Source organism: Pelodiscus sinensis, chromosome 15 (genome assembly GCF_052426305.1).
Source record: "Pelodiscus sinensis isolate ZL-2025 chromosome 15, ASM5242630v1, whole genome shotgun sequence".
Taxonomy (NCBI): Eukaryota; Metazoa; Chordata; order Testudines; family Trionychidae; genus Pelodiscus; species Pelodiscus sinensis.
The window spans coordinates 31,425,391-32,548,837 of NC_143066.1; the positions used below are offsets into that span (position 1 = coordinate 31,425,391).

The 1,123,447-nt window shown below is 43.5% G+C and overlaps 4 protein-coding genes and 2 long non-coding RNA genes across 15 annotated transcripts; 3 read left to right on the top strand and 3 right to left on the bottom strand.

The window, feature by feature from the left end:
• The first annotated feature begins 100,419 nt into the window (after positions 1–100,419).
• SDK1 (sidekick cell adhesion molecule 1) lies at positions 100,420–945,169 on the top strand. Of its 10 annotated transcripts, XM_089769291.1 has the most exons (47): positions 100,420–100,849; positions 101,466–101,735; positions 102,518–102,797; positions 434,847–435,006; positions 451,269–451,375; positions 459,083–459,230; positions 593,542–593,675; positions 689,712–689,823; positions 691,186–691,376; positions 703,399–703,482; positions 715,338–715,532; positions 716,718–716,834; positions 717,099–717,266; positions 720,578–720,680; positions 722,515–722,691; positions 738,816–738,952; positions 753,367–753,514; positions 754,647–754,787; positions 761,482–761,663; positions 775,695–775,810; positions 781,180–781,372; positions 784,141–784,239; positions 792,521–792,712; positions 793,777–793,898; positions 811,584–811,693; positions 816,006–816,156; positions 818,265–818,502; positions 826,640–826,755; positions 827,625–827,814; positions 831,011–831,109; positions 845,683–845,877; positions 850,595–850,796; positions 855,503–855,606; positions 856,755–856,825; positions 863,128–863,263; positions 864,997–865,056; positions 866,982–867,083; positions 900,019–900,134; positions 901,763–901,949; positions 903,326–903,463; positions 910,961–911,122; positions 912,276–912,401; positions 923,002–923,166; positions 925,797–925,934; positions 930,405–930,525; positions 930,916–931,045; positions 942,450–945,169. In XM_089769291.1, exons 3-47 carry the CDS (start codon positions 102,647–102,649, stop codon positions 942,720–942,722), a joined length of 6,507 nt encoding a protein of 2,168 aa, XP_089625417.1. In that variant the 5' UTR covers positions 100,420–100,849; positions 101,466–101,735; positions 102,518–102,646; the 3' UTR covers positions 942,723–945,169. The 10 variants fall into 10 exon arrangements, with proteins under 10 accessions (XP_089625417.1, XP_089625412.1, XP_089625416.1 ...); XM_089769286.1 differs by having other exon boundaries at positions 101,466–102,797; XM_089769290.1 differs by having other exon boundaries at positions 100,420–100,659; positions 101,466–102,797.
• Positions 271,407–279,530, bottom strand: LOC142818625 (uncharacterized). The gene is made up of 3 exons (XR_012896186.2): positions 279,436–279,530; positions 279,105–279,200; positions 271,407–271,543 (listed from the first exon to the last, which is right to left on the bottom strand). It is a non-coding gene; the product is annotated as an uncharacterized LOC142818625 (long non-coding RNA).
• Positions 349,775–351,389, bottom strand: LOC149523558 (uncharacterized). The gene is made up of 2 exons (XM_089769285.1): positions 350,531–351,389; positions 349,775–350,335 (listed from the first exon to the last, which is right to left on the bottom strand). Exons 1-2 carry the CDS (start codon positions 351,078–351,080, stop codon positions 349,809–349,811), a joined length of 1,077 nt encoding a protein of 358 aa, XP_089625411.1. The 5' UTR covers positions 351,081–351,389; the 3' UTR covers positions 349,775–349,808.
• Positions 945,170–973,473: 28,304 nt separating the features above from the next.
• Positions 973,474–979,085, top strand: LOC142818627 (uncharacterized). Its single transcript, XR_012896187.2, has 3 exons — positions 973,474–974,617; positions 974,756–974,859; positions 978,184–979,085. It is a non-coding gene; the product is annotated as an uncharacterized LOC142818627 (long non-coding RNA).
• Positions 979,086–979,169: 84 nt separating this feature from the next.
• On the top strand, positions 979,170–1,013,026 carry LOC102447293 (cytochrome P450 3A24-like). The gene is made up of 14 exons (XM_075899638.2): positions 979,170–979,184; positions 981,117–981,270; positions 984,334–984,427; positions 986,627–986,679; positions 989,690–989,789; positions 991,152–991,265; positions 994,061–994,149; positions 995,487–995,635; positions 996,706–996,833; positions 998,651–998,738; positions 1,000,170–1,000,330; positions 1,001,004–1,001,230; positions 1,004,383–1,004,545; positions 1,009,559–1,013,026. The coding sequence occupies exons 2-14, from the start codon at positions 981,200–981,202 to the stop codon at positions 1,009,652–1,009,654; spliced, it is 1,533 nt and encodes a 510-aa protein (XP_075755753.1). The 5' UTR covers positions 979,170–979,184; positions 981,117–981,199; the 3' UTR covers positions 1,009,655–1,013,026.
• Positions 1,013,027–1,057,506: 44,480 nt separating this feature from the next.
• Positions 1,057,507–1,078,705, bottom strand: LOC102447714 (cytochrome P450 3A24-like). Its single transcript, XM_075899640.2, has 13 exons — positions 1,078,555–1,078,705; positions 1,072,190–1,072,283; positions 1,071,706–1,071,758; positions 1,069,025–1,069,124; positions 1,067,399–1,067,512; positions 1,067,014–1,067,102; positions 1,065,377–1,065,525; positions 1,064,418–1,064,545; positions 1,063,092–1,063,179; positions 1,062,138–1,062,298; positions 1,060,823–1,061,049; positions 1,060,546–1,060,708; positions 1,057,507–1,058,133 (listed from the first exon to the last, which is right to left on the bottom strand). The coding sequence occupies exons 1-13, from the start codon at positions 1,078,623–1,078,625 to the stop codon at positions 1,058,035–1,058,037; spliced, it is 1,536 nt and encodes a 511-aa protein (XP_075755755.2). The 5' UTR covers positions 1,078,626–1,078,705; the 3' UTR covers positions 1,057,507–1,058,034.
• Between the last annotated feature and the right edge of the window lie 44,742 nt (positions 1,078,706–1,123,447).

A 1,123,447-nucleotide genomic window follows, 5' to 3' on the forward strand; every position in this document is an offset into this window, starting at 1 on the left:
TGGCCAGCAGCCCCACTTAATCCTCGATCATGCCAGGTCCGGGACCTATCCCCGCTGTAGCTCTGCATTTAAACTGTATTAGGAGCCAGGCGGGCAGGCAGCCCAGCTCAGTTTCGGCTCGCACTGGGTCTGGGAACTCAGCCCTACCTCTGGACAGGCAGCCGGTCTGCGAGGGGAGCTGGTTTTTAAACCAGCTCCCCTCTGGGACCAGCTCCCGGCTGGCACCCCTCACTGCTGCTTCTGATACAGTGATAGCAGTGTGGAGTGGCAGGGGACTCCTTCGGCGTGGGGCTGGAGCACACTGGCTGCCAGCCCCACTCCTGGGGAGTGCAGAATAGTCGAGTAACCAATAAGAATTCATAAGAATTAACCGATATTTAACATCCCTAGTCAATACCAGGGACTGAAGCAGGGATCTCTAGAGCTATTTTCTTAAATCCCTGCAGCTGGAACTATAGAACTAGGCTCTCAAGCTAAGAGCTGTAATAGACCCATATCTTCTGTTGATTGGGCACAGAAAAGGGACACACAATACACACTGACCAGTTACACTGTGACTTTGGTTCAGTCAGTCATATTTATGCTATTTTATCTTAATAACCAACACCAGTAGTTAGAAATACAGCAACACACAAATACATTAACAAAGAAAAACGATCACAATAAAGCGACACTGTTTTATTTTTTCCCCCTACTCCTTAATACTCTGTTGGAACATTGGAAAAGAATCCCACTTACGTGGTTGTAATTTTTCTCTTGACAAACAGAAGTGGACCAGATCATCTATGTTCAATGGACTTTTATAATGGACAGTTTAAACCAGATGAGAATCTGGCCATAATTAGATTTTTTTCATATGCATTTGTAATGCTGTTGATGTTAACATGATTTTTTTTGTTTGCTCATCAGAAGTTAGGCCAGCAGAACATGCACATCTACATCATACATTAATATTAACTATTACAAAAGTTTCTCTCTAGATTGTAGTGATTGGTTAGAAATCATAGAGCACTTTGGAGCAGATTATCCTGTTTTTAAAAATCAAATATGGGGTCTATTCCATTTGAATGTGCCTCTAGCTCAGAGTCTCTTAAATGTCAGAAGACTTATCAAGTTAAAAAAAAAAAAAGAAAGGCGAAAAAAGAGAGGGCAGACATCAGCTGTACAATCATAGTTAAAATAAACCACAGTTAATCAAAGTGTTTCAGAGACATCTGCAGGATCCCTTCCTGGGAGGCCTCAGCAGTATTCTTCAATTATAAAGAATCTCATAACTGGAGGTATTCAGCACGCTGCTGGGTATGATTTATCCGGTTCTAATTTATTAGAATGTGTCTCCATATCACTTTTCTTATTTTAACAAAGAGGTCTTTAAACAAATAGAACTAAATGTAGATTTAATTTATTTCCTCCAGTAAAGAATCCTTGAGAAAAATCAATTTTCATTTACAAGGATATCCTGGCAGGTTGGAAGTCCCATTATTACACTATCGTACCTTTTACATCCAGGTTTATGTGACATATGGCATCATTTTTCCTCTACAATTTCTGAAAACTATGTTTAAACAGCATTAAAGGTCTAACAAACTGACAAAAGTCAGGAAAATCAAAGTTAGTGCTGACAGCCTAACTCATTCTATTGTAGATGGAAAAAAGCAAAGCTAGTGGGTAAAGAGCAAAGTGTTACCAATAATCCAGAATTCCTTCGCTTTTGTCAATTCACATCAAACTCTATATGTTATTTAAACAATGAATGAGGCTCTTTCCTTTTAACTCTCAGAGTATTCAGTATCTGGGAAGTTAGGTCCAGTCTTGCATTCATCACCCAGATAAAAATCTCAAGAGAATTTAACAGGAGTTTTACCTGCACGGGGACTATTCAGAAAAGCATAATTGTTTAAGAATATAGTTAAGCATATGCTTATGTCTCATTGAAGTTGGCAAAAATTTAAACCTTTGTTTAAAGTTAAGCACATTTTCCTAAATCACAATCTAAGAGCTAGAGAATGGGGGCAGTGGGAGTGTCGTTAGAAACTCACTACTACAATTGGTACCATCAACCATGGAACCAAAGCGGTAGGTTTCTGTATTTCTGCAGCTATGTGATCAGCTAAGTATATTTTGTACCTTCCATTTCCCCACCTGCATTTTGTTCACTAATTCATTGCCACTGGCACTATTTCTGACTTTCTAAGCCTCTGAGCAACTTCCATTTCATTTAACCAAAAGAACATTTCACAAAAGGTATTTTTTCTCTCCTCCCCTATGTTTAATATCCTAACCCAAAATTACACTGATCTAAGATATAGGACAGGTAATATTTAGTGTTGGGCCAATGATAGATTTAAAATCTTCTGTCTTGTGATCTATGAGGGCTAGACATTTGTGCTGCATTTCAGTAGGGAGATAGGAATCTCCACTTTCCACTGCCAACATTTTTTTTTAAAGGGTGTTTAAGGGGGTTTAATTTTATTCTAGTTTTTCTATCTATCTTTCTCAGACCTGGTAGATGGTAACTAAGGCAACTTGGCTGTGCAGGTGTAGGGATATAAAAATAGTGCCAGTATATGCAAGTGCAACTTTAGGAAGAATTTAAAATAAACTCTACAATAAAACGAGGCATTGTAACACATTGCAACTCACCGCTGTGGTTCCTCCTGCTGGCCACTCTGGGTCAGTTCAGTCCAGCCCTGGAGTGCCCCCTTCCAGCTAGTATATCCTCTTCTGTTACCTGTTTGTCTGTTCTCTACCACCTTGCATCAGGACCAGTGTTCCTCCCAGGTTGTGGCATCCTTCCCTTCAGGTACTGTCCTGCTGCAGTTGCCCCACGCTGTGGGGTCCTCTCCCTCAGGGAACCCCCAAGCTCCTACACCCACATCGTCCCAGTGACCAGTCATATCTAGCCCCTGCCTCAGGGGAAACCTGTAATCTGAAATGGCCACTCATCATAGGTAAGGAGGTGCAGGGCTTGCTGCCTTCTCTTGCCCTGGCTGCTTTTCTATAGAACCTAATACCTCCCTAGATCCTCAGGATTTATTCAGGCCTGAGTTCTCCTGATTCAACCTTCCTTCTCCCAGCACTGCTCTGTCCTACCTAGCAAACAGCTAGGTCCCTCTCCCTCCAGAGCTGGAACAAAAGTGTTGTCCTCTCCTCCAGGAGCCTCTTCTTATAAGAACCTAACTGGGCTCTGATTGGCTGTCACTAGCCCACCTCTGATAGGCTCCTGGGACAGCCCTCACCCTGGGCTGGTTTTATTCCTTCCCACTCCCCCGGAGTGAGAGTGGTCACCCCCCTACAAGCATAAATAGAATACATGCTGATAAGTGATGGTATACAAGATTGGTTAGCATTTATCTGGGATGACCTGCTTGTATTCAGGCGAGGAATCCCACACTTATGGTCCAGGCAGTGTCACTATAGTTGATCTCTTGACACACCTTTGTTACTGTAACTATGCTTCTGGCCTTTTACCTTGCACCACCAAGGTACCAAAAATTATGCCCTATAGATTAGAAAGAGAGGCAGGAAAGACAGTCTAAAACACTAAGTACATTCAGGGTCCAGTGCTGTACCTGCCTTCTTGTCCACTTTTTTTTGTAGCTCTTGGACCAGGCTTAGTGAGTGTAATGGCCAGTGTCAGCCGGGGGACACTCCAGAGCAGCAGTCAAGTGTGTGAGGTAGCTGGAGAGCCAACAGGTCAATCCATATCAGAGGCAGTCTGTGAGTGATGATCAGAGTTCTCACAAGGGTCTGTAGCCGGAAGAGCCAATCCAAAAAGCTGGTTCAGCAGTAAGGGAGATAAGGTTACATGAGCTGATAAGACAGGGCCGGTTATGCAACAGGACAAGGATACCCACCCTCATACTCTTTGATAGCTCTCTGAAGCCGCCCCAGCTATAGGCAGCAAGCAATGGGCTGTTGCTTGGACAGCTTCCTCTTCCTGTTGAGCCCTTTATAAAGTGCGGGTATCCAATGAGAGGCTGCCCGTCTATCCAATCAGAGGTCTGGGGCGTGGCTGCTGTGGGTCTGTAGCCTTTAGCACTGGGGGCAGCAGTGCAGGGACAGCAGCTCAGGAGACCTGCTTTTCTCCCCAAAGGGTGGCTGTGGTGCAGGATTGCCTGTCCTGCATGTGGTGGAAAAGTGGGCAGCCTGACATTTGGAGAGTGGGCTACAATGCATTGCCTCCTTTGATACAGAGACCATTCTCTGGTTACAGAACTTGGATATTGCACTTTGATGCCTGCATTTGGAAAGAGAGAGAGACTTGAGTAACTCTTATTCAGCTCCCTTGCTTGTAAGAAAGGCAGCCAGGATCACTAACTCATGTCAGGCTTTCAGGATTTATTTGACCCTCAGCGCTGCCTGCAACCTCAATGGACTGGATGTAGCCATGCAGGGGCAGATGACCATTTTGCGGGGCCCAGGGCAGCACAATTTCGCGGGGCCCCTATATCTGTCCCTGAAGCCATGTTTCAGCCCTAAGGGCAGAGCATATGCAGTGTGACAAATGCAGGTGAATCTCTGCCTCCCATGTATATGCCCTGGATGGGCTCCAAGAAGCTGGGGAGAATTGGGGGAGAAAAACCATTGAATGCAAGGGTCCCAGAATAACTGTTGGACAGATTTTACCCACTCCAAGCCCCCAGGGTCCATCCCATTGACTTGCAAACAAAGGCCCTTTCTCCAGTCTTTGGGCAAATTAGAGAGTACAAATGTTAATAAAGCCATTCAAAACAACTCAGCTACATTTCTCAATCATGGTAAATTTCATTTCAGACCTATAGCAACTGTTGCCAAGAAAATATATTTGCATCTTCAGTCAACAGACTGCAACCTTCTAATTGCAACAAAAATAAGGATCCAAATCTGCAATCCCTTATATGACTAGTTTTCTTCAGTAGGGCTGTTTGCATACTTTTTCAGGGTTGGGCTTAGCTTGACATAGGGCTACTTTTCCCTTGTTTTTATCTCCCTACTTTCCCCTTGTTTTAAATCTAAATTTGCATTATCTATTTTCACTGGCTTTTAAATGATTTTAAATAATTATTAGCTCTGCTGCCTCAGATGGTTTTTCATTTTAATGCTATTGTAAAGCAGTGATCTTGGTATGATAAAGCTCTAGAAAAGCTTGTTATTTTGGTTAGCAAATAAACCCAAGCATGGCGTGATTTTATTTAATTCTTCTGCTTCATATAATGCTCTGTTGAGAAAACCACTGCAGATGAGAAAAAATAGCTCTGTGAGGCATACTATTAAATATAAAAAATACCTGTGTATGTAATAAATAACAAGCAGCTGTGAATTAGGGGCTATAATTCCATCAAGATGTTCTGATGACATCATAAACCATGGGAGAGAAGTTCAAGCAGATTGTGTAATCAGCAGAACTCAGAGCAGGAATTATGGCCCAGTAATTTACAATTGGTCTGCTTTTTATTTTACATAATACACTGATATGAGTCCCTGGGGGGGCCTTGCCTCCTCCGGAGTCCTGGATTATGAAAATTCTCCCCACCCTCATACTCTTTGATAGCTCCCCGAAGCCTCCCCCAGTATAGACTGTTTCTACCTGCTTTCCACCAAACTCTCCAATTATTATTGCTACCATCCCAACACCCCCATTAAAAAATGCCAGCTGCTCTACAGCTGCCTACCCCCAGAAACATTCACTTTCTAAGGCTGCTTCTTCTCAACAGTACCCTACCTGGGCTACATTCTGCTGTCATTACACCAGTGAAGGCTTGAGGAATACCACTCAAGTCAATGGAACTACTCCAGCTATACAGCTGTAACTAAAAAAGCAGACTCTGGCTCATTGCCTCCAAACCAATCTACCCCAGGCCTATGGTAGTTACCATTTTAGTGCCATTTTGACCCACCTCCTTTTCAATACAATCTTTCCTCTCCAGCATCAAATCCTTGACAGGCCTCAGACTGCTTGACTTTGACTGCTCATGGCTCTTCTTCAAACACTGCTGGAGAGTTCTTATAGGTGTGATTTTGTAATTAATGGAGTGCAACATCACACTGATGAATGTTGATTTGAGCATGTGCTTTCACACTCTCGATTATGAGGGCTTTTTCCAGGACCTGTAACATGCACAGCAATGCAATCAAATCATAGTCCATCCATACACTAAATCCTACTTCACACCTAGTTCCCAAAAACCTATTTTAGAGAACAATTACAGTTGCAACCAATAGACAGAAAATTATGAGGACAAGGATGTCCATGAAACCTTAGCTTAGGTACTCAAGTCCCAGTGAAGCTTAGTGGGAACTAGGTGTAGAATTTCCTTAGGATTTGTTTACACGGTGACGCTCAGGAAAATTAATCCAAATTAATTAAAGGGGTGAGTTTAATGTAGATTTGTTAAATTGCATTAAATCCTTGTATGGGCACACTCAATCAGAATTGAAGATGATTTAATTTGGGTTTATCTTAATTTATTTTAATTAACAACTAAAATGAATTAAAAATCCAATTCTTACCTGTGACTATTCATTCTAGGCTCTTCTATGGCAGACATTTTTCAAAGAGGGGCACTTCCCATTTCATGACAACTGGAGACAGACCAGATCTTTCTTTTTCGCCTGAGTTTAGGACTGGCCCTCAGCAAGAGCTCTTCAGATCAATAGCTTCCAATATTATCTATAAATGTACAATGGTACTATTCAATTCCAGTCACTTGCAACAGAGCCTTGACATGAAATTTAGGGATTCCTCAGGAGAATACCCTCTTTCCATTCAAGCTACTTAACCAGCAAACAGTACAAGAAAGAAAAAAAACAAACCTGTACATAATGCAGTCCTCTGAGTGAGGGTCAGAGTGGTTGACATGGCAGTATCCTGGAATCAAAATTCACAGGTAAGTCAGAATCTTCCTTTTCTCAGTTCTCTCCAGGTGACAAAATTTTCTTCACACTGGGATATAGAAAATAGTCTCATTCCTAGAGAGAGAGGATGATTTAGTTTACCCAAGTAGAAATGAAAGAGACACCCAATGGTTACTGGAGAACCTGTTCTGTAATACCTTTCTACCTAATGCTGCATTAGCAGGTGTGAGATTGTCAGTTTTATAGGGTTTGAGAATGTATGGAGGAAAGGCTCAGTAGCAGCCTTACAGACCTCCTCATAACATGCATGTGTTGTTGCTGCTAACAAAACCACTGCTCTTTTCATGTAGCATAAAGTGCTGCACCTAAGGTTTTGAATGCCTCTGCTACATGTTTCTGCATTTATTCCTTTGTAGACTCTATTTCCATAAGTGTCTCCTTCCTCCAATCCAAAGGGGCACAAGGCCACATTTTGTATGAGAAATATTGTTGTGGCCTTGGAGACCGAAGTCAGTTAAGTACACAGAACTACCACGTTTGACAGAATGTGTAACCAAAGTTTCATATAGAATATACCAAGTTCCAAATCTCCCTTTAGCAAGGTGGTGATGAGCAGACAAGCTACCTGCAGTGAAAAAAAGGATAAAAAGCTGACAACTTTGGTGGTGAAAAGTAACTTTTTTATTAGGACTTATGACCCACAGATCAAACTCAAGACATGTATCTGTGCAGGAGGCAATACGAGAGGTAGTCCTCAGGGGTCAGTTGTGTGCCAGTGAGTAGAGCTTTTGATGGGTTCTTATTGTGTAACATGCCTGCAGTTGCTGACTTGCCTTTCCAAACATTGATGGCCTTGAGCCCCATGGGTAGGTCATTCTTGTAAACATACAACTTCAGCTGACTTTTCCTTATGTGTGTCTCCTGTATCACCAAAATCTAACCCTTGGGTGATACAGACCCCATCTGTGAATTTGTGATAAACACCCTTCAAAATGCTAAGAGGGTGTCTATCACCATCTTCGAATGTGTGATAGTAGTTCCCTCCTCTCAGCTCCCTAGCTGACACGTTAGGTGGCACTAGACACTGGTTCAGGATAAGTCCCTGTTTTACTATATTTTGTATGGGTATATTAGAAGCTTGAGAGAAAGTTCCAATTACATCTGAATAAAGTCTGAGAATCAAGGTACAGTAAAACCTGTGTTATCCAGCATGCTCGGGTACTAGGGTGTTCCGGTTATCTAAAAATTCCAGTTATATGAGAGTACTATCAACCTAGGAAAAACCAATGGACAATAAGGGTACGTCTAGACTACAGGCTTTTGTCGACAGATGCTTTGTCCACAGATACTGTCGACAAAGCTTCTGTCAACAAAGAGTGTCTAGACTACATCCAGTTCTGTCAACAAAGCAAGCTGCTTTGTCGACATGAGAGTGTAGATGCAAAGGACAGTGTATATGCAATAACGCCTTCTATCGACAGAACTCTGTCAACAAAGGCATTATTCCTCGTAGAATGAGGTTTACCACTGTCGACAAAACTGCCAAGTTCTGTCGACGTTATGTCGACAGAACTCAGTGGTAGTGTAGACGCAGGTATAGTTTTGTCAACAAAAGTCCACTTTTGTCGACAAAACCCTATAGTCTAGACACACCCTAATAGTAAAACTCAAGTTTTTAATATTGGTAGTTTTGTAGTGTGAGGCAGTTGGTCTCATATTTCTATTCTGAGTTAAAGATGATTAGTACTTCTTAAATAAAAATTTGTTAAGCCAATCATGGTAAACCAAGCCAGGCCTGTGCACCTGAAGATGTGACAGTATTGTAGCTGGGGTAATGCTGGTTAACAAAGTTTTCTGGTTAACAGAGTGCCGGATAACAAAGGTTTCACTACAGATTGAAAGTCTTCAGATATTCTGTACATCTCCTTGAAGAAAATAGCCACTTTATGACCTCCTGTGGGACTCCTAGAGGCTGGAAGGGGAGATGAGGTAGAGCCATCTCCCACCAAGGAGATGGAGCTGAAGCACTTCACCCCATGCTGACTGCTATGGGGGTCTCAGCTAAGTGGAGATCAATCACAGAAGAAGGAGTGAACCAGACCCAGTGGAGCCAAATGATTCACTGGTATCAGCAATCTTGTAGGAGCTGGCACCTGTTGTGACAGGTAAGGTTTTGCGGATAGAACAACTTCTGGGAAAAGGAAAAGAAGCCTCTTAACCATGTCAGACCAGGACTGGTCTGCATACTGGCTGGGAGCAGGAATTCCTTCCTCAGTTGCTATGGGACAATCTTGCTTTCACCTAATATCAGAGCAAAAACCTTTCCTGATTCTTCCACAATCTGTGGGAATTGGGGTTCCGTGCCTAGAAGAAAGCTGGGGGGACAGGTTTTGGAAAACTTCTCTTCAGTCCCATGCCACTGATTCTGGCCTGGTTTTGCTTAACCACACCAATCTGAACCTTGCACACACAACAGCTGGTTTCGTTATGTCCTGCTCAACAGGGCCAGCATGGACAGTGCTCACTGTCACACACATAGCCCTCAGCAAAGCACCCCCTGCTGGACACTCACCATGCTGCTATATTGGGTCCCAAGCTACTGGACCCACATGCTTTAAACTTCGCTGGGTCTTAGCAAGCTGCAGTATGCATCTTGACTCCCGGCCTTATTCGCTTCACATCATCCAGTTTACATACTGAATAAATGAAGCGAAAGCTTTGGGCAAGCCAAGGTTTAGTGATGGTTGCAGGGGTGTAAACTTAAACATGTTAAAACTACTTCAGGGAACAACTGTGGGGAAAGCAGGTTTCCTGATTCGTATATAGCGAAGACAGGACTTTACAGGCTAATTCAGTGTTGTCAATGCTTATGATTTAACACAATATTGAATGCTTTTCTTAAATCCCTGGCTCCTGGAATCTTATTGCACGAGAACTTCATTTTCTACGGATGTGCAAGTTTCTACGGATGTGCAGAAAATGTTGAAAATATGGATCTTAAAGGTTCACATGCCAGAAGGCTAAAGCCTGGGGTCTGAGTCTGCTACAAGACAGTATTGGCTGAGGTGAGACAAGGAGGAAGCTGCTTCAGTGGGAAGTGTAGCTGTCTCTCTGCTCACTCATGGGAATGATGCTTGTGATCCATTGTAAAAATGCCAGCGTATACGTTCTTATAAGAACTGCTTTATTTATTTGCTGCAGCTAAGTGATGGATACTTACAAAACTAAGTCCTGTTGAGTCTGTAACAATCGCCATTGGAGTTAATGGGTAGTGACCCGGCTGTGTGAGATGGGGCATTAAACTTTTATCCCGGCCCATATCTGGTGATTAGGGCCAGGGAATAAAGAGCAGTCTGTTGCTCCTTCCTTCATAAGAAAGCCCTGTCTCAAGCAGCTCTGGATTGCAATGGGGGAAGGCAAAATGTACTATCCCCCATACAAGATCACCAGACTAAGAGTCAATTCCAGCCAACCATTAACTCCACAAGAATCAATGAAAAACTACAGGCCGCCAAGCTGTATCTATATAAGATCAGACTTTCTTTAGCACTTGTCCTATATATAGACACACACTGTTAATTTCACACCGAAAACTGTTATCACCTCTCAAGCAGCACATCAGAAGTGCCAAGACAGTGACCACCATCTCTGTCTTCATCCTTCCCTCCCCCATCTCCAGCTCTTACAGAAAAAAGCAACAACTAGTCTACAGCAGAAAGCCACATTGATGACATTTTTAGTCACTGTGGACCCGGCTGCTTTTGTTTATTTCATCTTCATAGTCTTACATCAAATTCCAAATAAAAACCTTAAAAGGACTAATATGCACCAAAGGCAGAAACAAAAAAGGAAAACAAAAAAGGTCCTAGGAAAGAATATATATATTCTCTCTAAATTCCCTGGGAAGGCAGAGCATAAGGGATTGGGATATAGACAGCCTTATCAAGCAGCTGCTGCTGGGAAGAGGTCTGCTCGCCAGGGAGAGGAGTCACTGGGCCGGAATTGGAGGAAAAGCAAGGGCAAGGTTCTATAAACCAGAGCAAGGGTCAGAGTCAAGCCAGGTTTGGAGCCCGGAGATCAGTGGTAACACCAAGTTAGAATCAAGAGGCAGGAATCAGGGCTGAAGAAAGGCTGGAAGGAGTCAGAGACCAGAGGTCAGGAAATGAGGCAAAGTATAGTAACTGGGGTGCCAGATTTCTAATGGCACAAAACCGAACGCCCCTAACAATCACTTCCCTGTGGCCCCTTCTTTGAGGTCCAAGCCCCTGCTTGCTCCCTCCACTGCTTGTTCTCCTCCACTCCCACTTACTTTCAACCGGCTGGGACATGGGGTGGGAGTGCAGGGCGTGTGTGGGCTCCAGGTAGGGCCAGAAATGAGGGATTTGGGGTGTGGGAGAGGGTTCCAGACTGCAAGAGGGTGTGCATGGGTCTGGCTTGGGGTTCAGGCTCTGGGGTGGGGTTGGGAGAGAAGGGTTTGGAGTGTAAAAGGGGCTCCAGGTTGGGGCAGGGTTGGGATGCAGGGGGGCTGAGGGCTTTGGCTTGAGGGAATGAGGGAAAGAGGGTTTGGAGCGCAAGAGGGGGCTCTGGGCTGGGATTGGAATGAGAAGGGGCATGGGCTCTGGCTGAGGATGCAGATTGGAGGGGTTTAGGATATAAGAGGGGGGCTCGGGGTTAGGATGTGTGTGCAAGTTCAGGCTCCAGGAATGAGTTTGGGTGAGGGAGGAGACCCTAGGCTGGAGCAGGGGCTGGAGTACAGGGTCCTGGTGGCACTTACCACAGCTCCCAGGAAGAAGCTGCCAGGTCCCTATGGACCATGAGACTCCACACATTGCACCCATGCCCTCAGGTACGCGCCTCCCCGCCCACAACTCCCATTGGTCGTGGCTCCTGGTCACTGGGAGTTGCAAAGCTGGCACTCAGGGCAGGGGCAGTGTGCAGAGTCTGCTTGTGACTAGGAATCATAGAATCCTAGGGCTGGAAGAGACTGTGACGGGGAAGGCCATCCCCGCACTCTCAGCCCGGAGGCGGAGGGCCCGCGGGGTCCTAGGCGGGCAGACATCTCAGGGCACGCCGGCCTCACGGTGGCCCTGGGGCAGGACGAGCCGGCAGCCCAGTGGGGGAGTGGGGCCAAGGACGCGCCCTACAGGGCGGGCGCTAGGACCGCGAAGGCCGGCGGTGGCGGTGGCGCGGCCGGAAGCAGCGCGCCGGGAGCGCCAGTTGAAAGGAGCACCAGGGAGCCAGGCAAAGGGGAGGAAGCGGGGATGAGGGCTGGCGGAGTTCTCCCTCTCCCCACAGGCAGCTCCAGGCGAGGAGAGGCTGGGGAATACGACCCCGAACCGGGGAGGATGGCAGGCCGACCCAGAGGGCAGCGAAACCAGGACGGTGGAGCGGGCCCAGCGGGACGGAGTGAGGCCAGCCGGACTGGACGCCCTAGGGCCGGGAAGGGCCGAGCTCGGGTGAGGGCGTTCCGAGCCCGACGGCCGGGATACTCGGGCAGTGCGCAGGGGGCCCCTGAGACTCAAGGACCGGAGGAGGGGGCTACCCCCCCGCTCCGGTGGACTTTGCGAGACTGAGACGGGGGCGAGCAAGAGGCGAGAGGCGGGCTGAGGGGAGCCCGTTTCACCACACTGGTGGAGAATGTGGGCACCCCGCTGGGGGACCCCAAAAGAGATAGAGTGAGAGAGTAAACAAAAACAAAAAAAGGGTTTTCTGGACCAAGATGGAGGTGGGAGAGCTGCTGAAATGGCTGGTGGAGAATCATCATCATCAGCAGCAGCAGCAGACTCAGTTGCTGCAACAACTTACCGACCAGCAGCAGCTGGTGCGGGAGGTCTTAGGACAGCAACAGCAGCTGCCGGAGGCGGGCGTCGGGGGGGCTACCGCCCAACGGGGAGCCGTAGGCGTGGCTCTGACACTGACGCTGCGGTTGGTAAAAATGATGGCCGCCGACGACCCGGAGGCCTTCCTAGTCACATTTGAAAGGGTGGCCACGGCCGCTCGTTGGCCAGAGGAACAATGGGCAACTCTGTTGGCACCCTATCTGACAGCTCCTGCACAGGAGGCATACAGGGGGTTGCCTGCACGAGACGCCCTACATTACCACAAGGTAAAAGAGGCTATACTAGATCAAGCAGGGGTGATGCCTGACACCCACAGGCAAAAATTTCGGGCCGAGAGGTACCGACCCGGGGAGCGCCCGAGGGCGGTGGTGCAGCGACTAAAAGAGGCCGCCACCCGTTGGCTGGACCCTGAGCGGCGCTCGGCCACCCAAGTCGTGGACATGATTATCTTGGACCAATTTCTGCAGATACTACCACCCGAGGGGCAAATGTGGGTGAGGCGCCACCAACCCATGACACTGGGCGAGGCCGTAGCTATCATGGAGAACTACCTGGCAGCCGAGGAGGAGGAAAGTAACCGCCAAGGCATCAAGCCCCCAGGGCGGGGACCCTCACTGCCGGGGCGGGCGCGCGCCGCCAGGAGCCAGGGGGCAACGGTAGTCCCACCCATCCCGTGGGCACGCTGGGAGAAAAATACTGGGCCCGGAGGCTCGGGGAATACGGAGCCAGCACCACAAAATGAAGCCATGGAACTCCCACCTCGACAAGCGGAGAGCACCAAACGGGGCGCGTGCTTCGAGTGCGGCCAGGAGGGACATTTTCGCCGAGAATGCCCCTTTATGGACTGTTCATTTGGGCGGGCCGCGCCCGCCAAGAGGGGACCTCAGCAGCCTACACCTACCCGAATTACTATTAAGGTAAGCCTTGATGGACAGGCAAGCCTTGACGGACAGGCAACCTGGGCCCTGGTGGACTCAGGCTGCAATCAAACTTTGGTAAGGGAGGAGGGGACTCCGATGGGTGGCGGTGCAATGCATCCACGGCGAAACCTGCCAGTACCCTACTCGTTGGGCGCATATCCAAGATGGCGTGTGCCGAGCCCGCTGCCGGGTAGCGATGGCCCTGAGGCTAGCCTATCCGGTAATCCTGGGATGGAATTGGCCGGGGTTCCGGCAGGCCGTGCAGCATTGGGGCCAGACCCCTAGGGGCGAGACGCCTGTCGCAACCCGGGATCCTCGGAGACAGAGCAGCCCCGCCGAGACGCAGGCGGGCGGGACAGCAACCCGAAGTAACCGGACGGAGGAGATAGGCGGAAGTGAAGACTCCCTACGAGAGCAGCGAGAGGACAACACCTTCGCCCACGCCTGGGAACAGACCGAGACGAGCTCGCCGGATGGACCTCAGCCCCAAGAAAACCCCCGCTTCGAGGTAAGAGCGGACCGACTCTATCGGGTGGCCACTCGGCTGGGGGAGCCGGGGGAGACCCGGCAGCTACTAGTCCTGGCGCAATTCAGGTGGCGGGTATTAGAACTAGCCCACGCCAGTCCATGGGCCAGCCACTTGGGGATCGAAAAGACTTCGCAAAGGGTACTCCAGCGATTCTATTGCCCGGGGGTGCACAGGGAAATCAAAGACTTTTGTGTCTCCTGCCTGGAATGCCAGCATGCCCAGGATAAGAGGGTACCCCGGGCCCCACTCATACCCCTCCCGGTGGTGGATACCCCGTTTGAACGGGTGGCTTTCGACCTGGTAGGGCCCCTCAAACAATCAAAAAGAGGCAACCGGTATATCCTGGTCCTCATAGACTATGCCACCCGCTACCCCAAGGCGATGCCCCTGAGAAACACCAAGGCCTCGGGGCTGGCCACCGAGTTGGTGAAGATTTTTGCACGCATGGGGATCCCCCGCGAAATCCTGAGAGACCAGGGCCCAAACGTGTCAGGACGGGTCATGGCAGAGCTAGGGAAGCTGCTCCAGATAAAAAGACTGAGGAGGTCTGTCTACCACCCCCAGACGGCCGGCCTTGTGGAGCGTTTCAATAGGACACTCAAAGCGATGCTGAAGAAGTTTGTGGGAGTGGACCCTCGAGACTGGGACATCTTTCTGCCTGCCCTGCTGTTCGCAGTGCAGGAGGTGCCACAAGCGTCCACCGGTTTCTCACCCTTTGAACTTTTATATGGACGACAGCCCAGGGGTATCCTGGACCTCCTGAAAGAGGAGTGGGAGGAGCAGGACTCCCGCACCATGGGGACGGTCCGTTACATCCTCGAACTACAAAAAAAACTGAAAGTGGCAGGGGAGCTCGCCCGCATCAACCTCCGGGAAACGCAAGCGAGGCAGACCCGATGGTATAATCAAGGAGCCAGGAGCCGAACCTTCAGCCCGGGGGATAGAGTGCTGCTGCTCCTGCCAACCACGGACTCCAAACTGTTGGCAAGGTGGCAGGGCCCCTACGAGATCCTGTGCCAGGTGGGCCCCGTGGACTACGAGGTCCGGCTGACGGGCAAATGCAAACCCACACAGATTTACCATGTCAACTTGTTGAAAAAATGGAACGTACGCGAAAGCCTGTTGGCAACCACACGATGGACGGAACCAGAGTTAAGACCCTGGGGCGGAGACCTGGGCCCCACAAAAGAGGAGCCAGCCCTCGGGTCCGCATTGACGGGGAGACAGAAGGAGGAAATGCGGGCGCTCCTTCATGAGTTCGAAGCGGTCTTGTCGATGCAGTCAGGGCGCACCACGGTGACCTACCACCATGTACAAATAACCCCCGGACGGAAAGTCCGGGAACCCCTTAGATGCCTCCCCAGGAAGCTGTGGGGGACAGTGCAAGAAGAGCTGCAAAAGATGCTGCAGATGGGGGTGATCCAGAGGTCCAAGAGTGCATGGCGCAGCCCTATAGTCCTAGTACCCAAGAAGGACGGGACTCTCCGGTTCTGTATAGACTTCAGGAAGGTCAACGCAATCTCAAAATTCGACGCCTACCCGATGCCCAGGATGGAAGAACTGCTAGAGAGGTTGGGGAGAGCGCGGTACCTCACGACGTTACATTTGACGAGGGGTTACTGGCAAATCCCCCTTACACCCACATCGCAAGAAAAGACGGCGTTCACTACGCCCTTCAGGCTATACCATTTCCTCACCATGCCGTTCGGGTTAAACAGGGCTGCAGCCTCCTTCCAGCGGTTGATGGACCACCTCCTAGAGGAACACCGAGACTACGCCGCAGCCTACATCGACGATGTGGTAATCTATAGCACGTCCTGGAGGGATCACCTGGAGCATGGAAGGGCAATTCTACAGACGCTAGCGGATGCCCGACTGACGGCGAACCCCAACAAATGTATCTTCGGCCAGGACGAGGTGGCCTACTTAGGCTACGTCGTGGGGAATGGGCAACTGAAACCCCAGGTGGACAAAGTATGGGCGGTGCGTGACCACTAGACGCCCGCAACGAAGAAGCAAGTGCGGCAGTTCCTGGGCCTTGCTGGGTACTACCGGCGATTCATACCGCACTTTGCCACCCTAGCTGCACCCCTGACAGACCTGACAAAAAACGGAGTACCCCAGAGAGTGAGCTGGTCCCCACAATGCGAGAGAGTGTTTCAGCAGCTAAAGGGGGCCCTAACGCGAGCGCCCGTGCTCACGCAGCCAGACTTCACCAAGTCGTTTTTAGTGCAGACCTATGCCTCCGGCGTAGACCTAGAGGCCATGTTGGCCCAGCAGCACGGAGACGCCGACAAACCGATCCTCTACCTAAGCCGCAAGCTGCTTGCGTGGGAACAAGCGTACTCGACCATAGAAAGGGAGGCCCTGGCGGTGCGGTGGGCCGTAGATGCCCTCCGCTACTATTTGCTGGGAAGCCTGTTTCGGCTGATGACGGATCATGTGCCCCTACAGTGGATGCACAACATGCGCAAGTCCAATCCGCGCATCATGAGGTGGTACTTGTTCTTGCAGCAATATAAATTCACGATTGTGCATAGGGCGGGGCAAGCGCATGCGAATGCTGACTTTTTGTCGCGCTGCCTGAGCCCATCCAGGAGGGAGGGTACTGAGGGACAAGGAGGGGAGGGGTGTGACGGGGAAGGCCATCCCCGCACTCTCAGCCCCGAGGCGGAGGGCCCGCGGGGTCCTAGGCAGGCAGAGATCTCAGGGCACGCCGGCCTCGCGGCAGCCCTGGGGCAGGACAAGCCGGCAGCCCAGTGGGGGAGCGAGGCCGAGGACGCGCCCTACAGGGCGGGCGCTAGGACCGCGGAGGCCGGCGGTGGCGGTGGCGCGGCCGGAAGCAGCGCGCCGGGAGCGCCAGTTGAAAGGAGCACCAGGGAGCCAGGCAAAGGGGAGGAAGCGGGGATGAGGGCTGGTGGAGTTCTCCCTCTCCCCACAGGCAGCTCCAGGTGAGGAGAGGCTGGGGAATATGACCCCGAACCGGGGAGGACGGCAGGCCGACCCAGAGGGCAGCGAAACCAGGACGGCGAGCGGGCCCAGCAGGACTGAGTGAGGCCGGCCGGACTGGACGCCCTAGGGCCGGGAAGGGCCGAGCTCGGGTGAGGGCGTTCCGAGCCCGACGGCCGGGATACTCGGGCAGTGCGCAGGGGGCCCCTGAGACTCAAGGACCCCCCCCCCCGCTCCGGTGGACTTTGCAAGACTGAGACGGGGGCAAGCAAGAGGCGAGAGGTGGGCTGAGGGGAGCCTGTCTCGCCACAGAGACCTTAGGAGGTCATCAAGTCCAGCCCCCTGCCCAAGGTAGGACCAATCCCATTTAAATCAACCCAGCTAGGGCTTTGACAAGCCAGGACTTAAACACTTCTAGGTATGGAGACTCCACTACTTCCCTAGGTAACCCATTCCAGAGCTTCACCACCCTCCTAGTAAAATAGTTTTTCCTAATATCCAACCTGGACCTCTCCCACTGCAACTTGAGACCATTGCTCCTTGTTCTGCCATCTATCATTACTGTGAACAGCCTTTCTCCAGCCTCTTTGGAACCTCCCTTCAGGAAGTTGAAGGCTGCTATCAAATCCCCCCTCACTCTTCTCTTCTGCAGACTAAATAGACCCAACTCCCTCAGCTTCTCCTCATAGGTCATATGCTCCAGCCCCTTAATCATTTTGGTTGCCCTCTGCTGGCCCCTCTCCAATGCATTCACATCCTTCCTGTAATTGGGGGCCCAGAACTGGACACAATACTCCAGATGTGGCCTTACCACAGCCGAGTAAAGAGGAATAATCACATCTCTGAATCAACTGGCAATGCTCCTCTTAATGCAACCTAGTATGCCATTAGCCTTCTTGGCTACAAGGGCACACTGTTGACTCATGTCTAGCTTCTCATGGGGATGCAGGGATCTTTCATCCTCTTCTAGGAACCCTAGGGAGCAAGGGTAGGTAGGGAGGCTGCCTTAATGCCAGGCCCCAGCTGTACCGCTGACCAGACTTTTAATGGCCTGACCAGAGTCGCCAGGGTCTCTTTTCAACCATGCAATCTGGATGAAAACTGGACACCTAGCAGTCCTAAACAGTAACAAACCAAGGTCTGTGTGATTGCCCAGACTTCAGGGGACAATCCCTGGAGTTAAGTAGGAGCACGTGGCCAGAGGGTACTATCATTTCTCCACAGTGCTCCCCTTGTGCTGTGCCATTAGTCAGCAATGCCTTTACCACAGTACTACTATCTAGAAAGCTGCTCTTCCACTGCTGGAACGTCTGTCACATGTGTACAGGGCTGAGGACAGGATTACTGAGCCCTGGAGCAAGGTGGGGAGGGGGAAGCTCCAGGGTCCCAGAAGGGGTGGGGTTGGAAGCTAGCTCGGAGTGCTGGTAGCAATTTAAAGGACCTGGTACTCTGGCTGCTGCTGTGGCAGTAATGGCCAGAAGCCCTGGGGCCTTTTTAAATCACAGGGATTCAGGGAAGCTGCCCCTTTTGTCCCTCTCCCCTCCATCTACTACAGCCTTGTACATGCACTGCTGAGCCCACTTCTAATCAGGCTTCATTGCTGGCCACTCGTTCCGAGAGAGTTAGGCCCAGAGGGAACGATTCAAAGCAAAGATGGGGAAGGTTACAGAAGCTTTTACACAAAGCATGAGTGGATGCTTGACAATACTTATGGAAAACATCTCTCCAGCTGTCATCATAAGCTGTGTAAATATTAGCAATGTGAACTGGAATAAAAGGTCTATTGTCTGAGAGAATGACAAGTTATAGATAAGAACAAGGTTGGGATCATTCCTATTTGCATGCAAATTGGCTAATATTCCCCCCCTTCTCACACAAAGAGAGAAAGGCCAAAGTCTCTCTTTCACAACTAAAACCTTTAAGGTCTTTCACAATTTAGTCTGATTTCTGCTTTATTTTTTAGACAAATTGGTTAGTTTTCATGAGCTCTGCTAGAACATGAGCTATGAAGGAAGACTGAAAGTATTGGGCTTGTTTAGTTTGGAAAGGAGAAGACAGAGAGGGGACATAGTAGCAGTTTTCAGGTATCTAAAAGGATGTCACAAGGAGGAGGGGAAAAATTGTTCTCCTTGGCCTCTGAGGATAGGACAAGAAGCTATGGGCTTAAACTCCAGTAAGGGAGGTTTAGGGTGGACATTAGGAAAAACTTCTTGTCAGGCTGGTTAAACACTGGAATAAGTTGCCTAGGGAGGTTGTGGAATCTCCATCTCTGGAGATATTTAAGAGCAGGTTAGATAGACATCTATCAGGGATGGTCTAAACAATACTAGGTCCTGCTAAGAGGGCAGGGGACTGGACTCAATGACCTCTTGAGGTCCCTTCCAATTCTAGTGTTCTATGATTCTGTGATTCTAACATCTTACTCCTGATGGGCAGTATCTCATCATTCTAGCAATATATTTGAAATAGCACCCCTACTTTTCCAGTCTCGGCACATCAGTTCAGTCAACGAGACTCCATCCAGCTTTGGAGCCCCCCTCAAACTTCACACTTAGTCTTAAGAAAAGAAGCTTCCACAATGCATGCTGAACAGTCCTGAGGATTTTTGAGCAAACAGGTTAGTGCCACTGTCATATGCCATTCTCTTGACGTGTAATCTTGTTTTTCAAGCTGCACATTTTGCTTTTGACAGGTGAAAAATGAGAATTTCTCCACTGTAAGGTAAGATTTTTTTTTCTCATTCATCTGATAGCATTTCACTTTATGGTTATTCCACTACATGAATTCTGGATGTGTCTCCATTTTTCATGAGGAGATTTTTTTTCTTTTCAATGAAATTTTTAATCCAAGTGGATTTTTTCAATCTGGCAGATACTCAGTTTCAAAGTGCTGCCTTGTTTCGCTAATTAAGGCAGCTTTGTCCTGCTGTCTGGCCCTGGTGCCACTGCCTAGCTCATCCCTTGCCTCCTCTCTCACTCAAGGATCTGTCAGTAGTTTTCAGATCTTACCTTTGTAGCTCTCTGCTATTCTGACCATAATCTGTCAAGCCATTCTGGCAGTGCACCTAGGTACTAACTTGCATCCCCTTATGTACTTTAAACCCTGGGTTAATCCTAATCAATCTAAATTGTGCAATAGTACTATATAGTTCTGTAAGATCAGGTAATTTCCTCCCTGAGTTTATAATATATTTCACAGATGTGCTTCACTCTCTGTTGCTGAAGCTCACAGCCGTTAAGAAAGAGGAGAGAGAAACAGCTAATGGGAGCTTTTAAAATCCAAGGACAGCTCTTTGGAGCTTGTTGATCCCAGCCTTAGTTAAGCCTGCAGCCTTTTCTCCATGTGATTTCACACAACAGATGGATAAGGCTGAGAAGTCAGACACCACATGGTTCCGGGGAGACCAGAAGCATTAGAGAGACTATAAATGGAAATTAGGAAAACTATCATTTTCCAGATTGATTTTTATAAAGTATTTTAATATTTCAAAGAATTCCTTCTAAATGTTTTAAGAGCTTTAAATTAGAAGCTGTAACCTGATCATAAATTAAAAACCAGCCTTTACCAGTGAAAAGAAGTGCAAAGTTATTTATATGTTTATAATTTATTTCTATTCCCCACCAAAACATTCTCTAGAGACTATGATTCTCATTTTTAAGAGAATTCTATGAGAGAATGCAGCATTCATGCTAAATCTTCCACTACACCTGCTTTAAGTACCTGGAATATTAGTCATTTGTCCTCATGAACAAATATCCATCCAAAGAATATGAAATTTTAAATATCAATACATATTTTGATATCCACAAAAGCAGGGCATCTAATTTCCACAGAAAAACTCTGAAAAGTAGGAATATAGGTGATGATTTATATCCAAAAGGAATTTCAGTTGGTACAACATCTCAAGAGAAAAGTTCTAGGCATGTGCAGGAGCAGTGTTAATGCAGATTTCACTCTACAACTGCAAATGAAGCTCAGACTCTCAGTCCTGCAAACAGGTTAACACTGAGTTCTGTATTATTATATTATTTGTATTACGTCTCCCATCTGAGTCAGGCCTCCATTGTGCTAGTCATTGATAAAAGTCAGAAAAAGACAGCTGAACATGCGCAAGACTTTGGGAATGCTGGTATAAGGAAAAACACTTTAATATACTCCACTGTTGAAGGCACCTTGCCTCAGAGCATTGAATAATTTCACAACCTTTGGATTTGGTTTGAGCTTCTCAGTGCTAATGGACACCCAAAATAGCCATTCCAGCAATGCATACCACTTCTGTCTGTGAGTGACTAGAAAACTGAAGCCCATCCACCTGGCCACAGTGTTTCCACACATTTCTGTTCTGTAAATCTCATGTCTGCATCTTGTTCTATTGAGGAATCAAGATATCCACCCTGAGTGAAGTCCAAATAGTACATACTATAGTAGCCCATTTACTCAGAAACACAGGTCACCATGAACACATCACCCCAAATACTCTGCTCTCTGTGCTGTTTCTCTATATGCTACAGAGTGCAAGTGAAGGTCTCTACTGTCATATTTAAAGTTCTGCCTGGGTTTTGCACTAGCTATTGGAAAAGCCTTTTCTTCTGAAATTATGATTTCCCATGACAGCTACATTCCACGGAAACAATGAAATGATCACCTAACATAGGAAAGCTTGTAAGAACAGGAGGTAGACTTTTCACAGAACCTGGATGTACTCTCTTCAGCTCACACCAGAAATGAGAAAGAGCATGCACCTCACCTAATCCAGAACTAAATGCAAAACTTAGTTTCCTTTCAGTTTCTGCACTTCCACACAAGCCCCGCTCCACTCATTCACAAGCTCCAGAAGCAAACACCATTTTATGTAACAAGTAGTACTTACTCCCAGTGACCCAGTTGCTCATAACTAAACTAATAATATGATTAGATTAACCAAAAATAGTTTACAACAGCACCTCCCTTGCAAAAACCCTCCACCATGGTAGGTGCTCAGATATCATGAAGATGGGGTCCCCATACTGTTAAAGAGTCAGGCAAACTGAAGTTAGAAAGATTAGAGACAATTGTGATCATAACACAAGAGCTAGAAGAAAGGAACAGTCATTGCTTTGCATACTATAAAATATTTACAAAGCCTCAGATTTACAAATGACTTTGTTTCATTAAAAAAAGTCTCCCCACTTTGCTCCATGGAAATTAAAAGGTGTGTTATTCATCAATTCTTATCTTGGTTGCACAAGTCACTTCATGGCACACCATACCTGCCAAACCAACAGCTCAAAAGCGCCACCTAATGTTCTCAGAGTCAAGTACGTATTTGTAAGACGAATAGCAAATAAGAGAGACCAGCCACATTGTTTTGGGATTTGCTTTCCATTTAGTAAAGGCTTTATCCAAATGCCTGGCCTGTCATTAGTAATTCTGAATTTCTGCAGGGGAATAATTCCTCAGTGGCTCCTTAAAACTGTTTAATAAACAAGCATTTGAATATGATAATAGGGTTAAAGCCATAAAAGAATTACATTATAATTAGACAGGTTACAAACTGCTTAAAACTTTGATACTGAAGTTGCCTTTGTTTAGTTCCAGTTTGACTGTCAAATGACTGCAATTTCATATGCATTTGTGTTGAGTGGCAGTGACACAATCAGCCCTGCTAAATTAATTTAATCTCAGATTTTTATTTAAGATTTTTGCACAAGGCAAGATCAATTTAGCTGATATAATCTACTTATCAATACAGCCCTATTTTCAAGGTAGGTTTGTGACTTAAAAGACATAATGAAAATACATACATATGTACTGTAGCCATGGGATAACATTAACAACTGTGAGACAATTCACAGAAAATACGAGAGAAAATAATAATGATATTACAAAAGATGTTTCACAGTAGTGTACACTAATGCACTTAGCTGTCAAACAAACAGGGTTCTTTAAAAATGATTGACTATTGAAAACTACTATAAAGAAATAAGACAGATAAACACAAAAACAATTTATTTTATGTATCATCTTTCATACTGCAGATCACAAATACTTTATAACCATTTACAAAAGCAGACATTATAAATGTAGTGGAAGAGCTACCGGTTAAGGAAATGACTTACATTATTGCTTACAAACTTAGCAACCAGATCCTGAAATACAAAGGAGGCAGTAGGTGTGGAATTTGCATACAGTCTGCAAATCTAGACAACTTTGGCTAAAAGCCAGTTTGCTATCATCTGGGTACCTAGTGACATTTCCAGAAACTGGTTCAATGAAAGATTTAGAAAACAGTGATGTTTTGGTGGGATTAAATGAATTTTATCACAAATAATCCATCCCATCTTATGGAATTGGATGGCAAGAGGTTCCCCTCAAACTATATTTGTTTCAAATTTACAAAATATACATGTACATAGTACATTCCTTTTGTTTCCAATAGCTGATCTAAACATATGCAAAAGTGGCCCTATACCTATGTAATAATATCAAATTAATACAAAACCACATAGTAATTGTAAATCTATTGTTTTCTTTGAAGTAACTAATAGTTGTTTCCCATTTCCTCTCAAACAGCTCCTGCTGAGACTTGCTTCATTAAGGAGTTTAGGTTGAGCAATTCGGTCTTTGTGTCTTGGCTAGTTAGTCCATGCCATCAGAATTGTTTTTTTTTATGGCTAGCATTAACAATAGTAACGGAATAATTATCTCTGCTTTCTGAAGTTGCAATACTTCAGTAACATCTAGAGAATATCATTATAAGAACTGAGCCTACAGATTTACTCTTCTTGTGATCTCAGCACTAAAACATATGTTAAAAGTATGCTAAACAACAATTGGAGCCCCTGGACAATCAAGATGCCAAAGGAGCACTCAAAGACGATAAAGTAATTGCGGAGAAACTAAATTAATTCTTTGCTTCAGGCTTCAAGGCTGAGGATGTTAGGGAGATTCCTAAACCAGAGCTATTCTTTTTAGGTGACAAATCTGAGGAATTATCCCAGACTGAGGTGTCATTAGAGGAGGTAAACTAAACAGTAGCAAATCCCTGGGGCCAGATGGTATTCACCCAAGTGTTCCGAAAGAACTCAAATGTGAAATTGGGGCACTATTAACTGTGGTTTGTAATCTATCCTTTAAATCAGCTTCTGTACCCAATGACTGGAAGATAGCTAATAAGATGCCAGTATTTAAAAAGGATTCTAGAAGTGATCCTGGCAATTATAAACTGGTAAGTCTAACCTCAGTACTGGGCAAATTAGTTGAAACTATAGTAAAGAATAAAATTGTCAGACACATAGATTAATATAATTTGTTGGAGAAAAGTCAATATGGATTCTGTAAAGGGAAATCATGGCTTACTAATCTACTAGAGTTCTTTGAGGGGGTCAACAAACATATGGACAAGGGGGATTCAGTAGATATAGTGTACTTAGATTTCCAGAAAGCCTTTGACAAGATCCCTCACCAAAGGTTCTTAAGTAAGTTGTCTTGGGATAAGAGGGAAGGTCCTTTCATAGGCTGATAACTGGTTAAAGACAGGAAACAAAGGGTAGGAATAAATGGTAAGTTTTCAGAATAGAGAGAGATAACTAGTGGGGTCTCCCAAGGGTCTGTACTGGTACGAATCCTATTCAACCTATTTATAAATAATCTTGAGAAAGGGGTAAACAGTGAGGTGGCAAAGTTTACAGATGATACTAAACTGCTCAAGGTAGTTAAGACCAAAGCAGACTGCAAAGAACTTCCAAAACATCTCATCAAACTAAATGATTGGGCAACAAAACAGCAAATGAAATGTAATGTTGATAAATATAAAGTAATGCACATTGGAAAAAATAATCCAAACTATGCATACGCTATGATGGAGACTAATTTAGCTATAGCTGCTCAAGAGAGGGCACGTCTAGATTACAGACTTTTGTCGACAGAAGTTTTGTCGACAGATACTGTCGACAAAGCTTCTGTTGACAAAGAGCATCTAGACTACAGCCAGTTCTGTCGACAAAGCAAGCCGCTTTGTCAACATGAGAGTGTAGACGCAAAGGACAGTGTAGATGCAATAACGCCTTCTGTCGACAGAACTCTGTTGACAAAAGGCGTTATTCCTCGTAGAATGAGGTTTACAGCCATCGAGAAAACTGCTGAGTTCTGTCGACGTTATGTCGACAGAACTCAGCGGCAGGTATAGTTTTGTTGACAAAAGTCCACTTTTGTCGACAAAAGCCTATAGTCTAGACACACCCAGAGAGATCTTGGAGTCATTGTGGATAGTTCTCTGAAAACCTCCAATCAATGTGCAGTGGCAGTACAAAAAGTAAACAGAATGTTAGAAATCATTAAAAAGGAGAGAATAAAACAGAGAACATATTTTTGCTTCTATATAAAACCATGGTACACCCACATCTTGAATACTGTGTACAGATGTGATTGCCTCGTCATAAAAAAAGATATATTAGCAGTGGAAAAGGTTCAGAAAAGGGCAACAAAAATTATTAGGGGTTTGGAATGGGTGTCATATGAAGAGAGATTAAAAGGACTGGGGCTTTTCAGTTTAGAAAAGAGAAAATTAAGGGGGATTATGATAAAGGTCTATAAAATCATGTCTAGTGTGGAAAAAGCGAATACTGAAAAGTTATTAACTCGCTCCCATAGCATAAGAATTAGGTGTCACCAAATGAAGCGGATGGGTAGCAGGTTTAAAACAAACAAAAGGAAGTTATTCTTCATGCAGTGCACCATTGGCCAGTGTAACTACTTGCCAGAGAAATGTGAAGACCAGGACTTTCACAGGGTTCAAGAAAGAACTAGATACATTCATGGAGGTTAGGTCCATCAATGGCTATTAGCCAGGATGGGTAGGAATGGTGTCCCTAGCCTGTGACAGAGGCTGGGATTGGGTGACAGGAGAGGGATTGCTTAATGATTCCCTGTTCTTTTCACTCCCTCTGGCATTGGCCACTGTCAGAAGACTGGATACCAGGCTAGATGAACAGTTTGGCCTTTCTTATGTTTGAGTTCATATGGTGTCACAATAGCCTATTACAACAAATGTTGTAATATAAAGAATGACTGTGTGAAGATCATGCTTGGTAAACTAGAAATCAATGAACCAAAACCGGTGTGTAAGAAACATGATCTAACTGATGGACAAAATAATAAGGGGGTGGGCTATTCCATTCATCACTCTCTTTTTATGCCTTTAAAGAAGAAACTTCTGAGAGCAAAGAAGAACAGATGGACGGTATTGAAACAAGCTTTACTGTTCTAGCTGTTATCTCCATGACCTACTGAGATCCCAGGCCTTTGTCACCCTGGTTCTAGGGGATGTTCTGACTAGAGCTATACAGAAAGAAGAACCCGGATAACCTCGTCTGGATCCAACTGAAATCCAAACACCACCTGGAATGAAATGGGATCAGACTTTTAACAACTAATTTCTTCTCTTTTCCACAAAAGACAGTTAGCATCTTTGATAGAACCTAATAGACTGCCAGGCAAGAGGCTTTTCCTTTTAAAAACTCTCTCTAGTTAAAGGGAAAGAGATGTTGTTAAAATAAAAGCCTTTTTTTAATACTTACATTTCAATTTTTAAACTGTTTTTACTTCTTTTTCTTTATCTTTAATAAAGGTTAAAAGGCTTTTAATGATGTGTTTGCTGTGATACTAAGCAGGCTGAGTTCTCTATACTAAAGCCTGAGCCTGGTTTAATGGTGGACAGTGACAGGGATTATTAACACTCATTTATTCCATCTAATTGAATACAACAACTGCAGTATTTTTTAAACAAAAATGTCTATGGTGAGCGTTAGGGTAATATCACTGACACAAACATGGTAACTGTATGCTTAAGCATTTGCATTCCCATTTCCACACATGGTCGTGACCTCTGAGAGACTGGAACTCCATTTATAGGGAAGTAGGATGAAGATTCTAAATTCCATGCATTCCAATGTGTGCACTTAATTCCAGGTCTAGTGACCTTCTTCTGCTTATTGTAAAATTCTTTTGTGGGGAAGAAAATGACAGTTATAAGTGGTTTCACTTTGCTTGGAAGGAGACAGATGATCTTAGTATGGCATCTGAACAAAAAGCAAGACCAAACTAATTTAATTCTGTGGACACCTAATGAGACATGGGCCAGGTTCTTTTATTTGCTTACAGCTACCTGTTAACTCATTGCTGACTGTTTTATGCTCCTCCTTATTGATATTCCAAACCAGAGTCACATAGGCCAGATCATGAGGTGTGGCTGAGAAGTGCATAGCAATGTTCCTTCTAATTTTTTCCCATCCATGTGTGGAATAAATTTTGGTATGTGTACCAAGGCATGTGTGGATGTGCACCACCAGTAGAAACACATGCTGCTGGCTGTGGGCACTCTGCTAATCAGCTAAATGGTCATACTGGGTCAGACCAAACGTCCATCTAGCCCAGTAACCTGTCTGCAGACCGTGGCTTATACCAGATGTCCCAGAGGGAGGGATCACAACAGGTAATACTCACATGATCCCTCCCCTGTCATCCACCTCCAGAGAAACAGAGGCTAGGGACACCATTCCTACCTATCCTGGCTAATTGCCATTGATGGACCTGACCTCCATGAATCTATCTAGCTCTTTTTTGAACCCTGTTAAAGTTCTAGCCTTCACCACATCCTCTTGCAAGGAGTTCCAAAGGTTGACTGTGCTCTGAGTGAAGAAAAACTTCCTTTTGTTTGTTTTAAACCTGCTGCCCAATAATTTTATTTGGTGACCCCTAGTTTTTTTATTGTGGGAATAAGTAAATAATTTTTCCTTATTAACTTTTTCCATACTAGTCATGATTTGATAGACCTCTATCATATCTCCCCTTCTTCTTCTGCATAGCTACCTAAGCGCTCAGCTTACAGGGAACCTAGATGCACAGAGCAGGGGACACAAAGAAGATTTTATGCCATATTCTCTTTGTACTGATCCAGCTGTGCACCAGACAAGTCCCTCTCCGTAGACTATAACAGCACTAAGACTCTACTCCATCCCCTAAAAGGCAGCTAGGTGATATAGACGACTCTGCTAGAAGCTCTTCATTATATTGGAGTGATACTCTCAAGAAAAGCTTTACATGCACTTGATTGGGTGGGAGACAGTGTTCCCTCTAAGATTTTCCATCCGTGAGTGGTGTGAGTTTTGTCTTGTGTGCCAATATTGATGTCATGTGCACGTGTTCGGATGTGTGGTGCTTTCTTCCATCTATGTCTATATCTATATAAATAAAATTGCTATGGAAGAAAGCCCCACTTACTGTGCAGATGCATTAGGTCCTGCCCCATCTTCTACCCTGTTACACAGCTAGTACCCCTGTTTCCTCCTCCAGCCCCCACCGATCCCCCTGCCAGCCCCACGGCACCAAATCCTTGCAGCTGCAGCTGCCTGCCAGTCCCATGGCCCCAACTCCACATGGCAGCAGCCACCCGCTAACCCCATGGCCTCAATGCTAGGCAGCAGCAGCTGCCCACCATGTGGCTTTGGCCCTGGTGGCAGCAATCTCCTCAAGGTTTCAGCCTTGGCGGCAGCCAGAATGACCACCATCTGCTGTAGTCACAGCCCCGACCCCATCCCCATCCACCATGCGGCCCCAGCCATGGAAGTAACCACGCCACTCATCTTCCAGGTCCAGGAAGGTGAGTGCTTCTGTGTGGCTCTGCAAAGGAGGTGGGTGGGCTCAGAATTTTTTGTGTGCAGCCTTGCACCTAAGAGGGAACACTGGTGGGAGAGCATGCGAGGTCTCTTGCACCCGCCTTGTCCTGCCAAGGGTGTGGCACCTCAAGGGAACTGACAGCCATTTCCAACAGCTGGCAGTTCCCTCTGGTACCGCGCACCCCTGGTGGAGGGAAGAGACTTAGCATGCTCCTCTGCCTCTGGGTCTCAACTGGCCTGGGGATGGGGGCGTGGCAGGGCAGGCCATGGGTCAGATCAAATGGCTTGGTGAGCTGGATCTGGCCTGTGGGCTGGATCTTGCCCACCTGGGTCTAGAACCACAGCCAGATGGCAGGGCTGCCTTTGACAGAGGGAACTCTGCTGAGCATTTGTTGGTGCTTCAGTGTTTGTTTGCCCCATTTTATCACATTCACCCTTTGGAAGGTTTCACTGATTCCTGTTGTCCCTTCTCCAACAATAGCATGAAGGAGCTGGAAGGTCCCTTGCTGAGACCCACAATCACTTCCACCAAAGGATAGCTTGGGACCTCACAAATTCCAAGTCCAGCCCTTTCAAAAGGCAAATAAGGGCATGTCTCCACCACAAATGGAGCATGTAATTGAAAGCAAGTTAGCTACAAAGCCATGGCAGCATGGGTTTCAGTATGGGCTAGCTACCTGAGTAAGCAGCCACAGTCCCAGGTGAGCTTGTACAGCCTGCACCGAATCCCCTTCTGCCACACCTTTTTTGATATCCAAGTACCTGAGCTTGGATATGCTTACATATATTGCAGTCATACATCTGGACTGCCAGACAAATGTAAATTTAAAAAAAAAATTCCCAACAGGGATTGACGAGTTTGGACTAGAGGGATTCCTAAAGAAGGCAGTTTAAAAAAAATCCCAATGTTGTAGTTGCATATGTAATGTCACTACTTTATTACTAGTCAATACTGGTAGCTTAGTCATGAACATTAAGATTTTAAATGGCTGCAGTTTATTTGAGTATTATACCCAATCTCCTCTGCTGCCTTGTATTGTCTCACTAGTGTATTTTACTAACAAGTGGAAGATGCATTCATTACATTTCTAATTACAGCAGGAATTGACCAAAATGCTAAATTTTAGTGGAGACTAATTTCCATTCCAGGTGTCCGTAATTAGGAGAGAATGAGTCAGTGGATGTTTGCAGATACAACCTTTCCAACTTTTTATTTGGAAATAAACTTCCTGAATATAAAGCGTCCTCTTAACGTGTGTGTGCGCACGCGCACAACATTCCACATAAGTCTGCATAAATATTTTAAATAAATCAATAATGGTTTCCTCTAGTGACAGAACATAAATGAAATTTGTAGGGAAAAAGAAAAAAAATATTTTTTAGTGAAATTTGTTGAAAACTCCATGAGGTTTGCATGGAAATTATTCTCACCACTCTCCCCTCCTCCCCCACCAGTTTCCTAGGATCATAAATAATTCACCACCAAAATCCCCATCCTGAGCAGGAACTGAACAAATGAAATAAACACAGAATCTGCAGATATCTATGGGCTTTGCAAAAGGCATAAAAATATTCTATTTAAACTAGGTTTTCACTTGTTGGGAAACTTGCATATAGATAGACTTCTGCCTGAGAGGCTGAGATTTGATTCCCTTATCAGGCTTGGAAAGTTGGCCAACATGAAGCAGAGCATTAGCAGTGAACTTCTGCATTTCAACCATGTGGGGGAAGGAAAAGTAATTGCACAGCGATGGTTCCAATTCACGGTAAACATCCATTACTAAAACAGGTGAACAATTCAAATATGACACATTTGCCAAGATAGGGAATTGGGCCAAGCTTTCTGCTCTTAAATGCACAAAGTTACTAGAGCTTCCTTGCATCTGTCTTGTCATGCTCCAAAGATCTTGAAGGCAAAGAACCTTGTTGGTGAATAATCCAGTTTTCGATCAATGGAATATGATTTGCAATTGTAGGTCATTCCTGACTAAACTCCCTAGCTGTTCTACTCCCAGTCCTTTCCATGCTACTGGTGTCAATAGCATTCATCCCCTCCTCCTTCTCTCCCCTGCAGTTCAAACATCATTTCCAACAGAAGAACTCAGCTGTCTAGACAGAATGCTGTTTCAACATGTGAGCCTCTAGAGCTCCTGCAGTGACTTCTCTCTGGTCTCTAGGGGCTAAATTGACAGTGGGAGAGCATCTTCTCAAGTGCAATAATAAATAATAATAAACCACCAATGTGCGAACTCGCTTAACTCTTTTTAGTTCTTAATTCAGGGAGACAATTATAGCACTGGCTTGAGACATGTGCTGAATGACGGGCACTGCTTAGGCCCTGTCATAGCACTGTGTTCTCCCCTCACTAAGGTTAGTGTAAATCAGAAAATGAAGTCAATGGAATTATATCAGTGCTGATCAATGTTCCCTCTAATCTTTTCCATCTATGTGTGGAATAATTTTATGTGCACCAAGGCTGTGTGAATGTGTACCACCAGCAGAAACTAATCAGTTTTGTGGCATTTGAATCTCTCCAGAGTTTCTGCACAAGGACACAGTTTATAGGCAACACTCATGCTGATGTAACTTGGAGGAGAATTAAACCCACAGTTAGGCTAGAGTGCATTAATCCTGACCTGTACCTTTTGATCTACTGATCTGTGATCGTAAAAAGAAAGAATCAATAGAGATAGAAAAGCAAAGCAAAGCAGAAGAATACGATACTATTAGGAAGGGAAGAGCTGTAGAAACAGACGAAGACAAAGGAAAAAGTCATCTTACCAGAAACAATACCTTTGATCACTCACATTGAGGATGATGAATGTAGAAAATTCAACTCAGGCTAGGTGTTAGGAAGTGAGACAAGGGATAAGAACCACCTGACCTAGACATTTTTCATTTGAAAATCATAGATGAAAAGGACAAAACATGTTACATTTCTTGTGGTGTAAAACTTCTCCCTGATTAAATCAGTACTTTTTTCAGAATGCTCCATGGATTTAGCCCACAGGCAAAGAATTAGGATTAAACCCCTGTAGCACGCCAGGGTTTTTTTTGTTCCTCTTCTCCCTGCACTTAACTGTGAGGGCTATCCCGTGCAACCTACTCCAGCTAACACTTGTTGCAGCCCAATCTTCTAGTCTGGGTTTTAACCTTTATTACAGTTTTCTGTTCTAAAACTTTTAACCACTGGTACTGCTCCCACTAAGCTCTTCTCATCAGTTCATTCCTGACTCAACTCCCTAGCTGTTCTATTCCCAGTCCTTTCCTAAGCTATTACTGCTAGGCATGCTGAATACCTAGGACCAGAATCCCTACTAGATTCCCAATCATGTCAGTATAAGCTGACATAGCCTCCTTGTTTTGAATGGAGTTATGTGGATTTACATTAGGGATATTAACGGGTTACTGGTTAACCCTGGAAGCCTGCCCCTGCCCACAGCGTGCCACTGGGTAACCAGTTAACTGGAGTCCTGCCCCTGCCCATGGCATGCTGTGTGTGTGTGGGGGGAGGGGGGCGGAGGTGAAGGCGGGTGCGCTCTTCACCATGCCATGCGTGGGGGGCCACTCCAACCTGGCCGGGTCCCGGATGCCACGTGATCCCAGTTAACCTTAATGTTTAACATTCTGTTTAGTTGGTTAACTTTTAAACAAGGATTTTATATCCCTAATTTGCATCAGCAGATGGTCTGACACCTTAGTTTGTTTCTGATGTCAACATGTTTCCTAAAGGTAAATTTTAACTCTGACTTAAAATCCAGACTCAAATCTTGATTGTCATAGATAAAAGCTCATCTACTCCTATACACTGGTACAAAGACACTTTTCCCCAGCATGTGCATTGTGCTTTGGAATAATTTACCCGCAAATTCGGGATGGCGAAGACAGAACTGGAATTCAAGGCATTAAATTATTCTGCTGTTGATCCTACTTGTTCCGAAACAGCCTATATGTTGAAGGACTCCTTTGTACATATTGTATTAGAGAAAGTCATTACAGAGAGAATACATATTGTATTAGAGAAAGTCATTCATCTACAGTGTAAAAACACCAGTTTTGTGAGACCATGTTTATCATGTAGTTTGGTATTACTTGTATAGAGCTCCCCAAATCATCTTATCCATGGGTGTGTCTAGACTACATGCCTCCTTCGACGGAGGCATGTAGATTAGCCAGATCGGAAGAGGGAAATGAAGCCGCGATTAAAATAATCGCGGCTTCATTTAAATTTAAATGGCTGCCCCGATCTGCCGATCAGCTGTTTGTCGGCAGATCGGGGCAGTCTGGACGCAACGCGCCGACAAAGAAGCCTTTCTTCATCGGCACAGGTAAGCCTCGTGAAACCAGGTTTACCTGTGCCGATGAAGAAAGGCTTCTTTGTCGGCGCATCGCGTCCAGACTGCCCCGATCTGCCGACAAACAGCTGATCGGCAGATCGGGGCAGCCATTTAAATTTAAATGAAGCCGCGATTATTTTAATCGCGGCTTCATTTCCCTCTTCCGATCTGGCTAATCTACATGCCTCCGTCGAAGGAGGCATGTAGTCTAGACACACCCCATGTTACCCAATTGTGTGACAACTGCATGAAAAATAGCATTATAGCAAGGTTACACACAGTTACAACATGGTTTTGTCCCATCTACACAGGCAAGACCAAATCATATTATGATACTATGAGGTGGCCATTGTGTTACAATGCTGTATCTGTCCTAGTAAGTGGTTGCAGATGTTGGGGACATGAAGGTTGGTTTCCCACAGAAAAAAAAAATCAATGTAATGAAGTCTTTTTTTCCTCAAGTATCATTTGTTTTATTTACTACTGTCCTTGAATATAAATCTGTTCTGGTCACAAACCTGTCTTTAAGAAATCTCAGCCCAACGTCAATGTCCAATTTTCAGGGAGCAACTCTTAATTATTTGTGCTCTGGACATAAAAAATTGACTGGTTAGAGAAATGAAGGCACAAAAACTCTAGATATTGGAAACTACACCATAAAAACAATAACATAGCATTTCTTCAAAGACTCAGCACGACCCGTAACCATGGCATTTGATGAGGAATAATCCAGTTTTTGTGGAGTAACCTGGTAGGTGATGAGAGGAAACTTAAGTCATCAAAGGGGAAAGATTTCAGCGCTGTGAATGATTTGTGTGGGCAAATTCGGCAATTATTAAGGATACTACCAGGCAACCCAGTTAAATTCAATGGGGCTGCATGGTTATAGCTCAAGACAGAATGTGACCTGCAATCTAATCTATTCTGTATTCTGCTTGAGTCTGCAGCTGTGCCGTGCCAATAGTTAGCTGTTCTATTATGAGCTTCTTACTTTGATATGAATAAATCTATTGAGGATAGAAAGCCTGGGCAAAGTTACACTCGGGGGGACTACAAAAGGGTTTTTTGTTTATTTTAAAAAAATCACTTCAAATCTCTTCAGCGGTTTTATGTTGGGGATCAGGATTTTTTGAATGATCCAGAAGAACTTGGTGAAAATATTAGCTGTCTATCTTACTTTCTGAATTATTTTTTCAAGCAGATTAACGCAAGATAATTACACCACGCCCCAAGCTAACTAACTCTGTCTCTGCAGAAGCAGAAGTGAGAGAATTTGCTGATGAAACAAAATAAAACAGTTGTAAAGAAGATTATGAATGTCATTAGGTTGTGCTGCGGCACTGATCATTGGAAGATAACACCAGTAGCCCGGTCCTCTATCCCAAGGGGAAAAGGTACACTGATGACCATCTCCTGAAGTCCAGAGATAGCAGGATTTCATTCAACTAGGGATGTTAAGGACTAGTCAACTAGTCGACTATCCATCCAATAAGCAAATGCTTATCAGACAGTCAACAGAATAGTCGACTAGTTCCTCCCCCCCTTTCTGCCAGATAGAGGCTGCCCCTTTGAAACACCACCATGGCATTTCAAAAGGGCAATGCCGCACAGCTGATTCATGCTACGGCATTTCAAATCCATGCCATGGCATTTCAAAGTGGCAGGGCCGCATGGAGCCCGGAGTCAGATGGAGTCCCCAACTGACCCCAGGTTCCATGCAGCACTGCCCCTTTGACACACGATGGCAGTGTTTCAAAGGGGCAGCGCCATGTGGAGCCTGGGATCAGCTGTGCAGCGCTGCCCCTTTGAAACATCACCCCGGTGTTTCAAAGGGGCAGCACCGCCCTACTGACTATTCGAATAGTCGATGCAAAAAAAATGCATCGACTATTCAATTGGTCAGTTAAATGATACTTAACATCTTTACATTCAACACATAAGCTAATCTACTATATATTTGAGAGAGTTTGTGTGCCTGTGTGTCTGTCCGTCTGTTCAAGAAGTCTTCCTAAGGGGTAAGAGCAAGGACCACCATATCTGGTATACAGCACCCTCTTTTCATAACTTAAAGAAAGATAAGGGGTTGGTTGTGCCAGAACAATGAGATGTGCTTAGAATGTGATTGCTGTTCCAGTCCCAAGCTTCCCACCCTTCAGGTCCTTGTGAGGGAGGACAGAAGGGGCTGAAGCTCCCCCCACCACGTAAAGGAACATTCCTGTCTGTTTCCCCTCCCTCCCTGATGAAGGGGAAGTGCACAGTTTGTAGCATTCCTCTCTCTGGCTGGGGAACACAGAGGGCAGATGAACTTAGACCTGTCCCAACTTGGAGACCTCCTCCCTCAGCTGTGCCTGCTGGAGCTGCAGCAGCCATGGAGAGGTGCTTCTGGCCCCAAGCTATTGTGATGAGAGGGCTGGGGTAGTCCTCTCTCCCCAGGGCTGCCTGCATGCTGTACCCTCATCCCCAACCCTATCCCAGAGCAATGATTTAAATGAAGCATGTACATTTTCATTTTAAAAAAAATTGACTTAAAGACCTGACCAATGCCAAGTAAATCTTCTAGTTGTATATATGCAGCATGGGATATTAAGGCACAACATTCAGGCCCTGAACTATGGGTCTATACTGGGACAGATACGTTTAGATAGGATATTTTTACTGTTCCCAGTTAAGGATGATCTTGTCCTAGTGCCCAGTGCAAGTATCGGATTGACATCAATAGAAAATATATCCTACCATGGTGAAGCCACCATAGTGCTTTGAGGTGATTGACTATTTGTGGCTGTGTAACAAACTAGCAGCAAAATGGAAGATCTGAATGAGCACAGAGACTCAGTGCTCCCTGGGTTACATTTACAAAGGAGATACTTGCCCTCAACGTCATTGACTCAGCAATGAATATGCTCCAAAGTCCCTGGAAGTCGAATAAAGATTCTTAATGGGCTCTGAATGTGGGAAATCCAGGAAAACTAATTACCTTTTCGCTTCAGCAAAAGTAGCTCTGCCAGGTAGAGATTAGGATTTAGTTGATGAAGTAAGATTAGGGAGAACTCCGGACTGAATGCACATAAGGATTAATTTCTGTTTCACCTCAGGACAAGGTGATTTACCAGGTGGAACAATATGGAGGGAAAACAATACTGAATGCAGGGAGATTGAATGGGTCTCTCATCCTAGATGGGAGAAGTCACTTCAGGTGAGTGGTACAGTACATTGGTAGAGGAGGCATGTGAAAAAATTCCCCTGACACCTGCTTCCTTCATGTACCCTTATAAGAGTGATCTTCAGCATAATGCCAACAGTGGCTTTTGATATGGTAGCATCCTGTTTCTTTTAATCATTATTGTGAAGCTTTACTGGTGGGGAGGGGTTGTTACAGTCAGTCCTCAGCATCAGGTAATCTGTGAAGCTGACCCTTTCAGTCCTCTCTTGTTTCTTAAGAAGTGAGAACCACTTGTGCTGGAAGTGACTGATTTAAAAGAGCGGAGAATTTTCATCTCTCTCATCATTCCAAGCCACAATAAGTTCCCTCAGCAATTGGGAAACTCTGCTGTCCTGTGTGCATTTAGGGCTTAGTCCTGCAAGGCGCTGAGCACTCACAACTCCTACTCAGCATCCTACAGAAGCATTCAACACATTACAAGATCAAATCCATAGAAAGCAACACCATATAAAGTAATTCTCTCCAAGACCTGAAATCTGACCAAAGACCCATTGCCCCATTCACCAGCTCATGTGTCTGCAAAGCTCTTGCTGCATAAAAAAAGTATTATCTCATCCCTGCACTTTGAACATTCTAGCCAAGCCATTGGGCCATGTGCATATAAAACTTGAAAAATAAAGAAGCAAGCAAGCTCGCACTTGCAATTTTCTCCCAGTGAACCCGCTGAGACTGAAGACAGCGTTACAAATTCTCAGACTATTTAACTGCAATCAAGGGATTACCCTCCATCATTATCCTATAACGAAGAGAATAGGTTAATAGCTGTCACTGCCATTTCTAAATAGACTACTATGTAAGTATGGGTTGTTAATGCACATCCCTATCACGGCGTATCTGAACCTAACACAATAACAGCAGTTAAGTTACACAAGACACTTTGATTTCTTGTAGTTCTCATAAAATGTTAGTAATCATTGTGTTTATGGGAAGTAGGGAGAGGAAGAGGGAGAAGATCTTTTTCTTCTGCTTTTTAAAAATCTTTTGTTTACCACACAGTTCTTACAACTTTTCTGACAGGCAAGAACTGCCTGGGGGAAGCCAGTCTCTAGCAAAGCAGCCACTAAGCAATTTTTTTAATGCTAAGTACGGGGGGGTATAGTTATAAAAAGAGGCACACTCCACTTGATGGGTGTAAGCAGTTATAAAAAAGTGACAGAATGATGACCAGGAGCTAGCCTTTAATAAACCCTTTTTCTTCCAAGCACCCCAATCTTTTTTCCTCCATATAGCTCCCCGGACCACATACACATCTTTCCTTTCCTCTTTGGAATATTAACAAGGAGAAAAGTGCCCGGTGATGCCTGTTATTTGTGCTTTTCTCTCTGGCTACTTTGGTTTGACATAGGGATGTAATAGTATAACCGTTTTCATGGTTAACAGATAAGACTGTATCAGAGCCTGCAACATGGAGCAGCACCCGGCTCCCTGGGAGCAGAGCGGGAGCCAGTGAGCACCAGGAGCTGGCATCTGCCCCATGTTGCTGCCTCTGATACAGAGACAGCAGTAGGACAGCCGCTGGCATGTGCTGGCATGTGCCACTTTTTGGAACCCCATTGGAAATAATTGGGTATATGTAGGAGCAATACACGTTGCATGGTTCTAAAACAGCATAAGGCCAATTGCTCTACACAGGGCATCAAGGACGTGCATACAAATATTATTTTAGGGGGTGTTCAATTTAATTCTAGTATCCCCCCCACAAAGTCATGTTCAATAGCACGTTTCACTTCATGTCCAAGTAATAAGGGATGAGTTGAAGAGGCCATAAGTTCTTTTCCAGTTGGACAATTCTTCAGACAGTAAGAGTCAAGAACCAGCACTAACGAGATTCCATCAGAGGTCTCTCCGTACCATTCACACAAAGTGTGCATTGGCTGTAGCAAAAGGAACATTGCCAGCATAGTATTTGCACTGGCCTACGTGGGCAAGGCACAATGCAAGTAACTTGCCATAGGTTATTGCATGGCTTGCACCACAAGTAAAATGGGCGTTTATTACAGCCCCTACAGAAAGGCAGCTGTAATACCAGTTGTGTGGGCTGCCAGGTAGAACTGGTCAATTTTTTCTGACAAAACATTATTCCCCACTGAAAAATGCCCTGTTGTACAAACTGAAATGTTTCACGGAAACATATTGGCTTCAACAAAAACTTAAATTGAGATGGATTTTAAGGTCCAGGATGGAATTTCTGGGTAAAATGAGAGCGAGACCCTGGAATAGTCATTAGCCCAGTGATCAGAGCACTTGCCTGGAATGTGGGAGACACAAATTTATCTTGCTGCTTCATATCAGGCACAACAGGGAGTTGAACCTGTGTGTGCATGCGTGGCACTCCCTATCATCATGCAGCCAGTGGTGGAATTATAGGGACCCAGTGCCATAGTCTACCAGCTCGTTGCATAAAATATCAGAATCTGGACTACAGCAGAGTTCCTTTTTTTCCCCCTTTTAACAAGGTCCTCCTGAACCTGACCCATAAAAGAGTGAGAAAACCCATCTCCCCTGTCACCCTACACAACAGGAAGTTGAAACTGCTGGTGGCAGCTTTAACTTGCAGCCTCTATCTACAATCTTACCTGGCTTTTGGATACAGCATGCAGTGACCAGTATGGACCTTACAGCATGGCATCCTGGTTTTGTTTGACAGTGAGTTCTCCTTCCTAAACAACATGACTCTTGCACGTGCAAATTCCAAGAATAGCTGTGGCCTCCCTCAATCATCTGAGGATGGAACAAAGGACAGTGGAACCAACAGCTTCTGCAGGCTATTGGGCAATATGGGGGATGAGGGACCCTGGCTCCATGCTCCCGGAAGGGATGGGAACAAGGGCAACTGACCCTCAGCTCTGCCCAGAATGCGGTGCACCTCTGAAGTGCTCCAGTGGCGATTTAAAGAGCCCAGGGTGCTGGCCACTGCAACAGGCCCCTTTGAATTGCTGGGCCCTGAGGCAAATTCTCCCTTTTCTCCCCCCCGCCTTGTGGCGGACCTGACAAAAGGGAGTATCTTTGCTTTGCTGCAAGGAAATGAACTCCCATGCATATTCTTTTTTCCTCCCCCTTCTCCTACTAACACCCTACAAATGCTCCTGGCTTCACATGAATCTCTTTGCAGCATACTAATTAAATATTTCAAATGGTTTTATCCATGGTTAAGCAAAGATAAAATTTTAATGATTTAATTAGCAAGCTCCAGGAAAAAAATAATAATGAAGAAAGGCGGGTACAACTGTCCTGGGCTTTCAGTGTCTCTCTTTCATGTTGCATTAGAATTGCAGGAAGATGCAACACTTGACAACCACTCTTCTACTGTGCTTTGCTGCAGAGGCCCCCTCCCATGCCTTTGGGGAGATTGTATTGTAGAGAGTTATGCCAGCTCTCAGCTTTGTGTCAAGAAGGGCATCTCCCTAGTGCAAAGCAGCAATTTTCCTGTAAGGTGAAAGCAAACCAGCTTTCATTTGGCCCATTAGCCTAGAATTGAAGTGGAAAAGCCCGATGCTATTTTCCAAGGAATAAACTGAAAACAGGTTCTTTTTAACATCGCCTCAAGATTTTTGTATTTTTCTTTCCGGCTCACTGCTTTATTCTCCCAGGCCCCTGCATTCAGGGCTTATTAAAGGAAATTCCAGTTGTTCTTTGTTACCTGTTTTGCAGGAAACTAATTATCCTGTTTGAATAATTTACTTATTATAATTTGGATTTTTTTTCTCCTGCTTTCTTCTTCCCTGATTAGTGTCTCTAGGAAAATTGCTGCACAGGTATTATTAACACAGATCACGATACGAAGACTGTCTGAGTCTGCCTCTAGGATAAGCTATTCCAGTCACCCATTTCCCCTCCCCAACTGCAGAGAAGTCAGTTATAATATTCTTCTTCATAACATGCGCTGTGCTCTAATATGCATATTGAATACCAAAGGAAGGGTAGGAAGGAGAAGGAGGAGCAGAGAGTCTGGATTGTTCACTCATTAGAAAGTGTCACCTGTTCAGAGATGTTAAATATGCCAACAGGCAGCCTTCCCCCCTCAGCAGAAGTCAGAAGGATCAATGGTGCACTTTAGCTACTGCTTTAAGAATCAGAGAGTAGACCCAAGCACGAGGAGAGCAAAGAGAACATACATTTTACTGCAATTAGAATTTCAGCCCATTGTAATTTATACATGTATTTAATCATTATTTTAGTTCAGAAAATTTGCAGTTGGCAGAGATCTCATTCTGTCATATGCCACAAAGCCTACTCCAGAAAGACCAAGGCTGCGTTCTCAACGAGTTATTGGGAAAAGTGACTGTTGTGCAGTCACTCAGAGCAATCTTGTATCTCATTATCGTCATTCTTGTCAGTCAGTAAGGTGGAATAGCTGGCTAAATCATACGAAAGGGGTATGCGCATGTGGAGAATAGAGCTATGGAAGCTGCATGCAAAGGGAGAATGTGGAATAGATACGGGGTACAAAAAAGTGGAGTGACATACAGATGCAGGACAAAAACTGAGGAAATCATTCCAATGATAGTGACTGTGTCCAGCCCTATAGTTAACTACCTGCTACTCATTTGTTTTGCACGGTATTTTACTGAATCCATTCTGTTCTATTCTGGTCCTTATACAACACTCAGGCCTTGCCTACACCTGAAAATTAGATCAATCTAACTATATCACTAAGGGGAGGGGGCCTGAAAAATGTAGCAACACAGTTAGGTTCACCCGAACTACATAGAAGCAACTAGGTCAGCAGAAGAACTCTTCCATCAACCTGGCTACCACTACTTGAAGAGATGGATGAATTACCTATTTTGACATAAAAGCCCTTCGGTCAAGGCAGGAAGTGTCAATACTACGGCACTAAAGTGGCACAGCTGCAGTGCCGTAGCTGTGTTGCTGTAGTGACTGTAGTGTAAACATGGCCTCAGCACCGTGATCTTAGAGCATCGTATGCAGCTTCATTTTGTAAGTCCTTTTTGGTAGGGATTCTATTCTGTGTGTGGCACATTCATCCCGTTGTAAACTACTGGACACGATTATCAGCATTATATAAATGATTAACAATAAAATAAATAGTGATAACATGGGTGTATAAGGAGGCTGGAAAGATGAAAAGTAGAATTTATGTGAATGTAGAGAGAGACTTGGGGTCAGAACAAGTTCTACTTAAAATTCAGGTTTTTGGCTTCAGAAACAGACTGGGTGATGAGTGCATGTCCTAAAGTTCTTTTTTCCTTGCATTTTTTACACTGCTTCCTGTCTATGAACCACAAGTTTTTCAACACCATTCTTCTCCCCAGGGGAAAGATGACAAGAAGAAATAAGGTGCACATATCAAAAATGTTGCAAACCATATTATTCTGTTCCACTTCAGTGGATATTTTCTAGTTTGTTTTGTCCAGCCTTCCCCTATCCAAGAGACAGAGGTTTAAATGTTCTGGAGTCAATGGAGTTATTTCAATTTACACTGGTTGGGTATTTGGCCTTTTATCTTTAAATATTAAGCAAGTAAGAATCATCACTTATGTTCCCAGTATTTACACTGGATAAATATACAGAAAAGCTTCAGCACACACCAGACCTTTGTTGTCTGTTACATCTTTTGCTGATCTTTCTCCCATACTTATGGATTTCCAACATCCCTGTCATTCTTAAGAAGCCTCTGACTTTTCCCCCTACTTTAACCCACACTATGACTTTAATTTTTGCATATAAAAGATTAGGTTGGATTTCCTTGGGAGACCCTCAGTGTTAACCCTTAATCATCTGGAAGAATTTCAGCACAAGGCATGTCCTTCCCCACAAAGGATAGGAGCACAATCTTGGCATTGCTCCTTATCCCTGCTGCCCCAGGGATTGAAAAACAAGGATGGGGAACCAAAGCATATCCATCTTCCTAATGTTTTTCTATAGTGCCTATCACTGTAACATTTAATTATTTCCAGGTAGCATGGTACAGCATGGCCACCTTATTTCATAGATCAGAATAATGGCTTGTAGCTTGTGATACAGATAGGGAACACTCTGGCCCTTTGTGGCCTTATTTTCAGAGGTTCATAAAGAGACAGATTGACAATTTCCTGAACTATCCTGAAAGAATTTAACTGAATTAAATTTAAACCTTACTGAATTAGGGTATGTCTACACTACCACCCTAGTTCGAACTAGGGTGGTAATGTAGGCAACCGGAGTTGCAAATGAAGCCCGGGATTTGAATTTCCCGAGCTTCATTTGCATAAAGCCGGGTTCACGAGGAGTAACGGTAGTTCGGACTAGGAAGCCTAGTCCGAACTACCTAGTCCGTGCCGTGTGTAGCCGCGCGGCACGGAGACCGCACTAGTGGACATTTAAAAATGGCGGCGCCCGGCTTTATGCAAATGAAGCCCGGGAAATTCAAATCCTGGGCTTCATTTGCAACTCCGGTTGCCTACATTACCACCCTAGTTCGAACTAGGGTGGTAGTGTAGACATACCCTTAGGGTTTATACGTTTGGGGTATATTATATAAAAATGACAGTAGTGGATGTGCTATTGCAGCTTTGTATACGTCTCCTTCAGTAGGGAGCGGGATGCTAACGTATTTCCTCTATAATGAGCCCCCTGAAGCTACCCTGCAGAGGTGCCCATATCCTAGTTCAAGCTGAATTCTCCAAGGACAAACAAAAAAAGGGGGGCTTGAGGAAAATACCTTTATTTTAAAGTGATTGAAGTCCTTCTTTTAGAATCTAGATCCAGCAAATGAGCAGTAGCCCTGGTTCCCAGAGGGTCCCAATCCTTAGGTTAGGATTGGGCATACTGAGGTCCCATAAAACTGTGTACTCTTTCTGAGCTGAAGCTAGGGTAAACCGGTAGCCACAAGGAATCCCATGGAGTGGGGATTTGAGGGACCACTCCTGCCAGAATCAATGTAAGGGCTGTTGTTAACTCAAATGTATTAGCATGTGTGTAGGTCAAAGGTGAAAGTAAGGTAATGCAGCACATCAGTAAGGGTGGCTGGCTAGGGGTGTAGATCTAGATGCTGCTGGCCACTGTACATTGGTAAGGCTCTGTTAGCTGGAAATCTCTTGGCCTAAAGGACACCAACTATCAGACCTGTCCCCACCCCCGCATCGGGGGGTGTGACAGTTTCTCAAATGATTAAGATAAACAGGTGAGGTAAACTAACAGCACTTTATTATAACAGTTGGAAAAGAAAAGGAAAAAGAGGTAAGCAACTATTTTAACAGGATTAAAGGACCACTCTATACAAGAAAAGAGCAAAAACAAATAAAAGCTAGACTGCAACCCAAGATAGCCCAGGTAAAACTATAGTGAAGAGAAGAGTGATTGCCAGCACTATACCATCTCTCACAGCTTGTCTTGCCCTGGAGACCTGATTCCGGGCTTGTCTCAGGAGAAGTAGGAACAGCAATGGGATGGCAGTGATGACAGGGCTATTATTCCCGCCCCTGCGTCGTCGTGATGGTAAGTGGGAATGAACACAAAGAGGAATTGCTGATAGCTGCACACTCCTTGCTTGCGAGGTATGCTGCCCAACCCAGAAATCCTATGGCATGGTACCGATGTACCCAGCTGAGCGACTGCACACACTGTGACTCAGATGGGCAGCCTTGAGCTAAGCTAGAGGCAGCCCTTATATAGTAAGCTGTCGTCAGGCAGACTGAGGTTACATGTCTGCTGTCTCTGGTAGACTACAGCCATGTGACCACAGGGTTTTCCCACCACAGCGTGGGAAAGGCAGGAAAAAGGAGGAGAAGAAGGGCAACCAAGATGAAGTCTGGTTGTTGTTTCAGAACTCCAAAATGGCGTCAGTGCCCAAAATGGAGGCTGTTGGAATTTTGCCTTACAGGTCCTCTGCTGGTGCTGGGCATAAGCGGCTCACCCCTTCCCTTATGCTCCATCTCTCTCCCCTTTTGCCCTGCACCCACACAGAGATCAAACCACTGCCCCCTATAGCCCCAACAACGAGAGTCTCTGGGTGGCATGGCCATAGGCCACCCAGGCTCCAGCCCTGATGTTCAGGTGGCTGGGCAGCCTGGTTGCCATCTCTGCCATCCCCAAGTAACCGGGGACCAGTGGCACAGTCACTATGCCCAGGCTAATCAGGGGATCCAGCAGCTGAGAAGCGCAGTGGCAACACTCACAGCTCGGAGCACCCTCGCCCCCTCCTCCGCCCTGAGCTTCCCCACTCCTCCCAGCTCCCTGGCCTGATTTCTGTACCCCCTGCCCTGAGCCCCCCTGAACCACCCCACACTTCAGTTTCTTACAGATACTAATGTATCACAGTCCCGTCCCCTCACTGGGGGATTATGATATGACAGCACTTGTGAAAAATTTAAATTACTTTCGCCTTTTGTGTAGGTTTTTTTTAAAATTGTTTTTAATATGCTCTCTCTGTAATGCTTTTAATCTTAAGAACAAAATAGGCTTGACTAGAAAGAACTGTGCTGTACTTGAAATTATAGCAATTACCCTGTTGACCATTTCTGAAGAGAAAGCAAACATGTGTCCTTGGGCAACCTGTCAGTGCTAGAAATAATTCAGTGAAGGCAGGAAACTGTACAGCCTGGAAATACCTTGTTCCAAAGGGAGAAATGTATATCTTCACCCAAGAGAGGTGATGGTAGGGCTGGCTTTAGTGAAAATGGTGCCTTGGGCGAACATATATTTTGGCACCCTCCATCACTGTGCTATTGGCTCCCCCATCACTTTTACTTCATATGGAATGTCCACAGAAAAATCCATTCAATGTAGCTGGGCATCTCCCAGGTTCCACTGTGAGTTAAGTGACTCTTGATGAGCCACTTACTTCAACTAGTCCCTTCAAGATTTGCTGGCTGACTATCTTGTGAGCATTAACCCAGGAGCAAACATTTGAAATACAAGTACCAATACTCATAACTTCAAATACAAGAATGAGACATGCATACAAATAGTATAATCATAGTCAGCAAATCATAACCTTTCCATAGACATCTTGCCTGCCACATTTTATATAGGAGTTATTGCAAACACATAACAGTAGTTGCCACAATGATTTACCTGGTCATGTCTAAAATCAAATAATGTCACAATGAGTAACTGTTACAGCAAGCAAATGCTTAAGTCACTGTCAGCAGATGCAACGGTATAGGGCAGTGGTTCTCAAACTTTTTGGCCTGTGGACAACCTGGCCCAATGCAAACCTTTCTATGGACCACCAGTTGCTAATGGAAACTCGCTGTTAATTACATATTTATGTCTGAGCCATTTTGCTAGTGCTGCAGCTAGGGAGAATGGTTTAATTTAACCAGTAAGAAAGGAAATATTAAATTATTAAACAGATTAAGTGCTTTAACTTTCTCACGATAGTTTATTAAACTTCATTTTAAACGAAGTAAAATATTAATTTATATCCAAAACAAAAGGTTTCAATGTTTTCTTTATTTATGGCACAGGCGTGGAACCTTTTTTGGAACAGGGACCACTGACCCAGAGAAAAATCAGTTGGGGACCACACAAATGAGAAGAAAAAAACCCCTCCAAAAAACCCCAACCTTCACCGATGTGGTCCCCAACTGAGATAACTCAGTCCTCTGGTGCACCAGTCCCATAGGGTGAAGGGAAGGCACAGGGAGGACTGATGTTCAGGGCTTCCCATGGACCAGATTTACTCCTCTGGGGCAAGTGGATTTTGTGGACCCCGTGTAGGCTCTGGGGTAGGGACAAAAATGAGGGGTTAAAGCATGTGGGACAGGGCTGCCAGTGAGTGGGATATGTATGGAGGTGCAGGATCTGGGTGGAGGTGGGGTACAGGAGGGAGTGAATGATCTGGCCAGGAAGTGGGGTATACGAGGGGGTGAGGGTGCTAGGTCTGGTCAGGAAGTGGGATACAGGAGCAGGCTGGAGTAGGGGTTCTCACCAGAGGAAGGGGCAAGAACAAGGGAAGTTGCTCCTGCACCCTCCTCCTGCCACACACTGCAAGGATGGGTTCAGGAATAGGGTGGAGGATGGGGTGTCTGGCCAGGTGGGAGGGAGCAGGAGCTGGCTGAGGGTAGGATGTCTGGCCATTTCGGGAGGGTGCAGGAGTGGGCTATGGAGTGCAGTGCAGGAGCAGGGTGGGGTGCAAGATCTGAGCATGAGAGTGGCACTTACTTGCTTTCATGCCCCACACCACTCCCAGGCATGTTTCCCAGGCACAGCCTCCTACTGCTCCCATTGGCCACAACTCCACCAATAGGAGCAGTGGGGAAAGCCTTGGAGGCAGCACATCTGTGGCTACTGTTTCCCCAGCCAGGGAAGGGGGAAGGAGAGGAGGAGAAGCAGCATGCAGAGCCACTTCCAGCTCCGCTTCTTCTCCACAAGCTGGATCTGGTTTGTCCCCATCCCACAGCGGGAAGCCAGTGCTAGCGCTCCAACTTTGTCTGGAGCGGGGAATGAGGCTGGAGCACCAGCACGGGCTCCCTGCTGCTGGAAGGGAGAGGACTGAACTCGAGCAGGGGACTACTTGGAATGCGGCCGCAGACCACTAGTGGTCTGTGTACAGCAGTTTGAGAACCATTGGTATAGGGGATGTACTGTCAGATAGCTGACTGGCTGGCTGAAGAGTGAGTGAGAGCTACTAGGGAGGTAGGGGTCTCGGGGTCTATCAGAAAGAGGCAGCAAGGGGGGAAAAGGAGGGGGTACTTCAAAGCAGCAGTGCCGTGCGATGCTACCGCTTTGAAATGCTGCATGCAGCCTGGGGCTAGCTAGGCTCTCCCCAGGCTCCTCGCAGAGTTTCAAAGCGGCAGTGCTGCTTGGAGCCCGGGATCAGCTGGGGACTCCCACACTGACCCTAGGCTCTGTGCGGCGCTGCTGCTTTGAAACACTGCGAGGAGCCGGACACCCAGAACGCTAGAGCTGTTGCTACACATCAAAGGCAGAGGCGCCCTATCGACTAATCAAATAGTCGATGCAAAATGTACCGACTATTCGATTAGCCAATTATGCGATATTTAACAGCCTTAAGCCAGAAGCCTGAGAGTGGGTGGACCAGAGGGGAAATACAAATACCAGTTGCCCTGAATTGTGACAACTAGAACCGAAAGATCTTCCTGAAGTAAATGGGTGTTCTCTGCAGTGGAGTTGGCGGTGAGCAGAGCTGGCAGGAGAAGAAAGAGGAGCCACAGGGATATAAAATATTTGGAATCTCTGCATTTTCTCCAGTTTTCCATATGAGATAGAACACAGTGATTATTTTTAATCCTTTTATAAGTGGAAATCTTACTGGTGAGACTGACGCTTTTATGAGAACATGGCCAGGACATGGAAGCTTCAGGCAAGAAAAATTAACTAATTTGTTGCACAGACGTGGCCTGCTTTTAAGAACTAACCTGGACAGAAGCCAGCCATTAAAGTTCAGCAGTATCTTTAAAAGTGTCTACCAGAGGTTTTCAGAGTGGTGTTGCTTTAGTAAAACATTTATCAGAATTTCCATATAATCCCTGTTTAATTCAACTGTAAAAATTTGCTCAGGGCTGAGACTTGTTATTTAAATTCCTAGCTTGAAGTAATTTTTTACTTTATACATTTTAAAAATAAATTTGGCAGTGTTTCAGTTAGAGAAGAACAAAATGGTCTCTTAGATTAGAAGTTTACCCATTACAGAAGTTAGGAAGAGATGGAGGGATTTGCACATTTGAAGTCTGAAAAAAATCCCATTTCCCCCTTTTCTCCCACCCCTGACTGACGTGTGCATGAGGACTCAATCAGAATACTATATAGTCTACAATTATGTGCAGAAATATGGAATGAGTAAGAACATTTACTAAGCAGTCCCTGTTAGGGATGTAAACAGGGAATGGGTTAGCCTGTTACCCAGTAAGCCTCACCCTTATAGGATGATCCTTACCAGTAACCTGTTAAGTTGTTCCCAGTCTGGCCAGAGCAGCCACCTGCTTATGATGCGGTGCAGTGAACCCTGCCTGGCAGCCTCTCAGGACTGGGAGTTACCAGCTGACTCTCATGGTTAACCATGTAACTGATAAGAATTTTGATTGGTCACAGAGTTAATATTTTTTGACATTTTTTACATCCCTAGTCCCTGTGATTGCAACTATATTTGAGGCACTTTGATGAGCTTCATTAAGAAATTTTAGAGCATTTTCAAGGAATCTTGGCCTTGATTTTTATCTTCAAGGCCCTTTTCTGTTTGAACTTGGGATACTGAAAAGATCACCTAAAATCTACATGAGGACCATAGTCTGCAACTCTACTCCTCTGGGACAGCGGAGATTTCTGGAGCTAAGGTAAAGCTCATTTGTGCAAGTCACAAAGCTTTCTCAGTGGTGGTTCAAAATTGTGACATGAACTGCCCAGGGAATAAAAAGCATTATACATGTCTATATTTCATTCTAACCTGGCCTTCACAAATAAACAACACATGGCATGTCATACAGTAATTTCAAAAATATTTTTTTCAATCCATAAATAATAGCTGTAGCACAATAACATTAATGGACTAGAACTGAATCTCTTCATCCCTGACTGGAAAAACAATACTTTCATCCACTGTTCTTAGCACTCTTCTCTGATCGATGGGTGAGAGAGGGGGTATTGCTCACCTAGCTCCTTGATCATAGTTACAGAATGAACTGCACTGCTGTCCTACATCTTAGGGAAGACCCCTCTCTTGTCTCCCTCTTTCCCCCACCCCAACCAATGACAAGCCTCAAGCTTTTGTCTCTCTCAAGGCAGAACCAGTTATGCCTAACTTAGGTTCAGTGCCAGTAGCTCTGCCCTCTGGGGCTCGTGACCAAGTGGCATATAGACAAGCTTTCTGATTTTTGGTTTTCATAGATACACCAGAAAGAAACATATCACCATTGCAGGTGTAACGACTTGCCCACATAGAAAAGTAAGGAGGACTACAGGGGTGCAATTTCTAAAGTACACTCATGTGTTGCACATTAATTGGTCCATGTAGACCCTGTCAGTGAGCACGGAAGGTTCCCTAGTGCACTTTACCTTAGTGCGCTGTTTGAAACAATATTACATTAAAGCACACCAGGGAACATTACAAAGAGACCACTCATTACAGTACCTACTACTGTACTGACTAATACATATATATTATTGCTCATTACAGTATATACAAAGAGCAAGCCCTAGCCCCCCATTATGGAGATCTACATATAACTCAAAAATTGCTAAAAAATAAAACTTGAAAAATGAAATAGTCAGTCCAAGAAGCTGTCTATACACGGAGTGACCACATAGCCTTTTCAAACAGTTCTGTTCATTCTCAACAGCAAGAATGCCGCCTAGCACAAAGGAACAAAGATTTTAAAACAAAGAATGCTCTACATACAGGCTCCACCTCTGAGAGCTTACCATCCCCCAGTTTAGAGCCAGATAGTCTCAGCTTCCTCAGACTCCTTCCCCCAGAGCCTCTTACTCTATAAGCCTATCCTGTTGAACAGCTCCTGACAACTGCCCTCCTCCTTTGCCTACAAGAAACCTTTTAACTGTTTACTGTCATTTTGTTTGCGGACTCTAGTCCCTGTCAGTATAAACCTGTTCACTTTTCTAGAGCCATAGTAGATGACGATCTCTGAGGCATTTTCCTGGGAAGTATCTTATTTTGATCATTGTATTTTCTTGTAGTCACAGTAATAAGTCACTAGGACAAGAGGGTATTCTCTCAAAGAGTTCTGAAAGAAATCAAGTATGAAACTACAGAGCTATTAAATTTACCATATAACCTCTTGCTGAAACAAGCTTTTTTTTAACCAGATGACTAGAAGCTAGCTAATGTGATACTGATTTAAAAAGGGTTTCTCAGATAATCTTACCATTGCAGGCTGATGAGGCTAAAATCAACACCAGGCAAGTGGTAGAAATTAACATAAAATATAGATTTATCTGACAAACACAATTTGTTAGGGGAAAGTTAACACAGCTTTTGTAAAGAGAATTTGTGCCTCACTAATCTATTAGAATTCTTTGAGGATGTAAAAAAATGGTGATCCAGTTGGTATGGTATACTCAGAGTTCCAGAAAGCCTCTGAAAAGGTCACTCACCAAAAGCTCTTAAGCAAACTACATACAGGACTATGTAGCACTTTAAAGACTAACAAGATGGTTTATTAGGTGATTAGCTTTCGTGGGCCAGACCCACTTCCTCAGATCAAATAGTGGAAGAAAATTGTCACAACCATATATACCAAAGGATACAATTAAGAAAACATGAACACATATGAAAAGCATTCATGGGATAACAGGGAAGGTTCTCTCACAGACATGTAGCTGGTTAAAATACAGGAAACAAAGGATAGAAGTAAATGATCAGTTTTCACAATGGAGACAAATAAACAGTGGTGTCTAGCCAGGAGCTGTACTGGGACCTCTGCAGTACTACATATTCATTATTTTGTTGTAAAAGGGAGAGAATAATGAAATGGTGAAGTTTGCAGATGATAGAAAATTATTCAAGATAGTTAAAGCCAAAGCTGACTGCAAAGAACTGGGTCACTGGGTAATAAAATGGCAGATGAAATGTAACACCGATAAGAGCAAAGAAAAAATAATCCCAATTATGGATCTACAATGATGGGTTCTAAATTAGCAGTTTGCACTCAAGAAAGATCTTGAAGCTCTGACATAGTTGTCTGGAAACGTCAGCTTAATGAGCAGCAGCAACCAAAAAGGGTAACAGAATATTAGGAACTATTATAAATGTGATACAAAAATAGGACAGAATCATAATGTCATTATACAGATGCCTGATGGGCCCACACCTTGAATACTGTATCCAGTTTAGTCACCACTTCTCAAAAAAGATATAATAAAACTGGAGAAGGTTGAGAGAAACAACAAAGATGATCCCGGATATGAAAAGGCTCCCATATGAGAGGCTAAAAAGATTAGGGCTGTTCTGCTTAGAAAAGAGATGATTAAGGTGAGATATGATAGAGGTCTATAATATCATGCATGGTATGGAGAGAGTGAACATAGCAAAGTGTTATTTGCTCTTTCCTACAACACAAAAACCAGGGGTCACCCAATAAAATTAACAGGCAGCATGTTTAAACCTGAACAAGAGGCAGTACAGTTTCACACAATGCATAGTTAACATGGGAAACTTATTGCCATTGGATGTTTTGATGGCCATAAGTACACCTGGATTCAAAGAAATAACTAGATAAGTTCCTGGAGGATAGGTGCATTAATGGCTATTAGCCAAAATAGTCAGGGATACAATCCCATACCTGTGGCAACTCTAAACATTTGACTGACAGAAGTTGGGCAGGGAAGATAAAGGTGGATCCATGGGCACTGACTCCGTGGTTGCTCTGGGGCTGGAGCACACATGGGGGAAAATAGTGGGTGCTGAGCACCTACCAGCAGCACCCCATCAGTTCCCCCTACTCCTCCAGTGCCTCTTGCCCACCAGTGGGCCCTGCTGATTAATGCCTCTGCCTCCTTCTCAGCACTTCCTGCCCACCACTATCATGTTTTGCAACATGCAGGAGACTCTGGTGGGTCGAGGCAGGAGCAGGGCACACTGGGGGAGGGAAGAAGGGAGCGGAACACGGAGCCAGGAGGCAAGACAGAGGCAGAGTGGGAGCAAGAAGAGATGGGTGGGAGGGGTGCAGTAGGGGAGCGGCCTGGAGCAAGCCAAGGGTTGAGCATTTCCCAGCACATTGGGAAATGTCACCGGTGTGGGGATCTCTAAAAAAATTGCCCTTTTCTCTACATTCCCCTTGAAATTCTGGTACCGGGCACTGCTGAAGACAGAATACTGAGTTAAAAGACCATACCTCTGACCCCGTTTGGCAGTTATGTTCTTATTGTTTAATTTTCTGCTTGTTTTTCCTAATAGCCTCTTTTGACATAATTCCCTATATTCAGGAAAATTCCTTTTCACCTACTAGACAATGGTATAAAATATGCAGCAGACATAAATTAATACAGAACAGGTGTATGTCCTCCTCCCTACTTTCTCAATCGATTTATCTTAATTTCTCCATTGGATTATATTGATTGCTTTAGAATTTAAGACTGACAAGATCTAAAGAGAATTTAAAATAAAAAATGTAAGGTTGCAGGAAGGGATAATTTTGTTTGAGTTACCATCTGACTTTTGCCAAGCACTCAACATTCACACTTATAACATCTGGAAAGTGGTTTACGCAGAAAAAGATCAGAAATTGGATATCACAATGGATGGACATATGCTCAGCCAGTAGTAAATTTAAGATAACTTTTTGACTTTCTTCTGTAGAAATTGCCATACTGGAGATTTTATTAAAACAGATTACCAAAAAAAAAAAAAGTGTGAAGAGAGAATGGAAAATTGCATCGAAATCCCCTTTGAAATCAGATTGCCCCTTTTCACATATGCACACTTTTTTTCCTCTTTCAGTCTGTGCAAATGGATTTTAATTTTACTTTAGTGACTGCCCATCATCGTTCTTAAAATATTCTAGGAGCATCATGAGGCAACACAACTCAAAATGACAGTCCTAGATATGGTAGAGTTGCCAAGTGCCCAGTTTTCAACTGTAAAGTTTGGCTGAAAAGGGGCCTGGCAATGACCAGTCACATGTACAGACTGGACACCAAAAGTTTGGTTACCGTAGGAAAATGGAAAGGCACTGGGTCATTAAGCCCCATCAACCACTGCTTAGCTGGGCCACCTCCTATCTGCAAGCTTCAGCAGCTCCTGTCCCAGTCCTGGAGCAGAGGGAACCCAGCTAGGAGGAGAGGAGGGAGGTGGAAACAATTCAGTGAACAAGTGGGGGGAAAGGATGAGAGAGGAAACTTAAGGATTGGGGCCCCGAGGAAGAGGCAGAGCAGGGGCAGGGCCTCAGGCTTCCAGTTACCAGCAGATAGAAAGGTGGCAACCCTAGACACGTGGGTACAAAGTGCTGAAACTGCCAGAATCCTAGACATATGGTACAGACCCATAAATAAATCCTGGGATTTATTCAGGATGTAAGGCTCATACTCACAAAGGGCCAGAGACACCATGGTCCAGCATACAACGCACAGGCACATAATTCCAGACATGCCTATATTCATATGTCCACAGAGCTAAAATGTGTAATAAATCCTCAACAGCAGCTGTGCCCATTCACCATACCAACAGCATTTGTGTGTTTTTCCACTGGCCAGGAATCTCATTGAGAACCCTTCCGATTGATTTCTATTTTTCCTCCAGTATTATAATTTCTGTCAATCTGCTACTTCACCATGGAACCTAGTTGTAAAATGATCAAAATATAAAGGGACAAACTTGCCAGGGTTATTTTGACTAGTTTCTATTTTCTTTGTCTATGTCAGTGTGATAGGCATTTCTCCCCCAGGCTTTAGTGGATTATCTACTTGGGGACACACCATTAGTTGTCTCCTTCTACAGTTCCCCACAGCTGAGAGCTTACATTACAACTATTTCCAGCAAACTAAAAGACTGGTATGAGACTGTGAAGGAATGTGAAGGACTGGCTGGAGCCTACAACTGGGCCACGTGGAGTGGAATCAAGCAGGCTTTGTCCCACACTAGGGTTGAACAATTTAAACAGGAGTAGGAAGCTGCAGAACATTGGAAAGGGGAATAGAATCCAGTGGATGGTGATTTATCTCTCAGGAGACGATCCTCTGGAGTTTACCTAACCTTGCTCAGTGACGTGGCTTTGTGGATTTTAAGTTTGGGATCTCTGAGCCAATGTCCTAATGAACTGTTTATCGTAATCCTTCCTGTTCTGAAACCTTGCTAACCTACTAACAGGGGACATGGTATTTGGTTAGTATGTGGCATCTCCTTGCCTCAACTGGGGGAAATTAAGACAAGGATACCCCATTTCTGGTGATTCCTCAAGCACTCTCCTCTGAAAAAGCCCTGAAGATCAATACATTCAGGTAGGCATGGACCCAGAGAAGTGAATTCCAGAACTGAGCATCTTTCATTGAAAATATTCTTGCTTCAGCTTCCATATAATACATGCAGGGACCACCAATCAATTAATGCATCTCAGATTATTTCAAATGCCAGGGTAAAATATGAGGAAAGAAGGGATTTATAAACTACCTAGGACCCACACTGTTACAGACATTATATCATAGATCCAAATCAAGAGCTTGAATGGTACCCAAGGCAATGCACAGAAAACAGGGATAACTAGGTCTAGTAAAGTAACTAGCAAGTGGCAGTCTGTGCTCTTCAAGTATCACCCCAATATAAATGTAAGCAGGGTCAGGATAAGCTCTACCCTGACATCTGGTGGTGAATTGTGGCGAGTGGTGCAAAAAGACTTCAGGGGCTGATCTCATTTGCATAGGCACACCAGTTTGTGGGCATGAGTGGTGGGCACATGCAGCCAGCAGAGTGGCTGGTGGGGATGACTGGCAGGCAGCCAGTGGGAGCACCAGCAGGAAGCTAGTGGAGTAGCTGCAGAAACTGGCGGCCAGGGGCGTGGACCGAGATGGCTGGTGGAGCAGGACAGATCGTGGGATGGCTGGAGTGGCTCATGGGACAGCAGGTGGAATGTGGTGGAGTGACTCGTGTTGACAGCGGCAGCAGAACCCTACAGAGAGGCGGAGCCATCGGTGGACCACGTATGGTGTATCAACCCCCACCTCCTCCATTCTATTCAGGTTGGCATGGTAAAACCCTGCTGGTGAACTTTTGAACCCTGGGGCGGCACTGATCCAGGGCAGAGACTTTTGGGGTGTTGGACTTTGGGTGATTTTTTGGGTTGCTGGACTCAAGAGACTCTTGGGCTGTGTCTACACTGGTGCGTTCTCATGCAAAAACTCTTTTGCGGAAGAGTTCTTCTGCAAAAACTCCTCCAGAAGAGAGCATTTACACTGGCATGTGCTTTTGCGCAAGAGCATCCATGCCAGTGTAGATGCTCTCTTGTGCAAGAAAGCTCTGATGGCCATTTTAACCATAGGGCTTTCTTGCGCAAGCAATTCATGTCGCCTGTCTACACTGGCCTCTTCCGGAAGAGTTCTTGCGCAAGAGGGCTTATTCCTGAGTGGGAGCGTCAGAGTTCTGGTGCAAGAAGCCCTCATTTTATACATTAGAACGTCAGTTTACTTGCACAAGAACACACGGCCAGTGTAGACAGGAAGCAAGTTTTTGCACAAGAGCGGCCGCTTTTGCGCGAGATTGCGCCAGTGTAGACATAGCCTTGGGGTGTTGGACTTTTGGGGACTTTGGGTGATTCTTGGCCGGGGGGTGGGTCTTTGCTCATGTTTGGTCTATAAATCCAAGTTGTGGTGTTTTCCGAATTTAATGCTGATGTCAGTTACCTCATGTTATTAAAGATTTGCTGCTATACCGAGACTCTGTGCTTGCGAGAGGGGAAGAATTGCCTCTTTAAGGCACCAGGGGTGTGTGTAAGATTTCCCAGGTCACTGGGTGGGGGCTCGAGCCGATGTTGTATTACATTGTTGGGAGGAGACCCCTATACACTGAACCCGGCCCCTGCTGCTATTAACTCGGCCTGGAAGAAGGGTTACATAAAGTGCACTGCAGAAAGCCATTCTGGAAGTGATAAAGCTATGGATAAATGTTATGCAGTCTCGGGGGGCTGTGGTTATTTTAAAAGGTAGGGAACATCCCACCCACCCCCAGAAATCAAAGAAAATGGGTAATATTTCAAAATTCTGAACACTTTAAAAGGTTTATTTTACTTAAATTAGTAAATATTTTACTTGGACTTATACAGGAAATTAAATTTTATGAAAAATTACTGTGCCAAATCTGGGAAGTAAATTAAATCATTAAAAGTTCGAAAGTCTTGTTTTATATTAAAATCTCAATGCAACCTTAACTACAAATGCACTACCAAAGCCTATACAATGCCTAATGTTACCAAAGATTGGCCAAGGTTTTCCAAAATGAGAGCCTGAAGTAAGACTCCTAAATTGTTTTTGCCTTAAAGTTGCTAGGCACTAAAAGCACTTTTGAATATCAGGCCACTTATGTCTAAATATAGACTTAGCCATTAAGTAAATAATCACCACAAGCCTCCCCCCTACTATGAATATAAGTATTAATATGATCTGAGGTAGTAATATTATCTTAAGCACCTATAAGTTTTGTTTTGAAGTGCCAATACCCCCAGGTGTGTTTTGACACTTACTCCATTACTCTGCAAAGTGTTATGAGATCCTTGGATGAAAAGAACTAAAGTTCTGTTTCTAGGATTTTTTTTCAGAATTCTGGAAATATTTAATAAATACGGGGGCTAACGGGAAGGTGGGAAAACCCTGCAAAATCAGTTCTTCCTATGTAGAATTTACAGCACACTCTCTCAAAAGGAAATAAACAATTCCATTTATATACACTATCAATGAGAATTCTTTCCCCTCTACCTATGCTTTCTTTTATTTTTGTTTTTCTCTGGCACTCTGCCTTTCATGGTAAAGAAGGCAGATCTACTATAAGATATGCACTTTTAAAGAAAATAACAGACAGCACCTCACTTCCAGCTTATTGACTATTTTACTTCATCAGTTTCTGTACAAATGTGTGTTTCTTATATAACTATCTTAAACTTTTTTTTAAGATAACATGTTCTGAAAAAAGAAAGGAAAGTATATGTTAAGTCTGGGGCCACCAAAATGGGCTGGAATAATTAGGCAATCTTCCAGCAAAGGCACAGCAAAAGGAAGGCACTAGGTTTTGTTGCATAGTTCATCTGTGCAAAACTTTTTCATGTACCATGACATCTGGTTTACAGTCTTGGTGCACAATTTAGTGACTAATGAAGATTGTTTATTTAACAGAGTTAATGGGACAACCCAAAATGTTCAAGTGACTGCAAAGATTTAAAAAGCCACCTCTGCACTGAAACTAGAGGGGCTGCTCCTTACTACAAAAAACCATGACTGGTTTGAAAAGGTCCAGTTAAGCAGGTCACAGGACGCTCGGCTTTCAGTGCAGAATGAAATTGGAGCTGAACTTCTGCAATACAAAACTCCAGTGCACTTGTAGCTCTAACGCTGACTAGAAAACTTAGTCACTGGAGAAGCAGGAATTAAAATATGGGGGAGGGAGAAAAGACAATAAAACCTTCTCTCTCTACTTATTTTCATTTGCATATTGACATTAAAGCCTACTGAGTGGTTTTTATTTACTGTCAGACAAAACTTTGACTTCAAGATTTCCCTCTGAAGCTTTAACTTGACTCACTGAAAATAAATGACTAATTCTGCATAAACAAAAAGAGCCTCTGATTTTTTCCAACTTATTATTTTTTTAAAATGACAATGGAGTAGCAGAGAGGAGAGCAGTGCTGGTAGATCAAGTGGAGCACATGAAACTAAAAGCTTTCATGCAGGAGTATTGCGTAAGAAGAAGGAGAAGTGGGAAAACAGGTTGAACTCTTAAGTACATGAAAACTGCCCTCTGCCAAAAGAAAAGCAAAGAAATTACATAGCACTTAAATGCTGGTATAAATCAAAGGAAAACCCACTGACCTCAATGGAATTACAGTGAGTAAAAGTGTTGTAAGGGGGAGCAGCATAACTGTGCAAAACAGTTTTCTGCAACAATACACAGAGGCTGAAACTGCCCTACACTTCAGTTCTAATATTTACACAGATACCAACACAAAAACCCCTCTCCCGGGTGCACATTGTGGGTTGGACAGCAGGAATTCCATTCCACTTGAGATAAAAGATCTCATTTCTTGTTGGCCAGGTGTTTCTGGTAGAGAAGAGCTTTAAGCTGCAGCTGTATTGCAACAAATCAAAGTGACATTCATCCTATTCATCATACTGATCTCCCCCTGTCACCAAATTCTCCTCCTCTTCCTGATGAAGGCAAGAGATCTTTCAGCAGCAGGCCTCGGACATGCTGTAATTTGTCCTATTTTATCTTTCCTGTCTTCTTTTGGACTGTTCTCTGCTTATCTACACTGACAATAAGGTCACAGAGGGCATGTTTACACAGCAGGGCTAAACTCAAAATCAGCTACACAACTTAAGCTACGCTAATTGCATGGCTTAAGTCGAAATAGCTTATTTCGACTTTTGACACTGTCTACACAGCAATTATTTCAGGATAGAGCACTCTTCCCCCTGTTTCCTTTACTCCTCATATAATGAGGGTTACAGGAGTCAGAGTAAGAAATGCTCCAGAGCAACATTATTTCGACATTACGTCAAAATAACTGCTTGTGTGTACACGCGGACTATGTTATTTCAGAATAATGCCAGTTATTCCGAAATAACTTGGCTGTGTAGACATAGCCAGAGTTGCCATTCCTCTGAAGGGATGGAAAGTAGGACAGAGAAGCCATGTTGACTTCATACATAACCATATAAAGGCAAACATATACAAACATATTGCCTACAGAGGTTGGTGGGAAGTGAGAGAGATGAAATTGGGAAAAAGACATCATACAACTGTTCTTCCATTCATTTGTACTGTGGTGTAATGGCAATAAATATAATGATCTACTAATATGTTGTTTCCTGTTCTGTACTGGATTACTATAAGACATGGTAAAGATGAGGAAAATCTCCATCAGCCCTCTCTATGATACCATATGGCTGCACTGTGATAACACTGCTCTACAGCCAAAATGCTTCTGAAATAAATGTAGTCAAACTTTACTAATTCTGGGTCACTGAGAACGAAAATGATGCTTAAAATTGTTGATTGGCTCAAGTTTTCAAGATATGCTATTGGGTCAGTATATACGACCCTTGACTTGGGAATGGCGGAGGATAAGTGAGTTATAAAGGGAAGGGATCTCAATTTAAACCAGAAATGACTAAAATACACCTTTGACTGGATCTATGAATAAATCTATGACTGGGTTTGGACAGTACTTGCTTTTTAGGCAAAACAATGAATGATGAGTGGAGACTGTTCATTGATTCATCAAAGACGAGTCTTAAAGCTGTTTTGCTGCATAATGGCAATGTTTTTGCCATCAATTCCAGTTGGTCATGCAGTCCATATGAAGGAAACCTATGACAACATGAAACAACTTTTGAGGTGCATAAACTATGACCAACATCAGTGGCAGCTTTGTGGCGATTTGAAGGTTGTTGCTCTCTTGCTTGGTCTGCAGACTGGATACACAAAGTACTGCTGTTTTCTCTGTGAATGGGATAGTCGTGCAAGAGATTCCCACTACAGCAAGATAGATTGGCCACTCCGACAGTCATTGGAGCTTGGGAGGAAAAGTGTTCAGCATCCACCACTTGTTGAATCAAGGAAGATTTTGTTACCACCCTTACACATCAAGCTGGGTCTGATGAAGAAGTTTGTCAAGGCCATGGACAAAACACAAGCAGCTTTCAAGTACCTCCGTGGAAAATTTCCAAGGTTAAGTGAAGCTAAGATGAAGGTGGCTTTGTTGGTCCTCAGATTCGTGAACTTCTTCGAGATGATGCATTTGACCATGCACTGCATGGCAAAGAAAAGACGGCATGGAAAGCCTTCCAGTTAGTGGCAATAAATTTTCTCTGAAACAACAAGGCAGACAACTACAGGTTGTTGGTGGAAAACCTCCTCAAGGCATACAAAAGCCTTGGTTGCAACATGTCACTAAAGATACATTTTTTGCATTCTCATCTAGATTTTTTTCCACCGAACTGAGGAGCAGTGAGCGACGAGCACAGTGAGGGATTTCACCAGGACATTGCAACAATGGAGAAACGCTATCAGGGCAAATGGAGCCCATCAATGCTTGCAGACTGTTGCTGGACAGTGACAAGAGATGCTCCATTTAATGAATACAAGAGACAAGCCAAGAAGCACCGAGTAGACACTGAATAGGACTAAACTATGTACATAATCATTTTTTGCCTTTTGTTTCATAATAAATTTTATTTATATAACCCTTTTGCTGATTTTTAAAGTCTTACATAAACAGGACAGGTGAAATATTATCATGTAAAGCAACCGTAAACACATGAAAAGACCTAGGTTTACAATTTATGATTAAAATTCTACTATCTACACAATATACATAGACGTAAAATGTAAAAACTTAAAAATCTTGGAAACAGTAGCCAATCAGTTGTTTTAGTCGTCATATTTGAATTCAGCACATCAAAATACATAATAAATAGCACATTTTATCTCTGAAGCAGACGACTTCTAAAAAATTGTAGACCAGTGTAATTAAAAAGTCTCCCACCACTGACAATCTCCAGCCTATGGCTACCTCTGCGATACCTAATATTTCCTAAGATCTCTAAACAGTGGATGATCAAAAACCAGTGTTAAACAGAACTGGGAAGGACAAGGTTCATTAAGCAGCTGTAGAGCTGTGCTGCCACGCAGCTTAGAAGGAAATTTGGTCAGGATCTCCAATCTGAGAAACACTGGTCTCCTCCATAAAATCTCCCCCTGTTCACTGCACTCACCAACCCCCTTCTTGCATGGGGGAGGCAACCTGGGTCTCATCTTGGCCATCGGGGAGGTCTGGGCTGCAGCAGCGCCAGCCTGGGTCCCTTCTCCCTTCCCACTAACTGTGCCAGCCTAGGCCCTTTCTCCCTCCCCACTGTTCCCCCACCACACACACACCGCACAAGCCCGAGCACTTTCTCCTCCCTCCTCCCTCCCCTGGCTGCATCTGTCTGGGTCCTCTATCCCTTTCAGGCTCTACCTGCCCAGGCTCTTTCTCCTTCTCTGGCCACGCCAGCCTGGGCCCATTCTCCATCCCTGCCCACAGCCTTTCTCTCTTCCCCACCCCTGACCACGACCTAACCCTAACCCCCTCCTGGCTGTGGTGTGCCCAGCTTTCTCCCTCAGCCACCGGGGTGGATGGGGGGAAGAGGGGCTGCTCCTAGGCCTCGTTGGCCCTGTGTTCCCTCTTTGCCTGCTGGGGCCAAGCACCAGGGAAAGGGGAGGGAGAGAGGGAGGAGGCAGGTGGGATGCAGAGTGACGTGGTGATGTCACTCTGTTGAGCCACAGGAAAAGCTTTTATATATATAGAGAGAGAGAGAGACAGACAGAGACCGACCAGATTTCATGGGAGGACTCCAGATTTTACAGTCCAAGATGTGTTTTGCATGGCTGTGGATTTGGTAGGTCCCTAACCATTTCATTTCATGACTGGTATATGTATGTAAATAAAGCAAGAAACACTTACAACCAGAATTTACACTACTGATTTCTTCTCACTTTTGTAAAGAAAAAGTGGCCATGAGACAGGAAGGTGCCATAAAAGTGCAAAGTATCATTACCACTAACGGTTCTGCCAGCTGTGCAAACATAGGGACCATCTGCCACTGTTATAATATAGCACATGGGAGATCTGGGGCAGAAACAGGCTCAAAAACATGATCTTCTTAAGTAGATAAGGCTGGCTTGGGTCCTAGCCTCACTGACAATAGATCTGTGGATTAGGACACATGTTCCTATGTCTTTCCCAACAGAGCACCTGCACTTAGGGTCTTTATGGCTATGCCTCTAATGCTCTCTGACACTGCATGCAATACACACATCTCAGGGGATGACAACACTCCGACATAGGTTTATAGTAGATGTTGTGCTTCTCCAAAATTTCCACCATAAAGGAGACTATGTTTACAACAGGAACAAAACAATAGCAATAGTATTTTTGTGGCCTAATAGTATCTGATTTAAACATCTTGCATTGCTTTGTTTCTGCTTTGCTAACACTGCATTGCAATGTATGTCATGTCAAACTGTATCACATTAAAGTATGCCATGCTCCTACAGTACATAATACAGTGTCACAGTTACTATGACAAATATACATTATTTCAGACTGACTACTCACTATCAATGCATATGTGAGAGATCAAAATCTTAGCTTGAGCAGAATGAATGCAGCTCAGTAACATGCAGAAAACAGAAGCTTTGGTAGTTTCTATTACTTATAGCTAGGTTATTATTCTGTGTCAGTAATTTTGTCTTGCAGGTTACTGCAAGCACTGACTATTTTTGTGAGCAGACTAACCACTTGTGCAATACACTGAAAAATGTGCACTGTAAGAAAACAGAGAATACTAAGACAGAATTGATCTATAAATCTCAAAAGACTAAATCATAGTTTCATATTGTGAATGCTTAGCACTTTTATGGTGTCTTGCATTTCCAGCACACTGTATAAACAGTAATCCTCAAGAACAATTTATTTTTGAAAAAAAAAGTGACATCTCAGTGACATCGTGTCCCATTATTAAACTGAGGATGCTGCAAAGCATGTGTTTAAGTATATATTCATCCATAAAACTGTACAATTATGGAATAAAGTCCATTTAAATATAAACTGCTTATATAAATATCAGGCACTCACTCCAAATTTTTCTCTGGTGAACCACATGTTGAATCCCCTCATAAAATGTATTATTTACGTAAATAATCCAATTCAGTACCTATCTAAGGGTATGTCTACACTGCCACCCTAGTTCGAACTAGGGTGGCTAATGTAGGCATTCGAACTTGCAAATGAAGCCCGGGATCTAAATATCCCAGACTTCATTTGCATGTTCCCGGGTGGGCGCCATTTTTAAATGCCTGTAGTTCAAACTACCTGCCCGTGGCTACACGTGACACGGACTAGGTAATTCAAATTAAAAATCCTAATTTGAACTACCGTTAAACCTCCTTGCAGGCATTTAAAAATGGCGCCTGCCCGGGAACATGCAAATGAAGCCTGGGATATTTAGATCCCGGGCTTCATTTGCAAGTTCGAATGCCTACATCAGCCACCCTAGTTTGAACTTGGGTGGCAGTGTAGACCTATCCTAAGGCTATGTCTAGACTGGCCTCAAATTCCGGAAAAGGGATGCAAAGCAGGTAAGTCAGCATAGGGAAATACGCGGGGGATTTAAATATCCCCCGCGGATTTAAATAAACATGTCCACCGCTTTTTTTCCGGCTTGGGGAAAAGCCGGAAAAAAAGCGTCTAGACTGGCGCGATCCTCCGGAATAAAGCCCTTTTCCGGAGGATCTCTTATTGAAGTTTCAAGTAGGAATAAGAGATCCTCCGGAAAAGGGCTTTATTCCGGAGGATCGCGCCAGTCTAGATGCTTTTTTTCCGGCTTTTCCCCAAGCCGGAAAAAAAGCGGCGGACATGTTTATTTAAATCCGCAGGGGATATTTAAATCCCCCGCGGATTTCCCTATGCTGACTTACCTGCTTTGCATCCCTTTTCTGGAATTTGGGGCCAGTCTAGACGTAGCCTAATTGTGCCATGTTATTTTCCTGTATAAGCTGTGACACAAATATATAGGCAAAATACACAGCATTGATGGAATATGAAAATGCAGCATTTACTTTTTTCACACATCACATGGATTGCTAATTTATCAATGTTACTGTGACAATGGTACGAAAAATCAACTTTGTAGAACTCATCATTACGAGAAATCACATACCAAGAAATTAGTAGGATTCAAAGAAAGGATCAGACCTATGAAAGGTAATAAGATCACTCACAGTTCCATTAAACAGGATAAAAACTATAAGGGCTATAAAGCAACATACTTTAAAACATATACCAAAGATTAATTGATGGAGGTTATAAACATTTTCGTACAAACTATTTCTTAAATATTTGTTATGGGCTTTCATGCAACCTCCTCTGAAGTGTTTTACACTGGCCACTCTCAAATACAGAATATTGGTCCAGATTGACCACTAGTTTAGATGCAGCATGGCAATTCCTCTATCCTAAAAAAGCAACTATCAATGTTCTTTGAACATTCATTGGGAAACCAAGAATTAATCGAAATCAAGTGCAATAGACTAACTACTTTGATGATTTTTAAAACCCATCTACAATAATATTGATAGTTTTAATAGTTTAACTGAATTTTTAATTTGCAATGTTTGTATAAAATGTGACACAGAGGTACACTATACCACAGTGGTTTAACTTTTTTTATCTTTGCTTCTTAAAAATTCAGTACTCATGTTACACAATGGTTTTTATATAGGAATTAAGTGCTAGTTAGCATTAAGGATGTTAAAATGCATTTAATTAAGCAATCATGTTACCTCTGAAAATTTCAGCAGTTTCACGCAGGACAGCAGGTTCCACGTACTTACTGGCTCCTGCCTGCCCTCCAGTCCCCCACTGCTGCCTCTGATACCGAGGCAGCAGCATGGGGTAGGGGGTGTGGAGAAGACAGTTCCCGGGGAGCCGGCTTTTAAGCCTGCCCCACATGACTATTGGGAACCTGTGTGTAACCGTGAAGGTTAACCCATGAGCACAGGCTCATGGGTTAACCATGTACATGGTTACACTTTCATAGCCTTATTCAGCATATTCTATACTGTTGAGCTACATGTATGCTTTATTAATAACAATTAAAATGTATGCCTCTTGGTACCTTTTCAAGCATGAAACTGCCTTATTCAGATGAAGGCATACTTGAATAAGTGCAGAATACTCTGACTGCTCAAAAGCTATGCAAACAAGATTGCATCATATATACACGAGAGAAGAGGAACATTATTTTGTATGCTCATACACTGCAAGATTTCCATTAAACTGTGTTCTTTCTCTCTCTCCCCACAGCACACAAATAAAAGCACACACATGCTGTCTACATTTCTCAAACTATATATAAACTTTTCCCACCTGCAATATAAAATTATAAGTGATAGCCACTGGAGACTAACTATTGAGAATTTCTTCATATGCATTGAAAATAACAATGCACAGTTTCATGGCTAAATACTAAAGCTGTAATTAAAGTATAGGGTTCTGCTGATATTTATAACTTGCTCCAGCTTCTAATATTTCAGCACAGCACCATCTTTTAAAAGATGGGCTGGTATTCAACTGTAAAACATGTATAATTCTAAACATACAAAGGCTGCCTGACAATACCCACACAAGCATTAAACCAAAGGAGAGCTGTTCTTTCTGGAAAGAATTACAGATGCTATTCACCAGGATGAAACACGTTTCCTGGAGTTGGGGGAGACGGCAGACCTGCCTCATACTTAAAAGGCAAAAACCTAATAGAAACCAGACAAAACAGGTTTCAGATCAAAGGCCACCTTTCTCTTACTACTATTGCAAGATCTTGTACTTTGTACTGTAAGAAAAGGGTGTCTGGGTTCTAGTAAGTCTTGTAACATGAGCTAGCACCTTTCCCATAGGGCAGTGTTTTCATGTGAAATATTTCATTGTCATAAGCAGCATACAATTACAGTTAGAAAACCTGTAAGCTTGAAAGCTCAGGGAAAGCTTAAAGAAAGCCAATGGAAAAGAATTAGGCCACCAGGGGAAAAAAATCCCAGATAATGAAAATTAGAGGAGATAATGACAAAAAGGAGAAGAAGAAAGAGATGTTATTTTTAACTACTTTGGATTTTTTTCTCTAATAAGTCCCCAACCATCCTTAGTTCAGCAAGAGAGATGTGATGTGTTATGAATGTAACTGCAGCCTCTTTCACATACCTAAGTTTCTAGAAGACACACATTTGATTTTGTGCCTGCTAAGCAGGCAAAAGCCATGATGTTTTGTGAGGGAGGGACCAAAGATTTAATCATGCAATTAAGCAGGAATGGAAAAAAGAGCTCACTTGCACTAATTCCCAGGCACAATATCCTTAATGCTTGATCCAGAATCATTCCTCTCATCTTTATTATTGTCTCCTCTTATTCTGATACCAGTATACTAGTCTGATGCCAACGTAGTCCCTTTGGCAAGTGGCAAACGGCATTACAGCCTTGTAAACCAGCTTGCTACTTGAGAAGAAATCAGTAATGTAAATTCTGGTTTTAAGTGTTTCTTGCTTTATTTACATACATACACCAGTCCTGAAATGAAATGGTTTGGGACCTACAAATCCACAGCCATGCAAAACACATCTTGGACTGTAAAATCTGGTGTCCTCCCATGAAATCTGGTCAGTCTCAGTCTCTATCTATCTATAAGTTTTTCCTGCGGGACAACAGAGCAACATCACCACGTCACTCTGTGTCCTACCTGCCTCCTCCCTCCCTCCCCTTTCCCTAGAGCTTGGCCCCAGCAGGCAAGGGGAGAACACAGGGCCAGCGAGGCCTTGGAGCAGTCCCTCTTTCCCCTCAGTGGCAGAGGGAGAGAGCTGGGCCCACCGCAGACGGGGGGAAGGGGGGGTGTTAGGGTTAAGTCATGGTCAGGGGCAGGAGATGAGAGAAAGGCTTCAGTCAGGGATGGAGAATTGGCCCAGGTTGGCATGGCCAGAAAGGGAGAAGGAGTCTGGGCTGGTAGAGCCTGAGAGGGATTAAGGGCCCAGACAGGTGCAGCTAGGGGAAGAGGGGGAGGAGAAAGTGCTTGAGCTTGTGCAGTGGGAGGGGGAGGGAGAAAGGGCCCAGGCTGCTCTGAAGGCAACGCTGCTGCAGAAGTATGGGTAACAGTATGCAACCCCCATACAATAATCTTGTGACCACTCCACAGCTCCTTTTCGGGCCAGGACTCCTACAATTACAGCACTCTGAAATTTCACATTTAAATATCTTAAATTAAATTTACCATTTAAAAAACCCTTTGACTGTGAAATTGACCAAAATGAACCATGAATTTGATAGGGTCCTATAAATGATCAATCAGCAAGCCAGGCTATCCCTCCCAGAAATTTCAGACCAACACCAATACCCTGTGTCCAGGAGAGCTACTCTGCCATAAAAAATTGACTTTAACAAGATCCTCTTTCCACAAATTTCCTAGCTACAAAAAGCTCGTGTTATGTAACCCAAAACTAAGAGCCACTGAGACTGTCTAACAGTCAAAACTTGCTCAGAGTCTAAAAAATATAATTTGAGATGGTGTGTAACAGGCAACTTCACCTGGTGAGATCTGCCATTACATTATTATTTGTACCATGTGTGGCACTGACCACTGCTTCTCAAGGACCATTATGGAAGGAATAGGTCTAAAAAAAAGTCTCTTGAAAGAAGAGCATGGTGGCCTTCTCTGTCCACACCAGTTTCTTTACACTTCATCACACATGGGTGGAAGATTTTTGATTGACAGACTTACCAGGCTATTACCATAATGTTCAATGCTTCTATGAGTAACCTCTTGCAAAAAGTAGTTTAAGTTCTTCCTATGTTGACAACCCTGTTTAATCTTTTCACAGCTTGACATGAAAATGATGGCACTTGCTATGGTTCAATGATTTCACTAGTTTCTCTATTTGGGAGTTAGCATTGACACCCTATTGCTCTTCAGGGGAATTTTTTCCAGGTCAATTCCCAAGTAACACTTCACCACCAGCAGCATATTTTTCTTTCACTGGTCTTTGATTATTACAACAGAACTTGTAAGGCCTATAGAAGGGGGACTCACTGTGGAGGATGTGGCCACCAATGTTTATTTTAAAAGTATGCTTGCATGAGAGTTGATTTTTCATCCAGGCTAGAACCCACGAGAATGGCAAAGGACTATTGCAAAGAAAAACCAATAAAGAAACTGAAACATAACTAAAAAAAAAAAAAAGCAGGTGTCTTGGTTGTTGAGAGGGTTAAGAATAGGACAATGGGAAACACAATGCCATGCTAGAGAAGCAACCACAAAGGAGAAAGCACACAGAGCTAAATTCTATTCTCAATCCCATCCATCTGTGTTGACTTTCAGGGGTTTGTATAGTTGTAACAGCAACCATAATTAGGTCCACTGAGATGCAATAGGAATGAGGCAATCTAGTTTATCTAATTAATTTATCTTGGTTCTGTTATTTCCACTCCAGCTCATCAGCTCATGAAGTGGATTTTACTTCTAAAAGTTCATGATACATTATATTTTTGTTTGTCAATAAGGTGCCATACAACTACTTTTTGTTTTTAAAGTTACTGACTAACACTGCTACCCCTCTGATACTAGTTAATTTTTGGAGAGGTACGTACTCAGAAAACCTATATAGGACCCAGATGTAAACTTTGGTTTGAACCCAAAACCAATACTCCTCCTTCAAGTGAACATTTCACAAAATCTACACAAGCAGAATGGAATTTGTATCTAAGTAAAGAGGAATCTGATTAAATACTTTAAGTGCAATTTTCTACTGGTTACAACTTGGAAAGTAATTTAGACCTGTGCAAAGTGAGTGAAAATGCCACTGTTGTGGCTTTGTTGAATTTTACATCCACTCAATCACATTGCACAGGTATAAATGACTTCACAGAGCACAAGACAGTAGAGCATCAGATCTCTTATTTTACATTTTGCTCCTCTGTAAATAGCATTTCTGAAGTGCCTCTTTTGTCTTCTTCAGAAATCCTTCAATTTACGTATATCCCTGCACCTGCACATAAGATACACTTTCTCATCCATTTATTTAAATGAATCCTATTTTAGAGGAGCAGATTTGGAAGATGAAAGTACCACCAGTACTTTGCATGCTCTGGATTGTAAAGACATAAGACTATTGTATGTCACACATTCATCCTTCTGCACTGAAGCTCTTTCAGCTTTAATCCTAATGCATTATCTGCCCTTTTTGCTTTGCTTTACTATATTTGGTTTTTGTGCAAGCGTATTTTTTAACTTTCAGTCAGGGCAACACAGAAGCAAATCAAAATGTGCTGCTTAAATTCTAACTTAATGCCAGCTGACTTCATGTGGGCTGGCTAGTAGCCAGCCTCCTAATGGATTTTTCTGTGGTTTGCATGAACAGAGGTCACAGGCTGTACAACCCAGCAACATATTTCCATAAATGCTTGATAATTTAAGTCCAAAGTAAATGAACAACCATTTCTCCTTAACTGTTTCCTCAAGATAATTAAGATGATCTGCCTGACTATGCTTTCCATTCCGAGTTTTCATCTGGAATGGGTCAGGGTCTGGGATGTAAAAACGTGTTTAACTGGTTAAACATATTGTTTAACCAGTTAACTGATTAAAGGGGAGGGCAGGTGGGATGGGGAGGGGAGCTTGACTGGAGCAGCCCACACCCACCTGCTGCCGGACTGGAGCAACCAGCTCCTCTCCCCTGCAGGTGGAGGCTGCTCCAAACCATCCAGAGTAGCCCCTGTCCACAGTATACTTGCCGTGGGGCTGGAGCGGTTCCCTGCCTCTGGCAGAAGGGGAGCTGCTCCAGTCACAACTAGTTAACCAGTTAAACGTTCACATCCCTAGTCAGTGATAGGAAATCCTCAGTGGAGGGCACCAGCTTGTTGCATTCCCTTTCTGGTTATTTGGCGTACACCACAATCCCTGTATTCCTAACTTCAGACCCATGAAAAAGACTTCTGTCACCTAATCTTTATTGATTTCTGCCTTCCTTTCTACCATTTATAAAAAGCTGTATCTTGTTGTCTGCAGGAATGGCTGATTTGGGGGGGGGGGGAGGGAGAACCCGTTGACTTTAGTTTATATATTAACTATTGTTTGAGTTTGTACCAGCAATCCTGGTCCTATAGATGGATGTCACAAAAATTGGTACATATAAATTCCATCCCATAGATGGACCCCAGCCACAGCAAAAAGTGTTATGAAAGTGAAGAATGAGATATCATCTATGTTTTAAATCCCAATGTAGGAAGATTCATGGTTCTCTCTTTTAAAAGGTGTACAAGCCTAATTGGATAACTTAAAACTTCCTACTCTGGAAAGGGCATTGGCGTATGAAGAGATTCTTTCTGTGTATGAGAAAACTGTACAATGAAGAAAAAGCAGGCAACTTGTCTGTCTTTGTAAGCAACTATTCTTCCCACAAAACGCTATTTGTTTCTCAGATAAATACAAAAAGCCAAATTCTGCCTGAAATGCACAAGTGCAAGTCCCATCACATTTTTTGTTGTTTGTTATTTGAAATGAGTGGAATGGCTGAGGTAAGAGAGATAAGAATTAGACTCTGAAAAACATTTAACCCATTCTTCCACACAAGCAGAGAGTGATCATTCTCCGGGAGGTTATTACGGTATCTCATACCTTCTAGGTATTGTATACTTGGAGGCATTTTGTACATTCCTTGAATTCATAACATGTATTGGGCAATTTTCCAGGACAGGATTAACCTTTGTAATGTACAAGCCAAGCTAAGTTTCTAGTTTTTTGTTCTTCTACAGCATGGAGTGGAGTTCTCTCCTACTCATATTTAATCATCTTAATTCTGAGTGCTACTTTCCCATGCCTGACCCCAACTAAAAATGAGCCCTGAGAAATTCCCATCTTCTCAGTTCTAGAGACTGCTGCTTTTTTGGTTGTCAGGTTTCACCACTACAAATCTGGTGACTGCAAACCTCAGATTCTGACCAGGGAAACTAATTAGTAATTTCATTTGAGTCTGATGGCAACATCATTTCTTGCAAGGAGGGCTTTGTAAACTGAGCAAATACTGTTTCTTTTCCATCAGACGTCACTTGGACTAGTGGGTGGATGAAGTGAGAGAGAAGATCTCTGTTTGCTCATTATACAAAAAGCCCAAGTGTATCATTTCTATGAAGTGCCTGAATTTCATCAGCCTAAGCAATGGAAGAATCCAACAACATAAGGCCCAAGCATTCGATCAGTCACCACATTCTGTTTTCCTACTGAGTCTTTTCTTGTCTTGAATGGGGGAAAATGTTTAACCTTGATGACTCTGCACTCCCCCCCTTTTTTGCAATGAAATCACCCAAATATATAAACGATTGTTCCAAAACTTAGTCTTGCTGTAGCAATAGATGTGTCTGCTAATGTATATGACCGTCAGCCAAAATAAATTAACCTCCAATAGAAGTCATTTTCATTAAATTAATTATTCTTGTGTCAGCAAAAAGAGACAGGTGCACTGTCACTTTTTATTCACCCAGACTTGGCAGAGCATTTTGACAAAAGCTGGGAGGGCTCACCTGTACTGAGAATGACCCAGCTTGTAACAGTGTTCTCTCTTATTCATAGCATCCAATTTACAGCACACAAAACAATTAAACACAATTAAAGGGTTCTTCAGGTTTATGTACTAGGCAGGCCACCTCTAGGAATCTTCTTACTTCACTAGGCAATACATCAAAGCATATTAATAGAACTTCTACAAGTTGAACCTCTCTAGTTCGGCACCCTCAGGACCTGATTAGTTCTGAATGAGAGAATTTTCTGGACCACAGGAGGTCAATATTGCCTAGCAGCATTACCAACCTCTCTACTGCTTACTGGGCTTTTAGAGGATATTTAGGGGTAAATTAGAGCTAAACAACAGCACACAATACTGAGAGTTAGGACTGGTGGTTGTAAAACTTTATGGGACCCTGGGAAACTTGGCCACACCCATGAAAAGGAAACACAACATTTAGCTAACTAAAATCATTCTGGCTGACAGATGTTTCCAGACCAGAAAGTTCTGGATTAGAGAGAGTCAATCTGGCATGTGGGGTGGGTGGGTCTGCACAGCTACATATAGTTCCTGGCTGGAGTACTGTGGATTTACAACTTAAGCTGCCGTACAGTAAGTCTACATGACGTCAAACTCTTAATAAAGAATCTGAGAAACTGAAGGAGATAATTAAACTATGACAATAAGTACAAAACTAAGTTGCCTACATAAACTTCTAAGGAGCATATTAGCACAGTCCTCTAAAAGCAGTGTTGTCAAAACTATAAATCAGTGGATCATCTGTCATAGATAGTAACAAACATTGAGTGTTAATATGCTCAAATAGAGAAAGAAGCTTTGCCCGTATCCCAGGGGTGTAAAAATGTCATGTCTTTATTTATGGAGACCTGTGTTAACTCAGCCTGACCGCAAACCATGCATTGCCATTGTTAAAAGGGACCTATCAAACATGCCTCCTCCCACCTCAGAATATACATGTTGTTTTTTTCAGCTACCAACGTATGATTTGAAAATTGAACAGAAACCTAGGAGAAACTTTGTGATTCCAGACACGCTTTCTAGAACACTTGACAGAAGTGCAACAGAGCAAATTCCAGTGTTAGATTTTGCAAGTCAATCTAATTTTTAAAAGTCTGTCCTGCCTGTAGCCTCCAGTTCTATATACTTTACTATCTTATCCTTCTTACTATATTTTAGTAATGCCAGTAATGCAAGGCCTGCAGCACTTATCCTGTATGAGTTGGCTTTAGCAGTAGTGTAGTGTGATAAGTAAGGGTTAATATCTTTTAGAAATTAAACTAAATATCCTTAATATCTCTTCAGAAATTGTGAAATGCTTTGTTGCGAAATCTTCGGTTGGATCAGTACACAGATAGGCTAAGATATGTGACACAGTGCTTCACGAGACTTAAAATAAATCCAAAAATGTAGGACCCAGACCAACTGACATCCTGATCAAGGAAACAGAAGGCCTTGCACTTACCCCTTCTTCCCACGCCAGGGAATGAGTCCAAGAGAGGCATTGGATGATCTTATTCATGCATATTCAAAAGATTTCCCAATATCACCATCCAATCAACTACATGTACCCACAAAAATCTCAGGGTGCGGAAATATGTTTATGGCTATTAAAAGATGTTAATGATACCGAGACCCATAAAAAGCAATGGCAGTAGGTGAGATATAGGAGAACTCTTCTTCATCATCCAGCATCTCTTTCCTTCATATCCAAGCTCTTTGCTTCACTTTACTTATTTTTTCTAAGTCTCTGCTTCTAAGTTTTCCATACTTCACCTTTCACCAAAGTCCCACGAGCAGAGGGAGGCTGGTCCTTTCATGCTCAGTCTTCTGGGGAAAGGCTATGTAAGATTGGTATTATATTAGGTAACGGACTCTTTATACTTTAGATAAGAACAATTATAAAACAAAACTTTGTTAATGCTACCCTCAGGGGTGACCGAATCACTCTGTGTGATCAGTGCTGTATGCTTTGTTTGCCATCTTAACATCAGTCATAATAAAAATGGTTTTAATTTGGTACTATCCTCATTGTGAGTGTGGCTGCTGTTGTGGTCCCCCAGAAACCCCTCCAGTCAGAGAGCTTTATAGCCCTCAACCTTTGTGACTTGGGGAAGGAGGACAAAAACCTAGAACCTTCTAGCCAGATTAGTGAGCCATACCCACATAAATTATATTATACTTCACCCCCAAGCTACATACCTCAGATGAAATGTGGATTGTGATCATCAGGGATATTGGTCAGGATGAAACCATTCACCAAGTAATTATGGCTATTAGCAGAGTGGCTAGGTCAGCATTTTCTCAGCCCTTATTATCAATTTACTGGGAAGCCTTCAGTATTCAATAAGATCTTGTTTAAAGGCATCACATTGTAGATTCCTCTTAAGGCGTTACAGAAAAATATGACTAATTGAACACTGTCTATTAGCATTTGTAACCATGTTATTATTAATGATCTTTTCCAAGTATAGTTATTAAGTTTCAGCTGGGAAGGAAAGCTGTGGTATTCGGGACTATGCCTTTAAGGGCTGAGCTTCCCATACAAGAATCTGGGTGAGTGCTGCGGCATTTCACATTGTTGTGATGCAGAGTTGGCACTGGTTACAGAATAAAGCAAAGCTCTTGCAAGCACCTTGAACTCCACAGTAGGGATGTAAACAACTAGTCAACTAGTCGCTTCCCCGTCCCTTGCTGCCTCTGTCTCTGCGGGGACAACAGGGAGATGGCAGCAGAGCAAAGGTGCAGGGGGAAATGGCACAAGCGGGGACTGAAGCAGTCCCTGCTCACACCGGTGTGACTGCTATGCCTCTGACTTTTAAAAGGCAGTGGGAACTTGGGGCCATATTTAGCTTTATCTGGTGGTTCCACAACCATAAGGAGATGTAAGAATGACAGGTCAAGATTAGGGATGTTAGATATCGGGTAACTGAATAGTCGTGTAACCGCATGAACAACTGAGAAAACAGTCTTTTTGCTCTTTCTTTGTGCAGCACACCTAGCACAAATGGGTCCCAGTGCATAACCAGGGCTTCTGGGGACAACAATAGCACAAATAATAAAATAAACAACAATAGTGATGTTTTTTACCCTTAAGGTTACCAATATGTTCTTTCAATCTTAACTCTGTTTTAACCTAGTTTTTTGTCTGGAAATACATAGATTTGTGGTGTAATCATAATGGTATATTGAAGGTGACAGCTACAGATTAGTGGTGGAGGAGTTTGGCCACACAGCAAGTTATATATGGGTAGGAAACGATCATAATGCTCTAGACAAGGCTTTGTTGCTGAATAGATTCATCTCTTTCTGCACAGCAGTACAATTTTTTTTTAACATCACAAGATCTGAGAGAGAATTGGAGCATATACTACTCAATTTTGCAAAACTGTTGAATTGTGCACTTGAGATGGTAAAAATGGTCAGCATGATAAACAGACTGTTTTTGTTCCAGGAAAATATTTTGTGTTGATGTTCTTTGTCATGCAATGCATATAAATAGCGGCCCTGGGGCAGGATCCCTTTGCAATCAAGCTGTCAAGTTTAACGCAGATATACTATAGAAATATCTTTAATAAATAAATTAAGGATTGTGGCTACTTGCAAAATAGGATACTTGCTTTTTCACAGGCAGCTCAGGCATTTTTTTTTATCTGTGCAATAGCAGGTTGCTATCAGACATTTAGAGGGTGATTTTCATCACCTGCAGGATAAACAAACTCAAGTTTCTCAACCCCTCAATCTCCTTCCCATCTATGTTTTCACATGTCAGCACACTAGTGAGGACATATGCCCTGTCAATTTGCTGTGTTCAAACAGATCTTGGTATACAACTTCAGGTTTACTTCATATTGCTGCCTATTTTATAATTTGGAGATTTTAAAAAGCTTTGGGGGAAATGAAAATCCAACTTAGCATAACATTACAAAAATATTATTTCCCTACATGTTAGCTTTTGCACCTTCTTAGTATATTTGTATCACAAAGGATAAACAATAGGATTTAAAAAGAAGTACTATTAATTATTTGATGTGCATTATTCGGTTCTGCTTAAACTGATGTGAATTATTGGGACACAACAAAAGTGTTAGAAAAATATTTTTTCTTTGTTCTAACGTTTGGGCTACAAATATACAGTGAGATGCTATCTGTCTGGGTAAACAATAGAAAAAACGAAGATATAATCAATAGTTAAATTTTGTAATAACAATAAAGTCACAATAGTGGGTATTTTCTTCTCATCACTTCTGCAGTTGGGAAAACTAGTGACAGTAATTAGAAGGAAGTTTGGTTTGCAGAGCAAGGGATGAAGGGACTAATGTCAGAGCATCTGTCTTTTTCAAAGATACAAGGAAAGCAGAGCAGATGCTCAGCTAGGCTACTTCGTCCAGTTGGCTTTGTGGACAGGACTGGTATAGCTGTGACAGAGCTTTCAGTCATTTGGATGTTGTTATGGGAACTGCAGAATTAGAGCCAAATTGGAGGCTGGTGATAAAAGAGAAGAGAAAAATATGCTGTTTCTTTGCAAACGTGTTTTGGTTGCTCACCATATGCTTTAAACAAACAAAAACAAAAAAAAAAAAAATCAACAGGTAGCAGAAATTTTAGGAGCATTTAGTCATTGTCAAGGATTATGAGACAGGTGTTATATTTGATAAGATAGTTTAAAGAAAGAATAATGTAACATGTTATTTTCTGTTCTATATGATCTTGTGGAAACACCCCATAATTCTGGGTCTGTGCAGAAATTCAACACTGGTCAAATACTCCACTTTTGTCACTCAAGATAATGCAGCATTTGTCCAAACCTTATAATTTATTATACCTTAACAACCCTTGCCCACCTTTAATAATTTACTTAGAGCAGTCCTACTGATTTTAGTGGAATGGGTCATGGAGTAAGGCACTACTCATCTTGCGTAAGAGTGTATCACAATCAAGTTCTTGGGACGATGGAAGAGAGGAAGGAGAATAAAAGAGAAAATCTAAACACCTTACTTCAAGGATGTGCTTAACCTCTTGGCCATAGGCCCCATCAAAAACCACCAGCAAATCTTATTCTAGAAAGAGAACTGCAATCTCTACAATGCAAATGAATGCCCTACAAAAAGCTAATTACAGAAAGCTAGTAACCAGAAGACAAAGGCAATACACTGTTTAACTTAAACAATTCTCTAATATTATCACCAACATACCATGGTTCATGCTTTATAAATAGCAACTGCTCCAGAACTGAAGAATTATTTACCTAATCATATTCATCCACTCCTGAGTAAAGTTTTCAGCTGAAATTTTTTTATAGCATAGCATGATTTTAAATGCAAGTAACAATGAGGTTAGCACAATTGAATGCCAATACATAACAGCCTTTTAATAGAGACATTTGTAATGAAATAAAAAATGTAACTGAAGAACACCCCTCACTACAACTTGCATAAGAGTTGAGACTCTTAATGATGTTAAATTCTGCACTAAGATACAACTAGAAAGTACGTGATCAGAAAACAGCAGTGGAATTCGTCTTTATGGAGCATAGTGAATGAATGCTTACATAGCTGCCTCTCTAGTTATTTCCTGCTTGTGTTTGGATATTTATTACAATTTCTTCTCTTTCATTGCACTTTTTTTCCCCATGGGATGAAAGCTGACATTCTAGATTTCTGGGGATATGTGTTCGAGCTTTACACACTTTTGTATTTGATTAATGCAAAACGTACAAAAACATATCTGATAATTAACATTTTTTGTCATTAGAGGCACCTTAGAAAGACACTTTGCAAACCTCCAATTTAATCTATAGACAGCACATTAAGTAATTTTAAAATAAGTTGGAAAAAACCCTTCAACATTTAATTACAGAGTTTAAATTACATAACTTACTCATGCCAATGTTAAAAAAAATTACTCTCAGCCATCCTCCAGGAGAAATTACTGACCCATTCTTGAAAAGTAAATCCAAGAAATACAATTTGTCTTCAGACTTTTGATAAGATTTCAATAATTTAAAACTTTGCTGGTCCCCAGTAAGGCTCCAAGACAGTTTTGATCCATTGATGAGTTCTTTCTAATACGTTCCCTAAGGTACAGTTCCCCTAAATCTATTAGACATTTACAGCCTTTCAGAATGTGCTGCCCAAGATGCTCTATCACACTGTATTAACTTGACAAGTAATGTAGTGCTATCTTTTATTTTCATAGAAAGAACTACGTTTGACCTTGAAACTACTAACAGTAGTTTACTATAACATCCCTTAAAGGGTCTTTGTGATGTATTGCCACTAGATAACATACTGGACTTCCAAGGCTTGCATATAGCCTTAGATTTCTCACACTGGACTAGACCATTAGTCCATCAAAATTCAATATTCTGCTCCTGACCAATACCCAGTGCTTCAGAGAAAGTAAAAATGCCCCCCCCCCCCACCATGATACATCTAGCTAGTTATGCAACACAACTGAGGGAGGGGAAAAAAATCCCTGCCCATCTGTCTTTTGTTTCTATGATTTCTACATAGTGCCTAATATTGCAGACCCTTTAAATCACCACTGGAGCCCTTTATGGCGCAGTCTAGGCAGTGCTGAGGACTGGCTGGCCCTAGTTCTGCCCCTTTCACTAGACGCACAGAGGGCATAGTGAAGTCTGTCACTAGCTCTGCATATATGATTACAAATATTAGTGGTCATCAATTATTCTTCCATTATTCTTCCTCAGCAATTTTCAAAAGAGCACTTACATATAACTGCACTCATGTAAACAGCTGAAATACATTAGACATAGTTGTAAAGCAACCTTTGCAATGGCCTTTATAAGTTTATACCTCGCAGAAAACTTCCAGGAATAAGTTATTTGTACATAAATCTTCACCCAAATGAACGCTTCATTCCAAATAATTTAATTATACTTAGCTGTGTAGAAAGACAGTCAACTGAATGGACCAGGAAAGCTACGCCCTCATCATTCTTTTTCAGAACCGCTCAAGTGCTTGTCAGCCAACCTGTGGTACCATGACACCAAAATGAAAATAAGATTAAAAGAATCCATCTCCTACACCTCTTAACTGTGCTGCACTGAACAAAGATTTCAATGTAGATACAAGAAAATCTAAAAAGGGAAGCATTTAAAAAGGTTTTGTTATGAAAATGCAGTCTCTGCAGTGTTGAGTAGCATTATAAGATTTATCAGTTGGTTGGTTTTTCTGGGGGTTTATAGTCAGTTATATTCTAGTAATTTTCCAAGTATATTTTTAATTCCTTGTTGCTAAGATAAATATCCATAAGTAACTTTAAAACTCCACAACTCGTCATAGAGATCATCCAATGTATGTACATAAAGAACAATGTCTCCTGAAACAGCACCAAATTCTGCTCTAAATGACATTGGTTTAAAACCTTGAGTGACTCAGCAGAAATTAAATTTTTTATGCTTAACTTTAATCTCATGCGTAGTTCCACTGGACTAAAAGGGATTCCTTGGGAGCTGAAAGTTAAGCATGTGTGTTAAGAGCAGAGCTCTACTCTACTTTGTTTCAGAATTACTCAGGAGTGGCCTAACTGCTCCAAGTATGTATAGGAGTTCACTGAAAATTCTTACTATTCACATGCAAGTTTCTGAGACTTCAAACATCCATAACAGGAGTCAGACTGCATCAAGATACTCAAATGTTTAAAGCTATTTGCTTGGGGGGGAAAAAGAGACTCATTTTGTAAAAATTGAATTATGAGTGCATGAAACAACTCTCCAAACATATGGTTTTGAGTTTTGCCAGCATTCAAGGCCAATTTATTTTTTATTAATCTATGCTTGTAAGATGTCTGAGCTACTCTGTAAATCCTCTCCTTTTGAGAGACTATAAAGGGAGAATCTCTGGAAACAAAAGCAGGATAGTGTCCTTGATTAGAGGATGCCACATTAGGAATTGCACTGATTTTGTCAAATGTCAGAACTAAAACTGCCAAATATTTGTTTACATTTTTAAGTGCTACTTACATTGGATTTTTCTTTACAAATAGAAATGTAAATTTTTGTCTTCACCAATTTACTTCTAACCATGGCTACCAACCTGTTTTTTCTCCTCTGTACATTTCCATTGACACTTTGGAATTAATGTGTCTTTCTTTGTTTACTTCTTTGCTTGTTACCCATCTTCATTGCTTTCTCAGCCCAAATGCAATAGGTGCTGACTGCTGTCTATTCCCATTAACTTCTGTAGGAGTTGAGGGTACTCAGTATCTCTCAGTACTGAGTGAAATTCTAGCCCCACCAATGTCAATGGCAAATCTACAATGAATAGGGTCAGGCTTTTACCCCATAATTGCTCCTATACCAAATTAAGTTAATGGCAAAATGTCCATAAAACTTGATTGATGTGGAATCATGTTCCTAGAGTTTGAAGAGGGAGCATAACATTTTTTATGTAGGCCCAACATTAAAACAATGGATTCTGAAAAATCTTCTTCAGTAGCAAAGAACAGATTTTGTTTATAAAAATTCTATAAATTAAAAGTTTAAACAGAAAAAGCAAATGAGACATTTCCCAACTCCCAAAACACATACTCTGCATGCTTAAAGTAATCACACTGGTAAGTGCACATCGAGACTGGATTTAGCAAGCAGCATAAATAGCATCTTGAAGAAGGGGAGTGTATCTTTCCTATTTCATATCTTTTAGGTCACTGTTTGTTTATTGCTGGGAAGAACAGAAAGAGAGGAGAAAAAGATGTCAGTGATAAAAACAGACCTGCTTATTATAGGAAGAAAAATAGAAAAACTAAAGTAGTTAAATAATAGGATCTATACTGGGGTAGGCTAGATATGGCCTCCAGGATTGATCCGACTTGCCAGGCTTTTTAATGTAGCCCGCCCCACAGAGACCCTCAGTCACAGAGGCAGCTCCACACCACTCAAACCATCTGGCTGCTCGATGTGGCTCTCTGCACACTGGGGAGGAAGGGAGGCTCCCCTTCCCAGCACTTCACCTCTAGCCTCCACCCCCAGCATAATCTCTCAGACACTATTGTCTGGAAACCAGCCAAAGGGAGCTGAGAGATTGTGTTGGGGCAGGGACAGCATGCAAAATCTCCCACACACATGCAGTGCAGAAAGCCACATGGAAAACAGGCCACTTTGAGAGGCCTAGGGCTGCTGGAAGGCAGGGAGCTGGGCTGTGGGCTGGCAGCAACCTAGGTAACTACCTCCTGGCCAAAGCCTGCCTCTGCCACCCCATACCCTCTCACACCTGGTCACCATCCCCTCCTGCCCCAGGTCACAGCCCATTCACCCCAACTCCTTCTCAAACCCACGGCCCCTCTTATACCTCAATCCCTTACCACAAACTTCCCTCTGCATCCAACCTCCATCCCAAACCCCACACTTCTTCTGTTAATATCATGGAAGAGTGTAGTCCTTGACAATCCCCTCTGTTAACTTATCAACCTCAGTCTTGAAGCCAGTTACATTTTTAATTGAATTGTAAATCTAGAAGGGACAATTATAATAATCGAATCCTGTAGTTTTCAAGCTGGGTCCACAGACACCTGGGTCTACACTGGCATGAATTTCCGAAATGCTTAAAATGGAATACTATTCTGTTTTCAGTTTTTCCGGAAAAGGAGCGTCTACATTGGCAGGCTGCTTTTCTGGAAAAGCCCTTTTTCCGGAAAAGCGTCCGTGGCCAATGTAGACGCACTTTTCTGGAAAAGAGCCCCGATCGCCATTTTCGCGATTGGAGCTTTTTTCCGGAAAAGACTACTGGGCTGTCTACACTGGCCCTTTTCTGGAACAGTGTTCCGGAATAAGGACTTATGCCCGAGCGGGAGCAGAATAGTTTTTCCAGAATAGCGGCTGATTTTGTACAGTACAGCATCGTTGCTTTTCCGGAAATTCAAGGGCCAGTTTAGACAGCTCGCAGCTTATTCCGGAAAAGCGGCTGATTTTCCGGAATAAGTGGCCCAGTGTAGACACAGCCCTGGTGATACACAGATCTGTTAGGCATACATCACCTCATCTAGATATTTGCCTAATTTTACAACAGGCTACATGAAAAGCACTAGAGAAATCAGAACAAACTAAAATTTCATACAACTTGGCTGTGTCTAGACTGGCCAGTTTTTCCGGAAAATCAGCTGCTTTTCTGGAAAAACTTGCCAGCTGTCTACACTGGCTGCTTGAATTTCCGCAAAAGCACTGACTTCCTACTGTAAGAAATCAGTGCTTTTTGCGGAAATACTATGCTGCTCCCGTTCGGGCAAAAGTCCCTTTTGCGCAAAACTTTTGCGCAAAAGGGCCAGTGTAGACAGCTCAGATTTGGCGAAAATGGCGATTGAGGCTTTTTGCGCAAAAGCATGTCTAGATTGGCACGGACACTTTTCCGCAAAAAGTGCTTTTACGGAAAAGCGTCCGTGCCAATCTAGACACTCTTTTCCGAAAATGCTTTTAACGGAAAACTTTTCCGTTAAAGCATTTCCGGAAAATCATGCCAGTCTAGACATAGCCCTTGTGTATATACTGACATTTAAGTAGAATACTTATATTCTAATTGATTTATTTTATATTCATGATAAAAGTGAGAAGTAAGCAATTTTTCAGAAACAGTGTGCCGTGATACTTTTGTATTTTCATGTCTGATTTTGTAAGCAAGTAGTTTTTAAGTGAGGTGTAACTTGAGCAGGGGTGGGCAATAATTTTTGATGGGGGGTGCCACTCCAAAAATTTGGAAATGTTGGGTGAAGGAGGTGGTTGTGATCTGGGGCAGGAGATTAAGGTGCAGGCTTTGGGAGAGGGTATGGATGCAGGAGGGAGGGCAGAGGGTTAGGAAGAACAAGGAGCTGCGGTGTCCACGGCAGGCTCTGGTTGGGAGACTTACCTGGATGACTCCCAGTTAGCAGTCCAGCAGGTTTCTCAGGCAGGCTCCAGTGGCCATCTGGGTCTGGGAATAGCTGTGAGCCTGAGGGGAGGGGAAGAAGGGTACTTCACTCGCTGCCTGGAAATCAGCCAATGCGATTGTGCTGGGGATAGGGACAGTATGCAAAGCCTTTCCTCCCATCCCCAGGCCTGCAGCTGTTCAAGGACAAATAGGGCCTCACAGCTGCTTTTCTCAGTTGTGTGAGGGGACGGGGCAGGCAAGCAGTGTGTCTGAGGCTTGCGTTCACAGGACAGATCTGGCGGCTTGCCCGTGGGCCATATTTTGCCCAGCACTGCTCTTGAGGGTACACAAGACAACTCAGATTCCTGAAAGGAGTCTAGTAATCTGGAAAGGTAGAGAGTCACTGGTCTAAGTCATCTGCAAAAAGTAGCTGTTACCACAGAAAAGAGGTTTTCAACATGTGGTCTGCAGACTTTAGAGGACTGCAGACTGGCTGCGTCTAGACTGGCAAGATTTTGCGCAAAAACGCTCACTTTTGCGCAAAATCTTGCCGCCTGTCTACACTGGCTGCGAGTATTTGCACAAGAACACTGACTTAGTACTGTACAAAATCAGTGATTCTTGCGCAAATATTTCGATGCTCCCGCTCAGGGATAAGCCCTCTTGCGCAAGTATTCTTGCGCAAGAGGGCCAGTGTAGACAGACAAGTTAATTTCTTGCGCAAGAAAGCCCAATGGCTAAAATGGCCATCGGAGCTTTCTTACTCAAGAGAGTCTCTACACTAGCATTGATGCTTTTGCGCAAAAGCAAATCTTTTGCGCAGAGGCAAATGCCAGTATAGACGCTCTCTTGTGCAAACACTTTTAACGGAAAAACTTTTCCATTAAAAGTATTTGCACAAAATCATGCCAGTCTAGACGCAGCCACTACATTTAAGATTTCCAAAGAGGTACACATCTCTATTTTAAATATTTTATGGGTCTACAAATGGAAAAAGAAGTTCAAATCAACATCAGCAGTGATGTGTAATTTGTTTGTACCTGTATATATGATGGTGTCTTGGGGGGGAAGGATACACTCTGGCTATGTCAACACTCACGGCTTCTTGCGCAAGAAATATGTGCAAATGAGGCTAAGCATGGAATATCACCAAGCCTCATTTGCATACCTAATGAGCCACCATTTTTGCAAAAGAGGCTTTTGCACCAGAAGGAGCAGTCTACACTGCCCCTTCTTGAGCAAGAAAAACCCTCTTGCGCAATACATTTATTCCTGAAAATAATCAGCATAGTGGCATTGTGCAAAAGGGTTTTTCTTGCGCAAGAAGGGGCAGTGAAGACAGCTCCTTCTGGCACAAGAGCCTCTTTTGCAAAAATGGCGGTTTATTAGGTACGCAAATAAGGCTCGTCGATATTCCACGTTTAGCCTCATTTGCATATTTCTCACACAAGAAGCCGCGAGTGTAGACATAGCCTCTTTGTGCAGCCGTGGGGCAGTGGGAGTTTACCATCAGTTGAGCTGAGGCCATAGTTGTAAGCACATGCGTGTAGTGATTTGGCAGAGTCTACTGACAACTATTACTGTACTTCGCTTAACAATAAATCTGGCTGGGCACCTTTAATCCTCATCTAATTTGTAGTCTTTGGGGGCTCTCTTAGGCTACGTCTACACTGGCATGATTTTGCGCAAGAACTCTTCCAGAAGAGAGCGTCTACACTGGCATATGCCTTTGTGAAAGAGATGTGCTTTTGCACAAGAGCATCCATGCCAGTGTAGACACTCTCTTGCGCAAGAAAGCTCTGATGGCCATTTTAACCATAGGGCTTTCTTGCACAAGAAATTCATGTTGATGGTCTACACTGGCTTCTTGCGCAAGAACAGTTGCACAAAATGGCTTATTCTTGAGCGGGAGCATCATAGTTCTTGCGCAAGAAGCACTGATTTCATACATTAGAACGTCAGTGTTCTTGCACAAGAATTCGTGGGCAGTGTAGACAGGCAGCAAATTTTGGTGCAAAAGCGGCCATTATTGCGCAAGATCACGCCAATGTAGACACAGACTTAGGGTCTGTGGTGGTCACTGGACCCACATCATTGAGCACACACACAAGCAGCCTTCTGGTTATCATCATCAACAGAGCCAGAGACCTATTTGGACGCCACGGCAGTAAATCCTGACACCCTCCTAAATAACTATAGAAGATAGGATAAGGTTGCCACCAGAGGGCACCTAGGCTGGAACCCTGAGTAGTAGGTGGGTGTGGGTCCCCCACTTTTGCCTTGCATCACAGTATGCCACCACAGAGCATAGCCTGTACCGACTGTAGCTTGCCCCTGAGGTAAGGGGTCAGATGTTGGCTGCAGTTGGCTTTGATGGCTGCTGGGAAACTGAGGACTGCCGATACTACCAGAAGGGGGTGAAAAGCCTTAGGAAGAGGTTGGGGAGGTCCTGGGAGTGATGTGGGTCCACAGTGAGAGTGTGGACAGAACACAGAGCGACAATGTGTGAGACAGCAAATGGAAAGGGGGGCATCCTGCTAAGGGCTGAGTGAATTCCTGGAGTGACCAGTAGAAGGCACCACAGCAGTGAGTCTTGACTCAAATTCATAACTTTTGTTACGGTTACAACGTGTCTTTTAGAAAGGCATCCAATCCTGATGGAAAGGGAATTTGTAAATTGCTCCAATATTTGAACCACTTCACTGATGAAAACTTGTATCTTATTTGTTGTCTGAATTTGTCTATCTTCAACTTGCAAACTTTTGATTTCATTATTTCCTTTTCTGCTAGATTAAAGAGCCATTCACTATCACAAGCCTCTTCCCTACGTAGGTGCTTAAATAACATTGATCTGAGAATGGATCTCTTTGAGACCCCATTAGAAACACCTCCAACAGAGGACACATCAATTTACAAGTACTTTATAAAATCTGTCATTCAACTAAATGTATAATTTCATCAAAAACATTAATAATTTGTTAGACAAGATAATTTTCAAAAAATCATGTTAATTGGCATTGATTAAGCTACCATTTTTAATTCTTTACTAACTGTAATCCCATATTAGTCTTTTCATATTTTTTGCATGGATTAAAGGCAGTTTAACTAGTCTATGGCTTCCTCTGAAATCCTACCTTTTTAAAATACTGGTACAACATTGTTTTTTCCCAGTCCTCTGGAACTCTCCAGCATTCCAAGCTTTGTTAAAAATTAACACTAATTGTTCATAGTGCTTCCTGGACAATTCTTTTAATATTCTTGGATGCATCCAGTACTACAATTTTAAGTGTTTATCTTCCTCCCTAGTTACTGAAGGAATTAAAAGATTTCATTGTCCCTGTAAGACATGAATACATCATTCTCTATAAAAAAAGAACTATAATAGAACAAATGGGTGACTGCAGGACTATTGTGCAGCAGCATAGGTACCAGCCCCTCTACCTTTTATCAGCCCTATATATGAATATTCTGGCATCTGTGGGTTGTTGCATTACACTCTTTATATGTACTTCAATGTATGAGCATACATATTACTACTGGATAGTGGAGCTGATTTACATTGGATGCATTTTTTCTCATAAGATTGGCTTTGAAATGTTCTTTAGAAGATCACCATGAAGACCTGCTATGTGCACTTTCTGGAATACATTATGGGCCTGGTTTGGAGCTTTCTGGAGTCTATGAAATGACACCCATTAACTTAAATGGGGTTTTGCTTGGTCTCTTCTACCAATATAAATCAGGAGTATCTATACTGAATCTCTCATAGAGTTGGGTCAATTTAAACCATGGCTACGTCTAGACTGGCCCCTTCTCCGGAAGAGGCATGCAAAGCAGGCAAGTCGGAATAGGGAAATCCGCGGGGGATTTAAATATCCCCCGCGGGATTTAAATAAACATGGCCGCCGTTTTTCCGGCTTGGGGAAAAGCCGGAAAAGAGCGTCTAGACTGGCGCGATCCTCCGGAATAAAGCCCTTTTCCGGAGGATCTCTTATTCCTACTTGCAAGTAGGAAAAGGGCTTTATTCCGGAGGATCGCGCCAGTCTAGACGCTCTTTTCCGGCTTTTCCCCAAGCCGGAAAAAAAGCGGCGGCCATGTTTATTTAAATCCCGCGGGGGATATTTAAATCCCCCGCGGATTTCCCTATTCTGACTTGCCTGCTTTGCATGCCTCTTCCGGAGAAGGGGCCAGTCTAGACGTAGCCCATATGTTTAGTGAGATCAGTATCAAGCTCTATACTTTTAGTGCTCCAGACTTGTCTGGATCCAGTTTTGCTTTCTGTTAGATGCAGCAACAGGTGCACATCTGTGACTACTGAGAAATTTGTGAGTCACAGCACCTTCCAATGCCATTTGTAGTTAGATTTTTCTCTTGTAACTATGAGGGCTCTGTAAGGCAGCTTTACTAGAGAGATCTTGTACTGGTGATACTTGACCTTAAAATACTTAAACTGATGATACACACACATACAAAATAAGGAATGGTATCAATTTTAAATGTAAATCTTAAAATGTACTATGATTATTTAGAGGGGCATTTTTTCAAGGAGCTTATGTTCATAAAGCAGCAGCTGGAAAAAGCACCATACAGTTTCTGCTAAAAAAAATGTCATGGAACCTTTTCATGCAATACTAAGCTAGTTATGCAAAATAGAACTGCCACCCTGTCAGACATCAATTGACAAAACTGCAAGACCTAGTGCCATATTGTACTTCTCAAATGCCCTTCATTATAAACCCACATTTACATTCATCCTATGCAGACTAAATGTTCTCTCATTTTTATTACTGTGAATTACTGACATCAGAAATGTTGACTCATGAAACAGAGGTTACTAAAAAGCTGAGCTATGTGAAAAGAATGAATTTCATATGGCCCCCTGAACTCTTATTTTTCTTGCATACTTTATTGGGGTCATCTGTCTTTCACGGTATCCTGTATTCAGACTTTGGTATTCAAAGAGAATAAGGCTGGTGTCTATTTTAAATACAAAATATTGTATCAAATTAAAGTGGCATACATGGGCCCAAAGAGTAAAAGGTATGCAACCCTGCAACTGTCCAACACTAAACAATTTTAAACAAGGTTCAATAGTTGGCATACAGATACCTTAGCTTGCTTAATACTGTGGGCAAACATATCAAGAAAAATCTTTTTAACCTTTTTTTTTTGGTAAAGATAGAAAAAGAGGACAGAACTGTTAAAGCTTTTGATGTTCAGTAAGGCTTTCCTTTTAACATCCCTTGTTCCCTTTCCTTTTGGCTGGAGAGAGTATTTAGAAGACATCCCCTGCTGTCTGACACTCTCTTGTAGTCTTAAAGATGGTACTACTAACTGTCCTTTTGGATGAAAAGAGAAGTTAGTTGAGACTGATGGGAGCTGTTGTTGTTGTTGAAGTCTGGTCTCATTTCCGAGAAGAGAAAACAAGACAATCACACACAAAAGGGGAAAGAGAAAAACAGCAAAGATTAAAAAATTGAGCTTCTGATTCAGGTGTTGACACTCATTTGCAACTTCACTGCTGAAGAAACACAGGCATGGCACACAGTTTGTTAGCCACTCCAACTCCTGGCAAATATGTACCAGCACACAGCAGTTTACAGTGTCACTTAATTGCCTCTTTCTGGTCACTGACTTACATCAGTGTTGCCAAATATGAAGTCTTGGCCAGACAGACCACATCCTATTAGAGGGAAGGCAAAAGAAGGATAGGAAAGGAAAGAAAAAAGCTGGGGAAGGAAATGGACACATGGGCTATGTCTACATTGGCACCCTTTCCTGGAAATGCTTAAAATGGAACAGTTTTCCGTTATAAATATTTCCAGAAAAAGCGCATCTACATTGGCAGGATGCTTTTCCGGACAAGCACTTTTTCCAGAAAAGCATCCGTGGCCAATGTAGACGCGCTTTTCCGGAAAAAAGCCCCGATCTTCATTTTCGCGATCGGGGCTTTTTTGCGGAAAAGACTACTGTGCTGTCTACACTGGCCCTTTTCTGGAACAGTTTTTCCGGAAAAGGACTTCTGCCCGAACGGGAGCAGCATAGTTTTTCCAGAAAAACACTGACAATTTTACAGTAGATCGTCATTGCTTTTCCGGAAAAGCAAGCGGCCAGTGTAGACAGCTGGCAGGTTATTCTGGAAAAGCGGCTGCTTTTCCGGAATAAGTGGCCCAGTGTAGACACAGCCATGGAGTGAGTACTGAGTGATATAGTCTCAGAGCTTAGATCAAGGGCGGGCAAGAGAGCCTCCTGAGGCTGGATCTGGCCCGCCAAGTGGATTGATCCGGCCCACGGATGCCCTGCCACTCCACTTCCCACCAGGCCAATCAGGGCCTATGGAGCGTGTGAAGTCTCCTCCCTCATGAGGGGCACATGATGCTTAGAGTAACCATTGGCAATTCACTCTGCATGCCTCTTGCAGAGCGGGGGCAAGGAGCCAGAGACTTTGCATGCTCCCCCTGCTGCACACCTGCCTAGAGGGAACCACCAACTGTTCAGAACAGCTGGCAGTTCTCTCTAGGGGAGGGAGTGGTGGCAAAGACTTCACGTGCTTTCCCACTCCCAAACCAATCAGGGTCTGTGGGTAGGGAAGCATGGAAGTGTCTTGGCCTTGTCTCTTCTGCCTGGGCCCCACCTCTTTGTGACGTGACCCACCTTCTAAAATTATTGCCCACCCCAGCCTTATGTTTGAGATTTGGCTGAGACATCTTTTGGGATCAGAATGATGAAGGGCCAAATGGTGTTATAGTCAGGCCCACCAATGAAGAGGGGTAGGGGGCAAATATCCCAGGGCCCAGCAATTCAAAGGAGTAGCCAGAACTCTGGGCCCTTTAAATCGCTGCTGGAGCCCCAGGTGGTTCACTGTGTAGCTCGGAGTGGTGTGGTGGTGGTGGCGGTGGGGGGGGGTTCCCCCCCGGGGGGGGTTCCTCCCTCTCCCAGCCTCCCTCTCCCAGTGCCAGCCTCTCCCACCTTGCCCAGGGGCACGGAGAGGCTGTCGGTTCACCTGGTGATGGTGGATCCTAGGAAGGGGTGGGGCAAAGGAGGATGGCAGCCAAGATGGTGAAACTTATTCCTTCCTGTACTCTCATCTTTCAGTCAACAACTATTTCTTGGAGACAGGGTTTTTTATTTCCCTCTTCCCCCACAAATAGCTAGAGATATAAAGAGTAACAAGAAAATGTTCTACAAATACATTAGAAGCAAGATGACGAAGAACATGGAGGCCCATTACTCAATATATATGTGGAATAAAAATGTGGAAATTGCAGAAATGCTAAATGTCATTTTTGTTCCAGCTCTCACCAAAAAGAGGTTAGGTCTATCAATGGCTATTAGCCAGGATGGGTAGGAATGGTGTCCCTAGACTCTGTTTGTCTGGAAATGGGTGACAGGAGAGGGATCACGTGAGGATTACCTGTTGTGTTCCCTTTGTCTGGGGCATCTGGTATTGGACACTGTCAGCAGAGAGGATACTGGGTTAGATGGACCTTTGGTCCGACCCAGTATGGTCGTTCTTATGTTAGCAGCTATCCGATGTCTAACATAGTGGGGAAGGATTTGTAGAGAAAGAAGAAATTAAAAATTACTTAGAGAAGTTATAGGTTTTCAAGTCAGTGGGGCTTGATGAAATGCATCTTGGAATGCTCAAGGAGCTGACTGAGACAATATTGGTGCCATTAGCAATTATCTTGCAAAACTCATGGAAGAAAGGACAGACTCTGGAGGACTAGAAGAGGGCAAATACAGTGGTAATCTTTAAAAAGGGAAATAAAGACAACCTGTGGAATTACGGTCATCTTAACTTCAGTTTCCTGAAAGATATTGGAGCAAATCAAGAAATGTATTTGCAAACACCTAGAAGATAATAGCATGATAAGTAACAGTCAACATGGATTTGTAAAGAACAAATCATGTTAAATCAACAAAATTGCTTTCTTAGACTTGAGATTGTATGATATGACCTTCTCATATAACCTAGATGGAGATCCAAAGGGTGGATGCATAACTGTTTGCAAAACCATTCCCAGAGAATAGTTATCAGAGGCTCACAGAGAAGCTGGAAGGGCATATAGAGTGGAGTCCTGTGGCAAGATTGCCAACTTTCTGATCACACAAAACCAGACACCCTTGTCTCACCCTTTCTCTCTGATACTGCCCCATCTTCCCTCCCTCTGCTGCTTGCTCTTCCTCCATCTTGATTCACTTTCACCAGGCTGGGACAGGAAGCTGGAGGTGCAGGAGAAGGTCAGGGCTCTGGCTAGGAGTGCAAATTCTGGGGTGCGGGAGGGTGATCAGGTTGTAGACTCCAGCTAGGTGACACTTACCTCAGGTACCTCCCCAATGTGGCCAGTATGTCTGGCTCCTAAGTGGAGGGTGCAGAGAGCTCTGTGCACTTCCTGCCCTGACAGGCACTGCCCCCTCAGCTCCCATTGACTGCCGTTCCTGGCCAATAGGAGCTGCAGAGCCAGCACTCAGGGCAGGGACAGTATAAGGGGTCCCTGTGGCTGCCCCTGCACCTAGGAGCCAAATATCCCAGACGCTTCTAGGAGCTGTGTGGAGCCATGCTTGGCATGGAGCCTGCCTTATCCCTGCTGTACTGCTGACTGAAGTTTTAATGGCCTAGTCAGCAGGTCCCTTTTCAACCAGGCATTCCAGTCAAAAACTGGATGCCTGGCAACCCTATCCCATGCGGATTAGTCTTTGGTCCAGTTCTGTGCATTATCTTCATAAGTGATTTAGATAATGGCACTTATAAAGTTGGTGGATGATATCAAGCTGGGAGGAGTGTAAAAAGTCCTTTGGAGGATAGGATTAAAATTCACAATAATTTAAAGCAACTGAAGAAATTGTTTGAAATTCAATAATGACAAATACAGCGTATTCCACTTAGGAAGGAACAATCAATTAATTGCACACATACAAAATGGGAAATGAGCGCTGAGGATAGAGTACTGTGGGAAGGGACTGTTACAGTGAATCATAAACTGAGAGTCAACAGTGTAACTCTGTTGCAAAAAATACCCCAAACATAATTCTGGGATGCAACAGCAGGAGTGTTATAAGACAGACACAAGTAGCAATTCTTTTAATCTACTCCATACTGAGAAGGCCTCAATTGGAGTACTGAGCCCAATTCTGGGAACCACATTTCAGGAAAAATTGGAGAAAGTCCAGAGGAAAGCAACAAAAATGACTAGAGGTATAGAAAACATGACCGATGAGGAAAGATTGAAAAAATATCGGTTCATTTAGTCTGGATAAAAGAAGACTGAGATGAGGCATAACAGTTTTAGAATACATAAAAGTTCGTGACAAAGAGCACACTGAAAATTTGTTCTTTTTAAACCCTGATGATGGGACAAGAAGCAGTGGTTTAAACTGCAACAAGAGTGGTTTAGCTTGGACATTAGGAAAAACTTCCTAACTGGCAGAGTAGTTAATCACTAGAAGTTTTCAAGAACAGACTAGGAAAAAAAACACCAAAAACCATTGGTTAGAAATGGTCTAGTTATAATCTCCACCTTGGGTAGAGGGGACTGGACTAGATGACCTACTGAAGAGCCTTCCACTTTTCTGATTCTATTTCTTTTAAGGACTCTAAAAGGGAGTGATGTGGAAAATAGTTTATCCTCCACATTAGTTTGTCTTCCAGTTGCATCTAATTTCTAACTCTCCAGTTTTGGAGGATTGATTCCCAGTTCCACACTTTGCTGGCCTACTAGGCAGGATATTAACACTTGTGTAGTGTTATGGCTTTTTCAAGGAATATGTATTCCAGATCATGTTTAGTACTGAAAAGTGTAAAGTTTGAATTTGAATCAAATGTGTATTGCCAGATGAACTTTATTACATGTTTAAAGAAATTTCTACAACTTATCTAAAGAATATACAGAAACAGCCTATGGGATCACTTAGAAAATCTTTATAATTAGCTACTTTTAAAAAGATGACAATGGATACAGACAAGTCAGAATTTCTGTCCCTGGGAAATATCCTTCACTTCCAAAACACAGAACCATCCTATTGACTTCATGTCAAAGGATATACTTATAGGTATTTCTAAGATTGCAACATAAGAATGGCCATACTGGGTCAAACCAAAGGTCCATCTGGTCCAGTGGCCTGTCTGTCAACAGTGGCCAATAGCTAATGCCCCAGAGGGAGTGAACCATGTAAATGTACACAGCCTGATTATTTAAACTGCTTTTCTATATGTACAAACAGGACATGAATGACAATAACTGGACAAGAGAGCAAAATTATTTTTAGTGTTCTTGTTGCTCTGATCCTGGACTAATTTGAATACATTCAAAGATGTAGTCTATTTACTGTTGATCACCTTCAAATGAATTACTCCATGAAGAAGGGAAGAATCATGGCACTGAGAAAAGCAGGCTTTAACAGCACGGAGGTGCTGATTAGATGCCCGGTATTTAATGGAGAATCAGTCTAGAGCAGGGGTGAGTTGATATACACAAGGATGAAACCAAGGAGAACAGTGGCAAAAAATAAATTACTTTGGCTGCTAAGGATAAGAACCTGTTGGTGAAGATCTTCAGCACCAACTGCCTGTGAGAAAAATGTATTAAATCACTTTAATTGTGTGCCAACATCCCAGAAGTTAAAAAGAAAGCTAGCATGTTGGCTCATCTGTTTCAATCCTCTATCTTCATCTCCCTCGAATCACATAATCTAGTTCATCTTTTGTTTTGGCCACCTGGAGTGATGAAGTTTAAGCTTGATGCCTAAACTTGAGCCCTCAATAAATCCTGAAATTTCTTGGATATGCAAGTATATGCATGCACAAAAGATTAGCAACCAACAGAATATTATTAAAAGATAAGCAACCCTGTAAATACAGGTGAAAATTCTGCTGAAATCAACATAATGGCGAATTCCACTGGATTTGACTCTTACTCTAAATTACTACTAATTACATACTTCCAAAAAAAGAAAAATAATTCACAGTTAGGTCAGAAAGCTTATACTGTAATCACTATAAACACCTATGTGTGTTTTGAAACTTATGTTCTCATTTCATGATCCATTTATTTTACTATGGTGGGCAAACTGTAGAGAATTACACTAATAATATGGCTGAGATGTTCAGTTTTACATCCTTTCAGTAGTGTGATTGTTAATGCCTTCTGGTAATTGTTTTCATCCTTCTCTGTTATATCTTTATTACCTTGTAGTAAACATGACTTTTTAAAAAAGTATTATTCCATTATAATCACATCAAGTAATTATAAAAATTCAGTTATGTAATAATGGAATCAATGCACTTATTTCTGTGCATATTTCATCCAGCTTAACTATGGTAATTCAAGTACATCCTAAATTTATTATTTTTTTGTATACATTTAATAATGTTTCTTTAAAGAACAATACTGATAAAGTAACCTTGCAAAACTCAACCGGTATCCTTAAGATAAATATCTATGAACAGAACGTATGAATCATGCATTTTGAAACACTTCTTGTATTTAATAAAAATATTATCATTTGTACTTCTTTGGTGCTCTTTGAAGCACTTCAAAAACATTAACTGAGCCTTTACAATACTCTTGTAAAGAAGGTAAGTGACATACAGAGATTATTTCTTCCACCATGGAAATGCAGCCCTCTCTGGGTTAAAATGCAGCACTTAACAGTGCAAATGAACACTCCACAACAGTTTAGACCTGGAAATGAAGAAAACTGATCAGCTGAAGTCACACTGGAATTAAGGTAGGAAGAATGATTCATTTTTGTCAGAACGCAGAGGTCACCTCTCATATAGAAACTGTTACGGAATCTTTCATTATTACAAGTCATCAGTCTTCAGTTTTGTGTCTCTCCTTAAAAATAGGACCCTCAACAACAGTGCTTTTCTAACCGTCAGGTATTTGTTCATGAATGACTCAGGGTCTATGTGTACTGAATCACCAGCACCTCTCCCTACAGCCCTCAGTGTTTGTTGGAAGTCTCCCAGTTGGTATGACCCTGCTTGGGTTGCCATATTACTGGAATTCAGTAGCAAGAGGTTTGACTGCAGGTTTAAACGCAATTTATTAGAAGCTTTCTCTTTTGTACATATATTCATAGATTCAGAGGCTTGCAGACAGATGCAAAACATACCTTGATGGAGGAGGTATGGTATAAAGAGTTGGTACAACCTATAAATTTTGTCTGTGTCTATAATACTTCTTTGCATTTATGGACAATCCCAGCCAATGCTCATCTTGCTCAGGTCACCATTGCCTGGGGGCATCCTCTGAATCATAAAAGGGTAATCATTACTGCCCGTTGCTGGATGTCCAGACCAATTGGTGTTTGAAGGTTGCAGACTTGTGAAAATAAGATCTCTCTACATTTCATCCAAACTCGTCTGGAGTAGAATCATTACAGCCCCTGTGGTCTTCCTCCTGGAGGCTCTAAGAATGTTTTCAAACATCTACATTTCAAAAACGCAGAACCTGTTGTCTTGATCCTTTATGTTACTCCGCTAACTCTCTACTGAAGAAAACACAGCAGGGAAATGTGGCCAGGTCATTGTAAATTTCTTCTGACAGTGAAATGGGATGGCCTTGTATTACATTGACATATTGCAGAAGATGGGGTAATTCAGATGCTATACTTACTTTTTCCATATACTGTAGAGCGAGACTGTGTCCAAATCTTCTCATCTGGCTTTTGAATATATTAAACACAGCTAGGATAGGTCTTAAACTCATAAAAGCCATGAAATGTGGAGTTCAGTCAGTCAGCTCACTCTGCCCTTCACTCTTACCGCTGTGCCTTAGTATTGTAGTTCTACTGTTCTCAGATTCATATATCTTGGCACAATGGTACTAAGCAGTAAGCGAATAACTCTGAATTTGTTGGCATTTGTGAACTAAAGCTAAGACTCTAGATGGCATTTTAACTTATTTTCTAAGTTTAATTGCTTTTTAGTAAATTAAACCCAAACAGAAGAAAACACAAAATGGTTACTCTGTTAGTGCAAGAAGCATTATAACTGATGATACAGTAAGTTCTTTAGCCCTCTAGAATTCTAACTGAATTCTTAGTTATTCCTGACATGTCCTCTTTGCAGACGATACTTCCAGAAGTGTGGTGAGGTCATTGTATAATGCTTCTCATGGGATTCCCAGCTAGGTAATGGCTATGTGATGTGATATTTTTTCATTCTTTTCCAATCTTTATTACTGATGTGGGAGCAGATTGACTCTATAAAAGCAGAGCAGCTGCTATTCACCCTTGGGACTATCCCCTTCTTTAGGGAGATTTCAGACCCTCCAATAGTTTACTATACTCAGACTTGGTGGGTTGCAAAACCATCCTGTTTTTAAAACAAGTTATTTTTTCAATTACATATCTATTGTTTTTTAAAGCTTCATCCCTTGGGAAGAAAGAAAGAATATTAAAAGTAGTATAAAATCTTTTGACACAACCGTATAGATACAGCAATTGTTTTTCCTAGTGAAGAATTTGCATTGTAATTTTAGATTAAAGCAAACTCGAGTCTAGGAAAGATCTTCAGGAAGTTGGGAATTCTTATTGTCATCATTGTATAGACATATTAGAGAGAATCCTTCTGTGTATACATCAGAAACTTGAATTGCTCTGTAGTTTAGCGGCTTATTCACAATGGAGCAAGGAAGGCCTGGATGGAGAAGATAGAGAAATACGATGCACAACTATGAGAAGAAAAAAAAAAGAGTTTGAATATTAACATCTATACTGTTGCCACTACAATGTAATTTACCAATGTCAATGTATTTTTTTTCTTTATCAGCTATATTTTCTGAGTAGAGTTTTCTTTGATGTTTTACACCTTGGTAGAAAATATTACATGTTGTCATAAAATTAGTTAGAACTGCCTTTTATGGAAGAACGTATGAAAGACAATAACTATGTTTAATTACAAGACTAACATAAGCAAACAAACTATAGTGATTTCCTGGTTGGAAAACTTTAATTTGGTATGGTTTGCAAACTTGAAATTCAGTATTATCTAACAATGAATGAGATAGATTTAGGAAAGTAAGATGAGATTTGTTGAAAACAAATATAATCCTGTACCTTTAAGATATTCTCTTCATAGGAGTCTGACTGGCTGGCAAAAGTGACAACCGTAGCAGAATTCAGTATAATTGCACGAGACAGGACAAATTAGCCATTTGTGACAAAATTAAAAACTTTGTTAATGTAAGAACTATGGCTATAACAAATATACCCAAGCCATATGAGTAGCTACTATAACCATAGAGATGTATGTTGTCAATTTATTGCATGGCAATTTGTTTCCCCCCCTTCTCTTTTCTACCAAAACAAGAAGGTTGTGTCTAGACTGGCATGATTTTCTGGAAATGCTTTTAACGGAAAAGAGCGTCTAGATTTGCAGAAAAGCATCCATGGCCAATCTAGACGCGCTTTTCCGCAAAAAAGCCCCGATCGCCATTTTCGCGATCGGGGCTTTTTTGAGGAAAACAAATCTCAGCTGTCTACACTGGCCGTTTTACGCAAAAGGGACTTTTGCCCAAACGGGAGCAGCATAGTATTTCAGCAAAAAGCACTGATTTCTTACAGTAGGAAGTCAGTGCTTTTGCGGAAATTCAAGCGGCCAGTGTAGACAGCTGGCAAGTTTTTTCAGAAAAGCGGCTGATTTTCCGGAAAAACTGGCCAGTCTATACATAGCCGAACTGTGTTGTTTATCTTTAGCTTGGTTCCTCTTTGTATGATCCTTCTTTCTGAGCTAAACAGCTGCACTCAGGTAGATGGCATGTTCTGAGTAGGTAAGTCTTCTATTCCTTCTTCCGCCTTTTCTCTGTCCTTTATATTCCCAGGCTACGTCTACACTGGCCCCTTTTCCGGAAGGGGCATGTAAACTTCACTAGTCGTCGTAGGGAAATCCGCGGGGGATTTAAATATCCCCCGCGGCATTTAAATAAAAATGTCCGCCGCTTTTTTCCGGCTTTTAAAAAAGCCGGAAAAGAGCGTCTAGACTGGCCCCGATCCTCCGGAAAAAGTGCCCTTTTCCGGAGGCTCTTATTCTTACTTCAAAGTAACTGATGATACAGTAAGAATAAGAGCCTTCAAAGTAAGAATAAGAGCCTCCGGAAAAGGGCATTTTTTCCGGAGGATCGGGGCCAGTCTAGACGCTCTTTTCCGGCTTTTTTAAAAGCCGGAAAAAAGCGGCGGACATTTTTATTTAAATGCCGCGGGGGATATTTAAATCCCCCGCGGATTTCCCTACGACGACTAGTGAAGTTTACATGCCCCTTCCGGAAAAGGGGCCAGTGTAGACGTAGCCCCAGTGTTTTTCTATACTTTCATCATGTATATAAAGAAAATGATACAATATACTACAATGAGGATACAAAACTTTGTAACTTCCTGTAAAATTGGTATCATGTTTGCATTTTACTGAATAGTCTAGTCATTTTAAAATTACAGGATCTGCCCCATATTATCATCTTTGCTCTGCTCTCTGCCTGCCTTTTTACATCTTTTACACCTCCTTCTCTTCTATGCTTTTCACCTCCACTGATGTGTCTTCCTAAGGGTACATCTACACAGCAGCATTATTTTGGAATAACTGATGTTATTTCAAAATAACAAAATGTGCATCCACACAGCAAGCCACTATTTCAAAATAATGGTGAGATGGAGGTCTTCTTACTCCAACTCTGTAACCCTCATTTCACAAGGACTAAGGGAAGTCAAAGGAAGAGAGTTCTTCCTTCGACTTCCTGCTGTGTAGACAGCGCCAAAAGCCAAATTAAGCTATTTTTATTTCAGCTACACAATTGACATAGCTGAAGTTGCATATCTTAATTCGACTTTTGCCCTGCAGTGTAGATGTGCCCTAAGTCTCCAATACTTAGAGAGAGCTGTCCTACTGCCTTTCCTGCCACTAGTTCAGCAATTTGCTTCCCACTCATAATGAACTTTAAGGGAAAGCTGGGAGCAAGTATGGAACAGTAACATGGAAACAGCAAAAACAATATTACCGACATCCAAGCAGCCTTCTGACATCACAACATTTTAAAAAAACTCTCAAAAACAGAGTTACATTTTAGAGACATAGGACTTGTGTTTAAAGCCAAAAATGGTGGTGTCTTTTTTAGAAGCCTTCTTTTCTCATGTTAAGATGCAGGCTAACATCTTTGAAGGACTTCCAACACTCCTGTCATCTGAAGAAGTGGGTTGTGCCCACAAAAGCTCATGATACCACCCACATGTTTTCTTAGTCTATGTGTTGTAGGCTAAGTGCTGCCCAGCCCCACTACAGTACTCCAGAGGTGTTATTCTGTGTCTCAACAAACCTAATAAGAGGATCACTCAATTGTGTTTAACTAACATGATCGAAGAAAACATCATTTAGTCTTTCAGAAGACCAAAGGCACTTCATCAGGTCAAAAGAAAGCAATGAAACATTCACTGCCTCTCTAGTCAAAATACAGGGGTGGGGAGGAAGGATAATTTTAAAGATACACTCTCAAGTTGAAGAGATTCTTTTTAAAAAGCAGATGTCCTTCATTGTTATTAAAGGCACCCTGAAATATTAAAATGTTTTAAAACAGATTTACTTTTATTCATATGGTGCATTTTTAAAAATTTCACTCAGCTTCATAGGCTTGGATGATTAAATTGATTAGCTAATTTTATTTCCCTGTTTTTATACACCAACACAATCTTGTGGATTCAAGAATACTAAAAATGAATATTTAGTTCTAGGAAAAAACATGGCTTCAATGAAAACAAAATAACAGAAACAAGCATGTTAAATACTAGATTTTCTATAACTCATCTTTTATGAAGCTTTAGTTTAGGGCCTAAACTACCTGACATTATTTTCACAAACACTATTTCAATACAGATAACCACTGTCATCAATGTCTCTATAAGTTAAATAGAGAGTATCTGAGCCTTTTCCCCTACACACAGGGATGTCATTTCGGGGAGGGAGGGGGAAGAGAAGAATTGAGAGTATGGTAAAGTTGTATCAGCATACAAAACGTTATATATCATAACCTCCAAAGTCCAGGAGAGGGGCCAAAAAGTGGAGCATATATACCTATGTCAGGGGTCAGTTGCCCCATAGCAAATGATATCTACCTTTATTTCAAGCTAACCATAAAAACTTTAAAAACTGAACTTCTGAACTTGTCAGACATCAGATCTGCATCCATAATATTGCTTTGTTAGTAGAAATTAAAAAACAAACAAACAACAATTAACTGTGCTTTGTGTTTCCAGTTACTGTGCATTAGTAATTGGGTGGAGCTCTAGTTTTGAAAAAAGCAGTTCCTTCCCATTGCAGTGGGATAGTTCAACAGCAGTTATAAACACAGCTGTTCCCTTGAGACCAGTTCTCTACACAGTTTAAAACAGGCTTAACTCAGCTTGTATTGTACTGAAATCAGATATAGGGGAGGGATAAGTACAAGAGTAGAACCCTGAGTTCTATAATTATTTACCTGTCTCATATCAGCGAGGGAAAACGTGCTGGGATTCACTGTACCACGCACCTGGTTGTTAATGAGGTTGGGGCTGAGATATAGCTTGTATCTTCTGTTTACTAGGAAAAGGCTTCAGAGCACAGGATTGGCAGGCTCTCCTGTTAGTGGTTGTGGGAGCAGCAGGATACCGACGCCACAGAGTTGGTGGATACTTCAGTAGAAAGAGTCCATTTTTAAGGACACAGACATACTATGCACTAGTTCAATGGAAACAGAGGAAGACTGGGGAAAAGCTGGGATTTATTACACATCCATTAGATAATAACAGGCAGAAGGAAACAGAACGGGGCCCTGGATACCACGAGTCTGATACTGACTGAGGAGGTTATAAGCACCTAATAGTTACTGCCTAGGGAAAAAACACGCGCGTGTCTATTCGCTATCATGCACCTGTTACACAGTAGGGCGTGGGAAGGACTACGGATATGTTGCACCTGTCGGATACTAAGTAGGAAGAAGACAGACGAGGTGTGGGTTAGCATCTAATATGCTCTAGTTTGTGAGCTAGCCTGCTGGAAGAGTTTCTTTATTATGAAGAAAACGGGAGAATGGAAGAATAAATGGCTTAAATGTCAAATTACTTTGCCAAAGCGCCATGCCAACTATTAATGATGCAACCCCCTTACATTTGACCTGATAGTTTCACCAGCAGCACACAGTAAACTATTGCAATAGGTATCTAGCCAAGATATTAAAAAAAAAAAACTTGGGCACAAACCTATAGTATAAGCATTTGCTGGCACATCAAATCAAATAACGCTCAAGAACTTTGCAGCGCTCCTAGCCCTTGCAGGCTGAGCTAAAGCACCGCACAAAGAGAGAAGGGGGAAACGTTAATTTTTATCTCGAGGCTCCCTGGCTTTCGATAAATCCCTCTTTTTTGCCCGTTGCTGTAAAAAAATGAATTGCAGCAGCTGCTGCTGTTACAGCAGGAGGGGATGGAGAGACGGCCAGCGGCTTAAGCAGCCTCTCGCCCGTTCTTTGCTGGGCGTGCCCGCGCTTCCACCCTTTTCCTGCTGCAGAGACTGGCTTGCATACCTAGGGGGCGCAGCGAGCGCGAGAACCAGGGGCAACGTTCCATCGGGCTAGGGCGCGCGGCCGTTAAAGAACGCCCCTACCCGTCCCCGTCTCTTTTCCTCTTTCCCCACGCGTCTTCCGGCCAATCAGTCGCCTAGCTGGAGGCGGTGCCGCGGGAGGGGGAGGGCGAGACGACAGAACTGGTGGAATGGAAGGTTGGGACGGCCAGCGTTCCATGCGGCTGCTGGAAGGTCCCGCGCTCGCTGCCAGCTAGTGTGTGAGGGGAGGGGAGGCGGCGTCCCTCCCGCGCCTGTACAGAACAGGCGGGCAAACCTGTGTGATACACGCCACCGCCGCACATCGATTGCCTCTGACAGCCCCCCCCCCCCTCCAGTTCCTTCGCAGCAGCTTTGCGTGGCCCCGGAGAGGGATGTTTCCCCACACAGACCCAGCCCTCCTAGGTGTAGGTCAGGGGAGGAGGGAAGGGAGAGAGGAAATGGGAGGGCGGTTAGCGGGTCAGTGAGGAAGAGGAGGTGGTGAGGGGGTAGTTAGGATTGGCTTGGGGAGGAGGGAGGGAGCATGGGAAGTGGATGTGAATTGAGTAAGGGTCAAGGGAGGCTGTGAGGTAAGGGGGACGGAGGGGACATGAGGGGTGCCCGGGCACAATGTGAAAAGGGGAAGGTTGTGAAGGGTGGAGATGAAGAATGTATGGGCGACAGACTTGGGTGGGACTGAACCCCAGGTGATAGAGAGCGAGGCGAGGTGAGGAAAGTTCGGGCTCAGGCTTGTGGCTGGCAGGATTTTTGTTTGATCAGTTTCCCTCCCTGGTGATTTGTTTTTACTTTTGGTCTGGTTGGTCCTGATTGGCTTTTTTACTAATTGTATTTGAACTATCAGGAAAGAAAATCTGAGGAGAAAAAAAAATCTATAAAAACTTTCCCCTCTCTCTGTGGGGGAGGGAAGGAGGGAAAACACGTCCTGCGGTTTGTTTAAATATTAAACATTTAGCGTTTACTTTTTAAAATTGTGTAGAGGTTTATTGCTACTGCTGTGATAGCGCTTTCCCCTTGTGTTTACAGCCTCTCTGAGGGAGAGACACACAGGAAGAACCAGGATCTCTAGGCTGCACAAACAAGAAACGTAGGAGGAGTCCATCTAAGCAAAGGGACTGGAAGGATTTCACCTTGTTGCTGCTTGTTTCAGACGATTTCCCCCTCTTCCTCCTTGAACCGCCCCAGCTGAGGGTTTCTTTGTTGCTTCCACAACCGACCAGAAGCAAATCCTTTGCATGTTTTTGGAGCTGCGTTTTACTGCGGTTCCTTTGCAAGAAACAGACCAGCACCTTCCCGGTAGGAGGGAAATCTGATCAACTCTGAGGCTTTCCCCACCTCTGGTGGAGTGTGAGAGTTCGAGCGACACCCTCACTGGCCTGTAGCTGACTTCAGGTCTATTCGGAATCACAGCTAGGGCTGCTAAATTTACGTGGTCGAGGACCCTTCAAGCCTGCCTATTGACGACAGATTTGTAGCTAAAGGAAAATCGGATTAATATAATTGTGAAGCTCCGGAGGGGCGGGAGGGATATCTGGAGACTGCCCTGTCTGCATGGCTAATCTTGAAATTGTCTGAAATAAATCCTTAGTGCAAGGAATAGAGCGATATTTCCCCATGGTTTTAGGTTTATTTAACACTTCTGTAGCTGGGGTTCACGGGGACGGGGCACATATGGAAAACTAACCTGCTCCATAATAATCAGAAGTGGGAATAGTTTCCGTCATCTTTGCGGTATGAAAGGTGCTGTTTGCTGGTGGCTCTCTAGATGGATCAGTCGCTTTCTGGATTTGCTAGCGATCTGACGAAGGATCCAGATTTATTGGAATACTAACGCCAATAAACTTACTCTCTCAGCGTTGAAGGCATTGGATGTGACAGTGCAGAGAAACATGTGTTTTACATTTCTGCCTGCTTGTTTTGGTGCAATCAATACCTCCACAAGATACATTGATTTAGATGGCGATTATAATACAGTCATGCACTCGGCGTGCTGCCTTAGGGTTGCATGCAAAGTGAGCACAAATCACCGAGTCCTCCGCTCCTATAAACCGAGGGTTTCTGTTCCCTCAAAACTTCAGGGTGAAAGCAAAGGGCGATGTCCCCAACCCACCAAAGAGAATCCAGCCTCGGGGTGTGGAGCGATCAATGACCAAAGAGCTGACAAAACTGTCAGGCAGTCGAATAGATTGGGGATCCGTGAAGAAATAATGGTTGGAAGAAAGGCGGATCGAGAAATTATTGCACGAAGGAATAGCTGGAGAGACCGGATGATGATAAAGTTTAACTTCTGTTTCTTCTGTCGCGGATGGTGGGCGTTTCTGTTGCTTCAGCTCCACATGTTGCAAGCCTTGGCACAAGGTAGGGCTATGAGACATTTTTGTTTAGAGAAATGTTGCATCTATCAGCCTTTTAAGACGCAGAAATTCTGTTCAGGCATGAATATAGTCTTCTGCTTTAATCACATAGAGAGCAAACTTCAGAAATCGTCATTAACAATGGATTTAATATATAAATGGTATTATCTTTATAAACAGCCTTTATAGAAACAAGCATGTATCACTTAACCTAATTCTCTTAGTTTACTAGCCCATTTCGACCCCCCCACCCCAAGTATCAATAGTAATATCGGGACCTCACTGTTAATGGTCACATAACCATTCCTTTGTATTTAGTTGGAATCAACATACTTTTCTGTTATGTCTTAAAGCAGCAGAAGAGTTAACTTCTGTGTGAGTTTAAAAAATAATTGTGCATTGTCATAAATTGCCAAGAGAAACGGACTCATAAATTCACCGACTAGAACTAAATCAGGCCTGGGTGTAAACAGATATCTTTAAAAACACAAGTACCAGTGCATGTGAATATCGGTTCAGTCTTGTTCATTTCTTGTTAAAAAAATTAACAGACACAAAACCTGCATTTGCAAACCAGAGATCCTTTCAGTCAAATGAGTCCCTTGTAAATGTTCACGATCATTCAGATATTAAGTGGCAGTCATTCTGAATATATATTTACATATTTAAAAATTGCAAAATGCAGGGTAATTTTTAATAATCCTTTGACCAGAGTAAACAATAAGTGATAGGGAATGGCATTATGGTTGGCTGAGCCAAATAACTTGCTGAATAAATACAGCTTTCACTTTCTTTGCTGTTGTGAGTTTTACTACTGAGTGTATTGTGCTCCACTAGTGTGTTTAGGCATGGTGTTTGTCTCTGAAGTGTGGGATGAGTCAGTGATTTAAACTCGGAAATTAATAATCTCTTTAAAGGGGGAATGTGTTCTGCAGACAAACCGTTAAAATAAAGTACACTTTCTGTTTCAATTAACCCTGAATCTAAAAGATGTTTACTAAATTAATTTTAAAGTGTAAACCTTATCCTGAGTTAGTCAATTAGCCTTTTACAAATAAAATTCAGTGCAGCTGTTTGCTTATCTTTGCACTGTTTGTGTGAGTGCTCACTAGCTCTTTTGTTTTTGTACATGGGGTGAACGCTGGATAGTCAGTATGTTGAGGGAGAGGGCTATGAAACCAAGTTTGTTGTAATCTGTCTACTGAGCCTTTACTCCTGCACTCTTTCAAAGATTTTCAGCCCCAGGGTATTGAATAGCTCCAATCCACTGTTTTATAGTGAACTCCACCCTCATAAATCCCTCTCTTTTTCAAAGTTTTGTTTATGCTGTCATTCCTTTTTCCAAACTACTTGTGCTGAGGCCTGCAAACTTTAACAGAGGGCATTGTTATAGTAAAACAGAATGTATTTAAGTGTAGTTAATATAATCCTCCACAAATTATAATTCACATTTCTTCTCTTTTCTGTAGTCTTGATTGGCATCTACCAATATGACCTTTTATTTTGAAAGGCAAAGATTTTAAAATATCTATTTAAATCAGACTTCTTGAGATTAGCAGTGAAGTCATTTTTACATGTAGGGTCCGGAATCAATTAAATTGAGATTTTAAAATATTTTCTGTGAATAGTAAGAGTAACCTTCATCTTCATAGTAAAAACTATGCACATACAACTGTGCAGTTGTTAATATAATAAACAATATTTCCTTTAGTAACATATTTCAAAATTTACTAAGCACATTAAAATATATCTTTATTGAATTTGCTTGGGACTTGTACACAAAGTCTAATGTTTTACACTGGCCTAAACTTTGAAGAAGTCCAAACACCAAATCAGTTTATTAACGTGTAAGCAAAACAATAATTAAACGAACAATAGGCCTAAGAGGAAGCAGAAAGACAAACTAGGGTACTTTACCCTTCAGAAAAGCACTTATGCAATAATATGGGTTGGGGTTTAGTAACTGCTAGCCAATGTATGAACAGTATGAACAGTTCATTCAGTGAGATACCTGCAGAGGGTGGGTTCCAGGAAGGAACATGGACATTGCAATGCTGGTGTCAGAGCCCCTGACTTTCAGATATTAAGAAAATCAAAAGAACACTAAAGTGATCCACAAAGCTGAGTTAGGTCCCTCTGTTTTCTGTACGGTCAAATGGTGGTGGTGGTGGTGGTGGGGGCGAGGGAGATAGGCACATTAGAATGCAGTCCACCAAAGGCAGCATGCCAGATCAAAGTAACTTGACTAAACTAGCCCTGGGGTGATCTTGGTGAGAGTAGGGTGTCCTAAGTCCCATCTTTCTCTAGGAGATAGGTGTTTGAGTCTGGACTGCAGGGAGGCACCTCTCTTTGCTTAGCAATCCATGAATGAGAATCAGGATTCTAAGGTGATTTTTGTGAAAATGAGTTGGGCACCTGTCTCACATCATACAAGATGGCTGGAGGAGGAGGAGGTGGTGCTTCTGTTGTCATCCACCATCTTATAACTTTTAGCCCAGTGGTTAGAGCACTCATATGAGATGGAGGAGATCCAGGGTAAATCCCTCTCTCTGCCAAAGGGAAAAGAAACAATATGAACAGGGGTCTCATCTCTTAGGAGAGTGCTCTAACCAGTGAGCCATGGGATTTGCTGATATGGGGCTCCCTTCATCTCTTCTGTTAAAGCTTCAATATAGATGATTTATGGTGCAGGGGTACTGGATCCAGCATCACCCGCATTCCAGATGAGTATCCTAATCACTGGACTACCCAATCCTCACATACTGTCTGTCTGGCTCCGTGACTGTTGAGATATTTATCCACAGCAGAACAGTCATGGGGCCAAAGAGAGAAGGAGAATGTGTATGAGAATGTTAGGGCACCCATCTGGGTATAGGGCAATCCTGTGTTTAGTCCCCATGCTTTTTCATTATTTAACCACCGTGGAACAGCTTGAACAGGAGAGACTGAGGAAGCCCCACATCAATATGACCCATTGCCCACAGCAGTAGTCCTTTTGAAATGTGATGTAATAAACAGTACCAGTCTTAACGCAATACACTTCAACCAGGTTGTCACAAATTTAAAATTCAGTGGCAGGTTGCTGTTCTCCATGCTTTCTGAATTGTATGATATATCCATCATTTTTATATCATATTGAAAATTCACATTATAAAAGATATGTCAGTTTATGACAAAAGCTCATGTATCTTGAAAATGAAAGTTCTGATATAGCTACACAGGTTTTCTAATGGGATGATGAGTTGGTCCTATGGACAAGAAAGAGTATTACATGACTCTTTAATCTTTTTATCCGATAAAGATAAAATAAAACATTCTAAATGTGAAGCCTATGGCTGTTTGGATGTGAAATCTTTATAAATGATTGCTCCAGCACTCTTAAAATTAAAACAAGTACATAGTCACATTTCAGTCAGTTTAATTTCCAATAAACTAAATGGAAACGATTGAGACCAAGTATTTCATATTTTCAAATAAATGATAAAATGTATTTGCAGTTGTAACTAGTGTGAGTAGCAGTGGTAGACAGCCTGTGGCCCATGCAGCCCATTGGGGTTCTATGTGTTGTTTATGAGACATTTTGTTTACCATTGCCTATGTGCAGGGCTGCCAGATTCTGCTGGTTTTCATCTGCATAGTTTTTTTCCTACTGATATTGATAAAATGATCAGGCATATAAACCAAGAGCACATGAGGTGAGGTGTGTGCTGACTGTACATAACATGGCTGTAAGAGCTATGTGTTTCTCCTGCATCCAATCGAAGTGCTACTACAGTTCAATCGGCTCACTCCGCAAATTCTAAGTGCACAAGTGTAGTTAGCAAAAGTACTGTATTCTGGGAGACCATCTTGGTTACGAGTGTTGCAGTCCACTGATATTAAGGAGGGCCATTTGTGGTCTACTCACTAGCCTACATTGCCCATTGCTGATCTATATAGAACATAGAACATTTTGATAATAGGCATGGGGGCTCACATACTTGCCCGGCCCTGGGAAAAGTGGAAGGGGCCTGGCTTTGCACTCCTAGAAAGGATGGGGCTTTGAGAAGAAGGGGTGGAGCTAGAGGCAGCCTGCCCTCAGCACTGCCTGTAGCATACCATATCACGCCTCTCCTCCCTACAGCCCTCAGTGTTACCTGGAGTGTGCATTGTGGGGCTCCGGTGGCGATTTAAAGGGCCCAGGGCTACAGCCGTGCAGCGGCATCTGGGAACTCTGTGCCCTTTTGAATTTCTGTGCCCTTTTGAATTACCGAGCTCCAGGACAACTACCCCCTTTGCCCCACCTGTTGATGGGCCTGGCAATATGCTTTGTTCAAACTTTTCATTGCAGTTTTCTTAGGCTGTGTTAGAGGATATTTAAGCATTTCTATTCATTACCTTTTCAATCTTCAGTGACAGCTAACTATGATACTGGCTTACTGTGGTGGATTTTTATTTTAAAATCTAGTGTATCCAAAAAGTACAAGCACTGAACATACTGGAAAGTGAAGTTTTCCTTTCAACTCAGGCAGTGTTAGTGCAAGGCTCCCTACATTGGTCTGCCAGTGATCTTGAACCTTGTTTGGAGAGAGAACTTTTACGTATGAGAGAATAATTTAAAATTCCTATGCCTCGTTAGACCTTGGTTTTTCTCCTGAGCCTTCCAACTATAATGCTCATGGTGGTTTTTGGCAAGTTTTCCCATTAGGAATGAGCTAGCTTATCATAAGCCATAAAATAGCCAAAAGGTGGCAATTTATAACCACTTTTAGTAACTGTTTAGGAATTCCAGGTTCAGATTAGCAAGATAGTGGTTAAAGGCTTCAGATCACATTATCAATCCCCTAAATTAACTAGTGCTTCTGTAGGTAGCTACTGTATTTAAAATAAAGGTCCTGATCCTGCAAATCGCTTGGGTTTGGGGGATACCTGTGCATATGCAGAAACCCACTGATTAAACAGAACTCATTACAGGATTGGGCTGTTACAGTTTAATTGTGGAATGTCTACTAAAGTACTAGAGGATTTGACTGACTACTACTGTTTTTTTAAACATGTTGGAAGTTGCTAATGGCTGAGGTACATTTTGGAGAGCAACTTTAAATAATAAATCTTTCTCACTTTGTATTCATGATTGGATGAATATTTTCAAAATTTGACCGTTGCTGGGGTAATTTTGAAAAAGATAGCTCTAAACATTTTTAACAAAAACAGTAACTAAATATTTAAATAAATTAAAACTTGTCAGATTCTTACTTTAACAGAGATAAAACTAGTTTTTATGCCATTTGATCAAGTTTATAATTTAAAAATTGTATAAGAGGCTGAATCCTTATTTAAAGTGGCATGAATATCCACTATGCTTTTGGTAGAACCAATTACATGAATACTTGAGGAATATATTTGTGTGGGGTAAGGTTTTGGTAATACCAGCCTGTAATTTGTTGGGATTTGTTAATGTGTAAAGTGCAAGAAACTTGAGAAACAAATTGCACACTGTGTTTAATACAAAAAGAGGATGAGCAACTTACACAGGATACTTAGCAAATTATGTCAAGAGATAAATAAGGGGAAAGACAGGCAGCCAGATGAGAAGGTGAATTTACTGGAGAGCAGAAGGTATTACAAGTGAAATGTCAGGAGAGGTGGTGTTAGTCCTGTTACAGCCTTATGCCATTTGTCAGAGGGCCATCACATCACAGTACATTTTCCCTCCGTGTTCCGTTTTCTTAGTAGATTTATTAGTTTTCAAATGTGTGAATTTTTCATCCTGTGCATTTAAATAGATTTATTAAAATGCCTTAATTTGTATACTTTGTTAAAATACTGAATCGCAATTCTTTCAGCATTATACATATCTGCCAACTTATTCATACTTTGAGTGAAGTGCTTCAGACAAATTAATCAGACCTTAAAAGTTAGTGTGAGAGAGGATGGAGAGTGTATGTAAGCCACACGATGGACATTGGTCTTGCTGCTTAATGCAGTATTAGAACGCAGATGATATAAGAATCCATAAGGAATAATATGATAATAGCGTTTTGTACTTATGACATTATTCTATAAGCTGCATTGTTCTATAAGCTGCCAGGTCTTCATCCCCAGTAAAGTCAACATGCACTACTGCAGTGATGCAAGGTGACAATGAAAATGTCCTAAAGGATGATCTAGGGATTCTTACATTTGAGGTAATTTGTCAGATGCCTCTTGTGGCACCCGTTGGTACAGACGACATGGCAAGTCCAGCAAAGGGCATGAGAGAGTAGAGAAGGAGTATGATGCTTTTGACAGCTTCCCGACTACTGGAAAATAGGGGACTGTTTTACTTGGTGTAAGTTCAAACAATCTTGTGGCTTGATTCACCACTGAATTATTCTGGTTTTATGTTGATGTTACTGGTTTCAGTGGTTACAGTGGTGTACAACTGAATTTGAGGCAGTACTGAATCAGATTCTTTAGTAAAGTTTGAACCAAACATATTGAGATGATTTTGGGATAAGAATATTGAAAAACAAAATCAAATGTTTTCTGCCTTAAAATGCCCTATTTAAAATTAGCTTATCATGAAACTTCAAATTAAAAAGCGGTGTATATAAGAAAATCAGTCCTCTTGGGTTTTTTTCATCCTTTGATGATATTGAAAGGAAACCAGCAAAGCTGGTGACTTTTCTTCCTGACCAAACACTGGCTGTAGGATTTTGGGAAGAGACTGTGAAGTTAGTTTTGAGGGTTCCCCAAACCATATCATGGCACTGCTTCACAAAGTTGTGATATCTGCATCTTCCTATCATGTCATTGTTTCAGTGTCTAATGGTTCTGCCTTGGTTTTTTTCTTCCCCTTGTATATTTTTTCTCCTGAGTAGCTGGGGCTGTTTGGTAATTGAGGGGTGGGACAGGGAAAGGTAGAGGTGTCTCCCTTTGCATTAAATGCCTTCAGGTTAGTCAGAGTATTCACAGATCTTCCCATGTTATGCTGGATGATGCCCAGTTGAAGAGAGGGGAAATCACAGCAATCCAAAAGCCAAACAGCCTCACAGTTTTGTTTTTGAAGGTATGGAAGTCCCACAACATAACTGAGAACCCAATCCACAGGCTTTATTGGCCCAATAGACTAACATTTGGAGGTCTGTTAAGTACTGTGACTAACTCACAAGTTTCAGTAATAATCTGACAAATACCTAACATTTGAATATTGTCTGACTGACAAAAAGCTCTAGAATTTAAAACAAAATCTGATCTTATTACAAAATAATTAAACTATTACAAAATTAGGGGGAACTTATGACTTCAAGCTGCTTTGCTTTTGTGGCTGTTGATTTTTCAAGTTTTGCCATTCTTATGAGTGCATGTAGAGAGGTGCATCTTAGAACAGATGTTCTGATCAAATGTGGGATAATGTTAATGCATTTGGCAGTCTTATATTTCAGTTATAACTGAAATATGAGCTAGCTATAGTGTCATTTTAGGCCCTACTACTGTAATGAGTTTTGAGCCAATGGCATCCCACTAAAGTCAGAGATTCTATAAGGGCTCTGGTATCTGCCTATCTAGAGCTCATTGCAATAATAGGGAAACATTTACTATTTCAGAATATTTTAAGGAGCAGATTGATGCTGAAATTGCCTATGAAACCTTAATTCGCTCCCCTAGTGTTTGCATTTTTAACTATTTAATTACAAGGTCACTGTGTTGGGTTCTCTGGTGTACAGCTTGGACTGTGGGACCACTGGGTCTTCTGTCCCACCAAATGTAGCTACCTCTCACCCTGTGATGTTGTTGGCAACCTACACACTTCTTGAAGATACTGTACTTACATAGAAAGGGACATACCCAAATGAGCTACATACATGATCTTCCTAGCACTCATAAACCAAAAATAGAGAGGCTCTAGACAATTCCCCTCCCACCCATCCACCATTCTTGAACTCCAGAACTATACTATCTTGCACTGGTCAGAAATGTGGCCAATGTACATTTATTTCCAAGTTCACCCCTCCTTGATGTGAGGAGGACAGAAAGATAAGTGATAAGTAGCAATCGTAGAGATCACAGTTGGTTACTTAATACAAATATATTTGCAATCCGAGTTCAACAAACAAAACGGGATTTGAATCAAGCAGTGTTTCACCCTGACAGAAGGTACAAACCTCTGTCAGATCCTCAGTGAATAAATTGGAACTGCCTTCCAATCCAGGAACCCCCTTCACCACCTCCTCCTTCAGATGTGTTTCTATCCAGGTGTTAAGTTGTGGGGTAGAACCCAAGTCATGATGTCACTTCTCCTCTTTTATAGTTTCTTCCGGTTCTTGGAAAAATCTTTTGCTATGACATGAGTCAAGCAATCTTCATTGCATATATGCTCCCTCTAAGAAGTATATAGCTTTTGGGATAGTGGATTCTTTCTGTGATGGGTGTTGATGACTCATTAACTGCTGTCTAACTACTCCATTTCTAAGTTCCCTCTAAGCAGCACAGCTGCATGGCTGCACAGCAGCCTATTAAGCACTCTACAGGTGCTCAGGACTACAGTAGGGCAATCCTGTCCCTTAGCCCCTGGACTCAGACCAGCTATAGATCTGCTGTGGCAGGCAGAGAGGTGCTCCTCTCATGGCTGCAACCCAGCCCAGATCGGTTGGGAGAGAGATGCCCCTCTCCTGCCCCCAAACTAACCTGACCGAGACTTGCTATGGCTGTGGTAGAAGTGTATCTACTATGGCCCCAGCCTGGACTTGCCATGGCCATGGGAGAGATGCCCTTTCTCTGGCCGTAGCCTGGACATACTGTGGCCATGGGACAGGTGCTTCTTTCCTGGCCCCAAACCAGCCTGGCCTAGACCTGCCACAACTAGGGGAGAGGCGCCTCTCTCCCCCAACATCGGTGCTGGTGCAGAAAGAGAGAGCGGGAGGAAGTCCTCTCTGTTCATCACAACCCCAGGGCAGCCTGCACCCCAAACCTCAGCCCCACTGCAGAGCTGCAACCCTAGCCAGAGCATTCACTCCCTACATCTCAATCCTCTGACCCAGCCCTGAGCCCCCTCTCACACTCCAAATCCATTACCTGTACCCCACAACACAAACTGTATAATGTGAACCAATATGGAGATGATGGGTGCACATCACCAGTAATATTCATTTTACACATGGGTAGAAAAAATTAGAGGAATGACTGCCATTGTTGTATCTGACAGGCTGATTGTGGGTGTTTCTAACCTTGCAACGTATTTCAATAATATTCACATAGTAACACTTCATAACTATACATACAATGATAGCTCATGCAATCCAACAGGATATTACTGTTCAACATATCAGGACTTTTAAAATGACATATCATACTTTGTACAAAACATATCATAATTATATAACTGTGGTAAATATGGAGGTTCCAGGGTGCTACTCTGAAGTTCATTGTGTCAGCCGCACATTATTTTTCTTCCAAATAGGACCCTTGCCTCCTTTAGCACACAAAATGGATGGTGCTCATTTGATGTGAAACTATTCAAGATGTTTTTTTCTCAGTGTTCAAGGTGTGGCCCTATGTCTTATTTATTGCATCTTACTCGGACAGAATTTCCTTATAGGCCTTTCTGTGATATTCCTCAGTACAGTATGAGTGCTTTACAAATATTTATTTTTGAAACATCCCTGTGAGGTGAGAAGAGCATTATATCCTTTTTATGAATGAAGATTTGAGGCATAAAGAAATTGAGGTAAATATTATCCACTAATTTTGGATGTCCAATTTGAGACCAGAACCCAATTTTTCATAATATTTAGCTTTATATAATATATATAGAGAGATTCAAATTAGTGCTCTCATTGACTTCAGTTATATCTGTGAGAGCTCTCAACACTCTCCAGTTTGATTTACAAAAGTGATAAGTGAGGTTCCCTAAAAATGGAGAACACAAATAGAGACCACTTGTGAAAACTTTTGTTTAAAGTGCCTTGAGTAACATCACACACGCAAGAATAGAATGCAGCCTCATTCTATGAGTAAGGCCTTACTCATAAGACCATACTTTCTCTCTTTTTCTTTTTTGCAATCCCCTGCTTCATCGACTTAATGCCTTGTTGCCTTCTGCAACAAATGAAGCAGAATCTACAAACTGTCTCTTTCACCACACAGTCTGGATTTATTCCTAGAGCAGTAATCTCCAGTACAGTGAATGAGGCAGGGTTCTTTTGGAAAAATTAATAGAATCATAGAATACTAGGACTGGAAGGGACCTCAAGAGGTCATCGAGTCCAGTCCCGGACCAAATACTGTCTAGATCATCCCTGATAGACATTTATCTAACCTACTCTTAAATATTTCCTGAGATGGGGATTCTACAACCTCCCTGGGCAATTTATTCCAGTGTCTGACTACCCTGACAGTTAGGAACTTTTTCCTAATGTCCAACCTAAACCTCCCTTGCTGCAGTTTAAGCCCATTGCTTCTTGTTCTATCTTCAGAGGCCAAGATGAACAAGTTTTCTCCCTCTTCCTTATGACACCCTTTTAGATACTTGAAAACTGCTATCATGTCCCCCCTCAATCTTCTCTTTTCTAAACTAAACAAACCCAATTCTTTCAGCCTTCCTTCATAGGCTCTTCTCTGGACCCTCTCCAATTTCTCCACATCCTTCTTGAAATGTGGTGCCCAGAATTGGACACACTACTCCAGCTGAGGCCTAACTAATGCAGAGTAGAGCGGAAGAATGACTTCTAGTGTCTTGCTCACAACACACCTGTTAATGCATCCCAGTATCATGTTTGCTTTTTTTGCAACAGCATCACACTGCTGACTCATATTCAGCTTGTGGTCCACTATAAGCCCTAGATCCCTTTCTGCCGTACTCCTTCCTAGACAGTTGCTTCCCATTCTGTATGTGTGAAACTGATTGTTCCTTCCTAAGTGGAGCACTTTGCATTTGTCTTTATTAAACTTCATCCTGTTTACCTCAGACCATTTCTCCACTTTGTTTAGATTATTTTGAATTATGACCCTATCCTCCAGATTAGTCGCAACCCCTCTCAGCTTGGTATCATCTGCAAACTAAATAAGCGTACTTTCTATGCCATTATCTAAATCATTGATGAAGATATTGAACAGAGCTGGTCCCAAAACAGACCCCTGTGGAACCCCACTTGTTATGCTTTTCCAGCAGGATTGTGAACCATTAGTAACTACTCTCTGAGTACTGTTATCCAGCCAGTTATGCATCCACCTTATAGTAGCCCCATCTAAGTTGTATTTGCCTCGTTTATTGATAAGAATATCATGCGAGACAGTATCAAACACCTTACTAATGTCTAGGTATACCACATCCACCGCTTCTCCCTTATCCACAAGACTCGTTATTCTATCAAAGAAAGCTATCAGATTGGTTTGACATGATTTGTTCTTTACAAATCCATGCTGGCTGTTCCCTGTCACCTTGACACCTTCCAAGCATTTACAGATGATTTCCTTAATTACTTGCTCTATTATCTTCCCTGGCACAGAAGTTAAACTAACTGGTCTGTAGTTTCCTGGGTTGTTCTTATTTCCCTTTTTATAGATAGGTACTATATTTGCCCTTTTCCAGTCTTCTGGAATCTCTCCTGTCTCCCATGATTTTCCAAAGATGATAGCTAGAGGCTCAGATACCTCCTCTATCAGCTCCTTGAGTATTCTAGGATGCATTTCATCAGGCCCTGGTGACTTGCAGGCATCTAACTTTTCTAGGTGATTTTTAACTTGTTCTTTTTTAATTTTATCTTCTAAGCCTACCCCCTTCCCACTAGCATTCACTATGTTAGGCATTCCTAAAGACTTCTCGGTGAAGACCGAAACAAAGAAGTCATTAAGCATCTCTGCCATTTCCAAGTTTCCTGTTACTGTTTCTCCCTCCTCACTGACCAGTGGGCCTACCCTGTGTTTGGTCTTCCTCTTGCTTCTAATGTATTTATAAAAAAGTCTTCTTATTTCTCTTTATTCCCATAGCTAGTTTGAGCTCATTTTGTGCCTTTGCCTTTCTAATCTTGCCCCTGCATTCCTGTGTTGTTTGGCTATATTCATCTTTTGTAATTTGTCCTACTTTCCATTTTTTAATATGACTCCTTTTTTATTTTTAGATCATGCAAGATCTCGTGGTTAAGCCAAGGCGATCTTTTGCCATATTTTCTATATTTCCAACACAGCGGAATAGCTTTCTTTTGGGCCCTTAAGAATGTCCCTTTGAAAAACTGCCAACTCTTCTCAGCTGTTTTTCCCTTCAGTCTTGATTCCCATGGGACCTTAGCTATCAGCTCTCTGAGTTACCAAAATCCGCCTTCCTGAAATCCATTGAATCTATTTTGCTGTTCTCCCTTCTACCCTTCCTTAGAATTGTGAACTCTATGATTTCATTATCACTTTCACCCAAGCTGCCTTCCATTTTCAAATTCTCAACCAGTTCCTCCCTATTTGTTAGGATCAAATCTAGAAAATTAGTATGTGATCATGCAAATAAAGATTGTTATAAAGCATATGTAAAAGCATATGCATTAGTATGTGATCATGCAAATAAAGATTGTTATAAAGCATATGTAAAAGAGGGAGGGAAATTAGGATTGGACAGGCATCCTTAATTCTGGTATCCCCTAAGCTTTTAAACACTTGATTTTGCAGCCTTAATAATGTTATTTTAGCTTAGTTTTATCTCCTAGGTTTATCTTCTAGGTTTTTTAAAAAACAAAATGACTATGCCAAATCCCCCCCCCCCCCAAGCCCCTTTCCCTCACCTCAGTACGATAGTGCTGTCGTGTCCTCAGTACACTCTCTTGTGGTCAGATGTGGTGCATATGAAGAGACCTCCTTACTTTTCCTCCAGCCAGAGTTTAAACAAGCCGCAAACAATCTACAGGCATTCAGGAACACCTTCCTCTGAGGATTTATTTAACAGAAAGTCCAATACAAAAATTAGAAAAAATCCCCTCCTCTTTGCCTCATTTTCCTGATCCAGATAATCAATCAGACCCAATCTGTCTGTTTCCCAGCTGAGTCTATTATTTATCTTCTCCCCAAATCTTCATTAGATTTCTCTCCTGATAAATTCAGGCTGCCCCTCTCCAAAATGTACTTTCTTCTCATGGGTCTCCTCTAACTGAGCTGTCATAAGCCAGTTAAAGTAATTATTTAATTAACTCACTGCCATATACCTAAGCTGTTAACAAGGGGGTTAATTGGGTTGGCTGAATCTACCTGTGAAGGATGACAAAGGTGGGTGGGGCTTCTGACCTCTTCACAGGGTTAACTACTCGGTCATGTCATGTGGCATCATATTGATAGCTACATGTTTTAGCAGGATTGGATTCCTTACATCCACCACACAGACCTGTCTCTTGAGCCAGTGGAGAAACTGATAGCAGTAGTAGGTCAGCCTCAGTATGGATTATCATTAGCAGGGCATGAGACACTTTATCAGTGGGTTTCACAGATATTTGCAGATGGCAAAAGAATGGTGAGAATCATGGATTCCATTCCAGGTCCTTGAAGAAACTGTAGTCCGGTAGGTACAGACTCATCTATTCATACTTCCAAGCATGGTCCCTTTTGTCCCATTTGGCTCCAATTTTTATATCCAATAAGTCCTAATCTGACCCCTCAGATCCCCCTTTTCCAGTCTGTCTCCTCACTTTTTTCAGTCCCTATTTCTCTACTCAGTTGTTTCTTGTCTTCAGCTTCCTTTTCTAGACTTCCTTAGTCCTGCCCCTCTGCCATCTCAGCATCCAATCTCTTTCCTCCACTACTCTGGCCCCTTTAATCCTTCCCTGCCCGCATTTACCATCCCCACTGGATCCTTTTCCAATTTCAGTGTCTCATTCCCCTTCCCCCTCTTCCATGCATCTTCCCCAACTGGTCCTAATTCTCCTGTCCCAAAACCTGGCTCTTCCTCAGACCTGATTCTTCTCCTTTCCTCACTTACTTTACCCTACTCACTGTTTCTCAGCCTGACTTCTTCCAGACTTGCCTAGCCAGTTCCAGTCTCCCTTTGACTGACTTCTCCTTGTCCTATTATACTCCCCAACTACACACACACCCTGCCACAGATCCAGCTCTTGTTTCCTCTCCATCTAAATCAGACAGCTTTCTCTTCCATGCTGCCTGGGACCAGCATGGGATCTTTGGCTTAGTCTATACTCAACCAGCCAGGTCGGTTTAAGGTACACAACTCCAGCTATGCAAAATGTGTAGTTGGAGTCTGCTTAAGCCAAGCCATAGTGGCACCCACACAGCTGGAGGCTGATGAGAGTGTTTGCTCCTGTTGGCTTCCCTTACTCTTCAGAAAAGGAGGAGTACCGAATGCTGGTGTGGGCTGCCCTCAGCGTTTGATTTACGGGTCTATACTAGGAAAGTTAGATATTGTTTAATTCAGTAATCGTGTAACTTGCTCCCTATGCAGATCTACTCCTGCCTGCCTCCCTGTACTGCTGCCTCTGATGTAGAGGCACCAGTGGGGGGGAGGGGTAGAGGTGTCCAAGGCTGGCCCTACCATGAGGCGAACTGAGGCGGCCGGCTCAGGTACCAGGCTATGTGGGGGAGGGGGCACCACTAGGACCCAGAGGGTAGAAAATTGTGTCTGCCACTGGTGCGTATGTAGGTAGCAGAGCAGTATCATGAGAGGAGTAGAACAGGAAGAAGGCACAATTGAGACCTTTCAAAGTTTTGACCCAAACAAGGGGGCATGTGGGCGTCATTTGAGCTCCCTGCCTCAGGTGCCAAAATGTGGGCTGGCCCTGGAGGTGTCTCTGTGGCATATGATGCTTTTGGGGAGCTGGCTGTTAAGCCAGCTCTCCATGAGCACCGGCTACCAATGGCCCTCAACCTGCTGCCTCGGTTCAGAATCACTGGCCTAGGGGCTAGCCAATTAATTCTTATATTAGAGGCTTGTTTTATCTAGATGTGTTTACTTTTAGAAACTTTTTTTTATTAAATAGCTGTTACAATGAAGTATTTTGTTCTAAACGGGGCTGCCATATTCCTTTACAAAGCTGTGGTTTGATCTGCCAAGTGCTCCAATCTGGAACTCTAATTGATTTCAGTGGGAATTAGTGCACAGGGCCTTGCGTGATTGGCCCCACAACAGTGCTATACAATTAGGAGGGAAAACGCCTCTCTCTAAGCATGCTTTTTACCTTTTTTATTTTAACAAATAGTTTATAACATCAAAGTCCATCTTGCTATTGCAAGACTTCTCTGTAGTATCCAAATGTTTGGCTTCTTACAATGGTTTTGCATACTATATTTAAGCAAGGATGTTAAAATGTGGGGTAATTGTATAAATGTGTAACCACTGAAAAATTGAGCAGTTACATGGTCACATGCACCTGAAAAACCAGCTCCTTGGGAGCACTGCACATTTCTTCTGGGGAGTTGGCTGCTGCCCTGTGCTGCTATCTCTGTATCAGAGGCAGCAGTGCGGGGCAGCAGGCAGCTCCCTATGAGCCAACTTTTAAGTTGGCTCCCAGAGCACACTGGCTTACACCTACAGCCCTGCTCCAGGGTGGCACCTGGCTCTGCAGGATGGGGTGGAAGCCTGAGTATAACCATGAACTTATTAATTAATCGATAAGCCCAGGCTTATAAGTTAACCATTTACACGGTTATACATTCACAACCCTAATTTTGAGTATTACAATTTTCAATTTGCTATAAAAATAGAAAATACTGTTTAATGTTACTAGAATATTCTTCATTCCATATTTTGTTGCCAATCCTGTGGCTATACCTATGTGTTGCCAAATATGTAAAAGTATATTTTGATTATGTTAATAGCCTGCTCATTAATATTTAAGTACATGTTGGATCTCCCTGGTCCAACACCCTTGGGACCTGACTGGTCTTGAATGAGGAAGTTTGCTGGACCATAGGAGGTCAGTTCTGCCCCCTGCCACTGGTTTCCCTAGCCCAACTCTACTTTTGGCCCAGCCACTGGCTTCTCCTACCAGCTCCCCCATGCAGCTGTCCCAGTGGGTTTGTAGTCCGCTGGCTCCAGTGCTGCCAGACTAGTAGGACTGCTGCCCCCCCTGCCCACCAGCCTCTTGGCTAGCTCCTCCTCTGATGCTGACCCCATTGGGCTCCCAGCTCTGTTGGAGCCTGCTGCCATGCTAGAGCCTGCAAAGAGAATTGCTTCCCTGGGATTCAGTTTACAAGTTACAGTGTAATGGGAGGCTACGTGGGCTTAGCAAGGAGATGTCCAACAACCCCCAAAATAAAGAAAATAACCTGATGCATCTGATTAAACATTCCCTGTTCTATTCTCATATCTGTTGTTCCAAGGTTTAGTCCTTCCCCTAGACATGGATATCGCTGTTTATTGTTACTAGAATATTTTTCATCCCATACTTTGTTGCTAATCCTGTGGCTATATCTATGTGTTGCCAATCCTGTGTGGCTGGCTCAGTCCATGTCTCTCAGCTCTGGTCTGGTCACATAAACACTGAAACAGGAAGGTCACTGTGTCTAGTTCAAAAACCCACACTCTATTTTTATTGACTCTCCTGGCTTCCTGCCAACACTTCCTGCTTCCTTAGGATTCCTCGAGATTCTCTAGAACCCACTGTCTATGGTTTTAACCTTTACAGGCAATTGTTAACTGAATGACTGAAATGTCCAGAAAGGGTAGCATCTCTCCCATTCATCACAATAACATTGCATATTCTTGGACTAGTAAAAGTGTTGCAGTTCAGGAATTGTGAAATTTGTTGACAGAACTGCTAAAAAGAAAGTAGCATTGTCTATACCATGCCTATTTCTAGATAGTCCTGCCATCACTGTTTAATAAAATTCATTCCTTAGAACCTCTCCCACTCAAAATAATTCATGAAGAATAAATTGTCTCAACAAAGTGAAGTAGTTAATTGTTTTATACTAAGAAAATTCCAGACGTGATTAAACAGACCCAGAAATCAAACAGAACATATTTATCCATTCAGTGAAGTAAATTTCTCATGTACTGTATCGTGGAACTGGAAGTTAGACAGTTATTTGTTTTTTGCTTTATTTTTTTAACACAGTTAATATGTATCTTATGAATATGTGGTACTTCCATCTATACGAGCCATCACAGTGATATAAATTGTCCTGCTAGCAGATGGAGAAGGGGAAAAACTTCTGAGACATGATCATCTTTCTGTCTCTCTAAAGGTGACTGACTAACCCTCTTGATGTGTTTTCAGATCTTCTTGAAACCTGGTTAAGCACGAGTGCACACACTTTCTCTGTGTAATTAGATTTATCTTTGGTAATTTCCTCCCCAATCTTTTATTTTTAACAGGATTAAATAGATTTGTTTTGGATGTTCTGTAATGAAGTTTTACTTTCACCTCAGAGTTTTTGGAACACACCACTTGGAGGAGGTAATTATCCAGGGTGTAATGTGTGCTGTTTTTTCTTAAATGGCTAGAAAGCTGGATAATCATCTCTTGAGTCAAAGAAAGGACAGCTTTCATGTCCATTGACTCAGTGGAAATCAATGAAGTGTACCCATAGTTGCACTGATTCTGCAAGGCCCCAAATCCGAACATGACTTTTCAGTGTGATGCTGTGGCAAAAAGAGCTGTAATCCTGGGATGTATAAACAGGGAGATCTTGAGTATGTTTAGAGAGGTTATTGGCTTCTATGTTTGACACTCATGTGATCACTGCTGGAAAACCCTGTTTAGTTCTGATGCCCATGTTACTGTCCATGGTTTCATGCATCATAACTTAAGAGTGCCAAATTCAGGTCACACTAATGAGAAACAGGGCAAATCTATCCCCAAATGCTGATGGTTATTACCTGTAGGATATACCTAACCAGCCACAAAAATCACTTCTTGTTAGTCAGTGTGGTGAGAGAGAAGTCATAAACACAGTTCTTAAGGCAATCCATTTTTATAACACTATCAAGAACACTGGTTTCTGAGAGAAGAGGTTTCTTACAACTTATCTCATCAAATAATAGATTATTCTGTGCCCAAAGGATCAGCCACACACCCAGGCCTATATCTAACTTGGGTCTTACCTAAAATCATGTGGTTGCCAATCCTTCAGTATCTAAAATATAAAGGTTTACTTATAAAAAGAAAGAAGGAACGGTGAGAGTTGAAAAGCAAATATAGAAGACTACCAGATTTGCTTACTGGGGAAATCCTTGGTGAGCTAAAACACAAAAAGCAAGTTTACAAGAAGGGAAAACTTGGACAGATGACAAGGGAGTATAAATATATTGCTCGAGAATGCAGAGGAGTAATCAGGAAGGCGAAAGAGCAATTGGTATTGCAGCTAACAAGGGATGTGAAGAGTAACAAGAAAGGTTTCTACAAGCATGTAAGCAATAAGAGGGTGATTAGAGAGGGTGTGGGGCCCTTACTGGATGAGGAAGGTAACTTAGTGACCTGATGTGGGAAAAGCTGAAGTACTCAATGCTTTCTTTGCCTCTGTCTTCACAGACGAGGTCAGCTCCCAGACTACTGCACTAGGCAATGCAGTCTGGGAAGAAGGTGGGCATCCCTTGATGGAGAAAGAACAGGTTAAGAACTATTTAGAAAAGCTAGACATACACAAATCCATAGGTCCAGATTTAATGCATCCGAGGATACTGAGGGAGTTAGCAAATGTCATTGCAGAACAAATGTCAGTTTAACTCATAGAGATCGGGAAAGATCCCGGATGATTAGAAAAAGGCAAATGTAGTGCCCATCTTTAAAAAAGGGAAGAAGGACAATCCAGAGAACTACAGACCAGTCAGCCTTTCCTCGGTCTCTGGAAAAATCATGGAGAGGATCCTCAAGGTATCCATTTTGAAGCACTTGGAAGAGGGGAAAGTGATCAGAAATAGTCAACATGGATTCATTAAGGGCAAGTCATGCCTGACCAATCTGATTAGCTTCGATGATGAGGTAACTGACTCTGTGGACATGGGAAAGTCAGTGGATGTGATATACCTTGACTTAAGCAAGGCTTTTGATACGGTCTCCCACAATATTCTTGCCAGCAAGTTAAGGGAATGTGGATTGGATAAATGGACTGTAAGATGGATAGAAAGCTGACTAGACTGTCAGGCCCAATGGGGAGTGATCAACAGCTTGATGTCAGGTTGGTGGTCGGTTTCTAGCGACGTGCCTCAAGGATCAGTTCTAGGGCTGGTTTTGTTCAACAACTTTATTAATGACCTGGATGAGGGGATGGATTGCACCCTCAGCAAGTTTGTGGATAGCACTAAGCTAAGGGGAGAGGAAGATATGTTGGAGGGCAGGGATAGGGTCCAGAGTGACCTAGACAGATTAGAGGATTGGGCCAAAAGAAATCTGATGGGGTTCAACAAGGACAAGTGTAGAATCCTGCACTTGGGACAGAAGAATCCAAAGCATTGTTACAGGCTGGGGATTGAATGGCTAAGTAGCAGTTCGGCAGAAAAGGACCTGGGGATTACGGTGGATGAGAAGCTGGATATGAATCAACAGTGTGCTCTTATAGCCAAGAAGGAGAATGGAATATTAGGTTGCATTAGAAGAAGCATTGCCAGCAGATCTAGAGAAGTGATTATTCCCCTTTATTCAGCCATGGTAAAGCCACATCTGGAGTATTGCACCCAGTTCTGGGCCTCCCACTACAAAAAGGATGTGGATGCATTAGAGAGGGTCCAGCGGAGGGCAACCAAAATGATAAGGGGGCTGGAGCACATGGCCTATGAGGAGAGGCTGAGGGATATGGTCTTATTTAGTCTGCAGAAGAGAAGAGTTAGGGGGGATTTGATAGCAGCCTTCAACTTGCTGAAGGAGATTCCAAATTGTATGGAGAGAGGCTGTTCTCAGTAGTGATGGATGGCAAAACAAGGAGCAATGGTATCAAGTTACGGTGGGGGAGGTCTAGGTTGGATATTAGGAACAACTAACACCAGGAGAATGGTGAGGTACTGGAATGGGTTACCTAGGGAGGTGGTGGTGGTGGAATCTCCATCCCTAGAGGTTTTTAAGTCTCGGCTTGACAAAGCCCTGGCTGAGTTGATTTAGTTGAGATTGGTCCTTCTTTGGGTAGGGGGCTGGACTCGATGAACTTCTGAGGTCTCTTCTAGCCCTAGGATTCTATGATTCTGTGAAATTGGTTATAGGATCAGACCTGAATAAAGTTCCAGGATCAGATTAATAGAGTTGGTGATCTTTATAGTTACAGATGGAACTTTCAACATCAATCGAGAGTTAAGTCAATGTCCATTATAGAGGCACCAGGGAATCCTGGGATCTCATTCCTTATGGCTTGCATCTTTCCTTATGTGCATCCAAGCAGATATGGGATGAAAAGGGAACTTGTCTATAGGACCTTTATGCCTAATTTCCAGCAGCCTCTTATCTTGGGATTAACAATAGATGTTTGATGTAACCTTCTGTATCTCAAAGCTGGTGGCATTTAGCATAGGGTTATTTATCCATTAAACAGTTCATATACAGTTTACCACAACATTGAAAGAGACATATAGACAAAACTACTTCAATCAAGTTTCATCACAAATGTTAATATTTTTTTTGGGTCTTGAAACAAGGCTATAGTAATAGAGAATTGTTTGTTTATATTACAAGACCTGAATAACAGCTACTATTCTAATGCTCTAATGTTGCAGTTTTGCATTCCCCTGTTCTACCCTAACCTAATATAATAGCCCAACTATCATTTATATAGCTTCCTAACAAGCCTTCAGAAGTTGACCCTAGGTCATTCAGCCTATGAGCTTTTTGGCCACATCTTAATCAGATGTCTAACATTTTAATCCTTTATGTCACAGCCTAGAATTCAAGAAGAATATTGATATATCAGAGGGGGTTTATAGAAGAACCACAAAATGATTAAAGATTTAGAATAGGGATGTTAAATTTCGATTAATCCGTTAATCAAGTAGTTGATGGAATTTCCATCAAATTTTCAGTAATAGAATTTCCATCAACTACTTGATTAGTCGATAAGGGGAAGGTGGAGTGCTCACTATCCTGGCTGCGCCTCAGTCTTTTAAATGTAGTAAGAGCTGCCCACGAGTGGAGCCCTTACTACATTTAAAAGGCAGAAGAGCAGTGAGGACTCAAGCAGTCTGTGTTCCAACTGTTGCGTTTCTGCCTTTGAAATGTAGCAAAAGCCCTAATCGCCCCATGTTCCCTGCTGTGCTTCTGCCTTGGAAATTTAGTGAGAGCCCCCTGGAGCTTTTGCTATATTTCAAAGTGGGACCTGGTGCAAGCGGGGACTGCTTCAGTATCTGCTCGCGCTGTTTCTCTGCTGTACCTCTGCCTCTCCTGCCCCCTTGCGGAGCTGGTGCTGGGGGGAACTGGCTTTTAAGCCAGGTCCCCCCCAGCACCAGCTCCTACTCCTACTTGCTGTCTGTCTCTGAAAGAGGCAGCAAAGAAAGTGGGGGAAGAGGAGGGGAGACAAGTAGTCGAGTCACTACTCGACTACCTGATACGCAGGGCTTGACAAATCAGTGAATCTACTCGCCTATGGCAAGTAGATTTCAGCCGGTCGCCCCATTCACCGGCAACGCGCACATGCACAATGCGGGTCTTGCGCATGCGCAGTGTGGGGCTAGCGAGTAGATTTCGCTGCCATTTGTCAAGCCCTGCTGATAATTGTATGATTATTGGGTAATCGACTAGTTGCTTACATCCCAAGTTTAAAAAACATGCCTTAGAGTAATAGTGTATTAGATTAACAAAGACAAGGTTAAGGGGTGACTTGATTGCAGTCTATGAGTATCAGTAAAAAAACCAAATATTTAACAGTGGACTCTTAAATCTAGCAGAGAGAAGTACAAAACAACCCAGTGTTGGACATTCAGATTGGAAATACAATGTAACTTTTTAATAGTGAGAATAATTAACCATTGTAACAATTTACCAAGGTTTGTAGCAGATTATTGATTTCTGACTATTTTAAAATCAGGATTGGATGTTTTTCTAAAAGATGCACTCTAGGAATTATTTTGGGGAAGTTATATGGCCTGTGTTATATTGTTATAGGAGCAGACTATATGATCACAATGGTCCCTTCTGGTACTGGAATCTATGATTATATGAACTCCCATGTTGGTGTATTATAGAGGATGCTTTGAGCTCAGCAGGTTTTTGGTACATCAGTTGTGCTATAGATATAACAGCTAGCGGAGTAAGGAGGGCCCTTTCTGAATGAGACTCGTGGATGTGTTTGGTACTCTGTGCTTGGTTGCTATGATGCTTATAGAAATTGATGTGGCCATATCAGACAAAAGAGTAGAAACTTCCTGTAGTTTTAGGAAGGTAGTCCTTCATCAGATAGCTTGATACTTCGAAAAACTTTGTTTTCCAAAATGTTTTACATGTTGCTAACAAAATAAAAAGTAATCAAAGTTATAGGAAATGTATAAAGCAAATATATCATAATATGTCCAAGTCATCCCGAAAATTCAGAACACTTTCCGAGTATAATACCAAATTATGGTTTTGGATTCTTTTTTTGCTTGTATGCAAATTAGGTCCCTGATGTTTTCTGCAGAAAATGACTTGTAGGCCAAGCTTTTGGTTTAAGACCGACCCATTTGGCTATGATGGTGATGACACAGACAAAGGTTAATTCCTGCATGGTTCATCTCCCTTAATTCTTTTCCTTTATGGCCTTGATCCTCATTTACTGTCAATAAAAGGTTTTGCCTGAAGTTTTAGATTACTTAAGGCTCTCAGATTAGTGAGGCATAGAAAACTGGGTGGATGTATAGAAAGCCATCTTATCCTGTAAGTTTTATTTCCCCTTTCCTAAACTTGTCTCACTAGGGGGCTAGGGTGAACCATATCCTATAGTTGTATACTAGATGATCAACTCTGTACAGAAACATAAATTCCTTTCCACTAATACAGCTACAGATGACAAATAGGAATGATGATAGGAGGAAGATGGTTTTGTGAAATGGGAAACAGAAATCTGGATTGTGTTACTAACTCTGCCACAGATTTCCTTTATCTTAGGCAAGACACTTAATCTCTGTATCTCAGGTCCCCATCCATAAAATAGGACTAATGTGTCTGTTTTGTCTGTTTAAATCCTAGACACTGTGGGCACTTCTGCACTATATGGAATATTGATGCTGCCACGGTCAATCTTCTGGGGTTCAATTTAGTGGGTCTGGTATAGACTAGGGATGTGAAGGAGGAAGCAAAGCGTGGGGAAGAAGGGGTACTTCAAAGTGGCAGTGCCTACAGCTGTGCGGCGCTGCTGCTTTGAAACCACATTTCAAAGAGGAAGCCACTGCACAGCTGATCCGTGGCTTAGCTGTGCAGCGGCTGCCCCTTTAAAACACCACTTCTGGCATTTCAAAGGGGCAGCTGCAAAGTACCCCAGGATCAACTGGTGACTCCGCAGCTGACCCTGGGTTCTGAGAGGCATTTCCCTAGGACCTGGATTCTGAGGAAATGCTGTGTGGAGTCCCCAGCTGACCCCAGGTTCCACTGCCATGCAGAGCCCAGGATCAGCTAGGGAGTCTGCAGCTGACCCTGGGCTCCACAGTGCTGCCCCTTTGAAATGCCGAGGCTGCTTTCCAAAGAGGCAGCCACCGCTCAGCTGATCTATGGCTCAGCTGTGCCTCGGTTGCCCCTTTAAAATACTGCCTCTAGCATTTCAAAGGGGCAGTTGCCGTGGAGCCCAGGGTCATCTGACCCCGGGCTGACCCTGGGTTCCGAGAGGCATTTCCCCAGGACCCAGGGTCATTCCCCAGTTGACCCCGTATTCTAGGGATATGCCAGTCGACCCCAGGTTCTAGGGACTCCCCAGCTGACTCTGGGTTCCACTGCTGAACGGAGCCCATAATCAGCTGGAAGTCCCCAGCTGACCCCTGGTTTCGAGAGGCATTTCCCCAGAACCCAGGGTCACTCCCCCGTTAGGGCTCTTGTACATTTCAAATGAGGAATGCGGAAGTGCCGATCGACTATTTGATGGAAATTCCATTGACTACTCGACTAGTCAATTAACTGCAATTTAACATCCTTAGTATAGACCCGTTAGATTGAACTCAAAGGGTCCCCCCGTCAGTGCCGGTGTCCTGCTTTTCATGAGGAGTATGGGAAGCCAATATGACTGTTTGTTCCCATTGGCCTCCCACTGTGTGGATGACTCAGAAATTTGATGTAAGATACATCGACTCCAGCTACGTAATTTACATAGCTGGAGTTGTGTATCTTGCTTCGATCTTCCCACGTATTGTTGAGCAGGTCTTTGTGACTGTTTCTGTCTATGGAGCCTTCATCTCATTTAGGCCTCTGGTGGTTATCATCATAAAAAATGTCAACTCAGCTGATAAAAGTGGTGATACAAGAACAAATCCATCATGAAGAGCTTTCTTAAATTACTGATTGATGGTAGTGTGACTTAGGACACAGAGTACTGAAGTAACTCTCAGGAAATCTCAGTGCTGCCACTGACATATTAGAGGCCTTGGGCAAGTCACTTTCCATCCGAATCAGCATATATACCATATCACTTGTTAAAGAACATAACTTTTATAATTCACTTTTACATTTACCATAAGCTAGTAATGAAGGATTTCCCCTTATTAGTATTGTTGGTTCTTTTGCCTTCTCGAAAATTGGGATAATAATACTAACCACAAATTTAAAGTGCTATGGATGGAACTATGGATGAAAAGCACCATATAAGAGCTAGATGGTATTATTACTGGGAGAAAAGGAAGAATTTTTCTATTAGGAGAGAGCTATCATTTGAATTCACCTTGGTGTAGAGAGATAATATAAGGTTATCTGCACCACTTGTTGGGGAAGCTGCCAGCAGATTGGCCCTATTAGGAAGTCTTTTCATTTCTTGTCCACTGTGGTGTCCAGGTTGGCATTTCATAAACTGATGAAGAAGGAGGCAATGGAAGTTTCAAAGAGGAGGGGCCACTGCTGATACAATATCTTAATGCACTGCATGTATGCGGGGTGTTTCAGTTTATAAACTGGTATAGCATCTAAGGTGAGGCGCTTAACGCTGATGTTTGAGGTGGTGATGGATTTCAGTGCCTCAATACTTTACCTGCATAAAGATTTATTACTTGAGCTTTATGAAAGTGAAGTGACTTTCAATTATTTATGTGCTTTTACATGCAAAGCAGTGATTCTCAAAGTGTGGTCTTGCAGACCACTAGGTGGGCTGGAGGCTTGGGCTTCACCCCCCTCTCCAGCAGGGAGCCTGCGCTGGCACTCCAGACCCGCCTCCCTTCCCCCGAAGTTGGAGCACTTGCCCTGGCTTCCCACTACGAGGAGTGGGTGAGTCTCGTGGGCCGGATCTAGCTTGCAGAGGAAGGAAGCAGCTCTGTGCACTGCTGCTCCCCTTCCTCCAGCTGGGGGAATGGTAGCACTACAAACTGTTCACCTCGAGGCTTTCCTTGTTGCTAGGGCAATGATCTCCAACCTTTTTAAGCACAAGATCACTTTTTGAATTTGTCAGTCCATGATCTACCTCAAACCCAAATACTCCTGCCCCGACCCTTCTCGAAGGCCCTGCCCTACCCCTTTTTAAGGCCTCACCCTCTTCACTCTGTGAAGATGGGGTACAAGGGACGGAGACAGAGTGACATCAGCACCCCCTGCCTCTGTCTCTCCCACCCTGCACAACAAGCAGGAAGCTCCCAGGGGGTGGCTCTCAGAGTAGTCAGTGGAGGGGCAGCTGAAATGCGGGCACTTTCCAGTGTCCCAGCCAAACCAGTCAGGATTACCTGTCAGAGGCTCCAAGATCTACCAGTAGATCCTGATCTACTAGTTGGTGACCACTGCTCGAGGGCTAAAGCTCCACTTCCTCCCCAGCTCTGCCTGTCCCTGTGCCCCACATCAGCCCAAGAGGTGGAGTAGCAGCCTAACAGCAGCTGCTCTCTCCCCAGCATATCTCTGGTGATGATGCAGTCCACTTGGTTTTAAATGAGAAGTGGGTCCTTATATTTCCTTTATTCTCTGTTGAGGAGTGCATTACGAAATAAATCACCCACTTGTAAAACCACCATTTACTTCTCTTATTTACAACAAGTTTCGTTTCCTCAGATGCCAAGCTTTTAAGGCAGATCCATCCAACTTGTACATTTTATTAGTCAGTATTTTAAGACATCTTTGACACATATTTGCACCATGCAAACTTGTACTAATAGTCAAAATTAATCATGTCATTCTGGTTTAAAGCCTCTTCTTCCTGGCTGTCAGACATGGAAGTAACACGCTAGTCATTCTCTAACTGGAATCTGCACAGACTATCCTATCTGTAACTAACATTATCTGAAGCAGGGCTGTTATTGTCCTGGAAGACTGGGTTCACAACAGATAATCAGAAAGATTGTTATATGATGAATTATACCAGATGTTGATTTTCAAAAATGTCAGATAACACTAAGAGGCAAAAGATCAAAAACAGTAATTTCTGTGCTATGCCTTCTGTCAATTCATTTGTATTATCTTAAAGAGATTAGATTTTATTTTTTTTCCTAAAAGAGAGTGGTAAGCATTGCAGTATTTTTGTGGCATTGTGCATGCATGTCATCGAAACAATAGGCATGGCACACACCTGTTTTTAGACATGATATATCACAAAATACTGTAATTTTCTCTCATATTTTCTTTTTAGATGTATTTAAAATAGTCAGGAAAATGATTGCAGTTTACTTTTTATCAGATGCATTCTGAGATACTCCCAATAAGATCTTATCCTGCTCAGTTTGTGGGACAGTCTTTAAAACTGTCAATCATAAGCTCAGCCTCTGAAAGAACTAATCCATTAATTCATTGCCAGGATTCTGCCCTTTCAGAAAGTCATCTGAAATTGATGGTTTGTTTTTTATAAGTATAGTGCCCTTATCAATCTGTTGCCTCCTTAATGTTAGTCTCCTTATGGATTTTGATGGACAGATTGGGGTTCACTTGGATCCTGACTGCAGCTCAGCATGGTTTGGCTTCCTTTTTTTCTTCCCATATTAAATTATTTGACAGTGCTTCCATCCCTCTTAAACACTCCTTGCACCTTCCTGGCAGAATCACCAGGGCAGGTTGGAAAGAAAATTGTAATCACAGGGTTACCTACCCTTACCTTCCAGATAGTTGGATACTCCCAAGAAATAACACAAATACACACAATATGTTCAAGTAATCATATTAAACAGGAAATGAATATATCATGACAGGGTAAAACACTACTCTCAAGGTCATCAGTGCCTACACAAACAGTATCCTTGAATTGTCCCAGCCAAGTGACCTGATAGAGCAGCAGTTCCCAACCTTTTCCAGATGGGGACCCATTTTGACAATTCAGGAAAACTTGGTGACCCAAGGCAATTCAGAAACGGGAAGAGGCGAGGGGGCAGAGCCACCTGGGGAGACACTTGGTGACCCTTTTGAAAGGTAATGGTGACCCATATTTGAGTCCCGACCCATAGGTTGGGAAACCCTGTGATAGAGTAAGGGTAAAATTGAATGTCCCTTTGAAATGCAATACAGGACTATGTAGCACTTTAAAGACTAACAGGATGGTTTATTAGATGATGAGCTTTCGCGGGCCAGACGAAAGTGGGTCTGGCTCACGAAAGCTCATCATCTAATAAACCATCTTGTTAGTCTTTAAAGTGCTACATAGTCCTGTATTTTGTTTCAGCTACACCAGACTAACATGGCTACATTTCTATCACTTTTGAAATGCATAGTTTGTACAGGTGCTTGATGACCTAGAATAATGATAGTTTCTGTAGCACCAATAAGCATCTTGGGTGACTTGGTTCAGCACAGTCCAAAAATTTACACATGGGATAAGATGGTAGCCCTTCCAAGGGTTTAATAAGCAGCGGGTAATAAAATCCCAAACACTTACCCCTGGCTTGAGAAAATAGGTCAGAGAATTGAACAATTTCCCTATACAAAAGGTGGTACACTCACAACTCTGTGCATGATTTTCAGGTCCAGAGATGAATTTGTACTCCTCATCCTCTGCAGAGGGGCTGCAGTTGGCAGGCATCTTCTTAATGCAGCAATAGGCTACTCCTGTTCTCAAGATTTCGCTTCATCATCAAGGGAATGCAAGGATCGAGTGCAAAATACAATAACGACACTAAAAATCCTAACTCTATATTTCCTATCTTAGTTCATAGATACATTCACAGTAGATGAGCAGTGGTGAACTAGCAGGATGAATACGTACCCCATCGTAACTGATTTTCTAAGAACTTGTAAAGATCTCAAATAGGGAAAGGACCAAGCTTAGGGATATGGTTTCTAGGTACTAAAAGACCATTTTTCAGAAGGTCTGAAAAGGAGGAACCCTGCATTCATACTCACAAACTTACCAAATCCTTCCCTTTCAATGAGTGGGTCTAGACCCCTTCTCTCCTAACCGTGCTCCTGACAGTAGGCATCTCATTTAGGACATTCCTAGTGGTGTGGTTAGCTCTTTTCCCTAGGCTTTAAAATATCAGTCATTTAACTCTAACCCCTTTCTTTCCCTCAGACATTGCTCCTCCTCTGAGTAAGGATGTTAATTAGTGGTTAATTTACTAGTTGAGTAGTCAATGGAATTTCCATCAACTACTCGACGAGTCGATAGGAATTTCTTCATTCCTCCTTTGAAATACACAAAAATCCCCGCTGGCACTCTTGCACGTTTCAAAGGAGGAATGCGGAATTCCACGTGCAGCCTGGGGCCAGCAGGAAGTCCCGCTGACTCTGGGCTGCAGGTGGGCATGCCAGCTTTGAAATGTACAAGAGTCCGCAGTGGGGGCTCCTGTGAATTTCAAAGCAGAAGTGCCTTCACAGCAGACTCCATTTTGCACTGCCAATTTTAAATGCCCCACAGAGCCTGGGATCAGCTGGAGACTCCCCAGCTGATCCCGGGCTCTGCACGTCATTTCAGTGGAACCCAGGGTCAGCTGGGGACTCCTCAGCTGATCTTGGGTTCCGCGGAAATGCTGTGCAGAGCTCGGGATCAGTCCTTAGCTGACCCTGGGCTCCACACGGCGCTGCTGCTTTGAAACGCTGCCTCAGCATTTCAAAGGGGCAGTGCCACACAGCTGATCAGGTAGTTGACTAGTCCTTAATATCTTTACCTCTGAGTAGGCATTCTGGTGGCCCTCAGGCATAGTTGGTATTCTGCCCAAAGCCAAAAGAGGCCTCTAAATCTCTAAATAGTATCTCTCTTGTCTCCCTCTTGGTTGGCCAGCAGACTCTGAGATTTTATGTCTGTACTTCAGTTGCTACAGTATTATGGGGCTGCGACACTGTAATGCTTTATTTTAACTCCACCTTTCCAAGTGGGAGGATTTCTCTTGTCAGTATAGGTAAACTGTCTTCCTGAGAGGCAGTATCTAGGTCAAGGCAGGAAGAATTCTTCTGTCAACCTGGTGTAGTCTACAACTGGAGTTGGGTCAGCATCGCTAGGTGTTTCAACTATGGATTTTTCACATCCCTTAGAGATGTAGCTATACTGATGTAAATTCCTAGTATAGATGGGGCATGAGTCTGCCCTTGACTTCCCTTGTTTCAGGAACAGCATGCCTCTCCCAAAATCACTAGCACATAGAAACCCGGGAACACTCCATGGGGTTACATTGGTAATTCTCGTCCGTTGTGTGAATATGTCTATATTAAGGATGTTGCGATTATCAGGCTCATTGTGTAGTTGATTAAATTTGTATCGACTACATGATTAGTCTATAAGCACCGTTCTGCAGAGCTGCAGTGGGGGTAGCTCCAGGAGCTGGCTTGAGCCGGGAACGAGCAGTCCAGGCTCGTGCCAGCTCCGGGAGCCACCCGTGCTGTGGATCTGCATTTTAAATGTAGTAAGAGCATAATACGCATCTGACTACAAACCCAGAACCCATATGTTAATTTGTTGTGGGGCATCTACTCTTTGAGTTAGTGACACACATGATGAAAGTTTCAAACGAGGAGAACTTTTAACTGTTTTTACAGCAGGGATCCTAAACATTCCTCAGAGAAACTGTATAAACCTGAGTGAATGCCTTTTACTCTCTTTTCCAGTGTCAAAGTAAATATTGTATTGGTCATGCTCTCCTTGCAAATACTATTTCTAGTTGACTCAGATTTGTTTAGTGTCTTAAAGCTGAACTGAGTGTGAATAATATGCATTTTGGTGTGTTTACTAGCTTGAGTTGTTAGAAAGGATGATACATGTACTCAGAGGGTAATATTAATTTTCTTTTTTATTTTATTTCATATTAAGTATCATAAGCATTGCTCCTTGTGAACTATCCTTTGTTTTAATATATTTTCTTTGACACACATGGACTGCTTAAAATCTCTCTCTCTCTCTCTCTAATGTGTGTGTGTTTTTGTTTGTATTGGTGATGCACCAATTTCCATGCCTTTCACTGTTCCAAGGCATCCACCTGCTGCTTTCATTGTTCATAATTCTGGCCCGTGGAAGCAGCGGAGAAAACCTTCAGGCGAGTGGTTTCTTGTGCTGCCATTCCTCCAGCCTTTTATCTGCCTTCAGATCCTTCCCCAGCTGTCCGAGGCCTTCTGTCTCTCCCTGGCTCCCACAGCAGACAGGGGCCTTTCCCATCTCCAATTGGCTCTGTGGCCAAGGGCAGAGGGCTACTTACATAGTCTGTTGGCAGGCAAAATGGTGGAGCCCCAGCCCTGCTGGCCGTTCTCTTGGCCCTACAGTGCCACTTGCCCCACAGTGGCCACTTTGCATATAGCTCTCTCCTGCAGGCTCGCTGCCATGAGTGGCTACTCTCAGTATCATGTCCTTTCTCTCCGTGCCCCTCCCTTTTGTGGAGTGTCCCTGTGGGTGCTCCACTTTAGGTGTCTGAGCAACCTTGTGCCTAGAGTCAGAGAATTGTGGTAGCAGTGCCCCTGGCAGGCTGTGCATGCAGGGCAGTTAGCACGCACTAAGGCTGTTAAATATCAATTAATTTACTAGTCGAGTAGTCAATGCTGCTTTGAAGTACCCCGTCTTCCCCCCCTCCCCACTTTGCTGCCTCTATCTAATAGAGGCAGCAAGGGAGGGAGGAAGTGACTAGTCAACTCTACTGTTCAATAAGCATTTGCTTATTGGATAATCAACTAGTCCTTAACATCCTTAGCACGCACTGTTTGGAGCTGCTATCATGCATGCGCAGCCAACTGAGCCTTCAGTCCCTTCTCTACTGCCATTAGCTTCGGTGGGAACTTAGCAGCATCCTCGCAGTCTTTTCTCAAAAACTATTAGATTTACCTTTACCCCTTTATTTTCCTCATTTTTATAAATTTATTCATTTATTTAGTAGTTTTGTTTTTCTTGGCCTGTCTGTCCTCTTGGACATGGCTGGTTTGCCAGGTCTTAAATGTTGTCTGACTTACAGATTTTCAGTCGCCATGTCTGATGGACACTCTCAGTGTGTCTGTTGTTTAGGTGAGGCCCATATTACCCAGAAGTGCCCAGTGCAAAAAACTCACAAGGATCAGGAAGACCAGGGAGCTTCAATTCAAGCTATTGCTCACGGAGACCTCGTTCCATCTGGCCTCTGACCCAGAGCATCTGACACCGCCAAGGCAAAAGTCTCCTGAGGTAGCATCAGAAAAGGCAGCTCCCACAGAGTGGAGCTCCAGAGATTCCATTTCTGCTACGGTGTCCAGAAAGTCTCCCTTTCTTCTAGAATGGTTAGGAATGGTATCCCTAGCCTCTCTTTGTCAGCGGCTGGAAATGGATGACAGGAAAGGGATCACTTGATGATTACCTGTTCTGTTCTCTGGTATTGGCCACTGTCGGTAGACAGGATACTAGACTAGATAGACCTTTGATCTGACCTAGTATGGCCATTCTTATGTTCTTAAGTTTAAAGTGCTCTCTTCCAAAAAAAATCAGCCCTGGTACTAGCGACAATGAGGCACCAGGTATGTCTGGCATTTAGATTACCTGAAGAGTGAAAATCTCAGCACAGGTCAGCTCCAAGGCAGCCTCCCAATGGAAGGGTAAATTGTCTCTCTCCGTACGGACAAAGTTGCACACTGCCTGGGATCCGAGCATTTCAATGCTGCCACCTGCTGCATCTCCTCATCATAGCAAGCAGTCAGTGCCTTTGGGGCAGAAGAATGTTCCAGCTGTTCCTTGGGCACCTTCGCTGGTTCCGACCTTCCCCGCACTACAACACTTCACCAGTCATGTGGACTTAGCAGTTACCTCAATGCCTAGAACAGTGTTTCTCAACCTTTTTTTTATAAAGTAACCTTTTTCAAAAATAAGTACCCACTGTACCTACAATTTTCAGACACAATTTTTTTTTCTACCATTGCAACACGTTTGTTTAAACAACTTAATCATAGCAGGGTGGGCAATGAAATTTTTGGGTGTAAAAAGTACAAAAATAATAAAGCGCTGTAAAACTTAAAACAAAAATTCAGTTTTCTCCAAATTTCAGTTGTGTTGATGTACCCCCCAGATTTCTCTCTAGTATCCCTAAGGGTACTCATACCACTGGTTGTGAAACACTGGCGTAGAACACCTCTGTTCAGTACCGACGGCACCCTGATGGCCTCCAAGTTCAGTCTCTCCATTACTCTTGCAGGGTCAGCCCCTCCACTGTTTAGTGATGAGGAGGAAGACACCTCTCAGGAGCTACACACTCCATGCCACTCATCACCTAGACCAATGCAGCAACCACCACAGTGGCAGGCCCTCCAATACCACCTGACTGGCCATACTGGGACCCCTGGACTCTATATATAGCTGAGTATCTTCAGCCTGTCCAACAGCCAGCTTCATCTTGCACATCACAGGCCTCTCCAGTCCATTAGTTCCCCATCTGTAGTGGACCTGGAGGAGGATGAAGATGTCTTGGAGTAGCACAGTGACATTGACTCTCCAGCATCTCCACATCTATCCTCTTCTTCACCTTATGTTATCATTATGCCTCCCCTGCCTACCTCAGGAGATGATTTCAAATAGTTTCTGGAGCTATACAAGAGAATGGCTGATTTCTTGGAGATTTCTTTGGAACAGTTATCAGAGACATAGCATAGGCTTATAGACATTCTCCATGCCTTTCCATCTGCTAAGCTTGTGCTGCCAATGAATGCAGCATTCATGAACCTAGCCAAGACAATCTGGCAAACTTCAGCCACTATTCCTTCCGCATGCAAATAATTAGACAAGAATTATGATGTTGTGCCACATGGAACAGAATTCTTCTTCACTCATCCCACTCCAGATTATCTAGTGGTTGATGCAGTACACCAGAGAGGCAAGCAGAACCCCACCTATACCACCGCCCTATGACAGGGATTGGAAGTAGCTTCGTTTATTTGGCAGGCAAGCCTATTCGTCTGCCACTCTGCAACTCAGGATTGCGAATTATGCGATGTTACTAGCAAAGTATACCCACAATATTTTTGCATAAGTGTCAACTTTTATTGAACAGCTGCCCGACATTAAAAAGGAACAGTATAAAGCCAACATAAATGAGGGTTCTTCTTCAAGTGATGTCCCCATAGGTGCTCCACTCTGGGTGCTGATGCATCCTTGCACCAGCGACCGGAGAGTTCTCTAGAAGTGCCCCGCCACACTGTCCATATGCCATGGTACCTACTCGTGCTGTTGGTGTCTGTTAGGCGTGTGCGTGGCACAGCCCCCTCAGTTCCTTCTCTACTGTCTTCAGCAACAGATGGAGCTCCATTCTCTCACCCCTTTTTCACAAGAAAACAACAAAAAAACAGTTAATCCTCCTCAGTTTTACTCTCTTTTCCAAGTTTTGAATCCCTTCCAACCTGCTACCTTAAAAAAAAAAAAGTAGTTCTTCATTGTTCATCCCCATCCTCATTTTTTCCTCATGCCTGGATCCCCAGGCTTTAAACAGTGTGAATCCTTATAGACATTATAGGCAGTGAGGCTATGCCCATCTCTGACAGTCATGCTTTTTGTATAAAGTGTCTGGGAGAGGCCTATCTGACTCAGAAGTGAGCACATTGCTCAAAGCTCACTACAAGAGCACAACGCACACGCACTACAAGAGCACTCCTCTGATTCAGGAGGAGGCAACTCTGCCTCATGACAAAGCAGGGGATCTGACAGCCATGCTGAACCTCTGGGCAAGGTGAATGGGGGGGAATACTTCGTGCACCTGGAAGGGGTGGTGCCAGGGCAGTGAGCCCTCAGTGCTGCCTCGAGTGTGCCATGCTGTCCCCTCGCCCAGCCCTTGAAGCTGCATGGTACCGTGGCGGGGATTTTAAGGGCCTGAGACTCTGGGTTCCACTGCTGCTGCAGTAGTGGTGGTGGCAGCCAGGAGCACCTAAGCCCTTTAGAATTAATGGGCCCGAGGGCAGTTGCCTCCTTTGCCACCCTCCTTCCTCTTATAGGCAGGCCTGCTACAAAGGGGCTATCAGACAGTCTGGATTAATTTAGTCCAGTCATAAAGGAATTGTTGAATTTAAAAAAAAAAAAAAAGGCAAGAAAATTATCCTGTTTGAGACATGCCCTGCAGATTTTATAGAATTTAGCACAAAGTATCCATTCTGTATATTTTTACAGTACATTTTTTGCATTTCTTAACTTTCAGATGAACAGATTTTTTTAGGAACTTTCTATATTTTTTCAAGCTTTTATTGTCAGCACTTTCTCAGTAAACCAGCTCTTGTATAAATGTGCACTATAGTGAAATAAGTAGCAATGGCTATCATTTTCTTTGCCTTAATGGTGTACTTGTGGAGTATTCACTTGGAAATCATTGCAGTATGAAGTAAGTAGGCATACCTAGCTTGGTAAATTATGGCACACTCCACAATCTTTATTTTCCATCTGTCAAAGTGAGTTGGGGCTGAGCACAGCTAGCCCATTCAGTTGTCAGTTTTGTTGAATACTGAGCTAATGTAACACCAAAGTCTGTACATACAGTAGAACTGTTCTGTTTCACCCATCAATGCATGACAAACTGAGTTAATTCCAAGTCTGCAAAAGCAGTAGGTATTATATCATTAGGAAAAGAAAAAACAATTTTCTACTTTATGAATGGTGTTACATATAAGTAATAATTGTCTATAAAAATAAAGTGAGAGAAAAATTAACGTATGCTTACAGCTATTCTTGGTCTCTTTTATAATTCAGTTTTTGTTTCAAAATATTTTTAAATCTCTGGGTTGTAGTATTCTTGGTATACAGGTTAATTTTTCACGTATTTTGAGGGATGTTTCTTGTCATAAGGGGTCAGGTTAAATAATTATCTTTCTTTTGGCCTTTGTTGTCATCTGTCTGTTCAGAAGGATGGCCTTCAGGGTGCAGTATAAGATGGGAAATACTGTTCCAGAAGTAGTAACTTAGTATTCATTTTCCCCAAAACACTTGTCACTTGACAGAGGTAGAACTGAGAATTGCAACAGGGGAACTGTCTGAAGCAGTGCTTTGAGCAAGGAAGAAAGAAGACACCCTGGAAGTGGAGTTAATATGCAGAAAATAGAATTTATAATCTTCAGATGTGTGCATAGTGTGTACTCTTAACACAGGCCTTCTAATGTGTCAGATTGCATATTACTCATTTTGAAGTGCTTGTTTTTCTTTATTTTTTTGGTTTGCTTGCTCCCAGTTTGTTGTCTGATTTAACTTTTCAGAACTTTCACTGTATTTATATAAAAGTGACGAGGAGTGGGTCTTTGCCCACGAAAGCTTATGCTCCTACACTTCAGTTAGTCTATAAGGTGCCACAGGACTCCTCGTCACTTTTGCAGATTCAGACTAACACGGCTACCCCTCTGATACTGTATTTATATGGTTCTGATAGCAATTATGTTGAAACTTGTAATCTCTGATGATGATGATTATTGCTACTTTTTGAAAGATTGCTTGAACAGTGCTTCTCTGGGTTGTAAACACATCAAATTGCCAAATACAATTCACGTTTATTTCAGTTACTCTTATAAATATTAGAACATAAGAATGGCCATACTGGGTCAGACCAAAGGTCCATCTAGCCCAGTATACTGTCTGCCAACAATGGCCAATACAAGATGCCCCAGTGGGAGTGAACACAACAGATAATCCTCACATGATCCCTCTTCTGTCACCCATTTCCAGACAAAAACTTGCTTTAAATTAATCTCTTCAAAATTCACCAGCTTTTTCTCCTCCCCTTCATTAGATGTCTATTTTGTAGAATATGAAAAATTGCACTGCGATTTAATAATTTTAGTTTACCGTTGCGACTATAATAGCTATTATTGTACACATGCCTATTCCCCATGATTCTTTCAGTGGCTGAAACTGAGTGGAAGGAGTGACACTTGAAGTAATCATCTGAAAAAAATGTGACTATAATAATAGTTTGGATTATTTTTCATTTCAGATAGGTACGTTTTTGTATTATTTTGTATTATGTCATGGAGTAACTTGTGGGGAAACAATCTCAAAACTATTTGTGTGATCTACTTATTTGAAATGCGGGGTTTCAGATTTCTAAGTGTATTTTAGCTTATTTAGGGCAGAGGCAAAAAATATAAACTACTTCCATAGTCATAAATGCAAATCCCAAATTTCATAAATCTGTATTGTCAACTACAATAATATTAGAATAAAATACTGGAATGCTATTGAATTATTTAATTATTCTTTGTTTCTGTATGTGTGCAATAGTTATATCAGAAGTAAAGATTCTAAGGTTGTTGCAGTACTTCCTTTTAAAGAAATGGGCAGCTACAGGCAGCAGGTTTCACGCATTTTTTTTTAAACTTGTCTTTACTTTGTTGGTAAAGAAAGTCCTATTGTCATGTTGATCATTGCACATGTTGTTAACTTTGTTAAGGGAATGGAAGAAAGAACATTAATTAAAAAATAATGGAGATTGCCTATCTCCTAGAACTGGAAGGGACCTTGAAGGTCATTGAGTCCAGTCCCCTGCCTTCACAGCAGGGCCAAGTATCATCCCTGACAATTTTTGCCCCAAATCCCTAAATGGCCTCTGCGAGGATTGAACTCACAACTGCAGGTTTAGCAGGCCAGTGCTCAAACCACTGAGCTATCCCTCCTCCCAAATTATATTATTCCTTTACATTTATATTATATTATATTATATTTATACATTTATAATACATTTATATTATATTCCTAAAGGAATTATATTCCTTTACATATAATATTTGTAAATGTTCATATTATTTGCCTAATTCTATACACAGGAAAGTGAATGCAGAACTTGTATCTGCTTTGAAGTTCCAATAAAGTTTTGGTCAGTTCTCAATAAATCTTTTAGGCATATGGAAACTAATGACATTTGAATTAGTGTTGTAAAACTAAGGGTTGTGGCTTGATTTGATTAGCATCGTGATGTTAATATTTTCATTTGTAATATATAAATATAGCTGATTTTCATTTTAGCTTGAATACACACAGTCAAACTGCCTCAGTCCATGTAAAAGGCTTTTTATTTGAAAATATTCTTTTTTTAGGGGGTTATTTTACATTCTGTGAACACTTGTTGATATGATTGGATTACTGATTACTGATAAAGAATTCTTAAAATTTTAAATTTTAATAGGGAGTTTTAAAAGCATGACTTGCACTGATCTGAGGCTTTTAAGCACCTCATTTTTGTCTGGATAATTAATGTGTAGAGCAGGGCTTACTAATAAGCATTACCGAAGTTATACAGATTGATCCTGGTAAAGTTCTATTCTTTAATGTCAATGTTCAAATTGTTCTCCTTTCATTACTGTTGCTCTCATTTAATTTCTTGCACAGATATAAATCCCATTTTTTGTGTGTGGAAAGTGATATGGTTCAGTAGGGTTCAAGAACTGAAAAATTAGTCTGTCCACTTAAATTGGTAATGGGCAATAATTCCCTTTCCAAGTAAAGAGTCATTTTAAATGTAAGGAATTTATAATGGGATCACTTATCTTTTTGGTCATGTAGATTTTATTGGCGTTCATAATAAAATCATATGGTCTTGCATTTATTTTAGAAAAAGTTATTAGATTCCTGGATCCTAAAAAGTTTGAGGGGATACAAAGGATGAAGTTATTCAGCCAAATTTGAAAAAAAATGTAAACATAGAGGAATAATTAACTTGTGTGTTTGGAGCAGAGGGAGAAGAAAAGGAGAAGTTTATGAGAGTGTGTGTGTCCTCATATGTTTAATATACAGGCAGTCCCTGACTTACGCGGATCTGACTTACGTCGGATCCGCAGTTACGAACGCGGCTTTTCTCGCCCCAGAAAACACGGACTGCGGGACCTCGCGGTCCCGCAGCCCATGTACTCCGGGGCGAGAAAAGTCTGCAGACCAGGAAGACGCGGAGCAAAGCCGCGGAGGGGCTCGGGCAGCCCAGGCACGCCTGGGCTGCCCCGCAGCCCCAGCCCCTCCGAGGCTTTGCAAAGGGAGACAAGGGAGACGGGGAGCAAAGCCGCGGAGCACGCCCGCAGGGGGACAGCTCAAGCGCGCCCGGGCTGTCCCGCTGCGGGCATGCTCCAAGGCTTTGCTCCCCGTCTCCCTGGTCTGACCAGCAGACCAGGGAGATGGGGAGCAAAGCCTTGGAGCATGCCAGCAGTTGGACAGCGTGGCGCGCCTGGACTCTCCTGCTGTCCGCATGCTCTGCGGCTTTGCTCCGTGTCTCCCAGGTCAGCAGACCAGGGAGACGGAGCAAAGCCGTGGAGGACTTAGGCGTCCCCACCCCCGTCTCCCTGGTCTGCTGGGGGGAGGGGTGCAGCTAGTGGCCCCCCCCCCCAGCAGACCAGGCTTTTCTTGCCTACCCCTGGGGTAGAGCAGCTGGGGGCTGCCGGGTTGGTCCCGCAGCGCTGCTCCGGACCAACCCGGCAGCACCCCAGCTGCTCTGCCCCAGGCATCCCCAAGTCAGCCGCTGCTGAAACTGACCAGCGGCTGACTACAGGAAGCCCGAGGCAGAGTTCATCTGCCCCAGGCTTCCTGGAATCAGCTGCTGATCAGTTTCAGCCACAGCTCACTTGGGGACGCCTGGGTTTCTTAAGTTGAATCTGTATGTAAGTCAGAACTGGCGTCCAGATTCAGCCGCGGTTGAAACTGATCAGTTTCAGCAGTGGCTGACGCCAGTTCTGACTTACATACAGATTCAACCTACAGTCCCTATCTTGTACGTAACCCGGGGACTGCCTGTATATATTTAAAAAAATAATATTGGTTAGCTAAAGACATTTTCTGCAGTACGGATGAAAATTAATGTCTGAATTGTAGAATGCATTGAGCTGTTTGATGGTTCATTAAGGAGTGCATTACCATTGTATATCACTGAAGATCATTTTTATTAAATTAAAATCAGTTGGGGCTCACTGTCATAAACTTTAACCAGTTCTACAGGGGAAAGTATAAGCTGTTGAATAAAATTAAGTATTTTTTCAAAAGTCATGTTTTAAGTCTTAACTTTAGATACATATTAATGTTAGTGTCTTAGACAAATACAGTCTATTGAATATTTAATAAAAAGTGTGGAAAGGCCCAGTTTTAATAATTGTATAATCAACAGTAGGTGAAAAATGTAACAGTGAAGAAACAAAGTAGCAGGATTCAGTACTCTAAAATCCATTTTAAATATAGCCACTTGGATATTTATTTTTTAAAACAAGCTTAGAACAAAAATGTGATATATCTGCTTTAAAAATGGGAAACAAATTAATTGTTTTGAAACAACTTTACATTTAGCAATGAAAACTAATAAAGAATGACCATAACATCTTAAAAATCAAACCAAAGTTTTGCAATCTTTCAGAATAAAAAAGAGGACACAGTCTGACTATGAGGGCAGTTTTCACTTCTTCATTATAGGGCTGGTATGTCTCTAGTGCCTCCTGTGGTGACTGGGGAGAAATTCATTAAGTGATGCTCATTTCAGCAGGACTAGCCATGTAAGTGATGCTGACTTGGGAGACCTAATTTTGCATTAGCCACAGAGTTCCAGGATAATTTAGACAAGGAAATAGAGAAAGAAAAAAAGTAATGCAGAGGATTTGGCCTATAATATTAGGAGTTCCAAAATTTTGTATACTTGGACCAATATTCCAAGATTATTCTCTCATTAAAAGAAGTATTCTAGTTAGTCTCTTCCCTTCTCCTTTCTCAAGATCCAAAGAAGAGGCAATCATTATTGTGATCCTTCAGCAATTCAGTGCAGTGACCGGGAGCACTGCATGGGTCTCTTGTCTGTTTAGTGCAAAGGTTGCAAATCTCTCAACACGTCTATATTATTTTATGATTAGTGCTAGACAGGAGGCAGTGGTTATGGTACATGTAGGTACCAATGACATACGAAAGACTAGGAGAGAGATTTTTGGAAGCCAAATTTAGGCTACTGGGTAAGAGATTGAAATCCAGGACCTCCATTCTCTGGGATTCTTCCAGTTCCCTACGAAGGGCCAGTTAGGAAGAACTACAGGGTCTCAATTCATGGATGAGATTATTGTGTAGGGAGGAGGGGTTTAGATTTATGGGAAATTTTGGGGAAGGGGAAGTCTATACAGAAGATGGGCTCCACCTAAATTAAAATGGAACCAAATTGATGGCATTTAAAATTGAAAAGCTTGTGGAGAATTTTTTTAAACTAAAGTTGGGGGAGAGACAACAGGTTTGCAAGAGCATGTTGTTCAGATAGAGACAGCTGTAACCCCTCTCCTTTTCTCAGTGGTCTCAATGCCTTGGGTTAACACATTCCTAAGGAGAGGATCTATTAAAGGAGATTCTCTATGATCTAATACAGGCATAATCTGATCAGAAACAGTCATATGAAAAAGAGGCCCACTCAATTTCATCATGTAATAGAAGACAGTTAAAAAGTGACAAGTTTTTAAAGTGCATATATACCAATTCTAGAAATTTAAAAAATAAAATGCGTGACCTAGATTGTCCTGTATTAAATGAGGATAGTGATATAAAAGGCATCACCAAAACTTGGTGGAATGAGGATAATCAATGGGACACAGTAATACCAGAATATAGAATATATTGGAAGGACAGAACAGGTTGTGCTGGTGGGGACTGATGTGCGCGCTGAATAACGTCTTCCCTTTTTCTTTCCAATTCACTTCACTGTTCCTCTCTGTTCTGTCTTCGTCCTTTCCTATACCTTGTCTCGTTGTCCTACTTACTTCTCTGCCATGCTTAACCAAGATCCACTACCACATAAGCACAGAGAAAACCAACCCTATCCAGCTTGTTTCTTTCTTTGCACGTTACTTTTTAGTCTGCTGAGAAACAGAACTTGAAAGTTCAGAACTTTCAAGAAGCAAGAGCTAGTAGTTAGGCTAGACAGACTAGAGCCATTAATTCTCTTTTATGAGTGATAGCATGTTTGTCAGGAGAGTTAATTGCAACTAATTTTTAAATGATAAATTTAATATTTTATTGATTTAAAAATAAAAAAATCCAGTTTAAATACAAATCTAAGATAAATAAATCAGTTTTAGTTTTAAAAAAAAGTCATCAATTTTTATCCATTATGAAAAAAATCAGTACTAATGGGGGATTTCAACTATACCCATTCTGACTGGGTACATGTCACCTCAGGACAGGATGCAGAGATGAAGTTTCTTCAAACTGTAAATGACTGCTTCTTGGAGCTGCTGGTTCTTGGAACGCACAATAGGAAAGTCAATTCTTTGTTTAGTCCTAAGTTTCTATGTGGGAATGCAGGCGCAGTAAGGCAGGATCCATGTGTGAAAGGGCTTAGTGTAGGGAGATCCAGGTTTGGGTTCCGTGTGGGCCAATCTGGGTGTGAACAGCTCACTGGGGGATCCAGGTGTGTGGGGGAATCTGGATATACAAGGAGCTTTTGGGTTAGGGGGTTCCATGTATAATGATAATGGGACTGTGAAGGGGGTCAGGTGAAGGTGGCTGGGGCTCCGTGTGGGTGGCTCTTGGTACGGAGGAATAGTGTGTGGCAGCAGGGTCTGGATGGGGGGGTTTAGTGGGGAGTTAGATACTGGGAGCATGGGGCACAGTGGGGTGGGAATCCAGGTGCAGCTGGTTGGGGGCTTGGCGGGGTGGGGTTTTAGGTGCAAGTGGCTCATTAGGGTACCCAGGTTCAGGGAGCGTGGGGCTAATCAAGGATGGATCTGAGTGCAGGAGGAGAGGCCTTGATGGGAGGATCTGGGCATGAGGGGGTTTGGATGCACAGGGCTCGAGCAGATGGGAGTTCAGTGTCCTGTACAGGAATCCCTCCCCATGCAGTTGAAGAATGATGGGTGCAGGAAGTAAGGAGGATGGGGAATTTGCAGAGCTTCCTGAATCTAGGGGAGAAATATGAAGAGGTCCGACCTAACCTTGGTTGCCATGCAGGAGAAGAGGAAGTCTTGTTTTCCCCAGCCCAGATAGGACTTGCAGCTGAGCCCAATGCAGGGTAGGAGCCACCAGCTGAGTCTTTCCCAGTCTGTATTCCTGCCGGTAAGGGTCCGGGCCCCCCCCCTCTTTCCTGTACGTAAGGTCCTCAGCTGGCCTTTCCCTCCTTAGTCAATCATACACCTACCTGGGATGAGTCCAGTGTCTTTAATGTGCACACCACGCTCACACTCCCGGGTAGCAGAGACACCCCCATACCCCTATTTCCACCCTTGCCTCATCGTAGCAGGGCGGGGAGTAGGGGGACCCGGGCCCGCCCTCTCCTTCGGGTCCCAGCCCAGGGCCCCAGGGAAGGGGAGATGACGTTCTCTCCTTTCCCTATGGTCAGTGGGAACACCGCCTGAAACTCGCTGACCCACGGGCTAGATGCCCCGCCCTGGGCTACTTCCTACTCACTCTATTAAACTCTCTGGCTAGTGCATCACAACCCGATCGCGCCCTCTACCGCCGACTCCCCCACGGCTACGTCCTGTCCACCGGAGCCCGGTCCCCCTTCCGGCCACTCCTCCCCTCCTTTTTGAATCTGGCGCTCTCGGGGACACTCCTCCCCCCCGGGCGTGCCCGCATCTTCCAATTGTCTCCCACTTCTTGACGTGAGAGGCAGGGCCTCTCGTGACCACTCACGACCGCTCTTGCACCGGTGTCTGGCCTCTGCCTCTGGCAGCAGATGTTGGGCCGCATCGGCACCACCCGCAGCCCCGTAGCTGCTGCCACCAGCATCCCCCAGGCGAGCTGGCGTTCCCTGCCCAGCCCTGCCCCCTAGGACCTCTGGCGGGAGGATGTGAAGTCCGCTGGCTCCGTCACACTGCCCCATAGTGATTTAACCCTGAAACATAGTGCTGGGAAGGGTTGCATGACCTCTCTTGTGGCTTCCATTTGCTACCTCATCAGAAAGACATTTTTCTGTGGGGAAGCAAAGAAATATTAAGGAGACATAAATACTGCACACGCACAGTGGCACAGAAAATGTGATAATTAAATGAGCAATTTACATGAGAATTTAGAGGCAGATGTAATATTTGACACTAATAACTTTATAAAAATTATTAAATTTTAGATAGGCAGTAATCTTTTAAAATAAAGAGCTGTTCTGCTTATTGTGTATTCCAAGGTGATGGAAGAGTGGAGAGAAAAAATCTGGTTGAAGTTAGACATGCATAGGATAGGCTTTAAGCTTTAGCATAGCAGAGTACAGGAAATCTCAAGTGTCACTAATCATACCCCTATAATTTATTTTGTTCTGGACAAATAAACTTCTGTGAAGTTGTGGGCATCCATTGTTTCTGTGAAAAATAAAGCTGTTATACTGTTTTTTATCCTTTTGGGTTGAAAAGAGAGATTCTTAGTAACTGAACAACATTGTTACTTAGTGTTTCTTGACCCATCCTTTCACTAAGAACTTTTACCTCATTATGCTATTTTCAATTGGTAAAAGTTTTTAAAAAATTGACCTTTCTCTTTCAATTATTGCCACACGTTAATTTTGTTGATTGGGACTCCTTTTCTTTAGTTTGAAGTAATGAAATTTTACTTCTCCCTCCAGATTCTTAACTTTATGTAGGGTCTGTTTATGGGCTTTTTCTCCTCTTCTCCCTGTCTTTTTGTTTTTTGGGGTAGGAAGGAAAAAGAATACTATGTGAATTCAATCTCTCTGCAATGACAACTAAGATTTGGAAAAGGAAATTTAGTACTTGCTAACTGTTTTCTGTGTTGTAGCTCCGCCAGTCAAAAAGTTCTGTGACATCATATGTTACTTGCTATTCCAAAAGTTTTTACAATCTCTGTGAATCCTTGTACTGCAGAAGAAGAAAAAATAGTGAGGCTTGGTTAGCTATGGGAAGTGCATATGGGAGTATTTTATTATGTGCCACCCTGCCTAGCGGATGGCTAAGGAGCAATTCATGTTACTAGTTCACAAAAAATTATTAATAAATAAATTATCTCATCAGAACCAAAGTCCTTATTTGTATTCAGCCACTGGGGATTGGGATTGGAAGAGATTTTTCTTGTCTTGTTTAAATTCCTGGCTCTTTCTTGTGCTTACACCACAGAAGGATGGATGACCGTGAACCTCATTCCACTTTTCACACATCTCTGGGGTAAAAGTGTTGCATGTTTAAAACAATATATTATTAAAACTCCCTGAATTCAGATTTTAATTGTGGTCTGACATCATGCAACAAGTTAAAAAAAAACTTGAAAGCAACTCTATTAATGGTAAAGAGCAGTTATTCAGAGATTCTTCTGCCAGTGCCACTAATCCCAGTGAGTGAATATTCCGTATGTGGCTGACTTGTCAGAATTGCATAGTTTCTGCTTTGCAGTTAGTCAACATATCCACAAATTTTACAGAAAGAACATAACTTTGTCATCTAAAGTATACTTAGGGCCCTGTGTTGATGGACATCACTTTTCAGCATATTCATTATTTGTGGAAGATGCTGTAGGAACATGTCGAAATGTGGACCTCTCCTCTTCTACTAGTTGCCATAAAAATAGAACTTCTTTTTTCCTAGGTTCAGCTTGGAAGATTGAGGAGCTAGTGATCCTTTAATATAACAATAATTTATGTACTATTCCATGTTTTCTCTGAACTGTAGGTCAGCTTTATCCATTTTTTGCTTCTGGCATGCCTCTGAGTACAAAAGGATGTTACGGTTTCTATAAATTCTTTTAAAAGTTCTGTTGCCTCAGGCTGCTAGATCCAATTATTCCACTTGTACTATTAGGAAACTCCTTAATATTAGCTTTATAAGTGCAGCAGTGCATCAATGATGAACTACAATGCTAAAATGAAAACCCAGAAAGATATACTGAATATCCTCACTAACCAGACACTTTTAACTTTACTTTCTAATGTTCTTTTTCACTTTGCTGTGAAATCTTTAACTCTTCAGCATTTTCTGGTTTGCTAATGACAAACCTAGAATTCACCCACAGCATCACTGATACCTGATGTACCAAGTACTGTAACCTAGGGTAGTTAATCCTTAAATTTAGCATTCTTGGTCTCAGAGGAGAGCTGAATAATTTGCATTAATATTATTTGGTATAACATTGCTTTTTCTGATGAAATATTTCCATATTTAAAAAGATAGATTAACCATTGTTGTTTGATTCCTAATAATAACTTTTTGTGTAGATTATTAATTCCTACATCACCCCATAAAAATAAAAAAATAATGAAAAAATATAATGGAAAAATGGTAACAGAAAAAAATAACATATTTTTACTTTCCTTTTTTTTATAATAGTAAAATCCAAAAATCACATTTCTGTCTTTGTTGTTATGAGCAGCGAATGCTGTTTTTCTCATTAACAATTTACCTGGCAGTTGGCATTTAAATGCTCAGTGGAGTTACTCATCAAGCCTAAGCTGTTTTAAGTCCCAGTACTGTCATGACAACAGGCTGTGATTCATGGAACTTACAGCCGATAATAATTGTGTATTGTCAATAATATAGATTTAGGACTTCAGATTATTTAAAGGGACATTAAAGATTCTTATAAAAAAGAAAAAATACCATTCCATTTCAGAACAAGTTTATTAACAAAATAGAAAAATTTTAAACAAAGAAAAATGGTGTCCAAAGATTTGAAACAGAGATTTATGTATTTCTACATTACTAAATAACAGTTCAAGAAAAATGAAATAGTTTAGCTTAATTTTTTAGCTAAGGACACTGTTGATTTTAAAAGAATTGCATAAGACAATGTCTATATATACATACTGCCCACTTTGTACAGAATATTCTTATTTCTATTATGCTTTGTATATGTATGTAGAGAGAGCAATAGCATACATGCATCATAGTGAGGGCAGATATGAAACTACTTTTCTATTTAACATAAAGAAAACTATAGAGCATAATTCTAAAGATGGAAACTTTGAAGATATTTGTAGTCAGAGTATACTACAGACTAAACCATTCTCATTCATGCCAGCTCATGTAAAAGTTTTGATAAGGATATCTGAAAGGTGAATAACTTGTGAATTCTTAGACTGGTACCTCGAGAAAAGAGAGAACTCCAATGTCTGGATAAGCTGACAAGGATTTTTAAATTTGTTCAGTAATTTTCATTAAGAAGTTAAAATTATTTTATAACTGGTCAGATTTTGTGTCAAGTGATTGCATGACTGAAATAATACTTGATATATTGAAAAATGTACAATTTAACTAATACTAGTAGTTTCTTTCTAAAACATTGTTTTGTATTGTAGTTATCCTAATTTAACCTCAGCATATATTGTCATTGTTAAATATCAAATGTAGTATCTGTTTAGTATCTGTCCTTGCAAATGACACAATGTTGTTGTCATCATATTGGGCCCAGGATATTAGAGAGAAAGGTGAAGTACTATCTTTTATTGGACCAAAATGTGTGGAATTTTCATTTATATTTTTATTTAAAAGTAACTGTTTTAAATTAATCAACTGTACATGAATACCTGTTATTCCAAATTGTTGAGATGTACTACCTCACAGTTACAAAATGGAGACTGGCAACAAGCTTTTCTAACATCTCATTTGTGCCATGTCAAGAAAATAGCCCCAGGCCCAGGAGCAGACAGAACTGGAGTTACATTATCCCTTTTACAAAGAGAATAACCTGGGAAAAATCTGAGGTGATTTTTCCTCTTTCAGCTTCCATTTCCCTTTAATTAAATGTTATGTGTGCCAATGACATAATAAAATAATTAAAATTGATAGTTGACATTCCTATATTTTTAGTTCTATATGATTTTTCTTTCCACATATTGAATTTTTACTTAATATAGGCATTAAAGGTCTAGAAAACAAGACCTACAAGGAAAAATTGAAAAAATTAAGTATGCTTAATCTGTGGGAGAATAGTGATTGGGAACATGATAACAGCCTTATAAAAGGCTGTTATGAAGAGGAGAGTGATAAATAGTTCTCATTAGCCACTGAGGACAGGACAAGAAATAATGGGTTTAAATTGCAATAAGGAGGTTTTAGGTGAGACATTAGGAAAAACTTTTTAACTATAAGGGTCATTAAGCACTGGAATAAATTACCTAGGGAGGTTTTGGAATCTCCATCATTGGCAGTTTTGAAGAATGGGTTAGACAAACATAGGGATGGATGGTCTAGATAAAACTTAATCCTGACTCGGTGCAGGGTACTGAACTAAATTAACTAAAAAGAGTCCTATATTTCTATGATTCTGTGATTTTAAACATCAGTCTTCTTATGGACTTAAATTTCAGTGTTGATTACAGCTTTTCACATGGGTGAGGAATTTTGATTTACAAAGTTTTGACTTTTCTAATTCTATAAAAAAGGGGGCACCCACGGTAAAGATTTATACAGGCAAGTTTATATAAAAAGTATTTGTTGGTCACTGATATATGATCTTCAGGCAATATTGCCTTTAAATGCAGAGTCCTTGGAGCAGCAGTAATGACCCATCATTGGTCTGTGCCTTTTCTCCCTATTTTATCTTAGACTAGAGGGATTACGATTTAGACCTAGCATATGGGGATTCCATATGAAGAGGCAAAACTTGGAGATGAAAGATTATTGACCCTTTGTAAAATATCAAATGTAGTATCTCCCTAAAGCTTACAATTATAGCAACTCAAACCCTTCAGACCCCTATGCAGGGAAAGCGTCCCCACCCGACACCTTATACGCTACACGGATCTTCACCCAACCTCCTCCTACTCACGTCCGGGGGCCCCCACGCCTCCCCAATTACTACCTCTGGGTTCTTCAAACAGAACACCGCAACTCCCCCCCTCCCCCCCATCGTCCCACGGGATCTAGATATATTCTGTACTCCCCACGCCAGGGGCATGACCGGCATCCCGGACGACGGGGATACCCCGTCAGCGGGTCCCACCCTAACCCCAAACCAGACCCCGGACGTTTTTAATTGTCTGTAAACCACTGAATGCATGTTTGCTGTTTGCTTGCCAAACATTATCTCAAATAAAGTCAATCTGTTTAATATCTGTCCCTGCAAAGGACACAATGTTGTTGTTGCCATGTTGGTCCTAGGATATTAGAGACAAGGTGAGTGAGATAATATCTTTTATTGGACCAACTTCTGTCCAAGCTTTTAAGCTTATATAGAGCCTAAATAAAAGCTATGTGTAAACTCAAAAGCTTGTTTCACTTACCAATAAAATATATTGTCTCACTCACCTTGTCTCTTGAAGTGGATGGAATTTAATAGGTTTTCCTCATCTCTATTTACTATAGTAATATAAAATGTACAGGTAGAAAAAAGTTTTTAAGTTAAATTGGTCCGACCAGGATGGCCATTCTTATCTATGTATATGTTTTAGTAATGTTCATCTGTCTGTCCATTCATCTGAGAGTCCATTTGTTCAAATACTCCTCCTAAATAGTAAGAGCTATGACCACCAATTTGGTATGCAGTTTCCTCTTATAATAACTTAAAGAAATGTCAGGATTTGATTGTCAGGAGAGTGGGATGTGCCTGAAATGGGATTGTTTTCCATGGCACGGAAAGGGAGGGTTGCTAGAAAGAAAAGTCATACTGTAGAGTGACCGGAGGGGGCAGGCACACTAGTAAGACAGTGGTTGCCTAGGGAGGGGCTCTGAATGTTGCCGGCCACAGGTAAAGTTCCTGTACTGGTGCTGGGCAGGTCTATTCCCCTTGCTTGTCCCCAGACCCCAGAGCCGTCGTCAAAAATTATGGGGCCCTATGCAACTTCATTGTGGGCCTGGGGGATTCCAAAGTTGAATAGCCCTACCCTAGTGGCCATGCAGGGGTGAACAGAATCAAAGACTGGTTGGGAAAGTCATTTTACTGGGAAGGAATGGACAAGGAGGTGGCTAGTTATGTCCAGACTTGTGAGATGTGACAGTGGGTGGGGAAGCCCCAAGATCAGGTCAAAGCACCTCTCCAGCCTCTCCCCATATTAGAGGCCCCATTTCAGTGTGTAGCTGTGGATATTATGGGTCCTTTCCCTAAAAAAACCTCCAGAGGGAAATAGTTCATACTGACTTTTGTGGATTTTGCCTCCCAATGGCCTGAAGCAGTAACTTTAGGGAGCACTATGGCCAGGAATGTGTGCCAGGAACTAATAGATATTTTTGCCAGGGTAGGATGGCCCTCAGAGATCCTCACAGATTCAGGGACTAATTTCCTGGCAGAGACCATGAAAAGCCTCTGGGAATCTCAGGAGGTGAAACACCTAGTTACTACACCCTACCGCCATCACAACAAATGTGGTGGAAAGATTTTATAGGACTGTGTGAGCCATGATATGCAAATTCATGAACGAATGCTCCAATGATTGGGACCTGGTTTTGCAACAGTTATTGTTTAGAGATGTCCTACATCCCAGTTTGGGATTCTCACCCTTTGAACTGATGTATGGTCGTGAAGTTAAGGGTCCCCTGCAATTAGGAAAGCAGGGGGTTACCCTCCTACAGGAACCAAAATTTTGGATCTTGTACACAACCTACAAATACCATTAGAGACTCTCTAATCCTCGCATAAAAGGATTTGCAGGATGCTCAGCAAGAACAAAAGGCCTGGTATATGATATGCATGCCAGAGAATGATCCTTCACAGTAGCTGAACAAGTCATGGTCTTGAAGGTGCTCCAGGCCAATAAGATGGAAGCATTATGGGATGGACCATTCACAGTCCAAGAGCACCTAGGAGCAGTTAACTACCTCATAGCATTTCCTGACCCTGACCTTAAACCTAAGGTATATCATATTAATTCTCTGAAGCCCTTTTATTCCTGAGAATTCAAGGTTCTTCAGTTTACTGCCCAGCAGAAGGAAAACATGGAGTGGCCTGAGGGAGCCTACTACAACAGGAAAGGCAAGGGTGGAGTAGAAGAGGTAACCCTCTCCATAAGCCTCGGCCAAGAGCATCAATTGCAGATAGTGGAGCTGTGCACCAGGATCACCCCAATGTTCTCAGCCACCCTGGGACAGACTGAATGGGCATTTCAGTCCATTGCTCATTCAGTCAGAGCCGAACACTACTGAAAGGCTCCTTCAGCCAAAGCCACTATAGAGAAGGAGGACAAGGACATGCTAGAGATGGGTGTAATTTGCCCTTCGGAGAGCGCATGGGCTTCTCTGGTAGTCTTAGTTCCCAAACCAGATAGAGAAATCTGCTTTTGCTTGAACTACCGTAAGCTGAATGCTGTAACTCACTCTGACAACTATCCAGTGGCATGCACAAGTGAGAAACTGGGATGTGCCCAGTTCATCTCCACCCTAGATTTAACCAAGCAGTATTGGCATGTACCTCTGGAGGAAGCAGCTAAGGAAGTCAGCCTTCATTACACATTCAAGGCTGTAGGAATTTAATGTTCTCCCATTTCAGGCTGCACAATGCACCTGCAACCTTCCAAAGGCTTGTGGATAATCTAATAATCAAATCTGGGGAATTTTCAATGGCCTATCTGGATGATGTGGCTGTATTCTCTGATTCATGGGCAGAACCCCAAGAACACCTCCACACTGTCTTCCAATGCATAAGGGTGGCAGAGCTAACAGTTAAGGTAAAAAAAATGACAAATTGGCCTAAACTGGGTGACTTACCTTGGACACCAGGTGGGTCAAGGAACTATCAACCCCTCTACAGGGTAAAGTAGAGGCTATCCAAAACTGTCCTATCCCTAAGTCAAAGAAACAGATCCAGTCCTTCTAGGCTTGGCTGGGTATTACAGGCGACTTGTACTACATTACAGTGAGATCGCTGCACGATTAACAGACTTGACCAGGAAAAAGCAACCAAACGTGGTCCAAAAGTGCCAGGAAGCTTTTAACCAGCTTAAGGCTGTCCTGATGTCTGAACCTGTACCAAGGGCCCCAGACTATGAAAAGCCAGATCGACAACTTCACCTTGTCATGTTTCTCAGGAAAAAACTCTGAGAGAAAGCCATTGTCTGTCTCAGAGAAAGAGTGCTTTGCTATTGTGTATGCTCTAGAGAAGCTATGACCATATGTGTGGGGATGACGCTTTCATTTTGCAGACTGACCACATTGCACTAAGGTGGCTTCCCACCATTAAGGAGACTAACAAGAAACTCCTTCGATGGAGCTTGGCTCTCCAAGACTTTGACTTTGAACAACATATTTCAGGAGCTTCTAACAAGGTGACTGATGCGCTCTCCAGAGAAGCATTTCCAGACTCAGCTACTTAGAATTCTCCCTGTGTATCCGTCATTGTATTCCACAGATATGGAAGAGGTTTGTTTGGTTCTCATATATTCAGTAATGTAGTAGAGTGCGCATGTATATCACTAACTGTGTTTCATCCTAGACCTTGAGACAGAAATCACAGCCAGTGTGGACCAACTTTTCAACACTGTCTGTGATTTGCGGAGGGGGGGGTGGGAAGCGGCATGTCATGAATTGGAGCTGCAAAGGAGAGTCTGGATTTCCTGGAGAGCGAGGAAAGGGTTAAGCTTACTTTGGAGATGTACCTGAGGGAGGGAGCTTTGAGCATTCAACCAATAAAATGCAGATAAGGAGTTTCAGACGAGAGATTTTTTCCCCTTTGTTTTTTGAGCAAACAACATTTTTCCCCTAGGTATGGAGCAGGAGAGATGGACTGTCCCAGGAATAGACTCCTTGAATTCATTAAAATGTGTAAGTAGGGAAAAGTTTAGATCGTCCATCAGGTTTTATTGTTTTCCTTGTTTGGGGGTGTGGAAATTATGTCTGAGCTGGTATTGTTTTCTCTGTTCTCTGTTCACAGGCCTACTACAGGTTTTTCTTCGCTGTGTAGTCTAATCTTTGTTCATTAGCTGTTGTTGCTTAAATACTGTCAGAAACATCACTGAAATTGTATATAAAATTTCGATGCAGGGGCCCAGAGGTACTTTTTCACCTACAGAAATTTCTAATCTTGTTTTACTTCAGTACAGAGTAAGGCTTGGTCTACATTTAAAAATTAGATTAATGTAGCTACAGTTCTCAAGGTTGTGAGAAATTTAGTACCATGAGTTCCTAACCTCTGATGTAGGTCGACCTCACCTCTGGGCAGAAGAATTATTCTGTCACCCTATCTACTGCCTCTTGAAGAAATGAATTAATTGCGCTGATAGAAACCCTCCCCCCCCCCACAATCCTTCTGCCAATGTAGGAACATCTGCTATATGTTGCTACAACTCATACGGGGTGCCACTGGAGTGGTTGTAGTACGGACGTGGCCTGAGTTGCATAAACACATTCCTTCAGTATGACTGAAATAAATTTGCTTCATTGTGATTAATTTTCCAAGCGCAATTTAACTAAAATATTAAAGTGCTGCAGTTCACTTCAGAGCATCTCTACACAGGGACATTCAAGAAAGTTAAGAATAGTTAACTAAAGGTGGAAAGTTAAAGTGCAAAATTAAAGTTAATGAAACCTATGTATAGACTATCCCACACAGAAGAAAAGTGACCATAGCTCACTGTAACTTAATCCCATGCAATCAGGCAAACAACTATACTGACAGAAATGGATGTTGGATTAGAAATTAGAAAGATGTTGGGTTAGAAACCTTTCTCCAAGAGGGATTAAACCATAATGAACCATGGCCATTTTAAGTGTGAATGAGGGAACCCACAGGTGGATTTACTGAGCTTTAATTTAGGCACTTAAATTTTCCATCTTTAATTAATTCATCTTAACTTTCCAGAGTGTTCCATGTAGATAAGTATTATGAATCTGTTTACCTTTTCCTGCACACTACTCCAAGTTGTCAAGTTAGATGGTTTTGCGGACACCTGGTACACTTCACATTTCTATGCAAAGTAGTTTTGGCAAACCTGTTTCAATTGCCCTGAAATATGAAGAGATTTCCTCACTTCATAAACAGCTGGATATTATCCTCATATCTTTTCTTCGAAAACTGCCCTTTAATGGTGAAATGAAGGAAAAAATTCAAGCGGTTTCCTCAACACAGTCTCCTTCTCCAAGCTTCCAGGACCATTGCTGCTAGCTGGATTTGTTTTACAAATTAAACAGTCTTGCTGATCTGTTCAGGATTCTTTCTAATCTGTGGAAGCTTCTTGAGCAGAGGTGAGGCTGGTCAGGAATCAAAATAGCAGTTTGAGCATCATAAAGAGCTACTACAGAAGTACTATAGATTGGATCCTTTTGCTTCTATTGATGTTGCCTTAAGTCGGGAGTACTCAGGGTCATTTTTTGCCCATTCCCTAAATTTTATGGCATCTTAGTTTACTTCCATTTCTGAAATTGCTATTCAGTGCTCCATAGTTTGGGCTACGGACCTAAAGATGCAGAAAGAGGTTTTATCATGCAGTTAGATTTCTGCATTTGATTATTCCAGTTTATTTCAAAACTGCTTACCCGAGGACAGGAAAAGAATTCATTCTTTAGGATAAGTTTAAAAGTAAGGTTTAGTTTTCTTTGCCAGCAATTCAGCTTCATTCTCTTTACACCTTAGTAGTTTAAATTAATATTTTTTTGTTGAGAGAGATTGAAAGTCATCCATGTTTACAGGTTATAAGTAGTAAATATTCTAGCCATATTAATTAATAACAGCATCTCTTGAAATACCAGAGATAATCCTTTTTTTTCCTGCTCAGTGCATGGATGAGGTCAGTAATAGCTTATACGTGTGTGTAATACACATAAAATATTAAAAATATAAATGACTTTATATGCAGCACTGTTCTACCTTTTTGATAATGGAAATTTGTAAATTATATAAATAAATGTACAATGAAACCTTTGTTATCTGGCACTCTGTTAACCAGAAAACTTTAACTGGCATTGCCCCCAGCCACAATACTGTCATATCTTCAGGCACACTGGCCTGGCTTGGTTTACCTTGATTGGTTTAACAATTTTTTATTTAAAAAGTACTAATCATCTTTGACTCAAAATAGAAATGTGAGACCAACTGCCTCATACTACAAAACTACCAATATTAAAAACTTGAGTTTTACTATTATTGTCCATTGGTTTTTCCTAGGTTGATGGGGCACTCAGATAACCAGAATTTTTAGATAACCGGAACACCCTAATCCCAGAGCGTGCCAGATAACACAGGTTTTACTGTATTTCATAGAATCATAGGACTGGAAGGGACCTCGAGAGGTCATCGAGTCCAGCCCCCCGCCCTCAAGGCAGGACCAAGCTCCGTCTACACCATCCCTGACAGATGTCTATCTAACCTGTTCTTAAATATCTCCAGAGAGGGAGATTCCACCACCTCCCTTGGCAATTTATCCCAATATTTGACCACCCTGACAGTTAGGAATTTTTTCCTAATGTCCAATCTAAACCTCCCTTGCTGCACTTTAAGCCCATTACTCCTTGTCCTGGCCTCAGAAACCAAGAGGAACAAATTTTCTCCTTCCTCCTTGTGACACCCTTTTAGATATTTGAAAACCGCTATCATGTCCCCCCTTAATCTTCTTTTTTCCAAACTAAACAATGTTTGGAATGTTCTCTAGACCTTTAATCATTCTTGTCGCTCTTCTCTGTACCCTTTCCAATTTCTCCACATCTTTCTTGAAATGTGGCGCCCAGAACTGGACACAGTACTCCAGCTGAGGCCTAACTAGTGCAGAGTAGAGCGGCAGATTGACTTCACGAGTTTTGCTTACAACACACCTGTTGATACAACCTAGAATTGTATTTGCTTTTTTTGCAACAGCATCACACTGTTGACTCATATTCAACTTGTGGTCCACTATGACCCCTAGATCCCTTTCTGCCATGCTCCTTCCTAGACAGTCGCTTCCCATCTTGTATGTATGGAACGGATTGTTCCTTCCTAAGTGGAGCACTTTGCATTTCTCTTTATTAAACTTCATCCTGTTTACCTCTGACCATTTCTCTAACTTGCTAAGGTCATTTTGAATTATGTCCCTATCCTCCAAAGAAGTTGCAACCTCACCCAGTTTGGTATCATCTACAAACTTAATAAGCGTACTCTCTATCCCAATATCTACATCATTGATGAAGATATTGAACAGTACGGGTCCCAAAACAGACCCTTACGGAACTCCACTTGTTATCCCTTTCCAGCAGGATTTAGCACCGATAACAACAACTCTCTGACTACGGTTATCCAGCCAATTATGCACCCACCTTATCGTGGCCCTATCTAAGTTATATTTGCCTAGTTTTATCAATAAGAATATCATGCGAGACCGTATCAAATGCCTTACTAAAGTCTAGGTATATGACATCCACCGCTTCTCCCTTATCCACAAGGCTCGTTATCCTATCAAAGAAAGCTATCAGATTAGTTTGGCATGACTTGTTCTTCACAAACCCATGCTGGTTTATTTGATTTAGTTGAAGTATAATTTCTCTTTTAATAACCTTAGTTGCAGCATAACCTGTCTTTTCATAATACTGAAAGGATGCAGGAGAGCTAGTTTAAGCCTAGGATAGATAAAAATCAACTATTTAAAAAACATAAAAAATGGATTTTTAAAAATTTAAAACGGATTTTTTTTATTTAAATTAGATTGTTTTGATAGTTTTTTCCCCTGAAAGTATTTTATGTAAAGATGTTTATTTAAGATACATTATAGCTGAAAGATATCTCATCATGGAATAGGGATTATAAATTCTAATTCATGTGTTTAAGAAAAGTTTTCTGAATAAATTTCAATAGTTCATGGATAAAGGACCACATTTTATGGGGTTCCAGAGGCTTCTGTGTAGATTAGTTAGGTTAATAATTCTATCTACTCATTGGGACTATCTACTCATTGAGAGGTGGGCAATAATTTTTGACCAGGGGACACTTTAGAAAGGGCGGGGCCTCAGGTGGAAAGGGCGGGGCCTCAAGCAGAAAGGGACTATCAAATAGCCATGTAATCGCAAAACTTTGATGTGGTTACACAACTATTCAGTTACACACTATCTAAAATCTCTACTAACAGAGATGCTTAGTTTTGCAGTTCTAAAATGGTGGATTTGTGCCTCCAGAATTTACATGCTGTTAAGAGCAAATATGTTTTAAAATAAATACATAATATATAGAGGTGAGAAATAACAGACCTCAACCCTATTGTCCCTCTGCAAATTTGTGTACACAGATTTACCTCTCTCTAAAAGTGCAAAGTTTCAAAAAGCTCAATGAATAGAAGCCAATGTTTTAAGTTTCTAATATTGACCTGGATGACAGTCAATTTAAAAATCATTTAACTATTATAGTTAAAAACAATTTTAACATATTGCATGTATAGTGGGTATTATTTTTTTCAATATGCATTACTTTACACTTACCAACATTAAATTTCATTTGCCATTTTGTTGTTCAATCATTTAGTTTCTAGCTCTTCATAGGTTTGCTTTGTTCTCAACTATCTTGAGCAGTTTAGTATTATCTGCAAATGTTGCTACCCCTTTCTCCAGAACATTTATAAATAGGTTGAATAGGATTAGTCCCAGGACAGATCCTTGGAGGACACCACTAGTTACCTCTCTCCATTCTGAAAACTTGCCATTTAGTCCTATCTTTTGTTTCCTGTCTTTGTTTCTTGCCATTTCAACCAGAAAGGGCATTGTCTCAATGACTTGATTACCTGCATACTGCTTCAAAGTCATTTTCACACCAGACTTGAAAGAGAAACTTCTGAACTGTCATTCATGCTTAAATTTGACACTTTACACCGAGGTCTTAACAAAGATGCTTATTACCTTACCCATTACAAAGATAGCTTCCCCAATTATCACCTCTAATATCATTAGCTCACAGAAATTTACCTCCCTCCCTCTGTTCTGAAATTTGATTTGTCCTTTTTATATGTGTTCACTTTTTTTGATTGTATCCGTTTGGTATATATGGTCATGTCAATTTTCTTCCACAATTTGATCTGAGGACATGGGTCTGGCCCACAAAAGCTCATCACCTAATAAACCATGTTGTTAGTCTTTAAAGTGCTACATAGTCCTGTTTTTTGTTCCATCCATGAAAGGATCTCTTATCCCAACACAGAAGTATGGGTAACTTACTTTACTTAAGAGCCTTTGGTGAAGACCTTCTCAAAGTCTTTCTGGAAATCTAAGTATACAATATCCACTGGATCCCCCTTGTTCATATGTTTGTTGACTCCCTCAAATAACCAAACAATAATGAAATAATCATTCATTTTCTGATATAGTTGTAAAATTAATCTGAAAAGTTTTCAAAGTAAATCATTGTTTCAAAATGTAGTCTGTATCTTCTAAAAATGAAACCTACATCTAACTCTGACTTGTGAATAATATGTATTAAGGTTATGACAGCCAACAGGAATGCTCTTTTATGTAGAAAACCATGATTACATTGAGTTTTCCTGACTAGTGATTTAAATCACGATTTCAATCAATTTGATTGAAATGAAATCTATCCTGTTTAAGGCATTTCAAGTGACCACAGACTCCCTTTACATTGATAATAGTTTAGATTAATATTTATAGGGTATGCAAAAACTACATTTTTTAATTATTTTTCAGTTTGTAAACATGCACAGTAAGGCTGTTGGTCTCCTGCTAATCACCTTCACCCCTTTACAAAAATCTACTAATCTTTAAATAAGAAAAACACACATTCCTTCTGATGTGAACCCTCGCCCGCCAAAAAGTCAGACTTTGTAGCATGCCCAAAGGTCAGCAACTAGTGAGGCGATGAATCCCAGTCTCAGGGGATCACCAAGGAGAACACTCTGTGAGCCTTTTTTTATTTGACCATTATTTTTCTAATAATAGGTTGCATTGATGGACTTTCCAGGTGATGTTTGGAGAGTGTAAGAAAGCTTATGCCACAAAATTTCTCATTTTATTTAAAAAAATCACGACACTTTTATTGAACACTAAGTTCCTGCTACTTCTTCTTGGCAAAGGAGAGAATTAATAGTATATAATCAAAACAGATAGACTGCCCCCCCTCAAAATCATGGTTTATTGTGTTCAGTTTAATGGTCATAGGAGTTTAAAAATAATAAATGTCATGATTTCAGCTATTTAAATTTGAAATGCCATGGTGGTGTAATTGTAGAGATCCTGCTACCCCCTTTTCCCCAAAAAAGGTGTTGGGTGGTTGTAAGATTATTGTAGAGAGGGCTGTGGTATTGCTACTCTTGCTTCTGTGCTGATGCCAGTGGTGGTGCTGCCATCAGAACTGGGCAATTAAAGAGCAGCAGCTGCTGGTTGGGATCCCAGCTGTGAAATGAGAGCCACCACTACCAGCAGCACAGAAGGATGGCATGGTATTGCCACCCTCACTTCTGCCTGCAGAGCTGGGCCCTCAGTAGCCATCACTCTCTGGCTGCCCAGCTCGGAAGGCAGCACTGCAGAAGTAAGGATGTCAATAGCATGATATTGCCACACTGACTTCTGAACTGCTGCTGATGGACCATCTCCTTCAGAGCTGGGCACACAGCCAACAGGCACTGCTCTCTGGTCACCCAGCTCTGAAGGCAACACAGAAGTATGGGTAGATTGAGCTGTCAATCAATGGGTTTAATATTTTATGATGGGATGTTAATCTTTTATGATTAGAGCTATTAATGGTTAACCGGGTAGGAGGCTGCTCTAGTTCTGTGGGGCCTACCATGGACTGGGGGTACTCCAGTCTGGCTGGAGCAGCCCCCAGCTGCAGCAGGCCTGTGCGTGACAGGTAGGTGTGCTCCAATCTGGCCCGAGGAGCCCCTGACCACAGCGGGGTGGGGTGTATGTGCTTCAGCCCAGGTGTGGTGGGCGGGAGCGCCGCTCCAGCCTAGGGGAGGCTGGAGTGCCCTCCCTGCTTTACCCCATTTAATTGGTTAAACTTAAAATTCAACCAGTTAGCTAAGTAAGTGGGATTTTACATTCCTATTTATGACACCATTGGAGAGTGACTAAGCCAGTCCTTAACTGGCAAATATGATCACAGATGTCACATAAAAACTTGTCATCTGAACTATTTTTGAATCCTATGCTTTTCTTATAGTATTTGGATACATTGACTCTCCAATCGTTTGAGAGCCTGTGCAATAATTTGCTGCCAGAATAATCTATCCTGAGCTGTCATTTCCAGATCACTCAGAGATATGTCACATGACTTCACATTGGCGTTAAATATATCTTTATAATATTTATACTGGTCTCCAGGTAGAGAGAGCATTTTCCAAAACAAGATGGCCATAGAAGGCCATCTTTGGTATCCATATGTCATCCATTTTCATAACATGACCATTCAGTGAAACTGTTTTTTTTCATAAGCGTTGCTTCCATGTCCTTGACACCAGTTTAAGAACCTCTGTGTTTGGAATTTTGTTCCACCAATTGACAACATCCTGCATAGGTTGGAAACTGACAAGTTGTAGGACTTTCTTCCATCTCTACTTACTATTCACTCATTTAAAATTAACACTTGTAAATTATTTTTTTGTTTCCAAGTTGCTGCCTCTTTCATTACACACACAGAAGCCATTTGACAATTTGCCCGTACTGTTAATAAAAATGTTTCATGTTCACTTGTAGTTCAAAGAATGTTACTTGTCCAGTCCAGATTTGTCCAGATTTTTTGGACAAGTGACCTCTCAAATCCATGCAGTGTTCTTGGCTAGGATTCAGGTATAAAATTAGCCCAAACTAAAATCTTTAGCAAACAGGATAAAAATTCCCAGAGCACACTATTTTTGACTTTCTTTATTGCTTGTTTCCTTTTCAATAATACTCCTTGAAACTGACTAGTCTGCTTGGTTGGCAAAAGGAGATACAGAAAAAAATAATTTATTATCTTACATATTCTTTTCTGAGAAGCCTATAATTATTACAGGTGTCTGCCCCACAGTTCTGAGTTTTTTTTGTTTTGTTTTTAAGACTGAACTTAAATCTTGAGGTATGGAAGATTTCAAATAGAGAGATGCATGATGTGACATTTCTCACTTCCATTTGACTGTTCATCAATGGAAAGTGAAACTGGTTACAACTTTCAAACTTAAAAATTGTCTTGAGAGAAGGGTGGATAGTCAGTCTGCAGCCATGTAATCATATTTCCTGAAAGAATAAAAGAGAGAGATTTTTCTCTCACAATTGGACAATATTTATTGTGCTATATTAGCCTCATTAACATTAGTTAACAAAAATGTTCACCTGGGGATTGGTTGCAGATGTGGTGGGTGGGGCATTGATTTATTGCAGCTGATACAGAGATATATATGGCAGAAAGTAGGGAGAAAGTGAATAGACAGCAGGAGAAGCAGTGTGAGTTTAGCACTGGGAGGAAGCCAAGAGAGGGAGATTTTTTTGGGTAGAATACTTGCTGTCCTCTGATACACATGTTTTGTTATGGCAGGACAGCTTGCATGCTCTAACAATCCTCATAGTCTATATTGGCGCGGGCTTTTTGCTTCTGGCAGGTTCAACCATGTGGGACTAGTCTGTGTGGGAGGGGCCAGACAAAACACATACCTTGGACCTTTAGGTTGGGGCTAGGCACAAGGCTAACAACCTTGTCCCATAAAAAATGTCATGGAAACAGCAGTGGAGAAATCAACCATTACAGTGTGTGCTTTCAGTGATCAATGATCTGTATGATTGCCAGTGGTGAAAGGTGAAAGGAAGCCATTGGCATGAAGACTGAAGTGCTCAACACCAAAACAAAAACCAAATGTTTGGACTGTATGGATAATGTAAGATACGGAGAACTAGATAAATTCATGGAGGATAGGTTCATTAATGGCTCTTAGCCAGGAGGGGTAGGAATGGTGTCCCTAGCCTCTGTTTGTCAGAAGCTGAGAATGGGCAACAGGGGAGGGATCACTTGATGATTCCCTGTTGTATTCATTCCCACTGGGGCAACAGGCATTGGCCACTGTCAGAGGACAGTGCAAGATGGACCTTTGGTCGGACTCAGTATGACTGTTCTTATATTCTTATGGAAGCTAGCTCAGGTCATAGCAGAGACTAGATGCTACAGTTTATACATCCTGGGTGTCAGCAAGAGCAGATAGACAACAGCTTTGGGAGAATCTCTGACGTATTTTGGATGGGATGATGGGACAACTCCATGAATATGAAACCAAAATCAAACTTAAACTTTATCAGAGCTGTGTATTTTCAACTGTGCTTTATAGTGCTAAATACTAGCAAATGAGAACATATTACATGTCCAAACTCTTTTCATTTCACACACCTTACTTCAGAAAAATCTCTTGCATATTTTGGACCAGAACAATCTGAAATGAAGACTTATTCAAACAGTGCATTCAAAAAGATATGAACACCATGATTACTGGCCATGATGGTTACTGATTTCATCATAAGAAAAACATTAAGATGGATACCTGGAGGCAAGTGAAAATGAGGCTGCCTGGGAAAAAAAATGGCAAAAAACTGTGGAAGTCGAGCTGAAAAACTGGGAGCACACCCGGGGAACCATTGAAAACCTTGTTAGAAATAGTCAAGAGTGGAGAAGCTTTGTTGCTGTATTAAATATCAATGATGTAATGGAAACATCATGATGATGATTTCCTGATAAGACAGCCTTGGGTTTGTGAACAAGAAAAGTGCTTCCCAATGTTTGTTTCAGGGAATTAAGACCTCGTGTACATTCTTTGTAAATAAGAGAATTAAACCAAAGAAATAACTGACTCTTCAGTTTCTCCTCCTAGTGGAAAAATCCTGTAAAGACCTTAAAATATTGGCTCATTATTTGGACCAAAGAATAAAACTACAATAGACTCTAGCAGAAGAAATGTACCTTCCTTAAAAGGAAACAGTCTTGCTGTTGATCTACAAATATCCAGTTACATTATAGCAGACATTCTGTCTGATGACATGGCTTCTGACTATAGAAATCTAAGAAAATATTAGGGATGTAAATATGTAGCCAAGTACACAATTAACTGATGAGCCTTGGCTCATCAGTTAACATTCTGGGTTACATGCAGCCTGTCCCCTCCCCGCCGTATTAGAGGCACCGGCGGGGGAAGAGGAGCAAGGTGGCGGAGTTGGTATGCAAAGGGAGCTGGCTTTTAAGTCCAATCCCTATGTGTGCTGGCTTCTGCAGAGTAGCCTGCTTCCCACAGAGGCAGCAACAGGGGACGGGGGACAGGAGCTGATGCTCATGGGGAGCTTGCTTCAAAGCCAGCTCTCTGCAAGCACCAGCTCCTGTGGAGCTGTTTCCACTCCTTCTAGTGGGAAAGGGAGCTGTTGCTCCCCTCCCCCCACATGTAAATGGTTAATTGCTGAAAATTTCAGTGAGTACCCATTTACACAAATAAATGCATTTTAACATCCCTAATAGATATGTCAGATTCTGTTATAAAGAAGAGACATGACTAGTTCCAGTGACTCAAACAAAAAGAAAAAGTTTACAGTCTTCTGCTATCCTAAAACCCACAATTTCTGCAAATAACTTCTGTTAAATTATCTCATCTCCACTCTTCCAGACTGGTATACATACACTGGAGCATATTTGGCTGCTGTATTATTTTCCATGCAAATGCAAATTATTAAGCCTACCTGTTCGTAAATTGCACTGAAGCTAGAACAAATGTGGTATCCCAGAGTACTGAAATGGGACCTAGTTTCCATACAGCCTTTGAAAGATTTGATATCTTATGAATCAAAATTAATATTTAAAAATTATTTTCTTTCTGTCAGTTATGTAAGCCTTGTATATAGGGGAACTTTATATTGAACAATCACTCTCCTTTCTCTACCACTCTACAAGTGCTAAAGGATGCAGATCTGGAGGCAATACCGGAACTTTGGCCTAAAGTCCTGTTTTCATACCAATGTTGAAATTTTATTGAGAATCAAATATAAAGGGCAACTAATCAGAGTTTTACGATTGTTAAGCTTTGGTTTAATGTATGTGAGTATAGTGAGATATTTTCCAATTAGAAACAGGAAGGCTACATCTACACTGGCCCCTTTTTCGGAAGGGGCATGCTAATTTTGAAAGTGGGAATAGGGAAATCCGCGGGGGATTTAAATATCCCCCGCGGATTTAAATAAACATGTCCGCCACTTTTTTTCTGGCTTGACTGGCCCGATCCTCCGGAATAAAGCCCTATTCCGGAGGATCTCTTATTCCTACTGGAGGTCAGGGGCAGACACCAGCCGCAAGGGCTGAGCTTTGAAGCAGCCACAGACAGCTGCTGTCCGCCAGGCCCATCAGCCTAAAGTGCACATCCAGGAGGCTCTGAGGGAGAGGTTCTCTCAAGCACCCCAGTAACTCTCCCCGGAGCCTCCCTAACAGGGGCCTGTGGCTTGCTGCCCTATCCCTTCCCCACCACAACCCCTCCCTTTGTCCCTTCCCTGACCTCTTGTCATGGCTCCTTCCCCACTCTGGCATTATAAATGCAGAAGTGGGGGCCAGCAAGTGTACCCCAAAAACCTTATCTACCAGACTTTGGTATAAAACTTCTCCCCAAAATCTTAAAACCCTAGATTTTGGGAATTAAAGTTCCGCTGCTACCACCCAAGTATTGATGTGACAAATCAGGGGAAAGATCACTTGGGAAATCTTACCCCTAAAGTATGAACCAGGACACCCTATTAACCAATATCAGGTTAATAAAAAGAAAAGAGAAAACTTATTAGCACCACAATATTCCTGTTGCAAGCATAATGACTAGATGGACTAATAACAAAATTCCATGGGCCTAGAACTTAGGGTATGTCTACACTACCCCACTAGTTCGAACTAGCGGGGTAAAATAGGCATACCGCACTTGCAAATGAAGCCCGGGATTTGAATTTCCCGGGCTTCATTTGCATAAGCGGGGAGCCGCCATTTTTAAATCCCCGCTGGTTCGAACCCCGTGCAGCGCGGCTACATGGGGCTTGAACTAGGTACTTCGGACTAGGGTGCCTATTCCGAACTACCGGTACACCCCGGGCTTCATTTGCAAGTGCGGTATGCCTACATTACTCTCCTAGTTCGAACTAGGAGGGTAGTGTAGACATACCCTTAGTTACAAAGAAAAGACAAAACATTTCTTAAAAAATGCACAGACATCAGATCCCATACTAAAACACCATAAACCAATACAACCTAACGGATTTATCTAAACTTTACCCTACTTACAGAAAGTGAAGAAAGAGTCTTTTCTTGGAGGGAGACATAGTGTCTGTCCCCCTCAATAGCTGGAGAGAACTGCCCAGGACAAAGGAGGGAAAAACCAAAAATTCCTTTGTCCCAGTTTGAAATACCTACCTACATTCCTATTGGCCACTCCACCTGACTAGGTAAGGGACATAGTTAACCCCTTAGTCCCCAGGCTGCTGGCTAACCCTCATGATCATGAAACCTCTCAATAAACACATCTGTTTGGTTTCCAACAAAATAAAGTCTGTATTTATCTGACATTTAAGAAAAGGTGGGGAGGGAGAGGGGGGCTCATAACCTGAAGGGGAAGGAGGGATCATAACCTGCACGGGGAAGGTGGTGGTTAAATGTGCCATCTTGAGTGCGGGAACTTCATTGGAGTAGGGATTGGGTGGATCCAGGGACCACAGGGGGCTGGGCAGGAGGGTGGGGCCCTGGAGCGGGGTCAGAGATGGCAGGGGAGGAAGAGGGAGGGAGTATAGGCATCATCCGGGGAAGGGACATCGGCATCACTTGGGGAGGGAGCAGAGGCATTGCAAGGGGCCCAGGCAGAGGGGGAATGGGCATAGTGTGGGGGGGGGCAGGCGGGTGTGACAGCATGCATGACATGATGGCACATATGCTATCACATCACTGCATGAGCTGATCCCATGCGTGGTTCCATCACCCAGTGTCCTCACGTATCTTCTGCACCAGGGTCTGCTGAATGTCATGCAGGGACACTGACATGCTGGTGCATGAGGTCTTCTTGAACTCTGATGCGCCTTCAGGTTCCCTGGGCTCTGGCCGCTGGCTCAGGTGGTGTGGCTCGCCCCTCAGTCCCGGCTTGTCCGGCTGTGGACAACACAAGGAGGGAGAGGCACTGTCCCTGAGGCCATGCCTTGCTCTGTGAGCCGCAACCAACAGTCCTCGGAGCAGAAGAGGGGGGATGTCCTGGGAGCAAGGCCATGTGAGGCCTGCACAGTGGGCCATGCCTCACAGGGGCCCTGAGGTGCCCAGGTGACTGTGTTACCCGCTTCCCACCCCAGACAAGCAGGCAAGGGAGGTGTCTGACCACAGTGAGATCCCTTTATGGGCATCAGAGGAGCCGGGAACAGCCTAGCCCTCCATGGTGTCAGCACACAGACCTGTGGCTCGCAGCGCTACCTGCGGGAACGGGTGGTACCTTGCATGTGCGGGCATGCCCACTGATGTGTTGTGTGCAGCACTCCTTTATGTGTCTGGGGTTGTACCTGCGCCCTTGTGGCTAGCCTGCTTCCAGCCGTGGCAGGTGCTGGAAGGGCCTTCCTCCTCCTCTTCCCCCTCCCCCGTGGCAAGATGTGTGTGGCCTCCCCTGATCCTGGCATCTGGATTCCATCCATGCGCAGGGGCTGCCTGCTGTGTCCGTATGCCGCACACTAATGCTGCATGTGGTTCCATGTGTGTGGACCCCAGCATGATATCCAGGCCGAGCCATGTTCGCACCCCGCCACCCGTGTGCCAGCCTCCTCCGCCCTGTGTGTATGACAAACTAAGACCACTCACCTGAAGATCCCTCCCTGGTGTTCGATGAGGCCTGGGAGACGTCTTGGCTCACAGGCACAGGCTCCAAGGACAGGGTCATGGTCTCCGTCTCCTCCTCCTCCTTCGTCTGGCCCTAGTCATCCTGCTTCTCCTCCACTGTGACCTCTGGCCAGGCAACTACAGGGGTCATGAGGCCAGGGTCCACCATGATTGATGGAAAAAACATTTCCCCACGCCACAGGATCTGGTGCAGCTTGTCGAAGCAGGGGCAGGTACGGGGTCATGCCCCTGAGCGTGAGCTGTGCTTCCTGGCCCAGACATATCCCTGGTGAAGCTCTTTCACCTTACTCTGGACTTGTTCCAAGGTCCAGGGTGTGTGTCTGTGCTCTGCCAGGGAATTGGCCATGCACTTGGCATTCCAGCGCTCGGAGCAGAGATCCTGCAAATGTTTTCCTCACCCCACAGTTCCTCACCCCACAGCTTGAGGAGGGACAGTATCTCTGTTCTGGACCAGGAGGGTGCCCGCCTCTTGGGTCCTGGAACCCCTGGAGCTGCTCCCTGCAAGGGCCAGTGGTGTTGCGGGGGGCATGAGTGGCAAGGCCTGTGGCAGAGTTAGCCACACGGTGAGATGCTGCTCTCAGGCCGGTTTCCTGTCACAAGGCTTGTCCAGGGTGCCTGCAGCTTTCAGAGGGGCCAGGAGACAGGAACTATAGAGTCCTGATTAATTTGGTTGGAGTGTCCACGAGGGCACCTGTGTTATTTCCTGGAGGCCTCTTTTTTTTAAAAAAACTCCCAAAAACCTTGTCCTTGTCCACACATGCGTTTTTCTCAAAGAGCTCTTTCGGAAAAAGGCTTCTTCCTCATAGAAAGAAGATTACCAATGCTGGAAAATCTCCTCTGTTTTTTCAATTTACTTTCAGAAGAATGTGATTGCAGAGTGGATGTAACTCAGGTTTTGTCGGAAAAACAGCTGTTTTTCCAACAAAACTCTGTAGTATAGACATACCCCGAGAGTAAGATTGTTTAAGAAAATACAATACATACATCAATCACCAAGTCCTTGATGCAGGCTCTTACCAGAGATGTAACAAAGTGCCACCTTAAAAATCTCTGGAGTACATTCTATGTTAGGATGGGCCCACAAATCCTTCCAGGCCCTCTATCCTTAGAAAGGTGTTTCTGGAGCAGAGGGCAGGAGCAAAGACAAAGATGGAGGCATCCCCAAGATACTTTTGTAACCTTGCCCATGCGGAGGAAAATCCACTGTTCTCTTGGGTGCTGGTGCCTCCCAAAATGGAGCTGATCACATGGTCAACAAACCAGTCTATATCCTTTTTAGGCACGGAGCCCTAGAGTATCCAGGTGAGGGGCCATTATGTGCTTCTCAGGTGTCAATTGACAACCCTTAAGAGCCATTGTCCATGCAGCATTCATTGCGCCACCACCCCTCACAATAGGTGGTTGATGCCTATTGCGGTCTCCAAGATGGAAACCATTTAAAATATAAGTACAGAGCCCATGCTCATAACTTTATACACAAAAATCATACAAGTATATGAGTAGCATAGACAGAATCAGCATAGCAGAAGTTTTCATAAGACACCTCACATAGCCCACTTTACACAGAAGTTGGGGCAAACACAGACAGTGGGTGCAACACTGCTCTGTATTTTCCTATTATAACCCAAAAATGTGACACAAGGATATTTACCATCTCTGCCATTAAAGACTGTTGTCTAAATTTGACTAGACAAAAGTAGTGGGGATCATAAACAGAGAGAACAGACAGAATTGGCAGAAGAAGGATAAGGGTTTAAATAATATGATAATACAGGCAGTCCCCGGGTTACATGGATCCGACTTAAATCGGATCCCTACTTACAAACGGGGTGAGGCAACCCCGCACTAGCTGCTTCCCCCCAGCAGACCAGGGAGACGCGAAGCTAGTGCCCCCCCCCCAGCAGACCAGGGAGACGCAGAGCGGCTTTTCTCAGCAGACACCTCTGCTTGAGAATAAAGGACTGAGGGAAGTGAGGTGTAGGAGACTAAAACTGAGCTCTGGAGAAATGTTTGTCTAGAGTTTCCCCTACAATATGTACCAGTTCTGACTTACATACAAATTCAACTTAAGAACAAACCTACAGTCCCTATCTTGTACGTAACCCGGGGCCTGCCTGTATAGTTATTTAATTAGGCATTTATACTTCTTGACTCTTCTGTCAGATCAGTTTGTGAATTCTTTTTACATCCTCTTCATCAGTCACAGTGACATGGCACAAGTGAGTTTTTAGTGCTGATTTGATCAAAATTAGGTAGTTGGCTGAGTGGACCACATTTGGAAGGGGCTTTAATGCTTTGAGGGCAGCATAGCAGAGGCATGAAATGGGACTAGGATACAGAAATAAGGCATCATGGTTAGCTTCAATGATGAAATGAAAGGGACTGGAGCATCTCTGTCTTTCTTTCCCTATGGCACTTGCAGAACAACATTCTGTAGATGCAGTTGTAGGTTCATGAGCCATTTCGAGTCCTTCTCTGTGAAGATGTGGGTATCATCCAGTTCACAATTGAATCCATATTTGGGGCAATGGATTGGATGTTGTCACTTGAGTTCCACCAATGCCTCATTTGCTGTGTCTTCCATGGTTTGTTCAGCTGCAGTTCAATGTGGTCCAAAGTCTGCACAGCAGATTGGAACTGGAAGAGTTATCTATTGAGTCAGAAATAATGTGTGTGTTTGGAATTGAAGATGAGGTCTAGCTGCTTTGCCTTTCTCTGTCTGGATGTAGAAATATGAGATGGTCACCTGTGGTTCATAGTGTTTTTATGATTTAGGTATTTGTAGTGATACATTATTCATAACCTTCCAAATAGGAAGTTCAAGAAAATAGATTCTAAAGTGAAGACTTGCCTCAACATTATTCAAAAGTCAATGGGAACAAGCTGGGGATCAACTGCCCAAATGTTATCTATATATCACAGCACTGTGCAGTACACTCAGTTGCAGTGCACCATGCAGTGGTGTGGACAAGAAGCTGTCATACCCAACTTGTGGATAGGGAGATGAATCAGATCATGCAAATCATAACAGGAGTTTTAAGATCAACACCTTTACCACAGTGTTCTGTATTAGTAAAAGTTGAACCTCCAGCTATTTGCAGAGATAAAAGCATAACACAGGAACTTAACACAGGAACAGATTACCACCCATATGTTTCCCTCTACCCCAGACTAGAGCATGGTACAACAGAAAAGGAAACAAGGTTAGAGATACAGACTGACAAAGTTTTCTGCTTCAGGATAGTTATCTGAAAGCTCAATTCTCAAAAAGTGACAAGCCACGTTCCTCTTTTTTTCAACATATGTAGGAAGTAATTCTCATGTTGGATGGAAGTAAGTTAGTAGCAGCCCCTACTGCAGTTTGTAGTAGCAGTGGGTGAAAGTTCTACTGACTCAGGATGGTGAATGCATCTTGAGTGGATTTGTAGATGTTTAGACTCTCTAGCCTCTAAGACACTGTGAGATAGGAGAGTCCCATAGCTGGGGCTGCAGCCCAAAGCCCAAACATTTACTTCAATTAAGCAGACTGTCACCCACTCCCCGGAGGCCACCCCGAGTTCGGGTGCGCTAGCATCCTGAACAGAGGACCCGCCTCACGATTGACCGCCTGGCTGCGGTCTATGGCCTGTAGTGCAGTGTGCTTCAGGCCCGCTTGGACCCGAGGGGCTGGGAAGGGGGCTCGGGCCCTCCCACTCTCCTAGCCCTGACCCAGGGCCCTAAGACGGAGACGCTTGTCCCTTGTCAGTGGAGGGGGTCGAGTCCCCCAAACCCTCCACTCACGGGGTTCACGGCCCCGCCCTGGGTCCCTTCTTCCCGGCTTAGTCTCCGGCAGTTCCCCAGTGGGGGGGACAGACTCACCCGGAGTCCCTTCCTCTGGCGAGGGTCCGGTCGCAAAGGTTCCCTCACTCCCGGCTCCTCTGGCAGGGGGCTGGGCTTCTCCCACACCCAGGAGCTTCCTCCCGTCTGGCTGTGGCCGCCGCCCTTTTGAATCCCCCGCCCTTCCCTCTCCCGGGCCGGCGTTGTCCCGGGGCTTAGGGCCCCGCCCCCCCTGGCGTCCCGCCCGTCGCCTCCACTGACGTCATCCGCAGGCGCCGGGCAGACTTGCGGACTGTCGGCCCTTGGCGCGGATCCCGGACTCCCCGCGGTCCGCCCCCCCTCGTCCGCCCCTCCTCTTGGGCGCGTGTTCCCTGCCCCGGCGTCCGGTTCAGTGCGGGGTGGCGTGGGCGAGCCGCCTACCCCGTCACACAGACCCTCAGCTTGAGGTCTGCAAATTTGAGTCAGCTGCCATGGGCCAGCTGTAGGTGTTTAATCTGTGGGTGTCTGAGGCATAAGTGAGGAGCAACTTGCTTTTGGTCTGAAGGTTCTCTAGTGGAGATGTAAAGAAAGGCATGTTTAGGTGTGTCTGTCTTCTGGCTTGTGTATAGGAGTTTTCTGAGACCAAGAGGAGCCTGTTTTTAATAATCAGGAAGCATTTGAACCTTATTTTACATAAGTAATGTCCTCCTTTTACTAGTCTCTATTGGTGGAATACCCCAGAAGTGTGTCTCACAATCTGGTCTACCTGTTCAGTGGTTTCCTAACTGAATTGTTTTTGCATTGTACTATTTTAATATCATGTTATTTGTCAGCTAGAATATTTGTTTTTCTTTTGATCAAAGAAATAAATCAGAATCTCTTAGTGTGATCCTTGGACTTTGGTGACAAAGACATTCATTTCTGGACATATTACAAGACAATCCTGAGGCTGGAGAAAGGAGTAATTGGCGATACTTTTAATGAGAGAATTCAAATGTAATAACTAGTCTAGTAGCACCTTAGGGTATGTCTACACATCAAAATTAATTCGAAATAACAGCCATTATTTTGAATTAACTTTCCTAGTGTCTACACAGGCAAACCGCTATTTCGAAATAAAATCAAAATAGCGGGGCGCTTATTTCGAATTTGGTAAACCTCATTCTACGAGGAATAACGCAGATTCGAAATAGCTAATTCGAAATAAGCTATGTAGACTCTTATTCTGAAATAGGGGGCCTCCAGCCCCTCCCAGTTTCCCCTGGTGGCCACTCTGGGCCAAACCAGGAAAACTTTTCTCCTCTCTCCCAGGCCCAGAGCCCTTAAAGAGGTAGACTCTGGCCATACTGTATGCCAGAGCCAGGCCTGCCAGCAGTCGCTGCCTCTCACCCAGTGGCCAGAGAATGAGCCGGGCAGCCAATGCCAGCCAGCTGTCCCCCGCCTAGTCCCTGAGCTCCCAGGAGCCAGCCAGGGACCACAGATGGCGGGAGCCCTCCTGGACTAGTGCAGAGATCACGGACCTCATTGAGGTTTGGGGGGAGGCCTCCAATGTCCATGATCTCCACACTAGATGGAGGAACGCCGCTGTCTACAGATGCATAGCTGGCACCATGGCCACCAAAGGCCACATGCGCACACAAGAACAGGTGCGCATGAAGATCAAGGAGCTGTGGCAGGTGTACACCAGGGCCACTCAGGGCAGCTCCTCAGCAGAGGCAGACACCGTCCCCTACTTTGACGCCCTGGACTGCATCATGGGGGGAGGGACGGTCTGTGCCACCCTGGGGGGCAGCAATCCAGGACCGGAGGGCCCTGACCAGGGTGCAGAGGAGGAGCCGCCACGGAGGGTGCCATGTCGGCCAGATCCCTGAGCTGTCCCAACAGTGGAGTCACCAGGGTCGTCCGGGAGGCCACACCATGTAAGTGCCATTACTGTCCCCTTCTCGGGGGTGTGTGGGAGACCAGGGACCGCGCGCACGTGGACCTTGCTTACCATGGATCATGCAGCAACCTGTGCACTTGCGAGCATGCGCCGTGCTACCCCTGGGCAGGTGGCTCCAGCTGTGTGCCACATGGGCCATGGCCTGATAGCCACACATGCGTGTGAAGAGACCTGACATGCTCCTTGTCCCCTGCCTCTGTGTAGAGAGAGCTTGTGAAGGGAAGGCGTCCTGCCTTCCCTTCACAAGCTCCCTCTACACAGAGGCAGGGGACATTTCCCCCCCACCTTGGCTGCACTATACACAGCACAGGGGCATGGGTGCGGTCTCGGGACAGCTCCCACTCCTGGGAATAGCTGGATATTCCGACCATGGCCTCTGTGCAAGCACAGCAGCTCTGATGGTGCAGAGCATGGTCATCCTCACCTCACAGAGGGGGTCTGGGCTTCACCCACTGTGTCCCTAGGGAGAACTGACCAGTTCTCTTCTTTCTCCACAGCTGCACCAGCTGCCTGTGTGGGGTGCACCACCCTCCCTGAGATATCCTCCCGCACCCGAGGGCTCAGCATGTCCACCGGAACACTGCAGGGGTACTGAGACCAGCACCTGGGGGCCCTGCAAGCCCTGCACCGCACAAGGGAGCAGTGGGTGCAGGACGAAGAGGAGTTCGACAGGAGCTGCTTGCCCAGGGTCATGCCATCTGTGCCCATTTGCAGACCCTGGTGCAGAGCGTGCTGCCTCGTGCTGCTCCAGCACCTGCTGCCTCCCAAGCTCCCGCTCCTCTTCCCACTCCTTCTCCCCCTCTTGCCTCTCCTTCCTCAACCTCCACACCCTCGTCCCTGTCCCCCCGGGATGCTGAGGCCCCTGCACCCACCTTTCTGGGAGACAGTTGGCCTGGTGAGACCTCCACCCCTGAGTCCTGAGCTTCCCCTCCCCCTTCTTCCTCTTGCTTCCCCCTTTCAGCTCCTTCCTCCCAGTTTTCCCCCTCCCCTCTCCCACCCTCTTTCCTCCCCTCTCCCGCCTTCTTTCCCCAGTCTCCAGCGTTTCATATCCCCCCCAGTTTTGTTAAATAAACAGAATTTATATTTTTGAAAATACGTGTATTTTATTTGACATCAGGAAGGGGAGCTAGGGAGGGATAAGTGGAAGGACGTGAGGGAGGAATGAGGCAGAAACCCCCAGTGGGGCAGACAAGGGAGGCTCTTAGTGCTCCTCAGGTCTCCCGCAGGGTCTCCTGGATACTGACAGCCCGCCGATGGACCTCCTGGATGGCTGCCTGCAGAAAGTGCAGCCAGGCTCGCAGCAACATCCGCAAGAAGCACCAGAGTGCCCAGTGGCAGCTCTGGCTCCGTGTTGCAGAGTGCTGTGGTGTCCCAAATGAGGGCAGCCAGAGCATGCAGAGACAGAATGCTTTGCTGTCCCTCATCGAGGTAGACAAGCATGCAATGAAATCTGAGAACTGGCTGTCCGGGGGGGAGGTCCCTTTAAGAACAGACCTCAGATAGCCTCAGGCAGCAGCCCCACACAGTAAGTCCTTATCTGGTGCCCTGCTGGAACTGGTTCCGGCCAGCCTTAAATGCAATTCAGAGTCCACTCGGTGTGGACGCGCTATTTCGAAATAGCAAAATGCTATTTCGAAATGCATTTTGTGTGTAGATGCGTTGTAGAAACTGTAGAAACCATTTCATATTTCTTGTATAACAGAAACCATTTCAGCTTTTCTCTCAAGCACGTAGACCAGAGTGAACTTTCTATCACCCTGTGAGAAGAGGCCTACAGGATGGGCTATTGGTATGTGTTAATTGGGCTGGTTGGGACAGGAGATGTACTCCCTCATACCTGTCCGCCATCTTACTGATAAAGCTTTGTTTTTCCAAGTTTAATTGAGGATTTCTGTAATTGGATGCCCTGATGTCAGACTCTTTGGCTAAGGGTATAAAGATACTAGGATTGATTGTATTAGCCAGCCTTACTGGGCCTGGCTTTTCTGGGACCACGTTTGGCTCATGCTGTGCTTTATTAATCAATAAAGCTGTTTGTTAGCTGCATAAACAGAGAGGAGCATTTTTGCTTTGACAATTTGGAGGTTCCACCGAGATCCCTAACGCGCCACTTGCCCATATGGACGGACCGGCACTCCACTTCCAAACCTCTCAGAGCGCTCAATAGAAGGTAAAGGGGATACCTGTTACGAAATCTCCTGGTTGAGGGTTTGGGATTTGGAGTGATGGCCGGCTGCTGAGATGAGGGGAGCTACAGAATTCAGTTTTGTGGAGCGGCTAACATTTTTGTCTGTCTGTGTCTGTCTTTGTCTATTAGGCCTGTATTATGTGTCACAGTTCCAAAAGGTCACACCGGTGTCTCTAGTGAGGCAGCCATGCGCTGGACCCTCTGTGTTCAGATGCTGAAAGCTGGTGTGGTGCCATTATACTCTCTCGGCACATGGAACTGTGAGAAAGCTTTCTTGTCTCTCTCTGTTACTTGTGGACATAATACTAACCTTTGAGGCTAACCCCAGGCGATAGTATTTCCCCATTCCGTCAGGCTGTCTCCAGGCGCCAGGACGTGGTGTTCTGTCGGGCTGGGGTGAGTGCCGGAAACCCCTGTGAGTGGGTGGATTTTGGTCCAGCGTCTCACAACAAAAAGGGGGGGGGGGATCAGTACGAGCAGGTGAATTCTTAATTCGGTGACCCGCAGAAGAAAGTAGTGTAAGCAGGCGGACTTGGTCTGGTGTCTTACAGAATCTTTAAAAGTGCACGCAGAAAATGGGGGTAGGTCAGTCTATAGGAATTCCAGTGCCCTAGTTTTCCCTGGTATAGGATCCTAATGAAGTCTGATATATTAAGTGCCGGGTGTCTTAGGGCAGCGCCACTTAATAGAAACCCATGGGAACTGGACAGTAAAGAAAGATGCATCTAAATGTGAAAACTGTAGAAAAAAAATGTGTGGAAAATGAGTATGAATGTAATGAGTGAAGTATGAATGCCGCTGCGTAGGTCTGAGACTTGAGCTGATCCCAGCTGCACCAGGGCTCTCCCACGAGGGAGCTCTGAATGCAAAGGAGGGGGGGGTCAGCTGAACCTCGAGACTCAGTGGATATGTGAGGGAGTGATGACTCCCCTTATTTCATGAGCTGCTAAGGTCTGACACTCTAGACCTGGCAGACTCTTTCTTTGGAGTGTGTAGAGTTAGTTTAGGTGGGGGTTAGTCTAAACATCCCCCCACACTGCCGAAAGGCACCCCTGTGTACTACAAGTACGTGCATAATGGTCCAAGGACCTGTAAGCATTTAACAAATTGGAAAAGAGGAAAAATTAAAGCCCTGAGGGATAAAAGTGAAGCTCAGAAAAGCAAAAATCCGCCCTGCAGTAAGATAGGTAACTTACAAACTTGCTGCAGCGCCTCTGTGCCAAAATAATGCACAAGAAGTGGAAAAAAAAGAGAGATTTCTCAGTTGGCATACCCGTATCAACCAAGATCAGCACAACATCACCTCTCTATCCCTCTTTATAACGCATACACCGATAGAAAGGAAACATGAAAAATAACTGAAAGGAATTAGCTCTTCCTTTTGAAAACACGGGGTCCTGTAACAAACTTGCCCGATCCAAAGCACAACACCAAGTTTAAAATAAGTTTAACAGTTGAAGGGAAGTGTTCTCCAAATTCTAAGGAAAAAAATTAAGCAATATTGTAACGTGTAAGGAAAAAAAAACCTGCTTTAAAAATGACTCCTTGTTTCTTGCAGCCTCTTTTAATCATCTAAGCAAAGAAACAATCAAGTTAAACATTTGGCTACAGACACTTCGTTAAATCTATTAAAGGGAAAATAAAGAATTCTACTGAAACATAATTGGTTAACCGCATAAAAGAATAGAATCTATACATTGTAAATTTGTAAAACCTGCACCCTAAGGGTTAAATGTGTCTTCCCAGGAAACTAATTATTGTTTAAAAAAAAAATCTAAGCCCAGAAACTTCAGGGTGTTTCTGTTCAAGGATGAGTTGATAGCACTTTTGGTTGCTTTCAGATCCAAGGTTGTGTGTGTCTGCGAACTGCCTGTCTGTTCTGGAAGGGGGGGGGGGGGCACTATCCCCCAGAAGTAAGCCTGTAACATTGCATACGATTCTTTTCAGGAAAAGAAAACCTTTTTTTCTTGCTGAAATAGTAACTAGCAAGCACCTTGTTCTAAGAAAAAGATTCTGTGGCAGTAAATCATTTGAAGCTTCACACATTAAAAAAAGCCTGCTTCGACAGCGTTATTTCGAAATAATCTATTTAGAAATAACACTGTAGTGTAGACATATCCTTGAAGACTAACAAAACATGTAGATGGTATCATGAGCGTTCGTGGGTGCAACCCACTTCTTCAGATTACTGGACTATTTATTGTTTTTTGAGTTTTTCCTGTTACAGACTAACTCGGCTACCCTTATGAAGTTTTAAAAGTAATAGCATTTATGATGCTTACACGTGAGAGTCTTATAGGGGAAGATAGCAACTGAATGTATAAACTTTAATAAAGGTGTTACAATCTGAAGAAGAGTTTATTTAAAAAAAAATAAAAGTTAACATTTTCCTTTGTGCAGTTAAACCAGTTTTAATAAATGAATTGGACAAGAGTTAACATTTTCTTTCATTGGGTTGTCACACTGCTTGCATAAGGAACAGCATTGCTTTTTTAGCAGTATTTCTTCTTCCAGAATATAGGCCTAGAAATGTCAATTATAAAGCTTTTAATTACATTTCACAGTTTATTGATAGTGAAAATGAGATCATTCATTGATCTGTTCTAGAGATTTAGCTACATCTTTAGCTGATAGAGAACAGTATTTGAGCAGCAAACAATTTGGATTTTTATTTGGGGAGACAGTTGGGAATCTGCAAATTTAAAACAATTAAATAAAATGGCCAGCTATTCTAATAACATAAATAAACCAGCTGTCACAGCTTTCCGATCAGTTAGAAAAGAAACAGAGTGCCAATCCTAACCTGAAGGTGTCAGATGCATGACTAAATATAAGAAGGTTGTCACTAATCATCCCTAGCCTTGACTATTTCCTTCTCTGAACTCCCTTCAGCTCTTACTTTTCCTGCCCTTCATTGGCTTTCTCTCGTACTGAAACAATTTAGAACTCCTCGTCCTGACCTTCAGATCAGTTTGTTATTTCCGATTAGGCTTCTATTGCTTCCCTTGGGAGACCATTCCACAAATTAATTAATAGAGCTAATTATCAGGAAGTTTTCTTGATGCTCATTTTACCCTTTTAATTTCTTAATCTTATTCCATGAAGTCTCTTATTCTGATTCTATCTCTTGATGTTGTCAGATGCTTGTAGATGGTTATCGTATCCCCCCACTGAAGAATAAATTAACTAAGATTTGCTTATTTAACTCTCCTCATAAAACAGTTAATTAATTATCAGTTAATTATTTAATTAATTATTCCTTGTAAAACAATAGTTACTGTCTTCTCTCAAATTTTGTCATTCTTTTTTGAGCTTCCTCCAAATTGTCTATATCTTTTCCACAGCTGAATATAATATTGCATGCCCTGTGCCTTGGATAATGATAATGATCTCCTTTGTAAAGTGCTTTGAGATTTAAAAATGAAAAAGCATTATATAGAATTATGTATTATTATTATATTCTAGGTGTAATCTCATCTGCAACATATTTCAATGTATGCTGCCCACAATTTCAGTTTTATTTTTCTTATGGACTGCCACCCTGAAGTCCCTTTCAACATTCATACTTCCCAGATTTCTTTCTCCTGATATCTTTAGGGAATATCTCCTGCCTTTTCCCTAAGTTGAAGTAGCCTGCATTTTGTCAAGATGGATCTCATATGTGCTGCCTATATTTCCAACTTCTCTGAGGCCATGATCCAGCAAAGCACTTAAGCATGTGCTTAACTTTAAAATACACTAACTTCAAAGGAAATACTCATATGCTTAAAAGTTAACCATGTGCTTGAATATTTTGTGGACTGAGGACAAGATCTCTTTATTTTACTATAATGGAACATTATACCACCAGAGTTCAGATTATATCCTTCTATTATTCATTTTGAGATAGAGGATCAGTTTCAAATAACTATTGTACATTGTGAACTGCTTGGATTTTCTGGAAGATTTTAAAGAAACCCTTTTGTTATAACTAGAACTATTTCAGAGTACCATACAGCCAATTTTTAAAAAGAAGCTAATGTTTTCTTCAGATTATTTTTAAAATGTATTATGAGGTATTAAATACATACACTGTTTTTCTACAGGAAGTTCGGAACAATATTTGTTCTAAGGTGCAACATGTTTTGTATAAATAAGTAAGGCTAAAAAGTAACTATTTTGAATATCAACATAACTTCTGTTGACACAGTGTTACTGATGACATAAGGTATGAGGACCTTATATGTGTTATGTTGATGCAATGATAGAGGGTTTAGGATGAAACAGTGTATCAGACATGCTATTTATTATGATTTGAGAAAACTTCAGAAAATATTTTGGTTATGCACAGTGCGAGAATACAGCACCTTATACAGCATCTCCTTGAGATGTTGCAGTGGTTTTGCGTAAACTCATTCAGGTCCAGTTACTCCAGCAGGGACATTCCATAGAACTCTGGCAGTGATGGGTGCTCTAAGCTTTCTAGCTAAGTCCTTCAGGATACGTTCCCTTTTTTTAAAATTCCAGAGGGCAAATAACTACTCAGTAGCAGCAACAGTAAATAAACACAGGGGAAAAAAAATGAATACTCCCAGCCAGGACATTGATCACCCTTTCTGCAGAGGGGCCTTAGTTGGGCCACAGTCCAACTCAAATCCATGAGTTTTCTAGCAAAAATGATAGATTAGTTTCCTCACTTCATTCCATGAGATCTGCATTCCTTTTAGGCAAGGGCATGGGCTCTGCTTGGTACCGGGCTTCTTCATGGGAGCTGAGAAGCTCAGCAATCTACTTCCTTGTGAGAGAGACCTTTTACTGAGTCTCATCCTTTTAAACTCCTCCTATATGACTTCCAGGTGCAGAGGGCAGGGCTACAGCAGCCCAGAGCAATCCCTTTACACCCTGCCAGAGCACCACCATAAAACAATATCTCTCTGTGCCCTTGTAGGACTAAACAACAAGTAGTGATTTGTGAGTCTGCTTCTGCCTTTAGCTAATTAATCTTGTTCTTTAACTAATGCACTAGACACACATGTTTTTTTGATCAAGATGGCCCAGATCCTTGCAGACATCTATGGAGAGTTTTTTTTTTGGTGGACCTTGGATATTGGGATGATCCTCTCTTGCTGGCATACTGTAATATGCTCTAAAACAATTAGATTTGTGTGTAGTCACTAGAATGAGAACAATCTGTAGTTATGTCCCTATTCAGGCCTTTGGATTTAAAACCATGAGCCTTCATTGTTTGAGCTGAAACACAAGGTCCATTAACTCAAAGGCAGTACCAGACTCATAAAACTCAGTAGGTGGTATGGCCATTACAGAGGAACAAAGCCAACTGTGTTAGCATGGATTACATAGTATTTTCTGAAGCAAAGATGACAGAGGGCATTTTGGAATAACCATTAGATTATTTTGCTGGAGTACAGACATAATACTTCAGTGAATTATTTCTTGACAAGATTTTGTCATGCATTAGCAAGCAGCATTCGTGTCACTGACTGCTGGTTCTGGGTGTCAGGGAGCTTGATCTCCCACATTTGGCACTTTTGCCCTCTGTTCTCAATGTTCCACCCCTGCTTGATTCTCCTCCAAACACATATTCTAACTTATTTTATCCTAAACTCTGCTTCCTTCTGGAAGCATCATTAAACTCCCAAGACACTCTGCTGATCCAAGGAAAGGACACTATCAGTAATGTTGTATTCAATTTGCATGTGAGTCGGTTAGTACTTACACAAGAATAAATGTAGTATTTAATCTATACAAAGAACTATGAAGTCTGAAAAATATGATAGAAACAAAGTGGATGAGGTAATAACTTTTATTTGACCAACTTTTGTTGGGTAAAAGACACAAAGCTTTCATGCTTAAACAGAGACCTTCTTCAAATCTTAGAATTTAAATTCATAACTCTGTTAGACAAAATAATATCATGGACTTATTAAAGACATTGGATTTCTGATTCATCACAACATTTGTAACCCACTAACCCTTCTTTGTCCTACAAGTGTAAAGATGTTAACTTTCTACTTTATTTTGAATGAGCTCTTACAAAATTAGTTAGCTCCTTATCTCTTCCACCTTTGTATTTAGCTGTGGCCCTCTGAGTACCATTTTCAGACCAGAAAAAGGGCTCTGTGTTAGCTCCAAAGTGTGTCTCTTTCACCAACAGAAGTTGATCCAATTAAAAATATCTCATGTATTTTGTTTGTCTAATATTCTGGGATGAATACTGCTCAGCAACACTGAAAACAACTTGTTATAAACATTTTGAACATTTAGCACAGACTCAGTTTTGGTATACACCGGCCAGATACACTTTACAATTGCACAGATGGAGAGGTTCACTTGACACTTGCAGGGATGCGGAGTATAGGGTGAAAGGAAATATGTACTTCAACTTCACCCAACTCACTCTGTGATATGAAACTTTCAGGCTGACATCAGCAGTGTTAAAACAGAATAACTTTCCGAATGAATGGGCAGTGTGAAAATGATCTGTTGATAAAGTGTACAAGGTTATCATCAAAGTTTGGATGTAGTTGAGGTTTGTATTGCTTTTCCATATGTGTTGTAAATGGAAGTGAATGTTGACTTATGAAGTATCTGAGGGTATGTCTACACTACCCTCCTAGTTCGAACTAGGAGGGTAATGTAGGCATACCGCACTTGCAAATGAAGCCCGGGATTTGAATTTCCTGGGCTTCATTTGCATAAGCGGGGAGTAACGGTAGTTCGAACTAGGAAGCCTAGTTCGAACTACCTAGTTCGTGCCCCATGTAGCCGCGCTGCACGGGGTTCGAACCAGCGGGGTGTTAAAAATGGCGGCTCCCCGCTTATGCAAATAAAGCCCGGGAAATTCAAATCCCGGGCTTCATTTGCAAGTGCGGTATGCCTACATTACCCCGCTAGTTCGAACTAGCGGGGTAGTGTAGACATACCCTAAGAGATTCTGATTTATTTCTTTGTCGACGGCGGTAAACCTCATTCTACGAAGAATAACGTCTTTTGTTGACAGAGTTCTGTCGACAGAAGGTGTTATTGCATCTACACTGTCCTTTGTGTCTACACTCTCATGTCGACAAAGCAGCTTGGTTTGTTGACAGAAGTGGATGTAGTCTAGATGCACTTTGTCGACAGAAGCTTTGTCGACAGCTTCTGTCGACAAAAGCCTGTAGTCTAGGCATACCCTAGGTCCTTAGAATTGAAATATCTTGGGGCAGGTCACTGTTCAGAAATTTGTACCATGGTTTTTACTGTATTTCTTCTCCAGTTAGAAAACTAATTTTTTGTTGTTGGCAGTGTAGCACATTCCATATGTACTAAATTTACTTTATTCAAATAAAATGTTTAATAAAAGACCCCCTTTACCACTTTCTCACCTTTTTAAGCTCCATGGTCTTCATACTTTCAGAAAGAAAATGCTTGTCACAAGGCTGACCTTTTATGGAAGTCTGATGACAGCTTACATGTGACAGGCTCCACAGGCAGGAATGAGTCACTGCAGAGTCACTTGAGAATGGCCAACTGCCTAAGGGTACATTTACAGAGCAATTAGACACCAGCAGCTGGCCTGTGCTAGCCAACTGTGGCTTGTGGGGCTTGGGCCTCACGACTGTTTCTTGCTGTATTGACATCCAGGCTTGTGCTGGAATCTGGGGTTTAGGACCCTACAGAGTGGGAGAGTCCCAGAGTTTAGGCTCCAGCCCAAGCCAGGAAGTCTATACGGTAGTGAAACAGCCCTACAGCCTGAGGCCCACAAGCCAAAGTCAACTGGCACACACCAGCCATGTGTTTTTCTTTGTTGTATAGACATACCCCTAGCAAGCCTGAACTGGGTAAAAGCTTTCCAGGAAATGGGACCTGGGAGAAAGCCTGAAGAAGTAGAGAAAAGACTGCAGATTTCTCTGCTATCTGGAAAGTATTGCAATCTGAGGCCTTAAACAGCTGGAGGAATTGCTGCTGGAGCCTAAATAGTTTTATTTTGGGACTTCCAAGTTTTATTTGGGCTCTGAACTAAGAACTTTTAAATCCATATGCACATGCTCCTTTCACAAGGCTTCAGTAGGGGGGTGGGGTGGAATACTTATGTAGATGGGTTAGCTACTCTGACTGGCTGTTTAAGAGACCACATACAAGAGGGGAAACTGAGACAGGCCACCGCAGAGCTACACTTAGCTGCAAAGGAATCACTTGGGAAGTGATGGTGCAGCTGGATTCTATAGTACTCTTTCTTACCAGCCCTGGATTTGTTTCCTCTTTATAGCTTAACTGAAACCAACTTTTTCTTTATCATTTTCCTTCTATGGTAATGGTCATAAAGAGAGAGCCATTCAGAGGAATCAGGAGAGAATCCATCTCTCATCGCAGGAGAAGTAGGAGATGCTTTCTCTCCTTCCAGTCACATCTGAGGAAGAAACCATCAACTGAATTATTGGACACTGGCATATAACAGTGTATAAAAGGGAGATGTTCTGCTTTTACTGTGGCACATTAGTTTGTCAAGTTGATTTATAACAATTGATTTCCCTCTTACTGTATTCTCTGGTACTATTGTTAGACATTGGAGGACAATTATGTGGGAACTGGTTTTTGGTAAACAATTGTTTTCCCCCATATCTCCTCTTCCTCCCTTGCTGCTTTTTAAAGGATCAGCATAATAAGGCCCTGACCCAAAGCTCATTGAAATCAGTGGAAAGATTCTCACTAGACTCATTTGACTGTGGCTCTTACCCTAAATCAGGATGACAAGTGAGGATATCTTTTCTTCAATCTCTTTGTTGAAAAGTAAGCATATGTATTTAAAGTTCATATTGTTAGTTTTGGTGTATGAATCTGTTAAATCAGACAAATGAGGTTTTGTTGTCAATAAAATATCTTTAATTCATGGAAGCATACCATACATTAAGTCTTTCAAACTTCATGTACAATTAATTATGCAACCAAGAAAAATCATTTCCTTCAGGTTAATTGCACAAATTACTGTAGCCTTAAAAGGTTAATGACTGCTAAGCATTGTTGATTCATGGAGCACAATAACAGCTGGTACAAGTTGAATAATTTGTACAACCAGACTAGTCTTTATTGTACAAAGTTGTGTCACCATAAGACAGTAAACACTACCCTTTTCATGTTTGTGTTAAAATTTAGCTCCGTTACAAAGCTTTAAGTTAAATAATTCAGTTCTAATTCACATTGCATCCTTTTATTTATTTCAGAGACAAGTTAGTTACTACCCTTTGAACTATTAATTATACTGGCCTTTCTTGCAGACATGGAAGCAAAAGTACATGTTGGTTATAAAGAAAATTGCAGGGTTTTTTTTCCAATTTAAAAAGCATTGAACATATTTTTAGACATGATATGGAAGCAGAGGGAAGAATTTTGATTAAATGCATAACTTTGTATTTTACATACTTCCTTTGGATTTCCCTCCTATTTTTGAAATGAAGGAGTTTTGACTCTCAACAGTAATAGCATTAACCAAGCCTCTGATCTTCCACTCAGTGTTTGTTTCCATTGCAGAACACACAGTAACAGACTACAGCAATATTGGTATTTTCATAGTGTGTGAAAATATGATTTCTCAGTTAATGTTACTTGAGGCAGACTTGATTATCTCATGCTTTACTGCTAGCTAGTGGCAATTGTGGTACAGCTTGTACCTCCCTTAACTGTGACTCCCTGGTCTGGCAACATCCATGGTCGGGCATGGACCATGGATGTTTCTAGACCACAGAGCCTAGGAAGAGGGAGGTCTGGCAGCAGGGCAGTAGTGCCGTAAAGGGCAGTGGTGACTCAGCCGGGAGCCTAGAGTGTGTGTGAGGGGAGGATGGATGGCATGATGGGGAGTTCTGGCCCTAGAGGAACTCCCTGGCTCTAGCAGCTGGGGAGCTCTATCCTGGTTGCTGCCATGGACCTCCAGCCCACACCAGGGAGCTCTGACCCCAGCGACAGCCAGAGAGCTCTGGTCCCATCCCTGGCTGCGGAGCTCGGGGAGCATTTTAGCTCCATCAGCCGGAGAACTCCAGCCTCAGCCCCAGAGGCAACCAGGGAGCTCTGGCCCGGGCTGTGGAGCTCCGTTCCTGTCCCTCCACCCGGTCCGCAGAGCTCCAACCCCATCCCTCTGCCCCGGCCACAGAGCTCTGCCCGGCTGTGGAGCTCTGGCCGTTGCACTCCGGCCTCAGCAGCAGTGGAGCCAAAGAGAGCCCTCGGAGGCTGAGGCAGCAGCGGAAGGAGGCTGGAGTCATACCTGGTGGCAGCACAGCCACAAGGGGAGGGATCTTCCCTAGTCCGACATATCTCCTTGTTCAGGACTGGTCAGGTCCTGAGGGTGCCGGACCAGTGAAGTCCAACCTGCATAGGACAAAAATGATAAACTATTATAGTAGCAAGCAATAGTTGATCAAGTGCATAATATAGTACCCATTTTCCATTCTCAAAAATCTGTGCATAATGTGGGATTGGCAATATTATTTAGTAAAGCTTGTAAAACATACTTTTGAACAAAGACACTTAGCTTACCTGCTGGCTGCACAGTTCAGAAGCAAGCTGAATTAAAAGGCCGGGTGACAGAAAAATAAGAAAATATACCCCAAGAAATATGATCTTCACTTTAATCTAATGCAGAGGTTCTCCAGCTGTGGCTCGGAACCCCATTTTAATGGCTTTACCAGGGCTGGCTTAGACTTGCTAGGACCTGGAGCCAAATCTGAAACCTATTGGCTTCTTCTTTGGGCAGCAAACCGTAAGTTACAGGTCCTCTGTCTGTGGCTGAAGTCCTTGAATAGGAGCTTTGGCTCACTGCGTCCTCCACCCAGGCAAGGTGGTGGATCTTGGGCAGGCTCAGGATTCAGTACCCCCTCCTAGAATCCTGTAGTAATTTTTGTTGTCAGAAGAGTTGCAGTGCAATGACCTTTGAAAACCCGTAATCTGTTGTAATTCTTTTTAGCCTAAACTGTAGTATTTACATAAAACATAAATGAAACTACTATTGCATACATTTTTTATCAGTAAGACTTCTTTGGCTGCTATGTTCCTTCACTGATTTATTTGCCAAGTTTCCACTTGTAGCAACTGAGAGAGAAATTGAAAATTTGATGAAAGTAGGTGCAACCTCCAGTTAAATCACTGGGAAATGTGTGCACTTGTACAAGGAACCACTTTACCCTTTCATGTTGAAAAGCTTGTCTGCACATGCTGGTGTCCTGACTATGGGGGTGTGATTTATAGAATAGTCTGACGTGGTGCTGTCTGGCTGCCCTTTGTAGACCCTGCTGATGTGAACAAAAAGATACCTAGTTTGTGCTAATGTAGTCCTACAGTACCTCACTAGCAGGATCTACACAGGACAGTTAGAGTGCAACTCTTCAGAGTGCTATAAAAATCATGTCCCTATAGTCTGGACTGCAGCACCATGCAGACAAGCATAAAAATAGTAATCCCGTGTGAAGATAAGATTGGACAACTCTTGGACAGCTGCCTTGGACAACTCTTCTCAGGAACGCTGCTAAAGTTAAAGGCTATTTTATGACTGAAATAGTGCAGCTTGAAATAGCACTGGAAAAAATGCTTCTTCTCATTCCATGTTCTCTAGTCCATGGAAATTAGAATCCTCACAATGAGAACTTGTAGAATTATGAATGCTGGCCAGCTAGGGCCTGTTCTCAACATGTTCTGTGTAGAACATTCTGCCTTTGTTTTGTGGACAGACAAAGCACTTCAGCTGACAACCAGTTTTACCTTTAGTTTAGTTTTGTTTTTTTGAAAATTTTCAGATTAATCTGCTTCAATTTCCCTCATCTTTTCTGATGGTTTTTAAGGCTGAGCACAAAGCAATCTGTTTAAACTGGGCCATCAGTACCATAGTAATTGTGCTCAAATTGTAGTACAGGTTAGTAAACCCATAATATCCATGTACACACCAAGGTACAGGAATATTTTTATGGAAAAAATCAACAGGCTTTAGAGAAGTTAAATTAAAGAGAAGTATCAGATGTCATTTTACAATTTTTTTAAAATTGGCATGGGTATAGGCTTGAGACATTGTTCATATGGCAACATTTACTATTCTTAGTCAGTGTAGAATTCCAGGCTCACATTACAAGGTTTATTTATGCTGTTAAGTAATACTGTCTGTCTTCATCTAAAATTTCTACACACCATCAATCTCTAAAAATAAATACAAACGAAGCACCCCAAACTAAGGGATATTGTGGAGCACTTCTGGGGGTACAGTACTTAAACACTGCTTTAAAATTTTAAAAAATATTGAAATATGGGAATAGAGGAAAAAGTCAGATTTAATTTGAAACTTTTTTTGTATTAAGCGATTTAGTTTTATTTTAGAACTAATTAAATTAAAATTGAAGTTTTAAGATACATACAGATAATACACTGGTCTAATAAAGAGTAAAATTATTAAATTTACTAGTAGTTACAGATTCATGTTGATATGAAATTGTTGATTCACAGTCCATCTGAAACCATTTTTAGTAAGGGATACACATATGATATTCGCTTTGTGACTGACTACTTACGCAGTTTGTTTCAAAATGAATAAACTTTATAAACTATAGCTTCTGCAATAGAGAGAATAACTTTACATTAACTCAAGAACCTGTGAGGTCATATTAATCACTACATAACATCACTATTATATAATGATATTAAGAGGCAGGTAATTGACTAATTGTGTAGTTGATACAATTTGTATTGACTACATGATTAGTTGATAAGGGAAGGTGCTGTGTCCTGGCTTCGTGGCAACAGCCCCTGTCTGCAGGGGGACCCAGCCCCCAGAGCAGCGTTTGCTTGCAGTGATCCTCAGACCACCACAGCTGAAGCTGCTTCAAAGCAGCTTCCTCTACTCCACCCCCCACTGCTGCCTCTGTGGGTATGGCCAAGTTTCCCAGGGTTCCATAAAGATTGTTTACAGTCACCAGCCCTAGCTCTCAGTTTTGTGCTATTATTTAGTTCTAATTTACCCCCAGGAGTGGCCCATGCCTATAGGCAAACTCGGCAGCCGCCTAGGGCGCAAGTTAAATGGGGCGCCAAATTCCCTTCTACTTCCCCTTCCCATAACGCCTGGCGTTGGCGCCGGAGGAGGAGTGCGGCAGCTCCCCTGTGCCGCAGGAGGGGTGAGTCAGCCCTGGAGGAGGAGCGTGGGGATTTGGCCCCAGGGGAGGCACGCGCCAGCTTCCCTTTTGGGAGGGGGGAATCCTGGGAGGAGGCGGGTGCAGGGGACTCTCTCCTGCCACTGGCACCCTGTTCCCTCTCCCAACTCCTCTGTCCCCAGCCACAGAACTCCATCCCCAGCCCCCCTCTCCCCAGCCACAGAACTCTATCCCCAGTGGCCCCCTCCCCAGCCACAGATCTCCATTCCCAGCCCCCCTCTCTCCAGTGATGTGGTGGTAATGGCAGTTAAAGCAGGATAGCGTAATGGACTATTTTGGATTTGTAATAATAAAAATTATAATTGACATTTGTAATGCATTTTTATTTGAAATCGTACTGAAATATGATCTAGCTGTCGTGTACAAATCTATTCTGAAAATTTCATGTCTCTATTTTAATCTGATCTCAGAAACATTGGTTGGATATGGACAAACTGAATAATTATGCCTGTTTAAATAAATATGCTTAAAAACATTAAATGGAAAATAGGGGCAAAATGTTTCCCAGTTTACCAAAAACCTCAGCCTATATCTGCCCTTGGGGTTTTGGGGGGGTGCCGATTGCATGGTTTGCCGAGGGCGCCAGTTGCTGGCAGCTAGTCTGGGGCCACCCCTGTTTACTCCTAGATGTCCTCCAATAGCTCAGTATTAGTGGAAGTGTTGGTAATGCTGCTAGGCAATATTGACCGCCTGTGATCCAGAAAATTATCTGGTTCAGAACCCATCAGGTCCCAAGGGTGCCCTAAGAGGTTCAATCTATGCTTATTTCCCCTCATTCTTGATAATTAAATTCTTACAGATCTATGAACATGAAAATCCTGACTATGGGTTGCTGCTCATGATTTGCCAAAGTCCAAAGAACAATCAGATTTTTAAAGAGAAGACTCCAGATCTGGTTTTGAAGGAAGTCAAGGATATATACTTTTAAGGAAAAAGTGTTCTTGTATTTACCATAATTCTGTGGTTAATAAGTGAGAACATTAATTGCGCTGATAATTCTCATTCCTTTTGCTTAGCAATAATCTTACTTATTAGATTGCAAAAAATAAATAAGTGAAAATCATGCTATTGTAAATGTCATTTGCATATGGATTACTTTAATGATCAGAAAAACCCATGTAATAACAAATGGGTAAGAAACAGAATGAGTTTAAAGGGCAAGTATGATTTCAGTTGCAATTGCAAAAGCCACAAATAATAATTTTTAAAGCTTTTTTATTCATTGAAAAACATCTTCATTATATTGTATGAGGATATGGCAGGTTACATAGAATGAAGTAGTAAAAATTCATCAAGGAGAAGGATTCTGTTATGAAAGCAAAGTGTCATATGTTTGTTTGAAGTGTTGTATTGTTCGATTTGAAATTGTATCTTTGTGGACCAAGGAAATAGCATTTCTTTGTTCTGTACTTTATTTAACATTTCAACTAAATCTTACTACATAAAATAAGGTTATACAATCTGAGCTAAATTATGTAATTTATGTATTGCCCTCCACTGTGGGCAATAAAGAGTTTCCAGGATGGATTATGCCTCATAATACCTTCCAAGAGCTCCAGTGAATGTAATGGGAGCAGGAATGTTACATCTACCCATAGGGTGATGCAACATGATTTTCTCTCCATGTCTGACTTGAGTAGCTTGCTCCTTCTGAGGCACTTAAGAGGGAGCAGTCTTTGCATTCCCGTATTATAGGGAATGTGATATCCTCTGGTCCTTGCACAGCAGGCATAAAAGCTTATGGAACCACTACTGTACTTGCATCCCCATCTCTGCACACTCACATGAGACTCAGGGATAGCCTCAGTGTTTTGGCTTAACAATTGGAGATCATTCTTTGTCAGAAAGATCTTCAAATGGAAGAATTGCTTATTACATCTATCTTTTGTATTGTTTTCATCGTTGCTGCATTAACATTTCCTGATGATTTCTTCCCATACTTTTAGTGCACTAATACCTCACATTAGGGGGTGCTTTCTAGCCCATTGGCAGACCAGAAGCCAGCCATAGGTGTATGCACAATTAAGGTATTATGTGTAGGGCCCTACACATTCACAGTCATGAAAAATGAATCACAGACTGTGAAATCTAGTTCCCCAACCCCTGAAATCTGATCTTTTATGTGTTTTTACCCTGTACTATACAGACTTTATGTGGGGGCCAAAATTTCTCAAATTGGGAACCTTGACATAAACGAAAGTTGCAGGGAGGGGTCACATAGTTATTTTAGGGCAGTTGCCGTATTGGCCTCCTTAATCTGTGCTGCCTTTATAGCTGAGCAGCCCAAGAGCAGCAGCTGTGAAGGTAGTACCCTGCTAGCAGCAGTGCCGAAGTAAGGGTGGTAATACTATATTGTCAGACACCCAATGCTTTATTAAAATTGGCTTATAAATATTCACAGGGCTCGCCGAACCGTGGTGAGCCCTGCTCGCCAGCCGTGCTGTCCGGCGATCTGAGCATGTGCAGATTGTTCTGCGCATGTGCAGATCGCCCGAACCCGGCTCTTCCGGGTTGCAATCTACTCGCCATAGGCGAGTAGATTGCATTATTTGTCAAGCCCTGAATATGCAGAACTCGATGATACTTTAGGCAAAATGCATCACATGACATTTTTAAAATTACAGTCTGCTGAATGTGTATATTTTATTTCTGTGCATGTATCATTTTTGTATGTGAAGTTAGAAATATGAAGTGTGAACCTGTTTATAATTCTAAATATTCTAATGAGGGCCATTATTGATACTCCAGAAATACAGTTGCTTGGTACTCAAACGTATGATTTGTGAGTGACCTAAATGTGGTTGGACCTACAAAGACATGTGGCCAGACTACCTGATACTGGAACACATTTTGGGACTGGTACTTTTCCTCTCAAGGTGAGAAAAGTTTGAGCTGAACAAAAGTGATATAAGGGTGAGAAACCAAACAATAGGAGCCATGGCCACATGACCAGAGAGCCCCACTTACTTCCCACTGCTCATTCTTAGATGTTTGTAGCAGGCATCTTGGATGGTATCAGGCCCACGCTAGGAGGATACTTAACTTGTGAAAAAGGTTATTAGAACTACTGTTAGGATAAGAATTTGCATGTCTTAAATTTCTTAGTGTATTAGGTTTAATTGGCATGTTTTGTTTATTTTGGCTTAATAACTCACTTTTTCACTTGAATTGACTTAAATCCTACTTTTTATATTTAATAAAAACAATGTGTTTATTATCAAACCTAGTGTAAATAATTGTTACCAGGGTGAGGGGGGCACACAGCTCTACGTATCTTTTTTATTGATAAAGAGTGCAACCATCTTAACTTTGTGTAAAACTTTTATACAGAGTAAAATGGAGTTCTTTGGGGTTTTGGTCCCTTTAGAGGGTTGTGTTTCTGGATGCTTTCAAGGCCCCATGTCTGAGTCCTCCCAAAGCTGAGTGCTGGTTCAGCATCTGTGCTGCTGGTTTGCTAGGGGGCTGTTACTTCAGTCTTTCCCAGCTAGGAATTGCCACTCTGCAGCTATCCAACGCTTCAGGCAGCACTGCTGTCCACAGCAATGATGAAATAAGGGTAGCAGTAGTGTAATTCCCCCTATGATAACATGGTGACCCCTTCATAACTCCTTTTTGAGACACTTCTCTTAAAGTCAAAAGCTGTCACATTCCAGGGTGTAATCCAGATCTGTGAGGAGTTGTGCCACCATCTGCCCTCCAACCTTATGTACCTCAAAATATTTTCTGTGTTAGCTCCCAACTTGGGTCACTGACAAACAGGCAAACTGCATGAAGGTCACACACTGACTATGTGTATAGCTGCAGTCGTGCTACAGCAGCTCTGACATCAGCAGCCTGTTAGCAATATACCAGCAACATTGCAGCTTTCAGTTAATCCTTGTTAAATTAAGTGACCCCTACATGCAGAGTGACCCCAACACACACTCAGTCCTAATTTTACCCAAAGCATGTGTTGGTCTGGACAGTTCAGATTTTATAGATCTGTTGCCCTGTTAAGGGGTCAATATTCAACATTTACATTCAATATTTACTACTTTGACTCAAGTTACCAAACAGCTAATTTTAAACACAAAACTGAATTAATTTTGATTAAAAATAAATCAGGTTTATGTAACTACAAAGAAATGATTTTGAGAGTGTATATAAGGTAATAAAGTAAGAAATGGTTACAGGAGAAATAAAAATAAATGGGTTTCTACAGCTAAAATATAACAAATTAGCTGTAGTTCAAACTAAAATCTTTCACATGTTCCTAGAATAGCTGCTATTCCAATTTGAGTCAAGTTTTCTCCCAAAATTAAAAGGCTGGTTCCCTTGTCGTCTTTGGTGAAAGAGAAAAAGTTAACCTGGGGTGTTTTTGCCCTTTACTTTTATAGTCCACTTATTTCTTGCAATGCATTTTCCTGAGGGTTATCCTAAATGAAGTTCTTCCCTCTATGAGGACAGAGACTTGGAATCTCAGAGTGAAAGAAGTTCCATTTCGTTGTGTGCTTTAATGCAAATGAATTTCTTCTTGCTCCTCTTTGGTGCCAAAGAATGTCTTCTAGGCCTGTGATTGCCTATTGACTTTGATACCTGGCTAGAGGTGTCAGTTTGTCCTTTGTCTCAAGCTTACTCTCTCTTGCTGTCCAAAGGACCCTGTTTACTAATATTTGTAAATTGAGGTAAATACACATTGCTTTGCCTAGTCATGGCTACATGTGTTTAAATAAGCAGAGAATAGATTTGGAACTATGTCTGTTCTGTATTTTCATGATTAGATAATAGCATAAAGAGTACACTTATAGGCTGTGTCTACACTGCACGCCTTTTCCGGAAAAGGGATGCAGATTAGACACTTTGGAATTGCAAATCCACGGGGGATTTAAATATCCCCTGCGGCATTTACATTTACATGGCTGCCGCTTTTTCCGGCTTGGGGGTAAGCCGGAGAAAAGCGCCAGTCTAGACGCGATTCTCCAGAAAATAAGCAATTCCGAAGTGTCTAATCTGCATCCCTTTTCCGGAAAAGGGGTGCAGTGTAGACACAGCCATAAAGTTTATAGATTATTAAAAGCTCAGAGGGGTTGTGAGTGCTTAGGAGGCTAGAATTAAAATTCAAAATTATCTGAACAAATTTGAGAAATGGTCTGAAGTCAATAGGAAGAAATTCAGTATGAATATGTGCAAAGTATTCTACTGAGGAAGGAACGATCATTTTTCATGCATACAAAATGGGAAGTAATTGCCTAGCAAGCATTACTGTGGAAAGGGATCTTTGGATGGGGGTTATAGTGGACCACAAGTTAAATATGAATCAATAGTGTAACACTGTTGCAAAAAACTGCCAACATAATTTTGGGATATATTAGTAGCAGTGTTGCAAGACAGACATGAGAAGTTATTCATTTCCATTCCTTGCAGATTGGTCTCAGCTGGAATATTGTGTTCAGTTCTGGGTGCCATGTTACAGGAAAGATGTGGACAAATTGGAAAAAATCCAGGGAAGATCAATAAAAATGACTAGAAATCTAGAAAGCATAACCTACGAGGAAGACTGTAAAAATTGGGCTTAGTCAAGAGAAGAGAAGACTGAGGGTGGGATATGATAATAGTTTTCATGTACATAAAAGATTGTAAGAAGGAGGATGGTGAAAACTGTTCTTATTCTCTGAGGCTAGGACAAGAAGCAATGGGCTTAAATTGCCAAAAGGTTGCTTTAGGTTGGGCATTAGGAAAAACTTCCTGACTATCAGCACTGAAATAAATTGCTTATGGAGGTTGTGGGATCTGTCAATGGATATTTTAAAAAGCAGGTTAGGTGGGCCTCAGGCCCACCTGGATAAGCTTCTGGCAGGCCCGTGGTGCTTTATCTAAAGTGTCGGTAGCCATGGAGTCTTGGAAATCCAATTGACCTGGGCCACACCCCTTTCCACAGCTCCCCTTGGCTGGAAACAGTGAACCGCACCTAATGTGAGCTGTGCGGCTCTATGGCTATGGACACTTTAGATAAGTGGTTCCCAACTTGTGATCCATGGACCAGGGCATTTCAGGGGATCCGCAAAAAGTTTTAAAAGTAAGGATCCTTACTTTTCCTTTTCTTCACCCCCACTTCCTGTAACGTGGGGTGGGAGCAGCAGCTGTGCACGCCATGTCGTGGCTTGCTTTTGATCCCCTTCTCCGGAAGCTAAGGGAGCCTGAATAAAGTTCGTGCATGCCATGAATGCCTCTCACACCTGGCTAGTATGTAAGGGGCATGCACAGGATACAAGCACTTTCCCCTTGCTGCCTTAGCTTTCGCTCCAAGGGAATGGGATCAAAAGCAAGCCGTAACCTGGAGTGCATGGCTGCTGCCCCCCAGTGCTCTGGGTCATGGCTTGTTTTTGATCCCAGTCCTAAGTTGCAAAGGGAGTGAGGGGAAAGTGCTTGCATTCCATGTGTGCCTCTCATACACCAGACCGGCATGAGGGGTATGCATGGCATACATGCACTTTCCCCATGCTCCCTTAGCTTCTGGAGAACTGGATCAAAAGCAAACCACGTCTCGGTGCACATGGCTCCTGCCCCCCCTCCCACCGAGCTCCTGAAGTTCCGCCCTTGCTTCCTACCCTCCCAAAGTTTTGCCCTTGCACTGTACCTTCCCGAAATTCCACCCTTGAGGAGCTGGCAGCTCCAGAGCTCCCTTTGGCCATGAGAGTCCCCTCACTCCATGGATGGGCAGGAGATGGAGGGGACAGGAGAGGAAGAAGAAGAGCAGGTGAACAGCAGCCAATGGGACCTGAGAAGCTCCGTGCCCTGCAGTCTGCATGTTTCTCAGCCCATGCTGAAGCTGACAAGCTAAGACTGTGCTCTGGAGTTGGCTTATAAATGGGTGTAACAGAGTCCACCCCTTGGTGGCTAAGGGGAGTCTTAGAGGCTCTACTTGCCTGTCTGCAGGTGAGGGAGCATCCAGCAAGTGTCCAGAGGTCAGGCCTCTTCTTTATACCACCACCCCCAGGTGCAGCTTACAGTAGGGTTGGGGGGACTCCTCTGAGTCCTGGCCCAGGGACCCTATCAGTAGCAGTTATCTGCTGAGTTTCAAAGTACTTAGTTGCTGTCACAGCCCTGGGCCACTTCCTTGGGATGCTGTCCCATCCAGCCCTTTCCCCTTGAGTTCCCCTTGTCCAGGGGTTCTGCAGGGCTGTCTTCGGCTTCTTGGCTAACCTTCAGCCACAGGACCTGGCTCCCACCAGGCAAGATGCTCAGCTCCCACTTGGAGCTGTCCAGAGTGCTAATGTTCCCCAGTCAACCCTGAGGTTGGCCTGAGTCAAGCTCCAGGAAGGAGTTGACAGGCCCTGGCCTAGCAGCTCCTTTTATATTAGCCTGCTGCAGTCTGATCTACTGGGAGGACCTCTCTACTGCTCCTGTTGCTGGCCAGGGTGCTGAAAGGCCTCCAGAGGGATGTTGGGCTTTGTCCACCCCATCACAATGAGTCAGTCACTTTTTACCATTTTTTTTCCTCTTTTTTGAATATGTCACTCTGCTCTAACCATTCAAAGTCTATTAGAGTGGCAGGAAGGGTTTAGTTGGGTCACTAGCAAAAATGGATAGGTGGATCCAATAACAATTTTTTCAATAAAAATATATGGCACCTCAAAGTTGTTACATTTCAATGTGGACATGCTGTATTATCTCTCAATACTACTATATTTTAGATAACATGAACTATTATACATTTCAAATGAATATCAAGTAATGGAATGTTTGAAAACAGCTATATGGTTTGGGGGTCCATAAAATTTTAATCGATTGAAAAGGAGTCTTTATGCTTGAAAAGGTTGGGAACCACTGTTTTACATGAACAAAGCACTGTGGGCCCGCCAGTGGCTTACACAGGCAAGACTGTGGCTCACTTTGAGAAACACTGTTCTAATGGATATGTATTCTATTTGATGGATTAGCATCATAAGGAGCAAATAGGTTTATAGTTATTTTTAATCATATAGGTCTTTGTAAATGTTATACAAATATTAAGGATAATTTTATGGGTTTCTTGTGTCCATTCATATTTATATCTAAGTGCTTGAGAAATTAAAGTATATTTTAGGGGAATCCTGTAGCTCCAGACTTTTTTGAAAGTCAGACACTAGAAGTTGGTGTGCTTTTCAAATATTTTCTCTTCCTTTAACCCCCCCCCCCAATTAATTTTGCATTTTTAATTTCCATCCATGTCATGCTTAATTTCTCCACATTCTGACTCCTTCACTCTAATCTAGGGATGTTAATGTGTATCTGCAAACACAGTTAACTGATAAACCTGGCCTTGTCAGTAACCTCAATGTTATACGCACCCTTCTGCTACCCCTTTATGAGAGGCAGCTAGCGGGGGGAGACAGGAGCCAGTGCGCATGGGGAGCCAGCTTTAAAGCCAGCTCCCTGTGCATGCTGGCTCTGATGGAGACACTTGGGGTGTCAAAGCAATCCACTTTATCGACATGACAGTGTAGACACAAAGGACAGTGTAGATGCAATAACGCCTTCTGTTGACAGAACTTTGTTGACTAAAGGCATTATTCCTCATAGAATGAGGCTTACAGCCGTCGACAAAACTGCTGAGTTCTGTTGATGTTATGTCAACAGAACTCAGAGGCAGTGTAGATGCAGGTATAGTTTTGTCAACAAAAGTCCACTTTTGTCGACAAAACCCTGTAGTCTAGACACACCCTTGGTCCCCCTGTACTGCTGCCTCCCACTGAGGTAGTGGGTGGGGGGGCAAATGAGGGAGCTGATGTTAATAGGGACCTGCCTGCTCCTGTGCTACTGCCCCTGTATCAGCAGTCATGTTCTCTGGATGCTCCTCTGTGTCCCTCACCTAAGGGGATATGCCCCAGAGTTTTGGGACCACTGCTTTTATGGAATCAAATAACTAAAACTGTAGGGGCATTTAACCATACAGAGAGATGTTACCAGAACAAAAGGTATGCATGAGTGCTCTCAGGAATTTGAACTACATGGGTAGAAGGACTTCTCTGAAAATTGGTTTAGTAAAGGGGAATTTGTCTATAAGACAAATTGGAAAAAGACTCATAGTAGAAGACAGAGAAGGAAACACCAAATACAGAAGCACTGGTAGTGTTACCCTGAGAAAAAGCTAAGAGAGATTATGGGGTAAGTGCTGGTTGAAAGAGGATTGGAACATTGAGCAAATAAACTGTCTGCTTATGTTTGATTCCTCTTGTGTTCAAGAAAAACAAGACTTTGTACATTCTTTGTAAACAAACAAGATTGCATCAAAGACATAATTGACTCTACCAATAAATCTTCTCATAATGGAAAAAATCTACAGGTCCCACATCTTGTGTAATTGCTTGGGTCAAAAAGAGGTAATAGTTGTTTTTAGAACACTGGACCTAACTTCAGTTGAAACACATTTTTTTCTGTGATTTAAGACTTGTGGCTGGAACAACACAGCTGTGATCAATGCAGCTAAGTCTTGTTGACTTTGGTTACATAACTTACAGTTTAGTAGCACTAAATTCTGTATAAATTTTAACAGGTTCCAATATCCTGCCTAACTGTATGATTTGATAATGAGCCATGTTTTAATAATGTTTAACACCCTCTCAAACATTTGCTCTGTGAAAGTGGCATAACACAACAACATTTTCAGTCTTTTCTGATTTGTAAAAGGGGAACACTTTTAGCCATTCATGGGGTTCAGATAGCTACCTTTATCATTTCACATTTCAGATTAATGTATTTCCAAAAAGCTCCCTTTATCTGTTCATTACTGAAAAAGATGACAGTGACAGCTTTTGTAGATTATAGACAATGCCAGCTTTTGTAGACAACATACTAGGTGTGAACAAAGGCAAGGGAAAACATATGAAACCAGTTTAAATGATAGGACGAGGTGTGTGTATGTGTATGTAATGTACGTAATAGGAGTAGCACATTTAAAAAATAAAAAAAGAAAAGGCTACAATCTTCAGCAGCAAACAATATAGGATAAAATACAAAACAATTGATAGGAAATATGCAAAGGAGGAAAACAAAAGCCAATATGTTTTAGTGGAAAAGTGTATAATTAGAATGGGAATAATGGAAAAGCAAATATACCTTTTAAAACATCAAAATTCTTTGAACTTTGAAAAATACTATGTAATAAAATACAGTTATAAAATTAAATACAAGAAAAAAAATCTATAAAATAGAAACAAATCTGCACCCAAAAGTTATAGGAGATAGTATTTTAAAGCAATATGCCAAGGAATTTTAAAAAAAGGGCTTTGGGCCCATTTTTTGCTGCTTTATGATGTACAGGTTGGACCTCACTGGACCGGCATCCTGGGGGCTGCTCCCGAATGAGGGAATTTGCTGGACCAGGAAAGGTCCCTCCCCTCATTGCCCATGCTGCCACCAACCTAGGGCTCCAGCCTATCCCCGCAGCTGCTGGAGCCCCACTGTGCTCTCTAGATGCCAGAGCACCACGGTCAGAACTGCGCAACCCAGGCAGAGCTCCATAGCCATCTGAATCTGCAGCTGGGGCAGAGGGATAGGGCTAGAGTGCCAGGGCCCAGTAGAGAACTCCCTGGTTAGGGCTAGAGCTCTCCAGCTGCTGAAGGCAGAACAGGACTTGAATGCTACATCCAGGGCCGGGGCCAGAGCCCCCTGAGTGCCACTGGGTTACATAACTTACAGCTTAGTAGCACTAAATGCTGTATACATTTTAACAAGTTGCAATATCCTGCCAGAACTGAGCCAGACTGTTTGCCTGCCTGGCTCCTAATACACTTTAAATGCAGAGCTGCAGCAGGGCTAGGTCCCATACCTGTTGCAAGCCAGGACTAATCCGGACTACTGGCCAGCCTGCTAAAAAATTTACTAGTAAGGGTGGAGGGAGGGAAATGCATGTAGTCTATAGCATTAACCTATAAGCTTTTTCTTATCGGTTAATTGGTTAATCGACTATACTATTACATCCCTAATTTAAATAATTGTATTTTGCAGAAATACAGGTTATTTTATGAAGTTAATCTTTATTTTGGATTTCTTAAAAAAAGGGATTGTTAATTTTTTTTCCATTTAATATTTTTTAGTAATTTTTTAAATGGGAATTCCATCAAGTGTATTTTTCTCTTCATCCCTATAAACTCTTACCATTTGCTATGCTTTAACAAAAAAGGGCGATAGCCCGTTTGGTTTCCAGTAACATTTTCTGTTATTTTTCAAACCTTAAGTATTGATGTAGCTGTGCAAATGCAGAGCACTACTCCAAATTTCTCCATTTAATCTCTTTTCTGTAAGGTTTATTGAAAAACAATCTAATTCCAGGTTTATCCTATGCTTCTGGTTTATCTTGATTCAGTCTCTATCAACATTCACTTAATGATGTCAGTTTTGAGGGCTGTATTTGATTTGGTGAATCTGTTCTTTTCTGTTTGGTCTTATGAGAAGCAATCCCATTCCAGGCACATCCTGTTTTCCTGGCAAAAGCAAACCCTTACATTGCTTTAAGTTTTGACAAGAGGAAACTGTACAGCAATTTAATAATTAAAGATATCAAAACTAACAGGCACTAGTTTTAGTATGGGACTGCTCCTGTTTTACTGCAGTAAAAGAGGAGTTATAGCAAGTATTCCATATGAATGTGTCAGTCAGAAGTCGGAGATCTTTGAACTGTTTTATTTACAATATATAACCCAACTATATAACCCAACTTTTACTGCTGGGGAAAGCAGGACTTCTAGGAAAGTGGGGGAATGCAAGATGGCAGCTGAAACTACTACAAATGCAGAAAGGTTGGGAGGAAGCACCATTTCCTTTAGCTCTTGCCCCTTATTAGATATGCATTTGCCAAGTGAAGACTGCAGGAAACTTAGACTACGGCTAATTTAAGAAGTGCCTTTATCTTCCAGAGAAGTGGTTGCCAAACTTTAACAACCTATCAACTAGGAATGTTAAAAAGCATTTTGGTTTTGGTAAATGTGTAACCACTGAATTTTTTAGTGGTTACAAGCAGTGTTCCCTCTAAGGTTTTTCAACCATGAGCGGAGTGAGTTTTGGCTTGTGTACCAATATTGAGGTCATGTATGCCAGTTTGGATGTGCGCCACTGTGGCACCCAATTTATTTACACACACACATTCCCAGCTAGCAGAGTAGACCCCTCCCCCAGCTATGCAGCATGTCCCATTCCTGGCCACCAGAGCAGACACTACCCCCCTCCATCATACAGCAGGTCCCATTTTTAGCCCCAGCTGCCTGAAAAGGCCCCAGCCTTCCCTGATACATGGCAGCCCTGGCCACAGGAGCAGGCCTCCCCCTGCCATGTGGCTGTGGCAGGCCCCAGCCTCCCAACCCATTGGCTCACTCACCACGCCATCTCATCCATCCCTGCCCACTGGAGCAGCTGCCTACTGCACAAGTGCTGCTATGTGCCTCTCCAGAAGAGGTGGGCAGGGGAAGAATATTTTGTGCACAGGTGCACAAGCACGCATTTCAGTGGGAACTATGGTTACAAGTTTACACACACTCAGGGTGTGGCTTCACGGGAACTGATACATGTAGAGAATGGGCTTAAAAGCCATCTCCCAGTGAGCACTGGTTCCTTCGGAGCCACCTGTCCTCCCTCCTCCCCATGTGCTGCTGTGTCTGTATCAGAAGCAACAGCGTGGACTAGGGAGGTAGCTCCCCAGGAGCCAGTGCTTGTGGGGAATGTGCTAAAAAGCCAGCTCGCCGCGAGCATTGATTTTCACCTGTTCCCCCCCCCCCCGGCCTCTGACACAGGGGCAGAGGTGAGGGGTAGGGGGACTTGCATGTAACCACAAAGGTTAACTGAAGAGACAGGCTCATCTGTTTACCGTTTACTCGTATACACACATATCCCTACTGTCAACTCCTTTCACAAAAATGTCAAATCTTGTAAACCCTCCTCGGGTCATCATTCCTGATCATCCTAACTAATGGCCATTGATAGACCTATCCTCCATGAATTTGTCTAGTTCTTTTTAAAACCATATTAAAATCCTGCTCTTCACAAAATCCCCTGGCAAGGAGTTCTACAGGTTAACTGCGCGTTGTGTGACAAAATGCTTCCTTTTGTTGGTTTTAAGCCTACTATCTATTAATTTCATTTGGAGACCCCTAATTTTCGTGTTAGGGGAAGGAGTAAATAACTTTTTCTTATTTATTCTCTCATGATTGTATAGACCTCCGTCATAATCCTACTTAGTCTCTTTTTTTTAAACAGAAAAGTCCCAGTTTTATTAATCTTTTCCTCTAATAATTTTGTTGCCCTTTTTGTGAACTTTTTCCAATGCCAACTTATCTTTTTTGAGATGCGGCAACCACATCCGCGCACAGTATTCAAGATATGGGCATAAAATGGATTTATATAGAGGCAATAATATTCTCTATTCCTTTTTTTTAATGCTTCCGAACATTCTGTTTGCTGAAAGACTACCTAATGTTGAAGATTTGTTTTCTTGTGTCTTTACACTTTCATTTTTAGCCACTTGTCCATTATTGGGAGTACAACAGTTGAAATAAAATAACATACTGAGAATTCTAACAAACAAACAAGTAAATGAGAAGATTCACATACGTCTCTTTGGAGCAAAACCGCATGCCACAGAGAATGACTGAGTATTGAGGAACATTACCGCACCTAGATTATTTACAATGACCTTAGTTCTGGTTTGGTGCACAAATACTTTTTCTTCTACCATTACAGATTTTTTTCCCCAATGCATGCCCCCTGCTATTGTAACATTTCACAAACCTCGAAGGATTCATGAGCCAATGTTTGGGAATCACTGCTTTAGAAAATAAAGCCAGATTCTCCACTGGACTACACTTTTATAAAACTGTTGTAATTCCATTGAAATGATGGAAAACAGTCGGAAATGTGGCCTTACTTGTCTGTTTCACTTTTGCAATCTGTATTAAAAATATTATTTTGATATTAAAAACAAAAGTTTGCTTGGCAGAGGGCAGAGATAGTTATGACTGTTTTAATGTAGACATAATTACTTTAACCTTCTAGGTCAACAGTATAAGTAAACAATATTCAGAATAAGGTATTTAAGCTTTACATAATGCATTAGTCCATTTAATTTTTTAGATTCAGAAATCAATTATTCAAAAAAATGAGTAATTTGAACAATGATTGATTGATAAAATGTATTATTGAAAATAGAGTTATCTTTTTAATTATGATCTAGAATGTGATATTTAACTCCTGATTCATCTGCTTAATGAAGAGTAGTTGTCCTAACTGTGCCTTATTTTTCACATAGAGATGAAAATAGGACCAAGTTCTCAACAAAATATAACAGAAAAAGTAATTTCCAATATGTGTTTTGTGGGTTTATGGGAGTGCCAAACTGATACTGGCCTTCATTTTGAACATCCTAAAAGAGTAAAAAATAAAAGATAATATATGTTACTCTGTCATTTATTTTTCCACCTAGTATTTGGCTTCTAATTCAGCTTTGTATGAATGCTACAATTAAACATTTGGCATGCCTCTATATTCCCTGACTATCTCAAAATTGGTATTTGGAAAACTGGTGAGTATGCAACTTCATGCTCTTTAATGCAGAAGATTTGGCTGCAAACAGTGGCACTTTTACTTGTCCTTCAAGGAAAATAAATATTCCCAATAGTAAATCATTGAACTTTCCTCCAAGATTAGTTACAAGTCTCTGTGTAATCAGTAGTTTAAGTTTAGTGTTAATAAATCCTGTAAGAAAAAAATGACCATAAAAATTTTGCATTTAATTGTTGCTGGGATATAAAAAGGACGATTATTCCAGTGAGATATATCCTCCCTGTTACCTGTGACTGAAGCATATATTCCCGGAAGGTTTAGAATTTGTAACAGTCCTTGAGAAAGCATTGTTCTAAATATGAAAAAGTAAAATCTTCTTTGGTTTGTGCCGCTATGAGGGGAGGGATGGGGGTCTTCTGAGTTAATTTCTGGTGAGATTGCAAGCTGCGCTGCAACCTGTTTGACTGCTTCCATCCAGCTGACTGAGGGCATGTCTATACTTGCCATTTAAAATGGAAACGTTTTACTGCAAAAAGAGAACCATCTCCGTAAGAGCTGTACAGCTATTATTGGCAATGCTTTCTCAGCAATGTGCAAGTGAAGACATGTTCTTGCTGTTTTAGAGCTTTTAGTCCCGCACAGTATCTAGGTGACCACTTTAGCCAGTACCTCTGCTGTTCTGCTGCCAGATACACAGTTCCCCTCTGAAAAGCTCCAGGAACTTTGAAACTCCCTTTCTTATTTTCTTGGCAAGTACCCATTTATCCTTTGGCCAGGTGACAATGCCTGCTCCATGGAACAAATGATCCCCTGCTTGCATCAATGCTGATCTACTGGATCTTAGTCTTTAGAGAGAGAGCCCTGAACAGGGACTCTAGATGCTTGGCAATCACTCTCCCTTCCCACAAGACCTGTCATCAAAATGGAGACAGCTACACTGTGGGATTGCCGTCCTCAAGACACCGCTCTCTTTAGTGATGGAAGTGCAGCAAACGTAAACACTCTCTAATGCCTGTGGAAGTAAGTGAATATGGAAACCAGTGCTTTGCTTTTACTGGCTTACCATCACTGGTGAAACTGAGTGCAAAAACTCTGCAATTGTAGACACTGGGTATGTCTGCACTATAGCATTATTTCGAAATATCTTATTTTGAAATAGTTATTTCGAAATAGCTTATTTTGAAATAACGCATCTAGACACAAAATGCATTTTAAAATAGCGCGTACACACTGATAGGATGCTGAATCGCATTTAAGGCCTGCTGGAATCGGTTCTGGCATGGCATCAGGTCAGGAGTTACCTTGTATGGCTGCTACCTGAGGCTATCTGAGACCTGTTCTTAAAGGGACCCCCCTCTCCCCGGACAGCCGATTCTAAGGTTTCCCTGCTTCCTTGCCTACCTCACTGAGGGACAGCAAAGCATTTTTTTTCTCTGTATGCTCTGGTTTCCCTCACCCAGGACACCACAGCACTCTGCAGCATGGAGCTGGAGCTGCCCCTGGGCACTCTGGTGCTTCTTCTGGACGTGTTGCTGCGAGCCTTGCAGCACGTTCTGCAGGCAGTAATAGTCTCTCTGGTGTGCCCCGCTGGGGGCTTGTGCCTCATTCCTCCCTCATGTCCTTTGACTTACCCCTCCTTAACCCCTCTTCCTGCTGTACAAGAAAAGACACATGTTCATTACAACAAAGCCTCTTTATTGAACAAAATTTGGGTGGGAGGGAATGAAACTGAGGTGAGACTGGGGAAAGAAGGTGGGGGGGGGAGTGAGGGTGGGAGAGGGGAGGGGGAAACCTGGGGGGAGGGAGCTGGCAGAGGGAGGCAAGGGGACGATGGGGGAGGAGAAGCTCAGGGTTGGGGGGTCTCGCCGGCCCAACTGTCTCCCAGCTCTGCGGGTGTGGGGGCCTCGGCATCTCTGGGGGTGTGGGGATGGTGGGGAGGAAGAAGTGGGAGGGGGAGAAGGAGTGGGAGGAAGAGTGGTAGAGTGCCGCTCTACTCTGCACTAGTTAGGCCTCAGCTGGAGTACTGTGTCCAGTTCTGGGCGCCACATTTCAAGAAAGATGTGGAGAAATTGGAAAGGGTACAGAGAAGAGCGACAAGAATGATTAAAGGTCTAGAGAACATGACCTATGAAGCCAGGCTTCATGAACTGGGCTTGTTTAGTTTGGAAAAAAGAAGATTAAGGGGGGACATGATAGCGGTTTTCAAATATCTAAAAGGGTGTCACAAGGAGGAAGGCGAAAATTTGTTCCTCTTGGTTTCTGAGGACAGGACAAGGAGTAATGGGCTTAAAGTGCAGCAGGGGAGGTTTAGATTGGACATTAGGAAAAAATTCCTAACTGTCAGGGTGGTCAAATATTGGAATAAATTGCCAAGGGAGGTGGTGGAATCTCCCTCTCTGGAGATATTTAAGAACAGGTTAGATAGACATCTGTCAGGGATGGTGTAGACGGAGCTTGATCCTGCCTTGAGGGCGGGGGGCTGGACTCGATGACCTCTCGAGGTCCCTTCCAGTCCTATTATTCTATGATTCTATGATTCTATGGGGAGGCAGCAGGGGCTGGAGGAGCAGGAAGCAGCAAGCTCTGCCCCAGGGTCAATGACCACCAGGGGGACACGGACCGTCCTGCCCCCCAGGATGCGGTCCATGGCATCAAAATAGGGGCAGAGGTCTGGAGCTGGGTCTGCCCCTGGTTGGGAGCTGCTCCCTGTGGCCCTGTCATACGCCTGCTGCAGCTGCTTTATTTTCATGTGAACCTGCTCCTGGGTTCGCATGTGGCCTTTGGTGGCCAGGCTGGCAGCCATCCGCCTGTAGACGGTTGCATTCCTTCATTTAGTGTGGAGATCATGGACATCCCCCCCCAAACCTGAATTAGGCCCCTGAACTCCACACTGGACCAGGCAGGCTTTTCTGGCCTCTGGCAGGCTCCTGGGAGCTGACACACTGGTCCTGGGGACCAGTGGAAGCCTGGCTAGCACTGGATGCCTGGCTCATGCTGAGGCCACTGGGTCAGGTGCAGCGACTGCTGGATCTGGGCTGGCAGGCTTGGAGTTGGCGCAGGCACTGTGGTAAGAGTCTACCCCTTTAAGGGCTCCAGGGAGTGGGGGAGGGAGAGGGGTTTTCTTGGTTGTGCCCAGAGTGGCCACCAGGGCACCCTGGGAAGAGCTGGAGGCCATCTATTTCAAAATAAGCGTCTACACTGCACTTATTTTGAAATAGCAATTTCAAAATTGATGCTATTCCTCGTGGAATGAGGTTTACCAATTTCGAAATAAGCCCTCCGCTATTTCAATTTAATTTCGAAATAGTGGTTTGGCTGTGTAGATGCTGGTAAAGTTATTTAGAAATAATGGCTGTTATTTTTATAGAGGTCTATAAAAGCATGAGTGGGGTGGAGAGGGTGCATCAAGAAAAGTTCTTCATTAGTTCCCATAATAGAAGGACTAGAGGACACCAAAGGAAAGGAATGGGTAGCAGTCTTCAAACTAGTAACAGAAAGTTGTTCTTCACAAAGCAAAGAGTCAACCTGTGGAACTCCTTGCTGCAGGAGGCTGTGAAGGCTAGAACTAGAACAGAGTTTAAAGAGAAGTGAGATAAAGTGATGGAGATTGGGTCCATGGAGTGGTATTAGCCAGGGGGTAGGAGTGGTGTCCCTGCCCAAAGTTTGTGGAAGGCTGGAGAGGGATGGCACGAGACAAATGGCTTGGTCATTGTCTTTGGTCCATCCCCTCCAGGGATCCTAGGGTTGGCCACTGTCGGCAGACAGGCTACTGGGCTAGATGGACCTTTGGTCTGACCCAGTACGGCCATTGTAAGCTCAGGGCTCAGGGTCGGGGGTCTCACTGGACCACCTTGATTTTCTTGCACACCTGCTCCTGGGTGGCCAGGCTGGCAGCTCTCCTGCCCTAGACGGCCACTTTCCTGTGCCTAGTGCGGAGGTCGTGGACGAGGTCCACGATGTCCGCACTAGACCAGGCGGGTGCCCGCCTCTTGCGGTACCGGGCAAGCTCCCGGGAGCCGCCAGCCTGGTCTGAAATCAGTTCTTCTTGCAGAAATGCTATGCTGCTCCCATTTGGGCAAAAGTCCTGTTGCGCAAATGCTTTTGCACAAGAGGGCCAGTGTAGAGAATGCGGTATTGTTTTGCGCAAAAAAGCCCCAATCGCGAAAATGGCGATCGGGGCTTTCTTGCGCAAAACCGTGTCTAGATTGGCATGGGCGCTTTTCTGCAAAAAGTGCTTTTGCGGAAAAGTGTCTGTGCCAATCTAGACGCTCTTTTCTGCAAATGCTTTTAACGGAAAACTTTTCCGTTAAAAGCATTTGCGGAAAATCATGCCAGTCTAGACGTAGCCTATCACTTTAAGTGTTTGACACTAAAACTGTTGTTGGCATATAGCTCTAGATACTCAAGAGGGAAAATGGTAAAGAAGTAGGAGTGTGATCCAAGGAAGTAAAATTATAATTCGCTTGTAAGTTAGATGCCACTGATAAGTTAGTTTTTTACTGATCCTCGGTTGCTGGGTTGAACCCTTTCATGGAAGTGCCAAGAGGGCTACGTCTTGACTACAGGCTTCTTTCAGAAGAAGCTTTTCCAGAAGAGTGCGTCCACACTTCCAAAGTGCATTGAAAAGTGATCAAAAAACATAGCGTCCACATTGAATGGACACTATCTTGCATTTAAACTGTGATTACTATGGATGGAGCTGCCAACAGGGCACCTGTACTTTTTCCTCTTTCCTCATCTTCTGAAAGAACTCCCTCTTCCCTGTCCACACACACCTTTTTCCAAAAGAGCTCTTTCGGAAAAAGGCTTTCTCCTCGTGGAAAGAGATTTGTTGATGTCGGAAAAACCCCTCTGTTCTTTCTATTTTCTTTCGAAAGAACGTGATTGCAGTGTGGACGTAATTGAAGGTTTTTTTGGGAAAAATGGCTGTTTTTCTGAAAAAAACTCTGTGGTGTAGACATACTCTAGGTAAATACATCAATTAGTCATCCTGAACCACAGGATGAGGTGGACTGCCCAACATCAATCTGCTCCACATTTTCTGTTCAGCAGAAGTGCATAGGACTGCTGCGCTATTGCCTTTAGAGTGTACAAAACTATGAGGCTGTGTCTACACTGGGCCACTTATTCTGGAAAAGCAGCCGTTTTTCCGGAATAAGCTGCGAGCTGTTTACACTGGCTGCTTGCTTTTCCGGAAAAGCAATGACGATCTACTGTAAAATTGTCAGTGTTTTTCCGGAAAAACTATGCTGCTCCCGTTCGGGCAAAAGTCCTTTTCCGGAAAAATTGTTCCAGAAAAAGGCCAGTGTAGACAGCACAGTAGTCTTTTCCGCAAAAAAGCCCCGATCGCGAAAATGACAATCGGGGCTTTTTTCCGGAAAAGCGCATCTACATTGGGCACGGACACTTTTCCGGAAAAAGTGCTTTTCCGGAAAAGCATCCTGCCAATGTAGACACGCTTTTTCCGGAAATACTTATAACGGAAAACTGTTACGTTTTAAGCATTTCCGGAAAAGGGTGCCAGCATAGACGTAGCCTGAGAGTGTACACATTACAATACAACTTTTGTTGGGAAAAAACACCCATTTTGGACAATGAAAATATTTCCCCTCCGGGAGAGACTTTTGTCTTTTCCCCTCCTTTTATTGTTCACAAAGAGCTAATGTGGACTGTGTTGTTTGTTTGTGGAGAGAACTGGCTTCTTCCAGTATCCCACAGTGCCTGCCCTGATGGCAGTGCTCAGTGCTTTGTGATCTCTGCACCCCTCCCCTTTCAAAGCTCTGGGAAGTATCTGATAGCTGATTGAGCTTCTCTGTTTGGGGAAAAAACAAAAAGAGCAAATCATTGGAATGCTCCTGTTCTGCCCTGCTAGAAACACAGCAGCAGGTAGGCTGCTGCTGCAGAGGGAAGGCTGCAGAAATTGCTGTGCTGCTTTGAAAAGCTCACAGAGATACTCATGATACTCCTCTCAGCAGCTGAGAATGTTGTGGGAAAACTTTGAGGGAATCCCCCAAGAAGCACAGGGATCAACTTTGCCTACCCACAGCACTGTACTGTGGGATGCTTACCCACATTGCTTTTCTCTATTAACAGCAATGTGGCCACGAAATGTCGACAATGAAAGACAGAAAAAACAGTTTGACTATTTTTCACTTTTGTATGTCGACAGCACTTTTGTCGCCAAACCCTCCCAATGTAAACATAGCCTCAGTTCTTAAAGTTCAATAGTTCTTCTGCAAACCTTATGTTATCTATGCAAGGGGAATTTTTCACATCCTTTAGAGATGTAGCTGTGCTGATATCATTTTTCAGTGGGACCAGCCCATAAAAATAACAGTAATAAAACCCTGAATGTTCTTCAAATATCACATTTAGGGCATATCTCCATGGAGACACCTAGGAAAGTTCAGGCAAGCTAACTAAAGGTGTGAAATGAAAATCCGTTAGTTAAAGCCCATTAGACTCCTGCATGTTCACTTTTCATTTAAAAATAAAGTGGCCTTGGGCCTGGTCTACACCTAAAATTTAGATCAACATATCTTTGTCACTCGGGATATGAGAAAGTCATATCCATGAGAGCTGTAGTTAAGCCAACTTAAGCCCTAGTACAGACAGTGCTAGGTCAAAGAAAGAATTATTCCATTGACCTATCTACTGCTGCTTGGACAGGTGGATTTAATACAGTGATGGAAGAACCATTTCAGTTGCTGTAATGCTATAGCTGGGTCACTGGGGCATTTCTAGTGGAGACATACCCTAAATTTACTTTAGCTTAATACATTAAACTAAAGCTTCTTTACTTCTGCGTAACTGTCTACATTGGGATTTAGTGTGCTTTAACCAATACACTTTAACTTTACGGCTACGTCTAGACTGGCATGATTTTCCGCAAATGCTTTTAACGGAAAAGAGCGTCTAGATTGGCACGGACGCTTTTCCGCAAAAGCACTTTTTGCAGAAAAGCGTCCGTGCCAATCTAGACATGGTTTTGCGCAAGAAAGCCCCGATCGCCATTTTCACGATCGGGGCTTTTTTGCGCAAAGCAATACCATGTTGTCTACACTGGCCCTCTTGTGCAAAAGCATTTGCGCAAGAGGGCTTTTGTCCGAACGGGAGCAGCATAGTATTTCTGCAAGAACACTGACAATCTTACATGAGATCGTCAGTGTTCTTGTGGAAATTCAAGCGGCCAATATAGACAGCTGGCAGTTTTTCCGCGGAAAAACTTGCCAGTCTAGACGCAGCTCACATGTTTAGTTAATTCATTTTAACTTTCCTGAGTGTTTGTTAGCCCTGCCCTTAGAAGGTGAATTTTGTATGTCAAGCTGTTGCCGTTGCACCATTCGAGCCATTAGTGGACACTGAATATATAAATGAATGGTTAAAACCTTCAGAAATTGTAGTCCATTCACTATCTTAGACAACCTAAAAGTCAAACTGAGTATTAATTTCAAATGTGGCAAATACTAAATTGTATGAATGTTTGAGGATTTTAATTATGAAAATTCAACCAAGGTTGATTGTTGAATGGAAATTACCAGGAAATTATCAAACTGTGACAAAAATGCTTTAAAGGTCATACACAAAACACAATTATATTTCTCAAATGAAAAAATAACATGCATTGTGAAAGGAAAATAATGTGAAGTAGTTTAATGCTGAATAGTGCATGATGACATTTGAGTTATTTAAATACATCAAAATGTGGTATTCTTCCTCTTAATTGAACTTTCCCCTTCCACTTTGGTATGTTCTTTAAATGCAGAAGTTAAAATCTCAAAATTAAGAGTGATAGTCACCTCACCTGTTCATTGGATTATGCTAGACATACTCAGAAATTAACAAGTAAATCAATATATATATTCATTCTTCAGTGAAAATATTGCTGTTCTTTTGTTGAAAAAACTTTTAGTTGCGTAACTAGGATTTAAACTTCATAATTCTTTATGATAGAATGATAAAATGTAATCCATTAATTATATGTTTTCACAATTTTTATTTTTTATTGCAAATACATCTACCTGAGTCCCAGAGTGAATTTACACTAAAACTACAGGTTGAACCTCTCTAGTCTGGCACTTTCTGTTCTGGCAACATCTGTGAACTAGCATGATTTTAGTTAGCCACATATCCACTTATCATGGGTGTGGCCAAGTTTCCTGTGGTCCCATGTAGTTCATTTACAGCCACCAGTCCTGGCTCTCAGTGTTCTGTGCTTTTATTTAGCTCTGATTTACCCCTAAATGTCTTTTAAGAGCCCAATAAGCAGAGAAAGTATTGGTAAGGCTGCTAGACAATATTGACCTCGTGTCATTCAGCAAATTCTCTGTTTTGGCACTAGTAAAGTCCCAAGTGAGCTGAACTAGAGAGGTACAACCTGTACTTTAAAAACACAACTATTTTACAATGTCTGGTAAATAACAGTGATTAGTGTATTTTTTTAAAATAACTGCCACAAACATGTCCTTTTTAGGCTGTAATACCATATACTGGGGAGATGTTCTCACAGACAGGAGAGAGTGAAGGAAGGAGAGAAAATAATTTTTGGTCATCATATTTAAACTTTTTTCGTAACGCAGGAAAGGCAACAATCTTATATTAAGAAATCATGCTGGAAATGTTTTCATTTTGTTCTGGACAACTATATCTCTCTATATATTTTAGAGAGTTTTTTCGGTTGTCTGTGAGTCCATCCATTTGTCTGTCTCTGAGTCTGTTTGTTCAAGAACTCCTCCTTTAAATGCTAAGAGCTAGATCCATCACATTTGATATGCGGCTTCCTCTTAACCTAATTTAATGTGAGGTCAGGGTTTGATTGTACCACAAAAATGGGAAATGCCTGGAATGGGATTGTTTTCTATAACATGGAAATGAAAAGGGCTGTTTGGAGGAAGAACTATATGCAGAGTGACCACTGTGGACAGCAGCACCAGCAGGAGAGTGGCCAGCTGGGGATAGGGCTCCGTATTCTGGCCACTGGACCACATAAGTTGTCTCCCTGTTCCAAACAGGGCTGGTCAGGAAGGAGCCCTCCGACCACCTTCCCTGCCATCGTGGCTCCCCAGGACCGCCCCCATGGCCTGGCAGTGCAGCCCAGCCTCCGCAGGAGACACCCACTCCCCAAAAAGAGGCTGATGCCTGCAAGTCTGCGTCCCCAGAGGAGAAATTTCCCCCTCCCTGGAGGAGAGATGAGGAACTGTGGCCTGGCCACCCCCCAGGACAGCTCCCCCCCCAAGGAGCCACTGGGGCCAGGAACCAAGGCCCAGCCCCAAACCAGCTGCATGCTGGGGACAGGGGGAGCTGCAAGTCAGGGCTGGTCCCCGGAGCCTCAGCCCTTGGACCAGCTTCAGGATTGTTAGAGGTTGGGACTGGCACCCCACCCCCTGCCCAGAGTCTCTCCCAGACACTGAACCCTCTGCCCTGACCCCCAATCCCCTGTTCTCCTGCACCCTCTGCCCTGAGCTCCCCACCCCTGCCCTGAGTACGGCTTTCCTCATACCCAAAGCCCTGCCCTGACATCTGCATCCCCACTCCCTGCTTTGAACCTCCCCCACTCAGCCCTGTGTCATGAGCCTCCCACCTCCTGCCATCACTCCAAGACCCTCCACCCCTACCCTGGGCTCCCATACCCAACCCCCTGCCCTGAGGCCCCTCTCCACATCTCCAAGCCCCCTTCCCTGATTCCTAAACCCTCACCTCTGCCCTGAACGTCACATACACCCAGCCCAATATCCTGTACCCCCCACTCCGTGCTCTGAGTCCCCAACCCCTGTGCTGACTCCTGCCACCCTTTCCCAACCCTGAGCCCCTCACACCTCTAAATCCCTTGCCCTGACTTCTGTACCCCACCACCTGCCCTGAGCCCCCCCAACTCCCTACCCTAAGCCTGCATTCCTCCCATCCCTCTGCCCTGATTCCTACACCCCATCCCTGCCCTGCCCCTCCACAACCAACCCTCTGCCCTACATCTTGAATACCCACCCCTTTGCACTGCCCCCCTCCACAATTACCGCCTGCTCTGATCCCTCACCTCCCAACCATCTGCCCTTACAATCATTTAAATAAAGCTAGCACATTTTCCTTTTAATTAAAAGAAATCCCAAACATTACTTCAGTTCAGGACCCAAGCAATAATGCTGGGTATATCTGCTAGTTTTCTATATATTTCAGAATTTGTCAGTCTGTGAATGCGTGAGTCTCCTTGTCTGTCGGTTTGTTCAAGAACGTCTCCGAAATGGTAAGAGCTAGTACCATCAAATTGGTATGCAACTTCCTCTTATCATAACTTAAAGTAGGACAGAATTTGGTTGTGCCAGGACAATGGGTTGTGCCTGGAATCCAATTGTTTCTCATCAAATGGAAGGAGAGGGCTCTGCTAGCAGAGACAGTTATACTGTATAATAACCACAGAGGGGGGAGCAAGGGGCCAGAAAAGGAGACCATGACAGCTATAAACTCACGGAGGCAGCAACGAGTAGGAGTAGAGAAAAGGACAGCTATCTACTATATATTTGTGTGTGTGTGTGTGTGTGTGTGTGTGTGTGTGTGTGTGTGTGTGTGTGTGTGCGCTACAACTGCAGCAGCCATTGACAGGAGCTTCTTGCCTCGCCCTAGGCTGCTGTGGTGAGAGAAGGCTGGGGTTGTCCTCTCTCCCTGGGGCAGCCTACATACTGAATCTCTCATCCCCAGTGCCACCCAAGTCTCTTATTCCCCAGGTACCCTTTAGGGAAGTTGGAGAGGGGGCTAAAGTTCATCTCTACCCCCGATTCATACAGGGACATTGGTGACCAAAGCAATACCGGGTAAATCTTCTAGTAGAGCATATTCTTAATATAAGAGAACATTCCTCTTGGGTAACTTGAAATGATGGGTGAGAGCATAATGGATAACATTTTATGAGGCTATTTTCCCCATTATAACTTAAAAAAGCCTGACATTTGTGGCAATCTGGTAAATTCCTAAGGCAAATTACTGCTTTTCAAAAGTGTTTTTTAATGAAGTAGGGGTTGGAGTAATTTCTGGTAAGGATGATTTAACAATATTTAGGGAGTGGGAGAAATCACCCCAACCCTTTTTGTCAGAATAGTTTTGTGGAAGCTCTTATGAACGGCATACTTTGTCCAGCACATCATTTCACGCACTCATTCCAGCTCAAGAAACAGTTTGAGTAAAAATGTGAGGCTTACATCATATCACTTGAGAACCACACATTTTGTTTCTGTCTAGAATCTACAAGTTCCACAGCTGAAAAATCATCTTATCTTACTATACCTATAAAAAGTTTTTCCTGCTGGATGACAGAGAGACATCATCACATCACTCTGGCATCCCACAGCCCCTCCCTCCCATTTCCCAGTGCTAGCTGTCACACCATGCTTCTCTCCTCCCCTGTGCTTGGAAGCCAGGATGAGAATGTGGGGCATGCGAGGACTCAGAGAAGCTCCCCGCACCTGCAGCCGGGAGGAGAGCGCTGGGTGTGTAAGGCCTCAGAGCTCCCCTCCTTTTCCCTCCGGGAACTGGGAGGAGAGTGCGCCAACCCCGGTTGCTGAGGCAGAGCGAGGCCTGACACGGCCTCAGGTGGGAGAGGGGGGTGAAAGTTAGACTGTGGCAGGATGGGGGGGAAAGAAAGTGCCCAGATTGGCGTAGTCACGGCTCAGCCCTCCCTCATGGCAGGGTGGGGGGAGCATGGGGCCTGGCTAGGCCTTGGAGCAGTCCCTCTCCTGGCCCCTCTGGTAGCCGGGGCAGAGAAAACCAGGGTGGCGTGATCACAGCAGCCGGGGGCAGTGTGTGTGTGTGTGGAAGGGTGAGAGTCCAGGGCTTGTGCAACTGCTAGCCCTCCCTGGTGGTTGGGGGGAGAGTTGGGCCTGTTTACCCCCACAGACAGGGACATTGGTGAGCATTGCGAGCAGTGGGCACCGACCCCTAGTTTTCCTATATAAATATAAAGCTGCAAATGTTTATTTAGATATTTAAAATGTGTTTATAGTTTACAAGTAGAAAACAGGATGGAGCACTGCAGGTATGGAGGAGGGAATCCAGCGGTCAAGGGGTAGTGTGGCTTCTGACGGTCCATAGAAAGGCTAAAGTTCCAACTCATCAAACTATTTAAACATGCATATATGTAAGGACATTTTATTTAAAAAACAACAACATAAACATGGGCTGAACTATACACATGTGCTTCAGAGCTATTGAAGTCAGTGGAACTAAGACACATGCTCCAGTGCTTTGTTTAATGGGGATGGTCTTAAAATACATTAATTATTCAATATTTGCAGAATTGGAGCCCAGGAGAGGAGCTTCAGTTGCTTGTACCTTTGCAGGTTATGACCCTAATAACATCCCAGTGCCAAGCAGCAAGGAACTTACTGATATTTGGTAATGAGTTTCAGCTGACCTGGACAATTCAGAGTGCCCCAACTCATTATGGTTATAATCTATATTTAAAAGGTGTCATGTCACTGGAAAACTAACAACTCACTGATTATTAATATTTTGCATGATGAATTGTACATCATATGTATTAAGATTTTTTTATAGCTATATGCTGGAATTATAACGAAAATGTATTTAAACCATGTCAAGGGGGAGTTGATAAACACATCTACCCCACACAAAGGAATATATTTGCTTTTCTGACCAGTCCAGTCATCAGACAGAGACAATGAAGTTCTGTTCACATATAAAGTAAACAAAACTCCTCCCCTAACAAGTGGGGGAGGAGACAGTTTAGTGTCTATTATCCAGCTGGGAAGAGAAACTTTATTTGGGCTATCAAGATTGGGGGTGAACCTCAAGCAATAAACTATTAACTCATCTCATTGTATACAATATTACTGTATTATAAAAGTACGAATGAGGTGTTTTATGACACACTGATTATTAATATCATCATAAAATATATGTTAGCATTATATAAGGAATTAAGCATTGTAGTCTATGTCCAAACAAAGGGAGAAACAGATTTCTTGCGGACAGGAACATCACAGCTCTTTGCTTGTCTCCTATGTAATTAACCATGGTGGAATTGAAACCGTGGAAGCTCTGTTTACATACAGGGGAATGGGAAGCCCACAGAAAGGGAATACAGCAATGAGGCCATCTTGCCTATTGAAAGAAGTTCATTGAACTTTGGAAGATATAGGACAGAAGTGTCCGTCACTAGATAGACACAGGGAACAGAGCTTGTGAAAGCTGAGAAAGGTGGATCCTCAAACAATGAAGGAGTTGAAGTCTCTAGAAAATGAATGTAAGTGGGAACCATCTTGAACAAAGCCTGTACCTTGATAGATTAAGTTTTAGACTTTTAAATGTGTTTCCACTTTTGGTTGCTTGTAACTCTTTCTAACTTTATTCATTTTACATGGAATCATTTAACTTGCATCCTGTTGTTAAAACATTTGTTTTATTTTTACTATAAATCTATTCAGTGCTGGGTTTAAAGGTAAGGGTATATTTTATCCCAGTTAAGTTAATAAGCTGTAATGTATTATATTTTGAAGGAGCTAACAACCTAATTATTACTCTGAGTGGTTCAGAAGAAGACTGGACACTTCAGAGCACATGGTTTTGGTGAAATTCAGGACTGGGAGTGTGTTGAGGTGACTTTGCTGATTGTAACCAAAGCTGGTCCAAGCCAGAGTGGGACTGTGGACTGTCAACAGGCTGCTGGGGTCAGAGAGGCTGAACCAGTTCTGTTTAGCATTGGCTAGAGTATCACAGCCTGGGAGCTGCAGCAGCAAACCATTGAAGGATAACCCAACCATTTGTAGGGCAAATGATGGCATGATCCTTTATTGGTCTCAATTGCACCCAGAATGTTACAGATACATATGAGGGGATTTTTTTCTGTTCATGTTAGTAAGCTGTTTAGGGCAGGAACCATCTTTTTGTTCTGTGCTTGTAAAGTGCAGAGCACAGTAGAGTCCTGGTCTATGGCTAGGGCTCCTATGCACAATAGAAATACAAATATTAATAAATAACTAGAGCAATTCTTCTCTTGCAGACTGCCTAGGAGCTAGAATTAAAGTTCTAATAGTGTGTACGTGCTTGTAGCCCATCCAGTGAATCACTGAATGATTTAAGTACCTGTAGTCCAAGGTTTTCCTTTTGAATCACCAAAAAGTAATTTATAATTGTGAACTGATAAACCAAGAGATTTTTTAAAATACATTCTCAGAAAATTAATTTTGTTCTAAAAGAGTAAGTGAATCTAAGGTAAATACTGTTGACCACATATTATTCAAAAATAAGAAGTAGATTTAGAGTCTGATTTTCTATTGCTTTGTACTTTTCTGCCTTTGCAAAATGGCTGATAAATACTACAATATTAGAGAAGCTTCAGGGGGTAGCCGAGTTAGTCTGTACAGGTAAACTGAAGAAAAACAACAAATCGTCTGAAGAAAAATAACAAAACCAATGTTATTTTGGTCCTAGACATCAACACTCTGGTCATCTGAAGAAGTGGGCTGTGCCCACAAAAGCTCATGATACCATCTACATGTTTTGTTAGTCTATAAAGTGCTACCAGACTATTTGTTGTTTTTACAATATTATAAAATTTACAATAACTTGTCACTTACTTTGCACAGCTGAAAATAGCTACACAAGATGCGAGACAATGTAGGAATCAATTCTTGAATCATCACTTTAAGTGCAAACATTGATGAATCATCATAATTATGTCATATTATGTTTGTTATCAGAATCCCCCAGGACCAGTGCTGACTTCTCAAATATTCCCATAGTTTTAACACTCTCTTTTGCAGAATTCCACTGGATGTCTGAGCTTTCTGGATTACCATTTAACTCTCTCAAGAGGCATGTATTTGGTGTAGCATATAACATGCACAAATACATTGCCTAGAGTCCAATCCAATCCTTTAATACTTTTAACAGCTCAAGAGAGACAGAGAGTAGATTATTTAGAAAACACTAAACATCCTAACTGTAAATCCTGACACTAGCTCACCCCTCCCTTGGGAGTTCTTGGGGGGCCATCTGCATTTGGATACGTAAGGTTCCCTGTCTTAATAAGCTTCTAAATGCTGGGTTGCTTCTCCCTCCTCTTGAGCTGGAGAAAGAGAAGAGAGCACAAAACAAAGCAAAAAAAATCTGTTTGTGTCTTTTATAATGTTTAGAACATTTATGGGGTAACCTCCAAATCAGCCTACCCAGGTGACCAGAGACACCGACCAGGTGACTTTGTTGCTGGTAAATTAGGTGTCTTCATTGAAAGCCAGTCTTATTTACAGCTATTTCATTTGAGTGGGTTAGCACTTTTAATCAATGACCCTCTTTTGTAATTATTTCTCATTGGCTTTTGATATTTGAGTTCAAAATGGAGACAAAAGCCAACAGAGAAGTGGCTGTATATTTCAAAATGTAGTTTGCGGCTTGGTAAAGATACATACAGAGTTCATAATTTAATATAGAATTTGTGAATTGTGCATAGTCCCCATATTGTTACAATTATGTTTGTAGGTTTTTCAAAATAGTTTTTTCAGTCACCATCTTCATATTTTTGTAAAACAGAGTCAAAGATGAAAGGTAGTATTTTTGCATTTGGTTCATTTATAGACTATGTTTCAAAAAAGAGTTAGATCAATATTTTTTTTAACATAGAGGGAAAGAGACCTCCTGACTGAAATATATCTATATAATCTTTTCAGTATGTGATTCAAGCAAATAAATAAAAGGCAACATTTGTTTTCTCATCAGTCACTATTAAATATATTCTGACTTCTGTTAAAAATAGAAAAAAAATCACTGTCTTAAAGGGACAGAATGATTATACTGTTTCCCTGCAAGTTAAATGGGGTCTAAAAGCTTGATGATATCCATTCAAAAAGATGTAAATAGAAAACAAATGCAGCTTTTTATTTTAGAGTCCTTGAATTAGTTTTTGCTGTGCTTTGTCCAATTCTGAATTATGTATGGATGGCCACAACTATATTTTATATCTATTTAACTGCAGTTTTTTTTAAATGCCCTTTTATTATCTAGTTACTTATTCACTATATATTTTTGCATTGCTGCTTTGCCTGTAGGGGGGATTATTTCCTGTGAAATATACTTATTTTGACCTTGGAATATGGTAATATTGAACTTAGTGCTTAGATATGCAAGGAGAATTACAGAAAATCTTTGATTATGTATGTAGCTTTTTAGATAATATGACAAAAGACAAAGTTGTTACTGTGGCTGATGACATTTAGTTTGCTTCAAATATTTCTTTTTTAAAATTGTGTTTTTTTCTTTTATAATCAGGTCCACTGTTCCTAATAGTGAACTACTTTCTGTAACACATCTGAAACTTGTAAATATCAGGAACAAAGACCAGGTTCACTCTGATGTCTAAAATACAGGCAGTCCCCGGGTTACGTACAAGATAGGGACTGTAGGTTTGTTCTTAAGTTGAATTTGTATGTAAGTCGGAACTGATACATATTGTAGGGGAAACTCTAGCCAAACATTTTTTTTAGTTTTGGATAGCATAGGGAAAAGTTAACTCCCCTCTAATGTTTGTTTTGCTGTCTGTTCCCCTGTTCAGAAGATTTCACATCTCTTTCTGTCCCTGTGACAATTGGATTTTGAATATTCTGGGTTGTCTTGGAAAGAAGGATTGGCGATAAAGCTTCAGTGGAGACACCTTTTTCCCATGATAACTCTTACAGGAGTGAATTTCCCTTCCTAGGGGTAGATTTCCCCTCACTTCCTGTTGTCTCAAGGACAGGAAATGAAAATAAATATTTCTAATGAGGATACAGACAGCAGTAAAACCTCAAGTGGCTCTAACCCCACACCAAACTAACCAAAACTATAAAAAAAAAATTGCATGGAGTTCTACTTTAAATACAAGTTGGACAGATGTTTGTCTTAACATATTCTTTATTTTTAACTGTGCATATAAATGCTTAAATGTTTCAAATACTGTTACAGTGCAACCTTAAACAACTGTTACTGTGCAACCTTAAACAATCTTGGTAGAGGATGATGGACTTGTTGGAGAGGATGGGACTGGTATTAGAGAGTCAGAGTCAGATTCTGCTGCTCGAGTCAATTTCTTGAAGTAGGCATCAAGGGAGGTTTGTTTAGAGATTTTTTTTCTCTCATCATAAATAGCCCTGTAGCATCTCAGACCTTCGTTAATTGTGTGCTAAACTTTTTCGAACCTCTCTCATTCAGGATCTTGCTTCTCTAACTTTGCCATTCCTGCTTCAATAAGTTGAAAAGCATCAGCTAACTCTTTTGTAGAAAATTTTTTTAATTGTGGAGTTTCTAGGTCCTGGTTTTCTTCCCTAGATTCTATCTGCTGCTCTAGTTCCATAAGGTCTTCATTGGTTAGTTCTTTGCCTGGGAGTCAAGTAACTCTATGATATCATTTTCAGTGATGTCCAACTGCAGTTCATTACCAATAGCAACCACAACTTGCCTGGTTTCGGCGATTTCCTCATCTGTAAACCCCAGAAATTGTTCTGTGAATTGGGGGCACAATTTGTTCCAAACTCCTCTCATATTTGTCTCTTTCAGTTCATCCCAAGCATCAGCAATATTGTTAATGGCATCATAAATGTTATAACTTTTCCAGAAATCCCTTAAGGTCATCTCATCCTTTTGGGTAGCCCTGACAGCTTGTGAGAATGTCCTCCTTAAATAATAGGCCTTAAAGGAGGCTATGACTCCCTGATCCATTGGCTGAATTAGTGATGTGGTGTTGGTGGGTAGAAATACCACCTTTACATTGGGGTGCATGTCATCTAAAGTGTTTGGATGTCCAGGGGCATTGTCAAGGAGGAGGAGAATTTTGAAAGGAATGTTTTTGCCCAAGCAATAACGTTCAACAGCAGGGACAAAATGGTTCGAAAACCATTCTTCAAACATAGCAAGTGTAATCCAAGCCTTTGAATTTGCCCTCCAAATAACAGGAAGAGATGCCTTAGTGACATTGCGTAGTGCCCTTGGATTTAGGGAGCGATGCACTAGCAAAGGTTTCAGCTTTAAATCCCCAGATGCATTACCCCCAAGTAATAAAGTCAGCCTGTCCTTTGATGCCTTATGTCCTGGTGCACTTTTTTCCTCTTTCGAAATGTATGTCCTCTCAGGCATTTTTTTTCAAAACAAGCCAGTTTCGTCTACATTAAAGATTTGTTCTGGCAAATAGCCTCCATCGTCAATAATATCTTCCAATATCTTGGGAAAAGAACTTGCAGCACTGACATCGGCACTCGCTGCTTCATCTTGAACTTTAATATTATGCAAATTTGCTCTTTTTTTAAAGCGATTGAACCAACCCTTACTTGCAACAAATTCTTCATTGAAATCACCTTCACTTGCTGTATGAGTAGCTTTTAAATCATTGAAAAGGCTTCGAGCCTTTTCCTGCACTAAAGAAAGACTGATAGGTAGATTACGCTGATTTTGTCTTCTATCCAAATTGTCAGCAGCCTTTCCATCTCGATAATTAAACCACTGCGTTGCTTGGTAATAATCGTAGCATTCATTGGGGTATGGCCTTTCACACGATCCATTACTCTATCTTTATCTTTTAAAATTGTTGCGATTGTTGACCGACTGTAACCACATGCTCTGCCAATGGATGATGGTTTTTCACCTCTCTCTGATCTCTTTATTATTTCTACTTTTTCTTCCAGGGTGATGGTTTTTCTTTTCTTTGCTGTCTCACCAGCACTTGCATCAGATTTGTGTTTTGGAGGCATTGTTGCAGGGTGCAAAAAACACTGTACAGTATGTACACAGGTTCTGGTCAGCGGGACGCAGGCCTTTTAGCTATCTTCAGTGGGGTACACTGTTGTTACAGCCCCTTATCTCTCAGGAAGCTTTTTCAGCAGCCCACCTCTGTCCATCCAAATCGTCCACTGTGCTGCGTGGTGACAGGGAGGAAGAGCTGTTAGGACCACAGCTGGTGACCCACAGAGTCCCCGGAGCCCCCCCTCTGGCATTCGCTCAGCTCATTCTTGCTTCCTCCCCTCCTCCGCCTTGTCCGACCCTGAGCCCCCTGCCATGTCATTACTACACAGAGAACCCGGGGCTTGACTCTGTGCTGCCCAGTTATTCCAGGTCGCTCCCCGGCCCATGGCTGCCCTTGTGACTGATTGCTTGTGCTCATCTGAGCCACCTCGCATGTCCAGCCAGGTCCCACGTCCTCTAGGAGTCAGAGCCGCAGCCACTGCAAAGCAGGGCAAACATACAGGCACTGGGGACAGGATGCTGAAGGTGGGAAGCAGCAGGAGGTCTAGCCAGGAGCTACGGGGCATCCTGGCACCTCGGTCCGGCCCTGGCCTTTGCCTGGGTCACAGAGCAGCAGCGAGGCCTTGTCCTCTCCTCCGGAACACCTGCGCAGGCGTTCCCCCGTGGCTCCACCCTCTCCGCCCCAGCTGTCTCCACTCACCCTCTGTGTCCTCCTTCCAGCCTAGGGGGCTATATGAGAATGGTAAACTTTACTGTCTTCTCATTCCAGTTGAGATGCTAATCCTGCAACAAACTCAGGACTAAGGGAGTAACTCATCAAATACCAAACAGCTCTGCACCATGCTTTGAGCTAATAGCTTTATTTCCACACACCGCCCAGGGTTCTAGGAGGAGGGTCCTGTTTTTGCTAACACAATGAGGCCACGCACTTTGTTTGTTTTGGTGGAGTCTGTTTGTTTGGTTTTGCTACATTCCCAGGGAGCCCGGCATGTATAGAGGGGAGGAGGGGGAAGCTGGGAATAGGGGGCGGAGAGGCTGCTTTTGTCCGCTGATTCGGCAGCCTGTTGCCGGGGGGCAGCCAGGTTGCTGGGGGAAGGGAGGCAGCTTGTTGCCGGGGGAAGGGGGGCAGCCTGTTGCTGGCGGGGGGGCATGCAGGCTGCGAGGCCGCGGCGGGCAGCGGGCGTGGGGAGGCACTTTTCCTCCGCCCAGCAGCTCTGCGGGACCCCTTTCCCTGCGGCCAGCTGCTGCTGCAGGCGGAGGCCAGTCGGAGCCAGAGGAACCGGCCCGAGGAAGAGGAGGAGGAGGTGGATCCTAGGATCCAGGTGAACGAGCCCCGGGGATGTATAGAGGGGAGGAGGAGGAAGACAGGCTGCCCGGCATGTATAGAGAGGAGGAGGGGGAAGACGGGCTGAGGCTGGCCAGCGGCCGGCGGCCGGGGCGGGCAGGCTGCGAGACTGTGGCGGGCAGCGGACGTGGGGAGGCACTTTTCCTCCGCCCGGCAGCTCTGCGGGACCCCTTTCCCTGCGGCCAGCTGCTGCTGCAGGCGGAGGCCAGTGAGAGCCGGCCCGAGGAGGAGGAGGAGGTAGATCCCAGGATCCAGGTCAGCGAGCCCCGGGGATGCTGCTGCGCATGTGCGGGAGTTGCCTCACCCCGTTCGTATCTAGGGATCTGACGTAAGTCGGATCCATGTAAGTCGGGGACTGCCTGTAGATCAATGGTTCTCAAACTTCATTGCATTACTACACCCATCTGACAGCAAAAATTACTACTTGACCCCATGAGTTGGGACTAAAGCCTCAGTCCCACTCTCCTGGCTCGGGGGGGCAAAGCTCAAGTCTCACCACCCCATGTATAGGAGGAAGATGCAAAGCCAAAGTCTAGGACTATAGACTACAGGCATTTCCCTCTCCCCACCCTTGCCAGTAAATTTTTAAGCAGGCTGTCCAGCAGCCCAGCTCACTTCTGGCTTGCACCTTGTCCAGAACCTATTCCTCTTGCGGTTCTGCATTTAAGGTGTAAGGCAGGCAAGCAGTCTGTGTCAGTTCTGGCTTGTGCTGGGTCCGGGAGCTCTGACCCACCTTAAACAGGGGCTGCTGCCACCCCACACTGCTGCCTCATTATCAGAGGCCGCAGCACTAGGCAACAGACAGTCGGTCCACAAGGGGAGCTGGTTTTTAAACTGGCTCCCCTCATGGATGAGCTCCTGCCTGACATCCTGCTCTGCTGCCTCTGATACAGTGGCTGCCAGCGCTACCCCCAGGGATTATAGAATAGTCAACTAATCGATAAGAACTCATGAGGTTACTCGACTATTCAATTAACCTATATTTAACATCCCCAGTCTGAAGCTGAAGCCCTTGGGTTCTGGCTTCAATCAATGGGGTTTGAGCTTCAGCTCTGGGCCCCAGCAAGTCTAACACCAGTCCTGACAACCCTATTAAAATAAGGGTAGGACCCATTTTGAGTCATGACCTACATGTTGAAAACCCCTGAAATAAATACTAAGTCTGATTTGAGCTCTTATCTACAGCCATGCTCATATTTTGCGGTTCTAGGAGGGAAAATAAATACTTTGCTCACCTTTAGCTGTAATATATATTCCCTCATGAAGATAGACATAGGAGTCTTGGTAAGTGGGAGAACTAATTTTATTTTTGGGGACACAGCAAATTAATTGTCATATGGTTCAGGCCCCAAAGACTTGTGTCCAAGCAAAATCCATTCCCTACAACTTCATCCAGAAGTCCTGTCCAACCTAGTCTCAATCATGTAGGCTCAGTGTGCCATTCAGCTGGTCTCCTCAGTTGTGGATTCACTTCAGCCTGCCACTATTCAGCTTGGTACCTAACTCCCATCTGGTTTCTATTGCCAAATCCATCAGGCTGGCTTGGGTGCATAGCTGGTAGCTCCCACCTGATATCTGGAGGAGCCAAAATGTTCAGACAGAGCCCCTCTTTTCAGAGCAAAGATGAAACACCAGCAGGAACTCCATACTCCGTCTGTCCATCTTGGGCCTGTATACCTGATCTTGTCTCCATGGTTTCCAAATCAAAAGCTCCCTCATGAATTTATATAATTGCATCCCCTTTATTAAATGCACAGTTACATAGCTTATTTAACATTGTCACTGAAAGTAAAATATGTGGAAACTGCAGATTTGAACACCTTATGGAACTCCTCTCTGAAGCCCATCTAAATTATATCGGAGTCTACCCATTTTTCCCTTTATTACCTATTGGGGGAGCCAGAGATTAGAATGTACAAATGACCTTGTCAGTTGGTATGAAAACACCATCAATCCTCTCATTTCATTTATAGAGGGAGCCAAAGAGTCATTTCCCCAAATCAGCCTGCCTTGGAGCCTATACTTTCCTTTGCTGCTTCTGTTGCAGAACTGCACAGGACAAGAATTTAGTTCTCCCTGCTTTCAAGAAACTGATAGGACTGTTCTGCCCACAGGGAGTAACACAGGCAGTGTGATATCACTTTCTTTCTACAAGGGACATTCTAAATATATCCTTTCTGCATTTTTACACATTTAAGCCTTTTTCTTCGGGCAAACAATAAAAAACAAAGTGTGGTATCATAGAATCGTAGAATACTAGGACTGGAAGGGACCTCGAGAGGTCATCGAGTCCAGTCCCCTGCCCTCATGGCAGGACCAAATACTGTCTAGACCATCCCTGATAGACATTTATCTAACCTACTCTTAAATATTTCCAGAGATGGAGATTCCACAACCTCCCTGGGTATCCAAAACATATGTTGGTGGTCAATGATAAGATGGCCAGGTGTTTGGTTTTAATTCTTTTTTTTGATCTTTTAAATTATATACAATTGAAATACATGAAGCACTTTCCTAATATTTCCAACATAGCAATTGTAGCAATTGCTAAAGAGATAATCTATAGTCATGAATAGGAGGGGAAGTGGTCCATGGAAAACCTGCGTTTATGATGCAAAACATACAAGGAAAAAGTTTGAGAACTCCTTATCTAATTGCTTTTAAGGCTCTGCGTGTAGGAGAAAATACTGTGATTCACACATATGGTCACTTACCTCTTCTAGAAGCATAAAAATATCAATAAAATGTCTGGAAAAGAAAAACAGGAAGTTCCAGAACAACGAGAAGTCCTGTGGCACCTTATAGATTAACGAATTTATTGGAGCATAAGCTTTCATGGGCAAAGACCCACTTCATCATAAGTTCCAGATGCAACAAGTCAAAGCATAGCTATATAGAGATTGGAAAATTTACCTTTAAAAAAAATTGTTTGATCAGTAGTAGTCCCCTCAAGCACTGCCACCTTCTACTCTTATCTCTTCAGACACTACCAAAAGAACTTTAGGCAACCAACACTGTGTAAAAACTTAAGAGTTAAGTCATGTCTGCTGCAGCTTTCAAAGAGGCCTCTCCAAAAGCTACCTCAATTACTGACATCAGAGACAACAAATATCTATCCAACCTCCTTTAGTACCTGCATGGTTCTGTGTCAGACATACCTTTTTTTATACAACTGCAGTTTCTTCCAACAAGAGGGAAGCCATTAGGAAGCCCTTCCTGTTGTCTTGTGAGATATATTGCTCCATGAAGAAACAAATGGATAGCATTTCCATGCCTGGCTTTCTACTACCTCCATTTTCTCTCTCAGAGTAGAGTATTGTTTCAGAGAACAGTTTTATTAGTATTTGTTAAAGGGCTTTTTCCTTCACCCTCCCACTTCCCTGGTCCTTCCGGTGTGAACAGAGAAAGCAATACCCAAAGTCCAAAGGTGCAGACAATTCAATGTTCATTGGAATTAGCTTCCAGCAAGCATTAATCCAGTTTCCCTTTTCCCTTTTTAATCTTGGTCCCAATTTACTTCCTGTATGCTCTCAATGTATATAGTAACAAATCTCAGGTATACCTGAACCAATCATTTGACTGAAATTTAACTAACTACTCCTGTAACATACTGTAATATGATTATCTAACTTATCCCATCACCTTCTATGTTTGTAAAAGTGCATGGGGAAGAAACCAGTTTGTGCAAGATTAGAAGCCGCTATAGTAATATTTCTCAATGACCAGGTGTGTGCATACAGCAGGCTGATGGCATAGGAAGTAAATGGCATGCTACTATAGCATAAATAAATGTTCTGTTGAACTCTTTATCTCACCTTTCAAGAGTATGTGCACACAAATTAGGAGAACTGATTCTCAGTAAATACTAATGTGTTCTTTTTCAGATCTTTCAGTGTTGAGGAACATAGTTGTGATAGGAACTAATTTTTAAAAAGTTGCCAAGTCTACAGTAGGGGTTCAAAATACAAAGCAGAGGGCAGTTTGAGACTCAAAAAACTCATGACGCCCTTAATATGTATGCTGTTGGAGCAAAAATTTTGTCTCAAAATTATAAAAGGGGAAAATTATTCCTTTGTGCAATTAAATTGAAATTATTATAAATTCTATTTGAAATATTATCAGTGGTGTAATGAATACCATAATCATAGAACTAGAAGGCACCTTGGGAGGTCATCAAGTTCATTCCCCTGAGCCAACTTAGATTGATTTAAATCAAGACAATTTAAATAATTGATTTATATCACAATTTAAATCACCAGAAATCATTGATTTAAATCAAATTTTCCGCTGATACTACTTCACCTATTTCTTCAAACAATAGTGCACATTTGATCACTAAAACATGTTAATTTATAACTAACAACAACATTTTACATAGTATAAGAGGGTATACTTTGTGTAATTTTTTGATAACTCGATTTTTATTAATTTAGCAAACAGAACATAATACTCAGTACCTGTGTTAAGCTGCAGATGCAGAAGCAGTACATTATGAATGGTAAGAATTAAATCATACACACAAACACAATAATGCTTACATTTTATTAAACTGAATCTTAAATGTTAATAAATGTTTCACATTTGCAATTGAAAGCAGTCTCCTGAGTTGCCAGGTGATAGCTGTACTTAAACAATTTTTTTTTAATTTTCAGATTTTATTAATGCTAACACATAAGTCCTCAGAACACTGAATGTACGGTGTCCTTAAAACTTCTACAGCTAGCTCTCATTTTCCCCACTCCCACTGTCATATTGAAGCAGATTTGATTCCAAGTTACCAAAAAAGCTAAGACTGATGGTGTTTGGAGTGCACTTAATTTTGGAGTAAGCCCCATTGAAAACAAGCGTAGGATGGGTTTTTTTGGTGGGGAAAGCTGAGTTATGCTAAAGTAAAATATGGATTAGGCTTATGCCATCACCATTATGGTCTGTGACCATGATGATCCAAAATAAGAGGCATGTATTATTTAATATAAAATAAGAAAATGACAGTCAATGGCAACTGGCAAGTTTAGATTTCTCTTACAGGTCATGTTTTCTTGATCTTTAATCATTTTTGTTGCGATTCTCTGAACAAAAGAGGACTTGCAAGGAAAGATGTGAGGTGCCCTATGCCAAAATCCAAATCCTGTTTAATAAAACAAAATCCCATTTAATATACAATTGCTGGATGTAATTATTAATTGGATATTATGAGTGATAAAATTACAAGAGGAATACTGTAATATTTGCCTTATCAAAAATTTGCAAAATGTGTACATGGATTGGCTCATTGAACTTGAGAATAAAGTTTTAAACAAAAGTATTCAAAATGTTAGCTAGATTAGTATTTACTTACTTTACACAGTTTGATGTATTGCCAGGAGTATGATTCTGGAAGGTTTTACAGCTCAGGTGGTTTTAACACCCGTCTGTTCTGCTTTTTGCATTTTGTTTGGATCTCATTAGTTCTTTATAGAGCAGTAAACATTTTCAGAGAAGCAGAGAATGATTCTTATGTGGAGAGGTGTTAGAGAATCCCTCCTGTGCATGTGTGTGTTTGTTTTATTACAAGTTTTGACAGCCTAGTGCTTATCTAGACTTTTCTCAGTCTGCTAGCTCTGTTAGTTTAAAATCATTGCTTGATTTTTGGATATGTTTTTATCTTTTACACTGCCTATTATGTGGGTTGAGAATGTGCAAGGTTATCGTAAATTACTGTTCTTGTTGTTAAATTTAAGAAAAATGTAGTGCTATCTTTTCTTGTTCATTTCATATAGATAAGTCCATGATGCTATTGTAGCTTAAAAGCAACTGCCATGGAAAAAGTCACACTGTTGAAAATCTTGCCAGGAATCATGACAAGTTATCTTTCAAGTATTTTGCTTTCTGTTTTTATGTTAATTATTATCCTTACTGAAGTAAGAGAATACGCCAAAGTTATTTGGTAAATATTGATTTCTCTGACTTTCCCCCCTCGCTTTTAATCTTTTATCTTCCCTGGAGGGGGGCAATAGAGTTTCCCTGGTGTTGGCCAGAGTGGCCACCAGGGAAAGCTGGGGAGGACTAGCCTCCCACTAGTTCAAATTAAGGGGCTACACACCCCTTAATTCGAACTAGTAAGTTCAAACTAGGCTTAGTCCTCGTAGAATGAGGTTTACCTAGTTCAAACTAAGCGCTCCGCTAGTTCGAATTAAGTTCGAACTAGCGGAGCGCTAGTGTAGCACCTATCAAAGTTAATTTGAACTAACGTCCGTTAGTTCAAATTAACTTTGTAGTGTAGACATACCCTGACCCAGCCAGAGGGAAGTAGACTCTCAGGAGATTGCTGTGAATTACCAGCACTAGAGGACCCAGGGAGAAGGAGCTGCCAGGGAACGAGAAGACTGAGGGACCATGTGAGACACTGCCCCACCAGCACTGGAAGGAAGTGACCCAGGGAGGGTGTTGAAATGGTATTTCCAATCCAGGTGAACTTGGGGTATTTTGGTTAGAGTCCCTGCTGGGTGAGTGGTAGAATACTGTGCCACTCACAGCACGCAGGGTCAGGACCCGGTGTACTAGGGTGGGCCTGGGTTCCCCTACCAGGGCTGCCATCCCGTCTCTATTGATTGTAGCCAATAGACTATGTACAACCCTGAGCCAAGTGCTAACTATTAACTCTGGCCATTAGCTGTACCGCCCTGAGAAAAGGGCTAACATTATTGACTTTTTTCCAGTAGGCTAAACAACCTAGACCAAGGGTTACTATTTACAGACTAAAAGGAACTGCTTACCACCCTGCAGCTGGCCAGGTGGTGCCTGCACACTTGGGCACCCTCACCCCAGGGACTGGATGTGTGTACCCTGCAACCTCCAGCAACTGCTAATTGGAGAATTAGCAGCCCAACAACAGCAGCTGATACAACATGTGATTTCCCTGCTACCCATAACTCCAGCTGAGCTGCCTACTCCTGCACTTTATCCGAGCTTCTATCAAGCTTGCTAAGATGGGAAGGGAAACAAGAAGACTTTCTATAAATATATTAGAAGCAAGAGGAAGGTCAAGGACAGGGTAGGCCCATTACGCAGTGAGGAGGTAGAAACAGTAACCGGAAATTTGGAAATTTGGAAATGGCAGAGGTGTTTACTGATTTCTTTGTTTCAGTCTCTAGGAAGAAGTACTACAGAAAGGGGTCTAGGGGTCATAATGGACCACAAGCTAAATATGAGTCCACAGTGTGACACTGTTGCAAAAAAAGCAAATATGATTCTGGGATGCATTAACAGGAGTGTTGTGAGTAAGACACAAGAAGTCATTCTTCTGCTCTACTCTGCGCTGATCAGGCCTCAATTGGAGAATTGTGTCCAGTTCTGAGCACCACATTTCAGGAAAGATGTGGAGAAATCGGAGAAGGTCCAGAGAAGAGCAACAAGAATGATTAAAGGTCTAGAGAACATGAGCTATGAAGGAAGACTGAAAGAATTGGGCTTGTTTAGTTTGAAAAGGAGAAGACTGAGAGGGGACATGATAGTGGTTTTCAGATATCTAAAAGGGGGTTTTCAGCTATCTACAAGGAGGAGGGAGAAAAATTATTCTCGTTGGTCTCTGAAGATAGGACAAGAAGCAATAGGCTTAAACTGCAGAAAGGGAGGTTTAGGCTGGACATTAGGAAAAACTTCATAACTGACAGGGTGGTTAAACACTGGAATAAATTGCCCAGGGATGTTGTGAAATCTCCATCACTGGAGGTATTTAAGAGTAGTTTGGATAGACATCTATCAGGGATGGTCTAGACCAGTGTTTCTCAGCCAGTGGTACGAGTACCCTTAGGTGTACTTGAAAGAAGTCTTGGGGGTATGTCAGCACAATTGAAATTTGTAGAAAACTGAATTTTTATTTTAAGTTTTATAGCGCTTTATTATTTTTGTACTTTTTACACCCAAAAATTTCATTGCCCACCTGGCTATGATTAAGTTGTTTAAACAAATGCATTGCAATGGTAAAAAAAAATTTAGTGTGTCTGAAAACTGTAGGCACTGGGGGTACTTATAATTTTTTTTTAAAAGGGATACTTTATAAAAAAAAGGTTGAGAAACACTTGTTTAGACAGTGCTTAGTCCTGGCGTGAGGGCAGAAGACTGGAGTTGATGACCTCTTGAGGTCCCTTCCTGTTCTAGTGTCCTATGATTCTATGTGGCCAGACAATGATTCAGAGGCATTTCTAGAAACGTTTAAGCAAGTGGTCATGGTAGCCTGGTGGGCCCAAGCACAGCGGGCTGCTGTTCCTCCCCATGCCTGACTGGAGTAGCTCAGACTACATACTGTGCAATAGACTCTGTTGCAGCTCAGGACTATGCCCAGAAGATTCAGGGAAACTACCTATACTGAGCAGAGAAGGACCCACAAACGGAGGAAGTACTCCAGCAGCTATTGGTGCCCCATCCTTACAGCAGGGAGATCATGCGACTTGTCCATGCCATACCCACTGTGGGACACCTTGCGAGGGAAAAGACGCTGGCCCAGATCTTGGCCCACTTCTTTTGGCCCAGGATCCACAGGGAAGTGGCAGACTTTTGTGCTCCTGTCTGGAGTGTCAGCTCACTGCACCCTCACCCAGCAAGTAAGCAAACAGTTCTAGAGCTTGGCCTTAATTCAGGGTGGGGTGGCAAGTAAGCAAACAGTCCTGAGCCCAGGCCCTGGTTCAGGGCAGGATGGCAGGCAAACAATTCTGAGCCCAGGCCATTATTCAGAGTGGGGCAGCAGGCAAACAGTCACAAGTCCCGTTTGGAACAAACCCAGTCAGTTCCCTTTGCTCTGGCGGGGGTCTGGCAGAGGCAGGCTGCTGTTCGGGAATAGCCAAGGGGGGAGACTGTCACCCCAGAGTAGGGTGGCAGGGAGGACGCAGGCCCACTCACTCCACTGCTTCCCAGCCCAGGGCCCTATCAGCAGCAGAGTAGTAAACATTTTTTTAACAGAGTAGAACTTCCTTTTTTAAAGAATTTTTCAAAACTGGATTTGCCCCCCAAAAGTCATCCATTATGTAAGAGAAACTACATAGTTTCAATATAAAACATAAAAGCAGATTTGAAAAAAAGAAAGTGTTTTCCTTATTATCACCAGCCCATAAAAATGCAATCAAACTCAACATCGTATAATAACAAACCCACTCTCTCAAAACAATCCCTTTTCTTTCCAAGCAACATTATATTAAAAAGACATCATTATATTACTTAGCAATTATTGCAAAAAACTTTTTTGTCAAAGTGGTTTACAAGCATGAGTTAATTCTCACTTCCTTCATGGAAGTAAGTAGTATTCTTCTTAATTTGTAAGTCAGAAAAATGAGACAGAGAGGGTATATGACTCACCCAAAGACTTGATTAGTTGTTTTAATTAATATTGGATTAGTCTGACCAGCAGGAAAAAAATAGGGAGTTTGAATACTTCCTAACACAAAGGACTATTTGCTAGTATATTTCACTTTGAACATGAATATATGGAACAACTTCTTCATTCTGCATGACATGCAGTGAAAATTATGTGGCCTGTATGTTTGGGAATCGGTATTCTTCTGTTCACTATAATGGAAAAGGCAATACCAGATGCAATTATATAATGTAATGTAGTTTGTTTTATCATTAGTATGGAAGAGGGTAGTTGTAGTGCATTGGTAGTACAATAATCAAAAGTCAATTTTGGGGGCAATTTGTCCCTCCTAGCTACAGTCACCAGTCTATGGCAAGGTCTTTTGGGTGGGTCCCAGAAACAATCTTAGTCTCCTGGCTAGGAACTACAGCAAACACATGATAGTGCTCTAACCCCCTGGGAGAGGCACAGAATGGGTCATTTGTAGTCCAAAGCTGCTAAAGCTGACAACAAATAAAATCAGATGCTCTGGCCCTTTTTGTGGGGCAGAGAAAAGAGCAGTCTTTAACAGCAGCCTTTAGGATGGAGCCATGGACAACTAACACAGATTGTCCAGCCTAAGATGAGTGGGCCATCACTCAAGGATAAGGTTGGTGCAAAGACCTGGGCCTATCCTTCTTCATAGGATCCCAACCCAGGTCCCTAACAGTGAATGATAAAATTGAGTGATCCTGCCATTGGGTGGGTGAAAATCCTACTGAAACATACTGACGTCTTCCAGCCACACCTCTGGACTAAACTCTAGTTTCTCTGGGTCACTTCCTACCCTCTTTTTCTGACACAGCTCCATAGTTCTCTTGGGTACACAACAGCTGGCATTCCTGGCAGCATCTCTCTACAATGGGTCCCCACCAAATAAACAGTGGATGTCATTTCCAGCAACTCTTCCCCATGGTTGGTCTCTTTTGGATGCAGGGTTGTGCACAGCTTGGTTCAGAGTCTCACTGTGGGTAAGACACATCTACCTCCTTCCCTGGCTCCTGTGCAACTGATCTGGGGACTGTGCCTCTTATCTTTCCAGTCCCTTCCCTCTGCTTCTGGTGTGGGAGTTGGGTCTGGCCTGGCTCTGCCTTTTGGGGATATGGTGTGGTCTCTCCACATCACTCTCACTGCAGCACTGTTTTCCTCTTCTCCCATCTTCTCACATCACGGTCCCCTAATCTCAGCATTAGAGGTTCAGTGCACCCCCCACATTTCTCCTGATCTTTTCAAGTATCTCCCCATCCTTCCCATGGCAGAGACTTTGTGTATGCACCCCACTCTTCCTCCCCCATTCCTCTCTTCTCCCTCATTGGTAGGATCCTCAACTTCTGCCTCCATCAGGGATGGTATGTGTCCCCTCAACTTATTCTAGAGGCCCCATTTCCCCCATGCCAAAAACCCTTTATCCTTTCCCCCTGTTTTCACCCCACCCCTCTCATTGCTAGGAATTTCTGTATGCTCCTTGTATACTAGGGTCTCCCAATCTTCCCCTCCCCAAAGGTTTCTGTGTGCCCCATTTCTCACCTACCTTTCCTCCTCTAGGCAAGGGACTTTGTGCGTGCATCCATTTTCCCTCTTTGTCCCATCATTCTTTTTTTCTATCTGGGAAATAAATCAGTGCATGTGTGCATTAGGAAATTATATTGAAATAATTAAATTCGACTTAATAGCTCCCAATTTTACAAAATCAAAATAGTGTGCCCCACTATGAGGAAATCTCGAAATTAGTCTGAGGCAGGCTCCGTTAATGTGAACACGGAACCCTGACTTAGAGCCTCAGGAAGCACTGGGGAGTAATTAGTTCAAATTACTCTGGGGAGAAGTTATTTCAAAATAGTGGCACCAGAGTGTCCAAACTAATGTTATTTTGAAATAATTATTTCAAAATTAGCTCTATTTCTATGGCCATTGGTACCTGGAAGATTCCGTGAAATGTTGGAATTGATCAATTGCGACGTTCTAAAGTCATGTTACAGACTGGCAGACAGCGAAATGCATGCAGTTGAGTGCAAATTCAGCCAGTAAGGAACTGTTTTAAAAATATATATATATACAGAGGAAGAGTGGCAGAATATAAGGGAATTTATCTTCAAAAAGTTCTAGCATGAGAAATAGAGAGAAGCAATACAAAATTATTTGACAGAATTCTTTACTCCCCATCACAGCTAGAACTAAAGGCTTTTTAATGAGATGACTCTGTTGATAAAGTGCTACAAATACAAAGTTGCTGGAAAAATGTTGGGGACATGCTCATCCTTGCAGTTTTTATTTTATTTTATTGCTTTTATTGTACTGGTTTTTTTTGTTGCAAAAATAGATGAGAGCACATCCGAGATTCAATGCTACTTACACACCCTAGTGACTTTCAGATTGATGAGGGGAACTGGCAATAAGAGGTTAGGACAAATAAATATTCTTTCATTCTCTTTCAAGTTTTTCTTTCTATTCCCCAGCAAATTCTATTTAGCTGTGATTTTGGTTCTCAGAAACCATCTGTGCTTCTTGTAGTTCTGGAACCTATTAGTAAAACACTTTCTCATATTTAAGATTCAGGGAATTGTTTGTTAAATATTCAAGTATGACTATGGTTTGTTTGTTTTCCATTTAAGTTCATTATGGTTATAGACTCATAGACTTAAGGCCAAAAGGGACCATCAAGATCATCTAGTCTGACCTCTTGCCCATCACAGGCCACAGAACCTCACCCACTCGCTGCTTTAATAGACTCATTACCTCTGGCTGAGTTACTGAAGTCCTCAAATCATGATTTAAAGACTTCCAGTTACATAGAACCCAGAATTCACTCTAGTTTAAAGCTGCAAGTGAGCATGCCCCATGTTTATTTAAACACACCCTAGATGTGTGTTTAAATAAACCTTTCAAAGACCGTGTGCGAAAGATGTGGCATGAATGGATGTCATCTGGTCAAGCTCGACTGACAAAAGTTGGAAATCTGAGGAAGCCAGACATAGAATTGATAGCACAGTGGGTTCGTGATGCATGGGAAGAGATTCCAGAGGACCTGGTGCAACACGCCTTCAAGAAATGTGGCATTAGTAATGCTATGGATGGCAGTGAAGACAGCGCTTTGTATGAGAACGACAGCAGTGATGGTGATGACTGTGAACTCAGTGATGATGACAATGTCTATGCTGATAACCTCACACCAGCTGAAGCTCTGTTTGGACATACAGATGATGAGGAGGAGAACTCCAGTTTTGAAGGATTTTAGCTCTTGTGTGTTAGCTTGGTTGCTGATTGAGCTAAGGTTGTTGTACTTTTAAAGTTATGGTATTTTTGATACCATATTGTTTTTGTTGACCCCCTTTTGCACTTACAGAGCTAGGTTATTGTTTTTCTTTGAAATAAATATTCATGTAATTTTATTGGTATCTATCTTCATTTTTTACATTTACCAGTAGCTGCCTCATTTCCTACCCTAGGCTTATACTCGAGTCAATAGTTTTTCCCAGTTCTTTGTGGTAAAATTAGGTGCCTCGGCTTATATTCGGGTCGACTTATACTCGAGTATATACAGTAAATGTAAAAGCTACTGGCAAACTCTTTTCTATCTTAATCAGGGATTGACAAACTTTCCAAAGTGGTGTGCCAAGATTTAACCCTCTTGCCCTGGGCCGTGCAGTTCTCCCAGGAGTGGGGAGGGGCTCTCGCTTGGTCTCCTGCCCTGGACTCTGCTCTGGCTTTTCCTTTGGGAAGGGGAGGAGCAGTGTGCATGTGTTTCTCCTGAAGCTGGATGTGGCGCAGAGCCTTGGGGCTTCTCCCCTCCACCCACAAGGAGCCAGTGCTGTCTCCAATCTTGTGGGGGGGTGTGATGCTAGATTGCCAGCATGGGCTGGGGTCAGGGTGGCTCGGGCGGGGAGGGGGGGCGTTTCAGGGAAATGAGTGAGGCGGGGGTGGGTGGGTGACCTTGGGGTGTCCAGCCCTGCTGGGGACAAGGTCTCGGGAGGGTCTGTTCCCTGGCACCCTTGCCTTCCTGCCAGGGACCCAGGGGCCAATGCGGCTTTGGGTCAGGTGGACTCCCACGCGTTTTCCTCTCCCCTCAGTCACCCCTGCCACCGTCCAGCCCCAGAGCTGCAGCCTGGGCAACACTCACCCTCTAGTGCAGTGGTTCTCAAACTTTTTGGCCCACAACCACCTAGCTCAATGTAAACCTTCCTGCGGACCACCAGTTGCTAATGCAAACTCACAGTTAATTACATAATTATACCTGAGCCATTTTGCTAGTGCTGCAGCTCGGAGAATTATTTAATTTAAATCATTAAACAGATTAAACATTTTAACTTTCTCATGTTAGTTTATCAAACTTCATTTTAAATAAAGTAAAATATTAATTTATGTCCAACACAAGATGTTGCAGTGTTTTCTTTATTTATGGCGGGCTGGGGAACTATCAGTTGGGGACCACACAAGTGAGAAGCAAAAATACTCCAAAACCCCTGAACCCTCTGAGTCTGACCCCATCACACCACAGTCTCCAATTCCCCCATTACCTCCTCACCCCGGCCCCCACTTTCCCTTCCACTGGTCCCCACTCCCCCACCCCTCCCAAAGGGGGGTCCCGGCTCTGTGTGCGGTCCGTGTGCTGCCCAGTGGAAGCAGGTGGTGAGCTGGGGTGAATCTCAGAGACACCGTGAGTGGATTTCCCCACCCCATTTCTTCTTCTCCCCAGCTCCCCTATATGCTGGCAAGGCTGGGATGGGTGGAGCAGCATCGGTACTCATGCAGGGCAGGGGTTCAATCCTGCGGGGGGGTAGGGGCTGTCCCCGCTCTGTGCAGAGTCCCTGTGCCACCCGGTGGAGACGGGTGGGGAGCTGAGGCAGCTCTTGGGAACACTGGGGGAAGATGTGAGTCTAGATGAGGTTATTTCGAGAAAAAACCCTTCTTTCAAAATAACCCTTAAACCTCATTTTTTAGGGAGTAAGGGTTATTTTGAAAGAAGGGTTTTTTCTCGAAATAACCCTGTCTAGACTGCATTTGTTCTTTTGAAATAGGGTATTTCAAAAAAGTGCCCGGACACCATTATGCAAATGAAGTGTGGGAAATTCAAATCCACACTTCATTTGCAATTTTGCTTGGGAATGCAGTGTAGAAATACCCAGGATGGTTAAACACTGGAATAAATTGCCTAGAGGGGTTGTAGAATCTCTATCTCTGGAGATATTTAAGAGCAGGTTAGATAGACATCTATCAGGGATGGTCTAGATGGTACTGGGTCCTGGTGTGAGGGCAGGGGACTGGACTCAATCACCTCTTGAGGGCCCTTCCAGTTCTAGTGTTCTATGATTATATATATATATATATATATAGAGAGAGAGAGAGAGAGAGTAGGGAGAATCCTAACAACTGCACCGCCCTCCCTTGCTGACTCTGATACAGAGGAAGCAAGGTGGGAGCTAGCGCCCGTGGGCAGCAGTGTGGGGAGGGGCAGGCAGGAGCCCATATGCACAGAGACCCGTCTTTCGAACTGCCCCCTCTTGCTGACTTCCTGAGCACCTGGCCCCTGCACTGTTGCCTGTGCTAGACAGGCAGCAGCACAGAGAGTGCGCAGGGTAGGCGGTACATGCAGAAGCCGTCTTTCAAGCTAGCTCCCTGTGCATGCTGGCTCCACAAAGCCGCCTCCCACCCCCTGCACAGCTGCTTCTCTAGCAGCTAGGGGAAGGTCAGGGGGACAGGTGGGAGCTGGTGCTTGAGGGGAGCCGGCTTAAAAGACAGCTTCCCACGGACACTGGCTCCCACTTACCCCCCTTGTGTGTAAACACGTAACTACTGAAAAATTCAGCGGTTATACATTTACAAAAATAAATGTTTGCTAACGTCCCTATGTTCAGGACATACTCATTCTGTGCTTACCTAGTATTGATTTATTTATTCAGATTCATATAACAAATTAAAACAACTGCTCTTCTATGCATCTCTGCCATATATTTTTTTAAAAAGTTAAATCATCTTCATAACACCAAACACCATCCCCATAAATCTGATTTCCTCCAAAATCCACCCTGTAGTTTATCCTATAGATGAATAGATTTGGGGTTTTGTGACTCCGTGTGTGTGTGTGTGTGTGCCTCTGTGTGTGTGTTTTTTTTCTTTCAAGTCAGGACAAGAGGAAAAGTTAAATGGAGCTAAAATGTGACATAAACATAAGCATTGTGTTGATGACATTATTTTATCGGTTTAAATTATGATTGTTCTATTTGTTGCATCTTCTCACCTTTGGAAGTACTCCTCTGGGAGAATTATGGTTATTTGAGCCATCAGGAGGAGTTTTCACTTCCAGTTTGACACACAAATAAAAGGAGAAGTCTGCTTCACCTGCATTCATTTGATTGGATGGACATGGTCTGTAACCTATGTCTAGATTAGAGCACTCATACGGTGAAAAGTGTATATTACAGGAAACAGGACCTCCCCCCCCCCCCCCGCTGTTATCTGTCCAATAACTTGCTTTTAATTAAACAAACAGACGATTTTCTGATATTTTTAAGAGACTGAGAAATAGTTGGGACAGCACTATGCCGACTTCCATTTCTTTATTCAGTAGTTCAATAACTTTATAGCAATTGATCTAAATGTTTTTCTTTTACATCTAGTATTTGTGTTTCAAAATTCCTAAACTTGTTATTTGTGGTGCCAGATCTTTTATTTTTATGTTTGAAGTAATAGTTACACTTTTTGCACCTGAGGGTACCTGATATTGGTATAATTGAATCTGTGGTGGTAGATGACAAAATGCACTTTTTCTTTTGTAAGAAATATATTAAACCTTTTGTTTTAAGAAGAATAATTTCTCACTATTCTAATATAACCCTATTGAAAATACATCACAAATGCTGTTCAGTCTTTACACCTTGTATTTATTGAATAGTGTAATTACAGAATTTCACTGGAAAATGAAGCTATTTATTTTTATTGTTTTTATACAGGATTTTATGTCTTTCTTTTCATAGTTGCTCTAATAGAAAATTGAAATATAAGTGTCTCTTGGGCTTCTTATTGTGGGATTACCTCTTTAAAATTTCATGATCTGAAAAGCTTATAACATATACACACTTGGGTGTCCCCAGGGCAATTCTCAACTTTCTGTTGATTGTACTTACCTTCTTAGCAATATTGCTCTTTAATTTTTAAGGGTGTATGGTTTTTAGAAAGTTAATAGAAACAATGAACTGATTATTAATATCATCATTGCATTATAAGTTTCAGAATGTGGCATTTATTAGTACTCAGTAAATCTAGATGGTGTGTGATTGTATTTAGGATCATATCTAAGTAATTGTATTCAATAATGGGGTGGCTTTGTAATGTGGACAAAGGACTAACATGAGACCACTTGCTCCCTTTCACTTGTTTTAGGATGAAATTTGAATCCAGATTCTTAGAGGTAAAAAGCATGCAGCTTCATTGATGGTCTACCAATCCACTACAAATATGTCTTGGTGTGTGCAGGCTAATAATTCTGTAATGTAATTTGTGTAGGGATAAAATGAAAATTGTGAAGTCAAGTATGTCCACTAGTTATTATCAGTGACTTTAAGGTGGGAAACTTAATATTGGGTTCAGAAAAAAAGAGGATCCTTTTATAGAAAAAACAAAGTTTAGAGTCACTTTTCTGCGGATAGGTCCTGTATCATTGTCCCCATTTGAGATATATAGCATGTAATCCTACTGTTGTGTACTTAAAAAAACCTATTATATGAAATACTTCTTTGAAAGGATAGTTCTGCTATGTTTATTATATGTGTGTAGGGGAGTGGGGAATGAAACAAAACCTTGTAAAGGTCTATGGCAACTGTTGCTAGATGCATGTGGAGACACTATGTGAAACAACTACAGTACGTATGTAATACACATTTACAATGGCAAATACTGTTTGCTTCTGATTACTCATAAATAAAATTGTCTGAAAGTAATAAAACAGCACTTCCTTGGAATCATGTTTTGAGATTAACAGGAAAGAGAAGATCTTGTGGGACTAGTGGAAGTCAAAATTCATCTAATAATTCATGCTGTAGCAGAGTAGTAATATTAACCATTAAATGCATGGGTCTGGGCCTCTTTCAGTCTGTAACTCCAGATCTTCCTATGTTTCTGCTTCCCCCCACCTCCCATCTTTCACTTTTATTGATGAATCCTTTGTGTATTTTCAAACTAAATGCTGTCGTAGATCATAATTTCTACTATATATTTGAGAGATTTTGTGAGCGAGCAAGTCTGTCTGTCAATCTATTTGTTTGTTCAAAAACTCCTCCTAAATTGTTTGAGGAAGGACAACCAAATTTTGTATGCAGCTTCATCTTATCATAACTTAAAGCAAAGTAAGGGTTTGGTTATGCTGGGGAGGGGGGAAGTCCCTCCACTTCGGTGCGTATGAGGAATGCATAAAACCATACAAAAAGAGACAGAAATCACAAGGCAGGTAAAAGGGGCTAGTTGGGGGTACACTCTCTACCCCACATGCAGGACTGCCCCAACCTTGAACCTCCCACCTCCAGGCGCCCCTTGAAGAGGGCGGAGGGGGGAGGCTGCATTCGTACGGAAATATTGCTGACTGTTTCTCCTTACTGTGGAGCGAGGGGAAAGCGCACAGTTTGCTATGTTCCTCACTCTGGCTGGGGAGCACAGGAATGCAGAAGAACATGGATCCCACCCCTGGCTGTGGCCACTAGAGCTATATTGGCCATGGACAGGTGCTTCTTACCCGACCCCATGCTGCTGCAGTGAGAGCGGGCTGCATGCTGCAACCCTTCATCCCCAATGCCACCCCAAAGGAATGATTTAAATAAAGAAAAACAAAACTTATTTGAGTTAAGGACCTGAGGAATGCTGGGTAAATCTAGTATTAAAATAAATTCAGATTGTGGCAAAATATGCATTGAATGTAATTGCACAATTTTACATTATAATATATGATTTATATGTTGCTATAAGGTATCAGATGATACATTCCCCAGTGTTTTCTATTACTAATACTTTAGGATGTCACACATCACATAAAATGTCACATAAATTAATAGAATTTCATTATTTAGGGATATATAGATCCTGACACTGCTGACATATCTATGGATATGTTTACAGTGCATGCTTATTTCAAAATCAGCTATTCTGGAGTAGTTATTCCAAAACAGCTTATTCTGAAATAGTATGTCTCCACTGCAGGGAAGCCTCAAAATTAGTCTGAGACAGGCTTCCTTAATGTGGATATGCTATCTCGATTTAGAGCCCCAGAAAGCACTGGGGAGGAATAACTTAGAATCGCCTTGGTGAGGGGCTATTTCAAAATAGCAGCAGTGGAGGGACTACACACACCTTATTTTGAAATAGCAGTTTTGGAATAGGCGTTATTCCTCATAGAATGAGGTTTACAGATTTTAGAATAAGCTGTCCGTTATTTCAAAATTATTTCAGAATAACGGAATGGCCGTGTAGAATCTTTTCTAAACTTTGCTGAGCAATTTCCATTCATGTCTGATAAGTAGTGGTGTGAACTCATACACTCTGCCACTGCAAGATAACTTCTCATTAATCCAATAGGTATTTTATTGAGCAAATGAACTTTATGAACTGTTTTTCATTTTGTGGTGAAGTTTTCCCTCCAGCAAGTTCTATGGTGTGTTTCTTATGCAGAGTTTGCAGCATATGCATTTTTAAATACTAAGCCTTTGGTCAACACAATTTACTTGGGTGTACAGTTGCCAAAGTTACTGTATTGCTTGTGTGTGTGTGTATGCTTGACTGCATGCAGTACTGCTTTATGTACTCACCAAGAGTACTTGTGTTGATGTAAAGTTTAGTGCACCTTGAGTAGATATCCCTTTGCAATGCTCCACAATCCAGTAGAGTACCTTTCTGGGAAGTTCTCATTGTGTTGTGGGATACAGATAACTTGCCCATTGATCCCTGGGAGTGCTAGAGGTCAAGTTCCTTGTATGCAATTTTCTCCACCCATAATGCTATCTTTAATTTTTACATCTCCCCTTTTTATAAGATTCCATAGACTCCCATGGTACTTTTCAGTGTTTGTGCTCTCTGACAGAAGCATGGAGCCCAAACAGCTCTGCAGTGTTCTCATAAATGTTGCAAATACATGACAAACGATCCTCATGTATTTGCAGTCCCGTAGGGAGAGCCACAACAAGGGACAACATGGCAAATACTTAAATTACAGATTTTTAAGGACACAGCCTAAAAGCAATTCAAAGTTGTTGGTGGTATTCCTGGAAAGCTGCTGCTGGTTAAGCAGTGCTTCTGGGCCTGAGAAATAGCCACTTGACGGTTGGGTTCACATTACAGTACAGTTTTGGGATGATAAGCAGTGGCTAAAAAACTTTTGGGTACAAAATCTGAGTTCTTGGATCTGTGTACTCAGCTAGCTCGACGGAGCCCTCTGAGGCAGGGACACCAGAATACCAGCTTCATGGACAGTTGAGAAGAAAGTAATGATTCTGGTCTGGAAGCTTGCAGTGCCAGACTGTTGCCAGTCAGTGGGGAATTAGTTTGGAGTTGGAAAGTACACAGCGAAGGCTGTTGTTATACAAGTGCATAGGGCAGTGGTTCTCAACTCATTTCAGACCACGGACCACCAGGCCAATCAAAAATTTTTTGTCGACTACCTCCTTTTTGAGACATGATAAAAAAGAGCAGACAACAAACATTTTGGTTTGAAATTTATTTCTTACTAACAGATTTTTGGATTCTATTCTCACTGACAAGCTTTTCAATGTTTGGAGTGGTACTTGATAATGCACAATGAATATCGCTTTCCACTGCAAGCTGATTCCTCTGTTTGAACTTAACGTGCAACAAACACGAAAATGTAGTCTTACGCATATAAGTTGATGCAAATGGCAAAAGAAATCTGACTGCATGTGCTGACAGATTTGGGTAACTCCCGGTCACGCTGGCCCAAAATTTCTCTATGGTAGACTGCTGGTACACGTCTTGAGCCACAAAATAATTTTTCAGATCCAAGAATTCCTCCAGAAGTATCGTTGGAATTCGTCTCGTAGCTTCCGTAAATGATCGAGAATTTGTGTCCGAGTGGCTTCCTTTTTCCTGAGCATGGCATCCACATATGGAAATTGAACCAAATTATTGCCTTCAACTCTTATGATCCAGAGTTCCAATTTGTCAAGAAAAGCCTTGATGATGCTTTGGTGAGAGAACAGATTTGTATCTTTCCCTTACGGCTGAAGATTCAATTTGTTCAAGATTCCAAAAATATCAACAAGATACACAAGTTCTAAATTTGACTGCATCAGCACATTTCAGAATTCCTCTTTCCCTTGAGCCTGGAGAAATAAATCCAACTTCTCTCTCAATTGAAAAACTCTGTTGAGTACGTTCCCTGCTGACAACCACTGTACAGAAGTGTAGAACAGCAACACATCAGAATCGGAACCCATGTCCAGGCAAAATCTTTTGAACAGCATGGTGTTCAGAGCCGATGATTTGATGTGATTCACCACTTTCACCAACTCTTTGAAAATGGCGTTCAGTTGATCAGGCAATGTTTTTGACACCAAAGCTTCCCTTTGAATGAAGCAATGAACTCCATTTACCATTGGAGTGCGCTGTTTCACCAGCATTTGGAAACCCTATCTTGAGCCCAGCATGTCAGGTGCACCATCAATGGTGATACCCACAAGATTTATCCAATCTAGACCTTGTACTTCAAAGAAATTGTTAACAATTTCCATCACATCCTGAGCCTTTTACAAAAAAGAAACTCGTCTTTAAGTATCCCTCAACCATGTATCGTGTGAACACCAATAGCTGAGAGCACAATGCGACGTCGGTCAACTCATCCAATGGTATGGCAAACAATGGAGACTTCTTTATTTCATCCACACCTTGTTCACTGATGTTCTGTGATATCTCATTTATCCATCTTGATACGTGTTGTTAGAGACAGCTATATCATTCAGCTTCCTTGCTGCTTCCTCGACAAGAAGAAGCTGCACCATCTCTTTTTCACAGGGGAGGACAAGTTGCTCTACAATGGTATGAGGCTTCTTGGCCTATGCAACTTTGTATGCAACAATGTAGGAAGCATGCACTGCATTGCTTGTCTTATTGTAGAATGCACTTGTTGAGTTGAGACGCTGACATTTCAGTCCTGATAACCACCACTCAAAATAATCTTCATCCTTTTGCAACAAGTTGGGGTGACACTTTTCGAGATGGAGTTTCGAGATGGAGCTTATCCGGCTTCATTGAGTCATTCCACAAGACTTTGAAACAAATAACATAATGTGCCAAATCCACGCCTTCTTTTTCTTGACAAATGAAACCGAATTTGATGTAGTCCTCCAAATACTTGTGCTTGACATTTCTTCCTGTCATTGCCATTATAAACAAACTACACCACATATGTAAATCAGCACATGTAGCACAGGACGAACGACCCAGCAACTGCTCAGCCTGACGGCGGCAGCTACACTGACTCTCAAAGCCTCAGACAGAAGTTACTGGCAATATAACGCAGTTGTGTCCTAAGTGATGCTATGGATGATGCACCATATGCGTCCTAAGTGATGCTTGTGAACACGGTGTAAAACAGCCTAATGGCGGCACCTTTTCACGCCGTGTGACTTTGGACAATGTTCCTGTGGACCACCGAAAAAGTCACCATGGACCACCAGTGGTCCATGGACCACCAGTTGAGAACCACAAGCATAGGGCCATTAACTGTGTCCTTCTATTAGGAATGTAACATCCTGTTTGATTGGTTAACTAGTTAAACATTATTTTTAACTGGTTAACTCATTAAAGGGGACATGGGCAGTGTGTCTTGACTCTACAGATTTTTTAAAAACTTCCCAAGATCACAGATTCCCTGGCCTTGGGAGGTAGCTGCCACCACCCACGTGAGAGAAAAAAAAAACCTTTTCTCTTTCCAGGAAGAAAGCATTTGGGAACTTCTTCCAGAGAGGTATCTCAAGCTCTTTTACTACTAGAGAGCTTGAAAAAAGAAAAGAATCTGTAATCTCTGGTTGCTGACCCCTCTGTGATAGGCATGTATACATAGACCTCCTATTATATTCCAGGACACAAGAATTAGAGCATAGCCTTAAAAAAGTGATTTTATTAACAAAACAAAAAGATATACTTGATAAAGCATACTTGGTTACTAGGTGTTCTATAGCAACTCAGAAAAGAACAATTTCATAGAATCATAGAGCTGGAGGAGACCTTAGAATGCCATCAAGTCCAGCCCCCTGCCCAAGGCAGGACTGATCCCAATTCAAAAACACAGAGAAAATTCCATCCCTGGGATACAGCTTAAAGTACTGGGTAGGGAGGAGGCACATGGATTTAGCACAGAGAAGTTTAACCATCAACAAAACAAAGAAAATAATCTGATCGCATCTAAACAGACCTTCTATTCCTTATCTGCTGACAGATCCGTGCTTCAAGGTCCAGTCCATTTCTATGGCCAGTATTCTTTGTAGGCATGGTCCAATTTCTGCCTGGTTCAATTCATCTTGTTCCCCCAGCTCCTGGCTTAAAACTCACACCAAGAAAAAGAAGCAAGCAGGGTTTCTTTCATTTCAAATTTCAGTACCTTCCCCCATGGCTCTCTGGGCTCCCTGCTAACACCTCCTAGCTACCTGAATTTAATTCTTTGGTTACTGAATGCTGGGATGTTCAGAAAAGACCAGCACGCCTCTTATCTATCACAGGTGGTGCATAAATTTAGGCATCTCTATCTAGGTGCCTTTGTCTTAGTAAATAACCAGATTTTTAGCGCTGTTGTGCACCCAAAGCTAATATTATAAAAGTCTGAAATCAGCTACTTTGCATTACTGCAGTACACACATACTTTACTTTGACTTCAGTTAGACTGCCTTTGACTTCAGTGGGACAATTGGGTAAAGTAAAGCATAAGTGTTTGAAGGAAGGATTATATTTTGTTTTCTAAATATGAATTTAGTTGTTTGACTTTAGGCATCAACATTTGAAAATCTTGGCTTCGGTTCCACCAATATTTAAGAAATTATAAATTACAGATTTAGTTATACATTAGAATAAATTCCTGTCACATTTACCAGTAACACATATGACAAGATAATAATCAATACTGTGATTTTAGAATGCTAATGTATTTTAATTTTGTTGGAGCTGTATTTTCATTGGCATGAGATAAAAGGTTCTAATTCAACTGTAAGAAGTCTGGTAAAAGACCCAACTTCTTAGTAGTTTTACAAATAATTTAATATTATAGCCTCTTAAAATAGTGTTTTATACTATCTATAGAACAAAAATGATATTCAGATCTCCAGAAGGATGCTGCCAGACGTGAATCATAGCAGAGATGTATTTTGCTGTGCCACTTTTCTAATACAGAATTTTGTCACTGACCATTTGCAGTCTGTGGTGTCATAGCTTGTTATTACTACTCGTTACTTTCAGAGAATAGTGAATAAAACCATTAGTTTTTGGTTATTTTCTTATACCACATATTAGATTTCTGTGCAGTCATCATCTACATTTCTTTTCAATACATAAGCCAAGAAAGGTTTAAGTCAGTATATTGAACAGATTGGAGAGATCTAAGAAATTTCATGTGTCATTTCCCTTCAACTTAGCAAACGACATTTATTATTAAATAAACTGCTCTAATATTACTTTATGTAACTGTACTAGAAAAATTGGTTTTGTCTTAGAAAGATTAGTTTTTGTCGAGAAAAAAAATGTGTTCATTTTTGTTCGAGGAAGGAATTCAGGCATCACAAGTGTTTATTAAAAATGAAGATGACTTTTGTGGTGACAGCAAGTGACAGACTTAATAACACTACCTTCTTTAAAGTTACCATTTTAACTCTGTATAGCAGAAGCTTTTGAGAAGTGACAAGCTCCAGTTCTTTCCTTGAAGTAATTTTCAAGAAGATATCTGACTACTACCTGCAGTTTCAGAATTATAGCTGTTTTTTTCTTGAATATGTAAGAAACAGATCAATGTGCTATAAACGCACTCATGTTTAACTTTTGCTTTCTGTAAACTAACATAGTTGCATTACCTGTTAGAAGAGTAAAGTAATTTAGTGAGTGAAAAAGTTACCATATTTACAAAAAATTTCTAGATCCTGAAGTTTTGTGGGAAATTCTTCAAAAATATTGTAATAATTGAGGCAGGAACCTTGTCATTTTATGTTTTCATACAGCAGCGTGCACACCAAGTATACTGCCTGAATAATATTCATCTTTAAAGTGTAAATCATTTCTGTGTAAATGTAATAAAATTGAGGGTGTTTAATGATCACATTGCACAGTTAAAAAGTTAGTAATAATTGAATTCTTCCTGAATGGTGCTAATTAGAATATTCCAGTACATTTTTGGATGCTAGTATATGTCCTATATTTTGTGCTTTGTACTAGAAAGCTTAGTTAAGATTAAATGTTTTTTTAAAATGTATTTTCAATTTTTATTGAAAGAGAATAATACACTGAGTCACAGGTCTGTTGTTGTTGGATGAAATTTGCTTTATTTTTCTGATGCTTAAGGTTGTGATACAGACATATAGTCCTAAGACTCTAATACTGTGGTGGGTAACCTGTGGCCCACAGGCTGTATGTATCCTATCAAGCTTCTATGTGTGGCCCATGAGAAATTAATAGATCTTGCCTATTGCCTGGAACTGGAAGGGACCTTGAAGGGTCATTGAGTCCAGTCCAGCCAGTCCCCTGCCTTCACAGCAGGACCAATTAACATCCCTGACAGATTTTTGCCCCAAATAGCCTCCTGAAAGATTGAACTCACAATGCTGGGTTTAGTAGGCCAATGTTCAAACCACTGAGCTGTCCCTCCCCCCACAAACTTTAAAGGTCCAATCCAATTTTAGGCATAGTATTCTTTTCTAGGCATGGTATTCCTGCCTGGTTCAGTTCATCTTATTCCCCCAGCTCCTGGTATGAACTCCCCAAATGGAGTCTGAAGCAGGTAATTGATTTTTCAATTCAGATCTTAATACTTTCTTCCCATTGGCTCTTCTGACTCCTTGCCAACACTTCCTGGATTTTTTTTCAAGGATTCTGAGTCTCTGAGTTTAACCCTTTGTAGGTAGTACTCCTCCCATCCATCACAGTTGCCCACACATAGGTTTGCCAGATTCTGCTGGTTTCCGCCTGCATAATTATTTTTTCTAACAGTATTATTGAAGTGACACACATTTAAAGTGAGGTGCATGCCGATTGCACACAACACCGACTATAAGAACTATGCACTCCCTTGGCATTCAGTCAAAATGATGCTATGGTTCAAGTGGCACGCTGCAAACTCTAGATACACAAGCACAGTTAGCAAAATTACCCTATCCCGGGAGACTGTTTTGCTTACAACAATCTTACAGCCCACTGAGATGAAGAGGAGTCACTCATGGGGCCCACTTACTGGTCTAGGTTGCCCATCACTGGTCTAATACCTTGGATGAATCCCCTTGCTGAGAAACTGCTCCCAAACTTGCTTTCAGTAAAGAGGAAACTTGGAACAATAGCAGGAAACTTGGAAATGGCAGAGGTGCCATAATAACTTCTTTGTTTTGGTTTTCACCAAGACGTTTGATGAAGACGGGATGCCTAACATAATGAATGGTAATGGAAATGGGGTAGGCTTAGAAGTTAAAATAAAAAAAGAACAAGTTGAAGCCATCTAACTTTTCTAAGTTCTTTTAAGTTACCAGGGCCTGATGAAATGCATCTCAGAATACAGGCAGTCCCCGACTTACGCGGATCCGACTTATGTCGGATCCGCACTTACGAACGGGGCTCTCTCACCCCGGAGGTCGAGGTGGCGGATTGCTGCCTGCGAGCTCCGGGGCGAGAAAGCCCTGTTCGTAAGCTGCTCCCGGTGCCCCTGGTCTGCTGGAGACTGTCTCCAGCAGACCAGGGGCACCGGGACTGAAGCCGCAGCAGCGGCGGTTCCTGCGCTTCTGAGACTTTGCTCTGGCAAAGCCTCAGAAGCGCGGGAACCCGCCGCTGCTGCGGCTTCAGTCCCGGTGCCCCTGGTCTGCTGGAGACGGTCCTCAGCAGACCAGGGGCACCGGGACTGAAGCCGCAGCCATGGCGGGGTCCCGTGCCTCTGAGACTTTGCCAGAGCAAAGCCTCATAGGCGCGGCACCCCGCTGCTGCTGCGGCTCTGCTCCCCGTGTCCCTGGTCTGCTGGGGGGGGGGCCCGCAGCTAGTGTGGCTCCCCGCCCCCAGCAGACCAGGCTTTTGTTGTGGACCCTGGGGCAGAGCAGCTGGGGCGCCGATTGGTCCTGCAGCGCCGCTCTGGGCACTACTGGACCAACCCGGCAGCACCCCAGCTGCTCTGCCCCAGGTCCTGATTCAGCCGCTGCTGGTCAGTTTCAGCAGTGGCTGAATCAGGACGCCTGGGGCAGAGCAGCTGGGGTGCTGCTGGGTTGGTCCAGTAGTGCCAAGGAGCGAGGAGCGGTGCTACTGGAGCACCCCAGCAGCACCCCAGCTGCTCTGCCCCAGGCGTCCCCAAGTCAGCCGCTGCTGAAACTGACCAGCGCTGACTACAGGAAGCCCGAGGCAGAGTTGCTGTGCCCCAGGCTTCCTGGAATCAGCCGCTGATCAGTTTCAGCAGCAGCTGACTTGGGGACGCTTGGGGTTCTTAAGTTGATTCTGTATGTAAGTCAGAACTGGCGGTCAGTTTCAGCAGCGGCTGAATCTGGACGCCAGTTCCGACTTACATACAGATTCAATTTAAGAACAAACCTACAGTCCCTATCTTGTACGTAACCCGGGGACTGCCTGTACTCACAAAGCTGATAGAGGAGGTATCTGAGCCTTTAGCTATCATCTTTGAAAAGTCATGGAAGTGGGGAGAGATTACAGAAGACGGAAAAGGGCAAATATAGTGTCTATATATAAAAAGGGAAATAAGAACAATCCAAGAAACTACAGATAACTCATTTTAACATTTGTGCCAAGGAAGAAAAATGGAGCAAGTAATTAAGGAATTCATCTGCAAGCAACTGGAAGATAATAAGGTGATAGATAACAGCATGGATTTCTAAAGAAAAAATCATGTCAAACCAATCTGATAGTTTTTTTTGATAGGATAACAAGTCTTGTGGATAAGGGAGAAGCAGTGGACGTGGTATACCTAGGCTTTAGTAAAGCATTTGACACAGTCACACATGACCATCTTATCAATAAACTAGGAAATACAACCTAGATGGAGCTACTATAAGGCAGGTGCATAACTGGCTGGATAACTTTTCTCAGAAAGTAGTTATTAATGGTTCACAATCATGCTGGAAGGGCATAACAAGTTGGCTTCCACAGGGGTCTGTTTTGGGACTGGTTCTCTTCAATATCTTCATCAATGATTTAGATGATAGCATGGAGAGTATGCTCTTTAAGCTGGAAGGGGTTGCAAGTGCTTTGGAGGATAGGGTCATAATTCAAAATGATCTGGACAAACTAGAGAAATGGTTTGAGGTAAATAGGATGAAGTTTAATAAGGAGAAATGCAAAGTACTCCACTTAGGAAAAAATAATCAATTTGAGAAGCAACTGTCTAGAAAGTATTACTACAGAAAGAGATCTAGGGGTCATAGTGGACCACAAGGTAAATATGGGTCAACAGAGTGACACTGTTGAGAAAAAAGCAAACATAATTTTGGGATGCATTAATAGGAGTGTTGTGAGCAAAACACGAGAAGTCATTCTTCCACTCTACTCCGCACTGATTAGGCCTCAGCTGGAGTATTGTGTCCAGTTCTGAGCACCACATTTCAGGAAAGATATGGAGGAATTGGAGAAAGTCCAGAGAAGAGTAACAGAAATGATTAAAAGCCTAGAAAACATGAGCTATGAGGGAAGACTAAAAGAACTGGGCTTGTTTAGATGAGAAAAGAGTATACTTAAGAGTACGTCTATACTGCACCCTTTTCCTGCAAAAGTTTATGCAAATGAAGCGTGGAATAGAATATTGCTGCGCTTCATTTGCATAATTAATTAGGGGCCATTTTCATGCAAGAGGCTTTTGCACAAAAAGGAACTGTATAGATGGCTCCTTTATGCGCAAAAATGCCCTCTTGTGCAAGAGCCATTCTTCCTCATTTTTTCAGGAAGAACAGCTTTTGAGGAAAAAGGGTGCACTATAGACATAGTCTGAAAGGGGACATGATAGCAGTTTTCAAGTATCTAAAAAGGTGTTACAATGATTAGGGAAAAACATTGTTCTCCTTGACCTCTAGTGATAGGACAAGAAGCAATAGGCTTAAACTGCAGCAAGGGAGGTTTAGGTTGGACATTATGAAAAACTTCCTACCTGTCAGGGTGGTTAAACACAGCAATAAATTGCCTAGGGAGAAGGACTGGCCTTACTACAAGGCCAACTGAGGCGGCCGCCTCAGTGCCAGACTTGGGGGGTGGGCGCCACTAGGACCCAAAGTGTAGAAAATTGTGTCTGCTGCTGGTGCATATATATTCTCTCTGCTCTAGATGCACAGAGATGGTGGAGTGCCATGAGGAGAATAAAAAAGGAAGAAGGCAGAATTGAGACCTTTCAAAGTTTTGGCCCAAGCGAGGAGGCATGGGGGCATCATTTGAGCTCCCCGCCTCAGGTGCCAAAATGTTGTGGGCTGGCACTGCTAGGGAGGTTGTGAAGTCTCCATCACTGGAGATATTTAAGAGCAGATTGGATAGACATCTATCAGGGATGATCTAGACGGTGCTTGGTCCTGCCACAAGGATAGGGACTGGACTTGATGATCTGTCGAGAACCCTTCCAGTTCTAGCATTCTATGATTTTATTATTCTTTGAAGTGTTTAAATTGAATCATAATCATTCTAATTACAGTTAGTAGTAAAACAAGTGCTGAGCAGGGAAAAGTATGGTTTAGGTGACTTTTCAATGACTCCCTTTTAGCATATGGTAATCCAGTGGTAGGTAACCTTTTTTGGGTCAGGGGATACTGACCCACAGAAAAATCAGTCGACGACCGCATGCAAGCGAGAAGCGGGAAAAAAACTCTCATTGTGGCCCTTGACTGAGAAGCAGAAAGACACTCCCCACATTACTCTTGCACACCTGAGCCTAGGGGGCACCAGCATAGTTAATTTTGTGTGCTCCAGCACTCAGGGGAGCAGCAGGGGGGCTGGAGCACCAGCATGGGGTACCCAGCGCTAGGGGTGGGCCCTGAGCCTTGGGGGCCAGAACCAGGCATGCGGAGGGCTAGATCTGGCCCCTGAGCTTGTGGTTCCTCACCCCTGTGCTAATCTGATTACCAACCACTTTTGCAGAAAAAAAAGTATTTTATGTCAGGAATTTATTTCATTACCCACAGAAAGTGTGATTCAGCTGCCTTTTTGAAGCTCAAATAGGGTTGCCAGGTGTCCAGTTTTGAACCGGACAGTCCAGTATTTGAGCTCTGTTTGGGAAACAAATTGAGAAAATGTAAATGAGAAAATATAAAGGTCCAGTATTTTCTAAATAAGATGTAATGTAGATTGTGATAGAATGTCAAGTGTGTCCAGTATTTTTGTCGAAACCATCTGGCAACCTTAAGCCCAAATCTTTGCCAGAATGTAAAAGAACATGGGTTGTTGAGATATTTGTACCCTGTGAATAGTTTGAATATATATGACCATGGTTTTGCCTGCAATTTTGCAGTAATTCTATATCAATCCAAATCTACTCACTGTAACTTCTTGTTATAAAACTTTAGAGGTATTCTAGTTTCAGTGGTCAGGCCCTAATAAAAATATATGTTTACGAACCTATAAAAATGGGAAATTATAAACTTCCTTTCAACATACCTGAAGAAGGTTCCCATTGTTGCCACTACATCATTTTCCCTTTAACATTTTTTAGAGCTTCTTTATTTCTGGTTGATCCAAGTCACATTTAGCCTGAATTCTTTGAGGCCTCCTATGGTCTTGCTCTTCATTGTGCTCATTTACCAATTAGGTGTTTGTAGGAAGGACGAAGAAACTCACGTCTTCTAGGGTGGCGTCTTCCAGAATAAACACTAGTAAAACACATAGTAACACAGGGACTGCTGAAGAGGCACTTCTCTGGGATACCTTTATTCTCAGTATAGCCTGTGTTATTATTTACTGGGAATGAGCTGTGATTTATTGGGACGTGGAAGTTTAACTAACTACCAGTTCAGGCAATTTATTTTTCATGCAGAAGACATCTACTTGTTTTAAACCCACCCTTCTGATCCCAAAGGAATTTGGATATGTATCCTTCACGCACATTTGAAACTGGTTATTTACTGCAGTTACGTCGCTCTGTGGTGAAGAAAACTGACTGGAATTTTGTTGGTGTTTATAGACTTGCAAGCAATTATTCAGACTTTTGTTAGAAACAAAAGAAACAAAAAACAAAAAAGAGTTCCCACAAAGGGTACACTATTAGTGTGATCTCAGAATGAAGCATTTATCAAATAAAACAATTTTAATATTGCTGATGTTTAAAGCTAATGTGGGAGGTAGTTGCTCCTTTTGTATTTACTGTACAATACATCAAATTTACTTTGTGGTAAATACTTCGCTTGTGGGGAAAAAATGTTCAATATAGCTTTGTATTACAAAAGCATAATTTAATTCTAGTTGTAATCGTCAAGTTAAAATCAATACCACTTTTCTAGAGCACTTCATATGTCAGCATATTCTTAAATATAATGGTATAATCAATAATCAATTGGACACTTAGGTTTTAGTAATTAGCTTTATCTAGTAATTTTTCAAAAGACCCTACACTAGCTTAACCCATACAAAAGCTCTTTCTTTTTCCTTGTATGTACAGATGGAGAGAAACCTCAGAACAAAATTACTTTCTGGATTTTTGGTATATTTGTTTTTTCATTCACCTTCCCTGATTTTTTTAAATTGTTTAAAAGGTTAAAGCCTAGTTGCTTTGTAACAATCAAGTCAACAATGTTTTTTTTTAAATCAACTTGTTAGCAGATTTGACACATTCAGAGATTCAGTAACTTTTCTTGTCTAAATATTATTTGCAGTGTAGTTGAAGCCGTGTTGATTCCAGGATATTAGAGAGATAAGAAGAAGGAGATATTTTTATTGGATCAACTTCTGTTTGTGAAAAAGACAGAAGATGGTCCAATAAAGAATATAAGCTCATTCATCTTGTCTAATTGGTGTACATATAAAGTTGTATTTAATTAAACATAGGACACAAGACTATTACATACTAACTTGTTAGTGGGTAGCTTCATATTTTCATACCTAGCTTGCAAACTAGCTGACATCTTTAGGGTCCTTCAACCATTTTAAGAGGGCACAGCTGCAAGGGACCAGTGTGGAATCTTAGTGCCTCACAACTATTGATGAATGTATGATCTCATAACTGTGGGGTATGAAAAGTATTATTTCCATATTACAGATGGGAAACTGAGACACAGAGTGATGAAGTGATTTACCCATGGTTAGTCAGAAAGTCTGTGGCAGAGCTTGAAATGGAACCTAAATCTTAAGGAATATTTAAAGTAGGGAGGAAAGAGGTTATCCAGTAATAATTAGAGTTACCAGAATGCTTACTGGATAATTGGTTGGACAGCCAGCAGACAGGGCTGTGTCCACATCGGGCTGGCAGGACCCTATCCCTAGCCACTTTGGGTCAACTGGTGGGGCCTTGGCCCCAGCTCCACCAGAGCAGCTCAGGTGGGCAGCAAAGATCTTGGTCCTGGCCATGCCAGAGCAGTCCCATTTCCTCTCACCTGCTGACAGCAATGTGCAGGGGAGTGGAAGAGGAGATAGAAAAAAGGTGAGTGGTTCTGCCATTAGCTTGATCTCCTCGGGGCACAAATCTATCTTATAGTACTATTAGTGTGGGATGATGTTTTTCCTTTGGATACCTCCTGAACATGTGATAGCAAGAGATGGAGAACAGCTGCAGAAAGATGTAGACAAGTTTGTGATCACTTGAGGAATATGTCTGTCTGTGTCCAATTATGAATTCCACTTGATTTTATGAATACTATTTATGTAGCATGTAGAGACAGATCAGAACCAGAAGACTCATCTGGAGGAGTGAGAAGAGCATACATAAATTGTTGGGAAGGCTTTGGAGGTTCAACACTGATCTCAGCATTGAGGGCAGTTGAACTGTGAGTTTCAGTATCTAGAACAGGAAGTCTGGCCTGAGAGCCCATAATGAGAGAGAGCATCTGGACATTACTCAACCCCAGTTGGTATAGAACGTATGGGATCCAAAGGTTAGGTACAACACAGGAGACTTGTGAATATCCAGTAGGAGTGATTCATCCCAGGGCTGTATCAAAGAATCCTTTCTTTATAAAAACTAAACAAAAATAAACAACTCACAAAACCCCAAACACACATAAAACACAAGAAAGGCAAATATCAGATATTTTGTGCAAAATTCTGCTGTAGTCTACCACATACGTGAAAACCACTTGAAAGATCTTATCCATATCTGTACTTCAGGATGACATGATAATTCATTTAGAGTTTTATAAACAGTGAGCTTGAATGACAAGCCATTCAGTAAGGTTAGAAATCTACTTTCTATGTTTTTCATGATTTACTCTGAGACAGGTAAGACATCAGTGAAAAGTATACAAGAAGCAGTCGAACAGTTCTTGATCTCATAAATGTCCATTTCTGTTCTGTTCTGTGTCCATTTCTGTTCTTATTTTTGTTCATTTTGAATTCTAAACAGTTTTTCAATATCTGAGTCTGCCAAGTCAAACAAAATATGATTGTCAAGAAAATATTAATCTTTGAATGGCAGGCTCTGAAGACAACCATCTGGTGCAAACATGCAGGGGAAACCTATTGCTGTTACAACTTAACAAAGTAAAAAATAATCCTTGGAGTGCTGTTCAGTACTTAGCCGATAAGGAGATGTAATAATAAATTTTGAGAGCAAACTCTCAGCAGCAGCATCTTACTTATCAATCACATGTATGACAGAGTTGTGGATTATGGCTTTAAATAAACTACCGAAGAAGTCTGACTTTTTAAAATGTTGCTAGTGACATGAAAAGTAACATTGAGGGTGCAAAAAATGACCAAGGTATTTAACTGTTTTCAGTTTAGTTATTTTGAGACTCTGAAGGATTCTTTCCTTTTTCTTCCTGATTACAGGAAGAGTTGCTCAAAAGTACAGGATCTGCCGAAAAAGCTCTCCGCTGTCGGCAGAGCCGTGGCTAGACTTTACTTTCACTTTCAAAAGGGCGTGTGATCGGCACAGTGCCCGAATGTGAGTATGCAAATGAAGCCCGGGATATTTAAATCCCTGACTCATTTGCACTTTTGAAGTGCTTGAGTTGCATCCCTCTGCCAACAGAGGGATGCAATCTGGAGGTAACCCTTATGGTTTTTAGTGTCATCATCAGAGAGATGGGGCCAGAAGTAGCAATAAAGGGGTAACATACTGCTATATGAAACAGCAGTCTAAGTAGTACAATGGAGAGTACCAGTGGCATCTAGAGTAAGAACAGTGATTGCATCTGCTTTTCACTTTTCACTGGCAGGAGGCCAGTGTGATACAGAGAGAATAGGGTAGTGAAATTCTTTACATCCCTGTATTTTACTCTCATTAGACCTAGAAATAATTATAATGCTTAGTTAGGTGCCTTTCATCTTAATGTCCTTTACAAAGATTATATAATGTAAAAGCTATGATTAAACTTTCACTTCATAAAAAGTTATACATTTTGGAAACAAATTACTAATTTTTTATATGGCTAGAATGTATAAAATAAAATGATGATTTGGAAATCTCAAGCTACAGAAAAGTTTTAAATAAAGATGATGAACCAGCAGAGGGCACCTGAAATCATTCTTTGTTATTGATGGTGATGGTTGTCCTGCAGACAGTACAAAGAATTGCAACCTATTCATTTTGAGCCTGTATACTGATATCAAGATAAACAATTACTAGGCAAATTTTTACTTCCTATGCAAGCATGCCCCCAGGAGATTTGTAAGGGATGCTTAACAGAAGCATTGTTTTGGCACAAACTTCTACCCTTCAGACTCTCAGCTGCCCCAGTGAATACACGTAACAAATACTAATTTTCGTCCTTGCACTACAGAAAACAAGGGGAATATATTTCTTCTTATTGGTAGCCTATTAGTAACATTACAACACACACTAAGAGCAATAATTATCTAGGTCAGTGTTTCTCAAAGCGATCTGCGGACCCACTCTGAGAAAGTTACTACCGGGCCATTCTCGTTTGTTTACTTCCTGGCTCTGCAGCCAGGGAGCCTCGCAGTTCCCTTTGTCTGTGATTCGCCATTTGTAGCCAATGGGAGCCGCGAGGCTCTATGGTTGCTTAACTAGTAAGTAAGCAAACTGGAGTGGCCCAGTAGCAGATTTCTCAGAGTGGGCCTACAGGCCTCTTTGAGAAACGCTGATCCAGGTGGTTCTTCATTGAGAGGTGTCCCTGTGGTGCTCCACTCCAGGCATTAGTGCATACTAGCACCTTTGCATGGAGATTTTTGTAGCAGTGTTGCACACATGGGGCTCATCTTGTGACTCCCACTCCCCTGTTCAGAGTGCTGTATGAGGGACCCAGAATCCTCAGTACCTTTTCTTCTGTTACTGGCTGGAGACAGATTGCAACAGTCACACTGTCAACACTCTCCTCTGACCTTCAGTAATTAGGATGGTTTCTCTTAGTTAACTAGTGTTGATAAAAGAAGGGACAAAATGACTGCAGCTCTTGGTCACCAGGATGCCCAGTTCCCCAGGCTTCAAGAGATGTGCCACCAGCAGGCAGATGTCCATATGATTTGTACACACAAATGGAGTAGGTTTAATGCCTGTTGCACTGCAAAGCAAATAGATCCCAGAACAGACTGCTTCCCCTCATCCTGGACTATCTCCTCAAGTTAAAACAACCCAGACTTTCTCTCAGCTCCTTTAGGGTACATCTAGCAGCTATTACTGCATTCCATGTCAAAATAAACAATAACACTATGTTTACTCGCCCTATTACCAAATGCTTCTTAAAGCATTACCATGCTCTACCCCTTTTATCTTGTCCCCTACACCTTCTTGGAACCTGAATCTAGTCCTCATAGTCTCACCCCAAAACCATTTGAGCCACTAGCCACTTGCTTTTTACTGCACCAATCTATGGAAGTCCCATTCCTCGTGGAGATCACTTCTACCAGAGGTGTTGGAGAGCTGGGAGCACATATGACAGACCTACAATACACCATATTTTTCAATAACAAAGTTACTCTGAGAACTTACCTCAAGTTTCTCCCTAACGTTTGCTCTTCTCTTTGACATTAACCAACCCATACATCTCCCAGTAATCTTCCCAAAACCACGTCCCAATGCATTAAAAACCATCTTGTACACCCTTAATGTAAGGCAAGCATTGACATTCTGTTTGGAAAGAACTTGTCCATTTTGGACCTCACAGAAATGTTTTGTCTCAATAGTTAAAAGTTCCAAGGGCAATCTGATATCCACACAAAAGTTCTCGAATTGGATATCAGTGTGCACTGGGCTCTGCTACCAACTACAAGGAGTGCAGTCACCACAGCCAATAGGCACACATGCTACCAGAGCAGTGGCCACATAAGTAGTATTCCCGTGTAGTGTGCCCTTGACTAACACATGGAAGGCAGCAACAGGGACACCCCAACACACTTTTACCTGGCATTATGTCATCATCCAGGCATCTCAGGCATACACATCCCTGGGCACAGAAGTACCCTCAACAGCCCTTCTGCCAGCATCAAAGTTCTTCCCATCCTAAGGGACACTGCTACTAAGTCACCTGGTATGGAACACCCACAGGAACACCTCTTGATGAACTGAAGGTTACTCACCTGTGCAGTAACTGAGGCTCTTTGAGATGAGTGTTCCTACGGGTTTTCTACTCTCTAAACTACTCACCTCTACTATGGAGATCAGCAGCTCTATGGTAGAAAAGAACCTGACAGGAGAGGGGGTGTCATGAGATGAGCCCCATGTGTGTGTGACCTGGAAGGGACACTGCTGCAAAAATCTCTGGGTGAAGGCACAGGGATGCACCAACACCTGGAGTGGAGCACCCATGAGGACACTGTCTCAAAGAACCTGTTACTGCACATCCCTTCAAAACCTTGCAATTTTCAGAAACTTGGGCTAGAGTACTTTAAATCCTGCTCAGAGCCTGGTGTATCTGAAGATACTGGTATTTACTGATACAGAGTATACTCTGTAGTAAGAATATTCCTATTATATCTGAAATCTTGCACTATTTGTCATTTCAAAATGGAAGAGATGCAGTTAGGTTAGCATCTGGACAGCCAGTGTCAGTAAAGTGTTTCTTGATTCCCCTCTTGTTCTCCTTGCTTTTTGGAATAATTTTTCTTTAGTAGTTTTATGTCTCTCAGAAAGTGGTTCATAACAAGAAAATGGCTTCAAATTAAGGTAAATTTAAGCTGAAAAATAAAACAAATCCTGTATTGAGCACTGTGCAAGAAGACAGCTACTGATCTGGAAAAGAAGCTACTAAGTCTGTCAGATAAATGTAAAGCCTCTGTACTTGCTTTTGGGCCCTAAAGATATGGTTCCACAAGCCAGCAAATCAGGGCAGTAAAACTAAAGCCTGTTATTGAGTTAAGTGGTATGATTTTAAAAACTAGTGAGTGAAAAACCTGGTGTTAAATGAATCTGAGGTGCAGTGCAATAAGTAATTTGTTATCCCTAACCTCTCTGCCCCAATATACCATTTCAAACAACTTTTTAAAAAGATTATTATACTACTCTTTCCATACACACAAAATGTGTCCTGGCTTATGGAGAACAATACATTTTAAAGGGGATTATTTGCCTCAATTTGGCAGGTGTAAATTGTGAAGTGATTTTCATCACTCAAAAAGTGATGATCAATCAGCTGAATAATTAAAGCATCCCTAGAGCTTTATGAAGCCAATAGATGGTTTAAAGCAGAGACCTACGTTTCTATGGCATGATTTTTGGCTAAAGAATTTTTATTTTAAACATGATTAATCAAACTCTAAAAAGCTTTCAGATGTTTTAGTGCTTAAAGAGGAGACTGAAATAATTGATAATAGTGCAGTTATGCAAAGCCCTTAATTCAAAATCATTGGAAAAATTTCCCTTCTAAAATATCCAAAATAAATTGTTCAAGGACACTTTTCAGTTGCATAAAAGCCCTTTTTACCTTTCACCAGCACATCCGTGGACTACTCAGACTATCTAGGATTTCTTCCTTATCACTCCATGCTTCGGCCTCAATATATATGGTTTGGCAATTTATTACTGAAGGGATTGCTATGCAAACATCATGTTTTCTAAACTGTCATACAGAAGGTGTAAAATAAAATAATAGCTGCTAACTGATTTGCAGCATTGGACATGTGCCATTTTAGAATGACATCGCTTATAAAGAATCTCAGTATGAGCACATCTACACAACAGAGCTAAAGTCGAATTAAGCTATGCAACTTCATCTATGTTAATTGCATACCTTAAGTCAAAATAGCGTAACTTGGCTTTTGATGCTGTCTACCAGCAGCAAGTCTGAGTTAGAGCACTCTTCTGCTGACTTCCCCTAATCCTCATGAAATGTGAGTGACCATGAGTCAGAGTAAGACGTCTTCCAGCTCAACATTATTTCAAAATAAAGGCTTGCAGTGTATACACACACAGTATTATTTTGGAATAACATCAGTTATTCTGAAATAACACTGCTGTTTAGACTTAACCTATGGGTATTGCCCATTGAGCTATTGCACTTACATCTGTTCTCTACACATTGATGGTTTCCATCTCCATGACAAGTTTAAAATATTAATAGTAGCTTGTTGAATTTATTTGAGAATGAGCAAAATTTTGAAAGTTTTAGGTGACTAAAATATTCTTTTAAGAGGTTTCCATTGGAGTGCAGTTAACAGTGCCCTTTAGTGAATAGGATGCTGTTGCCCATGCAAATGGAGAATGTACTGCAGTCTGTAAGCCTTGAAGGGGGATGCACCTGGAACAGTAAGACAGTTAATAGGAAAGATCTCCATGAACTGAGCAGGACACACAGGCAAATGAATGACAGATACAGAGATGAATTTAATCAGCAGGCCACAACTTTCTCAGTTTAACTCTACTGTGGGGTGTGATAGCCCTACCTTCAATCTTACATACCAGGCATTTAACTGGGTTCATTGTCAGGTGCCAGGGCTCCCACCATATTACTAATTGCTCAGAATAGACATTCGTTGGCCTACCTCAAGGACCTATCTCACTTCTTATTCCTCTCATCCTCCCCCCACACATGAGGGTTGCACCAAGTTAAAACCAGGGTGATCAATAAGATGGCAGCAGTTCGGGCTGCCGCTGCTCTATTTACCTGCATCTCCACAGGTACGAGTGGTTGCAGTTCCCATTGGCTGTTGATCGCCTGTCCTAGACAGTGGGAACTGCAGGAAGTAGTGCAGACTGGGATACCACTTGCCATAGCTCCCATTGGCTGGGAATGGTGATCCATGGCCAACAGGACCTGTAACCACCTGTACCTGTGGAGGCAAGGTGAATACAGTGGTGGCGACTTGCCAAGGACTAACCCTGGTGAACTAGATCTAGTCCACAGACTGGTGTTTGCCTACTGCTGAGTTAAACAGTCTTAACTTTTCTTATATTAAACTTTCACATCCTATTCTTTTCATTATTATGCAAGGCATTTATGGAGCCTCTGGATGTCACATTATTTGGCCCAATGGGAAAGATTCCTTTTTCATCTCAAAACATTATCAGTCAGTACCACAGCATCTCCTGTTTTCGCCCAAGAAGAATGAGGGAGAGTGGAGCAGCTAGGGGAGCATGATTCTTTTTAAAAGCCCAAGAAGAGTTTAAATAGAAGGGTGAAGAGTGAGGGATGCGGTGCAAGAGCCAGTCAACACAACCAGTCCTCCCTGCCTGGCCAATGGAAGACAGAGGACCAAGGAGAAGTCCGGCTCCTCCCTCCCCAACCTTGCATTCTCACGCTGCCCCACACATTTTCTGACATAACAGACCTTCCCATTGAGAGGTAAAAGTGCCAAGAAAAGTAGATGTCAGATCTGAGAATTATAGAAACCTGCAAATCCTCATTTGAAATTGAGTCTAAGTCACCTTGATGAAAGATAATAAAGTATTGCCATTAAAGCCAGTAACAATAGTTTTCTCTATACTTTTATATTCCTGTAATGACAATTCAGATCTCTGTGATGTGTAGGCACATCTTTATGGGGGGAGTGCCAGATCTTGTCATGTTTTCATAAAGCATTTTGATCTGAATAGATGTGATCCTAAAGGGACATAAAGGTTTGTGACCCACTACAGAAGGAGACTACTGATGGACACAATGAAAACCCCCCATCGAGTTCCCACAGAACAAAGGATAGAAAGACTGTCTTCCTGAGAATTCAGTCATCTCATTGGAGAATAAAATGTCATATTGCAGAAATGACAGATTTTATACATAACCATTTAGCAGAATAGAAGAAGAATTCTGAATCAGCAGGTAATAATTATGTTGATGTGAGCAAAAATTAATGTGGTGTCATATCTCTGAATAGGCTCCTACCAAATTCCTGGCCATGACAAACATGTCATGGACTCTGAAATGTGGTCTCTTCTCTGCCCCCAAGGAATCTGATCTTTTGTGTGCTTTCACCCTATACTATACAGATTTCATGGGAGAGACATGAAAGTGGGAGTGTTTCGCAAATTGGGGGTCCTGACCCAAAAGGTGTTTGCAGGGGCTCAGAAGGTTATTTTGTGGGGATCACAGTATTGCCACCCTTACTTCTGTACTACCTTCATTGTTGGGTAGCCGGAGATCGCGGATGCTGACTGAAGGTCCACATCTGCAGGCAACAGTGCGAAAGTAAGGGCAACAATATCATACTTTACCGTCCTTTTTTCTGCACCAATGGTGTAGTTGGCTCTGCCTTCAGAACTGGGCTTCTGGCCAGCAGCTGCCACTCTTTAGCTGTCTACCTCTGAAGACAGTGATGTAGCATGCAACAGTGCATGAAGATAGCAATACTGGATGCTCCCCCAAAGTAACCTTGCAACTCCACACAACTCCTTTTTTTGGATTAGAACCCATACAATTACAACACATGAAATTTGATATTTAAATAATAAATTTATTATTTTTAAAATGCCATGACTGAGAAATTAACCAAAATGGACTCTGAATTTGGTAGGGCCCTACTTATGATATAATATTAAGATATAATATTAAGTTCATAGTCATTTAAGTTCATAGTCATTTAATATAGTTAAAAGGGTAGGACGTTTGAAATAATTAGAATAATTGCTCTCTTTTACGAACAAAAGAGGAGCCATGGTTTTCTGGTATTAAATACATTATCTCAAAATTGGTCCAATTATCTGATTGTTCCAGTTACCTGATTGTTTCCACATGTTTTCTTCACAGTCTAAAAAAAAAAGTTGAAAAATATACCTAATAAAGGTAGTTTCCATGTAGACCCAAAGACCTGGTACAGAAATCTACCATATAACCAGGAAATGCTGAACTAGGACACATTATTTATTCAGACACCATTAAAATGTACCTGGTTAGTGGAAAGTCCATTATTATTTTTTTCAGTGGCTAACAATTGAAGCATGATGTAAACCTGGCTTATCTTGACATGATATTGGCTAGGCCACTTGAGGAAGACAACAGCCATAATCAGCACTCGGAATAACCTGTTCATAAAATTGGCTGGTTCAAACTACTGTGCAAGCATGTGGACACACACACAGAACATCAGGCCTTGTCCTCTGCTCTTCAACAGCAGAGTACTGTGCCCCTGTCTGGTGTTGCTCATTTCATACAAGACTGGATGATGTAGACAAGGCTATGTGTAATGCTATCTGGACTTTATGGGCAACTTCATTGCTATGGCAACTAATACAGTAAAACCTGTGTTATCTGGCACACTTGGGGATTAGGGCGTTCCGGTTATCTAAAAATTCCAGTTATCCGAGGGTCCCATTAACCTAGGATAAACCAATGGACAATAATAGTAAAACTCAAGTTTTTAATTTTGGTAGTTTTGTAGTATGAGGCAGTTGGTCTCACATTTCTATTTTGAGTTAAAGATAATTAGTACTTCTTAAATAAAAAAAAATTGTTAAGCCAATCATGGTAAACCAAGCCAGGTCTGTGTGCCTGAAGATGTGACAGTATTGTGGCTGGGGGAAAAGCCGGTTAACAAAATTTTCTGGTTAACAGAGTGCAAGATAACAAAGGTTTCACTATACTTGTATAACCCTTCTGCCGGGTAGCACCAGCAGCAGCCAGAGCTGGGGTCAATATCAAGGGGTTCCTTTTCATCCATCCAACAAAGAACTGACTTGAGCCTCCACCGACTAACCTGGGAAATTCACACAACAGTCCTGGGTGCTTCTGGGAGGAAATGCTTCCCCACTCGTGAGCACAGAGTCTGAGTGTAGAGAAGAAACTTTTAATAACAGTAATCTATTATCACCCAACTAGGACACACATAAACAATGAAAACCCATAACATAAACAAAGAAAACCCGTAAGCAAGGTACCATCCCCGGGGTCCACAGGGCAGAGTCTTTTGCTTAAAGATCTTTAGTTTAACCCCCAACTCATACAGTGTGGTTTCCCCCAAACTTCAAACACCTCACTCATGGCTCTCTCCAGTCAGTGCAGACCCAGAGTCCATAGATACATCCTCATGACGTCTCCCCTCATTGAGCATGTGATAGTACCACCTACGTGCTGCACCTGCTGGCCACCTGCCAGCCACTCCCGCCAGCTGCCTTGCCATGTTCCCTGCTGCTGCCCCCACCAGCTGTCTGCCACTGCTCCCACTGGCCGGCTGCTGGCCGCTTCTGCCAGTTACCCTGTCAGCCACTGCTCCTGCTGGCTGCCTGCTGACCACTCCCACTGGCTGCCTATCGGCCTTTCCCACCAGCTGCCTGCTGGCTACTCGATGCTACTCCTGCTGGCCGCCTGTTGGCCACTCCCACCAGCTGCCGGCTGGTCGCTTGGAGCTACTCCCACCAGCCTCCCCACCAGCTGTTGCTTCTGGCTTTGTGATGGATTAAGTGATTTCAGCTTCTCCGTGATTTCAGCTCTTGGCCCACATTACAGTCCAGCCAAAAGATTCCAGCATCCACTGGAATAACACCTTATGGAGTCTGTTTTAGTTCTATCATTAGGACGGAGGTAGGAGGAAGGAAATAGGGCCCTACTTATGCCCCTGGAGGGCATGTAGCCTGCTGGTTCAGAGCTCTGCCCTTCCCCCCAAGTTGACTTCACTGAGTTTGGAAGGGGAAGCCTTGTTCATCCAAGATTCTTTACACTGACAGTTTCTCTACTTTGAGATGAGTTAAACACAGTCTGCTTTTCTGCATTCCCAATAACTACAAACATTGGCGGTTATATCTTACAATTCCTGCATTTAGGGTTAACATGGTTTGTGACCCCACAACAGCTAAATTGATTACAATAGGCAAAATACCATTCTAAAATTGAATATCTAGCAGGCCTAAGCAACTGAATGAACTGTATGTACATAACCACACCCAGGATTTCTTTCCCATTCCAGTGTGAACTGTATCTACATAACAACAGTTGAATACCTAGCAGGTCTAAGCAACTGAGTGAACATAACCACACCCAGGATTCCTTTCCCATTCCAGCTGGCTGTAATGGAAGCATTGATTCTGAGCCTGCTTACACATGGTAACACAATGCCATCCAGTATTCACTGTGAGAAAGTGTCTGTCTTGTTGCTAGCCAAGATCTGAGAGAACAGTGACCCAATTTTGTATGCAGACCTCTTCAACCACCTGCCGGCTCACCAGTCTTCTAGATGCCCTTTATGGTAATTTATGTTACCACAAGACAAGGCAGTGAAATGTGCTTGATGCAACCGAGTGGTCAGCAACAACAGTTGTTAATCACTCTCTCATCATTAACCCAAATATTTGTCCACCAGGCTTTGATCTGCCAGGGAACCTACGATCATCTCTGAAATGTTTTTAAAAAGGACAGGGTAATTGTATGGCCAATCTCTTCAAATGCTTTTTTTTCTAATAACCTGTGATTCAGCTGCAGTCAACTTCAGATTATGTCACATATCCTTGATAAGTGCCCACTGACTTACTTTGACAGCAGGCTCTCTACTTAGCTGATGCTGACACCATTAAATGGCTGGTCACATTTCACATACCCTGATATATGAGAAAGAGTACTACAATTCTGTTTCATTAATCTAATTAAAACACCAACTCAAATTATTCTGAAGTCTGTGCATTGGGTGGATCTATTGGAAAAAATAGATTAATCCAAAAAAGCAGACAGTTTAAGATATAAATTTATACTTAGGATGGATATTTCTTAGGGGTAAGTGTTAATATGTTACGAGTTCTGCGTGATACTTTGGGAGTTCACCCAGATGGATGAGTGACTCTGTCACCACCTCCTGTGTAACTCTTGATGTTTCTGTGCTGTGAAACTTTGGCTCAGAGCCCGGACACCAGGAGCACACTCACAGCATACTAGCCTCATTTTGGCCTCCACCAGCCTAGTTACTTCTTGCAGGGCATCACCAAGAGCCCTTCCAGTTCCGCAACTCCCAAAAACCACTCCCTTGCAGTGTCCAGTCTCATGTTTTACCCCACCGAAGTAATTAAGTTTGCTACTTCCAGAGAGATAGAGTACATATCAGCCCGTGAGTTTAGCTGAAGACCCACACTTCTGTTTCATCACAGCACTTAGTTACAAACAAAATAAAACACATTTACTAGTGACTAAAACTTAACTTCAGCAAGTTAAGATAATTGTCTAAGCAGCTTTATCACCTATAGTCAGTTCCAAGAATCTTCAACTCTCTTGTCTGAAGGATTCACTCTCTCAGTTTACAAGAGCTCTGGCTCTTCTTGTGTCCCCGAGGTGATAGAAGCCAAAATGGCTTTCTGCCTTTGCTTGTATTTTCCCCAAACCTATGGCCTCTGTTTCAAGAACAAGGAATGCTTCCCTGAGGTGTAAGCTACATTCCCCATCATAATCATTGGGCAATCTCTCCCCTCCCAGTTGTTGAGCTTGATGGCTTTATTTGCTTTTTATGTAAATGTATTTTCATTGTCTTATGAGGTGTTACCTGGCTTGCTTTACATGAGACATACTGGGAAAACATTCCTTTGGCTAGGACTGGCAGGATTTATTCAGTGCTTACAAAATACCATTTAAGAACTCTACTGGGGCCTATTTAAGGACACCCACTGAGCTAGAGGTGGAGGAGCCCCTCTGGGTGTCATTTTGGGCAGATCTTAACCCCTCCCAGTCACCTGACCGGAAGCCAGGACTATAAAAGTCCAGCCTGAGAGCTCAGTCTGGCCCCAGCCTCCAAAGGTACCAGATGTTTGTCTGGTGCTCCCTGCCTGGAAGGCTGAGGTTTGGCCTGGACTACCAGGTGTGCTTGATGAGGAGGATGGACCTGAACCCCTGAGCTTGCTCTCACCGGAACACTGGCCTGGACAATCAGCCATGCCTGACCCAAGGGACTGGCCTGAATGCCTGAACAGCCCTGAATGCCTGAACAGCCCTGCGCCTTAGGACTGGCTGGGACTGCTGGACCTGCAAGGCACCAGGACCACCCAGACCCCAGCTGAACCTGACAACCCTTGAACTCCTGAGAGACTGGCTTAACATCCAGGTGTATGCTAAGGAGGAGAAGGGAAGTGGCCCAGAGAGTACTGACAACAATTAAGCATGCCTGGGTCAGCATGTTGTGGGCTGGATCCCCGCTGACCCAGCAGCAGACTGTGCTGCTGCTATTAGGGCTCTGGGCTGGGATGCAGTGGAGTGGGTGGGCCTGCATCCCCCCTGCCACCAACCTACTGGGTGGTAGTCTTCCCCTCTCTGCCACCACAAGTGAATTGCCTGCACGTCTCCTGAGCTAAGAGACAAATTATTTACCTGTTTATCTTTGTTTGTTTACTGCCCCACCCTAACCTAGGGCCTGGGCTACAGACCTTCTGTTTCCCCCTGTGTTTCTTTGCTGTCCCTCTCTGACCAGGCCAGGGCCTCTGAAATAACTGTTTTGTTTGCTGCCCCACCCTGAATCAGGGATGGGATCCTAGACTGTGTCTGTTCATTGCCCCACTTGGAATAAGGCCTGGGTTACTGAACTCCTGAAATAACTGAGTTTGCTGGCTGCCCACCCTGAAGCAGGGTCAGGGCCATTGAACTAACTGTATTTGTTGCCCCGCTCTGGCCTAGGGCCAGGGCTCTCTACACGTGTTTGTTTGCTGCCCCGCCTGAAACAAGGCCTGGGCTAATGAACTGCTGTTTATAGATATGTTTATTTGCTGCCCTGCCCTAGGCCAGGGCTCATTACTGTGTATTGTTTGTAGCCCTGAAAGAAGGCCTGGGCTATGAGACTCCTGAACTAACTGTACTTGATTGCTGCCAGCCATGAATCAGGGCCAGGGCTTCTGAACTGACTGGTTGCCTGTTGCCCCTCCTGAAACAAAGGCCAGGGTCACAGGACTAGTAATTGGCTTCTCTTTGTTGTAGCCTGCCCAAGATCCGGGCTTGGACTACTGACTTGGGGTTTGTGTTAGTGCGCACAATAGTGGGGCATAGTGACCGCCCACTGACCTGGAGGCAGAGGAGTCCCTCCGGGAGCCCTAACTGGTTACAGAACATTTCCAGGATAGATCTATAATTCAGTATACATTGTCTGTTCATGTATCACACAACAGTATTCATGACCAGTGAGATACTGGACTGCATATGATAACTTACATGACAACTTTTAGATTATGATAACACTATGTTTGAGCAATGTGTGTGCCAGGCTCGATGTGATTTATAGTATGCTGTGCACCCTGCCAGTTGGCATTGAGGAACTTCCTTGATCATGTGCAGGTATTGCCATTGCACAGTATATTTGCACTCGACAATTACATTAACTATTTGGTATGTCCACATAGTAATGATATCTAAAAGCATCAAATGGATTAAAACCCTCACAAATTAGAAGATGTTTAATTTGGACACTGAATTTGGTTCTTCAGGCTATTATGAGTTAACCATTTGAGCTTTTAATGTTAATTAGAATATATCTTCCATTTAAATTGCTTTTACTCATTGCTGTAATATCAGGCAGGATAATTTACAGATCAGAGGGGATGGTAATTTAGATGATCAGAAAATAATTCTAGGAATTTCACCTTCATTTAGTCTTAAAATATTTGAAAGATTACAACAGCTAGTGTTGACTTCCTTCTGTCCAACTTATGAAAGAAGAAATTATGGCACAGGCTAGTTCTTAGGGAGGTGAAGGTACATATCAAAAAGACAACTGAATTTAGAAAGATTTATGCTCTTTTAGAAACATTTCATCGTACTGTCAAAGGTAATAATGTGTCAAGATCACTTATTTCCAGCTGGAACAGGGATACATTTTCAAAGCATTAAACTCAAAGAAACTGTCTTCACCCCATGGTATGAGAATTCAGTCAAGTAGAACTATAGCATCATCTATACAACCTAATGCACTTATGTAAATATGCAGAAATACTATTTGATCTAATATGCATAGTTGTGATAAGTTTAGTAAACTAGACTGGTTCTACACGTCTCAGTTATTGCAATATTTGTAATAGGTGTTCAAGTGATGTTCCCGTGGGTGCTCCACTGTTGGTGTAAGGCATGTCCCGGTGCTGTGGATTGGAGACTTTTACAGAAGTGTCCAGTCAGGCTGCGCATGCACAAGAGGCACAAGTTATTCCTGCCTTTGAAATTAGCATGCACATCCCGACTCCTCTCAATTCCTTCTTCGCCACCTTTGGCTGTGGATGGAGTTCCAATGTCTCTCCTTCACAGAAGTGACAGGAGAAATGTAGTTAATAGTGTAAAAAACTTATTATAAATTATATAATAAGAAATATAGGCATTGCCAAACTACAGCAACAAGCAGCACAGTCAACCAACCGACTCAATGCCAGTCTCTCCCAGCTTCAAAAAATGTGAAAAATGCAAGAACTCTATGCCAGTGTGATGGCCACAGTGAATGTACATGCTGTCCGGGCAAGACATATTACCTAGAAATGTGTTTATTGCCATAGTCTTACAGCAAGAGCTCTCAAGGATAGAATGGTCAGAATGCGAAAGCTGCTATTTGATAAAGTGCTAGACCCTCACCCAGATAAAGGGGGCAATAATGGCTCTGATGCGACTTCCCCTCAGGGGAAACTCTCAAGCCTTCCACCACAAAAGGTGTGCTAAAAAATGAAACCTTCACCAGCGCACTGTCTCCCTCTGCAAATCAGAATGGGAGATGAACCAGACACTTTGGGAATTGATAAATCTTGAGCTCATGAAGCCAACTTCCCAGCCACCAAAAAGGGCACCTATCAAGGGCCCCAAAACAACAAAGGTACTGATGAGACCCACAGCACTGCCAGCAACAACACCATCCCCAGCATCCTGCGAGCTCCCGACATGGCGTTTACCTCCAGCACTGAGGAAAACCAGGATGAATTCCATCCAGCCTCTAACTGCACAACCTAGCCCCAGGTCATCCAGGGCTCCATCGGCACCGATGCCTCCACCAGTGGCACAGTCTGATTCAGCACCAAGGCATAGAACATCCAGCCTCTGCCACTCCCCAATGTGCAACAAAAAGTACCCTGCATCTGTAGCTGACAGGGGATTGAAAACTAGATCCCCGCGCCAGTCCTCGGCACATCATCACTCTAGCTTCCCTTCATCAATGAGGGGTTCTTCTCCCTCACCACTCACCTATTTTATTACAATATAGTGGCTACCAGGGGGATGCAAGGAGTGTTTTCTTCTCACACATCATCCTCAGAGAGCACCTGCATCATACACAGCACCCTGACTACAGCACTACCAATACCCTCCTTGCCACCCCGATTGGCTGTACTATCCTCAGCATCATAGTCGCTGGTCCCCCTATTGTTATTATTGGGCACCACAACACAGTTCCACTGCCCCTCTCATACCCATGCAGAGATCACTGCCATCTACAGACTCAGATTTATCGCCCTCTCCAACCGAGGACATGGACTCTGAGGAGGGGCAGATTGTGGATGACCGAAGCATCCAACAATTGGAGAATGCCACCCAATGATAACTCAACTTCTGCACCTGACGAAGCAGTTATCCTAGAGGATCCCTCACCTAGTGATGACCTAAAACAGTTTCAAGATCTATTCAAAAGGGTTGCTGTCTGTGAGGAGGTTGTGCTATCAGAAGTACAGGAAAAGCAGCACAAGCTTTTAAAAAACCTCCAGAATCATAGAATCATAGAATAATAGGACTGGAAGGGACCTCGAGAGGTCATAGAGTCCAGCCCCCCACCCTCAAGGCAGGATCAAGCTCCGTCTACACCATCCCTGACAGATGTCTATCTAACCTGTTCTTAAATATCTCCAGAGAGGGAGATTCCACCACCTCCCTTGGCAATTTATTCCAATATTTGACCACCCTGACAGTTAGGAATTTTTTCCTAATGTCAAATCTAAACCTCCCCTGCTGCACTTTAAGCCCATTACTCCTTGTCCTGTCCTCAGAAACCAAGAGGAACAAATTTTCGCCTTCCTCCTTGTGACACCCTTTTAGATATTTGAAAACCGCTATCATGTCCCCCCTTAATCTTCTTTTTTCCAAACTAAACAAGCCCAGTTCATGAAGCCTGGCTTCATAGGTCATGTTCTCTAAACCTTTAATCATTCTTGTCGCTCTTCTCTGTACCCTTTCCAATTTCTCCACATCTTTCTTGAAATGTGGTGCCCAGAACTGGACACAGTACTCCAGCTGAGGCCTAACTAGTGCAGAGTAGAGCGGCAGAATGACTTCACGAGTTTTGCTTACAACACACCTGTTGATACAACCTAGAATCATATTTGCTTTTTTTGCAACAGCATCACACTGTTGACTCATATTCAACTTGTGGTCCACTATGACCCCTAGATCCCTTTCCGCCATGCTCCTTCCTAGACAGTCGCTTCCCATCTTGTATGTATGGAACTGATTGTTCCTTCCTAAGTGAAGCACTTTGTATTTCTCTTTATTAAACCTCATCCTGTTTACCTCTGACCATTTCTCTAACTTGCTAAGGTCATTTTGAATTATGTCCCTATCCTCCAAAGAAGTCGCAACCCCACCCAGTTTGGTATCATCCGCAAACTTAATAAGCGTACTCTCTATCCCAATATCTACATCATTGATGAAGATATTGAACAGTACGGGTCCCAAAACAGACCCTTGAGGAACTCCACTTGTTATCCCTTTCCAGCAGGATTTAGAACCGTTAACAACAACTCTCTGACTACGGTTATCCAGCCAATTATGCACCCACTTTATCGTGGCCCTATCTAAGTTATATTTGCCTAGTTTATCAATAAGAATATCATGCGAGACCGTATCAAATGCCTTACTAAAGTCTAGGTATATGACATCCACCGCTTCTCCCTTATCCACAAGGCTCGTTATCTTATCAAAGAAAGCTATCAGATTAGTTTGGCATGACTTGTTCTTCACAAACCCATGCTGGCTATTCCCTATCACTTTATTACCTTCCAAGTGTTTGCATAGGATTTCCTTAATTACCTGCTCCATTATCTTCCCTGGGACAGACGTTAAACTGACCGGTCTGTAGTTTCCTGGGTTGTTCTTATTCCCCTTTTTATAGATGGGCACAATATTTGCCCTTTTCCAGTCTTCTGGAATCTCCCCTGCCATGATTTTTCAAAGATCATAGCTAAAGGCTCAGATACCTCCTCTATCAGCTCCTTGAGTATCCTGGGATGCATTTCATCAGGACCTGGTGACTTGCTGACATCTAACTTTCCTACGTGATTTTTAACTTGTTCTTTGTGTATCCTATCTTCTAAACTTACCCTCTCTCTGCTTGTATTCACTACGTTAGGCACACCTCCAGACTTCTCGGTGAAGACCGAAACAAAGAAGTCATTGAGCATCTCCGCCATTTCCAAGTTCCCTGTTACTGCTTCTCCCTCCTCACTAAGCAGTGGGGCTACCCTGTCCTTGGTCTTCCTCTTGCTTTTAATGTATTTATAAAAGGTCTTCTTGTTTCCCTTTATGCCTGTAGCTAGTTTGATCTCATTTTGTGCCTTTGCCTTTCTAATCTTGCCCCTGCATTCCCGTGTTGCTTGCCTATATTCATCCTTTGTTAGTTGTCCTAGTTTCCATTTTTTATATGACTCCTTTTTTATTTTGAGATCATGCAAGATCTCCTTGTTAAGCCAAGCTGGTCTTTTGCCATATTTTCTATCTTTCCTACACAGCGGAATTGTTTGCTTTTGGGCCCTTAACAACGTCTCTTTGAAATACTTCCAACTCTCCTCAGTTGTTTTTCCCTTCAGTCTTGCTTCCCATGGGACCTTACCTACAAGTTCTCTGAGCTTATCAAAATCTGCCTTCCTGAAATCCATTACCTCAATTGTGCTGGTCTCCCTTCTACCTTTCCTTAAGATCATGAACTCTATTTCGTGATCACTGTCCCCTATACTGTCTTCCACTTTCAAGTTCTCAACTAGTTCCTCCCTATTTGTTAAAACCAAATCCAGAACAGCTTCTCCTCTGGTAGCTTTTTCAACCTTCTGAAACAGAAAGTTGTCTCCAATGCAGTCCAGAAACTTATTGGATAGCCTGTGCCTCGCTGTGTTAGTTTCCCAACATATGTCTGGATAGTTGAAGTCCCCCATCACCACCAAATCTTGGGCTTTGGATAGTTTTGTTAATTGTTTAAAAAAGGCCTCATCCACCTCCTTCCACCTGGCTAGGTGGCCTGTAGTAGACTCCTAGCATGATATCACCCTCGGTTTTTACCCCTTTTAGCTTAACCCAGAGACTCTCTACACAGCTATCTCCTACGTTCATCTCCACTTCAGTCCAAGTGTGTACATTTTTAATATACAAGGCAACCCCTCCTCCCTTTTTTCCCTGTCTGTCCTTCCTGAGCAAGCCGTACCCTTCCATACCAATATTCCAATCATGCGTCCCATCCCACCAGGTTTCTGTAATACCAATGATATCATAGTTGTATTTATTGGTTAGCAATTCCAGTTCTTCCTGCTTATTACCCATACTTCTCGCATTTGTATATAGGCATCTAAGATACTGATTTGATCTTGCCTCCCTGTTGTGCCCTGACCCTCCTTTCTCCTTGCCATTATAGGCCGTAGTCCCCCCCACTTCCAACCCATCTCCCAGTCCCGCACATTCAGCACTTACCTGTGGGCTTTGCTCACCTGCCCCCGACAAACCTAGTTTAAAGCCCTCCTCACAAGGTTAGCCAGTCTGTGTCCAAACAAGGCCTTCCCGCTCCTGGAAAGGTGAACTCCATCTCCGCCAAGCAGTCCAGCGCTCCACAAAATCCAAAATTGTGCTTCCATTGGACAAAGCAATATGGAAAGCAGCAGACAAAGTATGACAAATGTCAGCCATAGCCCTCACAACTAACTTTGTTCCAAAAACTTTGTTCCATCAAAAGGAATGGACTTTTTATTCTTACACCCTCAACCCAACTCTCTATTGGTTGATGCTGCAAATAAAAGGACTAAAAACCCTCAATACAAAACAAATACATAAGACAAAGACCATAAATACATGAAGTTGTTTGGGAGTAAAATATACTCCTCAGCCCTTCAGCTGCACATAGCTAATTACATAGCCCTACTCGCAAATCATGTCTTTGACAACTATATGAAACTAACAGAACTATGCAACACTTTCCAGATAAGAGGCCGATCTTGAAAGCCATTATCAAAGAGGGGTATACCATATCACTCACAGCCTTACAGATGGCTCTCAATGCTGCAGACACCACGGCAAGAGCTATAGCAACATCCTTAGTAATGAGAGATTCATCCTGGCTTCAAGTAGCTGGAGTCCCTAAAGATCTCCAAGCCAAGGTAGAAGACCTACAATTTGACAAGGACAAATTATTTGCCACAAAGACTGACGAGGCCTTGCAGTCGAGTAAAGACTCACACACCATCTTGCATACCCTAGGGATGTATACTCCACCTTACTGAAGGAAGTGTTATATGCCTTACCAGAGACACAAGGACACAACCTTTTGGTAGACAGCAACAGCATCGACCATTTGACCAAAGTTGCTTCTGACCACAAAACGAATGGTGAAGAGCCTCAAACACACATTATTCTACCGCTCAGGCCTTTACGCAGCAGGTTTGAAAATTTGGTCGATGGTCTGCAAAACCACTCTTCTACACCAGTGCCAGGAGAGTACAACATCCACCACCACTTACACCCTTTCTACAACCAAAGGGCAGCAATCACCACAGATAGGTAGGTTTTAGAAATTATCAGCTGCAGATATGCTATCCCTTTCTCATAGATCACCCCAACCTTTCCACCTTCTTCCATTTTCAGGGACCCATTTCCCAAAATGCTGCTTTGCCAAGAAATCCAGCATCTCAACAAAGGAGCTATAGAAAGAGCTCCCAAACAATACCAAAGGAGAGGATTTTACTCAAACTACTTTCTCACCAAAAAGAGAAACAAGGTTTGGAGGCCTATCTTAGACCTCTGCCAGCTGATCAGATACCTCCACAAACAACACTTCAAAATGGTTACACTTGCCACGATTATCCCGGCACTGGACAAAGGGGACTGGTTTGCAGTCCTCAACCTCCAAGACCATTTCCAATATAGAGTCCTCTTGTTTGGTCTCTCCTCTGCCACCAGTGTCTTTTCCAAGACCTTGGCAGTTGTAGCACATCTTCAATGAAGAGACATTACAATCTTTCCTTATTTGGATGGTTGTCTCATTTGAGGCCCCTCTCAACAGGCAACAATGGATATGATCAGATTCACAAAGGCCTTCCTCCAGTTTCTGGGGTTCATTATCAACAAGCAAAAATCCACTCTATGCACCACACAATCCCTGGAGTTTATAGGGGCTCACATAGATTCCATGACAGCATGTACCTATCTTCCCAATCAATGCTTCCAGACCATAAAAAGCCTGGTTTCAATAGTGACTATCAGCCCAACATTTCCCATTTTCACTGGTCTCAAACTCATGGGACATATGGCAGCTACCACATATATCATTGCACATGCCCGACTATGTTTTTGACGTTTCCAACTCTGGATTGTCTTGGTGTATACTCCAATCAAAGGGTACATTTAGACTGCGGGGTTTTTCCGGGATACCTCTGGTGCCACGTCCAGGGAACATGTTTGCTCTTCAGTTGTTTTTTTTTTTTTTCAGAAGAGCAAATGCTCTTTCGGGGAGCCCTGTATACCTCGTTCTATGAGGAATAAGTGCTCCTCCCAAAGAGGGAGGCTTTTCCGCCATTTGGCATCATCTAGATGGGGACAAATGGCAGAAAAGCCTCTTCTGGAAAAGCAATCAGAAAAAAGCTATAGTGTAGACCTAGTCAAACACCATTTTTACAGACACATTTTGCCTCCCCTAAAAGTCCTTACCTTATTCCAATGGTGGACCCAGGCACACAATCTCTGCAGCAGGATTCCCTTCCCGCGACACCAACCATCCAAACAAATCACTACGGATGTCTCACTTCTAGGCTGAAGCACTCTCTTCCAACAATAATATGCACAAGGGAAGTGATCCAACAATGAGTCCAGGCTCCATGTCAACCTGCTTGAACTACAAGCAGTTCATAATGCGTGCAGATGCTTCCTTCCATATATTCAGGGTTCTGCGGTGCACAGTCTCACTGACAATATGACCACCGTGTTCTACGTCAACCATCAGGGAGGAGCCAGATCACTATCCCTATGCGCAGAGGCGATTTTGCTCTGGAATTGGTGTATTCCGCCACAAGATAATCATCATGGCATCATGCTTATCATGGCCGATACTCTCAGCCACCACTTTATCACAGACCACGAATGGGAACTGCACAGTCAAGTCACCCTTGACCTATTCCAATGCTGGGGTCAACCGTGATAGACCTCTTTGCAACCAGCCAAAATTCCAAATGCCCCTGATACTGTTAGAGAGCAAGCATGGAGCCTAACTCATTGGGGGACGCAATGCTCTTCCAATGGAAGACTCACCTTTTATATGCCTTTCCTCCTATCCCTCTAATGCCCATAGTCTTCCAGAAGATACAGCTAGACAGGGCCTGCGTAATTCTGATAGCCCCAGTTTGGCCTTGGCAGACCTGGTTTCCATGTCTCTATCAACTGGCTCACCAACCTTCCTAACCACTTCTGACATGCCCGGATCTCCTCTCCCAAAGCAAGGGCGTGATCCTCCAACCCCAGCCACAAACACTGTACCTGATGTCCTAATACTTATCTAGTTCTTGGAAGTAGAGCAGCAGTGCTTACAACAAGTAAAAGCTGTACTACTTCAGAGCAGCAGAAAAACTACACATAATATTTACCTGTACAGATGGCAACAATTTAAGGTGTGATGCACCCAGAAGGAAGTCCAACCATCCATGGCTCTGCATCACTTGATCCCAGAATATATCATGCACCTGAAACAAAATGTATAACTTTCAGCATTCTGAGTTCACCTGTCCACGATCACAGCTTTTCACCCTCCGATAATGGGGTTCTCCATTTTGTCCACTCCATCTCTAAGAGGTTTTGAAAGGGCCTGCAGAACCTTCATCCACCATGTAGATCCGTAACTCCTGTGTGGGATTTAGAACTGGTTCTCCATTCATTCACAAAATTACCTTTTGAGCCAATGGCAACTTCATCACTTACCTTCCTCACCATGAAAACACTGTTCCTGCTGGCAATCATGTCTGCAAGGAGGGTTAGTGAACTCGCGGCTCTCAGTCTCATCTCTATATACAAACTACCACAAACACAAAATTATTTTACAATTCCATCCCTCCTAATGAAATTTGGAACAAACTTTGGGTATTAATGAACTAATAGTCCTTCCCATTTTCTATCCCAAACCTCATAGCTCCAGGGATAAATCTATATTCCACACTCAAGTTGTGAGAAGGTCCACTGCATTCTATGTAGACAGGATGCAGTCTTTTTGATGATCACAAAGACTGTTTGTCTCTCTTGCCAAAAAGTCCATGGGAAAATCACTTTCTTCCCAGTGCATATCAAAATTGATAACATCCTATATTACCACCTGATAATTACTCCAGAATAGAGCACTACCAACTTCTCCTAAAACTCATTCCACTAGAGCAATGGCAAGATCAGTTGCCTTCCTCAGGGGAGTCTCGCTCCAAGAAATATGTTGGGCCGCCACCTGGCAATTTAAGATACGTGCATGAAGCACTATGCAATTCCACCATGTTCAACAATGGACATTGCAATAGCTACTGCAGTCCTCTCCACGGCCCACAAAAATTAGCTGAAACCCACCTACCAATTAACTGGGCACTGCTATACAATCACCAACAGTGGAGCAACCACAGAGACCTCAATTGAAGAAGAAGAAAATTACTCACCCTATGAAGTAACAATGGTACTTTTTAAATTCACTGTACAGATCATTATATCTGGTTATATCACTTAAGGCTTATTAATGAAAGCGATGTGACTGGGTACAAAAGCTGGCTATGAAATGTGATAAGGCCCTTACAAAAACTCGGTGGGTCCTGTGATTCTTGGCAGATTTTCTTGCCTCAGAAGCTCACAGCAGCCCACACTTTTAGGCACCACACCCAGGGCTTTAATTTCCTGTTTGTTGAGCTCTTTTGATCATTGGCCAGCATATAGTAAAACTGAGAATAAGCTCTGCAGTCCTTTTCCTCAAGTGGAAATGGGGAGGTAGGTGTTGATGGAAACCCAGGCCTATCCTCTACTCCAGGTTCCAGCCCAGGGGCCTGCTTATGTGAATCCCCAACACCTGCTAGAATATAGCTCCAAGAGCCCTGGGCTACTTCCCTGCATTTCCCCTAGCATCTTCCTTCTCTCCTGTTCATCTTCCTAGTTGTGAGCTCCTTTCCTCCTACTCCCAGTGGTGGTGGTCTCCTTCCTCCCAGCTGCACGTACCCTACAGCTGCAGGCATGCTTCTTTTATAGCCAGTCTGAACTGTTTTTCTTAATTACCCCCAAGTGTCCTAATTGGCCTATGCCAGCCTGACTCTGCAAGCTGGTCAGTTAGTCCCAGGCATTCCACTGACCCTAATTGCCTGGGTTGGTTCTAAACCAACCTCTCCCCGTTACTCTTGGGGCTGGGATCTCTTCAGTCTGAGGCTTATATTTCTCCCCTCCACTATTTTTTTATAGCCTTCTGTTCTAACCCTGTCACCAAAATTTAAGTAATTTATTTTATAACTGGCAAATGGAAGAGATATACTAGCTTAGTACTTACATGCCCTTAATGCCATCATACTAAGATTTCCAAGAGGAAAACTAATTTTACTGTGTTCCTCAGGGTAAACTTGAAGATGCCAACTTTGTATTTTTCAGTCCATAATTGTAAGTTCCATTTCATAAAACTCTTGTGCCACTCAGCTAGAATTATTTGCAATTATATAAATCCACATACTGAATGCAAACAAATTACTTTCAATTGCCCTAGTATCATAACAAATAATTATTCATAAGGCTTATAGACATGCATGTACAGCATATGTAAATTGAAAAGGATTAAAATACGGACATAGATCTGTTATTCATTAAAACAGTATTATTCTATAAGATAAAAATACCCTTTGGAAAAATACAATTCTATACATAATAATTAATTCACATTGAAATCCTGTCAGCTGAAAAGTTCACTTTCTGAAAAGTGTCACCAATTGTATTAGAGTTATGATACCTGTTTCAGACCTTTGAAAACACAAACTTGATTTCTTCACAGATTATCCAATATGTTCTTGGACTGCACTGGAGACATTTTTGTATTTCAGAAGGATAAAAAAGCTACTGGGGGAAGCTGTTCTAGATTCGATTTTAACAAATAGGGAGGAACTAGCTGAAAAATTGAATTTGGAAGGCAGCTTGGGTGAAAGTGCTCATTAAATCATAGAGTTCATGATTCTAAGGAATGGTAGAAAGGAGAACAGAAAAACAGAAACAATGGATTTCAGGAAAGCAGATGTTAGTAAACTCAGAGAGGTGGTAGGTAAGGTCCCATGGGAAGCAAGACTAAGAGGAAAAACAACTGAAGAAAGTTGGCAGCTTTTCAAAGGGACATTATTAAGGGCCCACAAGCAAACTATTCCATTGCATAGGAAAGATATAAAGTATGGCAAGAGACTACCTGGTCTTAACCAGGAGATCTTTCATGATCTAAAAATCAAAAAGGAGTCTCAAAAAATGGAAACTGTCAAATTACAAAGGATGAATATAAGCAAACAACACAGGTATGCGGGGCAAGATTAGAAAGGCAAAGGCACAAAACAACCTCAATCGAGGTAGAGACATAAAGGGTAACACGAAGACATTCTACAAATATATTAGAAGCAAGAAGATGACCAAGGACAGGGTAGATCCATTGCTCAGTGAACAGGGAGAAACAGTAACAGGAAACTTGGAAATGGCAGAGGTACTTAATAACTTCTTAGTTTCTGTTTTCACCAAGAAGTTTGATGGTGACAGGATGCCTAACATAGTGAATGCTAATGGAAATGGGGCAGGTTTAGAAGTTAAAAGAAAAAAAGAAAAAGTAACTTAGAAAAGTTAGTGCTATGTCTACACTGCAGGCTTCTTGGGCAAGAACTTCAAAAAGTCTGCATTAATTGGCTCACGTAGATCCTGTTAATGTTCCCTATGGGTGTACTTATACAGGAAAAAAAAGGCATGACCGTCCCATGCCAGCTGGGGATGTGAAAGGTTAACTGGTAAGTATCATCCTACTTGGGTAATGCTTAGTGGTTCTGGTTAACTGGCTTAGTGGGGTCTGGATCAGCTCCCCACCTGCCATGGGGAGGGGGTTGCTCTGGACCTCCAGGGGGCTTGCTATTGTCTACGGTGGGCCCAGGCACCCCACAGGCAGGAGCTGTCTGTCTGTGTGTGGAGTCCATGATCACCACAGGCAGCGGCTCCTCTAGTAGTATCTGTGGGGAGTGATAGCTCAGTGGTTTGAGCATTGGCCTGCTAAACCTAGGGTTTTGAGTTCATTTCTTGAGGGTGCCATTTAGGGATCTGTGGCAAATCTCTCAGACATGTAATAGAGATAGCAGTGTGAATCTGGTCTAGCTGAAACACAAGACAGGACTATGTAGCACTTTAAAGACTAACAAGATGGTTTATTAGGTTATGAGCTTTCATGAGCCAGACACACTTCCTCAGATCAAATTGTGGAAGAAAATTGGCATGACCATTGTTACCCGGAGAGCTGGGGTAAACAATCGCTGTGCTGTGAGCTATGCAATTTAATTAAAGCCTAAGGTGCCCTCCCACAGAAGCCAGATTTGGCCTGGTATTCTGTATCTAATCACCAGGGAAACAGCTTAGAAATCACCAAACAACAAGAATTTAGGGTTAACCATATATTTTAAAGATAAGATCAAACATCAGCAACAACATACAACTTAGCAACAGTCCCACCCTAACCCTAGAAAAGAAGAAGTCAGTCACACACACACACACACACACACACACACACACACACACACACACACACACACACACACAAGGGTATACATTACATTCAAAGCGGCGATTGATGATCGATGTCCGTGACCTTCAACCTCGCGGCTAGTGAAAAGCCTTAAGGGAGGACAAACGGAGCGATCCGTCAATGGACGCTTCTCGCCTCCTACGAGCTGACACTTGGTGGGCACCGGATCCTGTCTGAGTATCCGTAAGCGAGACAGTGTTATAAGTCCCAAAGTCTTAGTGGGAGCGGAAAAGGCTTCCCTTATTCCAGTTAAAGTCACTAGCAGTGGGTAGTCTTTTCAGACTGCAGGCTGGAACCTTGGCCTCCTCCGGGTAGACGATGACGCAGGGGAACAATGATGATCACAGACGCACACACAGGGCATGAAGGGGGCCAAAGAACATGAATGCTCCTTGACAAGGGTATATAAACACTTCATGGCGGGAAAACCATGAAGAGAGCGGGGTGCAGAGAACTAGAGCTGGGTGGATATGGTACCAAACACATATGTTAAGAAGCTTCTCTTCTACCTTTCTAAAGAAAGAAGGAGGCTGTGTTGCTTTTCTAGGGAAAGATGCAGGTTACTGAGAAAGAAAACACTTATTTGGGGACATAAGACCACTTGAAAAAACATGGATGGCTGTGAAATCTGGAATAGCTCATGAGACTATAACCTCAGAATAGGAAAAGTAACTATTATATTTTATGAAGATCACCCTTTCCTCCCTTGCATGACTGTTCATTTTGAGTAAAATTGTTTAAATAAGTTTTGTTGTTAATCTCACTCTGTATATTTTATAGTCAATAAAAATGATTGTGTATTTTCCTTAATCATACATTTTATTTCCATATCAATCACTCTTTTCTGGCAAATTGATTGTGTCATTTACCAAAGCAACACTAGCAAAATTTGTTAGTACTTATGAGAGTATCTAAAAAAGAATTGCTATTGCATGATGTAGTGTTATATTCTCCCAGCATGAAAAGCGGGATAAAAGAAACAATGGTATTTAACCCTAATGTGCTCTCATATTCAAACTTCTACAATTTCTAATTCAAATGAAAATAAAACATGACTGTAGGGCATTTTGACATCTATCTTTGACCAATGCTCTTAACGAATTACATGGGGTCAACAACATTCAGGGTTCTTTGCAATTTTAAGCTGTTTATATATTTAAAATAAAAAGGAACTCTTCATTGTGCACCTCAACTGTAGTATCAAGCTAGCAACACTATTAGACTATAGAACCCAGAGCCCTCCCTCACCAAGGGCTAACCCTGAGAAACTGGATCCAGTCCATGAGCGGGTATTTGCTCACCCCTCTTGTAAAACATCTCTTTCCCATAAGCTAAAAGTAGGTTTCCTAGTGCTTTATTTAATTCTCTAGATCAGTGTTTCTTAACCTTTTTTTTTATAAAGTACCCCTTAAAATATACAGGCAGTCCCCGGGTTACATGGATCCGACTTACATCGGATCCCTACTTACAAACGGGGTGAGGCAACCCTGCACTAGCTGCTTCCCCCCAGCAGACCAGGGAGACGCAAAGCTAGCGCCCCCCCTCAGCAGACCAGGGAGACGCAGAGCGGCTTTTCTCAGCAGACACCTCAGGTTGAGAATAAAGGACTGAGGGAAGTGAGGTGTGGGAAAATAAAACCGAGCTCTGGAGAAATGTTTGGCTAGAGTTTCCCCTACAATATGTACCAGTTCCGACTTACATACAAATTCAACTTAAGAACAAACCTACAGTCCCTATCTTGTACGTAACCCGGGGACTGCCTGTGTATATAATGTACCCTCAGTACCTACAGTTTTCAGACACACAATTGTTTTCTACCATTGCAACACATTTGTTTAAACAACTTAATCGTGTTTGGGTGGGCAATGAAATTTTTGGGTGTAAAAAGTAAAAAATAATAAAGCGCTGTAAAACTTAAAACAAATTCAGTTTTCTCCAAATGTCAGTTGTGTTGATGTACTCTCCAGACTTCTCTTGAGTACCCCTAAGGGAACTCATACCACTGGTTGAGAAACACTGCTCTAGAATGTAGATCTCAGGGAGATACTCTCCAATTTCAAACAGACTGGATAAAGTCACTTCAGTTAGTTCCATGGTGCGATGTTCCCCTTGATTTTGTGATTTGGAGCGTAGGTGTATATAGTTCCTACTATCTTGTTCCTGTTCTCGATCTGCTCAGAACACTCCCTCTGCCCATCAAAGTTCTTTTTAAGCTACTAAAGTTGATGATATTGTGCTCCAGCCTATTTTGAGTTCATTCCAAAAATAAATGCCTGTGTTCACCTTCACCAGGAGATTACCCCCGATATGTTTTAAATTCAATCATAGGAATCATAAGGAAGGAAAGTCTACATTACGTAAATGTCAGAAAAGCACTTAGCTCCCTTTGTTGCACAGTCTCTGAGTCTATTCAGTCTTTTCTATTTAGTACTCAGGCAAAGTGATTTATAAGTTGAAATGTGAGTGGAATATTTCTGAGATGGAGTGAGAAGAGAAAAGCCCAAAGTGATTTATTTCTCTTGTGTTTTTTAATATAATTCATTTTTATCCGAGGTCTTCACTATGTTAAAACTACAATTAGTTGATCATCCAACTTATTGCACTTAGGTTTTGTTATGACAGTTGGAATTTTTCCTTCCAGTGAGCAAGTCATTTAACAAGGGGAAGACAACGGAGCAGTCCAAATACTTTGAAAGGGTAATGAAATAAGGACAGTCATTTGGGAGAGTTGAAGTTTTATAGATGATGTGAGAATGAAATTGATTCCCTAACTTCTTAGAATAAAACTTTTTGATTCAGCTGTTGGAGTGTATATTGTATATATCAGCTAACTTTAATTAGGGCATACTGTTAATTTAATGTTGTCCCGTATTCTATTGTTAGCTCCTAAAGTAACAGGAGACCAAATTAATCATCTGACTTCATACAGTGGAAGTAGAATGAAGCTGGCTTTTTCCTTTCAACCTATAGAGTTCAATCTTCAAATTTACCTGTACTGTAGAGGAATAGTGCAGTTAGGAGGTTGTGCCTAAGAAAAGGTGTTTATCCAGTTCTTTGAGTCCTCTACTAGAAGTAGTTGTAATGGATCCATTTGTCAAGTCTAGGTGATCTGTGCCGGACACAGGACCTTAGGGGAAGAATGGCCATCTTTATACCTCTCTAGTATTGGAACTGGTTGGGTCTTCATCACAAATTAAAACACTCATGAATGCTATAACTTACAGCTGGCTAACTGCTTGCCAGGAGCTGTTCTGCTAGCAGAGAATTTCTAGGATTCAGTGACATTCTGGCCACACTCCCTTGCCCCCAAAGCTACACATCTGACATTCTTTCTTGTGAAGCAGATGATGTGGAACCAGTTATATATGCCACTGGAGCATTTCTCTATAAAATTAAAATCTTCAGTGTACCATTTAGCATAGATCTGAGTCTTTTTTTGCGCTGCTGGAATGGAACAAAGCAGATTTAAAGAGAGGCTATGATATGACTGATTGGTATTTGGTATGAGTTTAAACTTTCAGATATGAAAGTATTCTAAGATGCTATTGTCTGTGAAGGAATAGGATTGGCAGATGCTTGTCTGGTTTCCCTAGCTTGGTAGCTGTGAGAATGAATCACACTTCTGTTTCTGTTAATACTGATACATAGCAAATATGGTTTTGACATTTTTCCAAGGTTGATCATACTTACCTAGAATCTCATTTTCTAACTAGTAATTACACATCTTCTCCAAAATAATTTCTTTTGCAGTCCTATTAGAAATCATATAGGGTATGTCTACACTGGCACCCTAGTTCGAACTAGAGATGCAAATGTAGGCATTCGAAATAGTCAATGAAGTGGGGCTTTAAATATCCTGCGCTTCATTAACATATCGCGGCGGCACGTTACTCCGATCAACAGCTGTTTCTAAAATGAAAGTGCTTCAAACCAAACCCCTTGGTTCGAACTAACAGTACTCATCAAAAAATGTTTACTAACATTTGAAATAACTGTTTTTATAAAGATAACAGATCATTTAAAAAATTACCATCAACAGTCAAACCTAAAGGACAACTCTGTTTCAGAGACATTATATAGTCCAAAAATGAGGAGTAACGTTAGTTCAAACCAAGGGGTTTGGTTCAAACTAATACGTCCAGGTGCGCACTTTCACTTTTGAAACAGCTGTTGATCGGAGTAACGCGCCACCGCGATCATGCTAATAAGCACGGGATATTTAAATCCCCGCTTCATTGACTATTTCGAATGCCTACATTTGCATCCCTAGTTTGAACTAGGGTGCAAGTGTAAACATACCCATAGGGACTATATAATGTCTCGGAAACCGAGTCGTCCTTTTAGGTTTGACTGTTGGTAATTTTGTAAATGATCTGCTAACTGCTTTTTATAAAGATATTTTAAATGTTAGTAAACTGTTAGTGGAAGTTGAACCACTCTGGTCTCACACGTTCAGGACTGACCAGTGATAAACCAGAGAATTTGCCAAACCATGGGTGGTCACTGTTATCTAGAAGCATTGCTAACACTTCCACTGCTTACTGGAAGACATTTAGGAGTAAATTAGAGTTAAATAACAGCATAACACCGAGAGCCAGGTCTGGTCGCTGCAAACAAACATGGGAAACCTGGCCACACCCGCGATAAGCAGACATCTGGCTAACTAAAATAAAGACGGATCACAGATATTTTCAGACCAAAAAGTGCCAGACTAGAGAGGTTCTAATATGTGTAGAGCAACACAGTATGTTGCTTTCACTAGTGGAAGATAGTAAAAAGTTGTTATAATAAACCTGAAATGAGTCAAAGTTAATAGCATTTATAAATTGTAAAGAATGCCAGGAATAACAAAAGGTGAGCACAAGCTATTAGGATGTTAAAACTAAAAATAAAACTAAGGTTTTTTTTGTTAAGAATTTTCTTTTGTCTTAATGGCTAAAATTTAGTTACTCAGCAGTAAAATAAATCCCTTCAAAGAAGATGCTTCCATGGCAATGAAGTGAAGATGAACATGTAGATATGGTTGTCAGGACAAGAATACATTTTAATATCTAAATAAAAAAATACAATCCACATTCCTATCTTGCAGCTTTGGCCACAGGTTTATACCTACTTCAAAGCTCTATACAGCTAATTATTGTAAATTTTTTTACATTAATTTCTATATATTTTAGAATGTGTCTGTGAGTCCGTTTGTTCAAGAACTCCTCCCAAATGGTGAGAGGTAGGGCCACCAAATTTGGTGTCCGGTTTCCTTTTACCCTATCTTAAAACAAGGTCAGGGTTTGGATGGGCCAGTAACAACTGGAAGGCCTGTGAAAAGGACTGTTTTCCATAACATGTAAAGGGAGGGGCTGCTTTTTGGACGGACATCATATGAAAGTGTCCACTGGAGGCAGCAAGCTTGCAGGAGGGAGCTATCCTGCAGAGTGTCCACTGGGAGCAGCTGTGCCACCAAATGAGTGTCCAGCATCATTTGTCCACCATCTTGCCAACACACTGAGGCTATGTCTATACTGCTTCCTTCTTGCGCAAAAGCCTATGCAAATGAAACACAGATTAGCATATTGCCACACTTCATTTGCATCCTTAATTAGGGGCCATTTTTGCGCAAAAAGGAGCTGTGTAAAGATGGCTCCTTTTTGCGCAAAAACCCCTCTTGTGAAAGAGCAGTTCTTCCTAAAAAAAGAGGGGGGTTTTGCACAAAAAGGAGCTGTGTGGACGTCTCCTTTTTGTGCAAAAGCTTCTTGCGCAAAAATGGCCCCAAATTAATTATGCAATTGAAGTACGGCAATATGCTAATCTGTGTTTCATTTGCATAGGCTTTTGCGCAAGAAGGAAGCAGTATAGATGTAGCTTTGGTCTATATCTACACTGCACCGTAGTTTGAAATAAGGTACGCAATTTGAACTATGCAAATTGCATATCTTATTTTGATCTTATTTCAAAATAGCTTATTTTGTAATTTAGCACTGTCTACACTGTGCCAAATTTTGAAATAACCCTCTATTCCGAAATGTCTCTTACTCCTTGTGGAATGAGGTTTACAGGGACATTGGAATAGAGAGCCCGAAATAACAGGCTTGCTGTTAAGACACAGGATAGCTATTTTGGGATTTTCCAGTATCCCAAAAGAGCGTTGCAGTGTAGACGTAGCCTGAATTAAGTTGTCGCACCTTGTTCCAAACCCTTTGGCTGCATAAAAAGCCCCTTGGCATCTGGAGGAGGGCTGGAAAGAGAGAGAACACCCATGGTGACCAGGAGAGAACTGGGGGGAGACCCCCTGCTCGGAGCTAGGGATAAGCAAATGCTTATCAGATAAGCAAAAGCTTATTGGATAGTTGACAGGCCAGTCAACTAGTCACTCCCTCACCCTTGCTGCCTTTATTACACAGAGGCAGCAAGGGGGGAGGGAAGAAGAGAGGGTACTTCAAAGCAGCAGTGCTGCATGGACCCTGGGTCCCCAGCTGTTCCCAGGCTCTGTGCAGCGCTGCCGCTTTGAAATGTCGTGCAGAGCCCGGTGTCAGGCTGCACGCAGCATTTCAAAGTGGTAGTGCCATGTGGAGCCCAGGGTTAGCGGGAGAGTCCCCTGCTGACCCTGGACTCCACGCAGCGCTTTCTCCTTTGAAGTATGCCAACAACCTTAAAGCGCGGAGGCACCCTACTGTCTAATTGAATAGTCGATGCAAAATGCATCAACTATTCAATTAGTCAATTACCAAATACTTAACATCCTTATTCCGAGTCCCTCAGGTTACATTTTGATGAAAGAGGAAAACTTGCATCCTTGAAAGAATAAATGCCTATGCATGCTATTGAAGGGCAAATGGAGAGTTTCTTAAATATTTGGATTTTTTTTTGCAAAGGAGTAATCCAATTTTGAGTTACAAACTGTTTGTGCATTTCAAAACTGGAAACCTCTGAGGCTTTTGTTAAGAATTACAGAAGACAGAAATTGAATCTGTCAATGAATCTTTCCCGTAAGAAAAGTTATAAAATGATTTTAATGCCCATTTAGTTTAATAAGACCTAATCCGATTCACCTTTATCCCTTGGAGATATCCCCATAAGTGTTGTCGTTACTGTGCATCAATTTTCTTGTTAAAATAGTTTTGTTGAAGGTGGGACTCTTAATTTTACATAGTATCTGCATTGTTCATATAAAAGATTTCACTTATTGAGTATGTATTGCAATTGAGGAATGTTTTACTTCCTTCAGATAATTCTGAATAAACAGTGATCATTTCTCTCTCAAATTGCCTTTAGATGTAGAACTCATATTTCTGTCCCTTCTACTCCAAAGAAAAGTTTTTATCTGTGAAAGGATTTTGGAAATTCAGTTCAGTTTTAAAAAATTTTCATGGCTTTGGCACCAAAAAAGGGAATTCAGAGTAAATAATATTTGTATAATGAAAAGCAAATGGAAAGCGTATTTTAAACAGCATTACCATGTTATCTTTAATTATGCATATTAATGACTTAAGCTCTTGTCAGCATCAGCAGCAGTATATTCCCTAATTTTACAACAAAAAATAATGAGCTTTAGAGATAGTTAATGGACCAAAATATTTACCCATGATAACCCACTGGCATTGCTAGGGATGTACAGGCCCAAGTAAGGGCAAAATTTTGCCCACTGTTGATATAGAACAGGGGTGGGGAACCTTTTTTGGATCAGTAGTCATTGACCTACAGAAAATATCAGTCAGGGGCCACAAACAAGTGAGAAGCAAAAGAAAACAGCAACAAAACTCCTCACTGACATGGCCTCTGACTAAAAAGCAGAAAGACACTCCCTACTTTCCCCTCACACATCAGAGCTTAATACATTTTTGGGGGGCCAGGTTAATAAATTTTTTGTTCTCCAGCCCTCTGCTGGGGTGGTGGTGGCGGGGGGATAGAGCACCAGCATGGGATCCCCAATGCTGGAGGAGGAGAGCCCTGACGCTGAGCCTTGGGCACATCTGGCCCCTGGTCTGAGGTTCCCCACCCTTGACATAGAAGGTAAGGACTTAAATGTTTCTTGGTGGACACCAGTGTTCCCTCTAAGGTATGCACCTACGCAGCCATGCCCAAAAAATACTAAGCCCACCCACCTCTTTTGCAGAGCTGCGCAGTAGTGCTCACCTTCCTGCTAGACCTGGAAGATGAGTGGTGTGGCTCTACCATGGCCAGGGATGCATGGTGTCTGGGTTGCTGCACTGAGGGTCAGAGCTGCAGGTGGGCAGGTTGCTGCCACCATGGGTCAGAGCCACAGGCAGGCGGGTTGCTGTGCCGGAGGTAAAAGCTGTTCGTGGGCGGTTGCTGTGCCGAGGTCAGAGCCACAGGTGAGCGGGTTGCTGCCGCCGGGGGACAAGGCCATGGACAGGCATGTTGCTGCTGCCAGGGGTCAGAGCCGCAGACAAGCAGATTGTTGCCTCTGGGGGTTGGAACTGTGGACGAGTGGGTTGCCATCTCCTGGGGTCAGAGCTGTGGGCGGGCAGATTTCTGCGCCGGGAGTTGGTGCCGTTAGCAGGCGGGTTTCTGCTACCAGAGTTGGGGGCAGTGGGCGGGCGGGGTGCTGCCCTGGTGGTTAGAGTCATGTGGCGGGCAAGCTGGTGTCTGTTGCCGGGATACTTAGGCCCCAATGCTGCCAGCACAGACTTCTGTGCTCACGCAATCCTACTGACGTCTCTTTGAATGTTGGAACCTTCCTTGATCATAGGTGTGATGAACATTTTTCACCTTTTTCTTACTCATTTGGAATTAGCCACTGCCAGAGGCAGGATGCCACACTAGATGATCCATTTAAAGTCATGCACCTTGTTAATTATACATACATTTTATATATATCCATATATAATATAAAATCTTTGTTAATAACTTGGGTGCCACAGTGACACACATCCAAACAAGCACACATAACCTCGCTAGTAGTGCACAAGACAAAATTCACTCTGCTCACAGATGGAAAATCTTAGAGGGAACACTGGTGGAGACCAATTTTTGATGCCCTTTGTAGTGTTATTAATCAATCTGAATCTTTTCCCAGGTACTGAGATATAAATATTATAATTCTAGTTTAGAAGGATAGTGTTAAAACTGAACCTTCATGTTATGGACCTGTTAGCCTTATAGATGTCTCAACTAAATTCTATACAAAGTGTTTGCTGACCAAACTATTGCATTAAGAGGCTGAAGTTTGATATTTTTGTAAAGAACAGAACGGCTTCTGGTTTTCTTATTCTGTTATTGATTGGCATTCTGTAGTGTCTCCCCTGCTCAATAAATATTTAAATCTCCAAAATCAAAAGCTTTATTCTGATTTTCCCGACCTTTAGGCAGCCTTTGATTCCTTACATATGAATCTAGTTAGCTGCAAGATGCTTGGAGCAGGGATTGAAGATGAACCTGAAGTAAGTTTGAATTTACCTATAAAAATCCTTCAGATCTTCTTCGAGTGATTGCTCATGTCCATTCTATGAAGGAGTATGTGTGCACATGTGTCATTGCAAGTTTTTCCCTAAGAAGAAAAACTTCTTCTACCGTTGGTCCAGCTGGTCAGCCCCCTGGAGAGGTGCTGCTATATTGGCGAATATATACCCCTGCTGGCCCTCCACCCTCTCAGTTCCTTCTTACTGCTTGTGACGGTCAGTAGAACATGCCTTGCTCTTGCTCTTGCGAGCATCTCTTAGCAGTTCTCGCCTGTTGACTTGTAAATTAGTTTTTCTGGTTAATTGTTTTCTTATCTTCTGTAAATTGTTTGTTAGTGTAGATAGTTGGTTTCAGTGAGGGAGCTGACTTTGTGTCCCCAGCTATTACGGTGGAGCATGCCTTTGGACCTAGTTGAAGCGAAGTGCCAGAAGCCTATGCCCTGTGGGGGACCTCCATGAAGCCTGACTGAAGTGCCTTGGGGAAGCCTATCTTTCCATGTCCTGCAAGATCTGCAGGGATTTAAGCTACGTACCAAGTGAGAAAGGGAGTCCAGCCTGAAGATTCTTCTAATGGAGGCGGCTCTTAGCCTGGTACCAGTGTTGAACCTGGCACCGGCAACTCGGAGTGCACTGGCTTTGGTACATGAGACACCTAGCCACTTGCATGCGTCCCCGGTCTCCTCAGCACTGGTCTCAATCTCCGGTGCCTCAGAAGAAATGGAGACCTAGTAGGGACAGATCTGTCGAGGCACGTAGAACCATCTAGCTTGGCAACCAAACCCTCAAAGTCAGGTCGGCACCAACCCAGCCTGTGCCGGGTTCCCAGCCCAGTGGAGGACCTCTGGGAGCCCTCAATGCCAGACACCTTCATGGCTGCAAGAGACCTTATTGAATTGACATCATCTCCGGCCTCGGCATTGGGCTTGGCGAGAGAGTGCAACTCTAGATGGCACCATGCCAGTGTTATGGCACTGGGTGCTTTGGTACCGGCCCCAGGGTGGCATCACTGTGTGGCTTCGGTACCTATAACCTTGACACCGGCACCGTCTCATCAATGACACTGACACAGACCCAGGCCATGTGTGTAGCACCACCATTGCCATCAGGCCCTTCCGCACACACTTCTCTGGTACCTGTAGTCCCAGCACCGGGCTCTGTCATGCCACTGCCTCCACTTCAGCACCATGGTAAGCTATGCCTTGAGCCACAGGTCACCAGTTTCCACTGCTACAGCACCACCCTGGTCGGCCTCCGAGTATTCCACCAACTTGGAGGCTGAGTCCGTTCTCTCCTCCTGGGCTTCTGCACCGGTTCTACTCCTGGCACCATTCCCAGCACTGGAGTACTTTGGCACAGCCACAGCAGCAGTCCTGGCCATTTCAGCCTACTCCTGCTCAGCCAGTGCAGCAATCTTGGCTTCCACAGTGACAAGCTCTAGTCCAGTGGCCATTCTGGAGGCCCTGGGCATACCATCAGATCCAGGGTATGAGCCGCTCCAGGCCAGAGTCCATCTACTCAGGGCCCAGGTCTCCTCTATCTGTGACCCCAATGGCCCGCTCCCTCACATCGAGGCAGTCTCTGCCTCTAGGGCAAGTCTTGCCCACGGCTACTGGTGAGAGTGTTGTACTAACGGCTCAGTCCTCATTGGTGGCCTCCTCAGCTGCTTCTCAGGCCACCTCTCATATCTGTGACCCAGAAGATGTTGGCCTGAAAGGGTCATCATCTTCATCTCCAGATAAGGTCCTGGGAGGGGCTCTTCCTTCGATACCATCTATGGACTCAAGGTCACACCAGGACCTCTTTTGTTACCTGGCCCAGAGTTTGGAGGTGCAGGTGGAGCGGGTGTCAGAGGACTCTGAGCTGACTGACATCCTTCAGGCTTACACCCCTACCAGAGTGACCTTGCCTCTAAATAAGACAGTTATTAAGATCATGAAGACCCTCTGGCAGACCCATGCCTCCATCCCGCCAACTGACAAAAAGACAGAGAGGAGATACTTTGTGCCGCACCCTCCTCCAGGGTCTCTGGTTGTCCAGGCAGTGTATCAATGTGAGAAGTAGAGGCAGCTGGGTCTGACTGACAGGAGTAGAGATGCCAAAAAGATGGACCCTCTGGGCAGGAAGGCCTATGCCTTTGGAGGTCTGAAGCTCTGTATAGTAAACCAGCAAGTTTTACTCAGTCATTATGCTTATAATACCTGAGCTGCAATGGACAAATTTACTGCCCTTGTCCCTCAGGACTCCTGGTCCAGATTTAAGACCCTCTCACAATAGGGCTCTCCCATACTGCCATACAAGTAACCCTGGACTCAATGGACATTGCTGGTCTGCCCCATGGGCATGGAATTGGTGCTTTGCCACAGTTCATGGCTGCAGGTGTCTAGGGTGCTCCTGGAACTCCAGACTATAATTCAGGATCTACCTTTTGAGGGGCTGAGCATTTTCTCAGAGCAGACCACACTTAATTTCTTAGGGATTCACATCCCTGCCCCCAAGAGATGGTCCCTTGACCTTCTCAAAAGGGTGCTTGCCCAGATTTCTCCAGGTATAGGGATAGGAAAAGGAATGGCAGTAACAACAAATGCTAGTCTCATTCTTCATCCAATCAGGGGACGAGCCACTCCAGCAACACCTAAGGCCCTCACCAGGAGTTCTGAAGGTGTGCCCTATCAGTTTCATTTTGTCCCTTTTTGAACCACTTATCCCCTTTCTACTGTGTTTGGGAGTCCATTACTTTGGACCGTTGGGTCCTAGAGATGGTAGGGAGTGGCTACACTATCCCATTCTCCTCACCACACTCTTCCCACCCCTCTGCTCCCATCCCTCTTAAGGGAACCCTCTCACCAGCATCTCCTGCAGGAGAAGGTGCAGCAGCCCCCAAGTCTAGGAGCAGCTGAAGTGGTCTCCCTGGAGTTCACAGGCACCAGGAGTTCTACTCCTGATATTTCCTGATGCCCATGGTGAAGGGTTGTTTTCGGCCCATCTTGGATCTCAGGGACCTCAATGCCTTCAACACCAAAAACAAGTTCAAGATGGTGATGCAGGCGTTGGTCATTCCTTTCCTCAATCTCAGAGACTGGTACTCTGCCCTTGATCTAAAGGACACTTACGTTCACATTTTGATTGCCCCTCACCACAGGAAGTTCTTCTGATTTACTGTGTGCCAGAAGCATTACCTGTTTACGGCCCTTCTCCTTGGCCTCTTCACAGCTCCTTAAGTTTTTACAAAATGTATGGCTGTTGTCCCTGCCTTCATTAGAAAGTGGGGCATCCACATGTTTCCCTGTCTGGACGATTGGCTTATATAGGTCTCATTTCTACACTACGTGTTGGCCCATATTTCCCTGGTGCAGGACCTGTTTTTGGACCTAGACCTCTTTTTGAATGTGGCCAAGTCCACCCTCATCCCCTCTCAGGTAATAGAATTTGTGGACGCTTGCTTGGACTCAACATCAGCCACACCCTCACTGCTCAGGTCCCAATTCTTGACCATCAGGGAGTCTGTTCTGGCCTTGTGTGCGTCTCCCACGACCACAGCAAGAAATTGCACGCACCTTCTAGGGCTCATGGCCACCTGTACCTACTTAGTGCAGCATTCCAGGTTTCCCCTCTGCCTGATGCAGCTGTGGCTCGCTCGTGTCAGTATTGGAGCGACAATGTTCAGAATGGGTGTAAGGGATGCTGGAAGGGAATAGGAAACTTTTCACTAGAGCCACCTCTCTGGCCAGATGGAAGCATTTCTCTATCTGGGCTACTCGGAAGGGGATTCTCCCATGCATGTCCAGGTCCCACTGGTCCTGGACTATCTCCTCAATCTCAGAGTCCAAGAGCTGTCCTCCACGTCTATTAGGATCCACCTGGTGACTATCTCCACTTTTTATATGAGTTCCCGGGGTAAGATGCTCTTTGCAGTCCCCATGGTTCACTGATTTCTGAAGGGTCTCGACAGGCTTTATCCACATGTCTGACAACCTGTTCCTCCATGGGATTTCAACTTGGTCCTGACCAAGCTCACTGGGCTCCCTTTTGAAACTCTGGCAACATCTTGCTTCTACACCTGTCTTGGAAGGTGTTGTTCCTGGTAGCTATCAGTGTTGGCCAGATGTGTATCAGAGCTCAGGGCTCTTACCTCAGACCCTCCTTACATGTTTTTGTTCAAGGATAAGGTCAGGCTCTGCTCCTACCCGGCCTTTCTGTTTAAGGTGGTGTCTCAGTTCCATGTTTCTCAGGACATTTTTCTTCCAGTGTTTTGCCCCAAGTCCCATGCCTCTGGCAAAGAACAGGCCTTGCGCACACTGGATATTAGAAGGGCACTAGCATTTTATTTAGACAGGACGAAGTCCTTTGCAAGTCCCCACAGTTGTTTGTGGTAATTGCAGAGATGCTGAAGAGGCAGCCAGTATCCCCTCAGAGGATTTTGTCATGGTTCACTTTCTGTATCAAGGAGTGCTATGATCTGGCCGGAGTGCCAGCCCCTCTTTTGATGGCCCACTCCACCAGGGTCCAGTCCTCCCCCATAGCCTTTGTGGCTCAGGTGTCCATCCTGGACATCTGTAAGGCAGCCATGTGGTCTTCAGTCCATACCGCCACACCTTTGCCAACCATTATGAGCTGGCTCACCAGGCTAGGGAGGATGCCACTCTCGGTAGGGCTGTTTTCCATTCTGTAGAAGACTAGGATTCTGACACTGCCTCCTTGGTTTCTGCTCTGGAGTCACCTACATGGAATGGACATGGGCAATCACGCAAAGAAAAAATGATTACTCACATTGCTCATGTCCATTACAAATCCTGCCCATCTCCCCTTCATTAGAGTAGTCCAGTAAGAAGGAACCAAGAGGGTCGAGGGCCAGCAGGGCTATATATTAGCCAATATAGTGACGCCACTCCAGGGGACTCACCTGCTGGCCCAACAGGTCAGGGAAAAACTTCTGATATGTGCATGCAGCACATGCACACATACGTAGAATGGACATGAGCAATACATCTCGAACAACAGTTACAGAGGGTGAGTAACCGTTTTTTCTCTACTATCTCTTAGGACAGAAAGCTTGGGACAGAAGTGAGATTTAGCTATCCTTTCTTCTTTGAGTAGTGTCCCTAGGAGAGCTCCACTGTAGGGCTATGTCTAGACTACATGGCTCCTTCTCAACTCTGGCTGGAGAATTCAGGTAGCAGTGTCTATTCAATGCACACATTCACTTTCACTTATGCTATATTATGTATTTATCTGTAATACTCTGAGTACCATTCCCAGACCTGTAAAAGATCTCCATGTGGCTCAAAAGCTTGTCTCTTTCACCCACAGAAGTTGGTCCAAGTAAGAAATTGGTCTCTCATATTCTGGGGAAGGGTATGATAGACCATGAGACTTCCAGCAGGGTTTTTAGTCCAGCAGAGTTATGAATTTAAATTTCTAAGCTCATCTTTTGAAGGGGTTGTGCAGTTTGCCTTTGAGGATGAGGACTGAGAGGTTAGACATGGACCTTCAAAAATATAAGCTTGGGAATTTAAATTAACATCTCCGTTAGAAACTAAAAAACATGGCCTAAATAGAGACACTGGTTTTATGGTTCATTACAACAATTTGTAATAATCCCTACTGTCTGATAACCCTGAATTGCCCACTTCATTTTAAGTGATATTCTACAGAATGAGCAACCTCTTATGCTTAGCAATCTATCCCAACTTATATTTAGCTGACACTCTGGGTACCTTCCCCAGATCTGAAGAAGAGCTCTATGAAGCTTGAAAGCTTGTCTCTTCAACCTGCAGAAATTAATGCAAAAAACATTATCTCACGTATCTCATCAGAATGAACTGTCAGTTCATATTGTTTATTTCTGTCTCGTTTGTCATTTAAAATGTAACAATGCATTTATGTTGTACATGACGTGCTATAATAATAGCATAGCAATTAATTCAGTTCCACTTTGTACAGTTGTTTTGCCCCCCAGCAATTCACAAACATTTTTTTAATGGCCACTCATTCTCATACTTATAGCCTGAAATTGGCCATTGTAGCAGGGTATTGGTGCAAGAGCACCTCATTAGCCCCTGTCCTGTCACCTCCAAGCAAGGGGAACAGACTGGGGCTTATGTAAAGGCCTAAGGATGGGCAACACCTGCCAGCCTGACAAGCCAAAGAATATATAGACTGGGAAGGCACCAGAAGTGGGAGTGGGCAATGGTTAGTCAGGATGGAGCTGGAGGCCTCCTAGTTGAGGACTGCCTATAAGAGGGGGGGAAAAACCTATAAAGACTGTATATAGTTTGGCACTAGTGGTGGGACAAGGTTGGGTGAACAAAGGTGTTGAACAACTCTGAGACTGCTCTGAGCCTGATATAAGAGGACAACTGGTGCCCAAAAAGGAGGGGAGAGAGGCTGATTGCAACCACTTGTAAGATTCTTTATCTCCCTTTTCCAAAGAAGTGTTAAATCAGATGTACTGTAGGTACTGACTGCTCTGTTCTAGTTTTCCATGCCACTATGTTGTTTTCTCTCTAATGTTGTGCATTTTGTATTCAGTTGTAGAAAAAAAATTCTATTTATGGGATACCAAGTAAACTAATTTTTGTTGTTTGCAGTTCTTCATACAACTCTTTGGCTGTGTCTAGACTACATGGCTCCATCGATGGAGCCATATAGATGAGGGTTGTAGGCAAAGGGAAATGAAGCCGCAATTTAAATAACCGTGGCTTCATTTAAATTTACATGGCTGCCACGCTGAGCCGACAAACAGCTGATCAGCTGTTTGTCGGCTCAGCGCACTAGTCTGGACGCTCCTGCGCCGACCTGAAAGCCCTTTATCGACATCCCCGTTATGCCTCATAGGATGGGGTTTACCGGGGATGTCGATAAAAGGCTTTCATTTCAACAGGGGAGCGTCCAGACTAGCGCGCTGAGCTGACAAACAGCTGATCAGCTGTTTGTCGGCTCAGCGCGGCAGCCATGTAAATTTAAATGAAGCCGCGATTATTTAAATCGCGGCTTCATTTCCCTTTGCCAAAGAAAAAAATCTACATGGTTCCGTCGATGGAGCCATGTAGTTTAAATGTACCCCTAGATTGAGAGAAAATCAAGCTTTTAGCATCTGATTTTATTTCTTCCAATATTTATTTTTTAATATTTTAAAAAATTAAAGTAGAGCAGAGAAGTTCCCAACTCCCCCCAATGAAAGGAGCAAAGTTCTCTCAGTCTTACTCTCAGTGAAGAGGACCTGATTTTATATCCCTTAAACATAAACATATGGCTTTCCAATTCCCAATGTCCCCTGCAAGTTCATAGGGTGAAAAGGAATTCTGTCTCCACTCTTCTTGTAATTAACTCCTCTTTTTGTTGGAGTGAACTCAACTCTCTGGGTATATTATGAATACTTCTGAAATGTTAATCTGTGTTTCAAAATTTCACTATGGATCAGTACTCATTATTTGAGGGATCTCGTTATTGCACCTTTTCCATACTCTCTGCCTGTTATAAAGTTTGTTTAAAGATGTAAGGGAAGAAAGGCAAGACCAGACTGTCTCTCCTGTGCTAAATAAAATTTTCCTTAAATATTTTTAAAAATTAGTACACTAATATATACATGACCAACATGTGCTATAACTGATAAATAAAACCACCATGGATTAGGTATTGCTAGTTTAAATGGCTACAAACTATATAGTCTCAATCCTGCGAACATTTATTTTTACACTTGAAGCCAAAGGGATTACTCATATGATTAGACTTAAGCATGTTTATAACTGTTTGCTGGATCAGGGCTTCAGTTAATAACTTCAGAGTATTAAAAACCCAACTTAAATTATATAAAATCTGCTATGTATAAATGACAAATGAGTATCTGTTTAGTATTTAAAGGACTAAGATTGTTCAGAACAAGCTCTTTACTGAACTATCTATGCCTTTTCACTGTGGATGACCATTTTAATTATGTGAGCAAGGTATGGAACATAGTTTAATTGAGGCTTTGATTTCTAGCAGGAAAGTGTATGTGCATGTAATATATATTTCTCAATGTACTACCATCACTTACAAGATTATCCCAAAGAATCATAATAGTTTAATGGATAGTGATCATTAATAATGTAAAATTCAAAAATAAAGTAGATATCCTAGGCAAAACCAGAATAATGTAAATCATTCCCAAAGTTTATTTAAATCTTTCAGACTATTACAGTGTTACTGTAATTTATAGTAATTTGTTTCAACACTAGAATGGATTATTACTTCTACAGTAATTTCTCTCCGGTATGTAGATGTCTGAACACATACAAACAATTACATAACATATATTCATTCTGCCTCCATAAGTACATACACACTTAATTCAAGCGAGGATGAAAGGTAACCCTACCAAATTTTAATGCACAATTTTGGGTCCTTGTTTCCCCCAAAACAGAATATATACAGATTAAGCAGGACTGCAACTAAGGGTACGTCTAGACTACATGCCTCTGTCGCCAGAGGCATGTAGATTAGGCTACCAGGCACAGGAAAATGAAGCGGTGATTTAAATAATCGCCGCTTCATTTAAATTTACATGGCTGCCACGCTGAGCCGATCAGCTGTTTGTCGGCTCAGCGCGGTAGTCTGGACGCGCGGGTGTCGACATCAAAGGCATTTGTCTACCACCCAGGTATACCTTGATTAAACCAGGATTTTACCAGATTACAGGTGAATATGGTGAATCCTCCTTTACCCCCACTTCCAAGTAGTTCTTACTCCCGAGAGTGTTATTTATTTTCAGTATGCAGAGAATAATGTCTCACCTAGTTTTTAATTTACAGCATGCCCAGACATGTTTTCTTTCCTTTGCTATTCACATGGATACAGAGGAGGGGAAAGTTCTGTTTCCTGAGGCTGCATCTACACTGCAGAGTTTTTGTGCAAAAACTCGTGGAGTGTCCTTATCTCAAGTGTACGTTTGCACAAGAAAATTTACAGTGAATCGACAAAACAGAGGGGTTTTGCAGTATAGTTATTCCTCTTTCTACGAGGAATAACTCCATTTTGCTCAAGAGCTCTTACACAAAAAGGTATGTGTGGATGGAAAGGAGGGTCTTTTTGCGCAAAAACAGCCTATCGAAACAAGCACAAGTGCTCTGGTGGCCATTCTGTTAATGGCAATCAGAGCTTTCTTGTGAGAGAGTGTCCATGCAGTCGGGAGGGAGTTGTCAAGGGAGACCGAGGCGACCCTACTATGGAGCCTGGGCGAACATGTCCGCTAGGGCCTCCCGGATGCGCACCCCATCCTGGTGCGCCTGGCGGATGGCAGTTGTGTGGGGCTATTCATAGCCCTGGCTCTCGGCTGCCATCCATTCGGGGAGGAAGGCCTCCCTACTCCACTCCACAAGATTGTGGAGCACACAGCATGCAACCACTGCCTCCATGGCATTCTGCTCACCCATCTCGAGACGGGTGAGCAAACACCGGAAGCGGGCTTTCAAGCAGCCGAAGGTGCACTCCACATGATTTCGGGCCCGGTTGAGGTGGTCGTTGAACCGGGCCCGGTTCTGGTCCGGCCGCCCTGTGTAGGGCCGCATTAGCCAGGGCAGCAGGGGGCAGGTCGCATCCCCGAGGACACATATGGGCATAGGCACATCCCCGACAGTCAACTCCTGCCGGGGGAAGTAGGTGCCCGCCTCCAGCCCGCGAAACAGGCCGGAGTTCTGGAGAATGCAGGAGTTGTGTGCCCTGCTGGACCAGCCCGCATAAACGTCTAAGAAGTGGCCACGGTGGTCCACGAGGCCTGGAGGACAATCGAGCAATACCCCTTCCTGTTTATAAAATGGGTAGCTCGATGCTCCGGGACCTGGATGGGGATGTGGGTTGCATCCAGGGCTCCCCCGCAGTTGGAGAACCCGAGGGCAGCGAAGCCGGCCACGGTAGCATCCACATCATGCAGGTAGATGACTCTTGGCAGCAGGACGTCGTTGATGGCATGGACGACCTGCAGGAGGGTGCAGAGAAACACAGGGGAACACATCACATAAGGCAGGGTGAGTGTGTGCTCCTTTCCCCCGCTGTGATGCCCTCTGTGCTCACACACACACCAGGGCCCCCACACCCTCCCCATGCCCCCCCCCCCCACCAGCAGGCCTGTGCAAGGGAAGGACGGCTCAAACCCCTGGGTGACCCAGCCTGGAGTCTTGGCTGCTCCTGGGCATGGAGTGCAACACCCTCCCCCCACTCCACTCCTCACTTCCCCTGGGACTTACCTCCATCACGATGACACCGATGGTGGATCCGCCCACCCCGAACTTGTGTGCCACTGATCGGTAGCTGTCTGGGGTGGACAGCTTCCATAGTGCGATGGCGACCCTCTTGTCGACGGGGATGGGTGCCCGCAGTCGGGTGGTGGCTCTCTGGAGCGCAGGGGCGATCCAGGCACACAGCTCCAGGAACATCTGCTTTTGCATGCGAAAGTTCCGGAGCCATTGCTGGTCATCCCATTGCCCCAGGACCAGTCAGTCCCAGCAGTCCGTACTGGTGTCCAGTCTCCACAGTGACCTCTCCACGCTGGGGTGGGGATGCCAAAGGGATGCCATGGCCTCCGTGGTGGAGTCCAAAGCGATCTGCACCTCCATGTCCTGGAACAGGAGGGCAGCAGCCTGGAGCACCAGCTGCAGGCACTCCAAAGTGGCCGGCAGGAGCCAGAGCAGGCACATGGCCATCCCTGGCTCCATGGCAGAAAAAATAAGGGAGATGAAAAAAAACAAGCAAAGGCACTAGGTGACAAAAGGCAGTGGTGACCAAAAAGGCAGAGGGCAACCACCAAAACTGCTACGGCTGACAGTCCCTGCAAGAGGTCCTATAGCACGCAGCAGGAGAGAAATGGCTGTCCAGGGAGATCCCTTTAAGCACGTGTCTCAAAGGAGCTCCAGCCCCTGCCCCTGGAAAGGGCTGGTGCCCTTTTGCCCTCTACAAAATGGTTCCAGGCTTCTGCTTTTGCGCAAAAGCGTCCCGCCAATGTAGACGCACTTTTGTGCAAAAGCGCATCGTTATAACGATAACTCCGGGACCAATCTAGATGTGCTTTTGCGGAAATACTTTTAATGGAAAAACTTTTAAAGTATTTCCGGAAAATCATGCCAGTCTAGACGTAGCCATAGACTTTAAGGTCAGAAGGGACCATTATGATCATCTAGTCTGATCCCCTGCACAATGCAGGCCACAGAATCTCACCCACTCACTCCTGGAATAATCCTCTCACCTATATCTCGGATATTAAAGTCCTCAAATGATGGTTTAAAGACCCCAAGATGCAGAGAGTCCTCCAGCAAGTGATCTGTGCCCCATGCTACAGAGGAAGGCGAAAAACCTCCAGGGCCTCAGCCAATCTACCCTGGAGGAAAATTCCTTCCCGACCCCAAATATAGTGATCAGCTGAACCCTGAGCATGTGGGCAAGATAACTGTTCTGTCTCAGGACAGGACAGCAATCTTACTGTCAGATTTATTCCTGAGGGAATATCATTACTTTAAACAAAAGCCTGAGTTCATTATATATAGGTCTTTCTGTGACTTTAGATGGCTGTTTCTTCCCAACTTTACACTGGTCAGCTAAAATGTCAATAGAAAAAATATTTCCCATCAGGAATCATAGCTTTTTCCATAATAGCTTCTGGAAATACAGTCTTTGCTTTGCTTCTTGGGTCAGTCTCTGGCTCTTTTATGATTTGTAGAGAGAAAAGCCTATAATCAGAGGTCAATAAAGGATATCTTACAAGTTAAAGGTGCATCAATTCATACTGGATACAGAAATCATCACTTCAGTTTGAACTGTTTTCTGTATGACAAGCTATTTTGCCACATGTCCTACAAATTGTTACCCCAGTGGAAGTAGGTTAGTGTGAAGTCATAGGATATCTACAAACTATAAGTGAACTAAAGATTCAATTCATTTTTTCATGTTCAGACATATCAGTATTAACTACTTTGCTGAAGTTCTTTCAAGATAAGAAATCCTTGGGATAAACCTGCTTAGGCTGTGTCTAATCAAGTTAGGTATTTAAAGGTATCCTCTAAAAATTCTCCACAAATGCTGCTAAGCCAACTGGTCTCAAAGTTTGCTGTTTTTAAAAATATATATATGCTTGTTATATCCTAGTCTTCAGGCATGGGGACCGTTAGCCTTTATTACTGAGTCCATTGACCGCCAGCCTTTGTGGCCAGCTGTGTCATCACAGCTCTCACAGGACTAGCACCCTCTTGTATTGGTCATTCTGGAATTTTGATGGTTTCTCTGCCAATTAATTCAGCTCCTGGGCTGATTCATGATCTTAAGTTCATCCCCTTCAGGATTACAACTGTCCAAAGTGTTAAAAAAAAAAAAGTCTTAATGCTAAAAACTCCTCTGCTCTCTGGGACTGTTCCTCAGTCTATCTTTGTGGATAAGTCTGCTTGTCCCTTCACGGGGGCTCGTAGTGGAACCCAATCCCACCCTTGACTCTGGGTTTAAGCCCCACAACTCTTTACAGCATAGTTAGGTCAGCTCCTTTACCTTTATCATGGTTTCCCCAGGGCCAGTTCCTATCTTGGCTCTTTACATCTCTGGATTTCCAAGTCTCTTCAGAGTTACGATCAAAGTGTCTCCCAGATCTCCCTGTCTGAAGAGCTTGCCACTCTACTGTTCCTAGGCTTACTTTTCTGTTCAGACTCTCCTTCCAGCTCTTTCCATAATTGCACCCTGTCAGTGCTTAAAATTTGGCTCTTTTTATATAGTAATCACCTGATTCCTCACAGGAGGGGCTTATCCTATAATTCAGCATCACCATCAACAGTCATGGGCTCAATGCCCGTTGGTGTCCAATGCCTCCCTCACTATTTCCTTCCATCTTTCCCTGTCCAGTGTGGAGTGGCTTAGTTTCTGTAGACTTAGGGCCCTATAAAATTCATGGCCATGAAAAATGCATCAGGGACTGTGAAATCTGGTCTCTCATTGTGAAATCAGTTTCTTTGTTTTTTGTTTTTGGGTTTGGTTTTTGTTGCTTTTATCCGATAGTATACATATTTCAGGGGGGAGACCACATTTCTCAAATTGAGGGTCCTGATCCAAAAGGGAGTTACAGGAGGGTTGCCAAACTGTATTGCCACACTTACTTCTGTGCTGCCTTCACAGCTGGGTGACCAGAGAGTAGCAGCTCTTGGCCAGACATCCAGCTCTAAAGGCAGTTCCAACCAATAGCAATGCAGAAGGGCGGCAATACCATACCATGCCACCCTTCTGCACTGTTGCCTTCAGAGAGTGGCAGCTGCTGATTGTGGGCCTAGCTCTGCAGGTAGCAATACAGAAGTAAGTATGGCAATACCATATTATGCTATCCTTATGTCTGTGCTGATGCTGGTGGTGGCTGTGCCTTCAAGAGCTGGGTTCCCAGCCAGCAATCTCCACTTTCCAACTGCTCAGCTCTGATGGCTGCATCACTGCCAGCAGCACCAGTGAAATAAGGGTATCAGTACCACAACCTCCCCTACAATAACCTTGCGACCCTCCCCCACAACTCCTTTTTAGATTAGGGCCACTACCATTACAACATCATGAAATTTTAGATTTAAATAGCTGTAATCACAAAATTTAGTATTTTTAAATCCTATGATCATGAAATTGATGAGAGCAGACCATGAATTTGGTAGTGCTCTTCCTATAATCAGGTTTGGCTTAGCTTGAGACTGCCCAGCTGTGATCAAGCCAACCTGTTACAGTCTCCAACAGATGCTACGTATTACAGTTTATGGAGAGAATACTTTCTACCTCAGTAACTTCTCTTTGAACAGCATGTACAGCATATGACAAGGTTTTGGACACTTTTTGATCAAGAGCACTTTAGTGTTTAGATAAGCTTGTTCTAACTGTAGTGTTTACATGCTTTTCCACTCACTTACTTTCTTCTAAAAATATGGTGAGAGATCTTGTCCTTCATCTTTGTGCCTTATACCCTTCCTTCTCTGTCTGCACATGAGGAGAGAAATGTTTATCCATCTTCCCTATGCTGTCTTGCCTGCTATTGGGGTCAGGAATCTGACACATGGCCCTTGGGGAATTTGATTGAAAATAAAAACTTTATGGAGTTTCTCCCTTTGCTTCTTGGTTCCCTCCTACCAGTTAGCAGGCATTAGGCAAAAGTATGGGTCAGCACTCCTGAGGAATAAGGCTCACTTTGAAACCTCAAGCATCTGGTCAAAAATACCAGCTTTCACAGCCTCTATGGCTACGTCTTCATTCAACACATAGTATGCTGCTTATGCCCATCCCATCAGAAAAAGAGTCAAACAGATATCCCTAGATTCCTGTGTGGCAAGGTCCTCACTTAGGCTCCTCACCCTGGGACCCTTCATCAGCCACAAATTAACTAGAGACCCTCTCTTGTGCAAATGCCCATGTCTTTTATTGTTCATGCCAGTTTCCCACCACCTTCTATTTGCAGACCTTTGTTTGCCATTCCTGCAGCAAACTCAGCTAGCCTCTCCTTCTGGCTTGGTACCACACTCAACCACTCTCTGGCTCCTCCCTTTCCACTTCCCCCTCAACTGCCTCTCTGGCTAATGAGGCCCATGGCTGTTTCCCATTAGCCCCTTGGGCATGGGCTTACTGAGCTGCCTTCAATTGCCCTTTTCAGTCTGGCTGTAGTACCAGAGCTCTGGCTTAGCCAGCAGCCTGTCACACCTCCCAATAAGTTTCAGAAGACGTGCTGATGGGGGTGGGGGAAAAAAGGGCAATTGCCCTGAGGCTTGGCGATTCAAAGGGGACCAGAATTCCCAGTAGCCACTGCCCCTATGCCCCAGGTCCTTTCAAGCACTGACAGAGTGCCACACCACACTTTTTGCATGGCTCTGAGAACGGGGGGGAGGGGGGGAAGGGTGCCATGCTCCGTGCATTGTGGATGCCTTGCTGCCCTGTCTCCTTCCCTTCCAACTGAGGCTCCGCCCCTTCCAGGAGAACAGAGCCAGGGCCCTCCACCATCTTGCTCAGGGGCCTGTGGAGGCTGTTGGCTTCCCTGAGCTTCAATAACTACCAATTCACAAATGATCAGATAGACAAGTGAGTCATCTTCCCATCCCACTTTGGGCAGGAAGGAGCTTATTAAGGCATGCTTTTATGTTAATCATCCCATGAAGTACCTACTCCTGGAATTGTTAATATTGTTTCTGTTCAGGCATAGCCTGGGCTGATCGCTCCTTCATAAACTGTAGAAAAACATGCTGTTGTTGCTTCCCTGAGTCCATCATCTACTTTAGGATCTTTCCATTGTCCATTCTTTGAACAGACATTGTTTCATACCACTTCTGGTACCACTTCTGATAAGTAGGTGAAGTTCCTTCTGTGTTCCAAATAGAGTGTACAAAACATGTGGATTCAAACCTTAGCATAAACTTTCTCTTGATATTGGGCATCTATAGGGTTTTCTTCTTCAAGATCTCCAGGGTTCTGCTCGGAGTTAATCCAAACATTTTTATATCCTAGGTTTGAGCTACTACGACCCACCCGCAAGCAGAAATAACCGTCTTTTTAATGGGATCCTACCATCTGACAATAGGGTGACTTTACAGAAGGGATTCATGCCCTTTTGTAAAGTTCTAATTTCTGTCCCCAGTTAATATATATAACAAATATTTTTGTGGAATTATCTCTTTAATGGCTGGATTCATTTTGGGAGGCTATCCAGAAAAAATGTATTCAAGGGAAATCTGAATAAACTCTTCTCCCAGTTTATTTGGCAGAACCTGGACAATGTAGTCAAATATTCTTTTCTCACTTTATTTTTAAAAAGAATCCCAAATTTTCCTGATTAAAGTTATTTGTGGGCATCATATTTATTGCATGGAGAAATTTCTCTGTTCCTATGTTATGAGATACCAGAAGCCAGTACAGTAATTAGAAAGTTGGGTTCTGGCTAGAAAACCTGCCTTGGAATTGATATGCTTGAGAACAAATACCAATGACATTTTTTAAATTATTTCTTTTTCTAAAAAATTAACACTTGAACATAGACACCCATGGACATTTACTCCATCAGTCCAATTGTAGACTCTTTTAACTGAAAGAAAAAGCCCTTTTGAACATAAACCTCTTGCATGTGCTCTGACATGCATTTTACAACACAAACCCTTTCTGTCACTGAGTGTTCTCATTAAAGACACTCATCACATCTTGGAAACATTATACATTAGGATTTTTCAAATAGCCTTCAAAATCTAACTTTTTTTAACTGCCAAGTGTATTAATTAAGCAGTATGTAACCTATTGTGACACTGTCTCTCTCTAGTGGTGGCTAGATTACAAATAGAGGTCTATGAGCATGATACAGACTTGGCTTACAGAGCTGACTCTTTTTTTAGCTAAAACTATAGAGGCTCATTCTTTTAGAACGAGAGGTCCCAATTTTAGTCCCCTACTGACAACCTGCTGAGTAACGTAGCACTATAAGTACATAGTATTCTATTTCCATAGAAATGTTTGTAATGCTTATATTTTAAAATAATCCAAGAGGTAAATATTGACTTTTTTCATTTACATTTACTTTGATATTGGAAATCATAGTACTGAGAGACTACAATATTTTACTCTTTGAGCATGTTAGTTATTACCAATTTTGATGTCCAGGCAGGTATCACAGGAAGAAACTAGTTATAAGAACATAAAAACATAAGAATGGCCGTACTGGGTCAGACCAAAGGTCCACCTAGCCCAGTAGCCTGTCTGCCGACAGTGGCCAACACCAGGTGCCCTGGAGCGGGTGGACCGAAGACAATGATCAAGCGATTTGTCTCATGCCATCCGTCTCCAGCCTCTGACAAACAGACACCATTCCTACCCCCTGGCTAATAGCTTTTTATGGACCTAACCTCCATGAATTTATCTAGTTTCTCTTTAAATTCTGCTATAGTTCTAGCCTTCACAGCCTCCTCTGGCAAGGAGTTTCACAGGTTGACTACGCACTGTGTGAAAAATAACTTTCTTTTATTAGTTTTAAACCTGCTACCCATTAATTTCATTTGGTGTCCTCTAGTCCTTATATTATGGGAACTAATGAATAACTTTTCTTTATTCACCCTCTCCATACCACTCATGGTTTTATATACCTCTATCATATCCCCCTTCAGTCTCCTCTTTTCCAGACTGAAAAGTCCCAGTTGCTTTAGCCTCTCCTCATATGGGACCTGTTCCAAACCCCTGGTCATTTTAGTTGCCTTTTTCTGAACCCTTTCCAAGGCCAAGATATCTTTTTTGAGGTGAGGAGACCACATCTGTACACAGTACTCAAGATGTGGGCATACCATAGTTTTATACAGAAGCAGCAAGATATTCTGTGTCTTATTTTCTATCCCTTTCTTAATAATTCCTAACATTCTAATTGCCTTTTTGACTGCCGCAGCACACTGTGTGGACGTTTTCAGAGAACTATCCATGATAACTCCAAGATCTCTTTCCTGATTTGTCGTAGCCAAATTAGCCCCCATCATACTATATGCATAGTTGGGGTTATTTTTCCAATGTGCATTACTTTACACTTATCCACATTAAACTTAATTTGCCATTTTGTTGCCCAATCACTCAGTTTTGTGAGATCTTTTTGAAGTTCTTCACAGTCTGCTTCTGTCTTGACTTAAACAGTTTAATATCATCCGCAAACTTTGCTACCTCACTGCTTGCCCCTTTCTCTAGATCATTTATGAATAAGTTGAATAGGATTGGTCCCAGGAGTGACCCTTGGGGGACACCACTAGTTACCCCTCTCCATTTTGAAAATTTATCATTTATTCCTACCTCTTGTTTCCTGTCTATCAATCAGAAAATTTTATAATGGACGATCAAGCTTGAGTTGAGAAGTTCTGTGAGAAATGAACTACCTTTTCTCACTAACCAAAAATATCTTGTACCTTAAGAAAGAAAACCTGGGAGCCTTCCTCTACCCTGTCTCTCAACTTGTGTCTCCATTTACACTTGTGCAAAGTGAATGTAAAATGATATTATTGTATTTTGGTGGTATTCTGTACCCTCTTTGCCCAGGTTTAAGTGATGGAACAAGGTACAAGAAGGTGAAGAATCAGGTCTGCTAATTTTAAAGGTCTTCTGCCTGCCTTTCAAATATTGTGAGTAGTCGATACATTGTTGGAATTCAATGACCAATAATTTGTAAAGCTTCTATTTGCCAATGAAAGCTTATCTTTAATGTCATTCTGCTTTAAATTACTATAATTTTGAGTAATTTTCTGAAACTCAAATTGAGATTAGCCATCTGGTCACTGGATTTTTTTAATGCCCTTAGGTTTTTTAGTTTGTTTACTTTTTGCTTTTTGTTTCTTAAACATTTGAGTAAATATTAGCATTAGGAAACTAATTTGTTGGAAAGTCTCACTTCTTTGTGTATATACCATATTTGTTCTTTATCATCAGTATTTAACTGTATTTAAAGTGCTTGTCTGCTTATGTAGAACAATTGGTAGCATGACTAAATTCCACAGTTAGTGGTTATTTCCAGGTTGGTTTTCCAAAGACATTTTTAGTGAATGCCAAGGTGTGGTGTTTTTTTTTTAAATCCACTGACCTTTAACTTTTGTACTCTCCATTTTGCAGCATGATAAACGTAAGGATTCACTGAGCAGCTCACTTGAAGGCTGTTCTTTTTTTTTAGTCATTGGCAGGAAAATGCATCTGTCTGTCTGAGTTGAGGCCTCTTTGATCTTCAGGGAGTTTTAACTAAAAGCAGATTAAAAAGAAAGCTGTCAGGCATTTTTTCCCTATGAAATTGGATGTACTTTCTAAGGTTTCATGTCAGGTGAGGCTTTTCCTTCTCAAAGAATTAAGATATGGAAAAGTGATCAGACTGTTTTGACCAGCATTCTAAGATACATAACTATGTATGATGTACTGTTTTAGTACTGTGCCAAACACCAATGTGGGGCATCATATGATCATTGGTTGGTTTAAAACCCACAGGTGTAATGAACCTGCTAGCTCCTGGATAAGATGGCATTTAAAAACCTCATTAAGAGCCTAGAGTCCAATAAAGTAATTAAAACTGAATCTGTCTTTTAAGTAGTCTGAATTTAATCCCTGTATTGAGGTGCTGATTTGAAGATAAATCAAGTCACTCCTTATAGCACCTAAAAGTTGCTTTGTTTATAGGATAAGAACTGCAAAAAAAATTACTCTGCAAATCTTACAGAATGTCTTGAAATCTGCTGCAGCAATATGAAATATTTATTTTGTAAATACAGAACTACAAAAGTGGATCGAAGGAGCCTTAATTTAAAAACCCATTTCATTACATTTTTCTCTTTGTTTTTCTTTAGAACCTGTGTTTTGGTAGTAAAATTATATAGAATTTGCTCTACTGAATCAAACTATTGCTCTGTCTACAGCAGTCAAATGTTTTGATCTCAGTAGTGGCCAATTCCTGGTTCTTTAGAGAGAAGCGAAAGTCTATTAGAGCTTGTGCACACTTACAGTGCTGCTGTGGCACAACTGTACTTGTGCAACTGTTGCTATAGTGCTTAGTGACGACACTGCCTGTGTTGGCAGGAGAGCTTTGTGTCCATTTTATTGCATAGCACAGAACTCACTAGAACAAGCCCAGACTAGCTGGGCTGACCCCAGTGACCTACTCAGTTACCATAACAACAAGATCTATATCTACAACCCAATATACAACACTTCCCCAGTAAGTAAGGTTGCCAAATGTCTAACTGCACAAACCCAAAGATCCTGACCTGGCCCCTCCCCAAAGCCATGTCCTTCTTCTGCCCCTTTTCGGAGGCACTGCCCTCTGCTCACTCCATCCCCTCTTTTTCTATTGCTTGTTCTCCCCAGTGCTCACTTATTTTCACCAGGGTGGAGCTTTAGGTTGGGGTGCGGGAGAAGACATTGGGTATGGGCTCTGGGAGAGAGTTTGGGTGCAGGAGTGGTGTGGGCTCTGGAAGGAGTTTGGATGTGGCGTGTGGGCTCTGGGGCAGTGGATTGGGAGGTAAAAGGAGATGGGGGAGGCAGCCCTTACTTTGGGTGGCTCCCAAAAGCATCTGACATACCTTTCTAGCAGCTGCTCCTAGGAGGGAGAGCCACGAGGTCTCCATGTGCCACTGCCTGCAGACACCATCTCCACAGCTCCTACAGGTCAAAGGCCACAGGGATAATAAAAGCTGCTTTTGGGAATGGCATGGAGCCAAGGCAAGTAAGGTAGCCCGCTGTAATCCTGCTGCATGCCTGGATCGTTAGTGCCTAAAATCTCCTGGTTTGGCCCAACTAGCCTATGAGAGATGGGGCGTAATTGCAGGAGACTCTCAGAGAAACTAGGAGGGTTGACGCTCCTACCTGTAAGGATACGTACTCCACCTCCCCAGAAAGGAGCAGCTATGTCAACAGGAGAAGCCCTCCCATTGATAGCACTATCTACACTGGGTGTTAGGTCAGTATAACTGTGTCATTCAGCGTTATGGATTTTCCAGTACACTGCCATAAGTTGGGAGTTTTGCCCAAGCCTTATAGTACACAGAGCTATTTGAATAATGCTAGTGCTGTGGAGCAAAAATTCATCCTGACTCCAAAATACAGTCAGTTTAACAATAATAACTTACATTTACCAGGTGTTTTTTAAACAAAAGAACCAAAGTATTTTTACAGACTGTATAGGAATAGGAATTCTTCACCCATCAATGGAATTCGCCCATTTCTGTGATAGAATATTGCATAGCACAAAACAACAATCTAGATTAAGAATGAAGTATGCAGTTAATAAATTTGAAATCGATGAAGTAATGAAATTACATGGGAGATGTTAATAGGAAAAATGTAACCGCTCAAATATTAATTTGAATGTGGCACTGGGTTTGAAAAACATACTTTATGGGGTCTGATTAATTTAAAAGGATCAAGGACCTAGCAAGTACTAGGGGATCTTTAATGGCAAGTGGTCAGCACCCCAGGTTGGCTCTTCAGAAAGCCAGCACCTCCAGCAACAACATACTGAGGAATTGGATTGGTGTATACTCAGAAGTATACTGGTTCATGAGCACTGTTATCTGTAGTACTTTTTTGATTATCATCCAGGGTGTTCCATCTAACCAGCCATTTGATTAGGTTGGGTATTCATGAGATCAAAACTGGAGATGGCATGACTGCAGAAGAAGCATGGAACTTACCACTTGTAAAGCAGAAACAAAGCTCAAATAGCTCATAGCAGGGGGACGGGATAATCTCCACCTCAGAATATTGCAAGAAATGGCACATGAAATTGCAAGTCATTTAGCAAGGATTTTTAATCAATATATCAAATTGGAGTAGTAATGTGTAACTGGAGAATAGCAAATGCATTACCAATATCTAAGAAAGGGAAAAATGGCGATCCAGGCCACTACAGTCTGGTTCGTCTGATCTGAATAGCATATAAAATGTTAGAAAACATTTTGAAGGAAAGAATATGTAAAGGCAGAGCAGTAAATGGAAAATGGGATAAAATCCAGCAAGAGTGTACCAAGGATAGATCATGACGCACTAGCCTGGTCAGACCCACCAATGGGGGCAGGGTGAAGGAGGGGAGCTGCTCCAGGCCTGGCGATTTAAAATGGCCCAGGGCTACTGGCTGCTCCCACTGCTAGAGAAGAAATTGCAGTGGCCAGAGCCTGGGGCCTTTTATATCGCCTCTGGAGTCCTGGCCTCAAGTGGCACTGAAGCGTTCACTATGTGGGGGCCATCCCCCAGTCATGCCCCTTTTACCTGAGGCCCCATCGCTTCCAAGGGCCCAGAGCTGGGCCTCCTCCCACCTTGCCCAAGCTCTGATCAATTCTGTCAGCTGCCCTTAACCTGGTATATATTACTTGGAGAAGATAACTGATTTCTTAGACAAGGGAAATTCAATAGATCTAATCTATTTGGACTGCAGTAAAGTCTTTGCTGTCTTTTTTGTTGTCTGTACTTTTACAGACATACTTGCTGACAAGTACTTTGAAATAAATAACAATTACCAAAATAACTGATATTGGCCTGATTACATTGTGCTATTTTGACAAATAAAACATGCAACATTTTGCAGAATTTAATATTTTGTGTGCAGAATTTTTATTTTTTTGTAGCAGAATTCCCCCAGAAGTAATAGTTGCTCTCTGTAAGGGAATTGCAGGGGTAAACACCAGGGAAAGAGAAGAGCTGTTTATGCTAAAAGACAAAGTTGATACCAAAACAAATGCATGGGTGCCAGGGGAACAAGCTAGCCCCCAGGCCTTCTTCCTCTGCCTGAGGCTCCAATTTTCCCCTTATGGAACTCCGAGCATATTCTCCACTGGGGCTGCCAGCCCCTACTGTCCCAGCTCTGGAGAGTCAGGTGGGCGGCATGTCTGGAGCACCCCCAATCCCAGAGCACTCCTGACCCCAGCATTGAGCAGGTAGCATGGCTGGAGCACCACCAGTCTCAGCCCCAGAGATCTGAGTGGGTGGCATGAGCCCCAACCTCACTGTTGGATGGAATTATGGCATGGCATGGTCCTAGTCCCAGCACCTCCACAAGTCCCATACTGTCTGCTCAGTCTCTCGGTCACAGACGGGAACTGGATGCAGACAGGAGGCAACCTGGGGATAAAGCCACGTCAGGCTGTTTGAGGAGGCACAGCTAACCCTGGCCTATGCTACCCATAGCCTATGAAGAAATGCATATAAATGGACCATGCATAGATTTAGACTGGGAACTGTAGTTATAGAGGAGTGAAGTTCTGGAACAGCCTTCTAGTAGGAATAGTGGAGTTAAACACACTACCTAGTTTCAAGATACAGTTTAATATATTTATAAATAGGCTTATATGGTGGCATTGTCTACGATAGTAGGGGCCTGGACTTAACTAACCAGCAGGTTGCTTCTAGTCCTGTGTCCTGTGTTTACTTATCCTTGAAATAGCTTTTGTAGCTTCAGGTGTTGTCAGTGATCATGAAAATAACCAGACACCATTTGACTCAGTGACTTTTGCAGCTGTGAATTTAACAGGCAAATTATACACAATGTTAAGAAGACACACTTCCTTTTATTGTTTTTCTGTATTTTATTTTCATTATGTCCTCTTACTCTCTTATTATCTGGACAGTGTAAAAAGGAGGGAGGTTTTCCTATGTCCTTCAGAATTTTGCATACTTCAGGAACATGAAGCTATATGATTTTCATTTATGCAAGTTCATCCTACCCAATACTCGCAATGCCTCTGAACATCTTAATTGCCCTTGTCTAGACTGTTTCAATTTCTGCTCTGTCTTAAAACGGGATGACCAAAACTGGATATAAAAGTCCAAATGAGGAAGCATCAATGACAAGTCAACCATTCTATTTTACATTCTTTATAAAATGCTTCTTCTCTGCTACTTTGCACTTGGCTAATTTTATTATCCCCCCCCCCAAAATTCTGAAGTCTGTCTTCAGGGGGTCCTCCAAGTCAACAAACCATTAGAAGATATGCAAAGTATAGAATAGCTTTTGTTAATGGATATGCATTTGTTTTCTTTCACAGATTTTAGGGCCAGAAGGACCTCCTATATAAAACAGACTATAAAATGTCACCTACTAATTCCTGCATCAGAACAATTTACTAAGGTGTATCTTATAGAAAGACATTTAATCTTGATTCTCTAAATAATACAGAATTTACCATTCCTTTTGATAAGGGATGGTAATTGATAAGGGAGTGATAAATTAACCTCATCTTATTTCCAGTTTGATTTTTTTCCTGATGTCAACTTCTAGTCATTGGATCTTGTTACATTTTTGTCTGCTAGATTAAAAAGCTCTCTAGTATTAGATAATGTCTCTCTGTGTAGTTACCTGTGTATAGTTCTTTAAAGTTTCCCACATTAAACAAAATGGATTGAGGGTTGGCTTTGTAGGCCCAATTTTTCAGCATTCTTGCCAGAAGTGGACACAGTATTCCAATAGCAGCCTTCACTGTATTTGTAGAAAGAAGAATAGTCCATCCAAATACATTCAAGATACTTGATTTTTATATTGTACTGCCCGATCCTTTGGTGTGTTAATTTCAACTGGAGTTTTAAGTTATTCTCCATAATTTTTACTGATTAATACAATTTAGCATCATCAGAAAATGTCACAACATTTTTCATCATTTAATTCTTTAAATCATTAAATTAATTAAAACACTGGTTTTGATACCATCAACAGTATGCCATTACTCACCTTTCTACTTTGAGGAGAGATGAAAGATTTTTCAAGGGAAAATTATCCATAAAATAGTACTATCATCTTTTACTTGTGTAGTTTATTTCACTGTAAACTGGGAAAATGTGATGATTATTGTATTATACATTATCAGGAATCTGTTTACTTTTAGTACATTATAGTTTTTATTGTCCTTAGTTTTAGTGATTAATTAACAAAACTATTTTGATTTTTATATACAAGGTGCTTATTAATTATTTTATCATGAGAAAAATGAGTGAGGTTCAAGTGTCCTATTAATTCATTTCAGACTGGAAATTTTCTTATAGTTGGCGTGGCAAGTGGAATGAGTGAGATTAGTTGCTAATGAGTAGATAAATATAGTAATTTTTGCATGATGTAAACCTGTGATTTTCAGTAGGCAGAGAAAGGAAGTTAGATTATTTTCATGAGACCTTGCTGCTATGTGAGAAATCATTAACATCTTCTGCTATTGTAAATTAGGTTATTTGACACCTGTATTTTTATCGCTAACCATTCATGCTCCAGCCACAAATTCTGATATTTTGCTAATTACGGAGACATTAATGAAGTAAGGGATATGAACAATCAGTTACAGCTTGTTCTAGTAATCTAAACTAGGGATGTTAAATATCGGTTAATTGTTAGTCGATTAACCTCACGAATTCTTATCAGCCACTCGACTATTCTGTAGTCCTCGAGGGTGGGGCTGGCAGCCAGTGCAAGGAGCCCCCTGCCAAACCAGCTCTCCTCACGGACCGTCTGCCCATCGCCCCATGCTGCTGTCTCTGATACAGAGGCAGCAGCACGGGATGGAAGCAGCCTTTGTCTGGGGGAGGTGTTTGGGCTACCAGACCCAGTGTGAGGCAGAACTGAGCTAGGCTGCCTGCCCACCCGGCTCCTAATACACTTTAAATGCAGAGCTGCAGTAAGGGTAGGTCCTGGACCCTGTGCAAGCTGGGACTGTGCCGGTCTGCTGGCCAGCCTGTTAACAAAATTACTGGCAAGGAGGGAGGGGGAAATGCATGTAGTCTATAGCGTTAACCTATAAGCTTTTGCTTATCAGTTAATCGGTTAATCAACTATACTATTGCATCCCTAATCTAAACAAAAGCCTAATTTCATAAATTTATTTTGTACATTCAGCCTTTGGAAGGATATTTTTGAAATGCAGTGTCAGCTATTCACAAGCAACAGGTGTGACCTCTACAGATTCACAAGTCTTTCTATTGTTAGATTGCAAATAATTTGACTATTATATGAAGTCATAGATAAATGCCTTGTTTAGAGGGCTCACTGGATTTCAACAAGGACTTTGCATTTATGCTATGGTTCATTTTATGTTAATTATTTATGTAGCTAGTTTCTGCTAGGTAAAAACTGTGTGTTATTATTTTGAACTTATACTCGCTGGCACAGATGCCAACACTGTTAAGTTTCTGTGTGAACAAAATGAGCTATTTCTCATCTCAAGTTTCAAATTCAAGTTTATTGTCCTCATCTTCAAGGGCCTTCGGAATCCCTGACAATGCCTAACTCTCAGCTTTCATCTTCTCCTGCCTTTCCCACTGTTTCTATCCAAACCACTCTGGTATGTAAGGATATGTCTACACTACCACGCTAGTTCGAACTAGCGGGGTAATGTAGGCATACCGCACTTGCAAATGAAGCCGAGATTTGAATTTCCCAGGCTTCATTTGCATAAGCGGGGAGCCGCCATTTTTAAAACCCCGCTGGTTCGAACCCCGTGCAGCGCGGCTACACGGGGCACGAACTAGGTAGTTCGAACTAGGCTTCCTAATTCGAACTACCGTTACTCCTCGTGAAGTGGCCCTACCGTTACTCCTCGTGAAACCCGGAAGGGGGGTTCAGCAGACCCACCGCCTAACCTGAGTCTGGTCTTTGGGTCCCTGGCCCCTCGGGCCCAGTCCCTCGGGTGCGATCTCCCTCTCCCGGGCCTGGAGGAGGGGTTCAGCGAACCCACCAGTCCCCCTGTGAAAGGGTTGAGTAGGGTCCCCAGCCCTAAAGTCTAGCCCATCCCTGGGCGGAGTCCTGAACACGTATGTAGGATCTGGGTTCTGGCTTACTGGTGTGCCTGGAACCCTGGGGATAGGACTAGGCGGGGGAAGGGAGACCCAGGCCCACCCTCTCCTCTGGGTCCCAGCCCGCGGCCCTAAGTGCAGAGTGTGGTGCTCCCCTTGCACGACGGAGGGGGGTTACTCCCGAAACCCATCCGTCCACGGGCGCCAGAGGTGTGCTGCTCCCGGCTGCTTCCTTCCCCCATCCTGGGTACTCGGGCCCAGGGAACCGTCGTGAGGCCTCACCCCTGCTTGGCCCATCCCTGGTCCTCCTGGGCAGTCCGGTGGCCTGTAGATCCCTTGCAGTTTCCTCCAGCGCGGGGGTAAGTCCTCCCTCTCTCTGCCAAGACGGGGCCGCCTCTTCCATGCGCGCCCCCCTCGCCTGTGGCCCTGCCGCTTTTCAAGCGGCCCGGGGGCGGACGCTGAGTGCCATTGCCTCGCCTCCTTTGCGTCGTCTCGTGCCGGGACGCCGGGTGACGCGACTGAGGCCCCGCCCCCTAAGTCTCCCGGCATTCGCCGGCTTATCTGCTCTTCCGGCCTCATGCCGGGAAGTGCCGGTGTGACTTGGCCCCGCCTCCCATGCAGCGGGGCTGCACCGCTTCCCCGCTCGTCCCCAGCCCCGCTGAGATGGAAGCCGGGGCTGTTCCGGCTGGCTGCGGTGCCGGCTTGCCTTTCCTGCCGCGGGGGGAGGGGCCTCCTCCTTGGCAGTGCGGACCCTTGCAGGCCCGTCACATCTTGACATTAGAAAAAAACAGATTTAGAAGGGAAACAGAGGCTATGAAAATGCAGGAAGGAGCCTGCAAGAGGCAAGATCTGGGGGGCTGACTTCAGGGGGAAGGCTGGATAGAGGCTGTCTGACAATGAGCTGCACCTGGAAGATTGAGAGCTGGGCAGGAACTAGGGACGTTAGCATGTAGTCATTTACACAATTAACCGATAACCCTTATGGGCTTTTAAGTCAACTCCTCGCGTGTGCCAGCTCCTGTGGAGCCGCCTGCCCTCTCCCCCCCACGCTGCTGCCTTTGATAGGCAGCAGTATGCGTGTGTGTGTGAGGGAACAGGCAGGAAACAGTACATGTGGGAAGCTGGTTTTCAAGATGGCTCTCTGCACATACCGGCTCTTGCTGCCCTCCCCATATCAAAACCAGCAGAGCGGGGGAGAGGGGCAGGTGGGAGCCAGTAAGCATGGGGAGTCAACTTTTAAGGCAGTTCTTCATTTGTGCCGGCTTCCATGGAGCCACCTCCCCCGCCTGCCTCCCACAGAGGCAATAGCATGGGGCGGGCAGAGTAGGAGGGAGTCAGTGCTCAGGGAGAGCCAGCTGAAAACCCCATGCTTGGGGTGGGGAGCCATCTTAACAGAGGCAGCAGTGCAAAGGGGTCAGGAAAGAGCTGGTACACACAGGATGTGGCTTTCAAGCCAGTTCCCCACATATATCGACTTCCATGGAGCTGTCTGCCCCTCGTGCTGCTGCCTCTTTATCAGGAGCAAAGCGGGGAGGAGGTGGAAGCCAGTGTTCCCCCAACCCCACCCACATGTAAATGTATAGCAACTAAGAATTCCTGCAGTTACACATTTATACAAATACATGTTAGTTCACATGCCTAGCAGGAACACACCTTGGCTGGCAGGGACAAGAGGAAATTGGGTCATGGCGGCAGATAGGAAGATGGGTGAGGGGAAGTTACAATGAAACATCATTACTTTGTTTTTTGGACTGCCCCTAGGAGCTGGATCCAACTGGCTCGGTTATGGAAAAACTTAGCAGTGATGCCAGCACTGTAAATCAGAATAGCTTTTCAAATTAATGTTCCAGACAGCCATTATTTCTATCAATCACTTGATAAAAAAGAGCATGAGATCACCATCAAGGTTCTGCGTGATAGCATGTAGGATACATTTGTGATGTGTATTAGCTTTTGGTAGGTGTTGGAGATGGAAATAAATACCTTTTGCATTATATTAACAATATTGTAGGTGACGTGGATGTGACAAGGTATGCTAGAAACATTTCTCTTGTTTCCATGCTTTCAAAGATTTGTGGGTAGGGTGCCCTGATGCAACCTTAACTGGTCACTATACATAGTTTTTGTTTAAGTTTACCCAGAATCTGATTTTTTTATAGGAACCCATTTCAGGGCCAGAGCCTACAGGACCTAGTCCTTGAAGAGCCTATCACACTCTTTTTCAAGCTCATACTACACTGAGCAATAACACAAACAGCAATACACTGTGGTGGGGTCATGTACTTTGTTTATTTTCACTAAACAGATGTGACACTGTCACACACAAAGGAGCATGACATTCTTATTTTTACAATCATTTTTCAGAGTACAACTAAACTTTAAAGAGCAAAGGTGAAAAAGAAACAGCGTGTCCTGGAAAGCGTTAGATCTATCAATCACTGAATGCCATCAGTATCCTAGAATAAGCTTGCATAGCCATCTGCAAGTTAGATTATAAAAAAAATTTGCAAATTCCATGAACTCTGCATATCCAATAAATATCTCCACTTAATAATGTTTACTTTCTTTAGTTGATTTGACATTATGTATGAGTGTGAGACAAGATGAAATGTGAAGATTTAATACATACTAATACCTGAAAGAGGGACCTTTTTTACCCAGATGTCTGTGCATTATATCTGTTTCTTGACCAAAAGATGTTATTACTTTAAGTGGCTGTCCAGAACTCCTCAGTTACAAATTTGGAAAAGAACTGAGAAAACAACATTTCAAAAGACTTAACTTCCATTGTTTTGAGGGTTTAGTTATTGCAAAAGTAACACAAAAATATATAAAAAAGGCAGAATTCTTTTTTAAAAGCAAAGCAGTATCAAACATTTGCTACCTTTATAGGCTAATGAAAACACAGAAGCAATGTTAAATTACTAGTCTCAAAATTACACCAGTTAATTATCCTAGAGCTGAAGTGCTAATTAAAAAAGTCAAGTAAAAAGTTTTCTTAGAGGAATGGTCTTAGAAGAAAGATACAGGGTTAGATAAAAATCTTGCATGAAAGCTTGTTGTGAAATAGTGCCCATTATGTAAGAAGCAGTCAAAAGTTAATACACTTGTAGAGCTAATTAAAATTACTGTTTATTTCTTATTTCTTTGGTGGGACTAATCAGAGATGATATATCATCAGTTGTCTTCTAGCTGGAATTATGTTGCTGTTTAGGCTTATATTCCACATAACTGAAATCTGTCTTCACTGAAATTACCACAAGTATAAGGTTTGCTTGTCAGTAGCTATTTGATCCAATAGCATCTACATTTTAGGCAGATAGTTTAACATAAATAATAGGATATGAAATTCCTTGTATAAGAAGCAGGCATATTTTAAGATAATAGTTCTTATAACTGATGCCAATTAAAGGAAAGAAAATGAATTATATTTCTCTTGATAACTCTCCTTGAATAGCTGGCTTCCTGGGATGGTGGAGAGATATTTGCTAGCCTTGCCTATTAATGCAGTGAGGGCAGGGGAGCCAACAGCCACACCAGGCCCGTGCATAAGATGGGAGAAGTGGGCTCCCTGCCCCTGAAAGATGTGGCACCTCAGGCAGAAGAGGTGGGGTTGGGACAGCCGGCCCTCAGCGCTGCCTGGACCGTGGCCTCACCCCTGTGCTGCCTGCAGCATGGTACTCTTGCCTCTCAGACAATCCTCCTAAGAGATGCCTGGAGCATTGCTCTGGGTGCCACCGCTACTGCTGAGGCTGTAGGAGCTGGAACTCCAGGACTCTTTGAATCACTGGGATCTGGGGCAACTGCCCTTTTTGCCTCCCGCACCATTGGCAGGCCTGAGTGAGGGGCAGCCTAGGCTAGTGAGTGGTCCTCCTTCATCTCAGCAGGCCACATGATTATTGTAACCAAAATGGTTTTCTGGGATAGGGTATTTTGCTAACTGCGCTTGTGTACCTAGAATTTGCAAGGTTAAAGCATATAAGAAAAAGGAGTAGTTTCTTAATGATAGCCAGAACCCAAACTTTTGAGGGCCAGACTTCGAAGAAATTGCTTAGTATGTTCTCTGAAGTTTAAGTAAGAAGCTTCCAAATGATATTCAAGGCTATCTGAATGCAGAGAATATTGTTGTAACCCACTCCTAAGGTAACAGAAGCATGAATATTTATGGCAAGATGAATAGCAGAGAGAATAGGTAATAAACTGTTTATAAAGAGGAGACAAAAAGGCAGCATAAGCTGTCAATGCCATTTGGCAATCCAGGTGTAATTATGACTCATAAAGTAAGTCTAAATTTCTAGCATCATGGATAAGATGTGGGGGAGCTACTTCAGTAATGTTAGAGGTAGGGATATTAGATATTGGTTAATTGAATAGTAACCTGATGAATTCCTATTGGTTACTTGACTATTCTCTGTTCTATGCCTCTGTTTCAGAAGCAGCAGCGCAGGGTGCCAGGCAGGAGCTGGTCTGCGAGGGGAACCAGTTTAAAAACCAGCTGCCTGTGCAGACTGGCTGCTTGCTGTCCTGCTCTGCTGCCTCTGATAGAGCGGCAGCAGCACAGGGTGGCAGCAGCCCCTGTCTGCAGGGGATATGAGTTCCCCACGGACAGAAGCTGCTGCGATGGGGGAGATAGGAAGGGGATGGGGGAGGCTGCTGCGAAGCAGCCACTGTCTGCGGAAGCACAGGTTGGCCACAAACAGAGCAGCCCTTGTCCACGGAGGACCTGAGCTCTGCATCCCACAGACGCCTCAGACGGGGCGGTTGCTGGGGACCAGACTGTTCGCAGCCATCCCAGGCTCTCCAGAGGCAGAGGCTGCTTCACAGCAGCCTCTCCTGCTCCCCCTCGTGCTGCTGCCTCTATCAGGTGGCACTGTGGAGCTGGTGCTGGGGAGAACTGGCTTTTAAGCTGGCTCCCCACAACACTGGCTCCTGTGCCCCACCTTGCTCCCTCTGATACAGATGCAGTGGTGGGGGGGAGAGGTTTAGAAAATGCGTGTAGTCAAGAAGATTAATCGATAATCCTAAGTCCCCCCCACCATATGACTGTGTGGCTGCAGCTCACAAAATTTACTAGCCTGGGCACCCCTAGGCTCTGGTATATGAGGGGAATGTGGGGAGTGTCTTTCCTAAGGATGTTAGATAGTATTTAATTGAATAGTTGTGTAACTGCATCCAATTTTAGTGGTTACACAACTATTTGATAGTCCATGGCAGTGCGGCTGGCAGCCAGTATGCTCTAGCCCTGCTCCCAGGGAGCCCCCTGCCACGCCGCACTGTATCAGAGGCAGCAGTGTCGGGTGGCAGGTGAGAGCTGATCCACAAGGAGATCCAGTTTAAAAACCAGCTGTCCTTGGGGACCAGCTCCCACCTGCCATCCCGTGCTGCTGCCTCTGATACAGAGGAAGCAGTGCAGGGTGGGAGCCCCTGTCCGCGGGGTGCCTGAGCATGGAGCAGCCTCTGTCCGCAGAGAGCTCAGACTCCCCTCGGACAAGGACTGCTGCTGCAGAGAAGCCTCTATCTGAGGTGAGCCCAGGCCCACCATGGACAGAAGTATCGGGGGGGGGGGGGGGGAGGGGAGCAGGCGGCTTCTGCTTCCCTTCCCCTCTTTCCGCCATTGCCTCTGTAAGAGGCAGCTCAGGGGTGGGAGGAAGTGGGGTGGACAGGTTTGTGGAGCTGGCATGCCCAGAGAGCCACTTAAAAACCATCTCCTCATGTGTATTGGCTTCTGCCTGTCCCCTTCAACCTCCGCACTGCTGCCTCTCTATCAGAGGCAGCAACATAGGGGTGGGGAGGGCAGGCGGATCCAGTGCTCATGGGAAGCCGGCTTATCGGTTAATCGTGTAGTTGTCTACATGCTGCCATTCCTACTTTCTCCTTCTTAGTCGGGGTTCACATCAGTGAGGGTTTGTTTTTGGCTGTTTTGCTTCTCACTAGTGTGTAGCCCCCTACTGATTTTTCTGTGGATCAGTGGCCCCCAACTGAAAAAAAAAGTTTCCCCCTCCTGGCATATGCTTTGGCCATCTTACTATTGACAACTTCACGTTTTCTGAATTGAGCTCATCTTCCTGCTTTCCCTACTAACATTTATTGGCATTCCTAGGTCCCATCTTTTTCCACAAGAAGGTTGTTCAGTATATACAGCTGTGTTGAAGTACCATGTCAGGTGAGAATAAAGGATTGATGGTTATTTACTCTGAAAATGTCCTTGTTCTACTTTGGACACTGCTCCTTCTGAATACAATGAACATTTCACACCTCTTCTGTAGCTAAAATATGATCTTTCTTTTGCACATTCAAAAATACTAAGCCTCTTCCATTTGTACCTATAACATAAAAATTAACATTTTACTCAGTGTTTCTGCTAAATCTTTCAATGATGTGGAGCAGTGGTAACCAAACTTTTTCTGTTGGGCTCCCCTTATCAATGGAATCTGTCTGTGCCCTCTTCTCCCCTCCCCCCGATATTACTGCACAGTTAGCAGAACAGAGGAGTTTGAGGTGATGGCAGAGCTGGAGGTGGAGCAAGAGGCAGAGTGGATCTGTGGCTGAAGGTGGAGATAATGCAGCTGAGGACAGAGCTGGGATGGGTGGGGGAAGGGGAAGGGTGCACTGTCTTCTCTGGGAACTGACCTAGGCCCTCCTGTGTGTCCCCTCTCCCATTCTGGGGACCATGATGTAGAGGGACTTGTACATGTAAAGTATAAAAAAACAAATATCAACTTCTCTCTGGGGCCACATTCAACTCTAGAAATCCTGTTATGGATAATAGCAAGTGAGCATATGAAACAATTTAAAGATTTACTCAAGATTTGTCTTAATCTGGAGTACATAAGAATGGGCCACTCTGTCAGACCAATGGTCCACCCATCCCATTATCCTGTCTTCTGACAGTGGAAAGTGTCAGATGCTTCTGAGGGAGTGAACAGGACAATTTATCATGTGATCCATCCCCTGTCATCTAGTCCCAGCTTCTAGCACCCAGAAGCATTGGCTTACGTCCCTGACCATTTTGGCTAATAGCCACTGATGGATGTATCTTCAGTGAATTTATCAAATTATTTTTGAACCCAGTTATACTTTTGGCCTTCTCCACATCCTTAGCAACGAATTTCACAGTTTGACTGTGAGTTATATTTGTTTTAAATCTTCTGCCTGTTAATTTCATTGAGTGACTTCAAGTTTGTGTGTTATGTAAAGGATTAAATAACAGTTATGTATTCACTTTCTCCACATCATTAATGATTTTATAGACCTATATCTTATTTTCCCTCAGTTATCTGTTTTCCAAGCTGAACACTCTGTCTTTTTAATTTCTTTTCAGATAGAAGCTGTTCCATACCCCTAATCATATTTGTAGCCCTTCTCCATACTTTTTCAAGAAAAAAAAAAGTAGATGGTTACCACATCTCATATCTTTTTTTGAGATGTGGTAACCAGAATTGCATGCAGTATTAAAGCTGTGGGGCTACGTCTACACTGGCCCCTCTTCCGGAAGGGGCATGTAAATTTCACGAGTCGTTGTAGGGAAATCCACGGGGGATTTAAATATCCCCCGCGGCATTTAAATAAAAATGTCTGCCGCTTTTTTCCGGCTTTTAAAAAAGCCGGAAAAGAGCGTCTAGACTGGCCCCGATCCTCCGGAAAAAGTGCCCTTTTCCAGAGGCTCTTATTCCTACTTCAAAGTAGGAATAAGAGCCTCCGGAAAAGGGCACTTTTTCCGGAGGATCGGGGCCAGTGTAGACGCTCTTTTCCGGCTTTTTTAAAAGCCGGAAAAAAGCGGCGGACATTTTTATTTAAATGCCGCGGGGGATATTTAAATCCCCCGCGGATTTCCCTACGACGACTGGTGAAATTTACATGCCCCTTCCGGAAGAGGGGCCAGTGTAGACGTAGCCTGGGTGTTTATGTAGGTTTACATAGTGGCATTATGATTTCGACTATATAGTCTTTCCTAATAGGTCTCAATGAGGCCCGCTGACAGAAATTCTCAGCCCTAGGGTAGAAAAGACAATGGCCTCCATTCCTGCATAAGTTGCACCTGCAGGACACGATCCGCTTCACATTTCAGCAATGCTCTGCTTCACCAGCTGGTTCCCCTCAAGTTATTGGCTGTGCTTCTGGATGTGATCTTATGGTATGGCCAGGGCTTTTCATATGCCCATCAAGTAGGGTTGACAACTGTCTAATTACACAAACACAAAGATCCTTGCCCTGCCACAACTCTTCCCCGAGGCCATGCCCCTGTTCCACCCCTTCTTTGAGACCCCCATCCCCACTCACTTCAACTCCCATCCCTCTGTTGCTCATTGTCCCCCACCTTCACTCAGTTTCCTGAGGCTCAGGCAAGGGATTGCGATGTAGGAGGAGGCGTGGGGGTGCAGGCTCTGAGAGGGAGTTTGGGTGTGGGAGAGTTTAGGTGGGGGGGTGAGTTCTAAGCTGGGGCAAAGGGAGGGACCACTTATCATAGAGCCTAGTGTCTAGGTCAGTGGTCCCCAACCATTTGGGGTTGCCGGGTGCCAGGGGGCGTGGCCGTTCGCCCGCCGGGCGCCCGGGGGGCGGGGGCCCCCCATAGCCGCATTCCGGGGGCTGGCGCTCTCCCCTGAAGCGCCGCGAGCCCGGGGCCGGCGCTTCCCCCCCCCCCAAGCGCCGCGCGCCCGAGGCCAGGGCCGGCGCTAGCGCTCTCCCCCCCCCCCCAAGCGCCGCGCGCCCGGGGCCAGACCAGCCCTGAGCACTTGGCGGGCACCGTGTTGGGGACCACGGGTCTAGGTGGTGAGCCAAGGGCTGAAATGCCTAAGGAGACTGTATTTTTGGCTTCTTGTAAACTAGTGGGCTACGTCTACACTGGCCCCTTTTCCGGAAGGGGCATGTAAATTTCACCAGTCGTCGTAGGGAAATCCGCGGGGGATTTAAATATCCCCCGCGGCATTTAAATAAAAATGTCCGCCGCTTTTTTCCGGCTTTTAAAAAAGCCGGAAAAGAGCATCTACACTGGCCCCGATCCTCCGGAAAAAGTGCCCTTTTCCGGAGGGTCTTATTCCTACTTTCAAAGCCTACTTTTTTAAAAGCCGGAAAGAGGGTCTTATTCCTACTTTTTTAAAAGCCGGAAAAAAGCGGCGGACATTTTTATTTAAATGCCGCGGGGGATATTTAAATCCCCCGTGGATTTCCCTACGACGACTGGTGAAATTTACATGCCCCTTCCGGAAGAGGGGCCAGTGTAGACGTAGCCGTGTAGTGAGACAAAAATTACTTATGTTACTTTGTATAATCCAATGATAGAATAACCACCAGTCTGGAGTGAATCTATCCCATTTCTCAGCAGTCTGTCCTGAATTTGGAATTGTCAGATGAGACATTCTGAGGGATAGAGATATAGAAATGAATGTAGTCAAATATGCCTGTTTCCCCCTAATGAGAGAAGATGGACTATCCTATAGTTTGCACTGATATAACAAATCACAGGAAAGAACAGACATATACAAAACCATTTTTATTGTAATGGAGGAAATCAAATGATCATATATCATGATTTAAGCAATATTTCTGATCTCACACTCTGAGATTAATAAAACCCTGAAACATTTGCTGCATTCCTAAACTGTTTAGGATATTTATTTTACTTTACCATGGATTTAATAGTTACGGAATTTACTGAGTTGTATGTCCTAGTGCTCCTGGGGAAATTCTGAACCATTGCACATGCACAGAATTGATGTATCATGCAGAGGTTTTTTCCTGCAGAAAATACATTCTGTTGAGAAGGTGCTGTAGTTAGATTTTTTTGTCTGCTGGGCATACTGTGGTGTCAGAACAAAGACCAGCCACTCCTGAGCCAGGCCCGGCTGTGGAAAAGGAGAGAACTGAGGAGGCCTTCCTCACAGTGCCATGCCTGTGTCTCCAAGTCAAGAGCACAGGATGTAGGGGAATGGACTGCTGGGAGCTGAATGGGAATGTGGGGCACAGGGACACATGGGGATAGGGAGATGTCTGAGTGGGAGGTGCAAGGCCACCAGAGTTTGGGGGACATCTGAGTGCTCGGGCGAGAACACATAGGGATGAGGGACAGGGTGCAGGTACACAAAGGAAAGTAGTGTGGCTGAGTGAGGGTACATGGACACATAGGGACAAAACATGCCCATGGGACACATGGGAACAAGCAGAGGTGTCTGAATGAGAGAGGCCACAAGTCTGCCAGGGTCTGCATGGGGAAGGCTTGCTCTCTCTCCCCAATACCCTCTCCCCCCATATATCTCCTGCTTAGAGCCAACAACTCTACAGGTTCACAACCAGGCTCCTTCCCAGCAATTACTTCCCTCTTCCTGTGCTCCTCTGTTATCCTGACTCCTTCAAGCCTTTGCACTGCTGCTGAGGGATGTGGGAAATATCATTGGTTTTAAATGAATTATTACTTGGAGTTCTGAATTAATATTCCTAGTATGTAAACTATTTGTCAAAAAAACATTTCCTGGATCTTTTTTTTGTCTATATTGTTACAGATGTATTTGTTGACAGGTATTTTGAAATAAATTACCAAAATAATTGAAATTGGCAAGATTATGTTGTTACTTTGACAAATAAAATATACAGAATTTTGCAGAATTTTAACAACTTGTGTACATTATTAATTTTTTGGCATTCTCCCAGTAGTAGTCATAATCAATATGGCTATTTTACAATTAACAGATTTTATAAATCTAATCTAAATTGCAATAACGGAGATGGGAGACATTTTATACTAGAATTATGTGAAACTGATTCCTTGACATAAACTCAGGCTTTTGTAATTTTAAAAATATGATTCAATAAACTTTAGCTAAAACTCTGGAAGTTTTATGTACATTATCACATCAGAGACATATGCGCTATTTTATTTTTTAATTTGTGCTCTTGTACACAAACACCTAAAAAGTGTAGCTATAATTTCCTTAGTGTGTGCAGGGAACATTTTAAAATGTCAGAGCAAATAGTTCTTATTTTTCTGTTTCATTGTTACATATAAAACACTTAACTCTAATGGAAAAGTTAGTTTCAGAGGGTAATTTGCCATATATAAATTATATGAGAAGTGTTCTGCTCAAATGGTGTTTGACTATTTTTGGTGTTTCTAGAATAAAATATTTATTACTACTAAGGCTATTAATCATTTCAGGGCTATGTATTCTAACTACAGCATGGAGAAAATAGACATACTCTACTCCTTGTTTGTAGTTGAGTTAGGGAAATAAAGTAACGTTGTAAGTATGGTCTTCAGGAGAAAAATAGTGTTTATGTTTTAATCGATCTGCTGAAGTCAGCATCTACAGTCAGTGCTGATATTTAAACAGGATGAAAGTAATCTGGATGGTCACAAAATCGTGAAGACATTGATAAAGATGTTCAGGCGAATGAACAACAAACACTTGAGTAGGGTTAAGCAACAGGTCATGGCTATATTTAACACTAAGGAGATGTGGTTTGTGCTCATCGCCTGCTCACATTATAGGCATTTAACTGGTTCAACTGCATTGTTACAGGGCTCACAATATAACTAATAACTTAGAATACACCGTCCTTGGGGTACTGTTAGGACTCAGCTCGTTTATGAATCATCCTCTTCTTCCCCACATAGTTGTTAACAAACAGGTCTCCATCTCCTATGGGTACAAGATCCACCAGCAAAATCCTGGGTCTTATTTACCTCTGGAAGCTGGACTTTTTAGCCTTCATCCTAACTAGACACCAGAAAATAAGCTGCAATGAACTAAATAGTCTGACTTTTCCTAGTATTAAATTTTAAAGTCTTGTTGCTTTGATTTTGACGGTGCTCCTATAGCACTATGAGGAGAGCAAAAGAACCACCTGGATCTGAGCCAATTTTCCCAAGAGGAAAAAATTCCTCCTATCCTAAAACAGCCAAATGATCAGACCCACAGATCCTAAAAACACAGCTCCCGTACTAGTAAGGGGAGGCAGGGCGGGACAGATAACAGAGGCAAAAGGCTTTGAAATGCCTCAGAGAATTTAAACAGGCATGGCTGGGGACATGCAATAGCTTGTCAGGCATCCCAGTCCTCCCAACCATAGCCAATAGGAAGAGGCCAAACTTTGTTTTGCCAAGTACCTATTCTCACATTCCCCAACATGCTCACATTCCCTCCTGTCCAACCAAGATCCCTCTCCCATTGTATGTGGGCATGGGGTTAGTGGGGTGTTTTGTTTGCTTATTCTTGTGTCGTGAGGTTTGATTTATTTTAGATTCAAGGGAAACCAGAACACTCCAGTGAGACTTAGTCACTTTATATTTATTACAAACTTTAAGCAGTTAATATAGTTGTGGGTCAATCCTGCTCACTCCCTTCCATCGATTCGTCTTACTAAACCCATTTTATAGCAAAGCGAGACTTGGTCGTTCTAATAATATTTACCAATTGATTACATATTGTGTAAAATACCTAAAATGCCAAATACTCTTATTTAGGGTACATCCTGCTACTCAGGATGTTGCAAAAACTAAGTACATGTTTAAGTTTTATGGCTGCATCTGTAATTTCTGCTTATCAGAAACAGAAGTAACTGTACAAGGTTGATTGTTGTGTGTTCTTTTGACATGGTCTCGTTCTGCTGCTTAATCTGTATTATTATGTAAAACATTCCTGCCTCTAAAAGCTTCCTCCCAGCCTTGCCTGCATGCTTATGTGCACCAGACTTGACACAGGCCTTGGTTTGCTTTGTTAGAGATCCGCACAGTGGTCAAGGCAGACATCACCATGTATTGTCAAGGCAGGACCGTCCAGGTTCCTCTACATCTTGTAAAATACATTTCTTGTAAGTTAAAAACTTTAAAAGTGTGCTTAGCCTGTTTTGCACTTTTTTATTTCATAATGATATATGACCTATATCATCATTCATAAGAACTTTGATTATCTAACTAAAGGTACCATATCTGTTTTATGATGAACGGAATGTAACTTAGTAGTCATTGCTATTCTATAGTGAGTTTCTGAAGCAGCTGGAGAGATTATTTTGCAAATTGTAATATAATACCAGATTTCATCTTGTCTGAACCTGTAATATCTGTCCCCGCACAGAAATGACATTTAATTATGGTAATATGTTTCCTGAAAGCTGATACTCAGCATGGTGTATGTTAAGATATGCAGTTTTTGGTAAAATATTAGAGCATTGTTTAAAATTATAAAGAATGAAAATGTTCACACTTAGTGGAAAACTCTTAGAAATGTCTATTAAATCTAGGGACAAGAGAATAGGGTTTTTTTTTCTTTCCCCACAAAAGTAAAATAATGTGACAAACATTGTCAAATATGGTAACCCCATCTAATTCCTCTACTGCACATTTTAATCCCTGATGGACTCTTCTCAGATAGATGGGCTGTGAGGTTAGGGAGTTTTTAGATGTGACGCCTTTGCAGCAGTCTCCCACTGACAGATGCAGTGACCTTATCATACAGACAGCTCTATCCAGTGTGACAGCCCAGCCATCTGGCTTGTATCGATTATAATTGATTTAAAGAAACTGATCCTCCAAAGCCTGGTGCAGTTAAGCCCCACAGCCATACTGACATACATTTTATTTGGAGATTTGAACATTAAGGGATTTTTCCCCCTTTCATTACAAACTGATTTGTAAACCACACTTTTAAAATATGTGTATTAGTTGTATAACAGTCTGCTTTTGTTTTTTCAAATAGTATTATTTAAAACTCTAGACAGAAACAGTTCAAACTCCAGAGTGAAGGGAGCAGAACTGGAATTCACTACCATTGAAATAGCTAATGACTGCCGCTCCCCCCTTTAAATGACAGGGTCTTTTGTAAGCTTGCACTAAATGAGGATAAATTAGAAACATTACCCTTTTTGATTAAATATTCAGTGCTCTCATATCCTTTACTGCCTCCATGAAAATGTTATGTTACATATATATACATGCATGTCTATAACTCAGCCATATCTTCAGATATTTCATCATATAGTTAAGTGAAAATATATAATAGTGCACATAAATTATATGCAACAATATACATATTGGCTGTGCCAGTTTTCTCCTTTTAGTTTTAAATCACACAACTTATCTAGAATAATCTTATAATTTTTCATTTGCATTTTCCTTTGCAGTTCAATATATCATATTCCAATAAAATATTTGGAATATTTTATTTTAACTTTGAAATCTGGTACTTAACATTTAATCAAAAAGGGTAATGTTTCTAATATTGCAGAACTGTAGTATTAGTGTCTGGTATGAGACCAAGTGCGGGGGAATGTCTGGCTTAGGCATGGGAATGTTTGGAGTGAAATGCTACTGTAAAGGCCTCTCTATCCTGAAGCATCCCAAAGCACTAAACAAGAAACACTTCAGTAATGCTAGAGTGCTGCCACCTCTGAGGAGGAATGCAGCAGATGTTTAACGGATTGCAGTAAAGTTACACAAATGTTTAGAACAGGTGTTGAAGAATGTTTTATTTGAAAGAAATTACAAGGCAGTCAGCATAATTCAAAGATTGAATGAGCATGGAGTCTATATTATCCTCTCATTTCTAGAGGTGAACCTTCAAGTCTGGTTTTAAATGTGTTATCTGTGTAAGCTTGGGTACCTGCTCACTGATTATACCTCTCTTTTGGGTAGATGGCTTCAGTGTGTAGGGCTGTCAATTCAGCATTTTTCCGAAACCTTACTGGAGAGATCTTCAAAGACACACGGCACCCACCTCTCCTCTGTATCTTTTGAAACCGTCCTAGTAAATTAATGTGTGCACAGTCTGTCTGACTCTCTCCTGCTCACTCTCTCTCTCTCTCTCTCTCTCTCTCTCACACACACACACACACACACACACACACACATAGGTGAATGCCAAATTGAAACTGAAAGACAAAGATAAAGAAACACACACACACACACATAGGTGAATGCCAAATTGAAACTGAAAGACAAAGATAAAGAAAAAGAAAAAAGAAAAATAGTGATAACTAGATGTATTGGGGAATTAGGCAGATTATGCATAGTGAGAAAGTTGTTGGGAAGAAAGGGATTAAATTATTAATTGATTCAAAAGTAGCCAAAAAACCAAAGTCCTTTAGAAACTGTATTTAAAAGGAAAAAATTAAATATGCTATTTTGACAATTAATGTGTGGTAGATCTCACAAAATTAGTGATTGATACAGAGAAATTAAGGTAAGTGTTAAGATAACTCTCCCTTCATCTGAAGGAGGATAGATCTGACCTAACAACGAGTGATCCTTTGGCACCCTTAGGTTACGTCTACACTGCAAGGTTTTTGTGCAAAAAACCTGTGGAGTATCCACACGACAAATGCGCTTTTGCGCAAGGAAATCAAGAGTAAAATGGCAGAACAGAGGGTTTTTTCTGCCGTAGGTAAACCTCCTTTTCTCAAGACATAACTCCCTTTTGCGCAAGAGGGGTTTCTTGTGCAAGAAAACTCCTATGGGAAAAAGCACAGGTGCTCTGAAGGCCATTCTGTGAATAGCCATCAGAGCTTTCTTGCACAAGAGCGTCCTTTCAGTGTGGATGCTCTCTTGTGCAAAAGCACATCGCTTTTGCGATGTTCTTTGAAGTGTGGATGTGCTCTTGCACAAGAAGTTTTTGCGCAGAAACTCTTGCAGAGATTAAGCAAAATATATTGTATCATGAGATTTCATGGACAAAACCCACTTCTTCAGATGAATTAGAATGGAAATATCAGAAAACAAGAGAGAGAGATGACAGCAAAAGTACCTGTTAATTGTAGGACCCAGGTTAAGGAGGATAGTTAAGTAGACTGGATGTGTCCTATACATAGCTTTTAATGTGGAAATGCAGGTGTTAATGGCAGGAGAAATAGGATTTGTAATGGGTTCAGCCAGTTGTTGCCTTTGTTTAGGCTCAGTGTAATGGTATAAAATCTGAAGATAAATTCCAGTTCTGCAGACTCTCTGTAATTGGTTGGTAAAATTCCTTTGTAGAAGAATAGCTACATTTGAGTCCATGATTGAGTGACCAGACAAGTTAAAATGTTCCTCTACAGGTTTGTTTGTTACTATTTCATATGTCCGATTTGCGTTCATTTATCCTTTGTCATAGAGACTGTCTGGTTTAGCCAATATACATGACAGAGGGGCATTGCTGGCACTTGATAGCATACATCACATTAGAGGTTAAGCAATTGTATGAGTCCCTGATGTTGTGGCTTATGTGGTTAGGTCCTGTGATGGTGTCACTAGTATAGATATGTGAACAGAGTTGGCAACGGGGTTTGTTGCAGGGGTAGGTACCTGAGGCTATGTCTAGACTGCAAGCCTCTTTCGAAAAAGAGCGTCTAAACTACAACCAGGACTTTCGAAAAAGCAAGCCGCTTTTTTGAAAGAGAACACCCAGGCAGTCTGGATGCTCTCTTTCAAAAAAGCACAGTTTGCATTACATAGTACCTTTTTTCGAAAAGGCATTATTCCTCGTAAAACGAGGTTTTCCACAGTTGAAAAAGCTGCCGCATTCTTTCGATTAACTTTCGAAAGAATGCAGCAGCAGTCTAGACACTGGGGAAGTTTTTTGTTTTTTTTTTTAAAAGGCCACTTTAAAAAAAACAACCCTGTAGTCTAGACACACCCTGGCTGAGTGTATCTGAGATGCAATGTGTCACTGCTAGAAAGGATTTTCTTCAGATTGGGGGGTTGGCTGTAGGCAAAGATTGGCCTGTCTCTCAAGGCCTGTAAGAGTGAGGGATCACTTCTGCTGTTACCCTGGGCCTGAATATACACCTTAATTGGTTGGTGCATTACAAAGCAATTTTCTCCTGCCATTAGTATGTCAATTTCCACATCAAAAGCTGGTGTTTCTTAATTAGTACAGTAAGCTCAATAGAGTTGTGAAAGCAAAAACATTTAGGATAAAGAAGTCCACATTTTGCTCAGCTGTCTTCATTCACTGTGGCATGGTTAATATCTTATTTCACTGTGCAAGCTGCATGTACTTTGCAACATTGTCTTCTGACCCAGAAAGGAGTTAGTGGTTGAAATGTCAAGGTGCCTCTGATTTACAATCTAAAATGCAGAAGAGACTCTGCTTTGACCTCTACATTGTGTGTACTTTGAAAATGTCTTCAGGTTCTTATAGAATCAAAACTTTGGAAAATATAGCTATTGAAAGGTGAAGTCTTTTAGTGGCTAAGCACTTTCATTTGCAGATCAAATCTTTTTATATTGATTGGAATTGTTTCATTACAAAGTTAATAATGTATTAAAATAAGATTTTTCCCTTGGGTCTGTTATTACTTTTTGATTTATTAATTTGTCACTATATTTGCTGTTGTGTATGTATTTATATTAGACTTTTAAAAATTGACTTTGAGTCAAAACAAAACTGTGATGAATTCAAACTAATGTAGTGTATGCCACAAAATGCATTTTTGTAGGAAATCCTCCACTATGCATTTCTAAGCACCCTGCAAAATGTATTTCTGTCAGGCACTTTGAAATCCCACAAAAATTTATAGGATTTCCCAAACTGCATTGCACCATGAGTGATTTAAGGCGATGGCATTGTATACAAACACAACCCTCTAGAACAGCTGTGTTTAATTGCTTGACTGCTGCTGAATTTTAAACAGACTATACTGTCCTTTTGTGCTGCCTGACTAATATAACAGGTGTCTCTTGTCATTCTGTTGACTCCAGGAAAGCTGCCTCATGGCTACTGAAGTGAAGAACCAGCAGCAAAAAGATTAGATTTCTGACAGCTTTTCAACTATTAAATCCTGTTTTTAAGGATTTAGAATTTTATGGCCAAATTTTGTTCCCAGCTAAGTCTTGGTTTAAGAGCATACTTTTTGCTTCTCAGATGTTTCTAGATTTATAACTGCAAACAAGGAACAGTAATTTTGTGTGTGCTCACATTCTTTTTAAAAATGGCTCTATTTAGTAAATTGAAATATAGGGTAACGTTAAACTCTGAAAGGTTTCTGTTCATTATAATGAAAAGCAGCTTACTGTGGCTGTACATGTTTTCAGTGATAAATATTAATAAGTATTCATAAGCAACTTTTGTATGATAATTGTACTCATTCAATAAATGTACTTCTTCAAGAGATGTCCTTGTGAATGCTCCACAGCAGGTGTCGGTCCGTCCCAGCACCACAGACCGGATTCTTCACAGCAGTGCATGGGGGGCCATGCATGTGCGACTAGCAAGACGTTGGGCGCCACTCAGTGTGACTGCACTGTGCGACCACCCTCCCCTCAGTTCTTTCTTACTGTTCCTGGCTTAAGCCAGAGCTTGGCATTGCTCTTCACTCTTTGTTAATCCTGTAGAGAAGAAGTTGTATATCAGTTATCTCTTCTTCATTTATTTTACACCTTATCCAATTTTGTCTTCACATTAAAAAAAAAACCTAAAAAATAGCCCCTCCATTTTTTTCTCCAAGTTATTCTCTCTAGTTACTGCTGTTTGCATATCACGCCACTTACAATGCCGGGGTCACCAGTCTTTAAACATTGTTCAGATTGTAATGATGCCCATCTCCGACAGACATTCTAAGTGTGGGAAATGCCTCAGCGAGTCCCATGTTCAGCAGGACTGCCAGCACTGCACCAAATTCAAGGCACGAATATGCAGTCAGGAAGCTCCACCTGAAAATGATCATGTTAGAAAAAACATAACATCCCTCCTCTGACCTGGGCATGGAACACCCTGACAATACAAAACCCAAAAAAGGGAAAAAATCCCCAAAGAAACATGCCTCTTCTTTACCTCATAAAGCGCAGTCGCCCACGTAGTGCACAACTGAGAGATCGGCACCAAGGGCTGAGAGGCCACCTCGCCTCAGTACTTAAGATGCCCTAGGTGTTTGTGGTACCTGTCGGGCTCTCTGTGGGCAAGATACCCACAGAACCCATACCAAGACTCAGGACCTTCTGTGTCTGCCTCTTGTGTCTCGGTACCCACTATGTGACCGAGCAACCCAACGGCGGATTTCTCTGCACCGAGGCCTACTGACCCGGTGCTGCAGCAGCAGCCATGCAGCCCATTGGCAATGTACCACCAGCAATGTACCACCAACACATCACCCCATCAGCGGCACTGAAACATATCTTCTCACCCACACTTTTTTTCAGCGATGATGATGAGGAGGAGGGGAAAGTATCATTTTTATCCCAGTTATTGCCTGGTGCTGAAATATCTGTGTCTTTGACTCATCCCAGCTTTAGACATCCCATTGGCTCAGGCATGCTCCCTGGAGTCCACATGCAAGGATGCCATCGCCCGTGCCCTATGCTGCATAGTGGCAATATTGCAGTGCGTGGGCTTACAGCTACAGAAAGAAACGCTCAAAAAAGAAACATACCCAGCCCACACTCTCTCCTTCACCACAGTTCCCATCACTACAGAGGATGGAGCAGGAGACCACTGAGCCACAGTCTTGCGAGTCAGACCCAGATACCTTCCCAGATACAAATTCATCCTCTTCGCCCAATGAATCAGTCATGCCACTGCCTTCAACCACAGCTGACTAGTTCACACCCTTTCAGGATCTCTTTAAGAGGGTTGCAGCTGTCCTCAATATTGTCATGGAGGAGGTCTAGGAGACATTCTGAGCTCACCAATATCCTCCAGGCCACCCCATTGTCCAAGATTGCTCTGCCTTTAAATCCAGCCATTATGGAGCCTGCCAAGTCTGTCTCACAGACCCCACCACTATCCCCTGTGCTTTCCCCTCTTTAAAAGCACCTGTGCTTTCCCCCTTTTCTCTTCTTTTGAAATAACTTCCTTTTCCCCTTCCACACATGCCCTTTTCTGAAAGAGCTCTTTCGGAAAAAGGCTTCTTCCTCATAGAATGAGGATTACCAAGGCCGGAAAAATCCCTCTGTTCCTGCAATTTTTTTTTCAAAAGAACATGATTGCAGTGTGGACATAACGGGATGATTTTTTTAAAAAAAACTTTGCAGTGTAGACATACCCAGAGAGAGACTGAAGTCTTCCACTATTCTTTCCTCTTTCAGTTTCTGGTTTTTCATGTGTGAGATACCTATCCCTATGTCTAATGGAAGATGCCTATTCAATGCTCTGGAGAAAGGTGAAAGACACCCAGGGATTTGATAATGCTTGCCAACTGCTGGTTTAAAAGTAAAAGAGGAGATTATTCACCTTTAACAGTAACTGACGTTCTTTGAGATGAGCGTTCCTGTGAGTGCTCCACAGTGGTTCAGTGAGTCCCAGCGCTGCAGACCAGATTCTTCACTGCAGTGCCTGGGGAACTGCGCCTGTGTGGCAGGCAAGGCACATGGGCACCACTCGGCACGACCACACATGTGCCACCACCCTCCCCTCAGTTCCTTCTCTACCAGGAAACCTGGCCTGACAAAAACTGTGTCTAAAGTAGAGGGAAAGAAAGGAGGGTAGTGGAGTACCCACAGAGATCCTCATTTTGAAGAATGTTGGTTACTGCTAAAGGTGAGTAACCTCCTCTTCAAGAGAGAGAGATGTCCCTGTGGGTGCTCAGCTGCAGGTGACTGCAAAGCAGTGTGTCCTATGGAGGTAGGGACTTTGGATCGGGTAAGCAGTTTTTCTTTAAAAACTCTTAAGCCTGGAGGGGAGGAGGAAGGCTTCAAGTGCTGCTCCTGCCCCCACCACTATCCCATTGGCTGGTTTCAGGTGAGAGCTGCCTGTTTGAATAACAGGAAGCCATGAATCACTATGCCCCCTCCCCTCTAGGGCTCCTAGTTATTCACAAAGCACATGTCTGCAGCCTGTGGGGGAGGGGAGCAGGCTCCTTGCCCGCATATTGAGAAACTGCTGGGCTGCTGGCTGGTAAGTCTCTTGGCCAGAGCCTGCCTCTGGCACTGTAGCCCCTCCCTTCCTCAACTCTCTGCCTTCCACTCCTGCCCCCTACTGCACTCCAATCCCCTGCCTCAGATCACAGTCCCCTCCTGCCCTAGCTTACAACCCAAACCCCTGCATCCCAATCCCCTGACCCCCTTCTATATCCCAATTCCCTGCCCTAGGTTACAACCCAACCCCCTGAACTCCAGTCCAGTGCTCCGGACACAACTGCCTCCTTCACCCAAATTCCCTCCCAGATCCCACATTCCCTCTTGCACCCCAATCACTTACTCCAAGCTCCCTTCTGCACCTAAACCCCCATCCCAGACCGCACACTTCCTGCATTGATATCATGGAAGAGTGCAGCCCTTGACTATTTTCCAAATTCTTGGAGTGGCCTCCCCATCAAGCAGGCCTTGCCCACCCTGCTCTAAGGATTTTTCCTTTGAAAGGTCATGACCACTGGATTTGCCCACTCTCTTTAGTTGTCAGTTCATCCTGACCACGAGCCCATTTCAACAAAGCACTTAAACAGCTAGGCTGAGTCTAGACTGGCATGATTTTGCAGAAATACTTTTAATGGAAAAGTTTTTCCATTAAAAGTATTTCCGCAAAAGAGCGTCTAGATTGGCACAGATGCTTTTGCGCAAAAGCATCCATGCCCAGTATAGACGTGCTTTTGCGCAAAAAAACTTTGATGGCCATTTTAGCCATCGGGCTTTCTTGCGCAAAAAATTAAGGTGCCTGTCTACACTGGCCCTCTTGCGCAAGTATTCTTGCACAAGAGGGCTTATCCCTGAGCGGGAGCATCAAAGTATTTGCACAAGAATTCTTACATTAGAACGTCAGTGCTCTTGCGCAAATTCAAGCGGCCAGTGTAGACAGCTGGCAAGTTTTTGCGCAAAAGCAGGTGCTTTTGCGCAAAATCTTGCCAGTCTAGACGCACCCCTAGAGTACATCTATACAGTGCCATGTAGCACGAAATAAGCTATGCAATTCAAGCTACGTAAATTGCGTAGCTTATTTCCAGATAGTCTATTTCAAAATTTGGCACTATCTACACAGTGCCAAATTACAAAATAGGCTGCTATTCCTACAAGTCCCTTCATCCTTGAGGAACGAGGTTTACTGGAACGTCAGAATAGCAAGCTTGTTATTTCAAATATATTTCGAAATAACGGGCTTGTTGCTAAGATGCAGAAAACATTATTTTGGGATACTGGGCATATCCCAAAATAATGCTTCTGTCTAGAGGTACCCATATTTAGCTTTAAGCATGCGAATAGTCCCACTGACTGCTATAAGACTATTCATAGGCTTTGCTAAATCAGTGCCAAAGGGAGCTGGTCACACAGAGATACTATAGCATGGGAAGCAGGTAGTCCTTGCCTCACTCACTGGGAAGTTCTGGTGAGAAATTCACTTCAAAACACCACAGAGAATTACTATCTTATCTGAAAAAAGCGAAGAAGTGGGTTGCGCCCATGAAAGGTCATGAAAGCTCTAAAAAAAATTTTTTTAAGCCCTAAGGGCTGCAAGACCTTTTTTAAGTTTTTAAAGTTTTTCAGTTACAAACTAACACAGCTACTCCTCTGATACTTTATCTCATCTGAAATCGGTGTCAAGAAAACAGTATGTGAAGCTATTCAGTCCTTGCACTGTCTACAGAAAATTGAAAACACAGCAATATCATTTAGGCAATACAACTGGTGCTTTATAATTACAGTACTGCTTTGATAAAGAAAACTATTTTGCTAATGTCAAAGTACACCACTGTGGTGGTTGACAGGTGTAAAAGGAATCAGGCTACCCAGGAATGAATGTTCCTGTTTCATTGAACAATATAACATATTTTCAGAGAATAGAACACATTCCCTTGCTTAAGGCCAGTCATGTAAAAAACTTTGTAAACAGGATGTCAAACATGTTCATCTGAAGCATATCAAGTTCATGGAAGTGTTCATTGAATCTTGCAGTGTTATAGATGATTATATCCAAATTTCAGACAACTGTCCTTTCAATGTGCTTGAAACAATGGAAAGAACCTGAATTCAGAGTCATCAGTAACGAAAAGTTATATCAATAGATTCACTACTTCAGGATTGATAAGCCTACTGTCTAAGGTTTATCTGAGTAGTATAGGTTATTAAAGAGGGCAAGAACAAAGTGATCTTTCTTTCCAGTTTCAGTTTCCTGGCACATGAGAAAATAGTTCTGTGAATTGATAGTCCTAGAATCCCAGTGGATCACTGCACCCCACATTCTTCATAGTGATATTATTATATTAAGATCTAGCTATATATTATAGAAATGTGCATCTGTTTGCCTGTCCATCTGTGAGTTCATTTGTTCAAGAACTCCTCCTAACTGGTAAGAGCTAGTACCACCAAATTTGATATGCAGCTTCATTTTCTCCCAACTTAAAGCAAGGTCAGGATTTGGATATGCCAAGAAAATGGGAAGTACCTGAAATGGGATTGTTTTCCATAACATGGAAAGAGAGGGGTAGAAAAGGCCCCATTGGATGAAGTTGAAAAAGACCTGCCGGGGATAAAAGGTGCCTATCAGATGGGGATGGAAAAGCCCCCACTAGCTGTGCAGGGGAGACAAAAGGTCTTGTCAGATAAGGGAGGGGAAACAAGTCCCTGATGGATGGGGAAGTGGGAGCAAAGACCTTGCTGGATGGGGGAAAGAAAAGACCCCACAGAATTGGGGAGGCGTGAGAGATGGCTCCTGATGGACTGGGAGGGGAAGAGAAAAGGTCCTTGCCAGACACTGAGGGGGAAGGGGAAAAAAAGCCATACTAGACAAGGGGAGGAGGAAAATCCCTGTCAGATGTGGGGGGCGGAGGAAGAAAACCCCACTGGATGGGGAGTGGGGGGAAGAAGGCTTCACCACCCCCCAGAGGAGCCACAGCCTTCTCCTCCAGCACCACTAGGCCAGCAAATACACCTGCCCCCTGGCTGGCCTGTGCAGCCCTTCTCTCCCTGACCCTAGCTCAGGCTGGGGCCAAGCTGCTGCGTAGGCCAGCGGGGAGGGTGCCCTCCCTGCTGCCCTAGGCCACCTCAGGGGGAGAAGCTGGCAGCCACCCTCTGCCATGAACCCTTCTCCCTCTCCCCTGAGCTCCCCCACTTCCCAGTCCCATGCCCTGATTCCTGCACCCCCAGTCCTCTGCCCTGAACCCCTCCTTACTCCTCGCACTGACTCCTGCACTCCCACCCTGAGACCCTCAAAACCCAATCCTCACTTTCACTCTCTGCCTCCAATCCCCAGCCTCCTGCCCTGAGTTCCCTACATCCCTAAGGCCCTGCCATGACTCCTGCACCCCCACACTGCAGCCCACTGACCTGGATGCAGGGTTTGGAAAGTAGCAGCATAGTGCAGGGAGCCTTTTCTCTGTGGGTCTGTCAGTAGCCCCCAGATTCTATTGTGGTGCATCTTGGGGAAAACAATTTGGGAATGCTAAAAGGGGTGGAATTAATGCTCAGAGCAAGCAGGGACTTGGGGCTGATCCTTGAACTTTTTCCAGAAATGGTCATAATTTGGTCAGAAATGCTTCAGCACGGAGTATGGTGGAAGCTGTGAGCCTCCATCCCTATCCTAGGGTGGACAAGAAAAGGAGGTATAGAAACAGGCCGGTGGCCAAATTCCTGGGGACCATAGAAGGGACAGTAATTTTACATCCTGGCATAGTATATGATGCTGTAGAGTTGTTTTGGGAGGATAGTGTTCACCTGTCCAACTTAGGTGCTGTCATATTTTTAACTGATATAAAAGATGGCATCCCAGTTTGGTGAGGGGAGGAGGCAATCAACTAATTGCTGGCACCTCCTTTTGGCAGATGGCCAGGGCAGGTACTCCATAGGAAAGGTACACAGTGGCCAGATAAATGGCTTGGAAAAGGACTTAAAAGAGGTGATCATTAAAGGAATGAGGGGTTATTGGGAGCTCCTTTGAGTGATATGGTAGGGAACCAACCTCCTCCCCATTCTTATAGTCCATCTTAACCCTCCTGCGAGGCAGGGGTAGATGATAAGATCCCTGCAATGGATTTGCTAGAGGGAGAGGGATGGGAAAAGAGGGGGAATTGGTAAAAGTCTCACTCCCAAAAAATTGTGGAATAAACATGGAGGTTACTTGTACTGTACACTCCTATCTGCCAGGTTGCTCCAGACATCTAATAATAAAGTTGTAGCCTGATGAAATCCTGGTCAAATATCTTCTGTCCTTTTAGCATAGCCTGACAATGACATCTAGCAAGAAATAAGCAGCAAAGAGAGAAACAATAAATGTCTTGTTTTAACTCACCTGTTCCTAGTAATAAAATGTTTTAGATGAAAAACATAAAGTATTAAGTGTAACAAGTGTCACTAAAACATTTTTCAGTAAGATGGTAATGGTGAAAATGAGATAACAGTGCACATGCTTTATAGCTGACCAACAGAGTTCCAGATGCACTGCTTCATAACTCATAATATCCTTTTTAAAAACATGGTTTGTGATCTAATAGGATTTGTGTGATTCAGGATGCGGTAAATGTGTCCTTAGGGACATCTGTAAGAAGAATTCACATCAACAAGTGTATGCCTTTCTATGGCGATCTGATTATTGTGTTAAAATTGTAAGCGGCATTTTAGACATGGTTACAGTAAAGGTTACAGGCGCTCTTTGGATCTAAAATTTCATTTTGGAGCAAGAGGTCCCCAAGGGCTGGTTTCATTTATTTAATTACATTTTACAAGACATGGGTAATAGTTTTAGATCAAAGTATAAAACCCTACTTCCAGGCAAATTTGCAATGTAATTCAAAGTGGTAAATTGCTAAACTCTTTTAACATTTGTTTCACGTGACAGAATGATATAGAGATGTAGACTGATAAATAATAGATTAAGTAAAATAACAGATTAAATATAATAATATCATTTCATATTAAAATGGTAACTAATAAACTGAAAAATACATTTTAATTTTAACAATAGACATTTTTGATAAGATAGTATAATACTAAAGGAAATTGTTCCTACCAGCCTTTTAACTTTACTTTTCTTAGTCTTACAACCTTAATGTTTTGAACAAAGAAGTTGGGTTGTTATGATTCTAGTATCTTTTTAAAAAATTCGTTAGATTTCATAGGGATTTTACTATAGTAAGATGGATTTTACTATAGTAAGACTGATTGTTACACTCTCTTTAATTAGATAAGAATGTAGTTCTCTTTATAATTTTATTTTTCATATATAAACTAAGGAGACAACATTACATTTTTTTCTGGCAATGAAGTTTCTCAGTAGTTTCCTGTCCCATGGTCTCGGGATTTATTTATATTGGAAACCTAGCACAGTTTCTCTGTTAGGTCCCTTTGAGCTTGGAATTTAGATTATCTCAGGTTTTTTCAATATCTATTAGGTGTCTTTGAGAAGTCAGCCATATTATCCACTTAATCTTAGGATGTGTCTACACTGTACCCTTAGCTTGAAATAAGCTACCCAATTTGAGCTACACAAATTACATAACTTATTTTGAGTTAATTTTGAAATAGCTTATTTCGTAATTTGGCGCTGTCTACACAGATCCAAATTTCGAAATAGCCACTGTTCCGAAATGTCGCTTAATCCTCCTGGAACAAGGATAGCAGGGATGTCAGAATTTCATTATTTCAAAATAACGGGCTTTTTCAAAAAAACGTGGAATAGCTATTTCCGGATACCGGAAGTATCCCAAAATAGTGCTGCAGTGTAGATGTACCCTTAGTGATTCTCTCAGCACAGCTAAAAGTTGTGATGCATCTAAGCTATTTTCTGTCTTAATATACTTCCACCTTCATAAAATTGAGTCCATCTAAATAAAATACTAATATGGTACTTATTATTCAAACTGTTATTGTTTGGAAAAATTGTTTATCCAGATACTAATTATTAAATGTATTTGAAATAAAATAGATTTAAAAGATGTATTAGATTTAAAAATTACCTTTAATTTGGAAATAAATAGATTGTCTTTGATTTACCCCTTATCTTAGGTTTCCCGATAGTACCTATCAATTTTATTTGCAGGTAGTTTGTCATACAGTTATATTTATAGTAAGAATAAGAGTTAAATCACTAAGGGTATGTCTACACGAGGAGTTCCACGAGGAGTACAGCTAGTTCGGATTAGAAGTCTAATCCGAACTAGCTACTTGGTGCCGCGTGTAGCCACGCGGCACGGGGTTCGAACTAGCCGGCATTTAAAAATGGTGCCGGCCGGCTTCATGCAAATGAAGTCCGGGAAATTCAAATCCCAGGCTTCATTTGCAACTGCGGATGACTACATTACCCCCGCTAGTTCGTACTAGCGGGGTAGTGTAGACATACCCTAAGTGTTTATAAGGAGGATGACAAAAACATTGGGCCAAGATTCAGTACTTAAGCATATGCTTAACTTTAGACATTTGACTTCAATGAAACATTTTTAGGTAGACCCACTGTCTTTGAATAAATTGCTAGTGTTTTTCCTGTTCCATGCTCCAGGAATCTGTTTAAATTAACTATTTCAATAGAACCATTTAAATGCTTAAAGGTAGGCAAGTGCTAAAGTACTTTGATTCGGCTGAGGCTCCAAGAGGAAGGTGCATAGCTGTAGTAGGTAGTGAGTTTTTTGGGGAGTAGTTGTGTTTTCCTTTCTGGGAAAGGGCATCTGATGGGCACTATAGTGTGGTCTCTGATGGGAAGTAAAGGATATTTGGGAGTCCCTTGTGAGTGTAAGAGGTCATAGTTTCTAGGGTTTAGAGACAAAGAATAGCAGAATCTAGTGGCATAATCCACATCAGATATAACTTACTGTGGACTGAGAGGCTTCTCTTTTCATTCCTCAGCTCCATTTACTGATCTGTTTTTTAATATATCTAGAGACAAAGGTTACTTCTTGCCCCTCTACTGGATCCATTTTCAGTATTTCCTTGATGAAGGAAATTTTTGTTGGTTCCTTCCCTTTCTTAATCTCTCGAGTTACTTCTTTGTGAGTATTTTTACTTCCTGTTTAATCTTTTATTCTTTAAATCTGCAGATAATCACTTAAGAAGTCTTTTCTTTTTTATCTGTCTAGAGGGCTCAGCTGGGAACCTATAGTAAAAACTATTTATTTCTAAAGAGCTGTCACCATTTTTAAGCCCATTCATGCAACTAAGAATTACAGTTGCTCCATTGTAGCCTTTTTTCTCAATTTCTTTATATTATCTGTCATCCTTTGTCCCTATTAATAAAAACAAAACCCAACTATTTATTCGTTTATCTGTCAAGAATGGATGGATACAGTTTAGAAACCTGGAGAATACTTATCTGTGGTATTAAGAAGTACAATAGTTTTAAAAAGGCAATATTTCCAACTGTTTCTTGGCTCAAGCATGAATGGATCTATCTAACTACTTCCAGTGCTATTTTACCAGTAGGCAGGATTGCTAGCCTAAGAGCTAAATTTACGTGGTGTTGAGCAGGTGTATGAATAATCTGGAATTCTTTGAGTGATGTCCCCATGGGTGCTCCATTGTTGGTGTCAGGCTCATCCCAGTGCCGCAGTCTTTCGTAGAAGTGTCAAGTCGAGCCATGCATGTGCGAGACGGGAGCGTGCCGTTCGCGCCTTTGGAGTTTGTGTGTGTGGCCCAACACACCTCAGTTCCTTCTTTACCACCCTCGGTTGCAAACGGAGCTCGATCCCTCTCCTCCTCTTCAGATATCTGTAGACAGGAATTGATTCTAATTAGTTGTAAATAAGTTATTTCATTCTCATTTTCCTTAGTTAGTAATAGTAGAAAAGCCCCAACTTTTCTTCTTCCTATTTATTGCTGGAAATAGTTGAGGCGCAGTTCCTGAGGCACAGTACGCTGCCAATCTCCCTGGACACAGTCTTCAGGCCTGTAAAAAACAAACAAACAAAAGAAGAGAAGAGAGCATGAAAGAAAAGGAAGAAAAACAAAATAATACAATTATCATCAACAACTAAATTAGGGTACGTCTACACTACAGCGCTAGTTCGAACTAACTTAGTTCGAATTAGTTAATTCGAACTAAGCTAGTTCGAACTAGCGCATCTAGAACTAAAAACTAGTTCGAACTAGCGTTTTGCTAGTTCGAACTAGCGCGTCCACACTGATTGGACGCAGGGGGGCATTTAAGGGCAGCTGAAACCGGTTCTGGCAGGGCATCAGGTCAGCAGTTGCTTTGTGTGGCTGCTGTCTGAGGCTATCTGAGGCTCGTGCTTAAAGGGACCCCCCCTGGACAGCCGGTTCTCAGCTTTTCCTGCTTGCTTGCCAACCTCGCCGAGGGACAGCAAAGCGTCGGTCTCTGTGCCCGTCTGTGTCGGTGCTTCCCTTCGGGGGGGACTGCCGCAGGTGGCAACATGGAGCCACGGCTCGCCCTGCACCTTCTGGTGCACGTTCTGGACTTGCTACTGCAAGCCTGCCAGCAATGGCTCGAGGCTGCCTGGCACCACCTGGGGAACGTCAGCCCCCTGCCTCTCCGCCTGGCCGCCCTGGGGGCCGTGGAGGAGCCGCGGCGGCGCCCCGGCACCGGCGTGCCCCGCCGCATCTGGCGTCTGGACACCAGCAGCGACTGGTGGGACCGCATCGTCCTGGAGCGCTGGGACGACCGACAGTGGACCCAGAACTTTAGGATGAGGAGGGACACCTTCCTGGAGCTCTGCGAGTGGCTCGCCCCTGCCCTGCAAAGAAGGGACACTCGCATGAGGCCCGCCATCCCCCTCCAGAAGCGGGTGGCCATCGCCCTCTGGAAGCTCTCCACGCCGGACAGCTACCGATCCGTCGGGAACCAGTTCGGCGTGGGGAGATCCACTGTCGGAGCAGTGCTCATGCAGGTACGGCGCTCGTCGGCCACCGAGCCGGGGGGGAGGGGGGCTGCGAGGAGGGGATGGGCCGCCCCAGGGACAAAGGGGGGGGCAGGAGGAGGCGAAGGCGCCCCGCACCGGAGGGGTCGGGCTGTCCCGGCCGTACTACACGCCGCCAGGGGGGTTGCTTCCGGGAGTGGGGCGCGGGGCACTGCCAGGGCATGAATGCTCCCAGCCACCCGGGCGCCCCACTGATTGACGCTTTGCTGTGTCTCTCTCCGCAGGTGGTCAAGGCCATCAACCGGGTGCTGCTCCGCAGGGTGGTCCGCCTCGCCGACCCGGATGCCGTCATCCGGGGATTCGGCGCCCTCGGCTTCCCCAACTGCGGGGGGGCCATCGACGGGACGCACATCCCCATCCGTGCCCCGGAACACCAGGCGTCCCGGTACGTGAACCGCAAGGGGTACTTCTCCGTCATCCTGCAGGCCGTGTGTGACCACCGGGGACAGTTCACGGACATAAATGTGGGCTGGTCCGGCAAAGCACACGACGCCCGGGTGTACCGGAACTCCTCCGTGTGCCAGCGGCTGCAGGACGGGACCTTCTTCCCCGACCGCCACATCAGGGTCGGGGACGTGGACATGCCCGTCTGCCTGGTGGGGGATGCCGCCTACCCACTGCAGCCCTGGCTCATGAAGCCCTACACGGGGCACCTCAATCCCTCCCGCCAGGCCTTCAATAACAGGCTGAGCAGGGCCCGCATCGTGGTGGAGGGGGCCTTCGGGCGACTGAAAGCCCGCTTTCGATGCCTCCTCACCCGTCTGGACCTGGCCGAGCACAACATCCCTCCCGTGGTGGCGGCATGTTGTGTGCTCCACAATTTGTGTGAGCGGAAGGGGGAGGCTTTCTTGCCAGCCTGGATGGCTGAGGCTGACCGCATGGCTGGACACTACGGTCAGCCCCGCACCACCGCCGTCCGGGAAGCCCAGCGGGGGGCCATCCGGATCCGGGAAGCCCTGCGGGAGAGCTTCCAGGTGGAGGAGGAGGAGGACTGACCTCTCCCTGCATGCCCCACCGGGGCCTTCTTCCACCCTACCCCCCCCCTTCCCCTTTCCCCTCCCTATCTACTGTACAATAAAGACACCTGTTTTTCAAACAAAAACGTCTGTTTATTTCAGAGAACTGGGGTGGGGGAGGGAGGAATGAAGGTGGGAGAAGGGAGGGGGAAACCTGGGACGAGGGAGCTGGAAGGGGAGGGGAGGGAAGGGAGGAAGGGAAAGGAAAGCTCAGGGGTGGGAGTCTGGGTGCCTCTCCCGTCTCGCCACACTGCGGGTCCGGGGGCGTCGGTGGGGAATGGTTGTGGAGGGGGGGGCAGAGAGGACAGGGGGTGTGGATGAAGCAGGAGCGGAAGCAGGAGCGGAAGCAGGAGGAACAGGAGGAGCAGGGGGAGCAGGGGGAGCAAGAGGGGGATCAAGAGGGGGAGCAGGGGGAGCAAGAGGGGGAGCAAGAGGGGGAGCAGGGGGAGCAAGAGGGGGAGCAAGAGGGGGAGCAGGGGGAGGAGGAAATGGAAAGCGGTCTAGCAGGCTCTGGAGGTGGCCTCGCAGGGCACGGCCCTGCTCCTCCAGGGCCTCCAGACTCCTCTGGCGCAGCCTGAGGTCCTCCTGGACCCAGTGGTCCTGGAGACGGAGCTGTCGGTCCAGGAACCGGAGATGCCGCCTCTGGTAGTCCTCCTGGTTCCTGGCTGTCCTGCTTGCCCGGGCACGGGCGGCTGCTGCAGGCGGTGTGGTGCGCCCTGCAGTCCCCGGTGCTGCAGCTGTGGTGCAAGAAGACCAGCGGTCAATTACCCCAGGGGCCCAGGTGTGTGAAACCCAGCTCCCCTCTGCAAGGCCAGGGCCCCTGCAGGATCCCCAGCTGCTGCTCCGTAGTGGGCAAGGCCCAGGCGCACGGTCCCGAGGCTCCCTCTCGCCCCAGCCCCCCGTACACATAAGGGGAACACGAGGGTACTCACAGGTGGACGCCTCCCCGGCCTCTGATGATGCAGGCGAGCGGCTCTGTGGGGTGCCTCGGGGGTCCCGGGTCCTGGGAAGGCTGGCGGCAGGCTCCTGGCTCTCAGAGCCCTCTTCCTCCTCCTCGGTGTCCAGGAGCGGTCCCTCTGCCCCGGGGTCAATCACGTCCCGGGGGGCAGGGACGGCATGAGGCCCCAGGATGCGGTCCAGGGCATGGAAGTGGGGGCAGGCCTCCGGGTCAGCCTCTGGCAGGCAGGCCCGGGAGTAGGACTGCCGCAAGTCTTTAATCTTGCAGCGCACCTGCTCCCGGCTGCGCTGGTGGCCCCTGGCGGCCAGGCTGGCAGCCATGCGTCCATAGACGGCCGCGTTCCGGTGGCTAGTGCGGAGATCGTGGACATTTGAGGCTTCCCCCCAAACCTCGATGAGGTCCACGATCTCCGCACTTGACCAGGCGGGCGCCCGCCTTTTGCGCCCCCGGGCAGGCTCCCGGGAGCCGCCAGGCTGGTCGTGGGGAGCAGTGGAGGGCTGGGAGCCCTCGGATGGCTGGCTCATCCTGTGGCAGGTGCAGGCTGTGCAGGCACGGGTGCTGGCAGCCTTGCAACTGGCACAAAGTGAGTAGCCAGCCCATGGCCCTTTAAGGGCTCCGGGGCCGGGAGGGGGGCAATAGAGTTTCCCTGGTGTTGGCCAGAGTGGCCACCAGGGAAACCTGGGAAGCCTTAGCCTCCCACTAGTTCGAACTAAAGGGCTACACAGCCCTTAGTTCGAACTAGCTAGTTCGAACTAGGCGTTAGTCCTCGTAAAATGAGGTTTACCTAGTTCGAACTAAGCGCTCCGTTAGTTCGAATTAAGTTCGAACTAACGGAGCGCTAGTGTAGCGCATAGGAAAGTTAGTTCGAACTAACGTCCGTTAGTTCGAACTAACTTTCTAGTGTAGACATACCCTTAGAAAGTAAGAGCCGCCAAACATAATGAAAGGTGTGCGAGAAAAACAAAACAAAACAAAAAGCTGCCACAGCCAGGGTGAAAAAAAGAGGGGGTATGTCTACACTACCCCGCTAGTTCGAACTAGCGGGGTAATGTAGGCATACCGCAATTGCAAATGAAGCTCGGGATTTGAATTTCCCGGGCTTCATTTGCATAACCGGGGCACCGCCATTTTTAAATCCCCGCTCGTTCGAACCCCGTGCCGCGCGGCTACACGCGGCACGAACTAGGTAGTTCGAACTAGACTTCCTAGTTCGAACTACCGTTACTCCTCATTCCACGAGGAGTAACGGTAGTTCGAACTAGGAAGTCTAGTTCGAACTACCTAGTTCGTGCAGCGTGTAGCCGCGCGGCACGGGGTTCGAACGAGCGGGGATTTAAAAATGGCGGCGCCCCGCTTATGCAAATGAAGCCCGGGAAATTCAAATCCCGGGCTTCATTTGCAATTGCGGTATGCCTACATTACCCTGCTAGTTCGAACTAGCGGGGTAGTGTAGACATACCCAAGGTGACAGAGAAAACAGAACAACAACAAAATGCCACACTCTCCCGGATTTAAAGAGTCTGAGAAGTGGTGTGACCCTATGCCTGCTTCAGAGAGCCATGGATCTTGTATTTGTTGCTTGGGGGAGGCACACATCTCCCAGAAGTGAGTGCAGTGCTGTAGCCTCACAGCAAGAGCTCACAAGGACAGAGCTGAGGCTACGCTTGTTAATATTCGATAAAACGCTGAAACCTCAGCATCATAGAGACATCAGTAAACAGCATGAAGCTGCCACCACTCAGAAAAAGATCCCGAGCACTCCTTCACCTAAGTTTTCAGCTAAAAGGTTTTTGCCAGCTTAGTCCCTACTGCCATGAGTTCACATGGTTGACAAGTCAGGCATCTTTGGCACCAGACGTCCCTGGGCTGCTTTGGCACCAACTACTCCAGCACCAAAGAGCTCTGATGTGAGACAACCTGATAAGATGGTGGCACTGCTGCACCAAGACCTCGTTGCCGATGAAGGCCAGGTCTAAATCTGCAAAGCCATTGCCTCACACTCCAAGCCCAAAGTCGGTGCCATTGCCACTAGTGCCACTTTCCCCAGCACCGCAGGATACTTCTACAAGCATTCTTCAACATCATTCTTCTGTGCATCCACAAGACTACAATGCTCTGGTGCCGGATACAGATGGTACTGGGTTCTGCCATGAGGACAGGAGATTGGACTCAATGACCTCTCAAGGTCCCTTCCACTTCTAGTGTTCTAGGATTCTATGATTCTATGAAAGTGATCTGAAGCAACTGTAAAACAGAGGCAGCATCTGTGTGCAGGATGTATGGTTATATGAAATTAAGTGTCTTGGAGGCTTGAGGGCTGCAAACTAGTTTTCTCATCCAGTGCCGGAATGATTGCCACCTGCATGACCATTTTGAAACACTTTTTGCAGAGATATTTGTTTAGATGGCAGAGGTCGAGGATGGAACTCCAACAGCCTGTGCACTTTTCTATAAGGAAGTAAGTTGAATAAAATCCCCTGTCCTGAAATTGCCTCCTTCCTCCTTGTGACACCCTTTTAAATACCTGAAAACCGCTATCATGTCCCCTCAGTCTTCTCTTTTCCAAACTAAACAAGCCCAATTCTTTCAGTCTTCCTTCATAGGTCATGTTCTCTAGACCTCTAATCTTGTTGCTCTTCTCTGGACTTTCTCCAATTTCTTTCAATACAGAGTTCTTCCTTTCAGTCTCTCTTCTGCCCCCAGAGTTTTCTCTGAGTCCCTGGTGGTAGCCACGATATTCCTATGCCACAAAGTATTAGGGGGTATCCGTGTTAGTCTGGATCTGCAAAGGCGACAAGGACAAGGAGTATTGGTGCTCCAGTACATTGGAGCTCCAATACATCTGTTAGTTTATAAGATGCCACAGGACTCCTTGACAAACCCCTTGTAATACCTATCTCTATAAGTGGAAACTTTTTCAGACTGGTGTGTGAGTAACGGGTGCAACCATCTACTGTACCTCTTCATACAGTCCTCGACTATATAATGTTCCTGAAACAACAAGGTCTGTCAGTGTCATCACTCACAGTACACCTCGCGGCGCTCACAGCATTCCACCCTTCAATTGACATATTCTCCATATTTGCTCACCTTGTCTCAAGGGATTTCTCAAAGGGCTACAAAATCTTAATCTGCCATGTAGACCTATAATGCCTATGTGGGACTTGGACTTGGTTCTTAATGCACTCTCTAGACCACCATTTGGGCCAATGTCTAAGTGCTTTCCCTACCTCCAAACAGTAAACACTGTGTTTTTAATTGCTATCACACTGGCAAAGCAAGTTAGTGAGATTGCGGCTCTCACAGCATCACCGCCCTACACCGTATTTCACAAGGACAAGGTCGTCCTCCAACCCCACCCCTCCTTCCTGCCTAAAGTCATTTTGGATTTCCATATCAATGAGCCCACTGTTCTGCCGGCCTTCTGCCCAAAACCCCATGCGTCTCAGGAGGAGGCCATTCTACACACCCTAGATGTCCAAAGGGCATTATCAGTCTATATTGACTGGACTTGGTCTCTCCACAAATCACAGGCTCTATCTGTTTCACTGGCAGAACGTTCAAGGGGAAAGCCTCTCTTTTTGCAATGTGTCTCAAAATTGATAACATCTTGCATCCTTCAGTGTTACTCCCTTCAGGGTAGACCTCTCCCGATGTTCCCTAGGATGCACTCCACCCAAGCAGTGACATCATCAACAGCCTTTTTGAAGGGAGTTCTACTTGAAGATATCTGCTACACAGCAACCTGGTCTTCTAACCATACTTTCATGAGAAATTATGCAATATCTACACGAGTGGACAAAAGCTCTGCAGTATCTGATGCAGTCCTTTCACCTGTACGTAAGATTTAGCCAAAGCCCACCTATCATCTGTGGGGTACCACTATGTAGTCACCCAGGGTATGTCTACACTACATCACTAATTCGAACTAACTTAATTCAAATTAGTTAATTCGAACTAAGCTAATTCGAACTAGTGCATCTAGACCTAAAAACTAGTTCGAATTAGCATTTTGCTAATTCGAACTAGCATGTCCACATTGAGTGGACCCTGAACTGAGGTTAAGGATGGCCAGAAGCAGTGCCGGCAGGGCATCAGATTAGGGCTTAGACCGTGGAGCTGCTGTCTCAGGCTATCCGAGGGCTGTGCTTAAAGGGACCCGACCCCCACCCCGGACAGACAGTTCTCAGGGGTTCCCCGCTTGCAAAGCAGTCCTGGCTTAGAGTGCCCTGAGTGCCCACACTCGGCACATCACGGCACTCGGCCATCAGCCCGGCTGCACTTGCTGCAGGCTGCCATCCGGGGGGGGGGTCAATCGGGGCTGCAGGAGAGCTTCCACCCCGAGGAGCCCACAGAGCCACCCCAGTCCTCCCCATTGGGGGCTCATACCCCATTCCTTCCCCACCTCCTTCCACTTACCCCTCCCTAGCCCCCCTTCCTGATGTACAAAATAAAGGACATGTGTGTTCAAAAATAGAAACTCTCTTTATTGAACAAAACTCAGGGAGACTGGGAAAAGGAGGTGGGAGAGGGGAAGAGAGAGGGTGGGAGAGGGGAGGGCAACTAAAATGATCAGGGGTTTGGAACAGGTCCCATATGAAGAGAGGCTGAAGAGACTGGGACTTTTCAGCTTAGAAAAGAGGAGACTGAGGGAGGATATGATAGAGGTCTTTAAAAGCACGAGTGGTGTGGAGAGGGTACATAAAGAAAAGTTCTTCATTAGTTTCCATAATAGAAGGACTAGAGGACACCAAATGAAATGAATGGGTAGCAGGTTTCAAACTAATAACAGAAAGTTCTTCTTCACAAAGCAAATAGTCAGCCTGTGGAATTCCTTGCTGCAGGAGGCTGTGAAGGCTAGAACTAGAACAGAGTGTAAAGAGAAGTTAGATAAATTCATGGAGGTTGGGTCCATGGAGTGGTATTAGCCAGGGGGTAGAAATGGTGTCCCTGGCCTCTGTTTGTGGAAGGCTGGAGATGGAGGGCATGAGACAAATGGCTTGGTCATTGTCTTCGGTCCATCCCCTCCAGGGCACCTAGTGTTGGCCGCTGTCGGCAGACAGGCTACTGGGCTAGATGGATCTTGGGTCTGATCCAGTATGGCCATTTTAAGCTCAGGGCTCAGGGTCGGGGGTCTCAGTGGACCACCTTGATTTTCATGCAAACCTGCTCCTGGGTGGCCAGACTGGCAGCTATCCTTCCCTAGACCGCCACTTTCCTGTGCCTAGTGCGGAGGTCGTGGATGAGGTCCACGATGTCCGCACTAGACCAGGTGGGCGCCCGCCTCTTGCGGCCCCGGGCAGGCTCCTGGGAGCCGCCAGCCTGGTCCCGGGAAGAGGCGGAGGGCTGTGTGGCAGCCGGTGGCTGGTTCGTGCAGTGCCAGGTGCAGGGTCTGCTGGCTGGGTGCTGGCAGGCTTGCACCTGGCACGGGCACCGTAACCAGCCCGTGCCCCTTTAAGGGCTCCGGGGCTGGGAGGGAGGCAGAAGAGTTTCCCTGGTGATTCCCAGAGTGGCCACCATGGAAAGCTGGGGAGGGCTAGCCTCCCACTAGTTCGAAATAAGTGGCTACACAGCCCTTAATTCAAACTACTTAATTCGAAGTAGGCGTTAGTCCTCGTAGAATGAGGTTTACCTAGTTCAAATTAAGCGCTCCGCTAGTTCGAATTAAGTTCGAACTAACGGTTTGTATGTGTAGCACCTATGAAAGTTAATTCGAACTAACGTCTGTTAGTTCGAATTAACTTTGCAGTGTAGACATACCCCAACAGTGGAGCACCCATGGAGACATCACTCACCTTGTGCAGTAATGATGGTTCTTCGAGACATCTGTCCCCGTGAGTGCTCCACAACCCACTCTCCTCCTCTGTCCTTTGGCTTAATATTCATTCAGTAGGGCGTACACAAAGAAACTGAGGGGAGTCGGACTCCAAAGGCATGAACTCCAGTGGTGCGAATGGTACATGCCCCTCTTGTACATGCACAGCCTGACTAGACACTGCTAGAAAAGACTTTAATCTGCAGCGCTGGGATGAGCCCGACACCAACAGTAGAGCACCCACGGGGACACACATCTCAAAGAACTTTCATACTACACAAGATGAGTAACTTCCCTTTTTACATGTGGACACCCATTTTGTAGTGTCAATAATAAGTGATGGTGTGACTCATTACATCTGAGCCTTTCCTCCATAAGCAACAGGTATAACAGGCCATGGGAGGCTAAGCCTTCCCATACAGGGGAGCTGTGCTCTGCCCCAAGATTCTGCTTCACACCTTCACTCAGCCTCTCTCCCAAAGCCAGTGGGGGCTTAAGTGGACAGGACAGCAGCCTGTGACTGAGGCTGGCTGGGTTGGGAGGGTTGGAGGCCAGGGCGGCATGGGCTATCCCACAGGTTGGCTGGCACTCAGAGGGGCAAGTGAGGTGAGCAGGCTAGAGCCTAGGGCTTTTCCAGCTCTAGCAGGTGAGGCTGGGGGAGAAGAGCAAATGCAGGAGGCTATCCTACCCAAACGGGATTCACATGTGCCCCATACTCTTCTCAAGTCCACATTTATCCAATTTATATTTGTATAAGCAAGAGGAACAGCAGGCACATTATTTCAGTTAATTAGCTCAAAAGTCGGCCCCGAATAGTTCTTGAAAATCTCTCATTTAGAAGAGAACTGTTTGGAAAATTGTAGTCTGTTCTATTTGAATTAAAAGGGATGAGAGAGTCCTCCACGTTCTGACCAAAGGGTTCATCATACACCAATTTACCCTGACCACAGTTTTTCAAGCAGAGAACTGGATAGGTCTTCCTTTGCAGGAAGTTACTCATTAGTGAACAGCAGTGATTGTTATTGAGTGCCACAAGGGACTTTTCCTATAATTCCAGAGACCTTTACCCCCTAGTTGCCCATGGTTTGAGCCTTGGGTGAGCAAGCTAGTCGGAGTTTCTTGCTGAATGTTAATGCGGAGCAGTGTAATTAAGACTGCTAAGCTGAATTGTCTACAATTCTGAAACTATCAATTTTGCTTGCTTCTCTTCTGTAAGTAGAGAAAATTTCCCAGATCAAGTTGCTGGTCTGAGGTATAGTCTCACCAACAGTCTTCTAGTAGAGCTCAGTTAAGACAATGTGCTTGAGTTTGCAGTTAAAAAGTCCAAGAAGCAAATGACATTTTATCCATTATAGACATATCACATGGATCAGCTCCATTGAGTTGTTGATTACTGAACCTTAAAGAATATCCCAGGCTATTAAAAGAAAATAATGATTAATTTACAAAAATAATGTGGATGAGCTGTCATTTAAGTAGTTACATGTTATTAATAAATTTGAGGGAACTTTGTTATGCAAAGACAACTGCATCTCATACTTATTAAAATAAAGAAAAAAACCGGTTTCCTGCTGAAGTAAAATGACACAAAGGAAAACACAATATACACATAAACAAAAGAACATTTCAGAATAAACTACATCCCCATTATCTGTCAGTTCTTAAATTAACTGGGTAATAACCTTTTTTTTTTCAAACAAAGGCACATGAGAATTTTATATTCTATCTCAAATTCATCTTGGATATAAGTTAATGTGCACATCAAAAAGGAAATGAGAATCTAAGCAAACACCTCAGTACTTAAATTCTTGCATAGAATGTAATAATACCCCATCAAAGAAATGAATACTGCTAGAGTCTATGAATTTAACCAATTTGCATCTACAGCCAAATAAGAGATTTTTTTTAGGTTTTTAAAAGCACTGAATTCTTTTATAAAATGGAAGAGGTTAAAAGCTAGCAGGATCAGATTGTAAATCTTGCAATATGTCCTTAAATTAATAGGACTGAGATAATGATAGTGATGATAAGGTGTCAGTATTATGTCTGTTATAATTTTAGTACTAAGCAAAAATTAGGGAGCTCATATAGAAAATAGAAATTAAAAGGTTTGAAATGGACTCTTATGGTTATTCGGTGTCACTATAAAATGAACAAGTAATAGTCACTCCTACATTATTTTGTGCTTTTTTTGCTGAAGAGCAAAGAGAAGAGAGCACAAGTTAATTAGCAACTCTTACTTGCAGATATATTGATTTCATATGTAATAGTCATGAAACAATTAGGCAGTAAAAGGCATTAAGCCATCTTAATTGTAAGGAACACAGCAGTAAATTAATGTTAATTTATGGTAGAAAACTGGAAACATTTTGTTTAGAGTAGTAAGGATAATTTCTTTCAGAAATGATTTTTGGTATGTCTACACTAAAGCTGGGAGCTAGCCTCCCAACCTGGGTAAACAGACTTGGCTAACAGGGTTTGGTTTTGAGCTTGCACTCTAAAAATAGCAATGTGCATGTTACAGCTTATACTGTATTGAGTTCCAGGCCAAGTAGGAAATGTAACATTGTTATTTGTATTGTTCTTACTCAAGCTCTGCTAGTGTGAATCCTGCTGGAAGGGCATAACAAGTGGGTTTCCATAGGTGGTCTGTTTCGGGACCTGTTCTGTTCAATATTTTCATCAATGATTTAGATACAGGCAGTCCCCGACTTACGCGGATCCGACTTATGTCGGATCCGCAGTTACGAACGGGGCTGCCCCAGAGTACACGGACTGCAGGACCTCGCGGTCCTGCCGCCCGTGTACTCTGCGGCTTTCTCTGCGTCTCCCTGGTCTGCAGACCAGGAAGACGCAGAGCAAAGCCGCAGAAGGGCTCGGGCAGCGGGGCAGCCCCGCTGCCCGAGCCCCCCCGCCGCTTTGCAAAGCCGCGGGGAAGCCGGCAGCGGAGCAGCCCAGGTGCGCCTGGGGTGCCCCGCTGCCCGAGCCCCCCCGCCACTTTGCAAAGCCGCGGGGAAGCCGGCAGCGGAGCAGCCCAGGTGCGCCTGGGGTGCCCCTCTGCCCGAGCCCCCCCGCCGCTTTGCAAAGCCGCGGGGAAGCCGGCAGCGGAGCAGCCCAGGTGCGCCTGGGGTGCCCCGCTGCCCGAGCCCCCACGCCGCTTTGCAAAGCCGCGGGGAAGCCGGCAGCGGAGCAGCCCAGGTGCGCCTGGGGTGCCCCGCTGCCCGAGCCCCCACGCCGCTTTGCAAAGCCGCGGGGAAGCCGGCAGCGGAGCAGCCCCGGCGCGCCTGGGTTACCTCGCTGCCCAAGCCCTCCCCCTCCCCCCCCGCGGCTTTGCAAAGCTGCGGGGAAGCCGGCAGCGGAGCAGCCCAGGTGCGCCTGGGGTGCCCCGCTGCCCGAGCCCCCCCGCCGCTTTGCAAAGCCGCGGGGAAGCCGTCAGCGGAGCAGCCCCGGCGCGCCTGGGTTACCTCGCTGCCCAAGCCCCCCCCCCCCCCCCGCGGCTTTGCAAAGCTGCGGGGAAGCCGGCAGCGGAGCAGCCCAGGTGCGCCTGGGGTGCCCCGCTGCCCGAGCCCCCCCGCCGCTTTGCAAAGCCGTGGGGAAGCCGGCGGCGGGGCAGCCGAGGGGGGGGATCGGGCAGCGGGGCACCCCAGGCGCGCCTGGGCTGCTCCGCTGCTGGCTTCCCCGAGGCTTTGCAAAGCCGCGGGGGAAGCCGGCAGCGGGACAGCCCAGACGCCCCGCGGCTGTCCCGCTGCTGGCATCCTCAGAGGCTTTGCTCCCCGTCTCCCTGGTCTGCTGGTCTCCAGCAGACCAGGGAGACGGGGAGCAAAGCCGCGGAGGACCCAGGCGGCGGGACCGCGGTGCGTCTCGGTCCGCCGCCCGTGTCTTCCTGGTCTGCTGGGGTGGGGGGGGGGACGCAGCTAGTACGCCCCCCCCCCCCAGCAGACTAGGCTTTTCTCCGGACGCCTGTGGCAGAGCAGCTGGGGTGCTGCCGGTTGGTCCCGCAGCGCCGCTCTGGGCGCTACTGGTCCAACCCAGCAGCACCCCAGCTGCTCTGGTCCTGATTCAGCCGCTGCTGGTCAGTATCAGCAGCGGCTGAATCAGGACGCCTGGGGCAGAGCAGATGGGGTTCTGCTGGGTTGGTCCAGTAGTGCTGAGGAGCGGCGCTACTGGAGCAACCCAGCAGCACCCTAGCTGCTCTGCCCCAGGCGTCCTGATTTAGCCGCTGCTGAAACTAACCAGCGCTGACTACAGGAAGCCCGAGGCAGAGTTGCTCTGCCCCGGGCTTCCTGGAATCAGCTGCTGATCAGTTTCAGCAGCAGCTGACTTGGGGACGCTTGGGGTTCTTAAGTTGATTCTGTATGTAAGTCAGAACTGGCGGTCAGTTTCAGCAGCGGCTGAATTGGGACACCAGTTCCGACTTACATACAGATTCAACTTAAGAACAAACCTACAGTCCCTGGGTATGTCTACACTACAGCGCTAATTCGAACTAACGCATCTAGAACTAAAAACTAGTTTGAATTAGCGTTTTGCTAATTCGAACTGGCATGTCCACATTAAGTGGACCCTGAACAGGGCTTAAGGATGGCCGGAACCAGTGCCAGCAGGGCATCAGAGGAGGACTTAGAGCGTGGAGATGCTGTCTCAGGCTAGCCGAGGGCTGTGCTTAAAGGGTTCCGACCCCCGCCCCGGACAGACAGTTCTCAGGGGTGCCCCGCTTGAAAACCAGTCCTGGCTTGGAGTGCCCGGAGTGCCCACACTGGGCACATCACACCACTCGGCCATCAGCCCGGCTGCACTTGCCGCAGGCTGCCATCTGGAGAGAGGGGGCAATTGGGGGGCTGCAGGAGAGCTTCCACCCCCAGAAGCCCACAGAGCCAGCCTAGTCCTCCCCATCGGGGGCTCGTGGCCCATTCCTCCCTCACCTCCTTACACTTACCCTTCCCTAGCCCCTTTTCTTGATGTACAAAATAAAGGACAATTGTGTTCAAAAATGGAATCTGTCTTTATTGAACAAAACTGGGGAGACTGGGAAAAGGAGCTGGGAGAGGGGAAGAGAGAGGCTGGGAGAGGGGAGGGCAACTACAATGATCAGGGGTTGAGAACAGGTCCCATATGAAGAGAGGCTAAAGAGACTGGGACTTCTCAGCTTAGAAAAGAGGAGACGGAGGGGGGACAGGATAGAGGTCTCTAAAAGCAGGAGTCGGGTGGAGACGGTGCATACAGAAAAGTTCTTCATTAGTTCCCATAAAGAAGGACTAGAGGACACCAAAGGAAAGGAATGGGTAGCAGGCTTCAAACTAGTAACAGAAAGTTCTTCTTCACAAAGCAAAGAGTCAACCTGTGGAACTTCTTGCTGCAGGAGGCTGTGAAGGCTAGAACTAGAATAGAGTTTAAAGGGAAGTGAGATCAAGTCATGGAGGTTGGGTCCATGGAGTGCTATTAGCCAGGGGGTAGGAGTGGTGTCCCTGCCCAAAGTTTGTGGAAGGCTTGAGAGGGATGGCACGAGACAAATGGCTTGGTCACTGTCGTCGGTCCATCCCCTCCAGGGTCCCTAGGGTTGGCCGCTGTCGGCAGACAGGCTACCGGGCTAGATGGACCTTTGGTCTGACCCAGGATGGCCATTGTAAGCTCAGGGCTCAGGGTCGGGGGTCTCACTGGACCACCTTGATTTTCATGCACTCCTGCCCCTGGGTGGCCAGGCTGGCAGCTCTTCTGCCCTAGACGGACACCTTCCTGTGCCCAGTGCGGAGATCGTGGACAAAGTCCACGATGTCCGCACTAGCCCAAGCGGGTGCCCGCCTCTTGTGGTCCCAGGCAAGCTCCCGGGAGCCGCCAGCCTGATCCCGGGAAGAGGGGGAGGGCTGGGGGGCATCGGGTGGCTGGCTCGATCCGTGCCAGGTGCAGGGTCTTGCTGGCTGGGTGCTGGCAGGCTTGCACCTGGCACGGGCACCGTAGCCAGCTCGTGCCCCTTTAAGGAGTCCGGGGCCGGGAGGGGGGCAATAGAGTTTCCCTGGTATTGGCCAGAGTGGCCACCAGGGAAACCTGGGAAGCCTTAGCCTCCCACTAGTTCGAATTAAGGGTCTACACAGCCCTTAATTCGAACTAGCTAGTTCGAACTGGGCTTAATCCTCGTAAAATGAGGTTTACCTAGTTCGAACTAAGCGCTCCGCTAGTTCGAATTAAATTCGAACTAGCGGAGCGCTAGTGTAGCGCCTATGAAAGTTAGTTCGAACTAACATTCGTTAGTTCGAACTAACTCTGTAGTGTAGATATACCCCCTATCTTGTACGTAACCCGGGGACTGCCTGTACTGGCATAGAGAGTATGCTTACTAAGTTTGCAGATGATACCAAGGTGGAAGGGGTTGCAAGTGCTTTTGAGGATAGGGTCATAATTCAAAATGATCTGGACAAATTGGAGAAATGGTCTGAGGTAAATAGGATGAAGTTTAATAAGGACAAATGCAAAGTACTCTACTTAGGAAGGAGCAATCAGTTTCACACATACAGAATGGAAAGCTACTGTCTAGGAAGGAGTACTGCAGAAAGGGATCTAGGGGTCATAGTGGACCACAAGCTAAATATTAGTCAGCAATGTGATGATGTTGCAATAAAAGCAAACATGATTCTGGGATGCATTAACAGGAGTGTTGTGAGCAAGACATGAGAAGTCATTCTTCCGCTCTACTCTTTGTTGATTAGGCCTCAGCTGGAGTTTTGTCTCCAGTTCTGGGCACCATATTTCACGAAAGATGTGGAGAAACTGGAGAAGGTCCAGAGAAGAGCAACAAGAATGATTAAAGGTCTAGGGAACATGAGCTATGAAGGAAGACTGAAAAAATTGGGCTTGTTTAGTTTGGAAAGGAGACGAATGAGAGGGGACATGATAGTGCTTTTCAGGTATCTAAATGGGTGGCACAAGGAGGAGAGAGACAAATTCTTCTCCTTAACCTCTGAGGATAGGACAAGAAGCAATGGGCTTAAATTGCAGCAAGAGAGGTTTAGGGTTGAACATTAGGAAAAACTTCCTAACTGTCAGGGTGGTTAAACATGAATAAATTGCCTGTGGAAGCTCCATCTCTGGAGATATTTAAGAGCAGGTTAGACAGACATCTATCAGGGATGATCTAAATGGTGTATGGTTCTGCTATGAGGGCAAGGGACAGGACTTGATGACCTCTCAAGGTCCCTTCCAGTCCTAGTGTTATATGATTTGATGATTTGCTCCAATATGCAGCATAGACTAGGGCTGTTAAAATATGGGGGGGGGAGGTGTTGGTAAACATGTAACTGCTGAAATTTTCAGTGGTTACATGTTTACATGCAAGGGGAGGGTGGGTGGCACCATGGTAGGCAATACAGTGTATCGGAGGCAGTAGTGCTTATGAGAGGCAATGCTGTATCAGAGGTAGCAGCATGGGGGGGCTTGCATATAACCATAAAGGTTAACTGATGAGCTCAGGCACATCCCTAGTGTAGACAAACCCTGATTCTATATCTCTTGTCATGTTGACTAGTATTTTCCCACATTGTCCCAGTAGGGTTACTAGCCCACATGCTCAAAGCCTAATGGGGTTGAGAAGGAATTTTCTCCCCAGGTCTGATCAGCAGATTGGGAGAGGAGTTGTCTTCCTCTGCAGCATGGGCCATGGGACACTTGCAGGGTTAAGTCCGTGAAATGGTGAGTTCTCTGCAATCTGAAGTCTTTCAGTTATGATTTGAGTATTTCCCTATCATCTGAAGAAGTGGGCTGTGCCCACAAAAGCTCATGATACCATCTACATGTTTGTTGCTAGTCTATTTGTTGTTTTTTAAGTTTTTCCTGTTACAGACTAACTCAGCTAGCCCTCTGAAGCTTTTGAGTATTTTAATTACTCAGCCAGAGATAAGAGATTTACTGTAGGAGTGGGTAGTGTGACAGACTGCTGGATAAGCCAGAGCTCTGCCACTACAACCTGGCTGAAAAGGCCAATTACAACCAGCTGAGCAAGCCCATGCCTGAAGGGCTAATGGAAGCAGCTGTGGGAATCATTAGCTAGAGGGCTAGATAAGGCAGCTAGAAGGGAAGTGGAGAAGGAGGAGCCAGAGGCTGTGTCAACACTGCAGGGAAAAGTTAGAAAAAGATACACAAATTGTAAACCATTTGTCAGGTCTACATGAGGGTCAAATGTTGGAAAAAAACCTCCTCTTTTGGAACATCCTTTCTTCCTTGTAGAATGAGGTTTACAGGGATGTTGAAAAAACGTGTGCTTTTCCGAATTTTTTTTTGGAAAAGCAGACGTATTCTTTGGACATGGCAGAGCTTTTCCAGGATACGAGACATATGTCTTGTATGCATGGCTTCCTTACCCCGTCTTGGGTGTATGCAAGACCAATACCTTTCTGGGCCTAATTATTTTTCATTTTCTGTTCATTTTCCTAGAACAGCAGATTCTTCTCTTGCATCACAATACATGATATAAAAATGAACATAAATGCAATTTCATAAAAATTCTATTAGTTGATCTGATTTTGTATTATTGCCAGATTATTTCAAATTTACCCAGACATTTTCTTCTGTTTTCAAAGAGATATAATACATAGACTTGTACAAGTAGAAAGAGGAAAAGACTAATTATATCTATTAGTGTTTTCCCTTGCAAATTCAGAATTTTATTATGTTGGGATACTTTTGCAGTTAGACTAAAGGGATTCTTTCAGCAATGATTCAGTTTGCATGAAGTCTAACATATACATGTCTCATGTGTATCTGTCCATTTTCCAGAAAGATCCAAGGTACATTTCTGAGATGGAATGAGTATCTCTAAGGGTATGTCTACACTACCCGCTAGTTCGAACTAGGGGGGTAATGTAGGCATACCGCACTTGCAAATGAAGCCCGGGATTTGAATTTCCCGGGCTTCATTTGCATAAGCGGGGAGCCGCCATTTTTAAAACCCCGCTAGTTCGAACCCCGTGCAGCGCGGCTACACGGGGCTCGAACTAGGTAGTTCGGACTAGGATTCCTATTCCGAACTACCTAGTTCGAGCCCCGTGTAGCCGCGCTGCACGGGGTTCGAACTAGCGGGGTTTTAAAAATGGCGGCTCCCCGCTTATGCAAATGAAGCCCGGGAAATTCAAATCCGGGCTTCATTTGCAAGTGCGGTATGCCTACATTACCCTCCTAGTTCAAACTAGGAGGGTAGTGTAGACATACCCTCATATAGTACTTTTGTTTATAAGGGTTTATTTCCTTTCCATCTTCTTCTTTGTCAAACCATATTTCTCTAGTTTTTGGGTGGTTATTTTAGAGATGAAGTTTTCTATTCATATTTTTTGCTTTGGATGTTTAGAAGCTCCATTATTTTAGGAAGCTGGGAGAAAATCTTGCAATGCTTCTGTACAATCCTGTGCATTTGATAATAACTAGTTAGCATGGATCCCATGTTTTTCTTGTAGTAATAGAGGAAGACTGTCTTTTATTGCCGTTTGACTCTCCATCCTGGATTTAACTCATGAATGCAAATACATATTCTCAACGAGGATTCAGTATTAACATTTTTTTACAATTCAGTTTGCCTACCTAAAATAGTTCAGCAATATGGTTTTTAACATATTTTAATTCAGCAATAGGATTTTTATCAGGCCTTTATACCTCTTGTAATCTATTATTCTCAGTTTAATTTATTATAATATTTTAGGTAATCCATTATTATAACAAGCGCTCTGACAGCTCTTTCTGAACGACATATTATAAAATAAAATTGCATTGCACTGTATGTTTAAGTAGAGATAAACAAAATCCCTTTAGTGCAGTGCTTATTATGATTTTACTTTAATGTAAACAGGACTTCTCTAAATGGTGTAAATTATATTCAGATGATACAATATCAAATTCTCTTATATTTCTACATTTCATGTTTATTTTAGCTTTATAATGTAGTGTTTGCCAAATGCTACTACCACAGGGCTTCAAGGGAACCGACAGATGACCAGAGGTGTTATGACCAGACTGCCCTGCCTATTGTTCCTAATCCAAAGCATTTGACACACTCCAGCAACTCCCTCCCTCCTTATGTCTTAGCATTTTCACATACATTAAAAATAGGAATAACTGATAGAGATGAGTTCTGAGAAAGAGACATATAAGGATTTCCTGTCCTCTTTAGTAAAGGACATGATTCCATCAGAGGACCTTCCAGGTAGGAGAGTTGAATCAACAACAAGAACAGTTTCTGAAGCTTCATTAGGTGCTCTTAAAGCTTCAGATATTCTCTTTTGTAAAGCACTTTGAGCTATACTGATGAAAAGTACTATATTACTTGTTTTGCCAGACTAGTATTGTCTAACATAGGTTGGCAATCTGACTGATGCAGTACCGCTAAAATACAGAACAGCCTTTAATCTAGGCACATCTCTAAATAGGATATCCTTAGCTGCTGCTTGGGTATCTGCTGCCTTTCTGCTGTATTTGCTTTCCAATATGCTGTGATGGCCACAGACTACTGCAATACAGTGCCATGCAGACACACATGATTCTGGAACTGCAAATCAGACCCAGTGGCTATGCTCCTTTTAGCTGCATCAAGATTCTCTGAGGGCTAACTACTCAGTGACCCCATGGATTAAGTGTTATTGGATTCACTGGAAAAGTCAAAGACTTTAGACCCCTAGTAACCAATAAAAGTGGAATTTTATCAAAAAAGTCTCTTCTGGGCTCAGTGATCTCCTGCGTGGGTATTCTTAGTGGTCTCATGCTCTCATGAGGCTACTATAAAACTTCCTCTCATCCCTCAACAATCTTTTATCCACCTCTCAGGGAAGGTATCTCTCCACAGAAGGATTCTTAGGTCATTCAGATGGTGGATGAATACAATTATTTCAAATCAGACTTCTTGATAGGTGATGTTGTCAAGATGTTTATCACTACAGATGTCAGCTTGGAGGGATGAGAGACACTGATGGAGCTAAGGACTGATCCAAATAAGAGAGGAATGCAGTATAAAACAGTGAGAGCTCAAGGCAATTTATTGTGGTCTTTAAGCTCTGCTCTCATTCTTCTCATTTGCTGATCATGACAGACAACACTTGAGCCATATCATGCATCTACAGACAAAGGGGAGCAATGTCTACAGTCCTTTGAAAGCATGCTCGCCAGCTGATGACTTGGGGAGAGGAAAATCTATAGTCACTCTCCTTCCTTGACATCCAAAACGCACAGTAGTAAATGCTATATCACATATTAAAGGTCTCCAGGACTGGGTCATGGATATATAATTTTTATTTTGAACTTTATAGATCTGCTGTATATATGAGAGGGTTGTCATTTGATTTACTTGCAGCCATTTTTCTGCTAATAATGGCTCCAAATGCACTGTAATTTGATTAGTAAATTATGTTCAGAGCAATTGGATTAAATATATGCAGCGTGCTGCTATCATTGACCCCTGGCTCTTATATAATTGTGAGTTACTGATCCATAATGATACTTTGCTGGCATGAACCTTGTTTTCTTGTATCTATTAGAGCATTTTATTGCCCTGTCTGAAATTCTGCAGCTTGAAACAGTTTCAGCTATTGGTTTTTAACGTTTATGAGCCATTCTAGAAACTAACAAATGTCAGAGAGAGAGAGTTGAAAGTCTTCAAGTAACTACCATGATGAATCCTTGAGATTGTTTTCATATATTAAATGGAATCTCGTATAAAGCTACAGGTTGGTCCTCCCTGGTCCAGCACCCCTGGGACCTGACTGGTCCCGGATGAGGGTTTTTGCTGGATTAGGGGAGGACATTTCTGATCTCTGTACTATTCCCTCTTTCTTCCCCCTCCCCTTCACCAGCACTGGCTTGGCTGCCAGCCTCCTGGCTGGCTCCCCCCCCCCCACCAGCCTCACTGCTCTACTGTCCCCACTGGGATTCCTGGCCACACTGGACAGCCCCACGGCAATGCGCTGGGCTCCTGGCCCCACTAGCAGCTCGTTGCCAGAAGCCCACTACCCTTTCCAGCCACAGGGCTCCCAGCTGCCATCGGGACTCTCTGGTCCCGGAACAGCTGGACCAGAGTCCCAGTTTAGAGAGGTTCAACCTATAGTAAAAAGATCTTGAGTACTAATTACCTTTATTACATTAGTATAAGGGTGGGGTGAATACTAGTCTAATAGGTCATATTGGAGGTATAACGTCCGTGCCAAATTGGGTAAAGAATGTGAATGAGGCCAAACCGCAAAAATTAAGATGTTTGTACACTAATGCGAGGAGCCTAGGTAACAAAAAGGAGGAACTAGAGCTATTGGTCCAGGAAGTGAAACCAGATATTATAGAAATAACAGAAACATGGTGGAATACTAGGCATGACTGGAGTACAGGTATTGAAGGGTATGTGCTGTTTAGGAAAGACAGAAATAAGGGTAAAGGTGGTGGAGTCGCATTGTATATTAAAGATGAGGTAGATTGTAAAGAAATAAAAAGTGATGGAATGGAGAAGACAGAGTCTGTTTGGGCAAAAATCACATTGGGGAAGAAAACTATCAGATCCTCCCCTGGGATAGTGCTTGGGGTGTGTTATAGACCACCAGGATCCAATTTGGATATGGATAAAGACCTCTTTAATGTTTTTAATGAAGTAAATACTCATGGAAACTGCGTAATCATGGGAGATTTCAACTTTCCAGATATAGACTGGAGAACAAGTGCTAGTAATAATAATAGGGCTCAGATTTTCCTAGATGTGTTAGCTGATGAATTCCTTCATCAAGTAGTTACTGAACCAACAAGGGGGGATGCTATTTTAGATTTGGTTTTGGTGAGTAGCGAGGACCTCATAGATGAAATGGTTGTAGGAGACAACCTTGGCTCGAGTGATCATGAGCTAATTCAGTTCAAATTAAATGGAAGGATAAACAATAATAAATCTGAGACTAGGGTTTTTGATTTCAAAAGGGCTAACTTTAGTAAATTAAGGAAATTAGTTAGGGAAGTTGATTGGACTAAAGAAATTATGGATCTTAAAGTGGAGGAGGCCTGGAATTATTTTAAGTTAAAGTTGCAGAAGTTGTCAGAAGCCTGTATCCCTAGAAAAGGGAAAAAATTTATAGGCAGGTGTGTTAGACCAAGTTGGATGAGCAAGCATCTCAGAGAGGTGATTAAGAAAAAGCAGAAAGCATATAAGGAGTGGAAAATGGGAGGAATCAGTAAAGAAAGCTACCTTATTGAGGTTAGAGCATGTAGGGACAAAGTGAGAAAGGCTAAAAGTCAGGTAGAGTTGGACCTTGCAAAGGGAATTAAAACCAATAGTAAAAGGTTTTATAGCCATATAAATAGGAAAAAAACAAAAAAAAAGAAGAAGTAGGACTGCTAATTACTAAGGATGGAGTGGAGGTTAAGGATAATCTAGGAATGGCCCAATATTTGAACAAATACTTTGCTTCAGTCTTTAATGAGACTAATGAAGAGCTTAGGGATAATGGTAACTTAACAAATGGGACTAAAGATATGGAGGTAGATATTACCATATCCGAGGTAAAAGCCAAACTTGAACAGCTTCATGGGAGTAAATCGGGGGGCCCAGATAATCTTCATCCAAGAATATTGAAGGAACTGGCACATGAACTTGCAAGTCCATTAGCAACATTTTTTAATAAATCTCTAAACTCAGGGGTTGTACCATTTGACTGGAGAATTGCTAATATAGTTCCGATTTTTAAGAAAGGGGGAAAAAAAGCGACCTGGGTAACTATAGGCCTGTTAGTTTGACGTCTGTAGTATGTAAAATCCTGGAAAAAATTTTGAAGGAGAAAGTAGTTAGAGACATTGAGGCTAATGGCAATTGGGACAAATTACAACATGGTTTTACAAAAGGTAGATTGTGCCAAACCAACCTGATCTCCTTTTTTGAGAAAGTAACAGATTTTTTAGATAAAGGAAATGCAGTGGATCTAATCTACCTCGACTTTAGTAAGGCATTTGATATAGTACCACATGGGGAATTATTGGTTAAATTGGAAAAGATAGGGATTAATATGAAAGTTGAGAGGTGGATAAGCAACTGGTTAAAGGGGAGACTACAGCGGGTCATATTGAAAGGTGAACTGTCAGGTTGGAGGAAGGTTACTAGCGGAGTTCCTCAGGGATCAGTTTTGGGGCCAATTTTATTTAATCTTTTTATTGCTGATCTTGGCACCAAAAGTGGAAGTGTCCTAATAAAATTTACGGATGACACAAAGTTGGGAGCTATTGCCAATTCAGAAAAGGATCGGGATATCATACAGGAAGATCTGGATGATCTTGTAAATTGGAGTGATAGCAATAGGATGAAATTTAATAGTGAGAAGTGTAAGGTTATGCATTTAGGGATTAATAACAAGAATTTTAGTTATAAGCTGGGGACACATCAGTTGGAAGTAACGGAGGAGGAGAAGGACCTCGGAGTCCTGGTTGATTATAAAATGACTATGAGCCGCCATTGTGACATGGCCGTGAAAAAGGCTAATACGATCTTGGGATGTATTAGGCGAGGTATTTCCAGTAGGGATAAGGAGGTGTTAGTGCCATTATGCAAAGCATTGGTGAGACCCCATTTGGAATACTGTGTGCAGTTCTGGTCTCCCATGTTTAAGAAGGATGAATTCAAACTGGAACAGGTACAAAGAAGGGCCACTAGGATGATCTGAGGAATGGAAAACCTGTCTTATGAAAGGAGACTCAAGGAGCTTGGCTTGTTTACTTTAACCAAAAGAAGGCTGAGGGGGACATGATTGCACTTTTTAAATATATTAGAGGGATAAATACGAGGGAATTATTTAAGCTTAAAACCAATGTGGACACAAGAACAAATGGATATAAGCTGGCTAGTAGGAAGTTTAGACTTGAGATTAGACGAAGGTTTCTAACCATTAGAGGAGTGAGGTTCTGGAACGGCCTTCCAAGGGAAGTAGTGGGGGCAAAAGATCTATCTGGTTTCAAGATTAAACTAGATGGGTTTATGAAGGGGATGGTTTGATGAGATAACATGATCTTGGTAACTAATTGTCCATTCATTATCAGTGGGAATAGGTCAATGGAGGGATGATAGGAGTTCCTATAGAGAACTTTCTGGGTGTCTGGCTGATGAGTCTTTCCCACATGCTCAGGGTTTAGCTGATCGCCATATTTGGGGTCGGGAAGGAATTTTCCTCCAGGGTAGATTGGCAGAGGCCCTGGAGGTTTTTCGCCTTCCTCTGTAGCATGGGGTACAGATCACAACTAGAGGATTCTCTGCATCTTGGGGTCTTCAAAGTATTTGAAGGCTTCAATATCTGAGATATAAGTGAGAGGATTATTCTGGGAGGGGTGGGTGAGATTCTGTGGCCTGCACTGTGCAGGGGGTCAGACTAGATGATCATAATGGTCCCTTCTGATCTTAAAGTCTATGAGTCTACGAGTCTATGAGAATGTGCTAATTTGTTTTCAAAACAAACATTAATAAAATTAAAACCCTATATTTCAACTTTCAGTATAAGGATTGTGTGTTGAGTGTGGGTATTTTTCTTTCATTCAAGAAAAACAGGAATGATGGGGGGGCAGTGTATAGTTTTGAAACTGATAAGTAATAATCAGGACTATTTTGTTGTTCATGATTCATTATTGATTAGTACTTCATTCCTAGTATAACTGTAATTATATCTTTAAACAGTATCAAATAATGCATAATGTGATGGTGTTGGTTTAATTTAAAGAAGAAAAGTGGAAATGGTTTCTAATAAAATGAGAGGCAGGAGCAATTGGTGGTAGTGTAGAAGAGAGCAAAACCATGTGGGAAAAATCTAATTGGAAGATAGGTAAGATGAAGAGGGTGTTAAAACTTGGAGGAGGGGAGAAAAAACAGTTTGTGTGCAGCTGAGAGAAGCTGGAAGCTAACAAAGAGGGAGTTGTCTTTCTACTGTAGCTAGATTCTGAAAAGAACAGAATTTGTTGGAGATAATCTGGGAGAAAGATGGGAAAACTTGAACACTCAAGTCAGGTAAGCATTCCAACTGATTCCCAGTTTGTCACCAACTGTGAAAAGAAATTTTTCTGTGTATATATTAGAACCCTTTGTATGCCAGATGCTAGCCAGCAGGGCTACATCTACATTGCAATGCTATTTTGGGATACAGGAAGTATCCCAAAATAGCTATTCCACATCTTTTCAGCACACCTATTATTTCAAAATTGCTATTCTGATGTCCCTGTAAACCTCATTCCACGAGGAGTGAGGGATGTTTCGGAATAGCGATTTATTTTGAAATATGTGCTGTGTAGTCAGTGCCAAATTTGGAAATAAGCTATTTTGAAATAACATTGAAATAAGATACGCAATTTGCGTAGCTCAAGTTGTGTATCTTATTTGACCTACGGTGGAGTGTAGATGCAGCCTTGCAGTGTTCCTGGAGTACCCTGAGAGTTTGCCAGTGGAGTTCCAGGGACAATTTCCATGCAAAACCAGCATGTGTGACTGGATGTGACCAAGGAAGAGGATATTTTATTATAAAATGAGCACCTTGTAACCTGTGTATGCCCAAGAGCGAACAGTTGTGAAGCTGAGCATAGACATTGCTGGATGAAATCCCAGAGATTCTTTGACAGGTGCTAAGTGTATCTTGCAAGCTGTGACTAATGTGGGACAGAAGAGAAAGATGTTTGGATTGAAGCCAGGGCAATTAGCAGGAGCAATGCATTTCAGTTGTTTTATAAGTCTAACAGAAATCTCAGACTCTGCTGGCTAACTGATTCTTATTGAGTATCAGAGGGGTAGCCGTGTTAGTCTGAATCTGCAAAAGCGACGAGGAGTCCTGTGGCACCTTATAGACTAACTGAAGTGTAGGAGCATAAGCTTTCGTGGGCAAAGACCCACTTCGTCAGATGCATGTAGTGGAAATTTCCAGAGGCAGGAATAAATATGCAGGCCAGGATCAGGCTGGAGATGACGAGGTGGATCCAATCAAGGAGGATGAGGCCCACTTCTAGCAGCTGATCTGGAGGTGTGAATTTCAAGAGAGCAGAAGCTGCTTTTGTAGTTAGCAAGCCATTCACAATCTTTGTTTAATCCAGAGTTGATTGTGTCAAACTTAAAGATGAACTGTAGCTCAGCAGTTTCTCTTTGAAGTCTGGTCCTGAAGTTTTTTTGCTGCAGGATGGCTACTTTTAGATCTGCAATTGTGTGTCCAGGAAGATTGAAGTGTTCCCCTACAGGTTTTTGTATGTTGCCATTCCTAATATCAGATTTGTGTCCATTGATTCTTTTACGCAGGGACTGTCCTGTTTGGCCGATGTATATAGCAGTGGGGCATTGTTGGCACATGATGGCATATATTACGTTGGTGGATGTGCAGGAGAATGTACCAGTGACAGTATGGCTGATCTGGTTAGGTCCTGTGATGGTGTTGCTGGTGTATATATGTGGGCAGAGTTGGCACCGAGGTTTGTTGCAAGGATTGGTTCCTGAGTTCGAGTTATTATGGTGCGGTGTGTAGTTGCTGGTGAGAATATGCTTCAGGTTGGCGGGTTGTCTGTGGGCAAGGACCGGCCTACCTCCCAAGGCCTGTGAAAGCGAGGGATCATTGTCCAGGATGGGTTGAAGATCACTAATGATGCGTTGGAGAGGTTTTAGCTGTGGACTGTAGGTGATGGCCAGTGGTGTTCTGTTGGTTTCTTTCTTGGGCTTGTCCCGTAGCAGGAGGTTTCTGGGTACACGTCTGGCTCTGTCAATCTGTCTCCTCACTTCCTCGTGTGGGTATCGCAGTTTACAGAATGCTTGTTGAAGATCTTGTAGGTGTAGGTCTCTGTCTGAGGGGTTGGAGCATATGCGGTTGTACCTCAGTGCTTGGCTGTAAACAATGGATCGTGTGGTGTGTCCGGGATGGAAACTGGAGGCATGCAGGTAAGTATAGCGGTCAGTAGGCTTTCAGTATAGGGTGGTATTGATATGACCGTCACTTATTTGTATCGTGGTGTCCAGGAAATGGACCTCCCGTGTAGATTGGTCCATGCTGAGGTTGATGGTGGGGTGGAAGCTGTTGAAATCATGGTGAAATTCTTCCAGAGTCTCCTTCCCATGGGTCCAGATGATGAAGATGTCATCGATGTAGCGTACGTAGAGAAGGGGTGTAAGTGGACGAGAGCTGAGGAAGCGTTGTTCCAGGTCAACCATAAAAATGTTGGCGTATTGTGGGGCCATGCGGGTGCCCATAGCAGTGCCACTGGTCTGGAGGAATATGTTGTCACCAAATCTGAAATAGTTGTGTGTGAGGATAAATTCACAGAGTTCAGCCACCAGTTGTGCTGTGGCATCATCAGGAATACTGTTCCTGACAGCTTGTACTCCATCTGCATGTGGGATGTTTGTGTAGAGAGCCTCTACATCCATGGTGGCTAGGATGGTGTTTTCTGGAAGGTCACCTATGCATTGTAGTTTTCTCAGGAAATCCGTAGTATCACGAAGGTAACTGGGAGTGCTGGTGGCGTAGGGTCTGAGCAGAGAGTCCACATAGCCAGACAGTCCTTCAGTGAGAGTGCCAATGCCCGAGATGATGGGGCATCCGGGATTTCCAGGTTTGTGGATCTTGGGTAATAGATAGAACAACCCTGGTCGGGGCTCTAAAGGTGTGTCGATTTGTTTCTGTGTTTGTTTAGGGAGTGTCCTGAGCAGATGGTGCAGTTTCTTAGTGTATTCCTTAGTGGGATCTGAGGAAAGTGGCCTGTAGAATTTGGTATTGGAGAGTTGTCTGGCAGCCTCCTTTAGGTAGTCAGGCCTGTTCATGATGACAACAGCACCTCCTTTGTCAGCCTCTTTGATTATAATGTCAGAGTTGTTCCGGAGGCTGTGGATGGCATTGCGTTCTGCACGACTGAGGTTACCAGGCAAGCGATGCTGTTTTTCCACAATTTCTGCCTGTGCACGTTGGCGGAAGCATTCTATGTAGAGGTCCAGACTGCCATTTCAGCCCTCAGGAGGAGTCCATGTGGAGTTCTTCTTCTTGTGCTGTTGGTGGGAAGGTATCTGTGTGTCAGTGCACTGTTCAGTGTCGTGTTGGAAGTATTCCTTGAGACGAAGACGGCGAAAGTAGGCCATCCTGCAGCAAAAAAACTTCAGGACCAGACTTCAAAGAGAAACTGCTGAGCTACAGTTCATCTTTAAGTTTGACACAATCAACTCTGGATTAAACAAAGACTGTAATGGCTTTCTAACTACAAAAGCAACTTCTGCTCTCTTGGAATTCACACCTCCAGATCAGCTGCTAGAAGTGGGCCTCATCCTCCTTGATTGGATCCACCTCGTCATCTCCAGCCTGATCCTGGCCTGCATATTTATTCCTGCCTCTGGAAATTTCCACTACATGCATCTGACGAAGTGGGTCTTTGCCCACGAAAGCTTATGCTCCTACACTTCAGTTAGTCTATAAGGTGCCACAGGACTCCTCGTCGCTTTTGCTGATTCTTATTGCTGTCTGAGCAACTTTGCATAGGAGCATTAACTGTTTAATTTGTAAAACATCCCTGTGCTCTTTGAGGTTATTTTTACCCCATTCTTTGCGATAAAAAAGCTTTAGCCAATCTTGAGTAAAATACTGCCTAGTCATTGATACAGACTGTAACATTTGGCTCCTAGATATATGCATTTGTATTGTTTGTCAGTAGAGGGGATGGGAAGAGAGTCAAGAAACTCTTTGCTCTCTGTTTCCCATATTCTTTGTGCATCTATTTTCAGTTAGGGCACAGACTTGCACATATTAGTACTACCACTGAAATGTTTGGACTTAGGATGCCAGTTCTGTCTGTTTTGAAATGGCACTGGCCAAAAGTTAATTGTTTAGAAATAACTGATGTATTTTCATAGTAGCTACAGTGAAAGAGCTGTTAATGTTAATACTTAAACATTGCGATAATTTCTGAAATAATCTAAAATGTTCACAGAAAATCTATTGACAGGGAAAAATACTGATTGTTAATTATTAAAGCTCTGGGTCTAATTTAAATGTTTGTATTCCTATGAAAAAAAGTAATTTATGTTTTAATGAAATAAGAGCGCTTTCCCACAATTGTTTTGTTGTGTAACAAATACATATTTGCTTTACAGAATTTAGTGTTGAGAAACTAATAAGAAAAAAGAACCATTAGTGGTAACAAGGTTTTGGCTAAAAAAGAAAAAAAAGCTTGTTTCTTACAGTAAATAGTCACTCCAGTCTGCTAACATTGTGTGTGATTTGAATCTTTCTGAAGAGTTATTTTTAAAAGTCTAATCAAGGGATAATCTACAGCTCATGATAAAAGGAATGTTTACGGATGTCATCTGATCAGATAACTACTGAAAACACAAACCGTACAAGTAATTATCCCCATACAGTTTTGATAAAGTTGCTTTTTAATTTAGTTACCTGACACTTGAATTGACAGTTTTATCAGCGGTAGGTGACTGCTGCAATATTTCAAAATAATTTATCATGGCAGTATACCACAGCACATCTATATCTCGTACATATAAAAAAATAAAATATTGTGTAAACTATGTAAAGTTAATGACAATTTTAACGTACAAAAAGTTTGGTTTTTTCCTTCTTAAGTGACAGTGAGGTGTAGCATAGGTGGAACTATGAGGTCAAGGATAGCTTTAGGCCAGCATTATGCTTTCCGAATTCTGCGCCTGTCACCAGATTAATTTTAGAGTAGTGTTAGGGGCTGATATGACACCTTAAATGGACACATCTTGGTTGTTTCACCAATCTAGAATAGCTGGAGTAAAGTGTGCTCTGGCCATACTCTTACCTATCCTAGGGCATATCCTTAGTACAGACACACTGGAAACTGCATGGGGTACTGCCAGCTTTCTGCCACTGTGGGGACTCCTTTAAGGGTTAGAATGTGGATCACAGTCTGTACCAAAGTATCTGAACAAATACTTTGAAACATTAGCAGATACATTAACAGTTGTTAATGGATTATGTATAGTTTAGAAGGTCTGGCTTCTATATTTTGGCCTTATTTTTTATTTGTTGCTTTCAAATGCTTTTCATTGTTATACTAGATTTACAGGAAGATGTTGTCACAGTAGCATTATGATCCCTTTAATTTATATTAGGGTTTTTACTTATTTTAATAGATGAACTCCAGTTTCTGAATTTCAAATGGGAAATGTAGACTGTATAGAGCTGATGATTGACTTTGCTGGGCCCTGGGCAATACAGTTTGTGCCTGCATTGCAAAAGCCAGAAAAGAGTCAGCAGGAGGAGAGTCTCAGGAGGGATTTGGGAATGACAGCATGACATAAAGTAGCTGATTTGTCATCCATTAACAGGAGAGATTGGTTTGTAAACTATGCTTAGCAGGAGAAAACTTTTTTTACATGAGGTCAGTTTGCAGCACTGATTTGGATACAACATACTGTCATTCAGGCAATTATTTACTCGGGACTGGAATTTGTGCATGTGCATGGGGAGAAGGCTCACACTTTTGCCATCTCTTTTTTCAACAGCTGCCTCAGCTGTGAAAAGAGATTGATCATAATCATCTATACTCCACAATTCAAGTGGTTACTAATATAGTTTTCAATTTTGTATACATTTGACATAGTCTGAAGCTTTTGTATCATTTAGAATAAAATTATGTAAATAGGTAGCTGTGCCTTTGGAATTACAGATGGAAACTGGTATGCCTGAAATCACTGAATTTCTGAAAATTAATCAAGAGGGGTTCTGAATTGAAACCATACTCATTTTTAATATTTTAGAAAAAGTGATTAAGCCAATATAATTGAATTAGAAAAAATTGTTTGTCTTTTGGAATTTTCAAATTATATAGTCTCAGTCTTGTCCAGCAAGGTGAATATTGCACTGCTTTATATTTTAGGAGAATTTCAGTACAGAGAATTGAATCTCCTCTGAAAACGTTGAGGCACACCGTTAATTTTCAATCTGTGTATACTGCAGAAGTTCAGAAACCCAATATTATTTGTCACATTAAAAGAGAAACTTGAAGCCCTCCAATTATTTCCGATTGCTTAGCTTGCAGTGTATGGTTTGTTTAATATATACACTTCAATTTGGAGGGTGAATCAAGGTGCAATCTTGTGTGATGAGCTAAAACACTCAGGATGAAAGGTTTTTGTTTTGTTTTTTAAGTTCACCTTCACATAAAGATGAGAGGCCGTTTAAAAATCATGTCAGTTTATAAACTTCAACTCCCTCAGGCTCAAATATGTAACAGTCTCTTAATATATACAGTAGAATCTCAATTATCCAACCTAAATGGGACCGGAGGATGGTTGGATAGAGGAAATATTGGATAATGCGGAATACCAATAAAAACATGGGTATAAATATGTATAAACCCAATTTATTACCAATTCTAATGAAAAATAAACATCAAACAAAAGCATGATTGCACTCATGTGCATGGTGTGGGTGCGCGGTGCTGCTTGTGATTGGCTGTTGTACATGCTCTATTCTTATTCGTCAATTCGTCATGTCAGTGGGCAGCACATGACGGCTGGCAGCACATCAGCTAAAACAGAATGTCGGATAAGCAAAGGTCGGAAAATCGAGACTCTTCTGTACTAGGTGATGACTTAAGATGAACCCAATTTGTTAAGAGAAAGAATGCGCATGCGTTAAGGTGATAAAGCTTCCATTTCTCTGATGTGTGATAAATAAAATAGGGAAGGATTGTTACATAACATGCTGGATTGTTTGAAGTGTATCTGTATTTCTTCTCTTCAATGTCATGTTTTTAAATTTACTGTTACAACAGTGGTTAACCTCTGCACTGGTTAATAAGACTGTGTCATAACTTTGACAGCAAACTGGTCTTTTCAGACTATTGAAACTGAATTCTGACATAAAATTTCTCTTTGGGCTGGCTATAATTTGATACTAAAGACTTCAACTCGGAAACATTTTTTTGTTACAGAATGCTTGTTTAAATACAAAAACCTTTATTTTTCTTTTAGCATTATAATATTTAATAAAATATAATAAAATAAAAAGCAATTGGAAAATTTTAAATGATAATTGAAACTCCATTTAAAAATATTTTATTTTTGAAAATTGAGAATAGAGTAATGTAATTGTTTTCAGTATTGCACAACAAATTAAACAGCAATATTGTAATGAAATTGCTGGTTGAAGGTATTGGGTTACCGCTTCCCAGGCTGGTTGAGCTGGAGGGAAAGTTCTAGCCTATGGAGAGGACTAACAGTGACTCAGGAGCAGGTCTGCCAACAGGAGTGGACGTACGGGGCAACTTCCCCAGGTTCTGGAAATTAAAAAGGCCTGGCACTCCTGAGTGCCTCCGCTACTGCAGCAGCGGTGGTGGCTGGAGCCCCAGCCCCTTTAAATCATGGCCAAATCCCTTCACGGGTACTGAGAGCTGCCTGCAAGAGGCTAATCCTTGCCCTGCCCTTTCTGCCTGAGGCCCCGTCCCTTCCAAGGGCGTGGCACTGCAATCCCCCCCTTGCCTAAGATCCCAGAGAGTCTCTTGTTGGCCCTCCTGCTCAGGAGAGGACTCCATAATCACCAGTCTACAAATAAGGAAGAATTAAAGAAACTTGCACAAGTCCAGGAGTACTATGACAGAGGGAAATCTGGACAGTAGACAGCATAGAAAATGGAAAACTGAGAGCTGGGCTAGCAGTAACCACTGCAGGAAGATATAAGGCTATAGCCTAGAAGCAGGAAGGGCAGTCTAGAGACATTACAATGAGACATGTTCACATTTTTACTCTTTACTAGATTGTCCCTATGAGCTGTATTAGTAGCTATTGGGTTGATCTTTTATTGTAACAAACTAATTGTACCTGGGTATTTGTACTACCTTCATTCCAGCAGCCCTAATAAAATAATCCTCTGTTTCACAAAATGTTTGTATGTTTATGGGCAGTTACTGAACACTGGAGATGGAAGAGCCTTAAAGCTTGGAGAGCCTGCATTGCTCCTTGCAGGGGTCTTGGTACACAGAGAATGCTACCTGACATCAAAGGGAACTGATGTACTCATAGTTACACATTGCAGTATGGTTGGTTATAAATATCTTCCTCGTGTCGCAATGTCACATCAGATTTTAAAATATTTTCTCATTTTTTCTGCATTGAACAGTATCCTCTGCAATACAGTTACTGCCACATATATTTTTGGACATTTAACACAGAATTTTCAGAAGTAGACAGAAGTCCACCCTGTGGTCCAGAAGCTGCAAGCACCTCAACATGAATAATTTTATTAATACAAAGTATTTATAGATTGGTCCTTGTAGCCAGACAGAACCCCCCCACCCTCTCTTTCTCTCTCTCCCCCTTCTCCTTCTGACATCCTTGGAAGAGAGAATCTTTGAGAGGGAAATCCTGTCTTCAAAGGCTCCAGGGTCTCCAGAGGTGCTGGAATAACAATGGCCCTGGATGCTAAACAGGAACCAGATAACAGCAACAATTGGGCCAGCAGGCGGTCGGGGGCCTTGGGCTACCTTTGGCTGGTACCAGTATTGATACACCTACACACACAGTCCCAGAAGAGGAATCTGCCACTCCATCAGAAAAAGGATGTCTGGCCTTAATGATTTAGTTACCTCAACCTCACAGGTGCTAATTAAGCTTTGGACCCCCTGTGGGAATGGGCGTCACAAAGACGTTCCAACTTAATTGGCATTATAATGACAAGAGAGGCGTCTACATGACCACAGGGGTATAAAGTGGGGCCCTGTGTTCCCCACTAATTGGAGACCACCCATCTACCTGCTGGTCAGGCGGTCTTGGACCCTGGAGACTTTAGGGACGCCTTCATCTCATATCGACCGCTTCCCATTGGGATTGAGAGAAATGCTGGCTTCGCCAGAGTAAGGATCACAGGGGTGAGAATATACCTGCTAGGTGTCTATTTTTGCGCGCATTCAATAAGAGCTCAGAGAAGCAAAGGGTTTCATGGTACGTTTAAGTGACTTTTCATTGTATTTTCTTCTTGCCTTTTGTAGTGACTGTGTCATCTGTAACACAGCAGTAACATTTAACAGCTAAGCATGCCTTGTAACAATAAAATAGTAATTGTTTAAGCTTTAACCTGACTCCTCCTGTTGCTGTAACAGAACCAAATACAATAAAAAAGAACCATAGCCGGTCAGGGGTAAACGCAGTAAGAACTGAGCGTTGAGTCATATCGCTTCCATGGGGCAGACTCTTGGGGCGCCCGTCAGCCTCCCTGGCTGCCCGCTGCGAAGGGACTCTGTCCTAGCAGTTGAAGACTCGTATGTGTGATAGGGCTCACAGACCACTCACTACCCCAGCCACCGGCTAATAGTTTTTTCCCCATGGACTCAGTGTCATAGAAAATAGCTAGATAATTGGATTGTAAAAAATAGGTCCTGTGAAGCTGCCATTTTTTTAGGCCAAATTTTGCTTGCAGTTACTATGATGTAACTCTGAATTTACTCCAATGTAAAGGAAAATATATTTGAGCCTTCATTGGCAGCTCACTCATTGAACAGTGAGGATAAAAATGAATATTAAACAGCTGCTTTCAAACTTTTAAATATTGTCATTATGTGGAAAAAACAGTATATGGCAGAGGTTCACAACTTTTTTCCTTCTGAGGTCCCCCCAACATGGCATAAAAAATCCGTAGTTCATCTGTGCAACAACAACTGTTTTTCTGCTTATAAAAACCAGGGCTGCCATTAAGGGGCAGCAAGCAGGGCAATTGCCTGAGGCCCCATGTCACGGGGTCCTATGAAGCTCAGTTGTTCAGGCTTCAGCTTCAGCGCTAGACGATAGGGCACCAGTGTGTCCAAGGCCAGCCCTGCTTGAATAAGGGCACCATTTTGGAAGGGCAGGGGCTACAGCCGTGTATACCAGGACACTTCTTGCTCTTCTTCCTCTTTTTCTCGCTACCACAGAGCAAGGGGAATGTACATAGCTTGTATCATTTACTCTGTCCCTTCCCCTCACCAGTCAGGAGACAGAGGAATGCACACAACTGTGCACTTTCCCTTTGCTCTCTGATAGTGAGGGGAAGAGGAAGAAGAGCTAGTTGTGTCCTAGAACATGTGGTTTTAGGGCCCCCCTCTGCCATTCTGAAATGGCATCCTTGCCCCTAAAACCTGTATGTGGACCCTAGGGGGCTGCAGACCCTTGGTTGAGAATGGGAGAATTTTTATGTGCACCGAAGCATGTGTGAAGGTGCACTTCCAGTAGAAGCAAAAATCCTAGTTGTGGGTGCTTTGCTAATCAGCTAGGTGGCATTTGAATCTCTCCTGAGTAGCCACACAAGCACACTGCTTATAGGGAATACTGGATACTATCTTAGCTTTGGCAGTTTCTTAGACTCTAGCTACCGAGAGGCTGCTTCCCCAAACTGCACTTTCCAAGTTGGTTTGCAGACAAGGAGAGTTACTGCATGTTTCTCCATCAGTGGTTTCCAGGCAGATTACTGATCTGGAAACTCCATGGGTTAGAGAGGAACAACATGGAGGGCAGCGGCTCATGTGCTTTTATATGTTCACACCTGTTACCTTATAGCTACAAAGCAGCTTCAGTAAGATCTCCATACTCTCTGGGACCAGGAAGGCGCATATATTGAAAGTTTTGTTGGTGTTTTCCCCTTCTGCTTGTTTGGTAGATTTCACATATGTGTGTGCTAAGTAAGGGTATGTCTACACTACCCCGCTAGTTCGAACTAGCGGGGTAATGTAGGCATACCTCAATTGGAAATGAAGCCCGGGATTTGAATTTCCCGGGCTTCATTTGCATAAGCGGGGCGCCGCCATTTTTAAATCCCCGCTCGTTCGAACCCCGTGCCGCGTGGCTACACGCGGCACGAACTAGGTAGTTCGAACTAGGCTTCCTAGTTCGAACTATCGTTACTCCTCATTCCACGAGGAGTAACGGTAGTTCGAACTAGGAAGCCTAGTTCGAACTACCTAGTTCATGCCGCGTGTAGCCGCGCGGCACAGGGTTCGAACGAGCGGGGATTTAAAAATGGCGGCGCCCCGCTTATGCAAATGAAGCCCGGGATTTGAATTTCCCGGGCTTCATTTCCAATTGCGTTATGCCTACATTACTCCGCTAGTTCGAACTAGCGGGGTAGTGTAGACATACCCTTAGTGGGAAGAATTTGATTCTTAGTTTATAATAAAAGTTTGATTCTTCCAAAGAATGCATCAATATTTTCAGCTTCACTGACTTCAAGAATTCTGATTTTTTTTTCTCCATTTAAACTGAGTCTCCATCATTTCAATTCTCCTTGATAAAAAGGTGTTCTCTCTCAGCAATTGACAGTGCCTTTACAGGATCAATTTAATTTTTAAATCTCTCTGGAGAGGTACTTACAGCTTTTAAATTATCTTGTATGGATTCCAAAGAAGTCTTCACCTTAGAAATCCAAGGACCATATCCATTCATCTTTACTTTTCAATGGGTTATAGCTGTCAGAATAGATTTAAGTGAAATTTTCTCTGCATTTGATCTACACTAGAAAACTCATTAGTAATAACAGTGGGGCTAGAAGTGGGAATGATAGCTGCCATGGATTTGTAGTTCCTTCACCCAACACCAAGGTCTAACCGTAGGGCTTAAGGAAAACTACCTCTGGATTTGAATATTTGCATAGTGGTGTCAGTCACTCACATGTCACTAGACTATCTAACAGAAGTACATTAGGGAAATCACTAGGCTTCGTCTACACTGCGGCTTTTGCTACAATAGCCTATGCAGATGAAGCATGGATTAGCGTATTGCCATGCTTCATTTGCATAATTTATTCAAGCCATTTTTGCACAAGGGATTTTTGCGCAAAATCAAGCAGTATGGATGGGGTTTTTTTTGCACAAAAACACCGTTTTGTGCAAGATCCTTATGTCTGATCTTGGACAGGCTGGGGGGAACCTGCTTTTAAACTTGCTCCCTCCAGCACTGGCTCCTGATTCTTCCTTGCTGCCAGAGGAGGAGGAGGAAATATGTGCAGTCGACAAGTTTAACCAATAAGCCTACGCTTATTGTTTAATCCTATAGTCGACTACACTTTGACATCCCTACTTTTAACCAGTTATCCAATCCATGAGAGGACCTTCCCTCTTATCCCATTATAGCTTTGGTGTTGGACCTTGTCAAAGGCTTTCTGGAAGGCTAGAGTACACTGTATCCACTGGATGCTTCTTGTCCACATGCTTGTTAACCCCCCTCAAAGAATTCTATTAGGTCATGTCTATACTGGGGAGTTATTTTAAAATAAGTCCCCTTATTTTGAAATAACTAGGGGTACGTCTACACTACAGAGCTAGTTCGAACTAACTTAGTTCGAATTAGTTAATTCGAACTAAGCTAATTCGAACTAATGCGTCTAGAACTAAAAACTAGTTCGAATTAGCATTTTGCTAATTCGAACTAGCAAGTCCACATTGAGTGGACTCTGAACAGGGCTTAAGGATGGCCGGAAGCAGTGCCGGCAGGGCATAAAAGGAGGACTTAGAGCATGGAGATGCTGTCTCAGGCTAGCCGAGGGCTGTGCTTAAAGGGTCCCGACCCCCACCCCGGACACACAGTTCTAAGGGGTGCCCCGCTTGCAAAGAAGTTCTGGCTTGGAGTGCCCGGAGTACCCACACTGGGCACATCACAGCACTCGGCCATCAGCCCGGCTGCACTTGCCGCAGGCTGCCATCTGGGGAGAGGGGGCAATCGGGGGGCTGCAGGAGAGCTTCCACCCCCAGAAGCCCGCAGAGCCAGCCCAGTCGTCCCCATCGGGGGCTCGTACCCCATTCCTCCCTCACCTCCTTCCACTTACCCTTCCCTAGCCCCCCTTCTTATTGATGTACAAAATAAAGATAACGTTTCTTCCAACATTGACTCTGTCTTTATTGAAAAAAACTGGGAGAGACTGGGAAAAGGAGGTGGGATAGGGGAAGAGAAAGGCTGGGAGAAGGGAGGGCAACTAACATGATCAGGGGTTGGGAACAGGTCCCAGATGAAGAAAGGCTACAGAGACTGGGACTGTTCAGCTTAGAAAAGAGGAGACGGAGGGGGGACAGGATAGAGGTCTCTAAAAGCAGGGGTTGGGTGGAGAGGGTGCATTCAGAAAAGTTCTTCCTGAGTTCCCATAAAGAAGGACTAGAGGACAGCAAAGGAAAGGAATGGGTAGCAGGCTTGAAACTAGTAATAGAAAGTTGTTCTTGACAAAGCAAATAGTTAACCTGCGGAACTCCTTGCTGCAGGAGGCTGTGAAGGCTACAACTAGAACAGAGTTTAAAGGGAAGTGAGATCAAGTCATGGAGGTTGGGTCCATGGACTGGTATTAGCCAGGGGGTAGGAGTGGTGTCCCTGCCCAAGGTTTGTGGAAGGCTGGAGAGGGATGGCACGAGACAAATGGCTTGGTCACTGTCTTCGGTCCATCCCCTCCAGGGTCCCTAGGGTTGGTCGCTGTCGGCAGACAGGCTACTGGGCTAGATGGACCTTTGGTCTGACCCAGGACGGCCATTGTAAGCTCAGGGCTCAGGGTCGGGGGTCTCAGTGGACCCCCTTGATTTTCATGCACACCTGCTCCTAGCTCCTAGCTCTCCTGCCCTAGCCGGCCACATTCCTGTGCCTAGTGCGGAGATCGTGGACGAGGTCCACGATGTCCGCACTAGCCCAGGAAGGTGCCCGCCTCTTGCGGTCCAGGGCAAGCTCCCGGGAGCCGCCAGCCTGGTCCCGGCAAGAGGGGGTGGGCTGGGGGGCATCGGGTGGCTGGCTCTGTGCCGTGCCAGGTGCAGGGTCTGCTGGCTGGGTGCTGGCAGGCTTGCACCTGGCACGGGCACCGTAGCCAGCCCGTGCCCCTTTAAGGGGTCCGGGGCCGGGAGGGGGGCATAGAGTTTCCCTGGTGTTGGCCAGAGTGGCCACCAGGGAAAGCTGGGGAGGACTAGCCTCCCACTAGTTCGAACTAAAGGGCTACACAGCCCTTAGTTCGAACTAGCTAGTTCGAACTAGGCGTTAGTCCTCGTAAAATGAGGTTTACCTAGTTCGAACTAAGCGCTCCGTTAGTTCGAATTAAGTTCGAACTAACGGAGCGCTAGTGTAGCGCCTAGGAAAGTTAGTTCGAACTAACGTCCGTTAGTTTGAACTAACTTTGTAGTGTAGACATACCCAAGGTGAGTATCCACACCACCAACTCTGCTATTTAGAAATAATAACAATAACTCCTGCTTGTGACGAGGAATAAACTTATTTTGAAATACAGGCAGTCCCCGAGTTACGTGGATCCAACTTACGTCGGATCCGCAGTTACGAACGGGGCCCTCCCCCTCCCTGGTCTCCAGCAGACCAGGGGAAGGAAGCAAAGTGGCGGAACACGCGGGCAGCGGGACAGCCCAGACGCGTCTGGGCTGTCCGCTGCCCGCGTGCTCCGCGGCTTTGCTCTGCTTTGCTCCCCGTCCCCCTGGTCTGCAGACCAGGGGGACGGGGAGCAAAGCAGAGCAAAGCCACGGAGCCCGAGGGCAGCAGGACAGCCATGGCGCGTCTGGGCTGTCCCACTGCCCCCGTGCTCCGCGGCTTTGCTCCGGATGCCTGTGGTACAGCAGCTGAGGCGCTGCCGGTTGGTCCCATAGCGCCGCTCTGGGCACTACTGGACCAACCCGGCAGCACCCCAGCTGCTCTGCCCCAGGCATCCTGATTCAGCCACTGCTGGTCAGTTTCAGCAGCGGCTGAATCAGGACGCCTGGGGCAGAGCAGCTTGGGTGCTGCTGGGTTGGTCCAGTAGCGCCGAGGAGCGGCGGCGTTATTGGACCAACCCAGCAGCACCCCAGCTGCTCTGCCCCAGGCGTCCCCAAGTCAGCCGCTGCTGAAAGTGACCAGTGGCTGACTACAGGAAGTCCCTGCCCCGGGCTTCCTGGAATCAGCCGCTGATCAGTTTCAGCAGCAGCTGACTTGGGGATGCCTGGGGTTCTTAAGTTGAATCTGTATGTAAGTCAAAACTGGCGTCCAGATTCAGCCGCTGTTGAAACTGATCAGTTTCAGCAGCGGCTGAATCTGGACGCCAGTTCCGACTTACATACAGATTCAACTTAAGAACAAACCTACAGTCCCTAACTTGTACGTAACCCGGGGACTGCCTGTAGTTATTTCGGGAGTTATTAATTTAAATAACTTATTTCAAAATAACCTGGTGGGGTAGACATAGCCTTAGATTAGTAAAGCATGATTTCCCTTTACAGAAACCATGTTGACTTTTCCCCTACAAATTATGTTCCTCTGTATGTCTGACAATTCTGTTCTTTATCTTCGTTTCAAAGAGTTTGTCTGATAATGAAGTTAGATTTACTGGTCTGTAATTGCCAGGATCACCTCTAGAGTCCTTTTTGAAAATCGGTGTCACATTAGCTATCTTTGGGTACGTCTACACAGCAACATTATTTTGAAATAACTAGCATTATTTTAAAATAACAGTCTGCATCTACACAGCAGGCATCCATTTTGAAATAATGTCGAAATACTGTCAAGCTGGAGGACTTCTTACTCTGACTTCTTACAACCTCATTGTATGAGGAATAAGGGAAGTCAGGGGAAGAGTGCTCTATTTTGAAATAAGTGCTGTGTAGATGCTCCCAATTTCGAAATAAGCTGTTTCAAAATAAGCTATGCAATTGACGTAGACCAATTTGTGTAGCTTCTTTCGAGTTAAGCCCTGCTGTGTAGATGCACCCTTCCAGTCATTTGGTACTGAAGCCAAATAGGAGAAAAACTGAATTTTACTGCAGAGTTTTGAATATTTGCTGCCTTTTTCACTACCATCCCTATATTATTGTTAAAGTAGACTTACTGGGAAATATGAGAAGATAGCATATGTGAGTGAGGATTGCTATTTACTATGCTTGGTTTTTTATCCTGTGACGTGATATATATTAGTTCCAAATAAATGTAACTAGTCACAAGATTTTTGTTAGTAACAATTCTAGCTGTTGCCATTATGATGTAGGCTAGTTATTCTACACAATAACTTACCTTTCCAAACTGATAATATCTGATAATATCTGTTTTGGTCTTTCATTTTCTTGAGTAAAAGTGAATTTAATAATTATGTAATGTGTGAAAATGTATGACTTTTTACTTTAATAAAATTAATCCTCAGTGTAAATCTTGAGCAAAGCACTTGTAACTAAAGTAATTTTGGTGAATTGTTTTCTGTAATAGGCTTCTGTTAGCAATATTATTTCACACAAGTAAACTTTTGAGACAAATAACTTGTTGATCTTGCTCTACAGTTTTCCTTTCTCCAAGTAATTTAGCCCTGGTTTCGAAATAACAAGCAGAAAGTCCACATGATCAAGTCCACATGATTATTTTGAAACTCCTGCTTTCTGTGGGGAATAAACTTATTTTGAAATAAACAAGTTATTTTAAAATAATTTCCTAGAGTAGGACATGTCTGTGGTATAAGGCTTAATTAAGATATGCAACTTCAGCTACGTTAATTGTGTAGCTGAGGTTGAAATGCCTTAACATGACTTTTGGTGCTCTCCACACTGCAGGAAGTAGAAGGGAGTATGCCTATGTGTCATGCATATCCTGGATGCAGTGTTAGCCCTCTAGAGCTTCTTACTGGCATTGTAAGTTGTAGCAGCCTGACTGATGTTTTATCTGGGTTCTGGTGGAATAAATAGCCCAGTGCGTAGTCTGCAGTAGGATCCAGGGAACCCTAGACCTGTGTTGTGCATATTAGCCATATTACAGAATCCGATCAATTAACTGTACAGGCAGTCCCCGGGTTACGTACAAGATAGGGACTATAGGTTTGTTCTTAAGTTGAATTTGTATGTAAGTCGGAACTGGCTCCAGATTCAGCTGCTGCCACTGAAACTGACCAGGGGCTGACTACAGGAAGCCGGAGGCAGAGTTGCTCTGCCCCCAGCTTCCTGGAATCAGCCTGATCAGTTTCAACAGCTGCTGAATCTGGAGCCTGGGACAGAACAGCTGGGGCGCTGCCCGGTAGGTTCCCACAGGACCAACCCGGCAGCACCCCAGCTGCTCTACCCGAGGCGTCCCGCAACAAAAGCCTGGTCTGCTGGGGGGGGGTGCACTAGCTGCGTCACCTCCCCCCCCAGCAGACCAGGGAGACCCGAGTAAAGCTGCCCAGGCGGCGGGACCCCTGCCGCCTGGGCGGCTTTGCTCCTGTCCCCCTGGTCTGCTGGGGGGGTCCAGCAAAGCCGCCGGCGGCTTTGCTCGGGTGTCCCTGGTCTGCTGGGGGGGGGGGTCCAGCGGCTTTGCTGGACCCCCTCCAGCAGACCAGGGAGACCGGGAGAAGCTTTTCTCGTCCCGGAGCTCACGAGTGGCGGCCCGTGAGCTCCGGGGCGAGAAAAGCCCTGTTCGTAAGTGCGGATCCGACATAAGTCGGATCCTCGTAAGTCGGGGACTGCCTGTATTAATGTTGAAGAGTTGAAATGTGTTTTCAAATAAGTTTGAGGCACAATGATTGTGTGCAAGGAAGTAAGGTTTTTGTGTTGACTAGCAGGTTCAATAATGTAGATCAGATGCTTCCATTCCAAACACCTTTTTCATCTTTTAACAAACTACAAAGAACAGATATTATTTACCTGGGAATAATAGCATACTTCCAATTTCATAGAACATGATACAGTGATTTTATTCTGACAGCTGTCTAGTTATGGACAAAAAGAGCCCCTGTGTGTCTAATTCTTTTTAATGTTTGCAAAATATAATACTATGAAAATTATCTCTTGTACCAAGATTTTTTCCCAGAGTATTCAGTGAAAAGTAGATATTATTGCTCTTGTATAAAGACACATCATCAGTCACACAATGCATAGCACACTGATTTTATAATGATTGCTTCCTACTGGCTGTGATCACAGACCCCTTTTGCCTCTGTCTAGTCTCTGTGAATGTTTTTTTTAATACTTGTAATATTGAATGCTACACTGTAAAAAGCTGAATTTTTACTTTTGCAGAAGAGGTGCTATGGTTCAATACCATCAGTCAACGATCCTAAAACCAAATAAAAATACTTTTCTTACAAGGAAGAAGTACTATGTGTGTATTATTCTAACTTTTACCAATTTTCCTCTGTGAGCAAAGCAAACTAAGAAGCAAGTCAGGGAAACTATATTCATAGATTTAATCTTTCCTCAACTCAAAGATTTGTAAGGAAAGGAGCCATCTGTACAGAGCAGATACTGGAATCCCATTCTTATAAATACTGTACCAACTGCCAAGAGAAAGCTCACCACACCCCCATTGAAAAATCCTTGTTTGATAGAAGTATATTGTATTATTTGTTGTCTTTCAGTTCCATTAAATACCATTACAATTGTGATCATAGTGCCTCTCAATTCATTCAGGATATATCTACACAGCGAAGTTATTTAAAATAAAAGCCGTTATTTCAAAATAACTATCCTAGCATTTACACAGCCATTCTGTTATTTTGAACTTAAATTGAAATAGCAGAGGGCTTATTTTGAAATTGGTAAACCTCATTGCACGAGGAATAACACCAATTTCGAAATTGCTATTTCGAAATAAGTGCTGTGTAGACACTTATTTCGAAATAGGGGGCCTCCAGCCTTTCCAGGGTGTGCTGGTGGCCACTCCAGCCTCAACCAAGAACACTCCTCTCCCTTCCCCATCCCCAGAGCCCTTAAAGGGGTAGACTCTGGCCACAGTGCCTGTGCCAGCTCCAAGCCTGCCAGCCCAGAGCCAGCAGTCACTGCCCCTGACCCAGTGGCCCCAAAACATGAGCCAGCCCTCCACCGCTCCCCAGGAGCAGTCTGCCAGTACCTAGGAGGCTGTCAGGGCCCGGAGAAGGCGGGCGCCTTCCTGGTCCAGGGTGGAGATCATGGATCTTATTCAGGTTTGGGGGGGGGATACCCCCAACGTCCATGATCTCCACACTAGACAGAGGAATGCGGCTGTTTATGGCGGAATAGCTGCCAGCCTGGCTACCAAAGGCCACATGCGAACCCAGGAGCAGGTTTGCATGAAAATCAAGTTGCTTCGGTGAGACCCCCAACCCTGAGTCATGAGCTTTCCCTCCCCCTTCTTCCCCTCGCTTTCCCTTTTCAGCTCCCTCCTCCCAGGTTTCCCCCTCCTCTCTTCCCCTTTCCTGCCTCCTTTCCCCACTCTCCCTAGAGTTTCATTCTCCTCCCCCCCAGTTTTGTTAAATAAAGAGAGTTTGTGTTCATGAAAATATGTGTATTTTATTTGACATCAGGAAGGGGCATTAGGGAGGGGTAAGTGGAAGGACGTGAGGGAGGAATGAAGCACAAGCCCCCAGTGGGGCAGACCAGGGAGGGCCTCCTGGATACTGACAGCTCCCCCTAATGGACCTCCCAGATGGCAACCTGCAGGAAGTGCAACTAGGCTCACAGCAATGTGTCCACAAGAAGCACCAAAGTGGCCAGGGGCAGATCTGGCTCCATGTTGCAGTGTTCTGTGGTGTCCCGAGTGAGGGCAACCAGAGCACGCAGAGACAAAATGCTTTGCTGTCTCTCATCTAGGAAGGCAAGCAAGCAGGGAAACCTGAGAACTGGCTGTCCTGTGTGTGTGTGTGTGTGGGGGGGGGGGGGTTCATTTAAGCACAGGCCTCAGATAGCCTCAGGCAGCAGCCACACAAAGACAATCCTGACCCGATGCCCTGCCGATCCTGGTTCTGGCCAGCCTTAAATGCGATTCAGCGTCCACTCAGTGTGGACATGCTATTTCAAAATAGCAAAATGCTATTTCGAAATGCATTTTGTGGGTAGACACGTTATTTCAAAAGCTATTTCGAAATAACTATTTCTGAATTAGATATTTCAAAATAATGTTGTAGGGTAAACATACCTTCCTAGATTAATTCTAGCACTCCTTAATGCATATTTATCTAATGCATAGAGCTGATTGAATTATTCATCCAGTACAAATTTTTAAAACAACATTCTTATTTTTGTGAGCTTATTTTCCTTTCTGTGAATATACTTATTTGTTTTTGCTGCATAGTTCAGATAAACAATGGGTTTGGCATATGGATTGATCATAATGGGTTCACTTCAACTGTTTGCTATTTGTTATTTGTGGTATATAATTGTTCACCTTGGTCACTTGGTATTATTTTTGCTCCCTGCCTGAAAGGCTGGATTCCTTTAAACAGAAAAACAGGATATAACTATTAATTTTTAAAAAAGAATATTTCAGATTGCATTCACAAACCCAGGTATTTTTATGAAGAACTGTCATTCACCAAACATTTATCTGAACAAAAAGTTATCTGTGCCTCTTTACAAATTGGAAATAAAAAGGGGGTGCAAACATTGTCAAAGCACTACTTGATAAAATTATTTGTTTTTGAGATATTCTTCTAGCTTGATCCCAAAGACAGTGGGGCATGAGAATGAAGTGTAGCTATATTTAGGAATGTATTAATAGTATGAAAGCAACATTTTTAGTTTTGCTACCTTAATGGTGGAAGTGATTTTAAATACAGTACCAAAGAGAACAAAGTCAGCATTTATTAACCTGGGTATTTATGCAGTTTTTAACCTTTACATTTTAGTCTTTCTTTTGGAATGTTTTTTTCTCTAGCTTAGTATTCATGCATTCAGATGGATCCGTCTATTTGAAACTGTTTTCAGATGCAAAGAAGAGAATTAAAGGTATTGGCATAGGTTGTCACAGTACAGGTAGGTCTTCTTATTACTAGGTACCACACACCTCCCTTAATTTTTAGAATGGTCTTTAGTGTTGCCTCATGATTCTATGATTCTATGATGTTAAATCGAACGTAATTTTGTCCACAGACAAGTATCTAGTAACAGTGTTTTAACTGTGTGCCTGTGTAGTGGGAATTATTTCAGCCTTCTGTACCCTTCCTATTTGAGTGAAGACCTCTAAAATTGAACTTTCAGAAGAAACAAACAAAGCAGGCATAGCCTTGTTGTGTTGATAATAACAATTTGAAAGATGTATTCTGAATTTTGCTTGCCAGGGCTGTCCCACAACATTTTGGCATCTGAGGTGAGGAGCTCAAATGATACCCCCTCACTGCACTAGCAGCAGACACAATTTTCTACACTCTGGGTCCTAGTGGCGGCCCTTGCTTCCTCCCCGCAGTCTGGCACCTGAGGCGGGCACCTCAGTTTGCCTCATGGTAAGGCCAGCTCTGTTGCCTGCAGCTATTTAAAATGAGCTATTTCTTTTATATGAACTATTACTACTACTACTACTACTACTACTACTGGAGGCTAGCATTGCACTCATTTTCTCAAAGAAAAACAGCCTTTCTTGTAATAAATGTGTGGTCCTGTTGACTCCCAAGTGAAATAATGTATTTTACTGTACCTTAATATAAGTTTACTGATTAAGAGTGGACCATTTTTCTTTTCAGTATTATAAAGCAGTGGCCACATGGCCAGATGGAATAAATGTTATGTTTACGCAGATAATTAGAAAAACTTGTTGGCTGGAAAAGAGGGCAATAAAGAGAGGTTACTAGTGTCAGTCTAGAGCTTTTTATCCACAGTTTCATTAATTTGGCATCTAAAGATAAAATATGCTCTATTTTGTTCAACATATAAACCACTTAAGCAAGCTTTTTTTCTAATAAAGCTATATTTGACACTTGAAAACTATGGAGTACAGCTATACAAATAGTAGATTGTTACCAGATGTTGCAAGTTGAGAAGAAACATGTGTAAAAAACTATATAATGCAATTTAACGTATGTTGCTTTAATTTAAAACTTATCAGTTTTGTTGTTAGCCTCCTGCTTTGGCGTTTGTCCAATAAATGTTTTCTGTAATCATAGAACATGCTAATTTAATGTATTTGCACCTGAAACCAATTTCAAAACTGCCACCTGTTTAGAATTGCTGCAGGATGTTAAGTAAACGGAAAAAAAAACCCAACTAATTTACATTCTAGTGAACCAATAATAATGTGTTATTATTTCAATCTATTTTATTTTAGGTCAGGCACAGAGATTTCTAGGTAAGCATGTATTTTCAAAGATCTGTTATTACAATTTGATCCTGAATTGTTTGTAATTAAAGAGAATATGTTCATAAACTACATGAATGTAAGATTAAAGGAGTTGCTTCTCTTGCTGAAAATTATATAAACATCTTACAATTAAAAAAAGATTATAAAGATATTTAGAATGTGAAATAATTTAAAAATTTTAAGGTGGTTCAGTTTCAATCTGGAATGCTTGGCTTACTACATACTATTTTTCATCCTTAATTTGAATGCTAAAAAATAGTAAGATCTAGTATATCCAATGTATCCTTTCTTTGTGCCTTAATAACATTACAAACAAGGTAAAGGAAAGCAAGTGTCCCTCACAGAAAATGTGTATCCGGCCTCACCTATTATTTCCTTTTTAAGCTCATCTATATTCACAGTATGTAATGTAGCAGGGTACGTCTACACTACAGCGCTAATTCGAACTAAGCTAATTCAAACTAGCGCATCTAGAACTAAAAACTAGTTCGAATTAGCGTTTTGCTAATTCGAACTAGCGCGTCCACACTGATTGGACACTGGGTCGCATTTAAGGGCAGCTGAAACCGGTTCTGGCAGGGCATCAGGTCAGTAGTTGCTTTGTGTGGCTGCTGTCTGAGGCTATCTGAGGCTCGAGCTTAAAGGGATCCCCCCTGGACAGCCGGTTCTCAGCTTTTCCTGCTTGCTTGCCAACCTCGCCGAGGGACAGCAAAGTGTTGGTCTCTGTGCCCGTCTGTGTCGGTGCTTCCCTTCGGGGGGGCCGCCGCAGGTGGCAACATGGAGCCACGGCTCGCCCTGCACCTTCTGGTGCACGTTCTGGACTTGCTGCTGCAAGCCTGCCAGCAATGGCTCGAGGCTGCCTGGCACCACCTGGTGAACGTCAGCCCCTGCCTCTCCGCCTGGCTGCCCTGGGGGCCGTGGAGGAGCCGCGGCGGCGCCCTGGCACCGGCGTGCCCCGCCGCGTCTGGCGTCTGGACACCAGCACCGACTGGTGGGACCGCATCGTCCTGGAGCACTGGGAGGACCGACAGTGGACCCAGAACTTCAGGATAAGGAGGGACACCTTCCTGGAGCTCTGCGAGTGGCTCGCCCTTGCCCTGCAAAGAAGGGACACTCGCATGAGACCCGCCATCCCCCTCCAGAAGCGGGTGGCCATCGCCCTCTGGAAGCTCTCCACGCCGGACAGCTACCGATCCGTCGGGAACCAGTTCGGCGTGGGGAGATCCACCGTCGGAGCGGTGCTCATGCAGGTAAGGCACTCGTCGGCCACCGAGCCGGGGGGGAGGGAGGCTGCGAGGAGGGGATGGGCCGCCCCAGGGACAAAGGGGGGGCGGGAGGAGGCGAAAGCGCCCCGCACCGGAGGGGTCGGGCTGTCCCGGCCGTACTACACGCTGCCAGGGGGCTTGCTTCTGGGAGTGGGGCGCGGGGCACTGCCAGGGCACGCACGCTCCCAGCCACCCGGGCGCCCCACTGATTGGCGCTTTGCTGTGTCTCTCTCCGCAGGTGGTCAAGGCCATCAACCGGGTGCTGCTCCGCAGGGTGGTCCGCCTTGCCAACCCAGATGCCGTCATCCGGGGATTCGGCTTCCCCAACTGCGGGGGGGCCATCGATGGGAAGCACATCCCCATCCGTGCCCCGGAACACCAGGCGTCCCGGTATGTCAACAGAAAGGGGTACTTCTCCATGATCCTGCAGGCCGTGTGTGACCACTGGGGACAGTTCACGGACATAAATGTGGGCTGGTCCGGCAAAGCATACGACGCCTGGGTGTACCGCAACTCCTCCATGTGCCAGCGGCTGCAGGACGGGACCTTCTTCCCCGACCGCCACATCAGGGTTGGGGACGTGGACATGCCCGTGTGCCTGGTGGGGGATGCCGCCTACCCACTGCAGCCCTGGCTCATGAAGCCCTACACGGGGCACCTCAATCCCTCCCGCCAGGCCTTCAATGCCAGGCTGACCAGGGCCCGCATCGTGGTGGAGGGGGCCTTCGGGTGACTGAAAGCCCGCTTTCGATGCCTCCTCACCCGTCTGGACCTGGCCGAGCACAACATCCCTCCCGTGGTGGCGGCATGTTGTGTGCTCCACAATTTGTGTGAGCGGAAGGGGGAGGCTTTCCTGCCAGCCTGGATGGCTGAGGCTGACCGCATGGCTGGACACTACGGTCAGCCCTGCACCACCGCCATCCGGGAAGCCCAGCGGGGGGCTGTCCGGATCCGGGAAGCCCTGCGGGAGAGCTTCCTGGTGGAGGAGGAGGAGGACTGACCTCTCCCTGCATGCCCCACTGGGGCCTTCTTCCACCCTACCCCCCTTCCCCTTTCCCCTCCCTACCTACTGTACAATAAAGACACCTGTTTTTGAAACAAAAACGTCTGTTTATTGAACATAACTGGGTGCGGGAAGGGAGGAATGAGGGTGGGAGAGGGGAGGGGGAAACCTGGGACGAGGGAGCTGGAAGGGAAGGGGAGGGAAGGGAGGAAGGGAAAGGAAAGCTCAGGGGTGGGAGTCTGGCTGCCTCTCCCGTCTCGCCACACTGCGGGTCCGGGGGCGTCGGTGGGAAATGGTTGTGGAGGGGGGGGCAGGAGGGACAGGGGGTGTGGAGGAAGCAGGAGCAGAAGCAGGAGCGGGAGCGGGGGGAGCAGGGGGAGCGAGAGGGGGAGCAGGGGGAGGAGGAAATGGGAAGCGGTCCAGCAGGCTCTGGAGGTGGCCTCGCAGGGCACGGCCCTGCTCCTCCAGGGCCTCCAGACTCCTCCGGCGCAGCCTGAGGTCCTCCTGGACCCAGTGGTCCTGGAGACGGAGCTGTCGGTCCAGGAACCGGTAGTCCTCCTGGTTCCTGGCTGTCCTGCTTGCCCGGGCACGGGCAGCTGCTGCAGGTGGTGTGGTGCGCCCTGCAGGCCCAGGTGCTGCAGCTGTGGTGCAAGAAGACCAGCGGTCAATTACCCCAGGGGCCCAGGTGTGTGAAACCCAGCTCCCCTCTGCAAGGCCAGGGCCCCTGCAGGATCCCCAGCTGCTGCTCCGTGGTGGGCAAGGCCCAGGCGCACGGTCCTGGGGCTCCCTCTTGCCACAGCCCCCCGTTCACATAAGGGGAACACGAGGGTACTCACAGGTGGACGCCTCCCCGGCCTCAGAAGACGCAGGAGAGCGGCTCTGTGGCGTGCCTCGGGGGTCCCGGGTCCTGGGCAGGCTGGCGGCAGGCTCCTGGCTCTCAGAGCCCTCTTCCTCCTCCTCTGTGTCCAGGAGCGGTCCCTCTGCCCCGGGGTCAATCACGTCCCAGGGGGTAGGGACGGCATGAGCCCCCAGAAGGCGGTCCAGGGCGTGGAAGTGGGGGCAGGCCTCCGGGTCAGCCCCTGGCTGGCAGGCCCGGGAGTAGGACTGCCGCAAGTCCTTAATTTTCCAGCGCACCTGCTCCTGGCTGCGCTGGTGGCCTCTGACGGCCAGGCTGGCAGCCATGCGGCTGTAGATGGCCGCGTTCCGGTGGCTAGTGCAGAGATCGTGGACATTGGAGGCTTCCCCTCAAACCTCGATGAGGTCCACGATCTCCGCACTTGACCAGGCGGGTGCCCGTCTTTTGCGCCCCTGGGCAGGCTCCTGGGAGCCACCAGACTGGTCCTGGGGAGCAGTGGAGGGCTGGGAGCCCTCGGATGGCTGGCTCATTGTGTGGCAGGTGCAGGCTGTGCAGGCACGGGTGCTTGCAGCCTTGCAACTGGCACAAAGTGTGTAGCCAGCCCGTGGCCCTTTAAGGGCTCCGGGGCCGGGAGGGGTGCAATAGAGTTTCCCTGGTGTTGGCCAGAGTGGCCACCAGGGAAACCTGGGAAGCCTTAGCCTCCCACTAGTTCAAATTAAGGGTCTACACAGCCCTTAATTCGAACTAGCTAGTTCGAACTAGGCTTAATCCTCGTAAAATGAGGATTACCTAGTTCGAACTAAGCGCTCCGTTAGTTTGAATTAAGTTCGAACTAACGGAGCGCTAGTGTAGCGCCTAGGAAAGTTAGTTCGAACTAACGGATGTTAGTTCGAACTAACTTTGTAGTGTAGACATACCCGCAGAGTATTATCATAGGATTACAGCACCCATTAATTTACATTACAAAATATATCTTCCTGTATAAAACAAACTGGGTCTGACTAAAGCTTCTGAAATTATTTATTTTTAAGAATATGTCTACACGACCAGGTTATTTTGAAATAAGTTATTTCAAAATAGTAACTCCCGAAATAACTATTTTGAAATAAGCTTATTCCTCTTCACAAGAAGGAGTCATTATTTTGAAATAACAAGCCTATTATTTCGAAATAACAGTCTTGGTAGTGTGGCTGCTCACCTTGGGTATATCTACACTACAGCGTTATTTCAAAATATCTTATTTGAAATAAGTTATTTTGAAATAACGCAGCTACACACAAAATGCTTTTTGAAATAGCATTTTGCTATTTCGAAATAGCACGTCCACACTGAGTGGATGCTGAATCGCATTTAAGGCTGGCCGGAACCAGGTCCAGCAGGGCATCAGGTCAGGAATGTCTTTGTGTGGCTGCTGCCTGAGGTTATCTGAGGCTTGTGCTCAAAGGGGCACCGCCCCCACACCCAGGTAGCCAGTTCTCAGGTTTCCCTGCTTGCTTGCCTACCTCGATGAGGAACAACAAAGCATTTTGTCTCTGCGTGCTCTGCTTGCCCTCACTCGGGACGCCACAGAACTCTGCAACACGGAGCTGTAGCTGCCCCATGGGCATTTTGGTGCTTCTCTTGGATGCGTTGCTGTGAGCTTGGCTGCACTTTCTGCAGGCTGCCACCTGGGAGGTCCATTGGGGGGCTGTCAGTATCCAGGAGGCCCTGCGGGAGAGCTTCCACCCTAAGGAGCACTAAGAGCCTCCCTAGTCTGCCCCACTGGGAGCTTGTGCCTCATTCCTCCCTCACGTCCTTCCACTTACCCACCCCCCAACCCCCTTCCTGATGTAAAATAAAATACACGTTTTTTCATAAACATGAACTGTCTTCATTTAACAAAACTGGGAGCGGGGGGGAATGAAACTGGGGAAAGGAAGTGGGAGAAGGGAGGAGAGAGGGTGGAAGATGGGAGGGGAAAATTCGGGAGGAGGGAGCTTGAAGGGAGAAGCGAGTGGAAGAAGGGGGAAAGAAAGCTCAGGGCTCAGGGGTGGGGGGTCTCACCAGGCCTACTGTCTCCCAGCACCAGGGATTCGGGGGCCTCGGCACCCCCAGGGGGATAAGGAGGGTATGGAGAATGAGGAGAGGATGGAGGGTGAGGAGGATGTGGAGAGAGAAGCAGGAGTGGGAGGAGGAGCGGTAGCTGGGGAGGCAGCAGGCACTGGAGCAGCCGCAGGCAGCACGCTCTGCACCAGGGTCTGCAGGTGTTGGCAGATGGCACGGCCCTGGGCAAGCTGCTCCCATCAGAGCTCCAGGTCTTCTTTCACCCAGTTCTGGAGGGTGCCATGCCAGGCTCGCAGTGACCCCAGGTTCTGCTGTCGGTATCCCTCCACTGAATGGGTGGTCCTGCAGAGCCCTCGGATGCAGAAACATGTCCCGTGCGGGGTAGTGCGCCCTGCACGTGCAGCTGGTGCAGCTGTGGAGAAACAAGAGAAGTGGTCAATTATCCCTGAGGACACAGTGGGTGAAGCCCAGCCCCCCTCTGTAAGGTGAGGATGACTATTCCCTGCACCATCAGAGCCGATGTGCTTGCACACAGGCCATGTTTGGATGTCCTGTTATCCCCGGGAGTGGGAGCTGCCCTGAGACCACATCCATGCCCCTGTGCTGTGTATAGTGTGGGGGTATGTCTAGACTACATGGCTCTGTCAGCATAGTCAAAGAAGTGGGGATTTAAATAATCCCCGCTTCATTAAAATAAAAATGGTCACCGTGCTGGGCCGATGATCAGCACGGCAATCTAGATGTGGCACGGTCGACAAGGGAAGCCTTTGTTGACTACTCCGGTCTGCCCCTGTTTGGGAGCTACCCCGTGTGGCCCTGGCATAGGCCTGCCGCAGCTCCTTAATTTTCATGCGCACCTGCTCTTGGGTGTGCATGTGGCCTTTGGTGGCCAGGCCTCAATCAGGTCCATGGTCTGGGCACAGGTTTTCCAGGTTGTGCCCAGAGTGGCCACCAGGGTACCCTGGGAAGGGCTGGAGTCCCCCTATTTCAAAATAAGCATCTATACAGCGCTTATTTCGAATTAGCTATTTCGAATTTGGCATTATTCCTTGTAGAACAAGGTTTACCAAATTCGAAATAAGCGCTCTGCTATTTTGAATTAATTTTGAAATAACGGTTTGGCTGTGTAGATGCTAGGAAAGTTATTTCAAAATAACGGCTGTTATTTCGAAATAACTTTGCTGTGTAGACATACCCCTTGTTATTTCAACATAAAGGGAGTTAAGTCAAAATAATTCCCAGTGTAGACATGCCCTAAATGTACAAAGATCTCCTCTCCTGTTATCCAACATATATTGACATTTCCATTGAAGTTCCTCTGTAGGGTTTTTTTTCTTAATTTTTTCTTGTATTGGTATAGGGTCCTTGAATTGGTTTTGCTAAATCTTTTTCTATTTCCACAATTAAAATAACCATCATGTTTGCTTCAAATGACTGTTTTTATTGTATTGGTTTCAGTTGGTCAAAGAATTGTCATGCATACGTATGGTTTTATCTTACAATTGGGTATCTGATAAATGTGGGGGATAAAGGAATATATGAGCTGCTCCATGAATCATGAGGCTCTGGAACATAGGATATGTCTACAATTGCACCCTATTTTGAAATAGGGATGCAAATGAAGATATTCGAAATTGCAACTGAAGCCAGGATTTAAATAACCCATGCTTCATTTGCATATTCACATTATGACTCTATTTCGTGTTATTTCAAAATAAAATGCTCTGTGTAGACACATTATTTTGAGAAAAAACTCTTCTCTCAAAATAACCCTTATTCCTCATAAAATGAGGTTTAACAGTTATTTCAAAATAACACGTCTACACAGCGCGTTTTATTTCGAAATAGCACCATAATGCAAATATGCAAATGAAGTGCGGGATAGTTAAATCCTGGCTTCATTTGCCATTTCGAATGTCCTCATTTCAAAATAGGATGCAAGTGTAGACATACCCATACAGACCAGTTTCTCTTCTAATTGGCTTAACTCCAAATATCCAAAACTTGAAGTCAGAGTTAAGTATTATGGATTGGGGGAAGCAGTCACTGTGACATGTCTAAATTTTAGTAAGGCTTTTGTCAAAGGCTGCTCTAACTGAGGACTGTGATTGATTGTTCTCCATGTCTACTGAAGGTAAGACATGAAGAAATAATCTTGCTTATTGCTAGGAAGATTTAGGTCAAAGGTTGTCAACCTTTGGCACACAGCCCTTCAGAGTAATCCACTGGCCAGTGGGAGCTGTGGGAAGCAGGGTGGACCACAGAGATGAGCTAGCCACTACTTCCTGCAGCTCCCATTGGCCAGCAATGGCAAATCACAACTGGGAGCTGTGGAGGGCCATGAATGCAGAAGTTCAATGTAAACAAAATGTCTCACAGTTTTCCAGAGGATTATCCTGATGGGCCATATGCCAAAGGTTGCTGAGCCCTGAATTAGGTTATATATTAGAAAAAATGTTCTAACTATAAAGGAAGTTAAGCACTGGCATAGGCATACAAGGGAGGTTGTCGAATCCCCTACTTGAGGTTTTTAGAACAGATTGGCATATATTTGTCTGGGGGTATGTCTACACTACCCCGCTAGTTCGAACTAGCGGGGTAATGTATGCATACCGCACTTGCTAATGAAGCCCGGGATTTGAATTTCCCGGGCTTCATTAGCATAAGCGGGGAGCCGCCATTTTTAAATCCCCGCTGCTTCGAACCCCGTGTAGCGCGGCTACACGGGGCTCGAACTAGGTAGTTCGGACTAGGGTCCTATTCCGAACTACCGTTACTCCTCGTGAAACGAGGAGTACCGGTAGTTCGGAATAGGCACCCTAGTCCGAACTACCTAGTTCGAGCCCCGTGTAGCCGCGCTACACGGGGTTCGAAGCAGCGGGGATTTAAAAATGGCGGCTCCCCGCTTATGCTAATGAAGCCCGGGAAATTCAAATCCCGGGCTTCATTAGCAAGTGCGGTATGCATACATTACCCTCCTAGTTCGAACTAGGAGGGTAGTGTAGACATACCCAGAGGTGGTTTACATTTATTCAGTCCTGCCTCAGAGCATGGAGCTCTGGATTTGTTGACTTCTCAAGGCCCCTTCCAGATGTACATTTTCATGATTTTTTGATCATACAGAAATTATTCTTTGCCTTATGTTTCCATTGGTGCTTTGCTGTAAGAAGCGGTCAGAGCTATTTCTGGGCAGTGAACTGATTCTAATTTTTAAAAAGTTATCTTCTTTGAATTGGTTGGCAAGTGTATTTTCTTAGTGAAATAAAAGGAAAGTAATACCATTATCTCAACAAAGACTGTGGTTAGACAGGCTTTTTTTTTCTTTGTTCAGTATCAGTTTGCTTATTAGGAAAGAGCATATCATTAGGATACATTCCAGTTATCAACATTTTTCTTATCTAGTGGCCCTGGAAAGAGTGACCTTATAACAGCAGTATACTATAATGTGATATGTATAAATATGTGTAAAATGTCAAATATGGCCTTCTCAGTCTCCCACATGGTTTGCAGAATCAATTATTTTGATGAATAGCTTTTACTTTTAACAAACAACTTTGTTGTTCAGTGTTACAAATCCATCTGTCCAGTTTCTGAAGTGTCATGTACAAGATACATTTTAATGTATACTGCAGAAACAGATGATTGGAGTGACTTGTAAGATCCCACAGAGAATCAAGGAAATCAGTGACACAATAGATCGTCTCCTGCAGAGTGATTTTACAGAACTTGCAGACATGCCCAGGGCTTTTTCTCTACAGGACACAGGAGCTCTCATAGGTCAAGATTTAGATTTAAGAAAACCATATTCTGTTTGGATATAAGTTCAAAAAGAAGAGGACAGATTGAAATACTTAGATACGGAACACTACGTGGATTCCTCAATCGCTGAGTTGCTCTGCATATTCCCACTTGTGGGTTCTGTGCCTCATGGTGCAGCCTAATGATAGAACCTTCTACAAGCAGTACTTGTTAGAGCACGTATGTATTTCCTTATTCCCCCCTTCCTCGTCTCCAGACATTCTGAGGGTAAGACTATATATGTGGTCTCTGAACTCTCTGCCACCTCAATTCCTTCCAACTGTTGCACCAGAAAGAAGTGAATCAACCCAGTCCAATGGATATGGGATTTTCTCCTATTTAATGACTTCAGATTGTTTAAAATAGCTTTGTTTACACACAGTGTAGATTAAGGTAGTTATAGTAAATTAGTGAAACGTGTAGATTTGGTTCCATGTAATTTCAGAGGAGGAGGAGAAGGAGAAGAAACGTGCTTCATATCCAGCATTCATCCTGATGTCACATGACCAAATTATGTGTCTAAAATGCTTTAAGAAAGGTCATTCTCCTTATGGGGGTGGTGTTTGATGGACATTTACTTCCAGAGCACATAAGAAGCAGCAGAATTTAATGAAGATCTTGCTGCTAAACTGTTGAATTCTGAGGAATTGTCTAAGATAAAGACTAAAGGCATGTGTACACTAGGAAATTATTTTGGAATAATAACTCCCAAAATAATTATTTCAAAATAGTGTGTCCACACTACAGGGTAGCCTCGAAATTAGTCTGAGGCAGGCTCCCTTAATATGGATATACTTCCTTGACTTACAGCCCCAGAAAGCACTAGGGAGTAATTACTTTGAATGACTCTGGGGAGTAGTTATTTTGAAATAGCAGCAGTGGGGCATCCATGCTTCCACTGTTTCGAAATAACTATTTCAAAATAAGGGTTAATCCTCATGGAAAGCAGGAGTTATTATTTCAAAATAACCAGCCCCTTATTTCAAAATAATGGGCTTGGTAGTGTGAATGCTCCATTTGTTATTTTGAAATAACTCCCTAGTGAAGACCATGGCTAAGAGACCAGTTTTGGCTCTGATTGTTTTGTCAAGCAAGACTGATGAGATACTTACTGGGTCCTAGGGATCAGGATCTTTGTCATAACCCTGGCTTCATTAGATAGTAGCTTGCCCTCTGAAGGTGTCAGAGACCCTTCCAACCTCTGACAGGCTTCACAAGGACTAATGAGATAATTCAAGTTCACCTTGGAGTAGTTATCTCCCTAAGTAATTGGGAGACAGTTAATAGGCAGGGAAGGACCTACGCATAATACAAAGTTAAGGACCTCAGTTAAGGCATGTCTACACAGCAGGGCAGCCGAAATAAACTACACAACTTCAGCTACGTCAATTGCATAGCTTAAGTCTAAATAGCTTATTTCGGCTTTTGACGCTCTCTACACAGCAGGAAGTCAGAGAAAGAGCACTCCTTGTAAAATGAGGGCTACAGGAGTTGGAGTAATAAGTCTTCCAGCTCAACATTATTTCAACATTATGTCAAAATAACTGCTTATAGTATAGACGTAGATTATATTATTTCGGAATAATGTCAGTTATTCCGAAATAATATTGCTGTGTAGCTGTACCTTTAGAGATGATCCCGAGGGAAAAAAAAGACACTCTAGAAGAAGAGAGCACCCAGGGAGTCTGAACCAGGAAAGAGGTGTGCTCCTAGGACAGAGAGATTGAATAAGGTGGAAGCAATCCTTCTCAAGGCAGTATTTTTGCTTCTGGGGCAAGGGATCATGAGCCAAACAGGAACTATGTTCCTATGGCAGTAAACCGCTTAGGGCAGAGAGGATATTAGGGGATCTTGGAAACAGAGCTCCTGTGCAGTCTACTAGACTAAGAGCCTGGAAAAATGCTTCAAAAGAGGAGAGCAGATATCCAATGGACCCTGTGTAATACTTGGAGAGATCTCAGTCTCAGAGGAAGATTCTACTCAGGGAGTTTCAGGAGACCTGAGGTGGGAGCAACCACATTGATATGCCTGAAATGGAGGTGAATATTAAATGTACAGGAGGTGGTAGATGGCCTGCATGGAATTGACTAAGTCCTTTACCCAGGAAGCTGAGACAGAAAGGGGTTGTGTATGCCCGAATGAGGTTTTCTGTTAAATAAAGTGGATCATCTAGGGAGGGTGCCCTTCCGTACTCAAAGCTGGCCTGGACTTGTTTATACTTTAGGTGGAAGTTAATCAAAACTTGACTTTCCTGCAGTGCTTTGCTTGACCATGGGGATATGGGTCTTTACCGCAGTATAATAATTATTGTTGCCAAAGTATATCACATCCACCACCGTCTCCATATCCACAGAGTCAGTTACCTCATCATAGTAGGCATCAAGTTGGTCAGGCATGACTTTCCCTTGTGAATCCATGTTGACTATTTCTGATCACTTTCCTCTGTTCCAAGTGTTTCAAAATGGATGATATACAGTATTCCATGGTCTGTCTAATGTCATATCCAGCGGTAGAATCACCTTCTTCTATCTTCTTCTCTGTTAATTCATCACATTGTCCCTTTTTGTCCAAAGATCCCTTTTTGCTTTGGATCTTGATAGTTCTTATTATAGTGCAGTTTTATCACATGTAGTAGTGAATTGCGTTGTCTGGATCTCTTTTGTGAAAGATCTATCTCTTGGGCTCAGCTTTTCTGTGTTTGGCCAACAGTTGTATCATTTACTTGAAATTATAATTCTGTGTGCATTAGGCTAATCTGAAATATGATAGCATCATTCACTAACATCAAAAGCAAAAGATGATGTATGGAAACATTAAAACATATTATAACATCTATTTTCAAAATGTGGTTTAAATTCTCTCTTAGGCTAGCTAGAAATTAACCTTATCTGACTTTGAAACAAATCTTACTTTTCTCTTATTTGTCATTTGGATGCAAGTATGTCATTTACTGAGGTTAACAAGAGCAACAGATGCATTTATGTATTACTACAGTTGGCAGCCTAAATAACATTTTATGTGAGAAGTATTGATTTATAAAATGCAGTACATGTAATTAACACTAGAACTGTTGAAAGTTTAAAACAATATTAAATGATCTTTTGTTTATAATCTATAGAAACTAAATAATGGACAAGTTTCCAAATTAATAAACTAAAAGCATTTCTGCCTTGAAATACATGAGGCTGAACTGTGTTTTCAGGTTCCATTAAATGTTTCTTCCTATTCACAACAAATATAAATTAGGTGTTTAATCAGCATTGGGTTTTTTTATTTTTGCTTTTAACTCTTCATGAAGACCAAGTTACAATAAAATGTTAATAATACTGCATCATTGTGATGGCCCCCATCATTGTGATAGCCCCCTAATTTATGAAAATTGACTTATAAATATAAATATGCATAACTTGGAGATGCTTTAGGCAAAATACCTCATGTAACCTATCAGTTTTAATCATACAGACTGTTGGATCTGTATATCTTATTTAGGTACATGTATCAGTCTTGTATGTAAAATTTGAAATATGAAGTATGAGACTGTTTATACTTTTAAAAAGAAAACAAGTAGTCCCGTGGCACCTTAGACACTCAGGCTATGACTACACTGCAGCCTTTTTTCAGCAGAGACAATATAAATGAAGCGCTCATTAACATTTGTCGTGCCGTCATTTGCATATTCTCTGCTGATGCTTTTGTGGAAGAGGCTTTTGTGCAAAAACCAAGCAGAGTGTCTGTAGAAGAGTGGCTACTTTTAAATCCATGACTGAGTGACCAGGCAGGTTAAAATGTTTCCCTACAAATGTTCTGATTTGTGTCTCTTTATCCTTTGGTCAATATACATGACAGAGGGGCATTGCTGGCACTTGATAGCGTACATCACATTAGAGGATGTGCAATTGTATGATCCCCTGATGTGGCTTATGTGGTTAGGTAGGCCCTGTGATGATGTCGCTTTTATGAATATGGGAACAGAGTTGACAACGGAGTTTGTTGCAAGGGTAGGTTCTTGGGTGAATGTATCTGAGGTATGATGTGTGTCTGATGGAAAGGATTGTTTTCAGATTGGGGGGTTGTCTGTAGGTAATGTTTGGCATGTCTTCCAAGGCCTGTGAGAATGAGGCATCATTTTCCAAGATAGATTGTAGATTGTCAGTAATGTGCTGGAGGGGTTTACCCTGGGGGCTGTAGATGATGACAAGTGGTGTTCTGTTATTTTCCTTGTTGGGCCTGTCTTGAAGTAGTTGACTTCTGGATACTTGTCTGGCCCTGTCAATCTCTCTCATTACTTCCCTAAGTGAATATTTAAGTTTTAAGAATTCCTGATAAAGATCTTGTAGGTGTTTGTCTTTGTCTGTGGAACTGGAGCAGATATAGGTATACCTTAGAGGTTGGCTGTAGGCAATTGATCATGTGATGTGTTCTGCATGGAAGATAGAGGCATGCAAGTAAGAATTGTGCTCAGTAGGTAGATTTCTTGTGTGTATTGGTCCAGGCTGAGATTGATGATGGGGAGAAAATTATTAAAATCCTGCTAGACTTCTTCAAGGTCCTCCTGCCTGTGGGTTCATACGATGAAGATGTCATCAGTGTAGCATAAATAGAGGAATAGAGCTAAGGGACAAGTGATGAGGAAACATTCGAGGTCAGCCCTAAAAATGTTGGCATATTGTAGGGCCTTGTGAGTTCCCATAGTTGTGCTGCTTACTTGAAGATATAAATTGCCCCTAGATTGGAAATAGTTGTGGGTGAAGACAAAATCACATAGCTCAGCCACCTGGTGTGCTGTGGCATCATCGGGGATAGTGTTCCTGACAGCTTGTATTTCATCCTCATGTGGAATGTTGGTGTAAAGAGCTTCTACATCCATGGTGACCAGGATGGTGTTTTCAGGAAGATCACTGATGCTCTGTAGTTTCCTCAGGAAGTCAGTGGTGTCTAGAAGGTAGCTAGGAGTGCTATTTAATAGTTTTAAATGCGCTAATTAGAGCCATTTCTGGTGCTATGGAAGCCTTAACAACTGGATGATCAACTTAACAACCTGTGAACAGCCTTGTTTGTCCTGTAAGTTGAAAGGTGATTGGACTAGTAAGACATGTAACCATGCCATCTAGTACTGGGATTCCATTTTGACCAGGTAACTTTCCATGGAGGGGAGAATGGAGAACAAAAAATTCCTGCCCCAAGGGAAAGACTATTTAACCAAGGACAAGTTATCAGGTCTTGAGTCTTTGGCTGGCCTGGCATACTAAGGTACAAAGAGAATTGGAGACCAAGTGAGTACATAAGAACATCTTTGACTTGAAGTCTTGCCTGAAATAAGAATAGCTTTTTAGAGTACAAAACTGCTTGCAATAAGTTTTTCAGTCAATTAGAACTAGCTATGAATTTTCTTTTCAATTTTAAGTAACTTATTTTGTCTGTGTTAACTTGCAACCACTTAAATCCTACTGTTTGTACTTTAGAAAAACACTTTTGTTTATTATCAGGCCCAGTGTAAATGTTTGTAACATGGAGGGAATGACCAGTGAGTCTGCATATCCCTCTTTCATTGATAAAGAACATTCTCATGAGCTTTCTTTGAATAAAACTTTTACACAGAGAGATAGTTTTATCTGGGGTTTTGATCCCTTTTGAGGGTCAGTTTCCTGGGTGTTGTGCCCTAAAATTGCATCCTCTGAGAGCTGAAGTGCTTTATTGTCTGAATAGGGGGGTAGTAACCTCCACTCTGTGCCTTGTCTGGGGGTAGCCAAAGAATCTGTCCCAGTAGTACAGGGTGATGTGGAACCCCAGAGGGCAAAAAGGCTGGTGTCAATGTCATGATCAGCATGCTGGGGAACAGTCCCAAGGGGTCTTCTGTGACTGCACCCCATCACAATCACACATTATTTATCCTGGATCAGGTTAATGTTCAAAAAACCTGATTAAAGATTCTGGCTTGCTTGCTGTGAAACCCTCCTGCTGAGTATGCTAGAAAGTGTGATCAAATTCCTAAATGCCTGTTTCTTTCTGATGCCTCTCCTGTGTACGTTTTTGGTAGGAAAGACTTTCCTATTGCTAGTGAAGCCCATATTTTACTATACCACAATTCCATAGGTATATTGCACAATTTCCAATAATGTGAAATATTAAGTCACGCTGCTAACAATAAAATTAATTTGTCATTTTGTTTAAATGTTTAGGAAGCTGGGGGCCTAGGGAAAAGGGATCAAAATGAATGTCATATTTATTTTGTCATGGAAAATGTTGTCAGTGTGTCCACACAACTTTTCCTTTCAGTCTCCACTAGAATACCTTATTAAAAAAAAAATCTTATAGTATTCCTGTATTATCTATTTTCCATCTCTTCCAGTTTTAATTCTGTCTTTTTCCCAATTGTTTGAATTCTTTCATCTAGATTAGTAAACCTTTTGCTCACTTAATCTTATCTCCATATCTAATATTTCCAACTAATCCCATTAATTTAATTTTTTATATTATTTATAGAAGGCCAGAACTCTACCCTCATCTCCTCCTCCATCGTTTTAACTTCTAACTGCTGGTTCTTCAGGTCAGCCTTAGACTGTGTCTAGACTACATCCCTTTTCTCAAAAAGGGGATGTAAATTAGACACTTCGAAATGGCAAATGAAGCCGGGATTTAAATTTCCCGTGTTTCATTTCCATAATGGCATCCGTGATTTTTTTCAAAATGGGGCTTTTTGACAGAAAAATGGCAGTTTAGATGAGGATCTTTCGAAAATAAAACCCTTTTTCGAAATATCCTGTAAACCTCATTTTTTGAGGAGTACAGGATCTTTCGAAAAAGGGTTTTATTTTCGAAAGATTCCCATCTAAACTGCCATTTTTCTATCGAAAAGCCCCATTTCAAAAAAACCGCAGCCACCATTATGCAAATGAAGCACGGGAAATTTAAATCCCTGCTTCATTTGCAATTTTGAAGTGTCTAATTTACATCCCTGTTTCGGGAAAAGGGCTGTAGTCTAGACATAGCCTTAGTGACTAGTGCTGCTTCACCTGTATCCATTGTTTGCAAGAGGCAGAGTTACTCTGTTTTGTGGCTGTGTCTTTGTTTTACTGGTAACAGATCTCTATGTTAAAGTAGGGATGTAATAGTATAGTCGATTAATCGATTAATCAATAAGGAAAAGCTTATAGGTTAATGCTATAGACCAGTGGTCCCCAACCTTTAGAGGCTGCCGGGCGCCAGGGGGCGTGGCCGTTCGCCTGCTGGGCGCCAGGGGGCGGGAACACATGCACGCCCGGGGGCGGACGGCCCCCCCCATAGCTGCGTGCTCGGGGGCGGCCCCCCCCTGCAAGCGCCGCGCTCCCGGGGCCGGGCCCCCCCCTGCAAGCGCCGGGGGCCAGCGCCCCCTCCAAATGCCGCACGCCCGGGCCGGCGCTCCTCCTAAGCGCCGGGCGCCCGGGGCCAGCGCTCCCCTCCCCCCAAATGCCGCGTGCCCGGGGCCACCGCCCTCCTCCCCCCAAGTGCCGCGCGCCCAGGCCGGCGCTCCTACTAAGCGCCGCGCGCCCGGGGCCGGCCCCTCCCCCAAGAACGCCCGGGCCGGCGTGCGCCACGCGCCCAAGGCCGGCGCCCCCTCCCCCCCAAGCTCCTACTAAGCGCCGCGCGCCCGGGACCGGCGCCCCCTCCCCCCCAAGCGCCGCGTGCCCAGGCCGGCGCTCCTACTAAGCGTCGCGCGCCCGGGGCCGGCGCGCCCCCCCCCCCAAGCGCCGCGCGCCCAGGCCGGCGCCCCCCTCCGCCCAAGTGCCGCGTGCCCGGGGCCGGCGCCCCTCTCCCCCCAAGCGCCACGCGCCCGGACCGGCACTCCCCCCAAGTGCCGCGCGCCCAGGGCCGATGCCCGGGGCACGAGTAGCCAATTCGCGGCGCTCCAGGGGCGGCGCTTACCATGCGCCCCGGGCCGGCTCCGGCACACAAATGGCTGGGCGGGTGCCATGGCGCCTGCGGGCACCGTGTTGGGGACCACTGCTATAGACTACATGCATTTCCCTTCCCCCAATCCTTGCCAGTAAATTATTTAGAAGATTGGCCAGTAGCCCAGCTCAGTTCTGGCTTGCATATTGTTCAGAACCTACTACTGCTGCAGCTCTGCATTTAAGTTATGTTAGGAGCCAGGTAGGCAAGCAGTCTGGCTCAGTTCTGGTTCTTGCTGGGTCCAGGAGCTCAGGCCCACCTTAGACAGGGGCTGCTGCCTCTTTATCAGAGGCAGCAGCACGAGGCAACAGGCAGCTGGCTCACAAAGGGAGATGGTTTTTAAACTGGCTCCCCTCATGGATGAGGTCCTGCCTGACACCCTGCACTGCTGCCTCTGATGCAACAGATGCTGGCCCTGCTCCCCCGGGACTATGGATAGTCAACCAACCAATAAGAATTCATGAGATTACTCGACTATTCAGTTAACCGATATTTAACATCCTTTTGTTGAAGGACTCCTTTCCTTTTCCAGACATCTAGATCTTGACTTTCCTTCTTGCATGTTAAACAGCTCTCACAATAGCTGCTGCCACACTTTCTTCCCTAGCCACAACAGTACAATTTTGCTTGTTTAATTTTATATCTCATAGCACTCGTCCACTGCTCCTTTATAGGATAATGAAGAACCAGTTCAACATTTCTGAGTTGGAAGAGTCAATTTTTGTTATATTCTGCAGGCTGATGACACAGGATTCTATTATTGAATTTGTATTACTCTGACATTCTGGCTCAAAGTAGCACCCTGGAACCTCCATATTCAACTGCTATCATATCTTTTGTACAAAGTATGCCTTGTCAGATATGTTTTAGAAGTCTTAATCTGTTGAACATTAATATCCTGTTGGATTGTAAGTGCTATCATTTCATATGAAGTTATGAAGTATTAATGTATGTGTCACTGAAATACATTGTGAGGTTGGGAACACCCACAACCAACCTTTTAGGTACAACAATGGTGAAGTCATCACTAGTCAGACAGCATTAATGTCTCATCAACACCATCAAGAAAAGAATCCATTATTCTAGCGACTTCTCAGATAAGGCAGGAATAACCCATGTCACAGCAAAGATATTTCCTGCAAGTTAAAAGAAAATATGAGAACTTCCACCCTAACACCTGGAAGGACAAAGACTTTGAACAGGGGAAGGGTGGAAAAGATTCCCTTTGTATTGAGAATCTGTAACCTACTTGTACCATCTGTCAGGGTGAGAATCTACTTGATTCAAATCATGTTTATTTGTAGCATTTAGACTGGCAATTTCTTTTAAGTAACCTAATTTAATTTATGATTGCTACTTATAATAACGTAAAATCAGTCTGTATTTAATAAATCTGTTTTATATTTTACTTAAAGTAGTGTGTTTTGGTTGCCGTTCTTGGGAAATCCCAGCTCCTTTCACAAAGCTTGGTGTGTGCCCAATTTTCTTTGAAGAAATAGCAAACTAGATAATGAACTTATACTGGCCAGGGTTGTGATCAATACATGACAGTACAGTTCTGGAGTTCAAGTCTGGGGGAATTGGTTGGGTCCTCCTTAATTATGATTCCAAGGGGGTTTTGATCTGACCTTTAATTTTGTGTCTGCACTTTGTATGGAGGGGGAAAATAGGTTTGTGCATCCAGGTATGGGTGCTGCAAGACAAGTATGTGCAGCTGCTTCTATTTGAGGTGTTTGAGGGCTCAGATGTCTGTGGCCTTGGCAGGTGTTTGTTACAGGTTCAGATGCACCCAGAGGACCTGAACCAAAGCTTGTTGAAGTTGATAAGAATTTTTCCATTGACTTCAGTGGACTTTGAATCATGCTGCTGGTCAACAGCGATGCCTAATACAGAAAATGATTTATGTGAATCATCCCATGACTACTCAGTATACCACTTAAATCAGGAACCGTTGACCTGGGGGATGGATGCAGCCCCCATAGCTCAAGGCTCCCCCCCACCCAGCATTGGAAAGCCTGCACTGGTGCTCCATCTTCCCCCCATCAGCCTGGCCCTCCCCTTAGGCTTTAGTGCACAAGGGGAATGTGGAGAATGTAGGGAGTATCTTTCTCCTCTGTTGGGGGTCATGTCAGCGAGGGTTTTTTGGTTTTTGCTTCTCACTTATGTGTAGCTCCCAACTGATTGTTCTGTTGATCAGTAGCCCCCCAACCCGAAAAAGGTTCCCCATCCCTAATTTAAATAACAAATAATCAAGCCACTCAAATGCTTAAAGTTGAACACGATGTGTTGAATCATACCTTCCCATATATACAAAGTCCTGTCTAAATCTCACCACTATCTTTATCTAGAAATGAAGTCCCTACAGGCCAATAAGCAACTTTAACTCTTCATTTATGTCCACTGTGTCAAGGTTAGTCCCACTCCTGGGTCTCAGACCCCTGTTTAGTCCACAATCCCACAGTCTAGGTACTGCAGCACAGGTTCCACTTGCCCTTTTCGGCATTTGGGCTTCTGTCCCCTGGCAAAAACAGGCACTCGGGTGGATGGCCCTGGTCAGCATGGGCTGGGTAACCAGTCCTCCCCAGCTACTGGCTGGACTTTCTGGATACTTGGGGAAGGGAGCCCAAATACTCCTTATCACATCCTCTCAGCTTCCCCACTGTCTCTGCCATCCTCTTTTTCCACTTATCTTACTCTTTCCTCTCCACCTCCCTCCAAACTCCTCTTCCACTCCCCTCTACCCCCCAGCAAGAAATACTTTTTAGAAGGCCCTGTGGCTGCTGGAATTCTGATGGGCTGGCCCTTAACTGATTTATAGCAGCCCAATCTCATCTGCTTCCATTCTGCCCTTGATAGCCCCAGGTCAGCTGCTCCTGGCTGCCCTGAAGTAACTGTCTCTTAATTAACCAGGGCCATTTCTGCTTTTTAGAGCTGCCTCTCTGTCTCTCTAATCTAGACCTCTAACCTGCCCTGTCACACCACTTACTGAAATAAATGCCACTCAAAGTAATAACCAGGAATATGTTTGCCATGTCAAACTTTGTTTGTGAAGTACAGGTACCATAATGTCAAAATTTCAAACCATAACAGTATTTTTTTAAATCTGGCATCTTAATGAACGAGTCTCACTAGGTGTCTTATCTGTCCTTTGAAATATACAATTGGAGACTGGCAGTAAATCATTTATTTCATGTAATTAGTGTGTTCAAAGATTTGTCACACTTGCAGCCAAAACAATCTGAATCACAACTACCCAATATATTGCCTAGAAAAGCATAGGACTAATTAGGAAAAAAATCTGGGCCCCTGAAATTGTCAGTCATTTTGGTCCTTGTGTTGTAAGGGCCCAGGTGTTGGTGACTGACTTGTCCCATACTCCTAAGCCATACAAGCTTGTGAGTGAGAGTTAAGGGGATAAGAGATGGAAGTTTCCTTTTGAAAAGGAGGAAAAGAAGAGACTTGTGATGCACCTGAGCCAGGGCATGATAAAAAGAGGTCTTGATTCCCCAGGAGGTTCTAGTTATTGGCTGTCAGTTAGTACAACGCTGTTCATACTCCATGCCATGTGCACTGAAGCATCAGCAGTAAATGTCACACCAGCACTTGATTCTGTCTTTGATGGGCTTCTCTTGTCTGTGGTTCAAGATTTGGCACAGTTCACATTACTGGCCCTGGAAATGAACATTTCTAGTATCTCTATAGCATTATAGGCATGAGAAGTATAACTTGGTGAAATCAAGACTGTTATCCATAGAGGAAAAAATCCATGAAGGGATTTTTAACTCATTTTTAAATATGAGTTTTATTCATAACATAAGAATGTGGCTATTATTCACTTGCTTTTTATATATTTATATTTTTATTTCATTCTTCTTTCAGTCTCTCTGAATATACTTTTTTTATTCCTTTCTTTTAGTCTGTTAACCCCATGCTTCCACTTTGGTTTTCTCTGAGATTATATATATATATACAAGTGTTTTTGTGTGTAAGCTTAAAGTAAATTGCTAGTGTTGTGTCATCCAGCTGATCCATCTATGACGAAGTGCATAGCCCACAGCTTTTCGGATCCTTCACATTAGATTATGTGTGAACCAGAACAGGGTTCTTTTCTGCAGCATGCAAACAGTATGGAGACACTCTGGCTGGAGACACATTTGGCCCTATAGTTCATACTCAGTGTATGTGATCTTATTCTTCCTCAGAGATTTCCCTAAACGGGTTTATTCTTCAAAGTGTTTTATTTCTTTATTTCATATTTCTATTGATTACTAATATACTCATTTCTTTTAACAAAATAGTCCATGATGCCTAGAGTTCAGGCTAGGTATTGACAAACTGAAATATAAATAAATAAATATGCAGCTTATTAAAATTATAGCTTTTTCATTCCTTAGCAGACCTCTTGAAGAGTACAGTAGGTTAAACTTTTATTGGCTATATTATGTTCATTGGAAAAATCAATAAATAGAAGGGGAAAGTCAAAATGGTTCCTTATCTGTGAGACTTATTGTTTCCTTCCCTATTAATATATGACCATAAATTTATGACTATGTTTCTAGTGTTGCTCATTTGTGCAGCTGAAAAATGACACAAAATAGGTATACAAAAGAAAAGGTAAAGTGTGATGTCAGTGAAGCTCTCACAGCCTGTTCTCTCTGAGCAACGTTGTCCTACTCTTGGTCTTTTTCAGAACTTTAGATATTGGGTTGGTTTGTTTTGTCCCAGCTGAAGGGTGCTGAATACCTCCATATTCTCCTGTCATCAGTTGGAGCCATAGGTCCTTACCATTTTTTGAAAATAATGCCCATAATGAATATTTACAATGGGATTTTGACAGGATAATAAAGTTGATTTTCTTATTTGCTGAAGGTAATGTGCCAGGATCCCTATGACTCTAACTCTTTCTGGAAGGCTAAGAATCATTTATCAAAATTCATGAATGTGTTTACTGGAGGGTCTTGGAAGTGCAGGTCAGATCTTAGCAAAGAAAGATTTCTTTCCACTCATTTCCACTCATTTCCTCGCTTTACCTGAAATTATACTCTTTACTTCCAGGACTGTACACATGGTTGAAGTGATTATGAAGGTTTCTTACTATTAATTTGTGACTGAAAATGTGCTAGGAACACAGTTGCATTACTGCATGATTTTACAATAATGTATATTACCCTGTGTATTGAATTATTTTGTATGGTATGGGCATCAGCTTTATTTTATTTTTTTAAGAAATCCTTCATTAGAACAAATTAGGGTGGCAAATTTTTCATTATCACAAAACTGGATTGCCATTCTGTAACATCAGAATATCCTCCCTATGCCTGTGACTTATACACAACAGATCAGTTGTTCCTGTCTCACTTCCTCAAAGCAGTAAAGGTATTGAAGAGGATAGACTACCTTTAGTAGCCTCCTTACCTTGCTGGCCAAATCAGCTTACATATACCTTTCTTTTTCAGCACAACACTTTTTCAGCACTGCCCACTTTGCAGACTAGAAATATGAGACTCAGGTGACTTCTGTACAGAAGAACTGGAAATAAATTTCCCTGAAAAGAACTGATTCAGTTCCAAAGCTTGTAGTTATGATACCTTGAATCACTAGATCTAGGGCACTCCTGTACCTATGGTGCTGCTGGGCCTCTTGACTATAGTATCGGATAACCTCACAACCTGTAACATTTAATTAACCTCTCAACAACCTTAAAATTGGGAAGTGTTGTTCTCCAATTTTACAGAAGGAGAATTGAAGTGTAGAAAATCTGTGAATTGCCCAATAGCAAAGCGGAGAATTGAAATCTCCTGAGACCCAGATCGCCTGACTCTCAGGCTAACAGGACTCCCATACCACTGGACCATCCTTCCTCTCATTGTACTTAGAATTTGAGACAGCAAGTACAGCAATTTAATGGCACTTTCCCAGGATATTATATCTCAGAAATGAAATCCAGTTACTAGATATCTTTCCCATTTGTCTCACTAAGCTATCATTACAAAGCAATGTTCCCTGAGGTAGACTTTTAAGATCTAAGCAGTGGCCTTTAGAATTTTTGCTCCCAGTCTGTTCATTACAGTGCTATACAGTTAGACCTTCTGCTCCTCTGGGATTCTGTAGACCCTTTGCCTGATTGAGTAGTGGACAGTTAGCCCCTTTTATCTGATACATTATACCTGCTAGAGCTATAGAGAAATGTATAGTAGACAATGAAATACAGAATAATTGTATTTTTATAGCATGATCTATCCAAAGGAGCAGAAAGATGGTCCAGTGGCTGGGACACAGACCCAGCTTCCATTCCCTGCTCCACGCTGGATTTTCTGTGTGACTTTGGATAAGTCACTTAAACTCCCTGTGCCTCAGTTTTCCATCTGTAAAACGGGGATATACTTCCCTATCTCACAGGGTCCTGGAGAGTACACTGGCACTGCTGAGATGATAATCCTCCTATTGAATTCAAGTTTAAATGGATGGACTATGATGTTCAGCAGATCAGACTAGATGATCTGGTGATACCTTTTGGCCTTAAATTCTAGAACAATCATTCTCATTCTTTCAGAGAAGTTTACATATATTGACCTTAGAACTACAGTCTGAGATAAAAATCCATCCAGGCTCTTCATGTGCTACAGAAAAGAGGTGTGTGTGTGTGTGTGTGTGTGTGTGTGTGTGTGTGTAAATACAGGCAAAATGGCTAATCAAGCAGTGTATTCCATTCCAAACCATGAAGCGCGATTTTTTTTATTCCACTTTCAATTCAGTTAAGTGTATACTATGCCTTCTTTTTTCCTCTTTTGGGAGGGTGCTGAGAAAGATCAGTTAGGACTGGACCACTACGGACCAGTGCAATCAGTGTTTGGACATTTTCAGCAGGCCTAACTATCTAAGACCACGTAATCCACTAAACAGATCTGCTGTGCCTCAGATCTTTCCTGCATCCCAACTGCAGTCCACTTTTGCTATCAGCCTTTGAACATGAAAGGAACATGCTAAAGTGGCTGGGGATCTCTAAAAAAATCAAGATTCCATTAGTTCCTTGGTAGCATACTGAGCATAGTTCAGGGCATATTTGTGCTATGTTAAGAAATCCCTTCTAACCACAAATCTGGCAGCTTCACTGTTCTCTTTCTTGCTTGAAGGATTTGAAAAGGAAACCTTCCTCTCTGTTTTCTGGTTTGTCATCCTAGAGAGGAAAGATTCTTGTGGTCCCCATCATCTTACCTCTTAAACTTCTTGCCTCTTAAATGGATCTTCCTTGTCTCCCAGAAGCCTGATAAGAGCCCTGACTCTCTGCCTTCATCCCTTTAATTTGTTTCATTTAAATCCTTTCTTCCTCTGTCCTGAAGGTTGATTTCTTGAACCATTGCTTTATGCAGATAGGCATCAGTTTTAGCAACACTCCCCTACAGTTCATCAGTGGGATAAAGTAACCTGTGTTTATCCCCCTTTGTTGACTTTGAATGTTAGAGAAAGGGCCACAGTTTCTGTGTTTGTGATAGCAAAATGAACAAATTTGTTCCTCTTACCCTGCGTACTACACAATGGCCAAGGCCATCAGAGCTTTCTTGTGTAAGAGAGCATCCACACTGCCATGAACGCTCTTGCGCAAAAACACATGACAGTGTGAATGCACTCTTGCGCAAAAAGTTCTTGCGCAAGAAGCCTGCAGTGTAGACATAGCCTATGAGTATTACTCTGTATGAACTATTGCACCATTTTGAGGTGAGAAAGGAAAAGTTATAATAAGGAAATTTTTTTAGAGTAGTTATGTGCAATTCCCTGCATCTACTCTCTCTAGAAACCAGATTTGATATCCCTGCACCTGAGACTATATCCTCTGATAGATGCATCTTCTATATTGTAACTATACAACCTTTCCCAAATCAGTAGTCTTTAGTTCAGCTCCTTAGTTTGGGGTCCCACCTGTCTTCTTTTAATTTGTGTCCTCTTAGTACTTCAGTTGGAAAAGATTCTTTCTATGAGATCAATATAACTATAGCACTTTTCTGAAGAGGGAGCAGGGGCTAGGGATGTTAGGTGCTAAACTCTCTCTAACTTTCAATTTCAATTGGATTTTGACACTGAACTATCTTAAATTCCTTTGAGAATCCCAGCCAGCAGCTACAGCTCCATTCATGTGAAGAAGAGTTGAGTACCAGAACAAACCGTATAAAGATAAGCAAATAATGTGAATGTGTAAATCTTTGGCGTGCAGGAAAAATATGCTTCTAGACTGTGCATGTATACACATTGCATTTGCTTTTGATTTGTCCCCTGTCTCTTTAGTAGTGAGGGGGAAAATAAATTAATTTTATACAGTTAAAATTTGTTTTGTTAATGCACTCAATTTTGTTTGTATAGCATTGCATACAAGAGAGGGCTGAGTGGAATTTACAAGCATAGAAATACTTGAGAAGCTGAATCAAATTTCAGTGCAGTGAAACTGAAATAGTGACTTGTAAAGGATCTCCAAGATGAATTCCTTTATTCTCCTTCGAGTGGTGTCCCCATGGGTGCTCCACATTGAGTGCTGGTGCATCCTCTTGCCGGTGACCAGAGACTTTTCCAGCAATTTCCACCATGCCACGCATGAACTGTGGCGCCCCCTTCTGCCGTTGTTGTCCGTTAGGCGCGCGTGAGGCATGGCCCATCAGTTCATTCTCTACCGTCCTCAGCAGCAGACGGAGCCTCCTTTTCTCTTCGTATTCTATCAAAAAAACCCATCAAAACCCAGTTTAATCCCATCAGTTACCTCAACTTCCAAGTTATTTTACCCTTACCATCTGCCCCAGTCTAAAAATGTTTTAAAAAAAACATTTTCACTGCAGCTTGCCGCCTTTCCCCCCGTGCCTCATGCTAAGATCTCCCGGCTTTAAAAGGTGTGAGTCATACTGAGATGCTATGCCCATTTCGGACGGACATTCTAAGTGTATTAAGTTCTTGGGGTAGTTGCATCAGACAAAAAAGTGCCCCCACTGCTCAAAACTCATGGCTAGAGCGTGCCGTGATCAAGCCAACAGGCTGAAGACACTCCTCTATGAAAACGGGCCTCTCAGAGCAAGGGTATGGATAAATCTCGTCCCTCTGCTCCCTCTGTCCCTATAGTCTCAAAAATGGGTCTCTCTCCAGCCCGTTTGCTACCCTTGGCACCGAGAGCCACAAGGGTCAGCACTGCAGATAGGCGCAGCACATCTGGTATGGCCCCGTCCAAGACACCGGCACCGCAAAAGAGGGCCCACACAGAACTGAAACAGAAACAATTGGCACTGCCTGCACCAACGGCACTGACCTCACCAAAGGCACTGACCTTACCGGCGGTCCATGACAGGGACTGCTTGGCACCGAGACACCAGCCTCAAGTGGCACCAATATCTGTGCTTGCCTAAGAGGTCCCGCACTGACATGCCTCCTCCAGATCACATGGCACCAGCTGCACAATCAGCACCGAGCAAACCACACACCTCAGCGTCGTCCCAGGAATGTACATGCTACCGATCCCCAGTCAGGAGCCGCACACCAATGGCACCGATTTTACCAGGATCCTCTATTCAGTCGGTGCACTTGCACAGATCATCAAATATCTCCCGATCTCCGAGCGAGGTGGGCACTGAACCCAGGAGTAGATTCTCTTCCCAACACTCCTGTCCTGCTCACAGACCTCCCTCTTGGAAACCTGGCCCCATGGCATACGCATATGCCTCACCTGCACCACCATGGTATGCACAACAGTATGGCTACCCACCAACACCATACCCTACTCATTGGCAGCCATGGGAGCCAAGCCCTAGGAAAAACCACCATCCTGCTCCTTCCCCAATCTCTAGACCACCACCAGCTTGTCCTCAAATCACCACCTCGGCAACTGAGCCTAATTTTCCAGCCCATTCTGAGGTATAAGATTCTCTCTCAGAGGGAGAAGACAGGTCTCCTTTGCATAACACCTCATCTTCACCTGATGAGGCAGTAATGGGTAACACCCTACCATTGGGTGATAACTCAAAGAAATTCCAAGACCTCTTTAAAAGGGTGGCTCTGGAGCAAGAACGTGACCTACAAGAGGTACAAGAGAAGCAATACCGGCTTTTGCGCACATTACAGCCTCCCCCTGCTTCCCGAATAGCACTCCCTATGGACAAAGCCATTATGGACCCAGCAGACAACATCTGGCAGATTCCTCCTTCCATTACCCCAACAAACACAAGGACTGACCGCAAGTATTTCATTGCACTGAAAGGAATGGATTTCTTCTTCACCCACCCCCCACCAAACTCGTTAATAGTGGACTCCGTTAGACATAAAGGCAGACAGCCTAACCTCAGGTCTGCACCACAAGACAGAGACCACAAAAAAGTCGATATCATGGGTCGTAAGGTTTACTCCTCTGCCACCCTGCTCCTTAGAGCAGCAAACTACACTGCCATACTTGCGGATTACGACCACGCCAGTTATTCCAAACTGCAGGACCTACTCCAATACTTCCCAGAACACAAGAGACCAACACTTCTTTGCATCATGCAAGAAGGCCACACTGTTTCCCATATAGCCCTACAGTCCGCAATGGACGTAGCAGACACTGCAGCTTGTATAAGAGCATCTGCCATCGTATTGCAGAGGATTTCATGGCTGCAGGCATCTGGAGTCCCAAGAGACTTACAACAGAAGGTCGAGGATTTGCCCTTTGACAAGACCAACCTCTTCACTGCTAAGACTTATGAGGCACTACAGTCCATGAAGGACTCCCGCCCCACCCTCAGGACCCTGGGAATGTATACTCCCCCTTTTAAGAGAACGAGGTATAGAACCGACCAGAGACCCAAGGAGCCATATAGGCAACAATCCAGATACGATCTCCTCCAAAAACAAAGGCTGCAACATCATAGACCCCAATGCCAGCAGCAACAACATTCCTCTATGACCCACCCACCCACAGCCAAACAACAAATTTGAAAAATATGTAGAGAGCCAGAAAGCTACCTCAATATCACTTATACCCAATCATCCTCAATTCAGCCATCATCTCTGCGCCTTTTTCCACCATTGGACCCAAATCACATTGGACAAATGGGACTTAGAGCTCATCAAACATGGCTATGCCATTCCCTTCACCTCCCGCCCATCCTCCTACCCCGTCCCTCTTCAGGGACCCCTCTCACGAGACCCTTCTTCACCAAGAAGTCTTGCACCTGCTACAATTGGGTGCCATAGAACAAGTACCATCAGAATTCCAGGGTCGAGGGTTCTACTCAACCTACTTCCTAACCCAGAAAAAGAGTGGAGGATGGCGACCTATATTGGATTTGAGGAGACTCAACAAATACATTGCTTACCACCATTTCAAAATGGTAACCCTATCCACAATAATTCCCGCATTGGGTCAAGGAGACTGGATTTCGGCTCTCAACGTCCAGGATGCCTACTTCCACGTTACAATCCATCCCGCACACAGACGCTTCTTACGATTTATGGTGGGCAACCAACACTACCAATATCAAATGCTGCCCTTTGGCCTCTCAACAGCCCCCAGAGTATTCTCCAAAACTCTGGCAGTCTTAATGGCCTCACTACAACATCAGGGAGTCGTGATATTCCCATATCTAGACGACTGCCTCATAAAGGGGTCATCCTTTCAGGAAACAAAGACCATGATTGATACTACCGTAGACTTTCTGGTCAGCTTTGGTTTTCACATAAACTACACAAAATCCACACTCCACCCAACCCTGAGGTTGGAGTTTATAGGAGTCCTCATCAACACTGTGGTAGCAAAGGCTACTCTGAACACAGATTCAATACAATTCTCAATCTTATCCCAAGTGCACAGTCAGCACCAACCGTGACAGTTTGCGAATGCCTCAAAATCCTTGGAGATATGGCTTCCACAACATATGTCATCAAGTTGGCCAGGCTCCACATGAGAGGCCTACAGACATGGTTAGCCAAAACCTACATGCCATCCAGAGATCAACTTCCAAACTGGTTACCATCCCACCACTGATCCTCAACTCCCTGCAGTGGTGGACGAACCCACAAAACATGCTAGACTGGGTACCATTCCCACAACCTTCCCCCACACTTACAATGAAGACCGATGCACCACTCATGGGTTGGGGAGCCCATTTAGGGACCATCACAGTTCAAGGCAAATGGTCCTTTATGGAATAAACATTTCATATCAACCTCCTGGAGTTATGAGCAGTCAGATATGCATGTCAACACTTCCTACCTTACATAGCCCTCAAGTCCATCACTATAATGATGGACAACACCACTTGCATTTACTACATCAACCGACAGAGAGGTGCACGATCCCCTTCCCTTTGCACAGAAGCCATCAAACTATGGAACTTATGCATCAGGTTACCCCGATAGCCTCCTGCCTTCCTGGAATACTCAGTGTCACGGCGGATGTGCTAAGCCACATGTTCCACGACCAGCATGAATGGGAAATAGACATGTGTGCACTTGATGTAGTGTTTTATCAGTGGGGCCAAGCACACATAGATCTCTTTGCCACCAGAAGCAACAGGAAGTGTCACCTCTGTTGTTCCAGGGCAGCCCTAGGGAAGCACTCCCTCGGGGACGCCTTTTCTATCAGGTGGGACGCTCCACTCCTTTACACCTTCCCACCTTTTCCTCTCCTGCACAAGCTTCTCAACAAGATCAGGACAGATCAGGCTCGAGTCATACTGGTCGCACCAGCGTGGCCCAAACAGACTTGGTATCCTTACCTTCACAAGATGACAATGGCAGATCCATATGCCTTCCCACTTCATCACAACCTTCTATCCATGGGAAGAATCTCCATCCAGAACTCCACAAGCTTCATCTCCATGCCAGGCAACTTCATGGCTCCAGGATGCCGAAAACAACTGTTCAGAAACGGTGAAAGAAATACTGATCAACAGTAGAAGACAATCCACCAGGAGAATGTTCCTCTATAAATGGAATAGGTTTTCTCACTGGTTCAAACGATTGCATATGACACCCCTGGAATCCACCCTCTCCCCATTCTGTTGGACTGCTTATTATACCTTAAACAATTGGGCCTCGCTCTCAGCATCGTTAAAGTACACGTGGCTGTGATAGCAGCTTTTCATCACCTTGAACAAGAGGTTTCCTTCCTCGCAAACCCGATAACCAAGAGATTCCTGAAGGGCCTACAGAACACCTTTCTACCAGCCAGCCCACCAGTTCCGGTCTGGGATCTGAACCACGTACTTAAGAGCTTGACAAAACCACCCTTCGAACCACTAGTGACTTGCTCTTGGTCACATCTTTTAATGAAGGTGTCCTTCCTTGTTGTGATAACCTCCAGCAGGAGAGTGAGCGAGCCCCGTACACGGTGTTTACCAAAGACAGAGTTATACTTCGACCCTATCCGAAGTTCCTCCCCAAAGTACTTCCCCCTTCCACATCAATAAACCCATAAACTTACCTGCCTTTTTTCCCAAGCCACACACCGATCCTCTGCATGCTGCATGGCACACCCTCAACGTCTGTAGGGCGCTTGCGTTTTATATTGACCGCACCAGAGCCTGGCGAACATCCCCTAGGCTGTTTCTGTCCTATGCAGAACGATCCAAGGGACAAGCAGTCTCATCACAGAGGATCTCAAAATGGATGTCCTCATGTATTCGAACATGCTATACACTGTATGATAAACACTTACCTGAAACCATCACAGCGCACTCCACCAGGGCGATAGTGATAGAAATGTAGCTGTGTTAGTCTGGTCTAGCTGAAACAAAAAAACAGGACTATGTAGCACTTTAAAGACTAACCAGTCTTTAAAGTGCTACATAGTCCTGTTTTTTGTTTCACCAGGGCGATGTCTTCCACTACTGCTTTCCTGAGCAAAGTCCCTCTCCAGGACATTTGTAATGCTGCCACTTGGTCATCTGACCATACATTCACACAGCACTGCACTCTCTCCTCTTGATTTGCATCATTCAGGGTGGTGGGACAAGCAGTACTATCCACAGTGACTAACACAGGGCTCCAAACCCACCTCCACAGGTCGACAACTGCTGTGTAGTCACCCAGAGTGGAGCACCCACGGGGACACCATTTGAAGGAGAAGATGGAGTTACTCATCTTGTGCAGTAATGGTCGTTCTTCAAAATGTGTCCCCCCATGGGTGCTCCACTATCCTCCCTCCTTCCCCTGCTTTGGAGCCCCATTCTCTAACAGCACGGGTAGAGAAGGAACAGAGGGACCACGCCATGCACGTGCGTAATGGATAACAACGGCATAAAGGGGCACCCAGGTGCATGTGTGGCATGGTGGAAACTACTGGAAAAGTTTAGTCGCCGACACGATGATGCACCAGCACCCAGAGTGGAGCAGCCATGGGGACACAAATCTCGAAGAACCACCGTTACTGCACAAGGTGAGTAACTCTTTCTTCCTTTCAGCTCTGCTGAACCTCGAGTTGCCCTGGTCCCAGGGCCGTCCTTAGGCATAGGCAGAATAGGCAGTTGTCTAGGGCACCAGTATTTCTGGGGCACCACTCTGCCGGGATGGTTGGGAAGCAGTGGAGCAGTGCAAAAAGTCAGCACTCTCCCACCCTCTCTGAAAGAGAAAGCGCCAGCTAGCCGGCTGCTTAAAGAAGCAGCAGACTTGTTTCCCATTCCTCCCAGGTGACGCAGAGGTATAGGGAGGCGGGGGCAGAGGTAACAGTTGCTCCCAGCCAGCACACCAGGGGGTGCTGGACAGGAGAGACTCCATGTGACCCACAGCGGGGAGGGAAGCACTTCCCCTCCCCATAGGAGCCGGCATTTGCTGCCTGAACAGCTTGGGCTGTGGCACCCGTCAACTTAGTTCTGGGGCCTTTCTGCGTGGTGCGGGGAGGTCAGGAGACCCAGGTCTGCACAGCTCTGTGCAGACAGCGCACTCTGCCCTAGGACTCCCCATGCCCTTAACTCCCCCCCCCTCACAGGATGGCATTGCGGAGGTAAGTTGCTGGGGTGCAACAGCCCCTGCTGCTCAGGCAGCGTGCACGCCAGCTGTTTGGGGAGGGGAAGTGCAGTCGCACACTTCCCAGAGGTGCTGCAGGATTGCCAGGTACTGGTCCCAGCTGCCCCTGTCCCCTGCCCAAACCCCCTACAAATACCCTGTCCCCTGCCCCCACCAACACTGTCACCAGCACCATCTTGTCCCCATCCCAAGCACCCTGCCATCCACCGTAGCACCCAGCACCACCCTGTTCCTGGACCCAGCACCCTGCCAGCTGTGCCAGCATCCTTGGGACCTCATTAGTGAGGCCTGGGTTTTTTTGGGTTTTTTGGCATCTCATTTGTGTGGCCCCAACTGACTTTTCAGTGGGTCAGTAACCCTTGACTCAAAACAGGTTCCCTGCCCCTCTCATAAATAAAGACAATGCTAAAACCTTTTGAGTTTAACATAATATTTTATTTAAAAATGAAGCCTGGCCAACATGCCCCCAACTGGGGCCAAATCCCCATCTCACTGCAGCATCATTACACTCCTGCACCACCTGCCCCAAATCTGAGCCTATCATACACTGGAACCCCCTGTCCTGAGCCTCTTACATCCCCAAACTCCTGCATCCCCACATCCTCACTCTTCTGCCACAACATTCCTGCACCATCCACACATGGCAAATGTGTGTCCTGAGCCCATCATACTCACAACCTCCTTTCCCTGAGCCCCTCACATATCCAACACAAACCCCTGCACCCTCACATCCACAAGCCTGTGACTTGCTCAGCACCCCAACCTTCCACCTGAGCCCAACACACCCCAGCCTAGGACCCCCTCCCCGAGCCAGCATCCCCTTCTCCTGCATCCAAATTCTCTCCCAGAGCTTGCACATCTCACCCCTTCTCACACCCAAATCCCTCATTCCCACCCCAGAGCCCACACCTCCTCTCTCAACCAAGTGAGAGCGTATAATGGCTGGGGATAGCAAGTTATGGAGAGGAGGGGAGCAGAGAGGATGGGGCCTCAAAGGGGTGGGGTCTTGGGGAAGGAATGTGATTTTAATGTATTGGTGAGTTCCTTTTTTTTTTTTGCGCTTGACAAACTTAGGGATTCCTTGAAATTCTGAAAAGCTGAAAAGGGTTCTATGGCCAAATAAAATTGGGAAACACTGCAGTGGAGCATGTAACAGCAGAGCTGGGTCCTAGAGAGAGCCAAATGCGCTGTCAGCAGCACAGTCTGAGGGAGGGGATTGGCTCCTGGGGTATCTGGGTAGGGGATGGGGTAGGGGTGGAAGAGCAAGTCAGGCATAGGGGCACTAGTTTAATAATCCCGCCTGGGGCACTATAAATCCTAAGGACGGCCCTGACTGGTCCCTCTTTGGATTGGGCTTTCCAGTCAGTTTCTCTTAGTTCAATAGTTGGACAATCTCTCATGTTGAATTGCCCAGTTATGTCCTATATTCTAATTAGCTTCTGCATCCTTCTTTTTCTTCCTAGGTCAACTTCCCTCATCCTGTCCAAAATCATGCTTCCAAAAATCATGGTAATTTTGTCACCGATATGGGAGCTACAGTTAACGTTCCCCTAATAATCCAATTTGAAATTGAAATGCTTCCTTCTTTAACTTGAACAAGACATTCAATTTATCTCTGTTTAAACATGCTTCTGGGTTATACGCAGGGCTCAACAAACTGCTGTTTCTACTTGCCCATAGCAAGTAGATTTCAGCCGGTCGCTCCGTGCGCCCTATTCACTGGCGCTGCGCGCATGCTCAGTGCCGGTCTGGCACATGCGCGGTCCAGGGCTGGCGAGTAGCCTTAGCCACAGTTTGTTGAGCCCTGGTTATACGTATCACTATATTCTTTATTAATGAACTCAATGGACTACTTCTCTATTGCACTACATTTGACTTCAAAGAACATACTCTCCGGAACTTTTCTAATATTTTTTTAAAAGGCTTTTTTCAGTATTTAGTTTCAGTTTTGCTTTCAGTGAACTTTTAGTGATCTCTGATTACATAGTTGAATTAGATAAACTGTTGGGGGATACCTGATGAGAAAATCAGGAATAAAAGATTAGAAGATAACATTACTTAAAGGGCTTAAGTAATTCTTATGGAGAATTAGAATGATTTATATTGTGTGCTATATTCTTTTTTTTAAAACATTGCAGTAGTCCTATTAAATTTTTGCTTCTAAGTTGGATTGAATTCTGAAGTTCACTTTCATACAATACCAACTTGATAATAGTGGCGAGGAGTCCTGTGGCACCTTATAGACTAACTGAAGTGTTGGAGCATAAGCTCCATGCATCTGATGAAGTGGGTCTTTGCCCATGAAAGTTATGCTCCAACACTTCAGTTAGTCTGTAAGGTGCCACAGGACTCCTTGCCGCTTTTGCAGATTCAGACTAACACGGCTACCCCTCTGCAACTTGATAATGACATTTGAAATCTGAAAAAAGATTGTTTGTTAGAAAGGATGAATGCTTATTTAAGATTGAAGTAAGTAAGAGGAGGATTTTTTACCAACTTCTTATTAACATGGATGTTGAAATAAACCATTGGAAATACAGCTTATTAGGGCAACCATTTATTTTGGTGATGTCAGTTACATTGGAGATTAATCTCACAGAATGGCTCAATTGTCTCAAACCAGAAAAATAGTATGACAGTCTTATTCCATTCATTTCTTTACTTATCTATGGGCAGCTTGGTTAAACAAAATCTGCCATTTTATTTGCACAGCAAAACTTTACAAGCATGCATATTTACTTAAATGCTTTTTATAATAGATTTCAGTGTTAAAATTTATTTATCCATTTATATAAAGTAGAACCTCAGTTATGAACAATCACCATTCCCAAAGTGTTTGTAAGCTCTGAAATAATAACTGAACAAAGCATTATGGTTTTTCTGTCAAAAGTTTACAACCAAACATTAACTTAATACAGCTTTGAAACTTTACTCTGTCGAAGAAAAATGTTGCTCTTCCCTTTTCTTTTTAGCAGTTTACCTTTAACATAGTACTCTGCCCTGTGTGCTTGCTACTGTTTGGCTGATTGGTTGGTTGGTTTTGAGGTTGGTGGGTTGGATTAGTTTTTCTGCTGCTGCCTGGTGGGGTACTTCCTGTTCCAAAGAAGGAGTGTGGTTGACTGGTCAGTTCATAACTGTGGGTTTCTACTGTATTCTTTTTCTTATTATTGATTCTCTGTACTTACAGTTTTCAATACATTGTCAGAAAAGTTAGGGATATTAGAAAGAAATATACTTTCTTTTGTCCTGAATGGAAATGATGGGATGTCTGATATGTTCTGTATCAAGATTAAGACAAAAATTGTAGAATTTTCTTAATTTGCTCCACTTACTGACCTATTTGGAATTAATGAGATGTTGAACATTATCAAAGTTGGGAAACATAATTAAAAAAACCAACATGGATGATACATAGTGATATTTTAGTAATGGTTCTGTATCTGGGTTTAATTTATGATACTGTAGTTATAAAGCAAAATACTTGGAAGTGTGCAATGGCTTATTCTTCTAAGCCATTGAAATCTTTCTGATGTTAAAACTTTGAGAAGTTTCTTTGCAGTAGTCTGCATTTCATAATTTTCACAATTTTCCTATTGTACCAAAGACTATCTGCAAATGAACTTTGGGTGACTACCAACACAAGAAGAGACCCATAATTTTCATATTGACTGAATGATCAAAGAGAGAACAATAGGCCTTTCCCTCAAAAACTGTAAAGATATAACTTTCAGTCCTTCAGTAGTAAATCCACACACAGTTTGCTGGAGTATGAAAATGTTTGTGTTTGGTATAAAATAAGCTTTGATAGGAAGATTAGCAATTTTAACCAAAAGGTTAGTCGTCCAGGGAAATTCAGCTGTCTGAAAATCAGAGAGCGATTAATAAAGGTCCCATTCAGGCTGATTGCTCATGCTGAGATTTCTAATCCTTCCTCAGTTGGGCTCTAACCTGATTGATAGCACTGATAATGACAGCTTAATAAATTTCATTGTCACCTTACAAGAACATTTTAGATAATTTGTGTGCTAGTAGCACCCCTTGTTTATGGCATGATTGATTCTTCTGATATCTGGGGCGGATTGTTATTCTTTTTTGAAAAGGAAAGGAAAATAAAAGGAAAGGGCAGTAATCTATTTCCTAGCCTGTCATTAGGTCTCCCAGCTCTACTAGGTTTATAAACATTTTTGGGGGGCTATACTTTATCTTGTTGTCAGTTTGACAAGATACAAAAAATATTCAAACTTTCAGTAAAGTGGTAAAGTAGAATATGCAAAGACATTTATTTCTAGTTCCTTTATGCGAAGTAGAATATGCAAGACATTTATTTCTAGTTCCTTTATGTGGATTATATATTTAAATTATTTAAATTTCAAAATATAATTATGTTACATTATTGGTAAATCATTGACAAAAAAGCATATAGAGAAGAAAACTATAAATATTAATTTAATGTGCTATATTAAAACCTGTAAACATTTAGGGTAAACATTGCAATTAAAAATACAACCATCACCTAATACAAAAAAATCAGTGCACTATTAGAATATAATAATTTGTTGATTCTTAAGAGCAGTACTGCCACCATTTGGAAACACAATCACAACCAAGATGTCATTTAAAAAAATAGTGGGATGGAAGAATGAACAACATCTAAGTTATTCATTAGTTGTTTTTAAAACAAGCAAACAAACCCAATTTGTATAAGAAAGCATGGAATAAGATACACTAGCATCATTGCACTAACCATTTAAGTTAACATTAATCAAAATATTACTTTTCATTTAAAAAGTTATATCTATATCAATAGGTAGATAGATAAATAGATAGATAAAATCCATCTAAAACAGGGGGAGGGAACCTTTTTAGGGGTTGAGGGCCACTGACCCACAGAAAAATCAGTTGAGAGCCACACACAAAAAGCCCTCACTGATGTGGCACCCAAATGAGAAGGAGAAAGACATTCCCCTCACACACCAGAACCTAAGAGGGCCCAGCCTAGTAGACGACTGTGTGTTCTCCAACATCATGATGGGTCAGCGGTGGGAGGGGGGCTGGAGTGCCAGCAAAGGCTCCTTAATATTGGGGGAAGCCCTGAGCATTGGGGGCCGGATCCAGGCAAGCTGGGGGCTGTATCCGGCCTCTGGCCCTGAGGTTCCCCACCTCAGTTTAGAAAAATAACACAAAATTTGGAAAAAGCACTGGGAGCTTTTAAAATGTAAAGTAATGGAAATGAAACTTTACAAAATGTAACTGAATTCAAACATCATGTGGTGTAATTGAGTAGACACTGAGGCCCAAATATAATTTTCCTGCTTAATAATTTAGAATGTACTTGCATTTCTACATAATTCTCTCTCTCTCTCTCTCTCTCTCTCTCTCTCTCTCTCTCTCGCTCTCATGATTAATGGGTATAAGAATCACAATAGGTCAATATACAAACAGAAGAATTGGGCATGGCAGTGGTAGGGATTTTATACATTGAAAATGATGAGACGAAATCATTCGGAATGTGATTTTCTAAAAATGTAATACAAAGGAGGAGAGAGACTTGTATGTATGGGCTAATCTCAGGATGACTATGAGCTTCCAATGTCACATGTCTAATAGTGCTTGCTAGCACCTTTTCTCACAAAGAAGCTCAAGTGTAATCACCACTGTAGGTTGGGTTCCTTTCAGCTTTTTGTTTGATTTTTTTTCTAGAACACAGGTGAAATTGCTTTTACACATGATTAAACCTCTATTTCATATTTTTTTGTACTGAAGCTCTGTGATCTGGAAAACAACATATTTGTATTTATGCACTATTACACCGATGGGAGCTGAATTTTGTAGACTTCCTTGTTGAATAACTTGGTCTAAATTAATTGGAATTTGAGTAGTGCATAAAACCAGCATTGACTTATTTTCTACTGATTTTTTACATGAGATTTGTGGGATCTGGAAAGTAATATTGCTGTAGTTTAACATTGTTAGGAACCTAATTTTATAGAATTTTTATCTGAATAATCTGACAAACAAGCAGTTCTGACTCAGTTCCTTATTGACTTTTTTGAAAGCTCTATCATCTGGATAGTAATTTGTCTTCAATACTTGGGTCCACAGTTAGTGTAATGTGGTAAAAGTAAAGTTTGTCTTTTTTCTGTGTTAAACCAGTCCTCTATGAACTGAAAGTCTTTTATATTCTTAGGCTTTTAAGTACATTAAAATTTTAATTTGCCCTCACAACACCCATATGAGCCAAAAAAAATATCTTCCGGAAATAGCTTATTTCGAAGTAGAATGTCCACACTACAGAGAAGCCTCGAAATTAGTCCGAGGCAGGCTCCTCTAATATGGACGCGCTGTCTTGAATTAGAGCCCCAGGAGGCACCAGGGAGGAATGACTTTAGAATGGTTCTGGTGAGGAGCTATTTCTACATAGCAGCAGTGGAACGTCTACATACATCCTCTTCCAAAAAAACTTTTTTGGAAAATGGCTTATTCCTCATGGAATGAGGTTTACTGCCATTGGAAAAAGCTGTCTGTTATTTCGATTTTCTGACTAAATAATGCAATTGCCATGTGGACGCTAGTGTAGAGGCACCTTAAGACAACCAGGAATAGAGTCCAGATTCCATGCACAAATAGGCCTTGAATGTTTACTTAACAAATTCAGTACCACTAATGGGGTATTTTGTCACTCTAATTTAAATAAAGATTAAGAAAATCTGAAAACTCAATTTCTTTTTGAACACTGTCTTTTCAATTGGTCTATCAGTTGTGGTAATGTTTAGTTTTAGGTAGTTTGCTAGTTCATACAGTCAAGTTAGTTGATTGTATCTGTGATAAGATGATAGAGGACAGATCCTGCACTCATAAATGTCAGTGGATGTTTATTTGAACTTGGAAGATTTCATAATTCTATTGGATATTTCTTCCCACATGAAGCAGGAGCATCTTTTATGCTTGCATTAACAGCCACTAATATCACCTCATGGAATATTTGTTCATTTCTGAACCAAAAAAAAATAAGAGTTGCCTGTTACATGTATTTGACCCTGAATGTTATGAAACCAATTTAAAACCTGTGATTGGTCACAGAAAATGCAATTTAAGTCAAGGTAGTTAGAGACAGTTTTGGAACACACATAAATACTGACATTTTGTAAGGTGTTTTGGGCTAAGCTAGTGGTTTTCAAACTATGGGTTGCGATCCAGTCTGGGTCACAGAACATCAGGCCCTGGATTGCCTTGCTGTAGAGGTAGCAGGTGACCAGCAGGGATGCTAAGGCAGCTTCCTGCCTGTCCTGGCACCCCAGACTGCACTGCGCCCCAAAGTGGCCAGCCAACCATCTGGATCTTAGGCAGGGGAGTCATGTGGTTCTGAGCTGTCTCTACCCTGAGCACTTGCTCCATATTCCCATGCCAGTGTTTGGCCAGTGGAGGCTGGTTGGGCCTGTGCCTGCCGGTGAGAGCAGAATGGAGACTTACTTGCTTGCCTCCACCTAGTATCCAGACCTTCTGGCCATTTCCGGGGTGCAATGTGCTAGCACGGGCAAGAAGCGTGCCTTAACACCTCCACATTGCTGACTGGGAGCCTCTGGAGGTAAGCCCATGCCCAAACACTGAGCACTAACCTCCTGCCCTAGCCCTGAGCTCTTCCCCCAACCCAAAGTCTCTCCTGCACCCCAAACTCCTCATCTCCTATCCCACAGTCTGCATCCCCAGATGGAGCCTGCATCCCCTGCACTGCACCCACCTGCCCAGCCCTGGGTCCTCTCCAACTCTCTTAACCCTTCTGCTCCACCCCCAGTCTGTAATCCCCTGCTACACTTAAACATCTCATCCTTGATCCCAGCCCAGAGCCTTCACCCACAGATGGAGCCCTCTCACCTAATATTCCCTCTAACTTTTTCTATGCACGTCCTGAATACATTTTGTTATGTGCACCGAGGCATGTGTTGACATACACGACCAGAAGAAACAGGTGTTGTTCTACTCATCAGCTGGAAGACATTTGCATCTCTCCTGGGTGGCTTCCTTCCCAAGTGCACAACTTACAGGGACCACCTCTCCACTGTTCTCTCTTGCAACCCGAAATCCTCAGCCCTGACCCCACCACAGAGTCTGCATTCTTGTCAAAAGATATAATTATGATGTATCATGGGCATCAAGAATTTTCTTCACCTGGGTCACAAGAAAAACATTGCTCTGAGCTGATCTTTTATCAAAATTCATTTGCCTGGAGACTTATCCTGCTATGATGATCACTTCAGGGTTTTTTTTTTTCTTTCAAAAAGGATTTTTGAAGTTTTGCATATGGATTTAGTGTTAATGAAAGTACGAAACAAATAAGAATGGTTATTACCAGGCATATTAAACACAGATGTAGGTGTTGTGCAGATTTTGATTGCATACCTCTTGGGGTTTTTTTTTTTTTTTTTTTTTTTGCCATGTAAACACTTATGGAGAGGAGCTGAAGCTGAGAATTCCAAACTTGTTTTAACTTGTGAACCAAGCAGCATTTTCAGCATGTTTCTAGGTACAGAAAGTTGATGCTTAGAAGGTAACATTTAGGTCTTGGACAGCCTAGTCCCCTATTTTATTAAATATTTTAGGAGGAAATTGGCTAAATATTGGTATCCTAAAATCAATTTTGTTCATTTTCAGAATAATCAAAAAATTATGTCTCTTGTATGTTTCAGATGATGTTCCACCCTACTTCAAGACTGAGCCTGGTTTGCCCCAGATCCATCTAGAGGGGAATCGTCTTGTACTTACATGCCTTGCAGAAGGCAGCTGGCCTTTGGAATTTAAGTGGTTACACAATGATACTGAGATAACTGCCTACTCCACTGAATATAAGTAAATGCTTTTTAAAAATATTGTTTAATTGCAATAATATTTGTGATTGCACTTAGAAAGATTGCTATTAGCCACAATAACAGTGTGATAATGATGACAGTGCCAGTGCATCATGAAGAAAATTGGAACAATGGGACAAAATAAACAAAAATTAGATGTTTTGTACAGTTAATTGGTTAGATTTTTAAAATGTCTTGCTGTTTTGCTAAAAGAAGGCTAATAACTTGTAACAATAAAGGCCCTAAAATGGGAATTCAGTAAAAGGAAATGCTTACAATATCATCTTCTAGTGTACTCACCTTTGAAAACAGGAATTTTCTTTTAAAAACACAAATTTTTGTTTTAAATTAAACGAAAGGCTTTTCATTTCACTTTCCATTTTTGCCTCACTCCAGCTGCTACTCTAGTACCTTCTGTCTCCATCTTGGAGACCAAGTATGGTGGGTTGAAAGCAGAGTCAGATTTATACAGTATGGCTACGTCTAGACTGGCATGATTTTCCGCAAATGCTTTTAACGGAAAAGTTTTTCATTAAAAGCATTTGTGGAAAAGAGCGTCTAGATTGGCATGGACGCTTTTCCGCAAAACCACTTTTTGCGGAAAAGCATCCGTGCCAATCTAGACACACTTTTGCGCAAAAACGCCCCGATTGCCATTTTCCATGGACAATCTAGTGGTGAGGAAAATGTTCTTTTTGAGCTCCAAAACAAGTAACCAGTGCAATTCTTACAGCAGACCATAAAACCTATTTACATCCTGGTCTATATGGGAGGGAGGATGGGTGCTGCTGCTTCAGGGTGAAATATGACTGTCTGCAGGCAACAGAGGGAAATATCCTCTTCCTCCCCTCCTCATCAGGTGCTCATAGGCCATTGGCCCACCTGAGTTCCTTCCAGTCAGTCCCCTGACTCAGGTGATGCTTCTTTCTTTAGCTCAGAAGGGAGGGAGTGGTCTCTTAAAGTTGCCACAACTCTGTTTCTTCTCCCTGGCAGACAGAGCTCCCCCGCATTCAAGATTATAGGGAATGAACAATGCAATCCCTAGTACAAAATCACCACTCTTTTTTTGTTTAAACTTAAAAAATAACAAATGGTCTGATAGCACTTTATAGACTAACAATACAGGTAGATGGTATCATGAGCTTTCATGGGCACAGCCCACTTCTTCAGATGTTGAAAGGAAGCCAAATAAAAATATGGGGAGCGTTTATCTTTTTTATTTTAAAAAAAGTTTTTGAATAAAAATGCAAAAATACAAATTGTTAAAATAATAATATAATGCAAGCTGATAAATTCTGTGGCCTCAAGATTCATGTTAGCTCCTTGAATACTTTATGTGACACTTCTTTCTAGATTTGGGTTTTTTGTAGTTGGGTCTTGTGTCATTTAGAATAAATTAAACACAATTAGTACAATGAAGTTTGCTAATACAAAAGTTGTCACTTCACCCATTTCCATTTCTCTACTCCAGCCATGGCCAACCCACGGCTCGCAAGCCACATGCAGCTCTTTTCCTCCCCCAGGGTGTGGCTCACAAAGCCACCCCTGCGACCCTGAAAGTGGCCCCTGGCTCCCAGCTCCCTGTGCTCACTGGGGCAGGAAATGGCATCGTCAAGATGGTGTTGGCCGGTGGGAGCCTGATGTGTCCAAAAATCCTCTAAACGTGTTTCTTAAACGTGGTGGTTTTTTTTTTTTTTGCTTGACCAAATGCGGGTGGGGGCTCCTTTTAAAAAATTTTATGAGATGTAACAGTTATTTCGAGATAAGGGCTTTCTCTCGAAATAACACTGCTACATGGGGAATTTTATTTCACAATAATGTGATTTCAAAATGGTGCCTGGACACGATTATGCTAATTAAGCGCAGGATATTGAAATCCCGTGCTTCATTAGCAATTTCAGTATACTACCTTTGCATCTCTATCTTAAGATAGGGAGCAAGTGTAGACGTACCCTAACAGAATAACTCAGCTACCCCCTGAAGCTTCCAAAAATTATTAAGGGAGTAGAAAACATGATCTATGAGGAAAGACTGAGAAAAATTTGGGGGGATTGAATTTTTTCAATCTGGAGAAGAGGACTGAGAGGGGACATGATAACAGTTTTCAAGAACCTAAAAGGTTGTTACAAGGAGGAAGGAGAAAAAAAAACTCCTCTGAGGATAGGAAAAGCAGCAATGGGCTTAAATTGCTGCAAGGGAGGATTTGGTGGACATAGGGAAAATTTTCCTAACTGTCACGGTGGTTAAGCAATGGAATGAATTGCCTAGGGAGGTTGTGGAATCTAGATCATTGGAAATGTTTATGAGAAAATTAGACAACCACCTTTCAGCAAAGTTCTAGATCAGTGGTTCCGAAACTTTTTGAACCCCCCCCCCCCCCACACACACACACACAAAGCAAAACTTAAGCAAAAAAAAGGAACTGACCAGGGGCAGTAAAACTTGATGGAGGGTACTGGGGGTTGCCTCCTAGAATTTCTTCACGCCCCCCACTTTGGGAACCCATGATCTAGATAATACTTAGTCCTGCATCAAATGCAGGGGACAGACTAGATAACCTCTTGAGGTCACTTCCTGTCCTAGGATTTTATGATTCAGTTCTTGGAAGAAAAAGTCCTCTTTACTTCTTGTAGGAATAGCTGTTAATTTCTTCATTCAGGTCTATTCTTGTCTAGTATAACAAGACAAATCTAAATTTCCTTACTGTGTATAAATTTAGATTTATCATTTCTTCTGACAAAGCCCAGGAAAAAGTATCTTTCTATGACTTTCATTTTACCCCAGTGGATCTTATCATGAAGGAAAGAATCTTGCTTTTTCCCAAAATCAAAAGTTCTGTTACTTCATGGAATATGTGGGTTTGAGTAATAATTAACAGAATTCCCTGTATCCTCTTTCATTATTGTATAATCTGCCTTCCACCCCAAAGAAGGGAATTCTTATGGAGGTCACTACTTCCACATCAACTTTACTTCCATTTGCACTTCCCCTCAATATTAAGGGATTCTGCTTAATGTGGGACAGTGATGGGACTGCTGTACCGACTGACCCAAGATCCGCAAACCCGAGCCGAGATCTGTCAGCTGCTGGTACCCCAACGGTTTCGGATGGCGGTGATGTGGTTGACCCACGATGTGCCCTGGGTGGGTCACTTAGGCCGGGAAAAGGCGTTATGCAGACTACCCCAACGGTTCTTCTGGCCGGGGATACACCATGCTGTGAGAGACTATTGTGCATCATGCCCCGAATGCCAGCATGCTAACCCCGGTGGGGTTCTCCAAGCCCCGTTGGTCCCACTGCCCATGGTAGGTACTCCTTTTGAACAGGTAGGACTGGACCTGGTCGGGCCGCTGGAGCGAAGCACCAACAGGAACAAATACATTTTAGTCATCGTGGACTACGCCACCCGATACCCGGAGGTGATTCTCCTACAGGTCACGACCGCCTGCGCCATCGCCGATGAACTCTTAAAAGTGTTTGCCAGGGTGGGCCTCCTTAAGACGATCCTAACAGATCAGGGAACTAATGTAACGTCAAAACTCATAACGGAATTGTGTCGCCTACTGAATATTCGATCCCTGAGAACCTCCGTGTACCACCTCCAGATGGATGGACTGGTGGAACGATTCAACAGGACGCTGAAGTCGATGCTGCGCAAATTCGTCAAGGACGACCTGCGGCAGTGGGACAGATGGCTGCCGGCTCTTCTCTTTGCTGTAAGGGAGGTTCCCCAAGCCTCCACGGGATTTTCCCCTTTTGAATTATTATATGGGTGCCGACTGTGGGGGATTATGGACCTAGTGAGAGAGACTTGGAAGGGGCAAGAAAGATGCGCCCAGGGGTCCAACCACTATATACTACAACTGCAAGAGCAGCTAGAAAATTGGGCCGGCTAGCCCAGGAGAACTTATGGATGGCGCAGGAAGCACAGGTGCGCCACTACAACCAGAAGGCAAAGGTGCGGACCTTTCAACCCGGGGCCTGGGTGTTGCTCTTGTTGCCCTCCTCGGAGTCCAAGTTGCTAGCGAAGTGGCAAGGACCGTTTGAAGTTGTGCGGAAGGTGGGGCAGGTCGACTATGAGGTATAGTTACCAGGGCGGCAGAAGGACTTATGAATATACCATGTGAACCTCCTGAAGGCATGGAAGGAGAGGGAGGCAATGCTGATCACCCCATTCCCCCAGAGGATGAGTTGGGGCCGCAAGTTGGAGCCTCGACGGAGTGCCCCCAGGTGGATATCGGGCAGGACCTGGAGAAGGGACAACAGCAACAGCTGCAAGAACTCATGGCACAGTTCCCACATGTGTTGTCCAATAAACTGGGAAGAACCCCATTAATCAGTCAGAAAGTACTGGATAATCATTGACCCCTGCCCAGGAAAATGTGCGACACCGTGTGCCAGGAACTAATGCGCGTATCATGTGCTGGTATCTAGCATTGCAGCCGTATTCGTTTCAAGTGGCACATAAGCCAGGGAGAGCCCACGGAAACGCAGACTTTTTTTCACGCATAGGTTCTAAGGAGGGGGAGGACAGACTACCAGGGAGAATGCTCTTAAGGGGGGAGGTGTGTGACGGGGCTGGCCTGCCCCACACTGAACAGGGGGGCAGAGAGCCCGTCTATTGGGTAGAATATGCCCCTCCCCCACAGCCCTGCTTGGCATGCTTGAAGTGCAGTCCCAGTATAAAAGGCTGCCGGGCTGCTCAGTTGGGGCTGACCTCTGGGGAGGAAGGAGCTCCGGCCCAACCCCCAGAGCCACAGCCAGACTTGCTGTTAGAACCAGAGCCGTTGGGACCGCAGCCGTTGCTGCTACCGTCCCCAGGTCGAGCATGCCCACAACGTCGACTCCAGGGGGCCATCTGCCCCGCCGTGGTGGATAACCCCTTCGCTGCTGCTCTAGACACGGGACCTGTCAACATTACAGCCACCGCCAGCCCAGCTTCACCAGGTGGGGTCTCCGTCGGCCACAGAGCTGGGGTAGGAAGCAACCCAGGGCAACGGGCAGGGAACCCCCCAGTGGGCTCAGCGTGTTTCGGGGAGATCTCCCCGCCGAGCCGGTGGTGGGAACCACCCACCACTAATAGGGCCCTGGATTGGGGTCCTGTGGAAAGGGAGGGCCCGGACCCCCCTACCCCATCCCCTCAGGGCATGGACTAGGCCTCAGGGCCTGAGATTGTGCTGGACTAGGCCTCAGGGCCTGCAATTGTGCTGGACTAGGCCTCAGGGCCAGCTTTAACCTTGGGGAGAAGAGGGCGGGGCTGGGGACCCCGCCACAGGGACCACTTGAACAGTTTTTTGAATACCAATGACATGTCAAAACGTGCTATACACACACCAGAGAGTACATTATTTAGCTTATAAAAATGGAGATTTTAAATACTTTTTCAGAAGAAAACATCTAATAGGTTAATTAATCAGAGCAGGAAGCAGGAGCATCACTGAGTCAGTGTGACACTTGTTTTGATTGACAGGAGCAAAGTTAACTGCAGTGTATCAGCAGCAGGGAAGCTGGTAGAAGGATTTGAAAACATTCAGTGTCCCTCCAGGGTAAGAAGGAAGAGCATAACGGGAGGGCAAGACCCAGGACCTGTGTGGTGTATCAAAAGGGAAAGGGTAGGACTCAAGAACATTAGCAATGCTAGAGTGAGTGGAAAAACTTATTATTTGCCCCTGGAAAAAAAATTTGCATAAGAATATGTCTGACACATGTGAATTGAAACAAAGAGCAGATTGCCATGGTATTCAGTATTCAGATTTGCACAGATCTCTAGTAAATTAAAAGAAGGACGGGGAACCTTTTTTTTTTTTTTTTTTTTTTTTACAAGATGTCACTGATCTACAGAAAAAAGTAGTTCCAGGCCACACACAACTTTGCATGGTGGAGGGAGGTTCCGAGCTTTCCCTGCAGTCAGGTGAGCTGGCGCTTATGGGTCCAGCCCCACAGAGGGTGTGCCGTCTTGAAGTGGAGCCAGAAATGAGGGGTTCAGAGTGCAGGAGGGGCTCTTGGGTAGGACAGGGGGTTGGTGTGCAGGAGTGGCAGACTCTAGATGGGGGTACAGCCTCTGGGGTGGAGTTGGGTATGAGGGACTTGGAGTGCAAGAGAGGGCTCCAGACTGGGGCCAAGGTGTTTGGAGTGCCAGGAGGAGGTTCCTTATGGGGGTAGAGAGTTTGGGATGGAGGTGTTGGATCTGGGAGGAAGTTATGGTATAGCTGGAGGTTCTGACCTGGTGGAGGAGGTGCTGGTTTTGGCCTGGCAGTGATTATCTGAGATGGCTCTTTGTCAGTGGTGCAGCCATGCTAAGGCAGGCTCCCTGCCTGCCAAGGACCCTTGCTGCTCCTCGAAGTAACCACTATGTCCAGCTCCTAGGCAGAAGGACCATATGCCTCTACACAATGCACGCTGCCTGCAGTCACAGGAGCTGACCCTGCAACTCCCATTGGCCACAGTTTCCAGACAGTAGCACTGCGGAGCTAACATTGGGGGTGGTGGCAACATGTGGAGCTTCGCAGATCTCCTGTGCCTAAGGACCATAAGGACATGTTGGGGCTTCTGGCCTGCAGCATGGAGAAATGCCACGGGCTGAATGAAATTAATAATCAGGCTGATACTGCTTGAGGGTTGAAGATTCTTCATCCCTGATTTAAAACTATCGCTACCAAGGTACTGGTCTTGTAACACACTCAGTGGACTGTTAACATCTTTCTTTTGTGTGTATATGACTACATAACTATCTTTATATTCAATTTGGGTGAGTGAATTTTAGGCCATGAAGCAAGGCATGGTTATTTTATTTAGCATTAGATGGGTTCTTGTTTTTCATATCTAATTAAAGCACATTTGCCACAGCTATATATGCTTGAAAAGTTAATAAAATATGAAGTATTAATAATTGCAGAAACATTTCCATAAAATATTAAATTGAATTATACAAGTTTGTTGAGTTGTAAAGCTCTCCAGTGCTGAAGATAAGCCCAAGAGATTTTTGAACTTGTATACATGGGAAACCTCTAGATTTGCTGTCTCAGTATTCACGTGTTCCCCCACAAAGGATTTTATCCTTTAGGTATTTTAGAATATATTGCAAGAAAGGGCACATTTTGACATGAGTATTTTGGTTTCAGGATTTAAATTTTGGATATGAAATAATTGGTTCTGATTACGTCTCAGGAGATATGCATCCTGGTTAAATAAGGGTTATTTTTGATGGAAGCTTGAGAGCTGCAAACTGGGGATGTTAAATATCGGTTAATTGAATAGTCAAGTAAACTTACGAATTCTTATTGGTTACTCGACTATTCTATAGTCCCCGGGGGTGGGGCCAGTAGCCAGTGTGCTCTGGCCCCACCCCCGAGAAACCTCCTGCCACTACATGCTGCCTGCTCTGAATCAGAGGCAGCAGCAGCATGGGGTGCCAGGTGGGAGCTGGTCCATGAGGGGAACCAATTTAAAAACCAGCTCCCTTTGCAGGTCAGCTGCCTGTAGCCCCATGCTGCTGCCTCTGATAAAGAGGAGTCTGAGTCTGAGCTCCCAGACCTGGCACGAGCTGGAACTGAGCCAGGCTGCTGTCCACTTAGCTCCTAATATATTTTAAATGCAGAGCTGTAGCATGAGTAGGTCCCAGACACAGCGGAAGCCAGGACTGAGCCAGGCTGCTGGCCAACCTGCTAAAAAATAAAACGTACTGGCTGTGGCATGGGGAGAATGTTTGTAGTCTATAGCATTAATCTATAAGCTTTTGTTTATTTTTGGTTAATCAGTTAATCAACTTCACTGTTACATCCCTACTGCAAACCATTAATGCCTCCACCTGCTAATCCCCACACATCTTTGAGCGGTAATCTAGCACTTTTTCCCACTTCTGGAGTGCAATAAGTATGGAAAAGTTTGTGCTAAATATCATCCATTCTAGCTATGTGATTGAGTTTATTTGCTCCCTCCAAAACTACCTGCTCACCTCCTCTCAGGGACCATCCTTATGAATAGATTCTCAAATAAGAAGCAGAATCTCTCTTAGAGTGAGGTCCAATATAGCTCTGGTACCTCCTCTGCACCAGGGGAAGGTCTTTTACTCAGTCTACTTAGTTGTAAGCAAAACTCGTGAAGTCATTCTGCCACTCTACTCTACACTAGTTAGGCCTCAGCTGGAGTACTGTGTCCAGTTCTGGGCGCCACATTTCAAGAAAGATGTGGAGAAATTGGAAAGGGTACAGAGAAGAGCGACAAGAATGATTAAAGGTCTAGAGAACATGACCTATGAAGCCAGGCTTCATGAACTGGGCTTGTTTAGTTTGGAAAAAAGAAGATTAAGGGGGGACATGATAGTGGTTTTTAAATATATAAAAGGGTGTCACAAGGAGGAAGGAGAAAATTTGTTCCTCTTGGTTTCTGAGGACAGGACAAGGAGTAATGGGCTTAAAGTGCAGCAAGGGAGGTTTAGATTGGACATTAGGAAAAAATTCCTAACTGTCAGGGTGGTCAAATATTGGGATAAATTGCCAAGGGAGGTGGTAGAATCTCCCTCTCTGGAGATATTTAAGTACAGGTTAGATAGACATCTGTCAAGGATGGTGTAGATGGAGCTTGGTCCTGCCTTGAGGGCGGGGGGCTGGACTCGATGACCCTCTTGAGGTCCCTTCCAGTCCTATGATTCTATGAGTACCCAAGAAGAAGGATGGCTGGATACTTAATGCCATTCTGCAATATCTCAACCATTTTATTTGGAAACTCAAGTTATATGGTGACACAGACATGTTCTAACCCTAGGAAAGGACATGTCATTTGCAGTTCTTGATATGAAGGGCATATACTTTTAGGTGGGCATTCACCCTGCCCCCAAATATTTACAGAGCAAATGGAGTCTTTGTACAATATTGGCTTGACAAATTATCCTGAACGAATACTTTATGTTATCCAGGTTATCTCTGGTTACATATTTTGAATATGCATTAGTCTTTCCAGCAGCTTTTTGTTTAAAACTAGTATGTTTAAAACTAGTCCTTTCACCCCCATGAATTTGCTGTGTATATGCATCTTAATGGCCACAGCTATGAAGTCCTTCTGCAGTGCTTAATTTATGCCAGGGTTTGACAGTGCTAAACCTTGGTACCCCTAAACTTAGCAGTTTATAGCCCAGTACCTCTGGGTATGCTGCATCAATTATGAAAATTAAAAAAAAAAACTTGAGACCTGGAACCTAATTGCTTGAGCTCTGGCACCTCTTTCATTACAAATTAAATACTGTCTTTCTCCTGCAGTCTTTTAACTTGTATGATGCATTAAACCAAAATGGAAATTGGAAAAAGTCTTCTAAAGGAATAAACTAAACTTCAACTTGGAGCTCTGCATAGGTCTTTGGTCAAGGTTTTGTTCTTGAATCCCAGATCTCACAATCAATCTCACCAAGTGAGGCCTTATGTTCTGGAACAGGAGCTTTTTTAGGTTTGTTTTGATACACGTCACTATCCATCTTGCAATGGAAACCTTCTAGACAGCTAGTCTCTACTTGGCTGCTCCATTCAAAACAAATAGGCTGTCCATCTTTCTAAATTACTTGCAGAAACTTTAAGTGCTCTGCTGGCATCCAGACAATGGAAATTCCTTTTCTCTTGTGGTTTAGAATGCATACAAAATAAAATCAAAATAATCTCTTGATCACTGTAAAAATGCTGTTTATTTTGGGGATGAAGTTATATTTGGATTAACTTTCTCCTTATGAATTTAGAATGTGTTATATTTCTCTTATAGAAAATTCTGAAGCTTTGTTAAATGTAGAGAACATAACATAAAATGGCCTTTTTTCAATAGCTGAATGGATAATCATGATTTTAAAAACTCTTTTTTATTACAGTTATGTTAACAAAATATAACCATTTTACTTACATTTTCCTGAATTTTTATCTGAGTCTTAAATCACTGAAGTAGATGTGTTGCAATTGTTTCTTTAGTTTCATAATTTTAGAATTGTAGAATTTCAGATTTTATGTAGCAGTATTTTCTGCTAAATTTCATACATAAAATGCTCATGTATTCTAAAAAAGACAAGTTCAGGGCTTTATTAATATCCTTACTGAGAGAATAAACTCAAACCCAAAATTGTTAAGCAAATATCCTATGCTATACTTTCAGCCTACATGACCTTGTGGTGTATTGAATTTCCAAAGTCAAAGAATTCTGAAGAGATTCTACCTAGCTTTGCCCCTCTATCAGCATTTGCAGTTTGAAGTCAATGGGACTTGTGCTTCAATATCATTTGAGTTATTTCAAAAACCCACCCTTGTGCCTAAATATGGGCTAAAAAGCCTAACGTTTAGGTGCCTTTTTTTTAGGAAAAAATAGCCTATTTTGTGTTTGAACACACACACACATTAATGTATTAGATATCTAAATAATTTTTCATTGTTAATACTGAAGCAATTTTGGTTTGAAATTACAAAGATTTCATACCTCTAAGAGGGATGTTTTTAATAAAGATACCATTTTAGCCTCGTAATTCTGCAATCACATATGCACATATTTTAAACACATGAATAATTCCATGCAAGTCAATTGGGCTAGTCACATGAGTGAAGTTACATTCCTGTTTAAGTGTTTGCAAAATCAGGGACTTAATTTTCAATATAATATTTATTTCCTTTAAGAGTCTGGCAGAATTCAAATGATTCCCTAGCAGTAGTGGCATTTGAAAACAGTGTTTATAATTTTGTTCCCTATACATTTTCCATAATTTTCAAATTAGACAAACTTCAAACTGATTGAAATCACCTTGATTTCAGTTGTTCTGTTATATTTGACTGATTAAGGGTGTCAATTAGAGATTAAAATGGAGTTTTGTCACTGCTTGAGGATGATACTTTTTTTGACTAGTCATAATGCACTTGCTGTTCTCAGAAATGTCAAGTTATCTAGACAGTGGTATGGTATTTGCATGTGTATGGATATGAATATCTTTGACTTATTGCTAATGCCACTAGCTTTTTGGAGCCAGAGTTAAAACAAATGGCACAGTTTGTATTGGTAATGTTCTTTATCCATAATAAACCTCAGAAAATGTTGGTAAATGGATCAGATTGGAACATGTTTTTGACTTACTTCAAGTCCATTGAAATTGAAAAATGTCAAAAGTACCACTTAAGAGCAGTGTGCCTTCTAAGCTACACAGGAGCACAGTTTCACAGGTGATTAATCAGCCCGGCCCAGTTGGTCAGCTTCCTGCATGGAGCCCTGAGCCTCTTATTGGGTGGGGCTGATTAATCAGCTGTGAAGCTGTGCTTCCATGAGGCTTAGAAGGAACATGAGGCTTAGGAGTTAAAGTGCAGCATTTGCTTGAAAACTACAATTCTATGATTTTATTAAATCAGAAGAACTGGAGGGGACTTTGAGAAATCATCTAGTCCAGTAGCCTGTACTCATAACATGGCAAGTATTCTAGACCATCTCTTACAACTATTTGTCTAAACTACTCTAAAAGATCTCCTGTGATGGAGATTCAACAACTTCCCTAGGCAATTTATTCCACTGCTTATCTTCCCTCATCGTTTGGAAGTTTTCCCTACTGTTCATTGTAAATTTCCCTTCTTGCAATTTAAGCCCATTGTTTGTTGTTTTCTCCTTGGAGGTTAAGGAGAACAATTTTTCATCTTCTTCATTGTGACAATCTTCTATGTACTTGAAAACTGTTATCATGTTTTCCAATCAGACTTCTCCAGACTAATCAAACCATTTTTTCCCCAATCTTCCCTCACAAGTCATGTTTTCTAGATCTTTTATCATTTTTGTCACTCTTCTCTGGATTCTCTCCAATTGTCCACATCTTTCCTGAAATATGGCACCCAGAATTGGACACAATACTCCAGCTGATGCCTAATTAGCAGAAGAATTGCTTCTTGTATTGTGCTTACAAAATGTCTGTGGATACATCCCAGAATAATGTTTGCTTTATTACAACAGTGTTACACTGTTGACTTGTGATCCAGAATGACCTCCAGTTCTCTTTCCACATTTTTTCTTGCTAAGCAGTCATTTCCTATTTTGTATGTAGACAGCTGATTGTTCCTTCATGAATGGAGTACTTTGCATTTCTTCTTATTGAATTTCATCCTTTCTTCTCCAGTTTGTTCAGATCATTTTGAATTTTAATAGTATCTGCCAAAGCACATGCAACCCCTCCCAGCTTTGTATTTTCCACAAAATTTATAAGAGTCTATTCTATGCCATTATTTGATGATGATATTGAATAGAACTGGACTTAGAACTAATCACCAAAGGACGCTAGTCAATATGATCTGTGAATAGTCTTTTTCTTCCTGAATAAAACTACTCTTAGGGTAAGAAATTGTGTGTAACTAGTTTCAGAGAATATTAAGCCTAATTGGCATGTTTTATTTTGCTTACTAACTTTGATCTGTCTGTTATCACTTGCAACCACTTAAATACATCTTGTTATATTTAATAAAATCACTTTTGATTATTAATGAACCCAGTGTAAATAACTATTAGCTGGGGAGTATAACAATTGTGCATATCTTTGATAAAGGGGGCAAACTTATGCTCTGTGTAGAACTAGCAGTGTAGGAAGGATTTATCTGAGATTTTGATCCCATTGGAGCTGCGCACCTGCATACTGTGTTAAATCCCTGTGACTAAGTCTTCCCAGAGCTGAACTATTCTCAGAGTTTGTGCAGGTCTTCTGTAGGCTGGCTCCCCTAGCTCTGCGCCTTTGGCCGGGGGGTGGGGGGCAGGAGAACAAAACTTCGAGCTCAGCAGGACAGGGTGGTGGGGCACACCAGAGGGCAGGTAGGTGGGCTCAGTGGTGTGATCAGCCCATCAAGTTACAGACTCAAGGACTATGTCTACACCGCAGTGTTATTTTGGAATAACTGACGTTATTCTGAAATAACATAGTCCGTGTCTACACAGCAAGCAGGTATTTCGACATAATGTCAAGCTGGAGGACTTCTTACTCTGACTTCTGTAAACCTCATTTTACGAGGAGTAAGGGAAGTCAGAAGAAGAGTGCTTTACCTCGGACTTCCTGCTTTGTAGACAGTGCCAAAAGCCAGAATAAGCTATTTCAATTCATGCTATGCAACTGATGTAGCTCAAGTTGCATAGCTTATATCGGCCTGAGCCCTGCTGTGTAGACATGCCCAAGGGGATCTCTGTGTCCCAGTCTGTCACATCATGGATTCACAGATATTCAGGAATACTTAGGGAAGGATAGGTAGACTGACTTCTCTCCTACATCTGTTACCACTGGGGTTTGGAACTGATTGAATTCATTCTCCCTTTGTGTGAGACTGAATTAGTTCTGCTCTTATGATGTTTCTGGCAGAAGGTTGGAGAAGAAAAATATTTCGGAGATTGAGTCTTTCTGGTTCTGAATAGCAAATGCCTTTTATAGTGAGTCTGGTTAGTCATTTTTGTAAAGTTTTGTAAATCAAGATCTGAGCAATAAAAGTTGGCAGGCATAAGCACTAGTTTCTGTGATCCGGGTCACATCTCCGGCTCCCTGCAGCACTGTGAATGAAGTTCAAAAATCTTGTCCTTGCTTTTAAGGTTCTACATCATAAAGTTCCTGTCTAGATACCTTTCCTGGCTGTTTAGCATTCTTCTCTTTAACCTCCCCACATGCAGCCAATCCACCAGTTATACCAGCCTGGATTCTCATTTCATCTGCTTTCATAAAAGGTTTTTTTGCCTTCTTTCATGCTGCCACTTGCTCACTAATCACTATTCCAAAATATTTTGGAATCTTTTGCCTTATTCAGATCACTTCTAAATCATATTATTGGTGCATTATCTACAAAAAAGGATCAGGTCTTATGCTCAAAATACAAACTAACAAAAATATGTTGAACCACATTACATATGTATATCTAAACCCAAAGGCTTTATCTCTATAATCATATCCTTAATCTCTCCTTCCCAACGTATGTTGCAGCTTCACTGTCAGATCCATGATCCTGTCTTGAGAATTTTTGGCCAGGGACTTTTTCTTTTTTAGTTCCTTTGCAGCACATGGGAGTATGTATTATTATTTTATTGTCTAATACTTATATTGCATCTAAAAGCCACAACCAGGCACTATATAAACATATATAGTAAATGACAATCTTTGCTTGAAAAAGTTTATAGTCTCCCAAGACAAGACCTAAAAGGTAGATGGATAAATAAGACTGGGGTGGGGGAAATGGGGTAAAAAATACATATTTATGAGTACAGAGAAATAACAGTAGTTATGATGCAGTTGTGATGTCAAACTTAATATTTACCAGAAGCCAATATCTGAAATCAATAGGGCAATTTGCCACTTTAAAACTGTGGAAGCTTCTGAAAAAGAAAACCTGCCTAAATCACAATACCATCCTTCCATCCCATCCTGAAGACTTCCTGGTGTAGGGTCGATTGTTGAAATGGAAACTAGATGTTACTAGAGAGAAACAGAATGATTGCCTTCCCCCAAAGTGTGGGAAACTAATTATTTCTTATACATCCAGTTGTACTTAGGAGTTCCATTTCTCTATTCAATAGAGGAATGGGGCTGGAAATTTAAAAAAGACCAAAGCCTTGAGTACATTTCATTGGACTATAAATTGTGTAACAATTTTCTGCCACAGTATACTCCCTTCAAGTGTAAGCAGATATCTGCATAATTTTAGATCACCAGCTGCAAAGATTCCATAGTAACTTAGTGCCAGAAAGTGTCTCCACTTGCCCTACTTGGTACACAATAAGACAGTAGATCCAGAGTTAGAAGGCACCCTTTAAATGAGTTTAGATGGTTTCTTTTTTGTAACCTTTAAAGGGTTTTCTTTCCTTCAGCCAAACTAGAAGTATTTTCATTCTGATACACAAATACATCTGAGAAAAAGACAGACATCAAAGCAGCACACTCCTGATCCACTGGATCTGTTTTATTGGCAGGAAAATTAACTCTGCCTGCCTGGGTTGGTGCATAAGAACCCAGAAGAAATAAGTGTTTTAATTTGGGCTTCATTTAAAACAAAAAGGGAAAAATCAATGTTGACCAAACAGACAATAACATCTTTTAGGAAAAGTAATATAAATATATTTTGGATTTTAAGAGCTAGAAACTATAAATAAAAATTAACAGTAAAAATGACTTGTCAATTTCCAGCAAAGTCAAACTATGTTTTTGTGGTTCAAAGTGTTCAGCTTTAGTCTTTTGCTTAGAAAAAGAAGAAAAAAATACTCATGTTTAATTTTAATCTGTGGATTCTAGGCTACCTTACCTAGATACAAATGGGTATTTGGTGTAATTATGATACAGTATTCATAGATGCAATTCAGGTAGGGGGGTGTGTGTGTGTGTGTGTGTGTGTGTGTGTGTGTGTGTGTGTGTGTGTGTGTGTGTGTGTGTTATTTTCCCCCCTTCCCTCTTTCTGATTGCATCTGATTCTGTTCATGGACTCTGTAGTGTGTGTGTGTGTGTGTGTGTGTGTGAGAGAGAGAGAGAGAGAGAGAGAAAGAGAGAGCATACCTATTCTTCTAATGGAATAAAATTTTAAAGATAAAAATTCAGCAGTATTATTTTTCCTTACCTTTTCATAAAGGGTTTCATTAATCCTGCCATAAGATCTCAAAAAGGTGACTGGAGGGAATATGTACTTTGATTAATATTTGTTTAATGCAGGATTTCTATATTACTCAGATGTTTTATTCACATTAAAACTGTGCCTATCAGCTCATTTTCAGGTTGACTAATTGGATATAGTTGAATGAAAAAGATGAACAATTAGTGCACTAAGTGACTTTAAAGCTTGCTGAGGGGTAGAAAAATACAATATATAATGCACCTTTCCTGGTCCAGTATTCCACACCTGAGGTTTAATGTTCAAAAGCTTTCCCAGTGCCATTATTTAGATTTCTGTTTTGTTTTATCACCAGGAAAACGTTAGACTTTCTTGCCTTATGGATGAAGGTAAATTGAGTTGAGGGAAAAAACTCAAATCAATGCAACCATGCAAAATGATGAGTCTAGTTAGTCATATCATAAATGTATCTTTAAACTGAAAATTTGACATGCAATACAAATATTTCATTCTTGGATATAATACAGGATGTATCGTGTGATCACTGCTAATTGAGAGTACAAGTCATTTATCCATCTTTGCTCATGTGAAACAAAGTCTAAGAGTGGATAGGACACTCATCTCAAGGCATGACCTGTTTTTGGAAATAGACCATAATATTTTCATCCATAACAGAGGAAATTCTAATTCTGCCTTTCTCTGTGTTTCACAGATACATTATCCCCGCCTTGCAGAGGTCTCATGCTGGGTTTTATCAATGTGTGGTGCGGAACAGAATGGGGGCCCTCATGCAAAGGAAATCAGAAGTTCAAGTGGCATGTATGTTATCTTGTAACCTTGCTAACAAACCAATGAAGTTCTTAAGTCTAGAAAGAACAATATAGCAGTAATGTTTGTCAGTTCATTACTGGTATCTCTTGAGATAAGTCATATATTTAAATATTATTATATTGCAAGAATTTTCACATTGACAGTGGTTGCTACCTGGGAGCAAAGTTCAGACTGGAGCAGTATGAATTGTTTGCAGCAAGTATTGAATCACTCAAACTGAGACTGGATCACAAGCTTTCTATGCTTTATATTCCAAATCCCATGGGTCTTTTTGCACAGCCAGTAGTGTCCCTCTATTTACAATTGCAGCAGACATAATCAGACTAATGGTTTCAGAGGGAAGACAATATTTTGTGGCTTAACTATGGAGAAATGAGCCCTTCAAAAAAAATGGCACAGACACAGAAAAGTGAGTTAACAGTTTAAAGTCACTTACAGCAGAGCTTTTAGTGTGTAGGAAAGAAAGAAAGAAACTTTGACAACTTGGCAAGAAATGAGAATTTAGTGGAAATCCATAAGGATTTTGAGACATGGTGATTATGGCCAGGAAAGACACCATGCTGAGAGGGACAGATTGTCTTCACCAATGGATCAAAACATACGAAGAGGAACTTTGAAGTTGATTTGTTATGTAGTTCATATAAAATGCAGGCAACCACTGAGTGTCATAATTTCTATGTCCTCCAACTTTAGCAGTCACTTTTATTTGTGATACCTTACTCTGGTAGGGAAGGATGGAGGAAAGATGTGTCCCAATATAGATTAATGTGAACACTCTCTTCTCACAGGAGTATTGAGAAAGGCATGTGGTACTGTCAGGGCCTTGCAGAAGAAGGAATCCTACAGAACTGCCTCACTAACATGCTAAGCCTAGAGGAATGTTAGCTGTCCCTGGGTTTAGTATAGGGTCTGTACATCAGAAGATGAAGGATTTACTTCTGCTGCTGTTTCTGGGGGAAAAGATGTCAGGCAATTTTCCAGCCCTAACACAACCCTTTTAGTTGGCAAATAGTGGCCCTACCTGGCCAGTCCTCGCTTCCTAGTCTCCAACAATGGAAAATAGAAAGAGCTGTCAGTGTCACACTCTTCTCCCAAACCCTTTAAAAAACCCTCAGATGGGAGGCACCTTGGAGACAGCAGAATGATAATAGAGACTCCCATGCTGGAAGACACCAATGATAGAGGTGCTAGAGCATGAAGAAGGCAAGGCGCTATTAGGAACACTGGCAGAAAATACCTGAGGAAGAAAGATGGGATGTTGACTAGGAGGTTCCAGTTAATCGCTCTCACTGTAGAAAATTAATGGGTTTGTTCAGTCAGAAGCTCGCCAGCCAAAGTCTTAAGATTCTGTTCCAGAACATGATTGTGAACCAAATCTTGTAGGAGGTTCATATCTCTGGTTCAGACTACAGAGTTTGTCATAATTTGACCTCTGATTTGATTTTTATCTTTCACTTGGAAATTTTAGCTTATTTTTCTCAATCATTGGCGCTGAGTTGCTAGACATGATTTGTATGATGTGAAAGATGTCATAAATTAGTGTAGTTTTGCTTTTATTTCTGTTAACACCTAGAAAATCAAATAACTTGTTTGACGGGTTTTTTTAAAGAATTAGACTCTGATCAATACATTGCTCTTTGAAAAGTATATTTGAACATATGCTACCTTTGGATTTAATTTCAGCTTCTTACCTCCTTTCACAAAAGCTTTCTTGTGAGATAAATATTTCAAAATCTATAAGTACCATTTGTTTGTGCACTACATGTTAGCTGTCTGATGCATAAGATACTGTTCCTCAGGGTACATAAATAGAAGGTCAGCACTAATAAAATGGATAATGCTTGATAAATGGAAGTAAGATTAAGTAGATGAGTTGAATTCTTTATTAGTCATAACCATTTTCAAGTAAGTGATTAGACTGAATAACTGTTTCATAAGGGAAAATGCGTAGGATTTCCTTTCCTGTATTTTAAAATGAAAAGTGATAATGAGAATAATACATTGCATTTATATACTGCTTTACAAAGTTCACGTAATTTATCTCTTAAAACATCAGTCTCCATTAAGAATTATCCCAATTCTACAGATATGAAGATTGACACACAGGATTTAAGTGACTTACCCAAGATCACACAGCAAGTCAATTGTAAAAAATGACTTTAGGACTAGGGGCCTGAGCATGGAATTAGGATTTCCCAAGAGCATACTGCAACAGCATGGTCATTTTTCATAACATAACAGTACTATACAATTGTTTCTCAATAAAAAATATAAAATAAAATAGAAAATATTAGTAGAGGAGATGTAGCATAATAGAACAACTGGAATCCTGTTGTAAAGATACATTTGAGCATCCCTGTTCTGATGGTTATACCCAAATGATCAATAAATGCAATTTCAAAAAACCCTCTGAATTCCCAAATAAGACATATCCTCTGAAGTAGAACTTTTGTCTCAAAAGGACAGAATGTGGTCTTCTCATTCAGTCTGATTAGATTTATCTCTAATAGCAATCCTGCAAGATAGATGTGCTGTTCTACATCGGTAATCATGTGGCACCCAAGAAAGGTGTAAAATTCTTTCATATCTTTGGAAATAAACAATAAAAATTACAGAAATTACTTCTAATTTGTTTTTCAAACCTGAATGTCCCCTGCGTAGAATACATGAGGCACAAATATGTCAGCTACACTATAAAATAGCTTTTGAAAAATCACTTTGATCCATTAATGAATTATCTATGTAAAATATGGTTATTAACATTGAGATATCCAATAGTTTGAGCCAGGGGTGAACATGAGAGCATCTGTGGGCCAGATCTGGCCTGCCAAGTGGGTTGATCTGGCCCATGGCCACCCTGCCACTCCCCTGTCCCTAGGCCAATCGACACCTGTGATCGGGGGCGCGCGCGAAGTCTCCTCCCCAGCCAGAGATGCACGGTGCCTAGAGTGAACCGCCAGCTGTTTTAAACAGGTGGCGGTTCACTCTAGGGTCCATTTTCAGGGTGGGAGCAAGGCAAGAGAGATTTCACATGCTTTCCTGCCCCCAGACTCTGGTTGGCCTGGGTGTGGAGGGAGCTCACAAAGTCTCCTCCCACCGCCAGGGGTGCACGGTGCCTAGAGGAAACTGCCAGATGTTTAGAACAGCTAGTGGTTCTCTCTAAGCACTGGGGGTGGGAGGCAAAGCCTTCACATGCTCCTGCCCCCAGGCTAATCAGGATCTGTGAGGCTACGTCTACACTGGCCCCTTTTCCGGAAGGGGCATGTAAATTTCACTAGTCGTCGTAGGGAAATCCGCGGGGGATTTAAATATCCCCCGCGGCATTTAAATAAAAATGTCCGCCGCTTTTTTCCGGCTTTTAAAAAAGCCGGAAAAGAGCGTCTAGACTGGCCCCGATCCTCCGGAAAAAGTGCCCTTTTCCGGAGGCTCTTATTCCTACTTTGAAGTAGGCACTTTTTAAAAGCCGGAAAAAAGCGGCGGACATTTTTATTTAAATGCCGCGGGGGATATTTAAATCCCCCGCGGATTTCCCTACGACGACTAGTGAAATTTACATGCCCCTTCCGGAAAAGGGGCCAGTGTAGACGTAGCCTGAGTGAGAGGGAGGATCATGGAAGTGTGCAGGCTACACCCCTTCTGCATGGGGCCCTGCCCCCTCTGGGGCGGCCTGGGACTACTTCAAAAATTTGTGAAGTGGTCCCCTTCTAAAATTATTGCCCATTACTGGTTTAATTGGTTTTACCATTATATTTTAAAAAAATGAAATATCCAAAAGCTAATTTTGGTAACAACAACCTAATTTACTATAACGCAACACAAATCTGGAAACTCAGCATTCAAGGTTAAGATCTGTTCTTACCAACTTAAATATCATAGAAGTTTATTTGAATGTATTAAATGTTCAAGGGACTTAGTGACTGCTGCTGTCTTACAACTAATCATTTGAAGTATTTTTTCAAATTTAAATTGTTTTACACAATGTGCACATAAGGAAGCACCTCAACTTCGTAATGTTTTACTGTTGTCACTTTTACAATCTAAAAACACTTTGCCTTTTTTTATCAACTCCTGCTCAGAAAAATTAGTTGAGAGATAAATGAGTAGGAAAAGATGTTTATTAAAAAATGCTGACCAGTTCTTTTTGGGACTAAAAATGTCTGAATTTTGAAGGTTAGATTAGTCACATGATGAGATTAATGAGAATGACCTACATGATTCAAAACTTCTTTTCAAGCAGGCAATCTGATTAGTTATAAACAAAAATATGGAAAAACAGTGTTGATTATATCTGAATAAGTAATGTAAAAATCATAAAGATGATTAAAACCCTTGTAAGAATATTGTGTGGTTTTTTTCCCAGTTTTTGCTCTGCCTTCAGTCTCATACTTCTATTCTTACACAGGGTTGCGGGATCATGCCTTTCTACATCCCTTTCTGCTCCAGAGAACTTTAATAGTGACTGCCTGGGCTTTGGGAGATGGAAATTCAGTGGGGAAAACAAAACAACTATTTTTGTACACCAATTTGCTAATTTAAGGAAAAAATAAAATATATTCAGGTTTTTTGAGGGCAGGAGAGTAGAAATCTTCAGCTCAAAGAATGGAAGTATGAGGCAAGAGAAAACAAAAGCAGGGAAGAAAAACTGTATTTTAAAGGGAGGACCATAGTAGAAGTTTACATTTTTAAAGTGTCAGACCTGGTCTACACAAGGACCTTAATCCAAAATAACACCCCCACAAGTTCAAATTTGTAAAAAGTGCATCCATACTACCAAGCCCATTATTCTGAAATAAGGGCCTATGGAATTCGAACTCTGTACTCCTGCTTTTCATGAGGAATAACACTAATTCTGAACTTCTATGTCCAAAATAACATTTGCGCGGACACTCCAGTTTTGCTAATTTGAAGTAATTGGCCTCCGGGAGGCCTCCCACAGCTCCCCAAAGTATTTCCCAGGGGCACTGGGTCCACGATAGGGTGTACACATTAATGGAGCCTGTCACAGACTAATTTCAATGCTGAAATATTGCAGATAACCATCGCCTTGATCCTGCAGGGATAGCCAAGTGAGCCTATAATGGTCCCTCAGGGTATGTCTACACTACAGCACTAATTCGAACTAACTTAATTCAAATTAGTTAATTAGAAATAAGCTACTTTGAATTAGTGCATCTAGACCTAAAAACTAATTCGAATTAGCATTTTGCTAATTCGAAAAAGCATGTCCACATTGGACCCTGAACCGAAGTTAAGGCTGGCCGGAACCAGTGTCAGCAGGGCATCAGGTTAGAATTTAGGGTGTAGAGCTGCTGCCTCAGGCTAGCCGAGGGCTGTGCTTAAAGGGACCCGACTCCCACCCCAGACAGACAATTCTCAGGGTTCCCCGCTTGCTTGTCGAACTCGATGAGGGACAGCAAAGCAGTCCTAACTTGGAGTGCCCTGAGTGCCCACACTCGGCACATCACAACACTTGGCCATCAGCCCAGCTGTACTTGCTGCAGGCTGCCATCCGGGGGGGTCAATCGGGGGGCTGTCAGGATCCAGGAGGCCCTGCAGGAGAGCTTCCACCCCGAGGAGCCTGCAGAGCCACCCCAGTCCTCCCCATCGGTGGCTCGTGTCCCATTCCTCTCTCACCTCCTTCCACTTACCCTTCCCTAGCCCCCCTTCCTGATGTAAAAAATAAAGGACATGTGTTCAAAAATAGAAACTCTCTTTATTTAACAAAATTGGGGGGGGGGGATTAACCTCTGGGGAGACTGGGAAAAGGAGGGGAGGTGGAAACCTGGGAGGAGGGAGCTGGAAGGGGGAAGCCAGGGGAAGAAAGAGGAGGGGAAGTATAAAACTATGGTATGCCATATTTTCAGTACTGTGTACAGATGTGGTCTCCTCACCTCAAAAAAGATATTTTGGCCTTGGAAAGTGTTCAGAAAAGGGCAACTAAAATGAGTACGGGGTTGGAACAGGTCCCATATGAAGAGAGGCTAAAGAGTCTGGGACTTTTCAGCTTAGAAAAGAGGAGACTTAGGGGGGATATGATAGAGGTATATAAAAGCATTAATGGTGTGGAGACGGTGAATAAGGAAAAGTTCTTCATTAGTTCCCATAATATAAGGACTAGAGGACACCAAATGGAATTAATGGGCAGCAGGTTTAAAACTAATAAAAGAAAGTTCTTCTTCACACAGCACATAATGAACCTGTAGAACTCCTTGCCACAGGAGGCTGTGAAGGCTATAACTATAACAGAGTTTAAAGAGAAGTTAGATAAATTCATGGAGGTTGGGTCCATGGAGTGCTATTAGCCAGGTGGTAGGAACGGTGTTCCTGGCCGCTGCTTGTGGAAGGCTGGAGATGGATGGCATGAGACAAATGGCTTGATCATTGTCTTCGGTCCATCCCCTCCCGGGGTTCCTGGTGGTGGCCGCTGTGACAGACTACTGGGCTAGATGGACCTCTGATCTGACCCAGTATGGCCATTCTTATGTTCTAAGCTCAGGGCTCAGGGTCGGGGGTCTCACTGGAACAACTTGATTTTCATGCAAACCTGCTTCTGGGTTCGCATGTGGCCTTTGGTGGCCAGGCTGGCAGCTATCCTGCCCTAGACGGCTGCATTCCTGTGTCTAGTGTGGAGATCATGGACGTTGGAGGCCTCCCCTCAAACCTCGATGAGGTCCACGATCTCTGCACTAGACCAGGCAAGCGCCCGCCTCTTGTGGCCCCGGGCAGGCTCCTGGGAGCCGCCAGCCTGGTCCTGGAAAGAGGCGGAGGGCTGGGTGGCAGCGGGTGGCTGGCTCATGCAGTGCCAGGTGCAGGGTCTGCTGGCTGGGTGCTGGCAGGCTTGGAACTGGCACAAGCACTATAGCCAGACCGTGCCCCTTTAAGGGCTCCAGGGCCGGGAGGGGGGCAGAAGAGTTTCCCTGGTTTGGCCTAGAGTGGGCACCAGGGCAAGCTGGGAAGGGCTATCCTCCAACTAGTTCGAATTAAGTGGCTACACAGCCCTTAATTCGAACTACTTAATTTGAACTAGGCATTACTCCTCGTAGAATGAGGTTTACCTAGTTCAAATTAAGCGCTCCTCTAGTTCGATTTAAATTCGAACTAGCGGTTTGTACGTATAGCCACTATTAAAGTTAATTCGAACTAACGGCTGCTAGTTCTACTTAACTTTGTAGTGTAGACATACCCTCGGTGTCAATCTGATTTCCTACTGGTATGATTAGACCATGGTGCTGATATGCCTGTGGCTAGAGGCAAAAGGGAAAAGAGCACTGGAGTAGCATGACCAGAAAGACTTGGAAGCAAGAAAACTGCTAAAGACTTCATAAAGCATTTACACTACTTCTGCATCTATATTAACAATTATTTTTTGCAATGTAAAAATATATTCCAAAATTATCTGTACATTTAAAAAGGACACTTTCTGCGGGGGGTTGAAGTCCATTATTCCACAGGATACATTACATCATTCACCAGTGCTGAATGATCCACTTCTTGTGTGCACTGGAGGTACTCTGTTTTGCCTTTTGTCTCACTGCACACCTGAATTTTGCATCAATCAACACTCCAGCCATATCTTTTTCTTAATTATGGCAATCATGACTATAAAATGTAACTTTTTCTCTGATGCCTTTAAAATAAAAAGAAAAGAGATGGAGAAGAAACTTCCAGGACTTTGAATAATTTTTTTTCCTTCAGATATGGGAAATTTCATGGACACAGACCAAGGAAAAACAGTATCGCAAGGACAAGCTGCAGTTCTAGATTTCCTCCACATCATCAGCTATCCCAGACCACAAGTGACTTGGTTTAGAGATGGACACAAGATTATACCGAGTAGCAGAATGTAAGTTGATGTGAAGTTCAAAATAATAATGATGTGAAATCTGACTAATTACATTTGATAACATCATACATTTTAAGCAGACTAATTAAGGTTTAAAGAGAATGAAGTAGTCTAGCTTATACCAAGTTTGAGATAAATGGCGTTTCAAGATTGGCTCTGAAATTCTTAAGTAATTCAACAAAATAATTCATGTGATCTTAATGGTTGTTATACAGCAGCAGGCAGAGGTAATGGAGAATGGTTACTTTCTCTTCCTCCCATTCATTTTCTTGGTGTGCTTCAGAGAAGTGTTAGTCCCTGGATTGTATTTACTTGAATGCACTAATTTAATGAATGCTGGTGTTTACTTATAAGGCTGCATTTTATTTTGAACTCTGCTTGCTGCTATTTTCCTTGACACTAAAACTGTAATCACTGATTATTTCTCTTTATCCTTTTATCCTACCTGCAGTTTTATTTCTGTTAGTCTAATTAGCAGTTCACCCACTCATGGCAAGGTTGCACTGTGATTAGGTAAGCATTTTTTCAAGGTGTACTAGTTTATCCCTTACCTAAGATATTTAAAATGCCAACTTCTATCATTATGCTCAGGATTTATTTACAGCTTTATGTTGTTAATTGCAGCATTTACAATTTTTTGGGGCCCCTGCCTCCTTGTCAAATCTAATAGGGAACTACTGGGTTATCAAAGATTTTTGGTGAACAAGATTTTCTGAAGGATCCAGAAGCTGGTAGCTTATGGTGACAGATAATTTTGTGTTCCAGGTTGGCTGCTGAATGTTAAAGAGTTCTTAGTAGGGAAAAAAGGCTTTTGAGTTTGACTTTTAATTTGGATAGTCATGAGGTACATCTACACAGCAAAGTTATCATATATATAGTAGCCCAATGTCTGTGACTCTGTAATTCTGAAACGCTGGCTGTTCCCTCTGGGTGGCGCTGTTGCCTCCCGCCGTGGCACTTGGCTGACTTTGGGAGCAAGCTGCGCAAGCGGCTGTTTGGGGTCTGCGCTCCCCACGCAGCACGGGGGTAATGGAACTATCCAGGTTTGGGGGATGCCCCCAACATCCATGATCTCTGCACTAGATGGAGGAATGCGTCCATCTATGGTGGGATAGCTGCCAGCTTGGCCACCAAAGGCCACATGCTAACTCAGGAGCAGGTTTGCATGAAAATCAAGTTGGTCTGGCCAGAACCCCAAGCCTGAGCCCTGAGCTTCCCCCTCCCCCTTCTTCCCATTGCTTCCCCCTTACAGCTCCCTCCTTGCAGGTTTCCCTGTCCCCTCTCCCACTACCGTTACTCCTCGCACTAATGGGGGTTTAAAAATGGCGGCTCCCGGTGAGATGCAAATGAAGCCCTGGATATTTAAATCCCGGGCTTCATTTGCAACTTCGAATGACTACATTAACCACCCTAGTTCGAACTAGGGTGGTAGTGTAGACATACTCTTTGATAGGAGAATGAGTCTTGTGGATAAGGGAGAAGCAGTGGATGTGGTATACCTAGACTTTAGTAAGGCGTTTGATACGGTCTCGCATGATATTCTTTTCAATAAACTAGGCAAATACTACGTAGATGGGGCTACTATAAGGTGGGTGCATAACTGGCTGGATAACCATACTCAGGGTATGTCTACACTACCACCCTAGTTCGAACTAGGGTGGTTAATGTAGGCAACCGGAGTTGCAAATGAAGCCTGGGATTTGAATTTCCCGGGCTTCATTTGCATATTGCCGGGCACCGCCATTTTTAAATGTCCACTAGTTCGGACTCCGTGCCCGCGGCTACACGTGGCACGAACTAGGTAGTTCGGATTAGGCTTCCTATTCCGAACTGCCGTTACTCCTCGTGGAATGAGGTGTACCGGTAGTTCGGAATAGGAAGCCTAATCCGAACTACCTAGGTCGTGCCGTGTGTAGCCGCGGGCACGAAGTCCGAACTAGCGGACATTTAAAAATGGCGGCGCCCGGCAATATGCAAATGAAGCCCGGGACATTCAAATCCCGGGCTTCATTTGCAACTCCGGTTGCCTACATTAACCACCCTAGTTTGAACTATGGTGGTAGTGTAGACACCCTGAGAGAGTAGTTATTAATGGTTCACAATCCTGCTGGAAAGGTATAACAAGTGGGGTTCCGCAGGGGTCTGTTTTGGGACTGGCTCTGTTCAATATCTTCATCAACAATTTAGATATTGGCATAGAAAGTATGCTTATTAAGTTTGCGGATGATACCAAGCTGGGAGGGGTTGCGACTAATCTGGAGGATAGGGTCATAATTCAAAATGATCTGGACAAATTGGAGAAATGGTCTGAGATAAACAGGATGAAGTTTAATAAAGACAAATGAAAAGTGCTCCACTTAAGAAGGAACAATCAGTTTCACACATACAGAATGGGAAGCGACTGTCTAGGAAGGAGTACGGCAGAAAGGGATCTAGGAGTTATAGTGGACCACAAGCTAAATATGAGTCAAAAGTGTGACGCTGTTGCAAAAAAAGCAATCATGATTCTAGGATGCATTAACAGGTGTGTTGTGAGCAAGACACTAGAAGTCATTCTTCCGCTGTACTCTGCAAAGATTAGGCCTCTGTTGGAGTATTTTGTCCAGTTCTGGGCACCATATTTCAAGAAAGATGTGGAGAAGTTGGAGAAGGTCCAGAGAAGAGCAACAAGAATGATTAAAGGTCTAGCGAATATAACCTATAAAGGAAGAATTGGGCTCATTTAGTTTGGAAAAGAGAAGATTGAGAGGGGACATGATATCTAAAAGGTATTTCAGGTATCTAAAAGGGTGTCACAAGGAGGAGGGAGAAAACTTATTCTTCCTGGCCTCTGAGGATAGAACAAGAAGCAATGGACTTAAACTGCAGCAAGGGAGGTTTAGGTTGGACATTAGGAAAAAGTTCCTCTTATCTGTGAGGAATATATTCATTGACTCCTTCCAAGATACAAAGCTTGTTTTACAGTGCTGGCAACAAGCCAAACAAAAGAGCTACAAGCGGTTTTTAAACGTCTTTGCAGGAGATCAAGCACATGTTTGGGAACTGTTTTCAGAGAAGAGATTGACACAAGCAGACTCCTGTTTGAGTGTCTGAAGAAGCAAGGCCTTTGCAGGGTGGGATGGGAGAGGGTTATGTAAGATAGATATGCAGGCTGGCTGGCTGTTGTTTTCAAATCAAATTTCTCTTTCCTTATGCTGTTTCCAACTGAAGATAAAACTTTGATTTAAGAAGGTTGCTTCACATCCCTGTGTTAACTAGTGGTCCTACAAGCTCCTGCCAGAAAGAACTGCAGGTATCTAACCTAGTCAGACCTGTTGGGTAAGTGTGGTGTATACCCAGGGTCCTGCAGCCCAGGATCTGGCCTAGGAGTGTGAGAATCACAGGTTGCTACCTTGAGAGAAGTGAAGACATGAAATCTGCAACCTGAGGGGTGTGCCGTTGGAAGCTAGAGGCACAGCTAGCTCTGTAATGGTGACAAATGTGTAGTGCCTCCCCTATGGAGACTGAACTACTTGCCCCTGAGCAAGAGTTTTCTGAGCCACTGCCTTCCTGTTTGAAATCAAGTTCTATCGATTTAACTGAATCATTTTTTCAACCCTTTGTGTGGATGCTTTTAAATTGCTTTGGGTGACATGTATTCCTAAATTGATACAGATCACTTTATATCCTATTTATGAGTATTTAGAGAAGGAGGTTGCGCTCTCCCCGCCCCCACAACTAAATCAATCAGCCAGTCAGTCAGCTACAATATCTCCCATTTGACAACATTAAACTTTAATCAGGCCTGTGATGGGTATTAAGGGTGTGACCATCCCCTCCCACCCGGAAGGGGGGTTCAGAGAACCCACCGCCTGACTTGGGTCTGGTTCTTTGGTCCCCTGCCCTTCGGGACAGGTCTTCGGGTGCGATCTGCCTCTCCCGAATCGGGAGGGAGTGTTCAGCGAACCCGTGAGTCCCCCTATAAAAGGGTTGAGTAGGGTCCACAGCCCTGAAGTCTAGCCCATACCCAGGGCGGGGTCCAGAAAAAGTATCTGGTAGCTGGGTTAGGTTTCTGGCTTACTGGCGTGGCCGTGAACCCTTGGGGTAGATGTGGGTGGGGGAAGGGGGACCACTTGCACGATGGACGGGGGTTATTCCTGCCCATGCGCTCTCCCGCTGAGCCGGAGGCCGAGATTGCCCCAACCAGCGATGGCGGCGGCCGTGGGGGGACGGGGCCTCCCCCTCGGCAGTGCGGACCCCCGTGGGTCCGTCAAAAGGCCGAAGAAACATTCAGGGTATGTCTACGTTGCAATTAAAACCCATGACGGGCCCTTGCCAGCTAACTTGGGCTTGCAGGCCTCACTCTAGGGGCCATTTAATGGTGGTGTAGAGATTTTGCTCAGGCTGCAGCTCAAGCTGTGAGACCCACCCACCTCACAGATTCCTAGAAGTCAGTCTCTACTCCAAGCCCAAACGTTTATACCACATTTAAATAGCCCCTTAGCTCAAGCCCCATGAGTGTGAGGCACCTGGCGTGGGCCAAACTCAGGTGTCAAATTGTGGTGTAAACATTTTCTCAGTGCACGAACTGGAGAGACCATAGAGGGTTATTCCATGCTGAAACATCTTATCACTATTCCAAAGAGAAAGCTGGGACTAATTTTTTTCACTGTGATGCCATTTAAGAAAACCATTTGCTCAAAAACCTGTTGGAACAAGTTCTTATTTACATGAAGGCTCCTCTGCTGTTTTGGCAGTGTAAAGTGGACTTAAAAGTAAGCAAACTTTAAAGTTATACACTCTTTAAGGTTCCTTTATAGTTCCAGGATGCTGTAAATGGGTGTTGGTATGAATGAGAGTCAGGCCAACTGGGAACATAGGGATAACTACCATAATTCTGTAGTATTTACATCACTGTAATGGAAATTCAGGAGAGTGTACAGGCTTTGTCATTATTGTATGAACTTAAAAGATCAAAATTAAGAATAATTATTCAAAAATATGAATTCTTCAGTAGTTGGTAAGAAACTGTCATTTAATTTTCCATTATTAGAATTGCAGTGGCGCTGACACTGCAGTGTTAAAGCAGCTAATTGGTTTTTTAAACTGATATTTAAATTTTCATTTTTTCCTTGACAGAGTGTTAATGTTTCAGTTGTGCCTGTTTAGCATTCTAATATTAATTTGTTTCTAGAAAACTCAGATTGCAGAAGGTATTGCACTGTCAATTTCTGGCATCACTTTATTATTTTGGAGGTATTTTATAAATACACTGAATAGGACTGGCTTTTGTCTTATTTTCGTCTAATATTAACTTCACATCTTAGTATGGTCTCTAGTTGTAACAGATGCTTCTTAAATTCTGAATAAACAAATATAATAAACCAATTTCTTACTTGTTTCTCAATCATTAGCTGAAAATTGTCAGTTGTTTAGATTGGAGAAAAAAATACATTGATCCAATGGATAAATTACTGTCTCTTCTTCCACAAGTGAAAAGTCGTGATGGTAATCCTGCTGTGTAAGGCTATGCTACACTGCACACTTATTTTGAAATAAGCTGTTCTGGAAGAAATACTCTGAAATAGCTTATTTCGAAATAGCATGTCTACAGTACAGCGAAGCTTCGAAATTAATCCGAGGCAGGCTTCCTTAATGTGGACGTGCTAACTCAAATTAGAGCCCCAGGAGGCCCTGAGGAGTAGTTACTTTGAATGGTCCAGGGGGGGAACTACTTGAAAATAACAGCCATTGCACGAATGAAATAATGGAATTGCTGTGTAGACGCTCACATTGTTATTTCAGAATAACACCTGTTATTATGAAATAGTGCTGCTGTGTAACACATCACTGTAACTCAAAATATGATACGCAATTTGAGCTACGTAAATTGCCTATCTTATTTCAATGCAATTTAGAAATAGCTTATTCTCCTTCGAGTGATGTCCCCGTGGATGCTCCACATTAGGTGCTGGGCTTGCCCCGGCACCGCAGGACGGAGATGTTTAAAGCTATAGTCAGCTGGACCGCGCATACGTGGGGGGGGGGGGCGTCTCGCGGCATTCACGGTCTTCCGTGCTGCGCGATCCGGTCTCAACCAGTTCCTCTTCAGCCGCCTCAGGCTGCAGTTGGAGCAATCATCTCCCCTTCTTATTCAACCTTTTTGTGAGAAAAAAAACCAACAGTTATAATTCCTCAGTTCTTTTTATAATAATTCTCTATAGTTATATCTGTTGATGTTCCTGTAAAAAAAAAGTTTTTTCCTCTTAGCATATTCCGTTAGTCCCACTTTCCTTCGCTTCCCTGTTATATCTTATACATAGTTGAAAAAAAAAAGAGAGGGGAAAAGAAGAAAGAAAGAGCTGCGCAGCAAGGCAAGGAGCAGCATTGAGATCCATGATGCCGGGCTCCCCTGGTTTTAAAAAATGCTCCCTATGTAAGGATTCTGCCTGCCTCAGATGGCTAGGCCGTGTGCATCCGCTGTCTTGGTGAGAGCCATGTACCGCAAAAATGCGTACACTGCTCAAAACTTACAGCCAGGGCCTGCCAAGACCGCGAAATGAGGCTCCGGATGATCCTCTTCAATAAGGTGCTCCAGCCACCTTGCCAGCCTCCCCAACCCAGCCTGTGCACCAGCCTCAGAAACGGAGTGCCTCCTCTCCGTCTAGGGCTCCTCCTAAGAGACCCAGACCCTCGCCGAGTAGATCTCTGTCTTTAACTTCTCATGGCAGAACTACCTCAAAATCTAACTTAAGACACTTCGGTTTCAAGCATTTGTCCTGCCTCGAAACCGTCTAAAAGTGTGCCCCCGGCATCTCACCATGCCGCTGAAACTTCTCCAGCAGCCAAGTCACCCTCAGCACCGAAGTCATCGGCACCGACTCTGCCAACGGCACCGCAGGCACACTCGGCACCGCTACGTGCCATGTCCATTTTTTTGTCTTCCTCTTCAGGGGACCCAATAACTTCGGCACAGGAGCAGACAGCACTGGGCTCGGTGCGTGACCATTTGGCACCCTCCCGAACTTGGGATGGAACGCCGGCACCGGCACCAGCCCAAGAGCGTGCAGCTGCCAAAGCACATGCAATGATGCACCATTTTCGTAGCCCATCTCCGGTCTCACTGTCGCCTATATTTTCGCCATCTCCATCCCCACCATCAAGTAGGGTATCACCATGGCTTTCCAGAAGATATACCCCTCCTGACAGACTTCCATCTGCATTTCTGACGCCTCCTTGTAGCCAGACAGGAACCCCCCTTGTAACATCCATTTTTGCTTGCCTGGAGCATACAGGGCACACAGAGCAGAAGGCCCAGGCTGTGTGACCGTGAATGGCTGTAAACAGAGATATGCCAATTGCTGACTAAGAGGCTGCCAAGGAGTGCCCTTGACTTAACCCATATTGATATGAACACACAGCCGTCCGTGGGGGGAGGAATCTCTCGCCCAATAAAAAAATATCTAGTACTCACAATTTAGTTATCTCTCTTGCAAGTGTAAATTAAGTTGAAACTTGCTTGTAAGAACTGGTGCCACAAAACGGACCAGTACAATTTGGCATCTTAAGATAAGAAAGAGGATACGGGCCCCCAGGGGTATAAAGATGGATCCAGCAGCACATTTACTCTGAGCGTCAATCTACCATCTATCTGCTGGTCGGGTTAGGTGTTTGATCTCCCGAGGTTCCAAGGGGACGCCCACCTCGTATTCGTCTTTCCTAGGAATTGAGAGACCGGCCCTGGCCTGACACACTGGAGTCGAGAGGCACAGAAAGGGGTAAAAATTGTACCTGGATGTGGTCCTTTTTCTTAAGTGTACAGATAGACTTAGAGCTCTTTAAAGATTAAGCTGTCACTTGGTACCATTATTTCTATTTTCTATCTTTATTTTCTTTGTAACTATTTTTAAAATCTGTATTTGCTAACAGTTAAGAAAGAGAACAATAGCCATTGTAACCATGTGCTTTTATAAGTCTTTTTAATAAACCTGTAACTGTTTAAGTTTTTAACCTGACTCCTTCAGTTGCTGTAATAGAACCAAGCACAATTTAAAAGAACTTCAGCTGGTCATAAGGGACAGGTATAGGAAGAGCTTGGGCGTTTGGATCTGTGTCACTCCCAGGTGACAGGTCCATTGGGGCACCTCTCAGTCTTTCCCTAAGGCTGCCCACTGCGAAGGAATCTTGCATTCTAGCAGCTAAAATCTGAGGTGTAATAAGCTCTTCCTATAAAGGGGCGTTTGTTGGCCTGCTGGCTACCCTCTGCGATGGGACCCCGGTCCTAGCAGTAAAGACACGGACGTTAAACCTTTTCTCGGAAACACACACACACACTGCCCTGACCATCGGCTGACACTCCTAGACATCATTGAGTGTCTCCTCGTCTCTTCTCTGCTTCGCCTTCACCACTCAGGCATAGATCATACTCCCCTCCTCCGTCTCTTTGCTCGAGAAGGTCATCTTCATGCTACGATTATACCGTGCATCGTCGTTATGTGCGTTCTCCATTGTGCTCTTCCTACTATTACTGGGATCATTGTCACCATTCCCTCTATCATAGGGACTTCTCACCTCATCATCACGGTGGTCATTATTCACCCAAATCGCCTCCACGTTCCATAACGGTCTGTTCCTCCTCTAGACACTTCCCACACTCTGTCCCACCACCTTCTGCTCGGGACTCGTCACCTCGTCATTCATCGCCTCTCCTCCAAGACCAACAGCCTCAGGTTACCTCAGAGTCACATCTCCCTGTAGTATCTCCCACTGATCAGTCCTCTTCTCCTGATGACATAGTCATTCCTGGAGACATCTCGCCACCAGATGACTTGAGACAGTTTCAAGATCTTTTTAAGAGGGTAGCAGTCTCTCAAGAAATCCAACTCACTGAGGCTAAGGACAAACAACACTGTGTCTTGAAAAATTTGCAGACAACCCCTTCTACTAAATTAGCCATACCTTTGGATGAGGCTATCTTGGAGGTTGCTAACGAACTTTGGCAGACTCCTGCCTCTGTCTCCCTCACTAACAAGTGGGCTGATAAGAATTATTTTGTGCCTCCAAAGGGATCAGAATTTTTGTTCTCCCACCCTCATTCCAAATCTCTGGTACTCGATGCAGCCCAGCAACGAGCCAAAGCTCCTCAGTACAAACCAAACATGTCTGACAAAGACTCAAAAAGACTCAATTTGTTTGGGAGGAAAGTATACACCTCATCGACTTTGCTCCTTAGAATCGCTAATTACTTAGCGCATTTATCAAATCATAATTTCAATAATTATGCAAAGCTCACGGACCTTATGGAAGCCCTTCCTGAAGCTAAGAGAGCCCTTCTTAAATTAGTGGTCCAGGAAGGTTACGCTGCTACTCAAACCAGTCTCCAGATTGCCATGGACGTAGCAGACACCTCAGCCCTCACCACGGCCACTGTTGTAGTTATGCGTAGGGCTCAGTCCTCCAGTCAGCAGGAGTACCAAAGGAGCTACAATCCAAAGTGGAGGACTTGCCTTTTGAAAAGGAGTCACTCTTTGGGGATAAGACTGACTCAGTTTTACATTCCAACAAGGACACTAGAACAACTTTACTGTCACCCAGAATGTACATCCCTCCTTACAGAAGGAAACGTTACTCACCTTTTCAAAGGCATTATGATTATCCCTATCCCAGACAACATTGGCAACCACAACACAGCCAGTTCGACCAACCGCGGCAAGATCAGTGGCAGAGACCAATAAGACGCCAAAATCAGAATAACCGCGTGCAGACGCAACCAGGCTATAAACAGCACATTTGACGCATTGGTTGAGAGCAAGCATGCAGCCCCCCAAGAGTCTCGGTCACATCTTTCACCATCTTTCACAATCAATGGGCCAAGATCGCTACAGATGCTTGGGTCTTAGAAATAATCCATTCAGGTTATGTGATTCCATTCCGTTCTCTCCCCCCCGCAACTCCCATTCCCGACCCTCTTCAGGGACCCCTCTCATGAAGATCTACTGCAGGTCGAAATCTCTCATCTCCTCCACATAGGAGCAATAGAAAGGGTTCCATCTCAGTTTCAAGGGAGAGGATTCTATTCCCGTTATTTCCTCATGGAGAAAAAAACTGGTGGATGGAGACCTATATTGGACCTTCGACAGTTAAACAAATACATTCAAAAACAACGTTTCAAGATGGTGACCTTAACTTCTATTCTACCGGCTCTGGAGCAGGGCAATTGGTTTGCTGCTCTCGACCTCAAAGATGCCTATTTCCATGTGACCGTTCATCCCGCTCACAGAAAATTTCTACGTTTCACAATTGGTGCGGACCACTTGCAATATTAAGTACTTCCTTTCAGTCATGCCACACCGCCAAGGGTCTTCGCAAAGACATTCGCGGTCGTTGCTGGCCATCTTCGACGCATGGGAATCACCATATATCCTCACTTAGACGATTGTCTAATAAAAGGATGTTCATTGACAGAAACTTCAGACATGGTATGGATGACTACCGGTACTTTCCTTTTCCTAGGTCTCCTTCTCAACAAGGACAAATCCACTTTGCTACCTACTAAGAGCCTAGAATTTATAGGTGCATGCCTCGACTCAGTCACAGCAAGGGTATATCTACTCCTTCCCAGTTTCCGGGCATTGCAAGACCTATTGGACCAACTTCTATACAGGCGCTTAGTACAAGTTGTCACGGTTCTCAAATTAATGGGTCATATGGCTTCCACGACTTACGTCCTTCCCCATGCCAGGCTGCACTTTCAGTCACTACAACACTGGCTGATGACAATATATGATCTCATAACGCACAACGTATGCAAGTGGGTAACCATCCCTTCCATGGTCAAGTCTTCCCTCCACTGATGGAAGGTCAACGACAATTTACTTTTGGGCACTCCATTTCGGCATCCCCCCACCTCGCTGTCACATTATTACCAATGCCTCCCTTGTTGGCTGGGGCGCTCACATTGGCAATCTTTCTGTACAAGGTCGCTGGTCTCCACAGGAGTCTCTTTTACACACAAATCTTCTCGAGTTGAGGGCTGTTGCCAATGTCTGCAGACATTTCCGTATACTCCTCCGCAACTCCACAGTGGGCGTCCTCACAGACAACATAGCCACCATGTATTATATAAATTGTCAGGGAGGTGCACAATCCCGATCGCTGTGTATGGAAGCAACCCGACTATGGAGTTGGTGCATTGCCAACGACACGACCCTTATGGCGTCCTATTTACCTGGCATCAGCAACACGATAGCTGATTCCCTCAGCAGGAATTTCACAATGCACCACGAATGGGAAATCGATTGACACATCCTTCATTTTGTTTTTTGCTGTTGGGGTTTCCCACGAATAGACCTTTTCGCCACCGCCAGCAACAGAAAGTGTCACTGATTCTGTTCCAGAGCAGGCCTAGGTCGCCACTATTTAGGTGACGCTTTTCTCCTCAGTTGGAACTGTCTCCTCATGTACGCTTTTCCGCCTATCCCACTTATCTTCAGAGTCCTTCAGAAGATCAAGTCCGACAAAGCCTTGGTCATCCTGATAGCACCAGAGTGGCCTTGCCAACATTGGTATCCAATTCTCATGCGACTGGGATGACGTCCACCATATCACCTACCATTAATCGAGAAACTTCTGACACAGAAGCGACGCTGTCTCCTTCATCCTCAACTACATAAGCTACACCTGTCAGCCTGGTACCTTGTTGGCTCATCGCCTCTGAGGCTCTGTGTTCCGATCGTGTAAAGGATGTTCTTATACACAGTAGGAAACAAAACACACGTGTCACTTACCTTTCCAAATGGTGACGTTTTACTTCTTGGTGCTCTGAACACAACCTCAATCCTCAAATAGTCCTGATCTCCTTCATCCTAGATTATAAGATGCACCTGCAACAGAACGGACTAGCCTTAGTGTCTATAAGAGTCCATCTCGCGGCACTGACTGCGTTCAGACAACCAATAGAGGGAACTTCACTCTTCGCTCACCCCCTCACTAAGAGGTTTCTCAAAGGTCTATTAAATCTAAACCCTCCTCTCTGCACCCCCACTCCACTGTGGAATCTGAACTTGGTACTCTCCACCTTAACAACACATCCCTTTGAACCTCTAGCCACCATACCTCTCCAGACTCTCACCCTAAAGCTGGTCTTCTTGATTGCTATCACGTCAGCACGTAGAGCAAGTGAGATCTCCACACAAATGGCTTCACCTCTGTACACCATCTTTAACAAGGGTAGTGTTATTCTGAGATATCACCCAGCCTTTATTCCTAAGGTCTGAGTTTCATCTTAACGAAGCAATAGTTCTACCTGGTTTTCACCCAAAACCTTATGCATCTCCACGCGAGGAACACTAGACGTACGTAGAGCTTTGGCCTTCTACTTGCAGCGTACTAAATCTTTTAGGAAAACCGATAGGTTGTTAGTTTTCCTTGTGGAGTGATCCAAGGGACAATCCCTGACATCCCAGAGAATTTCTAACTTAATTGTCTCCTGTATAACCCAGTGCTATACATTACGAAATGTTCCTCTTCCACAATGCCTCAGGGCCCACTCCACTAGGGCAGTAGATACCTCTACTGCTTTCCTTAAAGGCGTACCCCTTGCTGATACATGTAGAGCTGCCACCTGGTCTTCCTATGACACGTTTGCTAAACATTACGCAATTCACTCTAGATGGGTCTCGGGTCTTGTTGTGCAGTGCTCTCTTCTCTACATACATAATGACATCCGAATCCCACCTCTTTCATTCGGGTGGGTACTGCTTCTCAGTCACCTAATGTGAAGTACCCATGGGGACATCACTCAAAGAAGAAAGCGAAGTTACTCACCTTCGTGCAGTAACTGTCCTTCGAGATGTGTGTCCCCGGGGGTGCTCCACTACCCACCCGGCCTCCCAACTTTGGAGTCTGTTTCTCTTTAGCAGATCCTGAGGCGCAAGTCCGAGGAACTGGTTGGGACCGGATTGCGCAGCGCAGGAGAGCACAAACGCTGCAAGATGCCCCTCCACGCACATACATGGTCCAGCTGACTACGGCTTTAAACATCTCTGTCCTGCAGCGCCGGGGCAAGCCCAGCACCTAATGTGGAGCACCCACGGGGACACACATCTCAAAGAACGACAGTTACTGCACGAAGGTGAGTAACTTCGCTTTTCATCATTTGGTGCTCTCTGCACAGTGCCAAATTTCGAAATAAAGCACTACACCAAAACCTCCCTTTATCCTTGTAGAATGAGGTTTACAGAGACATCAGAATAGCGAGCCTGAAATAACAGGTTTGCTGTTAAGACACAGGATAGCTATTTCGAGATGCTCCGGTATCCCTAAATAGCATTGCAGTGTAGATGTACCCAAAGAGTGCAAAGCTGTGATATTTACTGGGATAGGGTTTCTTTTCATATAGACAATTTCTTTCAAACAGAGTGATTTTTTATTAATTTAAATGGCAATGTAACTCATGGTGGAAAGAATATTCAACTTTGTACCATCTAACTGTATTAATTCAGATGTTAACCAGTAGCTTAGCTGCACTGATGAGATAAAATGCTTTTAAATTGTGTCAAAAGCCACAGGATATAGATTAGAATAATGACTTAATTTTTAGAAGCTTTTCACTTGCAAATTCACTCTGAAGAGCCTTAGTTCCTGCTTCATAAAATCACAGGTAGGCTAATGTAAAGATAACAAAACCATATGGAGTTTATCATTTTTAATAAGGGGCCTTTCATATAATCATGAGGTTTCTGTTAAAATTCTTGATATAAGATGACTGATATGCCATGGCACATTTATTCCTATAAAACAATGGAATATATTTACAGTATTTCAAAGCCCCTGAGTTCGTTTTCTTTCCATCCTACATAAGCATATTCATGTATGGTGTATTATAAGACTTTGAAAGTCTTATTTTGATATTTTAAAGGGATGTTTGTGCACCATGAAAGAAAAGTAATGTTACTTTCCCTGCAATAAAATTGTATAGTACTCTTAATAATCATTCTTCTCAGTAACCAATAATGTATTCAAATGAATTCGCATCGTGGACAAAAAGGTGTATTCATGTAAAAACATCATAAAGGATTATAATGGGTTGTCCATTATTTACTTATGGAATCTCGGTTTAGAAAAGGACTATGAAAATGTTATATTTGGTGTTCTGCTACCTTAGTCACCCATTCATTTGTTGCATTGTTTCTTCTGGCATATCCAATTTTTCTCTGCCTATCCATGGATCATTTGGATTTTTGTAATGAAACAAAAATACTGGGAAACCAAACAGCACTTTGTAAAATGTTGGTCAAGTATGTTGTTATTCAGATAGACTTTTCATATGCAGCTACGTAGAAGTGTTTCTACAGGGAAATGGTAACTTTCATCGACACTCAAAGTAAATTTTAGAAAATATAGGAAAAATATGGAAATTCAGTGGAAAGACTTCTGTTGACATCAGTTGACTTAGCATCAGGGCCTTAAATGTTGTATCACAAGACCAAATTTTGGTGTGGAGCACAAAGGTTTGAAGCAATTTACAGCTATTAAGTTACTAGATGGAGGTACTACAAAATAGGAATGAGGAAAGCAGAGAACTGTGAAAATCTTCATTTGAGAGGAAAGTAACTGGAAATAGGATGGAACCAAAAGTTATCCAGAAAAATATTTTTCTGTGTGGCTAAGTTGTCTTTGCTTTGGAAACTTCCCAGACAAATCGCTTCTGATGTAGGTCATTTATTTTAATTCTTCCTTCTTTAATGTTTCTGTTCTGTGAAATCTATTCTGTAAATATACACACAGAATACTCATTGAAGTGTGGATTTGAAAACCAAGAGTCTGATTTTCAGCTCCTAATTGGCTGCACATTTACACAGACCCATAATAAAATGTGCGCCTCCCCCCCCCTTGCACCTTGCTCAAGGGCACATGGTGGCTGTTGGCCCCATTGCATAGTAGCTTCCACTTTCTATCATCCCTACTTTACCAAGAAACTCCATCCCATCTGATGGACGAACCTGTTATTTGTGTCTATCGCCTCTCAGGGTGCTTCTAGACTACAGGGTTTTTTTCAAAAAAAGTGGCCCTGCATCTAGACTGCCGCGCGTTCTTTTGAAATTAAATTGAAAGAATGCTGCATTTTTTTCGACCACGGTAAAACCTCATTTTATGAGGAATAACATCTTTTTTCAAAAGTGCTCTTTCGAAAAAAGGTGTTATTGAATGCAAACAGGGCTTTTTCGAAAGAGAGCGTCTAGACTGCCTGCGTGCTCTCTTTGGAAAAAACGGCTCACTTTTTCAAAAGAAGTGGTCGCAATCTAGATGCCCTCTTTCAAAAGAGGCTGTTTTGAAAGACTCTTTTGAAAAAGCCTCTTTTGAAAGAGGCTTGCAGTCTAGACGTAGCCTCAGAGTTGTTGCAGCAATGGGCATAGCTGGGCATGAAGGCTTCAGCGCTTAGCAAATTTCCTCTAGTTCAGGATCCCCTCAGCAACATAAGCTACCGTGAATATGTCAAACCTGTCCTCTGCTCTCTACATTTGTAGAGCTTGGCTTTCCATAGAACTTTTAATCAAGTTCAAGGTCACAGTCCTGCTTTTCAAAGCACTCTGATCTGGTCCCAGGGTATGTAAAAATCATTTTAAAGTTTCTCTAGCACAATTGAACTCTTAACTAAAAAGAGCAAAGCTTTTCTGTGAAAGAGACAGAACTTTCTCCAGTGCAGGTCTGAGATTATGGAATGAGCTCCCCCATGGACAAAGGAGCGTCAAAAATCCAATCACTTTTAACTTCAAGTGTAAGGCATGTTTCTTTGACTTTGCTTTCTCTAAAATAGATGCAGACCAACAGGTATGTTTACATTAAAATGAATAAAAATCCTTAACCTGCTTTGTCTCCGCATGCTCGAGTGTGTTGGAAAGTAGAGAACATTTAACTGTCCCCTCATGGGTTGTGGGCATAATGAACATTAGCACCTTTAGCCCGACATTTCCTTTTCTTGTTTATGGTGAGGAGCTAAATTCTTATTGTTCTTCAGTATTTTCTGACTTTTTTTCAGTGTGGCGATTTTTCTCCTTTTGTATTGCAGAGTCTTGTTTTCCTGGTTAGGTCATCTTTTGTTCTTTTGCTATAATTGCTTTAAAAAAATAGCTTTTCTTGTGAGGGGACTTGATTTTGGCCTCTAAGGATTTGTTAATTTATAGTGAGTTTTTAAAAATGTTTTATTATATATTTTTTATTTTTTGCCACTGAGATTTTACAGTGTGTTACTCCATTTTCTTATGGTTGTTGTTTACATTTCTTTTTATTGTAGAAAGCGTCTAGTATTGAAGTGACATTCTCCAGTGCTTTTAAGCCCTAACCCAAGTGTGACCAAAAGATGTCACTCATAGCCTATTATATGCTGGGGTTGCCATATTTGCTCATAGTTGTAAGAATTGCTTGAAGATTTCCTCAGAAGTTTTCAAGGTCCACTAGACCTAAAGAATCTCCTGATGTCTTTCAGTATGAAAAGATCTCTGGGTCAAGTAGATGCCCCACTGGCATAGGATCCTGCTTCAAAATCCTCTTCTTCCAAGGAGTCTCAGCATGCTGTGTCCATGAATGAAACCTTGAAATGATTGAAGTGTTCCATAACTAGAGCTTAATCAGAGAGAAAGGGGAGGTGTTAAGATAGTGAAGAGCCCTTTTGGAATGATGCTATGCTTCATCCTCTGCACCCTCTTTAGATACATGATCCGCAGCATTATTTGTTGAAGAGCTTACATTATAAGGTTTTGAAAAGAAGTCTTCAAATTATTTTCTTAGGAAGATACTCAAGGTTCAATATGAGGAAAGTCTTAAAGAAATTTGCTTAACCCCCCCCCCCCCCCATCCCACCCCAAACCTAAAACCTAGAACTGGTGAAAACTAAATAAAATGCATTTATCATAAGATTCATTACAACCATGGCACGGAGAGAAGCTATCAGTGGTTTTCACCAGAGTTTAGTAATTGAGTCAGTTATTAACAACTTGGAATTTGGGATAGAGGGAATAATGCAGTGCCAGAATTGGTAAGCACCAGTCATTTGTTAATCATGATTAGGAGGGATTATAAAGAACTCCAGAGCGTGTGATAAAACTAGGTAACAATGCAACATGATGGTATTTAAAAAAAAACAGAATTCAAACACAGAGTGGTGTGCCTCAGAATGAAGAATTTAAAATACTTATACATCGTGGCAGAATCCTGAATTATTTGTAGTTTAACAAGAAATAGTATCTAGATATCATTGTCAGCAGCTCAATGAAGACAGTTACTTGAGGCATTATAGAAGAAGTCAAATACGTTTTTGTTCTGAGGCAACCAGATAAGGATATGAGCAATATTATGTTTCCATAATATAAAATAATGGTATATTTTTCATATTGGATGCTGCTGTCTGCAGGCTTACTAGCTTCATATGAAAAAACAACAACAACAAAGAAACAAACAGTGGCAGAGTAGAATAATCTAGTGGTTGATGTTTGTCAATTAATCAATGGAATAGAAATGGTCAATCATACGCTGCTAATATAAGAAAAAGGTGAACCTCTATAACATTACAAATTTTCTAAGTTATTTGCCTTAATTTTCTATGTCAGCAGCTTTTAAAGAAATTATGTTTATATGAATTAGAACAGAATTGTCATTTTTATCCTAGCAAATTTGGGTAATTAATTGATCAGATCATATATTGATTATTAAAGAACAATTCTACCTCACTCCTGAATGGTATACTAATGTATACTTGATTAAGCACAGTTATAGAGGAGCTTACAGTTTCCTCTATATAATATACCTGACCTTGTAATAGAGACTACACTGGACTAGAGAAGGTGCTGTATAAAAATAATAAATCACTGGTGTGTTTCATTGTGGAAATTCCTTTGTTTATGTGCCTCTTGTTGCTTTTAAAATCTTTACTTATGCCTTTGGATGTAGTTAAAATTGTCTCCTTGCTAAGGGAAAATTGTAAAGATTCTTAAGGCTGATCCTTGTAACTAAACCTCTAATCAAATACTTCAGTGAAGAGGATGACCAAGGTGAACAAAATATGAAAATTACCTATTAGGCAGTGAATCTATGTTGTGTTTTGCCTTGATGGTGACAGCTCAGTGTAATGTTCCATGTACAGCTTTTTCATTTGAAAACAAACATCGCTTCATTTTACATGAGTAGATTCATTGCCAACAATGCATTTCTCTACAAATATTAGCCTGTTACACAACTTAGCTAGTTGCACATAATTGCATTTCACATACAGCAGATAATACTTTAATTAAAACTGTGATAATTAGCATGTATATTTAATGAACAATACATTCTTAGATTGCTAAGTCTGTCTTGCATTAGCTGTATAATACTTAACTTTTTTTAAACAAAGGTTCTAAATTTGCAATTATGAATTGGAATGGGCAGCCTTTTTGAGCAGTTACAGTAACTGAAGAATCTGGGATGTGTCTCTTCTCTATCTGTCTGTCTGTCTGTCTGTCTATCTATATCTATATTCAGGAGTACAGATTTCACAGTTTGTAAATAACCTCTTTTAGTTTTTTGGGAAGAGTTTATGGTTTTGTCTGTGGGAATAACAAAATTATTTCTTTAAACTTATAAGCACATTTTTTTAAACCAAATGCTCTCTTCCAACCACCAGCCAGGACTAGGAAATGCCTAAGATGAGGTTTTATTATTATTCCTCTAGGGCTGCATCTATTGCCAGAAGTACAGGGAAATCTTCCAAATTTTGCTGTAGCAGTGGTACAGAGTGAGCAGTGCTAGACAGTGCACTAGGGCAGTGATTTTCAAAGTATGGGTCGCAACCCAGTTGTGGATTGCAGAAAGTCAGGCTTGGGCCACCTTGTGGTAGAGTCATGAGGTGACCAGCAGGGATGCTCAGGCAGGTTTCCTACCTGTCCTGACACTGCAGGCTGGGCTGTGCCATGGAAGTGGTCAGCAGCAGGGCCGGCTCCTACATGGAGGTGAGTAGCCAACTTTCACAACAAAAAAAAGCACTACAAGCCAAAAAATGAAGCCAATCCCATTACAAAACAAGCCCCAAATGAGTTCTGTCCATTTTTGCTTGGCAATGCCTGGCGATAAACCAGGACTGACCAATGAGTATGTGGAGCCAGAGTTTGGGGCGGGGAGGCCGTCTGCAGAGCTGAACCTACTGCTGGCCACTTTCAGGATGTAGTGCAGTGCACTGTGCCAGGTCAGGCAGGAAGCCTGTCTTACCGTCCCACTATATTACTGACTGGGAGCCGTCGGAGGTATGCCTATGCCCCAACAATCCTGTCCCAGCCCTGAGCCTCTCCAAACCCAGAAACTCCTCCTGCATCTTAAACACCTCATCCCTGACCCCGTCACATAGCCTGCACCCTCTGTACCCTACACTCATGCCCCAGTCCAGAGTCCCTGCCTATATACTGAACCCCTCTGCCTCCCAGCCTGTACCTCAAACCATCTCTGGCTCCACGCCAGAGCCCACATCCCAGGCGAAGTGTTCAACCTCCTCTCCTCCCTCCCTTAACTCCTCATCCCTGTGGCCTCACTCTGGAGCCTGCATTCTAGTCCAAAGATATAAATATTCTGGGTCACAAGCATCAACAATTTTCTTCAACTGGATTTCAAGAAAAAAAGTTTGAAAACCACTGCACTAGGGCAAATGGTTTGCTATTATGTATGGTAGAACAAGGACACAATATGTCAGAATAAGGGAAGCCAGGATTAATTTGCAAAGTTGAGTTGTTGGGATTCCATCCTAGGGAATGTATAGGGAATGTAGGTTCATTCCTTTGCTCATATTGTCTTTTGGAATATGTTCCCCACTGAATATTAAATGTATAGTTCAGAGATTATTTCATAATTTTATGGAAGGTCTTTGATAAACTATGTTTTTGATAAACATTGATAAACATTTTTGCTAGAAATATGAAGTACAAGTATATATGATGGGCTTCTTAGACCAAGTTGTAACTGAAAATCTTTCAGTGCAGCCTTCAGTAGTCATAGGGTACGTCTACACTTGCTCCCTAGTTCAAGCTAGGGATTCAAATGTATCTGACCAAAATTGCTAATGAAGCAGGGATTTAAATATCCTGAGCTTCATTAGCATAATCTCACCCACGCGTTATTTCGGTCAACAGCTGATTTCAACCAGGAAGTACGCTCCGGGACACGTTAGTTCGAATCAAACTCATTGAGGAGTAATGTTAGTTCGAACCAAGGGGTTTGCTTCAAACTAACGCGTCCCGGAGCGCATTTTCAGGTTAGAATCAGCTGTTGAGCGGAATAATGCGTGGGCGAGATTATGCTAATGGAGCACGGGATATTTAAATCCCCGCTTCATTAGCAATTTCGGTCGGCTACATTTGCATCCCTAGCTCAAACTAGGGAGCAAGTGTAGACGTACCCATAGATGGGGCCATTGTGAGAATCTAGTCTCATCTATATAACACAATCAATAGAACTTCCTCAGATTAATTCCTAGAGGATAATAAAAAAAATTCAATCTTGATTAATAATGGTCAGTGATGCAGAATCCACCATAACCCTTAGTAAATTGTTCCAATGGTTAATTACCCTCATTATCAAAAAATAATGCCTTATTTCTGGTCTGAATTTGTTTAGTTTCAGCTTCCAACTGCCTATATCTGCTAGATTGAAGAGCTCATTATTAAATATTTCCCCGTATGTAAATCAAGTCATATTAAAATACATACTGCTTGCTTGCTTCAATTTTTCTAAACCATCATCTAGATTGTTCTTAATCATTGACCTTTCCTCTTCGTTATTTACTGCTTTTGTGTCATCTGAAAATTGTATTTGTGATAATTTTGTTTTTCTTCCAAGTTCTTGACAAATATATTATAGAACATTGGGCCAAAAATGTATCTCTGCAGGACTCCACTGGAAACACACCTGCTCAGTGTCAATCCCACATTCAGAATTACATTATTAGACCTATCAGTTAGTCAGCTTTGAAATCCATTTAATGCATGCTGTGTTCACTTTATTTCATTAAAAAATTAGAATAAAAATGCCATACATTACCAAGTCAGTTGCCTTACAGAAGTCTAAGTATATCACATCAACATGATTCCATTCATCAACCAAAACCTGTAATCTTATCAAAAAAAGATATCAAGGTAGTTTGATAGGATGTTTTCCATAAACCCATGTTAATGCTTTTGAACAACACTGTGCGGGAGAATACACTGTTGCTGGATTGCCCTTTTAAATGTGGTGGAGTTTAGAGGTCAGCATTATGCCTGGATTGCCACAGTTTGTTAACTATAGCTATGGATCTGGTGAAAGTAAGGAGGATGGAACATTAATCCTAATTAGACAGAAGCTCTTTAGTATTAAAGATGATTCAGTTAATTCTGCTTAGGCTAGGAAGTTGATTTACAAATGTGTATAGGTTCTTATAGGCAAATGGATTCTGAGAGTAAATGCAAATTCCCAATAAGGAATGGATAACATTCCTCTTTCAAAAGGGACCTATGATACATCTTTTCAAGAAGGAATCTCTAATTTTAAGTAGGAAGATTATAGGATTTAAAAATATAATTTAAATTTCACTCCTGTGATTTATAATATGAAAATTATTTGAGATCAAGACAAATAACTATAACAAGCAGCAGGTTTTATCAAAGCATTATTTATTTTAGAGATGGCTGGATATTTTGCCTCACCCTGATGTGCTGTGCTTTCTGCAATTATTCTTATTGTAACCAAGAAAAAATGTGCTTAGCTGTTTTTGCAATCCCCATTCTTGGGAGTTGGTTGTGCAAACAGAAGAGTCCTGCATTGTGCTTGAAAAGTTGAAACACTCCAGATCCATTGGAGCAATTTGCCTCTTGTGACCACTTCACATAGGTATATTTTTTTACAGAAATAGGCCTTGTCTCCACTTACCAGGCAATCAACTCTGCGGAGATCGATGTCCTGGGGGTTGACTTCGTGAATCTAGTAAGGACCCGCTAAATTGATTGCTGATCATGCTCTCATCGACTCTGTTACTCCACAGGGTTTCAAAGTGTAATGAAAGTCAATGGGAGAGTTTCTCCCATCGACCCCCCTGAAGTGGGGATGCTGCAGAAATTTGAATTAAGATATGTCGACTCCAGCTATGTTATTCACGTAGCTGGAGTTGCATACCTTAGTTCAACTTTGCCCCCTAATGTACACCTGGCCATAGATGCAAAATGTTTGTGATTGACACACTAGGCAATGACTTGTTTTTACCAATTTTATTTTATTAATTGAAACTGACTTGTGTAAAATGCATGTGTCAGTACTGGTTGCTGCAGACCATGATGAGACATTAATTTTGTTCTTGTGCAGATGCAGTCTTATTGCAGCCTTGTTTGGTTCAGATTCCTAGTGAATATTTTTATGATGCGTGAAGAGGAGTAAATTAGGAATTACATGATGTGGATTTTTGCTAAATGATTTTAGAAGCATTAGTCAGTTTGGGGAAGATGCCTTTTCATATAAAAAAATTTTAAACCTAATACAGACCCCACCCCCCACAACATTTGGGTATATTGAGGGGGAGGGAGTTGGTTGATTTGTGCCAGGTCAACTCTGAACAAAATTCAACTCTTACGTTAAGAATTTGGTCCACGGAAGAAAATGTGAAGCAGACCATACATTAATTAAAGCTGGAGAGGAAGGAAGGAGCTGGCAGCCTGCCTATGGCTTATCTCTGATCGTTAGTTGTGAGTGGAATCTCTAGCTATTTTGTGTCTGGCCTTCATGTAGCACATTCAAAATGAATATAAATAAATTGTAAATGCCTTCTCTGAGAGTTCATGGGTCTGTTTGATCTGTATGAGAAACATGAATCTCGTCTCTGCTGAAACCTTTTGAGCGGTCATGGCAGCTAGGAGCTCTGGGCCCTTTTGAATTGCTGGGCCCCGGGGCAACTGCTTCCTTTGCCCCTACCCTCATGTTAGCGGGCCTGGGTTAACCCAGTTCAAGCACTGAGAATCCTTTTCCGTATGCTTAGAAATCTTTCCCTTTCCAAGTACAAGCAGCAAAGAGACACAGTTTCTTCTTGACAGGTTTTTATTATTAACTAATTACTTAGCTATTATTCTTATTATTCCTTTCCTCCAACAATTCAGGCTGATGAGATAAGTTCAGCCGTGGGTCTCCTCTTCATGGGTTGGCAAGGGAGGAATGCAATTAACAAAATCTTTGCCCTTTGATATTTTCAAGATGGCTCATTTCATTTTAGTGGGTCCTGCCATTATGTTAATTAATGCTTCTTTCCTGTTTAGTGAATTACACAAGTACCAAGGTTTGCAATGCAAATACTTAACTTCATAACATGTATACTTGCTAAGTGAGAATAATAATGCAGTATCTTACAATAATTTCATAAAGCCTAAATACTAAACACATTTTTATAAATCAAATCCCTATTTTAATAATACTACAGTGCAGGTGAGCGAGGCTGGTTTCCAGTTTTGCATTGGTCAATGTTCAGTTAGGACTAGAGTTGCCAACTCTCCAATTGCACAAACCAGAGCACCCTAGCCCCATCCTTTCCTTGAGGCTCTGTCACTTGATCACTGCCTCCCTTGTTGGCTCACTTTCTACCTCCCTCCCTCCCTTTCACTGGGCTGGGCAAAGGGTTAGAACGAAGGAGGAGATGATGACTCTGAGGTTACGTCTACACTACGAATGTTCTCAGCAAAAACATGCTAATGAAGGACTCATTTGCATAAGTTGCGATCACATTTGCATATTTTCTGCCGATCCATTTTTGCGCTAGGGGTTTTTGCGCATAAATATGCAGTTTGGACATTTTCTTTTTGCGCAAAATGCCCTTTTTCTGCAAGATCGGTATACCTCCTTTTTTGGGGCATAAGAATCTTGAGGAAAAGGGGGGTTTGCACAAAAAGAAAACATCCACACTTCTTGTTTTTGCACAAAAACTCTTTTCACAAAAATGGACTGGCAGAAAATATGCAAATTAGATCATGACTCATGCAAATGAGTCTCTCATTAGCATATTTTTTGCCAAGAAAATTTGTAGTCTAGACGTAGCCTAACTGGGGGTGAGGCCAGAAATGAGGAGTTCAGCATGCTGAAAGTGGCTCAAGGCTGAGGCAGAGAGTTGGGGTGTGAGAGATGGTAAGAACTCAGCTGGGGTATGTCTACGAGGAGTAACGGTAGTTCGGACTAGGAAACCTAGTCCGAACTACCTAGTTTGTGCCGCGTGTAGCCGCACGGCACGGGGTTCGAACCAGCAGGGATTTAAAAATGGCGGCGCCCAGTTTATGCAAATGAAGCCCGGGAAATTCAAATCTCGGGCTTCATTTGCTTCCTGTCAAAGGTAGGGGCCCGGGCAGAGAGAGGTGCATCCTGGAGGTGAATGCCTGGCTGCGACGATGGTGTCGCCAGGAGGGATTCGGCTTCCTTGATCACGGGGTGCTCTTCCAGGAAGGACTGCTTGGCGGAGATGGAGTTCACCTTTCCAGGAGCGGGAAGGCCTTGTTTGGACAGAGACTGGCTAACCTTGTGAGGAGGGCTTTAAACTAGGTTTGTTGGGGGCAGGTGAACAAAGCCCACAGGTAAGTGCTGCATGTGCGGGACTGGGAGATGGGTTGGAAATGGGGGGGACTACGGCCTATAATGGGAAGGAGAAAGGAGGGTCAGGGCACAACAGGGAGGCAAGATCAAATCAGTATCTTAGATGCCTATATACAAATGCGAGAAGTATGGGTAATAAGCAGGAAGAACTGGAATTGCTAACCAATAAATACAACTATGATATCATTGGTATTACAGAAACCTGGTGGGATGGGACGCATGATTGGAATGTTGGTATGGAAGGGTACGGCTTGCTCAGGAAGGACAGACAGGGAAAAAAGGGAAGAGGGGTTGCCTTGTATATTAAAAATGTACACACTTGGACTGAAGTGGAGATGAATGTAGGAGATAGCTGTGTAGAGAGTCTCTGGGTTAAGCTAAAAGTGGTAAAAAACGAGGGTGATATCATGCTACGAGTCTACTACAGGCCACCTAGCCAGGTGGAAGAGGTGGATGAGGCCTTTTTTAAACAATTAACAAAACTATCCAAAGCCCAAGATTTGGTGGTGATGGGGGACTTCAACTATCCAGACATATGTTGGGAAACTAACACAGCGAGGCACAGGCTATCCAATAAGTTTCTGGACTGCATTGGAGACAACTTTCTGTTTCAGAAGGTTGAAAAAGCTACCAGAGGAGAAGCTGTTCTGGATTTGGTTTTAACAAATAGGGAGGAACTAGTTGAGAACTTGAAAGTGGAAGACAGTATAGGGGACAGTGATCATGAAATAATAGAGTTCATGATCTTAAGGAAAGGTAGAAGGGAGATCAGCACAATTGAGGTAATGGATTTCAGGAAGGCAGATTTTGATAAGCTCAGAGAACTTGTAGGTAAGGTCCCATGGGAAGCAAGACTGAAGGGAAAAACAACTGAGGAGAGTTGGAAGTATTTCAAAGGGACGTTGTTAAGGCCCCAAAAGCAAACAATTCCGCTGTGTAGGAAAGATAGAAAATATGGCAAAAGACCAGCTTGGCTTAACAAGGAGATCTTGCACGATCTCAAAATAAAAAAGGAGTCATATAAAAAATGGAAACTAGGACAACTAACAAAGGAGGAATATAGGCAAGCAACACGGGAATGCAGGGGCAAGATTAGAAAGGCAAAGGCACAAAATGAGATCAAACTAGCTACAGGCATAAAGGGAAACAAGAAGACCTTTTATAAATACATTAAAAGCAAGAGGAAGACCAAGGACAGGGTAAGCCCACTGCTTAGTGAGGAGGGAGAAGCAGTAACAGGGAACTTGGAAATGGCGGAGATGCTCAATGGGGGTATGTCTACACTACCCCGCTAGTTCGAACTAGCGGGGTAATGTATGCATACCGCACTTGCTAATGAAGCCCGGGATTTGAATTTCCCGGGCTTCATTAGCATAAGCGGGGAGCCGCCATTTTTAAATCCCCGCTGCTTCGAACCCCGTGTAGCGCGGCTACACGGGGCTCGAACTAGGTAGTTCGGACTAGGGTCCTATTCCGAACTACCGTTACTCCTCGTGAAACGAGGAGTAACGGTAGTTCGGAATAGGCACCCTAGTCCGAACTACCTAGTTCGAGCCCCGTGTAGCCGCGCTACACGGGGTTCGAAGCAGCGGGGATTTAAAAATGGCGGCTCCCCGCTTATGCTAATGAAGCCCGGGAAATTCAAATCCCGGGCTTCATTAGCAAGTGCGGTATGCATACATTACCCCGCTAGTTCGAACTAGCGGGGTAGTGTAGACATACCCTGACTTCTTTGTTTCGGTCTTCACCGAGAAGTCTGGAGGTGTGCCTAACGTAGTGAATACAAGCAGAGAGAGGGTAAGTTTAGAAGATAGGATACACAAAGAACAAGTTAAAAATCACGTAGGAAAGTTAGATGTCAGCAAGTCACCAGGTCCTGATGAAATGCATCCCAGGATACTCAAGGAGCTGATAGAGGAGGTATCTGAGCCTTTAGCTATGATCTTTGAAAAATCATGGCAGACAGGGGAGATTCCAGAAGACTGGAAAAGGGCAAATATTGTGCCCATCTATAAAAAGGGGAATAAGAACAACCCAGGAAACTACAGACCGGTCAGTTTAACGTCTGTCCCAGGGAAGATAATGGAGCAGGTAATTAAGGAAATCATATGCAAACACTTGGAAGGTAATAAAGTGATAGGGAATAGCCAGCATGGGTTTGTGAAGAACAAGTCATGCCAAACTACTCTGATAGCTTTCTTTGATAAGATAACGAGCCTTGTGGATAAGGGAGAAGCGGTGGATGTCATATACCTAGACTTTAGTAAGGCATTTGATACGGTCTTGCATGATATTCTTATTGATAAACTAGGCAAATATAACTTAGATAGGGCCACGATAAGGTGGGTGCATAATTGGCTGGATAACCGTAGTCAGAGAGTTGTTGTTAACGGTTCTAAATCCTGCTGGAAAGGGATAACAAGTGGAGTTCCTCAAGGGTCTGTTTTGGGACCCGTACTGTTCAATATCTTCATCAATGATGTAGATATTGGGATAGAGAGTATGCTTATTAAGTTTGCAGATGATACCAAACTGGGTGGGGTTGCGACTTCTTTGGAGGATAGGGACATAATTCAAAATGACCTTAGCAAGTTAGAGAAATGGTCAGAGGTAAACAGGATGAGGTTTAATAAAGAGAAATGCAAAGTGCTCCACTTAGGAAGGAACAATCAGTTCCATACATACAAGATGGGAAGCGACTGTCTAGGAAGGAGCATGGCGGAAAGGGATCTAGGGGTCATAGTGGACCACAAGTTGAATATGAGCCAACAGTGTGATGCTGTTGCAAAAAAAGCAAATATGATTCTAGGTTGTATCAACAGGTGTGTTGTAAGCAAAACTCGTGAAGTCATTCTGCCGCTCTACTCTGCACTAGTTAGGCCTCAGCTGGAGTACTGTGTCCAGTTCTGGGTGCCACATTTCAAGAAAGATGTGGAGAAATTGGAAAGGGTACAGAGAAGAGCGACAAGAATGATTAAAGGTTTAGAGAACATGACCTATGAAGCCAGGCTTCATGAACTGGGCTTGTTTAGTTTGGAAAAAAGAAGATTAAAGGGGGACATGATAGCGGTTTTCAAATATCTAAAAGGGTGTCACAAGGAGGAAGGAGAAAATTTGTTCCTCTTGGTTTCTGAGGACAGGACAAGGAGTAATGGGCTTAAAGTGCAGCAGGGGAGGTTTAGATTGGACATTAGGAAAAAATTCCTAACTGTCAGGGTGGTCAAATATTGGAATAAATTGCCAAGGGAGGTGGTGGAATCTCCCTCTCTGGAGATATTTAAGAACAGGTTAGATAGACATCTGTCAGGGATGGTGTAGACGGAGCTTGATCCTGCCTTGAGGGCGGGGGGCTGGACTCGATGACCTCTCGAGGTCCCTTCCAGTCCTATTATTCTATGATTCTATGATTCTACGAGCCCCCGATGGGAAGGACTGGGCTGGCTCTGCGGGCTTCTGGGGGTGGAAGCTCTCCTGCAGCCCCCCAATTGCCCTCTCTCCCCAGATGGCAGCCTGCGGCAAGTGCAGCCGGGCTGATGTCCGAGTGGTGTGATGTGCCCAGTGTGGGTACTCCGGGCACTCCAAGCCAGAACTTCTTTGCAAGCGGGGCACCCCTTAGAACTGTGTGTCTGGGGTGGGGGTCGGGACCCTTTAAGCGCAGCCCTCGGCTAGCCTGAGACAGCATCTCCATGCTCTAAGTCCTCCTCTTATGCCCTACCGGCACTGCTTCCGGCCATCCTTAAGCCCTGTTCAGAGTCCACTCAATGTGGACTTGCTAGTTCGAATTAGCAAAACGCTAATTCGAACTAGTTTTTAGTTCTAGACGCGTTAGTTCGAATTAGCTTAGTTTGAATTAACTAATTCGAACTAAGTTAGTTCGAACTAGTGCTGTAGTGTAGACGTACCCAGAAAGAGTGAAAATGACGATCACGAACATGCTCCACACAATTGGTCGTGTGGGTTTATAGGCCCATTTTTGTCATCTATAATTCAACCCTCAAAGCCAAAATCAGGTTTCTGCACCCTATGATATTTGTGGGTGTTCATATTTGATTGGAGAATTAAATTAAGGCATCTCTTTGAATATGCATGAGTTGTCACGTTGTGTCCTCATGACTATGGGCATTTTTGACTAAAATTTGAAGAAATGCTGCATGTTACCCACCGTTCTTACTTTCCTAAGAAAGCAGGATGTTTGCCCCTGCAAGTCAGGGTATTTTAGTGCCTATTGATATTAAACTCCGATAATCATGTCATAATGCTACCAGTGATGAGACAGGCATTCGATACCATGTATGATAGTTCTATTTTCAGGACATAGAATATCTGCATGCTGCATTCTACATCAGAATATTGGGTTTTCAGTGTCAGCATAATGGCTTTGTGGTATGACCTGACCCAGGCAGAAAAGCTAGATCCAGCACATTCTAATATCCATAATTCTTTAATACTGTATTCCACACGTTTAATGTTTAATTCCATCTACTACTTTTTACTTATACACAATCTACCCTACTGTCAAAGCTAACTTCTTACAGGATAAGATCCCTGTAGGTTCTTGCATTACTGCTAAAATAGAATAAAAACAATAAAAAGCTTATAGCGAGTATTTCAGTTTGCGGGCAAGGTTAGGCTTACAGGCTACAGGGTGCAAATTCTGGGCTGAGGATGATGGGTTCAGGATTGGGTCAGGAGGTGGAGGCTTAGGGTTGGGGCTCAGGCTTACCTGGCATGGCTCCTGGTCAGTAGTGCAGTAAACTAAGTCAGGCTCCCTGCTTGTAGGGTTGCCAACTTTCTACCTTCATAAAAATAAACAGCTTGCCCCAGACCTTCTCTGAGGCCCCACCCCTTCTCTGAGGCCCTGTCTCTTGCTCACTCCATCCCTTGGTTTCTCACTCTCCTCATCCTCATTCACTCACTCATTTTCACTGGGCTGATGTGGGAGTTGCATTCTGGGGGATGTGAGGGTGCTATAGGTGCAGGCTCTGGTTTAGTGCTTAAGATGCAGGAAGGTGCTACAGGTTGGGATGGAGGAGTTTGGAAGATGGGATAGGAATTACGATTGGGGAAGGGGCAGGGGCCCCCGGGGGTAAAGACTCCAGGCAGTGCTTTTCTCAAGCAGTTTCCAGAAGCAGCAGCATGTGCTCCCTTCCCCCCTGGGTCCTAGGCAGAGGTGCAACCAGGCAGTGCCGCACACTACCCCATCCACAGGTGCTGCCTCTGCAGATCCCATTGGCTATGGTTCCTGGACAATGGGAGCTACAGAGCTGGTATTTGAGGAGAGGGGGTGATAAGAGTAGAAGGAGGGAGGCTTCTCCTTCCAGGAGCTGCCTGGAGTGAAGGCAGGCAGGGAGCCTTCCTTAGTCTATTTAATACTGTATTCCACACATTTAATGTTTAATTCCATCTACTACTTTTTACTTATACACAATCTACCCTACTGTCAAAGCTAACTTCTTACAGGATAAGATCCCTGTAGGTTCTTGCATTACTTACTACAGTCCTATCAACTGGACTTTTAATAGTCTATTCAGCGGTGCTGACTGGAGTGTCCAGGGTCCATTTTTAACCAGAAATTCTGGTTGAAAACCTGATCCCTGGCAACACTAATTGCCTCCATGATATGCCCAGGAAGCAGCCAGCTAGTCTAGCTTCTAGGTGGTGGGACCAGGAGGTTCTGCATACTGCTCTTGCCCAGAGGCACTGCCCACCTGGCTCCAGTTGGCTGTGGTTCCTGGGCAATAGGAGTGAAGAGATGATGTTTGGAGCAGGATGCAATTCTCCCTGCTCCCCCCACCCAGAAGCCAGACCTGTTGGCCATTTGTGGGGTGCAGTATAGAGACGGGGGAGGTAGAGACTAGACTACTGTAGCACGATAGCACCACCAACTGGGCTTTTAATGGCTTGGACCATGGTGCTGACTCATTCATAAGCTGACTTTTTTTGGAAAAAAAATCCCGCTGTGAAGATTGGGGGTCGGCTTATGAACAGGTTCTAAAAAAAAGGCAGAGCCTCAGTGTCTGAGACCTGGTGTGAGCTGGGACAGAACAGTCCCAGCTCGCACCAGGTCCCAGACACCACGGCTCTGCCTTTTTAAATTATACAAGTGCCTGATTATACAGATATTGAGTTCAGGCAACTTCCTATCTGTTGTAAGAATATACATTATTGGCTATTACAGTTCTCAAGGAGGAGGTGAGGATAGAGTGGGCGGGAAAGGTTTAAAGGAAACCTATATTTGTTATATTTTGTGGGCTACTCTCACACATGATTGGGGTACTTTACTGAAATCGAACAAGATTTGGGTGTATAGTAATATATTTTATATACTCTTTCTTTGAAAGTTCAAACACACACTTTGAAAGAGACTGTTTACTAAAGTCACCTGGTGTTGATGAAGCTGCATTTGGAGTTGTCATACAGCAACCAATGACATTTGCAAGAGTTCTGACTACATTGTGTCTTGCTTCCAGCTACCATGTGTTTTTATTTCCACTCCTTTGGGAATATGGGAAAAGCAGTGAGGCCCTTTTATTAATGGAGGTTGGATCAAAATACTGATTATTTTAAAGCATCATTTCTCATTTTTGGCAATCCATCACCCTGTTTCCATGGGAACCAGAATGGGAGCGAACAGCCGCCAGAAGCAGAGTTTATGGGAACACTTGTAAATTTCTGTGACTGCTGGTAGACAGCTGCAAATGTTGTTTCCCCCACAGCACCTGCAGATACTAGGACACAACACACTTCCAAAGCCCACTGTACATTAACTTTGTAATCATTTTAATTAAAAATATCTTAAAATAAAGAAAGCATCACAGATTTTTTTTCTTTTTCTTTTTCTTAGTGTTGTATAAATGTTAAGATCAGGGAAAAAGTAAACTGGCCAATGGTTCCTAGTACATGGAGTTAGTACTGGATATTTGCACCATCAGAATTCTTGTAAGCTTACACTGAATGGCTCCTTTTATGTTGAATCTAATACATGACGTAAATTACTATAGCAGTGTGTATTAACAGGCTGTTTTACAATGGGTCCTTATTGAGGAATAGAACATTTCAAGAAAAAATCAGGCAATTAGCTGTATACAGTATCAGCATGCATGGCTTAAATTGACCAACAGTTTATCATTTTTCTATCTCCTGTTTTTTATTAGAACATCTTAGCCTTTTCTTCCCCTACTGTATTTGTGCAAAACAGAGACAGTTTGGATGTCCAGAGAAGCTGTTCTATTACAAGGTGTAATACTCAGCAAACTACCCTATTCTCATGTTCCCCATTCTGCAATGCCAGCTGGATAAGTCGCAGGAGAAGGTGTATGCGGGTGGAATAAATGGTGTACTGATAAGTGTGCTGATAGAGCGACTCAGTAAAATAGTGGATGGAGGTTTCTTGTTAAATAGGAAGAGTGAGGAAACTGTGATGTGTCCTTTGTAGGGCAGAGATACCAGGGGAGACTTGTTTATTTCCTTAGGGCCTTAGGTTACTACCACAGAACTCAGACTGCATGAAGCATCTCAGAACACTAATCAAGAGGATAGCAAAAAAACCCAATCACTGACTCCAGCTCCACCTATCAGCTGCCAGCATCCTGAATCTTTCTTCTCAGTCAAGCTTCAGGCCAGTGCACAATACATAGACATCACTTGTTGCTCTGATGGATGATCTGATCCTGCCCTCAGAAATGGGAAGCACATCCATTCTGTAGTAATTCTATATAGTATTTGATACCACTGATCACAAAATATTCCTATCCTCTAAGGCCAGGTCTACACTGGGGGAGAAAGTACAAGTAAGATATGCGACTCCAGCTATGTGAATAGCATAGCTGGAGTCGAGTACATTAGCTTGACTTACCATGGTGTCCCCACTGTGGCGCTGATTAAAGAAACTGTCCTGTCAACTTTCCTTACTCCTTATGACTTCATGGAGTACCAGGGTTGACGAGGATGTAATCAGCAGTTGATTTAGTGGGTCCTTATTAGGGCCACTAAATCAACTCCTGAAAGATCAATCTATGGAGCATCTAGCTCCAGGTAAGGATAGACAAGGCCTAAAAGACTACAGCAATGAATGGAAATGCTCTGAAAAGGTTCATGGTAATTTTGTGTGCTCATTTTCACTGGAGATGAACCTAGACCAGAGGTAGGCAAATAACAGCCTACGGGCCAGATCTGGTCCACCAGGGTTAGCTCCTGGCAGGCCCTCACCACCTGTATAGCTGTAGTTACAGGCGATCACTGCTCCAATTGGCTATTGATCACTGTTCTTGGCCAATAGGAGCTGCGGGGGACGATATCCCAGTCTATGTCACTTCCTGCTGTTCCCCTTGGCAAAGAATGGTGATTTGCAGCCAATGACAGCTGTGATCGCTGATAACTGAGGCTGTGGCAGGTAAATATAGCAGCAGCAGTCCACCAGACGCTAACCCTGGCGAACTGCCATTGTGTTATTGCCCACTCCTGACCTAAGCTATGGAAGTCAGTGTATCAAGAGATAATAATTATAATTGAATTAACCATTTTCAGAACTAAATGTAAAACCTTATATCTTTCATTTTGCTTGTCTTTTCCTCAGTACATCTTTACACACAGCCACACAAATTATAAACAAATCAAGCTATTTCTCTTTTTAGATTGGGAAGAGGGTTGATTATTTTGATTTCTCTTTTTAAAATACTTAGATGGCATTCAGGCCCAATGGTGATGGGAATACCTAAAAGTACTTAGATAAGTAGAAGATACTCACCACAGTACACAGCACTGGCGAATGAGCACTGAATGCCATGCTAGCATTTTAACTGTGTGCCAGAGCCTGCATAAATTGCTCCCCCACCCCACCGCAGCTGTAGATTTGGCAATATTGTCTAAACTGACTGTCAGTAGACAAACAATAGAGCACTATGGCTTTTGTTTATTTTTTAAACTAAGATGCCATTTTGATTACAGGTGTGGAAATATGACCTTGTAAATAGTGTTTTCACAATGTGTTGTCTACTTAAATTTCCATTTGCAGGGCCAAACTGATACATAATTGATAAATTACAGGACAAATTGTTTGCAAAATGTTTCTGTTTAATGGAAGTAAAAAGAAGTGAAGTTTTAATAGTTTAGTGTCTGAAAGCTTTTAATCCATAGATGTCAGTGTTTATTTTATTGAATAAAAAAAAGATCACGGCACTGAGCTTTACTAATCAAGTTTCATAAAGGTAGAATTTCACGTTTTTGCCTTCTTATTGCTCATGATAAACCAATTTAATTCAGAAAAATGCCATTCCATTGAATAAAGACCTATCATGTTAACTTCATTTGAAACTGTGTATAGTTTTCTCTCCTGAAAAACTTCTAAGCAACCTCCTGATATATTGGCATTTTTTTTAAAAAAGGCCAATGTAATGTGCAGCTCAGATTATTGATTAATAATCTGAGTTCTTTTGTAATTCACTGTTAGGGGCTAATGAAGACTTATAAACACTGGAACTCACTGTTCCCAGTGGGATATTTATTTAATCTTTTCAAATAAATGATAGTACTAGGTACTGCTTTTTAATCTTCATCATAGCAAAATATGTGTTCATTAATATTCTAAAAACAATTTTATTCTGTTCTGTGGGTAAGTTTGTGTCTGGTAATGACAGGCAGGTTTTTATGTTAAAGCATAATGGACACCCAAACATTTAAAACAATTTGCCTTCTTTTGTTTTAGAGATCCCTGAGTTATACCAATAGCATATGCATTAGCTTAGAATGGGGAAACAATATGAAAGTTTGTCTTACATGTCCAGGTAGATGCAGATTGATTTGCTAAATGTTTAAATCCCACAGTCCTTAAAGTTTCATTCATGCCTGTGAAATAACATAAAAATAGTGTCTTTTATTGGCACTATTATCAAAGCACTTTAAAAATACTGGATTTATTTTACTTCTCTGTTTTAGCAAATGGTTATTAACTTTTCAGTCTCATGCAAATGTTGAATTTCTCTTCTTAGTAAACAAACAAGAAGAATTTATCAGAACTCCATAAAATATTCTGAACTTGAACTTTATAAAATGCTAAAATAAAATCTGCTGTTACCCTTTTTAAAATGTAATTTTTTTAGAACTTTGGGTCTACCTTTAAAAACAAATCTCCCCATTTTGATAGTTTCTACTTATTACAATAGGGTTTCCCATTCCGTTAACAGAGCCAGAACTTCTCATTTATTAGCATGGTAGGTAACCCTCCCAGTCTGTGTCAGCTTAGTTATGATTGCCATGAGGATGGAGTCGGGGCTGTGTTCACCCATTCCACATTCAAAACAAGACAATCTGTAAAATGGGGATAATGAAGCTCACATCATAATCTACTTTAAGATCCTCTGATAAGAGATTCTGTATGGGTACGTCTACACTAGCCCCCCAATTCGAACTAGGGAGCCTAATGAGGGTGACCGAAATTTCAAAAAAAGCGCGGGATTTAAATATTCCTTGCTTCATTATCATGTTCCCGGGCAGTCGCCATTTTGGAAATTGACTAGCCCAGAGTAACTGCCCGCATCTACATGCAGCAGTGAAACGGGAGTTTAAAGTAAAGCCCTAACTCGAATTAGCTGTTATTCCTCCTGGAATGAGGTTTAACAGCTAATTCGAGTTAGGGCTTTACTTTGAACTCCCATTTCACTGCCGTGTGTAGATGCGGGCAGTAACTCTGGGCTACTCAATTTCCAAAATGGCATCTGCCCAGGAACATGCTAATGAAGCGCAGAATATTTAAATCCCGCGCTTCATTTGCAATTTCGGTCGCCCTCATTAGCCTCCCTAGTTCGAACTCGATGAGAGCTAGGTGTAGTGTACTCTATGAGAGCTAGGTATTGTTGTCATTTATTCTCTCTCTACATCTTTTCGCCAGCTTCTGATACCTGACAGCACTTTGCCTCTCATCCTATGACTGCTTATTGCAATTTTGGGTGATGACCCAGCACATGTTCACTTTCAAAGCAGACTTGATCAAATGCAAAGAAGATACCAATGTGAGTTTTCCTGAAATAGATACAACACTTGACCAAGATTTAGAAATCTGAATTGCCCTCCAAATCTGCAAGGGATGAGTTGTGGTTCATACATTAAGAAGTCTTAAAAAGCAACACTCTAATGGAGAAACTGTAGAAATGAAACCACTAAAACAAAAACCAACCTGCTAGTGCTGCCATTTGACTCAGATGGTAGAAATAAACATGCACTGGTCTGCTCTGCTTTGGATTGTTATCCAGCAGAACCGTTCGTTGGCATGACACATGTCCTCTGGAATGGTGTTTGAAGCATGAAGGGACACGTGAATCTTTAGCACATCTTGCACATAAATATCTTGCAACGCTGTCTACAACATTGCTATGTGAATGCCTATTCTCATGTTCAGATGACATTGTAAACAAGAAGAGGGCAGCATTATCTCCTGCAAACTTGTTTGCCTGAGTGACTGGCTAAACAAGAAGTAAGATTGAGTGGACTTGTAGGCTCTAAAGTTTTAAATTGTTTTATTTTTGAATGCAGTTATCTTTATACATAATTCTACATTTGTAAGTTTCAGCTTTCATGATAAAAAGATTGTATTGAAAAAGACTATTTATTTTTTTACCGTGCAATTATTTGTAATCAAATATAAATATAATGTGAGCACAGTACACTTTGTATTCTGCATTGTAATTGAAATCAATATATTGAAAATATAAAAACATCCAAAATAATAAATGGTATTCTAATACTATTTAACAGTACAATTAATCACAATTATTTTTGTAATTGCATGATTAATCACAATAATTTTTTTAAATCATTTGACAGTCCTATTATTAATACTTTATGGCGTTTGTGTAGTTAGAACTCCTTTTGGATGAAAGATGTATAAGAATGAGATTTATAGGCTCACAGGCTATGTCTACACTACAGGCTTTTTGCGCAAAAACAGACATTGTTGTGCAAAAACCCGCGGAGCGTCCACACCTCAAGCATGTTTTTGTGCAAGAAAATTTACAGTAAAAAGGCAGAACAGAGGGCTTTTGCAGTATAGGTACACCTCTTTCTATGAAGAATAACTCCTTTTTGCTCAAGAGTTCTTGCGCAAAAAGGTGTGTGTAGATGTTCAACAAGGGTTTCTTGTGCAAATAGAGCCTATCAGAAAAAGTACAGGTGCTCTGATGGCCATTCTGTGAATGGCCATCAGAACTTTCTTGCGCAAGAGTGTGCATGGAGTGTGGCTTCTCTCTCACACAAAAGCACATTGCTTTTGCGATGCGCTTTTGAAGTGTGGATATGCTTTTGTGCAAGAAGTTTTTGTGGAAGTCTCTTCCACAAAAAGCTTCTTGTGCAAAAAGCCTGCCGTGTAGACAAAGCCATTGACTTTAAGGCCAGAAGGGACCATCATGATCATCTAGTCTGACCAACTAAACATTGCAGGCCAAATATCTCACCCACTTCTGTAATAGACCCTAACCTCTGGCTGAGTTACTGACGCCCTCAAATCATGTTTAAAGACTTCAAAGTTATAGAGATTCCATGATATACACTAGTTTATATCTGCAAATGACCTATGCCCCAGACTGCAGAGGAAGACGAAAACCCTCCAGAGTCTCTGCCAATTTAACCCCATGGCAAACATTCCTTTTTTCAGAATTTATTAAATTAACATATCTACAGTTAGACAAAAGAAATCCTAGATAATAAGGTGTTCACGTTTTACATATATATTGATTTAAGAGACCCCCAACATAAATAAATAAATAAAAATCAGAGGACATTCTGGATTTTAAATAAAATGAATATCTGAAAGTCAAGAAATTCTAAGTAAAGGTTATAGTTTAAAAACCCCTAAATATTGGAAATCATGGCCATAAAAAAGCAGTCCACTACATCTCTGCCCTAGTATCCACATTGTGCAATGCCAAGTATTATACTACATGAGTGACATTTAGAGTCACAACACCCTCCCTGGCTATTCCACTAGGAAGCCTGTGGTCTGATGATATAATACCAGGTATACTTTGGCATTTTGCCTCTAACTGTGGACATATTAAATCAGATCCATTATTTTTTATGCTGCAGAGTACCTAAAGTGTATGAAAAGAATAAAGGGTTTTAAGATAGTTAAATAGTTAAAACAGCCATAAAATTTTCAAGCAGGAAGTATATTAGGAAGGTGGAGGATGGGAGCTGAGTAGGTTTGGCTTGTATATGAAATATAAACATGAGATCCTACCGTTGTGGTGTTTTCAAAGTAGGGCAAATCAAAAGATAGCATCTGTTTGAATAGTTTACATGGTGGGCAGGTGGCACATGTATTCTCTCTCAATAATAAGCCAGTTTTCCTGTTCCTTAAGATTATTCAGGGATGAATGCTGCTGACTATACATAAAGTACTCCCAAAGCACCGAAATAAATGAAGGCAAATATAGAGAAAATATCTTTTAAAATGTTGTCTAATAATCATTATCACATTTGCTGCAAAAATAGAGAAAAACATTTTAGACCAAAATGTGATTTGTTTAAAAAAAATCTGATTGTATTTCTTTAGCACTTCCCAGAGACAAACAGGACCAAAATATTTGAGTTTCTAATTTAATATGTTTTTTCAGCTAAGCAAGGGGAAGTTTAAAGACATGAAAACATTCATTTTTAAACTTCCTATCTCTTCAATGCTTTGCCCAACAATTTCCCTCAAAATATCCAGAAAAAACTCTACAATTGTATAAGGACATCCATATTAAATTTCAAGGAGATAAGGGTTGTTTTTTTTCAAAATTGTTTTTGAACATGGACGTGCGTCAGAATTGGGTTTATAATAGAAAGCTGGCTTCAAGCTTAACTATAGAGAGATTGGTCTCTTTGTACCATATTTATTTTGAAAGAGGAGGGGATTGTTGAGTCTTGCCTTGAACTGTGCTTGCTATCACCTCCAAACAAAGGATGTTCAGATAGTGATTCATTTAGGTGCTCCGCAAAAACCTGGTATATTACTCATTTAGGAAATGACAGAAGGAAGGCACTATATACTAAGCAGAGTAGTGAAACATATTTCAATGTCAACTTGATGTATTTGATAATCAGATCAATATTTTCCCCACAAACCACAATAATTAGTAGCAAGGAATTTCTTTTTATGATTAGCATCTGTCAGAGATTCGCATAATTCCCAAGCAAAATTCTACGGTTTGTGGGGCAATGTTCCCTCCAATCTTTTCTATCCATGTGCAGAATATTTTTATGTGCACTGAGGCATGTGCGAATGTGCACTGCCAGTAGAAACACAAAACCTAAGTGTGGGCGCTCTGCTAGTCGGCAGGGTGGCATTTGAATTTCTGCTGAGCAGCTGCACAAGCACACAGCTTACAAGGAACACTAAGGTGGAGGTTTTGAGGAAAATGCTGTAACTACTGCATATAATAGCACAAGAAATCTGGGACAATATTGGCTATTTGGTCCTGGATACTGAATAACAGAATTTTATACTGAAAGGACAATAGTCTATTACAACTGCATATGCCAATAGAAATGCACATCAGTATCTTTCAACAATCGTATGAATATTTAAATATTTTATTCTGATTCCTAGTTACTTCTATAGTGGAATGAGCAGATAGTGTTCATATAGAATATGGTATGCCATGTAAATACAGCACAAATTTGTTATTACTGTCCCAGTCCTTTCTTTTTAGAGAAACAAAGCCATAAAAAAAAAGAAACTTTTGTTGTAACCATTGCTCTTCATACTGAGATCATGAGTCTTATCATGAGATCATGTCCATAACTGGTATTGCATTTCTCAGGGAGCCCACTAATTTGGAATCTGGACTGTTTTCTCAGTATCTATAAAAAGGGAAATAAGGACAATCCAGGAAACTACAAACCAGTCATCTTAACTTCTGTGCCAGGAAAGATAATGGAGCAAATAATTAAGGAATTCATCTGCAAACATCTGAAATATAAGGTAATAAGTAAAAGTCAGCATGGATTTGTAAAGAACAAATCATATCAAACCAACCTGATCACTTTCTTTGATGAGATTACAAGCCTTGTGGAAAAGGGGAAGCAGTAGACATGGTATACCTAGATATCAGTAAAGCATTTGATAAAATCTCACATGACTTTCTTATCAATAAACTAGGAAATACAACCTAGAAGGGCTACTATAAGGACAGTTCATAAGTACAGTAAAACTCCCAATTGTCCGGCATCCAGTGGTTCAGCACTCCTGATAGTCCGGCACCAGCTGGAACCCAGAAGTGCTCCAGCCAGCAAGACAATTGGAACTGCTCTGCCCCCGGCTTCCCCAAGTCAGCCACTGGTCAGTTTCAGCAGCGGCTGACTTGGGGAAGTTGGGGGCAGAGCAGCTAGGGTGCTGCCAGGTTGGTCCTGCAGTGCCACCCTCTCCCACGCTGCGCAGTTCCCCGCCGACTCCCCCACCCCAACCCAGACCTCTCATAGCCTCCCTTCTGGTACTCCGGCATATCTGATAATCCAGCACCCCCTAGGTCCTAAAAGTGCTGGATTATCGGAAGTTTACTGTAGTTGGATAACTGTTCTCAGAGAGTAGTTATCAATGATTCATCATCATGCTAGAAAGACGTAATAAGTATAGTTCCACAAGGATCAGTTTTGGGACTGGTTCTGTTCAATATCTTGATCAACAGTTTGATGCAACACACTACCCACTAGCAACATGTGGCTATTTGGCCGGTTGTGTGTGGCTAGTTCACTATAGCAGTAGCCACAATCATGGCTACTGCTTCAGAACTGGTTGGACACCATGGATTTAGATAATTGCATAGAAAGTACGTTTGTGAAGTTTGCAGATAATATCAAGCTGGTAGGGGATGCAAGTGCTTTGGAGAGTAGGGAGGTAATTCAAAATGGTCTGGACAAACTGGAGAAATGGTCTGAAATTAATAGGATGACGTTTAATAAGAACAAATGCAAATTACTTAACTTCAGAAGGAACAATCAGTTTCACACGTACAAAATGGGAAGTGACTGTTTAGGAAGGAGTACTGCAGAAAGGGGACTAGGTATCATAGTGGATCCACAAGCTGAATATGAGTCAATAGTGTGACACTGTTGCAAAAAAAGCAAACATAATTTTGGGATGCATTAACTAAAGTGTTGTGAGCAACATATGAGAAGTCGTTCTGCTCTACTCTGCGCTGATTAGGCCTCAGTTGGAGTATTATGTCCAGTTCTGGACACCACATTTCAAGAAAGATGTGAAGAAATTGGAATGAGTCCAGAGAAAAGCAAAAAAAAATTATTAAAGATCTAGAAAATGTGACTTATGAGAGAAGATTGAAATAATTGGGCTTCTTCAGTTTGGAAAAGAGATGACTGAGGGTATGTCTACACTACAAAGTTAGTTCGAACTAACGGACGTTAGTTCGAACTAACTTTAATAGGTGCTACACTAGCGCTCCGCTAGTTCGAATTTGAATCGAACTAGCGGAGCGCTTAGTTCGAACTAGGTAAACCTTATTTTACGAGGACTAACGCCTAGTTCGAACTAGCTAGTTCGAACTAAGGGCTGTGTAGCCCTTTAGTTCGAACTAGTGGGAGGCTAGCCCTCCCCAGGTTTCCCTGGTGGCCACTCTGGCCAACACCAGGGAAACTCTATGCCCCCCTCCCGGCCCCGGACCCCTTAAAGGGGCACGGGCTGGATACGGTGCCCGTGCCAGGTGCAAGCCTGCCAGCACCCAGCTAGCAGACCCTGCACCTGGCACGGCACAGAGCCACCCATCCGATGCCCCCCAGCCCACCCCCCCTTGCCGGGACCAGGCTGGCGGCTCCCGGGAGCTTGCCCTGGACCGCAAGAGGCGGGCACCTTCCTGGGCTAGTGCGGACATCGTGGACCTCGTCCACGATCTCTGCACTAGGCACAGGAAAGTGGCCGGCTAGGGCAGGAGAGCTGCCAGCCTGGCCACCCAGGACCAGGTGTGCATGAAAATCAAGGGGGTCCACTAAGACCCCAGACCCTGAGCCCTGAGCTTACAATGGCCGTCCTGGGTCAGACCAAAGGTCCATCTAGCCCAGTAGCCTGTCTTCCGACAGCGGCCAACCCTAGGGACCCTGGAGGGGATGGACCGAAGACAGTGACCAAGCCATTTGTCTCGTGCCATCCCTCTCCAGCCTTCCACAAACTTTGGGCAGGGACACCACTCCTACCCCCTGGCTAAGACTACTCCATGGACCCATCCTCCATCACTTTATCTCACTTCCCTTTCAACTCTGTTCTAGTTGTAGCCTTCACAGCCTCCTGCAGCAAGGAGTTCCACAGGTTAACTAATTGCTTTGGGAAGAACAACAACTTTCTCTTACTAGTTTGAAGCCTGCTACCCATTCCTTTCCTTTGGTGTCCTCTAGTCCTTCTTTATGGGAACTCAGGAAGAACTTTTCTGAATGCACCCTCTCCACCCAACCCCTGCTTTTAGAGACCTCTATCCTGTCCCCCCTCCGTCTCCTCTTTTCTAAGCTGAACAGTCCCAGTCTCTGTAGCCTTTCTTCATCTGGGACCTGTTCCCAACCCCTGATCATGTTAGTTGCCCTCCCCTCTCCCAGCCTTTCTCTTCCCCTCTCCCACCTCCTTTTCCCAGTCTCCCCCAGTTTTTTTTCAATAAAGACAGAGTCAATGTTGGAAGAAACGTTATCTTTATTTTGTACATCAATAAGAAGGGGGGCTAAGGAAGGGTAAGTGGAAGGAGGTGAGGGAGGAATGGGGTACGAGCCCCCGATGGGGAGGACTGGGCTGGCTCTGCGGGCTTCTGGGGGTGGAAGCTCTCCTGCAGCCCCCCAATTACTACCTCTCCCCAGATGGCAGCCTGCGGCAAGTGCAGCCGGGCTGATGGCCGAGTGGTGTGATGTGCCCAGTGTGGGCACTCAGGGCACTCCAAGCCAGAACTTCGTTGCAAGCGGGGCACCCCTTAGAACTGTGTGTCCGGGGTGGGGGTCGGGACCCTTTAAGCGCAGCCCTCGGCTAGCCTGAGACAGCATCTCCATGCTCTAAGTCCTCCTTTTATGCCCTGCCGGCACTGCTTCCGGCCATCCTTAAGCCCTGTTCAGAGTCCACTCAATGTGGACTTGCTAGTTCGAACTAGCAAAACGCTAGTTCGAACTAGTTTTTAGTTCTAGATGCGTTAGTTCGAACTAGCTTAGTTCGAATTAACTAATTCGAACTAAGTTAGTTCGAACTAGCGCTGTAGTGTAGACGTACCCTGAGAGGGGACATAACAACAGCTTTCAAGTACCTAAAGGAGGACTTGAGTGAGGAGGAGTGAGAAAAATTATTCTCCTTAACATCTGATAACAGGACAAAAAGCAATGGGCTTAAATTAAAGCAAGGGAGGTTTAGTCTGGACATTAGAAAAATTTCCTAACTGTCAGGGTGGTTAAATAAATTGCCTGGGGAGGTTGTGAAATCTCCATCTCTAGAGATATTAAAGAGCAGGTTAGATAGACATCTATCAGGTTTGGTTTAGATAGTACTGGGTCCTCCTGTGAGGGCAGGGGACTGGACTCGATGACCTCTCGAGGTCCCTTCCAGTTCTAGTGTTCTATGATAGTTCTGAAGATAGTTGTCAAAGCCTCTTACATGCCTTTATAGTACAAAGAGGCAATGAAGGAAAAAGAAAGCCTGAACAATTACATGTTTGTTAATGCAAGCAGGTTTCATATTGCACATTGTTTGAAACTTTTAATGAATCAGCAACTAAAACTAATGAAAAGTGTCTTTTTAAAGATAAAATTTCAGAGCATCTTAACTATTTACATAAAGATTTTATAGTGGGGATTATCTATCTATCTATCTATCTATCTATCTATCTATCTATCTATCTATCTATCTATCTATCTATCTATCTATCTATCTAATCTGTTTAAAATTTTATGCTGCAATCATCACAGTCATGCTTGAGAATGCTATGTTCACCAGATCTCTGGGACACAGCAATTGATGAGATCATGAGATTGGTACGGGTTTATGAAGAATGGCTAGAACATCCACTTTCCGTTGATATGTGGCACTGATGGTGCCTACTCCATATCTAATGGGAAAACACAACAAAAGATTCCCCGCCTGGTCTAGTGCGGAGATCGTGGACCTCATCGAGGTTTGGGGGGAGGCCTCCAATGTCCATGATCTCTGCACTAGGCACAGGAATGTGGTCGTCTACAGCCGCATGGCTGCCAGCCTGGCCAGCAGAGGCCACATGCAGACCGAGGAGCAGGTCCACTACAAAATTAAGGACCTGCAGCAGGCCTACTCCAGGGCCTCCCAACCAGGGGCCAACCCAGAGGCCTGTCCTCACTTTGAGGCCCTGGACCACATCCTGGGGACTCATGCAGTCCATGCCTCCTGGGTGATGGTCAACAGAAACAGAGGAAGAGGAGGACGTTGAGAGCCAGGAGCCTGCAGGGAGCCTGCCCAGGACCCAGGACCCCCGAGTCATCCCACAGAGGCATCCCACAGAGCACATCTGCTGTGTCATCTGAGGCCGGGGATCGCTCCACATGTGAGTGCCATCATGGTCCCCTTATGTGTATGGAGGTGGTAAGTGGAGTGATAAGTGGAGAGGGAGCCCAGGGACTGTGCGCCTGGGCCTTGCCCACCTTGGAGCAGCTGCTGGGTGTCATGCAGGGGCCTTGGCCCGTTCCCCACACGCCGACCTCGCCTTGCAGAGGGGGGCTGAGTTTCACCCTCTGTTTCCCCAGGGAGAACTGACCACTGCTCCTGTTTCACCACAGCCGCAGCACCTGGGCCTGCAGGGCACACCACCCCACCTGGAACAGCCACCCTCACCCGGGCCAGCAGGCGCACCCGCAACCAGAAGGAGTACCAGCGGCAGCACCTGCGGCTACTGGGGCAGCAGCTCCGCACCCAGGAGCACTGGATCCACGAGGACCTGCGGCTGTGGCAGAGGAGCTTGGAGGTGCTGGAGGATCAGGGCCCTCCTAGGTTATCTCCAGACCCTGGTGGACAGGTTCCTGCCTCCTCCTGCTCCAGCTCCTGTGGACGCCCCAGCTCTCGCTCCTCCTCCCACCCCTGCTCCCCCTCCCACTTCCTCTGCCCCTCCTCCATCCCTCCTGACCCACCATCCACAGCCACTCCCCCCCCCCGACGCCCCCACACCTGGTGCTGCAAGACGGGAGAGCCAGCAAGACCCCTCACCCAGAGCTTTCCCTTCCCTTCTTCCCCTTCCATCTCCCTCCTCCCAGGTTTCCCCCTCTTCTCTCCCACCCTCATTCCTCCCTCCCCCCACCCCAGTTATGTAAAATAAAAGAGATTTTCGTTTTCAAAACAGGTGTCTTTATTTGACATTATGAAGGGAGGTTAGGGAGGGGAAAGGGGAAAGAGGAGAGGGTGGAAGAAGGCCCCAGGGGGGCATGCAGGGAGAGTTCAGTCCTCCACCAGGAAGCTCTCCCGCAGGGCTTCCTGGATCTGGACGGCTCCCCACTGGGCCTCCCGGATGGCAACGGTGCGCGGCTGCTCGTACTGGCCAGCCAAGTGTTCTGCCTCAGCCATCCAGGCTGGCAGGAAAGCCTCCCCCTTCCACTCAGATAAATCATGTGGCACACAACATGCTGCCACCACGGGAGGGATATTGTGCTCAGTGAGGTTGAGGTGGGTGAGGAGGCATCGGAATCAGGCTTTCAGGTGTCCAAACGCCTCCTCCACCATGATGCGGGCCATGGTGAGCCTGGCATTGAAGGCCTGCCAGGAGGGGTTGAGGTGTCCCATGTAGGGCTTCATTAGCCAGGGCTGTAGGGGACAGGCCGCATCCCCCACCAGGCAGATGGGCATGTCCACGTCCCCGACCCTGATGTGGCGGTCAGGGAAGAAGGTCCCAGCGTGCAGCCTCTGGCACACGGAGGAGTTCCAGAACACCCTGGCATCGTGTGCCTTGCCGGACCAGCCCACATTAATGTCCGTGAACTGGCCCCGGTGGTCAGACACAGCCTGCAGGATGATGGAGAAGTACCCCTTACAGTTTATATATTGGGAGGTCTGGTGTTCCGGGGCACGGATGGGGATGTACATCCCATCGATGGCCCCCCTGCAGTTGGAGAAGCTGAGGGCGCCGAACCCCTGGATTACTGTGTCCAGGTCGGTGAGGTGGACCACCCTGCGGAGCAGCACCCTGTTGATGGCCTTGACCACCTGCAGAGAGACACAGCAAACCGCGAATCACTGGGGTGCTCGGATGGCTGGGAGTGTTAGTTCCCTGGCACTGCCCTGCGCCCCACTCCCAGAAGCAACCCCCGCTGCCGCTGCGGGTGGCATGTAGTATGACCAGGACAGACCGAACCCTCCCATGTGAGGCACTTTCGCCTCCTCACCCCCCGTTTTCTCTGGGGCGGCCCATCCCCTCCTTGCGGCCCCCCAACCCCACAGTGGCCGGTGAGTGCTGTACCTGCGTGAGCACTGCTCCGATGGTGGATTTCCCCATGCCGAACTGGTTCCCAACGGATTGGTAACTGTCCGGCATGGAGAGCTTCCACAGGGCGATGGCCACACGCTTCTGGAGGGGGATGGCGGGCCTCATGCGAGTGTCCCGTCACCGCAGAGCAGGGGCGAGCCACTCGCAGAGCTCCAGGAAGGTGTCCTTCTTCATCCTGAAGTTCTGGGTCCACTGTTGGTCTCCCCAGCACTCCAGGACGATGCGGTCCCACCAGTCGCTGCTGGTGTCCAGACGCCAGATGTGGTGGGGCACGCTGACGTCCTAACACTGCTGCGGCTCCTCCACAGCCCCAAGGGAAGCCAGGGGGAGGGGCAGTGGGCTGACATGCACCAGATGGTGCCTGGCAGCCTCTAGCCATTGCTGGACCAGAATGCCCAGGGTGAGCTCTGGCTCCATGGTGCCAACTGCGGCGGCGTCTCCAATGAGAACCACTGACACAGGCGGGCAGAGAAGAAAACGCTTTGCTGTCCCTCGGTGAGGTAGGCAAGCAAGCGAAAAAGCTGAGAACTGGCTGTCAAGGGGGGTCCCTTTAAGCATGAGCCTCAGATAGCCTCAGACAGCAGCCACACAAAGCAACTACTGACCTGATGCTCTGCTGGAACCGGTTTCAGCTGCCCTTAAGTGCGACCCAGCGTCCAATCAGTGTGCACACGCTTCTTCGAATTAGCAAAACGCTAATTCGAATTAGTTTTTGGGTCTAGAGGCGTTATTTCGGATTAGCTTATTTTGAATTAATTAATTCAAAATAAGTTAGTTCGAATTAGGGCTGTAGTGTAGACATACCCTAACTATTTTAATATGAAATATTTTTAAAAGTCTCCAAATAAATTAGCTGCATTGGCAATTATCATATTGGAAATCACACAGAGAGAGGATTTAATATACCCTTTAAAATTCTGCAGGATTGCCTTGACAAGCAATGTTTCACACTAGGAAAGGGCAGAGCACTAGGAAAGGACACTGGGTCCTTTCTTATCTCTGCCTTTGTTTGTAAGGGTCAAAACAATGTAAATGGATCCTAAACAAGTCTATATTCGGGTGGGCCAGGATTCCCATGGTGAAGGCACTGGTCAAGACAGCCATAGAGCTGCCTTCTAAGGATTACTGAGAATGACATAATGGAGGAGGTGCATCAGGGCCAGGACTATGATCAGAAATGGCATGTTAGGGATGGGAAGCATACGTAGCACAGGAGCACTGAGGCAGCATTGTGAACCATAGGCCATCTGTGAGAAGCTGCTGTACTTCAGTTTGCCCCCAAGGTTATGCAAATGACTATAGAGGCTGCTGCAGCCCTCAGAGGATACTAAGTTCAAGGCACAAATATGGATGAAAGGTACTTGAATTCCCCTTCTGACATGCAAGTTTTGTGTTACTGCTCTAAGAGGGACAACAGAAAATCTTACTTTGCTATAGACAAGGCCTTAGAGACATTATCTGTGACTTGGAAGAATTATATGATCTTTGCCTTTTAGTAGCATGCCATTTTTGAAAAACACTGCCTGTAAAAATCCATTGTGGAACAATTTTATTGATTTTTTTTTTTGAGATCTTAGCCTTCTAGTGTAAGCTTAAATGAGTTTTAGTTAACGTTATTCCCAGTTAGGTTTATATTCTCTGAAGGTTCAAGTTAAAGAAGCTGTGAGGAGTAATTTAGTGCTTGACAGCCAGTGCAACACACATATTTAAGCCAATACCACAGTGTAAGACAATCCTACATATGAGACTATGAATAGAATTAGTGATTATGTGTTTTGAGCTATGAGAAACTGGAAGCTTCCGAGTGCCCTCCCATAGCTAGATTGCTTTTGCAAGCAAAGAAGATTGCCTCGTGTTGATTTCAGCTGGATAAATATGACGACAATTAGACTTTATGAGAGTTGGCTGTGGATAAATAGTTTTAGTGTCTGACAGAAAATATTAACCCTAATAGTCATTTACTTTCTGTATATTTAAATATATACTTTACTTTCTGTATATTTATGCTTTAGCTTATTTATTATATAAACAAAGAGACTGTTGAATTCCCAGAACACTGGACCTTGATTGACAAGTAATCCCATTCAGGAATTCTGTGTTAGAGTGTATTTAACAGTGTTGTGCACCGGAAAGTTTAACGTCAGCACCAGGCAAATTAGGTGAAACTATAGTAAAGAATAAAATTGTCAGACACAGAGATGAACATAATGGCTACGTCTAGACTGCAAGCCTCTTTCAAAAGAAGCTTTTTCAAAAGATACTTTCAAAAAAGCCTCTTTTGAAAAAGAGCGTCTAGACTACAACCAGTACTTTTGAAAAAGCAAGCTGCTTTTTTGAAAGAGAGCACCCAGGCAGTCTGGATGCTATCCTTTGAAAAAGTACAGTTTGCATTACATAGTGCCTTTTTTTCGAAAGAGCACTTTCGAAAAAAGGCGTTCTTCCTCGTAAAACAAGGTTTTCTGCAGTCGAAAAAACTGCTGCGTTCTTTCAATTTACTTTTGAAAGAATGCAGCAGCAGTCTAGACGCAAGGGAAGTTTTTTTGAAAAAAGGCTACTTTTTTCGAAAAAACCCTGTAGTCTAGACACACCCAATATGTTGGGGGAAAATCAACATGGTTTCTGTAAAGGGAAATCATGCCTTACTAATCTACTGGAGTTCTTTGACAGGGTCAACAAACATGTTAACAAGGAGGATCCAGTGGATATAGTGAACTTAGATTTCCAGAAAGCCTTTGACAAGGTCCCTCTCCAAAGGCTCTTAAGTAACATAAGTTGTCATGGGATAAGAGGGAAGGTCCTTTCATGAATTGATAACTGGTTAAAAGACAGGAAACAAGGTAGGAATAAATGGTAAGTTTTCAGAGTGGAGAGAGGTGACTAGTGTTGTCCCCCTAGGTTCATACTAGAACCAATCCTATTCAACATATTTATAAATGATCAGGAGAAAGGCATAAACGGTAAGGTGGCAAAATTTGAAGATAATAAACTGCTCAAGATAGTTAAGAACAAAGCAGACAGTGAAGAATTTCCAAAAGATCTCACCAAACTAACTGATTGGGCAACAAAATGGCAAATGGAATTTAATGTTGATAAATGTAAAGTAATGCACATTGGATACAATAATCCCAACTATACATACAATATGGTGGAGACTAATTCAGCTACAACTACTCAAGAGAGAGATCTTGGAGTCATTGTGGATAATTCTCTGAAAACATCCATTTAGTGTGAAAATGGAAAACAAGAAAACAAAAAACAGTCAAAAAAGAAAACAGAATATTAGGAATCATTAAAAAAGTGATAGATAAAAAGACAGAGAATATCTTATTGCTCTATATAAAACCATGGTACACCTACATCTTGAATACTGCATATAGATGTGGTCACCTCATCTCAAAAAAGGTATACTGGCAATGGAAAATGTTCAGAAAAGGGCGACAAAAATGATTAGGGATTTGGAATGGGTGCCATATGAAGAGAGATTAAAAAGACTTGGACTTTTCAGCTTAGAAAGAAGGAGACTAAGGGGGGAGGGGGGGAGGAGGATATGATAGAGATCTATAAAATCATGACCAGTGTGGAAAAAATAAATAAAGAAAAATTGTTTACTTATTCCCACAATATAAGAACTAGGGGTCACCAAATGAAATTAATAGGCAGCGGGCTTAAAACGAACAAAAGAAGTTTTTCTTCATGCAGTGCACAGTCAACCTGTGAAACTCCTTGACAGAGGATTGTGAAGACTAGGACTTTAACAGGGTTCAAAAAAGAGCTAGACAGATTCATGGAGGTGAGGTCCATCAATGGCTATTAGCCAGGATGGGTCGAGATGGTGTCCCTAGACTCTGTTTGTCTGGAAATGGTTGACAGGAGAGGGATCATGTGATGATTACCTGTTGTGTTTCCTCCCTCTGGGACATCTGGTATTGGCCACTGTTGGCAGATATGATAGTGGGCTAGGTGGACCTTTGGTCTGACCCAGTATGGCCGTTATGTTCTTTATATCCACTGAACACTGGATAGTTTGGGGAACCATTCCCTTAATATATGGCTATTGCTTACATAAGCAAAGATAAACTTGGAAGTTGATTAGACTTAATTGTTACAGCAGATAAGAAAGAATAATTATGAGGGAAGAAAGACCCACTGAACTATACTATCATATTAGTCCTCTGTGCTGTAATTATACCTTCACACACAAATCAGGTAAATTGTATAGAGAATGTATAGAAATGACATCAAAACTTGATTATTTTGGCAACAGAGGTTTTCTTTGTTAGAAAAACCCATGTAACCTATCTTTAGTTGTGGAATGAATCTGCCACTTCCCTCCAGATACATTGAAGGAGAGACTCATAACCAAATGTTTACTATCAATCATCGTCATCACCACATCAAAAGGTAATAATGTTTCTATGTTTCAGTATAGTTCTTTTGGTATTTTGTATAGTGCCCAGCTGCTCCAGCCCTCCTCCTAATATAAGCCATGCCACAGCTTCTTAAAACTTTCTTTGTGTGCACCCTCCTTGCTCAACAGTAGGGGTACGTCTACACTGCACACTTATTTTGGAATGAGCTCTTTCAGAAGAAATACTCCAAAATAGTTTATTTCAATATAAAGCATCTACACAGCAAATGCCCATTGAAATGGTGCTGAGCTATTTTGAAATAGAGTGTCCACACTCATTGGACACTGAATCACATTTAAGGCCACCCAGAAGCACTTCAGGCAGGGCATCAGGACAGCAGTTACTTCCTCGAGCTTAAAGGAACCGACCCCCCCCATACAGCTGTGTCTTAGGCTCATCTCTTTTGCCTACTTCGAGGAACAGCAAACCCGTTCTTTTGCCTGATGTGGTTGCCCTTGTGAACACCTTAGCTCTCTAGGTATGTAGTCAGAGCAGCTTCCGAGCACTCAATAGCCTCCAAGCACTCAACAGCTCTTATCTAGTCTTAGCAGGTCATCCGGGGTCAGGAGGCTGCCACGGGTTGTGTCGACCGGCTCTTCTCGAAGCTGGTCTGGCTGTGGAGAACAGAGAATGTCAGTCATCCTTGGAGACATTCTGCCGGAAGCCTTGCCCTCATCTGTGAGCCAAGACCGACAGTTATCGGGTCAGACAAAGGCAATGTACCTGGAGCAAGGCCATCTGTGGTCTAGATGGTGAGCCCTTTCCTACAGTGGCTCAGATGATCAGTGAGGAGCCTCACTACCCCCACATCCTGGGGACAAGCAGGCATGGGAAGGTGCCATGCCTCTTTCATCACCTGGCAGGGTCCTGGGAGCCTGCTGCCTGTTCGGCTGGAGCCATGAAGGGCTCAGATAGAGCATGGGGGTGACTCAGGGCAGCAGTGACAGCTGTGCAGACTGCTGCAGTGTGGCAGAGGAAAAGCAGGGTCTGCTGTTTGCCACAAGCCCTTTCCTCTGGGGCTGCAGCTTTAAGGGCTGCAGGGGAAGAGGGATACAGACTTTTTTTGAGTGTGGACAGAGAGTCCAGCAGAGCACCTGTGGGAAGGGCTGGAGGCCAATTATTTTGAAATAACTCCAGCCTTCCTACACACGCACTATTCTGAAATAGCTATTTCGGAAAAGGCATTATTCCTCATAGAATGAGGTTTACAGAATCTGACATAAGCTGTTATTTCAAAATTATTTTGAAATAACGGACTTACTGTGTAGACACTCGCAAAGTCATCATCTATATAGTGATGGTCGGCGCTTTTGCCTGAAATGCTGGCAGTTCCCTCTGGGTGGCCCATGCTGCATGGGGAGTATGGGGCCCAAAGAGCCGCTTGCGCCGCTTACTCTCCCGCAGTGGCCCGGCTGAGTGGTGCAGAAATCAGCCGAGTGCCACGGTGGGAGGCGAAGGGGGTCGGGACGGTGACGTGCGGCGTGACAGCAGCTCCAGGCCCCCTCTCCTAGCCATGAACGTCACTGCCCCCCCTTCGCCTCCCGCCGTGGCTCTCGGCTGACTTCTGCGCTACTCAGCCAGGCCGCCGCGAGCGACTGTTTGGGCTCTGCACCCCCCATGCAGCACGGGGAGTGCGTAGCCCAAATGGCCATTTGGGCTCTGCGGTCCCCCGAGTGAGAGGCAGGAGGGGGAGGAGAAGTGAAAGAGAGAGACAGAGAGAGAGACAGGAGGCGGAGGAGAGCTGAGAGAGACAGGGAGGGAAGCAGAAGGAGGAGGAAAGAGAGAGAAAGAGAGAGAGAGAGAGAGCGGACACTCAGGAGAGAAGACCGACGTGGAGGAAAGACTTGAAAATCCCGTCTTATGACGGGCTAATTGGCTAGTTTTGGAATAATATCCGTTATTCCAAAATAATGCTGCTGTATAGACATACCCTAGTAAGATTCCCTCATTTTAAAAGAGGGCTATTTGATGAGAAAAAATTTAGGATTGACAGAAATTCAGTACAAAATGTTAATTAATTTCTGATTTATTGGTTCTCTAATTGCCTTGTTGAATAGAATATTGAATTTAGAATGAACATATAATTGCAAATAAACTAATACCAGTAAGGGAGTTTTTCACTATTTTAACCACTGTGTCAGATATCAGAGCTGTTGAGATGTGGAAAGACCTTGATATTTTAGAGGCTGATTTTCTAAAGAAAATATAATTTATAGTCACAAAATTCATTGCATCTATTAAAAGGCACTTTCAGATATAGCTGTGTATTTTTTAATTCCTTTGAAGAACTTAATAAAGTATGGTAGCCTCTCTGGGTTTGTTTGTTTTTTTAAGACTGAAAATTATAATGTGAAAGAGAAATGTTTTTGTTTCCTGAATTTCCCTTCCCCAATAGTGTCAGACCAATGTCTGTAATGAGACTAGACTTGGGTGAGTGAAGTGAAAGTCATCCATCCTCTGCCAGCATGCTACACTCTCTTTGGAAAAGAATGGTAATGATTCCGTGTGAGATTGTGGTTTTTAAATAGGCTGTCTGCTAATTATAAGAAAAGCCAAGATAATGAGATCTGTGTAGTGCTAATTACTTGTGCCTTTCCTGCCTATTGTAATTTACAGTACAGGCAGTCCCCGGGTTATGTACAAGATAGGGACTGTAGGTTTGTTCTTAAGTTGAATCTGTATGTAAGTCGGAACTGGCGTCCAGATTCAGCCGCTGCTGAAACTGACCGCCAGTTCTGACTTACATATAGAATCAACTTAAGAACCCCAAGCGTTCCCAAGTCAGCTGCTGCTGAAACTGATCAGCAGCTGATTCCAGGAAGCCTGGGGCAGAGCAACTCTGCCTCAGGCTTCCTGTAGTCAGCGCTGGTCAGTTTCAGCAGAAGCTGACTTGGGGACGCCTGGGGCAGAGCAGCTGGGGTGCTGCTGGGTTGCTCCAGTAGCGCCGCTCCTCGGCACTACTGGAGCAACCCAGCAGCACCCCATCTGCTCTGCCCCAGGTGCCCTGATTCAGCCGCTGCTGAAACTGACCAGCAGTGGCTGAATCAGGACCAGAGCAGCTGGGGTGCTGCTGGGTTGCTCCAGTAGCGCCCAGAGCGGCGCTGCGGGACCAACCGGCAGCACCCCAGCTGCTCTGCCACAGGCGTCCGGAGAAAAGCCTAGTCTGCTGGGGGGGGGGGCATACTAGCTGCGCTCCCACCCCACCCCAGCAGACCAGGAAGACTCGGGTGGCGGAACGAGATGCACCGTGGTCCCGCCGCCTGGGTCCTCCGCGGCTTTGCTCCCCGTCTCCCTGGTCTGCTGGAGACCAGCAGACCAGGGAGACGGGGAGCGCCTCTGAGGACGCCGGCAGCGGAGCAGCCCGAGCCCCCCCCCCCCGCGGCTTTGCAAAGCGCGGGGAAGCCGGTGGTGGGGCAGTCCAGGCGCGCCTGGGGTGCCTCGCTGCCCAAGCCCCCCCGCGGCTTTGCAAAGAGCGGGGAAGCCGGCGGCGGAGCAGTCCAGGCACGCCTGGGGTGCCTCGCTGCCCGAGCCCCCCCTCCCCCACGGCTTTGCAAAGTGCGGGGAAGCTGGCGGTGGGGCAGTCCAGGCGCGCCTGGGGTGCCTCGCTGCCTGAGCCCCCCCGCGGCTTTGCAAAGCCGCCGGGGGGGCTCGGGCAGCGAGGCACCCCAGGCGCGCCTGGACTGCCCCGCCGCCGGCTTCCCCGCGCTTTGCAAAGCCACGCGGGTGGGGGGGGGGGCTTCGGGCAGCAGGGCTGTCCCGCTGCCCGGGCCCCTCCGCGGCTTTGCTCTGCGTCTTCCTGGTCTGCAGACCAGGGAGACGCAGAGCAAAGCCCCAGAGTACATGGGCGGCAGGACCGCGAGGTCCCGCAGTCCGGGTACTCTGGGGCAGCCCTGTTCGTAACAGTGGATCCGACATAAGTCGGATCCGCATAAGTCGGGGACTGCCTGTACTTATTTGGAATGTCACTTGCTGATCTAGAACTTCTTGAAATCTGTGTGTTTGAAACAAAGCTTATCTTCAACCAATAAAATAGAAAAGTGTTTCCTAAATGGTGTTCCGTGGTACCCCGGGGTTCCTCAAAGTAAAAATAAGGGTTCAGCGAGAAAATTCCATTACAACAACATTTTGTGATAAAAAAATTATATTTAAGCATTTATTAATTTTATTGATAACAGTTTTCATTTGTGCTTGCTACAATAAGTGCCGCTGTGTAATGCTAGCTTAGCCAGAGAGTGGGGACGATGATGTCACTACTCAGCGCTGATGTCCATATATAAGACTGTTATTAGGGGTTATGCAAAATTCTTTCGAGTTTAAAAGGGTTCCGTGGCCAGATAAAATTGGGAAACACTGAAATAGAGGAACCTGGTGAACATTCGGGCAGGTTTTTCCCTTCTTTTTCTCTGACCCCTTTTGTGTGTTTCTTCCCCACCTGGTCTGATAGATGGTGGTGGGAATTGAACACTTATTGCCACAACTGCATATTTTCCACTTGAACCCAGCTTTCACAGGCCATTGTGTTAGGTCTTGTTTACACTTGGTGTCGTATTCTAAAATCTCCCTTTGGCTCAGCTCCAGCATGCGGAATGCCAGTGTAGAAGAGGCACCAGTGACGACCAGCATTTTAAACATCATATTGTACAGTCTTGCTTGGAATAATTAAGGCAATGTGATGCTTAAAACTCCAAGAGCCACTTGAAGTGTTCTCTGTAATAGTGCCTGCACCATTGTTGCAACCAGTGAAGCAGAAGTGCTGAATGCAACAACTGAAAATTTTGGTCAAAATATCAAGTGTACGTACCCCCTTAAAGACAGCAGTTGTTTTCTGGCTGCATTGTTTTGGTTTAACTCCCTATTTACCCTACCTCATTTTCCCACTCACCTGCAACATATGGGTTGGAGACCCCACCCACCCCCCAGCTACTATAGCAATCTGGATTGATGTTCTTTGAAGAAAATGAATTCCATCTTACTCTTTTATTAATTAAACATTTGGATTCATGCCATGTAATTCAAATCATATTCAGGAGCTAGGTCCCTAGGCATGGGATTATGTAGTTGATCCTTAGTTGCAGCTGTGTTTACACCACTCTAGGAGTTGTGGGAGTCTGACCCTTCTGCCCCAAGGCTCTCAAGTTCCTATCCCACATTTCCAAACCAGGTGCTTCCAAGAGTATAATTGCTCTTTAATTGGACTGTGATGTGTGGATGTGAGGAAAAACAGTAGCCAAAACAGGGTGACTAGTGTGAACTCACTACATTATGGCTCTTTACACTACTGCAGTACCATCTGTTAAGTTACATAGATGTTCAGTAAAGATAGATGTTCTTTTGTAAAGATAGATGTTCAGTGTCAGAGTCCATACTTTTAACCCTTCTTTGTTTCCAATATGTGACACTCTTCATCAAAATGAATTCTTAAAAGGAAATTTTGTGTGTATGTTACAAAACAAAATAAAAATGGACAATGATGTATGGAAACTCCAGGCTTCTTAATTAGTGTACATGTTGGAAAGGTAGTTTGAGTACTCTTACTGAATGAAAAATCAGTATCTCTGATTGCTCGCTATAATCCAAGGTAATTGCATTTATAAGTAACATTCAATTAACATGAGTACTACTAACTTTAAGTACCCTGTGACACTATATTCCATAGTCTATATGAAAATATGCTTATGATACAAATGTGCCATAACTGAGATATGCTTTGTGCAAGATAATTCATGAAGGGTGCCATTGGAAAAGTCTTGATTGTTTGAATATGATTATCCTATTTGTAGGCATGTATCATTTTTGTATCTGAAGTTAGGAATATTGACCTGTGTATCTGTATTTCAATTATGCTACTTTGGATGACTTCCACTGCTGACACTTCAGAAACTATAGTGAAAAAGCCAGACAGGTCATTTTCCCCATCAGAAAGAACAATGGGCTGTGAAAAGACTTGACTTTTCCATGCTGCTGCTGACTCATGCATGCTGGGATGCTACTGAGTCAGGTGACCTGGTCACCTGATATTAACCATCACCTTACTCTGCTGTACTTTTCCACTGAGGAGTGGGGAAATCAAAAACGGGATTCCTGCCCAATGGAAATTCCATCTCAGATGGGGGAGGAAAATAATGATTGTCTTCAACTTGCTTCACCTCTGTCTTCCATTCCTGGGATGAGGCATACCTGGAAGGTCGACAAATGCCTTTGATGTCGACCACTGAGCGTCCAGACTACCACGCTGAGCTGACAAACAGCTGATCGGTTCAACGCAGCAGCCATTTAAATTTAAATGAAGCGGCGATTAGTTAAATCGCTGCTTCATTTTCCTTTTTTCACCAGAGGCATGTAGTCTAGACGTACCCTTTGTTTCTCATAAAACCGTGCAGAAAAGAGATAGAATCACCAGGCAGGTGAAAGAGGCTCGCTGGGGGTGTGTTCCTGCCCTCTGCCATCAAGGACTGCCCCCAACCTGAGCCTGCCACCCTCAGGTGCTCTTTAAGAGGGGGCGTGGGCTGAAGATCTCTCCCCCTCCAAATCATATAGGAACATAGTGCTGGCTGTTCCTCTTCATCGTGGAGTGAGGGGAAAGTGTACAGTTTGCTGCATTCCTCACTTTGACTTGCGAGCGCAGGGGGCAGATGAGCCCCTTCCCCCGGCTGTTCCTGCTGAAGCTGCAGCAGCCATGTAGAGGTGCTTCTCACCTGGCCCCAAGCTTCTGTGGCCTCTCCCCCTTGGGCAGCCTACTTACTAAACCTCACATCCCTAACCCCATCCAAGAGCAATGATTTAAATGAAGCGTGACATTTTTCATTTTATTTTCGAAAAAACAAATATTAATTGAGTGAAGGACCCTGAGCAATGCCGGGTAAATCGTCTAGCATTAAATGATCAAGGACATTGTTATTGTTTCTATTTTTCTTCTAGAAACACTCCTTTTCATTGGATGGTGCTCATGAATGATGTTTTCTCCTTTCTCTAAAACCAGAGTTTGCAATTATAATAAAGTTTCTGACATTTCAGCAGTACGGAATCCAATTACATTAAACTGTTTGTGCATGCAATGTACTTTTACAACTTTAAAAAAGAGTATTTTCATGCCCACCCAGGATGCTGCAATGAGTTTCTTTGGTAAAACCATGTGAGAAAAAACTGTACAGAAGCTGCCTGTACTTTGTCTGGCCCTAACAAGTGTTTTCAGTCTTTGTACTAGTGAGGCTATGAGTAGACTAAGGGCAATGATATGAAGAGGGTGTGAATATTAAGACACAGCATGAGAAATAATCTAGATCTAGGAATACAGATAGCAAAAAGAATTAATAATGGTTCACATATGGGGACAAATATGATCCTGCAGAAGTATGTAATCTGTAAAAGAAAAGAAGATTATAAAACACAGGCTAGAAATAAACAATAAGATTAAAAGAGACTTTTTCTCTTTGAACTCTTCTTAGGGCTATAGGAACATTATTCTATTTTTTCCACAGCCTGAAATGGTCTCATGGCCTAAGTGTCACCTCTTAGTTTGTTTTCCCTTACTAGTTTAAATTAACCCTTTGTTAAAGTAAAAATAGAAATAATTAGAAAAACAGAAATAATTTTTAGCAGTACACCGATTGCAAAAGACAGGACAATGTTCTTGTTTTCTGTCAGTCTACTTAAATTCATGAAGTCAAAGGTGAATAGATTAGTTTATGCCATCCAATTACAAATGCAACCAAGATCAGGAAGAATCATAACAAAAGAATAATTAAGGGTTGGAAAGGTATATATTTTATAGCTTCTATTAACAGGAAATCTTTCCTTCTTTCATAGAGCAAAAGTTCTTTCCTCTTTCCAGATACCATTGTACAGTATTTTAAAAACTTTTGTTGGAGAATATTGATTAGGATAAAATTTCCCAAACAATTGTATCCCCATCTATATTCCCTTCCAGGTCTAGCATCATGTAGATGTTTTAAGTGACATATACTAATACATTATTTTGTGAGCTATCAGTTACTTGTTTACTATCCTCTTGAATCAAAGTAATAACTTAAAACAACAACACAGAGCTAATTTTTTTCAGTTCGTCTTGAAGATGCATGCACTTTTTATATTTTTGACCTTTTGTGTTCTGATAAAACTCACTGTGCTTAGGAAGATTTCTTAGTTTCCAAAATGAACACAAGTACTGTTTATTACAAGTGTCACAATCTGCCTAACAGCAATATTGATCATGAGAGAGATGCCTTCTTTTGACTGACATTCCTGGGAATGTGATTTTTAGTCTTTACAAAGGTGACATGACTGTGATAAGAAACAAGAATGGGTCCTTTACTGTTGTTACAGAGACCCTGATGTTTCCTGTCATTGAAGAGTATTGATTTTTTTTATTTTGGCTTGCATCATAAGTAGGGTTTGGAAAAAAGTATCACTCAATGACTGTGTATATGGCAGCAAGAGAATCAACTTACTTTTAATTTAAAAAGCAACCTCTTTGCTGCATTGATTTTATCTGACTCCTGTTTGTTTGTGTGCACTGATCTAATGTGTAATCACAATCACTAAACAGGGAACACAGTCAGTAACTACCATTATGTGTCAGCTAACAATAGCAGGAAAGTACAAGATTTGTTTCCAAAAGAACAGTGTAAACCTTGGCTTTAACCTTTTCAACTAGCTATTAAAATAGCTAACAATAAAACATCTAGTCACTGTATTATAAGAGCATAAGAATGGCCATGTCGTGTCAGAACAATGGTCCGGCTAGTCCAGTAAACTGTCTTCCAACAGTGACTAGTGCCAGATGTTTCAGAGGGATTGAACAGAGCAGGGCAATTTACTGAGTGATCCATCCATCATCTAGTCCAGGGACAGGCAAGATGTGGCCTGTGGACTGGATCTGGCCCAACAAGATGCCAGATCAAGCCCATAGGCTATTCTGCTGGGATCCCAGGCACAAAGCAGCCCTACGCCACTTTAAGATGGCTGGCTGCACCCTGTGATTCGCTGTTCTGGATGCCTGGGGGTGGGGCAGGAGTCTTTGCACACTGCTCCCACCCCCAGCACAATTTCTCAGATGCTCCTGGCCAGTTTCCCTCAGAATTTGTGGATGAATATATGATCCTGGTGATTTATTATTGTTTTATTCATTGATTTGCCCCCAAACCTCCTCTGCTGACACTTCAACCAGGGACAATTCCTTAGATTTGTCACCTAAAATAATGGTTGGGGAGTGAAGATCTCTCCCATATCCTCTGCAGTGAAGACCAATGTAAAGAATTCATTTAGCTTCTCTGCAACAGCCTATTATGCCTTGAGTGCTCCTTTAGTATCTTGATTATCCAGGGGCTCCACTGAGTGTTTGGCAGGCTTCCTGCTTCTGATGTACTTAAAAATGTTTGCTGTGAGTGTTTGTGTCTTTAGCTAGCTGCTCTTCACATTTTTTGGGGGGAGGAGGGTTTGCCATATTATACTTTTATTCTTGATTTGGCTGAATTTATGCTCCGCTTTATTTTCCTCAGTAGTATTTGACTTCCAGTTTTTAGACAATGGGTATGTCTACACTACCCTCCGGGCTTCATTTGCATAAGTGGGGAGCCGCCATTTTTAAAACCCCGCTGGTTCGAACCCCGTGCAGCGCGGCTACACGGGGCTCGAACTAGGTAGTTCGGACTAGGATTCCTATTCCGAACTACCGGTACACCTGTAGGCAGAGGCAGCATGCACCACACAGAGCTGTCTGGCTGGGCCTTCACCTACAAGCCAAGAGACATGTTGCTACTTTTGGGGAGCCCCTTGAGGTAAGGGCCACCTGGATCTCATCCCTGCTCTCCCTTCTGAACTCCAACGTATAACCCCAGCCTGGACCCCCTCCTGCACTCTAAACCCCTCATTTCTGACCTCACCTCAGCCTAAATCCCATACTCCCTCCCACACTCCCACCTATGGCATCTGCCCAGAGCTCCCTCCCAGACTCTGAATCCCTCAGCTCCACTCTTCTGAATCTGGAGCCCCTTCCAACATCCAAACCCCTCATCCCTGGCCACACCTCAGAGCCTTCTGCCCCAGCCCAAAGCTCCCTTCTGTACCCTGAATCCCTCCTTTCTGGCTCACCTTGAAGCCTGCACTGCCAGCCGGAGCCCTCAACCTCCCCTCCAATCCAAACTCCTGCCCCAGCTCTATGAAAAGAAGCAAGTGAATAAGGGTGAGGTATAGCAAGGTTGGGGGGAGTGAGCGGGCAGGTCTTCAGAAAAGGAGCTGGGCAGCAGCAGTATACAGGTGTTTGGTTTTGAACGTTTAGCAAGTTTGCAATCCTACACTCCCCCTGTGCTCTAGAACGAGTGTAGGCATTCATTTTTGATGGGGGCCCACACCAAGATTTTGGTAAGTGGTTAACGCCACACTTTTCTATGGAGGGGCTGTGGGGCGTGGGCGATGTTGGGTACAGAAGGGAGCTTCAGACCGAGGTTGAGGTGCAGGAGAGGGTGTGGTGTCTGAAAGGAAGTTTCAGTGAAGGAGGGGGCTGTAATCTGGGGCATGAGATTGGTGTGCAGGATCTGGTAGGGGGCATGGGGCATGAGGTCAGAGGATTCTGGTAGGGGGCATGAGGTCAGAGGATTCTGGCCTGGGGGAGGGATATAGGAGGAGAAGACATGTTTTTTTGGGCGGAGTTGTGACCTGGGGTAGGAGGAGGAGGGTACAGAGGGATTGGTTGTGACCTGGGGCAGGGGATTGGGGTGCAGGGTCCAGGAGGGGGTATGGCTGTAGGAGAAGGATTCTGGCCTGGGGGAGGGTTTAGGAGAGGTTCAGGGTCTGGGAGGGATTTGGGAGGAGGAAGGAGCTAGGTAGATTCTGGTCGGAAGGCGCTTACCTTAGCAGCTCCCAGCCTGCAGAACTCTTAGGCAGGTTTCCCTCCCAGCAGCTGCTGACAGTTGGCTGGCTGTGCAGGTGGCTTTCTGTGCTGCCAGAAGTGGGGGAGAGAGGGAGAAGCTTCATGTGCTACCCTCACATCCCCAGCAAAATCTCTCAGCTCCCGTTGGCTGGTTTCCAGCCAATAGGATGTGAGAGATTTTTCTGTACAGTGGGGGCAGTGTGCTGAAGCCTCTCCCTCCCTACCTCCCTTCTACCTCCAGCACAGAGAGCTGCACAGAGCAAGCAGCTACTTTAATTGGCGCTGATCCCTGCTGCAGGGGTAGGTGTGGGCCAGATCAAAAAGCTTGGTGGGCAGATCTGGGCCACAGGCCATATCTTGCCCATCTTTGCTCTAAAATCTAACCTTCATCAATTTATTTAAAATTAGTCTCTAGCACTCCTGGAACTTGTCTTCATTGGCTTTTTCACTTGAGTTAAGATTTGGCTGTTCTATTTATTTCACTAACAGTCCAGACAGATCCCCTCAACTGTGTGTGATTGGTCAAATTACTTGAGACAGCTGGCATATTTAGAGGTACAGGGCAGATCTTGAGTGAACTTCACCTGAGAGCTGCTCACATGAACTATTTTTAGTGTGGACTCATGTTAGTGCTGTGATGCAAGAATCAAGAGTTGCCAGTCTTCCAATACCTTCCCACAACTCCCCAGGATTCCCCACTCCTCCACCTTGTGACCTATCTCATCATCTACCTAGTCTCAGTTCCCTGGCTGGAAGTTACATACCATTAAGTACACTGCTTGGTCCTCAGTTCCAGTCTCAGCAATGCCCTGGATTTCCAGTACAGAGCTGTGCATTTGAAGAATGCCTGTTGTGAAGTCATCTCAGTGAGCTGCTAGGAGGCCAGAGACAGAGGCTGTATCTACATTAAAGTGCTCAAGCGATCCTGCTGTAGTACTATAGCTGTGCTACTGCACAGCAGAAACATAATACAGCAATGGAAAAGGCTCTTCCACTGTTGTAGTAATCTTCTCTCCCAGAATTGCGGTGCCTACACTGGGGCTTAGGCTGGTTTAACTACTTTGCATGTGGCATGACATTTTTCATATCCCTGAATACTGTAGTTAAGCCTCCCTAACTTTGTATTGTAGACCTGCCCTGACACCATTAGTGAAATTTTTGTGTGAGCCTAGGAGGGCCCATAAATTCAGGGGAAAAAGAACAGAAGTGCAAAGTTCTGCCAGGAGGTATTTGTGTAATAAAATGTGAGCTGAATATAAACCAATGCCATGACATTTGCCTGAAAATGCAAACACATGGAAATACCTCTGAGAGATTTGTGAACTGCCCCGTTCAAATCAAGGGAGTGTGGACAATGAAGATTTAGGATGACAATGTAAATATTAACATTTTTTTTTAAAAAAAGATCATCAGTGGTCAAAACACACAAGAAAAAAGTGCCTCATTTTGTATTTCAGTGTATGTCTATGTTGCAAATAAAAAGTGTTTTCATAACTCCAGTTAATATATCAGTTTTATATTTATTTTGGGTTATTTAGTATCTTGAGTTCAACTCAAGGCTCCACTGTAGGTTTTAACTCAAGTTGTTAATTTGAGTTAAAAGTTGAGTTGCCGTATCTTTACTGCTATTTCACTGAAGTTAGCTAACTTGAAGTGAGAAAACACCTTTGTTTAAAAGTGAAGATATACCCTTAAAGCTTGTTTACTTGGGAAAGTTATACAGCTAAAAGGTTTGGTGTAAATTTAAACCACTCTAGTTGTAACTTAGCATAGCCCCATATAGACACTTAGGGTATGTCTACACTGCATTGCTCTTTTGGGATACCGGAAGCATCCCAAAAGAGCAATGCCGCGTCTCTAAAAGCACCCATCGTTTCCCAAAATATTGGGTGCGCTATTCTGGCAACCCTGTAACTCTCATTCCACGAGGGTTAAGGGATTTGTTGGAATAGTGCCTTATTTTGAAATTTGGCACTATGTAGACAGCGCCAAATTACAAAATAAGCTCTTTCAACTTCGATTCGGAATAAACTACTGTATTCAATTTGCATAGCGCAAATTTGCAACAGCGCATAGCGCAATTTGCATAGCCTATTTATTTCAACAGAAGGGTTCTGTCTACACAACACCCCAAAGTCAAAATAAGATACGCAATTTGTGCTATGCAAATTGCATCTTTTATTTCAATTCTATTTCAAAATAGCTTATTTTGAAATTTGGTGCATGTACACAGCATCAAATTTCAAAATAATGCCCTATTTCAAGATATCCCTTAACCCTTGTGGAACAAGAGTTACAGGGATGCTGAAATTGCACTCCCATTATTTCGAAAAATATTTCAAAATAATAGGTGGCTTTTTAAGATGCAGGATAGCTATTTCAGGATACCTCCAGTATCGCAAAATAGCTGCACAGTGTAGACGTACCTTTATTCTGGAAATATAGTCCTTTTATACCAGTTTAGTTTCTTCTCTAACCTTTTGTCACTTTTGAAACAGTTTATGCTAAGATGAAAAATGCTACTTTTATTCTGAATATGAGGATTTACATTGGGTATGTGTGTGTATGGGGGGTAGGGGTGGGCAGGGATTACACCAGTTTACAAATACAGCACTCTAATTTTACTGGTATAATTATTTATAATTATCCTGGTATAGTTGGAAAAAAGTCAACAAGCCCTTATTTTGGTGTCATTGCTGGATGGAATTTGGGAAAATAGCTCTTTTTTTCTCAGTCAGACCCCTATAGCTCTAGATCAGACCCTCCTTTAAGTGACTGTCAGCTGCTGGCAGGACTTGCATGAAAAGAATGGAAATGTGTGCTCTACACATCAAACTTTCAATCATTTCAGCTAATATGGCTGCATGTTCATGTTGTATTAATTTTATGCTGTGGGTAAAAGGGTTGTCCTTTCCATTTCCAAATGCCTGGGGGCTTGTGCAGGAGTGGTCATAATCTCAGGATTTGTCTACCTGGGGAAATTGACCTGAATTGTTATTGTGGGATCGCTATTTCACAGCAGATATTTTCAGAAAATCTTCTTTTGTACATGCTGCTTTCTGAAATGAGTGTTCATCTGTGGAATGCTTGTGGAATATCCCTGGTACTTTAAATAATTCACACCTACCTTATTCTAGAATCACTTGCCTGTGCAGACTAGCCCTGAGTACATGTTGAATTCAAATTGTCACAATAGTCTTCCTAATGGGAGAGGGATCATTGACCTCCCTTTCCCCTTTGTAGTAGAAGAGAGCACACACTGCACCCTCTCAAAGCAGTGGTCACTTGATATGCACTGCTCTAGATATCTGAGAAACACGCACAATAATGGTGGAACCACCTGATAGCGGACTGTTCTTCCACAACCTCCGATAGCGTTCTGTAGCTTTGCACAACAGTCTAGTCTTAAATTGCTGGCATATATTGTAGCACTCTCTTTTCATGTCAGTTTCCATTCCTTAAATTCCTTAAATCATGTCACCATCATCAAGGAAAATAGGAGTGAATTCTTACTTGTGTTAGCAGGTACCCATAAATAGACTACTCAGCTCACATTCGGTATCTGACAAGGAGGTTCAAGCCAGAGGTCTATTTAAATAGAGAAAAAGACAGAATAAAAACACTTTCCCATACTGGAAAACACTCTAAATTGATGCTTTTAGAAAGACTTTGTAAATCTGCCTGTCTGTTTTTTTAAAAAAGTAAAGGAAATGTTGATTGTCTGCTACTAATTGTGAATATGTGAAAAAATGTATAGAATATAATCTCAGAGAAAGATAAGGAGGCCAAATTCAGCAAGAGAGTAAGATTGTTTAGAATCCCTTCCACTAATGGACACATGTTTATGCTTAGCTAGTATCCAGTGCTATTCGGTTGATGGAGGAGAGGGTGTAAATGGTCATACCTTTTGTACTTTTTTATACTTCCAGTTCCTAGGACATAAGTAATACACAATGAGACTCTCTCACAGCTTGGAGCAGGATTAGGTAGGTCTAAAGAAGTAGGGATATAATTTATACCTCAATACACACCATTTCTGAAATAGGCCCAAAGGTATTGAATTTGTTTTTATAACAGAAAATATGTTTCCAGTACTATCAGGCTCTTACTGAGTTTAAACTTTTAACATATTTTATGGCTTTTGCAGGGTTTACAGAAAATCTGAACAACATAATGAGATGTGAAAGGATGTTGAGTTTGTCTTTGGAAAAATCACATACACAAAATATTCATTTCTAAATCAGTTCGATAAAGCATAATATGAGACAAAGATAGGTGCTTCTATTTTAACTCACTTAATAAGATTGTGTTGGAAAGTACTGAATTGTGCCTGTAATTTGCTTGGAATTTTTTCTTTCTTCGTTTTTCTTTCAGCTCCAAGTCTATCAAGTAATAATAAACTTCGGGTGTTAGAAAGATATCAACCTAGATGGACTGAAATATTTAGTCAAATATTGTTTCCCTTCCAAAATCAGAGAATGGTATCTCTCCTTCTTGAGCAAACATAATAACAGTTAATTAACCAATAACCCCATTTATAATTTTAGATGATGTTCACAAATACCAAAGGCTGAAGGCTAAATTATTTTTGAGATGTGTGAGACATTGATACTGATTAGTCCTGATGCATCTAAACTATTTCTGTTTATATAGTGGCTCTTTGGATAGATAAGAGTTCTGTCATAAAACTATGTGTCTATTCCTCTACAGCAAAAGATGACAATCATCTTACAGCTATGGTTTGGCAGAAGTGAAAAATGCATAAAGACACACATATACATCTGCACTCAAAATAACTTTTCATTTGGCCATTGCTAATAGCAGCATTGCGTCAAGTATACTGTGGCATCAGAATGACTTTCCTTCTATTCAGTGGTACAAATATCAAACACAAAAATGACTCCTAAACCTCACCACTTCCTCTGTCCATATATTTGCATGCATACATGTGTGTGTGTGTGTGTGTGTGTGTGTGTGTGTGTGTGTGTGTGTGTGTTACATACTGTGGAGGAATCATAGTGACTCTGGGTATGTCTACACTACAACATTAATTCGAACTAACGGATCCAGACTAAAAAACTAGTTCGAATTAGTATTTTGCTAATTCGAACTAGCATGTCCACATTAAGTGGACCCTGAACCGGGCTTAAGGATGGCCGGTAGCAGTGCCGGCAGGGCATCAGAGAAGATCTTAGAGCGTGGAGATGCTTTCTCAGCCTAGCTGAGGGCTGTGCTTAAAGGGTCCCGACCCCCACCCTGGACAGACAGTTCTCAGGGGTGCCCCGCTTGCAAAGCAGTCCTGGCTTGGATTGCCCGGACTACCCACACTGGGCACAGCACACCACTCGGCCATCAGCCCAGCTGCACTTGCCGCAGGCTGCCATCTGATGAGAGGGGGCAATTGGGGGGCTGCAGGAGAGCTTCCACCCCCAGAAGCCCGCAGAGCCAGCACAGTTCTCCCCATCGGGGGCTCGTGCCCCATTCCTCCCTCACCTCCTTCCACTTACCCTTCCCTAGCCCCTCTTCTTGATGTACAAAATAAAGATAACGTGTCTTCCAAAATGGAATTTGTCTTTATTGGACAAAACTGGGGGAGACTGGGAAAAGGAAGTGGGAGAAGGGAAGAGAGAGGCTGGGAGAGGGGAGGGCAACTAAAATGACCAGGGGTTGGGAACAGGTCCCATATGAAGAGAGGCTAAAGAGACTGGGACTTTTCAGCTTAGAAAAGAGGAGACAGAGGGGGGACAGGATAGAGGTCTCTAAAAGCAGGAGTGGGGTGGAGAGGGTGCATACAGAAAAGTTATTCATTAGTTCCCATAAAGAAGGACTAGAGGACACCAAAGGAAAGGAATGGGTAGCAGGTTTCAAACTAGTAACAGAAAGTTGTTCTTCACAAAGCAAAGAGTCAACCTGTGGAACTCCTTGCTGCAGGAGGCTGTGAAGGCTAGAACTAGAACAGAGTTTAAAGGGAAGTGAGATCAAGTCATGGAGGCTGGGTCCATGGAGTGGTATTAGCCAGGGGGTAGGAGTGGTGTCCCTGCCCAAGGTTTGTGGAAGGCTGGAGAGGGATGGCACAAGACAAATGGCTTGGTCACTGTCTTCGGTCCATCCCCTCCAGGGTCCCTAGGGTTGGCCGCTGTCGGCAGACAGGCTATTGGGCTAGATGGACCTTTGGTCTGACCCAGGACGGCCATTGTAAGCTCAGGGCTCAGGGTCGGGGGTCTCACTGGACCCCCTTGATTCTCTTGCACACCTGCTCCTGGGTGGCCAGGCTGGCAGCTCTCCTGCCCTAGACGGCCACATTCCTGTGCCTAGTGCGGAAATCGTGGATGAAGTCCACGATGTCTGCACTAGCCCAGGCAGGTGCCCGCCTTTTGCAGTCCCGGGCAAGCTCCCGGGAGCCGCCATCCTGGTCCTGGGAAGAGGGAGAGGGCTGGGGAGGCATCGGGTGGGTGGCTCGATCTGTGCCAGGTGCAGGGTCTGCTGGCTGGGTGCTGGCAGGCTTGCACCTGGCATGGGCACCGTAGCCAGCCCGTGCCCCTGTAAGGGGTCCGGGGCTGGGAGGGGGGCAGAAGAGTTTCCCTGGTGTTGGCCAGAGTGGCTAGCCTCCCACTAGTTTGAATTAAAGGGCTACAGACCCCTTAATTCGAACTAGCTAGTTCGAACTAGGCTTAATCCTCGTAAAATTAGGTTTTCCTAGTTCGAACTAAGCGCTCCGTTAGTTCGAATTAAATTCGAACTAACGGAGCGCTAGTGTAGCGCCTATGAAAGTTAGTTCGAACTAACATCCGTTAGTTTGAACTAACTTTGTAGTGTAGACATACCCTCTGTAATTAAGGTTGTTTTAAAATCTGTACTAAATTTGCAAATTTCTTTCTTATATAGGAATAATATAGGGTATCCTCCTCCAACTTTCACCACTAATGCTACGTCTAGACTACAAGCTTCTTTTGAAAGAGCATCTAAACTACAACCAGTACTTTCGAAAAAGCAAGCCGCTTTTTCAAGGGAGAGCACCCAGGCAGTCTGGATGCTCTCTTTCAAAAAAACACAGTTTGTATTACATAGCGCCTTTTTCCAAAAGAGCACTTTCGAAAAAAGGCGTTCTTCCTCGTAAAATGAGGTTTTCCGCGGTCGAAAAAACTGCCACATTCTTTCGATTTACTTTTGAAAGAATGAGGCAGCAGTCTAGACCCAGGGGAAGTTTTTTCGAAAAAGGACTACTTTTTTCAAAAAACCCTGTCGTCTAGACACACCCAAAGTCTTTGTGTGCAGAATGAATGTTCTGCATATTTATAAGAATATCTGTTAAAGTATGTGCATTTTAAAATGTACACCTCTACAAAGCGAATGTAAAGAAGATGAAAAATTGTATTATCATCACTTGATACCGTGTTGTACTCACTTTGCCGAGGTGAAAAGTAGCGGAGAATGGGACCTTGAGGTTTTACCATTTTTATGGTAAGTAGTACAGACATGTTCCATGCATACAGCTGCTTATCAGGAGTAGATGCTGAAGCCATTTCCTCATTAGAGTCTGGATAAAAAATCCACTAAAATATGCAATGCTCCTTCATGCTTACTTTTGGATGCTCTACACTAATTTCAGAGTTTTTGCAGAAAAGTGCCTTGACATTTCTCACTAACTCTTACAAAGACTCTAATTTACTCAACTTGTTAATTATTTACTCAGTCCCTTAATTATTTATATTACCATCGCATCTGGAGTCCCTGAACAAGACTGGGGCCCTACTGTGTGTGGTGCTGTACAGACACACGGGTAGATTCGGTCTCTATCCCAAAGACCTAACAATCTAATGTTTGGCTCAAAAATGAAATATGATTCCTTCAAGACTAGATTCTATGTAGTGCAATTAATATGGATCAGAACTATGCTTCTCAACACGTATAAATTATGGTTAAAGGTCTAGAAAACGTGACCTATAAGAACATAGCATAAGAACGGCCGTACTGGGTCAGACTAAAGGTCCATCTAGCCCAGTATCCTGTCTACCGACAGTGGCCAACACCAGGTGCCCCAGAGAGGGTGGACCGAAGACAATGATCAAGCGATTTGTCTCCTGCTACCCCTCTCCAGCCTCTGACAGACAGAGGCCAAGGACACCATTTTATCCCCTGGCTAATAGCCTTTTATGGACCTAACCTCCATGAAATTATCTAGCTTCTCTTTAAACTCTATTATAGTCCTAGCCTTCACAGCCTCCTCTGGCAATGAGTTCCACAGGTTGACTACACGCTGTGTGAAGAAGAACTTTCTTTTATTAGTTTTAAACCTGCTACCCATTAATTTCATTTGGTGTCCTCTAGTTCTTCTATTTAGGGAACTAATAAATAACTTTTCTTTATCGGCCCTTTTCACACCACTCATGATTTTATATACCTCTATCATATCCCCCCTCAGTCTCCTCTTTTCTAAAGTCGCTTTAACCTCTCCTCATATGGGACCCGTTTCAAACCCCTAATCATTTTAGTTGCCCTTTTCTGAACCCTTTCCAAGGCCAAAATATCTTTTTTGAGGTGAGGAGACCACATCTGTACACAGTATTCAAGATGTGGGCGTACCACAGTTTTATACAGGGGTAGTAAGATATTCTGGGTCTTATTTTCTATCCCTTTCCTAATAATTCCTAGCATCCTATTTGCCTTTTTGACCGCCGCTGCACACTGTGGACGTTTTCAGAGAACTGTCCACGATAACTCCAAGATCTCTTTCCTGATTTGTCATAGCCAAATTTGCCCCCATCATACTGTACGTATAGTTTGGGTTATTTTTCCCGATGTGCATTACTTTACACTTATCCACATTAAATTTCATTTGCCATTTTGTTGCCCAATCACTCAGTTTGGTGAGATCTTCTTGGAGTCCCTCACAGTCTGCTTCTGTCTTGACTATCCTAAACAGTTTTGTATCATCTGCAAACTTTACTACCTCACTGCTTACCCCTTTCTCCAGATCATTTATGAATAAGTTGAAAAGGATTGGTCCCACGACTGACCCTTGGGGTACACCACTAGTTACCCCTCTCCAATCTGAAAATTTACCATTTATTCCTACCCTTTGTTTCCTGTCTTTTAAGTTCTCAATCCAAGAAAGGACCTTCCCTCTTATCCCATGGAGGAAGACTGAAAGAATTAGGTTTGTTTAGTTTGAAAAAGGGAAGACTGAGAAGGGGACATGATAGCAGTTTTCAAGTACCTAAAAGAGTGTTACAAGGAGAAGGAAGAAAAATTGTTCTCCTTGACCTCTGATGATAGGACAAGAAACAATGGGCTTAAATTGTAGCAAGGGAAGTTTAGGTTGGACTTTAGGAAAAACTTCCTTACTGTCAGTGTGGTTAAACACTGTAATAAGATGCCTAGAGAGGTTGTGGAAATATTTAAGAGCAGATTAAATAGACATCTGTCAGGGATGATCTAGAACAGTGTTTCTTAAACTTTTTGAGACCACTGAAGACCAAACAATAATATTTTTTTATGCGGAACACCTATGACAATTTTCTTTAAAAAACAGTTGTCAGACAAAAAAAAAACAAAAACAAAGAAGTAACAAAAACAAAGATGAGGTCGTAGCACACATGCGAGTTGTTCACAGAACACCAATGTTCCACGAAACATAGTTTAAGAAACACTGATATAGATGGTGCTTGGTCCTGCCATGAAGACAGGGGACTGGACTTGATGACCTCTCAAGGTCCTTTCCAGTTCTACTATTCTATGATTCTATAATTACTGGTCTAGATTTAGCATTGTGAAATTCCAGTTTCATATCAGTGGAGTCAGATCACCATAAAACTAGAATAGCAGAGCAGTGAATCAGACCCTCTTGTTCTTTGGTGTTCACATAAAACTAGTATATTGTTTCTCTCTCATCCTCTCACCATGGCTGCTTGCCCTGCCATATAAGTTCCTGTACTGCGGAAACCTATTGACATCAATGAAACTGTGATCGTGTCAGGAAATTTATTACTGTGAAAATGAGAGACAAAACAACGTATAATGCAGAAGGAAACAAAATGGGTAATGAGAATATTTTATAGACCCTAATTTCATTATTCCACACCTCAGAACTCAATCAGATGGTCTAATGTAAAATGGTGTTACAGAAGGTCAGATGGGAAGAACACCACTCAGTATTTTTAATGAGGATAGCGAAGAGGTCAGAATTTAAAAGGGCAGTTAGATTATTGCAAGAAAGATGATAAATAAAATACCTCTCCCAGCATAGATGGTTATTTCATGCACTTTAAATTAAGAATCACTCGTGGTACAATTTTTTCTGTGAAATGAAATGTGGGAGATTTAGAAAGAAGTGTTAGACATTTTGAGCAAAGAAATGCTGAATTTAAAAAAAAACTAAGAAAACCTTTTGTGCTGTCACAGAAAGGGTTACATAGCATATTGTTTCCACATTCCTGTTTGAAGTCACATTTCAGTCTATTTTCTTAGGTGCTCACAGCAATGTACACTCCTAGTGGAAGGGGAAATCTGTAGCAATAACCAGAAACTGAAAGTCAACTCAGTGATTCTGAGAAATATTTCAATCTTTATCAGAGTTGACAGTTTTTTTTCCTTATGATATCAAAGTAAAGGGGAAACCATAACAACTAGGATTACATAGCTATTTGTTTCTTTTCTGTTAAAACTTAAAGTCAAAATCATGGGTTAGAATTCGTTCACAGGTAGGAATTTATATATAATTATTCATGGATGTTGCTTGGGCAACTGTCAAATAGCGTAGATATATGTAAGGGGAGTTAATTTTACAGCTGAAAAGGTAGTTTGTTTATTCATCCAAACTAGTTGTCTCGTATTAATTAGCTCTGTGGGCATCTCCCTTGAAAACATTAATTAGAGCACTTGACTGGTAAAGATACATTCTCCCACTCCACTTGTTGCAGAGTTACGTGAAATAGGATCAAACCTCCTGTAAGAGGTAAGGCAATGTGAACAAAACCCTGTTTGGGTGGTACTGTCCTGACCCTGAGGCCTCAAGCCCAGCTCCCCTAGGATCACAGGAGCAGCCATACTCCAACCCTCCACCTAACAGCCTGCTGCTAGTGACTTACCTGGGACCCATGATTGGTCCACTAGCTCTGTTTAAGCTAGCAGCAGGAACTTAAAGCTGTCTAAACAATTGAGTTTTATCCTGCTCCAGATTGTGTGCCTTTTATTTTCACTGAGTGATTTCCAGGCCTCTGGTATGTCTCCTGCATTTGAGCCCCTGGTATACTAGTTCTTGACTTGTGGTTCTGATCTCTAGTTTGTCTCCTGATCCTGACTCAGCCAGCTTGACACTCCTATAGAATGATAGCTTCTAATGCCAGAAGGGACCATCGTGATCATTTAATCTGACCTTCTGCATAGAAGCCACAGAACCTCGCTCAGCCACCCTCTGGCTCTGACTGCTAGGTCTGGCTGCTCATGATCTAGCTGTCACAGGTATAAGAGATAAAGCAAGCCACTTTCCCAGAAACATTATGGCTGTGTCTACATTGGCATCCCTTTCTGGAAAAGGGATGCTAATGAGACACTTCGGAATTGCAAATACGCGGGGGATTTAAATATCCCCCACGGCATTTGCATTTACATGGCTGCCACTTTTTTCTGGCTCGGGGTTTTTGCCGGAGAAAAGCGCCAGTGTAGATGCGATTTTCCGGAAAATAAGCCCTTTTCCAGAAGATCCCTTATTCCTACTTTCAAGTTTTTCTCCGGCAAAAACCCAGAGCCAGAAAAAAGCAGCAGCCATGTAAATGCAAATGCCGCGGGGGATATTTAAATCCCCCGCGGATTTGCAATTCCGAAGTGTCTCATTAGCATCTCTTTTCTGGAAAGGGATGCCAATGTAGACACAGCCTAAGAGAATGGCATATTTAAACATTCTTGTAGTCTATAGGAGAACTGTCAGTGTGATAATCCTCTAATTGATGGGGAAAAGGGGAAGGGAGGTTGGCAGATGTGTGCTGGCCTCAACCTTTTGTATCTTATACTGATAAAACTCTGAAATTATGTGATTTTCCAAAGCTATTTGGAGGGACATGAGGCCTCATCCAAAGCCAATTGAAGTTAATGTGTAGGCAGTAAAAAGGAAAAAAGAACAGACACTATGGTTCTTTGGGGGAGAAGAGAAAAAAAGTCACCTTGAAAGAATAACTAAAGCATAGATTTTGCTGTTTAGAATTAAACAAAAACACACCAGAGACCCATACCAAAAGGCAAACTACTTAGGTGTTTTGTAGATTATTGCATGGTGTATTTAGCATATATAGGACATTTTTATTTTCCTTGTATAACATTATTGATAAATTTTATGAGATGGTTTACAAGTATATAGTCTCATAGTTGAAGGGGTAAAATTGATTTTGTTACTTGGCTCACACAAGTCTTATTCTGTGTTATGTAGGGCTGTAAATTTTTACAGTCTGTTTACTTAATTAATTTAGATCTAATTTTTTCCTGTGATATGTTCCTGTAGGCACTTTATAATTCCTTTTCTTAATTCCTTTTTGACAAGCCTTTTTTTTCCTTCCCGAGGTTTGTCATGCCTTTTCCTTTAATATGTATTTTCAAAATATAAGGACTGAATATATTCTTACTTTGTGTCTTCACTGGATTGAATACAAAAATATGGAGTACAAAATATTGTAACTTGCATGCTTGTAGTATCACCTGGCAAAGTGACAGCAAAAGAGATGTAAGGGGTTGGGGGCTATTTCTTTTACAGTGATGCCCAAAACATGGATTCATGTTCAAAGAATATAAAAGGCATTGGTGTAGAAAAACACTTTTATTTTTATATACCTTTTATCACTTTTTCCAGACCTTTGATATTCTGCCATTATCTAAAATTCTACATTGGAGTTGCACCATTTTTATATACCTGCTCAGGATTTTAGTTTTTCCAAAAGTACACCAACCTCAGGAAGAATTGACTCAACTGAACGCCTCTTTATATGCCTCATGATACATTATATTGTACACATTATACTGACACAAAAACATTTATCCTTCAGGGCTTCCCTTTTTATAAGAAAGTGCTAATGTTTTTTGTTGGAAACAAATATCAGTGCTGGAATAGTAGCAAGCATTTAAATGGCATATATTTTAACTTTTTTTTTCACTCTAGCCTTAGGTCTTGCCTGTTTCCTTTATTCTCCTGTCCTGTTCACACATGCTTTTTCTTTCCCTTTATCTCTCTGTATATAGATTATATGAATTTAGCCTATTGTAAGTTACCCAGAGCATTGGAAGGAGTTCTGTTGCTTGATTAGCAATCAAATTTAAATTTAAATTAAATTAATGGAGATTACCTATCTTCTAGAACTGGAAGGGACCTTGAAAGGTCATCGAGTCCAGTCCCCTGCCTACACAGCAGGACCAAGTACCACCCCTGATGATTTTTTTTTTTTTTTTTTTTTGCCCCATATGGCCTCCACAAGGATTGAACTCACAACTCTGGGAAATACAGGGCGTCCCCACTATAAGTCACCCTGGTATACATCCATTCTGCACTGAAGTCATTGATGCTTGTAGGAACTGATGCGTTATAAGTCCTCCCATTCCCCACACTTAAGTCATGCAAAAAAAAAAAAACCAAAAACCAAAAACAACCAATTTGTGCAAATGGAAGTCAGCCATGATAAAAAAAATTCCAGCTTTAAGTTGTTTCTTTATAAGTCCAAATTTTTTGGAACATATCTTGGACTTATAGCAAGGATGGCCTGTAAATATTTCATGGGTACTGTAGCATCTGTACCCCTTCTTCCTCTTTCCATCATGATTAAGAGAACATACCAACCATTCTATTGCTGCCATTCATACTTTGAATTTATGAGCTTAGGTACTGGACGTTACTGGGCTTTTCCTGAGTTGTGAATGTTGTTTTTAACCAATTGTCAAGATTCATTAAGAGTTGAACCTTATTTTTTTCCTTTCCATTCAGGACAGAGCCAACAGTTTTCATGCCTTTTTCAGTCCTTGACTATCCAAAAAGGGAATAGTCTCATCCAAGGATCAAGTATTTCTGCATGACTTTCACCAGTTCATTGGGTCTGCCTTATTGCAATTCTGTGTCTGATAGCTGAGGGATTCCTTATATCCTTCATATGTCACTAGCTTTAAATATTAAAGATGTGACTTGCATTTGAAACAGACTCGGTATTTTAATCTGTACTGAGTGGACTGCCAAAGTAAATAATTTGGAAGAAATCTTCTATAACTTGCTACTTGAGATAAATTTTCTTACAAGCCACAATGTGTGTCAATGAAATAAGTGAGATGGAGTTCTCTGTGGTGTCTTTGTACGTCTAAAGTTTTACACTTTGTATTTTGACAGTCAAAATCATTTGAAGAAGCTGTTGTTTCTGGGAATTCAGTCACACTCCATTGTGGCCAGAGAGCAGAACTATGTTTTTTCTCATTGTCGTTACCTTCCTTCTAATAGATGAGGTCAGAATTCTGTTTGTCAAACAACCAATTTCAGAACAAAAACAATGCACGCTTCTGAAATCTCAAAGGAAAATTGAACTTTATAAGTAAAAGTTAAATATTGATCTGATGAAGAAAAATCAGTTTCCACCAGAATACCTTTTCTTTTGTGCACCATTTTTTTTACATATTTGAACATTGAGAAAATGTATGGCTGAGGAATTTGCAAGTTGTTTGGGAACATGGTTTCTGAATATCCACTTGTGGTATAATAACAACTGTGAAGAAGGGTCAAAAACAGAATCTTTATTCTACCGAACTGAAACTTTTTTACGGGCAAATTGTTATCTTTAAGTTGCTGTCTTGGTTGGTATTTGCTGGGGATTTGTGTCAAGCTCATAATTGAATATTGAACTTTTTGTGTCTGAATACCAATATTTATTACTTTCCCCCAACAAAATTTGTTCTTTCTGTCATAATATCTTTAAACCATATCAGGTAATTTAGCACACATTAATAGTTCCCTTCTATTTTACATAGCTTGGCAGATGTTCTTGTAGGTAGTGTGGAAAAAAAGCTTTTAGAAATGAAACTCAAGAATGATAGCTTATTATATAGTGAATCATTTTAATTGAGTTCTGGAAGTTTTCCATCATTAATTTCATTGAATCCCTCTGAGATAAGCTGATGGAACTTCTTTTCCTGGGAAGTTTAGGAATGAGAATAAAACAATTCCTCCTTCAACACCCATACTTTTTTCCTCCCGCAAAAAACCAAAAAAACCAAACAAGGTTTGGTTATTCAGGGTATTCTGAATAATATCGGCATGACCTGGTTTCCAGGCAACCAGAAAACCTTGTCAGTGGTAACAATACTCAATGAATAACTCCAGGATGATGAAAGAAAGGGTCTCATCTGACAAGATAGCACCTGTTTTACTGTAAACAGGCAGTGTTGAAATAATGATGGCATTAGTCAGGGGAATACAAGAGGTTCAAAAGGGTTTTTGTGATTTTGAAAGTGAATTGCGGCACAGAGATCCATCCCTACTTTCCTCTTTAGAGATCACCTGTTATCCCTGTTATTTATTTGGTATCTTTTTATGATTGTTTTCCTCTTCCTAATCTCTTTCTGAACTCTTGCTATGGCTGGTTGCAAATCTGGATGGGCTTACTTCTGAAAAATGAATTTATCTAACAATATGAATTATAATAAGGTATATGAAAGCTCTTGTGTGTAATGAGAAAATGATTACAATGTTGGCAGAAATGTTTCAGTTAGTGATTGTTCCCATGTGTGTCATAAACAATACTTCACTGATCTTAGTTAGCTAGTACATTAACTTTTCTCCTGCTGAACTGTCACCCCTTGCAGTTATATTGCAGGTTAGGAGATTCATAATCTTGCGGCGTGAAAAGATGCAAAAGAAAAGTAAGTAGAATATACAACAGTTTAAAAATGGAAGGAGTACAGACTAAAATGATCCAGAAGGGGAGCAAGCACGAGGGAGAGTGAAGGCATAAATGTAGAGAAGAACTGAGAAATCCAAAAGTCGTGCAAGCACCAGAAAGCAGGAAGATGGGGAATTATAGAGGCAGCTCTGTAGGGAACCAAAAATGTAAAATTGAAATATTCAGATGATGAAATAATGAAGGATCAGGACTATAAAGTAGAATGACTTAAACATTTATCCTGAGGGAACTACTAGTACAGGCAGTCCACTTACGAACGGGGCTTTCTCGCCCCGGAGCTCGCAGGCAGCGGGACCGCCCAGAGCGCAGCGGTCCCGCCACCTCGACCTCCTGGGCGAGAAAAGCTGCTCCGGGTGCCCCTGGTCTTCTGGGGACCATCTCCAGCAGACCAGGGACACCCGGAGCAAAGCTAGGGAGGCGGAGGGGTCCCACGCCTCTGAGGCTTTGCTCTGGCAAAGCCGGGGAGGCGCGGGACTCCGCCGCCGCTGCGGCTTTGCTCCCGGTGTCCCTGGTCTGCTGGAGATGGTCCCCAGCAGAGCAGAGGCACTGGGAGCAAAGCCGCAGTGGTGGTGAGTCCCGCGCCTCTGAGGCTTTGCCAGAGCAAAGCCTCAGAGGCGCGGCACCCCGCCGCCGCTGCGGCTTTGCTCCCCATATCCCTGGTCTGCTGGGGGGGCGGGCGCAGCTAGTGAGCCCCCCCCAGCAGACCAGGGTTTTGTTGTGGACCCTGGGGTAGAGCAGCTGGGGTGCTGCCGGGTTGGTCCTGCAGGGACCTATCTGGCAGCCCAGCTGTTCTGTCCCAGGCTCGAGATTCAGCCACTGTTGAAACTGATCAGTGGCTGATTCCAGGAAGCTGGGGGCAGAGCAATTCTGCCTCCAGCTTCCTGTAGTCAGCCCCTGGTCAGTTTCAGCAGCAGCGGCTGAATCTGGAGCCAGTTCCGACTTAAATACAAATTCAACTTAAGAACAAACCTATAGTCCCTATCTTGTACGTAACCCGGGGACTGCCTGTATAACATTAAGGGACATGATTTAGGAAAACTAGATAGACTAGAAACAAAATTTCTGATGCTTCAAGTGACTAGTATCTGCAACAGTTTACAAGGCCGTTCATCTCTAGATCAATCATTGAAATCTAATCCAAGTTGTTAGCGGCCACGATTCATTTCCATATTATGGTGATTTGTTGAAGGATGTGAAATGAGTTTGTGATACCTGGCTGCGTCCATCAAATAAATATCAGATTTGTAATGGCTTTTGATCACTGTCGTTTTGGGATCGATGTGAGATAATGCACAGGTAAAAAGTATCATCTCTCATGCACCTTAGCCTATCCAATCACCTTTGTCAAAGTAAAAAAAATGCATGGAAAGAGAAGAGAGGGGAAATAGATGAGGTTAAATGAAAAAAATAGACAGTAAATGGGAAACACAAACACAAACAAAGTAAAACAGACCAGTAAAAGAGAGGCATTAATTGAATATGGAAAGTTCATCACCATCTCTTTGCAGTTCAACTCTGGCATACCTCTGACTTGTAAAGGATAAAGGAAAGTGATTTATATGCAGAAAACCAAACTTTGAATTGGAAAAAAAAGTTGGTTTTATTTGTATTGAAAAATAAGTGGTAAACTGGGATTAGATATCAGATGGACTATCAGGCAAAAAATTCTCCACTTCTTCAGTTTTAATGCACAAAATTTGAGATATGTTTATTCTTTTCGTGAAATATTACCCAATACAAATTCCCAAACTTCCATCATAGATTCAACTTTTCCATAGTATAGAGAGTTGGCTATTTTTCACCAATGAGCATGGCTTCTTATGACTAGATAATAAAATTTCCACCATTGCCTCTAGACAAAAAACATATGATACTGTAGTGTGACAGTATCCAAAAGTACACTTTACCTTGGGAGGGAGACACATAGCTTTCATGCCTAGACAGTGTCAGAAACAATAGTGTAGGTTTGTCGCGGGGTGTCCCACCCCGCACGGCTCGGCCCTGGGGTCGAGCCTTAACTCACAGGCCCCGAGGCATAGTCCAGCACAAACACAGGCCCAGAAGCCTAGTCCAGCACAAATGCAGGCCCAGAGGCCTAGTCCAGCCTCGGGGTGGATGGATTAGGGGGGTCCAAGCCCTCCCTCTCCACCGGACCCCAGCCTAGGGCCCTATTAGAGGTGAGAGGTTCCCACCACTGGCTTGGCAGGGGGTTCGCCCCAAAATGCGCCAAGCTCACCGCAACGTTCCCTGCCCTCTGCCCTGGGTTGCTTCCTACCCTAGCCCTGTGGCTGATGGAGACCCCACCTGCAGGCGCTGGGCTGGCGGTGGCCGTAGCGTTGGCAGGTCTGGCATCTGGGGCAGCAGCGACGGGGTTATCCCCCGCGGCGGGGCAAGCTGCCCACCGCGGTCGGCGTTGCGGTTGTGCTCAGCCCGGGGACTGTAGCAGAGGCAGCGGCCGGCCCGACGGCTCTTGCTCCGATGGCAGGTCCGGCTGTGGGTCTGGAGGCTGGGCAGGAATTCCTCCCTCCCCCGAGGCCAGCCCCCTCAGAGCTGTCTCCCTGGCCTTTATATCTGGCCTGCAGTTGGAGCATGCCTAGCACTGCTGCAGGGGCGGGGTTTGCACAGCCCAGCAGGCCAGCTGGCTCCGCCCTTGGCCAGTGCGGGGCTGGACCACCCCGTCAGAAGGTTCCTGGAATATTTCTGAGGATTCAAAGAGTGGTGTGGGCTTGGTGTTTATATTGTGGAGAGGGAACAAACCTACACATTATAACAATCCGAAGCTTAATATAGCTTTTCAATTTTAGAGTTAAAATAAAAAGGTTTTCTGGTGGCCATTCTCCCAAAGCTAGGGGATAAAATGCACAAACATACTTTTCTTAAAATTGGCCAAGACTTGCTTTGTGAAGAATTCTTATCATATACAGTAGTTCAGCCTGCAATCAGATGGAAAAGTTTGAGAATCATCTGATGCATGCACATAATGGTGGATGGCAAACTTTGAGGAACGCCTCCATTTTTTTCTAATTCGAATGAAGTTCAACACCTGACTTAAAATGTTTAAACTACTTTGAAGAAAGAGAAGGTCAACTAAAGGGATATAATGGTGTTGCTTTTGGACTTATCGATATGGTGTTCCACATGTGACTTTTCAGGTTATACAGTCTCAGGATCTGGTTAGGTATGAGATGTTGATGGCTTCTTAAATTGAGCTAGTCCAGTGTCATTTTGAGACTTGATTTTTTTTCTTGCTGAGGTTAATTTTGTCTGCTATTTGCAATCAGCAGTCAAAGAGTAGAATGTCATTGTCATAGGAAAAAAGGGGGAATCCTCTCAAAGATTCAGTGGACTCCATTAATACTTAGTTATCCAACCTGTTTCTGCATCCCCATAACTGGTTGGAGTAGCAACCTCTTTCCTGTTCTTCAAATTCACCTATGTCCACTACACACAAAGAAGACAATGCATGTGGTACTCTTGCCAAAAAAAAGAGGAAACTTCAGCAATAGTTTTAAAAACATGAAATAAGTTTTTGTCAAGAAAACCATCAATGTTCAAGACTTCTTAGTAAAACAGTTTTCAGAAGATGCTGTGGTAAAATCTGTAGCTATCTATTAGACTAAATTGCAAATATTGTGGGCAGGTGTAAAAGTGCCAATAAAATATTGAAATAAAGTGGGTGAGACAATCTTTTATTGGATCAACTTCTGTTGGAGAGAAGTAATGTGTAAGCTCTAAAGCTTATCTTTCTAGAGAGACAAGGTGGATGAGGCAGTCTGTTTTATTGGACCAACTTTGCTGGTGAGAAAGACAAGGTTTCACATTATCTCTCACCAACAGAAGTTGGTCCAATAAAATAGATTACTTCTTCCATCTTGTCTCTCTAATATCCTGGTACAACTGCTTGCAACTGAAAATAATGTTCATTTTCAGAAAATAAAGTTCAAAATGCTGACCATAACTGAGATTACAGAAACAGATGTTGATGGAAAAAATCTAATAGTTTGTCAGACTTCATTGGCAGAGAGACTGATTGGATAATCTCAAATAAATATTAGGAGTAGATCAACTAAATATAGCAGGCACCCTTAAATTGTGTCCTTTTACCTCTTTGCTGATGTTAGCATTACTTTTCATTCTCAATTAATTAAATATGCCAAATACCATAAGTATCTTACTCACTGTTAAAACATTATAAGAAAACTTTCTTTAGGCTGTTCACTGTACACTCAGCATATTTGCAAGAAGATCTGAGACTTACTGAGGGGACTCTTCCGTCTTGCTGGTTAAGTGTATAAAGTTATTTTCTATTTTGGCCTTTATCTGATCCCTATAGACCAGACACCACATGCTTGCATTGGGTCAGCTATCAAGAGAAATGCTGTAGTAGCGCCTCTCTTAAGAAAAAGCAGAGATCAGGGCCATGTGGATAAGTTTCCAGTCAGAGAAGAAATCTGTAACACAAAGGTTATGCCTAGACTACAAGCTTCTTTTGGAAGAAGTTTTTCCGGGAGAGATCTTCAGGAAAACCTTTTTTCGAAAGAGAGTGTCTACACAGCAAATGCACAATGAAAAAGCAATCTGCTTTTTCAAAAGATGGTGTCCACTTTGATTGGACATTACCTCACATTTCAGTTGTGATTACTGTGGATGGAGTGGCTACCAGGGCTCCTTTGCTTTTTCCTGGAGGACTCTTCTTTTGAAAAAACACTGTTCCGCGTCCACACATGCCTTCTTCTGAAAAAGATTTTTCAGAAAAAGGCTTCTTCCTCATAGAAAGAGGTTTACCGCTGTTGGAAAAAACCTTCTGTTCTTTCGACTTTCTGTTGAAAGAATGCAATAACTGTGGACGTAAGTGTAGTTTTTCCAGAAAAATAGCCGTTTTTCCAGAAAAACTGCAGTGTAGACATACCCATAGTGTGTTTATTTCTATAGTGTAACTTGTTTTATTTACACTACATAATGAGTTGAATGACTAAGATGGCCAGCCTGCAGTTAGACAATCCTCTCTTTCAGGAATCTCAGGCAAAACACTCTTGCCAGGTTCTCAGGGAGCAACTCTGCTCCAAAAATTCTCTCTAATTAGAGAGGTTAAGGCACAGAGCACACTCTACTACTGCTTGTGACGGCTCCCTCTAAAAGAACTGCATCACAAAACTACCAGCAACACAACATTTCTTCAAAGACAGAGCAGCACTCAGATGCTGGTCTGTGTATGTGTCAGCACCATCTGACTTAAACCATATCACTAATAATACCTGTTTTTCAATTGGATCTTTGAGCAGTCTCATCTCATGAAATATTTGTTCCTTAAGCAATACAATCCCATAGATAACATTTTCTGGTATATAATGGAAACATAAGCTTGATTAAGCTCCTGGCCATATTTGTTTGTTATGGGGATAAATTGCTTTCATTTGTTAAAACAAAAGAGAAATAAATTTGCTAAGAGGAATCAGCTTTTTCTACGGAGTTGGAATTGGATCAATCTCCTGAGATTGGTATCAATGATCCTGTGGCAGGTAATTCAGTTGTGACACATTTAATCCATCTTAAACGAGGAATTTAATACTGTTTTCTTTTAGTGTTTGAAATACTATAATACACTAAAAGATAGTTCGCTACTAAGTTTCAGCAGGGTTTTTGTGTAGTTTGTTACAGATGTCTGGGTTAGGTTTTTGTTTGGTTGGTTTTTGTTTTGTTTTGGTTTATTTAATTGGGGTGGGAGGTGGTGGTGGGGGACAGGTTGGGACAGAAGCATTTCCAACTTGTCCTTCAACTCTTAGGACCTGATTCACCACTACAGTTCTCCAAATTTTCAGTATAACACCATGAAACTGCAATAGTTCAGCCATGAAACTGCAGTCATTCAGCCATGAATCTGGAGCATATTCCTTATACAGAATTGCACCAAGAAATTATGTGTTTTAAAAGTGATATATGAACATATAATGAATATGAGGAAATTCCTTTATTTATTCATTTTCTGTAGCCCTAAAATATTCCCAAATAAAATTTAGAGACTATAACTGCCCTAAAATAGACTGTGGTTCAGTGGCCTGATCCTGAAAGCTGCTTTCAACTTCCACATTGTCAGGCTATGCCAAGAGCAGACAGGAGACACTGGATGTGGTTTTATTAGGCCTTAACTTTATTAACTGTTGAGAAGCACCTGGCATATATAAGTGTCCAGTGCAAGTAATTCAGTGACTACTTCAATATATGTGTGGGGAAGATTCCCTCCCCTTTATCATTGTGGTCCCCAGTTCTGCAGCTACTGGGACCTTACCATGCCCCTTTGAATGAGGATTAAGGTGAGCTATAAAAGAAGGGGGCAGGGACTGGCTCTTTGCCTTGCCACTCATAGGAACCCTGAACACTCCTTCCCCCTTCCTACCTTGTTTCTACTCCTTTAACAAATGCCTCCTTTAAAATCCATTATCAGTACATTTATCTGATCTCTCTGCATCGGAGATACCTGCCCTGGACATCTACTCTATACCAATATAATGAGTTATAGCATCATTGCCTCATTCCCATGTTTGTCCCCAGCCAAGGCCCCTGCTGGGCCTGCTATGGAGAAGGGGGAAAAAAACAATCAACCAAACAAAAGTCCACTTTGTGAAGGCCAATCTGGCAGCGAGGGAAAAAATTCCTTCCCAGCCCTCTCCACCCAAATAAAGGAGTAACTAGTTTAGTGCCCACCTGGTATTTTACCATTTCTATGGTTAAGTGGGTGGATGCTGTTCCCTCTGGTCCAGGTAAAAGAGCTTTTTCTGTCTGGCATGTATTTAAAAAACCTCCCTTTTCTTCTGGTCACTTGAGGGGATGGGTTAGTGATCTTCTCTGCAAGATCTTTCTTAAATAGGTACACACCTTTCTCTAGCAAGCCATACAACAGCCACCCCTCCCCCGCTTATTGTGCATGTGTGATCATTGACATCAATAGGAGCTGTGGGTGTTCATTCAGCAACTCTTCGGCTTTGAATGACTGAATTTAATGTACTAACATTGATATATGTTCAGGGACTGACATCACTGACAAACGACCAAATTTTTTCAGTGACAGTTCTAACATTTTACGCTTGAAGATTGACATCTTGCATCTTATGAAACAAACTAACCTGAATTTTCTATGTTCCGGATGTATTATAACTATGTAATAAGATCAGATTTGCCACCTTGGTATTTCATATACATTGGTAATGTGAAATATGCAAATAATTTTCTATCCATCTCAGTCTGAATGCTCTGCAAATTCATGCTTCAGTAATCTGATCCATTTTAGACATACAGTCCAAATATCATTACCTACAAACTGCGTGATCTCCCATTCCTTAGATCTGTTTTATTTTAAAGATTTCAGATTAGGGCGTTAGCTGGTGCCATGGGGACTGGGGATTTTTTTTAAAAATTCAAACAGCTTTTTCCAGTGCTGCTGATGAAAGCTTTGTCAGAATCAGTATTTGAAAAGTGTCTTCCATGGTGTGCTTCACCTAATTCACAGTGAGACAGTATGAGCACTGTCTAAATCAGAAGTTTGTAACTGCACTTTCTCCTAGGTCTTTTTTGTAAGTGGAATGATCATGTCAGGTTTTTACTTAGATAATCAAGATGTTGAACACTGCTTGTGTTTTAAGTGATGGTTCCTCTTGGGTGACTTAAAAACAACTTAAAGATAAAACTCAGTGTCTGTCTCTTACTGACACAGTTTGATGTCTGATTTTTCTATGACTTAAACATTTATTCAGCACATCGCAAAGAAGTTAGGGCAGCACAGGAGAGGGAAAGGTTTTATACAGGAAGTTCAGTTTTTATTTTCTTTTTTAAACAGTCTTAAGTGCAATGTAGACAAAAAGGTGGGGAAACACTTTTTATTCTTCGAGTCCTCTGAGGGACAGAATTTGTTGATGGAATGAGAAAATACTATACTATACCTAAAGTCCCAATGAGAAAATACTATACCTAAAGTCCCAACTAAAGTGAACTCCCAAAAAGACTTTCTAAAGATGATACTTACCTGCTGAGTGAAAACATCAGAGTTAAGTAGGTAGCTTTACTTTTAATGTTAATTTGTCATTTAATAAGATGTCAAAGATTACCTTCTATTTTATTAAACCCCATGAAACTGTGCATAGTAGATATGTTGTGGGATTCTCCTGTACTTAGTCTCCATTTCAGTGAACATTTAAACTTTGAGATGTATGATCAGTTGGTTAAAAGCTTGCATTTCAAAGGCCTCTTAGGTGGAAGGAACAGCTACCAATGGGATCTGAGTCTGTGCTTTTGCTGTCTAAAAACCATGGCATATTTCCCATTACCCAAGACAGCTGACAAATTATTTCTGGAACTCCCAATAACTAACTCTGAGGTTTTTTTTTCTTTTGAACTCTAAGAGGATATTGCAGCTGCCTGTTTGAAATAAAAGCCTGTTTCAATTTTTCCTCCTCTCCTAATGAAACTCTATTGTATCAGCTTTACAAATTCAATTACAATGCTTCTGTCATTTCCTAGTCTTAAACCTTTTTGTCCATCTTGGTATAATATAGGTTACCACCCCGACCCCTATGTGTCATGATCACATTCATCATTACTGTAAGGAAATTAAACATTAAGACTTCAGTTTAAGACACTTGTTATGAATCCTATCTTGTAAGAGTGGCTTATTAAACACAAACATTCTTTTCAGTGCTTTGAACCAGTTTGAAATCTTCATATCAATAGCATCAGAATGAGTGAATGACTTACCAACTGTGACTAATACCCACTTGCAAAATTAAGTTGCACATTACATGAAAAATCTATTTAATAAGCTTTTCTCCATTGACAAAATATGCAAAGATGTATAACAGGGAGCCTGAAAGATGCACTGTCAAGTCTACAAATATTTACTAAAACTTATAAAAAAAAACCCCAAACCCCTAAAAACCTTAACCTGTTTTTTTTCCAGCATGAAAACTTTTCCCTACATAAAACAGGGTCTTCAGCAATAGGTGTAATGAATTGTTGGATTAATAACTTGTTTCTTCCTTTCACTATCCTATCTAATCCTAAATGTATTACTTTCCACTGATACTATAAATTTACCAGTGTACACACAAATGATCAAAAAAAGTAAATTTGTTTTTCAGCACTTCTGTAAATGTTGATTTTGCCCTCCTAGCTTAATAGACTATTGAGTCTCTCTTCTCCTTTGAAATTTTGTGCTGTATTTACCCAGTGCATAAATCTCTAAATATACACTATTATTATTCACAACCAGAAGAACTCCTGTCTGTATAGTAGATGAAACTGACAATGTCTGTAGACATGTTTTGCCCCAGTGAATATTTTCCTTGTTGATTGAATATCTTGCAGATCATTACTAGTGAGATTACTGAAGTACATAGAATAAAGGCTGAGAGAAAAAATAAACTCACAGTAGAAAAAAGTCACTTTAGAAAATACACCCCACAAAGTTAGGAGGGAAGTCAGTTTAACCTTCTCTCCCTTAAGATTTGATCACATGAACACTAAAGTGAGTGTTCTCCAGACTTTGGTGAAGAAACACGAATAGACTATTAAAAATCATCCTGAGAGCAAGGCTGTTTGAAAAACAGAGACAAAATAAAAAGTGTCCTTGAAAGTTGCTACAATTTATATTTGATCATGCATTTTTGTGAGAATCAGACCAGTTTGGGGACAGAGCGCTTGGTCACAAAGAGCATCTATTTAGATGCAAAATGTTCCTTTCTCTTTAACTAGAATTTTTCAAAAGGAAGTGTGTGCACATAAAATAAAAGCAATTCAACAGGCAACACTTGGGCCAACTGTTATCTCACGGTTACCTTGTAGTCACAAAATTAGGGAAGAAAAGCTGAAATTTGGTAATTTCAGATAATGCCATGGGATCTGTTAGTAAATATTTTCTTCAGCAGGAGATGTTGGGGCTCAGGACCCACAAAATCAGGTCACTTATTTTGGTGTGCACACGTAAATATGGAGTTAGGCTCCTAACTGCAGAGACCAAGTGTGGTATAAAGGCTCACCAGTCAGAGACTGAAAAATGCGGTTTCACCTGTGAGATCTCATTGCATAACTCTTTCAGGGCTTGCTTTAGTCCCAAAGCACAGTCTCAAAACTACCAGTTACTTAACAGCTGAAGTGTTTCCATATTCATCACTTTAGTAGCTCTTCTTGGCTACTGTGAATATAGCCATAGTAGGTCTTCCCTAAATGTGGATCTGTGGAAGTGTCCCAATGCCCAGTGTCATTACACCATGACTGAATTTTTTTGCATGAGTTAAAAGCCCAAATATACTTTAATGTCCAACACTTGCTAATTGCACCATGTTGTAATATTCAGCACATAATTCTTCACCACTGTAGTAATGGAAAACTAATCTTTGAGTTGCCAATTGATTTGCAACCGGAAGTAGTGCATTCAGAATAGTCGCAATTTTTACTTTTAACTGTTCAGCCACTATTAAAGTGATTGGAGGACATCATGTAAAATTGGAGCTTTGATTAATAATACTGTGAGATGTGAAGAGGCACTTTCTTAATAAAAGACTGCTCATTTCCCCAAAGTTGATTTACATTTGCCTTCAAACACCAAAAAGCAGAGTGTGAAAGCCAGGGAGAACTGGAAATGTTGTAGTTTGCCTTTCCCCAGGATATTGGTTATCACAGAGAAGAATGACTCTTCCTTGCCAGAGTGATGATAGTAGATTATTGTTCCAGGTCCACTTTAGCTAATGCTTATAATTTTATTAACCATTTTTTCTGCTTACAACTACCATCCTTGTCAAATAAGTGTGAAAGGAAGCAGGGGAGGCATAACATTTTCTGGAATCTGATCAGAAAAGCTGTTACTTTGAAACTCTGGAGGATACAGAGCAGAATGGTATAACATGATTACACTGCATTAACTGGAGGGTAGACACACAACTCAGGAACAACTGGTAAGTTGTATCTCACACAAGCTTATACCCTAATGCTCTAAAAATTGTTAGTCTTTAAAGTGCCACCAGAGTCCTTGTTTTTGTTGAAACATACGAACACGGCTACCCCTCTGAAACTCAAGAATAGCATTATAGTGAGAAAATAAAACAGGGATTCAGCATGGTGATAAAGTAGCTTATGATCACTACTAGGGAAAAGTTCTAAGATAAGTCTAGTAGATATCGATGTAGATACAGATATCGATACTTGAGTATTTTATTGAGCAACTAGGTATCTTTCCCAATTTCTTTATTGCCATTCTGTCTACTCATATATTTTTACGTCCATTTTAAATGGAACAACAATTCAGAGGAACTGAATTTTTTATTTTACTTTAATTATGGTAATATATAATATACTACGAACTGCATAAACATACAGAAAAATATAGTCCCTATCCCAAAGACTTCAGAGCCTGAAAGGAAAAATACAATTGGCAGTGACCATAGTAATTGTTAATGTGTAATGTAAATTTCATGTTCTTGATCTCAATCTTTCACATATAATCTCTTCCCAGTTGCTTCTCTTCTTAATCATAATTCTTTGGCAGTTGCTTGTAGAAGTAATAAAAAAATGAGTCTTCTTGAGGATATGAATGAAGAACCTTAGATTATTGTGGACATTTCCAGCTAATTGGGAGGCGGGTTTCTGGAGAATGATGTATCTTGCACCACTTAGGTGGTTATCTATGCTATGGGTTGGCAAACATACAAATGCACATACATATTCTGTCCGATTCTCTTTCAGTTTTGTATTCAATAATAAGTTAAGTCACACCGAGGAAACTTGTCTTGAAAAAGGCTCACAGAATGTGTTTTGGCTCTCTTATATTTATTGATGCTTAGATCCTACAATAATAGGTGCTTTAAAAACATCTAAAATATATCAGAGGTCATTCATATTAGTAGCTTTGACCGTACAAGCACCCTGTCACCAAAAGAAAACACAAGTGGTCTCAGTCTTTTGGCAAAGATGACAAGATGAGTGTAAAAACTGACTGGTAGGACCCCATTCTACCAACAGGGATTAGAACAGTGAGATACAGGCATCAAACCAGGTCTTGTTACAGTCCTAAGGCTATTATTCAGTGGTCCTAGTTAATAAGCATACAGCATTACCATGGTGGGTAACATACATCAGATTCATGGTCTATGCACATAATGTGTTGTACTGTGAACAAAGTATATGTAATACTGCATAGACCAGGCCTGGGCAAAATATGGCCCATGGACCAGACCCGGCCTGCCAAGGCACTGGATCCTGCCTGCAGAGGCTGTGGGGAATCCCAGGCAGTGCCACATGCCACTCAGAAACACAACTGCGGGGCACTTTCTCTTTGAGTCTGGAGGGGAGGGGGAAGATTCAGATGCTGCTCCCGCCCCCAGAGCAATCCCATTGGCTGGTTTCTGGACAGACACTGGCCAATGGGAGCTGCCTGTTTGCATAACAGGCAGCCACAAAGCACAACCCTTCTGCTCATTCACTCAAGCACATGGCGGAGCAGGCAGAAACATTTTAAGCTCTGCAAGCCTTTAGCTCTGCAGGCAGGCTGGCAGGTCTCCTGGCGAGAACCTACCTCTGGCACCTCAGCCCTTTCCTTCCCCAACCCTCTGCTACTCCACATGCACCCATACCCCCTCTCAGATATGGCACCTCATCTCCTGCCCGAGATCACAATCTCCTCCTACTCTAGGTCACTAGGGTTACCAGATGGCTTCAAAAAGAAATACTGGACACACTTGATCTCATATTCGGGGGAGAGGGGAACCAGTCAGGAGGGGAGCGGGGCTAGCTGGGAGCGGGGCGGGGGGGAGGGGGGAGAGAATCAGCCAGTGGGGAGCGGGGCTGACCCGGGCACATGCAAATCCCAGGGTGCTGCCCATTCTGCGCAGTCCCGGCGGGGCGCACGGGCAAGTCCAGCCATGGAGATTCCATCTCGTCCCGGCCCTGCCCCCCTCTTCTCTACTGTGTAGTTGCTTATTGCCTGGCTGGTAGACACACTCACACAGTGTGAGCGTGTCTACCAGCCAGGCAGTGCACAACTACCTACTGATACTCATAATAATAAAATGTACTTAATTAGAAAATACTGGACATTTATATGTCTAGTATTTTCTCAATTTGTTTCCCGGCCAGAAAACTCAAATACCGGACTGTCCGGTTCAAAACCGGACACCTGGCAACCCTATAGGTCACATCCCAAAAATGTATACTCCAGTTCCCTGCCCTTGGTCACAACCACCTCCTTCACCCAAACTCCGTCCCAGACTCCATTTTTCCTCCTGCACCCCAGTCCTTTACCCCAAACTCCCTTCTGCATCCCAGACCCCACATCTCCTCCATTAATACCGTGGAAGAGGGCGGCCCTCAACCACCTTCCAAAATCTTGGGAGTGGCCCCCGTCAAAAATTATTGCCCACTCCTGGTATAAATATATGTGTTTTGTAGATCTGCAGAGATCTGTGCATACAATAAGTAATGTATTTAAAATGTCTTATGATTTGCAAGTTTTATTAAGAGTCAGATAAACATGCACTATATAACTAATTTAATTTTGTTTTAAATCTGAACTGAATAGATTTTTTGGAAGAGGGACACATCAGATTCTACTTTTGCAACAATGCTTTAAATATATTTTAACCTGAAAGTTATCTCGTGTAAAAGTGGCACCATCTTACAAATAGTTCTGTTCCTAGAACATGTTTAGTCCTATCTGTTTACCTTTTTGTCAGAAATAGGCTTTGACTGTTTTTATATTCTGTTAGCAATATGGCACCAACACCAGCTATTGGAGTGTGAGATGGATTCTTTTCTGGGTTTTGCACAATCAATGGAATTGCTATATACATTTCAGTTTCAAGGTAAAATTCTTCCCTCGGTTACCATTGTGCTACTTTAGTGGAGACAACCAATTAGTCATTTAAAATCCTTTGCACATTGTGATAAGTGGTTATGTAGGTGGTTTTCAGGACATAATTTGCAGACTACGAGAATCTTTATTACTAATGATGATGAAGATGAAGATCTATAAGAAGAGAGAGAGCCAAACTTGATTCTCAAATTCATTTGGTGTTTGCGGGGCTAGTAAATAGGAAAAAAACCTTCTCTGACTTCTGAACTGAGAAAACGGAATCAGGATGTAATTAAGGGTGTTTCTAGACTACAGGGTTTTTTGGAATTTTTTTTTTTCAAAAAAATTTCCCCTGCTTCTAGACTGCTGCCGCGTTCTTTCAAAAGTAAATCGAAAGAATGCAGCAGTTTTTTCGACCACAGAAAACCTAGTTTTACGAGGAATACGCCTTTTTTCGAAAGTGCTCTTTTGAAAAAAAGTACTATGTAATGCAAAATGTGCTTTTTCGAAAGAGAGCCTCCAGACTGCCTGGGCGCTCTCTTTCAAAAAAGCGGCTTGCTTTTTTTAAAGTATTGATTGTAGTCTAGATGCTCTTTTTCGAAAGAGGCTTGCAGTCTAGACGTAGCCTAAGAGATAGTAAATAGAAACCTACTATGCCATTTTTGCAGTCATTTTTTTAGAAAGGATCCAACATATGGAATAAGGTTGCAGGGTCCTTTGGAGTCCATTACGTTAGGGTGCTTCTACACTGCACCCTTACCTTGAAATAAACTACACAATTTGTGCTATGCAATTTGTGTAGCTTATTTTGAGGTAATTTCAAAATAGCTTACTTCGAAAGTTGGTGCTGTATACACAGTGCCAAATTTTGAAATAAAGCACTATTCCAACAAGTCCCTTAACTCTTGTGGAATGAGGGTTATAGGGACTCCAGAATGGTGTGCCCATTATTTCAAAATCTATTTTGAAATAATGAGCTGCTTTAAAGAAATGGAATAGCTATTTTGGGAAATGTCAAGTATTCCGAAATAGCTCCGCAGTGTAGATTTAGCCTTAAAGTGCTGCAATGATTGTACATTTCTAGACAAAATTTTACCATACAATATTATTAATGTGGGACACTGAATAGCAGAACATCATTTTTTACTTAAGTAACTTCCTCTTAGTATAGGAGATCTGTTAGGTTTGTGGGTTTAACATCTTTGAAAATTAGTAAAATTTGGGATCCTATTGTAACAACTGTTTTATTACATGGCATTTTAATTGATTGCCTTAGAATAATATTAACTTAATAAGAAGAACGGTAAATTATTGATTCTCTCTTCTCCCCTTTTTCCCCATCAACAAAGAAATCTGCAGGTTTTCCTTTCAGGTAGTACTTTTTCTGTATCTATTGATATGAAATACACATACAGCAATTCAACATTAGCTGATCAAATACAGTCTGAAAAGTACAGAGTTGAAGTTTGCCAAGCTGTCTTTCTTAAGCTGCAGAAATCAATTACAGTAGAGCTGCAGTTGTTTAAAAAGGTCCTGCAATAAATCCCTGTTCTTGAGCAATGTACGCAAATCTGTCTTCTGTATTATGGTTTACAGGATTACAAATGGTGCTACAGGGAAGAAGTAGGGGAAGAAACACTTTCTTTTGTAGCTATAAAAATGATGTCTGTTGGTGATTTTGGTGTTACTAGTGCAATAGCCTGAAAATTCTTCATCCAAGATTTACATATCCTGCAGGAGTAAACAATGTTCAGTAATGTAGTTTCAAAGTCTTTTGAGAACAGTAGTTCCTGAAGACAGCTTGTTAGTAGCTTTCTTTTTTGGGATAGACACATTAGTATCACTTGGCAAGAACTTCAGTGTTTCACCCATTAAAAGAAGCCAGTGTGGGAAAAAACAAACCAGCTAAATTGAATCACCAAGAAAATCTATGATATCTGTGAGTGCAAGAGTAATAGTCATTAGTCTATGCCAAAAAAAAAAGAGAGAGAGAGAGAGGTGTAACATTTGTTGGAGAATATGTGTAACTAGTAAATAAAAAAGTTTACCTTACAAAACTTCTCAGAGTAATATTTTTCAAAGTGTGCCATTTTTCAAACTTATTCAACCTATTTTGTACACCATAATATCAAAGGAAGATGGCTCTTTATCAAACATCTTCAAAACACCACATTCTGATGACATAACTCATCAGTGGGAGCTGTTTCTGGGAATTCAGCACAGTAAGAGCTTTTTAAATAGAAGGAACTTGATGTCAGAATCCATCTCACTTGCCTCCACTATGTCAAGTAATTTGTTTTTCACTAGCACAGCTGTTTTTGTTTGTTTGAATGGGGTGTGGAGGTTTTTAGTCTTTTTGTTCTTGATGTTTGTTTTCAAACTGAACACCAGTTGTAGGCATACAAAAATTGAAGTAAATAAAGATCCATTTACAAGCCTAGACATCGGCCATTTTCCTGCCTGTCTTTTGCTGTATGGAATTGGGATTTAGTTCACAGGGGAGGGGTTTTTTTGGTGCAAATTATTATTAAAAAGCTGTGTATGGTTTTGGTTTTTGTTTTTTAAAGAAGCCAGTGAAGGGTAAAAGTAAGTTTCATGCTCTTACATTACTTTCCTTAAATCTCTGAATCCTTCCTTTCCTTTCCCATCCCTTGTCTCTTCTCTATTAGGACCCATTTATGCACTCTGTTGACCCCCCTATTTACTAAATCTTATTAGAAAATGATCCATATGTAAAATTTGAGAAGGAAGATGCTTTTAAATGACTTTTAGTTTCTAAAATTGAAATGAAATTGTTCTTGGCCCTTTAAGTTTCATGTAAACTATGTTAAAGGTTATGGTGAAGAACAATAAAAGACACTTTGCAGTGAAGGTAAAGTGAAATCTTAATATGTTCCCCAATTGTAAGGCACAAATGGGAACTACACTAAGATGCTGAAATATGGACAATGGAGTAAAAAGAAAAATCAATGACTTTTGGAATTGGAAATAAAGAGAATGTAACAGTCTTGGAATGTTTAACAAGACTCTGAACTTGAAGTGGCATGTGCAAGTTTAATATGGACTTTGGCTCACTCACTGCTGAATGTAGTCCCAAATATCTCCCCTGCAATATGCATGCCCTGTCAGAGACTGAGGCCTGATATACCTTACAGAGTTAGTTCTATGTAAGGAAGCTTATGTTAACCTAACTCTCTAAGATCTACACTAAAATGTACCTCCCGCTAATGTAACTTGCTCACTATACTGACTTAATAACTCCACCTCTGCAAGGTCTGGTCTATGCTAGACCAGGCAGGTCAGCATAAGATATGCTATCCAGCTCTGCAAAGTGCATAGTTGAGTTCAGGTGACCTTAAGCCGAGCCGCCATAGTATCTATACTGCGGGAGGCTGATGGGAGCACACACTCCCGTCAGCTTCCCTTACTCCTTGCACATCGAGGAGTACTGGATACTGGTGGGGCTGCCCTCAGCGTTCAATCTAAGGGGTGATCTATACTAGATCCGTGAAATTGAATGCTAGACTGTCCAGAAGGTTGATCTTCTCGGTAGTGCAGACATGCCCCAAGAGACATAGCGCTTAAATTGGCATAATTAAGTTAACACAGTAATAGTCAAGACCCATTTCTACCATAAGTTACTGGCTATGTTGTGAAGATCTGTAACCCCATGCTAGACCCATTTAAATGCTTGGTATGGAAGAAAGGATAAGAATACTGTGCCCCTGTACTTTGTCAATAAAGTTGAGGTGTGTTGCTTAAATCCATTGCTGTTTTGCCCATTTGTGTTCTGATCAGTTTGTAACCTAGAACAGTCAGAATTTCCTTAGAATCTCTTTTCAGAAATTCCCCTATACTTGACAAACTCTTTACCAGTCCTTTGCAGCACTGTAGGGACCCTGTATTGTTGGTGCAATAGCATACGGATGAGAATGGGAAAGAATCTTTCCCTTGAATGTTAGCCTCTTCCCAGAATGAACTGTAGAGTCAGCATCAATATGTGACTGATTAATCACAGATCTCTAGCCTTTATTATTCACATCTAAGGGTACATCTACACAGCGGTGCTAAACTTGAAATAAGCTATGCAACTTGAGTTACACTAATTGTGTAGCTTAAATCAAAATAGCTTATTCTGAATTTGGGCATGTCTACATAGCACTTATTTCGAAATAGAGCACTTTTTCTCCAACTTCCCTTACTCCCCATACAATGAAGTTTACAGAAATCAGAGTAAGAAGCCTGTTATTTCAAAATTATTTTGAAATAACAGGCTTGCTGTGTAGACACGCAATGCATTATTTTGGAATAACATTAGTTATTCCAAAATAATGCTGCACCCTGAGGGTGTGTCTACACTGTACCATAAGTCGAAATAAGATATACAATTTGTGTAGTTCAAATTGCATATCTTATTTCAATCTTATTTTGAAATAACTTATTTTGTAATTAAATTTCTACATAACCCACTGTTCTGAAACGTCCCTTACTCCTCATGGAATGTTGGAATAGAGAGCCCGAAATAACAGGTTTGCTGTTAAGATGCGGGTTAGCTCCAGTATCCGAAATAGTGTTCGAGTGTAGACGTAGCCTAAAGTCCTATGTAATACCCATACATTTGCTCTCTACTTTTGCTACACACTGGCACCCTATAGTGTGTGCTTAATGCTAAATAATATCCATAGTCTCTGAGATATTTTAAAATTAAACACAGATATTTCAAACTCACTTTAAAAGGAAAACTGCTGGGAGGAGCTCTTGTGATATACGAATATTTGGATGTTTTTGAAGCTTGGTAATGGGATATTGAACCTTTCACATTTAGGTCTATGGTAGTGACCAATTTGTGACCCATATGAAATGAGTTCATTATGTGCTCTTGTAATCAACAGTACTTGCAGCAATCAGACTAATTGTAAAGCCATCCCTACTGGACTGCTTGTTGAACTCTTCTGAAAAGGCCAGAAAGCAAATCAGAACAGCTTCAGCAGCTAATTGGAGGACTCCCATGAGAGTGGCTTAAAGATATTAGGACCTGTCCTGAAGAAATTCATGCTTCTGCAGAGGACCAGCACAAGGGTCGTTCACTACTTAAGTTCCATTTTAACCCTATTTAAACAGTGCATAGAACTTCTTTGTCTTTCTGCACAGGAGTGATTTTCACTGTGCAAGTGCTTGCATGTTACTATAGGTTAAGTAAATTGGACTCATTTCATCTAGGAGTTCCAATATTTGTCATTAATTATACCAGACAGAAAAAGTTTTTTTTTGTTCCCCTTTAAAAGAGATGTACTGAAATTTGGCCATTTTCACTTGTGTCTTTTTTTTCTGGGGATTTGGGTTGTGATGGAGTGAAAGTTGGCAGCAATATGGCATTGTAGTCTGACAATCTGTGAGTAACTCTAAAGGTATAATAGAGAAGGTAGAAAACTGGAAACCACTCAATCAGATGTTTGTTCACTTTGTGTTTTTTAGTAGAAATTGTTAATTTATTTGGAGCTTAATTTCGGGTCAGTTTAGAAAACAGAACTGTTATCCACTGTCAGTGAAATAGGATTCCCACCTCCCTTTGCCCATTGCTGTAACAGAACTTTTCTTACTCATTTAACACATATATGAGCTTTCCCTGTAACATTTTATAGTAGGTAGCTCATTGTTAATTCCCTTCCCCTCTAGAAAGTTTCCCATGATGGCCCCTTAGTGCATTGGGAAATATAATGTTTCAGGGGTGTGTGCAAAAATCCAGTGCTATCTAGTGTTCTGTGGCTTTCTTACCATAGTTGTTAGATCTAATCAGAAGTAATAGTTCTTTTGGGGAAAAGTCACACAAGCGTAATCTTTCCCTGCATAGGGTTTCTTCTCCTGTAGTATCATTATTGTTCAGCAGTATTAAGCACAGTCATCTTTGAACACCTTAGGCAATTTATTGTGCAAAATCTAATAATATCATTGTAACTGTGCTTTAATTAATATGCACATATAGTAACACCTTTTGCCAAACTGCAGTATCATGTCTCATTAAATTCTGCTAGGTCAGTTTGATTATCTGTTGTGTGATTTCTCTGAACTATGATAGCCTCTTATTTTCCTAATTCTAGTTTCAACTGGGTGCAGTGTTTATATTTATAATTTGTTGATGTGGTTGTTGCTATAAATAAAAAAACCCAACTATATTGATTGTACTGAGCAAGGTTGCATTTAAAAATAAAGATAGAAAAAGCCTACTTATTCTCTGCTCTCAGGGCTGTATTAGAGAATAGATTGTCTCAATTAATTTTCCTTGCTAAGAATTTTTTAATGCTATCTTTTGAGAAGCTAAGTGAGAAGAACTCCATAAAGCACATTTGAACTACTGCCAGTTATGGAAACTAGAAACAAGATATGGCTTTATCACATGAGGGTTTTTTTTTCAATGCAAATGTTTTGCATACATCATTTGGATTTTTGTCACAAATATTTTAAGACATTAAAAATGTCTGTAAGGATGAAATGAGAAGTCAAAAATGGGAAGTCTGCATTATGGCAACACCAGTCATTCAGCAAAGGTAATAGATAAAATTACTGGATGCTGTAAGGTCAGATTGCTGTATAAGCTACTATATAGGAGACCTCATTAAACAACAAAAAACTCTGATATAAAATTTTATAAACTAAAAAGTGTGTCACATGGAGTTTCCTAAGTGCACCTCTGTTATTCTGAACTGGCTACTGTGTATTTATAGACCACTGCCCTTCAATGTACAGACTCTGAGGGTCTACAGGGTTTTTCTGAAAAAAGTGGTCTTTTTTCGAAAAAACTTCCCCTGCATCTAGACTGCTGCTGTGTTCTTTCGAAAGTAAATCGAAAGAATGCGGCAGTCTTTTCGACGACAGAAAACCTCGTTTTACGAGGAATAATGCCTTTTTTCGAAAGTTTTCTTTTGCAAAAAGGGGCTATGTAATGCAAACTGTGCTTTTTCAAAAGTACCGGTTGTAGTCTAGATGCTCTTTCGAAATAGGCTTGCAATCTAGACGTAGCCTGAATGTCTGAACTGAGTCATTCAGGTACCAGTTTAATACCGAGTGTCCTTTAACTCAGTGAGAGAAGCCAGAGCTTTTGGAAAAGGAGGATTCAAGGTTAAGCTATGCTTCTGCTGTGAAACTCAATGGTTGGCTGTTGTGTGTGTTATATATATACAGGGCACCTTAGCTTGCCCTGAATTTGTTGCACTACAGTGGAAGTAGAGTAGAATACACAGACAGGAACCTTCAGGTTAAATATTTTAAAAATTGTGGTTTGACAAAAAGTTTTCCATAACAAATGAAATATGATCCATACCAATGTAGTTTATAATCTGAGAATCAATTCACTTTTCATATATACATCTTTGAGAAAATCCAGAGATTCAAGTTATTTTTAGGGCATTCTATTATTGACTCAATAGATGTTTTGATAGTTCTAAAATAACTTTTTTCTAATATACCAGAAAACAATGGATGTTTTTAGAGGATCAACAATGAACAAATGTAATTGAAATTCATTCCTTCCCCTTACATGCCTCCTGCTACAAGGCATTGGCAACTGTTGTAGCCAGTTTGGTTGTGACCTTATTTAGACAAAGTTGTGGCTTTACAAGATTCCTTTTCTTCTCTTTCCTTTGCATCAACAAATATGTACAAAAGTGTAACTTCTGTTCACACAGGCACAGTTATATAAATATTCTTATGTGTGATTCCAAAGTAAATGCTTAAATCTGTTAAAGCTTATAAATGGTAGGAATTCAGTGTGCTTGATAATACATAGTTCAATTATTGAATAATATTCAAAACATTTCACAATTATCTGTAAGCCTTATGTGAGCAATAAAACAGATGATGTACTAACTTCAAAAATTACAACAATGTAAAATCATATTTAAATTACCCTTAGATTATCTTATTGCATAAGTTCAGCAGTCATACAAAAGAATGCCATTCCTGCACCCTCAAGTTCTGAACTTGTCTAGGAGAGAGAAAGTACTTGGAAATAAGCTCTCAAATGTACTGTTATCAGTCCTGCTGGATTCCTTCTCCTGGCCCTAATAGATATGAAATTACTTGAATTACTGATTTAGAAAATTGTTCAGTATAAAAACAGATTAACTATAAATGGGCTCCTCCCTGATTTGCTTCAACATTACTTATTAAATAACAAATTAGCATGTTGTGAGAATTGAGGAAGAATCAGAACTGCCCTGATAATCAGCATATAATTTGCACAGGCACTTTTTGGACTGTTTTTTATTCCTATATTGTTTTCCCCTGGCTAACAGATCATGAGCCATGACCAAATCACTGTCTTTCATCTTTGCTATGATGACAGAGTGGGGTGCAGCCTCTTCATCCCAAGAGCGAACCCTTATGTTAAAAAAGCTCTGTCATGTAGTTCAATTTATTTTAGATCCAAGGGAAACCAGGACACTCCGGAGAGACTTAACCACTTTATTATTTATTGGTAGCACTTCATAGACTAACAAAACATGTAGATGGTATCATGAGCTTTGGTGGGCACAACCCACTTCTTCAGATGAAGAAGTGGGTTGTGCCCACCAAAGCTCATGATACCATCTACGGCTGTGTCTACACTGTGATACGGCTGTGTCTAATCAGCCGCTTTTCCGGAATAACTTGCCAGCTGTCTACACTGGCCCCTTGAATTTCTGGAAAAGCACTGACGATCTACTGTAAGAAATCAGCCGCTTTTCCGGAAATACTATGCTGCTCCCGTTCGGGCAAAAGTCCTTTTTCCGGAAAACTGTTCTGGAAAAGGGCCAGTGTAGACAGCAGAGTAGTGTTTTCCGCAAAAAAGCCCCGATCGCGAAAATGACGATCAGGGCTTTTTTGCAGAAAAGTGCGTCTACATTGGCACAGAAAAAGTGCTTTTCCGGAAAAGCATCCTGCCAATGTAGACGCTCTTTTCCCAGAAATACTTATAACGGAAAACTGTTCCGTTTTCAGCATTTCCGGAAAAAGGTGCCAGTGTAGACGTAGCCTACATGTTTTGTTAGTCTGTAAAGTGCTACCAGACCATTTGTTGTTTTTTCCTGTACAGACTAACTTGGCTACCCCCTGAAGCTTCTTATTTATTGCAAGCTTTAAGCAGCTAAGATGGTTGTTTAAGTTTTACAAGGCTTAAAAACAATCACTATATAATTTAAACCTTAAATACTATAAATTCTAAAACAATTAGTACAGCACAAAACAATACAAAAGCAATTAATAGAAGATTTATTATATTACAGTAATTAAGCATAGTTCACTTACATTTCACCCATATGTCACCTACAGTACCAGTCAGGACATCGTGGTCCCTGTTACTCACGCGTGTCAGGATGCTATGCACTGCTGTAGCCGGTGTGATGGATCTATTTACTTCTACTTACAACAAGCAGGAACTGTGGGTCAATCCTGCTCTCTACCTCCCATCGAATCGTCTTACTAACCTCATTTTATAGCAAAGTGAGTCTTGGTCGTTCTAATAATATTTACCAATTGATTACATATTGTGTAAGATGCCAAAAATGCCCAATGCCCTTATTTGGGGTACATCCTGCGACTTAGGATCTTGCAAAAACTATGTGCGTGGTTAAAAGTTTTATGGCTATATCTGGAATTTTTGCTTATTAGAAATAAAATGTACCAATACAAGGTTCCTCCCAATGTCCTTGACGTGGTCTCGCTGTACCATATTGTATCTGCATGATTGTGCAAAAAACGTTCCTGCATCTCAAACCTTTGCTCCTTCCCTCCCCTGAACCCCCGGCCTTGCCTGCTTGCTTACCAGACTTAAGATAGGCCTGGATTGTGTTTGTTAGAGATCCACACTGTGGTCAAGCCAGACATTATTATATGTCAAGGCAGGGCCGTCCAGGCTCCCCTACAAGGTCAGGGTGGCATATTTAACACTTTGGGTCACTTGCTTTGCCCTGTTCCTCTCCCTTTGTACCAAAACAACCCACAGGTTACTTGCACAGTTCTCTCTTTCCTGGCAGCCTCTGCAGTGTGGGGAATGGCACAGTACATTCTGGTTCATGGGCAGTGGGTGAATTGAGCTGGGGGAAGCAAGCCCCCAGTCCCACCCTAGCCCAGCCCCACCCCTTTTGCCCAGGCCGCACCCCCCAGTAGTACAGGGAGATGGGGCGATGTGCCGCCCCAGCCTCCGCAGCCCTGGAGCACCAGCGAGGGAAGAGGATGCATGGCCCCAGCCTTCCTATCTCCAGAACACTGGGGAGGGAGGAGGGCACTTGGCCCCCTCCTCCCCAGCCCTGGAGCTCCAGGGAGGGCAGGCACAGGGCAAGGGTGCCATTTCGGGAGGATAGGGGGAATAGCAGCTATGTGCTCTAGGGCACGGTTTGCTTTTCATCCTATTCCCCGGACTCTAAGGGAATGAGGGGAAAGTGTTTGCAATCCATGCATGCCTCTCACACCTGGCTGGTGAAGGGAGCTCAGGGAATAGATTGTTATTTTCTTCAGTCTCCTAAGGATCATAGGTTCCCTCTGGGTTACCACAGGTTAGATACTTTTATTCTAGGGCACTGAATGATGCCGTTAACTTGTATCGATAATCAAATCCTAACATGGCCACCGACTTCATAATATTTAAAAAATAGACACTTCCAACAGGACTACTAGATCCTTTCCTCCTGCTTCTTCCTCCAGTGCTCTGCCACCATTCGCTCCTCTTCCCCTCTGTTCCCTTGCTCACTTTTGCCTTCTCCTCTCCCCACTGCCTGGGTCAGGAGAGACTCCCCTTCAGAGCCAGCTGAGTAGGGCCTGGCATGGGTGACTACCTGGTGCCTCTCCATTCTCAGTAACTGGACTCTGGGGCTATGTCTACACTGGCATGATTTTCCGGAAATGCTTTTAACGGAAAAGTTTTCCATTAAAAGCATTTTCGGAACAGAGCGTCTAGATTGGCACGGACGCTTTTCCGCAAAAGCACTTTTTGCGGAAAAGTGTCCGTGGCCAATCTGGACGCGTTTTTCTGCAAAAAAGCCCCGATCGCCATTTTCGCGATCGGGACTTTTTTTTGCGGAAAACAGTACTGTGCTGTTTACACTGGCCCTTTTGCGCAAAAGTCTTTTGGAAAAAGACTTTTGCCCGAACAGGAGCAGCATAGTATTTCCAGAAAAGCACTGACAGTCTTACATGAGATCGTCAGTGCTTTTCCGGAAATTCAAGCGGCCAGTGTAGACAGCTGGCAAGTTTTTTGGGAAAAGCGGCTGATTTTCCAGAAAAACTTGCCAGTCTAGACACAGCCTGGGTGTCTGGTCAGTAGACTTGATTGGAGTCTGTCAGGTCCCTTTTTTGACCAGACTTTCCAGAAAGAAAAAAAACCCTGGCTTCCTGGCTGCTCTACTCCCAATGTCAAGTAAATGTAAATTAGTAGTTATAGAAAGCCATAAGTGGCTCACATGATATGTATGATGCCTTGTGAAAAACAGCATTTTTATTTTGTGTAAATATCCTTCCCTCTTGCCTAATTTCTTCTTTTCCTCCTTGTCATGATTTTTTGTTTTGTTTTGTTTTGTTTTACATGTAACCCTTCTGCCAGGTAGTGCCGGCAGCAGCCACGGCCATGTTCAATATCTAGGGGTCCCCTTTTCCTTCATCTCACACAGAACTGGCTTGAGCCCCCACCCAGGAACCTGGGAAATTCACACACCCCTGGGCGCCTCTGAGAGGCAATGCTTCCCCACTCGTAAGCACAGAGTCTGAGGGTATGTCTACACTACCCCGCTAGTTCGAACTAGCGGGGTAATGTAGGCATACCGCAATTGCAAATGAAGCCCGGGATTTGAATTTCCCGGGCTTCATTTGCATAAGCCGGATGCCGCCATTTTTAAATCCCGGCTGCTTCGAACCCCGTGCCGCGCGGCACGAACTAGGTAGTTCGGACTAGGCTTCCTAGTTCGAACTACCGTTCCTCCTCATTCCACGAGGACTAACGGTAGTTCGAACTAGGAAGCCTAGTTCGAACTATCTAGTTCGTGCCGCGTGTAGCCGCGCGGCACGGGGTTCGAACGAGCGGGGATTTAAAAATGGCGGCGCCCCGCTTATGCAAATGAAGCCCGGGAAATTCAAATCCTGGGCTTCATTTGCAATTGCGGTATGCCTACATTACCCCGCTAGTTCGAACTAGCGGGGTAGTGTAGACATACCCTGAGTGTAGAAAAGAAACTTTTAATGAAAGAGAGAGAAGTCACGTGGCATTAGCTTGGGGAAATAACACAACCGGAGTTCATAACCAGCCCATGACTAACCATCCCAGCTCAAATGAATTGAGCAATGTCCTTTGCCTCTCAGGCTCACTAGTCACTTTCTCTGTACCCCACTTCAAATGCCCCGCTTACAGCTCTGTCCGATCAGTGCGGACCCAGACACATCATCCTGAGGACTCCACTCATTGAGTCTGAGGCCATGCCACCTTTGCACTGTTCCTGTGGTCTGTTGGTCATCTGCTGCCATTCCTGCCAGCTACTCCACTGGCCGCCCGCCAGTTGTTCCCGCCAGCCGCTCCTACTGGCCGCCCACCAGTCGTTCCCGCCAGCTGCTCCCCTGGCCGCCTGCCGCCGCTCCTACCAGCCATCTGCTGGTTGTTCCTGCTGGCTGCTCTGCTGGTCGCAATAGGTCTAGTTCCAGGCCAAACCAGTGATTTCAGCTCTTAATGATTTCAACTCTTTAGCCACCACCTAGGCTGGCAAAAGATTCCAGCTTCTGCTGGAATAGCAACAAGACTCCTGATGGAGTGTGCTTTAGGTCTATCCTTAGAACAAGGAGTGGGGAAGGGGGGGAGAGAGAGGGAGGGCAGGTTGAACCAGTCTTACAGCTCACACCTGGCAGGCATGAAGCAGGCTGGCTCAAGCCCTTTTCCCCCCACCCCACTCAGTTCACTCAATTCTGGAAGTGGGAGGCTTGTTCATCAGAGACTTCTTTCAATGATGGTGTCTCTCCTGCAAGCACTGGTGTCATATTTTACAGTTCCTACACTGTAAAGGTTCCTACACTGTAAGGGTAGCATGATTTTTGACCCCCCACAACAGCCCAAATTAGTTACAATACATCACATTCCATTCTAACAACCGATCCTCCATCAGCCCTGGCTGAATTGGTTTTACATAACTACACCCCGGATTCCTTCCCCAAACCAGCATGAGCTGTATTTACATAGCAACAGTTAATTATCTTGCAGAGCTAAACAACTTCAGCTGGCTGCATTGCAAATAGTCCTTCAGACCCCTGGCTTACATACACATGTAAGTATTTTGGGGCCAAGCTCTGTGTAAGCTCAGAAGCTTATCTCGCTGTCCAACAGAAGTTGGTCCAGTAAAAGATATTACCTCACCCGCTTTGTTCCTTTATTGAGGTTGTAACTTTCCGTGGATACCGAAATCCATAATCAGATATTTAAGAATAACAATCATAAAGTCATCCATGCCATCACTGCTCGGGAAGTTAGATGCAAATAGGTAAGTGGAATGCTCTCCTGGGGCATGTCTACACTAGGAAATAATTTCAAAATACGTAAAATTGAAATAGTGCATCGAAATAGCCCAGAATGATTTAGAAATAGTGCATCCACACTGATTGGACCCAGCCTCGGACTTAAAGCCCTGGAAGCTCTCCAGGGAGGGCACCAGAAGATGGACACTTCTTGGGGCTGCTTGGTCAGGCAAGCTGAGACATGTGCTTTCAGGGGCTTTTCTCTACGGCCACATCTCACACGCCACTCCTATACTGCCTCCCCCTCATGAGACACCACACCAACACAATGTGCTGTGGTTGCCGTTGAGGATCCCACAACACTCAGTATGGAGCTGGTACTGCTGCAAAGCAGTGTTATGATCATGGGCCTCACACTGCACCTCATGGCACAGTTCATCCACACTGCCTGCATGCTGCTCCAGCAGGACAACAACCAGCCCCAACTGGAGGACCCCTTCACCCATGTTCTGGTGCTCCTGCTGCTGAAAATGTCCTTAAACTCTCTGGACAGCATGGAACGACACTTCTGGCGGAGGGTCACCAATTCCGACTGGTGAGACCGCATCATCCTGCAGCCAAGGGATGACCAGCAGTGGCTCCAGAACTTACCCGTTCAGCAGGCCACCTACCTGGACTCACCCCTGCCCTCAGGTGACAGGACCCGTCATCCCCATGTAGAAGTGTGTTGCCATCTCCCTGTGGAAGCTCACCACACCGGACAGCTACTGCTCCATCAGGAAACAGTTTGGTGCGGGGAAATCCACAGTTGGGGCTGTGGTTCTGCAGGTAGCCAAGACCATCAACCACATGCTGCTGCGGAGGGTCATCACTCTGGGCAACATCGACACTATTGTCAATGGCTTTTCTGCAGGGGCTTCCCCAACTCTGTGTGGGGGGGAGGCCATAGATGGTACACACATTGGCTCAGCAGGTGCCACATGGTTGTGAAGTGTGTGTTCAGCTGCTTGAAGGGGAGGGTCAGAAGTCTCCTCACCTGCCTGGACCACAATGAGCGAAACATCCTCTTTGTGGTGGCAGCCTGCTGTGTCCTCCACAACCTTTGTGAGAGCAAGGGGGAGACTATCCTGTCAGGGTGTGGAGCAGTGGCTGAACGGCTGACCAGGGCATTCGAGCAGGTGGACACAAGTGCCATACAGAGAGCACATGAGAAGGCTATGCTCATCCGGGAGGCCTTGAGGGAAAGTTTCAGCCAAGGCCATCTGTGAGACTTTCCTCCATGCATCTCCACAAAGGGTCCCTGCATTGCCCCTTTGTGCCTTTCCTTCCCCACCTCTCCCTTCCCCTGCCCTCCCATCCCACCTTCCCCCCTCTCCTGCAGAGCAAATAAGAAAAGCCTTTTTTTGGTTAACAAATAATTGTCTTTAGTTGGGGGATATAAAATAGGGGAGAGACTGGAAAAAATGAGGAGGGGGTAAGTGGGGAAGGGGTTCAGAGATGGGGCTGGGAGTGGTGCCCTTCCTGTTCAGATCTGGAGGCATCTGCTGCCCTGGAGGTCCCACCGCCCCATGTTCGGGGGCCCCAGAGGCCCCTGGGGGGCTAGAAGGAGAAGCCAGGGCGGGAGTAGGGAGGTGGCTGGTGGCCTACTCCAGGCACAAGGCCATGCAGTCCACCACCAAGGTGGAGCACTTGGCCTCATGTTGGCTCAACAGCTCGTCTTAGGTGGCCTTTCGGTGCTCCCAGTCAGCCCAGCACTCCTCCCAGTCAGCAGCCCACTCCTGGCACTTGTTGTCAAACCCCTGGATGAGGGACTGGAGGCAGGCCATCTGCTCACACAGCTGGTCCTCACGGATTCTCTTTCTCCGGTGGATCCCACAGAGTTGGGAGGATGGCATGGGAGGTGGTGGACACATCACACTCGTAGCTGGCCCCTCTGTGAAGAAAAGTGACAAGGACAGTCACCCCAGGAGACACTGTGCATGAAGCCTAGCCATAATCTCTGAGGGTATGCCTGGCATGGGTGACTACCTGGTGCCTCTCCATTCTCAGTAACTGGACTCTGGGGCTATGTCTACACTGGCATGATTTTCCGAAAATCTACACTACAAAGGTATGTCTACACTACAAAGTTAGTTCGAACTAACAGGCGTTAGTTCGAACTAACTTTCCTAGGCGCTACACTAGCGCTCCGTTAGTTCAAACTTAATTCGAACTAACGGAGCGCTTAGTTCCAACTAGGTAAACCTCATTTTACGAGGACTAACGCCTAGTTTGAACTAGCTAGTTCGAACTAAGGGCTGTGTAGCCCTTTAGTTCGAACTAGTGGGAGGCTAGCCCTTCCCAGGTTCCCCCTGGTGGCCTCTCTGGGCACAACCAGGAAAACTCTTCTCCTCTCCCCCAGCCCCGGGCCCTTAAAGGGGTAGACTCTGGCCAGACGGCACTAGAGTCAGCCAGCCCTGCCAGGAGTCTCTGCCCCGAACCAGTGGCCCCACCATGAGCCAGGCGGCCAGTGCCAGTGACACGTCCCCTGCCCAGTCCCCCAGCACCCAGGGGCCAGCCAGGGGCCATAGACGGCGCGCGGCCTCCTTGTCTAGTGCGGAGGTCATGGACCTCATTGAGGTTTGGGGGCAGGCCCCCAATGTCCATGATCTCCGCACTAGGAGGAGGAATGCGGCCGTCTATGGGCGCATAGCAGCCGCCATGGCCAGCAGGGGACACAGGCGCACCCAGGAGCAGGTGCGCATTAAAATTAAAAAGCTGCGCCAGGCGTACGCCAGGGCCACAAGAGGCGGCACCGCTGCAGGGGCTGCCACCTGCCCCTACTTCACTGCCCTCCACCAACTATTGGGGGGCAGGGCGGTCCGTGCCAGCCTGGGGGACCTCGAGCCGGGACCAGAGGGCCCTGACCTGGGCACACCAGAAGGGTCACCGCCAGCAGTGTCGTCCAGGGAGACCGTACCAGGTAAGTAGTTTGAATTAAGTAGTTCGGGGGGGGAGGTGGCAGGGAGACCAGGGACCGCGCGCGTAGGCCATGCCTTCCATGGATCACGCAGACACCTGTGCACGTGCAAGCACGTGCCATGCCACCCTTGGGCAGGTGGCTCCAGCTGCGTGACACCCAGGGGCCATTGCCCAATAGGCACATGCTTGTGCAAAGAGACGTGACATGCTCCCAACCCCGGGGCAGGACCCAGCAGGATGATTTCCCTTCACATGTCCCCTCTACACGGAGGCAGGGGACATCTTCCCCCCCCCACCCCCACCACCGCTTCTGGGGGTGGAAGCTCTCCTGCAGCCCCCCGATTACCCCCTCTCCACAGATGGCAGCCTGCGGCAAGTGCAGCCGGTCTGATGGCCGAGTGCTGTGATGTGCCCAGTGTGGGTACTTCAGGCACTCCAAGCCAGGACTGGTTTGTAAGCGGGGCACCCCTTAGAACTGTCTGTCCGGGGTGGGGGTCGGGACCCTTTAAGCGCAGCCCTCGGCTAGCCTGAGACAGCATCTCCACGCTCTAAGTCCTCCTCTGATGCCCTGCCGGCACTGCTTCCGGCCATCCTTAAGCCCTGTTCAGAGTCCACTCAATGTGGACTTGCTAGTTCGAATTAGCAAAACGCTAATTCGAACTAGTTTTTAGTTCTAGACGCGTTAGTTCGAATTAGCTTAGTTGTAGTGTAGACGTACCCTGAGCCAGGACCAAAGGTGTTGGTTCAGATGATAGCGATGTACTTCAACAAGGCCATCTGTTGCCTACACAACAAGCACTTTCCTGCAGTGACACAGATGTCCCAGAGAAGCATTGCTACACCCACGTCCCAGGGACAAGCAGGCATGAGAAGGCGCCGGCTAGGCCAGGAGCCTATGGGTCAGGGGGCAACGGGGTGGCTCGGCCACCTTATGTGTCCTGCATATTCCAGGTCTGGCACTGACAGCATCTCACAAAGAGAGAACTTTTATCCCTGCCCGCTGGAGGAAAGGGGAGGAGTATTGGGGGAGGTGCTGGGCTGTGAGTGGCAGAGGCCGCTTGACAGAGAGAGTGTTACTGAGGTCCCCTCCTCTTTCTCCATCCAGCAGGTTCCCATGCAGGGGATCGGTCTCTTCTACATCACTGTTCTTGACCAGGAGCAGATGCTGCCCAAGTACGGGCATGAGCCCGTGCTGCGTGCAGCACTGCTATGTGTTTTCATGACCCCAGCCTCCTCATTGGTGGCTTATCATGGGAAGGTGTCCCACCACAGAGGCTGGAATAAGGTAGACCTCTCCAGGGACCTTGTGAGAAGGAGCGAGGGCTTCCTGTGTGAAAACTTCATGAAACCAACTGCTCTGGAATGGAACTCCATGTGTACAGACTATTGTGCGACCCCCGAGGCCAAGCAGGCCAAGGAAGGAGCCCTTCGCAGCTTGCTGCCTGCCCATGTGTGTATAGGGAGAATTATGGAACTCACCTGAAGTGCCTTCCCTGGGATTGTCTGAGCCCGGGAGACATCCTGGGGGGGCGTAGGGGGGTACCAGCTCCAGGCTGAGAAGCAGCTCGAAGTTTGCAGGCATAGTCAACTGACTGATCGTCTCTTCCTCCTCTTCCTCTACAACCCGGCTCTTGTGGAGGCTGATGCTAAGCCAGACTTGACAATGATGCGGGGAGGGGAAGATGACTGCCCCCATCTCCCAGGATGGCAACTTAGTGTCATAATAGTGGCACACATATGGTGTCGACCTAGAGCAGTGGTCCTCAACCTTTTGGGGCTGCCGGGTGCCCGGGGGTGGGGACTGCGCATGCACTGGGCGCCTGGGGTGCAAGAATGGCTCAGGCCAGCCCTGGTCACTAGGCGGACACACATAAATGCCCCAGCGGGCCCATGGCGCCCGTGGGCACTGCGTTGGGGACCACTGACCTAGAGCATCCTCTCTGCTCCCTGGCCTTATTGTAACCCTTCCTGAGCTCTTTAATTTTCATGCAGACCTGATCAAGGATCCATGTGTATCCCTTCTTGGCCAGGCTGGCTTCCATCTGGCCATAAACATCTGTATTGAACCTTCTGGTGTGGAGATCCTGGCGGTTGGTCTCCTCACCCCAGACCTTGATGAGATCCAGACTCTCCACACCAGTCCATCCTGGTACTCTTCTGCATCCCTGGCCAGGGGAAACCGAGGATGCTGCAGGAGTGCTGGAAGCCGTGGGGGAGGGGGGAGTTAGAGGGAGTGCTGGGTGCTGCTGCAGTTTGGCACGGGGCTGGCAGAGGTCTGCACATGCCACAAGCTCTTTTCCTACGGCCTGTTGCTTTCAAGGTTCTGCAGGAGAAGAGGAGCTGTGGAGATGTCAGCTGTGGCCAGAGCAGCCACAAGGGCAGCTGTGAGAGGCCTCTGGAGGCCAGTTATTTCAAAATAGCAGCAGCTGAGTGTCCACGCTCACACTATTTTGAAATAACTATTTCAAAATAAGAGTTATTCCTAATGGAATGCAGGAGTTATTATTTCTAAATAACGAGTCATGTAGATGCTCTGCTAGTTATTTCAAAATAAGGGGAATGTAGTGTAGACAGCACTGTGCAGGTGATTTTTGCAGCTCAAGAGTAAAGCTTAAGAATTCAGTTGTGATCTCTTTAAAATTCTCTTCTGGCTGCAGGAAGCTAGCTCTTCAGTCAGGGTAAAATACAGTTCCACTTTAGTAGGTAAGGGGTTTTCCCTGAAAACAAACTGGGTAGCAGTTGAGCTACGTAAAGTCAAGAACCATACCCTTATGCAGGATAATGAAATCAGGCATTTTGCAGCTTTTGAAGAGAGAGAGAGAGATCCTAGAGACATGGTTAGAGGACAAATTATGCTTGAGACCCTTTCAGTACCTCTCAGATGTTCCCCTGTGTGGGGAGGTACAGCTTTGTACCTTCACCCTATCTTGAGGAGAACTATGAAGCTCAACCACTCTGGGGCTGGATCTCTAGGCAACAGCTCAATGTTTCTCAACCATGTTAACGAGAATGGCCACAATTGGGACTGGCACCTGCAAGCTCTTGCACTCTGCAAACTTATAACCAGTGAGCTTATTAAAGCAACTCAAAAACAGCATTTTAAAAACAAACTGTTTGTTCACCCACGGATACAGAGGGTAGGGCAAAGGATAAAAACAATCATATATTTCTCCTTATCGAACCCTTAATTTTTCATTGCAAGTTTTGGTGCTTTTCATCAAGTGCAGTTACCTCTCTGGATTAGGAGAAGCAGACTGTTGAAGTCTCTCTGCATCCTTAAGCAGCATTTGGCCGCTCCCTCAACACCCATAATTTTCTAGGCCTAGGGTTTTCTAATGTTTGCTAGTCTACTTTTGATGCTAGGCTTAATCTGGGGAAGAGCAAGTCATTCTTATCCTGGCTGGAATCAGGTAGGAGGTGAGATATTCCCTATTAAACAGCTTCCCCATGATTTCTTCAAATACTTTTATTTGTGTCACCGTTTTACCTGGCCTGTTTGGTTCCTTTAATAATCCCTTTTGATCTAACTCCATAGTGAGTACCCCATCACAAACAAACACTGACACATGCACAGTATTCATAAAAAAACCCCCACAGATTTCCCAGCTTGTTACACCTGGTAAGAATTGCCTTTAGAGAGTGTAGTTATTAAAAGCAAGCATTCTGTAGGGCTACCATGGGCTAGCAGTTAGGGAAATGAGACAGATATAGTTAAAGAAATCAGTATTTTTTAAAAGCTTAGTATTTTACTGGCAATTTTAAGGTTCATCAGGATAGATTCTGAAACATCTGAAACCATTTATTTCTTTTACTGACTGAAAACTAAAACAGTTTTACAAATTTCAGCAGTTGGTTTGTTTTGTGTTAGACAAAACAGATTGTACTTTCTATGCCTGCCAGGTAAGAACATGATGCACAAACTAAAGGAAATGCATCACAAATGCTTACTATATCAAAGCCCCTGTGCAGAGTAGCAGAATCTCATTGTGTATATTATCTTTCATCTAGGTCCTTATACCACATCCATCATTGTGTATGTGGCTTTTGTGCTTCAGTAAACTGTATACGAAAAATCTATCTTCTTTGTGCAGTTGCTGGTTTGGTGCTTATTGAAAAGTAGCTTAGCAAGAATTTGCTGTATTGCACAGTGTGGTCACTTTGCGAGTCAGACTTTCTGATGTCTCTTATTGTAACAAGATTTTTTTTTAATTTGGTACTATTGAGCAATGTTGGTCAAGACCTTTGTGTAGCTTCTTAGTCAACATTAAATGGGGGTCTATTACAACTGGTATCTTTGGAAATATGAAAACTACTTATCATTGTCTTTGCAATAGATGATATTTCACCACTTGTAATCCCTAAGAGATGAAGGCATAGTTTTGTCTGAGTGTGATGGTTTATTATTTTGAAAAGAACTGAGGAGTGGTGCTTAATGACTGTTAGCAGGCACAGGTTGTAGACCTCTGAGCTTTGAGATCTGAATCTGCACAACATTCACAGAGTGGTGTCCATTTATTAGAACTACAAAACAACATGTATAGTTCAATAACTTGTTAATGTACCAGAACACTCATTTTAAGACATTAAGAGCTACAGAAGGCCATAACTATTAATTATGCATAGTACAGAACACATAATATAGTTGATATTGAATATCACAAAGCATAATGATCATAGACTGTAGCTCTCGTAATAATGGTTTTATTGTGGTTTTCTTTTTCTTTATATGCATCAATTGTTAGGAGCTTTTAAGCAGACCCCTGAATTCTGCCCTTTGCAGCTTCTAGGCAGATTGCTGCTGTGTTGATTCTGTAGTCCTTGTCAGCTATTCAGCATTCTAATTTTTCTTTAATGCTTTGGCAGAGATGAACTGCGTAGTTTTTAACCTTTTGCTCTACTGCCACTTATTTAGCTGTTGGAAGCAAAGCTTGAATAGGAGAGTAGGCTTTGAGGATACCATTTGCTCCATGGTCATATGCTTTTTCTCTCCCGAGAGCTCTTGAAGGAACAGAGATGATTTAAATATAAAACGTAGTTGGTTCTTAGACATATGTTAAAAGTCTAAAGAGAAATAAGAATTTAAATAGTTGCTTTTTAATTAGCATTAACACTGTTAGTTTCCATAACTACCATAGAAATTCCCTCCAGGCAGACACTTGTTTTACAGATTATCTTTAATTTAGAAAAAAAAAAATTACAAGATTCTGCAAATATTTGTAGAGACGCTGGGACATATTTATTAATTAATGGCCTGGGCCTGCAAGCATTTAAGCACATGAATATCTTTAGTCATTTGACTAGTCTCACTGAATTTGATGACTTGTTGATTATTGTTTAATATTAGCACTGCAGTAGTAGCTACAGGTCCATATTTTATCCAGTCAGGGTTCCCAAAGTGAAAACCATAGTTTTCCTGCATTCCTTGAGCCTCTAGCTCAAGTTTGGAAGTTAATGGAATTTAGTACTGGGCGAAGAAAGCAGGATCAAGCCCACAGTGCAGCCAGACTTTCATATCCCTTTTCATATCCCTTTATCTACAAACAGGTTATTACAGATGTAAAAATCTCCCACGGAAACTGCTCAAAGTAGCATATGACCAAGAGCAACAAAAGAATTGAAGTGTATAACTGTGAGTTTACACTGCCATTTTTGCACATCGCCTTAATGCTATCCCAGCATGCTTCATTGAGTGTGTGAAGATGATTTGATCTTAAATTGTGAAATTTCCATTCCTATGGGTACGTACTGTATGTTTTATGTTTACTATAACAATGATCACAGAAGAATATTCTGTAAACTCCTTGGTACAGCAGAAATCCTGCCTCTCTGTAATAGCTAACAAGAGCAAAACTTCCAGAATGATAGCATCAACTAGGAAAGCGCTCTTCTATTCAGTCCTAGAAGCACTGTGTTTCTTCAAGCAACAAGCCCTTCTTCCTCAGAAGATACTCAAATGGTGTTGTCACCTTTTATTTGTGCCTGGACTAGCAAAAAAAACTATGTTTTCTTACAGAGTGAAAAACTGAAAACTTGTTTCACAGAATGATTCTCTAGTCAATCTCCTCCCCTACTATATGCAAACCTCTGGGAAAGAGTAAAGATGGTGGGAAAAGACATTTGTTGTATTCTTGGTTTTTGATTATGTTCAGGCATTGTCTAGGGAGCAATACCTTTAGCTCTGTTGAAATGTGATTCTCAGATTATAACAATCTGTGTACCATGCAAACACGACTAACCTGTTTGAGGCATTGGGGAATTTCTTGAATCTAAAACATCTGCTCCAAAAACACAAGGCTGTCCAACAAGCTAAAGGAACAACTTCAACACTTCTGTCAGTGAAGGACTCTGTAAAGTAGCAGATCTGATACTTTGCTGATGGCACACAGCATGCATATGTATTGTGCACACTGACAATCTTTTTTAAAAAATCATGTTTGGGTTTTGGTTTTTTGGGGAAGTGATCCCCAAGATTTTGTAGAAAGCTTTCTGAGGTAAAAACTGAACTTAAATACAGGCAGTCCCCGAGTTACGCGGATCCGACTTATGTCGGATCCGCAGTTACGAACGGGGCACTTCCTCTCCCTGGTCTCGAGCAGACCAGGGAGAGGAAGCAAAGCGGCGGCGGCCAGCTTTCAAGTAGGAATAAGAAATCCTCCAGAAAAGGGCTTATTTTCCGGAGAATCGCGTCTAGACTGGCGCTTTTCTCAGGCTTATCCCCAAGCCGGAAAAAAGCGGCAGCCATGTAAATGCAAATGCCGCGGGGGATATTTAAATCCCCCGCGGATTTGCAATCCGACTCGTCTCATTAGCATCCCTTTTCCGGAAAGGGATGCCAATGTAAACGTAGCCCATGACTTAGTGACATGGTTGTGCCACTAAAGCCATGACACTAAAAGGCACACAGGAAGCCCTCACCTGCCAACAAAAAACTTTCATCCCCCATGAGCAGCAGAAGCTTTGTGGTTTTCCACTAGTGGTTTTCATTGGTAAACATTTTTTCATAGCCCTGGTCTGTACTAGGGAGTTATTTTGGGAGTTAACCCTCCTCACTTCCAAATAATAAGCAGAGCATCCACAACTACCAAGCCCATTATTTTGAAATTTGAAATTATTTCTAAATTTTTATTCCTGCTTTCCTTGGGGAATAAGCTTAGTTCAAAACAGTCATTATGAGAGTTGCTAATTTGAATTTAGTTATTTCAAAATAATTTCCTAGTGTAGACATGCCCATATCAAGGGGGACGTTTAATACCCCTGAACAACAAAAGATTTGCCAATGAGGCTAGTGTAGACAAACCTAGGTTTGAACACTTGTCTCTTTCACCAACAGAAGTTAGTTTGATAAAAGATATTATCTCACCCACCTTGTTTTTCTAATATCTTGGAACTGACACTGCTACAGCATTGTGTATAATTCATAGTTAGCTGATTTGGGGGGGTTAAAAGCCAAGCATTTTTAAATATATAGTCCAACTTAAATTTTTTGCTTCCTTATGCATGTTTATCATTAGGAAAACTCATCTTAGCTTCCTTGCAAAATCCTACTTTCTCACTAATTGGGAGCAAGAAATTTTTGCTTTGCATATAAGTAACTTATTGCTTCATTAGCATTCTTCTGGTAAGATGAGGTGAGTACATTTTGTATCTGGGTTGATACATTTTCATGAGTGTTTATCTTTTAAATCTGAAATTCACAGCAGTCTGATCCATGACTTAGTCATAAGCTATGTCTACATTGGCAAGATTTTGTGCAAATACTTTTAACGCAAAAGTTTTTGTGTTAAAAGTATTTGCGCAAGAGAGCATCTACACAGGCATGTGCTTTTGCGCAAGAGATGTACTTTTGCGCAAAAGCATCCGTGCCAGTGTAGATGCTTTCTTACACAAGAGAGCTCCGATGGCCATTTTAGCCATCGGACTTTCTTGCGCAAGAAATTCATGTTGCCTGTCTACACTGGCCTCTTGCGCAAGAACAGTTGCGCAAGAGGGCTTTTTCCTGACTGGGAGCATCATAGTTCTTGCGCAAGAAGCACTGATTTCACACATTAGAATGTCAGTGTTCTTGCGCAAGACCTCCCCGCCAGTGTAGACAGGCGGCAAGTTTTTGCATAAAAGCAGCCGCTTTTGCGTAAAATCTTGCCAATGCCAATGTAGTGCCAGGCCTAAAATAAAATAATTGTGAGGGTTGTACATCAGTGTCAGCTAGCCTCATCTCTGGATTGCCACATGTCCATTCTGTGTATTCCTCTGATGTCCTGTCAGTGATATCACACCTTTATTAGCTCACACTTTCCTAACCTTTTTAGATTTTTGCCGCTCTGTATCATCATAAACACAATTGCTGCTTCCCTCTCCCCCAAGATTTTAATCCTCTTGTGGTTCAATTTAAATGTTCAAAATCCAGAAATCAGTTTAAAGGAATTAGCTGAACCAGTTGTTAATATTTTTGCACTCATTTGCTCTCCTCTTTCTCTTCCGCTTCCCTTCCCAAAAAGAAGGAAACAGTCAGGAACTAATAATATCACCTATAATATGAGAACTTTTATATGTAAAATAAGGTGTTGTCTTAGACTGATTAGAAATTAATAGAATTTGTTTTTAATCTAACCTAAGTAAGATGTACTGGAATTTCCCTTATTCATCTTTACAGTAGTAATCAAATCATACTTTCAACATTTATGAGGTTTGTTTAGAAGAAAATGAAATAAATATATTTATGTGGTTATTTTCAACTGAAAAACCCTCTGCTCTTTCACATTTATGTTCCTGCAGCAAAGTGGTAAGGACACTTTAATGTCTTCCAGCATCTATGTGTATGTTTTTAATATATTGCAGAATTAGTAGATAACTAATCCTGCTATTGCTTAACTCAGGAATTACACCTCTTTTTCTTGTGATGAAAGGATTCACAACCAACAACATTATGCTGAATTATAGGAGCAAATCCCTAGAACTTGGAAAGTGTCCACAGGTGAAAAGATTATACTAAAGGCTCTGAGGGATCACAGGCTTTCATTTCCCAGTCTGACTGCTAGTGTTATGTGTGTTGCATTCTGATCACTCCAATTCATCTGATGAAGTGCGTTTTGCCCACAAAAGCTCATGATTCTATATATTTTGGTTAGTCTCTTAAGGTGTCATGGGACCTCTCGTTGTTTATGAAACAGTTTGGTAATTTTACAGGTATATTTTTGAGGAGTTGTAAATTTTTATATCCAAGTATTTTTAGCACTGAGGATAAAAAGGCTGTACATGGCTTCAGGGTATCTTGCCAGACTTGCCAGGCTCCCGCACAAGATGAGGGGCCTGACTCTATACCCCCAGAAGGGGCTGGCCCGTTTGCAGAAGGGACCTAGCCTCCCCCATCCAGCCCCTCCACGTCACCCAGATAATGCCGCTTGGGGCGCCAGTGACAATTTAAAGCACCTGGGGGCTTTGGCCACCACCATTGCCAGAGTAGTGGTGGCCTGGAGCCCTGGGCTTTTTGTTTTAAATCGCTCTCCCACCCCCTATATGCAGCCCTGCATTGCACATTGTAGCAGTAAACCCAGAGGAACCAAAGTGCATCCAATGACAATAGTTCTGTGTTCCTCTGGACTGCTCACTGGGCATATCATTTATGTGTCACCCAACAGATGTGAACAAAGCAGACTTTCAGTTGAATCTCCTTAGTTCCACATTGCCCTAATGTTGGTGGGACAAAGGGGAGGGGTGAAGCTCTTTGCTCCCCACATTATTTGACAGGTACTTTAAAAACAAATGCTACTCTTATTTGGGGTTGCCAGATGGTTGAAACAAAATTACCGAACACCTTCCCCTCCCCCTCCCCCCCCCCCAAAAAAAAAACACTGGGAAAAAAATTCTGTTGAAGGGGAAAAAAGTTGTTGAGCAAAAAAAAAAAAAAAAAGACTCCAAAATGTAAGCAAAAAAAAATTAAATAAAATAAAACATTAAAACAGCATGTCCCCTTTAAGAATGAGAGCAGGGATAGGAACAGTGAAGTGGTTGAGCACTAAGACCCACAGGAAGCATTGGTCCCCTTAGTCAGCAGCTATTTTGTGTGGGCAGCCTTGCAGAAACAGGTAAGCAGGAGGGCTGGGGGTGTTGGAAGCCACAGGGGGAACTGGGGCAGAGGGGAGGCCGAGCACTGAGTGTTAGTAAGGTTGCCAGGTGCCCGGCATTTTCGCCTCCTGGCTGGGGAAAAAAATCAGAAAATACTGGACATTTTAGGTATCTGGTATTCTCTGAATTTTTTACCAGACAGGAGGCATAAATACCGAACTGTCTGGGTGAATACCGGACACCTGGCAACCCTACTTCTTATTCTATTCTGAGGCTGGCAAGATCAACTGAAACAGCTTTGTTCTTCTAACTTACTTAAGCTATACTGGTCTAGAAAATAGAAGTATTTGTTACTATCCTACTGAAGTGAATGTTATGGCTTTAACTCACAAATCATGTAGCCTGTAAGTCATATAAACAACCAATCTATTGATTTAATTTAGAAATAAATGGAGTTGATATATTGCCTATCTTTCTGCTTTTGGGAACATAGCCCAGGCTGAAATAAAAAACCCTATGTATGATCTGCTGTGTTTTAATCATATATAATCCAAATTTTTGTTGGTTATTGAACTCATCTTTTATGGTTATGGACTCAAAAGCTACACATTGGTTTCAGGTACAAATACAAATGCATTCTTAATGGAGCTACTTCTCAGAATTTCTAAGAAGCTATCTCACAGAGTATTTGTTTTTAAAAGGCACTGACATAAGTGATGTTTCATGGATACAAATATGCATGCTATTGCAACTGGTGGGATGAAGAACTTCTAATAATAAGTATATTGATAACATAAGGGGATGTCATGTTCCCCGTGTCAGCTGCACGCAGAGGACACACTGCCAACAGGCTCTTCTCTGTTATTATAGAAGGGGGGTGATTGGATCTTCTGTGGTACAATTTTACTTTCTCTCTCCAGCATTGGCAGATTTCACCTTATGCCATTCACTTGTCAGGACTTGGAAACCTTCATCTATGTTCTGGGAGATTTTAACTCTTGTTGGATAACAAGTGTAGTTGTGGAATCTCTATCATTGGAGAGTTTTAAGAGTAGATTAGATAACGATCTGTCAGGAATGGTCTAGAATGGATAATCCTTAGTCCTACATGAGTGCAGGGGAGTGGATTACATGACCTCTTGAAGTCCTTTCCAGTCTTATGATTCTTTGATTTCTGTTCATTTCCCTATAATATCAAGCTTGTAGAAGTCTGCAGCAATAGTAGTAGCTCTGGAATACCAAGTCATTATACATCTAAACCTAAAATACTATAGAGAGACCAGGCAAGTCAGGTATTACCTTTTTTGAACCAATCTCTGGAATCATTACAGGCAGTCCCCGAGTTACGCGGATCCGACTTATGTCGGATCCGCAGTTACGAACGGGGATTTCTCGCCCCGGAGAACTAGAGCAGCGGGACGCCTGGTCCCGCCGCCCGCCTTCTCCGGGGCGAGAAAAGCTGCTCCTCGTCTCCCTAGTCTGCTGGCGGATCAGCTGGAAGCGGCGCGGGTCCGGCCGGGTGCTCCGCCGCTCTGTTCAGCGTCTCCCTGGTCTGCAGACCAGGGAGACGCTGAGCAGAGCGGCGGAGGACCCGGGCTGGACCACAGCGCTTTCAGCTGATCTGGAAGCCGCGGGTCCGTCCGGGTCCTCCGTGGCTTTGCTCAGCATCTCCCTGGTCTGCTGGGGGGGGGGACGCAGCTAGTGCCCCCCCCCCCCAGCAGACGAGGGAGACATGGAGCAAAGCCGGGGGCCTGTGGTAGAGCAGGTGGGGCACTGCCGGTTGGTCCCGTAGCACCGCTCCTTGGCGCTACTGGACCAACCCGGCAGCACCCCAGCTGCTCTGCCCCACGCGTCCTGATTCAGCTGCTGATCAGTTTCAGCAGTGGCTGAATCAGGATGCCTGGGGCAGAGCAGCTGGGATGCTGCTGGGTTGGTCCAGTAGCTCGAGGAGCAGCCGCGCTACTGGACCAAGCCAGCAGCACCCGAGCTGCTCTGCCCCAGGCGTCCCGAAGTCAGCCGCTGCTGAAACTGACCAGCGGCTGACTACAGGAAGCCCGAGGCAGAGTTGCTCTGCCCTGGGCTTCCTGGAATCAGCTGCTGATCAGTTTCAGCAGCAGCTGACTTGGGGACGCCTGGTGTTCTTACCTTGAATCTGTATGTAAGTGGAACTGGTGTCCAGATTCAGCGGCTGTTGAAACTGATTAGTTTCAGCAGCGGCTGATGCCAGTTCCGACTTACATACAGATTCAACTTAAGAACAAACCTACAGTCCCTATCTTGTACGTAACCCGGGGACTGCCTGTAGTTCATTTTAAATCTCTGTTAAAGTCCTAGTTTGGATGTTTATTTACTTGGCTGTATTTTTTCCTTTTATTTTGTAGTTACTAGATTAAAGTACTCTGAGAGGCTTGCATGGAAGGCACCATTCAACCTAAAGTGAACGGTGGACTGGCTTGGAAAAAATAGTACAGAAGAGAGGCTTTCAACAGAGAAATGAAATTTACAGGGATCGAGATAAATACATCTGTTACTGAATGTGTGTCTATATTAAATACAAAATCATTCAATTTAAGAGAGAGTGCAATTGTAGTTGGCAAAGTATTGGAAGAACACAAGTTATTGGAATACAAGTGTTTGAAATATAAATACACTATGTGTGGGTGGGTGGGAATAATTAAAGAGATATTAAAGGAATTTTAAAATGAGCAGGCAAAAAAGGAAGTTATCTCTAGCCTGCAGTCATAACAAAACTTCTGATAGTTAAACTGAAAAGCAGCAGGAAGGAAAATTAAGACCAATAATAACAACGTTTATATAATCTTTTATATCTGTGAAGTGCTGTGCAGAATAACAATTTCATCCATAGAATCCTTTTCTGAGGTTAAAAAGTATTAATGCCATTTTACTGATGGCAGAACAAATACATGTCATTGGAATACAAGAATTAGAACTTTGTCATTGTTGGCTCTGAGTCCTGTGCTCAGTCCATGTTGGGTCACACTAGTATGTATGTTGATGGTGGGCAAGTAGCAATAATTGTACAAGCCCCCAGATTTGTACATAGACAGTGAATAGCAAGAGGAAGTGAGGTTTACAAGAAGATTAATAAATTAATATATTATAAAGCCAAAAGAGCCCATTGAATTTCCAGACACCGTTGTATCTTTGTCTGTTTACACTGAAAAGCCCTCTTTTACTAAAGTTCTGTTTCCCACATAGATACTTATAGACTACGATCAAGTCATCCTTTAACCTTCTCTTTTTTAATAACTGTTCTTGAGTTTGTCACCATAAGGAAGGTTTTCAAATCCTGGCAATTTCATGGCTCTTTTCTGAACTCTCTCTAGGTTTTTGAATTGTGCTCACCAGAACTGGACTCAGTATTCCAATAATATAACTTTTACTTCTCAAGAGTTCCCTCTTTATATACCCAAGGACTTCATTAGCCTTTTGGCAAAAGAATTGATCTGAGAGCTCGTGTCCAGCTGATTATCCACCATAATACCCAAGGCCTTGTCAGTGTCATGACTTCCCAGGGTAGAATTGTCCATCCTGTAAGTGTGGACAGTTGGCACAAAACACTGCCCAACTTGATGTGTGGATATTGAGGGAGTAATGGATTTTAGCCAAGAAAATTGGGAAACAGCTATAGAAATGACAGAGTTGAATTGTGTCCGTCAGGGTTTGAACCTAATTTCCAAAATGTCTAGATACTTCAAATACCAATACAAATGTTTAAGACCATGTCTTTTTGAAAAGCCATGGGTCAGATTCTGCTCTGAATTACACTGTGAAAATGGAAACAGAGTGTTCATGGAAGAGTTGCAGAAACAAATGGAAAATGGCTGCAGCGATGTCAATGGCTGATGCAGTATTGGCAGTGAATAGACGTAAGGGCATCAAGAATAGCAGTGTTGTATGGCTCTTCTAAACTTATCTACTAAATAAATTATTATGGGGTTGAAGATTCATCTCTGTCATTGTCATTTAATCCATCATCTGTTCATTGTGATACTTCAGGGCAAGAGGCATGCCACGGCTAATTTGTTTTTGTTCAATACAGTTCATTGTCATGGCTCTCATAATTAGTTTCAAGCATAGCTATCAATGAAATAGTACTAGAAACATATAAGATGCTTCCAGCAGAAGTTCTTTATAACCAAATTACAAACACTAATAATACTTCATTATAGTGATCTATATAGTGGTAGAAAGGTAGGTGCAATTTAATAACGCCAAAATATTCCTTTCACAATAGAGGACGTAAAAATGAAAGTCAATGTAAAAATGATGAGAGAACTCTTTTTTTTACTTCCAAGAAAATGTTTCATAGTGAGGAAATATTTGCTTTTATTTGTATCTTAAAATTGGTTGACCCTTCCTCCAATCCCAAACTAATGGAAATAGCCACTTGCTCATCTTTAGTGGAGTCAGTTAGCTTTATAGATCAGTGACTTGTGAATATCTTCCAGGAGCCAGATTTTGTTTAAACAATCCATTTGTATTTAAATATTTCCACTGTTCCTTTTTGTAGTAGTTACTAGCTATGACCATAGCAACAGATAGTGATGTTTCAAGTGAAGTTCAATGGGTTGATTGTATGATAAACTAAAGAGAATGAGCAAAAAATAGATATTCTGTTGCACACAAATGCCTTGATTACAAGAACAATTTTATAAAAGAACAAATACTTGAAGAGAAAATTGACTTTTTTCAGAATTTTTAGCTTCCATTCTTGGAGCTGTGGTGACTGGGCTTTTCTGCAGGGGCCTTCGAAAAGTACCTGCCATCCTTTTCTTTTTAAATAAAAGTTGAGATTCTGATAAACAAGATAGTTCTGCAGGGATGCCATTCTACCACATAAACAGGGCCGTATCAAATTCACTGCCATGAAAAATGCATCAAGGACCATGAAATTTGGCCTCCCCTATGAAATCTGGTCTCTTGTTTGCTTTTACCAGATACAATACTGATTTCACAGTTTTTCTCAAATTGGGGGAGAGGGCTGACCCAAAAGAGAGTTGCAAGGTCATTTTAGGGGGATTGCGGTATTGCTGCCTTTTCTTCTGCTCTGCTTTAAAACTGGCTGGCTGGAAAGCTCTTGGCCAGGAGCCCAGCTCTGAAGACAGCAGCCTGCCAGCAGCAGTGCAGAAGTAAGGGTAGCAATCCCATACATGCCACACCACCTTTACTTTTGCACTGCTGCCTCCAGAGCTTGGCAATGGCACCTGAGAATGGCAGCTGCTGCCAGCTCTACAGGCAATAGCGCAGAAGTAAGGGTGGAAATATCACACCATGCCATCCCTCTATGCTGCTGCTGGCAACAGATCTGCTTTCAGAGCTGGGCTTCAGGCCAGCAGCTGCCAGTCTCAAAGCAGCCCAGCTCTGGCGGCAGTGTTGTCACCAGCAACAACAAAGAAGTAAGGATAGCAGTACCACAACCTCCACTATAATAACCCTGCAACCCTCCCCCTACAATTCCTTTTTGGGTCAGGACCTTTACAGTTACAATGCTGTGACATTTCAGATTTAAATAACTGAAATCATGAAACATGATTTTAAAAATCCTTACCCATAACTGAATCACTGTCCTTTTTAGATCTCAAGGTAGTACACTCCTTTTTGGAGACAGCCTTCCCCAGGAATGGTGCCCATCATCACCACCTTCCACAAAGACCAAAAAAATCAAACCCCAAAACAAATAAACCCAAAAAACCAACATTCCCAGAATGAACATTCATAATTCAGAACAAACTATTAATAGGGGACAGAGAGCAATGGACTTCTTTATGAATGGTGTTCCATCATCTTAACTGAATACAGTGTTTTGCTACCAAGGTGATAGACACCCTAGGAATATCTAAAATGGCTAGATATGTGGAAGGGGCTAAGGGAGATGGGTCTTCCTATCAGTGGGAAGTGGGATGGGATCAGATATGTGTGGGAAGTTGAAAGTGGGAGGTAGAAGGGATAGTTATGACAGTGAGCATGACAGTGAGCATGCTCCCAGGGGCAGCATGAAGAAATCTTTTTAGAGTTACTCCTTCCAGAGCTAGAGAACTGGGAAAACTCAACTTAGAAAAAAAAAAAAGTTCTGCCCACCTCTTTTCCCCATCACAGAAAGATAATCACCATTAACAAGAAGTCTCATTTTGTTTACAGATAGTCTGTCCCCATTGGCTACTGGTATCCAACCAATGCTAATGCTGTTTTTGGCCCCCTTCTTTACTACAGGTCAGCTAAATGGTTGTGTTTCACCTGTTTTGACTATGAATCTTGGGAAATGGTTGTTCCACCATATTCATATAAATTGCAGATTTCTTTTTTTAAGTGTGAAAGTAAAAAAGATGATAGTTTTTTTTTAAAGGAAATCTTCATAAGAAATATTGATTGGCTACAGAAACCCTCAACATTTAAAAAAAAAAGTTGTTGGCTAATGACTGTCCAGCAGACCTTTAAGCAGAAGTGTTCAGCAGTTAGAATTTAGTTTGTTCTGTTTCATGCACTGCATTAACTGATTTGCATAGATGTACTCCGTATTCAACTTCTGTGTGTTTGTATGTAAACACCTATTTGCAGTATTAAGATCTGTCCAGGACCCTCATGCTCTGTTGCTATGATTATATTATAGTCAACTTCATAATACTTTACTCTAGGATTGAGTCCTGATGAAGGTGAGCTCTTAGTTTTGTTTAAAATGTATATTGTTCTTTTGTCTGTAACAATTAACAAAAGTGATAAGTTAATTTTGGAGGAAAACATGGTGAAATTCTTGCTCCACTGAAATCTGACAAAATTCCTATTGTCTTCAGTAGAGCCAGGATTTATATATATTTATAGCCAGATTATGTACATTTATATATAACATAACTGCATATTTTCTGAGGCCAAAAATCTGTTTTCAAATCCGTCAGTAATTACTTCACCATTACTCTCTAATCTTTGGATTTCTAAGTAAAATCATTGTTCTTGGGGGGTTCAGTCCTTGTGGAGACGGATCAGCTCTGGTTACATGATATAAACAAAAGTTTTAAAAAGAAATACAGATTTTCTGGAATTAATATCTTGTAAAGCGGGTTTTGATGTGTGTATTAGCTGGATGGTAGCATTGGAAAAGAGGCTTTATCAAAAGCCTTTTTTACTAAAATATTACATTCTGGAGTTTGAACAGATGGCTCTATTTTAAGCAGAGGCTGAATCAGGTTATTCTGTGGCTTTTGTTTTATTATTGCAGTGATTTAGCATTCCAACATCTGTTTATCCAACAGTCTGGTAACTACCAGTATACCAAAATATAACTTTATGAAAATTAGTCCTTTATTTTAAAAATTACTATTTTTTCCATTAATTGTGATTTTTTTTCTATGCAAAAATCCAGCGGTGTGGTAATCTGAGATTTCTTTGGGATATTTTGCTAAATATTTACACCTATGAAAATCAGGTAATCTATTTAGGAACCTGGACGTGGCATTAACTGTGCTGATTTAGGTATCTACTGTTGAAAATGCTAGTCTGTATTTTTCAAAATGATCAATGGGAGTTAAGCATCTCGGTGCTTTGGGAAATCCCACCAGGCACTTATTTGTTTGTTCAAGTGCCTAAATACCTTTGTAAACATGTCTCTTTTTTCCTTCTACCCTCTGAGCATTGCATTCTCCCATTCTGTCAATTACATACCTTGGCTAGGCACTAAGTCATAGATTCAGGGCTTGCCCTCACCAGATGGATATAGTCTTGATTGAAACAGAACTACACCAACTCACACTGTATGAATACAACATGAGTTGGTAGATCCTGATACTGATGCACACACTTTCAGGAATGTCCTCTTTTTTTGAAAGTTCAAATACGGTAACCCTATTAATACATTAACATGCACTAGAGAACTTTTCGTATGCACTAGCAGTTAGTGAACAATATGCTAGTGCAGAGTAACATTTATAACCCCATAAGTGCGAACTGAAACATCCTATAGGACAGCCCACAGCTTCGGGTTTCAACTGTCTTCTGCTTCCCCTTCTCCTTCAGATCACAATCCTTCTGTCTGCGACTGTTTTTATACTAAAGGTGAGATAGAAATTGTATTTGGCCAATGTTACACCAATTCAATCGTAATACTTGATCAGGTGTACCATTTGGGAGAAATGTACATTATTCTCTATAAAATATCTGTTGTTTCCTATATCTTTCCATCCAGCTTTAGAGGGGTTTTCCAACCTTGTTTACCAATAGATGCCATTTTAAATGCATGCTTGATTTTTTTTCCTGTAAACTAGACACCCTCAAAGGTCATAGTGACAGCACCCTTGTTTGCATGCCTAGTTTGCATGCCAGTTGTCCCTTTCTGGAGGTGTTATTTTGAGTTAAATTCAGTTTTTCTCTGAAATAGTAGCTGTATAATTATATGAGCTATGAATTACTGACAGATTAAAGTCCATCTGTAAGAGATGTCTACCTCAGATAAACTATTAAATTAACAGTGTGCACTCAGGTTTGTTCTTAGAATGTTAGATGTGATGCTGCAATAATTAAAGTTGTAACTGCAAATGAAACAAATAATAATTTTAATACACATTTGAAGATGACCTTCGTGTGAAGAGCAGCCTCAGGGCAGCCAGAGATCAGGACATTTGCTTCAAACTGATTTAGAATCATTCAGTAATGTGTTTTCACAATGTAAATAATTCAGCCACCCAGTGTGAACAGTCTCAATTTAACTCTTTTTAGATCCAGATCTGAATCCCTATAGCTGTGTGACTTCAGATCTTGCTATTCCACTTCAGGTCCCTCTCTTACAACTAACTTTTAATTGAAAGACAGAAACATTTTTTTCAGAAAATACATCAATAACTCAACTGAGTTTTGAAGATTAATTGGACAATTTTAATTAAATATATAGAATACTGTCATCAGTAATTTCTTATCTCCTGTTTCCCAACTCTTGTTGTACTCTTATATTTTTCATGTCATTGTGATGTAATGTATAATTCTTGGCTATGGGATAAGGATACTTTCCTGTACAAATTATATATTTATATTCAGATAGTCTTTAAAAGTGTTCTAAATTTCACCCATGCATCTGAATTCACATAGGCATTCTAATATAGTTCATTTTGTTTATTGCTATTTAGGGTCTCCTTCATTTAATAAAAATCCTTGTAAATTTATCTTAAAATTTGCTTTGCCTTTCATTCCTGAACAGTGGCTATATGCTTTATTGCCCACTATTTTGGGAAATCCCAACTAATCACTTACACTAGTTAAATTAATAACAGCAAGGTAATTATACATCATTCCTTCTAAAAGTGCTGCATTGCTTATAAAGCTTTTGGTTACAATTGCAGCTGGTATTGGAACTACCTGAAATGTATTTCAGTATTTTAAAATAATGTGCCTTATTGCTATTTCTTTTTGGAATAACTACAGTAGAAACGTAATAGAAATGTAGCCGTGTTAGTCTGGTGTAGCTGAAGCAAAATGCAGGACTATGTAGCACTTTAAACACTAACAAGATGGTTTATTAGATGATGAGCTTTCGTGGGCCAGACCCACTTCCTCAGATCAAATTAACATTAACTCACAGACACTTACCTTCCTTCCTTCCCCTCCCCCGCATTCCCCTTCTGTTCTAAAATGTGATTTGTCCTTTTCACATGTGTTCATTTTTTTAAACTGTATCCTTTCGTATATATGGTTGTGACTATTTTCTTCCACTAATTGATCTGAGGAAGTGGGTCTGGCCCACGAAAGCTCATCATCTAATAAACCATCTTGTTAGTCTTTAAAGTGCTACATAGTCCTGCATTTTGCTACAGTAGAAACAAATATTATATGCATTGTATTTAATTATATTATTATTATTATTTAAAAGGAATTTTCTCTTGTTTGCTTTATTAAATGCTGTATTAATTACCTTTTATATCCTCATTCTATATATTAATCAAACATTTCCTTTGATTAAATTTCCAAGTCAATTAAGCTAATACAATTCCATTCAACATGGAAAAATGACTATTTTGTGTGTGTGTGTGTATATATATGTGTGTGTGTATATATATATAAATATATATATATATATATATATATATAAAAACTTTCAAAATATAATACTATGGTCTAGGAGTGAAGGACATGTCCTGGATAAAACATGACAAACATTGTTTAAATAGAAGCCATTAAATTCCAGTAGTTATTTTGTTCCTCATTGTCCCACATATAGGCCAGCATATAGCAGTTGGGATACATATTCCTTTCATTGCTGTCCCTTTTACGAAGAAGAACATTTCTCCAAAAATATAATAAATGTGAGTTAATATTAATGAAACCAGACCATACAGAAACACCATTGGATAAAAACTCCTACTGATCTATTGGAGTGGGAAGAACTGAAAACATTCATAGGCTATATGGGTAGTGTTAATATATAAAATGTTTCCATCTAGCATAATCATTTAGATCTATAAATGTTCCTTTAACATATATCGAACATAATTTATTTACTTTGTTACATAATCCATAATAAGAAAAATCCAGGTCCCTTGATGGAGTACTTCTTACTCATATAGCATGTGTCAACATTATTCAGAGAGTATTTCTAAAATGATTTCTGCAGTGGGTTTTCTGAAAACATAACATTTTAGATCAAACATGTTAGATGATACTGTTTGAAAATCAGATCCGTATCCTTTACAATCTTTTTTACTTGCTTCTCTTTCCTAATCAGTGGGATTACTGTCAATATATCAGATTAAGTACATGCATACATCTCTGGCTTCAGCTGTGAAATTGTTTTTTCTAATAGCAGTGTATTCATTATGACAGGATTCAGTAGTTAGTTCATCAGTGCCTTTGAAATATTGGGCATGTTTTATGAGATAAACCTTGATAACCGCCCCCCCCCCCCCCCTTCATTAACAATTGTAAAATCATATTGTATATCTTTGGCCACTGCTCTTTTGCTAACAATTGCAGTATAATTTTCTAATTTATTTAAAGCTCTCTTCTAGAGCCAGTTTATGGAGGGAGGGAGAAAAAAGTCACATTCCTGTCAGTGCCTGTATATACAACTTAGTAAATCTATAGAACTCTTAGGCTATGCCTAAACTGCAAGGAAAAGTCAGAAAAAGATATGCAAATTGAAAACCTCAATTTGTGTATCTTTTCCCACTTTTTTTCTGAAGAGGCTTTTCTGAAATTTGGCCCGTCTACATGGAGCCAAATTTCGGAAAAACCTCCCCTTTCAAAACCTCCCCTTAGTCCTCGTGCAATGAGGAATAGAGGGATGGCGCAAGAACGCGTCCACTTTTTCGGAAACTGTTCCGAAAAAGCGGATGCATTCGTTGGACATGGCAGAGCTTTTCCGGGTTACTGAAGTATCCTGGAAAAGCTCTGCAGTGTAGACATAGCCTAAGTATAGAAGGTTTAGATTAAGATTTTTCTCTTAATACACCCTCTAATTTCCTCAGTCTGTGAACTTGGAGTACTAGTGAGATAAATAAAAAACAGGACTATGTAGCACTTTAAAGACCAACAAGATGGTTTAATAGGTGATGAGCTTTCATGGGCCAGACCCACTTCCTCAGATCAAATAGTGGAAGAAAATTGTCACAACCATATATACCAAAGGATACAATTAAAAAAAAATGAACACATACGAAAAGGACAAATCAAATTTCAGAACAGAAGGGGTATGGGGGGGAGATAAATGTCTGTGAGCTAATGATATTAGAGGTGATAATTGGGGAAGCTATCTTTGTAATGGGTAAGATAATTAGCGCTTTATTCAAATTTGAGTGTAAAGTGTCGAATTTAAGCATGAATAACAGTTCAGAGGATTCTCTTTGAAGTGAAGCCTTAAAAGGTCTTTGAAGCAGGATGCAGGTAATCAAGTCGTTGAGACAGTGTCCTTTCTGGTTGAAATGGCAAGAAACTGTTTTTTCTTTGTGATCCTGTCTGATATCTGTTTTTTGGGCATTGATCCTTTGGCGAAGTGTCTGAGACGTTTGTCCAGTGTACATAGCGGACAGACACTTTCAGCACATGATTGCATAAATTATATTTCTGGATGCGCAGGAATATGTGTTCTTGATCTTATAACTCACTTGGTTGGGTCCAATAACGGTATCAGCAGAGTGAATATGTGGACAAAGCTGGCAACGGGGTTTGTTGCAAGGGGAGGTACCAGGGTTGGTATTAGTGTGGTATGTCCTGTGGTTGTTGGTAAGAATCATCTTGAGGTTAGGTGGTTGTTTATAGGAGACTATGGGTCTGTCTCCCAGAGCCTCTCGGAGTTTAGTGTCCTGTTCCAGTATAGGCTGTAGTTTATTAATAATGTGTTGTACAGGTTTAAGTTGGGGGCTGTAGGTGATGACAAGTGGTGTTCTACTGTTGGTTTTCTTGGGTCTGTCTTGAAGTAGTTGGTTTCTAGGTATATAAACCTTGGTTTATAAACCTCAACTACCCACCCAGAGAAATAAAAAAGCAAATTGAAAGAGCCAGACCAATACCTAGAAACCAACTACTTCAAGACACTGGACAAACGTCTCAGGCACTTTTGTATCTTACCCATTACAAAGATAGCTTCCCCAGTTATCACCTCTAATATCATTAGCTCACAGACATTTACCTCCCCCCCTTTCCCCTCCTCCATCCCCCTTCTGTTCTGAAATTTGATTTGTCCTTTTCATATGTGTTCGTTTTTTTTAATTGTATCCTTTGGTATATGTGGTTGTGACAATTTTCTTCCACTATTCGATCTGAGGAAGTGGGTCTGGCCCACGAAAGCTCATCACCTATTAAACCATCTTGTTAGTCTTTAAAGTGCTACACAGTCCTGTTTTTTGTTTCAGCTGCACCAGACTAACACAGCTACATTTCTATCACTAGTGAGATAAATATTATTATTCCAGTGTTAAAGGTGATGGAATCAGGTCACAGAGAGAGAAAGTGATTTGGCCAAGATGATAAAAGGTTCCATTCTGACACCCCTATTCATGCTGAATTATTCCTTGCTTGACAACAAATTCCCATTAATTTCAATCAGACAGATTTTGCTTGTCCTACATATACGCACAGGTGAGAGAGACCCCAACACTCTCACTGAACACACACATCTGTGAAGCTACAGAGGACCAGTCCCAATAGCGGTTCTAGCATAGCTGAAGAAACAGAGGACTGTATGCATAATGTTGCCTTATGGTCAAATGGACAGGGAAGGACATAAAGGGTATGTCTACACTACGAAGTTAATTCGAACTAACAGACGTTAGTTCAAATTAACTTTGATTGGCGCTACACTAGCGCTTCGCTAGTTCGAATTTAATTCGAACTAGCGGAGTGCTTAATTCGAACTAGGTAAACCTCATTTTACGAGGACTAACGCCTAGTTTGAATTAGCTAGTTTGAATTAAGGGCTGTGTAGCCACTTAATTCGAACTAGTGGGAGGCTAGCCCTCCCCAGCTTTCCGTGGTGGCCACTCTGGGCACCACCAGGGAAACTCGTCTGCCCCCCTCCTGGCCCCGGAGCCCTTAAAGGGGCACGGGCTGGCTATGGTGCCCGTGCCAGGTGCAAGCCTGCCAGCACCCAGCCAGCAGACCCTGCACCTGGCACGGATCGAGCCAGCCACCCGCTGCCACCCAGCCCTCTGCCTCTTCCCGGGACCAGGCTGGCAGCTCCCGGGAGCCTGCCCGGGTCCGCAAGAGGCAGGCGCCCACTTGGTCTAGTGTGGAGTTCGTGGACCTCATCCACAACCTCCGCACTAGGCACAGGAAAGTGGCCATCTAGGGCTGGATAGCTGCCAGCCTGGCCACCCAGGAGCAGGTGTGCATGAAAATCAAGGTGGTCCACTGAGACCCCCGACCCTGAGCCCTGAGGTTAGAATGGCCGTACTGGGTCAGACCAAAGGTCCATCTAGCTAGTAGCCTATCTGTCAACAGCGGCCAACACTAGGGACCCTGAAGGGGATGGACCGAAGACAATGACCAAGCCATTTGTCTCGTGCCATCCATCTCCAGCCTTCCACAAACAGAGGCCAGGGACACCATTTCTACCCCCTGGCTAATAGCACTCCATGGACCCAACCTCCATGACTTTATCTAACTTCTCTTTAAACTCTGTTCTAGTTCTAGCCTTCACAGCCTCCTGCAGCAAGGAGTTCCACAGGTTGACTATTTGATTTGTGAAGAAGGACTTTCTGTTATTAGTTTGAAGCCTGCTACCCATTCATTTCATTTGGTGTCCTCTAGTCCTTCTATTATGGGAACTAATGAATAACTTTTCTTTATGCACCCTCCACACCATTCATGCTTTTATAGACCTCTATCATATCCCCCCTCAGTCTCCTCTTTTCTAAGCTGAAAAGTCCCAGTCTCTTTAGCCTCTCTTCATATGGGACCTGTTCCAAACCCCTGATCATTTTAGTTGCCCTCCCCTCTCCCACCCTCTCTCTTCCCCTCTCCCACCTCCTTTTCCCAGTCTCCCCCAGTTTTGTTCAATAAAAAGAGTTTCTATTTTTGAACACACGTGTCCTTTATTTTGTACATCAGGAAGGGGGGCTAGGGAGGGGTAAGTGGAAGGAGGTGAGGGAGGAATGGGGTACGAGCCCCCGATGGGGAGGACTGGGGTGGCTTTGCGGGCTTCTCGGGGTGGAAGCTCTCCTGAAGCCCCTTGATTGACACACACACACCCCGGATGGCAGCCTGCAGCAAGTGCAGCCGGGCTGATGGCCGAGTGCTGTGATGTGCCGAGTGTAGGCACTCAGGGCACTCCAAGCCAGGACTGCTTTGCAAGTGGGGAACCCCTGAGAACTGTCTGTCCGGGATGGGGGTCGGGTCCCTTTAAGCACAGCCCTCGGCTAGCCTGAGGCAGCAGCTCCATACTCTAAGCCCTAATCTGATGCCCTGCCGGCACTGCTTCCGGCCATCCTTAACCTCAGTTCAGGGTCCATTCAGGCTGTATCCAGACTCAGGGTTTTTTTCGAAAAAAGTAGCCTTTTTTCGAAAAAACTTCATCTGCGTCCAGACTCAAGCCGCGTTCTTTCGAAATTAAATCGAAAGAACGCGGCTTTTCTTTCGACAGCGGTAAACCTCAATTTACGAGGAAGAACGCCTTCTTTCGAAAGTTCCTCTTTCGAAAGAAGGCGTTCTTGAATGTAAATAGGGCTTCTTCGAAAGAGAGCATCCAGACTCACTGGATGCTTTCTTTTGAAAAAGCAAGCCGCTTTTTCGAAAGTTCAATGTGCAGTCTAGACGCTCTCTTTCGAAAGAGGCTCTTTCGACAGTATCTTTCGAAAGAGCCTCTTTCGAAAGAGGCTTGCAGTCTAGACATAGCCTTAGTGTGGACATGCTAGTTTGAATTAGCAAAACGCTAATTCGAACTAGTTTTTAGGTCTAGATGCACTAGTTCGAATTAGCTTAGTTCGAATAAACTAATTCGAATTAAGTTAGTTCGAATTAGCACTGTAGTGTAGACATACCCAAAGAGAGCATAAATTTGAAACCCCACACATATGTTCTAGCCTGGACAGTTGGGGCACAGAGTGGAGATAAACAAAATTACTTCCCTGAGTCTGGGCAACAATTGTGCCCCCCAATTCATATTCAGGGCTATGAATAAAAGTACATGTGAGTCTAGTGGACTTCTCAGAGTACTGTGACTAAGCATGGCAGATTTGGGCCCAATGTTAGAGTCAGAATATGAATGAGAAGTTGGGACTTGAAGCTCAAAATTCCTATCTTCAAATAGCTGGACTGTGCCTTTATCACCATCAGCATGAAAATAACTGCTGCCTGTACCAAAACTCTCCCACTAGAGCTCAAAGGGGTTCCTATTTAATTTCCATATCTTCTTTCAGTTTCCCATTTTCTGCTAAACCCCCTATCCAAGTGTTTCTCAGCCTTTTTGCTACAGGGACGAGCTTGCTACCTTCCTAATATGTATCTGGGAGATCTCAAGGACTTGCACCAGTCCACGGACTGGTCATTGAGAAATACTGCCCTATTCACACTAAGACCTAATCACATCATGGCAGTGCCTCTCAATGTCTCCAACCCTGGAAATCCAAACAAAGACCCAATTCTGGACACTGAGGCTGTCTAGACTGGCCAGTTTTTCTGGAAAATCAGCCGTTTTACATTTTCTCTAATACAATCAAAAAGACTATACAACACGTGTAAAATGCAAACAAACTAATCTTACTGCAGTACAAATGGTTAGCACTGTCTTACAAGGGAGTTTATGAAGACAACTGTTATGTAGCAGCTCTTAGAAAGATTAAATTATATCAGACCATGACATTTATTGACTCCCCTAGGACTACATAATCACCATCTACAGAAGAGTGCTTTCATACCTGGTTTAGATTAAATAGTTTTGCTCTTCGCTCTCTCTGTATACATGCTTCTTCAGCTGAGCATGTTAATTAGTCTCTTGCTCTTATTGTATCTGAAACTGAGATAATTATACAGGCCATAAATACAGAATATTTATCTCCTGAGAGTCTGTTGCCTCTGATTTTTCACTGCAATGTAGGCTCTCATTCCAGAGTGCTGATCCTCTGTCTTTCCGAGATGGTTTTCAGTCAAATGAGGTTTACAGCAAAATGTTGTTTACCGGGAGCATCAACCCTAACTATATGGGTTACCTGTTCAAACCCTTTCAATGACCTTTGCATATTGTACAGTTGTATCCCACCTGCGTTTCTGTACAGCTTATGCTTAGTTAATGTCATTGTTCCTGTTTTAACATAATATTTTGCTTTCCTACACAGAGCTATAACACTGGAGAATCAGTTGGTGATCCTTGCAGCAGAAGCAACAGATGCAGGAGGTTACTATGTCCAAGCAGTCAATGAAAAAAATGGAGAGAACAAGACAAGTCCATTTCTTTATCTGAGTGTAGCAAGTGAGTATTGAAATCTCACTAAATTTGCTTTGGTAGTGAGGTCATGGAAAATGTTACTAGAGATCTCCATGCTGAAAATAATTGACTAGCAAAGTGATTTAGAAAGGAGCTAAGCTTCTCCTGGGAGGCAGGCCCACTGATGTGGGGGAGGAGCAAAGTGGGCAGTTGGTCCATGGCTCCAGTCACTGCCGTCATGGCACCTGGTCCTTTAAATTGCCACTGGAGCCAGGCACAGTGTACTCCCAGCAGCACTGAGGGCTGGGGTGCATACCATAGTCTGGACAGTGCTGCGGGCTGGCTGCCCGCCCCAGCCTCACATTTCCGGCCAAGGCTCTGTCCTTTCAGGGAAAGTGAAGCTGTCCTGCTCCCACCTTGCACAGCAAGTCTGTTGGCTCCCCTGCTGGGAGGTACAAAGTGCCCTCAACTCCCAGTAAAGTCAGTGGGAGTCAGAGGTATTCAGCACACTGCAGGAGCAGGCCCAAAGCTTTTTGTCTGCTGATATTTTAGGAATATTTGGGGGGAGGGGGAGAGAAAAGCACTTCAGGAAACAGATGTCACAAACTGGGGAGTGGTAAATAATGCAGTGGACAGGTCACTGGTTCAGAAATTCTGGATCTTTGTCAAGGTATGGGCAAGCAAACAATATGCCTTTTAATATGGCTCAATGTAAATTTCTATATCTATGAAAAAAGAATGTAAGCCATATTTACCGGATGGAAGACACTATCCTGGGAAGCAATGGCTCTGAATAATATTTGAGGGTCATGGTGCATAATCAGATGATCTCTCTGTTTGACTCTGTGGCCAAAAGAGCTAATGCAGTCTTGGGAAGCATACACTGGGGAATCTCAAGTTGGAATAGAGAAGTTTTTGGCATGGCTATGACCACTGTAGGAATGTTGTCTCCAGTTCTGGTAGCCACGATTGAAGAAAGATGTTGACAAACCCACCTGGGTAAGCTTGTCTTTGTGATAAATAGTCCCTTGCCCCCCAAAAAAGTTACTCCCTGTCCCTATGAACCAGTCACTTACTCCAGGCATGATCTTAACATAGTCCCTGACTTCTGTCAAAGCCTTTTTTGTTTGGACCTTTCTGTCTCACTTTTGTAACTTTTTCTACTATTATTTGTGGTTGTAGGTTTCTGTGACATTTTATGATCTTTGATTTAATTTTCACAGGTGAAATCACAATTAGGGTAGACTTGTAGACCCAGTTATCACTACAGGTCCTTTTGAACAATACCATGCTAATCTGGGGATAAAGCTTGGCTGGTTTCTGTCCTTTCAACAACAATTGGGAGGATGTGTACTGACATCCAGGGAAGGGTCGCAATGTTCTACTTTTTGCAATTTATACATTTAGGCCTTAGGATTCTCTTTAATGTTTTAACCTCATTTACCTGAATATTGTATTTCTGCTGACAAATAATGCCATATTTTGAAAAAGCCGACCTCTATCACTGCAACATTTGCTGGTTACATAGCTCCCAAAAGGGTAGGTCTCCAAAGGAGTTCCAAGGTCATTTGGACCTATTAGAGGAGCTATGGTGAGAAACAGAGATCCTTATCCATAGCCCAGTCTTAAAGTAGTGGAGTCATGGGGCTTCCCGTTGAATAAATTGCAGGAACAGTGCCTATTCCTAAGCAGGGTGCATTCCCAGAAAAACTGCAATACGGGCTGGAAGCAAATCACACCAGTGTTCCCTCTAAATTGCGTGGCAACACAGCTTCACAGGTTTTTAATCAGCCCCACCCAGTCAGCTCCATGCTCAGAACCCTGAGCCTCTGACTGGGCGGGGCTGATTAATCACCTATGAAGTTGTGCTGCTGCGTAGCTTAGAGGGAACAATGAAGCACACCCTAGAATACTATGACATATTTAAACCTGATACCCTTGGATTGGAGTGTGAAAGACAGAAACAACACAGCAGCAAAAAATGAGATCTGACGTGATATTTGTTAGAAAGTTGGTGACTGGGATTTTTATTTGCTCCAATGACAGCTGAGATTGTTAACAGTAGCTGTGCGTTGGAGTAAGGAGGATAGTTTTTGGCAAAAGTTACAAAATTTGTTTTGAGTAAACATAATTAGAGATGACCATTCTGAACATAGATACAAGAAGAAAATTAAACAAATTTGATGGAAGTGAATGAACCTCATGGGTCTTGTAATCAGATAATCATCAGATAGGAAGTGGTCCTTAAGAGTAGATGGAAAAAAAGGCAGCAGAGAAATGCTAGACTTCAATCTATTTTTAAGGAATAAGCTATAACAAAATGAATGGAAGCAGAGTTAACAAAGCCCATTGCAAAATGTGGAAAGATATTTAAGGAATTAGAGGGTGATGATTCAACCTAAGTGTAAAAACAATGCCACAAGCTAATATCTTTCAGGAAAGAGGGTGAGAACAAAACAAGGAAAAAATAGAAATCAGGCTGACTAGAGCAGATTAGTCAAGATAACAATGAGTCAAGTACTAATCAAAACAAGCATCTCGGAATAATGGCAAGTTGACTGACAGTCTTTTGTACAAGCATTTAATACAGTATATTTGTATTAACATATAAGGTGCACCCCATCCCTAAGTCTCAGGGCACATAAACAGCATTAATAAGAAACACATTTTTGCACCACTTATGAGAGGCAGAAAGAGTATTATCCCAGGAGACAAACCCCCTCTATGCACATCCATGTCTCATATAAGCGATTAAAAAGATATGGAACTGCTAATGTTCCTTGAAAGTCATCAGAATTAGACTGTATTCAATCTGTAGCAAAAGAGAATTCTGCAATCAAGGGCTGGCCACTGAGAATGCCCTGGGCCTGACCCAGTTTTTCAGGTTAATATTTAGGGACTTTTAGCTCAAGTACCTCTTTTGATTTTAGTTAATGGTGGGTGCAAGACAAGAGAGGAGCTCTCTGACGTAAGCATAACATAAACCCCAGAGGGGTTTATGTTGCAGATTAGAGTTAGTACCTTGAATTACACCAAATAAAAACCTTTGGTGGTTTCTGGCGTGGTGTGGTATATTCTCTGAGGCTAGTAGGTGGGTATTGTATTTTCTGCCTATTTAGTCTCCAGGGTATTTGTCGGTGTAGCCCCAATTAAAAATCCCATCTAGAAGTCATAAAGGTATAGATTCCTATAGTGAGATCCAGATAGGAAAGCCAGTTTGCAAGAAACAATATTTTAAAAAGCACTTTTTGTTCTAGGTGCTACTTGAATGCTAGGAGCAGTCAGTTAGCAGAGAGCACCACCAAATTTCAGACATGTTGGATGAAAGATGAAAAGTGATTAATGTGGAGGAACATACTTAGGGAGATCAGATCACAACGGTAAAATATTGGGACAATCTCAGCCCCGCTCACTCTCCATGCCCACTCCAACAAGGTTCCGCCCCCTCCCGCGGTCCCACCCTTAGTTGCACCTTCTCCCCACTTGTCCCCTCCCCAGCCACCACATCCTCCCTCAGTCCCCACCTCGACACTGGCTTGCTGTGTCTCTCCTCAGACCCCTACCCACTGCTTGCCTCTTCACTCCCTTGCCATATGCTCCTGTAGTGCTGGGTGCATTCCCACTCGTTGCTTGCTCAACATTGACTTCCTCACTCTCCTGCCAGACCCACCTCCTCACCCTGTTGCTGGCTCACTGCCCATCACTTGCCTCACTGCTTACCTCATTGCCCTGTTTGCCTCTCACTTCCTTACCCCACACTCACCGCTCACATCCTTAGCCTCCTGCCTATCACTCACATCATAGTTCACCTGCTTACCCTCCGTGCCCACCACTCTCCTTCTGACTCCCCACCTGCCACTCACCTCACCACTCATCTCACCTTGTCACCTACCTCCTCTCACATGCACCCCGACTGCTGCTGACCTCACTGCTCACCTTCTCACCTTCCCCATCATTTGCCTCCTCACATGAATATTGGAACAAATGGAGTCCTAATTGCATATCATTTGGGATAAAGGATTAAATATCAGGACAGTCCCCATTTTATAAGGAAATCTGGTCACCCTAGGCATGTTTCCAAGATCTTTCATCTAGCCTATTAACATTGCTTTAGTCTTGTCTGGGTTGAGCCTCATTTCACTGGAGGTTGGTCGCAGAGTGAAAAAGTTGGCATAGCAACATATGGATTGGATGAAAAAAGAGAAACAGAGCTTTGTGTAACCTGTACTGTGATGATTGTGCAGCCCAAACTGCCTCATTGTCTGCCAGTATTGAACAAAAAGATGCAAACCAATGAGTAGTTTCATTGTGGCAGTCTAAAGCTCAAAAAGTTCAAGCCAAGTTTCATTTTCTCAGTTATTGTTTTCCCAATGTTGGACACCTGGAAAAAGTGCTAAATACCTACCCACTGAAAATCAGGACCCTTTAAGGCATCAAGTTGACTGCCTAAAAACTGAGGCACACAAAATAGTTATAATAAAAAGATAGCCTAGAGGTTCAATCCAGCTCCCCTTGAAGTCAGTGCAAATACTTCTGTTTATTTCCTGGGCAATTGATTGAGTCCTTGATGACAAAGGAGCGATTTATGAGCTTATATACCACAGTGATGAGTGCCATGGCAATATCTATAAATAAATGTAAACAGAGAAGAAAGAGAATTGTGGAAATAATAGAAGATGGGCTAGTGATGGCTCATCTTTTTGTTCTGAGGAGGTTTCATAGTCTTATTACCTCACATAAGCGAGAGTGAATTATGATTGTGTTCAACAGACAGCACGGTAAGAAAATGTCACAGTTATCTGTCAAATGCAACCTGGACCAAGAAGTCATAGATTAGTCATAAATTTAAAATGCCTTATCTTCAACTGAAAAACCTATTTACTGAACTAAGTCATGATTTTTATAAACTATGTATCCCAGCTTCTGTGTAAATCAAGAAGGAATTTTGGCTAATATAGCCTGGGAAACAGGAGTTCTGTTACTATTTCTGTCATTTGACTTGCTACATAACTTTGGGTTTATCATGTAGACTCCCTGAGAAGGATCATCAGCTGGTGTAAACTGGTGACTTCAACAAAACTAGGTGCTGGAGTTAAGGGTCTGGTCCCAGTATGTTGTTGTATCTACATCAGGTTTACACCAGCCAAGGGGCCACCTTCCCCCACGAATGTAGCAAGTATAATAACCAGCAGCCTGGGTTGTGCTGTAAGGCGTAATATTTATAAAGCACTAAGCTCCTAAAATGGAAACACTGTACTTTGTAATAGAAGTATTATTTTCCATCATGAAAACAACTGTGAAACCGTGCATATGGGTGACTTCACCAGTATCACAGCCCTGGTCAAACTCCCCTGAAAGACAATTGATAAACTTCTGTGTTTGGACCCTCACGTTGGGCCCATGGGACTTTTTTTAAGCTCCCCTGGGTCTCAGTAGGCTCCAGCCACCATTTTTGGCCTGTTTGGCACACTTCCTGCACAGAGACTATTATTCCTTTTTGGAAATGTGGCCCTGTAGACAGCTGTACTAGGCCGTAAGACCAGTGCTGACTAAGATTCCCCAGTAGCTTAAGCATGCACTTTCCCAGAGCACCACTCTTGTAGACACTCTGGTTGCTAGTTTACGCCTTCAGGGACATGTGATACTTGAAGCAAATAGACAGAAACTTGGCAAAAGGGTTTCTAAGAATTACTTTTTATTTTAGACAGCACAAGAGACAAAAAACACGCAAAGTGAGAAACACCTGTACATAGCTCTCTGCATGGGAGTGGGTGAACAGCTGATTTGGGAAGACAAGCCCTAGCCTCGCCCTTTCTACAGTAGGACTCACCCTTCCATGCCCACTGTAGCTCACCCAGCTCCGATTGTAACAGCTGGCTCCTGCCCCACCGCCACAGCCTACTCCACTGTGGCCACTAACAGGTCCCAGCCGAAGGCTAGCATGTCTCCTGCACAGGAACACCAGATTTCCAGGCACTGTAGTCCCCCACTGGGCAGTCGTGCAATCCCAGCTTTCCTGGCTGGCTAACCAGTTGGGGTAGCTACCCAACCCCAGTGTTCTTAGCTGAATGGATCACTATTCAGCTGGTTAGCCACATGGCCTCAGAGCTCCCATCAGCCAGTTGACCACATGGCCCCAGCCTTCTTGGATGGCCAGAGTGCTAGTTGTGTGGGCAGTCATGAGGGCCCAGCCTTCCTGGCTGGCTTAAGCACCAGTTGGCTAGGCAGCCACATAATCCTAACTTTCCTGGCCCTGGAGCACTGAGAGGCTGGGAAGCACAGGCCATGCTGCCAGACCCAACCCTCAACTACCCATCTCCTCCAGCTGCGAGCCCCAGTGCTGGGTCAAGAGCAGCCTGCTGCATGCAGGTAAGAGGCCTGACCTGAGGCAAAGCAAGTGCGAGGCCACCCTTGTCTATTTGGGTAGACAGTGCCTTTCCTTGCTTTCATTACCCAGCACCCATGGTTCTCTATTTCAGTTTCCTCCGGACTTGAGTTTTCTTTGAGGATTTGGTAAGAATCCTTCAGGAAATCCAAATTCCATTCTTTGGTAAACGGCTTCTCCTTCAGAACATGGAGTGTCCTGTCTGACCTGTCAGCCAACCTCTTTCACGTTAACATTTCCAGCAGTCAAAAAGCTTCCCTTTCCCTCAGGAAACATGGCCCTTTATTTTTGTCCGCTAGACTTCTCAACCTCTGTGATTTTCAGATGTTGTACCAACACCTTGGTTCCTTTGTTTCCAGCCTGGGAATTTTCTGCTCTTTTTCTCGAGAGATTTGTAGAGGGCTGGGTTTCACCTTGACAACAGCCTCCCCATTGTTCTGTATATTCATCTGTTGATAGTGCTAATGACTCTCAATCAAATATAGCAGTGTTTCTCAAAGTGGTCCGCGAAGCCACTGTTCACTGTCCATGCTGGTTTGTTTACTAACCAGCACCACAGCCATGGAGCCTTGTGGCTCCTATTGGCTCCATTTTGCCATTTGCAGCCAAAGGAAGCTGCGGGAAACAGTGGCCACACCGCAGCTTCCCTTGGCTGCAAATTGCAAAATGGAGCCACTAAGACTCCATGGCTGCAGTGCCAGTAAGTAAACAAACTGGCGCGATCAGTTAACAGATTTCTCCAAGTGATTTCATGAACCACTTTGAAATACAGACACTTGGCTGTCTCCTTAGCACAAGTAGTATCTCTGGAAATAATTTTCTTGAGATGAAGTAGAAATATAACAGTAACTGTGTAAACTGTGTTGTATATAATTTCATAACAGAGAAATTTCTCACATTTCCCACACCACAGTTCTCTTTTCCTAGCCATATCAATGATGTATATACTATGTGGTGATAGCATCTTCAACTGGTATCAGGTCCTGTTATCTACTCTTTTCCCTCTCACTCACTCTCCTGTGCAGAAATACAGTAATGCTTTAGCACAGATCATCAGCTCACATCCTGAAGCTTTTAGTTTGTCAGTGGAATTAAATAACATACTTTTGATCTTATGAGACTTGGCAGAACAATTAAAGATATAACTGTTCCATTACAGTAAGGTCATCAGAAAACTCTGACACTTCCTCCAGGGGCACACACTCTGTACCCAATCATAGTGAAGCCTGAAGCATCTTTCACATGTAACATAAGCCAGCTGAAAGTAGACTCTGGCAAACAGAAAATTTCTCTGAAGTTTCAACCACTTATACACAGGGCCGGACCGAGCCATTCCGGTGCCCCAGGCAGACAGTTTAATTGTGCCCCGGGTTGGGGGAGGGCGCATGCGCGGCTCTGCCCCCGCCCGTCGCATGGGGAAGGGGGCACAGAGCTGGTGGCGGCAGGACACATGTGCCCGGCCCAGCCCAGCCCAAAAGGGGGTTAACGTGGCCCCTGCCCCGGGGCGGCTGCTGCAGGGTGGCCGCTGGGAGCTGCTGCAGCCCGCGATCAGGGAGCCAGGCACATGGTGCCTGATGGCAGCTGTAAAGGGCGCTGTGTGCCCCTTACAGCTATCATCAGGCACCCCCCCATAGGTTGGCGCCCCGGGCAGCTGCCCATGCCTTAATCCGGCCCTGCTTATACATGAAAGTTATTTGCAGCTTACAGTGCTGATGAAATTGCAGGTCTTTCTAGAAACCAAGCTTCATGAAAGGCAACTAACTGTAAGTAACCGGGTGCACAAGAAGGTGTGAACCCCACATATGTAAAAAAGTCTCAGAAGGGTAGCTGTGTTAGTCTGTAACTTTAAAAACAAGTAGTCTGTAGCACCTTAGATATGAACAAAAATATAACAAATATATATATAAAAGTATCACGAGCTTATGCAATTTGCTGAGGTTTCTGCTGTCAGCATATAATAAAATGGCAAAGATTATAAGAGAGTGCCCTATGGTATCACTTCAGTAAAAAGGTGGTGTTCTAAGAATCCAAGCTGTACTGAGGCCTAGCTACAAAACTATAGATAATAAGACACACTACACCAGTATAACCCCATCTTAGGAACTTTAACAATGTGCAGTAATAATATCACTTTCTCTCCAAATATTTTATGAAAATCAGAAAGAGAACAGCCCTGGTATAGGAGCGAAGGGGCAAGATTGCAGAAGGTGGGCATAAGTAAGCTGTTCTGACAGCATAGAAACTGCTGGTTGAATTGCTTTTGTAGCACTAATCAGCTGGAACTGCAATTCAGGACTTTGCTGCTGGACCTTCTTGTTAAGCTGTGAAATGTTGAGGTGCACGTTGCTTCAGTAAATATATTATTGTAAATTAAATATTCTGAAGACTTATTCATATTGCTAGGAAATACAGAGTTTTCTGCCGACTTTGACGTCTTTTTTCTGATGCAAGCTTTGTAAAACCACAAAATAAGATTGATGAAAATTGCAAAAACCTTGCCAGCTAGCATTTCTGAAGAGTCAAAAGATAATAAAGACAATTATCATTTAATGAAGATAAATTTCTTCACTGAGCATTGGGAGTGTAAAAAGAAAACTGTTGTTAAATTGGTAAGATTGGAATAGTTGGGGTCTAAAAAATATAATTTTGGCATGGTTGTATTGTAATTAATTTAAAATACAAGGATGTCATGTTATCATGCCTAGCTTCCACTTGCAGTATTCTTGGTGGTAGAGTCATCTTTCAGATGAAGCTAAATAGACCTAATTGTCCCTGGCTGAAACCCATTTAATTATTCAATTAACTGTTATCAAACACTAAGTTTAACATACAAAAAAAATCAACTTCAGAACTGTAGGGTACCAATTTTTCACCAAATGCATTTGAATAAGAAAAGAAAATGATCTTATTACAGTATAAGATGTTTAGGTCTATGGAGATCAAATAATTATAAAAAGAATTTTACATAAGAAGCATAACATTTTAGAAATTAATTGCAACAAGTGGAGGCAAAGTATTAGTTTGGGGGCCATACTTAGATTCTTTTATCACATTCCTAGGCATGCTTCACGGCAGCCCAACGTCATCTTTTTTTTTTCCTTTTTATATAAATAAATTAATAACTCTCTTATTACTTGTCTTAATTTCCTTGACAAGAGCTAATTCAGCTTAATGTTAGCCAAATTTGCTTTTTCCCCTACATTTCCTAACCTTTAAGATGTAGCTGTCATTGCTGATCAGTCACTTCTCCCATTCGCTATAGCATTCTGCTCACTTATAATATTTTTGAGGTTGTTGTTCATTCGTCTTAGATTGGAGTCTTTCCCTACAAGCTTTTCCCCTTGCAGAGGGAAGATTTTTTAAAATACTTTCACCTGTCAATATTGGTAGGAAGATAAATCATCAGTCAGCGGGACCAACAGCCTCGCCAGGCCCTTGGGCAAGCCGGGGAGAAAAGGGGCCTGCTCTGTGCCCCAGTAAGTTGCAAGGCCCCAAGTGGAAGGGGCAGGGCTGGGGCCAAGCAGCACTCTGTTCACCACGCCTCCCCCAGACCGCCCTCAGTGCTGCCCGGAGTGTGCCACGTGGTGCTCCAGCAGCAATGTATAGGGCCTGGGGTTCTGGCTAATGCCACAGTAGCAGCAGCAACTGGGAGCTCCATGCTTTTTTGTATTGCCTGGCTCCAAGGAAGCTGCCCCCTTTGCTCTCCTGTCTGTAACCCTGCCATCAGCAGGTCCTGAGTAGATATTTTCCTTTCAAGAAGAAATTATTCCTGAACCATAATTTCTCTTTTTTACCATCAAAGTGTCCTGCGAGCTAAAAGAGATGTTTTAATGTGAAGTAAAGCCAGCAGAAGTTGTGGAAATCGAGGGGCGGGGGGGGAAGGTTGAAACATATTGCTGCATGAATTTTTCATAGCTAGCTTCAGCAGTTCAGGTGGAGGCAGAAAGAAAGGAATTGTCCTGACTCTCTTGAGACCAGACATTTCTATTCTGAGGTCAAAGTCAAGCAAGCTCTGTAAACTTGTCAAACTGTTTTTAGTCCTTGCCTTGGGAATTTTACATTCACTTAGCCTCCATGGATTAGTTCTGCTGAAATATAATTAATGCTTCAATAAGACTTTCTTTGTCTAAAGAAAAGGTACCTGGGTTGGAAGCTCAGAGGAGAAAATTAAATTTCTGAGCAACGATTGTACTTTATAAGCCATCAATTCTGATCAAATGTTAGGAAAGTCCAGTACAGCCCAACTCTAGGTGCTTGATCAGCTGTGCCATTTTTATTTCTTTCTTCAAAATAATGCTATTTCATTTCCCCTTGTTTCTTCCCAATATTTAAAGTTCCTCCTTGTCAAGCAGTTTTCCAGAAAGACTATCATTGTAATTGTTCCTGCTTGCCAGGCTGGTCATTATTTGTCATTCATTCTCAGAATTGATTGGATGCAATTTAAATAACTTTTGTGGGAGGAATAGATACTTTCTTAAAAGTCAAACATTTTATAATAAAAATATTCCAAAAGGTTTGTTTTTAAATTGCAGAAACAATCATTAAAGTTGGACAGTGGCTGATCAAAGCTAGCAATTTTTAGCTAAGGCTAATGTTCTTACTAATTTAACCTATTTTAGCTACCTGAGAGAGTGTATCTGATATTTAAAAGCGTCAGGGAGTAGCCGAGTTAGTCTGTAGAGGATAAACTTAAAAAACAACATATAGTCCTGTAGCACTTTAAAGACTAACAAAACATGTGGATGCTACCATGAGCTTTTGTGGGCACAGCCCAGTTCTTCAGATGACCAGAGTGTTGGATGTCCAGAACTAATGTTGTATGTGTTTCCTTTTCCTTTAAGGAAATCTCTCCAGTTTTTTAACAATAACAGTATAGAAAATAAATTATGTAGTAAAATCCTTGAAATACTGAAATAATAAATATTAGCTAGTAATTATCTCTGCAAGTTTCATCATCTCTTTTCTGGCTTTATATCCTTTGTTGCCTTCCTTCTTGCAGAGTACAAGGTAAAGTGACTGTATCTTACCTCCCTCTATTCCATCACACTGGTTTGGCAATGCTTCATCTTCCCAGCAGGTTGCATTCCACACATTTCACATCTGCTATGCCTTCCTGGCTCAGATTGAAAACATCTCCCCTGCTGATTTGAACTTGAATTCCAGCTGACTTCACTCTTGGACACTGGTATTGGAGGTTCACACAGCAGGTGGGGAAGATAAAGATTGAACATCCTAACCAAGGATTGGGGGTAATGAGCAGATAAAATCAACTTTGTCTCTGTTCTTCCAGATAGCAGCTGCCAGATATTTGTGATAACTATAGTGTTAATATTTTAAAAGGCAATGTAATTATTTTGCTAGAAGATAATATTTCTGCGATGAAAAAGGCAGATAAAATTTCCTTTAAAGTTCAAAAAAGCGGAGCTATTAAAATGTATACCCATTAGGTATCTGCCCCCTAGTGTGCATATATCTGTATAGATATACATACCGTATGTATATTACACATGTTGCTCAGCCAAAATAACTGGCTTTGTTTTTTGAAGACCTAGCCCCTTTTTAACATATGCTTATAATATGTATTAAACTTTCTGTATATATATTTATAATATATCTAGCTTGCCAGCTAAATCTTTTATTCGTATCTGACACATGCAATTAATCTCTCCCTCTCGCTAATCAATTTTGCTATTACATTCTTTGGATTGATTTGTCTCCTATCTTTTCCACTGCTCTGTAATTTATATGTGAAGATAAGATATTCTTAGAGGAGACAAACAGGGAAAATAAAAAATTGAATTTACCTTGCAATCATTTTATAAAATGTGACATACATCAATTATACATGCCAGCCTGGGTAATGCCATGTTGTACAAACCATGATGAGTTTTCTAGAAGACCATCATAGCAGTAGTGCCAATTTTTTTTACATACAGACAAGTTGTATTATGGCCGTTTACCTATACTTTGTAACTTACGGATTCCCCTATAAAAATATGTTGTTAATGTTTGCGAATTATGGTGAAAACATGGCAAATGCCAAACAAATTAGGTTTGTGTCAACATCTTAAAGGTACGGAAACTTCCAATGACATACAGAAATGACATTTTTATGTCAGTCAGGTCTTGAGATTTAAATACATTCATGCTATAATTTTTAAGAATAAATTATAAGCATGAATAGTATATGAATTAGTAGAAGAGATGGGTAATTAATAATATTGAGTCTCTCCAGACATGGGAAAATTTCTTGTCAAGTAACCAGATAGTTCTGTTCAAAGTACTGTACAACAGCAAATGTTTACATTTGGTTCTTAAATATCTGAGTTAGAACACATATGTCCAAATTCTCAGCTGTGGCTGAAGAGTGTTTGGCATAGCTGAGGAAGGAGGAAAACGGAGGCTTTAAGCAACATTTGTTTCCTTGATCCCAGAGCCCTCTAGTCCCCAGAATACATTAAAGCAGCTTTGTTATGTCGTGGGGAGTTTCATAGTATAGGAAGAAATCTGTGGAAATGCAGAGAGCTTGAGTAGTTGCAAGTGTCCATTTTATTGCATAGCACAGAACTCACTAGCACAAGCCCAGACTAGCTGGACTGACCCAAGTGACCTACTCATTATTGTAACAACAAGATCTATATCTACAACCCAATACACAACATATTCCTCCCCCCTTAATAAAAACATCCCCTTAAGAAAACAAAAACTAACTAAGAAATGACGGTAGACCACCTCAAATTCCCAGCTAACCCTGGAGATTATTTTGCCCCAAACTGAGAGTTAATCTCAACTAAAGGTCCAACCGTTGAGGAGGCCTCCTTTTTCTAGGTGGATTACGGCGGACATCTGGCGTTCTTGCACCCAAAGAGGTTATGGGTGTAGGCCTCACACTGGGCTGGGAATTTGAAGTGTGACCAGGGGAGGCTGTTGGATCAGCCTGCTCAGGGAGGGGGTTATTGTTCACCGCTGGTGGTGACAGAAGAGGCGAGTCAGGAGCAGGTGATTCTTGAAACAGTAGCTCACCAGCAGTGGGAAGGACGGGCAACTCAACTGGAGATGTGCCTTGGGGACAGGAATAACCTATCAATAACTGATCTACATGCCGCCGCCAGATGAGATCCTTTGCAGTCTGGACTGTATAGGAAACAGGTCCTGTTTGAGCAATAGTAATGGCAGGGACCCATTTAGCTCCAGGAGCATAGTTCCGAGCCAAAACTGTCTTTCCAGGACTAAAGGTTCGATCTTTTGCTCTGGACGCACGCCTGAAGATTTGACCTTGCTGCTGATGTTGCACAGTTTGTCGCGGTTCTGAAGGTTTCAGCAAATCAAAGCACGTGCACAGCTGACATTCCATCATTAGAAAAGCCGGGGACACTTTGGTTGTAGCACGAGGAGTGTTTCTGTAGGATAGTAAGAAGGTGTCCAGACTCTTTTGTATGAGTGAATGTCCTCTGACCAATTTCAAAGCTTGTTTCATTGTCTGAACAAACCTTTCATCCAATCCATTTGTGGCTGGGTGATAGGGTGCTGAAGTGATATAATGGATCCCATTTGCTTTCATAAAATTTCCAAACTCCTGAGAGAGAAACTGTGGACCGTTGTCACTCACAAGTTGTTCAGTAAGACCAAAATGACAAAAGATTCCCCGTAGTTTTTGGATAGTACTCTCAGCAGTAGTGGAAGGCATTATAGAGAATTCTGGCCATTTGGAATGAGCATCTACCTCCACCAATAACATGCTACCTTCAAATGGGCCAGCAAAATCAACATGAATATGTTGCCATGGCTCTTCAATGTCACTGTCCAAGCCAGGCCACCAAAAATAGCTTTGTGCAATTTCTTTCATGCGCACCATTCCACAGTGACCTGAATGTAGCTGCTCTAACATCTGTTGTCTCAGTATTTTTGGAATAATGACACACATTCCCCACAACAAGCACCCTGAATGGGTTGATAACTCCATTCTCCTGGACATGTAGGGGACAAGGTCAGGTGAGACCTGAGAGTTCCGTAGAGATGTTCCATGCATCACTAGTTTCATTACTTGGGACAGTACTGGGACAACACAAGTTGCTCTCTTAACTTGTGCAGCAGTGATGGGCATGTTCTCTACCTGTTCAAAGTAAAAGATTTCCTTCTGGCCACTATCTTGATGTTTGACTGGCAAAGGCAGCCTAGAGAGACCATCTGCATTGCCACGCAGAGTGGCTTTCCAATATCTGATCTCATATGTGTGTCCTGAAAGCCACAATGCCCATTGTTGCATACGACTAGCAGCCATTGGTGGAATACCTGTGTGTGGACCAAAAATTGCCGTCAGAGGTCGATGGTCAGTGAGAAGTGTAAGCTTCCGTCCAAACAGGTACTGGTGAAATTTCCGAATCCCGAAAATGATTCCCAATGCTTCACGTTCAATTTGTGCATAGTTAGTTTCAGCCTTGCTTAAGGTGCACGAAGCAAAAGCAATTGGTTTCTCCTCTCCTGAAGGCATAACATGTGACAAGACCGCCCCCACTCCATATGGGAGTAAAGCCAACTGTAAAGATAAGGATGGATCAAAATGCGTTAGGACCTCTGCGTTTAGCAATGCACATTTAGCCTTGTTAAATGCAACATCACAGGCGTCAGTCCACTTCCAGACCTTGTTCTGGCCAAGGAGCTTGTGAAGTGGTTTTAATAGTGTGGCTAGCTGTGAAATAAACCTTCCATAACAGTTCAGTAGTCCTAGAAATGAGCGAAGTTGACTAACATTTTGAGGGGGTGGAGCCTCCACAATAGCCTTAACTTTTGAAGGGGACTTATGAAGACCAGTAGCATCCATGATGTGTCCCAAATATTCAACAGAGGGCTGAAAGAATGCACACTTATCTTTACGGACTTGTAGGCCAAACTCTTCCAGTCTTTGTAGGGTAGCCTCTAAGTTCTTAAGGTGATCCTTCTCATTTTCGCCTGTGACCAGGATGTCGTCAAAATAGCCACACACGATCTGATCCATAGCTCTCTGGAACAAAGCTAGGGCAGAAGTTATTCCAAAGGGTAAGCAACAGTAACGATAAAGCCCTTTATGCGTCACAATAGTCAACTGCTTTTGGGATTCCTCATCAACTTCCATCTGTAAATATGCTTGACTCAGATCAATCTTGCTAAACTTTTGTCCCCCAGCCAGTCCCACAAAGATGTCATCGATGCGAGGAAGGGGGTATTGCTCTGCACATAACACAGGGTTAACAGTGACCTTAAAATCCCCGCAAATCCAAATAGAACCGTCTTTCTTCAATATTGGAACTATTGGAGTTGCCCATGGACTATGGGTAACTGGTATTAGGACTCCATTTTTGACTAGGCTTTCCAGGTCTGCTTCAACTTTTGGCCTGATAGCATATGGCACAGTTCTGGCCTTCAGATATTTTGGCTGGCTACCAGGTTTAATGTTCAGTTTCATGGTGATTCCCCTCATACTTCCCAGATCCTCTCCAAAAACAGCAGCATGTTTCTTTAATATATCAGTCAGACCTGTTTCTTCTTTAGTCATTCGGTGCACTTCTGCCCAGTCCAGTGGGATCTTCCTAAGCCATGATCTCCCCATTAAGACTGGGTAATGGCCTTTCACCACAAACAGTGGTAATTCTGCAGTCTGTCCATTTAGTTCCACCTTAACATCAGTAGTGCCTAATAGGGATACTGCTTCTCCTGTATGTCTTCAGAATGATCTTTGTTGCCATAAGTGGAAGATGCTTCAGCTTTTCCTTATACACCGTGTCTGAGACCAATGAAACACCTGCACTAGTGTCCACTTCCATGCATATAGGTTTGCCATCCAACAGTGGGGTTACCCAGTATTCATGGGAGCCCCCTTCCAAAGACAAAACATAGCATGGCACTTCTTCTTCAGACAAGGTGTCACTTTGATCATCAGGCATCTATCTGCTCGATGGTATGCAGGTTTTCCTTTTTGTTCCGCCAGCCCACTGGCCTCTTTTTCTTTTGTTTGCAGGCACGCTCAATGTGTCCTTTTTTCCCACACTGGTTGACACACTAGGTTCTTACACCAGCATTCTGATGCATGATGACCTGGCTTACCACATTCCTGGCTCCCTACTGTTTTGTGAGTATGTTCTTGGGACATTTTATGCACCCCAAGGGGTGCACTAAGGTATTGTGGCTCCTGTTTGGCCAGTTCCATGGAGACCACAATATCAATGGCCTTCTGTAGGGTGAGCTGAGCTTCTGTCAACAGACGCCTCTGTATAGCTTCACTGTGCAGGCCACACGCTAACCTGTCACGTATGGCATCATTTAACATCTCCTTAAATTCACAGTGTTCAGCAAGCTTTTTCAAATTGGCTACAAATTGTACAATTGTTTCACTTTCTTTTTGGTCTCTGTTATGGAACCTATACTTTTCTGCAGTTACCAGTGGTTTTGGAGCATAATGTGACCCCAGGATTTCCATAATGTCACTGTAAGACTTGGTTTCTGGCTTAACAGGGAGCAGCAAACTGCGAAGCAGAGAGTAGGTCTTAGCACCTACAACACTTAAAAATACTGGCACTTTCTTCTCTTCTTTAATGTCATTTGCAATAACAAAAAGTTCAAAATGCTCAGTATATACATGCTATTGCTCTAAAGTCTCCTCAAAAAGTCTCAGAGGCCCTGTAAGTGTAGCCATGGCTGCTGCACTCCCCCCCACCCCCTTTTTTTTTCTTTTCCAGTCTCTGGGCTCCTTGATATTAGTTTCAGTTTGCACAGTGTAGCAGTCAGTTCTTACCCCCACTTTCCAGAACAGCCAAAAAAAGTTAGTTTCCTTACATTGACTTCTACTTCTTTTGTTGCTGGAGGCAGCACAGGTATCCCATCCTCATCGCCACTTATTATGTCGTGGGGAGTTTCACAGTATAGGAAGAAATCAGTGGAAATGCAGAGAGCTTGAGTAGTTGCAAGTATCCATTTTATTGCATAGCACAGAACTCACTAGCACAAGCCCAGACTAGCTGTGCTGACCCCAATGACCTACTCAGTTACTATAACAACAAGATCTATATCTACAACCCAATACACAACAAGCTTTATTAGAGCATTTTCATTGTAGGGTTGCTCTGTATCAGTAGCTAAATTGTGTGCATAGGAACTACTTGAGGCAGTTCTATATCTCTCAGAAATCCTCTTAGTCTGTGGGGGATACCTTGTGGGGTCTGACAGCTGCATCAGTTTTAAGGCAGCCTTGCATGACTAGAGTGCTGGAGAGCATCTTTAGAACACTGAAGAACCAGGGCCATTGACCTTTGTAAATGTTTCATTTTTCATTCCCAATCAGAATAATGAAATGAAAAAAAGTGAGAAACTGCAGGTGCTGGAAATGGTAACAGGAAAAGGATTATCTCCTACATGCAAACTCACCCATTAATAATAAGACATGTACTAAACCAAGAAACACATTCTTTTCTGCTTTATACTGTGTTCAGCTTTGGTTAGGTATATTTCAGAGTTAAATATTACAGTAATAAAGGTATTGACAAATAATTATTTGTCATCTGGCTTAACCTTGCTATAGGTCCAGCTATAGCTCCTTGTAGTATGAGATCTCACTGTAAAATATGGCAAGGCCCAATTGCTAGTTGTATAGGAAATTTCCAGGAAATTTCTGTGTGCTGCAGGAAGTGATAATGATAATTGAATAGGTGGCTGTGGCCAGGTTTCACTGGCAGCAGGGTGGCCTAGTGGTTAGATCTCAAATTTAGCTGGCAGAAAAGGGGTGCAGACCCTTGCTGCTGATGCCCTGGGACTAGGAATTCTGGCCTACTATCTGTGTACAATCCTTATGTTTGGGGCATGGCCCCAAGAGTCCAAATTTCCCCCTCCTCAGTGAGGGTTCTGAGTAGGTTCCCCCTGTTTGCCCCAGGGAGTGGGGTTGGAGGCTTACTTGCTCCTGTGGCTGGCCAAGTGGACGTGCTTTAGCTCAGGTCCTGAAGACTGCAGAATCAACTCCTGTCTCCTTGCTGGATAGTCCCTAACTGAGCCAGGCTCCTTTCTTTTTATCTTCCTCCTAGGCTTTGCAATAGCTACAAGCAGGGTGGGGCTAGCTGAGCCAAAGGCCTTTGTTTGACTCCTGTGATGCCAGACCCTCCTCTCTTCACTTCCTTACAGTGGCACATTCTTGACTATATCAATTTTGAAGCCTGGAGGTAGATTTGGCTGCTTGAAGATGGTAACTTTGATGGGAAGTAAAATTAAGCCTTTATCCACTTTTGATCATTCAAGCTCTCATTCCAGTTTTTAGAAATCGGGATCTAACCTTAATATTCTGAACCAATTTCACCACAAGTATATTCTGCCTACCAAAAATCCCTTCTGCAGTTTCAACTGGCTCTACTTCATTAGTTTATTTTTTTAAACATATGCTATTAAATAGCTGCAATCTTGTATCCTTGAACAGTTTACATTTTTTTTCTGTTCAGGAAGTAATAATTATGTATGTCCAAGTTTGCAAAGTACTTTGGGATCTTTGAAAAGCTCTTTTGTTATTATTACTAATGCATTTAAATGACATATTATTATTAGAGTAGAGAAGACATTCAAACTTAAAAAAAATCCCATACTGACCATTTCCTGGGACTCTATGACTAATAGCAAATAGTTTAGCACTGTCAGTTTTCCTCAACAATGTATGCCCACCCAAATGGTAAACATACATTGAACATTTTTAAACTCAGAGAAGAGATCTTTATTAAACATATTTTAGGAATGTTTTAAATCAAGATTTTAATATTCTCGACCCTACCGAGCAGAAAGAGATCTTTTGGTGTTATGTTTTTCTGGATTTTTTTTTTTTTAATTCTGTGAAGTCTAAAAAAGAATAGCTTCTGGAGTTTTACAATCAGTGTTGTTGTCAATTTTTTCTTCAATGCTTAGTTGAACGTTCTGCCATAGCCATTGTTTCCCATTTGGTGCATTCCTGTGTAGTAACAAGAGCTTACTGGGTCAAGAGCAGGGCTGGGCGAGCCGGGCAGCTGCCCAGAGCACCAACCGATGGGGAGTGCCTGATGGCAGCTGTAAGGGGTACACGGCGTCCCTTAGCTGCCATCAGGCGCCGCGTGCCCGGCTCCCACAGCGCCGCCTCCCTTTCCCCCCATTCCCGCGGCGGCGCCAGCCAGGAGTGCCCTTCCACCCACAGCCACAGGGCCCCGCATGGCCAGGCGCTGTGCCCCAGCAGCAGTGGCCGGGCCAGGCTGGGCAGCGCATGCACCGTGTGCCCTGGAAGCGGGCCCCGGGCTGCGCACCAGCAGCTGGGCTGGGCAGTGCATGTACCGTGCGCGCCGGGGGCAGGCCCGCGCATGTGCCGTGCGCCCAGGGGCGGGACCGCGTGCCCAGGCCCGGAGCGCCAAAATGGCTCGGGCCGGCCCTGGTCATGAGTCCAACATCAGAACAGACTTGATGTACCCAGATAATAGAGGGTCTGCCTCCTGACTGCCTCCAACACTCAGGGTATGTCTAGACTACAGAGCTTTTCCGGGATACCTCCAGTATCCCAGAAAAACTCTGCCACATCCAAGAAACATGTCTGCTTTTCCAAAAAAAAATTTGGAATAGCAGAAGCGTATTTTCAGCATCCCGGTAAACCTCGTTCTATGAGGAAGAAGGGATGTTCCAAAAGAGGTTTTTTTTCCCAACATTTGGCCCTGTGTAGCGGGCCAAATGTCAGAAAAGTCTCTTTTGGAAGAAAAGCGGAAAAGGATGCGCAAATTACAGTTTGCAATTTGTGTATCTTTTTCTGACTTTTCTTTGTAGTGTAGACATAGCCTCAGTTAGCAGAATTTTATCCCAGATGTTACAAGTTACCCAGAGAATGTCGTTTGCTGGAATGTCTTGTGATATTTTGGTGACATGTCCAAAAAGCAAACAAGGCACCAGGTACAAATGAAGTCATTCCACTTTATACCCAATATACAACATACACCGGCATTTTTTGTGGAAAGCCTCTAGCTTTCCCAGTCTGAGTTGCATAATGTCCATGTTTTACAACCACAAAGCAGTATCGAGAAGAAACAGCTGAAATAGATCCTGAACTTAGTTGTCATGCTGAGAATATATTAATTCCATATTTGTCATAAAAAACCAATGGCAGACACTGCAATTGGCAGAAATCAATGGCAGAAACTGGCGAGTAAAGAACCCAAATAGCAAAAGCTGGAGACTGCTTCCACAGTTTTATTGTTCGAAGAGATTGGAGTTGGAGTGGGGGGATTTGATATAGGATTTGAAGCTTTGTCTTTGACCACAAAACCTGTTGACCACAAAACCAGTTTACCCACTTCGGATATTGCCTTCTGATCTTTTGTATGAGTCTTTATACTGATCCAACCTATTAGTGTTGTAAACCTCTAGGATGACTGATTTACATACTCTTACAATCTAATCTATTTATATTGGGAAATTCATCTATATACATTTGCTGAAAGACAATGGAAGGTGCCTGCACAATTTCAGATTTCATACAGTTCTAAGGTACACAACAGGAGCCACATTTGCCTGTGATGTCAGGGATTCTAGAAGCTCTAACCTTTTCAGTGAGACTTACTGAAAAAAGCATTAACTTAGAATTGCTATTTTAAGAAGAACTAATCACAATTATTTTTATATGGTAAGAGGATGCAGCAACTCTACATGATTTTGTAATAAAATAAGATTATATGCTATCAGTTCTAGGAGTTATAGTGTGAAACCATATAGATATCTTGCTCAGCCTCTCAGTGAACTTCATGTCAAAATATAATCATCATTTAATTTCTTACAAATGAAAAGATGTAATTTAAAATGACATGTTCCAAGTACATAAGCAGGGCTCACATGTTCACTCATCCACAGTAAACAATTTTGGAGATATTTAACATCAAATAAGTTGAGGTTTTCTTTTTTAACTACTCCTATATAAGAAAAGTTTGCTCTGTCTTCTAAGTGTCTCTTGTTTTATGCATATTTATTTCTTAGCAGAGTAGCTCAATACAATATTCAGTCTCTGAAAAATTCTGCAGATGGTGTGTTTTATATATATATTAAATAATTCTATTAATGAAGATTATGACATATCTGTGAAATTGTATATTTTAAAAATCTACAGCTTTCCTGTTGCCTTTTTGGCAAACAATCTGACAAAAATAAATTTGTGAAAGATGAGGGGTTGTTATTTTAATAAATGCTCATATTAACGTGTTTCTTTTTAATTTTTCATCAATATAAAACATGGAAAAAAGAATAAGGCCACTTGCGGAGAGTATATTATTATTAACCATGTTTACTACTTAAAATAGTAGGCTGTGTCTACACTGGCATGAATTTCCGGAAATGCTTAAAACGGAATACTACTGCGTTTTCAGTTTTTCCGGAAAAGGAGCGTCTACATTGGCAGGCTGCTTTTCCGGAAAAGCCCTTTTTCCGGAAAAGCATCTGTGGCCAATGTAAACGCGCTTTTCCGGAAAAGAGCCCCGATCGCCATTTTCGCGATCGGGGCTTTTTTCCGGAAAAGACTACTGTGTCTACACTGGCCCTTTTCTGGAACAGTGTTCCGGAATAAGGACTTATGCCCGAGCGGGAGCAGAATAGTTTTTTCAGAATAGCGGCTGATTTTGTACAGTAGAGCATCGTTGTTTTTCCAGAAATTCAAGGGCCAGTGTAGACAGCTCGCAGCTTATTCCGGAAAAGCGGCTGATTTTCCGGAATAAGTGGCCCAGTGTAGACACAGCCGTAGTGTTTAAAGGCTAACCAAGAGTGGGGCACCAGTGTGCTGGACACTGTTCAAGTATATGTACTCAACTCTAAGCTATATATGCAATGACACACAGAAAGGCTGTATAAACATAGTAAGGTTGTAAATTCAAGCAATCAAAAAGTAGGAAATTCCAGATTCAAGGTTGCCCATGCAATCTTAATTCTGTAATTTTTGTGTACACATTATGATACCATCTGTAACATGATTACATCCTGTTTTTTCAGTTGGAGTTCTGCTTCATTCAGTGCACTGGATGGACAGTGCTTAATGAATTAGTGAGGATTCTACAATGAGTGTGGTTGTCTTTGGGAGTACTGAAGCTGAAAAGTGTGCAGTAAATGGGACTACTATGAGAAAATGGATAGTCTTGTGGTTAATGCACCTGACTACAACCCAAGAGGCGAATCTTAGAAATGTAAGGATAGAAGGGACCCTGTGAGGTCATCTAGCCCAGCCCCCAGTACTGAGGCAGGACCAAGTATACTTGGACCATCCCTGACTAGTGTTCATCTAACCTATTCTTGAAACCTTTCCACAGCCTTCTTTGGTAACCTGTGGTAGTACTTAACTATCTTTAAAACTAGAAAGGTTTGTCAAATATTTAATCTAGAACTTTTTTGCTTTAGGTTAAGCTCTTTACTACTTCTCCTACTTTCAGTGGACATGGAGAACAATTGATCACCATCCTAAGTCTAACAGCATTTAACATATTTGAAGACTTTTATCATGTCCCACCTAAGTCTCCTTTTCTCAAGACTAAACATACCTGGATTTATAATCTTTGCTTTCTTTCTTCAGTTTCTCCACATCTTTCTTAAGTATGACTCCCAGCCAATGTTGGCGACAGACATCACTGGGCAATGTGTGTGAGGGTTTGGCTCTGGGCCCCCTGAAGGGGTGGGGCCTCGAGTGGAAGTGGCATGTCTAGGGGCAGCTAGCCCATAGCGCCACCTGGAGCATGTCCCTCCCTCTCCTCCCCTAGGCCTCAGAGCAGTCTGAACAGCACCACATGGGTTTCTGGTGGTGATTTAAATGGCCTGGAGTGCCAGCTGCCACTGATGCTGTGGAAGCAGCAGGCCAGAGCCCTGGGCCCTTTAAAATTGTTGGGCCCCAGGGCAATTGCCTGTTCTCCCCAGCCTCCCCATCAACAGGCCTGCTCCCAGACACTTAGTACCCACGGTGAGGCCCCACCAGCATAAGTAGACCATAACAATTACTTCTCATAACATTAACTTCTGTTAATATGCCCCAGAATTATGTTAGCCTTTTTTGCACCCGCATCACACTGTTGACTTGTGTTCAATCTATAGTCCTCTATAACCCATATCTCTTTATGCTGTACTACTACCTAGCCAGTTGTTTCCCATGTTGTAGTGTAAATTTGGGGGTTTTCCTTTCTATGAGAAGTAATTTGCATTTCTCTGAATTTTGTTTTTGTGAATTCAGACCAATTAAGGCTATTTTAATTCTAATCCTTTTTTGTAGAGCTCTTGCCATACCCACACCCTATCTTGGTGTCATCTGCAAATTTTATAATAAACTGCACTTCAATAACCAAGTTATTAATGAAAATATTGAATATTATTAGACCCATGACAGACCCTTGTAATTACCAATAGATATGTCCTCCCAGTTGGACAGCAAATTGTTGATAATTATTCTTTGAATATGGCCTTTCCATTTGTTATGGGCATATCTTATATTAAAATTTAATCTTGAACACATTTCCCTAGTTTTCTTATGAGAATATCATGGGGACTGTAGCAAACATTTCACTAAAATTAAGATGTCTACAGTTGTCCCCCATCCACTAGTCCAATAACTCAGGCAAAGAAGGGAAGTAGTTAGTTTGGCATACTTTGTTCTTGACAAATCCATGATGGCTATTACTTAACACCCTATTATCTTCTAGGTGTTTACAAATTGATTTTTAATAATACATTCCAGTATCTTTCCAGTTATTGAAGTTAGGCTTTCTAGTCTGTAACACTACATGTGCTCCTTGTTCTCCTTTTTAAAAGAAAGATATTATGTTTATCCTTCTCCAGACACTCATCTTCCATGAGTTCTTGGAGCTAATCATGAATTGTTCCAAGATTGCTTCAGTTACTTCCTTGTATATCATCAGGCCCTGCCAACTTGAATTTTTATCTAAATATTCTTTAACCTGTTCTTTCCCTATTTTGGCTTCTGTTCCTTCCCCTTTGTTTTTTATATTATCTGTGTTAAGTATTTGGTCATAATTAACCCTTTTAGGGAAAACTGAAGCAAAATAGGCATTGAACACCCCGGCCTTCATGATGTCAGCCTATTTTTCCTTCCCAAGGAGTGGACATAAACTTTACTTCATGTTTCTCTTGCTCCTAACTTATTCAAAGAACCTCTTGTTAGTGCCTGTTATGGACCTTGCTAGAATGACATAACTCACTTCATCCTTTAGCCTTTTTTATTTTGTTCCTGTATGTGTTTGCCTTCAACAGCATGCATCCAGCCGTGCCTTCACCACTATGTGGGTATTTCATGTATCCCTACGAGTGATAGTTTCATAGCAATTAAAGTAGGTAATTGGTAGTGAGTGATTAAAATTGCAGATGGTCTTTTCAAGGAGATTGCGAATATTAAATCAAGCTTTAACAGTTAGGGTCTGTGAAACTGAGAAGAGATTTGAAGATGGTTGCAAAAAAATGGAATAGTCACATTCACAATTTATCTGGCATGAACTTGTCATCACAAAACACTGGGAAGCCTGGCAAACTGCAACAAGTTAAATCCCTCAAGGCTAGGATATTTTACATGTAACAAATCTAGTTATATACTTCAATATTTATCAGCCATGGTCATCATTGTTAAGACTGAGCATCTACAGATCTGAATAGTTCTATGCACACCTATGATACTATACAATTAATAACAATCTTGGCCCTCTCCTCCCTTGTTATTCCAGTCTGTAAGTGATCATGACAAATGCTCACTTTCATATCGTCTCTGCTTCTGGAGCACAGGCAAGAATTATTACAGAGTAGATTTTAAATTTAATATGGTGAGCCTTGTGTCACAATAAGAAAAGAATAGTGGGGGCACTGTATTTTAGATAGGCATGCACAACCTTTTTAAAAAATTTTTAAGATTGGAAATTTAGAAGAACTTTGATCGAAAGAAGTGACAGCTTGAAAAGAAATTAATTCCAACATACTGTGTCCTGCACAGTTATATATAAGCTACAATGAGAGTCTGCAAAAGAGGGTTCATGTTATGTTTAATATAATAGCTTAGAAAGATAAAGCCTCATGGTTTCTTTGTTGTGAATGTCATGACTATCAATCAGGTTTTGATTGATGTCTGTTTTCAGACAAAAAGATTTTGCATGGTTGCATATACTGCAGCCGTGTATTATTAGAGTATTGATCTCCTCTTCATACTGACCTATCTAATCTGCAGTTGAACTGTAAAATAGCATAGGTTTTATTGTACAGAGATTCCATGTAAGTGTATTGTGTGTTTATCATTTATTGCCTTTTGTGTGCCTGGAAGCAATTTGTTTGTTTAAAAAAAAAATACTTAAAATATTCAAGAGAATTCTTCTCCTTATCCACATTTTATTCCACATTTTGCAAGTCCATTGTTGTGTTAAAAATCTGAAATGTGTTGCTTCATCAACCAAAATGAATATGCATTCATTTATGGCAATTTCCCTGGTAAATTTGATCCACAATTCAGTTTTTCCACTTGAGTAATATTTATTTCTAGTCATAATGCTTATAGCTTTGCACTTGCATTTGCCCTGACAAACTGAAGTATTTGTACTATGCCAGTATTTAAAAAGCTGTCCTTAAAAACCAAATATTCAGTATAAGTCCAGTGCTAGTGAATATAACAGGCAATGTTTTCAAATAATGGACTGTTTAAACAGATGATCACCACTTGTCAGCCGATGGTCAGGGCAGTGTGTATGTGCTATACACCCGAGACTTTACCTGCTGAGATCGGGGTCCCTTGCAGCAGGCAACCTGGAGGAGGCTGACGGGTGCCCAATAAGTGTACAGGGAGAGCTTATAACACCTTAGATTTCAGCTGCTAGAATGCGTAATTCCTTCGCAGCGGGCAGCCTTGGGGAAAGACTGAAAGATGCCCCAGTGGATTCTGCCACCTGGGTGTGACACAAATCCAAACGCCCAAGCTCTTCCTATACTGTGTGTGTTCTATACACCCGAGACTTTAACTGCTGAGACCGGGGTCCCTTGCAGCAGGCAACCTGGAGGAGGTTGACAGGTGCCCAATAAGTGTGCATGGAGAGCTTATTACACTTCAGATTTTAGCTGCTAGAATCTGTGATTCCTTCACAGCAGGCAGCCTGGGGGAGGTTGAGAAGTGCCCCAACGGATCTGCCACCTGGGAGTGACACAAATCCAAATGCCCAAGCTCTCCCTATATCTGTCCCTTAAGACCGGCTGACATTCTTTTAAATTGTGCTTGGTTCTGTTACAGCAACTGAAGGAGTCAGGTTAAAACTTAAACAGTTACAAGTTTATTAAAGAAGCTTATAAATCATATGGTTACAATGGCTATTGCTCTATTTCTTAACTACTAGCAAAATATAGATCTTAAAAATGGTTACAAAGAAGATAAAGATAGAAAAATAGAAATAATGGTACCAAATAACAGCTTACTCTTTCTATGTGTACACTTAAGACAGAGGACCACATCCAGGTACAATTTTTACCCCCTTCTGTGCCTTTCGACTCCAGCATGTCAGGCCAGGGCCGGTCCCTCAATTCCTAGGAAATACGAAAATACGAGGTGGGCGTCCCCATAGAACCTCGGGAGGTCAAACACCTAACCCGACCAGCAGGTAGAGGGTAGAATGACACTCAAAAGAGAGTGTGCTGCTGTACCACCTTTATACCCATGGGGTCACGTATTTCTCTTTCTTGTCTGTCATGCCAAATGGTGCTGGTCTGTCTTTTGTGAGACCAGTTCTTACAAGGGAGTTGTGAACTTAATTTACACTTGTAAGAGAGATAACTAAATTGGAAGTACTGGGCATTCTTTTCTCAGTGGGAAATTCCTCTCCTAGGGACTGTGTGTGTTCGAATCAACATGGGTGCCAGCCTGGGCAGTTCTTGCAGCCTCGAGGCCAGCCTATTGCCTTAATCGCTCTCTCTCTCCTCATATCTATGTTTTCAGCTTCTCAGGATCAGATGAGCCAGCATAGACTATGCTGATTTTATTGCTCCTTCTCTGTCCTGTATGCTTCAAGAACCTCAGAGAGGCAAATAAGATCGACGAGATGGGGGCAGGCTGTCTGGCTACACCACTCCAATTTAGCTGGGAAAAGGCAAATTTCACTTTTCAATGCAAATGGAAAACAACCATGAAAAAACAGATTTTAAAAGAGAAAGCAGCAAGATTTTTTTCTCATGATAAAAAAATCTTTATTCATAAAAACATGCAAAAGCAATATGTTGATCTTTGGCAATATTATGTTCCTTTGCTCTGATGACATCTGGTAAATTTCCAGCTATAAAAATAATTTGAGTAGGTTTTGGAAACTATCCAAACATTTGGTGCCACTCTGAGGATTTAAGAGTCTACTTCTTATGCCCTTCTTAAAATGAATGAGCACCATATACCATAATATATTTAGAAATTGATGTGTATAAATATATCCCAGAGCTATTTCAAAATAATGTACTGTCCCTTATATTAGAATAGAAAGAAATTTTTGATACATCTTTTAATCTCCTTAATTGTTTGAATCAATTTTAATAAAATTTAGCCCTTCCTAAATATATAAATATTTTTCAGTACATTCCAATTTTTGGAAATGATTTCTGTAAGAAGGTTAGTGACTTACTTAGCAAATTAATATGCTATTGGTGATTGCTATGACTCAACTATATTAATGTTTTTTTAAGGTGGGAGCATAATTCCTATACTTTACACAACTTTGTAGATCAGGTTTAGTTTTGCAAAATGCAATTAACCGTGAGTAACAGATAAACACAATTTTGTTTTCAGTTTTGTAGCACCAGTATAGACTAATCAATTCAGTGGAGTGGCAGTATTTGTAACTGAGGCCAACATTTAACAGTGACTTTTGTGGGCTTGATTACAGGTCTCATGTTTTAGGACCTAATAATAGTAATGACTTAATTCTCCTTTAAAAATACATTGAAATTTTGACATGGGGCTCTTGAACAGATAATAAAAATAATTATCACCCAAAACAAAGTGATGGAATAACTATGCCTCATCAATTTGAAAGAGTATGAATTCAGTATATGGGCTTAGGAAAGTATCTCCATTTATAAAATCTATATTTGAATGGAGCATTTGTCTTTTGATCAATTTGGTGGCAAATATAATTTGAAATGTTTACATTCTAGATATTGAGGAACTGATTCTGTACATATTTCTATTAATAGTTCTTTCCTAGGTTATTGGTTGCTTTCACTTTGACAATACTCCTTGGTAAGGACTACTCATATGAGCATTTGCAGGTCTCCTAGCATGTAGTCTGATGGAATACCAATTTTCCTGATGTATCTCAAGTCAGACAAAAAGAGGTCTGTTATCATTCAGAAACAAAAGTATAACTCAGATTCATGCTAAATGAAAGTGCACATACTGAGGTCAGAGTACATCACAGAAAATGTATTAATTGAAAGTTTGGGCTGCAGGAAGAATATCTTCTATTCATAAATGCATTGTTAAAAGCACCCAGTATGAGGGGCCAATCACAGCAATGCAATATGAAAGTTCAATGGACTATCTCTGGGTGCATGTGGCATTGTCTTAAATGTATGTGAGAAATCCGAATAAAGGTATGTACAAAATTGGTACGTTACAGATTAAAGTTTGTGCATAAAACCCATCATTCATTATATTACTTCTAAACACTGAAGGATGCTGCGAGAACTTTAGATTATCTACTTGTTATGTTGGGGCTGTGAAGGGCTTGGATACTTTAGATCAGTGGTTTCAAAACTTTTTGGCATCACGTCCCCTTTTTGATTTTTGAGAAACCCTCACGCCCCCCCCAAAAAAGCAGCAAAACTTGAGCTCCCCTCCCCCAAAAAAGGAACTGACCAAGGCCGAAAAACAAAATAAGCAGCAAAACTAAAAGCAGAGTAGTTACTGCCCTTTTAAGGCAGCCATTTTGAAGTCTTCCCCAGACAGACCAGGCTCTTTCTTGGAGGGGAGGGGGGAGTCTGGGTCACCTCGCACCACCCCCCTGAAATTTCTTCACGCCCCCAGTTTGGGAACCCATGCTTTAGAGAATCTAAAATAATGTTATTCTGTTGCCAACAAAACAAGCAGTTTCATTAGACAAAATGAAAGAAGGTGAGAAACATCACCTTAGATTAAACTGTGAGTGAGAAATCAGATACTATGTTCATTGATGGAGAAGGCAATTTGCACTTCACAGGCTAATGCAGAGAAAAATTATGGAATTTGGCAGATCTCTTTGGACTTCATAGTGTCTGCTGAATTCCTATCTCAAGTATAATGCTGAATCTATTTTGATAAATTACTCTCAAACTATTATATATTTTGGTTATGGATTGGAATGTCACTGGTATCTTGCCATTGCCTGTGTTGCACTTATGGTTAATAAAGTAGCTGGCTATTTATTTCTTCTCATTCTTTCGTTCCATCAGTGTAAATTCATAAATCTTTTCTAAAAGTCCATTACAAACATCTCGAAGGAAGTATGATGGGGTGGGCATACCCACACTAGACAAGACAGAGTTAACCCCACATTATGAACAGTGGAAATCTCACCTCCTAGGCTGGACTGGGCATGCTCCAGATGTTATAGCGGTATAAAGGGAGGAAGCCCAGAGCATTCTGGGCTGGATGCCAGAGGGGAAGGACCTAGGTTGGAGGCTCCCTGTGAGGACAGCCCCTTTCTGCAGAGGCCCAAGGTCTCAAGAGCTGGCTTGGATCCCTGCAACTGACCGAGTTCCAGGAAGCAACCAGTGCTGATGGAGCTGGGGTGGATCTGATTTCCTCCCCCACCCTGCCACCAGCCGGCCCCTCTTACTGGCAGTTGCTTCATACTGGCTGCTAGGCCAGGCTGCCTTGCACAAAAGGGCCACTCTGTTTACTCCGGTTGCAAGCCAAGCTGAGCTGCTCTAGGAGGCTGCTCTGTGGATTCTAGCTACAACGCCATGCTACTCTATACTAAAGGACTTCATTATTGACTCTGACTGTTAGGCCTCATTACCCAAGGCATCAGGGTTATTGGCTTACACTTAGATCCTGGTGTAGCAGAGTTTGAGGTGGACAAGCAGACTTAATGGTGGTGTCCATGCATCCACTAACTTCCCCTTTTGGGTAGGGATGGGCTAACACCACCACACAGAGTTTATAATGGAAAAAGTGACACATGCTTAATTATGGTGGCAATAAAAGGCAGATGTGTGCAGAGAAAGGTGGGAAAGGAAATGGAATGACAGTTTTCACAAGTCTAGAATGACTATATAACTTCCAAGTGGAGGAGTGACCAGAAACCAAAAGTGAATTGTGTTAGATCATCTCTAGGAAAGTGTAGGTAGATTATATATTCTTTCACCTTTCTATTTTATACATGCCTGCTAAGAGAAGGTGCTTTTAATTTTGTCAAAATATTTTTAAAACTGGTGGTGGTCAGTGAAACTTAAAATACACAGACTATGAACATGATGATATTACATCTAATAACTCGGACAATTCTTAAGGCCATGTCTACACTACAGATTCAGAAGCAGCTGCAGTCAATTTTCTGGGGTTCAAATTAGCAGGTCTAGAGAAGACATGCTAATTTGAACTGAGATGGCACTCCTATTGATGCTAGCAGTCCTGATTCTATGAAGAGTAAGGGAAGTTGAAGGGAGAGTTTGCTCCCTTTGACTTCCCACAGTATGGACAGTCCCAAAATTCGTGTTAATATACTTCAACGTAAGCTATGCAATTAATGTAGCTAAAGTTATGAGTCTTAATTCAAACTTATCCCGTAGTGTAGACCAGGGGTGAATGAGCCTTTACATGTACAATTTCTTTAGGGGGAGCATAATAATTTCTCTACACATTTCAGTACTTTATATTCAGTAAAATGCCACCTGGAAAGGAGCATTGTGCCTTTAAAACAGAGTGGTTTATAAAGTCAACTGACAAATCTTTTTATTGAATTTTTTAAAAGATAAGATTTTAATTAGGTAGTCATCCTGTGTTAGAGTTTCATATGGGACTGATAATTCGTTTCAGTGTATTATTAATGATAATGATGTTGTAAGAAATCTTGGTGATTTTCGGTCTCTGACTGCAGCATTTACACTAGTTTCATGATCTATCAGTAGGACTGCAAGTTCAAAACTAATCTCTGTATTACAGTTATAGATATTAGATTTGTCACAAATGGTTATCTTTAATGGGACAATATTCTGAAAATACGCAGTGCAAGCAAGCTATCATTTAGATCAGTAATATATGTGATGTGAACACTTCCCAAGCATATTTTAATAAGAGCATTCTAAATGAAGTAGGATTAACTTGCATGAATTATGTGATTTATAGGAAGGTTTGTAAATGATGACTCTGCATAATACCACTAGTAAAACCTTCTGCATAGACAGCCCTTGTGACTCTAGGAGAAGTAGTTTTGATTTTGATTAAACACTGGACTGTAGTCAATCACTTCTACAATTTTGCTCCATTTAGCACCATAGAATGGTTTCAAAAACTACTGCAGAAGGAAGAAAACTAGTATATACCACTAAGAATAGTGTATGCTGTGAAACCTGTTAGTTTTTGAAAAATCAGATGGGAGATAGAGATGTATTTTATTAGAAGAACAGTACAGCAATATGTATTACATGGTGTCAACACACAGAAATGGATGCTGAGATACTAGTTTTAGAGTGGAAGTAGCATTGAACTGAATTGAATGATCAGTGCAGAAAGAAGGGAGGCATGCATTACAGTAGTTGTGTACTAACTCTAACTTCTGCAAAGTAAAAACCTAGTGCTTTTGTTTAGTTCCATAGGTATTCACTTTGAGAAGTTTTTAAGAATAACACTGTAAGTTAGGATAAACTTAAAAAAACAATGGTCTGGTAGCCCTTTATAGACTAACAAAACATGTAGATGATATCATGAGCTTGCATGGGCACAGCCCACTTCTTCAGATGATGAGTGTGTAGAGTTTTTCTCCTTTTTATCTTTCACCACCTTAGCATCAATGTAATCTGTATTTTAAAAAGGAATACAGATGCCCCCTGGGTTGCGAACGGTCGAGTTACGACCGTTTGCACTTACGACCAAAGTTCCCATGGAGCGGTCGTAAAGGCGGTCTCCGAGTTACGAACACGACCCGTGCTCTACAAACAGCGCGGTCGCAGGTATCTCAACAGGGTCCGAGTTACGAATGGATCGAGTTACGGCCAAGTGTTTGGTCCGTAACTCGTTCGTAACTCAGAGAGAGGCTGTACTGGCTAACAGCCAATGCAGATTTGTGAAGCTGATGAACACTGCATGATAGATAGTAGCGACTGCTGGGAAGGGACACCAGGAGGGTCACCAGCCACATGACTCCTCCCCCCCCCCCCACGACTCTTCCCTGCTGCTCCTCTGGCCCAGGGCCCATACGCTTTCCCTGTCCTATTACCTAGCAGGGGAGAGGAGCTCTGTCTCCATCAGCATCTCCTCTTCCATTCAGGCAGCGTGGTTGGAGGCCACCTGGCAGAGAGCAACAGCCAGGCAGAGTGGCCAGAAGAGCAGAGGCTCTGGCCCTGCTGGCTTTTGTTCCTCCCTCCCCTCTCACTTTGAAGGCACGTGTCCCTTTGTCTCCCCACCCTGCATATTGCCCCTGAAGTTAAATGGCGTCTGCAGGCGAGGGGGTGGAAATGTGCTGCATCTGAGACACACAATTCTGAGTGCATTACTAGTCTTGGGCACAGCAGTTGTAAATGTACGAGCCTTATGAGCCTTGCAAAACATGGAGAGCAGTAACATTTGGTTAAAGAATGCATCGTATGCAGTCTAGTAAGAAGCTGTCAGTCATTTTAGGAAAGGATGAGAATCCTTTATAAGGCTGCTGACTTTTAAAGAGGTTATTTAGGTCTCCACCTAAATCAATCTGCTCTCATGAAGAGAGAGGGTCATTTGTAGTATTTTACTCTGGTCTGATTGTAGTAATTGACTATTGCAAGGTGTTTTCTGTTTCTTGCATGGTCCTCAGTTTATCTGCTATGGTTTCAGGAAATGACAAGTGAACAGGAAATGTGAAAATAACCTTTAAAGGAAGCTAGAGTTATTTCAGTGCTTTTCGGGAGAGAAATTGGTTATTTATATAGGAATGGACTTATGCTAACTTGGTGTTCATTCAAAATGAGATGATGATGATCATGATTATTATTATTATTATTTTATTATATTTTTGTGAATGCTTCTTTACAAGATGCCATCATGATCCTGAAGTAATTCACAGAGATTGATTTGTAAAACGTTCTGAATCAATTAAAGCTCTAATCAGTAAGCAGCAAACTTCAGATGGCTTGTGGACTAATTTTACCATCTCCCATAATCATGAACCTAAGCTGAGAAAAGAAAACAATTAAGAGGGATGTAATTATCTGTCCTGATTAGTGAATTAGAAGAGTTTGTGTTCATTCCATCCTTATGTAAAAGGGGAAATCTGCTTTCAAAAAAACAGTTCAAGATAACTGCGGAAATGTTAAGGTTTTCAACGTGGAGCTCAGATGTTTGAGAGAGCTTTCAATATGCAGTCAATGACTGTAACGCAAAATGAACAATAATGCACCTTCTTACCAAGCTTGGGATAGTCTGGCCTCGTAGCCGGTGCTCTTCATGATGCTATGCCAGCCTTGGGTTTGAGACTGTCTTTGGTGCTTCTGTTGGGCAGGATAATTAGTGTTAGAATACATTGGTCTTTTGAAGCAGGATGTCACTAACAATTACTTTTCCAAGCTCTCCTCAGATTGGTCACTTCAAATGACCAAACCATGATAGTCTCACAGAGGCCAATGCACTTATATTTAAACTTCTGCATAGCACTTCTGGGCAAGAAGTGGAGGGACAAAACGCATTTTCCAGTGATTGGGTTGGCAACCTACTCTGATGTACCCACATATGATCTACGCTAGTGAGTACCTGTGTCACTTCTGCCCTGTTACCTTTATGCTCTTTGCCACTTCAGCCTCCAATTTCGAACTGCTCACCGCTTGATCTGTGTGTGAGCTGCAGCATAACACACTAGGATCTTACCAGCTTGGTTATATGCAGGGTGACCCAACACACCCTTAGTCCTAGATTTTCCCCCAAAAATGTGTGTCTTGGACATTACGTGCTTATTCAAAGTCCATCATTTTTAATAGAAAAGATAGCCACGTGTCCTGGTATCCTAAATGGATATTTCAATTCAGACACATTGGATTACATAAAACAGTAAAATAAGTTTATTAACCACAAAGAGAGAGATGTTAAGTGAATGCAGCTAATGAGGCATACACATCAGAAATGGTTATGAGAAGAATAAAGATAAAAAGCAACTAATACTTAATTTAAGAAAGTAGGTTAAACTCTAACAAAAACATTTTTCTCGCCGCATTCTATCAGCAGCCTTATTGGCCAGACTTCTTCTACCAGAGCCCCTTTTCCCCATTGAATAGCTGCCCCTTTATTCCTTTGGTCCAGTGAATCCATGAATAGAGATTGAGAAGGTGGTGGTGTCTGATTCCTTTTTTTTTTTTTTTTTTTTTTTTTTTTTTAATACTGTCCTGTCTTCCCTTTGAGAAGCATTTCCATCTGGGAGCATGGCAAAAGGCAAATTGTGGCCAAGAACTCCATGCTGTTTCTTTGCTGAGAGGTAGGTTGTTTTTTTCTTCTGCCCCATTTTCTGTCAAAGAATAGCCACTTAGCAGGTAAGGAGGACCCATCGAGCTGGCTGACAGGTTAGCTTGCCCTGAAGAACTAGTTTGGCTGCTCCCCATGTTTGGAACATGTTTAAATAACACCATACATTGGAATCTTATAACTTTCACACAATATTGCCACACATCTTTTATCAAAACAATAATGACCAACAAACTATGAGGTTTGAAATGATCTCTCAAAAGGCCTACTTTGTACAAAAATTGTTATGGGGTTCATGTTCATTCTGTCTCACCTGCCCAACTAGGGATTTCAGGATTCTCCTGCCACCAAAATTAAATGATTTTTAAACAAAAATTTGGTAGTTTGATTTTGACAAGGACTTGGAAAATTATTTAGATAATTTGTTTCTTGAACGAAAAGTCCATGTTTCAAGGTAATAACCAATATGAGGATGTAGATAGAATGCCAACTACATCACGGCATTCTGTTAAGCAAATGTGAAGGGTCCCATTTGAGATATGTAGTTAATATCTCGGTTCTTCTATGCTTGCTTTTTTCATGTTATCTCAGTTCCTGACAAATTAAATTTCAACTGCCCTCATATTGACTGGGTATGCGTTACCTCAGGATGGGATGCAGAGATAAAATTTCTTGATATCTTAAATGACTGCTTCTTGGAGCAGGTGGTTCTGGAACCCATAAGGGGAGAGGCTATTCTTGATTTAGTGCTAAGTGGATCATAGGATCTGGTTCAAGAGGTAAATATAACTGGACCGTTTGGAAATAGTGACCATAATGTAATAAAATTTAATATTCCAGTGTTGGGAAAAATAAATCAGCAGCCCAACACTATAGCATTTACTTTTGGAAAGGGGAACTACACAAAAATGAGGAAGATAGTTAAACATAAATTAAAAGGTACAGTGACAAAAGTAAAATCTCTGCAGGCTACATAGAAACTTTTCAAAGACACCATAATAGAGGCCTAATTTAATTGTATACCCCCAAATTAAAAAACACAGAGAACCAAAAGAGTGCCACCGGGTGTCTTTAAAATAAAGTAAAAGAAGCAGTGACCAATAAAAAGACATCTTTTAAAAAGTAGAAGTCAAATCCTAGTGAAGAAAATAGAAAGGAGCATAAACTTTGTCAAATTAAGTGTAAAAATATAATAAGAAAAGCCAAAAAGGAGTTTGAAGAGCAGCTAGCCAAAAACTCAAAAAGTAATAGCAAAATGTTTTTTAAGAATGTCAGAAGCATGACTAAACCTCCAGTGGGTCCCTTGGACGGTCAAGATGCTAAAGGAGCACTCAACGATAATAAAGTAATTGCGAAGACGCTAAATGACTTCTTTTCTTCGGTCTTCACGGCTAAGGATATTGGGGACATTCCCAAACCTGAGCCATTCTTTTTAGGTGACAAATCTGAGGAATTTTCCCAAATTGAGGTGTCATTAGAGGAGGTTGTGGAACAAATTGATAAACTTCTGAATTTAAATAATGGGATCATAGTGGATCGGGAAAGCTGCTGCCAGTGAAAGATATATTTGTAGTCCCTCAGTACAGGAGACATCGAATTCATAAGATAGTCATACCCGTGTAAAGTGGAAAACTGAAAATATTGAGATTTCCTTCATATTGAGATTGAGATTTCCTCTCCCGTCTCATGTCCCACATCTGTGACTTTTGTCTCTAAGATTCTGGAAAATTGAACTCTTTCTTTCTTTCTTTCTTTCTTTCTTTCTTTCTTTCTTTCTTTCTTTCTTTCTTTCTTTCTTTCTTTCTTTCTTTCTTTCTTTCTTTCTTTCTTTCTTTCTTTCTTTCTTTCTCACTCTCTCTAAAAATCAGAAAAATATCCCCAACTTCAAGTGAATCCAGACTGTGAAAATAAAAAATTATTTATACTGTGTGACCTGCCTAGACAGAACCCATCTCTGTGTTCCTTTTCAGTTCTCTTTCATTTAAAAGACTGAGAATCTTTGGCCTTTACATTCCCATCTCTGACACTACCAAAAAGCCTGAGATTTTTTTAAGGTAGTCCTGAGGGAACAAGAAGTTCTTAAAAGCCTTGAGATTAATGAGGCTTTGGCACACGTGGAGCAGCTTGCCAGGTTAGGGCCTTAATATATGTAGCCTGATTCTTCCATGCATCTGCCACAAACTGCTGTGCCAGGCAGCTGCAAAGTATCTAAGTTCAGAAGAGGGAGCAAATACTGAGTCTAGAACTGGTATGTGTACTCACGGAAGGAGTTAGGGTATGTCTACACAGCAAAGTTATTTCGAAATAACAGCCCTTATTTTGAAATAACTTCCCTAGAGTCTACACAGCCAAACCGCTATTTCGAAATAAATTCAAAATAGCGGAGCGCTTATTTCAAATTTGGTAAACCTTATTCTATGAGGAATAACGCCAAATTCGAAATAGCTATTTCGAAATAAGTGCTGTGTAGACACTTATTTCGAAATTGGGGGCCTCCAGCCTTCCTAAGGTGCCCTGGTGGCCACTCCAGCCTCAACTAAGAATGCTCCTCTCCCTCCTCCCCTCCCCGGAGCCCTTAAAGGTGTTGACTTTGGCCACAGTGCCTGTGCCAGCTCCAATCCTGCCAGCCCAGCGCCAGCGGTCACTGCCCCTGACCCAGTGGCCCCAAAACATGAGCCAGCAAGCCAGTGCCAGCCAGCTCTCCACCTCTCCCGAGGAGCAATCTGCCAGCTCCCAGGAGCCTGCCAGGGCCCAGAGAAGGCGGGTGCCTGCCTGGTCCAGGATGGAGATTATGGACTTTAGTCAGGTTTGGGGGGATGCCCCCAATGTCCATGATCTCTGCACTAGACAGGGGAAAGTGGCTGTCTATGGCAGGATAGCTGCCAGCCTGGCCACCAAAAGCTACCTGCGAACCCAGGAGACCCCCAACCTTGAGCTTCCCCTCCCCCTTCTTCTCCTTGCTTTCCCCTTCCAGCTCCCTCCTCCCATGTTTCCCCCTCCCCTCTCCTACCCTCTCTTCTCCCCTTTCCCACCTCCTTTCCCCAGTCTCACCAAAGTTTCATTCTCCCTCCCCCCCCCCCAGTTTTGTTAAATAAAGAGAGTTTGTGTTCATGAAAATATGTGTATTTTATTTGACATCAGGAAGGGGGGCTAGGGAAGGGTAATTGGAAAGACGTGAGGGATGAATGAAGCACAAGCCCCCAGTGGGGCAGACCGGGGAGTTTCTTAGTGCTCCTTAGGGTGGAAGCTCTCCCGCAGTGCCTCCTGGATACTGACAGCCCCCTGATGGACCTCCCAGATGGCACCCTGCAGAAAGTGCAGCCAGGCTCGCAGCAACGCATCCAAGATAAGCATCAGAGTGGCCAGGGTCAGCTCTGGCTCTATGTTGCAGAGTGGTGTGGTGTCCCGAGTGAGGGCAACCAAAGCACGCAGAGACAAAATGTTTTGCTGTCCCTCATCGAGGTAGACAAGCAAGCAGGGAAACCTGAGAACTCGCTGTCCGGGGGGGTCACTTTAAGCACAGACCTCAGATAGCCTCAGGCAGCAGCCCCACACAGTAAGTCCTGACCTGGTGCCCTGCTGAACTGGTTCCAGCCAGCCTTAAATACGATTCAGAGTCCACTCAGTGTGGACACGCTATTTTGAAATAGCATTTTGTAATTTCAAAATAGCGCGTCCGCACTGAGTGAAATGCATTTTGTGTGTAGATGAGTTATTTCGAAATAACACTGTAGTGTAGACATACCCTTAGGGAAACAGTGTTGGGGATTTCCTTTAAAATAGAAGAAACATCTGTGATTCCCTAAGACTCAAATTATCACTCCAGAGCTCCTTGTTAATGTGCTACAGCTGATACATAAAATCACATGGCACTGGAGCATGAGCAGTAAACATCACACACATTATCCCTTGTGAAGTAGCAACATTGTCTAAACTAGCCTCATGCCAGAGGTATAGATAAGTTGGTGTGTGGTGGTGTAGAAGTTATTCAAAGGTTATTGATCCAGTGACCTACTGCCTGAGTCAGTGGGTAATCAGGTTGTAGGTATGGTGGGAGAAAGCTTAGTAACATATCAGAGCAAATGCATAGTTTGTAGCCACCACCAGCAAAAGTTCTATGAGTTAATGATTAAGGGAGGCAGAAAAAATGGGAAGAGAGGTATAAAGGGCATTATGTTATTTCTGAAAGAAGTGTGCAACTAACAGGATTAATAAAGACTTAAACATGGAAGAAGACATGGAGTCCAGGAACTGGCAATACTGGAATTCATAGATGAAAATTCAAGAAAAAGTATGTTAGCTATGTGTGAAATGAACTGATAAAACTAAGGGAAAGGATTTCAATTGTGTGCCACTTCTATTTTGCCCTTTGTGGAATTTTACTAACAATTTCAGCTGAAATGAGGATAAAATAGAGGAAGATTTCAATTTACTGTTAAATTTTCTCTTGTACTCTGGCTTTTCTTTTTATTAAAAGACTTGTACTTCTCTTACTGCTTTTCCATTGCATTAGTGGGGTTTTTGCTTAACTGAGAGATAAATATCATCTCTTAGCTGACCATTACTTATCCTTTATATCTTCCCAGAGCCGATCAGAATCCACAGATAGCATAAAACTGCTCATAAAACCCTTTTTACAACTCTAATGTAATTTCTATTTGAATGTTTAGCAGAATGTTAATCCTGACATATTTAGCTGCCACAATGAAGGATTGCCGCTGCATTCTGTGCAAAGTTCAGAATAAATGCCCAGAGCTCTGGTGAGTTATAGGTCATTTACAGTAATTGGAAATAAATGTAATCAAGTAACCTCAGTATTATGCAGCAGGAATGATAACCTTTATTGTTTATTAATGAGCAGTAAACAAACCTGTCACCGATCACTGAGTCTGAAAAAATTGTCATATAATTTATTCCAATAAATGGTATCTCTGCAGAAAGGATGAGTCTCTTGATAGCACTGGGGTTATTAAATACTGTTGAGCAAAATCTTCAGTGTAATGAGATTAAAACTGTCTACATAAGGAAACTAAATTTTATTAAAGAAGAAAGAAAGAAAAAGGACTGCATTATCAATGTTGACTTTATAGTGTTGGCGACACCCAATTAATGGCTTTCTCTTTTTTAAGCCTTAATTTCCATTATTATTAAATGAATTAGAAACTCAATGCATGTACAAATAATATCCCTTCTGCCTGCTAGGACACAGCTAGTACAAAGACCCAACAAGGCTCTCATTTATGCTGAATAACACACATTAAATTTTAATCATATTGTAATTTATTCTGCTTTAATGAATATATTTGGCTTTCAGTACAACAAAACTGTTTATCACATTATTGTAAAGGTAATGATCAATGCTGTTGTCTGCTGTATTTCACTTTTCAATGAGGAGGCTCCATAATGATACATATATTTGAGAGAAGTGTATACAGGTTCCCTAAACGCCTTCAGTTTTTGTTATTCATCTAATTCATTACTGTTTATTATATGTAGCTAATAGGTTATGCTTCTGGTGGCATCTGGAGCCCTCTTTGAATACCACCTTCCCCTCTAAGAGCACGAAACAATTGTTGCTAGTTTATTTGCCTCTGTTACCTAGTTCAGCAAGATGACTAAGTGCAGTTTGTAGTGAAATTCATCTGCAACTGAAAAATAAATTATGATCAAGTGAATGAGAATAGCTGGAAGAAAGGGAAATCTGAAGTCTGTTGACTTTTGTCATTTGTGAATTGTATCAAGGCGATTGTGACTTGTTCTGTTTCTGGAATTCATGCTGTCGGACAGTGGTTCTCAAATGAAATTGCTGAGGTCTTGGTGGGAATCAATAATCTTTCCAGGGGTACGTCTAGACTACAGGCTTTTGTCAACAGAAGTTTTGTCGATAGATACTGTCGACAAAACTTCTGTCAACAAAGAGCATCTACACTACATTCAGTTCTGTCGACAAAGCAAGCTGCTTTGTCGACATGGTAGTGTAGACGCAAAGGACAGTTTACATGCAATAACACCTTCTGTCGACAAAAACTCTGTCGACAGAAGGCATTATGCCTCGTAGAATGAGGTTTACCAGCGTCGACAAAACTGCTGAGTTCTGTCGACGTTATGTCGACAGAACTCAGCGGTAGTATAGACGCAGGTATAGTTTTGTCGACAAAAGTCCACTTTTGTCGACAAAACTCTGTAGTCTAGACACACCCCAAATGTTGTTTGTACCATTAGCTATTTTAAAGTAATTTGGATAAAAGTGCTAGGTAAACAAACCTTAGTAATAATTAACATTTTTAATTCTGTAAATAAAAGCACTCAACTCATACTTGAATAGCAGTAGGGGTCTCTCCCCCACCACAGGAAGCACAGAGCTGAGGCTGGGAAGGAGGGCCATCTTTCACCAGCAGCCACCTCCCTGGAGCTGGGAAAAGTCTTGTCTTTCTCTGGCCACTGCAGCCCTGCACATCCCAAACTCCCCTCACCTCCTCTTCTCACCTCCCTCCCTCCTTACCTATCTCCTATTCCTTCCACCTTAGTTCCCTTCATCCTCCCACCTATCCCATACTACCCCCAAGGCCACCACCTCACATTACATATGAGGATCTAGGGTCCAGCGCCTAATTAGTGGGGCCATCCCTGCAAGCCACTTGTTAAGTGGGCAGCCATTCATTCTCTTGTGTGCCGCTGCACGGGTGTGCACGTTGGAGTTCACTATCCATGGGCCATCTCAATGGAGTTTGCAGGCCACTGGTGGTTTGCAGACCACAGTTTGAAAACTTCTGCTCTTCTCCCTTTTTTAAACAAAGGAAATAGAAATCTATGTGAAGCATTTGTGAACAAAAATTTTCCCTGCTTTTTGTCACTGAAAAGCACAAACGTGCAAGGGCATATTGAAAAGTCGGCCGAACTGTCTCTCAAAGATAAAGATGGTAGTTGAAGTAAGTTTTAAAATATTATTCAAATTAAAAGTTATCATAGCACAATGCCTGCTGCATATTTTTTTAGTTCCTTTTATTCCTTGTGATAAGGAAAGTAAAATGCTATAAACTGATATTAAAAATGCAAGACAGGGTTCATTATTCCCATGACAGTACATTTAAAAAATGTATCTTTTGGATACATGGATTTAGTTTAGACCATTTGGCATTTGGGCTGTCATCCTATGATGAATGTGATTTTGGATTGTGGACAGTCCTTTCCTCGTATTCTTGTCACTCGCTTTTTCCAACCAGGCGTAGCTTGTAAAGCTGTGCACTTGTTCATTAATTCTTTCAGTTGAGATTTCTGATTGGTGAGTCTTTTGCAGAGATTGGGAAAAAGTCATGCTTTACTTTAGAATATTGTCTGTTACTCTTAATGCAAGCATGTTTAGCGTTTGCTGCATGGGCGATGCGTGACCCCATGGCTTTAGGGAAACTAGCCAGCCCCCATCTCCACTCTTTTGGCACACACAAGAGCCCAACCGCTCTCCCAGTGTGGCTGATGGCCCTTGCCTACTGCCTCAAGGTTGCAGCCCCAGCCTGCCCCACCCCTGGAGCTCCAGAGAGCCGGTGGCAGTGTAGTTCCAGCCGGCCCTGGAGAGCCAGCAGGTGGCATGGCTGGGGCCTTCCCTTGCTGTGCCTGCTGACCAGACCTCTGACCAGTAGCCCCTCAAGCCACCAGCTCTCAGCAGCAGGAGGACTGGCAGCACAGCACCCAGCCTGTCCTCCTAGTGGAGTGAGCTTTGGAGGACTCTGCTGGAGCATAGACAGAACCAGGTGAGGCAGTTTGGGAAAGCCTGTGATAGCCCCTGCCCGTGGTCTGTTATATGGAGAATATTTATTGCATCCTAGAGAGCTAGAGATCAGATTTCTGAAAAATACCTGGAAATGCTGGTATAAAACCAGGGCCAGGCAGAGGACGGCATCTCTCCCAATATTTATAGTGGCTAAAACAGGACACAGGTATGGCCTGTCTGCCCCTCTGTAGATGGACACAAAGAGGCAGACAGGCAAATTTTATTGACACTGTGACTTAAACTTTCAGTGCTGCTCAAATTTGGCCTACCCCACCTCTTCTTACATAGAGATGGAGAGGTGGCTCCATCTAGTGCAGTGATCACCAACCAGTAGATCGGGATCTACTGGGATATTGTGGAGCCTTTGACAGGTGACCCTGACAGGTTTGGCTGGGAGGCTATCAAGTGCTGGCTCTTCAGCTACCCCTCTCAGCACTGCCGTGCTGCTCCTGCCCTCTGACTTGGAGCTGCCCCCCAGCCTCAGGAGCTTCTTGCTTGCTGTGCAGGGAACAGGAAGAAGAGGAGAGGGTGCTGATGTCAGGTTGTTCCTCCCTCCCCATCTGTACAGAGCAGAGGGAGGCAGAGATGGAGTGTTTGCTGGCTGCTTTTGGGAGTGGTGCAGAACCAGGGGAAGAGTGAGTCTGCGTTAGCGCCCCACACCACCACCACCCAGCAGCCACCTGTGGTAAGTGGTGCCCAGCTGGAGCCTGCATTCCAAACCCCGGTCCCAGTCCTGAACCCCTCCTGTACTCCAAACCCCCGCCCTAGCCCTGAGTTCCCCTGCACCCAGACGCCCTCCCAGAGCCTGCATCCATTCTGCACCTCAACTCCCTGATCCAGGCTCAGCTCAGAACCCCTGCCACACTCCAAATCCTTTAACCCAAGATCTGAGACCGCATTCCCCTTCCTCACACCCCAGCCCTCACCTCCAGCCTGATCAAAGTGAATGGGGTGGTGGAGGGAGGGAAGGAGGATGGAGTGAGCAGAGGCAGGGCCTTGGAGAAGGGGCGGGAAGGAAGCGGGGTAAGAATGTTTGGGTTTGAGGTAGATCCTGGATTGCACTTAAATTCAAAGAGTGGTATTGTGCTTAAAGAGGCTGGAGAATACAGTACTGTCCTGTGAAATTTGGGGACTGTTGAGAGGGCTAGGAAGAGTTAACTTTTTTTGTGAGACATTTTACCAGATGGTTTTAACTTTCTTGTAGGCTTCTAAGATTATGGATGTTTCTCAGATTGGCTTTTGAAATACCCTTCTCACTTGAGAGTTCCAACTTCTGAATTGTTGCGCATGGGAAATCTTTCGCAGAAGTAGCATTGCCATCATCTTTAGCGACTTTGGTTGGTGGAGAGAAAACATGGAACGGATAAAGCAACACTTCATACATTTATACACATCTATTTTATACTGTACCCAGATACACATACCAGGAATGAATCGCTTCTGCCATGTGCACACTGATTTGTCGTCTACAAGTAGAACTATTTAACGGTACTCCAATCCATAGTCCCAGCACAGAGGCCTAAACTGATGTGTCAACATTAGGGATGTAAGGGTATGTCTACACTACCCTCCTAGTTCGAACTAGGGTGGTAATGTAGGCAACCAGAGTTGCAAATGAAGCCCGGGATTTGAATTTCCCGGGTTTCATTTGCATAAAGCCGGGCGCCGCCATTTTTAAATGTCCGCTAGCGTGGACTCCTAGGCTTCCTAGTCCGAACTACCGTTACTCCTCGTGCTTGGAGTCCGCACTAGCGGACATTTAAAAATGGCGGTGCCCGGCTTTATGCAAATGAAGCCCGGGAAATTCAAATCCCGGGCTTCATTTGCAACTTCGGTTGCCTACATTACCACTCTAGTTCGAACTAGGGTGGTAGTGTAGACATACCCTTAGCTACTAGTCAACTATCCAAGAAGAATAAGCTTACCAGATAGTCAAATAGTTACTCGACTAGTCGCTTTCCCTCACCTTGCTGCCTCTATGGGGGTGGAGGGTGCAGGAGCTGGTGCTGAAGGAGCCGGCTTAAAAGCTGCTTCTCCCCAGCACCGTCTCCACAGAGTGCAGGAGAGGAAGAGGCATAGTAGGGGGACTGGGCAAGAGCTGGGAATCAGCTGATTCTCAGCTCGCACCCAGTCCCAGGTGCTACTACACTTCTGTTTTTTAAATGTATTAAGAGCCTGCCAGGTCTTAGTACATTTAAAAAGTTGAAGCATGGGGGCGGAGGGGCGGAGACCAGGCATGTGCTGGGAATCAGCTGTCCCAGCTTGACCCTGATCCACTCCACTGCACTTCAGCCTTTTGAATGTATTAAGAGCCTGCCAGCTCTTAATACATTTAAAAGGCTGACCTGCAGCGGAGTTAGCTCCTGGGACCACAGGCTCCACAGTTTCCCCTGCTTATTGACTCATCAGTTAACCAATAGAAATTCCCTCAACTAGTTGATTAGTTGATTAAATGCAATTTAACGTCCCTAGTCACTAGTCTCGAGAAAGGAAGCAGTTGTTGGGAGCAGTCGATATAAGAGTAGGTTAGTGAAAACACATAAATGCAGCCACTCCATTTAAAGAAGTGGGACAAAATCAGGGCTGGCTCTAGGCACCAGCAAATCAAGCATGTGCTTGGGGTGGGACATTTCCAGGGGTGGCATTTCCATGTAAGCAGCTGCCCCTGGCAATGCCCTGCCCCGCCCCGCCTCGCCACTGCCCCGCCCCGCAGCACTGATTTTAAAGGTTCACAGGAGCTCAGCTCTGGCTGTGTCCCCCCGGGAGCTGGCTGCAGAGCGCGGCGCAGCAAGGCTCTGCCCTGCCACACCAGCTCCAGTCCTGCCACAGCCCCAGCCCCCTTCGCTGGCGAGAAACTGCTCCCTGCCAGCCACCCGGCTTGCTGCGCCCACCCCAACCCTTGCCCCTCACCTCTACCTCCACGTCACCTGTTCCCCGCGCCACCCCTGACCCTGCACCCTGCTCCCCTGCACCCCAGGCCCCCTGCTTTCTCTGTTCCCTGCGACTCTCTGGCTCTGCACCGCCCTTGCACACCGCACTCTGCTCCCCCTGATCCCTGTGTCCCTCTGGCTCTGCGCCCCCTCTGCACCCTGCAGTCCCTTTTCCCTGCGCCCCTCTAGGTGTGTGCCCCCCATTCCCTGCACTGCCCCTGGACCCCGATCCCTCTCTCCCTCCTGTTCCCTGCATCTCATACCCCGTGCCTCCCCTGCTCCCTCGAATCCCTGTGTCCCTCTGGCTATGCGACTCCTATTTCCCACCTCACCCCTGTACCCTCCACACTATTCCCCACACCCCTCTGGCTCTGCGCACCCTGGCACCCCAGTCCCCCTGCTTCCCCCGGTCTGCATGCCCCTCTGGCTCTGTGCCTCCCATTCCCCACGGTGAACCCTGCTCCCTCTGTTCCCCATTGCCCTCTGGATCTGTGCTGTCCCTGCACCCTGCTTTCCCTGTGGGTTGGGAGTGAGGGATGCTTGTCCATAGGGAGGGGCTGGACAGGGCAGAGAAAAGACTGTTGTGATCCAGCAGCTAATGAAAGGGGAGGGGGAGTTTGCCTTTATGGAAAAAAAGAATTAAAATTATATTTGCTATTTATAGGGCTAAAATCCCAGGACAAAAATGAAAACGAGAAAAAAATTGCGTAGTGCAAACGTGTAAAAGCCAACAAAAAAGGGGGAGGGAGGGTTTTCTTGGAGTGGCAAAAAACCTAGAACCAGTCCTGGTCAAAATAGCTTTTATTTCTCAAAAGACAAGGTGTAGGCTCAGCCATTCAGGGTTAACAGACATAATCAATGTTCCCTCTAATTTTTCCCATTCTTGTGCAGAATAAATTTTGTTATGTACACCAAGGCACATGTGAATGTGCACCACTAATAGAAACACATGCTGCCAGCTGGTGCCAGCTATGGGCACCCTGCTAATCAGCTGGGTGGCATTTCAGTCTCTCCAGAGCAGCTGCCCAAACGCTCAGCTTAGAGCAGGCATGTCCAAAGACCGGCCCGCGGGCCAATTGCGGCCCGTGTTCCGGTTTAATACGGCCCCCGCTTCCTCCCCCTCTCCTGGCTCCCCAGCGCTCTTTTGAACTGGCGCGCCCAGCGTGCTGCTTCCAGCCATGCCGCCGCTGCGGCCCATGGCCTCCGCGGTCCTAGAGCCTGCCCTGTAGGGCACGTCCGCAGCCCCGCTCCCCCGCTCGGCTGCGGGTTCGCCCTGCCCCCGGGCCGCCGTGAGGCCGGCGTGCCCTGCGCTCTCTGCCCGCCTCCGACCCTGCGGGCCCTCCGCCTTGGGGCTGAGAGTGCGGGGACGGCCCTCACGCATTTCACTTCTTCAAATCTGGCCCTCTTTGAAAAAAGTTTGGACACCCCTGGCTTAGAGGGAACACTGGACTTATGAAACAACTTCAATCAATCAGTCCAGTTTATATTAAAAAGTAATATGAAAATTTGCTATAAAATTTTCAGTCATCCTAATAAAATATATGAGTATGTGTATGCATGAAATTTACTCATATATTTTTAACATTTAAAAAAATTACTCTAATTGTGTGGACATTTTGCAAACTTGGAAGCTGGTAAATTAGGATGCAAAACATTGCTACAACTATTTCTCCGCTTTGAGATTGAGCTGATTCTGTTTTAAGAGTGTTTTCAATCAGCCTATGCAGAGCAATGCAGAGGTGCTTTAAAAATCAAGGTTCCCTTATATAATTATTTTCTGTCTTTAGGTTTATCTCACTGATAATTACCATCCAGAGCTCAGAGCTTTTACAGCAGTTAAAACTCAAATGTTAAAGTAATCATTCCATATTATAAAATAATATCAGGCCCATATCATTCTAACACGTCAATCAATAATGAACTTTAGGTTTCCTGTTACATTGTTTCTCCCCAAATGCTTGGTTGGAAAGTCACCCTTTGAAGTGTGCCCAAAAGGTTAATGGAGTAATGTTCTGATGGGGTAGGTATGGACTTGAACCATTGCATGAGTACCAGAAGTATAGGTGTTCCCAAAGAACTCCTGGCCTTGCAGTCCTTAGCAGTTATGGATGGCAAGGTATGGAGGGAAATTTAACAGGAATTCTGTTTCCTCTTTTTCTATGGTGATTGTGCAGTGGGGAGGGCGGGATGTACTTTTCCTGCTTTATGACCTATAGTTTAATGAGCTATATGATATACCTGACATGTTTTATAGTAGAGCGTAATGCCCCCAATCAAAATCATGGCCCCATGTGCTAAGTGCTGTACAAACTCCTAGTAAGAGCAGTCCTTGCCTCAAAGATTTTACAATCTAAATAGACCTAAATGTGCAAAGGGTAGGAGGCAGCAAGTCTTATCTGCGTTTTCCTGTGATGAAGTGAAACACCGAGAGATTAAATGATCTGCCAGAGTCACACCGGGAGTTTGTGGCAGAGTCTCTAATTGAACATAGATGGATCTCTTGAGTCCAGGGCAGTACCTTAAGTACTTGGTCAGAAATGCCTTGCTTTTCCAATATCAAATTTCACTTGTGTTGTTGTAGTTTTGCTCTCTGGTTGCCTATCTTGTTTATTTAAACTAGATTTCTTATGTGATGTTATCTCCTGGAAAAAGTGGAATGAACTGGAAAAAGGCCAAAGAGGCAATGTTTGGATCCAGATGGGGTTTAGCCAAGGGTTTGGGTTGAGTTCAGTTAAAGGAAGGCACTGAATTGGATTTCAGTTCAGATTTGATAGCTTTGACATTTCTTATGTTCTTCTCCTGAGATTTTGCTCCAACGTGATAGAAATCTTGTGAAATGAAGTTCTTGCAAGATCCGTCATCTTGAATGACAAAATTTCACAAATAGTCATTCTAATGAGAATTTCAGAAATTTGAGACCGAAAAATAACATTTTCCTGGTCTGGATCCAGTGCAGAAACAGAAGATCAAAATGACTTTGGATCTAAGGTTTTGACTCTGAATCCCCCTTCTTCCAATTGTAAAGAGATTCAGATTCACAGTTCCTGTTTTGAATCCTTTTCTAATATTTATTTCCAGAAAATTATGTTTATGGTGTTTATATATAAAGGAAAAAAGAGATAGAACAGGAATCAAAATATAGTTTGGTTACTTATGCAGCAACATCGACAATAAAATTTGGATTTGGAAAAAGCAGGACATTTCAGACCCAGCAGTATCTTTAAGAGTCAAATTAGGTGGATTGAATAGGTTTTACTGGATGGAGGAAAAGTCTTCCTTTGGAAGGATTACATATTTTGTATATTTGGGTTTATTGTATAATTCTGGAAATATGCTCACAGATGGGTGGATTTAAAAATAAACCCAAATAAATACATTCTCTTCACACACTGTTATGTTCTCTTGGTGGTGGCCAGTTTGATTTTTCAGTCCATGAAGACTTGGTATGCTGAAATGAAATAAAAGGAAACAATTGAATGTTTTAGGTGTCTGCTTGCCTGATAAAACAACGAGGGAGGAGTTTGAGTCCACATGCCACCTGTCGTAGCTTGTCCCCCCCCTCCCTTGCAGTATAGTGCTTATTTAGGGCCAGCTAATGGTCCTGGAATCCTCCTTTGAAATATAACAGTAAAGCATCCTGAAAATTGTATCTAGCAGATGTAGCATCATACCTTGTGCATTACAGTGCTTTATTGTGATGTAAATGAGCCTTGAGATGAGGATAAGTTTGGTCTAGAGAACACAAGCAACGCTGTGGGCTTGTTTCTGTATTGCATCAGGTAGATCAGCTGCTGCTAGAATTGCCAGGGATCCGGTTTTCAACCAGAAAGTCTGGTTGAAAGGGGGCCTGGGGCAGTGTCCACAAACTTAAAGTCCAGTTACCAGTAATCCAGTACAGTAATCACAGTAAAGTCCATTAATCACAATTGGCCTGGGAGAAACTAATGCAGATTTGTCTTTTCTTTTTATATTCCAAGAATGGCACTTTCTTCCCGTATCACAGGGGTTAATATCCTTTAATAAATAAACACTTGATACTACTCACTCTAGGAAAACTCCCCTAAATGAAAGATGTGTTTGACTAAGGGTACGTATGCACTGTGCGGCTATTTTGGGATACCAGAGGTATCCCAAAATACCTACCCCATGTCTACAGAAGCTGCCCATTATTTTGAAATATTTTTCAAAGTAACGGGTGTGCTATTTCGCCATCCCATTAAACCTTGTTGCATGAGGGTTAAGGGATGGCTCAAAATAGCGCATTGATTAGAAATAAGATATGCAATTTGCATAACACAAATTATGTATCTTATTTCAAGTTTAAGGTGATATGTAGACGCACTCTAAGATGTGAGCCAGGAACACTGAGGCCTGTAATAATGTTAGCAGAAGTTTTTAAAAGGAATCCATTGTTTTAATGTCAGATCAGGGGACTTTTGACTTTTGTAATATCACAACAGTGATGTTGCCACAATGCACTTATTTTCCTTATTCCCCTTTTACATTGCTAGAATAATGTTTATAATGGGGTGCTGAGAGTCATTGAACCAAATTGTAAATCCTGTATATAATGGGAACCACTTCAATACAGAGGTGCTACAGCACCCACTAGCCCTACTTCCAGTACCTATGAGCATATTTGGAGATGGAGAGAGAGCCCCTGGTTACAAAGGTGATTTGTTTCAGATTTTCAGCTAGTGAACTGCTGTCTGGTTTTAACCCTAAACTGGAGAAAGGCTCTAATTCTCTTTTTTCAATCACCCATCATTATCCTGCCTCCATTTACAGACAGATGCCTAGGCTTAGTCTTGTTGTTCAGTTGATAGCATTCACATTCTCTTTTTTGTCTCTAGTTAATGTACCATATTTCTTTTTCTTTTTTTCCCCTTAAACAAACATTGCCAGGCTTGAAGTGCTTCTCCTGCTTGCAGAAAAGTTATAGCCTGGGATGGATGATAACTGTGCTCTGATTAAAGTGATTAAAACTATATACAGCATATATAATTAACCTTTGCATTGGCTGTCATGGGGAGCTGATGCATGGAGCTGATACAGTATCTATCCATGGCAGCAGGCGTATGCTACATGACCATTTTTTTTCCTGGGGAATTTTAATCACTTGAGATAAAGAGCCAAGAGAGAGCGAGATCAAGGCTGTATTAATCCTCTCAATGGCTTTATAATTTCCCTACTATTCTGCTGCTGGTAATCAAGAAAAATAATGCTGCCTTAATCCTGGATGTCAAGGTCAATCATCCCTGAGCATTTTAATAGTAAGGCTGTTGTTATGAAAAGTTTTTTAATGACATAATTTCTGATGCATGCTTTGGGGGCAGGATTGTGTCTGGGGATTTCATACTGTCTATGCTCTAAAAAACAAATGGAAAGCCTCCCTTCCCCCTATGTTTGGGTAGAAAAGTTAAAAAATAATTGGTCTGTTATGGAAGTAAATTCTTAATGGCTGGTGAAGGCAGCCACATTAGGCAATGACCATTTGGAAGGTACAGTGGGAGGGCAACACCAGGTAGGCAGCAGGTGAAGAGAAGCAGCAGGAGGGCAATTCAGGTGATCAGCAGGTGGACCAGGAAGTACAAGGACCACGGGAGACAGCCAGCAGGAACATAACACTTCTTAACGTTAGTTGCCTTCTTGGAATTCTGCCAAACTTCTGCACAGACATGCAATGACACTTTAGAGCCACATGTTCCTTTTTAAGATTGTGCAAGCTAATGATCTTTTGGGTCACTGCTGCTGGTATGACCTTGCAGATGGCCAGCAAAAAGGAAAGAGGCTGCTGGGTCTCAGAATCCTGTTGCCTGGCTTGAATCCATTTTGTCATGACTTTGGAACACAGGAATATTGCAGAGGTCAGTTTCCTGCTGCCTTTAACTAGCAGTTTATTCATTCCATTAAGTGCAAAGGCTTTTTAAAATTTGTTTTTCTAAAAGCCTGTATTTGGAATACTTTGAAAACCTGCAGTGTAAATTATATTATTTACCATGACATTTAATATAACCCTGCAATAACTTCAAAAATTAAAAAGGAGAGAAGTGTCTATCCTCCAGTCTGATTACTCCCATCAATTACAATAACTAAAAAGACAGGCATGGAATTAGTGCTGCAATTATTGGTAATATGGAATGCATGCTTTAAGAAAATAAGTCTGCTCTCTTGGTTTTGGTTCTGGGTTATTTTTTAGAATCTCAATTTCAATTTGGGAAAAGCTGTTTTGTCCTTATAGCTCAAATTAAGATGAGGTATGATTTAGAGTGATTACTTCATATCCCAAGTCTCACACTATTGGTCAAAAATATTTAATTCCCACCTTTTAGAGACATCTGTTATTTCAGATTTGTAAATTGTAGCCTTTTTTCCTCCTGGTCGTCTTCAGTTTCACCAAGAACCGAGTGATAAAGTCAAAGGAATATTAAAAGAAAAAAATTCCATGTAAAAAGGATCTTTGGGTAACTTAGCCTCTTGCATTCAGTCACCAATGTATCCTTAATAGTCACACCTTCATTTAATGCTAGTCCCAGCATGAAACAATGCTGAACTTTGTAGCAAAAATATTAAATTCAGTAAAAAAAATATACCCAAGTAAAAGTAATGTTAAGATTTTGACTTAATCCCACAAAAGCCAGGAATTTCAGGGTAAAGGTTGAACTCAACTTCCCCTGCTATGTGTTGTTATTGCAGCCCATATATTGTATCTACAATCACATACTGTTCTCAGACTCTAGGAATACCTAGGCAGACTAGTTAGCTTCCTTGCAATTATATGAAATCCTTTAACAGGCCTTTAGAATCCAGGCTTTTGGGATTTAGGTGGCATCAATTTCTGCTTTCTGGAAATACAGGAGTTTTATAATACTGGCCTTTTGTAATTTGGCACTTTCATAGGAGGATGCAGAACATTCATGATGAAAGAAGCTACTTGGGATTAAGCCATTGGATTTAGGTAAAATGGTGTCACAGAACTTAGATTCTCTAGTGACAATGTGTATTGTTTTATCTTGAATGTGGAAATTGTTGGTCTTTTTTCTATGGCGAGGTGAGTTCTATGATCTAAAACACCACCCCCCCCCCCCCCACAAAGAACTGATAGAGTTTTCTAGGGGCACAGACAAGAAAGTTTAAATAGCTTTTCTGAGCAATATTTTGGTTGGACCGAAACAAATGGCAGTCCCTCCTCACAATGCCCTTGAAACCCTAACATACTCTAAGCAGACAGTATATCCAGTATCATTCCTTGCTATTCTATTTGCTGAAACATTACTAGAGCCAGCCTTTAGCTAAAATGCAGACTCTAATTTTTCAAACAAGATGCTTCTCGTTCACATATTGCAAGGGAAACCACATACAATCTTTTTATATGTTTGAATAATTGTATTTGTTTATTTTAGACCAGTGGTTTTCAAATGATGGAGCACAGCCCAGTACTGGGTTGGTGAATGTCAGGCACCGAGTCTCATTGCTGCAGGGTGATTAGGGGACCACTAGTGATGCTAAGGCAGCTCCCTGCCTGTCCTGGCACCGCAGACCACACCGCGCCCCAGAAGTGGCTGACAGCAGGCTCGGCTCCTTGCGGGGGGAGGGAGGACGCACACGGGGCTCTGTGCACTGCCCCTGCCCTGAGCACAAGCTCCACACTCCCATAGGCTGGGAACCTGCTGCTAGCTGCTTCTGGGGCACAGCGTGATCTGCAGTACCAGGAGCAGCAGGAAGCTGCCTTGGCATCCCTGCTGCACTACTGACCAGGAGCTGCTCCAAGTAACCCCTCTTGCCCCAGCACTGACCACCAGAACCCGTCCTAAATCCCCAAAGCTCTCATCCTCAGCCCCACCCTGAAGCCCACACTCTAGTCAAATTATGTTGGGTTGTGGGCATCAACAATTTTCTTCAACTGAGTCATAAGAAAAAAAAAGTTTGAAAACCGCTGTTTTAGCCTACGTTTTGAAGATGGTGCTCATGATACGGAGATGGAGATGGATATGCACATTCGCACTATGTAGGATCACGTGGTTTATATAGCAATTAATGTACAAACTGCAAACACTCACAGTTGTTGCAGTGAAACCCAAAATGGGCTAGTTGCTTTCCATATTTATAGGAAGACACAATCCTTGTTCCAAAGAGAGTACAGTTTTAAGAAGTGCTATGAAGCTGCTTGCTGCTACATTCTTGCTGCTTGAGCCCTGAGTTTTACTGAACAGAAATGGTAGTGGTACAAAATTGTGTGGCTGCTTTGCTATGTGAGCAAACAGGTTTTTAAAAAAGCTAAATAACAATATTTAAAAAAAAAACATACTTTTTGGTTTTCTAGATTCCTCCTCTTGGTCCCTCCTGTGGAAGCACAACTACACTGAAAATTAGGCCACTTATTTAGGTACCTAATTCCTGGAAGAGTTTTGCCTCAGGCCATATATGCCAGTTGCTCATTAATTCCCCAGAAATGCCATGGGCTAAGGTTGTTATTGCTAATCTAATTCATTTGTTATTAAACAAAACAAAAAAGAACTTGTTACCATTTTCCCATGGAGTCCTCATTTCTTCCAAGAATTGCAAGGATAATCAGTCTGAATATAGCACTGCTGTGGTATGAGGATCTTCTAGATAATTAATATACATTCCAATGGCCAATCAAGTTTCCTTTCCTTGGTTCCAACCAGGAATCTGGGTTATAATTAAGAACTAATGTCATTGGAATAGAACATTGTCACAGGATAATGGTCTCCTGCTGCTAGATAAATGTCAAGACAAAGCAAGAGGTATTTCTGAAATAAAACACACCTACTGCTATGGCATTATTAAACTAAGTAAGTGATATAGCAGAAATCATTTTGTCAGATGAGTGCAGATGCAGAATGGTCTACGTTTTTCATTATTCCATTGCTGACTTGCCTAATTTGGAGCTACTAAAAGAGCCACCTTACTGTATGCTTCGGTGAAGCTGATGGCAGGTGAACTATACAAAAGTTTGGTTTTTGTTTTGTAAAGGGAAATATTACTTTAATAACCAGCCTGGTTTCTGATGTCTGAAGATTTTATTTTAGTTTCTAGCTGTGAATAATTGTTAGGCATTCAACATTCTGAATGTCTGACACACAGAAAGAAATAATGTGACTTCGTTTCTGTTTGTCCTGTGTCTGCTGTTTGTTATTAAGACAGTGGATGAGTCCCTGTTCACAAACCAATATAGTGAACAGTGGGCGAGTCCCTGTCTAAACCAATATAGTGTTTTCCTATTGACACTGCATCCTAAAATCTGTTCTCCAATAGCCCAGATGTTATCTGAGCAGTCTACTCTAAAAGCAAAAAGGAAAACAATATGAACCATGCCCTGCCGAGTGGTTATATAGACTAATTGCACTAATAGATACAGTGAATTTTACAAAGGCTTTTGTGGGCCAAAATACAGGGCACATCACTGAATAAATCAATAGGAATGCATTAATAGACTATAGCTCCTAGATAATGATGTTTTCTTCAGTATATCATTTCAAAACAATAGTCATTTCACCACAGTGGTAATGGCTTTGATAAATTATACATGAATGAGGTGCTTGAAGTTCGACTATAGATCTGATATGGGACTATCGGAATTCATGGAGAGGATGATTTTATTTGTGCTCTGTGATGGTACTTGAGTGTGAACATTTGAGTAAGATATTTACAATTTAAGACCCTCAACAATTTTAGTAGTAATTCAAAAAACTACAAAGCCAGACACAGAACTCAAGATTGTTATAGTTTTACATTGGTATTTTTGTGTATCCCACTGTGAGATAAATTGTGCTTCAATTATCTTCTCACTATTCGTGAAAGTAAAGCTGGAATAGACTAAGTCATTGACAGGAGTGTTGTGAGCAAGACACGAGAAATCATTCTTCTGCTCTACTCTACACTGATTAGGCCTCAGTTGATGTATTGTGTCCAGTTCTGAGCACCACATTTAAAGAAAGATGTGGAAAAATTGGAGAAGGTCCAGAGAAGAGCAACAAAAATGATGAAAGGTCTAGAAAACATGAGCTATGAGGAAAGACTGAAAGAACTGGGCTTGTTTAGTTTAGGGAAAAAAAGAAGAATAAGGCTATGTAGGAAAAGCCCGGAAAAGCTCTGCCGAGTCCAGGGAACAGTTTCCAAAAAAGCGGACGTGTTCCTTCGGCATCCCTGGATTCCTCATAATATGAGGAATAAGGGATGTTCCAAAAGAGGAGGTTTTTCTGAAATTTGGGTTTTTCTGAAATGTTATAGATGGGCAACATTTTGGAAAAGCCTCTCGGGGAAAAAAAATGGAAAAGTATACACAAATTGCGGTTCAACACTAAGAAAAACTTCCTAACTGTCAGGGTGGTTAAACAGTGGAATAAATTGCCTAGGAAGGTTGTGGAATGTCCATCACCTAAGATATTTAAGAGCAGGTTAGAAAGACATTTATCAGGGATGATCTAGACAGTGCTTGGTTCTGCCATGAGGACAGGAGACTGGACCTGATGATCTCTCAAGGTCCCTTTCAGTTCTAGTATTTTATGTTCCTATGGTTTTAAAAGTCTGATGTGATCTGAAGTCTGAAACAATTGAAGTTTCTTTGAACTTATTTAGTACTTTTCACTCAAGGATGTCAAATCATTTTACTGTTACTAATACAGGTTGAATCTCTTTAGTCCGGCACCCTTTTGTTCAGCAACATCCATGGTCTGGTATGATCTTAGTTTGTTGTATGTCCGCTTATCAAGGGTGTGGCCAAGTATCCTGCACTTCCATAAAGTTTTCTGATAGCCACCAGTCCTGGTTCTCATTTTGCTTTAATTTTCCCCTAAATGTCTTCGAAGAGCCCAGTAAAAAGTGGAAGTGTTGGTAATGCTGCTAGACAGTATTGACCTCGCATGGTTCAGCATCGGTCAGGTCCTGAGGGTGCAGTTCAAACTTTATGAATAATTATAATCATACCTAATTCTTAGAGGTTTTTGTGAGTAGGTCTCAAAGTGCTTTACAAAAAAGATACATATCATTATCCCAATTATCCTTATGTTACGTATAAACAGATGGAGATACAGGGGGGGGGGGTGAAATGACTTGCCCAAGATCATCTAGCGACCATCAGTAGCAGAACCAAAATTAAAATTCTGATTTCCTGGTTTCCGGTCTGATGCTCTTACCACTAAATAAAACTTTCTCTTAACCACAAGTTATTTTCTAGAATATCTAACAATATGTTCACAAAAACGAATCTTTACTTTATAGGACAATGCAGTGTGAGTGGGAAGAGGAGGGAGCACATATCAGCGCTGGTCAGATGAAAGCTTGTGGCGAGGATGAGGAAAGGGAAATAGAGATAAAACCTAAAGACTAGTTCTACTGACACTGAGATCTTTTTCAGTGAACGACGGTATCTGAGATCGCATTAATTTTCTTCCTTCTTTTCTTTTCACAAACATTAAAATATTTGTAGCATTTTGAAAGGGGCCTCTCTGAGCTTTTTATATTTTCTTTTTTACGCTGACTCTGACCATACTGTAACCATACTTTTCAACAGTGCATCAGGAATTCTTGTGGGCATGGTCAGCTAATGTCACAGGGCCAATTTCCATTTTAGCCTAAACAATTTCATTAATGACTAATTAAAGGAAGGAAGAATATGGCCATAGACTTGACTGCAGGTGTGAAATATTTTATTGTTGGCATTCAGAGGATCCTTGGCCATGTTACATGCCCAGTGTCCTCTAGAGCATCACACAAGGGCACATCATAGTGCCAAAGAAAAAAGTAGAATAGATTTTGCCAAGATTCAGACAAATCTTAATAACTGTCCCTACGTTTTTAGGATGGAGATAGATTTTGTTGTTGTTGATAAATAATCAACCTATTTTAGGTGATTTGTCTAGCAAAGAGAATGTTATTACAATCAGTATGTTTTCAATAGATATTAGCAGCAGTTTGTTTTTCCGTGTATTTTGCTATTTTTTTCCAATTACTTTGGATTACTTTGATTAGTTCCCAACAAATGTAGAGGAAACAAATAGTACTGAGTTCATCACGGCACTCAATTTATCTGCAAATGCATCTAGTGCATAATGAGGCATTTTTTTGGCAGGATGTAAGCAATAAATTGGAATTATAGGGAATATAACATAAAACTGAAGAATAAAATATTGGAAATTAGGTAATGGGAAAAGAAAGGAGTCAGTGCCCAAAGAATGTATGGGTGCAATTTCCAGTAAGGTTAACAGGAACTATTCACATAAATCTCCCCCGTATAATAATGCCAAGAGAACAAATGCCCCCAAACAAATTACACTTATGAATAAACAGGATAGGTACAAAATGTGATGCAATGCAGGGGGGAATGTTTCCACTTTGACTTGCAGGGATTTACATGCAGGATTTTGTGTTTACAAAAATGGTGAATGAATATAGCACATGGAAGAGCAAGAAACCTACTAATCAAGGTTTGAGCCATGCATCTTACAGACTGGCAGCCCTCTACAATCTTCCTCTACACAGCTCTGCCAATGCCCCTGAGGCCTAGCCTGCTGGATTCCCTATTATTCCACTTGTAGGCCATTCTTAAATAGACTGTCCATTTTGCCAGTTATCACATGGTTTGCTGAATGTGTCCTTCACTGGTTTCTTTATATTACACCATAATCCCATATCCATTTAACAGTCACCTCTGAGATGTGGTCAGAAGCCTGTAATGGGTAATCAGGGTTATAACATAGTGGTTCAGTTTTACTAGCTTGTCGCAGATTTAAAAGCAGGTGTTATTTTGGTGGCAGGACTGTGATTCTAACGCTTCTCTTTGTGCGGGCTAAAGAGGAACAAAAAGATGCCCAAGTAGTGAAGATGCTTTGCTGAAGTGCCTTCAACGGGTGCTTTGAGCAAAGTCCCTGATGATTTATATGCAGGTTAAACATGAGAGAAGGAACAACAAAATAAAAAGTGAGAAAACAGTGTTCTAAAAAATAACTAAAAGGCATGAGTGAAGAAGGCAGGATGCTTCAGGCAGATGTGATGGGGGGGCACCTGCCCCCCATTTGGTGCTTGGCTTGTACTGAGCATGCTCAGTAACAGTGCTGAAGCCAGCTGCCCTCACTCTGCCCCCTCTCTATTGGCAGGCACTGGCAATCTCTGGTCACATATATCCATAACCCTGGGACCTGATCTCCTTTGCTTTATATCCGTCTAACTCACTTGCAATACAATTCTCGCTCAACAAAGAATGTCTTTTCATTAGCAACTGACTCTTTGCGTATCTGTCGTTTGCGGAGAGAAGTAATCTTTTTTTAAATAACCAGAGCCTGCCTGTTCTTAGCTCTACAGATTCAAACCAACACCTCATGATAAAAGAAAAAAATGTGGGCAGGTTGTCCATTTAGAGGAAAAGTCACAGTTATCTAAATGAAAATAGTAGCCTGTATCTCAGGCTCATGTGTCTGTGCATTCATGTGTATGTGTCTGCAAGCTACAGAAGTGATTAATCCAAGACCCAAGACTGTGTCGTGTTCTGCCCACTACAGTACAGATACTTGGATGATGCTGTTAGGTTCTGCTACTTCACATAAGTCCTTAGATTTATTTTAAGCTCCAGTTTCCAAGTTTCCTTAAAGAGAATGGAAAGACAACAGCATTGACTGTGCTGAGTAAGAAAGAGCTGTGTAGCACAGGCTGTCACCAACACATTGATGGCACTGTCATCCTTGACATGTCACAATCTCCACTAGAGATAGAGTGGTGCTTAGATGCTGAATGTAACATTTCCAATCTCGCAAGAAGTAATGGAATGCAGCAGTTAAAATTATAATGGAGAAACAGACATCTTTGTGTTTGGAGAGGGAGGTTAGTTACGGTTGTTTAAGATGGTAGTAAGAGGATGCAGAGACTGAACACTGGAGCAGAAGGAAAGCAACAGGGTGAGATGTAAAGGGATCAGCATCTTAGGACACATGAGGGCCAAAGAAACCACAGGGCAGAAATAGAACGGAAGAGCAAAGAATGTTGCCAAATAAAAGGAAAGCGAGAAAGGTAGAAAAAGACACAGAAGTGTAGAAAATGTCTGACTGTAAGGCTGCACAGATGAGATGGGATAGGTTGCAAATCCACAATCTATCATCTCCCTCTATCATTCTGGCTAGCAACTCAGGTGAGGCTAATTTCCTTCTAGATATTATGAGCTGTGATTATGATTACGTAAATTCCTTCTAATATTATGATTATGATTTGATCTCATGGTAGATTTTGACCACATGTTTAGAGCTAGGTCACTTCATATGTATATTTGATTCCTGGCTGCAGAATGCACAAAACGTGTGACTATTAAATCAGAGTGGTTTTTAAACATAAAAATTAAACATTATATGTTGGGCACTTGGGAGAAACAATATGCTTGGGAATTCTCAGACCAGAGAAGTAATGCTGGTCACACGTTATTGTGTGACAAAACCTACAGATTTTCCAGAATCCCGGTTTCCATGAATCCTCAACATTGTCATTTGTGAAGGTCCTGATTACAAATTCTTACACATAGCCCCTGCTATGAGCATTCATAGATTAAACTAGACAGGTCCTTTTCTAGTTGTACTTCATCTTTGCTGTATTTTCTCCTGGGGCTATCTATAGTACATTTTCTAAGCATTAGAGAACGAGTGAAAAAATTATAGAATGTGAAGCACCTCAAAAACATTCTTGTAAGGTGCTGGATTTAAAAAAAGGAAGAGAGGACTGACTGAACTTTGGGTCAGTTATAATTGTAACCACAGTGTTCTCCAAACTATAGTCTGTCAAATGCCTTTTTGACCAGGGAGTTTTTGGCAAAGTTGTTGATGAAACAGTTAAAACATCTTAATATTTCTTACCCTAATTAGGGTTTTTTTGTTTATGGCAGCTAAACAAAAGGGGTACACTGAATAATATTGACATTAGATTAATGCATCCCAGCAGTACTGCTACAGTTAAAGGCCTTCAGCATCATTATCTACAAATTTGGTATAATATTAAAGATACAGCCTATGTGGTAGTATGATTCACCCAAAATGCTAATAAATATGCTATAAATTGTATTTCCACTTGTGGTTTCTTTCAGTCCTACAATTCTGTGGTTATGCATAGGAAACACTACCATTAACATATAGTCTTTTTCCCCCCAATATTTGTCAGCTGTTTAGCAGCTCATAACAAACAATAGGAGAGTTTAAGGGCTGAAGTGTAAAAGGATTATTTATCCAATAGAACTTTCAGGAAGAATGTTAGGTTTATAGAATGTAGTTACTGTAACTAGACTCTGGTCAGGACACCAGAGTTTATGTACTCTTGTAAAATGTACAATGGGATTTGAGTCAGGAAATCTCAGTTTTGTACCTCACCTAAAAGTTGTAGGCCCTGTACCCCAGAACTCCCTAATGCCATTGTGGAGCAGTAAGTCAGTACAGACTCAGAGAAAAAAGGGCCAGGAATTTTTGATGGACATAATTTTATATTAGCCTCAAAAGCCTTAGAATTAATCATTTATTTATAATTGAAAATGTGGGATTTAACATATGCTTTTGCCAGTACTTCATGACTTGTACTAATATGAGTAGGCTGCAATCAAGCTATTCGGTAATACAAAAAGTTTAATGTTTTTCTTGTTAAAATTTTACAATATTGAAGAGGTATTTATCAAGCAAAAGAAGTGAAACACTGAAATAATCCACTTGCTCTTTCCTTAACTTGAAACATAGAAAATTAGTAAACTCAAAAGTGACAAGGAGTCCTGGGGCACTTTATAGACTAACAGATGTATTGGAGCATAAGCTTTCATGGACAAAGACCCACTTCGTCAGATGCATGCATTCTCAGATCAGAGAAGTAACGCTAGTCACAGGTTATTGTGTGACAAAACCTACAGATTTTCCAGAATCCCGGTTTCCATGAATCCTCAGCACTATCATTGGTGAAGGTCCTGATTACGGATGCATGCATCTGATGAAGTGGGTCTGTGCCCACGAAAGCTTATGCTCAAATACATCTGTTAGTCTAATAAAGTGCCACAGGACTCCTTGTCGCTTTTTCAAATCCAGATTAACACGGCTACCCCTCTGATACTAAACTCAAGAGGTGATCTGTCAGCTGTGTTTTCGGTTGAAGACCCACCGCCCCCCACCTCCTGCAGATCAGCTGTTTTGTAGGGTGCAGGATGTGCTGTAGAGGAGAGGGAGAAGTGGGAAAGGAGCGTGTTAGTAGAGGGGGCAGAACTTGGTGGAAAGAGTTGAGGAAGAGGTTGGGTGGGGCCTTGGGGGAAGGGATGGAGTGGAGGTGAGTCATGGGGTGGCAGGAAGAGGTGGTGTGGGAGTGGAGGTTTGGGGACCGTGAAGGAGTGGGGACAGGGCCTGGGGCAAAGTGTGCATTGAGCCCCCCCCACCCTGGAGAAACTTGGAAGCTGGTATCTGCTACTCAGGAGAGTAAAGGTGAGTCTACACAGAAGGGCTTAACTTGAAATAAGCTATGCAAATTGAGCTACATCAATTGCGTAGCTTATTTTCAAATTGGGAATATCTACACTACACTTATTTCGAAATAGAGCACTCTTCCTCCAACTTCCCTTACTCCTCGTACAATGAGGGTTACAGGAGTCGGAGTAAGAAGTCCTCCAGCTTGACGGTATTTCGACATTATGTCGAAATAACTGCCAGCTGTATTGACGCAAACTAAGTTATTTAAAAATAACATTAGTTATTTTGAAATAATGTTGCAGTGTAGATGTACCCTAATAGTCTAAAATGACCTAACTTCCCTGTAACAAATGCATTTATCTGTGCATATTTTCAAGCTTAGTATTTGAGTTGTTGCTATTCCTTGTATCCTAGAATCTAACTTTCCTTTTACCCTCATGTCTTATTTATTGATGGGAGAGAGAAATTAGCTATATCTTTTCAAGTCCTAGAAGGTACATGCGGTGTATATATGTTGCTCAGGAAACATATATTTACCTAACAAATAAGGGCTAGATGCACACAAATGAATAAAACGTGTCCCCAGACCGAAAAGCATTCTGACAGGAGTGTTATTTTAACTGAAAAGCAGTTTCTTTCTTTGCTGTAATGGAATGACTAACTATATGAATGGTTCTTTGGCACTGTTCTGCACCAGCAAACGGTCTTCATTTGATTTTCTGTGGAGTATGAGGTGCTTTGTGTGTCTGTTCAGCAGGCCATGTGCAGAATCACAGGGTTATTTTTTCTTACATGTTTTAAGACAAACAAAACAAAAATAGACTCCTCTGCTATGCTGTTGCATTATTTTACCACAATAGCCTATTCATGACAGTCTCTTATCAAAAATGTTGTTCAAGCAGAATTAGATGCACCCAAATTGCTCTGTTCTTATAAAGGCATTCTGTATTTACCCGTGAATTTGACTGTGCTAGTTATATAGCTACATATCATAAAAGCCAGACTGGCTCATTAATATACAAAGGTATGGAAATAAATATGTCTGATTCCTTATTTTTACGTAACATAAATGTCTGTATGCCATATAGGGTCCGTCTACACAGAAGAGTTATTATTATTTTTCCGAAATAACATAGTGCGTGTCTACACTACAAGCCTTTATTGCAAAATAATGTCAAGCTAGAGAACTTCTTACTCTCACTCATGGTAACGCTCATTTCATGAGGAGTGATGGAAGTCGAAGGAAGAGTGTTCTTCTTTCGACTTCCTGCTGTTGACAGTGCCAACAGCTGAGTTAAGCTATTTTGATTTAAGCTACTCAATTAATGTAACTGAAGTTGTGTATCTTAATTTGATTTTAGCCCTGCAGTGTAGATGTACCCGTACTGTGTGAACCATGTCACCCTAATCATGTATCACTTGGTGCCTTGCTCCTTAATCATTTCCGCATCCAGTCTGCTATAGCTCTCTAGGTTTTCAGAACTCTCCACAGACCTGGTCTGTTGCACCTTTCTGATTTATTATCTATTTCTCCTCCTAGCTATTTCGGGTAAGGGGAGGTGGCATACTGAGGAGTCTATGTGTATTAAAAAGCCATTATTTCCATGAGATAATATTGTCTTTTATTAAAAAAACTGATAGCATTTAGTGGCACCATAACTAGAATAAACTTTTCTCTACCTTTTAACACTAATCATTGAAATGGTAGTATTGATAATGCCTTTCAACACAGTTAGCCACGATCATCATCTTAAAATCTTTTCTTTCTTTGGCTTCTGTGATTCTGTCCTCTCCTGGTTCTCCTCATACCTCTCTAGTTTGTTCCTTCAAGGAATTCTTTTCATCTCCCATTCTGCTTTCTATGGGAGTTCCAAAGGACTCTGGTTTTGGTCCACTTCTTTTGTCTCTAAATACCTGATCTTAAGGTTATCTCATCTGCAAACATAATTTCAACTACCATCTTTATGCTGAAAACTAACAGGTTTACTTCTGTTCTCCAGTCTTGAGCCTTTCTTCCCAACTTCTCTCCCAGTGACTTGGTCACTTGGCTCCATATATATTATATAGTCCAACTTTATATAGGCAATCTTAAAGTTCAATATATTCCAAATCTTATTTTTACATACGGCATAAATGATACCACAGATGTAAGGCAGTGGGCTGCAGGAGTTTTGGTTCTTTTGGATTTTGGGAGGTGAAATCCACATCTAAAGGACCTCCTCCCAGCCTACAGAGAGGGTCCACAGAGCCCAGAACATCAAATGATTACTGGGGACAAATAAAGAGAAAATGGGGATGGATGTGGGGGTCATAGGGTCAAAACGAGGGAGTCAGATGGGGACACTGAGCAGAGAACACCGGACAGCACCCACTGCTCCTCAAAGGTCTTGAGAGAGCCAGCGGACACCACCCAGTGGAACTCTGCCCAGATGTGTGAATGGATGCAGGAGTGGAAATAGGCCCCACAGTCACAGTTCCCTCTCTCAGCCACCCTCTGCTCCCTGGTTTTTATAAATTGCCGTCGTGGGATAGTCAAGAGGATGTTGACAAGGAGGTCCTGCGACTTCGTGGGCCACAGATGGGGTACGTGTAAATTAAAGGTGAAGAGAGAACTGCAGCCAGAACCTCACCAGGAGGTTCTGGAGGAGGCCGGAAAAGGGGCTGTAACCTGGCGCATTCAAGATAAACATGCACCAGGGTCTCCCTCAGGCTACAGAAGGGGCAAGTGTTAGGGACAGGGGTGAACCGCGCCAAGTACATGCCCTTGCTCACAGCTCCATCAAGGATTCTCCAGCTGATATCCCCGGTGGGCTGTGGAACCAAGGTGGAATAGAGAATGGTCCACCGGGGCTCCCCACCCTCCATTGGTGGTAGGAGGTCCCACCACTTGGTATCTGGGCAGTTACTTCGGGCTAGTAAGTTTCCAAAATGATGACCGGCAGGGAATATGCTAATCAAGCATGGGATATTTAAATCCCGCACTTCATTAGCAATTTCGGTCGCCCTCATTAGACTCCCTAGTTTGAACTAGGGGGCTAGTGTATACGTACCGTGAGAGAGAAAGACGAGTGCATTGGGGGAAGAAAATTGCAATGGAGTAAGAGACCAGGAAAATGTCAGGAGATATACTATAGACTTGCCACTTATTGTTTTATTTCTTTTTTTACTACTTGTAATTGTGCATGTGCCTAGAATACAGATACCTCATTTTAAAAATCCATAACAATAAATACTACAGGAAGAAGTTTACTGGTGGTTGGCAGGGAGTAAAGCTGACATTCACCACCAGCATAAATAGGTATAACACCACTGACTTCCAGTTATGCCAGTGATTGTTTAGGCCTAAGGGAAAAGATATAGAGAGTGGAGGGATTGGGGATGGCAGAAAGGGACAAGGGAAGATATAGGAAGATAAGGAGTGCACACTGAAGGAAGCAAAACAGAGGTGGGGACATATAGATGTAATAAATGGTTCCAGTGCTCCTCCAGTTTTAATCTCTTCTCAGTCCGTCCTTTGACTTTCCATCGTTTGGGATGCATATGTGAAAGAGGGTGTCCTGTGTATGTGCAGCTTTTTATCCCTCCCTTTCTCTAAATCATACACCACTGAGTCATTCATTCCCCATAGTTCCCACCTATAAGGAGTCCTCATTATGTTAGGCTGTGGTTTAGATTAAATCTCATCCACCATTTCCTTCTTGTGTTCCTATATTTTTCCCTTCTCTTAATATATTTAATATCCTAGACAGCTCATCTGCAGTAGTTATGCTTTGAAATTATCTTTTTCTTCTATTCCTCTCACTTTGTTGTTTTTGCCTTGCTGTGTGTTTACCTAAGTCTCTAAAGGGCTTTTACTTTCTTTTTCTAGAATATTTTAGGATACTATATATAAAAAAGCCTATATAAAAATAACTAGAATTGAGTGTGTGTATGAACACAGATAGACTATGAGGCTGTGACAGAGAGTGCAAGCAGAAGTTTGCCAATTTAAGGGAATATTCATGCTTCCATAACCCACATTTCTGAAAACTAAAAACTGAAATGTTTTGTTGCTTCATAATAGCATCTAATTACTTTGCTATTTATAAAAAGAAAAAGTTGTGAAGCATGGAAGTCCGAAAACCTGCTGCTGTGCACAACCTTTTACAATAATTTCGTAATGATTTTTAGCTTGAGGGCAAGTGGTGTGCATTTGTGGCAGCCAAATTGATGTGATAGTGTGTAACTGCTCCAAAAGAGCTATTACAATCTTTGGGGTAATTAAAAGTTGATGGAATATTGAGAAATGATCCATGCAATCTGATTGGCTAATTTCTTTGCTTTTTGTGGATTTAAATTACTTAAGACCATTTTGTCATTTTGTCATGGGGATACATGTTTAAACCACCATGAAATCATATTCAGCCGCAATGTTATGTGAAGTGAGTTATCAAACTATCTCTGCTTTTTGTGTATTCTATATGTAACTTTTGCATCTCAGGCCATATGTCACATTTATTATGTGCAAAAATGTGATGTTTAGGGCCCTACCAAATTCACAGTTCATTTTGGTCAATTTCCCACTCATAGGATTTTAAAATAATAAATGTCATGAATTTAATTATTTAAATCTGAAATTTCATATTATAATTATAAAGGTCCTGACCCAAAAAGGAGTTGTGCAGTGTTGCAAAGTTATTGCAGTGTGGGTGGGGGGTTGCAGTACTGCTACTATTATTTCTGTATTTCTGCTGGTGGCAGCGCTGACTTCAGAGTCCTAGGCTGAAGAGTACTGGATGCTGGCTGAGAGCCCAGCTCGGAAAGCAGAACCACTGATGGCAGCAGCACAGAAATAAGAACGGCATCATAAGGTATTGCCATCCTTCCTTTTGTGGTACTGCCTGCAGAGCTGGGCCCTCAGTCAGTAATCACAGCTCCTCAGTTCCCAGATCTGAAGGAAGTGCAGAAATAAATCCTGACCTTGACCTTGTTTTAAGGTAGCATCAGAGGAAACTGAATACCAAATTTGGTGGCCCTAGTTCTTAATGTTTAGAAAGAGTTCTTGAACAAACTCACACATTTACAGGCAGATGTACTGACAGACAGACAGACTCTCTCTCTCTCTCTTTCTCTCTCTCTCTCTCTCTCTAATATATATATATATATATTAGAGTGAGAGAGAGAGATATACTATATCATTCGAATTCTCTGCCCATTTTGCTCCCTTTGCACTGTTCATGTAGAGCAAAAGGAGCATAGACAATTTACATAATAGAATTTTCCCCAGTATGAGGGCGTCCCCAATGGGCATAGGGCTGGCATAACTGCCTCCTATTTTACTGTTCCCAGAGTTCCCAAGGTGGTTCAGAATGAAGAGGAGGCATGGCTAAAGAACACTGGTCTTGAAAGTAGGAATAAGGGATCTTCCGGAAAAGGGCTTATTTTCCAGAGAATCGCGTCTACACTGGCGCTTTTCTCCGGCAAAAACCCCGAGCCAGAAAAAAGCGGCAGCCATGTAAATGCAAATGCCGCGGGGGATATTTAAATCCCCCGCGGATTTGCAATTCCGAAGTGTCTCATTAGCATCCCTTTTCCGGAAGGGGATGCCAATGTAGACACAGCCTACCTGTCTTTAGGTAATGGATGCCCCTTAGGGACCATTTTCTAATGCTCCCCAGGTTTTTCTAACCAGTGTCTCAGGCCAGGGCTGAATGGAGAATCAGGGGGATGTAACTGGTTCCCTGATTGCACCTCACCCCTTTGCTCTCCGCAGTTTAGCCCTAAGTTACTACTATTGAGTTTTACTGAGGTCTGGAGTTCTGTGACACTTCAGAACCGATTTCTGCTCCTGCATTAGTGAGGATACAGCTGTATTTTACAGATTCTATTGCAGCATGCCTACACATTCTATTGTTGCAGAGTTCAGGAACTCTTTTTGTCTTTTATTTAAATAGCTTAGATGATGTATGTTTTCAACTTTGCCAACTGTAAATCAAGCTTTTTAAACAGAAGACAGGAAGAGTGAGGAGCATCAGTATATGGTACGATGGTCTTTCTGGGTACATGGGCCTTTTTAGAAGAAAAATGAATGACTTTGAAGTACAAAATATCCTGCTTCTTATCATACCATTATGATTGCTTGTTGAAATATTTGTGGGCATCTCTAAGGCAAACAAAAAAAAGGACAGGGTGGGGCTGTGCATAGAGTAGGATTTAAGTAAGGAGGAAGAATTTTCATGGATACCAGATTTAAAGGCATTTCTATAGTCATCCATTGATAACACAATATTTCCCATAGTCACAAAATCAGGGTATAGTGTAGGCCCTGATATTTTGTCTCCTTTTATGTTTTCTGAATACACTAAAACCTTAAAATAAGCTCAGCAATGCTATGCACAAATTATTTCCAGTATTATTCCTATTCCTGCATCCTAAGGGTACATCTAGACTACAAGCCTCTTTTGAAAGAGATCTTCTAGATAGCCAGAAGAATTCCGAAAAAGCAATCTGCTTTTTTGAAAGAGAGAACCCAGGCAATCTGGACGCTCTCTCTTTTGAAAAAGCCCTGTTTGCGTTCAAGAACACCTTTTTTGGAAAGTGCTCTTTCAAAAAAAAAGGCATTCTTCCTGGTAGAAGTAGTTTACAAATTTTAAAAAGAACGCAATGGCAGTCTAGATGCAGGTGAAGTTTTTTCAAAAAAAGGCCTCTTTTTTCCAAAAAACTCCGTAGTATAGACATACCTTAAGGGTATGTGTCACAAATACACTCGTGGATTTCCACCAGTTTTTTCCCCTTTGGACTACTTCTCCCATGAAGCACGTAGTTGTGGCCAAAATTATTCAAAGATTACTCCAGTCAAACAAGATTCCCCTCAAAAAGATTAGACAAGGTCCTAAACTGTATGTTGAGCAAAGCTTGTATGTGCCAGGTCTTACTCGTATGGAGGAAAAATCCCTCGTTTTGAATTGCCATCATTATTCATTGAATGTGGTCAGTGTGATCAGAGTTAAATAAAGGTAAGGGAATACATGGGACCAGATCTTCCACTGGAGTGAATAGATTTAGCTATTTGAAGTCAATGGATTTCAGCCTAGCTGAATATCAAGTAGTTTGTACCTTGTACATGCACAAGTTCTCAGTTGTCTTTGAGTATAGGCATATGCTGTATCCACAGACTGAATTCCTACTGTTAACTCTTTCTTTCTTCTAAGGCCTCTGATTTGTAACTTCATTTTGATGCATTCTACAGCCAGACCTTTGTGTAGTAATTAGTAATGATCTTACCTGCACACACGCTGCCATGATATTTTAATTCCATTAGTTACTCTAATTTCTTCAACCTGCTTTAATTCTCCCCCTCTCAAGCATGTGACAAAGCTTTTTATATGGAGAAGGGCAGCTATCCAATATCTTGTACTTCATGTTGCAAGGGGATGTGGATTGCAACTGCTTTAAACACTAAGGAGAGGGGATCACCACATGGGAGTGTAAAGGATTTTTTATTCAACTAAAACTGGGAAGGGAGGGGAATCTCATTCATACATTCAATCACACTTACAGTCCCAGGCAGGATGATAAGGCGAGCAGAAGGCAGTTCATATTCTTTGATCTTCCCAAGTTGACTCCTAAGCTGGTCTGCTGGCCAGGCGATCCGAGCAGAGGGCATTCTGGGAGGCTTCACTTGATAGTCCACCACCACTGTGTCTCTGTCCCTCTCTGTTCCTCTCTCCTTTAAGGATCAGCCACATGCAGCCTCTGAGTCTAGGCCTCTTGGGGCCGTGTGCACACCCTGTTGGGGGCCGTGTGCACACCCTGCTGGGGGCCGTGTGTATTGTTGTTTACTCCTGCTATTTACCTCAGACATTCTTCTGCACTCACTCAGGGAAGGGGTAGGGGGTTAACAGACAACACTCCAACAGTTTAAGGAACCAAATAACATTAACAGGTGAGAAAGAACAACCACCATTTTAACTGTCTATTTACTTCTCCTTTGCCTCCAACACTTCAGGCTTTGGAATCTCACTAACTGTAGCAGTTATCATTTTAAACCTCTGGCTGGGGGTACAGGGAAACCAACTGCATATGCGCAAGTAGATCAGAACCTACAAGTCCCAGCCCTTTAATCTGACCCTTGACAACGGCTCTCTGGGTTAACTGTCACTATTTTATTTTCTTCTTAGCTTCTTAACTGCAGTTGTAGTATAAGTCTATCTATCAACACAAGGGGTTGAGGAAATGAAAAGATACACAGCTATTTCTGGGTGCTTTGGCTCTCAAAGTAGCTTCTCAGCCCCATGGTTGTGTTAGAATCAAGACCGCTAATAACTTTTTGGTCATATGTTGTTACAGTGTTGAGTAAGAGTACTGAAAATGTTTTGAAAAACAAACTTCAGAATTGTGATAACATTGGCTCATTGTTACTATGATCCACATGATAAATGAGCCAGGTCATAGGGAGTAATGCAGCAGTAAATCCTCAGCCGCTTGTACTGGCTAATGGAGGGAGGGGGGAAAGGGACGTGTTAAATATTCTGTGTAGAAGTAGTAGTCAATGGTGTATAAACAGTGTAGTCTATAGCAGCCTGATCATTGCTCAAGTTATTGGCAGAAGCTGTCATATTTCTGTAGTTATTAGAAGAAGCTGTCACTATTAATCTGCAGTCTCTTAAGTAAACAGGTTTAATCCTGAAGCAGATCACCAAATAATGGGAACATCTAGTAGTGCTTCATTGATTCCTTCATCAATAGACCAACTCCTGTCACCGATGGTTTAGATGGTGCTTTGGTTCTGCCATGAGTGGAGGGGACTAGACTTGATGACCGCTTGAGGTTCCTTCCAGACCTATGAATCTATCCAAGTTGTTGGAAAACCATTCCCAGAGAGTAGTTATTAATGATCCACAGTCATGCTGCAAAAGCATAATGAGTGGGTTTCCTTGGGAATCAGTTCCGAGATAATTTCTGTTTTATATTCTCATCAGTGATTTAGATAATGGCATAAAGAGTATGCTTATAAAATGTGTGGATCATACAAAGCTGGGAGGAGCTGCAAGTACTTTGGAGGATAAGATGAAAATTCCAAATGATCTGGACAAACTGGAAAAATGGTGTGAGATAAATAGGAGGAAATTCAATAAGGACAAAGTCAAAATACTCCACTTTGGAAGAAACAGTCCATTGCACATATACAAAATGGTAAATGACTGCCTAGGAAGGAGTACTGTAGAAGAGGATCTAGAGGTCATAGTAGACCACAAGCTAAATATGTGTCAGCAGTGTAACACTGTTGCAAAAAAGCAAACATTATTCTGGGATGTATTAAGCGGGAGTGTTGTAAGCAAGACCAAGAAATAATTCTTCCACTCTACTCCTCACTGATTAGGCCTCAACTAGAATATTGTGTCTAGATCTGGGTGCCACATTTCAGGAAAGATGTAGACAAAATTGGAAAAAGTCCAGAGAAGAGCAACAAAAATGATTAAAGGTCTAGAAAACCTGACTTGTGAGGGAAAAGTGAAATAACTGGGTTTGTTTAAGCTGGGAAAGAGAAGACTGAGAGGGGATGTGATAACGGTTTTCAACTATCTAAAAAGTTTTTACAATAAAAAATGATTCTCCTTAACATCTGAGGATGGGAAAAGAAGTAATGGGTTTTAACTGCATCAAGGGAAGTTTGTATTGGACATTAGGGAAAACTTCCTATCAGTGTGATTAAGCACTGGAATACTTTGCCTAGGGAGGTTGTGGAATCTCCGTCACAGGAGATTAAGAGCTGGATAGATAGGCACCTGTCAGGAATAGTCTATATGGTGCTTGGTCCTGCTATGAGTTTAGGGTTCTGGACTTGATGTCCTGTAGAGATCTCTTTCAGTTCTATGATTGAATGCATTGTTATTTAATCACTTGACTGCCAGTCTAACAATGTGCCAAGGAGGGCTATGGAATGTGGCTTTCAATCTTAACATCACTAATTTGATCATGTGCATTAAAGAAACTTCTACCCACAATCAGGAAGGTTCATTAAGGACTGGCGTTTCTCTGAGATTCAGTAGCACACACTGTGTGTATGCAGGTAAGCACCTTACTCGGTGGCTGTTCAACATTCAGAACATGGCTCATTTATCAACCAGATCAAGGGTTAAGAAGCCTCAAAAAATCTTATCTAAATACAAATAGGTGGCAACTTGGTGATGCAGCTCAGGAGGGACTAAAATTGTGAGTGAGAGGGCCCTAGCTAATAATAACTCAGTGGACAGTTGGATTTTGTGGCTTTAGCTCTGGTTGAGGAGAATCTTGACCAATTTCAGGATTGTATTCCAAGCATTTCCCAGGTTAGGTTGAATTAAGCTCTCAAAGAGATGTCAGAGAACCAAATCCTCTTTCTCCTTCAGATAGTCTAGGGGGATTTGAGTCCCATCCATAGATTATGGAGGAGGTGACTATATAATTGGCGGTGTTGAGGCTCTTTCATCAAAAGATGGTCCCAGCATGGATTCACAAGACACTCAAAGCTATTTCTGACTTGCCTGTATTCAAACTTCCCCTTCCTCTAGAAATACCTTGGTTTCTTCCAGGACATATGGGAGTCTGTCACCACAGACCAATAGGAGGCTGTGATTCGTAGAAGTTACTGAACAGAATTCAGTTTCCTTGATCTCCACTCCCATGTGGATGCCATCCCCCTTTCCCAAAAATCTCTTGAAGTGCCCCAGGATTTGTGATACCATTTCTCATTTAAGCTTCATGAACACAGTTCTTCCAGTTCCAAACTCAAAATAGTGGTATCCCAGGGTACATCTAGACTACATTCTTCTTTCTAAAAGAGATATACAAATTCAATGTTACTTTGCATATCTTCTTCCTATCGCTTTTTTGAAAGTGGGTTGTTTTTTGTTTTGTTTTTTAAAGAAAGTAGGTTAGATGTGGTTCTTCTGAAGAAAAAAAAAACTTTTTTCGAAAGAACACTGCACACTCATTTTTTGAGGAAAAGGGTTCTTTAAAAAAGGGGTTTTTTTTTGAGAGAACCGTGTCTAAATTGCTTTCTTTTAAAAAAAAACTTTCAAAAAAGCGATCGGAAGAAGATACGCACATTAGCGCCAAATTTGCATATCTCCTTTCGAAAGAAGAACGTAGTCTAGATGTACCCCAAGTGAGCAGGGGAAAACAGACTAACCCTTAGTCTCAATAGTGATAGAAATGTAGCTGTGTTAGTCTGGTGTAGCTGAAACAAAATACAGGACTATGTAGCACTTTAAAGACTAACAAGATGGTTTATTAGATGATGAGCTTTCGTGGGCCAGACCCACTTCCTCAGATCAAATAGTAGAAGAAAATAATCACAGCCATATATACCAAAGGATACAATTTTAAAAAAATGAACACATATGAAAAGGACAAATCACATTTCAGAACAGAAGGGCAATGCGGGGGGAGGGGGAAGGAAGGTGAATGCCAGTGAGTTAATGATATTAGAGGTGGGGAAGGGTAGATGTCTGTGAGTTAATAGTATTAGAGGTGATAATTGGGGAAGCTATCTTTGTAATGGGTAAGGTAACTGGAGTCTTTGTTAAGTCCCCTGTGGAGAGTGTCGAATTTTAGCATGAATGCCAGTTCAGAGGATTCCCTTTCAAGTGCAGATTTGAATGTCTTCTGAAGTAGGATGCAGGTTAGCAGGTCATTGAGACAGTGTCCTTTCTGGTTGAAATGACAAGCAACTGTTTTTTCTTTGTGATCCTGTCTAATGTCTGTTTTATGGACATTGCAGGAATATACATTTTTTGGGTCCAGCTTTTTGGGATACCATTCCCCAAATGGGATCAGAACTTCAAATGAATTATTTAGGTAAGACCCCTTTAGCAATGAAAGAGGGGATGTACACACTGTTTGCTCCCCCAGGTAACAATTATTTACACTGGGCTTGGTAGTAAATAAAAGTGATTTTTAATAAGTACAAGCAGTAAGATTTAATAATAAGTGAGAACGGGCAGAGCAAAGTAGATTACAAACTTGGAATTATCTAAGCATTTTCTGTTTTAAAACTAAAACCTCAGTACAAACTTATTACAAAGTCACCCTAAAACTCTTCCTTTTCCAGCTAAGCCTTCAAACCAGGGACACCCTCTTCCTGGGGTCTTTGGATCATTCCCTTGGTTGTGCTGTGCCAGCCAGACAAAGACACAGACCTGCTAGTTTCCTATTTTAAAGGTTCCCCCTTTTTGCAGGAGAAGTTACCTGGCTAGTCCCTACCAGTTAGAGAGGTCATGTGACTTCCTAAGTCTTAGCAGTGGTTAGTCTTAAGGACAAAAGGCTATTTTGATATGATTGCCCAGACATTGAGGCATCCCAGCATTGGAAACACCCTTGATGGCTTTCCTTTGCACATTTAAAACCATAAAGCATTCCATACTCTATGTGTCTAATTTTGCACACAAGAATGATACATACTCCAAACCAAGATAAACAGATCCAGCGGATTATGACAAAAAGTTTGATAGGTTAAATAGGGTAATTTGTCCCAAGCGTCTTTCAATTATGTGCATTTGTGTCCATAAGTCCATTTCATAAAGCATGGAGGGGGGGAGGGGGATTTCATCATTGAGTCTCTATCCCAGATAGTTTTAAGGCAGCTCTCAAATTGTCAACCAAGTATAAATCAATGCAATGATGTGTGCCTGAGTCTGCAAGCAGCCTGAAGCAATAGCTTTGAAAGGTATGAACTGACTCTTTTATACTCATTTTGACATAATGTGTGGTGGAGCTTGGGCAGAATTCAGTGACTTATTTTTTTGCAAGGTGATCATTGTTGGCCAGACACACTGTGACCAGACACACTACGGCAGGGCTACTGAACTTTGGAACACTGGTGGCCTCAATGATACTCACAAGACATGCCGAGGGCTGCAACTTATGTTTGGTTGCATCGTTATACAAATACATATGCAAATACCTTCTTTCACACTGACGGGCATAAATACAAAGTTTAAGCCTTAAGCTGTGGCACTGGACCCAAATGTGGCCAGTGTGAGCCAGTCAGCACCTCTCAGGCTCTGCTCAGAAGGCTTAGCAGCCAGCACTTCCCACAATGCCCTGGCACTCCTGGCACCTCTTCTCTGGGAGCTAGAAATGCCGACTCCCTGTACCCATCTGTTCCAGCAGCCCGTCCGCTTGTATCATTCAGTGCTCACTCTGCCTGGGAGATGCCTCTCCGTTGTGGAGTGTGTTCCCAAGGAGGCCGTGTTCAAAGGATCACACCTGTAGGATGCATGTTGAGTCCCGTATAAATCCCAACTGCACCGTGGGCCGCAAACAAACGGGCTGTGGACCTCATATGGCCCGTGGGCCACGTGTTGAGTAGCCCTGCACTACTGTATCAAACTGTGACGCACTCAGCTTTTCTTGCACAGAAAAAGGCTTGAAAAGCATTTGTTAAATAAAAACTTCAAATTCTCTCATTCTTTTTGGTCCCTTTTGTTTTCATGTGTCGTCATTTTAAATTTGTGTTCTGGTGAGGGGCCTCAAAAGCTGGAAATGGCCCTGGTCTCTCTAGACCTCAGAGAGGGCCTGCATCACAGTGTAAATTTTGAAAAGGTGGGGAGGGGGCACTTTCATATTTTATCTCAGGCCACCCAAATCCTGTGTACCTATCAAAAAGAGGAAGCTCAGAGAAATGCACAAGGCCACAGTCCTGCAAATATTTGTGCACATAAATAATCCAACTGAAGTGAAAAATTAAACACATCACTGCTTCCACAATCAGAGCCCAAGAGGTGAACAAATAAGACCATAAAAAATCAAGTCTAGAGTATTGGTGAAATAAGGTGCTTTTAGACATCTGGGAAGCAGGTAATATAAAGTAAAATAGCACGGTAAGGAGAACTTTACAATGTTGCTGTAGTGGAATATAAAGCCACCATAAAACAATAAGATGAAATATCAAGGTTTTGTTAAAAAAATAAAAAGTAAGAATTCATTGATTTTCTTTTCTTTTAGGGTCAATAATAGTTCAGGATTACTTCTTGAAAGAACTATTGAGAAAGCAAAGCTTTAACATTGTCAAAAATATTGCAGACAGTCTTAGGTTTCTTTTATATCATCATTAGACTTTTTTTTCCTTAGTGGTTTGATTAGTTCCTGCTTTGTTTTTGTTTGGGCACTGGAGGTGTTTGGGTTTTGAGGGATTTTTGGCTAGCTACGTAACAAATGTTGTTGTCCTAACATACCCCGTATAGAGAAAATATTGTGATTTTGAAAATCTCCTGGATCCATTTAAAACCCTCCTTAGTAATCACTCTGGCTTTACCAGAATCCGATCAACTGCATCTCTCCATCTGTGGAGTGCTTCTAAGGATCTGTAAAGATAGCCAGTGTTAGTTTTTTCATGTCGTGTGTATGATCTATTCACTTTAGTGTTTCCTTTTGTCACAGATGGTTATGGCTGCTCAGAATTTGTAGAACTAATAGCAAAATCAAAAGAGGACAGAAGTCACAAAGCAGAAAGGGGAAAAACACTGTGTAGTCTTGGTGACTGACAGGCATTCTACAGAGAGAATTCTGTTTGCCAATCAGCAGAAACCAGCTAGGTGTTTTTCTACTTAGGATGTCCAGTTTAATTTCAACTGCCTGACATAATTTAATCCATATCTGAAAGGCATTTTAGATTAAAGGAAAGAAAGTGCCACTTTCGCCTATCTATCTATCTATCTATCTATCTATCTATCTATCTATCTATCTATCTATCTATCTATCTATCTATCTATCTATCTATCTATCTATCTATCTATCTATCTTCTAGAATATGTAAACATAACAATATGTGAATATAGTAAAGGGCAGCCTGTTTTGTTGTCAGAAGACACCTGTTATGCTTTTCCATTTCTTTTGCTGCGGTAAAAAGGTTCTGTCCTCACTTTTCCCCTTAGATAGTAAAATTAATTCCAAAACAAATCTAAATGAAGATATGTTGACTAGAAAAAAAACTTAGCTGTGGAACAGACTGACTGACTATAGGACCAGTTAATTTTAAATAGATAACCTGGAGGCATGTCTCAAGCTGTCTTGCACTAGCTGAGCACTATGTTTCTACAATCTAGGAGTAAATTTATTCCTTTTTTAAGATAGGTGGGGAGATAGGAAAGGAATACATACATTTCCATTTCGTTTTATCTTTCTTTCACTCCCTAGATTTTTCTATATCTGTACCTCTGTTGTAACACTCTATAGTCATTGTGATATAACAACTTCAATAAGAAGCAGCACAAAGTAGAGGTTTGCACAGGTGGGTGATGGGTGGGAAGGGAGACATGAATTTTCCACAGACACAAGTTTCCATTTTTTTCTGTTGAAGCAACTGCCATGTGCAGTAAGTGTTCACCATTCGTAGTGCTAAAGACGATTATCCAACAATTCCGTAGCGGGTAAAAAGCCAATATGAGACCCAAGAGACTGCTTCTGAACCCCTGTCTTATCTGGGAGCACCAGATAGAAGATCATCAGTATACTAATGCAAGCAGCCTTTGTACTGGGCAAGTAAGGTGTATTTAACAATTTACCCGTAACAATGCTGACACTTCCCGTATTACAGAAATAATAACAACGAAGAGCCCTGAGAAATGACTTCCCCTTAGCTTTCTTTTTATTGTATTTGCAGCATTGTAGTAGTATGCATTTATATATTGTATATAAATAGATACAAAACCCATTCCATCTTTCAGAAGACAGATGCTGTTTTATTCCAACTTCAGAAAATTAAATGCTTATCCATCTGTGGAATTATTTTTGAATGAATATGTTTGTAGGCTTTGTTTAGTTGGTTTATTGTTTACCATTTGGAAACATTCTATATATTCACAGCATTTTTGTTCTTGGTAGAGTGGAAATACGGCACTCTATTTTTCTCCTTGCTGAGGTCTGGGGTGACCTTATAATATAAAATATCCAAAAGTGTGGTAATCACAAAGACTGCATAGGGAAAGCATGTTATTATTATCTTCATATTATTTGAAAGAACTTCCGTGCTTAAAAATGGATGTCTGTGTGGTAGTGGGGATTCTTCACACTGGATAAATTGTTTCTGATCTGTTTGTGGTTCTGCCCTGCTTTTAAGTTTTACAGGACACAAAATATGTAAACGAAAGATTTTTATTTGCTTCTGGGTCCCTGTGAACCGAGCAAATTATTAAAGATTGTATTTCTTTGTAGAAGAGAAAAGAAAAGGGAAGTAGCCTGATTTGATGAGGTGGATTGGGAACTTCAAACCATATGGGGTGGACCCCAGGCCCCTAGTAACCTATTTTTTAAAATATTATTCTGACAAGTCATTCCATATGCTTGTTTCAGTTAGTTGTTGGAGGAAGGCTGTGGGGTAGCTTCTTGGTTTTTTAGTTCTGTTCCCATTATGAAAAGGCTCAAAAACAACTGACCTTTGGGAGCAATGTAGCAATCTTGATCCAAAAACATGTTTCATGTATAAATATATAAATAGAATACGGCAAAAGTTGACCTGGAGTTTAAAATGCTGTATATGTGCCTTTTGTATTGAACAATGGTTTTTACAGCAAACAAAAAACTAGTTTTGTAAATGTCTTTTCATAACTCTACATCCCTTAATAAATGGATTAATATTCATAAATTACAGGGTTTAAAGAGGGGTTATGCAATTTTATTGACATTTTCATGTATGAAAAGCATTAGGTGTAATTAATTTTCTTTAGGGCTGAGGTTGGGTTTTCTGTAGATGGCTTTGACTGACACATCACTTATCCAATGGCTGATTTTTCCTTGGTGGATGACTTATGTAAAAAACAAATGATTTTCAGAAACTTAAAACTAAAGCTGCATTTTTGTCAGAGGAGATGTGGTTTCTTTTATTTTATTTTTAAAGCATTTAGGACTTTTGACATTTTACTTTTTTATGGGAAAGTGTATGAAATAATAACCAGTTTCAGGGAAACCCATAGGAATCTGCCATATTAAAATCTGGACTATATGGAAGGATAAGACAGGTGAATTCTCATAGTATTAGTCCTGCCATCAGATCCTCATAGGTGGACCTTTGTGCTAGTTCAGATCCCCACTAACTTCAGCATAACTTGCCATACTTGCTCAAGGAGTAATACCAGTTTCATGGATCTTTCCTGGGTTTTTGGCAGTGTCATATACTAATCATCTAATCACTGAGCCACTAACCAACATTGTTTTGCAATTCAATGCAATTCAGACAATTGAAGAATTTGTTTCTGTTCTGAAAAGTTAGGGTAAAAATTCCTTTATTTTATTTAAAATATTTTACCCTGCCTTTCTATCTAAAATATTTGAGGTGGCTTATAATTTTTAAAAACACAACAAATATATAAAACTAAAATAAAAGACCTCAAAAGGGGGACATTAAATCTGCTGAGACACCCCAGGAAGAGGGACACACACAGGCACACAAACTCAAACACCTATAAAAGCACAGATAAAAACGTTGGCTTTTGTCTGATGCTGAAACAGTGTCAGCATTGGCACCAGGCAAATGTCCCAGGGGCGAGAATTCCATAGCTTAGGGGCGAAGGCTGAGAAGGCCCTGCTCCACCTGGATGTTAACCTTATCTCCATACGTGGAGGAACGTGGAGCAGAGCCTACCCAGCTGACCTCACTCCCCATGGAAGGTTAATATGGGAGGAAATGGCCCTTCAAGTACCTCGGTCCCAACCCATTTAGGGCTTTATAAATCATAACCAAGACCTTGAATTGCGCCCAGAAACATACCGGAAGCCAGTGCATCTGCTGGAGCATTGGCATAATGTGCCCCATATAATTAGTTAAAACTTGAGCAGCTGCATTCTGGACCAATTGAAGCTTCCAAAGACTCTTCAAAGGCAACCCACGGTAGAGTGCTTTGCAGTAGTCCAATCGGGATGTGATGAGCATGAATCACCGTAGCCAGTTCATTCCTAAATAGGAATGGCTGCAGCTGGTGGATCAAAAGCACTCCTGACCATCGAGGAAATCTGGTTCTCACGTGTAAGAAAAGAGTCCAGGAGGACTCCCAAGCTGCGTACTTGTTCTTTCAGTGTAAGTATGACCCCATCCAGAAAAAGATACATCATCACATTCTCAGACAGATAGTTTCTTGATCCACAAGACCTCAAATTTATATGGATTCACTTTCAGCGTATTCAGTCTATCACCACCAGCGTATTCAGTCTATCACCACCTCCAGACACTGGTTCAGATTGGTTGCCACCACACCCGGATCTGAGTTCATAGAAATAGGTTAGAGTTAGGTGCATTTTGCATATTGATGGCACTGTCCTCTAAATCTCCTTATGACTCTCCCAGCAGTTTCATGTGTATGTTAAACAGCATAGGGGAAAAGATAGAAACTTGTGGGACCCCATAGCACAGTCAACAGGGATGTCGAGCAGCAACCCCCTAGCTCCGTCTTCTGAAAGTGTCCCAACAGGTAAGACCAGAACCACCACAAAATAGTGCCTCCAATACCCAATTCCGCCAGGCACTCCAGAATGATGCCATGGTCGATGGTATCAAAAGCCATCTAGATGCCCAAGATAATCAACAGGGACTTGCTCCTCCATCTATCTCGCAGCATAGGCCATCTATGAAGGAGACCAAGGCGGTTTCTGTTCCAAAACCAGGCATGAAGCCAGGCTGAAATGGATCTAGATAATCTGTTTCTTCCAAGAAAGCTTGGAATCGCAAGGCCACTACCCACTTGAGTTCCTCACCCAAGAAGGGAATACTAGTGACTGGGCTATTGTGATTCAAATTGCATGGGTCCAGGGAAGGCTTCTTAAGGAATACTTTTATCACCACCTCTTTCGAGGCAGTGGGGACCATCCCAGATCTAAAAAGCATTAATAATCCCCTGATCACGATCAGTTGATTTTAATCTGGGGTTGAGCGAGCAAATGGTTGGTTGCATTCCTACAAGCACCATGTCCACATCCTCAGTCTGCAAAAGCTAAATCTGATCCAGAGAAAAATGACTAGATGGTGCACTTAGCACATTCTGTACCCCACTTATGTGACAGCTGGAGTCCAAATCAGACCAGATGTGAATAATCTTATCCGCAAAGTGCTTCACAAACAAGACACACTAGATTGCTGAGGGCTTATCCATTTCTTCACAAAGGCAAGGCTGTAAAAGGCCCCAAACCACTAAACAATCTGCCAGACAGCACTGTGCAGACACGATGAGGGCAGAGACGTAACTTTTCTTCACCGTCTGCACCACCACAGAATAAACTCACAATTTGGCTCTAATGTGCAATCGATCGGACTCGGCTCAAGTTCTCCTCCAGCGGTGCTCTAGCTATTGCACAGACCATTTCACCACCTGCAACTCCCCAGAAAACCAGGGAGCAAACTTGGTTGGACTAACCTGAAAAAGGTGCGTAGAAGTAATCATGTCAATCGCCTGGGCTACCTCGATGTTCCATATATCGACCAGGGCATTGACAGGACCACTAGCCATAACGGCCAAGCAATCCCTCAGGGACCTCAGAAAGCCCTCTGGATCCATCAGCCTCCGAGGGTAGACTATCTTAATCGTTCCCCTGCCTCTGCAGAAGGGAAGGTCAGCAAATAGTCTTAACTTGACCAGGTAGTGATCGGTCCATGGCAAAGGGAGTTTAACCACATCCCTTACCGCGAAATATCTATCACCCTTAGTCCAAAAGACCATTTCGAGCGTACGACCTGCCACATGTATGGGAGCAGTTATTTCTAGGGATAGTTCTAAGATCATCATGGTGGCCATAAAATTTCAAGACGGATCAAACAGGACAGCCTTGGCATGAACATGTAGAATGCAATCAATAACAAATGCACTCACGGACATCATGGTGATGTCAGTAGTATAAACAGATGAAAAGGGTAGCCATCTTTAAAATAGTCTGTGAACTCTAATGGGTTTTCTACGGTGTTTAATTTGTAATGAAAGAGATGCCTGGGCCTAAGCATTTTTTTTTTTACTTTGAAAATCAATGTAGCAAGTCCAGAAGTGCTGGGGTTATGAACTGTCAAGTCTAGAAATGCCAGAACCCAGCCTTGCCTGTTCCTCGCAAAAATAAGTACTGCTTTTCTATAAAGCTTGATTTAGGAACACTGAGGTGACTCTCCTTGCAGAACTCAAAGCTGCTCACTTTACCCATATGATGAAGTCTCATAAGTTTCAGTAGTACTCAATGTGAGAATTGTGATAAGGATTTGGCTCACACATACTATGAAAAATATCCCCTTCCTCAGCAGAAATTCCACCCAGCTGTGGGCAGAGAGGCAGAAATCCCCTGCAGATCTCTATTGTTTCTGCTAATGTCTTTTGATTAGCATGGATAGACACTAGCTGTTCAGTTTTCCCTGACTTGCAGAGAAAGTATGCTCTGATTTTGCATCCATTATTTTCAAAACAAAATCATCTACATTAAAATGACTTAATTAAAAAAATTAAGTCTTCAGAGAACTGACATTATGTTACTCCCCACCTGAATTCTCTTACATGTAGCAGCCTGTCATTCAAATGTTAAAACTGCGAATGCATCCAGTTTTATAAACCAGAATTGTTTTAATAGTTCAGGCCCTGATGCACCTCTATGAACCCTCACACTCACCTAGATTTCCTTTGAATTCAGTGAGACTGCACAAATATAAAGGTCAGCATGGACAGGAACAGAGACCAAACTGAACTAGATATTTCCCTGGCAACTGCTGTTTCAATATTTAGACCTGTAAATTAAGTTAATTTAATCTCATGTGAGTTCTTAAATAACTGTATCTGAAAGTGCCTCCTTACCCCTTAAAATGACCTTTTCCAAGTGCAGAGTCAGCAGAGTAGCTTTGCTTTTAATACCCATCATTTTTCTTCATCCAAGAAAAGGCAGATGAGATTGTTTTCCTTGTTACATTCCATTCATTTGAAATGGAGTCATGTTCAGATGTGTTACAAATGGGGGGAGGGAAGCAATAGCCAGACAGTTTGTCAAATTGTCATATTTTATTTATTTTCTCTTGTCAAAAAGAAGAATCCTGAAGTATATAAAATGAGATAAAAACGGTTAGAGAGACGAGGTTGGTGAGGTAATATCTTTTATTGGACTAACTTCTGTTGTTGAGAGAGACAGGTTTTGGGCTTACAGAAAGCTCTTCTTCAGGTCTTGGAAATATAATCAGTGTCCCTACTAAAATACAAGGTGGAACAGATTGTTTAGCAGGTATCTAGTGTACCACATACATAGCTACCATGAATGAAAGAGACAGTTATTGCACTCACAAATGAAGTTGCACAGAAAAATAGTAAAAGGCAAAAGCAGCGTCTTTTCTGTGGATGAACACTGTCACAAAGTGATCACTCTACATCTGACCTCTCAGTCCTCACCCTCACAGGAAACGTGCACAACACCTTCAAAAGATGAGCTTAGGAGCTTGTATACATAGTTTAGCTAAATATTAAAATAAAATAAACCAAATAGGTACACTGTATTTATGAATGATTACAACAGTCTATAATCTACTTGCCTTCTATCCAACGTGCTCCACCCTCTCTGTCCTTTGTTTGGAGAGAGATTAATCAGCTACTTAACCTTGAATGGTCTCTTGATGTTTTATCTACATACACTAAACAATCTGTTCTAACTTTTATTTAGCTGTGATACTCATTTCCCAGACCTGAAGAAGAGCTCTGTGTAAGTTCAGAAGTTTCGCAGCCGCAGAAATTAGTTCAATAATGGATATTACCTTAGTAATAGACATGTAGCCGTGTTAGTCTGGTCTTGCTAAAACAAAAGACAGGACTACGCAGCACTTTAAAGACTAACAAGATGGTTTATTAGGTGATGAGCTTTCGTGGGCCAGACCCACTTCCTCAGATCAAATTGTGGAAGAAAATTGGCATGACCATCAATACCATATATACCAAAGGGATACAATAAAAAAAAGTGAATACATATAAAAACGACAAATGAAATCTGATTTGTCATTTTTATATGTGTTCACTTTTTTCTGATTGTATCACTTTGATATATATGGTCATGCTAATTTTCTTCCACAATTTGATCTGAGGAAGTGGGTCTGGCCCACGAAAGCTCATCACCTAATAAGCCATCTGGATATTACCTTAACCACCTTCTCTCTCTAATGTCCTGGGACCAACATGGCTACAGCAACACTGCAAATAAAAATGACTGTAGATACAAAGATGAAATTGCAAATAAAATGTGGCACTATATTCATCTAATTTTTCTTCTCTTCCTGCTGTTGGACAGCAAAAAGTGAGAATTCCCACATCTAAGCTTCTGTGAAAGCTGTCATTATCTTTGGTAATACAAGCATGCCTTGCACCCAGCCCTCCCTCTGTTTCTTTCCTCAGCTTTGGTCACTTCATTACTGCACCTCTCTGGCCTGAATTTAATGTTTTAGAACAGATTGTTTGGACTGTCTCATTATCTATTAATCAGATTAATTGGTAATTCTGTTATGCCTTTGTTTGAATTAGGACTGCCAACATGCAGTACAATAAATTAACTCAAATCTATTGTTAAAGGGATGATAAATACATGAAATACATGGTCTAGAAGAAGAGAAAAAGGTCCTGTTCCAGCAGAAAGTGACTCTTAATGTTTGTCACAGATGTTCATGTTCTGCAAAATACCATTTTATTAACTTTTGGAGAGCTGTGTGAACTTTCCAAATCCTTGTGTGCCTATTTCTCTTATTTTAGCATATCATAGAAATACGTAACCTAAATTCCACTTATCAGTTATTTTAAAATCTTTTAAAACCCAAGCAGTCACATTACAGACTATCCTATTAAAAATACAAAAAGATTCTAGTTGTTGGCTGAGGAGAGGGAATCAAAGTATCCGGCTCCCCCTGCTGGCTATCTGGAACAGGCTGCATGTGGCACCTGTTGCTTCTTGTTTGCTTTAAAGACTAGAGCTAATAGATACCATTGCTAGCCCATAGCTTTTGTTCCCTTGACTAATGCTGAATAAGATTAATCAGTCCATGCAGTTAGATATCTGATATTAAAGCTATTTGAAGAAATGAAAAGCACCCGAGTGTTCTCTAGATAAAATGTCTTAGGGCTATATATTTTCTCAAGTTAAAAGCCCTAATGATATGTAGGATGATAAGTTTCTTAGCAAAAAGAAATTGCTCACTGTGCATGGGGGAAGGTCAGGTCAGTGACAGAGACTGAACTTCCAAATTGCTCTTTTCGCACACAGAGTTGCGAGAAGGCAAGTTCAGAGTGTAGAACAGAAATTTTTGTCTGCTTTTGAATTCTACTGCTGAGAAATAATGGGGAGCTGCATAAGCAAGTAGTGTCTTAATTCCATTATGGGACAATGTAGAGAATCCATTTCTGGAATGTTCTTACCAAACCAACCTGATTTATGAACTTGCACAGAACAGAGAACTCAGACATCCTCTTCCCTCTTTAAACAGGCTGTGAGAGAGGTCACTCACAGGGGCAGTGCCTGTACTCCTTTGCATCTGGGGAGCATGAGGATTTTGCCTAGGAGCAGAACTCTGGAAAAAGAGCTAGGGCATGACTCAATGTCCTCTCCTAGCTACAGATACAGGGCTAGAGCATTGTGGGGAGTGATGGACTAGAGTGCTTGCTTCCGGACTACAAGGTGCCAGCAAGAGGTCCAGTCACTCTGGTGCCTCTTGAGGCCATGTGAGCCTGCACTATGCCCCACAGGCAATGCTCTGGTTTAAAAAGCCAAGATCTTGCCCAAAATGTATTTTCTTTCAGTAAATTAAATCTCTGTGGAGCCCCATAAATTGTCTCTTATTGCTCCTGAGGATTAGGTCCTAGAGAACTTCCTCAAAGATTTCAGAAGCTTCTCAGTACTTTCTTTTCAACACTATTACATGTATTATATATAAAGTGCTTTGGTGCCAGGGTATCTGAGGCATGTTTCCTTGTGGGTGGAGTTGAGTTCCTCCATTAATCTTTCCCTGAGGCTAAAACTAACAGTTTTTTCTGTCTGCATGAAAGCCTTAAAGAGGAAAAAATACTTTTTAAAAATGTGCAAAGCTGTTAAGAGTTTAAACATTTGGACATATTTATAATGTGGATTCTAGCTTGTTTCATCTTTTTTCCTGTCAGTTTTTGTTGGTTCACCTATATTTCAAGTCTTTTTTTCAAATGTGTCAGACAATGGAAACAGCTCACAAAATATTTTTTACATAAGAACTACTAGTTTACATGGCTAATCTATTTTCTCTTTTCTTCTAGAAAGCCCTGATCCTGAGAACACTTCTGCTTATGCTTACCATCAGGCAAATAAGTATTCCTGTTGACTTCAGTGGGGCTATTGACATGCCTGAATTTAAGCACATTCAGAAATTTGTATAGGATCAGAGCCTTCCAAAATACGTTGTTGCTTTTATGTGTGCTTTCGTTGTTTGAGGGGTAGTTCATGTTTAATTATGTGCATTGAGTGTACTTTTTATAACATATATGCTGTATGTAACATGTGGGTAAAGAATTGCATTGTATGGGATCCAGTCTTGGTTGCTGTTTGTTTGGGTGACTTCATGTTTCATGAGCAGATTTGGTTAGGATTCTGTTTTAATCTGTAACTGTCTGTAATTAATATGAGGAGTCCTGTGGAGCCTTAAACACTAAGGCTGTGTCTAGACTGGCAAGTTTTTCCGCAAAAACATCTGCTTTTGTGGAAAAACTTGCCAGCTGTCTACACTGGTCGCTTGAATTTCTGCAAGAACACTGACGATTTCATGTAAGATCATCAGTCTTCTTGCGGAAATACTATGCTGCTCCCGTTCAGGCAAAAGCCCTCTTGCGCAAATCATTTGCGCAAGAGGGCCAGTGTAGACAGCACAGTACTGTTTTGCGCAAAAAAGCCCCAATGGCTAAAATGGCAGTCGGGGCTTTTTTGCGCAAAACCGTGTCTAGATTGGCCACAGACGCTTTTCCGCAAAAAGTGCTTTTGCGGAAAAGCATCCTGCCAATCTAGACGCGCTTTTCCGAAAATGCTTTTAATGGAAAACTTTTCTGTTAAAAGCATTTCCGGAAAATCATGCCAGTGTAGACATAGCCTAACAGGTTTATTAGGGCATAAGCTTTTGGGCAAAAACCCACTTTGTCATCTTCCACAGGTTTCCTAATGTTTTTGCAGATTCAGACTAACACAGCCACCCCTCTGATACTTGTCTGTAAATGTAAATTTCACCAGCCCTGCAGCTTTGAAGAGTGCCCTTTGCAGCATAAAGGTGACTAAATTGAGCAAGCAACCCCCTGTGCCACCTCAGGCTATTGACACCCAATCCCTGCAGGCACAAGGTGCGGGAGGAGGCAGATACAGAGTGATGACTTTGTGAAAAGCTTTCACAAAGCAATTGCTCTATAGCTGACCTGTCAGTCTGCATTCTCAAAGCAAACCTGATTGAATAGAGATACTGGATTTATGGCTTGCTACAACAATCTGTAACCCACTAATAACCCCTCCTGCATCTGCTCTCTTCTTCCTTTCCTCCCTATGCCTGGAGGGTTGTTAATGGGTCATTTTACCTAATACATATTTCAAAGAACCGTTTTATCTGTTTATGATAAATGATTGTTCAAATCTTATATTTTGCAGCAATGCTTTGAATTAGTTTCCCAGACATGAAAAAGACCTTTGTCTAAGCTCAGAAGTTTGTGTCTCTCTCCAACAGAAGTTGGTCCAATAACAGCTATTACTTCACCCACCTTATCTCTCTATTATCCTGCGACCAATATGGCCATAACATTGCATAGAAAACCTGAAAAGTTTCTGTCTTACCTCGCTATCTGTAATGGTGATCTACTGTTCCCAGGTGATATTGAACAATAGTTTATATGCTGATCCTATGGTATGCTGAGCCTATGGTATTGTATCCTTTCTATTTAAATGTAGGTGTTCTGCTATTTTCTGAAATTGTATCCTGTAGTTTCCCTTTAGGTACATTATGGGCATGTAGGTATCAACTACATAGTGGCAGTTGTGTTGGGAGCACAACTTTAGTCTTACTTTAACATTTCATTTTGTGTGATCTATACATGGTATGGACTCCATCTCTCTCAGGGAACCATATGGATATCCCTGCTGAGATCCCATTTGGAGCATCAGGGCCATCATGGATTTCAGCAGATGACTTTTTGGTTGTGCAACTGGAACTTTAGACAGTGCTTGAGAATGAATTCCAAATATATATGCTGCTTAGTTAACATTTATGCTGTGCTTTGAAAATGTAGCGATCTATATATCTGCTTAATATTTCTGCAGCTGACATTTCTAGGCATAGAACCTAGCAGCCAAACACCAAGCATTGTGATGAGCTCCGCTGAATGTGAGAAAAGAGCATATTATACCGACTACAGTAACGGACACATTAGCTTTTTTATATCATGATTCAAAAGAAATATGCTAAGTTCATATCTGTATCTTCTTAACCCCACATGTTGAAAAACCATTATCATATGGCTAGTTTTTCAAATAGATTTATTCTAGGATATTATGAATATGGCACAAATTCTATTCATTAGTGCTCTTCTCATTACAATTATTAATAAAGAAGCAAATGAAGCCTTGCCTATATTACTCTTGATGGAAGGAAAATAAAGTGCACTTCTAGCTTTTATGCTTATCTGTTTACTGCACAGCCTGTTTCATATGGTGAACTCCTGGACATTAATACAAAGCCCACTTTTATTCCTTGCTTGTTTTTGGAGTGGTGTGAGCCATACTCCAGAGATGCTGATAAGCAGTGAACATGGTTTTCTATTTTTATAGGTGAAGATAAGTAATAATTAATGCAAAATTGGTACCTTATTTGTGGCCTTTTAGCACTTACTGCCTCTGGTTCTGCTCACACAACCAGTGGAGAACATTAGTTTTTGAGTTATTTTCCTCCATCGGTGACAAATTGTTAGTCTGGTACTCATTTTACATTTCCTGCCATGTTATGAACAGCCATAATATCACTATGGCCATATGTTAGCGTTCCCCTTGTGGGGTTCGAGTCTTCCCCATTCTCGTCTGTCCCCAAACACCAATTTACCCCTTTGCGCCCAGTAGCAATTACGCAGTTTATTTTTATTTTGTATTATGCGGGTCATCCCGGATGGATGCCTACTCATACAACGCCAGTTTAGCTTCCGGGGTACCGGGAAAGGGGGTTGGGGCCCTCCCTCTCTCCGAACTCCGGCCCAGGACCCTAAGGTCCCTGCTCAGTGGAGGGGGCTGTAGCCCCTAAACTCCTCCATTCACGGGGTCCAGGATCCTGCCCTGAGCTACTTCTTCCCCAGTTCCGAGTCCATGTCCGCCAGGTGGACCCGGGTTTAAGCTCACCTTGGTTGTCCACGCATAGCTTGCTCTGGCATCCGCATCCCTCAGTCTCCGGTCCCGTCATTCCTCTCCTGCAGATCCTCCTCCCCTCGGACTTCCTTAGCCCCTTTTAAATATCCCACCATGGCTTCCGGGACTCCGCCTCCCCCGACGTCCCCGCTTCCCCCCTCCTGATGCATTTGGATGATGTCCCGAATACCTTGCTCTCCCGAGGCGGCTCAACAGTTCATCTATGCGAGGCATGGGGTAAGCATCAAACCAGGAGATGGCATTGACCTTACGAAAGTCTATACAGAACCTCATGGACCTATCTGGTTTCGGCACCAGGATGATGGGGCTCCTCCATTCGCTACAGGATTCTCGGATCACCCCCTACTCCTGCATGGACTAGAGCTCTTTCCTTACTGTGTCCCATAACTTCCAGGGGAGTGGGCGTAGATTGTCCCGTACCGTTTTCCCTGGGTCAGTCACCATCTCGTGACAGATTAGATTGATTTGTCCTGGTTGACTGGTCAATACCTGTTGAAATCACCTGAGGGTTCGATATAATTGCTTCTGCTGTAGTTCTGAGAGTTCTTCGCCGATTCGGATCTCCTCTAGTTTTACTTCTGGATCCCCCCATGGCCCGAATTCTATATCTGCTGCCTGGGGTTCAATTAAGAGAGCCTCCCGGGGGTTCCACCTTTTTAACAAATTCACATGATATATTTGGGTTTCTTTTCGGTTCCCGCCCACTCGTACCTCATAGTCCACCACTCCCACTCTCCTCGCTACCTGGAAGTGTCCCTGCCAGCGTGCTAATAACTTGGACTCCCCTGTCAGGAGTAGCAGGAGAACCTGATCTCCCGGCTCGAATCCCTTTACTCGCACTTTTTGGTCGTAATAGGCTTGTTGCCTTTCTTGGGCTTTCTGTAAGTTCTCTTGGGCCCACCCCGCTAAGGCGTGCAGATTCTTCTGCAGCCTCTCTACGTATTGTGTGTCTCCGAGAGCAGGGGATACCCGTGCCTCCCAACCCTCCTTCACTAGGTCTAAAATTCCCCGGGGCCGTCGTCTGTATAATAGCTCGAAGGGTGAATATCCTAGTGACGCTTGGGGTACCTCGTTACCGCGGGTAACAGCTTGTCCCAGTTGCGGGGGTCATCTTGGACGAACTTACGTAACATTCCCTTCAGGGTTCAGTTGAACTGCTCCACGAGACCATCCATCTGGGGGTGATAAACCGACATCCGTAGTTTCTGAATCTGGAATACTTTACACAAATCAGTCATCACTTTTGAGGTCAAATTCGTGCCCTGGTCAGTTAACAACTCTTTAGGTAATCCGATCCAGGAGAACAATTTTACCAATTCTTCGGCTATCACTGGGGCGGTTGCTTTCCTCAAGGGGATAGCCTCGGGGCAGCGCATAGTGTAGTCCACGATGACTAGGATATACAGATGGCCGTGCCCTGATTTCTCAAGGGGTCCCACTAGATCCAGAGCGATGTGCTCAAACGGGATCCCCACTATCGGGAGAGGGACTAAAGGGGCCAGTGGTACCTTGGCCACGGAGGTCTTCTGACATTGAGGATACGACGCACAGAAGTTTTTAATTTCTTGGTATACCCCTGGCCAATAAAACTGCTGCAGCACCCTCTGTTGCATCTTATCGGTCCCTAAGTGCCCCTACCAAGCGTGGTCATGGGCCAACTCTAAGACCTTCCAATGGTAGGGTCGGAGTACTAGCAGCTGGGCTCTTTCTTCCCCTTCGAGGTCCCCTTGCATTACCTTATACAGACGATTGTCTCTTACCTCAAATCGCAGCCCGAGAGGTGGGGTCAGCGTGCCCCCTTTTCATGTCCCCGCCCCGCCTTGTACCTGGTCCCATGCTGATTTCAGTGTCGGATCCTCCCGTTGCAAGGTGAGGAAGTCCCCTTCGTCCAGCTCCAGGCGCCGTGGAATGGGTCGTTCATCCTGCTCGGGCTCTTCCTCCGGTGGGGGTTCTCTAACCTCCTCGCCGTGGGCTGCGAAGGCGTAAGCCCCTTGGATTCCTACATCCCTGTCGGTGTGGGCGTCCCCCCACTGCCTTAACAGCCTGGCCAATCCCATCCAATCTCGCCCCAGCAGGGTACGATATGCTAATTTAGGAGCCACCGCTACCTCGCATGTCGCCTCCACCTCTCTGTCATCTATCCTTACTCGGGTTGTGGGGTACGAATGGATGTCCCCGTGTACACACCACATGTATACTTGGGGGCCTGTAGCGGGCTCCCCGCTCCACCACAGTGCCCCCTGCCGTCTGCTCGGGGAATTAGATCGGCCGGCAGGTGGCGCAGTCTTTCAGGACACTGCCCTCCAGCAATGCCCACTATAGCCTGAGCTTTTCCCCCCTTCCGGGGGAAGGTTTGTTGTAGACCGGCAGGCCTCTGGGAGGCGGATCCTCCGCCCTGGTACAATGGATGGCTAGTCCATCCTATGGCCCACCGTGCCTTAGAGTAGTCCAAGTCCTGGCCTTTTACAAGGTCCGATCCGGATCCTGGCTGGGTGCCAAACCCCTCATACGAAAGCCCAGGCCCTCGAGCAGGGCAGGGCAGCAACTGCTGGCCAGGCCCAATGCAAGGCGGGGCCGCAAACAAACCCACAGGTCTATAGGAGCTCCTAGTTCAAGAGCGGGGCAGGCAGTGCAGCTGCAGCAGTGGCAAGGGGGGTGGGAGACTGCCACCCGGTTAGTGGGTGGCGGGGGGGGGGTGCAGGCCCACCCACTCCACTGCGCCCCGGCCCAGGGGCCCTGGATGCAGCGGTTCAGCTGCTACAGGCTCAGCAGGGTCTCCAGCCCGCAACTTGCTGGCCTAGGGCTGTTCTCAGCCCATGCTACCCCCTGGGCCACTCCTCGTCTCCCCCCCTTTCCCCAGTACCTGTAGCCCCAGCGGCCTGTCGGGGAGTTGAAGCCCGCATCGTCTCCGCAGGGGCCGGCGGCCCAATCCAGGGGTCAAGAGGTCGGAGCTCTGTAGTGTCCCGCGGGGCTTGTCCGGCCCGGCGTTCCCGTACCCACCGGGGGTCCAGCTGGTCCCGCGGCTCGGTTCCGTCCTCTGGGTCTGCGAGTGGTTCAGCTGGCGGTCCAGGCCAGGCCTTAGTAGCCCGGGCAGGGAGTCCCTGGCCGGCCTCTGGGAAGGTGGCTGAGGGCGGCCTAGCCCGGGTCTTAGTCTCCCCAGGCAGGAGCTCCAGCCAGGCCTCTGGCTCCTTCAGAGGCTGGGCCCTGACTGAGCTCTGTGGCAGCCTTCTTATAGTCCGAGCCCCGCCCTTTGACTTCCGGTCAGGTGAGGGGGCGGAGCTAGGCTGGCCCCAAAATGGCTCCCAGAGGGTTTCTTCTGCTTCCGGCTCAGAGGGTGGCCATTCCACCCCTCTACAGGGCCCCTTGGCTTTGTCGGGTGTATAACGTCCCTTTGGACGATGGTTTGCCCACACCCTGAGTCTAGTCCATCCACCTTCTGTTAACTCTTATTTTCCACATTACCTGGGCGCAGCTCATCCCGCCCCGGGTTGCCCTCTCGGTCCGTCATTGGCCAAACGTGCAGTCCATGAAGGGGCAGTCCTTTTTAAAGTGCCCCTCCTGCCGCACTGGTAGCAGGCCCCTCTCTGGGTCCCTTCCTCTTGCAGACTGCGTTCTGGGCCATATTCTTGCTCCCTTGCAGTTCCAGCTCCGCTCGCCGGTCTACTCCACTGGGGTGCCAACTTCCTCTCAGGGATAGGGCCTAACGGTGGCTTTCACCCGTATCCTGGGCGAGGGGTAGTTGCGGCTTTCGGGGCGGAAGATTCCATCTTCTTAGTGTCTCTCGGGCCACTGGCTGACCCCTTCCCTTCTACCCTCTCTGCCGTGATGAAATGCTCCATCAAAGTTACGGCCTCTTCCAGTGTTTCCGGGAGGTGTTGCTATACTCACTGCTGGCCTTCGACCGGCAGGATCCTCACATATTGCTCTAGGATGACCAGGTCGGCCACCTGGACCCCCGTCTTGTTTTCCAGTTCCAGCCATCTCATCCCCGCTTCCCTGACGCATTGAGCCACAACTCGTGGACACTCTTGCGGATCGTAGCGGGCTTCCTAGAACCTTCGATGATGAGTCTCAGGTGTGCCGAGTTAGTCAAGGATTGCCTCTTTGACTTTGTAATAACATAAGGCATCATGGGCCGACATGCCTCTATAGGCCAGCTGGGCCGGTCCAGAGAGGTAGGGGGCCAGAAGCATTGCCCAGTGTTCCTGTGGCCATTTGGCAGCTGTGGCCACTCTCTCAAACATAATCAGGAAGGCCTCTGGGTCGTCCTCTGATCCTAGCTTGGTTAGGCGTATCAGCAGTTGTGATCCTACGGCTCCTACCCCCTCTCCCGCTATGGGGCTTCCGACTCCTCCGGTGGTTACCCCGGTTGGGGCTTCTCTGAGTTCTCTGAGCATCTGACCTTGCTGTTCTTGAAACTGGGTCAAGATTTGTTGCAGCGCCTGCATCTGCTGTTGCTGCTGCTGTTTCTGGTTTTCTACCAGCCACTCCAGGATCTTATTTACCTCCATTTTCCCTAGTGATAAGTCTATTATTAATCCCTAATGTACCTCCTTGTCTCATTACTGACCCCTATCTCGGGGTCAGGGATGTGCCCACATTCTCCACCACATGTTAGTGTTCTCCTTGTGGGGTTCGAGTCTTCCCCACTCTCATCTGTCCCCAAACACCAGTTTACCCCTTTGCGCCCAGTAGCAATAGCGCAGTTTATTTTTATTTTGTATTATGCGGGTCACCCCGGATGGGTGCCTACTCGTACAAGGCCAGTTTAGCTTCCGGGGTGCCAGGAAAGGGGGTTTGGGCCCTTGTGACGGACCGGGCCGTGTCTGGGCACAGCTGAGGGCGTCCGCTCAGGGCGAATTGCTCAAATCCGGGGCTCCTTACAGCCCCCAGACTGGTGACCTCTCCAAACAGGCCACAAACCAGTCCCAGAGCGCTTCAGCAGCCTGCCTGAAGCCTCATGAGCAAAACCCCACCTCCCTAGGAAATAGTTTTTCCTAATATCCAACCTAGACCTCTCTGACTGTAACTTGAGACCATTGCTCCTTGTTCTATCATCTGTCACCACTGAGAACAGCCTCTCTCCATCCTCTTTGGAATCTCCCTTCAGGAAGTTGAAGGCGGCTATCAAATCCCCCTCACTCTTCTCTTTTGCAGACTAAACAAACCCAAATCCCTCAGTCTCTCCTCAGAGGTCATGTGCTCCAGGCCCCTAATCATTTTGGTCGCCCTCCGCTAGCATGTTATTTCAAAATTTGTTACTGTGTAGATGCACCAAATTTCAAAATAAGTTAGTTTGAAATAGATTTGAAATAATATACACAATTTGCCTAACACAAATTGCACATCTTATTTTGAGTGTTGTGTAGATGCACCCTTACTGTGCCTCCTGCTTTCAGCTGACAATGTTAGAGTAAAAGTCTTGTCAGTGAGAGATTTAGAATATTCGATTTTCAAAATGCTACTTTCCTGCTCCCCCCCCCCTTCGTCTCACCTGCTCCCATTTTAAATGTCTCTAAGCCCTTCTACTAAAAGCCTTTTCTATCTAAAATGTGAAGAAAAGAATCAAAGATTCTTTTCAGGTACTAGATAAACAGATATTTATTTCCATTTTCTGCTTCTTGTGGCTATATCCTTGGGGCAAAGACAGCAGAGTTTGGTACCTTTCATATGTGCGTTTCCCATTGTTGTTATCTGTAATGGTGGCTTTTGCATTGGTAATCCTCCTTCACAGAAAGCAATTGATAAGCCAGTTTGGATTTGCCTCAGTTTAGGTGTATTTTCATTTTTTTCCCACCATAATTCTATTGCTGAATTCTTTATTTTTGGAAATCTTTCATTACTCTCATTCAAATTACCCTTGCACCTTTTCTCTTCTCCCCCAAATGAATAGCTAGAAGCAAGGCAATAACACATTGGCATTTTAATTCACTTACTAAATGCATATACAGAGAATTTTAAAATGAAATGAGTAAGACATCAGCCTTTTACCATTTTTCTAGTGCCTACTGACTGATGTATAAGCTAAATTATTTACAGTTTGATGTCTCACAAAAGAGAAGCAGATTTGGGTTATTTACTTCTCTGATAAAAAAAATAACAGATTGAAGTTTCTGTGATATGTTCCTTTGTTAATTTCATATTTGTTCCCTGATATAGAAAGTCTTTTTAAAGAACTAATGCAAGTCCTGGCAGGCTCTTTTGAAATGGTATGAAGTTGTAAGATTAAACAAAACATGAAAAGGTCTTAAAAATATGTCAGCAAGAGTTTGATAAAAATAAGTGCTCAGCAGTTGAAAACCTCTAGGATGCTTAATTTGTTTGCTCTCCATTTGGAAGTAGTCCTTGCCAGTTATGTGTTTTGAATTATTGCAAGCTGGGCATTTTGAAAGTGTGTGTTTGTACAGTATAATGAAAGTAATTGAAAATAACCATACTGAAGATCTCCTTCTAATGAGGAGATTAAGACGCATTATGAGGTTGAAGAGTGAAATTTGCAGCTGTGTCATTTGATGAAATCCTTTACTGGAATGTTTCAGTCACTGCTGTTTGTGAAAGTACAGTGTTTTTACAAGATTTTTTTTTCTTTCTGCCCTTTGTAGATGCCATCAACATGTCTGACACCACAGCTCCTGTTATTGTTGTGCCTCCACGCAACACCAGCGTGGTAGCAGGGAATAATGAAATCACATTGGAATGTGTGGCCAATGCAAGGTATTGTAAATATAGTAGTCATAATAATAAGGAACCGCCCTCTGCTAAAAATGGAGTGAGAACCTCTTTTTTTTATTTATTTCATTGTTGTATACTACATTCTGCTTATTACAAATAGCTTTCCTAAAATGATAAGGAACCCATATTACTTTTTTTAACAAATAGATTATTTCTGGGAAAATACGGAGCTGAACATAATTACTTTCCCACTTCTACTTATGCTGCTACAGAGTAAAAAAGGAGAAGGCAGAAATGTGACATTTGGCCATCAGCAAACACATTGTATCGGGAGTCCATACCATTACTGCTTAACCTTATTACTATTATGTTGGCTGTTGGAATGCAAGATGACTACACTTCCCATTAACTAAATTATGGTGGGGATCCTCCTATTTGCCTCACCCCACATACATAAAATGGCCAAGGCAGAATACTGTGATTACCTGTTACAGCTCTTCTCAGTTTACAGTTATTACAATTAACTTTTTGTGCACCCCATAATGCAGAGTGTGCATTAGGAATCTCACCAAATGCTAGAAATTGCACCTATTAAAGCTTATGGGGAATTTTGCCATTAAAGATATTGGGAGTAGGTTTGAATCCGAAAAGATTCAGAAATTTGGGGCTTTTGGATAAGAGGTCCAGCTGATTTCTTTTCACCCTGAAGTCAGAGATGTTCTTCATTCAGTTGCTGCCACCTCTATAACTGTTTGAAGGAAAGCGCCTTCCATGCAGCTGAGTCTTGCGTACTATTCATTTTTAATGTTGCTTGCTCAGACAAACCAAAACATTAGCGCTTAAATTCTATTGCTGTAATAATTAGCCATGTTTGTTCAGTACCTTTGATGTGTACCTACGTCTAGACTACATGCCTCTGGCGACAGAGGCATGTAGATTAGACTACCAGGCATAGGAAAATGAAGCGGCGGCGATTTAAATAATCGCCGCTTCATTTAAATTTACATGGCTGCCGCGCTGAGCCGATCAGCTGTTTGTCAGCTCAGCGCGGTAGTCTGGACGCGCGGGGGTCGACATCAAAGGCAAACAGCTGATCGGCTCAGCGCGGCAGCCATGTAAATTTAAATGAAGCGGCGATTATTTAAATCGCCACCGCTTCATTTTCCTATGCCTGGTAGTCTAATCTACATTCCTCTGTCGCCAGAGGCATGTAGTCTAGACGTACCCTTTAGTGTGTGACTGTTAAGATCCCAGTGTTGCATCTGGATTTATTTTTAAGCGTCTAATACTCAGTCTGCCAGCGATATTGGAAGAGTTAGGTGAGTTATATTCTTTGTATATTACAGCGTATAGCAAACATCATGAATGTTGTGGTGGTGTTGGTTTTTTTTTTTATTCTCACAGACCCATTGAGAAACTAAGCATAACTTGGAAGAGAAATGGATTAAAAATAAGCAGTGGAGTTAACAGTTTTGGGAGGCGTCTCACTATCACCAACCCAACATCTGCTGACATTGGAATGTACTTCTGTGAGGCAGAGATGAAAGATGGCACTGCTGAGCCAGCAAGAGCAAAGGCCTTCCTCTCCATAATGGGTAATTTTGAATGCAGTCTCTTTTATAGTAAAGCAGGTTTTAGACTCTGTATAATAGGAAATAGAATTGATACTTTAACATTTTGTCAACCTTACAGCTGAACCTCTCCCTTCTTGAATGGGACAAACAAGACAAAGTGGGGGTTTTCTTCCAAATTAATTCTGAGTTTCGTCTCCATGAATAGAATTAATTTAAACATAGGTTTTAAAGCATTTATGTGACTCTACTACCCTATGAAACTTAGGTTTAATTGTGAAGCTTGGGAAACCCGGTAGTAAAATCCTTATAATCCAGCTTCCACATCTCAGCTCTTAGCTACATTAAATCCTGATTAACTCCCACCTTGTTTGCTTCTAGCTTTAATATGTCATGTTGCTGATTCTGCAAGAGAGCTTTTTTTATATTGCCTTTTGTGAATGCCAGTCATGGGGTGAAGTGAAAGAAGAAAGTTGAACTTCAATGTTAGCAGCAATGTCTCCAGGGCTTAATTTGTAATGAAAGAGGTGCTGGGGCTACAGCAGGTTTTTTTACATAACGATACAGGAAGCCCAGTGGTGTGCAGGCAAGGAAGCCCAAGAAGTGTTAAACACTCAACCCTGGCAAGTCTTGGCACAAATTAAGCACTGCATGTCTCTGACTGCTTGTCTCTGGGCTCTGACATTTAAAGTGCATTGTTACATATGGGATACACTTTTAAACTATAGCAGCTTACTAAATGCCCGTGAATTTAGCATGGATTTTTTAATGTTTTCTTTCCAATTATTGCTAATTAGCAACATATGTATGTGTAAATTAAGCTTGTTGCCCATGTGGCCTGTGACTAATTAATCATGGCTTAATCTTTGACACTTCCCTAGGTGTTAAATTTAGACTGACTCCAGTGGGGATGCTGCTTATCACACAGGAGGGCCTAAATACCTTGGAGGATCAGGCCCTCAACAATGTCAATAATCCATCTCTTTGGGAGATATTGTGAAGGCTCATGCACTAAACCTATGGCTTTATTGAATGGATCAGGCAGGAGCAATCTGGTTTCAATTCAGAGAAAACAGAGATTGTACAAATCAAGGTGTAGGGATGCTTGCAGGGGAAACAACTGGAGAACTGCACAGTTGCATCCTCTGGCTTCATAAGAGATTGCAAATCACAGTAAAATACTGGTGGTGTGTTGATACTTTCAGTGTGGAGCCTTTCTAAATATTTGTGACTAAATGGGAGTCTCTCCTAGCATCAGTTGTTTTATGCTGAGCACTTTGAATGCTTTACCAAGCTTGGTGGGAAATCTTAAAAGGAAAAGAAAAGAGAAGCTTCTGAATTACAAGCCACTGCTGACTTCAGACTCTGGATCTAATTTCTTTCTTCCAGATACCAGGACAAATGACTGCCATATAAGTATCCTAAATAGGTAGATTATTGCTTTGTTAATGATATCTTGGCTGTTGATGATACTCAGAACTGATACATATAGTACTTGTTGCACATTATAGATACAACAGAAAATGTTATATTGTAAGACTTAGCATATAGGTTCCATTCTGTAAAAGCACTTTAAGGTACTTTATGTAAGATGAGCAATAGCTCCTTTCTATAGCAAGATGTATTCCAGTTTCATTTTTGTAACACTCTTTCCCTTTATATTTAGATCCTACTCTATGAACTTTGGTTCCAGCTTCTTTCCTCTGTATTCAATTTCTTAGAATTATTACCTTGCAGCCAGTCTTCTTTTAAGGAGCAGGGACACATTTCATTTATTTATGATTTTGATTTAAGCCTTTTTTTATTCATAAGATTGTATTGTGACTAGTTTAATTTTGCTGCTATGCTGTCACATCCTGCCTAGTGTAATACTTAAAGTAGCCTCTCAGTGTAAAAGGTACTTAAATGTAGTTAGAGTAAAACTGAGAAAAAAATCATTGGGGACTCATATTAAAATGGTCATGCCACCTTTGATTAGGAGCATGTCTGCTCTCTTATTGTTAGATGTTTGATTTATTTATTATCTCAGTTTTAGGAGGCTGTCAGTGAATGAAGTTATGGAAAGAGCTGTAGATGTGAACAAAGAGATGGAAAAACAAAAGCAGAAACAAATTGGTTACCAATTACTTTTACTTCATCCTGATGGAACAAGGCACTCTAGTTGCAGGTGTTTATTCAATGTGTCAGCATTGCCTGCTACATTTCTCTATTTATGAGTTTCTTGAACAGCAGGATAGATGTCTAATTCCAAACAGGAAGCAGAATCAAGACATTGGTGGTTAATTCATGAAAGAACTGCTGTTCAACCTCAGAATTTCAAAATTGAACAGAGCCATTGTTTAATTAGCAAGGGAATGGAAACAGGATACAAGACTCAAATAGCAGAGGTGCCTTCTGCTAATGGGTTGTTCTTTCTCTCTCAGCTTTATTTGGAGGTGTTTCCTTTATCACTTATATTATTAAAATCTGTTTGAGTAGCACTTACGAGGACTCAAGTATGCTTTTCTATTTATACGTACAAAATATTTGTACGATACACAAATTGTGTACGATGCCACATCACATCAAGAGCTGCACTTCTGGACTGAATGAATGTAATGAATGATCTCGTGCTGACAACAAAAATTGTGTTAATTGAACAGTTTTTATTTTTAAGTTATTATGACATATAAAATGCATGCGCTCAGACGATGTAGTGATAACAGCTGTGTAAATACTGGCTGGATACATACTTGGATAGATAGACCCTGCGCTTGCCATATTGAACATCAACAAGGATCGGGTAACAAGAACATTACAAAGAGTTAAAATTTCAAAACATATGATTCCACTCCCCAATCAATATGTCATGCAACTAAGAGCGTGGTCCAGAGCTGCTGTGCATCTCCAGCTCCTGACGACTTTAATAGAAGCCGAAGGAATCCTGTACTGAAGGGCCTTGTGGTCAATTTAAACCTTAGTAGAACCTGCAAGAATGTTCTTTTTAAAATACACTTGAGTTATATATGGGATGTAAAATCCAGGTTAACTAGTTACCCAGGTAAATGTTATCTTTAACTGGTTAAACTATTAAATAGGGGTAGGCCCAGATGCCCTCCCCTTCCCACCCCCCACTGCCCACCACAGCTGGGCTGGAGTGGGCCCCCACCATGGGGAAGGGCTGCTTCAGACAGTGAGGGTATGTCTACACTACAAAGTTAGTTCGAACTAACGGACGTTAGTTCGAACTAACTTTAATAGGTGCTACACTAGCGCTCCGCTAGTTCGAATTTGAATCGAACTAGCGGAGCGCTTAGTTCGAACTAGGTAAACCTCATTTTACGAGGACTAACGCCTAGTTCGAACTAGCTAGTTCGAACTAAGGGCTGTGTAGCCCTTTAGTTCGAACTAGTGGGAGGCTAGCCCTCCCCAGGTTTCCCTGGTGGCCACTCTGGCCAACACCAGGGAAACTCTATGCCCCCCTCCCGGCCCCGGACCCCTTAAAGGGGCACGGGCTGGCTACGGTGCCCGTGCCAGGTGCAAGCCTGCCAGCACCCAGCCAGCAGACCCTGCACCTGGCACGGCACAGAGCCACCCACCCGATGCCCCCCAGCCCACCCCCTCTTGCCGGGACCAGGCTGGCGGCTCCCGGGAGCTTGCCCTGGACCGCAAGAGGCGGGCATCTTCCTGGGCTAGTGCAGACATCGTGGACCTTGTCCACGATCTCCGCACTAGGCACAGGAAAGTGGCCGTCTAGGGCAGGAGAGCTGCCAGCCTGGCCACCCAGGAGCAGGTGTGCATGAAAATCAAGGGGGTCCACTGAGACCCCCGACTCTGAGCCGTGAGCTTACAATGGCCGTCCTGGGTCAGTCCAAAGGTCCATCTAGCCCAGTAGCCTGTCTGCCGACAGCGGCCAACACGAGGGACCCTGGAGGGGATGGACCGAAGACAGTGACCAAGCCATTTGTCTCGTGCCATCCCTCTCCAGCCTTCCACAAACTTTGGGCAGGGACACCACTCCTACCCTCTGGCTAATAGGACTCCATGGACCCAACCTCCATCACTTGATCTCACTTCCCTTTAAACTCTGTTCTTGTTGTAGCCTTCACAGCCTCCTGCAGCAAGGAGTTCCACAGGTTAACTATTTGCTTTCTGAAGAACAACAACTTTCTCTTACTAGTTTCAAGCCTGCTACCCATTCCTTTCCTTTGGTGTCCTCTAGTCCTTCTTTATGGGAACTCAGGAAGAACTTTTCTTGATGCACCCTCTCCACCCAACCCCTGCTTTTAGAGACCTCTATCCTGTCCCCCCTCCGTCTCCTCTTTTCTAAGCTGAACAGTCCCAGTCTCTGTAGCCTTTCTTCATCTGGGACCTGTTCCCAACCCCTGATCATGTTAGTTGCCCTCCCCTCTCCCAGCCTTTCTCTTCCCCTCTCCCACCTCCTTTTCCCAGTCTCCCCCAGTTTTTTTCAATAAAGACAGAGTCAATGTTGGAAGAAACGTTATCTTTATTTTGTACATCAATAAGAAGGGGGGCTAGGGAAGGGTAAGTGGAAGGAGGTGAGGGAGGAATGGGGTACGAGCCCCCGATGGGGAGGACTGGGCTGGCTCTGCGGGCTTCTGGGGGTGGAAGCTCTCCTGCAGCCCCCCAATTACTCCCTCTCCCCAGATGGCAGCCTGCGGCAAGTGCAGCCGGGCTGATGGCCGAGTGGTGTGATGTGCCCAGTGTGGGCACTCAGGGCACTCCAAGCCAGAACGTCTTTGCAAGCGGGGCACCCCTTAGAACTGTGTGTCCGGGGTGGGGGTCGGGACCCTTTAAGCGCAGCCCTCGGCTAGCCTGAGACAGCATCTCCATGCTCTAAGTCCTCCTCTGATGCCCTGCCGGCACTGCTTCCGGCCATCCTTAAGCCCTGTTCAGAGTCCACTCAATGTGGACTTGCTAGTTCGAATTAGCAAAACGCTAGTTCGAACTAGTTTTTAGTTCTAGATGCGTTAGTTCGAACTAGCTTAGTTCGAATTAACTAATTCGAACTAAGTTAGTTCGAACTAGCGCTGTAGTGTAGACGTACCCTCTGTTACTATCGTGGGTGGGGGCTGCTCTGGCTGAGCCAGAGTGCCCCGTCCACGGCAGGCCCTGCAAGGTGTTGCTTACTGGTTAATGGGTTAACCATTCACATCCCTAAGTTGTATATTAAAGTCACACATAGCAGTTGACAAATCTGGAGATATATAATATACCAGAACACAGTATAAAGCCTGCTAGCCTCTTGTTATGCTGCCATTTTCTAGCTAGGGTGGCAATGCACCTTCTGACATCTTCATATTGTCCCAGCAAAGATGAACTGAGACAGTTCCAAGCTCTGGTTTTATTAGCTTCACTTGTTATAAATTTTTTAAAGGATCGTATGTTCCTCAGTTGGCAGAGTAACTGTTTGGGGAAGATTTGTTGCAGAGTAGGTAAAAGCACATTTGTTTTACCGCTAACTGTCTGAAGATTAATTGAAAGTCTGCTTATGACCAAACTCATTTGAAAATTGAGCTAATTTTTAAAAATCTTTTACTCCAGTTCTTCAAATTCCTTTAACAGTTATTTTTAAACTGAATTTTTCTACAGGAGATTATGAATTCCAGGACTGCGCAAGTGTGGAAAATGAGAATGAAATGACTGTGCTTGAAAGCAGACAGAGATTGAAAACAAAATCTGAGCAAAATGGGAGGGAAAGTAGCAGCAATACAAAGACATCACAATGGTCTTCGGGGACAGAGTAGCAGTATAAAATTTAGTGGCAGGTATAAGGGAATTGAAGAAAATATAATGGAACAGAGGAAAATTACACGATGAAAGATTAATCTTCCTTGAGTATTCTTTCTGTAGCTGGAAGCATTGGCCAACATTTTCTTTCTTTCTTTTTCCTTTTTTTTCCTGAGAGAGCTTTTGGATCCTAGCTGGATATGGTTATTTCCAGGTATAAGATCCTAACTATAGAAAATAAGGCAGGTGAAGCTTCTAGGCCTTGCTCCTTTCATGTAGGCTGCAGCGTAGGGTTGCCAGGTGTCCGGTATCCAGTCTGGTATTTGAGCCCTCTGCCCGGTAAAAAAAATCAGACAATACCGGACACTTGCAGTGTCCGATATTCTCTGATTTTTCCAGCTGGACACCGGACGGAAGCCTGACGTGGGCAGCCCCACCCCCGCCAGGCTGCTGCTCAATCACAGGCTCCCAGAAGTGTTTGCGGGATGCGGTTGTGATCGCTGCTTATCCCACGTTCCTTTTTTTTTTTTTTTTCTTTGCTGGACCAAAACTACTGGGTGTCTGGTATTTTTTGGGAGACCATCTGGCAACCCTAGCTCCAGGGAGTTTTATCAGGCACCAAAGATACAGAATTTTTTAGTCCATGGGATTCAGATCCCCATCCAAAAACTATTAAACTACCACAAAGGGCTGACCTGGCTGGAAGCTGAGATGAACTATAGTGTGGCTGGCAGTCACGGGTAGGTGGCCCATCTGGCTACCTTTTACAGTAAAAATCAAAAGCTTCAGAGGGGTAGCTGAGTTAGTCTGTACAGGATAAACAAGGATGCCACAAGCCAAACCTTGAAGCCAGAGGAGGGCATTTTAGTTAAAGATTCTGTTTTTGCATAAGGGAAATAAAAGTACAATACACGGCCTTTTCAAAGCATGGAATAATGGGAGTCCCTTGTATATACGACCCACTTGACTTACACAAACATGAATTCAGAGGCTTTGGGGAGGTTACCTAAAGTAGTGTTTCTCAACCTTTTTTTTTTTATAAAGTACCCCTTTAAAAAGAATTATAAGTACCCCCAGTACCTACAGTTTTTAGACACACAATATTTTTTTCTACCATTGCAACACATTTGTTTAAACAACTTAGTTGTAGCTGAGCGGGTGATGAAATTTTTGGGTGTCAAAAGTGCAAAAATAATAAAGCGCTGTAAAACTTAAAACAAAAATTCAGTTTTCTCCAAATTTCAGTTGTTTTGATGTGTACCCCCACCCCCAGACTTCTCTCGAGTACCCCTAAGGGTGCTCGTACCACTGGTTGAGAAACACTGACATAAACCGTCTAAAGAGGGTAGACCTGAGTTGTTCCCAGGCTTCACAAACATTTGGGCTGGAAATGGAATCTTTTTTTGCTTTCATTATTAGATTCATTCTGTGATTGGTACCTCTTTCTCCCTTTTTTAAATTTTGAACATTTTACAAAGTTCTTTCAAGTGTGTATTTATTCAGGTGTCTGTCATACATTACAATGCAAACGTGTATGATACTAGGTTCTCCCTGCTCTGCAGATAATACTGTTCTAATTACAACCATGCTTGAATAACATTGTTTCTAATTTACAGTACCATATTACAGATCACCTGGATGTAGTCTGTGTAGGTCTACAATAGATCTTTAATTTTTTTAAAGGCCTGGTTCAAAGAAACTATTATCAACATTTTTAGTATGGACATGGCTGAATGATACAGTTCTACTCCCAAGATGGACTGATTTTTATCCACCTTCACTCTAAATTACTTTAAAGCCAATGGTTCCACCGTCCTTACAGGATGTTGAGTGACTGACTAATTTAGTTTATATTAATAATGGAGACAGTTTCCACTCAAATATCCAGGGCTGAATTTCTGGCTGATATAGAAATATTGACGTGGTAGAACCCTGGGGCTTTTTCTGCTCTTCCTGATATTCATGCATGTATCTTGGATTAGGTCACACATTTCTGATGCAGCTTGAAAGGTGTGTAATGGATGCTGACTCTTATCTTTAGAATTTTAAAATCACTCACCATGTAAAACTCTGAGAGGTTTGGATAGTACCAGATTTGCTGGCTCCCAAAGGGATTGCAAGGAGTCTGTTTACAGAATGTGAACAGTACTTAAAAAGCCTTAACAAGCCTCAAATATTAAAACTACCTATTTATATTCAGGAGCTTCAGGGGGTAGCCGAGTTAGTTGATACCATCTACATGTTTTGTTATTCTATAAAGTGCTACCAGACCACTTGTTGTTTACTTATATTCAGATAGCCTTTGTTCCTCTTGCTTGTTCTTGGTCCTTTAATTATGATAGACCCGTATCCATACAACTATACTATCTTAGCCAATATAATATCTGCTATTTTGGTCTAATATCTAATCTGCCATTTATTTTTAACCATCACTCTGCACTACCAGGAGTATGAATTCAATGATTTCTTAGGTCTCTTTCACCTCTTACTTCTGATTCCATAATTAATTAAAATCAGACAATTGGCCTGAGCCCAAGACATACTTACCATCCTCTTGAAATTGGTGTTTCCTGAGACTTCCGATATCACAGTGTGAGTTGTGTGGTGAAATTATAATGCTCACCTATTTCCCCACCTCCTTGTTGCCTCAGATGTGAATGCTCAATTCACATATCATATGATTTAATCCAGTTGTTAATCTATACTCTCAAACCTTGGGTCCAAGATACACTTAGCTTGCTGGAGCTGAGCAAAGTTCCCACACCATTTTGCTGGGTTTGGGTCTGTAGATCAAATTCTAGAGACAGTCCCTGTGCCAACACCACCACTGAGGATCCTGTGGTCCAGTTGCTTTGACCCTGAAACTAGAACCAGCTCCCAAGCTTCCCCAGTGACTTTCAGATGCTATCAGAGTTCCTTAAAGCTGTGGGACCCTCCAATTTATTATTTTCCTCTTTCATTGACTACAAGACTATATGACTAAGTGACATCTACTCTGCAAAGAAATTTTTAAACACGTTTTAAACACAAATTTTAATTTTAGGTAGCACAAGAGATACACAGATATAGGGTAAAACAACAAGATCTGTATGCAAGCCCCTGTCTCAGTTTCCTCACCACTCCCAAAAGACATTTGGGATTTGGTTAGAATCTTTTGAGGGTCCTGGAACCCTCCTTCTTCCTCTATCTTCTTCTCAGTCTTAATCTGCTTTTGTTTCTGGTTTCTACTTCCAAAATGGCTTGTGAGAGAGCCCTTCTTTTATGAAGTTTCAATCCCCTGTGTTTGATAGCTACCATAATTGACTTCAAGTCCTTCATCCTGTGATTTCACTTGGAAGAAATGGTATCTCTGGTCAGTAGCTAACTCATTATCCAAAGGAGTTTCTATTTAAGCAGGAGATTCATCAGGTTAACAACCTTTCATTATTTTGAATTGCCTTCTGTCCATGTCTCCATGAATCCCAGTTCAAGATGGAGGCAAAAAAGACAACAGGAAAGGCACAATGCAGTTTAACAATGAAAACAGTAGTCCTGAAACAAAATCGTGGTTATACTTTGATAGAGATACATACACGTATACACTAATCCATAACACTGGAAAAAAGCCCTTTTTATTAATCAAATTTTTATCCTTTTACGTTACTAGTTTGAATTTGGTTCCAGTTCTGTTGTCATCAGGTAGCTATTAGTCTAAGTGAACACATTTGTATCACCATAAAACAAACAACCCCGCTTCTCTCTCTCTCTCTCTCACACACACACACACACACACACACACACACACACACACACACACACACACACACACACACACACACACACACACACACACACACACACACTAAAGCAAAATAAAACACCACCACAAAACCTGAACAAAACACCATTGTAATTGGCAACAAAAAGCTGGAACTTGCATTCAACTGGCAAGGCGGCAAAGGCCCCAATCCAGAAAAGTCACTTAGCACCTACTTTCCTGTTTCAATGGATTAGGGCCCAAATTACCATTTACCATACTGCACCTGTTCTGTAGATAAAAATAGACGTTCACTTAAGGCTGTAAAGCTATAGTACTTTTACAGTACTAAAAATTGATTTAAGTGTGTCTAAAAACACATGTAAATGATTCAGTGTGAAAAGCTAGTAATTACACTGATATATTGTACAGATTTTTTGGCTGCTTATTGTAGGTTTAGTAGTCCAAGGTATTAAGCACTCTATCCTTGGTCTTGCAAAGCACTTAAGCACATTTTACTTTAAGCATGCAAGTTATCTTGATTAAGCCAATGAACTACGTAATATTGCCTGCTGCAATCATTCAAATAATATCCAGAAATCATCAGCTTGACTTTAAAATTATGAAAGCTTAACAAATAATACATTCTGGGTTTCTTTTATTTGGCTTCTGAGTCAGACTTCTCATTTTTATGCTCTTCTCCACCACTTTGAGGGATAGAAACTTATACTTTGGGGGGGAGGGGTGAAAGTTGAAATTGTCACATGATAACATAATTCCAGGAGTTGGGACCAAATGTTACATTAGCAAAAAAAGTCACAAGGATTTGCAACTCCGTTACTCTCATGTTTAAAGTTCAAGTTTAACTTTAAGCACAACATTAAGTTGTTGCATTACCAAGTAAGTGCTCAGCAATGTGAGTTATGCCATCTGTGCCTTGCCCTGTGATCCTACAATGAGTTTTATGTGCAGCTTTTCAATTTGAGTAATGAACGAGACTTCATCTGCAATACATAACAATTTACTGTGTGTGTTATCAGTAGCTGTATTAGTTGGGCATTGAGGATCAATAAGGTTACAGTTAAATTATTAAAATATAAGAAATTGCACGGACAGTTCAGCTTATTGGTTTTGCCCTATAGATGAGTTTTCCAGACCATTTCACATCTTTTTCCCTTCATTTGCTGCACAGACTTTGACAATTGGATTTGTTGTCCTTTGTTTAAAAGAAATCTAGACATGTAATATCTGTAATGGGTCTTTAGCTGGAAACCACTTCTCTACATTGGAGATAACATCTTCTAGAGCCATGGTGGGGAGGTTGGAATCCTGAGTTCTAATTATGTCTCTTTTTTGTACTGACTTGCTATGTGGGTATGGGCATGTCACTTAACCTCTCTGCAAAATCATGTAATACTTACTATACCACTAAGGGTACTGTGAGGAATAGTTAATATTGTAATATAATATACATTGGGATTGTTATATGATCTTATTCTATTTAGGTAAATGAGTAATGCCATATAGTTAGTCCTAAGTGTGTTTGTCTGGACTGTGGAATTACTTTTATATTGTTGAGATGGGTTTGAGATGGAGACAGTCTAAATCTATGTTGTACTGTCTTTAACCCACTATAAATATTCTTGTATTCTTCTAGAAGAAATGCATATAGCTTGCTCTTGCAGGCAAGTCATATCCCTTTTTCTGTATTTTCCACTTTTTTAAAGAGGCGGTTGATGCACTGTTTGTGCTTAGTTATGCTATGATAGCCTTGTTGCTATAATCAAATAAAATGCTTCTGAAAACAGTACTCAAATGATAATCACATTAAGTAAAGTGTGACAGTTATTAGTTACCAGGATAATCACTGCAACTTTAATGCCTGTGGGACTTTGACATGATACTCTTGAATTTTTATGGTGCATAGATTAAGTAGTTACATGACAGAGAGTTCTACAATGTCCTCAGTCTAGTCTTTGTTTAATGCAACCACTAATGTCTTTTGCTTAGTCCTAATAATAAACTGTCAGTTTTGTTGCTTATTACAACATGTTCAATTAGAGCATTAAATCTGTTTTCAACAAATAAAACTATTAGGAGGTTTTTAATAGACTGTGCCTACCCTCTGCAATAGGCTCACTAACATGATATGGCACTCTATTTGACATGTTTCATGGCTTCATGAGAAGCTGGAGTTTAGCTTAGATACTGAAGCAAACTATTCCATAAAAGACTGTGCTGTAAATATAAACCTTTATGAACCTCTTGGGATGGCCCTTCTAAACAGAGAATTAAAACATTCCATGATTCAAACATATAAAATGAAAAGTAGCCCCTGCACTGAGTATTAATTTGCTGTGTGAAACCCTAAATATAAATTGGCATTGGCTCAGCTATCTTTGAAATTCATATTTATCACAGCAAAAAAACAACAACAAATTCCCATAATCCCCAAACAGGAGATGAACTAGACAGTTTGTATAATACTATATTAAATACAGTATTTGTGAGGAAACAATATTAAATTCTTTAAATCAACCTCAGTTTTCATTTTCTTGTTTGTTTCTTTCTCTTCTAAAGAGCCACCTTATTTCACTGCTGAGCCGGAGACTCGAATTTTGGCTGAGGTGGAGAAAACAGTGGATCTCTTATGCCAAGCAATGGGTGAGTGTGCAGTACATAAAGTATATGAAGCTGTTTAACAAGTGTAGAAGCGTGGAAAAAAATAAATGCACACTTCCAGTATCAATTCTTAACATTTTGGGGTGGGTTTCAGTAGAGTTCTGACAATTTACAACAGCTGAAGAGCTGCCCTTCACCTTTAGAAAATCGGTCTGTTCTTTTAGTTTTGTTTTGTACATATGATACAAGGAAATGGATTTTTTTTATATAAGAGCCGGGTAACATTAGTGCTGCTTGTCTGCTTAGCAAAATAGCCCCGGCTCCTTCTCTTCACGTCCCTTGCTTTAAAGGATACTTTCTACAATTATAGTTAGCTAAAAAGGATTAGGGTCTTGAGCCAGTAAATTAACTGAAGTAAAACAATGGCTTTGGGACTCATAACTTGGGATGCCAAGAAACAATCAATAATTCCAGTACTCCTGGCTGAAAATTATGGTGCTTTTATACTGAGTAGAAATGTCTGTTGCAGTATTGTTCAAGTGTAGTAGCATTTCTACAGCAGCATTCTTTCTTTCCATTTTTAATTGTAAGGTGTTTTAGTGCCGTAACAACCTTCCAAATGCTTTTAACTGGACTTAAAATGAATGATTTTTAGATACAATTCTAAAGAAGCAGAAGCATGCCCTCTAATTAAAAAATAGAAAGCATCCTAATGAAATGATTACAAGAGTAAGATGCAAGTTTCTAATCCTGATTATTAAGTTTGACTCTGCCACTGCATATATTTATGATCTTGCCGTATCATTTAACCTTGTGGTGTCTCAGGATTCCCTGACCATAAAAGGGGATAATCATGTACACCCAGTAAAATCCTTTGATGTCCTGAGATGGAAAGCTCCATAAGTACAAAGTATTGTTATTAACACAGTTACATGCAAAAGAGCAGTGTGACAACTGGAAATCATTAACTATTTTCCAAATACTACCTTTTCCAACATCAGCTGTTTTTCACAATATAAATAGTCTTCACGGCATGTTATATCCATTCTTACTAACCCACCCTACCCCCTGCCTGTGCCAAATGAAGTGATGCTGAGTACTATCAGATCATATTATGGTAAATATATTGGAATTTTCTGTTACCCAGATGAAATTCTCACCAAAGTTGCTTCTGTTATTTTTTAAATCACACCATTAGCTAAGCAGGCTATAATAATATTTTTCTGAGATTGATGAAGCATGTGGCAAGCAAATAACTCATTCCCCAGCCGTTAGTTCTCCTATTGGGCAAGGAGAGTCCATCTAAAACCCCAACAGTTGTTAACAATTAAAAGAAAAAAACCTGCACTTGAAGGGTCATGCCAGACCTCATGACTTTCAGACCTACTCTTCCATCTAGCTCTCCAGGGGTACATCTACATAGCAGGACTAAAGTGGAATGAAGCTACGCCACTTCAGCTAGGTTAATTGCATAGTTTAAATTGAAATAGCTTACTTCAGCTTTTGGCAATGTCTACACAGCAGGAAGTCAGAAGTCCTCCAGTTCAACATTATTTCACAATAAAGGCTGGCAATATAGACATGCACAATGTTATTTCGGAATAACACCAGTTATTCTGAAATAACATTGCTGTGTAGATGTACCCTAGGGGACCAGTGGAGCATTCCTAAGTACCCTTATGGCTTGAGACTTGTCTGTGCAGTGGAACTCTCTTATAGTCAAATCAGTTAATATACCTTCATTGTGGATACAATCCCTGAATGTATGGATGGATGGATGGATGGTTGGATGGATGGATGGACCTCAGAAACCCATCCCAAAGCAGTTCTTCTGCAAGGGTGTTGGTTAGCTATCTAACAGGCATGCAATGGGACTCCTGGCCGCATTCCAACTCAATATAAATGAAGAAGAGTGGGGCTCAGAGGCATAGGATTGATGAGGGAAATACTTGATCTGGGATTACAAAGATTGAGCTGCCACAAATCCTGAAAAAGAGGTTGCTGCTCCTGTTTCAGCTCAGGATCTGGAATACTAGTCCTGGAGGTGCTATAGAGCTACCCTATGCCCTGGCCACAAGTATGAAGGTGGATTTGATTTCCCTCTGCTCCCGTGGAGGTCTCTGCACAAAGCATATTTACTCAGCTTTTGCTCACTGTAAGTGTGAGAGACAGATTAATTTCACAGTATAAGTAGAGATTAACTACAGAGAACATTGCAACCTGCACAGATTAGTTTTTTCTTCTTCTTCACAAATGGAGTTTCAGTATATCCAACTGCACTGTAACCAGGCTGTAGTGTATATCTCTCAGCAGCCATTGCTGCTTTGTGCATTTTCAATGCACTTGCTTTATGTTGTTCTTTATGTACTTATAGAAGATCTGGAGCTGCAGGGAGCACTCGTGGTGTCATGGGAGTAGAGTTAATTGGGCCACAGTTCTAGCTGCGTAGGTGGAAGGATGCTTGTGGGACACATCAATAACCTGCTGGGAAATGGTAGTGCTATAAAAAAACAAATAACACAAATCATCATCGAAACTTCTCTAGCCTTTAATCCAAGTTCTCAAATCACTTACAATTGCTAAAATTCAGAGCATGGCCATAAGATTGTTAACCCTATTTACAAGGTGGGGAAATTGAGCCACAGAGTCATTAAGTTACTTGCCCAAGGTCATATAGCAAGTAGGAAAGCAAGAATAAAGTTCAGCTTTCCTGGCTCCCAGTCTCCTCTCTAACCATTAGATTAATTTTCTAATCTTGGTAGAGTGCTTTGAAAAGTGTATGGCACTCTATAAATGCTAAGTATTATGATAATTTTATTTTATTAGACTGCATCCCCTCAAACAGCAAAGTAGGACCTAGGATAGGCAAAATGTCTAAGAATAAAGATCTTTAAAATGTTTTGTTCTCTAGATTTTCCATCAGAAAGCATCAGGGAGAAATAAAGAGAAAATTCATAATTGTTTCTGCTGTTTTTTAAATTTTCATTACAAAATGAAAAAAGGGAATTTTGTACAATTTCAAAGGCAATTTTTCTGGGAAGATCATTATAAGTCCAAGTGAATTCTATTCACAGGCTCCCGCATGCTTAGATAAGATCCTTGTTTATCCATGTGAGATAAGATTCATTACTGTGGAGTAGGGGAACATATCCAGGGCTGACACACAGGAAATCAAGAGATGGAAATATTTAGTTTGTCAGCTGAATTAATTATTAAAAGGTGTATTTCACAGTGATTATAGGATTAGGTTTTTTTGCTATATTGCTAGTGGGAGGGGATTTGAGGAGTGACTCTAATGTTAAAGTTTCAGGCTATGTTTACGCTACAGAGTTTTTGTGGAAAAACAACCATTTTTCCACAAAAACTCAAGAGTGTCCACACTTCCAGCACGTTTTTACACAAAAATATCAAAAGAACAGAGGGATTTTTGCACAATAGGTATTCCTCTTTCTACAAGGAATAATTCCTTTTTGCGCAAGAGTTTTTTGCGCAAAAAGAGGCAATCAGAAAAAGCACAGGTGGCCTGGTGGCCATTCTGTAAATAGCAATCAGAGTTTCCTTTCGAGAGAACGTCCATGCAGTCTGGACTCTCTCTTGCACAAAAGCACATCGCTTTTTCAATGCACTTTTGCAGTGTGGACGCACTCTTGCGCAAGACGTTTTTACAGAAGATCTCTTCCACAAAAAGCTTTTTGCGCAAGAAGTCTGTAGTGTAGACATAGCCTCAGAGGGGTAGCTGAGTTAGTCTGTAACAGGAAAAACTTAAAAAACAACGAATAGTCTAGTAGCACCTTAAAGACTAACAAAACATAAGGTTTGGGTCAAAGTGTTGAATGCCAGGTTTCATTATCTGAATGCCTATCAAATCTAATATGTGGAGAAATTGAGTTGTTATTATTTAAACTTGAAATTTTTTCCAGTCTCTTCTGTATCAGGAGGAATATTCCATTCTGTTTCTTCATTACTGTGTGATAATTTGTATTTGCCTAGGGGATTTTCAAGAGATGAATAACACCCGCGTTGAGAACTCTGAACATAAGAGTTTAAACTAATTTTGTGTATGGGCTGTTGAATGAAATTGAAATTGTGCCTGTTGCATGGTGGTTCTTTTATATCTATTTCTTATCAAACACCACATACTGTGTGCAACGCTTTTCTTTCTGGGGCAATTTTCAGCTTCTGAGGTGATTTTGGCAATTGAGGCATGTTTGTATAAATAGCATTAGGGTGAGTCAGATGCTTTTTTTCTGCTACTTCTTATTTTCTGTTTATTTTATTGGGGTAAATACAACTTTTCCCTCACCCAGAGGATGAATAAAATTCAAAGGAGACACCAATTGATATGTCATGTTAGTAACGCTGAGATTTTCAAAATAATGGTGGTGTTGTGTCCCCTAATAGTAGCTTGAAATTCACTGCCTCTCCAAGGCTCTAGGCATCATTTGGGCCCCATCCTAAGGTCTTAAATGAGGTGCGGGTCCTTCCCTAGAGTGAATTTCACTCCTTAAGGAATAAACTCTGCAGCTGCCTGGTGATGCAAGCAAGTAACTATTACCCCTACTTTACATATATGAGACACAGAGATGGCTCAGCACTGCTTAAAATCAGGCAACCTCAGTTCCCATTGACTACTTCAGTTGCCTAGATATTATTGCAACAGGTGCATTAGAGATCTATAAGGTAGACAGATGGATGACAGACAGGGACTGTAATGGGATCATCTAATCCATACTGAGCATAGATGAGGGGTGGGAGAGAAGGGAGTCTCTCTCTTTCTTGAGATCATACCTTTATGCAGCTTCCAGTCATGGGGGGCTTGCACCCTCAGCTGAAATCAATGGGGAAAACAAGAAGAGGAGAGTGTAGAGCTGGAAAAAAAGGCAGAGGTCGTGTCCAGACTCAGGAGTTCTTTCGAAAAAAGTAGCCTTTTTTCGAAAGAACTTCCCCTGCGTCCAGATTCAAGCCGCGTTCTTTCGAAATTAAACCGAAAGAACGCGGCTTTTCTTTCGACGGCTGTACACCTAATTTTACGAGGAAGAACGCCTTTTTCGAGGGAGATCCGTCGAAAGAACGTGAGTGTGGACGGGGGGAGCCCTTTCTTTCGAAAGAATTGGCCTCCAGGAAGAAGCCCTGGTGGACAATCTGGGCCATGGGTTGCACGTCTGTGGTTCCTGGCTGCAGCCATTCCTTAAAGGGACAGGCACCCTCACAGACACTTGTTGCAGACAAGGAGCCAGAGCACACGGCTACTTTGCTGCAGCATGTCCCAGCCCCAAGACCGTCCTGGCCCTTCCACCAAGCCTTCTGGGGACCCAGCCAAGGGCTCCAAGCGCCGGGCACCATCCTGGTCTGGCGCAGAGATAAAGAGCCTGTTGGAGCTGTGGGGAGAGGAGGAGGCCTTACAGGCCCTCAAAAGCCGGCGGCGAAACGCAGAAATTTATGGCTGCATGGCTGAAGCCCTGGCCCAGAAGGGCCACTACCCCCGCACCCAGGACCAGGTGCGCTCAAAGGTGAAAGAGCTGCGCCAGGGGTACGTTAAGGCCAGGGAGGAGAGCTCCCGGTCTGGGGCAGCCCCCCACTACTGCCCCTACTACCCCGAGCTGGACCAGATCCTGGGTGGCAGTGCAGAAGCACGCACACCACGGAGGTTTGTACAGTCTGGACTGGCAGACCCCGTGGTGGACGCTCCAGAGCAGGAGCTAGAGCACTCTGGAGACGGGGACATGGTCCCAGAGGAGGAGGAGGACAGCGAGGAGACGGCGACCCTCACCACCTTGGAGCCAGTCACCCAGACCTCAGAGGCCTCCCAGGCGTCATCTGGCGCAGGAGAGGAAGCAGCAGGTGAGTACAGTGAGGATGTGTCACACCCGGGGGGGGGGGGGGTAGGTGGGTGCACAGTGGGTGATGCACAAGGGAAACCTGTCATGCTCAGGCTGATGCCCAGGTCACACACACACACACACAGTGTGACCTTCAGAATGTCTGATTCCCCTGTCTCAAGGGAGAGGGCATGCCCTTTTGGACAGCTGTTGCACACATGACTGATTGTGATAGAAATGTAGCCGTGTTACTCTGATCTGAGGAAGTAGGTCTGGCCCAGGAAAGCTCATCCCCTAATAAACCATCCTGTTAGTATTTTAAGTGCTACAGAGTCCAGTTTTTAGGACTGATTGTGTCTTCTTCTTTTCCTCCACAGCCGGACCAGCCGTGGAAGAGGGCCGCAGCACCCCAGCCCCACCTCCATCTCCATCTCGGGGACATGGGAGCCGCAGACACAGGCGTGTCTATGCGGACATCCTGAGGCAGCACGTTGAGGCCGTGCAGGAGCAGAACTCCATCCTGCGAGAGAGGGCGGAGGCAGAGGATCGCTGGCGTGACCGGCTCATGAACGAGCTGGTCCTGCAGCGCACGGTCCTGTACGCCACTCTGAGGGAGGTCAGCGGCTTGCCTGCTGCTGTGCCTGGTCCTGCTCCTCCAGCACCCCATGACCCCACCCCACCAAACCGCCCTTCCACAACAGCAGCCCTTTCCCCCCTTGGACCTCCCTCTCCCCCAGCCCCCACAGTTCCCCAGCCCCTCTCTCCCCCCGGCCCTCCTCTCCCCCAGGCTTCCACGTCCCAAGAGCACCCCAGCCAGCCAACCGACAGGTGCACCGCCCGATCCCGCAGCCGTGGAGCACCCCAAACACGAGGCCCAGGCAGGAGAGGGAAATCTGGCAAGCCCCATTCAACCTGATCCCCTTCCCCCCTCCAGGTTTCCAGTCCCCTTCCCCCCTCCAGGTTTCAAGCACCCCCATCACCCGAGTTAAACAAAGGGTTCAACAAAATGTTTCTTTATTGTAAATAGTTTTGTCAACAACAAAAATGAAAAAAAATTGTTATGTTTGCAACATTTATACTATTGTTTGATAATATGTACAAAAAGTAAACAGATCATTTTATTTTGAAACACACCCTGGTGTAACAGCAGACCGGTGAGCCTGGCGGATGGCAGCTGTCCGGGGCTGGGCAAAGAGCCTCTCCTGGGCATCAGCAGCTCTACCCCACCCTGGTAGGAAGGCATCCCCTTTCCTCTCCACGAGGTTATGGAGGATGAACACGCGGCCACCACCTCGGGGATGTTGCTCTCCCCTATGTCGAGGCGTGTGAGCAAGCACCGGAATCTGCCCTTTAAACGGCCAAACGCACATTCGACCTGGTTGCGAGCCCGGTTAAGGCGAGCATTAAACTGCTCCTTGCTCGCATCCAGCTGGCCGGTGTAGGGCTTCATCAGCCACGGCATCAGGGGATAGGCGGCATCACCCACTATGCACACCAGCATGTGCACATCCCCAACCGCAAACTGGCGATGGGGGAAAAATGTTCCTGCTTGAAGCCTCCGGTAGAGGTACGAGTTCCTGAAGATGCGGGCATCATGTGCCCGCCCTGACCACCCAACACAAATGTCCGAAAACTGGCCACGATGGTCGACCAGGGCCTGGAGGACCATAGAAAAGTAGCCCTTTCTGTTTATGAATTGGGCTGCTCGATGGGGCGGTGCACGGATTGCAATGTGTGTCCCATCGAGCGCTCCTCCGCAATTGGGGAAGCCGAGGGCAGCAAAGCCGGCCATGACGCTGTCCAGATCTGGTAGACAGATGAGCCTGTTGAGCAGCTCCGAATTGATGGCCCTCACCACCTGCAGAACGAGACAGACAACAAAATGTTAGAAGGGGTGCCTTATCTCTTAGGAGGAGAACCCACCGCCCACCTTCCCTCTCAAACACCCCGGGAATCCCCTCCTCAGAACCCCCCCCCACAATTCAGGGTGAGTGGAGGAGCTCCCTCCCACTCCCACTCCACTTGGCCCTTCCTGACAGTCTCCCTTCCCCCCACCCCAAACTGTGACTGTCCCCAGACAATGACTTACCTCCATCAAGACGGCCCCGACAGTAGATCTCCCCACGCCAAATTGGTGTCCCACGGAGCAGTAGCTGTCGGGGGTTGCCAGCTTCCAGAGGGCAATGGCGACCCTCTTTTCCAGGGGGATGGCGGGCCGCAGGTGGGTGTCTTGCCGTTGCAGAGCAGGGGCGAGCCAGGTACACAGCTCCTGGAAAGTGGTCTTTCTCATCCGGAAGTTCCGTAGCCAGTCTTGGTCATCCCAGATCTCCATCACGAGCCGGTCCCACCAGTCAGAGCTGGTGTCAAACCTCCAAACACGCCTGTCCACAAAAAAGTTTGGAGGCAAGGGCAGTGCGGCTGCTTGACGGAGGAACCCCTCGTACCTCTGGTCTGGGAGCAGCTCGGGAAGTAGCCTCATGACAGTGTCATGCAGATGCAGCAACAGCTGCAGTATGGTGGTGTGGGGCCATCGCCTGCCCAGGGGCAGCTCTGGCTCCATGCCAAAAAAAAAGGGTCTGCAAGCAGAAAAACCTCAAAAGAAAAAAGCTGCTGGGGTGTCCCAGGAAGCTGAGCACTCCAAACCAGCACTGCAATGCCTTGCTTAATTCCTCGAGGGACAGCAAAGGCAGCTGCAGGAGCAGAGCAACGGGTGTTCAGGGCGTCCCTTTAACCACGCGTCTCTGCAAAGGGCAGGCAGGCAGCACCCGGAAGGAAATGCTGCCCCCATGCCCTGGCAGAAGCAGTTCCGGGTGGCTTTCAATTTCGAAAGAGCGTCCAGCAGTCTGGACGCTCTTTTTCGAAATAGCGGATCGATCTTTCGATCTGTGCATTGTAGTCTAGACGCGCTCTTTCGAAAGAGGCTCTTTCGAAAGATACTTTCGAAAGAGGCTCTTTCGAAAGAAGCCTGCAGTCTAGAAATAGCCAGAATGGTGGGGGGCAATGTTCCTGGGAAGGGAAGCGGTCACAGAAGATCCCTTGGGACTGTTCCCCCATGTGTTGATTATGCCACTGACCTTGCCTTCTTGCTCTCTGGGGCTCCTCACCATCCTGTCCTGTTGGGCCAGAGTCTTTGGTTCTCCACTCCCCCCCCCCCCCCGTCCACCCAGACAAGGCACAGAGCTGGTGTAACTGCCCCTCTCCCCAAAGAACAATGCAGACACTGAACCACTTTAGCTCTGGAAGGATACAGTTCTAGGGCACAACACCCAGGAAACCAACCCCCCAAATGGGATCAACCCCCCAAATCTGCCTTTCTCTGTGTAAGAGTTTTACACAATGAAAGCTCATTCAGGCAAGCCCCTTTTATCAATGAAAGGCGGATGTGCACACTGATTGTTCCTCGAGGTAACAATTATTTACACTGGGCTTGAGAGCAAGCTAAAGTGTTTTTATTATGTACTGATGGTAAGATTTAAGTGGTTACAAGTGAAAACATACAGATCAAAGTAAGTTACAGAATTAAAATGAAAGGAAAACACATAGCTAATTATTGCAAACTTACCCTAAAAACTGTCCTTATTTCAGGCAAGGCTTCAAGTCATAGAATCATAGAACTGGAAGAGACCTCAGGAGGTCATCAAGTCCAGCCCATTGCCCAAAGCAGGACCAATCCCAACTAAATCAACCCAGCCAGGACTTTGTCAAGCCGGGACTTAAAAACCTCTAGGGACGGAGATTCCACCACCTCCCTAGATAACCCATTCCAGTACTTCACCACCCTCCTAGTGAAATAGTTTTTCCTAATACCCAACCTAGACCTCCCCCACTGTAACTTGAGCCCATTGTTCCTTGTTCTGCCATCTGTCACTACTGAGAACAGCCTTCTCTCCATCATCTTTGGAACCTCCCTTCAGGAAGTTGAAGGCTGCTATCAAATCCCCCCTCACTCTTCTCTTCTGCAGACTAAATAGACCCAAATCCCTCAGCCTATCCTCATAGGTCATGTGGTCCAGCCCTCTAATAATTTTGGTTGCCCTCCGTTGGACCCTCTCCAATGTGTCCACATCCTTCCTGTAGTGGAGGGCCCAAAATTGGATACAGTACTCCAGATGTGGCCTCCCCAGTGCCAAATAAAGGGAACAATCACTTCTCTAGATCTGCTGATAATCCTCCTAATGCAACCTAATATGCCATTAGCCTTCTTGGCTACAAGAGCACACTGTTGACTCATATCCAGCTTCTCATTGACTATAATCCCCAGGTCCTTTTCAAAGATGATTTTTTTATTTCTGACTTGGGTCTCCAGTTGTCCTTGTTCCCCCAACCAGTTGAAGACAAAGGGACTGATAGCTTCCCAGTGCTTAAAAAGACTTTTCTTGGGTGGGAAACTTTTGTTCTATATCCCCCCTTCCATGGAAAAGTAGCTGGTCAAACTGGTATCCCAGTACAAGCTGGTATGGTCACAGGTCTTCCTAGGACCAACCACTCCTTTGACTTAAAGGACAAAATGAGTTGATCGCCCATTTGTTAAGGCTTCTGGAGCACCATTGATGGCTCTCATTTGCAAATTTAAAATCATGAGCAATCCCATACTTCGTATTTCTAACTTTACATATACCAAAATAAGTTATACAGATCCAGCAGATTGTAACATTAGAACTGATAGGTTAAAGAGATATTTTGTCCTAAGTATCTTTGATTTATGCATATGTATATTCATAAACCAATTGCATAAAGCATGGGGGTCCTGTCACAGTTCCCTCTTATTTTTTCCCCAACCATGCATGGAATACATTTTGTTGTTGCACCAAGGTATGTGCAGATGTGCACCACCAATATAAACACATGTTTCCAGCTGTGGGCACTGTACTAATCAATTGGGCAGCATTTGAATCTCTCCTTGGTGGCCACCCAAGAGCCCAGCTTACAGGGCATTCTGACTGATGTGTAGCAAAGAGGAGACAGTGCTGCCTCTAGGAAAACAGTTAGGTGACTGCAAGCCCTAAAATTGGAGAGTTGACAGACTTAATTGGTGTGGTGGGTCCAGGAAAACTGGCCTGACCAAGAACAAACTAATGAGGGTCAGTCAGGGGAATCAGTGATCCAGTGAAAAACCACACAAGGCGAAATGGTGACTGATCTTAGAATCGGTCAGTGGTTCAGATTCTGGTCTGAGTTCCAGCTGTGCTGATACAGTCAACACAGCATGTGGTGGAGACAAGAATAGAGCCAATATAGTTTAAGCCTTTATGACATCCCAATCTTGGGGTCATCCAGCTCCATCTTACAGCAAAGCAATTTTATGGCTGTTTGACTTTAGGCTACTGGGAACTGTTTAGGAAGAACCAGGAACTGCTGGAGGGGGAGGACAATAAAGGGATCATGATGGGGGTGTCATAGGATCTTCTATGACCAGGTGTAGGGAAAAATCCTCCACTGGCCTCACCTGCAGAATTTACAGCAGCAGACCGGGGTGAAGTGGCTGCAGCAGAAGTGAAGATCTGTGCCAATATTTGTATATAAATATATATGCAAGAAAAGAGCCATGCTCAGTTATGAAAGGATTGTTAAATTAAGAATTAAAATACCTGTTACACACACTTCAACAGTTCATTGTTAATGTGCAATTTCCCATTTTCTTTTAATTTTGACCACTTGATTATAGTGGCATATAAGATTCATATTTGGGACGAAGCTACACTTGCAGGAATTGCTGTAGCACAGCATTGCTATCTTTTACATGTACAGGATTTTGGTTTTTAATTTATTTAAAAAAAAAAACATGTTCCCAAACATGAAGTATGATTATGGGAAAGAAAACACCATGCCATCTGTATGCTTTATTGTTATTCGCTGTTTGTCATCACCCTTTCTACAGTATATAACTGTCATTGATAACATGGATTTGCATTCACTATTGATCGTACTGCTTTTGTACAAAATCTATATATGTTGGGTGGGGGTAAGTAAGCTCTATAGGACTCAATTTTGTGTTCAGATATTTGAATATAACACTGCTGTGTATTTTGATTGTACTGATTTATGCAGTGATCTGAATTGGTTTTGTTCACTATGTAGGAGTTCCTGTTCCCACTGTAACCTGGTATAAGGATTCTGTTCCTCTCAACAAGCTACAGAATCCTCGTTACAAAGTCCTAATGAATGGGGGACTGCAAATCCAGGGACTGCATCCTGATGACTCTGGAATCTTTCAGTGTTTTGCCAGTAATAAAGCTGGAGAGATACAGACATACACCTACCTGGATGTAACCAGTGAGTAAGGAGCTATGGTAATGATAAATGAAAGCAATGTTCCCTGTTCAGCTAATTGATTAAAGGGCCACAGTCATTTGTATAAACTTCTGGACAGCTTTGTGGGTGCAGTGGATTGATTCGGATTGACTATTTAAATCTACAGAGACAACACCAGCAGTTCCATAACTTTATAAGTGTTCTAGAACTAATGCACTCTCAAAAATATGCACTTGGGCTTTGATGCAAAGCCCATTGAAGTCTGTGGAAAGATGCTCATAGGCCATCAATGGGTTTTGCATCAGCGTTTATTGCTACATTTAAAAACAAATACATTTGGGAGCAAAGAATTGCTTGCTCTCGCTCTCTCTCCCTTTTAGTTCTGTAGTTGAAGTGTATTGTTCTAATGCTTTATATAATTCAGGCTACTGTTTTATGATTGTGTAGCAACACTTTAGGTTGCTTGTGCTGGGGGAACAAGACATAGAAAGTCAGAAGTTCCAAGCTGAACGTATTTTTCTACAGTAAACGCCAAGTTAAAAGTTTTAGTGACTGAATCACTGTGCCATCTTATTTGGTGGGAAAAATTTCATGGTTGCCAATGTAATGTTTTGTAAAGCTCAAGGACACTATACAAGTACTGACGAGAATTCTTTAGGCTTTAGAAAACAGATCTGCAACAGTTTGATATATATGTGGGAAACGGCAGTAAAAATGTAATAAAATTCAACTAGGGGGAAATAAAAAAGAAAAAAACTTCAACAATGTATAGAATGAGAATAGGAGTCTAACTGTTTTTGGCTGACATTTAACTCTGAAAGTTAGTATCATTCTCAAGTTCCTTTCCATCTTAAAGAACTCTGTATTTTGGAGATGAAAGCAAATAGTTTTGTTTATCTAGATTTCCCTACTTCCCTCAAAACACTAATTTTACACCTTTCCACTTTCATCATTAAGACCTCTAGCTTGTATTTGTACAAGCACTGATAGATTTTATTTTCCATTTAGGTAATAAACTGTGTTAGATCATTCCTAGGAGATGAATAATGAAAGGTTACAGTCACTGCTGAAAGGTTTTCATTTATTATTGTCATGTCCTTCCCCATGATTTCCACTTTTATAGAGCCAGTAAACCTCTCCAGGATGATAGTTAAGGGATTGTTTTTTATAGGTGATCCAATTTAATTTTAACTTTTTTTATTCCAGATATTAAACCAACATTTACACGACCTCCAATGGACACTACTGTTACAGAAGGGATGAGTGCAGTATTAACTTGTGAGGTTACTGGGGCTCCAAAACCTGCCATCACATGGAAGAGAGGTAAACACCTATTTTGTTGTGAAACTATAGTAATTCCTGCTCTATTCTCCCCTCAAATATTTTGGGAGAGTCCATTCAGCATGCACATCTCAATTTTCTCTTGTGTGTTTTGTGCAAGAAGAGATGGATGCATGTGTGTGTGTTCATGTGGAGGCATGAGTGAGTGTGAGAGCATCTTGTGTGGTTAATCTTTTGGAATTTCATTGCTTAATTTATGCAGTGCAAATAACCAGAGTCTTGCTGTTTCCTCCTCCTGTGTTTCAGGGAACCAGATCTTAGCCAGTGGCTCTGTTCAGATTCCCAGGTTCATCCTCCTTGAGTCTGGTGGGCTCCAGGTTATTCCCGTCTTCCCCCAGGATGCTGGCAATTATACCTGCTATGCAGTCAACTCTGAAGGAGCTCTGAATGCTTTCGCTATCCTGACTGTCTGGAGTAAGGATAATGCTTTGTTTGAAATCTAACATTAATCAAGGATTAATCGGTTTTTGGTGTGCTCTCAGGAAACTGTCAAACTATTACGCCGTTCAATTTAGTAGAAAAACTTATATAAATTAATTGGAATAATGTGTCTATTTAAAGAAATCTAACAAATTATCCTTTGTGAAAGGATGGATATACGTTTTGTATATTTGGACAGCTATTCTGAATATTTTTGTGAAAGAAACTCAAATTTAATATAGAATTGGATCAAGTCTGATCTCACACTGGTGTAATTTCATTGATACTGATTCTCTGGCAGGGAAAATCAGTCCTAAAGCTGATGGAGCTGGCCCCGTAAGTATTCTGCCTACTTAGAGGAACCTTCAGATTGTACAGAACAGTCCTCGTAGCTTCTTTGTTACCAACTCCCTGTCTGCTTCCACAGAATGTATGGCCATTGAAAAGGGGGCATGGCCACAAGGTCATAAGTGATCCCTTGATTACATTATTACCTCAAACAGGTAGTGACAGCCAATGCAAAATACATCAGGCTTCAGCTGCTCTGAATTGAGTTAGGGATCAGGCTGGCACCAGTCAAATTCAGGTTTGGCTTGCCCTACACTGTTACCTGGATTTGTATTGAGTAACCTCCTAGTTGGTTTAGAGATTCAGACCCATTGACTTCACCTGATTTACTCCTGGTGTGTGGGAAATAAGATGCAAGCCCAATGTGGGAAAGCCAAATGACTAGTTAAAATAAGGAAGGGTTAACATGTTGCCATTAGAAACAGGATTAAAAAATCCTGAATAGAGAATAAAAATCTCTTTTTATAAAAAGTACATTTCTCTCCTGTCCTTTTCACTCTTTGAAGTGCAGCTTAGGGACTGATTATCCTTACGGTGAATGGTGCACATTTGACATCTATCCATCCCCAATAAATGTAACCAGACACACCTGTCATATATGAATGTCATATTGATATTACTGTCTAGGCATATGGTGTAAGTAGTGGGCTGTGTACTACTTGGTATTCAGATGTCTGTAATGGAGTACAGCAGGAGGTCTTGTCTCTCTCACCAGTGGAAGTTGGCCCATTGTAAGATATTACCTCATCTGCTTAGTCTCTAAGGGTATGTATACACTACCCCTCTAGTTCGAACTAGGGAGGGTAATGTAGTCATACGGAGTTGCAAATGAAGCCCGGGATTTGAATTTCCCGGGCTTCATTTGCATAAAGCCAGCCGGCGCCATTTTTAAATGCTGGCTAGGTCGGACCTCGTGCCGCGCGGCTACACGTGGCATGGACTAGCTAGTTCGGATTAGGCTTCCTATCCGAACTAGCTGTACGCCTCATGGAACGATCTGATTCAGTTGGTCACCTCTTGTACCACTGTGTTTTCTCATTTATTGTGGGTTATCTATATTAGAATGTGGGACTGCATTCCTCTTATTCACCCATTTTCCACACTTTATTGACTGTCTAGCTGCTTCAGCTGATGCTATGAGCTACCACCACTTCTTTGCTAAGCATAATATAGATCTTTCACATTTGATCTAGTTGCTATAGTTACAAGCAATTATTGTGTTCTGTGTCTCGAGAGGTGTTTGAATGAAGATAGTTTGCAATATTTGGGAAAACACCTTTTTTATGAGGAGCATTCATGCTCCATGAATCCTCATTGCATAGGTTTGATGGGATAAGGTGCCATTTACATTTTCCTGTTTCTGAATAATTTTTTGAGTATCTTCTTCCTTTGCACAGTTTTTAACTCCAGAAACTATGACTGGGTTCATGAAAAACACTGTATTATTTAGAGTGGTAGTCATGTTGGTCTGTTTCAGCAAAAACAAGGAGTCGTCCTGTGGCATCAAAGACTAACAAATTTATTAGGGCATAAGCTTTCATGGGCTGCAGCTCACTTTCTCAAATAGCAGGAATTAATACATATAGAGATGGGAGTGTTACATCAGTGTTAAAGAGGCTAATTCAATTAGGGTGGATGTAGCCCATGTCCAACAGTGATAAGAAGGTAAGAATTCCTAAATGGGAAAAATTACTTATTGTAATAAGAGAGTCCTTTTCTATTCAGACACATTCTGATGGTGTCAAATTTGCATATGAATTCCAGCTCAGAAGTTTCATGCTGCAGTCTGTTTTTGAAGGTTTTTTTGCTCCAGTATGGTAACTTTCAAGTCTGTAAGTATGTATCCAGGGAAGTTAAAGTGTTCTCCTACCAATTTTTATATGTTACTGTTCTTTATGTTTGATTTGTGTCCATTTTTTCTTTTTTGTGAAGACAATCTGGTTGTTCAGTGTACATGGCAGAAGGGCATTGCTGGCACATGATGGTGTATATCACATTAGTAGATGTGCAGGTGAATGAGCCTTTGATGGTATGATTAATGGTTAGGTCCCATGGCAGATGTTAAGTGACCAGGTTAGACGTGTGGACAAAGTTGTCAACAGGGTTTGATGCAGGGATTGGTTCCTGGATTAATGTTCCTGTTATGTGGTATGTAGTTGGTGATGTAGTTGTTTCAGGTTGGGGGAGCTCTCTGTGAGCGAGGACTGACCTGGCTCCCAAGGTCTATGAGAGTGAGGGATCATCATCTAGGATAGATTGTAGATCCTTGATGATGTGTTAGAGACATTTTAGCGGGGCTGTAGTGGCCAGTGACATTCCGTTGTTTTCTTTGTTGGGTTCTTCCTGTAGTAGGTGACTTCTGGGTACCCACCTGGCTCTGTTAATCTGTTTTTTCTGTTCACCACATGGGTTTTATAGTTTTTTAAATGCCTGATAAAGATCCTATAGGTGCTCATTTCTGACTAAGGGATGGGAGCAAAGTACATAATTGTTCATTTATGTGGCACCATAAATATTCTTGGTGCTTTATGACTTCAGGGTTGCTAGTAATTAGTGGCAGCAAAGACAACAAATAACATTTAGTACTCATCTAGTGCTTTTCATATTCAAAGCACTACCCACAGATTAACTAACTCAAAACTGCTCAGGCTGGTGCCATCTGCTGCTTCTCTACAGGCTGTCCATCACATACTTAGGACCTCACCTTTACATATTTAAATCAGATGGAAGGGGGGTGGTGAAATCCACATAAAGTAGTATTAAGACTATCCTGTTAGCTGTAACTACTGGGCAAACTTCCATATGCTACACAGAGCTTCACACTTATACTGTGCCATTGCTGGAGAGAAAGAAATCTTCTTGCCCTGAGTGGCAAATAACTCTTTGTTCATTGCCTTCAAGAGAGACAAGATAAAAGTCTCTAATTTTACCTGACTAGTGACTTCTGTTCCTTTCAGATCGCACTTTTATTGTTCACCCTCCTGAAGACAGCATTGTTATTAAGGGAACCACAGCCACTCTGCAATGTGAAGCAACTCATGATCCTAGAATTTCAATCAGGTTGGTGGCATCCTTTATTGTTTGTTTGGCTTATCTGAACTTAATTTTACAAACTATCAGAATATCATTCCGTGAGAAGTTTCAGGATCCCAGATTTCAGCATCAAACCCTTGATTATCACATCATAAGGTTGTAGAGTGCATCATTAATCACATAAATCCCATTTTCTATTTCAGTCTTATATATTATTTACAATGAGCTATGTTCCACTTCATGACTTCAATACAGCCTTCCATGATTTTACTGTCAAGGTTAATACACTATCAATAAAACCAACTTGTCAGGAGCTGCTGCTTAATGAGAGTAAAATCCAAAGGGATCAAATAGGACTTCAGAAGTGTTTACATCGGGAATGCTGAAAGTGTGTGTGTGGGGGGGGGGGGGACTGTCCTCACTTACTGAAACACTTCAATAACTAAGGGCTAAATTCTCATTTAATTTAACCCTGTGTAATGGAGAGCAGAATGTGGCTAGTAAATCTGTACACAGGATAGAGGAAGCTCACTGCTTTTAACAAAATGAGAGCCAGCATTAAAACATATACCATTTAAAGGCATGAATGAAAAAGTTATTTGTGGCTCTGAGGGTTGTTTTGGAAAATGTTAGAAAATGAACCTATAAATTATGTAAACATTTTTAAACCATACTTGACTGTAGGGCTAAGGGTTATATATAAACACAAACACATTTAGTGGCTCTGTGTGTGTAAAAATATAGCCTATTACCCTACAATCAAGTATGCTCTAAAAAGGTTTACGTAATACATACATACACACACACATGCATACACACGGCAGCCACTTTGCATTGTGTTACTGGTATGATCTGGCAATATAACTGATGTAAATAGCTGAGGGAGAAACAGACCAGTGTAAATGTGATCCTGTAATCCATACACCACAGAGGAGTCTTTTAAGCCACATTCCTTCCTTTCTGACGTCATAGAGAATAGAGGTATGGATGGAGAAAAGGGGGAGTCAGGGTGTTTCTAATTTACTGATACTGGGCTGTATTTTGGACTCTACTGGTTAGAACAATAGGGGGGAATGGTCTGCACCAAATATCCGCTGATCAGGAGAGTGCAAAGGAAAATTTTAATTCATCTTTGCACATATACCACTTCTTGACTTGTGCTTTTTGCCCTCCCCTAAGGGTCTAGCCCATAAACACATAAAAATAAGAGTAAGATAAATACTTGTGGAAAATTTTTGCAGTATTTGTTTAAATTGAAAAAATGAATTTACTTTGACCATAGCTACTTTTTGTATTGAGTTTCTTGTGTATTCACTTTTTGCAGATATTATTTGATAGAGATTTACCTGCACAGATGCCTACTGGAGGGCCATTTTAAGCTTATGTTTGGGCATTTGTACCTGAAATGGTATTTTTTTATAGAATGGGATTGTTTTTGATATTACAGAGACAATGAAATAAACCAGACGAGGATTCAGTCACACTGCTTTTATCTAAAAATGTGTATTAAGTTACTTGCAGTACAGTACTACTTAATGGTATTATCAGTTCCTGTTAAAACTTGCCTACAAAATTCACTCATAATTTTTCCACGCATGAGAAATTCAATCATTCCATATATCCCTATGGAAATATATATATATATATGCCATCATCTGTATAACATTTGTGTATAACAAATCTCTTCCTGATCACTTGTCTGAGATCGAGTTCAGAAAAGTCCTGAACATATTTGTAGTGGTCTATCAGTTTAGCACCATTTTTACTGTAGAATGTTACTGTAGAATGCTGATATCACCTTATACATATCTTTTTGAGCTGTGTTGTACTTGTTAACATTTTGAAACATTGTGACATCCAGGTATGTTTGGAAGAAGGACAATGTTGTAATAAACCCATCCGGCAGTTCCAGAGTTACAGTACAGAAAGATGGTACCCTCCTTATTAGCCAGACCTGGTCAGGTGACATTGGAGACTACACCTGCGAAGTTATTTCTTTTGGAGGAAATGACTCTAGAAAAGCTCGAATAGAAGTGATGTAAGTATTCCAGCTGTCTGGCTTTTGATGGCACATTATTTTTATTTCTCTTGAACATTTTCATACTGTTTCTTTCTATTACATTTTTAAAGAAAAAATTAAGCCGGTTTTTGCTAATGATGCTGCCTTAGGAGATCCTCAGTTTTATGTTTGCATGCCACAGTGCAGGAACTTCTAATGGCTGAAGCGAGTTAGCCCTCATGGGAGACTATGGGCCACCATGTATGGACATGTATGCATGTTTTAGATGTTTTAACAAATAGCAATAACAACAGCTCAGCTACCAGGATTCAAAGTTATAAATATGCATCTCCCAGATTTTTTTCTTCCTCACAACTCAACAGATCTCAGAACAGTTGGTCTCTGGGGAGGTATTTTCTATTTTCCTGCTTCCTTTTGCATTTCTAGATAATCAAGTAAAGTTTTCTCAACCACATTCATTTCTCTGCTTTTAATGATGGTTTTAAAAGACCTTTAAAGTGGTGTCTTCTGCAACAGGACAGTAAAAGAGGCATTGTGGGATTCTGTATTTTCTGTCTCACTTTGATCACGTTAGCTCAAATGTTATCAGCTTACAAGTAAGATGCCTTTTTCTGTCTGCCAGCCCAGCATATTCAGGCTGTGTTATGAAAAACAACCTGTTTTCCGGCTTGTGCATCACCAGCAATAATAGATAAATATTTTACAGGCCAAATTCTGCCTTCAGTTTTGCCAGAGGACCAAATTTTGCTTTCACTTACACTAATCTAAATTCAGAGTAATTTCACTGAAGCCAGTGCAATACATCAGTATAACTGAGCAGAATTTAGCCCATTATCTTCATTGAGGACAGCTTTTGCCCTGACACTACTATTTAATTAACAGTTCCGATGATGATGTTTTCTGAGCCAAAATAGAATGTCCTTCATTCACCCTTAGCTGTGTTGACTCTAACAGGAGTACAATGCAATAGAACTGTATTGCTATCACTCAAGTCATAAGTTATGACACTGATGTATTGGGTGGAGCATATCTGTTGAGTAGGAAGGTTATGTTTTTATATAGTCATTTTTCCGAGTTAAACTGCATTTTAATGTAACTAAAATAGCATCTGTTTCTGTTGGTCACTCCTGATCTTCTCTTAGGCTGTGTCTACACTGGGCCACTTATTCCGGAAAATCAGCCGCTTTTCCGGAATAAGCTGTGAGCTGTCTACACTGGCCCTTGAATTTCCGGAAAAGCAACGATGCTCTACTGTACAAAATCAGCCGCTATTCCGGAAAAACTATTCTGCTCCCACTCGGGCATAAGTCCTTATTCCGGAACACTGTTCCGGAAAAGGGCCAGTGTAGACAGCCCAGTAGTCTTTTCCAGAAAAAAGCCCCGATCGCGAAAATGGCGATCGGGGCTCTTTTCTGGAAAAGCGCGTCTACATTGGCCACAGATGCTTTTCCGGAAAAAGGGCTTTTCCGGAAAAGCAGCCTGCCAGTGTAGACGCTCCTTTTTCGGAAAAACTGAAAACGGAATAGTATTCCGTTTTAAGCATTTCCGGAAATTCATGCCAGTGTAGACACAGCCTTAGATTCTGATGCTTCCTTTTACAGCCTGGCAGTGTAATGTGTTCCCTCTGATATTTGCCACACAGAGCTCAGTTTTGTACAGCATTACTCACAGTGCCAAAGTTAGATCCTCTGACCGATTTGAGAGAAGTGTTATACTTTCTCATTTTAAATAAGCCCTCTTCAGCTCTCCTCCTGAAGTGCATTTCTACAGCTGGGAAGTTTCCAAAAGTGGGAATTTTTTAGTATCATTCCAAATATGTTACCTTCACTCAACCATCTTCACTTTTTATTTATCCAGATTTCTTTGGAGCCTTTGTGGGCTTTGGCAATGTATTGTTGTTTGAAAAGTGGACAGGAGTGAAGGAGGAATGCTTTCACATCTTTATAATAAAGGCTTTGAAGCTGATGTAAGGGGACTGTTAGCCCCTTACTTAAACTCTGTGGGAGTTTTTTGGCTTGCCAGCTCCCAGTGTCAACAGGGGAAGGGTCCATGAGACTGACAGACCCCAGAGACAATGGAAAGCAGCCAACACTCCAGCTTAGCCTGATTGACAAGTTGGACAGGCCAGTGAGAAAAGCAAGAGGCCAGGACCCGTCCTCCCTGTGAGCTGGGATTGTTCTGGCTCTCTCTGAGCAAACAGAGAGCTGAGAGACTGCCCAAGGGGGGGGGCAAGCAGTGTGCAGAAGAAGTCCTGCAAAAACAGGGAGCTGAGAGACAGCCCAAGCAAAGCAAGCTGTGTGCTGAGGGGCAGTTTTTGCAGCAGCTGAGCCAGACACACACAGCTCAAGGAGCGCAGGCCCTGTGTTGAGCAGCAGACTAGCAGTGCTCAGAGAGCCAAAAGGAACAGAGAAGCAATGCTAGAAGCTAGAGACTGGCCACACAGCACAGCCTGCAGCTGGATGTGGTGAGCAGCTGGGAACTGCAAAGTGTGGGGAGAGGCTCTGGACTGGGAGAGGGGTCTGGCCACTTAGAGCTTGAGGCTGTGTGGTCACTGCCAGAGCCAGCGTGTCCAGCCTGCAGCCCCCCCCTGCAGCACATCCAAGGCCTCTAAGGAAGAGACTGTGGACTGTCCTTACACTCTGCAGGCTGCTGTTTTGATGTCCCTGTGCTACAGAGCAGGGCTGTGTGTTCTCATTTAACCATTCTCATTTTTTCTTATTCTTTTCTCTTTAATCAGTTGATGTTTAATAAATTGTATTTGCTTTGAACCTTATGAAGTGATCACTGGGCCAAGAAGGCCTGCAGTGTAAAGAGAGCACCTCGGAGTGGGGACACCCTAACTCCTGCCCCTAGTGACTACAAGGTCAGGGATTAAGCCCCAGGAAACCTGGGCCCAGCCTTGTTGGGGTTTTGAGGGCTCTGCTACTCAGGAGAGTGGAGGGGGAGCCCTCAGGATCAGGGAGGCCGTGGGGTAAAGGAAGTGGGAGCGGGGACTCAGATCCTTTCGCTGGTACATTTCACCGGGGTGTATAGAAGCCAGGAAAGTTCCCCACAATAGCGGGACCATTCCCCCGCTTACACTGAGCAACAAATGAATAGTTCTCAAGTCTGTTCAAAACAGGCAGCTGTGATGGGGTGTTCATACCCACACTGAAGCAGGTAGGATTAAGACCCTGTGGGTTGAGGAAGTCCCGCCCCTTCACCCAGACTGGGCATGCTCCAAATGCTGAGGCAGTATAAAAGGCAGCAGAGCAGCTCAGTCTGGGGTGGCCAGCAAAGGAGAAGGATGTCCAGCCTGAGCTGCAGCAGCCAGTGACTCAGTGGGAATCGGAGTCCTAGGAAACGGCCGTGACAAACCCCTGAAGTGTTCCAGGGAGAAGCTGCTGCTGAGGAACTAGAAGACCCAGCTTCTACCTGGGACACTGACCTGACAGAGGTGGTGGGAAGTGACCAGGGAGGGTACAGGAGCAGCCTCTCCCACCCAGGTATTCTCAGTGTGTTTCAGCCAGATTCCTCGCTGAGGGAGTGGCAGACCATTCTGCTGCTCACAGGGCCTTGGGTTGGGACCCAGTGGAGCAGGGTGGGCCTGGGTCCCCCTACCTTGCCCCAACCCTACTGACCCTATCCCTGAGGCCACACAGCCCTGAACCAAGGGCTGCTCATAGACTCTGGCTACTAAGCCACTCTGTCCTGGGACAAGGGCTGCTTAAAGACTCAGGCTAATAGGCCACACTGCTTTGAGACAAGGGCTATTTGTTGACTCTGGTCATTGGGCCATACTACCCTGTAACCTGGGCTGCTTATGGACTCGGTGTTACCCTGAGACAAGGAAATATTTATAGACCCTAGAGACAGTCGGCGACCCTGCAGCTGAGTAGGAGGCATTATCACCCTGGAATAGTGTCAACACGTGGTGGAGAACATGGGCATATTCCAGGACTTGCTGACAGGTCCAGGTAGAGAGACAGTGGGGTAGGGGAGCCTCCCTTTGTTCCCATAGTGAGGTAAAGAAATGAATATGGAGAAATTCGTACAGTGGAAGGTGGAAAACCAGCAGCAGCAAGCAACCCATCACCAACAGGTGCAATTGGTGCAACAGCAGGAGCAACAGCAGCAGCTGCTCTGTGAGCTGACCACCCAACACCAGACCCAACAAGAAGGCCTGCTTCAACAGGTAACGGCACTGCTATAGCCTATGGGTCCACCCAGCTCTGCTGCCGTGGGTCCTGGAGCAGCAGACAACAGGGTAGGGCTGCCCATCCGGCTAATCAAGACGAGACCAGGGAATGACCCCGAGGCATTTTTAGTTACATTTGAACAGGTTGCTACAGCAGCTTGTTGGCTGCAGGACACTGAGCTACTATATCGGCCCCTTACCTTACCAGCATAGACGGCATATCGCAGTTTAGACGCCTGAGATGCACTGGAGTATCCAGGGTGAAGGCAGCCATTTTAGGCATTACCAGTATCAGTTTGGAGACTTACCAGCAGAGGCTGTGTAAAGAAGGGTACTCCCCGAGGCACGACCATGAGCCCAAAGTATCAGAAACCACTGCTGGAAGTGGCTGAACCCACTCGGGTGCTCAGTACCACCCAATATGTGCTACGTCTCAGAGAATGGCTGCAGACCTTGGGTGTCTTCGCACAGAAGAACCTGATACTCACTCAACACAAGAAAGACACTACACCTGGGGGGTTAGGGACAGTAGCTTTGAACTAGGCGACCGAGTCCTGTTACTGTTACTGTTGACTGAATCAAAGCTCCTAGCCAAGTGGCAGGGCCCATTTGATGTGGTATGCCATGTGGAACTGGTGGACTACAAAGTTAGGCTGCCAGGGAGCTGAAAGTAGGTCCATATATACCATGTACATTTATTGAAGGTCTGGAAGACTCGAGAAGCCATGTTTATTTTTCCAGTACCTCCTGAATCTGATCTTGGCCCTTTAGCTGGTGAACCTCTAGACTCTAAACTGGCAGAATTGGGGGAAGGACTCAATCCCTTATAGCAGAACCAAGTACAAAAACTCCTGGCAACCTTCTAAGATGTCTTGTCCACTCACCCAGGATGGACAAACTTAATCCACCACCACATCGCAGCAGAGTCAGGACAGAAGGTGAGAGATGTGCACCAACTCCTGCCAAGGAAGATGTGGAACGCTGTCCGGCAGAAGCTTAAAACAGTGCTGGAGATGGGCGTGATTGAAGAATTAAGGAGTGAGTGGAGGAGTCCTATTGTCCTGTTGTCGAAGCCAGATGGGGCTATCAGGTTCTGCCTGAACTTTCAGAAAGTCAATGTTGTATCCCACTTCGATCTCATTCACTACCCCCGGTCAAAGAATTATTGGAAAGCCTAGGAGGATCCAAGTACTTATCCACCAATGATTTGACTAAAGAGTATTTGCAAATATTCCTCATGCCTATCTCAGGGGCAAAAATGGCCTTCCCCACACCCTTCGGCCTCTATCAGTTTATCACCATGCCATTTGGGTTGAATGGGGCAGCTGCCACCTTCCAGAGGTTGATGAACAAACTACTGCAACCCCGCAACCAGTATGCCGCCGCTTACATAGATTATATTGGCATTTATAGTGGTACATGGGAAAACCACCTACTATGCACCTCAAGGGCGTCCTCCAGGCAGGCCTCATGGCGAACCCTGAAAAATGTCACTTTGGGAAGGAAGAGGTGACTTACCTCAAGTGCATGGTAGGAGGCAGCAAGTTATGACCGATGACTGGCAAAGTACAAGCGCTAACAGAAACACTAACACCAAGAACAAAAAGGAAAGTATGCCAATTTTGGGGCCTGGCAGGCTATTATAAGCACTTTATCCCAGATTTTGCGACAGTTGCAGCCCTATTGACTGATTTAACGAAGAACTCCCAATCACATCAGGTGAAATGGACTGAGGAATGTAAGAGGGTCTTTCAAAGCTTAAAGAGTCAACTAGGACAAGAGTTAGTCTTGGTACACCCTGCTTTTTCAAAGGAGTTCAAGAGTGGGGCTTGAGGCAGTCCTTTCCCAAGAGGTGTAGAAGGGCAAGAACACACAGTTTTGTTCCTGAGCCATAAGTTATTCCCCAGGGAGACAAAATACTCAACAATCGAGAAAGAGGCCCTAGCAGTCAAATGGGCTATTAATGCTTTATGGTATTACGTAAGAACATAAGAACGGCCATACTGGGTCAGACCAAAGGTCCATCTAGCCCAGTAGCCTGTCTGCTGACAGTGGCCAGCACCAGGTGCTCCAGAGAAGGTGGATCGAAGACAATGATCAGCGATTTGTCTCCTGCCATCCTTCTCCAGCCTCTGACAAACAGAGGCCAGGGACACCATTTCTATCCCCTGGCTAGTAGCCTTTTATGGACCTGACCTCCATTACCTGCTGGAAATGATCTTTAAGCTAGTGATAGACCATACTCTCCTCCGGTGCCTCAATCACATGAAAGAAACTAACCTCCAGATCATGTGGTGGTACCTCTCCTTGAAGCTATATGATTTCCGTGTATTCCATTGACTGGGGAAAGCCCACGCCAATGCACATTTCTTCTCTAGGTTAGGTGAGGAAGAAAGGAAGAGAAAACGCCAGATGGGTTCCCTCTTAAGGGGGAGGTTATGTGACGGGGTGTGCATACCCCACACTGAAGCAGGTGGGGTTAAGACCCTGTGGGTGGAGGAAGTCCCGCCCTTTCACCCAGACAGGGCATGCTCCAAATGCTGAGGCAGTATAAAAGGCAGCAGAGTAGCCCAGTCTGGGATGGCCAGCAAAGGAGAAGGACATCCAGCTAGAACTTCTGAGCTGCAGCAGCCAGTAATTCAGATAGCTGGAACTGGAATCCCAGGAGACAGCCACAACGCAACCCCACAGAGTTCCAGGGAGAAGCTGCTGCCAGGGAACTGGAAAACCCAGCTATTACATGGGACATTGACCCCGACAGAAGTGGTAGGAAGTGACCCAGCGAGGGTGCAGGAGCAGCCTCTCTGATCCAGGTATACTCGGTGTGTTTCAGCCGGATTCCCCACTGGATTCCCCGTGACACTGCCCTGAGCCAAGAGCTGCTCATGGACTCTGGCTACTGAGCTGCACTGCTGAGCCAAGGGCTGCTTAAAGACTCTGGCTACTAGGTAGCACTGCTTTGAGACGAGGGCTATTTGCTGACTCTCGCCATTGGACCATAATACCTTACAACCAGGGCTGCTTATGGATTCAGTGTTACCCTGAGACAAGGAAATATTTACGGACCCTAGAGATGGTTGGTGACCCTGTGGCTGAGCAGGCAGCATCATCACTCTGGAATATTCTCACACCTGTGATGGGGTGTGCATACACCGCCACAACAACCTTTTATGTTGTGTTCCAGAGTAGTTCCCTCCAACAGATGGATTCTCTTCCAGATGACAATAGGTGATGTTAATGTCACTGCTCACTTTTGGGGGTTTTATCAATGGGGAATAATGTTCCTGCCAGTGGAGGAGGCACATCTCTCAAGTGTGTTGGGCGTCCCTATAAGTCTGTCCACTTTCTACTCTGCTGGCTGATTTGGGGTCCCCATGCAACGGCATTGGCTCTCTGTCCTCACTTCTTGGGGACATTCTGCTACTGACATGCTATACCCTGGCTTCTGCCCCAAGAACCTAGAAAGTGAATTGGATCCAGTCTCTTTAAAGAACTTCAGTAAATGTCAAGTCATTCAGTTATAATTCTGAATTGCAATATTTTATCTCAGTGAGGAAAAGTACTGCAAGAACACAAAGGAATGCTATCATTTTTGACAACTTGCATTAATGTTATTTGGCTCAGTAGCACAATTCCACAAAAATATAGACATATATAATACAATAGAAGTGAAATTGAGAAGAAAATACATTGAAAGGAAATTCTTGAAGTAAAATTTAAATTAAATGCTAGCTGCTGTGTGCATGACAGATCTATGCAATTCCCTATTCTCACAAATAATTCTTTTGTGGTGAATATTAACAAACATTAAATGTACATTCTCATCTGTTAACACTCACATCAGTGGCTTTGGTCAAATGCTCAAAAAGAGGCTCTCAGTCATTTGCAGCCTTCAATATTATAGCTTAGTTAACTTTGCAATCTGCCAGATGAATTGCCTCCTGCCTCTGCTATGGATACCTATGTATCTTTCCTCTACCTCTGGGAAATTTGAGTGATATTTTCTAAGTGTCACGAATACAATGCAGGCAGTCAGGGTCAAAGGACAGAACAGGGGTAAACCTGAGCATAGCTGAGGAGTTCATAGTTAGGGGCAGACTGGGGCCAATATCAAGAGTCCAAGTCAAGATTCGGGATCAGAGACAGTAGGTAAAGGACAAATCAAACAGAGGTCAAGCTGGGAATTCAAGACTATGGAGCAGGAATGTTCATGATGGCTACAGAAGGTTTTTGCTGTTGCCTGGACACTTCCTGGAATACTCTGTAGAGAGTCAGTCAAGAGCCACGGGACTGCAGTTAGTCCAACTCTTAAGGTAGAACGTCCTGTCAACTGTGGTTCATGAAAAATGGAGCACAAGCTAGTTACAGCTGTTTCTGGCTCACAGCCTCAAAGTTTCAGCTTCCTGTGGGCTCTACATGCCTAGGTTCTAAGCCCATTGGTCCTTATGCTGAAGTGTAAAGAACACATATGCATTGAAAGTCAATCAGTTCAAAGTCCACATCTGCCACAGAATTCTTGTGTGACCCTAGTCTGTTTAATATTTCTTTGACTCAGTTTTCCCATCTGTGAAATGGGAATGTTATATTACACTAGTAGACCTCTCTCTTCTGAACACTCACTAGGCTACTGTGTTTGGCCTCTGTCTCGATGGACTCCTTATGCTGAAGGCTTCCCTTTATCTGAGAAGACTCCCAAAAGCCCCTCATGGAAATGGGACCTTGGGGCCCAGCTGCCTCAGGTATCAGGACCAAGTCTAACCTCTTATATTGCCAAATAGAATAAGCGCATACTCTCCCAGAATTCCACCCTTGTGGGTACTCTGGGTTAATAGTTCACCTCTTCAAGGATACATGACGGGTCCAGCATATAACACATACAGAATTTGCAAAGGTTTCTAAACACAAGTATTCTTTAGCTAGCACAAGAAATATATAGTTCTAGACAAAACAATAAACACATTTCCCTGCTTCAAATTTCTCACTGCTATTTAGCATTCTCTGAGCATAGAGCAGAATTATGTAAAATTTGCTTGCACATCTCCTCCTCCTAATTATGAAGTGTGTGTGTCTGTTCTGTCAGTCAGTTTCCTTCTCCTCACTTCCAAAATTGCTAGTGAGAGTTCCTGCCTCTTATAACCTCCTATCCCCTTTGTCAGATGACCCTCTGCTCAGCCTAATCAGAGTGCCTCATCGGGTGATCCATTACTTAGTAACCTCTCCCCTGGAATTCAGATCTGGAAAACTGGTGTGCTGTGGATGGCTGCAAACCCTGTCAAGTGGTCAGCCATTTGAGTGGATGATTGTCAAAGTTTAATGACCTCTTTGTTGTTAGTTTTGTGCCAGGTACAGCCAGAGATCTCATCACCCACCAGTTCTGTGCTGGTATTAGTGTATTTTCCATGCACTCATTTGCATCCCCATGCAACATACATATTCTTTTCATGCACTGTTTTATTTGATTTCCTCTAGGTTACACTCTCATGCGATGTGGCACCTCTTATAAAACAAAGTTTTAATTTTTTATTGATTTTATACTAGCAACATTTTCTCAACTATAAATAGAGAAACATTTACAGATCTTGCATGCTGAACTTCTATTTCTGTTGCATTCAAACTCACAATGTCAAATCCTGAAAGTAATTGCATATAATAGATCATGCCAACTTCATTCATCTTATCTTTATAGTCTTGTCCAATAAAAAGATATGCACAGAGGAATGTTCCCATTTAACCATAGCTACATAAATTCAGGGAGATCTGGCTATATCTCTCTGGACATGAAGTTTTGTTCATTCCAACTCAAAAGTATCTGATGTGTCTGGATACAATTAAAATATGCTGTGTTAGCAATACCTATATCTGACGTTATTTGCTGCACCGTACACCCCACTCCCACCATTCATTTGAGGAATATTTATTGTAGAATGAATGTGACTAAGAATCATGGTAATACCCTACATTGTTGGGAAAATAAAATCCGCCCCCCCAACCAAAATCTTTTAACCTGCCTCCTCTTCCCCCCATCTCCCAGTACAAAGGAAGTAATTTGTTAAAAATTTAGTAGGGGTAGAAATACCCATAATACAAAAATGGACATTTATATTTGACAGCTAGTTCATCTTGCTACCTTTAGTCCTTTCTCCAGATTTTGTTCCTTCATTGTTCTTCCTAAAATTGGAAATCAAGGGACTGGAATTAACCACTTAATAGCATATATCATCCTATGGGCTCCTAAGTACTCCTAAGCCTTTTCACTGTAAGTCACTGGTGAGGGAATTTTGGTACCAGATAAATAATAGTAGTTGTTAGCAATGTATAGTAACAAAAATCAACATGACACCTAAATAAAAAGCAGACAGGGAATAGAGACTTCCTTCCCCCACAGAGCTGCCTGCAGTTGTGGCAAGAAGCCAGAAGAGTTACTACAGGCAAACCATTATACAGTTGGTGGAGAAGTTGGGCATTGACCTAGATCCTGCATAAGAGAGTTGATCAAGCTTAAAAAACAAAATACAAAGGGTCCCCAAAACCCAACACTTCAAACAAACATGTCCCCACCCTTCTACAGTGTTTATAGAACATAAGAATGGCCATATTGGGTCAGATTAAAGGTCCATCTACCAATGTCAGGAGCCCCAAGGGGAATGGACAGAATAGGTAATCATCAAGTGATTCATCCCATTGCCCATTTCCAGCTTCTGACAAACAGAGGATAAGAACACCATCCCTGCCTATCCTGGCTAATAGCTATTGATGGACATATTGTCCATGAATTTATCTAGCTATTTTTTGGAACCCTGTTATAGTCTTCATCTTCACAACATCCTCTGGCAAGTAGTTCCACAAGTTGACAGTGCATTGTGTGAAGTAGTACTTTAGTTTGCTTTAAACCTATTACCTATTAATTTCATTTGTTGATCCTCCATCCTCCCTAGTTCTTGTGATGCAGGAAGGAAAAAATAACTCTTCCTAATTCACTTCCTCCACACCAGTCATAATTTTATAAACCTCCATCACATGCCCCATTAGTCATCTCTTTTTCAAGCTAAGTCCCAGTCATATTAATCTCTCCTTATATGGCAGCTGTTCCATACCTCTAATCATTTTTGTTGCCTTTTTCTGATTTTTTTTTCCAATGCCAAATTATCTTTTTAGAGATGAAGCAATCACATCTGCCTGCAGTATTCAAGATGTGGGTGTACCATGAATTTTTATGGTGGCAATAAGATATTCTCTATCCCATCTTTCATGATGCCCAACATTCCGTGTGACTGCTGCTGCACATTGATGGATGTTTTCAGAGGTAGATCAGGTGCTAAAATGAATGGTGAAGCAGAAGGCACAACAACAGCAACTCTTCCAACAAATGGCCAACCAACATCAGCAGCAACTACAGCAGCATGTTCTACAGCAGGTTGACATCATACTACGGATATCCACCAGACTTGAGCCTGTGAGCCTTAGTCTGACAGTGGCCCCTTGCCTTTGTCAGGCTTGTAGTAAATCCTGTAGAGCTGCATTGTGCTTCTTTGCTAGTCAGTCCTGAAATGAGACAGGTTCTCTCCTTTTCTTCCCTCTCCAGGACTTGCATTGGCAGCATGTATAGTAGCATGAGGCTAGCTGGGCCTATGGGATTCTTGAATCCTTCTCTGATGGTGTAGGGTTTCTCTGCTCCACCATACCTGGTATTTCACAGTACCATGGAAACAGGAAGGAAATCAGGCAGAAAGCCTTTTCCTCTCTAAGGAGATTTTAGTTTGTTTCCAAGCTCTCTATTGGGTGTTGCCCAGGATATAAAAATTGCTGACAAATCCAAACTGAAAAAAAACCCAGAAAACTATTTTAATTGTTCACCATCAAATGTAAAACAGCAATAATTATTATTAATTTTTAAAAGTACAAGCAGTCCCCGGGTTACATGGATCCGACTTACATCAGATCCCTACTTACAAACAGGGTGAGGCAACCCCGCACTAGCTGCTTCCCCCCAGCAGACCAGGGAGACGCGAAGCTAGCGTCCCTCCCCCCCCAGCAGACCAGGGAGATGCGGAGTGGCTTTTCTCAGCAGACACCTCAGCTTGAGAATAAAGGACTGAGGGAAGAGAGGTGTTGGAGAATAAAACTGAGCTCTGGAGAAATGTTTGGCTAGAGTTTCCCCTACAATATGTACCAGTTCCGACTTACATACTAATTCAACTTAAGAACAAACCTACAGTCCCTATCTTGTACGTAACCCGGGGACTGCCTGTATGTACTTTTTCAGATCAAGAAGAAAGAGTAAGATACAAAATCTCTCCCTAATTCATCTATGGATTTTGCCTCCATTGACATATTGGATCAGCATTGGCTCCAGGAATGAAATAAAAATAAATCTGTCTGGTTAGGCTCTGGCCAAATTTGTAATTTCTCAGTATAGTCTTGGTAAGGGCTCTTGAAGGCAAACTCATCTGAGTGTCTGTTCTCGGGATGTAATCAGACCATTGTTAGGTGTTTGGTGAAGTTTCTATAACAACAGAAACTGGAAAGCTCTGAACAGAAGAAAAGCTCTTCATTTAATATGTTAGAAACATTTATGACAAACCTATCAAGGCAGTGTAATATAAGACTTCCTACTTTGATTCCTAGCAAGTTGTTGGGTCTATCAACTGAGCCACCTGCTCCAGAGTTTAACTTGTATGCTGGATCTGACTTAGGAAATCATTCAAAAGATAGGAGCAAAGTTTTATTTTAAAAAATTGAGAAGACCTGTTTAATTACCCTTGCCTTCTGAGTAAGCCTCTTTTCAGTCACAGTCTCCCTCTAATTACCTGCATTTGGGCCATTCTTCTTAGAAATCTGTCTAACAACATGTCTGGTAGAGTTCCCTTAGCAAGTTGTTTCCTTCTAGCTAATTTTAGAAGACACATTTGTGTGTTTGCTGTGTAAATTTTTCAGTTGCCCACTGGCAGTTATGAGCTGACTCAAAATATTATGGTATTTGTTTCTAACATGTATCATCTGCTATTCTCTGATATTATTCTCTAGCCCTATCACTATGACTGCACGCTCATTCTTATTTGCATAGCCCCTAAATTGCTTTGTCAGAGTCCCATCAGGTGACCTCAGTGGCTTTCTCATTAATCTCAGACATGACAGTATGAGGCAGAAGCAAAACTACATCATCTGAGAACGTTTTCTTGTAGAAGTTATGGAGAAAAATGACCACACCTGACTCATCAGCATGAGAGGAGTGTAGACTCAGCTCATAATATTCCTTATATAAGAAGTTCATATATTCCAACTTGTGGCATGGGAGAGTGAGAGGAAAAAATCAGTTCTGAGGAATTAGACTGATGACAACTGTCCAAAGAATGTTTCATGCCCCATACATCATTATCCCAGGTTTTGTTCAATTCCTTGGTTTGTTAGAGGCGGAACAATTCTAGGTGGAAGTTCCTTTCAATCTGAAACATAATGAAAATGATCATGCAAGCACATGACTTTCAGTAAATTTAAGCGGCAAGGGAAAGCAATTTCTTAGAGATGGCAAAAAGCCAGCATTCTCTTTGGGTGCGTGAATATTCATGATGTTGACTGGAGATTCATTTATCATTGCCCTACACTAGCTCCTCCTCCATTGCCACCGTCTCCTGCGTACAAAGTGTAAGTGTTTTATAAAATGGGAATTAATATTTGTTAATCTCCACTTTTGTGCATTTCAGAGAAAGCAATATGCTTCCCCGCTCCAATTTCTTCCCCACACCAATTTCTTTTTAATTTTAAATGTTCATGTCTGGTCAGGTGTGCTTCTTACACACACTCTGTATCTGCCTCTAGGGGTTTAAATCTGTGCACACCATCTGTTGCAAGACTGTAGACTCTTAAGATTAAAAGAAATTATATTAGTGGTGCTTGGAGTACTGCATGAAAGTTACAGTTCATGCTATTAAGGCTTGCTGTGAACAGAAAGCACCTCCCCTATCCTTCATGCTGCTAACTGATTATCCCGCGTATTAGCATTACCATTTGGTGTGAATCTGATAGAATAAATTCAAACCAAATCCTAAGCCAAAACATATGTTTAAACTCACTTTATGCTTAAAAAAACCATTAACTCATGTATATCTACCCCCAAACAAGTCTCCTGACTGCTTCCTTAATGGGTCTAGTCTAGACAAGCTTGTTAGTCTGTTTTTCATCTGTCACAAAGCCATTGTAGGTCTCTGGACAAAGTTTCACTACAGAACTGAGAGTGAAAAACTGAGAGATTTTCCTCTGTAAAATCTTTTGATACTGACTGTAAAGGAAACAGCTACCTTGCAAACTCTTTCCCAACAGTATAACTTTTGATATTCCCAAATGTACCTTCAGTGCAACCCTCAACATTTGCAAGTAAACAGACTAAACAATCACTATAAACACTGGCAACATCCTTAATACATTCAGTACTTATGAAGTACTTAACACACTTATTTGAGGCTGCAAAGCCTCTCCTCTGTCCAAATAGCCACTGCTCCTATGCTACTGCATATGCAAGTGTTTTCTTCTGGAAGAGGCTAGGGCTGCAGCACATCTTAGCCTCATTCCCACAGGGCCTTGGGATAGATGATGGGCTGTAACATCAGTGAGCTGCTATGCAACCAGCCATTTCCCTCTCCTCCCTTCAGAAGGTTCCTTTGCCAGCTTAATTGCATATGTTTTTCTAAGCCAGAGTGCACAGGTTGATCTGGGGTTAGGATGAAATACAGCACAGGACCTGTAATGTGGTTTAATGTTTGATTCAAAAATAAATAACGCTCCTTTTTCCTCCCACAAGAAATCTGAAATTCAAAGCCTGGTTTGTACTTTTCTGATTTAAAGACAGTCTTCATTGAAATCATTTGTATATTTGTATGTGCAGGCAAAGGAGTTTGTTGTGCTTTTTAGAGAGTTGTAAATATCTGAGAACTTAATGAATTGAAAAAAGAAATGACTACATTTACTAATTCAAGAACATCAAGTATAATTATGGCTTTTTGCGCTGACCAGTATGGATCAGCAATACTAGATATTGAGGAAGAATATATAGTCAGGGGAGGAGAGGTAAAAAACCATCACTTCCTGTTCTTCTGCCTTCCATGATTGGGAGATGTTGGCCCCCAGGAACTCAGGTGGCAAGGACTAGAACCCAGATTTATGACATAAATTGGCTATTCCTGTTTTGTATGTGTTGTAGACCAACACTGAAGGAATGCAGCAGAATCTGGTGTCCACATCTCAGCCATCACTTTCAGGCAATGAATCCAAATAAAGTATTTTATTTTTAGGAATTATCCATTTAAATTGAAGTTGTTTTATTTATTTATTTTTAAATATTTCATTTAGCATTTCCATGGAATTTTCTGCTTGGATGCTTCCAAAAATCCCTGTTATATGAGGGAAAGATTCTACCAATGACAGTTAAAAGGCTTCATCCACCAGTAATCAAGCTCTTTTGTAGTCTAAAAATACAAATGGTAATTCTGATTACAAACTCTGGATGGTGTCAATGTCTTCTGCTTGCTTGAGTATGAAAAATTCCATGTTAAATAATGTCTCCCGCGTGTTTTATTTTTTATATGTTTTAACTTCTGTGCCGTTACTAGGATATCATTGGGGGAGGGAGGGTTAAAGAAAAAAATAAAATGTATTAATGAAATTGTCTCAGGTTTTTTTTTAAGTTTGAAATTGGATTTTTTTCCATTTTAAGTCACAGTTTCATTACCTATTGCATTGTTAACCATAGGAATCACAGCATAAATTGCATTTTAGAAACAAGACAAAACTGAATATCCATCTATCCACCAATCCATCCATCGGCTGCTGGTCCATACTATTGTAAAAGTCTGCTTTTACATGAATGTATAACCTTCTACAAGCATCAGGCCAAATAAAGTGTAGACTGATTTTTCTGTGGGATTTATCCCTTCATTTTTATTTATTTATTCATTTATTTATTTTTTAATAGTGAGCTGCCTCATTCCCCTCAGAATCTTCTGGCCACCCTGAATTCCTCGTACAGCCGCAGCGTGATTCTTTCCTGGGTGCGTCCCTTTGATGGAAACAGCCCTGTTCTCTACTACATAGTAGAGCTGTCTGAGAACAGTAAGTGGAGTCACAATGCATTGTAACCTCTTGTGCTTCTTAACTAGTCCTCCTTTCAGTTTAAAAGTTTCAGTTTAACTTTTATTAGTGCTAGTGACAAAATATTAGTGCTATTTGTATATCCAGAGGGAAGTATGTCTGGCACAGGACTGGGAATTCTTAAACGGTATCCCCGAAGATAACCCAGTGGGTCAAACAGACCCCCTGATCAACTTTTTCCCCCCTTCCTCTTTTCCTCCCTGTGCCTCCTGCATGCAAAAAATGTGATGGTGTAGCGGAGTTATAGCAGGTTTACTACTGCCTTGTCTGTGCACCACTCCTAGAAGCGGCCAGCACATCTTTGTGGGGTGGGGGATTTCCATGCACTGCCGTTGCCCTGAGTGCTAATTCCATGAGCTGTGGGGGCAATGCATTGGAGAAGGGGCAGGGCCGAGTTGGGGCCTTAAGAAAGGGGGCAGGGCAAGGGCTGAGCAGGGAGTTTTAGGGGGTCCCCAATAAGTTTTAAATCTAAATGGAGTCCTCAGATTGCTAAAGTGTGAGTACTGTTTATCTAGAGATTAACATCACATCAGAAAGATTATGGAGAGAAAAAGGCCTGGTCTGGTTATTTAAAGTAATTGGCACACCTGGGCTCTGTCCCCTGCTCTGCTAGTAAATTACTTTATGACCTCAAGCAAGTCACTTAATTTCTCTGTTTCGATTCCCCATTTGTAAAATGTGGAGAGCAATACTTTTTTTCTCTCATACTCTGTTTTGTTTGTGTATTGAAAAATGGATTATCTCGTGCTAGGTATTCATATGGCTCCTGACACAATGGGGTCTCAAATCAAATGGAGCCCCTAAATACTATGGTAATGTTAACAGTTATTTTAATGGCTTACCAAAGATGCTGGAAAGGGATAGAAATGATACACTCTGCCTTCAAGATTTCCATCCTTAATGCACACACAGTTTCATATGTTATTTCTTGCCTTCTCTCTTTGACTATTTTAATGCCCCTCTTCTAAGCTGACAGTTGAGGCTAGAGCCTAAAAGGGCACCTAGTTTTATAGGTTGCAAAAGGTGGTCATTCTGACCTCTCCCTCCTCACAGTGCCCTCTTCCTGCCAGGCTGCCGCTTTGTGGCCCTCTGTTTGCAGTGTTATCCAGGGACATAGCTAATGCCTCTTTGGAATTTGACTGAGGGGTAGGGATGTATAAGGGCAATTTATTTGCTCCTCTTTCCCCTGTTTTGGGGACCAGTCACCTTAGCGAGACTTTCTTGTCTCTGCTACCCCGAGAAGTGGAAATGTAGCCTAAAAATGGATTTCCTAGGTGAAGCAAAAAGTGCTGCTTTCCTACCAACTGGAAGTTAGCTACTGCGGATCTAAAGGTAAATTAAATTGCAGCCACTGGGAGCTGTGGGGGGTGGTGCCCGTGGACAGCCAGCGTTGGCAAGGTGTCCCGTGGTCCACAGTCAGCTTACTCCAATGGGCTGCATGCGGGCTGCAAGTTGCCCACTGCTGATTCAGTGTGTGTGTGTTTGTATATGTTGTGATCTCTGACAGTGGGATATTGATATGTTTAACATTTTGGCCACCTCATTTGTTTCAAAAGAATATCGTTTTTGGATTTTCTTCTAGTACACCTTTCAGGGCTGTTCTCCACTCCGGCATTCTGAGTGCAGAAGGTAGAGGCCCACAAGAGGCCTTAAATACTTGCCTCTATAGGCTCTGCTTTCTAAAACTCCCCAGAGTCATAGATTCACTGTCTTTGGGAGGTAACTGACACCACCAAGTGGAAGAAAAGAAAACCCCTTTCTTCTTGAACATAGGAAGAAAGCACTCGGACTTCCTTCCCCAAGCGTACCCCAAGCTCCTTTGCCACAAGAGAGCTTGGAAAAAAAGAAACAAAAGAAAACAAACTGTGTCTCTGATAGCTGACCTCTCAGGCTAGGCGGACACACACACAGAGACCTCCTGTTTCTTGCCAGGATACAAGAATCAAATCATTTCCTTAAAAAGGTGATTTTATTAACAAAATAAAAAGATATACTTGATAAAACATACTTGGTTGCTAGGTGTTACAGAGCAACTGAGTAAAACAAATTAAAACACAGAGAACATCTCTGGCTATGCTCTTAGATAGTGAATGGTGGAGAGAAGGCATAAATTCACACGAGTTGAACCAACTAAGCAACACAAAGAAAAATGCCCTGATCACAACTAAATATACATTTTCCCTTTACTTACTCACGATCCCTTCCTGGTTCAGTCCACTTCCATGCCCTGAATTCCTTGGAGACATCGTAGTCCTGCCTGGGTTTAAATCATGCTGTTTTCCAACTCCTGGCTTAACTCCCCCACAAAGAAAACAGACAAAGGTATCTTATATCATTCAGATTTCAGCACTGTATCCCATTGGTTCTTCTGGCTCTTTGCCAACCCCCCTACTAGCTACCTGAGCTTGCCCCTTTAGTCACTGGGTACTGGCCAGCATTCCTATCCATCATAACACCTGTGTATGTTTTCTCTGTTTCAAAATGTTACTGCTTTCCATTTTGCTTTGCCAGCAATATCCATAAAGTGGTCTTTTCTATATCTTAAATTACCTAAAAATCTTTATTGCTAGGGATTAGCACTGCATTATATGTTAGTCTCCTGTTGATAATGAACCACTGTTAATCTTCATCTGGAATTCAAATGCAAAAAGCAGGTGATGGACTGGAGTGTCAAATTTCTGCCAGAGCTATGTGGCGATGATTTTACACGTTGTGATGCTTCAAAGAAACCATATTTTTGAACTTTAAATAGCAGAGTGTCTTTTTCATGTCTGTCCAGAATTACTAGCAGATTTGTAACAACTCAAACTAACTTTTGAGTGGGAAGGTTACAAATTCCAAAGGAGCAATGACATGGTCAAGTGGCTAAAAGGGAGTTATAAGGAGAAGGGAGGAAAAAATGTTCTCCTTGGCCTCTGATGGTAGAACAAGAAGCAATGGGCTTAAATTGCAGCAAGAGAGGTTTAGGCTGGACATTAGGAAAAACTTCCTAACTTTTTTTGGGTGGTTAAGCACTGGAATAAATTGCCTAGGAAGGTTGTGGAATTTCCATCACCGGAGATATTTAACAGCAGGTTGGATAGTCTTCTAACGGGTATGATCTAGATGGTGCTTGGTCTTGCCATGAAGACGGGACTGCACTTGAGACCCTCAAGTTCCCTTCAAGTTCTAGGATTTTATTATTCTAAATTGTGATTATTTCTGATAATCAAATCAATAGCATATTGCTTTGCTATATGGAGAACCTGGGGTTGGCATTACCCATAAGACTCACACTTTCTAGGTTGTAGACTATGATCTGGCAGACTTAAAGGGTCCAGAATGGACGATTTTGAAATCAACCAGGCAAATGATATTATCTAATCATTGCAAGCTTTGAAGTACTGCTTATATAAATAATATTTCCTTATTCTTTTTTTCCACACCATTCATGATTTTGTAGACATAGAACATATCCCTCCACCCTTTAGTCATTTCTTTTCCAAGCTGAAAAGTCCCAGTCTTGTTAATCTCTCCTCATATAGAAGCTGTTCCTTAACCCTAATCATTTCTGTTGCCCTTTCTGTACTTTTTTCCAAATACAATATATGTGTTTTTTTAGACAGCGTGACCAGATCTGCCTACAGTATTCGAGATGTGGGTGTACAGTGACTTTCTATAGAGACATTATGGTATTTTGTCTTATTAGCTATTCCTTTCCTAATGATTCACAATATTCTGTTAGTTTTTTAGACTGCCACTGCACATTGATCAGATGTTTTCAGGGAACTATCCACAATGATTCCAAGATCTCTTTCTTGAGTGGTAACAGCTATTTTAGAGCCCCCAACATTTTTATATCTATAGTTAGGAGTCTATTTTTCCACGTGCATTACTTTGCACTTATCACCACTGAATTTCATCTTCTTTTGCGTTGCCCAGTCACCCAGTTTTGTAAAATCCCTTTGTAACTCTTTGCAGTTATTTTGGGATTAGTCACTGTTTACCCCTTTTTCAAGAACATTTATAAGTTTAACACAGTGATCCAAATGCAAATCCCAGTAGCACAACACTCATTCCTACTCTTTTTTCCTCTATCTTTTAAGTGGAGTACCCCACAATGTTTTCATGATGCTCTAATAATCCTTCAGTTACTTGAATGCCCAGCCTTTTGTTATTCTTGATCACCCTGCCTCCCTCTTTTTATAACAAACTCCCTGTGCCAAAGGCAAAGCTGCAAGCAGCCCTAGCTCTCTTGCATTCAAGAACTGCCTCTGAAGCCAGGGCATGCAGCTTTAAGCAGACCTCAAGTATGAAATCCAGGGGTTCCAGTTTCATGAGGGGCTATTGCCCCCTAACCTCCCATAAATGGTGTCCTAGCTTATAGAACATGTAAGAGACTCAGCAAATGTTCTGAGAGAGTTCTCCAGAAGTCATGGGAATAATACCTCAGAATGCCACAGGACCCTCTGAACTTCAATAATTTTTATATGGAGGCATTTTAATCTACCATCACATGAATCTCATCACAAATCATAGATATGTGTACTTCAGAAAGATGGATAACTGGGTGAGGGGGAGACCCAAAGCCATACGGTCTATGAATTGAATACATTCTTCTCAGTGAGAATTGTCTTCTCTTGCGGGGTGTTCTATACTTTACTATACTTTGAGTTTTCACTGTTTGATTCATCTACATTGCATTCATGTTCTCTCACTACATAATCACTTCTTTACACAGGGCAGAGAGGACTCTGAGTTCCTGACTATCCATCCCCTTGTTTCAGTTCTCTCTTTTTATATATGAATTTGCTGTAGATTCCAAAAGAGCTGTAAGCAGTGTCAACAGTGAGTTTGGTTTGTCTCACTAATTTTAATTTGTGCACAGCTTCACTGTTTCCAGAGCTCTTTTATTTTTTGATTTTGGTATGTTTTAATAGTGAGTTGTTTTCATCTGGCGAGTGTATGGTTTACCCTTAGTTGGCAGCTACCAATTTCCTACTTGAGGTCCAGTGTCTCTTCTGTCTTTTCTCAGCAGTGTTATTGATCAATGTTGACATGTGATACTATATGTCAACATTGCTTTGTCTCAGATATGTTTTTAAACACACGTTCCCTTTGTTTTTCATAGAAAATTGTATTTACATTTTTTGTCCCTTTTAATCCAGGGGCCTTTTTATATACAGAAAGTATTGGGGATTTTCGCATATGCTGTCCATGACTTCATGTATCTGTATCTCTTTTGATAGTAAAAGTAATACAATATGTTAGGTATCGTAGTCCTCATTTGCTATTATATAAATGAAGATTGGTGGGGTTATTACTTTTCAGTTCCCAGTGATGCATAGAAGTCTTCATTTTTTATTCCATGCAGTCTTAATACACAAATTTCATTTGCAGTGTTATAGTTGTCAAAATGTGTCCTGGGTTTTGTTCATTTTTCTTTTCACTGTTGTAGTTTGAATAAATTTCTAATAGCTGAAACATCCACTGCATGTTTTAAAATGCCTATATTGAGTGAATACATAATAAAGGTATCTGTTACAGAAAACTAGCAGAAGAAGGCTCAAAATAATGAGTGAAAATTTCAGGGGACTAATTACTAGCTGCACTGACGATTGGCATATTACTACACCTGGCATGGATTAAAGCTCTTTTCCATTGGTATTGGTGCAGTCAAGAGATGTAAACTACTGATTTTAATTAGGAGAAAAAATAGCAGCAGATTGGATAGATGGATTGCAGGAGAACAGCTGATTTCATTCACCTTGTTCACCTAATCTTTAAAATGAAGTATTTGTACCTGGCAGGGCATAGCAGTTCTCAGATTGTAATTAGTTACAATAGACCACCACCATGGATAATTTTTTAGTTGTATGACCTCTAACAGGTTGTATTTGGGGGACATTTATAGTTTGAGTTGTAAAATATATTTTCTGGGAAACAATCATTAAAGCATTCAAACTAAACACATAGAAGAGTAGGAACCCGTATTCATAATAGATATTTCAAACAAGTGATAATGTGGCTTACTGTGGTTTTGTACTGGCATCATTCTGCATGCCTTCACAACATGGTTAATCACTGCTGTGATGAACCTAGGAATTCTGTGATTGTATATATCTTTGAAGAGTTAGGGTACATCTACACGGCACGCTTATTTAGAAATAAGCTATTCTGGAATAGTTATTCTAAAATAGCTTATTTCAAAACAGCATGTCTACACTGCAGGAAAGCCTCAAAATTAGTCCAAGGCAGGTTTCCCTAATGTAGACATACTATCTCAATTTACAGCCCCAGGAAGCACTGGGGAGGAATAAATTAGAATGACCCTTGAGAAGGGTTATTTTGAAATAGCAGAAGTGGATCATCTACCTTATTTCGAAATAGCTATTTTGGAATAGGCCTTATTCCTCATAAAATGAGGTTTACAGATTTTGGAATAAGCCATCCATTATTTCAAATTTATTTTGCAATAATGGAATGGCTGTGTAGACGCTCGCATTGTTATTTCAAAATAACGCTTATTATTTCGAAATAATGGCTCAATGTAGACACACTCTTAGGGTACGTCTAGACTACATGCCTCTGTCGCCAGAGGCATGTAGATTAGGCTACCAGACATAGTAAAATGAAGCGGTGATTTAAATAATCGCCGCTTCATTTAAATTTACATGGCTGCCGCGCTGAGCCGACAAACAGCTGATCAGCTGTTTGTCGGCTCAGCGCGATAGTCTGGACGCGCGGGTGTTGACATCAAAGGTATTTGTCGACCACCCAGGTACGCCTCATGGGATGAGGCATTCCTGGGTGATCGACAAATACCTTTGATGTCGCCATCCGCACGTCCAGACTATCGCGTTGAGCCGACAAACAGCTGATCAGCTGTTTGTCGGCTCAGCGCGGCAGCCATGTAAATTTAAATGAAGCAGCGATTATTTAAATCGCCGCTTCATTTTACTATGTCTGGTAGCCTAATCTACATGCCTCTGGCGACAGAGGCATGTAGTCTAGACGTACCCTTAGAGACCTATTCACATTATTTGCCAGGGTGTCAATGTTTCTTCTGTTAATCAAAAGTTACTTCTATTTGGTAGCTGTCTGAGCAAGTGCTTTAGTGTCAGTGGAGCTCTGTTGAACACAGATCATGTGAAAGTCTTTTACTGTATTCTTGGATATTTGGGCCTTGAGATATAACAGGATAACTCAGAATCACTTGATAATGAGGTAAGGACCCCATTAAATCTCTGCCTCTGCCCCAGAATATGCATAGGCTTAACATTGTCTACTAACTCAGTAAAATTACGCAAATGATTAAAGATAAGTAGTTGCATAAGCCTTTGAAAGATCAGAGCTTAGATATACATGTCTGGAAAGTTGTTTGTTATGACCATGACTCATCTCTATATAAGGCATAGAGAATGGTGGTCTGGAAGACCTTAGAGGAAGGTAGTCTCAGGCCAAGTGAAATCCCTAAAATTGCATATGACTAACAAATCCTGCTGGATTCCTGCAGACTGGTGGAAGCATTGAACTTGACTATTTCACACTCTCAGTTAATGTATTTGGGGAACCAGAGGAAAATCAGCACCAGCCAATAGTCCAGGTTATACAATAGGATCTTGGAAAAGGGAGACATCTGAAATATATTTCAGAGCTATAAAAATCAAGTTTGTCCTAAGAAAACAGTGGTTCTTTATCAATAAGAAGGAAGGAATTGGACATCCACCTTGAGTTAAGAAGTCTTTCAACTTAGTAGATAACCACTAAGAACAGCAGCCAGAATTTGAATGTGCAGAAGAAATTCCTCTTGGTAAGTCACCTGTCTTAGGAAGGAATGTCACTGGTGTCAAACAAGTGTCTCCAAAATGGAAATTCTTTCACAATCGAAACTGAAATTCTTGACAGGTCCAGAAATCAAATAGTATAGAGCCACTTTCTTATTTTCACACAGCTTAATTCGAAAAAGATAAGACAGCACTAATTCAAAATAGCCAGCATCTTTGAGCAGATTGACAACTAAATGAGAAACTTTTTAAGCCAACAGCAATTAAATTGGAAGACTGAGTGAGTGGAACCCAGAGTATGTTCTAGGCAGCTTAAGTTAAATGAAAGATTAGCACTGTCTGTTCAATATAATGGAGGTTTATTTAATAGATTGACCTGGCAAGTCTTTTGTCACTGTGGAACTTCTCTAGGCTTTTTGGGTCAGGAGACTGACAGTAATCCCTGAAGGAAGTTGAAAGTGGGTATTGAAAATTTTATGGAAGGTTTCCTATGTCAAAATTGTTCTTTTAGATGGTGAAACAAGTTCCTTTGAAATTCTGTTGTTGTTGTATATTTAAGCTGGAAGAGAACCCTTTCAAAGGTTTTAGTTTATTGATTGTCAAGAGAAGATTTGCTATTTAAATTTTAAAGATACTCTGCAAACTTGCTATATCCGCTGCTCCATGAACAAGCAAATCCTCCCCAAACCACTTTTCTGTACAAATCAGAGTGCCCAGGAGATGAATAGGGTTCGTTTATGTTAGTTTTCAGTTTAATCTCTCTTCCTGCCAGATCTTTTATCTTCTACCAGGAGAGGAAAAAGAATAAATAAAGTATTCTACAGATGCAGTATATAAACAGAGCAGAGCCCCAAGGTGCTGAGGAGATTAATAGGCCCTGTTGTTGAATCAAACTGTTCACTAGATCGAACTGTTTGGGTTAAGCACTCTCAAGTGGTGTTTACACTAGCAGTAAACAAATGAAACTGAATTGTTCCAGGAAATGGACCAGTGCAGATTACCTCATTTAAGGGTATTCAGCATTCTTGTTAGTGTCTGCTTTTCCATTTTCTTGATTAAGTGGCTTTAGGGAACTTACTAAAGTCAGCTATACCGTAACTCCTGCTTCCCATTAATTTTCATCGTGCACTTGGGTGTAGTGAAGTGAACAGTTGTTTGGCCACAGTCATAGGCAAAGCACTATGAAAGGCAAAGTACAGAGAGTGCAAAGAGAAAATGTAGTCTATAGCTTTTATAGTTAATATGGGTAAGCATAGTCTCATAATACAGGTTACTATCAAGCTCTAGTAGTCAAGATCATTATTAGAAGCCTTTGCCAAACAAACACCACCTAGTGTGAGAAATCTACTGTTCTGCAAGTATCTGTCCAGGATTTGTACTCCTTGCTGTGTTAGGAATCACATTAAAAGACTTTGCTCTCAGGTAGCTGTTACCTTAATAAATATATTTTCAATATTTTAAATAATTAAAAGATGCAGTCAATATAGCCCAACTGGCACCAAGCCTAAGAAAGTTTTAACTTGCTAAAGAACCAGTAAGCAAAGCACTGCATTAGTGATTTGTCTGACATTTAACACATGTGGGGCATCTGATCTTCATTTGCTGGCAGTAGATGGCATTATCTAGGTTGTTGGCAGTACCACAGATATGTTGCCAAAATCTCAGGCTAAGTCCTTAATTATTTCCAGAAATGTTTGTAATTTTGACCGTGTAATGTGTAAACAGCTTGTATTATTAACAAAAAATGAACAAGTATTTAAACTGGCTAACAAGAACCGTCACCAACAAGAACCAACTGTCTTCTTGACTGCCCCAGTCATGACTTGAGGGAGAGTATATGACACCATACTTTGGAATGGAATACTAAACTGTATATATGTTAGCCAATAAGTGGCACTGTCACATATATTATTTAAGACACTCTCAGCCATACCTGGCAGAGCATTAGAGGAACTTATAGTGAACAACTGGTATGTCCTTTTCTGAGAAGAAAGCTCTGTGGCTACTTCATGTCTAGTATAGAAACATGACCTGCTAGTAGCAGCCCTGCAACCTACCATATAAAGAAATACATGATGTGGTGTCAGAAGTAAACTAGTGCCACTGGAGAACAGAAGCAGAAGGAACAAAAGCAACGGAGGTTGCAGACTGGAAAAAGCAACAAAGGTTGCAGGACCTCCCAACATATCACTCTTCAATGCATGAGAGAGCTTCACACTGGACTGACTGGAAGCAGTGGTTTGTATGATTTTGAGTTGCTATAAAACTCTATAAGGAAAATGAATACACATGGGTATGCTCCTGAATTTATGCTATTAGGAAGCAGGCACAGCATATCTTTAAATCCTTTGCCTTTACTGCAGACAGTCACAAAGATTATTATGAAAGTGCTCTGGCTATGTTTGATGCATACTTTGTCTCAGAAACAAGTGGTTTAAGAAGCAGCATGTTTTTCATGAGAGATTTCAATGACTGAGAGGAAGGCTGAATATTTTGAAGGAGTTCTGCATGCATTTGATGGAAACTGAAGTTTTCACAGGAAGTACTTTTTAAAACAGACTGAATTATACACACAGCTATTCAAATAGCAAAACAGCCTGAGCTGCTGAGACAGCAAAACCAAGAGTAACTTATCAAACTTGAAAAACAAGAAACTGGATGCTGTTAACAGCTGCAGTATGATTGCTACAAGTTATTACCATAAGAGTTCTGAGGCAACGAGAAGGAACTCCCAGGCTAAGAGGGACAGATTCTACTTAAACACCAAAGTGTTATAGTCAAAATATGTAAAATGTAAAAAAATAAAAATAAAAAAATAATATCACAAGAGATGAGGCATGTCCAGTCAAAGATGCAAGATATAATAAATGTGTAAAATAGGGATATTTGCAACAATTTGCCACTCCAAACCTATCAAGGAGCTGATTCATATTACACACAATAAAGAGACATTGTTTCTGAGGATCTATCATGTGTGATGACTAACACTATTATTTGGTCATAGACAGACCATGAGCAATCAAGAAAAATGTATGGCAGTCTATTACCTGTCCATAACACTTACTAATAATATCCATGACAAAATGGGGAGTTCAGCTAATGGGTCTGCACACTGCCCTGAAGTGGCGAGGCAGCTGCAAGGGCCCATTCAGAGCTGTGGTGTCCCCCACTGCCTCTGGGGGCTGGGAGTGCCAGAATCCCCCAATAAGTTATGGTAGCTCAGAGATCAGGGCTCCTCCCACCACCCACAGTGGCTGAGAATTTTGGGGCTACTCTGTGGGCAGCAGAGGGACCCTGCAGCTCCCAGTCACCATGGGCTAAAGTCACAGAGGTCACTGGAAGTCACGGATTTTGTGATTTCTGTGACCTTGGTGAAAAACCGTAGCCTTACTAATGGCAAAAAGCCTGCCTAGAGAGTAAAGCTGAATATTAATGGAACGATTTTAAAATTGACTCAGAAGCAGATGGCGGAATTAGCTCAGAAGGGACTTACAATCACGTTCTAACCTCCTGGAGCTGAAGTACCTTGACACATTCTGATTAGTCCTGAATGTATTTGAACTTCTTGGGTGATTTCACCACAGAAACAATAGCTTTGCATTCAGAGTGCATGTGATCAAAGAGTATATTTATTTCAGATTCTCAAGAAAGAGGGTGCTCACAAGAAGGTGGGCAGTGTTGCTCCCTGTCACAGTGCCAGGACAGCTGGTGCAAGCAGTGATAGCTGTTAGCACCTCCCTGCAGGACCTCTGCCCAAGAGTTGGGATGGGTGGGATTTGGCCGCTGTGGCTTCCAAGGGAGTGGTCCATTCAGCTGCAGGTAGAGGTCAGAGTGCAATCAGGAAACAGACTAACTGAGGCTTTTTCTGAGCCGCAGCGTGTCTGCTTTGCAAAAGACCTAGGCATTTCATGTTATTTGAAAAGCCACCTAGACAGAGGATAGAGGCTCAACAAAGAAGCTGTGTCCAGGAAAAAGCCCAGACATATAGTAATCCTATCAAAGACCAACAACTTCAAGCAGGGTGTGCATGATGGGTCTAGTGAAAAAGGTAAAAGAACTTGACAGAGAATTTGAAGATATTGGACTTTTGAAAGGATATTCAGTACAAATAAACTTGAGAGACAATGCCAAACGATATGCTTTACAATCACCTCTTTCAGACAGACTTTGGCAGAGACTAGTTCCATGTTATTGCTAATTCCGAGGACATCATTACTTGATCATACTGGTCTATTTTTCAAGTGCATAGAATTAATGAACTTGATGCATGATGCAGCGTTATTAAGAAATGCAAGTGCTTCACTGTTCCAAAATAACTAGAGACAGACAATGGAGTACAATCTAGTGCAGTAGAATTTAAGTTGTTCCAAACTAAATATGATTTTGATTATATTACTCACAGCTGACATTACCCAAGTGAATGAAGAGGCTGGGAGAATTGTAGAGACAGTTAAGAAAATCTTAAAGCTGGAAGCACCATTTCTTTCTCTTCTGAGTTATCGATAAGAAGCTAAAGCAGTGACTGGATCTAGTTCTGCATCACTTCTGATGGGAAGGTGACTCAGTACTACTCTTCCAACTTTGGAAGAGACTCTGTCTTCAGAGGGGCCAGACATGAAGAGATTTGCCAAACTGAATAAAAATGGGGAGGATAATGAATACCTTTACAATGGGCAGCACTCAGAGAACTGCCAAAACTAGAACATGGGGACTGAGTGCACATCCAGTTGGAAGGAGAAAAACTCCAACTGTAATAAAAAAAAAAATCAGTGCCCAGATCATATATGATGGCGGCTAATAGTGGAGAGTTCATCAGAAACAGTTGACATCTACAGTTTGTTGAGAGAAATTTTATAGTTGGCAGACATTAAAACAAGATCAATTGAGTCACAAAATCCAAACTGAACATACTCAGTTGTTGCAGCCAGATGACAAAGTTTCTATGCATTCAGGTCATGTAATTAGAAAATCACTACAATTCAGAGGCATTTAACAGAATGATCCATACTGAACTTTAAAGATAGCATGAGAGTGTAAATCTTGTAAATGGTAGGAATGTAGAATTTAATGGGGAGAGATAATGGAATGTTAATCTGATCTATCACTAGGTGGTGCAGCATATACTATGCTTTTTTTAAGACATACCTCACTATGGGTATGTCTAGACTACAAGCCTCTTTCAAAAGAGGCTTCTTTGAAAGAATCTTTTGAAAAAGCCTCTTTCGAAAGAGAGCGTCTAGACTGCAACCACTTCTTTTGAAAAAACAAGCTGCTTTTTCAAAAGAGAGCACCCACGCAGTCTGGACGCTCTCTTTCGAAAAAGCCCTGTTTGCATTCAAAAACGCATTTTTTTGAAAGAGCACTTTTGAAAAAAGGCATTCTTCCTCGTAAAATGAGGTTTACCGTGGTCGAAAAAACCGCCGTGTTCTTTTGATTTAATTTTGAAAGAACATGGTGGCAGTCTAGACACGGGACGTTTTTTCAAAAAAGGGTCACTTTTTTTGAAAAAAAACCCCCAACCCTGTAGTCTAGACACACCCTATGGATGCGCCTGCACAGTGGAGCTTAACTCAAAATAAGCCTCACAAATTGAGCTCCATGAATTGCATAGCTTATTTTGAAACTGGGAGCGTCTACACCGCACTTATTTCAAAATAGAGCTCTCTTCTTCCAACTTCCCTTACTCCTCATTGACGGTTACAGGAGTCGGAGTAAGAAGTCCTCCAGCTTGATAGTATTTTGACATTATTTTGAAATAACTGCCTACTGTGTAGAGGATGACTAAGTTATTTTGAAATAATGCTAGTTCTTTCAAAATAATGTTGCTGTGTAGACGTACCCTGTAAGAAGGAAGCTCTGTGGCTGCTTCATATCTGATACAGAAACATGACCTACTTGTACCAGCCCTGCAACTTACTGTGTACAAGAAATATGACATGCTAAGGTGAAAAGCATATTTAATTTCCAACATATTTCATTTTCACCTCTCTGAATCTTGGGAATGTAATTCTGGCAGCAGAGAACTCAGTGTGTGAAGTATGTGAACTGACAATGGAGGTTTTACACTACTGCCGGAGCAGTTTATTCTAAGGAGTCATCCTAAAAAAATTATTAGACTGTGTATAAGACACTACGTTTGTAGAAAATATCCAAGCATGTAGAAACCTTCCCTGGTCTCACAGCAAAGAGCTAATTTGTCTGGCAGTCACTCTTCCATACCTGTTAGAAAGTCAGGTAGAAAAATATTGCAGACTAGCTACAGATTTCATTACAGCCCTTCACCCAGAGGGACTCATAGGTGTGGCGTTGTAAGGGGCTGCCAAACAGATGGGTCACGAAATACGCAGCCCATCTGTCTTTATTATGTTCATTTCCTCTTTTATTAAAATGTTAATGAATACAGTTTTTATTTATTACACAGTGACAAGTGGAGCATCCCTTTCCAGTAGGCAAATGTGCAATCTACATAATCACGGGGGTAGACAAGAAGGTTTCTTTCTTTACTCTGAGGAAAGAAGTTGAGAAGCATAGTGCATTTGTAAACATTCTCATTTTTAAGGGCTGTTAACAAGCACCTCAATATTATTAACGTGTGTATTCCTTCACCAGACTCTCCCTGGAAGGTACATCTATCAAATGTTGACCCTAAGAATACCAGTGTCACTGTGAGTGGATTAACTCCAGCCCGTACCTACCAGTTTAGGATATGTGCTGTTAACCAAGTGGGCAAGGGTCAGTACAGCACTGAGACCAGCAGGTAAAGTCAAAATGGATCCCTATCTAAAATGTGCATTATGTGCTATAACCCCATATCTGTTAGATGCTCAGAATTGTGAAAATGAAATTACCTTTTATACCACAGCACTCACGTGAGCACTCAGCACTCACCAATGGTTACATGACCTGCCTAAGAACACTGAACAGTATTTAGCTATCCTGGCAGTTAGCAGCAAAAGCGCATTCTGCATGCATTGGGAACAGAGGCGCATCCATCTTTGCAGAGTAACAGTAAAATTAGATCATAGAAGGAGATGAAGTGAATGCATATAGGGGAAAAATATTTGTTCCCATTGTCTTAGGCTTTGTCTACACTGGCAGTTCAGTGACAAAACTTATGTCGCTCACAGGTGCTTCACCCTACCTCCGCCCCTCCCAAATGACAGAAACATTGCCATAGCAAGCAGTAGTGTAAACAGTGCTTTGTCGGCAGCTGCACAAAGAAAACGCTGCTTGTAGGGGGATAGAAGTTTACCTGACTTTTAGCGATATGGCTGTTGTCAACACAGCTAAAAAGCTGTGTAGTATAGACATACCCTAAGACTCACGGGTTATTTTTGGAATGGGCAGAGCACTCACCCAATCATTGCATGTCATTTCTGTAATTACTCCACATGCACTAGAAAAGGATGGCTTTATCAAATGTAGTTTTGAATACATTCCCCTTCCTCTGTAAACCAAAGCTTACAATGAGCTTGTATTGTAAAACAGCTGAGCTTTTAACGGCTTTTTTCAAAATGGAGGAGTTTGAGATGAAAAATACTGAAAGAGTCAAAAGAGACAATTTGGAAGGAATCACAGTTTCCGGATCTGAGCTCTAACTTATTCAGGCTTGTAATCTTTTTATATAGTTGCAGCAGCATGGGGGATTCAGACAGAATAAGGTTATCTCAGCTGTCCTTCTTGCTCGCTTTACTGATTTCTATTATGTTGATTCGTTGTAACTATTTCATGCAAGTTGTCAGTAGTTTGATCAGCATTATGCTTTTTCTTTCTAGTCTTTGGACTTCAGTAAATAAAGCTGGTTCACATTTAATGGGCACATAAAATAAAAAGCTATAGCTTTCTTTTTATTCCAATGCTCACAACCCATCACGTTTCATTGTGCTTAGATTGTTGTTACCTGAAGAACCTCCCAGCGCTCCTCCTAAAAACATAGTAGCCAGTGGACGTACCAATCAGTCTATTATGGTTCAGTGGCAGCCTCCTCCTGAAAGTGAACATAATGGGGTTCTCCATGGATACATTCTCAGGTAAGTGATTTCTGCTCTAGCTTAGAAGGATCCTAATATAAAATCTGGTGCTAAATGTCTTCTTGTGTTAGAGGTGGACGTCCTAGTGGTGTGACCCAAATAAAAAAGTGTGTTTAAAACTCAGTTTCAAATTCTGTTCTAATTTATTGTTACTTATTATTTGCACACTGCCGTACGTGCGCATAGTTTTTCGCAGATAGATAAGACTACCTACCCCATGGTGCTTATAATTTGTCAGACATATCACACAAGTGGAACAATTACATTTAGGGTTCTGGGAGAACAAAGATACTGCCAATAAAGTAGAGAGGAGAAATGACAGAGCAGATGAGCCGTATCCAGATTATGGTTTCGAATTGAAAGTAAAATTAAATAAATAATATTGCTGCAGTTCAGATATACCAATTTAATGAAAAGGGACTTCAAACAGGTAACTGAAAAACTGTTATTTTATCCAATCTTTCTGCTTATTTGTGGAGTGGGTGTGGTTCCTGAAACAGGACATGGCCAGATAGAGAGACTTCTCATAGCACATTTGTTTTCTAGTCTCTTAGGGATCCAGTAACCAGTCCAGCTGGACTCCAGGATAGTATGTTTCCCACTTGGCTCCTTAACTGTCCTTGCAGTGACAGCAGGAAGTTGTGGCATTCACTCTGCTCAGGAAGACCTTGTCTACATTTGATTCATTTCTGGGAAAATCTCCCAGTGTTATATAGCTACTGATGTAGCTCCATGCAAGGTTGGAGCCCCAGTTTAGACTGAATATAAGTGGCTGATGACATTTTTACCAGTGTCCTCTAGACCTGCTAAAGGATAAGGTGGAAAAAATGCAAATGTCCTGTTTACACTAGTGTTACCACTTTGCTACCATGGATGGAGCTGCTTTGGTGGTATTGCTGAGAGTGGAAATTTCCCACTAAAGCCTGCTGCTGAAGAATGTTAACTATCTCCCTGCCACCCAAACAATGAGGCCCATATGATCAGTCACAGAGGAAATGACCTTGTGATTTATATAACTCTTGGCTGTATGCTTGTACTACAGCCTGCTCTCCTGACAGTTTTCCAAATGCCAATTTTATTAAAAATATTTTTTTAAAGTAGGGAAAAGATGTATACACAACATATACCATATTTGGCAAGCACTCGCTATGGTAACCTTTCTCCTTCTGTACATTCCTGATCACCCCTTTTCTTTAGTTATCTTTTTCTGTGTTATATCTATTTTACAGATTACGTGCTCCCCTGGGCAGGGATTTGTCTGCAGCAACTATGGTGTCATGCTCTTCTAAGGGTCCATTTATAAATCACAAATGGTAACTGTAGGCAATGCTGTTTGCACACCATCAATCTTGGCCAGTTTACTGCATTTCTTGGTGAAAGCTTGTGAACCAAAATTGCAGGATGCCAAAGACTGCTGAAGCTTTGAGTTCAGATGGATTGCTGGGGAAAGCTATAGGCCTTTTCCCTACAGAGCAGAGATGTAACAGGGAGGGGTAGCCCTGGGGCTCTTTACTTACACTTCTAAGGACTCTTATGGCACAATAGTGTCAGGTTTAGTGGAATTCACCTTTACCATGCCTCTTTCTTCCCCTAATATGCCCCTTCCTCCCGAGCTGTTGAGAGACCTTATTTTAGGAGATTTCCCCCAACAAAGAAAGATATCTTCACTGGGAATTCTGGTTGGAAAGCAGCCCTATTGAATCCGAAAATCTGTTATATTTTCTTTGGGTGCTGATATACTGTACAGTTCAAAGAGGGGATGCTAATGGATCAGCCAGTTCATTCCTTTGCTTTGTCATAGGATTGATTTTGTTTTTCCTAATAGATTGCTACTCAGTCTGCCTTTTAAATACCTCTGGAGATAGCAAATCCACAGCCCTCCCTACCCTTCATGTGCCGAAAGTGTCCGTCTGCTATGTACATTGGACAAACATCTCAGACACTTCGCCAAAGGATTAATGCCCACAAAACAGATATCAGACAAGATCACAAAGAAAAAACAGTTTCTTGCCATTTTAACCAGAAAGGACACTCTCTCAGGGTATGTCTACACTACCCTCCTCATTCCATGAGGAGTAACGGTAGTTCGAACTAGGAAGCCTAGTTCGAACTACTTAGTTCGTGCCGCGTGTAGCCACGCGGCACGGGGTTCGAACCAGACGGGATTTTAAAATGGCGGCGCCCGTCTTATGCAAATGAAGCCCGGGAAATTCAAATCCCGGGCTTCATTTGCAATTGCGGTATGCCTACATTACCCCGCTAGTTCGAACTAGCGGGGTAGTGTAGACATACCCTCAATGACTTAACCACCTGCATTCTGCTACAAAGACCTTTTACATCTGCACTTGAAAGGGAATCCTCTGAACTGTCATTCATGTTAAAATTCGACACTCTCTGAGAAGGAATGAACAAATACTCAAACTATCTTACCCATTATCAAGCTAGCTTCCCCAATTATCACCTCTAATACCATTAGCTCACAGACATCCCACTCTCCTCACCTCTAATATCATCGATTCACAGACACTTACCTTCCTTCCTTCCCCCCCCCCCCCCGCATCTCCCTCCTGTTCTGAAATGTGATTTGTTCTTTTCATATGTGTTCATTTTTTTTAATTGTATCCTTTGGTATATATGGTATATATATATTTTCTTCCACTATTTGATATGAGGAAGTGGGTCTGGCCCACGAAAGCTCATCATCTAATAAACTATCTTGTTAGTCTTTAAAGTGCTACATTGTCCTGCATTTTGCTTCAGCTACTCTTCACAGCTTCTTCCACTGTCTAAATGTTTCATATAACATGCTGACTAATTTTTAGGTTAGCGGTTTCCTTCTGCAGCTCATGTAAAATTAGCGTAAGTGGTCCTCTCTCTAACATTCCTTTTCATATTAGTAGAGAGAGTTATCAGGTCCACTGTTGTCAATCTGCATGAGTTGTGAAAAATGTTCTTTAAAGGTTTAAATTATTTTGTCTGGGCTCCTGAATAGGGAAACAAATCATTTCTTCAACAGGGATTTAAGTCTATCGTATAATAATAAATCTTTCCCCTGAAATATTCCCAGGATGTTCCTGGGTTTCAAAATATGTGTGACAGGAAGGTATTTGATATACAAGGGATTTTCTGAGCTAGTTTCAGATGAGTTAGATTACAGTTGCTCTGGATTAAGGGTACCTTTTGACATTAAAAATGGGTAAGACCCACTATCACATCAGGCCCATTGCTCTATCTTTCTAAGACAGAATCCCGCCATAAATGGTGTATTGGACTTAAACTGACAGAATGCCTGGTCTTAAAAGTGAAAGGGCATTGCACAAATCCTATGCAATATAGATCTAAGTTTATATAGGGCGAGAAAACTCGCTAGGACATGACATTTCTAAACTGGCCTTTTTCCTCTGCTCTTTTTCTCACCAGCTGAGTGTTGTTTTCCTAGGGATGTCATGCTAAGAGCACAATAAATTAGATCAGAGGAGCACTCCACGTTTAGACTGCTACATGTGAGACAAAATTGAGTGCTGAGCACAGAATTAACATAGCCAATGTTCATACAGCCTTCTTATCGCCCCATAAGTGGAGGCAGGCGAGACCTTGCATTGAAAGGAGGCAGAGACCTGGCTACACTAGACCAGGCAGGTCAGTTTTAAAGAATGCCATCCAGCTATACAAAATGTGTAGCTGGATTCAGCTTTCCTTAAGCCAAGCAACTGTGGCATCTACACTGTGGGAGGCTGATGGGAGCACACGCTCCCTTCAGCTTCCTATGCTCCTCACAGAGTGTATCTACACAGCAAAGTTATTTCGAAATAACAGCCGTTATTTCGAAATAACTTTATTAGCGTCTACACAGCCAAACCACTATTTCGAAATTAATTCAAAATAGCAGAGCGCTTATTTCGAATTTGTTAAACCTCATTCCATGAGGAATAATACCAAATTCGAAATAGCTATTTCGAAATAAGTGCTGTGTAGACACTTATATCAAAATAGGGAGCCTCCAGCCTCCCAAGCTGCCCTGGTGGCCACTCCAGCCTCAACCAAAAACACTCCTCTCCCTCCTCTTCCTTCCCCCTCCCCCTCCCCGGAGCCCTTAAAGGGGTTGACTCTGGCCACAGCCTGTGCCAGCTCCAAGCCTGCCAGCCCAGAGCCAGCAGTCACTGCCCCTGATCCAGTGGCCCCAAAACATGAGCCAGGCAGCCAGTGCCATCCAGCCCTCCATCTCTCCCCAGGAGCAGTCTGCCAGCTCCCAGAAACATGCCAGGGCCTGGAGAAGGCGGGCATCTTCCTGGTCCAGGGTAGAGATCATGGACCTTATTCAGGTTTGGGGGGATGCCCCCAGCGTTCATGATCTCTGCACTAGATGGAGGAATGTGGCCGTCTATGGTAGAATATCTGCCAGCTTCACCACCAAAGGCCACATGCGAACCCAGGAACAGGTTTGCATGAAAATCAAGTTGGTCCGGTGAGACTCCCAACCCTGAGCCCTGAGCTTCCCCTCCCTCTTCTTCCCCTTGCTTCCCCCTTCCAGTTCCCTCCTCCCAGGTTTCCCGTTTCACTCTCCCACCCTCTCTCTTTCCCTCTCCCACTTCCTTTCCCCAGTCTCACCAGAGTTTCATTCCTCACCCCCCACCCAGTTTTATTAACTAAAGAGAGTTTGTGTTCATGAAAATACGTGTATTTTATTTGATAACAGGAAGGGGGGTTAGGGAGAGGTAGGTGGAAGGATGTGAGGGAGGAATGAGGCACAAACCCCCAGTGGAGCATACCAGGGCTCTTAGTGCTCCTCAGGGTGGAAGCTTTCCTGCAGGGCCTCCTGGATACTAACAGCCCCCCGATGGACCTCCCGGATGGCAGCCTGTAGAAAGTGTAGCCAGGCTCACAGCAACGTGTCCACGAGATGCACCAGAGTGTCCAGGGCCAGCTCTGGCTCCATGTTGCAGAGTGCTGTGGTGTCCCGAGTGAGGGCAACCAGAGCACACAGCGACAAAATGCTTTGCTGTCCCTCATCAAGGTAGGCAAGCAAGCAGGAAAAGCTGAGAACCGGCTGTCTGGTGGGGTCCCTTTAAACACAGACCTCAGATAGCCTCAGGCAGCAGCCACACTGGTTCCAGCCAGCCTTAAATGCGATTCAGCATCCACTCCACGTGGACACGCTATTTCGAAATAGCAAAAAGCTATTTCTAAATGTATTTTGTGTGTAGACACGTTATTTCGAAATAACTTATTTCAAATTAAGTATTTTGAAATAAGATATTTCAAAATAACGCTGTAGTGTAGACATACAGAGACTGAGTAGACAAGGCCGGTGTGGGCTACCTTCTGCATTCAATATGGGGGTCTACTCTAGACCACTAAATCGAACACTAGAAAATCCACTTCTGAAGGGTCGGTCTTCTCCATAGTGTAGACAAGCCCAAGGAGCTCTGCCGATGTAGTCTCCCAATTCAAAACGTGACGAATTATGGTCAGGAAACTACACTCTTCTCCCCACTTTTGTAGGTTGTCTGTATCACTGCTATGGGTGATCAAGAGCTGCACTGAGATTTCTCTAGGACAGTAAAATCTCTATAAGAATTAGACCTTGTTAAACACAGGGATTGCCCTGATTAAACTTACATTGGTTTAAAATCGCACCATAAATTAACCAATGAAACTTTCTTGTATAGACAAGCCTTTAGTGGTTATTAAGCAGGGGTTGAATTAAAACAGTATAATGAATAAAAATCCAAATGTTTCCATATTTGCCTTTTCACAGAATAGTAATGCTTAATTTGCAAGTCGTCATGCCTTTTGGTCTATTTATTTCTGATACGTTATTAGCATGTAAGTAGCTACTACACAGCTTGTTTCCTAAAGGGAAAAAAGCAAACAGACTTATTTGAAATGCTCAAATTTCCAAGGATTCCTTGTTTTCTATAATTATTATTTCCTCTCAGTGGATTCTCAGAGTGCAAAAGGACATGCCCAAAAATGGGCTCTAAAATATATACCCAAATCCGTTCTATTTCCCATAATATAACTTCTACAGGGAAACATATTTACTTGCTCCGCTGCTCCACATCCCACCTTTTTGACAGAGGTTTCTTGCTCTATATATATATAGAGAGAGAGAGATTACTAATCCGTATTTGGCAAAATATTTGATCTCCATATTGCCACTCTTTCGATTCCCAGTCTTTAGCAAGCTCTTCAGTCCCTAGGCTGTCTCTCTTTCAAGCCTTGTTAGAATCATTCTGTGAAAGAGGATTCCTCATGCAGGCTTGAGCTGGCAGTCCCTTAAACCAGAAATTCTGAACGCCACTACTGAGCTGTTGCTTTGTTCATGTTTACAGGCTGAGTAAGAAAACATTTCTCAAACTGATTTACCCGAAGATCTTTTTATACTTAATCACAGCTTTTACTAGACAAGCCACATTTAAAAAGCTATAATTTTTCTTCAGCCATAAAACAGGATAAAATGCCAGTTTTGTTTAGTCCAGGGCATGTAATCTCTGTGAAATCAGATTATAAACACTGTAGCAGTCAGGCAGGGTGTGGTCTTATCAGGAGTTAGTCTGAGGATGTTCAATTATCCTTTGTATAATTCTGCAGTAAAAGTTTGAATAGCACATCTTCAGAGACGAAGCTGTTTTGCTAGTGAGTGCATTTAACTTTTAACTGACTGCATTGAGTTTTCCTTTTTTGTATGCAGGTATCGCCTTGCAGGCCTCCCTGGGGAATACCACTACAAGAACATCACCAGCGCAGAGATTAACTACTGTTTGGTGAAAGACCTGATCATCTGGACTCAGTATGAAATCCAGGTGGCATCTTATAATGGCGCTGGGTTGGGAGAATTCAGCAGAGCAGTGACCGAGTACACGTTACAGGGAGGTGAGCTCCGCTTTACAGTCTAAACTGCAAATCTTTTGCGGGCACTATTTTGCCATCATTAATTTTTAGACAAAGTGAACAAGTAGTGCAAATATGTTTACATTTATGAAGGAAAACAGATGCTTTAGCAACAGTGGATTTTACTGGAATGATTCAAGTGAGACCGACATTTAACAAGGGGGAAAGGGAGTCATAAATCTTTATTCTCGTTTATACTAATGCCATGTCTACGTTATGTGGAAGATCGATGCTGCCATGGTAAATCTTCTGGGGCTGCGTCTAGACTGGCATGATTTTGCGCAAATACTTTTAATGGAAAAGTTTTTCAGTTAAAAATATTTGCGCAAGAAAGCGTCTATACTGGCATGTGCCTTTGTGCAAAAGATTTGCTTTTGCGCAAAAGCATCCGTGCCAGTGTAGACGCTCTCTTGTGCAAGAAACCTCCAATGGCCATTTTAGCCATCGGGCTTTCTTGCGCAAGAAATTAACATTGCTGTCTACACTGGCCCTCCTGCGCAAGAATACTTGTGCAAGAGGGCTTATCCCTGAGCAGGAACGTCAGAGTATTTGCGCAAGAACCACTGATATTGTACATTACAAAGTCAGTGTTCTTGTGCAAATACTTGCGGCCAGTGTAGACAGGCGGTAAGATTTTGCGCAAAAGCAGGTGTTTTTGCGCATCATTTTGCCAATGTAGACACAGCTCTGGAGTTCCATTTAATGGATGTAGTGAAGACCTGCTAGATCGAACTCAGAGAGTAAGGGAAGGCAACAGAAACATTTGCTTCTGTCAACCTCCTGCTGTGTGGATGGCGCGGAAACTTGATTTAAGATACGTCGACTTGATTTAAGATACGTAATTAACATAGCTGGAATTGCATATCTTAATTCGACCTTCCTCTGTAGTGTAGACCAGGCCTAAGTATCCTTTACACCTCCTTGGCAGTATACAGGTGCCATGAATTGGATGCAAATTACATCTATAACAAAATGATTTGTAATTACTTTCACACCTACTGTAAGATGTGTTGACACAATTGGATCAGTATAAAGAATCCTTAGCATAACTGAAAGTCAGGCCCTTAAGGTTTCCATTTATTTCCAAGATTGCAGGACTGAACTTTGATTAATAGACAGTCTCATGATCTCTGCTTCATTAAGTCATAAAAACAATTCAATTATTTGAAAAAACTTACACATTTACAGTGTATTAGTTTATAATTGGAGAAATAGATGTAATACTTTGCTAATTATTTATAGAAATATGTTATAATATGAATGAATGTATTGTGATTTGTAGTGAAATTTTTAAAACATGCTACCAAGTGCAGCACCAGTTTACCAAGATAGTTAAAGAACAAGGAAACAAGTGATAGCTCAGAGATTCTCAAGTCTTGCAATATAGAAAGTAGTAGAGAGCCTCCAGTCTTTTAGAAACTTTTTATAGCAGAGCTGAATATGCATTTCTTAAAGCCTTCTTTTAACAGATGGGAGTAATATTATGTATCCCAGATCTCTACCAAGAATTGTTTTTTTTTACCAAGAATCTAAAATCTCTTTCGCACATTGGCTCCCATTCTCTTTTAGTGCACCATTTTGTTTAAGTGGACAGTTCAAGCTATCACAGAACCTTGACTTTCGCTATGCTAAGACCCGAATTTCTGACTTGCCACTCTTTTTGTTTAACCTTGCAATCGACTCAAATGTTCCTTGATATGACAGCTGTTGTTATCATTCTTCATAACTTTGCTGTCTGTTGTCATTTATAAGGATATAAATCCTCTGTTACAAATGAAGTGCAGTCAGTCCTGCATTCAGTTTCACTGGTAGAAATATTTATATGCAGGACTATCTACAATGCCTTGTTCATATTTATATAATTCTTACCTAATATTGATGACAAAACTAGGTGTTCCCTTTTTAAGTAATTCACAACAGCAATAAATAGCTCTATAATGGTGTCTACTAATGCATGCCTTGCTGAAGTTCTTGCAGATATCCTCAGGCTTTAAACCCACTTTAAAAACAGCTTGAAGCCTTTTCGCATTTGGAGTTGAACAGAGGGGAGGCTGCATGGCCCCAGTTTGATCTGAAGCAGAGTTCGTATCAGGTCTCCATATGTTAAGAAACGTATTCTGCCCCATGCCATTCTCCTGTATGTTCTCTGTGATTGTACAGAAACCTGTTGTTTGTGACCATTTTTTCACCATTGACTGTGCCTCCTAAACCAAACTAGCAGGAGATTGAGTGTAAATCAGAGCATGGGTGGAAACTATGTTTTGTAATTCATAATATAGTTGTGAGTCTAAAAAATGTGCATCTCTGCACTTTGACCATTTCCCACTCCACCCACACCCACGCCCTAGTGATTTGGGTGGCACTGACAAAGACCTGTCTGTGGACAGAAAAAAAAAAGTCCCTGGCATTAATTGAATGTGCCATACAATCAAAACACTTTCAGCAAATGAGACTGAGAGCATATCAGTACATTAATACTGATATTCCCCTCTGCCTTCCATCTCCCATCTCATTGGCCATATGAGCTGTGGCCTTACCCCTGAATGCATATGACTTCACTTTTATTAGTCTTTTTGGCATTTAGTAGTGACAGCCCAAGAACACACAGTTGACTATCAGCTACTGAGTGTTCTTTTAAAATAAGTTGTGGCCAGTGTCTAAAAGAGAGCCTAACTTGCAAAATGCACAATGACTTGAACTCTCACAGAAGCTGAGTTATAATGCCAATCAGGTCTTCTCAGAGATATTGGCAAAGCATGCAACATCCTGAGGTTTGAGGATTTGACTGTTTCAAAACCTCAGAAGTCCTTTCAGTGGGATATTCAGCGTAACCCTTTGATTCTATGTATATATGCCTTTCTTCATCAGGATTTCTCCAGCTGTTCCTTATTTCTTTGAAGTTATCTTTGACAGGGATTTGTGCCAACTTTCTGCACAGAGTTGCTGTTACTCATTTGAACAGTGTCCTTCAGGACTTTTCATCCCTGTGTGAAAAGTTAAGGCTTCCAACTGTCTCAGCACAGAAGAGTTATTTCATATACATAAAAAATCTTTTGGATGCAAGTCATCTCCCCTGCTGTGTTTGGTCCAGGAGAGAGACATTTTTTCTTCTCTTCACTCTGGGATCTAGCACTTACTTTGATCTCATCAATCTTATTCATTTCTGAGGTGCTTTCCCTTTGAACAGCTCCTCCCAAAGTTAAATGCCTGTCTGTGGATTTACAATAGCCTTCAAGTAACTTATACAGTAGATGGACATCACATTCTCCTCCCAGTTTCATAGTCTTACAAGCTCACCTTTGATGTTTCTGAGAGACTGTGGCTCCAGATGGAGAAGAACTATATCTGGGCATGTCTACACTGGGGAGTAATTTTGAAATAACAAGGTAAGCATCCACACTACCAAGCCTGTTATTTTTCAATAATGGGTTTGCTATTTCGAAATAACTCCTGCTTGTGAAAAGGAATAAGCTTATTTCAAAATTGTTATTTTGGGAGTTATTATTTCGAAGTAACTTATTTTGAAATAACCTCGTAATGTAGACATAGCCTCTGAGACGCCAGTGCTCAAAAGCTGCTGACAAAGCCCAAGATTATATTTTTAGTATCCATCTGTTTGATTTTGTAAGGAAACTGTCTGTGTTATTGATCCCATTCCGTACCCTTTTACTCAAGCCGACAATTGTGAAAATGAAAAAGAAAGTTATTTTTTTAAATACTTGAGAAGTGTTTAAATGCTGAATGAAAGCAGGGGGGTAAAATAGGTTTCCAAATGGCCTCCTGTACTTAGAATCTGTAATATGGAAAATATCCTCCAGTAACAGTAGAACAAAACTCAAAACTACAAACACTCAAAACCTTCAGACATTATGGACATGAGCCATATTACCCAACACATTGACGCAAGCTGTTTTTTTCAGAGAAGATCAATGAGATATTGGCAAAGACAAAGAACCTCTGACAATGTCACATTGTGTGAACACTGCTCTATTCTATTTCTAAACTAAAGGGACATGGGGAAATTGCCCCCATCTCATAATAAAATATTTTCCTGACCCACTCTCAAAATAAATGTGGACACTGGACATTGCTTCAGGAAAATAGTAGGTCTACTTTAAATAAGAAAAGAGAGAACATAAAGTTCAAGTTGTTGTCCAAGGAATTTTTTTTAACTGGAAACTGTAGTGTGAAAGGAAGTGAATCTCTTAGAATTATAGCATTTAGGTCAGAAGAAACCACTAGATCATCTAGTCTAACCTCCTGTATATTATAGTCTGTCCTCAGCACCCAGCACCTATATGCTAAACCCAGCAACTGAAATTAGACCAAACTAATCTATCAACACACCCCACTCACATGAGAGGGAAGAAGCAGAGAATATGAGATGCTGACTTGGTAGCTATGTTGTATGTGACAATTCTGCCATTGTTCCTCCAACCAATAGCGGGAAAGTTTTGAGGGCCAGTCTCATAGCCTAAAGTTCCAAGGAGTGGATACATAGACTGAGCTCTTTTTTTTTCTTTCAAAGGCTATACCTGCCCCTATCATAAAGGCTAGAAACAGTTGAATGAATGGTGCTTCTTGAGCTCTTGAGAGGTAGAAACCACCAGATTAATGAATCCTTGATAAATGTAATAGGGGGAGGCAGAAGAGCAAGATGAGTATACTCAACTGGGTCTGAGGCCATGTCTACACTATGGGCACGTCTAGACTGCCTGCGGCTTTCGAAAGAAGATATGCAAATTTGGCACGAATTTGCATATCTTCTTCTGATCCCATTTTCAAAAGAGTTTTTTTGGAAAAAAAACAGTCTAGATGCAGTTCTTTTGAAAAAAAAAACCCCCTTCCTAAAAAAAAGAGGTGTACCGGGTTCTTTTGAAAGAACTGTGTCTAAACTGCTTTTAAAAAAAAACTCTTTTGAAAATGGAATCGGAAGAAGATATGCAAATTTACACTGAATTTGCATATTTGAAAGCCACACGCAGTCTAGACATGCCCTATGAAATAAGGTCAAATTTATTAAGGTCACCTTTTTAGCACCTGATTATGTAAAGTCAAAAGTGCATGTCCCTACTATGTGCAAGAGTTCAATGTAGTTTGAAATAGTGCATCCCCAGTAAGGTGGCCAACATCGACTTTGAGAGCAATGCACTGTGGGTAAGGTATCCCACAGTGGCTGCACCCCTTTCAATTCTGGGTTATGTTCCCAGTGCATGCAGTGCATCGCAGCCACCACGGACAACAAAACTCTCTCCTGGCCTTCACTTCCAGTTCCCTGCATGCTCTCCTTTCCTCACACTCCGCTTGCAGCATACTCCAGTAGCATACTCTTCCACTTGCTTAGATGCTCTCTGTCCAAGTTGGCAGATCTCATTTGCTCCTTAAACATTTCTTCCCTAGTCCATTTTCACCTGAGTATTTGTGCCAGCTGGACAGGTGGTGGAGCCGGGGGAGTGTGCAGCAGGCTCACTACTGTTCCTGCTATAACGAAAAGCGAAGGGCAGACTTTACTGGAGATCCATTGTGGAGCATAAAACCTAATCTGTTAGAATAGAGGGAAGGTTTGCCTAAAGACAATAGGAACATATTATGCACAACGCACAGTTATGCTTTCAAGTGGCCACTATGCAGCAGGTGTATATCAGAGTTCTTAAGGGAGCATCTGGATTCGGTTTAGTGGCAGGCATGGTAAGGTACAGGCTTGGGCATGAGCCTGCAGTCGGGGGTGTGATGGGGTCCAAGCATGTCAGAAAACCAGGGCAGGGGCTTAGTGGCACCTATGTGTTTGGCATCTTCAGGTTCCCAGGAAATTGCAACTTTCCATTCCTGCAGGAGCAGCCAGGTAGAAGGGGGAAGGAGGAGGGAGTCTGGGTGTGGCAGCGGAGCAGGGACCCATGCAGGACCCATTTGTTCACTGCTCCCACCCGACCCCCTGTTTGCCAGGAGAGTGCAACTTTCCCTTCCCTCAGGAGTGCATGGGAGGGGCCAGAGGAGAGGGGGTCCGAGTGCGGTGGCGGGGGAGGGGCACAAGCCATGCTCCATTGGGGATGCGCAAATGGAGATTTACTGCAGGGGCATCAGCTAATAGCTTCCCTGCTTCATCCAGGTTGCCATGCAAGATACCAGTCTTCTCCAAATCACACAGAGTGATAGGGAGTAGATGCTGACTGAATATGGTCAGAAACCTGGACTTTATGCTCCAATTCTGCAAAGATGCCAGACCACTTGCTTCTGGCATGGCATGGGAAGGTGTCCTACCGTGGAGGATGGAATAAGGCAGGCCTCCCCAGAAACCCAGTGACAAGGATTAAAGAGTTCCAGAATGAGCATTATGGAGATGTGCAAGAAGAATTCTTGCTCCATCTTCAGACACATTAACAAGCTGTTCTGGAGACAGCTCTCCCCCCTCCACCCCCGCCCCATGGGGTAGGCACAGTGGCTGCTACAGATCACACTCAATTGCCTTAATCCACTTTTAACAAGATTTTAAAAATGTGAACTCACTAGAAGTGCCCTCCCGGGGATCAGTGTCCAACCGTGAGATGTCCTAGGAGGAGGGGATTTTTTCCAAGGTTATGAAAAGTTCTTGGCTCTTGGGAACATTGGATGCCCTGCTCTATTGCTGATCATTCCCCTCCTCCTTCTCATTCTCCTCTTACCATGCTGCCCTCCACTCTGCTTGAGTGTCTTGGGAGTAATCCACGGACTGGCTAAGGAAACTGGTCATGTCCCCCCAAAGGATCATGTGCTTGTAGAAGTGGAATGTTTGCAGCAATGCTCCAGATCATCTGTTTGCCTCCTTTGTCTTTTAGTATGACTGCTTCAGCTCTTTTATTTTCACTGGCACTGCTGGTATCCCTGGTGTATGCTTTCTTCTTCATGTGCTTTGCAATCTTGGCATAGATACCTGCATTCCTTTTGCTGGTTTATAGTTCTGCGAGAACAGATTCCTCTCCACACAGCAGTAAGCTCCATGCTGGTGCTTGTTTGCAAACCTGGGAACTCATGGAGCTCATGGAACTTAAACTCATGGTCAGGTGTGCTGCCTGCTCTGAGGTCTGCTTGCCATGCTGGCCACACAGGAAATGAAATTCAAATTTTCCCTGGGCTTTTTTCTGTTCGCCTGGTGAGCAGTAGAGTTGAAAAGCTATAGCCAGAGCGGTCACCGCAGGGCATTGTGGGACACTTCCAGAGGCCAAGAAAGTCAGTTTTCCTTTGACTGCACTATCACAGAATCTACTGTGCAAGGTTGAATTTAGCGATTACTTCTCATGAAGGCAGAAGTACAGAAATTAACTGTAATGCCCTTTAAAGTCAACAGAGCGGGTTTGGGGATGTGGACTCGTTGTTTAGAAAATGTATCTAATATGACTTAATTTGACCTAAACTCCCAGCGTACACCAGGCCTGAAGGTGTTTCCTTTTTAGCAATATGAAGGGAGTCACAAAGGAAATGTCAAACCCTTTTAATTGAAAACTTGCCAGTAGGGCTGCTTTCTGTGTGTAGAAAATAGTCCCGAGGAAAAACTATAGCTGCTCTCCTTGAATCCAGAATATCCTCACCAAGTGTTGGATTCTTTGTTAGTTAAAAAATAGATTTTTCCCTGTTATTCCTTTAGGCCAAGTTGTTGAAACACAGAACAAGGGACTTGCAGCGCCTTATTCATGTCCTGAGGGGAATCTGCTTAGAGCAACTGGTTGTCTGTGGTCAAATTGTGAACTGCTGCTTTATGTTGTATCAGGATGTGAGGGAGTTAGGAGCTCACTTCCCCTTTATGCCCCTACACAAAAGGGACACGGAATTACAGCCCTAGATCTCAGGCCAGGTGCTTAAGGAGAAAATGCTTCATTCCCTTATCAGCTGATGCACAATAAGAATTATGTGCTCTTGAGGCAAAACTCTTTTCAGAGCCCCACTGGGCCTGTGTAGCTTAGCACCTGAAACCACTGCATGAAAAGAACAACCAAATCCAGATTCAGAAAAAATCTGTGAGCCTGCCTTATTGAGATGTGAAAGTTGTCATCCTGAAGGTCAGGAGCTTGGGACCTTTTTGCAGACCTTTGTTGAAGATTTATATTTAAAACTGTTTGTCTGAATCTGTGTGAGATTTAAATGCCTATTCACACATAGCTAGAGACATGAACGCATGCTTATCCTTAGTTTCTTCTTACTTCCAACTCCATATTGGCCAGCCCCATTCAATGGCTTTTATCTGTTGTGCCCTGTGAAGTTTTCTGCTAAGAGTCATTTTAGAATGCTGCATGTTAACGTAAAATTCAAGCAGGTGAGTTCTGATACATTTTCAGTCAAATGAACTTTATTGGGAGGAATACTGAGGTTGGTTCTGTCATACCAACTTTGCTCTGAAAATTCAAGGATGACTCAAAGATGTCATACAAAGTTTGGCACTGTACTCCAATGTGATATCTTCAGTATACAAACATGACAGATGTTGAGAAATTGGAGAAGGTCCAGAGAAGAGCAACGAAAATAATTAAAGGTCTAGAAAAGATGAACTATGAGGAAAGGCTGGAAGAATTAGGTTTGTTTAGTTTGGAAAAGAGAACACTGAGAGGGGACATGATAGCAATTTTCAGTTATCTAAAAGGGTATCACAGGGAGAAGGGGGGGAAATTGTTCTCCTTGGCCTCTGGGGATAGGACAAGAAGCAATGGGCTTAAACTGCAGCAAGAGAGGTTTAGGCTGGACATTGGGAAAAACTTCTTGTCAGGGTGTTTAAACAGTGGAAAGTTGCCTAAGGAGGTTGTGGAATCTCCATCTTTGGAGATATTTAAGAGCAGGTTAAATAGACATCTTTCAGAGATGGTCTCGACCAGGAGTGGCCAACCCATTCCAGACAATAGCAGTGGAGACAGCGTGAAGAGCTGGGGAAAAGTTGTTGAGAAAAAACAAAAAAGGCAGGGCCTCGAAGACCCGGGGGGGAGGGAACGTCCCTGGGTCTTAGCGGCCCTCCTTTTTTTTTTCCTCTCAATAACTTTGCCCTGGCTCTTCACGCTGTCTCCACTGCTAATATGGCTCACAAAAAAGCACTGGGAAAGGGTGAGAGGTGCAAGCTCTAGGAGGGAATTTGGGTGCAGGAGGAAGTAGAGAAGAGGATGCTGGCTCAGGGAGGAGGCTCCAGGCTGGAGAGTGTTGGGGTCAGGTGGAGGATTGGGATGCTGAGCAAGCCACAGGCTTATGGCTGTGAGGGTGCAGGAATTTGTGCTGGGGTACAGGAGGGGCTCAGGGCAGGGAGGCTGGGAATATGATGGGCTAAGGACACAGATTGAAGTGTGTGGATGGTGCAGGAGTGTTGTGGCAGAAGACTGAGGCTGTGGGTGCAGAAGTTTGGGGGTGTGCGGCTCAGGACAGGGGGTTCCAGTGTATGACAGACTCACATTTCGGGTCCGGGGGGTGCAGGAGCATTAAGATGCTGCAGCCACATGGGGGCTTAGCCCTAATTGGAGGCTTGTTGACCAAGCTTCATTTTTAAATACAATATTATGTCAAACACAAAATGTTTCAGCGGGGAACCTGTTTTGAGTCAGGGGTCACTAACCCAGAGAAAAACCAGTCAAGGCCACACAAGTGAGATGCAAAAAAACCAACCCCTCCAAAACCCCCAAGCCTCACTAATGTGGCCCTAATTGTGATGGAGGGGGCAGCGGACAGGGTGCTGGGGCAGGGTACTTGTGGTGGGAGGGTCTGGCCAGGTGGAGGGGACAGAGACAGCTGGGGCCAGTACCTGGGGATCCTAGGTCTCAGCCCATGCACTTCCTGTTCTTCCCCTCCCCTAAACAACTGGTGCGCTTCCTGAAATTTCTGGTCTGCCACTCCGCTGGGGACTTCCTTTTCCCCCTGCCCCCCACTGATACCTGCCTGTCTGCACAGGGTATGTGTGTGTAGGAGTCCCAGGACTGCCTGCCAACTTCTCAGGAAGTGCACGCTTTTCCTCTGCTCCCCAAGACAGCCGCGTGCTTCCTGAGAAGTTGGCATGCAGTCCTGGGACTCCTACGCACACACACCCTGCGCAGGCAGGCATCGGGGGGAAGGAAGTCCCCGGCAGAGTGAGAGACTGGGAATTTCAGGAAGCGCACCAGCTGTTTAGGGGAGGGGAAGAGCAGCCTGCTCTAACCCAGTCCACCTCCCCTCCCCAAAGGCAGGCACACACCCTCCCCAACCCAATACCCCTCTCCTCCCCTTCCCCAGAGGTAGGTATACACACTCCAACCTGATCCCCCTCTCCTCCCTTTCCTCAAAGACAGGCACATCCCCCTAACCCAATTTCTCTCTCCTCCCCTTCCCCAAAGCCAGGCACACACCCCAACCCAACCCAACCCAACCCAACCCAACCCAATCCCTTTCCCCCCTCTCTAACCTAATTCTCAAGTCCTGGGGCCGCCACCGCCGTTACAGCCGTGCGTCTCCCTCCAGGCACTGAGGCACGTGCGCTGAACGGCCGGCTTTGAGCATGAGCTGGCCGGGATGCCGTGCACAACCCAATCCCTCTCCCCTTCCCTCCCTTCCCCTTCCCCAGCGTCAGACACCTCCCCTCCCTGCTGTAACCCAATCCTTTTCCCCTCAACCTTATGCTCAGATCCCGGAGCTAGAGCTGCTGCACCGCATCCGGGACGCCATGCGCACCCGCTCTCCCCCAAACCCTCTTCCCTTCTCCAAAGCCAGGCATCTCTCTTCCCCAACCTTATGCCCGGGTCCCGAAGCTGCTGCCTGAGCTCAGCGGCCGGCTGCTAGCACGTGCAAGCTGGGAGGCTGTGTGTGACCCGGCCTGCACATGCAGGATATGACGTAGTGCGCTGTGGGCCGTGAGTGGAATGGCGCAAGCTGTGAGCACTCATGCGGCTCACAGCGGCCCGGCCGTGACAGTGGCTGACCTGAGCGGTCCCCGTGTTCCGTCCTGGTTCCGTCAGGAGCTATAATTTTTTTCTTTGTGAGCTGCATGTGGCTCGCAAGCCTCGGGTTGGCCACCGCTGGTCTAGATGGTACTGGGTCAAGTAGCTAAACGGGTGTTATAAGGAGAAGGGAGAAAAAATGTTCTCCTTGGCATCTGATGATAGGACAAGAAGCAATGGGCTTAAATTGCAGCAAGGGAGATTTAGGTGGACATTAGGAAAACTTCCCAACTGTGCTATTAGCCAGGGGATAGAAATGGTGTCCCTGGCCTCTGTTTTGGAAGGCTGGAGATGGATGGCATGAGACAAATGGCTTGGTTATTGTCTTCGGTCCATCCCCTCCGGGGTAGCTGGTGTTGGCCGCTGTCAGCAGACAGGCTACTGGGCTAAATGGACCTTTGGTCTGACCCAGTACGGCCGTTCTAAGCTCAGGGCTCAGGGTCGGGGGTCTCACTGGACCACCTTGATTTTCATGCAAACCTGCTCCTGGGTGGCCAGGCTGGCAGCTATCCTGCCCTAGACAGCCACTTTCCTGTGCCTAGTGCGGAGGTCGTGGATGAGGTCCACGATCTCCGCACTAGACCAGGCGGGCGCCCGCCTCTTACAGCCTCGGGCAGGCTCCTGGGAGCCGCCAGCCTGGTCCCGGGAAGAGGCGGAGGGCTGGGTGGCAGCGGGTGGCTGGTTCGTGACGTGCCAGGTGCAGGGTCTGCTGGCTGGGTGCTGGCAGGCTTGCACCTGGCATGGACACTGTAGCCAGACCATGCCCCTTTAAGGGGTCCGGGGCCGGGAGGGGGGCAGAAGAGTTTCCCTGGTGGTGCCCAGAGTGGCCACCAGGGAAAGCTGGGGAGGGCTAGCCTCCCACTAGTTTGAATTAAGTGGCTACACAGCCCTTAATTCGAACTACTTAATTTGAACTAGGCGTTAGTCCTCGTAGAATGAGGTTTACCTAGTTCGAATTAAGCGCTCTGATAGTTCGAATTAAGTTCGAACTAGCGGTTTGTATGTGTGGCGCCTATCAAAGTTAATTCGAACTAACGTCTGTTAATTCGAACTACTAACGTCTGTTAGTTCGAATTAACTTTGTAGTGTAGACATACCCTAGGAAGGCAATGTGCAGGGTATAGAAAATATTTTACAACAGCTTTTGTAGGTATGTACTATTAGGAATGGCTTGATATTTAACTATCATATATCCTGCATAATGATATTCAATCATCTTTGCATGTATTCATTGTACTGTGTGAACAACAGACTTATTCCTTGTAGTATTTCTAATTTAAAGAAACAAGTGATGGAATTTTAGAGAGAAAAATTGTGTGTGCGTGTGTAGTGAGAGAGAGCGCTGATCATAGCTTTCTAATATCAAACTAAGCATAAAATATGTTTAAAACACTTCTCTCCTATAATAGGAAATCTCTGACAAATATATTGTTATAAAAATAATAAAGAAATATACAGGAAAGTAGGGATTTTAATAAAAAAAAGCTTTTCTAATGTGAACCATCAAATATACAAAACACTACACAGGGAAGCTATGAATAGGACTATACACAGATCACAAATACACAGATCTTTGATAAGAAGAGGTTTGTTTATGTGGGATAATATTTCCTAAGCAATGTATTATACAATTGTAATGCTATCAAAATATTCACATGAATCTCTAAGCCATAAGAACTTCATATAGCAGAGATAACATTGTAAGCCTTATAATGTATACTGAGGATTCTAATATTCTACTTCCCAAGGTAATTTAGAGCACCTCTGCATACATTGTGACTGAACTTGCTGATTATGTATAATCCATGAGTAATGACATTAGAAGTCAGTTTAAGGACATAGTATTCTGGTTAATGAGTAATAACATATTTTTATGGTGCATATAGAAGGAGAAAAAAGTAACAAACATGTTACAGAAATTTATCAGGGAGTTTTTTTAGACTAAACAGAAGAGTGATGCATGATTGAGTAGTTTATAATGTCTTTCCCCAAATTCTTGCTTTATACCATGTTTTTCTTTTGTAAGGTTCATTGGAGGAGATCCGCGGCTACCATAAATTTATCATAGCTCTTCTGGCTTCTATGCAGCTGGGACTATGTGTACCTGCCGAGGATCTGCTCCCTTATGGTCAACTGAGTTTTATTAGTTTGGGATGGGTCGTTTTCCACTAATGCTTTTATTTCCACTTAGTGAATTTGAAGTTTTAAAAGCTTATGCTCTGATTTTGAAAGGCAGGGAGCAGTCACAACTTTCATTGGACTTCATGAGAATTAGGAATATTTCCCAGACTCAGTTTTAATTTTCATTAAAAAATACTCATTTGAATGTATTGAAAATAGTACTTTTAAAGCTTCAGAAACACTGATGGGAATTTCCTCCCTTTAAGGAATATAAATAAACATGGCCACCAATGGATAGTTCTCTGAAAACATATTATTTCTAATACATATTATTTTTTCTGACTTTCAGAGGGTTTGGCACATCTTGGTTGAATATGTATGCACTGTATGAAGAATATCATAATAGGATGGAAAAAGAAAATGAGAAAAAAAATCCTTTATTCCGGGGGATAATATATATGCCACGGGAGATTCTGTTTCAGAACAGTAAACGATAAACAGATGCAGTCACCATAATATGATTCCTCAATTAGCATTCCTATATGTTTACAATGTATCTTTGTCTGTCTGCTGAGAGGGCCTGTTTGATTTTAAAGGATTTAAGGAATTTCTTGGTGAAACCATTGATTTGCCCTTATAGCCATGGATAATTGAAAGAGATGTATTCACCTATCATCACCGAAGGTTCTGTCTCAAGTTTCTAGAAGAAGCTCATCAATGGAATAATAAGCCACAAGAACTATTTCATCCCTTCCCTTTACCCATTAAAGGAATCTCCAATAGAAAATGAGAAATTACCCAATTACCTTTCTCTTTAAGTCGCTGCTGGGCACCAAAATCATAAATCACACATCCCTTTTCTCAGCACTGTTGTTATTTCCTGTGAAACTTGAATGGTAGCTAAAGGCTTCTAAATTCACCTTTTCTTCTCCTCCCATCATTCCTCCACCTTTAATCTGTTTTCCCTGATGACTTTTAACAGTGCCCACAGCACCACCTCAGAATGTACAAGCTGTAGCCGTGAACTCCACGACAATCCAGTTCCTATGGACTCCTCCACCACAGCAATTTATCAATGGTATCAATCAGGGATACAAGGTAAGTCAAACAAAGTTTGGATCAAGGCATTTTAAATTTCTTGTTATGTAACTTCATTGGTGTCAGATTGGGGAATTCTGTGCTTCTCTGGAGCCCTGCTGTATATCATCAGTGACAGTGTCTTACATCAGAAGGAAGCTTATGTTAAATTAAATGAGTTGCGCCACTGCTAACATATATCTGCTGACTATGTTAGTTCTCAGTTAGAGGACAGGAACATTCGATCAGTTCCAAATCCTAATTCTTTTGATGCTAAATCTGAGATTTTTAAAGGCATAAATAAATTAGAGAATAATTTGTCCAGTCAATAGGAACCCGGTACATAAAGGGCCTTTATGCTTTTGGAAAATTAACCACTTTATTTCTATCTACACTAAGGCAAAATTCCCTCTCACTTTACTGTGATCAGGATTTCACCCTACATTTTTTTCCAGTTTCCCATATTTTACATTTGCTTTTTTGTTTCGATCAGAAGCACTTAACATACTTAATTCCAACTCTCAGTCCAGCGATGTTGAAGACTTTCGTTGCATAGCTATTTATTCTGTAAGCTGCACATTCCTTAGCAACTGTATAAAATGACTAAAAGCCTGCTACAACTATCAACAGCTTTATTGAAACTGTCAAAACCCTATTTGCTTGGATTTCTTTTAAATTCCACTAGATTGCATCAGTTTTATAGTTCTTGTTTCTCATGGGAATTCTGAATTGTTGGGCATGGGCACAATGTTTCTGCCACATTTACATCCACCACATCATATAGTCAAGGTTCCAACCATTAGGTCTTTCGCTGGCACTTTATAGATCTTTTCTTAAACAAATCTCTAGGGCTACACTACAAGGTTATTTCAAAATAAATTATTTCGAAATAACTATTTTGAAATAATATGTTCACACTACAAATCCCCATTGAAATAGCACAGATCTATATTGAAATAGCCTGTCCACACTGATTGGAGGCTGAATCACATTTAAAGTCCCCCTCGTCAGGGCATCAGGAGAGCAATCACCTCCTGGAGCCGCTGCCTGAAGCTATCAGAGACTTGTGCTTAAAGGCTCCCCTCTTCAGCCATATCTCAGACCCTTCTCTATTGCCACCCTCCTTGATGGAGAGCAAACATTACACCGCATTTTCTGGTTACCCTTATGGATGCTACAGCACTCCTACCATGGAGCTGGACCTACTGCACAGTAGTATCAGTCTCAAGACCTCCTGCTGCACTTCCTGGTGCAATTAATATAATTAATGCAGGGCATCCTCATGGCACTGCAGGACCAAGATGGCCAGCTTAGACTGGGGCACATTCTCACCCCGGCCCGGGTGCTCCTCCCACCCCATAGTTCCCTCCATTCTGCCCAGCATGCCATGCGCTGCCACTTCTGGCAACTGGTGGGACCAGATCATTTTGGAGCGGTGGAACGACCAGCAGTGGCTCCAGAACTTCTGCATGCAGAAGGACACCTTCATGGAACTCTGAGTGGCTTGCACCTGCCCTCTGGTGATGGAACATCCACATACAACCTGCCATCCCCTCCAGAAGTGAGTCAGAATCACCCTCTGGAAGCTTGCCATGCCAGACAGCTGCCGCTCCATCAGGAACCTGTTCAGCATCAGGAGACTGACCGTCGGGGCCGTGCTCATGGAGGTATGACTCTCTTGCTAGTGTCCCAGGAGGGTTGTGAACTACTGCAATAGCTTCCCTAAGGGTGTGGGGGGTGGAATGTCCATCCCAAGGGGTTTTGCAGTCCCAGCTTCACAAAGCCCTGCTGGGGATGGGGTAGTTGGGGTTGTTCCTGCTGTGGGAAGGGACTGGGGCTCAGGGACCTCCCAAGGGCTCCTGCAACCCTGTGAATCTGTTTTCCTATGTTTTTACAGGTGGTGAGAGCTATCAATGTCATCCTGCTGTGGAAGGTCATCGCCCTGGGCGATGTTGACCCCATCGTTGCTGGCTTTGCCTCCATAGGCTTCCCCAACTGCGGGGGAGGAGGAGACACCCATATCCCCATCCCCATCCTGGTCCCCAGCCACTGGGCCTCTGACTATATAAATAGGAAGGCATACTTTTCCATGGTCCTGCAGACCCTCGTGGATCACCAGGACTGCTTCACAGACATTAACGTTGGGTGGTTGGGGAAGGCGCATGACATCCACATATACTAGAACTCAAGCCTTTTCCAGAGGATTCACACTGGCACTTTTTCCCCCGACCGCATCATCAGGGACATGGACATGCCCATCTGCATCATGGGTGATGCAGCCTACCCCTTGCTCCTGTGGCTAATGAAGCCCTTCATGGTCTACCTGGACCCCACCAAAGAACAGTACAACACCAGGCTCAGCGGGTGCTGCATTGTTGTGGAGGGTGCCTTTGGCCACCTCAAAGGGAGATTCTGGTGCATCCTTACCCGCCTCAGCCTTGGCGACTGAAACATCCCCCAGGTGGTGGCAACCTGCTGTATTCTCCACAATTTGTGTGAGAATAAAAGGGAGATTTTCCTACCAGAGTGGGGGGCAGAGGCAGAGCAGCTTGCCAGGGCTTTTGAACAGCCACACACGGCTGCCATAGGCAAGCCCATCTGGGGGCTGTGCACATCTGGAAGGCCTTGAGGGAGAGTTTCAGCTAAGGTCTGCTGTGAGGCTTCCCCAAAAGGGGCCTCTGCATTGCTCCACCGTGCTTTTCCTCCCCCACACCTCCTTTCCCCACTCCCCTGCAGATAAAATAAACCAGACTTTTTGTTTTGGAACAATTAACTCAGTGATTTTTATTGGTGAAATATATAACTGGGAAGGGACTGGTGAAAGAACCCAGTTGTGGAGAGGGAGAAGGAGGGGGACAGAGGGGCTCAGGGATGGGGCTTGGACTGGCGCCTGCCTCGGGCATTTTGGGATACTTCGGTTGCCTAAGAGGCCTCACCACCTCATGTGCGCAGCTCTCGGTGGCCCCAGGGGAGAGCTAGGAGGAGAAGCCAGGAGATGGGTGGGAGTGAATGCTGGAGGGACTTGGAGGGGAGCAGATGCTGGAGGATGGCCACTGGCGCACATTTCTTTTATTTTAATCCGCACCTGCTCCTGGGTGTGAGTGTGCCCCTTCTGGGCCAGGCTTGCAGCCATCCAGCTGTAATTGTCTGCATTCTTACACCTCGTGCAAAGATCCTGGAGATTCAACTCCTCACCCCAGACCTCTATGAGATCCACAATCTCTGCACCAGTCCAGGATGGGGCCCTCTTCCGCCCATAGACAGGAGCTTCTGAGGTGGCTGCTGGTGTGCTTGCAGATGTGGGGGGGTTGGAGGGAGCACTGGGGTCGTTCATGGCAGCAGGGAATGCCGAGGCCGGTGTTGTTGTATGGCATGATGCGAGCAGAGCCTGTGTCATGGCACAAGCCCTTTCCCTTCTGCTTGTATCTTTAAAGGCTACAGGAGAAGGGAAACTATAGAGTTTTGAGGGGTGTGGACAGAGTGGCCACCAAGGCAGCTGTGAGAAGCCCTGGAGGCCAATTATTTCAAAATAAGCACAACTGTGCTGTCCACACTCACCCTATTTGGAAATAACTATTTCAAAAGAGACATTATTCCTCATGAAATGAGGGTTTATTTCAGAATAAGAAGCCCATTATTTCAAAATCATTTCAAAATAACGTGCTTGCTGTGTGGATACTCACCTTGTTGTTTAAAAATAATGTGAGTTATTGCAAAATAACTCTGTAGTGCAGATGTGCCCAAAGGCACTTGACTATAAGTGTCCTCATTTTAGAAAGAGCTGAGTACCCAAACATTCAGAGAGGTCAAATGGTGGTCACAAGTGCTGCGTACCTATGTGAAAAGGGCTAATGAAGTCCTAGCATGCATTAGGTGAGATATATCCAGTAGAGACAAAGACATATTAGTATCATTATACAAGGCACTGGTGAGCCCCCATCTGGAATACCATGTGCAATTCTGATCTCGCATGTTTAAAAAAGAAGAATTCAAGCTAGAAGAGGGGCCTAGAAGGGCAAGTAGGATAATCCAAAGAATGGGAAACCTACCTTATGAGAAGACACTCAAAGAGCTTGGCTTGTTTAACCAAACCAAAAGAAGGCTGAGGGGAGATATAACTGCTCCCTACAAATACATCAGAGTGATAAATATCTGGGTGGGAGAAGAGTTATTTGCATTGAGTGCTTATGTGGGCATAAGAAAATTGGCCATTAAGAAGTTTAGGCTCAAAATTAGCAAATGTTTCCAACCATCAGAAGAGTGAAATTGTGGAACAGCCTCCCAAGCAGAGCAGTGAGGCAAAAAACCTCACCAACTTCAAGAGTAAGCTTGGCAAATTTATGGAAGGGATAGTATGATGGGACTGCCTATGATGGCATGAAGCCCACGGGTGACTGCCAGTGGCAAAAATCCCCTGCGGCCAGAGACAGGACACAAGATGGGGAGGGCTCTGAGTTACTACAGAGAATTCTTTCAGAGGTATCTGCCTGGTGGTTCTTGCCCATATGCTCAGAGTCTAACTGATTGCCCTACTTAGGGTCAGGAAGGAATTTTCCTATCGATTAGATTGGCAGAGACCCTGGGCAGCCGGGTTCACCTTTCTCTGCAGCATGGGGTATGGGTCACTTGCAGGTTTAAACTAGTGTAAATGGTGAATTCTCTGTAACACGAAACATGATTTAAGAACTTCAGTAACTCAGCCAGGGTACGTCTACACTTGCTCCTTATCTCGAGATAGGGATGCAAATGTAGTGTACCGAAATTGCTAATGAAGCGCGGGATTTAAATATTTAAATAAAATAAGGAGTAACAGTTATTTCGAGAGAAGGGTTTTCTCTTGAAATAACGCTGCTACACGGGGCATTTTATTTCGAAATACCACTATTTCAAAATGGCGCCTGGACGTGATTATGCTAATTAAGGGTGAGATATTTAAATCCTGCGCTTCATTAGCAATTTCGGTACACTACATTTGCATCCCTATCTCAGGATAGGGAGCAAGTGTAGACATACACCCAGAGTTTATGGGTCTAGTACAGGAGTTGGTGGATGTTGTTCTGTGACCAGTAATCTGCAGAAGGTCACACTAAATGATCATGGTGGTCTCTTCTGACCTTAAAGTCTATGAGTCTGAAAAATAGCTCGCTTTACGTACTTAAATATGGATAGAGGAACCTAACATTTGGCCCCCAACTTGGAAAAACTATGGCCATTTATTTTTAAAACATGCTTGTTATTTTCTGTCGTGAGTTGATCTTAACATACAAGCTCATCTAGTGAACTCAGAAGCAGCATTGTTTCACGTTGCATAATGATAGCGTTTGCAAGTATTGTGAGTAGAAACAACTTTTAATGAGCGTTAATCTGTATTTACATTTTCTCTCTTCCAGCTCCTGGCATGGCCAGTGGCTGACCCAGAATCTGTGACTGTGGTCACCATTGCTCCTGATTTTCATGGAGTTCACAGTGGCTGCATTACCAACTTGAAGAAATTCACTGCTTATTACACATCAGTGCTTTGTTTCACTACCCCAGGGGATGGACCACGAAGCCCACCACAGCTGTTGTGCACTCATGAAGACAGTGAGTATAGCAAAGTCCAGCCAGCATTCTCCGGCAGTGCCTGAAAATGGTTCTGCTAAAAGTGATGGTCAAAATTTTCAAACCTGGCTTCCGAAGACAAGGTTCCTAAATCCATATTTAGTCAGATAAAAGAAAGAGATCTGATTTTCATCTGTAGCACACACTGAAGTCAATGAAAATCAGGCCGCTATAAATTTAAATATTTACATACCCAAATATGGATTTAGGAGCCTAAATTTAGACATCAGATATGATCATTGCCTGGAAGCACATTGAAAATGTAATTGCTTATTTGCATGCTAGATATGTTTTATGCATTTTTTTTTATTCAAGTATTTGAAAGGTGAGATCATTATTCTGAGCCTGTCTGCCAAATCCAGCTCAAATCTGCACCAAGGATTGAGAATGAGTCTGGAAGTTCAGTACAGAGATTATTCGCTGCATCTCAAAACCTCACACATTTTAGCCCAATTTGGTTCATGTGGAAGTGTCCGCTCAAGAGAGGTTTAGGATTGATATGCCTGCAGGGGCCAGGAGGAGTTACTGCAGGTCAAGATTAAATTGCAGTCGCAAAGCTATCTGAAGGAGGTTTACACAATCGTCTGTCTTCTCTAATCTTAGCTCTGGGCAGTGCTTTTAATCCCCTTTCCCTCACTGAATGCTGTTCTGACAACCCAAAATATAAAAGTAAGTTAGAAAAAATTGCTTAATGTATCCAGGTTATCTGGTGGTTTTTGAAATAGTGTTTTGTTTTAATAACCTTTGGTTAGGCTAGTCATTGTTCCTGCAAAAAAGAGCCTTGTTACGGGCAGCATAAGAGTTCAAGAAGTAAGTTTTCAAATGCTGGACCAATTGTCCGTGAGAAAGTGTTGAAAGGACATAAAAGAAACATATCTACTTATCCAAAGATTTTCTCCTTCATAGTCCATCTCCCCTGGGTGCTAGAAAGTGTGATATCTCTGTGCTCAAAGAGCAGATTACCTGCTGCTAGAACTTTTAAATGTTAGCAGATCACTGAAACAGAATTATAACCACCAGGAATCTGAGCCAATAATTTAACTTTGTATGTGTTTACTGAAGCATTAAAGCTGGAAGACAAGGAGGAAAGAGAAACAGTTATTGTATTTGGCAAATACTGAATAGGTGGTATGATTTTTTAAAAGACTCTTCAGAAAATAATTTCTTTGGTATTGCAATGGCTCAAAAGGAGAGCCAGCATTAGGATATTTGTACAGTCTGTGACTTCAGAGGACACACTACCACATCCTGGGTGTGGCTTCTGGCTTTGGGTTCTTGAGCTTGGTCTGTATGTGTGAATTTCCCTTTCATATTTCACTGGATACATCTGCATGGTGAAAGAAGATGCAAACTTTAAATCCGAAGAGAATATAAACCTTCCAGACTTCTGCTAACAGTTGGTTACATTCTGCCTTTCTTTAGAACAATGCTTGGTGATTCTGCAAAAGAATTTGTTTACTAATCAATGGCAGATCAAACATGAATTGACATCCTAGGTGAACACAGCCTTTGATGGCTTAATTTAGCTGGTTCCATCTTTTCACAATTGTACAACAAAATTAAAATAGGATTGTAACACTGTGGGTTGAGTGAAATCAAGACTAGGAATACCGATTATCACTTCTTCCTGAATACTGCATACTTACTATTGTTAGATATTCCTAAGATTTATACTGGAGTAGCTGTTCTTTCTATAATGCTTTGACTACTGGCTATTGGAGAATGACTTCAGAGGTTTCCCTACCTGGGATAGCACAATTGCAAATGTGGCTATAGCCAGCCTATTGGCAAGCTTTTTTTTTCATAGCAGGAAGGCAATGAGAAACTGCACGAAAGGGAAGAGGAAATAAAATACAAATGTGCAGCCCAGAAATTGCCAACTGGTGTCAGCAGAGCTGGAGGATAGCGTTTTTGGGCAGGAATCCAGATAACAAAAAGCACAGTGAATATAAAATAAGCCAAAAGCTCCCTTTTCCAGTGCATCGACTGAAGAGAGAAATGCAAGTTGGATCAAAAATCAGTCAGGTTGTCTTCCTTGAAGATCAAAATTGAGGGAGGATGGTGTATTCTTGACAGTCATTCCATTTTATAGTCTTTCATTGCACACCAGGGAACTGAACATTTCAAGAGCTCTTGAGCTACACCATAAAAATCCTTTAAAGTTTCACAGAGTTGTATACATTTTGCAGAGAATAGTTACCATTTTCCTGGAGATTTTTTATGTTTTGCAAGAGTTTATCCAAGTGCTGATTGGATAAAACTGACCTTGATTTGCGAAGTTAAAAGACCCTGCCCAGATAGGATTTCTGCTAATGCTGTTTCTGCAGATACAAGACCTGATACCTCAGCCCCTGCAAAGGCACAGGAAGAGGCTGTAGTCTGTGTGAGATAATTTAGGGAAACCAGCAAACGCAATTGCTTTTCAGGATCCAGCAAGCCTGATTGTTCTAATGAGATTAGGCCAAGAAGAGAGACAGAGAACAAGTTGTGTGTCAATCTCCTGCTGCCAGTCTCTTTGGTTCTCTGCGCAGTGTGGATGAGGACTGGATAAAATAATTTGTGATGATAGCCAGAGTGATTCTTAACACCTTGCATTCCCCCTCTCCCCTGCAGTTCTCACAGATGTCTCCTGCTGGGTTCCACTGGCCCTGGCTCAGTGTTTTATTTCTTCAGTGCTAACCTTGCTGCATGAATCACATCAAAAGTAAATGGGGATCTCCTGTTAACAGATTTCCCTTTCTGATTGCCAGAGCCTGGAGCTGTGGGACACCTGAGTTTCACTGAGATTCTGGACACCTCTCTCAAGGTCAGCTGGCAGGAACCTATAGAGAAAAATGGCATAATTACAGGCAAGTATCAGATGTTATCCTTTAAAATAAGGCGTGGGAATGTATTGTTGCAGTGAGGGGGGAAAAAAAGGTTGGATAATAGAACATTTAGAGAGAGCTGCCTACCAACAATGCAGCCTTCCCACTTCCTCTTTAAGGTAATTGAAATATCAACTAGGGCATGTCACCGAAGGCACAGGTCCAATTACCACCAGTCCCTGATTGTGGCCACTGAAAATGTATTAGAAATCAACTCCCCACTGAGCATCAGGCTTGTTAAATCTCACATGTGTTCCACCTGTGTTACTAGATTTCTGAAACTCTGCCAGGCTCTGTTTGACCCTTGGCACTAAGGATCAGGGCCTCCTGATGCTGAATTTGCAGCTGGAAAATCCTGATTGACAACTAAGAGGCTACAATTAAGATGAAATAACAAGTTACCAGAATCCTTCACACACAGATCAAGCTGTCTGGCTATGGATCATTTGACAGAAAGATTAAACATTATTGCTAAATATAGGCTACTAGAAGACTTACCGAGCGTTTCCTAGCTCCTTCAGAGCAGGGGGCCGGTGTGGGGGGGGGGGGGTGCAGGAGTGAGGGTAGGGCTTTGAGGATGTGGGGGGGGGGGGTTCAGAGCAGGAGGCTGGGAATGTGGGGTGCAGGAGTTAGGGTGGGGAGTTAAGGAGCGGCTCAGAGCAAGGGGCGGGGGATTTGGTGGTGAGGAGGGGCTCAGGAGTGAGGGTTAGGAGGAGGGGGAGCTCAGGTCAGGAAGTGAGGGACTCAGGACAGAGGGTGAAGGTGACCACCAGCTTCTCCCTGGAGGTTGCCTAGGGTGGTGGGGACTGCATATGCCACCTGCCAGCTTGTCCCTAGGGCAGGAGGGGGCTGCACACCCTGCCTGCTGGCTTCTCCCTGGGGGGGCCAGGCTGGTCCAGGGTAGGGGAGGTTTGGGTGGGGAGACCTGTGCAGTCTAGCCCTGCCATAGCTCCTTGGTCCTGGATCAGCATGAGAGGTGTGTGCCCAGGCTGGTTCCATTGGCACTCGCTAATCCCAAATCAGGGAGCAGGGATGGGGGGCTGCACAACACTGTCTGGACCTTGGGATGGGGAAGAGGGACCACTCAGGCTGGCTGGGGGTGGGGGGTGGACAAATTGGATGGTCCAGCAATGCTGGGGGAGGCAGGCTGTGTTTCCTCAGGGAGTATAGGGCTGGTGGTGGTCTGGGGAGGGGCCATGGCGGTGGGGCTCGTGGGGCTTTCCCTCCACCCACCTCATCCATCACTACAGCCGAGGGCCACCAGGGAAGGTTTGAGGTTGGAGGGCCATGTACCTGGACCGGTGGCCGGCAAGATGGTGAGCCCTGTCCTTAGCTGTCCACTATCTTCCTTGTGTGACTGACCCCCTGTGGTCACTCTGCAGTATAGCTGTCCCTCTGATCAGCTTCCTCCCTTTCCATGGTATGGAAAACAATTGAATTCCAGGCACATCCCATTTTCCTGGTATAACCAAACCCTGATCTTGCTTTAAGTCAGGATAGGAGGAAGCTGCATACCAGAGTTGGTGGTTTCAGCTCTTGCAGTTTAGGAGGAGTTCTTGAACAAAAGGGCTCACAGACAGACAGATGCAGAAATCCCTAAGATATAGAGATAGTAACAGCAGAGATCTCACACTTGCATGCTACTTCACCCTTTCCTGCTATAAATCAATCTACTGTATGTCAGTTTGGTTGAGACAATAGCCACTCATTTTTCTGTCAAGGTTAATACATACCTGGAAAAGTTCATGGTACTTATCCTCAGAGGTAAGACTGTCATCAGATGTAATGCATTAGAGAATGAGTGGAGGACAGAAGGTCTGTTTCTCAAAGGATTTTGAATGTGCAAAATTTAGCTTTATTCCAATTTTGAAAAAAACCACGAAAACTTCAAAATTCTCCTGCGATATGGAGTAAAAAAACCCACACTAGCATTGGTGATAAGGCTGCTTTGGGCTAGAGGAGCCCTGTCTTTCTGCTTTCGCATAGGATGCCAACACTGGAACAGGACTTAAAAGGAGTGAGCTCCATTCAGAAGGGGGCAGCCCTGCAAAAGTAACAGGCCGTTGAGCTATTCTGACCTCAAGAAGGGGGTGGACAGCCACTAGAGCCTTGCCCTTGCTGAAGGAGGATGGCTGGTGCTAAAGAGGGGAAAAGACTGAGACTTGCACTAGACACCCAATAAATACTGAAGTAGACTATAATGCTCCCTGGGCTGGGTGAAATAAGAGAGGCCTATATCCTGAAGGGAGCTGCGTATAGTTTTTTCCCCTGTTCTTTTGCTTCAGATCTCTAGTTTATGTCATTTATGCAGGCTGTGATATTGTTTCTCCTTTGGCTGGAGGGTTGAACTCTGCCCTGCTAACAGGACGTTGCCCTGTAGCACCCGCTAGAGTGGGAGTAATTGGGCTGTCACCATGTGCTCCTGATGGTGCTACTAAAGGGGTGCGCTTTACCATTCATGGCATCTCTGCAAAGGATTTTTTTTTAGCTGTTTTGGGTCAATGAAACATTTTGCTTTGACCAAAATGCTTCATTTCATTTCTTGGAAATCATGCCTTGAACTCAGTGGTCTTTGGACAAAGACTGATGGTTGAAGATAGCAGATCGGTAGCACTTCAATAAATCTAGCCAAATCTTCAAACCTGGGTCTCTAAAATTAAGCACCTGAATCAGAGTTGCTAAACGCAATCAGCTCCTACTAACGTCATTGGGAGCTCAGCACATCTTAATAAAAGGGCACTTATTTGGTAAACTAAATATGGGTTTTAGGTGCTTAACTTTAAGCACCCATGTTAGAAAATTTTGGACCATGACATTCTTTGAGGACACATTGAAAGCTAAATATTGTCTCCGGTATTTACTAGTGGCATATATTCAGTCTTCTAGATGAATTCAAGTGAAGTATAACTATCAAATGTGTAAAGAAACACATTAGCCATATCATTTTCAACTGCAATCTTATCGTCTCTCATAAGAATCAGGCACTTTTGCCCATGTGAGTAGCTATGTTCAGTTTAACTAATTGCCCTAGTCCTTTGAAGTGCATATGAGATTCTTCTTTAGTTCCTGTCACAAGTGCTTCTGTGTTAGTGGGGGTTATTTCAAACAGCTGTCCTACTCTATCCCAGATGTGAGTGCACCTAGGTATTGGGACAGGGCAGTGACTCCTGGCTGTATGTTTACTATTCTGATTTAATAGGTCATTTCTGTTGCTGCCATCACTGTAATAACTAGCATAACATGCTAACTATGTGAAGGTTGTAAAGCATTCTGGATTCCTTCGGGGTGAGAGGTGCTATACAAATCTGTGATATTATTATTACTATTGAATTGTTTCAGTGCGGCTTTGCTAATGCCCCCCAAATTAACACTGCAATTAGCAATCTGCCCTCTACAAAGCAGTTCACAAGACATTTGCTGCTTGAGAACTCCTATGCTGGAAATAAGCTTCCACCTCCCAGAATGATTTGGAAACCCAATGGAGCGAGGTGATGGGCTGTTTTACACACAGGGTAGATTGTTTTAGAAGGAAAGGACTTTTAAAAAAGTGCTATTGTTTATGAGGAAATACAGGCAGGAAAAAACTGCGCCAGGCAAGGTTTATGACTTCCCCTTTAGTGGTGTGCATTGTGTTAAGGCTGGGAGAAAGGGACAGCAAGACAATTCATTTTCTTGAATGGCTCAAGGACTATATACAGTGCTGCTTAGAGATCTAAGAGTGCTTAGAAACCCTCTGCTTCATCACTTCTGCTCATTGATATCATTTACTGTGACTCTTTTTTAATTCTGGTACATGAAATGAGAGGAAAACACAGGGAGCATTGCAAGGCAGCCAGCCTGTTCTGGTAAACTGCCCGTTGCTCTCATTGTAAATTTCAGTATCTTCTCTTCTCCCTCAGTAAACTCTGATTTATGAGTGCCTGGATGCAGATGGACAGTTTGTGATTGGATGTACTGGTCTCTTGTAGAGAATTTATTCCAGTTCAACAGAAAATTATTTCTGAAACTGCTCTGGTCATTAGTTTTGGTTAGGCAGCAGTTCAGGGAGAAGGTTTAGTGCCAAAGCATAAGGAAAACACTGTGGCTCCTTTTGTCTTCTTGCTTACACTCAAACCAGATGAAACAATTGTTGCTCAGGCCTATTGAACTCCACTGCACACATCCACGGCATGGATTATGTCTGTAAATCAGAGAGAGTATTTTTTACTGGTCACATGTCCCAGAGTTCTGCCCATCTGCCAGTCATAGATGCTTAAGTGCTATATATTTGGATACTGGAATTCCTTTCCTTCATTTTGGAATCCCTTTCCTTCATTGATGAGTTTGTTTGTTTTAATCTTGCCTGATTTCAGTAGGCTTTATGTGTGTGCATATATATTTTGGTTTGTTTTTCTATGGCTAGATATAACTGTTTTATTATTGGAATTGAAATATACATGTAACCCCCTTTTTCCTCCCCGGGTTACTGGGGAGCAGGTCACACTCACAGGTGTGCCTGGGCGCCTGATGTTTTAACCTAACAGAGATCCTGAGCACCCCAGTGGTGATGGTGTTTAGTTGGGGAAAGCCCTATCCACCCCATTGCTGCAGTCCCTTGCTTGTAATGAATGTAAAATGGCGGTGCCTCCATCTGGCTGGCCTTGTACACACTCACTGGTGTGCCTTGAGAGCCTCCAGGAACACAGTCATTCCAGCTATAATCTGGATCCAAAACAACAACTACAGATCATATACATCTAATAGAACACTTTAAAATAAACAATCTTTACTTAACTTAAATAAACAGGGATTAATAGAATTAGAAATGAATAGCCTTAACAAAACACATAACAATAACTGAAGTTTATATAGCTACCATTTGTACTACCAGTGACCCCACCCCAGAGTGTGCACACCCCTAGACTCAGTCCCAGACACTTGCTTGCATTGGCGCGCTGATGTTGCAGCTGTAGTGGAGATTTGGTCCAGGCTAAACAGCAGCTCTGTCCCAGGCAGCACTTTTCCAACAAGGCCCAGAAACTTACTGCCTCATGCTGGGCCTATAGAAAGCAGCCTGCTACCTCCCAGTTTCAACAGGCATCTAGTAGCTGCACTCCAACAGCCCCTGCACTGGATCAATGTCCTTGGCAGCAGCCTGGCTCCCCCTTTGGTTCCAAAACTCCAAGGCAGAGTCCCAGACTGCTAGGCCTCTTCTTCAAGCACATGGAGAGAGCCTCCTCCCTTCCTGTTTTTTCCCAAGGGCTCATGGGAATTGTAGTCTGGATTGTAGCAAACAGGGTCTTTTCTGAATAAAACAGAGGCCCCTTTAGAGTAAGGGGACTGCATACATATTCAATGTTGCCTCTGCTTTTGCTCTACATTGACATTGTAAATGATATTTTTCCAGGTGAATCTTTTTTCAGTATATAAAAGCATCAATAATACATGCCTGACATGCTGCAAACCAGGGTCTCTTTCCACATACAGTAGGGGCTTTGAAGTAGTTATGGGCAGCCCATAAAAATGTATAGAGGTGAACCCTCAAAATGTTGTGATTAGCCAAAGATTCTCCTAAACATGCCAATCAGCAAAGGAAAGTTAACACTGTTTAACTTAGAACAACAATGTTGTCACATGTTGTTTGGACATGGATGGATAGGGAAAACCTTGCAAATCTCTTTATTTTTTTAATTGAAAACTATCTTCAAATATTTTATTTTGTTTGTGCATTAAGGGTGAAATTCCCACTTCCTCACACACAGCCTCAATAATCAGGATTGCAGGGCTGCCCTGCAACTTCTCTGTGGCCCCAACCTCATCTGTGAACTACCCTTTACCAGCGTCTGGGCTAAGAGTGGCCACTGATTGCGTGCCTTCTCTGCAGGGGGTTTGAGTCACAGGATTCTACATAAAAATAATTAGTCCTGTAGCACCTTAGAGCCTAATAAAAATGAGGAAGTGAGTTTATCTCTATCTCTATCTGTTAGTCTCTAAGGGTCCATCTAGACTACAGGCTTTTGTCGATAGAGGCTTTGTTGACAGATACTGTTGACAAAGCCTCTGTCGACAAAGAGTGTCTAGACTACATCCAGTTCTGTCGACAAAGCAAGGTGCTTTGTCGACATGAGAGTGTAGATGCAAAGGACAGTGTAGATGCAATAACACCTTCTGTTGACAGAACTCTGTCGACAAAAGACATTATTCCTCGTAGAATGAGGTTTAGCGCCGTCAACAAAACTGCCGAGCTCTGTCGACATAATGTCGACAGAACTTGGCGGTAGTGTAGACGCAAGTATAGTTTTGTCAACCAAAGTCCATTTTGGTTGACAAAACCCTATAGTCTAGACACACCCTACAGTCCTACAGGACTACTTTTTTTTTTTAAAGTAACAGAGACCGCACGGAGACTTCTAAATATGCAGGATCCTACATAGTTACAGTTTTTGTGGTTCACCTTCCAACCCTCTCTCTCTCTCTAACCATAATGGTCTATTTGTAGCAGCGCTGTTGCCCTCCTGTGCAGCGTGCAAGGAAGGAAGAGGCTCCCCATGAGATCACTCTGCTCACGCTCCCACCACTGGACCGCAGATAGAGAGGAGAGTCTAGCTCTGACTCTGTGGCTGACCTTTATCCTTCATTAATAGGTCAATAGACCCCATGTTCAAAGTCTGCATGCTCACAGACTTACAGACTTCAGTCAGACGGGACCATCATGATCATCTAGCCTGCTCTCCTACACATTGCCGGCCACAGAACCTCGCCCACACGCTACTGCTCTTAATTATTATTTTTTCAATGACCATCTGCTACACAAAGTATGATCTCTCTGGGAAATAATACTCCTCGCTTCATGAAAGTTAATGAAACCCACAACACCGCTGAGATGTAAGGAGGTGGTTGTTGTTATTCCCATTTTACTGATGAGGGAAACTCAGGCACTGAGTGTTCAATTCACTGATTAGCACTGAGGAATTCCTGTTTCCCACTCCAGTACCTAGTTTGCTAGATCACATTGTGTCTCTGAAATAAACACTTCTTGTTAAAATCACTGGACATTTTGTGGTTTCACTTTCTATGTATTAATCACTGACATTGTTTTCAGTGATAACAACATGAGTCTGAGTTCAGAGATGGTAGGGAAGGCACCTGGTTGGAAGGCCTACCTTTCTCTTGACGGTTTGTGCCCAGTACAGTTTGAGGGGTTCCTTTTGTATAATCATTTGAATCACATCCATTTCCTTTAATTTCAAGAGCTGCATGTATTCTTTGCCCTGTGCCAAATCACAAGGGGAAGCTGCAGACAAGCAAACGTTTCTGCCAGCTATCTGGAGACTGACACAGTAAGGTTCAACAGAGCTCAGGGGAGAATAAAGTTACCAGAGGAGTAGCAAGGGGCAGAGCAAGTGAGGAAGATGAGGAGGAGAACAAAAGCCTTCACGGACAAAATTGAAGAAATCAGACTGTAGAAACTTTTATATTCATTTGTCTTCCAGGAACTCTCAAAAGAGCTAAGAAAGGAGACATTTAACAGGCTGCTTCCTATAGAAGAAAGGGGTGGAGGGTCAAGGTTGTAGGGATTAGGACAGTAGGTTGGCTACACTAGGTTCTAAAGGACGGACTAATAATTCACCTTGCTAAAAGTTGCGTGCAGCAGGAAGCTAAGGAGAGTAAAAGTTTTTCCATTTCTCCAAGAGTCCAGCTGTGTTCCTGCAAGATCATTATCATCTGATTTGTAAGTATTTTTAGATCCTCAGCTTAAAAAAGGAGCAGCCCTGGGAGCTGTGCATAGATTTTTCACCTCCTATTCCAACTACTCACTGGTGAGAAGAGTTTGAGTTTTTCAGTGTCTCTTTTCCTGTTCATTTTTTAGAGTTCATAAATCGAAATCCCACTCTTCAAGAAAATTATTCCTGAGGGTTTCTCAACCTTTTAATTGTGCATGCTGCATACATATAGAAAGCTCTTCTATGTAAACCACATCCCTTTCTCTTTGCAACTTCATTGTCACATGATATCCCAGTGGTATCTGCAGGAATCGCTCATGTGGAAAAATACTATTGGAAAAGTACTAAGGTATTTTTAATTGCCTTAATGCATTCAGTGCATTTTTCTTTCTGTAAAAAGGTATCCACTTTGGCGGAGAGTCAGCAACATGACCAGCTGACTCTCAACAGCCCACCAGCAGCAAATGCTCCACCACTTGTGAACCTCTGGATTATCATGCAGGAAGACAAAGAACTCGCCACTGTTATAATTCCTTGACGTCTATGTAATTGTTTTCTAGGCTACCAGATCTCCTGGGAGGTGTACAACAGGAATGAATCTCGTCTGGCTCGCACTCTAGCCAACACAACCCTTGAATACAAAATCACTGGGCTGTCGTCTCTCACCACCTACACTATTGAGGTGGCAGCAATGACAGCAAAAGGGACTGGGGTGGTTACCTCCTCTACCATTTCCTCTGGCGTGCCCCCAGGTTGGTAAAACTATAGAGAATGACTCAAAGTAAATTGACTCCTGTGTGTGGCCAAATTCCAGGAAACACTGGCTTCCTGAGTAAGATAATAATCATGCCTTTATTTTTAAAGCATTGAGGCACAGTACAGCATAATTAACAAAGCATAGAAGGGACTCAGGGATGAGGGGGAAAGGTAATTAAATAGCTACTTTTTATAAATATATAAAGTAACATAAGATGTGGGTCAAGCAGTGATCATTATTTTAAAAAACAAAGAAACCCACACATTTTGGGGAAAGGGTGCTTTTTAAAAAGGAAGCCTTTTTTTCCCATTTGTAAGGATTAGAGCTATAGTGCATGTGGATTGTAGGATATTTATGTGATGCAAATAAAAATATTTCCAAAAGTGGAACGTGTTGGCATGCAGGAAACTTGTAGAAGTAGTCCCATGTCCTAAAGCCCAAATTGCAATAGTGCGACCACTAAAATGGGCGAGGCAGTGTACAGCTTCTTGTCAAAGTGAGATTCCGGGGAAGAGGTCTCAAATGCGGAAACACTGGCTTACATCTGCTTTGAAAATCTCAGTGAAGTTGGCTATTTACTCAGCAGTATTATGTCTCTCTTTGGTATTACCCAGGATTTACATTTCCTCTAGAGGAAGATAGGTAGGTAAATATTTTATAAATGGGGAACTAAATCACAGAATGTTCAATGACTTACTCGAAATCACACAGCAATTCACTAGCAGAGCTGGGAATGAAGCTCAGGTTTCGAGGCCACCTTAACCACCAGACCATGCCTCTTTTTCTTATGTAGCCTTTATAGTGTTAATCTAGAGTCTAAGGTCCTCCAGACAGAGATCTGTCATTTTATTAGTCTGTAAAGTGCCATGGATACATATGGTGCATTATTAATAATAATAATATAATTACGTATGCCAGTGCAAAATTATTTACTGTATTATAAGTGTTAGCATACTGTACTACTTGCTGAAATATTGACTGTCTACTTGTTGATCTGCACATTTGTACTCTAAATTCCAAAATATTTCTATGCTTTTTAATTTCTTTTAATTGCTACAGAACTCCCTGGTGCCCCGTCTAATCTGGTTATTTCTAACATCAGTCCTCGCTCTGCCACACTTCAGTTCCGGCCTGGGTATGATGGAAAAACGTCCATCTCCAAGTGGATAGTAGAGGGGCAGGTACGTACAAGACAGAAATCTGTTCATAAGGTTCCTGATTAGTAATAGATCATCTAAATCTTCCATTGCTATTCAAATCACATTTGTGAGCTACTTCAGATCCAAGGTCTTGAGCAAACGACCAGTGGACTGACTGTTCTGGTGATGTTTGGTCTCTTGGGGGAGAAAGTAGAGGTTAAAACCCAAGAGAATTCATTAGGATTAGCCAAAAATGGCATGAAAGAACCAGATAGTGAGAGAGAGTGCTTTGTAGGTTTCTGTGCACAAGCAGAACAACAACAAAAAATCAATAAAGGAAAGAGAGGAGCAAACTGAAAGTTTCTTGTGTAGGTCCTAAAATATTTTCTGTATGTATACGAGCGATCTCATCCTTGGAATAATTCACAGGACCCTTTGTAAGGAGCTTTGTATGCATTTTCAGGAAAATGTAAGATGAAACATAAACTAAGCAAACTTTCTATGTTTGAAGTCCAACATTTTTTAAAAAAAAAGTAGCAAAGGAAACACTCGTTTGAATTCCTTTAGGTGGCTTTACAGATCATGTGTTATGCCTTGGGTATTAGTTTGTAAGTCACAAAGAAGAAGAACAGTATGAATTGTTTTCTCTAGCAGACTTCCAAACATTAATGAGGCTGTGCAGTTATCATGTAATGCAATATCCATGTTTTTAAATACATATAAGGTGTGTCTAGACTGCATCCCTTTTCCGTAAAAGGGATGCAAATTAGACACATCGCAATTGCAAATGAAGCGGGGATTTAAATCCGCCCCGCTTCATTTGCATAAACACGGCTGCTGCTTTTTTCCGTCTCGGAGCTTTGCCGGAAAAAAGCGCCAGTCTAGACGCGGATCTTTCAGAAAATAAAGCCTTTTCCGAAAGATTCCTTATTCCTTATTTAAAGAGACCATTGAAATAATAGGAACCTCAAAGTCTTAAAGCAGCATAATAATAATTAAAGGCAAAATACTTTCCTCCACATCCATGGGGGGGGGGGGGGGGGGTCCAGATGCCACAAAGACTTTCTGCTGTGCCAAGTAATGGGATTTTTGGAGTCCACACAATATGCATGTTCTGAAGTCAAGCTCTGCATGTGCTCCTTCATGAAGAGGCATTTTGTGGGCAATGGAGAAGCGGAACCTTCTCCTTCTCCTTCCTGAGAAGTGGGAATAGGGGCTGTGAAAATCTAGAACCACCAACTCTTCTCCTCTGAGGAAAGGGCTCACCAATAGTGACTTTGGAGTAGCACTCATACAGCAATGCAGCCTGGGAGCGAGGAAGGATTCCTTCTACCACTGTCTCTGAATGTCTTCTCTGCACTCAGCCCAGCTATTTGGACTTGATATGATGGGAGGATTTGTCCATTAAGGCTCTGAAACTATGTTACTGCCCATAGTAATGAGTTATAGTCTTTCTGATCTTTCCCTCCACTAACCTAACTGCATTTTAATAGCACTATATTTGTAGACAAAGTCCCCTTTTAATTGCAGCATTCTATTAAAAAGAACCCAACTGAATCAGGGATGCTTTGAGCCCGAGATTTATCATTCATGAATTACTGAGGGAATGTTTCTAGTCAGTGGTGCATCTGCTGAAAGCCCAATCTTCACATTGATGCCATGACACGGAAACAACAGCGAGTTTAAAAATAGAAATTGCTGGTTTGAGCAAGGCTTCCTTCATGCCTCTGGCGGTATAGTGAGCCGAGCAGCTTCGTGTGCTCCTCATGTTGTTAGATTTTACCTTTCAGATGCTCTGTCGTAGGGTAGTGTTTTTCCTTTGTCATTTCTACTTACATTTGAATGTTACAGTTAAAGTGCACATGGAAACAGCCTGTTGTTTTCAAATCTAAAGCTTTTTTCTGTTTTTTACTGTTTCTATCAACTAGAATCAAATTTAAGCATCTGCTTCTTACTATTCCATAAAACTGTTTTAAATTGTCATCGATGCACCAGTCACGGTGGCAATGGCTGCTATACCAATGCAATTAAATTTTGTTCCTAAAATTAAAAATGACGTAATGCTTCCTTGTGCATCATAGATACATAATAATTGCTGTGCCCAGAGGCTCCAGCCTCCAAATAATTCCCCTGTTGTAAGGGGATGCTCATTTGTTGCCTCTATAAAGGGTGTGATCGGGGGAAATGGGGTGTGCCTGATGGTAGATAAAACAGATTTGAGGAGCCTTGAGTTGCTCTAATGTGTCTCTTAGGTCCAATCTTTGCTCAGAATGCTCTGTGTCAGGGAAATGCAAAGGGCTCCTATTCTGCAACACAGAACCAGATTATGAAAGTGGCTTTAGGGGCTGCAGATAAGGCCTCAGGCTACGGGGAGGAGCTTTAGCCCAGCACCTTGGGATGCAGCCGTTCAAACCCCCTCATGTTCTGGCTCTGCATGGCAGGGAGGGGTGGAAGATCAATGCACTGCTTTCCCCCTTCTTTCCCCTGGCTGGAGCCGTGTAAGTCACTGCTAGCAGTGCCCACCACCAGGCTCTACCCCTGCCACTCCCATTGGCTAGAAAATGAAGCCAATGGAAATAGTTGGGGGTGGTGGGTGCCTGCATGTGCAGGCCTATGCAGAGCCAACTATTCTCCCTGGGAGCTGTGCCCCCTCCCACATACTGAGACTCTCAATTTGGCCCCATCCCAGAGCCTAGGGGGCCCTGCTAAGTCTACTAGGCCCCAGAAGAGTTAATCCAGCCCTGCTGCCACATCTGAGGATCTGGCCTTCAATCTGTCATAAATGCAATACTGTGTCTTGGGTTGTACACGAGTCCTGCATTCCATCATCTCTGGGATGGCTGGAGGTACTTGAGGAATCACTGATGATTTTCTGTGGCATAATTTAGATCAGAATTACAGGTTAGTATCCATAGTGTGAACAGGAAGGTTTTACTACTTGCCAATACCTGAGTTCAGTGGAATCTTGTCACCTGAAAATGGATGGAGTTCTCTAGGCTGCTTACATTGATAGTGTTGTGCTCAGCTTTTCCAGAAGAAATATAGAGCTCTGAATGGAGGTATTCTCATCTAAGCAAGGAAGAAACTGATTTTGTAATGCATTGCTTAATTTGAAACTATCTTCAATATTCTGCATGTGGACAATGCTGGTTTACTGATTAGGATATCTCTTAAACTTATTTGTATTTTTTTTAAAAAACATAAACTACTCCAACACAATTCAAGGATTTAATTCTACTCCTATAATTAAGGATTGCAGTTTTACTTATTATAAGTACCTTGATTGTCTATAGTGAGATCACTTATGTCAGTCAGAATTATTGGATTAATCCTGGACATATATCACATCTCAATAGCTGGTGTAAAAATTATTTGGAAAAAAACCCCCTAAGTAAAGCTGTAGGACTCTCAATAGTAGCTCCTTACTATTAAGAGTCCTACAGCTTGTACTTAGGGATTTTTTTTCAAATCATTTTATACCAGATATTTTAAAAAAACGTAAACAGTGAATGGTCCTGCAGCACCTTAGAGACTAGCAACAAAAATGTAGATGGTATCATGAGTTTTCGTGGCCACAGCCCACTTCTTCAAATGAATGGTGCAAGGGGTCCAGAGTTGCAAATAAATAGCAGAAAAAGAGGGGATGGGGAAGGAAAGAGAAGGGAAAAATATTGTCAGTTAGAAGGGGCAGGGAGGGAAACGGAAGGGAAAAATGACGGCCACATTTCCACAACCTTATTACAGGTTAGTAACCTACTGACCGTCACACTTACCTACATGCCTCTGGCTTCCATCCGAGACACATTTCCCAGCCAATTGTTTATAGCCTGGTCCTAAGATACAACCGGATTTGCTCCAGTCCCACAGACAGAGACAAACACCTACAGGATCTATATCAAGCATTCTTAAAACTTAAATACCCACCCAGGGAAGTGGAAAAAGCAGATTGGCAGAGCCAGACAAGTAGCCAGACATCAACTTCTTCAAGATAGGCCCAATAAAGAAAACAACAGAACACCACTGGTCATCACCTACAGCCCCTAACTTAAGCACATTATTAACCTATCCTGGAAAATGACCCGTCACTCTCACAGGCATTGGGGGACAGGCCAATCCTCGCCTACAGACAACTCCCTAATCTCAAACAAATTCTTTCCAGCAACCTCCACAAAGCACACCTCCATCATACTCATTCAGGAACCCATTCCTGCCATCAACTCCACTGCCAACTCTGTCCATACATCTATACAAGCAACATCATCATAGCACCTTACCATATAAGTCACTACATCAGAGGGTCATATAACTGCACATCCACCAATGTGATCTATGCCATCAAGTGCCAGCAATGCCCCTCTCCCATGTATATTGGCCATACTACACAGTCCCTCCGACAAAGGATTAATGGACACAAATCAGACATTCGAAATGGTAACATGCAGAAACCTGTTGGGGAACATTTTAACTTACCCGGGCACTCACTAATAGATTTCAAAGTGACTAATGACATTATAAGTTAAGTATTGTGCATTTATAGCCCACTCTATTAGCCTCATTTAGCATGGACACTCTAATTGACAATTTTTTCCCTTCCCTTTCCTTCCCCTCCCCATCCCCTCTTTCTCTGCTGTTTATTTGCAACTCTGGTCCCCTTGCTCCATTCATCTGAAGAAGTGGGCTGTGCCCATGAAAGCTCATGATACCTTCTACATTTTTTATTAGTCTCTAAGGTGCTGCAGGACTACTTGCTGTTTTTTAATTTTTTTCAGTTATAGACTAATGTGGAAATTTTTAATACCAAATATTGTAAGTTAAGTTTAGGAACTGATTGTTTTTTAATCTTTTAAAAATCTTTGGCGTTCTCTTTAAGCTTCAGACCTGACAAACCCATCGCAGCTGTGTGGGTGTACTGTGTTCATGTACACTATGGAGTGCTAATGCCTGCAATATATTTGGAATGCTAGATTTCTCTTAGGCAGTATTAAAAGTGCTCCTTAAATTTTAATGGTCAGGGAGGGAGGTCATTATTTTAGATCCACAGGCAAACAATACTTAGCCTGTGCTTGTGTGCTGACCTATGCCAGATCCTGTAAGATGTTGACCATCTTCTGAGAGATGCTGAGCACCTTTTTCTTGCATTAGCTTCATGAGGGAAGAATGAACAGTGAACAGTGAACAGCTCACTAGATAGGGCCTCAAGCTCAAGGACTCTCAAACCCTTCATAATCTAATTGGCACCTTGTAGAATCCAGCTCCATAGATGATGAGGAGCTGTTCTTGACTGACTTGAAAAAGAAACCATAGGAAATATTCTTGCTCCATTGAAGTCAAGGGGGATTTTGCCATTGACTTCAGTGAGTCCAGAGTTTCACCCTTGTCACAGAAATTTAGATCTTTCCTCCAAATATGGAATTTCCCACAGCAATACATGGATTTGTACTATAGGTCAGTAAGTCTCCGACAATTGAAAGCTTTGAAGAAAAACATCGAGTAGAACATCAAGGCTAGTAACAAGTGCCTATATGCCAGAGGAAATTTAGGAGTTCCCTTCTATTCAATGGGACGGCTTTAGTAGATGGAGACATCTGACACTATCTGATACTATAATTTTGCCACTTCTATGGAAAAAGTTTGAAAAGTCTCTAAATCATTTTAAATAATTCTAAAATATTTGTTTGAGCTGTATCCAATGGGAATTGTGGTAAGGCAGACAGAGGGATATGAACACCAAAAGCTAATATTTTTAAAAAATCAACCTGTGAAAATCATCATAGTAAACCCATTATGTGTTCTCTTTCTCTGTCAACCAATGAGAGCTGAGTAAATGGCAAAATAAACTTTAAAAAATCCACATTCACTTAACTGGGTAAATGAATTTGCTTTGGGTGTGTTTGTTCCCCTTTTGTGTTTGCATGCCAAAAACACTTGAGTGAATTGTTCTTAATAGTGCTTACTAGCATGGCAATGAAATTTTATATTCTAATGAAGTGATTATCAGCCTTTTTTCATTTGCAGACCCCTAAAAAATTTCAAACGGAGATGTGGACCCCTTTAGGTATCTTAGACATTGTCTGTGGAATTGCCTCTCCCCCGCACTGGTCTACAGACTACAGGCTGAAAACAACTGTTCTAATGAATTAATATTCACACTGGAAACTGGATTAGATGTGTGTAACTCTTATAATCAGGGAACAGATATAAAACCAGGTGATTTATGTCAACAGTCACAACCAGTCACACAGATCATGTTTCAGATAGTGAGGATTAATTGGTTGCAGTGAACTGTATGCCACCAACCTATACCGTAAAAAGAATTAATGAAAAAAGTACTGATTAATTTGGAATAAAGCATCAGTCTGAGGAAACTGCAATATGCTCACGAACATTTCAGAAATAGAGAGAGAAGCTGATTTTGTCAAATAAATTATTCATTTTGAACAATTCATTTAGGGCCAAATTGTGACTAATGCAGTGCAATAAAGGGCTACTGCCTGGCAGACCTACAGCACCCATTTGCATCATGGGTAACAGTGCATTAGGACACAGCTACTTTCCCTCTCCCCATATAGATGGACTGTTATGGTGTGGAAGAGAGAGGGTCTAGACTGCACTGTACCACGTATAGACACAATACTCTTCACTCTCTCCAGAGGTGTGGAAAACAGTCTCCCTCCCAGGCTGCGGTTCCGGCGGCAGCACAACAATGTGGGCTCATGACCAAGCATGACAGAGGTCTCAGCTGACCGAACTATGCCATTGTACTCTCACACTTCATGTGTTTTATGTGAGTTTAGTAACCATGAGATTATTTTCCTTTATTTCTGCAATGATGGAATAAGTTTAATTCACTTTGAACTTTTCACTGCATTTGGCCCATTATTCCATTTCTTCTGGGTCTACTTCCAATATTCCAAATCTCTGACCCACTACAAGCAACCTCCATCTGTTGTTTGTAATACACATGATTAAACAAAAGAAATTAACTAGATTGAAAATAGTTGTGATTAATTGTCTTGTAAAAAAAGATCAAAGAAATAGTATTTTTCAATTCACCGCAAACAAATCCACTGAGTCCTGCTTCTTGTTAAGCCAATTTTTAAGACAAACAGGTTTGTTTACATTTACGGGAGATAATACTGTGTCTTATTTATTGTGTCACATGAAAGTGAAAACAGGTATTTGCATGGCACAGCATTGCAAGATGTGCACATGCCAGATATGCTACATATTTAAATGGCCCATCATGCCTAAACATATAGGCTCTAAATTTTCGTTGTTTTGGTTTTGAGTGCAATTATATATATAAAAAAATACTTTTATAAGTTGCACTTTCACAATAAAGAAACTGCCTTTCAGTACTTGTCTGAGGTGAATTTAAAAATACTATTTTTTTTGTTTATCTTTTTACAGTACACGTATTTGTAATAGAAAATAAAATGAGCACCATATATTTGTCATTCTGTGCTGTAACTAAAATCAATATATTTGAAAAGGTAGAAAATATTTAAAAATTGTACTAACTTTAAATTGGTATTCTATTATAGTTTAACAGTGCAATTAAAGCTAATGTGACCAATCACAACCAGCCAGCATGGATCATGCTTCAAATAGTGAACTAAATAATAACAATCATAATTTTTAATCTCACAATTGATTGTGATTGTATTTTAATCAGTTGACAGCACTTGTTTGTATATATAACAACCAGCTGCCATCAAAATGTTCCCTCATTTCTTTCCATATCTGGTAGGAAGCTGAATCAGATAATATAACGTGTCCTGAACATTCTCTTATATTTTGGGTGAGTGTCCTTTTTAATGCCTGTGCACTACCAAATTTTGGTCAAGCCCATGGTCACATGATTTAAAATAATACATTTTCATTATTTCAGCTATTTAAATCAGAAATGTCAAGGTGTTGTAATAATAGGAGTACTGATCCAAAAAAGTACTGGGGTGGGGGGGGGGGGCGATACTGCTATTTTAACCCTTGTGCTACTGCTGGTAGCGGCATTTCCTTCAGAGCTGGGCATCTGGAGAGGTGGCATCTGCAGGCTGGGACCCCAGCTCTGAAGGCAGAGCCACTGCCAGCAGCAGCACAGATTTACGAATTTTATAGTATAGTATTGTCACATTTACTTCTGTGCTGCTGCTGGTGGGATGCTGCCTTCAGAGGTGGGCACCCAGCCAATGGCTGCAGCTCTCCCTGCTGCCCAGGTCCAAAGTCAGCACAGAAGTAAGAGTGGCAATTCAGTGACATCCCCTCTCACCCCCCACTGCCTAAAATAAACTTGTGCCCCCCCTGCAACTCTTTGTGACCCCCCCACTGCAGCTCCTTGTGACCCCCCCTACGAATTGGGTCAGTACTCCCAATTCATGAAATGCAGATCATCAAATGAAATTAATAGGTTGCGGGTTTTAAAACAACCTCCCAGCCAGCATAAATGATCTCCCAGCCACAGGAGAAAGGACTTAGTGGTCAGGTGATATCTTAACAGCTGGCTTGCGAGTTCAGTTTGGGGAAGAATCACAGAGAGGGAGGAAGCTGGGTGCCTGCCAAAGCCTTGAACCAGTATCTGCAGGAAGTTGAGTACTCCAAAGGAATCAGCCTGGGGATGAGTACTCTATCATAGCACCGAGAGGGATGCAAGGAACTGAGCTTGGCAGGGACATCAGATGAACTAACACTGGGGATTGAATGTTTTATATTGGAGCAAGGGATGGCTGGGAAGGTTTCCCAGCAGTGCCAGGAACAGGGCAAGCTGAAGAAAAAGCCCACAAGGATGGAAGAACCTTTTTATTTACTGGCCCTTTTCAGTTGGACTTTTGTTACCCCAGAAGGGGTTATGTTCTTCCTGTCTTGGCCGGAATGCCAAGCTACATCTCCTAACTGACCTAAGTGTGGGAGGCAGAAGAGACTTCTCTCAAGGAAGGAAACTGAGGCAGGGAGCACAGGCTGTGCCACGCTTAAGCAGAAGGAGGCTGTATGAGGTGGCCACAGCTCTATCAAACAGGGTTTCAGAACTGTGGGAGTATGTATCCTATGTGCTGGGCAACAGAGAGTGCAAAGTTCCTGTACATATAATGGAGAAAACTGTCAGAAAACAGATTTGCACCTCAGGAAGATCTTTAAGAGCTACCACCATATGAAGCCATGAGTTAAGAATGAAATGGTAACTTTACCTGTGAATTACTCTTATTTCATGGGTTAAATCGAAACCTCAATGTCAGTGGAGCTATTAGGATTTATCCATTGTATAAGGTACTTCTCTTGATGTCATTTTCACTTTAGAGCTTGCTACATAAAGTGTCTGAAGCTCTGACAGTTTTATACTTTTGTCAATCTTAAAATCAAAAATGGCTGAATCAATTTTAAGTACTCTTTTGTAAGGAAAATATTGCATTTGGGCTGACATCCTCCATACCAAATTTCATCCCAAAGTGACTTCAAATGACTGTTATAAACCTCTACAATGAAAACTCTGACTGCCTGAACTATAGCAGAGCACAAGTAGCCCTTATAACATATACAGCATGTCTGTGCTACAATTAGACACCCATAGCTGACCTGTGCCTGACTAGTCAGGCTCTGGCTAATGGGCTATTTAACTGCAGTGTAGATGTTTGAGGTGGGGCTGTAGCTCTGGGACTTTCCTACTCTACAGGGACTCAGGGTACGTCTACACTGCACGCTTATTTCAAAATAAGCTATTCCGGAATAGTTAATCCGAAATAGCTTATTTCAAAATAGCATGTCTACACTTTAGGGTAGCCTCAAAACTAGTCCGAGGCAGGCTTCCCCAATGTAGACGTGCTATCTTGATTTAGAGCCCCGGGAGGCACTGGGGAGGAATAACTTAGAATGGCCCTGGTGAAATAGCAGCAATGGATCATCTACACATTCCTTATTTCGAAATAGGTATTTCGGAATAGGCATTATTTCTTGTAGAGTGAGGTTTACAGATTTTGGAATAAGCTGTCCGTTATTTTGAAATTATTTCGAAATAACGGAGTGGCTCTGTAGATGTTCACATTATTTCAAAATAACACTAGTTATCTCGAAATAATGGTACAGTGTAGACACACCCTAATCCGTAATGTCTATATAGCAATTAAACAAGCCCTTAGCCTGACTCCCACAAGCTTGATTCAGCTGGTATGGGCCAGCCATGGTGTTTTTTGTTTGTTTGTTTGTTTGTTTGTTTTTAATTTCAGTGGAGAAATGCCAATGGAAACAGGATCCTTTTAGAGTGCTTAGTCCTTGCTAACCATTCTAGGTTTGGAACCATTTCCAATCTTTGTATTAGCATTTCCTGTAAAAGCGAAGAGGCAAACACCTCTGATTTTGCACTCCAATATTCAATGATAATTGGTTGGAATTATAAATGTGGTACTGTTCTATACTGTCTGGTTTCTGAAAGCACAGAAGGTATTACCCTCTCAGTGATAATGCCCTTGGCAGACTGACTGGATGGCTAAAGAGTTTGGCAACTGAATAGACCCTTAAGCACTTAAGGCATCAGTCAAACTGCAGGCTAGGTTGGAAATGAACAATAGCTATCGTTATGTGATGACTGATGGTTTAGTGGCCTAGCTGGAATGAGTTGATGGGCATTATTATATTTGTATTGCTGTAGCACCCACAGGCCCCTGTTAGGATTATGGACTCATTGGGCTGGGAACTTTTCAGATTTCAACTACAAAATAGTCCTTGGAAAATGGAATAGTCCCCTGCTCAAGATAGTCCTCTACATTAAAGAATTGATATTGAGAGAGCAACTAAAAGGTCTGCAACAGGAATTATAAGCAGGGAGGCATCCCAACCCCACTCTTAGTGCAATGCAAATGTACCTTTGTGTGGGTCATTTCTAGACTTAATCCTTTCTTGGAGTTGCTTTTATTGTTATCTGAAACGGCAACAGATTATAAGCCCCAAATCTAAACTTCCTCCTATTCCTAAAGAATTATTTTCCCCGAAGATCCCTTTGTCCCTGCCTTTACTGTTCTCTACCTGGGGAAGCTCCTTTTACACTCCTTTGTTTGAAGCTGATGGGATGTCCTCTGAGTGGAGTGGACATCAGAGTGATTTACCAAAAATAACTGCATCTTTTTGCAGGGTTGGTCCTAGAACCATGTATCAGGATGAATCCCCAACAAAGTTTGGCATCTCTGTGTGGCACCTGGGGCCCTATTAGACATATCAAAACAGTAAAACACAAAATTCCATCTTTACATATTCTTTTGTAAGCCTGATTCCTAACAACTGCTAAATGCATAAACTCTTACTTAATTTACTGTGGCCTACAACTCTTTGTATTTATGTCCATCCACTCACGCACAGTATGCTCCAGTTGTCTTCATTTAGCATGTATACAGAGGACGTGTACTCAGAGTTCTACTGTTGACTTCAGTGGAATTAAATGAGGCCCTGTATGTGGAAGTTGCCCTCTTGCTGATCCCAGGATGTTGGAAGATGGAGGGGATGTTGGCGGGTTTCCACAAAAGTTCTCTGTCTCTATTTCTGTTTTTCTTCAAAGTTCTACTGAGAGACCTGAGCATCTCCTGCAAAGTTGTTTGCTTCTTTTCCCCCTCCTTTCGTCCTCCTCCCTGTACAGGTCTAAGCAAGGTTAATAATTACTGTCTGTAAAGCCATTCTCCCCGTAGCCTCCAAGGCCCTGAAGTGGATAGTATGCCACCTGTTACCCAGCTGGCTTTAAAGTGAGGAAGCTTCCATTGTGCCAAACTGGTCCTGGGTCTGCCTTTTCTCAGAGACTGCACCAGTCATCCTTATCGGATAAAGCTTTGTTCTGGTATGGGGGACACTTTGGGGACATCCTTTCTGAATCTTGCCAAGATCTTAAACACACAGAACCTTCACTGTTACCTAATCAGTGAAAGACTTTTAATGTCTCCGGTTTCACAGCCAGCTGGTAAAGGCATACCTGCAAAACAGGCAGGGAATTGGACATCTCTCAAGCTTGATTCAGTGTCAATTGTTTACAAAGTCTCATGGGCCTCTGTGGTTGAACCATGTGGTCCTTAATGTGTATTAATGATCTGCCTGCTGCTGCATATGGATTGAAACCTGTGGTGTTTTTTGCTTTGCAATAAATAGTCTAAAGGGCTATTATTGTTCTTAAGGCTTAAAAGGAAGAATCTAAATCACTGCAGGAGACAGAAAAAGAAATGTTGCTGTGTTTGAAACATTGTGGGCTTTTACTACATACTTACTGCAGCACTTGGAGGTGATATTAAGAGCCAGGAGCCTGGCAAAAATAACCATTTACTAATGATTTCCTACAAAAAAATAAAAAACTCCTTTCAGAAAGTGTTCTCTGAATCTGTCATAAAAAATCAGCCCACTCACTCCCCAGTTGGCGTTGTTAAAGAAAACTTTTTATCGGATATTTATTCCTTGAGCTCAGTCTGGAGCTGATCAGTTTCAGAGTAGAGATTTGACTTGTGACGCCTTTCCTATGCTTCTGTGCCCATGAACTTTGCAAAAATCTCTGTACTCAACAGAACTGAGATCTTCACACAGTGCTCAACATTTCCCAGACTCTTACTTTTCTGTAAGAAGATTCTAGTTCAGAAGATTCTAGTTCTTTGCTCTGAAGTTATCATTGCCATCCTTGGGACTGGCCCTAGGTATCTGAGGGCATGTCTACTCCAGGAAATTATTTCAAAATAACTAAAATCGAAATAATAATTCCTGAAATAACAAAATCAAAATAGCATGTCTCCCACTATGGGGGAACATTGAAATTAGTCAGAATCATTTCAAAATAGCGCATCACTGATTGGAGGCTGCCTTGCTCTTAGAGCCCCCAGATTCCTGTGGCCTGCTTGGTCAGGTGAGCTGCAACGTGTGCTTTCAGGGGCGTGCCTCTACAGCTCTGTCTCACACACCACACCTCCACTGCCTGCCCCCTCACGGGACACAAAACTCTTCCTCCCCCGGCAGGTTCCCATACACAGGATCAGTCTCCTCCACATCGCTGCACTTGACCAGGAGTACAGCCATGACCCTGTGGCATGTGCGGCACTGCTAAGTGTTTCCATGACCCCAGATTCCTTAGTAGTGGCTTGTCATGGGAAGATGTCCCACCACAGAGGCTGGAGTAAGGCAGGCCTGTACAGGAACCTTGTGAGAAGGACTGAGGACTGAGGCATTCCTGTGTGACAGCGTCATGGGGCTGAATGGTGCTCCATGTGCACCCACATGCATAGGCTGTTATGCGACACCCCACCCCAGGCCAAGTAGGCCAAGTGAGGAGCATGCAACCCCTTGCAGCCTGTCACCTGCCCCCACGTGTAAATAGGGAAAGCTATAGAACTCACCTGAAGTGCCTACCCCGGGATTGTCCAAGGCCTGGGAGACATCCTGGGTGGGGGGAGGGGGGGGAGAACTGGCTCTCTAGGGTGAGGAGTAGGTCCTGGCTGGCAAGCATGGTCACCTAGTTGTCAGCCTCCTCCTCCTCTTCTTGTCCACAACCCTGCCCTCGTGGAGGCTGACACCATGTGGGTCCTGGCCAGACTCGGCGAGCATGTGGGGGGAGTTGACCGCCCCCCCCCTCCCAGAATGGCATCCAGCTGGTCGTAATAGCAGCACATGTGTGGTGCCATCCTGGAGCATCTGCTTTGCTCCTTGGCCTTGTGGCAGGCCTGTTGGCAGGGGTGACCTGTGAGCCTAGGAAAACTAGGCAGTTACCTAGGGCGCTGCCAGCCCGAGCGCCCGATGATATCATGGCCATTGACGGCTGTGCAGGCGGGGGCGCCGATCGCGCCTTCCGCCTGGGGCACCAGCTGCTGCAGCTGGCCTCGGGCCGCTCCTGCCTGTTGGAGCTCTTTTATTTTCATCCAGACTTGGTCCAGGTGTAGCCTTTGTCAGCCAGGCTGGTAGCCATCTGGCTGTAGATGTCGGGATTCCACTTTCTGGTGCAGAGATCCTGGAGGTTGGTCTCCTCCCCCCAGACCTTAATGAGGTCCAGCATCTCCGCACCAGTCCAGGCTGGAACTCTCCAGCATCTCTGTCCAGTGGCAGCCGAGGGAGCAACAGGAGTGCTGGCAGCTGTGGGAGGTTCTAAGGGAGCACTGGGGTCAGCCATGGCTCTGTTAGATGCTGCTATATAGCATGGGGCTTGCTAAGCTGGCCACGTGACACACACCCTGCAGCCTGGAGTTTTAAGCTCAGCAGGAGAAGGGGAGCAGTGGAGCGGGCAGGTGTGGCCAGAGCAGTTACAAGTGCGGCTTTAAGAGGCCTCTAGAGGCCAATTATTTCAAATTAGCAACACCGGATTGTCCACACTTCTGCTATTTCAAAATAACAATTTCAAAATAAGCATTATTCCCTGAGGAAAGTAGGAGTACAGATTTTTAAATAACCAGTCTTTATTTCAAAATAACGGGCATGGTAGTGTGTATACAATGCTTATTATTTCAAAATAAGGGGGGTTATTCTGAAATCACTCCCTAATATAGAACAGGGCTGAGAGACCTCCTTCCCCTCCAATACCATGACTCTGCATGAAAGCTGTTGTCCACCAGAATGATCACAGAACCAATAGTAATAGAGATGTAACCGTGTTAGTCTGGTCTAGCTGAAACAAAAGACAGGACTATGCAACACTTTAAAGACTAACAAGATAGTTTATTAGATTATGAGCTGTCACCTTAAGATTCATGCTTAAATTTGACACTTTATGCCTGGGTCTTAACAAAGATGCTAATTACCTTACCCATTACAAAGATAGCTTCCCTAATTATCACCTCTATTATCATTAGCTCACAGACATTAATCTCCCTCCCCCCCCCTCTGTTCTGAAATTTGATTTGTCCTCTTTAAATGTGTTCACTTTTTTTGATTGTATCCCTTTGGTATATATGGTCATGCCAATTTTCTTCCACAATTTGATCTGAGGAAGTGGGTCTGGCCCACGAAAGCTTATCACCTAATAAACCATCTTGTTAGTCTTTAAAGTGCTACATAGTCCTGTCTTTTGTCACAGAATCAATCACTTTCTGAATCAAGAGCAAAACTCATTTATTTGGTTTAGCTTTCCTTCAGTTTCTCCATGCACAAGCCCATAGAAACACAATGCACCAATTCAAACCCAAACAAGTAAAAAATCTATACATTAATCAAGTGCTTCTTCTATAAGAAGAGAGAATGAGGTAGAGATTTATTTCTACCTACTATATATTTGAGAGAATTTGTCTGTTTCTTTAAGAACTGCTCCTAAATGTTAAGAGCTAGGACCACCAGATTCAGTATATAGCTTCCTCTTATCATTATCTAAAGCAAAGTAAAGGTTTGGTTGTGCTGGGAAAATGAGATGTACTGGAATGGGATTGTTTCTCCTAAAACCATGCAGAAAAGGAGCAGGCTGGTGATGTGTCTCTCTACCCTCCATCCAGAACTCCCTTAGCCCTGATCCTCCCACCCCCAGGCACCCTTTAGGGAGGGCTGAAGCTCCCTCCCAATTCATATGGGGACATCTCTGGCTGATCCCCTTTGTCAGAGAGTGAGGCAAAATGGTAGTTTCTTTCCTCTGGCTGGGGAGCACAGGGGGGCAGACAAACCGAGACTTGCCCCAGTCCGGGGACATGCACACATCTCCCAGCTGTGCCCGCTGGAGCAGCATTGGCCATGGAGGCACTTCTCACTTTGCGCCAAGCTACTGTGGTGAGAGAGGACTGGGGTAGTGCCCTCTCCGCAGGACAGCCCGCATACTGAACCCCTCATCCCGAACCGCACCTCAGAGTAATGATTTAAATGAAACATGTACTCTTTGTTTTATTTTCCAAAACCCCAAAATTACTTGAGTTAAGGAACCAAGTAATGCTGGGAAAATCTTATAGTTTTAAATACTTGGCAGCGCTAGACTCTAAGGCTGTGTCTACACTGGCATGAATTTCCGGAACTGCTTAAAACGGAATACTATTCCATTTTCAGTTTTTCCAGAAAAGGAGCGTCTACATTGGCAGGCTGCTTTTCCGGAAAAGCGTCTGTGGCCAATGTAGACGCGCTTTTCCGGAAAAGAGCCCCGATCGCCATTTTCGCGATCGGGGCTTTTTTCCGGAAAAGACTGCTGGGCTGTCTACACTGGCCCTTTTCCGGAATAAGGACTTATGCCCGAGCGGGAGCAGAATAGTTTTTCCGGAATAGCGGCTGATTTTGTACAGTAAAGCGTCGTTGCTTTTCCGGAAACTCAAGGGCCAGTGTAGACAGCTCGCAGCTTATTCTGGAAAAGCGGCTGATTTTCCGGAATAAGTGGCCCAGTGTAGACACAGCCTAAGAGTATGTCTACACAGCAAAGGTATTTTGAAATAACTTTCCTAGTGTCTACACAAGCCAACTGCTATTTTGAAATTAATTTGAAATAGTGGAGAGCTTATTTTGAAAGTGGTAAACCTCATTCCACGAGGAATAACGCTAATTTCAAAATTGCTATTTCAAAATAAGTGCCATGTAGATGCTTATTTCAAAATAGGGGGCCTCCAGCCCTTCCCAGGGTGCCCTGCCACAAGGTAACTTCTGACCTGATGCCCTGCTGGAACCAGTTCTGGCTGGCCTTAAATGCGATTCAGCGTCCAATCTGTGTGGACACTCTATTTCAAAAAAGCAAAAAGCTATTTCGAAATGCATTTTGTGTGTAGACACATTATTTTGAAATAAGATATTTCAAAATAACTATTTCAAAATTAGATATTTCGAAATAACACTGTAGTGTAGACATACCCTAAGTGAAGTGTCACCTAAGTATCTTGATATGTGTTGCTATAAAGAGTACACAATCACTTCCCTTGTTTAAAGAGGTGTTGACCCTCCCTGCTCAGAGAGGGGTAAGTGGAATGTAGGTTCCTGTGTGGCGTCAACGAAACTAAAATTATATAAAACACGCTCCCTCTGAGACCCTCTCTGCTGCATTCCTGAGTCACCAAACTGATAACTAACTCTTCTCCCTCTCTTTTCCAGCTCCATCCCACAACCCTTGTTACCACCCTATTAGGCCTGACCAAGTCTTCAGCCTACTGCCATCTTCTAAGACCCAGCGCCGAACTCTTGGCTCTCCTCTTATCCACTGGGGTCTCTCTCTTTTAAATCCTGGCTTTTCCTAATTCAGTTTTTCCCTAGAGATGGCATGTGGGAAGTAATGCATTAAATTCCTATGACTGTTCCACACCTTCTGGGAGTATGCTAGCTGAGGGGCTGTGTTGCGTTGGCTCTTGGCACAGACAGTGGTTAATTAATACAAAGTGCTGCATATAGTGGTGCTTGGTCTCAACACAGCCCACAGCTCCTTTGTTCTTTGTCGTCTTTTGTTTCTCTGTCTTCATTACTGCCTTGTTTTTCCTCCACGCAGGCCTGGTTAATCTGCATCACTTACTGAAACTTTGTTTTTGTGTTAACACTAGCCAACTGTTTTGCCTTCTAGTTACAAACATGCAAATGAATCAAATATGACTTTAGCCCTCTTTTCTCTGGGTTATGATGTGTTTTTGATATGGGCCTCACCAGTGAATCAAAAGTGAAATCCCAGTAGTAGATAAGGAAGGAGTCATGGTATCATATTTACCATTGTTGCGTGCCACAGCAAAAAAAGCAAATATTAGCTGGTTACTCTTGTTTTAAAGGTATCCACCCTTCCACTGCAGCAATTACACATGTCATGAGTGGACATGATGTTGTCTGGCTAACATTAGTTCCTTAACTTCTCAACTGTAGGTTGGCGTTCTAGGAGACGAGGAAGAATGGGTGAGTCTGTATGAGGTGGAGAATGAACCTGATGCCCAGATGCTAGAGATACCAAACCTCATTCCATACACTTATTACAGGTGAGAACAGCTGGTAATTAAATGTGGCATCAGCAGCCTAGACAACTCTAGCATGGAACAGCTTTTCCATTCATAAGCAAGCCATTTGCAAGATGAAAGACAAAAATTCCCAAACCATCATAGTATACACTGAAACCAAACTGTTTAGTGCATTTAAATTTTAATCTATGCATAGCAGAATAACTAAGTGTGTTGCAAAGGGGAATAAAAATGACTACATGGTACTATTGAGTAACTTGACCATGAGACCTTGTCTATATGGAACGCATGCACCAGTTTATTTAAACCTGATTACAAATTGGTCTAGTTAAACCAGCACACTCTCCTAATATCTATACCCTTACATCAGTGTAAAGATGCTTCTGTTGATTAAGCTTAATTTGATAATTTAAATTGGTTAAAAGATTTTCTTATAGGAATTCACCAAATTAAGATAAATCAATATATGTAAAGTTTAAATCAAATGTAGTGCATCGTTTAATTAAACTGATGCAGTTTTCAAGGATAGACAAGGTCTAAGAATGGAGATGGAAAATGCCTCCATGAAATAATGTACTGATAAAAAAAAAGTAATTGGGGACTTCTGGGAGCCAGGGCAAAGCAGTCTGCTACAGACACTGTTCACTTTCACACCACAGACAGGTCTGTTACCTGGCTCACAGATACCATGTGTTGCTAAGCAATGAGATACAAACAAGGTGAAGACCTTAGAATTTGTAATTCATTCTGTGCCTGTGCACTAATTTTCTTGACTTTAGTAAAAACCACCAGAGCATATTGGATTTTTCTTCACCAGTAGAGCATATTACTACTCAGTTTTATACGATACATATGAACCTGCCAAGAATTTCTAAAAGCTGTTTCACGGATGTGGGAGATTTATATTATGGCAATTTTAGAAAAAAATGGATTATCAGGATGTCTTTGTAGCTTTTCATGATGGCAGTGGATAGTCATTGGGCCAAGGAAAGGGAGTAGGAAGGATTCCATGGCTCGGTAGTTAAAGCACTCATGTAGGATGTGGAAGGTACAAGTTAAAATCCCTGCTTCAAGGACTCTTTAAATGTTTGTATAAAAGGGCAGTTTCAAAAGGAGTGACTGAGAGAGCTTCATTCCAGAATATTACTTCACAGTGGAGAAGCCCCTCTTTGGTACTGGAGGAGATCCATGCTTTATTCCTGTCTCCTTGTTAGGCCTGGGCGAAACTGAGCCCAGGTCTCCCCGATGCCAGCTCCAGACTAAAGAGATGTAGCAGGACCAGCACCTCCTCCTCTGTGAATCTAGCCCTCTTTTCCTTTTGTCAAAATTCCTGAAAAGCTAAACAGAAACTTTGCCATAATGGTTCATGGATGTTCAGTTCAATCTTTTCAGTTTCCCAAACATTTTTAAAAAATCAGTTTTGGTTTGGTTCAAAACCATTTACCTCAAGTTGCTTGCAAAGCAAATTTTCACCCAGCTCTGGTCATATGATTATTAAAAGAGATAAATTTCCTAGCTGTCACCAGATTCTTGAAGTACAGGTTGAACCTCTCTTGTCTGGCACTGTAAGGACCTGACCAGTGCTGAACCATGGGAGGTCAATATTGTCAAGCAGTATTACCAATAATTCCACTGCTTACTGAAGACATTTAGCGGAAAATTAGAGCTAAATAACAGCACTGAACACTGAGAGCAAGGTCTGGTAGCTATAAACAAACTTTGAAACTGCGGGAAACTTGGCCACATCTATGAGAAGTGGACATCTGGCTAACTAAAATCATGCCAGACCATGGATGTTGCCAGACCAGAGAGAGCCAGACAGGGTTTCCTATAAGGTGCGCCACTGTGCAGGTGTGCACCAAGAATTTCATTCCTGCCCACCCCCTCATCAGAGCTGCACAGCTGCGGACCCAACTGCTTCTGGGGCGGGGCTATGTGACAAATGACTGCCCACCCCAGGAACCTGAGTGGTGGCTGCCAGAGCTGGAGCCTGGGCCGTGGTACTAAAAATAGCACTGCAGCCCATCTCCAGTCCTGACACATGAGGCAGCTGCCCGCTGCATGGCCCAGCCCCTGGGAGCAGCTGGGGCTGTGGCTGCATGGCAACTGTTGGGGCCGGAACTGCGGTACTAAAAATAGCACTGCAGCCCTGGCATGAATCCAAGCACAGAGAGGATGGGGAGGTGGGGCAAGTCCCAGGAGGACTGATGGGAGTGAAAAGGGCAGGAGCCAGGACAGCAGAGGAGGGTGAGGGATTTTGGGGGGCAGCAGCAGGCACCAGGGGAGCAGACAGGGTGAGGGAAGGGTGAGAAACATGGCAGCAGAGAGGCAAGGAGAGGGGATTATAACTTGGGTGCCATGGTGGCACACATCTTAACAAGTACACATGACCTCAATATTGGTGCACAAAACAAAACTCACTCTGCTCATGGATGGAAAATCTTAGTGGAAACACTGGTGCCAGACTAGAGAGTTTCAACCTGTCTTGTCTTGTCAGGAGAGGTGCAATGCTATAGCCAGAGCTTGAGGAGGGAGCCTTTTGCACTCCTTAATCTGGTGGATGGGGTGCAACTCAGATTTAAGTCTTTGCTCAGCCTGAAGCATAGTGTTCTGGGATTTCAAACTCTGCCTTGAGTAAGAGAGGGGTTTTAAAATTTGAGTCTCCCACATTCCTTGCCAGTGCTCTGCTATCAGGCGACCTTCCTGCTCACTCTGACATTTCAAAGCAATTCTATTTTTGTGGAAAAAATTGGAAATTTCAAAACCAAAAATATGGCTGCAAAAGACTGATCATTCCTCCTGTTAGTTCTAGTTACAGCATGCTGAAAGGATAAATCATGAGTGCTAATTATCAGTTAGACATTCTGTTTCAATTGAGCTTCTTTTGCCAATGTTTGAGTATGAAATCAGGGATGGTGTTTGTTTGATGTATTGCCTTTAATGCACTTCCTAAAGTGATCAAAGCAGATAGATAAATGGTGCTACATCATCTAGCTCAGCCTTTATCCACGTCCAGTCATTAAAGACAGATTTCTACTGTTTAATATAAACAAGTTGAGCAGCTACATGGTAGCCTCAAATATTTGGAACTGAAAGCCCCCCCCCGTGTTTGTCACTAGTCGGTATCTGAAGCCTCCAGCAAATCTTAACTTTTTTGTGATTCCTTATGAAGTTGAAAAAAAGGCTTTCGTGCCCTTTTAGGAACTCCTGCTGTAGAAGAGATCATCTGGAGCAAACAGGATGACTTTTAAGCTGTGTATTCATATTAAATAACTTAATTATTCTTCTGCCTGAAAGGAAACAAGGCAGTCCTCAGAGATGTATCAGCCCTCTTTGAACTGATCATTGAAGGGAACGATAGCTGATGCATTCCTGATATTTGCAAGGACACTATGGTATATAGATACAGATGTTCATAACACTCTTTGGGTGTGTCTACACTTCACCCGTAACTCGAAATAAGCTACGCAATTTCAGTTACACAAATTGCATAGCTAATTTCAAGTCAATTTTGAAATCACTTATTTCAAAATCTGGTGGTCTACACAGCACTTATTTCAAAATAAATTGCTATTCCAACACCTACCTTACCAATGTAGACGCGCTTTTCCGCAAAAAAGCCCCGATCGTCATTTTCGCGATCGGGGCTTTTTTGCGGAAAAGAAATCTGTGCTGTCTACACTGGCCCTTTTCCGGAACAGTTTTCCGGAAAAGGACTTTTGCCCGAACGGGAGCAGCATAGTTTTTCTGGAAAAGCACGGATGATTTTACAGTAGATTGTCAGTGCTTTTCCGGAAATTCAAGGGGCCAGTGTAGACAGCTGGCAAGTTATTCCGGAAAAGCGGCTGATTTTCCGGAATAAGTGGCCAGTGTAGACACAGCCCTTGTGTAATACTGATTACAGAGACGTCGAAAAAATGAGCATATTATATTTCAAAATAACGGGCATGCTCAAAAGGCGTGGAATACCAGAGATATCCTGAAATAGCACTGCAGTGTAGACGTAGCCTTTCTGAATGTAACATGAAGGTATCTCAAGGGAAAAAAAATCAGTAAATGCTGGCATAATCGCCTCAAATTTGGTATAGAACACAATCTCCTTACATTGCCTATCTGTGTTTCTAATAGACACAAACTCAGTGTAATTTTGAGGATCTTGCTATTATTACAGTAGTGGACTTAGTTATGAATGCAATGGGCACTCACATCTCTCATTGATAAAGGCCTGATTTTCTTTCATATCGGCGTCATCCTGAGCAAGAAATAGCATTTGTTCGATTTTAGGTTAGCTTTGTTTTGGAACATATTTCACCGTGATTTCCTTATGCTTTAGATTCCGCATGAGACAGGCGAATATCGTGGGCCAAAGCCCACTCAGCCAACCATCTCGAGTCATCCAGACACTACAAGCTCCACCAGACATTGCACCAGGGAGCCTTACTGTACGCACAGCCAGTGAGACTAGCTTGTGGATCCGCTGGATGGTGAGTTAATGTAAATTAGAAAGTCGGGGGAGATGCTGACATTTGAGCTGTCCGTTTCCCTGGAGAATGTATCTAAAGTTCATTAATTCATTTTTTCGATATATTTGACCCGAAGAGCAGTAGCAAAAACATTCCCTTGTCCAAATAGTCTTGAAATCTGAGATTTAACTGTTTTACTAATCACTTCAATTCTCCCACAAGGCAAATATACTCCTTGTATAAAAGGCCAGAGATGCTAGTGCCTTGGCTTTTGAGGCTCTCCACTTCCGTTAGCTTCTCCTCAGCTTCAGTCAGCTCATATAAACAATATAAATACTTGAGCTAATTTGCTGTTTTGTTCTGCAAAGTTCTTCACTGAATTTTAGTCACTAAAGTCTGGTGATCTTGCAGATACTGATATAAAGAGATGGGCTGGGAGAGGGCCATTGAAGATCGTTTTTAAAAAATGGTCACTTGAAGATGAAGAGATGTTGAAATGAGCCGTGTGTAGGAGAACAACAGCAATCTATAACAATGATAAATTGTTAATGAACTAAAATTGTAATAAGTTATATGCTTCTCCTGAGTTACACTGACATGTATCTAGAATAACAACCTTTATTTTTAGAGAGTTACTCTGGTTTTATTCCAGTAGAGTATTTCCATATATACCTACATACCACCTGTGTGGAAACTGTTTCCAGGTGATCGATTGCAGAGCTGTGTGATAAATTGCGGAATCAGGTGATTAATTGCAGAGCTATTCACAAATTAATTTACCATGTACCTTTGACTGCTTTAGTTGCCTGCAAAAATATCTCACTGGGATTCACTCTAATATTCTAACTCCCTTCAAATAGTTGCCTTTCTAAATTATTAATCTACCCCCAAAATAGTTCCTCTTCCTGCTGCCCTCCCACCCCCACATGTGACTAGCTAGGAGCAGTAGTCCATTGAAAAGGCGAGAGTCCAGCTTCCAAAACTCACTCAGAACTTGTCTGGTCCTTCACTGGCTGAGATATCAGTCTTATAAATGAGACATTAGTATGTATAGAAGAGCTATTATAGTTCATTTGGTCTTTGACCTATATAATTCATTTGTGGCTTCATATAAGCGTAACATACTCATCCCTATCCAATGCTGTCACATCTTCGTAGTATATCACACCTTCATATCTCTGGTCAGTGCTCTGATAATTCAAGAGCATTTTAGGGGATTTTTTAAACTTTCATTAGGACTGTTTTGTATTCATCCACCTGTAAAGCTAAATGTCTTCGTTACCATGAGACCAGCAGTGCAGAGGTCAGAGAGAACCACACAAATACATCTAAAAATGACCCAGTTTAATAATGTCAGTATTTTAAAGTTTGATATTTCTGCCCTTCAAGGCCGACAAGTGAGTTCTGTGACCCTTTGGGAACTTCTTTCCAACTGAATGAAGTTTACATTTCTAGTCCTGCTGGGCTGCAGGATAGAATACTTTAAAGCTATGAAATGTTAATGTACAACAAAACCTGTTACTGATGCAGTGTTGAATATTGCTCATACTTGGTCTCCTCCAGATACAGTTTTAAGGGGGAAAATCCACACTTGGGTGGAGCAGGTGATGACATTTCTGGGGCAGGTCAATTTTTCTTTTAAGTGTCTGAATCTGTTCAGGGAACTGGAATGTTAGAATGAATCCTAGTTAGATGGATTGATAGGCAGAGGGACAGTGAAACAGTCTGAGGTGCATGATAAATATATCACATGGCTCTGTAATTTATCAGTCGTTTCCACATTTTATCCCATGGTTCTGTAATTTACCAGTTTGCTATTACCTCCACAAATGTGGAGTGAGCGATGTATCTATGTGTGGGTGGGACAGAGAGAGGTGGTGGTTGCTATAAGATAATTAGGTAGTGTGGCATGCAAAAAATAAAATAATATCATGTACAAAATAAAAATGTTATAAATGGTAAACAAAACAAATTAACCCTCAACCTCTCACACACGCCCCAAAATTTTCTTACTTTCTTGGAGTATTTGTTAAATATATGAATACAAAAGGCAATGCCATATGATTTGAAAAGCATAGCCCACCAATTCCATGCAATAATTTTGTGCTCCTCTTACTATTAATGGCCAGCCTCTCCCTGACGCTCAATATAATGGCAACCCGGAATCAGTGGGTTACAGGATAAAATTGTGGCGAGTGGATCTGCAGTCTCCAGTGCTCATGAAGATAATCAATGACCGACTGGAGCGGGAATATACTATTGAGGATCTGGAGGAGTGGGTAGAATATGAACTGCAGATTCAGGCCTTCAATGCCATTGGAGCAGGACCATGGAGCGATGTGGTGAGAAGTTGCACACGGGAGTCTGGTAAGTCCCTAGAGCATATGTGCTTCTGAAAAGAAGGGGCATGGTGCATTTCAGCATCTTCAGCACTTCCCCTCAACCTTTGTTTCTTGCAGATCTACTAAACCTAAAAGTGTAAATTATGGATTCATTGATGATTTTTTAAAAGACACATCGAGAAGCCAGAAAGCCTGTTGGGGAAGGTTTTAAATGAAGTAGACAGTGACCAAAGAGATAACTAATGATCTGAGGGTATGTCTACACTACAAAGTTAGTTCGAACTAACGGACGTTAGTTCGAACTAACTTTAATAGGCGCTACACTAGCGCTCCGCTAGTTCGAATTTGAATCGAACTAGCGGAGCGCTTAGTTCGAACTAGGAAAACCTCATTTTACGAGGACTAACGCCTAGTTCGAACTAGCTAGTTCGAACTAAGGGCTGTGTAGCCCTTTAGTTCGAACTAGTGGGAGGCTAGCCCTCCCCAGGTTTCCCTGGTGGCCACTCTGGCCAACACCAGGGAAACTCTATGCCCCCCTCCCGGCCCCGGACCCCTTAAAGGGGCACGGGCTGGCTACGGTGCCCGTGCCAGGTGCAAGCCTGCCAGCACCCAGCTAGCAGACCCTGCACCTGGCACGGCACAGAGCCACCCACCCGATGCCCCCCAGCCCACCCCCTCTTGCCGGGACCAGGCTGGCGGCTCCCGGGAGCTTGCCCTGGACCGCAAGAGGCGGGCACCTTCCTGGGCTAGTGCGGACATCGTGGACCTCGTCCACGATCTCCTCACTAGGCACAGGAAAGTGGCCGTCTAGGGCAGGAGAGCTGCCAGCCTGGCCACCCAGGACCAGGTGTGCATGAAAATCAAGGGGGTCCACTGAGACCCCCGACCCTGAGCCCTGAGCTTACAATGGCCGTACTGGGTCAGACCAAAGGTCCATCTAGCCCAGTAGCCTGTCTGCCAACAGCGGCCAACCCTAGGGACCCTGGAGGGGATGGACCGAAGACAATGACCAAGCCATTTGTCTCGTGCCATCCCTCTCCAGCCTTCCACAAACTTTGGGCAGGGACACCACTCCTACCCTCTGGCTAATAGGACTCCATGGACCCAACCTCCATGACTTGATCTCACTTCCCTTTAAACTCTGTTCTAGTTGTAGCCTTCACAGCCTCCTGCAGCAAGGAGTTCCACAGGTTAACTATTTGCTTTCTGAAGAACAACAACTTTCTCTTACTAGTTTCAAGCCTGCTACCCATTCCTTTCCTTTGGTGTCCTCTAGTCCTTCTTTATGGGAACTAATGAAGAGCTTTTCTGTATGCACCCTCTCCACCCAACTCCTGCTTTTAGAGCCCTCTATCCTGTCCCCCCTCCGTCTCCTCTTTTCTAAGCTGAGAAGTCCCAGTCTCTGTAGCCTCTCTTCATATGGGACCTGTTCCCAACCCCTGATCATGTTAGTTGCCCTCCCCTCTCCCAGCCTTTCTCTTCCCCTCTCCCACCTCCTTTTCCCAGTCTCCCCCAGTTTTTTTTCAATAAAGACAGAGTCAATGTTGGAAGAAACGTTATCTTTATTTTGTACATCAATAAGAAGGGGGGCTAAGGAAGGGTAAGTGGAAGGAGGTGAGGGAGGAATGGGGTACGAGCCCCCGATGGGGAGGACTGGGCTGGCTCTGCGGGCTTCTGGGGGTGGAAGCTCTCCTGCAGCCCCCCAATTACTCCCTCTCCGCAGATGGCAGCCTGCGGCAAGTGCAGCCGGGCTGATGGCCGAGTGGTGTGATGTGCCCAGTGTGGGCACTCAGGGCACTCCAAGCCAGAACTTCTTTGCAAGCGGGGCACCCCTTAGAACTGTGTGTCCGGGGTGGGGGTCGGGACCCTTTAAGCGCAGCCCTCGGCTAGCCTGAGACAGCATCTCCATGCTCTAAGTCCTCCTTTTATGCCCTGCCGGCACTGCTTCCGGCCATCCTTAAGCCCTGTTCAGAGTCCACTCAATGTGGACTTACTAGTTCGAACTAGCAAAACGCTAGTTCGAACTAGTTTTTAGTTCTAGATGCGTTAGTTCGAACTAGCTTAGTTAGAATTAACTAATTCGAACTAAGTTAGTTCGAACTAGCGCTGTAGTGTAGACGTACCCTGAGCTATGAGTGCCACATTCCAAAATTGTGCCCATAGATCTGCATGTGTGTAACCCATGTATGCACATTTTAACAAGTATGTAGAACTTGTACTATCTACCTGATCTGAGTATGCAGCTATTACACTAGTTTAGAGACATTCCAGTTGCCAGAAGAAAGCAGTCTCTACAATATCAAGGCATCAACAAGTAACTGGTAACTCTGTAGCAACAGCTGAAGATAGCTCTTGCAAAGCTGTTAGCTAAGGGAACTTCAAACAAAACCTCTTTTTCAGTCCCAGCCTGCATGCTTCTGTTGTAATTTGATTTTATATTGCAGTTGACTAATTAGAAGGAGTGACCCTATTTGGATAAAATATTTAATAGTAAAAGTAAATTATTGTTGCATGTGACCAGTATTTAAACAATGCTCATGTTTTGTTTTCCTTCAAAGTCATTTAAATTTGAGTGCTTTAAAGCTTAATTCTGTACATGCTGTGAGCGTGTATGCACATCTGAGTGTTACATAAAGATAGACAATGTGGAAAAACTACCAACAGCAGCAACAGGTACTCAGGACCTTGCAAGATTTGGTCTATGCTTGAAGCAACTAAGCTTTGAACTAACTAAAGGTAAAAAGCTAAACAAAATCTTTGAGCCCCTCTCTTTTAAAGTGTTGGGTTTCCTAATAATTGGAATGCTATTGCTGAGAGGGATTTTAAACAAGACCTGTTTGGTAATGGAGGTTGAGATAGTAAGACCCAGAATCAAATAGTTTTGAAGCACCCTGTATCATTATAAGGAGATAACTGCATTTCCTCTTTTCTCTATTGCAGTTCAAACGATTCCTCTGAAAAATAGCAGATAGTAAGATTAAGTAGTTTCATAAATCCTTGGGGTTATAGTGGTCCAAATCATCCATTTAAAAATCAAAGGTTCTATGTGTATATGTCAGCACTTTCTCTCCCAATATCAAAAAAAAAAAGATTTAATTTGGCAAGTGATTCCAGAAAACTAAATAATCAAAACGGTCCTTATGTGTGCACTGATTTCGACCATAAGGATTAGTTTGTTTTCCATGTAATTTCTTCTGTATTTGTATGTGTTAGAATAAAGCATTTTGGTGCATGGTAAAGGGTCATATATTAGGCTATACTTTTTTCAGATATGGGTGGAACAACATACTGTGTTGAAAACAAAAAATTCAAAGCTGAAATTAACTTGGCAGGCCTTGTATTCATGAGCATGGCTGGGTTAAAGTGTGAGTAGGGTTATACCTAAAGCCAGAGGGAAGGGTGGGCCATTCAACACAAATGCAAGTCCCATCAGCAACTACTTTCAGGGAGTGAGCAAAATAGTAATACTTACCAGTTAGACAGAGGTGTATATTCTCACAATGCCTTACAAAACTTTTCCCAACACTCCTATGAGGTAGGTAGGACTTGGGTAAGAATTAAAATCCTGTATTACAAATGGCAAGATGTAGGTTGATTTTTAATTAGAATTGTGGGTGTTCATCACTCTTGACAATCAGGCCAAAGTTGACTCATCCAAGGACACACAGTGGCAGAGCCAAAACTATATTAACTCCCATTGCAGAGCTCTTCACCATTAGCCCAGGATGGCAGTCTGAGACGTGAGCTCCTGCACTACATTTGCTCTTGGTATCCTATATATTAGTGCAGCTGGGTGCATCCATGGTCTTTATTAAAAAAGAAAAATTGCATCTGGATGACTGTTTATTCTAAGAGGTGTGTTTATGTCACCGTTAGCTGAGCACACGTACTAACAATAAGTTGCATGTCACTGCAGCTACTCTGTCTTTTAATGCAATTCATTATGAAGAAGGCTTGAGGCAACCAAACAGACTGAGCATGGAGAAATAATACTGGGATTGATGGGGGATGGCTTAGGAACAGACCGCAGGAAGGATGAACAAAATGAAAGGAAGATCCACACCCTGGGTACAAGAACGAGAAGTTGAATGGGGGAGAGAGATAAATTTAGGCTTCAAAAAGGAGAGATTTTATTGATCTGAAATGTTTTCATACTCTGGGAACTTAAATAATTCAGTTCATTTCACTGTGTAATATAATCACAGAATGACAATTTACACACTGTTTCCACTTATTGTGATGGGAATTGGTTTGCAGAATTATATATTTCAACTACAGAAATGCTAAATAGTCCATAACAGTGTTCATACAACCTTGATCTTAATGTTTCTTTCTTGATCCATAACCTCATGTTTTCATATAATTCATCTCAAATATGCTAGTCCCCTGCTTTAGTGTTTGTGGGCTCATAATGTTCCCTGATTACGTGGATGTGCATAGCCACTTGTCTTATAAAATCAGCTGTTACACAAGCACAGTCACGGATCTGTAGGAGGATCAAGCTCTTAGTGTTTCAGAGATTGACCTTCATGAAGCAGTTAAGATACTGAGATAAAGCATTACTTTATTGCAGAAATAGGGCCAAATCCCCAGCTTGCAAAAAGAAGCATTTTTCCATTGTAACCGATGGATCTATATTGATTTACACTGGCTGAGGATCTGGCCTATTGTGTCCCTCACATAACAGACAAAGAGGGCTTTGTGCTGCAACACTCTTATTTTTAACATAGCCACAGGTCTGAACTCTCACTTCTAACATAAATTGTACAAATTATCAGCTTTATTTTTGCTTTCAAAATGTGGCAATGAATCAGTAAACATAAGTGAGCTAATCCAAGGAACCAGTGCACCCCTCCACGTGTGGCATCTTTTAAGACAGTTGAACTTTCCTAGTAAAATGCAAAATAGACACCAATGGATTGTAATGATTGTCACCGGCATGGTGTTCCAGGGCTCCATCCTTTGGATTGCCTTAGGACCAGGCTTCTCCCCCCCCCTTCCCTCTTCCCCCCACATTAGCTACTGGAGAGTTGGGAGAGACCCAGACCCATTACTCTGGGTCCCAGCCCAGGGACCCTGTAAATAGCAGTTGTGTGCTGTGTCCTGTTCATTGAAGTTCTACTGCTATTCTCACTACCGGAGCCACTTCCCCATGGCCCTGCACCATCCCTGCCCTTACCTCAGGGCTATGTCTCAAAGTCCCACCAGTACCCTATCCAGGGTTCTGCAACTCTTTCCACCAGCCAAGCCCCAGTCTTCAGTAGCTGACACTGGGCCTCAGTCCAGTCCTCAGTAAGCTTTCCACAATGAACTGTCCATGGAACTGCCACCGCTCTCGAAGCCAGCCAATCACCTGGTCCTCAAACTACAAAGAGGAACTGCCTGGCTCTGGCCCAGCAGCTTTCTTTATACTAGCTTGTTGGGCCCTGATTGGCTGTATCTCATACCACCGTTCCAGGGAACTTTGAGGACTTTTCTACTGCTCTTTTTCTGAGGTCGGGTGTGGCGAGGCCATAAACTTTCAGCAGTGGGCTTTGGGGCCAAGTCCATCCTGTCACACAAATAGAGAAATTGTGAATTTTTGTTGCATTTCTGTATGACAGTGTTTTGGTCAGGACCAGGATGTGCCTCCCACCACAGTGAGGCACTCCAGTTATAATGGACAGAATGCGGTTATGGTGATAGAGAATATAACGGCAAAAACAAGAGCTTCTGCTGTGATCTATTGGAGAATACCATGAGAGTCTATGTAGTTTCCCACGTCTGATCATGAAAGTACCCTATGCATGGCATTACTTCTAACTACCTCATGGAGAGTAATAGAGTGCCTCTACATTTAGCATTAAATTTTTCTGTCCTTCATTTTATGCTTATAGAACATTTCAACATTGTATTCTGGTGGTGGCATCTGATGAAAAGCAACCCTTAATTCAGCCACCTTATCACCAAACACAATACACAAACACACACATTCCCATTCCTTATATAATGATCATCTTGAATCTGATTCCCCTTTAGAACAGAAACATGACCATCAGAAGAAGAATAGCAGTGGAATGCTAGCACAGAGAGACACTAAGATTTGGTAATCACTTGACACATAAAAAAAGAGTTTCCATCTGGGTACTGCACTTACATCCCTAAGACAATATTTGGGGAAATACTTGGTCTGCCTGTTACTGAGAGGTGAGAGAGTGCATCAGGAGTCGGGGCTAGCAAATCTTCAGGAAGCTTCATTTCCTGCATTGTTATACTCCTGCTTGCAGTAATAAGTGATCACATACACAACCTAAAGATGCATGCATACTCTATGAGTACAACTGCAGCACCTTCTGTGAACTGTGGAGAACTTATAACAACTGACCAAAAAGCAAAAGATTATTCATAAAATAAAGAAGTTTTTTTTTGTCTCGCAAAAGGAAAATTCAAAGCAAAAAAAAAAAAAAACCCCAAACAAACAAAAAAAAAAACCCCAAAAACCGGTGTGGCTGGAAAAGGGCTGTTTTCCTTTACACTTACTCTGATTCCTTTCTCTCTCCCTCCAAAGTAATTCATGTGGGAGTATCTCTTTGTGAAGATCTACAGATAAAGTTATGGCAGGAATCCAAAGACATTCATGGCTCCTGGCAATCTGTTTTCCTTTAACATAATTATATCCTTGTGGGGGATAAATCTAGAAGAAGATAAAAACACTTCAGCATAGAGAGGAAAAAAATCTGATTTCAGGCTGCTGCATTGTTGTGTTATGGTACTCTGTTTCTCATGTCCCAGGTAATTGGTAACAGGGAAATTGTTTCAGAAATGACTGTATATGCAGTTAACCTTCAGTGCACGGGGGTGCGGGTTGGTGGTTTTTTTTCAATATATATTAATTCTTGTGTCATACTCATTATACTGTTCTTGCTGCTTACAGCCTCAGGAGCTAGCCCTCCATAAGAGCTTTTCTCCTGCTTTCATTTGGACTGCAAGGAGAGTGCTGGCTTTTTCAGGGGCATTGTGCTCCCTTGGTGATGCACTCAGAACCTTATTCAAACCTTTTCCACATGTGCTTGTGTAACACTCTCTTCCTTAGCAAATGAATGTTCTCTGAAGCTTGACAGGCGCATCATGCTTTAAAAATGATTATGCCCTTCAGATAAAGAAAAAGAAGAAAGGTCTGAAATAAAATCTTGTTTCTTGAACCTTCCAAAGCAGCCTCCAAATTTAATTACATAACTGAATGGTGTTAAACTTGTGCTTGTGTTTGGTTGGCTCTTCTGTGATGCCTGGAGAGGTAATAGACAGAGGATATAGAATCCCTGCACTCTCTAGTCAGGGACGATTCCGCTATTTCAGTTGCTGTGGTATTTGTAATTTAATATGGCCCAATAATCACATTTTATAGTTTAAATGAAATGGGCGTGCCTTTTATTTATACCCTGATGATCCAAGCCTAGCTCCTCCGTTATAGATCTGCAACATCGACACTTTGTATACTGCACCCTAATCAAAAGGCGTGGAGGTAGGAGCAGTCCTCAGTTAATCAGGAGATCTGGGATCAATTCAGAAGCTGGAATTATTGCCAGGTTTAGACTACATGCTATAATTTTTCTAGGAAGCAGGATAGATACAAAATTCTTGTTGGAATTCTTGTTGCACCCTTAGATAAACCCTTAGGATATAAGGATCTCTAGCTTTCATCACAGGGAAGTAAAACATGTGACATAGAGATGTTTGCATTGGTCCAAAGCTAACTTGATTCTAATTATTACAAAGTATATAGAGTGTGGAGCATTTACATCTCAATTTCCATATTTATTATGTTAATATTATATACAAATAAAACAAATGAATACACAGGAATGGACTGTCCATAGTTTAGAATCTTTTACTGTTCACAAATGTCATGGTTTGCAGGAAGAATTAATGAAAAATTAGCGAGGATAGAAGGAGGGATACAGATAGGAGAAAAAGGATAAGATTTTAGAGAGGGAAATATAGGGTGCATATTTTTACCTGTTTTAGGCTGTGGAGAAGGCTTGCAAACACAGAACACCAAACTAAACAAGACAGAAATAAATGCTCTGTAGGAAGCAATCCTGAGCAGGCAGGGCAATGGAGTAGGTGACCCCAATAGGAAGGAAAAACATATCTCTAACATCTGTGATTCCATATGATTGCAGTTCCTTCGGCTCCCCCTGAGAATGTATCAGCTGAAGCTGTAAGCTCCACCCAGATCCTATTGACATGGACATCAGTACCTGAATCAGAGCAGAATGGACTTATCCTGGGCTACAAGGTACACAGTTGAGGTTTCATGCTATAAAGGGGGTTTTAATACATTTGCTGGGCTGTTTTTCCCTTTGATAGCTATTATCTACCAGATGCATATTAATTTACCCATTTCTCTTTTGAGAAAAGTCAGGAAATGTGCGCTTTCTTCAAAGGAGTGATCTGATTGGCTTAGGGTATGTATACAAGTGAAGCTGGAGGTATAAACTACACTAGCTCTGATCAAGTTAGTATGCTAAGAATAGAGTGTTGCCACGGTCACATGAACAGCAGCAATCATAAGAGTGTTATACATACCATTCCATTCCATGCCCCAGCTTCATGTCTAGTCTCACAGATGGGTGTGTACTTGGGGTAGCTAGCGTCTCCTGCTGCTCCCATCATGAGTCTATATTCTCTTTGTAGCATACTAACGCTGTCAGTATTAGCATCGGTAAGTCTCTTTGAACTGCAGTTTACACCGACAGTTCAAAGCAGAGACCATAGAAAGGAATATCAGGCAGGACCCTGGAAGAAGCCTGCTCATAACGCACCCCTTCATCCCAGAGTCACTGCAGTTCAGTCACCAGAAATGAGGGCAAAGAGTCCAGCAGAGTTGCATTGTTTCGAACAATGGCCTTTGTCTTCTAAAGTCATAATCTCATGGGTTCCAGTTTGCAGTATCCCTGATTTCCCTTCACATACCCAGAACTTCATGGCTTACCCTCTGTTATATAAAGCCTATGCTCATGTCCTTGGGATTACCTGTCTATACAAATGAATTCAGTTGAATCTGTTGCGTTAAGCTCAGGAACTCCCCCAAAATGCCTACCCTCTTTCTTGCAGTCTTTTTGGATAATGACAACCATACTTTTTCCTCTTGTGTTTATTCCTCAGATTCTATTTAAAGCAAAAGATTTGGACTCTGAACCAAAGGCCCAAATAGTGAGAGGTAACCACACCCAGTCTGTCCTGCTGGCCAGTTTGCGGAAATATGTGCTTTATGAGATTCAGGTCCTGGCGTTCACACGTATTGGAGATGGAGTCCCTAACTTCCCTCCAGTCATAGAGAGAACCAAGGATGATGGTAAGTGTGTGGGTCACTCAAGTGTTCTTCCCATTCACTCTAACATTTCTTTTAAAATAAAATTGGTTTTCCTTATGCAAGCTTTAAAATATAGCCTGGATTTGTTTTAAACATAAATGGCCTTAGCCTAGGCTAGTGTCAGTTAGCACAGCATTGTGGGCATGCTGAGGTTCTGGGCCCAAAAACTTAGAACATTCCCCCCCCCCATAACTGATGAAAGCAAAACCTTTGTTTCTCACTCATTAAAACCTCATATAGCTAGTTCCAAGCTGAAGTTTGACAGCCCAATTATGCACTTCCACAGAACTGCAATCTTAGCGCTAAAAAAAGAAATGCTATAATAGGACACAATAAACAAATCCAACCCTGACTGAACCTGACGGTGATATGAAGTTTGGCATTCCAGTAAGAGGGTCTACACCAGGGCTGGGCAATAAGATGGAGGCAGTTCACCAGGGTTAGCCCCTGGCAGGCCGCTGCTGCTTTATTTACGTGTGCCTCCTCAGGTGCGAGCACTTCCAGTTTCCATTGGCAGTGCATCACCATTCCCAGCCAATGGGAACTGTGGAAAGTGGTGCAGGCCGGGAGCTGCAAGTGTGTGTACTTGTGGAGAGACAGGTAAATAAAGTGGCTGTTCTCCAGGAGCTCACCCTGGCGAACCACGTCCAGCCTGCGGATTGGTTAATCATAGAATCATAGAATACTAGGACTGCAAGGGACCTCAAGAGGTTTATACTAATGCTGGTCTATACCAATGTTCTGCAAGAGCATACCCCATGCTGCCTTTACTAGGGAAGGTACTTTGACTAGACAGAAGAGGATGAGAAAAGTCCAAATGTATGCACAGCAGAGAGGGGTTCCCCCCTCCCCTTCATTTCTCTGCGTAGCCATTGGCTGGGTAAGAGGGGATAAGGACAGTAGACTGCCTGCTGTGTGCCCCCTTTGCCCCAGCTGCTTTGGTGGCCCTGCTATCAGCCACGTTGATCACTGCAGGTGTCACGGCAGTCACAGAAAACCATGGAATTTATGACTTCCACAACCTCCATAATTTATAACATCAATTATTGCTGACTCATCACAGAGGTCAGCAGGTGTCTGGGGGTAAAGGTGAGAAGACCCAGCTTCCAGATGTCAATAAGGCCTCCAGAATTGTGCATCTGAACCTTGCTCTCATGAAATAGTGGAACTTCGAAGTCTTTGAGGACAGAGGTACACCTCTCATGCCTTTTTGTGGCCTCTTGTCACTCCATCCTCCTTACACGGAGGACCAGGGTGAAGAGGTTTCACAAATGAACAGAGTTCCTGGCAATGTTTCCTCCAAGCTGGACAGCAGCACAGCTTCACAGGTGATTAATCAGCCTCACCCAGTCTGGGGGAGGGTGGGATGATTAATCACCTATGAAGCTGTGCTGCTGCACAACTAGAGGGAACACTGGTCCCTGGGTAGACCAGGGAGAAAGTATTCCAAGTTATTTTTTTGTTTGTGACAAAAGCCCTGTAACCCTCACTGGAAGAAATTAATTAAAGGGCTGGTACATGAGAGCTGGGGCAGATAGTATACTGACTCTCCCCCAAGGAATAATTAATAAAATTGCAGCCTGCTGTTTAAACCCATCTCATGTGTCTGTCAGTCATTTACCTGCTTGTTCTGGTCAATAAGATATTGACCTTTGAAAAATGACCATTTGTAGTCCCCCATGCTTCCTACAAACAGAGATTACTCTGTGCAGTTTGATGTGCTGAAAGGACAGGAGCCATCCCCTGTTTTTGTTTTAACTTGTCTGCATGGTGAGAGCATTCCTGGTGTATTTTCACCTAAGTATACATCAGCAGTAATAATATTTTTTTGGCTTTACAGATGTCAAACACTTAAAGGTTACCATCTTCTCTGCATTTTTAGTAGCATATGAGCAAGTATAAAGAGTGTGTCAGTTTAAAACTTTTTTTTATTCATCCTAATAAATACAAATAAAATCCCAAATCCATTTGGATCTAAAGCTCCCAACAGAAATTAAATAACTGTAGATTTCCATAGGCAACTTTACTGAAGTAATTACATTGGACTGAGAACATGTTCAGACTTCTGATTTAGTACAATATTTTCCGCAGTCTACAGCAAAGCACTAAGGATGTGCTTTGCACAGAGGAAGAGCGCAATTACCCCCAGTCATTGCTTGAGTTATTCTCCTAACACACTAGCTGCGTGGTAGCATGGCCTTTTTCTAAGGGACGAAGCAGAGAGGAGGTTATTGTAGCAAAACTCTACCGGGAGACTGTGCATTCACTGAATTCCATAAACCAGAATGTAATGAGAAATGTTTAAGGATATTTGTGAAAGGCAAGCTCATTATAGAAGCTCCCTCCTAAAGTACATGTTGGCAAATGACACAAATTGTTCTTCCATCTCCAAACTCCCAACATAAACATGTTGTGTCTTCTTTCAGTTCAATTTAATTAAAAGTATCATCAGTGAGAGTGCAGGTGGGATTTGTGCTTACAGAGAATTTCAGAGCCTGCTTATTTCTGAATTCACATAAGCTCACCTTGTGAGCCTAAGATGGATAACCTGGGTAAAAGCCAGGTTAATGGTCTTCTGACCTCACAAGCATTCTCAGGCTTAGACATAGGAATATAAAATGTATATGTAAAATCAGAAGGGAGTTCAAAGCAAGGGCTGCCAGCGCAGTTAGTTATTATTCAATTTTCAACAGGCATGAAGGGGGATTAAGCTGACACATTATCTCTCTCTGTAAAGGTAGCTTAGTGCCTCACACCCTAGAATATAATGAACTGTGTAGTGACTTAGATGAAGTGTGTAATCTGATTGGCTCACAGGGATTCCCAACTATGCTGTTATGAGATCACTCTCACATAGGGCAGAACTCATTTGTCAAAGCACCCTTGTAACACACTTTTATAGGGGCAGTACATTCTACGGTTGTGGTTGCCGCATCGTAGTTGCTCTTCTGTGGTGCAAGAGGCACTCAATCTTTCACAGAATACCTCATCGTAGAACCAGTGTGTGCATGTCCAGCATCATAAGCCCATAACCATCTCTGGAGTGCTGCTCAGATACTGTTTGACCTGGCTTCTGTATAAAGCAGACAGAGAAGTCTTTAAACAAGTGGCTGTCACAGAACTAGCAGTTTCTTTGGTACATAATATCTATGTATGTGATTTCTGTTGTTCTTTTCAGCCCCGGGACCACCTGTGAGGCTGGTGTTCCCTGAAGTGAGACTGACATCAGTACGAATTGTATGGCAGCCACCAGAGGAACCCAATGGAATTATTCTGGGTGAGAGAGAAGCAGCATTTTAATTTCCAAACAGGGTGGTCAGGAGGAGGTGAACAGAAAACAGAAGGAAAGCTATTAATATGTGCTTATTCTTCCTCTTTCTATCAGGACTAGCAAATAAATCTAAGGGTGTGTATGCACTACGTGTTTTGTCGGAAGAGGCAATGCAAATGAAGCGCTGATTAGTATTTTGTCACACTTCATTTGCATAATCTATTCCGATCCTTTTTTGCCCAGGAGGGTTTTGCGCAAAAACATGCGGTGTAGACGTGTCTGTTTTGCACAAAAACCCCTTGCGCAAAAACCCTTCTACCTCCCGGAGAGGCATAAGGATCTAGCACAACAAGGGGGTTTTGCACAAAATGGACACGTACACACCGCATGTTTTTGCGCAAAACCCTCTTGCTCAAAAATGGATCGGAATAGATTATGCAAATGAAGCACAACAAAATGCTAATCAGCTCTTCATTTGCATTGCCTCTTCTGACAAAACACGTAGGGTGTGTCTAGACTAAAGGGTTTTTTTCGGAAAAATGGCCTTTTTTCAAAAAAACTTTTCCTGCGTCTAGACTGCTGCCACATTCTTTCGAAAGTAAATCGAAAGAACGCAGCAGTTTTTTCAACCACGGAAAACCTCGTTTTACAGGGAATAATGCCTTTTTTCAAAGCTGTTTTGAAAAAAGGCACTATGTAATGCAAACTGTCCTTTGTCGAAAGAGAGCATCCAGACTGCCTGGGTGCTCTCTTTTGAAAAAGCGGCTTGCTTTTTCAAAAGTACTGGTTGTAGTCTAGATGTTCTTTTTCAAAAGAAGCTTTTTCTAAAGTATCTTTCAAAAAAGCCTCTTTTGAAAGAGGCTTGAAGTCTAGACGTAGCCATAGTGTAGACATAGCCTAGACATAGACTACACAGCAGCGTTATTTTAGAATAACTGACATTATTTCGAAATAACAAAATGCGTGTCTACACAGCAAGCCATTATTTCGAAATAATGTCGAGCTGGAGGACTTCTTACTGTGACTCCTGTAGCCCTTATTTCATGAGGAGTAAGGGAAGTCAAAGGTAGAGAGTTCTTCCTTTGACTTCCTGCTGTGTAGACAGCGACAAAACTGAATTGAGCTATTTGTACTTCAGCTATGCAATTGACATAGCTGAAGTTGTGTAGCTTAATTCCACGTTTGCCCTGCTGTGTAGATGCGCCCCAAGTTAGTTAATAGATGAGCAAATGAAAATATACATTGCTGTCAGCTGAAAAGCGTGCTACTTCTTGGTGGGGTTTGGAAGGGCCAGGGAGATTCTGTATCACTGGTAACACTCTTCTGATCCCCAGAGTGCACATTTGCATGAGTCAGAGAGGCACATGTCATCTCATGGCAGGCCCACCAATGGGGCGTGGGGGGAGCGGGTAGAAGGAGGCAACTGCCCCAGGGCCGGGATTCCAAAGTGCCCCAGGCTCCAGCCACTGCCATAGTAGCAGCAGTGGCAGGTAGGATTCCCAGGCCTTTTAAATTGTCGCCAGAGCCCCACATGGTATGCTCCAGGCAGTGCTGAGGACTGCATGGGGGAGACTAGCCCAGGCATGCCCCTTCAGCCTGAGGCTCTGCCTGTTCTGGGGGCACGGAGCCCCCCACCCTCACCCCACCCCTGCCCAGGGGACCAGCGAGTCCCTGTCTCATGGCTCTATATTTCAGTTGTCTCCCTTTTTTCTGTTTTATATGCTTTTTGGGTGGGTATTTGAGGAGCTGCCTCTTGCTGTATGGCTGGGGAAGAGTGGGGTTTTCCCTGGCGATGCCAGGAGCAACTAAGTTCTTAGTTGTCTGAGTTCTGGTGTTTTGCTTTATTGTTTTTCCTCTAAGAATACCCTCTGTCAGGTCACAAGGAGTTAACTCACAATTAGCTGCTGCAGTTGTTGATGAAAAGCTAAACTCAGTGACAAAAATCTGTGAAATATCTTACCATTTTTCTCTTACTCTGATCTCTCAAAATGACTTTCAAGTACACAAAGCAGCAGTTACTTTTACAAAAGCCATGGGATCCATATGAAGATGTTTACAATATATTAATCCATTCCTGCTTTTAATAATAAAGTACTGAGTGCTTAAATAGCACTTACGTCTTCAAAGCTCTGGACTATTGTTAGTTCTCCCATACCAGCTAGGTATGGACACTAATTCCAACTTTTAAAAATGGGGAAATTAAGAGCCTGACTTCTCATCTTATACTCATTCTTTTGTATTCTGCTGCCTCCTTTCTGTCACTAGTGTTACCTGGCATTGCTGTAGTTTGGGTTTGTATTTAAAATTCTGAGAGTATTTCCCATAGCATTAGGATAATTTTAAAGTGGGGCCCATAGTTTGGGTTACACTAGGTTGACAGTATCTCTTTAAATTACAGGCTGTTTTGCATGTTGTTAAAATATTGAGTCTTTAGCTGTTGAAAGTGTTTTACTCAGGTGCATAGCTTCCAAAAGTACTCAAGTGAGGAAAACCTAGCACCTGAAGCAGCCAGAAAGTCATCAAATGTCATCTGAAAGTAGCTAATGCAGGGATCTCCTGAACACAAGAAGGAAAGTCTTTGCATGTTATGTTCGCAGCAGTTAGCTATCTATTGGAGACAAAATCCTGCAGTTCGAGGTGCTGAGGGTGTACTTGAGCCAGGGAGGGGGTTGTTTTTTAAATTAAGGAGTGCTACTTCCTATGTACATATTTCCAGTAGAAACTAGGATTTGATGCATAGGGTGTGTCTAAAAAAACACATAAAATTGGGAAATTATAAACAAAATTTTTATTGAATGTGCCTCCTCTCTCACAGTATGCCTCACTGTGGATCTTTGCTTTATCAGTTTAGTCTATAAGGGTATGTCTACACTACCACCCTAGTTCGAACTAGGGTGGTTGATGTAGTCATACGAACTTGCAAATGAAGCCCGGGATTTGAATTTCCCGGGCTTCATTTGAATCTTGCCGGGCGCCACCATTTTTAAATGTCCGCTAGTTCGGACTCCATGCCCGCGGCTACACGCGGCACGAACTAGATAGTTTGGACTAGGCTTCCTATTCCGAACTATCTGTATGCCTCGTTCCACATCCAGATAGTTCGGAATAGGAAGCCTAGTCTGAACTATCTAGTTTGTGCTGCGTGTAGTCGTGGGCACGGAGTCCGCACTAGCGGACATTTAAAAATGCGGCGCCCGGCAACATGCAAATGAAGCCCGGGAAATTCAAATCCCGGGCTTCATTTGCAAGTTCATATGACTACATTAACCACCCTAGTTCGAACTAGGGTGGTAGTGTAGACATACCCTCAGATGCTTGTGGATAGGGACTATCCTTATTCTGTAATGCTTATAAGAAGCACACGGGTTCTTTTTCAGGGGAAAAGGCAGTATGCTACATTTATTGAGAATATGGTAGAAAGCAGTTAGCATATGCTACACACACACCCCCACACCCACACTCCCTCTCCCCTGTCTCTCCCCTCCCACTAGGGTTTAATATATTTGTCTACGCCCACACCCACTCACCCACCCACCCGTCCTACAGATACCAGTTTGTTGTGGCTCAAGTCACTCTTACTGGCCAGGCAAGGCTAACTGAGTGAGGAGTCGGAGTTCCTCTGAGTCTTGGCTTAGAGGACTGGACCCAGAATTTAATGGCCAGAGCTCCCCTTCTTATACATGTAAGTTCCCATTTGAGGCTATGGGTATTGCAGTGTCCTGCTGCAATCATCCATCCTTACGAGGTGTAAATCTGTGTATTCCAGAGTTCTCTTTGATGGTGATTGTCAAGCTTCCCAGCCTTGTCTCTCATTCTTGGGGGTGTCTGCCTATCGCCAGGGTTCTGTCAATGCTGCTAATTCAATTCAGCTTCAGACACAATGTCTGTTTCCTTGTTATCATCAAAATTTCCACTTCTTCTTGATCACCTGGGCATCTGTGATGGCTGTCACACACATATCCTCCACTCACACCAAACAATTGTGCAACATATCAGACAAGATTAATAGTTACTAGAAGACACAACTTGGTTTGTGATGCAGAGAAGGGGTACAACTTAATTTGCAATGCTAACAGGAAGAAGGCCTTACAGTAAACATCTAATCATGAGGGAGAGGGTGAAATAGAAGCATACAGAACTTATAAGCAAGCCATTATACATCAAATCATTACACGTCATACTTATAATCTTATAACCAATACTAAAATATACATTTTTGCTACATGTCTCTGTTTGCATAGTGCCTAACACACTGCAGTCCTGTTCTTGATTGACTCTTAGGCATTACCTCAATAAACATGATAAATAATAACATGAAAGTCCAAGGAAGAAAGTAGTTACCTAGCAACATCAGAATGAAAGGGTAAGAATTAGCCACAGAGGGTATTTCTGATCCCTTCTACAAAAGAAGAGTACCTAAAAAATATGTGAAAAACAACATAGGTCTGTAACAATATTCGAAAATGAGGATTACAATTTACTCTTTTTTTCACCTTTATTGTTTTTAAATCTCCTTACTGCAGTGAATTTTTAGAAAGCAGTTGTAACCACCACAGCCAAGTGTACTGAACTGGAAATGTTGGTGAAAATAGGATAATGTGGTTCTGGAGGGCACCCTGCAAACCATAGTGGTGCTGGAAAAATGTCTTATTTTTTCCCCAAAAGCAACATTAGCTCCGAAGGCACAGAATCAATGTTCCTGCTCTGCTAGTGTGGCCCTCTGAGCATACAAACACCTTTGTAGCTAACATTTTTGTAATCTATATTAAAACATGTTCTAGCATTTCAGAGAGGGATTAGCAGCATGAAAAACTGGCAGGCATCTAGAGGGAAAAACACTTGTTTGTTTAAATATTTTACTATAGAGAGCTGCAGATATTTCTAACTCCCCTTTTGGGAGTGCTGAAGTAACCACCTAGGCACCTACTCTTCCTTCTTTTCCTGCATTCCACCCACTTGCCGTGACACACAGTTCCTTTACGTGCAGTTTAACCAAAGTGATGTGTTACTATGGATATGTGCGCATCATATCTGTGAGTGTTCATGAAAATGTGAGCTCATTCGGCACTTTTCCAGTCCCTGGTTAGTATTCCTCATGGTATCCTTCTATCTAACATTTACTTGAAGCTTATTGTAGTACTGTCTGTAAGAACTCGTCTGAGAATTAGAGCAAAAATTGGATGTAATCCATGTTTGCATATTCACATTTTAATCCTGTATTGCATGTGCACACACCCTGGCCCTTAAATAGAGAAAGTGGTAAAATAAACAATCTGGCTGGCTTCTGTACCAGGCAGACTGTAACCTCCCAATATCATTCAGCTTTTCCTAACTTCTGTGAGAAATTAAGAAGTGTTTGTACCTCTGATGCATCATAGCCCATGTGAGCAGTAGCCGTCAGTTATAAGAGTTTCGTATGGGGATGAGCCTGCAAGATGCTCTAGTATTCACTGTCTGTAGTCCTCCTCCTGCCTGTTTGCTTTTGGGACCCAAATGGTTGTGTTACAGTCACCTAATATTTAACAGGCAGTTTAAAGTTTTGCCTTTTATTCAGTTCAGAAGGCTCATGTGTATGAAACTGATTGACTTCACGCAGAAAGTATTTTAAAAGATGTGCATGCAACTGTGAGCACAGGGTTTTTTTTAAGAGAAATTTGGAAAGAATCTTTATTTATCTGCTATGGGCCTGATCAAAAGCCCACTGAATTTAATGGAAAGGCTCCCAAAGATATCAGTGGAAAAAAACTACATAAAATGCTTCAATACCTTAAAAAAACAACAAATGGTCTGGTAACACTTTATAGACTAACAAAACATGTAGATGATATCATGAGCTTTCGTGGGCACAGCCCACTTCTTCAGATGACTGGAGTTATGAGTAGGGGATATGAAAACTCGAAAAAAATACGAGCAGGGAAGGAGAGGGGGGAGAAAAAGAAAGAAGGAAGGGGGTGTGAGACAGAGCATCATTAAGTATCTGGAGAATGGGTACTTAAACCTAAGCAGATCAAAGTTGCTTAGGTTTAAATACCCATTCTCCAGATAGTTAATGACGCTCTGTCTCACACCCTCTTCCTTCTTTCTTTTTTTCTTTTTCTCCCCCCTCTCCTATTTATTTCGAGTTTATTCCTATTTATTTCAAGCCTGGGTTATTCCATTTCTGACTGGGGTTTTCCTAGGCTGCATGGTTCCTTGCCTACACTGAGGTATTTCCAGCAAGGCAGACTACCTAAACAGACCAGTGTTTTCATTTTGCTTTTCTCTAGTGACTACAAACAGCTGTAATTGCATTCACGCATTTCCACAGCTCTTTATAGGCAAGTACATTTATTCTTAATTTTAAAGCATTACAGAGAAAACATTAACCAAAATGAACCTAGACACATGCTAAAAAGATTACAAAAAATCACCTCACATCCAATCTCAGGCTCTGGTAGATGTCAGTCCTTCTAAACCCATAATTGTGCCCTCCCCCACCATGGCTACAAGCTCATAATTAGGTCAGATTTAGAACCAGAACAAGCAGAAATAGTCCAGTCTTTCCTTTATATTGTTTGGGCCTTTGATCTTGGCCTCACATAAGAGGTGATCCAAAGATAATTACCCTCTCCACAGGACATAGCTTCATAAGGCTGGGGAGTAGTGATAGAAATGTAGCCGTGTTAGTCTGGTGTAGCTGAAACAAAATACAGGACTATGTAGCACTTTAAAGATGGTTTATTAGATGATGAGCTTTCGTGGGCCAGACCCACTTCCTCAGATCAGATAAGGCTGGGGTTTTGCATAACTGGGCGGTGGGGAATTAGCATTTGCCTCTCCCTAGGCCTAGGGTATTCTCTGAATGACCGAGCTACACCTCTTGGGGAAGTGGATTACCTATGCTGATGGAAGAAATTCTCCCATCAGCATAGGTAATGTCTTTGCTGAAGTGCTGCAGTGTTTTAAATGTAGACAAGCCCTTAATTCAATAAGGTCTCCCAAGGAGATTGCAGGAAATTGCTGTATCTGTCATGGTTACTGTGATTGGTCACCTGGAATATTACTGTTTAGAGTATCTTTCCCTCCGAGAAGACTTGCTTACTTGTTTGAGACTTACACGTCTTTTAAGCCCTTTACTCTTCTTTTCCCATGACCCTCTGGTTTCTTATATCTGAATAAAACCTTATAGTCATAACCCTTGTGTAATTTTTCTTTCATCCTGCATTTTAAGTTTTAGTCATACTTTCACTGACTCTGTTCAGTAACCTTTCCAGCTCTGCTCTCTGCCAGATCTCTGGGACTTTCTTATCCTTTGTAACTTTCTGAGCTTTCTTGTTCATCGGCAGCAGCCTTTATTGCTCCTATCGCAGTTATTGCTACATTGCTTCTTAATGCCCTGAGGCTTGTATTAATTTCACTTTGAACACTTTCCATTTACCTCTATTGATTTCCCTTGTTTGAATTCACCCAGCTCTTCCTGCATTCTTGCATCCTGTTTGTTGCTAAAATTCAGCAACCTAAACATTTTACCATTTTAATGTCACTTCAGCTGTAATGCTTCATCAAGCTCAACTGTGGCTTCAGATATACCCTCTGTGTCACTCAAAAATGAGACACAATTACTCTTCATGACTGTATGTCTCCTGGGTACTTTGGAACACCAAAGGATACCATAGGAGAGAGTGATCCAAGAAACCAAAGACACAGATTCCAACTATCTTTCAGGTGCATTAGTGATAACAAAAAGTGAGTTGGGCTTTAACTGTTGTGGTACCGTATATACACCTTCCACTCAGGGTGACAGGAGGAATGAATGGAGGGAACATTGGATTTCTAAGGAACCGTCTAAGAGAAGAAGGTTGGAGTCTCTGGTTACAACTTTTTTTTTGAACCATGAAGAAGGAGAATGCTTTCCCAGACTGCCAGCCAGCACAGCAAATATGGAAGAGAAAAAAGGTCATTTTTTGCAGATTGCACTGTAGGAATTTGTGTAGCTGTAAGAGACAAATGAGTTTGCTTCTTAATTTTCGAAATAGTTAACATTCTCATTATTCTTAATGCTAGTTTTTCTTCTAAAAACTCAATTATAATTCCCTGTATGTCGATCTTTTTCCTTGATTAATTTGTACATCTGTTTGTCATTAGTCTTAGCACTTAGTAATATACTTTCATCTTGGTATTCCTGACTAATACTTATAGTTCAGAGAGATTAGAACAGGGAGGAAAGTACCCAGCCATAATTTGTTCTTTATAACATAACTTGCCTTTTAATAACTACATAGAATGTGATTTTTTTTCTCTTACCATTCCATGTTTTTTCTCCAAGCCCTAGTCTTGCTGTTTCACTACTTGTTTTTATCTTCTCTTGTACTTCTTTAGCTATCTTAGGGTAAAAAACTTTTTTCTGAAAAAAACTTCACTTAACGTCCACAATGCAATCGCATTCTTTCGAGGAAAAAAAATTAAAAGAACAGAGGGGGTTTTCCGACATTGGTAAACCTCTTTCTACGAGGAAGAAGCCTTTTTCCAAAAGAGCTTTTCCTGCAAATGGCGTGTGTGACGGGAAAGAGAGAGGTCTTTCGAAAGAAGAGGAAAGAAGAAAAAGCACAGGTGCCCTGGTGGCCACTCCATCCATAGTAATCACAAGTGAAATGCAAGATAGCATCCAGTGCAGATCGCTTTTACGATGTGCTTTGGTAGTGTGGACACTCTCTTTTAGAAGAAGCTCTTTCAAAAGATCTCTTCCGGAAAAGCTTCTTCCAAAAAAAGCCTGCAATCTAGACGAAGCCTTAGCTGTCTCTTTCTTCATCACTTTTGCAACGTACATAAATTATGCAATGTATTCTTTCTACTGTTCCTCCTTCCCCAATCATCTGTATATAGTGTTCTCAATTCTGCTTACTGCACATGTATAGAAACCGAAGAGATCACAACTTATCTCTTCCATGTATCCTGCTGATCTGTCTTTCTCTGGACTTGAAATAAGACAGAGTACTGTAATGTTAAAGATGCTGAAATACCATGGTGATGAGTGTGGGAGAGATGGTAGGGTCAGAACTGTAGGTCAAAAGGAATAGGTTACATACACTTGTCTGAAAAATGTAAGTCTGAAAAGTTCACATTTGAGTATTTCTAAGACATCACTGGGAGATGAGTGCTCAGAACCTCTGCAAATCAGATCTTTTTTTTTTTTTTTTTTTAAGTTAGGTATCTAGCTTTTGCCACCCAACTGTGAAAATGTTACTCTAAATTTCCTGTTAGCAGTGCAGACCAGTTTACCTTTGGGAGAGCAAGTTGGATTGTCTTCTGGCTCGTGGGTCATCAACAGACTTCTCAGCTTAGACCAGGGTTTCCCAGCCTATGGGTCCAGACCCAAATATGGGTCGCCATTACATTTCAAAAGGGTCACCAAGTGTCTCTCCAGGTGGCTCTGCCCTTCCTCCTCCCCGCATTTTTGAATTGGCTTGGGTCACCAAGTCTTTCTGAATTGTCAAAATGGGTCCCCATCTGGAAAAGGTTGGGAACCGCTGGCTTAGACCTAATTTTTCTTCATCATCATCATGTTCCCAGAACATCATCACCATGTTCTTAGCACTTAGGGCAGCAACAAAGCTTCTCCGCTCATGTCTGTTTCTGGCAAATCTTTCAATGGTTTCCCAGCTATGCCTCAGGTTTTTCAGCTCTGCTTCTATAGCTCTTTGCCATGTTGTTTTCGGATGGCCCCTTTTATTAGTGATGTAGCAGCCAGAAAGTACATAGCTTGACTTTCAGATTTTAAGATGAATGTCAGGGCTGTAAGCTTGGCAAGCCATCTTTATACTCATAAAATGAAAATGTATGATCTGGAAACCACAGATAAATGTAACGGGGGCGTTAGCCAACACCTGAAAAAAGATGTGTGATTACTCCTTTAAAAACAGCAGCTGCAGTTTGCAATGAAGTGGGGAGAGATCAGGCAATTGTAGAGACTACAGAGAGTGTGAAGGACTTCTGTAGGGGAGACCCTGAGATCAAGGGAGCTGTGTCAAAGAGTTGCCTAGGAAGCAGGAGGCTCCTATGGGGAAACCCAAATGAAGTTTCAGCTCAAAGATGAGGTGCTATAAGTTGGTGCCCAAGGCTAAGCTCCAGTAAGGAAGAGCTGGGAGGATGGGCTGTAGGAACAGACTGGGACAGAAGAGCAAGCTCTGGCTGTGAGAGAAGGCACCAGTGAAGTGTAGTTACACACACTTTGAGGTGATGAGGGACTTTATTTTGGGACCCTGTGGTCTGTTAAGAGCTATTTTTGTTATTACACTGGCCCCAGGCAGGGGTGGAATTAACACAGAAAAGAACTGTGGCTGCTACTAACCTGGTCCTAGGCAGGGGGTAGTGTTTAATCCAGAGAGAAGTGTGTCATTTTTAAGGGGCAGTAAAGAGAAGGAAACAGAAGTAGGATGTTGCAAAGCAAGCTCTGGCCATCAAAATATGCTCAGATGATGGCCAACCCTGTTACAATAGATAGTAAGGATATCTAGACTACATGCCTCTACCGACAGAGGTATGTAAACTAGGCTACCCGACATAGTCAAAGAAGCCGGGATTTAAATATCCCCGGCTTCATTAAAATAAACATGGCTGCTGCGCTGTGCTGGCTCAGCTGATCGTCGGCACAGTGTGCACGTCAAGATGCAGTTCAGTTGACAGGGGAAGCCTTTGTCAACCATTCCTGTGAACCTCGTTTCACAAGGTATAAAGGAGTGGTCGACAAAAGCTTCCCCTGTCGACCGATCCGCGTCTTGACGTGCATGCTGTGCCGACGATCAGCTGAGCTGGCACAGCATGGAGGCCATGTTTATTTTAATGAAGCCGGGGATATTTAAATCCCAGCTTCTTTGAATATGTCGGGTAGCCTAGTTTACATGCCTCTGTTGGCAGAGACATGTAGTCTAGACATACCCCAAATGTAGAGCCCCACAGCATCCTATTGCAGTCTCTGTTCATAGTAGAATAGCACATGAGACCACTCCTAGGTTTCTAATCTGTGTTCTCTTAGCTGGCTCTATGATGTTTCTGAAAAACAACAACACCACCAGGTTCTTATTATTTTCTTTATATTCCAAAGCTAAATGTTTTAAATTTGAGTGTCCAAAGCTAGGCTCTTAAATCCATGGTTATGCACCTAAATAAGTGGCTAAATGCCCAGGAATACTGTGAAATCAGAGCATCCTGTGACTTCCACTGGAGCTACAAGGAATATGAAAAGCAAGTTGGTTATTCTGATGCCTAACTTTAAGCAGTCGATTTGAAAATGTATGTCATTATTCTTATGTGGGCTAAGACCATTGGTCCCTCTAATTTTTTTTCACGGCTGTAATCTGAATTTCAAGTAAGACTGATCTCGTATCCTTGTACTTGTGTAGCCACAGAATATGAGACTCTGGGTCACAATAGTATGCAGTGCTAGCATTCAGTTTCCCATGCTAACCGTTGCCACAGATTTCTTTCTGTCCTCCAAAGAAAAAGACAAGGAAATACAAGAAAGAGAAGGTCAACCAGTAACACGTGTAATAGGGTGACCTCACCTGGACCACTGTCCTGCATCAGGCCCTGGCAAAACAGGCCCGTTTGCCTCCATAAACATTACCATTACTAAAATCTAGCTCTCATCTTCCCCACCAGAAGACTCAAATAGTCTGTTACCCATGCCCAGTGAATTAAATTTGAGGATATTTTGCCCCTAGCTACTCCACATACCTCAGACTGACACCTTCAATCATGCCTGGACTCTGTCAGTCCTCTGTTTTTCTTGTGCAAGGATGGTCACCGCCTCCCTTCCAACTGAAGTGTAGCCCCCACTCTTTCCGGCAGAAACCCCACAACCTCTCTTCTGGGAGCATCTTTCGCTCTCCTTGGACTCTATTGGTTCCCGTTGGGTCAGATTTTTTTTTCCTGGAGATATCCATAGGTAAGCTTTTCTGCCACTTCTCTGCCTTCATCCCTCTCTGATCCTGGCTCTCCAGCTTGGAGAAGCCAGCCACCAAACCCCTCTTGCTGCTTCACTTGCCTTCAGCTTTCCGCCAGGACACATCTTCAGCTTTCTTCCAGGACATCCAGTCCCACTGATCTCTGGCCATTCTTACTTGCCCTTTCTGACAGAATCAGTCTGCTCCCATTTGCTGCATCTCCTGGCTGATCCAAACAAGTCATCTAATTGTTCAAATGGGAGTACTTCCTCTAGTACACTGCTGAAATTACTTCATTTCCCTTTGACACATCATCCCCATCATCACCCCGTCTGCATACACACATAACACCATGTCTGCGTCTAGACTGGCATGATTTTGCGGAAATACTTTTATCGGAAAAGTTTTTCTGTTAAAAGTAATTCTGCAAAAGTGTGTCTAAATTGGCACGGATGCTTTTGCGCAAAAAGTGCTTTTGCGCAAAAGCATCCGTGGCCAGTCTAGATGCGATTTTGCACAAGAAAGCCCCGATTGCCATTTTATCCATTGGGGCTTTTTTGTGCAAAACAGTTCTTCCCTCTCTACACTGGCCCACTTGCACAAGTATTCTTGTGCAAGAGGGCTTTTTCCCGAGCGGGAGTGTGAAAGTATTTGCGCGGGAAGCACTGATTTTGTACATTACAAAGTTAGTGCTCTTGCGCAAATTCAAGCGGCCAGTGTAGACAGCTGGCAAGTTTTTGCTTTTGCGCAAAATCTTGCCAGTCTAGATGCACCCCATTTGTATCCCAGGTAAATTCTAAGGTTCACAACATAATACACATGTTCATACACAGAATTCACCCTGAAAAGCAAACAATTCTCTATTTGTACATCTTGCTTTCTTAGCTGTGTATGGCTACGTCTAGACTGCAGGCTTCTTGCGCAAGAAGCTTTTCTTGGAAGAGATCTTCCGCAAAAACTTTTTGCTCAAGAGTGCGTCCACACTGCAAAAGCGCATCAAAAAAGCGATGTGCTTTTGCAAAAGAGAGTGTCCAGACTGCAGGGATGCTCTCTCGAAAGTAAGTTCTGATTGCTATGCACAGAATGGTCACCAAAATGGCCACCTGTGCTTTTTCCTCTTTCCTCTTTTTGCGCAAAAAAAAGTCTTCCTTGTCTACACACACCTTTTTGCAAAAGAGCTCTTTTGCAAAAAGGCGTTCTTCCTCATAGAATGAGGAATACCTATGCTGGAAAAAAACCCTGTTCTTTCGATTTTCTTTTTTGCACAAAAACGCATTTGAGGTGAGGTGCTTAGTTCCCAATGGGAGAGAGATGCCAGCAATTTTGTTTAATATCCACTAATGTCCTTAATTTTCTATGCATTGACTTTCATGTATGCACTCTTTGTGCTCTTGTCGCAGCCAAAATGTAGTGGGAGTTTGACACTGTATCTGGAATAAAGTCCAGAGGGAAAAATCAGTGTTGTGTCTCCGTAGAGCTGTTTGTAGTTCAGAGGATCTGCAAAGGTTTGGCAGAAATCTGTCATGACTGAGTTCAGCTGTTTTGTTTTGTAGGGTTTTTTTGGGCTATCTCCCTCTCTCATGTAACTTGATGATGCATTTAACAGGTCTGATTTTATTCAGCTTGGACAGGAGAGCGCCACACACGTTCTAATATGAATTGATTTTGGAATGTAGTGGCTGGACTAAAAGTTGCCAATGAGCTCCAGGAGAAAGAGAACCTGGTGTAGCTGCTAGATTTCCAGAATGGATTTGAACATTTGGTATTCTCTCTTTGGGGGACAGTTGTTGTTTGTGGTGTGTGAGAATCCTGAACATGCTAATTTGCACAGTTGGATCATTAATAATGTGTGATAAACTGTAAACTCATAACTCAGAAAGGCTCGAGAGGAGATTAGAGTCCAGAGAGCAGAATCTACTAAACAGATAAAGTGCGGTATGTATCAGCTTTTTCAGCATAAGGGTTATTTTTCAAGCAGGATCCCAAAGTCTTCTGAATTTCTGCAGTGAAGTAGAAGAGCAGGATCACCAAGTGACTAAAAGCAAGAGGCTTGTACCATCTGCTACACTGCAGAATTAATTGTAGGCCTATACGTGGGCAGGAAAGATGAAAAAAGAGAACTCTGAACAGTTGTAAGAATTAACTGTGTGTGTGACATGAATGTTGCGCTACCTACGCAATCTGAATGTCCATGTTTTAAAATATTCTCAGTCAGTATGTTCTACTATGCAGTAAGTGTGTATGTGTTGGAGGCAGGGGCAGCATGAGGAGATTAGTTTCAGTGGACTGACTTGCCCTGTCAAAGTCAATTGTGTGGACTCTATTGGTTCCTGTGGCATTCTCTCAGCGTACCAATATGCTCAGGGAAGATTAAACTGTTTTCATCTCCCATTCTTGTGAAGGATGAAAAGTGAAACGAGTTTCATGGTGGATTAATACTCAGAAGGCCCTTCCATTCATCACATTGTGTGTAATTTCCCTGATAATGTACTGCATCTGGTGGGGGGAGGGGTTGTTATAAAGCTGAATTACTTTGTTTTGCCTTCAAATAAATAAGTAATTAGGATGTACTAATCGTCTTGGCATTTTTCCCCCACTAAAAGATTGAAAAACAACTCTCACCTCTCTGCTGTTGTGCTTTTGTTGCCATGAATTCAGGATATCAAATTGCATACCGCCTGGCAACCAGCAGCCCTAACACGTTCACCACAGTGGAAGTTGGCTCAACGGTCAGGCAGTTCATGGCTACTGATCTCAGCCCTGAGTCTGCATACATCTTCCGGACATCTGCTAAGACCAGACAGGGCTGGGGAGAGCCTCTGGAAGCCACAGTAATCACTACAGAAAAGAGAGGTAATGCCTTTAGTCATCATGGCTTCACCAATACAATGAATGTGATGAACTGTGTGAAAGAGGATTCTCCAGGCTTGTTGGAAATTGAAATTTTCCTATCCCGCAGTGTGTTGGCTAAGTACAATCCCCTTCTGCAGTCAGCTATTTTTATCAGGTTATTGTTGACCTTCTAAATAAAACATTTAGGCTGAAATCTCAGGAAAGAAAGGGAAGGATTAATTGCACTAATTAGGAGAAGTAGCTGTGAGCAGACACTGTGCAGGCTTCCCCCATATTGCTCTGCCACTGTACCTCAGTCCTGACCTAAGGAGTTCCCTGATAGTCTATTCTTTCGCTCTAATACACGCTGCCATGGCACCCCCAGATTTTAAACTGGCTCAAAGTTATTAACTACATTCCAATCCAGTCACTTGTGCCTTTGGTTACATGTGGAATCTCATTGGCAAGAGTAAGGTTACACATGTGTATTTAAATCTAGTTAGATAACAAGGGGATATGCTCCTCAGAAACATAACAGATAACAGAACCTGACCTGTGGCATCTTTGTTTTACTGGGTGGCATTTTTTACACAATCCTACTTTCCTTGCAGAGCCTCAACTTTGTGGATTTGACAGAAAAAACTTTACAAAAAAACTTGTAAATGAAGAAAATTTGATTGAGCTGAGAGAAAATAAGCAGGGAATTCCAACATGCCAATTACACAGATACACTTTTCAGAGTAGAACCATATTTCCTGAGGAGACAATCACAATAAAGCCCCAACATAAGTAAGTCTTATGGTTCAATTGGTAGACCTCCAGCCCTTGAGTAAGAAAATTGTGGGATCAGCTGTCAGACTTTGAACCTTGCCTACTTCTGACAGGACATTGCAACACTTCTCAGTTCATAAAATATGATTGTCCAATAATTTCTAGATCTGAATCTGAATTGTGTTACATCTTCAATGTAACTTGGGACGTGAGCAAGGTTTTACCATCCCAGTGAATCTCACTGGTTTGTGGAATGGCTACTTTGTTGTGTTTCTATTACTTGTTTACAAGCATACTGTTGTTGGCCTATTGCTCCCTGCTCAACCTAGAGAGCTAGTGAGGTTGGGTTATTTTTATTTGGTCCCTGTAATTTGACCTGTCCAACTTGGGTGGTCCTACCCAGAGTTAAAACTTAGATTGGCATAGCTTTCAGGATGAGTTGAACACACAAGTCTTCCCATCACATCAAGGTGCTATCCCTAGGGAAGGAAAATACCAATAGAATTTTTTTTTAAATACACGTGTTAATGGCCCCATCCATCTTATGAACAGATAAGCCCAAGATCTCTCACCCATAACTGTTGTTGTCCATGTGAAAAATTTTTAAAAATGGAAGTGTCCAACAAAGGGTACAGGAGAAGCCCAGTATCCTGGGAAACATTCTCCTTCCCAGAAAAAAAAATCCATTCTAATTTCCAGCACTGCATGTTAGCTGTTGCTAAGCATATAATCGCTCACTGCATAATTCCCACTTTCACTGCAATAACAATGCTCTCCATTATCATCAAACCCGTAGGGGTGTCTTAAATGTGAGAGTCATTATATAAAACAAAAGCTTTCCCTCTCTCATGGCTGGCTATGCATTCCCACATACATGCCGTAAAATTGAAACCAGCTGTGTGGTCTGTGTGTCAGAGAGAGAAAAAAAAATAGTGAAGCTCATATCAATAAGATGAGAGGACTTGAATAAAATGCAGCTGTTCAGTTAGGAAACAAATTAGACTATGAAAGTTATATAGTGTAAGCATTCATGATGAATGGTCACTTCTGCACCAATTTATTTAATAGCAAATAAAGATGGAAGTTTAAAGTGTGAAGTACCCAAGCCCAATTGAAATTCAATGGGGATTGGACACCTGATTCCTTTAGGCTAGGAGTAGTCCAGCTGGATTAGAACAGCTCCTGTTGTGAGCTCAGCATCAGTCTTTAGAATGGATCAACAATAAACAAACTTCAGACTTGGCTGTCTGCACCTTTCAACTAGCAAATAAACATAAAACCTATCTGATTGCAGTGTTGTAAGCAAAGGCCCTGTTCTGGCCCTGGAGTTGAGGGTTAACACTTAGGAGCTGCTTTCCTGCCCCAGCATTCCCCCATGACAAGAGGTGGGGCAGGCAAGCTTTATTAGTAGGCCTGCGAACTCCCAGGCTACGTCTACATTGGCAAGATTTTGCGCAAATACTCTTTAATGCGAGAGTTTTTGCGTTAGAGTATTTGCGCAAGAGAACGTCTACACTGGCATGTGCCTTTGCGCAAGAGCATCCGTGCCAGTGTAGATACTCTCTTGCGCAAGAAAGCTCTGATGGCCATTTTAGCCATCGGCTTTCTTGCGCAAGAAATTCATGTTGCCTGTCTACACTGGCCTCTTGCGCAAGAACAGTTGTGCAAGAGGGCTTATTCCTGAGCGGGAGCATCATAGTTCTTGTGCAAGAAGCACTGATTTCACACATTAGAACGTCAGTGTTCTTGCCCAAGAACTCCCCACCAGTGTAGACAGGCAGCATGTTTTTGCGCAAAAGTGGCCGCTTTTGCGCAAAATCATGCCAATGTAGACACAGCCCCAGTGGTTCAGTGTCTCCTCCTGGCCTTTTCAGGCCACTGCAGGACTAAAGCTTATTAATTACCCCACCTGACTGGATTGTCCTTAAATTGGAAGTGTCAGGGACTGGAGACTGCAAAGGCATGATAGACCCTCTGCTAGAAAGGTTCTTATGAAAACCACAGTGTAGACCATTACATATATATATGCGGGGAGCTGACAGAATTGCCCAGCCCCTAGGCAAGCTAGGGGGCAGCTCTGTGCTCCTGAAAGGGGCAGGGCATCAAGTGGAAGAACACTAGTCTCCCCCCACTGGCCCCTTAATGCCACCTGGATCTCTGGCAGTGATTCAAGGGCCTGGGGCTTCAGCTGCCACAGTAGCTGCCCCTTTTATCTCCTCTGGCGGTGGGCGGGGGGAGGAGGCTATATATATGGTGCTAGTCAAGACTTAATTATCACCAGGTGCTTCATGGCTATCGTTATACCTCCCTTGCATGGTATTTCTGGAATCCTTTGGATTTACACTTTGCTATCTAATACCTTTCAGATAATGATGCCTGCTGGTTACAGCAGAGCTGATGCGTGTTGAGAGTCTCCATTGCTAAACTTAACAAGAAATTCTTGCCCCTCTGCCTATGAAAAAGTTCTGTTGAGTAAGGTGAACTGCTTTAGTTACTTCTGCAGGGAAGTTAACTTTTGAATTGCTTGTGACTAATCTCTGGTAAGGGTGGGGGGGGGGGGGGTGAAGGGGCTCTGTAGAAAGAGTTTCCTACTAATAGTCAGGGAATTTATTTGAAGAAAAGGAAGGCACTAATGGGTCAGGACTTTGACAACAGACTGAAATCCTATCATGAGGGACTGGATATAGGGTATGAGCTGCCTAACACTGCAAGTTGGTTAAAGTTTACCAGATCGGAGTATTAAACCCCTGCAACACTTTACTAGGTACTCACTTCCTCTGATAAAATAACCCTGAACACCTGTCTAGTGCTGCCAGGGCAAGACAATGACCTTCGCATTTAACTCTGAGATGCACACTACTGGCACTTGCAGACTGTGTGTGGCTAATAGCTTACAATTCTTTTGGCATTCATGCATCAGCAAGAGCGTGCTATAGAGAAATGCCAAGCCATAAAGGAAATGTTTTGAGTTGGGATGGGGGAGGAGGAACGAAGTGCTCTTCCTACAATGCAAGGAGAATCATGCAGTCAGCGGTGTGTGTTTATGGAAACAAGTGCTGATTAAGTTGAATCATATCACTTCTTGAAGGCAAGTCACTGTGGTGTCTCCAATCAATTCCTGCTTTATTACATGCCACACATTTTAATCAGAATCAATAAACTTCATGATAAACAATTAAACAATTATTTCTCACTCTATTGAGTTTCTCTATTGAAATCGATGGGGTGAGGAGATACACTGACAAGGGAGAGGAGGTCTATATTCAAACAGTTAGGTAATGGCTTCTGCAGAACCTGCATTCCCATTTCTTACCTCCTATGAAAGATGTTAAGCATTAATTGCTCTAGATAGTTCCCCATCTGTGCTGGGACGAGCTGTCTTGCCTCTGCAGATTCAAGGTCAAGAAGTGTAAACAAAGGAAGGGTGGGTCTGACCAGTGTGCTGAATTAAGCACTTAGACTCCAGCTCTCCACTCTACCAAGCTGTGCTCTGGCACTGTGGACAGCACCTGCCACAGGAAGATGGCTGTGGTTCCCAGATCTTTGACCAGGCATAGTGAAATTTGACCACCACGCTCTGATGCATCCCCTCCTCCCATGCATGCTGGGCAAGGGAGCAACTCTTTGTCCAAGGAGGTGGGTAGAGAGGGTGAAAATATTCTCTGGTCTCTAGAGAGATAAATATAATGATTCCAAGATTTGCTCCTCATTATCTGGCTAGTTGAGGACATGGTCACCCAGAGGTGTTTATTTTTCCTAGGGAGACAGTGATCCTTGATAACACTCCTCTTTGCAGCTGAAACTTGAAATATGGTCCCAAATGTTTGCTTCACTATTTCATGTAGCAAATCTAAAAGCAGCAGCTCAGTAGTCTGTAGCATCACCGCTGGGAAGTTCCATGTGCATTTCTAGATTTGTGCTAGCTTGTTTCTTCCCACAGTAATACCAGTTGTTTCTGTAACTGCAGAGCGGCCAGCGCCTCCGAGAGAACTCAGGATACCCCAATCTGAGGTGTCTTCAAAGAGCTTGCAACTACACTGGATTCCTGGTAGTGATGGGTCTTCACCAATACGATACTTCACCGTGCAACTGAGGGAGCTACCAAATGGAGAATGGCAAACATATTCCTCTTCTGTCAATCACGAGACAACATCCTGTGTTATTGAGAGGTATTACTTAACATCAGCATGTCATTGAAAGTACAATACTTACCAATCCAAATATTTTATAATTTCTAAGAACTGAGCAAACATTAGACAGTGAAACCTCGCAACCCTTCTGCAAGACTGGTAAGTAATAGTGATTATCCCTCTTACGGAAAATGGGAGAGATTCCAGAAGACTGGAAAAGAGCAAGCATAGTGCCCATCTTTTAAAAGGGAAATAAGGACAAACCAGGGAATCACAGGCCAGTCAGCCTAACTTGTTGCTTCTCCTTTTAGATTATCTTTTCCAACCTTCTGACAGCAGTGCTCTGGAAATACAAATAGTTACAGAACTTTCAGCAGAGGCTTATGTTAAAAATCACCCCCTCGGTGCAATGTGATTATTTCTGTGAGAGACATGATCTTGTTTTCAGAGGAATCTAGGGCCATTTTTTCTGTATTTTCCGTACTGAAATGTTTAGATGATGGCAGAGTGTTTAAACTGTGTTACCCAACCTTAACTAGCTCCTGCAGGATGGTGGGTATGTCTACACTTCAGACTGAGGGGTGGAGGGATTCTAAGCCCAACGGGAGAAACTCTCACTAGCTTGATAAGAGCTAATGCACTAAAAATAGAGTGTAACAGTGGCAGTACAACCAGTGTGAGGGGCTGGTTGCCCTAAGTACACAATAAGTGTCTTGGAAAAGCATGCAATTGGGGCAGATAGTTATTCCTACTTATGTTGTCATGCCTATCTTCGGGTATGTCTACACTACAAAGTTAGTTCGAACTAACAGACGTTAGTTCGAACTAACTTTCATAGGCGCTACACTAGCGCTCTGTTAGTTCGAACTTAATTCGAACTAATGGAGCACTTAGTTCGAACTAGGTAAACCTCATTCCACGAGGATTAAGCCTAGTTCGAACTTGCTAGTTCGAATTAAGGGCTGTGTAGCCCCTTAATTCGAACTAGTGGGAGGCTAGCCCTCCCCAGGTTTCCCTGGTGGCCACTCTGGCCAACACCAGGGAAACTCTACTGCCCCCCTCCCAGCCCCGGATCCTTTAAAGGGGCACGGGCTGGCTACGGTGCCCGTGCCAGGTGCAAGTCTGCCAGCACCCAGCCAGCAGACCCTGCACCTGCCACAGATCGCGCCACCCATCCGATGCCCCCCAGCCCTCCCCTCTTCCCGGGACCAGGCTGGCGGCTCCCGGGAGCTTGCCCGGGACCGCAAGAGGCGGGCACCCGCCTGGGCTAGTGCAGACTTCGTGGACCTTGTCCACGATCTCCGCAGTAGGCACAGGAAAGTGGCCGTCTAGGGCAGGAGAGCTGCCAGCCTGGCCACCCAGGAGCAGGTGTGCATGAAAATCAAGGGGGTCCACTGAGACCCCCGACCCTGAGCCCTGAGCTTACAATGGCCGTCCTGGGTCAGACCAAAGGTCCATCTAGCCCAGTAGCCTGTCTTCCGACAGCGGCCAACCCTAGGGACCCTGGAGGAGATGGACCGAAGACAGTGACCAAGCCATTTGTCTCGTGCCATCCCTCTCCAGCCTTCCACAAACCTTGGGCAGGGACACCACTCCTACCCCCGGCTAATACCAGTCCATTGACCCAACCTCCATGACTTGATCTCACTTCCCTTTAAACTCTGTTCTACTTGTAGCCTTCACAGCCTCCTGCAGCAAGGAGTTCCACAGGTTGACTCTTTGCTTTGTGAAAAACAACTTTCTGTTACTAGTTTCAAGCCTGCTACCCATTCCTTTCCTTTGGTGTCCGCTAGTCCTTCTTTATGGGAACTAATGAAGAACTTTTCTGTATGTACCCTCTCCACCCAACTCCTGCTTTTAGAGACCTCTATCCTGTCCCCCCCTGTCTCCTCTTTTCTAAGCTGAAAAGTCCCAGTCTCTTTAGCCTCTCTTCATATGGGACCTGTTCCCAACCCCTGATCATTGTAGTTGCCCTCCCCTCTTCCACCCTCTCTCTTCCCCTCTCCCACCTCCTTTTCCCTGTCTCCCCCAGTTTTGTTCAATAAAGACAGATTCCATTTTTGAACACAATTGTCCTTTATTTTGTACATCAAGAAAAGGGGCTAGGGAAGGGTAAGTGGAAGGAGGTGAGGGAGGAATGGGGTACGAGCCCCCGATGGGGAGGACTGGGCTGGCTCTGCGGGCTTCTGGGTGTGGAAGCTCTCCTGCAGCCCCCCAATTGCCCCCTCTCCCCAGATGGCAGCCTGCGGCAAGTGCAGCCGGTCTGATGGCCGAGTGCTGTGATGTGCCCAGTGTGGGCACTCAGGGCACTCCAAGCCAGGACTGCTTTGCAAGCGGGGCACCCCTGAGAACTGTCTGTCCGGGGTGGGGGTCGGGACCCTTTAAGCGCAGCCCTCAGCTAGTCCGAGACAGCATCTCCACGCTCTAAGTCCTCCTCTGATGCCCTGCCGGCACTGCTTCTGGCCATCCTTAAGCCCGGTTCAGGGTCCACTTAATGTGGACATGCTAGTTTGAATTAGCAAAACGCTAATTCGAACTAGTTTTTAGTTCTAGACGCGTTAGTTCGAATTAGCTTAGTTCGAATTAACTAATTCGAACTAAGTTAGTTCAAATTAGCGCCGTAGTGTAGACGTACCCTTCTATATTTAGCATGCTAGTTCTAGCGTGAATCTGTCTCCTCAAGCTGGGAATCACACCCACTGTCCAAAATGTAAATGTACCTGACACGTTGGAATTAAAGCTTTTGTAATTTCTACTGAAGCCATTGATAGTCTATAAGAATGTATTTTCATTGTTGTCCTTTCCCACTCACTGACTTGCCAACATAAATACGGTTGTACATAAAAGCCATTGGTGGACCTAACCTCCATGAATTTATCTAGTTCCTTTTTTAGTTGAGAAACACTGTACTACACAATAAATATGCATTATTCTCTTCATAAGCTCCACCCAATGAGATTCATTATGCTCCAATAATGTAATAAGGGACAACAAACAAATCAGGGAAAAGATAAGAACCTCCCTCCCCAGTCTTTCCCTTACATAACCTGAAAAACTCCACCTGGCTGTCTAAAATAGATCTGTTTTCATTATTCAGAAACGTATAGCTAGTGTTCCTTAAAAATACACACACATACCCTGGATGGGCTCCTGGGCCCTTACTGCCTCTTCCCCATCCCCACTGCCTCCCTGAGCTCCCCACCCTGCTGAGCAACCTCAGCTCCCCATAGCTCCTGGTCCCTACTACAGAGCCCCACCCTTCTTGGCTCCCACTGCTTCCCTCAGACCACGTGGCTGCTAGCCCCTGCTGCCTACCCCAGCACAGTCTTCCCTGTTCTAGCTGCCATCTGGTGTAGATCAGTTGGGATCTAGCTGCTTTTCCATACCATGTCTGCAGCAGAGCTCTCAGTTCAGAGAAGTGCCTGAAAGGTCACCGCAGGCATCTGGGGAGGGGCATTTAACCCAGGAGTCACGCCAAGGTGGGACATGCCTGCAACACCACACTGGGACACAAAGGAGTGTATAGGGACTGCTCACACCTTTACACATTTCTACCCAATCGATTTTTTTACACTTGTAGTCACAGTTGCATCTGCTGGTTGATGGACAGATGCTACCAATTAATTAATTAAACTCCCCATAGCTTGTAGCCCTGAACTTGCAGCTCTTGAAGGAGACTCGAAAGCACCAAGCTAGAAGAAGCTTTGCCAAGGTTATACCATTTAGAAGTTGCTCTTTGTACATCTTAAAGCCATGCGTATACAGAAGAGCTGTAGTGAATCTGCCATCACTGTCTAAATTACTAAATAATTCAGGGAATAGCATTAGCCTGAAATTGAATAGGAATGAAACCTGCCAATCTTGCTGCATGATCTTGAGGGTTACCAGGGAGACTAGCGGTCTTAGGGCTAATGTCAGCTGTGCGGTTGACTCACTAGGTAGCTCTGGGCAAATCATCTAACCTCTCCTGAGCTCAGTTTCTTTATCAGTGAAATGAGGATGATCATATTTAGCAGCTCCACAGGTATGTTGGGAGGATGTATTAGATGAAATATGAACCGTGCTTTGAAGATCTGAAACACGAATATACATCTTGAATTCTATCATTATTAACATTCCCTGCCCTTTTCCTGAACCAGAAACAAGCATTGGTTGTGATTCACAGCTATGGCTATTTTGTAGACCAGGGTGGGGAACCTTTTTTGGGTCAGGGGCCACTGACCCACAGAAAAATCAGTCAGGGGCCAAACACAGGTGAGAAGTGGGGCAGGAAGCCACACCCTCGCTGACTGGCCCCTGCTTGAGAGGGCGAAAGACACTTCCCATATTTCCCTTGCACACCAGAGCCTAGGAAGGCCCAAGTTAGTACATTTTGGGTGCTCTAGCCCACCGTGGGAGAGGCTGGAGTGCCAGAGAAGACTCTGGAATGCTGCAGGGGACCATGATGTTTGGGGGCTGAATCCGGCCCCCGAGCCTGAGGTTCCTCACTCCTCTTGTAGACCATCACGAGCACAGAACATCTCAGCCCTGTTGATATTTGAGAAGGTGATGACAACAGTGGAGAGTATGAGCAAACCCAGTACTAGTGGGAAGGACAGGGCTGGATATAAAGGGAGGACTCTTCAGAGGAAATTAACTGCTCTAATAATTTCATTTGCCCTTGGGCAGGTTCTTTATAAAGGGTTTGGTCTCAGACAACATGAGAAAAGAAAAATTCATCCCTCACCTTACTGTTTTTTTCACAGGCTGAACCCATTTACCTCTTATAAGCTGCGTTTGAAAGCAACCAATGATATTGGTGATAGTGACTTCAGTGCTGAGACAGAAGCTGTCACTACTCTGCAGGATGGTAAGAGAAATAGAGAGGGGATGAGATCCCAACCTTGGCATGGGATGGAGTTTGGGGGGGGGCTCACTATAACCTCTAGAACACACTTTCCTGTGGATTTAATTCCATTTTGTGCCTTAGGCAGTGGTAACCCGCCCAGTCAAACACAGTTCTGCTCACAAACAATTGATATGGATGGTAAAGAAAGTTCACTGAATTAATAATCAGCACATTTAAGTGTCCTGGGGTGCCCTCTAAAAATGAACCATCTTTTCAGAATTCTCTAAATGGAATTAAGCTCTGTTTCATTGGTTTCCAAACTCCGTGCCAACCATTATCTTTGCAGAAATTGAATAATTTACAAGGGATCATTAAAAATAAATGTGGAGCTGTGCATATGTTTGAAAAAATTTCCTCAATTGTTTTCACTCATGATCCACATTAGGCTTCAATCCTCCTAAATGACTGAGGTGTATTTAATTTATTTTGAGTTTGTTTTCAGGGAATCCAGTACAGTTTGGCCTCCTTAGAATTAAAGGGGTAAAAATGGCAAAAGCTTCTCAACTCCTTAGCAAACTGTAATAATTTATTCTACAGAGTGAACCTAGTGCATTACACTGCAGAGCCATGAGCTCCTGATGCGCTTTTCCTTCTTTATTCCTGAGCTGATACATACTGGGTTTGTTAAGGGAGGTAGCCAAGACAGAGGGGTCATAAGGTAGGTAATTGGGGGTATGTCTAGACTACATCCCTCTGTCACCAGAGGGATGTAAATTAGACATACCGAAATTGCTACTGAAGCAGGGATTTAAATCTCCCACACTTCATTAGCATAAAAATGGCCACCACTTTTCGTTGCCAAAGCTCCGTGGCAACAAAAAGCAGAGTCCATTTTTATGCTAATGAAGCATGGGAGATTTAAATCCCCATTTCATTAGCAATTTCGGTATGTCTAATTTACATCCCTCTAACGACAAAGGGATGTAGTCTAGACATACCCTGGCTGTCCCGGCTTAGGATTAGTATTGTCCATACTCTTTCCTTGAGCAACACCGCACTGAGGCTGGGACAGAAAGGTCAGTAGAGAAGGAAGGAGGGGTTGATGGAGTAAGCTTTCTGTGGCATGCCTTACTATTCTAACCTTTTATTATGGCTTGGGTTTTGTTCAGTTCCAGGTGAACCACCACGTTCTGTGTCAGTAACTCCCCACACTACCTCCTCAGTCCTCGTTCAATGGCAGGTAGGTAAAATACAAAAATTACTAAAACATTTCTACAGTAACCTAAGATTGATTAACTTTTTTGGCCTACGGCAGAATGTACTAAACAACTTCTCTGCAGAGCAAGTATTATAACACACTAGAAAGCCTGCATCCTAGTTCCCTGCTGCTGTCCTGATCCATGTATATATTATGATGAAAGATGTAAATGTTCTGGTTCCTGGCTTTTAGTCTAAGGGGGACTGAGTAGTTATTCACCTTGAGGAAGACAGGGAACATAAAAGGGTTTCTACAGATGCCTGAGAACATTTCTCTTACAAGTAGTACTGTCATCTTGCTGATATTACTAGGTATCACAGTTTGCCTGTACAATACACAGCAGAGTCATTGTCAGAATTGGTAAAGATCAGGGAACAAAAATCTCATTTCAGATTGCATATAATCTCCTTCAGTTGATAATACAAGCAAAAGGATGTGCTTTGTCTGAGACAACATTCATACCTCCAAGGAATTCCACCTACACTCGGGCTCTTTTCTTTTCGAGGTCTAAAGAATGGAAGCTTCTCCAGCATAATATTCTGAGCTGGATGCTGAAAGTAATCATGCCCGGTCTGCTTTATATACATTTTCAGTTTCTATTCCTATCTTTTCAGTCTGGCCTGGATCTGCTTAGATTTACTGGAATTCATTGTGTGCTATTACCCAAGACTTCATCTTGCTAGTGAACTTTAATACAGAAAACACAATAGGTTAACACAGGGCATCTGTCTCCTGGGACAGAATTTGTGTTCCACCTCCTGCCTAAGATATATTTCTGCCTAAATAAGGAGTGCATGCGTGGTAGGTGGAGTGTGTCAGAAAACCCATGTTTGCAGTATAGACTGGGCTTCCTGCATGTTGGAAAAAAAACTTCTTTCCTGTGTGAGAACCAAGCAACTTTCCTGCCAAGCAACAGTACTTAGAAGGTACCTCTGACTGTTCAAATGAGTCGAGAGCACATGTTCATACAGCAGTGCACGGTGTAACACTTTTAACCTTACTGCCTGGTGACAAATAGAAGACATATTGAACAATTTTCCAAAGGAGCTAGTATAGGTATTAATCAATTTTCTCACCTCCAAATCAATGTAGTCTTTTTCAAGGACAAACAAGGAATGTGAAATGTAACAGTACAAAAACAAATTGTCCAGTTGACTGATTATTGGGGGTAACTAATATGAAATGTGTAATTGTTTAGGTAACTCAATGCTTTTATTTTCATGAAAACAAAATTGGGTTAGTTGTGCCAGAGCCAAGTCAAGGGAGTTGCAGGTGATTACATGTCATTATATTGTTACATGTGTATGATATGGGATCTCAGTAATTCAGCCGTACTTTATTTTTCCACATAAATAAAATTTTGGCTACAACTAACAGGGCATTGTGCAGCCGTGTTAAAGAATAAACCATCAGTCTAAATGGGGAAGAGGAGAAAGAAGGAACTGTGGCATTCCCAGTTAAATGTTAGCATATGTGTTAAATTCACCAAATAAAATCCAAATGCACTATCTCGACTTAAATCCACTTACAGACTCATAGACTTTAAGGTTAGAAGGGACCAGCATGATCATCTGGTCTGAGCTCCTGCACGTTGCAGACCACAGAACCTCACTCACCCACTCCTATAATAGACCCATAACTTTTGGCTGAGTTACTGAAGTCCTCAAATCATGGTTTAAAGACTTCTAGTTATAGAGAATTCGCCATTCGCACTAGTTTAAACCTGCAAGTGATCCATGCCCTAGGCTGCAGAGGAAAGCAAAAACCTCCCAGAGTCTCTGCCAATCTGACCCCAGGGAAAATTCTTTCCCAACCTCAAATGTGCTGATAGGTTACTTCCTGAGCAATTGGGCAAGATCCACCAGGCAGCTACTTGAGAGAGAATCCTTTCTAATAGCTCAGAATCTCATCTCAGGCAATTGGGAATTTTCGTTGCATTTTTTGTGGGCAGTCCCATCATACCCTCTCCTCCATACGTTTATCAAATTCCGTCATGAAGCCTGTTAAGTTTTTTGCCCCCACTGCTCCCTTGGAAGACTGTTCCAGAACATTACTCCTTTGATTAGTGACTTTCACCACATTTTGAGCCTAAACTTGTTGTTGGCCTGTTTATATCCATTTGTTTGTGTGTCTACCTTAGTGCTTAATTTAAATAACTCCTCCTCATCCCTGGTATTTATCCCTCAGATGTATTTACAGAGAGAAATCCTATCTCCCCTGTGCCTTCTCTTGGTTAGACTAAACAACCCAAACTCTTTGTGTTTCCTCTCATAAGGTAGGTTTTCCATTCTTTGGATTATCCTATTAGCCCTTTTCTGCATCTATTCCAGTTTGAATTCATCTTTCTTTAACAGGGTAACCAGAACTGTACACAGTATTCCAGACACAGTCTTGCCATTGCCTTGTATAATGTTATTAACACTTTCCTGTCTGCACTGTAAATATATTGCCTGATGCATCCTAAGACTGCGTTAGCCTTTTTCACAACTGCATTACACTGATGGCTCATAGTCAGCCTGTGAGCAGCCAATATACCCATGTCTTCCTCTTCCTCTTTCATTTCCAACCAATAAGTCCCAAGCGATTCTTGTTATTAGTCCCTAAATACGTGATCTTGCACTTTGCAGTATTAAATTTTATCCAATTTCTATTACTCCAGTTTACACGGTCATCCAGATCTTCTTGTCTGATATTCCACTCCTCCTCCATATTGGCAACACCTCCAAAGTTGGGGACATCTGCAAATTTTAATTAGTGCACACTTTTTCTGCCAAGTTTAGAAGTAAAACTGTTAAATAAGATCAGTCCCAGGACCTATCTTTAAGGAATCCCACTATTACCATCTCTCCAGCCTGACAGTTCACCTTTCAGTATGAACCATTGTAGACTCCTATTTAACTAGTTTCTTGTCCATCTTTTAAATTTCATATTAATTCCTATCTTCTCCAATTTAACTAATTTCCCATGTGGAACTGTATCAAATGCCTTACTAAAATCTAGGTAGATTAGATCTACTGCATGTATTTGGTCCATTACTTTAAAATGTAACTGGTAGAAAACAAGTTCTTTCCTTCAAAGCCAGTTATAATAATAATCTTAAGATTGATTTTTAAAGTTCTAGATGATGCTTCTGTTTCCTTCAGGATTGGGTATCACTTTATTTTCATCTTAGACACAAGAGTTACTGTAACTCACATGACATAAACAAATTGTTCTTATTACTGCTGCACACCATCCAGGCAACCACTCATAATCACTTTACCTACCTCAGCAGATCCCTTGGGCCTTTCTCCAGAGAGATAAAAAAATCCTAAATAATCCATTACATCAAAAGCAGAGTTTTACCAGGAAAGACAGATCGGAGTGGAAAGACCTGACCTTTCAGCAAAGTACCCTTTTCAAGGAAGAATCATGGCAAAGAAAGAAAAATATCTTGGGCCATTTATCTTCTGAGTGTCCCTGTTCTAAACTTGAAAGAGGGAAGGACTGGGGAAAACATGAACACATAAATACAAGTTTCAACAGATTCATGTGCAATTGAAGAAATATCCTTTAATTAGATGTATAATAATAATAATTAATAATGTGAAGCATTAGTGTGTCCCTTGTATGCTTTTATTCAATAGTGTTTACCTTTTTACATTTATATAGGAAATGGTAAAGTATTTGTCCATAAACAAAGTCTTTCATATTTTTAAGTGCTGTATGACACTTCTCACTAATTAAAAAGAAATTACATACATTGGATGTAAGAAAGGGCCTTGATATTCTACTTTGACAGGACTAGATCCTTCACAAAGTTATCCAGGCTCTTTCTGGCTTATAGGGAGAGGGTTAGGAGACAAGCAATGGTCGTCGATCCAGATGGATAGTAAGTGCATCGGATCATTATATAGATTGGCAGAGGTACCTTTTTCTTGCAGATAATTAGCACATTGCTCAAGGGCAAAGGCTACATCAGTGACCTTTTTTAGTGTGCATACCCCTCAGAAACATCTACATGGCATTTTGTGGTGGGGGTGTTGTTTTTTGCACATTCACAAAGTGCAAGTAACCAAGGATGATGCTAGGTTTGGCAGGATGCTAGTGCAGTCATTCTACATATGAATTCCTTGTACAGGAGATTCTACTGCTTGGGAGTCACCAGCTGTGGAATGGGATACGGACTATCACTCAGTACAGAAAAGAAAGCTACTTATCTGTACTGTAATGGATATTTTTCAAGATCTGTAGTCTACATACATATTCCATGACCTACTCTCTACCCATGCTACTGCAGAGTCCACAGAACAGGGGGTCTGAAAGCTGTGGGAGAAATGAGGTTGGTGGAGTAGGTCCGCCTCTTATATTCTCTCTCAAGCACACGAAGAAATGAAGGGTGCATATGTTGCCCCTCTAGGTACTACTAACTGCAAAGTTTCTTCAGCACATGCATATTTTGGAATATATAGATATAGATATAGACTGGACATCTCAAAGAACATCTGTTAATGCACAGGTAAGTTTATTGGAAAGGTAAGCCCTCTGCCTTAGTTATGGACCAAATCCCCCACAATACATTTTTCCCTAATACAGAGGTGTTCTTTTTCTGTAGCACGGTCAGTTCTGGTGGGTGTCTTTTTTTTTAGTGGCAGATTGCTAGACTGTTACCAAATTCTTTACATTTCCCACTGCTTACCTCTTTCCATGTTTTAAATGGTTGAATTATTGATTTTCACTCTCTTCTTTAAAGTTACACAAAGTGACTTACACAAAGTCACTGCATTTCACCCCAGTACTTACCATTTCAGTGATAGATAAAGTTATTTCCATGTAAAGTTTCCAAAGTACATGGAGATCTTTCTGTAATTTGAAAGCAAGATCATTATAGTTACAGCCATTATCCTTTACCCTTTCAGTTCCTTGCTGCTTAAATTTGAGAGAAGAGTTCTTTAGAAAATAATGGCTCAAGGTCACTTTTGTTCTCTGCCACATTAAAACTACTGCAAGCTCCTAAAAAGTCACTTTTTCCAAACAGCATGACTCCCATATACTGTCTATATCTAAGTAACTCAGATTTAAAAAAAAATCTCTTGGTATAATGGATTTCTTAGGCTTTTTTTTAATCTCTCGTTAGAGAAGAACCTGGGGGGTTGCTGAGGTATTCCTTTGCTGAGATACAAGTATTCTTGAGTGGCAGAGTGTGTTGTAGAGAAATCAGAAGTGTATGGACGGCCTGCCTGGTAGCCCTACATAATTACCATACAAGTCCAGATTTAATTCTCAAGTCAGGTCTCTTGCCATTCAACTTAACCCATTGTCCAAAGGGAGTAGGGGGTATCTTGCCAATGTGAGAACAGCAGTATTGGGCTCCATGCACTGCTCCACAGCTGGAAAGAAGATTCTTTGATGCAGGAGGTTTTTAGTGTATAGAAAGAGGAGAATCCAGGGAGTCCCAATATATTATGTGCAAGACTCCTTGGGGGAAAAGAAATATAGTCTGAGAACATGTTACAGGTGAGATTTCTACTGATGGCACAAAAAGGGAGAGCTTAAACATCTTTCACATCCTAAATTACAGCTATTCTCATGACTTATCCATTTCTTCGTTTGTTATAGCCAGATCAAGGGGCTTGAGAGATGTGTGTTCTACACTAGCCAAATGTAGCGGTACCTCATATGGAAGTGGGGTCATTACCAAAAAGACCCAACCAGTTTATAACCTAATTAATTAAAGCTACTGATCCTTATTCAGCTTCCGATCAGCTATCCCTTATCTCCAACCATGTTGAATTCAGAAGCTGTCCTCAAGGAGAACACCAGTAGAGAATTGCCATTCCATAATAATGCCATTGCCAAACATTTGAATTCCTCTTCTTGCTGCTATATGTCTGAAAAACTGGCTTCCCTTTTCTGCTGTTCATGGCAGGCAAAGTGTAGCCACATCTGCATTTCCTGACACTAGTTTGTCCAGACAGATTGTCACATACAGGGTCTTGTGCAATCAAAATGTAGGAAGTTTTTGTTCTCATGAATCATATAAGCAGTGGACTGCTCAATGCAGAGCATCTTTTAATTACTGTCTCTGAGTTAAAGTAGCAATGATGCCTTTAAATGTTGTTTTGTAACTTCCATGAATGTTTTGCTCTCATTGTTGAGAATCTGTTTTCATTATAGCAGTCTGGGTCCCTGTCACACACAACCCAGATTCTGGATGAGACTGTCTAAAGTTTACCAATCTCTTAAACTGTCTGGTTTTTGTTGTATTGAACTTCTTACCAAGCACTTGTGTGTACTTCTTGCAGCCACCAAAGGTTGAGAGTCTGAACGGTTTGCTGTTGGGATATCGGATTTATTATCGGGAGCTAGAGTATGAAACTGGGCCTGGAACAGAGTCCAAAACCATTAAAAGTCCTTCAGCTTTACGAACAGAGCTTACACGTGAGTAGACAATATGTGTTTCAGATACACTGCTGTATTACAAGATGATAATCCACCATTCCATCAGAGTTCGCATCCCCTCATTACTCAGTGGAGAGAATGTAAAGATGTTCCACAGGTGCTAAATTATTTAACAGTTGAGTACAAATGGCAGAGATGCCCGAGGATGCTATTAACTATGGTCTTGTCTGCATTACATTTAATGGCATGCTCCAGTCCATGCCGGCATGCTTGAAATGGCATTCTGTGCCCTTCTTTGTTTCTCCTCCTTCCATGCATGCTCTAATTTCCTGCTTTCTTCTGTTTCCATCTGGTAGTTACTCTAGTATGCTTTGTTCTGGCTTCGTATACAGAAGATAGCAAATACATTTTTGGAAAATGTATGTTTTCAGTAAAGGTTTTTCTTTTTTTTTTCCCCAATACGACCAAATAGCTGACAGAAAAATTTAAATGTTTTAAGTGTTTGCCATTATTTAGGGAGAAAATTTTCCATTTTCTTCCCAAATAATGGCAAACGCTTAGAAAATAGAAAGAAAATAAACAAAAAGCAACAGCCTCATCATATTGGCATGTAGCTTAACGATAGTCAATAAATGCTTTATTGAGGGAAAGAATACCGAGAAAGGGAGTATTAAGAGGAAAATGAAGAGAAAATTTAAACAGAAGAAGAAAAGTAGGAGGGAAGAGTAAGGTGTAAGAATCAGGTGGAAGATTTGGACCAAGAGACAGCTCAGTAACTTGAGAGATGCAGACTAGCAATGAGATGTGACCATGAGAGATAAGCTTCTGCCATGACTGAACAAAATGGGATTACTCTCAGAGTACAATGCTATTAACTGTAAGGAAGGGTGGCACAATATGGTCCAGCAGGATTTACATTACATGATGTCTTGCAACATTTCTCAGGCCGGAACACATCTAAGCTGTCTCCCATAGACACTCTTTTGATAATGTCTATAGACACAGATTTTCTTAAAAATGGCTGAAGCTTCAAATTCTGTCCTAACCTACAAGGCGATTGGACATAGTATAAATCAGGGCAGAACATGGCCCTAAAGGGTCTGTAGCTGATTTTCTAATAGTGCTGCAGTATAAATCACTCTCCTGTGCTTTTTCAGGAAAGTCAGAAAGAGAGAGAGAGAGAGAGAGAGAGAGATTTTCAAAGAAAATTCACTCTACTCTTAGAGCAATGCAGTGATGTTTCTCACTCATGAGGATCCTCCTTCCACACTAACTTGCTGTTTTTATACAGTTTACTATTGCTAAAGATACCATGATAATGAAATGTGGGAAACTTAGTTTATGTTTTAGAGAATAAATCCTATATCATTTTAAGTGCTAGCTATTTTGGGACTTTTTTCTAGAGTGGTCGACATTTAAGCTTTGGTAGGATGAGAACTAAGAATTCAGTGCAGTGTTGGAAATTTCCCCCCATAGAATTGATTCCCTTACACTCATTTGTTCTGTTTAATCTAATGAATCAGTACATTTCCCTATGCTGCATATTTATGTGATTCTCTTTGGTGATGAAATGAAACAGCCCCTGGTGAGTGAGATGCTTTTGATGTGTTACAAGAGAGTGATGTGATTTTATTGCCCTTCAAGGTACAGTCCTAAAGCTCAAACTGTGTACGTGTGTGCTGCATCATTTCCCTCTGTCTCTGCTGTACATCATTTGCAATAACTGTTTCCCTGCACTGTAACAAGCTTTCTGCTTTGCTTACTCTGAATAGCCCAAAGCAGCTTCCAGACAGTGAATAGCCCCTCTGCATTAACGACGTATGAATTAACACGTAAGTGCACGCTGCCTTGACTTTTTGTAATGGTTGGGAATATACTATGGGCAAACTTATATGGTTCTCCTCACTGAATCACCCAGAAAACATTTCAGATTAATGATTCTGCTTCCTTGAATTCCTTTTCTTTACATGCTTCTTTCCAATATATCAAGACATTGATGATGCAAGTAGGTAACAGTTTAAAAATAAGGCTGCTGAGAAGATGAAGCATTATTGACTCTAACATGTCAGTATTTCCAATGCTAAATGAATTCTGATTTTGTCCGCCTCATATTTCACAGTCCATCTGAGTTTAGCTGAATCACATCATTAGTCCTTTGACTTGAACACTGGGATGCTCAGGCACTCCCGCAAGTAGAGGGCTAGTTTAGAAAGGGCCCAAAGAATTTGTATGCAGCTCAGAGGTGTGTTCAGTTGGAAATGAATAAAACAGGATTCGACGGAATTAAAAGGCAAGTTGCTTTCTGGTGATGATGGTTCACTAGGCAGGTTTGGCCCCGGGCTTTCAAGTTACAGATTGTGAGGTTGGGAGGAGGAGTGGAGCCCCAACCTCACACGCATTCAGATGCCTGAACTCGCATATGTTCTGTTTTCCTCGCGTTGAAATTCCTCTTCTGATTTCTTTTAACAACAAGAGCAAGGAAAGTTCCTCTGTGTGAGCTGACAAGTGCCACAATTCTTATCAAGATGGCTGTTTCCTATGGTATATCAATGTTTTATTTATGGCTGGCAAAGCCTTGGTGATGTATCAAACATCATCTAGTGTGTATCTGAAACGAGTCCGAGATGCTGGACTCTGATTCAGATATATGGGCACTTGTAAATACTTCTGTGAAGCTGAAATTAGAAGGACCCCTGTGATCAGATTCATCGAACCTTTACTGCACTGGTGGTTTGCCATGAGCCACAGATCAAGGGGTGCCTTGTGATTCACAGGTAGCAGGGAGAAATTCAGACTCATATCCACACACACACGTCTGAATAAACTAAGTGCTGATTAAAGTACAATTTCATTATACTATTGACTTGACTTTTGCTGGGGGCCCTTTTATATTTACTATAGAGGAGGTGATTTCATTTTCAGATGCAAATCATGGAAATCTGGGCAGCTGCAGCCAGCCCTCTGCGAGGGTATTTACATTATTCTATTCCACCCCCTGTCCTTCCCTTGTTTATTAATTACCCTAATGCCATGGGATTTGCTAGCTTTTTTTTTTTCTCCCAGCTGTCACTCTTCCCAAAGCTATTAGTGTCTTTCCTATGAGTCAACTAAGAAATAGTTGCCCAGTGGCCAAATGAATTATAGAAGAATTTGAACTTTAAAAGGAAGGAGATTTCAGTTTCAAACTGTGATTGTTTGAAAGAAAGAATTCTGTGCAGCCCTTTGAATAGGACTATGAATTCCATTTCTTTTCAGCAGCTGTAAACATTCATGATGCTGCTTTTGACTGTTCCCAAGGTGAAACTCTCTGAGGCTAGGGGAAGGTCTGCAGCTGTGTTCTCTCCCACCAGCAGAAACCAGGAGGAGTCCAGATCTTGAACTTTTGGAGCATAGTGCAGAGTCTACTCCCTGCGCATGTTCCACCGGGTAATGGCAGCTGTGGAATAGTCCAGCAATGTTCCCTCCAGCTAGTCACCCAGTAGGTATTATCCCTTTTACAGAAGCAGCAAAATGATGAAGTAAGTCAGGTCCTTTCTTGAGGAGATATGGTGCCTTTCTCATAATTATGCACACACAGTGATTATGTGTGAATTAGAGATGGACATAGCCAGGTAAATACTAGCTTTCAGTGACTTACTGTTTCCTGTATTCCAGCATTATATCAAGTGGGAGAGAATTCTTGACATAAAGAGATGAGAGAGTATTAAGTAGGATGTTAAAATGCCAATTTTTTTAATCTTCTGATTTAAATTTCCAGAACTGAAGAAATATAAGAGATATGAAGTTGTAATAACAGCGTATAACATCATTGGGGAGAGCCCTACCAGCACACCCGTGGAAGTCTTTGTTGGTGAAGCAGGTAAGCAAATTGAAAATGAATTGATTTAAATTGCACCTGAGTGTTTTCCCATTTTCCAGGTGGCTGAGGAAGGAACAAGAGTATCTGAGAGATTTCATTCCTACACATTTTTCAACAGCATAGTTTGCTGGGGGAAGTTGAGTCTGCCATAGTATTTTTGCTCTTCAGAAGCCAGCACATCTACAATACCCCGAATAAAGAAGGGAAATGTGTCTTGACGAAAGAAGAGAGCAAATGTTTTGAGGAATTCCCAAAATAACATTTGTCCCAAATTAGCTGGGAAAGGAAAGCAGGAAATGTGAGGAAAAAGTGACTCGAAGTAGAAAATGACAAGGGGAAGGAAGAAGGGTCATATAACAAAAGAGACTTTGGAAGTTGCTCCTTTTTTATTTTACAGATCTCTTGCATGGCAATGTTTTCTGTGCATGTACCCTGCAAACATATCTGGAAACATTGAATCCATGGTGGAGATTGTCTCAGGTTTAGTGGTAGCTCTGGAGCTGAACACGGATGTGACAATAAACCTTAATCTCTGCTTCCAGTCTAATCAGCTGCAAACCCTCCCTCGGCTCCTAGCTATCTGTCTTACCACACACCTTTGCATTGCTTGGTATGAATCTGTATAGAAATGTGCACTCTGCTTTCCAAAGTATAACTTGCAAATCAATTTCCAGTCCCTGCCCAAAACGACTGAGATTCTCGAGGCACAAGTCTCTCTCTCTCTCTCTCTCTCTCTCTCTCTCTCTCTCTCACACACACAAATTCTCAAGCCTGTGTCACTATTTCATTTTTTGTAAGTGATTCCAGCTGGGAGAGGCTGGTACTGGAGTATCTGTGAGTGTCCTTCTCAGTTACCATTTCTGTATCATTCCTCTTAGCAGCTTCTCCCATTAGAATTTCAGGTAAGCTACTACCACCACCAGGACTGTTGCCCAATCAGTTATATGAACTAATCTCACTTCACTTTCATTCTTTTTCTTAAATCTAAGATGTGAAGGTTTGAGTTCAAACTCTAGAGATGGCTATTTTGTTGCTACATTAATTGCAAGATTTCTTTGAACTAAGAAAAAGATATGAATTCTGTTTTACTTTTTTTATTTAAAACATAGTTGTAATGTTCACTATTATATAAAATTTCATCAGTTAGTCAGAGGTGGCCTTGCTCTCTAGTTACAGTTGGAGATACTTGCATAATGGAGGTAGTTAGCTAGTTTGCTGGAGTTCTAGCTTCTTCCTGCAAAAGATGACAAAGGAAGCTCCAAATGGTGCCAGTTATGCCTGGCTTCAAAACAATTTTCCTTTCATAACTAATAATTCATCTCTGTCAGGCAGACAGTGAAGATGTTTACACACACACACCCTGATATATACAACAAGGAGGACAAAAGGAGGCTGCTGCCTTTAAACTCCTCTATCCCAATATTGCTTTGAGCAGCCCAAATGGGTGGCAGGGTGGTGAAGAGCTCAGGAGTATAGCAAGGCATCAGGAAGGCTGCCTTTCATGCAGCTATGGTTGAGGTTTCTCATGCTGCAACAGAATTCACTGTCTTTGTTAGGCCTTGTGGAGTTTACTCTAATTAAGGGTAATACAAATGCATGCTGTGGAACTTGTGAATTTAAGGTCTTCCTTCAGATTTCCCCACCTGTTCTGTGATACCAGCGTGCAGTGAAAAAACAGCTGTCACAATTCAACCTAGAGATGGTAGCTTTTCTTTAGGGCAGCAAGGGGCAACATGGGCTAGCGAGCTGGCCCTGTGAGTGCCCTCCTTCATTTCAAAGGCCACAAGATTGTTGTCTCCATGCACTTATACACCTAGAATTTGCGTTGCTTTGATTGGACACTGAGGGAGCACACGGCTCTCACAGTCACTAATGTGTGCAATCAGGATGCTTCTGACTTCACGTACCCTTGCTTTATGTGCATGTCATTTTAGTAATACCAGTAGGGAAAAAATGGCACGGATGGAAACTAGTGGAATCTGGCAACCCTGTGCATGAACAATGGTAAACAAAATGCCTTGCAGGCCACACATAGAACCCTAATGGCCTCATGTGGTCCTTGGGCTGCAGGTTTCCCATCACTACTTTAGGAAAAGAAGTGTTTCCCCTATATAGCTTGTATATTACTTTAAGATTTTGAATTGATCTGGGATCCTTTTAGGATGAAAGGTACAGTATAAATGTAAATTGTTTTATTTTACTGGCATTTCTAAGGGCTTCCTAGCTGCACTGGCAAACACAAGCAGATGAGATGGGTCTGTAATTTGATTTTAGCTGTGGAGACTCATGTTATAAAGCTTGCACAATAAATAGTGAGGGTTATGAGCACAGGAGGTGGAGTTCACTAATCCACCGAAAGATGGGATTTTTCACACCATCGCCAGTAGCGAACACAGATAAAAGGAGATCAGCACTCCTTTAAAAAGTGGAAGTTAAATCCTAGTGCAGAGGAAGACAATAAAAAAGCAGCAGCCCACCAGGGTTAGTCCCTGGCAGGCCATCATCGCTATGTTTCTTCTTCAAGTGGTTGCTCATGTCCATTTGAATTAGGTGTGCGCACTGCGTGCACCGCGTCTTCTGGAGCGTTTTCCCCTAGCGGTACCCGTAGCGCCGGCAGTGCGCCCCCTGGAGTGGCGCCGCCATGGTGGGGCATAAGTGCCCCTGCTGGCGCTCCCCCACCTCAGTTCCTTCTTACCGCCCGTGACGGTCATTGGAGCGTATCTCTCTGTTAGTTCAGTTAATGGTTCCCGCTTCTCTTAGCATTGTAGATAGTTCTAAATAGTTCAGTTAGTTAGTTAGTGTCTCTTCATTTTCTTCTTCCCCTTCGGGGGTGAGGAATGCAGGGCCGCAGGGCTTTAAGGCGTACGCTGTCTGTGCAAAGTTTATGCCCAAAGGAGACCCTCATGACAGTTGTCTGAAGTGTCTGGGTGAGGCCCATCTTACAGACGCCTATAAGATCTGCAAGTTGTTTAAGCCGTGCACTGAGAGGGAGAGAGACTCTTGTCTAAAACTTCTCCTCATGAAGGCGGCTTCACAGCCGGCACCGGCTGGATATTCTGCAGTGCACAGTGCACTGGCGTCCACGCGTGAGGCTCCATCTCGAGACCGGGCCTCGGTGTCGAGGGTTAGGCACCAGTCTCACTCTCCGGCACCGAAGAGGTCAAGAGTGTCCCGTGGTAGGTCTCCAAGCCGGAAGTCCAAGTCGGGCCTACACCGCAGTGCGATGTCTCCGGGGCACACGTCCTCATCCACCACAGTGTGGCGTAAGCAAGCGGGACGTCCATCTAATCCAGGGCAACTACCCTCGCACCGCCCTTCCACGCTGGACACTTTTGAGGTGGCGCATGATCTTATTAGCCTCACTACCTCCCCTCCGTCGTCAGTTGAGGCCGAGAGGTCGAGGTCACCTACGCCGGAGGCCGTGTTGGCACCGGTTTCGCCGCAGCACCGGCATGACCAGATGGCACCGGTCGCTTATGCAGCGGGACCATCCCTTGTGGGACCAGTACCGCTTGCCTCCTAATTGGTGCCGGCCTCGACGCAGGCCACCAGGCTTCACTCAGCGCTCAACTGGAGTTGACCTCCCTCAACGCTGGGACCTATTCCAGACCCCATCTTGGCTGCTCCGGTGCCGTATCACCCAGGCCTTGCAGCACCGTCTACGGCACTATCATCGGTACCAGCGCTGAGCAGCTTTCCCGGGGCACCGTTTCAGTCGTCGGCACCAGGCCCTTCAGCATCAGCCTCTTCAGCACCGATGCAAGTTGCGGCACCGTTACAGGCACCGGCATCAACCCCGTGGGCCATGCCGGTGCCGCCATCACCAGTGAAGTCGGCGTCTTTGGGGTTCGTCTCACAACCAATTCCGACTTCGGCACCACAACCGGCACCGGGACCTATCCTCCCAGTGCCGCAACCGGCTCCAATCCGGCCACTAGGCTCTGTTCTCCCGGCACTGACTCCACTCCCGGCACCAGGACCTGTTTTTCCCGGTGCTGCAACCGGCTCCACTCCCGGCACTGGGACCTGTCCTTCCGATGCAGCAACTGGCTCCACTCTCAGCACCGGGACCTGTCCTTCTGGTGCAGCAACAGGCACCGCATACAGCACTGGCATCAGGACGGTTTTCCCGGTGCCAGCATGCCCTCATTGCGTGCACGCAGGCAAACCGGAGTCTATTGCAAGGTTCTCCCCCCCTCACCCACCCTTGATGGCAGGACATTCATCATCTGCGCCTCCCTGGCCTGAGTCGGACTACTCGTCGGATTCTGATGCGGCATTGTTCAGGTTGGAGTGTTCAGGTCCGCTGTGTTTTACCTCAACAGGCAGGGGGGAGCCCGGTTACCTCCCCTCTGCCACAAGGCCCTGTGCCTCTGGGACCTGTGTGTAGAGCACGACATAGTTTTGCAGGCAGAGTACCTGCCGGTGTGCAAAAACTTGCTGGCCAATGCTCTGAGCAGGTCCTTCGGAGCCCATGAGTGGTCTCTCAAGGATTCGGCACTTTGTCAAATCTTCCGCAGGTGGGGTTGTCCCCTACTAGATCTGTTTGCCTCGGCATGCAACACCAAGTGCCAGAGCTACTGCTCCCTGTTGGGGCTGGGAGAACACTCCTGGGGGGATGCCATGATCGTCCCGTGGCCAGCGGGCATCCTCTATGCTTTCCCCCCATTTCCCCTAATTCCCAGGGTTCTGACCAGGGTCAAGACCTTCAGGTCCCCGGTCATCTTGATAGCCCCTTGGTGGCCCAGGCAGTTCTGGTTCCCTATCCTGGTGGATATGCTCAGCGAGGAGCCTGTAACGCTCCCACCGGTTCAGGATCTCCTGAACCAACCCTGGGACGGGGGGGACCATGGTTCACCCGAATCTCAGCTCTCTCCACCTGACAGACTGGTTTATCCGTGGCTGACCCAACTGGGAAGGGAATGTTCCCAGGAGGTACAGATGGTGCTCCTAAGTAGTAGGAGATCGTCTACCAGGTGGTCGTACACAGCCAAGTGGCGGTACTTCTCGTCTTGGGTGTCCAGAAGGGGAGTGTACCCGTTCCGTGCACCTGTCCCATCCATTCTGACTACCTCTTTGAACTTAGGTCCAGTGGCCTCTCTACCTCCTCTATCAAAGTCCATGTGGCATCTCTCTCCGCCTTCCATGTTGGTTCGGCAGGAGTTTCTCTGTTTTCTGACCCTGTGGTCAAAAGGTTTCTTAAGGATTTGGATAAATTGTATCCCTTGGTTAGACCCCGTCTTCCCGCTTGGGACCTTAACCTTGTGTTGTCCAGACTTGTGTCGCCCTCCTTTGAGCTGCTGGCCACGTGTTCTTTGAAGCACCTCTCTGTGAAGGTTGCGTTCATAGTGGCCATTACGTCGACTCGCAGGGTCTCAGAGCTGAGGGCGATAACTGTAAACCCGCCCTATCTAGTGTTTACTGACAATAATGTGAGGCTCCGCCCTCATCCTGCTTTTCTCCCGAAGGTGGTGTCACCGTTTCATTTGTCCCAAGAAATTTACCTTCCGGTTTTCTTTCCAAAGCCCCACGCCTCCCCTAAGGAGCAAGTGCTTCATTCCGTGGACGCTAGATGTGCGCTAGCTTTTTATATTGATAGGACTAAACCCTTTCGCAAATCTACACAGTTGTTTATCGCTGTCGCTGACAGAATGAAAGGGCTCCCCATATCGACACAGAGGTTGTCCAATTGGGTCGCAGGGTGTATCAGGGAGTGTTATGCTTTGGCCGGGAAGGTCCCACCCCGGGTTACAGCACATTCCACTAGGGCACAGGCATCCTCTGTAGCTTTTGGGGCACAGGTTCCAATCACTGAAATCTGCAGGGCGGCCACGTGGTCATTGCTCCATACCTTTATGGCACACTACGCGCTGGCACAACAGGCTAGGGAGGATGCAGGATTGGGCTCTGTGATCCTCAGCTCTGTATTGTAAATATGTTTGTTTATCTGTGTCACATTGCACTTTCTACAGTTTTCTGTGTTCCCTAAGTTGAATAAATTTGTTTGCGTGGTTCAACTTTCGTGGACTTCTCTTTCTGAGTGCTCCGACCACTCCTCTTTGAAGTGGGGTTGGCTTGGAAGTCACCTAATTCGAATGGACATGAGCACCCACTCGAAGAAGAAAAGAAAGATTACTTACCTGTAACTATTGTTCTTCGAGATGTGTTGCTCATGTCCATTCAACTCCCCCCCTACCTCCCCTTCGTCGGAGCGTCCAGCAAGAAGGAACTGAAATGGGGGAGTGCCAGCAGGGGTACTTATGCCCCGCTGGCGCTACGGGCACCACTAGGGAAAATGCTCCGGAAGACGCAGTGCACGCGGTGCGCACACCTAATTCGAATGGACATGAGCAACACATCTTGAAGAACAACAGTTACAGGTAAGTAACCATTCTTTTATCTGTGCTTCTGCAGGTATTGGATGATTGCAGCTGTCACTGGCCACAGGTCACCGTTCACAGCCAATGTGAGGGTTGGGAAGTGACGCGGACCAGGATGCCACTTTGCGCTGCTCGAATTGGCCATGAATGGTGATTCACAGCCAACAAGAGCTGCAATTCTCCCATACCTGCAGAAGCGGAGATAAATATAGATGTGGGGACCAACCAGGGATTACCCTGCAGACCAGATCTGGCCTGCAGTCTGGAATTGGCCTAACCCTGTCCCAGTGAGGAAAATAGAAGGGAGCATAAACTCTGGCAAATGAAGTATAAAAATATAATTAGGAAGGACACAAAGGAATTTGAAGAACAGGTAGTCAAAACCTCAAAGAGTAATAGCAAAATTAAGTACATCAGAAACAGGAAGACTGTTAAACAACCAGTGAAGCCATTGAAAGATCAGGAGTCTAAAGGAACACTCAAAATAAGGTCATTGAAGAGAAACTCAGTGAATTCTTTGCATCTGTCTTCATAGCTGAGGATATGAGGAAGATTCCCAAATCTGAGCCATTGTTTGTAGGTGACAAATTGGAAGAACTGTCCAGATTGAGATGCCATTAGAGAAGTTTTGGAACAAATTGATAAACTAAACAGTAACAAGTCACCACGCCAGATGGCATTCACCCAAGAGTTCTGAAAGAACTCAAATGTGAAATTGTGGAACTATTAACTGTGGTTTGTAACCTATCCTTTAAATCAGCTTCTATACCTAATCCTTTAAATCAACTTCTGTACCTAATGGCTGGAGGATACCTAATGTGATGCCAATTTTTAAAAAAGACTCTAGAAGTGATCCTGACAATTACAGGCTGATAAATCTAACTTCAGTACTGGGCAAATTGATTGAAACTATAGCAAAGAACAGAATTGTCAGACATATAGATGAACATAATCTGTTGGGGAAAAGTTAACAATTCCTAACATTCTGTTTGCTTTTTTGACTGCCCCTGCACACTGAGTGGATGTTTTTAGAGAACTATCTACAATGACTCCAAGATCTCTCTTATGAGTAATTGTAGCCACCATGTTGTATGTATAGTTGGGATTATTTTTTCCAATGTGCATTACTTTATATTTATCAACATTAAATTTCATTTGCATTTTGTTTCCCAATCATTTAGTTTTGTGAGATCTTTTTGAAGCTTTTCAGAGTCTGCTTTGATCTTAACTATCTTGCGCAGTTTGGTATCATTTGAAAATTTTGCCACCTCACTGTTTACCCCTTTCTCTAGACCATTGATAAATAAGCTGAATAGGATTGGTCCCAGGACAGACCCTTGGGGGACCTCACTAGTTATCCCTCTCCACTCTGAAAACTTACCATTTATTCCTGCCCTTTGTTTCCTGTCTTTTAACCAGTTATCAATCCATGAGAGGACCTTCCCTCTTTTCCCATGACAACTTACTTTACTTAAGAGCCTTTGGTGAAGGACCTTGTCAAAGGCTTTCTGGAAATCTAAGCACACTATATCCACTGGATCCCCCTTGTCCTCATGTTTGTTGACCCTCTCAAAGAACTCTAGCAGATTAGAATGGCATGATTTCTTTTTACAGAAACCATGTTGACTTTCCCCCAACTAATTATGTTCATCTATGTGTCTGACAATTTTATTCTTTACTATAGTTTCAACTAATTTGCCCAGCACTGACATTAGACTTACTGATCTGTAATTGCCAGGATCACCTCTAGAGCCCTTTTGAAATACTGGCATCACATTAGCTATCTTCCAGTCATTAGGTATGGAAGCTGATTTAAAGGATAGATTGCAAACTACAGTTAATAGTTCTGCAATTTCCCATTTGAGTTCTTTCAGAACTCTTGGTTGAATGCCATCTGGCCCCAGTGACTTGTTACTGTTACCAGTTTGTTCAGTCAGTTCCACGAGGCGTACAGATAGTTCGGAATGGCTAGCTAGTTCGAACTATCTAGCCCGTGCCGCATGTAGCCGCGCGGCACGGGGTTCGCACTAGCCGGCTTTTAAAAATGGCGGCGCCGGCTTTATGCTAATGAAGCCCGGGAAATTCAAATCCCAGGCTTCATTAGCAAGTTCGGTATGCATACATTACCCCGCTAGTTCGAACTAGCGGGGTAATGTAGACATATCCATAGAGACAACCTCAGCGCAGCTCATTAGAGAACTGTGTGCAGCTCCTCACAAATGACAGAATAAGGGAAAGCTGCTACTTACAGAAATTAGAAAGGGAGTCGTAGGCTCCCTTCTTTCCTTATTAATTCATTTAACAGTTCAACTATTATGGCTCCAGCTTTTCTAGAAAGCCAGTGAATGTTCAGTGAGCGTCTCTGTACTGATATTAATCCTTGTCCTAAATACAGCTGCTACCAGAGGTAGAGTTCTTCTCGAATGAAATAGATTCCTTTAGAGCAACTGCTATGCCAGCACTGGCTTGTTGTCATTTTCTGCTTGTGGGGTGGGATCTGGAGTTTAGCAGACTTCTAATACCTGCATAATACTTGAATAGAAATCAGAGGTTTAGGGTAGTCATGCTTCTCCTAATTTAGGGAGTTGAATAAAATGGAAGGCGGCCATACAAATCCTTTGCTAACAAGCATGCACACTCGGGTGCTTTCTCTCATCCAGCAGAGCTGCTGTGGATGAAATAGAGTGCAATGCTTAATTTTCTCCAGCACTTGCTGCTAGAGGCATACATTTGTGAGGTGGAAGCCATGGAAAGGATGAAATATGCCAAAAGATACTTCCCTTTAAACAGGTGAGAAGGACACTTGTGGGAAGGAGAAGGGGCAAGTGACGTGTGTCATTATAACGGAGGATGACATCGATGACCTTCACTCTTCACAGGAGTGGAGGCATCTGATTTTTTCTTTTTAATTTTTTTAATAATGAGCTCTGACAGCAGGAAGGAAAAAGGCGCAGCCGAGGACTGGGAGATGCAGACCTCCTTTCTGGGAGTCCTTCATTGAAATGCTGCCTTGCTTTTGTTGCTCACATCCAGTTTTGGGAAAGTGTCTGTCTTGCTTTCACTTTGCCTAATGAAAGTTGCAGTCTGGACAGTACAGAGACCATTCCTTCCCCTCCACCACCTCCTGATTTAAATTTTCCCTGACAGTACAAAGCTTACAGAAGCCAAAGCAAATATCTTTTCCCACTGTTACCTGTAATTATTTTCCTCTGCCTTCCTGCCTGCAGCACCGTGAACATCCCTAGAGCTCGTGAACTTGTTTGTTTTTCATCCCCCTGCCCACCTTCATCTGAAGCACTGATAATGTACCCCAGAAGGCTTTGTTCTTGTCAATTACAGCAGGAGAAACATTCAGATTCTTCTGGGATGTCTCTGAACTAGTACAGACAGGCAAAGAATAGAAAGAGTCTGGGAAGTGCCAATGACATAAACAGGAGATCGAGATTTAGGAAAACACAATCTTCAGTGGGGTGGGAGGAAGGCTGAATATCTAAGTGGAAGAACAGGGACATTCCCTGGAAAGAATGACAGCATTTTGGGGGATGAAGACTAAGTTCTAGACACCTGGTTCAATGCAGTGAGCTGCTCCCAGCAAAGTGCTTTCTCCTTTTGATTGTTGTTTTGCTATTGGAGAAGAATGTGGGTGCAAGGACTTTTCTTAATTGGATAGTTTCATCCCCTGAGGTAAGCTCTGTGCATTACTTCCAAATGTCCTTCCAGAATGGTCAATTGGCATCATTTCCCCACATCCCCAGTTACTTTAAGGGAGAGGAGGGGGGAATCTCCACCTACTTCAAGCCTCCCACCCCTTACAGAAAAGCGGCTCCCGCCTCAAAATGTAGTTGAAATTATGCCTCTGCAGAGAGATACCTAGGGGTATGTCTACATACACTGCTCGCTAATTTCGAAATAAACTATTCTGGAATAGTCATTCCGAAATAGCTTATTTAGAAATAGCATGTTTACAGTGCAGGGAAGCTCAAAATTAGTCGGAGGCAGGCTTCCCTAATGTAGACATGCTATCTCGAGTTAGAGCCCCAGGAGGCACTGGGAAGAAATAACTTAGAATGGCCCCGGTGAGGGGCTATTTTGAAATAGCAACAGTGGAGCGTCTACACACGGCTTATTTTGAAATAGCTATTTCGGAATAGGCATTATTCCTCGTAGAATGAAGTTTACAGATTTTGGAATAAGCTGTCCGTTATTTTGAAATTATTTTGAAATAACGGAATGGCTGCGACGTTATCTCGAAAAAATGGTGCAGTGTAGATGCACCTTAGAATATTCTTGTTAAAGGCCCAGCAGGAAAAACACTTCAAAACATTATAGTCAGCCACTTCAGTCACTCTAATTTGGCCTTCCTAATTGTTTTCCCTCTATTTGTTTGGGGCATCTGTGTTGCAGCCAAGGATGCTGAGGGCACTGCAGCACCCCCTGGCTTGAAGTGGCTTCCATCATATAGCCAGGGTTTGCAGTTTGATTCAGTGGCTTTCTGTACCCCCACTCTGCAAATTGTTCTAGCATCCCTGGTTTCAGGGACTGGAATTACAGTGCTGCCAGCACTGCTGCAAGAGTAAGTGGGACATTTCCTCTCTAAACCCCATTTTAGGGGAGGTTAAATATCTTCACCATTCAAATTACTTCTGTTTAAAATGTTGGGTGCCGTTTGTCAGCCTAGCTGCAGTTTTTTCTTCTGTTAAAGAGATGGAGTGAGGGACCAGTTTCATTTTGGCCAAGCCTTAAACAAGATGCAACTTAGCCTCATACCCTCACTCCCTAAATAAATCTGCATTATAATATCTTGTACCGGCAGTGGGCTGATCCCTATTGGCATATAGAAGTACCAAACTTTGGAAATGTAGGAAGTATTTTAATTGTAATAGTTATCTTCTGAACATGAGTAAAAGGCTTCTTTGGGCAAGGGAGGTATGTAAGATATTGGTAATCCATTGAAATCTGAAGGGGCTGCAGACAGGTGGACAGGGTTCTGGGACGTTGCGATTACACTGTAGAGGGTGCTGTTCTCCAACAGAGATGATAAATCTTTCTTGCAGCTTCCAGAGCTGGAAGAGGTTTTCAGCTAGCTCCTTTTATCTTCCTGACTAGTTTGCTTGCCCACTCTCTGCCACTGTACTTTGCATAGGGGCCTAGCAACAGCAGCAATGCATCTGTGAAACTGACCCACAGTCTGTTTTCTGAAGTGCTGTCCCGGGGTTCAGAGTTAAGGATTGTTAGCCCCTTTCCCTGACACTTCAGCTTAAAAGAATGGAATGCACTAGAGGCAGAACAAGAAAGGAAAAATATAGGAAGGTGGAAAGAGAAAATGGAGGGAGAGGAAAATTTTCTGTCTTGACTGGGGTTTCTATTCACATACTTTGCTCCAAATTCTTGTGCCTCACAAGAAGCCAATAAAATAATGGCTCTTATATTCAAATGGCATGGCCCTTCTGGGTGTATGTGGTCAGCTATTGCACATTATAGGTATTACCTTGGACCATCATTTCTCTGGTGAGCCAATAAATTTGTTAGTCTATAAGGTGCCACAGGACTTCTCGTTGTTTATGCAGATTCAGACTAACACGGCTACCCCTTTGATTCTGGTGATCCTGTTAGCATCTGTACATTTTTTAAGCTTCCAGTTTCATTCTGCACATGGGCATCAGTCTGGGTTTGCATGCACTAAGCTGAATGTGGCTATAACATTTAATACAAAAGACATATCAATCTCAAAATTAGCAGGGAAGATCAGGAGCTAAGGTAGACTCTCTCCAAAATTAGAAGTGGATCAGACAAGAGACCTCAATTTTAGCTCATTTAAGATTCTGATTTATTTGAGGTTGCAGGATTGCAACAAGACTAATGTGACTGGGAGTGTTTGGGGTCCAGCTGGGGAAAGACTAAGCTTTGCATTTTCTGGGCATTGGAGGTTTGTTTTATTTTTTTTCTCCACAATTACCTTCTTGCTCTCAGTTTTCCTAGCTTGAATATTCATGTTTGCTATGGCCATAAAATTTCAGTTGGTTGCTAATGCAGGTTTTCATGAGGAAAATCAAGGCCTTTTTACTTTCTGTTCCTGGTAAGTAGCGAAGATTGCCTTCAGTTTAGTGCCTGACAATAATTAGGATACTGAAATCTGAAAGCAAAAACAACATTCTGGTGTACCTAGGTTCACAGCGCAGTCACACTGGAGGAAGAGAGAGATGACAGGCCCATAAGGAGATGGAGGAATGCAAGAGAAACATCGCACTACCTTACTCATTTGATCCCAGGATGAATGTATGCAAGCAGAGCAGGACAGGGGAGAGTGAAAGGAAACAAAAGCTGATTGCCATTTTAACCCGTCAGCTAGCCATATTCAGACTCCCAGCTTGAATATGAGTTATAAGCCAGAGGTGGAGGTGGGCTTGTTCTCCCCAACATTATCTGTGCAATACATGGCCCGTTTTATTTTAACAGTGCTTGTTCATGTGTTTGAAGGGAAATTAGTTTCTTTGCTTTCAGTCAGTCGGACATAAGGACATAGGGCCACTGTAGGGTGTGTCCCTGGACCAGGATCCCACTGCGGTAAGCCCTGGACCAACACAGAACAAAGAGACTTAATGCAGCTGGCCATAAATAGTTTCACCACAGCATTCTCTGTCCCAGCACCTAGGTCCTACCAGGGCTATATGGCATAACAATATGAATGGCGTCAGCTGGTGGTAGTAGTGCAACAGTGGGTGGTTTTTTTTGAAAAATACTAGTGTAGATACAGTCTACATCTTCCCAGGCTCCTTTCTGAGAGTTGCCAGGGGACTGTCAGGTTTGTAAGAGGTAAGTTAATTGTCCAGGCAAGTGCTGCTTGGTAAGTATGATGCAATGGGCCACAAATAAATAACAGGGGGAAAGGTGGTAAGCTCTGATGATCAGAAATGCTTATCTCCTGAGCTTGGACACAAACATCTTTCCTGCATTGCAACATGATAGAAGGAGGCCATTAAGCCAGAGCTAAACAAGAAGCTGCTGCACTGTATAAAGCATTGTGTTGTATCAAGGGCTGCTTAAGACCGATATTAACAGCTTAATGAGCTGTTAATGAGGTGCTCAGTCAGCTGCATTTATTTGCAGCATGAAAATATAGCAAATGATTTCAGTAAGCTTCTGTATTCTTGATGGGGAATTAGAAGATGTCAGATAAAACTATCAAAATTATGTCTCAATCTTGACATTTTTTTCAAGGCATTGTTTTAAAATTCCCTTTTCTATAGGGTAAAATAACATGCTCTGACTGCAATGTGACTCCTGATTCCTTCCTATCTTGACAATGGATTGAAGTCCCCAGGGACCTGCAGGGATGTCTTTTTGACATGTTGACATAAGGATGCTTGTTCCAGGAACTTGCACTGCTTGGTTAGATTCTCCCTTTCCGTTATAACATCTACAGAGCTCAAGTTACTCAGCCAGGTGTTTAATAAATAAACCTCTTTGTTCTCCTACAGAGAATGTGAGATTTCCCAAATTATCTCTAGCGGAGTAACTTGGGTAGGTGATGGTAGCAGGAAACAGAGATATGCCTTGCCTGGATTAGTACAATTCACATCCATAATTCATCAGTGCAGCAGTGAAGAAAACTCTAATGTACGTGAACCTCAGGTGTATTCATCATTGTGTCATGACCTTCCAAAGAGATGCTGTACACCATCACAAGTGAACATGCATCAATACAGGTTGGATCTCCTTGGTCCGGCACCATTGGGACCTTACTGGTCCTGGGTGGGGGATTTTGCCAGACCAGAGGAGATTATATCTGGCCCTCCCCAGCCCTGGATAGCCTCTAAATTCTAGACACTCCACCAGTCACAAACCTCATCACTTTTCTTTTACTTGACATTTGCTAATAAAAACACATGGGAACAGGTATAGAGGTATTAAAAACAACATTAAATATCCCCCTCCCACTGTGTGCGGACAGACAACCAAACCAGAACATTCCACTGCATGTGTTTCTTCCAGTTTTTCTTTGGCTTAAATGGCAAAATGCAGTTGGAAGATACTGTGCATTACCTGTTTTGTTAAATAATCCAAACCAGATCCAAACCATAACTATATGTTCTGATGCTGAAAAGATGATTAGTCACCCAGTTATTGCTAAAGGACATAGCACGTTTGTATGTGAGAACAGAAGAAAAGACTATATAGCACACAGTGCCACAGATTATTTCTCCAATCTATGAAGCAAAAGGTGCATGTGAACAGCCCAATACGGAGTACGCTGTTAATAGCACCATGTTAATAGCACCATGCAAAAGACCGCGTTGGCTTAACCACGAGATCTTGCATGATCTAAAAATAAAAAGGAGTCATATAAAAATGGAAAGTAGGACAAATTACAAATGATGAATACAGGCAGTCCCCGGGTTACGTACAAGATAGGGACTGTAGGTTTGTTCTTAAGTTGAATCTGTATGTAAGTCGGAACTGGCGTCCAGATTCAGCCGCTGCTGAAACTGACCGCCAGTTCTGACTTACATACGGATTCAACTTAAGAACCCCAAGCTTCCCCAAGTCAGCCGCTGCTGAAACTGATCAGCGCTGATTCCAGGAAGCCTGGGGCAGAGCAACTCTGCCTCGGGCTTCCTGTAGTCAGCGCTGGTCAGTTTCAGCAGCGGCTGACTTGGGGACGCCTGGGGCAGAGCAGCTGGGGTGCTGCTGGGTTGCTCCAGTAGCACCGCTCCTCGGCGCTACTGGACCAACCCAGCAGCACCCCAGCTGCTCTGCCCCAGGCCTCCTGATTCAGCTACTGCTGAAACTGACCAGCAGCGGCTGAATCAGGACCTGGGGCAGAGCAGCTGGGGTACTGCCGGGTTGGTCCAGTAGTGCCCAGAGCAGCGCTGCAGGACCAATCGGCAGCGCCCCAGCTGCTCTGCTCCAGGGTCCAAAACAAAAGCCTGGTCTGCTGGGGGGGGGGCACACTAGCCGCCCCCCCCCCCCCCAGCAGACCAGGGACACCGGGAGCAGAGCCGCAGCGGCAGCGGGGTGCCGCGCCTCTGAGGCTTTGCTCTGGCAAAGTCTCAGAGGCGCGGGACCCCCCGCGGCTGCGGCTTCAGTCCCGGTGCCTGTGGTCTGCTGGGGACGGTCCCCAGCAGACCACAGGCACCGGGACTGAAGCAGCAGCAGCGGCGGTTCCCCGCGCTTCTGAGGCTTTGCGCCAGAGCAAAGCCTCAGAAGCGCGGGAACCCGCCCGGTGCCCCTGGTCTGCTGGAGACGGTCTCCAGCAGACCAGGGGCACCAGAGCAGCTTACGAACGGGGCTTTCTCGCCCCGGAGCTCGCAGGTAGCAATCCGCTACCTCGACCTCCGGGGCGAGAAAGCCCCGTTTGTAAGTGCGGATCCGACATAAGTTGGATCCGCTTAAGTCAGGGACTGCCTGTATAGGCAAACAGCACAGGAATGCAGGGGCAAGATTAGAAAGGCAAATGCACAGAATGAGCTCAAACTAGCTACAAGAATAAAGGGAATCAACAAGACTTTTTATAAATACATTAGAAGCAAGAGGAAGACCAAGGAGAGGCTAAGCCCACTAGTCAGTGAGGAGGGAGAAACAGTAACAGGAATTTGGAAATGGCAGAGATGCTCAATGACTTCTTTGTTTCGGTCTTCACCGAGAAGTCTGTAGGAATGCCTAATATAGTGAATGCTAGTGGGAATGGGTAGTTTTAGAAGATAAAATAAAAAAGAACAAGTCAAAAATCACCTAGGAAAGTTAGATGCCTGCAAGTCACCATGGCCTGATGAAATGCATCCTAGAATATTCAAGGAGCTGATAGAGGAGGTATCTGAGCCTCTAGCTATCATCTTTGGAAAATCACGGGAGACAGGAAAGATTCCAGAAGACTGGAAAAAAGGGCAAATATTGTGCCCATTTATAAAAAGGGAAATAAGAACAACCCAGGAAACTACAGACCAGTTAGTTTAACTTCAGTGCCAGGGAAGATAATGGAGAAAGTAATTAAGGAAATTGTCTGTAAACACTTGGAAGGTGGCAAGGTGATAGGGAACAACCAGCATGGATTTGCAAAGAACAAATCATGTCAAACCAGTCTGATAGCTTTCTTTAATAGGATAACGAGTCTTGTGGATAAGGGAGAAGCGGTGGATGTGGTATACCTAGACTTTAGTAAGGCGTTTGATACAGTCTCGCATGATATTCTTATCAATAATCTAGGTAAATACAACTTAGATGGGGCTACTATAAGGTGGGTGCAAAACTGGCTGGATAACCGTACTCAGAGAGTAGTTATTAATGGTTCACAATCCTGATGGAAAGGCATAACAAGTGGGGTTCCACAGGGGTCTGTTTTGGGACCAGCTCTGTTCAATATCTTCATCAACGATTTAGATACTGGCATAGAAAGTACGCTTATTAAGTTTGCATTTGATACCAAGCTGGGAGAGGTTGCAACTAATCTGGAGGATAGGGTAATAATTCAAAATGATCTGGACAAATTGGAGAAATAGGATGAAGTTTAATAAAGACAAATGCAAAGTGCTCCACTTAGGAAGGAACAATCAGTTTCATACATACAGAATGGGAAGTGACTGTCTGGGAAGGAGTATGGCAGAAAGGGATCTAGGGGTTATAGTGGACCACAAGTTGAATATGAGTCAGCAGTGTGATGCTGTTGCAAAGAAAGCAAACATGATTCTGGGATACATTAACAGGTGTGTTGTAAGCAAGACATTCTTCCACTCTATTCTGCACTGGTTAGGCCTCAATTAGAGTATTGTGTCCAGTTCTGGTCACCGCATTTCAAGAAAGATATGGAGAAATTGGAGAGGGTCCAGAGAAGAGCAACAAGAATGATTAAAGGTCTAGAGAACATGACCTATGAGGGAAGGCTGAAGGAACTGGGTTTGTTTAGTTTAGAAAAGAGAAGATTGATGTGGGACATGATAGCAGTTTTCAGATACCTAAAGGGGTGTCATAAGGAGGAAGGAGAAAACTTGTTCACCTTGGCCTCTGAGGATAGGACAAGAAGCAATGGGCTTAAACTGCAGCAAGGGAGGTTTAGGTTGGACATTAGGAAAAAGTTCCTAACTGTCAGGGTAGTCAGACACTGGAATAAATTGCCCAGGGAGGTTGTAGAATCTCCATCTGTGGAGATATTTAAGAGTAGGTTAGATAAATGTCTATCAGGGATGGTCTAGACAGTATTTGGTCCTGCCATGAGGGCTGGGGACTGGACTCGATGACCTCCTTGTATTCTATGTATTCTATGATTCTATGATTGATTCTATGTTTGAGACTCTGGTTTAATCCTTTATTTCCAGGCAGGCAGGAATGTAGATGTAGCAGGTGTTGATGGGGGAAGACTATAGCAGTTCTTGAGGTACTCGAGGCTATGTTCAGGAGCTTCAGGGGACAGCCGAGTTAGTGTGTTACAGAAAAAAACAACAAAAGGTCTGGTAGCACTTTATAGACTAACAAAACATGTAGATGGTATCATGAGCTTTCGTGGGCACAGCCCACTTCTTCAGATGACTGGAGAAGGCTCTATGTCACCTTGTTACTCCCTGCCTCTAGTAAGAGGGAGTCTTATCTCCTCAAACCACCAGCTTATGCCAGGAGAGGTGTTTTACTGTAAATCACCACTCCTGTATCACACACAGCACTTGAGAGCACTTATAATAAAAAAAAAAGTTTATTTATGGAATAGAGATTCCACTACAAACAAGAGAATGACGGAAACAAATGATTATAATATAAAACAAAATAATTAAATAAAGTAAATCCTTTATCTTTATTCCGGATAGGGCTATTGTCTGTTATAACATTCCTTTTTACCTTCAATTTTGGCTGATCGTTTTCCTGGTTTTCCATTGACTGTTCAATGTGGGGACAAGGGGTGACAAACAACTTAACTTTTTATTACATCATCTGCTGACCAGGGAGCGGTGACATATCCCTCCCACTTGAATGGATCATCAATTAAATTAATTTTTACTCCAAGCCCATACGGCATCATTTCAGTACAGTAGACCTTCAAGTTATGAACACCTCGGGAATGAAGGTTGTTCATAACTCTGAACAAAACATTATGGTTGTTCTTTCCAAAGTTTACAACTGAACATTGATTTAATACTTCTTTGAAACTTCACTCATTCAGAAGAAAAATGCTGCTTTTAACCATTTTAAATTAAGTGAAATAGACTCTGAAACAGCCTACTTACCTTGTCAATGCTTTTTAAAAACTTTCCCTTTATTTAAACTTTCCCTCTATTTTAGTAGTTTACATTTATCACAGTACCGTACTATACAGTATTTGCTTTTTATTTTCTCTGCTGACTAACAATGTACTTCCAGCTATGTATGGAGTGTGTGGTTGACCAATCAGTTCATGCTATCATGATAAATACCATGAAACTGGTGAATTTGGGATAGTGAGTTTGTCAAGTCTGAGCTAAGAGTTGCTTGTAATGATTAGTGAACCCTTTGCCGATTGATATTAATGGGTCTCTGCATCACGAAGGATGTGTCATTGTGTTGCTCTACAGGTTGCCACATGGGTGACTGTAGATAGCAAGGAATCTTGTTATGGCAAGGATATGAACTAGCTGATCTAACAGTATTTTCCATCTTTAATTTCTGAGATACAGGAGTGACATTGATTGATGTGATAGAAACCCCATCCATTTTCCTTGGTTTGAGGGATGGCCCTCATGACATAGGCTATTAAGGGAGTAAGAGGAAACTGAAGAGGGTCGGAGGGATTCAAGGTTTCCCCTCTCACCTATCAGGAACTGTTTTTTATACCAGTGCCCTTTAATATTTAATGTGCATTTATTCTTCATTTTGCACTTGCTTTGGTTTGTTAGTTTTATCCTGCAACCCTAGACCTCATAGTAAGCATGCCTGGGATGATGAGGTGAAGAAGCGAGCCTTTCTTTTGGGAGGATGAAGAGAAAAGATCAGAAAAGTGTCATTTTAAAATACATAGTCTGCTGTGACTGAACAGTACCCATGTATTTTAATTTCCCTTTGATTTCAATAGGAGAGAGATTACATGTAAAGATTGCAGCTGTTGTAGCTCCCCCTAGTGACACTTTAAACTGTACTGAAGTCCTATCAAATGAAATGTTCAAGGATCAAGAACAGGATGGATTTTGAAGCTTAGGTCTGAAATTAACCATAATTTTAATGGAATATTATCGTATTCAGTGTTGCCATCTGCAAGAATTTGAAAATCGTGATTTGAACCCCCCAAAATCATGTGATTTGAACAATATCTGCATTGTATTTGTTCAGTCTTTTGATTTGTGAGCTCCTCCTGCCCATCCTCAGTGTGTATTGGTGACAGAGTTGACACTTTTCCAATTATATTGAGTGAGGTGATTTTGGTATTTGTTGCAGGAGCTCTCACTCTCACCTCCACCTGACTCCCCTAACCAGCAGTAAAACCTGTTCCTCTGTCCCCTCCCACATCAGTTCTGTCCTGCTAGCCTATCTGATAGTGAACCCCCTCCTCATCAATTCAGCCCCTCTCATTCAGTCCCTGCCTAGCATCACCATTTCTTCTCTTGGGTGTGTAAACACACACACACACACGCCATATATTCTAGCATACTTGAACAACTTTCAGTACATCCTACATACTGTTATTGTTCTCCCTAAGCATAAGCACATTTCTGATGACATCAAAGAATGAAAAAGGAGAGAAAAAGATTGATTCATTTTATTCTTTCCCTTCCATCTTTTCTCACCTCTGTGCCAGGTCTGGAGGCAGTTACAAATTTCTGTTATAATTCTGATAGTCCCCTCCCCCTTTTTATTCTCCACTCAAGCTTATCTGAAGAAGTGGGTTTTGCCCATGAAAGCTCGTGAAACTATATATATTTTTGTTAGTCTCTAAGGGCATGTCTACATTAGGAAATTATTTCAAAATAACTTATTTTGAAATAACAGCTCCCAAAATAACAATTTTGAAATAAGCCTTATTCCTCATGAAAAGCTGGAGTTATTATTTCAAAATAACCAGCCCGTTATTTTGAAATAACAGGCTTGGTAGTGTGGATGATCCATAAGGTGCCACAGAACTACTCATTATTTTTAAAGTTACAGACTAATATGGCTCCCTCTGACTTTTAAAAGATCAGTGAGCCTTTAGGAGAGAAAACATAACAGCCCCATCTTAAATGGAAAAGGAAGGGGAGGCTGAAGGATTGGGGAGAGTGGGGGATTAGCAAAAGAAAATTACCTCTGCTTAACTAGCCCTCCACTTTACAAAGGGTCTTAATAAGCTTATCATGTCTATATGATTTTTTGTTGAGAAATGATTGTCCCGAAGTCTTGGGCTGTGGGAATTCTATTCCACTTCTGGTTCTGTTTCATCTGTCATCCAACATTTTCTAATATCAACTTGATCTACAGTTCAATGAACATGAACTTAGTTCCTCAATCTCTGTACACATTATCAAAACATACATGTTTTTAATTAAAAACTGCGTGTACACTTCCTGGAACCACAAAAAGAGTTGGGGATATTGTTTTTACCTATTATTTAGAGCAGCATTTACTTGCATTCTTTTCATGCTTTCTGTGTCCTATAAAATGCATTAGAAGAAGAATGTATCTGCATATGATTCAAGTGCAGAATACAAAGGAGGGGACTGGCTTGGTTATAGGAAAGGCTGCTATGATAAAATCAGAAACTACAGAGGGTACGCACACCCTACTCCCCAGGGTACATTCTCAATTCCCTGCCTCGGAGTGTATGTTGGTGTGTCATTCTGCTTCACTTTGCTAGCCCTTTCTCAGCATAAGATCTCCAGGTACATGTTTAGCATCATGGAGCTGAGAGCGATGTTATCCATGTATATGCTGAGTAATCCTCCATGGGGTGTATATAGACCAGAAGAGGTTCCATTTTCCCCCTGCATTGAGCAGTTCCATCAAATACATTAATATGTGGATTTCTCCGCTGAAGAATGTGCCACTTGTAAGTGGCTATTTCTGTTTTAGCTCCTCCTAATGATAGCTAGAGCCTCCCAGAGATTGCAGAAAGAAGTCATTTCTTGAAACTTCTTCCTTTTAGACTATAAGGTGATATGGCCCTGTTTTAGTTAGAGACTTGCCTATCAATAGGTTTTGAAGCCAAAATCCGATTCACAAATAAGAAAATAATAATGTACTATTTAGGTCAAAGGACCCTGTGTTTAATTGTATTATTTTTGAAAATTCAAGGATATAATATACAGGTCTACATTATTACATGTGTAATTAATATTTAACATGTTTCCTTAGAGGGACATTGCCATATAATTTAGTCCCAAAACGTGACCTATCTTAAAATGGCTAGAATTGGGTGGAGAACATCCCCTAGCTGAGTATCTGTTTCTAAGGGTTCGTCTACACAGCACCCTTACCTCAAAATAAGTGACGCAGTTTGCATTACAGAAATGTCATGGATTATTTTGAGGTAATTTTGAAATAAAGCACTATTCTGACAAGTCCCTTACAGGTACAGGGATGCCCAAATAACGCACCCATTATTTCAAAATATACTTTGAAGTAACAGGCATGTATAAAGATGCAGAATTGCTATTTTGGGAAATTGGAAGTATCCCAAAATAGCACTGCAGTGTAGACGTATCCTAAATGATCCCATTCTGTCAGTGAAAAATTGCTTCGTAACTGGCTGTTTCTATAACATGAATTAACTAATCATCTTAGTTATACGATGGTGTATGTACAGCAACAATGATACCATCAGTGTTGTTGGAGCAGGCACAATACATAGTACAAAAATCCCCACCTTCATTCCACAAGATGCCAGTTTTGATTGCCCATTTAAAAAAAATTCCAAAAACCATCTTGGTGCTTTCTCTCATGCTGCCCCTTATGCATAGAAGGAGCTACCTCATTTGAAAATCTGTCTCTTTGTCCTCCTTTAATTTACCTCCTTAAAGCCTTCCTCTGTTGTGGTGCTTGCAAAACATTCCACAATAATTAGGCAGCTGGTTTGCTGTGACCACTGCCTATCATGTTGATCTCAGTCATCTCATACCTTTTTTGTGCTCCTGCTCCTTCGTCTAGGGTTTATTAGTCCACCTGTTCTCTACAGTCTTATATTGTAAAACCTTTCAGAAAATGGATACCTTTTTATTATACACTTATACAGTTTGTAACACAATGAGATCTTGGCTTCTAGATGTTAACATAATACAAATAATGACTAGAAGGGCAAAAAAGGTTAATTTCAAGCTCTCATTGAAGAACAGAAGAAAATAAATAACACTCAGTAGATTAAAAAAGGATAAGATGTGTTAACAAAATAGAAACTGGACAGAATTGTTTGAAACTTGTGGAATCAAGGTGAAGCACGCTAAATAGCATGCTGCAGCCCATCTTTGTTTCATTGCATCTCTCCCTTCAACTTTCATCTGAGTGTTGTCTGTATGAAAAACAAGCTCCGGAGGGCAAGGATTTTGTCCTGTCTTTGTAAATTGCTTAGCATAATATTGACATTATATAAACAATGATAAAATCAGTAGAGAGAAATTCTCGGCTACCCACGAATATCACAGACACAAGAACAGCAGCAGGGAGCATTTCATAAAGAAAGTTATTATGTTTAAACAATAAATCACAAGGATTTGTTGCCTATGGAGTGCTACAAAGCATCATAGCAACTGTCACTAAGAAATGAAAGGCCAGCTGCAACATCATGTTGGTGCGAAGTTCAACATGCCACACAACTTTGAAAGGAAACACCCCAGACTAAGAAGAAGTAAAGCTGGGCTACATATGCAACTTTGTTTCGTTGTTTGGTGGAGGGGTCAATAATTCTTCCCGTCATCTGAGTAGATTACAAAGCTAGAAGGGACCACTATAATCATATACCTAGTCTGATCACCAAGATCTAACGATTATCTGAATTAATTGCTGTTTGAACTCCTGCATAGTTCTTAACATACATTCTTCATTTAGAAATTGCCCATGAGGGAGAATTTATCATAACCCTGGGTCAATTGTTTCAGTGATTAATTGTTTTCACTTAAAAAAAATGTTTCCCATCTCCAATTTCAATGTCTCTGACTTTTAACTTCCAGCCATTAGGTTTTGTTGTACCTTTCATCTACTAGAAGGAAGAAATCATCTAATTTTTGTTCCTCTATAGGTACTTTAAAATCTGATTAAGTCACCCTTTAGCCTTCTCTTGGTTAAGCTAAATAGATTCAAGGCGTTCAAGCACCGCAAGACATGTTTTCCAATCCTGCAATCATTTTTCTGACTCTTCTCTCAACACTGTGCGATTTATCAATATCCTTCTTGAACTATTGACATGGTATTCCAGTAGCATTTGCACTAGCACTAAATATAGAGGTAACATGACCTCCCTACTTCTAGTAAATAGATGCCAATTTATTTGTCCAAGGATAATATGAGTGGAGTTCTGCAGGGGTCTGTTTTGGGGCTGGTTTTGTCCAATATCTTTATCAACAATTTAGATATTGACATAGGGAGTATGCTTATTAAGTTTGCAAATGATACCAAACTGAAAAAGGTTGCAAGTGCTTTGGAGAATAGGGTCATAATTCAAAATGATCTGGACAAACTGGAGAAATAGTCTGAGGTAAATAGGATGAAGTTTAGTAATGACTAATGAATGGCACTCCACTTTGGAAAGAACAGTCTGTTTCATGCATACAGAATGGGAAGTGATTGTCTAGGAAGGAGCACTGCAGAAAAGGATCTAGAGTTCATAGCGGACTACAAGCTAAATAGGAGTCAAAAGTGTGACACAGTTGCAAAAAAAGCAAACACGATTCTGGGATGCATTAACAGGAGTGTTGTGAGAAAGACACAAGAACTAATTCTTCCGCTTTACTCTGTGCTGGATAGGCATCAGTTGGAGTATTGTGTCCAGTTCTGGGCACCACATTTCAAGAAAGATGGGGAGAAATTGGAGAGGGTCCAGAGAAGAGCAACAAAAATGATTAAAGTCTTAGGGTATGTCTACACTACCCCGCTAGTTCGAACTAGCGGGGTAATGTAGGCATACCGCACTTGCAAATGAAGCCCGGGATTTGAATTTCCCGGGCTTCATTTGCATAAGCCGGGCGCCGCCATTTTTAAATCCCGGCTAGTTCGAACCCCGTGCCGCGCAGCTACATGTGGCATGGAGTAGCTAGTTCGGATTAGGCTTCTAATCCGAACTAGCTGTACTCCTCGTGGAATGAGGAGTACAGCTAGTTCAGATTAGGAAGCCTAATCCGAACTAGCTACTCTATGCCGCGTGTAGCCGCGCGGCACGGGGTTCGAACTAGCCGGGATTTAAAAATGGCGGCGCCCGGCTTATGCAAATGAAGCCCGGGAAATTCAAATCCCGAGCTTCATTTGCAAGTGCAGTATGCCTACATTACCCCGCTAGTTCGAACTAGCGGGGTAGTGTAGACATACCCTCCGAAAACATAGCCTATGAAGGAAGACTGAAAGAACTGAGCTTGTTTAGTTTAGAAAAGAGAAGACTGAGAGGAGACACGATAGCTGTTTTCAAGTATCTAAAAGGATGTTACAAGGAGGAGGGAGAAAAATTGTTCTCCTTGGCCTCTGAGGATAGGACAAGAAGCAATGGACTTAAATCGCAGCAAGGGAGGTTTAGATTGGACATTATGAAAAATTTCCCAACTGTTACGGTGGTTAAACGCTGGAATAAATTGCCTAGGGAGGCTGTGGAATCTCCATCACTGGAGATATTTAAGAACAGGTTAGATAGACATCTATCAGGGATGATCTAGACGGTGCATGGTCCTGCCATGAGAGCAGGGGACTGGACTCGATGACCTCTCAAGGTCCCTGCCAGTTCTAGGATTCTATGAGTCATTTCGACTACAGTGTCACACTGGAAGCTCATGCTGAGTTAATTATCCACCATGACCCTCAAATCTTTTTCAGAGTCACTGCTTCTGAGGATGGAGTGCCCCCATCTTGTTAGCATGGCTTACATTCCTGGTTCCTGTCAGCAGAGGGATGCAAATCAAGCACTTCGAAAGTGCAAATGAGACAGGGATTTAAATATCCCGGGCTTCATTTGCATACTTAAGTTCTGGCGCTGTGCCGATCATGTGCCATTTCCAAAGTGAAAGTGAAGACTAGTTGTGGTTCTGCTGACAGCAGGGAGCTTTTCCGACAGATCCTGTACTCCTCAAAAGTCGTAAAAGCTTCCCGCTGTCGGCAGAACTGTGGCTAGGCTTCACTTTCACTTTGGAAATGGCGCATGATCGACACAGCACAGGAACTTGAGTATGCAAATGAAGCCCAGGATATTTAAATCCTGGGCTCATTTGCACTTTCAAAGTGCTTGATTTGCATCCCTCTGCCGACAGAGGGATGTAGTCTGGAGGTAGCCATTGTCTGCTTCCTTCCAGTTTACCAAATGATCCAGATCTCTCTGGACCAGTGGCCTATCCTCTTCATTATTTACTGCCCCCTTAATTTTGTGTAATTTGCAAACTTTATCTGTCATGTTTTAATGTTTTCTGCCAGGCTATTGATCAAAACGTTAAATAGCATCGGACCAAGAACAGATTCCTGAAGGACATTACTAGAAACACACCTGCTTGATGATTCCTCATTTACTGCTACATTTTGAGGAGCTGTAAATGAACTACTTTTTCATCCGCTTACTGTGCTCCATGGTCATTTGATATCAGTGTTTTTTTAAGCAAAATATAATTCAGTACCAGATCATTTGCTTTATCTTCTAGGGGGTGGGCAATAATTTTTGACCAGGGGCCACTTCAGAAATTGTTGAAGTGGCTCCAGGCCACCTCAGAAGGGGCGGGGCCTCAGGCAGCAGGGGCGGGGCCAAGGCACTTCCATGTTCCCCACCCACAGACCCTGATTGGTCTGGGAGTGGTGCAATGGGCAAAGTCTTTGTCCCCCTTGAGAGAACCGCCAGCTGTTCTGAACACCGGGCAGTTCTCTCTAGGCGCCCATGCCCCTGGCAGTGGGAAGAGAATTTGTGTGCTGCCTTCTGCTTCCCCCAGGTCAATTAGGGCCTGGGGAGGGAGAGCACATGAAGTCTCTTGCTCCCTGCTCCCACCTTGCAAGGGAGCGCTGCTCTTAGAGTCAACTGCCAGCTGAGCAGCAGCTGGCAGGTGACTTTAATTGCCAAACCTCTTGCAGGATGGGAGGAGACTTCACGTGCTCCTGGCACCCACAAGCCTTGATTGGCCTCGGGACAGGGGGAACGTGCAAAGGAGCATGCGGTGCTTAGAAGGGCCTCACCTCTTGCATTGTGGGAGGAGATTTCACAAAATCAGGGCTTGAGGGCAGCGGGAGAATGCAAAGTCTCCTCCCGTACTGCCAGGAGTGTACGGTGCTTCTAAGCACTGCGCACTCCTTGCAGGGCGGGGGCAGGGCTGGAGGAGACTTTGCACGCTTTCCCCCAGGCCTAATTGGCCTGGGATGGGGGGAGCAGCAGGGCCTCCACAGGCCGGATCCACTTGATCCACCCCGTCCTAGAATCATAGAATACTAGAACTGAAAGGGATCTCAAGAGGTCATCGAGTCCAGTCCCCTGTCATCATGGCAGGACCAAGCACCATCTAGCTTCTTACAGGAGTCTCAGTATTTTTTATTACATCTACAGTTTCACCTTTTCCGGGCAAATTTGTAATCATCATAAAAGATATCAAGTTTAGTTGACAGGGACTATTTTCCATCAACCCCTGTTGATTGAGATTAATTATATTGCCCAGTTTAAATTCTTCATTAAACAGCTAATACAGGACTGTTATTTTTCCTGGGGTGGATGTCAGGCTGGCTAGTCTCTTTATCCAGCTTGTCCTGTTTACACTTTTAAAATGCTGGCATAGTTTTAGATTTCTTCCAGTCGTCTGGAGCTTAATGTTCTGAGAGTTATTGAAAATCAGTGTTAATGGCCCAGTGCAGTTTCACCAGCGCTAACAAATACAGCGAGCTCTTTTGTAGCATGGCCACTGGGTGTTTCAACCATCATGTTTCTTAAAGGCGATTAGCATTTGCAGCTCCTGTTGACTTTGCTGTGGCCAAACATTAGACTATTTACATTTTAAGTGTCCAAATAGAAATGTAGATGTCAAACTGCAGGTGCCCATATTAGCAAATTTTGGCTGTAGCTTTCACTTTTTTGTGGTATCTTTGATCTGCTGTCCTTGTGACATTCAATTGGCTTCCAACCAATCCCTAATTAGTATTTTATTAATATTTTATCATAGTATTACTGTGATACCCCCATGCTTTGTGAAAATTGGCTTATGAATATGAATATGCATAACTCACGATGCTTTATGCAAAAGAGGTCATGTAACATATCAATTTTATAGTTACAGTATGCTGGATCTGTGTATCCTATTTTTGTGCAAATATAATTCTTGTATGTGAAGTTAGAACTATGAAGTGTTGATCGGTTTTTAGTTTTAAATGTGTTAGGGTATGTCTACACTACCCTCCTAGTTCGAACTAGGAGGGTAATGTATGCATACCGCACTTGCTAATGAAGCCCGGGATTTGAATTTCACGAGGAGTAACGGTAGTTCGGAATAGGCACCTAGTCCGAACTACCTAGTTCGAGCCCCGTGTAGCCGCGCTGCACGGGGTTCGAAGCAGCGGGGATTTAAAAATGGCGGCTCCCCGCTTATGCTAATGAAGCCCGGGAAATTCAAATCCCGGGCTTCATTAGCAAGTGAGGTATGCATACATTACCCCGCTAGTTCGAACTAGCGGGGTAGTGTAGACATACCCTTAATGAGGACAATTAGTGGTACTTCATATATTTAATGATTCAGTTCTCAAATCAACAACTTCTGAATAGTCATGTTTGCCCTGTCAGCCCAAACTGCGATTGGTGCTAGAAAGATATATGACCATGCCACATAGTACTGGAATCCATTTTGAACCTGATAGTTTTCCCGAAAGAAAGGAGATGCAAAACCAAAGGATTCCCACCCTGGGAGAAAGTCTATTTAAGCAATGGGAAGCATTCAGCCCTTTGTCTTCAGCTGGTTTTGAAACTGCCTAGCACACCCTAAAGAGGATACAAAAGAACTTTGAAGAGGGTTCTAGACCTACGTCAGAGTAAAAGACCAATTCTGATTTGAAGTTTTTACCTGAAATAAGAACAGTTGTTCAGGGAAAGAATTTGCATGTAATAAGTTTCTTAGAGGATTAGACCTAGCTATGTGTTTTCTATTCATTTTAATTTAGTAACTTACTTTGACAGTTTCCACTTAAATCCTACTTTTTATACTTAATAAAAACTCTCTTGTTCATTGTCAAGCCCCGTGTAAATAATGGTTACATGGAAGTCCAGCCTTCTGCGCTTCCTAGCCAGAGTAAAGAATGCAGTAAACTGTGCACTTTCCCCTCACTTCCCGATGAAGAGGTGAAGGAATAGAATCTGGACACCGGGGCTGTGTCTAGACTGGCCAGTTTTTCCGGAAAATCAGCAGCTTTTCCGGAAAAACTTGCCAACTGTCTACACTGGCCGCTTAAATTTCCGCAAAAGCACTGATTTCCTACTGTAAGAAATCAGTGCTTTTTGTGGAAATACTATGCTGCTCCCGTTCGGGCAAAAGTCTTTTTCTGAAAGACTTTTGCGCAAAAGGGCCAGTTAGACAGAAGACATTTCTTTTCCGCAAAAAAGCCCCGATCACAAAAATAGCAATCGGGGCTTTTTTGCAGAAAAGCGCATCTAGATTGTCCACGGACGCTTTTCTGCAAAAAGTGCTTTTGCAGAAAAGTGTCCTGCCAATCTAGACGCTCTTTTCCGAAAACGCTTTTAACGGAAAACTTTTCCGTTAAAAGCATTTCCGGAAAATCATGCCAGTGTAGACGTAGCCCGTATGTGAAGCAAGCAGGAGAGTTTATTACACACACAGCGCTGGGCGGAGTGTCACTTGCTAAGCTCAGTGAACACTGCCAAACAATAGGTTACAGCTAGTTATATAGGATGCTCAATGGACAGATCAAAGTGATGGGAGGGAGGAAGATCCGGGATCCTCTGGATAGATGCTAATAGTAAGGCAAGGTAAGAGCAATAATATAAAGTTACATAGTGTTTCCAGTAAAACAAGTATTTAAACAAAGCAGACATCAGTTATCAGTTAAGTGGTGATATGTCTGTCAGCTTCAAGAAGGTATCACTGCAGGATGTGGTCCATCTGGGGATTAAAGCAGAGAGATTAGCACCACTGAATTTGTCTTGTCCTGCCTCCCATCCTGGGTCATGGCTTTCCTTTGATGGACTAGACTGGTGAGGAAGGGGAATAACCATGTATTGTGTTTATGTGCCATTCCCAGAGTCTGAATTTAGATTTGGTTCTTAACAGAATATCATAGCCTGCCTCAGAAATTTTCATCCTACAAGAAGACCAACCAGAAATGTCCGAGTACGAATCAGGGGGAGCTTCATCCCTCCCCCAAATAGTACCAGGGTGGGCGGGAGGCTTTGGGTTGGGGCAGTCCCTGACAGGGACGAAGCGACACCACCAGCAAGGCCCTTTCACTTGCCTGGTGATTGTTTCTTTTCTGTATGTTTTTATGATATGCAATCCCATTCCAGGCGTATCCAATTTTCCTGGCACAACCATACCCTTACCTTGTTTTAAGTTATAATAAGTGGAAGCTGTACACTGAACTCGGTGGTCCTAGCTTTTACCATTTAGGAGACAGGAAATTCTATTACAAAAAATGTGATTGCAAAAAGCTACATGAGATTCCAAATCAGAATACATGTGCAGACTTAGAAATGACAACCAAATACATTTTTCAGAGCAATTGAAATGCTTTTTACCTGCCAAAAGCCGAGTTCAGGCCCTCAGGGTTCTGTGTCTCTCCTGCTAAAGTTGATAATGTCACTAGCACCTAAACCAATGTCAGGGATGCAGTTCCCACCCTGCTTTATGTTCTACTGAGGCCAGCAGCTATGAAAAACCACAGAGCCTTGAAATTTTGAACTGAATTTCTACAAGGTAAAAGGCCTTTCAACTCACCTTTAAAATGTGTTTGCTTGTACTGATAACGTCTGCCTGTGCATTCAGCAAAGGTTTTGGGGTCTCAAACAGGAATGATTTTAGGGATGGGTTTTGTTCTTTTTAAAACACTTTACTTTGCCCTTAAAGTAATGTGCTGTGTGCAGAGCATCAAGCATGAGTGGCACTATTTCTCCATCCCTGTTTATTTCAGCAGGAAATCTATGCATGTAGGGAGAGTGAAGCATCAGAGTTTGAAAGTTGGACAGCGAGTCAGACTCACAGGGCACCAAACCAAACATAATTTGCATGTCATCAGAATTCCGGGATTGTAAATAGGAGAGTCAGGTGGAATGATCACTGGCATTTTTAAACATTGTGCTGTCTAGACAGGCTCTGAAAAATGTCATATGACATGGTCACAACGACAGCTAGCTGTACGTATGCTAGCTCCCCCCACTGGTGCTTGCAGCATTGAAGCTGCACTGGTTCTAGCCCAGCACTGGGAATTTAAAGAAGAATGCTAGTGTAGATGTAGCCTCAAAGCAAAACCTCTCTGACAGTACAAGACATGCAGTTGTATAGGACAAAACTAGATTGTAAAACGGATCTGCTTTCCTCCATCATTATGCACATTTCTGTTTTGTCGTCATTGCCCGATCTCAAAGATGTATTTGCAGAGCTTCTTTTGTAGGGTGTCTACTGTATGAGAGGCTTGGTTGCATGCTCAGATGTGTGCTATACAGCCCTCTGCCTCTGAGAGTGGCAGGTCTAAGGTAACAATGACTGAGCATCAGGACAGTTTGCTGCTATGTTCACTTCCCCAGTGAAATCTGGAAAAGGGGTTGGTTGGATTGCAGAGCAGCAATTAGATGAGTTTGCTTGACTAAACAAGCCCAGCTTGTGTTTTATTTACACCCATTCTCACCTCCCGCATTTGACACATCCAACCGAAAAAAAGACGCTAACAAATAATAAGCAAACAGTTTTAACAGAGCACCAGGATAATGACCCTGCTCAATTTTGCCTTTCACATTTTAATTGTACAACAATCATTTTGCAGTAGGGTTGCCCATGGCAAACATGCAAGCGACATTCCCTTTATTTATGTTTTGGATTATTAATGCGGCTGCTAAAATTCCTCCAGTTAGTTTTGATTGAATTGTTTTTTGTATGTTTTTTGTGCGATTCTGTCGTTTAATGGAGCGGTAAATAAGAATTTCTGATAATGAGCCCAAGCATCTGTCACAACAACCTGGTGCTGGTTATTAACATTTCCATTAACGGCAGGGTGGGCAGTGATAATATGGAAACCACACAGTTAGAACAAAATAAATAGTTGGTGTCAGGCTGAGTGGGTGTTAATTACTATTTTATTTTTTAACCCTGGAAGGCGGGTGGATATGGGGAGAGTCTGACTTATGAAGGTCATTGTCTCTAAAGAAAGATCTCTCTAGAGGAACAGAAAACCAGGGCTATCTTATTTGGATGGTGAATGTTTTATCACTTTTATTTACAATCTATAAATGGGCAGGGATCACAGAGAGAGCTCTCTTGGGCATTGTGGGCAAAGGCTGCAGTACCATCTGCACATGCCCAAAGAGAAGGCAGGAGTGGTTTCGCTTTGCAGCCTGCCCTTTCCTTCCCCACAATGTGTTTAGATATTTCTTCAGTAACCAGGACATGTGCTGTTTGTAAGAGCGACTAGGCTAAAACAGCAGGTCTAGAAAACAGATCATCCTCACCAGTCACTCAGAAAGAAGTTCCATTTGCACTGAGCTGGACTGCAGCAAAAGAGAAAGATTGTGTTTCCCCTGTGCACACAAGGAGGACAAATTAGTTTTCTGGTATGGCGCGGTACAAAGAAGGAGAAATGGCAAGCACGTGAACAAAATAAATATTAAGACAGAAAGAGACAAGCTTTCAGTCTGTGTTTAAATCTGAAAGTACAATGAAATCAAAACAAAAAAAGCATCAATATCCATTTACTGTACAGAAAATGTGACTAATTGGTTTTTTTCTAAAGTGTTCTAGGGACAATTTTAGAGACCCTAGCCACCCTCTTATGATGTCTGTGTTAGCAGCTCCACTTGTTTGAGCCTCACAGCAGCCAACTACAGTAGCATAAACAGGACATTATGGTGACTCTTGCTAAGGAGACCCTGAGCTATGTTTATCTTCAACAACTGGCCATTCAGGAAAGCAAAAACACCATGGAGCATTTGCCTTGGGAGCTTTAGTTGAACTCAAATACGGAGATATTTTCTCTGCCATTTCCTTCTTAACAAACTGCCTGCTGGACTGGGTGTACTTAGCTGGTCTGAGACAGAGAACACAGCCACCTCCACAGCACTGATTCTCATTCCACATGCCCTGCAGTGTTTATCTGAGACTTCTCTAGGGCATCAGTTAGATGGATTTAAAGCTGATTGTTTCTTACCTCACTTGTGGCATAAACAAAGAGACTAACCTGGTTGCTCCATAAATGGACAAATACAACTTGGATATCAGTCTAGTTCCCCTTGTCACTATTAATTCTCCTTATTTCCTTCTCCTCTCTAGCTCCAGCAATGGCCCCACAGAACATCCAAATAAACGCCCTTACTGCAAGCCAGTTAGAGATCACGTGGGACCCACCTCCTATCGACAGCCAGAATGGGAACATACAAGGCTACAAGGCAATACTTCCTTCCTGTTGCTTTCGTTATCTTACTTGGCTTTACAATTACCTGTGAAATAAACTTCCTCCTACAGCAACCTGTGCTGCATGAGGCAGACTAATTCTAAGGCTACAGTAATATTATGTCCCAAAACCAGAGGGAGAGAGTCCAAAGAAGAGAAAAAGAGAAGGGGGGTATTAAAGTTTGATAGAAATTCGGTGCATACAAAGAGTGGAGAGTTCAGTATATGAAGGCAGCATATCTGCTCCAAAAACCAAAAGCACAGAAAACATGGGGGTGGCAATTGACCGCTGTCATGAGCCATCAGGAAGTCTATAACTTTCTCTGGGCTGTAAGAATGAGCGAGGTCAGATGTCAGATAACTTATTTCACCTCCTTTACTTTAACAGGATGAAAAAGTAACATTTATTGCACTTGGTTTGCAGAGATATAAAGCACATTGCAGAACCATCTTGTTTTGTCTCTCCAGATGAGAGAGGATCCTTTGAGATTGGAAGTGGGCAAGCCTACAACTGCTAGATCTTGGCTTGAGTTCAGTGTCTGGCTCTGCCTTTCTCCGTGTACCTAGGTCTGCAAGTGAAGGAAAGCCAAGCCAGTGAGAGAGAATCATCTGGCATTACTTCTTGGCAGTAGCAAGCAATTTCATATATTAATTTATGTATAATCCCTCTTGTATGTGCATAGATGCTTCTAATAGCTCAGCTTGTAGAGCCAAGGTAGACTCTTGGCTTGGCTCTTGTGCCCTGACCTTCTTTATAGTTGTCACTGCCAGGCCTATCCACAAAGCAGTGCTACGGATCGCTTTAGAGGTAGCCTATTGGAATCTTCATCTCTGGAGTTTGAATTTTATGGCTTCAGGATAAGAATTACATGGGGGGAAAGGAGGAGAAAGGAACTTACCTGACAATTAGAGAGAGCCTCTTCCAATCTCTCCAGTAAGTTGGTAGAAGTTGGGCAGAAGGCTATCTGAAAGATTAAAGGGTCTGCACTAAACATATAATGCTAATACTGTTTGTGGTGTTACTTGTCAAAGGAGGTAGATCTGTGTCCTGAACCAACGACTTTTTCTTGTGTAGTTTATAGCCATAACAGATGTCATTAAGCCATCTCACACTTTCTCTACTCTATTTTGAAAGGTCCTTCTCAGGGAAAACATTTTGAATCCAAGGGGAATTTTCCTTAGTAAAAATAAAATAAGGACTTTAGGATTGCACAAAAAGGCTGTGTCTACATTGGCACCCTTTTCCGGGAATAAGGGATCTTCCGGAAAAGGCTTTATTTTCCGAAAGATCCCGTCTAGACTGGCGCTTTTCTCCGGCAAAGCCCTGAGCCGGAAAAAAGCGGCAGCCATGTTCATGCAAATGCCGCGGGGGATATTTAAATCCCCCGCGGCATTTGCAATTCCGACTTGTCTCATTAGCATCCCTTTTCCGGAAAAGGGTGCCAATGTAGACACAGCCAAAGTGAATAATATTATTACATCCTATAACTGAATGGTCCAAAGCTAAAACTGCCAACATCTGACTGGCCATAGGGGAACAAGAGTACCTGTTTTACAGTCTGCACCTCAATGAGACTGTAGTCTGAGGGCAGGATTGACATCAACATCTGTCTGTTCTCAACAGATTTATTATTGGGATGTGGACAGCCAGAATGACACTGAGAAAGTGAAAGTTCTTTTCCTCCCAGAGACAACAGTTCGGCTGAAAAATCTGACCAGTCACACCAAATACATGGTCTGCATATCTGCCTTCAATGCAGCAGGGGACGGACCAAGAAGCAGCCCCAGGCAGGGCAGGACACATCAGGCTGGTATGAGATTATTTCCCTTTTTCCAAACCACAGTTTAGTCTGTTAAACGATGATCATCATACAAGTGTTTATCCTGTGTATCACGGAATGAGAGGGTGGTTGTGGTTTAGAGCGGATTGTTGGATAAGTTGTTATATTATTTTCTTATTATGGTTACGCCAACATTTTGCATTAAATTAGACCTTTGGGAAGGGCTTTTAGAATTGATGCCACGATCTGAAGTAGAACAAACTGACCCAGCAAAGGCTATAGATCTCATTCTGATCTTACCACTGGAGTCCATCTGGAGTAACTCCATTGAAATAAATAGAGATCCACCAATAAAAGAATGCAAGAGAAGAATCATGCTCTTTTTGTTTTTCATTGAGCCTCTGGGATTCTGTACAACCACAGTAAATAATAACAGTGCTGAAGATGCTTATCCCAGTGGAACACATGTTCTATGGATGTTCCATAGTCATTATGTTCTGTGAGAGAGGGTGCACCAACAATAGACTTGCTCTTAATGCTTTTCAGTCTCTGAACCATGACTTTTTTATCAATGGTGAAGACCATATAATGCCCTCTGGTTCTTTTGGGGGTCTCATTACTACTCAAGAAACTGATATTCCACAATAGGAATCTGCATCCCCCTCTGAATTGAGGATTGTTGCACAGTATTGAGAATGATATTCACCGCGGTTGCAGAGGACACTATGCACCATTTAACTCCTACAGTCCAGATTGGCTTTGCTGCACCATGCAGTGGCAAAGGGGTGCAGAAGGCAGCGTAGAGTAACAATCCCTACGTTCTGGGCTAAAAGAAAATGTCATTGGCCAGCACAAGAGTTGCACAACTACATATGAGAATGCTTAGTCAAACTAAGATGCATGCACATAAGCTGAGGACATGCATGCACACATACAACAGTATACTTAAGTATAGACCTGACCTGCACATGCACTTTGGGCATTTTGAGTGCTCAACTCATGCGTAGCCACTTAACCTCTTGGGCCTGAAGCCATAAAACTCTGACGTTTTTCCCCTCACTCGTTTTTTGTGTCTTCTACTCCCAAAAAAGCTGTAGAAAAGGGATTCTTGCTATCCTGGTGATGCAGTCATTTGAAAATGAACTTCTGGTCTCTTCTGTCATTTCTTCTACATATTTTCCATTTCCTCTTCCTATCCTTTTTAATCTCAGTTTTGCAATTTAGTGTCTGCTGATTTTAGAACACTTTATATTTCTATTTCATTCCACAAAGATCCGATACAGTTGATAAATCCTGTTCTCATCTTATTTCCTTTAAATTTATACTGGGCAATGAATGCCATTTCGTAATATGTCTATCTGGTTACATAGTCCTACTTCAATTCAGTATGTTTGCAATCCTTTCAGCTCCCAGTGCTCCCAGCTTCTTGGCATTCTCAGAAATCACTTGCACTATGCTCAATGTTTCTTGGGGAGAGCCGACAGCAGCAAATGGAATCCTGCAGGGTTACCGAGTGGTATATGAGCCTTTGGCCCCAGTCCAAGGTACGTAAACCCCAAAGAACTGATATTTTCAAGCTAGCAAGAAAAGCACCATAATGTTTTTGATCTCTCTCTAGCTTCCCACTCCTCTCCATCCAGTTTCTACATGTAGCTGTGACAATTTGTGGACACTGTGGGTAGACTCTGTGAAATCTTTGTGAGATTATGTATGTATCTTTAACATGTTTTGGTTGCCCTGGGGCCTGATGATGCAGAAGAGCCCAAGGTTCATGGCTGCCATTACCATTCCCCAGGAGCAGCAGTGACTGGACTCCCTAGCTCTTTAAATTACTGCTGGAGTGCCACACAACATGCTCCAGGCAGCTCTGAGGGCTGAGGGCCTGGCATGGTGTGCTCTAGGAGGTGCTGAGGGCTGGCTGTCCCCAGCCCTGCCCCTTCTGCCTGAGGCCTCATCCCTACCAGGAGCATGGACCCAAGCTCCCTCCTCACCTTGTCCAGGGTCTTGGCAAGCCTGTCAGCCACCCTGTCTGGGCACTAAGCCCACGATACGAGCCCAAGCACCCTTTCCATCCACACAGAAATCAATCTGACTTGGGTCAGTGAGCACCTGATCCTAGGACCCTGCATGACCCGCTGGCCCTCGAGTCTAGTCCCTGTTGTTTTGCAGCTCAACAGCAGACCTGAATTGGCAGAGTTGCATGGCGCAGTAATGGTGCACTAACACGGCTATGAGACCTGGCAGAGGCACAGTGGGAAACCTGGGGAGAGCGGGGATGCTCGAGTCAAGCAGTCCCCGCTTGCCCAGAGTTCCCCGCTGTGCCGCCTCTGCCTTTGAAATGTAATAAGAGTCCTGTGGGGTCCTTGTTACATTTCAAAAGCAGAGGCCCAGCAGTTGGACCGGCGTGAGCGGGGACTGCTTCAGTCCCCACTCACACTATTTCCCGCTGTGTCTCCACTGCCACCCCTCCCACCCACCTCCACAGAAACAGTGCTGGGGTGAACTAGCTTTTAACTGGGAAGGGGGGAACCGCTGATACAGAGGCAGCAAGGGGGAGGGGAAGTGACTAGTCGACTCGACTACTTGAGAAGCCTACGCTTATAGGTTAGTTGACTAGTCGCTTATATCCCCACGCCTGACTGGAGCTATGACAGTAGCCATGTGGCCATTGGTAGTTGGGACAACTGTGGGTGCTCCTGCTTTGCTAAAACTGCTGTGTGAACTATATAGCTAAATATATGTATAACTATAAAGCTACACAATACAGCTCTTTTCCCTCCTCTCTCATCCTCCACCAATATTCACCATGTTCTCGGGTGGCTTGAAAAGCCACTGCACTGCCATGGTTACTCTGCGTGGCAGAATAGGATACCCCACATATTAGGGTGTGTCTAAACTACATGGCTCCATCGATGGAGCCATGTAGATTAGGCTGATCGGCAAAGGGAAATGAAGCCGCGATTTAAATAATCGCGGCTTCATTTAAATTTAAATGGCTGCCTCGCTGAGCCGACAAACAGCTGATCAGCTGTTTGTCGGCTCAGCGCGCTAGTCTGGACACTCCCGCGCCGACCTGAAAGCCCTTTATCAACCTCCCTGTTATGCTTTGTAGGACGAGGTTTACCGGGGAGGTCGATAAAGGGCTTTCATGTCGGCAGGGGAGCGTCCAGACTAGCGCGCTGAGCTGACAAACAGCTGATCAGCGCGACAGCCATTTAAATTTAAATGAAGCCGCGATTATTTAAATCGCGGCTTCATTTCCCTTTGCCGAACAAACAAATCTACATGGCTCCGTCGACAGAGCCATGTAGTTTAGACGTACCCATAGTGTCCTGATTATCTCCCTGCACTTCATCCCAAAACCACAGCATGGGCCTTGCCACAGAATACCCCTCACTGAATCCCATGTGTGTTGCTGCTGGTGAACAATAGCATTTTTGTCATCAAACAAAGGTCATTTTGGCATCATGCGCGTTCGCTTTCAGTGAAATCAGACCACCTTGAGAAGAGGAGAATGGCAGTGGCAGAGATTTAGTTGTATCCGTGTACTTATTCTGAGTTTTTAAATAGCATTTTTAACCCAGCACTAGATCTAATCCCAGTCGACGACAATATGACAGTCTCAAATGCGTTATTAATTTGCCAGAAAGATCAGCAGAGAAGGAATTGGCAATCTCTCTGAAAACAAATGTAAAATCATTCTAAAGATGAGTTAGAAAAGATTAAAAAGTTTAGGGGAGGGAGTTATTAATATTTTTTATATTCCTGATAAATTTTCAGTAGTTCAATAGGGTGTCCAGCTTTGGCAGAGCGACAGCGGGTAGAGTAATTTCAACCATTGCCAATCCATTTTACACTTCTTTCAGAAGAAATAAGGATATCAATCACTCGCATTTGTTTCTGCTGTAAGGAATAAAGGATTTCTTTTATAGCTGACTTTCTGTGTCTTGTGTGGGGGGGAAAGTTTTACTCAGAAATGAAAGCAGGAGAATAAAAGAACTTCTTATCCTTTGTTGATAGCAGAGCTTCAGCATGAAGAGCTAATGCAGAACGGATGCATAATTCTGACCGGGAAATGTGAACAGGGCACACAGGACCTTCAGATACTTTGGAACTTTCCTGCTTCTTATTCTCTTGTTCATAAAACTTAATGGGAGTCTTCACCTTCTTTGTGGAAATACGAGGTTTTTTTTAAATATTCTTGTCCAGTACTGGATTAATTCTTTCATGAGAGCAGTTGGGCTTTCTCAGGAGTCAATCAAATCTCATGCTTCAGTGTATAATCTGAGTGCTTGTAGGATCAGGAAGAAATGTCCCCTGTCCCTGCCCAATATCTATAGATTTGCATAGTTAACAACTGCATTACGTATGAAGGGATTGCCTTTTTCTGAAGCATCAGATTTTGGCTTTTACTGGAGACAGGATATCAGACTAAGTGGATTACTAGCATGGCAAAAATTATGTCTGTTCAGTTACTGGTGATGGATTAACAGGAGTGTTGTGAGCAAGACATGAGAAGTCATTCTTCCATTCTACTCTGTTCTGAGTAGCCTCAATTGGAGTATTGTGTCCAGTTCTGGGCACCACATTTCAAGAAAGATATGGAGAAGATCCAGAGAAGAACAACAAAAAAGATTAAAGGCCTAGAAAACATGAACTATGAAGGAATACTGAAAGAATTGGGCTTGTTTAGTTTAGAAAAGACTGAGAGGGGACATGATAACGGTTTTCAAGTGTCTAAAAGGGTGTTATAATCAGGAGGGAGAAAAATTGTTCTCCTTGGCCTCTGAGGATAGGACAAGAAGCAATGGGCTTAAACTACAGCAAGGAAGGTTTAGGTTGGATATTATGAAAAACTTTCTAACTGTCACGGTGGTTAAATGTTGAAATAAATTGCCTAGGGAGGTTATAGAATCTCCATCAAGTGCAGGTTCTGGGAGGGGGTATGGGTTCAGGACGGGGACAGAGGATTTGGGTTGCGGAGAGAGAGGGTCTGGGGTGTGAGAGGTAGGCTCTGGCTGGCAGACTTACCTGGGTGACTCCCAGCCAGCATGTTTCTCAGGCAAAAGAGATGAGGAGTCCTGTGGCACCTTAGACTAACCGGGGGTATGTCTACACTGCCACCCTAGTTCGAACTAAGGTGGCTAATGTAGGCATTCGAAGTTGCAAATGAAGCCCGGGATTTAAATATCCCAGGCTTCATTTGCATTTTGCCGGGCGCCGCCATTTTTAAATCCCCGTTAATGGGGACTCCGTGCCCGCGGCTCCATGCAGCATGGAGTAGATAGTTCGAATTAGGCTCTCTAACAGGTACACCTCATTCCACGAGGAGTAACGGTAGTTCCAATTAGAGAGCCTAATTCGAACCAGCTACTCTGTGCCGTGTGTAGCCGCAGGCACGGAGTCCGCACTAACGGGGATTTAAAAATGGCGGCGCCCCGCAAGATGCAAATGAAGCCTGGGATATTTAAATCCCGGGCTTCATTTGCAACTTTGAATGCCTACATTAGCCACCCTAGTTCGAACTAGGATGGCAGTGTAGACATACCCAGATAGATGTATTAGAGCATAAGCTTTTGTGGGTAAAGACCTACTCCATCAGATGCATGTAGTGGAAATTCCAGAGGCAGGTATAAATATACAGGCATAAGAAAAGAGTACCAATCAAGAGTAAGGCTAGAGAGAACGAGGTCAATTCCGTCAGGGAGGATGAGGCCCACTTCTAGCAGCTGATGTGGAGGTGTGAACACCAACTACAAAAGCATTTTCTCCTCTCTTGGTGTTCACACCTCCACATCAGCTGCTATAAGTGGGCCTTATCCTCCCCGATTGAATTGACCTCATTATCTCTAGCCTGACTCTAAGTCTATAAAGTGCCACAGGACTTCTCGTCGCTTTTGCAGATTCAGACTAACACGGCTACCCCTCTGATACCCCTGGCTGCAGGGGCCAGGTGGTTGGTGAATGAGAGCTGGAGGGGTGGAGGGAATAGTAATTCACACCGATGGGATTGTGCTGGGGGCGTGAGCAGGGAGTGAAGCACCACTCTCCCTTCCCCCGGGCTCGCCGCAGCCGCTTTTCTGAGGTATGTGGTAATAGGAGGGAGGGGCGTGAGGGAAGCAGTAAGTTTGTCTGGGGCTCCCTGTTGCATCTGTGGGCCGGATCCGGTGGCTTGGCGGACCAGATCTGGCCCTCCTGGCCATATTTTGCCCAGCACTAATCTAGATGGTGCTTGGTCCTGCTGTGAATAGTCCTTTCCAGTTCTAGTAGTCTATGATTCTCTCATGTCAGGTAAAGGGATATGATGCAGCTGCCTTTACTATGTACAGCAGAGGAGCACAAACTTACTGAACCTTCAGGAAAAAAATCCCTGCTAAAAATATCTGGCATTACTCAAGCATTTAACCAAGTTCAGAGGCCTTGAGTGGGCAATTCATGGAGTTCAGAGTTGTCCTTGGGATTCTATCAACCTGGGATGGGTAAAGTCCAAGCTAAAAGCACCACCTAAAAGTGGGATCCAGGGACCCAGTTCATGTGTGGCTGGATGCTAGGGAGAAAGCTGCAAAGAGGACTGTTGCCTCAAATGGCCCTTGATCCACCAGAACCCATTCCTTGTAGATGTTTTGTCCTCCTTTTGCTCACAGCTGGCCAAGAAAGAAAAGTTGCCTCGCGAGTGTTGGAGAGTCCATTGGTGAAAATGAAAAGAAATATGTGATGTATGAGTCCATGTGCTGTGTTTCACATTTTATCTGTAAAAATACTCTCCGGATTATCCTGAGCTTCTATTTCAGCTTTGGTTGACTTCCCTTTTAACTAATTGACATGGATGGTAATTACACTGAAGGAGAGGCATGGGGAAATAAGACTCCAGTATCACTCTCTCATCTCTATATTTGATAGCAATAAGTCCTTTTCTCTTTCTCCCTCCTACGTCCCTTTGGTGCTTTCTCTCTCCTTGTGCATCTAGTTTAACTCACTTACCCTTTTCTGCCCTACTCTCTCATGTCTGTCTTTCCCTTCTCTGACTGATCCACTTGTACCCTGCACACTACCAAATCCTCCTTTCTTAATCTGTTTTTGTCTCCTCTTCCAATTCATGATTTTGTGCCTTTTCCAATAGGACTTGGAACAACCTCTCTCTTACTGTGGTCTAAGCACCATTTAAAATCTTCTTCCTCCTTCTCTAAGCCTTTCTACAGTATCTTCTCTGGTGCATATTTAGATATTTACTCTTTTATGGTTTATTAATAACCAACAACAAAACTACCTTGAAGCCTTTTTTCACAGTTGCAATGTGGGGGTTGAAAAGCTTTTTTCAAATTTCAGAAGTTCTTATTTGTCAGTGTTTTCTTGGATTATATCCCCACACATTGAGAAATTAAATAATATACCTATCTGAGGAGGGAGAAGTTGGCAGTTTAGAGCTTTTTCTGTGTTAAATTAAAAAGGATTCTTTGAATAGGAAGTTGTAACTGAGATGAAATTTTGATGAAAAGCCCCTTGGAATTTTTTTATTTAACTAATGCAACTGCATCCTGAAAATGAATAATAATTTGCATAACCTACATCAAAAACTGGACATTCTATTCATAATGTATTTTCCTGAATACTGCAAAACAAGTACACTCCAGAGAGCAACCTGTCTTATTTGTCTGGAAAGGGCTACATACGTTGATTTCACTGATAAATTTTAAAAGGACATTGTCAACTCAGATTAGTCCCAGCATTTTAGAGTTTGTAAAACAAATTTGTACAAAATGTAAGAAATGTTTCCATTACTTTAGAAAATGCCAGTAAGAACAGTTGTTTTCAAATAGTCATTTCCCTGCAGTTTTCGCAACCTAAATAGGGCAGCATTGAGAACCTGGATGTGAAACTGACTCTAAATGTTAGTGAAAGAAATGGAATTGATTTTCATTCTTCTACAAGAGGGGAACATGTGTGAGAAAAAGCGTTGCGTAATGAGTACAAAAGAACAGAATCCTTAAAATTCTTGCAGGCTTAATCCACAAGAAATAACGGTAACATAGTGAAAGAAATTATCAACTGTAGGGATAAGGCTGTAAAAATTGCAGCACAGAATCACAGCCCTGGGGGAACTGCCATGTGTTGTGTCACATTTGTGTCCTCCTGATCCTGGGCTACTCCAGCAGCAGGAGAGCCCCTTAGTGCAACTCAGACAACTTTGCAGAACTGTCCGAGCTACAACAAACCCCTGGGGCTGCCCCATGGGCCGCAGTGCTGCCCCAAATCTCTTCAGTGCTGCATGCTACAGCCCCACCCCTGACACATCACTCCTGTGCCTAGTATTGCCCCTGGATCCTGTGCCCCCACAACTTAGGAGGGGGTCCTTGGAAGACACTGTGTACTGAGGGAATTCTTCCCTTTTTAGTGTCCCTTTATCCTATGTTAGCCCTTTCGCCTGGCCTAGAGGGGCCTGAACCGGGAAGGATCTCACTGAGCTGTTAAATAATCATGCATTTGATGAGATTCAACACTGCTGTGCGCCTCGTGTGGTCATTTACTTCAGTGTAAAACACTGCTAAGTCAGAATGGTAACTGTTCACACCCACCGTGCACTTACTTCACATTGATGTAAATGAAAGGACAAGGCGCAGAGCAAAGATGAATCTGGCATAGTATATTTTCACTTGGAATAATTTTGCAGGGTACCTGGCAAAGATGCCCCACACAGAGCTGTTCTCACTTAGGAAGAGCTGTGCCTCTTGCAGTCCACTTCATTTATCTCCTCCTTTTTTCATGGTGTAATTAGTGAGGTTGTGTGCAGTCTCTTGATAATTTCCCAGTTGTGTTGTAAGGTTTTTTTTCTTGTCAGTACCCACTTATCAAGCTTAAACTCTAATTATACTTATCTGTGCTGAAAATTGGCTATTATTGCTACTTAAACTCCCACTAATTGTAAGAAATACTTTCTTAGCAAACTGTGAGATAATTTTACTTATCTAGACACGATAAGCTCTGCTCAATTGCTTTTTTGCATTGAGACTCTCTCTTATTTCTCATCTGGATGGCTCCTCCAGGGGTGAGTAAGGTGGTGACTGTGGACATAAAAGGAAATTGGCAACGCTGGTTAAAGGTCCGAGATCTCACCAAGGGGGTGACCTACTTATTCAGAGTGCAAGCCAGAACCATCACCTATGGACCTGAGCTACAAGCCAACATCACAGCTGGGCCAGCAGAGGGTAAGTGGAACCTTAGCAACATGCAACAGACCAAAGCCAATTACATTAATTCAATCCAACAGCAGGTAGTAATAAAGTGTATGTGCAAATAAATTTCCCATCCAAGGAAGAATTGAGTCACAAAGGCTCTAGGCATGATTTAGTGGGTTCATAACATTCCATGAAAAACATTTTTCCTTTTTATGAAATCCAAAAAGACTGGCTTGCAAAACCTGTGCAAATAATTTGAAAGTCAAACCGACTAGCAAAGGGAATTCAAAGCTGTGCCTCAACAGTCTGGTCCTGGTTCTGATTGCACCGATCGCTTTCCTGATTCAGACCTGGGTTAGCCCCATGTAAATCAATGGAGTCGCATGGGTGTAAAACTGGTGGGAGTTCAGAATCATTCCCTCATGTCTTTAAGCTTTGGCTTACATGCATGAATATGCTCTGATATGCTCAGCATAAGCAAAGAGTGAGAAATAGCAGGCTTAATTTCAGACTCCCTGACTTCTGTTGGTTTGTGCACCAAGATTTTTTGTTGATAAACGGATGATTCATTTTAATCATTACAATTTATGGCAAGAAAAATTAAAAGTCTCACAATGGTCTCTGTCTGCCTGCCTAAGTAGTCCTGAAAGCTTCTGTGAAGTATTCATGCATAGTTCTATTTTGTGTCTCCTTGCTCTCTGAATCAAACAGAAGCAGCCTTCCTCCACTCTCACTACACCTCTCCCTTGTGATCTCCTCTTTTGGAGGTGCAATATGATCATAAATAGCTCTTCTATTATGTTTGTGCGGCAGTTATAATGTTTGGAGAGGCAGCATGTCTTTACTGCTGTTTTCTAAGATTTAGGGGATGGCACTCTGATTGTAGGCAGGAGTACCAGTGATAACAGGCAGAGATGTAAGTGGTGAAAGTAACAGGGTTTTTTCCCTCTCTCTGCTTAGTTGATGTATGTACCTCTGTAAAAGCCAGCCACTATTATTTTAATCTGTGGCGCTCGAACCAGGGAAGATTTGGGTCAGCAGCACCTGATTAAATTGATGTATCCTGTGTATTATGCTTGGCTTGTGTGTTGTTTTCATGTGTGTATTTTTGGAGATGTTAGAAGGTGTAATGTGATCACGTTTCTCACTCCCTGATGGTTGCTATTCTGGTCTCATCCCTTAGGGTCTCCCGGCTCCCCTCAGGAAATTCTGGTTACAAAATCTGCTTCTGGGCTGACTCTGCATTGGACTGAGGGTGATTCAGGGAACAAACCCACGACTGGCTACATCATAGAGGCACGGCCATCAGGTAGGAGAACTACTGCTGAGAAAAAAAAATGATGTAAAATATTGGCAGAATTTGGCATAGTTCTAGCCATAGTGGAATTTTTTGGAGGAATTTATTTGTCTAGCAAGCAGTGTTGGGACCTTTGGAAGATATGTCAGATGCAGCTCTTCTTTTCCAAATGCCCACCACCAAGTCTTTTGACATGGTTCCTGTTTTTGCCTTCTGTAAACATTTTTCTACATCAATTGTCATATTTCCTCTTGCTTGGACATAGTTGCAGAATATTGCTGTGCCTTCTGTGCCATTTCCCCTCATTTTATCACCAATAAAGCTGTCAGTTAAGGGAACAAGGTTATTAATAATTTAAAATAAAATACATGAATGCAGTCCCTGTAATGAAGAAGAAACTTCAAGTGCTGTGCAGACTCTGTATTTGAGGCTCAGAGAGCAACCACTGAAATACACCTGTTCTGGGAAGAATGCAGAGCTATCCTAGATCCATAAGAAACCATGGCTTTTTGGACATAGAGAATAACTTCTCCAGTTCCTTCTACAGGGGGACTGCAGTCAAGACTACAAAGTTGTTATCTCCTGGCATCTTTATTGACTATGGGTACATCTGTATTTAGAGGTAGGGGTATGATTCCTGCTCGAGGAGACATACTCTGCTAGCCCTAATGTTAGAAGATAGCCGCAGCAGCACTAAAGGCTCACTTCCCCAGATATAAGCCTGGGTCTTTGATTGGCATGTACCAGCCCATCCCTCTTCTTGCATTGACAAGGCTACATTTTGGGGTTAGTGCACTGCTCAAGGAGAGCTTGCATGGGTATGTCTCCTCGAACCCCTCACTCCACGTTTTGTCAAACCATATAAGGGGGTCAAAGCCTCCATTTTGTATCGAGACTTCGAAAGGAGCATTTCCACATACCAGGTAACACAACAGTGGAAGTTATCCTCGCCCCCCCACTCCAGTTACCCTTATCCAGGGTATACCACTTCAACTTCTCATCACCAATACTGGGCTCATCATTTAACTGAACATTTGACAAGTATTGCCTGGGGATTCATAATACACGGGTGCTTTGTGCCGAGAGAATGGTCCTTCCCTACCAAGCCTGAGCCACATTAACTCATCCTGGCTACACGCTACTGAGCCAGCAAACAAACAGGGGAGAGGTCTCTTAGTGCTCCTGCTCTCAGGACTTGATTTGTTAAACCATTTAATTCCTCCTCAGATTATTTTCATCCTATTCATGCTGCTGTAGTAAATGAACTGGCCATTTGTATGCTAGATTCCTGTTCTTAGTTCTGGTTGAAGCTGTAGAGAGCGTGAAATGTGATCCAAGTGGAGGCAAGGGACTAATTGGAATGTTTACTTATTTCGAGCAGGCTTCAGCTTCATTTAAATACCTCATGTTTTCTCCTGTCTGCATGCAGGAATTTGCCATCTGAATTTAGAATTCAACAAAAGAAGAGGCTAATTCCTGCTGCCAGTGCTGGCCATTTCAGAAAAGCATCTTTTTAAATATAATGCTAAGAAGCTTTCCCTGCCTTCTGGGATGTTAGGGTATGTCTACACTACAAAGATAATTCGAACTAACGCATGTTAGTTCGAATTAACTTTGATAGGTGCTACACTAGCGCTCCGCTAGTTCGAACTAGTGAGAGGCTAGCCCTCCCCAGCTTTCCCTGATGGCCACTCTGGCCAACACCAGGGAAACTCTATTGCCCCCCCTCCCGGCCCCGGCCCCCTTAAAGGGGCACGGGCTGGCTACGATGCCTGTGCCAGATGCAAGCCTGCCAGCAGACCCTGCACCTGGCACGGCTCGAGCCAGCCACCCGATGCCCCCCAACCCTCCCCCTCTTCCCGGGACCAGGCTGGTGGCTCCCAGGAGCTTGCCTAGGACCGCAAAAGGCGGGCACCCGCCTGGTCCAGTGCAGACATCGTGGACCTCGTCCACGACCTCTGCACTAGGCGCAGGAGAGCTGCCAGCCTGGCCACCCAGGAGCAGGTTTGCATGAAAATCAAGGGGGTCCACTGAGACCCCCGACCCTGAGCCCTGAGCTTACAATGGCCGTACTGGGTCAGACCAAAGGTCCATCTAGCCCAGTAGCCTGTCTGCCGACAGCGGCCAACCCTGGGGACCCTGGAGGGGATGGACCGAAGACAGTGACCAAGCCATTTGTCTCGTGCCATCCCTCTCCAGCCTTCCACAAACTTCGGGCAGGGACACCACTCCTACCCCCTGGCTAATACCACTCCATGGACCCAACCTCCATGAATTGATCTCACTTCTCTTTAAACTCTGTTCTAGTTCTAGCCTTCACAGCCTCCTGCAGCAAGGAGTTCCACAGGTTGACTATTTGCTTTGTGAAGAACAACTTTCTGTTACTAGTTTGAAGCCTGCTACCCATTCCTTTCCTTTGGTGTCCTCTAGTCCTTCTATTATGGGAACTAATGAAGTACTTTTCTGTATGCACCCTCTCTACCCCACTCATGGTTTTATAGACCTCTATCATATCCCCTCTCCATCTCCTCTTTTCTAAGCTGAAAAGTCCCAGTCTCTTTAGCCTCTCTTCATATGGGACCTGTTCCAAACCCCTGATCATTTTAGTTGCCCTCCCCCTCCCACCTCCTTTTCCCAGTCTCCCCCAGTTTTGTTCAATAAAGAGAGATTCTATTTTTGAACACAATTGCCCTTTATTTTGTACATCAGGAAGGGGGGCTAGGGAGGGGTAAGTGGAAGGAGGTGAGGGAGGAATGGGGTACGAGCCCCCGATGGGGAGGACTGGGCTGGCTCTGCGGGCTTCTGGGGGTGGAAGCTCTCCTGCAGCCCCCCAATTGCCCCCTCTCCCCAGATGGCAGCCTGCGGCAAGTGCAGCCGGTCTGATGGCCGAGTGCTGTGATGTGCCCAGTGTGGGTACTCCGGGCAATCCAAGCCAGGACTGCTTTGCAAGCGGGGCACCCCTGAGAACTGTCTGTCCGGGGTGGGGGTTGGGTCCCTTTAAGCACAGCCCTCAGCTAGCCTGAGACAGCAGCTCCACGCTCTAAGTCCTCATCTGATGCGCTTCCGGCACTGCTTCCGGCCATGCTTAACCCTGGTTCAGGGTCCACTCTGTGTGGACATGCTAGTTCGAATTAGCAAAACGCTAATTCAAACTAGTTTTTTAGTCTGGATGCGTTAGTTCGAATTAGTTAATTCGAACTAAGCTAATTCGAACTAAGTTAGTTCGAATTAGCGCTGTAGTGTAGACATACCCTTAGTGAGCAATGAAACACAGGCTGGAGAGACATTTGTGTTTGTTTAGCTACAGTTGCTCTTTCAGAGAAGAGCAGTTGACTGGTGCCTTTACCATACAAAGTAAGAAAGGAGAGGTCTCCATCTTTCTGTGGCCAGGAACAGAAGCCTCTAATAGGCAAATAAAAAGCTTTAGCATGGTGTCAATATTTAAACACTGTACTATTACCTTAGGGCTTTGGAGCTCAGGTGTCATCTATTATAGGCCTCATTACCCAAAACATTAACTGCCGTATCATCTCATTTTTCCTGCTATAGCTCTCTGACAGAGCTTCCTTCCACCAGGGAAGAAAGGTGACTTAATGTAATAAGCATTGGTCTCTGTTCTAAGTTGCCACTTCTTATCCTGTTTTAGTTTGCATGGCTCTGTTTCAAAGAGGTCCTTCTGTCCTGTTGCCTTCTTTTTATATACAGATAGGGGTATGTATCCTGCCTCTCTTCTATTCCCCTGAATCTGTGTCAAGTGGCCTATCTGCCTACCTCTTCTGCATCTAGCAAATAAATCTGACACTGGCACAGGATAGAAAATGCAGCCTCTTTTTTTTTTTTTAAAGAATGGGAGAAGTTTCAGAATCACAGAGAAACTCTCCCCTCCTGCCTCCATTCAGATCCAAGAGAAAATAGATTCGACTTCAGATCTTCCTTATGGTAAATTACCACTGGGAAGTCTCTGGCATTCTCACAGAAGACATTGCCTGTGCATCGAGTAGGCCACTTGTGTAATGTGTATCAGATCGGGCCCTCTGCTTTTACGTGCAGACAACAGGTGGAGAATGGCAAATCTGTCCAAACGGCCCTAATTTTGCCACAGCGAGGAGAGTAGAGCTAAGTGTCTTTAGCTGTGTTCTGCAACACTGTGGCCTCCCTTGTAGCTGGAGAAATGCAGATGGTGAGGAGGGTGTGGTCTGAAGAGCACCACTTTATATAGAGCGCCTCCCCCCCCCCCAGTCCCACAGCATTTCACCTGCATGATGTTGAATCCATCAGTGGTACCCTGCACAGACTCCCTCCACGTTGTCACTGACCTCCCAAAAGGAGGTGGGGGGGGGGGTTGCATGGTGCCATGGCACAGAAACACTGAGCCTTAATGCCCACATTGGCCTGCTGCAGATGCCCTGAGATCTGTGGGATTTTCTTGCAGATCTTAGGATAGCACCGGGTTAGGCTGGCCAGTGGTCTGCCTGCTTTGTGGGACAGACAACCTATGTCCAGGACAAGGTGATGTAAAGTTTCCCGGTGCTGACTTGGTATTTCCCTGTAGGAGGGCATGGCTTACCCCCATATTAGGAAAATGATGCTTCCAGCTCTCATGGTTTCTAATATGGGCCAAATAAGCCCCAAAGAGCTGTGAAAGACACATTTAGAACATAGACAAACAAAGCAACTCCTGTATTTTGTCCTCAGAATTTCGTCTTCCCAAGGGACAGACATTTTCAATAAGTACCATTTTACCCTGTGTGGGGTTTTCTCCTCCCTTAGATGGTTGAGGACTGACCTCTCAGGGGTGGGGAGCTAAGGCCTGGAGGACCCCAAATGTGGATCCCGGCTTGCCTGGATTCAGCTCCCAAGGCGTGGGGGCTCCCCCATCCCCGGCCGTCCCCTCATGGGGCAGGAGCACACAAAATCTACTAGCCTGAACCCGCCCAACTCTGATGTGCAAAGGGAATGTGGCCCCAACCCCAAAAAGATCTCCCACCCCCCACTCTAGCTCTTCTCTGGGCTCTTGAATGATATTCCTTTTTTTTCATTTCCATTTATTTTTCAACAAATAAGTAAATTCAGTGTTTCGCATGGACACAACCCAGCAACATTCAGTAAATTCAAAGTGAAGGGTGCAGCTGCATCCCCAGCTCCTGCCATGGGGCCTTTCATTCGCTCCTGCTTCCGAACTGCATGCAGGGGGCTGACACTTTGTCAGCCTTCGCTTTCCATTCTTGTCCCTTTGTTAGTTGGCATTGTAATAAGCCAAACCTTTCCCTCTACTCAAGAAATTAACATTTTAATCTTGTCGTTTGTGGGACCAAGTGGAGGAAGCCCTAATGATCAGTAGCTTCTATCCTGGTAAAGCTCCTGATGTCTGATTCCTAGTCAGTTTTGCAGCACGGCTCTCTGGTTACACGATGAAGGAAAAGCTAATGTTTAAGAAATAAATAATTGACAGGTTTCCATCTAGCCCCAGCTCCAGCATGCCTGTCATTTATCACCTGGCCTGTCTTATCAGAACCAGAAGCCTCTGTTAGTGACTGACAGTTTTATGCAGCATGGAGACCCTGATTAATTGTCCATGATATTAAGCTTTTATGTTGGTGTTGCGTCTTTTCGAACACCTGCCAGGCATAATTCTACTCACCACCTCAGAGGGATAAGCTGTATGCCTAGTCCAGGAGTGTAGCTAAGGCAGGCTCTACATGATGATATGTAAGAGTGGTTATTTTCTTCCAGAGTGATTAAAGCCTTCTTGCCCACACCCTGTGCATGCTTCTCTTCTCTGATGGAGAAATCGAAGCTGGAAGATAGAGATCAGATTTTTTTGTCAGCCGGAAATGAGGCTGGGCCTGGATGCAGTGTAGCATTTATAATAACAGGAAGCAGAAAAAGATTTGTTTTTCCAAGGAATTCTCCCTTTTATGTCATCTATTTACCCCACCTGTCAGACTCCACATCCCCAATGAAAGGTAATATGAGTTGAAGGAAGGGACAGATGTTGTTGAGGTAAAAGCAATTGAGAGCAATACCACTGCATCCCCATTGCCAGCTGGGCTGAATCTCACAGTACGTTAAACAGGAATTGAGTGGGACCAGCTAGCCGTGCATCTGTTTTCGGGGGTGATATTTAGTGGTGCAAACTTTGCTTCTGTCAGTGGTTTCTCTGCACTGATACACTGTTAGATATGAGGTTTTGGCATGCAAATCCTTCCTCACCGTGACCTGTGTGGGAAATATTGTGTACAGAATGCTAATGATTTCCCACCTAATACAGAAGCCAATCTCTGCCTCCCCTCGAAGGTGTCTCGCTAATGAATTCTCTCTCAGATGAGCTGCTGACAGTCTAGCAAATGTGTTTTGGGGGAGAGAGGAAGTTAAATGCAATGAGAGATTTCTTAACTACATGCAGCTGGATAGCAAAGTTTATCATCAAAATAAGATGTCTGTTTAGCCTCACTCTGCTGTCCATTTACAGAAGCAGACAATCAGAAATAGGATAGTTGAGGAGGCTTTCTGTTTTGCAAACATTTGTGGCCAGATCCCAGTCTTGCAAACCCAAAGGACTCATGATAGAAATGTAGCCGTGTTAGTCTGGGGTAGCTGAAGCAAAATGCAGGACAATGTAGCACTTTAAAGACTAAGAAGATGGTTTATTAGATGATGAACTTTCGTGGGCCAGACCCACTTCCTCAGATCAAATAGTGGACTCAGTTGTGCCTGGTGCTTGCATACATTGTGCAGTGGAAAGGAAACGTGGGGCTTTCCTCCACCTTCTTGCCTGCAGTGCATAGGTCAGCCCCAACCACAGTCCTTCCTAGCATTGTGCAGCTCTGCATGGGCTGGTTTCCTATTGGACATAATTTGGCTCAAAGCAAGGGTAGAATTGTCAGGCTTCCAATTTACAACCAGAACGCCCAGTCTAAAAAGGGACTCTGGTGGCTCCAGTCATCATCACTGGCCCAGCCGTTAAAAGTGTGGTTAACAGTGCAGCGGGGCTCGCTCCCTGGCTCTGTGCAGATCTCAGAAATGGCCATCATGTCCCTAGGGCCTCTAGGCACAGGGGTGGCCAGGGCGACCCCATATGCAGCTCCCATTGGAGAGGACCATGGCCAGTGGGAGCTGTGGGTGTGGTGTCTGCAGGTGGGGCAGTGCACAGAGCCTCCCAGGTCACCCCTGCTTGCAGGACAAAGGTGGGCAAAATCTAACCCACCAGTCCGCCACAATCCTGTGATACACACCACTTAAAGTGGCTGATTTGCAGGGGCCAAGTGGTCTCTGCAGCGGGCACCTGTGGGGGTGGCACATTCTGGCCTGGCCCCCAGCAAAATCTCGCAGCTCCTATTGGCTGGAACCAGCCAATGAGAGCTGCCTGGGCCATGCTTGCAGTGCAGACAGTGCACAGAGCCCCCCCTCCCCCCCCCCGCCGAGGGACATGCAGCATACAGAGAAGCACATGGCCCCTGCAGCTAGCCGTTCTGAGTGGCGTGCAGGGATGCAGCAGGCAGGGAGGTAGCCTACCCAAGGTTCCTGCAGGGCTGCTGGACAGGAACTGCCAAAGCAAGCATCTCCCAGCTAGAGCCTGCACCTGGAACCCCAACCTCCTTCCCCCAACTCTTTGCTCCCCCTCCTGAACTTCTGCCCCAGGTCACAACCCAAACCTCTGCACCTCCTGGGTTACAGCTCCTTCCCATACCTTGAACCCCCTCCTTCAGGTCAGAATCCTTTCCTGCGCCCCAGCCCCTGCCCCAGGTTCCTCCTTCACTTAAACTCCCTCCCAGACTCCAGATCCCCTTCTGTACCCCAATGCTCTACCCCCAGCTCCCTTCTGCACCTAACCTCCATCTCAGACCCCACATCTCCTCCATTAATATCATAGAAGAGAGCATCCCTTGACCATTTATCAAATTCTTGGTGTGGCTCTCATCAAGAATTATTGCCCACCTATCCTAGGAGCCTTCTGTCCTGGCCCTGAGCTCCTTCCTGCACCCCAAACTCCTCATCTCTGGCCCCACCTCAGAGCCTGCACTCCAACCCCCTGCCCCCATCCGGAGTCTCTCCCGTACCCTGAACCTCTCATTTCTGGCTCCATCCCAGAGCCTGTACCCCCCTCTCTGCCCACAGCCACCCAAAAACCCTTTGTCCCAACCTGGTGAAAACAAGCGAGTGGATTAGGGACCTTGGAGGCCGGGCAGGGCTGCTGGGATGGGAACAGTTCGAGGGTATTTGGCTTTCTGAAAGCCAGTCTTAGGGGCACCCTATTTCGTCCCGACCTCCCAAATCCTTCCCCCAAGTTTCCCTGGTTACTCCCCGACCTCCCCCCTTTTTTAATTTATTTTTTATTTTTTTGCTTGACAAATTTTTGTCCGGGGCCACCAATTGATTAGGAACCCCAACTGAGAGTAGTTTGAATCTGAGTTCCATTTCCTTCGAGTCCCCGAAGTTTGCAAGGGGGGATGTGAGCTAAATGTCTCCATTTTGGCCCAACTTTAGAGGGCCGTCCCCTTAGGATTGGAACTGTGTGAGAGCCAAAAGTGGAAGTGGTCAGAGCAGCTGGAATTCCCCTGATTCTCTGCTGGTGGGCATTTCTTCAGACTTCCATAGATAACCTGATACAAACTCCAGCTGTGCCTTCTCTCTGCCACCCTCCGCAGCATGGCCCCTGGGCAAGACAGAGGCAGAAATGACACCATTAGTCATGAGGGGGCTAATTTCCCTTGGATGCGGGCTGCACTATGCGGTTGACTTGCACCTCCCTGCAGCAGCTTTGCTGAATTTAGCACACTGTCTATACAAATGATTTCATGGGCTATTTTAAGAACAACAGCAAGAGTGTGGTAGGTTTGTTGAAATTAGTCTTGGAAAAATCATTATTTATTCCGTTATTTTTCCCTCCACCTATGCAAGTCTTGGTGTAAATGAATTGCTTTTAAAACAAATCACACTGTGCTGAAATTCTGTATCAATATTTACAAATGTGCTTATGAAAACTCCGTTAGTTTTAGCAATTATGACAGTATTTTATAGAATCAGATGCAGGATCTAGTGTCAGTAATTTCAACAAACACTCTTCAAAAACGTATCCACACTTCACCCACTTCTAGTAAAAAAAAATTTCAACCTTGTTTTATTACATTGTTAGCTTTGCATAGTGAAAATAATCTAGCTTTACACTGCCCTATATATAGGATGTCAATGTTTTATACACATTGTAACAAAAGTAATTTATAACAATGGTACATTATGATAACTTCATTAAACTCTGAAAATGCTGGTGAATAATGCATTGGTCTGAATTTTAAACATGACAGAAAAATTACCTATTTTAGTGTTTGCTAGTATTTCTCGAATGTGGACAGCATAACAACATTTTCAGCCTCCTTGTTCAGTCCACTAGGGACTGCCAATCATCTTGATCAGAACAGATGCAGTTCGGGGGTTGTCAGTCATTGTGCAATATGTGAGACATGCAGTGCATTACAAATTAGTATTTACTAATATCAAAAATTAAAACATTCACATAGAAATGCACCTACACTATTAATCGTTCAGTTCTACCTATTATTTCCTGTTGCAAACGAATACTCTAAGGGCCAAATTCTACTTTCATTTACACTGGTGTAATTCTGGAATAACTACAATGGACTTGTGCTAGGGCCCCCTCACGTTGCAAGACTAGAACATGATGCCGATGATGATGATGATGATTTTGCTTTTCTTTTATCCTGGTGATATCTCTAGTCAAAAGGAATTACGGACGTGATAGACTCTCAGTGCAAAAAGCTTTCTTCCACTGCCAACATCTTGTACACTGTAACACTTACAGCATTTGTTCAGACTTCGTCTTTTTATTTTTATATTGCCATTAAGACCTACTGGGAGAAAAATGAAAATAAAGCTAATAGTCATTGGACCAGATCCTTGGAGCCAGGCCAGTTAACGTCTATGGAGGATCTGACCCGTTGTCCTCAGCAATGCAGCCTGAATGCTCTTGTGGCAATAAGCATGCCCCTTCCATGCACAAAAGTGCCTTTATTCCATCAGTGGGATGTCAGTGGGAGTGATAGGTTTGATGGTCGTCTCTGGAAAATACAAACTAGGCAACTTAGCCTGATGTCAGCATCCCAACTTCAACATTGTTGGTCAGAGATTTTAATCGCAATTGTAATTTTATTCCTACCTCTGACAGTAACCATCTTGTTGCAGATGGCCTCTTTTCACTGTGCTACAAGTAGATAGGAGACTACAATCTATGTAATAGGAAAACAGTGTGATGCAAGCGCTGGGTGGTGATCAATACAACTATTAGTATGGCTACTGATTATCTAGATTAGCTAATTGCGCACATCTGGGGTACAGAACAGGGAGGACTCAAAGTCCTATCTGTAAGATTCACCTATGTGAAGGTTTCCTATTTGGATCCTGACATAATGTAAAAGCAGTCACAACCTAGAAACCTGGCTCAATAGCCTATCCCATTAGTTTGATTTACTTGCTGTGTTGGACACAGGTATGCATGGAAATTGCCTCATGTTGAAACCCATGATTAATAGCAACTCCGGAGAAAGAGTGCGCAGCAATAATGTTAATGATGCTCTGTGTTTTCCTGCTTTCCTAGATGAAGGATTGTGGGATATGTTTGTGAAGGACATCCCCCGCAGTGCTACCTCCTACACAGTCAGTCTGGACAAGCTAAAACAGGGGGTGAGCTATGAATTCCGAGTGGTAGCTGTAAATGAGTTGGGCTATGGAGAACCAAGCACCCCATCTGCAGCGGTGTCAGGTAATCCTTCGTTATGTATTATACTTTCTCCGCTGGGCTTCCTTTGTGGGGAAAGAGGAGAGAGAGAAAAAAAATATCTGTTACAGCCTCAAGAGCTTGGCTCCAAACTGTCTGTGCTACTTCACTTTATGCCATGAAACCCCATTGCAATCATGCTAAAACCAGAATAATGCAATGATGAGTCAAATGCTGATTTTACCGTGGGCCTTTCTCTTTAGGGGAAGCCATTTAGACAGAAGAAGTGCATAATACTATGTGGAAGAAACTCCTATAGGAGTTAATGTGGGTTATGCATGTAAATTAGCATGTATTGCAACGTAACTATGCAGTCTGTGATTTGTTTGCTTTTCCTCCTCCTCCATCCCTTTTCCGTTCCTTCTCTTCACTTGGGACCATTCTCTCCCAAGTCTCCTGGAGTAGATCATTTCTGTATTATTCTGCAGATGTTGTTTTCAAAAATGTGCTGGGGCAATTTACTGACAGAGTATGCAGCATCCCCTCCTGCTAACAATTCAAATTTGGGTAGGGGCCCTACCCAAATCCCAGTGAAATCAATGGAAAGACTTCCAACATCCAGCCCTAAGTCTGTATGGACTGGACTGCTGATGTTATTCACACACCTTCCTGCCAACTCTGTTGTGGTTTTCCCCTGTGTGTAGAGATCTGGTCTAAACATCCTTCAGAAATCTCTTTGGATTCAGGGCTCAAGACTGGCAACGAAGAGGGTGATGGTACTTTGAGATGTAAACTAGGCTGACGTCTTTGTGTTCCCTTGGTATCCCTGCAGCAAGAGTTGTAGCCCTGTTGCTGAAGCAGGAGAAGCTGCTAAGGCCGTGCACAGGTGTCTCCTTATCCTGGCCTCCTCATGCCAAGTTGCTTCTGGGTGAACTGTTAAAACATCTCTGTGATTCAGAAGTCTGGAGATTCCTGATGGCCTGGCAGTGCCAGTATCTGAAGTGGGACTTAACTCTTTGCTTATGGGGACAAAGACCACAAATACCCCTTAACATTTGCAAAAGGGGAAGTAAATGCTACTGTTGCCATTGCTGTTGTGTCCATCCCCTTCTTTGTCCCTGAGCCACTAACCACTTCACATATTGGAGTGTTTCTCCTTTCTGTAGTTTCACAAAGGCTGTAACAAAATCTAAAGGAACATTTTGTAATTGGGTTTCAGAGGGATAGTCTGTTTCAGAAAAACAACACCGTGTTTGGTGGCACATTAAAGACTAACACAGTTTTTAGGGCTTTAGAGCATAAGTTTTCGTGAGTTACAACTCACTTCCTCAAATGTGAGGGGAGGGGAAAGGGGGGGGAGGAGATGCTGGGATGGGAATGTGACATCAGTTGTTCTGTAGCTTGAAACATGTCAGCCCCTCCTCTCTTGCCATTAGCAGTTGTTTTCTGCCTCTGTGTTCTCCACTTGAGCAGAACTATTTAAATCACTTCTTTTGATGCTCTAAAGTTTATCTCAAATTGTAGCATGGAAGGAAGAAAGAGGTTTCTGCTGAGACTCACAGGCTTAAAAGCTGTAAATCATTACAGGCTGTCGGCTGTCACAGATGGATGGTTCCTTCAAACCACAGCCTGGCCTGCACTACTTGTCTTTTTGGTTTCGTTGGCCTGTGCTGGCCTCCCAAAAGAGATGGCAACTGCTTTCTTCTGCTGCAGAATTCCCGATACCCTGAGATGAATCAGGGTCCACACAAGAGGGACCATAGCATGACTGAGTTTAGATCCAGGGAATCTGGGTAGTGAAGTGCTCTTCCCAGCTGTAAGAAAGCAAGGAGGAGGGGTGTGACTCAGTGGCTGGGTCCCACTATGGGTTTGATCCCAAGGGAAATAGTTGTCCTGGCATCAGCCATTCCTGGCAGGTAGTCCTCCGTCTCACTAACTACAACTGAGTTATGCACAATTGATAGTCTCTGCCCCAATGAAAATGCTTCCCCTTGTGGCTGAGATGCCCAGAAAAAGGGAATGACAGGAAAAATTAATAATAATAGCACTTCCCACTTTTAACCAAGGGGCTTAAAGAACTTTATAAAGAAGAAGAAAATATTATTATGCCTGTTTTTTTCAGATGGGGAAACTGAGGCATGAGTGGGGTTAAGCTGGATCAGGCAGAATCTGGGGCAGAGCTAGGAACAGAACCCAGCTCTCAGACTAGCAGGGGTGCTGTTTGTCTGGATGTGTTCCACTGACAGCCTGTGAGGGGTAGGGATGTTGAAAGTTTGGGTTGAGGTGCACTGGCACTGGAGGCCGGTTGGGCATTACCCACAGGCACCAACTGTATCTCTTGTGAGTGCTGTTGGATGCTGTTCTGGGAAGGCCCAACTCGCCAGGTGAAGGGGCATTTGGGGTGAGTCAGTAGAGCTCTTTTTTGTTCCAGGACTGAAGTATCAGAAGTCAGGAAGACCTGTGCACATTGGGATCGCTGTGAGGGAGAAATAGGCACAGCACCTTGCTCTAATATTAACCCAACTTCTTAGCCCATCCCTTTCTTAAGCGCTACCAGGGGTACAGATTTCAAAGGAAAAAAGGCAGGGAGATGCCAGCGGGACTTAGGGAAGGCATGTGTAGGAATTGTTAAGAGGTGGAGGAATCCTAAACCTTTGTTTATTCTCTCTCTCTAGCACAAATGGAAACCCCTTTCTATGAAGAGTGGTGGTTCCTGCTAGTGATGGCTCTGTCCAGTCTCATCCTCATCCTGTTAGTGGTGTTTGCTTTGGTCCTACATGGCCAGAGCAAGAAATACAAGAACTGCAGCACAGGTGAGATGGTGGCTCCATTTTAATCCCTCCTGTGCTATGGATGCGCGTTTTCCATTTGAGCCAGTGACTCCAGCAGTGTGAAATCTCTCACACTATGTATTTCTTTGGGTTGGGCAACCAATCAGATTTCTTTAATCTCTAATTTGGTAGAAACAACTTGTGCTACTCCATGAGTATTCCCCATATAAATAGTTATTGGGGGGAGTATTTACAAAGCGTAGCTGGTGTTGGGGGTAGATAACAGCCGATAGATGATTGATAAATGGTGTAGGGTAGTGGTTCTCAAAGTAAGGTCTGTGGATCACTAGTGGTCCACAGCCATCTTGCAAATGGGCCGTAGGCTTGAAACTTGCCCTTCCCCCGAGCCTCCCAGGCTGGATCCAGCTTGCGGGGGACAGGAAGCAGCTCCATGCATTGCCACTCTCCCATCTCCCAGCTGGGGAAATGACCGCACAAGAAACTGCTTGCCTGGAGGCTTTCCCCGTTATTCCCATTGGCCAGAATTCTGGCCAATGGGAGCAGCAGGGGGCAGTGCCTGGGAGTAGCAAGGGGCCTACAGCCAGGTAAGCACCTCCTCCATCTCCCTCATGCCCAGACCCTGTACCCCCAGGTCCTTCACACATCCCTCGTACTGAGACCCCCCCCACACACACACCTTCAGCAGATCCCCCACCCTGCTCCTACACTCAACATTCTGGCCAGACCCCCTCTTCCCCAGCCTGTTCCTACACTCTCCCACTCCTGCACCCATCATCATGAGTGGTTGGCTAATAGTCCATGGAAAGGCTTGCGTTCAGCGGGGTGGACCATAGTCCAAAAAGTTTGAGAAGCACTGGTGTAGGAGGACACCCCATGTCTCTTATCTATTCCTTAGTGCTACGCTTGTCATGGCAGTGGAGTCTAATGGCTAACCAAAATTGCTGGACTTTAAGGCACCATAGTATAATCTGAGCCCCAGACCATTTGATTTGCCTTTAGGAGTGATTTTTTGACAGTCTCCTTCCTCACAGAAAACAGGAGCAGATGGCCCATCATTAGAAGTGTTTAAATATTCTTCCTTTGAATCCCAGATCTCTGACTGTGGCGCTTTTAATATCATTTTTGCCTTGCCCACCTTTTAGTAACTTGAACCCTGGAAATGTTTTATTGTGCATGTTTCTCCAATAGACTCGCTAAACCCAGGAGAAATCTATGATGATTCTCTGATGCTAACCAGACTAATCAACAGGAACGGGCAGTGGAAGTCCCAGCAATCTTGATGCTGAGGGATTAATAGAACACGGGGGTATTGAAAGAGCCTCTTGCGTCCCCAGCAGCTTTCAGTAGTTCAGCCCCCAAAAAAGATTTATTTTTTCTGTATACATTCACGTCTAACAAATGTTAGTAAATCAGATTTTATTCCCATGGGATTTAAAATGTTTGACTGCCATGGTATTTACCAAGCTAATACTATTACAGATTCTTATGCACGGCACATAGGAAACCTCTCATCTTCCTATTTGTGCTCTACATTTGGAGGACAGGCATGAAAAGACAATTCTGACCTGCACCCACTGAGCCTTAATGTAACACTGTAATTGAAGCTGAGGATAAAATACCTGTCTACAGCAGCCTGGCAATATGACACCAGCCTTTTTGCCCAAGCCGCCAGCCGAGCTCAGACACATGGGATTACACACTCAGAGCATAAGAGAAAATCTCTTGCTGTGTCTTCTCTCTCTCCCCCCTCCCTGTTTTTTGTCTTTGTTCTCTACTTCCATCAAGAGCTCTTTAATGACCTAAAAATCAAAAAGGAATCATATAAAAAGAGGGGACGTGTACAAATTGCTAAGGAGGAGAGCAGAAGAACAGCACAAGCATGTATGGACAAAATGAGAGAGGCTAAAACCCAAAAAAGAGTTACCACTAGCAAGAGACATAAGGGCTTAATGAGAGGTTCTTTAATACATTAGGAAGGAAAGAAGGACAAAGGAAAGCATCGGATCTCTGCTTACTGGGGAAGTAGAAATAATAATGATTTACATCAAGAAGTGGTTAATATCTGTTTTGCTTCAGCCCTCATTGAAAAGGTTAACGGTGACCAGATATTTATTACAATTCATATTAACAACAAAGGGGAAGGAAGAGAAGTCAAAGGAAGGAAAGAAAAGGTTAATGAATATTTAGCCGAGTTAGATGTATTCAAGTCAAATATTCAAGGACCTGATGAAATTTGTCATAGAGTACTTAAAGAACTAGCTGAAGCTATCTTGGAACTGTTATCAATGAACTTTGGTAGCTCATGGAATATGGATGAGGTTCCTGATGACCAGAACTTAGTACTATCTTTAAAGGGGAAGCAAAGAGAACCTGGAGAATGATAGATCACTCGGGCTTACCTAGATACCTGGACAGACAGTGGAACAAATTACTAAACAATCCTAAAGGATAATAGGGTTATAAAGAATACCCAAAATAAATTATCAAGATCAAACCATGCCAAACACACCTAATTTCCTTCTTTGGTATGGAAATCTCCCCTCCTCCCCCCAGTGGATATGGATATGGATATGGATATGCCTTGATTTTAGTAAGGCATTTGACATAGTCCCACATGATGTTGTCATAAACAAACTAGGGAAGTGCACAGTGCAGTGTAGATGAATTTACTCTAAGGTGCATGCACAACCGATTGAAAGTGTAGTTAACAAAGGTTTGCTGTCAGACTAGAAGGGGGTATCTAGTGAGGTCCTGCACAGGTCAGTACTGGGTCTAGTACTATTCAGTATTTAAATTGATGTGTTGGATAAAGGAGTATGGCGTGTGCTCTTAAAACTTGCAGATGACACCACCCTGAGAAAGGTAGCAAGCAATTTGAAGGACAGAATTCAAATTTACCTTGACAAATTGGAGAATTGATCTCAATTTCAACAAGATGCAATTCAATAAAGATAAGTGCAAAGTACTGTACTTAAGAAGGAAAAACCAAATGCATGACTACAAAATGGGGAACAACTGGAAAGTGGTTGTACTGCTAGTAAGGAGTGGTTATAGTGGATCACAAATTGCATATGAACAACAGTGTGATTCATTGCAAAAAAGGCTAATATCAACCTAGAGGGTATTATTAACAGGAGTGTCATATGTAAGACGAGGAAGGTAATTGTCACCTAGGGTATGTCTACACTATCACCCTAGTTCGAACTAGAGTGGTTAATGTAGTCATACGAACTTGCAAATGAAGCCCGGGATTTGAGCACGAACTAGATAGTTCGGATTAGGCTTCCTATTCCGAACTATCTGTACGCCTCGTGGAACGAGGCGTACAGATAGTTCAGAATAGGAAGCCTAATCCGAACTATCTAGTTCGTGCCGCGTGTAGCCGTGGGCATGGAGTCCGCAATAGTGGACATTTAAAAATGGCGGCGCCCGGCAACATGCAAATGAAGCCCGGGAAATTCAAATCCCGGGCTTCATTTGCAAGTTCGTATGACTACATTAACCACCCTAGTTCGAACTAGGGTGGTAGTGTAGACATACCCCTTGTGTTTGGCACTGGTGTAGCCTCAGCCGGCGCAGTGTGTCCAATTGCAGGAGTCACACTTCAGGAAAGATGTGGACCAACAGGAGAGACTTCAGAGGAGAGCAACAAAAATTATAAAGATTTAGAAAATGGGGTGAAAAGTTAAAAAAATGGGGCATGTTTAACCTTGAGAAAAGAAGTCTGTGTGGGGACCTGGTAAATATGTTAAGGGCTGTTGTAAATAAGCACTGTGATCATTTGGTTTCTGTGTCCACTTCAGGTAGGACACAAAGTAATTAGCTTAATTGTCAGCAAGGGAGGCGTAGGGTTAGATGTTAGGGAAAACTTTCTAACTTTCTTAGCTCTAGAATAGGCTTCCAATAGCTTGTGGAACCCCCTTTATTTAAGCACACCTGTCAGGGACAGTCTAGGTTCATTTGCTCCTGCCTCGGCACAGGGGTGTGGTCCTGGTGACTTCTTGAGGTCCCTTCCAGCCCTACATTTGTATGATTCTATGATTTCTCCTATCCTGTAATTTCTCATTGACTTATCATCCTTCCCTTCCATTGCAGCTCCAAACCGTTTTCTCTTTCACTGTCCACGCAGCCTTTCTCTCTTTCTGTGCTCTCGTTCCTTCACTTCTTTATCTTCCCATTTGTCTCCCCCTTTCACTTCCCTCCTCTTTTATCTTTTCCTTTTCCCCTTCAGTCAATCTCCCTCTCTTCCTCCTTTTCCTGGTGTACAGTGCATTGCTGATTTGTCTCCTTTTCTCTCCTACTCCTTGCTGAGTTATTCTACCACTATGAAGAAGGGAGAGAACATTACGGAAAGCAAGGATACAAAAGTAGCCATAAAAGGAAAGATGAGGTTTGACACTTGTTGGAAGAAGTTCTTTAGGTTATAACTAGGCATGTAATTGGTTGGACAGTGCCTTTGTCTTGGCTGATTGTTTCCTTGTTTCACTTAAGGTAAAAACATCTCGAATGTGGAAGAGTCAGTCACATTGGATAATGGAGGCTTTGCGGCCCTGGAACTGAACAGCCGACACCTCAATGTCAAGAACACTTTCTCCAAGAAGAATGGGACAAGGTAGGATGATGGACCCTCTTTGTCTCAGTGTTGACTATAGCATTCAGTTATTGCTGGCTTCACACCTACCGTAGGAGAAGCAAAGGAGATTGGGGGCCAGGCTCAGTTTGCAGGGTATGGTGAAAACTGTGGGCTAATAGCTAAGCCTCTGCCTCACTATGAGACCTCATTCCCTGATGGTAGATACTATGATCAAAGATAAGCAAGATCTAGCCTGGAGTGGAACAGTAAGTTTCTCATTAGAAGATGGAGGTAATGAGTCTGAGTTCATGGAGTCCAGAGGAGGGTGGGAACTGATAGATATATTGTATCCAGATATTAAAAGGATTGTAGGACATGTAGAGCACCCATTATATAATGTGCATACCCTTTCTCTGGACGTTCACCCAGGTCCCCTCCTCGCCCAAGCCCGGGTGGGTTGCGCTACTCAGATGAGGATATCTGCAGCAAGTACAATGGAGCGGTGCTGACTGAGAGTGTGGCCCTGAATGAGAAACCTATGGAAGTGTCAGAATCAGAGGTGAGTACATCTCCTTGCCCTCACATTTCTCCTCATCAGACGGTGCCAGTGTCTTGAACTCACTTATTCCACACTACATGCAGCAGGTTCCCTGCAGTCTGATCTTTATACCTGCTTTATGCTACTTTTTCATCAGTTTTTCATATTCTGGCACAATACCTTGAAGCACTCAAACATTAGGGTCTCATGACCCCTTCCCTCTGGAATAGCATCTGTCTTTAAAGTTGAATTGTGAAAAATAATGCATGTGTGTCAACCAGAAAGATTTGGGGCCTGGTCATGTCTGATGTTTCATAATATCCCAGTATTATTAACAACAGGTAAATACAACCAATTGGCTTCACTGGTTAGGCACTGAGCTTCCTACTGTCCCTTTGTTGTGATCACCCTGAAGCGTCTGGAAAGAAAACATGAAAACACATGTCATGAGAAGTCTGGACATAACCAGCTCCCTGCATCTACTGTCAGAACTGAAATTCAATCAGAAATAAATTTCATGTCATGGAGCTGACGCAGCTGTGGGAGGTGGTTTGGAATTTGACAGAGATATCTTTCACAGCTGACAGGTAGTTCCAGGCACCACTGAGGTTCTATAGAGCGGGTCCTTTATTTGCAAAAATTCTGAGGCACCTACTGTTCAAGGATCCTTATGTTACAGATAGCCCTGTGCCCTAACCACAAGGCTACTTTGCCTTCCTTTCTATTTGCTAGTGGTTTGCAAACTGGGATATGTGAACTCTCATCAGGGGGTACAGAAGAGAATTCCTGTAATGTCCAACAATGCATTTTTATTTAGTAAGACTTGGCAATCTAATTATAGGTATGTTATAACCCTATCTGGGTCTGATGAGGTCTGAAATAGACTACATTATTTGGAAAGAGGTCCACAGCCTAAAAAGTTTGAGAACCGTGTGTTCTGTGAGGAAGACGGTACTGTGTGCTATTGCTATGCAATTGACAATCTTCTATTTTCTGTCTCACATTCTCTTTATGAAGCACTTATAGTCTGTATAAGATCAGCTTTAGAGCTGGCAGTGAGGAATGTGCAGAAAGCTACATTTGTCTCTAAAATTGGGTGCTGTCAGCTGAAATCTTGGTGAATCAGAGTGGACAGCACAAGAAACAAAAAGTGGGCCCAAACATTCCAAATCTGACCCCTCTAGCAATAATAAACCAAAAGCAGCAAGTAAAGAAAGAAGATGACAGTTTTCATCTGCAGCTTTTCTGCACCTGCAGAAAAGCTGCTTCCTCCCCTCTCCCCCCCCCCCCCCCCCATGCTGGCTTCCTGACTCTGACCTCTTGTTAATTATGCTGGACAGCCAGCCATTTTATGTTGCCCTGTGACCAGATCCTCTGTGCAGTCAGCATTCCTTGTTTGAAGCTCAAGCTGCTCTCTTTGTGACATACACATATTACTTACAGATTAAATCCATTATATCTATGGTCAGGTCTCTGCCGTTAATACTGTTTGGTGAGCATGATCATGAATTTAGTTCTGGTGCTTTCAGACATTAATTTCAATATCCCATGTATTATTTTCTGGTGATCATGCACAAAAACATCTCACAAGTTATCATCTGTGCTGTATAGAAGTGGGCACTGTTTACACAGCATAGACAAAGGAAAGTGAATTCTATCTTTGCTATTTCCTTTGTATAACTTTTTGAGCATACTTCTATGCAAACAAAATGTGCCACCCATTTTTCCTTGGGGTTTAGACATACAGCCCTTCTCTATAGCATCTTTGATGCTAGCTTGTTTTTCGTGGGGAACGCTTTTAGGCATGACATGTTAATGGACTCCCAGCCGATGTATCAGTAGAAGATGCTGCTTTTTGATCAGTCTGGAAATACTGTTTAGTTTGCAGTGGTTGACCACTTCTGTCTCATAGAATTTGAGTATCTTTTATCTTTTCCTGTTTTGTGTTTTCTGCTCGTTTAGTTTCAGTTCTCGCAGGGTTTCTTAGGAGACAGGCTTTATTTTCCCAGGATTTCAGCCTTTACATCATCTTTAGCAGAAAGAGATGTTTTCCATGATACAGATATCTCATTTCCATGAGGGCTGTGCAGAGCTTTTGTCCTTTGCAGCAGGAGATGCTCTGATGCTGTTTTCCTCTGATGCCTCTTTGTGTGTGTCTTGGATTCCATTTCATACAGAGTGCATTTGGCCAGCTGAGGCCAAAATTGTGCTTTTTGCTTTCAGCCCAGATGTCATCTTGTCGAATTTTTGTTTTAACCTCTTAGCCTGAAGTGCCAAGATTTGGCATGGTAGAGAGGGAAATCAGCTGCCTCCAAGTCCCATGGGGGTACTCAAATGTGAATAAAGTCCATCATAAGAGATTCACCACAGTTACAAGAGAACACAGCTGTCTGGGAACACTGCCTCTGAGATTCCCAGTAAAGGAAGAGTGCAGGAAAGAAAATGAGTGAAGAATATGCAGTATTCAAATATGCAAATATAAACATACTAACATACTCATCACATCCTGGAAGCCAAGTATCTGCAGTGTTACAGAGAGCTGGAAATGGTTTCATTGGCATCTACAGTAGATGGAGCAGTCAAGTAATAAGAGAGTAAGTGCTAAATGATAATTAATTAAACCCCCAAGCTCATAGATACAAGCTCAAACAGGCTCTATGCAGATACCTTCCGGAAGTTCTGAGGCCCATATGTAGAGCTGTCATTTGGCATAACTCGCCTTTCACCTAGCTAGGGGAAGAGCTGTCATTTGAAGGGGTCAGAAGACTGTTTGTTTTGTGTCATTTCCTAAAGAGTTTCTCCAGAACTTTGTACTTTCACAAATTGCAATGTAGTATCGAGGCATGTTGCGTGCAGATGTTCACTGTGGTACACTGATGCTCCATGCATGACAATTGAATTATGGTTTATCAGCTCCATGTGAATATTATTCACTTATAAGTTATTATTGAGAAGGAATGAATTAGTTTCCAATAAAATTCTCCCACTGGTTTTGATGAAGATGATCTCATGTGGAAGCCAGCTGTAGATGGCACATAAGTTGTAGTAATGATAATTAATAATAAATACCTAGCTCTCCCAAAGGCTACATCTACACTATGAGCAAGGGGTATGTTTCCTACCTCTCATAGACACACTTGTACTAAATCTCCTCAATCTAGCATGCTAAAAATAATAGGCTGCGTCTAGACGGGCATGATTTTGCAGAAATACTTTTAACGGAAAAGTTTTCCCGTTAAAAGTATTTCTGCAAAAGTGTGTCTAGATTGGCACAGATGCTTTTGCGCAAAAAGTGCTTTTGCACAAAAGCATCCGTGGCCAGTCGAGACGCAATTTTGCGGAAGAAAGCCCCGATCGCCATTTTAGCCACCGGGGCTTTTTTGCGCAAAACAGTTCTTCCCTGTCTACACTGGCCCTCTTGCGCAAGTATTCTTGTGCAAGAGGGCTTTTTCCCGAGCAGGAGCATGAAAGTATTTGCGCAAGAAGCACTGATTTTGTACATTACAAAGTTAGTGTTCTTGCGCAAATTCAAGCGGCCAGTGTAGACAGCTGGCAAGTTCTTGTGCAAAAGCAGCTGCTTTTGTGCAAAATCTTGCCAGTCTAGACGCACCCATAGTGTAGCTAGGCAGTGCCAGCCGCAGTCATGGGCTAGCTGTCCCAAGTGTGTATTCACAAGGTGCAGGTAGGTTTTTGCTTCAGACAGCTAGCTCATGCCAGCACTGCTGCAGTTTGTGTTAATGTTTCTAACTACTCTTTTTAGCATGGTAGATTGATAAGAGCTTGTGTGTGTATGTCGGAAGCCACGTCTAGACTGCATCCCTCTGTCGACAGAGGGATGCAAATAAAGCACATTGAAATTGCTAATGAAGCAGGGATTTAAATAGCCCGTGCTTCATTAGCATAAACATGGCTGTCACTTTTTTCGAAATGGAGTTTTTTTATTAAAAAAAAAAGGCAGTCAAAAAATGAGGTTTACAGGATCTGTCGAAAATAAAGCATCTAGTCTGCCAGGTTTTGAAAAAAACTCCGTTTCAAAAAAAGCGGTGGCCATGTTTATGCTAATGAGGCACGGGATATGTAAATCCCTGCTTCATTAGCAATTTTGATGTGCCTAATCTACATCTCTCTGTCGACAGAGAGGTGTAGTCTAGACACACCCTTTGTGAGCTGGGAATCATACCTCTAGCTTATAGTGTCGATTTACCCTCCTAACATAGCAGCCATGAAATCTCTTCGTCACTTCTCTCACTTCTTACTTTCGTACCAGTGGACTCATTTCATTTTAACCAATAGAGTGCAGCAGGTTCATGCACTGGCAGGGGAAAGGGATGACTGGTCCTGATACTGTCACTGGACAATGAGATGAGCTGTTCGTAGGGCAGGGAGGAAGTAACGGAGAGTGAGACCAAGTAGATGTCACAGGACGCTGGCCACGCTTGTATAGGTTGAACTTCCCTAGTCCAGCACCCTCGGGATTTGACCAGTGCCAAACCGGAGAATTTGCTGAACCATGAAAGGTCCATGTTATAGCAAATGGGTCTCTCTATTTCTATTTCACCAAGGTGAATAAATGGAACAGTGCTTGCAGTGCTGCTTAATAATGTAGGACTGTACTGATACATCCTATATAAGCCTACGCTTATTTGCTCTCTTCATAACAAAGGGTTAGTGTTACACAAATTTACTGTACTGGCACAAGGAAATAAGTAGATAAAGCATGAGAAACATGTTTACGCTTAGCATTACTAGCACTTCCACTGTTTGCTAGGTTCTTAGAAGACATTCAGGGGTAAATTAGAGCTCAATTACAGCATAGAACACTGAGGCTGTGTCAAGACTGGCAAGTTTTTCCGCAAAATCATCTGCTTTTGCGGAAAAACTTGCCAGCTGTCTACACTGGCCTCTTGAATTTCCATAAAAGCACTGACGATCTCATGTAAGATTGTCAGTGCTTTTGCAGAAATACTATGCTGCTCCCATTGGAGCAAAAGTCTTTTTCCGAAAAACTTTTGCACAAAAGGGCCAGTGTAGACAGCAGAGATTTGTTTTCCACAAAAAAGCCCCGATCGCGAAAATGGCAATTGGGGCTTTTTTGCGTAAAAGCACGTCTAGATTGGCCATGGTCGCTTTTCCGCAAAAAGCGCTTTTGCGGAAAAGTGTCCTACCAATCTAGACGCGCTTTTCCGAAAATGCCTTTAACGGAAAACTTTTCCGTTAAAAGCATTTCCGGAAAATCATGCCAGTGTAGACGTAGCCTCATGAGAGTCAGGGCTGGTGGCTGAAAACAAATTTTGCAGGATCCTGGAAAACTTAGACACTCCCATGATGAGCAGACAACCTACTAACTAAAATCATGCTGGACCACGGCTGTTGTCAGATCAGAGTGCCAGACTAGAGAGGTTCAGCCTGTACTGGTGCAGGCTGCAGCTAGGCTGTTCCTATTTCCACTGCAGTCATTGGCAAGAGCTGCTGTTCTCTATATTGCTGGTTATAAATGAACATACACATGAAAACTTCAGCTCCAATCACTTTTGAAGAAATTTGACAGCCAGAACTATTTTCAAATTTCCCATAATACTAATCCACTAGTCCCTCATTTGTCTCCTAAATAGCATTTGTGTCTTTCATCTTACCAATAAAATACTTAAATTGTCAGGCATTTTCTTTATTTGTTGCTTCAATGGCATGCACGCACCTTTGCTGTCAGATTAGAAACTGACAACCATTTCCAATCAAATTCCAGCCTACCATCGTTTCCTAGGTAACAAACCCATAATCATGGTAAATGGCTGCATACAACAGAGAAAACAAATAATAATAATAAAAAACCCTACAGCATTTCCGTGTAGTCAATAGTTTTGAATCATTAAAAATAATATATCCGTTCCACAAAATGATCCTATAGTATAAGCAGTCTGGGTCATATTGAGAGACAGGAGGGATGGGGGAAATACCTTGAGACTGCCTGGTTTACCAGCACAGAGAGAGACCCAGTGCTAGGGTTGGGAGAAAATTTTTGGATAAGTATGTCACTGAAAAATGCAGTTTTGGTCAACCTGAAACTCTTCCCAAATTTGGGCTCAGCCCAAACACAAATGTCTACCCTGAAATTTTATAACCCCATAGCCTGAATCCACAAGCCCGGGTCAACTGACATGGGCCAGCATGAGTGTTTTATTGCAGTGTAAACATATCCTATGACACTTATATCTTCTACAGGTGGCCTGGAGATTGCCACCTTTCCTTCAGATATGGACTTGGCCACTATTATCCATATGTAAGGAGGGTCTGAATGAATTCTCCTCTGACAGCTAGATGGGAAGCAGAGAGACTTCAGGAGCAAACTATATTTACATGAACATACCTACTTTGCCAAGATATCCAGCAGATGCTGCTCAAAGTGATCAACTTTGGCTGGAATTAGGCTACAAATCACTTCAGTGCCGAATGCAGAGGCAGTGAAATGTTATCAATGTTGTTGTCTTTATTGTATGAACAAAGGGGAGCTGAACTATGCTTTTACTTGTCCTAAATGAAGGGATTACGCTCAGCTGAAAGGACCTTTTTAAGCCAGGAGTTTGAATGCCAGAACCCTGTGAAAGTAGGAGGGCTCCTGGGTCTGGTTTAATCTATTCCTCTCCACTGTTCAAAGATAAAGTTAAACAGGCTTCTTTACGAGCTTTTGTTATGTGCGGTACTCAATGTTTCTGCTCAGCCTGCCCAGAGCTAAAAATCACTAAGGGTATGTCTACACTACAGCACTAATTCGAACTAAGCTAATTCGAACTAGTGCATCTAGACTTAAAAATTAGTTCGAATTAGCGTTTTGCTAATTCGAACTAGCATGTCCACATTGAGTGGACCCTGAACCGAGGTTAAGGATGGCCGGAAGCAGTGCCGGCAGGGCATCAGATTAGGACTTAGAGCGTGGAGCTGCTGCCTCAGGCTAGCCAAGGGCTGTGCTTAAAGGGACCCAACCCCCACCCCGGACAGACAGTTCTCAGGGGTTCCCCTCTTGCAAAGCAGTCCTGGCTTGGAGTGCCCTGAGTGCCCACACTCGGCACATCACAGCACTCAGCCATCAGACCAGCTGCACTTGCCGCAGGCTGCCATCCGGACGGGGGGGGGTCAATTAAGGGGCTTCAGGAGAGCTTCCACCCCGAGAAGCCCACAGAGCCACCCCAGTCCTCCCCATCGGGGGCTCGTACCCCATTCCTCCCTCACCTCCTTCCACTTACCCCTCCCTAGCCCCCCTTCCTGATGTACAAAATAAAGGACACGTGTGTTCAAAAATAGAAACTTTCTTTCTTGAACAAAACTCGGGGAAACTGGGAAAAGGGGGTGGGAGAGGGGAGGGCAACTAAAATGATCAGGGGTTTGGAACAGGTCCCATATGAAGAGAGGCTAAAAAGACTGGGACTTCTTAGCTTAGAAAAGAGAAGACTGAGGGGGGATATGATAGAGGTCTATAAAAGCACGAGTGGTGTGGAGAGGGTGCATAAAGAAAAGTTCTTCATTAGTTCCCATAATAGAAGGACTAGAGGACACCAAATTAAATGAATGGGGAGCAGGCTTCAAACTAATAACAGAAAGTTGTTCTTCACAAAGCAAATAGTCAACCTGTGGAACTCCTTGCTGCAGGAGGCTGTGAAGGCTAGAACTAGAACAGAGTTTAAAGAGAAGTTAGATAAAGTAATGGAGGTTGGGTGCATGGAGTTGGGTGCATGCACACCTGCTCCTGGGTGGCCAGGCTGGCAGCTCTCCTGCCCTAGATGGCCACTTTCCTGTGCCTAGTACGGAGGTTGTGGATGAGGTCCACGATCTCCACACTAGACCAGGCGGGCGCCCGCCTCTTGTGGACCCGGGCAGGCTCCCGGGAGCCGCCAGCCTGGTCCCGGGAAGAGGTGGAGGGCTGGGTGGCAGCAGGTGGCTGGCTCGAGCCGTGCCAGGTGCAGGGTCTGCTGGCTGGGTGCTGGCAGGCTTGCACCTGGCACAGGCACCGTAGCCAGCCCGTGCCCCTTTAAGGGGTCCGGGGCCGGGAGGGGGGCAGATGAGTTTCCCTGGTGTTGGCCAGAGTGGCCACCAGGGAAAGCTGGGGAGGGCTAGCCTCCCACTAGTTCGAATTAAGTGGCTACGCAGCCCTTAATTCGAACTAGCTAATTCGAACTAGGCGTTAGTGTTCGTAAAATGAGGTTTACCTAGTTCAAATTAAGCGCTCCGCTAGTTCGAATTAAGTTCGAACTAGCAGAGCACTATTGTAACACCTATCAAAGTTAATTCGAACTAACGTCTGTTAGTTCGAATTAACTTTGTAGTGTAGACATACCCTAAGAGACTGAGGTCACAGCCGAGAGGCAGGTGGCAGCAGATGGCAATTGATGGATGTCCTGAGAAAAGTGAAAAGCAGTTGGCCAGTTGGAGTGGCTGGCAAAAGTATGGCAAGTGAGGAAGGACTATGGAAGATGGGGTGGCCAGGCAACAAGGGTCAGAAGCTAGTGGGGCAGACCTAGAGAGGAGGTGTGGCTGATGGGGTGGCTAGCCAGGGCAAGTATCAAGATGGCAGATCAAGCAAGGTGCATTCTTCCCTTGATGTATGGTGACCTCACACAGATGCACCTTTGAACCCTGTGTTCTTACTGACCAAGAAGTAACAAAGCAGGACAACAATAAGAGAATATTATAGAACTCAAGAAAATGAGGCAGAAAACTCTGGCCCACACAATCTGGGGTGGGTGTCCTGCTCAGTTTTATGTTTATGAATTCTGCTTGTGGCATTTTCCCTAATTAATGGTGGGTGATTTACCTCATTTAATTAAACGTTTATTTTCTGTGCTCAGACTCTGTGGCTTGTGTGAGGAAGGATGCACCGAAGGATGGTGTGTAATCTTCCCAGGTTACTGTGTGGTGGCTCACGCCCGTTTTGTATTGTACTGTAGAAAAGGAACCTCTAGATGTTGAACCCAGCTCTGGTTGCTACTGGCTGCATATAGCAGAAGGGTTAACCATGCTTTTTTCACCTCTGCATCAGACTATTGCAATGTCCTGTACATGGAATTACATCGTAAAACAGGGGTGGGCAATAATTTTTGCAGGGAAGCCACTTCACGAATTTTAATACACAGTCATGGGTCAGCTCTGTCCCCCCAAGAAGGGCCAGGGCCTCTGGTGGAAGGGCGCAGTTCCCTCTGGGCACCACACACCCCAGGCAGGAGACGGAGACTTTGTACACTCCCCATCCCTAGGCCAGTCAAGACCTCGGGGCAGGAGAGTGCGCAAAGACATTTGCTGTTCAAAATGGCTGGGGAAGGGAGCCACCAGCTGCTTTGAACAGCGAATGATTTTGTTCACTCCTTCACCCCAGGTCTCAATTAGCCTGGGGCGGGGAAGCGGCAGATCAAATGACTTGGCGGGCCAAATCTAGACCACGGTCTGGATCTTGCCCACCTTTGCCTTAAAACTATTCAAAGACTGAAGCTGCTGCAGAATGTAGTGGCTTGCTTTCTGAGCAGGACACTTTGCTGGGAGCATGTGATACCGATGTTCTGTAATATGCATTAGCTGCCTATTGATTTCCAGAGAGAGTTTAAGGTGTTGATTACTAGGGATGTGAAAGCTGGGTTGGAGCGGCTCCCCGCCTGACTCCCCTTTAATCAGTTAACCAGTTAAACATCACGGTTAACCAATTAAACGGGATTTTACATCCCTATTGATTACCTACATGGTCAGGGGATCAGCCTGCCTAAAAGATTGCTTCTCTTCCCATGCCATGCTGCCATAGCTGAAGTCAGCAGAAACATTTGAGACAGATCCATGGGTTATGAGATTCCAGAACTCCCCTTAGATATGAAATAGCCCAGATTTGGTGACATTCTAGGCACTATACAATAGACATCTGTTCAATAGGGTTTTTGCATGAAGCCGAGAGCTTGCTTCTCAGGATGATGACAGGGTGCATTTGCAAGTGCCACTACAGCATAACTGACAAGGAAAGAGCTGAAGAATTTGGCTTCCTTTTTTAACAGTAGTTTACAGGGCATCTGACGATTGTTCTTTGGAGAATGTGGAAAGGTAGTTAAAGGGGGATTTGAAGGAGGACACAGGAGATGAGGGGGCATGTGTTTGCTGTACAGTGTCACACATCATAATGACATGGAAACATCCTAAAGATAATCCAACATTTTACAACCAATGCCAGAAATGATAAACTACGAACTCTAGTTATCCATATATCTGTTGTACTTCATAGGCAATTGTAGCTTTGATATCTGAAGACTTTCAGAAGCAATCAGCCTTTCAGAAAATAGAAAAATCAATTTTTGCATGACAAGCCCAATGGTGTTAAACAAAAATCGAAATTATGGTAATATTTAAGCAAATATTTGTAGATTTTACATGATGTCTGTTCTTGGTGGGAATAGAAATACAAGACAGAGGGGATGCACCTGAAATGCATCCCTCATCCAAGGCTTTGCTTTAGTCGCCATAGTCTGATGAGATCTACAAAACGGTTGAGATTCTCTCTGTTGGGTAATAGCAACGCCTCTTCAAAAGCCAGGCAGACCTACAAAGCTTGTTTGCACCTGAAGGACCTGCTTGGCTGACTCCAGATTCCAGCTAGTTGGTGGGTCAGTTTGTTAGCTAGCTAGCCAGTCATCTTGCACAATTATTTGATGGCAGAAGAGTCTATCTGAGCACAGGCTTACATAAGGACCATCCCAGGAAAGAACTCCACCACTTTGGAGGTGCTTTCTTTCATTCTTGGTGCTCAGTTATCTTTCAGTACTACAAGTTTGTAAAAACAAACTCAGTTGGAACATAAGGGCAATTGTTCTGTGCTTGAAATAAAATGAGATTTTGCTTCATTTCCTTTGTAACGATGTAGCTAATTTTCAAAATCAGTGGGGCTTGCAAGCAAATCCCGGTGATGTGTGGGTGCCTCAGGGTTACCATTTTTGGCTCGAGCCAGGGGATTTGCGTGAATTTTTTTTCTCTACATGCCATAATGTGATAGATACTGAAAAACTTTTTCTGCTCAACATTTATTAAGACTTCCCTTGTCTTGAAATTGAAACTGTGAGCATTTTGATGAAATGATTGAAGGCTTTTTATTTCACCACGACATCTGTACATTCCCTTGCATCCTTCTACTGAAATGGAGCTTGTTACTTTTATAGCAGTATTCCCAGTGAATCATGACACATCTCTGTATCTCCTGCAGCAAAGAGCTCGTTGGGTAGGGAGAAGGCTTTCTCTCCAGCCCAACTCCACTCTCACAGAGCTGTGCTAAATCAGAGCCCGGTATTTTTCTACAAACACTGTAAACTAAGTGCAACATATGTGGTGGTTGTTATTTGGTATAATCTATCTACATAAGGAACAAGCTAAGACATGGACGCTAATGGCTGTTTTCTCTCCCATGCTGCAGGCCACTGACTCAGATTACGAAGATGAGTTGCCAAAGCACTCTTTTGTGAACCATTATATGAGTGACCCCACATACTACAATTCTTGGAAGCGTCAGCAGAAGGGTGTGAAGCCCCCAACGTCCTACAGGTACGAAGAGTGTGCAGCGAGTGAGACAGAACCCTATTTCCAGACTGTCATTACAACGCAGAGCACAGGAGGGGTGTACACCCCAACAGGACAGCCTGCGCCCAGCTCACGGACTCCAGTGACAGGGTTCTCCTCCTTTGTCTGACACTGGGAGGGACGTGACAGCACAGCCGAAACTCCTGTGGAGACGAGAATGACCTTTCACAGTGACTGTGTGTGTGATCGGTGCAGTGAACTGTGGGTAAATTTCTCTATCAGGGTAGAACAGAGGTGAACATGAATTTGAGTCTATTTTTCTGAAGACAATCAACTCGTAAAACACAGAGCTGAACTAGCTAAACTTTTGTTTTAAAAAAAATTCTGAAAAGTTACAGTTTTAACCACTTGTGAATAGTAGGGGTTTTTAACACTTTTGTAACACTGCTGCAGGAAGCAGCTCCCATATTCTTCTTCTTTCCTCTTTCCAACTAGAGAGGGTGACTTTGTGATGTAATTTGAGGAGAGAAAACACAGAAAACCTCCCAAGCTCTTCCCCTCCCCTTCATCAGGATCAAGTAGGAATATTTAAAGAAGGGGGCAAAAGATTTTTCATGGAAAAACTACAACATTGTTTCCCTTGGTCCTAATCAACATTCTGCTTCCACCTTAGAAACACCAGCTAAGTAGTTTACTGTGTTATCACTTCTCCTGCCCTGTAGATTCCCTAAGGGTGTTTCTGATAATGAATATCTTACCTGCTTTTCTATCCTGCTCAAACAGGGTCTTTGAATTCCTAAAATAGTCCCACTCCTGGGCTTCTTTAAGAGGGGCCAACTTGAAAGCAATGTAGATGGTACTGGGCGAAGCAGCTGGAAGAATCTGATGTGGTATCAGACTGTTGTTGGTATGACTCTAACCCTCTTTTGGTAGACTGCATGTGCCATTCAGTTGCACGTTTGGAAGGAAAAATAATAGCAAGATGAGGAAAAATTGAATGAATGTGACAGTTACAAACTGGGAAAGTAGCTAATTGATTAATTGGTTTTCAGTCATCGGTGTTGTCCTTACTTGTTGATAGAAGCCAAGAAATTTCCTCCCCACCATGCCACTCTGACTTGATTCTGCAGCACTGCTCACTGCTCTGTAAAAAGTACGTATTGTTAGCTGGTTCTGTTTGATTTTTCTTTGATGCTTTAACACAAAGACACATCACATGAAGGGGGTAAGTTTTGGTGTCCATGGGTGCCTTTTATTGATTGTTGCAGCTTTGTACATGACAGAAGCAACAAAGTGTCTCCAAATAAAGATAAACGGGTTTTCAAACGTTAGGGTTGCAAATTACCTCATGCACATTTACAGGCTCGCTCTGTGCACCAAACCACCAGCTTTTAGAAGTGAGAGTTCTTTTGTTTGTTTTGTTTTATATCCACTTTGTACTGCCCCATTTTTTACCCCCTCAGAACTGCAGATTTTTGCCCAAGTCTGTTGAGTTGATCCGCATTTCAGGGGGAAGCGGTCAGTGGTTTAAAGAATCCCAGTCCAGCTTTTGGACTTAGCAACAGTCCTGTGACACCATTTTTCCATGAGGTGTTTGAAAAAATTATTGTGAAGTAATCATGTGCTTGGTATTGCTGCCATCTGGCAGTTCCTTCCAGATGTGTTTGGGGAACAGCCATGAGAAATTGGCACTGATGCAACTTATTAAGGCTTTTTGGGATTGGTCTGGAACAGTCTTGGCATTGTTGTTGTTGCTCTTCGTCCACATCCTCTCAGCGGAGGTGTGAAACAGCTTTGGCATTGTCACTGCTGCTCCCTGCCAATGGCCTTTAGGGCAGGTTTGATACAGTCATTGTGTTATGACTGCTGTTATCTGCCAGTGCCTCTTCAGGGCAGATGAGGAACTGATTGGACATTGGCGCTACTTCTGGACAGGAGTAGTACGAGCACAACCTCCGCACAGCTGTTACCTTTCAGTGCCTGCTCAGAGCAGGTGACTTTAGTACGGCTTTATGCTTCAGTACTGCCTCCGGGCATTGCAATGCTAGGTGTGTACTTTGTGCAGACTTGATATTGGACTTATGTTCCTTTCCAAACCCTCTGGAAAAGAAAGCGATTCCAAACCAAAAACTTTAGAGAGTACGTTCAATGGTTTTGACGTTGAGAGAACTATCCACAGCTCTTGGGATGGAAAGTATCTTAGAGATGCATGCTTGACTCATAGCCCTGTGAGGAAAGGAGCATACCTCGCTTACAGAAAAGCCTGTGTACGGAGCTTCACAGGGGACAATTGGAACATACCGTGAAGGTGAATGTAGAAATGGAGACCGTGAATGAAATGACTGCCTTTCAGTGCACTTTGCTCTCTTAAGCCATAAGGACATTGCTTTAAGTAATTAACTACAAAGAATTTGTTTGAAATCTATTATTTGAATTTTTATTTTGTTTGTTGGGAGAAATTACACGAGTGAAGTTTTTGGTTTGATTTTTTTTCTAATAGCCTCATTAATTCCTGTGATTTGATTTTTTTTAACTTTATTATTTCCTGTGTCTGAGTGTATTTTTAGATTTGGTTTGCTTTGTGATTTTTTTTTTTTGTGATTTTTTTTTTTTTTTGTACAGAATCATTTCTATAATGTAGCCGTCCTGGCAGTGAGATTGTGGATGGAATTTTAGTAACTGCACTGAGCCAGTAACTTTGAATGATGATGTTACTGTAAGCATATTTCAGGGCCCTTTCTGATAAGATATGTGGAATGGAAGGGCTTAGTTCCAAACCTGGAAAGGCTTATGTCCAGAGTCAGGCTTGATTGAAGAAGGTGCACCTCCAATGATAACAACTCCAGGTCTGAATATAGCACATGATCGAGCACTTCCTGGAATGGTGCTATCCCCACATTGTTTTGTGTCCTGAATTCCTTTTTCACTGAGCAAACAGCAAGGGTACATCTACACAGCAACATTATTTTGAAATAACTAGCATCATTACAGAATAAATTTTTCCCCAATCTACACAGCAGACAGTTATTTCAGAATAATGTTGAAATACTGTCAATCTGGAGGACTTCTTACTCCGACTCCTGTAACCCGCATTGTGGAAGGAGTAAGGGAAGTTGGAGGAAGAGTGCTCCATTTCAAAATAAGTGCTGCATAGACGCTCCCAGTTTCAAAATAAGCTACACAATTGATGTAGCTCAATTTGCGTAGCTTATTTTAAATTAAGCCCTGCTGAGTAGCTGCACTCCTAGGGTGTGTCTAAACTACATGGCTCCATCGGTGGAGCCATGTAGATTAGGCTGATCGGCAAAGGGAAATGAAGCCGCGATTTAAATAATCGCGGCTTCATTTAAATTTAAATGGCTGCCGCGCTGAGCCGACAAACAGCTTATCAGCTGTTTGTCGGCTCAGCGTGCTAGTCTGGACGCTCCCGCGCCGACCTGAAAGCCCTTTATTGACCTCCCCGTTATGCCTCATAGGGTGAGGTTTACCGGGGAGGTCGATAAAGGGCTTTCATGTCCGCGGGGGAGCGTCCAGACTAGCGCACTGAGCCGACAAACAGCTGATCAGCTGTTTGTCGGCTCAGCACGGCACCCATTTAAATTTAAATTAAGCCGCAATTATTTAAATCGCGGCTTCATTTCCCTTTGCCGAACAAACAAATCTACATGGCTCCGTTGACGGAGCCATGTAGTTTAGACATACCCGGAGGCTATGTCTAGACTGCAGGCTTCTTTCGAAAGAGGCTCTTTCGAAAGCCTCTTTCGAAAGAGCCTCTTTCGAAAGATCGCGTCTAGACGGCAGGCGGATCTTTCGAAAGAGCAATCTGCTTTTTCGAAAGAGAGCACCCAGCGAGTCTGGATGCTCTCTTTCGAGGAAGCCCTATTTACATTGAAGAACGCCTTCTTTCGAAAGAGGAACTTTCGAAAGAAGGCGTTCTTCCTCGTGAAACGAGGTTTACCGCCATCGAAAGAAAAGCCGCGTTCTTTCGAAATAATTTCGAAAGAATGCGGCTTGAGTCTGGACGCAGGGGAAGTTTTTTCGGGAAAAGGCTACTTTTTCCGAAAAAACCCCTGAGTCTGGACACAGCCCTAGTGAACAGTGCACAATAAAGGGAAATGGGCCTTCGTGGCCACCATTGCCCTATGGCTTGAAGAAGGGAATGGTCAGACCTCCATAGCATAGGTAGGTGGAAATATTCCTCCTTTCTTTAGACCCTTCTGCAAATAACTGTTGGGAATTGTATTGAGTTTGTGGAGGACCCACTGACTTGGCTGTATGAGAACTCTCTTTGTCTCCCAAATAAAAAATGTCAAGTGTGATTCTTTTAGGACCTGTTGATACTAGCGGAGTAAGTTCTAACAGTCATTTCCATAACTGTATATTTGTCAGGTTACTCTAAAGAATCGAAGTGCATGGCATTAGTTACCCTTAGCAGATGGAAATACAGTGTGCATTACCCCGCTACACACACTGTCGTGCATCATAGTTAAACACATAGTGAAACTGAGTTTCCCATCATCTGCTGTTTGTAGTGGTAAAAGTATGATTAATACTTGTGTTTTATTTACTGGGATTTAAGATAAATTGTCGTATCTGGCAAGATGCACCCCATCAGTTAGCAAGAAAGTCCTGTTTCAAAGCTGTCATCTTTGGGAATCAGATCTTTTAAAAGTTATGTTTCAAGTTTGAGGAAGACTCACGACACCATTCTATATTTTAGCCAATAAAATGTGCATATGCAAATGAAGTAAAGCACATAAGAGGTTAAGACAGCTGTATGTAAAAATCCTTCTACCCATCACACCCACGCTCCACCATCTCACTCTTCAGAACAATCTTTTAATCCAAAGCTTACATTTAAAAAATCTGTTTTGCTCTTTTGTGCTTTCCCTCCCCATGGATCTATTAAAAAACAAAAAGATCATAATTAGCAAGTCCATGCAGGAGCACAGAGGGACATCTCTGATCTGTTTTAATGGGAAGATATTTTTCTTGTGCTAGCTTCACACGGGAAAATAGTGAACAATATAACACGCCCATCTGTGTGCCCAGATAATGGCATTAGAACCCTTTGATGTGAATATATATCCTAATTCTCAAGTTCCCTGTGTAACAAACCTAACTCTTTTGAGAAAACTCTCACAGATTAAAAGCCCCTCTGCAAGTTTTTGTATCATTCTGCATAATTCTAAGTATGCATTTTTTTGTTAACTTTTTATTCTGTTTCATAAACAACGCTCTCTCCCACCAAGCCTCAGTCGTTCACTCAGTCTTTTGAAGTGCCCTATCAGATCTCTGATTAATGTATCAACTGAGAAACAAGGTGGGAGAGGTGATATATTTTATTGGACCCATTTCTGTTGGTGAGAAAGACAAGATGTCAAGTCACATGGAGCTCTTCTTCAGGTCTGGGAAAGGTACAATGTCACAGCACAAAATGCAAAGTGGAACAGATTGTTTAGCAGAAGTAATTAGCACATATTGTAAGGGACCATTCAAAGCAGAGTGGCCAAGTAAGACCTCTGCTGTCATAGGACAAAAAAGATGGGGTTAGTGGATTACAGATTGTTGTAACAAGCAATAAATCCAGTATCTCTGTTCAGCCATGATTTTTAGTGTTTAGCAGAGTGTATCCTGGTTTGTGGGGTCTTGTTTCTGGTCTTCAAACCCCTCTGGCCTTTAAACAACTCTCCAACCTTTCCAATCTCATCACCGAAAGCAAAATGCAAGGTGGAACAGATTGTAGCATAAGTAGTTAGCATGTATTGTAAGGTAGAGTGGCCCATTATGTTCTCTACGGTCATTAAAAAAAAGGGGGAGTTAAAGGGTGTTGTAATAAGCCATAAATCCAAAAGTGTTTCTGTTGAGTCCATGATTTTTAGAGTTTAGCAGAGTAATCAATGTAAGTTCCCAGGCATGGTGGCGGGTATATGAGGCCAGGGGAAGCAATGCCTCCCCTGGGCCTTAGTGCTCAACTCTCCTCTTTTCCTATCCTTATTCTGACCCTTTCTGAAGACTCACATAGCAGGCTGTTTGCAGTTTGCAAACTGGTGACTCTTCCCCCTGAAGTGGATCTGTTAACTTAAAAGTGAAAAACCTTCCCACTTGACAGACCTATTAGCATAACACTGAACCTGTAAAAGAGCCGTAAAGTGGTCATGCAGCCATTCAGCAGGCATGTGCCCACTCAATTTACTGACAGACACTTGTGCATTACTACCTCTACAGGTCTCTAGTTTAAAAACGTGCTTTAAATATTTCATTAGTTTGTGGCTGAACATTATACAATCACATCTCTGGAAAAAATCCATGCACAGATATTTGGGCGCACAATGTGAGTGTTCAGCTTTAGCCATAACTGCTTGGTTCTTCAGTCCACATGGTTTATGGAATAAATTATTTAAAAGACCACCTTTATCTAAAATACACATTTTAATTTGTATTTAATTTGTATTTAACTCGGCTACCCCTCTGAAGCATTTTAACTTTAATTACTGTAGTGCAAACACTTGCTTCCAAAGTCTTCCTGTCCTTCACTGTTCTCCTTTCAGCCCCATTGAAGAGAGCCCTTAAATGGACAATAGTCCTTTTCTTCCAGCTAGCTGGACAAATGAGCTTCCCTTCTGACTATTTGATGAACTAGTTTTAAGAGAACCCTCCTCCAAAATCAGTACCTTCCTAAGATATAAACTCCTTTTCTTATGCCTAAAATCTTTGGACACATATTTTAACATGAACATATCGTGAAAATTCATAAATGTGTCTTATGAAAATCACACAAAATAAGCATTCCCTCCTTCTAAACTTTCACGAACTTTGTTATGAACACACTAAACTGCTCTGACTGATTAATTTAAAATAATGTCTTTGTTTCAGAGAGTTTAAATAAGTAGTAATCTGCAATGATTACTTTATGAAGGGTTAAGAGTATATTAAAAACCAATGTTGTCTTCAAGTCGTCATTTTCAAGTCCAAGTCGAGTCTCAGGTCACTACAGTTAGAGTCTCAAGTCGAGTCTCGAGTCCCTAAAGTCACTTTCGAGTCAAGTCCCATGTCGAGTCTCAAGTCTTAATTTAAAAAATGTCAAGTCACTTTTGTACAAGCCATCGATATCGGTATTTTCGGATAGTTTTTTCACCAAGTCGATTTAACAAAATTAGCAAGTCTCAAGTCACAAACAATGAACTTGAGTCAAGTCTCAAGTCGAGTCACCTAGGCGACTTAAGTCGGACTCGAGTTCAAGTCGTGTGACTCGAGTCAACAATCTGTTAAAAACATAAAATCAGCTTAGGAGAAATACTGATGAAGAAAATGTAAAACAGAGAAGGACTGTATTATATATTCCATAATATTTAATTTTGTATTCAGCAGGACAACTGGATAGGGATGTGAATGGGTACCAGTTAACCTTATTAGGCGATATATACTAGGTAACGGTTTACTGGTGCCTGGCAGCGACTCACCTGCCCGTGGCCTGCCACAGGTGGAGGGGCTGCTCCAGCCCTGCCAGACCCAATGTGCTGTAGGCCTCAGTGGGAGCCAGGAGCCCCACAGACTGTGGGCTGCTCCAGCTGGACTGGAGTGGTCCCCTGCCTGGGATCCCGCTTAATCAGTTAAAGCTAATGTTTTACCAGTTAACTGATTAAACGGGAATTTATATCCCTACAACTGACTTGCCCTTTTTACAGAGTATTTTTCAAATATATCTCTGACAAAACTTCAGAAAATATCAAAAACCCTGTGACTGACATTTTTATTCCCAAATGTAATGCATTTAATTAAGTACCTTCTGCATGTCCAGTCTTCACAATCTGACATGCTGTAGACAACATGCTTCATTGTCTTTAGAAAGACAGTTTAGAAGAAAGGTGGTGGGTTTTTCCCCCAAATGCCATATGCTACATTTGAGTTCAGAGATTTGGCTGGAATGGATGAGTGGAGAAAAGAGGGAGACTGTGCGGAGGAATGGAGCATTGGGCCTGGGGGAGAGAGGACTGGGCAGATAGGGGTGGAGGATGGGCAGGACCACAGGCTGGGGCACTTGACATCCCAAGCAGCAACTGCCCATGTTCCCAGACTTTCTTTTGAAAGTCTTGTGCAGGTTTCCTTTGAGGATGAAGACTGAGAGGTCAGATCTTGGGGAACACCAATTCACCCTGCTAGACCAACAGATGAGACAAATGCAGACATATCTCCACTGCTATAATGATCTGTCACGCCCCCCACAATACAGCTTTCAAGATCCTGGATCCTACACATGCCTATCACATGTGATGCATCTCAGCCAGTGCACTAAATGCCCCAATAACAGCTATGTGGGTGAAAACAGACAATCACTGTTCTCTTGAATGAACTCCCATAAGAAAATGATAGAAGACAAAAAAAAACCTGTTATCTGTGAGTGAACACTTTCCAGAAGGCAGCTGCTCTATATCTGACCTCTCCATCCTCCTCCTCACAGGAAACCTGCACAATTACCTTCAAAAGAAAGCTTGGGAATTTAAACTCATTACTCTGCTTAACCCTAAAAATCACGGCCTGAAGAGAGACACTGGGTTTATGGCTTATTACAACACCCTGTAACCTACTAACACCCTCTTTTTGTTGTATGACTGCAGAGAATGCAATAGGCCAATCTACCATATGCTAACTATGTTGGTACAATCTGTTCCACCTTGCATTTTGCAATGATGTTCAGAGTAACCTTTCCCTGCTCTGAAAAAAAGAACACTGTGGCAGGAAACTTGTCTCTCTCTCTCACCAATAGAAATTGGTTCAATAAAAGATACTACCTGGCCCACCTTCTCTGTCGAATATCTGGAACCAACACAGCTACAACTATACTGAGTGCAGTAATGTACAAAGCCTGGTTCCCATCAATTGCTGCAATCATGTGTCTATGCTGCAGTACTAAGGAAGAGACAGGAGAGGGCACTGTTTCACTTTAATCAATGACAGCTTCTTGCTATTTTCTTCATGGCCCTCAGTGTCAGGGACCTTAATGGAAAGGGATGAAAAATTCCATCAACATTTACTAAAGGAATCACAGTTTGGTTTGTAGTGTTACTTTTGGAAGTAATCACTGCCATTGCAGAGAAGAAGGAATATTTGAAAAAGTGGGCTGGTTATTTACCCAATGGGAAATGTTCTGCCTTTAACCGAATGCTAAAATACAGGCCTTTGACATAACTTAGATCTCATTTGATTCCAAACTTCCAGCTCAACATCAGAAACTGCCACAATATTTGGTCAGAACAAACGCCTGAGGTTGGCTTCTCTTTGTGAGGATGCACTTACTGTCCTTATCAGGGCTATCCTCGAGAAATCCATGACTTACTCAAAAGGCTCCAAAATCGCCTCAGAAAGAAAGTAGCAGTAGGTTTTTTTGTGCATATATAGCATTGCTGTCTTCCCCATCTAGTCTTCACAATTCTCATAATCAAAACATATCAGTCTGTGATATGTTCTCCGCTTGCAGAAAATGAAATTATCAGGATAGGAAAATAAATTGCTTTGACAGGCCTACTAGAAATCAGCTGAGTCTTGAAAACTAGGGCTGTATGAGACAGAGAGAGAATGAGGGAAAGTGATTTCAGACACTGCTTTTTCTCTAATAGCCACAGTAGGGTGTGTGCATTAATGGAGGAGCTGGGGAGGAAAAAGACCATCACAGAATAAGGTGCTAGTAGACACTTTGGCTACGTCTACACTGGCCCCTTTTCCGAAAGGGGCATGCTAATTTTACAGGTCGTAATAGGGAAATCCGCGGGGGATTTAAATATCCCCCGCGGCATTTAAATAAAAATGTCCGCCGCTTTTTTTCCGGCTTTTAGAAAAGCCGGAAAAGAGCATCTACACTGGCCCCGATCCTCCGGAAAAAAGCCCTTTTCCGGAGGATCTCTTATTCCTACTTTGAAGGAATGTACTTTGAAGTAGGAATAAGAGATCCTCCGGAAAAGGGCTTTTTTCCGGAGGATCGGGGCCAGTGTAGACGCTCTTTTCCGGCTTTTCTAAAAGCCGGAAAAAAAGCGGCGGACATTTTTATTTAAATGCCGCGGGGGATATTTAAATCCCCCGCGGATTTCCCTATTACGACCTGTAAAATTAGCATGCCCCTTTCGGAAAAGTGGCCAGTGTAGACGTAGCCCTTGTGTGGTGTTGAAACTGAGAGTCGAAACTCAGTGTTTGCCGGTTTTAAGTTAAATGAGTTGAATATTCTTCTATACCCACTGGACTATGTCAAATCCATAGATCATGATCAAAGAGGTAGTAATATAATTAAAGCTCATTTGGGAAGCAGAGATGTTGTTTGAGTCCAAAAAAGCCACAGATTAAATGGGTTGCAGGATAGTAACATCCACTGAAACATTCTCACTGCAGAAAGTCACCTCCCTTCCCCCAAGTTTGGAGCTGTGAGATTTACTGTGGGGATTGAAAATGATCGATGCGTAGTGCTACGCAGGTGAATCTCAGAACTGCCATAATTCGCTCAGAAATGTTCTTCATCTTTGCAGCTAACCCACCCCACCCCGCCCCTCCCAAGTCAAATAAACTTGGTTTGCTTTCCAGCTACTGGTAATGGAGTGCCACTGTTAAGCACACATACCATGTGTGGGACTGATGAAGGAGGAGTGGATTGGATCAGACAGGATCAGTCAATGCCCTTATTCATATCTGGATAAGGCGGTACTTCCACTGTGATGTGATGGGAGTATGTTGTGTGTTTCAGAGTTGGACCCAGGATGATTAGCCTCTCAGAGCTGCCCGCAGGCACCTTTTCAGTAATGTCTTGTTCCTTGAGGTTGGTCGTGACTTGTTAGGAGAATCGTGATTTAAAACCCAGTTAGAGTTAATCATTGGCCTCGGTGTTTACAGCCCTGGATTTGGAGGCCTGAAGCAGAAGTGCAGCATTTTATAGCAAAGGACTCTCTGCGTATCTCTGTTTCTCCAGCAGGCTGGCTGCTCTGCACACTCAGCCAGGCTCTGCCTCATGTTTGAGCCCAAGACCCTCCCTTCCGTCCACACACAAATCAGTCCGACTCAGGTCAGCAAGACCTCAGGGCCCAGGCCCTTGGCCCCTGCTGCTGAGGGTGGGCCAGAGGCCAAATCCTGATGTAACTCAGGTCCAAGCCCTTTCTTTTTACAATGTGTGTGCAGGTCGGGCCGCCATCCCAAGTCAGGTGGTCTGAGTAGTGTAATATGGATGCAGTAGCTTAGCTGTGAGACCTGGGCCCAAGCGTCTAAGGGGACCCCAGATCTGGAGCTACAGCCTGAGCCCGAACATCTACACCACAATTAAACAGCCCCCATCGCCCGATTCCTAAGAGCCCACGTCAGCAGACATGAACCAGCCATGGGTTTTTAATGGCTGGGGCAACACACCCTTCCACAAACCCAGGCTTCATGTGCAGAGCAGCTTCACTTTAAGGGATCTAAACCAAGTGTGGAAATGACATCTTCCTAGTAATGTGACTGGTGCAGGTGTGGTATGTTTGCACTGGACCTAGTGTATTGTATACATTAAGCCTATGAAAAACAGGTTGTGCTGTGCTCTCTGTCTGTTCAGCATGAGGTCTCAGGTAGCAGGAAGGCACAAGAAGACTGTACACTGAGTACATAGCCACACACTTGTTACCCTTCAAACGGAGAGTTAGTCTTTTGATGTGTCTGCTGTCAGCTTAGGAGGTAGAACCCATGTTTCACAGCTCGTTTCAGAATTAGTCTCTTTTTACTGTACTGTGATAATTGGATCCTGCATTTACTTGGGGGTTTTTTCCTTCAGGATTTGACCTGGTTTTTGTTCCACGCCTGTTGTTAGTCTCACTTCCACCACTCCCTTCTTTTATATGAAAAAGAATTACTTCTTCTTTTGCAAAATTGCTTCTGATTAAAAGAACCTTTTTTAAACATGAGCGTTCTGTGTGCATTTATTTTTGAAAACAGTCCATTATTTTTGGCTTGCAAAAGGTTCTCAGTGCTTTGCCAGGTGCCCTCTTGGATTAGCAGCTCAGGATGGTGAAGATTGAACATGGGTGAAATCACAAGCTGAGAGTTCTAGACTGTCAAATCTTATAATCACCTGTGCTTTTTCACTTTCACATGATACTTCAAGCCATTTAGACCCCAAATGTAATTTACCTCCAATTGTTGTTGTTCACCTGGGGTATGTCTACACTACAGAGTTTTGTTGGAAAAACAGCTGTTTTTCCGACAAAACTTGAGGAACGTCCTCACTGCAATTGCGTTCTTCCAAAAGAAAATCGAAAGAACAGAGGGGTTTTTCTGGAATTGGTAATCCTCATTCTACGAGGAAGAAGCCTTTTTGAGGAAGAGCTCTTTCGCAAAGGCATGTGTGGACAGGGAAGAAGGAGTTCTTTCAGAAGAAGAGGAAAGAGGAAAAAGCACAGGTGCCCTGGTGGCCATTCCGTCCACAGCAATCACACCTTACATGCGAGAGAGCGTCCATTCAGTCGGGATGCTCTCATTCGAAAAAGCCAATCACTTTTTCAATGCACTTTTGCAGTGTGGACACGCTCTTTCGGAAGAAGTTTTTTCAGAAGATCTCTTCCAAAAAAAGTTTCTTCTGAAAGAAGCCTGTAGTCTAGATGTAGCCCTGATGATACATTTCTTCCAGATTCTTAATATTAGGAGTAGAAAAGAGCAGTCAGGAAATGGAAAGCCAAACGACAACCATTTTGTGTGGTTCTGTCCCTTCAGAAACCATACCTGGCCTCTCCCGGCAAGTTTTCAAGTAGCAGTTAATCTGTTCCCAGATGTGTGCAGATGTTGATGATATAAGGGCCAGATCCTGAGCTGGTGTAAATCAGCCCAGTTCCATTGATTTCAGTGAGGTTATGCTATGTTACACCAAATGCCAAGCTGGCAGTAGAAAATCAGGGGAGCTACACCCATTAACGCTGCTCAGGCTCTGGACCCAATATCCGTGGCTGCCAAATGGAAGCAAAGAGCCAAACCTCTAAGGAAGGCTTTTTATTTCCCAGCTCCTGAAAGGGCTATTATAAACAATGCAGTGTTGTATAAACGTAGCGGCCCTCTGTAGCTCATAGCTCATAATAACCCAGCGGTATCAACGTGCTCTTTTTGAAGATGAAAATCCTTTCTCTGCCGAAAAGTGCGAGCAAGACACAATTTTACAAAATTGCCACCAAATGCAGCCGTGCTTTTTTTGAAGTCATTCCGCTCCCAAGCATATCATCCTCCCACTTCCAGCCTTAACTGTTCTCAGCGCACATTTCCCCTGCACATGTTTTTGTAGTTAATAGCAGCGCATGGATATAAACACTGCAGAATGTGGGAATGCTGCCATGGCATTTGCAGCCTAAACAGTCCCACAACAAAATGGGTTGGCTGCTTGCCTTTCTCTGTACAGCCCAGGCAAGGGATGACTTGACTCAATCAAAAAATCTGTTTTGGTTGCTGCCTTTCTTCCTGGGAACTGTCTGATTGTTTCCTCCTCTTTGCCGTATCACCGCCCCTGTGGTTGTTTTACTTAGCTCCCTTCTCTTTGAATTGCTCACTTTTTAAACTTTTTTCCAAACTTCTAGCTGATTTTCTTTTGTATATTTTCCTCCTCCGCTTCCACTTGATTCACGTTTTATTTTCATTTCCTTTCTCTCACCCTGGCCCTTCTACAAAACCAATAGACACTTTGTTATAAATGCACATTTATGTTCATTTGGATGCACATAGGATGGCTTAGAGAAAAGGGGCCCTCCTTCCTCCCAGCCTTGCCTGGCCATTACAAGCCAAATACAGCATGAAAGAATGGCTCATATTGTGCAGCGATCACACGTCCTTAAGTAACGCAAAGTATTTTAGTGGGGAGCCATGTTTCTTTTATATGATTCTTAGTCTGCGTCCCATCTCCCCGTATACAGGCCTCTGGCCAATCTAAAGAAATGTTCCACCCAACAACTGCTGCACTTCCTGTCTGGTGTTTTTTAGGGGGACCGTGTGTTCTGCTTCTTCACAAGCAGCACCCTATAACCGTGCATGTGCACACGTTGCTGCAAGTGTCGGAGTGAACTGGAAAACTCAGGACAACAAGAAGCTGCAATTGTTCCATACTGAGAATTTGGGAGAATCCTGCAGCAGGGGGTCCCCATTGGGTTCCTAGACAAGACAGGGGAGAAACATATTTGTTCAAGACAAGGGCCCTCTGCATTGGAGAAAGGAACTAAAATGCATCCGTTTATTTCCATTCGTGTCACAAATCTGACAGGTGAGGTATAAGAGAGAGCTCTAAAAACAAGGAACATGTTGACTAGAGGCAGATGATCTTCGGAGAGGAGTAAATCAGGCCAAGGGGTAACGGGCATAAGCAATGGGTAATGAACCAGCTGGGGCAGAGGACATATAAACAGGGGAGGAAAGTGTTGGGAGTTTCCAGGCAGGGTGTTGTGTAGGACATAATTCAGAGGTAAAGACTGGGTGGGCTCAGGGGCAATAAGTAATCTTGGTGGTGCAAAACACCCCTTTAAAAGGAAAAACAGCTGCAAATATATTTAAAAGAGCAGCGCCTATCAGATCTCAGACAAGGGGCAGGTGCTGGCTGTAGAAGACTTTGTCCTTCGTAAATAAAAGCATGGAGCCCATAACCAGCCACACAAAAAGCTGTATGTTTGACATTCATATGTACCCTCTGAGGGGGTTGAGTATCTGAACAGGTTTAACACAGTGGGCTGATGTCAGTATTGGCCTAGCTCCGCTGAAGCCAGTGGGGTTTCACTAGCAGAGAATCTGACCCGATAAATGGAGAGGTTAAGAAAACTCCGGTTTATGAGAGCGTGACAAGGAGATAATGGTTCAGGGAGGAGGAAGCAGCACAAAGCCAGTAATTATGGTGAAAGGGTATCTCCCCAAATGATTTAATAACCTGGTGAGGAAACAGCTTCCAGTAGGTTTTACTCAACAGCATGTGATTTTCTGCCCAAACAGGAAGAAATGCTGTCTGAGGCAATGGGAATGAAATAACGTCTCTCCTGCCTTTTATCCTGGGCCTTGAGAAAAAGAACCCAGGTATAGGCAAGAAGCAGGCCCAGCAACGGGGAAAAAGAGGGCGACTGTCCCGGTGCCCGGTGATTCAAAGAGGTCCAGGGCTCCTGGCCGTTGCTGTTACTACAGCAACAGCAGCGAGAGCTGGAGCCCCGGACCCTTTAAAATGCTACCAGAGCCCTGTGTGACGCACTGCAGAGCCCCATGTGGTGTGCTCTGGACTGTGCTGGGGGGCGGGAAGGCACTATCTGTGCAGCGCCAAGGACTGGCTGCCCCAGCTCTGTCCCCTCCACCCGAGGCCATGCAGAGCTGTGTTGCTGAACTGCTCCCTCAGGGCTCATCTAGACTATGCTAGAGTGTCGAAAGAGGAGATGCATCTCTTCTTCCGATTTCACTTTCGAAAGTGAAAGTAATTTACACGCGGCTTTTTCGGCATCCCCTCCCCCTTGTCGAAAAGCCGCTCTTCCTCAAAAAATGAGATCAAAAGTGAGATCGGAAAAAGATATGCACATTTCCGCAGAATTTGCATATCCTCTTTCGACACTCTAATGTAGTCTAGATGAGCCGTCAGAGAGGGTGTCCGTCCCTTAACTTGTGATCCTATTGTGTCCCTCAGGGGGTCATGTTTGCACAGAGACCAGCTTTGCAGCAGCCGTTCACTCAGGCCTGCTCTACATGACAGAGCTTACACCGACCTCACGCTGCAAGTGTCCATTCTACATTGTTGGTCCAGCCGATGTCAGTCGCCCACCACGAGGCTCAGCACTTAGGTCAGCGTAGTTAAGTTGATGCAATGTCCATGTATCTGATGCATTGCTTACATCACCTGTTGCTGCCTTTGACATCTGAGGCCCTACCCCTTGGGGGCAAATTGCTCGGGCTGTCAGCCCCCCACAGTGCCCCACTTAAGAAGTATCAGAAGGGTAGCCGTGTTAGTCTGAATCTGCAAAAGCACGAGGAGTCCTGTGGCACCTTATAGACTAACAGACTATCTGACGAAGTGGGTCTTTGTTCACGAAAGCTTATGCTCCAATAAATCTGTTAGTCTATAAGGTGCCACAGGACTCCTCGTTACTTCCACTTAAGAAGAATGACTGTGAATAGCTGAAAACACCAAGACTTGTGAGGAATGTTTTGGTTTCATCCTGGATGGAGAGACAGAACTAGGAATAATGGGAAGAAAGTAAACTATGGAAAACCTGGTGTGAAGCTTAGGATAAATTTCCTCCCAGACTGATTTATTAACCTGTGGAATGATCTAGGAGACATGAAAAAAGCCCTATCATCTGTGTCATTTAAAACCAGACAGGACAAAGCCGCCAAGAAAAGGGAGCAGTCCATCAGCCATGGCAGGGACAGGACCGGAGGAGGAACAACAACAATCCTGCATACGGATTGGCTAACAACTACCTGACTGACATATGAGGACTCATGTAGTAGTCCATGCAGGTGTTGCCACATCATGGGAAGACAATAGCGAGGTACCCGAAATGTGTTTATTTCTTTCAGAAATAACTAAGGGTTAAAACAATCTAGTTATACTCAGGTTCAGTTGCTATGGCAAATTCTTCCCCATTAAGATGAGTGAGCAGCTTCCAGTCACCCCTGCTGTGCTTCTCAAAGGTAGCATGCCCAGGCATGCCCTGACCCGGAGCAAGCAGCACAGCTTGCTAATGTGATAAGACACTGAAATAACTGCAGGTTTTACTCAACAGCATGTGATTTCATGGCAACGCAGGAGGAAATGCTGTCTGAGGCAATGGGAATGAAACATCTGTCCTGCCCTTTATCCTAGTTGGGTCCTTGAGAAAAAGAACCCAAGTATAGGCAAGAAGCAGGCCCACCAACGGGGTCGAGGGAAGGGGACAACTGCCCTGAGGTCGCTCTTTGATCAATATGCACACAGTATTTGCTACCAAAAAACTCGCTATTTTAGTCACTGATGCAGGAGACAGATTCTGTCCTTAGTCAATGAAGCTAAATAGTGAACCAGAACTGCGTCTGACCCTAAAACTCCATGTTGCTGACTCTTGCAATTTTGTCAGGAGTTTTGTGGTATTTGGTAGTTTGGGTGTTTTTCTTCAATCCCCAGCTCCCAGGGTGAAGAGCTTATGAGAGGATTTCCTTTCCTTTGAAAAAAAAAGAAAGAAAAAAAAGAGAGAACTTTGACATGGGCCTGCCTTGGTGGCTCAGAAACCAAAAGACAAAGAACCCCTGTTTGTTTGTTAAATCGCACGAGTTCATAAACCCACGTCGTGATTTTTTTGAGACTTGACTCACGATTTTTGCCATGCTTGGGATTGGCAATACAGAACCCTCCTGACACGGGATAGAAGAATATTTTGCTCAATAGGTGAGTCGTACTATAACAATCAAAGTGATATATTGGCTTTGGGCATGGTTTTTGGAACTGTCTTCATGACTGTGTCCAGATCTACACTAGGGGATAAGATTGAATCAAGATACACAACTCCAGCTATGTTCATTGCATAGCTGGAGTCGACGTACCTTGATTCGAATTTGAGCCATCCCCACAGCAGGATGTTTACGGGAGAAATGCTCCCATTGACTTTCCTTATTCCTTGTGAGAAATAATAGTGGCAGTGCTGATGGCAGCATCCTCAGCATTCAATTTTGCAGGTCCTTACTAGACCCTCTAAATCGAATGCCAGAAGATTGATCTCTGGAGCGTGGATCTGTGGATTAGTAGAGATGTGGCCTGTGAAATGGAGGCCCTGCATCACGAGCAGAGCTCTTATCAGAGGATTGCCTTCTTGAAATGTACCGTATTTTCCGGCGTATAGGGCGACTGGGCGTATAAGACGACCCCCTAATTTTTTAATTAAAAGATAGGGTTTCATCTTATACCCCAGCGCCCCTCTGCCTCCTTTGCTCCCGGTGTCCCTGGTCTTCTGGAGACGGTCCCCAGCAGACCAGAGGCACCGGGAGCAAAGCCGCAGCAGCTTTGCAAAGCCTCGGGGGAAGCCGGCAGCGGGGCATCCCAGGCGCGCCTGGGATGTATACCCGGCGTACAAGACGACCCCCGATTTTGGGGGGATGTTTTTTAACATCAAAAGTCATCTTGTACGCCGGAATATACGGTAGTTTCTCTTCATGGAGAGGGGGACAGGGTGTGAGTACTTAAGAGCAGGATAGTAAGTACAAAAGTTCATGACAGGTTTACTATCATGCAGGGTAGCTAGCGAAATACACTTGAATTTCTAAAAATGTGTGAGACACAGAGTTCAATAGGCACTCTGGCCCAGGGCTATTAAATATTGAAAGCTTTGATCATAAAAAATCATTTGTTGCAATTCATATCTGGATAAGGCGGTACTTCCACTGTGATGCGATGGGAGTATGTTGTGTGTTTCAGAGTTGGACCCAGGATGATTAGCCTCTCAGAGCTGCCCGCAGGCGCCTTTTCAGTAATGTCTTGTTCCTTGAGGTTGGTCGTGACTTGTTAGGAGAATTGTGATTTAAAACTCAGTTAGAGTTAATCATTGGCCTCGGTGTTTACAGCCCTGGATTTGGAGGCCTGAAGCAGAAGTGCAGCATTTTATAGCAAAGGACTCTCTGCGTATCTCTGTTTCTCCAGCAGGCTGGCTGCTCTGCACAATCAGCCAGGCTCTGCCTCATGTTGCAATTCACCCACCAGGTCAAAAATTTCCAGATAAAAATGCAAAAAGTACCATTCTTACAGAAACCAATTTGCAATGCAGTGTAAGGAGTAAGTCCTATCTGATCTCTGGTGGCTGTCTAGGAATTTCTAACATGCTCACCCTAATGTGTCAGACAGAACCCAGGTCCTAACACAGACACAATATTTACACAGTAAAAAGTGAAAGTTGTTAAACTATGCTTGTTCTCGACAATGCTCGACCAACCCTAGCTTCTTGATTCCTGGGTTCTTGAAAACTGCTATCATGTCCCCTCTCAGTCTTCTCTTTTTCACACTAACTAAACCCAATTATGCTAGTATAGGCTGACATTAGGCATGCCTAGCGAGGGGACCGGATTGGAATAGCTTCCTGGGAAGGGTGCAACATTTTGCATTATTTCATTGCGATTTCCTCTCTATGAATCATTGGGATGTGAAGGACGTAAAGCAAGTGGCAGTGGGGAGACAGGGACCTCTTAGACTCCTGGAGAGCAGGATAAAGATTTCCCTAAGCCCAGAAGATTGTGTGCATTCCAGGCTAGAAAAGAAGTATCTATCCCCATGTATTCATGATTGATCACTAGTTAATAAGATGCTTCTTCCTCTTCAGCCTTCCCCTGCCACCTCTCAGGCTACGTCTACACTGCAGAGTTTTTGTGCAAAAATGGCCATTTTTGTGCAAAAACTCATGGAGCAGCCACACTACAAGTACATTTTTGCACAAGAAAAAGTACAGTAGATCATCAGAAGACAGGGATTTTTGCACAAGAGTTATTCCTCTTTCTACAAGGAATAAGCCTTTTTGCACAAGAGCTCTTGCGCAAAAAGGCGTGTGTGGATGGACAACAGGTTTCTTGCGCAAGAAACCCCTATCGGAAAAGCACAGGTGTTCTGATGGCCATTCTGTGGCCATCAGAGCTTTCTTGTGCAAGAGCATCCATGGCAGTGTAGATGCTCTCTTGCACAAAAGCACATGGCAGTGTGGATGCGCTCCTGCGCAAGAACTTTTTGGGGGAGATCTTTTCCACAAAAAGTTCTTGCGCAAGAAGCTTACAGTGTAGACGTAGCTTCTGTGAGGCTTTGGAACCGCACTCATTTTTCTGCAATAAAAGCAACTTGTATTCTGAAATCAATTGTTACCCAGGAAGCTATTCCAATCCGGTCCCCTCGCTAGGCATGCCTAATGTCAGCCTATACTAGCATAATCGGGTTTAGTTAGTGTGAAAAAGAGAAGACGGAGAGGGGACATGATAGCAGTTTTCAAGTACCTAAAAGAGTTTTTACAAGGAGGAAAGAGAAAAATTGTTCTCCTTGGCCTCTGAGGATAGGACAATAAGCAACAGGTTCAGTTGCAGTGGGAGAGGTTGAGACTGGACATTAGGAAAAGCTTCCTGTCAGGGTGGTTAAATACTGGAATAAATTGCCTACGGAGGTTGTGGAATCTCAGTCATTGGAGATATTTAAGAGCAGGTGGGATAGTCATCTATCAGGGAGGATCTAGATGGTGCTTGGTCCTGCCCTGAGGGCAGGGGACTGGACTCGATGACCTCTCGCGGTCCCTTCCAGTCCTAGGATTCTAGAAGCTTAGTTTGGAATCCCCCCACCTTGTCTCCTCATTTCTCTCCCTTCACCTCCCTTCATGCTGGGGCTGGTCTGTCAGAAGGACTTCCCTTGCTGGGAAGATGTACAATGCCCCATCAAGAAGATCAGCTTTAAAATGTGGTCTCGCTGCAGCTCCAACTGCTAACATCTAATCAATGGCATCACAAATGTGGCATCTCTACCCTGTCCCTGAAGGGGTCTTTGGACTGCACTGGGCACTTGGATCGTAGGTGAGCAATATTACCTGCCTGGAGGTTTGAGACGAGGAAGGAACATGTTCCTCGGCAGTGCAAAACACCTTCCAGGCGCTAAGGACCAATAGAGTCTGGGCCCTTATTTCAATTTGCTCCTTTGTGGCAAAATCATTTTCCAGTTATAATTGGGTGAGAAAGAGAACAGCTGGACAACCTGCCCCTTGATGCGTTATTTGATTGCACGGAGAGTGCGCTAACCTTTCAGTTTTTTCTCAATTGCTGTGTGCTGTAATTCTTGCTATGAACTATAATTCTCTCTCTTCACTGGGAAATTACAGAGCATCGAGGGGGAAACGCTCTGGAGCTGTCGGCACGTCAGGAGCAGAGCTATGAGTGACTGAACAAAAATAGATTCTTTGTTCAAGGAGAACAGCACATTGTGTCACTATGCAGAAGTGATAGGAATATGCAGACTTGATGGACTTGGTTCTGGGGCCCATGAGAAGGAGGCAAGAAACAAATGCCAACACGGAGTTGTTCCCTGAGACTGCGACCCTTGGAGAGAGTTATACATCTCATGCTTGCCTGGACAGTCTCTATGCTACGTCTATACTGGGCTCTCTTGCGCAATAAAATATGCAAATGAAGTGAAGTGGTGAATATTGCTGCGCCTCATTTGCATACTTAATGAGCCACCATTTTGTGCAAGGGGGTTTTGCACAAAAAGGAGCCATCTACACAGCTCCTTTTTCTGCAAAAGCCCTTCTTGCACAAAAGCCGTTCTGCCTGAAAAAAGCCCCTTGCACAAAATGGCGGCTCATTAAGTATGCAAATGAGGCATGGTGATATTCACTGCTTTGCCTCATTTGCATATTTTCTTGCGCAAGAGTGCAGTATAGATCCAAGTTCAGGAGTGAACAAGAGGCTCATTGGAAGATGGAGTTGGTGGGAAAGTACTTTTCTGCCTGAGAAGCATTGTGAAGGATAATCAAAGGTGGGACAATCAGCTAATCTAATGTTGCTTCATTAACAGGTGCAACGTGTTCCTTTCTTCTGGCAAGATGGTTCTATGTTTCAATATGATCTTTTCAAAGGGCAAAGGGGAAATTAGGACCTTTGTGTTGGCAGAAGGGCAATGGGAGAAGGGCATCATGGGATTTCTCTCCCGCTAGTCATCTTCTAGCCTCACCTCCTCTGGGCAACACGCAGCTGTTCCCACAAAGTTCTGTTCAGTCTCATATTCACTGGCCCAAATGGCAGGAAGCCCATTGTCATGCTGTCTGCAGTGACTCACGAGCAAGAGTGCCATCCCCGGGACTGACAGTTAAGCTGACAGGGCTCAAACCCCAAACTGCTTGTGGGCTCCATCATTCGATTTCACCAGCCCAGAAAGCGGTGTGATCGTCTCAGGCATTATACAACTTTAACACAGATGCTCCCTTGGGGCATCCAGATCCATCTTGCCACCTCAGCAAGCTTGGCTCTGTGATGGGTGGTCACTGTACACCAGAGATCGCAAAATATTCAAGTTACTCCCAGTTCCAAAGGTCCAGCCACTTACACCCGCGTCCCCCCCCCCAGTCAATTTGCACTTTCGATCTCACACCGGAGACAATGCTTGTAGCCAACCCTGTAATAAACTAGCTAAGGGTTTATCCACCTGGAAAAAGAAATAAGAATGATTTACAAGGTTAAAACAGATAAACATATACCCACAAATAAGTCGCAGTGTTAGGGCTCAGAGGGGGAATAGAGCTGTGGAAATAGGCCAGCTCTATATGCCCAATAAGGCTAACCCACGTTTGTCCTGGGACTCTCTAGCTTGTGTTTAAGAATCTTGGTCTCTCAGGATACATCTACACTACATGTTTTTGCGGCAGAAAATATGCTAATGAGGGACTCATTAGCATAAGTCACAATCTCATTAGTATATTGTCTGGAGTTTCTTTTTGTGCAAGAGGTTTTTGCACAAAAAGAAGCAGTGTAGCTGCTTCCATTTTGTGCAAAATCCCCATTTTACGTAAGATCCTTATGCCCGGATCCAGAAAGCAAAAGCGCGTCCAGCAAGAGAGCATTCACACTTCATGGACACTCTTGTGCAAGAAGGCTCTGAAGGCCTTCACAGAATGGCCATCAGAGCACCTGTGCATTTTCGGATAGGCTCTTTTTGTGCAAGAAACCCCCTACGGAGCGTCCACATATGCTTTTTTGCACAAGAGCTGTAGCGCAAAAAGGAGTTATGCCTCATAGAAGGAGGTTTACCTACACTTCAAAAAGCCCTCTGTTCTGTCGATTGACTGTAGATTGTCTAGCGCAAAAACGCACTTGAGGTTCATGCTTTGCGCAAAAACCCTGAAGTGTAGACGTAGCCTCAGTGTTCAAGAGAATGGCACAAGCGCTTCTGCCTAGAAACACTCTGTGAGTGGGCATGGGGTGCAGCCAACAGGGTCTTTGTGCCACAATGACCCATTTGGGTTCAATGGGCCTTCCTGCTGGGCAGGGGATGATGTTTTCCCTAGAAATCCAACATTTTGCATTAGGTGACTTTTTTTCCCCTGTTTGGTGAGTTGCAGCGTTTCAGGAAAAAAGCATTTGACAGTTTTACAGCAAACATTTAAGTATTACTTCATAGCGTGGGAGACAGTCATTATAACTAGGATTAATACATTCAGCATCCTACAAGCCTTCCATAAAGTCTAAATATTAAACAAATTCTGATAAGTCATATCTGTTTTAACTGTAGTAACCCACAGCTGAGCCAGACTGGTTTCCAGGTATGCACTTATCAGAGTTCAGTGGAACCAGGGCATGAGCTGGCAGCTAGTCTGCCAGCAATACACCCACCAATCCCTGGGGGAGGCTGTTGCACCATTTGCTAGAGTTGATTTTACTGGTTGGATGTTTCCTCTCCTCCTTTTTCTGACACCTCCCCAGTTTTGCATGCTTTCAGAAATAGCTGTCAATCTAGGAAGTTCTCTGAACACTGTAAGATCCATCTCCCTTTTCGGGCCCATCTGTGCTACAGCTGCAGCTGTAAATGCTCTAGTCACCATCGCGAGACATAAATTCATGTAGCATTCGTTCTGAAACCTTGACATGTGCATGGAAGCTGCCCGCTGGGATCTTGTACTCAATCAGCTTGTGCCCCTGGAATGGGATTTTTTTTTTTTTTTTTTTTTTGCATTCACACATTCTAACCATGCTGCTCATCCATTTTTGAATCAGTGCCATTTGGGAAAATGAAGGCAACTATCTGGCAGTGTGACCTAGGGTCTAGCACCCTGTGAAGAAGGACACAGAACAGCACCAGCATGATATGGGGCAATGCACTCTGGGATGTACGTGGTGCTGAGAAATACCAGAAAGGAAGACAGACCAAAATGTATAGACATGGACAAGGTGTCCTGTCCATATTGCATAATAAGAGTGCTAAACTGGTTAACCGCTGAACCATGCACCTGCCAAAGACTCCAGTAGGGGTGAGACACTGCTAGTTACCACCACCGTTACTAACTATGCCCTGTGCAGACACAGTCAGACCACGCCACTAACTGTAACAAACATACGAGTGGTAGGGGACCTTTCTCTGGTGTTCCATCTGAATCTTGAAATGTTATTTTGACGTTAGTGGGAGCTCCCTGCTGGTTTTAACTGGGAGCTCAGACTGAAGCACCCTGTATCCCCGAGCTAGAAAAATCATCTTTTTTTCACCTGGTATCTATCTACTGGAGGTTCACACACATCTTCCTATTCAGTGGTGTCCTGGGTCTTTATTTCTTATTCATTAGGGAATGTAGTGGCACCCTGTCTGTAAAATTCCAGAAACAATGGCATGGTCAGGAGAGTTAAGAAACCACTTGTACAACCACTCACAGAGCCGGAGAAGAAGTGTCCTCAGGAATCTATAACATCCTCCGTAGCTGGGGACACTTAACCCCCCAAAGAGACCACGTCAGTTGCAAGACTTTTTCTAATGTTGTGCTTAGATCCCGTGGGACAGAGAGGCTGGTACTAGCCTGGTGAGGTACTCAGCCCCAGTGACGAATGATTGTTTGTCCCTAGCCTAGGTCAAGGCCATATGTGGTATGTTCCATAAAAAGGGTGCAGTCCTGTGAGGAACCTGCACAGTGTGTACTGTAAAACTGCTGACTCCCGCTGCTACCAGCATTCCTCTTTTGAACAAAAAAGGAAATGACTTTCTATTGATCTAATGTTACTTCATGCAGATTTTGCAATACCTGTCACATGAGATCAGGGGAAAGTCTTGCCTACGCGCTGGTTACTCAATAACACAGCTAGGGAGTGCCGTGTTTACTGATCGCCTTTCATAGCAGTAGGGTGCTGTTAGTGTCACGCTTGCCATAGCAGCAGAAGGAAATCTCTTTGGACCAGTGACTAGCTCCCCCTGCCTGTGGCATTGTCACTGCAGCCATAATGCAAACAATAACACAGCCCTATCCCAGATGGGCTCTCGGTCAAAAGGCTGACACACCCTACATGCACACCTCTGGTCCTTCTCATCAGCAGACAAGGGCCTGATTTTCCTTCATAAAGGTCCTTATGGAGCTGGCAAGCCGTCTCAGCAAGATCTTGAGCAGAAAAAATGACTCCCTCAGCCCTTACCACAGCACCAGCCTAGCTATGTATGCCTGAGTCCCTCTAAAGATGAAAGGCCATGTTCTGGCCTTTTCTGGTTTGCACCCCATTGCGTACAATGGGATTGCACAGGATGTATGTTAGGACACGGCCAAAAACCTGGACTGATACACCTTAATAATCTCATCCTGAAACACTGAGGACTATTCAGTCAAGGCATTGAAACCCTTCAAATCCCCAACATAGGTAACCCCAAAGTCTGGATAACTTACCCTTATTCTCTAGAGGCCAAATAGCTGCTTTCCTTAATCATAGAACCTAAAGGGAACCTCAGGAAGTCATTAAGTCCAGTCACTTTGCACTCATGGCAGGACCAAGCACCATCTAGATCAGGGGTTCCCAACTTGGGGTATGCGTCCCTCCAGGGGGTACGAGAAGCTTGTCAGGGAGTACAGGGAATATTTGGTAAATAACTAGATTATCCTAAATGAAATATTCCAAAAGTAGTAGTGTTCGTGAAAAAAGTTGTGGATTCTAGAGTCTAGAATTTATGTCCTTTCATATTGAATAGGGGGTACGGGAAGGTTTTCTAAAAGCAAAGGAGGTACGGGGACCGAAAAAGGTTGGGAACCCCTGATCTAGATCATCCTTTGACAGGTGTCTGTCTAACCTGCTCTTAAACAGCTCCAATAATGGAGATTCAGCAACTTCCACAGGTAATTTATTCCCGTGCTTAACCACCCTGACAGTTGTGAAGTTTTTCCTAATGTCCAACCTAAACCTCCCTTGCTGCAATTTAAGCCCATTGCTTCTTATTCCATCAAAGGTGAAGGAGACTAATTTTTCTCAATCCTTCTTGTAACACCCTTTTAGGTACATGAAAACTCTTGTCATGTCCTTTCTCAGTCTTCTCTCTTCTAGACTAAACAAAGCCAATTTTTTCAGTCTTTCCTCACAGGTTATGTTTTTCTAGACCTTTAATCATTTTTGTTGCTCTTCTCTGGACTTTTTCCAATTTGTCCACATCTTTCATGACATGTGGTGCCCAGAACTGGACACAATACTTCAGCCAAGACCTAATCAGCGCAGAGTCAAACAGTAGAATTACTTCTCATTTCCTTCCTACAACATTCCTGATAATAAATCCCAGATGTTTGCTTCTCCCTCTCCTCCCCCAACAGCATCACACTGTTAACTCATATTTAGCTTGTGGTCCACTATGATCCTCTGATCCCTTTTTGCAATACTCCTTCCTAGGCTATCATTTCCCATTGGTTGAACTCCGGCCATACCCGCTGGGTCCTGCACTTCCTGGCAGAGCTTTAATATACCTCAGAGGCTCACGGTGACCTTCCCACTGCCTCTTGCTTCTCTTGAGGTGTGTCTAGACTACATCCGTCTTTCGACAGAGGGATGTAAATGAGGCACTTCGAAAGTGCAAATGAAGCTGGGATTTAAATATCTCGTGCTTCATTTGCATAATCGAGTCATGGTGCTCTTTCAAAAAAGCGCTATTTGGAAACTGAAACCACAGTCTAGACGCGGTTCTTTCGAAAATAGAAGCCTTTTTCGAAAGATCCTGTAAACCTATCCATATTGCTCATCACCTAATAAACCATCTTGTTAGTCTTTAAAGTGCTGCATAGTCCTGTCTTTTGTTTCAGCTAGACCAGACTAACACGGCTGCATTTCTATCACTATTCTACAAAAATGAGTCATGGATATTCACACTGACAGCCACAGATGCAGATACCTATGGATATAAAGCAACTATCTGCAAATTTGTAGAGTTTGTGATTTAAAAAATTGTATCCACATCTGCAAAAATGAGCTGCAGTTATCTGCATCTATATCTGTGGATGCCGATATCCATGGATATAAAACAGGTATCTGTGGATTTGCAGGGCTCTACCCTGGTCACTGTTGCTGTCAGCTTTTTCAGCTGACAACAACAGTGGCATTTTTGGTTGTGAGGTGGCATTTTTGGTTGTGATTCTGTCACCCAGGAAGCTAGGACAATTTTTAGTATATTTTTTGGGCCGATTCTCATTTGTTGCCAATCACCCCTTATGAAGCAGACTTGGGAAGAAATATCCCGGCTTTCACCTTCGTGCAGAAAATCCCCCTTCCTTCCTTGAGCCCCGGTCCCCTATGGGAGAAGGAAAGGTCCTATACTCTTTCAGCATGCTCCAACCTAGAAATGTAAAGGAAAGACAAACAGCTTTCCGTGAACTGATTTTCTTTCTGGCTGGTTTGGAGCAGCATATGAAGTCCCCTTTCTCAGAAGGAAATATAATTGCGAGAAAAGATTCCTGTGCAATCAGTGAAAATCCAGCACACTAGGGGGGCAGCCTTTCTGTATGAGCTTCACAAAGCAGCCACTGGAAGTCCTTTGCTAAGACTTGGCCCAGGAATCTGGATTTCCTCTTCTGAATTTGGTACATTAGCTGTGCTACAGAGAGGCCATTGTTAGGGTTACTGCAACTAATTGTTGCAGGAAAGATATTTCTCCGTAACTCTACAAAGCCTTTCTGCATGAGCTGTTCTGGTGACCTGCCCTGTTGTTGTTATTCTGTTTCAATGATGCTTGACAGTAACCTTTTTTTTTTTTCTTTTTTTTTTTAAAGTCTGATAATTGCAGAGAAGTTGGTTTCCAATGTGTGATAGCAGCAGTGACACCTTCTGGTAGGAGACTCTTCTGTCTTCTGATCTGTTCCGTAGCCTGTGAACCTATTAGCATCTGTCCTTGGAACAGAAGCCCATTCTGTAGGTAGGGGAACAATTCCGTGTCGGGAAGGTGCTACATTGAACTAAAACCCTGTTTTGTCTAGTGCCTCATCTCTGTCTTACTTTCTACCAGGGCCAAGCAAGTCTCCCTCCTTGGAGGAATTGGCTTTGCCATCAGCTGCTCTCCTGTGAATCAGAGAGGAGGGGGTGAAAATTGAAATACAAGCAAAGGTCCCACTAATGCCTCTGGGAAAATGCAGAAGTCATTAGCAGAAGTTATTGGAAAATCAAAGGGATCTGTGTGTGGGAGATGGAGTGCAGCCAGCCCTTATTTGGGATATTTACTGCTCTTTTATAGAGCTGAGCCTTCTCAAATGGCTTGCTCTTCAAAACTGAACACTGGCTATTTTGTCTCCCTCCCGATAACGATCGTCTCTCGTCTCCTTTCTATATTCAGCGGGATGTTGTATGAAAAGTGGGAAGACTGGCTCTAAAGGTGGGGCACGATTAGCATTTTTGTGGGGCTTGTGAGGAGAGAAAAATAAAAGAGCCAGATTGTGCAAGGTGGACAAGGAAGTGAAAAGTTAAAAGGCACGTACAGGAGGTATCTGGTCCCAAACACTCATTGGCAGCCCTGATCTGCAGAGAGTGGCACATTAGCTGCAGCCTTGGAATTTGGAAATTGGCCATGCTCCCGCAGTAAATGGTCTAACTGGTTAGCAAATAAATCACTGGCCACGTTGCAGCAGCAAGAAGCTATAGCTCTCTGTGATCTTGTCCTACCAAAACATCACTTGAACCCTCTTTTGGGTGGGCTTTAGCTAGGGGGTTTCTGCCGTTGCAAAAAGTGGCACTGGATGTGTCTGATCGTGTAAAAACAAGCATTTGGATGCAATACTGGAGTTTCCTGAACCTTCCTTACTAACTTAGCCCCCAGCGGTCAATCCACACTGCAGCTGGGAGTGTACATGGGTGGAGAGACGTCCCAATGAGACCCAAACTGGCAGGCATGCTACAAAGAGCAGAATAGATTCTCTCAAGTCCGCCCAACTCCCTGAGCTTGAGAGCCTGAGCTACAACATGCCCCCGCTAAGTTTAGCCGGCTGACTCTAGTGGGAGACCCGTTACTATGTGTATTTCCAGCTTTGAGCCGTACGTTTCTGTATGCTCTTCTGGCGATGCCCACAAGGCGTTTAGCCGGCACATGAGGGCCAGGGACAAGGCAACAGTGAAGTGGAATGGACACTGAGCTCACAATAAACACTGGGAAAACGCCTGCCCTCTCTACACTTGATACACAAAAAGGGAAGGGCAGAGATGCTTGAGGATCCCAGAAAGAAGAGCCAATTAGAGAGGGGTCAGCTGGGGGGAAGTGGGTCTGGGACAGGTCAGTCTGGCCAGGGACTGCCCTTTTCTGGGGCTCATCTCTGATCTTTCCCAGCCCAGATGTGGCTAGAGTCCTGGTTCCTCTTGATCAGTGACTCAGTGTCTGCCCAGAAAAGCTCCTCCCCTTCTCACTTTCTGCTTGCTTCTGGCAGGTCAAGGGTGGCCGTGGTGGAAATTTGACTCCAGCTGCACCAAGCAGCACCGATACCCAAGGGCTCACCTTCATTAGTGCATAGCCCTGGGTCAGGGTATGACTGACTTCCCACTGGGTCTACAACCGGGAGGCGCTGAGCAGGCTATGAGAGGGGAATGAGCCCCAAACAGCAGATGGAGTGGGGTGGGCAGTGAGTTATGGGGGTGGGAACGTTGGATACGGTGCAGACACTCCTCTGGCCTCATTGATTGCTGATTTCTCCTTTGCAATGAACAAAGCTCAGACGTCTGCTGACTTTTGCATGTGAGTCAGCAGCCTGTGGTATAAGCAACATAGGCTTTGCTGGAATGATTTTGTTCTTTCCTCTCCAAATGTCAAAACCCGTTCCCATTGAACTCAACAGTAAAACTCCTTTTCATTTCAAAGGGCACAGGATTTGGCCCCAACAAGAGATGAGAAATTGTGATTTTGATCAGTTGCTTATCTGCCCAGAGACAGCTCTCCTGCATGTTGTTTTGCCTCCGCTATGTCATGCTGAAGGAAACAATAAAACAATCAATGAACATCATCTATGCTTTTTTTTTTGGCACATTTTTTCATGTTAGCATAATGCAAATTCAAGCTTTCATCTAGAGCAGAAGTTCTCAAACTATGGTCTGAGAACTCCGTTCAGGTGAACTGAGGATAGGTAATTAACTTTTTATATATATAAATTGCTCTTACCCAAATCACTAATGGTACAAACAACATTTGGCAAGATCATTAAGTGGTCCCCTGAGACACTCAGCAATTTTCAAGTGATCTGTGAAAAAAAAAGTTAGACTTTAACTTGTTTTCATTTGCTTCCTATTACTTATAATAGAGGAGGATGAAGAAAAAAAGAACGAAAACTGGGAAGGGGTGTGTGAGAGAGATAATGTTCTTTTTCTTGACTGGGTTCCTAAGGGAGGCCAAAAATGAAGCTGTGTTCAAGGCTCCACTAACTCTAAGGGCATATTTCCATTTGTGGGAAGATTGATGCTGTGGAGGTGGATTTTTCGGTGTTTGATTTAGTGGGTTTAGTAAGGACCTGCTAAATCGAATGCTGAGATCTCCCCCGTCCACCTCAGAACTCTTTGCACTCGTGAGGAATAAGGAACGTCAATGGGAGAGTTTCTCCCATAGACCTCCTGCTGTGGAGCTGCCCTCAAAAAACAATGCAAGATACTTCGACTCCAGCTACACAATTCACATAGTTGGAGTTGCATATTTTACACTGATTTTCTTCACCAAAGTAGATTTGGCCTAAACCCTGGAGGGAAGAGGCAGGGGCAGAAGTGGCAGGAAGGCAAAACCTCCCTGGCAAATCACTAACAACTAAGATCTAGTGGGGGTGGGGATGTAACACCCCAAAAGAGGGATTGTGCTATGAGTTTGGAGGGGGAGGTTGGGATTTTTTGTTTTGGTTTGGTTTGGTTTTTTGCTTAAGGAGAGTTGGGCCTATCCCGAGGTCTACTATGTAAATAAGAGAAAGTAAAACCTGAGTGAAGGGAAAAACCTTACGGCAGACTGGTTTACCAGTCACCAGACTGGTTTACTTCAGGCCCCCTGCCACCCAAGGGGAGACATTGAGGCCGACCTGACAAAGAAAGTGCCCAGCCACACTTCACAGGAGAACAGGACCTACCAGACAAAATGAATTGCCTTTTGCAATCGCCAGCCTGAAGTGGATGTGAGGATCTCCAGGACACAGGTGACAGAAATCCGGCTGGAAAGCCCTTTGCTGACATTCATAGGTTGTGAACGTACAAGCCACTTGCTGGATTTGCTAAAGGGCCTTTTGGGCTCTGTGAGATGATTAACAACCAATGAGCTTCCCCTCAGAACCTCACACTTCCCAGGTCCTCCCAGAGCAGGAGCAGATAAGTCACCAAAACCATCAACATCTAAACCATGTGGTGGCTTGGAGGAAGCACTGTTGTTATCTTTGTTATAATTTTTTGAGGAGTAACATTAGTTCGGACTAAGGGCTTTAGTCCGAACTAACGCGTCCCGGCGCGCACTTCCTGGTTCGAATCAGCTGTGATTCGAACTAGCGCGCCGGCGAGATCATGTTAATGGAGCGCGGGATATTTAAATCCCCGCTTCATTAACTACTTTGATTGTCTCCATTTGCATCCCTAGTTCGAACTAGGGATGCAGTGTAGACATACCCTATTTTGGACAGCCTGGGTTCATGGTTCTTGCTTGCCCATGCTGGGCTGGAAGGGACCTGCTCTGCCATGGACAGCACTCCTGCATCTGAGGTAATGCAGCCGGGAGAGTCCAGATGCAAACTGGGAAACCAGCTCTGTTCGGAGAGGTTAATTCAACCATGCACGCAAGAGAGAGCCTGCTGAGGGCTGAACAAAGAACTCCCTCCCCCACTCTAGGATACTGAGAGAAATGACAAGCAACCACAAGAAGCATTATGTCATCGGGACAAACTCCCAGAGCCTGAAGCAAGGACTCTGTTACTTATTAGCCCCTGAGACCTGATATAATCTTTGGTGATGTCACTTTATGACCCTGAAATAATTCTCCTGTGTGGCCAATACACATTTCCGGCAGGCTGTGAGGGTCCCCACCTGACAGCTGCACACCCGATGCCATGGAGATGATCCCTTCATCCAATTTTTCTTTGCAGGGAGGCAGAAACGATCGCTGTGAGGGGTGACCTCCCCTCTTCACTTCAGTGGCTGCTAATTCAGGTGCCAATAATGATACTTTAAATGTCAATGATTATTGTTAACAACAGCACTGCCTGTCGTGGTTTATCACTGTCACCGCATGCAGGAAAGGAATGGGAGTAACACACTGAAGATCTGCCCCCTCTTCTCCTTTTGCAGAGACCTTTAATAACATCACCTGCTGGGGCTGATTTTGGAGGCAGTTAGCTGAAGAGGAGGCGGTGAAGAGGTTGGCTGTGGGGAATTAGTGCCCGTCAGGTCAGGTCAGCATCCTTTCTGATGGATGCTCCCACCACGCCCCTTCTCACTCTGCAGGGCTTGCCGTGCTCCCTGTTCGAGCCCCAACCTGGCAGCAGATCACTCTATAGTCCTCGCTTTCTGGAGCATCCCCTTCCCACGGGATCTGCTGTCCATTCCAGATGGCATCCAGTCCATGGCAGGTCCTGTGCCACTTCCCAGCCGCTGGAAGGGGAACTTGGACCCACCCATTATTTCAGGTTCCAGCCCAAGGACTTTAAGTCTGGCAACTGTGATCTGCTTGCTCCCAGACCTTGTGGCCCTTTCTCTGAAGCTTTTCCTACTTTCTTTCTCTATCTTCTGCCCTCTCCCCTTGGTTTACTACCCAAGCTCCTCCCTCTCAGGGAGTTTGTGCAGACAACTTCCCCTCTATTGCCCCAAAGAAACTTCTCTTCTCCCACGGAGCAGCTGAAGATTACTTCCCACCCCTTTCCATTCTCAGCTTCCTCCCTTCATGCAGGCCTCTGCTCCTCCTTCCCAAGGCAACTTCTCCTTCCAATAGACTTGATTGCTCCCTGACTCTCTGCCAGCTGCCGCATATCAGGCTGATATAATTTAACCTACTTTGCCTTATGTGAGGTGGGCATCTCATCACAGGGCTCCAGCTTCCTAAAGTTTGGGAGACCCTGCCCTAGGCCACATACACGACAAAGTGTGGTTGATACATGCTACATCATCATACACAGCTGCCACCTTTTGCATACTCCTGGGGTGCGCACACAATTTGAGGCTCGTACCAGCCCTGTGCATCCTCACCAAGAGTAGTTGCATTGATGGAAAACGCTGCCCACAATGGGTATCCCAGTGTGGCCTGGGTTGCCATCTGGTGCAGTCACTTGTTGGGTATTTTTGCAATGCTTTGTGGCATACCGGCTGTTCACCCAGGGATTTCTGGGAATGTGGGGTCAAGTTTCCACAGTGCCACCTTCTCCATCCCTCAATGCTTATTCCAACTCAGCATTCCTGTGCTGCTTTTTGCTCTCTCCACCCGCTCCTGGAAGAAGCCTGAACCCTGCAGGGCTCAGTGCTATTCTAATGACCGTTGCTAAGCGGGACACAGGTGTGTACTGTATTTGTGGGCTTCACTATAACCAGTTGTGAGAAGGGAATGAAGAGGAGATGTTTGACGTCAGTGACGGAACCCAGCAAATAAAAAGCCAGAGCGCTGTTGGCATTCATGAAATACACTCTGCGGTGACTTCCAGGCCCAAGATATGAGCACTGCTTGGTGGGATCCCATAGTAATTCAGGTCTGAGGTGACAAGCAGTGGCTGAAGACCTCTTGGGTGCAAAAGGCCACATTTCTGGCTGATACAGAGACACCAGAATGAGCCGAGGCATCCTGGGAGCTTGTAAAACCAGCTTCGTATCAGTCCATGGCCATGCAGTTTGGAGCTGAAACATCCCACGTGGGGGCCATTGGTATTCAGGTGCCAAGGGTGCTATTTGTCTCCTGTTGCACATGACTGTGGCACTTGCGATGTGCAGGAATCAGTGGCTGGTGTCCTGAGCTGGGACCTGTCTCCCTGTTTGGGCCCGTGTGTCCATCTCTGTGGCTATACAAGTGCTGGTGGATCTACTGGCTTCCTTATGGGCTGGTGAGGCAAGAAGCAGGGTGTTCCCATCTTGCAGAGCATAGGACTTTTCCAAAAGCTGCAAGGAGGGACATTGTTCCCTGACCAGACCTTTCCTATTGGCAATGCTGAAAGGCCAGGAGTTGTTATGGGAGACCCAGCCTACCCATTAGTGCCTTGGCTCATAAAGCCATACACTTGTCTGCCGTGACACCATCCAGTAAAGAGTCTCCTCCTAGCTTGGCAGATGTAAGATGACTGTTGACTGTGCTTTGGTAGATTCAAAGGTCACTGGCAATGTTTACTGACAAGGCTGGATCTCAGTGAGGCAAATATTTCTGTTGTTAGAGGTGTGTGTTCTGCACTACGTAATATCTGTGAGAAGTGAAGAGAGAAAGGGTAGCGGTAGGGGAGTAGTTTGAAGTGAACTCTGCTGAATTTGAACAGTCAGACACAAGGGATATTAGAAGAGCCAACCACGGCGCTATAGAGTTCTTTTAGCAGTCAGCCATAGCAGTGCTGTGTGTTGCTTTTAAGAACTTGGTGTGTACAGGGTTTAAATACGAGTGGGCTATTGACTCCCGTGATTAATTTTGTAAAGTGGCGTTTATCCTTGCTGTGAACTAATAAACAAATACCAAGTTTCCAAAAATATAACTTTATGGTGTGCAAAGAAACAGGAGATCTTAAAGTGCAAATACCCACATTACATACACTCTAGCAGCATTGTAAATGGGGGTATGTCTACACTGCATACTTATTTTAAAATAAACTATTCCAGAATGGTTATTCCAAAATAGCTTATTTTGAAATAGCACGTCTACATTGCAGGGGAGCCTCAAAATTAGTTGGAGGCAGCTTCCCTAATGTAGACATGCTATCTCAATTTAGAGCCCCAGGAGTCACTGGGAACGAATAACTTAGAATGGCCCCTGTAAGGGGCTATTTTGAAATAGCAACAATGGAGCATTTACAAACACCTTATTTCAAAATAGCTATATCAGAATAGGCGTTATTCCCCGTAGAATGAGCTTTACAGATTATGGAATAAGCCGTCCATTATTTCGAAATTATTTCAAAATAACGGAATGGCTGTGAAGACACTCGCATTGTTATTTCGAAATAACACTAATTATCTCGAAATAACGGTGCAGTGTAGACACACCCAGGCTGACCCACCTGCATCAAACCCAAGAAAATGATACAACATGCATATTAAAAACAGATGACAAGGGTTCATTCATGTGACAAAACATGCAGTGCACAGTGCCTGGGACTGCTCCCCGGTCACTGTGAGTCTAGTCATGGTTCTTGTTTTGCCCAGGTGTGCAGTGGCCGTGGGTAAAGATTCATGCCCATGCTGCCACGGGTGCGTTGGGGGTTAGAGGGAGCAGTGACCATGGAGTTTCCCAGGGATTGCAAAGGCTGCTGCGCGGGGGTCTTTGTGCATGAGGCTCAATAATGTTCTGCGCCGTCGACGACTGTTGCCTAACCGAAGTTGTATTTCCTGCTGCACTTCCCACTACTCCTTTCTGTCCTTTCACCCCTCCTTCTGCAACAGTTTTCTCCACTCCTTGCCCTGCACCCTGCTTTCTGCTACCTGCCACCTGCCCCTGTTCACTTCTCCATTCACTGTCAGCAGCTGCAGAGGCCTGATGGATCTCTCAGACCATACCCTTTCTGGTCTGTTTCTTTTTTTCTCCTGACCTGGATCAGATGTTCAGGAGGCATTGAGTGGACATCCTAAAAGGCTGCCATGCCAGAAGTTGCTGAAACAGCCTTCCATTTACAGTCATAACAGGAAGGATGGTAAGTCTCAAAATTCCCTTGCATTATTCCCTTTCATCAGATGTGGGAATGGTCACTTTAGCATTGGAGGACTTCATTACAGCACCGCACCGCAGCACAAACCATTATCAGCACTGACACATGGTGGGGCTAGCAGCAGTGTGGGATGGTCTGTTGGGTGAAGGATTAACCACTGCATGCCTCTGGGTGTGAGTATAAGGAAAGTGCAGTGAAAATGGCCAGTATTTTCACAGGCAAGTGGTGCTTTGGGCTGACATCCCACACCCTAGATGACAAAGTCACGGAGAACCCAGCTGCTTCTGATATTCCAAAGCTGCCCACGACCAGATGCTGCTAACCTGCCTAGCAATGGTGCCAGCACAAGTCACCACTGGCACAGTGTCCTACCACTGAGAAAGAAACAAGGCCTCCTTCCCTAGCAATGGCCAGGAAAGGATTGCAGACTAGCTCCATGAACGTTTCATTGAGATGGCACAAGACAATAAAAGGGAGGGAGGAGTATGGATATAAAGTACTCCATGTGCTCTCCCCCTGATACCCTCACCTAGCCCAACAGGCCATAGAATAGCTGAGCCGTCACCTCTTCTTCCTCTGTCCAAGCACAGGACACTGATTTTATGCAGACAGTACAATCCAGACAGCCGGAATAATATACATTTCTTTCCTAGGCAAGTGAGCAATTGAGTCAATGCCTTTTGTTCTCTGACATGCAGAGGGGATGGGTGCCATTTTTAAGAGGGTGAGAGGGAGAGAGGGAAGGTTTGAGGCAATAAAAAGGTAAAATAGCACTGGGGTGGAAGGAATGCACATACGCACTCACCTGGGTTTCCTTCAGTTCCATCTGCACTTGTCTGGTGGGACTGGCTTGGTTCCGACACAAGTTCATACAGCTCCTCGCTGGCTTCATGGTTTGTGTCTCTCATTGTTTCCTCCCACCCCAATCCTCCTCCTCCTCACTGGGCACTTGCAGGGGTCTCCAGGTCAAGTTCTCACTAACTGTCCAGTCAGATGTGGGTTCCTTGCCAAGTATGTCATGTAGTTGTCTGGAGAAATGGCAGATCTGCCAACATGTCTTTATTTTTACCACTACGCTGTTGAGGTGTGTGTGTGTGTGTGTGTAAATATATAAGATATTTATCAGAGCTTAGCCCATCGTTGCAAGCATCTGACCATGCGAGATAGAGAGAGAGACAGAGATCTGTCATGGTCAGACGCTTGCAAAGGTGGGCTAAACTCTGAGAAATATCTTCAAAGCCCCTGGAGTTTTTATAGCTTATTGAGGAAGGGGGTGATGGGAATGTAAGCCCTGGTTGTGTTCATCAAAGTGGGCCCTCGGGAAAAGGCATTTTAAAACAGGCTGGGAGGGGCAATAAATAGGGAGAGGAGCGGGCTTCCAGTATCTGTGAACCCTGGTGAGTGTAGTTCAAAATTATGACTACAGCATGCACTGCTATAGAGGCCCAGCACAGGGGGACTCCACCATGCAAGAGGCCTGAAGGCCTGGCTGGGGGTGTGGGGCTGAGGCTAGGGAGAAGGGTCCTACCACCGGTAGCAAGTGTCTGACCTACAGCATCCCTGCAGCACAGCGAGGGCCTGAGAAGGAGTTAGTATTAGAGCTGAACTGATCTGATATTAATTTAATTGTCTTTCTTTTATACAGGAATTAGATACAGTGCTCTTGTCAGCTACTTGCTAAGCTATCTGCCAAAAAACTAGTTTTCAAAATGCCTTAGTAGCCTGTAGAAAGAGGAGATGTTGGGGGACAGGAGAGCCAACACCCCTCCCGATTTGCTGCTTGGATTATACGGAGCATGCTCAGTAACACTGCTGAAGCTGCTGTCCTGGTGCCCCCATGTCCTCACTCTGCCCTCCCCCGCTATTGCAGCACACACAGGTCACCCTCTCCCCTTACCAAAATCTGAAATGACCCCCCTGCCCTTCAAACTAACTCCCAGCACTGTTCTATATCACAAGCTAGTTCAGAGTTCTTAGACCCCCTCATCCCGCTCTCTACTCACCCAGCTGTTCCTGTCAGCACTGGGGTCGATGAACAGACATGGCCCGTTGGGTGAGTTCACTGTCACTGATTAGTGTAGCCTCCTACTCCCAGGCTGTGTCTAGACTGCACCCCTTTTCCGTCGAAGGGATGCAAATTAGACACATCGCAATTGCAAATGAAGCGGGGATTTAAATCCCCCCTGCTTCATTTGCAAAAAACATGGCTGCCACTTTTTTCCGGCTCGGGGCTTTGCCAGAAAAAAGCGCCAGTCTAGACGGAGATCTTTCGGAAAACAAAACCTTTTCCGAAAGATCCCTTATTCCTTATTTTAAGAGGAATAAAGGATCTTTCAGAAAAGGCTTTATTTTCCAAAGAACCCCGTCTAGACTGGCGCTTTCTTCCGGCAAAGCCCCGAGCCGGAAAAAAGCTGCAGCCATGTTTATGCAAATGAAGCAGGGGGGATTTAAATCCCCGCTTCATTTGCAATTGCGATGTGTCTAATTTGCATCCCTTTTACGGAAAAGGGGTGCAGTCTAGATACAGCCTCAGAGTCAGGGCAATGAGGTGATCTGTGGGCAGCATTTCAAGACTCCACAGGGCCCCTCTCCAGCTTAGGAAAGAGGAGAGGCAGCACGAGGAAACTGACCGGTAGGGTGGCTACATGCCAACGGGCTTTGCCAAGGCCCCGTGGAGCTCGGGATGCTGAGGGTAGCTATGCAAAGTGAAAGAGAATGTCGTTTTCTCAGGATCTCAAAGGAGAAGCCCATTTGAGGGTTAAAGATTGTGCAGTGAGAGTACATAACAGACAACTCAGTCATGTGACCAGAAATATCCCTTGCAGGGAAAAACTGCTGGAGGGCTGAAAAGCAGCAGAAGCCTCTTTGGAGCCCAGACTTGTTCGCCTGGAGCAGGCAGAGAGTCAGGATGAATTTCCTTCCGAGTTTATCCCTAGAAACCTGGCTTTTGCTCCTTGCCTTCTTGAGCCTCTTCATGCTGTAAGTAGAACCCATTGCTTGTGTTAGGCTCCTGGACAGGGGATCTGCAGCCCTTGATCAGTACTTGAGAGGCCTTTGGGAGAATTTAGGGGAGGAGCAGATCAACTTTTCCCTAGAGAGGAAGAAGGGGCCTTCGTCACAGAAAGGAAGGGCAAGGCCTTCATGGGACGTCAGGGAGCTCCTTTCAGTTGAAGAAAAGGAGAAATGTGGAGAGGATAACACATAGAGCGAGAGGAATTTTTGCCAAACAAACTCAGCAGAAGAAACTCTGACTGGATTGCATCTGGCTCAGTGTAAGCCGAGCCGGTCCTTTGGGCCCGTGGTTCCATGGCCACAGCATCCTCCCATCCTGGGGTCCCCAGTTTGGGTTGGCTAGCGATACAACGATTGAACCTGTCTCTTGTCCTTTCCATCAGGAGCCTTAAGGCAGGCCTGCACCACCATGGTGCGGCTGCAGCTCGGCAGTGTAAACACTTGCAGCAGCAGCCGAAGGCATTTTCCCATCAATACAGGGACTCCACCCCCTTCAAGGGTACATCTAGACTACGTTTTTTTCCGAAAGGAGATATGCAAATTTGGTGCTAATTTGCATATCTTCCTATTGCTTTTTCGAAAGCGGGTTTTTCGAAAGTGAAAGTAGTCTGGATGTATTTTTTTCCAGGGAAAAACCCCTTTTTTTGAAAGAGCCTGTAAACTTCCTTATTTTAGGAAGAGCGGTGTTTTCGAAAAAGGGTTTTTTGAAAAAAACGCATCCAGACTACTTTCACTTTCGAAAAAAGCAATCAGAATAAGATATGCAAATTAGGTGCTAATTTGCATATCATCTTTTGATCGCTTTTTCAAAAGCAGGTTTTTTCAAAGTGAAAGTAGTCTGGGAGCGTTTTTTCGGGGGAAAAAACCCTTTTTTTCAAAAGAACCTGTAAACTTTTTTTTTTTTAGGAAGAGTGTTTTTTTCAAAAAAGGGTTCTTTTTTTTAAAAAAAATTGTCCAGAATACTTTCACTTTCAAAAAAACGGCTTTTGAAAAAACGCTTGGAAGAAGATATGCAAATTAGCGTAGAATTTGCATATCTCCTTTTGGAAAAAAAAGCTTAGTCTAGATGTACACCAAGAGATGGTAGCTCCTCAGCCCTAGTGGTGTCCCTAGGGGCTTATGGTTTAACTACATCTCTCAGAAGGTGTGAGTTTTTCACACCCCTGAGTGACATAATTAGGTTGACCTAAATTCTAGGTGTAGATCAGGCCTAAGAAAGATACCTACTGCGTGAGCGGCCTGCAGGCTCCCTGCTAGACAATGTGAAGCAGGCAGCATGGGCTTTAATTGCAAAAAAGAGCAGCCCAAAAATATGAGAGGCAGTGAGGTCTAGTGGCAAGGAACCTGACTCTCTTGGGGGCTTCGGTCAAGCCACACAGGCCCAAGTGCTCAGACTACGGCTCTGTCTACAGAGCCCTATGGCTGCCTTGAGCCATTGAGTCAGGCTGAGGAGTTGTTTAACTGCAGGGTAGACGTTGAGGTGCAGGCTGCTGCTGAGTTCCCTGCAAGCTGCATGACTGTGTGGCTGCACAGCTACCTATTTAGCCCCACCCAGGCGTTCCAGGAGGCCACATGGCAGGAGCCAGCGGCAGTCAGGGAAGGCCCATCGCCTAGTCCACCCTTTAACTTGCTGCCGCCGGGAGCCCTGGCCCCAGCCCCACTTCCCATCCCGATCCTGCTGTGGCTGGTCTGGCACCAATCCTGGGGTGGCTTGACCCTGTCCCCAGCCTGGCTGCAGTCAGGGCAGCCCAGCCCCACTCTTGCTGTGGACATGGCCAGGGAGGCCTGGTCCCGGAGCTGCTCCAGTGAGGAGACGTGCTGTCCCACCCTCCAGCCCAGATGCTGCTGTGAGGAGAACTGGGGGAATCCTCTCTCATTGCAGCAGCCCCGAATCACCTTCCTTCACTCCAAGCCCCGCTCAAACCCAGAGCCTCTCTCCCCAGGCAGAGCCCTCACCCCCTTTGCAGACCAACCCTCCAACCCCGCCCCACCACAGAGCCTGCATCCCTAGCCAGGGCCCTCACAGCCTTGAACCCCAACCCTCTGCCCCACACACGAGCCCCTTCCCACCCTATGACCTCCTCGTCCCCTCTGCCACGTGAATTCTGTTATGTGTACCAAGATGGAGGGGATCTGTCGCTTGTCACCGCCACACTGCTGTGCCTAACACAATTCATTCCCCTCGGGGTGGGGAAAATTAGCGAGAACCCTGGGCTGCAGCCCTGGCTCTAGGGCCCTTGGAGGTCCCAGGGATCCAGAGCTCAGACTGCAGCCTGATCCCAAATGTCTACGCCACAGTTAAACAGCTCTTAGCCCAAGTCATGTGGCACAGGCCAGCCGTGTGTTTTTAATTGCCATGTGGCAATGCCCTTCGGTGCCTGAGTAGTTGTGCCTGGAGAGAGGAAATTCACTCCCTAGCCCAGTGCTAGGGTGAAGGACAGCTGCCATCAGGCGCCCCCCCCCCCCCCATAGGTAGGCACCCTCCATAGGTTGGCGCCCCAGGCAGCTGCCTGGCTAGCCCTCCCCCCCCCCATCTGGCCCTGGTCACAGGATCAGCATAAAGTGGCCCAGGTCTGGCTTTCTACAATAGGGGGCATGTGCAGATCTCTTGCCATGGCTATTAGCTGTTCATAGTTCAGCCTGAAGCCCCTATGTCAGTGGTCTCCAACCTTTTTACACCCAAGATCACTTTTTAAATGGCAGAACAAGCCAAGAGTGAATTTCCTCTCTCCAGGCACAACTGCCTGGCGTGTGACTCTCTGGGCTCCAGAGGCAAGGAGAGGACACTGCTAGAAGGAGAATGGCACAAGAAAGTAAATGCAACTGCAACACGCTTGTCCCTGTCCCATTCATCGGAGAAAGACAGACAGACAGACAACTAGCCAAAGCCCTGCTCCTGCCTTCTCGCCATTATTTCCGCAGTACCTCAGTGACGGTGGCAGTTGTTCAGCTCCTCCGCACGAAGGCCATTCCCTTCCTGGCCTTCAAATGGCCTGTGGCTCATGTCTTTGCTCTCCGTTTACTCTGCAGCTATGGGATCTGGCCATACAGATTCTTTAAGAAGCTGTGTATCCCTGGGCCGAGGCCGCTGCCTTTCATCGGAACATTCCACGAATACCGGCATGTGAGTAGTGGCAGTTCCGGCTCCATAGATGCATATGCGCGGGAAGTAACATCCCTGGGTTTGGGGCCCGATATCGCCACTGCTGGCCCTGTGTAGGGGTCCCAGCTGCCAGCCTGAGCCCAGGGGTCCCAGCTGCTGGCCCCGCACTTTGGGACTCTGATGCCGGCCCCAGGGTCCTGGCTGTCAGCCCTGGGCTTCACTGCCTGACCCAGAGGCCAGCCCCATGCCCGGGGCTCCCCAACTATTCCCATCAGTGGCCCTAGCCTGGGGCAGTGAGGGTTGCAGATGGAGATAAGGGGGGTCCAGCTCAGCACCTGGTATAAGATATTACCCCCGGGCACTGGCCAAGATGAGCAATGTTTCACCCACCTTTTTATTCTCAACCCCTCTTTTCCACCCTAATTTTTCCTCCTCCACTTTTGGTTCATCCCTGCAGCAGTAAAAGGCCTTTGGAAACCAAAAACTTAAATCCACAATGGTCCCAGTCCTGCTTGTTAAGGACTGGCCTCCTGCGTGGTCGTGGTTTGCATTAGCTCCCAAAGAGAAGCCAGCGCCCATCACTGCGAAGACCACGCTTCTCCTGGATACATCTATCCACACAGACACTGGAGATGTGATTTCCCACTCAGGAAAATAGAGCCAGTGCACTGCAAGTAGCAGCGTAGTCATGGCAGCCTGGCCTTGCCACCCAAGGTCTCTGGTAGGATTGTTCTCTGGATGACTAGCTGGCCCCACTGCCCATGTCATTCTAAATATGACATTGAAACTTTACACCTGATGACAGGATATACGTTCACTTGAGAGACAGATACACAGTGTGCCATCAGAGAGGGTGTGGCGGGCCACTTCCGCCTGGTCCTCCTGCCGGACCTCTTATGTCCAAGGCCCTCTGGCCTTAGTCGGAAACACAGTTTAAACCTGGCTCTTTAAAGGCAAGGCCAAGGCCCTCCGGCCCGAGTCCAAAACACAGTTCAAGGTTGTAGCGGGGACGCACCCCAGGTAGGGGGACCTGGGCCCACCCAACTCCACCGGGTCCCTGCCCAGGGCCCTGTGAGTGACTGGATAGTGTGTCACTCCCTTGGCGGGGTAATCCGACCAAAACGCGCCGAGGTTCTCGGGACAGAAGAGGCGGTTCCCGCTCCTGCCTTGGGCCACTTCCTACCTACTTCACTGGGGTTCCTTCCCATGTACTCGGCCAGCTTTCTGCACCCTCTGGGCTGGCGTCTCCTTGACGGGCAGCCTCTGAGATGCACCAGTTCACCTCCGCATCCCCACCGGCCTCTTCTGGAGTCTCTGGTGACAGCTGTGCGGGAGTTCCCTTCACAGGTCCTTCTCCTCTGGCTGCCACACCTGACTGAGTCCTTCCCCGGGCTTTTATAGTGGAGCTACAGCCCGGGCATGCTCGGTAGGGCTGCGGGGGAGGGGCCCTGCAGGCTTAGTGAGGGGCTGCCTCGCCCCGTCACAGAGGGCTTGCCCCTAAAATGTCCCTTAAAGTAAAGCACTGATCCTTTATTTCATGTGGTTTTCCCTTATTTCCATCCAACAAGATGGTCGGTGACACTGTTAGACTGTGTGTTTGGATTCATATTAAAGCCAAGTGTACACTAAAGGAGAATGTTGAATGAAGATACACAACTCCAGCTATGTTAATTATGTAGCTGGAGTCATCGTACCTTGTTTCGAGTTTCCCCACCATCCCAACAGTGGGAGACCAATGAGAGCAAACACTCCTATCTGTTTCCCTTACTCCTCACAGAAGCAGGAGTACCCGCCCCCAATAGGGGTGCCCCTGAGTTTGACTCAGCGAGTCTTAACTAGACCCACTAAATCAAATTCCAGAGGATCAATTGTGGCAGCATCAATTTTCCTTTTAGTGAAGACATGGTCTAAGAAGCTCAAGTTAGAACTGCAGCAGAGTCTGAGTTTTAACTCTACCTGCCAACTCCTGTTAAAACTACAGCTGCCTGGTCTTCACTGGGATTTTATCTTGAGTTAGCTAACTCAAGAACACATCTGTTTTTGGCAGTAAAGACATATTGGTTCCTCAGGGCAAGCACCTTTCCCCTCTGCCCACCTGCCCCATCTCTCCATTTTTTTTCTGGTTTGCTACAGATAAATATATTCCATTGAAACCCAAGCTGCAGCCCTCCTTTGCTCACTGTTTACCTAGGATCTCTAACCTCTGTCTCTCTCTTGCAGGGAATTCTGGATTTTGACAAGAAGTGTTTCCAGAAATATGGTAAAATCTGGGGGTGAGTTTTCCACTGAACAAAATCCCTGATTCATGGTGAGATGTGGGGAGCCCCCAAAAAGAAAGGTTACACCCTTTCAAAAGGCCATTGGTCATTGCGGCCTCCTTTTGTCCACATAAAGTTCTGTCTTGGCATGTAAATTCCTGCTGCGCTAGGCTAGGTCACAAGGGGAACCCAGGTTCACCAGTCTCATCCGTCTCTGTTGAATGTATGTCTGAAGCTCTTGGATCACACAGATCTTTTACTGCATCTCTGACAGGTTTTTCATAATGGGCAGTGCTCAGCTTGAGAGTGCCTCCTTATGTCAGGGTGCAATGACGCAGGGATTGTCAGCTCCAGCATCCTGAGGGCACCACTCAGCCTCTCCAGCTGAGACGTGACTAGTCCCAAACCCTTCCAGGGGAATAAAATGCCCAAGTATGGTCCAAAGTCCCAGAGTCAGTCTGTCCTCTGGGCCCTGTGCTCAACCCTTCCATGGGGTTTCCCTGCTTTTCTCCAGCTCTGTCCCACCCAGTCTAAGTCTCCCTGAGGCCTCTAGCATTCCCACAGCAACGAAAAACCTGGGTCAGCTAATGTGGGGTCGTGAGGCTGTTTCCTTGCTGGGTAGACTTCCAGGCTTGGGCTGAAGCCCAGACTTGACCCTGAACGGTCCCACAGCTAAGTCTCCAAAGCAAGGAAACAGCCCTGGTCCGGGCATGGACCAGCCACAGGGTTTTCTGTGCTGTGCCGACGTACCTGAACAGCCTCTGGTGTCTCAGCCCTTCACGGAAGCCTGCTTGCCTGAACTCACTCGGCTTGTTTCTAAGGCTCAGGCGTGTGAGTTATTGCCCCACCTGTTTTCAGTCCTGCCCGCCCTGGTGAGGCGAATGTGCCCCTCTGGCCTTTAACCCTTTCTTGCCCAGGCTGATGGCAATTACTGCTCCCATCTTTTATTTGCACAGCCGCTTAGAAAACAAGCCAGTCCTACCCGCTCTGGGCCAGATCTGACACTGCCCTACAGCCCTTTGTCCCAGCTAGCCTGGCGTAAAAAGGTTGGAGGGAAGACATGAGCCCCACCTCCCCTCCCCCCTTCAGGAATATCTTCAGCACAGGGAGCCAGACATGTAGTCCACCCCCTACAATCACAGGGGCATTCTGAGGGAAGCAGGCCGGTGGGGGGGGGGGGGGAGAGCTGGCTAAGCCAGGCACTGTCCTTGGAGACTCAGTTGCCCTGCCCATAAGGGTCATGGTAAGAAGATACAAATTAGAAATGTGGCTCCAATGGGCACAAACTGCCTCTCTCTGCTCTCCCTTGTCCCTCCGCAGCTGAACTTTCAAATATGCTGTTTCAGTCTGTGGCATGCTTCCCCTTTCACCTAACCCAGGGTTGGGGAACTTAAGGCCTGGGAGCTGGATGTGGCCCCCAGCTTGCCTGGATCTGGCGCCCCAAGGCTCGGTGCTCCCCCCCAGCATTGGGGAGACCATGCTAGCACTCCAGCCCCCCACTGGCACCCCAAGGCTCTGGTGTGTGAGGGCAATGTGGGGAGTGTCTTTCTCCTCAGTTGGTGGCTTCTCACTTTCTGTGGGTGAGCAGCCCCTGACCCAAAAAAGGGTTTTCACCCCTGAGATAAAGGCACCCCTATTGCTGTCCAGAATTTACCCCGGAGAAGCCTTCCCAGCCAAGGAAGGAAGACTCCTTTCCCCAGCTTTGGCCAGCTCCGAAATCGTGGCTTCTAGATCCCAAACTGACTCTGGAGCCTTTGAAGCTGCCATTCTCTCTCAGCTGCTGCTGCCGGTTTTGATCGTGTTTATCAGCTCCTCCTACAATCAGGGCACCTTCTGTCCGGCCTGCCTCTTTCACAGTGCAGGCTTTCTGTGGGCAGAAACACCGGAGGCTCTTTCCTCGCATTTCCTTAGAAACCTCTCAGGGGGGAATTGCTACACAGAACTCTGAAAAGTTTCATGAGCTCAAATTGTTTTTAAAAGATAAAAGGGCTTGAGATTTGTGAAACCTGAGACACACGCATGTACCCCTGGCTCTTTCCCGCCTCTGGGCCTCCCGCCTCGGATTTTAATGTTTTTAAACATACATTGATTAAAAACAGACTCTGCAGATGTTTGGGTTTTTCCCCCTTCTGCTTGTCTTTTCTGGGATGCTGTATCAAGAAATCAGTTTTTCTTCTATCTGGGCTTTCTTTATCGGGATTTTTTTTCCCGCCAGGTAGCAATGAGGGAAATGAAGAGAGATCAGTCAGCACAAACACACAGAATCAATGCAGTGATAATGAGCACCCCTCTGTCCAAACACACCCTGCTTTGGAAATGCAGATATTTTCTAGAAATGCCCAGATATCAATGTTTGAACTGTTCCTCCACCTCCATTTCTCTTCTATCCTGAGCAATAAAACAATATGGCTACGTCTACACTGGCCCCTCTTCTGGAAGGGGCATGTAAATTTCACGAGTCGTCGTAGGGAAATCCACGGGGGATTTAAATATCCCCCGCAGCATTTAAATAAAAATGTCCGCCGCTTTTTTCCGGCTTTTAAAAAAGCCGGAAAAGAGCGTCTAGACTGGCCCCGATCCTCCGGAAAAAGCGCCCTTTTCCGGAGGCTCTTATTCCTACTTTGAAGTAAGAATAAGAGCCTCCGGAAAAGGGCGCTTTTTCCGGAGGATCGGGGCCAGTCTAGACGCTCTTTTCCGGCTTTTTTAAAAGCCGGAAAAAAGCGGCGGACATTTTTATTTAAATGCCGCGGGGGATATTTAAATCCCCCGCGGATTTCCCTACGACGACTAGTGAAATTTACATGCCCCTTCCGGAAGAGGGGCCAGTGTAGACGTATATCAGAGTCTTATCCCTTTTGACTGGTTTTGGGGGGAGTTTGCAGGGGGCAGAGGGAGAGTTTGAGACCCGTTGGTATTGGATATTGTAAATGACCATAGATGGTTATGCATTCATAATTAAACCAAGACACTCCTGTTCCCTGCGGCAGCAAGCAAAGGACTGATCTGGAGTTTCTCTTTGGCCTAGATTTTTTGATGGCAGGCAGCCAATTCTGGCCATTCTGGACCCTGTCATCATCAAAACCATCTTGGTGAAAGAGTGCTACAACCTCTTTACCAATCGCCGGGTAGGTATCCAGAAAAGGGCTTTCCTCTGCAGACCCGATGCAGCATGTGTGCGGTGGGAAGGTGGCATGTCTTCTAGGGCAGTGTTTCCCAAATGGTGTTCCACGGAGCCCCGGGGTTCCGCAAAGTGAAAATAAGGGAGAAAATTCCATTACAACAACATTTTATTATTTTTTTAAAAAAATTAATATTTAAGCATTTATGAATGTTATTGAAAACAATTTTCACTTGTGTTTGCCACGCTAAGGCTACGTCTACATTGGTACATTCTCATGCAAAAACTCTTTTGCGGAAGAGTTCTTCTACAAAAACTCTTCCAGAAGAGAGCGTCTACACTGGCATGTGCTTTTGCGCAAGAGCATCCATGCCAGTATAGACGCTATCTTGCGCAAGAAAGCTCTGGTGGCCATTTTAACCATAGGGCTTTCTTGCGCAAGAAATTCATGTTGCTTGTCTACACTGGCCTCTTCTGGAAGAGCTCTTGTGCAAAAGGGCTTCTTCCTGAGTGGGAGCCTCATAGTTCTTGCGCAAGAAGCCCTGATTAGGCTTACATGCGCAAGAACACGTGGCCAGTGTAAACAGGCAGCAAGTTTTTGCACACAAGAGCAGCCGCTTTTGCGTGAGAGCGCGCCAGTGTAGACACAGTCTAAGTGTCCCTGTGTAATGCTGGCTTAGCCAGTGAGTGGGGCCGATGGTGTCACTACTCAGTGCTGCGGGCGCAGTCAATCAGTGGTGCGATCGCCTGTGATATACCACCGTAAATCCCCGCACTCGCTCTCAGGGAGCGTGGATCACGTGGGTGACTGAATATGATACACTAGCACCCCATCGGACAAAGTCGAAGCTTCAGCTGTCGGACGGGTTGCTTGTATGGGAGTACGCAAGCAGCACTTTCGTGAATACTTTACTTCGGTATAACCGCACGACTTCTTGTGTTTAAAAATTGAACTGTGTCAAATATAAATTGACTATAATAGATTAATCTACATCTCATGACCTTGTTTAGCATTTGTTTACTATTATCCTTACTTATTTGTGGTCTACTTTTTCAGCTCCATATATGAGGCAGTTATTAGGGGTTCTGCAAAATTCTTTTGAGTTTAAAAGGGTTTTGTGGCCAAATAAAATTGGGAAGCCTTGTCCTAGGTCAAAGCAACTTTTCATTAAAATGGGCTCCTTACAGGCCATCTGGGTTCTATTCCTGGGTCTGCCATTGCCTTGCTGTGTGATCATGGCTGCTTAGCTCCGTGCCTCAGTTTCCTCCTTTATAAAATAAAGATAATGATACTGGCCTCGTCGGAAGTTGAAATTCTGCCGCAATGTAGTGTACAATCAGATATATTTGCTTTATTTTCCTCCCTTAGATCTTTGGCCTAAGTGGAGATTTGGACTCTGCCCTTACAATTGCTACAGATGAGCAGTGGAAAAGGATTCGCACTGTGCTCTCACCAACGTTCACCAGCGGGAAGCTAAAGGAGGTGAGGTCCAGATTACGAGGGCTGTGTCTACATTGGCATGATTTTGCACAAAAGTGGCCGCTTTTGTGCAAAAACATGCTGCCTATCTACACTGGTGGGGAGTTCTTGTGCAAGAACACTGACGTTCTAATGTGTGAAATCAGTGCTTCTTGCACAAGAACTATGATGCTCCCACTCAGGAATAAGCTCTCTTGTGCAACTGTTCTTGCGCAAGAGGCCAGTGTAGACAGGCAACATGAATTTCTTGCGCAAGAAAACCCTATGGTTAAAATGGCCATCAGAGCTTTCTTGCTCAAGAGAGCGTCCACACCGGCACGGATGCTTTTGCGCAAAAGCACATCTCTTGCGCAAATGTGCATGCCAGTGTAGACGTTCTCTTGCGCAAATACTTTAACGCAAAAACTCTTGCGTTAAAGAGTATTTGCGCAAAATCTTGCCAATGTAGACATAGCCTAATAGTCCCAGTTTGTGGCTTGAAGGCTACTTGGGTTTGGTGGCTCACTACAGAGCCATTTGGAAAATCATTTTGCGGTGCCACGCATCTCTTTGCCAAGCTTTGCCATACTCATTGGCCTAAAGGGTCTCCCCCTAAAGCACCCATCCTTATGTGCACTTTAGCAATATGGTTTTTTCTTCAATTAGGGTGATAGATTTTTCCCCATTCTGCCCCTCATCATGGTCAGGGAACTGATGTCTGTGGAATGAAATGGCTACATTCTCTTTCCAAGATTTTACATACTAGAGTAGAGGTCCATTCTCAGGCACCCCACCATTGACCTCAACTTTCTTTTTGCTGATCCGGCTTCACAAAAAGGAAAGCAGCACAATGGATACATCTGCAGGTGGTGATTCCCTGCTTGAGGAGACATCCCTGTGCCAGCTGTGAGCCAGCGAACATGCTAAAAATAGAATTTGGCCGTGGGAGCCTGGATGGCAAGATGGGATAGCCACCCCAAGTACATACCATCTGAGATCACATACTCAGCCAGCCCCTCCTGTCACTCACACCACCTTAGCTTGTTCCTCACCCTGGATTGCACTTCTGCTTCACCCTTCTGTAATTTAATCACCCCCATCCTTACCCAGTTTTAGGGCTCAGGGCATAATCTGTTGGTTTGCAGGGCCTTTTACCAGTGAAAGTGCCTTACACAGTAATATCCTTAACCTCTGTTTATTAAGTCACCAAAACAGAATGCTCATGCTAAGCACACAATGCTCACCACTCCCAATAAGACAGATGAAGGTTTCCTGGTGGCCAATCTGGGTCAGGTCATCTGGGGCTCCAGCTTCTGCACAATATGATTGGCAGAGTGCTGAGGTCCAGCAGCTCTGATCTCGGGCTGTGTCTTTCAGTTTAGATTCCAAAGAACTTCCTTTTGGACCCCGGTTTATACAGTTACACTTGAGTCCTGCTCACCTACACCTTAACCAATCATTTTAAACCAATGTTCTACAACAGCGTTTCTTAAACTATGTTCCACGGAACACTGGTGTTCCATGAATAACTTGCAGGTGTGCCGCGACCTCTTCTTTGTGTTTGTCTTTTTTTGTCTGACAACAATTTTTTTCAAAGAGGAAAATGTTCATAGGTGTTCCGCATGAAAAAATATTATTGTTTGGTGTTCCATGGTCTCAAAAAGTTTAAGAAACACTGTTTACAAAATGTTATTTTTCACCCATCCCAGCCCATTACGAAACTGTTCTTTAAGCAGTCATATTCCACCCCCTTAGTTGACTTAAATCTTAGGCTTTGTCTATATTTCTAAGTGTAATACTATAATCTGGCAGTGTGGTCACAGCACAGTAAACCACCTCCACTGGGGGGGCGATGGAGGGGGGGAGCTAACAGTACTGGGAGCCAGTTATACTGGCACTTTATAGTGCTGTAACTTTGTAACTTGCTGTGCTCAGAGGTGTGTTTTTCACACCCCAGAGTGAAAACGTTTCAGCGCTGTAAAGTGGCAGTGTAGACAAGTCCTTACAACATTAGTTATACAAGCAGACAGAAGGAAAGAATCAACGATCATACAGAGAAGCAATAGAGATGTAAGGGCCACTGAATGAGCTGAAAACATCACAATAATTTTAAAAATAATCCTAAAAAATCTAGCCAGTTTGTTTTGACATTTTTGGAATATTTTGGATTTTTTGTTTGTTTGTTTGAATTGAATTTTCCTTGAAAGGTTTCTTTCAGTTTTGTTTGAAGTATACAGACTTTGAGTCTCTCAAAATGAAACTGTCTGTTCAGCCCAAAATGAAATGTTTATCAACTGCTCGGTTTAACAATATTTTTTTTAAATCTCATTTTCAGTTTGATCCAAATCAGTTTTTTCCCAGAAAACCCAGAAAAAAACATTATTTGCCCAGCACTAAGGACTCAAAGAACTTCCATCTCCCTTACCACATTTAGCTTGGAGGTGAACTAAATGTGTTTCTCACTCGTTTTCACCCATGCTCTCCCTTCAGGGCAGACAGATGTAGAATCTACCTGTGTCATTGATGGACAGCACCCTTTGGCCTTTGCACCATGCAGTGGTTTCTGGTGGGGAAGCTGTATGCTTTGGGGGGACGGCCTTTTTTAGTTCACACCCACATGAGTCTATGGACTAACCACAGAGATCAGACCAGTCCTGTTTTTTCCCCAACAATTTCTGTAATGATGCTTCTCTCTAGTAAGACTGCTGCTCCTAATTAGGGAACAGCCGGCAAATAGCAAAGCTGAGTTCCCTAGCGGTAACCTTGCCTCGTGAACTTGAAGGTGTCTGAAATGCCTCGTGCTGTGGTTTGCATTTCAGATGTTTCCTATCATGAATCGCTATGGCGAGATTTTAGTGAAAAACATCCAGCAGAAAGTGGATAATGGTGACTCCCTGGAAATGAAGAGGTGAGTAGCTTTGTTAAACGGGCAGGAACAAGCCTCTGTTCATAATGGGTACATCTAGACTGTGGAGTTTTTTCGGGATATGAGCAGTATCCCGAAAAAACTCCGCAGCATCCAGGGAACACATCTGCTCTTCTGCTCTTTTTTTTTTTTTTTTTTTGCGGAAGAGCAGACGCGCTTTTTTAGAAGCCCTGTCTTCCTCGTTCCATGAGGAAGAAGGGATCTTCCGAAAGAGGGTTTTTTTCCCCAAAATTTGGCCCAGTGTAGACAGGCCAAATTTCAGAAAAGCCTCTTCCGAAAAAACTATTGGAAAAAGGTATGCAAATTGCAGAGCGCAATTTGCATACTCTTTCCGATAAAGCCCCGTAGTGTAGACATAGCCAATGTGGGGATGGGGAACATGCCTTGAGAGTTCTTGAGGGAGCCACAGACTTTGTTTGCTCTAGCTTACTCTCAGCAAACTGCATGTCACCTCTGCGGAGCATAGCTGAATTGGAGAAGCCGTGTCTGTCTTCACACAACATCTTCCACTAAGCCCTGACTGGAATAATTTAGTTGGGGTTGGTCTTGCTTTGAGCAGGGGGTTGGATTAGAAGACCTCCTGAGGTCTCTTCCAGATCCAATCCTAATCTTCTAAGAAAACACCCACCACACTGTAAAGATGTGTTTACTTTTATTCAAAATGCCCGATGGGATGTTTCCACAATAGGAACCAGACCCCCACAAAGGTATTGCCACATCCCCACTTTTCTCCCCCGCCGATCCTGAGATGTAACATCTAGACAGTCTCCATAAAAGTCCTGCTCATGGCACATTTCTCAGTTGCGTGGTGCCCCACTCCTCAGATCAGACCAGAGGCCAGATCAGTACGGGTCACTACACTTCTGTGGTTTTGTCACTCATCTAGTGGTTGCGGGGAAGGGGAAAACTTTACTGAGTTGGATGAAATCAGGCCCATCCTGGAAGTATGACAAACTGCAGAAAGGGAAAAGGCCATTTCCAGGTAATTTGAAAAGTCTCGTTTACAGCGAGAGGTGCTTGCTCGGAAATGCTGATGGAATTTAAAACATGTTCTTTACTGCCTTGCATGGCAGTTCAGCGTGCTGGGCTCATCGAGAGAGATGGAGAGCAATTTAGTCATAAAAGAAACTGCAAACACTGGGGAAAGGTGCCCTTGTTGGTCCCCAAACTGGGGTGAGGAGTCGATTGTGACCGGACCAAGGTGCTATGCTTTTGGGGGTATTCAGTCCTTGAGCGGGAGAAGTTTTCTTTGCTGAGGTTTCTCCTTGGGAGGGATCTGCCAAGTTCTTCACATTCATTTTCTCCATCTCTTTCCTCAGCATCTTTGGTGCCTACAGTCTAGACGTGGTGGCCAGCACTTCATTTAGTGTGAACATCGACTCCATGAACAACCCCAATGACCCTCTTGTGACCTATATCAAGAAGTACCTCAAATTCACTTTCTTTAACCCAGTGCTCCTGTCAGTAGGTACGAGGCACCTACACGTCTATATACTCAGATTCCTAGATTAGTGCCCTAAAGCCTGCTGAGATTACTTGGTCTCCCATCATTTCCTTTTTGAGAGTTCAAAGTGCCTTCACTTTTCAGCCCCTTGTAAAATCAGGGCCTCGGGCAGATTTGTAAAGATATTGCTATAGAGAGTTTGTCTCCCGATCTTTTAGCTAGCTTTGGGTACATCTACAGTGCACACTTATGCTGAAATAAGCTATTCCAGAATAGTTACTCCGAAATAGCTTATTTCGAAATAGCAAGTCTACACTTCAAAATTAGTCCCAGGCCGGCTTCGCTAATGTAGACGTGCTATCTCAATTTAGAGCCCCAGGAGGCACTGGGGAGGAATAACTTAGCATGGCCCTGGTGAAATAGCAGAATTGGAGCATCTACACACGCCTTATTTCGAAATAGCTATTTTGGAATAGGTGTTATTCCTCATAGAAAGAGGTTTACAGATTTTGGAATAAGCCATCCATTATGTTCAAAATTATTTCAAAATAACAGAATGGCTGTGTAGATGCTCGCATTGTTATTTCGAAATAACGCTAGTTCTCTCGAAATAACGATGCATTGCAGACGCACCCTCAGCCACCCTGTCTGCAGCACCCAGGCACAATAACTAGATGCAGAGTTAAGATGGAGAACTTTTATTCCCGTGATGGGAAAACCACACTGAACGTGACACCGCAGTTGGCTAAGTAGAGGGGTAAAAGTCAGGAGATTCTCACGTGACGTTCTCACCTGTACACAACTGTGGGCTCCTGCTGTCCCTGTTGGCTGGGAGCCTGAATGAGTTGGGATTGGTTCTGCCTTGGGCAGGGGGCTGGACTTGATGACCTCCTGAGGGCTCTTCCAGCTCTATAATTCTATGCTCCTAAGTAAATTGGGAGTTGCCAGTTGTCTTTAGAGCCTGGAAAAGTTGTTTTGACAGGTCAGTTGTTGATGAGTTGCCCAGACCTTGCTCCCTCTCCCACGGTGCCACGGAGCTCAAGTCTCACTGCAGATAACAGCTAGGGGAACTGTTTTGTTTCTCTCCTTTTCAGTGATGTTCCCCTTCCTCGCCCCAGTGCTGGAGAAGATGAATGTGACTCTGTTTCCCTCTGGCTTCCTGGACTTTTTCCTGGACGTCATCCAGCGCATTAAGAAGGAGCGGCAGAAGAACAACCACTCGGTTAGTCTGTCCCCATCTTGTCTTCCTTGTCATGCAGGCGCATGCTCTGAGAGTATGTAATTTCCAGCTCCAGGACACAGGTCAGCTCTGAGCAAGCCTCTATGCTAAAAACAGAAGTTTGGCTGCAATGGTGCAAGCAGCAGGAAGGACTAACTGCCCCAAGAAGAATGCCATCCAAGATGCTAGTCACTGTGCCAAGGTTCTGACCCAGGCCCCTCGCCCTGGGACCCCTTCTACATCCACAAATCCACCAGAGACTCCTTCTGGTGCAATCACCCCTGTCTTTTATTGTCCAGGCCATTTCCCCACCGCCTTCTATTTACTGAGCTTTGTTCATGGCAAACTCAGCCAGCCTCTTCTTCGAGCTGGGGAGCACACTCAACCACTTTCTGGCTCCTCCCCTTCCTCTTCCCGTCTGGCTGCCTAATCGAACAATCTGGCTAATGAGGCCTCCGGCTGTTTCCCATTAGCCCCTCAGGCGCAGGTCTGCTCAGCTGGCCTCAACTGCCCTTTTCAGCCAGGCTGACATGGCAGAGCTCTGGCTTAGCCAGCAACCTGTCGCAGCCCGTTCTCAGGTGGCGAGCGCCCGCCGCTGCTAGTGCAGACACCTCAACTCATGCTGGAATTGTGCCTCCAGCTCTGGTGGAGACATACCCTGTGTGGGAAGGTTACTGCTCCCGTCGCCGGAGCTCCTGGTCAAGACCTGACGCTCCATAGTAGCTCTCAGTTTGCCAGATGTGGATGAGACTGGGAAAGCATCCTGCTCAGGCTTTCATGCAGAGCCAGCCCATCCATAGGACATTTCAGGGTGGCTGCTCCAGACCCCTCAATGTTGGCAGTTCTGCAATGGCTGCCCCGCCCATCCTAGTGATGGAAGGGATCCGGAGGATTACAGGGGCCTGGTGCAGGGCAGCAGTAGGAGTCGCCTCCCTCCCCCACTGTGCACCTCTCGGCCCACTGTGCGAAGCTTCCCCGCAGCAGCAGGAGGCAGACTGTGCCGGTGCCAGGACGCTCCGCTTTCCGCCGCCACAGACAGCCACGTGCAGAGGGCCGGGAGAGGGCGGCGCAGTGGGGCGGAGCAGGCTTTCAGGCCACTCTGGCTCCTGCTGGTATGTGGTGAGCAGGAGGGCGACCCCTCCTGTCACCCTCCCAGGCTCCAGTAACCCCCCAGGCTGTGCTGCTCAGGAGAGGAGGAAAGGGCGCAGAGTGGGGGCGGAGCAGGGGCAGGGCTTGAGAAAGGGGTGAGGTGGGGCCTGCAGCAGGGGGTGAGGGAAGTTGCCTGGGAGACTTGAGAGGTTGCCCCAGACCCCTCACCCTCCTCAGGCTCCCATGAAAAGACAATAAGCCCCCTTGCCCAAAATGGGTCTCCAGCCTGCACCATAAGGAGCCTCCTAGCCACCGTGCTCTACGGTCATCCCCCTTATCCGGCTGGACTGACGGAGGAACTGGGGCTGAAGGGTCGGAGCGGAAGCCTGTGCTGCACTAGCTTTTCCTTCCATGCACCGCTCCTCTGAGAGAGCATCTGCACAGCACACAGAGGCGTGATTACAGCACAGGTGAGCACAGCCCCCTCCCCCCTCCCCGCAAGCTTTAATCCAATTAGCCCAGGCAACAGGACCGAAGATGTGGCAGCCTGGGCTTTGGTGCAGCCTAGCGACTCCAGCACACGCCCAGGGTAGATACTGGGAGTGTTAGCTTGTGCTGAAATCCATGCCAGCATGTCTTCACTGCCACTGCTGCTTGCATGTCTGCCTACACGGCAAACACACCTTCCTTTGGGCTCTAGATCTGCCCTCACCCTGGCCTTCCACCCCCAGGTCCGGGTGGATTTCCTGCAGCTGATGGTTGACTCGCAGAGCTCAGAGGACAGCTCCGAACCTAATGAGAAGACACGCTCCTATAAAGGTAAGGCTGCAGGCCCCTCCCCCCAGCTACTAGCTGAGCTGTTTCATGTAGGGTTTCCAATGACCAGAAAACCCCCTGCTCCCGTGCACCCCACTGCACGCTCTAATCTTGGCAGAAGTGGAGGCTGGAGCTCTCTCAGAAGTAGAGAAAGGGACAGGAGAATTGAACGCCAGCTGCGGGCGCCTCAGAGATGCGGTGCCCCCACAGTCCCTTCTGGAGCCAATGGAAGATGCTGAGTCTCATTACGTGTGAGAATCCGGACAGTAATGGTGGGTGCTGCATAGGAAATGGGACAGAATCAAACCTAATATGCGAGGGACAAACCCTGGGAACCTTAATTAACCGAGCTGGAGATTTACCTGTGTGAAATCTGAGTCAAAGCCAGAAGCAAATGACGCAGGTTTCAGCCCTAAATGCTCCTGGTTGCTATAATTTAATAAAGCCAAATCCTCTGCTCTCTTGTCTCTTGCCACGTCCTCCTGTGCTCTGCCAATGACACTCGCCTTGATCACCCACGAGTCTGTCATTCCCATCGCTCTTCTCATCCCCTCTTCCTTTGCACATGGGACGCCCTTCCCAGAAAGCCAATAACTACTCTCCCTTCCTGGATGCCATGCATCAGGACTGTCTGTAAGAAACTCGGCCAGCAGTAAAAGGGAAGCCCCGGGTAGTCAAACAGAGATCAGATGTGCTTATTATATTTTAAAACTACATAATAAAGTACAAAAATGCGCGTCATATAAGCAAAATTTGCACGTAGCTTGATTTTATCCCGCCCCTCCCTTTGTAAGCTCTTTGGGACCGGGAGAGTGTTTTCCTGTGTGTTTATACAGCACTTTGCGTGGCGGGGGAGGCGAGGACATTCCTGACTGGCCCATGGCACTGCGGCACTAGAATTGTTCAATGATGATTATTGCAGAGTGTTGCCAGCATGCTTAGCACTGTTCAGAACTTCCCCCAGGAGCTGACAGCTCACCTCAGTGCCTCGGAGAGCTTAGGCGTTTGAAAATATAAGAACATAGCAGAGATGTTCATAAGTGGACACTGTGGAGCAGGGGCGCGGTTCCACAAACCCTCTCCAGAGCAAGGTCTCTCTTTAGGCTGCTGCGTTGCAGTGAATAAACTCATCGGGCCTGTTTGTCCCGCTTATGTGACTCCTGATTTACACCTGGGGGAGGGGGGCGTCAAGTCCGCCACTTGCCGCTGCTGCTTGTTGGACTTTAGCGGGGTTAACCCACATCTGAGGGAGGTTTTGTTGCTGTGGTTGAATGATCAGCAAAGGAACGGTTGTAAATTGATGCCTTGATAGGGCTCTCCTCTCAGCTGGGCAGTGTAGTGAAAGGAGGGATGATAGGATTCTGAGCCTGCTGCTTATCTCCTGCTCTCGGAGGGCTTCACCCTCTCTGTGTGTTTTCACACCTCTCTTTCCAGCTCTGTCTGACAAGGAGATCATGGCGCAGGCCCTTGTCTTTATCTTAGCTGGTTATGAGACCACCAGCTCCACCCTCAATTTCCTCTCGTACAACCTGGCCATTCATCCCGACGTGCAGCAGAGACTGCAAGAGGAGGTTGACGCCACCCTTCCCAACAAGGTCAGAGGGCTTTCCAGTGCTCTGTGTCCACCCGGGTTGCTGCTGCGCAGGGGGTGAGCTGGACCTGGGAGGAAAGCAGCACATTGGGTCCGTGTGTTGGAGGTTTCAGCTAGCAGGGCTGCCAAGGCCATACCAAGCCCCAGTGTGACCACGGCTTCCTTTGGCACCAGCATCCCAGTCTTCTGATAGCTCCCAGATGCATCAGGGAGCAGAGACATCTATGGAACTTCCCTCGTGTGACCTGCCTCTCTGGGCCAGGGGGGACCAGTGATAGAGGGGCAGGACCAGGGAAGGGGATTAAGGTTGTTCCCTGGTGTCCATCTTAGACCACCTCTGGAGTGGGTGATGCAGACAGAGGCTACTGAAGGGAACCTGGATCAAGGAACCTCACTGTGGCCACATCTGCAAGAAGCAGCCTCACGAATTCCAATTTAACCACTGGCCTCACCATGCTGCAATGTTTAAAGGTGCAGTCCTGTAGGTCAGCGCAGGAGCAGTACCTCAGCCTCATGCTAGGGGGCACTGTCCTGCTGGGGGTAGACATGGCAATTTGCCCCCCAGGTCCCATAGTCACTTTGATTTGTAGCTATCGTACGTCTATATAGCAAAGCAATCCCTGAAACGGTCTCCTCCGTACCTGAAAATCGCTTTGCCTCTGCCATTCCCTCCTTAGGCTGTTCCCACCTACGACACCATCCAACAGCTGGAGTATCTCGACATGGTGGTGAACGAAACCCTCCGGCTCTTCCCTGCAGGAGGGAGGATCGAAAGGGTCTGCAAGAAAACCACTGAGATCAACGGCGTGACCATTCCGAAAGGCACCGTGGCCATGATCCCAGCCTACGTGCTGCATCGGGATCCAGAATACTGGCCGGAGCCCGACGAGTTCAGACCCGAGAGGTAAGGGTGCGGGAAGGGGAAAGAAACGCCGCTTCTTCCTAATGGCAGGGAAAGTGGAGGAAGGGCGACTATAACATTTAAATCAGGCATTTATTATTGTCTGACATCTAGTCCCAGCATTGCCGCGTGGGGAGTTTTATGATCTACATCCATAAACTGTGCACGGAATTTAATTAACTGTATTGAAGAAAATCACACCGAAACCAGCTCTCAGCAGCTATAACGCTGAGGGGTTTATGGCCAGGCATTAAAGCAAGAGCGATAGGGTGACTGGCACCGTGCCATGCAGATCAGCAATGGAAGGGCAAAGAGGTAGAGAAAATAAAATTTAATTTTCCAGTTCAAGTTATGAAAATGTTCCCTGCTCAGGAATTACTGATGGGTCATACCCTGAGAAATGAGGCAAGAATCTGATGGAATTAGGTGGCCTAACCCTCACTGGATTGCAAAAGGCCCAACAGCCATTCCAAGTTGGCACGGAGAGCCAGGAACTCGCTCTTAATAATGATACTAAGAGCTGACATTTATATAGCCGTACTCATGCGAAGAGCCCGAACTCTGCAAACTATTGCAAACTAACCCCCGGGCACTGAAATATACCCACCGAGGGGGTGAAACAGGGCAGCTGTTTAACAGTGCATGGCCATGCCCGGCCAAAGTTTAGGAGCAGATGTGAAGAATAACATGCCCGACTGAAACCGTTCGAGGAGTCTTAGACAGATGGCATGTGATTAGCCGACTGGATTGCAGTGATGAGAACCGTGGTGGGTGATTACGGTTTCTCTTGTGTTGAATACATGGCTGGCAGGCGGTACAACTGATGACAGATAGCCCCACTCAATAGGGCCGTCATTAGAGATGAGTCTGATCCTTTTCAATGAATAACATGTAACAAGCACGATAAGAACTAGAAGTTCCATGCAAGTTACTCCGAAGTCAGATGACCCTACCTGAAGTGTGATGCGAACAGCTCTCCCAAGCTAGGGCCACCTCCACAAAGGCTTTGGCAAGCTCCCTGAAATACCTGCCATTCTGTGTGCGCGCTCTGGAAAGCAGTGCTGGGGATTCAGTGGATGGAACACATCCCTCTACGGCTACGTCTAGACTGCAGGCTTCTTGCGCAAGAAGCTTATTTTGGAAGAGATCTGCCGCAAAAACTTCTAGCGCAAGAGAGCGTCCACACTGCAAAAGCGCATTGAAAAAGTGATGCACTTTTGTGAAAGAGAGCCTCCAAACTGACTAGATGCTCTCTCGCATGTAAGCAGTGATTGCTATGGACAAAATGGCCACCAGAGCACCTGTGCATTTTCCGCTTCCCTTTTCTTGCGTAAAAACCCCTCTTCCCCATCCACGCACACCTTTTTGCACAAGGAATACCAATTGCGCAAAAAAAAAACCCTCTCTTCTTTCGATTCTCTTGCGCAAAAATGCGCTTGAGGTGTGGACGCTCTGTGAGATTTTGTGGAAAAACTCTATAGTAAAGACATAGCCTAGATCAGCCCTGTACCTGCCCCTCAGATTCACGCTGGAGTCTTGGCTTTCTGCAGGTGCTGTTTCTTCAGGCAAAGTGCAACATTGACATTTCACCCACGTGTAGCGATTCATGTTCCCATCCTGTGTCTCATAAGATGCAGGTATTCTGGCTAAATTCTAGCCTGGGAGATTATACTTTGTCTTACCTACATTTCCCCGTTAGGGTTTGATATACTATTCTTCTTCATTTCCTAGACTATTTGTGCACGGGTGTTGCATGTTGTTTAAACAGCTGCTCCATTCTACCCCAGAGGCTGTATTTTAATAGTGACAGAAGTGAGCCCTGTGTAGTTTGTAGATCCATTTAAATCTGTGAAATACTTTGGAATGGAAAGTGCTGTAACATATAGGTTGTCATTTTGACCTAGGATTATTGATATGTTTCATTGGCAAAGCTCTTTTATTTAACTGATCCTCTCCAGTTTGCAGCACACAGAATCTCTCTTCACTTCTGAGCAGGCCTGCTGACAGGGGAGGGGAGGAGAAGGCAAAAGGGGCAGTTTGTTCGGGGGGGCCAGTGATTCAAATAGACCCAGAGCTCCTGTCTGCAGCTGTTGCTACTGCACTGTTCACTCCATGAGGCACTGAGGACCGGGGGAGAGGGGGAAAGGGTTGTGCTGCAATCCCGGAGGTGCAGAGGGCTGTCTGTTCCTGGCCCCACCCCTTCCACCTGAGGCTCCACCCCTTCCAGGAATGCAGAGCCAGCTCCCCCTCCCCACCTTGCCTAGGGACCCGTGCAAGCTGTAGGCTCCCCTGCTTCTGCGTGGCTTTTCTCAAAAGCTAGCCCTTGTACAGGCCAGACTTGGAAAGACCCTGGCTCTGTTCATCCATTTACCGTGTTTCAGCGTATATAACCCGCGGGTTCTATAGGCTAATTCACGGTAATCGCACATACCAGTGGGGAATGGAGACCGCAGCAAAGGCAAGCTGGCTGGCCTGCGGGAGGGGAGCTGCACTCGCGCCCAGGCCCCATGCAGCCACAGCCAAGTGCAATGCACCCTCCTCCGGGCGGGGGAACAGAGAGCACAGTGCAGGCACACTGGAAGCTCGTCAGGCCCTCCCTGCAGCGGAGCAGAGCTGACCCAATTCTAATTGGTAAAAATAAACTTGTATACCCCGCGGGGGAGGAGGAAGGGTTTGTAAAAACGTGTATACCCTGCGAGGGGGGGAGGAAGAGTTTGTAAAAACGTGTATACCCTGCTGGGGAGGGGGTTGTAAAAACATGTATAACCCACGGGTTAAATACGCTCATTTACGGTACTTGCTGTAAGAAGATCTTGAGTTGTTTTTTTGTGATATGGGCTCTAGGTGTCATTGCTGAGATGAGAAGGATTTCAATTTGAGTTCTGAGAGCAGCGTTACTATGACATCACCAGTATCCTCCAGGTCTTCCAGCTTTTTTGAAGGACCTGGAGATATACAGCAAATTCCAGGCACTACCATGGAAGCGAGGGGCGGGAGGGAGAGGGAGAGTAAAGTGATAGAGGAACATGGAAAATAGATGAGTTCTGATTGAAATATGCAAAACAAGCCTTTGTCTCCTCCCAGTCCCGCGAGCATGCCAAATCCAACAGAGAAACCGTCATTTCTCCTAACTTGCTTCTTCTGATTGGACCCAGGTTCAGTAAAGAGAACAGGGAGAGCATGGACCCCTACATTTTCCTGCCCTTTGGAGCTGGTCCCAGGAACTGCATCGGAATGAGGTTTGCTCTTCTCAGCATGAAGGTGGCCATGGTTGTGCTGTTGCAAAGGTTTTCCTTCAAAACCTGCAAAGACACCCCGGTGAGAATCCAGACTTGTAAATGTATCGTTGGTCTTACTGCCTCGCGTAGGCTTTGCTCATGGGGAGCACTGCCTATTGGTCCTGGCTTAGGCCCTTTTCTCTGCAGAGAGGGCTTGAGAGGGGAGTTCAGGGCCCTGGGAATGCAACATAAGGCTTCAACATCCAGGAGAGCCTTAACCCAGCCCTCCCTAGGTCACCTCCTTGGACCCCCTTCATTATTCACAGTTTGTACAGGAAAGCATGAAGGAGGTCGCTCACCGCACGGCACCTCTCTTTGGCAGGGCCAGGCATGGCAACTCTCTCCTCTCATACCTTAGCCCTCCCGCCAAGTCACTTCTGAGTGACTACACGCGGTAAGGTTGGGAGCGGGGGGTTCCCACATGGTCTAGTGGATAGGGCTCCCACCTGGGGAGGACAGGGTCACAGACAGGGTCACAGATTCAAGTCCCAGGTCCCCCAGGATGGGGTTCGGTCAGGTCAGGTAGTCCATGTACAAAACACAAAATTAACACAAATAATCAGAGTGCACATGACAGAGGAGAGATGGCTCCCTCTCAGGGTGTCCCTGGTACAGGTCTTCATGTCCCTCTAGGAGAGATCCTACCTTCCCTTAGCTCTTCCCTCAGGAGCTGCTAGTTGCAGGTCTGCTCTCTTCCTAGCTTGACCCCCACATGAGCTGTTCTGCTCCCATTTAATGCCTCCTCCATCTTATGCATCTCTTGCAGGTGGGGTGGGGCTGGCTGAGTCCAGAGCAGCTCCTTAACCCTTTGTTACCCGGTATGGATTTATATATCCCCTCATAATGCCATTATCTCCTTGAGATAATCAGATGTGCTCATTGTCACCTGTGGCTCAGAACAGATGGAGTACTGTCTCTCACACACAGAAAATCCCTTTCCCCATCAGGGGCTGACAGATTCTGGAGCACTGAACCTGGCAAGCAGACTTGATTTTACCTTCACACTGTGGAAGCAGGAAGATCTTACCATGTGTGGGAGGCACGTGGAAATAATTAGAATGAAATGTGCTAGGTTTTTTTAAAAACCTCAACACATATTAATCTCTCTTTGGAAGTGAATTTAACGTTGGCAAAACCAGAGCCAATGATAGGCATAAGCAGACTAAGCAATTGTTTGGGGCCCTGAGTAGCTGAAGGGGGCCCCTTATTAACTATGAGTATGTATTGTGGGGAGAGGAGCCCAAAAATATTCCTGCTTAGGCTAGGAAGCGTCCCCCAATTGGCTGACAGCTTAGAGTTCCATTATACCATGGCTGTCATAGAAGATTGTGATCATGGAGGAAGAAGCTTTCTCCTGGGTAGTTCAGGCTAATCCATGGTGGGCTTGTTGCATTAGGACCGAGACTTTCTCTTGACTCCCCATGGATTGCAGAGTTCTGTGTAGAGGGCAGAACACACCAGGGTGATGTGTTCAAGTGACCTGTGTTATCAAGCAGGTGGGCAGCTTCATTGGGTACCCATTGAGCTTTTTAAGGATGTTTGACATTATGTCTGGATATGACACTCATGCCTGGGGAAGACTTCATATACCTCACCATGGACAGTCTGATGGAGCCCAGCTTTCTTGCTGGTAGTACAAGGAAGTGGGTGGGGCTTTGGTGTTTGTGTTTGGCTCTTTCTGGTGGCGGTGGTGTTTTATTGTTGGAGTTGTTTGGGGTTTTTTTGTTTACTACCATGATTATCCGGCGATCCAAATAACGTTGGGTCTAAAAGGACCTCAAGATCAACTTGGCCTCCACCGCTTTGTTCCTACCACTCTTCAAGGAAACAGAATTTGTGTCGTTTCTTGAATAAACAGATTGTACAAAAAAAAAAAAAAACCCACTGCAGTAAAAAGCCACCCACAGCAGAGAGTCTGAGTGCCTGGGCCTGAGAAGGGCCTACAGCACTGAAAAGAACCAGGTAGACAGTACCCCTCACACTTTGACACCAGGGATAGAGGCAGGTTTCAGATCCTGAACAGCAGCCTGAGCAGGAACAACTACATGGCTGTTTTTAGCTCCCTACCACAAGCCCTATGGGCCTGAATCGGTAGGAATGGGTTTTGCGAGACACTACCACAAGCGGTTTTTGACATCTGAGGACAAATGCCCTCAGTATTGGGAGATCTTATATAGAGGAGTCAAAATTCCTCAAAATACCTCCTTCCTCCTGTCAGCATGTCCTCGGTCTAGCTTGAGTTTCAGCTTTAGCCATGTGCTGATGGAGCCAGGCGCTCAGAAAGTCAGAGACGGTACTATTTATATTTGACACAAAGTAGATGCAATTTGCTAGTTGAAAGTATCTGTCAAATAATCTCTGCTGAAAGCTTTTTGTCTGCAACGGCTTTGGGAGCAGTTTGTTCTGAGAGATCTGTTCCCAAGCTAAGGGAGAGGTATTCTTTGGTGTTCGGGTCAGGTGCTGGCAATTTTAAATTCTAAATTTGCTTTCTGTGAATATTCTGCAAGGCTGGCTGGAAACGTGCCATTCCTATGGACGTTCTTGGCCACATGTGCCTGTGCTCGTGCTCGAGCCAGATTTGTTTTAAAAGGCGCAAAGATCAGTACAGAAGTTTTGCTCGGCTGTGAGTGCCCGTCTCTAAACTCCACTGAGCTGAGCTGTAACTGAACTGTTGACTGGGAGGTGAAAGGCTGCAACAACCCATTAACAATCCACTGACCTACCTGTATTCCCCTGAGTCAAGACATTTTTCTTTTTTTAGTCCTGAAATGGATCCATTTTGTAATTGCAGTTGATTAGAGGAAGACTACTAAAATATCATCAGTGCCAATAGCTTTATGTAGCTCCTCCAGCTTTCCCACCAAAATACCACTCCAAAGCATATTCCCAGAGAAGCTGCTTTCCCCTTGGGCTCAGTGATGCAAGCCATGCTGGGAGCCAAACTCAGGAGGATCCTCAGGATGCCTGAGACGTGTCTGTATGAAGTCTGAAGCAACCTGGTGTGTTGTTAATGTATTCATGCTGGCTTGTTGGGAAGGCAGATGCTGGGTATATTGCTTGCACCAGTGAATCTCAGCAGCATTGAATCCCCTAGGAGCTAGACAGAGAAACAAACCATCCCTGCCCATCCTCTGCAAATGCAAGGCTGTTCCCAGCACTGCATCGTCTGCTCTTCTAGCCCGATTAGTTTTAAAAGTCTCAAGGAACGATGCTTCCAGCTTGTCCCCGGGACAGACAGTTCCACAGCCTGGTGCCCCTTTCTTAGTTTCATTCCATTACCCCTGTATGCCACACACAAAACCTCTCCCTCCTTAGTGCTTACACCCATCAGCTATTAACCAACTGCTGCCAAGTCCCCCCTTAGTCATTGCTCAGCCAAGCTCGACAGAGAATGAAAACTTTCATTGTACACCCAGCTCCCTTATCAGTTTTGTTGCCCTCCTTTCAGCTCCTCCTAAAGTGTCAATATCTCGGGGCCAGAATCGAAGGCCATATTGGTTCTGCTGCTGGAGAACTTTATACCTGCCCTGCTCCCTTCTCACTGGAGTTGTGACAATGTATACCGCAACAGTGGGCTCAAAAAGTAGGTTAAAGGGGCTGACAAACTCCTGGGCCCCTGGCTGAGGAAGCGGCTCTGTGCCCCCAAAAGGGGCAGGGCCTCAGGTACAAGGGACAAGACTCAGGCTAGCCTGTCCTAGCCAGCCCTCCAAGCCGCCCGGAGCACACCATGCCTCCCCCAGCCAGCCCTCAGTGCCGCCCAGAGCGTGCCACACATGGCTCTGGTTGCTATCACAGTAGCATCGATGGCAGCCAGGACCCTAGGCCCTTTTGTATCACCAGGCCCTGAGGCAGTTGCCCTCTTTGCCCTGCTCCCCCCCAATCACAGGCTGAAAGTAGGTCAGAAAAGTGCAAATGCATGAAAGCAAAGGGTGTGTGACGTAAGTGGGTGCTTTATGGGGTTTGTCTGTGCCTAGACCTGCAAAATGTAGGATACCTGTTCTTTTTTTGCTTTCTGGCGAACATGTCAGAAACAGAGGGTAGCCTCTTGGAGTGCATGTCTGTCAGGCTGTGTCTACACTGCGGAGCTATTTCAGGTTACTTCCGATATCCCAAAATAGCTATTCCACGTCTTAAGAGCAAGCCCATTAGATTGAAATATAATGGGCCCGCTATTCTGACATCCCTATAAACCTCATTGCAGGAGGGATAAGGAACATTTCAGAATAGCGCTTTATTTCAAAATTTGGCGCTGTCTAGTGTGGCAGGGTCAGGCCAGAGGGCTCCTGCAGAGTGGGAGAAAGACAGCCCCCAAAGGGGAAAGACCTGCTAAATAGAAACAGAAGGCAGCAGGGCAATTAGAAGCAGCTGGGAGGGAGCTGGCTCAGGCAGACTGGGGCCAGCTGATTCCACTGCTGGTTTATTGAAGGCCTTTAAAAGCCTCCCCAGTTGGAAGGTGGAGGGGAGAGTGAGAGGAGGAGAATAGAATAGAATAGAATAGAATAGAATAGAATAGAATAGAATAGAATAGAATAGAATAGAAAGCAAAGCAAAGCAAAGCAAAGCAAAAGTTTGAGTCATACCAGCTTCAGGGCAGAAACAGCAGGGGAGGGAGTCCTAGGAGGGTACCACAGACACCTGCTGCAAGCCCCAACCCCTGTGGGGGAGGGCAAGAGGCTGGCCCAAGCAATGGCCTGGGTAAGACAGTGCCAAAATAAGATTGAAATAAGCTACGTGGTACAGATTGTGTGGCTTGTTTTGAAGTAAGGGTGCTGTGTAGACAAACCCTTAGGTATGTGAGCAAGGCAGCTGGCCCCTCCTGCTGTTCACGCTGCTTAGGCGACACTCTGTTCTGTACCTGTTGGCTTACTGAGAGCTAGCACCTATAAGTCTGCTCAAGCTAGAGATCCCAACCCCCGCCCTACGTGTAGACAGATCCTTAACTGTTCCCAGGGCATTGGGCTTTTGTCAGAGAAGCCTGTGAAGTCTGCTGTGTCCCTTCCTCGCTCCCCGCATTCACTGGCTTTCTTTTGATTTTTCTTTACTAATGGTGAAGATCCCCTTGGTGTTGGACACAAAGGGTTTAATGCAACCCAAGAAGCCAGTCATTCTGAAGATGGTTCCCAGAACCCACGTCGATCCAGAGGAGTAAAAGAATTTGCAACGGATCAAAGTTGGCTACCAGCTGCTCCCTCTGCCCCATTCGTCTCTCTCTCTGTCACACAAGAAGAGGAAGGAGCCATGTAAAGTGGTACAAAAGCACGATGTAGAAAAAGCCCCAGCTGTTGTGGAAGGGGGGGCCTCATGAATACACAACATACTGAAATTTATGGGCTCTTCTGTGCAAGAAAGGAATGTAAATGGCTTTTATAGCAAATAAACCCACACAAAGTACATGCTGAGTAGAGTTCAACTTCTAGAAACACTGAGAGACCCAGGCCTCTTTCTCATTTATGCTAAGATCCATTTAAGCTGCCCCTTTATATTGCCAGAGAGGGTTTAATGTAAATTGAGAATCAGGCCACTGGCATTGAGACAAAAAATGGTGTCACCTCCCATCCGGCTAGACTCAACTTCAAAATGGAAGTTGGTATGACTCTGTATAAAGGCCACATGCCCCAGGGCATAGCGACACTGCCATCAGAGATGTGACCTTCCTAGGTGTAGATGTACCCGAACTAGCTTGGTTCTTGCTAGCTTGAGTAATAATAGTAGTGAAACCACGACTGCACAGGTAGTGCAACCGCTTCTGGGGACCCTGGAAGCACTTGAGCAGTTAGCCCCTACAGCTGGGGCTTCACGACTGTTTCATTTGTGCAAGATCATTCGAAGCGAGCTCAGTTCTTCCTACCCATATTGCCGTCACGCCTCTGACTATGGCGTAGATGTACTTTTTGTCTACATCTATGCTCTAGGAGCTACAGTGGGGGGGGCACCATAGCACCCTACTATACATCAACCGAAGGGGTTTTTCTGTCAATGTAGGACACGACCCACGTCCAGGAGAAGCAGTGTACCTGAAGCCTCATCTGACATGACTTAATACACAGCGATGCGTGGAGGGAGGAGGGAGGCCTCCTTCTTTGGAAGATATCAATAGGGAGGTAAATGAATCAGGCTGAAAATGCCATTTGTGCTAAATAAGATAAGTCAATAGGCTAAGATAGGTCAGTAGGCTACAAAGACAGAATGTTAGAGCCAGCTAAGAGAAGAGGGAGAACACCCCAGGGAGAACATCCTATAAACTATATAGTGCGGGACAGCATTAGTTAGGAATGTAGAGATGAGGTAAAGAGGAAGTCAAAACATAGGTTGCATGGGGACAGAGCATGCCAGACAGGGATTAGCCTCTGACCCTGCTAGGCTGATGGAGGAATTCTTCCATCTGCCAAGTCATTTCTAGACTGGAGGTGAGGATGGTCTCACCACACTGCTCAGGGGTGATCGGGAATTGTTCGCACCCCTGCTCATCATAGTTAGGTTGATCCAGGGGCATCCTTAGGGTTTATGGGGCCCTGCACCATATTATTAAACTGTTGCCCCTCTCCCTAATGACAGCCCGAGGCAAGAGGAGGATGGTTTTTTAGAGATCTGATTTTTATAATCTTCAGCAACACACTAATGAACTAGTTTTAAAACAAAGTTTAAACTAAGGTCCTGTGGACTAACACAGTAAATTCAGCCACTGCAGCATATACCTGGGGTTGGCAAATGCTTTCACAGGTTCAATATTCTGCAAACAGGTCTGGCAGGCTTTGTCACTTTAAAGTTAACTAGATCCTCTAGGGAGGAAGCAGAGCCACAGACCAGGGGTAGGAAGAGCAGGTGGGTGGACATTAAGACCTAGTGGTGCCCCAAATTTTGAGACAGCTGCATATTCTGCGTATGGGTAAGGACGGCCCTGGGTTGATCTATATTTTAAGTGTAAACCAAGCACCAGCCATCAAAGAGCCTGCTGCCCTCAATGGCGGGTAAACTGGTGCTATGGAAGTACTGTCTGTGGCAGCTCTTGATGCATCAGAGGCTTCATCTTGGTTTGGAAGAGTCATTGTTGCTGTTCCAGAAGCCTAGTCCAAAATCACTGTCACATGTCTGGGATAAATGGCCCTGATGTCAGTCTCATTTTATACAAGTGCAGTGTGTGCCTCAAAGCAAACACATCAGTGCTAGGCTGATGCAAATTACCCGGGTCTAGCTGAGCCTTATTACTCCTCATCTCACGATTCTCACCCTTTTAGCTTAGCTCTGCCTCTGAACCACCGTCAGCACGGCAAGTTCAAGAGCTTTTATTAAGCTATTTTTTTTACATTGGACCTCGCTCAGCAATTTTATTCAGACATCATCAGTCTCTTCTGGCACTTTAATTGACTCCAAGGTGTAGAGCAAATTGCCTGTGTGTGACTGGGGCTTCCTATTTTGGCCCCTTTCCTATTTCTGACTAACTTGGCCCCATCTGTCTTCTGCCTTTTTAACCTCATGTGGCTGGTGACATCCGGGGATGTTTTCCTGGATCATGTGATGCTGCAGTGTCATGGCCCTGTCAAGTGTTAAAGTGACCACAGCCTTGCAAGAAATAATTCATGTGACTAACTTCTGGAGCTGACTTAGCTAGATTCTGCTATGCTTTTAGGTCACTGCCATTACCAAACACTTGGACATGGCTCAGCTTGCAAATAAGTTAACTGAAGGAGTGAGGTATAAGCAATTACCATTTACGAGCAGCAATTTGCAAAGTGGGAGGTATTTGCCTGCTTACTATGTGTCCAGTGGTCTCCATTGGGAGTTATTCTTTACACAGATATTAACCCAGTTACGATTTTTTTAACTTTGTTCTCTATTCTTCCATTTTGTAACTTTGACAGAGGGGTTCAAACATGAAAGAATTGTAATAATATAGCAAGGTACAGTGCTGGGATAGCCTTGGAGCCTGGAGGACTTGAGTTAGAAAGAAGGGTGTTTCTGTTGGATACTGAGGCCACATCTTCACTTACTGGAGTATTGATGCTCTGGCAATCAATCTTCTGGAGTTTGATTTAGTGGGTCTAGTAAAGACTCACTAAATCAAACTGTGAGGGTGCCCTCGTCAACTGTTGTACTCCTCAGAGAAGGCTTCCTGGACTCTGTCTTTCTCAGGCCAGGTCTACACTGGTAGAAAAAATTGATGCAAGATACACAACTCCAGCTGTGTATCTGGATTCGATATACCTTGCATTGATTTTCTGGGGCAGCTCCACAGTGGGAGATCAGCAGAAGAACCTCTCCCATTGACTTCTCTTACGCTTCACAACAATGAGTAGTACTGTGGTTGATGAGGATGCTCTCAGGATTTGATTTAGCAGTTCTTTATTAGACCCGCTAAATTGAGCCCTAGAAGATCAATCACCAGAGCATCAATCATCCAGTAAGTGAAGATGTGGCCTTAGATTCCAAATAACGATAATTCTGAATGCTCTGTATAATATGTGGTATGGTTTCATATTTAGTAATCCAAAAAGTACTAATAAAAGCATCATTACAATGAAAATCAATGTAATTCCTTATTATTTGCACTGAGATGATGCCAACATCTGATTCCACTCTCCCCCCCTCCACACACATATCAACCCTTTTCTAGGGCATATGATCCATAATCGGAGCCAGTGTCCATGCAGTTCATATAATCTTGTTACATCTCCCAACCTCAGCAGGGTGGCCTTTGTCGTTAGTTAAATGGGAGACTTCTAGGGAAATCTCTAATGCTGCAGGAAGGTTACATTGACTGAGATGGGTGTCATGGATTCTCACGTTGTGCCCACTCTTGGCCCCATGTGCTCCACGGGGGGAACCCCCTTCATTGTAACACCCTCTTCTCCAGCACCCATTCTCTTTCGGGGGTTAAACCCCATCTGAATCTGGGACCACATCTCTCTGAGCCTCCAGTCCACCCGTTCTGGGCCCCTGGGGCCTGCGCTCCTAGAGGGAATAATGCAACCTGTCCTCCAGACCGGAGCGACTCTCAGCCAGCATAAAACAGGAGGATTATTAAGCATCTGAACTCAGTATAGGGACTCTCAGACCCCATAGGCCTGGCCTCCCTCAAGCACAGGATGTCTGAGTCTCTCCTGCATCCGTGTGGGTTCTTCTTGTTCCCGCTCCCTCTAGCTGAGCCTCTGATATTCCTGGCCCCAGCATCTCTCCTCCCCTGTCCTTTGTCTTCTGCCCAGGTAAACAGGGTGATCTGGGCCTCTCTCTTTCCCCTCCTTCCTCTCATCCAACCTTTGTTCCCCCGAGGTTGGAACCAGCTGGTCAGGTCACAGGGCTCCTCTTCCTGCAGCCCATTGTCCCACTACTGGCCAGAACTGGCTGTGCCATCCAAGCTGGGCCTCCCTGTCATCAGGTCACCAGTTGCTGGGGTCTCCGACCCAAATTCCGTGCTGGTCCCTGTAACAATAAACTCCCTGTCCCCACCCCCTGTTAAACCCGTAACACCCAGGGACACAGAGTCCCACCCACACTGCATGCAAACCCTTGGAAAACCCAGCAAATCCTCCACTTCTGCACAATGGGATGCTCTTCCCTCTGAGTCAGGAATGAGCAAATACAGCAATGTGGATCAATGAATTACTGGAGGTGCCATCTTTTAAATGAGATGTAAAACCGAGGTCTTAACTCTCTGTGATCTGATCCCTTGGCACGTTTCACAAGTGTACAATGTTTTAATTACGGTATCCTTTCCAAATTGTAAATTAGCTGGTCATAGTCTGCGATCTAATACATTACACATTCTTATCTAAGATGTATGGCTCTTTATTTCTGCGCTCTACTTAACAACTGCCACAGGTTTCCCCAAAAGTGGCTGCATTTGAGGGTCGGAGAAGTGATTCCTGTATATGCTTTACAATCTGTAACATTTGAGATGCACTTAGGGGCTCCTGTGTGATGGAAAATCATTGTTGTAATCAATCTTTACTGTAGAGCACAAAGCATTATAGCATTATGTCAGCAGCAGCAAGAGCTACTTCTAGCTGCAGCTTAGAAACACAGATCCTAAATTGGATACTTCTGACTCCAATTAACCAACGGAAATATACCAATCCATCGGAAAAAGCTGTGTAAAGCTCTGGAGACAGTCTAAACGACTTTTATACCAACCATCCATTTTAAGAGCTTGCGTCTACCATTGCGTAGCGGATGGCTGGACAGGAACACGCATGTTATTTTCTCTAAATTTGTATCAATGTGGACTTTGGTAGAATGCTCCATTAGGGAAACATGATGTACTTTCTGTACAGAGGACGTGCCCAGTATAGAGCTTTCCTTGCCTAGAAAAAGGAAATAGAGGAAGATTTTTTGTCAGCTATGAACTAGGAGACAACCCTGAAGGGGCAGACATGGAATCCTACACCTCTTCCATTGTTTGTTTCATAATCCTCACTGATGCAGTTTCCTGCTGCTACTTCTGCATGAGAGCAAAACACCTTTGTATCTTTTCAGCTCTTTCTTGGTCTGCTATCTCAAATATATGGCACACGCAGCTAGACCAGCAAACACTGAAGGGGAGACCAAGCAACACTCATCTCAAAAAATGAGGAGCACAGGATCTTTCAAAACAGGATTTTATTTTCAATAGAGTCCTCATCTAAACGGCGGGTTTTCTTTTGAAAAGCCCCTTTTCAGAAAAAAACACAGGAGCCATTATGCAAATGAAGCTCGGGAAATTTAAATCCCAGCTTCATTTGCAATTTCAAAGTGCCTAATTTACATCCCTTTTTCAAGAAAAGGGATGTAGTTTAGATATAGATATAGCCTTCGACGGAACGGGTAGGGAGACCCCACTACAGTTCAGGAATAAGCGCTATGAGTTAATAATTTGACTGTGTTTTGCTGTCTGCTGCACAGAAGGCACCAGCCCAACCATGTCGGGTACATGTCCCAATATCTTTCAGAGGGGCTTAGAGACCCATAAAGGCTCTCTCTCCACTCACTCCATTGGTATGTTGGGTTAAGCCATGTGCCTCTTAGCTAAGCTAAACGCACTCCTAGGTTTAAAGTTCAACCTGATATGCTCCTTCGGACTAATCAGCTTTTCTCACTTGCTCAAGCAAAGTTTCTCAACGACATGGTAACAGTAGTAATATATGGTTTACTTTTGGGGAAGTGTCAAAGGAATTCAGCCACACTGACGCCATTCAAAGCTGTGTTCATCCCCTTTCGCCCTACCTCTGGGTCATTACAGCTGATTCAGCTTTCAGTTTGCATGGTTTTGTTCTTGCAGCAGCACTCCACACATGGAGGACTGCCTGGTGAAATGCACTCCACTGTCTCTTGGTCCCAATGCATTTGCACCAAATTCAAATGATGTAATGACTGAAGAAAGTGCTTCTATCATGTGGAAAGCTTAGGCTGGTTTCAACAAGCTTTAAGACTAAACCTGCAACCACTGGATGTTACCATCTGACAGCTGCTTGTGGGGCTCATGCGATTTGTAGTCTCACCCGAGCTAGTTCTCAGCAGATGTGTTTGTCACAGAACCAGCAGCAGTCACTTTGCCAAAGGCAAACAGGATAAAGATTGATGAAGGGCCTGAATTCCCGTCTCCTGTGTAACCGTGTCCAAGGTAACATTCAGGCAGCATGGGGTAAATTTGCACCTACTGTGCCTATTCTCTGGATAAACAGAAGACTTCCATTTCCAATGCTGTCTGTCTAGCACCTGCCCCAGGCAATAAACACGTGTCAAACTAACATAAATGATTATAAAATCTCAGCGGGTTAGCCGTGTTAGTCAACGAGTGGTCCTGTGACACCTTAGAGACTAACCAAAATATATAGAATCATGAGCTTTCATGGGCTTTCTTTGCTCTCCCCAACTCCCCAGGGCTGCGGCCAAGGGCTCATAATAACTACCTAGCTGCTCTGGGGGTTGGGGCTGAGTGGCGGCAGTGGCTGCTCCTCTGGCAGCTGGAGCCAGGACATGGGCCATGTGGCTGCTCCTCCAGTGGCTAGAGCCAATGTCACATGGTTGTGATGACTGTTCCAGCTGCCAGGGCCAGGACCGGGGCTGTGTGGCTGCGACAGCTACTCCTCTGGCACTGGCCAGGGCCGCATGGTGGCAGCAACTGCTCTGGTGGGCAGGACTGGGGCCTCGTGGTGGTGGCTGCTCCTCTGGTGGCCAGGACCAGAGCTGCATGGCCACTGTGGCTGCTCCTCCAGTGGCCAGGACTGGGGCCATGTGGCGGTGGCAGCTGCTGCGTCTGTCAGACCTCATAGATATTGATATCTGGCATTGCAGTTTCCCACCCACACATCAGTATGCTGTTGCATTCTGCTCTACTCGGTTGTTTCATTAGGGCTTTAATTCCTTCACACATTGGACATTTCTATATCGAACTATTTATTTGTTTTTAATGGCTAAAATGATTCATCCTTCTTGGCACAACTCCTCATTAAGAGATTTGTGTAAAATAGCAGAAAAAGCCCATTTTTTTAACAGCGCTGTTGGTCCACAGATTGAAATCCAGCCCTCAGAAAGAGTAATAGAAAATGAGTGGCATAAGCAAAAATGCATCAAGTTGTGTCTGAGACACAGAAGAATCCATATCACAAAGAACGCACAACACAGCCACTTTTTTGACAATCTCTGGAGAAAGGACAAAAACTAAACATCCATGAAGACTGAAATAAGGTAAGATCTGCATCTTAATGTATTTATTAATGAAACTGCTAAAATGTAAGCAGGACTATTATTGACTTTAAAAAGTATCAATGTCATGCAGATCTGTAAATAGAAGGGAATAAGGTCAAACTCAGCATGCCACTTCTGGAAGGTTGCCAACTCCTGCCCTAGATATTGAACCTGGACCTGGTGGCTGTTGGCTCCAGCTGGCAGAAGGGTTACAATTATAAGCTTTAATTTCTAAATGACAATATTTAATGCCCCGTAGGGTATAAGTTTGTCCATTCTTAGCTAATGCCTGTAGCCTTGGCAAGAGCTGGAACCCAGCCTGCCAGCATCCCATAACTGACAAGTATTACTTACTATTAGTAATATTATTAAAACTCTGGTCATCTGAAGAAGTGAGCTGTGCCCACAAAAGCTCATGGTATCATCTACATGTTTTGTTAGTCTATAAAGTGCTACGAGACCATTTGTTGTTTTTTAAGTACTACCATGTGATACTATTGAAATCATCACTTGACAATATCAAGACTATGCGCAATTCTTTACCCAATTGGTTTTCAGTAAGATAAGGGAGACATCCTAATCAGAATGAAAAATGGTTAAAAGGCATCAAACATCTTATCTTCTTAATCTGCTTAACAAAGGAGTGGCTGGGGTAGATCACTGAGTCAATGTTTACTGTAAATGAGGTAATGACATCCATAGCCAAGCTACAAGGTCCAAAGGTGCTAAGAAGAGAAAGAAAATAGAATAAAAAAGTGGTGTCTTACAGGGGTGATAAGGCTACTTCACCACAGGATGATGCCTTTGAGACATCACAAGTCCATGACTCACTATTATTCTGCCACCTGATTTTACATTCACAACCATTCAGCCCCCACATAGAGAACCATACACAACATGCGGTATAAAGGAATTACTCAAAACAGGTGTTCACTTCTCAAGTTCTCATCTGATGAAGTGGGTCAGACCCACGAAAGCTCTTGATACTATATGGTGTGTCTACATTGGCATGATTTTGCACAAAAGCAGGCACTTCTGCGCAAAAATATGCTGTCTGTCTACACTGGCAGGGAGTTCTTGCGCAAGAACACTGACATTCTAATGTGTGAAATCAGTGCTTCTTGCACGAGAACTATGATGCTCCCGCTCAGGAATAAGCCCTCTTGTGCAACTGTTCTTGCACAAGAGGCCAGTGTAGACAGGCAACATGAATTTCTTGCACAAGAAAGCCCGATGGCTAAAATGGCCATCAGAGCTTTCTTGTGCAAGAGAGTGTCTACACTGGCATGGATGCTTTTGCGCAAAAGCACATATCCTGTGCAAAAGCACATGCCAGTGTAGACGCTCTCTTGTGCAAATACTTTAACGCAAAAACTCTTGCATGAAAAGTATTTGCGTAAAATCTTGCCAATGTAGACGTAGCCTATATGTTTGTTAGTTTCTAAGTTGCCACAGGGCTACTCATTGTTTTCGCATCTCTCAAGAGTCAGCTCTTGCACCCGAGGCCAATAGGCATTGGAGTGCTGCCATCCGCTAAAGAGCCAGTGAGGTCGTCCCTGCTTTTGAAAGAAATGGAATTCCTGAAATGGCTTTGCTCATGTTTAAAGTACACAGATGCAACAGGAAACTGTCTAAGGACCTGCATATATTACTGTGGACTGTCAACCTAAGTGATGCAACTTCAGCCACGTGAGTAACATAGTGGAAGTCAGTGTACAGGCAGTCCCCGGGTTACGTACAAGATAGGGACTATAGGTTTGTTCTTAAGTTGAATCTGTATGTAAGTCGGAACTGGCGTCCAGATTCAGCCGCTGCTGAAACTGACCGCCAGTTCTGACTTACATACAGATTCAACTTAAGAACCCCAAGCGTCCCCAAGTCAGCTGCTGCTGAAACTGATCAGCGGCTGATTCCAGGAAGCCTGGGGCAGAGCAACTCTGCCTCGGGCTTCCTGTAGTCAGCGCTGGTCAGTTTCAGCAGCGGCTGACTTGGAGACGCCTGGGGCAGAGCAGCTGGGGTGCTGCTGGGTTGCTCCAGTAGCACCGCTCCTCGCTCCTTGGCACTACTGGACCAACCCAGCAGCACCCCAGCTGCTCTGCCCCAGGCGTCCTGATTCGGCCACTGCTGAAACTGACCAGCAGCGGCTGAATCAGGACCTGGGGCAGAGCAGCTGGGGTGCTGCCGGGTTGGTCCAGTAGTGCCCAGAGCGGCGCTGCAGGACCAATCGGCAGCGCCCCAGCTGCTCTGCCCCAGGGTCCACAACAAAAGCCTGGTCTGCGCCCCCCCCAGCAGACCAGGGACACGGGGAGCAGAGCCGCAGCGGAAGCGGGGTGCCATGCCTCTGAGGCTTTGCTCTGGCAAAGTCTCAGAGGTGCAGGACCCTGCCGCTGCTGCGGCTTCAGTCCCGGTGCCCCTGGTCTGCTGAGGAACATCTCCAGCAGACCAGGAGCACCGGGACTGAAGCCGCAGCAGCGGCGGGTTCCCGCACTTCTGAGGCTTTGCTCTGGATTAATTTGCTCTGGCAAAGCCTCAGAAGTGCGGGAACCTGCCGCTGCTGCGGCTTCAGTCCCGGTGCCCCTGGTCTGCTGGAGACGGTCTCCAGCAGACCAGGGGCACCGGGAGCAGCTTACGAACGGGGCTTTCTCACCCCGGAGCTCGCAGGCAGCAATCCGCCACCTCGACCTCCGGGGCAAGAAAGCCCCGTTCGTAAGTGCGGATCTGACATAAGTCGGATCCGCGTAAGTCGGGGACTGCCTGTACTTAGGTCTGTATATCACAGTATCTTCATTGTGGTAAATTGATAGCTGATGCTCTCCCATTGATGCCACTTGGTAGTCTCATTTTGGTGGTGTACTAGAATCAATGGAAGAAAGCTTGGGGGTTGATTTGTCACGTCTATACTAGATGTGATAAATCAACCCCACTGGATTAATTGCTTCCCATTGATCCAGCAGGTAGTGAAGACATGTTCTAAGAAAGAGATCAGGACACCACTTTGGCCAGAGAGCAGGTGTTCTGACCACTTAACCACATGATTCCACATGATTCACTCTCTAATATCAACACACGCCTCTTTTTCCACTTGCTCCTGGACATTTTGCATGAGAGTGCGGTATGGTAGGAACCCTTTGAAATATTAACACAACACCTGTATTTTGCTATGTAATAAAGATGATGCTATTGGATTTTGCCGATGACTTGGCACTTCTTTCTCACACTCATCAGCATATGCAAGATAAAACAGATAAATTAAATAAATATAGCTCACAAGTTGGCCTTAAGATAAACCAGAAGAAGTCAGAAGTCATGACTCTGAACACTATAACACAAACCCCCATCAAGATCAATAACAACGATCTTCCCTTTACTGATATATTTGTATATTTGGGTAGTATCATCACCCCAGATGGTGGAAGTAAGCAAGACATTCAGAATAGACTGAGTAAAGCACGAAATGCCTTTATCAGTATGAATAACATCTGGAAATCCTCAAAGTACAGCGTGCGCACTAAGCTGAAACTATACAACAGCTGTGTTCTTCCAGTGCTTCTCTATGGAGCAGAATGTTGGCGCATGATACAATGAGACCTTACTAAATTGTCTACATTCCATACCAAGAATCTTAGAAGAATAATCAGGATATTTTGGCCAAATAAAATTTCCAACGAAGATCTACTGTCTCAGTGTAAACAAGAAGACATGGCCACTATAATTATGAAAAGACGCTGGCGATGGATAGGTCATGTGTTACGAAGAGAGGACGGATCTATTACGAAAATTGCACTCCACTGGAAACCAGATGGGAAGAGAAAGAGAGGAAGACCAAAAACAACCTGGCGCCGAACAGTAGAACAAGAATTAAAAGACCATCATCACACTTGGGGAACAATAGGCGCTTTGGCCTGTGACCGACAGAAGTGGAAGGATTTTGTTGCTGCCCTATGCGCCATTGGCGTAACGGGCAGTAAGTAAGTAAGTAAGTAAGTATTGAAAAACATGAGCCGGCCACAAGGATTTCTAAGTGCATTTTCTTCCAGTACCCACTACCCGGCATCCAAAAACATTCTCAATGGCGAGTCTGAGCTCCCTTCTCATCCAGCACTCCTAACTCATGTCCTACAGTGTTCCTTCTGGAAGAGGCTGAAACTGAAAGCCGCACTGTAATACACTGTTCTTTACTTTGACTCTTGCTGGGAGAGGATAGGACTTATAAATGTGTTTTCTGGCTTTGAAACCAAACTTTTCTTTCCCTAACGGCCATATTTGAAGGTTGAAACTGAATGTGTTAGTGATTTGCTTTTGACTGGAGAGATCAATACATTTTAAATGTCTTGCACATAGCCATTAGGTTAGTTTGTGACTGATCTCCCAAGTTATTTACCTCATGTAGGTCTTGTCTACACTAACCCCTGCTATCATTCTAATCTATATGACTTGAGCTAGACAAATAGCATAGAATCATAGAATACTAGAGCTGGAAGGGACCTCAAGACATCATCAAGTCCAGTCCCTTGCCCTTATGGCAGGACCAAGCATCATCTAAATCAGCCCTGAAGGATGTTTGTCTAACCTGCTCTTAAATATCCCCAGTGATGGAGATTCTACAGCCTCCCTTGGCAATTTATTCCAGTGCTTAATCACCCTGACAGGAAGTTTTTTCTAATGTCTAACCTCAACCTCCCCCACTGCAACTTAACCCATTGCTTCTTGTCCTATCCTCAGAGGCCAAGGAGAACAATTTTTCTCCCTCCTCCTTGTAAAAACCCTTTTAGATACTTGAAAACTCCTATCATGTCCCCTCTTGGTCTTCACTTTTCCAAACTAAACAAACCCAATTCTTTCAGTCTTCCCTCATAGGTCACATTTTCTTTAATCATTTTTATTGCTCTTCTCTGGACCCTCTCCAATTTTCCCAAATCTTTCCTGAAATGTGGTGCCCAGACCTGGGCACAATACTTCAATTGAGGTCTAATCATCACAGAATAGAGCAGAAGAATGACTTCTCATGTCTTGCTCACAACACTCCTGTTAATGCATCCCAGAATCATGTTTGGTTTTTATGCAACAGTTGACTTATATTTAGCTTTGATCCAATATGACCCCTGCTCAGAGTGAATCACTATGGACTGCTATAAACTGCTCCCTTTCTGCAGCAGTCCTTCCTAGACCGTTACTTCCCTTTTTGTATGCATGAAACCGATTGTTCTTTCCTAAATGGAGTACTTTGTATTTGTCGTTATTAAAACTTCATCCTATTTACTTCAGATCATTTCTCCAGTTTGTCCAGATCATTTTGAATTTTGACCCTATCCTCCAAAGTACTTGCAACCCCTCACAGCTTCGTATCATTTGCAAACTTAATAAGTGTACTCTCTATGGGTATGTCTACACTGCCACCCTAGTTCGAACTAGGGTGGCAAATGTAGGCATTCGAAGTTGCAAATGAAGCCCGGGATTTAAATATCCCGGGCTTCATTTGCATCTTGCCGGGTGCCGCCATTTTTAAATCCCTGTTAGTGCGGACTCTGTTCCCGTGGCTACACGTGACACGGAGTCGGTAGTTCGAATTAGGCTCTCTAATTCGAACTACCGGTACACCTCATTCCACGAGGAGTAACGGTAGTTCGAATTAGAGATCCTAATTCGAACTACCTACTCCGTGCCACGTGTAGCCGTGGGCAGTAACGGTAGTTCGAATTAGAGAGCCTAATTCGAACTACGTACTCCGTGCCGCATGTAGCCGCGGGCACGGAGTCCGCACTAACGGGGATTTAAAAATGGCGGCGCCCAGCAAGATGCAAATGAAGCCCGGGATATTTAAATCCCGGGCTTCATTTGCAACTTCGAATGCCTATATTAGCCACCCTAGTTCGAACTAGGATGGCAGTGTAGACATACCCTATGCCATTATCTAAATTATTGATAAAGACGTGACAGAACTGGTCCCAAAAATGAGCCATAGAGAACACCGCTTGTTATGCGTTTCCAGCATTACTGTGAACCATTAACAACTACTCTCTAAGAACGGTTATCCAGCCATTTGTGCACCCACCTTATAGTAGCCCTATCTGGGTTGTATTTCCCTAGTTTATTGATAAGAAAGTCAAGCGAGCTTGTATCACATGTTTTACTGAAGGCTAAGTATACCACATCTACCGCTTGCCACTTATCCGTAAGACTTGTTATCCTATCAAAGGAAGCTATCAGATTGGTTTAACATGATTTGTTCTTTAGAAATCCATGCTGGCTGTTACCTATCACATTATCTTCCAGATGTTTGTAGATGAACTCCTCAATTATTTGCTCCATTATCTTTCCTGACACAGAAGTTAAGATGATTGGTCTGTAATTTCATAGGTTGTCCTTATTTCCCTTTTTATAGATGGGCACTATATTTCCCATTTTCTGGTCTTTTGGAATCTTGTTCAACTTCCATGACTTTTCAAAGATGATAGCCAATGGCTCAGATACCTGCTCTGTCAGCTCCTTGAGAATTCTAGGATGCATTTCATCAGGCCCTGGTGATATGAAGACATCTAACTTTTCTAAGTAATTTTAACTTGTTCTTTTCCTATTTTAATTTTTAAATCTACGCATTTACCATTAGCATTCACTATGTTAGTCATCCAGTCACTACCAACCTTCATGGTGAAAAGAAGATGTGATAAATTGACAGCTGGTGGATCGATCCCTACAGCATCAATCTCTGCTGTAGGGGTGATAATTCTTTAGTTTTCTGCTCATAAAGTTGAGAGAGAGCACAATGTGAATCCTCTTCCATTGGTCATCTATGACACCTGAAATAGTGGGACTCCAGTGTTCCTATTAGACCAAAGTTCTGAAAGAATGCAGCCAAACCTGTGTCTGAAATTTAGCACAGATGAAAATACAGTGAATTGTCCCCCTACTCGTTCTGTTGCTGTAGGGTAGAAATAAAGTAAGAACTATTGAAGCATTTGGAGACCAAAAGTAATTTTTTAATTATACAACTCAAGCAATTTATGCGGCAGCTGTGAATTTGACAAAAGTCGTCGAGAGAGAATGAGACTAATACTTCTTTAATATGATTGGGCCAATTTCTCAGAGTGGCAGAAAAGTAAAATAACAAACATTCTTGGACAAGACCTTTACAGAGAGAGGCATATTTGGAAGGCTTGCTAGCACTTAATAGCAAGCAACACTGTATGCTAGTTAAGAGCGTGGGAGAATCTCCTTAAGTCAACTTCCAAAGCATGTTAGAGCCATAGTGTCTATCCAGTTCTGAAGCAGTAGTCGCTATAGTGGCTACTACTGCTATAGCAAACTAACCACACTCAACTGGCCAAATAGCCCCACTCAATCGGCCAAATAGCCACACATGGCTAGTGGCTAGTGTGTTGGACACCACAATGTTGGAGAGTTACTGAGGGCCTAAAGGAACCCACATGATCAGACTTCAAAACTAGGAGAAATATGGGATTATACATTACATTTTACATAAATTAAATGTCATTTATTAAAGGACTGCCCAATTCACACCAGCAAGTTTCAATCCGTCTACAGGTTCTCACAGTCCTCCACAGTCTTTCTTAAATAAAACACCACAACTTTATATCCAAAAACTTCACTGGCTGCATGTCTGTCTCATGGCCCAAATCATTAACGAATGCAATACGAGGACGCGGTGATGATTAGGTTAACCCTCTAGACTGACTCCTTTTGGAGACCCAGGATACAGCTTTCTAATTAAGTGGCATGGGATGGGGTTTCCTCAGCTCTCACTAGAGAAGGGCAAAAAAATAAATACATAAATTAGAGATTAGAAATATGCTCCAAACTTGGGGTTGATTGCCTTCCGGCCAGAGTACCGGCTTTAGGAAGTGGTGCATTGCATACAAAGGTTTAAAGATGGGATGGTGATTTAAGACAGGCATGCCCACAACAGTCAGGAGACTGGCCTAAATCCAGACTGCAGTTTGCCTGCAGTTGGCTGCTGAGGCAAATGGTGGGACTCAGGACTGACTGGTCCCTAGAATGGGGGGAGACAGTGGGATGGGGCACAGCCCCGAAGAGGCTGTTGTAGTCCAGGAGGAATGCAGTCCAGTGTGTTGTTTTGCTTCCACTCCAGTGTGCCTCACTATCACTGTCAACACTTTGCTACTGTGTGAAAGGACTCAAGGATGTACATTTTGGGATAGAGCAGACTCCACTAGAATTTTTCTACCATTTTTTTAGGAGACTTATTGATCACTTTCAGAACTTTTATCCCGAGTGCACAAGTTGCTTTTTTTCAATAAATACCCCCAGCCAATGTTACTTTCTTTCTGCCATAGTGGTGTGAGAAAGATCTTGCACTGTTCTAGTAAATGCCTTCTCATAGCAGGAATTAGAATTATGATATACACTCTAGAGACCTTGAAAAGTGAGAGGTATGTTTAGAGTAATTTTAAAAATTGGGGTGATTTCAGGGTTGAATGAAATGGATCAGATTTCTAGCACTTCAGTCAGTCTTGAGTGTGTTTTCAAATCAAGGATCTCATGACCAAAATTAGTAAAAGCTACCTCACCGTGTCCTAACAATGTCTTTCAACTCATTCTCATAAATACCATCTCTGAATCTGAGAACAGAGTTTATACCCCATTCCAGTCTTCTATACTGAGAATGAAATATGTGACTCACTAAAAATGATTTGGAAGCCTTACTCTAGGAAAAGGACAGAGACTATCAGCTAGTTTAATCCTGGTTGGTGATTAGGCATATAAATGCTAGTAATTTGGAGGCATCATTGAAATGAGTCAGAACTGTACCAGTGAACTCCAGGGCTACATGTAGATTGGCATGATTTTCCGCAAATGCTTTTAATGGAAAAGTTTTTCCGTTAAAAGCATTTGCAGAAAAGAGCATCTAGATTGGCACGGATGCTTTTCTGCAAAAGCACTTTTTGCGGAAAAGCGTCTGTGCCAATCTAGACGCAGTTTTGCGCAAGAAAGCCCCGATCGCCATTTTCTCCATCGGGGCTTTTTTGCGCAAAACAGTTTTTAGCTGTCTACACTGGCCCTTTTGCGCAAAAACATTCCCGGAAAAGGGCTTTTGCCTGAACGGGAACGTCAAAGCATTTGCGCAAGAAGCACTGATTTCAGACAGTAGAACGTCAGTGCTTTTGCTCAAAATCAAGCAACCAGTGTAGACAGCTGGCAAGTTTTTGCACAAAAGTGGCTGCTTTTGCGGAAAAACTTGCCGGTCTAGATGCAGCCAAGGTGAAAGGCTCTATATACAACTATCTCTACTGTATCTGTGTATGAATACTTTAACTACTGGCATGTTTACGTTAATATTTCACTAGCAAGAAATTCTCCAAGATTGTTTACTATAGTTCTTGCATTAATTCTTGCTACTTCAGAGATAGACAATAATTTTTGGTGGGGTGGCCATTCCAAGATTTTGGAAAGTGGCCAAGGGGTGCAGTTTTCTGTGGAGGAGTTGTGGGGTCTAGGATGGTGCAGAAGGGTGCACAGGATAAGTGCAGGAGATGGTGTGAGGTCTGAGAGGGAGTTTGAGTGAAGGAGAGGGTTGTGAACTGAGTCGGGAGATTGAGGTGTATGCTCAGGGAGGGAGCAGGGGTGCAGGAGAGGATTCTGGTCTGGAAGAGGGATGAAGGAGGGGGGTACAGAGTCTGGGTGGGAGCTATGACCTGGTGCAGAGGGGTGCAGACATTTTGGATGGTGACCTGGGGGTGGGAGTTGGGGTACAGGAGGGGTTGAGGTGGCAGAGACAGGCTTTGGCTGGGAGGTACTCACCTAAGCATCTCCCAGGCAGCAGCCCTGCAGTACCCCCAAGGACAGGCTGGGCTCCCTGCCTCCTGCAGCCCCACACCGCTTAAAACTTCAGGCTGCTCCCTCCACGTGGCTCTTAGCTCCAGCAGGGGGGAGAGGTTTGAGCTGCCCCTATCTCCCACGCCAATCTCTCAGCTCCTATTGGCTGATTATTTCCAGACAATAGGGCCTGAGGGTTGGGCTGGGAATGGGGAGATCACATAAAGCCTCCGCCTCCCTCCAGAGCAGAGGTACATGGAGCAGGCCTGTGTTTGTGTGCCTGAGGATCCCAGCAGCGTGTCCGTGGGCCGGATCCAGTGTCTTGGCAAGCCAAATCCAGCCTGTGAGAGGTATCTTGCCCATCCCTGTGCTACTGAAACTCAACTATTTCCATCCCGCTACAGATGTTGAGAGGCTGAGAAGCTGATAGTTACCCAGTCTTTACTAATATTTCTGTAACACCACAAGTCTGTCTCAACTCCTCTGTTCAGGCCCTCATCCTTGAAAGCCAATAGAGCTCTCAGAGGTATGTCTACACTACAGCGTTATTTTGAAATATCTTATTTTGAAATAGTTAATTTGAAATAAGTTATTTCGAAATAACGCGTCTACACACAAAATGCATTTCGAAATAGCATTTTGCTATTTCAAAATAGAGTGTCTACACTGAGTGGATGCTGAATCGCATTTAAGGCCAGCCGGAACCAGGACTGGCAGGGCATCAGGTCAGGAGTTACTTTGTGTGGTTGCTGCCTGAGGCTATCTGAGGCTGTGCTTAAAGGGCCCACCTCCCACCCCTGGACAGCTGGTTCTCAGTTTCCCCTGATTGCTTGCCTACCTCACTGAGGGACAGCAAAGCATTTTGTCTCTGCGTGCTCTGGTTGCCCTCACTCGGGACACCAAAGCACTCTGCAATATGGAGCCAGAGCTGCCCCTGGCCGCTCTGGTGCTTCTCTTGGACGTGTTGCTGTGAGCCCGGCTGCACTTTCTGCAGACTACCATCCGGGAGGTCCATTGGGGGGCTGTCAGTATCCAGGGCACCCTGCAGGAGAGCTTCCACCCTGGGGAGCACTAAGAACCCTGGTCTGCCTCACTGGGGGCTTCTCCCTCATTCCTCCCTCACATCCTTCCACTTACCCCTCCCTAACCCCCCTTCCTGATGTCAAATAAAATACATGTATTTTCATGAACCAAACTCTCTTTATTTAACAAAACTGGGGGTGAGTGAATGAAACTCTGGTGAGACTGGGGAAAGGAAGCGGGAGAGGGGAGAAGAGAGGGTGGGAGAGGGGAGGGGAAAACCTGGGAGGAGGGAGCTGGAAGGGGGAAGCAAAGGGAAGAAGGGGGAGAAGAAGCTCAGGGTGGGGGGGGTCTCGCCGAACCAACTTTATTTTCATGCAAACCTGTTCCTGGGTTCGCATGTGGCCTTTGGTGGCCAGGCTGGCAGCTATCCTGCCATAGATGGCCGCGTTCTGCCGTCTAGTGCGGAGATCATGGACATTGGGGGCATCCCCCCAAACCTAAATAAGGTCCATGATTTCCACCCTGGACCAAGAAGGCGCCTGCCTTCTCCAGGCCTTGACAGGCTCCTGGGGAGCAGTAGAAGGCTGGCTGCCAGTGGCTTACTGGCTCATGTTTTGGGGCCACTGGGTCAGGGGCAATGACTGCTGGCTCTGGGCTGGCAGGCTTTGAGCTGACACAAGCACTGTGGCCAGAGTCAACCCCTTTAAGGGCTCCAAGGAGGGGAGAGGGAAAGGAGTGTTCTTGGTTGAGGCTGGAGTGGCCACCAGGGCACCCTGGGAAGGCTGGAGGTCCCCTATTTCGATATGTGTCTACACAGCACTTATTTTGAAAAAGCTATTTTGTATTTGGTATTATTCCTCGTGGAATGAGGTTTACCAAATTCAAAATAAGTGCTCTGCTATTTCAAATTAATTTAGAGATAGCGGTTTGGCTGTGTAGACACTAGTAAAGTCATTTTGAAATAACGGCTGTTATTTCGAAATAACTTTGCTGTGTAGACATACCCAGATTGTATATCTAGCCAGCTTTTGTTTGTTTTATTATGGAAATTCTTGAACTTTTCTTCCATGACTGAAGATGACCCAAAAGTTTGGAAAGTGTTGTGATGTGCAGGAACCAGCCGGAATAGACAGATTTTTGTTATGCAGTTAAGTTACAGTGACTCTAATTTTCTTTCTAGGAATCTTATTAATGTTATCTCATTACCTCATAATTCATATAGTCCCATGTGCCAGTGATGGCAGGGTATAATTGACTCTTACCAGAAAATTATTCAAATTTTTCATTCTTTAAAGCAAGAACAGCATATATAGTTACATTAATTACTTCATTTTTTAGGATTCCATCCATGTGCTGTTCTTTACTGTATTGTGGCTAGATTAACAGTTTCTTATTCTAATTATCATGTTTCATCACTAGATGCCAAGTAAATCCTATGCCCATTTGTCTCTCTCTCTTCTGAAGCTGCTAATGAGCCCAAATAAATGTAATTTTTTGCTGAACGGGGTTCCTAATACTGATCTTTCTTTCTCCTTCATTGTGTCTGGAGTGGGTGTTGTGATAAAAGCTGGCACTCTTCAGAGTGCAGAAAAACATTCTTCCTCTGCTGCTGTTTTCAGGACTACTTCTGCATCTCTAGTGGCCACTATTTGTGCTTTGCCCAGTGGGGCTGGTTTGTGAAATGTTAGAGGTAGATTCCTTACCCATCTAAAGGCTGGAGTCCCTACCCATTACTCACAGCTGAAGCTTTTCTAACTCCTTGCCTCAGATGAATGACACTTTGAGCAACAGAGTATTTCAGCATTTCCAAGTATGCTCGTTTGAGTGTGTCCCGAAGCACAAGCAACAATTTATCAATGAAGTCCTTTTTAATTCTTTTTTCTCATCTTCCCCAGGGAAGTCTTCAAGTAGCTCTGTGCAACCCTGAATAACACTTCAGTTTCTCCCACTTCGGTTCTTACTCTTATTTGGGGCAGCTTGTTAGAGCTACCCTCCTGGCCAGGACAAATGATGGTCCTTAGCAAGCAGAGAAGTGGCTGTTGAGCGACACAAAGCATTGCCTCTCCATTTGGGCTAAGAGTGCTTGATGCTCCCACAGTGTTAACAAATATATTCCCATGCCTTTGTTTGTAAGCTGTTTTTACCCAGCCAGAAGAGGTATCCCCCTATAATCACATAACCAGCTGAGGTGGGAAGAAAGGAGAGACAAAAATAATACAGGCAGTCCCCGGGTTACGTACAAGATAGGGACTGTAGGTTTGTTCTTAAGTTGAATCTGTATGTAAGTCGGAACTGGCTCCAGATTCAGCCGCTGCTGAAACTGATCAGTTTCAACAGCGGCTGAATCTGGACGCCAGTTCTGACTTACATACAGATTCAACTTAAGAACCCCAGGCATCCCCAAGTCAGCTGCTGCTGAAACTGATCAGCAGCTGATTCCAGGAAGCCCGGGGCAGGGGCTTCCTGTAGTCAGCCACTGGTCAGTTTCAGCAGCGGCTGACTTGGGGACGCCTGGGGCAGAGCAGCTGGGGTGCTGCTGGGTTGGTCCAGTAGCACCGCCGCTTCTCAGCACTACTGGACCAACCCAGCAGCACCCAAGCTGCTTTGCCCCAGGCGTCCTGATTCAGCCGCTGCTGAAACTGAACAGCAGTGGCTGAATCAGGACGCCTGTGGCAGAGCAGCTGGGGTGCTGCCGGGTTGGTCCAGTAGCGCCCAGAGCGGCGCTACGGGACCAACCGGCAGCGCCCCAGCTGCTGTACCACAGGTGTCTGGAGCAAAGCCGCGGAGCATGGGGGCAGCGGGACAGCCCAGACGCGTCTGGGCTGTCAGCTGCCTGCGTGCTCCGTGGCTTTGCTCTGCTTTGCTCCCCGTCCCCCTGGTTAACACGCAGACCAGGGGGACGGGGAGCAAAGCAGAGCAAAGCCGCGGAGCTGTCCACTGCCCGTGTGTTCCGCCGCTTTGCTTCCTCTCCCTGGTCTGCTGGAGACCAGGGAGAGGGAGGGCCCCGTTTGTAACTGCGGATCCGACATAAGTCGGATCCGCATAACTCGGGGACTGCCTGTATGTGAAAAAGAAGAAAAAAATCCTGTTACCAAGAACTTAAACAGATTTTGAGGATATTCTGCTATGCAATTCTGTTGTACAGTGAGACCAAGTAAAATCCTCACCACTGTCCCTCATCACTCATTTTACAGAAAAACCTCCCCTGTGCTGATTAAAATGGATGAAGAAATTAGATAAAAGAAACATAGAATATGTGTGTGGAATGTTTGACGTCTGCGTGTCAACTTTTTCATAGCACAATTTCAAACAGTTGCAGCCATATATGGGCCTTTATACATGAAACAAAGTCATAAAACCCGCCACCCTGCCCTTCACAGGTGAATGCCCTATACCCAAGGCCACAACGGAACCCGCCCCACCACCTTACTTTCAGGGTGGCCTTTATCCTGCCTTCCACGGGGGCACACTGTGTGTTGGCTATCCCCTAGATCACGCCAGAACCGGCCCCATCACCTTACTTTCAGGGCGCCCTTTATCCCGCCTCTCCCTGGGTGGGCGGGACTATGAAAAAGTTAACACGCAGACATCAAACATTCCACACGCCTATTATATATAAAAAGACTAGAAGACTTACCTGGCGTTAGCCGGGCCCAGCCCAGGGTGGGGAGGAAGAGGGCACCACTCCACCTGCCTGTCTGCTTCTCCCCAGGGCTGGGGTTGGGAGGGGCACACAAGCTGCCTGCCAGCCTGGGGCTAACCCAGCGTGGTAGGTGGCCCAGTTGACGGCTGCACCCCCAGGGCAGACCATGGTGGCAGGAGCCACGCTGCCAGTGAACAGCTGCTCCCTGGGGCTGGGGTGCTCACTGCTCCCCTGTGGTCATTTGTGAGCATAACTGCCCCACTCTCATACCCCTCCCTTTCCATTTGGTGTGAAACGATCACATGCCACACACATGCCACTGACCTGGCACAACCAAACTCTGACCCTGCGTTAAGTGATAATAAGAGGAAGCTGCCTATCAAATGTGGTGGTCCTAGCTCTTTAGGAGGCGTTCGTGAACAAACAGACTCACAGATAGATAGATGGACAGACAGAGAGAGGCACAAACTCTCTACAATATGTAGTAGACAATGGAGCCTGTTTATGGTAGCTAGTAAGAGAGGCACAGCATGTTCAGGCCTACACATTCATGCAAAGGACATGATTCCAGCATTATTAGAATTTTTTTAACAGGAGTAATAGTTTTCCCATGGCAAACAATGGGCTCTGTACTTTTCTAGAGCACCCCTTAGCATGGTATCTGGGCACCTCAATCAGGGCCAGTTAATACTGATGTTAACAGAAGCAAACACTCCATCAGGTTCCTGTGAGTGTTCCTGAAGGTGTCAAGGTGAGGATGCCAGTAGACATAGTCAGGCTGACGTCCATTTTCAGGCCAGGGCTGGAGCGTACCTCAGGAGCACAAGTGTGGATAGCGCACATCGGCTTTGCACCTTGAAGAAAATGCTGTATTTAAAAAGTGATATTGGAAATCGGCAAGTCTGTATTCTAGTTTTCCTTTCGTTTGTGAGGTATCCCAGGTGGGGGCGGAGGGGGGGGGTCATCTGTAGATCAGCATGAGACCAAAAGGACATTGACAAAACAGCAGCTGCCCCCCACTGGATTAAGGAAAAGCCTCTTCATGAGGTTCTAGCCAGAAATACAGGAGGTATTTCTTGCCCCAAGCAGATGGGGAATGATATGTTTTGTGACATCTGGGGTGTGACATCTATTCTGCCCAGTCCCCACAGTAAGCAAAACAAGAGAAATTGCATCACAAGTATTTCTAAAAGGCTTTTTTATCATACTTACCTCAATCATTTGACCAACTGGATTACAAGAGGGGAAAGCAGTTAGTAGCACAGTGTGTAAGTAGCTTATTTAGATTATGTTCATTCCTGTCTCTCTGACTGAACGAAACCATTAATCCTGTTATCCATACCATAATGAGGACTCGTATCACAGATTGTTTTTAGCACATGCCAATGCGCAGGGTGCCAATAAAAATGTCTAAACACAAATTTCTAATATAGTCCATCTTGGTTATAGTCTAAATGAAGACCCATAAGACAGTTGCCTTCTCTGTTGATTAAATGGTAACTTCCTATCGCCAATACTCAAATTATCAAAAATTTGCCTAAAGTATTCCCCTTGGTCAAAATATGTGGAAGCTGTATCATATGTAAAACAAATGGTTTTGTTCAGGAGATTTTGAGCAGGATAAATGATCGAATTAACCCGAGATTGAATTGAATAGAAAATGTTATATGATTTCAGCAGTCATGACTGAATATTTCTTTCAAATGACAAGAAGTAATGAATTCATTCATAATATAAAACAGATGCGCTCTGGCCAACATATATTTATTGATTTTGGTCGTCTCTGTACATTACTGCTTTGTGCAATAGATGCCTTACACAAGAGATTAGTTAGCAGCGTGTAGTCTCGCTGCAACCAAACAGTTTGAGTTTGTGTAACTGTATCCACATGAGGACTATTTGCACTATTCTTAAAATATCAGTACATCAAAAAGAACTTCACCCATTTCTCATCACCTGTATTCCCACTCAATAAAAAGAATCTGAGTCATGTTGATATCAAACAAGTTTCTTCTAGGGTTGCCAGATGGTTTCACAAAAAATATCGAACTCCTCCCCCCCAAAAAAAAAACCGCTGGGAAAAAATTCTGTCGAGGAAAAAAAAAAGGCGCAGGAAAAGTTGTTGAGTAAAAAAAAAAAAGGACTGAAATGCAACCGTGGCCCCTTTAATTCCCCGGCCGTTCCACCCTCCCTTCTCCTCCCCTCCAGTCAATGCGAGTTGTGCCAAATGTCCCAAACAGCCTTCCGCCAGGAGCCCAAGCTGGGCCTCAGAAAAACAGAAAATACCAGACATTTTAGATGCCCAATATTTTCTGAATTTTTTTACCAGATGGAAGGCACAAATATTGGGCTGTCCAGTTCAATACCGGACACGTGGCGACCCTAGTTTCTTCTGTATCTTGAAAGAGTAAATACTTTTCTCCCTTTTGGAAAAGAATACCGTTATGTCTATTCTACACAGCTTTTAGTGCCAAGGCTGTGTTGACACAGCCCTGCTGCTACAAGTTGGCACTTTTGCTGCCAAAATACTACTAGCTCCCATGAACTGCTTTCAATTTTGTCGTCGGGGGAACACTCCTGCTGGCAAAGTCATTTTTACACTTGCGCTTGCCGTGGCAAAACTGTGATCATTCCGCAAGGCGTGGCCGAGTGAGTGTAATCACACTTTGCTAACACAACACTGAACAGGGTTTGCCATGGTCCATGCTTACTGCTAAATTGTATCTCAAGCCCAGTCAGCTAGCACAATCGCTGACAGCTCCGTTGACACTTGCTTCAATTTCATACTGCCGACCAGGGAGCACAAGATAACTTTGTGAATGGGGTGTTGCTCTTCAGTGGAATCTTTACCTTGTATGTACATTTTATACAATGAGCATTAGAACAGCCATTTATAACCACTGTCCAGTGACTCCAATGACATTTCTGACACACATGCTTTTTGTATGCAATGTTGTTGTAGCCATGTTGAACACAGGTTATTAGTGCGACAAAGTGGGTATGATAATAACTTTTCTTGTGGGTGGCAAGTTATTTGGGCTCGTGGTGCCCGTGCTCCAGCAATATTCAGAACTGGGGGCTGTGACGGACCGGGCCGTGTCTGGGCACAGCTGAGGGCGTCCGCTCAGGGCGAATTGCTCAACTTCGGGGCTCCTTACACCCCCCAGACTGGTGATCTCTCCAAACAGGCCACAAACCAGTCCCACAGAGCACTTCAGCTGCCTGCCTGAAGCCTCACGAGCAAAACCCCTCCAACACCCCAGCAATATCCGTGCCTCAGATGGCCCTGGGCCTAATACACAGGTGTGGGGTCCTAGCACCCAATCCCACCTACCCCGAAAAAGTTCTGTCCGGTTCCAAGAAACCAGCCACAGATCCCTGGTCAATTTACCCTCTGGACCTTACCCACAAATCACACTGAGCCAATCCTTTAGCATCTAACAACTAAAGGTTTATTACCACAAGAAAGAAAAGCATGAGAGTAAGGTTGTTAAAGGATAGTACATTACATGCACCGAATCTCCCAGTTCTCGATGCAGGCTCTAGCAGAGATGTTACAGCTGCTGGCTTAAAAGTCCTTGTTGCACATCCTAGGATCAGGATGGGTCCACAGTTCTTCTTGGCTCTTCGATCCCTGCACTGCTGCCTCTGGGATGAAGTGCTGAGCTGAAGACCAAGATGGTGTCGACCACATGACCTATTTATCCCTCCTTCCTGATCTCCTCTTGGCTACAGCAGGTCACCTGGCCCATGGCTCATTCCTCTGTTCCCTGCTGGTAGCCTTTACATATGAGTCACCACTCATTCTTTAGGTGTGTCCTTGGCCCATTGAGTGCCATTGTCCCACAGGGCCTCGCTGATTAGCATGTCCATAGGCTGGGCTCTGCCCACTGCTCAACCATATGAAGAGAAATATTCAGTATCTACACAGATTACAGATTCCTAACTACACACACAGACATTATACAATCACATGACTAGTGTACACAGGATTATTAGACAGTAAGCTTCTATTCAACACCCCACATGGCCCCCTTTTATACCATTTTTGGGGCCAACACCCCCACCTATGGGTGCAGCAGCAATCCGGCTGCTTCCCTCAAATTCGGTAATGTGACAGGGGCCCTGCTCCAGCAATATTTGGAGCTGGGTCTCTCCCCCGGCCCTACCTGGAGTGGACCCCGGCCCTCACCCACCGGCCCTGGACCGTCCCTGCCTTGCACAGCATTCAGTCTGGCTCCCCCTTGCCGGCGCACCCTGCCAGCTGCTGCCATGTATGACGATTCCAGGTGACTGGGGAGATGCCTGGGCGTGGCGTGGCGTGGCGTGGCGTGGCGTGACGTGACGTGACGTGATGGCCTGGGACTTTAAAAGTGCTCAGAGCGGTGTTGCACCATGTGGACTAGCTTCAGATTTGGAGTCCGGGGACTTCTGGGGCCGGAGCGCAGACTCCAGCTCACAAAGTGGAAGGCAGAAGGTAGGGAAGAGGGAAAACTAGGAGGAAGGGGCAGGAGAAGAAGGGGCTTGTGCGGAGAGGGAGGGAGGGAGTAGGAGTAGGAGTGGGAGGGGGAGGAGGAGGGAGCGAGAGAGGAAGGCACCAAGGGACAGCCTGGAGGAGACACAAATGCCAGGGGGCCAAGTGCAGATAATGAGGAAAAGGGCAGGAGGGGAGGTGCCAGTGGGAGGGAGGGACAGGGTGATGCTGGGAGAGGAGAGGGTAAGGGCATTGGGGGCTAAAGGGGAGAGAGGGAAGTGCTGGGAGAAGGCTTGAAAAAAGGGCTGAGCATGAGAAAGGTGGGGATGGAGCAAGTCATGTGTGAGGGCACAGGGGCACGAGGGGAATGGGGGCAGAGAGTGTTGAGGGGGTGGGCATCAGGGAAAAAGAGGGCAAAGGGACAGGGGCAGTAAGGGAAGGGAGAGGCACCAGGAGGATGCAGGGGTAAGGGAAGGTGCAGGTGCTGGGGGATTCTGGGAGTGAAGCAGAAGGGCAGACACCTGCAGGGGAGGGACCAGCACCAGAGGAGAGAGGCAGGGCAGGTGTATAGAGGGAAGTATTTGAAGAGGGGATGAGGAGGGGTAGCTCACATAATCAGAGTGGGGCTCCTGGAGGAGTGGGCACAGGGGGGAGAGAAGGGCTGGTGGAGGGGGGCAGGTTGCAGGAGGGCTGGGGGCAGTGAGAAGGGCAGGAGTCAGGACAGCAGAGGAGGGTGAGGAGTTGGGGGGCAGCAGGCACCAGGGGAGCTGATGGAGCAAGGGGAGGAGACATGGCAGCAGAGAGAAAAGATAAAGGTTTATAACATTTTTATTAATAACTTGGGTGCCACAGTGGCACATCCAAACAAGCCCCATGAACTCAGTACAGGTGCACAACACAAAATTCATTCTGCTCATGGGAGGAAACTCTTAGGCTATGTCTACACTGGTGGCTTCTTGCACAAGGACATCTTGCACAAGATCCCTTGTGCAAGAACACGTCCACACTACTATGTGTGAGCTGTGCTTTTGCGCAAGAGCATCCATGGCAGTCTGGATGCTTGCTTGTGCAAGAAAGCTCCAATGGCCATTTTAGCCATAGGGCTTTCTTGCGCAAGAAATCTCTGCCAAGCATCCACACTGCCCTCTTGTGCAAGAGAGCTTACACCTGTTAGAAAAGAGTGTAGCTGTTGCGCAATACGCCCTCTCTTGCCACGCCGTACTGTAAATTTCCTTGCCAGGAGTGGCCCAAGGCCAGCTGCGGCAGCTGGTGCCCCAGGCAGAAGGCGTGATCAACGCCCCCGCCTGCACGGCTGTCAATGGCCATGACATAATCATTGGGCGTCTGAGTGCCCCGTGACTTCATCATCGGGCGCCCCTGGCTGGCGGTCTGCCTAGGCTCACGGGTCGCCCCTGTTCCTTGCGTGAGAGCAAGCAAGCAGTGTGGATGCTCTGTGGGTTCTTGTGCAAGAATGGCTGTACTTGCACAAGAAGCCTCAAGTGTAGACAAAGCCTTAGAAGGAACACTTCCCCCAGCCTCTCTGCCCCCAAGTTAATGTCACACACATTGGGTTAATGCAATTGTAGGATAGTTGTATGAGGGGGGTTTGGTGGGGGCCAAACTAATCCCTGTTGGTAGGAGGATGGTGGGAAAAGTCCTTCGAGAGGGGTGACATGACACCTTTTACTTCTGGTCATGTGTCCATCTTGCCCTGAGCGTGTTATCTCCAGAGGCATGGTTAATGGGGGTCAGGAGGTGTGGCTAATGGGGCACCACCAAAAATTATACAAACCTGCCTCCCCTGTTCTTGGATCAGCTTTTGTTGGACAGAGAGAGACAAGCTTTCTAGCTCCACGCAGTTATTTTCCAGGTCTGGAAAACATACTCAAGAGTATCACCACTCAATACAAGACTGAACAGATAAGTTTGGCATCAGTAGTTAGCACATTCTAATGCTTCCTTACCTCACCCACTTCGTCTCTGCGGGCACATCTATACAGCAGCATTATTTCAAAATAACTAGTGTTATTTTGAAATAATACAGTGAGCATCTCCACAGCAAGCCCATTATTGCGAAATAGTTTCAAAATAACGGGATTCTTATTTTGAATTCTGTAACCGTCATTTGACAAGGAATAACACCTATTTTGAAATAGCTATTTTGAAATAGGGCATGTGCAGACAGCAAACCTGTGGTTATTTCAAAGTAAGTGGCCTCCAGGGCTTCTCACAGCTGCCCTGCTGGCCACTCTAGCCACACTCATCAGAACTTTATAGTTCCTCTTCCCCTGCAGCCCTTAAAGCGGCTTGTGGCACAAAGCAGGCCCTGACAGCTCTGTGCCATATAGTAGCAGCTTTCAAGGCTGTCCCTGCTGCCCTGAGCAACCCTCGTGCTCCATCCGAACCCTCCATGGCTGCAGCCAAACAGGCAGCCAGTTCCCAGGACCCGGCCCGGGGACAAAAGAGGTGTGCACCTTCCCGGTCTGGTGTGGAGATCCTGGATCTCATTGAGGTCTGGGGCAGGGAGGCAAACCTACAGGATTTCCACACCAGAAGCAGGAATGCAGATGGCTATGGCCGAATGGCTGACAGCCTGGGCCACAAGGGTCACATGCCCACCCAGGAGCAGGTGTGCGCTGTATAGACAGTGCCAAATTTCAAAATAAGGTATTTTGAAATACACTAGAATAAGCCACACAAGTTGCATAGCTCTTATTGCGTAGCTTATTTCAAGCTATGGGTGCAGTGCAGACACATCCTTACTGGCCTCTACAGATTGAAAAACAGTGTTGCTACCATTTGCTCACACTTGGGTGTGGAATCAGAAGATGCCCTGAAGAATGGCTCAGACTTCCCTGTTTCAGGCAGGAAAGAATCTTGGGATGAGTTTGGGTGGGGAAGAAGCTATTTCAAATGGATAAAGTAGGGAAAGTTTCATGAAAGCCCGAGGGCTAACTGTAAGGACTTGCTGGGCTAGAACCTGGGACAAAGGGCCCCTGATACCTCCACAGAGACTGTGCTCCTGTAGGAGAGTCCTGAGAGGCTGGGCCCAGCAGGAAGTATTGTCCACCATGTCCCGAGTGGCAGTTTTTTGCAGCCCACTGATTGGCTGGCACTGGTACATTAGCCAGGTAGCCATAACAGGTAGTTGTCTGAGCAACAATACAGAGTGCCTGCCTGTATTGCTTCAGGCCATGTGCAAAAGAGACTCCGGCTTTTGACCTTACCTGTGTCCTGATGCCTACTCCTTGTTTATCCTCTGATCTGTCTGGGACTCTGATCTCCCAGTAACCAGACCCTGCCTGCTTAATGACACATGAATCCTAGTTTGCTCCCTGGCCAGTTTTGGACTCAGTTCTGCTAGAAATCTGAACCTGCCTGACTCCTGATTTGCTCTCTTGCATGTCTTGGATTCTAATCTTCACAGGTGTGTTGTGCAAGTTCAATAATTTGGTAACATTTTTAAACCCTCAAATGGAAAATGCTATCGAGGTATGAAGTACAATTGATGTGGTGACAGGGAATATATGCCGTTGGTCTCTACAATCAGATCTATACTGATTGTAGAGACCAGCAGCTGTCAGCTTCAGGTAGGAAGGTTGGCTTCAGGTACACAAATCCAGCTACGTAAATTATGTAGATGGAGTCAACATAACTTAAAGCACAGGCTTCACAGTGGGAAGTCGATGTGAGCAAATGCTCCTGTTGGCTTCCCTTACTCCTCATCACTGCAAGGAGTACCAGAGCCATCCAGAGGTGCCCTCAGTACTCAATTTAGCAGGTCTTAACTAGACCTGCTAAATCAAATGCTATAAGATCAGTCACTGGCGTATAAGTATAGAAGTGGCCTATCAGATGGAATGTGAGACCATGTATTCAATCATCATACCCTATCCCTGGCTTATGGAGGATGTAATGCCTAATGCTGCAGAAGCTAATGAGGATTCTTCTTTATCTGAAAAGATAAAAGCCTGTATTTTTTTGGATAAGAAGATCCTGACATTTGGGTGTACAGTTGATTATATGTATTTACACTTGTCAAGTGCTGTCAGAAATGACTGTCAGCCTGAAGCTGGGCAGGCAAGGGGACACCAAAAACAAAAAAAGAAACAGAGCTGACAATCAGCTTCCTGGGAATAGAATACAATGAGTTTTCCTGTGGAGGTTCAGTTGATAATCCTTGAAACATATGAGTGACAGTTCTAGGCAAAGCTTCTTCGGAGTCATGAAGTTCCGTTAATGTTTGGGATTATCAGTTATATGCCCCTTCCAGCGTTAGTGATGTTGTCGTAGTACATTGCAACAATACCCCTTCGCCTTGGCATGGTCTGTCATTGGTCAGGCTACAGTAAAGTGCAAGTGGGAGGCCAACACACAGTTGTACCAGCAGGGGCACTGACAGACTTGGTAGATCACTAGGCAACAGGGAGGGCGGCTCTCCACCCCCTAGAAGGGGCAAGGCTGAGATAACCAGCCCTCAGTGCCAGCCAGGATGGCGTGACCTCCCTCCCCCGCTAGCCAGAGCGAGCAGCAGCAATGCGAAAGAGCCTGGGGTTCTAGCCACCACAACAACAGCGGCTAGAATTGCCAGGCCTGGGGTATCCCAACATAGCATTGAATGTAGACATACCCCTAGGGTGTGTCTAGACTACAGAGTTTTGTCGACAAAAGTGGACTTTTGTCGACAAAACTATACCTGCGTCTACACTACCGCTGAGTTCTGTCGACATAATGTCGACAGAACTCAGCAGTTTTGTCGACGCTGGTAAACCTCATTTTACGAGGCATAACGCCTTCTGTCGACAGAGTTTCTGTCGACAGAAGGTGTTATTGCATGTAAACTGTCCTTTGCGTCTACACTACCATGTCGACAAAGCAGCTTGCTTTGTCGACAGAACTCAATGTAGTCTAGACGCTCTTTGTTGACAGAAGTTTTGTCGACAGTATCTGTCGACAAAACTTCTGTCGACAGAAGCCTGTAGTCTAGACGTACCCCTAGTGTTGAAAAGCAGGATTAAGAAAACAGACGTGACTTGCTCCTTTAAATAGGCATTGCTGAATGGCTGAATTTTGGTGAGAGATAAATGAGTGAAGTATGTAGGATGGGGGAGACATAAGGGCAAACAGACACAGAGAAGACTTATATATGGATTGGTGAATATTCCTTTTATTGTCCTCTCACTGTGTTCTTCTGCGCTCCCAAAAGATTGATGAATCAACATTTTTAGTACAACCATTTAATTTCTTTAAAGAACCAAGTTGCTGACTTTGAACTAGAGGAGAGGGATTTTCCACAGAGATTTTACACAATCACTGAGCATCCAATACTCTTCCCTGGTTGGGAAGAATTGAGTCGGTCTCTTCCTGCTTCTGCTGAACATTGGGATGTGTAGCTAGACTGTAAATTAAGTAGCCAAGACTGGAGCTGGTGCTCTGATAGCCAGCAAAAATAAAGATCATTGCTTGTGCTGGAATCTCAAGATCAGTCAGGACTGTGAGATGAGATTAAAAACAGGCAGAAAAGGCAAAATGCATGTAGACTGTGCTGTTTGTGGCATAGTACAGACTGTACCTCGTATACATACAGACGGATGAGCAAGATTTCTTTTATTGTCCCATATCCAGGAGCACAGTGTTGGGACAGGCAAATTAGATAGAAACTAATAATTAATTTGAGTGCCTGGTATTTTTAGCAAAATGCAGGACAATGTAGCACTTTAAAGACTAACAAGATGGTTTATTAGATGATGAGCTTTCGTGGGCCAGACCCACTTCCTCAGATCAAATAGTGGAAGAAAGTAGTCACAACCATATATACCAAAGGATACAATTAAAAAAAATGAACAAATATGAAAAGGACAAATCACATTGCAGAACAGAAGAGGGATGCGGGGGGGTGGGAAGGGGGAGGAAGGAAGGTAAGTGTCTGTGAATTGCTGATATTAAAGGTAGGGAGAGTGGGATGTTTGTGAGTTAATGGTATTACAGGTGATAATGGGGAAACTGTCTTGGTAATGGGTGAGAAAGTTCAAAGACTTGTTAAGTCCTTGTTGGTAAGTGTCGAATTTTAACATGAATGACAGTTCAGAGGATTCCCTTTCAAGTGCAGATGTAAAAGGTCTTTGTAGCAGAATGCAGGTGGCTAAGTCATTTAGAGAGTGTCCTTTCTGGTTAAAGTGGCAAGAAACTGTTTTCTCTTTGTGATCTTGTTTGATATCTGTTTTGTGGGCATTAATCCTTTGGCGAAGTGTCTGAGATGTTTGTCCAATGTACATAGCAGACGGACACTTTCGGCACATGATAGCGTAGATTATATTTCTGGATGCGCAGGAATATGTGTTCTTGATCTTATAACTCACTTGGTTAGGTCCAATAATGGTATCAGCAGAATGAATATGTGGACAAAGCTGGCAACGGGGTTTGTTGCAAGGGAAGGTACCAGGGTTGGTATTAGTGTGGTATGTCCTGTGGTGGTTGGTAAGAATCATCTTGAGGTTAGGTGGTTGTCTATAGGAGACTATGGGTCTGTCTCCCAGAGCCTCTTTGAGTATGGTATCCTGTTCCAATATAGGCTGTAGTTTATTGATGATGTGTTGGACAGGTTTAAGTTGGGGGTTGTAGGTGATGACAAGTGGTGTTCTATTGTTGGTTTTCTTGGGTCTGTCTTGAAGTAGATGGTTTCTAGGTATTCGTCTGGCTCTTTCAATTTGCTTTTTTGTTTCTCTGGGTGGGTAGTTGAGATTTATAAATGCTTGGTAGAGATCCTGAAGCTTCTGGTCTCTGTCAGTGGGGTTAGAGCAGATGCGGTTGTATCGAAGGGCTTGGCTATAGACGATGGATCGTGTGGTGTGTTCTGGATGGGAGCTGGATGCATGTAGGTAACTGTATGAGTCGGTGGGTTTTCTGTAGAGAGTGGTGTCTAATTTTCCATTGTTGATTTGTACGGTGGTGTCCAGGAAGTGGATCTCTCGTGTAGAATGGTCCAGGCTGAGGTTGATGGTGGGGTGTAGGTTGTTGAAATCTCTGTGGAATATCTCCAGTGTTTCTTGGCCATGTGTCCAGATCATAAAGATGTCATCGATGTACCGTAGGTAGAGGAGGGGTGAAAGGGGACGGGAGTTGAGGAAACGTTGTTCTAGGTCAGCCATAAAGATGTTAGCATACTGTGGGGCCATGCGTGTACCCATGGCTGTGCCGCTGATCTGGAGGTATAAGTATTTTTAGTTGGCTTATCCAGAAAACACCAGGCAAAACAAGGAAGCCAAGTTTCTGCAATTCCTTTTCAGATATTTTAACTATAGTTAGATATAATAAAAATAGATCACATATAATCCTGCAACAATCCCTATGAAAGAGTCTCCTGATTAAAGCAGCTGGGCCTAAAGAAATTACTAGGTGTAAATTATGGGTTTGTGGCCTGTGACCTGATGAACCTGTTTGACAGGAAGTCTCTTGTCAGGTTCAGTGAGTTCACAACAGCCCTGAATCCTGGAGTGAGAGGGAGAGACCTTTGTCTGGAGTTGGTGCAATCGTCACATACTTGTAGCCTGTAGAGCCAAGTCAAGACGACTGAAAGGGTGAAAATGAGAGGTCTTTATTTGGAGCTTAAGATCATCCCTTATCTCAAGATTTGTAAAGACTAGAGTCCTACAGAGAGAGGAAATTCTGTCTCTGAGGGTATGTTTACCCTGCAGAGGGTTGTTGGTTTTTTTTTTAAACAGCTGTTTTGCTGAAAAAACTTCACTTACATCCACACTGCAATCCCGTTCTTTTGAAAAAAAATGAAAGAACAGTGGGTTTTTCCTGACACTGGTAAACCTCTTTCTACGAGGAAGAAGCCTTTTTTGGAAAGAGCTCTTTCAGAAAAAGGCGGGTGTGGATGGGGAAGAAGGCGTTCTTTTGAAAGAAAAGGAAAGAGGAAAAAGCACAGGTTCCCTGGCGGCCACTCCATCCATAGTAATCACAGCTTAAATGCGAGATAGCGTCCATTCAGTGTGGATACTATCTTTCAAAAAAGCAGATTAGTTTTTCGATGCGCTTTGTCACTGTGGACGCTCTCTTTTGGAAGCAGTTTTTTCAGAAGATCTCTTCTGAAAAAGCTTCTTCCGAAAGAAGTCTGCAGTCTAGACATAGCCTCGAAGAATGCTAGTTGGGACCCTCTGAAAAGACCCTGCCCAGCTAGTCAATGAATGGTCGATTGGTAGGCTCTAGGGGCAGTTCTTTCCTGTCCTCTTTAGGCAGCAACGGGAGCTCAGAGGTGGGGCTTTTGAAGGATCCACCCCTGAAAAGAACTGAGAATATTTGTTCATGGTGATGTAAGAAATCAAATCTTGGCAAATTCTGGGGGGAGGGGAGATAGTATATGGATACAGACCAACTCAGTATTATTTAATTAATTATTTAATCGCTTAATTAATTAATTGTCCAACAGAAGATGCCATGGAATGTACTTTTCTCTATCTCTGGGTGTTTGTTTGTTTGTTACTGCAGTAAAGGAGACAAGTGACCTATTTGATATAACACTGCTGTGCAAATGTGCACATGAATGTCTATAAATCTTCTCCCCAACAGAATAGGAGGAACAGTCCCATTCCTATTCCCCTCAGTCCAGGAGCATCCAAAGGCACTCACAGTTATAAATAATTGTATGGTTTGCCCTTTAGCTGGCAGATCCAAGCTTTTGCTCACATGATTACTGTATTTGAATTCTGGGAGTCAATCAACTGCTGCAGGAAACCCACTGGTCCTGGGAAGAGATGTAACATTCAGACAACAGCTGTCGGCACAGACGGCACACTGGGACTCAGTCTGGCAAGGAGCACTGAGCAGAGCCTAGAATCGCAAAGCTAAACTTCTTTAGTCTGGAATGCCTGGCACCCTTATGTGGCTTTATAGTTTTGGGGGAAATAATCAAAGTATATTTGAAAAGTCTTCTCTCTCCAGCAGGGTTTAATAGTCTCCCTGGGACAGGATTGCAGAAGTCCTCTAGGGTTAGAAGAGTGATTCAGTCCTCTTATCTTTGGTATGAAGACCATGGCTGTGTCTACACTGGCAAGTTTTTCCGCAAAAGCAGCTGCTTTTGCGGAAAAACTTGCCCGCTCTCTACACTGGCCGCTTGAATTTCTGCAAGAACACTGACTTCCTACTGTCAGAAATCAGTGCTTCTTGCGGAAATACTATGCTGCTCCCGTTCAGGTAAAAGTCCTTTTGTGCAAAGCTTTTGCGCAAAAGGGCCAGTGTAGACAGCTGAGATTTGTTTTGCGTAAAAAAGCCCCGATCGCGAAAATGGCGATCGGGGCTTTTTTGCGGAAAAGCGCGTCTAGATTGGCACGGACGCTTTTCCGCAAAAAGTGCTTTTGCGGAAAAGCATCCGTGCCAATCTAGATGCTCTTTTCCGCAAATTCTTTTAACAGAAAACTTTTCCATTAGAAGCATTTGCGGAAAATCATGCCAGTCTAGACGCAGCCCATGTGTTTTAATCAGGACCACGCTGCCGAATAGTGAGTCTTTGTAGTGATGACATTATCTGCTGCTTAATCAGCACTCTCTCTCCTTCTCTGCTCCAGCATCCGCTATATACGTGATCATAGTTACTGCCAGTTTGCTGTCAAATCAAAAGGGCTGCAAGCCTAAGCAGCAATTGTGTTTATATACATGTAGCCTAAGCTCTCTGCTGCATTCGTTCTGTTCTGTGACTCTGCTGGGACTTTAATTAAAGCAAAATTCTGAGTGTGTGGTGCTGGTGTCTGGTTGGTATTTGACTTTAATTGCTTTTATAGTGCTGGTGCATGAAGAATTTTTTACTTGGGCTAACTGAATGAATAACAGCCATTGGTTCCACCACGAGAGAAGCCTTCCTTATCGTGGGGGCCTCTCTCTTGAATAGAAACCGATGATAATCAGGTACAGGGCGTCCCGGCTATATGTCCAAGATACGTTCCAAAAACTGTGGACGTATAGCGAAACAACGTGAAGTGGAGAATTTTTTCTCTGCAGCTAACTTCCATTTGCTGAACTGGTCTTTTTTTTGCCCGCACATGACATAAAAGTGGGGAATGGGAGGATTTATAACATAACAGTTCCTACAAAAGTCAACGTGTGGCACTGACATATACTGGGGCAACGTATAGCGGGACACCCTGTATTTCTTTGAAGCAACTTTATTTACAAAGAAAGTACAAAGTCCCGTCTCTCTGGATGCAGAAGGAACTAAGAAGGAAAGGAGCAGTTTCTCAGTTTCCAAGTCCCTGTAACCAACATCAGACCCAAAAGTTTTCTCCAGCTTTTTTCCAAGACCAAATTTTGCGCTTACAGGCTCCTGCTTGGCTTTTTCTTGCCTTTTTTCCTCTTCCTCTCTTTTCTTGACTGTGACGTCAGTATCTGTGTGTATTCCCACGCCTGATGGCCACAATAGCCGGATGAACTTATTGACCCTGTGATGCTAGTTTCTGGGCAGGCTGTATCATGCTTCATTTTAGGTATGGCCTGTTAAGTGTCTTTTACAATTATCTTAAATGGAGAACACACTCACATTTCAGCTCGTATGAGGTTTTTTACCTTGATCTATAGAAAGGTTTCATCCACCTCATAACAATATTCTGAAAGCTTTTGAAGTATGTTTCAGTCTAGCGTGAATGTTCTCAAATCCTATACTCTTCCATCCCCTAGCAACCAGCTCCAAATCTCCACTACACTATTGAACCCTTCCTTCCTGCTATACAGTAAAATGGCCAAATTTTTGGTCTTGTTTGTGTCAACACAATTCCACTGACTACAGAAAATCTTGTCTCTTCTAGAGATTACCATAGCTATTGAATGGCTATGGATATAAATTAGTATAATAAGACGCAGAAAAGACCATCCTAATGTAATAGAACTGTAGGGCTAGAAGGGACCTTGAGAGGTATTCTAGCTCTCTCCCTTGCCCTCGCAGCAGGACTAAGTAACCAATGTTTAGTTCCCCTAGACATTGACTAAGGTATAGAATGTAGCAGTATGTACTGTTGTTGCTGCACTCCTCCTTACTGAATGTCAGAATCACAACTTTGGCTGGAGTTTTCAATGAGCAGGAGCCAATTTACATAACAAATCAAAGAGTGAGGAAAATAAGTCAAATTTCACTGGTTTCTTTACCTCCTTGACCCATGGGTCTTGTGGTTGGTCCACGGAGTCAGTGTTCACACCAAACAATGTGCTAATGATAATACCCAGGATGTAGGCACCACACACACTGAGCAAAGATGGAAATTAGAATCTGGATTGCAGACCTAACATTTGAAATAGGTGATTATAACCTTTCACTTGCTTCCATATGACACCTCCTTAAAGGAAACAAAGCCCTCAGGAGGAATTCTCTTTCTTCTTGTGAAAACAAAGATACCAGTATTGCATCTGTGGGAAACAAGCATATTTACATAAACCCTCATTGCATAGCCTGGAATTTCATAGCCTTCCTTGAGGTATTATGCAGTGTAAAGTGTAGGTATTGTAGAGTCAGGCCTACTCAAGCTCTGTGATTATCTTGTCAGCTAGTGGCTATAACCCTTCCAAATCTAATACTAAGTGTAGCCCATGGTTCTCAAACTGAGGGTCACAAGTTTATTACATGGGTATGGGGGGAGGGATTGCAAGCTGTCAGCCTCTACCCCAAACATACGGTTGCCAGATGGTTTAACAAAAAATACCGAACATCCCTCCCCCGCCCAAAAAAAGACACCTGGAAAAAAATTCTGTTGAGGAAAAAAATAGGGGGAGACCAGCAGTTAAAAAAAAAAATTAAAAATATAAAATCAGCATGGCCCCTTTAAAAAGAGGCTTTTTTGCTGGCAGCCATTTTGTTTTTGTTCCAGCCACAAGACAAGCCCCTGCTGAACCAGGTAAGCACGGGGGTGGGGAAGGTGTTCAGGGGGTCCAGTGGGGGAGTCTGCGGGCTGGGCCTGGTTGCTGAGTGTGTCGTAGGGTTGCCAGGTGTCTAGTATTTTTGCTTCCTGGCAGGGAAAAAAAACCAGAAAACACCGGACATTTTAGGTTTCCGGTATTTTCTGAATTTTTTTTACTGGACAGGAGGCGAAAATACTAGACTGTCCGGGTCAATACCAGACACCTGGCAACCCTACCCAAACACCCCTTCACTGCCGGCATTCACAATAGCATTCAATATAAACAGTGTTTTTCATTTACAAGAGGAATCACACTCAGGGTTGCTGTGTGAAAAGGGTCACAGGTACAAAAGTTTGAGAATCATGGGTGTGGTCTCCATTTGCCCACGTAGGAAAAGCTGCGGTTTTGGGGGGAAATGCTAAATTCTAAGTGCTGCATCTCTGGTGACAGTGAATTTATGACCATTTGTTTTATGTATTATTTGTGTCCCATTCGTGCAATGTGCTAGGAGCACCCCAGACAGACACAATCCCTACCCTGAGGGACTCAATCTAAAAATCACACTGTATCACTAGCAGGAGTCTGTCAAATCCCAGCTTTGTAGTACAGAATGACTCATTCTTGAACAGCTACGGGTTCAGCCTTTTCCACTTACTTCAGAACATTTCTCACCTTCGCATAATGCAGCATGATGAGAAACATCTGAAATAGAAATCAAAGCATACGAATGCAAAAGTCCTATTTATAAATAATTAAAACAGGGTTTCTAATAGCCTACGGCAGAATGATAAACATTCAGAAACATCCTTCCTTTCTACTTGCTGGGGATGTTCATTTTAATCCTTTTCCTTTTTACATTAGGAAGCACAAATGCAACAAGCTGGTTTAGTAATCTGATTCTCACAGAAGAGACCAGACCACTGAGATTATCTTTGCCTCAATGCTGTCTGTGCGCTGACCCCAGGGGTTAGTGTGTGATGGCTTGTCAAGACTGTTTCCCACTCTGGCACTATGAATGCAGAAGTTGGGGGCCTGAAAAATGCTCCAAAACCTTGCCTCTACAGGCACTGGCTACAAAAAGTTCCCCCCAAAATCCTAATACCCAGATTTTAGGGAAATTGCTGCCACTATCATATGCTTTTGATCCCCAACATAAAACAAAAATGAACAGGGGTGGACACTTGAAACCAACCTCAGGGATACCCCAAGCTCATTTTCCCCAAAAGAGCTTAAGAAAGAAAAGAGAAAAACAAGCTGCAGTCTCTGGTAGCTGACCCCTCAGTCCGAGGCATGCAGATACACACAGACACACCTTCCGAGATTCAAGAATCAATCAATACTAATTCATTAGAATAAAAAAAAACCCCAATCTTTTATTATCAAAACAAAACTACAGTTGCAAGTATAGTAAATTAGCTAGGTGGAAAGAGCCACAATTTGAAAGTCCCTAGGCTGTAATCCTTAATAACAAAAGAAAAAAAAAACAATTAGCCAGCTCAGACATGATTTCCAAACCCTCCCAAACAAGGAAAAACAATAAACCCTTACAGACTATCTAAACTTTTCCCTAGTTTCACATTCTAAGTCTGTTGTTGGAGAAAGAAGCATCTCCCTCAACACCTGGGAGAAACTGCTCTGATCTCAAGCAAAGAAGAAAGTGAAAAACCCCTCTTTTCCAGTTTAAACAAAAAAACAGGACTATGTAGCACTTTAAAGACTAACAAGATGGTTTATTAGGTGATGAGCTTTTGTGGGCCAGACCCACTTCCTCAGATCAAATAGTGGAAGAAAATTGTCACAACCATACTGGAACAGGATACTAAACTCCAAGAGGCTCTGGGAGATAGACCCATAGTCTCCTATAGACAACCACCTAACCTCAAGATGATTTTTACCAACAACCACAGGACATACCACACTAATACCAACCCTGGAACCTTCCGTTGCAACAAACCCTGTTGCTAGCTTTGTCCACATATTCACCCTGCTGATACCATTATTGGACCTAACCAAGTGAGTTATAAGATCAAGAACACATATTCCTGCGCATCCAGAAATATAATTTATGCTATCATGTGCTGAAAGTGTCCGTCTGCATTTGAAATTCCTACCTGCATTGTTATTGGCTGATTACCCCACCCCCACCCCCACCTCCAGCCGACACCTTTGCTAGGTACCTGAGTTAACCCCTGAGTCACTGACTACTGGTCAGCATTCCATCTGATCATGACACGGTTCTTCCTGGTTTTATCTCCTTTAGTTTTCCACTGGTGAAAGTTGGAGAGAGCACAGTGTGAATCCTCTTCCACAGCTCATCCTCACTGAGGCAGATAGTCAAATCCAGCAATCCTGTTGGACAAAATCTCTGGAGGGAAAAGGCAAGTCCAGTTCCAAACTGTAAATGGGCTGAAGGATTCCTCTGGAGAGAATGAGAGTTTGCTAAGTGAGCCTATGCCCTTTTACTGCATCTCTTCCTATGCCACTGTGAGATATCAAAGAAGTTTAATATGTTTCTTAAGGAGGTAGGAAATTGGAAAGCACAGGTCACTAATCACTGTCTACATGTTAAGCATCTGGAAGGAAAAGTATTTCAACCATGTTTTCAATAATTTTTCCTGTGCTCTAACTCTTCAACTGTGAGATACTAGTCTCCATTACATAAAGACACATACATATGCATATACACTACACTAGCCCTCCCCTAAGCTGCCTGTATCTGTACACATACAAGAACCACATGCACAGGTGGGAGACTTGCACAAGTGCACGTACACTCACAACTGCTGCACATGTGTTCAGACACACACAGAAAGAGTCATATTTAGATCTCCTGGATTCTGTTTCAGTTGAGTAATATTTGTACAGAGTTTTTTCTATTGCCAGCTTCCTAAAAAGGTTCAGCTGCTTTCGAAGTGCAGTAAAACAGGCTTCACTGAGAACCAAGGTATTTTATTCCAACTGAGCTTTGTCCCCTCTCTTCTTTAGCGCAGGAATGAAGTGACATATAGTGAGCAATGAGGGTAATCCTTAGGGGTGCATTCATTCTCATGTACCGAGAAACCCTAATGCATACTAATATCATGTGTTTCTGACGCCATTTTTGTTTAACATTTTGGCACATCTTAATGATTGGTTAAAGATTGGAAACCTACCTGTTGGTTGGTAAAGCGTGTAGCACTCTCTCCCTGACACGTTTTTAATGAGTGTAGAATCCACGGGGGGCTAGCAACAAGACCCTCCTAAGAACACTTGATTAGCTTCATTTAGCATGGATGCTCTAATTGACGGGGGGGGGGGTCCCTCCTCCCTCTCTCCCCTCTTTTTCTGCTTTAAATTTTGGGGTTTCTGTGCCCCTCTATGTCTCTTGTGCCACTCAGCTGAAAATGTGGGTTGTGCCCATGAAAGTTTATGATAGCATCTATATTTTTGTTCATGTCTAAGGTGCTACAGAACTACTTGATTTTTAAGTTTTTTTACATTACAGACTCTCACAGTTATCCCCAGAGACCATTGGATATGTGTTCCCATACATTAAGCCAGAGCTTAAGAAGACTGTAAATAAACTGTCTAGACAAAAAAATGGTGTAAATGTAAATGGTCAGTCTGCAAGCCAGATACAGCTGTTTGTCTTTTCTGAAAAAAAAATTAAACTCCATTCATCTGAAGAAGTGGGTTTTTTGTTAGTCTCTAAGGTGCTGCAAGACTCTTTGTTGATTTTTAAGTTTTTAAGGGGTCCAGTTTTCAAATAAATAGCACAGAGAGGAGATGGGGGAAGAGGAGGTAAAGGAGGGGAAAGAAATTATCAGTTAGAGAGTCCATGCTAAATGAAGCTGAGAACAATACTTAGTACCCACTCTGAGGGTATATCTGGACTACAGAGCTTTTCTGGGATACTGGAGGTAACCCGGAAAAGCTCTGCCACATCCAGGGAATGCATCTACCTTTCAAAAAAAAATCGGAAAAGCAGACGCGTTTTTTTGGGCATCCCTGAAAACCTCATTCTACGAGGAAGAAGGGATGTTCTGAAAGAGATTTTTTTCCCCCAACCTTTGGCCAGTGTAGATGGGCCAAATGTCAGAAAAGCCTCTTTCAGAAGAAAAGTGGAAAAAGATATGCAAATTGCAGTTCACGATTTGCATATCTTTTCCCAACTTTTCTTTGTAGTGTAGGCACAGCCTATGTACCCTTTGTTTGTTTGTTTTGTGTCAGGAGGATGTGGCATGTAGCAGGCCATCCAGCCAACATCTTTATTTAGACTTCTGTTGTAGGAGTCAAACTTGTAAATTAAATTAAGTTCTGTAGCTTCCCTGTCGACCTGGCTTTTGAAATTGGTTTGAAATAATAAGGTGACTTTGAGATCCATTATTGAGTGCGTAGGCAAGTTAAAATGTTCCCCGACAGGTTTCTATGTGTTTCCTTTTCAGATATCTGATTTGTGCTTATTAATTCTGAGTTACCACCATGGTGTCACCAAGTCTTCCACTTGAGCTGTACAGAATAGATGTGGTCTACATTACAGGGGCTTTGTGCTGTCTTAGATCTCCACATCAAAGCAGAGCTTGTAGAAGAAGCATGCAGCAGTGCAGTGTAAATGTTTAGATATTGTAATATGAGGAAGATATATTTCTGGAGCTCCCAATCACTTACTTTGTGATACTCCGAGATGGTCCCGAAGAAAGGCAGGAGTTTGGACCCAGGAATACCCATTTCTTAAATAAACCATGTGGCCAGATCCCATATCTATAAAATAGCGAGAATCTGAAAATCATGTAACAGTGACAACAGGCATGCAGGGCCTGTTGGTCCCCAAAGCTGTCAAGAGGCAGCAGAGCTATTGTGCTATAACTGGAATGAGGCCGTGGAAAATTTACTCCAAAAATTAGTATTTTGCAAATCTGTTTAATAAACATGGCAAGTAATAAGCTTCATTGTTGCAATGGACTAGAGCGAGCAAGCCCTAAGGTAAAATCATCTGATAAAGGAATAATTGCTCCAGTAGAATGGGTCCTTCAAGCAGTTAGTAAAATGCAAAAGATAAACTTGTCTAGGCTCGTTGCCAGCACTAGAAGAGGAGCCAATAAAAGGAGACAGAACCATAGGGGGAAAAAAGTTTACATATGTTTATTACAGACGAAGTGAAGCCTAGCCAGACTTTATGTCCTGAGCAGGACTTTTATGAAGGCTGCACTTTTAATTTCATTCATTGTTTTCCCTGTACTTAGCCCAATGTTTGGACAGTGGTGTGTTGAGGAGCCCAGATTTGATGGGTTTCTGTTTGGATTTTGTTGACAGCCTTGTAGATTTCTCTCCTCTGAAGCGCCCTTTTTTTGGTGTTGTGAAGTTATTACTCCTACCTCAGGGCTTTCTGCCTCTTTATGAAGATCTGGGCTGCAATGTTTTGAAGCTCGTTTTTTGGCTGTGTTTGAGCTCTTCAAAATACTTGTTTCTGCATGGAGGTCAACTTCCCATGAAAGAACTTAATTATTGAGTGAAAGTTATAGTGCTAATACTTACCAAAGAAATCTTACCAGAGGCCTTACTTGGGACAGAACAAGGTGAATTGTGGCTTTTACAAAAGGTGAGCATAAGGTAAAAGATTGATCTCTTTTTAACACTATATTTAATTACATGAGAACAGCCATACTGGGTCAGAGCAAAAGCCCATCTAGCCCAGTAGCCTATCTTCAGGCAATGGCCAATGCCAGGTGCTCCAGGGAAAATATACAGAACAAATAATCATTAACTCCTGATCTACACTAAGGGTATGTCTAGACTACATGGCTCTGTTGACAGACAGACAAGCACACCCCATTTTCCTAGCACAACAAAACCCTTACCTTGCTTTACGTTATAATAAGAGAAGATTGTACATCGAATTTGAGAGTCCTAGATTTTACTGTTATGTTTAGAATCATAGAATACTAGAACCTGGCCTGAAAAAAGAGTTCACTCTCTAGGTTTCTCCCCGCCCGTGTGCTACAGGCTTCCTGTGGGGCAGGGGGAAAAGCAAACAAAAAAACCTGCCACCCCGCAGCCTCCTCCTTTCCAAACCTGCTCCTCATTTGGGGCAGCTGCTCAAGCCCTCACCCGCTGCTCAGCAGCCAGGCAAGCTTGTAGGAAATGTGGGCACCAAACAAACACATGTGCACACAAGCTCCAAAAGTGGCCATGGTACTTTATTTGGTCTGGAACTCTCAGCCCTGGGGAAGAGGGGTGGAGGGGAACTTCAGGGGTATCTCCTCTTTCCCCCTCACCCTGCAGGAAGCTGGTGGTAGCAGTCTAATCTTGGGGGGAGGGGGCACAATGCTGGAGCCTGAGGCAGGCAGTGGCCAGAGGCAGGTGGTGGTTCCCCACTGGGTCATGCAGCATCGGGGCCCCGGACCCAGAAGTAGAAACAGGGCTGGAGGCAGCTGCCACTGCAGATCGCTGGCCCTCCTCCGGGAGAGGCGGGGGCCAGTGGGGAGCCCAGAACACCCCCCCAGGGAGGAGCAGGGGTGGGAAACCCAAACCATAACTACCACTGAGACTGGGGGGGTAGGGCAATGCAGAGTGACGTGATTATGTCACTGTCATCCCACAGGACATATTTTTTAGAGAGAGAGATTCTGCATACAGAAGTTCCCAAAGCAGTTTATAGACTGAACAATCGTCACCCCATAGTCCATGCCTGTTTCTGCCACAGACAGTACATCCTAGAAAAACACCTTGAGGACTAAGCTCTGTCTAGATGCAGGAGGAGTTGTGGTGAAAAGTGTCCACATCCTTCCATCTACAAGTACTGCCCAGAAAATCTGTGGTGATAACTTGGAAATCAGTGCGAGTGGGGGATACATAGATTTAGCACATTCCCTCAACTACCTTTGCCAGCTGACTCTGATAGCTTTCTGTGGTAGGATAACAAGTCTTGTGGATAAGGGGGACGCAGCAGACATGGTATAGAGGAGGCCCCCAACTTGCAACGTGATTGGTTCTGGAGGAAGCGTCGCAAGTCAGGGGGGTGTCGTAACTTGAGCCATCATTTATGATAGGCATCGTGTGCCGTCGTAAATGCAGGCCAAGGATGTAAGTGGGGGGGGTTCGGCCCCTTCTGCACTTACGAAAATGGTTGTAAGTGGGGGGGGGGTCAGAACTCGGGTGGTTGCAAGTCGGGGACCTCCTGTACCTAGATTTTTAGCAATGCGTTTTATACAGTCTCTCATGACATTCCTATCAATAAACTAGGGAAATACAACATAGATGGGACTGCTATAAGGAAGGTGCATAACTGGTTGGATAACCATTCTCAGGGAATAGATATTAATGGTTTACAATCATGGTAGAAGGGCATACACATAGGGTTACACAGGGGTCAGTTTTGGGACTGTTCAATATCTTCATCAATGATTTAGACAATGGCATAGAGAGTACACTTATAAAGTCTGCAGATGATACCAGGCTTGGAGGTGTTGCAAGAGCTTTGGAGGATAGGGTCAGGATTTAAAATTATCTGGACAAACTAGAGAAATGGTCTGAGATAAATGGGATGAAGTATAATAAGGACAAATACAAAGTTCTCCGCTTAGTAAGGAACAATCAGTTTCATGTACACAACATGGGGAGTGACTTTCTAGGAAGGAGAACTGTAGAAAGGTATCTAGGGGTCACAGTCAACCACAAGTTAAATATGAATCAACAGTGTGACACTGTTGCAAAAAAAAAAAAAAAAAAAAAAAGCAAACATGATTCTGGGATGCATTAACAGGAGTACTGTGAGCAAGACACAAGAAATAATTCTACCTCTCTACTCTGCGCTGAGTAGGCCTCAAATGAAATATTGTGTCTAGATCTGGGCACCACATTTGAAGAAAAATATGGAGAAATTGGAGAAGGTGCAGAGAAAAGTAACAAAAATGATTAAAGGTCTAGAAAACATGGCTTATGAGGGAAACTGAAAGAATTGGGTTTGTTTAGCTTGGAAAAGAGAAGACTGAGAGGGGACATGATAGCAATTTTCAAGTATCTAAAATGGTGTTACAAGGAAGAGGGAGAAAATTTGTTGTCCTTGACCGCTGATGATAGGACAAGAAGCAATGGGTTTAAATTGCAGTGGGGGAGGTTTAGTTTGGACAGTAGGAAAGACTTCCTAACTGTCAGGGTGATTAAACCCTGGAATAAATTGCCTGGAGAGGTTGTGGAATTTCTATTATTGGGGATATTTAAAAGCAAGTTAGATAAACATCTATCAGGGATGATCTAGAGGTACTTGGTCCTGTCATGAAGGCAGGGGATCTGGACACGATGACCTCTCAAGGTCCCTTCCGGTTCTAGTATTCTATGATTCTAAACATAACAGTAAAATCTAGGACTCTCAAATTCGATGTACAATCTTCTCTTATTATAACGTAAAGCAAGGTAAGGGTTTTGTTGTGCTAGGAAAATGGGGTGTGCTTGTAGTGGGATTGCTTCTCATAAAACCAGACAAAAAAGAGACAGAAACCCCAAGCATGTGAAAGGTGCTGGCTGGAGGCATGCCAACCCCTGTCCAGGACTGCCCCAGCCTCCCACCCCTCAGATGCCTTTTAGAAAAGTTGGGGGAGCTAAAGCTCTCCCACCCCAGATTCATATGGGAACATTGCTGGCTTCCCCTTTGTCAGGGAGCAAGAGGAAAGTGCACAGTTTGCTGCATTCCTCACTCTGGCTGAGGAGTGGCAGATGAGCTGTGCACTTTGCTCTCACTCCCTGACAGGACAGGAGAGGAAGGGGAAGAGCAAGTCGCCCTGGTATGAATCTCGGTGGCACACACACACACACACACACACACACACACTTCCCTGCTCAGAGCCTCCCTCCTCCCCCCTAACCCTGACTCCTGCAACCCCCACACTTCTTGCCCTGAGCGCCCTCCTTCCATCCCCACCCAAGGACTTGAGCAAATGTGCTACTATGTTATATGTTTGCGTGTTTGCAGTAAATATTAGATCTAATCCTAACCTACCACAACAAGTGCTGGTGATGTGATAAGGGCATATCACGTATATGCCCAAAAGGCTAGGAGTTTTTTAATCACATCTATCTGAATCGCTTGACCAAGTAGCTTACCAGAAAGAATATAGTAGTGCTAAGGGGAATAGCCTTTGTCTTGTCTTGATTATCTCTTCCAAGCTGTTTGGCCTAAGTGATTGATCTTGCTTGATGGCACAGAGTGCCTAGCACACAGCAGTGCCTACAGTGTCAATAACACAGTTTTCTATCTCTTCTTTGGTATCTCCCACAATCAACATTTACCCTCCTTTATTGATTACATGGCAGCATTCTGTAGTTAGTGGTGAAATTAATAACCCTGCCCTAAAGTGATCCACTTAAGCAAACTCCCAGGCAGCAGTTGTATTATTTGCAATGCATTTGCCAGGAGAAAGCCTTGATCAAGTTCAATGAAGGATCAAATTCAGTAAATGACATGGAAGATGCTACATGTGGATAATTTCAGGAGTCCAGACTGGGTATTTTTTTCAAGTAAGAAGTGAGCAAATTATTCAGAGTACACAACAGAGAGCTTTCCCAAATATTTTTATGAATGCCTTTCTCTGTACATGTTACATACATTCATTCTATTAACATGTGACCCAAGAGAGTTTTAGTTTCTAAGATATAGTCTTACCACATCCCACTAAGCTCAACAGCCCAACAGTTTATACACACGTCTTCAAATATCAGTACAACACAGAAAACCACTGCCATTCCTTGTCATTCACTCATCCCTGCACACAGTAACTAAAAAAGTTCCTACGGCCTATTCCTTTTGAGAGAGAAGATTCCCACTAGAAAGGAGTCAGAAAAGCAGAGCAGCGCCTCTGGATTTTTGCTGGGCACACATTCTCTCAATCTGAGGGTATACACGCTATTTACGGTCACTGCCCCGTGATTCAATTTTCATTTCTGACAGTCATATTTTTCTGTAGCTATTTAGAAATGCCTTTGGAATGAACAGAAGCTCTTCTTCTGTGTGTGCTGCAGAAGCCCAATGATGTGGAAAGCCTCTGCTGGTCCTCTGGAGAGCTGCTGTAAACTCGGTTGGCTCCTACTCCTCCGAGTGTGTGGTACAAGATCTGGGGACTAACTTCAGCACGATAGGTTTCTCTGGTGTTATGAATCCTTGCGTACTCAGCTTGAGGGGGATCTGCAACATTAGGAGAGAAAAGAACATTTGTAGCCCAGCAAATAAAATATTCTCAGATTCTCCAAAGGACATGCCTTTGTTTTGCCTTGTTCACTCCAAATCCAGCCCAGATTCATTCATTACCTGCCTCCAGTTATTATAAGTTTTACAAACTTGGAAATGTATTTGATTTTCTAAAAAGTCCAGATCCAGAAGCATTTATTCCTTGCTTAGGGTTTTGTTATGGACATTTCATATAGGCCTAATGGGCCCAGACCTGCGAGGAGCTTCCTGGCCTCTATGGAACTTGCAGGTGCTCAGAATTTCTTATATTCAAAGCCTGTAATGGGTATCAAGCTTTCTCTGTCCCCTGCAAGAGACATCTCTGCCTTGATATACCCACCAGAAGGAAAAGTGCCACCTGAGAAAGGGAAGCAGTATATTTAAGCCTCTGTGTACTGCCTAGAGAGGTCAGTCAGACTCGGGTACTGACAGAACAGCAAGACTTAGTCCTCCAATGGCTAGAAGAAGTGGGAAGAGCCAATCAGGACCCACAAGGTGAGATAAGAAGGCTGGCCCCCTTTTCCTGACAGGAATTGCTGGCTGGACCTAAAGCAGGAGAAGAGCTTCTCCAATCCTAGTCCAAAAGCACCAAGGCTAGCACCTTACAGCCTGACTGCACCTTAGTTAAAGACTGCAAACAAATTGGTTTTGCTGTGGAGTTAAAAAACCTAGATGACCATTTTTTTAGCTGAATTTCAACTATTACAGAACTAGCAAGTGATGTGAAGGTGTCTTGCTCTTGGTGACCTGTAACAAGGCCCTGTATAAACCTGCTCAGTGTTTTACAGTGCTGCATTTCTTCTTGCTTTCACCATTGCTTAAGCTCAGTGATGATCATAGTAAAATGTGGTATTCCCCATTGTTTGTAGTTTTCAAGGAAGTTCTAAGGGTCAGGTTATAGAATTAGGAGGTTAAAAAGCTCGACCTCTTACTCAGTTCTGATACAAATGTTGTGTGTTCTTGCACAAGTCACTTCACTGCTTTCTTACTAAGCTCCCCTGTGTGTAAAAATGGAGACAATAATGCTCCCCTGCCTTGTAGAGATCTTTGAAACTTATAGAGAAAAACTGCTAAGTCTCCATTATTATTTCTATGATTGCCATATTATTTGCCTGCCTAATTGTCCAAAGCACAGTGTTAGTGATTCAGCCTTAGGATTTCTCAGTTAAAACAGTGGCCTATCAATGGTCTTCTTTAGGCAGAATGATCTCTTCCAGTGCTAGCCCTTTTCAAAGCAGAAAGTGAAGGGGGTCAGATTTTCTCATCACTTATGTAGTCCTCATGAGACACAACTACATTTTCCTCCTTGCTGCCCAGGGATGGCAGTACACTTGCTTCTGTTTGACAGTAAGGTTCCATATTCCAGGAAATGACAGACTCTTGGCAAAACCATTTCTCCAGCATGTCTGTCACAGTCTACCTGTGTTGTTGTATTCCTGACTATGGTTTATGATGGCTGAGGCTTTCATAGAAGGCAGTGTTCCCCTCAACAATAGCTCATTTCTTGCTGAAAAGAAAAGTGTGATGCTTGAGACCCTAATCTCACTGAAAGGTGGTTGTAACTTTACTTTGAAAGTTTCAACACTTCATAAATAGCTTATAGACCTTCCAGCCCCCATAGAAAAAGCAGCACTGACAACCAAAGAAGGACCCATTCCACAAGAAAATGAAGGATGAGATACCTCAACTTCCAGATACCTCAACTCACTCTATTCAAGGAACTAAGCAATGGAAACCAAAGATGCATATTTATAATCATAACCAGGTAGGAGTCAAGCAATTAATTTTCTCTGTGGAAAATGATGACACTGTCAACCAATCTACTTGAATAAAGTTATTACTAAAGCTGATTAACCATTTTCCTCTCCTTTCTGTGCTGTAATGGTTCCTCGGTTACTATTTTTTCTCCTATACAAAAGCAACAAGGAGTCCTGTGGCTCCTTATGGACTAACAGATGTATTGGAGCATAAGCTTTCGTGGGAAAGATCCACTTCGTCAGATGCATTCAGACAAAGTGGGTCTTTGCCCATGAAAGCTTATGCTCCAATAAATCTGTTAGTCTATAAAGTGCCACAGGACTCCTCATCGCTTTTGCAGATTCAGACTACCTCTCTGATACTCTCTTATACAATACTCTCATGATATATTTTATAATACTGCATACTACACACAGTGCATGCAATATAGAATCTGCTATGTATTACACTACTATGCTATCATCTGTGTTGAATCTTTATTTTGAGTTTTTCACCATGTCCCATCTGTGTACCCAAATAAAGTATTTAAAATTGTTTTTAATGAACTCTTCCCAGTAAATAATCATCTGATTTTCAAAACCAAGGTTTCTAATGTAAATCTAGGTTTCTCACCTGGGTTTCTTTGCAGGGTCTGATGGTGAAATTCTGCAGCAGACTGACAATAGCAAGTTTCATGGTGAGGAGACTGAACCTCATTCCAATGCAGTTTCTGGGACCAGACCCAAAAGGCAGGTATGTGTATGGATCCATCGTCTCTTTGTTTTCTTTACTGAACCTGGTTCCAGTCATAAGTGTAAGAATTTGTTGGTCAGAGACTGATATTCAGGAATGACTTAATATAGATAAGGAAGATTATATTGCTCCTTTCCTATTGATATATATTCCATACCTTTCCGGTCTGAACTCCTCGGGTTCTGGCCAGAATTCTGGGATGCGATGCAGAACAAAGGTTGGAATTGCAACCACTGTGTCTTTTGGAATGCTCACTCCATTTATCATTATGTCTTTCTTACAGACCCTTTCAAGTCGCCCTCCGAGAGGAAACAGCCTAAGGATTTCATTCATTGTCATGTCAAGGTACTCCATCTGCATCAGGGCATTGTAGGTGGGAGGAGCCTGCAAGGGAATAAGAAAAAGGTTATCTAGATGAGATTTTCATGTGATCAGTGTTGAAAACATGTTTTCTCTTCTCATTTGTCACAGTATCCATTCTGCATTCAATGCTGAACTGTCTGTTCACTGTGAACCTATCAATTCACCTTAATTTTCTTTTCCTAAATAATGTTAGTTACTGGGAATCTCTGCCCATTTTTGCCAACTTCATACCTGAAATCAGCAATCCTGGGGTGGCCAATGTGTTTTTGAAAAGTGGCATCTCTTGCAACACATAGACACTCAGTGCAAGAGATACAAAGACAAACTAATTAGTACCCAGGAACAATGGTATGAATTTCCTTCATGTCTCCCAGCTGACATCTCCATTCCATGAGTGTAACTCTCTTCTCCTTGTTTCCTTTTTCCTACAGCTTCATAAACAATTCTTTGTTGTTGAGCATGTTAAAGTAACAAAAGGTATTTGCTGAGTGTGCAAATTCTGGTGTGAGAGATAAATAGGTAGAAAAAAGGATGTCACAAGGAAAACATATAGGCAAGCAGAGATAAGAAAAATAAGGTGTGTATTTCTCTGTGTGTTTCTATATATATGACTCAATAAGGCTTTATTATATTGTCCCATGGGAAAAGTTATTGGTGTGGGTTTGAGACCGGGGATTTAAAAATTGTACTAAGACTGATTTGTAATCCCTGTTATTGCCAGGCTATTGTTATCTGTGTTCACCATTCTCTCAGCTTCTCTTCCTCTCCTATATCATTTGGAGATTTTGAGAAATGCACAACCACTATTACGCATGCAATAGTTATGGTTTGGAGTTTGCAAGACAGTTGTAGTATATTCCATACGTGGTACTTTCTGTAACTCACCCAAAATAGACATATACCATTTTGGAAACAAGTTTTCAGCTCTCTTTTTGGTGAAAGCGAAAATTTCTTAATGTGTGCTCATCAGAGCTTCCAAAGGATAGCTAAGCCAGTATTTGTATTTAAGGTCTTTAAACCACAGTCTCATTAACTGGACGTAACTAGAGGAAAGAAACTGGCTTGAAAGAAGCTATATAGAAATCACTGAGCATCCACTACTCTCTTACCTTGTTTGGTAAAACTGAGTCTATCTCTTCCTTCAGCTTTTGCTGCACATCAGGGTTGATGGCCAAAGTGTAAGCAAGGTAGCATAGCGTGTTGCTGGTGGGCTCATATCCAGCAAAAATAAAAATAAATGCTTGAGCCAGAACCTCATTATCAGTCAGGCCTGTGCGAAGAGAGGAACACAGATAGAAAAGATGAGCCCCAGAAACAACAGCATGTAGGCTGTGCTTTTTGCACATAACGTATATTATGCCAGAAGAGATGGATGGTGATTTTATTATTATTATTTATTAATTATTATCCCACGGTTAGGGTTGATGGGGGTGTGGTGGGAAAATTAAACAGGGCGAATGATTGATTTGTAATCCCTGGTGCTGTTGATTGATTAATGCAGGACATACAAAGCAAAACACGGGTACCTGCCAAGTTGGCTATGATTCATTTTCAGGTTATATAATCTAATCATTCAGTGGTGACCTGATTACCATGGGACACCTGCTCTCTCCTAGTCTTGAAAAGAACCGAGAATAGTTCTAACCAAGCTATAATCGGAGAAGTTTTATTTAAATGAATTGTGATTAATGATACAATGAAAGCAGGTAGTTTAGGGGGGTAATAGAGCTGGCCTTTGCCTCTTACCATATTGGCAGGTACCAACTTCATATTTTTTCACTGGCCAACACTAAGGATTATACAGCAGGGGTTGGCCTGGAATGCATGCCTTCTAGTCTACTAGTGGGAAAAGTGTTACTTAAAAGTGATGATAACTTTTCCCCATCTCACTCTGTGCTGGACAAAAACGTATATGCAGTCCAGGTGAGTCAACCAGTCCTCTCCCTAGCTGGAGAGGGGGGATGAACCATTTATTTCCTCTCCATGAAGCTACATATTCAGATTCCCCTCTCTGCAGTAGCCCCCAACGGCACTCACCAATATGGGTCTTTTTATGTTGTTACCTTTATATGTCTGAGTCACTCCATTGCTTTCATGGCTCATGGTAGAATTCTGGGATTCAATCAGCAGCTGCAGGAAATCCACTCGGGCCTGGAAAAAGAAGTAATCATTCAGAGGAAAGCTGGTCTAGTGAGAGATTCCCCTAGGGATGGCTCAGAAAATTGGGTCTCAGAACACAAATGTTGTATTTTAAAATCCCCAGGAGTGACTAGATAGGACCCAGCAAAATGCAAATGTCTTTTCTGTGACAATGGCTTAAAACATGAAACTCTTGCACTTCTTGGAGGGGTCCATTGGCCCAGCTCTAAAGAAAAGTCAGCGGGGACAGCAGGTTTGGTCAGTCATTGTTAGGAATGATGAGCAAGGCCTGAGACTGCAGAGCTAGACTCTTTTTTTGTCTAGTTTGCAAAGCACCCTTATTAAAACAGCTGTATAGTTTTAGGGGAAAGTAAAAACAACATCTCTGTTTGTGACTTTTACAAGTAACCGCCTTACCGCAGGGTTACTCTGGGGGAGAGAAAATCCAGCGGGGAAATAAATGAGAGTTAAGACCTTCTCTTTTGGAGACTGTGCTCTGAATACCACAGTATCAGTGACACTGCACTGTGTGTTCATGCTCAACTCTACCACTTGCTCAGTGGAGTCCCTCCCTCTGTCTGCTCCAGCTTTCCAAGGCTACTCCTTAGGGCAGTTTTCTGTAAATCAAAATCTTTGCACACCCAGGCTATGTCTAGATTGCAGGCTTCTTTCGGAAGAAGCTTTTCTGGAAGAGATCTTCTGAAAAACTTCTTCCAAAAGAGAGCATCCACTCAACAAAAGCAATCTGCTTTTTTGAAAGATACCGTCCACACTGAATGGATGCTATCTCACATGTAAGCTGTGATTACTGTGGATGGAGTGGCCACCAGGGCACCTGTGCTTTTTCTTCTTTCTTCTTCTTTTGAAAGAACTCCCTCTTCCCTGACCACACACACATTTTTCTGAAAAAGCTCTTATGGAAAAAGACTTCTTCCTCATAGAAAGAGGTTTACCAATGTCAGGAAAACCCCTCTGTTCTTTCAATTTTTTAATCAAAAGAACGTGATTGCAGTGTGGACATAAGTGAAGTTTTTTCAGCAAAAAGGCCGTTTTCCCAAAAAGCCTCTGCAGTATAAACATACAGCAATCAAGTCTGCTTGGGTTTTACCCTGATATCGGCTTAGATCACTGACACACACATACTATTGTGGTCCTTTGCTAGACTCTAACTCACACAAGTAAATGTTTTTCATGTGAGCTAATATAACAGAGAACATTCTCTGGCTCATGAGTGGGAGAGTCCCGCTTACCCCTTTTCCCTCTTCTTTACGTTCCTTCTTTATTCTGGAGACTGACTTCATGAAGAATTCTAAGGCATCTTTTGGGAAAACGTTCACATTCATCTTCTTAAGAAGAGGAATGAGGAATGGGCATGCAACTAGAAGGGAGACAAAAATAACTGGCTGAAGCCATATCCAGGGAACTAAAGTCAATTTCATCTAAGATGTCTATGGAAAAATATTAATTAGAACAACTGGAAATGTTTACTAGAGAGATGAGGTTGCATCATTCTAAAGGATAGCTCTACTCGATCACTTCTATGCACTGGAAAGCTCATTAGGAGCCTGTCTGGCCACCATATTCCCTGTGGGGAATTTGGGCTCCACCCTGCCCCCTACTCGTGTTTCCTCACAAATGATATAATTTAGCCCTGAGTGTAAATAAAAGAAAAGGAACATTACAGTATTTCACACCATAGGTGACTTGAGGCCCTGTCTTTGAGACTGGTGAGTCATATTCTGAGCAGAGGACATTCCCCCAGTTTGCACTAGCATTACTCCAGCGGTGTTGACCGGGATGAAAACATTCTAAAAAGGATGAAATTATCCTAGTCATGTCAGACTGACCTCAGAGTTCTGATATTCATTGACATCTTGTGCCCCAGCAAATATCTCCAAACTGCCCCCAAAGCATTGTGATCCTTCTCACAACCAATATGTTAAAATTCTTGTGCTTACTAGCACTTGTATAATTCCAGACTGTTCTCATCATAAGGCTTGTAGGGGTATAAATTAAAGCAACATGTGTCCAAGGTGACCTTTTGAGTGGAGACTTTTATCCTTGGAATTGCCTAGTCTTTGGCTTATTGGCTAAGGGATAGCTACTTGGATGGTAAAACCAGTGGACCACTTGTCTGATTCTGAGGCAGAAGTCACAGTTCAAAATGGAATACTTAGAAGGAGCTTTTAGTGAGCAAAAGCAAACTTACATATCAACATGAAGAGTGGGTCAAAAAAGTTAAACTTCACTAGCTTCTTGATTTCCTTGACAAAAGGATCTTTAGGGTTGTTCATGGAGTCAATGTTCACACCGAAGGAAGTACTAGTGACGACATCCATGCTATAAGCTCCAAAGATGCTGAGCGAAAACAGAATATGGATAGGAGTGTTAATGTTTGAAAAAGGCAATTACAACTTTTCCCTCCCTTTCTATGTTACATCTCTTTAAAGAAAACAAAAGTCTCATGAGACTTGTTTATGCTTTTGAAAAGTGGGGCCGCTGATCATCGGCACAGCTCGCAAGTCAAGACATGGATTGGTCAACAGGGAATTCCTTTGTCAACCGCTCCTGTAAACCTTGTTTCACAAGGCATAAGGGAGTGGTTGACAAAGGCTTCCCTTGTCAACTGATCCACGTCTTGACTTGCGCACTATGCTGACAATCAGCTGAGCCAGCACAGCGCGGCGGCCATTTTTATTTTAATGAAGCTGGGTATATTTAAATCCCCCACTTCATTGACTATGTCGGGTAGCCTATTTTACATGCCTCTTGTGGCAGACGCAAGTAGTCTAGACATACCCTAATAGACTTGCTGAGGACATTACATAATGTAATGTATTGGCCTATGTGTGTGTCCTCTGGTGGAATCAGACCTATTCAAGTGCCTGTGAATATCTTGTCAAGTGGCTATGGCCTTTTAAGAAACTCTGAACCCTAGTCCTGCTGACAGCGGATAGTAAATCTGTGTACTACAGTGGTAGAATAAACAAGCTGTCAAAAATAAATAAATAAGTACAAACCAAAGAATATTATATTATTAAATATGTCTTTATTATTTATATTCTGGTAGGGCCCAAATGTGATGGGTCAACACAGGCAAAAAGACATATTCTCTGCCCCCGAAGGATTCACCCTGTAAGAATTTTCCTGGAAGCACACCTTTATAAAAATAGTTTTGTCTGACCTCTAAGTCCTAGCTTTGATCCTCAGGTGCATCTAGACTGGCAAGATTTTGCGCAAAAGCACTTGCCACGAGTATTTGCGCAAGAACACTGACGTTGTAATGTACAAAATCAGTGGTTCTTCTTTATTCTGGAGACTTTGGCATGGATGCTTTTGCGCAAAAGCAAATCTTTTGCGCAACAGCACATGCCAGTATAGACGTTCTCTTGCGCAAATACTTTTAACGGAAAAACTTTTCCGTTAAAAGTATTTGCGCAAAATGGTGCCAGTCTAAACGCAGCCCTCTTGTGTTCAGCCCTCATGTGTACCGTAGAGATATTAAAGTTCAGTTACACCATCCTCTCAACGTCTTTGCTTGTGTAGGGTGTTCCCCTATGCCACATTTTCTAATGTTTCCTCCACTCTAGTTTAAAATGTACCAGAATTTGGGGCTTCCACCATTTCCCTTAATAAATTGTTCCACAGACTTCACCTCAGGGAGATTTTCTTGAGATTTAGCCTAAATTTTCCCTTTTACATTTCATCCTAGTCCTTCAGATGGCCCTGCTCATCTCTTCAGAAGTCAGGTTCATCCAAAGAACTATCTGCATTGCCAGTAACGAATGAACCAGAGCTGCTTACAAGATTTGCTGCTCAGCCAGCTTATTCTTGGCAGTTACTCACTCCTTAACAGCCACAGGCTCATCTTTTTCTGCTTTCTTCTGAATATTTCTCACCAGAACCTCCCCATATTGCTCGATAATGGGAAACATCTGCAATACAAATGACAGGACACGACTTAAACATGCCAAACTTTACGTCTTCGTTAAGCCTAGCTTCTGAAAAGCCGAGGGGGGTGGGTTCATTAATATTTACAGACTTGATCCATTTCTGCCATCAGAGGCTTTTCATTTTAATCCTTTTTCCATCTTTTTAATATTAGGAAGCACAAATGAGACAGTCCAGTTTAATCATTTGAATCTGACTGAAGAGACCAGACTACCTCGACCTGTAGACCATCTATGCTCTGACCCCACAGTTAATGTGTGACTGTTCCTCTGGGTTTTACCTCTTTTAGCTTCCCACTGGTGAAGGTTGGAGAGAGCACAGTGCGGATCCTCTTCCATTGCTCATCCTCCGCTATGGAGACAGCAGACTCTAGCACTCCCACAAGGCCTAAATTCTGGGGTGACAAAGGCAAGTTTATAACTGAAAAGAAGCTATTGAGTTTCTCTAGAAAAGGTAAGAGTGCACAAAGCAACCCTTTTCCTTCCTGATGTGTACACACATACACTTCCCCCAACGGGTTACACTTGGGCAGTGGTACCCACAAAAAACACCAACCCCACAAGCACTGGGGCAGACCTGCACAAATGTATACACACTGACTCAGGCCATGTCTACACTAACACACACACACACACACACACACACACACAGATCTATCCTATATAACTTCAGCTATACAAATAGTGTAACTGAAGTTGACATACTTCCACACAGTAAGGGTGTGTCTAGACTACAGAGTTTTGTTGACAAAAGTGGACTTTTGTCAACAAAACTATACCTGCGTCTACACTACCGCTGAGTTCTGTCGACATAACATCGACAGAACTCAACAGTTTTGTCGACGCTGGTAAACCTCATTTTACGAGGCATAACACCTTCTGTCGACAGTTCTGTCGACAGTTCTGTCGACAGAAGGTGTTATTGCATGTAGGGTTGTGTCTAGACTACAGGGTTTTGTCAACAAAGCAGCTTGCTTTGTTGACAGAACTGAATGTGTCTAGACGCTCTTTGTCGACAGAAGTTTTGTCGACAGATTCTGTCGACAAAACTTCTGTCGACAAAACCCTGTAGTCTAGACGTACCCTAAGGTTGGCGAGGGCTGCTCTACCATTGACTCCAGCTACTCTTCTCATCCTGATGGATTACCGGAGTCAACGGGAGAGTGATCAGAGATCAATTTGTCATGTCTAAGCAGAGGCAATAAATTGACTGACAGTGAATCAATTCTGAAGCATGGATCGACCATGTGGTAGAGACAAGGTTTCCAGCTGGTGCCCATGAACTGATGCATTCAAACCATTAAATTCAGCTCTCAGTTATACTGGTGTAACTAAGAGTTGACTTTTTCCTAAATACTTTTTAAAAAAACAATAAATGAAAATGAACAACCTAAGCAGTTTTTAAAGTGCGGTCAACCAGCTTTCTTTGAGAGCAAGAGTATCTAATTCCAAGTGAGGTCTCATAAGAACATAAGAATGGCCATAATGGGTCAGACCAATGGTTCATCTAACCCAGTATCCTGTGTGCCAACAGTGGCCAATGCCAGATGCCCCAGAGGGAGGGAACACAACAGGTAATTCTCACAAGGTACCTTCCCCATCACCCACCTTTAGAGGAACAGAGGCTAGGGACACCATTCCTACGCATCCTACCCATTGATGGACCTAACATCCATGAATATATCTAGCTCTTTTTTGAACCCTGTTAAAGTCCTAGCCTCAACCACATTCTTTGGCAATGAGTTCCACAGGTTGACTCTGCACTAATGTGCATTCATGCTGCATCTCCAAAAGAAATCTCGTATATTCCTGCAGTATTTAAATACAGTATTTGATGTTATCATGACTTTATTGCATCTTTCTGATGAATATTAATGATTCATCTGATGAATATTAATGATTCATACCCGCCGGTTGGTAAAGATGGTGAAGCACTCTTTCACCAGCACAGTTTTAATTATTTTAGGATCCATGATAGACAGCACAGGTTGCCTGCCATCATAAAACCTATGGGGGAAAAGAAATAAAAATTCACAATTCGCTATTTATCAGTGAAATTCGGGCATTAAACAAAAAACTTCTTCCTCCCTGGTATGTCTCTGATAGCTACAAGTCCTACTCTCTATTGGTTTCTATAGCAAAGTGCACTGACTGGAAATACCGCTTTTTAGAATCATAGAAATTAGAGACGGAAAAGGCCTTTCAAACCAGCATTTATCCCTGTCTTTTCAAGACACTTCATGAATGTTTCTTTTGTGAGACTATGCCTCTCTGAGAAATATCTCTCTCCCTCACACATTCTCTCCTCTAATTCTCATAAATATCCCCAATATACTGCCTACATCTATGTTTTCAGAGAGGAGCACCAGCATCATATTTTAGTCACTTCAAAAAAAAAAAAGTAAGTCAAATGGAGTTTTAGGTACAGTACTAAATCCATTCCCAGTTGTGTTTTAAATTAATGTTCTGTTTCCCATAGTTGCATTAAAGACCCACGAGAAGAACAGGAGGAACTAACTGGGGAAACAGTGAAACTGGCTATATACAAAGGGCTGTCATGCACAAGATTAACAAGTTGATGCTACAGAAAAACTGGTTTTTCTCTCCTCTCATTTATAGTCATCTGGGTGCTACTGATACCACTAGTAAATAAAAGATTTCTGGCCAAGGGGTCATTACTAAATTGATTATGCTCGTTTAATTTAATCTCTTTCTTCCTAGTGGTACTTTGATCTGCCACCCTAAACTCTTCTCCTTCTTTAGTGCTTATGCTCTTCAAATACATGTAGACAGATCTCTACAGTTTCTCATTTTCCCCAAGTACTGTAATACATTTAGTCCTTTCAGTTTTTCCCTAAGGAATCCCTCCCCTCTGGCCCTCTCACTAGAGCTAGAATAGAATATGTCCTGTATGAGTTTTGTACTAGAAAATCTTTTCCAAAAACAAATGATCAATAGTACGAATTCTTCTGTGACATGAACCCCTCACATGATGCCATAAGTAACTTGAATAGTAACAAACGGGGTTTTCATACACAAATAATGATGAGTAAGATGTCACCATAACTTTTTTTATAATGTAGAAACAAAAGGATTGCTTCAAGGTTGTTGTTGTTTTTTTTAAAATGCATTTTAAAGAAAGGGCTCAATCTTCCACAAGGCCAAACACCCTCTGAAATCCATGAGAGATGAGAGCTGCTGAACACAAAGCTATCGGATCCTAAAGGCAGTAGGAACATTCACTCTTTGGCCTATACATTTCCAGATCCTTACACTCTCTTATGTTAGCAGTACATTTATTTTATCCTTTTGATTCACAAATTTGGACCTTTTCAGCTGATAGCACTGAAATACTTTTGTTGATTGGCCTGAATTCTAGTTTTATATAATTGTTTAAAGATTTATTATCCTACTAGCAGATTTAGCTGTTGTTGCTAGGGTCCTTAACTCAATTTTTGTGGTGGGGGTTAGGGAAACAACAGGAAAATGTACATACTTTATTTAAATGATTGTATTTTTCAAAAATACAATGTTGTTTTTATGAAGTTAACTTTCAGGTTTATTTTTAAAAGTTCAGATTTATTTTATAAAGGGATTGTTAAAACTTTTCCATTTAATGTTTTGCAGTTTTTTAAAATGGGAATTCCATGAAGTGTATTTTTTTCTTCATCCCTAGAAACTGTTATCATTCACTATGTTTTAACCGAAAAGGGCTATAGTCAATTTGGTTTCCAATAACATTTTATTCTAGTTTTCAAACCATAAGTATTGAATTAGCTGTGCCAGAAGAGCACTACTCCAAATTTCTCTGTGTGATCTCTTTTCTGTAAGGTTTATTGAGAAGCAGTCCTATTCCAGATTCATCCTCTTTTTCTGGCTCATCTTGTTTCAGTCTCTTTTCAACATTCACTCAGTTATGTCAATTTTGAGGACTGTACTTGATTTGGTGATTCTCTTTTTTGTTTGCTTTAGGAGAAACAATCCCATTCCAGACACATCCTGTTCTTCTGGCACAACCAAGCCCTTACATTGCTTTAAGTTCTGATAAGAGGAAGCTAAACACCGAATTTTGCGGTCTTGGTTTTTATCATTTAGGAGGAGATCTTGAACATACAGACAAACAGACAAACTCTCTAAAATATATAGTAGATAATGGAGATAAGTTAAATAAGGATTGATATAGCCTTTTGAATGGATGGGGAAATGGTATAAGGCCAGTTGGATAGCCTGCAGAAGTTACCGGAGCATGTAGTCCATGCTACAACTGCAGTGGCAGACAGCGGTAATGCAAACCTATCACATGTCACCAGGTCAGGGTTATAGACAGGAACAGAGTTGGTATAATTGGGATCTATATGCAATTACAGCATGTATCTGGAATATATTTATATACACACCTTCCTTTACAAATTGCAATCCAGGAGAAGTGGACAAATTTCCTATCAAACCAGTGGCACCGTCCTGTTACAGCATTGGAGCCTTTGAGATCTCCTCTTCCAGTGGATTTTTTTCACCCTCCAATTTGAATTCTGACTATAGGATAATGTGAGGAACATACCACACAGAACTGGTTGGTAAACATACTCACCCCCAGATTTTCCCATATTTCTTATAGCACTCGGTGTCAAACTCCACCATACCCTGCAGAGAGAGATTTTTAAAATGGAATTAGAAAAGAAGCATGCATTCTAGAGAAGGGGAATCGAGTCTCTTGCAGTCTGTAAGGGATGGGTTCCTTTAAGAACGTGGCTGGAACTAGTTATTCTAGGTGTGCATCATGCTTGAGGTTAAGGCGTCTGTAAGGAAAATGTTTGCAAAGAACTCAGTAAATAGTGATTGCAAACCAGCCACCCTGTTCACCTGTTTTGGGCAATCACCACAGGGCTCATCATGCCCTTCACAGTGTCATTTGCACTACAGAAATGTTACCCTGCATTGGATCCTATACAACCTGTGTGTTCGAGCAGAGCTCAGAGCACATGGGAGAACTCATCAGTGCTGTGTAGAAATCTAGCTATTTTATGATGATGGACATATATTTCTGGGCCCAGAAGAAGGCTTTAAATACTCACTTTACGATATTCCAAGGCAGTTCCAAAGAAAGGCAAGGGTTTTGGCCCAGGGATACCCAATTTCTTGAAAAAACCAAATGGCCAGATCCCATATCTGTAAAAATAACAGAAGAGTCTGAAGGCTTCAGAACAGTATTTGCTGTGATGTTGGGGCTGAAAGCTTTCAACGCCCATCCTGAAGAAGTAAGGCTGTTGCACCCACTCCTTGTGCCTTGTAAAGCTTTTTAATAAGTGCAGCCAGTAATAAACCTCCCAGCTTTACCACAAATCTTCAGAAAGAAGATAGCCCTGAGGAAAAAAGCAAGCCTCTCCTAAAGAAATACGTGCTCCAGAAAAGAGAACCCTCTGCAGGCTTGTTGCCAGCTCACGAAAAGGAGCCAGAAAGGGGACATGAGAACAAAGCTTACTTATTTTGCAGAGAAATCAAAACGGAGCCGGAAGTAAAGTCCCGAGCAGGGCTTTTGTGAAAGCTGCACTTTAATTTCATGTATTGTTTTCCCTGTGGTTAGCCCAGTGTTAGCCTAGTGGTGTGTTGGGGAGCCTAGTCTGTTGGGTTGCTCTTTGGATTTTGTTGTTAGCTTTGCAGATTTCGCTCCTCTGAAGCACCCTCCTTTGGAGTTGTAAAGTTATTACTCCTGCCTCAGGGCTCTCTGATTCTCTGTGAAGATTGGGGCTGTACCATTTTGAAGCTTGTCTGTGACTGTGTTGAAAGATATTTTCAAATATTTGTTTTCAGACCGAGGTTACCAGCTTCCTAAGCAAGAGCTATGTCTCCAAATGAATATTATAGCTCCAGTAATTGTCAAGGAAACTGTATCAAAGGACTTGCTTGGCCTAGAACAATAGGTGCCATATAATTTGCCCTTCTTCCAGGTGATTCCTCCATGGGATGCCAGGAGCCACATTAGGGTAGAGAATTTTGATTTGATTTGTCCTTTTCACATGTGTTCTTTTTTTTTTAATTGTATCCTTTGGTATATATGGTTGTGACAATTTTCTTCCACTATTTGATCTGTGGAAGTGGGTCTGGCCCACGAAAGCTCATCATCTAATAAACCATCTTGTTAGTCTTTAAAGTGCTACATAGTCCTGTTTTTGGTTTCAGCTAGACCAGACTAACATGGCTACATTTCTATCACGAGGGTAGAGAGGTGTAACTTACACCTACCTTTCTTTCTTATTACCATTTAGTATTTTGATCATGCCTAGAAACCCCAGCGGAGGTCGGTCACACTATGGAAGGGGCTGTACAAACACACTGTACATGAGCTTGCAGTCCAGAGAGCCAAGACAGACAATGGGTGAGGAAAAGGGAAACCTCAGTTTGCATGTGGCGAGTGGTTTCTAGAGCACTGACTAGTTTTGATGAATCTGGGCCAAGAGTTCCAGTGGCTACAGAGATGACTTGCTTACCATTGCACTACAGTCATTTCTGGGGGTTAGCATGGCCTAGCACAGCAGTTCTCCAACTGTGGGGTGGGACCCCAAAGTGGGTTGAGAGCCATTTTAATGGGGTTGCCAGGGCCAAAGCCTGAGTCTCACCATATGGGGGCCAAAGCCTGAGTCCTACCACATGAGGCCGAAGTCAAAGCTTCTGCCTCAGGCAACAGGTTCAAGTTACAGGCCCTCTGCCTGGGGCTGAAACTCTTTAGCTTGATCTCCTTGCTTGGGGTGCCGAGGCTCAGGCTTTGTCCCTCTCCCTAATGCCCACGGGTCAGGTTGAGGCTTCAGTGCCCCCGCCTGCAGTTATGAAGATATTTTCTGTTTTCAGAAGAGGGGGCATGAAGTTGGAGAACCCCAGGCCTAGTGAGAGTAACATGGGCCGGAAACAAAGGAAAGGTGGGTGCTTTTTTTCTGGATATGACCTTGGCTTGTCATGACCCCAAAGCAAGTCACTAACCAGGGTCATCCTTACCCATACCCAGAATAGGCAGCTGCTTAGGTCACCTGAAAATATGGGGCACCGCAAGATCTTAATGTCCATCCACCCACCTCTTCCTATCCCCGTTCTGTGGCTCCACTCCCTCCTGAGAGGATCTAGTTAACTAAAAGTGAAAAAGCCTGCCAGAGCTATTAGCAGAACATTAAACCTTGTAAAAGAACCATCCAGGTGGTAATAGAGCCATTTAACAGACATTTGCAAACCCTGGGTTTATAGTCAGTTTCTGAATTAAATGTGTTAGTCGACAGGACCTTAGTTAAACATTTTTTAAAAAAATAGTTCATTAGCTCAGTGTTTCTCAGACTGTGGGTCCCGACCCCCCGGGGGGTCATGAGCAACTTAGAGGGGGATTGCAAACAAATTAGAGGGGGCATGCGAGCAACTGAGAGGCTGGTTGCAGCAATGGAGAGGGGGGTCGCGGTATCATAAGTTTGAGAACTCCTGCATTAGCGTGTTGTTGAAGATTAGAAAATCACATCTCTCAAAACCATCATGTTCCCCCTCCTGGGCTGCCATTGGGCATAGGGGCATCAGTTTAATAGTACTCTGTAGGCCCCCATAAATCCTAAGGCCAGCCATGTCATTAACTTGAAACTGGCTCTGTTTCCCAGTCTTTAAAACGGGGGTGATGACTTGCCTCCCTCCCCCATCTGTTAGGCCCAGTTCACCATTTGTAAAATGCTACGAGATCCTAAGACAGATGGTGCTATAGAACTGCCAGGTCTGAGTAGGACAGGATGGAAATGTAGCCAAAACAACACAGAAAATAACACCCTCATTATTATGTCAGAGGATAGCCATTACATTTTCAAACAATGAAAACAACAGAGGAGTCCGCCTTTTGGTTTGTTTGAGATTCAGGCTATCCTAAATCCAGTTGTAAGGGACGGAAAACAGCATATTGAACTGGCTTGCGTAATGTTATTGCACAGAAAGTGAAGCAAAACCTTATGCCCGGCACAGCACCCCTGCCCAAGACAGATTCAAAAGTGATCAATTGTGAGTCAGAATTGGCAGCAGACATTCTGTTTCAGCTCAAATAGCGGAGGCATGTTGTTTGGGAGCCATTCTATCCCTGTTGCCACAATGCAATCCCAGGTCTCCACAGAATGCAGCATAATGACAAATAGAAGTCTTAGGTGACCACAAAATAGCTGCAATATGAAAAGTTGGGCCAGAGAAGGTGAAGAGCTTCTCCCAAATTGAAGATCTGAGTGTATCCCCAGAAGGGTCCTCGAATTGCTCCTCAGTCCAATAACTCAAAGAAGTTCGGAAACAGGGTTAATATTTTCAGACGGCAGATGTTATTGAATAGTTGCTAGTGCAGTGTAAATAAATGGACTGTGCCACTGATTACATTAATCATTAGGCCAGAAACCTACAATGCTGCAGCCTTTGTCTACCCCAATTATTGTCCATATCTGAGCTGTTTTTCCTGCAACACTGAAAGTTGTTGAGAGGAGCAGTCTTAATTAGATTCCCTCAGCAACTTCAAGCTTCTGGTCAGTCACCTGCGAGCGAGCCATTAATAGCAGAGCAGCATTGGCATGTGAGAAAACCAGGGCCCACTGCCTCCTTCCAAACTGGTCTCAAGAATGCTGTTTGCCTTCAGTGTCTTTCCACTGGTCGTTCCGAGAGTGTGCATATAACACCATGAGCTAGTACCATTTACTGCATATCCTCTCTATGGCACAACCTTTACATTGTAAGATCATCAAGGACCATCTCTTCCTACATGTTTGCATACCACCTGACACAAATGAGGCAGCTGGATCCTCTGGAGGCTAGTGCAATATAAATAACTAGAAGATTTACCCAGTGCTGCTTGGGTCCTAAGTCAATTCATTTTTGCTTTTTGGAAAATAAAATGAAAATGCCCATGCTTCATTTAAATCATTGCTCTGGGGTGGGGCAGAGGATGAGGGGTTCAGTATGCAGGCTGCCCTGAGGAGAGAGGACTCGTCTAGCTCCCTCTCTCTGCAGTAGCTTGAGGGCAGGTGAGAAGCACCTCTCCGTGGCCACTGCAGCTCAGCGAGTGTAGCCAGGGGATGGGGTGCATGTGCCTTTTCTGAGGCAGGTCCAGGTTCATCTGAATCTTGCACTCCCCAGCCAGAGTGAGGAATGCAGCAAACTGTGTGCTTTTCAGTAGCTCCCTAAGAGGAACAGCCAGCAATCTTACTGTATGAATCAGAGGGTTCCTGGAGCTGGGAAAGGCTCAGGGTTGGGGTAGTCCCAGAGGGGGTCGTGCCCCCAGCAAGCCTCTTTTATCTGCCGGGTGATTCTGTCTTTTTGTTGTATGGTTTTATGAGACGCAATCCCATTCCAGGCACAAAGCATTTTCCTGGCACAACCAGACCTTGGCTTTGCTTTAAGTTATGATAAGAGGAGGCTGTATACCAAACGTGGTGGCCCTAGCTCTCACTTTTTAGGAAGAATTCTTGATCAACCAGACAGACACAGCATATGTTTACACCACAGAGTTTTATCAGAAAAACGGCCATTTTTTCAGACAAAACTTGAGGACCGGCCACACTGCAATGGCGTTCTTCTGCAAGAAAATTGAAAGAACAGAGGGGTTTTTCCGGCATTGGTAATCCTCCTTCTACGAGCTCTTTCGCAAAAAGGCATGTGTGGATGGGGAAGAGGCAGTTCTTTCGGGGGAAGAGGAAAAAGCACAGGTGCCCTGGTGGTTATTCTGTCCATAGCAATCACAGCTTACATGCGAGAGAGCGTCCATTTAGTCTGAATGCTCTCTTACGAAAAAGCAGATCTTTTTTGATGCACTTTTGCAGTGTGGATGCTCTTTTTCGGAAGACGTTTTTTCAGAAGATCTCTTCCAAAAAAAGTTTCTTCCAAAAGAAGCCTGTAGTCTAGATATAGCCACACAGATGTACAGACAGACAAACCCTCTCAAATATAGAGTAGATTAAAAATCTCAAGGATTTGTTATTACTTTGTTTTAGTAACAATTCATGAGAATATTCCAAATATTTCTTCCTTGGGCTAAGGATGGGGGCACCATTTCTTTGTCTTGAAAAAAAAAGGAGGAAATGCAGACTTTCAGCAGACAGGGAATCCTATGGATATGAAATGTCAATTGCACACACACAAAATGGGAAAACACTGCCTAGGAAAGTGTCCTGGAAAAAGAGATCTGGGGGTGAAAGTGGACCACAAGTTAAATATAAGTCAACTGTAACAAAAAAGGTAACCATCATTCTGGAGTGCTAAGCCTCAGCTTGAGTTGTGTGTCCAGTTCTGGATGCACATTTCAGGAAAAATGTGGACAAATTGGAGAAAGTCCAGAGAGCAACAGAAATGAGTAACAGTCTAAAAAACATGGCGTATGTGGAAAGATTGAAAAAGCTGGGCTTGTTTATTCTGGAGAAGAGAACGCTGAGTGGGGACATGACGACAGTTCTCAAGTGCATAAAAGGAAGATGGAAGGAAGAGGGAGAAAAATTGTTCTTAAATCTCTCAGGATAGGACAAGAAGCAATGGGCTTATACTGGAGCAAGAGCGATTGAGGTTGGACATTAGGAAAAACTTCCTGTCAGGGTAGTTAAGCACTGGAACAAATTGCCTAGGAAAGTTGGGGAATCTCTGTCAGTAGAGCATAAGCCCCCAAAACCCTTAGCGGTGTGCAGAGGAACATTCAGGAGGAGCAACAGGCTAAGCCAGCTACCATGCAGGGCAGAGAGGGAATGCCAACCAGCCCCAACCCACCCCTATTCCAGCCATGCCCCCACCTTTAGCTCTGTCTCCTAGCCCTGCACCTGACCCCCACCTGAGTGGCTCCACACCCACCCGGGGGCCTGGCTGCCCTGGCAGTGCGGCTGTGAGCTCTGTCCAGGTGGGATGGCTGCAGTGTCACCCGCCCCGGTACTCCAGGCAGCACAGTCAGGAGGTGGGTAGAAGGACCGTTTCTGAGGGATGGTTGGGGGAGGGGAACAGAGGGGGTTGGATAGCAGATGGAGGGGATTCTGGCAAGGGAGGGTCAGTGGATAGGAAGTGGGGGTTGGATGGGGAGGGGATCGCAGGATGGTCAGGGGCAGGGGATTTGGATAGGAGGTAGGGGGTCTGGAGGAGCGGGGAGCAAAGTGGGTTGGATAGGGGACGGGGGACAGACCACACTTGCCTAGTAAGCACAGCCTCCCCTAGACTTCCCTATTTGGCCCTCCATGAAATTCTTTGAACCCTGATGTGGCCCTCAGGCCAAATATTTTGCCTAACCCTAGTCTAGTTATTATTCAGTCTTGCTTTGAGTACAGGGGACTGAACTAGATGATGTATTGTGCTCCCTTCCAGCCTGCCATGTCTATGGTTTTATGAAAAGATCAGTAAAATATAAATTAATAGTGATTCTCCTTCAAGAATTTGAAAACAGCAAAAATAGAAAAGCAACATATAGAATTTTACTTACAGTATAAAGAGAGCGAACAGTGTAATCAGCAGAGCCCAGGTCTCAATGGAAAAGCTAGGAAGAAGATTCATCTTAGCTCTGTGCCTCTCAGTTTCTTGTTCCCTTTCTAACTTCTGTTTTTCCAGTCTCGCTGCTCTGGTCAGTGTTGAAACTAGGGAAAGAACGACTTTTTATTTGTTTGTCAGTAATCATGTGACTGAATGACTGAAATTTGAGCTAGTCCTTTATGTAATCAAAGGGGTGGAGCGAATGTCAAAGATAGTGCAAATGCCAAGCTATACAGGTAATGTTACCTTTAATAGCTCATGAAGGAAGATGTAATCTAATCTCTAGGAATACAAAGATGCTGAGTCACAGTTCTTTAATATTCAGTCAGCTATTCCAGTTTTCTCTTGATAAATTTCCTCCAGTATAATATTTAGTGTTAATGAGTAACTACCCAATGGGCTCCTAAGCAGAAATAAATAATGTCAAGGTACAATAAAAAGACAATATACCTCGTAGAGGGTATGTCTACACTACAACGTTAATTCGAACTAACGGACGTTAGTTCGAATTAACTTTGATAGGCGCTACACTAGCACTCCGCTAGTTCGAATTTAATTCGAACTAGCGGAGCGCTTAGTTCGAACTAGGTAAACCTCATTGTACGAGGACTAAGCCTAGTTCGAACTTACTAGTTCGAATTAAGGGCTGTGTAGCCCTTTAATTCGAACTAGTGGGAGGCTAGCCCTCCCCAGCTTTCCCTGGTGGCCACTCTGGCCAACACCAGGGAAACTCTATTGCCCCCCTCCTGGCCCCGGACCTCTTAAAGGGGCACGGGCTGACTACAGTGCCTGTGCCAGGTGCAAGCCTGCCAGCACCCAGCCAGCAGACCCTGCACCTGGCACGGCTCGAGCCAGCCACCCGATGCCCCCCAGCCCTCCCCTCTTCCCGGGACCAGGCTGGCGGCTCCCGGGAGCTTGCCCAGGACCGCAAGAGGCGGGCACCTGCCTGGTCCAGTGCAGACATCGTGGACCTTGTCCATGACCTCTGCACTAGGCACAGGAAAGCAGCCGTCTAGGGCAGGAGAGCTGCCAGCCTGGCCACCCAGGAGCAGGTTTGCATGAAAATCAAGGTGGTCCACTGAGATCCCCGACCCTGAGCCCTGAGCTTAGAATGGCCGTCCTGGGTCAGACCAAAGGTCCATCTAGCCCAGTAGCCTGTCTGCCGACAGCGGCCAACCCTAGGAACCCTGGAGGGGATGGACCAAAGACAGTGACCAAGCCATTTGTCTCATGCCATCCCTCTTCAGCCTTCCACAAACTTCGGGCAGGGACACCACGCCTACTCCCTAGCTAATACCACTCCATGGACCCAACCTCCATGAACTGATCTCACTTCTCTTTAAACTCTGTTCTAGTTCTAGCCTTCACAGCCTCCTACAGCAAGGAGTTCCACAGGTTGACTATTTGCTTTGTGAAGAAGAACTTTCTGTTGTTAGTTTGAAGCCTGCTACCCATTCCTTTCCTTTGGTGTCCTCTAGTCCTTCTTTATGGGAACTTATGAAGTTTTACTTTTCTGTATGCAGGGGGGCTAGGGAGGGGTAAGTGGAAGGAGGTGAGGGAGGAATGGGGTACGAGCACCCAATTGGGAGGACTGGGCTGGCTCTGTGGGCTTCTGGGGGTGGAACCTCTCCTGCAGCCCCCCAATTGCCCCCTCTCCCCAGATGGCAGTCTGCGGCAAGTGCAGCCGGTCTGATGGCCGAGTGCTGTGATGTGCCCAGTGTGGGTACTCCGGGCAATCCAAGCCAGGACTGCTTTGCAAGCGGGGCACCCCTGAGAACTGTCTGTCCGGGGTGGGGTCAGGTCCCTTTAAGCACAGCACTCGGCTAGCCTGAGACAGCAGCTCCACGCTCTAAGTCCTCATCTGATGCCCTGCCGGCACTGCTTCCGGCCATGCTTAACCCCGGTTCAGGGTCCACTCTGTGTGGACATGCTAGTTCGAATTAGCAAAATGCTAATTTGAACTAGTTTTTTAGTCTGGATGCGTTAGTTTGAATTAGCTTAGTTCGAATTAGCTTAGTTCGAATTAACTAATTCGAACTAAGTTAGTTCGAATTAGCGCTGTCATGTAGACATACCCAGAGAGAGTAAGCCCAAGGGAAAGCATGAGAGTTGTATTCAGCACTGAAAATAACTTACAATTTCTTACAGGTCCTTTCCTATTGCAACCCGGGTTCCTGCCAGCTCTTTAAATAGCTTCCTGCTGGCTCTTGCTGGAGCTGTGCTTATGTTCACCTCTGATTGTATTCAGCACGAATCGGAGTCGATAGTGGTGTAGTATATGGTAGCATCTCTTCTCTTGTGACCCAGTTAGCTTCTGTAGAATTTAAGGTTATTTTTTAAACAATTATGTTTCTAGTCCTAACAGTTCTGAAGAAAATGTACCTACCATGCATGACCCAGTATCGTACTGTCTGCTTGCTCCTGTAGATCATCTGAGACAGAAGCTCTACCTGAAATCTTAACTGCCTCATTCAACTTCAGGCACAGGTGTGCTAACAATTTTTAAGTCTACATTTTAGAATAGCCTACCCTCTTTGATCATTTTAGTGGAAACATCCTATTGTTGTGGCTCTTGTGTGCAGACATTGTATAGGGTACCATCACTTTTAAGAAGTCTGACCTCTACCCAGGAACCGGGCAACATACCCCTCTCCACAACAACCCAACATAAAAACCACAAAACCAAAACTAAAAAGAGATCTCTGCAGGATGGCACAGAAATATTCAGGGGCTTATGGAATAGGAATAGCATTCCACAGACATAGGCACATTGTATGAGAAGATTAGTATAATACAGAAAGGTGGGCTGGTCTATTACAGTGTTTCTCAACCTTTTTTTTTATAAAGTACCCCCTTTTTTAAAAAAATTATAAGTAGACCCAGTACCTACAGTTTTCAGACATGCAAAAAAAGTTTCTACCATTGCAACACATTTGTTTAAACAACTTAATTGTAGCCGGGCAGGCGATGAAATTTTTGGGTGTAAAAAGTACAAAAATACAGGCAGTCCCCGGGTTACATGGATCCGACTTATATCGGATCCCTACTTACAAACGGGGTGAGGCAACCCCACACTAGCTGCTTCCCCCCAGCAGACCAGGGAGACGCGAAGCTAGCGCTCCTCCCCAGCAGACTAGGGAGACGCGGAGCGGCTTTTCTCAGCAGACACCTCAGCTTGAGAATAAAGGACTGAGGGAAGTGAGGTGTGGGAGAATAAAACTGAGCTCTGGAGAAATGTTTGGCTAGAGTTTCCCCTACAATATGTACCAGTTCCGATTTACATACAAATTCAACTTAAGAACAAACCAACAGTCCCTATCTTGTACGTAACCCGGGGACTGCCTGTAATAAAATGCTGTAAAACTTAACACAAAAATTCAGTTTTCTCCAATTCAGTTGCATTGATGTACCCACCCCAGACTTCTCTTGAGAACCCCTGAGGGTACTCATGACACTGGTTGAGAAACACTGGTCTATTTCATTTAGTTGTCAGAACAATAAGTAGGGCAGCAGGATGTGTCCTTCAGGTAGGTGGGTCTTCTGTTATTTTTTAGGGCTGTAGTAAAACTTGAAAGAGAACACACTTCCTTCATATTGACTTGTTGTCTTTGAAAGGGCACTTATTGAATTCCATTGCTGTCTAACTCGCAAGCATTGGGAACATCAAATGTCTGGGTGTCTCCAAGGAGAGTGCTGTGGTTGCTGATGAGTTGATTGATGTTTGGATAACACCCGAAAGCAGCATGAGTGGCAGAGTCTGACCTTATCTCAGGAGGGTCTGCATTTCTCCTCGCCTTCCCCTGGCCTCTGTTCTAACCTCTGGGTACAAATCAATCACATATTGTCTAGTAACAATCATCTCCTTAAAAGTGTGGCCAGGGCAGTCAAGTTTTTGACAAGGTTAGAGAAGCTTGTGGCACGTTGATGTTGGTGCGTTGGTGCAGCTGAGACTACTTGATCTAGGAGGCCTTTTCCAAGCCTGTCAGCTAAGATTCTATCACAATAATTATTTTCCTCACTTTCTCCCCTTGCACAATTTACCATTTCCTTCAAGGGAACTGAGTGCTGACTAAAGGTGCCAGAGTTACCTTATCTTGCCAGGTCTTCACTACACGGGAAGGCTAAAATGAGATACTCAACCCAGAAACATTAATTATGTCGCTGGAGTTGATGTACCTTCATTCGAGTTTCTGTGCCGTCTCCTCAGTGGGAGGTCGATCTTGCAAGGAGCCTGAGCACTGGTACCGACGGGGGCGACATCTGAGTTCAATTTGATGAATCTTTACTAGATCGATCACCGCAGTGTCGGTCTTCCGAGTAGTGAAGACCTGGCCTCAGAAAGCAAGGGATGTTGTTTATCCACAGAACAGAAGCACTGTTAGCTTTGCCACTCCCCAGTGTTAATGTGCCTCACTTCCCATCCCCACTCCTACCCAGAGCCTCTCATAGGGGTAAAAGCAGGTCAGACTCCATGCTAGTTTGGGATTCAGCCTTGGTACTGGCACTGCCAACTGACTGTGCCAACTCTGGATTATTGGTTGTGCACCGGGGATACAAGACCAAGATACAGGGACTGTGTCTATTAACTTGTTTCTAACAGGGCCTGAAACAGCCGATAAGAGAATAACTTCTAGTCATATTGAACTGGACCAGATGAAAGTCAGGGGCCTAGAGATAGATAAGAAACACACAGTTCTATTGTATGCAAACAAAAAAGAAGTTATGGAGAACAGGCAAAGATAATAACTTCTCTCATGCTACATCTAGACTACAGGCTTCTTTTGGAAGAAGCTTTTTTCAGAAGAGATCTTCTGGGAAAACTTCTTCCGAAATAGCGCGTCCACACTGCAAAAGTGCTTTGAAAAAGCAATCTGCTTTTTTGAAAGCTAGCATCCAGACTGAATGGACGGTCTCTTGCATGTTAGCTGTGATTGCTATGAACGGAATGGCCATCAGGGCACCTGTGCTTTTTCCTCTTTCCTCTTCCCCTGAAAGAACTCCTTCTTCCCCGTCCACACATGCCTTTGCGAAAGAGATCTTTCATAAAAAGTCTTCTTCCTCATAGAATAAGGATTACCAATGCCGGAAAACCCCCTCTGTTCTTTAGATTTTCTTTGTGGAAGAATGCAATTGCAGTGTGGACGATCCTCAAGTTTTGTCAGAAAAATGGCCGTTTTTCCAACAAATCTCTGCAGTTTAGACATCCCTCACTTCCAGACTTAGGGCAGATCACCCCACCTGTACAAATGCACTGGGGAGGATATCTGAATTGCAAAGAACTCCTTGAATAGGGGCTCTCTGGGATTCACTAGACTTCAGGGCCCGTCATTCACAAGTTCTGTGTCCAAGCTCCTGGTTCATATCTGTGTCACTGTGCTTTCTTTGGTTCTTCCCCCCATCACTACAGTCTCCACCTCCAGTTCCCTGATTCATCCACTTAGGGAAATAACTTTACACACACACACAATTGTGAGAGATGCTTCTCTCTGTGTGTGCCTATCAACAGCCCATGGCTTTTGACTCAATGTGGATGAGCCTGGATGTTCTCATTCCAGACACTGAGTGAGGTTTGGTCTCCACAAGGCATATTATGTTGGCTTCTCAATGGCAGAGAAGTAGATTCAGCTGTTCTGCAGTTTGTAGAGTTCAGCTATCCAGTCAGTGGCTTGAGAGCTGTGTCCAGCAAAATAAGTCATGGGAAAAGTGCACTGTAGGATGGTTAACAGGAAAGAGTTATGGTTGGGGGAGCCAGTCTACAGCAAAACTACCATGTACCTAACTCATTACAGGAACTGAACCATGTGGGTGGATCAGATACATTGATTATTAACTGTGCAGTGTGGACTAAATTTGTAATCTGAAAAAACAACAAATAGTCTGGTAGCACTTTAGAGACTAACAAAACATGAAGATGGTATCATGAGCTTTCGTGGGCACACCCTCTTTTTCAGATGACAGGAGTGTTGGATGTCTAGGACCAAAATAAACAGGGGAGATGGGAGGGAGGGAGGAAGAAGGGAAAATTGGGAGGGAGGGACAAGAAAAGGCAGTGGATAAAAAATATATAATGGGAAAGCAGAGTCTATAGGCACTTAAAGACTAGATAGTCAAAAGGGGCAGATAAGAACCCTTAATTAGCAAACAACAAAGAGTCAGGGAACACTTAAAGACTGATGAAACATCTAGATGATATCATGAGATTTTTCAATGACAAAGAACCATTGTTGCCGTCATTGTCTGATAGGTAGGTAACGACCTAACCACCCAGTATCTTTGCTTAATCCAGAGGTGTGAGAATTGAACTTGTGAATGAGCTGAAGCTCTACTCCTTCCCTGGACAAACTGGACAGTCCCTATGTCAGGGGTGTCCAAACTTTTTTCAAAGAGGGCCAGATTTGATGAAGTGAACATGCGTGAGGGCCGACCATTTTGCCTGACATTCTTTGAACCATTAAAATTAAATGCAAATTAACTATTTTATGTAAAGTTTATTGCAAACAGCATACTTTTCATTTCGTCACATGGATGACAAATCTAAACAGGTGTTAAATCACTCTGCCTTTCATATCTGAAGGCCAGATGAAAAAAAAATCCAGGAAGCTGAAATATATGTCAGGAACATTGTAAAGTACATTACATATTATTGGTAATAAAGGTTGTCTGTCAACTTTTAAGTTAAAAAAATATGAACAGGAACATAACACCAAGTATATATGTTGTGTCCAAATATATTTATAACTGATTTAGACCAACTGACATTAACTGAGATTTTACAATGTATTCATCTCAATACATTTGGATTCGTTGGGAGCCATTAAAGATAGATATTGCCAAATTACCTGTGGGGCCGTATTAAACTGGAACACGGGCCGCAATTGGCCCGCGGGCCGGACTTTGGACATGCCTGCCCTATGTGAAAGAATTAATGGACACAAATCAGATACCAGTAAAGGGAACATACAAAGCCTGTGGGGACACACTTTAATCTCCCGGGGCATGCATTACATATTTTCAAGTGGCTGTTTTGTTACAAACCAATTACAGAAGCCAAATACATGGGGAAGAACTGGAGCTTCAGCTCATTTACAAGTTCAGTTCTCACACCGTCTGGATTAAAAACAGGACTATGCAGCACTTTAAAGACTAACAAGTCTTTAAAGTGCTGCATAGTCCTGTCTTTTGTTTCAGCAAAACCAGACTAACACAGCTACATCTCTATTACTACCTCTGGATTAAGCGAAGATACTAGATAGTTAGGTCATTGCCTACGTATCAGACAATGAGGGCAACAATGGTTCTTTGTCATTGAAGAATCTCATGATATCATCTAGATGTTTCATCAGTCTTTAAGTGTTCCCTGACTCTTTGTTGTTTGCTAATTAAGGGTTCTTATCTGCCCCTTTTGACTATCTAGTCTTTAAGTGCCTATAGACTCTGCTTTCCCATTATATATTTTTTACCCACTGTATTTTCTTGTTTCCCTCCCTCCCAATTTTCCCTTTTTCCACCCTCCCTCCCATCTCCCCTATTTATTTTGGTCCTCCAACAATCCAGTTTGGACATCCAACAATCCAGTCATCTGAAGAAGTGGGCTGTGCCCACGAAAGCTCATGATACCATCTTCATGTTTTGTTAGTCTATAAAGTGCTACCTGTATTTGTTGTTTTTTTCAGTTTACTCTGCTACCCCCTGAAGCTTCTAAATTTGTAATGTTAACTAACTCACTGGCCACCTAGATGCATGGTGAAACTTTGCTGTATGGCCAGAGTTTAAGGAGATAATCATTTTTATCTTCACCACATTATTATGAAGTTTTATTAATGCTTACAAAGAAATTGAAAAGTGTTATAGAAATAAATAACCCAACGGTACAATTTGAAGTTTCACTTCATTTAGGGAAAACATGAGTACTAGAGCTATTCCATAATTGAAAAAAAAAACCCATTTTGTGGAAATTTTTGAAGTGTTCACATTTGTTTTCATTTTTCAGAGTTTGGGAAAGAGCAATTTTTTGTTTTGTTTTCTAAAATTTTCAGCAAATATTTTTTAGAACACTTTGAATTTTGAAATCTCAACAATTCAGATATTTTAGAATTAAATTTTTTTTTAAGTTTTCAAATTTTCATTTCCTTTCTCTCTTACAATCTTGATCTTTTTCCTCCTTTGCCACTGAGTGTAATAACATGGATCATTTTCAGGCAGTTTTCTTCACAGTCCTTTTTCTTTTACTCTATAATGCCTGAAAACTTCCTCAACTTCCGTAATGTTAGAGTGGCAAAATTACCGTGTTTTGTTTTTCCTTTATCCATTCTTTAGTTTTCCAGGGTTAGAGAAATGTTGAAACTTACAAGCATGGCAAAGGAAAAAGGAGAACCCATAAAACCTTGGGAATTCTTCTTGTTGCATTCAGTAGTAAAAAAGAAAAAAGAAGGTGAAGGGGAGAAAACATTTTGAAAATTTAAAATTCTTCATTTTCCAAAACTGAAATTAAACAATTGTGATTTAGTATCAGAAAATATTTTGTTTCAGAATTTCTTCATTAAAAATAAAGGCAAATGATATCTTCCTGAAATGAAAAATGTATTTTAATAAAACACCATTTTCGGTGGAAAATTCTTTTTGTATTGAAAAATTTCTACCAACTCTAATTACTGTGGAATTGTTGCCTTTGCTTCTGTGCTTAAATTGTTTTTAGGTATGATAAGTGAGTCCAAAGGGAAGTACAGAGTCCCTTGCACTTTTATGTTCTTTAGTCACGAAAACTTAGAAAGCTGAATAAGAAACACGCAGTTTTATCTTATGCAAACAAAAAAAGGAGATACGTGTGTATATGATAACAAGCAAAGATAACAACTTTTCTCACTTCATCCCTCATGTAGAAATGCACTCGGGAGGACATCTGAATAGCAGAGAGCTCCATGAGTAAGGACTCCCTGGGATTCACTGGAGTCCAGGGCCCGTCATTCATAGGTTCTATGTACCAACTCCTGGTTCAGCTCCTAGCACTGAACTTCCTTTAGAGCAGTGATCTTCAACATTTTTAAGCACAAGATCACCTTTTCCATCTAAGTCAATCCAGGATCTACCTCAAACCCAAAATACCCTTGTCCCATCTCCTTCCCTACTTCTCCTTTGAGACCCTGCCCCACCACACCCCTTCTCCAAAGCCCCACCCTGCTCATTCTGTGGAGATGAGGGCAAAGTTGTGGGGGGGGGGGGGGAGAAGGAATATCCTGACATCAGTGGCCCCCTCTTATGCCTTCCCCACCCTGAACAGCAAACAGAATCCCCATGGAGAGCAGCACAGCAGTGGGGGAGGGGGAAGGGCAGAAGTGCTCTAGCTCCAAGCCAAACCAGTCAGGATCACCTATCACAGGCTCCAGGATCTACCAGAGAGCACCACTTTAGAGCCTCACTGTCAGGGTATGTCTACACTGCAAAGTTAATTTGAAACAACAGCCATTATTTTGAATTAACTTTAATAGCATCTATACTTGCAAACCACTATTCCAAAATTAATTTGAAATAGCGGAGTGCTTAATTCCAATTTGGTAAAACACATTCTATGAGGAGTAACGCCAAATTCGAAATAGCTATTTCAAATTAAGGGCTGTGTAGACACTTGATTCAAAATAGGGGGCTTCCAGCCCTTCTCAGGGAGCCCTGGTGGCCATTCTGGGCACAACTAGAAAAACTTACTCTCCTCTCCTCCAACCCCAGAGCCATTAAAGGGATAGACCCTGGTCACAGTGCCTGTGCCAGCTCCAAGCCTGCCAGCCCAGAGCCAGCAGTGGCCAATGGGGCCTCTGACCCAGTGACCCCAAAATATGAGCCAGTAAGCCCCTGGCAGCGAGCCCTCCACCGCTCCCCAGGAGCAGTCTGCCAGCTCCCAGGAGACTGCCAGGGCCTGGAGAAGGCAGGCGCCTTCCTGGTCCAGGGTGGAGATCATGGACCTTATTCAGGTTTAGGGGGGATGCCCCCAATGTCCATGATCTCCACACGAGATGGAGGAATGCTCAGATTTACCCGGGCGACCTGTCTGGCTTCACTGGGGTTGCATGGGGGGTAAGGGAGCGCAAAATTGGGAAATCTTGGAGTGGCCCTTTTGCCAACAAGATCGATATTTGCGCATTAAACAAGCCTCCCCTCTCCTTCTTCACAAGCTCTCTGAAAGATAAAGAAGACACAGAAGAAAGTTGCCTTAATAGGGCAGATCCCTTGCTTTTTCCCTATTTCTCTCTCCCCCCAAAGGCCACATGCGAACCCAGGAGCAGGTTTGCATGAAAATCAAGTTGGTCCGGCAAGACCCCCAACCCAGGGCCCTGAGCTTCCCCTCCCACTTCTTCCTCTTGCTTCCCCCTTCCAGCTCCCTCCTTCCAGGTTTCTCTCTCCCACCCTCTCTCTTCCCCTCTCCCACCTCCTTTTCCCAGTCTCCCCAGAGGTTCTTCCCCCCCCAGTTTTGTTCAATAAACCCAGTTTCTATTTTTGAACATACGTGTCTTTTGTTTAACATCAGGAAGGGGGGCTAGGGAGGGGTAACTGGAAAGGACGTGAGGGAGGAATGGGGCACGAGCTCCCAGTGGGGAGGACCGGGGTGGCTCTTAGGGCTCCTTGGGGTGGATGTTCTCCCACAGGGCCTCTTGGATCCTGACAGCCCCCCTAATGGACCCCCCGGATGGTAGCCTGAAGCAAGTGTAGCTGGGCTGATGGCAACGACTCCATGAGATGCACCGGCATGCCCAGGGGCAGCTCGGGCTCCATGTGGCAGAGTGCTGTGGTGTCCCGAGTGCAGGCACTCAGGGCACTCCAAGACAGGGCTGCTTTGCTGTCCCTCATCGAGGTAGACAAGCAAGCGGGGAACCCTGAGAACTGTCTGTCCGGGGTGGGGGTAGGGTCCCTTTAAGCACAGAGCTCAGTTAGCCTCAGGCAGCAGCCCCACACACTAAGTCCTAACCTGATGCCCTGCCAGCACTGGTTCTGGCCAACCTTAACTTCGGTTCAGGGTCCACTCAGTGTGGACACACTATTTTGAAATATCAAAATGCTATTTCGAAATAGGTTTTGTGTATAGATGCGGTATTTCAAATTAGCTTAATTTGAATTAAACTATTTCGAATTAAGTTAACGCGAATTAACGCTGTAGTGTAGACATATCCTCAGGGATTCCCCTCCATTACTGCTGTCTCTTGGAATCCCCCTTACAGATGATACTCAGTGTAGGAAGGGATACGGAACAGTTAAGTTCTGTCTACACTGCAGGCTTTTTGTGCAAGAATGGCCTTTGGCAAAAACTTGTGGAGCATCTACATTGCACACGCATTCTTGAGCAAGTAAATTTACAGAAAGCGTCAGAACAGAGGGCTTCTTACGCACGAGTTATTCCTCTCCCCACGAGGAATAAACCCTCTTGTGCAAGAGCTCTTGAGCAAGAAGGCAGTGTGGTTGGGCAAGAGCAGTTTCTTGCGCAAAAAAACCCTATGGCTAAAATGGCCATCAGAGCTTTCTTGCGCTAGAGAGTGTCCACACTTCCATGGATGCTCTTGCACAAAAGCACATGACAGTGTGGACACGCTCTTACGCAAAACCTTTTGTGCCAGAACTCTTGCACAAAACAGTTCTTGCTCAAGAAACCTGCAGTGTAGATGTAGCCTTACTGTATTGTCAAGCAGTGTTCGCTCTTCTGGTTTTTCTGCAGTACACGAGCACATGTGTATGCACGCGCATTGATAAAACAGAATTATCCAGGCCATTCAGTTCCCCAACCACAAAGACAGAGGCGCCACCAGGGCAGAGACTACAGGAGTAAGCATTGTGGAAATATGATTACTCACTGTGGAAAGCGTGTGTGGGTATTGGGTTGGGGTAGATCTATAAGGAAAGTACATTCTGCCCCTCCTCCCAGACTAATATCGGCCAGACAATCTGGTCTCTTATGCCTTAGTTCCTTGGCAGAAAGATAGTGATCAGGGCCGCTCTGAGCATTCGTAAGTTGCTTGCCTCAGGCTAGTGGAGGACAAAGAGTCACCATTTTGTTCCGTGAGGTGTCGAGTTCTCCCACGAGGGGGATGCTCTGGGATTTCTTGTTTTCACACACTGGACTCCAGGTTTTACAGTGCAGAAACTCAGTGATCTGTGTTAAGAAAATGAGCCACCAAATGGAAATTCTCACTGCTTCAGAGTTTCCCATTTCTCCTTTTATTTCCACAAGCTGTTCTCTTCAGCCACTGCAGGTTGGCATTCGTCCTAGCACTCTGAGCACTATTGAGCGTTTCTGACATACCTCTGTTTTAATAGGCATTTTAAAGCAGGTGCAAATCCTGTCAAAGCCCAAGCCTGAAGTGCTTTTAAAAGCCAGACTTTACTACAAATTCTGGAGAGAACTGAGCTGCCTTCCCACCACTAATACTTTTAAGCTGCTCGGGCTAATGTGATAGTGTCTTTCAGAAAAGAAAAAATACGGCAGCATTAAAGTGTCCTGAAAGCATTCCAGTTCTCAAATAACTTTTTATGTGCTTTTTGTATATGTCTGAAATTGCTTCCATATGCTCCACTATCTTCCCCTATGTAACTGGCTCTCTACAGCCAAGCAATAACATGGGGTTCAGTTACTGCATAGCCAAATGCTAATGTTCAGAGGGGAAACAGCTGGTTTTCACTTGGCCTTCGCAAAGTTTTGGTGAGCTATGGTTAAATATTTCATAATGAAGACTAAACCTTGCTTTAACTCATACAAATATACTGCTTCCGGATACAAAGAAAAGTACATTTGCTGTGTACCTGAGGGTCTTTAATGATACTACATGACCTTCTAGCTATAGATAACTTCATTACTCTCTTTCAGTATACTTCCTTGGGTATAAAATCCTCATTGAACATGCAGCAAAATGTAATGAAATCCCCTGGACACGAAGGACCACATCCTAAGCTTTGAAGCTATGCAGAAAGGGGGACATTTGTCAGATATTTTGCCAGTTAAAGTCATAACTTAAAGCTTACCAGCCTTTTTTCATCTCCTTAAAATATGCAATTATATTCTCTCATTCTTTGAGCCATGCCATTCTCTGCATAATTCAGTAACTGTCAGCAGCACATTTTGCTGCCCAATCCAGTACAAATGAGTCTTTCAGAGTCTCCCAATTTAGCCTAGTAACATTAGATGAGAGTACGTAAAAGAAAGAATTTGTCTCCTGCCATCTCTGCATCTGAACACGTAATGTATAATGCAATAAAATACAAGGCACTCCCTCAGACGTGAACAACAGGAACTATCCCGCACATGTGCAAGTCAGATGAGATCACCAAGAGAGGCAGGAAGTTGATTAAGCAATTGTGGACACACGTTAGGTTTATCTAGTCGAAAACACTCGTGCAGGAGGCTTTCTTGGCAGCTGCAGAACCAAATCATGTGAAGACTTGGAAGAGTCTGCAGGGTGAGGTTCCCAGGATATTCATGGAGACTACTGGTGCTGTGATACAGCAGAGGGACATCCATTATAACCAGCATGCGTTTTTCAAGCATGATGGAGTACCTCCGTCAAACACAGGGACTGACATCTGGTTCCGGAATGTGAGGGAATGGATCAGGCAGGATTCTGATATGTGTGTGTGTGGGGGGGGGACCAAATGAATCGCTCATACCCCCAGTGACCAGTTTCCAGTGTGGTTAAAGAATAGAAGGGAAAGTTCCTAGAAGTAAAAAAACCTGGGATTTTGCTGATGGGCTTTGTGTCCATGAGATAAGGGGAGACTTTGTGGCCTTCGTTGCCTGAGCTCCCCCTTGCAAGGGAGGATGGTAGGACTCAGATTAGTCAGATGAGTCCCAGGAGCAAGCTAAGGAAAGTCTACCTTGAACATAAGTGCTGGAGCTAGGAGTGCCAGGGATGCTCCTATAAATACAGGGCTTCCTTTGGCTTGATGGCTCTCAGTACCCCCCCATAAAAACTTCCAGCTTCCCTGCCCACGAGTTATGGATTAAGTGATAGCAGCTCTGTAACCCATGTGCTGGAACCACTTAAAATGCATCATACGTGAGAATAGGGGTAACAGGACAGGTACAGGTGGGGTCCTTCCTAGTCCAGCATCCTTGGGACCTGTTGGGGGTGCCAGCCTCCTCGCGGGGCTCCTCTCCTGAGCTGGGCTCCAGTGGCCCCACCATGAATGTTGCTAGTTTACAGAGTCCCAGACCACAGAGGTTCAACTGGTACAGCCACTCCCCTCTGTTAAGTTTAATATAGTTATGGCGGGCTGCTGAAAATCCATCCCTGCATTTGTCTTCATTCACCAAGTCTCAGAAGCATTTCCCAATTCCAACACCTTCACTTTACAATCATTGTTTACAGGAAGTGTCATCATCCTTCCCAGACAGAGAGAGGGCACCAGCTAAGAGGGCGAGGCTGTTGTTCAGATGGCTGTTGGTTTGGGGAAGAGTGGGCCATAATGTCAGCTATGGAAGTGGTTACGAAAATGCCTTGTGATCATTCCAAAAGCAAGCCTCTTCATGCGCACATGAAAAGCTGGTACAGTGAGTGCACTTGAATCATTCAAAATGATGGATCTTTTAAAGGGTGCCAATTATAGTTGTTAGGCATGGGATTGCCCAATTTCACATGCAAAAGGATGCATCATTTGCCCAGGGTATGAATAAGCCAATATCTTTGAGGATCTGGGTACAACTGACTATGCTTTATTAGTCATCTTCCCTACCATAATTCCAGTTTTCCACAGTATGGCTCACCCTACTATAACAATATGGGAAAGGTTAAAGTTCCATTCTGTCATGTGCCGGAGGGGTAGCCATGTTGGTCTGTTTCAGCACAAACAAGGAGGAGTCCTGTGGCATGCCACCAGGAGGGACAACAGATTTGCCGGGGCTAGGTGGTTGGGGATAGCTTCATGCTCCTGGAAGGGGTGGAGTCTCAGGCAGAAGGGGTGGGGCTGGAGCAGCCCTCAGCACCACCCAGAGTGCACCATACTGGCCCCTCCCACCAGCCCTGAGAGCTGAACGCCACTCCAGTAGTTATCTTAAAGGGCCTGGGGCTTCAAGGGTATGTCTAGACTACATGCCTCTGGCGACAGAGGCATGTAGATTAGGTTAACCGGCATAGGAAAATGAAGCAGCGATTTAAATAATTGCCACTTCATTTAAGTGAAAATGGCTGCCGCGTTGTGCCGATCAGCTGTTTGTTGGCTCAGTGTGCTAGTCTGCGCGCTCCATGGTCGACATTAAAAGCATTTGTCGACCTCCCCGGTATGCCTCGTGGGATGAGGTTTACCGGGGAAATCGACAAATGCCTTTGATGTCGACCACGGAGCGCGCAGACTAGCGCACTGAGCCAACAAACAGCTGATCGGCACAGCGCAGCAGCCATTTTAATTTAAATGAAGCAGCAATTTATTTAAATCGCCGCTTCATTTTCCTATGCCGGGTAGCCTAATCTACATGCCTCTATCATCAGAGGCATGTAGTCTAGACGTACCCCTAATGTCACCATTCCTGCATTAGCGGCAGCAGCAGCTGGGAGTCCTGGGCCCTTTTGAATTACTGGGCCCCAGGGCAACTGCCCCCTTTACCTCTCCTCTCCCGCGGTCAGCAGGCCTGGGTGCCACTGGACTTCTCATTCATTCAGTCGTAGTAATAATTCTACCAGATAGTAAGAGCTGTGTGATTTTAAGTCTGTACAATAATAACTAAAATGGAAAGTCTGCCAATAACTGCACTAGGTCACAGTTCACTTTATCGAGTTTTGCCAATATGTTGAGTTCCTTTCTGCCTTTTATCAGAGGGGTAACCGTGTTAGTCTGAATCTGCAAATGCTCATGCATCTGACAAAGTGGGTCTTTGCCCATGCAAGCTTATGCTCCAACACTTTGGTTAGTCTATAAGGTGCCACAGGACTCTCCGCCCTTTCTCCCTTTTGTAATGTAATGATTGTGGGGCACCGGTACCCTCTGCTGGATGAAATCAGGCCTGCACACACCTGTAGTCAGGTCACTAACACAGGGGTACTCAAACTGTGGGTTCGGACTCCAAAGTGCATCACACAACTATGTAATGGGTTGCCAAGGCTGGTGTTGGCCCTGGACCCCGGCAAGTCTGAAGCCCAAGCTGCAGTGCCCGTGGACGAAGCAGAAGTCCAAACCCCACCACCCAGAGCTTAGTTACATGCCCCCAGTCCAGGGCAGAAGCCCTTGGATTTCAGCTTCGGCCCCTCTGCCTGGGGCAGCAAGATTCAGGCTGAGGGACTTGGGTGGGCTCAGTCTTCAGTCCCCTTTCCTGGGGTCTTGTAGCAATTTTTGTTGCCAGAAGGGGGTCACGGTGAAATGAAGTTTGTGAACTGCTGCTCTAGTGGGTTGGTAGGGGAAATACATGTGCACACGCACACGCGTACACATACACATATACTAAAAGTAACAACATCAGCTAAGAGAGTGTTTCTTTACCACACAATGGAAACGGCATGCCGGCTCTCTTTATAAAGTGAATGTGCCGAGATGTATTCTATGCTATTTTGTTCAATTTAGTTGCTAGCAATGGTTCTGTTATACAGAATTTAACAAATTCATGTGCTCAGAAACAAAAATAATTATGCATAATTCATGCATGCACATGAAAAAAGCCAAGCTGAGAATCCTGGCAGTCCTGCCAATTCAAAAATATCATTCTCTGCAGCCGGGCTACAAGAGAACTCCCTCGCTAGTTGCAGGGACAGATCTCATAGCTTCTCTGTGGGCCAGGCACTAATGGAGAACATCATTCACTGGCAGGCATGAGGCCAGTATGTTACAACATCCTCCACATATATAAGGAAGATCCGTGTATGTTGTACCCTCTCCAGCAATGTGTGGTTCTACATGGCTTAGTATGCCACTAGAGTTGTACATCATCCTTATCTACTCTTGGGGTCCAACCTTGCAAACCTTCCACACCAAGTGTAATCTCACTGAAGTCAATGGGATTTGGAATGGTAGCAAACGTTATGCTCAATGGTACAGATTTTGTGTTGTGTGTCACCATCACAACAGACAGGTAGATTCATGTGTTTACTCCCTGCCTCCAACTCTTTCCTGGTGAACTGCCTAGCTCTGCCCCCCATATATAGGATTATTTGAAGGCTTTTTGTTAAATCATACACAAATACATCCTGTCTGATCTTTTCCTTAAACAGTTCTGCTCTATGTCTACAGTTCTGTTCAGCTTTAAATTAGATCCTCTCTTTGTATTCAGTTTCATTTGAGACTCTAGTCTTGCATATGTTTATTGTACGGGAGTTCAGGTGATTCTCTGGGGTTGTTATTCAAATAGTCTACAGTGGTCCCTTCTATGGTATATATTTGTAGTAAGATGGCTCTACCGTGGGAAGAAGGCTATGTTTTGGGGACTGCAGTTTATAAATGAGTCTGAAAGTTCAAGTGACTTTGTGAGTACTCTGGACAAGTCACTGCAACTCATTTAACCTCCTGGACCCAGTTCATGGGGTCGCTAGAGTTTATTTCTTTGAAGTTTAATTATTCTGTCAAGGTGGAGATCAAAAGTGCTGATCTGATCTCATTCCTATCAGGCGGATTTGCTTAAACAGCCTATTTATTTGTTTAGTATGTAACTGGTTACCAGAATGGTCAACAGTATTAGGAAATCATAAAGGGCGAGGGGAACAAAATAAAGGAGGATTTCTAAAATGGAGAGGTCAGACGAGGGAAATTTTTACTAGACACATAGTAAGAAATAAAAAATCATATAGCTCCAAACAGTAGCATTGTGTATGGGATCCCTTGATTTGGCTCGTTTCTTTTGCGTTCCTCAAATACCTGCCCTCCTCCCTCATCCCCTCTGCCCCACACACACACTATGCCCACCTTTCAGCGTCGTTCTCTGGCCGAACAAGGAGCTCTGTCCGGCCCAGCAACCGAAAACATTTGACTGTGGTTCTGAGGAAGTTGCCAGTTACTTCTTCCTTGCAAAAGAACACAGCCCACAGATGTTTGGGGATCAATGAAGAGTGGAGAGTTTATCTTCGTGGTGAGGATTCCCGTGCTGCCCCCAGGTTTAAAGGCTTTTATTGCTGTTCTTTTAATTTAAAGAGAAGAATATGTTAGACAATTGCTCACTGTTCTCACCAGAGAGCTGTGGAGTCTTTGCTGCCTGAGGCTGAAGCTATACATTAGCTGGTATTGATGCCTGTGAGGTGAGTTCAGGTGCAAATCTGACGAGACAGCTATAAATGGCAAGAACAGAAATAGAAGATTTAAAGCAGAATGAGTCCCCCAAGTTGACACTTGCGCCTGTGTGCCCAGCAGCAGGTGAGGCTTTTGGGGGGGGGGGGGGGAGAGGGAGAGATAAGATGGGGGAAGAAGCAGAGCAAGTAATAGTGGTTCAGAACCATTATTTGTAAGGTCCTGATCCTGTAATCCTCACTCCCCTCTTACTCACTTCCTTACTCCTACTAGAATTCTTTGGAGAGGGGGTCTACAAGCATGTGGACAAGGGGGACCCAGTGGTTGTAGTGTACTTAGATTTCCAGAAAGCCTTTGACAAGGTCCCACACCAAAGGCTCTTAAGCAAAGTAAGCTGCCATAGGATAAGAGGAAAGGTCCTCTCATGAATTGATAACTGGTTAAAAGATAGGAAACAAAGAGTAGGAATAAATAGTCAGTTTTCAAAATGGAGAGAGGTAACTAGTGGTGTCCCCCAGAGGTTCGTACTCAGACCGATCCCAAACAACATATTCATAAATGATCTGGAGAAAGGGGTATAAACAGGGAGGTGGCAAAATTGGCAAATGATACAAAGTTACTCAAGATAATTAAGTCCATAGCAGACTGTGAAGAGCTTCAAAAAGTTCTCACAAAACTATGGTGACTGGGCAACAAAATGACAGATGAATTTTAATGTTGGTAAATGCAAAAGTAATGCATACTGGAAAACAGAATACCAACTATATGTGCAAAATCATGGGGACTAACTTAGCTGTTATCACTCAAGAGAGAGTCGTGGAGACATTGTGGATAGTTCTCTGAAAACATCTACCCACTGTGCAGCAGCAGTCAAAATAGCAAACAGACTGTTACAATCATTAAGAAAGGGATAGAGAATAAGAGAGAATATCTTAATACCTCTATATAAATCCATGATATGCCCGCATCTTAAGTACTATATACAGATCTGGTTGCCTTGTCTCAAAATAATGTCTAAGGCATTAGAAAAAGTTCAGAAAAAGGCAACAAAAAATTATTAGGGGTATGGAATGGCTGCCATATGAGGAGAGATTAAAACTGGGACTTTTCAGATTGGAAAAGAGGAAATTAAGGGTGGATATGATAGAGGTCTATAAAATCATGACTGGTGTGGGAAAAGTGAATAAAGATGAATTATTTACTCTTTCACATAACACAAGAACTAGAGGTCACCAAATGAAATTATTAGGTAACTAGTTTAAAGCAAAAAAAAAAGGAAGTATTTCTTCACACAATGCCCAGTCAATCTGTGGAACTCCTTGCCAGGAGATGCTGTGAAGTCCAAGATTATATGGAGGATGGGTCCATCAATGGCTATTAGCCAGGATGGTTAGCAATAGTATCCCTAGCCTCTGTTTGTCAAAAACTGGGAATGGGTGACAGGGGATGGATCACTTGATACTTACTTGTTCTGTACATTCCCTCTGAGGAGGCAGCTGGCTTTGTCCATGTTGGAAGACAGGATACTGGGCTAGATGGACCTGCAGTCTGACCCAGTTTCGCTGTCCTTACATTCATGAAGAGTCCCACTGTCATCAATACACCTGACAGGATTTAGAATCAGGCTCTAATTAGGGAGTTTTGATCTCTTTTATCACAGAAACTGTCAGATTTTGAACAGCTGACATGGGTTGGCTCAAGCAGCTCTCAATTCACCTTTACTGTGATTCACTCATTTTGATATGCCTCCAAATATATGTTGCATTTAGTAGTTCTCATATCCTGAGTCAAAGGTCCATTTTATTCCTTCCCTGTGCAGTTATACTCCACAGAGCGGACTATTTCCTGCAATCTACAGTTTTCCAACCAATTAATTAATGTATTAATGCAGAGTTCCATGTCAAGTTGAATGCTTACTCCTTCCTGCCTCTCACTGGGCTGTATCAACAGCCGCAGCAGCAATAATCTGCGCTGTCCACTAACTCACAGCTTCCTGGGGCCTAAATGTGTGACAGAGACCTTAGTGATATAAAACAAAGACCTGAACTGAAGGGCAATGTGATAAATATTGACAGAAGAAACTTGACATGATGGGGCATTCATTTCTACATTATAAATTATTTTCTCTGCTTTTCTTTTTGTGATTCATCAATTTACTCAGTGATAAACAGTGAAATATAATCTGTGAAACAATTTTAATGGGACATCAGGCTAATGATGCTCTGGACAGGTTACATTCAGAGAATACAAGACACGCTGAAAGACCCAGAGAAAGGACTTAAATTTCAGGCAGTCTGTCTGTCTCTGTAGTTTATACTTCCCAGCTGTTTCACATTTTGAATGACAGGGTCCCAGAGTTACTTCCATTCCATGCAAATGTGGGGTTCCCTCTCTTTTAGGATGCAAAGTTGTTTCCTTTAGCTATGCAGAATCATGTAATTGAGAAAACAACAAGAAGACCCATGGCATCTTAAAGACTAACAGATTTATTTGGACACAAGCTTTCATGGGACAAAAACACGTTGTCAGATGCATGGAGTGGAAATCACAGAGGAAAGGGATATATATTTGTACTAGCATATCAAATGAAGGGAGTTATTTACCAAGTGTAGGCCAGTATTAACGAGGCCAATTCAGTCAGCGCGGATGTGGCTCACTCCCAGCAATTGATGGGATGGTGCAGTGGGCACATGAGCCAGGGAAAGAGGAGGGTGCAGGCCTCATCTCTCCTCTCCCACACCCTGCCCTTGCTCCAACCCTCCCCGCCTGCCTTTTCCCAGCACTTCCGAAAGCAACAAGAAGCGGCACCGTGCAGGCTGGAGCCATCCAGCCTGCTCCTTCCCCAATGCCAATGAGTGAATGAAGCAAGCAGAGAGGCAGGGCTGCAGTGCAGACTGATGGCACCAGTCCTCCTGCCTTGGGGGGTAGTGACAGGGACATGTGCATCCTCTACGCCACTGTTTCTCAACCAGTGGTACGAGTACCCTTAGGGGTACTCGAGAGAAGTCCAGGGGGGTACGTCAACACAACTGAAATTTGAAGAAAACTGAATTTTTATTTTAAGTTTTACAGCACTTTATTATTTTTGTACTTTTTACACCCAAAAATGTCATTGCCCACCCAGATACAATTAAGTTGCTTAAATAAATGTGCTGCAATGATAGAAAAAAAATGTGTGTGTCTGAAAACTGTAGGTACTGGGGGTACTTATAATTTTTTTTAAAAGGGGGTACTCTATTTAAAAAAAAGAGGTTGAGAAACACTGCTCCTACACATCACCTGTGGGGTGGGGTGAATATCAAAAGAGGGGAAATTGCCTTTGTAGTGAAAGAAACATTCTAAGTCCTTAGTCAGCACTAATTTGATTGGGTAAAATTTGCAAATGAATTGCAGCTCTGCTTTTTCTAGTTCTGTGTTGTTGTTTTGTTATTTGTTTTTGTGGGGGGATTGTTTTGTTTGGGGTTTTTTGGTGTTGTGTTTTTTGTTTGGTTGATTGGTTGAGTTTTTTTTGTAAAAGGATGGCTACAGAAGTTACAGAAAGAGTTGTTTACACTGAAGGACTTAATCCCACAGCGTTTTTAGTTTCCTGAACAAAATGTTATGGTGACCTTCACTTTGCACACATTGCAACATACATGTGGGACTTGGCGGTGTGAGAGGGATGCGTTAGTTATCCAACTAAACTTCACTTCTGAAGATGCAGTAGAAAGAGAGGCTGGTGTGCGTTAGGCTAATTGGAAGCAGCAATTTAATTCCAGAATGCCATGGATCCCAAAGGACCAATGTGCTGTTGAATCCACTAGAGTGGAATGATATGAAACTGTTAGTTGTCCAGTGGAATTGCTACCTCTGGAAATCCCAGCACTGCATGTCAAGGAACAACAGCCCAAGGTTGATATAGATGTGAATAGGTGGCCCTGTTATGCCTAGCTGGGAAAAAAAATCTGAATTCCACCTTAGAGATTCCATAGAGAATAAGAAAAGGGAAACTGCCCATTGAGACTCAGTGTATGACTAGAGAGACAGACGAAGCTACATTCAGCCTTGACTTATCCCCATCATAGCCAAGAAACCTGCTGTTTCATTTACACCAGTTTAACTCCATTTACTTCAGCAAAGTGAGAGGAGAATCATAGAACACTAGAACTGGAAGGGACCTCGAGAGGTCAAGACCAGTCCCCTGACCTCATGGCAGGACCAAGCACCATCTAGATCATCCCTGATAGATGTCTATCTAACCTGCTCTTAAATATCTCCAGTGATGGAGATTCCACAACCTCCCTAGGGAACTTATTCCAGTGTTTAACCACCCTAACAGTTACAAAGTTTTTCCTGATGTCCAATCTAACCACCCTTGCTGCAATTTAAGCCCATTGCTTCTTGTTCTATCTCATGGTATGTCTAGACTACATGGCTCTGTCATCAGAGCCATGTAGATTAGTTTACTAGACATACCCAAATGAAGCGGCGATTTAAATAATTGCCGCTTCATTTAAATTAAAATGGCTGCCGCGTTGAGCCGATCAGCTCTTTGTCGGCTCAGCGTACTAGTCTGGACGCTCCGCGGTCCACATCAAAGGCATTTGTCAACCGCCCCGGTAAACCTCATCCCACAAGGCATAACGGGGCGGTCGACAAATGCCTTTGATGTCGACCGCAGAGCGTCCAGACTAGCACACTGAGCCGACAAAGAGCTGATCAGCTCAACGTGGCAGCCATTTTAATTTAAATGAAGCAGTGATTATTTAAATCAACACTTCATTTGGGTATGTCTAGTAAACTAATCTACATGGCTCTGTCACCAGAGCCACGTAGTCTAGACATACTCTCAGAGTCCAAGAAGAACAATTTCTCTCCCTCCTCCATATAACACCCTTTTAAATACTTGAAAACCTCTATCATCTCTTCTCTCAGTCTTCTCTTTTCTAAACCAAACAAACCAGACTTGATCTTCTACACTACAGAGTTATGTTGCCATCAGGCCACTTATATCAACCTAATTATGTCATGACAGCGCCACTTCTGCTGAAGTAAGTAGCCCATTACATCAGCATAATAACTCCACCTCCATGAGAGAAGTAGATGTCGTTAGGGTGATGCAGTGTCCATACAGACACAGCATTACTTCCATTACCTGTTGGCTGTCAGCCCTATAAGGCTGACAGCTAGTGCCCTATCTCCTACCCCAGCATTAGCGGTCTAGCTGTGAGCCAGGCATGAGGCTGACATCTACACATCCCCCTGCTCCCACTCCCACTGCTGACACTCCACGTGCTGCTTTCCCACAGTCTCAGCCTTAGTCCTATGGCCCAAGTTAATAGGCTTGGAAGGATTTGTTTTTATTGGTAAACATCAATAAACACTGAGTTCACCGTACACACAGGTCAACAAAACATATTTCCAGTGGCAATATTTGAAATTTACAGAGAACCAAAATTAAAAAAAAATGCTGCTTGAGAATTTATTAGCGTCTGATTTCAGACTATTTACTTGGTATATTTTGATATGAGATACTGCCAAATTTTCATTTTAACCGCTGCCAAGCTTTACGTTTCTGAATCGCAGCATCTACTGTCATTAAGTAATTATATTATCTGACCTTCCCCCCCTAATTTTGTGCAGCTGGGAACATGTAAATTGATAATAAAATAGCTTCCAAATAAAAATCAATATGATCAATATCTTGCAAAATTAAATATATATATATATATAAAATTCTGCCAAGTGGCTGTAGGAGAAGACTAAGATGTTCAGAAAGCAATAATGAGGTATCAGCAGGGCATAGATGTGCTGTCTCAGAGCAACACACATTGCAGTCAGAGTCGTCCCTATGCTGCTGTGCAGTGACAGTGGGGAACCAGTTTGCCACACCTCTGGTCTGGGGCAGCCAGGAAGTCCTGAGCCTCTCCTAAGCTATGTCCCTCTTTAAAAGGGCCTATCATGCTTTATGCAAGCACAGAGTTACTAAGGAATCAATTTGCTCCAGCCATGCCCCCATTTATTTGCACATAATTGCCCTCTCCTATTACAGATGCGAAGGGTTAACTGGTAAGCATCTCACCCTTGCCAGGTGATGCTTATTGGTTATGGTTAACTGGTGGGCTGGAGCAGCTCTCCATCTGCCACAGGCCCAGCCTGGCGCACCATGGGCAGGGGCATTATGGCCTGACCAGAGCAGCCCCCATCTGCAGCAGGCCCAGCCTGGCCAGAGAGCAACATCTGCCCATGGCAGAGGGGCCACCCCAACCTGGACGTGTTGGGCAGGGGTGGCTGCTCCAGTCCAGTTGGGCTGGAACACCCCCCTCCCACTAGTCCGGCCCGCTCCCATTTAATTGGTTAACCGGGATTAACTGATTAACCAGGATTTTACATCTCTAACACATCCACTGTAGGACCCTGAGAGTTTTGCCAGTTACTTAAACAGGAGTTGATCCTGTCCACTAAAGTACATTGCAGAGGCACGATGACGTCTTTCAATCTGAGCAAGACAATATCATGGCACAGTGAAGTGCACTTTTAGTATGAGAGATTTTTCATTAATCAGGTCACTGGTGAAGCTGACTCCGCTAGCCCGGGAATTCTCCAAGCTAGAAGTCTAATGCTGGGGAGTTCTTAGATTTGTGTGACCCTCCAGCTCCATTCTAAAGCAACAGCCAGCGGAGGGGAGAGGGTTCTCTATATTAATCAAATAAAACTTTAGCAAACATTTTAGTGCTTCGTAGTTCACTCTATCACACAGCACAGGACTGCAGTCCTGTAACCCCAGCAAGAAGCAATTGCTTAGAAAGAGCAAATCAGTTGGTATTATAAAATGACAGTGTGAGAGCCAAACAACGCCGCCCCATGCTGAGGGCCCACAACATCTCATTGACTTCAGTGGGCAATGCAGATGTTCACACACCTGGGCTGCGTCTAGACTACATGTCTCTGTCGGCAGAGGCATGTAGATTAGACAGATCAGCAAAGGCAAATGAAGCCGCGATTTAAATGATCACGGCTTCATTTACATTTACATGGCTGCCGCGCTGAGCCAACAAACAGCTGATCAGCTGTTTGTCGGCTCTCCGCTAGTCTGGACGTTCCCCCTGTCGACATCAAAGCCCTTTGTCGGCAGTCCCGTTATTCCGCGTGGAATGAGGTTTACCGGGGCTGCCGACAAAGGGCTTTGATGTCGACAGGGGGAACGTCCAGATTAGCGGCGAGCCGACAAACAGCTGATCAGCTGTTTGTCAGCTCAGTGCGGCAGCCATGTAAATGTAAATGAAGCCGCGATCATTTAAATCACGGCTTCATTTACCTTTGCTGAACAAACAAATCTACATGCCTCTGCCGACAGAGGCATGTGGTGTAGACATACCCCTGGGGAGGTGCTCAACTCCTAGGATGTTTGTCAATGTTTGTTGCCCAAATGAATTAGAGGGATGCACAGGCCACGAAGATGATTCCCTTTTTATCTCGTTTCCAAGTCCAAGTAATAGCTATTTTGTTTCCAAACCAACTGATTATTTAAAAAGTTAGCTGTAGTGGAGTTCTCATTATCACAGCCCTACAAATAAAGCCAGGTGAGGCTGACAGGCGAAGGGAAAACACTAGCAAAGAAACAGATTTTACCTTCAAATGTGCAAGAGACGCTCATAGGCAGAGAGAAAAAAGAGCGTTGGAAAAAGTACCACCACCCTTTCCAGCCTCCTCTTACAGGTCTGGTTTTCTCTCCTCCCCTTCCCCCCCTCCCCAAATTAAGCTACTGTCAACTTTCAAAACAGGAAGCCAGCCACATCAAACACTGTGGCCTAGGTAATCTCACCTCCTCCTGTCCATGAGAGCAGTCCAGCTGCTTTGGCAACACTGGTCTTCCACCAACAGAACGGTGTTCCTTGGGCTCATGCAGAGGGAGGAGCAGAGGTAGAGTGAGCCGCAGGGTAGAAGTAGATGGGCCATGCAGGCCCGGCCAAAGAGTTTGCGGGGCCTAAGGCAGCATGTTGTGGTTGGCTGCACCACGTCACGCTGTCCACGTGACCGAGCAGCTCCCAACCAGGGCAGCCAGGGCCTGGAAGACGCGGGGCCCAAGGCAACCGCCTTGCTTGCCTTGCCCTAAGGCCAGGCCTGATGAAGGACCTCCATAATCCCCTCTTGGCCCTGAGAGCTGAGAGAGAAGTGGTAATACAGTTAGAGGCTGTGTCACCTTTTCCACCTCCCCGAGAGAGCCAAGGAAATCCCTGGTAAAGCACACCTCCCTCCCCCAAAGAATTGACAATGTTGACATCTGAGTTGACATCCCCCCTCCCCCAAAGAATTGACACCCCCCTCCTCAAAGAATTGACATTGTTGACATCTGAGTTGACATCTTTAGACATCAGAGTAAACAAGTCTTTGAGATGGGTGGGGTAATTTACATCTAAAGAAGAACATAAGAACAGCCATACTGGGTGATACCAAAGGTCCATCTAGCCCAGTATCCTGTCTGCCGACAGTGGCCAATACCAGATGCCCCAGAGGGCATGAACAGAACAGATTCCCTCCCCTGTCGCCCTGATGCTTCTGGCAAACAGAGGCTAGGGACACCATTCCTGTCCATCCTGGCTAACACCACTTTAAGGGGCAGCTGCTGCTGTCCTCTATCCATCACATGCAAAGTGTGACTCAGTGGACTTCACACAGAAACTCACATTCTTCATGCAGCTGCTACCCTGGAACCCCTGAGGGCAAAGCAGCTTTTGCTGCATTGTCAAGACTCTGCCAAAGCCCTCCTAGCAAGAGCGCTTGGGGAATGTGCGAAACTGGTGCAGCTCCTACCAGACCACAGCTGGCCAGTCTGTGGGCTGCACAGCTGGTGTCAGGGCCATGGGAATAGTTTGGGAGAACAGCAGGCGTGTTGACAAGCCTCAGAGCAGTGTAGAATTGGCCCTCAGGTGCAGCTCTGTCGCCCCTCCCACTCCCCAAATATACAAATCAACCTATATATTCACAGCTCCATGTTGCAGTGGGCTTCATGCACATCTTCCGCTGCTGCTCCTTCCTTCTGGCAGCTTTACAGCCACGACAATGCAACAGCCCTGCTTGCACTAGCTCAAACCCAGTCTTGGTTGGGAATCCGGCCCATGATTTTTAACCTATCGGTGTCTTTTTAAAATGGGCATAAGTTACCCTCTGAAGCAATGAGGTCAGTGGAGTTGACTGATAAACACGTCGGCCACAAAAGGTAAAACAGCTCAGAACAGACTCTGCTCTCTCTTATCCAGATGAATCCCGCGCCCCTCTGAGTCATAGCTGGTTTCAACTAGAACGTCTGACTTTCGGAACAAAGACCTAGGGTTCTCTGCAGTGGCCTCTATTTATCTTATCCCCGTGGAACTCATGTGCAAGGCGTGTCTGTGTTTGGACCCACTCGCTCACTCGCATGAAGGTGACAGTGAGAACGGAGCGACAGTCATACGGGAAAGGGCTTTACGCTCTGTTACCTTCCATCCGTGTGTAAGAACGAGTTCTGTGAAGCCCCGATCCATTTCTGTAGAAGCCTGTTGGTTTAAGCTTTATTTCATGTGATGGGACTTTTCCATGAGAGTGGTTCTGAGTCTGCACTTGGACAAAATTGGTGGTTTGGGCAGCACTTCCAGGTGATCAGGAAAGGTGCCAATATCTCTGTGTACTGCACCTATCACTATAGGCTCTTAGCGCAGGGCTGAGGATCCTGGATGCTACTGCAGTACAAATTATAAATGATAATCATAGGCTATGTCTACACTGGCATGATTTTGCGCCAGAGATATGCAAATGAGGCTAAGCGTGGAATATCGCCGAGCTTCATTTGCATTCCTAATGAGCCACCATTTTTGCAGAAGAGGCTCTTGTGCCAGGAGGAGCTGTCTACACTGCGCTTTCTTGTGCAAGAAAAACTCTCTTGCGCAATGCCGTTATGCTGATTATTTTCAGGAATAACGGCATTGCGCAAGAGGGTTTTTCTTGTGCAAGAAGGGGCAGTGTAGACAGCTCCTTCTAGCGCAAGAGCCTCTTCCGCAAAAATAGTGGCTTATTAGGTATGCAAATGAGGCTCGGCGATATTCCACGCTTAGCTTCATTTGCATATCTCTGGCACAACAACCCTCCAGTGTAGACATAGCCACAATGTATAGCAAAGTCTCTTGCAATCTTCAAATAACTAGGCTTTCTGCTACTTCCTGCATTCACTAGATGGGCTAATAGACTTTTGGCCTATTAGATTTTTAATAATCACCTCTCAGCACCTTATATGGCTGCTTCTTTGCTGCCTTTGTCAGGTGCATGTGCACGCATGCATGCATGCCCAAGTGTTCGTGTATGCGTGCAAGCAAGTGCGGGTATTTGCATGTGTGTGCACATGTGCATTTTGGGGTAAAATAGTCTCAGTCATACTGGCGGAATGACATAAAAAAAACTGTTTTACCAGCCCCCTGCCCTCATCACTAGCTTATGCTCTGTTCCCTGAGGGGCAAGCAGTGGCAATACCTAAGTTCATAATAATAGGAAGCTGTGGGAATTCATTTTCTACAGAACCTTTCATCTTCCATGTCTCGAAGCCCTCTGTGAAGTCAGGACCTGCGGGGAGTGTGTAGGGAAGCAGCGCTGCTATTTACTATGATCAATACAAAGTTTTGCACATAGATTTGGTTGTTAGCAAAAGATGGATAAAGAGTGTAGCTAAAACAGCTATTTGCATGAAAAAAGCAAGATGTTTATTGGTAGTAGAATACCCTGCTATGCTGCAATCAGCAGCCACGCTATGTAAATTGAAGCTAATTCTGTTTTAGCTTGGAGTAGGGCAAAGCAGTTTAGGGGTATGCATAGGATTGGCTGATATTTCCCTGTCACGGTGTGAGGTCGTAGAATGATAAACATGCAGCATCACAAGGCCCAAGATTGTTGATACTGGATCTAAGAGTTAGAGCCAATAACATTTTATATTATCCTGTAATGCAGATGCTTCACGCCATGAACTAGTTTTTTCAGGATTTTTAGTGAGGCAATAGATGAGAAAAGGAAACGAATGGATAAGAAACCTCAGAAGCAAGGTAGCTAAGCTCCCCTCCTCTTATTGTATTACAGTCTTGTGGCCTTACTGTAAAACAGCGTCACCCCGTGAGGAGTGAAAATAGCCCCCGGTGTTCACAGAGAGTAAAGCTCGCTAAATTGCACCTGCCAGCATCCAGATTTTTCAACACCCATCAGTATTTTTCTCTTTCTTTGCTCTAAGGCCTTGTCTTCACTTACTGGGAGATTGATGCTAGGGAGCTCGATCTCCCGAGAGTAGATTTAGCAGGTCTAGGAAGGATGTGCTAAATTAATTTCTGATCTTGCTCCCATCAATTCCGGGGCACAAGGAGTAAGGGGAATCAGCAGGAGCATTTCTCCCATCAACCCTCTGTAATGGGGGTGCCACGGTAGTTGAATTAAAATGCGTGGACTCTAGTTAGGCTATATGTATAGCTGGAGTTGCGTACCTTAGTTTGACTTTGCCCCCTAGAGTAGACCTAGCCTAAGGTTCACCATTGGGTTATCCCCATGTAATACAACATCCTGGGTGAGCCATCCTCAGCAGGGATCAGATCAGGGACCACAAGATGCTACTGTTAGAGCTAAAAGACCCAGTTCTAGACGTCCGGTCTGTAGCAAGCTCATCAGTCTCTATATGTGACCGAACCGCCCTGCCACATAGGCTATGTCTAGACTGCAGGCTTCTTTCGAAAGAGGCTCTTTCGAAAGCATCTTTCGAAAGAGCCTCTTTCGAAAGAGAGCATCTAGACTGCACGGAGAAATTTCGAAAAAGCGGCTTGCTTTTTCGAAAGAGAGCACCCAGCGAGTCTGGATGCTCTCTTTCGAAGACGGCCTCTTTACATTGAAGAACGCCTTCTTTTGAAAGAGGAGCTTTCGAAAGAAGGCGTTCTTCCTCGTGAAATGAGGTTTACCGCCATCGAAAGAAAAGCCGCGTTCTTTCGAAATAATTTCGAAAGAACGCGGCTTGAGTCTGGACGCAGGGGAAGTTTTTTCGGGAAAAGGCTACTTTTCCCGAAAAAACCCCTGAGTGTGGACACGGCCATAGAGTAAATGTGCGTTATGTGGTATTGGCAGCTGCGCCTTTGAGGACTGAGCTTGCCAGACAGAAGGGCTGGATGGGATACTTGCTATGCACAGCGGTTGGATTAGGGCAGGGACTAGTGCACAGCTCATACAAGCACCTTAAATGCGGACACATCACTGAATACCACAGGTTATGCTCAGAAAAGGCCTAGGTGGTTAAGACACAGGAGGCTGGTCTACCCTAGTGGTCTCATTGCTACCCCCACTGGAATTGTATTAGGCTGGAACAAGGATACGAGAATTCCCATAAGTCCTCAGGGGAGCCAAAACCTAAGAGAACTGGGTGGCCAGTGGTTTGACTCACCCCAAGATGAGATGCCTCCTTCATAAAAGCCAGTTTCTTAGCTGGTGGGAATAGAAGCTGGTTGGGTGTAGTGAGCTAACAGAAGCACTTAAATAATACACCATATAATAATTCTGTTGTACTGTGCTGAGATCTCCCTTGTGTCTCAGCAGTATCGTGAATAGACTAATAGGCTGATCCTGCAACCTTGACACATAAACTGTATAATCTAAGTAATTACCCAGTAATTGAATTTGTCCTGGTCAATTAATAACATTCTAGCAGCTGTATCAAAGAAATGATATATCTGTCTGAGGGTCACGCTGACCATAGGTGAAACCTCAGAACTGTAAATCTAGGGAGAATTGCCTTCCACGGCTATCGCGTAGATCGAACGAGTTCAGGTTGAAATGCTTGGACCATTCTCAATGCTCTAACTCAGTGGTTCCCAAACTTTTTGGCATTATACCCCCCTTTTTGATTTTTGAAAAAGCCTCACGCCCGCCCCCCCAAAATAGCAGCAAAACTTGTTGAGCAAAAAAAAAAAAACGGAACTGAGCAGGGCAGCAAAACTTGATGGGGGAGGAGGCTGAGTCGCCTCCCATCCTCCCTTCCCCCCGGACTTTCTTCTAACTATACCGGTAATAACTAGTCAAGCAGCCATTTTGCAAACATTTTTCTGGTTTAACGAGTTATTTTCAGGCCCTGCCCCTGTTTGTTCCTTCCCCAGGCCTATGGGTTCTGTGGGAAACTAAAGTTATCTCTTCAAAAGGGTGAGAGACAGGAAAGGTCTGTCCTTCGTGTCCCTGGCTTTGCAAAGACAACTTAACATGCAGTGCAGAGTCCTGGTTATGGGGCTTTACTATACCGCTTTGGGCATGTTATTTGCCTCTTTAAATCCCTATGCTGGTATCTCATCCTCTTCTTCCTCAAAGCCAAACTCTTCATTTTCAAAGTTCTTCATAACTTCCACTCCAGCACACACCTTCGCCTGGCTTTTCTTTCTGCTTTCCCTCTCCATGCTCATACCATTTCCTCTCTGGTTGTGTCTTCCCACCTCCTAAGATGCCACCCCCTATTCTTGGGACTTACTGGCCTGGCTTTCTAGGTTTCCTCTCACTCCACATTCAAATGCCTTCCTAACACATGCTTCTGGCTGTGTCTTTCTCCATGAAATGAGGAGAAACTATTTCTCCAGTTTATCTCCTGACTGTGCCCCTTATTATGTTAGGTAGGGCAGTTTCAGCTCTAAACTTCATTCCTGTTGGTATTGTCTCTCTTTCTTTACTATAGCTTACTGGCCTCAGAAATGTTGAATTAGCAAACCCAGGCCTCATGCATACAGAAGACATTATTTCCACCTCATTTGAAGTTTACTGCTCCACAGATTTTTGCTGTGCTCCTTCCAGATCCTAGTAATTTCACTCCATAATAATAGGAGCCGTATCTTGTAATTAGTTTGAGCGAGGGTGCCATTTCTGAGAAAATGAGTTGCTTTGGGAAGGTACTGACTTTTGTTTCTTCCTAGGAGACATTAACCCCTGAATCTTCAAACTGGTGTATGGGGCTTTAGTTGTGCTAATTACAATGAAATCTAGCACTATGAAAATGTGTTACTAGCTCGTATATTCAAATGCCCACTCCAACATTTTCTCCCCGATCAATTTATGTTTGATGCTGCAAGATCTTACGAGGCACCCAATCGTATGCACAAAGCAGCTGTGCTCCAGTGAAAGTATGAGTGAAGTCCAAACATGGATACAAGTTAACATAGGTGCTAGGCATGATACTAAACCCTGAGCAGTAGCTAGTCAAGTCCCTGGGGCACTTAATGCCTGATCGAAAGTCCATTGAAATCTTTCTGTTTGCTTCAGTGGGGATGGAGTGGGTCAGCCCCTTGCAACCTGACTCAGAAATGTGCATGGTGAAAAAGGCATAAGGCAGGGACTGGCTGTGTCTGAACTGGTGTGTCTGAACCGATGTGGGCTTGCTATGCTCATGAGGTGTATAGCTATAGGTTCCCCTTTCTGCCTCACTCCTGCAACTAGATAGGAGTAGCATGGAATCCCTAATGCAGGATCAGGCTCCCTTGTACGCTTTGTGCTGCTCCCTGCTTTTACCTTATCCCCTGCCCTTTACACTGCAAGCCCATGGTGTTGCTCATGATTTCACACATTACTCAGCCACAAATTTCCCCATTTCCATGAAGCTCTTTGAAAGCCCTGGAAAAAGGGCAACATGAGAGCATAATGTATTATTGGCATTTATAAAGCTACATTAAGAGTAATGACATATATTTAAAAGTCAGGGGATGCAAAAGTTAAGGCAACATATGTGACTGACTGCCACCCCCAAACGCCTTGAAGGGCAGGAGGGCAAGGAGTCTGTTGAGAAGGGGGGAGGAAGCGACTCAGGGCAGTGAGGGTGGGGGAGGGGTCACACAAATTCATTTACAGGGGTTCTCAAACTTTGTGATACCATGACCCCCTAAAATGCTAAATGAATTTGTGTGACCCCCTCTCCCCCCATTGCCCTGGGTCGCTTCCTCTCCCCTTTTCACCAGACTCCTTGTCCTTCTGGGGTTCCTTCAAGGCGTTTGTGGTCCTCAACACCCTTCCCCCCTACAGGCTCCTTCCCCCTGTCTCTTTCTCCTCTGTGCCTCTTTTCCGCTCCACGTCCCTTTGGTTCCGTTCCGTTCCATTCCTCTCCTCTCCTGTGTCTCCTCTGCCTCCTCCTCTGACCTCCATGTGCCCTTATTTTCCTCTGGGTCCTCTGCCCCAACCCCATCCCCCTGCCTGCTGCCTGAGGGACCCCACCCTCTCCAAGCTGGAGAAGCATTTGGTCACCCAGCAACCATGCCCTGGCCGGCCCCTTGCGTGTCTACTCCTGCGCCCGCACCAGCCTCACTCTCCCGCCGCCTTGCCTCCTCCTGCAGCTGAGCCACGCTCCTGGAGTCCCATGGCCCCAGCCACGCTGAGCGGCTTGCTGGCGGCTAACTTCCGCCGCCCTGCCGCTCTTCATGGCCCAGGGGAGAGGGGTCGCAAGTAAAAAACTGAATCCAGCTGCGACCCCCCTCTAAGTTGCTCATGACCCCCCTGGGGGTCGTGACCCACAGTTTGAGAAACTCGGATCACATTATAGATTTGCCTTAATGCTGTAGGGCAGGGGTTCTCAAACTTTGTGATCTCATAACCCCCTAAAATGCTAAATCAAAGGTACGATTGCCACTCGGATAGACATCCCCCCTCTAGCTTTGATCTATCTAGCGAAGATAGCACCAAAGCCTCATCAGCAAGGGCTTCAGTGTAGGCCAGGGGTAGGCAACCTGTGGCCCGCTGGCCACATGTGGCCCACTGGGGCTCTGCCTGCAGAGTCCCAGGCTATTCCCTCCCCTATGCGCCTTTCACACACCAGGACACTGGAGCCCAGCACTTCTTGCTCCTCCCCCTTCCCTCCCAGCACTTGTGGAGGAGCCAGGAATTGCCTGGTTCACACTCCATCCCCGCTCCTCTCCCTCCCTCCTAGAGCTGGAATGTTGCAAATCAGCTGTTCACAGTGTTCCATCTCGGGGAGGAAGGGGAGGTGTGGGGATGGAGCATAAAACAAGAGATTTGCATGTTCCAAAAGTGCTGGGAGGAGAAGGGAGGAGCAGATAAGTGCAGAAAGCTCTGGTGCTCCAGTGCATGACAGGTATGGAGGGGCAGATGGAGGGCCATATGGCTGGGGGGGCCACAGGGCTGCAGGGCTGTTGTGGCCCACTGAGGTGAAGAAGGATTGCTCATGCGGTCCACCCACCATTCCTGGTTGTCCATCCCTTGCATAGGCTTCACAAACCCTTCAAGAACCTCAGGTATGTGATCATCCTCCTAGCCAGTGCCAAAGCCCATAGCGTTAGTTTCACTGCTATTTTTAGCCGGGATAGTTAGATTACAGCTAGCATGGCAGTACTCATAGATTAGAGTTTTGTCTCCCCAATCTGCAGTCACGCTTCTGATTGCAATGTAAACATACATTTGGTACTTATGTGTAGATCCTTAACAGTTCATGCTCAGCTCACGCTATGTTCATTATGATGATTCCATAATGCTGTCATAAGATGGTGCCCAGAGACAGACAAAAGGGCTATGCAGGTTACAAAGAGGGAACTTTGCTTCAGCCCCTTGCAAAGGTACCGTGCACTTAGCTTAATCTGTATGGCTGCGTCTAGACTGGCATGATTTTGCGGAAATACTTTTAACGGAAACGTTTTTCTGTTAAAAGTATTTCCGCAAAAGTGCATCTAGATTGGCACGGATGCTTTTGCGCAAAAAAGTGCTTTTGCGCAAAAGCATCCGTGGCCAGTCAGGACGCGATTTTGCGCAAGAAAGCCCTGATTGCCATTTTAGCCATTGGGGCTTTTTTGTGCAAAACAGTTCTTCCCTGTCTACACTGGCCCTCTTGCGCAAGTATTCTTGCGCAAGAGGGCTTTTTCCAGAGCGGAAGCATGACAGTATTTGTGCAAGAAGCACTGATTTTGTACATTACAAAGTCAGTGCACTTGCGCAAATTCAAGCGGCCAGTGTAGACAGCTGGCAAGCTTTTGCACAAAATCTTGCCAGTCTAGATGCACCCTATGCGTATGTAAGATTAAATTCACCCCATGCAGATGATGTATGGGCTGGCTTGGGTCTTGCCCTGCGTGTCATGTATTTAGAGTTGTACCATAAGTTCTGTATACTTGACTGTGCTTTATTTAAAAGTTACATCTATCTAGCAGCAGAGCTTGAGAACAAATGCTGGTGGGGGGGGGGGGGTAGGTTGGGTGGTTTGGGCTTTTTTTTTTTAACACAGGAGAAGAAAAACGCACTCATCTTCCAGAATTGGGAGTTCTTTTGACAGCCGAATAGAGTGATGGATATGCCAGGGCATCAATTCATCAGAACATCAAGGCATGAGGCTGACTAGTGCCATTCATTCTTGTCGTTCAAAACCTCTTGATGTGTAAGAGCATATTAAAATCCTGTAAAAGAAAGGCACTGCATGTCTTCTTGTCAAAGATGACTCCACTGGTTCATCCATCCAGCTCTGGTACATAGGATGGGGAGGGGAGCTGTTAATTGGACTGTTTGTTCAAGGTGAAGCAAAAAGAAAAGTCTGCTAGCACGGGGCTCCAGACTAGCCCCATTTGACAGACTGTGTATGTAAGATGTGAGACAGCAAGGACACCTTTCAGTTACAATTGGGTTAGTAATGAATTTTAATAGCGTTTATTGTATGCCATTTCCCACGCCAGCATTATTCGTCATCTTGATGACAAAACAAAATTGGCTTTCTCTGTCTTTTTTAGTATTTTGTGTCCCGGAATTTTTTTTTAATGTATTGAATAGTGAGCCCAGGGCTAGATTTTTTTTAAGGTATTTAGTTGCATGAATTGCAAAATCCTAAAGGGATTTCTATAAGTGCCTGGTTATGGTATTTTTCACTTCCTGTCCTAAGCTGCTGGACAGCGTTGCTGTTACTGTAAAACAGATTAATCGTTTTACTCCACAAGCAGTTGTATTTTGGTATTGGGTTACATTATTCCATTGTTGTTAATATTACGGCAGTAATGCCTAGGAGCTGTACAACTACAAAACAAAAAAAGACAGTTCCAATATGTTGTTAATGTTTAAGTCTGTAAAGGCTTTGAGATCCTTGTGGACAGCAGTGATAGTGGTGGTGCAGGAAAATCCATGCCCACATTTACCCCTATAGAACCCCCAATACTGTATAAGCTAAAATGTATTAATATACAAAACTCTTGTTACAAGAAAGATATGGATAAATCAGCTACTTGATCCCTTATGATATTTATTATATACTAGCAAACTTACCAGTGGATTTAAGTCTTCCATTGATTTTCTGAATATGAACAGTTAATTGTGGTGAGAGATATTTCAGAAGTTGTGGCAGAACTGAGATTATATGGTTGCTATAAGCTCCAGTAGTTCCACTTATGTTATTGTTAAAAGTCAAGGTAAAAATGTGAGTGAAAATTTCAGATCGATCTGACTAAAATAACAATGTTGCTACAAGGCAAATAGTTTTGCAATTTTCATCCTGTGCTGCCATCTGTTGTACACTCTTGAACACAGCAAAATGATCAAGGACTAAAGAACTGCACTGGTGAAAGAGAGCAAAAGAGAGAGAAATAAAAAAACTAACTCCAGCCGGCAAGTGTATTTCTAGTTCTTAAAGATAAGGCCATCCTTAACCATACGCAGAATATGCAGCTGCATAGGGCACCCAAAAATTTGGGGCACCACTGGGCCTTAATGTCCACCTAGCTGCTCTTCCTATCTCTGTTCCAGAGCTTCATTTCCTCTGGAGAGGATCTGGTTAACTTAAAAGTGAACACCTGCCAGACCTATTAGCAGAACACTGAACTTGTGAAAGAGCCATTCAAGTGGTAATGAAGCCATATAACAGGCATTTGCCAACCTCAGGGCTACGTCTACACTGGCCCCTTTTCCGGAAGGGGCATGTTAATTTCAGCTATCGTAATAGGGAAATCCGCGGGGGATTTAAATATCCCCAGCGGCATTTAAATAAAAATGTCCGCCGCTTTTTTTCCGGCTTTTAGAAAAGCCGGAAAAGAGCGTCTACACTGGCCTACACTTCGAAGTAGGAATAAGATCCTCCAGAAAAGGGCACTTTTCCGGAGGATCTTATTCCTACTTCGAAGTGTAGGCCAGTGTAGACGCTCTTTTCCGGCTTTTCTAAAAGCCGGAAAAAAAGCGGCGGACATTTTTATTTAAATGCCGCGGGGGATATTTAAATCCCCCGCGGATTTCCCTATTACGATAGCTGAAATTAACATGCCCCTTCCGGAAAAGGGGCCAGTGTAGACGTAGCCCAGGTGTATACTGTCAGTTTCTAAATTTACTGTGTTAGTCTATAGGACCTCCGTTTAAAATTTACTTTAAAAATATTTAATGAGTATGTTGCTAAAGGTTATAAAACCATGTCTTTAAAAAAATCAACATCCTTCCCTGGGCAGTCATCAAGGCAGAGGGGCACTAGTTTAATAGTACTGACTGGAGCCCCATAAATCTTACGGATGGGCCTGCCTAAAGATTCCTGAATATTATGGATGAAAGTGTTGATTCGCCAACTGTTATTTTATGGCCATAACTCAGTTTTTGAACTTGCAAATGCTTAGGACTCACTCGTGGCATTAAGTTATAGGTCTGGATAATCAGTGATGATGAAGATGCATCGTCTCTGTAGGTACTCCAGGATGTTCCCAGAACTCCCAAGATACAGTGGGGAGCATGGCACCTGTAGCAACCTTTCCCGGAGTGAAGCCTTCTCGGTGACAAGGTAGCTCTTCCATCTCCTCTACAGCAACTTCACCCTCCCAACCTCATTAGGATGCCTGGTGCCCTCACCAGGAGCCTTTGAGGGGAATTGTTCTTGGCACTGCCCACACTGTTCACAACACACTCATACAAACATGGTCATATTCAGCCCTTTGCTGTTTGGTGAGTGCTTTCAGCAGGAAGGAACATGCTGCAAATACTGTCTAATTTTACTTTGTAACCTTAGTTTTTCCTCAGGAAATCAATAACGTCATTGCCTGCATTGTCCAGGCAGGGTTGCGTATGCATCACATTCGCTGTCATAAACCAAAAGCCATTTTTTTACTCTGATGAGCAAAGAGGGGAGGGGGGAAGTGCGACTATTTTTTTAAAAACCAGATGTTACTTTCATGCTCTGATAACTCAGAAACAGCTCAGTGGATTTTCTTCAAACTTCTCTCACACAAAAATTTCACCTTTGGTCTGCGAACAAGCATGAGAAATTGCAGCACATCGGGGATTTTTATTTATTTATTATTTATTTGGAAAGTTATAAGGATCCCAAAATAGATTATTCAGTTCACATGACTGCCATGACTGTTAACACCAGCGTCACTGCTCTGACTCTGTAATGATTATTTCTTAAGAGCTTTGGGGCCTGTAGATCTCACTATTGTACCTTCCACTTTAGGGGTATGTCTAGACTACATGGCTCTGTCGATGGAGCTATGTAAACTAGTTTACCCGGCATAGGCAAAGAAGCAGGGATTTAAATAATCCCCGCTTCATAAAAATTGATATGGCCACCGTGCTGTGCCGACGATCAGCTGATCCGGCACAACGCGGTAGTCTAGACGCGGATCGGTTGGCTGGGGAAGCCTTTGCCGACTGATCCTTTATGCCGCGTGAAACAAGGATTACAGGATCGGTCGGCAAAGCCTTCCCCAGCCAACCGATTCGTGTCTAGACTACCGCACTGTGCCGGCTCAGCTGATCGTCGGCACAGCACGGCAGCCATGTTTATTTTAATGAAGCAGGGATTATTAAAATCCCCGCTTCTTTGCCTATGCCGGCTAAACTAGTTTACATGGCTCCGTCGATGGAGCCATGTCGTCTAGACATACCCTAGTTGTATAACTGTATGTGGCTGGCTACACGATGGTCCAATTTATTTATTACATGATCTCGGGACAGGATTGCCCAGTGCCTGGTTTCTGACCAGAAAGTACAGTTGAAAAGGGGACCTGGCAGTGTCCAGTCAGATGCCAGTTACCACGGAGGACGGGGAGGCACCCGGACATTAACCTGCACCAGCCCTTACACAACCAGGGTGTCTCCGACCTTCAGGCAGGCTCCTTGCCAGGCTGCAGCTGCTCTTGTCCCAGATCTAGATAGGGCTGCCAATGGGGGCAGCAAGGAAGCGGTGCTCCAGGCCCATTCATTTGCCAAAGGAGCCCTGCTGGGCACAGTCTGGGAGGCACTGAGAGCTTCCTGGGGGAGGTGCTGTGCGGGCCGAGTGGCACCAAGGGCTGGCTGCCCCTAGCTCTGCTCCTTATGCCTGAGGCCTTGCCCCTTCCAGGGAGCACAGAGCCAAGTCCCCACCCCCATTGCCTCGGGCCCAGAGAAGTCTGTCGGCAGCCCTGGCTCCACAGCAGAGGGAGCCCAGATGAGGAGAGAGAGGGAGGGAGATGGAGGGACCAGGGAAGGGAAGTGAGCGATGGGGGTGGGAACTTGGGGAAAGAGAAGAGGCAGGGACTTGGGGAATGAGGCATGGCCTCCAGGGCTCTGTTACCAGCAATTACAAAAATTGCCTCCTTCCTTGTGAGAATATGAATGCCTTGGAGCAATGTGCTCTATGGAATTGCAAAAGCTACGGCCCAGATTCTGTGCTGCCACTTTGCACAAAACCGCTGGTACAAAATGTCCCTCAAGTCAACGTTCCAGGCCACAGGAATATCACCAGTGGCTTAGAATTGGCTTGGTGTTCTTCTGCCCCCTTCGGCTTCGGGCATGGTGGCTTGTAGCAAAGGAGGCCTAGCTGGGATTCCCTCATGACCCAGTGATTGCTGTCTGTCATACCAGCTCTTGTCCGAAGCTTCGTAAAACTGGGCTCACCAGCAGACGTCACTCTCAGGTCTTCTGGTGAGCCCAGTTTTATGAAGTTTCACACTAGAGCTATCTAACCTAGACAGCAGGGTGGGGCGAGAGCACTGAGTTGGCAGATGACCAGTTGCTCCTCCTCAAAGAGCTGGTATGGCAGACAGCAATCACCTGGTCATGAGGGAATCCTCATTTTGTACCAGTGGTACAAAGTGGCAGCGCAGAATCTGGGCCATAGTTTTTGCAATTCATTGAGCACGTTGCTCCAAGGCATTAGTATTCTCATAAGGAAGGAGAAAGTCTCGGTGCTATTGTAACACATTTGAAGTAAATCCAAGTAGATAGCATCTCAGAATGTATTACTTGTATGGCACCAACATTGTAACAGGCACTTTAGCATGACTGTTTGAGAGTGACCTGCTTAGCATGCTCCTAAGGATACTGAGGGACATAATAAACAAAACACCTAATTTGCATATATGAATGGACAAATAAGTCTTAAAAGATACAAAGATAAGAGGCACCATGTTGCTATGTAGCCAGCATACCTGTCCGCAATTCCTTGTTCATGGGAACCAAGGAAAGAAACGCCAACACTATGGAAATCTAGGCTTGATCCTTCTGCATCAGTCTGAAGCCCTGCCTCTATTTTCCATTTTAACAATTCCAATAAAGAGCAGTTTGCAGGGGCAAAGACTTTTGAGTGAGCCTGATCCTAGCATTGATCCTAGAACCACATGATTTAAAAGCCTCCCCAGTCTCCCAGCTGACACAACACTTGTCTGACCACATTTGTTGTTTGTAGAGTGCCCAAATCTGCTGGGCATTTCGTTGTAGTAAAATACCCTTCTCTCCAAAGCAATGGCCCAAATCTGCAAGTCCTTCTACCTACAAATAATTCTTATTCATGTCAGTAGCAGTGTTGCCTGTAAGCTGTGCACTTGTGTGGCCACTCAGGAGAAATTCAAATGTCACCCAGCTGCTTAGCAGAGTGCCCACAGCTAAGTTTTGTATTTCTGTTGGTGGTGCACATTTGCACACATGCCTCTGTGCACACAAAAATTATTCTGCACATGGATGGAAAAAAATCCACACATGGATGGACGGAATTAGAGGGACCATTGGTCAGTAATCCCATTGGTTTCAGTAGAACTAATTGCATGATTAAGGACTACCAATGTGAAGAAGGGTGGGAAAGCTTGAGCCCTACACTGAGATGGGAAGAGTGGATTCATTACTCATGACCATGATATCTGGAGGCCAGGAGGTTGAAAAAATTGCTCTTCATAACCTCTACTAATGTTCTGGCAAGAGCAGCCTTTTGTTCCCTATAACACTGTATAAGCAGGTCAGACTCTGTACAATATGATTCCTGGTTAGGCTGGCTGTTAGCTGTTTGAATAGAGAATGTTATGCTAAATGAAACTCCAGGGAAAAAATATGTCTTAGTGCCTAGAATTTCAGGCAGTCATGCTATAGCAGTGCCTGGCCCAGCCAAATGCGTAGCGTGATGTAAGCAATAATGGTATCGCACAGCCAGAGGAAAGCACAACAGACACGGGTATTTTTACCAATAACTAGCACAAGTCATTTCCTGGGGACTAAGACCCAGCTATTCAAAAGCATAGATTCAACTTAGAACATTAGTGGAAGTTAGGAGATTGAACACATTTATGGATGCAGGGCGAACTGATTAGCAACTCTAAGGCTATGCCAGTACCTTTTTGGGAGCCCCCCACCCAGTGCTCAACAAATTCACCATGTACCATACGTGTTTGTTTTAATGCACTTGAGAACATAATGGGAATGTGCCATGGACTGCCAGGTGGGTTGCAAATGAGTCACCAAAACATGAAAGTTCTAGGGGTTTTCTTGAGGGCAGAAAAGGAAATAATTTAGGCAGTTTGGGTGGAAGCTTTGCTTGGAGTGAAATCAAAGTCCTAGTCTTGTTTGGGGAGTGTTCTAAGGGTCTGAGTGTTTCTTCTTAAAGGGTTAGTTGTGCCATCCAGGGTGTAAATAGCAGGTTGGGGTGCAGGATGGCTTGACAATTAAAACTACAAAGGAATAACATGTCTAAGTCTTGAGCTGGAGACTGGGGTAAAAGTAAAACCTAGTTTATGATTTTAGCTACTGACGTTAGTTATAAACATTTCCTGTTTACACCTACAGTAATTCTTCTGTTCTTGTTCTCTCAAGTCTCCTTCAATTTCCCTGTGTATGTATTTGTAAACAACCAATTATTAGTGTTAGATTTTGCAAATAAATTACGTAGTTTTTATCTGTTTTGTTTTCTTTACTGAGTCTGCTTTATGTAAAGTTCCAATTGTAGCATACAAAAGAGGTTGAGATGGGAAAATGGAGGTAAAGGCAGACTTTCCAGCCTACCACTTATTTTTACAAGAAAGAACCCGGAAGATGGCTTTTACCCATGGAAAATGTAAAGAGTTAAAATAAAGGTTCTTTGGTGGCAGTGAAAACCGTATTTCATTTTGCCTTTTAATGAGAAGATCCAGCCAACTGTATTTGATCAGTCCAGGATTAGAGACAGTCACATCAACTACCGCATATGTCTGTATTTTTCCATAATAATGATTTCTTCCAAAAGAAAATCAAAATCTAAGTGTAGCTAGAACTAAGAAAGAAGAATCCCCCTCATGCTGCTTCTCCATCTGACCCAGGCTTAATATGCTCACTTAGACTCCTTTCAGTTCCCAGCATTCTTCCCGGTTGCCTAGCAATCCTTTTTATAACATATTTTAGACTTTATTTCAGTGGCTCATTTTACTAATACTGAGTTTCTGTCAGAAGCTGCAGGGAGAGCACGGAGGGGGCCTGAGATAATATCATAGCAATTCATTACTGTCAGTTGTATGGCAAGAAATATAATAAAATAATCATGATGGACACTTAACAACAAGGCCTTAAATTGGATTCCAGGGAGCCAGCACAATGCTAGGGAAAGTCTCTATTCCTCAAATCAACCAAAGCAGCACCAGCAAATATTTGCTAATACGCTGCAGCTCAAAAACAAACAATTAAAAAAACACACCCCAACTGTCCGGATCACAGTTGCGACAGGCCCTGTGCTTGTAACTTGAACTTTAATGAACACCTGAGGAAAAAAGCAACCACGATTAAAGCTGTTTTTGGCAAATGGGACACAGAAACAAGGGACAGAGACTAAATGATCACTTCAAATCCAGGTTGGGTTGGTAGTAGCCAAAACTTATCTCATGCTCATTTAGTGGCCTATGCAAATATGTGTAGAGGTTTCAGTCAAGACATGTGTCCACATCACAAAATACAGCACCAGATGGCTCCTTTTGTGTCGGTCGCAGCAGAGAGGAGGAAAACGGAACAGCATTGTCCTTTCATAGATATGGATGAGCTGCGCAAGAGAAGCTGTACCTTCAGAGCCTACCTCTGGCGAGTCAGCAGCTTTCTTCACCACTGAATGCTTGATCCTGCAAGTGCTGAATGCTCCCCACCAGATCCACCACTGAGGTCAGTGGCCTAACGTTAAACCCGTGCATAAGCGCTTTGCTGCATCCGGGCACAGCGCTCAGACCCTTGGCAGACAGAGCTCAACATTTACATGAAAAAAGTATTTAACCTCGGAAAGCCTGTCATGGTAATTGACCTTGCTGGGAGAAGCCCACATTTTCAGGTCACATCTCTAAGTCTGTGCAACCCAGTGGAGTTCAAATGCAGGCAGAATGGGCTACAGGCCATCAGCTGTATGGGCAATTATCGGACTGAACTACATGATAAAAAAATATTGTGCCTCCATAGGTGCAGGAAGTAGAGGTGTGACAGGTGCTGCAGTCCAGGAACAGTCCCCGCGGCCAATCCACCACCAGCTTTGCCAGGTCCTGGCCTCCTGGCTTCCCCAATGTGGTACCGCTGGGTCTCTGTTGTCTTCCTGGCCCTATTGGCTTTGCCACCACCCACCAGCATTACAGACTCCATCTACACTCAGGTTCCCATCGCTCATCAGCCCCGGCCCCTCTGGATCTGCAGCCCGCCCACCCTACTGGCCCCAGGCCACTGGCCCTGGAGGCTCTGCTGTCACCTAGGGTCCTGTAGCTGGCCCGGGGCTCCTCTCCTGGCCTTGACCTGGGGCTCAGACTGAGGGCAATGATGGGCTAGGGGTGCCAACTCTCCCGGACCATGCGGACTGTACGCTGTTACCGCAAATGGCATCCGGTTGGTCCAGGCTACAAGAGCTAGCGACTGTCAGAGGAGCACAAAACCGGTGTAAGGGAGGAGGGTGTAACTCAGCACCCACACCCGAAATGTTTCCCACGCCGTGGCCTGCCTCCTGCTTGGTATCGCTGGCTGCATTCTCCAGGGCACCCAGCGAATCTCGACACTGGGATTTCCAGGCACTTGCCTGCCACTCCCATGGGCAGGCTGTGCCCAGGGTGACACCAGACCACTTGTGGAGCTGCAGGTACAATCGTGCCCCCTGCCAGGGCACTGCCCAGGTACCAGCCTCAGGGACTCCTGCCTGTGACTGCAGCGAGCCGCCAAAGTGTCTGCGGAACCCCAGGGAGCGGGCGCTCGGGACCAGGTGCAATTTGCGAAGGCACAACCTGAGCTGCAGAGCACGGGGCTGCCACGGCAGCCTTTGGCCAGCAGAGGTCGCCGCGGCGCCTGGCGTGCAGGGAAGCGAAACAGCCGCTCCCCCTGCAGGATCGCGGCGCGGAGGCAGCCGCTCCGAAAGGGAGGGGCCGGAGGAGGAGCCGAGCGGGGCGGGGCTGGCTCCCCAGCCAGCAAGTCCTCCCTAGCTCCCCTCCCCAGACAGCCCTTGCCAGCTCCTACTCCCCTACTAGCCCAGAGAGAGCTGCCCAGCCCCAGGT

Excerpts from the sequence above, each read along its gene's own strand:
- LOC149523558 (XM_089769285.1), bottom strand. The coding sequence starts at position 351,080 with ATGAGCCAGCCATCCGAGGGCTCCCAGCCCTCCACTGCTCCCCACGAC. Across the intron at positions 350,336-350,530 it reads GGCCGGGGAGGCGTCCACCT|CTGCAGCACCGGGGACTGCA; the intron begins GTGAGTACCCTC and ends CTTGCACCACAG.
- LOC102447714 (XM_075899640.2), bottom strand. The coding sequence starts at position 1,078,625 with ATGAATCTTCTTCCTAGCTTTTCCATTGAGACCTGGGCTCTGCTGATT. Across the intron at positions 1,071,759-1,072,189 it reads CTGCCTTGGAATATCGTAAA|GGTATGGTGGAGTTTGACAC; the intron begins GTGAGTATTTAA and ends CTCTCTCTGCAG. Across the intron at positions 1,061,050-1,062,137 it reads ACTCAGTTTTACCAAACAAG|GCTCCTCCCACCTACAATGC; the intron begins GTAAGAGAGTAG and ends ATTCCCTTGCAG.
- LOC102447293 (XM_075899638.2), top strand. The coding sequence starts at position 981,200 with ATGAATTTCCTTCCGAGTTTATCCCTAGAAACCTGGCTTTTGCTCCTT. Across the intron at positions 986,680-989,689 it reads AAATATGGTAAAATCTGGGG|ATTTTTTGATGGCAGGCAGC; the intron begins GTGAGTTTTCCA and ends TCTTTGGCCTAG. Across the intron at positions 994,150-995,486 it reads GACTCCCTGGAAATGAAGAG|CATCTTTGGTGCCTACAGTC; the intron begins GTGAGTAGCTTT and ends CTCTTTCCTCAG.
- SDK1 (XM_089769286.1), top strand. The coding sequence starts at position 102,329 with ATGTGTTTTACATTTCTGCCTGCTTGTTTTGGTGCAATCAATACCTCC. Across the intron at positions 689,824-691,185 it reads GAATGTGTGGCCAATGCAAG|ACCCATTGAGAAACTAAGCA; the intron begins GTATTGTAAATA and ends TTATTCTCACAG. Across the intron at positions 816,157-818,264 it reads GCTTGTGGATCCGCTGGATG|CCTCTCCCTGACGCTCAATA; the intron begins GTGAGTTAATGT and ends ATTAATGGCCAG.